Genomic DNA, 1,153,433 nt, shown 5'->3' with positions numbered 1-1,153,433 from the left:
GGCTTACCAGCTTACATACTTACCGACTGCGATACGATACGGCGGACATTCTTTGCCGCACGTTCTTCAAAAAACTCCTAGACACAAAACACAACCAGAAATAAGAAGCGAAAATTGATCCTCCTCCCTTGGCTGGTCGCATGGTTGCGAGCTGTCTCAATTGGAGGGTAGGGGAAAAGTTCATATAACGCCCCATGTGGCTAATACGCGCCACCCTTGTTTTGAAGAATCAGAAACATTTTAAACCTGCAAAATATTACCAATTTGTTTTAAATGCTGTGATTAGTCATGGCAAGTATGAATTTTTCCTTAAAATGCCCCTGTGTCGTAATAATTTCACAATTTAGGTTTTGCTTCATTTCTATCTAAATTTTAAAACACTTTCAATAAGGTGTCACCAAGCAGAGAAAAACGAATAAGACAATATTTTCTGACACATCGATAGAGGAGAATCTAAACTATGATTTAATGCTAAAAAATCACACTAAACTCGCTAAGGTATGCTTTTTATGCGTATGTTCTATCACGGCCCATGCGCTCGTTATAACGCGCCAATCATAGTAGGCTGAAAATAGCATTAATTTTTCAAAAAGGCCAATTTTCATTGAAAATTAACAAAAAGTTAAAAACCATATTTTGAGCGTTAATTTAGCCAAAAAAAATCTTCTTATAATTTTTTTTAAATTTTGATTAGTCCATTTTGATTTTCTTCTCAGTCAAAGTGTCTGTAAGTATTGGTGTGTTTTCGGTCTTCGGCTGCTTTCGGGTGTATTCGGCTGCTAGGCGCGTATTGAATACACAGCGGCGCGTATTTGCAACACAGTTTGTTCTGTGGCTTTGAATAAGGTTTCAAAAAATCAAGTTTTTGAAGCAACTATAGCAGTTTGAGTTACAAAAAAACATAGGCATTTGTAGGAAACAATTTTCTCCAACGATTGCCCCCATTTTGAACACAATTCGTACGTGAAATACATAGAAAATCAGCGATTCGCTTAGGTGGCGCATAATAGGGCATGTTCCCCTAATTCATTTTAATTTCCGCCTTACAAATTCTATGCGCAGGGTCCGGCGCAGCTTTTGTAAACCATCTGGCAACCATGCCATCTGACATATTCCGAGCTGATGGTGTCCAACCGATACTGCACACGGCCTCAATTTCTTCTGGAGCACACTATTTGCCCAAAGGTGTTCAATAAAAGAAAAATCAAAGAATTTTAGAATCGATCTATCCTCAGGGTTAAGAAACAGGGCCTACTTCATAGCTAGACAATAATACCAACAATAGCAAACTGAAAATTGATTCACGCATCTCAACAGGACGAGGTGAAGTAGGCCGGAGGTAAAAGAAGAATTCCTTGCCTACTACCTTCCTGCCTACAATTCTCGATGCTGCACGAGCACTGCGTAGTGTCTTGTTGTTGGTCTGCTGAATCTGCGATCTCAGAGTGATCAAATTAATTGAAATTGAGCTCCGGAATGAGGGGTCGATGGCTTCTGCGCGCGCGCGTTCTCTTGCGGTGTGGTTGAGCTGAAAGTGAATCAATGCGGATTATGCTATTCAATTAAAGTTACAAAGGATGAGAACAAAAAAAAAAAGAGAATGTGAAACATTATGAACACAAACAATATCGAATAGAGAAAATAAGAAAAACAGTCTCAAAGGCAGAACATTTATGTATGTACGTACAACTAAAATATAAGTTTGAAAAAAAAACCGCAGGATTACTTCTCCTGAAATGGACCTTCAAAGAAAACATAACATTTGAAATAGGTTCAATATTAATTAAAATCTGACATCATGTTTTTTTTTTAGGTTTCCATAATTTGGTCCATATGAAATAATTTCACGAATGTTTACACTCTGCAACAGCTGCGAGCAATGATTACCATTCCCTGGGTGGTAATTAGGGTTAATTTACGCGACTTAGTCTGCCACTGAGTGGTACAATTAGTTGAAATAATTTCTAGCAGCTGCACTTTTACTGCCACAGACGATTTGTGATCGCAAGAAGTGTTGTTTGCAGTGACTTTGAAAGATGTTTTTAACTCTGTTTAATCGTTGCACGGGTTCATTAAATGGAGTTTTCTTTCAGATTAGGGTGAATCACAGATAAGGGTGAAAACAACAACCGTTTATAAATGTTGTCTGTTTTTGTAGAATCTGGACAAAACTTACTCGTTGAACTTACTGATATAGAAATAAGGTTTACATTTGGTGCCGCAGTATATATAAAAAAATTAACAAAAGTTTCCGATTCAATTCATTCGATAAAAGTGAGATCATAGAGTTAAGCCGATATTATGGAACATTTATTTATTTTATTTACATAGTATTCCGTCTCACGACATAACTTGACGAACATAATTCCTTAAATTCACTCCAACCGTTCTCCAATTCCTCGGGCACCCCACGTTCGCCAGATCACGCTCCACTTGGTCTAACCACCTCGCTCGTTGCGCCCCCACTCGTCTTGTTCCTACCGGATTCGTAGCGAACACCTGTTTTGCAGGACAGTCGTCCGGCATTCTCGCAACATGTCCCGCCCAGCGTATCCGGCCAGCTTTCACCACCTTCTGGATACTGGGTTCGCCGTAGAGTCGCGCGAGCTCGTGGTTCATCCTTCGCCTCCACATTCCGTTCTCCTGTACGCCGCCAAAGATGGTTCTTAACACTCGTCGCTCGAATACTCCGAGTGTACGCAGGTCCTCCTCGAGCAATATCCATGTCTCGTGCCCGTAGAGAACAACCGGTCTAATAAGCGTCGTATACAGGTTACACTTTGTGCGAGGGCTAAGTCTTCTCGACAGCAGTTGCTTGTGGAGTCCATAGTAGGCACGACTTCCGCTGATAATTCGCCTCCGGATCTCACGGCTGGTGTCATTGTCTGCGGTCACCAGTGAGCCGAGATGAACAAAGTCTTCGACTATCTCCAGCTCGTCGCCGTCGATCGTGACCTTGTTATTACTGGACAAGCGGGTTCGGTCGGTCTCGGATCCGCAGGCCAGCATGTACTTCTTCTTGGACGTATTAATCATCAACCCAATCCTTCCTGCTTCGCGTTTCAGTTTGCGGTAGATGTTTTCCACCGCCGCAGATAATCTGCCGACTATATCAATGTCATCGGCAAAGCAGATAAGTTGACTGGATCTGTTGAAAATCGTGCCCCGCATTTCGCCCACCGCTCGTCGAATAACACCTTCTGGCGCCACGTTGAACATCATGCAGGATAAACCATCACCTTGTCGAAGCCCCCTGCGCGATTCGAATGAACTAGACAACTCACCCGAGATCCGCACACAGCACTGCGTTCCATCCATCGTCACCTTGATCAGTCTGATCAGCTTCCCGGAAAAGCCGTTCTCGTTCATGATTTTCCATAGCTCGTTACGGTCGATCGTGTCGTACGCGGCTTTAAAGTCGATGAAAAGATAGAGACTTGGTGTTCCCGGCATTTTTGGAGGATTTGCCGTAATGTGAATATCTGGTCCGTCGTTGACCGTCCCTCCATGAAGCCGGCCTGATGACTTCCCACGAATCTGTTTGCTTGTGGCGTTAGGCGGCGGAGTAGGATTCGGGACAACACTTTGTAGGCGGCATTGAGGACAGTGAACGCTTGGTAGTTCTCACAGTCTTATTTGTCGCCCTTCTTGTAGATGGGGCATATTACCCCCTCCTTCCACTCCTCCGGTAGCTGTTCTGTGTCCCAGATCCGGACTATCAACCGGTGTAGGCAATTGGCCAACTTGTCCGGGCCCATTTGATGAGGTCAGCTGCGATACCATCCTTCCCAGCCGACTTGTTTCTATTCAGCTGGCGAATGGCTTCCTTATCCTCACTCATCGTTGGGAGTGGCTCCTCTACGTCGTTGGCTACGCCGGCGATATACCTTCCCCCACCGTCTTGATCTCCTGCATGAGCGCCGTTCAGGTGTTCATCGAAGTGCTGCTTCCACCTTTTGATCACCTCACGATTGTCCGTCAGGATGCCCCCGTCCTTATCCCGGCACATTTCGGCTTGAGGCACGAAGCCTTTGCGGGATGCGTTGAGTTTCTGATAGAACTTTCGTGTTTCTTGGGAACCATGCAGCTGCTCCAGCTCCTCGAGCTCCTCCTCCTCCAGGCGGCGCTTTTTCTCCTGGAAAATTCGGACTCGCTGCCTCTTCCGCTGTCGGTGATTTTCCACATTTCGACGGGTGCCTCTTTGCACTACTGCCGCCCGCGCGGCATTCTCTCCGTCCATCACCCTCCTACACTCCTCGTCGAACCAGTCGTTCCGTCGAGTTCGACTTCGGTTCGGTTCGGTATTATGGAACATAGTATTTCTAATACCGGCTCAACTCGATTTTGGTTTATCTACTTTCACGTAGACGTAGAATTAACTCTTACGGCAACACTATAGGGTGCAAATTGAAATTTGCGAACCGATCTCGCGTCACGAAAATAGCTTCATTAACGGACATCACTTCTAAAAGACTTACCAAGCCTGCTCATCGATGATTGGCTGGTCGAAAATAGAAAAAAAACCCACGAATAGCCCACCCCTTATTGCAATAAGGGATGAATAACACGAGAGTGTTAAAATCCTAGCAAAACAAAAAACACCCCTTATTACAGTTTGCCCCCAGAAGGTATAAAACAAAGAACCGTCGGCCACCTCACATCATTAGTTTTTTGGCAACCGAATGGATGCAACCATTGAGGAGCAGCGAACGACAGACTTGACATGACAAGACATTAAGGCCTACAAAAAAAAACGAGACGGAAAAAACAGGAATAAGACTGTTTTTTTTTGTGGATATTTATTTCGAAGAAACTTTGACTTTGACATTGAACTGTATATTTTTATTCTAAACTAATTGAAAAAACGTTTATTTTTGTTTAACTTTCAATTTTATCGTGGTGTTTATACATTGACTTGGTGAATTTCGATTTCATTGCTTTTGACAGTTGTATAGACACTATAATTTCATATAGTCTGGCAAAGAGAATGACGGGAGCCAACCAAACTGTCATTCGCGGGAGCCAATCGAGCAAACTTTCTAAATATTGGAAAATCGTGGTTGAAGTATTGGGATTCACAAAGGTTTTCTGGCATTTTGTTAACATAAACTAAAGTTATTTTGCATAATTATCACTTATTTTTCACCTATAAATCATAATATATTTTTCAAAAGTGATTTCTAGTTGAAGTGATAGAAGTAGCTTGTTATTAACGATTTTGAGAAACTATTTTTTATGTTGCAACTGGAGAAAGTCATGAAGAGCTTGAACACTATCGTTGAATGCTCGATTGGCTCCGCGCAAATGACAGTTCGATTGGCTCCCGTCATCCTCTTTGCCAGACTATATGAAATTATAGTGTCTATAGACAGTTGCATTGAAGGGCGGAAGTAGGCCCTGGATTTTAACGAAAGATTTGGTTTTCAGAATTGCGTCCATAGTATCTGTGGCAAGGCGATTTCTTACCTTTGTTTTATTCGCATTATACTGTGAGAAAATTCCTTCAACCGACGCTGAAGAATGAGGAATGATGAGAAAATTGGATACTAATTTGCAAAGCAAACGGAAGGAAAATTTTCCATTTGCGCTAACAGTGTTCAATAGCTGATTCCATGATTTTTCAACTCCTAGGGTTTTGTCGACCTTTAACTCCTGGCATATTATTTTTAATCTTACTAACTTACTTAATGATCCCGCGCCGATCCTCCGGTGCATAGGGCCGTGGTAAAAGACCTCCACTGTTGACGATCCGGAGCCAGCGTCTTCACCTGGTCCCAGTCAAGATTCTCGTCGACAGTTCGGATTTCAGTGGCTAGGCTTCGCCGCCACGAGTTTCTGGGCCTGCCTCTTCTTCGATGACCTTCTGGATTCCAATCTAGCGCCTCTCTGCAAATCTCGTTTTCATCTTTTCGCAGCGTGTGCCCAATCCATCTCCACTTAGGGGAGAACTGTACAAGACGCACCAGCGAGGTAAAATGGCCCATGCCATTCTTTCTCAAAAATACACTAACCTTTGGCTCCGAATGGTGTTTTTCTTCATTTTTATTGTAGCAAACGAGCTTTTTCATCATTTTTTAGATGAAAATTTAACAAAAACGACTTTAATTCTTAGAAACAGAAGGATTAATGGATTCTGCCTAAAACTTGTTATTTTTTATGGTTAACATATAAGGTTTTATGGTAAACCAGTCTGCGCTATTTGATCCAACTGCAGCTTTTCGTTATAACACTCGCACGCACTTTCAGATGACTATTAATATTTTATTATATTTCACTAACTTTCCGCAAATTTTAACTAAAATTAATCCTATCAAAATTGGGGCAGAATGCCCGCAAAACCACGTGTTTTAGGCTCAAATTTTGAATGCTGTTAACTTTTGAGAAAAATGAAATGTCAAGACAAAATGTCTTTGTTTTTATTTGCTGACTCCCAAATTACGATAAGAATGCATAATTATAACAATTTTCGTCCTTGTTTGAGTAAAAAAGGTGCACCTATATTTGACTCGAAAAAATTATCTGCCGCCATGTTTGCCTCGATATCAGTGAAGAAATTGAATTTCGTTGCCTACCTGAAGGCGTTTTACCTATATGGATATAAAAAAGTGAATTTTGAACAGCAAAATTTGCGTTAAATTAAGCAATAAAAAAGGATTTTTTGCCAAAGTATGGTTAGTTTGCAAAAATACGATGAATATGTAATAAAAAAAAGATGTTTCAATTACTATATTCCGTATAATCATTGTTCCATTTCTCACCACCCATCCGGTATGGTGCGTTCTGTCCACTAGTTTTGGCGTTCTACCCCGCGGCTTGTTTTCTGGCTGTTTAAGATTTTCACAAAAATAAACCAAAATCGTGTTTTTAACATATTACTTCTTTTTGATAAGATGTAAATGTGATCCCTGAATCGTCGTGAACTTTCAATTTGGTTCATAGATGATGGGTATCGCCGTAAATAGCGATTATGCTTAACTGGTGCGTCTTGTACAGTTTTCCCCTACGTTCCCGAATCTCGATTTCTAGCGCACTTTGATGACACCGGCGATGTAGTACCTCATTCGAGATCCAGTTGCCAGGCCACCAAGCGCGGATGAAATTCCGCAGGCAGCGGTTTACAAATACTTGCATTTTTCGCGTCGTTATCGCATATGTGCACCAAGTTTCGCACTCGTACAGCAATACGGATTTGACATTTGAGTTGAAGACTTGGATTTTCGTTCGTAGAGAGATCTGGCGTGACCGCCAGATGTTTTGGAGACTCGCAAATGCAAAACGGGCCTTTCTGATCCGGCTTTCGATGTTTTTCCTGGTACCACCATCAGGCGTTATCTGGCTACCAAGATATTGGAAGCACTCCACTTTCTCAACTTGTTGCCCAGCTACCATGAAACTGGAGGGATTTCCTGTGTTGATCTCCATCGACTTGGTCTTTCCGACATTGACTTTGAGACCTGCTGCCTTGGAACTTCCGGTGAGGTCGTCAAGTTTGCTCTGCATATCTGGTTGTGTTTGGGCGAGCAAAACAATATCGTCAGCCAGGTCAAGGTCGTTCAGTTGCTCCATTGTTGAAGGATTCCACGGCAATCCTCGGTTCGGTGCACAGTCAATCGATCCAATCCGAATCTCATCCATTACGATTAGAAAAAGTAGCGGTGATAGAATACATCCTTGACTCACTCCAGCAGTTACCGGGATTGGTTCGGACAAGACACCGTCGTGCAAGACCTTGCACGGGAATGCCTCGTACTGTGCTTCGATGAGATGGACTAGTTTCTCTGGGACCCCTCGTCGCCTTAGAGCCGTCCAGATGTTTTCATGGTTAAGTCGGTCGAATGCTTTTTCGAAATCAACGAACACCAGCAGAAGAGAGTCCTGGAATTCGTTGATTTGTTCCAGTATGATTCGTAGCGTTGTGATGTGGTCCACACATGATCGTCGAGATCGGAATCCAGCTTGTTGCCGTCGGAGTGTAGCGTCTATTTTCTCCTGGATCCTGTTCAGAATCACTTTGCAGTGTACTTTAAGGGTTGTACAGATCAACGTTATGCCTCGCCAGTTACCGCACTCTGTCAGGTCTCCTTTCTTCGGGACCTTCACGAGGATACCCTGCAACCAGTCGGCTGGGAATGTTGCAGTATTCCAGATGTCAGCGAAAAGAAGTTGCAACATTTGTGCTGATAGGGCAGGGTCGGCTTTCAGCATTTCAGCAGGGATGCAATCGATCCCAGGTGCTTTGTTGGATTTCATGTTTTTGATTGCCGCTTCTATTTCAGCCAGCGAAGGCGCTTCCGAGTTGACGCCATTTATGCGACTTACTGTTGGCGCTTCGAGCTGCAGATTCTGTTGGCCATCGCTATTCGTGACTCGGAAGAGTTGTTCGAAGTGCTCAGTCCATCGTTTGAGCTGATCTGTTCGATCAGTCAATAACTGACCTACTCGGTCTTTCTGCGGCATTCTTGCATTAGTCCTTGCACCACTGAGGCGGCGAGAAATGTCATAAAGTAATCGGATATCTCCATTGGCGGCGGCTCTTTCTCCCTCTTCGGCTAGGGAGTTTGTCCAGGCTCTCTTGTCTCGTCTACAAGCTCGTTTAACTGCCTTTTCCAGCTCCGCATATCGTAAGCGGGCGGCTGCTTTGGCTGACCCGGTACATGCCTGCTCAATTCCGACTTTCGCCTTTCTCCGATCATCGACCATCCTCCAAGTTTCATCCGACATCCATTCACTCCTTCTTCCACAAACTTTACCGAGAGTACCATGGCTCGTCGTGATAAAGGCATTCTTGATTCCACACCACTGTTCTTCGACTGTTCCGTCTGTCGGCAGCTCCGAGGCTCGGGATTCTAGCTGTTCAACGTATGCCCCTTTCACCTCTGGATTCTCCAACCGGCGGACGTCGTATCGACACCCGACTTTCTCCTCGCGCCGTTGGACACGTGCAACTCTCAGTCGTATCTCGCCAAGGACGAGGTGATGGTCAGATGCAATGTCTGCGCTTCGTTTGTTGCGGACATCAAGAAGGCTCCTTCTCCATTTTCGGCTGATGCAGATGTGGTCAATTTGATTTTCTGTTCGGCCATCTCGGGATACCCAAGTGACCTTATGTGCTGGTCGATGGGGGAAGAGCGATCCACCGATCACCATGTTGTTGTTGCCACAAAATTCTACAAACAGCTCTCCGTTTTCGCTCATCTGTCCTAGGCCATGGCGCCCCATGATGCGCTCAAGGTCCTGATTGTCGGAGCCAATTTTTGCGTTGAAGTCGCCCAAATGGATTTGAATGTCACCCTTCGGAATTCTCTCAACCACGCTGTTCAGTTGACTGTAAAACTGCTCTTTCTCCTGCAAGTCGGCAACGTCAGTTGGCGCATAACACTGGACCATTGTAAGGTTTCTAACCCGTGTTCCAACTTTGTTCGAGTAGACAAATTTTACACGATACATATATTGACCAAAGACAGGCTTTCATAATTCTACGTTAACTTTCGGTCGTGTCAATATACAACCTCTACAACTTTTTATTCTGTAAAATGCGTTGAACGGGGCTTCAATAATTAGAAGAAATTCGGAGTTTTCATTGCAATATATGTACATATCTATAGAATGCGTTAAAACTTATAAACCTTCAAATTCCCTTTACCCAACCTCTATAAATCCCAAACTATAAAAAAATTGCAGCAAACGCCTTGAAATTCTGAGATAATTTTCTGAACCACCATAGCAAATTCTTTTGCACCTCCGAAGAAACCTAAGAAACTTTTCACCCAGATTTTGACGCATCCGTCGTTGGATGCTGGAGAGGTTAAATGTCCCATTTTTTATTTTGCTATTCCCCTATCTCTCTTCCTATCACCTTTTGTGTATGCAACACTCTCTGTTGACTGACTGTAGATTTCCAGGTGGCAAAAGCAACGCGTCCCCATTTCTTCCGCTTGTTTTCGTAATTGGAGAAAATTGTCGATGTTTATTGCGCGCGGGCCAAGTTATTTTCCAACCATTTCATGGTCGATTACAAAGTAGTTGAAGCCTCCGATTTTTTTTCGCCAACCACCGATGATGCTGTGATAATTGCGTTGACATGAATGGCTTACACTGATAGATAAATAAATCAGCAACAACATTCAGCCCAGATTGGAGCAGTTGAGGGGTTTGGAATTGGGATGAGCAAGAAGAAATTGTTTTGCTGGTAATAAGTGGCAGTGAATATTCGTAAAAATATTTGCTTGTGCCTGTGCCATCATTATCATCACCATCATTGTTGAGTTTTGTGGCTGAAGAATCGGGTTAATTGGATGGGCAATTTTCAGCTTTCATTTGGCTTTGGCGTAATTGTTTGTCCCATATACGGAAGCTCGATGGAGGACATTTTTTGTGGCAGCACAAATGCCGAATGAAAACTGCCTTTGGATTTTGCAGAGAAATATAAATTAGAGTTCACAGAAATGGAGATTCACATAAAGTTCAAGGAAATTTAAAATTGAGAAACTGACTCATAAATGAACGTATGAGGATATAAAAATCAAGTTTTGAAGAAAACGGAACAATAATATCAAACTTTTAAAGGGATGGAAACTATGTACAGTAAAAGCGTTTTACTTCAATTTAAATTGAAAAAAAAAGAGTCATTAAAAGGTTTTGTAATTAGAAATTGATAGTAGCATACGCAGGAGTAAAAGCACGTCCTCGCACGAAAGCAAGATACAAACTTAGAATAGACTGTGATCATTTCATCCAATAAAACTCGTTGTATACATTCAGGGGAAATTTTTGCTGTAGGTTTATTGAATCGGGTAATTTTGGTAGAATCATTTTCTAGATTAAGTTTGTTTACTTCCAAAAAGCAAGAAAAGATTCTCAACGATCCATCAATATTGTGCATTATTTTGAAGTAAATTTAAAAAACTTTAATGAAGGTTCAATTTTACGAGTACGTTTTGGATCTAACTGTTTGGGTTAATAAATTAGTAATTGAATCCATTTTAAATTGTTAGTTTTCCCCTCCTTTGCGTAATGCAATGAGACCAAGTCCTGACATTATTAGACACTATGCTGCTGCTGGTTCTGGGCATACTTCATCCTTTTACCTTTTCGGAGGCTAGCATTTCCCCAAGTAGCGCATAAATATAACTTAAGCCTTGAAACAAGAAACCCGGGAATCTCGTGAGATATTTATGTGTTCTTATCATGCGCTTAAGACCTCAGCTCAAGATAACGAAGAATGGCACGCACTTTCCGTTCGCTCGCCAAGAGTTGGCGCGTGTACTTCAGGTTTCAAGTCATCTCCAGTCGTCGTGGCCTTTCTTCGAGCGTCTAATTTAGCTGACGCTCGAATGTTTCTGTTTTGAAAGATTTTACCTACATTATCTCGAGGAAATGAAATTTCGTAGCTGCGTCCGTCGTCCGTGGTCTTGGCAAAACCAGGCAGATGAATAACTAACTGTTCATGCCTGTCTGATGGAGTTGCATGTCTTGATACCGACCGGGAATACGTAACGCCATCCATGACGACAACAGCCCAAGGCCAGCTGGAAGAGAAAACAGCAGTAGCTTGCCCTGGGCAATCTTTCTTCACAGCTGATGCAGGATGACGGAGGCTGGACCCAGAATGGAAAACCATAGGCGTGCAAGATGTATTTTAAAGGAGAAGATATTTATGGAATAAATGTTAAAAAAGCACTAGAAATTGAACACCATCCATGGGATTTAACGAATTTGTGACCAATATTAAAAAAATAAGGATAGATTTTAAGGATGAAAGTATGTAGTGTACCGTCAAACGAGGCATCATCAGCAGGGTTAGATGCCAAATTTTTATACCACAACCCTTATTCAATTTTTATTTTTATATAATGTATAATATTTACATAGTTATCATTAAATGACAATAAGAAACGATTATAACATAGTTTCTCACTTAAAAGTAGTTGATTCTCATAGATAATTTAAAAAATAGAGCAATAAATGTATAAGTTTTGGCTATTTTGGATGCAGTAAAAAACTTTACCTAGTATGACGGATTGGCGTTATGATATCACCTACAAGCTTTATATTGCTTTATACTATTTTGCCTATACCAACATTGTTGATGTAAAAATATTTTTCGGACAAACACCAAATTTTTTAAATAAATATTTTAATAATTCAGCTACAAATCTGTGCATCAAAATGCAAATCAAAGATTCACCCTTTAAACTTCGTTTCCATATGCTGGAATATGATTGTTTAGCATAACAAGTTTGTTAATTTCAAAATTTTATCCATCCAAACATTTATTTTTATGATTTTAGCTAGTAAATTTTTTTGAAGTATTTTTAACCCCTAAATGTATGCAGCACCTTTACGCTTTTTCTTTAAAAACATTTTTGACAGAAAAATGTAAAATACAGTACTGCAATTGATGCTTCATGCGTTATGACATCACAAATATATCAAAACCTTGAAATTTTCAAACGTTTTCATTTGATTTTTCAAATTGGTTGCAACTTACCCTTTTTTAGCAAGGTAGAAATGAACATGCTTTTGTAAATTTAAAAATAACTGATGGGACCAACAATTTTTCTGACTACTTCAATTTGATGTCCGATCAACCTTAAAACTTTGGATGTACAAGCGGTATAATAATCTGTGGACATTAAATTTTGAAAAGTATTGCATGATGCCCCAGTTAAGTTTAGATTTGTTCCACAGCTTTAAATCGATAAGTTTTTATTCACAGGAAAATGTTTTGAAACCATTGCTTTAGCTTTGGTTTGGGTCAAAATTATTGAACACGATGATTCTTTTATTGAGGAGGCGATGTATAGAACACGTAAACATCGGGATGTATAGTTTGAAGGGACAACTGGCAACCAACAAAGAGTTTGTTTCCATCTCCAAGCATAAAACCAACATGAATCTTCATACAATAAATTATCCCATTAAATTGAAAAAAATCATCCCTTTTTAAAGTGAGGGAAGTTTTTAAATACAGGGAAATTTGAACATGTTAATGTCTATTAATGTTTATGTTTATTTGGTAATATATCAACGTTGAAACGCGTTAAACGCAATTAAAATTTTTCTTTTCGAAATCAAAGTGTTTAGAATAACGGTTGAACGTCATGATAACGCCTGATCGGCACTATTAGCGCTGTTTAGTTGTTCTGACGAAGAGAAGCTGCAGGCTGCAGTAGATGTTTTTCAGGCAGTACAAGTCTCTGAAATCCTCCGTCACGCGGAATATGTGTGTTGAAGTCAAGTTTCTCATCAAGAACCACATACATCTAAATCCTTGATGTGGTCCACACGAGCGATGAAATGGTTCGAAAGGAAGTAATTGGCAAGAATGGGATGCCGTTTGCGCCAAAAATCTATGACAGAACATTTACTGCGGATCAACGTTAGGCAGTTGTCGTGGCATCAGGTTCTTTGCAGAGAAACAGTATCTTCCGGGCCTTTGATTGCGTTAAACAATTTCAAATCATCAGCGTAGGCTAGTTTTAGTCCGTGGAGCAAAAGGAGAGCTTAATTGAAATATATGAGAAAAATAATCGGTCCTAGGTGGCTCCCTTGCGGAACTCCGGATGTAGCAGGGAACAGTTTGGATAACTGCTGGATAACGAAGCCGCAGCTGTATCGGCTACCCTCTTCCGGTAAGGTAACTACGAAACCAATCTAATAAGAAACCACAGATACCTAGACGTCCGAGTTTTGCAATAGCAATTTCATGATTAACCTTGTCAAAAGCAGCGGACAGGTGTTACAAACGGCTCGCTAGCTAGGCAACTAGGCAGAAACCCCCCGAACAACACCTCAGGGTCGGCTAAAGCTAACGCGAACAATGCCCAAGAAAACACTTTAACTTCACCCGTCGTAATTTTCCACTTTATTGCACTACGAACACACTGGTAAGTTTTGTGTCCCACTACCCACAATTTGCGGTTCTCAACCTTATCGTAACTCCTACCTTAAAACGATGCCGAGGTACGGGGTGGTAAGGCTGCGGAATATCCACTCTCCCTCTCATCTTCGGAAAGATATCTCGGTGTTGACGAACTAGCTGCTGGCTACCACGATGTAACAGTCCTCAGGTGGCGGCTTGACGAGCAGAATTTCCAGCGTCGCCTCAGTGCCGTAGGTAGACCGCGTGGGATGGGTGCCTAGTGGATCCACTGGATCCGGCCTCGGAGCTGGGTCCACAGTTGACCTTGGGATTTATGCGTTCCAGATGTAGGCCTAACGGGTTGGCAAGCTTCATAAAGTTTGAAGCATAAACTTCGGGGTCCTGAGAACATGATGGGGAATTTTATGGTGTTAATTAGGGTGAATGTCTACGCTGGCTACGGGTTCGGTTTTTGTGGTTACCTGGATGTCTCGGTTTTGACAGACTCACGGACACGGACTCACGGAGTCTAAACTACGGTTCTGGACTTTGCTTCCAGACCATTTATTTTTAGCGTCTTCATCAAAAGTCGATGTGTTGACTTTAGCAATGGCGAACCAGAATGAGCTGTCTCAATGCGGATATTGACCTCTCAGCCGCGTATGGTAGCCCATGACGTCATCCCTATTTCGCCCCATCATGTTCCACAATACGCCATCTTGCAGGCCCTAATGGTAGCAGCCATCTGTTGGTGAAGTTCTGAACTTCTCTCGTCGTAAGGGTGTGGGTTGGCGTAGTGCTTGAGGTACACCATCTTTGAGGTCCTACTGGTAGCGGCCCTCTGTTGGTGAAGTTCCGAACTTCTCTGGTAGATGGTTGAGTTGGGTGTGGGTTGTCATAGTGGTTGAAGCAGGAGGATCACTAAAGGCAAACCAAAGCACTTTCTTGGAGCTCTAAATTACTACACGCACAAGATTTCGACAGAATTGACAGATTCCTTACCGTTGGTACACAGGTCTGTAGGGGAGAGTGGGGATACTTGATCCCCTTTTTTTATTTTCACCATATCTTTTTGGAAAAATTTAGCAACTCGCCGTCTTTGACATTTTCTGACAGCTTGTAACTTCACGTTTCTATGCTCCAAATATTAGAACGAAACTTGAACCCGTTGATAAACTAGAAGCATTTTCGTGAGAGTAAAAAAATTGCGATTTTTCTGAAGTTATGGAAGACTTGATCCCCTATTGAAGGAGACTTGATCTTTTATTCAGGAAGCCCTAATCCTTGTATAAAAATCAAACAAAACCCCAAGATAGAATGTTAATTGACTATTTTGGTCATGTTTGTTCTCATTTCACAATTTATAGCAGAGATAAGAAGAAAATTCTATAACCTTGTCTCAATGCTTAAAACATTGCATACTTAAAGGCGCTATTTTTTATAATTAAGAGAAAATTAATTATTTTTGCTCTTTTCTTCAGACAATTGTTTGATAAATATTAGTTTTTGGATAAATATTAGTAATTTCGTAATCAGCAATCATAACGATCTATTCAGAAGAAGAATATGCCGTTTGGAAGGGGGATCAATTGTACCCATAATCAACATTTTAGAAAACTTTTTCTGAAAAAAGTTGAGAGTTTTACATTACTTTGAAAATATGGCATTATGAAGTTCATTTTACGCTCGAACGATTGATACATTGGAACAAATATTTTTTTCATAATTTTCCAATGTATGGAACATTTTAAAGTGATGAAAAAAGATTTTCAAGTTACATTTTGTGAAATTTTTCAAACAAAGTTCAATTATTCAAACAATTATTTTGTTAAAAAATTTTAAACTTCAAGCATTGTTGTGTGGGCTGACTTCGAGCACACGAATCCAACGCGGTATGGGCCGAGCGATTACGCCACTTCAAGTACGACACTCATCGTTGAGTGCCGGCCTCCGACTCGGGCACACTTGCTCGTAGCTGACGAGGTAACGTCCCCTTTCAATTCCCAGCCTTTCAGCAGGTAGGTTGTGTTCGGATACTGCGGTTCCATTCCCCAGCGACAATCGAGTTCTCACATTTGGCGAACCTGCCAGTAGAGCATTTTTTTTTCGTTTGTTTGTTTTGTTCTGTTCATTGTGTGAACCTCGGATTAAGTCACAAGCATTTGTGCCGGAAAAGAGAGCAGCTAAAAAAAAAAAAAAAAGGGGAAAAGCATCGAACACACAAACTCAAAGAAGTGAATCGCACAGAGCGAGCCAACATGGCTGCGCATACTTGTCACTCAACGAACGCAAGATACCCAAACAGTTTACCAAAATGAGCAAAAGCGGATCGAGAAAATGGTCGCGCAACCGCGTGTGGAATGGTAGCGCAATGGCGGGTCTGGAATGGCCGCGCAATGGCGGGTCTGGGATGGCCGCGCAATGGCGGGTCTGGAATGGCCGCGCAATGGCGGGTCTGGAATAGCCGCGCAATGGCGGGTCCGAAATGGCCGCGCAAAAGCTAGCTCAGATTATAGCAAAAGCGGGTCACAAATGACCGCGCACTGGCGGGTCACAAATGACCGCGCAAAACGTGATTCAATTAGTAGAAACAGCGGGTCGCTAATGGCCGCGCAATGGCGGGTCGGAAATGGCCGCGCAACAGCTGGTTCAGAATAACCGCGCAAAAGCTAGCCAAAATGGCCGAGCAATTGCAAAGCAGGCATGACCTCTCAACAGCGAGTCAGAAATTGTCGTGTAAATCTGGTTTAGGAGGACGCGCAACAGCGGTCCATAAATAGCTGCGCAATAGCGGTGCGGAAATGGCCGCCCCATACCAAGCGCGCACAAAAAGCAGAATAAAAAGCCATAAAATTATTACATAGCAATGCGATCCAGCAGAAATCACTCACGCCAATTCGGTAGGAAACGTTCAAAGCAAATACTGAAAATCGTGACATTCAGTAGAATCCTTTAAATACATCCGAAAAGCAACTAATTTTTGCATGTGTAATTACTCTTATTTGAAATTTATTTCTAATCACGTTCGTTTTTATTTTGTGATTACAGTAACGAAGCAACTCGATCTTGAATTCGAAAGAAATACAAAATGCTACGCAAATCGAATTACGTACGCCGCATTGTCGATTCCGGATCAGACAATGAAGACGTACGCGACGACCAAACGAACAGTTTGGTTAGCATGGAACAATCCAGCGAGAAAAGTCAGGCGACTACTCACAGCAACATCGATGTGTTACCTCCCGCCGGAAGCTCAAACTCGCACCCCACGGGTCATGATGCAAACAGCTCTAGCTCGGATGAAACGCGCTCCCCATCATATTCATCAGGTTCTCCGTCTACGGTTCCGTCAACTCCCGACACGACACCCGAGACAACCCCGTGCAAGCGTAAGGGACAAGAATCGTTGAACCGCGCCAACGCCGAAAGAATCCAGCGTATGGAGGAGATGATTGCAAATATTAACACCGCTTTGATGCACATCCAAACCCCACCGGTTAAGAGGGTTGAGGCCGACCCTCGCACCGACGAAAGCTGGAAACTTTCGAATGAAGTAAGCATCCACGGTAGTAGAGTAAATGCAGGCATCCGATGAGACCATCTAAAACCGTTCCCCCCAGGGGTAGCAGCCAACAAGATGTGGGAGGAGTGGAATCGCTACGTAGAGAATTTTGAGATTGCGGCGTCCCTCAGCAACGTGCTAGATCCTGTCAAGAGGACCCAGCTCCTGTACCTATCTATGGGCACTGAACTCCAGGGGATCGTAAATGCCGCCAAATTACGCCCAAGTTTGTTAAGCGCTAGCTGCTATAGCACATTCGTGTCCAACATAGAGAAATACTTAAAATCTATGACAGATACTGCTGCAGAACATGAGGCTTTTTCGAGAATGGTCCAAGCAATCGACGAGTCTGCCGTGTCCTTTCACGCTAGACTGATGGGCAAGGTGAGATCCTGCAATTATAGCGTTGAAGACGAGGACAGATTTGTGCGAGCGCAACTCCTAGCAGGGCTCAGAAACCGGGAGCTAGTGAAGCAGGCTAGAACATTCGGCTACGAAACGAACTTCATTGTTCAATCGGCTACCCGCAATGAAGCATTCGAATCCGAAGGTAGACGACGAGAAGAGCCTAGCATCTTACAGATTCGGAGTGGTCAAGGTCGTCCTTACTATCAGCAAAATCACAAACGTAACAGGGTCGACAACAGGAACGAAGAACCGTATGCTAAACACCAACGAATTACCGACAGCGAGCGGCAGTGGCCACCGGGGTGCAGATGTCCAAAGTGTTTCCTTTACCGCCACAGAAATAGGAAATGTCCAGCACTTGATCGCGAGTGCAGAAAATGTGGGAAACGTGGTCACTACTCGGCGGTATGTCGGCAACAACAGCACATCAACTCCATGCATAGCCAGAGAATTCACGAAATCCCTTCAAAGGAGTTAGATTCCCCAGATGACGAAAAACAGGACCACAAACAGGTATTCGATGATTGAATATAGTGATTAAATTATAAATAAACTGATTTTAAAAGAAAAAACTTGTTAAAACAACTTACGATTTCGGAAAACAATTATTGATTCCAATATGACTGATCTCCAACATCACATTTTCTTTTTATTATAATCAGACGGTTCATGCCCTTTCACTCGAGGATGTGCAGTTTGACTGTTCGATTGGGTCATCAACCCCAATACGGTTTCTCGTGGACTCTGGAGCTGACGCCAATATAATTGGAGGGAACGATTGGACTCAACTGAAAAATGAGGCTCAATCAGGAAAAGCAAATATAGAGATCATTGATTCTCCGAACAAAAAACTTCACGCTTACGGATCTCGTGAACCGCTGGCCATTGAGTGCAGCATCAGAGCTGAAATCGCAATTATTGGGTCTAACAAGCCTAAGCTCACCACTACTTTTCATGTCATACCTAGAGGGGTGAGGTCACTTTTGGGTCGATCTACATCAAGTGATATTGGACTGCTCAGCGTAGGAAACATTTATCAATTCGAAAAGGTTCAAAATCAACCTTTCCCTAAAATGCCGAACGTTAAAGTTAAATTTAGTATCGACCGATCAGTCCCACCTACCAAAAGCGCCTACTATAATGTTCCTGCAGCGTACAGGTAAAAAAAAACAAAAAAAAGAAACCACAATTATCATTCAATTATTCCTATTTCCTTTCCTTCCAATACAAACATAATTAATAAAGCTAATATGATAATCATTGCAAGATTCACTACTAAACAGTGTATTAACTAGTCACAGAAAATTTTACGATAACTGCTCTAAATTTTTACGCTCAACACATGATAACAATTGACGATACTTACAGGGAAGGAGCTCGTCGGAGGTTACATGAAATGGAAGCGCAAAATATAATAGAAAAAGTAAACTCCGCCCCCACATGGATAAGCGGCATGTCCGCGGTAGCAAAGGGGAAAAGCGATTTTCGACTCGTGGTAAATATGCGCGCCCCTAATCGAGCGATCAACCGCCAATTTTTAGATTAGCATTGCTCGAGGAAATGAGAATCAAACTCCACGGAGCAAAATTCTTCACAAAGCTCGACCTGCGAAACGCCTTTTATCACCTAGAATTATGTGACGAGTCTAGGGAACTGACCACGTTCCTGACTGAAGATGGCATGTACAGATTCACTAGACTCATGTTTGGTGTAAACTGTGCACCAGAAATATTTCAGCAAGAAATGGTGAGAATTCTGAAACCAGTTTACAGCAACATGATTGTTTACATCGACGATTTCTTAATCTTCTCGAACACCCTAAAAGGACTTCATGAAACAGTTGAAAAAGTTTTACAAATTTTGCAACGCAACAACCTGACACTAAACACTGCTAAGTGCGAATTTGACAAGACTAGCTTAGAGTTCATCGGTCATAAGCTCGATGAACGGGGATTCCATATTAACGATGAAAAAATTAGAAGCATCCGCAATTTCAGGGAACCAACTTCACTGTCAGAACTTCGAAGCTTTTTAGGGTTAGCCTCTTTTCTTAGCCCGTATTTGAAAAACTTTGCTGATATTTCCAGTCCCTTGTGGACAGCGACTGCGTCGAAATCGTGGTCTTGGGGTCCGGAGCAAAGAAAAGCTTTCGTCACGGTTAAACAGCGAATAATCGACTGTACAATATCCTTGGGTTTCTTCTCGGAGCATGATAAGACAATCCTCTACACGGATGCTAGCCCTGTAGCTCTGGGTGCTGTGCTCGTACAAGAGGGAAGCACTGCAGCCCCGCGTGTGATCAGTTTTGCCTCGAAGTCCCTGACACCCACGGAACGCAAGTACGCACAGAACCAAAGAGAAGCACTAGCTGCGGTGTGGGCGGTAGAGCATTTCTCTTACTTCCTACTCGGCAGACATTTCACACTGCGTACAGATGCGCAAGGGGTCGCTTTTATCCTGAACAGGTCCAGAGATGACTCAAGGCGTGCCTTAACACGTGCTGATGGATGGGCCCTGAGGTTGAGTCCTTATCGATACGATGTCGAGTATGTGCGGGGTAAAGAGAACATTGCTGACCCACCATCAAGGTTGTATAACGCAGAAGACGTCCCGTTCGATGAAGAGAGCAGTCCGTGGGAGATAGCCACTCTCGAGGCAAATGCTGTTGAATTCCTGACTGAAACAGAGATAAGAAAGGCAACGGATGAGGATGAGATTCTGAAAAATGTCATGAAAGCATTAAATACTGGAACATGGACTCCAGAATTAAAAAGGTATCAAACGATAGAGAAAGATCTTTTTGTAAAGGAAGGTATAATAATCAAAACTGGATGTGCTATTATACCAAAGGCACTTCAGATGCGTGCTTTGGAAGTGGCACACGAGGGGCACCCGTCTACCGCGAAAATGAAAAGTATCATGCGACAACGCGTATGGTGGCCTGGCATGCCCAAAGACGTCACCAACTGGGTCGAATCATGTAGGACATGTTGTATTAATGGTAAGCCAGAAAGAACTACGCCTATGGAAAGAATACCCATTCCAAAAACAGCTTGGGAAGCCATTGCTCTAGACTTCAATGGGCCTTATATAAAATTCGGTGGTATTCTTATACTTGTTATTATCGATTACAAATCAAGATACATTTTGGCCAAACCTATAAAATCTACCAGTTTTGAATGTACAAGAAAGGTCCTTGATGAAATCTTTGAAAAAGAAGGATTCCCAAAGACAGTCAAGACCGATAACGGACCTCCATTTGGCGGGAAGGATTTTGCAGACTACTGCAAACAACGCGACATCACATTAGTTCTATCGACTCCACTATTTCCGCAGCAAAATGGATTGGCGGAAAGCGCTATGAAGCTCATAAATAAAGCTATGTCTGTGGCTATCGCAGATAAAACTAATTATAACGAGGAGTTGAACAAGGCAGTGATGGCTCACAATGCGGCTGCCCATAGTATAACTAAAGTGCCACCCGAAGAGCTGATGTACGGGCGCAAAATTAAGCGGGGGCTGCCCCTCCTTTTACGTAACAAGCCCGCAATTGACGACAATCTGGTGCAGCTAAGGGACCAAGCAGCTAAACAAGCCGGAAAACAGCGTGAGGATGCTCGCCGGGGAGCTCGAGATTGTCGAACCAAACCAGGGGATGAAGTGGTCATCCAAAGATTAACACGCATGAAGGGGGATTCGCGTTTCTCACCAACTAGGCACACCGTCATTGAGGAACGAAATGGAAGCCTCATCCTCAGCGACAAGGATGGAAAAATCTCTAAACGGCACGTATCACAGACCAAAAAAGTAAAACCGTGGCGGGATTCAACTGCACAATCTTCTACAAGCGAGTTCTCCAAAACTAATAACGATGTTGAATCACCACAACCAGGCACCTCAAGCCGTTCCAGTCGTGTTAAAAGAACCCCGGCGTTCCTCAATGACTATGTCCAAATCGTAAACAAGCAGTAATAAGTGCACTAAATCTGGAAAAATAAATCAACGATTAAATAAGCAGTAAAGGAAATAATTATTTTTTAACTTATGGTGATATCAGTCGCTGCGAAAATACTCTTGTCAATGATGTTTTCTTTCTTTTGTTTTGATTCAATTCCTTTAACACCCCACAAAGAAAATCAGCTTGATAGCCATAGTTTCGTGCCCTACTTAGTGGGGTACGATTTTAAACGATTCCATCTTTAGCTTAATTGGTTGGTCACCCATATAGTTAGCTCCAATTGCACCAAACAAAAAAGGAAAATAACATTTATCTAAATCTTTTTTTTTACTCAGAATAACTCGAATTAAATGGCCATAGCATTGTTTTAGTTCATTCAAGATGTTTACAGATTGGTTTATTTTTCTTCTGGGGAGCTCGAACATTCCTGATTTTGGGCAAGTCATCATACAACGACACGCTAAAGTGAGCGTACCAAGGTTGAGTAATACAAACAAGTGACCTACATTTCACGTGGTTGGGAAAGCACACTACGGAAAAATTATAACATTCCTTGTAGCAAAATTTCCTTAAAACAAACGTATAAAAATTCAATTAAAACTGAAAAAGTAAATGGATCGTATAGTATTTCAAAAGAGGTGTAAGCAATTAGCGCTAAGTTTATTCTACCTATTTTTTACTTCTTTTCTTTTTCTGAGAAGAGGGTGAATGTGTGGGCTGACTTCGAGCACACGAATCCAACGCGGTATGGGCCGAGCGATTACGCCACTTCAAGTACGACACTCATCGTTGAGTGCCGGCCTCCGACTCGGGCACACTTGCTCGTAGCTGACGAGGTAACGTCCCCTTTCAATTCCCAGCCTTTCAGCAGGTAGGTTGTGTTCGGATACTGCGGTTCCATTCCCCAGCGACAATCGAGTTCTCACAATTGTTATTTTGCTCATTTTGGCACATTTTTCTAGAACATTTTATCTTTGTAAGACATTCCAGTTTCGAGATATAGCTAAGGAATCAAGTATCCCCAGGGATCAAGTATCCTCATTCTCCCCTATAGATTGCAACAGTTTGGATACCTGCTGTAAAGCTGTCTTGCACGAAAGATGTGAATGTCAATAAGTTCGTACTTGTCGCGCACTTGGGCATAAAACCATGTTGATCATTGGAAAATTATTGCTTAGAAAAATAGATAATACGATCTAGGATTACCAGTTCGAACAATTTTGCGATGGCACATGAGGCGGAAATTCCTTTTGTTTACAAGATGGAAATTTGACTTCAAAGCATAAAAGCCGTGTGTTTGCTGCCTTGAGTGGGATCGTCCCACAAAAACCACCTTGGGCTTCGTGTGCCAGATGTGCCCCGTGGTTACACCCAGGGTGAGTCAGTAGGGTGGGTGCATATTGAGGAAAAGTAGGCAAGGGGTACCAAAAGTTTCTCTCTCCTCTTTTCATTTTTTGTATTGCTCCTTTATCTTTTATCTCCATTATCCTCTTTCTCCATTTTTTTCCTTCTCATTTTCCTCCTTCTGCTTTTCCTCTTTTTCCTGTTCCTCTTACGCTAACTTCAGACTGGTACGGAAGACTCCGAGAAGTGTAACGTTAAGGTAACGCTTTCAAAGTAACTCGCGCCCGTCACAGCATCCATACGCAGGATTTCTAACCACCAAGGCATGGCCGATTGAGAAACTACCAAGCTAGAATCCCGTCACGGCCACCCCGAATGTTATCTCCGCTTCCTTTTGCTGCATGAAAGATGGTACACGTGAGACCTTTTAAGTCCCACCCACCACACGTATGATTTTAGATTAAGGTTAAACCGCGTCCTAGGATCGCGTCGCTTTTGAATTGTGGTGTCTTACGAGGCCCAAGACCTTCCATTAGCTTGTCAAGTTTGGTTGACTATCTCGCTCTCTCCGTTCATCAACTTTCCTGATTCTTATTAGATCGCACATGATTTGCGAGATTTTGTCGACTGTAGCACGCCACGATTGTTCGTCGCGACACATTTCACTCACAACATTTTCAGCGTTCAAAATTAAGCAGATAGCATGTTCTGCCGATTCCTCCGTATCTACGCACTCCGGGCAAAAAGGCGAGCTGATAAGCTTAAACCCGAAAGGAACTGCGTCAGGTAGAAGTTGACCTCTCCATACTTCCGATTTACCCAGTCTGAAAGTCGCGGGATTAGCCTATGCGTCCATCTTGCGTTGTTTGATGCGTCCCATTGCTCCTGCCACTTGAGCATTGACGCTGCTCGTTGAATTTTACGCACTCCTATAACAGCTCTTGCATTGTAACACTCCATATCCTCCGCCAGAGTTATGTCGATGGGAATCATGGCCGCGATGACAAAAGCTGCATCTGCTGATATGGTCCTGTATGTACAGGAAAATCGCATGGCTATCAGCCGATATGTGCTTCGTAATTTGGATCTTTTGCGCTCTACCTCTATGGCGGAGCTCCAGGCCGCTCCTCCGTATCGTAGTTTCGACAGTGCTATGCTCGCAAGAAGACGTCTCTTGCTACTACTTGGACCATGGCAGTTCGGCATAATCCAGGCCAATGAATCTATGATTTCCGATGCACTTTCACAACAGTATTTGAAACGTACATGGCGAGCTAGGAAGGGACTTCCGGTTGGGTATTGCTTCCTGAATCGCAATTCGCCGGGAAAGCTGACTTGCACTCTCGCGTGTAGAGCTGCTGCTGCCTCGGTCCGGGCGTGTGAGTGGGTCGGCGAAGGAAGGCGGACTACCTCGTCGTCGCTGAACGAGGGGCTGTCTGATGGTGTTCTCTAGTGTAATTTTCGATGCTCACAGGCATTTCGAATGCAACGTCATATCACTGCCACACAGTACACATCCGGGGACCGAAACAACGTCAGCAGAGGATCGTTTTGCACCAAATTTGCAGGGTTCGCTTATCGGTGCATCTGGAGCACGAAGTCTTTTAAGCGCACAACGAAAGTCAGGACGGACAGGTGTCAGTGTTGGTATTTGGGTGGTTGTTAAGTACAGATTTGCTTGATTTCAAAACGAAGTTTAGAAATAGCTTCTGTCAGTTGAACTATCCCTTTTGCTGAGGAGGGGTCGCAAAGTGAGCGTTTTCGTAAAGTCCAGCGCAGTCGTCACACATCCAGAATACGTTTTTGAAGAGCAATTTTAAGGGCTGCGGGTTGCAGCATTGCTAATGATAACAATTCCGATGCAATTTCTTTCAAACCATGAATTTGATCCCGTTAATCGTACCGCAACAACTAGAGCATGCTTTTGCTATATTCGCCCGGAAGGTAGGCAATAAGCAACGAAAAACTGAATGATAGATTTTTGCTTCCACATTTTCACACTAGGTGTCGCTTTAGTTGCAGAGAAAAAGAAACCCTTATAAAGAAAACAAATGAGGTCTTCCTTGAACAAAACCGCCACTCGGCCATAGCACGAAATTAGCACACTTTAAAAGATCATAGGGACAAACTTAATCAATGTTTAGTCGAACACGCACATCTATGTTAGCATAAACACTTTTCACAAATTAAAATGAAGTATTTGCATGAAAAATATAATGAATATTAATTGATAAGTGTATCACTTAACAAAATTAATCCAGTGTCGCCGAACTTTTTTAACACAAAAAAAATTATCAAAAAGTGTGCCGGAGCTAGTATAAGCGGAGTTATACCTACTGAACTAGAAAACTGAAAACAATCATTCTAAGCTAGAGATGATCCTGTTTTTTTGGAATCAATGCTTGGAATTCCCTCTGACCATGATTGCTACGAATCCTTCATTTGATTCTTTACAAAACTGGACAGATTTTCCTACTTTTTATAAACATAGTTTATGGGACCCTTCCCGAAATTCTCCCTCACTGTATTCAGGTTAATGAAAAATGGCCTTCGTGAAAGAAGAAAAAAAAAGTGCACACTACAAGTACGCGCCGAACCTGATTCCTTTATCAGTGTAACCGTTCATGTTAAACGCTCATTGCGAGGAACTGAAAAAATAAGTGCCAAAGGGTTCGTCGCTTAAAGTTCCGTTAATTCCCAGCCGGCCAGCATGCATCCCAAGAACCGAGCCGAAGAAAGTGCGTTCCGAATCTTTTCTCCTTTCCTGGCCGGACAAACGTCCGCCTGTCTGCAGAGAAATCACGGTGTGCCAAAATACGTTATTAAAAATAAAAAATGACCATCAAAACGGCACTCGACTTTCGAAAGATATAGTATTCAGGCACCTATCCTGAAAATTTGGAAATGTTTCATCGGGCTTTTTTGAAATTAGAGCGATTTTAAATTTTATGTCAATTTGCATTAGATTTCTAATGGGGTTTTTCGACCTTATGTTCTATGACCATGGATTTTTCTGACTACAAATATTTTATGACAATCACCCAGTTCAATGACTTTATAGAAAATTTCATGCCCGACAACTTTGTGGAAGACTGGAAAAAGATTTGAGTTGATCCTGAAAAGTTATTGGCAATTTTCAAAAAAATTATTAGATTGATTGAAATTTTTCCATGTTTCTTAAGTTTTTTTTTCAATTCCGCTTCACTGAAAAGCGAATTTCTTTCCAGGCGTAGTTTGAATCGTTTTTGGGTCTTCGATAAAGTTGTTTGGATAGAATTTTCAGCACAAATGTGTATGTAATAGTAAATCTATCGGTAATAGTCATCATACGAGCTCACAGCTCTTTGAAACCAACTGCTCCTGTATCTGCCCAGAATGTGTTCGAAATGAAAGTTGACAACAACTTAAGCGTGAGGAAAACCCTTAGTATTTCACGAAACTTCTGTAAAATGGGTATAAATTTTGAGCCTTATCTTAAAGAAAAGTTAGGCTCATATAACCGAAGTTGGGTGATATGGGAGGAAACGAAAGCGTCAAAGAAGCACCTGTAGTATACTGCGTCGATGTAAAAGAAATAATTCAAAAGATTCGAGACTCACGAAATATGACTGATGAAGAACTAATTTTTAAATTTGGAATGGACGGTGGAGGTGGTTCTTTTAAAATTACTTTGTCGGTGATTTCACTGGGAAGGCATTCCAAAGCTGAACGTTTCAAGGATGGCGGTGTTCGAAGGTATTTTAGAAATAGTTATGAATGAACGCTTATAGTATAATTACGTCAAATTTATTTAATCAATTATTAGGCTTTTGATTCTTGCTCTTGTCTCAAAACTGGAAGAAAAATATGAGAATATTGCTAGAATTTGGAACGCGCTACAGTTGCAAGACATCGATGGATATGTTGCAGGAGATTTAAAAGTCATAAATATTATAACGGGCATATCGGCTCATTCGTCAGCACATCCGTGCCCATATTGCGATGTCTGTGAGCAATATTTGATGACACGTAACGGAAATTTGAGGACTTTGGGGACAATCAAGAAAAACGCACAGCAATGGAAAGAAGCCGACAGTAAATCTGCTCCACATTCTACGATTCCATGTAAAAGATTTTTGCGAGTACACCGGAAAATCACTGGGTGTATTCGGAGAGCAAGCCTCGGAGAGTGTTCATCATGATTTTTCAGAAACGTGGAAACGATATCAAAACCCCGATATATCGAAGTTGTACTATGATCATCTCTTAAATGCTGTAGTGGACTATAACAGTGGTCATCTGTGTTGATTTTTAATTTTAAATAAAAAATATCGTTTATATTTATTGTTGAATCCAAGAAGGTAATCAAAAATGACTATTTTAAAGCCAATATTATGCTATTTACCTTGTTCGACAAAGCACATTTTAAGCACGAAAAAAATGGTTGAAGACTCAAAAACGATTCAAACTACGCCTGGAAAGATATTCACTTTTCAGTGAAGCGGAATTGAAAAAAAAACTTAAGAAACATGGAAAAATTTCAATCAATCTAATAATTTTTTTTGAAAATTGCCAATAACTTTTCAGGATCAACTCAAACCTTTTCTCAGTCTTTAACAAAGTTGTCGGGCATGAAATTTTCTATAAAGTCATTGAACTGGGTGATTGTCATAAAATATTTGTAGTCAGAAAAATCCATGGTCATAGAACATAAGGTCGAAAACCCCCATTCGAAATCTAATGAAAATTGACATAAAATTTAAAATCGCTCTAATTTCAAAAAAGCCCGATGAAACATTTCCAAATTTTCAGGATAAGTGCCTGAATACTATATCTTTCGAATGTCGAGTGCCGTTTTGGTGGTCATTTTTTATTTTTAATAACGTATTTTGGCACACCGTGAAATGTGATGATGCATTAGCTCCGCAATTGCCCCCGAGGGATTGCCCCGAATCAAACGGAAAACGGTACCCAGGTGTATCGCGAGAGGCGTTCCATTGATAATAAATCCTCTTATCACCAAACGGGCCAAACTAGCATCTTGCCACCTATGTATGGGCTCAAGCGGAATCACAGAATGATGATCGATCGCCAAAAGGTTGAATCGCCGATTAGGGGGCACATTTCTTATCTGGCATCTGCTCGTAAGGATCGATTGCAGTTCGTTTGATGATAGATATCAAACAGCAATTCAGTATGAGAACATTTGCTTCGGCAGTGGGTCGATAATTTGCAACTTCCTTCGAGTAATTATTCTATGATTGTTGTATTGTGGATTGATTGCATTGAGGGATCGACCTGATGCTAAGAGGTGCTAAAAGCATTGATTGATTAAGGAAAAGTTACCTAGTCATGGTGTGTAAGAAGAAAAGGCATTCTGTTTGCCGACCATTGAACAGAGCAGCATTTTAATTCGTACATTTACATAGTATTCCGTCTCACGTAGCATTTTAATTCGTACAATATCCGATTTGCGCAACCGGAAGATCACTTATCATAAAATTTAATTGTTAATGACTTTTTCGAAAAAAAAACTGTTTCTGATGAATAGTTTTTCTAGTTTGAGAAGATTGTTTTGGTTGATAAAAAATCGGTGTTAAATAATTTTGTTTCTCTTTTTCTGCCGGAAAAGGATTTGTTGGAGCGTTTGTTGGAAAAATTGGACCCGGAAGCCGCAAACGGGTATTGGATAAGTATTTCTTCCGATGTACACATTTAAGAAAAATGAAAATTTCTTTGACTAGAGTCTTAAAACGTCATAAAGTTCCTAGATGTATTCCAAAAGAAAAAAAATCACTAAAGAAGTTTTATTGGAGCAGGCCAATCTGGAGATTAAATCAATCATAGCAAGCGAAAAAAAATCCAACATCATTGAGCTAAATCTTAAATCTGGACTTTCATATAGGGGTACATAACATTTTATATGATATACATAGGTCATTATTGTGAATTGGGGTTTTTTTTCTATAAGGCTGTGAAACTTTAGTAATAGTTTGTAATATTATGTTGAAAAAAGTCTGGTTTAAGTTTGTTCTTTTTTGTTTTTGAGGAATTTTAACACACTGTGATATTCATCCCGTAAACTGTTTGAAAACACTCACTTCTGTCTACGCATGAACCCGTATAAACTAGTAGGCCATGCGAAATTTTAAACATCTCTTTCCAACCGGCAGGCAGCAAGGGCACACATCACCAGATTTAACAGCTGTTAGCCTTCTCCAAGACTGGACCAGAAAATAAATGAACCAAAGATTCATAAAAAAATAGTGGGTGTGAGTGAGACAGATGTTAAAATCCCAAATCGCTTCATCTCTTCCAAACGATGTCATTTGGCACCCAACCCCTTTATCGGGCAAGTCAGCGTAGCCCAACAGATTTCGCATTAATTAATGTTTATGAAATCTACTAGTAAAAACATACGTTCAGCATGTATGGAAAATGTATGAAACTACTTTAAGAAGAATGCTGAATGAGCTAAAGTGAAAGACAGCAGCTAGGGAGGGACAGCAAGAAAAGTAATCACCAGCGTCGCTGAATGAACACCTAAATCGATGGAATTTTTAGAGTGAAGGATCTAGTACGAAATATTTCATTGAATCCCTCCTCGAAGTGCAATTCAAAACATCTGAAATTCCAAAAATATGGGGCAGGCTGGTCTGACGTTCGGAAGCAGCACTGACGAGTCAACATACTGTACCTAGCCGGAGAACCACCACGTTTTGTCTCACCGGGTTCTCTAACGCGCTAGCTGTCGCTGGCTACTATTAACACTTTTCCTCCGCTTATTAAGGCATCTTTCGAAGATTTCTTTTTATCACTCAAAATGCTTGAGTTCAAATAGAATATTCTTCATAAAAGTAAAAATAATAAACTTATCTTGAAGGTCGGTGCCTATTATTCTATTCGTTAAAGCTAAGTGCAAAGTGGAGTAAGCGAGATGGCACACCTTATACGACGAAACCAAATGAATTTTCTTCCATACATAGGGTAACGGACTTATTTTGGACCAGAGGACCAATTTTGGACCACCTTGTCTAGCTCTTTTATAAAGCAACTAATAATGAAAAAAATTAGTGCATAACACTTAGTTCTCGGGCTTTAACAATCTTTACTAAAAAATTTAATGATTATTTGTTTCATAAGAGAGCTAGACAAGGTGGTCCAAAATTGGTCCTCTGGTCCAAAATAAGTCCGTTACCCTATTAAGAGTAAGTTCACTGGTTGAGATGGAGTTGGAAATTTCGATGGTTTACATCATATCACAACACATTTGCCGTCCACCGGTATTGGGACAATCTGATATTCGAACAGTTTCGCGCTGCAAAATTTATATCGTTAAACACTTTTTGGCTGAGGGTGATATAAAAACATGGTATTTTGCTACACCGAACCGGAGTGATACAGCCGGCATAGCAATACAGTATTGCTACGCGAATATGACATTTACCATCAGTTTTGTCAAGTTTCCGTGCAGCATAGTCGGGTTAGAAAGTTTTTAGGAAGCCTCTGCCATTTTAACCGCAGAGATCCCGCGTGGTTTGCCGTCATTTTTTGCCGTTTGCCGTCCATTTTGTTGACAGTTTGCCGTCATCAATTTAGCAGGTGAGTTTTTTTTTAAACATTTTTGTAATGATTTCAAACTAGTATTGATGGATTTCTAGCCCATCCGATAGACCACATTAGAAAATCACAGGGTCAGCATATTTTTTCACACAAACATCCAGCACGACAAGCTACAATCCCGACCGGAGATCAAACTAAATTTATTAGGTTTTTCCTACATGAATTTGCCACCCTGGGTCGGATGTCTGTGGAAATGTTAAATTTAATTACGAATCCTCCGTTTGAATGATATCCGGATTAACCGAGACAGTTCTACATTAACCATCTGGAATACTACACCGGATTATTCGTATGCGAAAACCGCGATAACGAACCAAGACCACAAAACCGATCTTTTTTCCGAAACAAAATAAACGTAGCTGATGCAGTGCAGCACAGAATGCAAACAAAAATAAATCAACAGTACATTTATTGTTGTTAACTAATACTCGTATCGCTTAAAATTAAAGCTCGTAAAACTCAATAAAAACCTTGAAACCAGATTGCAATTTATCCTATTACGTTTACCGTTTACCATAAAATCGGTGGCACGGGCTTGTGATATAGCTCAGTTGGCAAGCCTGTTGTCTCCTGAGTCGATGTCCGCGAGTTCGAGCCCAAGAGTAAACATCGAACACATTTGTACGGGATAGTTTTTCAATAACGATCCGCCAACTGCAACGTTGATAAAGTCGTGAATGCCATAAAGATGGTAAAACGACTATAATCAAAACAAAAAAAAAATCTGGACGCATTAGAACGGGTCTATCTTGGAGCTATGTAAACGATAGAAAAACACTACGGCGCTCAAAATGTTGGTCTTCCATTGCACTTTAACACGTTCGTCGCCCAAAAAAAATCTCAGAGCATGACAGTAAAGCGAGAGAGCTTCAGATTTACAACGCGTGGCAGAACTGAGCGGCAACCTTGCTTAAGAGAGCTGTCACCCATATATGGGTGACGTGGCGACGAACGTGTTAAAGGAAAAATAACAGGAAAGTTATTCCGATGTGTTTTTGATGAAATCTCTCACTTTTCGCCGAATACCATTAATCATAGTTAGGACACTCTGTTCGCTGACCTCAGCGGCCATTTTGTCCCACCATCTCTTTTTTCGAGTCGTCCTAGTATTCTTCTTCATCTTCAGCTTGACAATTGCCTAATTTTTTTGGCGGATAGCGGAATTGTGGGCAGTTGGGTGGATTTTGCTATAGTAGCAACTCGCCAAATCTGCCCAAAACTTTACTGGTCCTTTGTGAGATCTAATGTATGGAAGGCTTCTGAGGCACTCATTCTTGTACATTTTGGAGTCCATGGTCTTGTTTGTCACAAAAACCGGGGTTTTTCGTCCGCTGCAAATACCTTGCCAGATCAAACACTAACTTGTAAACTTATCGGCAAAAACGAATTTGAGCTTGCCGGGGAAATCACCCAGACCAGTGCACTATGGAGCAGCCCCATACAATTAGGTGGCGAAAAGTATTTTATTGCTTTTTTGTAAATATCATAGAAAATAAACTCACAAAATTTTTCACATGGTGTTTTTAGGAATGTGCAATTGATTTTTGATAACGAATCTTAGCTTAACGGTCGGAAAAATGGGTCGTCCATATTAACTGTTGACAGTTTTATTGTTATTGACGTTATTTGGCTTTAAATTGAAACGTAAATTTGCACATGTGTGTTTTAGTGGACGAACTATTGATTTTTGGTATCAAATTTAGAAACGGGGACCGGCAAAAGGGGTCGTCCATATAAGCTTAGCTTAGCGTAGCTTGATTGACTACTCACATCCACCTTAAATCATTGAACTCGAAATGAATCATAAATAGTTGAAAAGCATTATTTACTTCACCGGCAAAAGGGGTCGTCCATATTAACTTTTTACTTTTTTTGCGATATTGACGTTATATTAAACTGGATTGAGATTGGCACATGGGTGTTTTGGAGGACATGCCATTGATTATTGGTACCAAATTGAGAATCCGCGACCGGCAAAGGGGGTCGTCTTTATTAACTCTTTACATTTTTGTGGTATTGACATTTCAATTTCATCTTAATCCCATGCATAATGCTTAGGATTCGATTAAATTTTTCACACCGAGTTTTAGGGGCTGGAATGAATCATTCATACACGCTATCTAAGTTTTTTGTAATATTTTCGTGATTATGAATCAAATTGAGGCAAAATTTCTCACTCGAAGGTTTTTCAAAATGGGATTTTAAGCTTTAATTGAAACTAGCTGACCCGGCAAACTTCGTTTTACCTGTTACTTAATAAATCGATAGAAAATGTTTAATTTATCTACACATCTCAACTTTAATTTCTTCGCACTCGTACTCGGGAGCCCCCCTTCCGTAAAAAGCGAGATTCTCGCAACTATTATACAAACCATCTCAGGATCGGAAAACTCTCCTACACCAAATTTCACTTCATTCCAACCGTCCGTTTATACGTGATGGTGTTACAAAGAAAACGCCTCCATTTTTATATATAAGAATATTGAAATGCAGAAAAATGTGTCGTGAACCGAAATTAATTAAATTTTTTTTCAATGTAGACTGCTAACGAAAACGAGTGCGTTTAGGATTAGCTAGAAGCTTATTCACCCTCTACCTGCTCATCTCTATTAAATGATTCGAGCTCCACAGCGTACATAATTTGTTCAAACGGAATTTCTTCAGTTGGATCTGAAGCACTTTCATCGTCATCGAATACCAAAAATGAACGCACTTTGTCTGGATACACCATACATTTCTTGGCTTTTATCCGATGGCTCAGATGTAGGTATTGAGCTTATAATCAGATCGTACGCATTCATAGAGCGCATGAAAACGTCGTGTAGATTATTGACTCAGGATTTTTTTTTCTTGCATGATGTGTGCGGTTGTTTTTAAATTTATTATGTTGACATTCAGCAGCTTCTTCTGCCAACACATCTAGAAGGAAAATGGTTTGTTGAATAAAAAATTCTGACCCATATAAAAAGAAAACGCAGAAGAAAAAGTTGAACAAACCTAAAGGGGCTGGTGAATGAATAATAATATCCCCAGCATGGGCAAGGACCTTATGAACCGTTGCAGGAATTTTGTACCAGCCGTATAAATTTAGATAAACCCTGTATGTTTTATTACACTATATGTCGTTTTTTATCCGGATAAATTGATTGTTATCAAAATGTTTTGAAATCTTATGATGAGGTCTTCGATAATGTCCAATACTTGGCTCAAAAGCTCAGGATTATCGAAAGCTTTTCCTGTTGTGCTAGTTCCTGCACCTCCTGCCCTGGGTTGGTCAATACGCACACCAAAGGATTGAAACATCCGATCCTTAACAAGCTTTTTTCTTTCCATATACCTAGTCTGACTTATATTGCTTTGTAATTTGCCACTTTTTATATTTTTTCGATATGAAATGTGCAAAATACATTCATGCATGTAAAGGAGATATGCCGTAAAGCAAAAGACCTGGATGTGGGTTGAAACCTTTTTCGAGTTCCTGTGGAGTTTATAAAAATTCATATTATTGACATAAAATATTTAAAAATGTTAAATAAAAATAATACCCGTAAATTTTTCATTATATTTGGCGTGGCTCCACAAATTAAGCAGTTCTGCATGGATGAGGTTCCGGAGATGTAGTTAAAAATTTTCCCGTCAATCATGCACATGACGAAAGCAAAGTTGACGTTGACAAATTTACCATTATACACTGCTATTTTTGCCGGGAACAGTTGCCTAATTTCGGTATCTATAAATTTTTTGGTGTTAATTACTAATTCCATTGATTCCTTAATAAACTCCAGCATAATTGGCCTGCAGAAACGAATACTTAGAGGTTATGCCACAAAACGGTTTTTTGTTACTGGTCCAATGCAACTGAATCAGAGTCGTGGTTATTGAAAACACTTCGGAATCATCCCCTACTAAAGGGTGATACGGTCAAAATTTGGTCAATACCAACTTGACGTATTTCTTTCAATTTTGCATTTAAAAAACCTGAACACCCCTCATTTTGAAGGTGTGTGTGTGTGTAGAATGTTGCTCCTATTTTGATTTTGGAATTCACTCTTCAGTTGTCAAAATGCCGTCCAAGGAAGGAGAGCAGCGTATCAAAATTTTGCTCACGCATCGCGAAAATCCGAGCTACTCGCACGCAAAGCTAGCAAAATCGCTAAAAGTTGCCAAATCAACCGTCACAAATGTAATTAAAGTGTTTGGGGAACGTTTGTCGACAGCCAGAAATGGATCGGGGGGAAATCGAAAACCGGAAGCCGCTGAGACGACAAAGAGAGTTGCCGGTAGTTTCAAGCGAAACCCTAACCTCTCTCTCCGAGATGCCGCAAATAAGCTGGGTGTATCGTCTACAACCGTGCATCGAGCCAAAAAACGAGCCGGACTATCGACTTACAAGAAGGTAGTGACTCCAAATCGTTATGATAAACAAAATACGACGGCCAAAGCGCGATCCCGGAGGCTGTACACGATGATGCTGAGTTTGACTGCGTGGACGACGAAACCTACGTTAAAGCCGACTACAAGCAGCTTCCAGAACAGGAGTTTCATACGGCAAAAGGAAAGGGAGAGGTAGCAGATATTTTTAAGCACATGAAACTGTCAAAGTTCGCGAAGAAATATCTGGTTTGGCAAGCCATCTGTACCAGTGGCTTGAAAAGCAGCATTTTCATAGCTTCCGGGACTGTCAACCAAGATATTTACGTGAAAGAGTGTTTGAATAAACGTCTGCTGCCTTTCCTGAAGAAACACGGTTGTTCCGTACTGTTTTGGCCGGATTTGGCATCTTGCCATTACGGTAAAAAGGCCATGGAGTGGTACGCCGCCAACAACGTGCAGGTGGTTCCCAAGGACAAGAACCTTCCCAACACGCCAGAGCTCCGCCCAATTGAGAAATATTGAGCTATTGTCAAGCGGAACCTAAAGAAGACCAAAAAAACTGCTAAGGACGAGCAGCAGTTCAAGGCAAACTGGCTTTCTGCGGCGAAGAAGATGGACAAGGTGACTGTACAAAATCTGATGGCAGGGGTTAAGCGTAAGGCCCAGCAATTCTTATTTGGAAAAGCGGAAGCTTAACTGAATATTTTCCTGAATTGTATACTAATTAAACTTGAAAAACGAAATTTAATTTGATTTTTTAAATAAACGATTTCACCGATTTACACGCGTTTTCCCTTGACCAAATTTTGACCGTATCACCCTTTACGAAGTAATAATGTCAATTCGTTAGTGTAATTGGTCAACCGTTTTATGATAACCGCCTCAACCATTTGGATGATCCTCGTTGAAGTGTGGAGCATGAGTGAAGAAATAATTTAGGTAAAAAGAAATAAACACCGCGGTAATTCTCAAACAAGACACTAATAAAAGTGTACTATTTGAACGTATAATGGTGTGTTACAAACATACCTTAATTTTAGATTCACATTCTTCAATAGATTCAACTGGATTTAACGATCTGCTCATAGGCATATTTGGTGAAATTATAATAAAAAAAAAAATTCAAATGCCTCCTCGAGTGACAGCATGCCCTTTGACTCACTAAATTTTACAAGTATTTTTGAAGAATTTTCATGTTTTTTTTTTTAAAGATTAACGATAACTTTCACCATGATCATATCACCCCTTCTGTAGGCCACTTTTCTTGACACCAGCAATGCTTTTTCGACGGTGTCTACAGTAGGAGTAATCAACTTGTTGCCGCAACTTTGGCCGTTCCCTTGCCGCAGCAGCAGAATCCAACGAACGTCATCTGTGATGACAGCGATCTGTCAGGAGATGATGTCATCGTGACTGGCGAATTTGAAGATTAATTCCACGCGATTTAGGAAGTGCATTGATTCGATCAGACAGTGAAATAATTAATATTGTTGAATTAGCTAATCGCCGCGATAAGTTGTATGTTTTTATTATCGACTTTTTTCGGCGAATAAATAACTACAAAATTACTTGCCAGTTGGTCCGGACGTTTCGAGCTACTTTTGACAGCGACCTTCAGCCACTGAATGGTATAACGACTTGCCATCCTATCGAGCTTCTTTTAAAGCTATTCTTTTTTTATTTATCCCGAATACTTAACTTAAAATGTTCATTGCATTTTCAGCATTTTGAATTGGCCTTACAACAACAAACTGAGTAAAACAACAACAAACCCAAAAATATGACAGATCACACTTTTGGTCACAGTTTTCTACCGTCACACTTTAAAAGTGTGAAGTCCAGTAGAGTGTGAACTGCACAATAATTATTTCACTAAACTTAACAACGATTGGGAAGAAATTCATAATATAATGGAATTACAGAATTAGCCAATTTACTCTCAACGCGAACTTTACAAAGCTTACCTGATGAAAATATATTGTGAACAGGAAACCTTCGATTTCACTTGAACAAATAGTTCGGACTTGTTTTTTTTTTAAATATTGCTTTTGTTTTCAGAACGAAATCACTGAGCACTGAACCGGATTAACTTCTCTTACAACGCACCAAACTGGAGTAACTTCTCTTACACCAGTCGATAGTATTTATATGCTGCGACACTCCGAAGAACATGATAATATCACGAAGTGAAAAGCGAGTTCCGTGGGAGAAAAAACTAAAAAAAAAATCAAAGCAATCGAAAGATTTGCTTTAGTTCAAACTATTAAACTCAAGGTAGGTAATCTTTCGATTGCTTTGATTCAGCAGAAAAAGCATTAAAAAGTTAAATTCTTATTGAAAATGGGTTAAAAGTACCCATACATCTACAGAGGAGGTTGCAAAAATCCAATGCCTATTTAGCAAATCTCTGAGCCAATAATGAGCTGGCGATATCTTCGAAAAAGCGCGAAGGCGGTATCTTCGAAAAAGCACTACTTGCACAAGGACTCGAGCTCCCAAACTTCCAGGCCAAAAATTTTATAAAGCCTCTGCACTATGGGGTTTGAGGCGGCAAAAAGTCTAAAAATAAAATTAATCGTATTGCTTATTCATGTCGATAACTTTTTATTTAACTAAGATATTCTAAAAATTTCAGCCAATTATCTGTGATAATTTTCGCTTCACAGACATCAGTCTTTAAAAAAATGCATTTTTTGCTTGTACGATAATTTTTTTTAAATTCCATTTTTTCAATGAAATTTAAAAAAAATGAGTATACCTTTTAAAGGCTTATTTTATAAACTTTCTTTTCTGTTCATGCAAATTTCTACACTACAAACTGAGATGTGCGAAAAATGGGTAAATTCGCAATGATTGCGCTGTCGCTGAAATGATTCTCATAGCTTTATTGAAACTAACTGCTGTTCTATTGAAGGATACGTTGTTTATGCTGCGGATTTAGGATATTTTTGCGAAACTCAGAATCATCTTTTGATAATTCGCTGTTGCAGTTTTCCATGATGGTTTCCATATCTTGAGAAACATTTTGATTTTCAGTCTGAATAGAAAGATTAATAAAAACCAAACCAACTTTAAACTTGGAAAAAAAATCTGCATCTAAAATGTCAAAAATCTCATCCAATTTGAACACCAGATTTTGATTTTCTTTAACAGCAATATCGCTTGTCCGGTTTATGTTCTTTTTTGCCTTTTGCCACATATTAGAAAGTTTTTTAATCTGCCTGCAGATCTCCTGCTTCGATTTTATGACAGCGTAATCTGCCCAAGATTCTGCAAGCAAATCCGCCACTTCCCAAAACGATTTTTTCCTTGCCAAAATTCTGGATTCTTTGCGAGCAAGTCCACTGTATTTGAATTCCAGAACTTGCAGGCCTGACGGAAGAAATCATCTTTGGAACCCTTTTTTGGCAGCGCCAACGAGCCAGATTTCTTTTGGGAACGACATCATCAATCTCCTGAATTCAACTGCGTTAAACGTCATTCGGGTGCTCTCAAATATCAATGTGTGCTTGATTGCATGCAAGTTGCTTATAGTAAAACTTGAATGGAATTTATTCTTGAAGCGCAAAATGGTTGCAAAAATTTGTTAATATCTTTGCATATATTGGACCAAATATCCTGAGTTATATATCAGATGATAGCTTTTGAATCTAGCAGCCTTTTAAATATAAATTCAAGCAAAAAATATTTATTGCTGATTTTATAGCGAAAACTTGTAGCGTTTTGTTTTCCTTACAAGTTGATACATTATGATTTTTTAAATAAAATTGGTTTACATTTTGCACAAACTTTAAGAGGGCCACAGACTACACAACATTTGTACAAATGCGATGAAATTCGATGAAATTTTGTCGCTGTGAGCACGATTTGTATAGTGTATGGCACTGCTTGAATGAGCGCCCAAATGGTTGGAGTAAAATCGGTCGGGATCGAAATATTTTGTACAAAACTTTCTCCCAGCCGGGGTGGAGATGGTTTTTTTTGTTGCTGTTGCTGTTTTCGCCAGCAATAATTTGTGTTCGCGTGAAATATGTTTGTTTAGTGTGTGGGCGAGCATAGATCAAACAATCGACGCGGAATCATCGAATTTGTACAGGCCAATTTGTGTAGTCTATGGCCCGCTTTAACCTCAAGTGTTAAGATACACTCTAAAGAAATTATTTAAGAAAATAAAAACTTCATCATTCATTAAGAGGACTTCAGTTGAACAAACTCGCTGCAAATTTTATTAAAACTTGACTTTTTTTTACGAAAACTCGTTGAGCAGAACCAAGCATGGAAAAAATCGCATCGAAGAACGATCAATTTGCCATCGGTGGTGAATTCGTTCAATTCTAACTGCCAATCAAAGCAATCGGGAATGGAAAAAGTTCATACATTAAACTGAACGCTTACGATTGCAATCCCGAACAAATGAACTTTGACAAGCTTCGGGTAAACGAACCGAAGCACAAAACATTCACCGCAGTATGGATCGCTTTTTATTTTCACCACGGACATTCGAACTGATTCGCAAACACAATCACCAAACGATTGCAATCGCGATTGTATTGGCGAATGTTTCGCAAAGGAATTTCCCGGTAAAGGATTAAGCCATCGGGTGTTTATTTTGCGGCTTAATTTGTGTGTTACGGCAACCGCGCTCTCCATTTGCTCTGGTATTGCATATCACCCAGGCGCATAGCTCGGATCTCACATGGATTTTATTTTTCTATTTAATCGACGTTTCTGGCAAGTTTAGATTTTAAATTTGCCAGAGATGTCCATTTAATAGCTTAACGATATATCGCAATGATAAAAAAACATTTTTACATGGATTTTGGACAAAAATGGTGGCTAGAATAAAGCGGAGGATCGGGTAACCGGAACTTTGATGAGCGGGATTCAACTGTATATTAACATTCAACTGTTAATGTCTTGAAGGTTATGCGACTTTCATGACAATTGTTAATAAAAAATATTCTTGTATAAAACCTGAATTTTGTTCATATTATTTTCTATTTGCATACTCAAAGTCGCTTATCGGGCTCACTGTTTACAAGGATTAAAATGCATGTTTTTTTAGACCAAAATTTTAAAGTAATTTGTTGTAAGCTGTATTCCTTTCATAGTTTTTGCTTAAGATGTGAAACAACTTCAAATGGAAGAAATGCCTTAGTTTTTCAGATCAAATGTCTTTCAACAAAAAAAGAGTACATTTGGTTAAATTTCACAAAAAGAAAAGTACGCTCATTTCTCGATCGAAAAAGAGTACATGTACACTAGACCGCTGCAAAAATTGACTTTTTGCTCCCATATGTTTTTTCGATGCCTTTTGGGTCACCAAGCATCAATGTAAAATTTTAGATGATTTGGTTGATTCCTGAGTTAGCGCAATGCGTTTCAATTTTGTATGGAAATTTGTATGGAAGAAGAAAATTTTGCACATTAAATCATGCAGAAAATTCAAATATACTTGAAATGAAGTCGGTCTTTAATTTTTGATTTTGACTATTCTTAAGCTTCATTTTTTGCTAACATGACAAGCAGCTAAGAATTTTATGAAAAAAGTTATAACCATTTCAAAATTAAAAATCTGAATCCATTGAAAAGTATTTAAAAATGGCAGACTTTGCTTGCTAGCGCTGTTAATAATTGCATGAAATGGTTTTGCAAAGGTTATTCAAAACAATAAATTCTCTGGCAATGCAAAGCAGTTTTTTGAGATTTTTTATTTTCATCCCACGGCTACACAGCTTTTAAATAAGCAGACAAAATAGTCAAAATTAAAAAAATTATTTCGAAAACAAAAATTTTGCAAAACATCTAATAACTTTTCTGGGGTACAAGTTAGGTTTGTGCTTTGTTCACATGAATTGTACTGCAAGAATCAAGCAATAATTTTCATCCAAAGTTGAATTTTTTGAAACTTTCAGTACATCTCGGGCGATTTTTGAATGAAAAATTTTGTTTTCCCATACAATTTTCCATACAAAATTAAAATCGCTTCAAAAAAATTTATTGCTATTTCTGGCAGCAAAAACAACCAAAAAAAGTTATGGGAGGTGTTAAAAGTTCAGAATTTGAAATTTCCATACAAAGCTTGCAGCGGTCTAATGTACACTTTTCGAGTTGCCGGATGTGGACTAGGCTTAACACAAGTTATAATAACATCATTACAAAACACAACGTTGACGAGCGCGGGAGCCGTAACGCACAAATTTAGCCCAAAAATAAACACCCGATGGCCTAATTCTTTACCGGAAAAATCCATTGCGAAACATTCGTCAATACAATCGCGATGGCAATCGTTTGGTGATTGTATTTGTCAATCATTTGCGAATCAATTCGCCCAACGAACGTCGTGGTGAAAATAAAAAGCGATCCAATTTACTGTGGTGAATGTGTCGTGTTCGGTTCGTTCACACGAAGCTTGTCAAAGTTCATTCGTTCGGGATTTCCAATCCGACCAATCAGCGTTCGACTGGTCACATTCGCATCGCCGATGCTACCATCGAAAAAGAAGCGGCGATTGAGAATTATAGCGTTCATGCTGGTGAATGATTTTTTCCATCCTTGCGCAGAACAGAGACTTGATCAAATAAGCTCAAATTTGGCCAGAGTACTAAGAAATGTGTAAGGAACAACCCATATAAGTCCGGCTTTGATTTGCGAAAAAAAGTGAAAAGTGAACTAGTCTAATTAAAGGTCTCTATGATAAAGGAAAAAAAACTAGTCAGCATTATATTCAACTCAAATCTCAACTAAAAGTGTAGAAAAAAAATCAGGAAGGTTTCAAAAATTACAAGAAGGCCCAAAGATTAGAAATCAGAACCAAAAATTATTTTGTATTCTTACAAAAACCATTCAATTGAGAGGAGCTGACAACGTAGAAAAAATCATGATCATTTTTGTTGCCAGTGACAAACAATCTATTCATATAGTCTTGAACTGTTCATTTTGATCTAGAATGTAGATTTGTAGAAACTGCTTCGACTTCAAATAAGGACAGAAGTAATTACAACACCAAACAACATAACTCACATTTCATTGCACATGGCTGCATCCCAAATAGGGTCGCAAATCGTCAGCAGCAGACGACGTCCGATCCAAATGGTGGTGGTCTGGCCACATTCGATGGTCCGGTTAGTTCTTGTATTTCACGGAAATCAATCCAATCGCCATCCATTGAGAGCAGATATCTGACTAATTTTGTGTCAGCAAGAAGCTTACGTAATTGTCGGCACCGTAATTTGTGTCCAACCTAGACTTGGGCACTTGGTACCGGTATGATCTATTTGAATGGCATTCTGTCGTTCTCAGATTTACTACTTGCGGATGCAAATGTCATTGCTCGGCCAATTGCAAGGGATTACTTAAGTCTTAAGTCGAGCTCAAGAAGGTCATCGTCAAGTGCATAAAAGCTCACATTTCTGTCGATAACTGGCCAAACATCGGTTTCCACAAGGCGTTTGTTATTGATCAATAATAGCTCGGATGAGATCAGAGCTTGGCGTTATATCATTTCTGCATCTAAATTTGCATTCGTTTCCTTCAATATGAAAATATTAATAAATAAAAAAAACTACGACTTTTCCTCAATGAATCAAGATTAAGAAAATTATCTAGGCTAAAATACCACATACAGAGCACACGACCAGAGGTAACTTAATTAGCACCAACACCTGCTGCTGATGTGATTAACTAAGTCAACTTTGGTAGTTGTAATTAGTTAATTTAATGGCTCTGAATCGATTGCCAGCATCAAAACATTTGTCGCATCTTGGAGCCGCATCGGATGTAATGTGAGTTGATGTTGTGGATTCCTTTCGGACAAGTTAGGCTTGCCTGCGGTTGTGTTTTAACGCACTCGGTTTACTGAAGTGACAAATGATTGTTACATACTAGTTCACTGGCGCCATGTTCACTAATGAGTTCTTTAAGGCAAGCAGTTAGACTCAGATTTCAGATTTTAGAGCATGGGTGACCAAGGTTTTCACCAAAATATTCTTATTTTGAAGCTAGCAGATAGCAGAAAATGAATTTCTATGTGAAAATTTGGTATCATAAATTCGCCTGTGGGTTCTTTATGTACATTGAAATGAAAAAAAGCTGAAGAGGTTGTATATGGACGAGATTCGTCCAGACCGAACTGAACGCCAAAATTGAAAAATATGAGTTATATAGTGGGGGGAATTTGAAACATATTGTTTCACCTTCCCTAGAAATATCGAGGATTTTTTCCAATTCCGAACCGGTTTATTCGAAAAAATCGTTGTAGCAGGCATGGGAAAAATTTTGTTGTGCCAAAGTGAACTGAAAGCCTGGAGATAAAATCAAAACAAAAAGTGTGTTTGGGCAAAGATACCGTCACTTCAAGATAAAGAGGTGGGCTTTGCCGCGAACATTAATTCTTCTATACGGACTTTCGATGTTCGCAACGTCACCTTAAGAGTTCGGGTAACAAGATTCATGCATCTAGCCATGGTAACCAATGTGTGTATTGGAAAAAATCTGCTTTGAAAGTATATCTGTTGGAAGTGAGTACTCCAGAGCCATCTACAATGCTTCAAATGGTAAAAATATATTTTGGTTGACCTTTTGGACGAATTATTAACCATATATTGCCATTCGGAAAAAATTGATTTGAATTTGAATTAAACCGAAACTCTGCTTTTCTAATTTTACTCTGTTCGAGAAGAAAATCATCTATTGAATGCTCAATTGGGAATCTTTTTGTTCATAAAAACAAGTATGTTGAAATTGATACCAACAGTGCAAATACGAACAACGGATGCTTTGATAATTTTGTATGTTATTTGACGTTGAAGTTGTTGAATACTCAAACCATTGACCCCCATGGAGGGTGTACAAGCTATTTTAGTCGCCTGTTATGATACCTCTTCTCAGAAGGGAGCAGAACTGAGCGTATAGAAAATATTTCCGATAAGTTACATGGGTCTGGTTTGAGTTCAAAACCGGATCCATCCCTTCTGTCCAAATCAGCTTCGGACTTTTCTATTTCGGACAGTTCCTGGATCTGAACAAAAATCAGGTAAGTTTGAAACAAAAGTGACCCTGTATGGATGGATAACAATGTTGTGAAATATATCAGAGTATTGCAAAATAGTATTTAGCCACACTGAACCGAGTCCATAAAAGTTAAGTTCGTATTTTTAATCAAACGCAACGAAACTGTGAAAGTTATGAAGCAAAAAGTTAAGTTTTCATGCAATTAGTATGTTAAGTCACCAAATGTTCGGGCACGGCCGATGGGGGGGGGGGGGGGGGGGGTTCGGATTTCGGGGAATTTCCTTCCGTCTCCAGTCGACGGCATCCACCAACACAGAAACTCCAGGTAAGTCGCACAATTGATGGCACAGCAGCTGATCGCCCGCTCGGGGGGAAGATTTCGTTTGCACTTGGGGGTGTACGTTGATGTGTTGAAAACACTTCGCAATTCGATTGCGGTTCTACTACTATCACTTGATTTCGGATGCACTTATTGAAAGTCGCTTTATTGGACTAATTACTAATTTATTAGCGAAGTGAAAAATCCGTGTGTAGTATTCAACGTTACAATCTATTCAATGCGTTCATTGTATGCGTGTTCAATACAATCAAATTCAATGCGAACACGAAATTATTCAACAGGGCATAACTTTTTTACCATGGGGTAAAATTCAACCAAATTTTGCACACTTTCTCATTGATGTGTATTGTTTACATGCTGTCAAACTCGAAGTCGTGTATTTCGATTCAACGAAAATGGAGGTGAACCAACGTAAGTCGAGAAAAAAAAAATTCTTTCAAATCACCTGAAATTTTCTAACCTGTCGCACCGGCAGTTGGGAAAAATATTGAACATTGAACTATTCAACCGTCTCCAGAGAGTGTTGAAGCGGTTTCAGGAGCAGTTGACGTTGTACCACGGCAAAGAAGCTGGAAGAAAACCGGAACCGGAGAACAAAAAGACGGAGGGAAAGGTGAAGCGGATGATTCCCTACGTATCAAGCTGTGATTTGGCTAAAAAGATCGGCATGTCGCAGAGCTACGTTCAGAATGCAAAAAAGATTTTTAGAAAGATTCACTGCACTGTAGACTGTCTCGCCCTGCAAGCCGACATCGTTTCATTACACCCACAATTCAGCCTCTGTGCCAATGGCGGCATCATTGGTACAAGAAGATAACGCGACCGGTGCTGATTCGATTTGCTCCCGCCGGCATTAACTTCCCAAGTTAACCGAATTGCGTATGTCTGAAAGAAACAAAATAAAAACGATTTCACGTCCCTCCCTATCGCATCACAATACGAAGAAGGATGGAAATAAATACCAGCCAACACCAGGCAGCCAGCGAACCGAGCACTGTGCATGTGTAGCAAACACAACAACAACAAAAATATTCCTTCAATTCAATCCGCCGGCAAACAACCACGGCCGAGCTGTGCGTGTGTATGTAGTAAAAGTAACAAAAAAAACATTGCTTCAATTCAATCCACCGGCAAACAACCACCGGCTAAGCTGCGCATGTGTAGCAAAAGCAACAACAAAAATATTTCTTTCACCGGCCAAGCTGCTCGGCTTTGGCAGCTGTGTATATGTAGCGTGTGTATGTAATAGCAGGCAGTAAGCAAAGCACAGTTCTCATTCAATGGGTTTCCCATTCCTTCACTCCCGTTCCCTTTCCCGTTTCCATCACAAGACAAAGGAATGCATTGAAAGAAGGCCAAACGCCGGGAAGCCGCCGTTGTGCGTTTTTTTTGTGATTGATCGGTGACAGAAAGCCTATGACAAATATCTCTCGTCCTGCATGAAGCTTGAATAGTACACTGGTTAAAATGCCGGACTGGCAAGACGCTATGATTGGTAATTTGAGTTCGATTCCTCACCACGGCGCTGTGGTTTTAATTTTTATTTTCTTGTTTCTGGGACGAATTATCCAATAGGAAGGAAATCCCACAAAATGTTTTTCTTGTTTCGCTTGAATGTAGTGGTCATCATTTTGGTTGGTTGGGAGTCGAGTCCTTATGCCAGTTACGGTTTTTCAAACATACCGTCTTCGGCACAGTGCACATTTCAGCGCATTATCGGCACAGAGATATGCTAAATAGGCATTGGATTTTTGCAACCTCTTCTATGGGTGTAGAGAGCTGGTGTCAGAAGAACGGAATGCAAGCAAATGCGAAAAAGTGCAAGATCATTAATTTTACCCGATCTAGAAATGTTATAAATTTTGATTATCAGCTATCCGGCCTCTGTTTGGAAAATACAAAATCTATTCTTGATCTAGGGGTTAAAATCGACAACAGGTTCACCTTCGCCGAGCACATCGCGCTAACCGTGGCAAAGGGATTCGCAGCACTTGGGTTTCATCGCCGAAACACGAGGGATTTTGACGACATTTATGCACTGCAAGCCATCTACTGCTCGTCCGTTCGTAGTATCATGGAGACTGCTGTTCAGGTGTGGGCTCCCTCTCAGAGCACTCAATGCTTCCGCCTCGAACGAGTTCAACGTAGCTTCGTAAGATACGCTCTCCACCGTCTTCCCTGGAATGACCCACTCCGACTCCCGCCTTATGAGCAAAGGTGTGCTCTGATAGGCCTAACTACACTAGAAAAGCGTCGTATTGAACTGCAGCAAGCCTTCATTTTTGATACCTTAACCCACCGTGTTGACTCCGCATACATACTGCAACGTGTCAATATATACGTTTCCACGAGGACACTTCGGCGACGCCAGTTCCTATGGATACCACATCACCGTACTGTATATGGCCGGAACCATCCAATTGATAAATGTTGTGAAATTTTTAACTCAGTGAGTCATTTGTTTGATTTTAATATGTGTAAACGTAGGTTTAAATTAGTTTTAAGCAGAATTTCTTAGGATTAAGCAACTAGTCTATACGGTTACATAACCAAAGATGTAAATAAATAAAAAAAAGAGAGCTGGACTACATACATACAAAATAGAGAAGAACTTCCCAAATCGCGATGAGCAGCAACAATCGACGGCTAAAACTCGTGCACGGAAGCTCTACGAGAAGATGCTGGCAATATATGACTGCTGTGTGATGGACGACGAAACGTATATTAAGCCGATTTTAAGCAAATTCCAAGGTTGGAGGAGTTTTTCACCGGCAAGAGGAAATTCGATGTGGACGACAAATTTAAGAAGAAGAAAATGTCGAAGTTCGCCTCCGAATATTTCGTTTGGCAGGCCATCTGCTCTTGCGGACTGAGGAGTGAGCCTTCCGTGACAAAGGGCACAGTAAATGGCGAGATCTACAAGAGTGCCTCGAGAAGCGCCTTTTTTTCTTGCAGCAGCACGACGAAGCTCCGCTATTTTTGCTAGATTTGGCATCATGCCACTATTCTAAAATTGTCCTGGAGTGGTATGAGGCCGATTCTGTCCATTTTGTTCCAAAGGACCTGTCAAACCGTCCGGAACTGTGCCCGGAGGAGCAGTACTGGGCTATAAATGTAGCGGGAACTTCGGAAAAGCAAGAAGTCATTCAAAGCCGAGAAGAACATGTTAAAAAATGGAAAAAAAACTGAAAAACTGGTACCGGATGACACTGTAAAAACTTTGATGGAGGACATCGAGCGAAAATGCGTTCAATTTTGCACTCAAGGCTCCATCGAATAATTTTTCTTTATATTTTTTAAGTAAATGTTCGTATAAAACTACCCAGAAATTTTGGTTTGATCCTAAACATTGTAAGAAAATTGGCATGACACTTTGGGTGACGCAATAAATTCGTGTTCGCCCTTTAAATACACTACTGGTGAACGCAAAATGTGGTTTTTCAAAATTGTGAAAATTTTAAAAAAATCAATGGATTTGATTCACTCTGGCTGGACAGAAATTTTCTTTTGGTCAGTTAGCATGATTTCAATTTCTACTTTTTTAAGATTCTGAATCTGATGTCATCGAAAAACCGTTATCAAAAACGAAAAATGAGAAACTGTGAAGTTAAAGAATGAAGCTATTTCTGGTAACTTTTCAATAAACCTCAATTGTAACTTTTTTTATAAAGCTCAGAACCGAATGATTACGAGCTAGAATCAAAGCTGGAGACATTTCATTCAAATGATGATTTTGATGCACATCAAGCACACAAGCCATTACCGGCGAAGTGATTCTCCTGATTGTCGTTATTTAACCCCTGGATTTAACATGACGAATATCTCTTTATTTAGACACATGTATCAATGAAATCAATGAAAAAATCAGTTTATCATACAAGAAAGTTTTTCATAGATATTACAACCTGAAATTTCAAACTCCTGAGAAGGATATATGTAGCACCTGTGACCACTCAAAAATTCAAATCAACGCAGAGGAAGGAATTGCATCAAAAAGGATATTCTGTCCGTATAGAAAGTTTGCGAATTCAAATCTTCGACCATCATCAGCTGGTGGATACAGCTAGCGAAACTAGAACGAATGATTATGACATGGCCAAGCAAGCAAAATATCATGTTATTTGTTTCGATTTGCAAAAAGTATTTCCTTTACCGAAACTAACTACTGGAGTAGCTTACTATAAGCGAAAATTAACGGTTTTTGATTTTGGAATTCAGGATTTAGCAACGAATCAGGGAAGACTAAGTAGGCTGCGGCCGTTGACGGCGGGTGTGATATTTTTCGCTGCCAATTTTGACGTCTGGAAAAATAATTTTCGAATTGTAATTTGTGCTGAAAAATTGATCAAAGGTTGGATTCTGTGATTTTGCTTAGTGTTGATTCTTGTTAAGTTGAAGTCTACAAGCCTAATTTATTGCCAAAATTGGTGAATGATGTTGAGCGGCCGCTTTAACAGCTGAAGCCGGTGCCATTGTTGAATGGAAATGTACTGCATCGTTCTTTGGATAAAAGTTAAGTACATCCTTTTAATTATCAAATAACAATTACTTTTTAATTACATACACGAACATGTGTAGTTTTTTTGTGTGTTTTAAAAGTATACTTTAGTCTGCATACCAGAATTATGTTCGCACGTAGTTGGGCCGGGTAGTTATGGGATTTTTTTTTTCGAAATACTTGGCAAAAACCGGGCGATTGATTAAAAATTTTCCATTCCAAAAACCTGGCATTTTCTGGAAAATCCGAACAACTTGCAGCCAAAAAAAATCTAGAAGAAAGGTGAAGAAAAATTGGGTTTATTTTGACGAAACAAAACAATAGAAAATCGTTTAATTTCTGATAAAAAAATTTAAAACTTGAATTGAGATTTTTGTTTAGTTCTAAAAATAATGTGAATATAACTGGGCCAGATCCGGGCAGTTTCTAACAATATCTCTTGTCTCAAAAATTTCATTGAAAAATTTGGAAAGTTTACTATAGAAGTTTTCACAAAACAAAACTAGGTTTTGGGAAAAGTTTCCGGTGATACTATCCAGTGTTATATATTATATTATAAAATCTGTAAATCAGCTTTCTAGGACGAAGAACCGTGTAATGAGAGCATCAAGCGTCTGCACATAACGTTCATAGAATGTGAAATCAATAAACTGATAGAGATCAGCGTCTCAGGCCTGTTGGAAGAATCGTCAAACTTTGGAAATTTCGGGTGAGATCAATCCTTTTTTTTGTTTTAACTGTAGGTACATATCAATCATTGCACTTTATAATCTAATCCTACATAATCATAATGAGCGTTTGGCAGGGAACTCCACGCTTCATCCCTCCCTTGTGCCTGTATCTTTTGCGTTTTCATCACATGGTTGGCCTGGCCGTAGTAGTATCTGCAATGCATGTTCTATGTATCAGATACTATGGTGAAAAGAAAAATGAGAAACGCAAACTTTTTATTTTCCAGGATGCATACAAGTTTTGGCCATGTTGGTGTTAGAAGAAGAAGAAGAAGAAGAAGAAGAAGAAGAAGGATTTAGCAACGAATCAGGAATTTAAAGGGCGGTACGGTCAAAATTTGGTCAAGGGAAAACGCGTCTAAATCGGTGAAATCGTTTATTTAAAAAATCAAATTAAATTTCTTTTTCAAGTTTAATTAGCAGGTATAAAATTCAGGAAAAATATTCAGTTAGGCTTCCGCTTTTCCAAATCCGAATTGCCGGGCATTACGCTTAACCCCTGCCATCAGATTTTGTACAGCCACCTTGTCCACCTTCTTCGCCGCAGGAAGCCAGTTTGCCTTGAACTGCTGCTCGTCCTTAGCAGTTTTTTTGGTCTTCTTTAGGTTCCGCTTGACAATAGCCCAGTATTTCTCAATTGGGCGGAGCTCTGGCGTGTTGGGAGGGTTCGTGTCCTTGAGAACCACCTGCACGTTGTTGGCTGCGTACCACTCCATGGCCTTTTAACCGTAATGGCAAGATGCCAAATCCGGCCAAAACAGTACGGAACAACCGTGTTTCTTCAGGAAAGGCAGCAGACGTTTATTCAAACACTCTTTCACGTAAATTTCTTGGTTGACAGTCCCGGAAGCTATGAAAATGCTGCTTTTCAAGCCACAGGTACAGATGGCTTGCCAAACCAGATATTTCTTCGCGAACTTTAACAGTTTCATGTGCTTGAAAATATCTGCTACCTTTCCCCTTCCTTTTGCCGTATAAAACTCCTGTCCCGGAAGTTGGTTGTAGTCGGTTTTGACGTAGGTTTCGTCGTCCATTACCACGCAGTCAAACTTCGTCAGCATCGTCGTGTAGGTACAGCCTCCGAGATCGCGCTTTGGTCGTCGTATTTTGTTTATCATCGCGATTTGGAGTCACTACCTTCTTGTAAGTCGATAGTCCGGCTCGTTTTTTGGCACGATGCACGGTTGTAGACGATACGCCCAGCATATTTGCGGCATCTCGGAGAGAGAGGTTAACGTTTCGCTTGAAACTACCGGCAACTGTCTTTGTCGTCTCAGCGGCTTCCGGTTTTCGATTTCCCCCCGATCCAGACTTCCTGGCTGTCGACAAACGTTCCCCAAACACTGTAATTACATTTGTAACGGTTGATTTGGCAACTTTTAGCGATTTTGCCAGCTTTGCGTGCGAGTAGCTCGGATTTTCGCGATGCGCGAGCAAAATTTTGATACGCTGCTCTTCTTCCTTGGACGGCATTTTGACAACTGAAGAGTGAATTCCAATATCAAAATCAGAGCAACATTCTACACACACACACACACCTTCAAAATGAGGGGTGTTCAGGTTTTTTAAATGCAAAATTGAAAGAAATACGTCAAGTTGATATTGACCAAATTTAGACCGTATCACCCCTTATGTAGGAATTGTTATAAAGTGGAAAGATTACGTTGAATAGGGATTTGTTCTCGATCATTAGTTGTTTTGATAGCATTTAAAGTTTTTAAAATTCAAATTTCAACAGTTGCATTTTCTAAGCGTACGAACTCGAAAACAAGAAATTGTTAAAAAAATATAAATACCGAATCACGAATCCAACAAATTTTTATTATATTCAAAAAAATTAAAAGAGTTCAATAAAAGCCATATGTTACCTGAGAATCTGATGGTATAAAAGATTGAAATCAGCTTCAGATTCTGTAATCAACCGAAATTTGATCTGGTTGAACTGTTTTACGGGAAGTATTTAAACACCAGTACAATGATAGCTCGATATTGCACCAGCGAGTAAAAAAGGAACGGACTCTTGAATAAGATTTGTTTGAGATTCCCGAGGTAAAATTTCTCGATTATTCTCCGGGAAATTGATGGTCATCTTTTTCTGATGTCACCTCTTTTGATGTTTTTGGGGCATTGAGTATGAAGCATTTTTCGAGAGGAAAAAATAGATTTCGGACAAGCAAAACTTCTCAGCATTTAAAAAATTTCCTGTCTCTTTCAAGCACAGCCTGCCAAGTTTTCCCGTTAAATAAAAACATCACAGTTTGTCGAGAAAACTTCCGAACCTTTATATCCCAACTCGAAGCAGTCCCGTTGAATATGTCGTTATTCATATGATACTATTCCCTGAAAATTTGTTTTTGTTTGTTTGTTTGACATTTATTTAATAACGTAGGAAGATACTCAAATATCTTCTTGCTATCGACACTAGATTTCTCACCAAACTATACCAATCGACATTAAGCTCTTTGTTGTTTTTTCAATAATTATTCACTATTTGTTGCAAAAGAACTTTTTAATCCATTTGCGCACTTATGGCTTTAGTTTTCACTGAAAAAAAATGTTTAACTTTTTCGTCTCAATCAAAGGGAATGTACTTCTTACCTGCATTAAAAGAAGCCACAGAAGTCGATCGTCGCAACATCTGGTTGCGGTTTTGTGATCCACTCCGATGGGTTCTTCCTGCTGGCACTTTATTGCCGGGTGCCCATCGAACATTTCTCACAGAAATATGGGGATGAAGCTTGCTTTCTTTTCTTCTTTCCTGCTCGATCCATTCATTTAGCACCGGGAACCCATCGACCGGATCAATTATGATTATGTAACCGCAATCTTCTATTTTCCACTTCTATGAGCCCGCTAGCGACAGTGAATGGTAATCCTACCATTCTATAGAATGCGATGCGATTTACTCCAGCAAGAGGAAAGAAAGATCGACGCCCTTGGGTTGTATTCCTTGGCTTATTTTTTCTGCTTTCTGCAATTAACTTGCACGAAACTTTAACCCATTCTTCGGGCTTAAGAGGTTGACGCGGTTTTTAATAACTCTCGACGTCGTCGTTGCTCTCGAACAAAAGGCCAGACAAGAAACTCATTCTTAAACGCTTGAATGGTGCTGATTGGACCATTCAGGTTATTCAGTTCCAATAATGGGAAATATATTGAAAATTATCACCGTTTTCCAGGTGATGAACTTCTAACAGGAATTTTCCGGATCGTTATCTTTGAAGGGATAGTTTGGTTACAATGTTCTTGGAAGCCATCAAATCTATACCTCTCAAACGAATTATATTTCGACTTGCAATTTTAGAATCTTTGTTCCGGATGAATACAAGCTTAGAAGGTGTGGCTAAGTCCTTTGAAACTTTTGTACCGTAACGGATTATCACATAATTAACTTCTCGTTTTTCCTTATTATTATAGGTCTTTGAAGTTACTGCTCCCGTCCCAAGATGTGAGTTTGATGAAAAAGAGCCGTACTCGTTGAAGACCACATGAAAGATACCGTCAAACGAGGCATCATGCAACAGCAGGGTTAGATGCAACATTTGTATACCACAACATATTATTCAATTTTTATTTTAATATTATGTAAGAAAGTCACGCGTTAGTTACTTTCAAAATTTCATTCATCCAAACATTAATTTTTATGATTCCAGCCAAAGGATTTTTTGTAATATTTTTATACCTAAAGGTATGCAGCACGCTTATGCTTTTTCTTTAGAAACATTACACCCAGGGGGGTGACATCCCTAACCTTTGTCATTGATTTTGACAACCATCAAAATTACGGGCCCACGATTTTTGGGCCCATAACAAACCTGACATTTTGCTGTCAAGGAACCGGACTAGATGTCAAAACCTAGAGAATTATGAATGATTGCACACTAACACAACAATCATTCTGGTTCCTCATTGGTTGAAATTTTGACTTTTTCAACTCTGTACTGCTTTGAGAGGAAAAGACCATAAACGTTTCTCCCAATGGATAGAAAAAAAGAAAAAGATTCTTGTTTGCAAGAAGAACCAGATTGTCACCCCCCTGATTACACCCAAAATAATTTCGCCCTGATTCTTGGAAGTGCGCAATTGTATCTATATGATCTCAAAAATTAATAAACTAACATCGTAGAAAAATTGACGCCTTCAATATATTCACAATAAGGTAAATTCATCTAGTTCATTTACCTTCATTCTTTTTACTAAAGAGACTAACTAACAACTTTGAACAAGCCAGACGAACCAGTTATTTTATCTAGTTGAGCTTAAAACAGACAATCCACCGAAGAAATACAGATTCTAGGCTTCTCTGAGCGGGCATTTTCACGCATCATATCTGTTTATATTAAGTGCTTCATGCTAGATTGGAGCAATTTTAAAAACAGCTTTAAGCGTAAAATTTTGATAACGCAAATCATGCATGTGTAACGAATCTTCAACATCAATTGGCTCGAAACTCGTCAAATAGTAATACGACCTTTTCACACTTGACTAATAGTTTGTTTTTTTTTGTTTTGTTCACATTTCATTTTCTTCTTGGCAGTTCTCTCTGGTGTCCTTGGAGACATCTGGTGGCTCAACCAAAAAAACATTATATATTAAAAACGGTCGTCGGGACTTTAAACACTTTTGAGTTTTTCGAAGAATTCATTCGAAGTGTTCTGCAGTGGACCCAATGGTGAGTGAAAATCGAAATTAACGAAAAGCAACTAAGTTGGTTCGTTTATTTTTATCATTTCTAGCAACAAAAAAAACATCACACACTGCGAGTGAGTGGATGCCGGGAGCGGCTACGGAGAGCCGGAGTGTGAGAGGCGGGTCCAGCGAATTAGTTGCAATCAATTAGTGTGAGTAAAGTGTTAAGTTTTTTTTTTTTAATAAATAAATTTGCATGGGATGAATAAACCCAAAAGACTTAAAATCCCAAATTAAACAACAAAACAAAAATAAATAAATTTGAACAAATCCATCCGTTTCAATAAAATAAAACTGAAAATGATGATAAAACCAAAAATAAACATTAAAACCCCGAGCAATTATTTTCATTGCTGCGGTTTAACAATGAAAATCATTGGATTTTCATGATTTTACTAAGAAAAATTGGAAGCTGTTACAAACATTGATTTTTTTTTAATGTATGCATAAAAATACCCCTTTTTCATGGTTATTATCGTCAAAGCGATGAAATGTATGGTCAAAAACTATGAATTCTAATGTGCATTCACGGTATCTTGGACGATAATAATCATTGTGTAAACCATACAATATATGGTCTGTGAACATGGAATTCATAGTTTGTTCATGATGCAATCCTATTCGGGATAGCATGGGGTGACTGCACCAGAGGTGCCAGGTGGTTTTGTCAACAATCAGGACAGCGCGATGAAAAAAATCAGGATTTTTTAGGACACCTCTATATTGATGAAAAAACCATGCAGCTCTGCTTGGATTGCATAACTAAAGGCGGAATACATGTGCTGAAGACGCCTCAAATTATGCAACTGAAGCGAGAAGAATCTTGGCTGGCCTGCAGTTCATATCGAAAAACACAATTTAAATATAATTGGAACCAAAGATCATCATCGGTTAAACTATTTTATTAAAGATTTGTTTGATGTTCTTATCGTTTAACAAAAAAATTAGTAATAACTAATTTAGATATTTTTTAAAAATCAGGTCATTTTAAGGGCCATTTTTCAAAAATCAGGACAATTCAAGCGATTTTAAAAAATCAGGATGGCCTCTGGAAAATCAGGACAAATCCTAAAAAATCAGGGCACCTGACACACCTGAACTGCACACATTTAGCATTAGCTGATACAAGAGGTACAACTGATAATCATAACCAACACAAGATGCCAAAACAAGATCCTAGATTCAGGTCTTATTTCAAATGTTACTTTTTAAAATCAGTGTGGTGCCATATTGTACACCGCGACAAGTCAACGTTATCATGGTAGGGAAGATCTGAAACAGAAAAAACAAACTCTTTTGGTGCAGAGAACTCATACGACCCAGAAAGCTGTTTCAGAAGGAATCTGGAAGGGTACAATATAGAAAATCGTACTTAGCGGATAGGATTAAAAGGTTTCAACATAGAACAATCTCACCAAAATCCATCGTCAGCCGACAGTGACTTCACGCACTTATCATCCCAGCAGCGTGTTGTTCAAAATTAACTCATCCTGTTTTCAATTTCTCTTCAACACATTTCACTACTATTAAGCACAAATTTAACTTTTGAATTTATGGTTCAAGATTCTTGGAAATTTTCCAGCCAAAAAAAAACACAACCGTCATCGACGGCCATAGCCTACCAAGTCTCATGTCAAACGTTCCATATACAGTATAGAAAGATCGTATTGTTCGTATCTTATTCAGAAAAAAGGGTGAGAAAGTTTTTCAAAAAGAAATGAGATTCAAAATTCAAAATAACATTCAAATTTATATAGTCAATGGGTAAGCGGAATCTCGGATAGCACGAAATACTTTAAACACTATACACTATTTCTTACGATTTTGCATATCATCCGGGCGTATAGCTCAGTAAATATGGTGATTTTGTATGAACCCGGTGCTAGTATAAGCGAAGTACAACTGTGTATTGAAACTTACATATACATAATTCCTCAAGGATGGGAAGAATTTTCATAGTTATGTATGTAAAACTGAAGCCTTACAAATTTAATGATACCTACCTATTTAATCAATTTCCATTTAAAAGACGAATAGCCAAGATATTTAAAATCAATTTCCTTGAGTGAAATTTCAACGAACTATCCTTTCTTTTTGGGTCTTCTGATCAGATGATACGTGTAAATTTTCAAATCAATTCTGAGAACAAATTACAGGCCATATCCACAAGTTCTGGTTCAAGGTTAGTGCCACGAGCTAGACGCAAACAATTATCACCATCCACTTGTCACAGATGCCATACACCCCCTTCTTCATCTATCTCACGGGAGTGTCGAATGGCGAGGGTAACCTTCTGCCGATGTCAAACTAGTCAAACTCAGGGTGAATCAATTCAAGCTAAGCGGTAGTCTTTTGGGGAGCGATTGCTTTCCGCTTATCCGAAGCGTTGTTGGTAAAAACCCTGCCTGTTGGCGACGAAGACTCTTCAACAAACAATAACAACAATGGCTCTGACGGAAGATGCCAATAAACCGGTCCAAGTGTAAACACCCCCGCATCGGCGAATCTCCGAGAGGCAGGCGCCCTGGGGGCAGAGACTTAACAAAACAACACAAAACCGAAAAAAAAACATCTCAAGATTCAACAATCGGGCGGCTGCATTTCTGGGCTCTTCCACACCTTTGGATAACTATCATGAAGATTCCTCCTTGACACAAACCTTCGCAAATCGAATCTCCTCAACCAGCCCGTTGAAGACAAGTTGAGACGTGAGGTGAGATGCTCCTCGATCGGCGTAAGGGGTGAGGGTGGCTAAACTCCCGCCAACTAGCCGCACAACACCATTCGCTGACTGCAACAGTATGGCTAAATCAAGTGGATGGATACCTACATAATTAAGAGCAGATGAAACATACTTAATAACACTCCATTGTTCTCGAGATTCAGAGAGCAGAGCACCAGCAGAAGAAACAAACTTCCCCTTTCCGTGAATGCTGCCGTAAGATGTTAGCCATAAATATTTTCCGACCCAAAAATGCAGCATGGCAGCGTCCGGCTCAACCACGATGGATATCATTTTCGATCGCGTTTTTTGCGTTAGTACAGGAATTGTAGTTCGTTCAACAGTAACAGTCATGATTACGAAAAAAAAAAAAATTCTACGAAAAATTATTGTTGATATTTATTTTTATTTTTATTTTTATTTATTGCATAACCGCAGGGGCCAAAGAACTCACCTTTCAGTACCTACTTTTCCGGTTGTAGTATTTACACACTCCAATGATTAGTTTTTCCTGAACTGTTGAACATATTAGTAATGACTCAAAGCTATATTTTCATATGATTATTGTTAACATTGTTCCAAAAATAATCGAGATATTTCAACTTGCACTGGTAGAAAACGTGGTACATATTTGAAACAAAAATAATATATTCCAAGATACCTAGCTCTTAAAATATTTCATATAAACGCCAACGGACAATCTTTTAACAAACCTTAGCACCATCTACTGACAGAAAAGGTCAACATTTCTCGATAATTGAATTTTTCACTTGTACCCCTCGTTCCGGGGGGTTCAAATGCACTCTAATATGCTTTTGTTCAAATTTGGAATACATTTGCAAAATGTACTCTGACATACTTTCGCCAATTTTTGGAGAAATGCTATGCCACGAACTCAATTTAATTGAGAACCTGACTCGTTTTTGCGCATTCAACAATTGAGTTTTCAAATTTTTAAACACATTACCAAACAAACTTATTTTTATACAAGGTTTTTTATCCGATATCGCCGTTTACATGTACGACTTGAAACATTTTCTTTCTAAAATAACGTGTAAATTCGCGACGACGACTAATATCACATGTAAGAAAAACTGAGCAAAATCAATCCGCGTTAAGAAAAACTTTGTGTACTCTCTATGAACAACTTTGGTTGGGGGTAAACGTTTTAAAAGTTTGGTTACACAATTAAGCTTTTTTAACACGTTCGTCGCCACGCTCATTTTGGTAGTTTTACTATCCGGGCCCAAAGAAATTTTCAGAGAGAGAAAGCAAAGAGGGAGAACTCCCATATTTGGATCGTGTGGCGAAGCTGAGCGGTACAATCAAGTAAGAGAGCGTCTCACGCTTTTCGATGTGACGGTCCCCCCCAGGAAATACACCCGTCACCCAAATATGGGAGCCGTGGCGACGAACGTTTTAAGAGTTTCTTTAATGCCCCGCTTTTTTCGGCTGTGTCCGGTTTTTTTTTCATGAAATGTCCAGCTTTTTTCAAAAAGTATCTGGCAAGCCTAGTTTAGGGTTTGCCAAACATCCACGCAAATGACGACTCTGATACCGAAAAACCGTGCTAATTTTGGAGAGCCAAGACCACGTAGAGAAAGATCTCAGTGTGTTTGTTGTGCAAATGAACCTTCAAAATGCTACACAGCAAAAAAGTAGTGTGATATTACATCAAATACCTGCACATAACTTGAGTCGCAAAAGGTACCTAATTTTACATTGTCTTGATATACCCGGCTGTTTGGAGACAAAGAATATGTTTTGTACCGCTGATCCATGTGGGCCAAATTTCCTAAAAAATGAAAAATCATGAAATTATTTTTCAAGCTGTGGGTTTGCTTATATTTTTGATTAATTTTGGTAGTACTTACAAGCCAAACAAATACAGCTGAGGTCCGTAATCCGTTTCTTAATTTTTGAAATGAAATCAAATTTGAATGTCAACAAAGGAAAACATTGACTACTTTATGCGATATCACATAGAAGGTTGTGATATTACACTTCACAACGTATTCGAGTTGTATACATCATTTAGATGTATTATTGCAACAGAAATCTGTAATCCCCAGAAATTACATCCTCCATCGTTACATTTTTTTTTGCTGTGTAGTTATTTCCGACAGTGTAATATAAATTGTTTTTTTTTTCTTAGCGTGTTTACTGAATAGTTGCATTTCTGCCGCAGCATTTGATGGTGGCGCTTTTGGATTTTGTCCGTCGATTTCTGCAAGAGTTCCGAATCTTGTAATGGATGATTTTTGTTTGAAATATAAACATCTCTTATCCCTAACTAAAGTTCGTTGTATTCATTTAAAATATCAATTCACAATGGTTGCAAACTTTAGGCCTTATTGCCAATATTTTTTTTAATTGAAAAACACTTGAGCACTGACGCTATCAATATGGCATTTTTTTCTAAAAAATAGGGTCTATGATTTTCTCATGTTTTCAAGATTCTCGTACATGTACACTAGGGTGTCCCAAAATTGCATAACTTCTGGGAGTCTGGGGGCTCACCCTTCAAATGGTAGATTATGATGTGCAGAACAAACTTTTGTATGGAGCCGACTAAAACAAATCATGTTTAGAGGTTCCGCAAGCGCGATCTTTAAAAAAAGTCCACTTTCAAAAGATTTGATTTTAAATAAATTCTGGGTCCAAAAATTTTCATAAAATTTATATATTTTATATTTTTTAAATTTTGTTTGAGTTAAAAACTACACGAAAAAAATACAAAATGAACCAAATTTGTATCAAAATGTAAAACTAGCAAGCTATTTTCAAAAAAAAAAAAATTTTTTGGTCCAAAAACTTTGAATTCAACTGACCAAAATGTGTACCAAGCGTAGAATATTTTTGATACCAATTCCAACAAAAGATGCGGATTTTTGTGCACTTAAACTTTGCTGAACAAAACATGTGGTTTGTATCAACGTGTGAACAGCATTCACGACTTAATGCTTAACAAAAATCACAATTTAGGATATTTTTTATTTAATTTATCAAATTTGTCTTAATAAATACCTACTTTAAAATCAAAATACTTGCAAAAAAAGACTTTGATGGTTTAAAGAAGTCATCAGAAGGCCATATGCCGAATTTGAGCAGAATCGGACAACAGGGAGAGGTTGCACTGAATCTCAAGTGTGAAAGGGATTCTGAGACATAGTGTTCTAAAGAAGCATAAAAAACTGGTTTTTCATCATACTTTTTTGTCTTTACCAATCGATTGCTTGATTATGAAGGTTTTATTAAAATTTCAATAACGACTAACATTTCACTTGAAGACTGCAACTCGATTGGAGTTAAAACAAAAAAGTTATGGCTGTTCCAAGATTGTATTTTTGTGGCAAATTGTCGTTTAAAACTCAATGAGTACTTTTTACTCATTGCGTTTTACAGGACAATTTGTAACCAAAATACAATCTTTGAACAGCTATAACTTTTTTGTTTTAACTCCAATCGAGTTGCAGTCTTCAAGTGAAATGTTAGTCGTTATTGAAATTTTAATAAAACCTTCATAATCAAGCAATCGATTGGTAAAGACAAAAAAGTATGATGAAAAACCAGTTTTTTATGCTTCTTTAGAACACTATGTCTCAGAATCCCTTTCACACTTGAGATTCAGTGCAACCTCTCCCTGTTGTCCGATTCTGCTCAAATTCGGCATATGGCCATCTGATGACTTCTTTAAACCATCAAAGTCTTTTTTTGCAAGTATTTTGATTTTAAAGTAGGTATTTATTAAGACAAATTTGATAAATTAAATAAAAAATATCCTAAATTGTGATTTTTGTTAAGCATTAAGTCGTGAATGCTGTTCACACGTTGATACAAACCACATGTTTTGTTCAGCAAAGTTCAAGTGCACAAAAATCCGCATCTTTTGTTGGAATTGGTATCAAAAATATTCTACGCTTGGTACACATTTTGGTCAGTTGAATTCAAAGTTTTTGGACCAAAAAATTTTTTTTTCTTGAAAATAGCTTGCTAGTTTTACATTTTGATACAAATTTGGTTCATTTTGTATTTTTTTCGTGTAGTTTTTAACTCAAACAAAATTAAAAAAATATAAAATATATAAATTTTATGAAAATTTTTGGACCCAGAATTTATTGAAAATCAAATCTTTTGAAAGTGGACTTTTTTTAAAGACCGCGTTTGCGGAACCTCTAAACATGATTTTTTTTAGTCGGCTCCATACAAAAGTTTGTTCTGCACATCCTAATCTACCATTTGAAGGGTGAGCTAGGATTGTTCGATCTCCAAGATCGATTCAGATGAACGGTTCTTGGATCGATCCATCTAAAAAATCGGAGCTTGAAGATCGATCTCCGATGAATCGATCTTTTCTATTTGTTACAAGAGAGACTGCATTTTATCAAAAATATGCAAAAAAGACACACCATTTCAAATTTGTATAGTCCTTCTACATATGGAAAGAAAAAAAAAATTAAGCGCTATTTTGTAAGGTGAACCGAAGTTGGTGCTTTAAAACAACACTAATCAAAATCTAAATATCTCGAAAACACTTTGATACTTTATGTAATGTACTGACAAGAAATATTTTAGAAATTAAACAAAAATATTTCATGGTATTTTTATTTAGATTTATGAATGAATGTGAGAGATTTCGAGAAAAATATGCGGAAAAATTAAAAAAATTATTTTTTTAACAAAGGAATTTTTGGAAAATTGCCTTTATTTCTTCAGATTAGCTAATTCTAGCATTTTTTTTTATTCTTAATCAATCACAAACATCTTCTTGCACCCAATTCACAAGATTTGGAAATAATTTTCGAAATTGAATTGAAATAAATAAAAAAAATTCTAAAATTATTTTTCAACTGATCATGAACGCTAAATGAAAAAAATCAGCTTGACCAGTAATCGAACTCGAGTTTTCTGATTCTTTCTCCGACACCTTACCTATAGGTAAACCGTCAGATGTAAACAAGTCTAGCTGTAGCTTTATAATTCAGTTGACTTCATCAAATTATATTCGCTGCTAGATTCTACGGCAGAAAACGCTCATCGTTCCCCGATTGATGATGCTTATACAGCCCATACAGTGACTGATTTTCAGATTTCGGCACAAAAATGTAAAGTGCATTTTTAAACGTTTATAACAATGATGTAACTCACATATTATTGCTGTTTCCTATAGTCAAATAAGCATCCTTCTTAAGGTGGCAATTATACCCTTATTTTCCCTTAATGAAAAAAAAGATCAAAAGATCGGATCGAAAATAAACCGATCTTATCGATTTTTTCCTGGCCAAAGAATCGATCCAAAAAATCGAAAATCGGATTTGAAAAGATCGATCTTCCAAGGATCGATCCAAGATCGACCAATCCTAGGGTGAGCCCCCAGATTCCCATAAGTTATGCAATTTTGGGACACCCTAATGTACACATACATTCCACCTTCAGGGGAATAAATTCTAAAGAGAAATTTATTTATGATCCACGGGCCTATCCACCAAATAGTAAATTTTTCTTTTTTTGTATGTATGTATGTATGTATGTATGTATGTATGTATGTATGTATATCTTCCACCCAGCTAGCAAGGCGCAGCCAGTAGCAGCGAGCAACTTTTTCCTTATAACTTGTTCAAGATTCACAGACTAAATGAACCAATATGCCTTTGAATGGACTGTTCCAAAGGATAAGAAGTGCAAGCAGAGGCACTTGAACTTCTAGTTAGGGATAGGATTTAATTTTCTCCATCGAAAGAACATATTGAAATCAAAAAATCTTTGATTCGAGCCGTCATAATGAAGAGTGCTCCACTGGGTGTGGAGACGAGCACAGTCTTCAATCCACGATTCCATAAATAGAGGTAGCCCAATGCTCTCCTCAAAGAACCGCTTCAATCAGATGCCCGGATGGATCCCCCAAACCCCAATTATATGAAAATATCAGATTAAGAATTGATTATGCATAGTTTTGATTAATTACCTAGTAATAGATCTGAAAAAAACTTTTTGATTAATTCGATTTATAAATTGTGAAAGTTAAAAGCAATCTTCCACTTTGCATGCGCTTCGATATTTATTGTTTTCTCATTATATTAATTTGCATTAATTTTTCTTTTCTTATTGCATTTAACCTGAAAATAATATCTCCCTCCTTTTTTCTCTCTCTTTGTCTCCCCATCCCCCCCCCCCCCCCACCCTTTATCACCTTTTCTCATATACTCTCGCGCTCACACGTAGGGTTTAATGTCAATCATCTGTAATGTACCTTCATATTTTTTTATTTTTCCAATGTATGTATGGGTTTGATTCTTCATCGGAGTAAATTCCATCTGAGATTTCGGAACTCGAATTTTTATAACTTCTTCAGCTTTTCTTTTCAGTTTCTCTTTATCTTAAATCAGCTCGTTCCATTGTTCTTCTAGATCATAACCTACTTTTTCAAAATCCGTTGCTAATGAGTTTTTCCAAGTAAGACTAGGTCTTCCTCTCTTCTTTTTTCTTGCATTGAATTTAAATGCAATATTGAGCGGATGATTGCTTTCCCTTCTTCTGATATGTCCGTAGTAGCAAATCCGACCTACACTAATTCTTCTATTTATCGTCTTGCCATCTAAAAGCTTTCTAGCATTGAATTTTAAGTCTTTTTGTTTAGTGCAATTTTTGAAAATATTAAGCAAAATAAATTTTTCATAGTCTGCCATAGAAACTCTACTTTTTTTTGTCAGAACTGCTACTTTGGTGTCATACAAAAGAGCTGGCGCTATGACTGTATTATATATTAATTTTCCTAAACTCCAAGATGGTTTGAATGTCTTGCAGAAATTAATAATAAATCTTGCTACCTGTAGTGCGCTACGACATCTGTCCCTGTTTGTCATTTTCCTGTCCAGTGTCGAAGTAATACAGACTCCCAAATATTTAATTTTCTCACAAACTTTAAACTCACTTCCATTCAAAATTATATGGTTACTATGTTGCGCTTTAAGCGTTGGATGTCTTATGAGAACCTGACTTTTATTTCTATTAATGACTAATCCTACTTGGACCAATTCAGCTTCCAGATAGCTCAAAATGACTTCTAGTTCACTTTGATTGGAAGAGATGATCAATAAATCATCTGCGAACGCTAATAAGAGTGGGAGTTGGAGGTGATCTAATCCAATTAGTGTTAACTCTTTTACCTGTTCCTGAACTTTAATTAACACGTCTTGCATAATATAATTGAACAGAAGTGGCGACAGTGGGCAACCTTGCTTGATGCCTATTCCCCGTTTTACACTGTTTGATAGTTGGTTCTCCCACAAGATTTGAGTCATTTCACTTTTGACACACGCAAGAACTCTATCTATGAAGCGTGATGGTACACTCAAATTTGACAGAACCCTTTCTAAGCATTTTAAACTAACTGTATCAAAAGCCTTCTTTATATCTAAAGCTAATACATATAAATTTTTCCCTCCATTACAATTCTCTTCCATAAATCTTCTTGCAATAAAAATATGATCATTAGTAGATCTGCTATTGGTAAAAGCTGCCTGATGCAGTCCCACCTCCCCCGCATAGATTCCACCTCGCATAAATTTTGTAAACTACATTGCATAAGGAGATTCTCCTAAAGTCATCAGCCTCTCTTGCCCCTGCTTTTTTCGGAATTGGAATCTGAATGGTTTGATTCCAATCTGACGGAAGAACATTATTAATATACGCTTCTCGAATAATTTCAATAAGAAGTTCAATAGTTCCCTCATCGGCATATTTCATAAGCTCCATGTATACTTTGTCTGAACCAGGTGATTTACCATTCGCTGATTTCTTAATGATTGATTTCACCTCTTCGGAGCTCGGAGGATTAGGCAGCGGTATGAAGTCGCTCTGTCTACAAAATTCAACTTCAGGTCCTTCAAATGATTTTAAAATATCCTCCCAGGTTTTAAGACTTATCTGAGCACTCTTTTTCTGTTTAGTTTTAATACATCCCTTCAGGTAGCTGTAAGTTTTTTTTATTCTCACGCCTGAGTCAAAATCATTCAGATTTTGAAAAAAAATGTTGTTATTTCCTTCTCTTTATGCTTTTTTATTGCCTCATGGTATTCTTGTCTCCTATTTTTAAGTTTATATTTGTAAACTTGCATATCAGGATGCTTTTTTGACCATTCCATAGCTTTTTTCAAACGACTCAATGCCTTTTTTCTAACTGGGGTACTAGGTTCTTTTGCAGCTTTGAGAGTGCTGTATGCAGCATTTTTTAATGCTTCAGATAGTGAGAGATACTTTTCGTTTATAGTTTGTGATCTCCTATCAGTTTCGGTTAAGATATCTTGAAGACGACTTTGGTATTTTTCTTGGATTTTGGGTATTTTCAACAATTCAAGGTTCGGTTTAAAGTTTTTAACCCCTTTGACCTCTTTTTTGAGACCTTTTTTGAACACTATTCCAGCCACCAACAGTTTATGATCAGTTTTTGCAGGAGTCCAAAAACCTCAGATAAATCTCACATAATAATCTGTGCATACCGGTTTCAAAATGTGATCAATTTGGCTTTGATTATCCGGACCCCTCCACGTGTATTCTGTATCCTTTCCTAAAACGGAAGAAATATTCTTTAAGATTGCCGTATGCAAGAACATTTTGAATAATTCCCCATTTGAGTTGCAATAGTCATGACCTAAAACGTCGCCTTCAACCCGATTATCCTCAAGAGACTTATCCTGTATACCAATTTGTGCATTGAAGTCACCTAGTATCAGTAACTTTCTCCTGTTCTTCTTAGCCCCTTCTAGCAGATTTGCAAGAAATTTATTTTGACTAGCATTGGGAGCATGCACGTTGATCACAAAAAACAGCTCTTCACCCACCTTCATTTTTGTCCAAACAATTCCTTGATAAAGTTCCTCTGATTGTTATATTTTTCTTTTTTTGTATTCGTTTAAATTCATGTACACCATTTGCAAGGTGAATGAAATGGTGCACTTAAAAAAAATCAAATTCGACTTATAAAGAACGCGATACAAAACATTTAATAAGTCCATTTACAAAAATGTACTTTTTGATGAATAACGTCAAAAGGGACATCATGCAACAGCAGGGTTAGATTCAACATTTTTATACCATTTTTATTTTCATATAATGTAATCAAATTACCATTTGATGATAACAAAATGGTAATAGCATATAGACATTAATTTTTTAGAACCCATTGGAGTTGAAAAGATGCCCCAGTTGTCGGTACTTACATTTTTTTCTCATTACACGGGTTATACTCAAAAAAATTGATTGAAGCTACATTTTTGTAGAATTGGAGGGTAGGAATAGGGTATTTTTAAATGGATGTTGATCATTGCTTAGCACGAAATTACTAATATTTGTTATATACCTAACTCACATTCATTCAATAATTTACTGATAGAAAGGACTCAAAACAGTGATTTAATTTGAAAATATAAATGTTGTACCTATAAGTATGCAATAAATTTAGGGTAGTCAACGAACCAGTAGAACTCTTTTTGTCTAACATTTAGAAACTGTGAAATAAAAACTAATATGGCTAAAAAGTCAATGGAACTTTTATCTTTAGATATTGCATATCATGAGATTTTGCCAAAGCTTAGGGCACCCTGATAAAAAGATCACTTTTAACTTTCAAAATATCAATTTTTTTTTAGTTCCACGAAAACGCTTCTAGTTCATCTACCGCTGCATGTATCGATCCAACTTTTGCAGCATATAAACTTGAAATAACACGCTGTCAGAAAACGCAAAAGACCATGTTCTGCATTTTTTCCAAAAAGATAAGATGAAAATAAGTAAAAGGATCGAGTATCCCCATTCTCCTCTAATGGTTTATTGTATGTAGGTATGTATGTATGTAGATAATCCACCATGGGTGCACGGATTCACCGCAGTTTCGTCAACACATGCGCTGAATTGCATTCTTTAGATAACTAGTTCGGCAGACCTTCAATGCAAATCACCACATGCCCAACCCCATGGCTTCGTGTGAACTGTCATGGAATGAATGAGATATGTGTGAATGTAAGTATCATTTGGATGAACAAGTCAATCACTTACGCAACCGTTATAAGATTAATGACATTTTTAATGTTAATAATCTAGGACAGGTATTACGCATACGTTTAGATACCTGCCCAGTTGTCAAGTGATTGGTTGTTCTAATATTTTTATACAATAAAACAACAATCATTGAATTATACAATCTTACCTTTTTATGCATCCCAAATCTAACGTTTTACCTTATCTTACCAATATACAGCTTAATTCTTACCGCAGCTTTAACCTCAATTCTGTTTACCGGCCAAATCCATCTTTTCTTAAAAGCAGAATATTTTGAGAAAAACGTGAGACCTTAAAAACTAACTGGGACAATCTAGATGAAGTATTTGAAAAAAAAAAAATGCCTTTAACCAAATGTTGGTTGGAGAAAAAATACGTTAGGGGCCGTTCACATACCACAATAACTAATTTGGAAAAATGCATTTAAATGGGATGGGTGCACCGTAACGTTATCAATAATAGAAGAAAAAAAAATGCCATTGATTGGCTGGAGAATCCGTGAGGCACAACATGCACCCACACGCCACTGAACACTCTTCTGCTCCTCGGAACATTAGATTGTTCTAACACTGAATCAATCGAAATTATCAATTAATCCACTGTACGAACCCTACAACGATTCAAAGAACAGAAAAATATTCGGCAACACACACGCACACGGCACCTGTACACGAAACCTCGAAAACCACGAAAACTCATAATGGGACTTGCCAAAACAAAATCCCTCCGACCGGTAGCAAATTTAAAAAGTCAGCGATTGCTGCGATTAACCACTAAAAGAAATGACCGAAAGGACCGAAAGGACCGAAATGACCTGGTCGTTGGGAAGCAGATGAATTTTGAATATATGTACCTACAACACAACTATAAAGATTGGGATTGCTACGATCTACCAGTATGAAATTATTTTGTTGGAGGATAGAGAAAAACTACTAAGAAGAAAACAAATGGAACGCTCTCACCGATATTCTGCCCTCTTACTGCTTTCGCCCCCTTCCCTCGTATGTTACGATGCATTTCAAAGTGGGCGTTAACACATATTCCGCCAGCACCAGTCCGGTTCGCTTTGCACTAATCAATCAGGGGTCACATTTTCTCAGGTTTCATTAGTTTCTCACGTATTTTCCCCCTTTTCTTCCAACATCAATAACAACAATTTTTAAAGCGACGATTTTTCAAACGAACGAAACATTTTTTTTTGCTTTTGTTTCGAATCGCGAACCGAGCAAAATGTGTAAATCTCAACTTATTAACTTAAACAAAATCTAGCTTTCCTCTTCTCCTCTAATGGTTTATTGTAGACATTTTTCTACTCCTGATGTATTCGTCTCTTTTGAAAAAACATTAATACTGCAGTGTTAAAAAAAAATACAACTACGACTCAATACAATTAATTTTAACCTATTCAAATAGGTTCGAATAGTTAAGACTCTTTAAGAGATTTTATGAGATTGTTTTCCTTGTCTGCATTGACCGAAACTTCAAAAATCATCCCTGTTATGTTCTACTGTAAAATATGAAATTTAATTGATGGTGTATATGTTTTCAAAGTAGTCGAAGATTCCTTTGAATTCAGCTACAGTAGGAAGGAAGGAAGGAATCTTCGACTACTTTGAAATCATAGTTTCATTCAGCTAAGAGGTTCTTCAAACCTTTGATTATTAGTTGTATATGTATTATGATGTATGATGTTTGTATACACAGCAAAAAAAAGTGTTTCTATATTACATCAAAAACGTGCACTTAACTTGAGTCGCTAAAGGTAACTAACTGTTTTGATGTACAAAGCTACTGCACGATTTTGATGTAAAAAAAAATACACTTAAAATATGTATCGCAGAAGACGAACTCGAGCACGGAGATAACGTTGCCGTTTCCGTTTTTTTTTCTCTAAATTTGGCTAAATTTCATACAGTTCGTTTTTTACAATATTATGTGACGTAAGAGTTCAACTAAGAATCAGTTTCAGGCTGTAATTTCTATGCGTATAATGGGATTGGAAAATTAAATCAGATTGAAAGACAGCAATAAAATTTAAAGAGATGATTTTATTTCTTTAATATAATGACAAATTTAAGAATCTCACAAAATTCATTGTTAGAGTTTGTGGTGTTTTTTTTTGTTTTTATCTTCAGAAAAACATTTTCTTTTGTCAACTTTGTTTTTGAAACAGTACTTTTCTTCTTGAACTGTTTGAAAACGGGAAGCTTTTTTAGTTAGGTCTTAGAAAGAGAAACCGTACAAAACAGAGCCTAGCATAATCCTTTTGAAATGTTTCACAGTTTGATAATGGGCTGCCTTACTCGAACTGAAATTGCCAAGGTATTTGGGCATTCTTCATTCAACCTTGTTTCGTTTTTCTGGGATTTGAACGATCTCACGTTATATTTCCAGCTTTACGCACGCATCCCTGTTTAAACAAGGGATACGACACGTACTCTTTTAAGAGAACATGTATTTTTTTCGATCGAGTATCGAGCGTACTCTTCTTATTGAGAAAATTTACCAAATGTACTCTTTTTTTTTTTAATTAAAAATCAATATAAAATGTGTTTACACGATTAAATAGAAAAATATAATCCAAGTAGGAAGATCTATGCGCCTGGATGATATGCAATACTAGAGCAAAAGGATAGGGGTTGTCGATATATTTCGTTTAATCCGACGCAACGGTTGAAAAGTTAGCAGTGTGTGGCAATTTCATCGAAGACACCTTTTGAAACCATATTGGGGGTTTCAGTTTATTTTATTTAAATTTGACTTTCGGATATCCAGGGTGGCCACTCAAAATCAATTTTTAATTTCCCGCATTTTTCCCGTTTTTTTTCCCGCATGATCTCACGAAATTCCCGCTTTTAAACAACAGAAAACCAAACAAAATTCCGAATATTCATTTTTGAAGCCATATAAACGAAAATCGATTAAGCTTTCTTTTAATGGTAAATGATCTTTAAATGATTTTTGTTTCAGTTATGTTTACCAATTAAACTGCAAATCATTAGATTGAAAGCCGGGTTTTTTTTCAATTTTCTAAAACTATGTCACTCGATTCGAAAATGTTGATTATCATTTTTAAATTTTATTTGTATGTCATATATTTTTAAACAATGGTCCGAAAATCAATCAAAACAAACACTCAGGATGCGTTTCCTGTTGGAAACATTCCGATTGTATAATGGGATAGCGCCTCTCGCTACTGCTTCGCCTGGCTGGTATGCAATCTCGATCAGCGCTCCTATCAGCTATGCAAACCGAGTCGCATCATTCAGAATCATCGGTTCAGCAAACATCGCATATCGGAGATGAGTGAGATACAAACTGATCCATTCTGAATGTAGCTCACTCAGTATCTGCCTGAATTATATGAAATTCAAAATTATTTTTTGCAGGACGAGAAAAATCAAACAGTTGTGCGGGACACCATAAATTCTCAGTAGTTTTAACGTGACGTACGACATGTACGACATTTTAATAAGAGAACTTGTAAAAATTGAAAAACACGGCGAAAGTGAACATCTTTCCCTCACAAACACAACTGCAATTTGATTTTGATCATACTGATGTTAAAAAACGTTATAACAACAAATAAATTTATTAATTTGCTTTATATCAAATCAAACAAAATACGCTAATGATCGGCTTCATGTATCATTCACTCACTGCCTGATCCATTCACTCCTGATCGAAGACCAACAAGATTCGCCATATGCATTGCGCATTGGTGATATTCCAATTTGATGATGGTGCTGCACTGTTTTGACAGCAAGCATCGTGCGAGGTGATCTGTATTTTAGCGATGAATTGAACGATCGATGATCGGGTAGGTCCAGTAGCAATCAATAACGAAACCCGACCGCTGTACGTTCAGGTGCGAAGTGCAATCAGAAACATTCATTGAAAATGAGTGATATTCAGAACACTGTTTTTAAATATTTCAATTTTTTCGTCAATCAAGCTTGCCTCTCTCTGAGCGTCGAAAAGCACCTTCAATTTTTTCGCTTCCAGTTCCTTACTCTCCTTTTCTGCCTGTCGCTATAGTTATTTTTCAGGTTTTCCTCCATTTTTTTGCTTTTAGGGACTCGACATATCCCGAATGAGAATTGAGATCATGCATCCTGGCTTAAAGATTTCGTTATCGTTATATCTGTAACTCCCCCTGACCCCATGATAAGCCTCTTTCCGTATCGTCGCGTTGCCATGAGACAAAATTAGAAATTTTCTGCAATAAGGTCGTTAAATTGGAGAACTCCTTTTTTGATTCGCCCATAAGTTCCATCCAAAAAATGTCCAATCGTTGTGTTTTTCTTCGATATCCCGAAATGATGTTTTTATTGAAGATATTGCACACAATTGTCCGAATTCGTCCTTAATTTTATCAGCACAAGCTCTACTTAAGTGTTGCTTGTCAACAAGTACTTCTAGGCACAGCTCTAAACGTTTTTTGGCAATATCTGGATAATGTGCAATCACATCGGGATTGGATAGGATAAGTCAAGGGAGATCGTATTACCATTTTATTCAAAAATCCACTGTAAAACGAACTACAGCTATTTCTGAATACAAGGATATCCTTGTCGGAAACATGACCAGACTCTTTTGCTTTCTTAATTGCCGATTAAGTTGAGAATCCAATTTCTACGCTTCTAGGAGGTAGGAGATTTATTTTTGTGTTCTATAAGTGTTTTTGATTTTACGTTTAGTCGTTCAGGTCTGGCTTTACAACTTTCTCTATTAATGCTGTTACAAGCCCGGTTTATCCATCGAAGAGAAACGGAACCATCGGTGCGTCTGTCTGATACTCGCGTAAAAAGGACTCAACAGTCGAAGCGGCCGTAAAAAAAACTCAATTTTGGTCCCAGCGAATTATCATCTACAGCTTTAGCAACAATGTCGAATACCTTCGACCGGAAAATCGCTTAAAATTTGAATGATTTTCCTTAATATTTTTCTCCTCTTGTTTTTTTTACCTCGTCGACAAACCGTTTGAGGTACGGTAGCATTTTGGCAGCACGTTCTGCAACGCGTTCATTTTCCACCCAGCGAACGTCACAAAATTTTAACGGAAATATTTGAACCCGTTACTGCAGTATAATCGGCCCTTCTAAGTGGAATGTTTTTTAACAGCCTATACAACGTCTTCAAAAATTCATCGAAATTTCATTCACTTTTCCTCAGTCCCTCCTTGAACGCTTTATTTACAGTGTGAAGTCCACAGCTTCCCAAGGTCATTCGAGCGCGTCGACGATAAGAATGTAGAACCAATATACCTTGCTTCAACTAGGTTTGTGTTCCAGAAGCGCATACTAATATCCATTTGTTGCTTCTGCACAATCTTATTTAACGTTTCGTCAAATCCTAATACCAACTCGCTACAATTCTGTTGTAAATTGAAAACTTCATTCAAAAAATAGAGAGCAATACCGTGTGGAATCAAATAGCCTATTTTTGTTCTTCCCATTTCTATTCGATTAGCAATCTGGCTGTTCGGGAACATCCTTTTGTTGTTCAATGAAGCAAGTTCAAACTAATCGAAACAGTTCCAGTTCGGCAGGAGGATTCGTTTCGACCTGGTAGAAATCGGTCGAAGTCAATTGGAAAGCGACTGGTGATCAACTGTCAATCCATTTCCACTTGTTTCGACCTATTTCGACTGAACTTCATTGAACAGATTTTCACTGAGCCAAAAATTCCCGACTTTTTGAAAAAATTCCCGGCTTTTTCCCGCTTTTTTCCCGTTGGATTTCAAATCCCGTCTTTTTCCCGCTTTTCCCGGATGGGTGGCCACCCTGGATATCAATCGAACAGGGGCGCAACGAGCGAGGTGGTTAGACCAAGTGGAGCGTGATCTGGCGAACGTGGGGTGCCCGAGAAATTGGAGAACGGTTGCTATGAACCGAGTGAATTTTAGGAATTATGTTCGTCAAGTTATGTCGTGAGACGGAATACTATGTAAATAAATAAATAAATTTCGGATATCAATGAGATATTTGAATATTTATTTTATTTCAATGATTTTAACATCCCTTAGGACCCCTTAGCGGCGCCGGCTCGGAACCTACAACTTGAACCAACACACTGTTGACTTAGATGTCCGTGTTTCATGGAAAGTTTGTACCGTCTCGATTTCCTTCGGAGTTCGAAATCGAAAATAAGACGACATAACTCTCAGAAATCAATAGCCGCTGATTTTAATCAGGACCACTTTGTGCTAAAGGAGAGTAAATATTTCTTAGCAAAACTGCGTGGTTCAACTTAACAGCACTTAAGCGCCAACAACTAAAAAGTTGATGTGCTGAAGTCGCTTTAAACCCGGACTTTCTTCTTTCTTCTTGGGGTTGGCGAAATGAGGGAAGTTTGTGTAGGTAGGTACACGAACTTAGTTGCAGTGATAATAGCCGTAGTTTTCCGTATTATAAAAAGACCAAACACGATGCTTAAAAAGAACTTCACAATGCATCTTACCGCTAAATTGTCCCTACACCTGCACACAAGCTACAGCCAGGGAACTTCCCGGACTGGGGTTGGCTGCCGGAACGATGAGCCAGGCCGTTAGCTATCCCCAAGTAACACAAATAGTTTTATTAGATTCCTCAAGCCTTTTATAAAACCAAAACTGTATCTAGTAGCGTGCTATAAAACTTTAAATGTTAGTTGGGTCGAGATAGTCGGAAATTCGAATCGCTAGTTGCGCGGCGCGTAATACTCGGTACGTTTAAACGGATAAAAATGTTTGAAGACAGTGAAAATACCGCCTTACAAAATTATTGAATTCGCAGCTTACTCAAAAAGACGTCTTCCAAACTCAGATACCAGATGGCTAATGGCGTATTTTTTTTTTGATTCCGGATTTGGCTCTAAAACCGTCAGAATAAAAAAGCAAGTTTCGGGTTTCGAGTTATTCCATACGTAGGTGTGCGTGAGAACGAGCGCGATGTTTACATGCAGCTGTCATTTTGTTCTCCCTTCTGGATTTCTTCATTCGGTTCTTCACATCCGGATTGCCGTTTTTTGTGTCCGGATTGCACTGGACTGCAGATAGTACGATTTTGCTTGGCTGAGAGGTTCAAAATCGCGGCAATAATCATTATTTCAACTGTTTTGTTTTGAGCCAAAAACAGCTGTTTAATATTTTGACAACAACGTTGAGAGTATTGGTGAACTTCTCGCAAAACTGACTTTTTTCTCAGGGCGACTCCGTCCCTTTTTCGAGCGAACCTAGGTTGCCTCTCGAGCAATAAATGAGCATGATGACAGCATTTAGAGCGAACCTAGGTTGCCTCTACCAGCTCGCTTACCAGATGGCTAAGAGAGCTAACACTTTTCGAAGCGTGGTGCAAGAGTGTCTACCGTCAGAAATAGATGAGAAGGATATAACTATTCCAATTCTGAAAGAAGAATTTAAAAATCAGGATGTTCTCTCGATAATCAGTACAAATCCTGATTTAACAGGACCATTGGCACCTCTGCTTAGCCATAACCTTAAAACTTCATTTTCTCTCGCCATCAATTTGACGTTCAGTTGATTGGCAAACAGAATGAGAAGAGGAAAACAACATTTGTTTACGTTTTGCTACGGTGAACAACATCAAGTGATCTGGAAATTAATTTCGTGGAATACATAAGTACGATTTAATATGGTGAGTATGTGAGAAGCTCGAAACGCCTAAAATTTCTTCTAGCGCTGATTCTTGATCGAACCGATACGTAACAGAAATATATTCTTTTAGGATTCGAAAGAAGCAGCTCTGCGTTACTCGCAGAAAATTCTAATTTGTGGTGGTTCCGATCCATATCACATTAAAACTGCCAACGGGGACATTCCGTTGACAATTTCGTTCAACGAAATTCATAAATTTTTGGTCCAAGATTCATGTCCTTTCACTGGAAAGTCCGAATGGTCAGATAAAGCAATGGAAGCAACGTTTTACTTCAAAAATGGTTAGATTAAAAATTTGAAATGAGCACTTTGCCAAAATGGAATATATGTTGTGCATGGATCGATACAACACTCATTTTTTTTGTTACTCACATGGATTCTACTGAAATCAAACGGAACCCTACTGGCAGCGCGTTCTCAATGCACCATTGGAATCCTGGAGTCACGTAGCCACATAGGTGCCACCCTTTTCGCCTTGGATGGAATGCGGACAGCAGTTCTTGAAATAAAGAGTATATGAAACATTCTATACAAAATGTGGTATGTTGAGAATAGCATAATTTTTTTTTATATATTTGTAGCTATCGGTTACTGATTTGACAGCTGACTGGAAAATCCCAAAAAGTATACAGAATCAGCTGAACAACAAGATCGGTGAAATCGATTTTGAAAGAAAAATTAACAGGAGCTATGTCCTGCCGAATTCTTCATGCCAGGAACAGTTAAACGAATGATGCACTTCTTTGCTGCAAGCAATCCAAGGAAACAATCAGAGCTCAGCTATAATGATCGAATTTTGCGGTGAAACTAATTTCATGTGCAACACATGCCAATACAAATACATACACGCCAATACATCTATTCCCTGGATGAACAATTAGGTGGTTACTTTTAAAGTAATCTTTTTTACGAAACATATTATCGTAAAACACTTGAGGAACTCCGAGAATTATCTGTTAGTACATATATATATGCATATGTATATATACATATGTATATATGCAAAAATATTGAAAATCCTGATTACTTGAAGCAAATCGAACTGTTAACTGGGGTCAGAACTATACCAACTGGTGGTGCAAATTTAGAACTGGGCGGATCACAGCTTCAGTCTTCAAAGATGCGTGCAGAGCCAGTGGATAGTATTCAAAAACCACATTAAAGTACATTTGTAGTCCTAGCCCTGTCCCACTAAAAACTGCAGCAACTAATTACAGTGTTAGAAATGAACGCACTGCTGTCAATCAACTCTTTAACAAAATTGCGGAACAACATTCGAATGCAACGATATAAAAAGCGGGCCTGTTCATTGATAACGGCGGCCTTTTTAAGGAACATCATCGGATGCAATAATCCAATGTGACTGCCACTCAACAATAACTGTTGAGGTAAATGTCCATGAAGTGGAGAAAATATAGATAAACTCTGTTTCGTTTATCCAGTCCCTTCATTAGACGAGACGAACAAAACAACATCATTTTGAACAAAAATCGTAAATACTATTACCAGGACTTATGTCAAATATATGTATGTAAAGCAGGTTTTGGTTATTTTTATATTTGGACCCCATTTTAGATTATATTTTTAAGTTTCCAAGAAATAATCAACTTTGGAGTTATTCATATTTCCCTTTCTAACATTATTTTTTTTAAATAAATATTTTTTTAATTCAGTTATCAGTCTGGGCTAAAATGCATTATGGGATGAAAAAACCCAAGAGGCTTAAAATCTCAAATAAAACAACAAAACAACAGGCTAAAATACATCAGAATGAAAATCATTGATTCACCTTTTAAATTTCGTTTCCATATGCTGGAATATGATTGTTTGACATCAAGTGTTTGTTAATTTCAAAATTTCAACACTCTAAACAGTGATTTTCATGAATTCAGTTAAGTAGATTTTTTACTCCTAAATGTATGCAGCAACCTTATGCTTTTTCTTTGAAAACATTTTTGACAGAAAAAACGTATAATTTAATTCGAATTTTTTAATTCGAAATTTTGATAGAGAATACGTGCTTCATTTTGTCCAGTACCGTATATTTGCACTCTAAAAATTTAATAATAATAACACTATCGTATTGCTTATTGGTCAGACAGAAATCACTGAATCCTAAAGATGTTGTTCAATTTCAAATGATTTAACCCTATCAAGTTGAATAAGACAGAGTTAATTCCGTTTGATTTTTTTTTCTTATAAAATCCAGATAGCTCAATACGAATTCCCTACCTTACGTAGGTTTTATTTTCTTATCAATTACGTCGTGCAATCATTGTAAATCATGCGAAACTAATCAGAGAAAGTGTCAATCCGTTAGGTTCAATTGCACTTTGATGAGTGCAATTCATGAGACTCCCTACTATTAGAAAGCATCCTATTCCGATGATTATAACCTATCGTTTCCTGCAACTGGAATCACATTTCTCCAGAGCTCATCTGTCCGAGAATTCCGTTCGGTAGTAATATAGTCATGAACTAATCCCGATAAATCAAAGAAATTCCAATTCCAATCATTTTCTTTCATTCACTGGTGCAAACCACTCGACGCGAAGTGGAAATAAATCGTTCTTGTGGATGAGCATGGACGCGCTATGCTCTTTACCACATGACGGATCACCCTGGGCCAAATCCTCAGCAGACCTACGTTGGGGTCACCTCGCTGTAATTGTGCATGAATAACCCCCCATCTCAGCGGGAGATTTGCAAAATTGTCTGAAAAGAAGGAATAACTTCGACAGACGATGTAATTAAAAAACAAATAAATAAAACCAACCTGCGGTGTCTGGCTGAACCGATCCTGTTCGTTTTGTTCAATTATAGCGGTGCTGCTTGAGTGTTTGGCCAAAGCTTTGCGAACTCGCGCGCGGGAACCCTTCTGATCGGATTAAGGCACCACGGGAAGTGCGCTTGGCTTGGCCTCCTCCTAGCTAGAGGTTCTTTTGAAGGGGCACCTATTTACGGTGCGTAGTGGATTCTTGGCCCCATCAGAGGATCTGCAAAAGTGTTTGCACATGAGTTCATTAAATATAGATCATCTGAGAGGAGTTAGGCTTGTTTTTTTTTCATTCACCGCACAGCACATAACACACAAACAACACGACTTCTTCATGGTGGTTAGCAGCTTCCTTAAGTGGTCTATTCGAGTTGGATTAACGTTGGGACTTTGGCGTAGAAAAATGATCCCATCGTTCTTTTGAAGTTATGCCAACAATGCACAGAATCTTCGGCCAACAAGCTGGAATACTTCTTTCGCTATGAGAAACTTTTGTATCGAGCCTACGTTTTATCAATGTCTCAACAAATGGATGGTTATAAAGTGGATGGAATTTTGTTAATGAAGACTAATTCCTGAAAGCACAAACATCTTTTATCCTTGGGCTTTTGTTTTCTCATTGATTCATACTTAAAAATTATTCGTATCTGTACTACTAACTAGAGATATTAGGGTGATTTGCCAATCGTTGTCCCCTAACCCATCGTTGCACAGACTGACTTAAATTGTCAATATTTCAGTTGTTTTCCAACTTTTCCTCAAAAATAATACTGAATCATGTAATTCGAAATGTTTTCTGCTGGAATGAGGCTTTTGAGATATTTTCTGCTGTTAAATGTGTATCTTACGCCTTTTTTATTATTCTTGTTTTTTTTCGCGCGGTTTTGGTGCTAATTGTTAACAAAAGCCTTAACATTCCTTCAATGGCAAATAAGGTTTTACGTCAGAACAATATATTTTTCATATCAGTTCTTTTTACGAAACGTTCGTTGGACAGTTTTAACATCATGATTTTGAAAAAAAATATGATCCATACTTAACCAGAAAAGCTGTCGGATCGTGCAACAATTGGTCCGCTCAATCTCCTCCTGCCCCATTGTTGTACATAAGTTCACTGCAAAATTTGTTAGGAAATTTCAAATTCAATAATTCGTATACTTCCAAATTGGAAGTTCCAATAGCATTTATCGATTGTTCTTACAGCCAAAAATAGCAATAAAAATTTTGGAAGCGATTGATTAAGTCCTTGATATTATAACAACGTGTTTTGAATTAGTAATGAGGCTTGTACGGAAAAATCCAAACTTGTATTAAAAAACCATCAGAGATGTAGGCTGAAATTACAAAAAACATTATTTTGGATTTTATTAATATTTCTTGATTCTTTCAATACACTTCATGTGAACAAAAACTAAACCTTACTTGTACCCCAGAAATTAAATTCGTTATGATACAAAAAATTCAAAATATATTTTTTTATAATAAGTGTGTTGATTTAAATATTTCACAAAAACATGTCATGAAATTATTGAAAGCTCCAGAAAGCAAACCCTGCAATTTTGCAATACTTTTCAATGGATTCCTTTTTTTATTTTGAAATGGTTTTAACTTTTTTCATGAAATTCTTTGCTTCTTCGCATGTTCGGAAAAAATTAAGCTAATAATAGGCAAAATCAATAATTAGAGACCAACTTAATTTCAAACTTATTTGAATTTCTTGGATATGCATAAATTTCTTCTTCCATAAAAATTGTCATACAAAATTGAACACGTTCATTGACTACATGCAACTTAAAAAACTTAGATTGTCTATTGATATGACATTTTTTTCTGAATAAGTGGATATTTACGTTTACCTAGTAATTTTAGTAATTTCTGTACCCTAATTAATGATTTTCCGCTCAGAATTTTCATATTTTTTGCACGCAATTGTGATTTTCAATAATTTATTCAAAAATTCAAAGACACATTTCCATAAGTTTATTTTTTCTACCGTCAAATCTTAAAATTGAAGTATTGAAATAATTAATCTCGTTGAAAAAACATATGTATGTATGAAAGTCGGGCAACTTGCAATGTCTGAAAAGCGTCAAAGTCACCTCAACTGGTTAGGTTTTGAAAGACTACTTTTTTTATCAGATTTATTTTGAATTCCTTCATCCCGGAGATTTACTCAACATTTTATGCAAATAATCTTAAACATTTTTTTGAAAAAATCTGTTTCTCAAATTTCGAGACAAAAAATCTTAAAGAATTTGTATTCAATGTCAACAGCAATCCCCTTGATTTTGTTAATAATATTGTCAAAAACAACGTAGCGGTACAATTAAGGCGGTACACGTAAAGGTCAGATTTAGTTAATAAATAAATTATATTAAAAAAAAATTGTCAAAATATTGTACAGTAGGAAAACTACGGACCCTTAATCCCAAAAAATCAAAGTCGAAGGTTGGAAGACCCGAAATATTACTTACCTGATATGCAATTTTCTTAAAAAATTTAAATCTGCCGTCGAGTTGCCGTCACTGGAGACATCTAAGTGAAGCTATTCTTGGCCCTTATCATCCAGAAAATAAACAGTCAAAGCTTTGTGAAACATAATTTGATCCAAAACAGTTTTTCAGCCGGAAAACTCTTGGGAAACATTTCTATGTGATGTGATGGTTTCCTGAAGATTGATGAAATGCTACAGAGGTTACATTCATTACAAATAAACCCACTTATGTACATGAAAAAGATATTTAAATCAATTAACTTTTTGAAAAGATAAATTTTTATACAAAATTGTATATCAGTAAAACGATCTGAAACTTTTGGGCGTGGTTGTGTCCATTTTCAAGCTTTAAATTGATATACATTATGTAAAAATCGATCGACTTCCAAGTGAGTCCTAAAGCAATTGTTTAATAAAATCACACCTTCTTCATAGGGGTAAAGTGGAGCAAAACATATCACGTTCTTTAATTTTTTCACCTGTAAAGGGGCACTTAAAAATTAAGCATTAAATACCCTTTAGTTCATTCTATGAGACTTCAAAGACATAAAATTTCATGTTGGTAGGACATATAAAGAAAAAAAAGCTCAACACCGAGCAACTAAGGTCAAATGACACTCCACTCAGATGACTTCGGTTAAATTCAGAGGTAGATTAGAGTTACTGAGAAAACTTCACGGGTAGTGCTATTCTAGACACCCAAACCGGCGGATTTGTGCTTTTTTTTTTTTAGATTTTCGGTCCGAACTTTCCAATTGTGCATTGGACGGTTTATATGGAAGACCCCTCCCCCCCTCAAAAGGGGCTGTCTCCAAATTAGATTGCATTTGAACTAGAAGCTCTCTTAATAAGCTTCCGTAACAAATATAAGCCTCCTCAACCACATGATGGCTGAGCCTTAAGAAGATTTTAAAAATGTGCAATCATTGGAAAAAATCGGACATCATTATGCACGACATGAAATTTTCCTGTGCAACTATTGGGCACAGACAAGCTGTTTTAAATGATTTTTCAAATTTTTTAGTCACTTTTTTCAAACACTTGAACTGTTGGATCATGTTGACCAATCCTGTATGTGTGCAATCGACAAAAAAAATCGAGTGAATTTGGTTGAAATGACTAAAACACAGCATAAAAACCAAAATCATGTGCTTAGCTGTGCAATGATTGGCAAATCACCCTATATGAACTTTTTTATTTCCGAAAACTTTGGCACTCTATGATTAGATATGTGCTCATATTCTCAAAAATCGGCAGGTTGATATTTGTAATAGGTTTTGCCTTCTGAATGTGGCAAGTGAACTTAACGAAATTTTCTAACCCTCAATGAGTCCTATTTTGATTTAAACTTATTGTACCGAATTCAAGAGTTGTACGCCTAAAAGTATACTGCATACGAGGCGAGTGACAGAAAAACCTACACTTCAGTGCTTGTAACAAGGTGGCAATAAATTTGTTAAAAAGATAACTTTTGGAATGAATAAATGTATACTGTCAAACGGGACATCATGCAGGGTTAGATACTAGATTTGAATACCAACACATTTATATAATTTTTATTTTTATATCAAGTAATAAAGTTATCAACAAAATATAAAAAAAAAAATGTCATGCTTTTCATCAAAGTTTTTTATTCTTATAGGCAATTTAAAAAATCGTGCAATAGATGAACAAATTTTAACATTTTTCAATGACATTAAAAACTTTGTTCAGTATGACGGATGGCTTTATGATATCATCTACAAACTTCATATTGCTTTTATCATCCAGTACCAACACTGTTGGTGTAAAAATATTTTCCGGACAATCATCAATTTTTTTAAAATTAATATCTTCATAAGTCAGTTACCAGTTTGGGCTGAATTGCATCAAACTGCGAATCAAAGATTCATCCTTTGAATCTCGTTTCCATATGCTAGAATTATATTGTTCTGCATCACGCGTTTGTCAATTTCAGAATTTCATCCATCCAAGCATTAATGTTTATAAATTTAGCTAGGTAGTAGTTTTTTTGTATTTTTTTGCCCCTAAATGTATGTAGCACCCTAATGTTTTTTCTTTGAAAAAATTTTTGACAGAACAAAATGAAAAAATTAATTCGAAAAAAAATTACTGCAGTTGGTGCTTTCTGCGTTATGATATCACGATAACGGGGATTTTTTTTATTATCTGACAATTTGCGCCAGGGGTCTTAAGTTCTTCCCAAAATTGAAAATTTGGTCCATTTTTACGACTTTAAAATTATTGTATTTTTTCAGACTTCTAACATTTTTATTTTTTGAGTTAGAACTCGGTTGGTTTTTTTTGTAAATAATAAATAACCATATTTCAAAGCTACATAACTCTGTTATTTTTCAATGGAAATCATAAAATAGCACTTAAAAATGCATTGAAATTTTATCAGCTTTCCAAATAAAATACTTAATGAATAATGAATGACCTTCAGCATGAAAAATTGTAAATAAGCTTTAAATTGCATCTAAAAGTACCGTTTGCATCGCCGAATATTTTGCGAAAAATACCATTGTATAGCTAAATTTATGATTCAACTTTCATCTGAAGACACCAAAGAAGGTCAACAATTTCTTGAAGAGTTAAGAAAGAAATAATGACAATAAATCTCTTTTTTTGGTTCTAAAACAAACAACTTCTAACAACTTGTGTTCCCGTCAGGGGCAACAAGATCGAAAAAACTTCCATGAATTTAAACAGGTTTCGTTTTAACACAACCGTTAAATTTCTCCTGCAATAGATTACAATTTTCTTTCAAAAATCCTTTCGTTTTTTACTTACTTTCTAAGTTTGCAATCAACTTACGTTTAGTGTTTCTTTTTGCTAAATCTTCGTGTACCCGGTATTCTGTCCAGTACGGTAGCAGCGATTAACTCAACGTAGCTCCTGACTTGAAAGTTATTTTGTTTTAGGGTCTACAATCTATGTAGCATATTATATGAACAGTTGTTACCTTTTGAGTTCTAGTCACACGTTATAGTTATCGTGAGTCGTTCCGTCCCTAGACAAAGTGGCTAACCAAGGAAATCCTAAGATTATCAGAAGGTCATTTCTAGCACTATTTGTGTTCAACTAATGGTTTTTACCTTTGAATAAAGCATGATTCCCTGTCTAGTTTCGGTTTCTGGTGCACTTTGGTAAGTTGAGAGCGAATTAAATGCCTAAAATTTAAGTTGATTCGAAGTTACAATATTGTTCAACACGTAAGGTATCAGATAAAATTCTGCATGATGATAATCTGAAATGATCATTGTTTACATTCTCCTGTCTACCTAGTCCTATTTCTTTTTCTATATTGGTTTAAAGCAGTGCGGATGCCTTCTGATGGAGGCTGATTGATGATGGAGGCGTGGTCGCACATTGCGTAACAATTTGGAAACAAAAGAACTTATCAAAAACAGTTAAAAAACACTTTTTTTCGTGCTTTTAAGAGTGTTTGCAGCAAAACAGACTTTAAATTTTAACCAATAACCTAAGAATCATATTGTTAGTGTGATATAACCAATAATGAGAATGTTGCTTTTACAGCCTGGTCATATACTACATAACTTATTAGCTTTAAGATCAAAGATCATTGTAAAGCATAGTCAATGCCAATAGTAGAAAGTTTCAGTCCCTGTGTTTGGAATCACAAAAAGTGGATTAAAAATTAAATATAAGCATACTTTATATAGTTTTTATATTTTCCAAAAAATTCGCAGAAATTTCAAGATTTTTATTATCAAAATTCAATAAATTGATGTTGTTAAGTTAGTGGAGTCATATTTTTTAAAGTTGAAAGTGAGGGATGTTATCATATAAGTATTGTTTCTCAAGACTAATTCATAAATTTGAACATCGGGTTCTAGAACGAGATGTAAAAGTGCGATATATGGGTCAATTGTCTGGATGCCACCTTAAATAGCACGAAATATGTACATTAGAACCCTGCTTCGCGGTATATTGTTAAAGTATTAAATCTTGAGGAAAAATGACCTTAATGGGTTAAATTCCGAAAAAAACGGCATTGAATAGTGGCAAGTTAGAAATCTAAACTGGCCATAAACGGCAGGTAAATAGAAAAATAAAATCCATGTATTTAAAACAGAGCTATGCGCCTGAATGATATGCAAAACCAGTGCAAAAGGATTGGGTTTGTCAATGTATTTCGTTTTATCCGAGGTTTCAGTTATCTGAGGTAGTCCCTCTCCCCATTACCACGGCTCGGGTAAGCGGAGTTCAACTGTACATTCTTTTGCATACCTTCCGGGCGCAACCTGATGACTGGGATAACGCGGGAGCTCAGAAAACTGGAGTTCGGCTGAACGGGGTTCTACTGTTCAACGTTTCTCCTGACTTTTGGATAAATCTAGAGTTAGTTTTGATTAGGTCGTATGAACCATTATGAACCAAATTCAGGGAAAACAGTCGAAAAACATGTATTCTATGTAAAGAAAAAATTTGGTTTCATTTGATTATTAAACATCTTTTACATAATGATTTGAATTTAGGACGTATAATGAGTTTTTGATTTTCGCGTGCAATTTGGTTTTTACGACATTTTGCACTACGCTGGATTATCGTGCAAAACAAAAGTCGCAAAATACTGGTTCGGCGTGGTGGTTTTTGCGACACTATGCATTTTTCAGAAAATGCTCCGGAAAAGGTTGAAATGTTTAATGAAGTTCGAGAAGTTCGTCATTAGTGGTGATTTTAGTAATCTCAGCAGGGTAGCCGGTTCCGATTTGATGCTGGGTAAGTTTGAAGCGATAGTTTTAAGGCTAAACAAATTCTCATTTTCATATTTTCTAACAACAGCGGCAGCCAACTGTGTACTAGCTTTCGTACATGAACGGGTATTGAAGCTAGAGAAAGGCAGTCCACCCAGTCATTTACATCCTAGAAAAAACCCGATGGATAGTTACCAGCAACACCAGTTTCTGGCTGCAGCAGCGATGGAGAGGAGATTGCCTTGCTCGAGCAGGGAAAAAGATTTGCACAGGTCCCGCTCCAGGATTGTCGAGCGATTTACAGAGAAATTCCGTTCAGCGCATATTACTCACAAAGATTAAGAAACTTATCCATGGCTCCAGGGATTCAAATGTAAGTAGTTTTTCTATTATGTTCTTCTAGAAGCGCCAGGCAAATCGCCACATAGTAAAAATTACTCCAAATCAGTGTTCTGAATATCACTCATTTTCAATGAACGTTTCTGATTGCACTTCGCACCTGAACGTACAGCGGTCGGGTTTCGTTATTGATTGCTACTGGACCTACCCGATCATCGATCGTTCAATTCATCGCTAAAATACAGATCACCTCGCACGATGCTTGCTGTCAAAACAGTGCAGCACCATCATCAAATTGGAATATCACCAATGCGCAATGCATATGGCGAATCTTGTTGGTCTTCGATCAGGAGTGAATGGATCAGGCAGTGAGTGAATGATACATGAAGCCGATCATTAGCGTATTTTGTTTGATCTGATATAAAGCAAATTAATAAATTTATTTGTTGTTATAACGTTTTTTAACATCAGTATGATCAAAATCAAATTGCAGTTGTGTTTGTGAGGGAAAGATGTTCACTTTCGCCGTGTTTTTCAATTTTTACAAGTTCTCTTATTAAAATGTCGTACGTCACGTTAAAACTACTGAGAATTTATGGTGTCCCGCACAACTGTTTGATTTTTCTCGTCCTGCAAAAAATAATTTTGAATTTCATATAATTCAGGCAGATACTGAGTGAGCTACATTCAGAATGGATCAGTTTGTATCTCACTCATCTCCGATATGCGATGTTTGCTGAACCGATGATTCTGAATTATGCGACTCGGTTTGCATAGCTGATAGGAGCGCTGATCGAGATTGCATACCAGCCAGGCGAAGCAGTAGCGAGAGGCGCTATCCCATTATACAATCGGAATGTTTCCAACAGGAAACGCATCCTGAGTGTTTGTTTTGATTGATTTTCGGACCATTGCTCCAAATCACATTCCAATAATTAACCCACTCTGCAGAAAGGCATATAATGTTAGATTTTTTATTATCCTTGAGGCAAGCACAAGCAAGTTAGCGAGAAAAAGTAAAATATAAGACAAAATAAATTGAGTTTCAATATGAAATTTATTAATTTACAAAACGACGTTTGCGCCAAACACGATATGCAAAAGGTTGTAGGTGCATAGTTACACGAACAACTATTTCTATGCCTGTTTAGCAGAAGATTTCTCGTATGTTCTTGCATCACATACCAGATTTTAGAGCAATTTTGAGCCATATATAAAAAACTAGAATTTAAAATGTGTTGTAAAACTTTAACAGCGATTTTCTCGAAACACATAAGGTTGTTCATACGACCTAATCAAAACAAACTCAAGAAATGATCTCAATGTACTCTTTTCGGTGACGCGGGATCTGGTAACCCTAACTTATACTGAATTCGTTTTCTCCATTGGCTCAGTTTGGAACTTGAAACATATAGTAACGCGCAATGGGCTTGGTCAGAGAGATATAAGAATTCATGTAGGCGGTTTACCTAACCTATTAGTAATAGTTACCAGCACTAGTAACTATGAAAAATTTACCATGCAATAGTAAAATTTAGCGAAAATGCCAAATGAAAGAGCTTTACGTGAGTAATGTTAAAATGAATGTTGGAATATTCTAGCAACTAGTTAAAGTTACCAGCACTAGTAACTATGATACATTTACCATGAACTAGTAAAATTTCACGACAAAGGCATACATTGTCATTCCTTGACACAAAAATAATTCTACACATTAAAAAAAAAATTGAGAATATGGACTACAAATCTTCAAAAAAACAAAGTGTAGTGACTCACCGACCAAAGAATTCAATTTTGCTTGAAAATGATTCAGAAAAGGTTATATTTTCCATTTCTGAAAAAGTAGAGTTACTGTTTTTTTTTCTTCTTTAAAACATCTTATACAAACACATCGTGAGGTAAGTTTATGCTAGAAATCTAAACCTCTACCAAGACTGTTCGAAGGATTAGTACAATTAAGATGGGGAGGGGTTTCTAGGTCACAACCTGGTAACTCGCGATCTGTTTCTGATCGTTTTAAAAAATCTCGACTTGATTTGCCCTTTGTTAACTTCAACCAGTTTGGCTTTTTGATTCTCAAACAACAAACTTACGGTGTAAGAGGGAGACGCATACCCCCATATACCCATATACCCCCCTTATCAACTGCGCCCCTGAAGAATATTCTCTTTCAATTGTTAAGATTTCGCGCAGTTTGTTTTGGTTTGGAATTTCTTAGTGTTTAGCAATGTTCATCGAAATTTCATCTTTTTCGGGCTTAAATCCTCCGATTTTCTGCGCCTGGATCAGTAAAAGGCCATTACTTAGAAGAAGTGTTATCGGGTGAACCTAACGAGCGCTGGTTTGTTGTTGTCATGAACCAATGCATCTCCAACTGCCGGTGTAATTTAGTAGCTGATGTTTCCAGGTGGATTAAATTTTGCATTTACGCATGTTACCAGAGGTGAACATTTATAATTGATTTCCAGCTTTGGATGCGTCTCGAAACGATGGGTGGCAGCCAAGAACATATTTTCGATTAACTCCTTTGTATCGGCTGCGATGTCATTCAGGTGAGTTGTTGTTAGAACATCATGGTGATTTCCCGTTCAATTTTCAGATGCTCTGTGATAGAATTTGAATGCGTCTTCCAAGTTCGGTCAATTAATCGTGAACTCCAGTGTAGCTGCACCTATGAATTTGTAACTCATCGGAAAAATGAGAATTAGTTGGGAACAGTGCTGCAAATTTTCAGTGTCAGTGAGAAATTATCAGCTGACTTTATTGCAGTGTATCGGTCAGTTCAATTCCAACTAGATTCATACGAGAATGAACTGAAAGCTCAGTCCTGAAAGCTCTCTGCACACTCATTCACCAATCGGCAACATCGGTGCTTAGTATACATTCAGGCTCTTTGCAGGTTCATGAGGTTATCCAATCTTCATTTTCAGTTTCAAGCGAACATTGCTGAAAGTGAAAAAAGCTTCCTTCTATTATCATTAAGTTTAATAGAATGGTGACAAAGATTGTTCGACTCGCTAGACATTCGCAAATTTCAGAATTACTGCTGAGATCGCTATTTTTGAAGGATTCTGATAAAAAATACGTCTGTTTCAAATGGTGTGAAGAGGTGGGAAGGTTTAGAAATGAGTGTTCGGGTTGGCGAGACGAACGCTGGCGAGGGAGCGTGTAGACGAATGTGGGGGACAAAATTATGACAAAAAGTTGGCAATAAAATGACAAAACATGACAAATGTGGTAAAAGTATGACAAAATTATGACAAAAAAAATCTGACAAATAGGAATGAAATTTACAATACAATGGAAAAATATTTACTAACACAACTCTGTCGAAAATATGACAAATCTGATCAAAATGTGACAATATTTTAACAAAAATATGACAAAAAAGACAAAATCATGGCAAAAAAAAGACAAATGTCGTAAACAATTGACAAAAATATGACAAATATAACAAAATTATGACAAGTGTGGTAAAAATATGTCAATAAATTGACAAAATCATGACATGAATTTGTGAAGTCAGACAAATTTATATATTTGAAAATTTGATATCAAAAGAAAAAAAATACGACTATGTCGTCAAACTATGTAAAAATTTGACAAAATGATTAAATATTACAAATCTTCCAGATTGTTGTCATTTTTTAACCACATAAATAATTTTATTGTCAATTTTTTGTGATAATTTTGTTTTAATAATAAGATTTATGTCATAATGTTGTCTTATTTTCATCACATAACACATGTTTTTGACAAAGTTTTCTCGAAGTTAAATCATTTTATTGTTAAATTTATGTCGTTTTTGTCAGACTTTGTCATAATTTTATAATTTTGTTGTCATGTTTTGTCATTGTATTGTAAATAATTTGCTTCATTTTTGTGTTATTTTTCATATTTTTATCAAATTTGTCACATTTTTGTCTCATTTGTCGGATTTTTGTCTTATTTTTGTTATGTTTTGTCATTTAATTGTCAATTTTTTATCATATTTATGACATAATTGTTTGACTGATGTCATTTTATTGTCAAATTTTAGTCATATTTGTCAGATTTTTCTCATACTTTTGTCAAAATTTTATCATGTTTTCAACATATTTATCACATTGTGTAATAATTTTGTCATTTTTTGACCTCATTTTATCATATTTTTGTCATTATTAATTACCATAAATTCAATTTTTTTTATATACATCCATCCTCTTGTCCCCCTTCAAGTAAACGTATAGTCTCAGCGATTTTCAATTCGCGTTTTCTTTTTGAACCCCAATTCATAATTTGCAAAAATGGCAAAAACAAATGCTTACTGAAATTATCAGCAACTTTCGCTGACACTGATTGAATGCTTAGGTTGCAGTCACTGATCAAAAACAGTAAGTGACAGAAATGCCCAAGCGAAAGACGCTTTCGTAGCTTTCGAGTGAAACAAGTTAGTTCGGGTTTACGAGTGAGCTTTCTACTGACTGATAGACACACTCACACAGCTTTCTGTAGGCACGAGGATGACCGAGCCGGTCAGAAGCTTTTATATTTGTTGACTTTTCTATTCCGTTCATTTCAGATGAAGCTTTTTACACTGATAGAAAATCACAGTCAGTATCATTCGTGCTTGAAGATAATTTGCAGCACTGGTTGGGAATGATTTATTAATTTTAATTAATACTATCAACATCACATCCCCAGTTGGGAATTGAAACTACAGATGCTCCGAGTTGTGGAGATTTTTGAAAATTTATTGGTTCATGGTAAATATTTCATAGTTACTAGTGCTGGTAACTGTTATAAGTTGCTAGAATATTCTCAAAAAAAATTGATTTGGCATTTTTCGCGAAATTTTAATTTTTCATGGTAAATTTTTCATAGTTACTAGTGCTGGTAACTATTACTAGTTTTTAGAATATTATAAAATTCATTTTACCAATCCTTGCGTAAAGTTCTTTAATTTGGTCATTTTCGCGAAATTTACTAGTCCATAGCAAATTTTCCGTTGTTACTAGTGCTGGTAACTATTACTTGTTCTTAGAATATTTTCAAATTTATTTTACCAATCCTTGCGTAAAGTTCTTTGATAAGGCCATTTTAGCGAAATTTTACTATTGCATGGTAAATTTTTCATAGTTACTTGTAGGGGAGATAAGGGCATAATGGCTACCTTAAGGAAAACGCTTATTTAACCATAGAGAACAGCTATAATATGTGAATTATATCATTGTTTCGTGTTCAGTCACCAAAATAGTCTATTGCCTCATTGGCTGAAACTTAAAAAAGTAGATAAAACCGTTTAAACGTTTGCCGAAAGCCGAAAACCAGTCACTGTAGGGGCATAATGAGAACCCCCCCTGGGGCAGTATAAGCACCATTCATCGGGACACGATGAGCGTTTTGCCGTATAATCTAGCAGCGAATTCAACTCGATGAAGTCAACTGAATAATTGAGGTACAGCTTGACTTGTTTCATCTGACGATTTGGCCTAATGGTAAGGTGTCGGAGAGGTAATCAGTCGACTCGAGTTCGATTCCTGGCCGAGGTGATTGCTTTGTATGATGGTGTGTCCAACTATTGGAATTGTTCGGGAAACTTTTTGACGAATTTATGTTTTTGAACCTAGTTTGATGAAATACATTAATATCGTTTAAAAAGGAGGAAGTTGGAATAAACAAATTTTGTTATTTTACGATAAATTCAATAAGTTTTCCAATTAATATTCCGTTGTCCCTATCCAGTTCGATCAAAGTCAAATTTTTGTCAATTCTTTGCTCCGTTGTTATTCACTTCTTAATGTACCGTTCAAGCCAAATTATGGGCTGACATAGCTGATTTTTTGGTGTTATTTTAAAGTACTGTCATTGTCATTGTATGACTTATTAGCAATCGTATTTTTTTCATCCATCTGAGTAGAGACAGTTGTGATAAATTAATTAAATCAAATCTCAATAAATTTTATCATTGCTCTTAAAACCCTTCAACTGAAATACTGTTTTGAAATTCTTTCGAAAGATAAGAGTTCATTCTTAACATTACTGAAACTTATGTCCTTGAATTTAAGCGTTAATTTAAAAATCGGAACACGATAAGTGAAGGTTTTCTTACTAAAAATACTACTGAAGCTAAGTTTAACATAGAGGTATATGATTTTCAGCGATTTAATACAAAAATGCCACTCTCCCCAATGAGGTACGATAACAATAGGTAATTGAACGTATTTTTTTCTAAAATTTTGAACAAATTTTCTTCAGAATGAATTCAAAAAATATTTCGTACTCAACCGATGTTTTCCATCACTTTCCGAAGATCAGAACTCACCTTGTTCAAAGCTTTTCCTTGAGATTGCTTCCAACAGCTCCCAGCTTTTATCAAGACAAATTGGTTCTTATTTTCTATTAAGCTCAATTATTATATTAACAAGTGTTTCCACCAATCGAAACATCACAGCTAATCGCCACCATTGAAGGGTCATTGATATTGGCATCTGAAGCTACACGCGCAACCCTGGTCCCTTCGATGTTGTATTAAGTACGATGGGAGCTGGAAAAATAAAATAAAAGAACTTACTCGATGCACTGAATTAGCATATAAATTGAAGCGTCATGTTCGACAAGGACACTCGATGAATCCAGATTAAGCCTCTTCCCTTGCTGAGGCTGTGATGCATTCTGGATCAAACACTGGAGCAGGGCACTTTGCTCTCGATCGATCCACTCCACAACATCCTATCGGCATTCATTGGCCGCGCACCGTCTCGAATTGATTGGATTGCGACACCCGGCAGCCAGCCAGCCGCCATGCCAGTCTGTTTCACTGAGTAGTTCTGAGGGCACTTAACAGCTCACTTCAATTCCGATAAGAATATGTCAGGAATCACTTTGGGTCTCTTCGGGTGGATCCTTTAGCCCCCCAAGGTCTGGAACACGCGCAGAAGGATTCTTTTGTCCAATCCACTTGCCAGCATATTATAGGAAAGGCATAATATAGAGATGTTAATGAGCGTGACATTCACAATCACTAAAGTCGCTCCACATTGTCAGGGCCGATGGACTCGGCACAATCCGATGGAATAGCTTAATTAAGGTGATATCAGTTCCGGTTTCGGGGATTCGCTTTGGCGGTGGTCGGAAATCAGTTGTCTTCTGCTGAATTAAAATAAACGAGCTGCTATTATGCTAATCTATTCAAAAGCACAAGCCAGTCCGACATACTGCTTGGTGGTCATAGGATCAACTTGTCCCTATGCTTTTGAATGCCTGTACTAAGGTGTTCTCAAATTTTAATTATATAAAAAATAAATTTCAAAAAAATATGGAAAATATAAAAATCGAGCAGCAGATGTATAAATTTTCACATTTCTCGATTCCGTAAAGAACATTACCTAGTATGACGGATTTTCTTGATAAAATCACTTGTAAATTCTATATTACATACTTTTATTATTCTATGCCAACACTGTTGGTATAAAAATATCTTTTGGACAAGCACCATTTTGTTTTGAATAAATATTTTTATAATTCAGTTATCAATCTGGACGAAAATCCACCAAAAAGCAAATCAAAGGTTAACCTTTTAAATTTCGTTTCCATATGCTGGAATATGATTGTTTTGCATCACGTGTTTGTATATTTTAAAATTTCATCCATGCGCACATTATTTTTTTTTAATTTCAGCTAATAGTTTTTTTGTAGTATTTTTTACCCCTAAATGTATGCAGCACCTTAAGCTTTTTTTTAAACACAATTTTGTCAGATTAAGTGTACAATTTGATTTGAGCAAAACCAAAAATTACTGCAATTGGTTCATTATGTGTTTTGGAATCGCAAATATATCAAAAACGGAAAATTTTCTAACGTTTTCATTTGATTTTTCGGTAAAAATGAAGTTTGTTGCCACCTACCCCTTTTTCTTAGTAGGGTAAAAATCGCATGTTTTTGTAAATTTCAAAATTGCTGGTGAAATCAATAACTTTTTTGACTACTACAATTTGATGTCCCATCAACCTAAAAACTTATGATTATCTGTGGACACTAATTTTTTTTTGGAGCCATTGAAATTGAAAAGTGTTGCATGATGCCTCAGTTGAGGGTATAGGGTATTTTGAGGCAATATGCACCTGCTAAGGGAAATAGTTGGAGAATCGAGAGGTGAAAAGGGCATACGTTGATGATGTGAAATCAAGAATGCTTTTATCACGACGAGCCATGGTACTCTCGGTAAAGTTTGTGGAAGAAGAAGTGAATGGATGTCGAATAAAACCTCAAAGTCAATGTTGGAGAGACCAAGTCTATGGGAATCAAAACAGAAAATCGTTCCAATTTCGTGGGAGCTGGGCCCCACAAAACAAATATCAAATTCTTTTTTTTTGTCTAATTTTTCAAAAAATCCCGAAGTAAGGAATAAATAAAGTTTAAGGTATTTGTTTCCAATGTATTGAAAATTTGAATAAATTTTTATTTGAATTTTAAGCATTTCAAGCCACTGCTTTAAATACTGTTCATGACACGATGTTATATTTTTTTCATAGAAGTAAACAAATACATTTAAGAGGAAAGCCAAATATGCAGAAATCCACAGACAAATGTTTGCAGTGTTCCATAGTATCAAATAAAAACCCATGTTTTTTTAATTTCATCTATGAAATTTGAAAAAAAAATCATCAATTTGAACAAATGCAAAATTTTCAGAAAACGAAATAAAAATTTGCAAAAAATCTGATGAAAACCTTCAGAAATCATCAAACAGGATGAAAGATTTTCAACAAAGATGTTTGATTTTGAAATCCAGGTGAATTATTTAAAATTTGGGCTTAAATGTAATAAGTATATATAATTTGTTTCCTAATCCCAAATGTTTGTTCATAAAGTAGTCAAACTAACTTAGCTAAAAATATAAATAACTACATTTTCCAGAGAGGCGGGAGACATTTTTTCCAGAATAAAACCCTTCAAATGCTTATAACTTCAGATAATCCTGATCAATTTCATGTAAAAGATTGATTTTTTATTGTAAATGAAATGTTTTGAACATTTATACACTCTACAATCAAAAACTAAGCTAGTAGAATAATTTTTCTGGTCATGGAAAAATCAGTGGTGAGAAGTTTTATTAGATTTTTCAAATGAAATAATAATCACTTTGTTTGTGACATTCCAACTCTTTTCTTCAAATTTGTATCACTTTGACGTCTTCTACAAAATTGTAGCCAGGAAAATTTCCTATTAGATCATGTTATCAACATTTGATGTTAGATTTACGCTAAAGGTAAGACGAGCATTTCCACAGTGATTCGTATGATTTTGTCTTTGAAAAAAACCGTTAAAAAGGTTAAAAAATCTTCAAAAAAATAAAATGTTCTAGACCCCCCGGTGGATTATTTCAAATTTGGGCTCAAATGAAAGGGGAAAGTCCCAGCTTTCGAATGGCGCAAAAATTAGCGATGCTAATTTTCGAAAAATAAAGTTTTCTCCCAGAGACACCGTGTGGGCAACAAATTGAGAAAGTGGAGTGCTTCCAGTATCTTGGTAGCCAGATAACGCCTGATGGTGTTACCAGGAAAGACATCGAAGCCCGGATCAGAAAGGCCCGAATAGCGTTTGCGAGTCTCTCGAACATCTGGCAGTCACGCCAGATCTCTCCATGAACTAAAATCCGAATCCTCTACTCAAACGAAAAATCCGTATTGTTGAACGGGTGTGAACGATGCGCCGAAATGAGAACGATATTTGCAGAGAGGCGCTTGATTGAAATCCTGAAGGACATCGAAGGGCAAACCCAGAAGTTCGTGGCGGCGAAGCCTATTTAGCCGCTGAAATCCGAAATATCGACGAGAATCTTGACTGGGACCAAGTGAAGATGCTGGCTCCAAATCCTCAACAGTAGAGGTCTTTTACTACGGCCCTATGTGCCGGAGAATCGACGCGGGACCATAAAACTAAAATTTAAATACAATTTTCCATAAAACACGGACATCTAAGTCAACAGTGTGGTGGTTCAAGTCGCAGATTCCGTGCCCAACTTCCATGGAAACAGTTGTTAGCCTAAAACTCACCAACATCGATTGCGAACCTGTGATGGAGGGAATGTGATCCAAAATTTAAGCAAAATTAGTGTTTTTAATATTTATTATATGTATTTCATCAGCTTAAACGTCCTCGACTTTTTCAGGCTGCGGCGAAATGGCTCAGTTCTCCCAGGGTGGCCACAGAACCGGGAAAACCGGGAAAAAACCGGGAATTGAAAATTGAACCGGGAAAACCGGGAATTCAGACCCGAAACCGGGAAAATTCACAAAATTAAACTAAAATTCAGTTTTGGTTCCAAAATCAGAGATTGAACCCAAAATTATAAATTCAATTTCCAAGTCAAAATTCAACGGTGTGTAAGAAGAATATCATAAGTTGATTAGTATAAGATAAGTATGATTTAATAATAAATAAGTTTGGAAATTTTCAAACTACTCTCTGATTTCTCTTCAACTACATACCTCTAAATTGGAAAAACTTACTAAACTTCCCGGCACCTAGAGTTCAAATTGCTTCGAAGAATTTCGAAAAATTCAAAAAGTCTCTTATAATTTGTTCAAGTTCACATTTTAGAACTATTCAAAGATACTAAACTCATAGGTTTCGAATCAATGACCAACTTTTACGAAGAGCGCTAATAGTTGAAACTTTTGAGAAAACTGAGGCGTCCTTTTAGTTTATTTTCCATAGTCTGATGAAATATGAGAATGTAAGGATATTTCGGAATATTTTTTCAAATCAAAATGTATCAAATATTTTTTTAAAAGCATTAATAAAAAAAAAATTAAAGTCTTAAACCAAGTTGTAAAAAGAATTTAAATCTTTGATATCGAAACTCATAAATGTTCTTCAATGCTGTTATAAATAGTTACATTTTTTCTATTGCTTTTTTAAGCTTGAGGATTTTTTTCAAGCATTGTTTCGTTGAATCTAGAATAGATAGGTAATATCTTAATCCTCTATCAAATGGAGGATGATAGATATATTCGAAATCTGTTTTTGTTTTTTATAGACGGTTGTCGGTTTGTAAGTTTTTTTTTTTTTTTTTTTTTTTTTTTTTTCCTTTATTAGTGACACTTTACACCTATGAGGCTATTCGTGTCATGAAAATTATTACAATTGTCAACATACATTTACAAATTAAGATATACAATTTTCCTCTAAATATCAATTAATAAATTAGTTTTTTGTAGGAAACCCAGCAGATTTTCTATTCTTTCCCTATCATCTCCTAGTACGAACTGCAATGAGCCGTTTAAATTAAATTCACACCTTTCATTATCATATTTACGGCATTCTAACAAAACATGTTTCACATCATTTGTAACATTACAAGTCGAGCAAAGATTTACTGTTGCACCTTCCATTAAATGACCATGAGTTAATCTTGTATGACCTATTCTTAATCTACAAATCACTACCTCCTCCCATCGCCTTCCTCTAAACGCAGTATCCCAAGCAATAGTGTTACATTTGACTGATCTCAATTTTTGATTTGTTCTCCACCATTCATTTTCCCATATTTTTCGATATTCACGAATTATTTCTTTTTTAATATCCTTCAATGATAATTTTGTCATTAAAATGGGATCGTGTAATGCCGCCTCTTTTGCATCCACGTCAGCTTTTTCGTTTCCATGAATCTGTTTGTGTGCTGGTATCCAGCACAATGTAATATTTTGATTTTCTCTACAGCGAGTTGCAATTCGTTTTACAATAGGATGATCTGGACGACTATTTTTGGTAGCTTTTAACACACTCATTGAGTCTGTGAAAATCACACAGGCGCTTCTTAGAGAAGCTGCTTCGTCAACCGCCCAAAGTATGGCATAAGCCTCCGCACTAAAAATGGAACAAGCATTCGGAAGTTTTACTCGTTTGTTGAAATCCGATGATACAACACTACATCCTACCCCAAACTGTGATTTTGATCCATCTGTATAAAATTCTACAAAGTTTCTAAATTTGCGAGACTTAAGATCTTGAAAAATATGTTTGTGCGCATAATCAGGAACTTTTTTACCTTTGGTCCACATATCAAAACAGATTTTCGGGCTTGGTAGTTTCCAGTTTGCATCATCTACAGAAGTTTCTAGCATCTCTGGAAGATTCAATGCTCTTTGCGAAAGAATATTATTAGATCTTTGATGTATAGGTAAGTTAGAACTTCTATGAATATGAGTAGCAGTTTTTGTTTTAATAGAAAATAAAATGATGTTCATTTCCATAAGCATGTTCAACGGTAATTCGCCAGATTCTGCTAAAATGCTTTCGATCGGACTAGATTTAAAGGCTCCTATAGCTAGTCGGATTCCTTGATTGTGAACCGGGAATAATTTTTTCAAATTTGTTTTGGAAGCTGAACTCCATGCAGCGAAACCATATAATAACTTCGACAGGACCATAGCTTTATAAATTCGTAAAAGCATTTTTCTGTCTCCACCATGTCGAACTCCAGCACACCATTGAACAATTTTCATTCTATTGAGACATTCACTTTTTAATTCGTGTATGTGTTTGCTGAACAACAGTTTCCTATCTAGATATATTCCAAGTATTTTTTGAGCATTTGTGAAACCAATTTGTTGGCCTCTATATATCAGATTTGATCCAAAAGATTCATGAGCGTAAGTATTACATATGTGCATTATTTTTGTTTTTTCTATGGATATTTCATAACCTGTTTCCTTAGACCATCTGTCCAATTTTACAAAAGCTATTTTCATTAATCTTCGAGCAATGATTGGATTACAGTGACTAACCACAATCGTGACATCATCAGCATAAACAAAAATATTAAATCTTGAATCAAATTTTTCAAATAGTGACTGAATGGAAATCAGAAATAGAGCAACGCTTAGTACAGAGCCTTGAACCACTCCATTTTTCAAAGTTCTAGAAGAAGATAAAATCCCCCCTACTCTTACTTGTACTTTTCTGTCTCCCAGAAAAGAATCTATAAAATCGAACATATTACCACCTATCTTCCATTTTTCTAACTGTTCCATTATCAGTCGCCTCCAGCATCGATCATAGGCTTTAAATAGATCAATGAATGCTACTTCTACATGTTCTTTTCTTTTTCTAGCATTTCTGATACAGCCTTCAAGTTCGACCAAGTGATCTGTTGTAGACCTTCCTCTTCGGAAGGCGAACTGGCGATAATCAAGAAGCGATCGCTCCTCGAGAAGGCTAAACAAACGTCTACTAACTAGGCGCTCAAGTAGTTTCCCCGGTGTACTGTTAAGAACGATAACTCTATGATTGTTCAATTCCCAAGAATTCTTTCCAGGTTTTGGAAAAGCAACGGCATGCCCATGTTTCCATATGTCCGGATAACATCCTTCCCTCCAACAATGGTTGAATATTTCTAACATTTTAATTTTGCCACACGCAGGGAGGTTCTTCAACATAAGATTGTGTATCCCATCCGGTCCGGGGGATGTACCTTTAAGGTGATCAAGGTGAAATAATAGTTCTTCCATTGTGAAATCATTATTCATACTTTCTATTTGATTTACAGGTTTAGTAACTGGTCTTCTTTCGATAATTGCTTTTCTTTTTCTAAAATTCAAATTATACAAATCATCGGATGTAGTTTCTTCAAAGTGATTAACAAGAGCCTCGGCTACTTCTTCTGGTCTGTCGATCATAATTCCATCAACTTCAATAACCTGAGTATGTGTTTTGGACTGTCCTCCTTTAAGACTTCGAATTTTAAACCATGTTTCTTTAGGGGATGTAGATGAATTTATACTATCAACGAAACTCTGCCAAGATTCTTTTTTAGATTTACGGATGATACGTTTGGATTCAGCGTTTGCCCTATGGTATTCGTTCAACTTTCGTTCCCTATCGTCATCGGTTATTTGACACCGTTTCAATTCTCGTAATGCTTTTCTTCGTTTTTTAACTGCTTTCTTAACCTCATCACTCCACCATGGTACCGGATGAGGATGAAGTATACCGCTAGTTCTAGGAATATTGTTTTCTGCTGCTACTCTTATTTGTTCTGTAAATTCTTCTGGACTATTTATCCTACCAAGGCGAATTGCATCTAGAATATCATTTCTAAAAGGTTCCCAATCTAAATTTTCAAATTTCCATCTAGGCCATGTCATCAAAGAATCGTTGTTTTCTGTAGGAGACAATAAAATTGGGTGGTGATCACTTCCATGTAGGTCTGGGACAATTTTCCAGTCAAAAAGCGGAGCTAATTCAACAGAACCAAAAGTCAAATCTATCGCTGATGTATTACCAGATGAAGGTGACACATACGTATGGGATCCATCATTAAATAAGTGTAAACACTTTTCGTTCAAAACTTCAACTATCCAATTTCCAGCCCTGTCGGATACTGGGTGTCCCCAGAGGCGGTGATGAGCGTTAGAGTCAGTGAGAATAAGAAAAGGAGGAGGTAGTTGATCTATGAGTAACTCTATTGATCTTTTAGACCAGCTTGGGTGGGGAAGGTATAAGGAGCAAATTGTAATTTTCTTAGGTATATATACGCGAATAGCAATGGCTTGTAAATTGGTGTTCAATTGAATATACTCATGTTTGATTTTATCTTTAACTAAAAGCGATACTCCACCACAGGGGGCGTTATTTAAACCTCGATGTATGTAATTGAAAGAATGATAGTTTTTAACTTGCAAATTACTGTCGTTAGACAAAAATGTTTCCTGAAGTGCTATTACTGCTGGGCTTACCTTACTAATAAGACTTCGTAACTCTGTTCTTCTAGATACAAAACCTCTACAATTCCACTGGATTAATGGAGCCATTACGTCGAATTTGTAGACCCCAGCGGTCCGTCGGATTCCAATGTTCGGTAGGCCTTTTGATGCACAGCTACTTCGTTGCCTTTGGGTGGTGATTCCTTAAATAAATCATTCTCGAACGGGTCATCTTCGCTCAGGAAATCTTCGGACATCTCTGCAGTATCGTCAGATACACTCTCCCCGGATGTAGCGGTTTCAGGGATGTAGACAAGTTCTTCTTGTGATGTAATTTTCTTGTTCTTTAACAAGTTCTGTTTTTCATCCGATGTTGTTGAGATAGCTTTCCGTTTCATGTTGATCGATGAAGCATCATCAGTTGGACTTCTGGTCGTTGTAGGTGTGTTCAATTTTTGGAGTTCTTCTTTCAAATTCTTTATAGTAGTTTTCTGATCTTCTATTATTCTGTCCTTTTCTTCCAGCAGTCGTGACTGTTCCGATACAATATGCTCTAATCTTTCCATTCGTTTGAGCAACATAAGATAGTTGGAGTTGTCATTATTTTTAGTAGCTGTAGCATATGTTTCAGGTTGCTTCTGCTGTTCTTTCGTAATTCGACGCGCTTCCAAGAACGATATGTTTCGATCAATTTTTACTTTAACGATTAGTTGTTCTTCTTTCATTTTTGAGCACTCGTTGCTTAGCGTTGGGTGATCTTCTTGACAGCAAGCACATTTCGCAGGTTGATTACATTTTTCGTGAAACGGTCCAGCACAGTTCTGGCAAATCTTGTCGGCTTTACATTCAGCAGAGATGTGACCGAATTGGAGACACGTAAAACATCTTGTAGGTCTGGGATAATATTTTCTCGTTCTACATTTCATCCATCCTAGCTTTATATACTCTGGGGGACATTTAGAGTCTACTGTTAGAACTAAAGCAGGAGTGTTCACAAGGTTTTCTTTCTCCTTCCTCTTTATCCGATAAACCGCAACCACATTTTGATCCTTCAATTCTTGAAGAATTTCCTCTTCATCTGAGTCGATCAGTTGTTGACATGAAATTACGATTTTGGACTGATTCAGGTTATCATACGATTTGACTTGAACTGGAATGCTGGATGATCCAGTATCCACCCGTGTCAGCTTCAAAAGTTTGTTCTCACATGTTCTATTTTGTACTTGAACACAAAATTCTCCAACACGGTTATTCATCCATGCTTGCAACATTTTTCCAGCACATGATTCAATCGTTCTAGTAAGAAGAAAAGGCGACACGTCTTTCAGCGAAGATCCATCGGTAGGTTTGATCCTTAGAAACCTAGGTTCTGAAGATAGAGGCCGGTCACGGGACAGCGTAGGAAATACTTGATCGGACATCCAGGATGGCACCTGCGAGGCGCCCGTAGCCATGATGGCTACACGTTTCCGGAAACTTCAGAAACAGAAGCTTTTGTTTTGTATGACCTTGGAATTTAAACAATAATAGGCTTGACAATAAACTTTAAGCGTTTTGTGGAGAACCGAATTATAATAGGCGAGCTTTTCGATAATGCGTCTGCACTCCTCGAATATATCCACTCAACTCAGGTTTGTAAGTTATCAATGATATATTTTACTCAAAACTAAGTTATTTTTAAATTTAAGATAAGATTTATTTTCCTGATACAGGGCTTGTTTTCAAGCAATCATTACAAAATTCGTTATACCTCTATTATTAACCGGAACTGTTATCTAATTCTCATATGTTTACCCCGAGAAATTGGCTCAACATAAAAATATGTGTTAAACAATTAACTGTTACTATTTTCACTGAAATGAAATCCACATTTTTCTGCATAACAAACTAATACTCTACTGAATGAAAAATGAAAACGTTAAGATTTTTTTTTGATGGAAATATAATAAATTATAATCAATCAATCAATTTAAACTGCAAAGTTTAATTTTATTACACTTTGAAAATCAAAAATTAATTTTTCTTATTTTTATTGATTGACGATACAATTAATTTTATGATAATAAATTTGGATATCATGATTTTCTTGATTGAATTTCTTTCGCATTTTTTTTATATTCATTAGTAGAGATGTACCGAATATTCGGCGCCGAATATCGCCAAAAAACCGTTAAGCCGAATATTCGGTTCCCCGAATAGTTGAGCTAAGTATTCGGCCGAATAGGCCGAATATTTATTATATAAATTTATACAATAACAGACTTGTCAAAATTTTCAAATGATTTTGGATAATTCATGAAATGTCCTAGAGTAATGTTAAAAAAGCTACACAATCATCAAAAACTAATGGTTCAGCAAAACATATTAGGGTTATCTGTACACCTTTCTCTGTAGATCTTACATGATAATTCTGACACATATCGCTTTATACTTTGATTATCGTTTATTCCAGGTTTTATTGATATATCCAGGCTTGCTCAAAAATCCAATAAAGAAATCGAGTTAAGTTAAATCTGGCCGGAATGCCCAGATATTGATTAAAAATTTTCATATTTTGCCCGGGTTTATTCGGATTAATCTAAAATTTCTCTTTGAAAATTTTAAGATTTTGTATTCAAAAAGGATTTTCAATAAATTTCAAAATGAACATAAATTTTTGTTTGATCCACGATACGATTTTTACACTGTTGCTGTAATTCAATGAAACTTTAAATTTTAGGTTTTTCAGTCTTTTTCCTCTTGTATATTTAAGAATAAAGTCTAGATTTCGTTCAGGTTTGCCTTTTTAAATTTTTTTCTTCAAAAATCTTCCTAAATTTTCCGATTATGTTAATACGTTGTTTAACAATTATTTTGAAAATATCTTACTCAAATTCGATCTTCATCTAATCTGTTATCAAATAAGCAATTTCAAACAGCTTGGCACCTGGTTCAACATGTTTTGTCCCAGAGTTCACAGGAACCCAATCTCCTTGTTTATAAACACCCTTGAAGCGACAAGTCATCTGATGTCCTTCGTGGTTGAAAATAAGTGACTCAAAACATGAGGGGCATTAAAATGGAAGAAATACAAGGAAATAGAAATAATCGCTTTTGTTTTTCATTAAAAACTTAATAAAATATTCGACCGAATATTCGGCCTAATATTGAACGTCCCCAAAACAATTTTAAATTCTAGAGTCGTTGATTTTGTGAGCTGTAGTAACACAGTTGATATCTGTAACACATAACAAAACAAAAAAGCATGGCAAACATGATTTAAAACCCCATAAAGATTTTTTGAAGGATGTTTTTTACATCATCCATATATTAATGTGATGAAATCCTTAAAATAGAATCGAACTCATTTGAGTGTTCAATTATTTGAGTGTTATGAATCAACCAAATGAATGAAATAAGATGAAAATTCTGCTATAGGCGGACGAAAATAGACAATCAAAGTTTGGAAAACCTTAAATTTTGGTCCTGGAAAACCGGGAAAAAACCGGGAATTTCAAAATGAAAAAGTTGTGGCCACCCTGTCTCCACATCTTAAGCAATGTTTAGTAGGGCGGTGTAGGACCTGTCCTTGCGTTTGTGGTGGTTGTCACACCTGGGGCGTGCCTCTGAGTACTCTGCCCGCACTCGGTCGAGTGGGTTCGACCCCAGCACTCGATTTGCATAAGCAAGGGCTTTTTCATGGAAATATTTTTATGCTCAAAATGACTTTCATCTTCAACGCTTTAGGATCGTCAGCCGGTGCAGCATCCACCGGCACGATTCCGTTCTGGGCCACGTTCGCCGGTGCGGCATTAGCCGACGAGTTGTAATTTTGTTTTAAGTAAATGAGTGAGTGATGTCCATTCTAAGTGAGAACATCTTAAGGTTATGAAATTTATAGACGGATAGAACGTTAGAAGAAATGAAAGATGGCGAAAATGAGCGGGAAGAATTTATAAGAAGCATTATCATCACATACCAAATTTTTTTTCGGCACGAGCCAACTAGATCACGATTCCTCAAAACTCGTGGTCGTACGTTGAGTCGAAGTTCCTCTAACAATGCGGGACAGTCTATTATCGATAAGAGCAAATCTGCAACGACTGAGGCTCGTGTGGTGGTCCGGCCGGCTTGCAGCGTGTCAATGTCGATTTGACGACAGCAACTCTCGTAGCTGGGAAGTTGGAACGGGTCGTGCCAGTTGAGTTGTCGGAGAGCGTATCGCAAAAAACGTCGTTGGATGGCCTCAATACGCTCTGAGCCGTTTTGATAATATGGGCACCAAACAGCCGAGGCATATTCAAGGGTTGATCGAACCAAGCTACAATAAAGGCTCTTCAAGCAGTAGACATCCTTGAAGTCTTTCGTCAGGCAGAAAAGAAGACCCGGACATCTGGAGGCTTTGTCGACGATGGAGTTAGTGTGAATCTTCAAATTCAGCCGTGCGTCAAGAATCACGCCAAGATCTTCCACTTGTTCGACTCGAGCGAATAGCCTCGTTTCCAAGATGATAAATGGCTGATAACGGGAGCCGCTTGTAACGGATATTTTTGTCTCACCATCAATGCCAGCAACTTGTTTAAGGGCGCCACTTCCACAATGAAAGATTGCTGACACGAGTTGAAATGTCGGCCAAGACTCTTTCACAAGGCGGGTGCGGAATAAGTGGCTCGAACAATCGTTTCTCAGGTTTAGGATAGGGTTTTAAACCAAGACGTCAACACACTTGATCTAGAATCCCGTAGATACTTAAGTTCATTACGCAGAAGGCCAAATTACATTACAATAGAAAACTTGTTCGTTATTGAAGCAGTCTAATCCAAAAACTTGCACGCTACGACAACAGCTTGAGTAGAAGTGATTGCCTGCTGTTCAGGATCGCCCCTGATGGCAGGATCGATAGCATAAGACCTTTCTTTACTGAATGAAAATACGCACTCATTCTCAAAACATTACAAATTAGTGGACTGTATTACCGAACTTAGAACTACAATACAATTATTCCGACACAAACTCTGGCCTCTCTGGGCCTCTGACTATAGCCATGCTGGCCTCTGACTCTGGCCTCACGGGCCTCTGATAGTGTTACCGTGATCCGTCTTCGCTGGTGGTTGGCTGGGAAAAGAGGCCGAACCTGGCGCTAAATTTGTCTCGACCCTTTGGAAAACCCGAGACCCGAGGAAAACCCGAATGTTTTTTGGCGCGCTTTACATCCGTTAATGCGCGCAGCATCGCCATGTTGCTACTGGGCCTTTTTGCATATTAGGGTGGTTCAGTGGCTCGTTCGTTCCAGAACATGCCGCCCGCCTTGAAAGGCGACGGGACGTACGCATTTCGAAACCTTTCTTGCTGTGTTGTGCTGTGTATTGCGCTGAACCACACCGATGACCTGCGCTCGTTGAATGGTGGCCGCCCGCCGTTGATCCACATCGACCTCGGAGTTTGGATACCGACCCTTGCCACTTTTGCAACCTGTCTGGTTGTCGGCCTTCGTCCAGTAGTAGCCTGATGTCGAATCCTGAATGCTTGGGAAAGGAAGTATCACTCTTCTAATCTACACTTTAATTTAGGAATACTTGACCTTGATTTGCAAGCGCTGATCTGCTTGCCAAGATCAGCGCGATGATGCCGACTCATGCTCTGACTTTCTCCGCAATGTTATTCTGGCATTAAAATTCTGAGCTCTCCAAGCTCTCTGACTTTCGTTAACTAACATGAGCCGAACATTCTAGTTCCCAAGCTCTTCCGACACATAGCAGACCAAAATACAAACACATAAAATACTGACTCAAACATACATTTCATTACTGACTCAATTCTGACAATTTTCCGACTTTGCTCTCATTGTTTGTCCGACAACAAATTCTGAATTATTTCCCAACAATATTTTCAGACTGTTTTTCTGACCAGTTTTCTGAATGATTTTCCGAATGTTTTTCTGAACGTGTTTCTGGATGGGTTTCCGACTTGGAATCCCAAGTGACTTCTCACCAATATAGTCAAACCGTTTCATCACTGACTCATACTCCGATAGCTTCATTTCGATTGATTGATTGTGTGTGTAAGTGTATGTGTGTTTGTGTGATGCAGAGTTGCGTTAGAAAGTCCTGGTACTTAATCCAGGATGATGTTTGATGAAAACCGCCAAATGCTAGTCCTGATCCCGTCGATCAGACTATCCGAAAACCGAAATCCAACGCAACTCTGAAGTGTACCGAATGATATAACCGAATGATACCGAATAATTGAATCTCTTGGATTCCCGATAACTCCTGATGGCGGAGTGACTGCACAAAAAACTTCCGGAAGTAATTTGTGTGTTTGGAGGCGCGCTGGAAAGCCCTGGTATTGCCATGCCCGATTGCAGCAGAAATGACACAGCAAAAAAAAAAAACCGTCACATAAATGTCCTGATCCCGCGATCAGGTTAACCGAAAAACGAATTCCAACGCCTACTCCGAACATGAACCGAATTGATGACCGAATGTTTACCGAATGGAATCCCGCTTGATTCCCTTTATGATTTTATCCCAATAATTGTACGTGTATTGTTAGAGTTTATTGAAGTGAATCTGAATGATGAGCTGACCGATGCTGACTGTGTCCACGAATGATTTTTATACCGATTTGAACCCAACTGGTTCCCAAAAAACTGAATGTTTTGCTGACATATTCGAGGCGAACCTGATTCGCTGTGCTCAGGCCCCTCTATACTGAATGGTGTTCTGACATAGTCTGAATGATTTGCTGACTTATTCGTGGCGTACCTGGTCCGAGATGACCAGGCCCCTCAGACCGTTTTCTGACAAACAAGCAGACTAAATACCGACTGACTGTGTTTCAATAAAATCCCAACATAAAAACCGACTTCAACGACACTGATTTCAGTGATAAAGTTTTCAACAAATTCTGAAAGTTATGACCAATTCTCAAACTGAACCAACATAGTTTTCAATACAACTCCAACAATTCAACATCTCCCGATGACAGTATCTTATGAACCAGAATAAAACGTGCGACTTTGAACCGTTTTAAAAAATAGCTTAAATGAATAAAACTTTCACGTTGAGAAACCTCGACATACATATCTGATCATAATTTCAACATATATTGCGCAACGGAAACCCGATAAATATCATGGATTTTTGAATACTTCGAACCAACCAACTTTACCTTGTTGGAAAGAATGGGGATATTTGTAGGATCTAAGGGGTTTTAGTTTTGTTCTTAAACGTTCGCATATAATCTTACTAAAAAACATCGTTCTGGAATTTCAAAGGATTGTTGAATAGCGAAATGGTAAGAATAAAATGGAATATTTATGAATAACATGATCTACCTGAAACTCATTGGCAATTATCTCATCGACGATTCCATCGCCTTTTTACGGGGGAGTTCCATTGACCACCGTAGAACCTTACGGCATCCTCAGACATTTCTGTGTGCAGATGTAAAAAACGAAACCGGCGCCAGCAATAATCCAGATAGTTAAGCACCACCATTTTGCCTTCAACAAATACAAAATTTAATTTTCTTTTGCGGCTCTTGAAACTCTTCTTTAAAAACAAGCACTCGAGGAGAAACATTTGCACTACCGATGAATCCTTTTGTTACGGTGTAATCCACTTGAACGAACCTCAAATACCCGGAATATTGGAAAACAACGACGGTTTTATAATGTTCGGCGAGTTTGCTGGACCAGCGCGAATGTTTTGCTATTGTTTTTTGACACCATATTCCATTTTCCGATCAGTTCCCACCTTGTCGCTATAGGAGGTGGATTCTGCAAGTGCAATGAATGTGGTGAATAACACACAGATTGTGGACGTTCAAGACTCGACCCCATCGGCGCTTATTCTTTTCGGTTGAAATTAGCTGACACTTTAATAGATTGTTCGTACGCTTACTTATTGATCCTCAACTCGAATAATGAAATGATTGTTAGCTCTTTTGAACATTTTCTGAGCCACTTTTATTGTGGATGATTACTTTATATTTAATTGATCTAATGTGATGTCGACTCGGTCTTATATCATTTAGTGGTGAATATGTTTCTTGTTCTCTTATAATCAATATTCGTAACACATGATGTAAAATAAATTTGTTGAAAAGTTTGAAAAGTGATTGAATCGCTTATTTGCGAATTGATTCAAGGAAATTCCTCGAAATTGATTAATCGAATACAAGTAAGTCTTTGTCTACATTATTACGACTACGCCACGCAGATACTACGTCTGCTGCTTTCATTGGATGGCAAAAGAAACGAAATTCGAATATTTTTCCAAATAACAAACTGAATTGCTCACGAATGTACCATTTTGTTGTCGATGACACAAACTCGATGGAGGAATTGTAGGATAGATCACACTATTGGAAGTGGATAGATGATGGGTGGATTCCTATTTACACAACAACTAGACGAAATTAGGATAGATTTTTCACGTACATTTGGATAGCTTAAGAAACACACACGCCATATGCAGCTAGGGTCCTATTTCATAGTCGATTTGATTTAAGGGATTTTTGATTACTGAACGCAACGGCTGAATGATTTTTAACGTTTCAAACACATTTCTATCACACTCGCATACATACCATACCGAACATACCGTCTAATGCTATCCGCTGATAATAATCTGGCTCGATAGCACCATGTTCAGGATCGCCCCTGATGGCAGGATCGATAGCATCAGACCTTTCTTTACTGAATGAAAATACGCACTCATTCTCAAAACATTACAAATTAGTGGACTGTATTACCGAACTTAGAACTACAATACAATTATTCCGACACAAACTCTGGCCTCTCTGGGCCTCTGACTATAGCCATGCTGGCCTCTGACTCTGGCCTCACGGGCCTCTGATAGTGTTACCGTGATCCGTTTTCGCTGGTGGTTGGCTGGGAAAAGAGGCCGAACCTGGCGCTAAATTTGTCTCGACCCTTTGGAAAACCCGAGACCCGAGGAAAACCCGAATGTTTTTTGGCGCGCTTTACATCCGTTAATGCGCGCAGCATCGCCATGTTGCTACTGGGCCTTTTTGCATATTAGGGTGGTTCAGTGGCTCGTTCGTTCCAGAACACCTGCCTTTCGGGCGCTATTGAACTGAAGTCAAAAGGCGGAATGTTTATAGTTACTTCTAGTTTGTATATTATTATCCGATTTGGTAAACTCCTTTCTGGTTCCCTGCTACTCATTTCCTAATTTACAATCGTTTTACTTTTGGTGTGTATGCGATTCTTTGTGAGGGATTTCAAGTACTCATCCACGACCTTTGTTGGTGGGATTTCAACGCTGACAGGTAGGTGTTACTTTTGACCAAGGAGGAATCGGGCTGCCAGGGCACGAGATTCCTAATCGCCAACCGAGTTTGGTCCGAGCTTCGCACCGTCGCTGATTCGTCTTCTTCTTATTGCCTTCGGGTTTAGGCTGTTGACTAACAACCGGAAGTGGACGAAAGTTGGCACGTGGTTCCGTACGAGCGCAGGTGCAAATTCACAACCCGGGGATTCTCAGTCCGCAACGAGGATGGTTCCGGCGATAGTCGCTTGCTTGACACTACAGTCTAGGATCTGCACGACACGTGGGAATGCACAAACCCGGCGGATGGGCACAAACCGAGGGTCCTCAGATCGCAACGAGGATTGTTTCGGCAATGGTCGGTTACTTGACACAGTAACCGAGGGACTGGACGACACATGGGAAGGGTCAAGCACCGTCCGGCGAGCTCAATCCGGGGGTTCTCAATCCGTAACCAAGTATGAGCCAGACGATTGAGGCCCACTTTCTTGCCGAGAAGCGATGCCACGTGGTAATTAGTGGAGGCCAGATAAGTTCACGACTCGGGGGTTCTCAATCCGCAACCGAGTATGAGCCAGCCGATTGCCTGTTGCTTTCCACTAGAGCCGATGGATGCAGTTGTGGCGTGGGTTTTCCAACCCCAGACTAACACCCACGTTGACGCGGGTTACCTGTCAACGGTTATCATGATAATCCCGACTAAATCGCAACAACAGGATTAGTTACCTTTTTATACGCTTTTTATTTCACGTAGCCTGTTCACTTAACTAGCTTTGAGCCTGCTATCCTGCTAGACTAATAAAACTTTATGTAAAGTACATGTAATTTTATCAATTTGTATTTTTAACGATTTTTACACTTACTCAATGCTAGTATCAATTAAATTTACTTTATGATAACGTTTTATTTTTCTCTAAATGAAATCGACTAATATCTTTTTAAGAATTTTTATGTTAATCTCCAGAATCTCAAATATCACATTCCTAACGGTTTTGATTCTATTAAGCAAGTGTCGAAGCAAGTATCAAGTGGATCAAGGCCGGTCAGGAATCGGCATCGAATTCTTAAAACAATAGGCCACATTTTTGGCGCAAGTTCCTTTCTCACTTGCACACATACGTATGGTGGTTTTACTGGGTCCAAGGGACAAACTTCTCCGACGTTATAACCCAAAAGCAATCTTGCTCAAACGGTTGGAGCGGCACCGTTTGAACTGTTTGTTGAATCTTGACTTACGACGCTATCGGCCACCAGATGGCACTACATGCTTGCAAACGGTTACGATTAGACTAGATCGATTCTACCGTCTTATCTTGAATAAGGTGGTTCATAATATTTTTCTCTTTATTAGATAAACAGTTCGTTACACGCTTGCGGGAAAACGAAATTACTGCGCATTTACTACGATTCAAGGGAAGGCAATTCACATCTCACCAAGAGGCGAAGAGATTGAACTGGCTCTGTAGGAGGCTTACATCCTCGGGATCGTTGATGCGGCGATACAGTTTCAGGTCGTCGGTATACGCTAGTTTTTGACCATCAAGAAGCAACAGCACGTCGTTGAAGTACATCAGAAATTTTATTGGTCCTAGATGACTTCCTTCAAGCACTCCGGAATTAGACAGAGAATTGACTGGAAAATAATTCACCTATTCTAACAATGATTTTTCGTACAACCAGGTAGCTGCAGAACCATTCCAGTAGAGGCCCACATATACCAATACGATCCAGTTTGGCGATGGCTATGTCATGGTTCACCTTGCCGAAAGCAGCTGACAGGTCAGTGTAGATGACGTCGGTTTGAGATCCCATGGCAAAACTGTCTTGCACAGTAGACGTGAATGTCAAAAGATTTGTAGTCTATAGACTGATAGTGGACTATCACCGATGCTATGATGCCGTGTTTTAGGTATTTTCAATCAAAGTTTTAATATAATGAAGAGAATTTGTACTGTTAACTTTATTTGTTTTTTTAATTTATCGGCCTTATCGGTGCAAAGTTATGCGATTTTAAGTAAGAAAAACTTAAGATTATGAAATTTTACCGCCGGGTAGAAAAGAAGAAGAAATGAATTTCATTTTCACACTTGTCGCAAACTCACTTTTGAAAGTTCGTAAAATCCATCCATCAAATGCATATAATTATCACTTTTCCATTCAAATTCTGTGTAAAACTCAATGTCAGAAGCTTATCCCATCCATTACTTTCAGTTATATTAAAGGAATTTATCGCACTGAAAACAATTACGAACGGAGCACACAATAAAACGAACCGAACTGCTCGATATTACGAACGCAACTGCTCGACCTTTATGGGTAAAATTGCTATTAAATATTTGCGAAGTGAACAACCACGCACTGATTTACGTCCAAGATGATATTTTTAAGGTCCACTTAACAAAATATGACGGAAATATATCGAAAATAGGTCCTAAAATTGTCTCGATTCACTCTATTTTACGGTATTAATCCAGTTTCATAAACATGGATAACTATTTACCTTCTTTCTGATTATCTATATGTAGATACATTATTTTTGCGAAATTCGAAGGCCCAACAAAGTTTTCCGGGTCAGCTTGTCTTTTTATGAAAAAAAAAAACGGATAAATCTATTCGTCACGGTTTCGAAGGAATTCTAGATTTTTTTTTTCCTGTAACACGGCTAATTAGACGACGCACATCTTCTTCGTCCATCGTTTCATTAATGTTATTCCACCAGGTCTTCATCTGATTGATGTCTTTTCTTCATGATTGCCCAATATTTTTCAATACGTCGAAAATGAGGCAGTTGGGGGGAGGGAGTTAAGGTTTTATGGAACAAATGGGACTCCTTTCTCTGCATACCATTCTTGAACGACTTTTCTGTAGCGACAGCTCGTAAAATCTAGACAAAACATTACGGGATGGTCGTGGGATCGAATGAATGGCGAAATTCGTTTTTGGAGACAATCTTTTTGGTATAGTTCCGAGGTCATTGTCTTACTTGAAACGAAAACTTTAGTTTTTTGCCGCAGCTGCAGTGCCGAATCTGACATTTACGTGCAAATTTGTCGGCAAAAACAGATTTAAACTTGACTGGAACATCCCTCCGAGCCGTTGCCAAGTAAAAGTTTTGACCTGGGATTGGTCCGAAGTCAGCCTTGACATAGGTTTCATTGTCCATCAGAAGACTCCAGACGAACTTGGTCTGCACCTGTTTTATGTTCTGATTTAGCTGTTTGCTAGCTCGATACGACTTTGTTCAATCTCGAACCTATTGGTCACCCTGTTATTCCGCAAAACGTCTGAAAGTAGTCAAGCAATTCGAACCGAAATCCCCGCTATAATGTTGCCAGCGATAATGTGTTCCTGTCTTGTGTCAAAATTGCGGGAAAAGTTGTATTTTTAAATCTAAATGAAATAAAATTCCTCTTTTCGGTTGACCGTTCTTAAAACAAGTTGTTTTTCTTCGACTCCGACATTATCCGTCAAAACAAACTTGATTCCTTCCCGGAGTCTAATTCTCCTTACAAGCAATGTTTATTATGAGCGGTGCAGGACCTGTCCTTTCGTTTGTCACACCTTGAACTGTGATGCCGTCGCCCTCGAGGTCCAATAGTTTTGGGCTGGCCTCTGAAAGCTGGGGCGTAAGCACTGTGGCCGCACTCGAGCAAGTGCTCTAGCGGGTTGGACACCAGCACTCGCTTAGCATAAGCAAAAGCGATTAGCCATTCCGGAACTGGTGTCGTCTGTGAAAGAAAAAAAACATAAAAACAATACATTTAATGCTCAAAATGAATTTCATCTCCATTAACGCCCTAGGAACGTCGGCCGGTGTGGCATCCAACGGTACGATTTCGGTCTGGGCGACGTTCGCCGGTGCGGCACTAACCTACGAGTTGTAATCTTGTATTAAGTAAATGAATGAGTGATGTTCTTTCAAGTGAAAACATTTTAAGGTTAATAAATTTTATAGACGAATGGAAAGACAGCAGAAATAAAAGATGGTGAAAATAAGCGGAAGAATTTATTAAAAACATTATCATCAGATACCGAATTTTTGTTCGGCGCGAGCCAACTACTATGAAGTGGTAGATACAGCATCAACCTCCTCACAGTAGCGAAAAACTTCCAGTGCGAACGAACAAAAAGATGGTATGTGATCGCCCAGATAAATTTCAGTCAACTCAGAAGAGGATCGTTCGATGTATAGTCTTCTCAGTTTGTTAACATCGCGTTACGGTCGATAGTCTGATAGTTGATTATCACCTATGCTATGAGGCCGTGTTTTTAATTTTATAGCTGAAGTTTATTATTATGAAGGGAATAAACTCCGTAATCTACACTCAGAGGAAATCTTATTATAAATTTCATAAGATACATCTTATGAACCACTTTTTGCGTCCAAACTAATTTTTCATAAGAGTCTTATGAAATTGTTTTAATTTTCATACGATGTTCTTATGAAAAATAGAAGAAACGGCATTGTGAAAAAATGATGAACACATTCATTCATAGCATCAGTTTTTTTCATCATTTAACAGTACGAAGCAATCGCCAGTTCATAGTTATTATAGTTTTCCTTCAATGTTAAATGTTATTGTTATCTCCGGAATGGTAAGTTCGATTTGATGTTTTTGGTGTGAACGTTGAATATATTAGCAAACTACAATACATTATTTGTTTACTTTTCAGCAAGCTGATCGGCAAAAAACGAAAGGTCGAAGATTAAGATGCGGCAAAAAAAAAACTTTGATGGAGCCGTCTGTTGATGCGCTGCTGATGGTGACCATGAAGAATTTAATTTTAAACAAATTTGGCAAACAATAAAGTGAATGTTTTCAGCATGAAATATCGAGAAATTTTCTTATTAGTGATTTACTGTTTCCATAAGAATCTCTTATGAAAAGCTACAACCTCTCATTGAAGTAGGCGTTCATCTTCAGAATTCATTCGCGTCATAAGACAATCTTATGAATTTCATTAATTTTTCTTATGGCGCCACTTCATAAGAGAATCTTATGGCATTCATAATAGTATTTTTCATAGTGTACGTTTTTTGCTGAGTTTATCGGCCGTATTGGTGAAAAGTGATGTCCTTTTTAGTAAGAATATCTGGATTATGTCATTTTATAGAGAGTAAGAATGTTAGAAGAATCCGTCTATGAAACGTCATAACTTTCAGATGTTAATCACTTCAATTTATCGGCCTTAGCGGTGAAAAGTGATGTCCTTTTTAGTAGGGACATCTAAGATAATGAAATTTTATAGACGGATAGAACGTTAGATGAAATGAAAGATGGTATGCGGGTAGAATTTATCGAGAAGCATTATCATCACATATCAAATTTTTGCTCCCCACGGGTCAACTTCTATGAAGTGGTAGATACAGATAGAGTTGCATCTATCACCACACATTAGTAGGCCAAGCGTGGTTCGCCCCACAATTGGGAAAACTTGCAGAGCGAACGAACAAAAAGATGGTATGTGATCGCTCAGATAAGCTCGCTTTAACTCATAAAGACAGAACAAATCAAGGAAAAAATGTGTTACAAACGTTTGTATTTTTCACACATTTTTTCCTTGATTCGCACAAAACACACTCCAGTTTGACAGTTCCATATATTCGATGATAATGTTTGAAACTACTTTGTGAAATGTGTGGAACGATTTATCAGTAAAGTATTTCTTGACGTTTTCGCTATGACTTAGCGCCGATTTGATAAATTTGTCGTGTGTACAAGTGGGATAGATAATATTTTGTTGACTGGTTAATGTTTTCTATGTTGGTACGAGTGAGAAGCACAACGTTGTCAACGCCAATTTTACACACTTTGTAGTTCTTCCAACAGAATGGACCCTCAAAAACAGAAACAACTGGAAAAGCATGTAAATTTAACCGAGTCTCCGAAACTCATCGCTACGTAAATAAAATTAAAGTACGTAGAATTTTCTTAGAGTCAATGTAATTGATGTTTGTATGCTTTAGGCAAAAACAACATTAATGAAGGCAATGAAGTTTGAAAAACTGTGGTGATCTAAGTTGACACGAAACATGAAATTCTGATTTCATGCATAAATTGTAGATCGAAATTGCCACCACCGGGAAAACAATACCCATCTTGTTGACTTAGGTTGAGGGTTAAATTTTCAGCGACTGATATAATGCAGCCGGTTAGTTCGAGATGGATAACCGTGCAAAAGATCTCCTGCCATCGATAGTATTGTGTTTCGTAAAACGTGTGGCGTTAGATAGACTTTATGACTTCATAGCTGCTATCGAACACCGCTATTCCTCTCCTCATTTGATGAATCCCTCTCGTCATGACGATGATGATGATCGGATCATCAACAATGCACAGTAAGTAGTAACCCTAACCTAGGCTAACCGGACGCTATTGTTTGTCAAACATCGGCTTCTTGTTACAGTCCTCGAATTAGAAAAAATCTGTACTAATTGTTCCCGCACGATTCGGTATTTGACGTTAATGTTTCAACGCTACATATTGAGTTTAAACTGATTCAGATGTTCTGCGGAGAGAGAAACCCTAACGCTGACAACAGAGCCTACATAGTTGAGGTGTGGAACCAATCATTGCGCGATAGAAAAACATAAACCCTGTCATTAGCGTGTCAAAATGATCGATCGGTTGAGGCGACCCATCGAAGCAAAGCGAAGCGTGGGGGAAACGAGAATTTTGAGCGGGAAAGGGGAGTGGCCCGTTTTGCAGAACCCTTTTTCAACACGTCGTCGTCGTCGTCGTCCATATTTGCATCCCGGACGCAAACGGTGGTTGGTAGTTTTTACAGCCACCATACGCAACGCGCATAATTCATTCGCAACTGTTTCCCGCTTGACAGTTCAATAACTTTTGGGCTCCCTGTAAGGTCAGGCTGTGGTCATTGCAACGTAACTTTCAATTAAACTCTATGGAACCGAGTGGCTGTACGAATACTCCCTTCAGGGCTGCCACTAGACAATTTACTTACTGATCCTGAATGTATGTAATCAAAAGTATTCTATTACCAAAATTTAAATATTTACCAAGGACATATTCCACGCGCTTGTACCGCTCAAAAGTGATTTTTATCCGTTCGCGTATCAAAAAATCTCAAAATTGTCTATAATTTTGATAATTAAAATCACACAAAACCAACGGAAAAAAGAGAAAAAAGTTTTTTTACACATGTTTTAGATGATTTTGAAAATCAGTTTTTTTTGTCGAAAAAAGTGGTGTTTTTGACAACTTTTACAAAATCAATAATTTCAATATATGGATGATTTTTTTTGGAATATTCTTAGTATGTTCAGAAGCCAAAAAACACGGCTTCATTTTGTAGAAAAATGAATTTGTTTATATCCAATGTAGTTGGTTTGAAAAGCGAACAAAAACAGTAGCAAATGAGTGAATTCACGTCACAATAAAGGGAAGTTTTTAATTTTACGAGAAAACTTACTTTTTTTGGTATTAAAAAATGAGATTTTCTTTGAAAATGATAAGACTATTCTAAAACTCTAAAATTTATAGAAATCGGTTGGAATCTAGCTGAGTTACAACAGCGCGAATGATTGAATTCACGTCACAAAATTTGATTTTTTGTTAAATTTTATATGAAAAATGTGCTCTGAAAGCTGTTTTGACACTCCAGATGGTCGGATTTTTACAAATCGAGAATAATTAAGTTGATTTTTTCAAAAAGTTCATTATTTTGAAATAAAAATACAAAAGGATTGAAAAAATAATAAAAAAGTTTTTTTGGTGAATCTTTAAAGGAAGAGAGTAGTAATTTTAACATATGATCCCTCAGTATGTTGCTATTCAAGTGCCAATCAAAATAAGGAAAAAGTTTGGTGCAGATACTGATAATTTATGGTTGTAAAAGTCGGAACAACAAAATATCGTTTTGTGAAAGTGTACATAAAATTTGAAGCCTCCAAAGAATGGTTCAGTATAACCACAGTATAACTTTATATTTCGTGACGTGACTCCAGTCAACTACCCTGTTCTGTTTGAACTGAGTGAATTCACGTCCCAACTTCAAATAAGCATAACTTCATTCGGTGTTGTTCAATCGAGAAGCTCCGTACTTCAAATTGTGGGTAATTGTTTTTTTACAACTTTTTCGAAGACACCGATATTCTATTTCTACAAAGAGAACAGGAAATCAAAGATGTATGTACTAAAGTCCGAAATGGTTAATTCTAGCGTGAATTCACGTCACAAAAGTAATTAATCACAACAAAAACAACTGAAATTTTAAAATGACCAAATTATATTCATTTTGAAAGAAATTCTATTTGCGACCGTTTGCTATAATTTTTTTTTCATTTGCAAGTTAATTGGTTGACTTCTAGAATGATAACAGTGCAGAAAAGGCCGGAAAAGCGATTTCACGTCACGGTGGAATGTGCCCAAGGCGTTTTCAAATATATGTTATGTTTATGAAACACATTTTTAAGAAAAATATATCTGACCCGTTCTACGCGTGACAAAGCCGTACCACAAAGTGATTTTTTTATATTTTATATTCACACTACACTTAATCTTTTCTGCTTTGATCGGGACGATTTCGTCCTGTATTTTCAACAGCTGTGTTCGCCACAACAGCCTCTTGATTGAACACAGCTATCCCAAACTACAGCGACCTGCTCCGACTGATCCGAGATGTAGGACTGACAGATTACCCTAGGGATGAAATGAGAAAGTGAGAATGATGACTGGCAAAATGATAAGGGAGAGTGAAGATAAGGATTAGTATGTAAACAAGGTGATTGATTATCGCAGGAAAGTTAGAATATTGAAATCATCAATTCGGTAAAAACTTTGCATTTTCCTTCATATTTAAACAAAAAACGTTTCACAAACTTACAGGCTAGACATACTGTACAACTATCAGTTATTCCGTAGTTGAGTTTCGTAGTGAATTTTCGACTCAGATAGGTAATTGTGGCCATCGAATTCGCTGTGAAAAAAGCGGTTATTAATAGATTAATTACAGGCTAGGAATCCAATTCTTTAGTGAAATCGGTTGTGGAACAGTTGGATAAGAAGTCGGAGACTGAATTGTAAGTCGAATTTATTTATTTTATAAGTCTTAAACCTATCCTAAATATAAAATTTGTCTACAGCTTTGAGCTGCTAACATTCGAAACGAGTTTGTTTGGTTTGCTACAAGAACTCCGTTAAAACTGTCCCAACAAGCTGAAAATTACAGGACGATCTCAGCACAGAAAAACACTAAAGGAAAACAAATCATCAAACCAAAATCACCTGTAGATTCGAATCGGTTTTCTCCTGTGGAGTGCATGAACGTTTCGTAATCCTCCTGTAGGTTCGAGACTGTTTCCTTTCGATATTTACATTGGGATTAGGGATTTATTTTGAAGAAAATAACACTTCTCTGTTATATCTTTCGACTTTCCCTTCCAAACCCCTTTCGCGGAGTTGCTTGAAGTGAGAGGGAAGTACTCTCTGTATTGTTTATAATATTAATGCGGGTAACTGAATCTGATCAAAGTGAATAAATATATCAGTCTTAGACTGGAGATGAAACATCCAAGTGGTGTTTTTTGACGATTGTTTAAATTGACCCACACATTTGCTTCTCCAAGAACCTCAAGTCGACCACAATTTTCCACTAATTATCTGTTATTTCTAAAAAAAATCTCATTATAAAAATTTCTAATCATGCTCTCTCCCATCACAGTCATAGCAGAAGCAGTATCAAATTATTTTCTCCTACAACAACATTTATCAAACATGAGCTGTCTTATCTGTTCTTACACGATACCATCATACATAAATAGTATCGTAAAATGGGGTAACATTGATCACCAGGGTGTTCAACATGAAAATTTGCCACATAATCATCAATAACTAAGTCTAAAGTTAAATTTCTTAAAACTTTTTTCTACGTTTAAAAACCTTCATGTTGAGTATCAAATTGGGTAAAACTTGGTTTGTTTTTGAAATTTCAAATGTAAGTAAGTACTTCAAAATCTTGAAACATCTATTTTTTTGAAGACTCGCAAACAAACAATGAAACTAAATTTTTGATATTCAAAAAATAGCGACGTTTTTAAAGTGTAAGCCAGTCTAGGACAAAAAACTAGAAACCCTATCGAATGGTAAAGTTTGAAGGAAAAAAAATTAAAGGAGAATAGTGCAAGGGCCTGAAGAATTGAATCAAGGCAAAATTTAATTTTTTTGTAATTAAAATTTTATAAGTTATGTTACAAAATTTAGCCCCTTAATTTATGCAGCATCATGGTCCATCTTTCGATTTTAATTGTTGTTCGGCTTTAACACACGAACGTCTTTAATTTATCAACTACTAGCATTTGTAGATATTATGAAGGTGTTGTGTATCCTTTATGATCAAGAAAACTCGTTAAAACGGCCAAGATAGAGACTGATCAATGTTACCCTAAAGCATCAAATTCTAAACAAAGACGAAATCGATTTTATTGCCGGAGCTCCTTAACTCTTATAAAAAATTCGACAAATAGACTGGATGACACCGATTATTGACCTAATTACGACACTCAAATTAGCTCGACCAAATCATAATGACAACAATTGAGATTTCTCATTCAATTATTGTAAGGATATAGATTGAACACTGTCGGTTCTCAAGAAATCCGTTCTGACTTTAGACATGCTTTGACCATTATTCAATAAACTTCAATGACTTCCATGGTATCGACTTATGTGCCGGCAAATCGACTTATTTATTGACATGATCCTATTGAAAAGACAAGACTTCTAATTAATGTTTCGGTGTAGCATAACGGTATAATATATTGCTTCAATTTCTTAAGCATGAACTGCAATCATCATCGTCAGTATCGAATAAGGTACAATAAGACCTCTCGATATGAAAACTGCTAAATTGTAAGTGTTTAAAGCCTAAAACTAATTTTACCTTAGCCTACTCCAGTACTGGTCCGATGCATGCGCAGCCAAGCAAATAACAGCTGATTCTCCGGATTCTCCACTCATTCATGCAACATGCACAACAGCTGATTCGCTTTGCCCGCCTCCGAGTCGATCCTTCTTAAATCCAGCAAAGAAGGAGTGATCACAACAAACCCGGCCAATGGGATTGCAACGATGTCTTGGTTTAAAGGGCTAACACATAACATTCACTGCACTAACACTAATCCGCTGTGCCGCACATTGAGAGAGAGGGACTAGTTGCTCAATTCTCCTTCAAGCAACATAGGCCATCGTGATGTCCGTGCATGCACAACACAGCACATATAAGATCACATGCAAGATCTCCTCCTCCTTTTCCCACGCTGGTGAATTCACTTTTCTTCTTTCCCACGATGTGCGCGATCTGAGCGGCGGCAGAGATAGCTGATTTTCGGACGCGACAGAACTTCGTTCACGACACAAAACGGACGAATCGTCGTTCACGCCCGACACGCCGGAGTGAATCTCGCAACTAAACACTGCTCCCTTACTCCTGGCCTCCGTTGAGCGACGGCTTGCTTCGTGCCAATCATGGAACGCACACTGCTTCAAATCAACATGCGAGCATACCAAAGTGGAGATTAGCTGTGTGGTGCTAGATGGATGTCTCACACACGCTGGTGGTTCCAAGTTCCGACCTACACAAAAGCCCTGAAGGCAACGAAATCAGTGTGATGTAAATAGCGGAAGATTTAAATGTTTACCTCTGCCGAGGGCTTGGCGTTTCCTTACTCCAGCTGGGTTGATTGCTTCAATTTTCTTATTGGAATCTTTAGGTGAGCTTCGGGCCTGTGAGAAGATCCAATGTTTAAGACTCCTTCACGTTCTGAATCAGTAAGGCTTACCTTTGATTGGCTTTATGTTGAGCGCAGTCTATTGTCCGATACTTCACGTGCAATTTGGCAACGTGGGAAAATGTGGAATATCCAACAAATCGTCCGTAGTCCTCTGCTGTCTGTAGGAGTTTCCAGTATTTAAAATCCATTTACTTTAGAGCCATTAAAGCTTACCTTCAATGATTTTGCTCCTGCCCTACGTTATCGTTATCGACATGCGGAATGTACCGTCACTCGGCGGGTAACCCTAAATGGCATGCGATTAATCTTAGGAATCCTGAGAGTAAACAGTGCGTGAGCTTTATGACATGATTCACATTACATTTTAATCATTCATATTACCTTTTGATCAAATTCGAATCGTTACGATCGATTGATTCTAGGCCTGGTGGGAGCTTTGATGGTTTTTAGCAGGTACACGACTTAAATCACTTTGCTGTCTGCTCACTACCACGAGATATTGGAAATGATTTAGCGGAAGTGAGATTTTGACAGTAGGTTGATCTGTCACTGTCTGTAAAGCGATCCAGATGACAGAAGTACAGGTATTGCTCGACTTTCGTAATCTTAAATTATGTAGGGAATTTAAATTAGACTGCTTCAAAAAGTTGCAAAATTGATTTTCTTACCATACGGTAATAATTTTTAAATCAAATTTAAAGAAGTCTTATAAATTTCTGCAACCATGTTTTACGTTCATAGGAGTCCAGTACAGGGTTTAAAAAATTAAACATGCCACAATTCCCTTGATAGAAAAAAATTATCGAGAAATATTGAAAAAAGTGATCAATCTTACCCCGTTTTAAGGTACACTTATCAACTCTGAGTCTGTTCAGGCCCTCGTATATATTTCCAGCAGTATTCTGTGAAGTAGCTTAGACAGCCACGCTTTGAACGCAATATGCTTTGCTAAGACCTGGTCGGTTGATGAAAAAGACACTGCATTACCTTTTAATGTGCCCTTTTTACCACAGCGATTGCAAATCAGATTCTTCTTTCGTTAAAAGAATTTCGGACTTCTTTCGTTAAAAGAAACTCTTCTGTCCCTCTGTTCTCGACATTTCCGACTACGGCTGCGGTAGTCAGCATCCCTTCTATGCGTTGATTGAAATCTATTTCCTCCTGCCCGTCTACCCAACCTCTCTCTTACTGAGCTAACATAGGAACTTTCATTGTTATTGTTACTCAAGATTGCTCGGATAGAGGTTAGATGCTAACTCCCACTGGGTTACTATGCGTTCGGCCGTTTGCAGAGTTAAGCGATCCCGTTTAGAAGTTATCGCTGAAGATCTTTGTCCCCAATTCCGATTCCCTAATTGTTTCTGATAGCTTTCTCTTAGTAATCTCCTAAGTCACGTTGCGAAGCGATAAGTTTCAAATCCGAAAGAAAACATTCTACCGTTTCATCTTCAGTTTGTACCCTGGATTCTAACCCGAAGCATTGCACGACATTTGTATCTTTCTTATCGAATCTTGCTTTAACACGTTCGTCGCCACGCTCATTTTGGTTGTTTTACTCGTCGGGCCCAATTAAAATCTCGGAGCAAGAAAGCAACCAGGGAGAACTCCACTATTTGTATGTAACCTGTGGCTAAACTGAGCGGCTAATTTGAGTAAGAGAGCGTCACATGCTTTTTGATGTGACGGGGCCTCCCACGAAATACACCCGTCATCCGAATATGGGTGCCATGGCGACGAAGGTGTTAAGTCGACCTTTCATACCTACGTATGAAACAGTGTTTAAATTTTGATCCGGAAACAATAATTTTAGCTCGCTAAAAATTACTGGAACAAAGACCTCAAAAAAGTGTTCAAATCGCTCTGCATATCGGCTGAACGCTGTACCGGGAACATAGGGTTACATCGAGCAAATTAAACTTTCTTGTACATTTGCCATTTTTTAAAAAAAGTTCGAATTGGAAGAGGTTGGGATTTCAGATTATCGGATGACCTCTTTTGAAGTGGGTCGAACAAATATTATTTTCGCGATATTGGATTGTTATGGAAATTTGCACATGGGTGTTTTAATGAATAAGCAAATATTTCCAGGGGTCAAATTTTGGGGTCGGGGTCGGTGAAAGGGGCCATCCACATCAACTGATCAATGTTTTTTGCGATGTTGAAGATATTATACATATGATTGAGATGGGAATTTGCACATGGAAGTTTTTCGTTACTAGCAACCGATAACATTAATCAAATTCTGAGTCAGGGACTGGCAAAAGGTCCTGTGGAATCCCAGACTCGCATCGTTCACTTTTAATTTCAAGAATTTTCGATGACGTCGTCGAGGCACGTCGATGCTGACAAAATGTACTTTACCGACGGGGCTCTCATCGAAGAATCAACGGGATTTGGAGTGTTCAACCAGATTATTAGTGCTTTCTACAGTCTTCTATCTCCATGCTTGGTATACATTGCGGAACTAGCAGCGATTTATTGTGCACTAGGCAATGTAGCCTTACGAGCAGTTGAACACTTAACTATGAGGTTTATCTATAGGTGGGGACAACCAAAAACATTAATATTAGTTCGTTGTATCCATACAGTTGTTTATTAACGATTGTCACGTAACACGACATCATCACGGTGTCAAGTATTAGGCGTCCAAATGTAGCCATAGAAACTTATTAGGAGGAATGTTTGGGACGCAAATAAAGCGTCGGCGTACTAGGCGTCCGGAAAAGCCTTAAACCCTGGTTTAATAGATTGGACCTGAGTCGGGATTTTATTCATATATTTTCCCGTCTCATATCCAATCATTATTCCTTGAATGCGGTACTCTATCGTGTAAACACTGCTGGAGGCAATTTATGCTGTTGCGACATTGAGCATATTGTTTGGTCGTGATAGGACCACTTGTCGCCAGAATGAACTTCATAGATTCCCTACGGGCCCGAGGAAAACCACCCAACGTTCCATTGTTAGCTGTGCTAGACTTAGACTACATGTTCGAAATATATCTTTACCTAAAATCTTCGTCTGTAATTCTTTTTATTTTCATATTTACCTTTCGATCCCAAATTGTAAAACTAAAAAACAAGTTCGGCTCCTAAAGGCATGAGCCGTTTCAAATATAGAATTTACAAAAAAGCCATTGAAGTTGAAAGTGTTGCTTGATGCCCTATTTGACGGTATTCTATATTATGTCATCAAAAATTTTAGAGAAAAAGGCAGAAAGCCTGAATTTCAATCGTTTTCATTTTTGAAGCACAAAAACGACTGAGTGTAGCTTGACGAATTCGAAAGGTTTAAATGTAGAATATTTATCAACACGTGCGTGAATGATTTGATAGTTTCTTTTAAGAGAATCCACGTTGATTGAAAAGCGCTTGGGGCTGAGTATGACATTTTTTCATTCTATTGCGACTGTCAAAAATTAAATAGACAAGTTGAACGAAGCCACACATATTTTTTAACGACTCAGCTGAATTCCCTTAAAATACTATCTATGTAAGTAAGAATGTAACGTGATTAAATTTCACGATTTCACAAATTTCCCAGACAGTTGACTAATATGATTGTTGTATTTTGAATCATATTTTGGGTCATCATTTTTAGTTCAATAACAGCATAATTAGTTCCACGTGTGATTACTCTGAACAACATCTGAAACCCTAATGTGGGGCAGTTGAATAATGCTTCCATGCATTATCCACCAAATTCTGGAAATTTAGTCTCATTCAAGTTTTTTAAGATTATCATTGGGGCCATTCTGTGGTTGTGGATTTCTCTCAAAACTTTTACTTATGATATGATCACATATGTTTAACATTTATAATCAAAGACCTATACCTTTCCCCATGAGAAAAATCTAATAAGCTTAACTAACCAATTTGCTTAAATTCGACGAAAACCTTCCATCAATCGAGCGAATGTTAAATCAGATGCCGCAAATTAAAACTAAAATGAGTGGTTAACCAAAAAAAGCTGCTCTCAAATATTTACCTCTATGATCAGCAACAACTCGCATCGGATTATCCACTTTCTCTTGGCTGCAGAAAAAAACCTACCTCGGATAATGATCTACAGGAGCCTGGTCGAAATTGTTGATCTTCACCAAACAACGTCATCGGGATTTCGTATGCGATAACCGAATTTCACTTTCGTTCGCTGTTATGCTATCGAAATTAAAGGCCCCCAAAAGTAAGCAGCAAAAAATAACGTTCGCCAAAGAGCAAATACATGACATGATTTGTGGTGGGCCTCACCGCTTGGCTGATCGACTCATAGACAGGCTTTTTTCTCTCCAGATGCAGTCAAACCGGCTTTCCAACGTGAGACGATCGAAGAAAAGGGGTCGCTGCTCGATTTTCGTGGAGGTTTACTTGAGGCGGGGGTGCCGAAAAAAATCGATCAACTAGTTTAACTAGCTGGACTGCAATAATAGTACCGTGCTGTGGGAGGTTTTTGTTAGCTTTTCAAATTTATTGATTTAAAAAATAAATATATTTCAAACAAATTTACCGCTCGAGAGTATTAATCACAAAAAACAACTTTCAATAAAAAGGAAACTAAACTGCATGAAGAATACTTAATTCTTTGAAATTAAAGTTTCCCAATTTGACGGTTGCACAAAAACTGGTCACGAAAAATAGATTGAACTCTCTTATGTTCGGTGTGTCCGGATTTCCGTCATGCGATATTGTTTGGCATCTACGCTCCCTCAAGGTGATCGTGAGAAGATACATATGGCTAGTTGTTGACGCGCTTCGTTGAAAATTTCCATATCTTAGAAATGCTAAGCCCTATGTAGTGTGTGTGCTGCTGAGTCAAGGATTGTCCAATTCGGGACTTTCGTATTACAGCATCTCGTGCTTTGGCTACAATAATGTGCATAATGTTTCGTCGGCGTAGGTGTCCATTGTTCGGATGAAGTAACCGAATACACAGAAAAAAGCTCAAGGCGTCGAAAGATATGCAAATGTGAGATTTCACTTTCATTCAATGGATGCTGAGTCAGTTTGGGGTTTTAAATTTGAATAAAATCAAGACAGTTACAAACATCTGAGACGAGTGAATTACAATGACACACCTTTTTTGCGATTCTCAGTTCAGTTAGCTTGAAGTTGTAACTATAGGTTGGGTTATTTAAAATTAGCGAAACTATGAACACGCAATATCGCATGGCTGCGATTTGCAAATTTCAAGAAAAATTCCCAAATTAAACTATAATGACCCTTTTTCATGAGACGTTCAAGTATGTTTGAAAAATAAAATATCTTCACAACATCTGAAAAAATCTAATAAATCGTTTGCACAGTTTTTGGATTTTTTTGGCAAAAACTCCTGAATGTATACTAATTGAAAGCTAATTTGTACACAACTTTTGCATAAAAAAACATCATTGATTGAAATATATTTCCCGAGGAAATATTTCGCGTTTTCTATGAAGTATATAAAAAATACCACTTTTCTTAAACACTCCGTCGGCCCCGAAGAAATATGATCCAGGGTTAGTTTGGAAGGCGCAGTATCAGTCCCTTTCAGCAAATTGCAAAATAAGATGGAAAAAGAGGAGTTTAAAATGTTTTACTGAATTTCTAACCAAACTATGAACTCCTCTTTCGATTTTGATTTGAATTTTCAGATTTCACGTTACATCTTTTGATATTGGTATCGAGTATTCTGATTGTGTTTCGCGTATACACTAGGTTCTTCAAGAAAAAAATCTTTGTTCTCAAATTTTAGAACGTTCTATGTATCGATTTTTTTTTTTCTAAAGTTATACTTCATATTTATTAAATATTAGCATATGAAAGCTTCTGTTAAATAGTATTATATAGTAATCGTGCATATATGTAAAGATTTGATGAATGAATAACAATTTTGATTGCTTCACCTTATTTCATTCTTGAATCTGAATCAATTAAATAGATAACTCAAAAACTGGAATTCCTGTGGTTGAAAATATAAGCCTTTCCACTTTTCGAGAAATGTTTGAATAATTAGAACAAATTTTGATTGGCTTGCATTTATTCGTATAATTTAACTTTTTTTTTAAAGTACCGTAAACCGGGTGTCACTGAACGAGCCTACAGTATGGACGACATTGAACACACTTCGGTTTTGACGACAGTTCTCGAATCGAGATATTGCTAGGCGTGAGAAGCAAGATTGCCGAAATCACAGAAAAATCTTTAATTTCACAGAATTTTGAGCAAATTTTCATCACAGAATCTGTGTTACAGAACACCGAATTTTGGGAATATTCTCAGATTTCACAGATTTTTTAAATTTTGTTCGTGTTTTCAAAACTTAAATTTTTGATGGCAATATAAATGTTTGACTTCTAGGTTTAGATTGGAAGAACATGATAAGATTAGTGAGGTTAATTGGTTTTGCTCAAGTAAATTGTAAAAAAGACCCGATTTTTCATGAACGTTCAATGAAGCTTAAGGAAAAGGCGTCACAGAAAACGATCACAGAATTTTGAGGTAAAATCACAGAAACTCAGAATTTTTTCTCGCCAAAAAACAGAATTTTTTTCGGCAACCTTGGTGAGAAGGCGTGAAGAGTGAGAATTATCGAATAGGCGGGAGAATAGTAGAACGTAGGGGAAAAGTTCATATAACGCCCCATGTGGCTAATACGCGCCACCCTTGTTTTGAAGAATCTGATATATTTTAAGCCTGCAAAATATTACCAGTTTGTTTTAAATGCTATTATTGGTCATGGCAAGTATGAATTTTTCCTCAAAATGCCCCTGTGTCGTGATAATTTCACAATTTAGGTTTTTCTTCATTTCGATCTAAATTTTAAAACACTTTTAGTAAGGTGTCATCAAGCAGAGAAAAACGAATAAGACAATATTTTCTGACACATCGATAGAGGAGAATCTAAACTATGATTTTATGCAAAAAAATCATACTGAACACGCTAAGGTATGCTTTTTATGGGTATGTTCTATCACGGTCCATGCACTCGTTATAACGCGCCAATCGTAGTAGGCTGAAAATAGCATTTATTTTTCAAAATGGCCAATTTTAATTGAAAATGAACAAAAAGTCTTAAACCATATTTTAAGTGTAAATTTAGCCCAAAAAATCTATTTTTCTTTTTTTTTTATTTTGATTAGTCCATTTTGATTTACTTTTCAGTCAAAGTGTCTGTAAGTATTGGTGTATTCGGTCTTCGGCTGCTCTCGGGTGTGTTCGGCTGCTAGGCGCGTATTGAATACACAGCGGCGCGTATTTGAAACACAGTTTTGTTCTGTGGCTTTGAATATGGTTTTTAAAAATCAAGTTTTTGAGGAAACTATAGCAATTTGAGTAATAAAAAACCAAAGGCATTTGTAGAAAACACTTTTCTTCAACGATTACACCCATTTTTAACACAATTTGTACGTGGAATACATAGAAAATCAGCGATTCGCTTAGGTGGCGCATAATAGGGCATGTTCCCCTAAATAAAATATCAATTGTTTCAAAGCGGATTGCAGCTTAGGAAGTTCTCTGTACAATAGCGGATTGTTTTTGAGTGATGCTAAGAGTTTGCTCTGAATTTAGTAAGGTAGGCCAGTGTAATTAAATGAAGTTTGTGCATATCTAACCGATGATATTAAATATAAGACAAATCGCGCAATCGGATAGTGGAGGTACAGTTTCCTTGGGAGTACACGAATGCTACATTGCTGTAGCTTATCAGAGGTGAGAAACTAATGAGAAAGTTAAGAATTGTTAATTTATTAGAAAATGATTGAAGGTGAAGTGACTAGCGGAGGCTACAACTAGAATCCAGGCAGGAGCTAGAAAGGAAAAGGCCACTAAACGTAAGCTAGAAAAGGTAATCCAGATAAGATTGGAATCTTATTAAATTTGTACCGTAGAAATTTAAAACTCGCCGAACTTCGAGCGAATAAAGGAGTGTTAAACATTCGGAAACAACTTTTCTTTGTTACCCGTGAAACGCAAGTAACAAATTTTACACCGGGGTAACCAAGGTTACTAGATCACAAGGTTCTCTGACTTTGTCAGTAAGTAGGCGAGGATAGAGCGGTGAGGTTCAGTGAGCTTGTTTGTAAACATCGGAAAATTTGTTCGAGCTGAGGGCTTTGTTAGTAAACAAACTCCACGAACTCCATAGTAGCCAAATCAAAATGGCTGAATCGGGAGTTTCTCATATCGTTACACCTCCTATATACAGTTGCGTTCAAAAAAGAGTGAAATGGCATGAAGCTGCGCACCCACTTCCAACTTTGACAAGCTGCCATTTCTCTCTCGGTTTATATTTTTTCATGAAAATTTCCCACAAATTAGATCAACTATTCAACTAACACTCCACAAAATTTGAAGTCTTTACAATGACCGGAAATTAAGACACAGCCATTTCCGTAAAAAAGGGAAATTTGGGGTTGCTTCACTAAATTTGCTGTATCTTTGACAATTTTCATTGAAAAATCTTGAAATTTGGTCCAAAGACATAAAAATGTTTGATCTAATACCAGGCCAAGTTTCGTCAAAATCGATGAACGTGATCAAAAATGGTACCGGATTGAAAATGAGGTTCATTATCGCCCAGCAGACGATTTCATTCTTTTTTAGACGGATGTTTGTATGGAAAACATCGTAATCTATGTATTCTTGGTTTCTCTTTCACAAAACCAACATTTATCACAAAGAATGTTGTGAATTGATAGGAACTTCATTCTAACTTTGTTAAGAAATAGAAATTATTCCAACAGAGTTGGTATTGAAACAAACGAGCGAATAGAATATTCGCTTTAATTGTGGATCAAATTTGTTTATCGGTGTAATTAGTAGGTCATTATTGAAACTCTGTTCTTTTATTTTGAACCCTGTTGAAACATTTTCTCTTCCGAAATAAAGTACGAATGGTGTTTTTAGCCATTTACAACATTCTTTGTGATAAATTTTTGTTTTGTGAAAGAAAAAACCAAGAATACATGGATTACTATGTTTTCCATACAAACATCCGTCCAAAACAGAATGAAATCGTCTGCTTGGCGATAATGAACCTCATTTTCAATCCGGCACCATTTTTGATCACGTTCATCGATTTTGACGAAACTTGGCCTGGTATTAGATCAAACATTTTTACATCTTTGGACCGAATTTCAAGATTTTTCAATGAAAATTGTCGAAGAAACTGTAAGTTTAGTGAAGCAACCCCTAATTTCCCTTTCTTACGGAAATAGTTGCATCTTAATTTCCCGTCATTGTAAAGACTTCAAAGTTTGTGGAGAGTTAGTTGAATAGTTGAACTAGATTGTGTGAAATTGTCATGAAAAAATATAAACCGAGAGAAAAATGGCAGCTTGTCAAAGTTGGAAGTGGGTGTGCGGCTTCACGCGATTTCATTCTTTTTTTAACGCAACTGTACCTACCTACCTTGGGGGTAACGTTGATCACCAGGGTAACTTTGATCAACATGAAATTTTTCCACATAATCATCATTGACTAAAGTTTAAAGTTAAAATATGGGGATTTTTTTTTATTATCTGACAATTTGCGCCGGGGGACTTCAGATTTTCCCCAAAATTGAAAATTTGGTTCATTTTTGCGACTTAAAAACACATGTATTTTTTCAGATTTCAAACATTTTTATTTTTTGAGTTAGCTTCGGTTAGATTTTTTAAAAATAAAATATTACCATTTTTCAAAGCTACATAACTCTGTTGTTTCTCAACGTAAATTATAAAATAGTACATCAAAATGCATTGAAATTTTATCAGCTTTCCAAATAGAATAATTGAAAAAAATTAAATAATGACCTTCAACATGAAAAGTTGTAAATAAACTTTAAATGGCGTCTAAAAATACCGTCTGCACCACCGAATATTTTGCAAAAAATACCATTGTATAGCTCGATTCATGATGCAACTTTCATCTGAAGACACCAAAGTGGGCCATTAACACCTTGAAGAGTTATGAAAGAAATAATGACAATAAATCTCTTTTTTGCATCGAAAACCAACAATGGTGGAACAACTGCACTCACATATGGAGATAGCAAGCACTTCTAACAACATGGAAACAAAAGAACTTACCAAAGCAGGTTAAAAACACTACTTTTTCGTGCTTTGTAGAGTGTTTGCAGCAAAACTGACTTTAAATTTTAACCAAAATTCTGAGTATCGTATTGTTTATGTGATATAACTAATATCACAGAAAACAGACGTACAAGCTCGAACAAAAAACCGTCAAAAAAGTGTGTAAAATTTCAAATGCTATCACCAAAAAAATACGTTAGAAACTGACAGCAAACAGTGTCATCTATTGCGCCATTCAAGAGTTACAAATCAACTTTTAAGTGCCCAGTTTTTGAAAAGGCGTAATCGTAGCCAAAAAACAAAAATTAGTTCAAAAAGGGTGTTGGGATTTTTACACAAGTTTCGTGGGCTAGCTTGTACGTCTGTTCTCTGTGCTAATAATGGGAATGTTGCTTTTACAACCTGGTCATATATTATATAACTTATTAATTTTTCGATCAAAGATCATTGTGAAGCATAATCAATGCCAATAGTAGAAGGTTCAGTCACTGTGTTTGGGATCACAAAAATGTGATTAAAAAAATGAAATATAGACGTGCTTTACATAGTTTTTATTTCGGGAGCTAAGCACTGGACACCAAAATCCTTTCCCATTGATCAAAAAAGTATGAGAAAGTGGCACAAATGTTGTAGAAATAATCAAAGAGCTCAGTATGGCCAGCCCAGGCTGTAAAATGATGAAAATATGATACTTTTACCGTATTCGTTTTCTACATTCGCCCAGTTTACTAGAACGAACATAATTCGTTGTCAGTGTTTTGCTACCTCGATCGCTCACACACGAATGATCAGTGTTCCACCGTCCATTTTAAATCAAATCTGGGGAATTACGGATGCAAAACTTAGCGCATAAACTTCTAAAAATGACAGTAAAATGTGCATAACTTGTTGTGACCTGGTGCAAAACTGGGTATAAACGAATATTAGACGTTATTAGATTTTTGGATATATCATGAAGTCAGTTAAGCTGCAACAATCTACCGCCCCTACTTTCATAACAGTCCCATATACAAAAATAAGCAAGCGAGACAATCAGCTTTTTCTGTTTTGGAATATATTTTAATTGTGACCACCACTTTCAGCATAAACGAAAATCGTTTCTAGGTTGTCATAATAAATCGTTAGGCCTGAAATTTTCGAAATTGGATTATTGGTTAGGTCGAGAGCACCATTTTTATTCATTATGAGACTGTTCATCGACCATATTTGAAACCTTTTTCGAATCTACTAGCATAACAGTCCCATACAAAATATATTTTTCTCACCAAGCTACTTTCTAAGACTTAAATTTGATCATTTTTGAACTTCTAAATGCAATTGTCAGAAAAAGAAACATACTTTTGCAAAAAATATCATGAATTCCACATTGTAAGTTGAATCTTTTTACGATTTTTGATTGCATCCGATAGTTTTTCGCTCAGGAAGTCATTCCTAAGAAAGTCAGACCTGCCTTCGAAAACTAGTGTGCATCATTCGAGATCAAGTGAGTTAAAAAAATGTTTAAATGATTCAAAGCAATAAACCAAAGACTATTGCCGAAAGAAACATTGAAAAGTAACCAAATCCGTGGTACCGTCAAACGGGGCATCATGCAACAGCGGGGTTCGATGCAACATTTATATAACACTACATTGAATCAATTTTTAATTTAATGTATTGTAATAAAGTTATCTTTTAATGATAACAAAATGATGATGACATAATTTCTCGCATTTTAAGCTAGTTGTCTTAAGTTTTTTATTTTTATGTAAAATTTGAAAAATCGAGCAATAAATGTACAAATTTTAACATTTTTTGATGCCGAAAAAAACTTTACCCAGTATGACGGATCGGCTTGATAAAATTACCTACAAACGTTTTACAGGTTTCCTCATGTTATACCAACATTGTTGGTGTAAAAATATTTTTTGAAAAATCACCCAATTTTTTTAAATGAATATTTTTAAAATTCAGTTAGGTGTCTGGGGTTAAATGCAACAAAATGCAAATCAAAGAAATACCTTGTAAATCTCGTTTCCATGTGCTGGAATATGAATGTTTTGCATCACGCGTTTGTAAACATTTAAATTTAATTCATCCAAACATTTATTTTTATGATTTCAGCTTGTAGATTTTTTCGTAGTATTATTTAACCCCTTAATGTATGCAGCATCCTTATTTTCAGAAAAAATCTGAAAATTTGTTTTTACAGACGCAAAAACTACTGCAATTGGTGTTGTCATGCGTAATGGTCTTCAAGGCATCGCAAATATATTAAAAACTATGAATTTTCGTACGTGTTCATAAGATTTTTCATTAAAAACAAAGTTTGTTGCAAGTTACCCCATTTCCTAAGGAGTGTGATAATCGCCTGTTTTTAGAAAATTAAAAATAACTGAAGAAACCAATAATTTTTTTGACTACGCCAATTTGATGCCCCAGCATCCTTAAAACTTTTGATGCATAAAGGATACGATTGACTGTGAACATAAGTTTTTTAGAAGCCATTGAAGTTGAAAATTGTTGCATGTTGCCCCAGTTGACGGTATTTCACATATGGGACTGTTATTCAGGTATATTTCATATAGGACAGCCACGAATTGATATTTTTTTTCGAAATTTCTAGAACAAAACCTCTTTTTTTAGTCTTCTATGTTGAAGCCTTATGTTGACCTAAGACGAAAATTCATATGGGACTGTTATGCGAGTAGGGGAAGTCTGAAAAGGACGAAAAAATAGTGTTTCTTACCAGCTTTGATAAGTTTTTTTGTTTCCATGTTGTTAGAAGTGCTTGCTATCTCCATATGTGAGTGCAGTTGTTCCACCATTGTTTGTTTTCGATGCAAAAAAAGAGATTTATTGTCATTATTTCTTTCATAACTCTTCAAGGTGTTATTGGCCCACTTTGGTGTCTTCAGATGAAAGTTGCATCATGAATCGAGCTACACAATGGTATTTTTTGCAAAATATTCGGTGGTGCAGACGGTACTTTTAGACGAGTTTATTTACAACTTTTCATGTTGAAGGTCATTATTTAATTTTTTTCAACTATTCTATTTGGAAAGCTGATAAAATTTCAATGCATTTTGATGTACTATTTTATAATTTACGTTGAGAAACAACAGAGTTATGTAGCTTTGAAAAATGGTAATTTTTTATTTTCAAAAAAATCTAACCGAAGCTAACTCAAAAAATAAAAATGTTAGAAATCTGAAAAAATACATGTGTTTTTAAGTCGCAAAAATGAACCAAATTTTCAATTTTGGGGAAAATCTGAAGACCCCCGGCGCAAACCCGTCAGATAATAAAAAAAAAATCCCCATATCTCAAAACTTTTTTCTACGTTTAAAAACCTATGGGTTGAGTTTTTAAAAATTTCAATTGTAAGTATAAATGTAATTTCAAAATCCTGAAATTTCTATTTTTTCGAAGGCTCGCAAACGGACACCCTTCCTGATGAAATCAAAGCGTTTAGAAGCAAACAGGTTGAATTATGTGAGAGTTCAACCTTTTTCCTTAGTGAATGTATAGTTTTGGTGTAGTTGACAGTGTAGGGACATTTTCTAAGAGTAAGCCAATTTAATTTATGCAGCATCATTGGCCATCTTTCAATTTTAATTGTCGTTCGGCCTTAACACATTAAGGATCGCGATGTTGTTATTTTTGGACCGCGAAGAAACATTGTAACCGAAATTCAGCATTGTATATCTCAGAATTCACTGGACCAAAAGTTATAGATTGAGTATCTTTGAGCCACCGAGAGTTTTGGCTCATGCAAACAGACAGGACACTTTATTTTCATTCTTCGCAAAACTACGAAAAAGCTCGGCAACACCGACACCAGATAGCACCACTTTACGACTTTGAAAATTTTGATTTCCTTTGGTAGCCTTTTTTTCCTTTTAATTTATGGTTACCTGACATCCAAAAAAGGCTTACAAACGAAATTCTCTTAGGAAGAGAACCATTTGAGAGCTTCAGCAAGGCTTGAAACTCATCTTAAATTCTCAGATTTATTATGAAAACAAAAAAAAAGGAAATGCCCTGAAAAGCCTGAACGAGGAAAAGGCTCAACAGCTTAAAGTGTGTGATACCTGAATGCTTTTGTTTGGAGTAAGTATTAGACAAAGAGAATTATAAAACTTTGCCTTCTACCCTAGAGTCATTGCATACTTTAAGACGCAATTTTCTAGTTTTTAGATAAATACAGTATTTTTAGCCCTTTTTAACAGTAATTTTATGATAACCAATGAACCATTCAGATGAAAAATACATCTTTCTGGACTCTGAGATCAATTATCAATCAATCAATTATCAATTATTCAACATTTTGGAAAACTTTTTCTTAAAAAAATTGAGAGTTTACTATTGCTTTAAAAATATGGCATTATGAAGTTATTAAACCCTATTGATTGACATATTGAAATAAAAAATTTTATAATAATTATTTCGATTGAGAAACATTTGAAGTGATAAAAAAAGATCTTCAAATCACGTTTTGTAAAATTTGTCAAACAAAGTTGAATAACTCGAAAACTAAAATTTTTAAAATTTGTAAAAATAATAGCATTGTTATTTTGTTCTATTTGGCACATTTTTCTAGAACATTTGATATTTGTAACACATTCCTCTTTCGAGATATAGCGAAAGAATCAAGTGTCCTCAGGGTGTTGCATAAATACATTTAGGGGTAAAAATTCCTACAACAAATTCTACTAGTTCAATAATAAAAATAAATGTTTTGATTTATGAAACTATAATGTTTTCAAACGCGTGATACAATACAATGATATTCCAATATATAGAAACGATATTTTTAAAGTATCACTGAGGTCTACATTTTGTTATATCTTATCCCAGGCAAGTAACAGAAATGCTCGATTTTTGAAAAAAAAAAATTCTATGATAATCATAATCTAAAAAAAATAAGCCTAAGATGTGGGAAACTTTGTCATCCTTATTTTTTAATCATTATTTGATAACTCGATTACATTACATAAAAATAAAAATGTATTGAGTGCTGTGATATACAAAAGTGTCTAACTCCACATGATGCCCCATTTGGCAGCAATGCTGTTTAAAAACCATTCGATTTGGAAACATGTACCTACAAAAATCGAACCGTGCTAAATCGAGCAGGGTGTGTCATATTTAGATTTCAAAATTTTAAATATTTGAGATTGACTTAATGATGTTGCCTACAGGCATGATGTTTATTTGAATACTCTATACAAATCTGTTGATGAAATAGATTTTTTCGGACAATTGCTGCATTTTTTTGAATAAATGTATCTGGGGTAAAATGCAAAAAAAATGTGACGCCTTGTGAATATCAATTTTATTCATTTCTTCGCGTTGGAAAATGATTGTTTTGTAACACACGCCTAAAACAGAAAAATTTTATCCTTCGAAACTTTTCTGGATTTGAAGAAAAACGTATGTTTTGAGTCATATATTTTTTGTCCAAGTCAATGTGATTTTTGATCGAATTCACTACATTTGATGCATTTGAAGATTATATAGGGATATTTTTTGAATAAACCATTAAAGTTAAAAAAAAATACCGTTAAAATTTACTCTGACGGCACTTCATAAGCTGAATTTTTATAAATTACATTAAGAATAGCCTAAAAACATGTTACCCAAACCACATGATTGTAATTTAATTTTTCTTTTAACGAACTGAGCAACAGAATATAAAAGCTTATCTTGAAACAATAAATGCATTTTAATCACGAAAAAAGCCGGTAAGCACTCGTGTGCTGCTTCCGATGTCTTGTCTCCCGGTTTGAGCTTTCCATTTGAATATACCGGTACCGGTACCTTCCTTCCTATCTAAGTCATTAAAACGGCCCAGGTGCATTTGAGGGAACTGAGTTGTGCTGTTGTTTTTCCACATTTCTGATTTCAGCACCTTGATTTGATTTTACGAGCTACCCCGATCATGCCTGGAGAATGCTTCGGAAGTAGATAAACGCAGATTGTTTTCGCGCCGGGGCGTTTTTAAAGTAGCCGTGTTGATGTCATCGAGTGGCTTGGGTGAGTTGCAGTGACATCAAGTTTTCAAGAATTTGTTGACCCTTATAAGATTGACACGTACCTGCGGTCAATTTAAAAAACAAACAATTTTATCCTTAGAGTTCTTAACACAAGAAAAAAATGTTATTTATTGTAAAGATTTTATGTTTAAAGCATTTAATGAAAAGATATTTATTTTTTGTGCAAAATTTAGATAAAATTTTCAAAAAAAACTTTGGCTTCATTAAAGTTTATCGAAAACTCGTTGACTTTTTGCTTCTTACCCGTTCTTTAAGCCTCACTCAATTGACAACCAACTACTGATGATCTAGCTGTGAAATTATTGTCAACTGCAGTTCTTAGCTAAAAGGTCTAGTCAATTTATCACAATCCACTAACCGGCAACGCAGCATCATCAACAACATTCAACCAGCAGAAGGCAGTGATGTAATAACTTGAATGAATAACAGTAGAGAGGTGCCTCCCCAACAGCTTGGCAGATAGGTAGCTAATTCAAATGAATGACTTAGAACAAGCTGCTGCAGTCTTCCCATCTCGTCCTACCTTGCGGATAGTAGAACAGTTCTTCCACACCACGATGATTTGCACTTGCAAGAATGGCTTAGAAGTAACAGCAGTAACAGCAACGAGAACTCACATTGCATATTTGCAGGCAGAAGAGGGTCATATAAATGTTGACGCGCGCGCACACACATCGCTAGGAGAATGGATGCAAATGCGACTAATAGCTCTTTTTATGGAGACGATGATTAACGGTAGTTAGAGCCGACTAATTACCAATTATGACCCAACGTCACGGGAATAATAGCGGTTTTTTACGGTGTAGTTAATCGGATTGCCTTGCCTTTGCCCAGCCTTGCCCATCATCGTCGTGATCATGCGCAATCATCGGCGATAGAAAGAAAGTGCCGTTTGATGATGGGGTTTGATAGATTTTTATGCAGCTAGAATGATTACATTTTCATCAGGGATAGAATAAACACACCCAAGTTTCTATTGGATGCTATCCCTTATCACTCGTCCGTATTAAAACAGTAGATTCCATATTGTTTACCTCGATATCATAAGCTGTAATTTTACGTTCAACCTTGGGGACCTTAGGCTAACAAACTACTGCTCCCGATTGATTAAATTGTTACGGTTACGGAATCCGAAAGAAATGACCGACCTGGAACTTTGGTGACGGCTTTTAGCATGAAAACATAGACACGAATTGCAGAACTAGGCAAGCTAGCTGAACTTGCTAAAGAACCTAACAGCCTCATGCTTGAAATTCTGGGACTGAACGAAGTCCGGACAAGTCCTGCTTTACTCTGGCATACGAGTAGAACACGGTACTATGGAACGCCCTCACCAGATGGGAACCGTTAAACAAAAGAATAATCTTAGCCAGAATTAGAACACGGGTTAGAAACCTTACGCTGGTTCGGTGTTACGCGCCAACTGACGTTGCCAATTTTCAGGAGAAAGAGCAGTTTTACAGTCAACTGAACAGTGTGGTTGAGAAAATTCGGAAGGATGACATACAAATCCACTTAGGCGACTTTAACGCAAATATTGGCTCCGATAATCAGGACTTTGAGCGCATCATGGGGCGCCATGACCTAGAACAGATGAGCGAAAATGGAGAGCTGTTTGTAGAATTTTGTGGCAACAATAACATGGTGATCGGTGGATCGCTCTTCCCCCATCGACCAGCACATAAGGTAACTTGGGTATCCCGAGATGGCCGAACAGAAAATCAAATTGACCACATCTTCATCAGCCGAAAATGGAGAAGGAGCCTTCTTGATGTCCGCAACAAACGAAGCGCAGACATTGCATCTGACCATCACCTCGTCCTTGGCGAGATACGACTGAGAGTTGCGCGTGTCCAACGGCGCGAGGAGAAAGTCGGGTGTCGATACGACGTCCGCCGGTTGGAGAATCCAGAGGTGAAAAGGGCATACGTTGAACAGCTAGAATCCCGAGCCTCGGAGCTGCCGACAGACGGAACAGTCGAAGAACAGTGGTGTGGAATCAAGAATGCCTTTATCACGACGAGCCATGGTACTCTCGGTAAAGTTTGTGGAAGAAGAAGTGAATGGATGTCGGATGAAACTTGGAGGATGGTCGATGATCGGAGAAAGGCGAAAGTCGGAATTGAGCAGGCATGTACCGGGTCAGCCAAAGCAGCCGCCCGCTTACGATATGCGGAGCTGGAAAAGGCAGTTAAACGAGCTTGTAGACGAGACAAGAGAGCCTGGACAAACTCCCTAGCCGAAGAGGGAGAAAGAGCCGCCGCCATTGGAGATATCCGATTATTATATGATATTTCTCGCCGCCTTAGTGGTGCAAGGACTAATGCAAGAATGCCGCTGAAAAACCGAGCAGGTCAGCTGCTGACAGATCGAACAGATCAGCTCAAGCGTTGGACTGAGCATTTTGATCAACTTTTCCGAGTTACAAATAGCAATGGCCAACAGAACCCGCAGCTCGAGGCGCCCACAGTAAGTCGCATTAATGGCGTCAACTCGGAAGCGCCCTCGCTGGCTGAAATAGAAGCGGCAATCAAAAACATGAAATCCAACAAAGCACCTGGGATCGATTGCATCCCTGCTGAAATGCTGAAAGCCGACCCTGCCCTGTCAGCACAAATGTTGCACCGTCTTTTCGCTGACATCTGGGATACTGCAACATTCCCGGCCGACTGGATGCAGGGTATCCTCGTAAAGGTCCCGAAGAAAGGAGACTTGACAGAGTTCGGTAACTGGCGAGGCATAACGTTGATCTGTACAACCCTCAAAGTACTCTGCAAAGTGATCCTGAACAGGATCCAGGAGAAAAATCGACGCTACACTCCGACGGCAATAAGCTGGATTCCGATCCGGACGATCATGTGTGGGCCACATCACAACGCTACGAATCATACTGGAACAAATCAACGAATTCCAGGACTCTCTTCTGCTGGTGTTCGTTGATTTCGAAAAAGCATTCGACCGACTTAACCATGAAAACATCTGGGCGGTTCTAAGGCGACGAGGGGTCCCAGAGAAACTAGTCCATCTCATCGAAGCACAATACGAGGCATTATCGTGCAAGGTCTTGCACGACGGTGTCTTGTCCGATCCAATCCCGGTAACTGCTGGAGTGAGACAAGGATGTATTATCACCGCTACTTTTTCTTATCGTAATGGATGAGATCTTGACTGGATCGATTGACTGTAGACCAAACCGAGGATTGCCGTGGAATCCTTCAACAATGGAGCATCTGAACGACCTTGACCTGGCTGACGATATTGTTTTGCTCGCCCAAACGCAACCGGATATGCAGAGCAAACTCGACGACCTCACCGAAAGTTCCAAGGCAGCAGGTCTCAAAATCAATGTCGGATAGACAAAGTCGATGGAAATCAACACAGGAAAACCCTCCAGTTTCATGGTAGCTGGGCAACAGGTTGTGAAAGTGGAGTGCTTCCAGTATCTTGGTAGCCAGATAACTCCTGATGGTGGTACCAAGAAAGACATCGAAACCCGGCCCAGAAAAGCCCGATTTGCATTTTCGAGTCTCCGAAACATCTGGCGCTCATGCCAGCTCTCTCTACGAATGAAAATCCGAATCTTCAACTCAAACGTCAAATCCGTACTGTTGTACGGGTGCGAATCATGGTGCACATATGCAGTAGCGATGTGAAAACTGCATGTATTTGTAAACCGCTGCCTGCGGAATATCATCCGCGCTTGGTGGCCTGGCAACTGGATCTCGAATGAGGAACTACATCGTCGGTGTCATCAAAGGGCGCTAGAAATCGAGATTCGGGAACGTAAGTGGAGATGAATTGGGCACACGTTGCGAAAAGATGAGAACGAGATTTGCAGAGAGGCGCTTAAATGGAATCCAAAAGGACATCGAAGAAGAAGCATGCCCAGAAGCTCGTGGCGGCCGCGGCGTAGACTAGCCATCGAAATCCGAACTATCGACGAGAACCTTCACTGGGATGAAGTGAAGATGCTGGCTCCGAATCGTCAACAGTGGAGGTATTTTACCACGGCCCCATGCGCCGGAGAATCGACGCGGGAACATCAAGTAAGTAAGTTTGTCTTAACCTTTTAGTTGTAACACAAGTGCATTTACACTATCTTTCAAAAATAAGTCGAAAAATCTAACAATCACATTCAACTCTGCACATTTCAAGGTTGGTTTCCCTGCGTCCAGTAGCTGACGAAATGCTTTTCGGGATAAGTTTCGAAAAAAAGGTTAAAATTCGTTCAAAATATTTGTGCTTTTAAAAATAGTTATTTTCTACAAAATTACTAAAATAAAAGTTTTAAATAAACGATCAACTTTTCCAAGGAACGAGAGTAGTTTTTTCTTCAGATAAAAAAGTTACAGGTAAAGAGATATTTCTTTTTCTTTATATTTCCCTGATCTGGTAAATAAGGGAACATTAAATTTCTTGAATATTTTAAGAAAATTAATATTATTTCTCAAAATGGTTTGCAGTTTTAAGCAAAGTTATGAAATAAATAATATTAAAAACTCGAAAACGTTGTTTAGTGATTCTAGATATAAAATAGCTCAATATCAATAGATCAAAAACTTTTTACATGGTCGGAAATCTTAGACCTCTTATCAGACTTCAACCGCTTCATCATGGTGCAAATAGTACCTATATGTCAGCCAATCAATATTGAAATGATTGTTATTATTTTTACATTAATGTTCCGTCAAATGCTGATGATGAAAGCCATATTGAATTAGGTTTCAGCTTCAATGCATATATTGTAAAGGTTTGTATTAGGTGTTAGAAACCGCCGTTAGGTAGATATGAACTGGTTTTCTAGTCATCAGTAATAATTTCGTGATAAGATTCAATCGATACCACTAAGTTTTAACTAGTGGGTACCTATCTTGCTGTTCGACGGTGCTTTATTCGAAACTCAAAACAAATCGCTTATACTCTATACCTTACTATATTTATAATTAAATAATATGCATGATCATGCTTGTACCGACTATGTTTTTCCATCCATCAACTTGTACTATGGAGCCCTCCGACAAACAACTTTAGATCGTTTGGAACAACCCCGTTTCGAGATAGGTGTGCTTCAATATAGGTACTACGGTTACCTTCCCTGGAGCGTATGCCTACAGTGAACCGCCATCCGCCAGACAACTTCTAATGGACCGACACGTAATGTTCAGTGATCTCCGGTAGGGCTTGTAAATGCCTCTTATGAGAATGCGCGCTGAATGCCTCATATGAATGCGCTAGAGTCAGCGGAAATAGAGGTCAAGTAAGATGCTCAATATTAAATGAAGCTTCTGATTTTATGTATGCTTCCATATCAGTTCATTTTTATAACAAAATAATTATTGAGAAATTAACAGATTTTTTCCGACATTTTAAATTTTTTTTAAATTCACATCAAATTCATGAAGAATTCAGGTCAGCGCAAAAAAACCTTCCGATTCAAACTAGTTTTCGCAATTTTTTTAGAACGTCGAAATGGCACAAGTTCACCATCCATCTCCTGGTGGTACGAAGGAACCACCCCGGTTAGGTAATGTTGTTTAAAGGGTTTTTTTGTCGGTTGTTTCTGGTTGAATTGAAAGTGAAACCTCAAGATAGCGTCCGGAATGAAAGTAAAAAGACCTTAAACGAAGGTCCTCCGAGTTTATTGCGAATGCAATTAGGGGCTGGCTGAAGGCTGGAGGTTGGAGTGTGCCTGTGGGGGTTGGGGTTGGTTTTAAACCTGATCTGAGCTTTTTGGGGTCCCAGACTATTACGAGTATGGGAAACTGCATTGGGCGAGACGGCGATCGTGGCCTGTGTACTGCCATCACAGAAAGATCAAAGGGTGTGGTTCAGTTTGGCTTTCTGGCTGGCTGAACCAGATCGTGACATGAGCCAAATGTTCGATTCCATTTTTTTTTTGCTCGGGTACCCATACTCGTACGAAGCATATCCAGCCAGCAACTTTCCAAAAATAAACTTTGCTTAAACTGTTACTGGCTTTACCGTTTGGTGATTTTTTAATTGTTGTGCTGGCCCGGAATCGGAGCTCGCTGAATGTGGCGTTATAATATCTATCGGAAAAGTTACCTCAACAGGCAGCAGCAAACCATTCAAAAGTTAAACAACAACTGTTTGTCGTGAGGCGGGATTTACGATTTGGGCAATGAATTACGGCACATTCGTGGTGTGCCAGGCAAGAGTCCATTCATTATGGATTCGCTTGTTCTTGGCGTTGCCGTTCGTTGTTGGTTGCTTGGGGTTAGAGGACTTACCATCACCGATTGTCGCCGGAATTGTTCAAGAGCTCGTCCAGGCCGGGGTCGAAACATTACGCAACGGAGAATTGAATCATATTTGCAATAGCTTGCAGCAGGAAATTACTGATTTGTCTTTTTATAACAGCCAATAAACATGATTTGGGTAAACCTTGTGTCCTGTTTGAATTTTAATAGATGACTGCGTCTAGAACCATTTGTATGTATTTATGGTTGAAAGTACGACTTATTAACATGAAACAAGAAGCAGGCATTGAAACCATTGCATTGGTTCTCCTAAACTGCTCAGTTGAGAAAGAATCCCCCCCCTTCCCCTCCAGCTCACACAAATGAGGCTCGGCAACACTCGAAATTCGGAGTCAAGGAAACACCTTAATTTGCTCATTCGAAGTCCCACTTTATTATTTTCCGAACACGATTCTGAATCCATATTGAAAAGTATTTAAAAATAGCGTTCTTAGTATGTTAGAGCTTTCCATAAATTCCTGATTCATAATTACAATTTCAATTTCAATAATTTCATGAAATGTTTTCAAAAATCTTACATATATTACTCAACAAATTTATTGGCTGGGCAAAGCTATTTTTGCGGTTTTTTTTTTATCCTAATGTTAAACAGGTTCAAACTTGTAGTCAATAACGTTAAAATAAATGTTTTTTTTTTGTATAACATCGAATATCTTTTCTGGGGTACACATTGTTTTTGGGTTTTTTTCCACAGAAAATGTACTGCAAGAACTTAGAAATATTTAAAACACGAAAAAATATTTTTTTGAACTCCAATTATTTTTTAATAAAAATTTTGTTTTCCATCCAAAACTAAAACTCGTTGTGCTAACGCAGGACTGAATGAATTGATTAGAAAAATTTTGTTACTATTTGCGGTCGTAAAAATAACCAAAAAAGCAATAGGAGATGAAAAAACAATAGTTGAAAATTTCCATACACACATTGCAATAGTCTTATGTAACAGATTTCATGGAAAAATCATTTAAGAGTCCTTACCGAAAGCTTTTTGATGAACACTTAAAATTATATGAATTGGGCAAAATATTTATTGGTTCGACTTGAATTTTATTTTCCACCTGAACACTGGAATTGACATAAATATTGATGTCACATAAACATGCGAATTGTATAGCGTCCAGTCGGGAGTTTTATTTTTAAAGTGTATCGAATTGTTATCTCCATTTAATGTCAAAACATTTAAAATTTAAAAACTTCAATAACTTCAAAAAATGTCTTAAGCTTATGCTTTCTCTACGAAAAAAAAATTATTGAAAATATCTGTTGCATCATCTTGTGAACTCCTGGACAAAATATTTTCAATTACCGTAATACGGGGTAAGATTTATCACTTTTCTTCAATATTTTCTGTTAAGGGAAATGTGGCATGTTTCATATTTTTAAAACCAGTACTGGACTCCTACGAACGTAAAACATGGTTGCAGAAATTTATTAGACTACTTTAAATTTGATTAAAAAATTGATTTAGTCTCTGTTTACAATTTGTAGCTTTGAGGTAAAATTGATCAGTCTCTATTTTGACGGTTTAACGAATTTTCTTGAGCATAAAGGATACAAAATATTAGTTTGTCAATTTATCAGGCCATTTAGGATATTTTAAACCAAATGAAACAAATAAAATAGATAATAGAAACAGCAGTTAGAGAAAAACTCATGGAGAACAAGATTGCCACTTCTTATAATCGAAAACGCTAATTGTTAACAAATTGCGGACCAAGTATAAGAAATCTTGTTCTATCATTCCTGCGTATGAGTTTCTCTTAGAGACATACATAACTCAAATGATATAAAATTAATCATGAAAATCTGCAAAATTGAACACAACACTTTCGGTGGCTCATAGATTGTAAATTTTAAACTTTTGCTCCATTGAATTCTTAGATATAGGATGCTGAAATTCGGTGTTTCTTGGTTTAGATTTCTTAGCGGTTCACATACTGGCGTACTCTTGGAAAATGTCCCTATTTTTTTAAATATTAAAATTTACCTCAAACTCCATCAAAAACTACACCAAAACTTTACATTTACTGAGGAAAAAAGTAGAACTCTCAAATAAATAAGTCTGTTTGCTTCTAAACACTTTGATTTCATCAGGAAGGGTGTTTGTTGACGAGCCTTCGAAAAAATATACATTCCAAGATTTTCAAATTACATTTTTACTTTCATTTGGAATTTTCAAAAACAAACCAGGTTTTTCCAATTTGAAACTAAATCAAAAAGTTTCAAAACGTAGAAAAAAGTTTTAAGATATTTTAGATTTAGATTTTATTATTGATGATTATGTGGAAAAATTTCATGTTGATCAAAGTTACCCCGGTGATCAATGTTGCCCTGGTTTACGGTACCTACATATGTATCATTTAAAATCAAAATACATGTCCCGAAATAATTTAATTTCCAGGGGGGGCGGCCCCGTGCTAATTTCAGATCTCTAATAATATGAACTTTTAGACCTGGTTTGTTAGTTTTGATTACTATTTCGCACATTTTTTCTGTAGCAAACGCCCCTAATTGCCCCCTAATTGTGGCTTTGTTGTACCCAGTAATCCATTTAGCCCTGTTATAAGCCGCATTAGGGACGTACAACAGCACTTCAGTGCTGTATTTTGAATAGTATTTTGAAATGCCTACAGGCACTGTGGGATGAGAAAGCGAAATAAGCCGTATATTGGTTCTCTAAGCAGTGCTTTAGGCCTTTCAAGCCCTGCAGAAGCAAGGTGACATAAAAGTCAATGCCTATTTGCGGCTTTGTACTACATGACATCTGGGACCTGAAGAAAAAATATGAAACGAAAAGAAGACAAACGTAAACAAACGGTCAATGAAGTTTTAGCGATCGAAATGGGAATTCTTATTTTGTTTAAGGATTCTTGGTGTCGTTCCTGATGAAAAATTCCATCGCAAATCAGGAATTTCAAGGGTATTGGATGAAGTTAATGACTATCCTAACGGAGCTCCCGGTTTGGCCAGGAATGTTGCTCGTAAAATACGGTCAACCCACAAACATCGAACCCAACAGGAAACTAGAAGAGCTAGAAGAACTTTTGTTGCAGATTCCGTTGGTTTTTTATCGGTCATTTTCACTCGGATTATTGTTTGTCAGGTGGAGTGAGAATGCCAGATTTTGGAATATTTTCCACTACTTCGGAGCCGGAGTGATTCAAAATGCAGTGTACATTAGGGTGGCCCAAAATTGTACTATGTCTGGGATGTTGGGGGCTCAAGCTTCAAATGATAGCTTAGGGTGTAAGCGCAGACACCAGATACCCAGACTGATCAGTGGCGCTTGAATCCATACAACTACAAGTCGCCCAGAATCATACGCCATCTGTCGGGGCATCGTGAAACTACTGTGCTACATCAAGAAAATAAATTACACTTGATAATTAACAAGCCAAATGAAAACCGTCTTGATTGAATCACCTATTAGTATTTGAAATTCTATCTCAAACATTTTCACTATCGTTTTTGTCTTCAATGTTAATTGTTTAGTTTAATTAACTGTATCATAATAAGAGATGAATGTTATACAAACAATGACTGTTGATCGATTGAAATGGAAAAAAATACAAACGCAACGTTATAGCGGTCCTTAGTTCAGAGCCAATTTATTTTGAGATTCACTTTTGATTTCAAAATTAATTTATCCGGCTGAGTAACAGTATAAAAATTATTATGTCTGTTATAAATAATTCATTGAGTTCGGAATTGTTTGTCTTAATCTGAAAGGTTGACTGCGACCAAAAAGACAAGCTATATATAAATTCTTGAAAAACTTGAATTCTAATTTATCTTAACTGTTTCTTGGCTCGTACCTAGATAGGTTTGAGGAGTGGAATAAGTTATTGACATATATTGAATAATATTTAAATGTGAGGAATGTATTGATAAGATCTTAAATCCTTTTTGTCGCTGGAAGTGTTCGTGATATAATGCTGGTAGTTTCACTAAAACTTATAATTTTTTGGAAAAATAACCTCAGAAAGGACCGTGTTTGTCGACCGGGTATTTTTCCCTGCTCAAATGTGCGTGAGAAATGTCAAAAAACAACTGTTTTTGGCATAATTCTGGACTGGATTGGAAATAAAAGCGACCATGTTTTTAGACTTTTTCCCCATCTTAATCCGTACACGAGAGCAAGTGCGCGTGAGAAATGTCTACTTAAAAATCTTTTATTCGAAAAAAAATTGTTGAAAAACTGCACTGAATTTGGAATATTTTAAAATGTAGGTTTCAAATCCATTTCTCTTTGCTTCCAAAATTTTTAAACCTTTGACATTCAACCAAATTCTTTGATTCAAAGTTTTGTTAAAACCATATTTCGAAAGTAATTAGTTTACTAAATTAATCCATTCTTCAAAAAATTATAATTTTGAATAAGGGTCATTTTAATGTTCCTTAACCGATGCCCAGTAAATAAGAAATAATTTTGCTGTAACTTAACTTATATATCGATTTCAATGCTATTCCACACCACCAAAACGAATTTTGAATGGTAAAAGAACAGTTCTATCTTGATGCAAACGAAAGTCATTTTTATTTTCTTGTCGTTTTATGGAATGTCAAATATCGTATGTCTGTGTGAGTGAATTCATTTAATGTTTTGATTTTGATGTGACGAGTTCACGTTTGTTTTATTTTACCCATGTATAAAATCAATTACACGTGCGATATTCAAAAAATGGTTCGAAATTTAACCAAAACAATAATAATGAAAAAATAACTTAACAACAGAACAGGAAAAGCTAAGCTAAAGCCTAGTCCACACTAGGCAACATGAACTGCGATTTTTGTTATGAGACGAACTTTGTTGTCTGTTGTTGTTGTTGGAAACCTGAGACGGTCTCAGTGTCTCCCGAAGAAAATGGGAGACGCTGAGACCGTCTCGAGACGAACCGTTTCCTAGTGTGGACTAGGCTTAAGAATAGCTGAGAATAAACAGACTCGGATAATTGAGATTGTTTGTCAAACTTGGAATGGTTCTTTCTGGTGATTTTAGGATCGATAAAAGGATGAAAAAAATTTATATCAGGAGTTTATTTGGTTCTTTGATTGCTCGAAACTCATCAACATCATAATATAGAGCAATTCTTAGCAAAAATTTGAAAACTGTGACTTTTTTCCACAGTGGAACCTGAATTACTTTGAATCGACAAGTCATAGCTGTACACTTTCTTCTGCAAAGTTGCACATTTTAACGTCGCGCATCTTTTAAATTCAATATTGATTAAAAATCTTAATCCAAAGTACACTTTTTTGTTAATTTTAATTATTTTTTTTACAAAAATTCACAGTATTGCGCAAGGCCGTGCGAACAAGGGGGGGGGGGGTTTTAGGGGTTAAACCCCCCCCCCATGAAGATTTTTTCCAAGTAAAATTTTCGGGGAGTTTCGGAATATGATTTGACCTTCAAAGGTGTTTAAAAATAAGTGTTAACAAGCAAGTCATAAATTTGGTTCGCCTCCGGCGGAATGTTTTCTTAAGTCACTCAAGTCTAGAGACATTTCATTTTACGACAATATATCACGTTCACGAATTGAAACTAATCAAATTAATTAAACATCGACAAGTTGGAAACCATGTAACAGGCGTTTACCTCTCACGATGCTCTACAGAATTAGCAAATAAAATCCAAAAATTAATATTCAATACCCCATTACTCAAAATTTTGATTAAAAAAAAATCATATATGTAATTACAAATGTTCTGCTTATATGCAATATTCCAAGAAACCAATTTCAGACTTAATTCTATTTTGTGATTCTTGTTTTTCTAAATGCTCAACATCATATTTGAAAAGGTTTTGATAAATTACACAAGGCCACAAAATTCAAATTTTCCGAGGTGCAATGAATTTAAACGTAGTTTTAACTTATTTATGTGCCCTGAATCTAAATATGCAATTTTTCTGTCAGCTTTAGTTATTGAAATATCTTTTCTAAATAGGTTAAAATAATTTAAGGAAGTTCTGCGCTTTTTTAACAAAACTTGAAAAAAAACATAACATTTTATCATAAAAGTTTTGAATCAATTATCAAACTTTTCTTAACACTTCAAATAATTTTGAGTTCTGCGAATAAAGTTGTAGTAGTTTTCTATTTGTTTCCTTTTCCTCATTTAACGAATTTTGAAACAATTTTTAAATCTTATCGTTTTGCAGGTTGCAAATATTTGATCAAATATCAGATTTCTTCTTAAATGTATGTTCAAAAGTCAACCAGTTATCACTTTTCACTTAAAACTGACACATTTTAAAACTCCATATGATCAAAACTAAATGTGATAGTCCAAATTTGAAAAAAAACTCGAGTTCAGATCGCTTAAATCTACCAAATCAACCATTAAAACATAAGCACCAAAATGCTGTTCCTTTGAGTTTTCAATTCAATTCTGTAAATAAGTTTTTATAATGGTAAGACGTGTTTATTGAAAAAGAAATCTTCTTAAAAGTTAAAAAGTTATCTTTTTCAACTTAATATTTTGTTTAAATTCTCAAATGAATATATTGAATATTGTAGTATTTTTTTTTAATTTTTTAAATAAACTTACCGAATTTTAAAGTCAAGCTATTTAAATTTTAAGAAGTGTTTTTGATAAGTTTGTCTATGTTTTAATCCTGAGTTTTTGTGTTCTATAAACATAAATCAATTTTATTTCTAATAAAAAATTCACTTTTCAAATGGCGATTTTTTTAAATGTTAAACAATACAGCGGAATTGTTCAATCTACCCTTCAGTTGAAAATGAAGAAAAGAAATATAAATTAAGATGAATAACAAATAACAATGAATATCATTTTACTAACAATTTATCATGATTATTTTTTACCTGATCTGACGTTTATTTAAGAATTCAGACAGTTTTGAAATCCCTGGTTTAGAAATATTCATTTGAAATTTGATAACTAGTCTGCTTAGAAATTTTTTTTGAAGCTAATTCCTAGTTCAGGATAAGGAACATGATTTTGACAAATTTATCATTGATTTACCAAAAATATTATTGGTTTGAAACTGTCATTTACATTTATGTTTTTGAAATTTTGATATAGTTTATTAGTAAAATTAATTTTTTTTGTTTGTGTAATAATCATGAGTAAAAAAATTATGTTAGAAATTCATTTCCTTGTTGTAGTTTTGGTATTCTTATTATTTTTAGCTAAATTTAAATTTCGAAAACCCCCCCCATGGACGGGTCCTTCGCACGGGCCTGGTATTGCGTTATTCAAAAAATCATACATACAAATTGAGAGTCCAAAATAGTCCCAATTAATTTTAAGTTTAAAACATACATTATAAAGAAAATTTAAAAAATATTAGAGACACATGTTGGATACTTTTACAAGATCTGAAAATGATATTAGGACAAAATGTCGAAAAAATGGCCTTTTTTTCAAAAATCGAACCAGTGCGACCTCTAAACATCATTTTTCTGAGTCACCGCCATATAAAATATTGTTTCTTACACCCTAAACTATCATTTGAAGCTTGAGCCCCCAACATCCCAGACATAGTACAATTTTGGGCCACCCTAGTGTACATTATTGTGTTCCTGAGATTTTTATGTTAACATAAATTGAATTTGAAATTCAAATTTTTGTTTTTCTCCGATGACTTCCTTCAAACTCATGAATCCAGGCCCGATTTCCATATATTGTTATTAGAGCGCAAATAGAGTATGTTGCAGGGACAACAATGACAAAACATATTTATTTTTTTCTTTTTTGCCGGGGTGGGATCAAGCCGTATATCGTTTTTGGGCTTTTGGACAGCCCTTAAGTCGAATATTGAGCTTGAAAGGCTTTGTCTATATTCGACTATAAGGCTGAGTTAGGGCTAATTTTTACGGCTTAATGGTTACTCGGGTAGAATAATGTAAAAAAATATCTTTAGACTAGCTGACCCAGCAAACTTTGTTGAGCCTGTATTTTTGAGATTTTTTTTTATATTTTAGCAATGTTCCTTAGTCAGCCTTCCTTTTAAGTGGATACCCTTGTGTCATAAAAAATCCAGAATTATAGTTCAATATACAAATAAGTTACGCTAACTTTTGGTTAGCGAACTTATTTTCTTCAGGTAACTTAAGAACGTTCTATCAAGTTTCAATTTAGTTTAGCCATCATTCCTATTCAAAAACTCCTATCTGATCAAGTATTTTAAAATAGCTGAAGATTGATTTGAACAGAAAATGGATCTTTTTGGCTGGAGTCGTCATAAACTTAGTTTTTTTTTCGATTTGTGTTTATCTCTGTATATAAATACATTGAAGTTTTCTTTAAGCATGGTCGTCAGAATTGAAAAATTAAAAAATGAATTGGACAAAACCAGAACATTTGAAGAATAACGAAAATAAACTTAATTTCTAATTTTTTTTCATCATTTCAAATGTCGTTTTTTTCGGACTCTGTACTAGCCAGACTAGCCAGATTTTTGGTTCTGAATACGATGTGTTCCGTTGCGATAGGGGCCCGCATAACAGCCGGAAGTTAACTGGAGGCGGTGTTTTACTAGCCATTAAATCTACGCTCTCAGCCGTGCTTATCAACGATCAATCCTTTGAGTGCTTGGAAATTGTGTGGACCTGCATAAACTAAGCAAAAATCCGGGCTGGACAAATTCTAGCAATTTTATATAAAAACCTGACAAAACCCTGTGGGAACCGGTACTCCAGGGTTCTTACCCCAGCTTCTATTAGCGATGGATCCTCAGTTCACCCTACCCCGCTTCGACACGACGACGACGACCCTATATCTGCTTTTCTTCGCACCGACAATGGTTCTTCACCGGGACGCAACGAATTGGGCATTTTGGAGACTTCGGAGCACTTCGACTCAGTCGCGCTGATTCCGGCCAGCGTCATCAGTCGTCCCGGCCCTGAGTTCGACTGTTGTGATGAGGTTCTCCAGCCTGCATTCTCAGGCAAGTACAAACGTTGTTTTAGAACCTTCCCATTGCGTGACGAAATTTTAGTTTCCAGCTGCTCAGACATGGCATGCTCTGACCTGAATCACCTGCTGCCTGCCTTCGAGTACGATCGTACTACAGCTTCTTCATGGGCTTCTTCACCGGGATGCAACGACCAAGGCACTTCGGAGACCCCTGAGCCCATCGACTCAGTCGCGCTGATTCCCGCCTGCGACATCAGTCGTCCCGGCCCTGAGTTCGATTTTGGCGAAGGGGTTCTCCTGCCTGCAACAACAGGCAAGTATCCATTTTATGTTGGCCCGGCTCCTCGTGATGGACTTTCCCTTTCCAGTGCACTGCGAGTCTATCACCGTGCTACGTCCACTAGTTCTTCGGCACGCTCTTTTCCGAACCTCGAAAATGTTGCAGCTTGTACAAGGCCGTCAGCACCGGGACGCAACGTATCAGGTCTAACGGAGACCCCTTTGCCCTTCGACTCAGTCGCGCTGTTTCCTGCCAGCGTCTACAGTCGTCCCGGCCCTGAGTTCGTTTGTGGCGCAGGGGTTCTCCAGCCTGTGGACTCAGGCAAGTATGGCACTCCCGACCGGTTTCCTCCGCCTGATGGTACTCTCTTTTCCAGTGTTCAAGGATCTAGCTACGCTTCGGAAACTTTTGACTCAATAACCCTGTACTACCAGAACGTCGGAGGTATGAACTCGTGTCTAGCGTACTATCTGCTCGCAAGCTCATGTGCTGTTATGACATTGTCGCCTTCACGGAAACATGGCTGAACGACCGTACTCTTTCGAGCCAGATATTTGGACCTGATTATTTAGTGTTTCGTTGCGATCGCAGTGCACGTAATAGCAAAAAGACCATCAGTGGAGGAGTGCTGATTGCCGTTAAGTCAGATTTCCCAGCGTTGCTCATCGAAGACAGTTCCTGGAGTGATCTGGAACTTGTATTGATCCGCATTGATCTTGGTGACCGTAAACTTTATGCCTGCGTACTGTATCTGCCTCCTGACCGCACGAGAGATGTTGCCCTAACTTTAGATAAGTAGCGCGAAAAAGACTCAGCGCTACTTATCTAAAGTGAGCTCTCTCTGTGCACCCGAAGATGAATTGGTGACTTCAATTTTCCCGGTTTGAAGTGGTGCTCCAACCATAGTAACTTTCTCTATCCGGATCCAGTACGCTCAACTTTTTCAACCCTATCGAACGTCATACTAGACTCCTTGAGTACAGCGACTTTGCGGCAGATTAACAGCGTGACAAACGAAAACGGTCGTATGTTGGATCTCTGCTTTGCCAGCGATGGGACTCGTGTACCGTCCGTTGTTTCGGCTCCCGCTCCGTACGTTAAATCGGTACACCATCATCCTGCTTTATTGGTTTCACTCGATGTCACTAGACTTGCTCCTGTCGCAAAATTAGCACCCTTCTATCTTGACTTCAAGAACGCCGACTTTGACGAGATTTCTCGTACCCTGGTTTCCATCGATTGGGAATCTGAGCTCGACTTATCTAATCCCAACGCTGCGGCCGAAACCTTCTCGCACATCTTGAGTTACGTTATCGATCGTCACGTGCCAAAACATACTACTGAAATGAATATACGGACTCCTTGGTTCACGACTGAACTACGACGACTAAAGACGGCAAAGAGATGTGCCCTTAAAAGTTTTAACAAATCAAGATCCTCCTATACTAAGGACATTTATCGTAGACTAAATTCTGTTTACAAAAAAGTCAGCAAACGTTGTCATCAAAACTATCTAGCTCGAGTTCAGCGTGATCTCAAGTCCAGACCTAAATCGTTCTGGAAACATGTTAAAAGTCAGCGGAACGAACCTGGTCTGCCAAACTAAATGTTTCTGGATGACAGTACGGCGAACTCTGATCGTGGAATCTGTTATCTCTTTGCCGAAAAATTCTCGTCTATCTATAATACAGCATCGACATCCCCTGAACATCTGGATAGTGCAGTCAGGAATATTGCGCCACTGGGCTTCTCTATAAACAACATTGTGGTTGAGGATGCAGTCATCTCAAAAGCAGCAGCTGAGCTCAAAAATTCTTTCTCTACGGGTCCGGACGGAATACCTGCTACTTTTGTCAAACGTTTCATGCCTGTTTTGCTGACTCCTGTTAGGCTTATTTTCCAAGCTTCGCTTGACAGAGCCATCTTCCCCTCACTATGGAAGGAGGCTTACATGTTTCCGGCGTATAAAAAGGTAACAGGAGGGATGTCAACAACTACCGGGGAATCTCGGCATTATGCGCAGTAGCCAAACTATTCGAATTGGTGGTCTTGGATCCGATTTTCTTGTCCTGAAAGAATATTTTTTCCGATGATCAACACAGATTCTTTCCCAAGCGCTCCACGACAACTAACCTTCTGACGTTTACTTCTTACGTGCATGAAAGTTTCGCTGCGAAGTCTCAAACCGACGCTATTTACACCGATTTGTCTGCGGCATTCGACAAAGTCAACCACGATATTGCCATTGGAAAGCTCGAACGCCTGGGTTTCTGTGGAACTCTTCTCGACTGGTTCCGAAGCTACCTATCAGGACGTAAATTAACAGTTCGCACGGAGGACTCTTTCTCCAGACAATTCTTTGCTTCTTCTGGTGTGCCTCAGGGAAGCCATTTAGGGCCGATTATCTTCTTAATCTACTTCAACGATGCGCTCTCACTCCTCGACGGCCCAAAGCTATGTTATGCTGATGACCTAAAACTATTTTACAACATCAACAGCCAGAACGAAATTGATTTCCTACAAAATCAATTTAACCTCTTCGCACACTGGTGTGATATAAACTGCCTCCATTTGAATCGCAGTAAATGTGCAGTCATCAGCTTTTCAAGAAAGCGGCAGCCTTTTTCTGCTGAGTACTTCCTCGGAGATGAGCCAATCGCACGCGTAGAACACATCAATGATCTGGGTGTAATTCTAGACCGGAAGCTGGAATACAGGACACACACAAACTACGTTGTCGACAAATCCTCGAGAAGTCTTGGATTCTTATTTCGAGTGTCCAAGGACTTCAAGGATGTGTATTGCCTGAAAAGTTGGTATTGCAGTATTGTTCGCTCTATCCTTGAATATGCATCAGCTGTTCGGTGTCCCTGCTACCAGAATGGGGCCGAACGGATCGAGGCTATTCAGCGGCGCTTCCTGCGATTCACCCTTAGACACCTGCCTTAGCAAGACCCGTTTCATTTGCCAAGCTATGAACATCGATGCCGTCTCATAGACATTGACACTCTTCAAGCCCGCCGAAACGCTACACGAGCTTCCTCGCTGATCTCTTGACATCGCGAATTGACTGCCCCACGCTCCTAGAAGCCATTCCTCTAAGTGTGCGACCCCGTGGACTTAGAAATCAAGATCTTCGATTGTATGTTCCCATTCTTTCGAACAATTATGGAGCTAATAGCGCTATCATCGGTGTAATGAAAACATTCAACCGTTTTTCTGAGCACTTCGACTTCGACGTTTCGAGAGATGTTTTCCGTAGTAAAGTTTTAAGTCGATTGAGAACCCTGTAATAGTACTTTTTTTATATTAATTTTAAGTCATCATTTGGACCAATATGTGTTCCGTTGATTTGCAATAAATAAATAAATAAATAAATAAATGCACTAATTGAATCTTATTGTGAATTGACAGAACTTAGTTTGACAAATATTTAACAATTCAGGAAAAGTCACTATTCATCTGATTTTATAGCAACACTTTTCTAATCAATATAATGTTTGAAAATGTTTTTGAAATTTGTGTCATCATTATCATTTTTCAATTTTAAGATATAAAAAAGAAATAAAAAAAAAAAAAGAATTTAAACTTACATGTTTTTGGATAACTTTTCTCTTAGCATTTGAAACCTTGAATGAAGGCAAATTTATTTTGAGTATTTGGAATAAAAATTCAAAACAATCACAAATTAAAATTTTAGTTTATGATCGTAAGATATGAAACTGTAATCCAAACAGTTAAATTTAATTTTGAATTCTATTGTTAATTTATATCAATATTCTGAGTTTGGTTTTATGAATCTGGACTTTCAGTTATATTTGAACGTAAATTTAAAAGCTGATTTTTTTGATCTTGATTCTATTTTTGTTGATCGAGTTCAAGTGTTTATATTCTTAAACTCACTTGTGCTTGATAGATTGTATTTTGACCTGATATCTGGTACGAAACTTTTTTTGTATTTTTGTGTATTGGTTCAGATTTTTCTCTATACTTAAATGTTTCTAAATTTTGGTGGCACGTTAAATTTTTATATTCTTTCAAGTTTGATGATATTTTTGATTACGATCCTTTTTTCTGGCTTTTGGAACTGAGAGTTGGATCTAATATCAAGTTAAAGTCCTATATAGCTAAACTTTGGAAAAGTTCCTTTTAACTACTGAGCATAAAAGGTAGTGTGCATTTTTCAATGTTTCCTGATCCTCCAATCCGTTCTTATGATAGTGATGCAATTTACTTGGAGTCACAAAATTGATAACATTCAATTCTCAAACTGACTGGATAAATTCCTAACATCTTCTAAAAATCAACCAAAACTAAATAAAGGTGATTTTTTATCAGTTATATGAATTCTATTGGTGTTATCAAAATTCATCAAAAATGATTTGGTAATGGTAATGTTTTGAGGCTATTGAAAATTTTACATCCATATTGCTTGTGTTGCTAAAAGAATATGACATTTCAAAAAAATTAACGGTGCACGAACAATCATCCAAGAAAATATTAGAATTTCCTTGATTCTGATGCAACAAAAAAACAAATTTCGTAAATATGCTTCTTACCGGCTAGTTGCAGCACCTCATAGGGACAATCATATCCAAGTATCCATTTTACTGGTGCCACGTGAAAAGTACACTGGCAATGAAAATGGGCTCCAAAACTTCCTATAGATAGATGGATGAACATTAGTAAGCCTTGATTGCTTTTGGCGCCTTCCTACTCTGAGTGATTCGAATGAAAAAAAAAAAGGGAAATTGGGTGCTATGACTATGATTATTTGATACCAATAAAAACTTAAAATTAATTTTCGAATTCCACAAAAACATTTTCGAAATTATCTCTCCGTTGTGTTTTTCTTCGCGTGAAGACGAACACAAAAAAAAAGCATGCAAATCGGATGATCCAGTGAAGAGTTTTGCGTGTTCGCATATTTCTCTCTCCCTGTTTTATATATATAGATTGAAAACAACCACTATTTTCAGCCCGTCATTTTTTTTTATCTTTAACCCTTCGTTTCATAAAGTTAGAAATTTGCAACAATTAATGTATGGAAAGAGTGAAAAATCGTATTTTATTTTAATTTTTTTTCTTGATGTAGGTACTCATTATTTCCAACTGTTAAAAATGATTTATAAGCAAAAATAAAAAATCATGAAATGAAGGGTTAACTTCTCATTCAATGCGATTTGTACCTTCATCGCGCCGGCGAATTTAAAATTTTGAGGTCTGAAGCGTTCGGGTTAACCGTTTAATTTTTTTTTAAATATATTTATTCTGGAATTCCCCAATCGATTCAATCGCTGCGCTACCTTTCATGCGACAAAACTGTCATCCGTTCGCTCGATACCGGCTTACGTAATGATCCTGAAAATAGCAGCTTTCGGTTTGCCGGGTGACTGTTTGGCGCTTGCAAGCGACGAACCTTTTTTCACCACTTGCACGGTTGTATCGCTTCGAGTGGAGTTTATTCGAGACTGAAAACAAAATCCGATCAACTTAGAGGTTTCTGTACTCGATCGCAAACCAAGGCACCTCGTCATTTCTTCGTCACACGATCGTCATCGCGTGGTGGCCGGCCAGCTTTGGAATTGCTCCAGCGCAAGCAATAATCGTGTGGCAACTTTTGCGCGATGGGATCGGTCGCATATGGTTCGAAAGAACGACGAAATAACGGGATTGACCGGGATAGCCACGAGGTTACGTCATAAAATTGAATATTCCGCCAGGAAATTGTCGTTTGGTGCGGAAGATGCCCGGTTCCGATGCCTCAAAGTAGGTGGGACAACGCCATCTGGGCAGTGATTGTGCGCCACGTTACTCATCATCGTCATCAAGAAACAACATCCGCGCCATCGTAGTAGACGTCTTCAATCTGCGGGTTACTTCGATTTATGTGATTTTCGTGACCACTTCTCTCCAGCGCATCAATGCGTGACCGATGGCATTGCGTTGAAGTGTTTTCCGTTTCTGAAAAATGCATGTGAGGTAATCAGGTGCAAAGTGCCTCGGATTGAGTAAATATTTGTTTATTTACACATTTTGTGGCATCACAGTGTTATAGGCATCCTGGATCATTTTATAAAATTATTTCTTATTGGCAGGCAACCTGTCTGTTTGTCTGTGCTTTACCATTCAAACCGAATGCCAGCTTTCATTGTTAATTTTTTTTTAAAACATTAATAATCTAACAAGTTTGTACAGTTTCTGGATAGTGTAGCAAAGCACACCGGGTCAGCTAGTAAAATAAAAAGAATGATCTAAGACACTCGAGCTTAATTTTTATACTTTTTTTCGTATCCTGAATTCCGGTTTAATATCAACAATCAACATTTGTGTAAATTCTTATTCCCAACCTTCATAGTTCAGTGAGATCCTATATGCTAAAGATGTGTGATTCTAAATAAGGATTTGATTCATGAAATCTGCAATTTGTCAATCCTCAAGGCAAATACTTAATTAAAAACTTGGCTTGAATCATACATTCAACTTTCCACTTAATCGACCATTTCGTTAGTTCAAGGCTCTGGTCATTTCGAGCCGTATTCAAGATTCCAAAATAGACTCCTACACATTGCCGCAGACAGTGTTGTCGGATCTTGCAACCGTGATTAGTTGGTTGGATCGAAAACAACAACAGCAAAAAAGACCGCAGCACCAAACCAACTCAGTGTCACTGACACGGAAATCCACTTCGACATCCTCCGCTCAACTTTTGGGCGCCTGACCAGCAGCAGCAACGAGAAGGTTTCAATTGTTCTCAACCAAGTCCGGTTTCAAGTTGGCAAGACAAAGATTTTTCAGTCCACCCATGCGTGGGTGTCACCCGGGTCAGTCGTTTTCGACTTGGACGGATCTCTTACACGAGGGAAGGATTGAGATTAAAACTTTACTTTTTCCAAAAGGAACGTTTGGCTCAGCAATTTATTTCGATATAGTCGTTAAGAAAAGTTTCGAAAGAGTTTAATTTTTATCCTTAGTCATTGCAATCACTTCACAGACCACAAAGTTTTCAATCCAATGCCTGATTTTTGCATTCTTTCACCAGTATTAACGAAAACGCTTTTTTACTCGTGAAAAATCTGTAATAATCCATTTGGATCCAATATAAAGGGTATCAGGAAAGTTTCATTTAGTTCTCTAGGATGAAAATATGTACCGTAAACTGGGGGAACTTTGATCAACATGAAATTTTTGCAGATAATAATCTTTAACTAAGTTTGACTTTAAAATATCTGAAAACTGTTTACTACGTTTGAAAGCCTATAAATAAGCTATATTTGGATTTTATTAGAAGATTTTTGTTATTACTTGAAATGTAATTTTAAAATCTTAAAATATCTGATTTTTTAAAGGCTTACAAACAAACATCTCTACTGATCAAATTTAAGCATTTAGAAGAAAATGGGTTATTTCATGTGAAAGTTCAACTTTTTTCTTTGTTTAGGTTTAGTTTAAGTGTTATTTTTATGGTCACTTCGTGATAATTACTAGATATTACAAAAAAACGTCGATTTTCCATGAGAAAGTCCGTATAGTAAAAATCGTTAAAACCCTATCAAATGGATCAATTTTAAGAAAAAGGGAACATACGAATAGTGCGAGGACCTAGGAAATTGCACGAAGGCAAAATTTCATTTGTTTTTGAGGCCTAAAAAATTGAGAAATGTTTATAATTTTTACCCCAGATGTATGCAGCAACATTGTCCATCTCTAGATTATGAATGTTTTTGAAAAAAAAAGTTTAAAAATTAGTTTAGTCCTTACAAAAATTACTATTATTAATGTTTACGCCTTCTGTGCTTAATTGCACCATAACAATAATTTTGAAGATGTTGAGGTACTTAAAAGCCATAGTGATCAAGGTTACCCCGAAACTCGAAATCCGATTCGGTAACAAACATTTAATTATAGCCGCTTATGTCGTTTGAATTTAAGGCATTCAATGATTATGTTTTATACTCCTCACCTCAGTAAGTGTTTTAAAACTTTTAGGTATTACGAAAAAGCAACCTCTTCCAAAATATCCAAAAATGAATGAAAAAAAGTGATCAAAGTTCCTCCAGTTTACGGTACCTACTACAACGCGAACGTAAAGATTTTCATTTGTTTTTAAGCTTTTCCAAATTTTAAATACCTGGGTTTTAAAAAGTTTTCTATTGTTGAAACCAAGCAATGATTTTTCAGAATTTTTAGAATGAGATTAAATAATGGGGTTTTTATATGATTTGGAGTTTTCCATGGGACAATAACAAATTGGCTTTGAGGAAGTCTATTTTTATTATTATTTTTTGGGGTCTTGGGCGTTTTGGGTCAACACTCATCCATGTTTTTTTTTACAGAATTTTGAAGTATCGTCTAGATTGATTACTTTTTTCAATATTTTTAGAATATTTTTTTCTGCTAAGTGTTGGAGATTTTTCTTCATATGAAAGGGCGTGGGAGTGCACACGGTAAAGCTCCTCATCACCAAATATGCCACAACTAATAAAATTTATGTTTTCATGATTGCATGTATTCAATAAAACGTCTTACTCACTCTGACTTTACTTCCGGCGCGGCATGCACATGCACTACTGGTAGCTGCTCGCCCATCGACTCGAGTGCCCACTGCCATCAAACTGCTGATCTTCCAAAAGTGCTGATCCAACAACACAGGATTCCGCTGGCGATGCAGCACGGATCGAGATGGATGCCTCCTCGCCTCTCTTGCCATGCGAGAATGGTGACGCGATCATTTGGTGGGTACTTCCCTTGTGATCGATGAACCAAAGCTGGCCGGATGCCGAAACCGGATCTAATTTTTTTGCTACGGTCGCTCGCAGGCCTCTGAGGAGCCCCAGCAAAGTCCGGTTCTGGGATGACTTCTTGCGATGGCTTGCGAAGCGTTGCTGTTGTTGTTGCTGATGCCCGATTGTCAAGTTTGTGGTCACTGGACCACGGAACCTTGCTTCTGCGATACCCGCTGGCGACCAGGATGCGGATCGCCTAATCGGACCAGGCCCAGATGGCTGTTGTTGTTACTGCTGCCCGGTTGGCAGACTTGTTATCACCAGACGACGGAACCTGGCTGCTGCGATGCCCGTTGGCGACCCGGATGCGGATCGCTTTATCGTACCCGGCCCAGGTGACTGGCGAACAGTGACGCGTACCGATGTGAGTTGACGTGGCGTGGCTACGGCTTGGCTGCTGGGGACTAAAGAGGGGAAACAAAAAAACAAAGCCCTGGTGGGAATGGCACCATTAGTTTTGGATCTTCATTCCCGTTTTGCTTTGCGGTCTTACCCGATATTGGGGCTGTTGTTTTATAGGTTTTCCCTAATGCCAATGTGAGTCCGACTGACTGGCTCTGCCTGGAACACGCAACAACTTTAGTGGAGGCACATTTTGCCAATTGAGGTTAACTTACCCGTTGGTCTTCGGCAATAAGCCCGCTCAAAGTTTTTTGCAGCTTTGAAAGGAGCGCTGTGTCTGAGCGTCCAAGGCATTCCCCGCAGCGTTTTCCGAACCGTTTTTGATGGGCGGGACAACCTGGCCAAAGTCACGTGTGGTGATTAGCAAATATTCTGCAGCAAATCATTATGAAAAAACTCACCAGCAGCCGCCAGAACCATTGAATTCTTGCTCGGTGCAATCCGGAATCGGCACCGGAGAATGTCGACTATCGTGGTGATGTCCGGATCCTGCTGATCGTTCTCCGCCTTCCGGTTACGGTCGAACCGACGCTTTTCACCAACGCGCTCAATAAAAAAAAGTGTCCGCGCGCTTTTTCCTTCAAACACCACGTCAGCAATTTTCCGTATTTTTTTTTTCTTTTCTTTTCGACACTCCGAAAAATGATTTCTCCGTTTTTAGTTTCCTTCTTTTTTGACATTTACACCGTACGAGGGGTGTTCCAGAGTGATGTGAAAAGTTCCACACTGAGAGAACTTCAGCATATGTTTTTTTTCTAATTCTGTGCTACTTGTGTGCGCAAAATACAATACTGAATACATGACTAATAAATACAACTGTTACATAAGGGGAATGTGGCATGTTTCATATTTTCAAAAACACTTCTTGACTCCTAGAAACGTAAAACATGGTTGTAGAAATTTATTAGACTACTTTAAAATTGATTTAGAAACCGATCTCGCCTGTGTTTTGAACTTGGTGCTTCATAATATTGCTTTTTAAAGTTCACTTTTACATAATTACATTTATAATTCAAAAAATAACAATTATGCTTGCATACATTTAGGAGCAAAAAATTTAATAATTGCTAAAGAGTTTTAGCTACAAAATACAAATGAAATTTGATCTTCAAACATTCCCCTAGAACTTCCCACTATTACCATTTTATTTTTTCTTCAAAGTTAACCATTTTTTCCTGTCCATTTGTCCAATACGGACTTACTCCTGCAACATGTCCTTATTTTATAAATATCACAAAATTTTTATTGTCATGCATAGTTTAAATACAAAAAAACAAAAGTTGTTCTTTCATATTAAACAACTTGTTTGTTTCTAAATGTTTCGTTTTCATCAGGAGAGCTGTTTGTTTGCGAGCCTTGGAAAAAGTAGATATTTTAAGATTTTGAAATTACGTATTTATGAACAGAAAAAAATTTCAAATACAAATCAAATTTTGACTATTTGATACTCAATTAGAAGGCTTTCGAACGTAGAAAATAGTTTTCAAAAATTCAAACTATAGACTGAGTTATTGATGATAATGTGGAAAAAATTAAAATTGGTCAAAGTAACCTCAGTGATTAAAGTTACCCCATTTTACGGTACCGTCAAACAGAGCATCATGCAACAGCGGGGTTTGATGCAAAATTTCTATAACACCACGCTGAATTAATTATTAATTTTATGTATTGTAGTAAAGTTATCTTTTAATGATTACAAATGATGCTGACATAATTTCTCGCATGTTGAACTAGTTTTTTTTAAAGTTTTTTATTTTTATATAAAATTCGAAAAATCGAGCAGTAAATGTACACACTTTAACATTTTTTGATGCCGTAAAAAACTTCACCCAGTATGACGGATTGGCTTGATAATATTACCTACAAACTTTTTACTGGTTTCCTCATGCTATACCCACACTGTTGGTTTAAAAATATTGTTCGAACAATCACTCATTTTTTTAAAATAAATATTTTTATAATTTATTTATTTATTTCGTCAAACATTGTAGGCTACATATATAATAACTTAAAGCTAGGGATTACAATTTTCAAATAAGCTTAATAATAATGATTTTTCTTTACATTTACAAAGTCAGGTTCAGTTAGGTGTCTGGGGTAAAATGCAACAAAATGCAAATCAAAGAGACACCTTGTAAATCTCGTTTCAATGTGCTGGAATATGAATGTTTTGCATCACGCGTTTGTAAACATTGATATTTCATTCATCCCATCATTTATTTCTATGATTTCAGCTTGTAGAATTTTTCGTAGTATTATTCAACCCCTAAATGTATACAGCATCCTTATTTCAAGAAAAAAAGTGAAAATTAGTTTTTTCATACCAAAAAATTACTGAAATAGGTGTTTTCATGCGTAATGGTCTTTAAGGCATCGCAAATATATTAAAAGCTATACATTTTTATAAGATTTTTCATTAAAAACAAAGTTGGTTGCAAGTTACCCCATTTTCTAAGGAGGGTGAAAATCTCATGTTTTTAGAAACTTAAAAATAAATTAAGAAACCAATAATTTTTCTAACTACGCAAATTTGATGTTCCATCATCCTTAAAACTTTTGATGCTTAAGGGGTAGGATTAGCTGTGAACATAAGATTTTTAAAACCATTGAATTTGAAAATTGTTGCATGTTGCCCCCGTTGACGGTACCTTTCCTAACTCATTTACTGAAGCACAATTTCTGCTGCAAATGTAAACTAAAACATAACATGTGATCACTTCGAAAGAATGCTTATTTGCAGTCTGTTTCTAGGATAAAAATGTTTTTCTATCCACAAAAATCTTTCATCGATCAGGTATAAAAAACAATTGTTTATTCCCTAGCGATGCCATTGATCCATTTTCACGATATCGATTCTACGAAGAAATAAGCAGCTGACCTTTCCATAAATTTGTTTCCCATTTCCGCGGATCGGTTTCCTGTCTCACAAATTCAGACTCGCCCAGAACTGGTTTGGTCCCGCTAGTTTTATTCTTCTAGGTAAATGTAGATGGGATGACCCATCTGCCATCAACAAAGCGGACAAATCTTGAAACACAACAAACCCAACAAACTGGGTCAGTGGTGCTACCGAAATCAGACAAAACAACAACGACGGCCACAGAAAAATGGCAAATCTCTCAGCGTCATGCAAATGCTGCACTGTTCGGTGCAGTTTCTCCTCCCCCGAGTGCAAACTTTCCAGAGGCTAGGTGATGATCCGGGAACAACCCAGAGGAGCGCCTGGAAGAGAACCAAACACCCAAAGGAACGATCTAATTGCGAACACGAAATCTCCATTTGTGTCCCATTTGTGGGTCTTTCGGGCACTGCTAGCTAACTAATGGTAATCGCGCACTGATGATCGTCGTGGTGCTGATGATGAGGCCAGGCTTCGTTGCTAGGGCTACGGACGGCACTGGAAGAAATAAGCAAAGAAGTCTCGAAGTCACCATCACCTCCCCCTTGCTGCGGACATCTTGGGAAACGAGAGCATATTACACCATTATTTGGCCCCGACATGACCCGGTCGTTTGTTTTTTCTATGCTGGGGCACGCGAAAGTCGCAAAGAAAATCACTCATGTCTGCTTGCTGTAGTTTAAACGAGGTTTGGCAGTGAACGAGATGATGAGTACCTACCTACTAGGAACTTTCTCTAGATAATGTTGACCATAAGCATATTCTGGAGGCCTTTCAGAAGAAAATAACAAAAAATTGATATTGAAGCACATGCTTAACTAAGCTTAAACTAGTCCATTTTGAGCAAAATTATTCAAAAGGGAAGAGTGGGGTATCGTGGGCCACCCTTAACACATTGCGAACCAAATACTAGATAACTCGTTTTTTCGCTCGTTGCAAGTGTCCTACACTTAGAAGCATAACTCAAATGTTGTTTATTTTATCACTAAACTTTCTTCGACAAAATTGAAATCAACACTTAATGCCGGTGGACGCAAATCGAATCAACACCGGTCGCGTTATCTTCTTGTACCAATTGATTACACGCGATTGGCACAGAGGCTGAATTTTTGGTGTGGTTCAGACATTCAATCCGAATTTCCCATTCCAATTTTAAATTTAATTTTCCCTTAACATGAACAACATTTAAATTGCTTTCAAAATTCAATATCTCGCAGAAGAATTCAGTACATAATGACTTTTCCAGATGCACGCAACCTCTCAATCAATTCATCTCTCAACCAAACCGTCACCCTGTGACCGACCTGTACGTGCTGTGTGGGTGAAGTAGCTCAAAGTCACGCACTTTTGCATATTAACGACCACGTTAATTTATACCCATTCAGCTGCAGTGCTTGGACGGAACAGCAGCACCTTTAGACTTAGGTCCGTGGCGGCGTTAAATCATTCATGGGATCCGAGCGCGTGGGGTATGCCTAGGTTGGGTGTCGTTTTTTTTTTCAATTCACAGATCGGCGGAACTTCACGGTGTGCTTGTCGTGTTGTTTGTGAAGCTTTTTGCAGAAATAAAGCGTCGTCGTCGTCGTCTCATTGGGAGATCTATCGGTTTAGAGACCTTTGAGTCATACGCCTAAGCTTGGGTCTAAGTAGGCTTGGCACGCTACGGTCAAACTGCTTAGCACATTCGTAAGCTAGCTAGCTATATGGCAAACTTGGATTGGTGGAGAATGTATGAGGTCGTGAAATACCATAGTGGCCCATGATTTCGTTCGCTAAGCTCGGCTGAGCGTTTTGGAATTCCGTTGGCTCATCCATAGTCGCGGTGGTGTTGTTTGCTGGTGACCGGTTCTGTTATTGTTGACATTTTAACCGGTGCTCAATCATTGACCTTGAGCCCATTGAAGGTTCGCTTTTCCGTGCATATGGATGAGCTGATTCTTCCGCCTGATTTGGAGCTCTGCTTCCTTTTCTTTCCTAATAATTAACCCAAACAACTGCGATGGTTTTGTTGGTTAAAAACATTAAAAAGCTTTAATAAAAAATAAAAATGCAATTTAACATTAAATATATCTGTCCGTTTCGGCGACCGAGCGATAAGCGGGGTGAGACGATAATCGCAAGGATCACCGAGGCATGGGTTCGGTTCCCATCTCAGTACTGGTTTTTTTTTCAATAAGTCTTTATAAGCCTTTTAATCATTACATTCAAGTTATATTATAACAGTTTATTAAGTGTTCAGATCAATTATGATCAGTTCAAATCTTTGATTAAGTAAATTTTAAACATTGTTTATTTGATTTAAATTTGCTAGAGCATTAAATTATTTGATTTGTAGGAGAATATCATGTAGAGAAAAAAAGTTATATAAATGTATAACTTAAACCTAAATTATATCCTAAAAACTAACTTAATTGTAAACAGAACGAATCTCTGCGATGGCAGCAGGCTTCGGACGACTCCTGAGGTGTCACTCATAAGTGCGAGAGCAAAGCTTCACAAAGAGGAGTGGAACCCACGCTCTTGTGAGCGCTAAACCGCACTCACTCTGCTCTTGCTTCCCGAAAAATAAATTTTCAACACACACTTACATGAGTGATGTGTGCTCCGTCAGTGTAGCTCTTAGAGCGCGCTCTTAGGGAAATGAAGTGTGTTTTTTAGGAAACCGTCCTTCCCATCATGTGCATAGCAAAACAAAAGACGTTATTAACGGAATTCTTCAGGCAGCGATTTGAAAGCAAAGCGCGCAAGCGCTTGGTGCCGAGGGTCAAATTCCAATGGTTTAATGAAATTTATGTAATGTAAAGTAATCGTTTACATCTACTTACGTTTATATCTACATTATTATGGCAATAAATGAATGGTGAAAATATCATTATCGAATTAAAAAAAAACTTGTACGTACATACATTTTGATGACTGTTTGATGCCACATGACTTAGAAATTGCATAAACCGACTGGCACTGCCATTTTTTCAGATCTCTGGGGGATTCATGTTTAAGACTTTCACAACTCGCATCATTCATAATGCATATTAAACTTATGTTTCCACTAAGGTTCTTTATCCATAAGGGTTTTCCCAAAATATTTAAAATATATAAATAAAATGGAACTTTAGTTCGAACGACAAATAACACGAGTTTCAAGCAAAATGGGAAATTGGCCAAAAAGATAAGAATAGCTATTTTCCGAATAACAAAATAAGCACCATTTTAAAAATAAAAAAGACTTACAAAAGTTAAGAAATGCCATAAGTTTGCATTTTTTATACTCGTCATTTCTGTAGTTTTTACTTTATAATCATTAATGAAGTTTTGCATTATTTTGCAATTTAGTTTTAAACTTTGTGTTTTCTATCCATCTTGTTTAATTTATGGTAAATTTAGGATAAAATTTATAAAACTTGGGAAATTTTTGAGAAAGTTTAAAAAAAAAATTAGCATGCATCTACATTAGACTGAGTCTATTTGAAGTCATTTTCAAATTACCAAAACCCTTTGATCTCAACAACTTCGTTGCAGATTTTTAAAGTAACGATTACATGAGTAAAGTTTTATTTTCTTGTTTGTATGAAAAAATTTTACATTAAGTTCGAAAAAAAAGAAAAAAAGATTTCTCTTCTATCTCTTGAACCGAGCCTTCTAATCTTTTTTTTTTTAATTTATAAATTCTCTAAAGGAAATTTTTCGCTGAATAACTATGTCGAAGCTCTTGAAGTGTACTCTGAAAAATTCAATAATGTATCTTATAATGGGTTCGAAAGTAGATTTTGTAATAAATTGTCTCCATATCAAACAGGTTTGAATAATTTAACACTTCACGCAATGTAAGATTTTGAAGTATGCTGCACACAAAACTAAACTTTTCAATCACGTTACACTATTTGGCTGGAATGAAAGTAAACCGAAAATGCGTCGTGAAAATAAGCGTCATTTTTATGAAAAAAATATTTTCAACTCAAGATGAAATCTATAATGTTAGTTGCTTTACAAATCTAGCATATATATGTACGTCAGGGTGGCAGCCAAATGGTTCATATAAAATTTCGAAAACCTAACATGAAAATTTTGTGGATTGGCCCAAAAAACTGACCTCTGCAAAATTTCAACTCATTTGGACTTTATTTAGGGGTGCCTCGAAGCACCCTCAAAAATCACCAAAGGGGGGAAAAATCACCAAAGGAAATCACCAAAGAAAATCATCAAAGAAAATCACCAAAGGAAATAAGAAAAACCTAAATTTTAATTTTGATGCCAAAAGACTGAAAAATGCATAATACGTCAAAATCCTGTCGAAATGCTGAAAAAAAATGTTGGTTAAAATTGACCTCAAAATTTCAAAAATCACTTAAAAAGAGGACAAAGGAAATAGAGAGAATCGAAACTTTCATTTTAATACCATATGATTTTGAAATGCATGAAATTTGGTGTTATCCCGAAAAAGAATCTTGGTCAAAAATCGGCTTTTAGGACTTAGCCTTTTTTTTCTGAAAACCAGCCGTTTTTCGGAAAACCGACAAAGTCCCAGAAAGTCAAAAAAATTTTGAACTACAGTCCCCCAGTCATTAGTCACTTTACGTTTCCTTTCACCACTAATTGTTCGTTAATTCAGGTGTTAGTAGACCAAATATCAAGCTTTGCATGAATTTAAGTCATTAAATACTTCCTCTTTGAGTTCAAGTATGTTATTATTCAAAATTTTGTTATAAAATGACATAATTTACCGAAACAATAAAGCGTTTTTTAAAAACGCATATATGGGTCAAAATTGTAGCTCGTAACAATTGTTAGTCACATAGAAATCCATGACAACACTCGAATGTCAACATGGGTATCAACTTGTTTCGGACAAACATTTATTTTATTTCACGAATTCAAAACAATCGAAATCCAAAACAACGATCTTGTTAATAACACCCTCGACACTAGCTAGCGGACTGTAAAATTAACTTTCAATGTTCAATCAGCATCACTATACTGCAGATACTTATGCTACCTTTACCACCGTGGGGGAGCAATTTAGTTTCACCCGGTAGAGAGCATTCGGATCGGTTCTAAGCGTGACTCGTTTGGTTTGTTGTTTGATAGAGACTTTTATTTAACAAAAGTGTATTAGATTTTATTCTTCTCATCCATTCCGGCTTGATGTTATCATCTTTTTTTATTCATCTTCGAAAAAAAAACAGCTAGATACGAACCGAAGCGAACAGCACCATCAATTAATTACTTGGACGCACATTGTGTACACCTTCGGAGCACTCTTTAGGAGACGCACTTATAGAGCACTCATTTCAATTTTGAGTGTTTTGTGAGTGACGAAAAACGCTCCCTGTGTGTATTGTCACTCTGCTCCTATCGACCACTCTTGCTCCGCTCACAAAAAAATTTAAAGAGTGGAGCTGATTGTTACACCGCTCTTGTTGGGCTCTGAAAAGAGTCCGAAGCCTGGATGGCAGACTGCTTCAATTTTCCTTTGAAGTTAGAGATGATTTTGTTGGCCATCTCTTCGATCGATTCAATGCCCGCAATCCGATGAAGGTCTTCGGTGCTGTGCCAAGGTAGAAGCCGCAAAATCGTTTTGAGTACCTTGTTCTGAATTCTCTGGATGGCCTTTTCCCTCGTCGCGCAGCAGCTAGACCAAATCGGAACTGCATACATTATCGCTGGTCGGAACACTTGCTTATAAACAAGCATCTTATTTCGCAGACACAACTTGGATTTCCTATTGATGAGAGAATAAAGAGATTTAGTGTATTTATTAGATTTAGATTGAATATCTTCAATGTGATTTTTAAAAGTAAAATTCCGATCAAGTGTGAGTCCCAAGTACTTCACGTGATCAGACCGTTCTAATGAAACCCCCTTAAAAGTTATGGAATGGAATGTTATTAGGTTTAAAAAAATTTGCTCTTGGATTATGGGGAAATAAAAAAAAGTTGAGTTTTGGAAGCGTTAGGAGAAATTTTCCACATTTTCAAGTAAAGGGTGATACGGTCAAAATTTGGTCAATATCAACTTGACGTATTTATTTCAATTTTGCATTTAAAAAACCTGAACACCCCTCATTTTGAAGGTGTGTGTGTAGAATGTTGCTCCTATTATGATTTTGGAATTCACGCTTCAGTTTATAAAAATGCCGTCCAAGGAAGAAGAGCAGCGTAGTTTAAAATACCAAAAAAAAAAAAAAAGAATAGCAGCGTATCAAAAAATTTTGCACGCGCATCGCGAAAATCCTAGCTACTCGAACGCAAAGCTGGCAAAATCGCTAAAAGTTGCCTAATCAACCGTTACAAAAGTGATTCAAGTGTTTGGGGAACGTTTGTCGACAGCCGGGAAGTCTGGATCGGGGGGAAATCGAAAACCGGAAGCCGCTGAGACGGCAAAGAGAGTTGCCGGTAGTTTGAAGCGAAACCGTAACCTCTCTCTCCGAGATGCCGCAAATAAACTGGGTGTATCGTCTACAACTGTGCACAGAGATGCCAATGTCCTTGATTTTTCAGGTATTGCCTGATTTTTCGAGGCTGATAAGCCATCGAATTTCCCTGATTTTTGAAAATATGCCTGATTTTTGCAAATGTGATGAAAAATTGATTCGTAAGGAACTGGATTAGGTACCATTGCTGAAGTGAAAAAGTGGAAATGAGGCCGAATCAAAGCAATTGAAAGATTTCCTTGAATTCATTTAAAAAAAAGGGAATTGAAGGGAATCTTTCGAGTGCTTTGATGCTTTGATTCAGTAGAATTATTAACCAAGTAGGCTCACAACACAAATGACGAGCGGTGACCAAAAAAAAGACCATTACTTTTAGCGAAATTTCCGTTACTTTATCGTAGCCTGATTTTTATTTCGCCAGTTCCCTGATTTTTGAAGAAAAATGTTGGCAACCCTGACCGTGCATGGAGCCAAAAAACGAGCTGGACTATCGACTTACAAGAAGGTAGTGACTCCAAATCGCGATGATAAACAAAATACGACGACGACGAAACCTACGTCAAAGCCGACTACAAGCAGCTTCCGGGACAGGAGTTTTATACAGCAAAAGGAAGGGGAAAGGTAGCAGATATTTTCAAGCACATAAAATTGTCAAAGTTTGCGAAAAAATATCTGGTTTGGCAAGCCATCTGCACCTGGGGCTTGAAAAGAATCTTTTTCATAGCTTCCGGGACTGTCAACCAAGAAATTTACGTGAAAGAGTGTTTGAATAAACGTCTGCTGCCTTTCCTGAAGAAACACGGTTGTTCCGTACTGTTTTGGCCGGATTTGGCATCTTGCCATTACGGTAAAAAGGCCATGGAGTGGTACGTCACCACCAACGTGCAGGTGGTTCCCAAGGACAAGAACCCTCCCAACACGCCAGAGCTCCGCCCAATTGAGAAATACTGGGCTATTGTCAAGCGGAACATAAAGAAGACCAAAAAACTGCTAAGGACGAGCAGCAGTTCAAGGCAAACTGGCTTCCTGCGGCGAAGAAGGTGGACAAGGTGCTGTACAAAATCTGATGGGAAGGGTTTAGCGTAAGGCCCGGCAATTCGGATTTGGAAAAGCGGAAGCCTAACTGAATATTTTTCCTGAATTTTAAACTAATTAAACTTGAAAAAAAAATTTATTTGATTTTTCAAATAAACGATTTCACCGGTTTACACGCGTTTTCCCTTGACCAAATTTTGACCGTATCAGTCGTATCACCCTTTAATTCAAAAAGGAATTTAATTTTGTTGCAATCTACTGCGTACCACCCGTAAATTTCGACCTTTGGCTGAAAGCAAAGTATCATCAGCAAATAATCTTCTACCTTTTCCTTCTGGTACATCAGGAAGATCAGAGGTAAAAATATTGTATAAAATTGGCCCAAGTATACTACCCTGAGGGACACCAGCTCTAAGGGGTGTCCTTTCAGAGCATGAATTTTGATAGCTTACTTGTAAGGTTCGGCTAGTCAAATAATTTTGAATAATTTTGGTGAGATATACAGGAAAATCAAGTCGAGCTAATTTAGCTACTAAACCTTTGTGCCAAATACTGTCAAAAGCTTTTTCAATATCAAGAAGAGCAACACCAGTTGAATAACCTTCAGATTTGCTAGCGTAAATCATATTAGTTACACTCAAAAGTTGATGTGTAGTAGAATGTCCATGACGAAAACCAAATTGTTCATCAGGGAAAATAGAATTCTGATTAATGTGAATCATCATTCAATTCAAAATAACGCTCTCAAATAGTTTACTTGAAGAAGGAAGCAAACTAATTGGTCGATAACTTGAAGGCTCCGAAGCACTTTTTCCAGGTTTCAAAATTGGAGTAACTTTGGCATTTTTCCATTTATTGGGAAAATAAGCCAAGTGAAAACATTTATAGAAGATTTTAACTAAAAAAAATTAAAGTGCTTTTAGGCAACTTTTTAATAAGAATATAGAGAATCCTATCTTCCCCCGGGGCTTTCATATTTTAATTTTTTTTTTTAAAACCAATTGAAGTTCATCAATATTTGTCTCACAAGAACTTTCAAACACATTTTGTTTAGAAAGAATATCATCAAATTCTAGGAAATTTTGAGCTACAGTTGGACTTACGACGTTTAAATTAAAATCATGAGCAGACTCAAATTGTTGGGTTAATTTTTGAGCTTTTTCTGCGTTAGTTAAAAAAAGTTTATCTCCATCATTCAAAGTAGGAATTGGCTTCTGGGGCTTTTTCAGAATTTTAGTTAATTTCCAAAATTGCTTTGAGTAGGGTTTTATGTCCTCTACTGCTTTTGCAAAATTTTCATTACGGATAAAATTTAAACGACGTTTGATCTCTTTTTGAAGGTCTAATTAAATAAATTTCAAATAAGGATCCCTAGTTCGTTGATATTGGCGTCGACGAATGTTTTTCAGTCGTATCAAAAACTGAAGATCATAATCGATCAAAGGTTGATTCAATTTATGTTTAACTTTAGGTGTTGAAGCGGCTTTAGCATTGACTATTGAAGTCATGGCCGTAGGAACGGGGGGGGTTTTGGGGGTTAAACCCCCCCCATGAGGGTCCAAAAAAGCAAGCAAGGTATTCTACTCTAGACTCAAAATTTTTAATTCATAATCAAATTACGATAATTGAGCAAAGATATTCAAGAGTAACTATCTGGACTAAAAACTAATTCAAAAACCTCAAAAAACCCATCCCTAGTTTAAAATTCTGCTACAGTTTTTTTAAATTTTTTTCATTTGTTTATAGAATAAGGTTGTCAGATTTTTTCAGCACGTATCCGGGCCGGACAAATCCGGGCTTGCTCATCAAAAATCTAGAAAAAAAACTTAAAAATCCCTTCTATGATTATTTTTTTAACTAGCTGCATAAATTTTGGACGCATGAATAAAATAAAAATCACAACACTATTAGTTTTTTAAGTTCGATTTATGAATGAGAATGATAACAAACTTGGGCAAAATCCGGGCGTTTCCAATTAAATTCCGGTAACCGAGTTGGACCAGACTTATCCCAAATTTTATATTAAATATACGGGCCAATCCGGTTAAAACCGGACAATCTGGCAACCTTATCATAGAAATTCAGGCCTGAATATTAAATTTCAAATTTAACCTATTTTGAAGGTTCTGGTTCCATATTTTTATAACCAAAATTGTATTTCGACATGTTTTCGTATTTCTGATTCTGTATCAAGTTTTGGATTCTTGACTTTCAGTTCGAATAATAATAAGAAATTATAAATTAAAAGCTGCTTTGAAATCCTGGTTCAAATTCGATTTTGCATTTCATAAAATTTGAATCAAGTTTCGCGAAACCACATGCATTTTCAATTTTTATAAAAGTTTTCGAATATGAAAAAAAGAAGAATTTTGTTTTATATTGAAATTCGAAGTTTTTAAACTCAATTCTAACACCAAATTTAAACATTTAAAGCTTCTAAGTGGCGATCCAAATTAGAAATCTCAGATTCAGGTTCATAATTTTAAATTTACATTTTAAATCAGATTCATAAAACAGATTCATAATAAATAATTGAAATAATGAACTTAGAATAAACCAGCACTACAGATTTAAAATTCAGAAAAAGATTCGGCTTGTGAATGAGTTATTCAATCAACATAAAATTGTTGAGAAATTCAAGAGAACATGAACTTAAAAATTTGCTTGTTAATTCTATTTTCAGATTTCAAATTTTTGAATAAGAATTAATTTGTACACACAATTTAGCTGAAAATCACAAATACAAAGTAGAATTTGTGTTTATTTTCTAAGTTTTGATTCATGCAAAATTTCCTAATTTATATTTAAAAAAAATCATCCACAGGATTTTCATTATAGAATTGATTCTTTATAAAAAAAATATTTCCTGTTAAAGAAATTCTTACCTGATCTTCACGTGAAAAATCTGCACAAAATTCTTTATTTTCTCGGTGTATTGCTTAACATTATTTATATTGCAGTTTTTTAAAGCCAAATTTCAAACTAAAATCATAAATTTAGTTAAAGTTTGCATCAAGCAAATTTGATCCGATAACTTTTTATCTCTCACTGATTTTTTGGAAAATTTTATTGTTTGATTTGAGTATAGAATAAGTTTTTTAGAAGAAATCCAAGGCTACCCTAAAAATAACTTGTTTTATGCTCAAATCAAATAGTTTTGGTTTACCAGACTTTTAAACAAATGATAAAAATTTAATCATCGATCAATGCAAGTTTCACATTTTATTTCTAGAGGTTTCATTAAACAAATTTAGCTCACCCTTTAGGCTAAGGACCACTGTTTGAAAGTTACTTTTTTAAGGTTTTATTAATGACACTTTACCATCTTTGTGGCATTCGTGTTTTATCTAAAGTTACGATTTCATACGAAAACTATAAATGAGAACTTAAAAATGAATAATCTAACTATATGATTTGTTGATGTTGATTGTGATCTCACATAATTTGTTTTAATTTTTTATATTCGTGAGTTGTTGGACAAACTAGATTGTGTGAAATTTTCATGAAAAAATATCAACCGAGAGAGAAATGGCAGCTTGTCAAATTTGGAAGTGGGTGTGCAGCTTCACGCGATTTCATTCTTTTTTGAACGCAACTGTACATCTAAATTACGTTCAATAAAATTCCTATATCGCTCCCAGTCAGCTTTTTTAAAGTTAAATGTTGATTTTAAAGGGTTTTCAATGGGACTTTGGGATAAAGAAAAAGTTACTGCAAGGTGGTCTGAATCGAGGTCCGCATGAGTAACTAATTGACTACAATGCTCGCCTAAATCCGTTAGAACCAAATCAATTGTGGAAGGATTTCTAATCGAAGAGAAACAAGTATGCTCATTAGGATATTCAACAGTATAATAACCTGCAGAGCAGTCATTAAATAAAATATTCCCATTTGAATTTTATGAAATATTATTCCAAGATCGGAGTTTTGCATTTAAGTCACCAATAATAAAAAAAAATAGATTTATTTCTGGTAAGTTTTTGTAAATCTCCCTTCAAAAAATTTTTCTGTTCACCGCTAAAAAGGCAAATATGCGGCAATAATTATAATTTTCCCCATAGACGTTTCTAATTTAATTCCAATTGTATCTAAGACTTTTGTATTGAAAGAAGGAAGAAGTCTAAATTTGAGACGACTATTGATGACAATAGCTACACCCCCACCTTGTCGATCAAGTCGATCATTTCGTAAAATTTTAAAGAAAGCATTGCTTTTCAAGTTATTGTCTGGCTTTAAAAAAGTTTCAGTGATGGCAGCAATATGTATGTTTTGGGTTTTCAAAAATAAAAAGAACTCATCTTGGTTAGCCAGCAAAGATCTAGCGTTCCAATTCATAATATTTAAACATATATTTGCATCCATGAGGCAATCGTAAAGTCATAATAATTTTGTTAGCATATTAAAAGAAGTTTGGAAAGCTTCGAACATTGAATTTGCTTTCAACATACATAAGTTGCATCATTTCCATTAAATTTTGATGCGAAAATTTTAATTTTTCTTCAGTAATCTCACCCAAATCAACAAAATTGTTAGGATCCGAAAATGAAGGAGAAGAACAGGTATTTGAATTTGAATTTCGGGGATTTTCCCAAGCCTTTGCATGAACGTTGAGACTTGGTTTTTTCCCATTTTTATTAGTTAAACCTGAAGAGGGCAACCCATTTTCAACCACCTCTGAGAACGTTAAACAACGAGTCTGTGGCGCAGAATCAGCACAGGTAACATCAAAATCACTTCGAGTATTACCAAGACGTGATTCTGAAGTAGACCGGGGCTGACCGCGAACAGGCAGATTGTTTGCCGGCCTGACGTTTAAAGAAGAAAAAGAGGAGGGAGGAGAAGAAACTTTTTTGACAACTTTGGACTTTTTACTATAGGCAATAATTTTTGCCCTAACGGAACCTGCGAAATTCGCACACTTAAAAAAATCTGTTTGTGGCTTATCACCACCAAAAAAGCATTTAGATTTTTCATAATCGAATGAGCCGCAAAGCGTGCATCTGGCATTCATTCTACAATTTTTAGTGCCATGACAAAAAGCTTGACAACGACGACATTGCGTAATATTTTGTAGAAAATTTGTAAAAGATTTTCGAAAAGGTTCAAATTTGACTCGACAATGAAACATAAGACGAGCCTTTTCAAGAATTTGCAAATTATTCACCTGATCCTTTTTAAAATGGATCAAATAAAGCTCAGGAGCAAAACCAACACTACTGATATTATTCGCGTTGGTTCTTTTCCTCATTTGAATTACTTGAATCGGAGAAAAACCTAACAAAGAATTTAATTCAGTTGTGATCTCATCCGGTGTCTGATCGCCGGTGAGACCACGAAGTACAACTTTAAATGGACGATCACTTCTAGTGTCGTAAGTAAAAAATTGATGTTTTTTAATATTCAAATAATTAAATTTTTTTTTGAAAATCATTGAAAGATTCCGCCAATATACGAGCAGTTCCCCTTCGACCGATCTGAAAAGAAATCTTCACATCCTTGACGGAAGTGACGATTTCTTTCCGAAAGGCATTGAAGTCAGGAATCGTGACCGTAATTGGTGAAACCTTTTCGTTTTTAAGAGTATAAGAAGAAGAAGGTTTCTCAGTACTCTTATCAGAATTAAATATGAATATTTCCTCATCACCGATGTTATGAAGGACATCGAATGAATTGGAAATTTCAATTTTTTGGGCGATGGACCTGAATTAGGCTCGTCAATCCGTTTTCTTCCGGCTCTTGAGCCGGACGATGACTTCCCCATGCTGGAAATAAAAGAGAAAAATATGAATAAAAGAAAAGGAAAATAATTTTAGCACTGAAAAGTGCTGATTCAAAAACAGGTAAGGATAAAATAAATAATGTAAAATGTTCCTGCAGGTACACAGCAACGATACGATGCTCCGGCGTACGTGTTGACGGCTCAACGGTACAGATGGAAGTGAACTCAGTACTGGGTGTTAAATGTTAACCTTAAGATGTGCACTTTTGTTCAGTTTGTATAGCCAAAATTAGCTTAAACGGTGTCAATCTTTTATTTCGAACACACGATCCATGCCCAAGGAAAAACACGGAAATTAAAACTGAAGTATGGCCTACAATTTTGGATATACCAACCGTAAAATTCTATTAAGACAATAACTGGTTTATGATACTACTCAGAAGTGTATTGCTATCAACTACCATTTTCGCTTCAATTGCAATATCTCAGTGAATGCTATTTAGATTGAGTAGGTATAACTATTAGGTGGACCATGACTTCATTGTTAAGTATACAAGTAGAAACACTATAACATTCTTCACTGTTGCTCGTGCTCTTTAATCGACTGTCACTGAACAACAGCTGCTGCTCGCGTCACGATGAAACGGAATAATGCCATTATCCGCCAAGAGACTATGTAACATACCTTCCGAAAAAAAATCCAGGCGTCAGCAAAAAACACCGATCGAATCTTAATATAGTCCCACTAGAAAGTGTTCCCACCTTCAGCGACCTGCAAGAAGACGATCTACTTATAATAATACCTCATCAGTCAGGCAGAAATCGCTCATGTTTTTATGCGTAACGGGATATTCATTGGCACATTTCGAAGCACTCCATTTTAATAGGTTGAGTCTGCCCAGCGAAAATTTATGTTGGGAGAAAGGGGTTGGTTGGTTGAATAAAAAAAAACCTAACAGTCAGTCGCCACATATCTCATCTGGGCAAACTGGTTCCAAGCGCCTGGCCATTTGGTTCCGAAGAAGAGCAGGAGGGTCCCCAAGTCTCTTAGTCTGGACTGGTCTGGATGGACGACTATCAGGTGTTAGATACCACAAAGTCGCGATGCGGTGGTGGGAGATTTGCGCAAAGATTAGCTAATGGTGTGATTAGGGTGTAGAAAAAAAAAATGGGTAGTATTGTTTTGAGCTGGCTCGGTTCTGCATTGGAGGAAACAGACTTTAATATGTACGGGGAGTGGACGCTATTTGGGTTAGCACAAGTTGCCCTCGTTCCATCACCTTTGAGGTCGAGTCGAGAAAAGTTTCCCTCCCTCCGCTGATAGGCCTGTAGCTATATTAGAAGAAACTGCTAGGGAAGGGTGGATCGATTTGATTTACCATGTCCAAGAAGGTTGCGGCGACTGCAATAATTATACACCTTTTCTACCGGTATTGTGGGGCAACATAAGCGTTTTAGCCCGATGGGAAGATAAGAGGAATACCTTACAATGCAACCCAGCTAGCCTGGGCCAGATCCGGAAACCTCTGGCTCGAGATTATCTTCGGGGTCCACTATCAGTGTTGGTTTAGCGGTGTGTTACACGGGAACTTTAACCTAAAAACCGAAATGGGGGGAGGAACCCTAGGTGGATCTCATTACAACTTTAATCGCTTCGCAATAAATCAATATCGGCTGGAGATGTTATTAGCTGGTTCACTTAAATTATGACTCCTCGACAATGGCGCTCTTGTAGCATAAGTATAAACCGGCTGGATCTTTAGTACCCTCTGAACCCTCTGAATCCGCAAGAAGGATGATGAACAACATGCATGCAATCCAAATTACAAGCATCCGAACAATGTCCAGATAATTGGTACATAACTTCAAAACACATCCGGATTGGTGCAAAAGATAAATTAATGTAGTCAAGTCTTCGGCGGTATAGTAAATCAGTACATCATTCTAGTTTGTGGTGTAAAGAAAAAAAAAGTTGAACACAGGATGGCTTAAAACTGCACTTTGGTTCTCGGGCCTCAACCTTAAAATGATAGATCAGGGTGCCAGAAACAAGCTTTTATATGGCGGCGACTCAGAAAAATGATGCTCAGAGGTCACACTGTACCTTTTTAAAAAAAAAAAATCGAAAAGGCCATTTTTTTAGACACCTTCTCCTTATTAAATCTTGTAAAACTATCAAACGTGTGTCTCTTATATATTTTTTTATTTTCTTTACGTAAGTTTTAAACTAAAGGTCTAAAAATGGAACATCAAAGAAGAGAGTCTTCTATTTTTGGACCCTTTACAAATTTTCCAGGTTTTTGTACTTAAAAAAAAAAGCAGGTTGTATAGTTCATATTCTTTACAGTGAAAGTATTCTTCCTTAAAACTTTAGCTTGGAGAGTAAACAACATGATTTCTTCTGCGAACTGCGAACTGAACTTATCCCATTTTCCTTCGGCGAAGGAGCAAAACTGAGATCGATCTAATGAACTAAAAATTGAACCCTCTTTGTGTATGTTGCGATTGTCCAGTCGAACTCAAAGTTTAGGGCTGCAACTAAAGTGCTGTTTTGAACCAAAACAACTTAATTTTGAGTTTTAAAAAAGGAGCGTGTTGGAAGCAAATTTATTGTGATCCTTGATGTTGGCTCTTGTGAATTCGTTCTTCTGTGAGGTTTTTCTGCACAGAAATCCAAAACAATACAGTATAAATTGAATCAATTGATAAATTCTAATTTTTGAATTACTGGACGTTTAATCAATTTTCATGAAGCGGATTATTGTGTCCTCGGGATGAATAAACCTAGGGGAGATGAGGGCATAACGAGCACCCGAGGCATAATGAGAACTACGCTTTTCTACGAAAGTGCGTATTTTCTTAAATAAATTTTCATGAGGATTTGTTTCGTACTTCCTATAGTATTAATTTTTCACAAAAAAAGGAATCTCCTTATCATCTTTACAGAGATATTTCAAAAAAACTAGCTTGGTTCTCAAGTTACGAAAATATTATAATTTTTGAGCACCACGAAATAAGCTCTTATGATCTTAAAATAACCTTGATCTATAATGTACGCACTGCAACATGATGTACACATTGTTTCTCAATTTTTTCCATCAAAAAATTTTTGATTTTTCACTTTTAACAATTTTAAAACACGTTTTTACTTAAATTTGTTGACTAGGGGCATATAGAGCACCATATTATCGAGGCATAATGAGCATTTTCTGCCGTAGAATCTAGCAGCGAATTAAAATTGATTTATAGCGCCACACCTTGACTAGTTTTCATCCGACAATTTAGCCTATTGGTAAGGTGTCGGAGAGGTAATCAAAAGACTAGAGTTAGATTTCTGTTCGAGGTGATTTTTTTCCATTCACAATTCATGATCGATTTTTTATTGTTACATTATACGGCTAGTAGCATCATCCTCCGAACAAAGCACTTAATGTATGAGCGTGCGTGAATTGTTTGTATTCTACAAACAGACCTAGATTATTTTGTTATTGCTTTGTTTGATGAATCTACGACTCACCTGACTTCATCGAATTGAATTCGCTGCTAGATTCCCCGGCAAAAACGCACATCTTGCTCTGATTAATGGTGCTCATACTGCCTCAGGGGGGGTTCTCATTATGCCTCCACAGTGGCTGGTTTTCAGCTTTTGGCAAAAATTTTTAAAATGCATTTTTTAACGTTTTCATCTAGTTTTTCACGTTTCAGCCCGTTAGGGAATAGGCTTTTCAAGTGTCTGAACACGAAACAATAATGTAACCTCCATATTATAGCTATTTTCTATGGTTAAATAACCGTTTTCCTTAAGGTGGCCATTATGCCCCCATCTCCCCTACTTGGTTTAAAATCCCTGAGAAAAAAAGGAAAGGATTATTGTGCACCAACATCTATTGGCCTTGGGTATATTGGCTTTATTCGCTCTTGAAAATAAATATTTTAACGACAGAAATATTAGTACCACCACAATATCTTTCGAAATTGACTCTTGCAAAAGATTTTTAAACCTGAAACATGATTTATAAAACGAGCACCTCATTGGAAAAATTCCCTTATTTGTACGACAATTTTGACGTAGTTCTTATGCACATCTCGCTTTGCTTCCAGCCGCTTATAGTAATAGTAATTCCAGTGTTCGGCACAAAAACGCTAATCCGCTAATCGTTAGTTAGTCCGATAACTTTTTGTTAGCGGTTTAATTTTGCCGCTAAATTTTGATCGAGCTAGCGAATTAAAAAGTTCCACTATTTTTTGGTTCCGCTAAATGAAGATCGCTAACTTCCATTTACTTGTTTCAAATTCACGAATTATTACTGATAGAAGAAAACTTTTTGTCGTTTGACAAGTTAAGGAGACATCGGGTATCATTCTTACACCAATATGCGCTTCAAGTGAAAGTGGTCACTTCGGATGGTCTCAGGGCAGGAATGCCTCATACAGATTTACTTTTATTTTCTCTTTTAGTACTTCTTTTCTCAACATTCTTAGATAAAGAATTCAAGAAATATAGTTAAACAGTATTGAACTATTTTAATCATCCTTTAAGTAATTCATAGCTAAAAGGTCAACTTTTCGATACTGTTTTTTTGCCTACAAAAGTACAGTCCACGTGACTTTAGCATGGTCGTCCACATGTGGTGATTTGTTGAAATGTGCTTTTTAGGTTAAACGATGGATTTTCAAAGGCTTTTCCAAATTTCCATGTTTTTTTATTTTAGATTTCAACGTTACTATGCCACCCGGCAAGTCTCGTTTAATACATGTACGAATCGTGCTGGAAAAATCCACTTCCTACAACTTGTTTGAAGTGGATGAGATATTTACTTTTCACAATACAGTTTTTCACTGGTATTTCAAATCAGGTAAAATAAAGATAAGATAAAATGCCATAGAATGAATTTGGATTTTCATTTCATTTAGTTTTATAGATCCACGTTTGGCAATGCTCCTATCATAAGAATTTTGCATTCCTATTTTGAAAGTTTGAAAAAAAGTGAAAACTGGCTAAAAAAAATTTCATCAGACTGGGCACAATAAATAATCCACCATATTCGTAAAGTTTTTGAGCAAACGAATTGAGATGCAACAATAATCCATCTTCTGGCCATGCTGTATACGTTATTGTTAGTCAACAGTTAGCGATTAGCGATTAGCGCTTTAAACTTGAAGCGATAACTTTTTCAGCTGATTTAGCGGTTTTAAATAGCGATCGCTAAATTTGAATGAGTTAGCGTTTTAATTAGCGCCGCCAATTTTTCAATTAGCGATGCCGAACACTGAGTAATTCCAACACAACACAACTGAATAAAACCCGAAAATGTTTCTAGCATTGTACTTCTTTAGTTGAAAAAGTAGGTTGATGTAGAAAAAAATCCTTCTCTTCTCTCTTTTCATAAATTTATAAACGATATTACATCAACTCAATTCAATTAAAATTATGTAGGCTCCTGAAAATTCTCAGGTAGGAACTCACGGATTGCAACACCAGTTTAGAATAAATGAATGAGGATGATAATGGAATAAACTCTCCAATTGTTGAAGTAGCAAGTGTGTATCCTCTTGTAGCAAATCCGGTCGGGCACAAACAATCCCAAGTAACGATTTACTTCATAAGCTAAAGCGCATTCTACGCTATTAGCACAACTACTTCAATGCTAACATATGGCCAAAAAGGCCCTGTTTTGTTAACGTTTTTAAAGCTAATTCTATACGCTATAATAAAACATCCATCAGAATAGTTTTATTCGACCTTATAGACATAGCCTTAAGAAACCTTTCAGATCTCTCTAAAGACTATCCACAGCTCTTTCAAAACTTCGTCAAGGAATCTGATGGGAATTTTACTGTAGGAGCTGTGGAATCTGATAGGAATTTTACTGAGGGAGCTGTGAAATTTGATAGATACTCTACTATGGGAGCTTTCTGTTCCGTTTTTTTCTCGTGTTATCACTTACTCTCCCAAGCCTTTGGTGATTGGTGAAGATTGCATTTAAATTATTTTTAAAATATTTTCATTATCATTTTTAATATGTCTTAGCATGAAACTTCCTGCAACCTCAGATTTCTGGTGAAATATATACGAAATAGCATCAAAACATATGCGCGCCTCAAAGAAAATCAAGGTTGACACAATTTAAAGAATTTTTTTAATTTAAAAATAATTAATTTAAGTAACATTTAAATTTGCTCAAATGATGCAATTTTTGTTTTGCATTGAAATTCATTACCTATATAACACTTAATACCGCAAACATTGTCAAATTTGTTGACAATGTCTAGTTTTTAGTATTATAATATTGTGCAACATGAATTCTCCACAGGAAATCACCCACCAATGGATCAGCACCACTGAACCCAAGATGCAGCTCAACCGTTGAGCGGTCGCCGACTGACTGAGCACCGAGAGGATTGAGCGCCGCTCTGGAGAGTTGAGTATTCGCTAGCCTATCGTTGTATTGGTGCTCCACACAAATATTATTTCCAGCAAGATGGCGTCAGTAAATTCGATTCAATTTCACAATTAACATGGCGTTCAGTATGTTAATGTTGAACATCTTAAGTCAGTTGTAAAACAGTTTTAAAATTGTTTTTTTGCCGGTTTAAAAAATTTGTAATAAAACAATTTCAAAAAAACAGTTTTAAAATGGTTTTAACAGACCTTGAATCACAGCTTCGTTTGACGTTTCTTCAAATGGAATACAAGCTCATGATGGATTTATTCATTTTTGAGTAAGATAAGTTTGTCGCAATAAATGAGAACATTTCGATTTGTTGCTTGGCAAAAGGCATTCATGAAACTTTTCGTTTTGTTTCCTTTTGACTATGATTAGAGAATGGTCAATAACAAGTAGGTATTTATTGAAATCAAATAATCTCAGACTGTTTAGGAATAGATCATTTTCCTTGATAAAAAGCCTGGCCTTGAAGCTTAATAATAACCCGTATGATTGAGGATTATAACCAAACGATTTCTTAAATCGTCAAACGACGACTTGATGAAGCGCAATAACACGTTTAGCAAACGATTATAGAAATTGTAAAATACATTGCCTGAATCGTGAATTCCGAAATGATTGTATTTTGAATATTTAGTTTGGGTATGTAACTGCCAAAAACTGTTGAAACAGTTGTACGGGAAAACTTTTCTGCAAACAGTATGCTAACGATTTAGGTAACGATATTATTAACAGTATGCAACGTATCAAACTATAATGGTTATTGTTGCAATTGGAAGCGATAAAAAGATTTTATAAAACGTGCTTCGGATGTTTTGCTTACGATAATCAGAACTACGTTACGCTTCAAATAAATCATAATTTTCAATGATCGGCCATTGCTAGTAGTCTTCATTCTGGCTATTTATATCATCTGAAACTTGTTGAGGCTGATTAAAGTATAGAATGAGCATTTTCACTTGTAATGAAGCTCAATTTATCCGTCTTTGCTGAGGAGAAGCCGGTGGCTGCAGTCTTCTAGGACTTTTCAAGAACGGTTGATCCGGAAAGAATTTTGTTAACTCTTCATTGGATGACGTGAATATAGATTAATTTAGCATTGAGAAACAGGGATGGATAAATAAAACAAGTACTTTATTCGGCGTACTTGTAAATTAATTGTCTTATACATTTACATTTACATTTATTCTTATCGATTCTCAAAAAAACGTGTATTCGCAGTGTGCTTTTATTCGAACCCTAAGAATTTAGCGAATAACGATTTGCGGTTGTTTTGAAATCTGAATGCGGATACAACAAAGTTGTTTTTATTTTTCAGATGAATTTAGCTGTGTTAATATATAACATTTTGATAGCACGTTTCTCTCAATTTTGAGTGATAATCCTTACAAAAAAGGTTATGCTACTTCAAAAAGAGGCAAAAATGTTTAAGCGTGTATACGTTCTTCTCGATTGTCAAATCATCTGTCACTTAGTTTTATCATGCCTACATCTAATGTTCCAATAAAACCAGAGTATTTGAATTATAGGGTACCGTTATCATGCGTGAACGTACCCCCACGCCGGGCATGATGACGTAGTTGTTATGAGATTCTTCATGCATTCCATAGGAAAAAAATTATATCTACGTTTTTCGTCATTTGCATTTAACAGTTCAGTAATTAGTGTTAAGGGGGGGAGGGTGGTGGGTAGGGTCTAACACTTTCAAAAAATCGATTTTTTTATTTTTTTATTTTCTTATTGTAAAACATTTCAAGAATGTCAAATTTTCAAGTCAATTGAAGCAAAACTGTAGAAATTATTGGCCTTTGTATCCTCCTATCTAATACTGCAAGAAAGCAAGAGCAGAAACTTCAAACGCGTTTTTCTCCGTGAACATCGTCATTTGAAAACTACTTATCCGATTCTTTTCAAATTTGGAACATATTTTCTACATATAAAATACCAGACGCCAACGTTTTTCTTTTTTGTTTTTATTTTACTTTGGGGAGATTTTACAGGTGAAAAATGGCGGATTTTTTCGTGAAAAATCGTAGTTTTTACTTCAAACAGCCACAAAAATTTCATAAAAAAATTTTTAAGTTAAATAAAAACGTTGGGGTCCAGAAAAACATCAATTATAAATATTTTGCTCTGATTTTTGGACTTCAGATGATTCTGTGCTGAGATACAGTGTCCACCGAAAATCCTGTTTTCTAAAAGGCATCCTCGAAAGTGCTCCGTCACCGGCTCATTTTTCAATATGTTTCAACGAAAAAATTACTAAATGTTCTTTTAAAAATGCTTTGTATAATGCAATAAATTTGAATACATTTGTTTGAACGATAGTTCTAGAAAAAAATCGTGAAAATGGTGTTTTTTTATACCCGTTAGACCCTACCCCCCCCCCCCCTCAAGGAACTAAAGTTAGTGTTGAATCAATTGATTTCAATATGAAATATATTAAATAAAGAGCTTGGAATCATTCCAAAACTCGAATAAGAAAATAGTTACGAGAAAAGATGATTTATCAATTAATTTTTTTACTGCTAATAAACTCAAAATTTGCGTGTTAAATGATTTATTAGGACTATTAGATGTGTTTTCTTGCAATATTTTCCATTTTAAGCTTACAATATACTTGAAAATAGTTTCCAATAATTACAGTTTCTACCAAAATTTAGATATTTCCGAGGTTAATTCGCATTTTATGCAGAACCACAAACCAAATCGTATTGTTTTAAGAAGCTCATAAATCTGGGAAGTCGAATTTATGCATTTGAGGGCAGTGGCGTACAAATTACTGTCATCAAAAATATTTTTCATGGAAAAACTGTAGAATTCAATACAATGCTCGTCATTTTTCATAACAACTACGTCATCATTCTGGAAATCTGCCAACCAATATGGCGGATGAGGTAACCTGTTATTTCGAAGAACTTTGCAATAAAACAGTTTTTCAACTTGGCTTGAACGCTAGTTTTAAAAGCACAATAAGCGCATTATTAAAACTGGTATTAAAGCTCTAATAAAAACAAGAAAGTATGTGTTTTAATGAATCTTTAACAATACTTTTGCAACTTTTTTACAACATACGCTCTTAAGATAGCGTTTTATTAAAGTTTTAGCAAAATTTTCAGGGCTCTTTTAAAACACACGATAAATGAAGCATTTCCTATGTTACAATAAAACCGTTTTAAAATTGGATGTCATCGAAAAGTCTTCATCAAACAATATTAAAACTCAAAAAAGCCAATTGGCTTGATCTGTGTTACTTGGGAATGAAACATGCAATCATTGATTTCTATGCATTATCCACTAATTCAAGAAAAAATCTCAATTTTACAATAAGAAACTACTTAAGCTTCAAAAATTTAATTTTCACCATGACGCAGCGAAAAAAACACCAAAAAACCATCGCCTACTTCTCCCAAAGTTATTAAGTTTTACTGTATCAAAAAGTCACAATTTTTAAATTTTTGCTAAGGAAAGCTTTGAATAGTAATGTGAATGGGCTTAGAGCAATATATGATATAAAAAAAATCCCAGGTAATTTTTATTTCATTTTAATCGATTCTTGAATCACTAGAAAGAACCACGTCAAGTTTCTAAAATTATTTTATTGTTTTCACAGCAAACATTTTTTTTACCATATTCTAAAGCTGTTTTGATATAGGTTCCTATGTATTATAAAATGATCGTTTGGAAGTTGAAAAAAAAACGCATCTTCCTACCAAAGTGAAGGCAATATACATACATAAATTTTATATGTTTCTTACGCGACGAAAACTACACCAATTGGGCGCTAAGTGACATCTTATTCGTACCTATCGGAAAAAAATGCAGGAGAGTGCAAGATTTTGCTCTCATAGCCTTTAAATCGTTGCCAGCGACAATATTTTCAAGTTTTCTCATTGGTTAATGTTTTTCAATTCCCATCTATTTTTAAGCCATCTGGATGCACTGCTGGTTGCAGAGAGAGCATGACGATGATTTTCCCACTTGAAACCCGCGCGGGAGCAATATCATTTCAACATTTACAAACATGGCGGACTTTTTATCATATCCGATTTTAACTGACTTCAAACGACATTTTACACGATCTTTTCACAATGCAGTTGGAATTGCGATTCGCCACATCATTGTAAACGACTTAAGTTATCATTTCTGAAACGATTTCATGTTTGCTGGGTTGTGGTTATACCCATAACCCGCTCTAAAACCGTCAGCCAAGTATGTATAATACGAGCTTCATTCAACAAAAACTTCTTGAAACTCGACATATCGTGAACGGTGTATATATCCATGAAATTATAAAAATCACGCATTCACGAATATATCATCATATCACAATATTCTACAACCTTGTTCCTCATTATATGAGCTATAAACTCCGCAATTTTGAGCTTTCTAGCATACTGGAAATATATTTTAGAACAAACAGAATGAGAGTATGTTGATTTATCCAACATTTCGCTGAAAATCTCCAAACAAGTTTGAATTTCTTTGCGCAAGCTCATGCTTGACCCAAATAAGCTAATTTTGCTGAAAATCATTTTTTCACTTAAAGGCACAAATCTTGGAGGTGCAGCGTTAAATATGAGGATTTTTCTTTTTCTGTGCCAGTCTTATGTACAGGCTTTAGATTTGTTTTCAATTACCTTGCTAAGGTATTTATAGAATTTATAGAACTCTGTATATAGGTAAAATTTTAAACCAAACGAACAAATTCAGTGGAAGTAGGAAAAAATCCTATTGAATCACATTGATACCCCTAGGAAAGTCTATCAAAGGTCGATAAGATACTTGATTGATGTTATCCGGAAACCTAATCATCAATAAGGGTAGATCACTCAATCAAATGGCATTTCGCCAAATTACCGCTCCTTTCTTTTGTTTCGAAATTCCCAGACGCCACCACCAGCAGTGTGTTTGTAGGTAAGAAATCGCCATTAAAATATCTAATGACACCGTTCTCGCTCGCTGCTGATCGAACCTGATTGACTGGCCTAGAGACAACTCCATCACGATTCGTGACGGTTTGGAGGAATGCCAGGAATGGTGCACCTAATAAAAACCGACAATCAGAAGCAGCAGCAGTAGTTGAGAGTTGAGGGAAAGGTCCATCAGACTTAGTCACGTTACGGGGCAGGGATCTTTGAGAAGCGCGCAATCTTAATGATGATCGGTTTATAAGCCTCATCAACTCACCGACAACAACAACAACAACGATGATGACGACGACGACGACCTGCGGATATCGATTGCGGATTTTGGCCAACGAGTCAGGTCAGTCTTGGAAGATGCCAGCTGAGAACACGTCTGAGTCTAATGCTGCTCGCTCAACGAACACAGTCTGCAAGGGTTATGAGAATATTGGCCAGATAACCTAGTCGGTGTCATAGGTCAAACAACGGTGCTTTTGGGGCCTAAGCCATCCTAAGACTTTTCCGATGATTGGCCGATGTGGCTAACTTGATAAAGATAGAAGCGGCTTTCGTTGATTTCCTCGAAACGAGGATGATTTTCATGATCACGATTCACGTTTGAGATGTTTTTCGTTGAGTGTTGTTTTGAAGATTGATCCCTTCAAAAGGGTTTTCCTAGAAATCAAATTTAGTCAACTGGCCGAGAAACAGGCGACTTATCACAAAATGTAAAACATTTTTCCATCTCTTCAGTTGGCTGAGATGTTTTGAATGCATCACCGTCCTCTCCGATTGTTGCCGTAATCGTTCAAATTCGCGCGGCTGCTGCCCTGATGCCAAAGAGCCCTACATATCTCAAGATGGTCATGTTTGAGTTAGCAGATTTAAAGGCATCGGCAAACAGCTCCGGATCTTCCAGGTTACGATTACGAACCTACCAGCGAGCAGCCCTCAGCTGACTTCAAGATTAGCAAACAGCGACGCGCGTAATCTAAATATTGCATGATTCCGAGACGCGACCTGTTTTAGATTTTCAACATCTTCTGGATGCTGTCCATTGGGTGTAGCGGGAGAAGACACGAATTCATCCCTTTTCCTCCCACACCCTCTCACGGTTGGATTTCTTTCGTACACGATGCAGATATGTGTACGCAATAACATGACTAAACATGCATGGCAACATTGCATTGAGATGGTACTCAAATGAACTTGTTTTATGGAAAGTAGTGCGGTGATCTGGTTTTGATTTTTTTTTTCTCTGCTCCACCTTTCTCCGTCCGGAGGGAAGATTGCGTGAAGTCATTTACTAGTTTAGTTCCTGTTGAAGGTTTGCATTCGCAAATGAACAGGAATTCCGCTATGGAGAGTCGCCGCTAGTCGTCGGTTATATTTACTGTTAGCCCTGAGCTTGTCATGCAACTATATCCCCAACTGTTGATGGGAACAACTGGATTGGACCTAGTAAGTAGCTACAAGATTGCTTTTGGGTGACTTGAAGCTGGAAAGGAAAAACGGGACCTCTGCAAGGAAGCTTCCTCTAATGACACTTTGCGGAATTCCCTTCGGGATGTTCATGCAAAATGTGCAGAACACATTTACATCTTCATGGCCAGGCCGCGACGGACTTCTATCTGGCTGGAGACGAAAGCAGTGGTCAATTTGATCTCATTAGCTTCGGAGAAAGGCTGTAAAAGATAATCGTGAGAAAATTGACCTCATTATAATGACATCATTTGTTGCACTGCTCGCAGCCAGCTCATTAATTAGTGAAGTTTATGAATGATGTCGAGAACTGTTCTCGATTTAAAGCATACATTATTAAATTTTTTATAGAATAAATCAACATCAACATAACATAACACAGTTCAAATTTTTTTATGATGATTATAAAGGATTTATAAAAATTAAATGGTTTGATACTTTAAGTTCTGTTGTAATTTTAACACACTTCAACCGTTTTTCCTAAATTGGGAATCATATTAATACTGCCTCACAACTATTTTTTTTTGTAGTTATTGTCAAAACGGATCCACAAATAACTGAGATATTTCAACTTATACAAAAAGTTAGAAATGTACACATTTTTGTATTTTGGTTATCTAAAAATAATCGCAAAATTATCATAAAAATAACACTAGAGCTATACCTTAACCAAGATAAAAAGTTAAGCTTTCAAATCCTGTTTATTTCTTGATACTTTCAATTGATCAAGAGAGGTGTTGTTTGTGATCCTTTAGAAAACTAGACAATTTAGGAATAATATATTACATTTTTTACAACAACAAACATTGCAGACCAAATTTAACCTATTTAAAACTCTATTTGTAGGCTTTCAAACGATTGAAAGTTATGAGATTTTTCGCTTTTTTCATTAGCGAAAATTTCACTTAGAGTAACATTCCTATTCGCTAACTATTTAAAAATTTAGCAACAAAATTCATTCGCTATCAAGAAGTTAGCCAATTTATTGGCGCTTAGCGAAATGGCATTTTATACCAGACACTATTAATTCTGCTCGTCTTTATTTTCAGTTTGTACCTATTGAATCTTAGACATTTTATCTAAATTACAAGCACTTCAAAATGAACTTTTCATAAAAGTGATCAAATCACCTAGTAGTGAGATTGAATTCTTTTATGTAATTTTCACTTGAGTGCTATTATGTTGTCATCAAGTTTTTAGATTGTAAAAAATATAGTAATTTTGTTGAAGAAGTCAACATTGTAGAAGCTAACCATAAACACTTAGTTGGGTTCAATTAATAAAAAATATATCCAAATTTTCAGTTTTCTAAAGATTGTTTTTCGGGCAGAGCTTATAAATGAAAAGAATGTTTGAAAGAGTTTCGAGCCATTTGAAATGGTACAGTTTCGTGGAACATCCTTAATGAAAATATTCAGACAGAAACGAGGTTTACAAAAAAAACTAAGGAAAATTGCTGTTTCCAAACAACTGTATCTTCCTAGCTCGGGTGAGCTGGGCTCATGTTTTGGTTGTATATTAATTAGGCAGATTTTTTGTTCATCAAAATCAATAATTTTCCACCTTCAACCGTTTTTTATAGCTTTATTATTGATTTAATCTAGTTATCATTTTTTATCTTGTTGAATCCAGTTTCATTCATACACATCCTGATCCTGCTAGTTTTTTACCAATCTAGTTTTAATTTGAATATTTTTTAACTGTTTAGTTTGACCTCGTATTGTTTTTTTTTAATATTATTATTCTTCGTTTTTCTAAATTTTATTTACTTTGATTTTTTTTTCTCAATTATTTCCTAGGAGTTTTTTTTACATATTTAACCTTTTTATCATTTTTTCGAGTTGTTTTATTTTGTTTTAAATTTCGAACATTTACAGCATTAGCTCATGTTGTGCGGGATTCATGCAATTTAAAGTAAATTATACTCAAGTAAATTGTTTCACTCTTTCAACTAATACTCGTATTGTGGGGTTTTCATTTTCAGTCATCTTGTATTTCTAGATTGCATCAGGTAGTGAAGTTCGACTTCTATTCGTTGAACCCTTTTCAAGCCGTATTTTGGGGTTTTCATTTGATTTTCAGTGATTTACAGCATTTTTAAGATAAGCGAAAGCCGCCTTCTTTAAATTCAAGATGGCGTCAGGCAACGAAATTCGCCTTCAACTTATGGTTTCATGCCACCGGTCAGTTATGATCAATCCGAGAATTATTTCATTGAAAAATACTGCTCTCATTAACTGGACTAAATAGTGGTTAGCTACTAAAAAATGAGGAACTCATCTCATGCGTGTAATTAGATGCCTTGCGAGAGAAACTTAAAAATTTCAGCTTTTTATATTGCTTTGATAAAACTGTAATAAACCTAAAGCTACCCGATACTTAATTGATAAACGCCATGTTGGTTGCAAAATCGAAAGGTGAAAAATGATGCCATATTGATGAATTCACAAAGTCCAGTGTTGGAAAATATTTTTCAGGCTTATTTTTTACCAATTCCATTGTGTTTACGATGTCATTATGTCATGTATGACAATTATATATTTAAAAAAATAATGTTTGCGCTTTTTAAATTCTTTGACGCCAGGAATATTTTGTCTGATATAGCACAAAATTACTCTAAAAAGTTAGATGTATATGCTACGGCTTTAAAAAGTCGTCAAAGCGCTTATTTCTTCATATTAAACATCATTTATAAATACTTATTATCCCTCCTTGACACTCAAAACTCTAAATGACAGTAGTTATAATACACAAAATCTCCACTTTTGATTTATTGTTTCATGTGTCTTTTTTTATTTTACGGTTTAGCTTCGTAGATCGTATTTTTTGTAGATCGTATTTTTTGTGTTCTGGACATTTTCCACAATTTTTTTTTTTGAAAATTTGTGTTTTTATTCGAACGATAAAGTATGGTATAGTAAGTAAAATTATAGAAATTAGAAAAATTCACCAAATATAGAATTAAATATGCAGAACCGTTTGGAACTATTAATTAAAAATCGGTAGCTTAGGCACTTATACCCCATTCGGCTCTGATGACCTCATATTTCTTTCATGATAAAATAGGGTGTCCCGCAATCAAACAATGCACATTTAATTGTCATCAAAACAGATAGTTTTTTCATTTTCTTTTTTCATAGAACCACACCCATAGGTATCCAAAGTACCTACACCCACAGAAGAGATTGCAAAAATCCAATGACTATTTAGCAAATCTCTGTGCCGAAAATGCGCTGAAATGTGCACTGTGCCGAAGACGGTACCGTAAACTGGGAGAACTTTGATCAGCGGGGTAACTTTGATCAACATGAAATTTTTGAAGATAAGCATCATTAACTAAGTATGAAGTTAAAATATCTGAAAACTGTTTACTACGTTTGAAAGCCTGTAAATTGAGTTACAAATGGGCTAAATTTAGTTTTTATTAGGAGATTTTTTATACAGTGAATCCTCGATTTTGTCACGCACCGATTATGTCTGCCCCCGATTTTGTCTAACCCCGATTTTGTCATCTTTTTTGTCACCATATTTGATTCAATGTCAAAAAACTCAGATTAAAACCTTATTCTGTTGGGTTAGTTATAAATTGATACCTATCGCGTTAATTGACATTATTCTTAAGGAACATAGCTATAGGGGAGAATAGGGATACTTGATCACCTTTTCTAGCAACTCGCCATCTTTTGCATTTTCTGACAGCGTGTAATTTCAAGTTTATATGCTCCAAAAGATAGAACGAAACATGAACTCGTAGATGGGCTAAATGCATTTTCATGAGACTAAAATTTTTTTGATTTTTTCAAAATATACAGGAGATTTGATCCTTTACTAAAGGAGACTCGATCCTTAATTCTGGGTGCCCTGACCCTAGGCAAAAATCTAGTAAAATCCGTAGCTAAAAGGTTCGTTGGCTAGTTTTTTGCAATATTAGTTCTCATTTTCCAAGTTTTAAGTATTAGACAAAGATAATTCTAAAAGTTTGTAAACTACTCTAGAGTTATTGCATACTTTAAGGCGCAATTTTCCGTTTGTTTTTGATAAATACAGTATATTTAGACAACACATAATTTTTTTTCATGTGAGAAACATTTTAAAACTAAAAAAAATTCTTGAAATCACTTTTTGTTACATTTTTCAAACAAAATTCAATTACTCGAAAAAAAAAATGTTTAAATTTTTATTGGGATTATAGCATTGTTATTTTATTGTATTTGGTATATTTTTCTAGAACATTTGATATTTATAAGACATTTCTGTTTCGATATACGGAAGGAATTAACCATCCCCAGAGATCAAGTATTCGCATTCTCCCCTACATAATAAAAATTGAAAGTGATAGTGAACATGACTTACGAATGTCACAAAGGAAAGATGTCCGATTGTTGACAAGCAATAATAGAGTTGGTAATAATAATCAAAATAATAAAAACAACGACACATTAAACATTGATATGATCAAGGTTGTTTTTTCAGTATTAACTATGTTTTCTGCGGAAGAATTATCCTAATACGCAGCAGGAGAATGACATGATCTATTGAGTAAAGTATCAGTAATCAACTATTTTGTCCAACATCCGTACACCTTCAAAATCATTTAAAATTTCTGGAGAATCACACGAATTATTTGGAGTCGATGCAGCTGATTCTGCATCTAATGTTACTTCCGGACCAGCTTTGGAAAATCACTCGTGTCATCCAAGCATTTTTAGAGGCATAATAAGTCGTGTGGTTTCCCGTTACATAAGGGAAATGATGTCACGCAAAATATGGAAAAAAATTTACCCTCCCTCCCCCTCTGTCACATTATGTCACATCTTCCGTAACCCCAATTTTTGTATTACGTCACGTTGTCCTAACTCCCCCCCCCCTAGAGTAAAATTTTCATCTCTTTAGAAATTTGATTAAAAATGTTGCTTTTTTTTAAATTCATCAGTTTTTTTTCCAAAAATTGAGAAAAAGGTTAACAACTTTTAACAAGCCTTCAATCATTGCTTAAAACACATTTCAATCATGAGTCTATAATCCATGTTGATGACTTTCCATATCAATTACCGGGAAAGTCGAGACAGTAGCTGCAGCATCAGCGACGATGTCGAAACCATTCAAATTTAGTTCCTCTTCTTCAATCAATGGATTGAAGAATCCAAATCTTCTCCACAGGTTAGAAAAGCCAAGCATTCCTGTTCACGTTTTGGCACAATTTCAGTGGGGTGGACTTTCCTGAGTGTTCTTGTGAACTTTCTTATGCTCATAAAATTAACCAAAACTGATTAATATTATTATTTATCAAATGAATGGTGCAAGTATAATTTTATTGAATTTAGGATAAAATTATTTGTTATTGTTTTGCTGTTTTCTTCTTTTTTTTGTAATGATAAGTGATGTCACGCTCAAGCTGACTCCCCTTCCCCCCATGTCACAAATTGTCACAAAAATCGAAACCCCCTCTCCCCCCCTAACGCGTGACATCATTAATGGACAGCCCCTAACTACAAGGCATGAAAGTTTTAAATGAGAGATATCATGTTATCTGATTAATTTCATCAGAATTATTTTAAAAAAATGCTTTGGAAAAGTTACCCAATTTTGTCACTGTCCCTAATATGTCACCCTAAAATGCATCATGAGGGTGACAAAATCGGGGATTCACTATATCACTTAAAATTTAATTTTAAAATCTTAAAATACCTGGTTTTTTGAAGGCTCACAAACAAACATCTCTCCTGATCAAAATTAAGCTTTTAGGAGCAGATGGGTTGTTTAATATGGAAGTTCAACTCACTTCTTGGTTTAGGTTATTTTTAAGTGTTATTTTTATGATCGTTCTATGATAATTTTTGGATAGTGAAAAAAAAAACGGTTATTTTCCATGAAAAAGCCCGTATAGAAAAATGGCTAAAACCCCTATCAAATGGTTTCGATTGAAGAAAAAAGAACATGGGAACAGTACGAAGACTTAAGGAATTGCATGAGGGCAAAATTTTATTTGTTTTTGAGGCCAAAAAAATATTGAGAAATGTTTAAAATTTTTGCCCCTAAATGTATGCAGCAACAATGTCCATCTTCCGAGTATATTTGTTTTTGAAAGAAAACGTAGAAAATTCAATTTAGTCCAAACAAAAAATTACTGTTATCGATGTTTTGAGCCTTCTGTGCTAAATGGCATCAAAACAATAAATTTGAAGATGTTGAGATACGTAAAAACCATTGTGATCAAAGTTACCCCGAAACTCGAAATCTGCTTTTGTAACAAACATTTAATTATAACCATTAATGTCGTTTGAATTTACTGCAATCAATGATCATGTTTAATACTCCCCACCTTAGTAAGGGTTTAAAAGCTTTTAGGTATTACGAAAAAGCAACCCCTCCCAAAATATTCAAAAATGAATGAAAAAAATGATCAAAGTTCACCCAGTTTACGGTACCTTTGAAAAAGCACTACTGGCACAAGGACTCGAGTTCCCAACCAAAATGATGCATGACCACTACATTCAAGCGAAACAAGGAACACATTTTATGGGATTTTCTTCCTACTGGATAATTTATCCCAGAACCAAGAGAATAAAAAAAAACCATCCTGCTGTAGGGAGAGTCGAACTCACATCATCATTTTATCGTCTTGGCAATCCGACATCTTAACCAGTGTACTAAAGGGTGTACGAAATCAAATTGTGACACACAAAATATTTGGCAAAATTCACCCGTTCAACCAATCACCTTCAAACTTTCAGGGAGTAAAATAAAACATGTTATAAATATTTTTCCATGTTGGTTTTATTCAATTTCAAATCCATATCCAAATGCACGAATCTTCTTCTTTGCACTACTCATAAGGTCCTGTACAACATTTGGACTAACTTTTTTTTGCGTGGCAATCCATTTTTTCTTCATATCTTCCTCCGATTTCACTTCCTTAGGATGCTTCCGAAGTGTCTGCTTCATTATGGCCCAGTACTTTTCAATTAGCCGCAGTTCCGGTGCGTTTGGAGGGTTGAGATGCTTCAGCATGAAATTAACCTCCTTAGCTTTGTACCACTCCAAAACCTTTTTCGAGTACGAGGCTAAGTTGTATTTTTAGGCAAACTTAAACATCTTCTGCTTTCTAACGTCCTCAGGGACATCGAACTTGTGAAGAGCGGTGAAAAACTGGAGCCCTGGAAGCTGCCGGTAGTCTGCTTTTACGTACATCTCATCATCCATAACAAGGCAATGTGGTTTCGTCAACATCAGGGTGTAGAGCTTCCGTTCACGTGTTTTACCTACCGTATTCTGCCGTTCATCGCGATTAGGCTACTTTTGGAATTTTTGTACGAGTGTAGTTCTTCACGTTGTTTCGCATCTTACACGAAAGTTTTGATTAGATTCAGTTTCCTCGCCACATCTCGAACTGAACTGTTGAGATTCCTCTTGAAAGCTTGAACTACCCGCTTGTGATCCTTAACATTATACGGAGGTCCATTTTTGCCACTTTTTTCTTTCCGATCGATGGTCAAATGTTCGTGGTACCGATTTAAAACACAAGACACCGTAGAATGTACCATTCCCAGCTTCTTGCTGATGGCACGATCAGAATGATTCGGATTTTCGAGGTACGTGCGCCAAATTTATTTTCGCCGCTGCTGTTCTTCAGACACCATCTTCGCAACGACTGCACATCTGCTAGTGAAACTTACACAGCGTAAACAAATACACATTGAACTAATTCCACCCAAAATTTCAATTGAAATTACTCAATGGGTACAAAGCTACAATCATTTAAAATTGGTGTAATTTGATTTCGTACACCCTTTACTTGAGCTTCATGCAGAACCTGATTACCGAGAAGCCGTCTTGATTTTTCAAAAACTATCCTGATTTAAAAAAAATAAATTATAATTTAATTTGTAATAAAACAGTTTAATCTCTTTAACCGACGGTAATCTTCGGTCATCTAACTTCTTAAATCTTACTATCTCTATTGTTGCATAAATTAAGGCGTATACAGCACCTTTATTTTGCCTTCATTTATGCAATCTAAGAAGAGTTGCATTTCATTTCCACCAATCTACAGGTGTCCTGAAAAATCCTGTTTTTTTTCTTTGCGATGTCCTGATTTTTTGACGAAACCACTTGGCAGCTCTTCTCCGAACGCTACCTTTTGGGCATGGTAGCGAGAGAGAACTTTTTGTTATTTTTTTCTGCGTTATGTGGTGGGAGTCTAAATATTTTTTTAATGATAAGTTTTAATCGCCGAAAAATTTATTGATTTAAGTATGTTTATTGACACGTGCGGCGAAATGAAATGCTAGGTAGAAGAATTTGTAAAGGAATGAAGAACAGGTGGACAGGCAAGCATCAGATGAGCTTCGTAGGGTAAAGATTTGGATAGGTGTTGAAAACTGTAAGTCTAAGACATTTTTGTATTGGAAAGCATGAAAGTGTGGTAGTACGCCTTTGCCGTACAACAGACTACTCTGTATTAGGATATATTGACAGTTCTACACGAACACCACCTTGGAAGAAGGAATCAGCCATAACCTCAAACCATGGGAGAACCGAATCGATTTTTGAGAAGGGCGCACGATAAACGCGATTTTCCGATAATAATATCGATAAATTGGTTGTTTTCGGAAAACCGACTAGATCCCAGAAGTGGAAATTTTTTGAAAGATATAACACCAGATCTTAATGTTTTATGCATTTCGAGTCATTTGGCATCAACATAAGAGGCATCATCGCAAGCCATGGGATGATTGAAATAGTGGTTTAAAAATGATTATCTAAATTTGCCCTAGTTTTTTCAGCTAAGAAGTTCAAGATTACTAGCATTAAATACAAATCTTGACCTGACATGCTTTGAATAAATCTGTCATAAAACTACTCCCCTTTATTGGCTTTCTCCTGAAAGTTTTTGATTTTTTTCTCTGCCACAACAGAGTTCTATTTCCATTTTCCCATGGAGCACTTCCCATTCAATACATTAAGCCACCTATGTGGATTAAATGGATAACCTTCTCCTGTCTGGTTAATCCACCCGGCTTTCAAATAGTTGCCCAGCATAAGATGAAAACATAGCGATATGCATGTATATTTTAACCGATGAGCGAAACACAATGAACGTGCATAGATAGGTCAGTTTTTTTTCATACTCCTGCTCAGTGAACCTTAAAACCACTAATCATCCCCGATTCGAAGTAGTGAGTTGGCCACATAGTCCAGAAGCGGCGCGCGGGTAGGATTCCTTCAATAATGGAGGGCAGAGAAAACAAATCTTGGGACCTCGACCGCACACGCCATATTGGTCCAGAGGCTGGCTGTTTGGCTGATGATGAACTGATCGGTGGGAATATTTTCTCAATAGCAAACGGAAAATATTTCTAGCATACAAATTCTGCATGCACATAATGGATTATGGTTGACGACGACGATGACGATGGTGAAGGTTCGAGTGCAGCGAACTTGGCCGGGAAAGTGTGTGTCTGACCTAAAACAACCTACCGCAGTTTAGCTTCCACTGGGGATGGTTTAACCTCATAAAACTAGGCCAAATAACTGGGCCAATATGACGAACGATACGGAAAACGAGAGGTTGGAACTTATTCATTTTTTTCTGTCCTCCTTGTGCAGTTCCGTATTAAAATTAATTGTAGGTTCGAGATCCTTTTCTAGTTTCCTGGAAGGTTTGAAATTTCAAGTGTGTTTGTCATTTATTGGCAATGTATAATGACTATGTTGAATACGTTATTTTTCAAACAATTGAAAACATTATAAACAGTGTTCAACCTTTCCCTGAATTTTAATAACGAATGAATTTCAACCACTTCTTTCTATTCATTTGAAAACATTTTCCTTAGATTTATTAAGCGAAATCCGTGAGAACCATTAATCATTTTGAGAAAAATACAGTTGTTTCCGCCTACACAACATTGAACAGAATTCTGCACCCGCGAGAACTCTTTCATTCCAAGAACGCTTCCCAAAGCTTCTGGCGTTAACCGCTTAGTCCATTTTCGTGTATACTTTGAGGAGGTGTAACGCATGACAAATTGAGAACAGTCGTTCAGCTTATTTATTTTCAAGCAGTTTCGGTACCGTTTGTTGGCTTGTTGTTTTTTTTCTTGCTGCTGGCAGCCTTCCGTGCATCGAAAGACTTTTCTCAAAACGTTTATGCTATCTTCATCTTCTGGCGCGCGATGAGAGAAAATAAACTGACTAAAGAATTATTCTTTCCGATCAACAACGACTGCACAACTCGCGCGCCGCAACCAGATCGTTATCGAATCATTGTGGGTTTTGTTTTTCTTTTTGCTTCGATGATCAACCACGGAAGCGTATATAATAAAGTTGCATAAGCTTTTAAATAATATAAAAAATGAAAATTTTACTTCCTTGTCAGAAAAAAAAATCTATGTAAATTTTTGGGTACAATATCATTGATTGACTTTAACAGAATAACGATAGAACCCTGTAAAAATGTTTTATTCTGCAGTATTAAGCAAATCTTAATAAACACAAATTTTAATTCATAGTCCTGAAAAAGTTTTATGCATGAAGTAAATTCTAAATTCAATGTTTTTATATCTGAGTTTGGAATCTTCTTCCTTATTTTTTAAAAAAGGTTGAAGTAGGGATTACATGTTTAGATTTGATTTTGAAATTTGTTTACATATTTGGAGTTGGTGTTTTGATAGCCGTAAAGAATGAACTAAGTGCGACTCCTCTTTTCATCGAAGGCTGTGAACATCTCGAACATTATTTATTTATTTGGTGTTCTGTCTCACGACATAACCTGATGTGCAATATTCCTAGAATTCACTCGGTTCATGGAAACCGCTCTCCAACTTCTCGGGCATCCCACATTCTAACCACCTCGTTGCGCCCCTGGTCGTCTCGTTCCTACCGGATTGGCAGCGAACACCTGTTTTGCAGGACAGTCGTCCGGCATTCTCACAACATGCCTTGCCCAACGTATCCGTCCAGCCTTCGCCACCTTTTTGATATTGAGTTCGCCGTAGAGTCGCGCAAGCTCGTGGTTCATATTTCGCTTCCACACTCCGTTCTCCTACACGCCGCAAAAGATGATTCTTAACACTTGTCGCTCGAATACTTCGAGTGATCGCAGGTCCTCTGGTCCGCAGGTCTAATGATCATCATATCCTAGGTTTCACTTCGTGCGAGAGCTAAGTCTTCTCGACCGCAGTTGCTTGTGGAGTCTCGCCGCCGGATCTCACGACAGGTGTCATTGTCTGCGGTCACCAATGAGCCGAAATAGACAAAGTCTTCGACTATCTTGTTATTACTGGAAAAACGGGCTCGGTCGGTCTCGGAACCGCAGGCCAACATATACTTTCTCTTAGACGTATTAATCATTGACCCAATCCTTCCCGCTTCGCGTTTCAGTTTGCGATAGATCTTCTCCACCGCCGCAGATGATCTGCCGACTATATCAATGTCATCGCCAAGCAGATAAGTTGACTGGATCTGTTGAAAATCGTGCCCCGCATTTCGCCCACCGCTCGTCGAATAACACCTTCTAGCGCCACGTTGAACATCATGCAGGATAGACCATCGGCTTGTTGAAGCCCACTTCACGATTCGAATGAACTCGACAATTTACCCGAAATCCGCACCCAGCACTGCGTTCCATCTACTGTCGCCTTGATCAGTCTGGTCAGCTTCCCGAAAAAAGCCGTTCTCGTCCATGATTTTCCATAGCTCGTCACGGTCGATCGTAACGTATGCGGTTTTGAAGTCGATGCCAATGGTGCGTAGAGACTTGGTGTTCACGGTATTTTTGTGGGATTTGCCGTACTGTGAAGATCAAAGCGCCGATGTGGTCCAGTGGGTAGGCTGGCGCGTGTCTAGTTTTGGTATGCCAGGCGTACTGGGTTCGAATCCCGGTATCGGAAAGAAAACTTTTGGGTTCAATTCCCAAAAGTGGCCGGCAGGTAAGATGTGTTTTCTCTTATAATTGACTATATCAGGGGTTTTAAAATCATTTGCTCGGCGGAGCACTTTTTAAAACCAAAAATTTTGGCGGAGCACCTACATTTTTGAAAGAATGAAAAACCCGAGTTTTGAAAACTTGATGGTATTTATCGTTTAAATAAGATGTGTCTTTTCATCGTATTTAATAAAATCAGTAATGAATGGCTACGCTTTGAACAGTCTTGTGTTTTTTAACAAAATATGTGTCATCAAAAATTAATGGTTTGGTTAGAACAAACACCCATTTTCGATTTTTCAAGCTGTAACAAGTTTGGTTAAATTTGTGTCAGTTTTAGCCTGACGTCTGGTTCCGCGTTTAGTCGGGATCGGTATTTTGTCTTCGTTGCGAGGTATGTGGAAAATCCAGACTCACTTCAAGGTTATTTCTAATTGAATGTTTCTTAAATTCGGAAATCTGTCCAGATTGCGCTTTTGAGCGATTCTGCCCAAAATTTGATTTTTCTAATGATGGTCATGATTTTGCCGTTTTAATCGAAGATTGTTATTCCTTTACCTTGCATTGAAAGGCTGAAGTCATTCATTTTATGAAAAATTTCAGCCGAATAAGCCAACCTGTCGAGCCACTGATCATCATTTAATCTTACCCCCAAGCCAAATTATTGTAGCTCAAAAAGTTCTGACTTCCGATCTTAATTCAAACAGGCGAGACGGCGTTTTTCTACAAGAAAACTTGCGATCTTCGGTATGAAGTAGTAGCGTAGAATGTTGGCTACCCATCTCTTGGCACAATCCCTTGAATAACCCTGAATTTTCCGGTCGAGCCTTAATAAAGTTGATTATTTTGATGCTTTCGTCCAAGACTTCTTGGCAACGACTCTAGCAGTATTTCCAACTGTAGCTTTCGCACCGTCCGTACATACATCAATGCAATTTCTCCATGTAATATTTTTGTCCGTTACATAATCATCAATTAGCTAGAAAATTTCAGCCGCCATCGTGGAAGTTGGCAACGGTTTGCAAAGGAACAAAACTTCTTCGAAACATTCAGAACCTTGATAGCGAACAAATATCATCAGAATTGCTAGTCCTGCTACATCTGTGGATTCGTCAAGCTGCATGTCGGATATTGAAGTTTTCAATCGCTTTCAACATCTTCAGTCATGTCACAAATTCGCCGAGAAACCGTATTGACAGACATGGGAATTGAATTTACCAATTCCACTGTTTTATTTTCAACCATGATACGGACGACTTCTTGAATACAAGGTTTGATCAAGTTTTCAGCAATAGTATGTGTTTCTCCAGCTTTTCCAATCGGTAGCTTACCAAGTTCGGCGCAAGAACTGCCTTTTCATTTAGTGTTTTGCACGCTTAGTCCTGCAACATAACGTTGTTCGATTAAAGCAGTGCATTTTGACAATCTACCATTCTTTGCCGTCGTAGACCGTTCCTCCATGAAGCCGGCCTGCTGACTTCCCATGAATCTGTTTGCTTATGGCGTTATGCGGCGGAGTAGGATTAGGGACAGCACTTTGTTTGCACTTTTAGGAGTTCAGGTGTTAGTCAAAATGCTGCTTCCACCGTTTTATCATTATTGTCACGATTGTCCGTCCGGATTCCTCCTTCCTGCATTCGGGATTACTGATAATCGCTTCGTTTACTTCGAAATTTCAAATCGTTACCGATGCAACCACAGTAACGACGCTGTTTAGCATTTACTTGCGAACGAATTAAAACATGCAACAGGAAAACGCCGTCTTAGTGAACTATGTACGATGATTTTTCGTCCTGTTTCTTTTGCCTAGGGTTCCTTGTTGATTTTTTCCTCCAGATTTTCAGTCATTGTTTACTCCATCAATCATTCACTTCGCATCAGAATCAATTCGTTAGCGAGTTGATTCGGCGCGAGTTGATGACGATGTTGTTGATTCATGCCGAGACTCAGACCCTTAAGGAAGAATGCTACTAGGAGGACAATTCCCGAGATAACGACTAAGTAAGACCCATACAATTGACACAACTAAAAAATAAGCCAATATTGGCCCAGATTTAGTTTTTGGGCACCTCGGCACCTTGGGTTCCTAGAATTGAATCATTTTGCTCCATGAAGCATTCGTGGCGAAGCATGATCGTCAGCGAGTCGAGAAGGCGCCGAATGATACGACGCCGTCTTATAATAATAACTGATCACTAGAGAGGGGAAGAAAAACAAACTAGGTATGCGTCGTTCAAAGCTGAAAAGCGTCGTTTGTAAAGAAAACATCGTTTCTATGTTGGGGAGTAAAATCATTGGTGACTAGGATGGGGAGAAAAAATCATTCTGAACGAACCTTGCCTGCATTTACACCTCTTGCTTCACGTACGCGAGAGGTGTAAATGGAAATACTTATATTTTTCAAAAACTCACCTATGCTACATTTCATGGCTGCGAAATAAGGTGGAATAAATGCGGAATGGTTGTAAGATTATTTTTGAACTGATTTCCTAGTTCAAAATACTTTAAAATTGGTTTTATTTCAATTTCTCCGATTTTCACTGCGGAATATTTTTTCTATCAACCTACTGCTCAAATGCTGTTTCTCGAATCAAGTTGACGACTGTTGGTGCGATGATGGGTTGATAGATATGTTGCTGAATGTACTCGATTCGAAGTTTGGTGGGCCTGGTCTTAGTAGTACATATAACAGTTATGGTTCAAAGAATGTTCCTTCCACTTTTAACTGCTAGAAGCTGAACTACCTGACTGAATTATAAGAAATAAAGATTTACAAACAATATTCGTTAATTTACATTAATCACCGTGAATTTCGTTTGAAATTAATTTTTACGGCTTTATCGGTGAGTTTTATGTTCTCATAGTGAGAACATTTCAAGAACTAAAAATGATAGAGGGGTAGAATAAAATTACAGGTATTGAAAATGAGCGGATAAAATTTTTTAAGAAGCTTTTTTATTACATAGGGTAGAGGCCCCTAAGACAACGGCTTAAGGAAGCTTTTTTCATTAGTTCAATAGATTTGCCTTCCATGTTGGTTTAAAACTGTCATTCTTTCATTGAACTATATTTTTACTATTGTGTTATGAAATTATGCAGGAAATAGATCAATTCATTACGTACTTTTGAGACAATTAATGATTTATTTTCCACATTCAAGTTCCCTCATTGTCGTACCAGGTCCTTACTTCCGTCGTACAAGGAGACCGAAGTTGTCTCAATTTATTCCACCCTCTTCAGGAATAAATTAAAAAAATTGCGGTTGCGGTTCATGCAATTGGCATTAGCTTACTTCAAATGGATCAACCGCGCAGCATTATAGGAAATTATCTCTCAAGTAACCAGTCGCAATAAGCCATGAAACTAGGATAGCTTTATTGTAAAAAGGTCTACCATTGCTTTGCTAAGGCAATTGCAGGCAGCACAATATTAGACCTTACAAATTGAATCCACCCTGCAAATGTATTTTGGGGCTGTTCACTAATTACGTAAGGCCATAGGGGGGGTAGGGGGTTTTCACATTTGATTACGATCTCTTACTAGGGGGGTAGGAGGGGTTTCCAAAAATCTTACGTAGGAAATATTACCTTAAAAATTCATCACAGCCACAGCCATACGAAACCGTATTACTCAGGATTGTTTACTCCCTACCTATTAGTTGGTTAATTTTGATGTTATGTTATTTATCTTTTAATGTCTTTGGATTTTTTAAAAAATTTGCAAGTTCCATAAAATTTATAGAGAACCAATCCAAACCATCATTTTTTGAAAATGACTTCATCCAGAAAAAATCTTACAAAATACATACAAGGCGCTTCAAACAATGAATTTGTATACAGTATTTACAGTGATAGACAATATCAACTCTAAATTTTACAAAAGATTTACCAAAAAATCCTAAAACTATATCGCTTACCGCTGGATGAGTCTGAGCTTTAAGGTTAGTTGACAAGCTGATTGTTGTTAAAAAATTTTGCCCCATCTCTAGTAGTACAGAATGATTTTTTTTATATGTTTATGATTTTCAGGTAAAAAATACCTTGTCCTAACCCAGGGCCGTAGGAAGAACCGACTCATGGGGGGGGTTTTGGTGACGGATTTTTAGCTATGATTTTTTGTCCAACAATGCTCGAATACAAAAAAAATAAAAACAAACTATGTTTGTTACTATATGATTATTCATTTTTAAGTACTTTGACATTACAACTTTTCGTATTAAATCGTTACTTTAGAAAATTGGTCCTAGAACTAAGAGATGAAGCTTTGAATTTGATTAAAAGTCTGGTAGATCAAATTTAGTTGATTTGGGCTTAAAATAAGCTTTTTTTAAGAAACTGTTGAAACTGTTTTTATAGGAAAGTCTTCCATTTCTTAAAAACAAACTGATTCTATACTCAAATCAAACAAGTTCAAACTATTCTTCAAAGAATTTAGGCTTTGATAAAAATAAATCAAATTTTCAAAAAAAAAAGAAAAAGATTAAAAATATCAGGTTTTCGGATCTAATTTTCTTGATACAAACTTGAACCAAATAAACGATTTTAGTTTAGAAACTGGCTTTAAAAAAAACTGCAATAGTATTACATTGCGAACCAAATACGAGATATTTCGTGTTTTCGCTAGCCGCTAGTATGATCTTTAAAAAAGCATAATTGAAATGAAATAAATCTAATAATGAAACCTCATTCTACAAAATGGAATACGACACTTACCGTTACTCAAATATCTATATTAAATAAGAAGAATTTTGTCTATTGGGTACTGGATCATAAAATGCCAAATTTTGGTGCCCATAATGTGTGGAAAATGTCAAACAATGCACAGGAAAAATATAGATATTCGTGCAGGATTTTTAGGTGATGATTTTTCTTTACCAGTAAATATTTCTTATAAAGAATCAATACCATAATGAAAATCCTGTGGATAATATTTTTTAAATAAAATATGTTTTTTGCGGATGAAATGAAAAACTCAAATTCAAACTTTATTATGTGATTTTCAGCTAAATTGTGTTTCCAAACTAATTTTGTTGATAAAATTGGAATCTAGAACTTGAATTGACAAGCAATTTAAACACATTAAGAACCACCAAGAAATCTACTACGAGGAACACCGGAATTTGGCATTCTATATCTCAGAAACCTTGGACTTTTTTATGTAACAGAAAACGTTGTGTTCAATTTTGTCGAATAAAGTTTAACACTTGAATTCAGTCCATTCGAGTTATATTTCGAAGTGTAACACAATAAAAAATTGCGCTTTGAATTTGTATCCGAATTTCTATACGATTTCTGAAGTGTTCAAAAAATACGATTTTCTAATTTTCATCCAGATCAGAATTTTATGCGCTAAGTTATAGAGCCCTCATTCATGAATCTATTTTTTGAATTCTGTATTTCAGGTTAAATTTAAATTCACTATTTAAATAATTTTTTTTTATCTGTATTGTGAATCAGATTAAAATATAAAATTTACACAGATCTGTATCTTTTTTTCCAATTTCGTATTGGCATTTCGAAGCATAAAATTTTTGAATTTTGTTTAAGAATTAAGTTCAAGAACTTCAAATTTGAATGTAAACAAAAATTATATTTTTTTTATTTTCATAAAACTTTAATCAAAATATTGAAAATAAATTTGATCTCGAAAAACATGGTCCAAATTTTTATGAAATGTATAACCAAATTTGAACCAGGGTTTCAAAGCAGCTTTTCATTTTTAATTTCTTATGATTATTTGAACTGAAAATCAAGAATCCTGAACAGGATACAGAATCCGAAATACAAAAATAGATATACAATTTTGGTTATGGGAATTATGGAACGGAAGAACCTCCGAAATGGGTTTAATTTAATTTGAAATTTAATATTCAGCCCTGAATTTCGATGACCAAGTGAGAAAATTTTGAAAAAATGTAGCAGAATTTTGGACTTGGGATGGGTTTTTGAGTTTTTGGCATTAATTTTTAGTCTGGATTGTTTTTCTTGATTAACCTTACTTCATTATCATAATTTGGTTTTGAATTCAAAATTTTGAGTGTAGAGTAGAATATCTCGCTTGCTGTTTTGGATCCTCATGGGGGGGGTTTAACCCCCAAAACCCCCCCCGTTCCTACGGCCATGGTCCTAACCTGATCTCTCTTTTTAAAATCGGAATTCTGATTTTATATTGTTTATTCGATTGTGGAAATTTATTGAAAATTATTGTTACCCCAAACTTGCCACCTCTTGAATGATGTTTTCTTTAATAGTTATGACACTTCGTTTGTTGTTTTGTATAGAATGTGCTTTTCAAATACAGTTTTTTTTTTAAATTTTACTTGAAAAGTGCTTTGCTTTGAAGTCACATTTTTAGGGGGGATTTTAAAAAATCTTACTTCGTCTTACCAGGGGGGGAGGGAGGGTTTTGAAAATTTCCAAAATCGTGCTTACGTAATTAGTGAACGACCCCTTTGTACTAACACACTCTCCAACGGACAGGGCTGCCATGATCCAGGATTTGTCTGTAAAATAAGATTTTATAACATTCATACAGATATTTTCCACAAATTACAATGCACAAATTTACACAGAAACTGCAGATATTTAAAGAACATTAACATTTTTAATAGTAATATATGTCTTTTCTACGTAATGATACTGAATAGTAAGACATTTGAGGAGAGTCAGAATCACTCTTGCGTTTTGTCAACATGTGTATTCTTATCCATGTGGGAACCCTGGCGAAGGATATCGAAACAAAGCAACGCCACATTGATGCGTGTAATGCGCATTAGACTGGTTCAGCTCATCTATTCGTGTTTATTTTACGAGCGATAAAAGTTTATTCAAAAATTTTTTTTTTCGGGAATTGACGCTTCGTTATTATAACATTTTGTTGTTGTCAAAGTTGCAAATAAGAAATCAGTTAAATGCAAGTTTTTGGAAAATAACGTAAAGGTATTCCACTAAAAATAAACTTTTCGACTTTTTTCATTCAAACTGTGATTTGTCAAAAACGACAAAACATCTTTTGTTGCAAGTTCACTGACAATATTTAAAAATGAAGCAAACATGAGTCAAGTTTCAAAACTTAGATGGTAGGAATCAGAATATAAGCAGGTTCAATTTTGTTGGATTTTGAACGACTTTATGTACAAAAAATCATATCTACCGATTTTTTATCTCAACTTGTGTTGAGATCCAAACCAGAGAATCATGAATTCTTATTTCAAAATTTTAATGATCCATTCATTCAAATTTTCTTGTCATTTAGACTTTCAAAGGAAATTAATTGCATTGTTTTTCCATGCATCGTTACAATTCAGTAAAAATCGATATTTTCTGTGCAGGAATTCAAATGTTTCCCTCGAGTAGTTATTGATTCCAATTTAAAGAATCTCTGAAAACTGGAGAAGTTTTAGTTTTAGTTTTCAAGGATCTCTCAGTGACCATTCTGTAGAGCAAAGCGTTTGGTTGTATGTGAGATATTGCAGTTTGAATGAAAGAAGTTCAAAAAGTCTTATTTTCATAGAATTGATGTGTCCTATGTTTCAAATACTTAAGAAAATGTTTAATGTCATCAGGTAATAAAACCAAAAAAAGTCTATCTTAAAATATTGAATTTAAAAGAAATTATGTCATTGGAGTTGAACGTTAGATATGTGTAAAGTATTCTATTAAATTATGCACAGTACAAGTAGTAAATAATTTGTAAAACACCAACCACTTAGCTAAAAAAGCCATCAAATTCTTTGTTCATTTAAAACCATGCATTATAAGCAATGCTGAATACATTCAAGTAATTTAATAATATAAATAGACTTTTTGCACTTATATCCTAGCGTATTAAATTCCCTGCTTGAATGAGGTCAAATAAACAAAATTATTTGGAAATCAATTATGTTCATTCTTTATGAGTCCGACTGTGGTCAGCAAAAAATAGTAAAAATGAACCGGTCTTATTCCAATTATTGCAAAACGGTTTCCAATGCTTGTCGCAAAATTACGACGAATTATGGGATCCGAGCGATTCGATTTCAATCGAAAATTGACAAATTTACATAAATCAGATAAGTTCGAGATCATTTTTCTAATTTTATTTCAACAATTTTCTGTTGGATTTTGTGATTTTGATCGTTACAGGCATTGAAAGGAAGCATTTAAGCATAGAAACACGTTGGAGGGATCACTAAGTTCGTCTTTCAATATGGCGGAGTGCGCCAATAATTCATTTCACCTCGCTATTTCAAAATAAAATATCTCAAAAAATAGTTTCAAAAGTGACAAATTTGTGATAGAAAATAAATTTACAGGCGTAAGTTTATCATGTGAAGTAGCTAATTAAAGTGGAAAGTGATTTTTCGGCTCTTAAACATGCATTCGTGAATTAAGACGAATCAGAGGGATACGACAGAGGTTGGTGCCCCTACCCTACTTAACTTTTGTTCGCACTGCAAGTTTTTGCGGTGCAAACCACGCATGTCCAACAATTGTGTTGTGTTCGACTCAACCCTATCCAATTCTAACACTTCAAAATATTTAGTTGATCCATGCTTGAACAAAACTTAAGTATGTGATGAAAATGTATTTTACAAATTTCTACCCACTCATTTTCAATACCTATAATTTACTTCCAATCTTCTTCCATCTATATATAATTTTCAAAACTTGAAATGTTCTCATCATGTGAACATAACATTCACTGATTATGCCGTAAAAAATATTTTTTAAATAACAATATTCCTCTAAACGATTAACAATTTTACATCGGCACACAATCCATCAAATAACACACTTGCCCTACTTCTGATTTTCCATTAGCAAAGACTTGCGGTTAATTTGATAACTTTTCGTGATTCAAATTCAGAATGACAGCAAGTGGCAAGTATGTGAAAGGTGCTTCACTCCGAACGGTAGAGACAGTAAAAATTGGAGCTAGAGTTTATGATTCTCTTATTGATAGTCCTTAACTAATATATAATATTATTTGTAATTTTATTCTAAAATGTCTCTAGTAGGTTGAGTTTTTTTAGTAGGTACACCACCGGGTAAGGAATTGAGTGTCAAATATCAATGGAGTAAGCATTTCTGCACGATCATAAACTTGGCTGACTTGCAAACAACATATGAACATTTTAATATCGATTATTCATAAATGCTTGAAATGTAGTTATTTCAAAAAACATTTTAAACCATTTTAAAACATCATTACGTTTCATGCATTTTTTAAAAGTCAAAACGGAATCTGAGATAATTCTTGTTAAACAAAAGAACGAACTCATAACACAGAGGAACAGCATTTTTAGTGCCTGTGTTTCAATAACTGGCTTTGGATGATTTTGGCCTCGTGATTTCAAAACATTTGTCAAATTATGTCCATCACCTCTAGTTTTGGCAATATAACGTGTGTAAATTGCGAAAATCCTTAAGAAAACGATTAAATGTTCATAACCGATAAACAAAACTAATCCTACATGAAAACTAAAAGCTGATTTTGAATCAATTCATTCAATCAAGGATTCATACCTGGCCAAGATATTCTTGTAACAGAGATACAACACTTAAAAAAATCCTCAATTTTCAGAAATAACAGTAGATTAGATTACGACTATTTTAAGAAGACTATTGAGTATTTGATATTCAAGTTTTAACCCATTTAACCACTTTGTTAAAAACTGCGGGACGATTTGACTAATGGTTTTAAAAATATCAATTATTCAATGAAGCTGAAATATTTTCTTTAAAATTTCGTCGAAATCAACTTCATTTACTTTTTCCTCAGAGATGAAAATTACTTGCGGCTTCCGAGAAATTTGACAATTGAATAAAAACCGTCAATTTAAAAATATTGATAATGATCTTTAACTTTGTTAAAAAAGTACAAATATATTCAATGGATTTTTACTTATTGTCAAAAGCTGTCTTGGAAACAAGAAAGAAGAATTTTAATCAACGCCCTTAATAGGTTAAAATTATTCTTTGTACCTAGAAAACATGAATTTTATTGCCTTGTGTTATTTGACAATAAGTAACTAATTTTTTATTGCAAGTTATTTATACACTAATATATTTTTATTGATTTTCGCCATACTAAAGCGTACCGTCCCATAATCTGCCCTTTTCGTGGCTGGCCTTCGAATTCGTTCAGTATGTCATAACGCTGCTGATCGTCTGCTTTCTTACCTCGTTAAGGGGAAGATTCCCCAGCCCTCGATTGTTCGTACTCCTCATCCGATGCCAAATCCCAGGAACAAAACAACCATAAGAAAAGGGCGGACGCGAAGAAATTAGTTCATTGTTGGCTCGACTAACCTGGACCAGCAACACAAATAACAACATCAACAACAACAACAAAAACAGTCAAAGACGCGACCCAGCCAAGAATTTGAAATATCGCGAGCACGTTCTTGCGCTGGATCGTTGGCTCTCTCCTGGTTGATTTTCCTTGTACCGTTACAGAGTTGTTCGTAGTCGATGACTTTGAAATGTTACACTAGGCGGGTTGTGATTTTTTTTTCTTCATACTACGCCTAAAGTTTTATATTTTGCTACGGGTAGGAGAAAAAAAATCGGTCGATTCCGTTTATGCCGCTTTATTGTTGTGTGCATTGAGTTTATCTGATGATTAACATAGTTTTTCTTTCTTGATTTGTTGAAGCAAACAGGCAGCAAGCAACGAAGGTTATTGGCTTATCACGTTTTGCGACATCAAACTCAGCTCGTTGGCATCATGCTATTATTGGATGTAATTTCATCGCTGCTACATGAGGAGGTGCTGTGGATATCGGAATTATTTTGGCTATCAAATTGCCCCTGAAGTTAACGGAGATCAGGAGGAGTTCGTCTCAGGAAAATACCGTTTTAGATTATGAGATTTGATCGCTCAGTCAGACTCATCTTTTGTTTGTTGTTTGTGAAAATATTCCCGTCATCCATCATTCCGAGTTTTGTTTGGTAGAATGTGAACGGGATGCTGTTTACACCAACAATAATTGGAATGAACATGTGTGCCCTTGCCTCACCAACTTAACTTATTCAACAAACCTAACTTATACTGCTTTTGATGAGCTAAATACACGAAAACGCGGTTTGTGTTCACTATTTATTTGGCTTTTCAAACTGAGGGATATTTGTACAAAGATTTTTCTTCGAAATATCTTTTTACACATGACTTAAGATACTTAAGAGCCGTATCATAACAAAAATGATTTTATTTAAGCTTAAAGGACAAATTTAGGTTTTTTCTCATCACCAGTACATTATGAACTTTTTCCACAACCACTCGTTTAGTCGATAAAAATACTAAGGTGGTGCATAAATCCAGGGGCAGAAATTTTATAACAGTTGCTACGATTCCATACCATTTGTTTCAGTTAGAAAATAGCAACTTTGAAAAGTCGTTATGAATTCCGTGTTCAGTATTTTATGAATGTAATTGGGAAAACGAGTTAAATAACTTCAATTTTCATAAATACTTTTCAAAATCTCTTAACTGTAGCTGAAATTAACGTTGACGCTTAACTGATCAAAACTACGGTTTTCACACCACGTTTTCACATTTTTGTTGCCAATTTTAAATAAAATAAATATAAATATTTTCATAAATGTATGCATATACAGTACCGTTCATTATTGTATAGAAATTGGAAGCAAGCGCACTGTCACTTCGACTTTGAACTTCCATAACTTTTTACTCTGATGATATTTTTAGATCAAACTTTTTGCGTTAGGTAGATCAACTATCACACTATTATATCACAAAATTTGAGCTTTCTGGAGTTTGTGTAGCCTGAGATACAGTAATTCTACGAAAATCGGGCTTTTTGGACTTTTCTCATTCAAACTGCAATATCTCTGGAACTACGCTACATTTTTTATTGAAATTTTGCACAGTGATTGTTGAAATATAAAACTAGCATGTCTGAAGTTTTCGAAAAGTTCTATCGATGAGATCAAAAGTTACGCAAGGTGCAATATTTCAGGCATGAACCTTGAAATGCGATTTCTATAGAATATTGGACGATTTATGAGAACAATATAATTCTCTCCACCAATCAGACAAAAAATGTCTGGCAAAAGCAATGAAGAAAAGAAAAATGGAATTAATGGTCCATTTGTGTTTTGAAATCAGAATCTCGCGATATTGTTGTGATTTTCCGGTTGAAATAGATTTACTGGTTGTTAAACAGAGAATATGATTTTCCTATGAAAACATTCGTCCAAAATTCTATAGAAATCGCAATTCAAGGTTCATGCCTGAAATATTGCACCTCGCGTAACTTTTGATCTCATCGATAGAACTTTTCGAAAACTTCAGACATGCTAGCTTTATATTTCAACAATCACTGTGCAAAATTTCAATAAAAAGTGTAGCGTAATTTCAGAGATATTGCAGTTTGAATGAGAAAAGTCCAAAAAGTCCGATTTTCGTAAAACTACTGTTTCTCAGGCTACACAAACTCGAGAAAGCTTAAATTTTGTGTGATAATAGTGTGATAGTTGATCTATCTAACGCAAAAAATTTGATCTAAAAATATCATCAGAGTAAAAAGTTATGGAAGTTCAAAGTCGAAGTGACAGTGCGCTTGCTTCCAATTTCTATACAATTATGACCGGTACTGTATATAGTCCGAAGATTTACTCGATTCAGCCTTTATTCCAAAGCATGTTTTTTCGAATATTTTTCTTTGACATTAAAGATTGATGATCGGATGAAAAGAAATTATCCATTATAACCGCGACGAGTGAGGCTTATATTCTTACCAATAAAACTGTTAGAGAAAGTTTAACACTTAATAGAAGTGACGTGTTGTTTCATAGTGAATTTGAAGAACTGTTTGATTTATAACAGCATTCCACCCAACAATTTAAAATATTTTCACCGACAATTCAGTAGAGCTCCGTTCCAGGGCGCAACGGAGAGGTTAAAACACATGATTGTAGCCTTTATTGATAACTATTTACGAGCGAACACAATCAATAGCAGCCTTGGTACCCACTTGTCAAAACCCGTGCTCGCTCTTTCCGCAGAATTAAACGGGGCTATCTATCGATCGATCCCTTGCTCGATCAATCGATCGCTGGGGTTGGTTGGTTGCTGCTTAGCTCCAAAGTTGCAACTTGGGACGAGCGATGGATTAATGATGAAAAATTACAGTTAGCTCTTGTAGGTGGGTCCGATCGATCGAGATTCCTCCATCCTGTCTGATAGTGCAGTTGCGTTTTTTGCTGCATGAGCATGATTTTTTTTTCTTGAAAAACCTAAACAGATCCTCACATACAAGCACATATCGACTATTTGTACTATGGCGTGCAACACCAATTGCTTTCGTCGTCGGAATTTGCTTCTCGATATAACGGATGGCCGGATTGGTCGGATTTCCCTGAGGTCGTCATTCGGGATTGTGTGTTCCTAATAAAAAAGATACTAAGAAGCCAATAAATCACGTCCAATTGCAACGGACGGTGATGATCAATGACCTCTGGCTTCCTTGTGCTCAGGAGATCCTTCTGATGGTGGTAGAGAAGGTTTGTTTATCTTACCCAATCGACGTATCGTCCAACGCCCGAGAATTTCGTGATCGGAGGATCCAATTTCATGCCTTACATGAGCCGATTCTCACCTTCCATCTTCATTCACCGTATACATGGGATACTCCTTTTGAAAGAAAAAAATTACAACGAGGAGCTGTCCTTTTTTCCACCGGGACCAGGAGCTTCTACGATACGGGAAGAAGAAAAGATTAACTCCATTGGAAGTCGATTTTATTGTACCCCGCTATGAGGATCGACATAATAGCTGGAAGCGAGAGTAAATAAATCACCATCTAGTTGAACGGAGCATTTAAGGACTCCTATCGAGCGTCGTTTCTCTTTGCATGATTGATGTAAATAGATCATTTTCAGGAAAATAGGCACATGATCATTTTTCAACCGAGAATGGAACGTGAAACCGTCAATCAAACATTTCATAGCCAACACATTCCACGGGTATGGAAAGGAATTTCCCTGGTTAGGCAATGGTTGAGAAATTTTGTGGGATAAAGATTCTTTATTTTTAGAAATTATGTTTTATGAAAGAAAATGTTTAAAGTTTAAACCGTGTGCATATGTTCAAGGGTTAAAAGGTAATAAACCCATTCCAGTGTTGCGTCACATCATTTGGAAAACTTTTTTTTAATGATTTTTTCATAAATTTCAGCTGTCAAATTTTTACCTTGCAAATTTAGAATCGTCGTACTTTATACAAGTTATCCTTCAATTTGCAACCAATTCTTTTTCTATGCAGTGGTTTTGAATACTTATCAAGCATATTATCAGGGGTCAAAAGAATGGTGTCTGGGATTGACAGCACATTCACAATGTCCACGATGATGCTCTCTCTTTGATCATCAATAACGTCGCTGGCCACGTCCTAGTAATCAATTGATAGAAGGAAATGAGAGAAAAGGGATTGAAAGGGGATAGCAAAACAATTTTGATTGAGAATGTGGGTAAAAAATTTGATCAGAAAACACTTTTGACTTGTGTGAACATATATTTTCAATCCTATTCTCCTGTGCTCCTTTTATTCCTTAGTAAAGGATTCATAAGGATATTTTATTTATTGGATTTTTTTTTAATATTTGATAGATACTGGAAAATATTTTTAACTTTTCGATTGCTGGTTATAAAGTAGGATTAATTTTTATCTGAGTTAACATTATCGAAGAAAATGACCTAATTATACCGAAACCATAAGCCAGTGGTTTTAGCATTTGTAAGATGCTAGCCATCATAACTTCGAAAGATGTACGCTTGGAGTTAAGGAAAGAAGAAAGAAGTTTTGAAAAAATGCTAGCAAAAAAAACTGAAATTCTGAAAACAATCAAATCAATACAGAAATAAAAATCAACATGAAAGGTGAGGTGACAAAAATAATAACAATAGAGTCCTCTGGATATTCTCAATAATATTCTTTACCAGAAATCTGACAATGTAAAAATGAATCAGTTTGATTCCATTTTTAGAAGATGATGTTTGCAATTGTGAAAATGTAAATTCCTAGTATGCAACACAACTGGAAATAGCCTTGAACAAGGATGATAACATTGAACTTTCACAAAAACAAATATCATAGTAAAACTTACAATTAAAATATCTATTTAAGAAAAAAAACTCAACAAATGTCTTAATTTTAAAACACGTAAAATTTTAAAAAATCACGTATCTACACCTAAAATAACTCCGGACCATTTAGGATTTATTATTGTTAGCTTGAGCTTGCTATCAACTACGGTCCACCTGCGGCCCCATGGCCAATTGCATAATGGTTGCACTCCGTGATTGGTTCGAGATAATCAATGTTGCACAATGAACCAAATGAAAGGTGCTGGGAACAATCTCACTGTAGGGGAGAGTGGGGATACTTGATCCCCTTTTCTTATTTTCATCATATCTTTTTGGAAAAATTTAGCAACTCGCACTCTTTTACATTTTCTGACAGCGTCTAACTTCAAGTTTCTATGCTCCTAAAATTATAACGATACTTGAACCCGTAGATGAACTAGAAGCATTTTCGTGGGAGTAAAAAAATTGCGATATTTTTGAAGTTAAGGGAGACTTGATCCTTTATTCAGGAAGGCCTAATCAATGGAAAAAATCAAACAAAACCCCAAGATAGAATGGTAATTGACTATTTTGGTCATGTTTGTTCTCATTTCACAATCTATAATTGTCAGATAAAAAAATTCTATAGCTTATTCTCAACCCTTATGATATTGCATACTTACGGGCGCAAATTTTTATAAACAAGAGAAAATCAATTATTTTAGCCCTTTTCTTCAGATAATTGATGGATGAATATAAGCTATTGGATAAATATTAGTAATCTCGCAATCAGCAATGACCACGTTCCATTGAGAAGAAGAATATACCGGGATCATTTGTACCCATATATTAGGGATCAATTGTATCCAAAATCAACATTTTAGAAAACTTTTTCTGAAAAATGTTGGGAGTTTTCCATCGCTTTGAAAAAATTGTATTTTGAAGTTCATTTTACACTCGAAAGATTGATGTATTGGATTAAATATTTTTGTTATAATATTTCCATGTTAGGAACATTTTAAAATGATGAAAAAAGATCTTCAAGTCACATTTTGTGAAATTTTTCAAACAAAGTTCAATAACCCAAAATCTTATTTTGTTAAAATTTTTTGAGCTTCAACCATTGCTGTTTTGTTCCATTAGGCACATTTTTCTAGAACATTTGATCTTTGTACGACATTCCAGTTTGGAGATATAGCTAAGGAATCAAGTATCCCCAGGGATCCTCATTCTCCCCTACACTTTTGAGGATCTCCTACTTTAAAATGAACCAATAACGTCGCCGGCCAAGTCCATGTAGTCGATAGGAGGAAGGAAAGTGCAGCCCATGTGGAGATATGTTTGACGGAGACCGGCTGTACGCCATCCCTCCACAAATCTCCACGCTGAATGTTTGGGGAAAAGGTAGTGTGGCATGGAAAACCACCTTGGTAGGCGATTAAGCCACTCAAGACCTAAGCTCCTGATATCTTAAAAAACCTTCGTTTCCTATTGAAACTCCTGTTTGAACCTAGAGGCCTTTTTTATTTTACAAATTGGCGTGCTACTTTGTTATTGTACAAGATATGCCTAGATACTAAATAGTTGAAACTTATCGAGAAAAATTAAATTATTTTTTAATGTGTCCCTAGCTACACTTGGCCTCATATAATTGAATGTCCAAATTTAGAATTGTAGACAATTATATAAATTTGAAATTCATATAAAATGGTGTTATCTTTATGACAACACGAGGGCACGAAATTTTTCAAAATATCTACAAAAATCAATTGAAAGTGCTTGGCAAATTAAAAGTTTAATTAAGCTTGGAACTAAATACTTTCCTAGTTTCACTGTTTTTTGGTCTAAATTTTTACCATTATATTATTTGGATTGATGAAACTTTGAAAACAAATTTATTCCATCTCCATACTAACCGGTTTTATTAGAATTTTTTTAAACAATCCCTAAAATGATCAGCATTTCTCAAACTACTCAAACTCAAACTATATAAACTCAAACTATTATATAAATGGGATACAAGTGGTAAAATCATCAAATCATGAATTAAATTTACCAATCAATTTTTCATATCTAAAACTAAATGACAAATTATGAAACTTAAAGCAAACTAATATCCACTCAAAAATGCTTAGGTACAAAACTTCAACAAAACTTACAAAGGTTTCATTTAAAAAACTTCTGATCTGTGTTAGGGACACAATAAATACGGAGAGATGTTTAATATTCCCTAGTTTTTCATTAACAAATTCTTACAAATAACACGATATCAGTATTGTTACTTAAGGGCTCACAGATAGTTTATTTTATTTTGATATATTATTCAATTGAAAAAATTAAAAAATAATAAAACACTAAATGTGTTGCTAAAAGGAACGTAGAAATACAAAATTGTAGGTTGATTCTATGACCTTCGTGGTACTAGCTTTTTGCTCTATGTCTGACAAAAAACGCCTTCATGTATACTACATTAACTTTCGTTGGAATGAAAAATTTCAAAAACGTCAAAGCTTTTCAGGAATTTTGCTTTAAACTTAAGTTGTATGCAAGCTTTGATGAATTTGAAATAATTCACGTCTCGTTGTCTTGTTGTCAAAATTTTTGCAGCCTGATTTTAACATTTTAGCTTTTATAATTGAAACATGTATGTAATTATAACAAAAAAGGAGTAATGAAAAAGGTGTACCCATCTTAGTATCATCTAGGAGCATTCTCTGCCAGTTCAACTCCAGCAATTGCAAAATAATCCAACGTTAGTCCGGAGGGCGTACTTCTAGCCCCTCCAATTCGGCTGCATCGAATAATTTTCTATTTGTTAAAATTTGGACACTTAATTCACTAAACACTTTAACTTTCACAGATTCAAGAATAAACAACAATAAACTTTCATAACATTTGGCAAAATAATATTCTTTTTCAAGTAAAATTTATAAATTTTGGAGCCGGTAAAAAATAACGTCAATCAATCGTACCCGATTGCTTCGATCCATTTAAGATTTATTATCGTTAGTCAAATTTACTGCAGCTTTCATTTTCTGTTAAAACAGATAAATTTTAAACAGAAACAGATGAATTTGAAGTTTCTTAGCTGATAATACACCTCTAAACTAAGGTTGCCAGAATTTTTTCCACTCCCATCCGGGCCTAGCAATTCCGGACATTTTTTCAAAAAACCTGGCAAAATCCGGGCATGGATCAAATCCAAAAACCGAGCAAAAACCGGGCAAAATTTAGGTGTTATTATATATAAAAGCAATGAAAAAATGCAAAAAAATGAAATTAATATTTTATTAATGCAATTGCAGACTTCCAAAAAGTTTTTGGAACACTTAAATATTTAAAGGTTTATAAAAGTAAATTAGCGAAATTATTTGAAACAACCGTTGAAAATTTCCATACCGTTAATCGATTTTGCTGAAACTTACTCAAAAACTTTGATTTTTTTTTGGTTTCTTTGTGAAAATTGTGAAAAAATCCGGGCAATATCCGGACTTTTTTCACGATATCCGGGCAACCGGGCCGGACCGGACTTTCTCGAAATTTTGCATCAAATATCCGGGCAAACCCGGATAAATCCGGGCAATCTGGCAAGCTTATTCCAAACTGAGCAACACGAGTTTTTGAAAGCGTTTGATGCATCTACAGTTGAATGAAAGCTACAGTGAAATTAAGTTATATCTTGAAATATCCCCTACAAACATTATCAAAACTAACTAAATTGGACAGAAGAGCATGTTATTAAGCTATTAAGAGCTGAATCTGAATCCCGAGGACATAGCGCCAGCCTTTCTGTTCCTACCAAATTAAAAAAAAAATAGTGCGTTTCTATCAAAATTTAAAAAAAAAATACTATCACCAGAAAACAAATGGAGTGTTTCCCAAGATACAGTAGAAAATATAGAATCATTGTTGCTAGATTGCGAAAACATAGAGATTTTTTTTAAATGGTGAGAAAGTGAATCATTTGATTTCGCTCATTAAAAACGATATTTTGTTACTGTTACTGCATAAAACAAACGCCTTAATATAGTCTGAATAAATTGCGTCGATACAAAAAGCCTTTCGACAGTTAATTCAGCAGCTGGTATTTAAGTATGGATCTAATAATAAAAAAAATACATTCAAGTAAACAAGAATGAAACGAAATAATTATCTTAATTGAATTCGGAGATCCCATTGCAAAATTAACACTGAAGTTGAGGAAATAAATCCTCGTTCTTTCTGGAGGGCGTCGAGTTAGCCCTTCCTCTTCCTTCACATCGACCGAAGAACAACAAATTTTTGAATATTTTAAAATTTTTAAATATCACTAGACAGTCAACTTCCACTTTTTCACTTGCTTTTTCAGTTAAAACATTTTTCCTTTTATTAAATTTTTACTATTTGAAGGCGTGATAATTTTTTACTTGAAAAAAATTCAACCGTCAGGTTTAGTCACAGCCTACCTATCCTTTTTTGAGTTATTGTATATTTGAAGAAAAACTTAAAAAAAATGTGACTCAGAGATCGTTTTCGTCATTTTCAAATTATTGTATCATGAAAAATAGGCGCAGCATAGCAAAGTATAACATTGTCTGATACACGAGGTACAACTGTTGATAATAAGTCACACAAAATTCCAAAATGAATATCTGGATTCAATATTCATTCCAACTGCTGCTCCTAAAGATCAGTGTGGTACCAAAATGCATGCCGTGACGAATCAATGTATGTATCTTATCGTAAAAGGCATTATCTGAAACAGCAAAAATAACCCTTTAAGTGCAGAGAATGCATACGACCCATGGAGCTGGTGTCAGATGGGTTTGGGTAGCTATGTTTGCATGAAAATTCCTACATGCAAATAGGATTGACAAAGAATGTATAAATAATAAAATAAATTCAAAAATATTTGTAGTCGATTAGCAATACAAAATCAAACAATCTCACCTAAGAAAGTTGTGGGTTGGGTTGGGTTGACTTGAATTAGTTGATTCTTTTGTTTTGATAGTGATAAGCCTCCAGTAACTGTTATTGGTGATCATTTTCTCCACAGAAAAAACTTCTTCAATAAAAACGTTCACAACAAACATTCCAATTTTTTTCACAGGTTTCAAGCTTCTAAACAACAAACTTTTTATTCTAGCAGTCAACCAATTTACTGTAGAATGAAAAATAGTGGCATTCGGTAGCAAATTAAATTTCCTTTGAAAAGAATAAATATGATTAGGCAACTAAAATTAATTTATGAGTTTATATTGTGCTCTATAACTTTTGTGACGTGAATTCACGCTAGAATTCCGCTGATTTTTGTCTTCAGTACATTTTATCTTAATTTCCTGTTCTCCCTGAGAAAATTGAATATTGTTGTTTCAAAAAAAAAGTTGTAAACAAATTAATTATCCTCAATTTGATAAACGAAGCTTTCTGATTGAACAACAACGAACAAAGTTATGCCTCTTTAAAGTTGTGACAAGAATTCACTTAGTTTATACACAAGAGGGTGTGATCCGACTTTACGTCACAAAATTTTAAGCTATTCCGAACCATTCATTACAATCTTCAATTTTTGTGTACACTTTTAAAAGTGATATAACCTTAAATTTTCAGTATCTCTATCTATTTTTTTTTCCTTATTTTGATGTTCACTCACGTAACAACACATTGAGAAATCATGCATTAAAATTACTACTGTTTCTCACAATCTACATTTAAATAAGTACTCAATTTTTTTTTTTTTAATTTTCATTTAATTTTTAAATTTGACTTGACCATCAATAGATTCAAAACAGCTTTCAGAGTATATTTATCTAAGAAATTTTTACAAAAAAACAATTTTTTTAACTCAGCTGGATTTCAACCGATTTCTATGAAATTAAGTGTTTTAAGATCCTCTCGTCATTTTCAAAGAAAATCTTTATTCTTTTCGATAAAAAATGTAAAAGTTTACTTGTCAAATTAAAAAGTTTAATTTTATTGTGACGTAAATTCACTCATTTGCGACAGTTTTGATCGATTTTTGAAACAACCCCGTTTAATATAACATTTTTTATAGCTACACAATGAAGCAGTTTTTGTTAGCTTCAAAACATGTACCTAATACAAATTGCGAAAAAAATAATTTATATATTTCTGATTAATCATTTTGTGAAAGATGTTAAATTTTACATTTATCCATCAAAAATATTGATAATCAAAAATGTAACATGTGAAAATTTTTTCACTATTTTCCGACGGTTTTATGTAATTTGAAATATCGAAATTATTGACGATTTTGGGAGTTTTTGAATTGAGAACGGATAAATCACTTGTGAGCGGTACAAGCGCGTGGAATGTGTCCCTTGAGTTCAAAAATAGCTGTTTTAATCTAAATGAATCTTGTTCATTGTTTAGCACGATAAAAGTTGTATTCATCCAACAACTAATATTCCCAAAATCGTTTAAATTGTTAAGTTTACATAAGCATGGGTTTATTAAAACTTTTAAGTTTGTATGAGAAAACTCTATACATATTTTGTTCTGAAACAACAAACTTTATCTTTCTTTTAACTCTGGAACCGAGAAAACAGTTCGATTAAACGCTATTACGACATCCATGCTGAAAGAAGGATTCAATACGGTGCATAAATTCAGGGATAATTATAGATCGAAAAGAGTTCTTAGCATTTTTTTATAATTCTAGTAAAAATGTGTGCTTTTTTAGGCACTAATTGTAAATATATATGAATGCTATAATTTTTCCAAGATATTTAAATTAAAATGAGATGACACAACTTAATAAAGTTATTGTACCTTAAACATCTTTTTCTATTATCAAGCAGCGTTTCAGCGCATTTTCACCACACTTTAGTGGGAACGGTTGTCAAGGTCTTCTCTCTAGAACCAGAAAAAATTTCACTACATTGTTGTATTCAAAAGGCATGCAAACAATTAGACACGTCTGATCTACGAGAGGGGTTAATAACTTTTCATCACCGCTTCTAATGGGCAGCGGCTTGGAATGACTGACATGGCGACGACGACGACGATGCGGCGTTTTGCTCGTCATTTAGCCGTATCATCGCACATGTGAAAATAAAAATAGGGAAAAAATTGTCTAGGTCTGGGTCATCACTTTTTTCCCTTCAACCTGCCCGGTGCTCCACCAAGGCAGAACTGGGAAGAACGATAGTTCCCCAAACCGCTCCACCCGACCACGAGTGAGGGAGGGAGATTCAATAAGACTTCGATTGATTGATTGCCTTGCCAAATCATGACTGGAATGAAAACTTTTCTGGTCGTCATCGCTTGGGTCAATCGAATCGCTTAATTTTTGTACTTAAGCTTCTCTGTTCGCAATCACTCGCGTGATAATGACGTAGAATGGAGGGTAACAATTAATCACGAGACTAAAGCGGGATGAGTCTTAATTTGCAGATTTGCGGCATCAATCCATGCATAAATCCTTTTTTTTTTTTCAATCGATGAGGATAAACAAGCATCAATGGTCAGAGTTCATTCGTATCCACAACATAGGGGTCCTTTAAAAAACACAAGCACTCTAAATAGGTACGTGTTGGTCTTAAAAGCCCGCGGGCTCAAATCCAATAATTGAAAGGCCATTTCCATTTGATTTCCCCGTTTCCAGAATAACTCTAGCCAACCCATTATTAACATGCTTAATAGTCGAGGGGTGCATAAATAAGCGCTGCAATCGACTAATTGCTTCCAAATGGTAGTCACACAGACAGGCCAGATGTTGCGTAGATGTTCTGAAGATGTTCCCCAATGCAATCTCGATCGATTCCACTCGATCGATCCCTTTTTTATTGGCGCGATCAGTCTCATATTTTATACTTTTTTTCAATCCCGGCCCAACTCAGTCGGTGGGTAGGCTTGATCGGGACAAAACACTCCCGAACTAATCTTGAAGGCTTAGTTGGCATAGAGCAACATGTCCTTGAAATGATGATGGTGACGAAGACAAGGACAAAAAACCAGCTCCATTCTTGGAGGGCTGTACATAAATCGATGTAAAAGCTAATTTACAATCAATGAGCGTTTGGTTGGAGGTTTTTTCTTGTTCCAATTTTGCCTATTTGTGTCAGGTCCCGATGTTGCAGTTTCCTTTTTTGTGACAAGTTGCGCCATTCTTGCCCGGTGCTTCTGCTGTTAATTAGGGACAAAATCGTTCTCAGTCAGGAACCTGAATGACGATGTAGCAATGGTTCACTCTCAGACTCATCAAAGCCATGGGGTACTTCTTATATAACTTCTTGTAGATGGATTTATGAGTTTTTTTACTTGAAAACCAGACAAAAGAACGTCCCGTGTAAAAGGCACATTAGAAATCAAACGGCACATAATTTTTCCTCACCGATTCCATGTCTCACTGCTGTCTATTACATTAAGACTCGTCTTTTTCGATGATCCTCCCCCCACCCATTTGTCCAATGTGCTCTGATAAAAGCTGCAACGTTCCGTGGGAATGTTCATGAAAACTGCTTCATTAACCCTTTTGAGTTACGGTGCTGCTGGACGTTAGCACCGATACTCAGGGTTTTTTTTAATTCAATTCGAACGGTTACCCTAATGGGCAGTCGTAATTTGTTCTTTTTTTATTTACTTTTGATTGTATGATTTTCTCGCTGCGTGCATACGCATTAATTCACTTGTACGTCCCGTTTGCAGTATTAAGTTGTAGAATTTTAAGCCTTTTTATGGATGAGTTGTTGGATAACACAATCACCCCTGTTGCTGGGTAGAAGACCAGCAGGAAAAGTACTTATCTATCTTTCTATAAAAAAAACGAGCATATTGAAAATAGTGATAGATGTTCACGGATTGTCATTCTGGAACTATTCCACGATGAAATTGCCACACTATGAAACTTTTTAACCGTTGGGTAGAATTTAATGAAATTTTGGGTGGATTTAGTTCGTAGTGCATTGTTTACATTCTGCAAGTTTAAGAGTCCTGTGATCAAAACTCGCGTAAATGGAATCGAAAGATCAGCTCGTGAGTGATAAAATCTTGCGCATTCATCACGAGAACAATTCCACGATGTAACGAGTGATTAAGCGATTCGAGGAACGATTGACCACCAATAGAAAGCCCAGAAGTGAAAGAAAAAGTATTTTGTACAACACCAAAAAATCACAACCGAAACCCAAACGCCTCCGTTCGGAATGTGTTTAAAGAAGCTACGCCTATGCCGAAGTTTTGTCCAGAAGGCCAAAACTAAGGCTAGGCTTCGAACGTTCAAGGTTCAAAAGGCTCCTAATTGCGACCAGAAGCAGAACAAGTCCGCCAAAACCCGTGCCAGGAAGTTGTACCTCAACATGTTGACAAAAGTTGAATGCTGCATCATTAACCGCGAAACATATGTGAAAGCCAACAACAAACAGATCCCCGGCAACCTGTTTTTCACGGCCAAGGATAAGTTCAGCATGTCATCAGAAAAAGTCCAAATTTGCGAATAAATTCCTGGTTTGGCAAGCCATCTGCACATGCGGGAAGCGGAGTGCACCTTGCGTGACCCAGGACACGATGAACGGACAGGTGTACATGAAAGAGTGCCTCCAGATGCAGCTGTTTCCTCTCCTGAAGGCCCACAAAGTCCCATCAATCTTCTGGCCGGATTTGGCCACTACTCCAAGGACGTGCTGAAGTGATATGCGTACAATAAGGTCAATTTCGTGCCGAAATTGTTCAACCCTCTCAACACTCCGAACAGCTCCGCCCCATCGAGAAGTACTGGGCGATTATGAAGATGCACCTTCTTAAACGATCTAAGGTAGTGAAGACAGTCGAGGAAATGAAGAAAGTATGGGTTTACATGCAAAAAACGATTGATTCACAGGTTGTGCAGAATCTTATGGCCAAAGGGGTTAAGGCCAAGATGCGGGCATTTGCATATGGACTGTAAATAAAATACGAGTAAAATTGTTAAATAAAGTTAAATAGTTATTTTCAATCCCAGAAAAGTTGATGGCAATCGGATGAAAACTCGAATTTTGCGAATCAATTTTGTGTGTGGCAATTTCATCGTGAACACCTTTTATGTAATGACTGCAGGGTAGTAGACATATTAGAACATGCTCAACCTCTAGGTAGATATTGTGCAGTCCATCAGGCTGAGCTGTATGTATGTTGGTTTATCCACCATGAGTGCACGGATTCACCGCAGTTTCTGCTTAAGTATGTGCGCTCACATGCATTCTTAGATAAAGGAGTGTATCGAAAATAAGTTATAAACACTTTTTTTTTCATTGTATTGATTTTATTGATGATTCATACAAAGAAACAGTTCGGAAGTGTTTTAAAAATCTTATTCTTACAGTTTATAAAGAAATACAAGTAAAAAAGTAATTATTGGTTAATATTCTCGGACTTTCGACTTGACGCGTTTCAACAGGTTTTGTACAGCTGACTGATTACACTTCTTGGCCGCAGCATTCCAATTTTTCTTGGAAACCGCCATGGTCCTGTTGGCCTTACCATCCTTCTTGAAAACTCTCTTGACGATAGCCCAATATCGTTTTATGGGGCGAAGCTGGGGGCAGTTTGATGGGTTAATATCTTTCTCAACGAAATCTACATCGTTATCCTCAAACCATATAAGAGTGGATTAAGCGTAGTGCGCTGACGCCAAATCCGACCAGAACAATGGTGGAGTCGCGTGTTTATTATATAGTGGCAGCAACCTTTTCTGCAAACACTTCTTTTGGTAGATATCGGCATTTATTGTTCCTTTTGTAAAGAAACTCGCCGACTTCAATCCGCAGGAGCAGATTGCCAACCACACAAGCACTTTCTGGCCAAATTTTTAAACCTCAAACGACTTCCCGTGATCACTCAAATCCTCCCCAACAGCTGCAGTGTAGAATTGTGATCCCGGAAGAGTACTGGAATCCTCTTTTACATAAGTTTCATCGTCCATGAGAATGCACGCATCTGGCTTCTGCAACATCCAATGATACAGCTTCCGGGCTCTGGTATTGGCTCGTGATTTTTGTTCAGCCGATTGTTTGGACACTTTCTGCTTCTTGTATGTCTTCAGGTTGTTCCGCTTCTTGATCCGCTGTACCATTCCGATCGATGTCCCAGCTTTTTTCGCCAAATCCCGTAAGGACATCGATCGATTCCGGTTGATGAGGTGGATTACCTTACGGTCCAGATTTGGGTCAGATGGTCCTGGTTTTCTGCCTCTTCCTGGCAAATCATCGAACGTATAGTGTTCCCCGAACTTGTGGATGATGGATTTAACGCTCGCCGGATGAATGCGGAAACGTTTCGCCACTTCATTCATCGAGATGCCCTTCTCTCGCATCCAAGTGTCCAACGAACGAATTTTAACTTTTTTTTTTTAATTCATGACATTTTGGGGGAAACGAATGTTTCAAACGTAAACAAAGCGCTGGTTCACTCTTGGCAGATCAAGATGCTACATACAGGTGAGTACAGTTGTGCGCGATCACGCGTTTGTAAGTAGAAGGCCCAAATATGTTTAGGGGAGAATTAGGATACTTGATTCCTTCGCTATATCTCGAAACAGGAATGTCTTATTAATGTCACATTTTCTAGAAAAATGTGCCAAATACACACTATTAATTTTTTGGTGTAAATTTATGTCAAATTGGATGCACAAAATTGAAGCATCACTTTTGACATAAAATTACACTGGAGAAAACAGAAACGCTTGAAGCCATAAATTCTAAGACATAAATTTTATGACATATTCGACACAATATTAAATCATCGATGATGTAAATTTATGTGAAATTGGACGCACACAAGTGAAGCATCTTTTTTGACATAAATTTATATCATTTCAAAAATTACATTGCGTTGTGTAACGTTCGATCTTTTCTCAAACCTAGTCCACACTCGGCAACTTGAAATGCGATTTCGGTTGCTAAGACTTGTTTATGTTTATATTTTGAACTAAATGAAGAGATGCATGTCTCAAGTCTCCCGACAAGTATGGGAGACTTTCAGCAACCAAAATGTAAACATAAACAAGTCTCATCAACCGAAATCGCACTTCAAGTTGCCGAGTGTGGACAAGGCTTTAAAAGCAATTGTTAGGAAATGCGATCTTTCATGTTCAAAAGCAATGAAGCTGTATCCGTCGTAAACAAGTTTTATTTCAACAACGTTACATTAGGTATTATTCTTAGTTTATTGCAAATTCATGGCTATTGTTTATAAACACAGCATTTATAATTTCTCTATAAGTTCCTATACATTAGGTTATTCTAATTTGTCTTCAACAACAAATCGATACATATCATTAGCATATTCGTTTCATGCATAATACAATCTGTAAGCTTAAATTTAGCTAACAAAGACGATGTGAGCAACTACAGCACTAAAATATTTTCGATTAAACGCCTGAGTTTATACACTTCATTTTACAAATGAGGCAAATAGTTCCACATTTTTCATTGATAACCTTATACGCCTGTATATAGACAATAGCTTTATGGGATGATAAAGGTTTCTAAGGCTAAACGTTTAAAAAATATTGATACAGTAGGTTACTGTAAAATTACACAAAAAGGTTTATAGCAACAGACGCTGAAGATATAAACGTATATCTATAGATAAAGTTCTAATGAAACATGTACTTTTATTTTTAATGAATCTGGACTTCATGTGAACATTCACAACAAAAATTATTTGCTGTAAAATTACGGCAAATATCCTGTAACAAAAAGGAGCAGGACATTTACTGTAAAATTTCAGGTCGAAAAAAAATAACGTGACATTTATTTTTAAAGGTCCAATTTTTTTAACAGGTTGAATCAGAATTACAGGACTGTAATTTCATATTGTATTTAATGAATATTAGGTTTTCTATTTATATCTGAAGTAATAAATTAAGAAACAAAATATGTTATCAATCATTTTTTATTCCTCACATCGTTGCATTCATGAAACAATACTGAAATTTTCCTTAAACACAACGATGACTGCTGCAGCAGTTCTTCCATAAATCCCTACCATGAACTTCTTAATTATCGTTTTAAGATTTATCATTCTTTTTGCCATCACCGTCTTATTCCGCATTCCGCATATAACAATCTTCAGCAACAATTTTCAAGACATTGAATTGATTCACGTTCTGCTATAGATGTATTACAATCGAATACGATTAGAGATTTCCGATAGCTTTCTTTCAAATTGTTATTGGATATTACATCACCACATTATTGTCACGATAGTGTTACGGAACAGTGTTTGCAACAGGCTCCAATGCCATCCAACGGAATCCATTAGAGCTAGAAAAAACAGAAGCTAGGTTTCTTTTACTTTTTCTAAACATCAAGGTTAACTTACTTCAACCAATCCTCGGTACGATGCTACATCCATTTCTCCGGAATCACGTTGGAAATCTTCTGGCTATTTTTTTCGCCCAGATCTAATACTGTGTTGCTGGAAAAAACGCCAGAAAGGTTGGTAGGTGGCAACTAGTGGATACTATTAATTTTTGGAGGTTAGATCCGACTCCCAGCCGGTGCTACGAATCGCAAACTTGCGGTTGCGCTGGAGTTTTTTAGCCTTCAGTAAAGCGCCACGACGGGTTTATGATTTCAGGAAAGTTGCGCGCTGCTGGAGTTCCGGTCCTACTTCGGAAACATCTTGAGTGCATAGAGGAGACCATCCCAGGCTATGCGATGAACGCTTGCAAATGCATTGACCTATACCAAAACAACGGAGCGGTAAAAACCAGTAATTCGGGCAAAATTTCACAAGCATATCAGTTCTGGATCGCGTCAGAGTTTCCGAATAGCGCGGTCTCCTCAGGAGGAGCTTCGAAGATAACCACCGATGATAACGCACACAATTTAATCGAACGGTAATTTTGCGACGTAATCATGCACAACACAAAAACGAAACTAGGTAACGGAATCAAAACAAAATTGAATAACTTTCGCTTATTTTGACATTTTCGTTTCGATACCCAGCTGGGATGCCAGTCACTTAGAAATTTTTTAATTTGAAATTAGACGGAAACTGCTCGACTTCGAAAAATATATGAAAAATCGAGCACCTTGACCACTTTTAAGCGCCTTTTCTCTAAACTATTATTTGAGCACTTGCGCCTAAACGCCTCAATTTGCACAATTCTGTTTCAATTTCTGTTTCTGACAATCCCCCCCGATTGAGGCACTTGGGATTAGAGGGGCGTAAACTCCAAATGATAGTGTCGAGAAAAAGCGCTTCTAAGTGGTAAAGGTGCTCGATTTTTCATGTATTTTTCGTATTGAAGCAGTGTTAAAAAAAATTCTGAAAAATCTGAGTTTTACACCAGATAAAGATATGAAGAATCTATTGGTGCACTTGTATCCCGCTGATCCTTAGGTTCTCAATTGCAATAGCAAAAGCAGAGGAATAGTAGGAGTCTTTTTAGCTTGTGGTATGCCTGGTGAAAGAACAAGTATTTTAAATTCCCGCAAATGCAAATGCGCAAATGTTTTTTTTTTAATTTGTTGAGCCTGGCAAAGTGTCAACTTAAACTTTAAAAAGCTAAATGGTTCTATTTAGCGCATGGCGACAAAAAGTAAAACCTAAGTGCTTACCGAACTATTACCACAATATACTTTTGTGATACTTCACTGCGGTTTACTTCTTTTGTCTGCTTATTAGATGAACAAGTCCACCCAACCATATTTAGGAAACCACTTCAGGAAACTGGATCAGCTCAGCAACTTTTTTCGGTGGACGCTCATTGGAGTATAAGGGCACCAGCGAGTTCCGGAGCGTGTCTACGCGACTCTTCAACACTTGCTATCCGCTAGCGGTGGTGAGGATTATGTTTTCCTAAAAATAAGTTTTATTTTGTATTTCAATCACAAACAAAATAGCAAGTCCTACCTTGCTGTCCTTGAAGGGCATCGTGTGCAGCGGGAACTCACATAAGAAAATATTGTTCCGTGTCCGTTGGCGAATGATTTTTTGTGGCAGCGCATAGATCCGCTCATTAAAATCCCAGAAAAAAAAAAACAAACAAACAAACGCACTGTCGAAATCCATCACAGTTTTAAGTCGATATTAATATTATCCCACAAAAATTTAACTTTTTCCATCCCCGAACCGAACCTGCTTAAGCTTTGCGAAAGACGTAAGCAATTCTGTACCAACACGTGAAAAGGATCTATCTCCAAAAGTAAACAAAAACCAATTTCAGTACCTCATGATAGGCCAACATTTTCACTACTTAACGGTAAAACCCTTTTCAGAAAATATTATTCCGTTACATTAAAAACTCAATTTGAGTAAAGGATCTATAAACATTCTAAAACCAGAACTGCCATCACATTGATATACACCCTTTACTCCGGGAATTTTTTTCGCTACTACTCCGCAAACAAACTCAAAATAATCAATTTGACTCTTTATTGAACATTAAAACATAGTTGCAAATGAATGCGAGCTTTTAACTAAAGCTAAAAATAAGAAAATAGCAAAGGGTGTATAAACAGGTTAAACAAAATATTACGTGAGCAAGGTTCTATCTACGATAGCGCCTTGTTTTTTCATGAAAATTGATATTCCTCTATTCTAACACATAGTTCTCTGCTACCTGCTTCTAAAAATTGTTTGTCTTGCATAAAAAGCAAAAATTTCAAGTGATTTTTAATTAGGGATTTAAAATAGATTTTATTTTATTCAAACGCATTTTTCTCGATACGCCATACATGGAGATTGGTCCTTTTTATGTGTTGGTAAAGATTAAACACTTAATTCAACATAAAAACATAGTTGCAAATGAACGCGAGCTTAAAACTGAAGCTAGAAATGAGAAAATAGCAAAGGGTGTATAAACAAGGGAGACAAAATATTAAGTGAGCTATGTTCTATCTACGATAGCGCGTTGTTTTTTCATGAAAATTTATATCCCTCTATTCTAACATGTAGGGGATGCTTCTAAAATTCGTTTGTCTTTCATAAAAAGTAAAAATTTCAAGTGATTTTTAATTAGCGATTTAAAATAGGTTGTATTTTTTTCAAACGCGTTTTTCTCGATTCGCCATATATGGAGATACATCCTTTTCACGTGTTGGTACAGAATTTTCCGAAACAAAACAAAACAAATCCTACAGCTTTACACACTCATTTTGTTTAGACTTTAATTGTGTTTGAAGGCACATAATTATACATCATTTAAAGCTTAATTTTGGGTCGTTTAGACATTTAGGTTCAATGTAATGTAAAATTAGATCAGATTTGAATTAGATGAGAAAAAAAATTTAGGTGTTGAAGCGTTTCTGGCTCGTTTAAATTTAGAAAATTTTTGGTGTGTAGAACAAAACAACAATGCTATTATCTCGACAAACTTTAAAAAAAAATGTTCCGAGTTATTGAACTTTGTTTGTAATATTTATTCTAATATGTCAATCGTTAGAGTATAAAATGAACTTCAAAAAGCCATATTTTCAAACCAATAGTAAACCCTCATTTTTTTTAAAATATATTTTTTTCAAAATGTCTGTTATGGGTATAATTGATCTCTAGAGTCCAAAAGATATATTTTTCTTCACAATGGATCGTAATCATCGGTTACCATGAAATTGTTTATATCCGTCTAATAAATAATGTTCATCCAGTAATTATCTGTTAAAAAGGACTAATAATACTGTATTTATCAAAAAACTAGAAAGCCTTAAAGTATGCAATAACTCTAGAGTAGTAGACAAACTTTAAGAATTCTCGTTGTCTGATACTTACAAACTGTGAATTGAGAACTAATATGGCAAAAAATAGTCAACGGACCTTTTATATATACACATAACACACGACGTATTACAGGACACGACACATAACGTTCTTACTTAACGGAAAAAGGATATAAAGTTACCTTTTTGTCGACCGGTTTCGGGCTCGATGTTGCCCATCTACAGGACGATGTCCGACTAGATGAAGGTCGGACATCGTCCTGTAGATGGGCAACATCGAGCCCGAAACCGGTCGACAAAAAGGTAACTTTATATCCTTTTTCCGTTAAGTAAGAACGTTATGTGTCGTGTCCTGTAATACGTCGTGTGTTATGTGTATAGTTAAAGTTCTTACGTAAGCACAAATCATATAAAAATGAGTGAAACGGACCTTTTATCTTCGGATTTTACTAGATTATTGCCAAGGGTCAGGGCACGATGAGTTAGGGATCAAGTCTCCTGGAGTAAAGGATCAAGTCTCCTGTAATTTGAAGAATATAACAATTTTTTAAGTCTTACGAAAATGCTTCTATTAAATCTACGAGTTCATGTATCGTTCTTATATTTGAAGCATATAAACTTTAAATTACACGCTGTCATAAAATGCAAAAGAAGGCGAGTTGCTAGAATTTCCCAAAAAGATATGATGAAAATTCTCCCCTATACTTATTATTCGATACACTCCTTATTAAGTTCGACAAATCTCCAATGCAACGCGTATACCATACCCGGACCTCATGGCTTCGTAAAAACTGTTATGTAGTGGAATGTATTGTGTGAATATAGGTACATGTATTTTGGAAGAACGAGTTTACTTACAGGTATTCCGGCATCCGTGTATATACCTGGCCAGCTGGTAGCCGATTGAACATGCTTATTATGTAGTCAGTTAAAATAGGAAACACATCTTACCTGTCGGCTACTTATGGGATTCGAACCCAAAAGTATTCTTGCCGATACCGGGAATCGAACCCAGTACGTCTGGCATACCAAAACCAGATTCGCGCCAGTCTATCCGCTAGACCACAACGGCGCTACGTCTTTCAGGCTGAGCTATATGGAGTTCAAATTGCACTCCAAAATAAAATTATGTTTAGAACAATTTATTTCTGTTCAGATAGCCAAGCAGCTATCAAGTCATATAGTTCCTTCAGTTCTAGATCAAAACTGGTAATCGCATGCCGGAAAGCAATCGAAGAACTTGCTGATGGCAATGGATTAAACCTTCTATGGGTTCCCTGACATAAAAGAATTTTTGGAAACGAGTGCACCGACGAGCTCGCCAGAGCTGGATCGAAAAAGAATTTTGCGGACCAGAGCCGGCTGTCCCAATAGCGCCATGTTGGTTCAGAAACCAAATTCAAACTTGGACCTCTAACCAGCATGAACGATTCTGGGAAGAGTTGGACACTTGGCGCCAAACAAAATTATTTTTAGAAAAACCATATCCAATCATTTCGAGCTACTTGGCAGGCAGCACTTGACTGCCTTAAGCCTACCCCCATTCTGATATCTGAAACTCTTATTTTTTTAAGATAAAGTTTTCCAAAATATATTTTATGGGTTTTATTTATCCCCGGAGTCCAAAAGATACATTTTTCTTCTGAATGAATCGTGATCATTGGTTATCTCTAAATTTCTAATATTTGTCCCTAACGTTTATATTGTAATTATCTGTTAAAAAGGACTTGATTACTGTATTTATCTAAAAACTAGAAAATTGTGCCTTAAAGTATGTAATGACTGCAGGGTAGTAGACAAAATTTTAAAATTCTCTTTGTCTTATATTTACATTTATATCTGGGCGCATTCGACTCTAAGCTTTCATCGGGTCAACACGTATTCTTGAGTCCATCCGAAAGTGTAGTGTTTATTCGCGGTTGAAAAAGCTCTTTGATTTCTCTCTTTTTCAAGGTTAAAATAAACCTTTTACAGTTGGTTTTTATCCGTTTTCAAAATGGCGACCCCGCCGAGGGGACCTAAAAAATCGGCAAAGAAAAAAGATTCCTTTACCAAAACGCTCGACGGCCACGTGGAAGGGTCAAAATTCTTGATCATTAAACGCGCAACCGAATCGTGTACTTTCGACAATGTCAGTCCATTCCTTATCAATAAATTCATTTTGGCCAACGTGGGAGAGGTAGAGTCCGTCAAGAAGATCAATGGTGGATCTCTACTAGTCCAGGCGAAAAATATACGACAGGCGAATAAGTTGCTGAATTTGACGGTTAGGGTATGTGAGCCTTAACTTGGCATGCTCCTTATCTTGGCATGCCAAAATGCATTTTGGTAATTTATATGTCAAACATATGCCTAAAAATATAAAATAAATCAAACATAAAAGAAAATCGTATTTGTCTACATTCTGCATAGCATTTGTCCGCAATTGAATATAAATAACTGCGTAGTAATTTTTTTTCACATGACGAACTGGAAGTAAAATTACGATTTTCGGAAGAAATCTGAAATGAACCTACCTTGCTAGTGCATCTGCCACTTTCGGATCGATTTTAAAAACACACTTCACTATGAAAAAATCACTAAAAAATACCGTTGGTTACAGCAAAACGTGGCAAAAAATATAAAATTTTAACCTACTCCAAACAACGTAAATATTTGATCTAAAATTGAAGAAAATATAAACATTTTTTTCGCCTAATCTTGGCATGAAATTCCACTAATTGAGGTTTGTATGTATGTGTGAGAACGAAATCAGAAGGCAGAGGTGGCCGGCAGCCGGCAGCCGAATCGCCGGCCGTTAGTGCACAGTGGTCTGGAAATTTAAAACCGGTCGAAAGTAAAATGAATGATTGAAATCACTTAAAAATACCGTTAATGTATTTTGGACTATAATCAATTTATTTATCTCTCAAGCGTATTTGGCATCTTAGTTGGAATTATAATACTAAAAGTTTAGCTGCCTTTTTTTGGTAAATTTCTAGAACTTTTCCTCTCAACTTCTGAGCACGAAATCAACAGGATTCGGATCCGAATCGATATCTTGGATCTCAACGTTGAAGTTACTTTATCCATACCCAAAAAAAATTTACAATTGGAAATAAGATTCAACGTATTTTTATTCCATTTTATTTGTGCTGGAGATGAACATTTGCTGTATATGTGTTGCTTTGAAAGAAATGGTTACAAAGTTCAAATTATGACATTCTAAATTTTATGTTTATTGAAAAAAGTAATGGCATTACAATGTTGAAAAATTATGTTATTTAGAGCTAAATTTTATTGTTTTCAATTTCATGTGAAATCAAAAATTATATTTTGACCAAGTTTGTTTTATATTATGGATCACTGTGCATCAGCAGAGGTGACGCATTTGTTTTCCGTAGGAAAGGAATTTGCGAAGGAAGCGCTGCTGAGTTTGGATGATGATTTTGCATGAGTGCGAGTGAGATGCAGCTTGAATTTCACCCAGCTTGTAAATTTGTTGTTCGCTTCCATTGGCTATAGTCCCCAAACGAACGAGTGAGATGCAATCTATTTCAATCAGGCTGGCTGGAGTGAGCGATAGTTTGTCTTGTTTTGCTATCTGGGTGTACGCAAACGATTGCTAGAAAATTCCTAAGGGCGATATGTTAAATATGTAGGTAGGTATGATTCAAAGAATCGTTCGCTTACTTGAGTTTTAGCTTTAGCTTGCTTCTTGCCTCGGTCATCATGGTTTTTAAAATGTCTTTCCTCCTTCTATGGGAGTGGAATAAAAAAAATATGAACATTAACTATCGTATGTTAACTTCAATGGAAACAGATCTATCATGATTATATTTAAAAAAATTGGACAAACGATTTGTTTGCTCGGTTAATAAACATATTTATGTTAACCAATGCAATATTTTGGAACCTTTTTGTTCTAGATTGTCATTCTGATAAAATAAATTTTAAACACACCAAAAACTGAAACGAACAAGTGAAATTTTTTTACGTAAGATTATAATTCTGATTATAATTCAATTCTAAAAATTGGTTGACATTTCGTACTTTCGACTTTTTGAAAACAACACAGAACATTGTTGTGCTTCCTTCCAGGATATTATCAACGAATTCGTGGGGGCTGTTGTTGTATTAGTGAGGCAAATTTCTTCTAGAGGCGGCCAATTTAAGGAACTCATAAAGGGCCACAATTCGGAACGGGGGCCACAATAAGGATCATTTCAATCAATAGTTTGATCAGGTTTATCTCAAATTATCCACCGCTTTAAAGCAAGGACATATTTTTACTACATTTCAGGCTAGTAAGCAATCATATTTGTCGAAGGACTTTTGAAGGTACATATTACAGGAAGACTACAATCATGGGAAATATAGTCAACCATGCCTTAGGGGCCAAGTTCGGGTACATTTACCCTATGCAAGACATGGAAATCATCGTTGAGGAGCATCGCAGCTTGAATAAAATTAAAGGTGTTATAACGTGCGGAGATCTAAGAAATGCCTCAGAAGAAGAAATTTTGGCTGAACTTAAATCTCAAGGAGTTTGTGAAGTGAAGATTATCAAGCGAAAAATCGACGGAAAGTTAACGGATACCAACAGTTTTATCCTAACCTTCAATTCAACCACGTTACCCGAAACCATACGTGCTTCGTTTTATCGGTTAAGTGTTCGACAGTACATAGCCAAGCCAATGCGTTGTACGAAGTGCCAGCTCTTCGGACATTACAAAAAAAATTGCAGAAATTCGGAAGTATGTAGCCAGTGTTGCCTTCCCGGGCACACTTCTGATAAATGTGAGGGACAGGTAGTTTGTAGAAATTGTCAATCGAACAGTCATCCATCATGGTCATCAACATGCGACATCTACAAACAGGAACAGGCAATCCAGAAAATGATGGTAATGATGAAATTATCATATAGAACAGCACGTCGTAAGTATGCAGAAGAACACCCATCGTCTATAACTTATCGAGATGTTGTAGCACAAGGTCAAATGAAAGCTCTCTCCCGGCCACCAACTATTGAACTTCCAATGATAATAGTCTCTACCCCAGACCCTAACTCTCCCATTATCCCACCTCCTTTTCCCAGTCCACCCCATTCTAATACTCCCGAAAACTTGCAATCAAGCTCATCCATATCATTGTTTAGTGACACTAATACATCACCAATTAAGCGAGCTTTAGAAACGAATAGTGATAGTGATAGTGATAACCCAAAAAAAATTGTAAAAGCTTTAGAAATTTCCACTACTCATCTTTCAGACTCTCCAACAAATCATTAATCCTCACCTACACTTACACACACAATTGTCAATCATCGGCTAATGATAATTTATTTGTATTTATTATTTAAGCGCAATGGCTTATCCACGTATGTTGCAGTGGAATTGCAATGGTTTTTACAGTCATCTTCCAGAAATCCAAAATTTATGCCGTTTGTTTGACCCTTTTTTAATGTGTTTCCAAGAGACGCATTTTAAACAGTTCCAAACTATTAATTTAAAAAACTATTCTTGCTATCGATCTGATGTCATCACTGATGGCCGTGCCAAAGGTGGTGTTGCTATTTTTGTCAAAAAACATATTCATTGTGAACCGATAATTTTAAATACAGAAATTCAAGCCGTAGCTGTAAAAATTTCATATCCAATCGAGTTTTGTGTATGTAGTGTATATTTTCCTCCAGGAGAACCAATCAATGAACATGAGTTTCAAAATTTGATCCAAACTTTGCCAAAACCTTTAGTCGTAATGGGTGATTTCAATGCTCACAATTCAATATGGGGATCAGTTAGAACAGACACGAGAGGTAAGATCGTAGAATCTCTAATAAATGATATGAATTTAAATATTCTCAATAATGGTAACCCTACACATTTTAGTATTGGCTTCGCATCTAGCTCGTCAATTGACTTGACTTTATGCACACCCTCTCTGAATTTGAAGTTGGAATGGAATACACACGATGATCTTTGTGGTAGTGATCATTATCCGATATTAGTACACTTCTTAAGCTCTATACCTCCAGCAAGTAGACGTCCAAAATGGATAATTGAAAGATCGGATTGGACTAAGTTTCAAAATGCGGCAAGCTTTAAGCTCTCTCTTGATAACTTTGATATAGACTCTCTAAACTCTCACATTGCATCTACAATTGAAAACGCTGCTTGTACGAGTATCCCAAAGACTAAAAGCACTCCTCCGAAAAAGTCTGTCCCTTGGTGGGAACCTTCAATAGGGTACCTTATTAAACAAAGAAAAAAAGCACTTAGAATTTTCAAACTAAACCCATCATCTGAAAATGAAAAAGAATATAAAATACTTAAAGCCAAAACTAGAAAGAAAATCCGAGAAACAAAACGAAAATCATGGGAAGATTTTGTTTCTAAATTAAACCAGAACACTCCGCTATCTCGAGTTTGGAAACAAATTCGTAGTATAAGCGGAGTCCATTCATCTACTATGATAGCAAGCCTCAAATCCGATAGTAATATAATTACTGATACTAGCGAAATACTTGAGAAATTAGGTGAACATTTTTCTAAAATATCATCATCGGAAAATTATACAAAAGATTTTTTAATCATCAAAGAAAGAATAGAAAAAACTCCATTGATTGTAGCCAACGATTGTGAAAACTATAACTCAATATTTTCTTTAGAAGAATTCGAATATTCTTTAACAAAATGTAGAGGATCCAGTCCATGATATGATGAAATACATTACAGCATGATAAAAAATTTAAATCTTGAAAACAAACTTTATTTATTAGCATTTTACAATAAAATTTGGCTATCTGGTAATTTCCCGGATGATTGGAGAAAATCTATCATTGTTCCTATAGCAAAACCCCAAAAAAATCCTCTATTTTGTGAAAATTATCGCCCAATTTCGTTAACTAGTGTTCTTTGTAAAATTTTTGAAAAAATGATTAATAGACGACTTATAAATTATTTAGAATGTACAAATAAATTATCAAAATTTCAATTTGGTTTCAGGCAGGATCATTCCACTTTAGACAATTTATCCATTTTAGAAAACGAGATAAGCGACGCTTTTTGCCAAAGAGAACATTTGGTATCAGTACTGATAGATTTGGAGAAAGCTTATGATACAACATGGAAACGTCATGTTATAAATTGTGCTTTGAAAATGGGAATCAATGGAAATATGATAAAGTTTATTATTAATTTTTTAACTAATAGACGCTTTCAAGTTATTCAAGGTAATCAGTTCTCAAAAGAATACTGTCAGGAAAACGGTTTACCTCAAGGTGCTATTCTTAGTGTAACATTGTTTTTGATAGCTATAAATGACATTATTCAATGTAAAGCCTCCGAAAAAATTAACATTTTACTTTATGCTGATGATATAATAGTATTTATCCGTTCAAAAAATCTCCGGCACATTAAATCTCAAATGCAAAAAACCATGAATAAAATTGAAAAATGGACAAAACAACACGGATTTAAAATATCCACTCAAAAAACTAAAGCAATTCATTTTTGTAGACGCTTAAAACCTCATGAAGATCCTGATATTTACCTTAACAATCAAAAAATAATTTATCAAAATTCTGTAAAGTTTTTAGGATTAATTTTTGATAAACGATTAAACTGGACTGAACATATCAAGCAAACCAAATCCAACTGTATGAGAAAAATGAATATTTTGAAATCTGTAAGTAGCTTAAAGTTCAGTGCTGATAGAGCCACACTTTTAAAAATGCATAATGCTTTAATTTTATCTCGCTTAGAATATGGCTGTACTGTATATGGATCTGCTTCTGAGAATACATTAAAAACTTTAGATAGCGTACATAACACCGGTATTCGTCTGGCTATAGGAGCATTCAGATCGAGTCCGACAGATAGCATAATGATAGAATCAGGATATAAGCCATTAAATTATCGGCGGGCTGAAAAAATATCCAAATTTGGATCCAAAGTACTTAGTAAAAATAATCATTACTTATATCCATTTTTAAGAACGTCGATTGAAAACGATAATTTGAACCAATCTAAAAGAAAACCTAAATTCTTCGTAAAAAGATTCCATGAAATTTTAAAAGATTGTGACATAAGTTTACCGGAAATTTTAACTATATCTGGTTCTGTTTTGAATTCATGGTCATATAAAAAAATAGACATAGATTTATCTTTTACAGAAAACAAAAAATCTTCTATGAATCCTTTGGTTATCAAAAGCAAATATTTGGAAATCATCGAAAAACATAAATCCTTCCAACTGTTATTTACTGATGGTTCGAAATTGAATAATGATTCAACAAGTTGTGCATTCTACGATCAAAGTAACAATTATATTTTCAAAACTAGGCTCGATTCCCAGACTTCAATTTTCAGTGCCGAACTCATGGCTATTAAGTTTTCGTTGGAATATATTATCAACAATGATCAAAGAAATTTTATCATTTTTTCTGATTCTCTTAGTTCTTTAATGAAGTTAAAAACAGTTGATTTAAAACATCCGTTATGTAACATAATTTATAACCTCCACAAGCAAATTATAGATTCTCAAAGAAAAGTAAAAATATTTTTTATTCCAAGTCATTTTAACATTAAAGGAAACGAAAAGGCAGATTCCCTTGCAAAAGAGGCACATGAAAGTAACATAATTTTACACGAAATCACTCATTATGACTTCAGTTCATTTATTAAACGAAAAATTAACACTAGTTGGCAATCTTACTGGAATAATATTACTGATAACAAATTGAAATTCATCAAATCGTGTGTTTCTAAATTTGATACTTCGTATATAGGAAATAGAAGGGATTCAGTTGTTCTATCAAGATTACGTATTGGGCACACAAACTTAACGCACGGATATCTGATGACTAAATCTTCCCCTCCTATTTGTTTGGAATGCGACTCGAGAAAAACAATTAATCACATCTTTAATGACTGTAAAAAATATGAAAACCTTAGATTGAAGTTTGATATTAGCGTTAAATCATTATCCGATGATATCGTCACACTTAACAGAGTATTGGAGTTCATCAAGGAATCAGATTTATATACACTAATTTAGATTTAATTTTTACTAATCTAGTTTATAAGAAAACATTTGTAAAAACCTTCGGCCTGAATAGCCTCTATGTGCTGATGGCCATGTAAATTATGAATAAATAAATAAATAAATATATCTGGGCGGCTCTAAGGCGACGAGGGGTGCCAGAGAAATTAGTTCATCTTGTGTTGGCTCAGTTGGCAAGTCTGTTGTCTCCTGAGCCGATGTCCGCGAGTTCGAGCCCAAGAGTAAACATCGAACACAGTTGTACCGCATAAGTTTTTCAATAACGATCCGCCAACTGTAACGTTGATAAAGTCGCGAATGCCATAAATATGGTAAAACGACCGGATATGCAGAGCAAACTCGACGACCTCACCGAAAGTTCCAAGGCAGCAGGTCTCAAAGTCAATGTCGGAAAGACCAAGTCGATGGAGATCAACACAGGAAATTCCTCCAGTTTCATGGTAGCTGGGCAACAAGTTGAGAAAGTGGAGTGCTTCCAGTATCTTGGTAGCCAGATAACGCCTGATGGTGGTACCAGGAAAGACATCGAAACCCGGATCAGAAAGGCCCGATTTGCGTTTGCGAGTCTCCGAAACATCTGGCGGTCACGCCAGATCTCTCTACGAACAAAAATCCGAATCTTCAACTAAAACGTCATATCCGTTATCCGCGCTTGGTGGCCTGGCAACTGGATCTCAAATGAGGAACTACATCGCCGGTGTCATCAAAGGGCGGTAGAAATCGAGATTCGGGAACGTAAGTGGAGATAGATTGGGCACACGCTGCGGAAAGATGAAAACGAGATTTGCAGAGAGGCGCTAGATTGGAATCCAGAAGGTCATCGAAGAAGAGGCAGACCCAGAAACTCGTGGCGGCGAAGCCTAGCCGCTGAAATCCGAACTGTCGACGAGAATCTTGACTGGGACCAGGTGAAGACGATGGCTCCGGATCGTCAACAGTGGAGGTCTTTTACCACGGCCCTATGCACCGGTGGATCGGCGCGGGATCATTAAGTAAGTAAGTAAGTTATATTTACAAATTATGAAATAAGAACTCATATGGCAAATAGTTGTCAATGGACCATTAATCTTTGGGTTTTGATATATTTTTGCCTAATGTCAAGGCACTCTCAATTAAGGATCAAGTCAACATTAGTAAGGATCGAGTCTCCTTCAACTTAAAAAAAAAATTATAATTTTTTTCATCCCACGAAAGTGCTTCTAGTTCATTTAAGTTTTCATGAAATGTTCTGAATTTTGAAGGATATAAACTTGAACGCTGTCAATGAAATTACAAAAGACGACGAGTTGCTAAATTTTCCCAAAAAGAAATGATGAAAATATGAAAAGAGAATCAAGTATCCCCATTCTCCCCTACAGATATAAGTCCAAAAAACAACTACAATTTTTTCCTCCTACTTATCAATATGACGTGATTTGAATTATTGTATTTCTTATTTTTATTCTATACTAAAAAGAAATAATAAAAAACTACGTTCTCAAAGCGTGTCAAATAAACCAACCTCTCAATACCCATCTTAACACCTATCTGATCCTCTGCCGGTAAGTTTCCGGATTTGTGATCGGGGATCATATTGCTCTGAACACTCTGAGGAGATGCATTTCCCGTATTGTTGCAAACGATAGTAAGTACGAAAGTCTCTCCACAAATCGTGGATAGGATGGCTCGTTGGCAGCATTAGTGCGTTAATTATGACTCAGACGAAATGGATGATGATGTCATGTCTTAAGCGTATGCGAATTTGTCTGGGCTCAGCTCTTCCAGCTCGATCGGTCGACAGGCCAAGAACTGTGGACGCGGGCGTTTCTTCTACTTACTTGGTATCGCGATTGCATGTTCTGGTATACTCCGGACGATCGACGGGTATTAAGGTGAAATTAGAACTGAATTCAAGTTTCTAAGTTCTCCGAAGGGTTTGTCGCCTACTTTTACCAATACACTCGTTGAAGTCTTTTGTTTGAAATTTACATAAAAAAAGAACATATTCTAATTGAGTTTCCCCTTAATCTGCTGCAAAAGGCGGTGAGTGCGGGTGCTGAATCAAGCGAAAAAAACCTGGCAACTGGTGAGTTGTGCGGCCACCTCGAATATTTCTACTTTGCCTGTGCGCGGGTGGTTGCTGGAAGTTGCTTGGAAGATGAAGGCCTCGACCGGAACCCACGCACTGCGCCACGCTTCTTGTTCCAGCCCCTCTCAGTTGGATTTCCCGGGTCGTTTTTCGATTCAGAGTCATTCGGTAATGCTGAATTGATCACTCGTTTGCTAGCTAGCTTGTTGCTGCTGCTGCTGCTGCCAGTAAGTTTAAGGAAGGTAGAATGATTGCGACGACGACGCCATCCGGTTTTCTTGATTTGATGTATTATTTGCGCATTGTTTGCCTGCAGTCTAATGTGACGTTGTGATGGAATTGTTCCTTTGTTTCAGTGTGAGCTTGAATTTTTCATTAACAGCGCAGGAAGTAAACGGAAAAGAGCAAACTTATTCAAATAAAAAATTCAAGCATGAGCTTATATGCATAATTAATTTGCACAATATGTTATCTGAAAGTAAATATTTGAAAAATGTCTTTTTTCATGTTTAATTTTTATTTTAGAAAAAAAAAATGGAAAAATATGGGTTGTTACTGAACACTACGCTATAAAAACAGCCTCACTTATCTGATTTCAACAAATTTATGGTAAATAAATCCAGATCATCGTGTATTTTTTTTCATTTATTGAAGGGTTAAATCATTTCATAAAGTAACAAATTTGCAACAATTAATGTATGGAAAAAGTGAAAATGCTAAAAGTATTTGAAATTTTTTTCCTTGATGTACTCATCATTTCCAACTGTTAAAAATGATTTTTAAGGAAAAATTAAAAAAATCATGAAATGAAGAGTTAACATTTCGATTAAGTTTGATTTAGATAAAGAGTAAACATTCAAATAGAGTTATTTAAATCAACCTTTTTTTCTACTGCTGAGTCTAAGGTGTTTACGTGTTCAAAGAACAAAGATATCTCTCCAAGTCAACTTGATCCATGAGCGTTTAAACTTACAAATTAATAAACCTCTGGATATTCATCGAGAGCCAACCATCTGAACAACTTATTTCAGCCGGCGTCAAATTCAACAGTTCTTAGAATCACCTTCCCGTTAGGTGTTGCTTTCATTCTAGAATTTAAATAAGAACTGATCTCATCGAGTGGGGAAAAAAGATCCAATCAAACTATCTTGTCAACCTCACCGCTTTTTGGAAGGGCAGCACCAAACTGTCAAAGAATTTTACACCTCACAAAACAGGGGAAATGAAAGAATTGGCTTCTGCTTGTTATCTTTCATCCTTAAATCAGAAGCTTCTTCATCAGCCATGTTCCAAGCGTGTTCTCGCACACTGACAAAGGTTTTAACATTTAATCAATGCACATCAATGACAGCGCAAGGAATTGATCTAGCGAGATGCTCATATTTCTATTCAACCGGATGTGGTGGTTGAAGTTCGAAAATTTTTTTTTCTGTATCGTCTTAAAAACAATTTATAACTTGTCAATTCCACAGTTCGCTCGATTATGATTACTCAAAACCGTCCCACATGTATAATTTTTCGATTCTGCCTTAGAAAAAAACAGAAATGCAGAGCAGGTTTCTCGAAACAAAAACCACTCGCTGCGGAGGAAGGAATAATAAAGAAATTGATCATAGCCCCTCGACGGACTTTTACCGCGGGCCTTTTCTTCCTCAGCTAAGATCGGGTTCCAGAACTTTTCTCCTGTTTCCTGAAACGTGAATTCTGGGTGGTCCCAATTTGTTGCTGTCATCGCCAATGGCTTAGCGGCTTCGCTAGAATGCAGAACAAAAAAAAAATGGCAACATGGAAAAAACACAGCTAAGACTAGTTTTGTGCAAGAAAGAGAATTCATAAATTACGGCACTCTGAAAAGAAACGAAATTCAATAAGATTCACATTCACTAGATTCAGTTCCATAGCGTTGTTTAAGAACACTCGTCTAGTCATAATTCATGTCAGGAAAATGTTGGAAATAGGAGAGGGCGTAAGATAAAGCAGCGCTGTGAAGAAATGTACAGAGTTCTAATGATATTTCTAACGCAGGTTTAGCACAAACACCAAGAATAAAGGTCGAATAAAGTCAAAATTTGTGGCACTGTCTCCACCTAACTCAGAGAATCATTAATATTGCTAATCAGGTTCGTGCGAAAAATGATTACAATGGGAGATGTTTTTGAAATTCGTGATTTGATGGAAATTATGTTATGTGAGTAATATTGACGGAAAACAAAACGCATCCAATAAAAAATAATACAGATTCCATCCTTCCTAGCTTCGGCTGGACATATATGTAATTAAATTTAAACACAATTCAATTTTCTCATCTCCTTTATAAACATCAGGTATTTAACCTCTAAGACCTAGATCTGAGTATAGTAATTGAGGAATTCTCAAATCAGATTCGGGATAGAAAACGAAAATCAAGAGTTTGAAAGAAAATGCAAAATAGAAAAAAGTAGGAATTTCAGAATTTCAAGAAAAAAAAAACACAAAAAAATAAAATATAACACAGATTAAAAAAAAAAAAATATAAAATATAAAATTTAAAATAAAATTTATATGGTTTCAAAAATTTGATTTGTAATAGTCCTACTTTCAAAAACCGTGAGTTGCCTTTTTTCAAATAAAATTCATTCTATAAACTGCATATTTTTTTGACAACACTTGAACACTAAGTTATTCATTAATTATTTAGTAATTAAAAGTTTTAAATCTGAAATTATCTTTTCCCAAGACTGTGAGTAATTTATATTATTTAAAAAAATGCAGAGTTATGCAAAGTTTTAGAAGTTCTTTGTTTCATGAAATGTGGGACTTGAAATGAATTTTAAAGCAGCAGTAGTGTTTTGGAACAACAAATTTGTTCAATACAATAAAAAAAAATTAGAAACCTAATTAAAAAGTTTAATGCATCCTCCAGTTGTTTCGATGTCATTATGACAATTGATTTTTTTTTTTTAAATTAAAGAATATAATGTCTTTGAAGCAGGCAATCTCTGAGACCTTATTCATGTAACTTAAATTTCTGAAACTGATTAACTTTTGGTTTTTGAAATGCATATAATAGGGGAGAGTGGGGTATCGTGGGCCATGGGGAAACGTGGGCCACTTTTAATATCTCAGACGTGCGTTGAGATAAAAATCTCAAACCAACTGTCATCGTCGTCGCTTTGCGTGAGCATATATTTCTATATGTTGTTGACTGAAATACGCATCATATGCTTCTTTTATTTATCAAGCTAAAAAAAGTTAGAAAAATTTACTTACATAATCAAAAAAACACCCGCTAATTTCATCGATGGGAAACCTGAAGTGCATAACAAAAATATGCTCATACGCTTATGATCTTAGTTTTGTCATGATCTTTCACGTGGAAAAGGAATTTTTGATGAAACATCAATAAGTCACACAAACGCAACCAATTTGCAAATCATAGCTTGTGGGGAATCGTGGGCCACACATCTTGCACCACCTATATTTTTATGTTTTTGTACACTTTCAGAACTTAAAATACGTTTTTCCTATCTGTAAAGTTTTCTTATTCCAAATGAAGAGTTATGAAAAATATTTTGTCCATCCTATATAAGAAATTTTGCCGAAACGTTCGCAAGCCAGGTTTTGGAATCTATGCGATCATACACAGCTCTCTTTTTTATTTCATCATCTGAAATTGCTTTAAAATAACGAAATGAATTGGGAAATCACAGTTTTGGGTCAACTCATGAACTTCGCATGTTATTTGGTCAATTTGGATTTGGTGGCCCACGATTTCCCACCATTTTCAAAATCCAAAAAATATTGCTTTTTTTAAAACAGTCAGAATATGGGGCAAATAACTTAGTAAAAATTATAAAAAAATACCTTATGATACCTAGAAAATGTAGAAAACCATACCATTTTTTATTTTTATTTTATCTTTTATTTTAAAGAAGTTATTGAACAACGAAAAAAAGTGGCCCAAAATTAATGACCAATGCAAACTTAATACATAGTTACACTAGCACATATTTGATGGTTTTCAACTATTTATGACTAGCTGATCCCACAAAAATTCCGTTTCTGTCGTCTGCTACTAAATATGCAATCGGGAATCAATTGACCGTGCCAAACAACCACTATGTCTGAATTTTCATCTTGATACGATGCGAACTGACATAATTATTACAGAAAAAATTAAAAGTTATTGCGAAAACACCTTTAACATTTAATATGGATGACCCCTTCTTTTCGTTTGATTCAAATATTGAATTCAGAAATCAATTGAACGTCCCAACCCCCGTGTATAAACTTCGACGATCAATAACAACAAACAACAATCAATAACAACAAAATTATTGTGAAAAAACTACACTCGTTTCGATAGCCTTTTTAACAAATTTTGATATCAGAAATTGATTGCTGTTACCTCGAAACACCCGTGTGCAAATTCTCAAACGAATCTATTGCATGATGAACTCAATATAGCAAAAACAGTGAATTGTTTACCTGAAATTGATTGCTTGTCCTTGAATACTCCCGAGTGCAAGTTTTCATCTCCATCCAATGTACAATAACGTGAATATCACTAAAAATCTATTTGTGGGGACGACACTTTTTGCCGGCTCCTTACAGAAAATTTGATACCTGAAATCGCTTGTCCGTCTCTCAAAACTTCTATGGGCCTATTTTCATCTCAATCTGATGTATAATATCGACAATATAGCAAAAACACTGAATTGTTTATGTGGACGACCCCTTTTGCCAACCCTTTGCATAAAATTTAAAACCGGGAATCCATTACTCCTCCCCCTAAACCCTTGCGTGCGAATTTTCATTCCAATCCAATTCATAATAACGTAAATATCGCAAAAACCGTAAAAAGTTTATATGGACGACCCCTTTGGCCGACCCTTGACCTAAAATTGGATAATTTGAATCAATTAATTGTCATTAACAACTCCTATGTGCAAATTTTCATCTCAATCCAACGTATAATGACTTTAATATCGTAAACATATTGAAAAGTTATTATGGACGAAAATCGATTGTCCGTCCCTCAAAACTCTTGTTTACCAATTTTCATCTAAATCCCATGTATAATATAGTCAATACCGCAAAAACAGCGAACAGTTAATAGGGAAGTCCCTTTTGGCCGACCCCTGTTCCTAAATTGGATACCGTTGTTGAATTTTATCGACGTTTTTCGGCAAGTTTTACAAATTACAAATTAATGTAAACAAAAAACAAAACAAACTGAGCCAGAACAAATTAGTATGGACGAAAGCCAGTAATTTGTAAGTTTGAAATCAAAAATTGTAATTGTAATATTAAATTGTAATTTAAAATATATTTTAGTGTCCACTGAAGAGGAGCGAACGCCAAAGTAGCTCGAAACGTCTGGACAACTGGTAAAAAACAGTTTTTAATTTGTAAAACTATAAAATTCAACAACAATACATCGCGGCGATTAACCAACATTCATAAATTTGATACCTGGAATCGGGGCTCGGAATCGTTGAAAGGAAAGAATGAAACTTAAATTTCCTTTTTTTCGTCTCACTTCAACTAATCTCATTTTCATACTCGAATGAAAGTAAATCCACACATACTCACTGCTCGGGTGAAAGAGAGAGATTCAAAAGTCAGCAGAAGAGAATTTCAATGCTGATTTGAACCGCCCGCAATCCGCGATGCCAGGTAAATGTTTGACGTTTTGTAGTTAGGAAAAAAGGCAAACAAAAGGGTGTTAATTTTCGATAAATTTAAAACTCATTTTACTATACGGCTTTTTACTTCAGAGATCTCTTAAAAAGTAAGTAGAATCAACTTTTAGGTCTTCTTCTAGTGTTTTAAATATTTTTTGAAAAAATATTGATAGCTACTAAGCGATTAATTGAGTTTCAAAAACTGGTGTTTTTCTTGCGATTGAAAACACACCTAAGTATTTTAAAAGTTTTTAAAAGAAAAAGTGATATTTCCACAAAAACATTTGTTTTTTCACGGATGTGGACTTTCGAGGTAGTTAATCGACACGATTCAGCTGGGCAAGATGTACATTTATTCAACGAACAAACGGGTTTCAAAAATACAGCGCGACGGTTCGGATTAGACATAGAAATTTTATTGCATAGCTAGGTACGGGACGACACAGGACAGAACACAAAAGACGCGTGTGATCTGCTGGCCGTTTATTGCAAGTCTGATCTTACTTTCTATTGTACTGGATGGGATGCTGTACGCTATGGGATGCTGTAATATGCGCCAGATTTGGCTAGCTTATTTTGAGAGGGAGAGATCTACTGGCAAATTGGTTTGATACGCGATGAATGAATTGCGTTTTCAATCAGGGTTTGCAATGACCGGGTTTTCGTGCGAACATACCGGCCGCCTTGAAATACTGCCCATTTCAAAAAATCTTTGTACAATGATTCCCTACTTTGTTGCATCCCATACGCAAAATTACTATGACTAACAATGCTTATCCTATCTTAACTAACGAGGAATTGGTAACGAAGACTACGATGACGAAGACTACGATGACCAAACTACGATGACGATACAGGTAACGGTGATTCACAGCCCAGGACCTCCAACGCAACGCCGACCCTGTGAGGGAGAACAAGTAAGTTCCTAAAAGGATGAAGGTAACGCAGAGTACTTAACGTTGGGTGGGGTTGGGGTGACAGGTCCGACCCGTCCGATCGCGACCGCGTCACCCCCCATGGCATTAGGGCTGGAATCCTGCTCAGACTGGCTGCGTCTGGTTGCGCTTCTGCAACTACTGGACTGGACTGGACGATCTTTACCAACGATGTACAAACGACAGGACACGGAAACACATATCGCTTGTAGTACGGATGGCGGTTGAACGGACGATGTGGTGACTGGACGACGTGACGACAGGAGAACGGAACAATTGGTTGACTAGATGGCTAGATGACTAGTTGAATGGATGACTGGATGTGGTCCACCGGACCGATTCGACCTAATAAGATGAGAGGGTGCTTTTTTATCTTTTTAATCACACATTACAAAAACTTCCCTGGAGCGGAGGCCTCCTGGCCTCCGCGAGCGCCCCAGGCGCTGATGACGATGACTGACTGCGATGCAAGACTACGACGATGGTGGAGGGTTGCTGTCAGCTCACGATGACCCCCAGGTAAAGTTGGCCAAACTCGCTGAAGATCTTGTTTGCTGACTACGTGCAGAGAACATGTACCATGGATTTGTCTCCGACGTACTTGAAATCCACCGGTGATGTAGCTCGAAACAATAGGTCGTCTCAATGGAAAAACAAGAACAGGGTCGAATGCGGTGGACAACTTAACTGATGATTTTTAAACTGCTTATTGTGATGGTGAAGCTAGGTGGATGATGGCTTGCTTATCGACTGGAAAGTTTGGCGTTCTAGGGGGGATGAATTCGGTTTCGTCGTCTACGGCGGAATGGACAACAAGTCTCTGGAACTGTTCGTTGCGAAAACGCTGATGAATTTCATCCAATCTTCTCAATCCCTCACGCATGGAATAAACAAGCAGCCGAGCTTCGGCACAGAATACCCAGTGGTTGTGGTGCTTGATTTTAATTTTAGCATTGGAATGTTCGCTAATCGGTGCGTGCACTAGCCGGCCGCCAACGCAAATTATGCCAACGACAAACACAGTGTATAAGATCAAGATCGGGAATGTCGGCTTCAGCAGTCGTCTTCTCTGGAGAACGTCGTATTCTATCGGGAAACTTCCTGGTTGACGATCGACTCGAAGGATGGCTGCAAACGGATTGTCTTTCCACACTAAGCTCAAGGTCTTCACAGCTGCAGTCGTAGAATCCACGGTCAAGGAAGCGCGCTCGTCTGTACGGTGATCCGGTAATGCAGACAGTACGTGGGCTGAATTTAAGTTGAATTTCTTCAACAAAAAACAATCTGCTGCTGCAAACTCAATCACCTCCGTTCCTAACTTCTCCGCACTGTCGACTGAATTCGCTGCAGTGAGTGAATCATCGACATACGTGTAGTTTTCAAAACTTTTTGCTGCCTCAGGATGCGATTCCTCTTCACTTTCTGCTAGCTTCTTTTCGCTGTTGGTTAACTGTTTTTCTACGCTGGAAGACCGTTTCACTGCTGCGTTACGCGACTCCCCCAGTTGCCGAATTACGTGGTCACATTTCGGCAAAAAGACACCTTCTCTATCGCAGTCACGGATGTGGGTTTCAACGGAAAACTCCTCGCTAGTCGACCTTACAACGGATTTTTTACTCGCTGCTACTGGACATGCCACGGTGGAAAACGAATAGCTTGCAGATTTCTCCGGAATGGTGCCTGCGATGATCCATCCAAGTACAGAGTTTTGCAGACTAGGGCCATCCTTCGTCACTCTAAATCTGCCTTCCAGAAGCAGATCGAAGAAGTATTCGGCGCCGATAATGATGTCGATCTCTCCTGGTTCCGAAAAGCTGGGATCGGCAAGTTGATCTTCTGTGGGTAAACTCCAACTCTCGAACTCTACTCGTTTTGCAGGGAGTGTGGCTGTCAGCTCAGGCAAAACAAAGAAATTCATAGCAGTGTTGAATGCTGAAATGTGCGGGGTGCGAGCACTAATGGAAGCTTCCACCAGTTTGCGTGACACAGCTCGTGATCCACCGATGCCTTGAACGGTAAGGTTTTCTGGAACGTGTCGCAGTTTAAGTTGTTGGCTGAAGCGAGTGGTCATGAAGCAAAACTGGGAGCACGAGTCGAGCAAGGCTCGAGCTAGTCGAGTATTTCCAAGAGAATCTTGGATGCGAACAATGGCTGTGGACAACAGGACTTGTTTCGTGAGGTTCGGTGTGTGGGAGGGAAGTGCTATGGTTTGCTGAGGGTCTGTGGTGAGAATGGGCTGTGTAACTGGATACGAGGTCGAGGGTTGAGTGTTGAGAGGGTGGCTTGGGGTTGGCTGGTTGGATATCGGTGGGGTGTGTGGTGATGACAAAGACTGACGACGAGGCTGAGACACTGAAGGTATAGGACGAGTTGATTGCTGCGAGACGGAGGATCCGGGGTGTAAAAGCGAGTGATGACGCATACCGCAATGGTGACAGGAACCTTTCACACAATCACGAGCTAGATGACCGAAGGACAAACAATTGTAGCACAATCTAGCTCGCTTCACTGAACCACTTCTTTCACCGACAGTTTGTTTCAGAAATTTGGTACACCGAAATGCAATATGAAAAACATCACCACAAAAAGGACACTTCACTTGGGATGGAACTGCAGGGTTGCTAACGCCAAATCTGGAACGATTCTCGCTGCTTTCTGGTCGTTCAGGTCTCCGATGAGCGATGGATTCCAACATCGAACAATGATTGCGCAGGAAATACATCAGGTCGTCGTACAGCGGAACCTCTTTGGAACTGTGGTGGGTTTCCCACTGGCGCAGGGTGGATTGATCCAGGCGAGAACACAGCATGTGAACCAGGAGCGTGCTCCACTGGCCTGGGTTCTCGCCTACTTTTTGCAGCATTTGGAGGTTCCGCTCAAATTCGCTGAGCAACTTGTTGAGTGAATCGTAACTCTCCTTCCTCATCAGCTCGATGGAAAACAGGGAGTCCAGGTAGGATTTCACCAGCAGCTTCCGGTTTTCGTATCGCTTTTCGAGGGTAGACCAAGCGATATCGTAGTTTGCGGCGGTGATGTCTACTGAAGCAATCGCTTGTAGAGCTTCACCCGTCACGGCCGAACGAAGGTAGCAAAACTTGTCGGTATTGCTAAGTTGATTGCTGGAGTGGATCAGGCTTTTAAACGAGTCTCGAAAAGTTACCCATTCTTTGGTCTTCCCACTAAAGAACGGCAGGTTAATTTCCGGCAACTTCACCCTTGCCAGAGTTGATGGAGGACCAGACAATTCGGCTGCACTTGGAGCTGGAGCTGCGTTGGTTGATGCTCGTATCGCTGACAACTGGCGCCGGAGTTCACTTTTCACCACACAGTAGTCCTCCTCGAACTCCACCAGTATGCCCACATTCTCGTCTTCCCTTGCTTGATCCAATGCCGCTTGATCACCAAATTCGTCCGCTGTGCTGCTCAGGTGGTCAGTTTGCAATTCAATTTCCGTTCTCACTTTTTTGAATTCTTTAAACGTGTTTTCAAGGAGTTCTAAACGTACACTGATAAGTTCTTGGTTGTCACTTCCACTGGACGCAAACTGACGCACCGAGTCCAAAGTTTTTCGCAGGTTTCGCTCCTGCTTAATAAGCTCACGTAATACACTAGGCATTGTCACAAGCAAGGGTTCACTGGTTCGCACAATATCTGGATCTGAACTGAACTGAACTGGATCACTGAATTCGCCTCAACACCCGACGGATCGACTCTACGTCTCGCGCGGTTAGTTGACAGCAACAATTGAAGTATGTTATGTGAGCTGATGCGCCACAAAATCAACTCAAAGTGTCTCAGCCTAGCTGTTATCACAAAATCAGCTAAATCCAACTGAACCGGATGCAAATCCAACCAGCGATAAACTTTAAGTTTTCTTCTCGACCAACACTCAAGCGAGAAGTCCAAAAAACTTTACACAAGCCTACTGTGTGGGATCCGAATTCTCGATCACCACAGCCCTTAATAAAGCAAAATAGTACTTCCCTGAAATTCCTGTTGGCCACGAAGATCCTCGTCCAGAATCGAACACCAGCAACGGGTTCCCAAAGCGCAAGACGGGTGATCAAATGACCGAACTCCGTTCAGTTGGCAGCCACGGAATTACCAGCAGCAAACAGCAACAGGAACAGAAAACTGCTATGCGGTTTTTTAGCCAATGTTGGCTCACTTTTTCAGCACTTTAATTGCACTATGTGCTACCACTTTTCCAAAATATGTGCCACAAAACGATCACCAAACAGTCAGTGTTCGATTCACTAATCAATCCACGTAGTGTTTACGGAACATTTATCCCCCACACAATGCAATTGCACAAGCACGGAATAATCATCCGCCAATTCACGACGGGAAATCGTTTACTTTTTAATTTCCCCCAAAGTGGCACTGATATTAATTCAGCGAGAATTACTCGCCAATCAGCCACGGGAAACGGATAGAATTTTATTTCCCCCCAAGCACGGGAAACAAATCACTTTTTTCTTCTCAAAGTGGCAAACTTGCCAATCAGCCACGACAAAGCGGTTAAAAATCTACTTCCCCCAAGAGGCGAACGGCACACGCTAGTTTTTAGCGGCAATGTAAAACCCGCCAACCAGTCACAGGACAAAGCAAAATTCTTCTTGCTCCTGTCGACCGACGCACTGAACCGAAAACGACTCCTTTGGTGCACACTTAGCACGTACAAAAGGTCAACGACCGAACGACACACGCTTGCCCAGCACCTTGTCTCAACACACGGTATTCACCAAGATCACTTGTTCCGCGGCGGCTTGTAAAAGTCCCGACATCCGGCTCTCGAAGGACCAATGTTTTTTCACGGATGTGGACTTTCGAGGTAGTTAATCGACACGATTCAGCTGGGCAAGATGTACATTTATTCAACGAACAAACGGGTTTCAAAAATACAGCGCGACGGTTCGGATTAGACATAGAAATTTTATTGCATAGCTAGGTACGGGACGACACAGGACAGAACACAAAAGACGCGTGTGATCTGCTGGCCGTTTATTGCAAGTCTGATCTTACTTTCTATTGTACTGGATGGGATGCTGTACGCTATGGGATGCTGTAATATGCGCCAGATTTGGCTAGCTTATTTTGAGAGGGAGAGATCTACTGGCAAATTGGTTTGATACGCGATGAATGAATTGCGTTTTCAATCAGGGTTTGCAATGACCGGGTTTTCGTGCGAACAACATTCATCCAAAAAAAATTGTTGGAGATATTTGTAAGCTAAATTTAAGAAAGTTCTGTTTTGGAAAGCATTCTAACAAGGAAAAAACCTGGTTGAAAAAACTGGAATTTTATCCTGTTTTCTGTTAACCAAAGTAACAAATTTGATAGTTTTTTTTCTGGAATCAATGGAGTGTTTGAGTTGTTTTTTTGTACTGGAAGGAGATTTAAAATGATTTAGATTTTTTATAGATTTATTTAAGAGTGGTATTTCATTTATGAAAAATTCACTTCTGTGTAGTAGAAGGATCCTAGAAGGGTACTTCTGTCCATAATGCCCTTGCGGGGTAAAACGCCAGCGACTATATTTTGATGAATTTTGAAGATTTGCGAAGTTTTTAGTGGATTTTTTTTACACAAATGTGTTCTTAATATCAATACCTTGTAATTTTAATAAAAATGATTACCAGATATTCATTCAAATACGAATAACAATCTAATTAAATTTTGTGGTGGTTATCCATCACTTAAGTTGTAAAAAGTGATCAAATGAAATAAGCTTTTACCCCTAGATGATCGCTTAAAACATCCTCATTATTGATTTTATTGGTTGTTCGAATTATATATTCGAATTATTAATTGATGGAAAACTGTGGTAAATTGTTGTTTTATGGTAAACTGAAGATTTATCAAATTTTAAATAACCGATTAAAATGCCCCCATCATTTTTTGGACAAATCGCCCTCCTCTCAAGGTGCTGTTCGGTAAGATGTAAACAAAACCACGTGTTTTATTCTAAATTTTGGAGTGCAGTTTTCCATGAATACAGACCGAATTTCGAAATGATATACCGATAATTTTCTTTGCTTAGTCCTAAATTATCATTAGGATGCATAATAATTACAACTTTCGATCGGGTTTGAGTAAAAAACGTGCACCGAAATTCGAACCGGTTCACTAAATTGGACGCCAAAAGCAGCAGAATAATTTGGTTGAAACTGACACAGTTCAAAATAAAGTCAAAAATTTCAAAGATTTTCATTTTTTTACTGGGAAATGTAAACAAAACACTTGTTTTTATGTGTAGATAATTTTGGGAAAAAATATTTTTTTCAGACTTTTCCTTATTAAATAACAGAATAAATTCATTTTCACTGTGAATATTGTTATGTTTTTGAGTCGTTTTGATCCAATGTTTTGGAGCATCAGCCTACACTGGGGCGTTTAACATCCAATGATTTCGAAGGTTGCTTTTAAAGGCGTTTGTAAAAATCGAGTTTTTTCATAGTTTTTACAATAAAAAGTTATATTACTGTCAGAATATGAGTAGAAGATAGAAATAAGAAGCACATGTTGCAATGTATTCGGGTGTTCAGGTTATGTATTCCGCATACTCGATCATTTCCCTTAGCAGGTGCATATTCCCCCGAAATACCCAATATGAATATGAAGGAAAACATGTGTGGAACTAACACTAACTTTCTTTCGTTGGTTTTGTGTGTTTTTTACAAAGCATACTTTGATTGCAAATTGGATCATTCTATTCTAGGCAACGGATATCATAATGAACTGTGGTAATGGAAAGGAATGAACGATATTTGTTGTAGGTAGTGGTGTGTTTGGAATATCATTGAAGGGTTCTAAACCAACACTTCTTCAATGAACCGTTGAATTCGATTCAGAAGGATTGCGCGTCAGTCTATATACGAACTTTGATAGCGTAGAACGCTTCCTGCGTTTCGATTCACAGAAATGTGAAATCGATAGAAATTGCTACGACATTCTGGAATGTCTGCTCTTATGTGAGAGCTGTTTGCACATCCTACTCCACAGATGGAAAAATGTATTGCTACGTGCAGTGCTGCCAGATATACTGAAATTCTTGCGAATAGTTAATTAAAACTTTATTAAATTTAGGAATTTTATATATATTCGTATATATTTAAGTTGTGTTATTCAATACAACATATAAATGATGAAAACTGCACATGAATTTCAACACATATGAAACATGCTTAAAGATTAACGGACAAGGCGCCTTTTGCCCTACCTAGGCATCAAGGCATGTTTATTAAAAATCTTTCAAAATAACATTTGGTTTCGAAATGAAATCGACGTTTGCCGTCTCCGAACGAAGGAAACCGAGGTGAGAGCGAACTGAAATAAGCATATGCCGAATGTGAAGAGAGGCTGATGTGAAGAGAAATTTAAAGTAAAGCTCGGATGAATGAAGCGTTTTGTGCTCATTTTTGAGTGACGATTGACGATTGAAAGTGAAATTGCCAGGGCCTGCCTGGAATGGATTGCTCGTCCCTCAAAACACGAATGTGCAAATTTTCATCCTGAACCGATGAAAAATAACGCCAATATTGCTAAAATAATATTTGCCTTGTATGAACGACCCCTTTAAAAGATAAAGATTTTATATGAGACAAGTTTAGGAATTCAATACTTGTTAATTCTCGACATCATCAATGATCATGAGAATTTGACCAAATGAGGCAGATTAGGTGACCTGTAAACTATTTATCTTTGTCAATAAATTGGATTTTTTGCCTGTATCAGTACTTGTGGTGTGAAAAGGCTGATAATAAACGAACACTCAATGAAAATTAATTCCTCGACACCAGGAATAGTTTATCTGATAATAGCACAAAATAACTCTAAAAAAAAGTTATATGTATATGCTACGGCTTTACCACACCATTCGGTTAAAAAGTGTATTCGAACTTATTCAAAACTCTGTAGAGTATGCTTTATGGAAATAAAAATTCATATGAAACAGTTTATTTCAAAGGTTGAAAAGAAAAGCAATCTATATAGTGTTCATGTAAATTTCCCCCTCCAACAAATATGGCTTATGAAGTTTACAAAAAGTGTTTATATGCTTAAGATGTTCGGTTTGACTGAAATATTTTTAAATTTCGGTAATTGAAAGGCTTCGTCTCTGTTGAAAAAACTACTGACTTTAAAATAAATGATGAAAAAGCGCTCCAGTTGGTTATGCTTTCCTACAGTGTGGTTTAGTTTCCAAAATAAACCAAACCTTACAAAATAACCGTCGACTTACAGAGCTCATGTTTCATACAAAATACCTTGCAGACTAACGTAATTGATCCAATTTTTACAGAACTAGATTTCAGAAAATATGACAAATAAATAAAATCTAACGATCTTCGAAAAAAATTAACTTCAAATTGATAAAAAAAAAAGGAAGAAACATTTCAACACTCTAAATATTCTATTTATATTTGTTTAAAGAGGATTTTAATATTCATGGTCATTAGACTGCCCCAAATGACCCGACTTTTGAAAAAGTTATACGCTGCAGGCTAAAATTGGTCCTGGGCCTAGTACAAGATCTCATGCCAAATTTGGGCCAGATCGGACCACGAGAAGGGGTCGCTCAACGAGCCTGAAGTTTGTATGGGATTTTGAGACATTTTGTTCGAGAGGAACATGAAAAACCAGTTTTTCGTCAATAACTTTTGTCTCCCACGGCCGATTTCTTTCAAAAACGGGTTTTCTTAAAGCCTAAATTATGACAAATATTTCATCTGAAGGTTGCATTTCAATTAAAGTTAAGATAAAAAAGTTATTAAGCTTCAAAAATTGGTTAACTTTTTTAAGGGTGATATTCATCACTTTTTTAATGAGGCGAATAAAGTCCGACCAGAACACTCAATGTGAAATGCATGCCGTTTCGTCAAAAAATGACCGATTTTAACCATTGTTGTTGCGCTCGATTGCACTTTTTAACGTTTTTCTGATATATGAATTTGGTTGATATTCACTTGATAGTTCGGAAAGAAGTAAGGGCGGAAAAATGCTTGACAATTTAAATAAATTGCATAACCACAGGGGCTTAGGACCATGACTGGACGATTTGTGATGCCAATTAAAAGATAAATTAAAATTAAAAGATGTTTAGAGTGTTTTTTATTACAAAAAAAATGTTGGCGGTTGGTTCTGAGAATAACAACAATTCTGAATAGATTTTTTGAGAAAAAAAGATTCTGAGTTAGGTAGAAAAGATGAAACATAAACCCCGCCCAAAGGCGGATATATGTACAATAGACTGCCCCAAATTTGTGTGGGAAATTTAAAACCTGTGCAATATTATGCGCTATAGGTTAAAATTGATTCTAGTCCTAGTATAAGATCTCATGCCAAATTTGGGACAGATCGAATTACGGCAAGGGGTCGAGACTGAAGTTTGTATGGCATTTTGAGACATTTTGCTCGGAAGAAACATGAAAAACCTGTTTTTCATCAATAACTTTGGTTTCCATTGGCCGATTTCTTTCAAAAACGGTTTTTCTTAAAGGATGGTATTTATCACTGTTGATGAAATGGGCCGGTCGAACATCTTGACGCCTCATTAACAGTAATGAATACCACCGTAGAAAGTTAGCCTATTTTTGAAGCCTCATAACTTTTTTTTTCTAAACTCTTATCGAAATGCAGTCTTCGGATGAAATATTTTTCTTAATTAAGGCTTTGAGAAACATTGTTTTTGAAAGAAATCGACCGACGGGAACCAAAGTTATTGATGGAAAACTGTTTTTTTATTGACATCACAAATCGTCCAGTCACAGTTCTACCGGATAAGTTTTTCAATGACTTGTCCGCCAACTTCATCGTTGATATAAGTCGCGAATGACATGAAGATGTTCAAACGACTATAATCAAAACAAAAAAAAAATCGTCCAGTCATGTTCCTAAGCTCCTGTGGTTATGCAATTTATTTAAATTGTCAAGCATTTTTCCGCCCTTACTTCTTTCCGAACTATCAAGTGAATATCATCCAAATTCAAATATCAGAAAAACATTAAAAAGTGCAATCGAGCGCAACAACAATGGTTAAAATCGGTCATTTTTTGACAAAACGGCATGCATTTCACATTGAGTGTTCTGGTCGGACTTTATTCGCCTCATTAAAAAAGTGATGAATATCACCCTTAAAAAAGTTAACCAATTTTTGAAGCTTAATAACTTTTTTATCTTAACTTTAATTGAAATGCAACCTTCAGATGAAATATTTGTCATAATTTAGGCTTTAAGAAAACCCGTTTTTGAAAGAAATCGGCCGTGGGAGACAAAAGTTATTGACGAAAAACTGGTTTTTCATGTTCCTCTCGAACAAAATGTCTCAAAATCCCATACAAACTTCAGGCTCGTTGAGCGACCCCTTCCCGTGGTCCGATCTGGCCCAAATTTGGCATGAGATCTTGTACTAGGCCCAGGACCAATTTTAGCCTGCAGCGTATAACATTTTACAGGTTTTAAATTTCCCATACAAATTTGGGGCAGTCTAATGGTCATTCACCCTCTGTACATTGTAAATAAAATGTTGTCTTATCTGTAGATTCTCAGTTTTATTCTATTTTTGTTTATTTTTATATTATGTATTGGACCACCCTCATGTAAACTTAGATCCAAAATGCCTGATAGACATCAGAATTGATTACTTGAGGTTTGGAGAGAGATGTGATGTGTTTTAAATATTTGCAGATGCATGTGTATAAAAAATATATAATTTCCAAACAAATACCCAGAAAAACGTTTTTGTCCAAACTTTTTTAAAAATCATCTTAAATAAATCTACCCTGATTGAGTTGAAATTTGTTTGAGAAAATATTTGTAAGTTAAACAATGATATGCATGTATATGGCGGGTTACAATGTACACTTGTACAGTTCATATTACAACTTAAACAATGTACAAGTTTGACTTATTTTTAAGAAATTTCAAAATATCTCTGGGTATTTGTTCTTACTATGAGGAAAAAATTCCAACAAGTTGAGATTACAAAAACGGGAAACACGAACTAATTGTTGCGCCTCGAGTAGCACGCACTTTAAGCGCTTCAGTTCTTACCTAATGAGGGATAAAATTTCACCTGCCTTGTCTTGCTTGCACTCTTCCCCTTCTCAGCGTCCTCACAGATACTTAAGATTCACTTTTCGGATTTCCCTGCAATAGATAGAAACGTAAGAATTTGCATCCAGTGATGCAGCAGCAATTTGATACAGTGGAATTTATTAGGATTTAATTGCAGAAGCCGGGACCTGTAGATCCTAGCTAGTCCACTACAAACCCAACGAGTGCAAGGCTTAGCCAGACATCCCTTCCATCTTAAAACGGCCCCGGCTGGATTGACTTGCGGATGGATGCAAACGATCAGAATTGAACTTGTTTTCCTCCTTCTGTGTGTTGTGGTTCAAACATCGTTTCGGAAAAGAAAAGGAATCTTGGCTCCCCTAGCTGCCGGAATGCAAGTTCATACTTCAGATACGGGCACTCATGAGCAGACGGACATGGATCGGTCGTGGTTTTCCCTTTTTGCCGATCACACAAACTCCCCAGGATCATGTTCCCATGTTCAGGCCGTCCACTTGTCTTGGGCAAACATGTTGGCAACATCTTCTTGGGGATCGGTCGAACTGGTGCTTGATCTGGTGTCCGCTTCATCTCCTGATCTCTGAAACCGACATGAGCTGCTCAGTCAACTGTGTGAAAATGTTAAGATAAAGCAGGTTCAAGTGAACTCATCGCACTTTGGACGTGTGCCATTCTGGATCATGTGCTAAACAGTGTAATAAAGTAATTAATTGCCGTTTTGATTTGCAGCCCCTTTGTTTGATTTGACGGGCGGAGGACTTTACAATTAGCTAAGCAGCAAATAAGCATTATTTGTGATAATAATATTGCTAGGAATTGAAGAAAGAAAACAGACAATCTGATCACTAAAGAAGCAACTAGAACGAAAATAGGATTTTAAAAAAAATCGTTTTATTTTTACGGAATCACTATCCCCAAATATGAAGGTTGGATGGACGAAATATATCAGAAAAATGACATGTTTCAAAAATGGTCGAGAGCTTTCCACACTGAAGCACAAACTGTACGAAAAATATTAAAAACTACGTACTAAGATGTTTTTTGCCTTTCTTTCAGAAAGGTATAGTTTGGGAGATTGGGAGATCATTAATTAAGGGTCTTAGATATACCTTTATAGGTGCCTATCGAATCAGCTTGACGAGTTCAAAAGATGTCTGTGTATTTGTGTGTATTAGTGTGAATTTTTGTAAACACACGTTTTTGCGAAACTGGGCAGTACAATCAAAATGATTTTTATCTTAAAAAACTGATTTTTTTTCCCTCTTCAATGTATAAAAGGAAGAAAAAAAAACAAAATAGTTTGAAAAAAAAATTATCATAAAATGATCACTCAAAAAAACGTGTCCACATCCTGCAATCACTAATTAAGGTTATCGTATATATGACGTCAAATTATATATGACGTCATAGAAACGATGGCCGCGCTCGCTGTTTGTAGTCTAAAAAATAACAGCCTTTACTCCCACTCATGATGTCATCATGGCGACAAAACGAGTAGGAGGAACCCAGCAAACATAAAATCGCATTAAAATGATAACTCAAGTCATTAAAAATGTTACTGTGAATCGTAATTCCAACTAACGCAAGTGAATGGTCGTAAAAATCGTTACTCGAAGTCGGATTAAATGGTTTAAGTCGGATATGATAAAAAGTCCGCCATGTTTGCAGATTTTGAAGACGATTTCGTTCCTTTGCTTTCTCTCGCGTGGATCAAGAAGAGAGCAGCTTTGTTGTTCTCTCTGCGACCAGCAGTGCAACCAGATTGCTAAAAATCAGATGGTGTATCTGCAACAATTGCCCAATGGCAGAGGCAGCAAATATTGTCGCTGGCAACGGTTGCGCTGGCCAACGGTATGAAGTATTCATTTGAAACGCGAGAAAAACACACTGATCATCGATGATGATGATCGAATTGTGCGCTGAAATTCACCAGATGTGCAGCAAAATTCATCAGATGTGCAGCAGAATTCATCAAGTGTGCACAAAATTCACCAAGTGTGCGGCAGAATTCATCAAGTTTGCAGAAAATTCACCAGATGTGCGTTTCCATCTTTTTGATTTTCATTTACATGGGATTCGATGATCATTTCATACGGGTGGCGCTGGCATGCGTTGAGAGAAAAAACTTGTGCCCTCTTGCATTCTCTCAGTATGTATGCATATGGTGTTGAATATCGTCCAAATAGTATTTTCTTATCGCTTTAGCCAGAGGTTGAAAAGATGTATGTGTATTGCCTCAACTTTGGTAGGTAAAGCTGTTTTTTTGAGTTTCATACAATCATTCTTTAATGTATATGAGACGTATAACTAAGTTGTTGAGAAATATACCTACAAAAATGTTTGCTGGGAAGGAGTAGGTGGAAGGCGAAGATATTTACAAACTAGCTTCAAAGTTTTCATATTTTGTACCAATTCAGTATTAACCAAACCGGTTTCAAAAATTCGGAGCCGAAGTTCCAAACCATATCTAATTGTTAATATGGATTTTCATAAAGGGGTACGACCCCGAACTTGACATACTCAATCGATGGGTCTTGAATCCCATATCGCAAACTTCTGCAGCGATTGCGGGCTTCGATACTTCGCCCAACGCTATAATCGCAAGCAAAGGTTGCTCTGAGAAGGAGAAACCATATCTAGCGTAACATTTCAAAAGGGCGAAACTGACAAATGTAAACAAATCGAGTTAACGGTCATTCCGGATACTCGCGGTTGCACTTTACCTAATAAACGTTTCATCTTAAAATCACATAAAACATTCAAAAATTTGATTAAATTCAATTGGGCGAAAGGTTTAATAAGAAAAATAATGCGAAAAACAAAAAAAATAAGAATAAATTGCACGAAAGTTTGTGTGCAACAAAATTGCATATAACATCATTGCACAAAATCTATAAATCAAGGAATTTTTCATCAAATATATCAATAAAATCAAGAGTACAAAAGGTGAAATAACTCCCATAATCCAGAATTTGATTTTTAATCTTGTAATCTTTCGGTGATTTTTTTTCAAATTTACATAAAATATTTCAAACTTTATTTATCCTTCTCTCCTTTCGGGTTTTTTGGAAATTTCGGGTGACAAAAGAAGAAATTGAGCTGAAATGTAGGTCTTCGAACGGTACTTTTTCAACCAACTGACAACTCGATTGGGTGATCAACTAATAAAAAAAAACATTTGGAATAATCGATACCGCTGCAGACCTCATGCTGGGTAGGGAAAAAGAATCTTGAAGAAAAAAACTGTCATACAGGGATCGATTCATCTAGTAGTAGCATGTATCCTGACAAGTTGTTGATGACAAATATCAAAAATACATATTTTAAATATTGTCGAGTATAAATTGTTATTTAGAAAATTGACAAAATTGACAATACATATTGTTAAAATAGATGAAATAGAAAAAAACTGTTAAAAATGACAAAGTTAAAAATTGACAAAATTTGCAAAATTGATAAAATTGACAAAATTGGCAAAATTGACAAATTTGACAATATTGACCAAGTTACCAAAACTGACAAAGTTACCAAAACTGACAAAGTTGACAAAAATTGGCAAAAATTGGCAAAAATTGACAAAACTGACAAAATTGACAAAATTGACAAAATTGACAAAATTGACAAAATTGACAAAATTGACAAAATTGACAAAATTGACAAAATTGACAAAATTGACAAAATTGACAAAATTGACAAAATTGACAAAATTGACAAAATTGACAAAATTGACAAAATTGACAAAATTGACAAAATTGACAAAATTGACAAAATTGACAAAATTGACAAAATTGACAAAATTGACAAAATTGACAAAATTGACAAAATTGACAAAATTGACAAAATTGACAAAATTGACAAAATTGACAAAATTGACAAAATTGAGAAAATTGAGAAAATTGACAAAATTGACAAAATTGACAAAATTGACAAAATTGACAAAATTGACAAAATTGACAAAATTGACAAAATTGACAAAATTGACAAAATTGACAAAATTGACAAAATTGACAAAATTGACAAAATTGACAAAATTGACAAAATTGACAAAATTGACAAAATTGACAAAATTGACAAAATTCACAAAATTGACAAAATTGACAAAATTGACAAAATTGACAAAATTGACAAAATTGACATAATTGACAAAATTGACAAAATTGACAAAATTGACAAAATTGACAAAATTGACAAAATTGACAAAATTGACAAAATTGACAAAATTGACAAAATTGACAAAATTGACAAAATTGACAAAATTGACAAAATTGACAAAATTGACAAAATTGACAAAATTGACAAAATTGACAAAATCGACAAAATTGCCAAAATTGACAAAATTGACAAAATTGACAAAATTGACAAAATTGACAAAATTGACAAAATTGACAAAATTGACAAAATTGACAAAATTGACAAAATTGACAAAATTGACAAAATTGACAAAATTGACAAAATTGACAAAATTGACAAAATTGAAGAAATTGACAAAATTGACATAATTGACAAAATTGACAAAATTGACAAAATTGACAAAATTGACAAAATTGACAAAATTGACAAAATTGACAAAATTGACAAAATTGACAAAATTGACAAAATTGACAAAATTGACAAAATTGACAAAATTGACAAAATTGACAAAATTGACAAAATTGACAAAATTGACAAAATTGACAAAATTGACAAAATTGACAAAATCGACGAAATTGACAAAATTGACAAAATTGACAAAATTGACAAAATTGACAAAATTGACAAAATTGACAAAATTGACAAAATTGACAAAATTGACAAAATTGACAAAATTGACAAAATTGACAAAATTGACAAAATTGACAAAATTGATAAAATTGACAAAATTGACAAAACTGACAAAATTGACAAAATTGACAAAATTGACAAAATTGACAAAGTTGACAAAATTGACAAAATTGACAAAATTGACAAAATTGACAAAATTGACAAAATTGACAAAATTGACAAAATTGACAAAATTGACAAAATTGACAAAATTGACAAAATTGATAAAATTGACAAAATTGACAAAACTGACAAAATTGACAAAATTGACAAAATTGACAAAATTGACAAAGTTGACAAAATTGAAAAAATTGACAAAATTGACAAAATTGACAAAATTGACAAAATTGACAAAATTGACAAAATTGACAAAATTGACAAAATTGACAAAATTGACAAAATTGACAAAATTGACAAAATTGACAAAATTGACAAAATTGACAAAATTGACAAAATTGACAAAATTGACAAAATTGACAAAATTGACAAAATTGACAAAATTGACAAAATTGACAAAATTGACAAAATTGACAAAATTGACTAAATTGACAAAATTGACAAAATTGACAAAATTGACAAAATTGACAAAATCGACAAAATTGACAAAATTGACAAAATTGACAAAATTGACAAAATTGACAAAATTGACAAAATTGAGAAAATTGACAAAATTGACAAAATTGACAAAATCGACAAAATCGACAAAATTGACAAAATTGAAAAAATTGACAAAAATTGACAAAATTGACAAAATTAACAAAACTGACAAAATATACAAAAAATGACAAAAAATGACATAAAATGACAAAAAATGACAAAAAATGACAAAAAATGACAAAAAATGACAAAAAATGACAAAAAATGACAAAAAATGACAAAAAAGGACAAAAAATGACAAAAAATTACAAAAAATGACAAAAAATGACAAAAAATGACAAAAAATGACAAAAAATGACAAAAAATGACAAAAAATGACAAAAAATGACAAAAAATGACAAAAAATGACAAAAAATGACAAAAAATGACAAAAAATGACAAAAAATGACAAAAAATGACAAAAAATGACAGAAATGACAAAAAATGACATGAAAGACAAACATTACACAAATATCAAAATGTTTCGACAAAATTTACATAAAATCTTGAAAAAATTTATGAAACATTTGAAAAATTAGATGAAACTGACCAAAATTGTCCAAATCGACCATTTGGGCCAGTTAGACAAAATTGACAAAATTGGAAAAGAAAATCACAAACTTGACCTAATTTATAATATGTCAAAACCTTGAGTTATTTGACAAAATTAGTATAATTTTCTTTATTAACAATACTGTCAAAATTGATAAAAGGCCAAATTAACAAAATTAATTAAATTGATAAATTGACGAAAATGGCAAAATGATAAAATTGAAATTATTGACATTTCAAAGTTATCAAAATGTTTTAATACTAAGTATAGTTAATTCGATCAATTATTGTAACCTACGTTGAAGCATCGTATTTTACTCTAGCAGTTGTAATTTTACACAATTTTTTTTCAATATTTTCGCTTCCTTCACTTGAGAGGTTGAATTATTTGAAACACATGGTTAGACATCTTTTTTTTAATTGTATTCTTTATTTTTAGACCTTTTTATATTTTATAGATGTAAGATCACAATGTCATAGAGCCGGGAACATACAAGATATTTCATAATTCAGTCATTCAAAAATTTCCAATAAGTTTTTAATTATGTTATTCATAAGAAAATTATAATTCAAAAATCTATCATTTGTTTATTATTTTGTGTCATGTGTATCGAAATATAATTTACAGGCTGTAAGAAAGGCTACAATCTACTGTCATGTGTATTAAATCGGGTTTTTTCTTTGCGGTGTTTGGTTTTGAAAGGTCTGGTTTTTCTAACGAAATAAACAGTGTCCAAAAGTAGTACTTTTTGAATCAGTTTTCAGAACAATGATTTAGAGTAAGATTGTCAGAATTTTTTCAGCAACCTGACTAAATCCGGGCAAATTTTGACAAAACCTAGAAATGACTCAACAAATATCAAGTAGAGGAGTTGAAAAAAAAAATTTCATAAAAACTTATCGACAGATTTAAAATCGTATTTTAGGCTTTCAAAAAACCTTTCAAGATTATTTTTATAAAACCTGCTCAAAAAAAAAAAAAAAAAATAATTATAGCACAGTTTGTTATTTGTTGGATTTGCCTCACAAAGTGAATAAATCCAGGTGAAATCCGGGCATTTTTCGAGTAAATCAGGGCAACCGAACTGGGACTGACTATTCCCAAATTTTGTTATAAATATCCGGGCAAACCCGGATAAAACCGGGCAATCTGGAAACCTTAATTAAGAAGGAAAACTACAACTGTTGTCTGCAGGTTCATCTGATTAACTTTTCATCCAATTGGAAGATTGGCCATATTGGTTAAAATTCTTTCTTAATAAGTAAAAAAGAATGAAATAGAATAGAATTTTTTCATCAGTAAAATGATTATGAATAAGTCTTCCCACATAGTCTCGGAACTGCCTTCGAGCCTGAACTTCTAGCCTCAACATCACCTTAAATGAACAGACTAAAGCAGAAAAAAGGGGATCCAATTCGATGTGGGTAGGTGTTTATTTTATATCACCACACAAGCCTACAGGCAACTAACCCAAACCCAAGCTGGACCGCTCTGGATTGAAACAAAATCCTCGCAGCTAGACACTTTGCTAATGTAGCTGATAAAAAGCTCATTTTTCACCGCTCCATTTACGAGAGGGTTTCAAACCTTGTTGCTAATTCGTTGTAGCAGGAGGAGCGTAAGGGGATACTGCCGGAGATATCCTTTTTCACCATCTTCGGCCAGCAACCATTCCCGGGAAATCCGAGAGGGTGTTAAATGTTATTAATTTTCTGCAATTTATGACGACACCGGGAGACTTGTGCGCTAGGTAGAGCAGCTTATTTGGCACGTCATTCGTTTTATTACATTCCGTGATGGAAAAATAAGACAAAATTTATGTGTGATTGGACAGAAATTCTTCTGAGTCATTAGTTATCACCGGGCGCTGAAATATCGGTGGCTCGAGGTTCAATTGCTAATTTACAGTTAAAATACACAGCAAAACATGGGGGGGCGGAACATGGGAAATTCGGTTCACAAAAAGTAAAGTTTTCCTTCATAGCGATATAATCCACGTTAGTCTGTCAATAACTTGACGACAGCGTTCGGTATTTTCTTCCAAGCAAAAGGGAATATGTAGTTGCCAGTGCTAATCCCTCATTCACATGACATGTCCAGGCGGTAGCATCCAATGCAAGGCAATGGCCATCGAACCTACTAAGTGCAGATATCGATGATGTATGTAAAATATATACACACTGTCCAGACGGAATCAATATTTATTATTGCAGAAACAATGCGCGTTCCCGCTCAGTGGATCTAGCGGCTTGTTAGTCCGGCACACGCTTTATCTTTGCAGGAGGATTTTTTTTCTGCGTAACTACCAGTGCATAAGCGTTCGACCCAACCAACCTAAGGATCACTGATTTATGGGACCCCCCTACACCCACCCTTCTACAAAGTTGGCGATCTAGTGGCAGGGCTCTTTCCTTCCTTACAGAATGAGATTGTTATCCATTCAAAAATTAAACTTTCTACCGTTTAACCCTTCAAAACTCAACCCGCCTTTAGGCGGCGTTTACTAGAATCCAATTGTTAGATAACTATCAACAGTGTTCAAAACTGTTGACATGCTAGTATGAATGTGAAATAATTTTTCAATCACAGTATACATTTTACTTTGAACCTGATTTTCTCTGATCATTCACAAAGCAATCTCTGACTGATAGTCGATAAAAAGTCACTTCATTTCCAATTCGTGACCGTAATCCTCCAAAAAATCTCAGTCATTAAAATGCTGAAATCAGTGAAGTCGGTTAGTTTGTTGTTTTTGTTGGAAGCATGCATTGGCTGAAATAAATTTGTTTTCTGTTTATATTTCTATTTGGAATAAAAGTTGTTCCAGGAAGAAAACAGAATTCGAGCTAAGAAATACTAGGAGTTGTTTATATTCTGCTTTTCTGTTGGGATTATTCAAAAAATGCCTAAGAGCATGTAGTAAGACAAGGACATTCCAGAACGTTTTATACCTTTTTAAATAGTTGAGAAGAAATTTCTTCATGTTGGTGATCTACTTAAAAATTTACATAAAAACTGAGCATTTGAAATCCATTCACACTTCTCATACTGTCACGACAGTCGTGAAATGACTGACTGCCGAGTGAATGATGGTATAAAACAAAAATATTCACAATCATCATAAAGTTAGTCTAGGCCAACCTGATATTTTTTCGCTGTCTGTCCAAATAGATGGGGAAGAAAGCATTTTTATCTCATTCAGTGTGTATTGTGATAGATGAATTTGACTTTTTTGAGCACTGACTATCAAATCAAAATGATCACTGCAAATTGTTTGCCGCAAAATCTTATTTTCTGATTCTTTGCGTTCCTTTTTGTTTCCGTGCCACCACCATCATTAAAACTACCTACGATCATCATTAGACAAGAATACAAAGCAATTAAGTAATTAACCCGTCTATTTGCCCCCAAAATCGGTGTTATTGCTTTCCCATTGACGATCACATAGTGAATCCCGTGTAATATAGTGGATATTTCCCGATTAAATACCCATCGCATACTTGGTGCTTCCAACTCTTGTTGGTTCACGATGAATGTGCGATCATCTGCCCGCCCCGCAATCCAAGTGATTAGCAGAGTGCCCCGAGTGCCCATCCCGACAACCCGCAAACCCCTCCCGAACATTGGTGCCGTGACCAGGATCACGACCGTCCCGCTGCGAACCCGCGTGTCATCAACATAACCTCACTGTTGAGGTTAGCCAAATACTTTTGCCGCCTATTTCGGATTATTTTATCAAAACCAAAGGCCTCATTTGAAGAGGTACCAGGTGACCAATACCATCCCCTTTTGCGGTACTTCTTGGTCTTTTTTCGACAATTTTTGTTGACCAGCTCCGATTCAACTATCCTGCAACCGGATAATCGTCGGCAGAATGGTTGACGACCAGAAGCTGAAGTCCAGGAAGCTAAAAAGGGCGAATATCATTGCCGGAATGAACCCTATGGAACAGTTCCAGCATCAATACGTCGAGCATCAACACCAAGAAGATGTTCGATACCGTTTCACAGTGGTCCGAAAAGGCTAAAGGTGGAACTTTTTTCGTAGCGCCTCTGTTTTTCATTTTATCTCTAAAGTGTCTTCAGAACATTTGCTTCTTCAAACATGCTTCATAACTTGAAATTATCAAAAGTTAGTCAAAGCCTACTATAAAAAAATTGAAAATTCTAACTTTTTTAGTTCAATACATAGAGCATTAATTTATACTACAAAGTTGTAGAATACAAGAAAATATGAAACTTTGTTGAATGCACCAATACTCTATCTCTTTTCAGATTAGAGTTATAAAGGTTTTATTTTAAAAGTTATTTAAAAGTTAGTTTTTTAAACTTAACTATAGTTAGATGAGGATTTACATGAATAAAATGTTCTAAACATTTGTTGAGACATTCAAATCCCACGTTTTGCACAAGATTGCAACATTCTACGACGTTTCCTAGCCAACTTATTGCATTTTTAAGTTTTATTTTTACTCAACTTCACGAGCGTTTATTGCAAAAACGTGCAAGTGGATTTTCAAAACTAATAAACCACATTGAAGCTTGAACTTAGTGCAACAAATTGGTGTCGGCACCATTTGTCTCCACGCGCTTATATTTGAACACAACAAGCATACGTTTGATGTGTTTTGCGTGTTTCCATACAAACATTATTTTTAACTACCTTCTGCCTTCGTTTTGCGTAGCATCTACGTAGCCTGGAAATAAATTTTTCCATTTTTTGTATGGAAACACCTAAAACATATCAAATATATCCTTGTTGTGTTCGAATATGAGCGCGTGAAGACAAATGACGTCAACACCAATTTGTTGCACTAAATTCAAGCTTCAATGTGGTTTATTAGTTTTGAAAATCCACTTGCACGTTTTTGCAATAAACGCTCGTGAAGTTGAGTAAAAATAAAACTTAAAAATGCAATAAGTTGGCCAGGAAACGTCGTAGAATGTTGCAATCTTGTGCAAAACGTGGGATTTGAATGTCTCAACAAATGTTTAGAACATTTTATTCATGTAAATCCTCATCTAACTATAGTTAAGTTTAAAAAACTAACTTTTAAATAACTTTTAAAATAAAACCTTTATAACTCTAATCTGAAAAGAGATAGAGTATTGATGCATTCAACAAAGTTTCATATTTTCTTGTATTCTACAACTTTGTAGTATAAATTAATGCTCTATGTATTGAACTAAAAAAGTTAGAGTTTTCAATTTTTTTATAGTAGGCTTTGACTAACTGTTGGTAATTTCAAATTATGAAGCATGTTTGAAGAAGCAAATGTTCTGAAGACACTTTAGAGATAAAATGAAAGACAGAGGCACTATGAAAAAAGTTCCACTTTTAGCCCTTTCGGACCACAGTGCGTTTGGAGCACCTCGAAAAGCTGTGGAGATCGTTCGACGAAGTCGGAAGATGGACTGCGAATAGCTTGACTAGGAGGAGGATGCGGAGACTAAAAACCTAGAGATTCGAAGCAAAACCGAGTCTGATTATTTCCGGGTCAAAGCTGGTCTAGCTTCCAAGATCCCGGAATCGTCGACGGCATATGCTGCAAACGAAACATCCACCCCCGTCCATCTTGCAAACATCAAACTCCCGACGATCACGCTACCCGAATTTGATGGCGATTTCAATCATTTATTTTATTTTTTTTTATTTACATAGTATTTCGTCTCACGACATAACTTGACGAACATAATTCCTAAAATTCACTCGGTCCATGGCAACCGTTTTCCAATTTCTCAGACACCCCACGTTCGCCAGATCACGCTCCACTTGGTCTAACCACCTCGTTCGTTGCGCCCCCGCTCGTCTTGTCCCTACTGGATTCGTAGCGAACACCTTTTTTGCAGGACAGCCGTCCGGCATTCTCGTAACATGTCCCGCCCAGCGTATCCGGCCAGCCTTCACCACCTTCTGGATACTGGGTTCGCCGTAGAGTCGCACGAGCTCATGGTTCATCCTTCGCCTCCACACTCCGTTCTCCTCTACGCCGCCAAAGATGATTCTTAACACTCGTCGCTCAAATACTCCGAGTGTACGCAGGTCCTCCTCGAGCAATATCCATGTCTCGTACTCGTAGAGAACAACCGGTCTAATGAGCGTCATATACAGGTTACACTTCGTGCGAGGGCTAAGTTTTCTCGACCGCAGTTGCTTGTGGAGTCCATAGTAGGCACGACTTCCGCTGATAATTCGCCTCCGAATCTCACGGCTGGTGTCATTGTCTGCGGTCACTAGTGAGCCGAGATAGACAAAGTCTTCGACTATGTCCAACTCGTCGCCGTCGATCGTGACCTTGTTATTACTGGACAAACGGGCTCGGTCGGTCTCGGATCCGCAGGCCAACATATACTTCCTCTTAGACGTATTAATCATTAACCCAATCCTTCCTGCTTCGCGTTTCAGTTTGCGATAGATCTCCTCCACCGCCGCAGATGATCTGCCGACTATATCAATGTCATCGGCAAAGCAGATAAGTTGACTGGATCTGTTGAAAATCGTGCCCCGCATTTCGTCCACCGCTCGTCGAATAACACCTTCTAGCGCCACGTTGAACATCATGCAGGATAGACCATCACCTTGTTCAATCCCCCTGCGCGATTCGAATGAACTCGACAATTTACCCGAAATTCGCACACAGCACTGCGTTCCATCCATCGTCGCCTCGATCAGTCTGGTAAGCTTCTCGGGAAAGTCGTTCTCGTCCATGATTTTCAATACCTCGGTCACGGTCGATCGTGTCGTATGCGGCTTTGAAGTCGATTAATAGATGGTGCTTAGGGACTTCTAGTCCGCCATTGGCCATCCGACCGTCGGAAAATATGCTCTGAAAGCTGTTCTGACCACCCAAATGGTCGGATTCTTACAAATCGAACATAATTTTGTTGGTTTTTTTAATAAGTTTGTTATTTTCAAATGAAAATACAAAAAGATTGAATAAAAAAAATAAAAAAACTTAAGTGCAATCTTTTAAGTTAATGGAGACTGTTAGAAACAGTAGTAATTTTAACGAATGATCAATCAGAATGTTGCTATTCAAGTGCCAATCAAACTAAGGAAAAACTTAGGAAAAGATACTGAAAATTTGTGACTGTTAAAGTCGGAATAACAAAATTTCGTTTTCAAAAGTCCACATAAAACTTTAAGGCTCTAAGAATGGTTCAGAATAACTTGATATTTCGTGATGTGAATTCAGTCAACTACCTTGCTCTGTTTAAGCTGAATGAATTCACGTCAAAACATTAAATAAGCATAACTTTGTTGCTTACTTGGATCTGGCGAACGTGGGGTGCCCGAGGAATTGGAGAACGGTTGCCATGGACCGAGTGAATTTTAGGAATTATGTTCGTCAAGTTATGTCGTGAGACGGAATACTATGTAAATAAAAAAAAATAAAATAATTGTTGCTTACTTACTTAATGTTCCCACGCCAATTCTCCGGTGCATAGGGCCGTGGTAGAAGACCTCCACTGTTGACGATCCGGAGCCAGCATCTTCACTCCGTCTCAGTCAAGATTTCGGCGGATACGCTTCGCCGCTCCGAGTTTCTGGGTCTGCCTCTTCTTCGATGTCCTTCTGGATTCCATTCTAGCGCCTCTCTGCAAATCTCGTTATCATCACTTCGCAGCGTGTGCCCAATCCATCTCCACTTACGTTCGCGAACGTCGATTTCTAGCGCCCTTTGATGACACCGGCGATGTAGTTCCTCATTTGAGATCCAGTTGCCAGGCCACCAAGCGCGTTTACAAATACTTGCAGTTTTCGCGTCGTTACCGCATATGTACACCAAGTTTCGCACCCGTACAGCAATACGGAATTGACGTTGAATCTGACGTGACCGCCAGATGTTTCGGAGCCATCTCAAAAGCAAACCGGGCCTTTCTGATCCGGGTTTCGATGTCTTTCTTTGTACCACCATCAGGCGTTATCTGGCTACCAAGATACTGGAAGCACTCCACTTTCTCAACCTGGGCTCAAGCTGGGCAACGCTATCATAAAACTGGAGTGATTTTCTGTGTTGATCTCCATCGACTTGGTCTTTCCGACATTGACTTTGAGACCAGCTGCCTTGGAGCTTTCGGTGAGGTCGTCGAGTTTGCTCTGCATATCCAGTTGTGTTTGGGCGAGCAAAACAATATCGTCTGCCAGGTCGAGGTAGTTCAGTTGCTCCATTGTCGAAGGATTCCACGGCAATCCTCGGTTCGGTGCACAGTGGATCGATCTAGTCAGAATCTCATCCATTACGATGAGAAAAAGTAGCGGTGATAAGATAGTTACATCCCTGTCTCACTCCAGCAGTTACCGGAATTGGTTCGGACAAGACACCATCATGCAAGACCTTGCACGAAAATTCCTCGTATTGTGCTTCGATGAGATGAACTAGTTTCTCTGGGACTCCTTGTTGCCTCAGAGCAAACATATTATAATCAACATTGGTAACTCTCAGCATGCTTCATATAGTCCAGCAAGGACATGCATTTCAGCATCACCTTCAGGGGAAAGTTCTTACTAAACGAGTCAAGTTGGCGTGTTTCGTCGAACAATTTCTTGATATGTTTTTTACCAGTCATTCTTTTTGTCAACAAAGTTTGCATCGTTTGATTTCATTAATGCCGGTTATTTTATTTTCCTCTAATAGAACATTAGATGTGCTAGTCAGTCTTAATAAAAAAAATGCGCTTGTTTTAGAAGGTAAGCATTTAATATCATGAATATTTCCTACATTACTTATGACAATTTGAAAACACCTAATGATTCCATCGGCAGTTGCTCCCGTTGCATCTAATTGCATATAGGTAATCCTGCTCAATTGGATCTCTCACTCATTCCGTGAGATTTGAACCGGAGAGTTTTCTTGGGAACTGTTTCTTTCCGGCCTGCATCAAGAGTCTAGTGGAAACATTTTTTGTGTTTCTCAAAAAAAATCGTTTAAGAGCCCTGTAGGAGGCCAAAATGGGGCAAATAATTAGTGCACAGCATAAAGGTGCGGGATCAGTATTCACGGCCCACACCAAAAAGCGAAAGGGACTTTCCAAACTGCGTCTTCTGGATTACGCCGAGCGACATGGTTACATGAAGGGAGTCGTGAAACAAATCATCCACGATCCAGGTCGTGGCGCCACGCTGGCCGTCGTCCACTTCCGGGACCCGTACAAGTTGAAGGTCCGTAAGCAGCTGTTTATCGCCGCCGAGGGTATGTACACCGGTCAGTTTGTGTACTGCGGAAAGCGCGCCCAGCTGCAGATCGGAAACGTGCTCCCGATCGGTCTGATGCCCGAAGGTACCATCGTGTGCAACCTGGAGGAGAAGACCGGTGATCGGAGCAAGCTGGCCCGTACCTCCGGCAACTATGCCTCGGTCATTGCCCACAATTCAGTTGCTCCATTGCCCCATTGTCATTGCCCACAGTTCAGTTGCTCCATTGTCGAAGGATTCCACGGCAATCCTCGGTTCGGTGCACAGTGGATCGATCTAGTCAGAATCTCATCCATTACGATGAGAAAAAGTAGCGGTGATAAGATAGTTACATCCCTGTCTCACTCCAGCAGTTACCGGAATTGGTTCGGACAAGACACCATCATGCAAGACCTTGCACGAAAATTCCTCGTATTGTGCTTCGATGAGATGAACTAGTTTCTCTGGGACTCCTTGTTGCCTCAGAGCAAACATATTATAATCAACATTGGTAACTCTCAGCATGCTTCATATAGTCCAGCAAGGACATGCATTTCAGCATCACCTTCAGGGGAAAGTTCTTACTAAACGAGTCAAGTTGGCGTGTTTCGTCGAACAATTTCTTGATATGTTTTTTACCAGTCATTCTTTTTGTCAACAAAGTTTGCATCGTTTGATTTCATTAATGCCGGTTATTTTATTTTCCTCTAATAGAACATTAGATGTGCTAGTCAGTCTTAATAAAAAAAATGCGCTTGTTTTAGAAGGTAAGCATTTAATATCATGAATATTTCCTACATTACTTATGACAATTTGAAAACACCTAATGATTCCATCGGCAGTTGCTCCCGTTGCATCTAATTGCATATAGGTAATCCTGCTCAATTGGATCTCTCACTCATTCCGTGAGATTTGAACCGGAGAGTTTTCTTGGGAACTGTTTCTTTCCGGCCTGCATCAAGAGTCTAGTGGAAACATTTTTTGTGTTTCTCAAAAAAAATCGTTTAAGAGCCCTGTAGGAGGCCAAAATGGGGCAAATAATTAGTGCACAGCATAAAGGTGCGGGATCAGTATTCACGGCCCACACCAAAAAGCGAAAGGGACTTTCCAAACTGCGTCTTCTGGATTACGCCGAGCGACATGGTTACATGAAGGGAGTCGTGAAACAAATCATCCACGATCCAGGTCGTGGCGCCACGCTGGCCGTCGTCCACTTCCGGGACCCGTACAAGTTGAAGGTCCGTAAGCAGCTGTTTATCGCCGCCGAGGGTATGTACACCGGTCAGTTTGTGTACTGCGGAAAGCGCGCCCAGCTGCAGATCGGAAACGTGCTCCCGATCGGTCTGATGCCCGAAGGTACCATCGTGTGCAACCTGGAGGAGAAGACCGGTGATCGGAGCAAGCTGGCCCGTACCTCCGGCAACTATGCCTCGGTCATTGCCCACAATCCGGATATCAAGCGTACCCGTGTGAAGCTGCCGTCCGGCGCCAAGAAGGTTCTTCCTTCGAACAACCGAGCAATGGTCGGTATCATTGCCGGTGGTGGTCTTATCGAATTATACATTAATCTCATCAAGGTCCGCAGATCCCTCGGTGTATACCTTTTATAAAAATATTCAGAACATCAAAGTTGGTTTGAGTGTTTTGAATGTGGCTATTTTTTAGTAACAAGGAATAATTACGAAGAAGCTAAAAAATGATTTTTAACCACTATTCAAAACGTAGGAAATCTGGTAAATAGTTGTTAAAAATGAATTGAAAATTTTAAAAATTTTCCAATTTTGATATTTTCGGAGTGAAAATAGAAAAAAAAAACTCGAAAAAACTTTAGTTTCAATTTTAATTTCTTTTATACAACGACCGGTTTAATGATTTTTAGGCGCTCCGTAGAGCTCCTTCTAAATATAAATATTGAATGGGAATTGATCTGCCTCTACCGGAATTCTATTCACAGCTATCATCCAGTTTTTTACACCCGAGACACAGGGGATCCCAGAGTATCGGGAATCCAGTATTGATTTATTTTCGTCAAACACCAGGGAGCATAGATCGGGCCCTCCGAGAAAAATGATTCGATTTTTTGGAAACCTAAAAGATCAATCTGACAATAAATTGCAGCCAAGGTAACAAAAACTTACCTTATACTTGTTCTAAAACAATATTGTTGAAAACAATTCCGAGGAATTCTTCAAAACAACGCACGTAAATGTCGAAGAACAATTTGCTTAACAACGACGGTATGGTTACTGTGAAATATTTTTACATATTTGTTTTGATAAACTGCCAATGGTAACTTCGGTTATTTTCGTGAGTGTTTCCATGTTTAGTAAGAACTTTCGTCACATGAAGGCGCGCATGGTGTGTCTTCAATTTTTTGGGGAGTGAGGTATATTGATTATTATAATATTTGCTCAGAGTCTTCAAGATATTCTCATGGTTAAGTCGGTTGAATGCTTTTTCGAAATCAACGAACACTATCTCTTCTGTTCTGGAATTCGTTGATTTGTTCCAGTAGCGTTGTGATGTGGTCTACACATGATCCTCCGGATCGGAATCCAGCTTGTTGCTGTCGGAATGTAGCGCCGATTTTCTCCTGGATCCTGTTCAGGATCACTTTGCAGAGTACTTTGAGGGATGTACAGATTAACATTATGCCTTGCATCTAGTAGGCCGGGAATGCTGCAGTATCCCAGATGTCAGCGAAAAGACGGTGCAACATTTGTGCTGACATGGCAGGGTCGGCTTTCAGCATTTCAGCAGGGATGCAATCGATCCCAGGTTCTTTGTTGGATTTCATGTTTTTGACTACCACTTCTATTTCTGCCAGTGAGGGCGCTTCCGAGTTGACGTCATTTATGCGACTTATTGTTGGTGCTTCGAGCTGCGGGTTCGGTTGGCCATCGCTATTCGTGACTCGTAAGAGTTATTTGAAGTGCTCAGACCATTGTTTGAGCTGATCTGTTCGGTCGGTCAATTATTGACCTGCTCGGTCTTTCAGCGGCATTCTTGCATTAGTCCTTGCACCACTGAGGCGGAGAGAAATGTCATAAAGTAATCGGATAACTCCATTGGCGGCGACTCTTTCTCCCTCTTCGGCTAGGGAGTTTGTCCTGGCTCTCTTGTCTCGTTTACAAGCTCGTTTAACTGACTTTTCCAGCTCCGCATATTGTAAGCGGGCGGCTACTTTCCCGGTAGGTACATGCCTGCTCAATTCCGACTTTCGCATTTCTCCGATCATCAACCATGCTCCAAGTTTCATCCGACATCCATTAACTTCTTCTTCCACAAACTTTACCGAGAGTACCATGGCTCGTTGTGATAAAGGCATTCTTGATTCCACACCACTGTTCTTCGACTGTTCCGTCTGTCGGCAGCTCCGAGGCTCGGGATTCTAGCTGTTCAACGTATGCCCTTTTCACTTCTGGATTCTCCAACCGGCGGACGTCGTATCGACACCCGACTTTCTCTTCGCGCCGTTGGACACGCGCAACTCTCAGTTGAATCTCGCCAAGGACGAGGTGATGGTCAGATGCAATGTCTGCGCTTCGTTTGTTGCGGACATCAAGAAGGCTCCTTCTCCATTTTCGGCTGATGCAGATGTGGTTAATTTGATTTTCTGTTCGGCCATCTCGGGATACCCAAGTGAACTTATGTGCTGGTCGATGGGGGAAGAGCCGATCACCATGTTGTTGTTGCCACAAAATTCTACAAACAGCTCCCCGTTTTCGCTCATCTGTCCTAGGCCATGGCGCTCCATGATGCGCTCAAAATCTTGATTGTCGAAGCCAATCTTTGCGTTGAAGTCGCCCAAATGGATTTGAATGTCACCCTTCGGAATTTTCTCTACTAAGCTGACGATAGAACAGCTGAAAATCACTGCTAGGTGGATAACTTATTTAAAATCATAGTCTTTATGGCTAGTTGGTAGTCTATTTTTATTCTAGCCATGTCCAAGCGACAAAACGTCACAGATTTCAAGGACTAAGGCAACTAAAGAACATGTCACATGCTTGTCTATGCCAAACAAAGCAAAAAGCTTTTCTCCTGCATGCCGACTTTGGCATCTTCCATTATTGATCCCAAGCTAGGGAGGAATCAAGGGAGGTACCTGACAAACCAAAGAACGTACCAAAACGTCCGCGTGTTCCAGCGCTAGATAGAGATCGTGTGATTGTATGCTAACAAGAATCCAAGCATCGTCACCATCACCCGAACCCCAATCATCAACCGACTTCCCGTTTCCGCGCGCGCTCGAATCAAAGAGATGATTTATGAGTCTCGCCTTAATTGCGATGATGTGTTCGTTGCGAAAAAAAAATCGTAACGAAATCGATCGTCAATTCCCAAAGGTCTTATCGGGACGCTTCTAGAAAGAATGAGACCAGAAGGGTTTCGATTTTGGTTTAGAACTCGGGCCCAAGAAAACGGCGCGTCGGAATCAATTATTATGGCTGACGTTAGGCATCCAGGCCATCCAGCATAAAGCCTAAAGGGCCCGATAGATCAGCAAAGCGTGATTTTGCTCTTCAAAAGGGAAACCTCTTATGGAATGTGGTTTACTGGAAAAAGAGCAAACCCATTGCGGGTGAGCACAATTCATAAATCAAGACATTCTACCGGCGTGGCAGGGACCCAAAACCATAGGAAGTTCTGATAAAGGATAGGGTTCTAGACAGTATCGATCCATGCGGTATGGGAATGAACCTTTTTGTGCAAGTTGTTGCGAGCTTGTTCCTTTCGATAATATGTGATCATCGGTCAGCTAAACGCAATAGGACATCGACATTGATAATAAATCTTCCTTCTCTACATGATCGCGGAATTTTCCGAGTGGCTAATGGTTAAGATTGTTACACTTTGTCATGTTAATAAAATCTTTTTTTGAGATGTGTGGATATCTAACTATTCCACGCAACCGAACCGCAATAAAACTTTGTAGAAATTCAACATCAAGTGTTCAAAGCTTCTTTATGAAGATTTATAAATGTTTAAAAGTACCTTTTCAGGAGGCTCTATAGAGTAAAATAAAAAAAACGTTTATTTTCTCAATTCACGACACAAATATTAAAAATGGTTCACAAAATGTATCATTTTCCTCTTCCTTTTTCAAAGCGCAGCGTATCCTCAACAGCAGAGTATTTGAAAAAAAGAATTGCAATATTAAGATTCAGTGCCAGTAAACATTTAAAAACAATTCTTGACTACCAGAGCATTTAGACCAGCATATGATATATGATGTTTGCAAAATTTCTACGCACTTAATCCGTATTGACCACAATATAATTCAAACTCATAATTCAATGGTAGGATGTTTATGATCTGTTTACCAGTTATAAATCCTAGCTTTAGGACTACGAGTTACACGGATTTACAGAAAATTAAAATGTTTTTTTTTAATTTAATATCGGATTTGCTCTACCTAATCCTTGAACCTCATTATTAAGTGTAACCGTTAGGGTATCTTGCCCCATTGGACCCATAGGGAGCGAGCCACTTGAAGCATTCCTTCTGAGTGCTCAAGAAGTTCGTCGATTAAATATCGACGATTTTCCCGCCTCATTTTGTATAAAAACAACACAAAATTGTTAAACAGGAAAAGAGTAGGAGATAGGTTCAATAAAATAAAAACGAATAATTTAAGCACTCCAAATTAAAAAGTAACGGACAACATTCAGCAGTTTAAAAATTCAAATACAGAACGCAAACAAAAACACATAACACCAACTGAACGGCGACGGACATACTAATGTCAACGGAAAATGGAACGGAAACTTGCAATGGTGGGAAAATCAGCTCCTTGACTAAGTTAAGTCTTTCCGCTTGCAACCACGATAGCGACTAGATCGAAGTCACTTATATTTAGTGCAAAGTTTTACTTAAATAACTAAAAGTAAAGCCAATTTTAAAGTGGAAAGTGCCTGTTTTTCCAGAGTAGAGTCTTAGTCAAGTGAGTTTCCCACAGCTGTTTCTAAAAACCCATCCTAATGCCTGTTCCGATTTAGGACCCCAAAGTTTCTGAACAAAAAGTTTCTGGTCTCGAGGATTCTGGTCACAGCAAATCTGACCGGATCGACTCGACCTAGTTTGGGTTCACCCAAGGCGAACGAACTAGTGAGCCAGATCCCGTTTCTATCCGGAGTTTTCTGGATTCTGCAAATTAGCGTCGACGAAGCATCAATTTGCACGAGGCAAACGAGCTAGTGAGCCTAATTCCCAGGTCCACAAGCGACAGTGCGGACATTGGTTAGCGGAATCCGCTAGTTGGATCCAAACAAGTTGCCGTGTGCCCGAGGCAAAGGATCCAACGAACCAGTAAGCTAATCAGAACCGCCAATGTTCTGAGAGACGTCCTGAAGCCAAGATTCCGAGCAAAAGAAGTTCCGCAGAAGGTCCCGGTATCTACCACCCACGACAACCATAACCGCCAAACTGACTCATCTCGATCTGGTTCCAGAGGGTGTTGTTTGATCCCTTCAAACGGGTTCGTAAGAATTCAATCAACTACCCTCCGGTTCCATTGCATCGAATGGTCAATAGTTGATGACCACGTTTTGAAACAGCATCGAAGCAATCCCGAGCGCATGGTGAGTGCGCCCCGCACCCGTTACGGCCGGCCGGTACCAGCAGCAGCAGATTACACACCACACACCCACACTACACGAACGTAAGTTTTATAATACAGAACATTTTTACCAGAGTCCGTAGTGTTTTTATTGGATATCCGACCAGTCTCATAAAGCGAGAGCCGACCTTGAGCCTTAGTGGTTCTCAAGCTCTAGCTGGCCCATCAAAAGAGGCGTATGTAGCCCACCCCAGACGGTTGCCGTGGCTTGACCAGCAACTAGGGGCTATTGGTGACCTCCGTCAGAGTGAGCAAGTAATAAATGGCGCCCAACTTAAAGTAAAACTGGTCTGATTTTCAATAATTGCACTTTTGGAGTGAGATAGGGAAAATTTTCGCAGGGAGATTGAGGAGGGAAAGCTTGCTCAAGGGTTTGGTGGAACACTTTACTTTAACAGTTGCATTTAACTGCTTTTTCTTCAATTTTGCAAAGGCGATAATTTGTAATGGTCGCGCGTCTACTAGTGCGCGTACCCGTAAAAAAGTGTTTATTTTTGCAAAAAGCAATTTTGTTCTAACCCTTAATAAAGTTCATGAAAAGTCAATTCGTAAACAAAGCTCAGAAAAATTGTTCTTATCATTTACCTGCACATACTTACTTTCGTATTTTTCATCAGTCTCATGATTATTTTCGTAAAAATCTGAAAAGAATTAAATTGGGGTCTTGACTGACAAAAGTAGAAGAGGGGGGAATTTTCTCATCGATAATTTCGCTGATAAAACATCAATAATCATTTTTATTTGGCAAAATACGTTTCGTTGATTCATTTTTATTCTCTGTTTGGCAAAAACATTATTTTATTAAAATGGATTTACAAGAGCAATACAAGAATATGATCGTTTCACATCTAGAAATCGATGAAGTGGAGCACGAGCTTCTTATTCGGAATATTCTTTTTCATTTTGACGATAGTGAATCTACAAAACGCCGGAAGTTAGCAGAACGATTAAAAGAAGAAAGGGAATCGGGATATAATCCAACAGCTTTCGCAAGAACGTGGCGATCTGCCTCCGAAGAAATAGAAGTCACCACTAACAGAATCGATAAAATTAGAAAGATCTTACGAAGCCATAGATTGGGAAATCGTCAAAAAGATAAGATTAAAACACGTTTAGTTCACTATTCGGTTAGAATGTTCCATTTGTCGATAGCACTAGATGCCAAAAAGTTTCGGAGCGATATCGAACAAGTGCAAATTCTCCTTGAATCTCTTCTGAATGAACATTTTGCTAACCAGCCAACGGTAGAAAACGTAACATCAAATCATCCGATTAATCACGACATTTCGCAAGCACTCGATGAAGTTCGCGGAGAAATAGTATCACTAAATGAAACGATCACAGCCTTAAATGAGGACTCTAACGTAGCAGGAACAGCCTCCGCTTCGGTAGTGCGGAAACAAAAAGAAATAGAATCTTCTAGGTCTCGTACAGATGCTATATTGAAAGTGTTAAACGATTACGATCAGGGTAATAATAGAGAAAATATCGATCAGTTGATAGGAGTGTTCAAAACCTTCGTTCTGAACACCTCCGAACAGGAGAGGAGAAGCAGGGAAAAAGAAATTGAGTGGGAAGTGAGAAGAAAGAAAGAACTTGAAGAAGAGATTGAAAAGAAGAAAAAGCTAGAGAAAATATTGGGTCGAGTAGATTCTAAAATCAAAAAAGAATTTACAACAAAAAGCAATCGTTTGATAACTGATAGTGTTCAAATGCAAACAACATCTGATGATATCAGCTTATCAGATAGCAAATATGAATCTAGCAAACATTCGCGTCAACCCAAAAGAGATTTCACAGCTATGAAACAATCACATTCACGCAATCACGAGCAGAAATTGAAAAGAAATAGAAATGATAAACACAGCAAAAGCAGATCCGAAAGATATAAAAAAGTTATAAGTAAAAATTTCACTTCAACATCTTCTGAGCTCGATCTCAGTTCTGCATCCGAAACGATACCTCGCAAGTCTAAACCTGAACTGAAGAAGTATTCTAAATTGCAAGGTTTCAGAAAATCTAAGAGAGATTCTTCTAGAAGTTCAACTTCAACCCACTCACGTTCGGATTTTAATTCCATCTCATCCGACACGAGCTCGGAAAGCTCGTCGGATTTCGTGAGATATAGAAATCGTCGCGAAAAAGAAAAGCGTAAAGAAAGAGCAGAAAAAGAAAAGCGTAGAAGGAAAGAAGAGAAGGAAAAGCGAGGAAGAGTAAAAAGAATACCCGTATCAGAGTGGAGACTTCGATACGAGGGGAAGGACGGAGGGAGAAAATTAGCAGAGTTTTTAAAGGAAATAAATATGCGCATGAGAGCTGAAGAAATTTCAGAAAAAGAAATGTTCCGATCAGCGATACACCTTTTTAGTGGTCGTGCTAAAGATTGGTTCATTGATGGAGTAGAAAACAGGGATTTTAAGAATTGGTCTGAGCTTCTCAAAGAACTGAGAAAAGAATTTTTGCCTCCAGATAATGACTTTCAACTGGAAGTTCAAGCCACCAATAGGCGACATGCTCGAAACGAAAAATTTATAGACTTTTACCATGACTTACAGAAATTTTTTCAATCTATGACAAAACAACTCTCGGAAAAGAAAAAGTTTAAGATAGTCTGGCGCAATTTGCGCCACGACTACAAAAACGCCTTGACAGGGAAAAATCTAAATTCGTTAACGAAACTTCGGAAATACGGTCGTATCATAGACGCGAATAATTGGAGTATGTATCAGAAAATTCCCGAAAACTATTCTCGAGCTAGAATCAACCAAGTAGGAGAGGTCCAATTAAGCAATCAGCAAGATTTTAGAAAAGATAATTATACAAAAGTTTTTAAAAACAGCAATAGAGAATCGGTTAAAGAAAATGGGAAAAGCGCGAGAAAAGGGGAAGAGGAAAAACAGGGAGTAAAGGTGAAGGAAAAGAAGGAGGAAAATCCTCTAGTGAACTTGCAAGGAACTGCTAAGAGTACACTTCAAGTTTTGGTTGATCAATACAAACGCCCTTCGATTGGAATTTGTTACAACTGTCGAACTGAAGGTCATCACTATATAGAGTGTCCCAAAAATCGTCGAAAATTCTGCAGATTGTGCGGATTTGCAGATGTTCTTACAAGTTCTTGTCCGTATTGTCAAAAAAACACGCAGGAGTCAGACTGAGAAGGCAGCCTGATCCAATCAGCAAATCAAATCCTTCGTCAAACTTCTTAAATGCACAACTAAACTCTTTCGGGTATGAACCGGTGAATGAAACCGATTACGATGATGATCCTTTAGTAGAAGAAATTTTTATCCAGCTGCATGGTGATGGGAGACCGTTCGCTAAAGTGAACGTTCTTGGCACAGAACTAATAGGCCTGCTTGATAGCGGTGCTCAACGTTCGTTGTTGGGGGGAGGCTGCGAGCAACTGATTAGAGATTTGAACCTTAAGCTGTTTCCAACAAAGGTCACAGTTAAGGCGGCAAATGGGAGCACGATTCCAGCTAAAGGTTTCGTTTATTTACCGATCACTTTTAACAATAAAACCAAGATTCTCCCAACCTTTGTTATACCCGAACTCAACCGAAAACTCATACTAGGATTTGAAGACTTTTGGCGCGCATTCGATATTAAACCCACTATGACGACAAATAATTCGAGCGTCGACGTCGGTAGCATGAGCTACGCCGAAGTTACGACGCCGCTCTCAGAGGGAAAGTGGGAGTTAAATGATGAGCAGGAGCAAAAGCTCGAACAAGTTAAACAACTTTTCAAAGTTGCTATAGATGGTGAGATACTAGGTGAGACCCATTTAACTTCGCATAAAATCGAAATAAAGGAGGAGTACCATGCGTCTCCACCAATTCGAATAAATCCATATCCTACATCGCCTGCGATGCAAGCAAAAATTAATAAAGAAATTGACAAACTTTTAGAGCAAGGAGTAATTGAGAAAAGTAAAAGTGAATGGTCTTTAAGCACGGTACCAGTAATCAAACCTACTGGGGAGGTACGTTTATGTTTGGATGCGAGGCGTCTAAACGAACGTACGCGCCTGGACGCCTACCCTCTACCGCACCAAGACCGTATACTCAGCAGGCTGGGAGCAAGTAAATTCATGTCAACTATTGATTTATCTAAAGCTTTTTTTCAAATCCCACTTGACCCAGCCTCGCGCAAGTATACGGCCTTTGCTGTGCTGGGGAGAGGGCAGTTTTGCTTTCGGCGTGTAACAATGGGCCTCAAGAATTCGAGCGCCGCTTTGGCAAGATTAATGGATGAGATACTTGGGTTCGGTGAGTTGGAACCAAATGTGTTTGTTTACCTCGACGACATCGTCGTGGTGAACAACACTTTTGAGGACCATCTCTCCACCCTGCGAGAAGTCGCAAATAGATTAACTGCTGCAAACCTATCGATAAATATTCAGAAATCTAAATTTTGTGTCAGAGAGCTTCCATATCTTGGATATATACTCTCCGCCGAAGGATTTAAACCAAATCCGGAGAGAATCGAACCAATTTTGAATTTCGAAAAGCCTACATCGATCAGAGCATTACGTCGCTTTATTGGGATGGCGAATTATTATAGGCGCTTCATCCCACAATTCAGTGAGATGAGCGCTCCGCTTACCAACTTACTTAGAAAGAAACCAAAAACTTTACCGTGGAACGAGGAAGCAACAAAAGCTTTTTTGCAGATCAAGGAAAGCTTGATCTCAGCACCGATATTGAGCAATCCGAATTTCGCATTGCCTTTTCAGATTCAATCCGATGCGAGCGATAGCGCAATCGCCGCAGTTTTAACGCAGCAATATGAAGATGGGGAAAGGGTAATTGCATATTACTCGCAGAAACTGAGCCCAGCTCAGAAATCATATGCTGCAACGGAAAAAGAAGGCCTTGCAGTTTTGTCGGCGATTGAACGTTTTAGACCCTACATTGAGGGGACGCATTTCGTGGTGATCACGGATGCGTCGGCGTTGACATACATAATGAAGGGTCGCTGGAGAACGTCTTCCCGTCTGAGCCGATGGAGCATTGAGCTCCAGGCGTATGATATGGAAATACGCCATCGGCGGGGTAAGGATAACATCATACCTGATGCGCTCTCTCGGGCAGTAGAAACTGTCGATGTTTCTGACATTCAAGATGAATGGTATAAAGGGCTATGGGAGAGGGTTGAAAAGTCACCAGAGGACTGGAAAGACTATAGAATAGAAGAGGGGAAACTGTATAGGTTTTTGCCTACGAAAACGGTCGTACTTGATTATCGCTATGATTGGAAGCTCTGCGTACCGAAAGCTTTACGCGAACAAGTTTTTCAAACTGAGCATGACGCGATGCTACACATAGGTTTCGAGAAGCTTATCGAACGGTTGAAGCAACGATACTTTTGGCCAAATATGTCCGTCGAGGCCAGGAAATATGTTCAGATGTGTCGCGCGTGTAAAGAAACAAAGCCAACAAACGTTTCGCAGCATCCGGGTGCATGCAAACCGCGTCTCGCGTCTAAGCCGTTCCAGATAATATGTCTGGATTTTATACAATCGTTGCCGCGCAGCAAATCCGGGAACATGCATCTACTCGTCGTGATGGACCATTTTTCCAAATGGACATTACTCTTTCCGGTCAAGAAAATCGCGTCATCTCTAATCGTCAAAACCCTTGAAGAGCATTGGTTTCGCCGGTATTCCGTGCCCGAAATTATCATAAGCGATAACGCGAGCTGTTTTTTGAGTCGAGATTTCAAAAGCTTTTTAGAACGATATCAGGTCAAGCACTGGACGAATGCGCGACATCATTCCCAGGCAAACCCGGTTGAACGACTGAATCGTAGTATTAATTGTTCAATTCGCACGTACGTTAAGAGTGACCAACGACTTTGGGACACTCGGATCTCAGAAGTCGAGTTCGTGATAAACAATACGCGGCATTCGTCAACAAGTTTTTCTCCGTATCGTATTATTTATGGTCACGAAATCGTGTCGCGGGGAGATGACCATAGACTTGATCCCGATCTTGAAGAGCTGTCGGAGGCTGAAAGAGTAGAGAGGAAGATGAGTATTGATCGTACGATTTGGGATATTGTTTCGAAAAACTTGAGCAAGGCGTTTGAGAAAAGTAGTCGCGTTTACAATCTCCGTTCGCGATCGTATGCCCCTGTCTATGCGGTAGGCCAGAAGGTCTATCGAAGAAATTTCGCGCAGTCGTCAGCAGGAGATGCTTATAACTCGAAGTTAGGCCCAACATATGTTCCATGCACCGTAATATCTCGTCGAGGAACCAGTGCGTACGAACTGGAAGATGAATCGGGAAAGAACATAGGAATATTTTCAGCCGCGGATCTTAAACCCGGTATTCCGGAAAAATAGGTCGAATATGAAATCTCCTGTAAAAGATATATTCCATTTTAGAAAAGAGAGACAGAAAAAAAAAATTCAATGATGCACATTAAGGTGTTCATTTGAAAACCTTCGATTAAATTCATTAAATAAGTGGTACCATAAACAAAATCAGTCAGAAATATATAATTGACCTGAATTATTGCAGAAAATACTTCGCAATTTTATATTTAAAGAGTAAGAGAGTATTTATCATATCGCGTGAGACAAAGCCAGATGGTTAGTCATTTCAAGACCACAGAAACGTTTTTTTTTTGCAATCTCCATTTAACCGTATTTTTGTATTGCTCAATTAAATCACATTAAATTTACAAGATGCCTAAGAGTTACATAATTAGCTTGAATTAGATCAAAACCGACAAATGAAATAAGTCTTCAAAATGCAACGGTCGTTCACAGCTCAGAGAAGTTTTAACTAGTTAATTCTCGTTATGGAATTCAAATGCATATTTAGTTACAGATCATATACAGTATCCATAGTTACCAACATCATTTAAATGCAAGAAACTCTCAAAAAAAAAACCATTATTAAAAGTTAAAAAAATTAAAAAATATATATGTTCCTACAAGCAAGCCAAACGTTCTGTCCCAATTGGGATGACAATGCCATTTGCTAAGAAATGCTTTGTTTAGTAAAACTCGATCAAAAGAGAGTAGTCAAGAGTTAAATGTTCCCAGCTCAAATAATTATTGAGTTGATGAAGGAGCATGAGAGTATCAATCTTGTGCAAGGTAAATGCACCAATCATTACAATTACTAACCAAAAAAAAAAAAAAATACAATTTTTCTTATTATTTTTTATTTACTTTAGCATTAATATTCTCTTTTTTACCATTCGATAAGCAAAAGGCAACTCAACCCTGGGCGGCAAGCATTACAGAGAAGCCTTAGAGTCCTGAATTAATAACCTTCAGTTATTAATTCATTGGGGGAGTGTAGGGTAATGTAACCGTTAGGGTATCTTGCCCCATTGGACCCATAGGGAGCGAGCCACTTGAAGCATTCCTTCTGAGTGCTCAAGAAGTTCGTCGATTAAATATCGACGATTTTCCCGCCTCATTTTGTATAAAAACAACACAAAATTGTTAAACAGGAAAAGAGTAGGAGATAGGTTCAATAAAATAAAAACGAATAATTTAAGCACTCCAAATTAAAAAGTAACGGACAACATTCAGCAGTTTAAAAATTCAAATACAGAACGCAAACAAAAACACATAACACCAACTGAACGGCGACGGACATACTAATGTCAACGGAAAATGGAACGGAAACTTGCAATGGTGGGAAAATCAGCTCCTTGACTAAGTTAAGTCTTTCCGCTTGCAACCACGATAGCGACTAGATCGAAGTCACTTATATTTAGTGCAAAGTTTTACTTAAATAACTAAAAGTAAAGCCAATTTTAAAGTGGAAAGTGCCTGTTTTTCCAGAGTAGAGTCTTAGTCAAGTGAGTTTCCCACAGCTGTTTCTAAAAACCCATCCTAATGCCTGTTCCGATTTAGGACCCCAAAGTTTCTGAACAAAAAGTTTCTGGTCTCGAGGATTCTGGTCACAGCAAATCTGACCGGATCGACTCGACCTAGTTTGGGTTCACCCAAGGCGAACGAACTAGTGAGCCAGATCCCGTTTCTATCCGGAGTTTTCTGGATTCTGCAAATTAGCGTCGACGAAGCATCAATTTGCACGAGGCAAACGAGCTAGTGAGCCTAATTCCCAGGTCCACAAGCGACAGTGCGGACATTGGTTAGCGGAATCCGCTAGTTGGATCCAAACAAGTTGCCGTGTGCCCGAGGCAAAGGATCCAACGAACCAGTAAGCTAATCAGAACCGCCAATGTTCTGAGAGACGTCCTGAAGCCAAGATTCCGAGCAAAAGAAGTTCCGCAGAAGGTCCCGGTATCTACCACCCACGACAACCATAACCGCCAAACTGACTCATCTCGATCTGGTTCCAGAGGGTGTTGTTTGATCCCTTCAAACGGGTTCGTAAGAATTCAATCAACTACCCTCCGGTTCCATTGCATCGAATGGTCAATAGTTGATGACCACGTTTTGAAACAGCATCGAAGCAATCCCGAGCGCATGGTGAGTGCGCCCCGCACCCGTTACGGCCGGCCGGTACCAGCAGCAGCAGATTACACACCACACACCCACACTACACGAACGTAAGTTTTATAATACAGAACATTTTTACCAGAGTCCGTAGTGTTTTTATTGGATATCCGACCAGTCTCATAAAGCGAGAGCCGACCTTGAGCCTTAGTGGTTCTCAAGCTCTAGCTGGCCCATCAAAAGAGGCGTATGTAGCCCACCCCAGACGGTTGCCGTGGCTTGACCAGCAACTAGGGGCTATTGGTGACCTCCGTCAGAGTGAGCAAGTAATATAAGTCAGCATAATTACCAGTCTTTGCCTAAAAACCATTAAAGTATGTGGGACAAACCAACTTGTTCATTATCGAAAATGTGGTTCTGGTATCTGATTAACAAGACTTCTATAGTGTTTCTAGTTTCAGTTCTCCGTAAACAATTATTACAATTATTATTTGCTCAATTTTTCATATCGATTAGAATTAGAAAATTAATTCATCGAACAGATAAGTGAACTGGTATTTAGAGAGTTCATTTTAACAGTTAAATAATGTCATTGAAATAGGGTCAAGTGGGGTAATTATGAACACGGGGTAGTTCCGAACAAGTGCCATACGCGCTTCTGTGGGGGATGAATAAACACAAAAAGTTCCAAAAGTGGTAGTTTAACATCCGATTAATAGCTGTAAACTGTTTCCGATCTGTTTCCAAATCATAATGATATCATTTCAGATGTTTCAAAAAACCATTACCTCGTGAAACGGAAATCGTTTTGGACAATGTTTAATGTTTTGAATATCTGATCATAGGAAATCCAGCTAAAATGTTGTTATAATCTGTTTTACATCCAGTTTATGATGCTCTGTCTAGATTTTGAAGAAATTTTGAAAAAAAAAATATTTGCACTGACTCACAGATGAGTGTTCATATTTACCAGACGCCTTCCCCCTCCTCCCCTTGTAAGAAATTTCTTAAAAAACTACTCCCCCCTTCTATAAGATCTTAACACATTAAGGATCGTGAAGAAATCTTATCCGGCAATCATCAACACTCGGCATTTATATCCCCGAATCCTTTGGACCAAATTCAATAAATTTCATAATTAAATTAGGTCTGCAATGTATTAAGTTTTGAATTTTTGAGAAATTGATTTTTTTTTCTCAAAAATGAGATTTGGATTTAGTAAAAAGTTATGCCAGTTCTTCTTAGCCGTTGAAAAAACTACTGAACCCCATTTTATTTAAATTGAAATAAAATTTCAAAAGTAAAAAAAGTGAAGAAAAAAGAATTTTTTTTTAAAAAAAGCTCAATCCGTAATTAAATTTAAAGTTAAACAAGTCTTAATTTTGTTTAGTGATAAGAACTTGTTTTTCGTTGGTAGAAAAAATGCAGTCAAAAGTTTTGCCGGTAATACCAAAACGTTCTTTACGTTGTTTTACGTGCTTCCAAAACCAGATTTTTTGGTAATTAATAAATAACAAGGTTTTAAATCAGACTTAAAGAACTTTAACTTAAAATTAAATTCACCATTTGTTTACAAAAGGCTTGCTGTTCTTGCTTTTATTAATAACTGTGTGAAATTTAACATTATTATGAATCTTAAATCTGTGGTCAACAGTAAAATGTATGAAAAACTTTGGTAAATTTAATTGGTGGAGAAGTCCACAAAGCAAAGATCAATTTTCCAGTATGTTTGGACAACGTGCTGCTATTCAGAACATTAGAATTACAGCAAATAATAATTGTTTATGTGTTAAATCCGGATATCAAAGATCCAAAATCTATTTTCTTGCAGTCTAATTTTTATACTAAGATACTTTTTTCAATGTTAATTTGTTCGAATAATTTTTTTTTGATTTGGTGCAAAATAAGTATCTTTTGGTTGAAGATTTTCTCTTCCAGTTCGTTGAGAAAAACTTCGGTAGTACTTCAATTTTTTTTAAAGAATAGAGCTACTTATGTGAAATTTTATACAGATGATAAAAAAAATTTATAAGTGTAACTATTTTTCAAAACTGTCGATCATATAGAACTGACAAGCATTGTAAACAATGACTGTTCACTGATCCAAGAAGATTTTAATGAGTGTTTTTGTGAAACAACCATTTTAAAATATTATTACTGCTAATAATTTTCATTATTTGGTGTTTAATTGAGATTTTCTGACACCATATAAATCATATTGGACAAGTCTCGGGGTAAATATGAACATAGTCCTGGGTAATTATGAACAGAGTTTGGGGTAATTATGAACATAATTTTTTAAGTAAAAAATCACCATATACTGCTTACTATGGGTAAATGTAACGTATAAATACTGTTACTTTTCAAAAATTTTATACCAAGTTCGTAATCCGTGTTCATAATTACCCCCTAGAGAGGGGGGTAAATATGAACAGACGAGGTAATTATGAACAGACGTCTCAAGGACATGGATTGCGGCCAAAAAAAAAAGTTGTTCTACAGAATGATGAAGAGCACGGAAACATTCATTGTTGGCAGCTTTTCAGAGTTTGTTATTAAAAATAAACTTATGGTGGCTGTTAGTGTGCCAAATGAAGAAATTTTGTTCATAATTACCCCACCTAGCCCTACATGGAACTCTCGCGCTGCAGTCGCAGGTTCGAGTTGCGCTATTTTTTTGTGATTTTTTTACAACTGGATAAATTAAACAAACTACAATATTGATGGCTGGCGCTGCACTGGTGATCGGGGTGATCGGGGTGATCACCCCCCCCCCCCCCAAGCGGCAAAAAACCGTTATAAGATACCCCCAAAAGCTCGAATTTCTATAAAAAGTTGTGGTGTTTATTAAACAAAAAAGTTAATTTATCACTAAAAGGCTCAATATTGAAAAAAGTCGGTCCACCAAAATCAAGCAGTTGTAACTTGCAATTCCTTGAACTGAATTATACCAAATAACTTTTGTTGATAAGTAACTCAACAAAAGTGTGTTGTTGAGTGTTGATTTTGAATTTGCTATTAATGAAATGTTTGGTCAACTTTTTTTTAAATTTTCACTAATTTCCCTATATGACTAAATTAACACGAGCAAATCGTAATAAATTTTATATTGGCTTCAAATTCAGAGCTTCTAAATACTTGATTTTGTTTTAAATTTTAATGAAATGACAAATTTGAAAAAGTCATATAGGGGGATGAATATGGTTATAGCACTGAAATACTTGAAATATTTGATTGCTGGCATCATACATTTATTGCCTTCAATATGCAGTTTCTTTTTTTATTTTATCACTTTATATTTATATCACTTTCTAATCTTCTTTTTGTCTACCAATTTGTCTAATCTTCTGTCTTAGTAACCAATATTTCACTAAAAAAAATTCAAACGTAATAAACAACAAGTGTTGACGCCGCCTTAAATTCATTTTTGATGAAGTTTTGAGCAGCGAAAAGCTTCCCATTAGGACTTTTTGTGCTTCAAAATATTTTTTAAATCGAAGGAAAATTATCAATGCAGAATCAGGCAAAATCATTCTAATAAAACATTAATTAAGAATTTAAAGCTAATACATATCTGAAAAATTGTTTGGTCGTGTGAGGTCCATCTTGTCGCTAGAACGAATTTCATAGACTCCCTTCGGGCCCGAGGAAAACCACCCTATGTTCCAGTGAGAGATGTTCTGGCCGTGATAGACTTGGACTACACAGAAAAAAAAATGTAATGTTACGTTACAAGGAATATTGCGATTTCGAAAGCGAAAACAAAAATCCCTTGAAAAGACATGTAAAGAACACCAACAAATATCTACAGCTCAGCTCATTCATGTAACCTTACATGTATCAACATGGGTAGAAAGGAATCGGGCGTTTTCATGTAATTAAAAAGCATGTCTCATGTAAATCTCCATTCACTAAACTTCACAGTTTGAAATGTAATGATACATTACACGTGAATTGACTCATTTGTTCACGTAATTGGCATTGGCATTTATTGACAATCAATTTTATGTGTCATATCATGTAAACCAATTTACTGGTCATTTAATGCTACATAACTTACAAGTCGTTTCCAGTAAACAAATGATGATACAAGTTTGATAACATTCAACAACAAGAAATTTTACATGTCATAAAATCTGTATAAAATAACAAGCCATTGCCAGAAGCTGCATGTAATCCCATGTGTCATGTTCCGTTCGTTGTTCTGTCAAGTTGCGAAAAGTTTGTTCCTTAGGAATTGGACCTGTAAACTCTGTGCTATGAAGTAAAATTTGCACCAAACTTCTTGTCAGTCAAATGCACCTTGTCCCGGCGCATACGGTACCAGTGTTTATTTTGTGGATCGTGTTATTAATTATTGCGCAATCACTACAGCGCCGAAGTGAGAATCGTAGTTATAAATATGTTGTCAAATAAGGTAAAAAACTTGGTAGAATAATTTCATTTCAAAGTAAATTCTCGTTTTCTTACAGAGAAAGCGTCGGAAACAAAATATCTTCGAATATCACCGAGGAAGAAGGATAGGGGTTCCGAGCGGCATCAAGCGTATGAGCATATTCTGATTTTTAGCAAAACAAGAAATCTCTTGTTATCGTCCAGCTTTTTTGATTTACTTGATAAACTTACTCCAAACCCAAACTGATGCAAAAGATAAGAAAAGTAGTGAAAAAGTGCTGTTGACCCTATAAGCTTTTCATACTGTCTAAAAGCAAAATGAGTTTGCCAATCCAAACTCTACAAAAGTGTTTTTAAGTGACCGTTACCAGAAAAAGTTAAATAAAGAAAGGTAATTACTATTACGTTTTCTAATGTGCTGGAATACGTTCCAATTTATATTTGCCATTCATAGTCAACTTTTGGAAGAACGACAGTCACTAAGGATGAACGGTAATGGTTATTAGCGACAACAAGAGATCATGAAGCTGGTGAACAACGGAATAAAGTTTTCTCCAAAATATTCAATTGGATAATCAGTAAGTTTTTAATAATTTTTTTAGATTCCTATATGCATTTAACAGAAAAAATAGCTTCCTTATGAGAAAGTATGTATTATATTCAATTTATCGAATATGATACCGCTTATTGAAGGAAGTAAAACTTTTCAGAGAAAAAGCAGAAGTAAAACTTTTCAGAGAAACCGAGAACTTGACATCATGATGTTTAAGATTTGAATGGGAAAAAATGCATTATGACAATTCGTTGTGAAGTTATGTCTTTGAAATAATTGTGTTCAAGCCCTTTAGAACATCTATCAAAAATTAGAAAAAAAAAATGCAATGTAAAATTATTAAATTAAATTAAAAACAAAAACTAATCATTAGGCTCCACCATAACTGATTTAACATCACCTTTGAACCATTGAGTAGAAGAAAATAAGAAAATCAATTACCTGTTCATTGCTATTTTTGATTGGGAGTATCTAGAATCAGGGAACTTGTCTCTCTAAAATCTTTGAATCGAGTACCGTTGAAACGCATCACTTTTGATCTGTCTTAGTTCTAATTTTTTTTTTCAGAAATCTAAATCTGGAAGGAAATAATTTCTATTATAGCAAAATGATGTTTTATAATGTGATTCATCAGGTCTCACCACCACGGTTTTCTAAAAGGTTCCGATAATGTGGCGAACACCCTACTGTTTGTTTTCACATCTAGCCGATCGTGCTCGGAGAAGGTACCACATCGACGATCGCGGAATAACCGCGAAGCCATCCTTGAATGAAATTTGGTGTTGTGGATTTTCCGAATTTCTACGAGACGAAGGTTATTTTAGGCTACATTATGCCTAGTTTGCTGCTGGTTGCGTAGGGTTGTAGTAATAAGCCTGGGGCTTGCATGTGTTCCTGTTTCGAAGTTTATGAACTTGATGAATACACAGAAAAAAAAATGTAATGTTACGTTGCACGGAATTTTAAATTTTTGGTCACGAAAATAAAACTTACTCGAAAATACATGTAAAACATAAACAAATAATCACAACTAATAAAATCCATGTAACCTTACATGTGAGAGCATGGGTAGAAAGGAATCGGGGGTTTTCATGTAATTATAAAGCTTGTTTCATGTAAACCTCCATTCACATTCTATATCATTTCGTACTGTAAATCTACAAGGTTAGAGAAATGTAGCATTGCATTACAAGTGAACTTATATTTACATTATCGTTTATGGCATTTCTTGAACCATCATGTAAAATTTTGTGACCCAGATAGGTCATTACATTTGCTTACAAGGAAAACTTTTCATGTCATGCCGTTGCAAGTAAACCTGTCTAACGTCTTCCATTTGTAATTGAATTAAGTCGCAAAAATTTAATCTCGATGGATGTAGATTGAAAATAGAGTTGCAAAGTCTGAATCACGTTCAAATATATTCAGTTCTGAACGTAAACATCCTATGTTCAAGAAAATGTGACCGGAATGGTGAAAATTAAAGATCAGTGCCAGCAGTATACGCAATATAAGAGTAAGTTAATCTGTGATCACAACCACTTCGCATTTATCTTAATTCTTTTTGAGTTTCAGGACTTTATAAGGAAGGATATGGAAAAAAATATCAGAGGAATCACTGTGGAGGAACGGCCATCTAATGTTGCTATTAACTTGGACAAGAAAACCATTCAGTTCGACGAGCAGTTTATCCGAGAGTGTGAGCGAGTGAAACAGCGCACTCCGGCTGTGTGTAACCCAGTGGCCTGCCGGAACTGCTTTCGATCGTCGGGCCAGTCTGCACAGTAAGTGTTTCTAAATGCTCGTTTTTTTATTCACTTAGCGAACTTTAGCATATATCCACTTTTCATGGTACCAATAGTTCATTTTCCAGCTCAACAGGGGAGCAAATGAACTGATGTAAAAACAAGTTTTTATTAGAAATAATGTCTTACCTTGGTACAATGAAGGTTTTCGAACTATGGACACATAAATATTGCACTCTTTTCTGAGGGAAACAAATTATAAAAATATTTACCATAAATAAAAAAAAACAGGAACAATTCTAAACTTATAATTTTCTGATGCTTTTCAATATTTTATGATGTGGATTAAGTTCATATAGCTAAGTAAATAAATATTGAAAAGTATTGATTAGTTATGGAACAACATTAAAAAAGGACATAAAAATCTGTTTCTAAAAATCTTTTAAATCCACAGAATTCTAAAAATCATTTTTGTTTCCTCATTTTGCAATCAGAACTACAATCCAACATTTAGCGGCAAAATTCTATTCCATGATTTTGAATACGAAATTCTTAATAACTAATTATTTAAACTCTCATTTGGAACGCGATTAGAAATGTTATATGCCCTGATTATTAAGATATCAAGTTACGGCATACCGTTACCAAAAGGCCTATTGAGAGATGACATTCTGTTTAGTTTGTCTTTCCGGTTTTCCTTTTGTAAATATTCGCTTTGCGTGCGCTCTGTATGCCCATTTCCTTGCTTATAGTATTCGCTCGTTAATCGGGATAGCTTAATTGTCGGAGCAAGTAACTCTTCATTAGTTGGACGTGATTTTATAAAAAAATAATAAATATTTTTAATTTTCTTCCTATCGGACACATTTATATTTTTTTTTTGTTTAGATTATAGTCGTTTTACCATATTTATGGCATTCGCGACTTTATCAACGTTACAGTTGGCGGATCGTTATTGAAAAACTATCCGGTAAAACTGTGTTCGATATTTATTCTTGGGCTCGAACTCGCGGACATCGGCTCAGGAGACAACAGACTTGCCAACTGAGCTATATCACAAGCCCACATTTATAAATCAGTACTTTTACTTTCCATAAGTTTTAAAGTCCATAAGTTTTGAAGCTATCAAATCGTACTGTCAGTAATTTTTTAGCTTTTAAATTATCCAGTTCACATTAAAAAACGATACGATATATGCTTGGTCAAATAAAAGTTTTTCTATCACGCGCCTTTGAACCATTGGATCTACTTTCTGGTACCAAAAATGTCAAGTTAGCGAGCAAATTCTGTGAATAAATATCTGGATGGTTTCAAGTCAAGTAGCAAGTCAAAATTATGTATTGAAAAAACTATTGTTGTATGTGATTTCTTCCGATACTTTCAGGCGACCACCATACCGATAGAGCTAAACTTTATGCTTCGGAAAAATTTAAGTAAATTTGGGATGAGATCAACATTTCTGAAAAAGCTAAATTAGTAAAATGAAAGATGTTTGGTCTGCAGTTAAGTTCAGCCAATCTCTTAACCAAATCTCATTGATTGTGATTAAAATTTCTACCATTCACAAACTAACACAGATTCCAAGGAGTTTCGGTCACAAAACCAAAAACATTTTCATCATATAACCACTCATCATCAGAGTGGCCAATAAACTAACATTTTTATGATAGGTCCTTCAGTTTCTCAACAGCAGCTTAAGTTTTCCGGTGCATTTTCTATCCTTGTAAACGTTTCTGATGTTGGCAACTTAAATACGGTTTCCGTAGTCATTTTCATTCATAATTAAAAGAATGTAGGCAGCACACTAAAACTAGGCAAAATTTATACCAATCAATGAATAAACACGGTGTAAATGATGTCCTATAATCGGTTTATAGCTTGTTTTCCTTAAAAACTAAGAAAATTACCGAGAAAAAAAAATTAATAACACGATTGGAAATGATTTTAAAAACAAATAGCCTCAAAGGAAATAACGATAAACATTGCACCAAGAGGAATGTTAAAAAACTAAAAGGCCTTTTAGGATACAGTACAGTGCTTATTAAATGCGCTGTTCATATGGCGTTTTTTAACAATATTTTTTTTAAATGTATAAGAAAAAATTTTGAATTTTCTAGAATTAGATAGAGTAAGATTATTTTAAAATAAGCACGTTTTTTCTTTAAATAATTTTCCCAAGTTGTTTAGTATTGTGTAACTTCTATTGAAAAACCGAAGTCGTTTGTGATTTTCTACATGAGGTACGTTAATTCACCCTTTTGAAAGAGTATACATCTTTCTGTCAAAGATTGATAATAATAATAATAAAGTTTCTTGTAATTAGTGTAATAAGTAGTTATTTTTGGTATTTCGGTTGTCGAGGAAGAATTAGTGGATTGAGTTCCTATGACAAGCAAATAAATTTGTCTAATTTGTCTATTTGTCTAACATAAAATATCTTGGATTGAGTTGGTTGGAATTTGAAATGTTTTGTCTTAGGAATATCTAATATAAGGTTTATTGGTAGATGCTCGACTATTATTTCATGTGATCTTATTATGGTAACCTTCTGTGTCTTTGGAAATAAATGAAAAACCTGATAATCTTTTTTTTATTTCCAGGTCAGTACCAGATTAAACATATAATTAATATTGTCATTGAACCTGGTTATGGGATCATTAAGCGAGAGTAAGTTCATAACATTTAGAGACATGAAATGTAGAGAATGTGAAAGAAAATATCAGAAGGCGAAGTTTTCGGTTTGCTAATACAAATGAAACTCATGTTTTATCAACTGGAACATGTAACTGTTAGACGTTTTGATTGAGGAAATTTCTAAAAATTGAAATGTTTACTATTGAAACATAGGCAAAAATATGTGGTTTCTTAAAATTTATATTTATCTGTAAATTTTAAACTCGGATTTCTTTAAGTCATGCACTAGTTAAAGAGTTCTTTAAAACACTCAAATTAACATTCATTAGCAACTTTGAACAGAAACACTGATCACGGATAACCAGAAAAATTGAAGCTGATTTTTATTTTTTTAGCGCTATTTCTCTAATGAAAACAATAACGAATAATGTGTGACAAAAGTATTTTTGTTACAGCGATAACTGAAGCAATAAATAAAATTTAATAATGGATCCAAGCGTAACAGTTTTTTTCGAATACATTCCATCCCGAACATAAAGAAATTTCAGTGAATCGTTCAACCTTTATGTATGATTCCTTCAAGCCTAAATAATTGCCCCATTTAGATTCGCAAGTTTGTACATATCACTATCTCATTCAAAGCTTTAATGTTTATGATTTTAAGTCAAGCGGATGAACTCAAAAAATCTCTTTATTTACTTCAAAAATTGGTATGAGGCTTAAACCTCGTCTACACTCGGCAAACTGAACTGCAATTCGCGTTGCTGAGACTTGTTTATGTTTACATCTTGGTTGCAGTAGGTCTCCCATACTTGTCGGGAGACTTGAGACATGCATCTCATCGTCTAGTTCTGAATGTAAACGTTAACAAGTCCCAGCAACCGAAATCGCAGTCCAAGTTGCCTAGTGTGGACTAGGCTTTAAAATGTTAACATACTGTATACAAAACAGAAACATCTAATTTTACTTTTACGTGAGCTTTATTTTTACATTTCGAGTAGCATTACATGTAATCAACTGTGTTATCACATGTAAATATCCAATCCCTGCTACCCATGTTACATCATGTAAATATACAATGCATGAAGAAAGCATGAGATGTACTTTATCTTTCAAGTACAATTACATGTAATGAATAGTATAATCGCTGTCAAATACTCGATTCCCTTCTACCCATGCAGTTTCATGTAACAATACATGGATTTTTCTAAGTGTGTACATGTTCGAAATATACCTTTTCCTAAAAGCTATTGATCTTCGTCTATAATCCTTTTTATTTTTATTACCCTTTCTATCATCCTTTTTCTTTAAAATTATGGGAAAAGTGTTAAGTCAAGAAAAACTTTGTAAAGACAAAAAAGATTTTGGCTCCTTAAAGCCTAAAGGTATGAGCCGTTTCAAATAAAGATATGATAAAAAAATACATATCTGAAATTTAAATATTTCAATATAAAATTCTGTTATTTTCTTTTGTTTAGAGCTGATTTATGGGGAAATTTTAAACAGATGTCTGATGTCTAATACTAACTTGATTTTAAAATCTAAAGTAGTGCTATTTTAACTTGCGTTGAAAAGAATTCATAACTTATTGCAAAATAAGAATTCAGGTTCTGAATCACAGGAAAGATTCTCTTTCGCAAGTTTTTTTCAACCCTCAAATTTCCATTCAAATATGAATTATAAACCTAAATTTAATAGCCTATATTATAAAATCAAAAATCAAAAATTTAAATTTCAGATCTGATTTTATTTAATTCTGTTTTAAATGTATCACATCAAATATTCATATTATGGATGACCATAAAAAAATTACAAGTACTCCCAAACAGAAATCGAATATAAAATTTTCATAGTAAGAGTTTAAATTTAAAAAAATCTTCTCAAGAGATTTCAGCAACAATGAATCGAAAAAAAAACGATTACGTGTTAGGACTTTTGCGTTCCCTATGAGTATTTAAAGCCAAAAAGGAACAAAAAAGTATTTATAAAAGCTGTTTCAATATGAAGGAATTGGTGTTGGCATTCAAAACTACAACACAAGGAAAAAAAATCACATTTTCCGAGGTGCAAAGAATTTGAAAACTGATTTCGACTTATTTAGGAGCACTGAATGCAAATTTGTATTTTTTTTTATCGTCTCTTGTTTCCGGTATTAACTTTGGAAATACAAGCTTCATTGAAAAAATGTGTTCACTTTTTAGCAATAGTGTAAAATATCAAAAAGATTTAGAAAAAAAAGGTTTTAACTTAATTATAAATTTCATGAAGACTGTGAGTAATTTACCATGAGAAAAAAAATTATAGAAGTAAGTATGTTCCCCCATTTTGTAAAATACGAAGATAATCTTCGTATTTTATAAAATGGGGAATTTTCTAGACGAAATCTGTATTGTTTTTTTTCCGGAAATTTATCATTTTTTGGCATTCTTCACTTTAATCTTTATCTTTGAGTTAATAAAGGATAATGAAAAGATTTGACATATTTTTTTTTGTTCATGTAGGTTAGTTACTACATCAACTATTTATTATTGATCGATTTCACTCTAAAATCGAGTTTGGGACGCAAAAATACTCCAAAATCAGTTTGGCTCGGTTTTAATTTTTCCCTTGTGAATTAAAACTAAGTATCCCCTTTTTCGGCAACAATGCAATCTAAAGTCTGCTTCATTTAATATTGGAACAAATTCTTTTGCTCATTGTGGCGCTCCTAGTGGACGGATTTGGAAACTTTTTTCACCCACGTGTCGGGAAATTTATTACCTTTCACCATGTATTTATGTCATAACACCAAACGATAGCATTTTGTAAACAACCGCCATGGAAGCCGAACGGAGAGATCAAATTGTGCACAGTTTTTTTACGAGTACGAGTACGAGAATTTCTTCGAAACAGCAATGAATAATTTTTTTATTTTTTTTTATGAAAGAGTAAAGAAAATGCTATATTTGTATGAAAAACAAATTATGAATTCGTTAATAAATGATTGAACTCGCAATTGTTTGTGTTCCAATATTAAATGAAGCAGACTTTACATCCGTCGAACTTGGTCAGCACTTGGTCGTACAGCTTTCGAGCACGGATTCTGGCCACATTGTTCTGCTTCAGCGTCCGATTTGGCTGTTTGCTGGCTCGGAATGACCTTATTCCTTTCCGGAGACGAATTCGTCGCACCGTACTGTGAGCGGCCTGGAACTTATTGGCCAAATCGCGGTCTGAAAGATTGGGATTCCTCTTGACGGCCTTGATGACTTTCCCACGCAGTTTCCGGTCGACAGTTCCACTCCGACGCTTCGAATGCGGCTTCCGAGCCGTCGTCAATGTTTCCTTGTACTGCTTGATAAAACGCCATACAGTATTTCTGGGCATTTTAAGCTGTTTAGCTAGCTTCGATGCCGACAACAATGGATTTTCAAGAAAACTGTGCACAATTTGATCTCTCCGTTCGGCTTCCATGGCGGTTGTTTACAAAATGCTATCGTTTGGTGTTATGACATAAATACATGGTGAAAGGTAATGAATTTCCCGACACGTGGGTGAAAAAAGTTTCCAAATCCGTCCACTAGGAGCGCCACAATGAGCAAAAGAATTTGTTCCAATATTAAATGAAGCAGACTTTATCATGTTAAACAGTCAGAAGATCTTTTAGTGATTTTTAACCAACACTCCTGGATTTAAAGATCTACAGCAATTATGTCACCGATACTGCTTTCAGCTCATCTACACAATAATATTTAAAATTTAACTTAAGGATTGATATTCTGAATCTGAAAGATTGGCTATTTCAATTGCAAATGATTGAGACTCTTCACTAAAGAAAAGTATAAACTTTCAGAATTAATCTTTCATTTCACATTTTTTTTTATTATAATTCAAAATTCAAAATTATTTAAAAAAAATAGGAATTACGTGTAGATACCAACATGAACAATAATAAAGATGAATCCATTTTTTATAATTTATTTGTTGTAGTACAATTAAAATTGAAAATTTTGAATGATAACTTGAAATTCAAGAGCAAATCATATAAAATTAGGTTCCATAAACTTCATATTCAGAAACTGATTTTGATAGTCTTATTTTCTTCTTAATTTATATTTAAAGTGTTGATTTTAAATATTGTGTTTCCAGCTTTTAAAATAATAATACTAAATTTCCAAATCACGATCCAGTAAAATACCCCAATGAGCGTTAGTTATGTTTGTTAATTAGTTCATCGGACTTATCGGGGAAAAGTAAAATACTTCCTAAAAAGTATAAAATATCAAAGCGCTGATATTTAGAAGCTCAGGAAAAAAAATTAAGATAGCTTGAAAAATATTTTCCTACATTTTCATCTCACAACAACGTGGGTATTATTTTCATTGAAAAATTTACATTTATTACGCGAAATTTTTTAAAGAGCTCTTAAAGTGGCAATTTTAAAATACCAAATATACCTACATTTACAAATAAAAAAAATCAATATTTTTTCGCAGTTGATGTTATAGATTCGCTGGTTTTTTAGTAAAAGGATGTGTAAGTTGGGTAGAAGGATAAATAAGTATATGGAGAAACTTTCATAAAGTTTTCATTATTCATCACTTGTTTCATACTTTTTTAAATACATGTTGTTCAGTGAAATTAATGGGAGAAGGAGGAGCAGTGTGCAGCTTATATTGTAGACTCATTTAAAACTGACCATCCCCCCCCCCTCCTGCAACCCCTCCCTTTCTTTCGCTCATTCAAATGATTGTTTTTTCACCATATATTAACGTTCCTTTATATTGACTGATTTTTGAAAATTGGAAAATCGGAACCATTTCCATTTGAAATTAGTGGAGAAATCGGTGGAACTAGTAGAGATTTGAATGATTGAAAACACACTTTTTATATAAATATTACCTATTTTAGTTATAGAAAAAACGTTTAAATATTTAATTTAATGTTGCTATTTTCTTTTACCCATATATTATGTTTTATAAAAAGGTATTTAAATTCGATTAAAACTCACGACTCAAAATTTTGATACTAGAATATGTTCCATGTAAAACTGAACAATGTTGCTGAAGACATCAAATGTCTATCGCTTTATCCCTGGGCGCTATTAATTTTGTACAGCTAGATTTATGTTCTGCACCACTGTGCAGTAGACCGCTGCAAAGAATGACTTTTTGCTCCCATATGTTTTTTCGATGCCTTTTGGGTCATCAAGCATCAGTGTAAAATTTAGATGATTTGGCTGATTCCTGAGTTAGCGTAACGCGTTTCAATTTTGTATGGAAATTTGTCTGGAAAAAGAAATTTTTGCACATTAAATCATCCAGAAAATTCAAATAAGCTTGAAATGAAAACGGTCTTTAATTTTTGGTTTTGACTATTCTTAAACTTTATTTTTTGCTTGCATGACAAACAGCTAAGAATTTCATGAAAAAAATTATAACCATTTCAAAATAAAAAATCTGAATCCATTGAAAAGTATCCAAAAATGGCAGACTCTACTTGGTAGAGCTGTTAATAATTGCATGAAATGTTTTTGCAGAGGCTTTATAAATCAATAAATTCTCTGGCAATGCAAAACAGTTTTTTGGGATTTTTTATTTCCATCTTACTGTTACACAGCTTTCAAACAAGCAGTCAAAAACGATAGAATTATATAAATGAATTATGAAAACAAAAATTTTATATAACATTGAATATGGGGTACAATTAAGGTTAGTGCTTTGTTCACATAAAATGTAATGCAAGAATCAAGGAACATTTTTCATCCAAAGTTGTATTTTTTGGTACTTTCAGAACATCTCTGGCGATTTTCGAATGAAAAATTTTGTTCCCCATAAAAATTTCCATACAAATTTCCATACAAATTCCATACAAAATCCATACTCGTTGCGCTAATTCAGGACTGGATGGATCGCTTCCAAAATTTTTATTGCTATTTCTGGCAGCAAAACCAACCAAAAAAAGTTATGGGAGGTATAAAACTTTAAGAATTTGAAATTTTCATACAAAGCTTGCAGCGGTCTACTGTCCAGTTGTCGTTTTGCCAAGCGTCGCACCCACAGTCCACCTATGGTTTTTCATGGTCACAACACTGGACTATTATCAGAGAGAGTTGTAACGATTTTTTATTAAAGAATGTCAGATTGACACTCTAGATCTCAATAGGGAGATTTTTTTTCTGGATCTTCAAGAAGCGTCTATATTAAAGTAATGATGCAATTTTAAAGATTTCCTCTACATTCATTTAGGTCCTGGAGGATTGTTTTTCATTTTCAATTTTTTTTTCCTAGACTTTGAAAAACGTAAAAATGATTAATTGTTTCTGAATTTTATCTGATAGCACTGGTTTACAGCATTTTTGAACTAAGTAAACTAAAGATCATTTTCAATGTGAAATCGGGTGCTGAATCCGAAAATGATATTCAAAAAAATCACAGTAGAACAGTTTTTGAGTTAGGCTCCAAATATAAAAATTCGGAAAAACAAAAACAAAGTACTTGTTCTTAGATTAAAATATCTCGGACTGCGTTACAGTAATTTGAACGCGTATTGAATATACTGCGGCGCGTTTTTGCACACAGTTTTGTTCTGTGAATATGGTTTTTAAAAATTAGGTTTTTAAAGCATCTAGATGAATTTGAGTTATCAAAAGTGATAAAAACTTGTAGAAAACACTTTTCTTCATCGGTTAAACTCGTTTTTTACACAAAATGTACGAAGAATAAATAGCAAATCAGCGACTCGCTCAGGTGGGGCATAATTGAGCACGTTCATCCAAACAAAGTGGAAACATTTTTTCAAAGGACTCTTTCAAGTTGTTTGGAATCCAAAAAAAAATATTGAAATGAGATAATATTTAGTTTTTTTTTACTAAAGGGATTTTCAATAATTTTTGGCCTTCATAACCTCTGAGAGATTTCAGCTGAAGATATAAAAAATAAATTTGTACATGATCAAACAGCTTTGCAGTTTTAGCACGTGAACATTTTAGTTGAGTTCTTCAGGTAAATATGTTCATTTGTCAGATGAAATCGAACCAGCTAAGATAACATTATTTCATGGATGGAAAGGAATGGATATCCTGAGTTTTTTTTTCTCATTTTTAAACTTTTTCCTTAAATTTATCTCATAGAATTTTCAAGCAATTTTTCTCTCTTACAAGAACTCATCAAACCACTGCTTTACATTTTCCTCCGTCCGTGTAGTACAAGTAATTCAATACCCTCATTACACCACAATTGCTGTCACAAATCAAACCGGCCAACCACTCTGTAATCAAAAGACGCGATGTAGAGTTAATGATTCAGTTTATCTTCCCCACGATTTAGACCAGTCGTCGCCTCTTTTGAACTCGCAACGCTCCCAATTAGCATATTACGGCTGCCAAATTTGGGTTGGTACACAAGAAAAAAACAGTATCACAACTCCCAAAATTCCTGTACCGTGGTCAATAAATCATCCCGCCTCGTTCGGCTGGTTAAATATGTGAAGAAAGCCCAGATAAGATTCTTTACAACCTGCGGTTTGCTTCAAGATTCTCACGAATACCTTGAATGACACCAAACTGGCAAATAATTTCAAACAAGGGTTTAATGAACCTCATGGAGAAAAAATCTTTTCTTCGGGATTGCCTCCGGATCAATGAAGTCCACCATACATCGCCGACGGCGGACGATAAAGGATAAACGAAGCAACGAAGACATTCCTCTTCATCACGATTCTACAAACATCGAACCTTGGTCGGGCTCGTGAATGCTTGATTTTCTTCCTCATAAGTTATCTGTATGTCTGTATGAATAAGTAATCCTGCGCTTCGGAGAATTGAGATCGCACATAAGTGCTAGCAAATAAAACAAACCAAGTCATCTCGCTGGACACGATCTTGATTTCGCAGATCTGGGAAAAGTTTCCCTACCTTGATTGAAAATTGCTTTCTTCCTGAAGAAATTTGAACAATTATTTTCTAATAATATATCTTCTTAGTAGTTATTAACAAAAAAGAAAAATGATGCTTGAGAAAATGTGGTTAAAGACTACACTTTTCTACATAAAGACGGCAGTCTTTGTGCGCATAAAAATCATACCTAGTAAAGCAACTTGGCATACTTTGTTTTATAAAAAATTATCAAGACTAAAAGAAAAGGGTCAAACAAGGGCCAGGTAAAAATTTATAAACATGTTCAGCTCGAAAAAACAATTCCTATACAAATGTAGGAATAAGAGAGGTAAGTTTTTAAAATGCATTTTCTCAGTGTAGGATTTTGAAATATAATTGTCAAGATTTTTTTTTCAAAAAATTCAATCATTTTTCAAAACTCTCTGGTATACCACATTTATGCAGGAATTGTAGTTTTAGAGCTAAAAGTTTTCATAAAAAAAATTGGCCTGAAAAGTTTCGCCCTTTTCAAATGATAGATTTGATCATTTTTGGGAAAACTTAGTATGCCAACCAGGAGTGCCAGGTGGTTTCGTAAAAAAATGACGCGTAGGCAAATATCAGGATTTTTCAGGATATCTCTTGATTCACGGATATAATAAGCAGCTCTACTTAGATTGCATAAATAAAGGCGAAATACAGGAGCTGTGAACGCCTTAATTTATGCAACAACAGTACGCAGCTTCTTGGCTAGCCTGCAGTTCATATCGAAAAATACCATTTAAATATCATCTGAACCGAAGATTTTCATCTGTTGAATGGTTTTAACTATTTTATAACAGATTTGTTCGATTTTTAACTACAAAATCGATTATATTTGACAGCAGTGTTCCGAAAATCACTCGGAAGAAACGCTCATGATAGATTTCTAGTTGGAAAAATTCAAAGCCGAATGCTGCTGCCTGTGATTCCCTAGAGAGTAGGCAGAGCGACAATGCCAGGTTCAGTGTAAACAAGATTCAAAAGCGAGAACGGATTCGCATCAAAGTCGATCTCTCAAGCTCACTACCTGGTGTATCAGAAGTGATTGAGACACTTACTGATACAAGATCCAATTCGAAAATCCACTCACTCACTCACTCAAACTCAATCAATGCGGCCTTGTATCGGTTCATACTGCCTGCGTACTTTCTGCCAAAGCGGCAGATACATTTGTACATACATACTGCCTGTGTGTTTGAATGGCTATTTTGGTCCTCCCCAATAACAGCAATAACAAAGCAAGATGTATCAGGCAGAAAGCATTCGATCATCGATCAGTAAATGAATGAGTAAGTGAGTGAGTGAGTGAGCAAGAAAAGTAATTGAGTGAAAAAAGAAACTGAAAATCAGGTAGCTCCTCAATCAGTTGAGAATTCCAACTGGAGAAGGAACGTCTCTCTTCTAAATTTTATTTCTTTGATTCTCGGAGCAGCGCTGTCGAACACAATCTTTGCCCCGCTGGGAGATAAACCAACCGACAATTTAGGTTTTGCTTTCGCTGTTGAAAACGTTTCAGTGTCTATCATGAAAATTGAGTGATTTTATGAACACTGTTTGAGAGGTTTTTATGAAAATCAGGGCATTTTAGGTGGTGTTGTGGATATTGTGGTTCATAATCTTCAGAGTTAAAGTAACTCCGCTTTAAACTTGGTTTGGACAGAGAAAAAGCGTGATTTTTTTCTAATTCACTCTTATTTCGCAAAGTGCGCCCCACTAATTGAGCTGTCTGATTTATCACTGATGAGAAGGTACACTTTCAAAAATATTAAAAATACTTTTTATGGCAAAAAGTGGTATGGTAGAACTCAGGAAGAATAAGAGTTCATCAACATTTTTGCGTCTATCAGATTCATGTGAGAAGCATGCTTTAACCACTGACCACACTGACATGACACTTACAACAAAAATTCAACCATTTTCTGTCTAATTTGTTGTTGTCAGATTTTGCAGGTTCGCAATACAGACGGCAGGTGGCGAACCTGAAAAATTTGACAAAAAAATGCCCTGTAGGAAAAATGATCCTGTTTAGCCCGATTTTATTGTAGAAATTGCGTGTTTTATTTTTAAAGTTGGGTGGCATTTCTTAACTGGGATAGCATTTCTTCAATTTGATCGATGCGCACTCTGGAATCGACATTGCGTACTGTTGGAAAAATTATCCAGAAAACGGAATCGAGTGTCCAGTCAGTATGGTCAGTGCTTTAACTTCGATACGGTTTGGAACACTTTGGCTATCGATATAGTTCGGAAACACACTGAAAAAAGTGTTTCTAATTATGGACATAGCATTTTTACTTAAAATATGCATGGTATGCACTCTAATTACAAAAGTGATGATGATATATAATCCGACAAATATTTTCAAAAAATTCGGATGGCAAATTTAGTTTATATCTTCCATTAATAAAAGGTGATTTGGAGTATAATGCTAAGAATTTCGTAAAATTTAGATATAAACAATCCGGTATACATATACTAGAAATCCTGATAGTTAGATAAGAAAATCGTATGTATAATTAGAATTCAGATGATCCGTTAGATAGTCAATTTTTTTGTAGTTGTGTTAAGTGAAAAATAACGTCACAAACAGTCAAAATCAAACGGCATGCCAAATAAGAACACCCTCCCTACCTTGGTTTATGTGAGTGGTCCAAAATAAGTCCCGAAGGAATTACGACCTATTTTCGACATTGGTTAAATTGCTATTAAAACATGTTTGTTTGTTTCTTCCAGCTTGCAAACTAATTTTTAAGTGTTTTATCATAGCAGTGGACATGTTTGTAGATGATGAATTCATCACAGCTATGCAGAAAACCTTTTGAAAGTTGATTCCTATAATGGCACGTTCTCCAGAAATTGGCTACATTTAGTTCAACTTTGAAAAATCTAAACTTAATTTTCGATTTTCTATCTCTTATCAGCTTATTTAATTGGAATGTTAGATATGATTAGAATGATAAGGAGATTTGACTATATTTGTTAATTTTTTTCATGATTAGTTTGATTTATGAGTAAATTATAGGAAAATAGTTGCAAGGTGGTCCAAAATTTGCATCCGGAATAAAATAAGTCCGTTGCCCTATATTAAGCAAGGCCAAAATTTTGTTGTCCTAATTCTTTTGCATCGATGAATACAAATATTTTCCGTAGAAAAAAAAAATTGTAATATGGAATATCAGTTTTCAATGTTTTGAATTGCCTATTTTACACAAAGTAGGGGAGAGGCGAGCTATATGCGCATATTAAGGAAAGGACTCATTTTCTCCCATATTCCAATAGATATGAGTCTGAAACAGATGTCCGCTCATGTGTATAGAGTACATGAGCGGACATCTGTTTTACATACGTTAGAGCAGTTTTTCTGTTAAAATCTCTTACAGTTTTTGTGAGAATAATTTTTTAATAAAAGAAGTCAAAATAGCCGATTTCCGAAACTGGCGGGCTAAATGCGCATATTTATGTTTTTAGCTATATTTCAGTTACACTTGTAATATTTTGATATTATTTGATTGAAAATGGTAGAAACGGACGTTAAGCATACGTCAAAGCTGAAATTTTGGTGAAATTTCTTACATCACTAATTCTTTTGCATGAAACATAATTAGGTATGCCATATGGCCATATTTCATGGTAATATTTTGTTCAAATCGTATTTTTATCGGATCATTATGAAGTTCTTCTTTTTTCGCTGTAAGATCGTGATTTGAGCGTAGATTTGATGTTTCTATGATAAAAAGTAAAAAATTTATAAGACTAATAAATTTTTCTTGATATAGGCATTTAACCTTCCTTGATATGGGCATTCAGAACCTCAAGGATGGTCTAAATCCACTCGCTCACTCAATCGCGACACACTCTTCAACGATTCACTCAAGCGCTCTTTCGGATCTCGCGAATCTTTGTCTGAACCGAACGCGGGGGGAAAAAGAGTAACGTTGATCGAATCTGTTTGTGAGTGCTGCTGGTTTTGAACGTTGGCCGCTTGCGTACGGGCAGGTTTGAATCATGCAATGATGCAATCATCGACTTCCCTGGCTCCAGATATTCGTTCGCTGATCCGATTCAACTGGTTCAACTGAAAGAAGGAATCGAATCGGCAAATGATTGGCCCGCCGTTCGTTCAGATATCTTTGAATCGCCGCACACAGTATTTAAGAAAAAAAAAATCATTGCGGCCAAACGGTACACGGTAGTCATTTGATTTCTTCGCAACATGTTCATATTTTTTTATGATCTTTAATATTTTCAAAGAAAAAACTGATTTTATTACCAAGGGATATGAAAAATAAGTTTAAACTTTGATGTAATCACAAAAATATAAGTCCAGTCTAGTTTGGCTATTATTTCGATGCTATTTTGAGTCAAGTAATTCATAACACAAGGCTACAAAATTCACATTCCTAGGTGCGAAAAATATAAGAGCTAATTTTGACTTATTTTGGAGGGCTGATTCAAAATAGTAACTTAATTTATCAGCTCTTAATTTCGATAACATTAATCAAATCAATCACTATCAAAACATTTTTTGAAAATTAAGGTTTTAAGTCAATAATCAACTTTCCCAAAGACCGCTAGTATTTTTGAAAAATTTGTCAAAATTTTCAAAAACGGGTAGTGAAAGTTGTAGAATGAGCTCAAATATATATCGTCAAATATTTAATGACTTCCTTGAGTGATGTGAGGAATAGTTGTAATCAAATCTTTTGGATCTTTTGAATAATTCAATTTTTTTTAAGTGTTTTGTCTCTGAAACAAGAACATTCAATGAGATACGATTAATTGATTCAAAAAAATCTTTCCATGTGTTTCCATGTACGCTTGTTTGTTTATCAGTTATCAAAAATCAATTTTACCCAAAACTGACCAATTTTAAAATTTACACACGCCATTTCACCAAAACTAGAGGTGAGAGACAAAATTTGACAAATGTTTTGAATTTTAAGACGCAAAATTTTTCCAAAATCCGTTTTTGAAACAAAGGTACCAAAAATGCTGGTTCCCTGTGTTATTTATTAATATAATAATGAAGATTAGTTCGGATTAAAATTTGTTCAAATTTGAAATTAATCATGAGTTTTTTTTTTCGCAAAAGGCTAAATTATAAATAACAACACTATGAAAAAAAAAATTTGCAAATATGGCAAATATATGAATAAATGATGAAAATATTATAAACTTATGATTAAACCATCGCAAAGTTTAGACAAAAAATTTACAAAAAGAAAAACAAAAATATTGAAAATTCTATTAAAACTGTGAGTAGTTTCCAAGTTGTTGATGCTTCACTTGATTTTTTCAATGAATTTCATAGAAATAGCGGCAAAGAAAACCATCCCAGAAGTTTTTGTTCAAATACAGACCCCGTTTGTTTTTGGCAACACTCGATTTTGGCAACATTCGATTTTGGCAACATCCGATTTTGGCACATGTGCCAAAATCGAACGGTTTTCAGAAACGACGTTATCTTTTGGTTTTCTCTATAACAGGATCAATATAATTTAGGCAAACACCAAAAATACGTTTTTACGTTCAGAAATGGAGATAGAATACTACAACAAAAACAAAAGTTTTTTGAAAAAAATTATAAAGTAGTCAAAAATTACAAAAAGATTAAAAATTAAAAAAAAACAAAAACAAATACAACAAAAGACTAAAAATGACAAAATCAACTTAAAAATGATAAAAACAGCAAAAATGACAAAAAAAAAACAAAGATTATAAACAAAACAAAGATTATAAACAAAACTAAAATAGTGCGAAATGCATAAAAAACATGAGAAGAAAAACTATAAAAATTCTTAAATGATCGGAAATTGACTTAAAATAACGTTAATGATAATAGAAATAGTTATTTTGTAAAAATATGAGAAAAAAATTAAGGAAAAAAACCGTTAGATTTTGGCAACATTCGATTTTGGCAACATAAAATTTTCGGACATTTTGCCAAAAACAAACGGGGTCTGTAACAGAATTTGAGAATTTTTTTTTTATCAAAAACACAGTTATTTTTTTGGAAACCTTGGGCTTGAATAATCAATTGTTTCTTGTCTTAACAGGCATGTCAAATTCGTTTAGGTGTGCGGGCCGCATTAAAAATTTTCTATGACGTAGAGGGCCGCAGCCAAAACCAGTTAGAAAACATTACATATTAGTTTAACGGAGATGCAATACAATATAGTTATGAGTAAACTTGGAATAAAATTTTGCGTTATATTTTTATTAAAGCTTTTAATGTTTAACATTCTTTTATTATAATGCATTATATATATTGCCCTAATGCTTGACAACTTTTCTGACATACTAGTCTATTATCAGGTTGAAGTTTATTTGTCACTGACACTTTCATCATTTTTATCAGATAATCTCGAACGATGAGATATTTTTGTAGCTTTCATTATGGAAAAAACTGCTCACATAGATAGGTATTTGCAAACATAGCAATAATTCTGGCAACAAATTTCTGTAACTCAACGTAGCGTTCAGACAAATAGCTGTAAAATTTTGGTACAGCCACTTCAATGTATTTCGCTTTTAATAAAGAATCGCACTGCAGCTCTATCAACTCTAAATGCAAACTATCAGCAGCATTTTTAGGAGCTAACAAAAATGGAGATACAGACAACGAAAATTCTTGCGCATATAAATTAAAGCCACGAAAACGGCTTTTAAATGCATCTAGTAACGATTCTACACAGCAAAAATTATTTCCTGGCCAGTGAGATCAACGGCAAATGCCAAATCCTGAAACCAGTCGTCTGCTTGAAAATGTTCAACAGGTTTATCTTTCATTTTGAAAAATAATAATATTTCCTTTCGTAGCAAAAAAAATCTTTTAAACATTTTGTGGCAGGAAAGCCAGCGTACTTCTATGTAGTAGGAAACACAATCGAATTCATGTCAAATGTCTTCCAAAAATGTCGGAAAATTGGCGATGATTCAAGCCACGGGAACGGATAAAATTTATTTTTTACAATGAATAGAAGATATTTTTGTTGTTCACGCTATGAATGTTTACACACAATACTTTACGGAAGCAGGAATCACCTCAAACTGTGGTTCAAAGCAACAATGTTACGCGTGTTTTTCTGAGAGGAAATTTGAACAACGAAAAATATTTGCATTAAGTTGAAATCGTGACATTCAACTTGAGTTTTTGCAGTAATATTTTACATAAAAATCAGTGATTTTTTTTTGTGACATTTACGATGGGGCTACGCGGGCCGCATTGACCAAGGCCGCGGGCCGCATTCTTGATGGAGTTTTGAACTTGCTTAAAGAATTGAAACATTTTTTTTATAATTTTTCAAGGATTTTTCAATACATGTTAACAAAAACAGTCGAAAAACGGAAGAATAAACAAAAAAAGTTATAAAGTACACATTTAAAGTTAATAATTGGAGATATTATTTTAATAATAAGATGAACAAGTTTTATAATCTCTTTTCACCGATAACGAAAATGGATACATTTCTTTTTTCATTACATTTATACCCATCATCTCTTAAGCTGATGTATACACATTTCTTAAAATCGAAAATGGGTAATATTTTGCTTTAAAACGGTTTTTGATAAAAATAGTTTCTGAATTATCAATTTCATAATTCAAACACCAAATCAAATCTATTAATGATACTACTCATCATAAAAAAGGATCCACCTAATTCAGACGCTCGAGCTACTTGCAGAAGCGTCCGAACGCAGGCAACCAAACTGTAGCAAAACCAACTTTGCGAGCAGAACGAATGATCGGATGCGGTCAAAAGAATTGCAATCATCAATCGCTCGCTGATGATATTCGTCTGCGATTCTTCTGTGCAGAATCATCTTCCAAAGCAATCGCTTGATGATTGGATCATAGGATGGCAGACAGGCAACCCAATCGCCTCCTGAATGAACTAAAGAGGTTGGCAGGAAAGTCCGATTGGTTCGCTCACTGAGTGCCATCGTGTGTAATTTTTTCGAATGCGTTCGGGGAATGGGTTACCTCAGAGAGTGAGAGCATCATTTTATGTTCGTCGATTTATTCGCCAATCACCATCCTTGCAGAACCTGTCTCTTATTCCAATAATTTATCATTTACAACCTTGCCAAAAGCTTCAATTTGTTGAATTTTCGATTTCCAGATGAATAAGAAAGAAAAACCATTAAAATTTTTGTTCACAGAATCTGTACGCACGATAATTAAAGTTCAATATATTATAACAAAACTGACAAAAATCTTGTTTGAATTTTTAAATTTTTTTGGCTTTATATAACAATCAAATTTCTTCATGCCATGTTTCAATAGCGTATTACCCTCAAACTGCACTGATTAGATATGTTGAATCTCCAGCCATATCGCCAATCGGCTGTATGCGCATATTACCCAACATGCGCATTTAGGAACACTTCCCCCTAACTGCTGTAGCTGCACAGAATCAAACAATTCACGTCGCATTCAATTGCAATTTTCCAACGTTGCGAAATTCAGCTGACCGAATTAAAGCCTCCAGAATAATCCGTTCCAAAACCATTCAAAGAAACTCCGAAAAAGTCAGAACAACTTTTACAATCTCGCCATTTTGCCAAAATAGGCAGTCACACTATCCTTCAGACAACAGCCGACAGTTGGGGGATCCGAAGGAATGAAAAATCTACCGATCCCGATAGCTAGCTAGCTGGAGACACCTCCGCAAAAACAAATCGCAACACCGCCGGCACGTGGGGAGCAGTGGGTAAATTGGACAGAGACTCACAGCTCAACCAACCACCCACCGAAGATTTTCATTTGCTCCCGCTCTTGGTGTTATTCTCTCAAACTAACTAGTCGGTGAACTGTTTTGAGGTGAGATGAGCAAGCACCGGTCACCGTTTCACTTTTTCTCATCAAATTATGTGAGGTGAGCTGGGATGTTGATGTTGACGATTGTTGCTTCTCTCGGGCGGGACTCTCTGTCCGTTTTCATTTTCGCTTTTCGCCGCCGAGTTGAATTTTAGCTGATCAATCTCCTGGGAGCCAGCCAAGTGATCTCAACGCAAGAGATAGATTTTATAGCACGAACCCGTTTCAGCTGCTTTTCTCGATCGCCACGCAAGTTACTCCTACACGGCTTTTGGCGAGTTTGTGATGGCCCAGGTCGCGCGAGGTTCCAGCGACTGCAGTTTGCTCTCGACTCTTCAGTTCTTTCGCGGCGACCCAACGGGATAGAAGTGTTTTCTCCGACCTCCTCCAGCGTGCGTGATCGGTTTAGTGAAGTGTGAACCCTTTGGTGTTTTTTTACCATCTGTGGGGAGGAGTTGTAGTAGAAGTGTTCAAGTTCCCCCCAGAGACCCCCTCGAGTTTCGCCTGTTTGCCCGCCCCCACAAACCAGAGCTGAGGAAACCAGGCGGACACCACGATCGAGTTGCTGCTGCCAAGAGCTTTTCTGTGTGGTGTGTGGCGATTGTAACTTAGACGAGGCGCGGGCCGTGCAAGATTTTAGTTTTTTTTTGCCATACCTTCCTCCGCTAGTAGGTTCTCTGCTGGCTGTTGGGTGTTGTGTGTTCTTTCGTTAAAATTTTATATTTTGCGCTCTACAGCTACGCGAGGTAGCTGATTATCTGTTAGCTGTTTCCATCTCGAGCGAGATACCCAGCTGCTAGAAGTCTGGCGGTGGTGCGCCTATAATTTGGTGCCGTGTGGCGTAAAGTTGAGTGCTGGGGTATATTTGCGCAGGAAAAAGTCAGCCAGTGTGTTCTAAGAAAAGAGGGGAAGAGCGAAAAGTTTCGCCCCCGTACAAAGTGCTCTAGATATTGTGTATTTTCCCCCCAGCAGTGTTGTGGCCGCCGCTCGAGGTCGCCACAGCCTTTTTACGACAACTTTGGCGAGACGACTGGGCTTCCACCACAAGTGAATTTAAAGTTGGGGACTCTAGATAGGCGAACAGCCGGAGTGGATTGCGGTTTTGCACCGTTGTTGGAATTGAAAATACAGAATAAAAAAACCACCACGGAAGGAAAAGCTGCAGAAATTCCCGCAAGCTGCCTGAGAAAATGCGGTGCTGAAGAAGGTGCCCGAAAGTGTTTGGTCAAGTGTCCAGCGGGTTTTCCCGCAGTGGCTTAAGCTCTCGAGTAGCTATGATGATGATGATTTTGAGGCACCAAGCTGATGAATGTGATGTGCAAAAAGTGACCTACGGCGATTGTGATCGATAAAGAGTACTCGCGCGCGCTCAAATCAAGCAAAAAAGAATAGAAATAAAGGGGATTGTGTTAAGATTCTAACAGTCATTGCTGAAAAAATCTACCCTTGGTCGGAATTAATCCTTGAATGGTGAAAAGTTGGGCGAGGAGCGGCTTTTGGATGCCCCGAATGGAATGAAACGCAATGGGACGTGAAAGAGGAAATTTTGGTAATTTTCAAGTCACCCAATTTTCAAAAACAAAACCCCTTCTCTAGAGAATTGGCAGATTGTGGCAAATAAGTAGTGTCTGGTGAAAGTTGTGCGGCAAGAATCGAAACCTCAAGAAAAAACCGATTATCTGACAGGCAGCAGCAAAATATTTCGCTGCAAATGGAATTTTTCGCATCCGTTCACTTCATTTTCAGCAGAAAAAAAAACAACTGAAAACCCTTAACTGCTTTTATTAGCCTAAGATCAACAGCAGTTTGTTCCAACTGGCATCAACCAGCATCAGCCCCGGGTAGGGGTAATAACCTCCTGTGTCTCCTGGCAAAAAAAAACAGTGAAACACCTGAAATAAACAAAACTCTGTGCGCGCATGAATGAGTTTTCGCAATCAATTGCTATGCTGAAGTGTGTGGTTTGTTGTTGCGATTGTTGGATGTTCCTGTGACTGTGAATGAAATCTCTCACCCCAAGCCGGAGATGATCGTGACAAATTGGCTTCGGAGGCAGTTAAACAACAAACGGCCGGTGACTTATATAATATGAATTTTTTACGCTGTTTCAACCCTTCAGTGTTTCAACTTGGAAGATCGTCACAGGACGTGTGTTGAATAAATTTATCAAACAAGGGTGGTTATTTCCATCAACTTTGTGCGAGCTGTGAATTTCGTAAGTGACAATTCGTTGGAAGGTTCAATGATGTGCTGTTGGAAACAAACAAGTGACTCAAATTTGAGCTGTTGGTTTTTGGATAAGTTCAATGAGTGAAAAGTAACGAAACCGCAGTTGATATTGAAAACAAGAGATTGTGAAAATATTTGTGCGAAAAATCATCGAAAAAATCTGTTTTTCAATATGGATTTGTGGTTTAGGCTAATCCTATATTTTGCATGATACTACAAGTTAATACTGAGAGTTGGAGAATTTAGTTTTGGATTCGTTTTTCAATTTCTATTTCTGAAAAAAAAATATGATTGCAAAAATTTTTTTTAACTTATTCGTTATGGTAGTTTCCACAATTTAATATTTTTACGAATACAATGTCTTCAAGCAAATCATGACAGTTAGAATTAAAAATACAATTTTGAAAAATCGTCAGATTCTTGTAAAAATTAATTCTATCTGATAAAGTTATAATTTTTTTTTAGAATGAGCTAACCTAGCTAAGCATCCGTAAGTGTACCTTTTTGTTGAACAGAAATGATTGATAATTCAAAGTTTTCATCATTCATTTTGATAAGTGCTTATTTTTTACGAAGATAGTCGTTTTACCATCTTTATGGCATTCGCGACTTTACCAACGTTGCAGTTGACAAATCGTTATTGAAAAACTCATCTGGTACAACTGTTATCGATATTTACTCTTGGGCTCGAACTCGTGGAAATCGGATCAGAAGACAACAGACTTGCCAACTGAGCTATATCACAAGCTCGATAAGTGCTTATGTAGTTTGAAATATAATTGGAATTATTGAAGAGAATCAATTTCTCAATGTTTTTTTTTGGAAAAGTAAAGTTTTAAGAGAGAAATGACAAGCCAGCAGTACATTTTACATCCCACTGTTTGTGAATTATTTTACAAAAAAAAAATCATTTTGAAATGAAAAGTTCAGTGATAGCCAAAAAACTGATGATTTTTTTAAATTTTAAATTAAATTTATTTAATACGTATCAAAGTTTTAATTGAGTTTTTGTTTTCGTTTCATTGTAGTACGTTATTAGATGATTCCAATTCAAAATGATGATTAAAATTTTTACCCTATTTGAGTTTTAGTTTTATTTAGCTTTTAATTTTTTAAGGGAAAAAAAACATGCTATTTTGTTTTTTTTTTCTACACTTTTGCCAAGTGAAGTTCATAAACCTTTCGCAAATAGATAATTTTTTTATTCAACAATCAAATTTATACATTTGGATTTAAATACGATTTAAAAGCTATCGATGAATGTATGTAAAAAAAATACCTTTTTTCTTGATTTTCAATCAAATGCTTGGATTCTGCCAGGTTATTATGAATTATTTCCCGGATTTGTCCGACCCGGATAGTTGCTGAAAAAAATCTGGCAACCTTATCCCAAAAGCAATCGAAAAAATTTTATATCATGGTGTCTGAAAACAACACAAATATCTACAGTTCATCCAAATTTTGAACAAACTTCCGTTTCAAAATCTGTGCCACAAATTACAGAATTATTAAATTTTCTCAGATTCCACAGATTATAATTCAAAATTATAATTTTCAAATTGAGTTGACCAGCATAAATGTTTGAAAAACCATTGAAGTTAATTCCATATCATTTGATTAAAATTCATAAAACAAGCAACACGGAATACTGTAACTGATTTTTGTTTTGTTGTTGCCCGAATTGCTTAGCTTTTTGCCTTTTGAATTAAAGAAATCACTCGTTATTTCTTCAGCCAAGAGATTAGACCAAATGCTTTATCGGAAATGTTTTCCGCAAGCTAGTTTTCCAGAAAAAAAACAAAATAAGGCCTTGATTTTTTGTAGTTTCACCTGTTTTGTATCTGTTAAATTTATTTGGATGCTGAATTCTGCTAAGTATTTTATGTTATGTTTGTGTCGGAATTTTGAAGGATTCGTCTTTTTATTTTTGGTTGTAATATTCAATAACTCAAGGCAACAAAATTTGTTTTTTCCGAGTTGCTATGCAATAATTTTTTTTTAGCAACTCCCGTATTTTCGAAAACAACTTCGGGAAATGAGTAAAAATTTATTAAATCAATTTGTGCACTATTTTGACAAAACTGTAGAAGATTACAAAGACTTTGAAATTAAAGGTTTTTATTCAATGATCAACTTTCCCGAAGATCGCGAGTAATTTTGACATCTGACAAAAAAGTTAGAGAAGTTTTTTATTGTTTATTCCTAATTTTGCAAAAAAAAAAAAGCAATTTTAGCGAAAGCTTTAAGAAATATTAACCGAAATTGAATTTTAGGTATTTTTTCAACCATAAATTTAATTGTTCAATTGTTGAAAATGCATTTAAATCTTAAATTTCAAACAATTTAAGACTTGCTTAAGCGGTGTCAGAAATAGTTGTACTGTTATCTGTTTAAATTGCTCAAAATTGTAGAATTTTTTCATAAAGAATTTTATCAAGATTGACCAATATTTTTCATCATGTATCCGGGCTTGACAATTCTGGACTGTTTCATCTAAACACCTGCCATTTGATTTGAAAATTTTCGATAAAAATTCGGGCAATATCCGGAAAAATTTGGTCGAAATCTAGCAAAACCTTCTCATCAAAAATCAAGAAAAAAAAACTTGAAAAAAAAATTTTGTTTCTTGAAAATTTATCAGCGATTTTTAAATTGTATTTAAAGTTTTCAAAAAACCTTTCACGCCTATTTTCATGAAACTCGTTGAGAATTTGGTTTTATACGTATAAATAAAAAAATTATTCAACACAATTTGTTTTTTTTTGTATGATTTGAGAATGAGAATGAGAATAAACTCGTGCAAAATCCTAACTTTTCCAATGAAATCTGGGCAACTGAGCCAGACAAAACTCTTCCCAAATTTAATATCAAATATTCGGGCAAACCCGGATAAAACCGGGCAATCTGGCAACCTTAATATATCTCTAAATCTGTAATATCTAGGCAAACAATGAATCCTTGATTTAATGGCTGATAAAAAATAGATTCCGAATCAGTTTTTGTTTTTCATGTAGGTTTATTAGTTCAGCAGTTATCAATGATCGATTTTACTTTAAATCGTTTAATTTCGAAATTTCCACATGAGATAATACTAAAACAAAAGCTTCTAGGCAAAATCCGTCAAATGATTCGAGTTCAGGATGCTAAAATCTTCCAAATACAGTTTTTAAAACATAGGCACCAAAAATGCTGTTCCCTAGTGTAATCTTTATATTTTTTCAACTCTCTAGTGTCCAACCCCGCGTTTAGACGGGGTATAGTAAAAAAGTTATTAAACCGCATCGAATTGTTTGTATTACAATTTTTTTTTCGTTAAATGATCAAAAATATGTTAATCTATCAATCCTTGTTACTGTTGTCAAAAGTAACAGCTAAGAGAAGTTTATAAACGAGAGAAAGCTGTAAATGGAACTTTTTTTCGAAAAATGATCAATTGGTATCCTTGGAAATCCTTGGTCAATGTGTTTCTCAATCTAATTAGGTTAAAGAGTTACCACCATTCTGGTTTAATTTTTTGAGAAAAAAAAATCCTTAGTTAGGAAGAAGAGATGACACATAGACCCGCCTACAGACGAGGTTGGAAAAGAACGACAACAATTAAAAAAATATGCACAATATTTACTTTTCATATATGTTGAAATATATCAGTTATTTGTGGTCCAATTTTAACAAAAAGTACATAAAAATATAGCTATGGATAAGTGTTATTTATGTTTCAAAATAAGGGATAAATTGGTTGAACTGTGTAAAAATAACAGTCGAAAAAGTACTGAAAGTTAAGTTAGCCCCTGTGCTTATGCAATTTTCGAAAAAAAATGTCAAAAAATGTTTCTCATCTATAGTTTCTCGTAGAATAATAGTTGCTTGAAATCATAAAACTTACTTAACTGAAATCAGAAACTTTTATGAATTTTTTGGCGAATCAAAAATTGGGTTCTAGAGGATAACTTGAACTTTTTTATTTCATTCCTTCAATAATGTTAGAAATTCCACTTTTCTTGTACATATCTGATGTCCTTTTTCCGCGAGGTTTCAACCTTTAAAAAAATTAAGTAGAAAGTGTTTACATCAGCAAGATTGTGAATATTTCAATTTGTTGTATAATTTTTAAAATATTTGAATTTTTCGTGTTCGCCTGTTTACCAAAAAGTATTGGAAAATATCTGACAATATTTAAATTTAAAGTCGAGTCATAAAACTCAGGATTTGATTGAGCGATGATTGATTACATGAAATCTTATTTAAAATTTTGTATTTGATTTGTTTTCTTTCCAAATAAAGATTCTGAAGTATGATTTTTTCACAATCTATTCGAATCCACAATTGAGGCCCTCAGGATCAGAGAGGTGCAAGTCCCAAAATCATCAATTTTGTGTTAAGTATAAATACCTAACGATTCTTCATGTTTCAATGCACATCTGGTACCAAGCTCGATTTTTTTATAATCTTTTTGAACACTTTTTCGATTGAATTAAAACTGCTCGAATTCGAAAAATATATGAAAAATCGAGCACCTTCACAACTTTGGAGCGAGTTTCCTCGAAAATATCATTTAGGCACTTGCACTCCTTTGATACCAAGTACCTCAATTGTATTCTTCAGATGAATACTGATTTGGTCCCCATATTCAAGTTCGGTATCTAAAATCTAAAGTTAGGATACATAATAGAGATGTATCAACCTTTGAAATAAGATTAAGGAGGCTAATCAAAATGATTAGCTACAATTTCAATCTGAATAAAAAAAAAGTTCATGGACTTGAAGCATATTTTTTTGGCTTTCGAAGATAATTTGTTATGTGAATGTTTTATTTGAAAAAATATAAAAATACCTTTTTTTTTCGGGATGTCCGCTTCAAAGCCTTTAAGTTCAATATTAAAAGTCCTTGTCCAGTTTTTTTTAACGATTCTACTTTCAGAATTTAGTTTTTTCTCATTTGAATACATCTTATTGTTATTTTTAAAATCTGTTATTTTGAAAACTGAACTTATTTCGGCTCATGATTATAATCAAGCATAAATCAATTTTTTTAGAATAATGTAGCAGGAACATTGAAGATTTCAATTTTTTATTTTTTTTTTCATTTATGTACTTGGTTTGATTCTGGTCATTCAAATTGAACCTCGAATATAAGTTTATTTTTTTCATTATGATTTTTGATTTTTTTTTATTTATTTGGACTGCCTCAACTGAATTACAGAACTGAATAGCCTTCAAAAATTTAGATTTTTTGGCTTAACCGAATAAAAACTTTTCATTGTAACGTCAATCCTTTGTTGTTCAATGATAGATGCAACTATCTTTCGATTTTTTTTTGTTGTAAAAATGGTTTATAATGATAATATGAGTTATTACGAGTGGTAATTGTTCTAATGACTTTATGGAGACTCTGTAGTGTTCGGTTTCACAAACAGCATTTCAGTTTACCATTTGCATCCAACAATCCTAACTTCTGACCCAGAACAATTACATAACTCTTGTTTTTCTTTAATCAGTAAAGCAAATCTTAGTATTGAAGATTTCGAAAGCTTGCAGCTAATACAAACAGAGGGTTGAAAAATCAAATAACTCACCGGAGACCGGAGACCAATCTTATGCAAAATGGCGAGGGGCAGAAAATTGAACGCGCTTCGTGAAGCACAAATAGCACCACGAATTGCTAGCAGAAGAAAAAAAATAACAAACTAAACCTCACCAAAGTGTAGCACTGCAGCAGAGTTGCAGTTTCTCATCATCGCCACGCCATCATCTTCATGATCTACGTTTGCCGTCATAATGTTCATCGTTGAAGAGTCGACAAACAAATGAACTCAAAACATACAAGGGGAGGAAACCCTTGTAAATACAAAAAAAAAACCGACAAAGTCTAGGAGCGTGACCGAGAAGATTTACCTAAATACCTTGGTACCTGTCCGTTCTGTTGCCAGTTTGAGAGTTCTTTTGGACTTTAGTTGGTGGACTTCGTTGATGTCTTGTTGCGAGCAACAATGGCATACAAACATTTACACTGAGTTTTTAAACCTCTCACAGATAATTTTATAAAAATTTGGTAACCTTACATGTGCTTACATCGTAGATTGTTCATCAAAATAAGTTGAGATTGAATTATCTATTTTATCTTAAGGGATCAAATTTCAACACGATTCGACAGTTGAAAACAGTTTTTTGCTTTTTTAATTTCAACATTTATTTAAAAAAAACAAATATAAATAAATCAAAGAATTCTGTTAATGGTTAATTTTTTAAAACATTGTATCCAATACTTGAATACTAATCACTTTGATTGTAAAAAAATAGTTTATGTCATTTCAAATTTTTCGGTTGATATGAATTGTTCTTCAAGAAATCAATTTCAGCCTAAATTTCTTTTTGTGTTTCTTGTTCTTCTAAATGCTCATATCCACATTCAAATGAGTTTTGGTGAATTCCACAAGGCCACACAATTCACATTTTTCCGATATGCAAAGAACTTAAGAGCCAATTTTCATTATTTTGGTTACCCTGTATTCAAATATGGAATTAACTTTTTTCTATCAGCTTTTATTTTTCCAATAACTTTTGAAAAAAGGTAATGAGATGGTTTAAGAAGATTGTTTCTCTAAAAATAGAAAATATGGGCAAAGTATTGTTGCTTGATTGAATTAAAGATTTGAAAAATTTCAGAATATTTTTTTTCCTTCGTAAAGGTTTGTTAGTTCATTAGTTATTAACGATTAATTTTACTCAAATCTTATTCATTTTTAAACTAATAAACTTCATCTCACGAGAACTAGAAGTTGTAGCCAAAATCTGAAAAAAATCGAGTTCAGGGTGCTAAAATATTCCAAATCCATAATTAAAACATAGGCACCAAAATGCCGTTCTTTTGAATTATCAATTAAATTCTGTAATTACAAGACAACGATAAGACGTTTTCTGCTCTGAAAACATAACTTTCTTGTAAGTTTAAAAATTATAATTTTAATAAGAAGAACATTGTTCGTACCTTTTGTCCTTTCTAGGATCCAATGTTTCAAGTGACGGAGGCAAAATATTTTTCATTATTTCATATTATTATTTTTAGTTAATCGAAAATATTATCAAAATGCATTAAACATACTATTTGTGCGTAATTTAGTACTGTAATTTAGAGAAATTTATTTTTTTCAGAATATGCAGAAATTTGAACGTTCGTTCTAGAATTCCAAATATAGTGAGTTTTATTGGTAAAATTACTAAAAAAAACAGCGCTTGCTCATAACAATAAAGGAAAAATAAATCTTCTTTTTAATTTGAGAGGGATATTTTCATGGAGGCATAGTTCAGAGTTAAATTGATACTTTATAAATAGCTAAGATTAGCTTTTATGACTACTTTCATACACTTTAAATCGTTGAACCTGAAATGCTTGAATATTGTTCTTAATGACGAATTTGAAATTGATATTATTGTTTTATTAATTTTCTATGAAAAACGACATCTCGAACTCCACGATCGTTGGTATGGTTCAGTAGAACAAGTTCCACATCATCAATGGTTGCTACTTTGTGATTGACCGAGGCCATCAATTTCGTTCAGAGGTCAAATCAATGGTGCGTGGGTAAGGTTGCCAGATTTTCCGGTTTTATCCGGGTTTGGCCGGATATATGTTACACAATTTGGGGATAGTCCGGCCCGGCCCGGTTGCCCGGATTTATTCACTTTATTGTGCAAATCGAACCAAAATAAATCTAGTTGTTTTGTAAAAATTTGTTATTTATGCCTCCTGAAATAATTTTTAAAGCAAGTTTTATGAAGATAATCATGAAAGGCTTTTTGGTAGCCTTAAAAACAATTTAAAATCGGTCGATGAGTTTTGATGAAAAAAAATTTTTGTTGAGTAATTTTATATTATGACCAAATTTGCCCGGATTTTGCCCGAATTTTTGGTCGTCAATTTTGAAATCGAATGCCTGATTTTGAAAGGTTTTTATATAAAATTGTCCGGATTTGTCCATAACAGATACGTGCTGAAAAAATTCTGCCAACCTTGTGCTTGGGATTAGCAGCTCATTCACACTTCACAAAACTGATGCTCTCTCTTTGAAGATCAATAACGACGCTGGCAACGTCCTAGTAGTCAATGGATAGATTGAAAAAAGAGAAAGAGATAAAAAATCTATTTTAAGAACAGAGGTTTCCTCTGCATCCTAGCATGATATTTTTGGGTGGGAGTGGGGTAAAAGGCATCGATTGGGATACACTTTTGACAAGTGTTTTGATTGTTCATTAAAAATATTGTTCTTATTTTTATGTTTACTCCAAACCTCAGATTGAAACAAAATGTAAATTTTTAAAACTGTCGTTCTGTAATAGAAAATGCTTCTATGATAAAAATTTACTATCGTTTAGTAAATGAATTGTTACACAAATTTTTCTTTCAAGTATTTGAAAAAATAATGCGAGAACTGGCCTTCTACTGGACTCTTAAGGTCTTTAAACGAAATTTACAAAAATATACTTTTGTAAACATTCATTCCTCTTCTGTTTCAAAGAAACGCAGTAGTATGATGGAAAAAAACTATATTAGGAAATAGACAGTTTTCAACAGATTTTCAATATTAATAGATAGTCTTGGCCAACTTAATGTTATTTCTCTAAACTATTACAGAACTGTTTCTTTCAGGGGCATTTTAATTCTTTTTACGCTCTGTAGACCACACTGCCTCAACCAAGGCAAACTGCATCTTAAAGTGCATAAATTGTATATATCATTCGAAACTCTTTAAAATGTCTCTTCATGCCATTTAATTATTAAAATAACAGAATCTTAAAACCTTAGTTAGTTAGTTTCTAAAGCTTTGTGTGACATCCTTTATCTTCATCCTGCAAATTTCCATCCGAAATGTTTCTTCTATGATTGTTACCGAGAAATCTGGGGAAGCATCCTTCCTCTCGGAAATGAACCAAATGAAATGACATTTCCTCACACTTCATTTTTTTTTGCTTTAAAAAAACTTCTTCAAATTTTTCATCGCCAAAAAGACGTTTGTCGCGTACAAGCACAACTTACCGAGTTCTTTAAGATTTTTTTAATATTTTGAAAAGAAAAAAAAAACATAAATATCTAACTAAAATATTTATGTTTTGTACCCTAAATTTAGCGAGACAACTAAGGTTACAAATCAAAAATATTTTATTTATTTTTTTTTTCATAAATTACCAAATTTAGGCTTAACTATATTTCAAGAAAATTTAACCAAATGTTTCAGAAATTAGTTGTTATGAAAATTAACTACTTTTAAACACTTTTATAAATTCATCAATTTTCAAATTGTTAAAGCGCTATTCATGTTTTACATTATCGTATTCATGTTTATTTGCTTATTTAAGATCAAATGCTAAATTTGTACGGGCTTCGTTGCTTTACGATTCAAAGCAGTAAAGGATTTATCATTTCTTTTTAAAGTTTGCTCTTAAGAACAAGTCTACAGATAAAATTGAACATTAAAACATCTCTTCAAAAATTTCAGGTGGCTCATTTACGGGCATCAGTTATAGATTTGGTTTAGGTGCATGTTCCTGAGAAATTTATTAGTAACATTTATTGTATTGTGTCGGTATCTAATAAGGAGTGTATCCCAAAAAAATGCTACACTTTTTTGTGAATAACTTTGAACGCATGGATGGAAATTGTAAAAATTTTCAGAGAAACTACGTAGCAATGTAATGTTTACATGTGCAAAATTGGGTGACAATCTGAGTTTTGTTTGAGATAACGTCCGAGGAATATGTTCATAGACCAACATTTTTCGGCAGGATCTTGAAAAACCCAGGAAAGTTTTTTGAGAGATGATCCCAAAACAACTGGAAATCAACTATTCGACCAAAGTTCCTGATATAAATTGTTTAAAAAGTCTTAGGGACTGTAATGGTGAGCTAAATTTTGAATAAAAATGAGGCTGAGTTATTCCATGAAAGTAAAGAATATGATTTCACATTTGAAGGTTTAATCAAGCTAACATTTCGATTGTATAAGTGGTAAAATAGGTCAATTCTTCTTTCTGGCTAGTCCAAAGACTGAGAACAGGCCAACATTTATGTTGACTGGATAAAAAAGTTGTCTATCGGATAAATACACAAAAAAGGGGGGCAATTTATGCCCTAAACAGTTGGACAGCTAGCGAGATAAAATTTTGAAAATAAAAATCGAAATGGACTGCAAAACCATTTTTAGCGAGCACCTTGCTGTTCCGGAGAAAATGAAGTTGGAAAAGTTTTAAGAAAAATGATAACTACTTTTAATAAGGCTGGCAATTCGTGAGAGCGGTAAATCCGTAAGTGGTCAATAATGATCGCCGCAATTAAAAGCATCATATTCAAGAAAAATGCCTCTAATTTCGATCGTTTTCCTTCCATAGTACCTCTTAAGATCTAACAAAGATGATATCTATATTTTGATTGGATTTGGATTCGTATCATTATGAGAAAACTTTGTAGGACAATGTGCTATACTTGTCATAACTTCGGTAAAATACACAATTTCGAGTGAATTTGAAGGGAAAGCTCCAAGCAATAGAGAACATCGTCCAAAATATCCTTGATTTGGAAAAAGAAAGGTTATAGTGAGAAGAAGGGGAGAGTGAGGATACTTGATCCCTGGGGATACTTGATTCCTTTGCTATATCTCGAAACTGGAATGTCCTACAAAGATCAAATATTCTAGTAAAATGTGCCAAATGGAGCAAAACAACAATGCCTAAGGCTCAAAAAATTTTAACAAAATAATTGTTTGAGTAATTGAACTTTGTTTGAAAATTTTCAAGAAATGTGACTTCAAGATGATCACTTTAAAATGTTCCTTACATGGAAAAATTATAATCAAAATATTTGTTCCAATATATCAATCGTTCGAGCGTAATATGAACTTCATAGGACCATATTTTCAAAGCAATGGAAAACTCTCAACTTATTTCAGAAAAAGTTTTCTAAAATGTTGATTATTACAGTTAAATGATTAGAGTTAAAAACGGTATATACTTCTTCTGAACTGATCGTGATCATTTCTGACTAAGAGATTACTAATATTTATCAAATACTAATATTTATCCAACAGTTGTCTGAAGAAAAGGGCTAATATAATTAACTTTCTCTTAATTATAGAAAATAGCGCCTTTAAGTATGCAATGTAATTAGCGTTGAGACAAAGTAATGGAATATTCTTCTTCTGTCAGTTATAAATTGTGAAATGAGAACAAACATGGCCATAATAGTCAATTGACATTCTATCTTGGGGTTTTGTTTGATTTTTTTCTCCAAGGGTCAAGGCTTCCTGAATAAAGAAGTCTCCTCCAATAGAGGATCAAGTCTACCCTTAAAAAATATCGCAATTTTTTTACTCCCGCGAAAATGCTTGTAGTTCATCTACGGGTTCAAGTATCGTTCTAGTTTTTGGAGCATAGAGATTTGAAGTTATACGCTGTCAGAAAACGTAAAATGGTGCGAGTTGCTATTTTTTTCAAAAAGATATGGTGAAAATAAGAAAAGGGGATCAAGTATCCCCACTCACCCCTATAGATGGTGCACGTGCCACCCAGAAAACAAAGTCGATGCACTTCTTCATTTCACTCTATCTAAAAAATCACTTAACAGATCGTCACCAAATTTTGCACATGTGAACAATACATTGCTAAGTAGTATCACTAGAAATTTCATCAATTTCAAAGTTATCCTTTGATTTTGAATCAATGAACTGCGAAGCCGAGCGCTACCACATGCAACGCAACATTATAATTTAGGGGCGTCCAGCATAACTATGAAGACCACTCTTTCCGGTCGAATGATGTTGTTATCCCTATGGGCCATAAAATTAGTTAAACTTCTACCCAGAATCGACTGGAACTGGTTATTCTTATGTAGTTATAGTTTCAGGCTATCTAGCTATCCATCTGCAAGTCTACAAAGTAGCTCACAAAGAAAAGAACCACAACTAATCGAATTACTCAGTCACGCATCTCCTGCAGTCCTTCGAAGACGTTAATCTGTGCGAACTGCTGCTGTATGTAGGACTTTCCCAGCAAATCTCATCATTCAGCAAACTTCATCATCTTCCTCTTTCTCATAGAGAGACCATGCCTATCAGTCCAGTCAGTGGGCCCACTAGAGAAAATCAGCCTAATGATATTCGTGGAACCTCTCACGTGTTTCATGGTCAATTTTCGCTTAGCTACGTTTTTATGCGCGCACGAACGTTCGCCTCTCAAGTTCAAGAGATATGACTGTGGGTATGTTGCTATTTGGAAGTATGTTGTTGAGTGAAGTGGCGGATGTTCAGTTCAGACCTTTCTCCACATATGTATGTATGGATAAGTGTGCGGCTTTAAGATTTAAGTGAAACATCTTTTGTTTGTTCGACCTCAGCATAAGCGCAAAGTTGGGCCTTTTACGCGCGATAACATCAATCGAGGTCGTGTGCTACAAGCACACGTATTATTTTATAACAGTAAAACTGGTGGAGAATTCCGTGGCACGTGAGATTTCTGCACTCACAAATAAGAAACAACCCCGAAAATTGCTGACAGAGTACATACCGGTACGGCTGAATCTAGAGGCGGGGAGAGGAGGAGGTTCGAACAACTTTTAGATTCCCAGCATCGACACTGGCTGCGAAAATCCATTGGAGGCGCTGCTTGTTGTTTACCATATCATAATAAGAAGATAATCGTGAGGTTTTTGCCGGTCTTCAATAATGTTTCGGTGTCAAGAGGGTTGCTACTCAAAATATTGAACCAAGCCATCGGTTTGAGATCTCAAAACCTAGCCTTAAGAGAAGGTGAACGAGGTTTTAAGTTTGCCGCTTTTCTGCCAATTCTCGACGAATGCCAATTGACGATCCCCTTTGGGTTTGGTCCTAAGGTCAACATATTCTACTGGCGATTCAGCTTGGACTAATAAATATTTTTTATCTCTTTACAGCAAAAATGAAAATATTTTTGCCACTAGTGGTGTGGATAGTGCTGCTATTTCGAACGGTAAGTAAATATCGATATTTTCCATGTGCTACATTTATTGGGGAAAGCAGACATCGAAGACAAGATTTATCATTCATCGTTATTTTTATATTTAAACGGCAACCCAGGTGTCAATGTCCTTAAATGTCTAAGGAAAAACGGTGTCTGCATTGTGTCTGAAGAGATGTAAAGATTATGAGATGGAAAATTTGTGATTTGTTGTGGAAAGTTTAGCTTCTATAAGATAGTAAAACCAAAAAAAAACTCGCGTCTTCGTTTCCGTTCTTTTACAAAAGGAAATATTTTTATTTTCAACGTTCTTACCCCTCAGAAAACGGTCGACGCTTATTGAGGTATTTATTTGTGTAATTTTGTTAACTGGTTGACTGAATCTGACTCTTATCTGATATCATCTTGAAGCAGAAATGAAGCTGATTTCGAAATACGTATCTCTTAAAATGATCTTAAACTGGACGTGCTATCGTGTAGCTAGTGATGCATACTTTCAGTGCCTTCGTCGAAATAGGACAAATAAGAAATTATCTCAGATAGGGGTGGGCTAAATGCAGCACGTTATCCAAAAAAAAGGGAAATTTGAGCCTAGGTAAAATCATTCTGACTTTAAAATGTAATGATCAAGAAGTTTTGGGACACATCTAGCAAAGTTTTACAACGCACGAACGAAAAGTGTAGAAAAATTAATATTAAAAGACTTCACTTTGAGCCTTCAAATATCTGGATGAGAGTCTCTTGAATACCCGGAGTATTTTTTTAGTGAACTACACTCAAAAATCATTTGAAACCATCGTAAATCTGAAAATACGTCTTTAAATTGGGGCAGACCAAGTTAAGAATTCGGCCTCTAAATAAAGATTTTTTTATTTTACCTTTGTTCCACTTAGAATCGGGCTGTTTTTTATGTACTAAAGTGTCCCAAGTTGTCGTACGAGAAACTAATGAAAGGTTTATTATTCCTTTAGAGAACATTTCTTCAGGATTGATTAACTCGTTGAAAAGTTTTTCAAGATGGTACGTAAGAAAAGGAAAAAAATGTGCACAGCGATGTTGAAAACCTAACATGGTCTTGAGAAATCATCGCCAAGGCTTTCAAACTACCGAGATCGACAAACCCCGGGCCAGAAACTATACCTTACTAATAAGTGAGTCGATTTAAGGTCATTTTTAAAATTCTTAAACCCTGTGGTCTAAATAGCTTTGTTATGATTCAAAACTCATCCATGAGTTTTTGCAAAATTGTTGAGTTTCGTTTCGTTTATAATTATTATAGTTAAACATTTTTTGTTTAATGTTACAATTTGTGCGATAAATAACTTGTTATTTGAACAAAAATAATAACTATTTTTGTAAAGTGCTCAATTAATCGCATCTTAGAAACTGCCAACGACGAGATTTTCACCGTTAAAGAGTTAGGAAAGACATTCTAACCGCTGACACCTCTAACAAAAAAACGAATTACCATATCTGTGTGTCTGATCAGTGTCGATGAATGACAAATTTTAAAGCACTAGAGTTTTTTAACTGAGATAATTTAATATAGATCTATGCGGTTTTTTTTACTATAAATTAGAGTTTAAATAAAAAGGCAGCATCTTACTTAAGGAAAACATTCAAAGGAAAATTTAATCAAACGAGTTTCAAACTGCGATACGTGATCCATACGCAAATCTTACACGAAAATGAAAAGCGATTATAAGTTTGCTAGGAACTGCTTGGGAAACTTGAGATAATCAGAGCTCTGAAGTACTCCAGGTATAATTGATATCGTATTTATTGTTGCTGTAGACGGTTTAAGAACGATCTTCAAGGTACGTTTTTATCCATATCGTCGTTGAAATGCCAAATACAAAATTTTGAGAAAGATTATTGCCAAGAACAGCATGATGAATCGTGTCAAATGCTTAAGAAAAGTCAAACACAACCATAATAACAGATTGTTACACAAACTTATATCAAAGAGATATTATTAACTTCAGATATAGCTTTGATGTCAAGATTTTCGCGGAATGTTAGTTGAATTGATCGATTTTCAATGCCAAAAGACGTACCCCTATTCAACAGCTAATTTTGTTTTTGCCCGATAAGATACGAAGTTACGGTCTTCAACAAAGTTATTCAGCGTCAAATTTCCTTCCAAGAATTTATAAATTGGCACAAAACCCAATACTCAAATCAACAATCCTAATCTTCCAAACTCTTTTGCAAATCCCAAAATTTTGCAATAACCAACACAAGATGCCAAAATAAGTACCTGGTTTCAGTTTTATTTCAAGAGTTACTTGTGAAAATCAGCGTGGTATGGGAATGGTAGGGAAGATTTTAAACAGCGAAACAAACCCTTTAAGAGCAGAGAACTCATACGATCCAGAAAGCTGCTTCAGAAGGGATCTGGAAGGGTACAATTAAGAAAATCCCACTTGACAGATAGAATTGAAAAGTTTCTACATAAAACAATCTCACCAAAATCCATTGTCAGCCGACAGTTCTTAGCGTGTTGTTCGTGATGAACTCATCGGGTTTTCAAATCTTCTTCATCTTCACATTTCAAACTATTAGGCACAAATTGAACTTTTTTATTTATGGTTCAAGATTCTTGAAAATTTGCCAGCCGAAAAAAACACAGCCCTTATCGACGGCCACAGCCTACCAAGACCACTAACCTTTGATGAAAATGAATTGCATTTATAAAATAAAATAAGAGATTCGAAATTTTCGGTTCGAATTTGCTTGATGTAAATATGATCCAAATGTGTGATTTAAGTTTGAAATTTGGCCTTAAATAAATTGCTTGATTAATAATGTTAAACATTACACCGAGACAAATAGAATTTGATGCATATATTTTACAATTCAATTCAATTCCATTATGAAAATCCAGTAGATCATTTAAAAATGAAATTGGGGTTTTTTGCATAAAATGAAACATAGAAAATTAAGAAAAATTCAACTTTATATTTGTGAATTTTAGCTAAATTGTGTGTACAAACTATTTTTAATTAAAAATTTTAAGTCTTGAAATTGAATTGACAAGCATTTTTTTTTGTTTATGTTCTCTTGAATTCCCCAACAATTTTATGTTGATGTTTTTATTGAAACATTCATTTACAAGCTAAATCTTTTCCTGAATTTTGAATCAGAATTCTGAACCTGAATTCAAAATTGAACTGTTGATCTGTTTCAGAATTTCTATACGATTTCTGAAATGTGCAAAAAATTCGATTTCCGAACCCTTATTCCAGATCAGATTATGCGCTAAATTTTAGCGCTCTCATTGATCAATCCATTATCTTAATGCCGTAGTTCTGGTTTATTCTAAATCCATAATTTAAATTATTTATTTTTATTATGTATTATGAATCTGAGTTTAAATGTGAATTTCAAATGATGCACCTGAACATGAGTTTTCAATTTTTTATCACCATTGAGAAGCTATTTAAAGCTAAGTTTTTTTGAGTAAGAATTAAGTTTAAGAACTTCGAGTTTGAATATAAAATAAAATTCATTTTTTTTTCATATTCGCAAAACTATTATAAAAATATTGAGTATGCAGATATTTTACAAAAAACATGATTAAAATTTGAAATGAAATGCAAAACCAAATAAGATACTGGATTTCAAAGCAGCTATTTATTTGTAATTTCTAATGATTATTCGAACTAAAAATAAAAAATCCTAAATTGGATACTGAATCGGAAATGCGAAAACAAAAATACAATTTCGGTTATGGGAATAAGGAATAATTTAAAATTTAATATTCAGACTTGAATTTCTTATAAAAACTGTAGCAGAATTTTGAACTTGGGATGGGTTTATGAGGTTTTGAGGTTTTTAGTCTATTTTTTTTACTTTTGAATAACTTTACTCTATTATTATAATTTTATTATAAATTAAAAAATTTTAGTGCAGAGTAGAATACCTCGCTTGATTTTTGGACCCTCATGGGAGGAAGGGGGGTTGCCCGAATTTTGCCCGGATTAATTCACTTCATATGGCAAATCAACCAAAAAAACGTGTTGTAATTTTTTTTATTTATGCCTTCAAAATGAGATTTTTCCAGCTAGTTTTGTTTAAAATAGTTATGGAAGGTTTTTGAAAGCATTAAAAACAATTCAAAACTGTCGATGAATTTTGATGAAAAAAAATTTTTTTTTTTCAATATTTTTTTCTTCGTTTTTGTTGAGTAATATCTGAGTTTTTGACAAAATTTTTTCGGTATTGCCCCTAACTTTTGGTCGTAAATTTTGGAATCAAATGTCCGAATTTTGCCAGGTTTTTATACAAAATTGCCCGGATTTGTCCGGCCTGGATAGAAACTGAAAAAAATCAATTGAATCGTTTAATTTGAGATGGACAACTATAGACGACAAGAACTATACATTGAAGAAAGTGACTAATGTTGGACAAATAAAAGGGCACATTCACTCAGTTCTTGCAAGAGTAAACCTGTCTAGGGAACATGACCAGGAAACTTTTTAATCGCTGAGGTTTGAAGAAAAATAAAAGCAATAGCTGAAGCTTTTTACGTTTAGCACAACCAGTAAAATGAGTGAAATAGCTGAAGGGTCTAGGAAGTTTTACAAAACTCAAATTTTATATGTGACCTCGTAAGTAGTTATAAATTTCCCGAAAATGATAATATTCTTTCCCCTGAATACATGCAGCATCATTATGATTAATCGATTATAAACGTTAGTGACAGGAATGGTAAAATTTTTGGATTGTAAAAAAAACTTCACCTTATAAGTACTTCTATTTGCCTGAATTTATTCACTTTATTTGGAAAATTTAACAACAAACTCAATCTAGGTTGTTTTAATTTTTCATTTAACGTCCAAAAAGGTTGTTTATAGCAAGCTTTATCCAAATAATCATGACCGGTGTTTTGGGAGCATAAAATAAGTTTTAAAATATGCGGATGTGTTTTGATGAAGAAAAAACTATTTCAAGTGATTTCATCTTGATTTTTTTTAAATAATTCCGTGGTTTTTACCAAATTTTTCCAGATTTGTCAGGATTGCGGGTTAAATAAATAAGGGACGATAAAGGGACTTCCTTGTGAAATAAGGAGTGTATTCGAAAACATGCAACTCAACAAATCATCAGCATCAACAAATCATCAGCCTCCTGGATCCAGAAGTACTAGACATATAATTTTCCAATTTTTCCTTTTTTTTTTATCTCTGGAAAATCCAGGCGAGACTTGTCAACGATCAGTTTTTGGCTAGAAACCTGACAGGTACCCACTAAAGAGTTCGTTTTGCTGTCCATTACAAAATTTTTAAAAATTTCTCCCAGCTTGCGGTGCAAATATTTTGAGCACGATTTGACAACCGTAATTTGATTATTTTACTTGTGAGCAGCTTTTTTACCTTTTAAAAGTTAAGTCAGGCCTATTTATTAGTCAGCTAGACGAACGAATCAGAAATAAATGATCTTTTTTTATCACTTCCCACATTGAAATTTTTGAATTGCGCTGGATAAAACCTCTCAAATTCCGCAATTTTATGGAACCAATTATATTCACTTTTATTCGCATTTTTACTTTTAGATATTCTAGGACCCCTTAAACGGGTTACCATGTGAAATTTGTCGAATAGTTGATTTCCAGCTGTTTTTAGGTCTCCCAGTGAGATTTTCCTGAACGTTTCTCTATCCTGCCCAAAATAAACTGTCAATGAGCTTTTCTTTATTGGACGGTATCTCAAAAACCTCTTGACAGATTATCAATTTCCATCCATGCAGAAGTAACAATTTTCGAAAACACTCCTCATTTTAAGTTAAATGAGAACAGTTGAACTAACATTTCTTGCTAGCAACGTCTGAAATCAGAACAACCAGGTAAAATTTGACTAGTCATTTTTGTGAGCGAAATAACTTTCCAGACCGTAGTTTTCACCAATAACGATAATGTTTACAAGTTGTTGGCCGGTAACGATGTCCTTCAATCGATCAGCTGGGTTCATCTTTTGACAAAAGAGGGTTAAAAAAGTCAATATCCTCCCCAGATAATAACTTCATTTTTCTTGGAACAGGAAGTGTGTTAAGCGTCTGAAGTCTGGTGAGACATTTTGGACACCAAGTGAAGCTTATATTGTTTTTAAGACTTTCTTTGTACTGTCCGTTAGAAACATTTAAGTTTAAAGCAAATAACTATGAGGTCGTTGAGTAGTTAAAAGCTCCACCATCTATAACACAACCAACTAGTACTTTGAAAGGATTTTTAATGAGCCAATTTCTCAAATGATTGAATGACATTATTTTGCTGTCCACGGACCAAATGCAGAAAAGATTCCAATTTTAAATCGATTAAGGTACTTTCCGTTGATCGTTGAACCCATTTCAACTATGGAAAGGAAAAGTAAAGTCCAACATGACATTGCAATTTTGCTGCCGTTTCAGATACACAATACACAATCATGGGAGGTTTTTAATTTTGACGTCTGCTCCAGTTGACCCAAAAAAGAAGGTAAACTCCACTTCCCAGCCTTCGATCTCGAGCAAGATGTATGTCACTGGTTCATCGAATTAAATCACTCATCATGGCATGTATGTGTTGTGGTTTGTGTTATGAGAAAGAGGGAAAAAAACAACAACACAAATCACCTTCCTTTCGTTAGTCCACCACAATCTAAACGTAAACATAGTTCGGTTCAATTGAAGGGTACCTGAAATACTTTTAGTTTTTAAGCTCCCATCGATCTTGGATCCCACTTTAAACCCCCGGTCTAGCTTATAAGCCAACATCCAAGTCTCGGCCAAATGTCAGTTCGACTCGGTAGTAAAATAGAAATAAATGCATCCATACGCTTATTAGCGCAATTTCGTTCCACATCGACCGTCTGCGAAGTTCAGCTGCTCCGGCCAGAAGACTCACGATGAGTAGACACACAGGCCTTATTTTAAAGCTAGAAATAGAGACTTGTGCCTTTTGGCCGGCCTTTGCTAAATCTTCAAGCGAGTGAAGGCAGCCAACTAATCGTCTAACTGTATTTGTACTTGAGGGAACCGCTAAAGCCCTCTAGCCAGGCAGAAGCAGCTCCAGCAGCAGATGTCATTGCCAGGGGACCGACCTCGAGGAGAAGGTTCAGTAGCTACCGTTTTTTCTCCGGTGAATAATCGTGGTGTTCACAAGTTGTCCCGCGCAATGCTTTCATCTTCTTTTCCCTGACTCTTTCACCAACAAACGGCTAAAAGAAAAGCGAAAAGAACATGAACCAGCCGAACATGAAAAAATGGCACGAAATTTCTCCATTTCGCTAGTTTAATTTCCTGGATCCAGTCAGTGGCATCCAAACGCTACCTTGTACTAGGCAGAGAAAAAATGGAAATAAATCTGGATTTTAAATTAAAGTCAAATGTCACATTGACTGTTCGTATTTGTGTTTGTTGATTGCGAGTGTGTGAAAATGTCCGATCGGGACTCGCACAGGCAAATCGCAAACTGTGGTTTGGGCAGATTAAAACTAAGGGGAAAAAAACTGGTCGACCCCTTTCCAACTTCAACCGATCGCGAAGCCGATCGAATGCGGGAAACGAGTTTTTTTCTGTACTCTGCGCCACTCGCAAATCGGACCGGTAAAAGTCGCCCGTCCATGGCCTTTACCTGTATCTGGTGAATGGAAACAAACCGGCAGCATTTAAAGGCAGGTATATAGTGAATAAAAACACAAAATCTACAGCTAATCAACCCGATCGATGCGACCAATCGGACCGGCAAAAACACAGGAGGGCGGACATTGCTGAATGCCAACAGTAGTGGACGGACAGCTACTGGCCGTTGTTGTTTCTTTTCCCAGCAGCTAAGCCGGAACCCGAAAACCTCCTTTGTCACCTTGATTGAACAGTTTTGCAGGTGTGGAAATTTTTTCGTTTAAACTTCCAGTTTTTTGTCGTGTGGAAGCAAAAATTAATGCAGAGAAGATACCGAAACAATAAAATTCGATACGCCAATGAAACTTAAGCTCAAGCGGAACGAATTAACAAACTTGAAATGTTCAATGAGCTTCAGACGTGTTTTTGATTCTTCCATTGCGGTTTCCTCAGACCTCTTCTTGGTTTAAAAATCTAGCTTTTAGTCGAGATAAAATGTTAATAAATAATAATATTTGCTTCTAATTTAGTGATTCTTTTGTGAATTGAAGTTTTGCATTTCTCCTGAGTTTTGCAAGGTTTGACATGATTATACATTTCAATGTATTTTCTGACTTTTTCGAATTGCCGAGCACCAAACATCAGTTTCGCGAATTCGAAAAATATTCAACATTCAAACATAATGATCTCATTGGCATTAGATATGATTATCCCATAAAAAATAGATACACTTTACTACTGCGAACGCTTTGATCACATGAACTAACTACTTTAAACTTATGAAAAATTATCCGTAAAAAACCAAATGTTTCAAGTTATATATCTCGAAGTTGTTTATAATTTTTGGAAGATTATTTTATTTTGCTTCAAATAGGCAACGTTTTGATTGTATTAATCAACTTACATTATGTTAAATTTGGAAAAAAAAATTGAGAAACTGTTTTTCATTCTGTTCTATTTACTTTTTTTTCACCCCTGAATGTAGGCAGCATCATCTATCATTTTCGTAAGTGACAGAAAAAGTGCAGAACTTAAAAGTTATGGCTGATTTTATCCGCGATTCTCCTATATTTTCTAGTCTATATCTATATCTATATCTATATATATAAAAAGCAATTATCTGTATGTTTGTTTGTTTGTTTGTTTGTTTGTTTGTCCTCTATAGAGTCAGCCGTCTTAAGAGCTAGAGATCTGAAATTTGGCATGGATACTCATTAGGACCAGGAATGATGAAAAATGTTTTTAGATTTTTGGACGACCCCTTCTGAAGGGGGTCGTCCATACAAGACAAATATTGTTTTCACGTTATTGACGTTATTTTCCGTCGGATTGTGATGAAAATTCGCACATGAGTGTTTTGAAAGACGAACAATCGATTACAGTTATCGAATTTAAGGTCAGGGTTTGGCCAAAGGGGTCATCCATATTCACTGATTAATGTTTTTGCAATATTGGCGTTATTATACACCGGATTGTGATGAAAATTTACACATGAGTGTTTTGAAAGACGAGCAATCGATTTCAAGTTTCGAATTGCGGATCAGAAGTCGGCTGAAGGAGTCGTCCATACCCAACTTTAATGTTTTTTGCGATTTTGACGTTATTCTACATTGGATTGAGATGAAAATTTCCGCATAGGAGTTTTGAGGGACGCTCTTTTGCTTTCAGGTTTCAAATCTTGACTCAGGGGTCGGCAAAAGGGGTTATTATCTGTTCACTGTTTTTACGATACACTCTTGATTGAGCATAGAATTGTAATGAAAAGAAAAGATAATTGATTTCAGGTGTCAAGTTTTGAATCGTGGTCAAAAAATGGCCGTTCATGTTAATTGCTCACTGTTTTCGCGATATTGTCGTGATCATGCATCGGATTGAGATAAAAATGTTCAGATGAGGGTTATAAACTATGAGCAATTGACTCCAGGTAGCATGTTCCGTGTCAAGGGTCGGCGAAAGGGGCGCCTATATTCACTGATCACTGTTTTCAAGTTCCTGACGTTATTTTACATATAATTTCAAAAGAAAAAATGGCACAAGGGAGTTTTGAGGAACGTAAAATTGGTTTCAACTATCGAATTTCGGGCCATGGGACAGAAAAAGAGGGTTTCATTGAAAGTTCAGTGTTTTGTGCAATAATTTTGTTGGAGGCAGTTAATTGATACCAATTTAAGTGTGAAGGTCAATCAAAAGAGTCGTGCACATAAACAAATAGTACATGTTTCTGCCATAATGTCTAGATTTTGCAACCGATCGAGAAGAAAACACTCTCACATAAATTTTAATAAAAAGCCAATCAACTGTTTAATTTGAATTTCAAGTAATAGTAACAGTAACGACTTTAAACATTGTTGAATTTTTTCCCCAAAATTGTCGAAAGAATGTTTCGAATTCATTTTTTAAACTCATTTTGACGTACCAATGATTTAAAGCGAAACGAAGTTCGTGCGGGGTCAGCTAGTTAATTATAGAAATTAGTGTTTGGACTTGAATATTTTTAACCAAATGAGACTTATCTCGCGTGATTTCTTTTTCGAGGAATCAAATAAAGGTGGTTTTCTAGTTAATGATGAAAAATGAATGTTTGGACTTGAATATTTTCAACCAAATGAGACTTAGGGTAAAACTATACAAGACGCACCAGCAAAGCATAATTGCTATTTACAGCGATACCAATCATTTAAGAACCAAATTGAAAGTTGACGACAATTCAAGGATGAAATTTACGTACTATCGAAAAGAAAAAATTATGATAAAAACACGATTTTGACTATATTTTTTGTGAAAAACTTAATCCGTCAAAACTAATAGACAGAACGCACCAACCAGGAAGGGTGGTAAGAAATAGAACAATGATTATACGGAAGGTAATTATTGAAACACCAAATGTTTAATTACATGTTCATCGTAGTTTTGTAAACTACCATTCTTTGGCTAAAAATCATTTAATATTGCTAAACTCACCGAAAATTTCGCTTTTCAAATTACACTTTTTTAAATCCTTACCTATAGATAAAACGCTTTCAAATAGGCAACGAAATTCAATTTTTTTTGACTGATATAGTGATATCGCGGCAAACATGGCGGCAGATGATTTTTTCGAGTCGAATATTGGTTCACCTTTTTAACGCGAATAAGGACGAAATTTGTCATAATTATGCATTGTTATCGTAATTTGGGAGTCAGCAAATAAAAAGAATGGCATTTTGTTTTGATATTTGGGTTTTCTCAAAAGTGAACAGCATTCAAAATTTGAGCGTAAAACACGTGATCTTGCGAGCATTCTACCCCAATTTTGATATGATTGATTTTAGTTAGAATTTGTGGGAAGGTGGTAAACAACAAAATATGTATTGTCATCCTAAAGTGCATACGAGTGAAAAAACGATAAGCTGTATTTTCATCAGATTGTGCAGGCTGGTTTGTCATAAAATCATATAGAACTTACATATAGAACCCATCGAAAATAACAAGTTTCAAGCTGATTCCATAAGTCCTCCTGTTTCTAAGAACTGAAGTCGTTTTTGTGTACTATTTTTTATCTAATAAGTGATGCAAATTCTTGTTATCTACAATAAAAATGAAGAAAAACATCATTTTAAGCCATAGTGCAGCGCTTATACCCCACCAAAAAATTAAAAAAAAAAATTCATTTTTCTTTTGAATAGCTCATGATGATTACAAATTTAACCATCACCTGTTATTTATCTGATTGCATTTAGTGATAATTTTAGTGGACAAAATATTATTAAATTTATTTTTTTTTTCTTTTGAAGCCACGAATGAGTGGATTACAAATTTCTGATTTCTGGTCACTTTTATATTACACTGAGTAAATTTGGGGTCTTTTTGAGTTTCTAAAACCCTGGGCTTACTTAATGGATCATGGATGAGTTATGAACTAAACGAAGCTTTTCAGACCATATGTTTTGAGAAATTCTAAAAAATGACCCCAAATCAACTCGGTCTACTATTATATGGACTGTGTCACATATTTGAGACTTATACAAAAGCTTGGAAAGTATTTAGAGCGACTTTCGATAATTCACTGTTAAAAATCAACTCATAGTGACTAGAAGTCCCTTTCCAATGCCAATTGATCAGGCAAAGGCGCACAAGACATGCAGTAAATGCCATTTATTGTTAAAATACCAAAATCTTAAAAATTTCAAAATATCTTACGTAAGAAATATTATATTGATAGTTCGTCATAGCCATACGAAACCATATTACTCAGGTTTTTTTCTCACTACATATTTGTTGGTTATTTTTAATGTTGTATTATTTATCTTTTAATGATTTTGAATTAATTAAAAAAAAAAATCTGGTTCTATAAGATTTATAGAGAGCCAATTCAAACCAACATGCCTTCAAATACACTAGATTATTCAAAAAAATCGTATCTTTTCGCTTTTCATCATAACAATCTTTTCAATAGGGAAATAGAAACAAAAAAGAAAGTACCACGATTTGACTCCATCTTATTTCGAATATGGCTTCATGGAGAAAAAATCTTTAAAAATCATTATGAGGTGCTTTAGAGACCGAATTCCTAGACAGTTTTTTCAGTGGTAGACACTACCAACTCTAAATTTACATGCGATTTACCGAGTTTAAGCTTTGAGGTTAGTTAACAACATGTTATCGTTTAACATTTTTGCGCCAATTCAAGTAGTATAGAATGATTTTTTCAAGATTTTCATGATTTTTAGGTAAAAAAAACATTACATATTCTATGGTACCTTGTGCTAAATTGATCTTTCTTTTATTTTTATAATCGAAATTTTTATTTTATTATATTTATTAGATTGTGGAAATTCATTTAAGATTATAGTAACCCCAAACCGAACATGCTATGTCTTAAACTAGGTCAGGCAAATAGAAATTTGCTGCAGCATTTTAAAGCATTTTTGTTTTACTTTTAAACAGAAAACTGAGCACTTTTAGAAACTAGTTGTAATCGTTTATGATAAAAACTCGAGCCGGAATCAAACAAAATCAACAAAACTATTGTTTTATAGATTAGGCATGCTCAGTTTAGTGAAACTTGTAAACCTGTCCAATGCTAAACTCTGTCAAAGACTTAAATAAGTTTTAATAATGATCATTCTAATGAAACAAAATTTGATACCTGGTCACTGGTTGGAGATTTAAACAGACCAATTTGCTATTTGAGCACATTTTTCATTTTTTTTCTGTTTTCCAGCCCTGGGTCTTGCCCAATAGAAAATTTGACAGATGAAAAATTTCGCCATTCACATATTTAGTAGAGTGCCGATTAAGTCTGGCTACGAATCACCCTACCAAATAAATGACCCTATTTAGTTTGCTGATCAATCAACTAATTATTATATCGGCTGATTAGTTGGCTCACACAATGACGTATGATTAGGTAGCACTATAATCTGATCGGATTAATCGCGAGAAATCGTTAAATTTTGTAGGTTGTCGTAGGACTCTATTAGTTGGCAAACTTTATACTTCTTCAATAAGAAATGGTTCACAACCCGGTTTCGTTTTTCCGGTAGGACAGGCTCGGATTAACGGCTACCTTGTATGGCTCAAAAGGAACAATTCGTGGTTCTCTACTATTCAACTTACTTGAACCTCCACTGGACACATTTTCATTAGAAAAATAAAATAAATCCTCCTCTGGACTAGCTCCAAGATGCGAAAATGAACCACGTAAATAAATTAATTACCCTATTCAGTACAATTTACTTATCAAATACGAATACCAATGCTCCTATTGAGTTGAGTTCCAAAGGGTCCTAAATGTTTTATAAACTTGGTACACTAATTAAAATTGCTTTTAATAATGGCTCCGCGGGTTTATTTTACTAGATCATGTAACTAATAAACCTATTTTGTCGGATGGTAATACTAAATAGCTCGTTTGAATTCCCTATTTAATAGCCGAAAGTCGAATGTTTTTTCTACCTTATACCCCTACTCATCAGGCGATTAAGTAGGTTCTTACACAATCATGCTTTTCATCACCCTATTTGATAGGCCTACGAAATCGGTTTATTAATCAGTTGATGCCCAGCAAAAACTCCCATAAGTGGCGATGCACCAATAGGCCGATTAGTATGAACAAAAATCGGCCGACGCACCCTACGCAAGCCGACTAAGTATGGTGAATAGTAGGGTGTATTTCCTATCGGGTGCTTTGTGCTTTGCTTTGAAGCATGGATGTCATCGATTTTTTTTTATATTTTCAAGCAATACGTGTCAATTTCTCAAAGAATAAAAAACTTAAGATCTAACATCGGAGGAGGGCGGTTTTGAAAAATCTTACTCAACCAAGGAGGAAGGCTTAAAAAATTTCAAAATTGTGCTTACGTAAGTAGTGAACGGTCCCGGTAACAAATATATTTAAAAAAAAAACAGACACTGCTTTCCATGTAGATATAATGGTTGTACGAAGAGATACAGGATACGAAATCTCTCGTTTCTCTTGTTACTTGCACTTGGCAGAAATAAAAAAGGAAATTAATCAATGACTTATCTTACAAATCAAACAACACAATTGCAAAAAGTATATCAATATTACCTAATTTTAAGTTACTCTCAATAACAGTATCGCATTTTAGAAAATTTTCATTGATTATTAGAACTCCTAAAAGAGCTTATGAAAAAATCAGTTTTAATGAGACTCCAGGGGACTTTATCCAACTCTGCTTTAGAAATTTCAAAAAAAAAATCACATTTATTCAAGAAAATGTTCCTCCTGCAATAAAATTTTAAATTGCATTAAATAGTTATATACCTACTTATAACTTAAGGTTGCCAGATTGTCCGGTTTCATGCAGGTTTGCCCGAATATTTAATGTCAAAAGTCCGGTCCAGCCCGGTTGTCCGGATTTCATAAAAAAGGCCCGGATTGTACCCGGATTTATTTACTTTATTTGCCAAAACAAACAAAAAAAACAAATTGTGAAATAGAATATTTTTACATGCTTCCCAACAAAAAATTTTTTTTGAACAAGGTTTTATGAAAAAAATCATAAACAGTTTTTTGAAAGTCTAAAAATCGATTTAGAAGCTGCTGATGAAAAGAAAAAATTTCAAGCTTTTTTTTTACTTGATTTGTGTGGAGTAATTTTTCGGTTTTGACCAAATTCACCCGGATATTGCTCGAATTTTTGGTCGAAATTTTGGTATCAAATGCCTGGATTTTCCAATTTTTTTTTTAAATAATATATCCAGGATTTTTTCCGGCCCAAGTACGTGCTGAAAAATTTATGTCAACCTTAGTTTAATTGAAGGAATTGATAAAATAGATTTAAAGTGCAATAAAATTTCATAAAATTTTATGAATTTTTGCAAAACGCCTCTTTAAAATTAGTTCCAAATATTCTTGATGCACATATGTATGTCCTATGTGTGTTTATCGATTTTATTTTAGTAGCCTTTTATTTGCACTTTTAACATTAAGGGTTAATTCAACCAATCCAATCAGCCAACAATTCAATCAACACACTCACTTCTTCTAATAAAGAAATCGGATCCCCGTTTTCACCATCGTTGAAGTCTTTAATTCACTCGTCGTTGCACCAGCTAGCGCATCACATCACAGAGGGGCGCTTCAACTCAAACGAGATGCGCGCGACAAAAATCCTGCTGCGTGACGCTAACGATAGGTGCGTGTAGGAGATTTTCTTTTCTTTCTCTGTTGGAGAAATCGAAACTTGAGGGCCTCCGATCGTTAACCGGGCTTAGCTGGCTCAGCTGAACTGTTGTTAAAAGTGGTTAATCCATCCACACCGGTCTGAGGGAGCGCGCCATTGACCATCAGACACATTTGCACACATTTTCTTCTCGCTGTCCTTACCATGCCATGGACCGAGACCGAGAAGCGTCATCAAGAGGGGGTGGGCCTTTTTCACTCGAGCTGGTAGTGAAAGGCAATTTTCCCCCGCTAGGTATAGGTATTTTTCTATTTATTTTTTTATTTTATTTCATTTATTTTCACGGCTTGAAGCCGGCTTGTTGTTGCATGCCGATGTTCGTTCATATGGGAACTTTTTTTTTTGCCGTCCAACGACGGGTTGCGAAAAGTGCAAATAACCTCCAACCGGTTTCGATTTAGGCGGGAAGTGTTGGACTTTCTTCTGAATGTACCAAATGTAGATACCTATTTATGAAGGAAATAGAGAAGAAGCAACGAAAAAAATGTGTGACTGACTAAGCGCATTCATTTGAATCGCTTCGAAGCTTAACAGCAACAGCAGCAGCGGACGCTAAGCGCGGTTTTTGTATTTATATTATATTCAAACATCTCACATACTTATTTATCTTGCGCTGCGCCGCTCATCTCGTGGCTAGCCAACCGTTTGTAAATGAAACAGTTCTTTTTTTTGGTTGTGTGTTAAAAGAAATACAGTTTCGTGGAATAATTTCCCATAATCTAAACATGATCAATGGCAAGCGATTTTTTGTGCTAAACGGCGTTTCATTTGGGTTTTTTGCTCTCCAAATTTTGACAGCTATTCACTGAATTACATGTTGGGCAATTTACTAGAGTTGGCTGAATTTTAATGCAATATTCAAAGAGTTGAAGCGCGGACCGATAGGCATTTACATAGATGAGCGCAAAGAAAGTTGTTGATCAAACAAACTTGTTCAAGTATTCGAAATTAACCTAACGGAATCGGTCTCTGTGATGATTTCAGCTAGAAACGGCATTTGAAGTTAGGAGCGAACATTGTTGAAAACACTTTGCAAGTTGATTTTGACATTATGCCACATTATTAAAGAATAATCTTCGGAATTACACACAATTGTTTTCAACATTTATCAAATTAGTTGCGTAAATGAACGTGTCTTGAATACTTCAACATATATTGTATAACTTGAGTTTTTTTTTAAAGTACCTTAGATGAATAATTGACAAATATCACAAAGGTGATTAGGAGGAAGTTTCAAGGTTGATGGGACATCAAATACGACGTGCACATGCACTCTACTAAGAAAAAGGGAAAAGTTGCAACAAACTTTGTTTTTAATGAAAAATCAAATAAAAACGTATACAAATTTATAGTCTATGATATATCTGTGATGTCATAATGCATAAAGCATCAACACTAACACTAATTTTTGGTTCTGTTCGAATTGAATTTTATATTAAAAATGTATAAAAAATGTTCTACAAAATAAAAATTTTAAAGAAAAAGCATATATATGCTGCATACATTTAGGAGTAAAAAAATGTTTTTTTAAAAATTCTTAGCTGAAATCATAAAAATGAATGTGAAATTTTGATAACAACAAACGCGTAATGCAAAACAATCATAATTCAGCACATGGAATCAAGATTTAAAACGCGAATCTTTGATTTGCATTTTGATGCATTTTAGTTCAGACTGAATTATAAAAATATTTATTTGATATAATTTAGCGACTGTCCAAAAACTATTTTTACACCATCAGTGTTGATATTGAATAAAAAAGCAATATAAAGTTTTTAGGTGATATCATTAAGCCAATCCGTCATACTGGGTAAAGTTTGGGGGGTAAAGTAATATCTATTGCTCGGATTTTAAAATTTTCTATGAGATTTAAAAACTTTTAAAATCTATTTCACGATGTGAGAAACTATGTCATCATTATTTTTTATCAAACTATTCAAAATTCGTTAAAGGGCTTCATTTGCTTATATTCATTTATACAATTATATTTACATGACCTGTCTCTGATTTTTTTTTATGAATCTTTGATTTTTCGTTCATATGACGGATTTTGAACGAAATATTTATTTTATTGAATAATCCTTGAATTCTTGAATGCAACGAATAGCTTCTACTTTCAACTTTCTTGGACACCAAATTTTTTTTAGCATGAGGAGTGTCAAATTGAGACTCAAGAAGTTTTTTTTCTTGGCCTTTCAGGGTGCGTCCATCACAAAAGTAATGATGCAAAATTCCACGAATTGCAAGAACCAAGAACCTGCAATCCAAAAATTTATTTATTGCCAGCCTCAGAATTTTTTTTTTTATTTGTGTAACTGATAGCGTGCGAGATATGAATTTAGCTGAATGTTTTTCTCAGAGCCTTGTAAAAATACTGTCTTTAACCTGCCCTGAAGACGACCTCTTGGTCATCGGCGATTTTAATTTTCCGGGCATAAAGTGGTGCCCATCGCAGGGAGGCTTTCTGTATCCTGACCCTACATGCTCTTCATTCTCAACTTCCTCAAACATTATTATCGACGCTTTAAGCACCGCAACTCTTCGCCAGATCAATAGCGTTGTGAATGAAAACGGTCGAATGCTTGATTTATGTTTCGCTAACGATGGGCTCCAGACAATAACGGTTGAATCAGCGCCTGCACCTCTAGTCAAGTGTGTTCGTCACCACCCTGCGCTGCTGATCTCAATGCAGATTTCCGTTTTTAATTCCCGCTCAGAGAAATCGACATCTTTCTTTCATGATTTTAAAAACGCTGATTTCCAGGCTATTTCTCACGAGCTTGACTCTGTTGACTGGGAAGCTGAGCTTGATCGATCCGATCCCAATGCTGCAGCAGAAAAATTTACACACATCATAAATCACATAATCGATCTACATGTGCCGAAACGTCTTGCTGCCGAAAATGCTCGAGCGCCTTGGATTACCAAAGATTTGAAACGCATGAAAACTGTGAAGCGCAAAGCTCTTCGAACCTACAACAGGCTCAAATCACCCTCCTCAAAGGATGAATTTCGTAAGCTGAATTCAGCGTTTAAAAAAGCCAGCGCCAAATGCTACCAGAATTACTTATCTCGATTGCAACGGAATTTTAAACAAAACCCTAAGTCTTTTTGGAAACACGTCAAAGACCAGCGGAAAGAGTCGGGATTACCAACTAACCTGTTTCTTGATGACGAGACGGCATCGTCGGACCACGATATGTGCAATCTTTTTGCTAAAAAGTTTTCTAGCGTCTTCACTTCCGGATCTATTTCCCCAGAACAAATAGCTAGTGCAACTAGAAACGTTCCATCTTTGAATACTCTTTTAAACAACATCTCTTTTGGTGAAGACACTATTCTGAAGGCGACTGTTAAACTGAAAAATTCTGTTTCCCCGGGCCCCGATGGCATACCAGCTACTTTTTTGAAATGCTTCATGCCTCATCTAGTAATTCCTATCAAACGCTTATTTGACGCATCGCTTGACAAAGCTATATTTCCGTCGTTGTGGAAGAATGCTTTTATGTTCCCGGTTTACAAAAAAGGCGAAAGAAGGGATATTCATAACTACAGAGGAATATCGGCTTTGTGTGCTGTAGCTAAATTGTTCGAACTCGTTATCTTCGACCCAATTTTCTCGTTTTGCAAGCAATATATTTGTAATGATCAACATGGATTTATGCCCAAGCGCTCTACGACTACGAACTTATTGACATTCACATCATTCGTGCAAAACAGTTTTGCTGCCGGTTCTCAAGTCGATGCAATTTATACTGATTTGTCGGCCGCTTTTGACAAAGTGAACCACGAAATAGCTATTGCGAAGCTGGAGAGGCTGGGAATTTGCGGGTCCTTATTAGATTGGTTTCGCAGTTACCTCATTGGACGCAAATTCTCTGTAAGATCTGGTAACTCATGTTCCAAACAATTCTCTGCCACATCAGGCGTGCCTCAAGGCAGCCATCTAGGCCCAGTAGTGTTCCTGATTTACTTCAATGACGTGCTTTTACTACTTGACGGTCCAAAACTCGCCTATGCAGATGATCTGAAGCTTTTCTACACTATAAAATGTTCTGGAGATACTGTACTTTTACAGCGACAGTTTGACAATTTTGCCAAATGGTGCGATGACAACTGCCTGCCATTAAACCGCAAAAAATGCTCGGTCATCACCTTTTCCCGTAAACGGCTTCCTGTAACTGCTGATTATTTCCTTGGAAACCAGATAATTGCTCGAGCAAAACAAGTAAATGATTTAGGTGTAATTCTTGACCAACAGTTGGACTTTAAGTCGCACACTAATTATGTAATCGACAAAGCATCGAGAAGTTTGGGATTTATCTTTCGCGTGACTAAAGACTTCAAAGACATTTACTGCCTGAAAAGTCTCTATTGTAGCCTTGTCCGCTCAACTTTGGAGTATGCATCTGCTGTATGGAGTCCCTATTATCAGAATGGTGCTGATCGAATCGAGGCCATCCAAAGACGCTTTATACGTTACGCTTTGAGACGCTTGAATTGGCAAGATCCGTTCCGCCTTCCACGATACGAGAATCGTTGCTACCTCATATCTTTGGACACGCTCCAAGCCCGGCGAGCTACCATTCGAGCGTTATTTGTCTCCGATCTTCTGGCTTCGAATATAGACTGCCCCATGCTGCTGGAAACTATCAACTTGTGCGTACGACCTCCAGGACTAAGAAATCGGAACCTTCAGCTTCACATTCCTCTTCGCCAGAACAACTATGGAGCCAATAGTGCCCTGATCGGTATTACAAGGATATTCAACCGTTTTTCAGAGCTCTTCGACTTTGATACCTCCAGGAATACGTTTAAAAGAAGAATTCTAGCGATGTTAAGAACTGTGTAGTCTGTAGTTTATACTTTTTTGTTAATTTATATTAATGTTACTTTTAAGTCTAATCATTAGGATCAAAACGTGATCCGTTGATATAAACCCAATAAATAAATAAATAAATAGATAGAAAAGCCAAGGTGCTCTCAGAGTTCGGAACCTCAGGGCCGCACAGTGCACAGTGGTTTAAAACTCGAAAACGTGATCATGGGCTTTTTGATGCCTTAGATGTCAAAATAACTTAATGACATGTTCTACAATGTTTCATTATTTTTGATTGCGCATATTTTGCCATCATTTTTTTTTGATGGATCCACTTAAAAGTGAGATAATTTTTATATTTTTTTAGTTTATCATCCAATCAAAATAATGTCTTCGTAAAACTTGTAGACAATACAATTTTAAAAAACTTTGTAAAACACTTTAAAGCTCTATCTTTTGAAACAACAGATTTATAGACATTTTTCCAAAAACTAACCTCAAAAAATGAAATTTTCGTTTAACTTTTTTCAAAGCGACTTTCGAGTCTTACTTTTTATGAGAGAGTTGTAACAATTGTAAAAATACACAACTTCATTGAAGGTGTAAAGTTTCTATCTTGACGTTAAATGGTACTTTTTGTGTAATTACGTTTTCAAAAAGCATATGTTCCATATCTCTAAAAGTTGCAGACTTATGAAAACAAAATTATATGCATTTGAAAGGCACATTCTTCAGCTTTAATGACAGTATAATTTCATTTGTATGTATTAGGTTTTACTACTAAAATCATTTATTTGAAAGATGGTAGTTTTGAAGTTTTTGTTAAGCCAGCCTGGCAATCTCTTGCTATTTAGCAAAAGGAAGGATGAAATCTTCTTTTTTTTCTATTCCTACCGTTGACAAGTGAAGACGACAGTTTTTAATTTGTAAAGATTAAAGATTTGGCCCTGTCTAGAGGCGTTAGTTCCATTATATTTAGTAAATCATTTATCTGAAAGAAGGTAGTTTTGAAGTAATGGGCATTTTGCGTATTTTTTCAACACACACATTTACAAATGTTGTCGCTTTAACACGAAATTGACATAGATGGATGATTTTGAAAACTTTAATTTTTATGGCCTTTTTAACAGTTTTTTTTTTATTTGTGAAGTTTTAATCTTCTTAAATAGTTGTGTAAGAGAATAAATTAGAGTGATAATTTTCATGATTTTCTTCTTCTGATTACTCTAAATCGAGCATGTAGTTTGCATCCGCAACAATGAGAAAATGTGGTCTTGGTTTAGATTGGCTAAGGCTTGTTATAAGAGGGTCCGAAGATTCGAGCATCCGATGCATAAGGTCGATGTTTGTTGCTTGCTTTGAAAATTTTCGAGTGTGATGTTCTCTAAAATTTCGAATATCCTTATTCCTAGACTCTTGAGCATCTTCGGGTATGTTGTTTTGTAGACATTAATTCCTTAATCAAGACACTTTAGCTAATTGTTCTCATAACCAATTTCTATTTATTTACATTTGAATGCTTCTTACCTTGAAGAAAGGAAACTTAAACTGATAAAAGGATACTCAATCTTAAAGGAGAATGGAACACTTAACTTTAACTTGACGCATCGAACGATGGAACTAACGCTTCTAGACAGGGCCAACTCTTCAATCTGAACAAATTAAAAACTGTCGTCTTCACTTCTCAACGGTAGGAATAGAAGAAAAGGAAGATTTCATCCTTCCTTTTGCTAAATAGCAAGAGATTGCCAGGCTGGCTTAACAAAAACTTCAAAACTACCATCTTTCAGATAAATGATTTTAGTAGTAAAACCTAATACATACAAATGAAATTGTATGGTCATTGAAGCTGAAGAATGTGTCTTTCAAATGCATATAATTTTGTTTTCATAAGTCTGCAACTTTTAGAGATATGGAACATTGAAAATATGCTTTTTGAAAACGTAATTACACAAAAAGTACCATTTAACGTCAAGATAGAAACTTTACACCTTCAATGAAGTTGTGTATTTTTACAATTGTTACAACTCTCTCATAAAAAGTAAGACTCGAAAGTCGCTTTGAAAAAAGTTAAACGAAAATTTCATTTTTTGAGGTTAGTTTTTGGAAAAATGTCTATAAATCTGTTGTTTCAAAAGATAGAGCTTTAAAGTGTTTTACAAAGTTTTTTAAAATTGTATTGTCTACAAGTTTTACGAAGACATCATTTTGATTGGATGACAAACTAAAAAAATATAAAAATTATCTCACTTTTAAGTGGATCCATAAAAAAAAAATGATGGCAAAATATGCGCAATCAAAAATAATGAAACATTGTAGAACATGTCATTAAGTTATTTTGACATCTAAGGCATCAAAAAGCCCATGATCACGTTTTTCGAGTTTTAAACCACTGTGCAGTGGTCCAAAACCCAGAAAAGCTGGCAGAAAGTCGATTTTTGAAGCGCTCATAAATATCTATCCAAATATTTCATCATGTTCCGGCATTTTCAAGCTATATGAAACCATGAAAATGATAGTCTTAAGTTTACCCGTTTCGGAGTTCTCAAAGAAATGCAAAGAAAAGATTGAATATTTTTTGAAAAATTCGCAAAAATTTGCTTACATTGAAAAACGAATAGATATTCAAATCGCGAATATATATTGCTTTGCAATTATTTTTATATTTTTGTTAGGCATGTTTTACACTTTATCTAATAAAAATTTTTGATTTGGAATAAAGTTGAATTTTTTTATAAGAAATTTAGTTGCAAAAAACGATAAATATTTTGAATTTACAACTTCAACTAGAGATTTAAAAAAAACTCCACATAACTCCACTCTAACTCTAGTGAAAGTGAAATTCAAATCGTTTCGCCCATTTGGCAGAGAGCTGACGTCGTCGGTCGTCGTCATCATCATCGGCGTTGTTGCTTGTTTCTGTTACCATTTTTTATTATTTTTTCAATTTGACGTTGATGTTGTTGAAGTCAAGCATCTCGCAAACAAAACCAACGAGCGTTACAGACGAAAAAAAGCAGCATTTGAAGACCCGCATCTGATGATGACGGTGATGGCGAAAGAAAGTGAACTCACGTGTGCGGCAGCAATTTTTCTCGCCATGCGCTCCACCAACACCATTCGAGCGAGACCCCCAAAAGGGGATATCCCGCTCGCTGCTCGGGTGTGTTTGTGACTTGGTTCCGGCTGAAATATGACGCCATCTTTGGAACCGAGACAGGGTAGTTACTAGTTATAGACTTATAGTCGACGGGTTTATAATGGAGCCACTACTAACGTCGGACTAACGAAACGATCCCAGTCAGCCCCAGTTACGATTATTACTATTATAACAGCCTCCTCGTTCAACTTCAGTCAAGTCAAGAGCACTAAGGGGGTGCAGATTAGTCGGTTTGGTGTGAGTTGTAGGTATGAAGGCAAAATGAAACCAAACCAAACGAAACGGATCGAAATAGGTGCAGCTCTCACAGAGACGCCGCTGTCTGCCAGCTTGCTCACGTAATAGGTTCTCTAACCCTTCAACAAAGTGAGTGCATTTCACAGCATCATTCGTTTAGTTATCACTATTATTTTTATTGAATTACTATCATCAAATGTAAGTTGCGGTTGGTAAGATTTCGCCAAAAATCACGCAAAGGTTATTTGCATTGAAAGTAAGTTCATGGTAAATATTAATAGACTAGAGACACACGAGCTTATCATATTTTATTCAAACAACGTATTCAAATTCAATTAAAGAGGAGGTTGTTTTGAATTTTATACAGCTTATTTATTTTTCACCTCAAACTCATATTTCAAGATGGGGGTTTTGAGAAACTTTCAACGAATAAACCTACTTGGTTTAAAATCCCTGAGAAAAAAGGGAAAAAAAACCAGGGTGGGTCAGTAGGGTGGGTGCATATTGAGGAAAAGTAGGCAAGGGGTATCAAAAGTTTCTCATTGGTGGGGGGTGGAGACGGAGCGTTTTTTGACAGCGAATTGTTCGTCTACCATGCCTACGATTACGATTGCCTGTCACAAGATGGACGATTCCGTGCATTGGTATAAGAACACACCAGAAGCTTTACCCGCCTTGAAAAAAACGATAGATTAAGGTTGCCAGAATTTTTTTAGCACATGTCCGGGCCGGACAAATCCGGACAGTTTTATACAGGCTTGGCAAATATCAACGTCATGAGGCGTGAAGCTGTGACTGTGAAGCCTCTTGGTCCGTCAAACTCAATTGACTGTTCCTTAACGACCAGTCACTTCGTTTGCCAGTCATTCATTCCCCATTCATTTGAAGCTAAAATAATAACCTAGTCAAGCAATCGCATTCAAGCGACCGATGACGAAAAAGAAACGCATTTATTATTATTGTTGCTCCTGCCAGCAAGCCGAAGACGACCGAAGAGGAATAAGAAAAGCATTTATTATTATTGTTGCTCCTGCCAGCAAGCTCGTTTTCAGTTTTTTATTGCTATTGTTGCTCTCTGCCAGCAAGTCGTTCAATTAGTTGTACCTGCCGTCAGCAGCCGATCGAAGTGTGAAGAGATTTGCCAGTCACTCTCAGGAGAAATTTTGACCATGTGTAGGAGCTTCGCCAGTCGATGATGGAGAAATGTTGATTGATGTCGTGCTTTGTCCGTCATGCGAGTAGTGAGGCTCCGTCAATTGAGAACAGTGCCAGTCGTTTGATGAAACAAAACTAATCGGGTCAAGCGTGACGGGCGAAATTTACCATCACTGGTTTTATATAAAAACCTAGCAATATCCGGGCATTTGAATTAAAATTGCAGAAGTTACTCAACGAAAATCAATATGAAAAATTGAAAAAAAAATTCTTCAAAACTCATCGACAGATTTTAAATTGTAATTTAGGCTTTCAAAAATTCTTTCATGATTATTTTTATAAAACTTGCTCAAAAAACTACAACACAATTGGTTTTGGTTTTTTCGATCTGCCAAAGAAAGTTAATAAATCCGAGCAAAATTAGGGCATTTTTGAACGAAATCCGGCCAACTGGGCCGGGCCTGACTTTTCCCAAATTTTGTATTTAATATTCGGGCAAACCCGGATAAAACCAGTTAATCTGGCAACCTTAATTTAAGATAAACAATTTATGGTTTAGATTAATTTCGACTAGGTTTATGTTTCCGACCGGGAAAATGTTTTTCAATTTTAATTTTTGGCTTTTTACGGTCTTGGATCTTAATCAAACAACTTATTTTTCGAAATACCCGACGTTTCGACCATTTTTTGTGGTCTTTCTCAAGGGAACTGGAAGTTTATTTGAATATTTAGTTTTGAGCATTGTTAGTGGACTATACTAAAGTATGTAAACTCACTTATCTGTCTGCTGTCATTGTCAATATCGTTTTTTTTCCAACGGCTAGGTGTCCAGTACTTGCAGCTCTGTGGGGGGTATTGTTGTTTTTTACATTTGAATCATATTTAGAAATTTATCATCTTACAATTTTAACCGGAAAGAAAAGATTATTTTTCATCCGATTTCCTATGGTCGCACTTTAACGAACTTTTTGAACTATGGATGTTGTGTTATGTGGATTGTGTGGGTATTGTTTGGGGTTGAGCTTTCTGAGTTGGTAAGTGGGATTTGAATTGGTGTAATGTGTGAGTTTAGAGTATTCTTTATGCTATTGCTATTGCTGGTTGGTTGTTTTGGTTATACGGATTGTAATATGCCTGTGTATGTTGCACTTAATCTAGCTGTATCTGTCCTGTAGTTTAAGGTATTTTCTGTGTTGGTGTTCAGTCTACACAATCCGGAACATCCACCGATTTCAGCTACCGCACTTTAACATACATACCTTCGCTTACCACCAAAATCATTAGAGACCCGAAAAAAAGAATTTGTAAACATTAAATTCGCCCAAAAAAACGATCAACAACGTCGGAAAACTTTTTCCGATCGTCAAAGATCCCATTCTGCCGGGCCAACAGTCAAATATCATCTACAACATCCCATGCCGAGACTGCGAGAAGGTGTACATCGGAATGAGCACCAATACACTCACAAAGAGGATGTATGGTCACAAGTCCGATATCAACCGGTATAAAAAAGTATTGGACACCGGAGTCACCAACACCGCCGAAATAAAGAAGAAACTAGAAGATACCACAGCTATGACGGATCATGTTTTAAACACGGAACATCGATTCGACCACAACAGAGCCAAAATCGTAGATAGAGCTCAATACACATCAACATTGCGTGTATTGGAGATGTGTCATATCACCAACACAGAAAATACCGTAAACTACAGGACAGATACAGCTAGATTAAGTGCAACATACACAGGCATATTACAATCCGTATAACCAAAACAACCAACCAGCAATAGCAATAGCATAAAGAAAACTCTAAACTCACACATTACACCAATTCAAATCCCACTTACCAACTCAGAAAGCTCAACCCCAAACAATACCCACACAATCCACATAACACAACATCCATAGTTCAAAAAGTTCGTTAAAGTGCGACCATAGGAAATCGGATGAAAAATAATCTTTTCTTTCCGGTTAAAATGGTAAGATGATAAATTTCTAAATATGATTCAAATGTAAAAAACAACAATACCCCCCACAGAGATACAAGTACTGGACACCTAACCGTTGGAAAAAAAACGATATCGACAATAACAGCAGAAAGATAAGTGAGTTTACACACTTTAGTAGTCCACTAACAATGCTCAAAACTAAATATTCAAATAAACTTCCAGTTCCTCGAGAAAGACCACAAAAAATGGTCGAAACGTCGGGTATTTCGAAAAATAAGTTGTTTGATTGAGATCCAAGACCGTAATAAACCAAAAATTAAAATTAAAAATTAATTTCGACTTTTGAAAAAGTTATGCGCTGTAGACTAAAATTAATCTTAGGACTAGTACAAGATCTCATGCTAAATTTGGGCCGCATCGGATCACGGGAAGGGGTCGCTCAACAAGCCTTAAGTTTGTATGGGATATTGAGACATTTTGTCCGGGAGATACATAAAAAACCTGTTTTTCATCATTAGCTTTGATTTCCTTCGGCCTTATTATTTAAATACAGTTTTTCTTAAAGCCTAAGCTATGATAAATATTACATCCGAAGACTCTCAGTCGATGTGGCGTGAATATGTTCGACTCATCAACCGTTATGAATACCACTCTTTAAAAAGTTTGCCCATTTTTGAAGCCGTATAACTTTCTTATCTTAGCTCTTATCGAAATGCAGTGTCCGGTTGAAATATTAGTCATGGTTTAGGTTGAGCGACCCCTTCCCGTGAACCGATGTGGCCCTAATGTAGAATGAGATCTTGTACTAGTCCTAAGATTAATTTTAGCCTACAGCGCATAACTTTTTCAAAGGTCTGAATTAATCTTAACCATAGGCTGGAACAAATATCAATTTCTTCTTTTGTCACCCTCCCCTTCGAAATTTCTGGCCCAAATTTGGCATGAGATCTTGTACTAGGCCTAGGATTAATTTTAGCCTGCAGCGCATAACATTTCACAAGTTTCAAATTTCCCATACAAATTTGGGGCAGTCTAATAAGCAGTTTTTCAATTAGTACCAAAAAAGCTTTGCTGCCACCGTTTTGAAACCTTCTAATGCAAGAAATGTATGTACGGAAAGGATTTAAAAAAAACTTTGATTTTTCTTGAGGTCACAAAGATCAGTTCACTCGGAATGTTTTTGCGATACGGAAATTATCATAACGTGATAAGGAAGTGATATAAACAAAGACATTTGTCTAGACGTGTTTTCCTTCGTCGTTGATTTTTAATTGTTTTTAATAGTTTTATTTGTCGCTTAGGCTTTTATTGTTGTTTCTTACCTTTACTGAGTGTGTCCGGGAAGTTATCAGTGTTTTCGCGTTCCTTTAAAGTGCTTGTGATCCGTTTTTTGCTTGCAAAATCAACGATTGATTTTCGCTTTTGAGGCTATTGTCCGCCATCGCAACCGCTGTTTGTTTTGGTTATTCGATCGGCACAGATATTCGGCGAACAGACTGCAGCTCAAACACTGACACAAATCGGTATCCGGTAATCTCGTGATTTGTCGAATCGGAATTTTTTCTTCGAAAAGATCTTACGACATGGCGTGTGATAAATGCTCGAAGCCGGTAAGCGAAAACGACAGCGTCAGGTGCCAAGGCTTTTGTAGCTTCGTTTCTCACTTTAAGTGTGCTGGCCTTACTCCATCGCTTTTCAAGGCCAAAAGTGAAGTGAGAGGTTTTATTTGGCTGTGCGAGGAATGTACTAAGCTTATGACGAACGTGACTTTCAAACGTGCTTTAGCTAGTTACGAAACTGTGTTTCGTGATATGAGAGAAAAGCATGATTCAGTCATTTCCGATGTCCAAGCTGAGCTAGTGAAGATTAATGCCAGCTTGGAAAAGATTTCTAGCTCTCGTCCGAACGTCCCGTCAAATCGAGCAAGCCCCTGGCCAACCCTCGATAGTCAGCCGAATAAACGTCGTCGCACCGATAACCTTCCAAGGGCCTATCACGAGTCAATGGCAACCCCTGTAGTGGGCACTAAAACAACAACAGCAAAAAGTGTTGCCACCGTCGCCCCCCCGGAAAAGAAATTTTGGATTTATTTGGCCAGACTTCAAAATACCGTCACGACCGATGACATCGTAGACCTCGTAAAGGAATGCCTATCCTGCGATTCCGCCGAGGCTCATCTCCTGGTAAAGAAAGACACCGACTTGTCTCTACTCAAGTCAGTGTCATTCAAGGTCGGCGTGGACCTTAGCCTGAAATCTGTGGCATTAGACGCGAGCACATGGCCAGCCGGTGTACTGTTTCGTGAATTCGAGGACTCCGGCTCAAAAAACCTGTACAGGCAAACCACTCGAAACCGCATACCTCAAATAGCACCCACAAGCCAAATCACTCCGATTGGTACATCCGGTCGACTTGTTCATGTGTTTGGCCAGCGGCATCAGTCGTCCCGGCCCTGAGTTCGATTGCGGCGACGAGGTTCTCCAGCCTGCATCGACAGGCAAGTATAAGTTGTCCTTTGGAACTTTCACACCGCGTGACGCTTTTTCGGTTTCCAGTCGTACCAACAGCGCTGACTCCAGCCAGTATTACTTCGGCAACCACTCACCTAACGAGAACATCTCCAACTATTCTGGGGTTTCTACACTGGGACGCAACGAGCTAGGCACTTCGGAGACCCCTGAGCCCTTCGACTCAGTCGCGCTGATTCCTGCCAGCGTCATCAGTCGTCCCGGCCCTGAGTTCGTCTGCGGCGAAGGGGTTCTCCAGCCTGTGAATTCAGGCAAGTATGGTACCCCTGATTGTATTCCTGTGCCTGATGATGTTCCACCTTCTAGTGCACGTCTCACCAGATCCGCTCCGGGTCCTTTAGATACCATTACCATTTACTACCAGAATGTGGGGGGTATCAATTCCTGCCTGACCGACTACCTGCTCGCAACTTCGTGTTCCTGCTATGACGTCATCGCCTTCACGGAAACATGGCTGAATGACCGCACACTATCAAGTCAGATCTTCGGCCCTGATTACGCAGTGTTCCGCTGTGACCGTAGCGCCCGAAACAGCAAAAAGTCCAGTGGAGGCGGGGTACTACTTGCCGTGAAGTCGAATCTTCCAGCGCAGTTCATCGACAACAATTCCTGGTGCGATCTGGAACTTGTATGGATTCGCATTGATCTTGTAGACCGGAAATTGTACGTATGTGTAGTGTATCTGCCACCCGATCGCTCAAGAGATGTTGCCCTCGCCGAGTCGTTTTCTCGCTGCATCTTCGAAGTTAGCTCCTTCTGCGCTCCTGAAGATGACTTACTAGTCATTGGCGACTTCAATATGCCCGGTTTGAAGTGGTGCTCCATCCATGGCAGCTTTCTGTACCCAGACCCAGCACGCTCTACTTTTTCGGCGCCTTCAAACATCATATTGGACTCCCTGAGTGCAGCGACCTTGCGCCAGATCAACGATGTGGTGAACGAATACGGTCGTACGCTGGACCTCTGCTTTGCCAATGATGGACCTCGTTTACCGACCATCGAAGTCGCTCCTGCACCGCTTGTTAAAGTAGTCCCACATCACCCTGCTCTCATGGCATCACTCGAAGTAACTAGGCTGAACGCTGCAGCAGAAAAACCAGTGACCTTCTACCTCGACTTTAAGAACGCCAACTTCGATGACATCTCTCACGTTCTAGGCACTATCGACTGGGTATCTGAGCTCGATCTTTCTAATCCCAACGCTGCCGCTGATACCTTTTCACACATTCTGAATTACGTCATCGATCGCCACGTCCCAAAACGCTCTAACAGCAGAAATATGCGAATCCCTTGGATCACGACTGAGCTGCGACAACTGAAGACGGCAAAAAGATGTGCTCTTCGAAACTACAAGAAGCATAAATCATCGCATACTAAGGATATATATCGTAAACTTAACTCCGTTTATAAAAACGCCAGTGAACGTTGTTACCATAACTATCTACGTCGCGTACAACGTAACCTCAAGACTTGCCCAAAATCGTTTTGGAAACACGTAAAAAGTCAGCGGAAAGAACCTGGTATACCTTCAAACATGTTTTTAGACGGCATAACGGCGAACTCTGACCGTGGAATCTGCGATCTCTTCGCCCAAAAATTTTCCAGTATCTTCACTTCAGCTTCAACATCCTCAGAACATATAGATAGCGCTGTCAGGAACGTTTTGCCATTGGGCTTCTCAATAAATGGTATTGAAATCGAGGAGGCAGCCATCTCTAGAGCAGCAGCGAAGCTTAAGAATTCCTTTTCTACGGGCCCGGACGGGATACCAGCTGCTTTTTTAAAAAGTTTCATGCCTGTCTTGCTGACCCCTATTCGGCTCATTTTTCAAGCTTCGCTAGATAGAGCCACCTTCCCTCTACTATGGAAGGAAGCTTACATGTTCCCGGTACATAAAAAAGGAGATAGAAGAGATGTTAACAATTACCGTGGAATCTCTGCCTTATGTTCGATTGCCAAACTATTCGAATTGGTGGTTTTGGATCCTTTCTTCACGTACTGCAAAAATAACATCTCCAATGATCAACACGGATTCATGCCCAAACGCTCTACGACAAGTAACTTGCTAACGTTCACTTCTTTTGTGCATGAAAGTTTTGTTGCCAAATCTCAAACCGATGCAATCTATACCGATCTGTCTGCTGCTTTCGACAAGGTGAACCATGAAATTGCCATCGGTAAACTCGAACGCTTAGGATTCTGTGGTACTCTACTCGGCTGGTTCCGCAGTTATTTAACTGGTCGTAAATTGATTGTTCGAACGGGTGACACCTTTTCCAGGCAATTTCCTGCTACCTCCGGTGTGCCTCAAGGTAGCCATCTCGGACCGATTATTTTCCTAATTTACTTCAACGACGTGTTGTCACTCCTCGACGTCCCCAAACTTGGCTATGCTGATGACCTAAAACTATTTTACACCATAAACGACAACGACGACATCAATTTCCTGCAACGTCAATTCAACCTCTTCGCTGAGTGGTGTGACATTAACTGCCTGCCATTAAACCGCAGCAAATGTGCAATCATCAGCTTTTCTCGTAAGCGGCAGCCTTTAATTGCGGAGTACTTCCTCGGAGACGAACCCATCGCACGTGTGAACCACGTTAACGATCTTGGCGTAATCCTAGATCAGCGCCTGGAATTCAAGGCACACACCAACTATGTGATTGACAAAGCATCCAGAAGCCTCGGTTTCATTTTTAGAGTGGCGAAGGACTTCAAGGACGTGTATTGCTTGAAAAGCTTATACTGCAGCATTGTTCGTTCCATCCTTGAATACGCTTCAGCTGTCTGGTGTCCCTACTACCAGAACGGTGTCGATCGGCTCGAGACCATTCAGCGGCGATTCTTGCGATATGCCCTTAGACACCTGAACTGGCAAGACCCTTTTCGCTTGCCTAGCTACGAAAATCGATGCCGCCTCATAGATATCGACACCCTTCAAGCCCGCAGACAAGCAACACGTGCCTCATTTGTCGCCGACCTCCTGACATCGCGAATCGACTGTCCCACGCTATTGGAGGCTATTCCGCTTAGTGTACGACCCCGTGGATTCAGGAATCAGGATCTTCAATTGTACATTCCCTTTCGAATGAACAATTACGGAGCTAACAGCGCCCTCATCGGTGCAATGAAATCTTTCAACCGTTTTTCGGTGCATTTTGACTTCGACATTTCGAGGGATGTTTTCCGAAGAAAAGTGATTAGGGCCTTGAGATCCCCATAGTTAGATTTAAATGTTTTGTTTTTAACCTTAATTTTAAGTAATCATTGGGATCAACATGTGATCCGTTGATCAGAAATAAATAAATAAATAACCGTCTCACCGTCAATAATGGCTTTCCGAGTAGTTAAGAAGCAAGTGGTTCCCTAGACTAGTTCACCATTCTTCGGGGTCAGATCTGGTGCTGCCACTTGATGTCGCGACGATCATAACAATTGAAAGTCAATTTCAGCATTTATTATTTCCATCTTCCTGTTACTAGAGGAACATAAGAAGGCACACCCTGAATGATCTGATTTCTTGAGACGGCATCGTAAAACCCGACCATTCCGTCAGGTTTCCTTCCAAGGGCTCCATCCTTATTATGTCTTGACTGGTGTATGGAGCTTATTTTTCTCCCTCTCCCCACAAAGTTGATCAACCAACAGTCAACAGCTCAACATATTGTTCAAAGTTTTTCGTAGATCACGTAGTCACGACACAATGACAACGTCCCATGGCTTAAAGACGTCCTCAACAAAAGCGACATCGAAAGCTCTATTGTTGTTGTCCTCCAATCAGCCGGAGATTCCTTCGCCAAATGTGGGTTTTCTCCGTTTTCTGTTCGTCTCTTTCCCCACCAAGAACCGTAAAACGAGTGTTCACCATCCTCTGGTATGTTTACCGTCTTCGGAATCTTTGACTCCATTCGAGACAACTCGAGCCAAGCCCAACTAGGGAATAATAGCTGTTACCCCCACCAATCAAATGTGTATAATTGCACCTTACTTATGTTGAACTTCAACCTGTTTCGAACATGGCGACCGTCAGATTCACCGAAAAAGAAACTCTAGAGTTATTTCTAATTCTAAGCGAGTACTGTCGAAAGCTGGTTAGACTTTTTATTTATCGCAGCAACTGAAAAATGGAATCTTGTTTTTTTTTCAACAGATTGTTCAACATGGTCTACGGTTAAGCTGAGCCAATGAACTTATAAATGAATTATATATTTATAATCACAATCTCACGCCAAATGCACTGACAAAAAAAAATGCAGACAGAAATAGAAAAAAAGGAACAGAACAATTCCTCCTGTCAACTGTCAACCGGAGGTCTTGCGTCAATGAAACGAAAAGGCAAGAGAGAAAAAAAAACACTACGCCACGTACACAATGTTACAATTGAGAAAACTTGTGGTTTCTTCACACTCATCCCGCATGCCGTTGTTGGTGTTTAAGAAAAGGGCAGAATAGGAGGCAAAAAAAAACAGAACCACACCGGCAGCAGTCAGTTGTAGGAAGATGCGCTTGATCGGAGACCCGCGATAGGCCGCTTTGACTTTGGCTTTTGTAACCGATGGCTAGCAAAGTCCTATCCTCTTGGAGTTACCGGTACATACGCCTTGCTTGCTTGCAGGTGGTTTCTATAGCACGTAAAGAATTGAACTCTATACGGGATCAGGTCCTATATTAGCTCCGTTGTTGTTCCGAAGCTGGGAAGATGTTGTCATTCTGGGAAGAACCTGTGATTGGAATCTCCCGCGGTCTGGTCCGGTCGGTCGATGATTGATTCCTTGGAAGATTCATGGGGGTTGTTCCTTTTTAAGGAACTCTTGGAACGAACAATCGCGATTGCATAAATTTACCGTTACAGGGTTTTCTTTTGAATCATAAATCTAAATATGCCTATATAGCTTCAATCAAATTGGAGTCCAGAATCAAAACTTGATTCTTGTTTTCAGAATCAGTACTCTGATTCGGTGGAAATACTGTTACAGACAAAAGACACTATTGGCAAATGATTCTGCATTTCAAAATTCACCATGATTTGATTTTTCTTTGGTCATGTCACCCCACATGACAAGACAAACACGAAATGACTCTATCATAAATGCAAATTAATTCATGCAGCCAGTGACTGTTTGATCTCACGTGACAGACACTCTGTTGTCAATAAGCCCCAGTTCGTTTAATATCTCAAACAAACGATGACTTATATCGATCGCTACGAACAAACCCAGTGGAATTCCAAACAATTGATCAAGCCGCGAACTATTCGCGTTTGACATTCTGTAACCCTCAGTCGAAGTCAGTCTCTGGGCTCTAAAAAACTGATCAGCCCCCCTCCTTCAGTAACCTTTAATCATCAACGCGAGCGCCATTTTTTACGTTGCTGCCACAGCTAGACTTGGTCGACCTTAACGAGCACCTTTCCCTGACTAAGGTATCTACTTATAGTTAGGAGGTTTGGTACCATAAAGTTCCTTCTCGGGTGATCGCAGCTTAGCTGCTCTAGTCTAGGCATTTGAAGTGCGAGCTCACGAAGCCCATTAATCATAAAGCAGGCTTTTCCTTTCTGCCAAGGGACACCCCCCTAAGTATGTCTGTATGTGAAGATCAGCTCAGCCCCCATTAGATCCGAGAAGCCTTAGACTGTGATGTGGAACTTTTAAAGCTCCTAATCGTCGTATCGAAGTGGTATGAATTTGTCTCGCTGCCATATGGCGCATATTTAAGCAACTTTTACTTGAGTAAATTTGAACTTTTAGGTTTGTATGGGAACATTGAATATTTGGTACTGAAAAATCAACATTATTTTGTTTATTCTGTGGAACCAAGCCTGCTAATGGCTTTTCTGCCTATTTATAAATTTTTTGAAGGAAATTTTGGCTGAACAACTTTGTCGAAGACCAACTTCATACCTGATGAGGTAAAAAAGTTATTAAGGGGGGGGGTAGGGTCTAACACTTTCAAAATATCGATTTTTTTATTTTTTTTATTTTCTTATTGTAAAACATTTCAAGAATGTTGTGTCAAATTTTTAAGTCAATTGAAGCAAAACTGAAGAAATTATAGGCCTTTATCTCCTCATATCTAATACTGCAATAAAGCAAGAGCAGAAACTTCAAACGCGTTTTTCTCGAAAGCACATTTTTAAAGTCCGTGGACATCGTCATTTGAAAACTACTTATCCGATTCTTTTCAAATTTGGAGCATATTTTCTACATATAAAATACCAGACCCCAACGTTTTTCTTTTTTGTTTTTTTTACTTTGGGGAGATTTTACAGGTGAAAAATGGCTGATTTTTTCGTGAAAAATCGTAGTTTTTACTTCAAACAGCCATAAAAATTTCATAAAAAAATTTTTAAGTTAAATAAAAACGTTGGGGTCCAGAAAAACATCTATTAAAAATATTTTGCTCTGGTTTTTTGACTTCAGATGATTCTGTGCTGAGATACAGTGTCCACCGCAAATCCTGTTTTCTAAAAGGCATCCTCGAAAGTGCTCCGTCACCGGCTCAGTTTTCAATATTTTTCTACGAAAAAATTACTAAATGTTCTTTTAACAATGCTTTGTATAATGCAAAAAATTTGAATACATTTGTTTGAACGATAGCTCTAGAAAAAAATCGTGAAAATGGTGTTTTTTATACCCGTTAGACCCTACCCCCCCCTTAAGTGTTTAACATAGGTATGTCTTTTGGCATTGCAAAACAATAAATTCAATTGACATCACTGCTGGGTTCCGAGCTCGGTATTACATGACTACTTTTCAAAGAATACTTCGCGAGGCACTCTATCACGTCTTTTGAATGGTTTTTTTTTTTTTTTTTTGAGAAATGTAACGAAAAGAATTCAGAATTTGAAACTAATCATTCTAACTTCTAAACTCCACATTTAAATGGATTTTGATAAATTACAGAAGGTCACAAAATTCACCTTTTTCCGAGGTGCAGACAATTTAAGAGCTAGTTTTGGTTAGTTTGAGTGTCCTGAGTTATTTCAGGTTATTTCGTAAATTGGTCGAAATCATATTAGTAATTTCAGCACTTTTTTTACTAAACTGCAAAACCTTACCAAAAATTTTAATATAAAGGTTTTCAATCAATCTTAACTTCCTCAAATACAGCAAGTTTTCTTTTAGTTTTTTTGTCAATTCCATTCCATAAAATATGGAATAAAATAAAACCCTTTTTTACTTTCTTTAGTGATGACAAAAGTTGTTCTTTCAGTATAACATCATTATCTATCGTAGGGTTGCCAGATTTCCCGGTTTTATCCGGGTTTGCCCGGATATTTAATACTAAATCTGAGAACAATCCAGCCCGGCCCGGTTGCCCGGATTTCATTCAAAAATGCCCTTATTTTGCTCGGATTTATTCACTTTATTTGGCAAATTAAACAAAAAAAAACAACAAACACCTCCAAAACAAATTTTTTTGAGCAAGTTTTATAAAAACAATCATGGAAGGTTTTGTGGAGAAAGTTTTTTAGTTCAAAATCTATCGGTTTTGATGAAACATGTTTTTTTCTTGATTTGATTAAATTAAAACAATTTCAATTTCTATGGACTTTTAATTGCAATTAAAAACAAAAATTTCTAGTGGTTATTAATCAAAATCGGTTAAAAATTGAAGAATTTATGGTTACTTTACCATAAGCGAAATTTTTCACAGTTTTTACAGTTAATTTAACGAACCGCAGTGTACTAATTCTTATACAAGAAGAATTAAACATGATAATACTCACTCAATCCAAGCTAAAATTGATTATTAGCTTGATAGAGCTTCTTCACCGGCTGATTGCTTTTTATCGATATTTTTCGTAAAGCCTAAGTTGAGACAAATATTTCACCGGATCACTGCAAAACGATTGGACTTGAAACAAAAAAGTTATTGCGGTTCAGAGATTTGGGAGCAAATTATCGCAATGAGTACATACCTACCTTTTTTCGCATAACGTTTTATACGACAATTTTCGGCCAAAATACAAACGCTTGAGACTCAAGCAACCCTTCCCCATGATCAGATCTTTCTGGAATTTTGCATTGAAATTGTTACCTTCTGGTAAGCTCATGATCGATTTTTGCTTGGAGCGAGTGAGATCTACCATGTTTAATTCTTCTTATACAGCGATCTATAGTTTGTCTGGTAAAATTTAGCGCCTTAAAGTTCTTCAAATGATGCGATGCAACGCTAGAATGGGGCATATACTCTACATGGCGTTCCAGGGTATAGTAACACTATTTTACGGTAGCCTTTTTCGATGTTTTGTTTTTTTAATATTCAACCAAAACACCATTCAATAGATAGATCATTGACTTTCTCTGTCTATAACCTGTATTACCTCAATCGAAAAGCTACCGGCAAATATTTCAGTAACAGAAGGCACCACAAAAACAACAACATAAATGAAACACAGTGGAATGCAATTTTGCATGTTAAAATTGGCTATTTTTTTCTCGTCTCAGTCCATTAAAAGCGAAAAATCGCTACTGGCCAGACTGGCAACAGCAAAAGTAACAACATCAACAAACAAACAAATGGCCCCACAACAGCATCCCACAAAACAAATGCTCATCATTCCAGCACCCTCCAGCGAGGCTTCGGAGATGAAAAAAAAAAACGAAATAATCCCAAAAGCGGAGGAGCGTCTTCTATTCGCAAATGTTCAGACCTAGGGGAGAGGAAGGCTATATGCGCATATTAAGGAAAGCACTTATTTTCTCCTATACTAGAAAAGATAGGAGTCTGAAAACTATATGCACATGAGCGGACATCTGTTTTATATACGTTAGTGAAATTTTTCTGTTAAAATCTCTTACAGTTTTTGTGAAAATAATTTTATAATAAAAGAAGTCAAAATAGCCTATTTCCGAAATTGGCGGGCTAAATGCGCATATTTATGTTTTTAGCTATATTTCATTACCACTTGCAATATTTTGATATTATTTAATTGAAAATGGTAGAAACGGATGTTAAGCATACGTCAAGGCCGAAATTTTGGTGAAATTTTTTACATCACTAGTTCTTTTGCATGAAACATAGTTAAGTATGCCATATGGCCATATTTCAGGGTAATATTTTGTTCATATTGTATTTTTATCGGATCAGTAGGAAGTTCTTCTTTTTTCACTGTAAGATCGTGATTTGAGCGTAGATTTCATGTTTAAATGGTAGAGAGTAAAAAATTTATAAGACTAATCTATTTTTCTTGATATAGGCATTTAACCTACCTTGATATGGGCATTCAGAACCTGTCTCTTATTCCAATATCTTATCATTTACAACTTTGCCAAAAGCTTCGATTTGTTGAATTTCCGATTTCCAGATGAATAAGAAAGAAAAACCACTAAAATTTTTATTCACAGAATCTGTAGGCACAATAATTAAAGTTCAATATATTATATAAAAACTAACAAAAATCTTGTTTGAATTTTTAAATTTTTTCGACTTTATATAATAATTTAATTTTATTATGCCATGTGTTAAAAGCGTATTACCCTCAAACTGCACTAATTAGATATGATGAATCTCCAGCCATATCGCCAATCGGCTGTATGCGCATATTACCTAACATGCGCATATAGGAACACTTCCCCCTACCTACCAACTCACGCAAAGCTTTTGCTGGGTCTAGACTTCCATTTTTTTTCTTTCTCAGTTTTGCATCCCTTCACATCGATTGTCTGCTGGTACGCTCTGAAGTATGCAAAATGTGTGTGCGCGCGCGAGCAAATTCCAATCTTTTGTGGTTGATTGCGTTCGATTTCCTAAAGCTAGGAATCCAACACTGCTTTCAACAAAATCTACCTTTTTGAGGAGACCCCGAAGGTAGACTGTTGTTGTTTTGCGGTGGAACTACGTCTCACAGTTATGCAGTTCAACAAAATCCAATCGATTGGTTGTACAATTCACACTGTTGTGAGAACCTTTTGCACAGCTTGGACTGTTTTTGCATTTCATTTCTTCAATATTATTATTTTTCAACTCAGGTTTCATTATCAAAATTCCAAAACTGAATTTAGCATAAGAGATCGGAAATGATTTCAAATGATTTTTGTAAAAACTTTGAACTAGGGCTTAATAATTATTATCAAATTGGCCATCGTTTCCAAATTATACATTGAAAACACTTGCATCCATATCTTTATAATGTTCTCTATAGACTCAGAAACTACTGAGGCTATTTGCGTGAAACTTGGCACACGCTCCATTTTTTAACTCAAAATTAAGTATGACTGAGGTTCAAAATATAGTTCGATTCTATGAACTTAAAATTAAGTACCTTTCTGCTCCTTGCGATGGTTCAAAACGGAGCTCGAACTGCAAACTCAAAATTAATCCTTTCTTTCCGAGGGAGCAAAGCTGAGTTCGACCTTATGAACTAAAAATTGAACTCTATTTGTTGGATTGAAAACACTTAGCGAGTTCACTTCGAACTGGAACAGCGCTCTGTAGCGGAACAGCAACATCTTGGTACACAAAATTCTAACCATCGTTCAATTTCCTGAAATTAAACAACCCTCGAATAAAAAGAATAAATTTGAGTTCGGTTGCCGAACTTAGTATTGCGATTGCCCAGTCGAACTCAAAGTTGAGGGCTGCCTGCCACTGAAGTGCTGTTTTTGAACCAAAGCTACTTAATTTTGAGTTTAAAAAAAGAGCGTGCAGGTGGGTGTATCTGAGGCCGAGAACGGTTTCTTTAATGATTCTAAACCCCACCCCCTCACTAGAAAATGGGAACGGGCCTCCTAATAAAAATAAAGTTTGAATAGCTCGAGCACTGGTCAGAAAATGAGACCGATTTTCAAAAAGGAGTGAATTTGGGTGTACAAGAAATGTTTCTATGGTGGTTTGCACCACCTCTCTTTTTCCAGTGGGGAAATAAAATGGGGGAGGAATACTTCCATGCAATTTTTCGCATAACTTAAAGACTAATCGAGCAAATGAACCAATCTTGGAATGTGAAAATATGTACACGAAAATGCTCAAACTTCTTTAAAAAAAAATTAGAACTTTTTCTATGCGGTATATTTCTGAATTTTCAAAATTTTCCACTCCGTCGGAATGTTTATAAAACAAGAAAGGTTATTTAAATTGTCGTTATAGTAAGAAACTTTAAATGCGGACCGAATAAACAGACAGAATAAACGAAACCAAAGAAAGAATCAAATTCACTAGGAAGAATCACTTGGATTATGAACAAGATTCTCGTTGTTAAACTTAACAAATTTCGTCAATAGTTGATATAATTTTTTCATTAAATTCAAGTTTCTCAAAAATAGCATTTGGGTCGGTCTGGTCGAATCCCAAAATTTTAATGTTTACCCTTAAAATCCCTAGTTTTTTGTTCGGTGAAAAATAAAGAGAGGTTTTGTTTCTTAATTTTAGTACTTTTTGATTGTAGCAAAACCATGTCTTCAGGCGGCGTTGGATTTCAAACGTTTAATCACAAACAAAATTTAATCAAGTTAAAAGTTAACAAAATTTTAAGAAGTTTGAAACTAGATTGAATCATAGATATTTTTTATGAATCAAATCTTTTTCCAGTCTTCAACAAAGTTGTTTAATGAATAAAAATCAAATACCCAATTTCATTCTTTAGTGATTTTAGGAATAATTGTAATATTATGTAACATAATTTCTTCAAATTAGTGAATTTAATAATTTTAAGAGGGTGTATCTCTGAAACTCAAATATCTAAGTGAAATTTGAATCCTAGATTGAATTGAAAATAATGAATAGATTCAAAATCAGTTTTGTTTGTCATGTAGATTTGTTGACATATGGCTGGGTTTGAAGATTTGTACCAATCATGTCATCAATATTGTTCCTAGATCATTCACACAATGACATCTAATCAAAATTATGTTATTATGTATCCCTTTTCAGATTTGAAAAACAAAGTTGATTAGGTATTTTATTAGCAATTGATTAAGACTCTAATCTTTATTTTACTAACTGTTTTTGAAAAATTTTTACATCATAAATTTGGTCAGAATTTGTCTATCTCCTCTAGTTTTAGTTTTGATTAACGAATAAACCTGTATACAAACTTAAAACTGATTTTAAATCTTTTTCTACTATCTTTTTTTTTATTATCCTTTATTTATTTAAAACAGTACATACTTAAAAAAATAAAATTTTACAATTTTTAGAAAAATAATTGATAAAATTTTAACTATTGCTGACATCACTTAACGGCGTTTTGATGTTTTTAATATTAAAGATTTTCATTTTTTCATCAAATTCGATGAAGACTGCAAATCGTTTGGCTTTCGAATATATCTAACATTCAGTTTGATTAAATAATTCTTTGAAATTTCGTCAAATTCCTGAATTTAGTAGAACTGAAAAAATATAAACTTACGTTACTTTTTCAGAGAACAAAATTACTCACAGTCATCGAAAAAAAGTTTACCTTTGATTTAAAACCTTTATTGGAATTGCAAAAATGTGATTTTTGTTACTTTGTGCTTTCATAAATCGATCCCATATTTTATGATTTTTTAAATATATCTTCAAAATCATCTTTTGAAATAGGAATGATGTATCCATTATATTATTAGACAAAATTTCCACATTTTTGTTGCAAATTTGGAATCTATTCGAAATTAAGGGTTTCAATCCACTCAATCTAGATTTTATAAAGTTAAAACGTAGTATTAGAGCCTGAGATTCAAGAGCAAATTAATGAAAATAGAGTTCCAAATGCTACAGACGTCAGAATTATATTGGATAATTTTATTACAGAATTAAATTTAGATTAGACTCTTCAACTACAATTCACAATGAGAAATAAATTTCAGGATTGATAAAAACAACATGATATTTCCCAATATATATTGAGAAAAGTTTTCACAATCAGTACAAACGTCAACAAAATTTACATTTTTTCTAAGGTTCAAAGAACTTAAGAGCTTGACTTATTTGGGGCGCTGATTCTAAATATGCAATTAGTTTTATATTTCTAAGAGCTCTTGTGTTCGAGATAACTTTGGAAAATATGTTACAAAATCATTTAATCAATTTTTACACTTTTTCAAGAAAACGAAACATTAGGTACAAAGGTTTGGAAATTAATAGATTTTATTTAATGATCAAATTTTCCGAAGACTGGTAGTATTTTTGACTTTCGAGAAAAAAATAATAGAAGTTTTCTGATTGTTTATTTGACCCAATTCTGCATAATACTGGAATTTCGATGAAATTTCTAAGAATTTTTAAATCAAATTTAATCTTAGATATTTCTTAAAGCAACTTTATCAAGCCAAATCGTTTTGCAGCCTACAACAAAGTTCTTAAAAAGATTCAAATTTAATAGACTCTACTTTCTTGAGTGATGTCAGAAACATTTATAATGTTATCTATTCAAATTTATAAAAATCGAAGAATTAATTTTTCTTTTCAAAGTGTGTTTCTCTGAAACTAATTTATCTATTTAAAACCTGAAACCTTGATAGAATAGATGAAAAAAAAAATTGATTCGAAATAAGTTTATGTTCTTCAAGTAGGTTTGTATGTTTATCAAATATCAATGATGAATTTTACATAAAATAAATTAATTTGATAAATTTATTTATTTAACTAAAAATTAAATTTGAAAATTTCCACAAGCCAATCACCAAAACAAAAGCTTATAGACAAAATCTAATAAATGACAAATCCAGAAACAGTTACTAAAACATAGCCACCATAAATGCTGTTGCCTAATGTTATTAAAAACTAATCTTAAACATTTGCTTTTCCAAACGTAAAGTTGCAAATGAGAATAATACAAATTTCATTATTTAATACTGCGCTGAAATGAAAAAGCCTTAAAATGGTCTCTCCATCAACAACAAGTGTATTTTAATGAATAAATGACATTTATATCAATCTTACTTACTTACTTAATGATCCCGCGCCAATCCACCGGTGCATAGGGCCGTGGTAAAAGACATCCACTGTTGACGATCCGGAGCCAGCGTCTTCACCTGGTCCCAGTCAAGATTCTCGTCGACAGTTCGGATTTCAGCGGCTAGGCTTCGCCACCACGAGTTTCTGGGTCTGCCTCCGGCGCTTCCGAGTTGACGCCATTTATGGCGTTGGCGCTTCGAGCTGCGGATTCTGTTGGCCATTGCTATTCGTGACTCGGAAGAGTTGTTCGAAGTGCTCAGTCCATCGTTTGAGCTGATCTGTTCGATCGGTCAATAACTGACCTGCTCGGTCTTTCAGCGGCATTCTTGCATTAGTCCTTGCACCACTGAGGCGGCGAGAAATGTCATAAAGTAATCGGATATCTCCATTGGCGGCGGCTCTTTCTCCCTCTTCGGCTAGGGAGTTTGTCCAGGCTCTCTTGTCTCGTCTACAAGCTCGTTTAACTGCCTTTTCCAGCTCCGCATATCGTAAGCGGGCGGCTGCTTTGGCTGACCCGGTACATGCCTGCTCAATTCCGACTTTCGCTTTTCTCCGATCATCGACCATCCTCCAAGTTTCATCCGACATCCATTTACTCCTTCTTCCACAAACTTTACCGAGAGTACCATGGCTCGTCGTGATAAAGGCATTCTTGATTCCACACCACTGTTCTTCGACTGTTCCGTCTGTCGGCAATTCCGAGGCTCGGGATTCTAGTTGTTCAACGTATGCCCTTTTCACCTCTGGATTCTCCAACCGGCGGACGTCGTATCGACACCCGACTTTCTCCTCGCGCCGTTGGACACGCGCAACTCTCAGTCGTATCTCGCCAAGGACAAGGTGATGGTCAGATGCAATGTCTGCTCTTCGTTTGTTGCGGACATCAAGAAGGCTTCTTCTCCATTTTCGGCTGATGCAAATGTGGTCAATTTGATTTTCTGTTTGGCCATCTCGAGATACCCAAGTGACCTTATGTGCTGGTCGGTGGGGGAAGAGCGATCCACCGATCACCATGTTGTTGTTGCCACAAAATTCTACAAACAACTCTTCGTTTTCGCTCATCTGTCCTAGGCCATGATGCGCTCAAGGTCGGAGCCAATCTTTGCATTGAAGTCGCCTTAATGGATTTGAATGTCACCCTTCGGAATTCTCTCTACCACGCTGTTCAGTTGACTTTAAAACTGCTCTTTCTCGTACAAATCGGCAACTTCATTTGGCGCATAACACTGGACCATTGTAAGGTTTCTAACCCGTGTTCTGAATCTGGCTACGATTATTCTTCCGATTATTGGTTCCCATCTAATGAGAGCCGCGTAGGCCTGCGAGCTTAACAGGCCTCGTTCCCGAGTAGCATGTTCTCCTCGTATGCCAGAGTAAAGCAGGACTTGCCCGGATTGAGTCTTGTGTTCTCCAGTATTAGGCCAACGGACTTCGCTCAGCCCCAGAATTTCAAGCTTGAGGCGGCTAGCCTCTCTAGCAAGTTGTTCCAGTTTGCCTTGTTGGGCAAGGGTTAAAACGTTCCAAGTTCCAATTCGTGCCCGTGTTTTCATGCTAAAAGTCGTCGCCAAAGTTCCAGGTCAATCATTTCTTTCGGATTCCGTAACAATTTCAAGTCGGGAACAGTAGGTTGTTAGCCTAAAGTCCCTATCCCGCGATGGGGCTGCCATCTTGGACTTAGGTGGCGGGAGCCGCATTTCATAAATTCGGCCGCTCGCTGCGAGACAGACGCTGTTTGAGCCGCCCCTGACCTGGAGAACAGACGCGTGCGGCCACCTTCTCAGTCTGCATGCGACCAAAGCATCCATTTATATCAATCGATTAGTTTTTTTTTTACTCCTATAGGTAAACAAATAAGAAAATCATCTTTGACTCAAAATTTTTAAGTTGTATAAATGGATATCGAAAAAAGTTTAGAAAGAAAATGAGTTAAAAAAGTTTTAATGTAGTTCAATGAGGTAAAATTTGAGGAGAAAAGGCAGTGTAAAGCACCTCCCCCTCTTCCCTCAATCTTTAAAAATTGTTTAATTCACCGATTTTTGAAAATGTGTAAAATTACCCACCTGCACCCCCAAAGAGCAAGCTCTAGGACCTTGTCTGCACCCAGGTCTCTAAAAATACCCTTTTTCCACCCTCTTTAAAAACAAAACTATAAAAAAATCTTCAAACGACTTGACATCTCGAAACAGTTGATATTCGCCATATTTTTGGGCACATACTTACCTACAATTTTTATTTTTAGATAACCCGGGTAGTGAGAAAAATTGGAAGAATTCATCAAAAAGTACATTTGTGTTATTCAAAATGAACTTATTGAATTTTATGTATCTCGTTTTTATAAGTCAAATTAAAAAAAAAAAAAGCTGTAAAATTCACCTTTCAAATGGTGTATATGAATTTAAACAAATATGGGAAATATAAAAGACTTTGTGGTAGACAGGCGAGTGCAATGAGTGGAATAGAAATTCAATTTATATTATGTTGCTTAAATACTTTGTGTGAAACGATAGAAAATTTATTAAAAAAATTTGTTACTTTTAATAAACTCGATTAACTTATTGCTCATAAGCAACGGTTGTGGTTTGCAACAACGAACTTTTAATTTTGGATTTCGGTCTATAACAAAAATACTGAATTTCCATGAATAGGTATTTTTGCCCATGTAGCTAGGCACTACAAATAACATTTCTTAGAATTGTTTCAGGGATTCCCCAAAAGGTGAATGGAAACAACTGTTCAAAATTGAAGTAAAAATATTTTGTTTTTTTTTCATTTCTTTGATTTAGCATGGTTTAGGTACACACCACAAAAAAAAAACATTTAAAGCAAAACGTAGATTTTATATCTGACAGAAATTTTACAAAAATAGCCAACCCATTTCACAAAACTTTAGTTATGATTTCAATATTAAGAAATTACTCTCAAAATTGAAATTTGTTATGATAATCGGATATGTAAATTAAAAATAATTTCTTTGCATATGTAGAGGCGCTATATGACATTATTTTTGATTTATATCATTTGTCACTCAGTCTAATGTCATACAGCTTGCCATCTCTTCTTCCTTCTTCAGTAAGTTTGAAATAAAAATTTTACCCATTCAAATTCAATCCAACCATCATAACTATGCTGCGGAAAGACTTCCAAGCAAATGTGTTTCCCATAAGAATTACCAAGTATCAACAGTTTTATTAATTAAGCGTGCCAATCTCGATCAACGCTTACGATCGTCACCCTCGCACTGCACTGCTTGCTATTTAGTGGCACACGCAACGCACCCAAGAGGCGACACCTTTGGCTAGATATCGTCCAGTTTGGTTCATTCCAATAAGGCAGGCGATGGACGCTGACATCCGAACAAGACACGGAACATGGCTCGAGAGATATCAACGAACGTCGCAGAATGTGTCATCGCATCAGTGTTTGACTACGACAATTGAGTCACGCAACCAATCCGCCTATAACTGGGCAACCCAATGAGAATTCCTTCTTGTTGGTATCTCTACATACAAGAAGGGACGTTCTATAAAGTCCTAATTAACATTTCACGATCAGCCGGGCTGCGATTAAGCCACCAGCATAACATTCGAAGAAGGGAGATTCCCTCCATTGAAGATACGCAACAAAAACAACAGCAACAGGCGTCTCGTTATGCTGCCGCGCCGTGCGATTGACAGAAAACATCGACATGTCCTCGGCAGCCATTGTACCTCCGTCTTACATCCAGCAAGAACATGTCCGGTTGTTGCGGCTGAACGATATCAGACCCATCATGGGTAGTTAAATTAATCGTTAATTATCAAATTATCCGGCCGAGGTTGTAATCTTGATGAACCCGAGCTGTGTGATACAAATTGCTTCCAAAGTGATCTTGTCCTGTTTGTGTTCTGTTGAGTTTTTGATGCTAGCCGATTGAAGATTTGAGCTTTTTTTTCGTTTTGGTTGAACCAAAGCATTGTTGTAAGACACAGTACTGAAACGTCATGTCGTGGTAATTATTAGAGGAGAAAAACAGGGTTTCCGTTCATCAAGTGAATGATCGATCTCGCGTCAAACAGAACGATCATTAAATCTATCGCGCAAACCTTACATAATTTTTGAAGCTTATTTCACATTATCGTTTCATAGGAAAATTATTACCGCTCCGTCCTAATTTGCACCTAAACGCCACAATCCGCCGCGAAACATGTGCTCGAAATTCAAACGACGACAACGCGAAATCGAACGCAATGAGCACCAAACACCCTTGAGTGCGAGTATGAGAGAGCGGGCGCATAAAAAATTACCAACAAATTTGCATGATTTTCCAATTACCAGCTCACAAAGAGGCCTCCCGCCTCTTAACGTTTACCAGGGCGAGCTGTTGAGGTTCTTTCTGTACAAGTTGTCTAGCCACAGACAAACATCCAAATTGAAATGGATCGCTACTCTTGTCGAGAGCAAGTTCTTTCGGGCGGGTCCCAAGGTAAATTGAATGAGTTTATGTCAGGGAAATTGATTGCGAAATTAGCTTGGCAAACGATGAAGAGGTAGTGAACGTTCCTTGAATCAGCTTAAGAACAAACATATACTTTCAAAGACATGGTTCATAAAAAATTTAAGTTTAAAATTGAGATATTTAGTTCTTAAAGGTACAAACATTTAGAAGGAGATTTAGAACTAGATGTCAGTAAATTCTAAAAATACTTAAATCGTACAAAGTACTCAAAACAGTCAAATTTTAAATATGTGATAGACATCTTTTCGTCTATGTCACACGCACGAGTACGGCACCTTCAATGAGTTGACGTAGTTTACTTCACCCCCCAAACCCCCAAAAACTTATGGACGAACTCACTTGCACCTAACACCTACCTGATGTTAATTTGGTTATAGGTACACGATTGGGGTGGTTGGGTTGGGCAATCTCGTCTGAGTCTCGTTTCTTTTCTTGAATAGTATCATGCGCCGCAGCTCGAGATGACATGAACTCGTTACATAAAGTTTGCATAGTCTGAATGTTTGCTTTGCTCTTCTGAGAGCAGTCGAGTCGAAAAGTTTAGCTGAATGCGAGATGACCCCACACTATGCAGTGTGTCATTGTTGGGATGGAACAAATCTGATCTGTTGTTTGGTTCCAGGTTGCAACTTTTAACTTCTAAAAAAATCTAGAAAACTGATTGTGTGTCGAATTTTAATGTTTCATTTTTCTTTCTTTTTCAGGTAAGCATTTGATGACGAGACCTAAAAACTTATGATTGTGTAAGTAACTTCGAAAAATATGCTGAATGACTAACACTCGCAAGTAAAGTTAAGTGACTTAAGTTAAAATATGTATTAATACTCACTTACTTACTTAATGATCCCACACCGCGCCGTTCCTCCGGTGCATCCACTGTTGACGATTCGTAGCCAGCGTCTCCACTTGGTCTCAGCCGAGACTCTCGTCGACAGTTCGGATTTCGGCGGCTTTGCACCCGTAAAGCAATACGGATTTGACGTTTGAGTTAAAGATTCGAATTTTCGTTCGTAAAGATACCTGACGTGAGCGCCAGTTGTTCCGGATACTCGCATTAATAGATTTAGAAATTATGTTTTCCTTTGAATAACTATTTGTATTTCAAATCATAGTTTTCATAGCAGCTATGCAGGTACTCTTAGAGCAAATCTTTAAACCTCATCTACTCTTGGAGTGTCAATATGACACTATTGGAAGTATGGCGGCTTGTAACTTAATTTGAGTGCATCCAGATAAAATTCTTCTGGGACCCCCCATTAAATCAAAATTGTTTTAGTCACTGTAGAATAGTATTGAAAAGTGAATTGAAAAGTTGACGGAATATGACACATTTGCGTAACTTTAAATTATCAAAACACGATGAACATAATTTTTGAAGGAAGCTGGTGTTTGAACAATGTGTTAATTTGCAATTATTCATATTCTCTAACCCCTAAATTTTTAAATCAAGATTATCGCTTTGTGCAAAAATGCTTATTTTTTAATAATATTTGTTTTCTCGACTGACCAGTTTTTTGCTCCTCCCGAGCAAAATACCTCTAAATTCCGTTCACGCTTGCACGGAGAAAAAAGTACAGTTTTCTCAACAATATTTAGTGTATATTCAACTATATTTCCGATTGATTCTCAACCAACTATAAATCAGAAGATTTCAACGAAAGACATAATAGATTTTCTGGTTAATAATTTGCGTTCAACAATACATATGATAGATTCAACTATAGTTGTACGATTGTTTTTATGCATTCAAGTATAAATATAATAGATTCAACTATATTCGTGTGATTGATGATGTGCATTCAACAAAATAAATGGTAAATAAAGTATACTCACATGATTAGTTCATCTATAGAAATTGTAGGTTCAACTATGCTAATATGATTGATTCAACTATAAATATTCTCTATTGTTCTGTACATATTATTAAATTTACTATTAGGGTAGAAGCACTAGTTATTGAACAGATACCAGATATTGAACACTAGTAAAACATTTACCAATTAAAACAATAATATACAGTAGAAAAATGAATCAAAATTCGTTGTGCCACTGTTAAAGCGTTTTTTACCTCTGTTCAAATTTTTATCAAGAATCTCGGACTCTTAAAGCCACAATCCCCGAAACTTGAATATGTGTTCATATTTTGGCTTGGTTTTTCGACTGGATGAAGAAAACAGCCTATTTTTGATTGGGTGAAAAATTGGATAAAAGACAAATAAACGTCTAAGTTAATGATATGAGTGTTTTCAACTTAGTCTTTTTGAATGATTTCTGGAAGAGTGGCAGCCTTTATTATCCTTATTTTCATAAAATTTAACAAATTAAAGTGTTCAATCATTGGATCACAGAAAACGGCAATGTTTCAATTATTGAACGTTCAAACTTGCAGTACTCGTTTCGTAAAAAAATGCATGTACCAGTTATTGAACAAACATCGGTTGGTGTTTGGGAATATAAACAAACTGTTACTTGGTTGCTAGCTCAACCAAAATCGCCCCTGCAAGGCATACTATCGAGCGAAATACCCCTAAATATATGCAATGATATTCAATGTTTACGTGTTCAATAATTAGAACATTGCCTGTTCAATATTTGAATCATTGTGTTTAATCATTGGGACAAAAGTAATTTTGAATAAAAAGGCTTAAATAATAATTTCAAAACATATTTCCGCGAAAAAAATATATCGAGTCCAAGCAGAGAAATAAGCTTAAGCTACGCTATCAAAATTTTATCAGAAAACCCTTTCGTTTTTATTTATTGGCCACAAATGTGTTGAATCCTAAAGATGGTGTTCAACATATAGTGTTCTTACCCTACTGTATTTCGGAATGGGAAGAAAACTGTATTTCAGTAGCAATATGTTTTCACCCCGTTCACTCAGGTCGAACCAAAATGTTTAAAAAATTGCCATGCGCTACCATTTGATTGAGCGATTTGTCCTAAACGTAGAAGCCTACTAATAGGCACTTTATGAGCAGCACCCAACAAGTTTGGTTGATGCTTGAAAAGTGTTTTTTTTTTTTTCGTTGAGCCAGAGTGGACGGAGCCATTCAAATTTTGCACTTTTGAAATGCGGAATATCTTTGATTGTTACTTACATGTTTTAATCGGCAGTAAGCAATAAAATAAAGCATTTTCATCGTTAAATGTTAAACATCCTTATATTTCCTTAAGTAAATAGGGAAACAAAATTCGAGAGATTCGGTTCAGTCTGGCTGAACGAGATTTTAACAAATGCTAACTGTGACGGATGGTTAAATCATGATCGACATGAAATTGAATTATTTCTCAAAACATTAATATATTTCCCCCCGTCCGTTTCTTATAGGGTTATTGAACAAACACTACTTTCTGTTTACTGTGTAAATTGTAGTGGTGCAATAGTTTGATATCTTCGACATTCCGTCAGCGAGACACTCACACATGCAATTTGGCAACAGACAAGTCGATCGGCTTCAGTTTTGAGTCGTAGCTTCCGGTGTAAGCGTCGTGTGATTTGATAGATTAACGTGTAAGCTCATTACGAGCCGGAGAACTGTTTAGAATAGAATAAAGCATCACACATAAGATTATTGCAAACAAAATCAGTTTTCATGACCAAAACATGCTTTTCATTTTTAACTCTAAGGGAGCTCTCAGTTCCCTTTAGCGCAACGTATTTTTGCCATTTCCACTGTCCGCAACATTAAAATTTTCTAAAAAAAATCATAGAAAAAAGAAAAATCATGTTCCTCATCCGCTGCAATAGATAACTATTTTTTTAAAATTGGTGTTCAGTTCGGTCTGGTCGAATCTCGACCATTTTATTTACATTTGCATCATATTACAGGTTCATAATTTTGATTCGTTTTGTCTCGCCACATTCAAACAATCCCTACTCACTGATTTGGCGCAACCCCTTATAGTGTAATTTTGATCCGTTATCGGATAAGACTGGGTTGATTCGTTCATGTAAAGCCCTGGTATTCTTTATTGGGTACAAAGGCTTTTCTTTTGACGTCGGGTCAAGCTACAGTTTTTCAAAGTTTCCTCACATGTTGATTGAAATAATTGTATTTCTCTTTTTATATTACGGATTCTGTATCCAGTTTAGTATTCTTGATTTTCAAATCGAATAATCAATAGAAATACGAAATAAAAACCTTTTTGAAAACTTACTTCAAACTAGACTTCGCATTTCTTACAAATTTCGATTTTTTTTTATTTTCGAAACGTAGAAACCATCCTGAGTTTTTGTTCCATAATCAGATTCAATGATCTTGAACTAAGTTCTTATGCAGAAATCCAACATAAAAAATCTTTGGAATAGCGATCCGAAATTCAAAACTGAGAACTCAGAAAACTCAGATTCAGCCTTCAAAATTTATATTTGAATTCCAGACTTCAAAATTTTAATCATAGATTCAGGCCCGTGTGAAGGACCCGTCCATGAGGAGTGTTTTCGAAATTCAAATTTAGCTAAAAATAATAGGAATCAGAAAATGGGTAGGCATAATAGCGGCACATTATCCAAATACACGGAAAAATTGTGCCTTAATCATTTATTAACTCATCACACAAGCTCAATAATATATTTTATTGATAAAGAAAAGCTAAACATCTAAAACAAACCACAATCGAAGTCTCAAATCAATGAAATTTTCGGTAAGTCGTTGATGAATTTTTCAAAATGATGTTTCTTATTTTGAACTAGAACTTCGCTTCAAAATGATTTCGAGGCAGTTTAATTTAAAAATTTGAAATAATAACAAAGATTAAGAAAAAAATATAATTCTAAAATAAATTTCAGATCAGATAAAAAGCTAACCATGATTAATTGTTAGGAAAATGATTACAATTGTTATTTATTATTCATCTTAAATAACATTTCCTTTCTTCATTTTCGAGAGAAGGGCTTATTGAAAAATTCTCCTGTAGTGTTTTAAATTAGAAAAAAATCAATCGCGATTTGAAATGTGAATTTTTGATAAGGAAATAAATAAAAGGTTTATGTTTTAAGAAGACCAAAAATTCAGAATTGAAAAACACAGGCAAGTTTATCAAAAATATATCTTCACTGTTTAATAGTTTGAATTTCAAATTCGATAAATTTATTTAAAAATTGAAAAAAATCTGTAGTATAAAAATCGTTAAATTCATTTACAAATCAAAACGAAATATGAAGATTTAAAAGATAAGCTTTTCACCATTTAAGAAGGATTGTTTTTCAATAAACATGTCTTATCATTATAAAAACTTATGTATAGAATTTAATTAATAACTCAAGGGCGAAGCATTTTTTGTGCATATGTTTTAATTATTGAATTGGTAAATTTGAGCGTCCTGAACTCGAATATTTTTTCAAATTTGGACTGTCACATTTAGTCACATTCTGAAATATGTCAACTTTAAGTTAAATCAATCAATGATCACTGTTTAACTATCAAATCTACATTTAAGAAAAATCTAATTCAATGAAGGAATAATATTTTGAAGATGATGTATGATTTTAAAAAGTTAAATTTGGAAATTTGGAAACATGCAAGTAAATTTGACTTTAATACAAAAAGCTACGAAACACTTGATTTCATTTAACAAATTTGTTGAAAACTGCAAAACGATTAGATTTATACCTAAAAAAATATCTTAAATTCAATTCGGTTTAAAACCTCTTGCAAAATTAGTTAAGTGAGGGAAAATAAACAAATAGATAACTTCTATGACTTTTTTCGTAGAACTCAAAGTAACTTGAAATCTTGAGAAAAGTTGATAATTGATTTAAAACTTTTATTTTAAAATGTTATGTTTTTGTTTAAAAATGTTGTCAAAAAAAGTGCAGAACTTACAAATAATTTCAACCTTTATTCAAATGCTACTTCAACAACAAGAGCTGACAAAAAAATGCATATTCAGATTCAGGGCACCAGAATTAGTCAAAATTACTTTTTAAATGTATTACACCTCGGAAAGCTGTAAATTGTGATGCCTTATGTAATTCATCAAAACTTTTTTAAATGTGATGCTGAGCATTCAAAAGAACAAGGAAAAAATATTAATTGAGGCTGAAACTGGTTTCTTGAAGAATATTTCATATCAGCACAACATTTTTAATGGCATAAACAATTTTTATGAAATCAAAATTTTAAGTAATAAAGTAGAGGATATTAGATTTAAGATTTGTTCTGCCAATTCTGTGGACCATCTTGAGAGCTAAACACCTGTTACATGGTGTCCAACTTGCCGATGCAATTTACAATTGGAAATAAGATTCAATTCGTGAACGTCACATAAAGTCGTAAAATAATTTGTCTCAAGTCAAGGATGATTTAAGACTTAATTCCGCCGGAGGCAAGCCAAATTTCTGACTTGCTTGTTGTTGTTTTAAACACGTTTTGAGATCAAGAAATTTCCTGGTGCTACGGTGAAAATTTAACTTGGAAAAAAAACTTCATTTCATAAATGTAATATTTCATAATGAGTAAGGAAATATTACTTTTTTTAAGTTTATTTTGATTCATGAATCGATTGAGCAATAATATCATAGAAAAAAATCAGTGACCAAACTCCCCGTGAAGCGGATCTTCCTACGGCCCTGGTTGGAACTGGATTTGAAAATATCTTACGTGTTTAAAAGAGAAGCGTCTAACCTAGAGTACGTATTACTGTTTTAAGAGTACATGTAGGGGAGAGTGGGGTATCGTGAGCCATGGGGAAACGTGGGCCACTTTTAATATCTCGGATGTGTGTAGAGATAAAAATCTCAAACCAACTGTCATCATCGTCGCTTTGCGTGAGCATATATTCCTATATGTTGTTGACTGAAATACGCATCATATGCTTCTTTTATTTATCAAGTTAAAAAAAGTTAGAAAAATTTACTTACATAATTAAGAAAACACCCGCTAATTTCATCGATGGGAAACCTAGAGTGCATAACAAAAATATGCTCATATGTTTATGATCTTAGTTTTGTCATGATCTTTCACGTGGAAAAGGAATTTTTGATGAAACATCAATAAGTAACACAAACGCAACCAATTTGCAAATTATAGCTTGTGGGGAATCGTGGGCCACACATCTTGAATCACCTATATTTTTATGTTTTTATACGTTTTACCTATCTGTAAAGTTTTCTTATGCCAAATGAAAGTTATGAAAAATATTTTGTCCATCCTATATAAGAAATTTTTCCAAAACGTCCGCGAGCCAGGTTTTGGAATCTATGCGATCATACACAGCTCTCTTTTTTATTTCATCATCTGAAATTGCTTTAAAATAACGAAATGAATTAGGAAATCACAGTTTTGGGTCAACTCATAAACTTTGCATGTTATTTGATCAATTTGGATTTGGTGGCCCACGATTCCCCACCATTTTTCAAAATCCAAAAAATATTGCTTTTTTTCAAACAGTCAGAATTTGAAGAAAATAACTTAATAAAAATTTTAAAAAAATCCTCATTATACCTTGAAAATATAGAAAACCAGAGCATTTTTTATTTTCATTTTATCTTTTATAATAAAAAAGTTATGGAACAACGAAAAAAGTGGCCCATGATTCCCCAGTCTCCCATACTCTTTTTCGATCGAGAAGAGCTCACCTTCTTGTGAAATTTTACGGAATGCACTCTTTTTTTGTTGAAACACATTTGTTCATTTAAACGAATAATGTATTTCAATCAATGAAGGATTTGTAGATATTTTCAAAGAAAACCAACCCTTTGTGGTACAACTGACAATTGACAATGACAAACAAACATTCACAATTAAAATCGGCTGGATAAAAAAAATTAAAAGATTCCCTTTAATTCAACCACGGTGTTTCGATAGCGACAAAGGAAATCTTTCGATTTTGATTATTCAGTAGAATTATACAACCAAGTAGGTTCGCAACACATGTTAGAATAAAAATCAACTTTGTTGAATGGAAAAAGTGTGCTCTTTGATTGTTGGTAAAAAAAAAAAATAAAGCACCTAGCTCTCGATAGAAGCTACAGTTAGCTGTTATTGCAAATGCGACGTAAACTTTTCATTTATCCATTCCTAGCACTGTTTTTTGTATACGAATTCAGATTATACGAGATCGGCTACAACGCATTCAATATCGTTAAACAAAAGTGCAATAAAATGCACCTCATACTCGTGTTTTCGTTTGTTGTTCTTCGGTCAATGCCAAGGTTGATTTCCAAAACATAACTGATTCTTACCCGCATCAGAATGTGCAGAGCCCAGAAAATCACTGTGTCACATGTGTCGTCAGAAACTTGCGGCGAACTAGACCGATCCCTGCGGACAGCAGCAGCAGTCAATGAACGCACTTTGCGGTTATGATCTATAATTCAACAACAACATCAACAATGACCAGCTATCAGGCTAGCCAGCCAGCCAGTCAGCTCGAACAAATACCGGTCCTCAAGCCGCAAAACCTATCATTTTCCGGCTAGTAATGATCGGAACTGTGACCAACAACCCGATACGCCAATCTCTATGGATGGATGGATTGTTGGTTGGTTGGTTGAATATCGAATAGCCGCTCACACCACACTCCACATGATATCTTTCTTTCATTCGATCGATCCTACCCATGCAGTAGTCGAGATTGGTTTCCCTGCGATCCCGTGGATCAACCAAGAGGAACCTTCTTTTGGATCACGAGACAGTCAACTCACCCGGTAATTATGACGTTATTTTTTCCGCTTCGACTTATGTCGAACACATGTTGGCCGAGAATAGTTACGCGGCAGGATGATCGCGCGATCTGCCTTCTCTCTGCCTTCTGTCAACCCGGGAATGTCACCGATCAGGTTCTTCTCGTTCTCGGCTTGGCTTCAAAGTAGGAAACACCATCATCATCAACAGCATCATCACCATCATTCATTGAACAGTTTTACGGACCGGCGATGCTCCCTATGTTGGTTGTTGGGTTGAAAGCAATTTGCTTCGAGTGTGGCTTTAAATCCAATTAAATTTAACTGTAACGACTTAAACGCTGCACCTTTCTTTGGCACTTTTGCGCCCGGATTCTGTTCGAAAAAATGTTAGAAGAAGATCGCCTGAAAGGGTGTAAGCAACTGCCAGCTACATCTATCCGGAATGTCTCGATCAACCGATGAGAAGGAAGAGTCCCTGCAGCTACCGTGCAGCTTCTGCCACGACTAGGAAGGCCATCGTGGCTGAGTAATGAGCGTCCTCTTTCCTAATGGGTCCAGCACTTTGGCAAAGATCCAGCTTTTCCCGATCCGGATCTGCTACTCAGTGTCCGTCCAGGGAAGAAACCCAAAGCCCCAGACATTCTAGTTTATCGGTGAGTTGGCGAAATGGGAATAACGGGAATGGCGCGACGATGAGATTACGGTTATTTTTTCTCCTTTCTTGTGCAAACCTTTCGAGCGGCCACTTCCCGTTTTCTCTCATCACACTGGGTCACACAATTTAGCAACGATCTTTTGCTTTAGATAAGCTTAATTCGATAATGTTCACGCCTGCTTACGAATGATGACCGAATCGAAAGAACCGGATTTTGAGGCATGAACTTTGACAGATTATTTTAAATTAGGCTCTCTCGTTAAGCTGATCGAGTGAACGATAAAACCGTTGATCAGTGTACTAGGTCATCATCAAGTCCCGGATCGAATGACGGAATGGCGATGAAAGAGGACACCCGGACTCTTCAAAACAAAACAAAAATAGCCCCGGGATCAATTCCCAATTTCCATATTCAGCTATCATCGGTCCGCTATTTTTTTTTTCGTTTTTTTTCCTTCAAGAGCAAATCAGAACTTGTCGTAAAAACATGGAAAATAACACCGCAATCGATCGAACGATCGATCATTCGTGATTAAATTTATACCTACTTTTTCCATACCCTTGGAAGAGATGATGAAATTTGATGTGATAACCCCTCCGGGGTCCCATCTCTTGAAATGTTTTGCAGAAAACGAACGGTACCGGAAAATTGATCGTAAAGATCTTGGCGCTTGTTCGACGGCGAGATTTGTGGAACGACTGACCTTAATTCGGCTTTATGACTAAAACCGAGCTCCAGAGTGATGTTTCAAAAATGCTCTTAGAAATGGCTTTTCGAGAGCAGGAAAAACAAATTCCACCGATCGATTAAGTTCCGGATAAGAGGATAAGTTCAGTTTTATGAACGCTTCTCCGATATATTTTCGGAGCAAAATAACGTTAGTTTTATGAATGATCGTCAACTGATTTAGGAAAATTGTCAAAATAGACAAACAATTTTTATGGTATGAAGTAGAAAGAAGTGTTTCTAAAAGACATACTTCTAATCTTTATCTATTTTGTTTCGTTTACCATCAAGAGATTGTTTAAAGATCTTATCAAATCTAAAAGTATCGGTTGATAAAATAAGCGAGAATCACGTTGTTATGTATATTTTAATGTTGAATATTTGAATGAAAGTGAAGAACTAAATGAAAGGAAGAATTCTCCCAATATTTTAAGGGTTCGAAAAGAGTGAATAAATACCTTATTAAATCTTCTTGGTATAGGAAGAGTAGAAACAAAATATTAAAACCGGTAGACAAATGCTGTAATGTTCGATGAAATGGAAATTTTCATTTGTATATCTTTGAGATAACTGAATCATTACATTCTGAGACATGTTTTATGCTGCTGATAAACTCAGATTGAAATACAAGGGAATGCGGAAAACACTCTAACCACACCCCCCTTCCCCTATGACGGTTCAAAAATGTAAAAAAAATGTTCTAAACAAACTCAAAATTTTGAATTCTTAATCAAATTTTGGTGAACGACTACAGTGAATCAGAGTAACAATCTCGACTCGCTAAAACCGTACAAGGTGTTCAAAAAACCTTTCATGATCATTTGTTTTATAAAACTTGCCTTAAAAAATTTCATTTTGGAAGTATAAATAAAAACTTTTACCTTACAATTTGGTTTTTTATTTGCCAAATGAAGTAAATAATTCCGGGCAAAATCGGGGCATTTTTCAATGAAATCCGGGAAACCCGGCCGAGCCGGAACATTTTAAAATTTCAAATTGAATATCCGGGCAATCTGGCAACCTTTTGCTAAATACAATGGCCCTGAAATGGAATTCTGCGTGAAACAAATATTTGCGTCTTTTTCTCAAGTTTGGTGCATTTAATGTCCGGAGAAACTTTTACATGAACTAGAGGCGTTAGTTTTGAATAAGATAAATTAAGGGTAGTTCATAAAGTTTCAGAGACATGAACATTATTTTCTAACTGTGATAAGATAGAGGCCCACATTGTTCTACAGTATTGTAGAAGATAATAATCCATACACTTTTCTGAACACATCAAACACCTATCTCTTTAACTAAAAGTTGAATGGCAATTTTTTTTTCATGATGATAGGGTGGTCCTACAAAAACAAGTTTTTTCGTTACATCTTTGTGGGGTGATATTTTATCAAACACATTTATTCGGCAACATTTTAGATAATCAGCATGCACGTGTTTTGTGGGAAACAGAATAAGTTATCTTAAAATGCAAATGTGCACATTTTCACAAAACTTTATGAGAACCACTTGTCGATTGATTGAATTAATATGAATTTTATCGTATTTTCCGATTATTTTATTAGGGATCCCTTCCTCCCTTAAGTGGGAGGGACTTCCTTACAGGAATAATATTTACTCGAAAAACTACTTCATGCCTATTTTTACAGCAACTGGTCTCTTATTTTCTGAGTTTTTTGAGATCATAGATACAAATTATTTTTATTTTTCTAGAGATTATAGCTATTTTTACTGAACTTCAAACAACGATTTAACGGTTTCAACAAAAAAACATATGCCTCCAGCTTTTTGATATTGTAATAACTGTAATATGAACTTCCAAATGCAATAAAAGATAAAATTTTCGACTCGCCTTTTTAGAGTTATCGTAGCTCTAAAAGTGTCATTTTTCAACACAAATTGCCTTGTAATTTCAAAACAAAAACCAAATTTTGGTAATCCGTTTTCCACGAAAGATGCGCATGATGATGTTTTATAAAATATCACCCTAAAAATATATAATGAAACAAAATTGTTAAAGGGATTAGAATTTTAAAAATAAAATGAGAATGGTCGGGAGAATGGTCTTGAATGGTGACTGTCACAACCGTCCGGAGTGAAGCACCTTGCCACTTGTCGTCAATCAGAATTTGAATCACGAAATGTGATCAAAGTAACCGCAGGTCTTTAGAAACGAAAAATCAGAAGAAGAGCAAGTGTGCTAGTGAACTGTGTGCCGAGGTAAAATTGTGAATCGTTTAAACGAATATTACTAGTAAATCCTAATTTTTCCTAATTTAGTAAGTTAGTAGCTACAAGCAGTTGTGAGTGGTAGAAACATTCGTTAAACCATAATTATTATATGTACTACCAATCAGGTAAATTTATATAGTAGCATAGATAAATTGTAACCTAACCTAAACGCATACAAGCATACAAAAAATGTGCTACCAAAGTTGCGAGCACAGATTAGGCAGAAGGAAACTAAACGTATGTCATTTATTTCACTTAACTATAAAAACGTTTCGAGAAATCATGAACAATGTGGCAATTAATGTAGGAAATTTCTTTGTAATTTTCTCTGAAGGAATTTATTAACGCCACCGAATAAACGTACATATTGTCAAATAAAGGTCGTTTTAACAAACGGAAAATTCTATTCCTCTGTCTGTCGCTCACGCAACAGTGACCAACTCCCGGGGGCTTTTCCCTGCTCTATTTAAAAAAAAAATGCTCATGATCGTCATCCGGAAATACTTATCCGGAAATAATCATTGTTGTCCAATTGTCCCCGAGCGGCTTGAAGAATGTAACGCAGTGAACTTTTCGTTCAGAAACACTTGCCCAGCTCTGTAGAAATGCCTGGCGTTCCTACACCCAATCAAAGAGCAGAGAAGACTTTGCCAGGGTGAGAGCTAGAGAAAAATTTGCACATAAAGTGTAGGCGAACAGCTCTAAAGCAACTCAGTTGGTTTGGTTCTTTGCCAACAAAAAAAAAGAATTAGCAAAATCGTTTCGTGCTGTTTGTTTACCTTCTGTGGTAGGAAGAAAAGAAAAATGCACATCTAATGCAAGGTTACCAACATTTTTTTTTAATCAGGGAAATAAAAATCAGGATAGGTACATGGTTCAACGGAAATTTCGATCGAATTGAAGAACTTTTTTTGGCCATCAATCCACATTTTGACCTCCACTAATATCTTCAATGCCCAGCAAGCATGGAACCGTATCAGAAATGAAAATTTAAGTCGTTTACAATAGTATTGCGAATCACACTTCCAACTGCATAGTGAAAAGTTCGTAAAAAATGTCGGCTGAAGTCAGTTTAAATCGGATATGATAGAAAGTCCGCCATGTTTGTAAATTTTAAAATGATATTGCTCCCGCGCGGGCTTCAAGTGAGAAAATCATCAAGTTCTCTCTGCAACCAACAGTACCTACATACATCCAGATGGCTAAAAATCAGATGGGAATTGAGTAATATTGACCAATGAGAGAACTGTAAAATATTGTTGCTGGCAACGATTCAAAGGCTTTGAGAGCAAAACCTCCTGCCCTCCTGCATTCCACCAATGGATACGAATAAGATGTCGGATATAGCCCAATTGGTGTAGTTTTCGTCGTTTAAGAATGAAATAAAATTTATGTATGTATATTGCCTCTACTTTTGTAGGTAAATGCTGTTTTTTTTTTCAACTTTCATACGGTCATTCTATAATATATACAGAAAGTTTATCAAAACGTTTTATCAAAATATAGCTACAAAAATATTTGCTGTATGCAGTTCATTACTTCTCATTTTCGATCATATTCACAAAAATCAGGAAAAATAAAGCTTATTTCCAAATAAGGCAAATCCTGAAAAATCAGGCACATTGGCAACCCTGATCAAAGGTGTAGTTCGGGATCTCTTCTTCTCTCACAGTAGTGCTCTATTGGGGTGCAGTCGTTTTCGTTCAACACTTGTTTCGGATACATTCGGAAACGAGTGTGGAGTAAGCTTGTCAGATCGCCCGGTTTTAACAGGTCTTGCCCGGATATTTGATATAAAGTTTTGGGAAGATCCGGTCCGGCCCGGTTGCCCGGATTTTGTTGAACAAACTCCCGGATTTCGCCCGGTTTTATTCACTTTATTTAAAAAATGAATCGAATAGAAGTTATGATTGAGTTATTACATTTTTGGAGTTTTGCGAACGAAAATAAAATTGTTGTAGCAAGTTTCATCAAAATAACCAAATTTGATTTTTAGAAGCCTAAAAAAAGATTTTTTAAAGCTGACGATGTGTTTTGATGAAAAAAATGTTTCAAATGTTTTAAGTTTTCATTTTCATAGAAAATCTCCTGTGTTTTGATCAAATTTGCCTTGATATTGCCCCGATTTTGGGTTGGCAATTTGAAAAACAAATGCCCGAATTTTGTCAGGTTTTAAGATAAAATAGCAGGGATATGTCCGGCTCGGACACGTTCGAGTGAAATTCTGGCAGCCTTGGCGCTCTACAAATCGTAACAGATAAAAGTGAGATTTTGGCATATCGCGTTGTTGGATTTGAGAGGTGCTGACCATCCATGCTTAAAATTATTATTATTTTTAAAATTAATTTAACCATACCTTAGCAGCCTTGTTTCCACAGAAAAAAACAAAAAAGATGTAGATTTTCTAGTACAAAATATTAAATTATCCCATACAAACCTTAAAGTTTAAATTTACTCATGTAAACTTTACTTGAAAATTCTGCAAAAAATCATGGATGAGTTTTGAACCAAGGCAAAGATTTGTAGACCCCAAGGTTCCAAAAATTTTACAATGACCCCAAAACGACTGAGTCAAATAACTTATTTCCATTATCGAGGTAACAGAAATTTAAACCTCTAGTCTGATCGTGCGTTGTGATTTATTAATTTACTAGAGAAAATATCAAATAACATTATTTATTAATGAGATGATTCTCCAGTCTTCTGGGAAACGCTCTTGTTGATTTACACTGCCTGTTGGACAGCATAGACAATTCATCTTGAGGAAAAACCTTGATCCCATACATTGTCTAAATATTTGCCGAGGCACAATGTTGCGAGAAATTCATCACCAAGATGCCTTGGTTTCGCTTTTGTTCTCGGCCAATAGTTGCCTTAAGAAAGAAAAAAAACCTTCCAGTTCAATCCTCCCAAGAATGAACCGTCAAGAAAACTTTCCACTTAATTACCTTTTCTCGAGTTTTTATTTAATGTTTCCAGTCGGGGAAACAAAAACCAAACAAACTCCCGGGGCCCGGATAGATTCTCCGGTAATTTTTCCGCCTTCGCGCGGGGTCTCAAAACAATTACAGAGAAGTCCATCATCATCATCATCATCCGAGAGCAGTCCGAACAATTTCCGGGGACACGACGTCGAGAGCGTTTTACTTTTGTTTAGCTGTTTGCCTCCCGGTTGTTCTTGGTCTATCTCCATTTGCGGCATTTTGTGGACCGATCCGCGGGCCTTGTGCCATCCGGAGATTGAACTTCGGCTTGGTTCCTTCTCTAAAACAAAGATCCCACCAAAGAAAGGGAGAAAAACAAACCATTTAGAATCAATTACAGCATCAGCCCCGGTCAGAGACTATGTACACATTTCCAAACAGCTTCTTCCCGGTCTCGGATAGGATCGATTTTCTTCCTCTTGCACGCGGGCTGCCTTCTTGATCATCCGTTCTGTTGACTTTGTTTCGCCTGTCTTAAAAAGTTGCGCATTTATTTGCATAGGAATCGGAAACGGTTTCGGATTTATTTTCATGGGAAGCAAACACGGATCGATTTCGACAGACCTCCCCGTAGCAGATGCGTTTGAACTCGCCGGAATCGAATTTTCTGGCGGAAATATCATGCACAGAGTAAGCGTGACCAGTGCGACAAAAAGTAGGAAACATTCAATATTTACTTTGGTACCTGTTATGCATACCTATAGAACATTGAACGATTCGACATTCCTAAGGCAGCAACCTCAGTAAGGAATTCTCCGTTTCCTGGACATTGAGCTTAGAGGACCACGACCAAAGACAAAGGGTGATTGAGAAGACAGACGGCAAAAGACAATTAGAAAGCACAACAATCACCGGGGAGAGTACCTATCATTTGTTTTCTTGTGAAATGCTCCAGTCGAGTCGAGCCGGTAAGTTGCTCGCGTTCAATTGAAAGTACCGGTGTCGGCCGATGATGATGGCTAGAAGAAAGTCAATTCCTTCTTGAGCCGCGCGCCGCCTTCAGCAGGTATTTAGACCTTCGCGGCATTTTGACCGCCTCGACGATGAAGCGAATGGGTCTAGTCTAGGACATTGACCTCCGCGGTGGCGGCCATTCGATTCGAAGATTGCAGTTGGTGGAACACCACCCGGAGACATAATCGAGGTTTTCGTTTTCCTGCCGGAGGAAATGAAAAACGATCTTTGGAACCTCCCGAAGGGTCGATTTTTTCGTATGGCCCAAAATAAGATTGATGATCGGAATGATGGAAGTCGTTGAACCGATCTGACTGAAGGTGCAGTTCGGGTTCAGGTGTTTTTTTTAAGTGGAAATTAAAACTACGAACAGTAAAGATCAGATGTACAGAATTCTTCTTTTTTAACGAATACACACATATAGGATCTCAGTGAAACTTCATGTTTCTTTGAAGAGATCAATTCTACTTGAGACTAAAGCGTACATCTTTCAAGGATATGATCTCTAGTATCTTCCTAGTTCTAACACCAACAACCCACAGAAATAGTACTATGTATGCCGTGGCCAAGACTCCATCTCATGACCTCTGGCTTAGAAGACTTGAACGCTATCGCTCAGCATGTTATCATTTAGTCAAATTATCAACCCTATTTATATCATTTTTTTGATGAAAAATTCGGAGCTACAGTTTCATGATTAAAAACAACTTTTGCTCTACTAAAAAATTATCAACGTGGATTTTTTTTCAAATATTTGATACGACAGGTATATCACCCTTTATTGCAATAAAAATATTTAATGAAAACATTTTTAGAAGCTGTCTCCAGAACGTGTAGATGTGTATTCTTAAAGTTGAATTTTGACGAATATTCCATATGAAGACCACATTTCGATTAAAGTTTAGATAAAAAAAAAAGTTCTTTCTTCCCTGTTTATGACCATCACACAAACTCGAATTCAAAATAAATTTTGATTCGATTCAAAACTAATCAGAATCAAATTTTCAAAACAAAATTATTCAAAGTTATGTTACTTATTCTGAATTAGATATCTGCTTGAAATTAAAGCAGTCTAGTTAACAAATTTGAAACCCATATTTTCAAAACACCAGAATACGAAAACAAATTAAAATTTCAAATAATACTAAAATTTAATGCCTCGAACAAAAGAATCAATGCACAGAAATAGAAAACTTAAACACTACACCAGGTTTAAAAAAAATCACAATTCTAAAATTAATTTCATATCAGGTGAGAGATATAATTCATCTAAATAATCTTAATTTACATTTAGTTTGTGATAATAAAACAACATGTTCAATTCATCATTGAAAGCTTATACTAACGAAGTATAGGTTGGGAAATTTAATTTCTTGAATTTAGCGATTTACAGTTAAACTTTTTGAAATACAGCGCCAACTAATTTTCAGTTACGGAACTACCAAAAGGGTGATGATGGCTTTTTTTAACAGGACAGTGAATATGAATTGTTTTAAAAATTAAGTTTTCTGCAGAAACTGTATCATTGCGGAAAATAACAAGGGATGGGAGGGTTTTTGCATACGCAAATACAATTTTGCCATGCGTTTTTGACAAAAACTTATTTTGACATTTTAAGATTTAATCTGGAAAAAAAATTCTTGGTGGCTTAGTGTATTTGCGAATCTTCGCTGGTTCATCAGATTGAGCTTGAACTTGTAAATACCATATCCTCTTGAATTTGGCAAATATTGAAAACGGAACCATATAAGTAAAAAAAAAGCTATATAATAAGTGAAATTGTAAATGATAAATACCAAATATATAAATTAATTGACTTTAGTTTTTTATCTCAAATGAGATTGATTCTACGCATCAGACTTTTTTCTTTAATCTCTACCTTTTTTATTGATCAAAAGTCTCAAAACAAAGTTTTTATTATCTTTTGACTAAAACCTCTTGATGGTCTAGATTTCGACATTCAATTTTCTTAGGTTTTTAGTTTAAGTTTCCGACAAGATCATTTTCACCTCCTATGTTTGCAAAGGAATAAGAATATTTCGGTAGTGAATTTTGATTAGGGCGAATGCGCCAAATGTAAACAAAATGGAGTTATCAGCTTGGTGATAAAGTACGTTCGGAGCTCTACATTTTGAATGTACAACGTTAACTGAAGGATATTTGGTTTTAGAGAAATAAAGAAAACAATTTTTTTTTGCTGGGAGCTTACGGAGCTGTCGAACTTTGAACGTGTTTTTCTCGAAACAGTGATGTTGGCGCATTCGCCGTATTCAAAATTCGATACCGATTTGCATATTGAATTTACTTGTCTATTTTACGGCGTTTTTTTTCACCATGGAAACAGTATAAACATACACAGGAATTTTCACCGCTAGTTTGCGACAACTTAAAAAACAGTTGAAATTTCATAAAATGTAAGCAAAAATATGAATTGGATTGCCGAAAACACTTGTTCAGAACCTTATCCATCCATTAATTCCTTTTATAGTGCTTTTATTCCAACAAAAGGTGATTTTTATCATAATTCAAAGTCATTCTTATTTGGTCGATGGCATTGAATTTAACAAGTGATTTAGAATGCTACTTTTAAAATAATGATTTACCACTATTAAATAACTTATTAAGAATCATTTATATACTCAACATATGCCTCACTGGGAGAGTAAAAGTATAAAAATATTAACATCCAAAGCTTGAGAAGCCACATGGAAAGATAAGCCTTTTATTGAAAATCTGTCTAAAATAAGCTCCTGTCGAAATCTAGAGTACCTAGTGAAAAAATTTCGTAAATTTTAGGATAATTCATCGATTTTTTCTTCTATTCAATTGTTACTTTTATCTACAGTTAAAAAAAACTCTACAGTGTCCGGCAATTGAACTGCTACATTACTTCAACAGTAATTATTTCGTTGCACACGAAACAGTATTGAACGACCCCTCGTCGCTTTGTTTACATTAAGTCTTAGCTATCATTGGATGTAAGTGTTACTTTGGTAATCAGGTGTTATCCGGGAAAATAGATGTCGAACAGAAACGTAGCGCTGTTGTTGCCTTGTTCCTAGCTGGTAAACGGCAGAAGAACATAGTTCGAGAGCTGTCCGATATAAGTGTGTGCAGAATTTTTGTATACCGTACAGTTAACACGTTCGTCGCCACGTCACCCATATTCGGGTGACGGGTGTATTTCTTGGGAGGCCCCGTCACATCAAAAAGCATGTGACGCTCTCTCACTCAAGTTAGCCGCTCAGTTTAGCCACACGTTACAAACAGTGGAGTTCTCCCTGGTTGCTTTGTTGCTCCGAGATTTTCTTTGGGTCCGGCAAGTTAAACAACCAAAATGAGCGTGGCGACGAACGTGTTAAAAGATACTTGGAGACCGGAAGTGCCAAAAACGGTATTGTGTGGTGACACCTTCCATGGCGAAGATCGTCAAGAAGCGCCTTAAGAGAAATCCTCGTCGTAGTGCCAATAAATTGGCAGAGGATCTAAACATATCGGATCGAAGTCTCCGTCGGATCCTGAAAGATAAATTTCAGACCAAGCCCTACAAGATCCAAAAGGTTCAAGACCTTACGGTGAATCAGAAACAAGAACGGGTAAAAAGAGCGAAGGCGCTGCTGAAGAGGGCCGCGGAAGGAAGGTTGCAGAATATCATGTTTACCGACGAAAAACTCTTCACAGTACAGCAGTTCGTACCATGCCGACGGCCACCCGGCGACAGAAACCAGCATTCCAGCATCGGTGATGGTTTGGGCCGGAATCACCCGTGATGGCCGGACTCCGCTCGTTTTTGTCACTGAAGGAGTGAAGATCAACCAAAATACATATCGGGAACTAGATCTACAGAATGCCGTCGAACCGTGGGCACTTCGACATGTTTTGTTCCAGGGATTGGGTTTCCCAACAGGACTCGGCGCCGGCTCACAAAGCGAAGAAAACCCATTTTGGATTGCGCAACATTTTCCAGGGTTCATTTCGAGCTCCGAGTGGCCAACGAGTTCGCCAGACCTGAACCCTATGGACTTTGCTGTTTGGAGTATGTTGAAGGCCGCAGTCTTCTCTATGTTTCCTATGCGGTTTAATTGTGATCTTGCGAGCTTTATTTACGGTTACATTCAATTATTTCCACTGTTGTTGAAGGACGCAGGAAGTTTTTCCGGAGAACTGAAATCAACGAAAATTCAATATTAATCTGTTTAAAACTTTAACTTTTTCTTACCATTTTCTCGAGTCCGCTTATGTTAATTTCACATATAACATACAAAAAATTAAATTTCCTTTTGCGGCTTCCAAAAATAATACGCGGTTTGACATTTGAAACCTTAACATCATCATTTTCATCAAGGTCATTAAAATACCAGGTTCTCTAACTTTAACAGTAAGTAGGCGTGGTGAAGTGAGGTGAGGCTCGTTCAAGGGATTGCAGTTGAGAGAGATTTCTTTGCATTTGAAATGGTAATGATCAAAATTCCACTACTGCTTAACAAATTGCAACAATTTGCAACAATTAACATATTTTCACTCTCTCTGAGCACCGGTTTGTCTCATTTTAACTTAAACCTTCTAATTCTCTTTAGCAAATTGCAACAAATTATCACAAATTCAATCATTGGCTGCAATATTTGATTGATCATTGACGATGATTCTCATTTTTTCGCAGTCCCCTTGGCTCGTTACCGTTGTTTACAAACTAGCAGTGTGCTAAACTGAAAAGGCAAGCTTAGGTCTCAACCAAGGTGTGTATATATAGGAGGTGTTACCGTATAGCAAATTCCCGATTCAGCCATTTTGGCTGTTTGGGCTATGCAACTGCGGAACTCATTGAGATTGTTTTCCAACAAACCACAGAAAAGCTGAGAAAAAAATCTTATGTTTTTAAACAAACTCATTGGGTGTCCCGCTACTTACTGTGAAAGTCGGAGAACCTCATGTCTAAAAAAACTTTGGTCTCAACTGTTCTATAGACTAAACAAACGCAACAAAGCAATCAACGTGGCTGATACTAAAATTTGAAAAATCACCTTCTATTCACCCCACTTGATTTGGATCGAAGTACCCTCTGTCATTTTGAGCTGCAAATTGCCAGTGATCAATAAGAAACTAATAAAAATAAAGAAGTTTTATTGTAAATTTTGAAAGCACCAAGCAAATACTAATTTAGTTAACATTGCACATTAAAATTCATTTTCAAAGATTCTACTTTGCGCCATCAGATCCCTTTCAAAATAATACAATCAGCAACCATGCTGCAGTGTCCCCAAAATTTCCATGAACATAATTTCTCGGGATTGGTATTTTAGATGAATGGACAAAGTTTAAATTTCTTTAATAACTTTAAACTATGTTCAAAAGTTATTTATAAATTACATAAGCTAATAGAAAAAAAAAACTTATTGCAGATTTGGACTCAGAGAACCCAAATTAATCAAAATTTGCTCTTAAATTTTTGCATCTTGAAAATGTGAATTTTGTGGCCTTGTGTAATTTATCGAAACATATTTTGTTTGGAATTGTAAAAAAAATTGTTAACATCAGCCGTAAAATCTAAAAAAAGTCTCTTTAGTCAATACCAATTTAAAACATGTTATTTTCAAAATTGAATTACTTCATTAAATTCTGAAAATTGGCTTGTTCTGTAAGCACTCAAATACCAGAAAAATAAAACCATATACAAGTGAAAATTTTTGGAATAATGACTAGGAGAACGAGTTCAGATTTCTTATCAACATGACTTAGCATTAAAGAATCCGACAAAAATTCTGCAGTCTCGACAAAAACAATATTTGTAATTCTGTGGTTCGACCCAAAACTTTATCATGATCTATTCAAAAAACAAAATTTAAAATGCCAAAAAAAACCATTTTAGCACTATCAAATTCGGTTGAATGTTATGAAGAATAATTCAAAATATGACGATGAAAAAGATTAGTATTTAAACATTTTACAAGAATTTTTTCTTAGCTATCATCTTATAATTTTGAAAACTTTAATTTTAAATTTTATTGATAACTCAATAGAACAGTATTTTTGGTGTGATTGGTTTAATGATATTTTTAGAAGATTTTGGTGCACTGAACTCGAATATTTTCTCAGATTTTGTGTATCACCTATAGTTTTGGTTATATGACGTATCTATTAGTTTAAAATGAATCAGGAATGAGAGCACTTAACCGTGAAAGAAAACAAACGCATCCTGAATTTATTTTTTTCCACTCAACCAATCAAAAATAATTCGTCGATATATTCTGATTTCAGAGTCACAATGCCTCGAAAAAATAAATTTAACCAATTTATAGATATTCGAAAGATAACTACAAGTATTTCTGACATTTCTAAAGAAAGTTTAAAAAAATTATTTTATTCATGAACCATTTTTTGAAGATTGCAAGACAATTTCCCTTTGGAGAAAAAAATATCAAAAATATAATTTGCTTAAAGCAACTTCTTTTTAAAATCGTTAAAATTCACCGTTTTAAAAAAAAATTACAGGCGTTTCTTTACTTTATTTTCAAAAAATTTCTAAAGTTCGACAGTTTTGTAAAGAAAGTGCATAAATTTCTTTAATAACTTTAAACTATGTTCAAAAGTTATTTATAAATTACATAAGCTGATAGAAAAAAAACTCATTGCAGATTTGGACTCAGAGCACCCAAATTAATCAAAATTTGCTCTTAAATTTTTTGCATCTCGAAAATGTGAATTTTGTGGCCTTGTGTAATTTATCAAAACACCTTTGAATGTGGAGTTGGGAAGAACAAGAAACAAAAAATAAAATTGGAGCACAAACGATTTTTTAGAATCAAAAGTTCTAAGTTATAAGATAAGTTTTAATTTAAATCTTTTGTTCTGATAACAATCATGAGTAGTAGTAGTATAAACACCTGTCACATAGCTACCAGCTTGTTGATAAGTATGTTGAATAATATTTGATGAATGGATTTTGAAGTTAAAACGGTTGGTTCTAAATTCTGAACTTGTTTTTTCCTGTTGGGGAGAGAACCTGTGGAAAATATTCAATTTTCGCATACAAACCTACAATTTCAAATTTACTCATGTGAATGTTTCTTAAAAATTCTGCAAAAAATCATGGATGAGTTTTGAACCAAAACAAAGCTTTTAAGACACCTGAGTTTGAGAAACTGATAAATAATCCCAAATCAACTCAGTCAATTGACCATATCGAGTATTATTATTATTATTATGGTTTATTTTAGACATTTCACCGCTCCTGGGGTATTCGTGTCTTTAAAAAAAAACAAAATTACATTAATATTATAATATTAAAATATACAACTACTAAATTACTACTAAATAATTAAAATTAATTTTAACCCATTTAAATAAGTTCAAACAGTTTACCCTCTTTTAAAAATTTTATGAGATTGTTTTCCTTTTCTGCATTATTAACCAAAACTTCATAAATCGTCCCTGTTATGTCGTACTTTTTTCGGGGTTCTTCGTAGCCTTTACAGTCGATGAGGATGTGTTCAACTGTTCTTGTGACGCCGCAAAAAGAACGTGTTGGTGGGTTGTTGCGTTCGAATAAACATGAATGTGTGAATCTAGTGTGCCCAATGCGCAACCTGGTTAGAACACGTTGTTCAGAAGCGCATTTACGATCAACATATTTGGTTGGATAAGGTTTGTTGATGCGTAGAGAACATCTCGATTGCCACCAGGTTGTTGTCCATTTATTCCAAATTTGTCGTCTTATTTCGAAGACTGCATCCTGAGATGGTAATGGGATATTTTGAGAAGGAATTTTACGAGCCTCATTTGCATGTAAGTCTGCTTTATCATTCCCAAATATTCCTGAGTGTCCTGGTATCCACGCGAATACCATATTTCGTCTGGTATTTGATATTCGTTAACACAATCATATTCAGTTTTCGTAACTCATTCGTACTAAGGAGGGAGAGCACGTTGATATATCAATTGTATGAAAAAAAAAGAATATTGGACCAAAATAATGTTATCGAGCTATAACTGAAAGTACAATTAAAAAATATTAGGACGCCGAAACTAAGGACGCAAAAAGTTTATGAAGTGACTCTTAAGACTGACACATGATCTGATTTTTTTCGACCATTACTACTATCGTAACACTCTTTAATCTTTCATATGGAAACTGATAATAACGGACTAAAATTAGAACCATTTTAAAGGTTTTATTAATGACAATTGACCATCCTTGTGTCATTCGTGACTTGAAAAAATAATTAGGACCGATAGCCCTGATTCCAACTGATAACACCCTTTAGAGTAGATTCTACTAGTTAAATTCTTCAACTGAACCCAAAAACGAAATTGTAAGTTACATTTGTTCTTTCGAAGACGGCTTCTCAATTCACTCGTTGATATTGAAACGAGTTTCCATATTTGATATATCAGCCAATTTTTCCTAGTCAGTTTTCCTCTAGTTCGCAGAATGGCTGTTTTGTACCAAGAAAAAAGATTGAAGGTAATCCATTTTCCGATTGATGGAATCCAATTATGATGCCGCTCTGGATGGGTGTATTGTTTTGCTATTTTTAGAGTTTTTTTTTTTCAAAGCAGTTTGGAAGATGTTTAAAGATACTGATAAAAATGATTAGTATTGTTCTGCTTTGATGAATAGGAAGCACGTGTTCCAGTTCAGTTGATGAAATGAGAAGGGTTTATGTTTATGATAGACCGGTGCAATGACTTATGCTGGTAGGTATTGAAATGTGGCGCGTAGAGTCTGAAAAAATGTGAAACCAAGAACCAAACAGCTGTAAGAAAGTTCACACATTTGAAAAATAAATATTCTAATATTCTATTCCAACTATTTCGAAAAAAAAATCGTTTGCGAAATGTGAGTTTTTTTTTTCTGTGGTTGAAAAAAGCTTTAAGACATTATCGGAAATCCTTTTTACCCCTTTTACTTCTTTATGGAAATAGATAAACATTTTTCAACACTCGTCAGGTTTCGTAAAATTGAGATGATGTCTAAAGCTGCTGATTAACATTTTTAATGGAGTCACTTAAGGCTTTAAACATACATATAAGCGACGAGTTGCCGAAGCTGCTAATCGAGATAATAAAGCCATTTTAAGAAAATACCACTTTAATGAACATTTTCCATTTTGCAAACCCCGAACTGGAGATTCAAGTGTCGAAACAGATTAGCAGATGGCAACTTGGAGCATCTTCCGCTATCTCTAGCACTTCATCAAATCTAGCCCGCGCTGCCAAAAGAAAAGGCTAAAAGTTCCACTCAGCCGTACTCCACCTGTTTGGGATTTTGTTCTTTTTTTGTTCGTGAAGCAGTTCCAGATAATCTAGAACCACGTTCTCAAAATGTTTGTGTTTCTCTGCACCATTTCTGGACAGATGGTTCCGCACGTTTTCCAGAAGCAGAAGGGATTGAGTGCGTTGAACTCGTGCGTGCCCTCTCATAGACTTTCCTTCTGGACTAGATAGCTTGACCAAATCATCATCGTCATCGTGGTGGAATTATGGGCCCGCTTAAATGGCGCTGGCCAAGTTTGGTCAGTTCATTAGAACAAACCCAAACCGTTTTTCAGAACGTCTGACGCTCGAGTGAAACCCACTCACTTGATGCCTCAGATAATGTTAGGTGTTAATGAATGGATCGATTCCATTTGGAGGCAAACGAGCCTAGCCCAAACCCTCGAGGTTTCCCGATCTTAAAGGGGATTTCCTCCTTTTTTGGAGTGACTTGCCCAATTTGAATTGGATTCATCGAACCTCATAATCACGATTAATTAGATTAAGGTCTTCTCCACGCTTAAGGTAAACTTAAGGCGGATTGAGATTCGCATCGATTTATGCAAAACTAAGCATTCGATCCGTTAGATGACTTTGAAAAATTTTGACGATCAACAAGGGGAATGGTTCTTGAGGGAACTGCCAATTATGTTGTTTGTCGGGGGAATTATTTCGTTCAAAAGAAACCATCACAATCGATAGCTTTGTTTGTCTCATTTTGAATCTTTTATCAAACTATTTGCTATGCCGTTCAACTTATTATTGGCTTTCATTGATCTTTGCGAAACTTGATAAAATGAAAATAAATGATAGATATTTAAAATGCTTGAATAGCGATAATCTTTTAACACAATCGAGTGCGTTCAACGCACTCAAAGAATGATAAGCGGTTTTCAAGTAATATCTGACAGTAAAAAAGAAGTAAAATCTTAAAACAACTAGGGTAGATACTCTAGATTTCGAAAGGAGCTTGTTTTCGATAGATTTTTCATTGAAGACCTTTATTTCTATTTGTTTGTTATATACGTTAATATTTTTCTATTTTTGCTCTCCCAATTTAGCATGTGTTGGACAAAACAATTTTTCGTTAATTTAATTCATATTTTGGCTAACATTTTACGAAATTTGAACTGTTTTTTCAGCTGTCGAAAACTAGCGCTGAAAGTTCTCCTAAAAATCTATTTATCGAAACCCAAAATCCTGCGTACGTTTATATTGTTACCATGGTGTAAAAACGCCGTGAAGTAGACAAGCAAATGAATTATGCAAAAATTCATATTCCATTACAACCAAAGGAAGTGGAAATGTTCTTGCCGAAAGCTAAAACTTTTGTTGTCGAATACTAAAATTGAGTATCGAAAACTAGACCATTGAGAAGTTTTTGTAAAAAGTTGATAAAAACTTTATTTTGAGACTTTTGGTCATTAAAAAAGGTAGAGAATGAAAAATAAAGTCTGATTCATAGAACGAGTCATATTTGAAATGAATTACTTTAGTCAATTAATTTATTTAAACGGTTTTTCTGAAAAAAAAACAAGCGAAAACTGTCGAAAACTAGGTATTTTACCCTACATGATGAAGTATTGTGACGTATCAATTTAAAATGTATTAAATAGACATTGGAAGAAAGGCTTAACATATTTAGAAAGTCTCAATGAAAAGAACGACCGACAGAAAAAAAAAACAAATTAACAAAAAGTTCTCCGAAAAAAATAAAAATTTCAGTATGAAAGCATAGAAGTGATCTTAAAAGCAGAATCTTCCTCAATTGTTGTAGAAAACCACTGCTTTTTTAAAGCTTAGCACAGTGGCGAAACCGTTACCAATGAAGTTCTACCGAGATTTTGCTAGTTGAAAAAAAAACTACTGCTTTCGACATACAAAGGTTAATCAATAAGTTAAAATAGTCATAAAGTGTGAGCAGGCACGGCCCTAAAGCTGGCTCTTTGGGAGTGGGGTGATTTTCAAAATTTTTAAAAATCAATAAATAAAAGTAATGTAAATATCTGGTAAAAAAAATCATTATAGAATGAGAAAATTTGAGGCTTTTGCAAAAAGTGCTCAATTTTTTTCATTGAATTTCTCTCTTGTTTTCAAAAGTTATACCGAAAACTAAAACTAATAGAGAAAAAATAGGATTCAGCGCCCCCAAAAAAGTTAAAACCAATTAACAAATTCCTTGCACTTTGGAAAAAAGTGTGAATAAAGTTGCATTGATTTATTTGTGAATGTGTATTATGAATTCTGAAGATAAATTAAATTTATAAGTGCTTATTTCTTCATATTGAAACTCTAAATGAACACAAAATCCCTTTTATTGATTTACTATTTCACGTGTCTTTTTTAATTTTCGCTCTAGCTTGAGTTTAGAAATCTGGGGAAGCAATTTCGAAATTAAAAAATTAGGTAATCAATAAGTTTAAATATTCATAATGTGAGAGTAATGATGAATAAAAATAGGAAATTAGCTGTTTTTAGGTTTGCAGTTTTTGATTCCAAGAGTATTATTAATAATATGATACACTCACACAGGGGTGTGCAAGAATCCATCATTGAGACAAATAAATTCTTAATATCCTAAATACTCCAAAAACGCAATATAAATTCAAAATTGAAAACAAATTCAAATTGCATTGCAAAATTTTAGCGTTATTCAATATTTTATTTTCTTTTTTAATGGTGGTAAATATATGTTTAAAAACAATCTTCAGCCACACTTTAAATATAACAAATCGGTATATCACTATGTCTAGGATTTATGATAACTTTAATTTACAGTTAAATCAATTTACGCAGCATCAGTTTGCCCCTGAATCTATGCAACACCTTTAACATTATTCTGAATAACTATTATAACTTTGGTGAAAAGTTCTGAAAAAGATTATCAAATGAATCTAGTATGTTCAAATTTAATATATCATAACAAAATGTAAAAAATGCTCATTATTTTTGCTGAATTTGGAATTTTGTTCATTATTCATTAAAATAATAATACAGATTGTCTGGTTTAAATTGCAGGATAAACACAGATTTGAGTTTCAGCAACTTTGAAAGTATATAGGAACGACTTTTTTTATTTTTTTGCGTGAACAACTAAATCTAGCTTCAATACCAATCCATGAGAGTTGAGCTTGATAGAAATACTAAAAAAAAAGACCCAACATTGAAGTTTTTTTTGAAAATTGTTGTTTTTACCACAGGAATAAATTCTTGGGCAATCATCATATTTTTTTATTCAAAATAACTAGTGAATACATTAGGATTGCCATATTTTTTTCAGAACGTATCCGGCCGGACAAATTGGGGCAATTCTATTTAAAAATCTGATGAAATATCCAGGCAGTTACGCAATAAAAAATCATGAAAAAAAAAATTCAATACAACTCATGAACAGATTTTTAATCGTGTCCAAGACTTAAAAAACCTTTCATGATTATTTTTACAATACTTGCTCAATAAATTCCGTGTTCAACGCATAAATAAAAAAAAATTACAACACAATTAGTTTTTTATTGTTTGATTTGCAAAATAAAGTGAATAGATCCGGGAAAAATACGAGCATTTTTTAATGAAATCTGGGAAAAGGGCTGTTCCCAAATTGTGTTTTGAATATCCGGGAAATCTGGCAAAATTTGAATACATACTTTAATATGGTAGCGACCATGCCACGAGCAGAAATGTTATAGGATTCAATCGCTGGAATTTGTTCGAAATAGGGTTTTTCGCAAATTTTTTCGAGCATTTCTAAATGAACTTAGATTTAAATCCAGTTAATCAAACTCCAATTTGAAAACCGCAAACTGAATTAACGTTGTTCAAAACAAAAGGCTTTGGAAATACTATCAGTGTCTTATTTCAAAATATTCGAATTTGGAAACTTTTGCTCCAGTTCGAATAAACCGAAGCTTCATTAACAGAACATTTTATTTATTACTCTTATATTTTTTTTATTTATGTAGTGTTGAAAACTTAAAAATTATTATGAAATGCGAGAAAATGTAATTATGGCGACATTTGTCTTCAAGTTGAACATGACTGGAGAATTTTCCTTTTGTTTTTTTTTTCAAATTCTATGAAGTACCTATCTGTTTATTGAAAATTTCACAAAAAATTTCTATGATTTAAAACATACACGTAAAACAGAACTGTGAAATTTATTTATAATTTTGTCTAACAAAAATAACCAGTAAATGATGTAGAGAGTTTCTTGTAGAAATAATTGAAAAAAAATATCCGGTTCAACTGTGTTCAATGCTCGGGTTGATTCAAGACGTTCTCAAATCAACAACCTTTTTTTGTAACATTTTATTTGAAATGGCTCATACCGACCTAAATCAACAACCTTGTTTTACAATCTTTTCTACGATAAGTGTTTCATGCGTTACAATTAAAAAAAACCATCCAAAATATTCAAAAAGTAATACAAAACAGTTCTTTAAGTATCCTAAGATTCCAAACAAACACTTTTGAATCGCTGTTCCATTCTATAGGGGAGAATGAGGATACTTGATCCCTGGGGATACTTGATTCCTTAGCTATATCTCGAAACTGGAATGTTTTACAAAGAGCAAATGTTCTAGAAAAATGTGCCAAAATGAGCAAAACAACAATGCTTGTAGTTTAAAAATTTTTAACAAAATAATTGTTTGAGTAATTGAACGTTGTTTGAAAAATTTCACAAAATGTAACTTGAAGATCTTTTTTTATCACTTTAAAATGTTCCTTGCATGAGAAAATTATGAAAAAAAAAATTTGTTCCAATGTATTAATCGTTCGAGCGTAAAATGAACTTCATATTGCCATATTTTCAAAGCAATGGAAAACTCTCAACTTTTTTTTAGAAAAAGTTTTCTAAAATGTTGATTATGGGTATAATTGCTCCCCTAGAGTTGGGCACAATTGATCCCCCTTAAAAACGGCATATTCGTCTTCTGAATTTATCGTTATGATTGCTGATTACGAAATAACTAATATTTATCCAAAAACTAGTATTTATTAAACAATTGTCTGATGCAAAGAGCAAAATTAATTAATTTTCTTTTAATTGAAAAAAAAGCGCCTTTAAGTATGCAATGTTATTAGCGTTGAGAAAAAGTTCTAGAATTTTCTTCTCATGTCTGCTATAAATTGTGAAATGAGAACAAACATGACCAAAATAGTCAATTGACATTCTATCTTGGGGTTTTGTTTGATTTTTATACAAGGATTAGGGCTTCCTGAATAAAAGATCAAGTCTCCTTCAATAGGGGATCAAGTCTCCCCTAACTTCAGAAAAATCGCAATTTTTTTACTCCTACGAAAATGCTTCTAGTTCATCAACGGGTTCAAGTATCGTTCTAATTTTTGGAGCATAGAAACTTGAAGTTACAAGCTGTCAGAAAATGTCAAAGACGGCGAGTTGCTAAATTTTTCAAAAAAGATATGGTGAAAATAAGAAAAGGGGATCAAGTATCCCCACTCTCCCCTAATATTTACAATCTCGTGAGACGAAAAAAAAGTGATATTTTTAAAGATAAAGGATACTTGATCCTTTACTCAAGGAAACTTGATTCTTAATTCAGAGCGCTTTGAACCTCAGTAAAATTCAAAGATAAAAGGTCTGTTGTCTATTTTTTGCCATATAAGTTTTCATTTCACAGTTTGTAAGTATCAGACAAAAAAATATCTAAAAGTTTGTCTACTACCCTATATTCATTGCATACTTTTAGGCGTAATTTTCTAGTTTTAAGATTAATACAGCATTTTGAGACCGATTCAGCAGATAATTACTGTATAAACGTTAGTTATTGGACAAATATTAGTAATTTCCTGATAACCCATGATCGTGATTCATTCAGAAGAGAAATATATCTTTTTGGACTCTAGGGATCAATTAGACCAATAACAAACATTTTGTTTTTCTAAAAAAAAATGAAGAATTACTATTGCTTTGAAAATATGGCAATATGGCTCTAACGATTGACATATCTTCAAATAACATTTTGTTTAATTTTTCAAACAAATTCAATAACTCGAAAAATATTGTTTTTTAAGTTTGTTGAGATAACGAAGGAAGCAAGCATCCTCAGGGATCAAGTATCCTCATTCACTCTCCTACTCCCAATGGAATCTAAATATATCCGGCTCATCGAGAAGAAAATTGCCAAGATCGAATCAATCGATCGTTTCAATAATCGATCCTAAATATCGACAATCAACATAGTTTTTTCGACCTCAACTGTCACAATCACACCACTTTAAAGAAATCGTTCACACAATTTTATTTTTATTCTAAATCTAACTCTCACACAAAACTGATTATCTTTTTTCCTTCTTTTCCATTACAGGTAAGAGTCCCGCAAACGGTGACAAAATTCATCGGAAGGTGTTGGAATAGCGCTAGTTGGTTGAACCATTACCAGGCACTTTCAAAATCCAAATTCATCATCCAGTATCATAGATTGAACAAATTCCAAACACCAATTTTGACGAGGGGTTTTTTCAACTTTCGGAAAATACCTTCCATCGAAAGAAACAAGTCTATTACTGTTAAACTTCGATAGGAAGCCAAAGTAGGTAAGAAAGGGAACGGACTAACAAGCCATCTGATCTAATCCGGGTCCCATCGCCAATATGTCATTGTGAATTATTTGATTAATTGTGAGAAGTGGTGGAAAATCCCACCACTTACATTTTTTTTCCATTTCGCCTTTTAGTTGAATTGATTCATTCCAAGCAAAAGGTGAGAGGCTGCACCTTCCTACTGTTGGTGCTAAGCTGCTAACAAGCTAGCAAGACCGACTGACATTCAACAGCGGCGCAGTGCTCTGAATGAAATCGGGAACAAAAACAGTCAGCAGAAGCCACCAAAATATCGGAATGACAAACGATGTGACACAAAGCACCTTCCAAAGATCCAAATAAAAGTGAAGACAGAAACTGTGAGGGACTCCCTGCTGCTGGATTGGTGTTATAATTTCGTCTTACGGCGAGTTCAGTTTTTGGTGAAAGATTCGGTATGGAGTAGGTGGTACCCGAAATAAAAATAACTGCTGACGGTTTTATGAATTCTGGGAAGCTCGATCATTCAACGCGTTACGTCAGGTGCTTGTTTGCGTGTGGATTTTTTTTTGATTGACCGCAATAGATATCAAGTGCCAAAACTTACTCAGTTCTCTAGACTTGCCCCGAATATAGAAAATCAAATGTTTGATACAAAAACTACTAAGGATCAACTTAAGCCGAAAAAATTCTATCAACTAATCGAACATGACTGGTATGACCTTTCGAAAAGAACGCAAAAGCGCATGCAACCAAATAGTTAAATCCCCAATCAACAGATGCTGCTGCTGCCGAGATACAGGAGAAGCTCATTTGTTTTGGCTGGTCAAGCGCCCGAGCCTTATTCGAAATCGTTTTTAATGGATCAAGACTCCATTATCAACAAATATGCATCTTAGCGGCGAGCAAGGATATGTATACGGTGAACGGGTTTATAGACCAAGTCAAGCCGTTGTTTTCAGTTATTAAAGGATTTCGATCGGAACGTTTAGTTACGTGTCTTTGCTTCGACAAGGAGGGCGCTTCCTCGCACTTGCAGGGTGTTGTTGGAACATTTAAATATCGCGTACGCGGCATCTCTCTCAACAAACTACTTACTACGCACTTCGACGGCTAAGAAGGTCTATAAATTATGGCAAGTTTTATCGTCTGTTATTGCAAAAAAAAGAATGCCACTTCTTCAGTTCTTCCCCTATGCGTTAAACGGGGGTAGTTTCAAGGCGGCACAGTGGGATTGTGAACTTTTGGTTGTTGTTTACATGGTGTTTTTCATATTTTTTTTTATATAAATTGCAACATGGCTTTATATTCGGTTTTATCTTGATGCATTGCATATACACGGGCTCAAAATTTCAGCTGTTAGTTAAAAAATATTAAGACTGAAAATGAGTGCCTTTACATAAATTTAGGCGCATTTAAGTTCACGAAACAGATCACATTCACTAAGTGCCAGATTTGGCAATAAAACAAGCGTCGATACTTTAATTATAATTCTCAAAGGCCTAACAATTCGGTTTTCCAAAAAAAAGCTATTCATAATAACTTCATGGAAAAAGTGTTTTCTAGAATTTGTTTTATTTAAGTGAGTTCAATTGAATTTTCTTAGGCTGAGGTTGCCAGATTGTCGGATATTTTAAAGTAAATTTGGGAAAAGTCCGGTCCGGCCCGGTTGCCCAGATTCCATTGAAAAGGCCAGGATTTTGCCCGGGTTTATTTTCATTTTTCTTCTCAAAACAAATAAATTTTTTTATTGATGCGTCCAAAACGATTTTATTTAGCAAGTTTCATGTAAATAACCAAAAAAAAAGGCTGAAATACGATTTAATATCTTTGGCTGAGTTTTGATGCAAATATTTTCTTTAAATTTTATTTCTTGATTTAACTTGAGAAATTCCTGGGTCTCGACCAAATTTGCCGATAATTTTAAAATCAAATGCTCGGATTTTGCCAGGTTTTTAGATAAAATATTCCGGATTTGTCCGGCCCGTATATATGCTGAAAAAAATCTGGCAAGTTAATTCTAGGTATACGATCAGCATTCTTCAAGATAAAGTTGCAAAATCACTTAGGCATGCTCTGAATCCGAATGATTCGTCTTGAAGGCAGTTTCAATTCTGAAACTGAGTACTCTTTTTAGGTTTTTTAGTTTACTTTTAGTGAAGTGATTCTCGGCTTTCAGTCTCAAGTTTTTAAGTAAAAACGAATTTATTTTTACATATTCAACGTTTCGATTCTTATAGGATATTCATCACAGACTTAAATTTATTACAAAATTTAGTTTACGTCTACTGAATCTAAGTGTCTCTAAACAGAACAAAAAACTATCGCATCCCTATTCCCTATGGTACAGGATAAAACCCCACATGAAGAAAATAACGAACATAAATGCAACGCCTGCTACATAGGATGCACAATCGTCACCAACGCAAACCAACGAGCTGAAACGATTATGAGAAAAAAAGATACACAAACGAGGACTACGCAATTATCCAGCTATACCAACAAACAGCATTAAAAGAACACGAAGCAGCTATGCATCATCTGTTCAATATAGACAAAGTAAAAATTATCGACAGAGGTGACAATCAAGACGAACTATTTATGTTTGAAAGTTGTCACATAAAAACCACAAATTCGTCTATAAATATAAAAAAGACATCATACACATTTCGTACAACAACATTTTTCAGTGTCTTGTGAAAATACGAAAAAAGAAACCAAAACAAAAAAAAACACAAACCAACAACCAGACTTTATGAGTACACCACAAACGCCATCATACATAAAAAAACAACACAAAATAGTGCACACAGTGCAAGTATTTTGTTCAAAAAAAGTGTTACAAAAATCAACAATAGCCCAAAAAAAGAATTTTAACTGTAAGTCATACATAGAATTTTAACATAAACAAAAATCCAACACATTTTCCAATAGCTTGAATCAGAAACCGGCAGCAGTAAACGATACGCCGTATCAACCCGGAAAAAACGACAACTTTTTCGTTAAGAATCACTTAGATTCAGTAGAAGTAAACTTAATTTTGTAATACATTTTAGTCCCTGATGAAGATCCTTTAAGGATCGAAACGTTGAATATGTAAAAATAAAGTCGTTTTTACTTAAAAAAAACTTGAGACTGAAAGCCGAGAATCAACCCACTAAAAGAAACTGAGAACAATGTTTACATTTCGTGTCAGATTTCTGATTTCTCAATTCTGGTTCAAAAATATTACTGAAACCGTTCAATCTAATCTTATCTGATTTTAAGCTTCGAATCTAAGTTTCTGAGTTTTGATATTCTTTAGAATTAGAGCATAAACGTATGTAGTAGTTGAGCAAGTTGGATTTGAGAAATTTAGAAATTTTGATCATGAAAATATGGTTTTTGGAACACGAGAAAAAAGAAAAAAATCAATTAGTTTGTTTTTTTTTTAAATAACGCTCTTTCATGCCAAGTATCAAGTATTGAGATATGATTTTTCAAATTTTCAGTGCATCTCTAAGAATTACATTTTATCCAAAATGAGCCAAACACCAAAATCTATATAGAGTATGTTAAAATTTTCTTCTGTTTCCAAGAAAACGATTTTATTATAGTTGTTGTCTAAAATGCCGAACCTCAAACCGTGCGGGCTAAATGCGAATATTTATGTTTTGAACAAAATTTCTGTTTTTTTGGCAATATTTCCGTATAATGTTTTGAAACGGCTAGAAAGTAATAATTTCCATAAGACAAAGCTGAAGTTTTATAAAAATCATTGTATATTATAATTTTATGGAATTAAACAAAAGTTATGGTTGCCATACTATGGAGGCAGCTCATCCATGAGAAATACTTTATCAAATCTATTTTTAGATCTTCAATTCTCTCTTAAGATGTTATTCAGAGCTTAGATTTGAAGGTTCAATGATAAAAATCAAATATTTTATCTATTTAACCTGTTATTTTAGGATGGAGACATTTTACAAACATGATGGGGGCATACAAAAACACTCTATTATTCCACTATATAATCATTATTGAACCTCCACAAAAGCTGAAATATGTTTAATTTCTAAAGTTCATTTGAGTAAGAAACAAAAACCATCTTAGTTTTTGTTTAAGCTTCTTTACGTATAATTTTTGAAAGTCGAAATATTACATCAACATGTATCAAAACCTTACATATTTTTTTAAATTTTTTTGAGTTTGTAAATTCATAAAACTCTATCATGCCTTATGTTCTAAGTGTATCACCCTCAAAATGCATTGGTCAGATAAGCTGTCTAGTCAGCCATTTCATCAAACAACCGTAGGGTCAGTTAACCCGATAGGCCCATTTAGGAAACCTTTCCCCTATGTATATAAAAATGGATTTCTGTCTGTCTGTCAGTCTGTCTGTCTGTTCCCTATAGACTCGAAAACTACTGAACCTATTTGCATGGTAAGTGGGCGCTTTTGAGATCGGAAAGGTTCCTATCAAGGTTAAAAATCCCTCCCTTTAACTGGAAGGGAGGAGGGGGTCTTCCAAATAAAAGTCAAATGTTTGCACAGCTCGAGAACTGATCAAGCTAATTGTACCAAATTGGGCATGAGAGGGTGTTTGGGTACGCGTGATATTTCTAAGAATATTTCCAGTGGGGAAATAGGAAGGAGGGGGGGGGGAGCTCTCTTACAATATTTTATATAATTCGAAAACTAATCAAGCTATAAGAACCAAATTTGGCGACATTTTTATTGCATGATTCGCGAATTATTCGAGCTAATGGAACCAAATTTAGCATGGGAGGATATTTGGGTACGAGAAATGCGTCTATAAATGTAGTGTTCCACTGCATCTTCTCAGTGGGGAGATGAAAATGGGGGGGGGGGCTTTACAGTTTTGAGCAAAACTTGAGATTTTACCAAGCAAACGGAATCAAATTTGACATGAGAAATTTTTTGAATACGAGAAATGTCTCTATGATATTTTGAAATTACTCCGTTCTTCCAGTGGGGAAATTGTTACGGAGAGCAGGTTCCAATACAATTGTTTTGTAATAATTCGAAATGGGAGGGTATTTAATCGACATGGAAAATTATTTGGGTACGAAAAATGTTTCTATAATTATTTGAGAATCTAGGAAGTAGATAGGAAGTAGGGGAAGGGCCCCAATACAATTTCATTGGTATAAGTAAAGCCGTATAACTGAAGATGTTATCAAGCCAATAAAATAAAATTTGTCATTTGGGTACGAGATATGTTTCTATGATTGTCACAGACCCTTTTGCCTTACAGCGAGGGGAGCGAAGGTGTGGAGGAGGTTCAGTCTCATTTAGGAAAGTTTAGTTTTGTTTAGTTTAGTTTCTACTCCTAAATAAATTTTAATAGGTATATGTAATTCTTCAATGAGTAATAGGAGTATTTCGCTTGAGAATAACTGTTTCATCGCAGTTTTATCAAGAGTTTAGAAAAGTATTATCAGAAAATACTTCTGCATTTTTTCTGATATAAATCTAGTTTTAATAACATTTTTCAGTTTTTTGTTAAATGAAGCTAATTATGCGCTTGATGCTGTGATCTATTCTATCGTCTCCTGTAAATATTATCTCAACATCTCTAAACAAATAGTAAGAGTAAATTTCAAATGCTTCTGAGAATTTATAAGTAATCCAAAGCAGAGTAAATTTTCGGCAAACCATATAAGACTGAGGCAATTTGGGTTATTTTTTATTTTTTTGCAGAATTTTTAAGTAATCTTTATATGAGTAAATTTGAACTTTTATGTTTGTATGGTTAGGTTGCCAAATTTTTTTATAAAAACCTAGCAAAATGCGGGTATTTGATTTTAAATTGACGGCTATGTACATCCGGGCAATATCCGGATAAATGTTCAAAAAACCCGGAAATTACTCAACAATAAATCACGAACAAAAATGGAAAAAAAAAATTTTTAATCAAAACTCATCGACAGACTTTTGAATCGTATTTTAGACTTTAGACAAAAACCTTTCATAGTAATTTTCATAAAACAAACACAAAAAATTTCGTTTTGGAGGCATGTGTTGTTTTCTTCGTATGGTATGCCAAATAAAATGAATCAATCCGTTCCAAATCCGGTAATTTTTTCATAAAATCCGGGCAACCGGGCCGGACCGGATTGTTCCTAAATTTTGTTAAAAGTATCCGGGCAAACCCGGATGAAGCCGGGCAATCTGGCAATCTTATTGTATAGGGAAATAGAATATTTTGTACTAAAAACCAATATTATTTTAGTTTCTTCTGTGGAACCGAGCCTGTTAATGGTTTATGTGCCAATTTATAAATTTTCTAACGGAAATTCTCTTTTGTGCAAGACCGTAAATTCGTATCTTATCAGGCAAAAAAGTTATTAGTTGTTTAATATATAATATTGCATGATATTGCATGACTACTTTGCATGAAACTTTCTCGAGGCACCAGCAGTGACGTCAATTGAATTTATTGATATTCCTTTGCAAAAGACATAGGGGAGAGGCGGGCTATATGCGCATATTAGGGAAATCACTCATTTTCTCCCATATTCCAATACATAGAAGTCTGAAAACTATATACACATGAACGGACATCTGTTTAATATACGTTACAGCAATTTTTCTGTTAAAATCTCTTACAGTTTTTGTGAAAATAATTTTATAATAAAAGAAGTCAAAATAGCCGATTTTCGAAACTAGCGGGCTAAATGCGCATATTTATGTTTTTAGCTATATTTCATTAACACTTGCAATATTTCAATATAATTTAATCGAAAATGGAAGAAAAGGTTGTTAGGCATACGTCAAGGCTGAAATTTTGGTGAAATTTTTTACATCACTAGTTCTTTTGCATGAAACATAGTTGAATATGCCATATGGCCATATTTCATAGTAGTATTTTGTTCATATCGTATTTTTATCGGATCAGTATGAAGTTCTTCTTTTTTCGCTGTAAGATCGTGATTTGAGCGTAGATTTAATGTTTCAATGATAAAAAGTAAAAAATTTATAGGACTACTCTATTTTTCTTGATATAGGCATTTAACCTGCCTTGATATGGGCATCCAGAACCCGTCTTTTATTCCAATATCTGATCATTTACAACTTTGCCAAAAGCTTCAATTTGTTGAATTTCCGATTTCCAGATGAATAAGAAAGAAAACCCATCGAAATTTTTGTTCACAGAATCTGTACGCACAATAATTAAAGTTCAATATATTATAACAAAACTGACAAAAATCTTGTTTGAATTTTTAATTTTTTTCGACTTTATATAACAATTTAATTTTTTCATGCCACGTTTTAAAAGCATATTACCCTCAAACTGCACTAAATAGATATGATGAATCTCCAGACATATCGTCAATCGGCTGTATGCGCATATCACCCAATATGCGCATTTAGGAACACTTCCCCCTACCCCTGTTAAACAGCTAATAACTATTTTGCCTAATAACATACGAAGTTACGGTCTTCGACAAAGTTGTAAAAAAATAAATTTTGGAGTAAGAATCCAAAAAACCTTCAATACTCCAGCGAATACTAAAAATCAAATGCTTTTGGAATCAAATTTAATGTCCTTTTTGTTTGACACTATTTATAGCGGTTCTTTGAGATTCTGGATTCTGTTATGATTGTGAACTCCTAATCATCCCATAATAAATCAGTTAATTTTGTTGAAAAAAATACACCATTTGAAGCAGTTTGATTCAATTTGAGTTCTTTTTTGCAAAAAAATTGTTATTAGTAAATATCCTTCACAGAACACTAAAGTTTAAGACATGAAATATCATTAGTTTTGATGCGATTCTTTAAATTTTTTCAAACACTTATTTTCTAAGAATTTTAATCAAAGTGAAGGTCATTTACGAAATAAAATTAATAACTTTGGCCCACATGAATCATAAAAAAAAATTTAACCTGATTTAAATTTCAGAAACAGTCATTTTTCCATTTTTGTTCCGATTCATACTATTTTAAGGTACCCATATCATAAGTGAGTAATCGAGCGGGTAGTTATTCCTTATTCAATAACAGGATCAATAAGCTTTTAACAATCTCTTACGGATTGATTTAACTCAGTGACATGACAAAGGTATAAATTTGCTAATAGTCACGTCAGGATGTAGATAGGAAAAATTAAATTATAATCACGATCTGTATCTACATAATGCATTTTTTCGAATGGATATCCTTTTAATTTTGATGATTTTAAAAAAAGTATTTCATTATTTTTGCTTAAGTGCTAAGGAACAAGTTTTCGAAAGTAGGTAGCTAGTTTTCCTCAAACTTCTGGTAATTAATCATGTCTATGCTTTACTGTATTATGTATTATGAAACGAATAAAGTCTTAAAATAAAAGGTTTTTCTACCGATATTTGGAGATTGGGATGACAAAAAACAATGGAATGAGTGATTTTCTTGAAGTGTAGAGCTTTTGATAAATTAAAATCAGTATTCTTCATATTTACTCACGAAAATATGAGTTTCTAATTGTCAGCGTTTTGACCATTTTTCGACTTTTCGTGAACTGTCTTCGACATCAAACATATAAAAATTGTTATGTTTCCCTTAAAATATAATGCGTTAAAATAGACAAACATTTGGCAAATCCTTAATGTGAATATTCAATATTAATGTATCTATGTAAAAATACGAAATGGATATATTCGTTTTTTGAACTTAGTTATTAAATTGAAAATCTATCCCAAAAAAAATCTTATTGTATTCCAAAACCGTTGAACATGTGACTTTTGACCCATATTTTGACTAGCCAACCCACTGTGCGTTAGCACGAGCGTGAAATTCGATAATTTTGTATTTCCTTCCAGTATCAGTAGTGACTAGAATGTAGAGTTCCCCGTCTATGTTGCCATTGAAGTCACCCCACAGTGACAGTGATACATTGTTTGTGCCGCACAAATTAGATTACGATTGCGCTCTGGTGCGGAATGCGATTTGACTAGGTAGAAGAAGTTTGCGCAGTCGGAGAACAAATTGCTTATCATCTGAAGCCGGCATCCAGCTGTATCAGTAGTTGCAGTTTTGCCCTTTTCCCAGAGTCCAGAACCTGGGTCTCCCTGTATCCCTCTGCCCCGGGGAGGTTCATTTTTATTACATACTTTTTCAAGAAGATTATGTTGCAGGAATTGTGCAAATTCATTGCAAACTTCTTGTGAATCCAGGCGGTGCGGAAAGCCGATCAGCACAACCAATTGCAATCATTAATCATTTAATCTCGAGAACCAAGTCGTGTTTGTGGACAATTTTATTAGCTTTCATTCGGGCGATGAATCTTTTTCAGGATTTTTTTTCTCATTACGACTGTCGAGAGTTGTTGCTGTTTTGTATAGTGGCCGTTCCTGTTGTTGATGATGGAACGAGCATATTTTCATTTGTGAGAACCAAAAGTGTCCCGCTGTGCGGGAGGTCTTTGTGTAGTGTCCCCTTGAGGGGCATTCCAAGCCACGCCATCTTGGGTGGGTCTCTTCGGTGGGTCGCTCAGCTAGCTCCGATTGCAAAACTTTTTGTCGGCAAGTGTATCAAAATGTTGCACTTTTGTTAGGGGTGAATAAAGAGCGTGGCTAATTAAAATTACCTGCTGGAGGAAGAACTAATGAAGCTGAAAGTCAAGATTGATTAGACTCCACGTGTGTGTGCTATGGGGGATCCAATCAAAGATGGGATGAGAATGATCCTCAGCTGAGATATTCAGATTAAAATTTGCGTACAATGAGAGATAGAGGGACTTTGAACTGTAATGTTTTGTTAAGAATAAATTGCTTTCCTTATTGGTGATCAAACCACATTGAAATATTTTAAAGATAAATCAAACTTTGTAATGCGAAGAATTTAAATTTGTAGGCCTGTAAATATTTGCTGCAAACAAACTACCATTGCCAAAAAAATACGCCTTTCGTTATGCAACCAATTGTTTTGACTTTGATAGGCAGAATATTAAACGACATCGCGAAATTATTGCAAATGAAAGTGCAAAAATAATTTAAGAAAATGGAAATATAAATCTGAACGCAATACTTAAATCAGATTTCAGAAAATGATGCCATTGGCTTTTGAGTGTCTAATCAGAAATTTTACAAAATGTAGGTAAATGTCTTTTTAATGTTGGATGCACTCATAACAGATGTAAGCATCTTAACATCGAAACCAATTTCCATAAACTTGAAATGACCACGAAACGGCATGAAGTTCATCATCCAAAGCCAAGAACCAACACCGGAGATACTACAACAAATGTCTACAATGACTTACAGGCAGTTTTTTCAGTGTTTTTCATTTCCATCCCGCCATCCGAATGACGATTTGCATATTGAACATCTTGAACTGTTCAACAGCAGCTCGATGCACTTTCCACATCTTGAGCTCGTCCTCCCCTTCCTTCCTCAAAACTTCACCAGAAGAACCGTTTTTGCAGCTTTGGCTTGCATTTATCTGCATCGATAGAGCGAGATATGCCAATTGTACTGTATCGTTTCTTTGCTTGCCGTTTGTTGGTTTTGTTTTATGGTTATGCATCAGTTGGTTCGCTTAAAATGTAAATCCAAAAGATGAACAACACCCAGCAGATTTCTTCTGGTATCGATTCTCTTTTTTTTCGCTTGGAAGAGGGCGTCGTGCCAGGGCCAGTTGTTCTCCCCCATCTTCCACCCACTCACTTGCCAACAAACCCCGCCTAGGAGGACGATTGAGTTGCACCTTCAGCCGCGAATCAGCTTCTTACTCTTGTTAGTGCCAACGACGACGGGAAGATGTTTATGAAATGAGCATCGACGATTGTTATGCTAATTGTAATTGTAATGCAATGGTAATTGTCTGGTCGATCGGAGAATGGATCAAATACGATTTTTTGCACTGGTTTCTACAGTTGAAGATGGTTGCGAGGGGTTTTTTTCTGAGTTTTGATGCATAACAACGAATGATTGTGAATGTTAGAAAAATTATTTAAATTTTACATACATACAAGTTGTAGTTTAAAGACATTATTTATCCATCCTTATAAGCTAATATAAAATTTGTGTGAAGTTGAAACGAATATTAAGCACGGAAATGGTCCTGCAGTGCTTTCGAAATTTTAATAGAAAACTGAACACATAAATTGTTGTCATAAAAAAAATATGGTTCTAAATTTGATGCTTGTTGTTTCATCGCTAGAGAGAATGAGGATCCCTGGAGAAACTTGATCCCTTCGCTATTTCGCTATAAAATAGAACAAAACAACAATACTGTTCTCTCAATAAATTTTAATTTTCGGGTTATGGAACTTTGTTTGACAAATTTAACAAAATCGTTGAAGTGTGATAGGAGCTTCATAATGCCATATTTTCAAATCAAGTAACCTCTCATTTTCTTTAAGAAAAAGTTTTCCAAAATGTATGTTATGGGTTTAATCCCTGGAGTCCAAAGATATATATATATATTTTCTTCTGAATGGATCGTGATCATTGGTTATCACGAAATTACTAATATTTGTTCAATAAATAAGGCCAATCTAGTAGTTATATCACTGACCATGTTATATGTTGAAAAGGACTCAAAATACTGTATTTATCTTAAGACTAGAAAATGTCGCCTTTGAGTATGCAATGAATTTAGGGTAGTAGGCAAACTTTTAGAATTTTCTTTATCTGATACTTACAAACTGTGAAACGAGAACTAATCTGGCAAAAAATAGTCAACAGACCTTTTATCGTCAGTATTTGCTAGATTTTTGCCTAGGGCCTAGGGTCATGGCACCCTAAACTAAGGATCAAGTCTCCTCTAGTGAACGATCAAGTCTCCTTTAACTTGAAAAGAAGTCTCACGAAAATGCTACTACGGGTTCATGTATCGTTTTAAATTTTGGTGCATTTAAACTTCCACGCTGTCAGAAAATGCAATAGACGGCGAGTAGCTAAATTTTCCCCAAAAGATATGATGAAAAAAGGGGGATCAAGTATCCCCATTCTCCTTTGAATATACATTCAGATTTCAAGTGATATGACTAAAATTTAAAAAAAAATAAAAACATTATTTTCAAATGTAAATGTTGATTATTTTACCGATTGTATCCCATTTACCCAAAAACCATTGCCCAGAATGAATTTTTCCCAGAATGACAAATACCCTAAATCAAACCCCAGAATGAACCATTTCCCAGAAAAAAATTCCCCAGAATGCACCATTTACCAGAAATTTTTTCCCAGAATGGACCATTTCCCAGAATTTTTTCCCCAGAATGGAACATTTACCAGAATGGCACAAATCCCAGATTTTTTCCCCTAGTATTTTTATTTATTTTTTTTTTCTAATGAATTCTTGAATATTTCATTTGATTCGAAATTGATTTTTTCAAAATGATTTTTTAAATGAAACTACGACTTTGAAATTTTCCAACTAAATTTATTTTACCCAATATTGTGCTTTGTTTATGGTTTGGGTACTTTAATTGGTTCCATGCTTACCATGGTCCTTTAAAAAACCGTTTTGGTATCCGACTCCTCACGCTGCGCGTTCGAACTTGAAAGACGTTTTGTCCTTCACGCTGTCGCGTGGCGGACGGGGCTAAGGGATCACCCCTAGCTTTCACGCAGACCTAAGAAGCCCCGGCAGACCTAGACCAATGTCTTAGGGCCGCCGCTTCCGACGGCGGGTCGGCGGCCTCCTCAGATTCCCTTCATCATCGTTGGTTGCGGCCTTGCCGCAAAAGAATGAAGTTATGAAACCCCATTTTTTTTGTAACAATTCCTTTTTTTTTTAAATAATTTCTAGTAAGGATAAATTTTTTCAATTTTCTGGGAAATGGACCTTCTGGCGAAAAAATTTCTGGTACATGGATCATTCTGGTGAAAAAATTTCTGGGAAATGGTACATTCTGGCGAAAATTTGTCTGGGGAATGGTTCGTCTGGGGAAAAAAAATCTGGGGAATGGTTCTTTCTGGCGATTGGAATTCTGGGGATTTTTCATTCTGGGCAATGGTTTTCAGGTAAATGGAGTACAACCATTTTACCATATGCTTTGTTAATTTATTTCAATCCTACGTTTGGGTGTCCTATAACATCTTCATCAGGAATCAAAATCATCAATCTTACTGTGCTTTAGTTAAGGCGTATTGTCTGGTCTATTTTATGTTTGATTCCGCTGTAAATATAGTTCATATAGGGGAGAATGAGGATACTTGATCCCTGGGGATACTTGATTCCTTAGCTATATCTCGAAACTGGAATGTCTTACAAAGATCAAATGTTCTAGAAAAATGTGCCAAAATGAGCAAAATAACAATGCTTGTAGTTTAAAATTTTTTAACAAAATAATTGTTTGAGTAATTGAACTTTGTTTGAAAAATTTCACAAAATGTAACTTGAAGATTTTTTTCATCACTTTAAAATGTCCCTTACGTGGGAAAATTATGAAAAAAATATTTGTTCCAATATATCAATCTTTCGAGCGTAAAATGAACTTCATAATGCCATATTTTCAAAGCAATGGAAAACTCTCAACTTTTTTCAGAAAAAGTTTTCTTAAATGTTGATTATGGGTACAATTGATCCCCTAGATTTGGGTACAATTGATCCCCCTTCCAAACGGCATATTCTTCTTCTGAATTGAGCGTTATGATTGCTGATTACGAAATTACTAATATTTATCCAAAAACTGATATTTATCAAACAATTGTCTGAAGAAAAGAGCAAAAATTATTAATTTTCTCTTAATTATAAAAAAAAATAGCGCATTTAAGTATGCAATGTTATTAGCCTTGAGAAAAAGTTATAGAATTTTCTTCTTATGTCTGCTATAAATTGTGGAATGAGAACAAACATGACCAAAATAGTCAATTGACATTCTATCTTGGGGTTTTGTTTGATTTTTATACAAGGATTAGGGCTTCCTGAATAGAAGATCAAGTCTCCTTCAATAGGGGATCAAGTCTCGCCTAACTTCAGAAAAATCGCAATTTTTTTACTCCCACGAAAATGCTTCTAGTTCATCAACGTGTTCAAGTATCGTTCTAATTTTTGGAGCATAGAAACTTGAAGTTACAAGCTGTCAGAAAATGTCAAAGACGGCGAGATGCTAAATTTTTCTAAAAAGATATGGTGAAAATAAGAAAAGGGGATCAAGTATCCCCACTCTCCCCTAATGATTTTGTTTAACAAGTGTTATAAAATCGTTCTTACATTATTAAATTAAAATTTTTAATTTTTTACACATTAAACACTGATACTTTTAGGCGGTATGATTTTATAACATAGGTTCTTCTGCGTTGTTTTCGTTGTTTTCGGTGGCTATCAGTATTTTTGACATTTGTTTTTTTTAATTGTGTTTGTTTTTATAATCTGAAAACAACACCTATTTATGAACTAAACCGAAAAAGTTATATGTAGTCCTTTTTTCGACAAAGACAAATCTACTTCATAGCTTAAAATCGTGACCATAGAAAATAATGGAATATTCAAAAGTGATTCCTTGGATTAAATTTAGTAAGAATTTTTAACTAATTTTTGTGTGTTCAGACTTGGTTTAGCTTTACTGTAGCACAACTTCCGGGATCGGAAAATCGGTTGGAATTCGGTTCGTTCAACCCGTTTATCGGTTCGAAAAAAAAACAGAAATCAAACCAAATTTGGACCAATTCCGTGTCCTGGTGACACAACTTTCTAGACGACGATACATTTTGACCAGCGAGCTGTCAAAACAATCGATTCGTTTTCAGACTAAAATTTATCCGTTTACCGACCAAAATTGGTCAGTTTTCACACAAAGCATAGGTCAGTTTTTGGACAAAATTTGGTCTGTTTCTAGAAAATAAATTTTTCTCCAGGCCAATCGCTGTAGATTTTCGGTAGGGTTTTTCATGCAAAAATGTATTTTCAAATTTAAAGTTAATTTATTTACTTCGAAGCAAAACACTTGTCCACTCCACTGCTTCCAAATATACTCCATCTAGCGGAGCAAATGATCGGTGGCGGGACACTTTTTTGTCCTGTCTGATGTGTTGCTGTTGCCTGAAAAAAATTCGGGGAAAAATCATAAAATGATTACCGTAATCCGGGGTAGTAGTGATCACTTTTTTCAATATTTATCGAGAGTTTCCTTGATCATAACGGATACAAAACACTTTCATAATATTTACAAATGCTAGTTTATAAATTTTACCTTGCATTTTAAGGTTTTTTTTAACATTTATAATCGAAAAAATTAATATTATGGTGCATACATTTAGGGGCAAAAATTAATAGTTTTAGCTACATAGTTTGAGCTACAAAATGCAATTGAAATTTTACCTTCACACATTCCTCTAGGCCGTCCCACTATTTCCATTTTCATTTTTTCTTCAAAGTTAACCATTTGATAGGGTTTCTTTTCATTTGTCCAATATGGGCTTACTCTTGAAGAATTGACTTATTTTTTAAATATAAATTATTTATCACTAGATGAATATAAAAATAGCACTTTAACTACATCCAAAGAAAAAAAAATCTGTTCTTTTACTTTCAACAACCCATTTGCTTCTAAATGCTTTTTGGTATAACCAGGAAAGCTGCTTTTTTGTGAGCCTTGAAAAAAAAGATATTTTAGGATTTTGAAATTCCATTCTTACTAACAGAAAATAATTTCAAATTCAAAACAAATTTTGCCTATTTGATACTCAATAAATAGGCTTTCAAATGTAGAAAACAGTTTTCAAAAATTCAAACTATAGGGGAGAGTGGGGATACTTGATCCCCTTTTCTTATTTTCACCATATCTTTTTGGAAAAATTTAGCAACTCGCCGTGTTTGACATTTTCTGACAGCTTGTAACTTCAAGTTTCTATGCTTCAAAAATTAGAACGATACTTGAACCCGTTGATGAACTAGAAGCATTTTCGTGGGAGCAAAAAAAAATGTGATTTTTCTGAAGTTAGGGGAGACTTGATCCCCTATTGAAGGAGACTTGATCTTTTATTCAGGAAGCCCTAATCCTTGTATAAAAATCGAACAAAACCTCAAGATAGAATGTGAATTGACTAATTTGGTCATGTTTGTTCTCATTTCACAATTTATAGCAGACATAAGAAGAAAATTCTATAACTTTGTCTCAAAGCTAATAAAATTGCATACTTAAAGGCGCTATTTTTTTAAATTAAAAGAAAATTAATAATTTTTGCTCTTTTCTTCAGACAATTGTTTGATAAATATTAGTTTTTGGATAAATATTAGTAATTTCGTAATCAGCAATCATAACGATCAATTCAGAAGAAAAATATGCCGTTTGGAAGGGGGATCAATTGTACCCATAATCAACATTTTAGAAAACTTTTTCGGAAAAATGTTGAGAGTTTTCCATTGCTTTGAAAATATGGCATTTTGAAGTTCATTTTACGCTCAAACGGTTGATACATTGGAACAAATATTTTTTTCATAATTTTCCCATGTAAGGAACATTTTAAAGTGATGGAAAAAGATCTTAAAGTTACATTTTGTGAAATTTTTCAAACAAAGTTCAATTACTCAAACAATTATTTTTTTTAAAAATTTTAAACTACAAGGATTGTTATTTTGCTCATTTTGGCACATTTTTCTAGAACATTGATCTTGTAAGACATTCCAGTTTCGAGATATAGCTAAGGAATCAAGTATCGCCAGGGATCAAGTATCCTCATTCTCCCCTAGGCTAAGATATCGATTATTATATTATTATGTGGCAAAATTTCAATGTTACCCCGTTTTACGGTACAAAAATATTAACAATTGTCTTATCCTTGTAGGTTTTTGGTAGCGCAACGTCATTTCTCGTCGTTTCATCTATTAAAGAAATTAAAATTGCTTTTCCATTTTTTGATCAGATTTTTGTTCTAACTAATAACCCACGAAATCAATTGCAAAATTTTAGATTGGTTCCGAATCTAGTCAATTGAATGATATTTTTGTAAAAATTCTCAAAATTGACAAAAATACAAAATGGTCGAATCTTGAAATTTTCGAAAATTTGAAAAAATGGACTAAATTAACATTATATACTAAACGAACAAAATTGATAAGATAAATAAAATTAGAAAAATTACAAAATTGACTAAATAAACCAAAATGCCAAAATTTACAAAATTGATTTAATTGACAAAAGTACAACTTTGACAAAACGAACGAAATTGGCCAAAATTATAAAATTGACAATCATAACAAAATGTGCAAAATTCACAAAATTTAAAACATTAATGAAATAAAAAAAAAGAAAGATTGACAACATTGTAAAATTATCAAAAATTAACATAGACGACAAAAAAGACAATGTGACAAAAATTGACCTAATTAACAAAATAGGTATACAAAATTGACAAAAATAACAAATTTCAAAAAATTGTCAGAAATGACAAAATTCACAAAATTATCTTCAATCACAAAACTGAAAATTTTAAAAATTTTGATAAAAAAAAATGTTAAAAATAAAAAATTGCCACATATAACCAAATTGGCCAAATTTGCAGAATTGAAAAGTTGGACGTATTTTTACAAAGTTGACTAAATTATTAAATTTGACAAAATTGAAATACTTGACAGATTTGCCAAAATTGATGAAAGTGACAAAGTAGATAAAACTGACCAATTTTCAAACATAAAATATATGACAACATTGACACCTAAATGATAAAATTGACCAAATTGATAAAATTGACAAAATTGACAAAATTGACCAAATTAACAATCCGACAATATGAAAAAATTGTCAAAAATCACAAAATTGACAAAATTTGCAAATTTGACACAATGAACAAAATCAACATTGTTGACTTAGAGGACAAAATTGATGAAATGGTCCAAATTTGAAATATTGACAAAATTGGCAAGATGGACGAATTTGACCAAATTGACTTGACACAATGGACAAAATTTAGAAAAAAAAGACATCAATGACTAAATTAGCATATGTAAATGACAATTTAAAAAATCTAAATTGACAACAGTGACAAAATTGACATTAATGACAAAACTGATAAAAGTGAAAATGTTTACAAAATTCATAAATTAGTCAAATTACAACTAAATTTACAAAATGTAAGGTAGGGACAAAATTGACAAGATTGACAAAATTTTAAATCTCTATTTTGGATTTTTTTTTTTCAATTTTATCCAATTTGTAAAGTTTTTTAATTTTGTGAATTGTGTCAATTATGTAAGTTTTGCCCATTTTGTCAGGTATGTAAATCTTAAGAATGTAATTAATTTAGTCAATTTGGCCAATTTAACTTTCTTTATTTCAATTTGGTCAATTCAGTTGATTTGACAATTTAGTCATTTTATCAATTTCGATAATTTTGTTAGATTTTTAACCAATTTGTGTTTCGTTTTTTTGACAATTTGTTCAATTTTATCTGTTTTGCCATTTTTGTCAGTACAGCCAGATTCATGGTTTTAGTTATTTGTTGAAAATTACATCAATTTGGTCAACTCTGTCATTATTGACACTAGTATGTTGTATGTTGTTGCCTACACACAGGCGTTAATTTAGCCTTTTTTAAATTTCATGTAGTCTTTAGCAGTTTTCAGCAGAGTCAGCTGATTTCTAATTTCCCCATTCATCTGTTTTTTATGCAACTATCTACTGCTGGAAAGATGTCCAACGGCTAGTGAAATCGGAAATTAGTTTTCCACGAGCCAACAAAACATCTCATCAAACATCTGTGCAAATCTTGATTAGTAACGGATCGCCAATCAAGGTGATATGTGTGCCATATGGAAAAACAAAATCGAAAGGTGTCTTCGTCCCCGTAAAGCGGCAGCATCTCGTCGAATTGAGTTCAACGTTTGATTTGTGTACCGAGAAAAGGGGCAAACGCTCGAAAAGAAATCTCATTTCAACGACTAAATGCTGGTGAATGCATGCAATCAGCAGCGGTGAATTTTCCCCATTCCATTTTCCCTCTACACGTAAAATGGTGAGATGAAAAAAAACCATAAGTTTAGTCGCCCCCGGGAAATGGTTGGTGGTGAAACGCCTTTTGATAACTTAATTGCCCTCTCACGTCAACAGGTGCCGTTGAAGGTTATGTTTCCTCGACTTAATCGTCTTCGTCGTCGTCGCCATGTTTGCCGGATGAATGAAGAGGAAGTGGGCCACAGCGCAGTGAAGACGCAGCGTCTTTTAGCTAAGCTCAGGCACAAGTGGGCCGAGTAGCGCACCGCATTTTGCGCACATTTTCTAATTGCGGACCTCTTGGGAGTTGCGATTAACCTACCCATTGCCATTGCTGGATGATAGTAATCTGCAGATTGGGTCACCATGTAACGGGTTCCGTTCATTCGTTGGTTGGACGCCTAGATTTTTTCATTCCGGCCCCCAGTACATTCTTTTTTCTTTACTTTGTCGTTTTCGTCTTACTTCAGCAGCAGCAGCGTGGGAATGATAACAGTTTTACAATCGTTCCGGAAAATGGGTCTCCTCTCTACGAAAAAAGGTCTCCCCCGCACTTGCATTGTGTGATTCAGTGATTTTTCAGTGTCACTGATAATCAAATCGGTTGTAGGTGGTGGGGCTGGAGGTGAGGGTTGTGAATGTTGGGAAACTGCTGACCTCTTTATTTCATTGAGTCATTATGCCATCGGTTACGCCACGTTGCGTGTGTCTGCAACAATGTGACATTGAATAGGGTCTAGTTACGGCCTTGCTGACGACGTGATAAATAGACCGCTGAGGGTTCTAGTGATAATTGACTATTGTGTTGACCCAATTCAGGGCTAAAAAAGGAATGGTACAAAATTCAGTTTCTTTTGGTTAAAAAATTCGTCGACGAACCACGCTAGGCCTACTATTGTGTGGTGGTTGCTACAATTCTATCTGTCTCAACCACTGCAAGGTAGTAGGCCCGTGAGGAACAAATCGATGAAATGTGATGAAAAGTTTTCAAATTAAAATTACCCTTCCGCTCAATTTTCAACATCTTTCATCTTATTCTAATCTTCTATCCGTCTATAATCTTTCAATTCTTGAATATTCTTTCTCAAAGAATATAAATTTCACCGATATAGCCGATAAATAATTTCACATAATTTCCTTCCATTTTACATTATCTTCTTCTTTTTTAAATGGATTTTAGACACTGACATGTTTATTTTCTATTAACCCCAAAATAAGTGACCAAAGCATGTTTTGTTGGAATGTGTCGTCATTTTATGCAGTTTCAATCAATTTTCTTTTTTTTCGCCAAAATCATACTTTAAGTGTTCTTCATCATATACCAAGTTTGCTGTCATGACACAACACTATTTGCAGTGTTTCCAAACAACACTTCTCATGGTGTGAAATTTCGCGAATTTTTATGCTGCAAATATTAAAATAATTATTTTTTTTAAGCAAACTTTTTTAAATTAAATTTTGGTTTTCATTATCTATTATGCATTTGAAGTGTACTCTGCATAGATTTTCTTTAATTTATAATGATCATCTTCTTATAACAATTTTATTTTTATCATATCTATCAAGATATGAATGCTTAAGCACTGAACAAAGAAAAATAGAACATTAAATAAATTCTTCGAATGTTTACTCACAGCAACTTCAAATCAAATTGATATGGAATTTTTTACATTATGATAGTGAATTCAAAACAAGAAATGAAGTTCAAAAAATTTTGTTGCCAATCTCAATCATTTTTCATTTTCTCTGTTTGGAATCTTGGATCAAATTTTTCCCAAGTCTAAAATATTTGTTTTCCAAGCTTCTTGTGTTCGAAGATATTATTGAGTCAAATATCTGTTCCTGACTTCTGGTACTGAAATATGGATCAAATTATGAGTTTTAGTTCTACAAAGTTAGCCTTATTTTTATTCTAAATTTCGTTTAGTTTTAAAATATCTAAACAAGAGGGGAAGAAGAGGAGATTATCTAACGTTTCCTTATTTTCTAATTGGCAGTGTCCGGCATTAAAGCGCTAATCGCTAATTTGTCTGCTCCGTCATTGTTAAATAATTATCTTTTTCATTTATTTTTTTCACCAAACTTTTGTACTAGCAGATAGACAAACTCCACCACAAGTAATCAGTCGAGGAAGAAAGCTGATACATGCTTTTTTGAAGTGTCTGGCGTAAAATCGCTAATAGCTAATTAGTCCGCTACTTTTTTATGACTTCACAAAGTTGGTATCATTCTTTTCTCAAACTAACTCAATAAATTCTTAACATTAAAAAAAAAATGTGATTGTCTAATTCGTTAAAATATGACATTTTCTGGGTATTACCATAAGTATGAAAAGAAGATTTTATAATGGAATACTTCATTGTTTTCTGTTTTGTTGTTTTTGATATGTAAAACTTTTACAGTCATATCGTTGGATATTATTTTCCTTGATTAATATGACATTCTATTATATGACCGGAAAATTAACAAATACGGGCTATTTTATCTAAAAACTTAACCACATCCGGGAATATGAATTCAAAATTTTCAATCTCAAATCCGGGCAATACCGAGCAAACTTGGGCTAGTTTCAGGAACAGCTCAACAAAAATGAAAAAGAAAATCATTTGAATAATTTTTTTCATCGAAACGCATTAGCAGATTTTGAATGGAACTTTAAGCATCCAGAAATCGTTCATGATTAAAACTTGCTCGAAAAATAGAGATTTTTGTTTGATTTTGCACATAAAGTGAATAAATCCGGACATTTATTTATCGAAATCTGATCAACCGCTCCAGACGGCCGGAGAAAAACTTAAAAAAAAAATTATCAAATATCCAAGCAAAACCGGATAAACCGGGCGATCTGGCAAGCTTTGGGTAAATCAGCTTGAAAATGTTTAAGTTGCCTTTATTCTGATGCAAAAATGACTATTTCATATCCATTCCACTGGTGTCACGTGAAAAGTGCATTGAATTTAAAAATGGGCGCTAAAACTTCCACCTTTAAGATTGATGAGCATCAGTAAGCCTTGATTGCTTTTGGCGCCTTCCTACTCTGAGTAACTTGACCGAAAAAAATTTGGAAAATGGGGTGCCATGACTTTTATTTGATACGATTAAAAACTTGAAATCAATCATCCAATTCAACAAAAAAACATTTTTGAAATTATCTCAATCTCGTGTTCTGATCAGCGTAAAACGAACAAAACAAAATATCATAGATTCACCTTTTAAATCTCGTTTCCATATGATGTAATATGCTTGTTTTGAATAACGCGTTTGTTAATTTAAAAATCTCATCTATTCAATTAATATTTTTTATGATTTCAGTTAGTTGATTTTTTTTTGTAGTATTTTTAACCCCTGAATGTATGCAACACCCTTAGGTTTTCCCTTTAAACACATTTTTTTACAGAAAAAATGTAAAATTTAATTCGAACAAACCCAAAAATTACAGCAATTGGTGCCTTATGCGTTATGACATCACAAATAAATAAAAAAAAACAAAGTTTTTTGCAACTTACCTCTTTTCCTTAGTAGAATGAAAATTGCATGCTTTTGAAAATTAAATAATTACTGGTGCAACCAATAATTTTTCAGACAACATCAATTTGATGTCCCATCAATGGTATTTTCAAAAACTTTAATTCGCCTTCAATTATGCTATCACCCCAGAGCGTCATGCAACATATTTTCATTACCTATCCATTTCAGTGAACTGGTTTTTGTCGGAACCACTTGTTCGATATTTTCTATCTGTTTCAACAAATTTAAGTATTTATTTTATTTACATAGTATTCCGTCTCACGACATAACTTGACGAACATAATTCCTAAAATTCACTCGGTTCATAGCAACCGTTCTCCAATTTCTCGGGCACCCCACGTTCGCCAGATCACGCTCCACTTGGTCTAACCACCTCGCTCGTTGCGCCCCCGCTCGTCTTGTTCCTACCGGATTCGTAGCGAACACCTGTTTTGCAGGACAGTATAGCAGGCGCGGGGGTGGGATTCTCTAAATCAGTTTCGCGTTCATAAACGAGCGATTTAAGCGCCACCTCTTTCGAGGACCGCTCGTCGAGTTTTATTGCCCGGCGAGAAACCCAACCTCAGGGCGGGTTTTCCTAAGGATCCAAAAGCGGATGCAGAAACGATCGGGGAGACCAAAGTTAATGAGGAGTACTAGGGAAATTACACCTTCGATTCGAAGAGGTAGCTGGGGCGCGAACCACGGTCTATCCGTTTGAAAAAAAAAAAACACACGCTTGCGTGATCGTCACAGGAGGAACTCACTTTCCGGTTTTCCCCTGGGTGACCGAAGCATAAGCGAGGGAACTGTTTTCTCGAGCAGTTCTTCCCGAAGCAAAAAAATAAACTATAAAAAACTAGAACCTAAAAACGAACGGACAAACACGTGAAATTCCCTTTTTCAATAAGACTTAATGTTCTGGGAAAGCATAATTTCTCTTATTTTTCAACAAAATACATAATTGGCGGTTGAAAAAGTTTGTATTAATACGAAATGAAACGAGAAGTACATATTTTACATTTTGTACAATCTTAAGCTAAGTTTTTATTTTTGAATTTTACCTAGGATTACATCATTAGCTTTTTGGGGTTCCTTTTCCTGCTTTCCCTACGTGTGCTTAGTGGGTGAGAATGGGCTGTTATTGGCGCAGCCTTCTCAACTGGGAAACCTAGTGGCTTAAATGGTTTCCAAAAAACTGTGTGTGGCTAATTTTAGAATGGCCAAAATATCTCCTTCACATGCGCATGGGTTATTTTTACATTTGTACTTACAGTACCATTTCTGTTTACGTCGGCAAAGTAGAGCTGATTGTTGCGGGGTTGCCGAAAATAGATTCGACTGCTGGGCGGAGTATCACCGGCTCATCAGTGACCGGGAACGACGTTTATTACGGCGTGTCGATGTTGGCGAAAACTCAGCGGGGATGATGCAGATCAGCAGCGAATCAGTCTTCGTGGCCTGGAAGGGGTTGTAACGGGCAGACCACTGAACCACGTGTTGACGGGTGGTTCACTTCCGACAATTCCTGGTCGGGAAAACCTCGATCCTGTTCCGTGCACCTTCAGCGGGTTCGAGCGGCAGGTCAGCTAGCTATCGCTAGAAGCGTTGTGTTTGCTCCTAAATAAAAAGCCGTTGAACGGCTGTTCAACGAAAAAAAATTAGCACACACAGTCATTCACACACAGAAACCATAGATTTTTTTACCTTTTTTTTGTTTTTAAAGGCGAGCACACGATTTGAGCACACGACAACTAGCTAGCTAAACTAAATCGTCCTGTTAATGAAGGAACATAATATGGAAACATTAAATCTAATCTAGAAGGACACTTCACGTGTTCACATTACATCTACGAAACGCGGCCAAGTACAAAAACACTCGCTTGGGCTTAAATCACGGTCAGGATCAAAGTGGAAGAGGTGAATTCCTGGGATCCTCAGTAAGGTCGCAAGTTTGGAAAATCTGGTTTTTTTCAAAGGAATTCCGATGATCCCCGAAGGCGGTCATCGACCTTTCAAGCGTCGGTGTTTGTCATAGATGCGCTCTCGGCACGGTTTGGTAGCATCCCTTTCCTTCCCACATAAAATCAATCTACCCTCTCATTTCGATCCGCCCTTGGATCCCAACATTTACGAGGTCAAACTCTGAAGGCGACGCTAAATCAAGAACGCCTGAAATAGTCCCGATTAAGTTCGACTTCCTATGAAGAAGAACTGGTATGCAAGATTGGATGCAGTGTTATGAAGTGAAGCGCGTGGTCTGAATGCATACCTTTCTATGTAATAGCATTTTGAAAAGGCTTATTTTGTCTTGTTGCTCTTGGTTAATGTTATCAATAATAATTGTACTAATCACGAATAAATAAATAAATAACGAAATGTATACAAATATATCTAGGTAAATATTTACAACATGTAACAGTGTTACATAATTCCCTACTGAAAATACGAAAATTTGTTTGAATTAAAAATTCAAACAAATTTTCGTAGCTATTCGTTGGTCTCCTATACAAACGTCTCTGTTCTGATCGTAACAACCTTGGTTGGCATACATCCACATTCATACGCAACGAAAAACAAAACATGAATCAATTATCAATTGGAGTAATTTCCTACTCCAAAGATTATTACAAAAAAAATTATAGATATTTTAATTCATCAACCTTTACACAGAACTACACAATATATAAACTGAATCCTAATTCCCCTCCAGAAGTTTCGTTATCCGAAGATCTGGAATGCTTATTCTTCGAACTCAACCGGTTTGCCTCACTAAAACTACACCAGACCTTCCTGTCCGGAAAACGTTTTAAGTGGAAAACAAACACGAAAAACAACTGGTTTGCCTCACTGTAACTACACCAGACCTTATTGTCCGGAAAACGTTACATGTGGAAAACAAACACGAAACATAACCGGTTCGCCTCACTGTAATTACACCAGACCTTCCTGTCCGGAAAACATTACATGTGGAAAACGAACACGAAAAATAACCGGTTTGCCTCACTGTAGCTATACCAAACCTTTTTGTTCGGAAAACGCTACATGTGGAAAACAAACACGAACATAAACAACCGGTTTGCCTCACTGCAACTACACCAGACCTTCTTGTCCGGAAAACGTCACATGTGCAAAACAAACACGGAGCAACATGCACGACTCTCTGAAACTAAACCAGTATTGTTTAACTGGAAAACATAACATGAGAAAACGAACACGAATTATTAACTCTTCATCAAAATTATTTCTTGCGAAATAATTTGAGAAGGAAAAAAAATTATTTGGTTTCAATCACATTCAACCCATTCATGAACACACCTATCATTCATCGTAATGAACATATCTATCCGCTCTTTCGAAGCTGCGCTGCTGCCATCTGGGGTAGTACGATGTAGCGTGAGCAACATTCTGGGTGAACGATAAATTATAGAAAACTTTACATTGTTCGAGTTAAGTTTTCATAAATCCAAATGATTTTGAAAAAAAAAACACTCCTTTGAAAAATTGGAGTTTGTTTTAAAGTAAATTTAAATAAATTAGCCTGTTAGGAGAGTCAATTCTATCTGATAATTCCATTTTAAAAAAGTCAATCGGTCAGAGAAAACTAACATGGGGCCGTTCAGATACCACCTGGACAACTTAGGGGGGAGGAGGGGGTATGAAAATGTCCACGGAGAGGAGGGTAGGGGTTTGGGTAGTGCCCACGTGGACATACTTACTTTCAAAACATTTTCTTAAGGTGAATAAATATTAAGATGTTTTAATCAAAATCTTAAAATTGCAAAGCTTTCCAGTTTAAGTTTAAGCAACTAGTAGCCACTTGAAAGCAAGTTATAAATATGATAATTTTGAAATTAATAATAATTATAATTATAACAAATTAGATTAAAAAAAACAATTTCAAATCTGTCCACGTGGACATACGGGGAGGGAGGCAGGGGTTTGCCAAATGTCCACGGAGGGGGAGGAGGGGGTCAAAAATCTCATTTTTCAGTCCATGTGGTATCTGAACGGCCCCTATGTGAATCAATCTTTTCTTCCATTTTCTTAACTTTTAATTTTTGCCAATAATCAATATTTTTTATCATATCTTCATATTAAATTTTATGCGATTCTCGTTGGTCTATATAAAAGAACGATTTTCTCGTTGTTACTTTAAACTATAACTATTGGATTTGGTTTAGTTGTTTCATTTTATAAATACGTTATATAAAAATTTAAATTGTTTCAGCCTAAGACAGTATAAAATGTTAAGTTTTAATTTAAAATTTTCTATGGCTAGTGGTTGTATGAATATAATTTTCAATAAAATTTTCCAAAAAAAATGAGATCATGAGGTCCGATAAAAATACAAAACATTTTATAACCCTTGAACGATGGCAATTGAAAAGCATTTAAGTAAACTTGAATTGTGTAGTAATCCAAGGATATAATTTTTTTCATGTCAACCACCATCAAATATAAAAATCCGCTTTCCAGCTTTAAAATTATTACGCCTGATTGTATGCAGCTGCAGAAGGAAACCTAATAGAAATTAGCAAAAATTTATGTTTTTTCGAATAAAAAATTCTACCTTACCAATTGTTGGGTCTTTCCCAAATTTTAAAGGAACGTTAATTGAATACTCTTTTAACAAACTGCAATTGAAAATGTGCATTTGGCTCGAGTTTTCACTCAAAAATATGTGAAATACTGAGAATAGTTTTTGGAGTAGTAAAAAATTGACCTTTTTTGATGTCGATTTGCGATGCTTCACGGTACATACACATTTTCTCCTATAGCTCACAATAATCTCTGAACCTTCTACTCCAAATCTGTATCCGTCATTTTCTGAAAATCCTAACCAAATCAAAGAAAATAATGATTTATTAGAAGCTAGTATTTCCACCCGTTTGTTTACATTTTCTTGCACACACACGAGCTGTCAAAAATTAGCTTCGAAATCGCGAATTCTCTAGCATGTTGGCCGATGAGGCACGCCACTCACCGCCAACTCTCACGCACACCGACGCAGCCAACGCAAGACGATCATAAACAGAAAGAGAAATGTCAAAAGTGGAAAATTTTCTGAACGGTTCGGAATACTGAGTAGAGTGGAATGCTGATTCAACGTGTGGATTTGTTTCTTTGGCCGCAAAAGGTTACTGGATTGCCGATATTTCAAAAATTGCGAGGACCAGGCGGCCCATGGACCGGAACAACCAGCTGCAGGAGCTGCCGAATCTGCTGTATTTTAACCAGGAAAGTAAACATTATCGTGAGTTAGATGTTTTTTTAATCGAGCATTTTTTTTGGGGCTTTGGGAGGGGTTATCTGTTTCGTTTCAGGTCTAGTGATGGATAACTGAAGGCAATTACAAACTGCTGATGTTAATGGTTGGCAAGAGGAAACAATTTTGATTTATCTACGAGAATAAACAGAAACCAAAATGATATGATTATGCTTGATGCGCAGCTTGCTCTTCCTTGAGAACCTCGGAACGGACTTAATTGACTGGTATTTGAAGAAGGCTATTTTGGAAGTAACCGTATAAACGAAAATTGAATATCCTACCTAAGAACAACGGAAAGACGAACAAGAAAACATGCAAAAGAAAAACAACAAAAATCGTAAGTGTTGTTAAATTTTCCTACTAATTTAATTTGAATTACTAAAACTAGATTTAATGCAGGCAATAGGCGCGACTAATACTAAATTATAACTACTATTTACAAAATATGTACAAAAGGGGGGAAGCAATTTCCACTCCCAAATTTTTTTATATTGCCTTTTCGGATTTCGATGGTCGTTTGTCTGTTGTTTACCTTTTCCAATGAGGTGTAAACAGAATGTTTTCGAATGATTCGAGCTCAACATGAATGCTTTAAGTATTTTCAATGAATTTGAAAAGACGATTCAATTTTTTTTTGGAATTGTTGCTTTGAGGATAGGCTCATTCTTTGCTTATAACGACCACTACTAAAATGTCGTCGAAGTCATCGCTTAGGCTCGCTTTGGAATTCGTGTTACACGTACTATTGGCAGGTCATCACCTTAGCTCCTTCTTATGCTTCGTGGGCACTACGACTCTTCTGAAATCAACACCTAAACCTTCAAAGCTTCCGCCAAAATTAGTATCGCTTACCCTAGTCTATGAAAATACCCGCGTCAATCAAGTGGCTTTAAAAACCAATCAAAAATTCAAATTTTTCTGACGATTTCAGTTTCCAAATTTGAAATTAAGTTGTCACTTTTACTGAAGATTTTCATAGCTAACAAAATGACTTTTAAAGTGGTTTCGTTGTCCACTGTGGATTATTTTAAGAATTTTGTTTTCTTGTAAGGATTAATTGTCACTTGTTTCCAAGGTTTACATAGCTTTAAAAAAATAGTGAGCAATTCAATTTTGAATGGGTTCGATGCCCATTTGAAATGGTCTGCGATTCGTTTCGATTTTCTTCGAGAAAATTGTTTGTCACTTGTTTCCAAGTTGTACATAGCTTTAAAAAAAATAGTGAGCAATTCAATTTTGAATGGGTTCGATGCCCATTTGAAATGGTTTTCGATTCGTTTCGATTTTCTTCGTGAAAATTGTTTGTCACTTGCTTGCAAGTTGTACATAGCTTTAAAAAAAAGTGGTTAATGAAGGTTTTAGCTTGTTCTGGGCAGATTAGCTTTTTTAAGGTGATTAGCATAGAATACTCCTAATCTTTTTCCGGTCGTCGACTCGAGCTCGTAACAATGTTTACCAAGTACTTTTCTTACGACGGCGAGTTCAAACTTAGGGGCCAGTTTTGAACAAAATCCTTTAGCCTTATCCGACAGGTCAAATGTTCTTTTAAGAACCGTTTCTCCTTCAGAATAAATAGGGCAATTAGAGTTTGAGCGAAGATTATAAGTTTTCTTGTGACGTTCGTAAGCCTTCGTTAGATTTTTTCGAATTTCTTCGAACAGCTTCTTACGCGATTCGTCTTCTTTCTGAGTAGTTCCTGATAGTTGTTCGTTTCTCATTTGTTGATATTCTTTACCATCTGAAATTCTTTCGCGACCGAATACCACGAAGTATGGTGAATGTTTCGTTGAGTCATGGATTGCACTACGAATAGCACAGGCAATAGTCTGAAGGTCGTCAGCCCAGTTTTTATGCTGATTGATCGTTGCTCTGATAGCCGTCGTTATTACACGATTCACACGTTCCGTGTTGTTCACCTGCGGGTGGTATGCAGGTGTCAACCAATGGTTTACTCCGTATTCCTCCAGAAGACTTTTGAACAATTTTGAAGTAAATTGAGTACCGTTATCGGTTAAAATTACTTCCGGAACTCCGAATAGCAGAAAAATCATATTTTTCACGAATTCTGTGAGTGAACTCGCTTTCGCTTCCCTAAATGGTTGAACTAAAATGAATTTGCTAAACACATCTGTTGCTACAAGCAGACAGGTGTGTCTGGCTTTTCCTGAAGCCGGTAAAGGTCCCACAAAATCCAAAGTAACGAATTGCCAAGGGAATTGGACGAATTCTTTTTGACTTCCCATTGGCGGAGTAGAGTTTATGTTTCCCGCTTTGGATGTTTGGCATTTTAGGCACTCCTGACAAAATTGCTTCACCTGTTTAGCCATTCCTGGCCAGAAAAAACGTACTCGAAGCGCTTGTAGTGTCTTTTCTTGGCCGAGGTGGGCGATATCGTGTTCGGCTTTGATTATTTCTTCGCGTTCGTTCTCCCTTGGAAACAACTTCCATTTGAAACGAGGATCATCGGTTTTGATACGATTTGGTTCAAGTTGATAAATTAGTCCATCCGTCACTCGGTGCTTAGGAAATTTATCTGGGTTTTCCAATATTCGTTTGGTAAGTTGATCGTATTCAGTATCCATATTGGCATCAATCAAATCAATCGATCTCGACAAACAATCTGCGGTGATATTCTTAGAGCCCTTACGATACTCGAGTTGAATATCATAAGATTGGATTTTAAGGGCCCATCGGAGTAGTTTTGAATTACCCGACTCTATTCCGATGGTGAACAACCACAAAAGACTACGAGCATCCGTTATTACCTTGAACTTTGAACCCTCCACATAGTGTCTAAAGTTTTCAATAGCTAGTAAGACACCGAGACATTCTTTCTCCACGCTCGCGTATGCTCTTTGAGTCCTACTCAGCTTCTTACTAAAATAAGCTATTATTCTGGTTTCACCTTCCTGTTCCTGGGTTAAAGCGGCTCCAACGGCGGTATCGGAAGCATCCGATTCGATAGCAAAAGGCTTTGAGAAATCCGGGTTTGCAAGAATAGGAGCTGAACACAAAACCGATTTTAATTCAGCAAAAGCTTCTTCAGCTTTCTCATTCCAAGCAAATTTCTTATTCGTCTTCTTGAGCAGATCAGTAATAGGGACAGTTACCTTGCTGTAGTTTTTAATGTACCTCTGGTAAAATCCAGCTAAACCCAACAATCTCCTGACGTCTTTTACATTTTTCGGCCGTGCATAATTAAGAATTGCTGAAATCCGTGAACTATCAATGGCTACTCCTTTTTCTGTAAGCAAATATCCCAAATACCGTATTTGTTTCCGGCAAAACCTGGACTTTTCCAATGATATTGTAAGGTTTGCCTTCTTCAATCGCTCTGCTACTATTTTTACCAATCTGAGATGTTCCGTTAAGGTCTTTGTCGCTATCACGATATCATCCAGGTATACAAATACTGCTGGCATGAGATCGAATCCTATCGTCCTGTCCATGAGTCTGTTCATTGCAGCAGGTGCTCCGGTCACTCCGAACGGGCAAACTTTGAACTGGAACAATCCAAGCTTCGTACGAAATGCTGTATATTTCCTGCATTCTTCTCGAAGAGGAATTTGGAAATATGCATCTTTAAGGTCGATTATGGAAAAGAACTTTGCATGCTCTAACCGTTGGAATATTTCCAGCATATTCCGGATAGGGTATGTGTCCTTCATTGTCAAGCTGTTCAGGCGCCGCGAATCCAAGCAAACTCGGATCTTCCCGTTGGACTTCCTTACAGGAACCAACGGATTCGTCCACTCGCTCACGCACTCTTCAATCACGTCCATGTTATTGAACCTTTCGATCTCAGCGTCGATTTCGGCCTGTATACTCGGAGAGCATCTGTAGATCGGTTGGTTACGAGGTTTTGCCCCCTCTTTTAAAACAATATTATGCTCAATAACATTAGTTCGCCCCAATTTCCCGCTACTTGTGAATTCGAATTCCTTGATGGCTTCTAGAAGCTGACTTTTTTCCTCAGAACTGAGCTCATGTTCAGTCTCAATCATTTCTAGGGTAGGTTCTGGTGGTTTGTCAGGAACATCGAAAGTAGGAATGTCTAATGTTCCATCCGTTTCTTCGATTTTGATTTTAGGTAATTGGTCTATGGGTTCAAGATTAAACGCGATGGATTCCTCCTGACCTTCGAACTCACCAATTAACTCTGGACCATTCCCAAGGTCGACCATCGGCTTGATACCAAAACTCCGCCAGAAATTACAACCCAGTATTGGTTTGGATATTTCTGGTACTACAACGGTTGGTACTACTCTAGTAATATTTTTGTATGTGTATGGAATATTTAAATATCCAACACATTTGTATTCCGTACTATCTGCAGTACAAACTCTCAACTTCGTTGGTTGAATTTTCAACCCATATTTTTCTGCGAGGTGTAAGGAATTTATTACGCTAATTCCGGCACCAGAATCCAAAAGAGCGATGAGTTCAGAGTCAAAAACTTGAACTTTTAGATAAGGACATTTTCGAGAATGAATTTTAATGGTATGAAGTTGATTAACAGGGTCGAAATTTAAATCTAACTTTTCAGAAGGAACTTTTTCTGTTCTTGGGACGCTTCGGTTCCTATCAAGGCATCCCCTTACTGGTTTCCCGGTCTAGAAAAATTCGGATTGTTCCCATTAAACCCGCAACGAGGACAATTTCGAATTGTTCTCCCCAGTTCCCCACAACCGTAGCAAAACACAACCTTAGTTTCTGAACACTCGCGCCAGCCATGGCCTAGCTTCTTGCAGTTCCAACACAAAATCTGCTTGACTTGATCGGACTGCGGTTGACGATCTGGCCTTGATGAATTCTGATTCGTTCCGGGTTGATTGTTGTAGGGCCGCGTTCTGACCTGGTCGGGCTGCTGTTGTCGATCCAACCTCGATGTATTTTGGTTTATTCCGGAATGGTTGTTGAATGGACGCGTTCTGATGACATCTATCTCTTCCGTACCGCTGTCATTGTTGTCCGAATAACCGTGCTCCACATTATGGATCTGCCGTTGATTTCGAGATTCTAGATGACTGTGTAGGTTCATATCCGCTGCGTCAATTCTATGGTTCACCTCAATTAAGTGTTCCAAATTTACTACCTCGATGACTGAGAGTTTCGACTGGTAATGGTGTCGCATATTTTCCCAAATCACCTGAAATTTATCGCGTCTAGACATGGGTCTCGAGAGCATTTTATTAAGTCGTTCAATCTCCGTCACGAAGGCTATGAACGACTCCCCCCTAAACTGCTTCCGTTCGTGTATCTTCTGCCGTATGCCTTGATCTTGGTTCGGATTCCCAAATCGATAACGGATTTTGGCCTCAAATTGATCCCACGTCGAAATTTCCTCGATGTACGTGAAGAACCAATCCGATGCTCGGCCTTCCAGTACCAGATGTACATCTCGAAGTAACGCGTGATCAGAAACCCCTTCCCTATCTGCGATAATTTTCAATTTGAAGAGGAAATCCTCAACGGATGATTTTCCATCACCGGAGAAAGATATCTTCCAATTTTCGATTCGGCGATATTGACGATACTCCCTTTCGCGACCTTGAGTAGAAAATCTTGACTGCAGACTAGTATCGCTGCCTCTAGGGAACCTCCTACTACGATCCCTGAACCCCTGCGGAAAAGACTGGCGTAAATTTGATTGCTGACCAGCATCGCTGCTATCGCTGTCGCCTTCGTGCTGTGGAAAATTCCCTCTACCATGATTAGAAAATCTCGGAATTTCAAACGCCAAACTATTTGGTTGTGGCCCTTCGCGATTAGGTTGCCTGTTTTGCCTTGAACAGTTCAACTCCTGTGTTGGTTGATCCTCAACTCTAGCGCGTGTTAACAGTGACTCTAGCTCCTGAATCCGCCGAACTAAATCGTCGTAAGAAGGCCTAGTATCCTGTTCTACGAAAGATTTCGGTATGGCTCCCTTCGACTGGTCAACTTCTTTTGGAAGTTCCTTGGAGTTCGAACGCTCAAACGCAACCGCTGAATGAAATTGCTCCTCATCCCCTGTCGTTAAAGTCTCACTACTCTTTGAAGGCTTTTTAAGTACCCTACAGATTTCTTTTTTCATTTGTAATCTTCGCGACTCTTCGTTACTATCTGCTCCCTGATGTCTGTTCAGTCTGAAGTAATAATGTCGTAGCCTTGACTCGGTCCTTAGGTCTAGCTTATCACCTGCTAATCCCAGAAGTTGTTGCAACCGGTTTTCGATAAAGTCTGCTTCCTGAGCAAAAGTATAAGGCGGTGGATATTGTCTTCCCTCTGCCTGGTCGTCTTTAAATAACTTTCGTAATAATCTCTGTTTTCCTTGAAAATCTAACGTTTCAGCTTCTTTAGAACGCCCACGCAATTGAATCTCATAATCAACTTCCTCGTTGGTCAAATTATCCGCCGAAGGATACAAAATCGACATTTTTACTAAATACTTTTCTAACTTTTTCAGATGCAATGATATTAACGAGAACAACAACTAATCGGAGGATTAATCAACGGACTCACAAATCTACGAATTCTGCGGACTTACAACCCATACAAGGATACAGCTCACAATATTTGATGAGGATTTTTTTTAAGCACCCAGTAGTTTTAACAGATAACGTTTGATAACAGACCAGTAATAGTTTTTCAGAAAAATTTCGATTATAATTGCTGCAATGTTAATGTAGTATTGGAATTTATTTTTGAAGAATTGCAGTTTAGAAGCAAATGAGCCTAATAATATCGAAAACGATGGAATTGTATATGAAACTAGCCTAAATAGTACGTCTTCTTATAATCAACGAATATTATTTATAAATAGGACGGCTTACAAAATGAAAAGGTCTAGGACAACTACCCTAGATAATTAAGAAATTTGCGTACAAAAATAGTACGGCTTGCAATAAATAGGACAATATGAATAAATTAACGAAGAAGGTAATAAATATGACGTACTGAATAAATAACGAAAATATCTAATAAATAGGACGATATGAAATAAATAACAAAAAAAAAATGTATCGATTAGGACACTATGAGCAAAAAAAAATGTAATAATAATTATGTTCAACCTAGATTAGAGCAATATATAACAATTTTTATAAGACAACGACTGTTTTTTTATTTATATACAATCAGAAGGAAAATTTTTGCTATTTCCCAAAACTAAAGCCTTAATTGAAAAAAACAGCCTCTTTTAATACGTTGGGCGCCAGTTATAGCAGGCGCGGGGGTGGGATTCTCTAAATCAGTTTCGCGTTCATAAACGAGCGATTTAAGCGCCACCTCTTTCGAGGACCGCTCGTCGAGTTTTATTGCCCGGCGAGAAACCCAACCTCAGGGCGGGTTTTCCTAAGGATCCAAAAGCGGATGCAGAAACGATCGGGGAGACCAAAGTTAATGAGGAGTACTAGGGAAATTACACCTTCGATTCGAAGAGGTAGCTGGGGCGCGAACCACGGTCTATCCGTTTGAAAAAAAAAAACACACGCTTGCGTGATCGTCACAGGAGGAACTCACTTTCCGGTTTTCCCCTGGGTGACCGAAGCATAAGCGAGGGAACTGTTTTCTCGAGCAGTTCTTCCCGAAGCAAAAAAATAAACTATAAAAAACTAGAACCTAAAAACGAACGGACAAACACGTGAAATTCCCTTTTTCAATAAGACTTAATGTTCTGGGAAAGCATAATTTCTCTTATTTTTCAACAAAATACATAATTGGCGGTTGAAAAAGTTTGTATTAATACGAAATGAAACGAGAAGTACATATTTTACATTTTGTACAATCTTAAGCTAAGTTTTTATTTTTGAATTTTACCTAGGATTACATCATTAGCTTTTTGGGGTTCCTTTTCCTGCTTTCCCTACGTGTGCTTAGTGGGTGAGAATGGGCTGTTATTGGCGCAGCCTTCTCAACTGGGAAACCTAGTGGCTTAAATGGTTTCCAAAAAACTGTGTGTGGCTAATTTTAGAATGGCCAAAATATCTCCTTCACATGCGCATGGGTTATTTTTACATTTGTACTTACAGTACCATTTCTGTTTACGTCGGCAAAGTAGAGCTGATTGTTGCGGGGTTGCCGAAAATAGATTCGACTGCTGGGCGGAGTATCACCGGCTCATCAGTGACCGGGAACGACGTTTATTACGGCGTGTCGATGTTGGCGAAAACTCAGCGGGGATGATGCAGATCAGCAGCGAATCAGTCTTCGTGGCCTGGAAGGGGTTGTAACGGGCAGACCACTGAACCACGTGTTGACGGGTGGTTCACTTCCGACAATTCCTGGTCGGGAAAACCTCGATCCTGTTCCGTGCACCTTCAGCGGGTTCGAGCGGCAGGTCAGCTAGCTATCGCTAGAAGCGTTGTGTTTGCTCCTAAATAAAAAGCCGTTGAACGGCTGTTCAACGAAAAAAAATTAGCACACACAGTCATTCACACACAGAAACCATAGATTTTTTTACCTTTTTTTTGTTTTTAAAGGCGAGCACACGATTTGAGCACACGACAACTAGCTAGCTAAACTAAATCGTCCTGTTAATGAAGGAACATAATATGGAAACATTAAATCTAATCTAGAAGGACACTTCACGTGTTCACATTACATCTACGAAACGCGGCCAAGTACAAAAACACTCGCTTGGGCTTAAATCACGGTCAGGATCAAAGTGGAAGAGGTGAATTCCTGGGATCCTCAGTAAGGTCGCAAGTTTGGAAAATCTGGTTTTTTTCAAAGGAATTCCGATGATCCCCGAAGGCGGTCATCGACCTTTCAAGCGTCGGTGTTTGTCATAGATGCGCTCTCGGCACGGTTTGGTAGCATCCCTTTCCTTCCCACATAAAATCAATCTACCCTCTCATTTCGATCCGCCCTTGGATCCCAACATTTACGAGGTCAAACTCTGAAGGCGACGCTAAATCAAGAACGCCTGAAATAGTCCCGATTAAGTTCGACTTCCTATGAAGAAGAACTGGTATGCAAGATTGGATGCAGTGTTATGAAGTGAAGCGCGTGGTCTGAATGCATACCTTTCTATGTAATAGCATTTTGAAAAGGCTTATTTTGTCTTGTTGCTCTTGGTTAATGTTATCAATAATAATTGTACTAATCACGAATAAATAAATAAATAACGAAATGTATACAAATATATCTAGGTAAATATTTACAACATGTAACAGTGTTACAACAGTCGTCCGGCATTCTCGCAACATGTCCAGCCCAGCGTATCCGGCCAGCTTTCACCACCTTCTGGATACTGGGTTCGCCGTAGAGTCGCGCGAGCTCGTGGTTCATCCTTCGCCTCCACACTCCGTTCTCCTGTACGCCGCCAAAGATGGTTCTTAACACTCGTCGCTCGAATACTCCGAGTGTACGCAGGTCCTCCTCGAGCAATATCCATGTCTCGTGCCCGTAGAGAATAACCGGTCTAATATGCGTCATATACAGGTTACACTTCGTACGAGGGCAAAGTCTTCTCGACCGCAGTTGCTTGTGGAGTCCATAGTAGGCACGACTTCCGCTGATAATTCGCCTCCGGATCTCACGGCTGGTGTCATTGTCTGCGGTCACCAGTGAGCCGAGATAGACAAAGTCTTCGACTATCTCCAGCTCGTCGCCGTCGATCATGACCTTGTTATTACTGGACAAGCGGGTTCGGTCGGTCTCGGATCCGCAGGCCAGCATGTATTTCGTCTTGGACGTATTAATCATCAACCCAATACTTCCTGCTTCGCGTTTCAGTTCGCGGTAGATCTCCTCCACCGCCGCAGATGATCTGCCGACTATATCAATGTCATCGGCAAAGCAGATAAGTTGACTGGATCTGTTGAAAATCGTGCCCCGCATTTCGCCTACGCTCGTCGAATAACACCTTCTAGCACCACGTTGAACATCATGCAGGATAGACCATCACCTTGTCGAAGCCCCCTGCGCGATTCGAATGAACTCGACAATTCACCCGATATCCGCACACAGCACTGCGTTCCATCCATCGTCGCCTTGATCAGTCTGATTAGCTTCCCGGAAAAGCCGTTCTCGTCCATAATTTTCCATAGCTCGTTACGGTCGATCGTGTCGTATGCGGCTTTGAAGTCGATGAATAGATGATGCGTAGGGACTTGGTGTTCACGGCATTTTTGGAGGATTTGCCGTAATGTGAATATCTGGTCCGTCGTAGACCGTCCCTCCATGAAGCCGGCCTGATGACTTCCCACGAATCTGTTTGCTTGTGGCGTGAGGCGGTGGAGTAGGATTCGGGACAACACTTTGTAGGCGGCATTGAGGACAGTGATCGCTCGGTAGTTCTCACAGTCCAATTTGTCGCCCTTCTTGTAGATGGGGCATATTACCCCCTCCTTCCACTCCTCCGGTAGCTGTTCTATGTCCCAGATCCGGACTATCAACCGGTGTAGGCAATCGGCCAACCTGTCCGGGCCCATTTTGATGAGTTCAGCTGCGATGCCATCCTTCCCAGCCGACTTGTTTCTATTCAGCTGGCGAATGGCTTCCTTAACTGCACTCATCGTTGGGAGTGGCTCGTCTTCGTCGTTGGCTATGCCGGCGATGTACCTTCCCCCACCGTCTTGATCTCCTGCATGTGCGCCGTTCAGGTGTTCATCGAAGTGCTGCTTCCACCTTTTGATCACCTCACGATTGTCCGTCAGGATACCCCCGTCCTTATCCCGGCACATTTCGGCTTGCGGCACGAAGCCTTTGCGGGATGCGTTGAGTTTCTGATAGAACTTTCGTGTTTCTTGGGAACGATGCAGCTGCTCCAGCTCCTCGAGCTCCTCCTCCTCCAGGCGGCGCTTTTTCTCCTGGAAAAGTCGGACTCGCTGCCTCTTCCGCTGTCGGTGATTTTCCACATTTCGACGGGTGCCTCTTTGCACTACTGCCGCCCGCGCGGCATTCTCTTCGTCCATCACCCTCCTACACTCCTCGTCGAACCAGTCGTTCCGTCGAGATCGCTCCACATAACCGATGACGTTCTCCGCAGCACTGTTGATGGCTGTTTTGATGGTATCCCAACAGTCCTCGAGAGGGGCTTCGTCAAGCTCGCCCTCTGCCGGCAGCGCTGCTTCGACCGATTGCGCGTAGTCTGCCGCGACCTCAGGTTGCTTCAGTCGCGCGATATTTAACCGAGGCGGGCGCCGGTTTCGCGTGTTGTTCACTACGGAGAGTTTTGGGCGCATCTTCACCATCACCAGATAATGGTCCGACTCGATGTTGGCGCCCCGACAGGATCTGACGTCGATGATGTCCGAGAAGTGCCGGCTGTCGATCAAAACGTGGTCGATCTGTGATTGAGTTTGGTACGGTGATCTCCAGGTGTACTTGTGTGGGAGGCGGTGCTGAAAAAAGGTACTACGTACGGCCATTCGTTTGGAGGCGGCGAAATCAATGAGTCTGAGGCCGTTTTCGTTGGTCAGCTGGTGCGCGCTGAACCTTCCAATTGTCGGTTTAAATTCCTCCTCCTGGCCGACCTGAGCATTGAAATCCCCGATGACGATCTTGATATCATGTTTTGGGCAACGGTCGTATTCACGCTCCAGCTGCGCGTAGAATTCGTCTTTGTCGTCACCGGTACTTCCGAGGTGAGGGCTGTGCACGTTGATGATGCTGATGTTGAAGAACCGGCCCTTGATTCTCAACAGGCACATTCGTGAGTTGATCGGCCACCACCCGATCACGTGCTTTTGCATCTTCCCCATCACTATAAAAGCTGTTCCAAGCTCGTGTGTGTTGCCGCAGCTCTGGTAGATGGCACGACCATCTGGATACGTTCGTACCGTGGAGCCCTTCCAGCATACCTCCTGCAGCGCTACGATGTCGAATTTGCGGCTCTTCAATTCGTTGGAGAGCACGTGGGTACTGCCCACAAAATTTAGAGATCGGCAGTTCCATGTTCCAAGTTTCCAATCGCTAGTCCCGGAACAAATTTAAGTATATCTGTAAATTCAAAGAAACATTAGAAATTATAATTGCTATAATTTTTGCTTGATGATCTGATGAGATTGGTATACAAATCCAAATTTACTTAAAATCTTGTTTATCCACCCTTCAAATTTGCCAGAGAAATTCAACAACTTTTATAGTTTAATGTATAACCTCAGTCTCAAACCCCAAAAACAGTCATGGGACAATATTCTAGTTATTTTACTTTATACAAACTAATAAAACTACGCACAAATGGGATTTTTTCCAGTTCACTTGAAATGAAAAGAATGATATTTGAAGATTATTTTTGCTGGGTGATTATAAGTTCACTTTATTTAGAAATGTTTTTTTTAATTCATGTAATAACCTTTTGAAAATTCATAAACAAACGGCTTGCATGTTTATTTGGTGTAAAAAGAAAATCTTTTTTAAAGAAAAGTCTTTTAAAAACCATTTTTATTCAAGTTTTTTTATCATTTTATTTTAACAAACGCAAATGGCTCTAAAAGCACTATCCAACCAAATGATTTTTCGCCCGATTTCCTTTTAAGATTATTGCGAAAAATTCACACGTCACCAAAGAATCGTTCTAGCCATACTTAAATAGTTAAAATAGTTATATCGTTTAGCAACCGCCTCCCTCTGCTAGCGGCTTCTTCGGCAATCGCAATCTCAGATGGAGCCGATTTTTAATCAGATTAATGTGCTCCGACCGACTAAAAGAAGAAGATGCCGCCACTCGCGCCAATTTTGATGCCACCGACGCGCCACCACGTCCAATTACGAACGCCGTTAGCGCAGGAGCCGCCGTCTTCAGTTTGTTTAAAACGATTTTCCGCGCGAACAGTGGTTATTATTGTTTAATTTTATCTAAAAAAATAAATTTGTAAAACTTTTGAAAAAAAGAAACGAAGTTTATTGAATGATTTTTCAACTCTTGAGAAAAATGAAAATTTATTTCTCAAATACCAATTTTTCAAATTTTTGTACTTTATTCTACAACTATGCCAATGTTCAACTGCAACATTCACAAAATAGCTTAAAAAGCTCACCATGCTTAGATCAGTTCCAAACATCTTCGCGAGTTGCCTGCATGGCAAAAATTAAGTGCCCCGAAGAGTGAGCTCATTCTGTCTGTCGAGTGGCAAACGCATTTTAATTTACCATTCACCGCATTACCCGCAGTAGAACCCTCGCCATTTCATCCCCCCATTCTCCGCACAGAGTTTGTTATTTCTGCTCTTAAACGACTACTGAAGACGACGACGATGCGACTGCTAATGGGCTCATTTGGAATGGCGAATTGACGACGACGACGACGGTTAACTTAATTTGCCAAAGCCAGATCGCAAACTCTGCGCGCCTCTTTTTCTATTTATGTAATTATGTGGGAGACCAATTTTTGCGCCAAAGAAGATCTTTTGAGTTTATGCAGAGATAGATTGATGCTGAATAGGAGAAAAAGGAATCTTTTGTGAAAAAAATCATTTATTGCCATCATCACCTTTTCCAATAATTATAAGAACATAAATATTCAGATTTGACAGTATCTGTTTTAGAAAAATGAATTTTCTATGAAATATCTGAAGGATTTTTTTACATTTTGATGTCTGAAATCAAGAATCCAGAATCCTTTTGATTATAAATGAAAAAAAAGACAAAAATGACAAAAATAAAAAAATTACAAAAATTACAAAAATTACAAAAATGACTAAAATGACAAAAATGAAAAAAATGAAAAAAATGACAAAAATTACAAAAATTACAAAACTTACAAAAATTACAAAAATTACAAAAATTACAAAAATTACAAAAATTACAAAAATTACAAAAATAACAAAAATTACAAAAATTACAAAAATTACAAAAATTACAAAAATTACAAAAATTACAAAAATTACAAAAATTACAAAAATTACAAAAATTACAAAAATTACAAAAATTACAAAAATTACAAAAATTACAAAAATTACAAAAATTACAAAAATTACAAAAATTACAAAAATCAATTTTGTCAATTTTGTCAATTTTGTCAATTTTGTCAATTTTGTCAATTTTGTCAATTTTGTCAATTTTGTCAATTTTGTCAATTTTGTCAATTTTGTCAATTTTGTCAATTTTGTCAATTTTGTCAATTTTGTCAATTTTGTCAATTTTGTTAATTTTGTCGATTTTGTCAATTTTGTCAATTTTGTCAATTTTGTCAATTTCGTCAATTTTGTTTATTTTGTCGAATTGGTAAAACTGAATCTTTATAGTTGAAGTAGTTCTATAGAATAAAATGTCCAAAACTAGATCGTCGAAAGGTTAAAAAAAAACTATAAATCGTTTTTGATGACTTCTGATCAATCGAGAGTACAGTAAAAAGTTCGATTTATAAAGCCAATCCTGATTGCGATGCAAAAAATTAGTCGATTATTTTTTCAAATGTTATTCTTTTTGCACAAACAAAAACTGCCGAAAACTAAATATTTTAGCATATAATTTGGTTTCATATTCAAATTAGCTTTTTCACATTATATTTTCTAATCTTGTGCAAAATATTTGTAAGATTTTATATGGTTATGCTGAAGACTAGCAGATCAAAAATGAAAATAAAACTAGAGCCATGTGTTAAGCATAAAAGTTGCCAAATACACTCAATCAAACGTGAACTGGCTAGCGTCGAAAACAAGGATTCTTTCATGAGATTTTCTACGTTCCACAATTTATTATCATGTGATACTTAACCTTTTGCTTCCAATTAATCTTGTGACTTTATTTAAAAGCATTTGTAATTCACAGTCATTGTTATCGTTAGGTAATTGAATTATTTTAACGTCTATCGATTCAGTCATAGGTGTAGATTTGACATATGCAAGTATACATGGGTCTTGCGACTGCAAATATGCAATCGACTAGCTCTGCCTGTCAACCGGCTTCAACTCTAGCCGGAATTGGATCGTAAAATTGGTGATGCCACTACCAGGCATCACTAGCAATCATAAAATCTAGTGTTAAGTGCCATTGCTAGTAGTTATGTACCTACCTCCACACTTTTAAAACTACCCGAACGGCTTAGAAGCGTCAGACAACTGATTACAAATTGATTGCACCTTGAATTTAACTCACGTGCTTAACGTCAACCCGTCGTCGGATAGTTCAGGGTAAAGTGCATCATTGACAAAACATTGCAACTAAACCTGTACTACTGGTAAGGTTTAAGTTAACGCTGAATTTCCTTCAATTTTGAAGTATAAATCTCTAAAAATTACCGCTGTTGAGATGACAGGGTGAATAACAACTTCATACCCCGAACAGGCTGTCATCAACTGATCAAATCATAAAACTTAACAAAGATGTCAAAAGGCCACCGATCTGACTCTCGTTAGGCGACCACTAATCAGCGATCCTAACAAACGAGCATGAATTAATGATAATGGCTTCTAGACGCCATCATCGGTATCACTCGTCGTCGTCGATAGATAAATAGCTGGGTGATTGGTGTTTCGTTTTGTCGTGTTATTGATTTCCCATGACCGAAGGCTGAACTTTTCCGGGAGAATAAATATTTATGTTTATCATACCTAAACAAGCTTGAGCATTCGGACGGAATAGCTGAAAAGAAGCCGCCCAGCCCCTCATTAAGATGCACTCAGAAGGTTTGTTTAAGTTCAAACGAGGAAAAATCAATCGACGCCGGTTTGGTCATTAAGTTGATTAACTTTCCAAATGAGCTTTATTTTTTGCTGCGCCAGATTGAAGGAATTTTACTTTTAACGCGCTCTCATCATTTGATGGGCTGCAAAAATGTAACCGTAGTAGAAGCGGAATTTTATGCGCCAGTTTTAAATTAAATTCAGTGCATTTGGTGATTCTCTGTTTTCCTGAAGCGCTTCTTCTGTAGGTTCGCGGCAACCGAGAGAGTTCAGAGCGCCGGCCACTAAAAAAAACTAAAGAGGGCGTAATTGCACCCCGCTCACTCCCGATTGATCCTATTCTGGGCAATGCAATGAGCGGCGCAATCCCCGGGATAATGGTGCTAAAAGTGCGCTAGGATGGGAGATCGTTTTAATTTTCCCGCCATTATACACACTCTTATCGTCATTATGAATGCGCTGGCATTTTACCTGCCTCTTAGCCTTTTGTGGGGAGTCCTTTGGGAGGGCCTTTCTTGGTAGGTATACCAACATATAATATTACACGTTAACGCTTACTCACCATCGGAGTCAGAAATCATCATCATCATCATCACTAGCTGGGCCAGCATCCAGGCATCGGTCCTCGTAGATGGACGTAGAGGGCATCGTTACTGGGCTCACCTTAGCGAGGGCCGCGTGAATAGTACACATGGGATAGAGTCACCAGAATAGGTTGTTTAACATTTTGAAATAATTCGGGACTTCTTTCTCGGTGAAAAATTAAGAACACCAAAAGGATAGCAAATTAATATTAAAAAAATTAAATGTCCACCGACTTCTTAAAAGATTAAGAAAATGTTGAACACAAACATTGGAATGGAACGGGAACTTTCCACGAATACTCAATATAGGTATCGTAAAATGGGGTAAGATTGATAACTTTTTTCAATATTTCTCGATTATTTTTTCTGTTAAGGGCAATGCGGCATGTTTCATATTTTCAGAACCAGTACTGCACTCCTATGAACGTAAAACGTGGTTGCAGAAATTTAATAGACTACTTTGAATTTGATTTAAAAATCGATTTCGTTTTTGTTTAGAATTTGATGCTTTGGATTAACTTTGATCAGTCTCTTTTTTGACGGCTTTAACGAGTTTTCTTGATCTTAAAGAATACAAAACAGCTTCATAATATTTACAAATGCTAGTAATTGATAAACTAAGGTATTGAACAGTTCGTGTGTTAAGGCTGAACAACAATTATGATCGAGATATTTATGGACAATGATGCTGCATAAATTAAGGGACAAAATTTTTTAACATAACTTATAAAATTTTTAACTACAAAAAAATTAAATTTTGCTTTCTTTCAATTCTCTAGGTCTTCGTCCTATTCCCCTTTAAATTTTTCCTTCAAACTTTACCATTTGATTGAGTTTCTAGCATTTTGTCCTAGACTGGCTTCTTCTTGGAAAACGTCCCTATTTTATAAATATCAAAAACTGACCTAAAAATACAAAAACTATACCAAAATTATAAAATTACTAAGAAAAAAGTTGAACTGTCACATAAATCAACCTGTTTGCTTCTAAACGGTTTGATTTCACCACGAAGGGTGTTTGTTTACGAGCCTTTGAAAAAATTGATATTTCAAGATTTTGAAATTACTTTTCTACTTACATTTGAAATTTTCAAAAACAAACCAAGTTTTACCCAATTTAAAAATCAACAAGACATTCACAAATCGGCAACATCGGTTGTCAGTATACATTCAGGCACTTTGCAGGATCATAAGATAACAGGCAAACAATGCTGAAAATGAAAAACGCTTCATTCCAATATCATTCAGTTCAGTTGAATGGTGACAAAGCTCGGACGAATTTAATCGCAAGGCATGAGGAAATAGAATAATTGTTGTTGCTTGGCGAGAAGAAAAATTACGACAAATTTGACAAAATTATGACACAAATATAAAAAAAAAATGGCAATATAATTAAAAAACATGACAAAATTATAACAAATGAAGTGGAATTATGACAAAAAAATATACGAAAATCTGACAAATATGACAAAAATTTAAAAACAAATCGTCACAACTGTTTAAAAAATATGAGAAATATGATAAAAATATGAAAATTTAAAAAAAATGACTAATGTGGTAAAAAAATGACAAAAGTATGACAAATATAAAACAAATATCACATAACTATGCTAAAATATTGGCAAAGAAATGACAAAAACATAAAAAATCAATGACAAAACATGGCAAAATTGTCAATAAAATATCAAAACACGACAAAAATAAGACAATTGGAAAAATATGATAATATTATCACAAAAATCTGACAAATATGAAAAAATATGTTCAAAATTTGGAAATAAAATGACAAAAATCCACTATGATAATCTTGTCATAATTTTGTCATGTTATTGTCAATTTTTTGTAATGATTCTGTCGTAATTGTCAGATTTATGTTATTATTTTGTCATATAGGGTAAGAACACTATATATTGAATACCATCTTTGGGATTCAACGCCTTTGTGGTCAATAAATAATAACGAAAGGGTTTTCGGACAAAATTTTGATAGTGTAGCTTAAGCATATTTCTCAGCTTCGAATCGATACATTTTTTTTCGCGGAAATATGTTTTAAAATTATCCTATAAGCCTTTTTGTTTAAAATAACTTTTGTCCTTATGATTGAACACAGTGATTCAGACATTGAACAGGCAATGTACTAATTATTGAACACGTAAACATTAAAATCATTGCATATATTTAGGGGTATTTCGCTTGATAGTATGCTTTGCTGGGGCAATTTTGGTTAAGCTTGCAACCAAGAAACAGTTTGTTTTATATTTCCAAACATCAACCGATGTTTGTTCAATAACTGGTACATGAATTTCTTTACGAAACAAATACTGCAAGATCAATAATTGAAACATTGGCGTTTTCTGTGATCCAATGATTGAACACTCTAATTTGTTAAATTTTAAGAAAATGGGGATTTTCCAGAAATCATCTGTAGAGACTCAGTTGAAAACACTCATATTATTATCTTAGACGTTTATTTGTCTCTAATCCAACTTTTCTACCAATCAAAAAAAGGCTGTTTTCTCCATCCAGTCGAAAAAGCAAGCCAAAATTTGATGACATATTCCAGTTTCGGGGATTGTGGCTTTATAGTCCGAAATTCTTGATAAAAATTTGAACAGAGGTAGAAAATGCTTCAAAAGTGGCACAACGATTTTTCTACTGTAGGTATATATTGTTTTAATTGGTTTATGATTTATTAGTGTTCAATATCTGGTACCTGTTCAACAACTAGTGTTTCTACCCTATTTATCACATTTGTCATGTTTTTGACAATGGGTTGCCGTATTTTTGTCATTTGTTTTTGTTAAATTCATGTCATATTTTTGTCATAATTATCACACGTTTATAGCTTATTTGTCAGATTTTGAACATAATTTTGTAATTTTTTTGACATGTTTTGTCATTGCATTGTTTATTTTTTGCTATAGTTATGCCATAATTTTGCCGTATTTTTGTGATATTTGTCATATCTTATCAAATTTGTTATATTTATCTGATTGTTATCTTGTTTTGTTATTTCTTAATAATTTTGTTTTCCATATTCATGACATAATTGTGTCAAATATCAAATTTGTCAGATTGTTGTCATTTTTTGTCAAATTTGTCAGATTTTTGACATACTACTGTCACATTTATCATATATTTGTCATTTTTTGTAATTTTAACACATTTGTCATATTTATGACACAGTTTTGTAAGAAATTTGTCTTTTTAATTTTCGTCATATTTTTACCACATTTGTCATATTTTTGTCATGAATTTGTCTTATTGGTCAGAGTGTGGTCATATTTTTACCGCATTTATCATATTTTTGCTATTATCAATTTCCATGAATTCAACCCCCAAGACTATAGTCTTAGCGGTTTCAAGTCATGTTTTTTGTTCAAATTCCTATTCTCAATTTGCAAACATAGCAAAAACAAAAAAAAACTGAAAATGTCAGCAACTTTCACTGACACTGATTTAAAGCTAAAGCTGCATCATTCAGAAAATTTGCAGCACTTTGTAGCATAGTCGGTTATGTGTAAGCCTAGAAAGTTGTAGATTGTGGGTTAAAATCCAAATCCCATGCCAGTTATTTTTTCCACATTTATCAAACCAATTTTTTTTTTCATTTTCTTTAACTTCTCTACGAATCTTATCTTTTCTGATGATCTCATTTCCATTTAATAAAAAATCAAATTTCGCACCCATTCATTAAATTTAATTTTTGGATAATTGTGATTTCTGCTGACTAATTACGAGTAGTCATGTGTTTTCAAGTAAATTGAAGTGAATAAAATTATAAGAATGATGAAAATGCACTTTCAATCCAATGTTCAGTGCCCTCCGGAATGATGCAGGATCAACTTTTCCGGGGAAGGCGTCTATCTTCAGGAGGACCCTCACGCGATAAGATAGGTGTTTTTCTTTATTATTATTATGCATTTTTCTTGAATTTGAAAAGAATTCAGGGTTGGTAGATGATGTGATAGAGTGACATTATTGATAAATAATTTTATGCCCCGAAAAATACTGAAAAACATTAAACCCTATCAATGAGATATTATTCCAGACTGATAAACAAACAAATAAGGAGATTTAAGGAGATTCTAGACGATTTGTTTATTAATTTAGTAAATTTTTTTAATACTGTTTTGAGTTTATCAACTATGATTACCAGAGTTTTTTGAGTAAAGTTAAAAAGAATTTTTTTTATTGAAATTTCGGTACAAAGTAAACTGTTTTTGTGATACACTAAAAAAGATATAAATATACCATTTTTAAATGCAAGCAAATCGAGGAACTTTATCTTATTTTTGAAGCTTTTTTCATAAGTTTTTATTGTCCAGTTATACAACTAAATCATTCTGGTGAGAAATAACAAAAGTGTTATCATCGTTTTAAAAATCTTGACTTTTTTTTAATATTTCCATGAAAATATAATTTCAGTTTGAAATTTCAATTAATGTTATTGACAAAAAATGAATACCAATAACAATTATTATTATGAATTTCATCATGATAAATTCAAGAATATTATGGTAAAATGACTACATATAATCAAAGCCAATAAAAGCCATATGATTATCTGTGACATGAATTTTGTAGGAGCCATCAAAAAACGTTGCATGTGAGTGTTATTTTTTGTAACCCGAATATACCATTTATAAACGATCATTTTAGTCTTTTACATGGAATAAATGGGATACAAACGATAAAAGCAGAGCAGAGTTATGTAAACCTAAATGCAAAAATTGTCACTGTAGATTATTTCGCCTACAGCTATGCAACCTACCTGCAATATAATTCTGCTCTTTTTTTTAATTCCTATAAAAAAAAGAAAAAAAAAAGAGCAGTGTTATATTGCTGGTTGGTTGCATTACTGTAGGCGGAATAATCTACAGTGACAATTTTCGTATTTACGTTGACTTTTGTAGGCATTGGAAGTAGGTATGGGAGAGTAGGGATACTTGATCCCCTTTTCTTATTATCCTCATATCTTTCGAGAAAAAATTAGCAACTTGCACTCTTCCACATTTTCTGACAGCGTGTAACTTCAAGTTTCTATGCTCCAAGAATTAGAACGATACTTGAACCTGTAGATGAAGAAGAAGCATTTTCGTTATTAAAATTGCGTTATTTTTTAAGTTGAGGAAGATTTGATCCTCTATTGAAGGAGACTTGATCCTTTATTCAGGAACTTCTAATTCTTGGAAAAAAAAAATCAAACAAAACCCCAAGATAGAATGTCAATTGAATATTTTGGTCATGTTTATTCTCATTTCTCAATTTATAACTGTCAGAAGAAGAAAACTCTATTACTTTATCTCAACCCTAAAGAAATTGCATACTTAAAGGCGCTATTTCTATAATTAAGAGAAAATTTATTGTTTTAGTCCTTTTCTTCAGACAGTTGTTGGATAAATATTAGTTTTTTGTAATCTCTATAAAACCAATGATCACGATCCATTCAGAAGAAGAATATACCGTTTTTAACTCCATGGATCATTTGTACCCATAATCAACATTTTAGAAAAAAATTTCTGTAAAAAGTTTAGAGTTTTCCATTGCTTTGAAAATATGGTATTATGAAGTATGAAGTTCATATTACGCTCAAACGATTGATATAATATTGGAACAAATATATTGGTTATAATTTTTCTATGTAAGGAACATTTTAAAGCGATGGAAAAAGATCTTCAAGTCACTTTTCGTGAAATTTTTCAAACAAAGTTCAATTACTCAAACAATTATTTTGTTCAAGTTTTTTGAGCTTTTAGCATAGCTCAAGCATGGAGCAAAAGCTCCATTTGACAAATTTTTCTAGAACATTTGATCTTTGTAAGACATTGCAGTTTCCAGATATAGCCAAGGAATCAAGTATCCTCACTTTCCCCTATAAATATTTTTATTTGTTTATTTTTTTTTTTTGCTTTTCAATGATGTTGATGTTAGGAAACATGTGAGGTGATAGCAGGGAACGATTAGATGAATAAATATTTACCATAAAAATGAAAAAAATAGAGTAGAAAAACGCATCATGACTCTATCCATGACCGAATTTTACAACCAAAGCTGAAACTTTTTCGATTCGGTTTTTTAATCTTGTTTAAGGATCCTTTTCAAACTCATCCATTAAAAAAGGATCCATTAACTAATATACCAAGTATGGAAATTTTCGAAGAAATCTGTAAGCACAAAGTTTCACAAACCAAAATTATAATTCCATTCCCGAATAAAAGATGTTATGCTTAAAATTTAATTAAGTTTATGTTTCCGACCGAGATTGATGTTTAATAGTAATTTTGGCTATTTTGCGGTCTAGGAATTCAATCAAGCAACTTAACTTTCGAAATGCCCGCATTTCAAAAGCTAAGTTGTTTGATTGAATCCCTACACCGGAAAATAACTAAAGTTAAAAGAAAATCCGTTTGAAATGAAAAGCTTGTTTTGTAACGCTGGTCACTCTAGCAGACCCCGATTAAATGATTGCCCCCACACACTGGAATTGGCGCAACAATCGAGCCACCAGAAGTGAAGCACTTTTAAATTAAATTAAACTTCAAAACCATCGACATACCAACTTGGACAACCGCTCAACTACCAGTAGATAGATCGGTAGCTGAGAAAGGGCAAACCGAAGGTGGTGGGTCGAAGGAAATCGTGGGTCGGCGACAAGGTATCAACAAAAGGGCAAAAGGCGGCGGCTAGCCACTTGCGGCAATCTCCGAGGGATCCGAGATTTCTGGACCGCCTTGTTTTTAGCGATTTTTTTCCTGCTGGCTCCTCATTGCTCTCTTTTTGTATGGACAGCAGCGAGCGCGAGAATGCGAGCTGCCGCCGCTAAGGATTCGCGCCGCTTAACGATTGCCGCGGCCGCGTTCATCAGAAGAGGGGGTGGAATGAAATTCGCGTTATCGTGATTATTTAGCGTAAATATTTATAATAATGATATCACTGCAGATGCCGCCGAAGCTGATCGGACCAAGCGAGAATATTTTATGCGGGCGCAACGGGTAGGTAAATAGGAACTCCCTCCTTCTGTGCCGGTGGGGTTTTTTCAGAGGTCTGGAAAGGTCCTTGGACTTTTGTGTTTGGATTACAAAGTGGGGTAGATAATTTTAGAATAATTTTAAAACAGTGCGATCACAAGCTTTGGAGATTGTACTCGATCATTGCTGTTGTATTTTTTAAACTTATAAAATTAATAAATTATCTTATGGTGCAATTATTGATTTGTATTTTTTTCTTTTTTTACAGGTAAGCCACACAAAGGATTTAACACATACTGAAGAGGATAAGTAAACAATAATTGAATTGACATAAAATGTCTGAAGATTTCGAACAAATCATTAAATGCAAGGGCTTTGGTTGCCTACATTTTCTTTTAAATTTACAAACACTTATAATTTTCGGGTTTAAGTTCACTTATAATGCTTTTATTTCAGTAATGAAACCTCAAAATTCGTAAAATTGGGATGATTAACTTTTGATTTGAGTTTGTTTATGCGCTTTAAATAGCCCCTGAAATGTATACACCAAATGAAATACCCCTAAATGTATACAATCTATGTAGGATTAATATAACACTGCCATATGGCAATTTTGAAATAGGTAAAGTTTTAGGTTTGATTTTAATACAAATTTTTACGAAAGCATCATGTCTCTTTGAATCTTACAGAGTAAATCTACTATTAAGCTTTTAATAAAGCCGTTCATACATGACAAAATCAAACAGGGAACACCTATACTGATTGTGCATAGAATAAACATTTTCTTCGGTATCAGAAAATTCAACCCCTGCTTTGTTCTCTATTTCGATTTTAAATGCATTTCCAATTTTCTTCCTGGACGGTGAACCATGAAAAAGAAATTATGAGCAGCCTAAACATGAATATCGACAGAGTCATTAAGATTAATAGAGTGTGTCATTTGGGGTTCCTCCTTCAAGCTTTCATTATTGGTTTCGGTGGTCCGAACAAAACAAAACAAGGCTCTGAAAAAAAGTCAACACCAAAAACAGGTGTTATGGGATTCAAATTATATTATTCAAGAAAAAATACTGTCCCAGCTCAGGGCCTTGTCTTTACGTCAACGGACACCAGATCAAACCCAAACTTAATGAAACGCATCAGAATGATTCCTTGCGTTTGTTCGATCGAAGAAAGGGCAATAATAAAAGACAGCTACAAAAAAGTGGGTGTCAATAAATGTATGGTAAACCAAACAGCAGCCGAAGCATCTCGCCCAGTAATAAATTTGTAAATCGTGTTCGGTGTCCCTCAAATGCACATTTATGGAAGCCGGTGTGAAATGTATGGTGAGGGTCTCCACGAGCTTTTATTCTTTCTTCTGCTGTGGCCTTTCTGCCCAGATTGAAGCCATGTGTCGTGTGTTCTGTGTTCGTCCACCCTTCATCAAGAAAGAGATCGAGAAAGGTGGGGGCTCTGACTAATTTACACGCCCATTTTAATTACGATTATAGGCTTCGGGAGGAGGATTTATTCAAATGATGATTATAGGCTTTTAAGGAATGGACTTTGAGCCGACTTTAAATGGTGTGATAAATAACTCGTTATCCGCATACGTTCGAGCAGCATGGCTTTCGTTTTCAATTTCATATTAACTACCATCATACATTCTGATGATAGCGGAACACATTAAACTGTTTTGAAAAATGTTACAGTTTTCATTTTATTATGATTAGACTTCTATCAAATGGCCGCTGAACAATTTTAGCACGTGACTATAAATTCTAGGTGTCCTGGTTGGAATTGCAAGTTAAGGCTTACATACAGTTCTCGTGAAAATGAACCTGATTTTTTTTATTTTGACAATAACTCAAAAACGCGTTACGACTAATGTGTGCAGTATGATGGAATCGATGGGAAATAGTTAAAAAAAATAATATGCCACCCAACCGGACCCGTACTTTAAAAACTTATAAAAATGTTTTCATTTCAATTCCCCCGGTTTTCACCACGGAAATATCATCATGGCGGAGGAATAAAAAACGGTTCTAGGAAGTCCAGTTGGATTTTTCATCTTTCAACAATCTCCATCGATTCCACCATGCTGCAAAACCTGATTTCGTCGCATTATTGAGTTATTGTCTATATAAGATTATTCAAGTTCATTTTTGCGAGAACTATAAATTGGCCTTCAGTCAATAAATTTGTTTTTGTAGGGGAGAGTAGGGATACTTGATCCCCTTTTCTTATTTTCACCATATCTTTTTGGAAAGATATGGCAACTCGCACCCTTAAGCATTTTCTGACAGCGTGTAACTTCAGGTTTCTATGCTCTAAAAATTAGAACGACATTCGAATCTGTAGATGAACTAAAAGCATTTTTGTGGAAGTGAAAAAATTGAGATATTTTTGAAGTCAAGAGAGACTTGAACCTCTAATGAAACAGACTTGATCTTTTATTCATGAAGCCCTAATCCTTGGAAAAAATCAAACAAAACCCCAAGATAGAATGTTAATTGACTATTTTGGTCATGTTTGTTCTCATTTCACAATTTATAACTGTCAGAAGAAGTCTATTACTTTGTCTCTACCAAATGACATTGCATACTTAAAGGCGCTATTTTCTATAACTAAGAGAAAATTAATTATTTTAGCCTTTTTCTTCAGACAATTGTTAAATAAATAATAGTTATTAGATAAATCTCGTAATCAGCAATGATCACGATCCACTCAGAAGAAGAATATACTGTTATGAACTCTAGGGATCAATTGTACCCATTATCAACATTTTAGAAAAACTTATCTGAAAATAAAGTTTAGAGTTTTCCATTGCTTTGAAAATATGGTATTATGAAGTTCATAATACAGTCGAACTGTTGATGTATTGGAAAATATATTTTGTTATAACTTTTTCATGTCAGGAACATTTTAAAGTGATGAAAAAAGATCTTGAATTCACATTTTGTGAAATATTTCAAACAAAGTTCAATAACTCAAACAATTAATTTGTTAAATTTTTTTGAGTTATAAGCATTGTTGTTCTGCTCTATTTGGCACATTTTTCTAGAACATTTGAACTTTGTAAGACATTCTAGTTTCGAGATATAGCAAAGGAATCAAGTATCCCTAGGGATCAAGTATCCTCATTCTCCCCTAATTATTATAAAATTATTTGGTACCGCCAACTGAGGCATCATGCAACACTTTTCAACTTCAATGGCATCTGTTAAGTTTTTCCACAGAAAGTCGTACCGCTTGTACATCAAAAGCTTTAAGGTTTATGGGACATCAAATTGACGTAGTCAAAAAAAAAAATTGGTAATATGTACCTGTTATTTTTAATTTTACAAAAAATATGCGATTTTCACCGTACTAAGAAAAAGTGGTAAGCTGCAACCAAGTTCGCTTTAAATGAAAAAACAAATGAAAACGTTCTATTTTTAAGATACAGCATCAAGGGGAGGAATGAGGCATGGAGTTCCCTGCCAAACGCTTCATAGGATTTTTTAACAATTTTTTTTATACAGAAGGTTGTTAGAAAGGTAAAATCAAAGAAAGAACCAAAACAGTGGATTGATCTCACCAAAAACCGATGCTTGATGCAGATACAAATTTGTTGTTTAATTGATGTCATCCATGGCCTTTTTTCAACTACTATGTTATTTCCTATGAACTTCAGCAAATTACAGAATTTCGTTGACTACAGACTACAGCTTCTCCGTGGTGATATTAATTTAATTTGTCCAACGAATCTAACTCCAAAAACTCCTCTTCTAGGTTTTCTCAATTCCAGCCCATTTTTTTCTAAACTATGACTGTACTTTCAACTTTTCAAAAGTTCCTTGCGCACTTCCGACTCTTAACTTTCACATAAACGGTTTTTTGGAGAACTCTTAACCCTAAATTGAATTTGGTTGTTGAAAAATTGTTGTTTTCAATGAAATTTGTATAAAATTTGCGGAGCTGAAAAACGCGTGATGACACTTTGGCATACGCCTACTTCTTCTCCTAATGACCAAACAATTAATTGAAATTAATTTTAACAAAACATAGCATCAATCATGGCCATGAATATTTACAACAAAACCTCATCCAACAATCAAATTTGAATACTTCTAAGAGCAAGTTAACCCTTCATTTCATGATGTTTTGTTTTTCCTTAAAAATCATTTTATACAGTTGGAAATTATGAGTACATCAAGAAAAAAAATTAAAATAAAATACGATTTTTCACATTTTCCATACATTATTTGTTGCAAATTTGTTACTTTATGAAACGAAGGGTTAACTGGTGTTGGGGGAAAGTGGTAGAAATGTTGACACTTGTAGCACATTCTGAAAATTTTACCAAGCAAAAATGTTTTCAAGATTTTTGGGCGTTGTATTTTTTACAGCACTGTTTCTATTCTAGCCGTATGTGATAGAAATACAGACCCCGTTCGATTTTGGCAACATGCTAGAACATTTTGTGTTGCCAAAATAGAATGTTGCCAAAATCGAACGGTTTTTTTCTTAATTTTTTTTTCTTTTATTTTCACAAAATAAATATTTTTATTATGATTAACGTTATTTTTGGTCAATTTCCGGAATTTTTGAGTCATTGTTTTTACTTTTTCTTATGTTTTTGATGCATTTTGCACTTTTCTTTTATTTTTTATCATCTTGGTTGTTTATATCATATTTTCTGTTTTTTTCATTCTTCATCATCTTTTAGTTGTTTTTTTGTCATTTTTAGTCTTTTGTTTGTATTTGTTTTTAAATTTTTTATATTTTTCATCTTTTAGTCAGTTTTGAGTACTTTGTATTTTTTAAAATTTTGTTTTGTTTTTTGTTGTATTTTGTCATCATTTCTAAACATAAACACGTATTTATTGTGTTTGTTTTAATTATATTGGACCTGTTATAGAGCAAATTAAAAGATAATGTCGCTTCTAAAAACCGTTCGATTTTGGCACATGTGCCAAAATCGAATGTTGCCAAAAACGAACGGGGTCTGTATTGCTATTTTTCAAAACGTGCTAAAAGTGTCAAAATTTCTTCCACTTTCTCCCAACACCTGAACTTACTCTAATGATCAAAAACGACAATTAAATCAAATTCAGTTTGAAAATTAATTCATTGCTGTATCCGTATTGTTATATGCAAGGCAAATTTATGACTGTGACGTGGTTACATTTGTGTACAAATAAAAAACTATTCGTTAAATAGGAAAATAAAACATTTCTGTAATATTTGTTTAGATACATTCGTTCTCAATTTTAAAGTGTTGATTTCCGTGTTGCTTACTAATCGTACAATTCAATGAAAAATCAACTTAACACAACTTCAAATACCTTATGTAATAGCCTAGATTAAGAACTTATTTTAAGTTTTTTAAATATTCATAGATGAGAATCACAAGAGTATCTTTCAAACTAAAGATTTTCTTGCTAAAACAAAAAACTGGAATTCATAATTCTTCTAAAGGTCAAAATATTCAATCAATTAAGCCAGGACATCGTATCACAGTATTAAAAAATTACATGTTATAACCTGCAAATAAATGGAACACGTTATTTCTACTAAATTTACATGACTGATGACGTAATGTGAATTCCCGAAACGAAAGAAATGACATTGTGAATTCACATGACCATAACAATGAAGCCGTTCCAGCTCATTATTCCCTTTTAGTTTTTGAATCGTTGTTTTATCAACTTCTAGCCATCAGCCTTGTTACAAAGCATAACAATGATTAGAAAGATTTTCATAATGGTTTACATAACTGAAATCTCCGAGTTCCAGATTTAAAACGGCATTTTCTTGGCGCATCAAATCGAACTTGCTCCTTACCGGTCGGCCGTTCGGTGTTTGTTTGTGAAACGATTCTGCTACAGGGTGTATCTGAATTTTCTTTTAGTTTCTTTAATACTTTTTGGATGGATGATTTTGAAAACAATTTTTCATTACTTTTCAAAATAGGCAGCACTAAGTTTATCTAGAATGTTTTTAGATTATCAATACTTGTTATTTGTTCGTTGTACATTGTAATGTCCTTTGCAAAATGATGGAATGTGAGGAAGGGTTAATGAAGCTTGTAATTTGTTTGTATAAATATTAAACAATTCAAAACGATTCACGCATGTATATAAATCCAAGAACCTGTTTTCTTTTAGAATTCACAAGTTTATACTTAAATCGAATAATAGAGAGATAAAAAGCTTCATTGTGCTGAAACTTTTGTAAAAATAAATTGAGAATATTGTTGACCTTTTTGTGCAATATTTATTTAAACTAAAAGTCTGACTACGTTTTGTGCTATTCATTTTTAATTATTCGATTTCGTATCAATGTTATCGGTTAGAGAAATTCCTATATTTTTTAAAATATTAAAAATCAAAGACAAGAAATGAACTGTTGCTTAGAACAAAATATCACTTTTCCAATAAAGTCTACGAAATTCAATCTTGTAATATACTATTTTTAAGAGGTTTTTTTACAATTAGCAATAAAATATAGTTTGTTTTTGGTGAAAATTGTTAAAAGGATTTTACTTTTTTATATTTATTAAAATTGTCAAACAATAAGACACACCCTGTGCGCGCCAGCAACGTTTCAGATTCCAAACATCGTTTCAAGCAAAAGTCATGTAAAATTACAACAAATTAACCCGAATGAGGAAACGCATGGTTTTTTTCAGGGCTGCGTTATAATATACAACACATCTGACCGAATTTTACATGAAATCAAATTTTACATCAAATGTAAAACTCAGATTTTTTTTGTGTATATATACATGTGTATGTATACATTGGATCAGTACAAATTAAAAAAAAAAAACAATACGGCTAAAGTTTGTCAACACCTGATTTTATGCAATGACACAGCCAATAAGCTAAGCTCATTCTCGAAACATTCCATGAGTGTTCAAATGTATAAACGGAACGGCGACTTTTAAATTTTAGTTTCTCTTTATAAACAATGTTTTTTTTAAAGGTTTTAAACTGGGAAATCAATAAATTAAGAATATACAGTGCCTTGCCTAAATTTTTCTCCCTGTTTTCTTGGTAGGAAGTAAAGGCATGTTTCTGAGCCATTAAAAATACCGGTGTTATTTATTTATGATTTTTCTTAATACGCCAATGTGATGTCCCATCATCTTAAAAAATTTTGATGCATAAGTCGCCAGATTATATGTGGACAATTTTTTTTAAAGTTGTCGAAATTTAAATGTGTTGCATGTTACTCCATTTGATTGGTGAGAAAATACCAAAACTAATATTATTGTCAAGTTTATAGGTGCCTATAACAAAGATTTTCTGAAAAGTTGCAAAGTTATGCATCATGAACACTGACAAACTATTAAAAATGCTGTCGAATTCTTGAATTTATTTTTTATTTTTCTTAGTTCAACTTTAGATAAAATCAGCAGCAACAAAATATGAAACATGATCTAAAAAATTCGACTTATATTGATAAGGTTGCTTTTAAAAAGTGATAAACTAACAAATCGAATAGATTTCAACAACTCGAAATGGCCTGAAAAAACTTTAATCTTAAGCAAATTGCATAATTGGCATCAACTTTTTTTTAAATAATTTACACTTCATGGTTTAAAGTCAAAAATGAATGCACTTTCTTGTTTTAAAAGAGTTATCCAGTATATTTAGAAATCGCGAAATTATCAAAACAAAATCTTCTAGAATTTTGTACCAGGAGGATGACCAGGCTTCAGTAAGAACCTTTAGCTTTTTTTGTTCACTCCCTATAGAAACGGCCGTATCCATTACAGAATCTTCATTTTTCAAAGAAGTCCATGGAGCACAATGACTATTATCGTTTTCGTTTATAGCACTGGCACAGTGGCAACTTTTTCTTAATAAAAAAAACAACATCGTCACCAGAGACGACGCAAATATATGGTTGCAAAAACTCACCCCCAAAACTGACCACTTTTACAGGTTGAAACTATTTTGTCAATAAACATTTTCTTGATGTTGTCAACGCTGGAGGAAAGCTTCACTGTAATGCATAAATCTAGGAGTAGAATAAGTCTGACAAAACGACAATGCTTTTCATTGTTATTCGGTAAAAATTGAGAGCTGGACCCTTAGAATATTTTTTGTTTACCTGGTAGAAAATAAGCTGTTAAACTGGAAAAATTAAGTAGATATCAATTGATTTTTTCATGTATGACCTTAGAAATGCTAAGCGGTTTTTAGTTAGCGAACCCCAAAGACAGCGGAACTTTCTTATTCCCTAGTTCTTTAAAAATCTAGCGAAAAAGAAATATTTCACGATTTAAAGTTAAGCGGACTTATTTGCGATCAGGGATTTTTTGTGGTAAGTGGAAACTAACTCATAAGTCAAATTAAAACAGTATGTCAAAATAAGGATCACACTATGTATAAGGAACACTTATCTACATAGATATGCCGCCGACCGTGGCCTAGAGGATAGCGTTCAAGTCTTTTAAGCCAGAGGTCATCAGTTCAAGTCTTGGTCACGGCAAACACTCTTTCTGTGCGTTGGTGGAGTTAGCATTAGTAAAATGCTAGCCATTATATCCTTGAAAGATGTACGCTTAGTCTTAAGTAGAATTTAGATCTCTTCAAAGAAACATGAAGTTTCACTGAGATCCTATTGTGTGTGTTCGTTTTTTTTTTTAAAGTCGTAGTCAAGTTTTTGAAATTTGTTTAGTTCACAGTTGCATAATCAAGAACAGACCATACAAAGCAGACGGAATAGTTTACATCATCTTGGAGCTCAACTTAGCAAGGCTTAACCGAATTATTCGTGTTCACAGTTCTGTAACAGTGACTTTTCTTGCGCCCCAAAGTCCGCAACATCCGCAAAGATGACATCATCCGAATCGCAAACAAAACAATAATAAAACAAATGTTCAGTTAAGCAGCAGACTTTGGCAGAGAAACTTTTGTTTGACCACCTGAATTGTGTTCAAGCTTTCCAAGCAAACAATGAGTGATTTTCGGAGGCGCACCCTCCTCTTTCAAATGGGCGAATCTCGAGGAATCTTCTCCGGTTCTCTAGAGATAATCTTTTCGCTAACTCTTTGGTCGGACGAGAGTCCAGCCAGTTGTTAAAAGGTATCATTTATTGCAAATCAACTGGCCAACAATTGTGGGGCGGGCATTGTGTGTTTTCGAATGTAAACAATCTTACAAAACCAAGCTCATTACTCATGGCCACCGGAACGGAACCGATTCCACGGAATGATGCCCGGGAAGATCGAGGTTGCGTAATTGAAGCGCGGCTACACAGAGGAAAATAAAACTTTTCTAAGAGGGGATTGTAAATAAGCTAAAAGTCTTTGCGAGTTCTTAGTTTTATGGCCTTTCAATCATTGGAGTTGATTTGGGTTGAAAAAAAATATTGCCACTTCAATTAACTGAAGGAGGAAACATAAAAATGACGGAAACATTTTCTCAGTGCAGCAAAATTGCGCAAATCTGAGCGATCGCAATACCCCTGCTTCTACTTTTGAAATTTGGTAAAATTCTTCACGACTGACCACACCGGAATCTTTTTCCCAACAAACTAGAAAAACCTGCAGCTGAGAAATAATCGCTGTGAAAGCAACTGTCCCAACAGGTCGTAAATCATCGCCGCCGGAAGATATGATAATGGGGGCTCCCGGTCGTCAGACTATTTTCATTCTTCTCCCATCATTTGATTTGTTATGGAGGAGCCACCAAGCGGTAGTTCGGGAACGACCGAATTAAAATGCCGAGCTACGGGAGATTTTGTGTGTCATAATCTGATTGAGAAATTGGAAGGCGCAGATGAATTAGAAAAGAATCTTACCTTTGATACCTTTTAATTGCTTCATTTTAGTTCGGGTCCAAATAATGGTGAGATTAATTTTTCGACGGTCCGTTGCACCGTTATTTGGAACGATAACAGTTCTGTTTGGTAGAGGGACAATTTCTAGAGGGATTATGAATGGTTGTGCTGACAGGTTGAAGCAGAGCTTTTCCATTTTTTTGTTGATTCTAATAAAATGGAAAAGCAGTTACGAGCAGAGGTGCCAGGTGTCCTGATTTATCAGGATTTGTCCTGATTTTCGAGACACTGTTCTGATTTTTCAAAAACTCTCGAGTTGTCCTGATTTTTGAAAACTTGTTCTCAAAATGTCCTGATTTGTCCTGATTTTCATAAAAACTTCTTAAAAATGAAAAAATATGTAGTTAAACTATGAGAAAATCGAATAAAAAGGTTATAAGTTAGTTCAACCCACTTAACAGATGGTAATTTTCGGTTCAGATGATCTTTAAATGGTGTTTTTCGATATGAACTACCGGCCAGCCAACAAGCAGCGTACTGTTGATGCGTAAATCAAGGCGTTTACAGCACTTGTATTGCGCCTTTAATTATGCAATTTAAGCAGAAATCCTCATTATTTTCATGAATTAAGAGGTGTCCTGAAAAATCCTGATTTTTCACTTCGCGTTGTCCTGATTTTTGACGAAACCACCTGGCACTCCTGATTACGAGCTCTCTGATCTTGGTTCGAAATAAATGCAGTAGAACCCCGTTTATCCGGGGTAGTCGGATCAGTGAGACCTCTGATTTCACGAAAATAATTTGAGCTAGAGTACATACGTACTCTTTTAAGAGTAGGGAAGAGTGGGGTATCGTGGGCCATGGGGAAACGTGGGCCACTTTTAATATCTCAGATGTGTGTTGAGATAAAAATCTCAAACCAACTGTCATCGTCGTCGCTTTGCGTGAGCATGTATTCCTATATGTTGTTGAATGAAATACGCATCATATGCTTCATTTATTTATCAAGCTAAAAAAAGTTAGAAAAATTTACTTACATAATTAAAAAAACACCCGCTAATTTCATCGATGAAAAACCTAAAGTGCATAACAAAAATATGCTCATACGCTATGATCTTAGTTTTGTCATGATCTTTCACGTGGAAAAGGAATTTTTGATGAAACATCAACAAGTCATACGAACGCAACCAATTTGCAAATCATAGCTTGTGGGGAACCGTGGGCCACATATCTTGAACCACTTATATTTTTATGTTTTTATACACATTCAGAACTTAAAATACGTTTTACCTATCTGCAAAGATTTCTTATGCCAAATGAAGAGTTTTGAAAAATATTTTGTCTATCCTATATGAGAAATTTTGCCAAAAGGTAAGCGAGCCAGGGTTTAGAATCTATGCGATCATACACAGCTCTCTTTTTTATTTCATCATCTGAAATTTCTTTTAAATAACGAAATGAAATAGGAAATCACAGTTTAGGGTCAACTCATAAGCTTTGCATGTTATTTGGTCAATTTGGATTTGGTGGCCCACGATTCCCCACCATTTTTCAAAATCCAAAAAATATTGCTTTTTTTTTAACAATCAGAATTTGGGTAAAATAACACATTAAAAATAAAAAAAAAAACCTTATGATACCTTGAAAATGTAGAAAACCATACCCATTTTTAATTTTTATTTTATCTTCTATAATAAAGAAGTTATGGAACAACGAAAAAAAGTGGCCCATGATTCCCCACTCTCCCATACATGTACTCTTTTCGATAGAAAAATGGGCGTACTCTTTTTTTGTGAAATTTAGAGAAATGTACTCTTTTTAGATGAGAGCCATTTTTCAGAAAAATTAACTTCTACGTTTCAGTATCTATATGAAATATGTTAACGACATCTTATACAAAAAGACGAAAGAAATACAACTTACAAAAACTTTCATTACCTTACCTAAATATCCCGTATTTATGAAGGAATATTTAAATCGTAATTTACAGTGAGGGCATTAAGCGCCTTTGAGTATCCAATAAACCCCCGAACAGTTATCAAAGAGCACAAAAGGAGAGAAAAATGAACACATGCAAAATTATTTTTTATTGAGTCATATCAGCGGTGTTTAAACCAAATTTTACAAAAAATATTAGCACGTGTGTTTCGATGAAACAAGCTCAAGAATCATAGATTTTGTAAAAAAAAAAGTAGGTTCGGTTTGGATTTGCTTAGATTTTGGATAAATCCGAGCATTTTTCCTCGATATCTAGGCAACCGGGCCGGGCTGGACTATTTCATTTTTTTTTTCTTTGAAAAAGCATGCAATCTGAAATGCAGAGGGTCTTATATATCACTCTAAAAAATTGGCAGTATTTGAATGACTTTTAATGTTTCTGTTTTTTATGTTTTCCTTACTCTTTTGGATTTTTTTTTTCCATTGTACTAATTTGAGCCCCAATTCTTCTGCTCTGGATTTGCATATCATCCTAGCGTATAGCTTGATTAATTTATGAGGGCTAGGATAACGTGGAACCTCGTTTCTATATGAGGGGTTTTACTGTTATAAAAAAACAACTCTGAAATTCACGCCAAAAAAGTCAATTTACCTCATAGGTTAACACTCTCAAACTCATTTTTCCACTGAAATATTAACAAAAGCCTTAGCAAACTTATTTTACGATTTTTAACAACTTTTGTCCTACACAAAAAAGAAAGAAATATTTTAACTTTTTTTTTTAAATTTGCACAACCACAGGGGTTTATTTTTCAGTAGTAGAGAGCGGAGTAGGTATATGGTCTCCCTGCTCCGTAAAACTAAATGGGTCGAGCCGTTTCAAATAAACGGATTGTAAAAAAAGAGAGGGGAGTATTGAGATAAAAATCTCAATACACTTAAACTGTGTGCGCATCATATGCTCCTTTTATCAAATATGCTTTAACCCTTCGTTTCATAAAGTTACACATTTGCAACAATTAATGTATGGAAAAAGTGAAAAGTCGTATTTTATTTTAATTTTTTTTTCTTGATGTACTCATCATTTCCAACTATTTAAAATGATTTTTGAGGAAAAATAAAAAATCATGAAATGAAGGGTTAAATAATTTGAATATAATTAGACAAGCACCCGCAAATTTTACGCACATTCATTACTTTTTCCCTATCCGTAAAGTTTTGAAATGTATTTTAAAAGTTCTAAGTTATTATTCCAAATTTTCCAGATGATTTTAAAGCTTTCAATCTATGTCCTAGACCTCTATCACAAAGACAATAAAAACCGAGGATCTTTTTGAATTTCAGCCAAAAGCCCTAAAAAAGAAATCTAAACTTGAATAACAGATTTTGCATACTTATTAAGAATCTAAAAAACTGTGACACAAACATGTACCCACCAATTTTTCATTCCATAAGATGAGCCATGTATATTTCGTCAAATTCTATGAGATTCACAAGCGAAATTAAAACAAGGCTGCGCGTTGATTATTATGTCGAGGAAGTTGTTCGATCCCATTGAGGGATTCGGAACACGACATCACACGAAACGAATGACACAGAGGGATTAACTTGAAACAAGAAAAAACTACTTATGCCTCAAAAGGCAAAATAACAAGTCAAACATACCTTCAGCTAAATGATGAGCCCCGCGGCAGAATGCGTGACTGATGATGATCTGATTCGCGGGACAGAGAACGAAAATAGCGGAGGGCAAAAGCGGGGGAATTGCCTCCCGGGTCCTTGTTTAAATCGAAGCCGACGTCGTAATTTATCCTCATGAAGTCACTCATTAGGTATCCGCGATCTGGACCGGAGAAGTCCGTCAGCTATTTAGAAGGACTTCACGAGACTTCTCTAGTGAGTGAGAACCAATTTGTTGTGGGGCCTCATACCTACTTTTTTCGTGACTTTACGAGCATCTAAGAGATTGCAATTACAACATCCAGCAACTTCCCATTGGATTCCCCAGAGGCGCGGGACGAGTCGTTGATAGCTCTCACATAAGAGTCAGTACAAAAACTGCATCTGCAACTGTCCAGAACACTACTCTAGGTCTTCCATTTGAGAATAAGATATCATCATTACCCCACCATTCGCCCGGGAAGATGCAATTCGATATGGCATGTACTTATGGGAGATTTGCCAGTTGGATGATGATAGGTTTCATGTTCTACCTGCTGCCACGCAAATGACACGCGGTTGAGTTTTTTTTTTTTCTTTTAATAAGACAATCTGTGCTACTTTTGACGGAGGTATCCGATAGGAAGTTGCTCTTCAATGAATTGTTTTTAATAAGATTCAGTTCTGAGTAAGTGTTGAAATGATTGACAGGAACAATTTGGAAACAAAAGTTGGTTGATTGCCTCGAAGAATCGCTAAAGTTTTTTTTTGCTAAGCAAAAACGAGACAATCGAAAATATAACAGAGAAAAAAAAACTGTTATTGTCGATCGAGTCGATGCGTTTCGAGCAACCGAGGGGGTGCACAATTGTTAATGGAACTAATTCGCAACACAAGGAGTGTTAAAACAACCTTGACATTTACAAATAAACACGTTCAGTCAGTTGCGGATTTGCAACTTCGCATGACTCAAAAGGCAGTAAGCTACGGATCAGGCGCATGTTATCAAAACAAACATGAAAAAGATTAAAAAAACCGGTGGTCTTAGAAAATTGTTGTTTTTAAACACACTGCCTATAATTCAATAATGCTCAGTAATGCATGTACGTACCTACAGCCAAATATAGAGTGTTTTGTTCATTATATATTTTTTCCTTTTAGAATGTTCATCTATTTTTTCACTCAACTTTTATTATGAGAAATGAAAAAAAACGCTGCATAAATTTAGGGGCGACACTTATAACATGGATCCTGCAAAAGGATTTAATTGACAAAAGCCCAGATTTTGCTCGGATTTATTCACTTAATTTGCCAAATCAAACACAAAAAAAATTGTGTTGGAATTTTTTTTATAGTTTATGTGTCCAAAATGAAATTTTTAAGCAAGTTTAAAAAAAAATCATGAATGGTTTTTGAAAGCCTAAAATTCGATTTAAATTACTTGACGAGTTTTGACGAAAAAAAAACATGTTTCCTGTTTTTTTTCTTGATTTTTGTTGAGTAATTACTGGGTTTTTACCAAATTTGCCAGGGTATGGCCCGGATTTTCGGTCGACAATTTTCAAATTAAATGCCCGGATTTCGTCAGGTTTCTAGATAAAATAGCCCCGATTTATCCAGTCCGGCTCCGTGCTGAAAATTTTCTGGCAACCTTATGCATGGTACTATAAGAAAGGCATAGTTTAATAATTATAATGGGTAACATATGTTGCAAAACATTCGAACCTAACTAAATGGAAACTTATACTTATTTCATAAAAAAAATACTTTTCCAACTTTTCGTCATCCGAATGTTAAATTTAAACCAATTGAGGCGCTTAGGATCAGAGGGATGCAAGTGCCGAAATGATGATTTCGAGAAAACGGGCCTCAAAGTTTTTTTTCTAAATCAAATTTATGGAATCAATTTTTCTACAAAATTTTCGATGGAGTGTGTCTCAAGAGGTCTAAAATGAACGATTCTGAAAGAAAAACCAAAGTTTTTGCGATATTTATGTTAAACGGCGAACTACTTTTATTGATATTTTTCACTTGCACCCTTCTGATCCCAAGAATGACACTTACACCCTTCTGACTCCAAACAATATGATAGCATCCTTTTGGAACCTGTATGCAACAAGTATTTTCAATATGATACTAGATGTTTTGTTTTTGTTCACACATTTAATTTTCTGCGTTTTCGGGCTTCAAATTTTTATGCAACTCGTAATGAACGAGGTTTGCAAGTTCCACTATCCTAATCCCCAGAATTTGTTGAAAACTTTCAATCTCTCTTTTTCCTTAATGGATACACAAGAATACCTGCATATGTGTTCATTCATTGGAATCAACTGTTTAGCTGGTCGCTTTTTCCGGTAAAACCAACGTACGCTTCCCCTTGGTTTCATAGCTTTTTTCAAGATGAGTTTCCAGACTGCCTGATTTCGTTGGCGTTTTTGGGGTCTTGATGAATGGCCAGTTGACTCTCCAGGAATGGACTCATTCTCGCTAGCAACTGCAGCAGCCGCAACTTCTGATTCTCCAGAAGAACCGTGGATGTTTAATTTTACTTTTTTTGGTCTAATTATATCAGGCCTCTTTCCTAAATAGTTATGTAGGGGAGAATGAGGATACTTGATCCCTGGGGATACTTGATTCCTTAGCTATATCTCGAAACTGGAATGTCGTACAAAGATCAAATGTTCTAGAAAAATGTGCCAAATTGAGCAAAATAACAATGTTTGTAGTTTAAAAAATTTTAACAAAATAATTGTTTGAGTAATTGAACTTTGTTTGAAAAATTTCACAAAATGTAACTTGAAGATCTTTTTTCATCACTTTAAAATGTTCCTTACATGGGAAAATTATGAAAAAAATATTTGTTCCAATGTATCAATCGTTCGAGCGTAAAATGAACTTCATAATGCCATATTTTCAAAGCAATGGAAAACTCTCAACTTTTTTCAGAAACAGTCTTCTAAAATGTTGATTATGGGTACAATTGATCCCCTAGAGTTGGGTACAATTGATCCCCCTTCCAAACGGCATATACTTCTTCTGAATTGATCGTTATGATTACTGATTACGAAGTTACTAATAGTTATCCAAAAACAAATATTTATCAAACAATTGTCTGAAGAAAAAAGCAAAAATAATTAATTTTCTCTTAATTATAAAAAATAGCGCCTTTAAGTATGCAATGTTTTAAGCGTTGAGACAAAGTTATAGAATTTTCTTCTTATGTCTGCTATAAATTGTTAAATGAGAACAAATATGACCAAAATAGTCAATTAACATTCTAACTTGGGGTTTTTTTTTTATTTTTATACAAATATTAGGACTTCCTGAATAAAAGATCAAGTCTCCTTCAATAAGGGATCAAGTCTCCCCTAACTTCAGAAAAATCGCAATTTTTTTACTCCCACGAAAATGCTTCTAGTTCATCAACGGGTTCAAGTATCATTCTAATTTTTGGAACATAGAAACTTGAAGTTACAAGCTATCAGAAAATGTCAAAGACGGCGAGTTGCTAATTTTTTCCAAAAAGATATGGTGAAAATAAGAAAAGGGGATCAAGTATCCCCACTCTCCCCTAAATATTCCTTAAAAGACTTAATGTAATTTTTTATAAACTACCTGTCGCAACGGCTCATCTGAACTTTTCGAAGTTTCATTTTGTTCCGTGGGATAGTATGTGACATCATGATCAGAGCCTGTCGAAAATCTGAATCCTCTGAGCTTTTATCCGAGAGATTTTTCTTAGATATATTTGCCAAAAAATTATTGTTAAGTGCGTTTCGTGTTTGCCTTTTATCATTATAAGCATTAGCTAAATTTGCCTAAATTATTTTAGAATTTTTTGTATACATAACAATGAGATTTTCATGCCGACTCGGTAGGCTGTGATCGATCAAACCTGACACGTTTTTTTTTCTGTCGTGAAAAATTTCAGTTTTCAATCTTTCAATAATGTAAATTGTTCTTCAAATTTCAAGAAGTGCTGAAGATCATTTTATAAGGAGCGAAACAGATATTCATTTTTGGATTAAACCAACACATTGGGAAACTTCCTCATAAATTGGAGAGCGCTTCCAGGTGGCCTACCACAAATCAGCAATGCAGTTACAGATCCCTTTTACTTCAGAAGCCGACGTTTTATAATGCTTTGGTGAGCCCGTTCTTTTTTTTTCTTAATTTTCGAGAGTTTTGTTATTTCTGTAAATTCATTTTTTCTGTATTGTATCAAAAGTTGTTTACTAATCAAAATAAGAGACCCATAAACTTAAGCTAGAGATCAAATGATGTTCTTTTCATGTGAAACAACATACTATTAAACAAATGATCAGTTTAGACAACATTATTCCCATTTGATGAGCATTTTAACAAGAACAACGAACTTTTAGGTTATATAAATCAACATAACTGAGCTTATTTACATACTTTACTTGTCTTATCAATTTTTATTTGAACTAGATTTTGAATTTCATCTCCTAGTTGTATGGCAATATTTCAGTGAACCTATTACACCTTTTCCTCAGAATAATAAATGTTTTTGAACGGTTTATTTAATGCCTCCCATCTTAAAATAAATATATATTTTCATTTCTTTGTCGTTTTATGAAAACTAGGCCATTTTTAGTTAGGGAAGCGAAAAGCAAATCAATTCCAAATAGAAGTCATAAAATTTGAATAATTGAAGAAAGAATAAATAGTTAATAGTCAGATTAGTTAACCTTTCATATTTTTTTTTTTACAAAAAATACAATTCAAATCGAGAGTATGGCAACATTGAACTACTGATTTCATAAACAAACGGCAATCGCGAAAACTTGTTTTTGGTCTAGTTCAATTAGTTTTTAGGTATCACAACAAACACACTGTCCTTAGAACAACGCCTCTAAATTCAAAACTTAGGAACACAAATTTAAATGACTCATTGACAAAGTAACGATCGGAGAATTGATAATGTACATTATTATAACATATGAAAGGGTTTTCTTGAATTTATATTCTAAAAAGCTTAGCAAGAAGTTGATTTTTTGATAGTAAAATGACAGTGTTCAGAATGCGAATAACTTAGCACACGGACAATCAAGGAACAAAACATGTTTTATGATGTATGGTTGATTAAAAGTAAATTACAATCGCATTAGTAATAATTTTTAAAGTTCAATCATCATACATTAGAGGTTTTCACGATTAAATTTCTTAAAAAAAATTTCGGAAATCCTCGGAATACCGAACAAATTTTAGGGTTTTTGCAGTTAAAAAATGTTCATCAAATAATAATGTCAATAACAGTATTAAGAAAACTAGATCACACTGGTCAAAAGTGTTTCCTGATTTTATCCTCCCACCCACTCTCCCAACCAAAATTGTTTGCTAGGATGCAGAGGTGACCTCGGTCCTAAAGCACAAATTTCTTTCTTTCATCCCTTTCTCATTCTTCCAACCTATCCATTGACTATTAGGACGTGGCCGGCGCCGTTATTGACGTACAAAGAGAGAGCATCAGTTTTGTGCAGTGTGAATGCGTTGCTAGTCCCAAGCACCATTCATTTGACCTCTGAACAAAATAGATTGCCTCGGTCAATCACGGAGTAGCAACCATTGGTGATGTAGAATTCGTTCTACTAAGCCACGCCTGCGATCATGGTTTTCGAAATGCATTTCTTAAAAAATGAGAGACAAACAGTAATATCATAAATTGAATATTAAAAGAATAACAAATTTGTTCAGTGAAAATCATTTTGTAATAATTGATAATGTAGCATTTCGGCTTCAATGATTCAGGTGGATGTGAATAGTCAATCAAGCTAAGCTAAGCTAAGCTAACAATGAGATTTTCATGCCGACGAAGTTACACCTGAATCTATTTTTATCACTTCTCTATCTGGGGACTTTGGATTATCCTGGTCTGAACCAGTAGAAAATCAACTGACACAAATGTATACGTTCTAATGAAATCAGCCTAAAAGTATAATCCCTTGGTGTCAGAAGGGTGTAAGTGCACTTGCACCCTTCTGACACCAAACGAAACAGGATTTTCATTAACATTTTTTTATAAATAGCTTAAAAATATCGAAATAATTTTTCTTTTGACCTGTGTCTTCTACAGAATGTTAATCTATACTTTAACTATCCAAAAAACAGTTTATCTCAGTTTTGATAAAAATTCACTCTCACCCCTCTGATCCTAAGTGCCTCAATTGTAATGAATGTTGAAAAGAAGTTTCTGTAAGAAGCCGTCCCCAATTACCCCAAGTAGGATGTTGAGTATTCAAATATTTGAGTAGTTTGAGTATATTCAACAAAAAAATCTCCTTTTTCTTCATTTTTTGCCGCTTTTTCTTTTCATAATTTTTTATTTTAAAAGTGAGGATTATTTAAATGTAGAATTTGAAAAAAAAATCGCTGAAAACATCCGTTATTACCGAAAGTTTGTCTTTGTCACAGAAATATTGTGCTAAAAAAAATCTCAATGTCACTAATATAATGGGTAGTTAATAAGGGAAAACCAAATGTGAATAAAAGACAACAAATTATTGGGATGAATCATCCCAGAGGATGAAAATCCCAAACAAAATAAACAAAAATAAAAAAGACAACTCTACTCCACCACTGAAACCTGCCTTGATTTCAACAGAACGTAAAAATGATATTGACAAAACTTTAATAGCAGTTTGTTGAAAATATGGTGAAGAATTAAATCATTTTAATTTATTCCCGATATTTATTGAAACTTAAAGATTTAGCGCCATAAGAAGATATTTTTAAATGTTAAGAACATTTTTTCATCATTCGAAAAGATTATGGCGCATCAGATACAATTTTATTTTAATGACTTAATACATATTTGGAAGTGTACTATTGGAGCTTCACATTCAACCATTTTCTCCAAAAAATATGTTGTTTTGGCTCATATTTAGAAGTCACGTTTAGTACACGAAGAACGGAGAATATCAGTCGAAATCGCTTAACAAACGGGCAAATTTACAAAGTTCCGCGGTATTTTATAGCATGAGGAATAATAATCCGACTATTGTTTTCACATGTGTTTTTTAAGCTATTCAACATCTTGTACAATTACTTAAAATGTACAATTATTTATAAGATTTCAAATTTCAAAGTTCAGATTTTAGATTTCAAATTTTGGATTACAGATTTCAGATTTTATGTTCCATATTTTAGATTTCGGACTTTTAAGAGCTGATGTTTGATTTCGGATCAAATTTATCAAATATTCATTTCATTAGTGTTCATTTATTATTGTTTGAGATTCACATGTTCTTACAATTAAGAAAAGTTTAAGCCTATGTTTTTGGATTTTTGCAAAAAAAATTGTGATGATTTTAGACATCATTAAACGCCTGTATGTATGCAACACTTTGTAGGGGTCAACGAAGTAAACAATTACAACACTTTATCAGGTAGCAAAAAAAATGATCATTAATGAGGCTGACAATTGTAAAGTCCGTCACTTTATACTTTATACTGCTAAGTCATGATGCTTTTTAAAATTTGCAGTGTAACGAACAAAATAACATGAGGAATTTGAATTTTCTATTAGTTTTGTTCTGACCTGACACAGCTTCTGCTTAAAACCACTCATATGAGCAAATTATCGAGTTACATATTGAAAGTTTTTATTTATTTCAGTGTAAGTGTCAAAACATGTCTTGTGTGCTAACTACCTTGAATTAAATCCGAACAGACCCATTCCAAAACACAATAAATACAAAGTCCTTCGAACGGACAGACGCATTATTCCACGAATGACCACAATCACATCCATTAAGTTTCGATATGCCCCAAAGGTCACAAAAGTACACAGAATTACTTTCATCTCGGTTTATCGCCTCCCCAGTCGGTCTTAGCTTACTTACCGATACACTCAACGAGCAATACCGGTTATTGGCGATGGCTTATGGACCAAATTGTAAAAAAATATACCTTAAAACGAGCGCAATCCATCAACGCAAACACATTTCGATAATGTCTACTCATTGGTCGGTCGAATACAAGCACCCTGCTAAGTAAGACAGACATTTAACGCAGTCGATCACCTACCAAATGGCCAAGCTGCCAACCTACACGCGAGTTTACGTAAGACCCGACGGACTTTCATAAACAACCTTTACCGATTTTGGTCGATTTCCATATTCGGAAGCTGGTCAGACCCTGCAGAGTATACGGCGTCCAGTGTAGGGGGGCTCGTATTCATCCGAAACTGTTACTCCACAGCAATTCGATATGGTAATACACCCTCCTGCCCTTCTCATCCGCCAATCTCCCAGCAAACCCCATGTGCTGATTGACAACAGCCAACAAGAATACCGCACATTGAGTGAAGAACGGCTGACTGAAACGCGCACCAAAAAATCAAGAACGCAGGCAGAGGACGGAAATCACTTTTTGGAAGAAAAACAATCTTCCTCGAAATAATGAGCGTTTTAAACATCCGTTTCAATTTGTTGAAATATGTGCCACTTGATAAATGCTGACCATCTACAATCTTTCGAAAAGCAATATTTGCTCTTGGTGACCCAATATCAGAAGGCTTCAGAAGACCAGTTTACGGCGATGTTTCGAATCCGGTTTTGTGAAAGCTTTCTGCACGCAGTTATCTTATTGAGTTGGATAATGTGTCGAGTGCGATCACCCGGGGAATGTCGCTTGAGTTTGGAGAAGGAAAATCCACTTTTCCAGATGGTCGTTTGAAGAATTTCGCTGGGGTAGCGAAAATAAAATTGTTGATATTTTTATAATAAACGAAAAATTGAAAAAAACGAAAATTCTTTCTTGTTGAAAAATGTTTAACACATTGAAGTTAAACATAGGTACTAGTTTTGAACAGTACTAAAAAACGAAACAATTCGAACCATATTTTGAGCAGACAAATTCAACGAAATGATTTGCGGAACCCATTAATGTTTATAATTTGACTTTATTTCTCGATAAGTTGACGAAAACATAATTGTTACAGCGAAAGTGAAAATGGGAATGCAAATTCAATAAAAACTCAATAATTAATTCATAACTGTTGTCATAGAATACTTTTTTTATTATTAAAAAGGTGGAAAGAGGTTTTCGTCATATTTTGATATTTAAGAAAATGTAATGTGTCAACCTGAACTCAAGTCGTTTCACATGGATGAAGAGATAGTTGCGATTAGAACCGCGAAATCAACTCATTAACTATTGGTGTAAAGTTCATCAATTGCGGTGTGATATTTATTTTTGGTGTGATATTTATTAACGTGACTTTGAAGGTTTAAAAAAAAATGATAATGCATGGCGCCGTTGTGTAGGCAATGAATTTTCTAAAAAAAGTTGCCGTCAACTGGGCCATCATGAAAAACTTTTCAACTTCAATGGCTTCTAAAAACTTAATGTTCACAGATAATCATATAGCTTGTACTTAAAAAGTTTTAAGGTTGATGGAACATCAAATTGAAGTAGTCAGAAATTTACAAAAACATGCGATTTTCACCCTCCTACGAAAAAGGGGTAGGTTGCAACGAACTTTGTTTTTGATGAAAAATCAAATAAAAACGTTTGAAAATTAATAGTTTTTGATACGTTTATGATGTCATAACGCATGTAGCACCAATTGCAGTAATTTTCGGTTTTGATCGAATTAAATTTAACATTTTTTGGGTCGAAAATTATTTTAAAGAAAAAGCATAAGGGTGCTGCATACATTTAAGGGCATAAAATGCTATAAAAAGTTCTACTAGCTGAAATCATAAAAAATGCTCATTTCCCAATTAGTACTTTGATACTTTTACCCAGGATATCTGGCAACACTGTTATATTACTACGAACCCAATTTGAGTAGTCTCGCTTAATCGTGCGATGATGTAAACATTCGCACCGCGTTTATCATCATCACCTGTCATCAGCAATCACTAATCCACTAATCCACATAATTTAAACTTCAACTGACCCGAACATTAGTGTCGGTTTATCTTTTTTATTACAGATTTTTTCGATAACCTGATAATTTAAATAGACACTCAATTACAGTTCAGATATTTCTTTGAAAATCAGGACTTTTTTTCTTAGTGACACTTTACACCTATGAGGCTATTCGTGTGAAAATCAGGATAATTCAGTACATATGAAGACCATTTTCAAAAAAAAATTAGGACAAATGAGGACAATTTACAAAATCAGGAACCGTCTTTCGAAAATCAGGACCAATTCTGATTTATTAGGACACCTGGCTCCTCTGGATTCACGCACTGCCTGATAGGGATGCCAGGTGGTTTTGCAAAAAATCAGGACACCATGTAGAAAAAAATCATGGATTTTTAAAGACATCCCTAATTCTGCTTAAATTGCATAAATGAAGGCCGTAGACGCCTTAGTTTATGCAACAGAGGTAAGAAGTATATTGCCTGGCCTGCAGTTTATATGAGAAAAAACCATTTGAATACCATCTGAATTGTAGATAATAATTGGTTGAACTATTTTATTACAGATTTGTTCGATATCCTGATGATTTAATTATAAATTCAATAAAAATTTAGATATATTTTTGATAATCAAGACAATTCAATACATTTTAATAACCATTTTTCAAAAATCAGAATAATTCAGGGCAATTTAAAAAATCAGGACGGTCTCTCAAAAATGTTTGACGGTCTCTCAAAAATCAGGACAAATCCTGATTTATCAGGACACCTGGCACCTCTGCCAGAGATGCCAGGTAGTTTTGTCGAACATCAGTACAATATGAAAAAAAAATGAGGATTTTTCAGGACACCACAAAATCTGCTTAAATTGCATAAATAAAGGCGAAATACTGGTACTGTAAACTCCTTAATTTACGCCCTGAGGCGAGCAGGATCTTGGAAGGCCGGCGTTTTTTATAAAAAAAACACCATTTAAAAATCATCTGAACCGAACATTATTATCGATTTAATTATTTTATAACCAATTTGTCTAATATCCTGATAATTTAACTATAAATTCAATTCCAGTTTTGACATTTTTTTTTTTTAAATCAGGACAATTCAGTACATTTAAAAACCAGTTTTAAAAATCAGGACAAATTCTGATTTATCAGGACACCTGGCACCTCCCCTGCGAACTGTCTCCACAAATAGAAATTACGTCATCGTGAATCGATTCTTTTTTTAGAAGTTAAAATCCATCCAAATAAATATAAAAAAGTAAATCGACCCATTACAATTGTTCTCGATTGCAAATTGGACACAAAGCATGTGGAGAACCAAAACAAATCGTGTTTTGATTCCGCGCGATACAGCAGAAATCTTCGGCTGATGAATCGTTCTGATCCGCGTAGGTAACGCTTTTCTGGAGGATCCGAACGGTGTGTTTCAACACTTTCGATTTTATAAACTATTTCACAAACCTCTATAAATTCACCGTTATATGTCGGTTATTTTCGCCAGTGCATGCTCTTTTTGCTCGGTGCTAAAAGAGTTAAAAACGTCTTATGATACGTCAGCAGCAAGCTATTAAATTTTAACAGAAAGATTGTTTGGGACGTGTTTCCCAACTCCTTTTTGAAACCTTTCAAAAAATCTTTTCATTAAATTAGGCATTTTATTCCTCAAACATAAAAATGCAGTTTCTACGAATTCGTAACAAGCACCGTCAAAAAGCGCATGATTATAGCATACAATCATGCGCTTTTTGGCGATGCTTGTTACGAATTCGTAGAAACTGCGAGAGTTTTTCTTAGAAAACAGCACAAATCGAGAAAACTTGCAACAAACTTTGAATTTATTTGAAAATCTTATATTTTCTGCTTTTTTAATCTGGTAATAATATAAAGGGTTTGCATACATGCAGGGGTTAAAAATACTACAGAATAAAATTCAAGCTGAAATCATAAAAAAACGTTTTAGGTGATGAAATTTTAACGCTTGATGCAAAACAATCATATTCCAACATATGGAAATGAGATTTACAAGGCTTCACTTTAATTTACATTTTTTTTTGCATCTAACCTCAGTCAGGTAATAAATTAATAATTTTCTTATAGAATTTTTAGAGAATTAATGAATATCATTAAGCCAGTTCGTCATACTGGCTTCAGTTTTTACGGCATTGTTGGCAAAATTGTTTACATTTAAGAAATTAAAAAAAAACAGAATTTGCATCTCAATTTATTAATTATATTCTTATTTTCCTCACTTCAATTTTCCTTTGAGCAGATATCTGTTTTTAGCATTCTGAATTTTGTAAAAATATTTTCGGATTACCTCACTAACATATTTTTTTCTTTATACATCAGAACATTGTAACAGATTAGAACTGCAGGTTCTAAAACCCTGACGTGTCATTCTGGCTGCATGCTATCTTCTTATTGAAATGCCACACACGAGTCGACAATTTATAGCGCAGTTTAATGGCTCCTTAAGACGAAGGGGTGAACCGACAATTCTTGGCCAGGAAATTGCTTAGAGGTACCAAACATGCAATGCACGCACGAATAATCCTTCCTCCCCGGATAGTTCCGACAAGTGTTTGTTGCGGTGGCCTTTTTCGGAAAACGTTTGTTTCTTTTCTTCTATTTCCCCCAAACAAAACTATCAAGAGCTTAATGCAGCGCATAAGAAAGACGACATTGTCGTTTCCACGACTTTTGAATTAAAGTGTTTTTTTTTTGTGAGGGAGACTGCATCCATTTATGTTTCCGAAGGTTGGAAGAGGTAAACTCATGTAATTATTATTAGCAACGAATTATATTCGTTTTTTTTTCTGGTGTTCTGAGAATGTGTTTGGACGTTGTTGCAAGCCTACGCGATTCTATTGAAATTAGACTTCAACGATCAGAAACAAAACCAACGACGAACACGATTCTAGAGAATGCTTGGTTTTCCAGAAATGCTGCCGTGTCGAAATTCAATTCAGGATCGCACGATTCAAAAACATAGGACTGGTTAAAAGAACAAATCGAAATCGACATTTCAGCTCGATTTGAATCTTTCGTATCGAAACCTTGGGGAGTTGAACTTCCATTCTGGATAATTTTGTTTCTATTAGGGGTGAGGCCAGACGAGATCAACTTCAATAACATTAGCAATCTTTTGTTCAAGTCCATTGGCTACGGTCATTTGCTTTCAAGCTACTCAATTTACTCAATCATTTATTCATTAATCTTCTGGTAACGGGCGATTTAAGTCGAGAGGGATCAAAATTCGCTGCGTGATAATAAATCAAAAAAGACTTTGTGATTATTTCTTGCCTTGTGAAATTTGATTACCTCAAAGAACACCGATGATAAGCTCAACGGTCAATGTTTTAATGTTAGAAAGCGCCTGAATTTATGTTGTTAGTTTTTTTTCTGCTAGACAAAATTGTTAACTAAAAATTCAAAGTGTATAAGTTAAGTATAAAAATTCAAATTGAATGATGAGATGAAAGTCCTACAAAGGTCATAGAAGAATTCACTTCCGATTTGTTACAATTATTACGAAATTAGTAAAATCAAAACACAATTCCAATTGTTGCCTGAAATTCCTAACCTCCTTGTCCTTACGTTTTGCCTGAGGGCTTCCAAGTTAATCAATTTGAAATCATTTGAAATAGACACACCCAAACTGATTTATTCATCCCTGCATTCGTCAGCCAATTGGCTAATCATGGCCAAAACAATCCCCCCCAAAAAAGATAGAACCCCAAATGGCAACCTGCTGGGACCACGACCGGTGCTAATCTCGCAAATGAGATTTCCCACTGCGGATCCAGACAGCCAATTTCGGTCCAAAGTTCCATTCTCGAAGAAGGGAACAACAGTAGAACGGAACAGATTTAAACAGCCCAAGTTCGTTGTTTCAAGGTTGTTTGGCGCTGTTTCCTCCTCTTGGCGGTCAAGTTTGTTTTTCTGCTCCGACTTCGATCCGTCCGAGGCAGCTGTGATACCTATATTTCATGGTCTAGGGAATTTGCACTGGCAACTTTGTAGGGGAAGGTAATCCGCCATTCGTGTTGTGCCGATTTGTTCGTTTGTTTCCCGTTCTATTTTTGCCTTTTTGATTTGTAGTTATTACGGCTAATAGGTGTAAATTATTGCTTGCGAAGCTGGCGGCCGCTTGTGTCATTTCTCGGAATTCTGAGGCCACTTGCCGGGCTGGGTTCGGGATTGAGCTCTAGCATAATTGTTGTTTGCTGTTGATTTGAATCAGATTGCAGCCCTGCTATGCTTCATGAAACGCATGATTTTTTTCTTGGATTCAGATTTAAAAAATCGACGTCATATTTATTAAATTTTTCAAACAAAGTTCAATAACTCATTTTTTTTAATTTGTTGAAATAACAGCATTAATTTTTTTTTCTATTTAGCACTTTTTCTAGAACTTTTGATAATTGTAAGAAAATCTGGTTTCGAGATCTAGCGAAAGAATCAAGTATCCAGTGAAAATAGTCAAATTTGTCAAATATGTCAAAATAGTCAAAATAGTCAAAATTGTAAAAATTGTCAAAATTGTCAAAATTGTCATAATTGTCAAAATTGTCAAAATTGTCAAAATTGTCAAAATTGTAAAAATTGTCAAAATTGTCAAAATTGTCAAAATTGTCAAAAATGACAAAAATTACAAAACGACAAAAATTACAAAATGACAAAAATGACAAAAAAGACAAAAATGACAAAAATGACAAAAATGACAAAAATGACAAAAATGACAAAAATGACAAAAATGACAAAAATGACAAAAATGACAAAAATGACAAAAATGACAAAAATGACAAAAATGACAAAAATGACAAAAATGACAAAAATGACAAAAATGACAAAAATGACAAAAATGACAAAAATGACAAAAATGACAAAAATGACAAAAATGACAAAAATGACAAAAATGACAAAAATGACAAAAATGACAAAAATGACAAAAATGACAAAAATGACAAAAATGACAAAAATGACAAAAATGACAAAAATGACAAAAATGACAAAAATGACAAAAATGACAAAAATGACAAAAATGACAAAAATTACAAAAAATATAAAAATGACAAAAATAACAAAAATGACAAAAATGACAAAAATTATAAAAATTATAAAAATTACAAAAATTACAAAAATTACAAAAATTACAAAAATTACAAAAATTACAAAAATTACATAAAAGACTAAAATAACAAAAATTAAGAAAATGACAAAAATTACAAAAATTACAAAAATTAAGAAAATGACAAAAATTACAAAAATAACAAAAATTACAAAAATTACAAAAATTACAAAAATTACAAAAATTACAAAAATTACAAAAATTACAAAAATTACAAAAATTACAAAAATTACAAAAATTACAAAAATTACAAAAATTACAAAAATTACAAAAATTACAAAAATTACAAAAATTACAAAAATTACAAAAATTACAAAAATTACAAAAATTATAAAAATTACAAAAATTACAAAAATTATAAAAATTACAAAAATTACAAAAATTACAAAAATTACAAAAATTACAAAAATTACAAAAATTACAAAAATTACAAAAAATTACAAAAATTACAAAAATTACAAAAATTACAAAAATTTCAAAAATTACAAAAATTACAAAAATTACAAAAATTACAAAAATTGCAAAAATGGCAAAAATAACTAAAATTACAAAAATTACGAAAATTACAAAAAATACAAAAAAACAAAAATTACAAAAATACAAAAATGACAGAAATTACAAAAATTTCAAATTAACAAAAATTACAAAAATTACAAAAATTACAAAAATTACAAAAATTACAAAAATTACAAAAATTACAAAAATTACAAAAATTACAAAAATAACAAAAATTACAAAAATTACAAAAATTACGAAAATTAAAAAAATTACAAAAATTACTAAAATTACAAAAATTACAAAAATTACAAAAATTACAAAAATTACAAAAATTACAAAAATTACAAAAATTACAAAAATGACAAAAATTTCAAAAATGACAAAAATAACTAAAATTAAAAAAATTACAAAAATTACAAAAATGACAAAACTGTCAAAAATTACAAAAATTACAAAAATTACAAAAATTACAAAAATTACAAAAATTACAAAAATTACAAAAATTACAAAAATTACAAAAATTACAAAAATTACAAAAATTACAAAAATTACAAAAATTACAAAAATTACAAAAATAACAAAAATAACAAAAAATTCAAAAATTACAAAATCTATAAAAATTACAAAAATTACAAAAATTACAAAAATTACAAAAATTAAAAAAAATTACAAAAATTACAAAAATGACAAAAATCACAATAAATACAAAAATAACAAAAGTGATGAAAATTATAAAAATTACAAAAATTACAAAAATTATAAAAATTACAAAAATTACAAAAATTACAAAAATGACAAAAATTACTAAAATTAAAAAAATTACAAAAATTACAAAAATGACAAAAATGACAAAAATGACAAAAATGACAAAAATGACAAAAATGACAAAAATGACAAAAATGACAAAAATGACAAAAATGACAAAAATGACAAAAATGACAAAAATGACAAAAATGACAAAAATGACAAAAATGACAAAAATGACAAAAATGACAAAAATGACAAAAATGACAAAAATGACAAAAATGACAAAAATGACAAAAATGACAAAAATGACAAAAAAGTCAAAAATGACAAAAATGACAAAAATGACAAAAATGACAAAAATGACAAAAATGACAAAAATGACAAAAATGACAAAAATGACAAAAATGACAAAAATGACAAAAATGACAAAAATGACAAAAATGACAAAAATGACAAAAATGACAAAAATTACAAAAAATATAAAATTAACAAAAATAACAAAAATGACAAAAATGACAAAAATTATAAAAATTATAAAAATTACAAAAATTACAAAAATTACAAAAATTACAAAAATTACAAAAATTACATAAAAGACTAAAATAACAAAAATTAAGAAAATGACAAAAATTACAGAAATTACAAAAATTTCAAAAATTACAAAAATTACAAAAATAACAAAAATTACAAAAATTACAAAAATTACAAAAATTACAAAAATTACAAAAATTACAAAAATTACAAAAATTACAAAAATTACAAAAATTACAAAAATTACAAAAATTACAAAAATTACAAAAATTACAAAAATTACAAAAATTACAAAAATTACAAAAATTACAAAAATTACAAAAATTACAAAAATTACAAAAATTACAAAAATTACAAAAATTATAAAAATTACAAAAATGACAAAAATTATAAAAATTACAAAAATTACAAAAATTACAAAAATTACAAAAATTACAAAAATTACAAAAATTACAAAAATTACAAAAATTACAAAAATTACAAAAATTACAAAAATTACAAAAAATTACAAAAATTACAAAAATTACAAAAATTACAAAAATTTCAAAAATTACAAAAATTACAAAAATTACAAAAATTACAAAAATTGCAAAAATGGCAAAAATAACTAAAATTACAAAAATTACGAAAATTACAAAAAATACAAAAATAACAAAAATTACAAAAATACAAAAATGACAGAAATTACAAAAATTTCAAATTTACAAAAATTACAAAAATTACAAAAATTACAAAAATTACAAAAATTACAAAAATTACAAAAATTACAAAAATTACAAAAATTACAAAAATTACAAAAATTACAAAAATTACAAAAATTACAAAAATTACAAAAATTACAAAAATTACAAAAATTACAAAAATTACAAAAATTACAAAAATTACAAAAATTACAAAAATTACAAAAATTACAAAAATTACAAAAATGACAAAAATTACAAAAATTACGAAAATTAAAAAAATTACAAAAATTACTAAAATTACAAAAATTACAAAAATTACAAAAATTACAAAAATTACAAAAATGACAAAAATTACAAAAATGACAAAAATTACTAAAATTAAAAAAATTACAAAAATTACAAAAATGACAAAAATGTCAAAAATTACAAAAATTACAAAAATTACAAAAATTACAAAAATTACAAAAATTACAAAAATTACAAAAATTACAAAAATTACAAAAATTACAAAAATTAAAAAATTACAAAAATTACAAAAATTACAAAAATTACAAAAATTACAAAAATTACAAAAATTACAAAAATTACAAAAATTACAAAAATTACAAAAATGACAAAAATTACAAAAATTACAAAAATTACAAAAATTACAAAAATTACAAAAATTACAAAAATTACAAAAATTACAAAAATAACAAAAATAACAAAAAAAACAAAAATTACAAAATCTATAAAAATTACAAAAATTACAAAAATTACAAAAATTAAAAAAAATTACAAAAATTACAAAAATGACAAAAATCACAATAAATACAAAAATAACAAAAGTGATGAAAATTATAAAAATTACAAAAATTACAAAAATTTTAAAAATTACAAAAATTACAAAAATTACAAAAATGACAAAAATTACTAAAATTAAAAAAATTACAAAAATTACAAAAATGACAAAAATGACAAAAATTACAAAAATTACAAAAATGACAAAAATTACAAAAATGACAAAAATTACTAAAATTAAAAAAATTACAAAAATTACAAAAATTACAAAAATTACAAAAATTACAAAAATTACAAAAATTACAAAAATTACAAAAATTACAAAAATTACAAAAATGACAAAAATTACAAAAATTACAAAAATTACAAAAATTACAAAAATTACAAAAATTACAAAAATTACAAAAATTACAAAAATTACAAAAATTACAAAAATTACAAAAATTACAAAAATTACAAAAATTACAAAAATTACAAAAATTACAAAAATTACAAAAATTACAAAAATTACAAAAATTACAAAAACTACAAAAATTACAAAAATTACAAAAATTACAAAAATTACAAAAATTACAAAAATTACAAAAATTACAAAAATTACAAAAATTACAAAAATTACAAAAATTACAAAAATTACAAAAATTACAAAAATTACAAAAATTACAAAAATTACAAAAATTACAAAAATTACAAAAATTACAAAAATTACAAAAATTACAAAAATTACAAAAATTACAAAAATTACAAAAATTACAAAAATTACAAAAATTACAAAAATTACAAAAATTACAAAAATTACAAAAATTACAAAAATTACAAAAATTACAAAAATTACAAAAATGACAAAAAATACAAAAATTACAAGAATCACAAAAATTACAAAAAAAAAACAAAAATAACATAAATTACAAAAATTCCAAAAATTACAAAAATTACAAATATTACAAAAAATTAAAAAATTACAAAAATTACAAAAATGACAACAATGACAAAAATAAAAAAAAATTACAAAAATTACAAAAATTACAAAAATTACAAAAATTACAAAAATTACAAAAATTACAAAAATGACAAAAATTACAAAAATTACAAAAATTACAAAAATTACAAAAATTACAAAAATTACAAAAATTACAAAAATTACAAAAATTACAAAAATTACAAAAATTACAAAAATTACAAAAATTACAAAAATTACAAAAATTACAAAAATTACAAAAATTACAAAAATTACAAAAATTACAAAAATTACAAAAATTACAAAAATTACAAAAATTACAAAAATTACAAAAATTACAAAAATTACAAAAATTACAAAAATTACAAAAATTACAAAAATTACAAAAATGACAAAAATTACAAAAATTACAAAAATCAAACAAATTACAAAATTTACAAAAATTACAAAAATTACATAAATTACAAAAATTACAAAAATTACAAAAATTACAAAAATTAAAAAAAAAATTACAAAAATTACAAAAATGTCAAAAATTACTTAAATTACAAAACTTTCAAAAACTACAAAAATTACAAAAATTGCAAAAATTACAAATATTACAAAAAATGTAAAAATTACAAAAATTACAAAAATGACAACAATGACAAAAATAAAAAAAATTACAAAAATTACAAAACTTACAAAAATTACAAAAATTACAAAAATTACAAAAATTACAAAAATTACAAAAATTACAAAAATTACAAAAATTACAAAAATTACAAAAATTACAAAAATTACAAAAATTACAAAAATTACAAAAATTACAAAAATTACAAAAATTACAAAAATTACAAAAATTACAAAAATTACAAAAATTACAAAAATTACAAAAATTACAAAAATTACAAAAATTACAAAAATTACAAAAATTACAAAAATTACAAAAATTACAAAAATTACAAAAATTACAAAAATTACAAAAATTACAAAAATGACAAAAATTACAAAAATTACAAAAATTACAAAAATTACAAAAATGACAAAAATTACAAAAATTACAAAAATTACAAAAATCAAACAAATTACAAAATTTACAAAAATTCCAAAAATTACATAAATTACAAAAATTACAAAAATTACAAAAATTACAAAAATTTAAAAAAAAATTACAAAAATTACAAAAATGTCAAAAATTACTTAAATTACAAAACATTCAAAAACTACAAAAATTACAAAAATCACAAAAATTGCAAAAATTACAATCACAAAAATCAGAAAAATCAAAATTTACAAAAATTACAGAAATTATAAAAAAAAACAAAAATTACAAAAATTACCAAAATTACAAGAATCACAAAAATTACAAAAATTACAAAAATTGCAAAAATTATAAAAAAAACTAAAAATCACAAAAATTTCAAAAATTACTAAAATTACAAAAATTTAAAATTTCAAAAATTACAAAAAGTATAAAAAATATCAAAAAATTATCTACAATTTTCATAAAATTAAAGAAAGAGTTTTTGAACAAAATGACACAAAAATGAGATGAAAATGAAAATAAAATGAGACACGAAAACACGAAAATTAAAAATTGAAACAAAAACGACATCTTGACGGCATTACAAAAGGATAGTAAACAGGCATGAAAAAATAAACAACTTTGCAAAAATATGAGGAAACCTTATTTTGAACTGTGGAGATTAGATTTGTTCAATGATTTTTCGAAATAGTTTTGTATTCTGTTCAAATTAAATATTTGTATTCAGTAAAAATTACACGTTTTTACCATTTCCAAATGCGATGAATCTTTAGAAACTCATATCTTCCTGAAAAAAAAACATTATTGTGGCACATATCGTTTAATTCGCATATGACTGTGGCGTTAAACATCTTAAGAAACTGCGCGGTCATTGAACATGCTTATAGCGTTGTTATTCAGAGGACCAGAGGTTGCCAAAAAACTTGTAAACAATGAGAAATCAGCTGTTCGTTTTACAAGCTGGTTGATTATGGCTGAAATGGCTGATTACACTTACACCAAAAAATAAAAATTAAAAAAAATGAGCAAATAAATAAAACTAGTATTTTCAGTTACAAATTTCTACCAATTTCACTTTAAAAAACTGATAAATTTGTTTCAAATGTTTCATATGAGGCTCGTTGAGCCAAAAAGGAGATTAGTGCATGAATGTTTATTTTGAAAAAAAAAAAACGGGCTTTTAAGTTGTTGTGATCGACCATTTTCCTTAAGTTTTTCGAAAATTTATGTTTTTCTTCCGAAAGTAAAAGTATGTGAACAAAATTCTAAAAATCTGAAATTTCTCCAAATATCATTTGAAATGTACAAAATTGATTGGCATTATCAACTCGAAATCGATCATTTTTGCACTTATACCCCTTTGGCTCTGAAGGCCTCATATTTTAAAAATACTTACCTTAAAAATTTGTTATATTGATTGGGCATAGCAAAAGCCAAAAGTCTTTGAAAGAGAGAAATTCGTCAGTTGTTTTCATTCATTTGTTAAACTTCTGATAATCCAATGTTTGGAAAAGAAAACTTTCCGAATACTGAAAAATCAGATATTTTATAGAAGTCGGGAATTAATGGAACCAAACATTTCACTCCCTGTATTCTTAAAATCCTGGGAGAGAAACCCATAGTTCAAATCAACTGAAAATTACTTAAAATCGTTTCATGCCGTTGACACCATCCAAATGAAAATTCTGGGATTTTAACGCTCTTGCGTTATTCATCCCTTAATGAAAATCAGATCTAGACTCATATTGCATTCACTTGTCGAGATGTCACGCTGAGTTTTTCGGAGAAAAGACTTCAACGAACATAATATTTTCCAAGCGAGAAACCTGCATCGCAGCTAGTGTAGTTTATTATCATAGCTTGCAAGTGACTTTGGGTTGAACGAAATGAAAGCCGCCCAAAAGTTCCATTAAACGTGCAGTGCACTGTGAAGGGCCAACAAACCTGCTGGGCAAATGTATAAATGAAACATAAAACCAGTAACAATCCACCGAGACACCTCAGCTCTGAAGCGAACCAGCCAAATGGCCAAAAAAAGAGTTTCTCCCATGAGGTGAACTCATGTGGCCATGCCATCACCCAGGAATTTTGTCCAGCTTTGTGGTTTTCCAGACGCTTCACTTTTTGTAAGGTTTGTTACCTACGTTCAATTTTAGTCAGGCGTGAATTAAGACGACAGAGCACCGAAATGGTTGTTGTTTGGCTTGCTTTCAGCCCGGGACACTCCCAGTTGTTAATTTTATTATTTTCGTAAACTTAACCTGACTCTCTTTTCAACGAACAACAACCGTCCACCGATTCGCTAAAAGGGGTTGAGACAGCGGGGAAGCCTTAACCTGCAAACTTTTGAGGTTAATTTCGGTGCACAAACACACACACCTTACCCAAAAACGTCCGCCGCACGACGATCGACGGTTTCAGTGTGTAAAATTTCTTGGAATCTTTTTTACCAAAAGCATGTGCCAGAATTGATTCACCTCATATGTATGAAAAATCATATGCACATTAATGCGATAAAAGAAAATCGCCAAAGGGAGAGAAGAATTTTTTAAATTATAATGCCCTGGCCTTTGTGGATTTTCTCTGCTTTATTCCGGACCGTGACTTAAGAAGAGACAGAAAAAAAAGCTCAATGAACGAAATTCCTGGAACCCTCCCAAATGTTGGCGAACAAATTTATTCGTCTTCCCGCTTAATTTTTCTCCTGCTCAGGCCAAATTTATGGGAAATCGCTGCCGGCATCCGGGCGACAATCGCGCAAATCCGCAAAAGAGCCTCAAACGGCGCAATAGTCAGCAGGATATTTCGGAGGATGGTTTAGGACATGATTTATCGCAGCTCCATGCAAGACTTCAAGCGTCCCATGAGTCGATTAGCAGCAACCCGAGTGCGCAGAAATAAAGGCTTAATCTGCTGCCTCCCATGGGTTTGTTTGAAAGATAAATCGTTCAGCAAGAATTAGGAATTTTGGTCCAACGAGCTAATTAAAAATGGTTTACAATGATCACTCGTCCCAAATCTGGAGGGATCCTTCGCATATTAACCGAAATTATGCTAATTTATTGGCCCTCGAAAGTGTGAACCCAATATGGTTCCGGTGCATTTGTAAGTTAGTGAATTCTTAAGTCGGTTGAGTGTCGAAGTTAAGTCTCAAACAATATGGATTCAATGCAAATGTCTTTTGCTGTTCGAGCGATAATGAACCTCTTTGGAACTTAATAGTGGGATTTAGCTTTATTTATTTGAAAAAGCAGATATTTCAAATTATGGTTTATATTTCAAATCTGTCTTGCAGAATTTCTGTGCTGTGGTAAGTGAAAAAAGGCGCAAATTTTCTGGAAATTTTGGGCATTGTGAAATTCGAACGATCTCAAATTTCCAATCAATACATTTATAGGTATTAGTGGTGTAGTGATTTTTCAATGCTATAAATTTTATTTATGAGTGGGTGTTTCAGTTCCTCTGTGCGTCTTTTTTTTAGCTGTAGATTGTTTGAATAAACCAAAATGGCATTGATTTACTCAAACCAAAAATAACAGAATCTCTATAAGGATGGTACAAATCAGACAACTATCAAAAATAACACCAAATCGAACTAGTCCCAATCTTTAACACCTTTTGTTACCCAAGAATAAGGTTGCCAGATTGCCCGGTTTTATCCGGGTTTGCCAGGATATTTAATATAAAATATGGAAAAAGTCCGGTCCGGCCCGGTTGCCCGGGTTTCATTGGAAATATCCGGATATTTCCCGGGTTTATTCTCATTTTTATTCTCAAATCACACTTTAAAAAAAATTGTAATATAATTTTATTATATTTATGTGTCTAAAACGAATATTATCTGAGCATGTTTCATGAAAGATTTTTTGAAAGCCTGAAATATGATTTAAAATCTGTAGATAAATTGGGTGGAAAAAAATGTTTTTTCCCTATTTTTTTCTTGATTGTTGATGAGTAATTTCTAGATTTTGACCAAATTTGCCCGGATATTGCCAGGGTTTTGGTCGACCATTTTGAAATCAAAGCCGGATTTTGCCAGATTTGACTTAAAAATAGCCCGGTTTTTCCGACCCGGATATGTGCTGAAAAAATTCTGGCAACCTTACTCAAGAAATAGACTTAAATGAGCTATTACAGCGTTGCGTCACATCATTTGAAAATTGTTTTTCAATGATTTTTAGGCGGTTAAATTTTATCAAACAAACTATATATCACCGTGCTGGCACGATGTGTTTCGGCTTGTCCGAATGGTCGCTGAAGTTCCACGTTGGGTTTGTTATCGAAATGAAGGAAGTAAAATAAGCAAAGAATTTGAAATTTTCGAAGTTTCGGATGAAGAAAACCAATTATCGTCAGGAGCCATCTGGATAAAATTGGGATTTATATTCTAGAATTCACAGATAAACGATATTTTCTCCGAATGCTGCTGAATTTGTTGAGCTCGTTCCATATTTCCAAACATACATAAAGGGTTTCCCACATCAAATTGCATCACAGTAAAAAACCTGTAAAAAATAACCTAGTTTACCAATTCTTCCCAAATCTTTAGATAATTAACTTTAAACCATTCGAGATCGTTTGGTTTTTTTTTCTTGATTTAAGTTCCAAACCATATTCGTATAATCGTACATTACGCTCATATATACCAAAGAACAAATTCTCAACTTCTGAAAGCAGCTTCATTTATACAGAAACCTACTTTTTCGTCATTTCTTCCTCAAAATTAACCTCTTTAGGACACCCACTGAGTGCCTTCTTCAAAATAGCACAGAATTTTGCACTAGGTCTTAGTTCCGGTACTAAGGAAGAATTTATGTTTTTGGATACAAAAGTGACTTTTTTGGCTTCATTTCATTTCAGGGTATCCTTTGAATAGTAGAACGAATAAAAATAACTCGAAATGGTGCAGAAGACCACCTAACAGCTTAGTTTGAACTTTCAACGGACCAAAGAATGCAAATCCAGCTGCAAAAAGCTTTAAAAGTAATTTCTAAAGAAAATTGAGTTTTTGTTAAAAATAAACATCATTATCGGACCATTTAGAACAAATCTTAAATTTACTATGCTTTTCAACATTATAACAGAAAAATTGCTATTAAGACGATTCCAAAATGGTCTTTGTGTTGAAAATCGGTCCAGTAATTTTGCAGGTGGAGCCAAAACTGCAAACCGTATTTTGCGAATTGTGTTTTGATCCAGAAGTTTGCTACAATCACTTTCAAATGCTAGTTATACGTATTGAATACTGTAAAAATTTTATTAATCTAAAATTTATCAATATGAAATATCTTATGAAATATCATCAAAACTGCAAAAAACATTGGAAAAAAGTTTTGGTCTGAACTTCGTATGGAGTTGCTCCATAGTTTCCTGAGCGACAAATGAAAATTTTACCTTAATCTGTAATCTTTGGACGAATAATCTTCATCTGTTGATTATCAGAACAATGTAATAAAGTTTATCAGAAAACTGACAGTTGCAGCACGACTACAAGTAGTTTTAGAACGTCATGTTTAAAGAATTGAGTTTTTTTTTAACATTTGTACAAAATAAACCTCATTGCTTCTTAATTGGCTCTATTTTTCTCAATTTTCAAAAAGAAAAAAAAACCTTCTTAACTAAACACTTCAAGCTTTCTTTGTGCAAATTTACCAGCAAAAATACCCAATGAGTGATTTTCTACAGCGTTGCAAAGTGATGCAATTTGATGTGATATATTTTTATGTGATATGTACATTTCTATATTGCTGTGCCTATAGTTAACCTAAAGGGGGGAGTAGGGTCTAACAGGTAAAAAAAACACCATTTTCACGAATTTTTTTTTAGAGCTATCGTTCAAACAAATGTATTCAAATTTTTTGCATTATACAAAGCATGATTAAAAGAACATTTAGTAATTTTGTCGTAGAAAAATATTGAAAAATGAGCCGGTAACGGAGCACTTTCGAGGATGCCTTTTAGAAAACAGGATTTGCGGTGGACACTGTGTCTCAGCGCAGAATCATCTGAAGTTAGAAAATCAGAGCAAAATATTTTAAATAGATGTTTTTCTGGACCCCAACGATATTATTTAACTTTAAAAAAAATTATGAAATTTTTGTGGCTGTTTGAAGTAAAAACTACGATTTTTCACGAAAAAATCCGCCATTTTTTATCTGTAAAATCTCCCCAAAGTAAAAAAGAAAATCGTTGGGGTTTGGTATTTTGTATGTAGAAAATATAAGTTTCTGCTCTCTCTCTATTGCAGTATTAGATAAGAGGAGATAAAGGCCTATAATTTCTACAGTTAAGCTTCGATTGACTTGAAAATTTGACACAACATTCTTGAAATGTTTTACAATAAGAAAATAAAAAAAAAATAAAAAAAATCGATTTTTTGAAAGTGTTAGACCCTACCCCCCCCCTTAAGTTTGTAACTGATAAAAAAAAATTGTACAGTGGTTTACAGGATAAAGCATTTTGCTCTGTTTCGTTAGATCAGATTTAGAAGATATCTGCTCTGTTTAACGACGGAATTCAACGAATTTTGTGAAAACATTTATTATAAATTGTCAAAAAAAAACTTGAAGTTTTTGGTTTTCAATTTAAGTGCGTTTTGTAATTTTACGCGCGATCCACTTTCTTTGCGTCACATCACACGTTTATTTTTTTCGTAACAGGGTTTTGCTCCTGATGTGACGCAACGAAAAAGCCAGCATTGGTATCTCATCAATAACTTTTTCCAATAGTTATCGATTTGTTTTGAATGTATTTTTTAAAGCTTATATTAAAATAAACATTTTACTCGCAACTACATCTCGATTATTGTTAAAATAAAAAACAAAAAAAATCAAAAGTATGCAATGTGCTTAACACGAAAATTTGCGCCTGAAAGATGCAACACGATTACGAATACATAAAACGAACGAGCAATTTGTTCCACAGCACAGTTTTCGATGCGTCGCATCATTGCTCAACCGATTTTAATTCTTTAAAACCCATTGGCCGTGGTTTCAAAAGTTTGAAGGAATCCGAATATTTTTTACAATAGAGCTCCAGAGTGCGTTGGAAGCCTGAAAAAAAACGTTTGATTTTCCGTTGCGACACATCTTTAAAAAAGACCCTTTCCACCCTCTATAAATAAAAAAAAAATAAAAACAAAAACTTGTTCCAAACGCCTTGACATTCTGAAAGCAGTTGACGTTCGACATGGTTAGGGGTACAGAACTTAAAAATGTTTTTGAGTTGAATCCGTGCAGTGAGAAAAATTATAAGCAATAATTTATGGTATTAAAGAATGATCTTAGTGAATTGTATGAATCTCGTTTTTATAAGTCAAATATGATTATTTTTAAAGCAGAAGAATTCACCTTTCAAATGGTATATTTGAATTTTAGTAACTATGAACGATAAAAAATGACTTGGAAAGGCGAACAGGCACCTGGATTAAATAGAAATATAAAATGATAAGGGTGATGCATACATTTAAGGGTAAAGCAAAAACCGAAGGCGTAGGTAAAGAAATATTTGAGTCTCAAGCCCTAAAAACTTTCGAATCGTTTTTAAATTCATTCTTATCTCAAGCTGTCCTTCAAACTTGCTCAGGTTTCAATGAGATGAAATACTTAAACTGTCTTCTCAACAATTCCAAGCTGTCCTCTCAACATGCTTGAAATTTTTTCTACCAAAACGTTCAAGCTATCATCTCAATTCGGCTTTTAATTCCTAGCTATCCTTGAAGCTGGGATACTGCAACATTCCCGGCCGACTGGATGCAGGGTATCCTTGTAAAGGTCTCGAAGAAAAAAGACCTGACAGAGTGCGGTAACTGGCGAGGCATAACGTTGATCTGTACAACCCTCAAAGTACTCTGCAAAGTGATCTTGAACAGGATCTAGGAGAAAATCGAAGCTACACTTCGACAGCTACAAGCTGGACTCCGTTCCGGACGTTCTGTCCTCTCAACTCACCTTCCAATTTCTAGATGTGCGCTCAACTCGCTTGAAATTTTGATTGATTTTATTGATTTTTATTGATTTGTTCAGGCTGTCCTCTTAACTCGGCTTTCAATTTCAAGATGTCCTCTCAATTCTCTTAAGGTTTTTATCGATTTGTTCAGGCTGTCCTCTCAACTCGCCTTCCAATTTCTAGCTCCTTTAAACTCGCTTGTAATTTGTATCGATTTGCCCAGGCTAATCTCTCAACTCACCTTGCAATTTCAAGCTGTCCTCTCAACTCGCTTGAAGATTTTATCGATTTGTTCAGACTGTCCTCTCAACTCGCCCTTCAATTTCTAGATGTCCTCTCAACTCGCTTGAAATTTTTATTAATTTGTTAAGGCTGTCCTCTCTACTTGCCTTTCAAATTTAGCTGCCCTCTCAATTCGCTTGAAGTTATTATCGATTTGTTCAGGCTGTTTTCTCAACTCGCCTCTCAATTTCAAGCTTTCCTCTCAATTCTCTTAAGGTTTTTATCGCATTGTTCAGGCTGCCCTCAGAACTCACCTTCCAATTTCTAGCTCCTTTAAACTCGCTTGAAATTATTATCGTTTAGCTCAGGCTGTCCTCTCAACTCGGCTTCCCATTTCAAGCCGTCCTCTCAACTCGCTTGAAATTATTATGAATTTGTTCAGGTAATCCTCTCAACTCGCCTTTCAATTTCAAACTGTCCTCCCAACTCGCTTGAAATTATTTGTGATTTGTTCAGGCTGTCCTCTCAACTCGCCTTTCAAATTCAAGCTGTCCTTTCAATTCTCTAGAAATGTTTATCAATTTGTTCAGGCTGTCCTCTCAACTTGACTTCCAATTTCAAGCTCCTCTAAAGTTAAACTCACTTGAAGATTTTATCGATTTGCTCAGGCTGTTCTCTCAACTCGCCTGTCAATTTCAAACTGTCCTCTCAACTCGCTTGAAATTATTATCGATTTTTTCAGGCTGTCCTCTCAACTCGCCTCTCAAATTCTAGCTGTCCTCTCGACTTGCTTTAATTTTTTATCGATTTGTTCAGGCTGTCCTCTCAACTCGCTTGAAGATTTTATCGATTTATTCAGGCTGTCCTATCAACTCGCCCTTCAATTTCTAGGTGTCCTCTCAACTCGCTTGAAGTTTTTATTGATTTGTTAAGGCTGACCTCTCAACTCGCTATTCAAATTTAAGCTTAACTCGCTAAAGTTTTTTTAACGATTTGTTCAGGCTGTCCTCTCAACTTGCCTTCAAATTTCGTTCTGTCCTCTCAATTCTCCTGAAATTTTTATCGATTTGTTCAGGCTGTCCTCTCAACTCGCCTATCAATTTCAAGCTCATCTAAACTCGCTTGAAATTTTTGTCGAATTGCTCGGGCTATCCTTTCAACTCGCCTTCCCATTCAAAGCTGTCCTCTCAACTCGAAAAATTTGGTTTACAGAATTTATAAATTGATACAAAAACCATGAGCTAGGTTCCACAGAAGAAACAAAAATGATGTTGACTTTTTAGTGCAAAATAATAAATTTTCTCATACAAACTTAAAAGTTCAAATTTACTCATGTAAACGTTATTTAAATACTCTGCAAAAAATCATGGATCACTTTTGAACCACAGACCACAGGGTTTGAGAAATTCAAAAATGACCTCAAATCGACTCAGTCTAACGTCACATGCCACATTTGACTCCATTCGTTTAAAAAAAATTTTCGAATTACAACAAATGAAATATTTTCGTAGTTTAGTTTTAATCACCGCACGTACTTATAATCTTTTTTGATTGATATTTTTCGGTGCGCAAAAAATATCAATCAAAAAAGATTATAACAAATAAAATAGGAATCAAACCTGCTTCCTGATTCCACCCTGAAAAGGGATGGTCTCAAATAACTCGTACTCCAACAACTTGTCTTATAAAATATGGTAGCTTTTGCTTGATATGTTCTCGATTTATTAAAAATAAAAACTGGTAAGGTTACCTCCTGTCCTTCACATTTCCACTGCTGAAATAATCAAACCCTTTTTTTCTTACTAAAAACCCACTCATATAAAATTATGTTCCTTTGGTTTATAATTCGAAAGCATTAAAACTTTTTTCGGTTTGCAATTTTGTTTTTAGCAAAAATGACGTATTGATTTACGTTTCCAACGTTTCGATCCTTATTGGATCTTCTTCAAAGACGAAAATATGCCGTTTTCTTGTGAGTGTCGACTGGTCGTGTATAGCTGTCTTTTGATATCGTACAGATGTTTGCGGATAAAAACCCATTTGTCCACAGCATCGAACTTTTAGCACAGTCTTCACTTTTCACTTATTTTGTTTTAGAAAAGTGCCTATCTCGTACTCAAATATCTTTCCATGCCATACTTGATTCCATTTGTTTGATTTATTAGCTTAAATTGAGAACTATTGCTAACAAAATTGTATTATTAAAACATTGTATGTACCTACTCACTGAAAAAAGAGGTTTGTGTCCATTTTTTAAAACATCTGATAAAGAAAAAAATATTAATTTCAAATAATCATAGAGATATTTTTCGTATTGAAATACACCGAATTGGGTTTCATTTGCTTGATTAGTTCTCGAGTTACGCGAAAACTTGTAAAGGAGCCTCATCCCTCCTTCCTGTCTCCCATTTGATAGAGTAAGGTTGCCAGAATTTTTGCAGCAGGTACCCTGGGCGGACAAATCCGGGCTATTTTATCTAAAAACCTGGCAAAATCCGGGAATTTGATTAAAAAATATCGAACAAAAATCCGGGCAATATCCGGGAAAATTTTATCAAAATTCAAGAACTACTCAACACAAATCAAGAAAAAACCATGAAAAAAAATATCAGCAGTTTTTAAATCGTATTTTAGGCTTTCAAAAAACTTGCTCAAAAAATTTCGTTTTGGGATGCATAAAAATAATTTCTTTTCAAATTTTGTATTAAATATACGGGCAAACACAGATAAAATCAGGCAATCTGGCAACCTTATGATAGAAGGAGGAGTACCTTATACTCATAATAATATATCTCGATCTCAAATACTCTTCCATGAAAAAATTGTTCGATTAATTCTCGAGTTTATTTTTTATTTTATTTTATATTTAATTTTACATCCTCTTTTATATAACCAGATTTGGGAAGGGGTCTAAAACTATAACAGGAACCTTAAGCAATCTTAAACAACCCCACCTGCCAAGTTTAACGCAAATCAGTTTTCTGGTTTACGTGTCTTTAGGGAACAAACAGGCAAACAAATAGACAGGACATTGTTCAATATTAAACTCCTTTAATAGTCATATTTATAAAAAGAAATTTGTTTGTCAAGTTTTATTGAGCAACATTTTTTATAAATTTTTCATAACAAAATTAACTATATTTATAATATCTACCAGTGGGTTGGCCGCTTTTCGCCAAGTATTGGACATCCATCTGAAATGAAAATAAAATGTATTACTTCATCTCTTCGAAAAAACATAACTTTGGTTTAAATGCTTTATCGCGGGAATATGGAGACAAACAAATTTCATGCTCAGCGAAAAATATTTAGCAAAACCAAGAACAAATTCGAGTAAATGTAAATGTAAATGTAAAAAAAAATTTGGATTGCTGGAATTGCTGGAAATCGACATAAAAAATTTTTTTTGTAAGCACAATTTGAGAAATTTAAAGAACTTATAAAAATTTTACAACCTAATTGATCCAAAACGAGTATTTAGATTAAAAATTATAAAATAATTCAAGATTTGAAATAAGTGTGAGATTGGAAAAAGACCTTTAAAAGCAGATAGTTTTTTTTTTATTTTATTTCGAATGGTTTCTTTGCTCCAAAAATGTTTTTAAGAGACGTCAAAACTTATTTTTGTTTTTATCAGAACAAACTCTCTAGAATTTAAAACCATATTCACAAAAACAATCAAACTCAAATATATCTTTGAATTATCAAACATGTTTAAATTTATAAATTTATACTACATCATCAATCAACACCAAACAATTTAAACTAATGTATTTCTTTCTTCTTTTTTTTCAGGTGAGTTTCTTACGGCTAACAAAACAACTTTCAATTACCGACCACCAGGAACGCCTGTAAAATTTGGTAAATTAAGGAATCATTGCTCGAAGAAAGATTTCAGCCGAGCCGAGCTTCTCGTAAATTGAAAAACAAAACCTCAGGGCGGGATCAGAAAATGAATGAAAAATATATCGCTGCTATCAACCGGCAAAACACGAACTGCCAGTCAAAAAATTTCCCCCGTCTCGCAGTCCATCTGATAGCACACTAGCTTGTGGAACGAGTAGTTGTAGCCCAGCATGAGATTATCAATTCAGCACAAAACTTATTCACTCCCCAAAAAATACAAATAAAACCGTGCAAAAGAATTGAATTTGATAATAAGAGAGGTAAACAACAACGAAGTGCAAAAGAAAGAAACGTGCCACAGAACAAATCAAACTGTGTCTAGTCTTATCCAAAACATTAAGAGACAAGGTATTATGAGGCGCAAAAATCGTGATTTATATTATAAGCTTCTCGCTAGGAGAGTAACTTTTCCACTAAACAGTCTGAAGATATAAAATAGATCGTTTGTGGCAGGTTTGATACAATTGTTGGTCCTATTCTGAAGCCGGAGGATTTTTTTCACGAGGGCAAGATCGTGACAAACGACCGAGGCAATTGTTTGCCGTTTCTAATAAGTGTAACTAATTTTAATAAGAACTGAATTTCATATTTAATTTTCCAAACATAATAGAATTTGGTTGTGTTACTGTAGATGAGAATAAGAACTGTGACTTCAATGTATGATTCAAGCAATAAGTTTTAAAAAACCAAATTTGTTCGAAAAATCAAGAGAATTGATTCATTTCAACTAGGGATCATTAGGGATCAGTTACCGAAGGGCACAATCCGTATTTTGCCGTCATGGATCATTTCACTATCATGCCTTCTGGGGCTATGATTAGATGGGAGATGGAAGCAATTTCATCTAAAAGCGTACTTTCTTCCCGGAATGAACGAGCCTCGGGACTTCAACGAAAAGGGAAGAATTTTATATCCAACCCAATCCGGTGAATGATCGTAATGCTTGAACCTAATGAGCATGAGCATTATGCATGCTTACATATCGGTCGGACAGAAATCTTCCTGGCATAAAATGTGTGCTGTATACGCGCAATTTTATCGCTCAGACACAGCCGCTATGTTGGTGTGGTCCAACTTTGAGGTTTTATTTCGGTTTGTAACAATCATGCTCTCCCTCCAAACGGTCAGCAGAAAAGATGGAAAGAATTTTAATTAGTCGTCGTACCGCATCGTACCAGACGCAGTCCAGAGGCCGCACCTTGGCTGATTTTGAGCTGACTTTGACTTTGGGGAAAGGGGGGATTAAGTAAGCCAGCACCACACCTCTAATGAGATCTCATTCCTGCGAACCATTAGAGGCGATTGAAGAAGATTCGCCAATCGATGATGAGATGGGTTAAGTTCGCTCTGACTGGCCACGACATAGAAATGCTTTCCCGGGGCAATTTTGCGAAAGATTGATGGGTTCGATAAAATTTAACCGCCTTGCCTGGCTCTAATGGTCGGTGTACTTTAGTATGTTGAACAAAATGCAATTAGTCGATTTGCGATTTGCCCCTCTGCATAGGTTGTATCGTCATGTCCAAGATTGTGAAATACAAATGTAACCGTAGGCAACAAAATGATCTAGAAAGTGTACCATAAATTAAAATGAAAGAATTTGCGATTCATAAATGCGCAAAAAAGTTGCACAAACGCGTATCAGCATAAGAATAAGAATAAACGTAAAGGAAAGAATTTTCAATGGAGAGATCTCAAGTCTGGACAATTGCCGACAATGAGGTGAAGGTATTAGATTTTGAAAACCATTTCTTGGCATCTGCTAAACATAAAATCAATTCAGATTTATTTAAGAAAACTTTGGTGATATTGCTTAAAGCAATAGTACAACTTTTTTTTTATCTGCCGAAATTTTATTTGTAACTCATCACCATCTTTAAAATCTGTAGCATAAAATAAAAATTTTATCATTAAAAGCTATCATTCAAATCAAAAACCAATTCAGATAGGTATTTGGTCTGAATTGGTATTTGATTTGAAAAATTTTGGACCAGTAAAAAAACTAAACTTTTAACAAATGAAATCGATTTGAAAGACACTGACGTACAAAAAAGTATTGGTATTTGTGTTTCACCATTCCAGGATTTTCTTAACCCATAGTACATTAAATGTACGAATGTACCTCACCTAGTTTTAATGGTATTAAAACGCCTGAAAGTAGGCAAGCCAATTAATGTAAATATTCATATTCTTTGCAAACAAAGACTTGAAAATGTTTTTGTAGAATATCAACATTGGATGTCAAAAACGAAATAGTTAAGAGGGAAGTTAACTTAACCCATCATTTCATGATTTTTTATTTTTCCTTCAAAATCATTTTTAACAGTTTGAATTGATGAGTACATCAAGAAAAAAATTATAGACGACTTTTTACTTTTTCCATACATTAATTGTTGCAAATTTGTTACTTTATGAAACGAAGGGTTAAATTTTACAAATTTTCGATCAATAAATTAAATTCAGGAATAAAAAATAAACCCATATGCATATGCATTTTCCGTGCTAATTCTTACCTCGGTAAGAAAATGTGTTTGTGCTTCTTAAATTTTTAGTAACAAACTGTTAAATTAGGTTGGCCGTCCTATAACTTCAATCATACCAAGTATGTACTTGAAATCTAGGGAAGGAGATAGAAAGTGGAAAATCGGAGTTAAAACGAAAAAAAAATAACAGCTGAGGAGGCCCCCTTGAAATGCCAACCAGTGATGTCAACCTTCCAGATTTTGTCTGGATCTTCCAGGCTATTTGGACTTTTCCAGACATTTTTTATAGGTTTCTAGACTTCCAGACTTTTGTCATTTCTTCCAGACATTCCCAGACTTTTGTGTTTCGACCTGAATTTATTCGACAAATCAGTCAAAATTCAAAATTTTCTTGCTAAAATGGCAAGAAATGATTCGAATTAATAATTGAAGAGTGAGAAATGCCGCGAAGATGGTTGTAAAACAGGCATTAATAGTGCATAGAATGTACGATTATTATCAAGTATTGAGTGTTATTCCCTAGACTGCTGTATTGCGACCTGGCAACCAAAAAAAGGTCGTCACCTATAAAGTGAGCCATCCAGACTTTTCCAAAAGTTTTTTCTGAAAAAAAAAGTTGGCATCTCGAATAGTTTCACTTGAATATAAGCTAAAGAGGCCGCCTGATGTGAGGAAATCCTGAGCATATGATTAAACAAAATTCAGAAAAATTTAGGCAGAATTCAGTGGTTATTCGAAGAAAAATCAATAATGAAGTGAGGAATGATACTAGAAATTTCTTTATTTTTATCGAAACACGTCAGCAACCTTAAAGTTGTTTTCCAAACTTTTAAATAAAAACAAATTTAGATAAAGCTAGCTCTAAAAATGTAACCCAACTTGAGCATTATCTCGACATACGGATTTTTTCGTAAATTGTTTTACATTTTAACTAAACCATTATTATGAGGAATTTGTTGTTGAATTTTATCGACGTTTTTCGGCGAGTTTTACAAATTAAAAATTGTTTTTTACCAGTTGTCCAGACGTTTCGAGCTACTTGCGAGCTATGAGGAATTTGTAATTCATGTTCACCTAAATTGTTTTAAAGACTTTACAAAAAAAATAATCCTGAATTTTATCCGGACAATAGCGCCAAACGGGGCATCATGCAACAGCATTGCTAGATGCAACATTTGTATACCCCAACACTCATTCCATTTTTATTTCAATATACTGGAATTACATAGCTTTAAACATCGTGAAAAAGTTTTCAAAAGCTTTTGTTTCTCATACGAAAATTTAAAAATCAAACAACAGATGTTCAAATTTTTACATTTTTCGAGGCCGTAAAAACTTTACCCAGTATGACGGACTGGCTCAATAATATCACCTACAAACTTAATATTGCTTTCATTATCCCATACCAACACTGTCAGTGTAAAAATATTGTTCGGACAGTTGCCAATTTTATTTTAAATTAATATTTTTATAATTCAGTTACCTGTCTGGAACAAAATGCAAATCAGTATTAAACCTCATAAATCTTGTTTCCATATGCTGGGATATAATTGTTTTTCATCACGCGATTGCTAACATTAAAATTTCATCCATCCTAAGCTTTATTTTCATGATTTCAGCTAATAGAATATTTCGTAGTATTTTTACCCCTAAATGTATGCAGCAATTTTACGCTTTTTCCTCAAAAACATTTTTACAGAAAAAATGTAAAATTTAGTTCGAACAAAACCAAAATTCACTGCAATTGGTGCTTTATGCGTTATGACATCACAAATATATCAAAAACCATAAATTTTCAAACGTTTTCATTTGATTTTTCATTAATAACAGAGTTTGTTATTGCTTTCTGACTACGTAAATTTGGTTTCCCATCAACCTAAAAACTTTTGATGTAAAAGAGGGACATTAAGTTTTAGAAGCCATTGAAGTCGACAAGTATTGCATTTTGCCCAATTGACGGTATCAGAGCAAATGTTATTGTAGAAATTTAAAAAATAAAAAACAAATTGAAGAGAAACATTGAAGATCAATGGGAATTAATTTTATCAATTTGGGGCATCTTGAATGCTTACTTTATAGTCATAAGTATGAGTATGAACGATGCAAAATTATTGTTAGCATTTTGATCATTTATAAATTTGCTAAAATCAATTTAAAATATAATATCTTTAGTACCTTAAATTGGTCCAATCGGCCATACTGCGATTTTTTATTGTATTTTCATTCAAATTTCTATCTTACTTTAGAAAATCAAATTGAATTTACTCCAACTGAAGTTTCCTTCTATTGATTCTTATGTAGTCACTTTTATTTAAAAATTGTTTCGTACTTTAGTAAATATCCTGAATTCATCATATTATTTTCCAAATGATAATTCTCAAATTGTTTTCAATGCAAATAGAGATTCAATTTATTGACACTTTTAAGTCTTGTGTTGTTTTTTTTTTAATTTAATGATTTTCTAAATTTTGGGAACACGAGAACTTTGTCGAAACTTCTAAACTAATCTGATTTTTTAAAAGATTACTGATTTTGTGTTTTGAATATTTTATTTACATTTTGATTTTATGTTAACAAATTTATTTTTTGTCACATTTAGAATATCTATTCGACAAATTTTTCTAATCCCAATATTTGAAGGGAAATTGAAAATCCGCATTACATTTTTTAATTTTTACAAATTACAAGAAAGAGATTTTTTGTGTGTTTATGAATATGAAATTGAAATAAAATTTATATTTGGAGTTAAAAATTAAGTAATTCCTTCGTTTGCGCTGCATGTAGCTTTGATTCTTATGTTTGAATGTGAATTACACTTATAATTCGTTCCTCAATTATTGATTTGAAGATATTATTTTAATTTGAGACACTCAATTGTGGTTCTGAACAAAATCTGAGTTCAGGATTTGAATTATACTCCGTATCTCCATAGAATTCAAATTTACTTTTTCTGGTTTATTTTATAAATTTTGGATTCTAAGACGAAAATATTAGTGTAACTTTTCAATTGTTATTATTGATATATTTTTCCTGCTTTTGATGAAGCACATACCAAGCTTTAGAAAATGAAATAAAAAGATTTTAATACCTATCTTTATTTTAATCTTGGATAGAAAATTTCAGTTGCTGTTAAATAAGCAGTTGATTTAAAAAAATAAATTACAAATTGAATTTCGAAATTTACAGCTCTCATAAGAGTTTTCATTTTCGATTAGCTGGCATATTTTAGAAAAAAAAGGATTCGTATGGGTCCCTCGAGAAAAATTGCCTCAGGCCCTCCGATGACCCAATCCGACCCTGATATGTCTATGATACAATATGAGTTATTTGAGATAATTTTAAGTGCTCAAATGTCACAATTACGAAAAACTTAGTAGATAACCATGACTGTGAAAAATGAAAAGTTTAGATTAAAACTGTGTTTAACTGAAGAATTTTTACAGTAAATACAAAGATTTTTTGAAATAAAAATGGAAAAACATGAAAGTGTTAAAAAAAACAATTTTTCACCATCTATTCGTTTCTTCTACCCAAAGCGCTCTAGCTTTGACCTTTCCACCTATCAATTTTCATTTCTGTCTTGATTGCTCTCTAACTAGAATTTCAATTTGCCGAAATGCCATAAACTTAGATAAGAAACAAAAAAACAATTCAGAATTTATTGTAAATATAATTCGTGTCTGTCGTCCTGAACAATCAGAAAAAAGTTTATTGAATAATAATTGGGGTTTTCAATTGAAAATTAGATACTTCTCAAAGTTATTCACGCATGAAAATGGTTTTTTATAAGCAAATAGTTTTCGAATGAAATTCATGAAAGTTTTATGGTAAAATATTTGAGAGCTATTTGTGCACAATTTCAAATAATCAATGCACACAATGTTCAGGAACATAAAATTTTGAAAAGAATTCAAAACAAAAATCTCAACATTTTTAAATGTTCCATAAAACTAATTTAATTTCTATTGCCTATAAGAGAACCGTAACACGGAATGCAAGCTTTTACCACTCTTATGGTTTAAAAAAAGATTACAAGTAACAAGTTAGGGTCATTTAACCACGGATTTCTTTTAAAGACAAAATGGCAATAAAATGTTATCATTGAACAAACATTGTGATAAAACTTTTCAAATATCTTATAAAATTTTGATAAAAACACTAGTTGAATTCTAGTGTTTGTATTAAAATTTCTGATTAAACTGTCTAATTTTAGCTACAAAATTTTGAATCTGAGGAAAACGATGATTTTAACTAAAATATTTCTACACAATTTTTTAAGCAATTGAAAATTGAAGCATTACACTAAACGATTCCTTATTATGGTCACCGATCGATTTTTTTATTTCCAACCATTTCTGACTTTCAATCTCAATTGGATATAATTTGATAGAAAGCTATTTCATTTATCAATATGCCATTGATTTCAATTCAATACTATTATTTATTGAGAGAGATTTTTTTCAGAATTGATTGTTTTTGTAACACTATAATTAATGCAAATCGGTTGAGGAGTCTTGATTCTATAGCACAAAAAAGGAAGTTCAAGTCCATTTTATATATCGCAACGAAAAAATACATTTTGAGTGATAAAGACATTAACCCAGGAGGAAGGTAAAGTTTCATTCCTCTTTCTTGGAGGCAAATATGTGCCAGCGTTTGTTGCCAGCAAAATTCAGCCAGTCCAGTAAAAATTCGCATTTGTTTTATGTTGTTTGATTAAATAAAAAAAAAGGGAAGAAATTTTTAGCAATATGTAAATAATCGTTTGGTGCACTGCGAAGAATATAATTTACAATATTTTGGTAGAAATATAACATCAAATAATTCAAACTGTCAAGAACTATGACATTAGACTTAGTCTATTTGGGATCATTTTTAAATTTCTCAATCCTGGAGTCTTGAAAGCTTCGTCTTGGTCCAAAATTCATCCATGATTGATTTCTTGCAGAATTTTCAAGTAACGTTTCCATGAGTAAATTTGAACTTTTAGGTTTGTATGGCAAAATTGAATAATTTGTACTGAAAAATCCACATCATTTTTGTTTCTCCTGTGGAACTGAGCTGCTCGTGGTTTTTGTGACAATTCATAATTTTTAAAGACAATTTCGCTAAACAACTTAGTCGAAGACCGTGACTTCGTATCTTATTAGACGAAAAAAGTTATTAGAAGTTTAATGAGAGCCTGTCTTTTGGCACGCGTTTGATGATTCCAAAATTTTATCCATCCAAACACTAATTTTTATGATTTCTGAAAGTAGAATTTTGTGTAGTATTTTTTACCCCTAGATGTATGCAATATCCTAATGCTTTCTCTTTAAAAACATTTTTGACTGAAAAAATGTAGGTAAAATTTAATTCGAACAAAACCAAAAATTGCTACAATCGGTGCTTTATACGTAATTACATCACAGCTGTATCAAAAACTACAAATTTTAAAACGTTTTCATTTGTTTTTTTAATTAAAAACAAAGTTTGTTCCGAATTGGGGAATTTTCTTAACAGGGTGTAAATCGCATATTTTAGTAAATTTAAAAATAACTGGTGAAACCAATAATTTTTCTGACGACATTAATTTGATCTTAAATTATTGTTGTTTATTGTTTATTGGACATAAAGTTTTTAGAAGCCATTGAATTTGAAAAGTGTTGCATGATGCCACAGTTGACGGTACGAAGAATTCTGTGAAGGTTCCCAGATTTCTCGGTTTTATCCCGGTTTGCTCGAATATTTAATACAAAATTTGGGAAAAGTCCGGTCCGACCTGGTTGCCCGAATTTTATTGAAAAAAGCCCGAATTTATTCACTTTATTTTCAAAATCAAACAAAATGTGATTTTAATTTTTTTTTTATGCGTCCAAAACCAAAATTTTTGAGCAATTTTTATAAAAATAATTAAAGATTTTTTGGAAGCCTGATTTAAAATATGCTGTTGAGCTGTGAGGAAAAAAAATTTTTTTGAAGTCTTTTTTCTTGTTTTCTTGATTATTTATTCTAGGGTTTTGGACATATTTGCCGCGATATTGCTCGGATTTCTGTTGTCAAATACGAAATCAAATGCCCGGATTTTGCCAAGATTTTAGATACAAAAAAGCCATGATTGTTCCGGCCTGGTTACGTGCTGAAAAACTCTGGAAACCTTATGTATAACCCAAACCCTTGTCTTTATTTGAATAGCCTTAGAGTCACCAGATAAGTAATTTCACCGTAATCTATTCCGTTCGAATCATTTGGTTGGTTGCTTTAGAATTCTCTCTTCATAGCATTGAACCTCAAGCCGCATAAATTTCATTAAAAAGATTTTCTGTCGCCTGCCAGTCGTTCACCTGAAAAAAAAAGTCCACTTCTTTAGCTTCGCAAGCTTCCTTCCTTTTTTCCTTGTTGTAGAGAATCGATGTCAATTGTTCTTTTCATTGGACATTGTGTAGTTTCAATTACAAGGAATTTGCATGTTCTCCTGTAACATATCTAGGAGGGAGTAGATTTCAATGGGTGCTTGGAGGCAGCAAAAAAAAGATATAATTTCAATTCACGTCGACAGCCTCATAAAAAAGGGACCTGTGCACACTGTTTGTTTCCAGCAGCTCCAGCAAGCCAGCCAGACGAGCAACTTCCTTTGCGAATAAGCGATTTTTTTTAATGTCTCATTTTTGCAATAACGTCGTCCTCCACGGGATATGATATGAGCCTTTTGTTCGTAGCTGAGGTACGCAAATTTATGGCCACATTTGCGAGCGGGGTTCGTCGCTTGTTAATGAGCCATCGAAGTCTTTCTTCCCTTCAATCTAAGCAGGGAAACCAAACGACGACAGCTATGAAACTTCTTCGGGTGCCTATCTAAAGTCTACAAGTAAAAGAACGAAAAACACTTGACCCCAACACTCAAAATAACTACTTGGCGGGATGCCACCCGACTCACTCACTCACTCACTCACTCGCTGCATAATGACTCAACATTTTATCGGTCCACTTCAAATGGGGATCGTTTTAAGTCGGGGAGAACGGTGTGAGTAAATACTTGGAAGGTTTAACTTGGGGAGGAAAGAACATATTCTGGCATGTTTGGAACATTGACTAGCCGGTCGTTAGATTTGAGTATCTTTATCCGGTGTCAAGAAATTACTGGAACGTTTCATCCACTTGGTTGATTATCGAGTAAATGAGCTGAGCTTAGTATGAATCTACTTGTTCAAATACTATACTGAGTTTCATATTTAGAGATTAAATTTTTAAACCAGTAGTGACTTTATGATATTTTTTTTTTGTGATGGCCACTTAGGCCCATTTGGGTCCTTCCTCCACCCCATACGCTTCTTTAGAAGTGGGAGGGACATTTATCCTTTGGATATTTAAATTTTACATTTATTTTCTTATTCTGTACGACTTTTTCGTCTCACACGTATCACCATCAATCTTTATATTGTTTTAATTATTCTATTTCATATTTGTGTAAAAATATGTTTCGGAAAATAACAATTTTTTTTAAATATAAATACTTTTATAATTCAGTTACTAGTCTGGGCTAAAAAGCAACAAATTGCAAATCAAAGATTCACCTTTTAAATCTCGTTGCCATATTTCGGAATTTCATCCATCCAAACATTAATTTTTAAGATTTCAGCTAGTAGAATTTTGTGTAGTATTTTTACCCCTAAATGTATGCAGCACTCTATGCTATTTCTTAAAAAACATTTTTGACAGAAAAAATGTAAAATTTAATTAAACAAACAAAACCAAAAAATTACTGCAATTGATACTTATGCGTTATGACATTAAAAAATATATCAAAAACTGATGCCTCAGTTGACGGTACCTCGAAATATATTTATGTTTTATTAATTTGTTTGACAAATTCCTACTTCGAGATTTCAGATTTCAATAGAAATCATTCAAAGGATGGATAGACATTTATCAATATTTGACAATATTGAATGAGTCATCAAGACCTATGTAAATTTTATCGCTCATGCGCATTTAAAAACCAATTGGGGACAAAACCGAACGATGCTGTTAAAACAACCGTGACAAGAACGTTATTGCCAGAGATAACAGCTTATCATCCCAGAAAAGGAGCCATAACCCCCCTAACCGTAAAAAGCCAACGGCTTCACATTTAAACGCCATGATTGTTGCTATTTGCCTGATTCCAGCAGATGACGTATTTTGCGCATGCTACCGGTCACACAAAAGTGACACAGCATCGACATGACTTTCAACCATCACTTCCTGGATGGACAGACATCATCGTCTCGCGCGCCATATTTGAACTGTGTCGCTTAGCTTAGCCACATAGGTACATAGATTTACATCGACTGATGACCAACTAACCAACAAAATAATGACAAGTCGGGATTTCTGATGAAAATTCCTCCCGAAGCATTTCGCCATAAAAAGCGGGAGCGGGATAATCGGGAGAAAAACCAACACTAATGATGATGATGATGCTGCTGCTGCTATTGACGGGACTCATGAGAAAAACGTTCGGATAGATTAGATTTTTTTCACATTCATATGCCTACACATGGAAGAAGTCCCCGCAACGGAACGGATCCACCAGTCGAGGCGGCAGGTTGCCAGGAGCAATCACGAAAAACGTGTAAGAACGGGAGGAATTCTGATCGAAGTCTGTTTTTGCAATCTTGTTTTATCATTTAGGTGATGATTTTCCGCACGCGAACAAGAAGCGGTAGCAAACATTTATTGGCGAACTTTTGACCGAGAAATGCAATCGCTATCCTAGGGAACTAGGCATGTGAGCAACGGTGTTTTGATAATTGGGACATGTTTTCCGAAGGATTATTTTCTCCAATGAAAAAAATATAAATTTTATTATGATGTCCCTAACAAAGCTCCAACTCCACAACTAAAGGCAATTCTCGAGGTCGACTAAAAAAAAAATTGTCGCCTACTTAAACGTTTCCAGAAAAATATGAGAGAATCCAAACTGCTGAATCATTAGGCTCCGATTCGTCTCTTAACTCTAAATTACTCGGATTGATACTTCAAGCAATTTGGAGTAGTTTTTGTTCAGAAAAAAAAACTACTAGCAATGGTCAACGTCTTGAAGTAAGGTAACACAACCTAAAATATCAAGCCCTTTCGATCAATAATATTGATTTACTCACAAATACAAATTTTGTACAACTGAATGTTACTAGACTGATTTTTTCAACTCATCTATATTATTCAGGAGGGAAGATTTTAAAAAATTGACAATTTTGTCAAATGAAGATTGCTAAAAGTTGGCGAAATTAGTCATTTTTACAACTTTCTCAAAAGATTAAAAAAAATCAATGGTTTCCTTGAGTTGCTTTCAAACAGTCTTGTTTTATTCTCTGGTGAAACTATATTCATCCAAAGTTACGCAATGATAAGTTTTGCAGATAGATGCAGCGATTACATAATTGTTTGTTTTAGACCTACCGCAAATGTTGCTTGTTTGCCGTCTATTTACAACAGCCTCCAATGCCTTGGTCAGGGTGTCAATATTTCACAAAGCCAAGCTTCAAGCTACTCTTGTTTGTGATCGTTTGTTGAAATGATGTATAGTTACTTATGTGGCGACAAGATTGGTGACAGTTTTATTAACATAAGAATTCTGTTTTTATCTTATTCATTTTAAAAACTAAAATAAAATTATACAGCTTCAATTATTTGAACCGCACTGCTGAAATGCTCGGTTAGCAACAAAAATAAATATCACGGTGTCTTATTTATGGACCTGTAAAAAAAGATCGGCATCTCTAAAAATATGCCACATTAAAGAGGAGACGCTCCCCTATCCAAGGGACTATTCAGGAAAAAAAATCGATCGGAGAGTCTAGAACAACATTATTTTTTTGAAGATTTGCGAAAAAAATACACGAGCGAAGTTTTCAGGTTTTTGTTTAAAAAAATCCCTAACAACTTCAAATTTTACATTTTTGAGCTTAAATGTGTTATGATTCCTTAAAAAAAATTTCGAATTTTTGATAAAAGTTATTTTTAATCAAACAGCCTAACTTTAGACAATTTTTATTGTTAATTTTCTAATTTTCTTCGAAATTTAACATATTTATCAAAATATTTGACTAAAAATAATTTTTATCAAAATTATTCAAATTATTATTAGGTAACACATCTAAGCTCAAAAAAGTTAAATTTGAAGTTCGTAGGAAAAATTCTTAGCGAAAACTAGAAAACTTTGGTCGTATATTTAGTTCGCATTTTTTTTTCTTTAAATTGTTCTAAAAAAGACACCGTGCCAGAATTTTTAAGCTCGTATCCTGGCTAGACAAATCCGGGCATTTTTTTTACAAAAACCTGGCAAAATCCGGGCATTTGATTTTAAAATTGACGACCATAAATCTGGGCAATACACGGGCAAATTTTGTCAAAACCCAGAAGTTACTTACCAAAAGTAAAGAAAAAAAAATTGAAAAAAATTTTTATCGAATCTCACCGACAGATTTTAAATCGTGTTTTAGGCTTCCAAAAAACCCTTCATGATTCTTTTCATGAAACTAGTGAGCGAAATCCGGGCAACCGTACCGTGCGGGATTGTTCCAAACCGGGCAATCTGGTAATTTAGTATTGTGGCCAATCGCTAAATACTGAATATTGACCTTCAATTTATCGGTGAAACGAATATTATGTCGAATTTTTTGTGTAAAGAAATTCAAGAAAATAAAATAATAATTTAACTAAAACGATTATTTTAATTTATTTAGATTTCTTCCATCTAAATGCCCCCATGTTTTAAGTCTATTATTTTCAACCAGTATGCAAAAACTCCGCATGGAACTGAAGTGAACTTCATAAGTTCAACAAAGGATTTTTAAAGTTTCTTTGAAAAAAACTACTCATCTCCTCTGCGCTTAGGACTAAGTACATTTTGTAATTTATTCCAGTGTTCCAGTTTCCATTGAAATTTGGGATACATAATGTCAAACAGGTGCAAACCAGTTTGAATTCGCGTATCTGACCAATTTGAGCAAGATATCTTCCAAAAAGATTGATAAAAAGAATGATAATCCTCATATCTAAAGCCATACCGTCAACTGGGGCAACATGCAACATTTTTCAACTTCAATGGCTTCTAAAAAACTTATGTTCACAGTTAATCGTATCCTTTATGCATCAAAAGTTTTAAGGATGCTGGGGCATCAAATTGGCGTAGTTAAAAAAATTATTGGTTTCCTCAGTTATTTTTAATTTTCTAAAAACATACGATTTTCTAACTTCTTAGAAAATGGGGTAACTTGCAACAAACTTTGTTTTTAATGAAAAATCTTATGAACACGTACGAAAATTCATAGTTTTTAATATATTTGCGATGCCTGAAAGACCATTACGCATGACAACACCAATTGCAGTAGTTTTTGGGTCTGTAAAAACAAATTTTCACATTTTTTCTGAAAATAGGGTTACTGCATACATTTAGGGGTTAAATAATACTACGAAAAATTCTACAAGCTGAAATCATAAAAATAAATGTTTGGATGGATGAAATTTAAATGTTTACAAACGCGTGATGCAAAACATTCATATTCCAGCACATGGAAACGAGATTTACAAGGTATTTCTTTGATTTGCATTTTGTTGCATTTAACCCCAGACACCGAACTGAATTTTCAAAATATTCATTTAAAAAAATTGGGTGATTGTTCGAAAAATATTTTTACACCAACAATGTTGGTATAAAATGAGGAAACCTGTAAAAAGTTTGTAGGTTATTTTATCAAGCTGATCCGTCATACTGGGTAAAGTTTTTTTCGGCATCAAAAAATGTTAAAATTTGTACATTTATTGCTCGATTTTTCAAATTTTACATAAAAATAAAAAACTTCAGACAACTAGCTTAAGATGCGAGAAATTATGTCATCATCATTTTGTTATCATTAAAAGATAACTTTATTACAATACAATAAATTAAAAATTGATTCAATGTAGTGTTATATAAATGTTTCATCGAACCCCGCTGTTGCATGATGCCCCGTTTGACGGTACTTTTTACTACACGTATCCACACGACTGGATAATACTCGATGATTTTTTGAAAAATTTGGCAAAAACCGAGAATATTTGAAAAAAAATCTTGGCAATATTTTAAAACACACTGGAGTGAAGTGAAAGAAAAAGACTTGAAATTTATGAAATAACATCAGAAGCGAATCGTATCTATTGATTAAAACAATTATTAATTTATCATAAATTGATTAAAAATTTGTCATAGAAGAATTCGCTTTTTTCTATTTGATTAACCAAAGGAATGTAAATTACCCCGAGAAACATCCGGAAAGTTTTTAATAACACCTCAAATATTTGGGCATCCTGGCCAGATTTCAATTTATGCACAAGCCCAGATGTATCCAGAAAGTCAGTTTTTTATGTTTACATCAAAAGATACACCCAAGGTGTTTGACCAAAATCTTAAGTGTTTGGTGATTGTGAAGTTTCCCATGATTACTTCTGGATATTTCATAAATTACCCATCATCATTTGGAAAATCTGATAAATCTGCTATCATACAAAATTAAAAAACAAATATTCAGCCGAATAGCTCAACAATTCGATGAGCCGAATTTTTTGGCTTAGCGGTCTTTGGGTGTAAGTCGGCTCAAAATATTTAGTACATTTCTTATATATACCCACCTTAGCCCAAAAGATTATAACACTATTTTTACAATTCCTTACGACGCTTCTTATGAGGAAAATTTATAAAATTCACTTAGTCCTAAATGGTCTAGAGGTGCCTCAAAATGGGAAAAACGTTGATTAAACCTTTTTGGTTAATTATTGTTGGAAGCTGTTGGAACAAATTTTAATGAAAAATATGAAGAATTGAGGTTTCGGGACACCAACATGCTTTGAGGTTTTCACCAGTTGTTTGATTTTTTTATCAAGAACAGACAGCAATTATAAAAACTATTTTTTGTTCTTTTTTTGTAATACTAAACATCTTGAAGAGCTCAACCTATACGTATAATTCCAACGATAGTCCACTTTTGAACATAGTGGAATTTGAATTACACTCTGTGGAAACGAAGAGTCTAGTTTTTCTTCACCTTGATACGTAGTACAACTGGTGCAACTGCTTAATAAACGCCTGATACCAGCCAAAAAAACAAACGGGAACTCCAAATCATTTGAAAACGCAAAATTAGATTCTAGATTCAATCGTAAAAATGTACCTATGATTTTCATATTTACGATTCTTTTGCTGAAAGCCATGAAAAAATATCTTTGTATGTTTTTTCATAAATTATAAGCAATTACATGGAACCTTTGTTTGTGAATTTTAGATACACGCTGATTTTTCGTTAAGATGCTAGCGCAATACATTTTTCTATTATCCAAAATATGCATAAAATGCGATGTTTTATTTCACATTTTTTTAGTTAGGGAAAATCTCGTTATCTATTGTTTGTTTGCAAAAATAAAATCGGTAAAAATCTAATGTAAAATTTATACATAAGGAAAGCTAGTTATAGGGCCAATAAAACTCAGGACCAATAGGACAAACTTGACAAACTTGATGTTTGACAAAATTGTGAATTTTAACAATTTGAGCAACTTTTTTATGTAAAAGATATTATAAAAATCTTGAAATTACTTATAGGTATTATTTTTAAAACGATCATAACTTTCCCTTAAATTATAAGATCTACGATTTATGTGAAAACATCAAGCATCAAAACTTATTATTTCCAGAAATAAATTTTTATTTGCCTCCAAGGTAAAATAAACACATTTGCTTTCAAAAATCATAAAAAATATGAAAAATAAATGTTGTGAAGACTAACGATAGACATCGTTAACCGTTTGCCGTAATTAATTTTGATCCCTTTTTAGGTACTAAAGCTTAGTTCTTTTAGAAATGGGACACTTACGAATGCGTGTATCTCAAAAATCATTCGTTTGATCGAAATACTTTCTATGAAGAAAATGAAGGTAATGTTATGATATTTCATGAAAAAATTTCAAAAAAATTATTTATCGATTTTTGTTAGAGAAATTTCTATTTTATTGTTGGTATCTCCCATTGGCCGGCGCACACTTTTTTCAGTCATGGTTTTGATCAGTTTTTCCAACTTATACTTCGTCAAATCTATATTTTAGGTGGCTTCACCCTCCTTCTTCAATTTCTGATACTTTTCGGTCCAATACTTCTCTTTTAAAAGAGACTGGAAGCATTTTAGTGGATAAAGTTGTTTCGAAATGAATAAATTTGATTATTTTTGACCACATTTTTGAACGTTTTTAATGGAATTTCTTCTGGCAAAATCTGACAATAACGAAGTAAAACCATAATAAGATTGAATTTGAAGTAAAATCGGTTAGTATAAATCGTAGGTTGTGGATGGTACATACAAGATTACTCTTTTTAGGCTTTTAAAAACAGCGAAAATCAAAGTTTCGTTTTGAAAATTTTTGTTTTTTTTTTCGCAGGACCAGAATTTGGCAAATCATTATAATTTTATACAAAATAACCAGCAAATACATACTTTAATATACTCGGGATCTTGCAACGAGCAGACATGATATAGGATTCAAACGCTGGAATTTGTTTAAAATAGGGTATTTCGTAAGTTTAGTCGTTCATCAGAAATCATCTGTCCCATAGCCTCGGTACCGGCTTTACAGCTTACGAGCTCTGGAACTAGCAAAAAATGGTTGTTTGAGGTTGGGTTTCAATGAGTCATCACTAGGCAACACTTTCAGCTTATCGGAGAAAATTATTTTGGACATTTCAGCGATCTACCCTTAGTTTTTCGCTCATTGATAATTAAAAATGCTGGTATGAGACTTGGTTTCCCTGATGACCCTCAACCGTAGTTGCCGATCATGCGCTTCACTTCAATGCTTGATTTGAACTTTGTGGACATTAATGACAGTGTTTGCATACTTAACCACCACAAAAACTCAGTAATTCTTTGAATAATCAACGGTTTTGTCAGCTAACAATTTGATAATGACGAATTTTTGAGGAAACAGTGCAAAATAATTTTTTTCTTTTTCTCTTGCATCGTACATATCTCAAAAACGCGTAAATTTTAAATTTTGAAAAAAATAGGTCGAATAGTACTTTTTACAGGCAACAAAATGCTGTCAAAATTTTGAATATCCGATAACTAGGAAACGAGCTATTAGCAAATGAAAGTGTCCCATTTCTAAAAGAACTAAGCTTTACTTACTCCAGTGTTTCATAACATTCTCATCGTATTTTGTTAGAAAATCTTTTTTTTAATATAGCAAAAAATCTTTAGTTCTTGTTAAACTTGTTGGAAATTTGACATTTTGATATGTATAAACTTTCGAAATTATGAGAGGTAAAACGCCTGAAGATAGGCAATGAAATTATATTTCTTGTCTGATATCACGGCAAATATTGCAGAAGATTTTTTTCGGAATTCGTGGAATTTAATGAATAATGTATAGCCTTTGGAAACTGCATACTTGCAATAAAACGAGATGCTGCACTTTAGCCAGATTGGGAATACTGGTTTATTATCAACCTTATGTTTCATCCATGAAAAGTTACACTTACTCATATATTCGATTAATTCTGTATATGTTCTGATCGGTTTCTAAGAATCACAGTAATTTTGAAAAATTTCTAACCTGAAAAAATGGCACAATATGCCACAAGAAAAGTGAAGAAAAACATCATTCGAAGTCGTAGGTCAGCTTTATTTTGGAAAACAATGGCATGAGTCATCTAACCTCGCTGGCGCGTCTCGTACAGTTCTGGAATACGTGGAACATAGAAAATGGCACTCTCGTAGCTCAAAAATAAATAATAGTAATTGTAAGCATCTGTTAAAATCTTATTGAGCTGGCAAGAATCAAGTGCATTTCAATTCTTTGTCTTGGGGCACACTTGTAACATATATGCTTTACGAAAACGAACCATATTGACTTTAACGATTCGTTTGCGGCATGTTGGATGTCAATCCTGTCAAAAGTTTCACTGAAGTCCATGTGTGAAACCTGAATAGAATTTCCAAGATCAATGGAATTGATATTATAGGTAACAAATACGAGTAAACTTGTAGTTGTAGAACGCTTTAGCAAATTTAAGTTGTCTTTCAGTAATGAGTGCTTCAATATGATTATATATTTTTCATTCACAATAGCTTGGAAAAGTTAGGGTATGCACGATAAAATGGCTATGCCTCGATAATTTTGTAAGTCATATTTTTCCCGAATTAAATATGGGTACAATAAATAATTCTTACCTTACTTCAGGAAAAACACCCGATTTCAAAGATGAGTTAAACGAAAGACATAATGGCTCCTTATTAGGCTATACTATCTATAGATGTGAACATCTATGTGAACATAGAACAAACTCACTAACAAATGATATTTTACGGAAAAGTTTAGATTTGAATCGGAATCAATCAAATATCTCATATCGAAGAGATGGAAATTCATATTAAAGCTTATTTTCGACAACGATAATACATTTTATTTCAATGTTTTTATCATAGCCTGAAGATAGAATAACAATTTTCCAGTATAAGAAAGTCGATCATAAAAATCAATCAGGTATGATTCTTATCTATCTTGAAAAAATTGTTAAGTTATTAAGAAAATTAAAAAAGGATTTTATGAAAATTATGAAGACATTTCAAGAGATTTAAAGAAGAATCGAAATGAAGATTGTGCTAACAAAACTTCTTCCACATTTTCACGAGTTCCACCGATTGAGTCAACGGAATGAATCACGCTTGGATTCCCGAGAACCGAAGGCTGATTAGTATGCGAAGTGGATAATCGAAAAAAAAATGTTTTCAACCATGCAGAAGTCCAGGAAATTCAAACGGGCTCTCAAGTGCACTTGACGTTTTTATAAAACGTTGACCCAAGAAGACAGCCGGTGGCCATACCACTTCAATGTTGAATCCAAAATGTTGGAGCTCAAATCGTTTAGCGCGACGATAATCGACAGCTTGGAGAAAAAAAAGAACGGGAGAAGCACCTGAAGAGTCGTCCATCATTAGGATGCACCCAGCTTTTCCGGAGACGCAAGCGGAATAGTTTATTATTGCGTTATTGTACTCTTTCCAATTCCCCGGTGCTCTTTTCCCACTTCGTTTAAGTATGCATATGGGAACACTGCTGTCTAACACACGACGAAAAGTCATATTAGAGAAGGTGTTAAGTCGAATGGACGTTGGTGACCAGCTGGCAAAAAAGCAAATAACCCATAACTACAACATTAGGACAGTCGTCATCGTCTTTCCAGCAGTTTTCTGTTCGTCCAACTTCCAGGAAACGCGAAGGCCCGACCATCATCGTTTATTGCTGTAAGAACACCACAAACACACTCGAAAGCTAATGGTGGATGGATCACCTATGAGCGGATTATATGATTTGGGAACGCACCGTGTTGGGGGATGTGGATAATTCTAACGACAAAACACTCTCTAACACAGTCTAGGAGTTCCAAGAGGAGGTTGAGGGGGCAAGGCACATGATTTATGGAAGCCCATCTCCGGCCAAGTTTGAACCTATGTGCTAATTGTGGCCATCATCAAGCAACGGTCTTTGAGATTGAGTCAAGTACTTATCCTGTCAGCGTTCTCCTTACGCAGAGAAGGAAGATGATTGTTAGCTCATCTCATCGCTTGGGAATTCATTTGATCTTATTATGGAGAAGCTTTCGATGTATTATTAATAAGTAATGGATCTTTGAGAGTTACTTACTCTCCATGAATCGTTAGGAAATCTCCTGCAGAGCTGTTGAAAACATGGATTGATTTCTCAAGGTGATCAGAATTAATGATCCCGAGGGGTCGAAGATCGGCACAAATGATGGGATCAACATCAATTGAGATTTTTTTTCTTCCGTAGGTCAATCAGATTTTTGTAGTTTATCTGCAAAATAAATGTAGGTATGAGCACAATTCAAGAGTCGAACAAAAATTATCGTGTATTCATAGCTCGATTTGTTCCAGTTATTGAATAAAACGAATTGAAATCCAAACGAACCTGAGTTTGAAAATAAAACTTCTTGAACTATTTGAAAAAAAATTTTTTTTTCTTATTAGCATGTAACGACTTTAAGAATAAAAAAACCTAACTAATACGAAAACATGAATGTAAACAAAAAGATGGAACTGAGAAAAATAGGCTTAATTTACATTTAAGAACTTTCAATAATTAATTTGAAAACTGAACATGACCAAAAATAAATGTATGTCGTTTAGAGTACAACAACATAAAATCAAATATTGGTGACAGTCTATGAAGTCTTCATGTAAACTATCTGTAAAATTGTGTAGGAATCATTTACGGAAGTTAAGTTCAGAATTTCAAGTTCTCCAGATTCTTTAAATCATTATTTTAAGATAGTAGGAACCTAAACAGAGTTCAATAAGTTCGAATACAGTTTTCAACTTTTTTTGTTGTTAACCCTTAGCGCGTCCATAAAATATTTTTGAAAGTTATTTTGGACTATCATCAAATAAATTGTTATTCGAGGTGTTGAAGAGTCAATTTGCATAAAGTTCTGGCACAAGAAAAATTTTACAGTTTTTGGACCTACATAAGTGGCCTACAGTTCACCAAATATGACTCCTAAACTTAATTCCCATCATCATTGAAGTTTTCGAGAATAGACGAATTCAGAATACTGAAACTATTCGATTACAAAACCTTACTTTTTCGTATTTGGTACGAAATCCCCAGAAATTACGTGCCAGCTGAATTTCAACACAAAGTTGATTAAAAATTGTTGAGAATGTAATTATTCTACGTCAGAAACAGAAAAAAAACATCAAACATTTACTTGTGAATCTTTATATAAAATTTTCATTCAGGGTCTTTTCTATAAAGTTTCCATTTTCATCAACCATCTCACTCAATAAGATTTTTGGAAATTAAGGCTTGAAATAAAGATTTCTCAATTTAAATGTGGAACTTTTGTGTTATATTTTGAGACTTTATCAAGAATATTTGTGTTTTTTGAATAAAAAATTTGACCATATTCTATGCTATGTTGGGCTAGTCCAGATCTTCCAACTTTTTTTGACTCATTTCGCCAATATAAGATTTTTTGAATTCTCCACATTTTATGTCATAAACAACATTCGCTGTTTTTTCTTTTGGAATTTTATCTTTAGTTTTTGAAAAAATTGTGTTTTTTAACTTTGTTCTAAGGACTTATGATGTCATATAGCTTAGTTTTGGATCGGTGAGCCTCTTTTCACACAAAGTAAACAAAATAGTTGCATTTATAATTCCATCTTTGATTTTTAATTCAATTCAAATACTCGCATTTTCAAATCATAAAAATGTCTTAAATTTGAATCACATTATTTTTATCGAATCAAAAATACATTAAATTTTTTAACTCAAACCAAGAAAAATGACTCTGTCTTATATGAAGTCTGATTTTATTTTTCTCAATGTACCTAGGGGTTTCCCTACTTTTCTGCTTTTAGAATTTGAAATATGATTCATTGCCTGAATATCTTGTTAAGGAAAGTGCGTATGAGCCTCATATAAGAATGAGTTTAGGCAGCGCACAAATTTTCAACTTTGACAGAATGCCATTTTTTTCACAATTGATATTTTTTCATGAAACTATCACAAAAATTTATGAATTCTGAACATTTTGCGAGCACTTGAAAAAGAGTTGAAGCTATTTCAGTAAAAGTAGGGCAAATAGATATTGCCTTGCAAAATTAGCTGTAACTTTGTCAAACATGAAGTTTTTATCTCAAAATTTGGTGAGATTATGTAAAATGTTACATTTTAATAAATTTTATCAATTTTGCATTTTAAAAATGCAAAAATAATCTAACTGCAAAGGAAAGAACTCAAAAACATTGATTCCATACAAACATCCAGAAAAAAATAAGGAAATCGCCTGTCCGAAATCCGAAACCGAAAGATAATATTTAACTCATCATAGTTCCAAAGGTCAAATTGTTTCAATCTGGATTTTTTCTTATTACTCAAAAAATTCCAAGCATTATGAGATGATTTGATTCCAGCTTGGGTATGGTACAAACCAACAATGTGTTCTAGAAAAATTCGCCAAATAGAACAAAAGAGCAAACCTGTTTTCTCTAAAAAATTTAAAATTTTTATTTTTTGAGTTATTGCACTTTGTTTGAAAATCAAACAAGTTTTTTATCATTTTAAAATACCACATTAGGATAACCACAGCAATAGTAAAGTCTCAATTTATTTAAGAAAAAGTTTTACAAAATGTATGCTCTGGGTTCATTTGATCCCTCGAGTCTAAAAAGGTATATTTTTCTTCTGAATGGATGTTGATTATTGCTAAGCACGAAATTATTAAAAATGACCAGTATTCACCCAATAATATCCTGATAAAAAGAACTAAAAAAGTGCGTTTGTCTAATAATAGTAAAATTGCGCCTTAAAGTATGCAATGAAATCAGGGTTGTAGGCAATCTTTTAGATTTTTTTTTGTCTGACTGATAAACTGTGAACTGCAAACTAATATGGCCAAAAAAAGTCAATGGAAATATTACCTTTAGATTTGGCATGACTTTTGCTAAAGCTTATGGCGCACTGATTAAAGAATCAAGTCTTTTTTAATAAGAGATCAAGTCTCCATTAACTTTCAAAATATCACAATTATTTTAGTCCCACGAAAATGCTTCTAGTTCATCTGCGGTTCATATATCGATCTAGCTTTTACAGCATAGCATATAAACTTGAAATAAAATGCTGTCAGAAAATGAAAAATGCGGCAATCTGCAATTTTTTTCCAAATAGATATGATAAAAATAAGAAAAAGGTATCAAGTTCCCCAATCTCCCCTAAAGAAAATTTACATTAGGAAAAACTTGGCAATATTCTCAAAGGGGATGAATGATTCAGCTGGATGGTATACCTTAAGGCGTTTAAGTAAAAGATGACGAATCGGGGAGAATAGGGAGATTTGATCCCATTTTTTTTGTTATCGCCATGTCTTTTTGCAAAAATATAGCAACTGGCCGTCTTTTTCATTTACTGACAGCGTGTAATTTGAAATTCATATGCTCCTAAAATTAGAATGATTCATGAACGATACGATACATATATATAATTTTTTTTATATGTAATTTTTTCACGTGAGAAATATTTCTAAGTGATGGACGAACATCAAGACACGTTTTGTGAAATTTTTCATGTGAACATTTTCCTATCAATTTCCCATCAATTTTCAATATCCTATTTGAAGAATTAAGTTTAAGAAACATTCACTAATATCCATATAGCATTTTCTACATTGTAAAAAATGAAAAAAAAACCGAAATAGAAACTTTACATTTCAATTTTAGTTTTTCTTTTTATTTGCATATTAAGTCAGCATGTTGAATCAAGGATAACCCTTTAGACACATTCCACGCGCTTGAACCGCTCACAAGTGATTTTTATTCGTTAGCGTATCAAAAATCTCAAATTTGTCAGTAATTTTAATAGTTCAAATCACACAAAACCAACGATTAAAGGAAAAAAAAATTTACATGTTTCATATAATTTTGAAAATCAATTTTGTTGGAAAATGTGTAAATGTTGACAACTTTTATAAAATTGATAGATTTTTTTTTATTTTTTTATACGTTTTGAAGTTTTTTTAAACCGATGGGGTTGTTTTAAAAAGCGAAAAAAACAGTCGCAAATGAGTGAATTCACGTCACATTAAAGAAAACTTATTAATTTAACGATAAAACTTTAACATTGTTAAAATAAAACAAAAAATAAGATCTTCTTTGAAAATGACGAGAGGATTTTAAAACACTAAATTTTATAGAAATCGGTTGGAATCTAGCTGAGTTAAAACCGCGCGAATGAGTGAATTTATTTTTTGTAAAATTTTCTAAGACAAATATGCTCTGAAAGCTTTTTTGTTTAAAGTCATCTTGGACCTAGGGAAGGGGAGAAGTTCATGATCGTAATTACAAAACATAGATTCTGAATGCAGAAATATAAACGTTTAACTTTGTTCAAAAACTATTCTGAATAAAACTGAAGATTCTGAAATCATATTTCATAGTTTGTAAAAAAAAATAATCTGAAGATAAGTTAACGCGTTAAGGTACATAAATCTATTAAAAAAATAAATTGTCAATCGACACGAGTAAACACAAAGGTCAGCGTGAGATTGGTAAAAATAACATTCCACTGAACAGCTGTCCTATGTCAATCAAATGATAGACAAACTTGGAACCTAAGATGGACCTCGAGCTAGGTCATCGACTTGTCCAGTCGCAAAAAAGTACAGAACGAACTCATCTCCCGCAGCTGGGAGGACGCGGTGGAACCCCAAGGCGTTTCTGAGCAAGGCCTCGCCGAGACATGACTTCTAGAAGCTACAAAGAACGAGAACGAAAACAAGGCGAGGTGGGGGGCGAAGGGATCCATAAAATTAGTCTAACATGTCCGAGGCTAGCCAGAAAAAAAACAAAACACATTATGGTCAGCCATTGAACGATATCGGAAATAGGATCTCCCGCCAGTGTTTATGGGAAAAGGAATCGCTGAATCGCTTGTCTGAAGGAAGACCGCCGTCGAGATCGACCCCCGGCAGGCTTCTTATTTAGCTTAGCTAGGCGTAGATGCTAAATAGCTGATTGTTATTACACCACCATCATCGAACTACAGCTCCGGACTTAACGAGTTGGGCCAGTTGGGGTAATCGAGTGTGAAGAAAGCAATTTATAGCTCGTAATTTGGCGAAATGACGGTCGTAAAAATGGAACGCGCCAAGTCCTGCGGCTCGCTCGACGGCCAAATGAATCCAATTAGGACAAATTGTATTTGGTTGTTTTGCGTTTTTTTCTTCTGCGTTCTACTACCTGGAAAATTGGATTGGGGAAGATGGTTTTATGATTTTGGATTAATGCGTCGGATAAGACCTGTATCCAGGTGCGGATAAATTTCAACCGATGAAGGGCCCTTAGCAGCATAGCAGTTGTTAAATCGGCGCTAATGGAAATTTTATTGAAAACGGTTTAAGTAATGTTCACAAATTTATTTGAGAGAAAACAAACACAATATATAGATTCTGTGGTTACCTTGTATTCAGTTGTATAAATTTACATGTTATTTCTTCTTCGACAAAAAATCCAAAAATGTGCTTTGTCAAATATTTAAATATAATTTTTACATAAAAATTGTAACTCACAATGCTAAATTTATGTCAGGTAAGTTGTAACACCTTACTGATATTACAACCGCCTCAAAGTTTAAACCTCCTCACGTAAGCGATGTCTTTGACCTTCCAATCCCACCTTATCACGATTCCGTAAAGTGGGGACGAATCGTTCAGAGGCCAATGACCCGAGACAAGAAAAATAATTCCATAAATTAAGCGCAACGGATTTCTCCTACTAAATAACCATACAGAAGAGATGGGTAGGCTTTAACAAAAACAAACCAAAAAAAAAGTCAGCAAGAACAAGGACCAAGTGGCGACTTCAACGCCCATGTCGTGTTATAACTTATCGATCCCCTAGAGGCCATAGCAGCATCGGCAAGCAGCAGTTGTATAACTCATATCATCCCATCGTCGGTCTTTGATGGCCAAACGAAATTCACTTTCATGATTCGCTCCTTCGAACGCGAACGGGTTTGCGATTTCTGATATTCAAATTCGGGTCCTGCCGAAACAAGTCGTGGCCAGTGGCGAGAGACCAGCTGCTGGGTTGCAGCAGCTAAATTCCTTCGCTCTTGTGGATTTTTTTTTTCGGGGAGAAGATTCCTCACACAGTGAGGATCGTGCAAAATTACCTAAAGAGTCTTTATGGCCCCCATGAATTGAAACGCGCGCACGGGGAAACAACGAAGGCAAAATTGAATAATGAACTTGTTGAAGATTTTTTGATAACCGGTCGGTCGATCGGTGTTTGGACGCCTCCTCCTGGTCGATAGAGAGAAACCCCTACTCAATACCTTATAGCAGGACGACACGTCGGAACACACCTTCGGTTCCCGTTTAGCGTCCGAAAAGTATCCGCTGAAAGGATGCTGGGAGGGTTTCTTCAATTTGAATTATCGTCTTTTGTAAAGTAGATGTTATATTCCGCGCTCCAATGGCTCTGAGAATCTGCAAATTGAATTTTAATAGGCTTGTTTGGAGTTTTAATGGTTTTAAGAGAGATCTTCTTAATTTCAAAACATTTAAAATTAGTTATCTTGATTTTAGTAGAAATCAGGAATTAAGTTAAAAATAGTGCGGCTGGGTTGAAATCACCGAGTCGCACTATATCAACTATTTTACACTGCGCAAACTGCGTTACATTTTGAGGCATTAATCATCAATCTAGAAGCGGTGTAGCACTCAGAAAACCTTTATAGCGCGTTTTGCAGGCTCAAGCTGGAACATCTTCAGATCATCTGCGTATATCAAAACAAACACGTCAAGCAGCACTCCGGGAAACTTGTTCATAACAGTGATGAAAACAAGGGGTCTCAAGTGTCTCTTTTGTGGTACACCACTGTTAACCGAGAATATGTTGGATCTCGCATTCCCTAGCTTCACGAACTTGACTTGACCGGTAATTCCATTTTTGTACAGAACTGACAGGAGAGCATTAATGTTAAACAAGTGCATCATCCATTTAGTAGTTCAATAAACGAATTTCACTTAATTCGTCACTGTTGAATGCGTTTTCAAAAAGCCGAGTTGAAAGTCTGACATCTTTCTTTCTAACCATGGGTACATTTGATCGCAAATTATGCTCTCAGGCAGTTTGGGTATAGCAGAGAGAATTGCTACCCCATGATAGTTTGCAGCAGGCAGTTTTGAACCATTCTTATCAATCGGCAAAATGTGTGAGATCTACCAGAGTTTTGGAAACCGACCTTCACGAATTGAAGCTGAGAATAGCAATTGCAAAGGCACTTCGATGCCGGTTACGCACTTTTTAAGGAATGAATTTGTCATTCCATCAGGTCCTCTTCTTTGGATTCATCGATCATTTTTTCGTTGAATGTCTGTGATCGATACTCTCACTTTAGGAATAATTTCGGTTTCGGCTTGGAATCGTAGTTCTGTATTCAAATCGTTAACGCTGTAAATACAGCGAAAATATTCGGCAAATTATTCTTAAGCCTCATCCAAAGAATTTGCGTTTTTATTGTTGAATGAAACATTTTTCGGTAGATACTAAATTCGACTTACGTTTGGAGTTGACGTACTTCCAAAAATGTTTCGGTTCTGTTTGAATATCTCTTTGAAGTTCGTTTAAATACGTGATAAGTTGGGCGTTGGGCAAGGTCGCGAATGACTCAAAAATAATGGAAGGATAATAATCGAAACAGGAAAAAACTGTGTTAAAACATACTTGTATAAGAAAATAATATTTTCTAAAATTTGGTCTTTATCTCATTAATTTTCAATGCAAACAACAATTTTACTTTTTGTTGCCCTTAATATCATGAACTTATTTTTCTAAGACGAAATCTATTTCCGTTCAAAACTGTAATATTCAAAATTAGTGTAACCACTGATATCATTTTTCAAAGTAAAGTTTGCAGAATTATTTGAATATATTTCCGGAGGCACATAAAAAAAATTCGTGCCATAAATGAGTTCGTATGATGTAGAGCATGGCTGCATAAATCGTGGGCCGCGGCCCACATTTGGCCCGCAAACGGTAATTTGTAGCCCACGAAGCTTTAATAAGCTCCAATGTTATCAGAAGAGAATCATACTTACAATACAGAGCAAAGTCATAAAACATTTAAACATCTTATTAAACGGTGCATTTTTTTTTAAATTGCTCTTTGAAATTTGAATCAAATAAGGGAGGATTGGAATTTTTCTTATCTTTATCATATCTTTTTGGAAAAATTTTGCAGATGGCAGTCTTTTGCATTTTCTGACAGCGTGTGATTTCAAGTTTATATGCTGCGAAAGTTGGATCGATACATGAACCCGTAGATGGGCTATAAGCATTTTCGTGGGATTAAAAATCATAAAAAATCTAAACATAAAAGTTCCATTGATTTTAAGGATATATTGGTTTTCATTTCACACTTGAAACGAAGCAAGCTTTGGACGAGTGCGGGCGGAAAATTTTCTGCTGTCGAAAATTAATAATTTTTTACAAGTTGAATACAAATAACTGATTTGTTGAAATTTCATTGAAAATAGAGTGCATTTTGAACTAATACTTTCCGTGATGTGATGAATAGTTATAGAAATGTGAATAGGTTTGGTTATTCAAAGTTCGTGTTTCGAAAGGACCAGTGCTACGCCACCCGGATCTTTCTTGACCTCCCAAGCAACCAAAAGTCCCATAAAACAGGTACAAAAGCGCTAACTCAGCCCCATCATTGATACTTTCATGTTTCAAAACAAGTCTTAATGATCTTATATTCAGCTTACAGCGGCCTCTTAACTCAGCTTCCAAAAAATCGCAAAATGAGCTAAAAAAAACTCTCTTTATCTCAACTGAACCCTTGGCTTAGGTTCATATCACCTTCTCTTGATTATTTATTGTGTTCTCTACCGGTGCCGCCATGATACCACGCGCCGGATTCCAAACTCAACAAATTACTCAATTGCTTCTTTCCTACATTTCCTACATATATCCCATCAGAATGGTCACTCAATTACTAAATTACTTATTGAAAAAAAACCTGCCCGGCTCGGGGATCGAATCGCGACCTCCGTGGTGAGAATCGAACAAGCTACCACAAGACCACGCCTAGATGTTGTTCTAACTGAAACTAAAACTCGAAGTGGTGATTTGATTTTGAAAACATATCAATGCACTTTTTGTGACCTACCAAATCTCGTTTTGAGCACTTTTGTGCCCTTTATGTGACTTATCAAATCCCGTATTGAGCACTTTTGTACCCTTTATGTGACCTAAGTCCCGTATAACGTACGTATAGATCAGTTTTGCAACTTTCAAGTTCGTTAATGAGTACATATAGTTCACTCATGGGAATTGGGCAAAACAAGTCACATACAACGTACATATTAATCACTTTTGCAACTTTCAAGTTCATTAATGAGTACACAAAGTTCACTAAAGGGAATTAGGCAGTTGATTCTCTTTGTCAGCCAATATGTAACTTTCAATGCCTTCATTCAAGTAATTATGTGACTTTTGGTTGCTTGGGCTATTTTACAGCTAAGCGGGCATTCAATTTTGAAGAAGCACCTCATGTCAAGCAGAAGGTCATCGAGTGTGTGTGAATTTCTTTTTTTTGTTTTATTGAAACTCCCACTTAAAGATTTTTTTTAAATATGGAAGCATAAAAAGCTTCTAGAAAAGACAGTCATAAGATAGTAATTGAAGAATCCATCAAGTTATTAAAATGTTATGAACTTAAGCCTGAAATGAACTAAAACTTCTTTTTTGATTCTATTATAATCTGAATTTTGTTAGCGTGTGTTCAATTATTAAAAAATAGGAAGATTGGCCTAATGACTGTTATAGTTTTTTTGTAGAAATTTTACGTGATCCAGATGTTTGACAGACAAAAATACTAAAAATCAGTTTATGAAAAATTAAAACTAGTCATAAAACAAAATTCGTGCAAACAGATAGAAAACTCATTTCAACTTCTTTTGTGAAAATTGAACTGAGTTTATAATAACATGTTTATTTATTTATTTATTTTTATTAAAAAAATAATCATCTATATGTTATTATAAACTGAGTTTACTTTTCACCGATTTATTGGTCTTGAGGGTAGCCAAATTGTTTAAATTGTGGTTTAATTTTCTACTCTATTTCATTTCAATTAATTTAAAACGTTTTAGATTTATAAAAATAATTCTCATGATTTTTTAAATATTATTTCTCCTTACTGCATTTTTAGTATATAATTAACAGGAGAAAGGCAGTGTTTATCTTCATTATTTTCTTTAAGGTTCATCAGTACATTTGATTGAAGAAATGATCAAAATTCAAATGGATTTTATTGGTAGAATAGGCGATCCAGTTGAAAAGTTGAAGAATTCACGACGCCATTTCAGGAGGAAGATAAGTAACCTTCCATCGAAAAAGTTTTAGTATCCTTTTAAAATGGTATGAGGTAAGATGTTAAAAATCTGCAAGTTTTTTTTTTATTATATTTCAACAATCAAAATAGCTTAACTCTATTAGAGGGGAATTGGTGGGGGTTGGACAGGGCATCGAACGATCCGAAAACTAATATACAATGGATTGTGGGTTCAAGCCAGCCGGAGTATCTCGGCAAATTTTGAATCATGAGTAGGTTACTTAAGTACCCTTTCAGAATTCTTTATTTGTTTCGAACAGTTGGAAGTAAGTAAGATGAGTCAAACCTGTCCCAAGCCAGTGGTAACGGACCCCTTGGTTGTGCTGCAATTATTGTTTGTGAGTTAAGCATGGGCAATATTTGAATGTGTGATCGAGACTTCCCGTACCGCCTCGGGTCGAAAGACCTATCAGCCACTGGTGGGTTCAACTACATACATACATACATATATTGGTTTTCATTTCACACTTTATAAGTGTCAGACAAAAAGAATTCTGTAAGCTTGTCTACTAAACTGATTTTATTGCATACTTAAAGGCGCAATTTTCTAATTTATAGATAAAAACACATTTTTTGAGTCCTTTTCATCAGGATATTATTGGATAAATATTGGCCAATTGGATAATCAATTCCGTGCTTACCAATGATCAACACCCGTTCAGAAGAAAAATATATTTTTTTGGACTCGAGGCATCAAATGAACCCATAACCTACCTACATTTTGAAAACTTGTGCTTTAAAGAATTGAGAGTTTACTAACTCTTTTTGAATAAGCCATTTAGGAGTTCATAATTTACTCTAACGATTGACATAATGGAGTAAATATTTTTTATTTCGTTTTTTCGAGTGCGAAACATTTTAAAATGATAAAAACAGATCTCCAAGACACATTTTGTTAAATTTTTCAAACAAAGTACAATACGTTAAAAAATCGAGTTTCGAGATATAGCTGAGGAATCAAGTATCCTCCGGGATTAAGTATCCTCATTCTCCCTAAGTTATTCATAATTTTGTATGCAGTTAAAATCTCTTGATAGATCTTGAAAATCCGCGGGAACGATCCAAGGTTTAAATTTATTCTTCTTTTTGATGTATTTAAAACACCATTATCCGTTAAGTTAAGCTTTTTGCCAGGATCAATTATAAATTGAACATTGTGCAATGTGCTGTGTTGTGATACCCAGTTAACTTTTCAATACCCTGTTTTTTAGCTTAGTTTGGTTGAAAACTTTTACATCCATTTTTTTATTCTGGAAAACTCACATAAGCTAAGTTTTACGATTCCAAACAACTTTTGTTTTTCGAAAAAACTCATAGATGAGGAAATTTGTTGTAGTAGTTTATATGCACTTAAAACATGTTTTCCTAAATTTTTGATTTTGTTTAAGACTGACTCAAAGCTATATTTTAATTAAAAATTTTATTTGAATTGACTTTAACGATAAGAAAATATTGCACATATTTTTAGATTTGTTGTATTTCCATCCCAAACCTGGTTTTAGACAGTGTTTCTGTTTCATTTCTCTAGTTATAACTCTTCAACCTAACTGTCAATTTTTTTAAATCGAAAAAAAAACACATAGACCGAGGATTTCTAAGGCTACAAAAATAATAATTATTCAAAAAATATGTCATTATTCATTTTTTTTCTTGTTTTTAAAGTTAAGCTGTACTTTTTGACAACTGCTTGACAAACATTTTTCTTTGATATGAACTGTTAGATATACATGTTTTGTAACATTTTGCACAAAAAGTAATTTGAAAAAGAGATTGGCTTTAGCTTAATGTTGATTTTAGTAAAACCCGTCTAAAGGCGGGGTTGAGTTTAACAGGGTTGAAGGAGAAATGTCATCAGATGGGCCTAGAAGAGTTTTATAATACATACTTCGTTCAAGTGAAATATCCTGCATTTTATGAACATGATTTTTGGATGATTTCGCTCTTTGGAAACAAGTACAGATGTGAAGAGTTTTTCAATCGAATGAAGCAAACTAAATACCAATTCAACGAGTACACAAATCACTGGTGAACACTTGGGAAAATATTGTGCAGCACAGCAGCAACATTTCTCGAGATACCAGATTTTTTTAATGCATGACTTTTTTTGAATGAGTAAAGCAGTCCTACTGATTTAGTAAAATACCATAAATTTAATTGATTAACACAATTAGGTACTTAAACAAGTTGTGGCTCATCAAAGTTGAAAAATAATTATAGAAATTGCTAATACGAGCTAACAAATTTCTACCAAAGATTGTTCATTCAGTGCTGGAAAATGCTTGTGATGCTAAACAACAATTGTTAGATTTACAAATCTGTTAAAATAAAAGCGTTTTCTAAAAAAATACTTACAAAAAAGTAGATATTTTTCTTTTTTTTCAATTTTTTGCATATCTTCTCTGATATCCCATTCATAAAAATGAGATTGAAATAAACTAATAGAAATACCATCAGACAAACCCTTTTAAAATCGATTAGTTTACATAATGTTCGCAGGCTAAAAATGTTGGCCACTCATGCTATAAAGGGTTCAAGAGACTTTGTTATGGCGAAAATACATTTTTACAACAATAGTCTTTTAAAAATTACGTAAAAACCTTTGGCTATGCTGTACTCAGTATGCATGTGTTTTTTATCTAGAAGAATGTCAACAAATTGACGATCGGTAGTTCAACATACATGTAGTGATTTTACCTTACTTGAAATTTTGATCTTATTGCTGACGGTGGATTTTTATCTGTTATCAAATGTAGGGAACTACACTAAACTATAGGTATATATTCAAATGTTCCATAATCATGACTCCTACTCCCAAATTTTCGGAATGATGTTCAAATAAAGCTTAGTTCTTTTAGAAATGGGACAGTTACGAATGCGTGTATCTCAAAAACCTTTCGTTTGATCTAAAAACTTTCTATGAAGGAAATGAAGGTAATTTTATGATAATTAATGAAAAAATTTGAAAAAAAATATTTATCGTTTTTTATAAGGATAAATTCTACTTTATTCTTGGCACCTCCCATCGGCTAGCGCACACTTTTGTCAGTCATGATATTGATCAGTTTTTCAAACTAATACTTCGTCTAATCTGTATTTAAGGTGGCTACACCCTCTTCCTTCAATTTCCGCTACTTTTTGGACCAATACTTCTATTTTGAAAGAAACTGAGGGCAATTTAGTGGAAACAGATGTTTCGAAATTAACAAATTTGATTATTTTTGAGCCACTTTTTGAGCGTTTTTAATGCAATTTCTGCTGGCAAAATCTTGCAATAACGAAGTAAAACCATCATGAGATTAAATTAAAAGTATAATCGGTTAGAATAGATCTTAGTTTGCGAAGGTTACATAAAAGATTACTCTTTTTAGGCTTTTAAAAACAGCGAAAACCATAGTTTTCGTTTTGAATATTGTTATTTCTTTCCACAGGAGCAGAATTTTGGCAAATCATAATATTTCATAAAACATAACCAGCAAATACATACTTTAATATATTCAGGACCTTGCCACGAGCAGACATGGTATAGGACTCAACCGCTGAAATTCGTTTAAAATAGGGTATTTCATAAATTTTGTCGTTCATCAGAAATCATCTGTCCCATAGCTTCGGAACCGGCTATACAGCTTACGAGCTCTGGAACTAGCAAAAATTTAGTGTTTGAGGTATGGTTTGAATGACTCATTGCCAGGCAACTCTTTCAGCTTATCGGAGAAAAAAAAAATTGGAAATTTCAGCGATCTACCCTTAGTTTTTCGCTTTTTGAAAATTAAAAATGCTGGTATGAGACTTGATTCTCTGATGCCCCTTAGTCGAAGTTGCCGATCATGTGCTTCACTCCAATGCTTGATTTGAACTTTGTGGACATTTTTGACTGTATTTGCATACTTTTCCACCACTGACATAAGTAATTCTTCGAATAATCAACGGTTTTGTCAGCTATCAATTTGATTATGATGGGTTTTGAATGAAACTGTGCAAAATTATTTTTTCCTTTTTCTCTTGCATTGTCAATATCTCAAAAACGCGTAATTTTTAAATTTTGAAAAAAAATAGGTCGGAGAGTACTTTTTACAGGCAACAAATTGCTGCCAAAATTTTGAGTGTCCGATTACTAGTAAATGAGCTAATATCAAAAGAAAGTGTCCCATTTCTAAAAGAACTAAGCTTTATGCTTCTGATATCCCACGACAGTAAGCTGCAATCATATCGACTAGAACGATCAGAACCTAGGATTAGACGTTTCGGCCTAAGAGATTTCTTCCGCCTTCTCAGGAATTGAAAGTCATCTAGGTGTACCTCCTAAAGTGGGGGACCTAACGTTAGCTAGGCTCAGAGATAATAGCTACTCGGATAAACACGACCCATCGAGATGACAATTGAATGGAAGGAAATCACCAATTAATCACTTGGAGCTTATACAGACTTACTTCCAGGTCCACCGAATCTCATACATCGCCTAAATAATGTGTGGTGGAAGCTGATGGCCTCTGTCTGTCTAAATGTACCAATGCTTAACTGCCTGTTGTCGAAGCATACATGTGCTCCTCATCAACTTGATGACTTTTGGGTTAGCTTTAAAACGCTTCTGACTTAAGTAATGAAAACGAGCGAAACAAAGTGATAACTATCGTTCAGTCGTCAACTGGATATGATTTATTTTAAGTGATTTTGTACCACCTTCCTATAAACTTCCAAGCTTAAAGTCCTTCGAAACTGAGATGTTACTGTTTAGAGGTGGTTTCAGTGATTAGCTATTTTGATTTATTGAGGATGTGCTTGTTGAAAGGTTGGAAGTAGACAGGAATTTCACGAGACGTTGCTAGTAAATAATATGCTCAATTTTAGGTTTCATTCCATTTGTGTTTTTCCAAAAAATGACTACGAGTACACTAATCCTTAAAAATACACATTTGAAGAATCGGTTCTTAAAGTATGTTTATCACAAAAATAATAACAGAAACGAGGTTCTGATGAACACTTTTAATCAAAAACTTTTTCTAGAAAGCTTTATTAAAAAAACTTGAAGAAAACTATCTAAAAAAAATATTCTGAAGAGAAGACAGACAAGCAGTACAAACTTGAACAAATTAAATAGAAATGTGCGAACCAGTTAAACGAAAGAGTTCACCTCTTAACGATTCTCTCAGTTTGATTGTCAAGCTAGTTAACCTTTGAGCACTTTTTTCGCCCCTTCTAACTAACCTGTTTCGTTCCGAGATTGAGAATCTGACTTCGCCTCAACCTAGACGAGACAGATAGGGAAGCTGAACATGACTGATGGGATCAAGCCGAGTTCAACGGAACAACACAGACAATCCGGCAAATTGATTCGCGGAAACAAAACTGCCAGCAAATAAATAATGGTTGTGGAGAAAATGTATCAACTTCACACCTAGCTAGTTAGCTGGCAGACCATAAACGAAATACTGAAGAAGATGGACAGTTATAATTATTTTCTGCTGAACAGCTTTCAGTAAGTGGGCACACATTTGGGGAAAAGGAATGTCGTCATGCGAAGAAGAGATTCATCTAGAAGGGAAATTATATTTTCAACCTCCTTTGCTCGATGGCACACATGAATTATGAGAAATTGGCGACTTCCTGTCCTGTGGACCATCAATTTGCATTATGTTTTTCAAACAGTTTTTGACATTGCTTTTAAGTTTGTTCTCTCATGTACGATGGAACATCAAATTATTATCAGCTGAGCTACAGCTGAGAGGAGAATAAAAATACACTTTTCATTATGCTGTTTAAAAGAAGAACTTTATTTTAAACGTTATAGCCGTGTTATAAATTACGAGATTACTTTTAAGTTGATGTATTATTTCAACCTTTATTATCACCGTAACTAAATTCATTTTTTTCTTTCTCTTTACAGGTAATTATCTCCAAACTTGATTAAAACATTTCATACATCGAAAGTCAACTAAAGGTTTGAAATAAAGCGCCTTTCAGTGGAATCCACAATTGTCAAACAACTCTAACGTCCTGTCATCGCCTGCCTCTTTCAAGAAATAAATCTAAGCTGAAAATAATCAAGAGAGGTTTAACCCTCTAGAACGCAAAGAAGTTGGATTTATATAATTAATACACAATCAATTTTTGATCTACAAAAAAATATGTTGATGAAAATATTTCATTAATTAAACAAAATATACTTAATACCAACACTGTTGGTTCAAAAATATTTTTCGGACAATCACCCAATTTTTTTTAATTTTTTTTGTATTTCAGTTATCAGTCTGGGCTAAAGTGCATCAAAATGCAAATCAAAGATTCACCTTTTAAATCTTGTTTCCATATACTGGCACATGATTGGATGCAAATCAGCCATTTTTAATATTTTAGCTACTAGAGTTTTTTGTAGTTTTTTACTCCTAAATGTATGCAGCACCCTTATGCTTTTTCTTCAAAAACATTTTTGACAGGAAAAATGAAAAATTTGATTCGAAGAAAACCAAATATTCCTGCAATTGATGCTTTATGCGTTATGACATTACAAATATATCACAAACTATAAATTTTCAAACGTTTACATTCGATTTTCCATTAAAAGCACAGTTTTTTGCAACTTACCCCTTTTTTCAAAGTAAGTGCAAAATCGCAAGTTTTTTTATAAATTTAAGAATAACGGGTAAAACCAATAATTCTGACAATTTCTGACTATGTCAATTTAATCTCCAATCAACTTTTAAACCTTTGATGTAGACATAAAGCATTTAGAGGCCATTGAAGTTGAAAAGTGTTGCATGATTCCCCAGTTGACGGCACCATTTGATATGTAAATTTCTTCAGCATTGTTTTGCATTTTTTTTAAATCGACTCATAAAAACCAAGATACATACAATTCATACAGTCACACACATACAGTCATTTATATTAACAAAATCGTAGTTTTTGAAGAATGCTTAAAACGTTTCTCACTATACGGATTATACTCAATAAGGGTTTTGCGTTCTGTACCCGAAAACATGACAAATGCCAAATTCATTCAAGATTTCGAGGCGTTTGGAGCTAATTTTTATAGTTTTGGATTAATGGAGGGTGGAAAATGGGGAATTTTTAACACTTTACTGCATACGAGTCCATGTACGTGTGTCCTCGAAAATTTAGCATTATTCAGTGCTTTAAAGGAACATCTATTATATAAAATTCTCTTGTAACGGTGTTTGTAGTACTACTCCTCCGAAACGACCCAAACGATTCGAATGAAATTATTTTTAGAATATTCTGTAGCCATGCGAATCGGTTTATATCGAATAAAAACAACACAAAGTTGCATCAGTTGTCCGTAATAACTAAATTTGTAGTTTTTTGAATGAAATAAAAGTCATGGCTTCCATTTTTTTGAGATTTTTTTTCCTTTGGGCGGTTTGTTTTTCGTCTCCAAGGTCGAGGCGTCGTGAGCAGACGTCGTTAGAAGATAGTAACCATAGCATAGCATACTGATCAGTGAGAATATTTTGGCGCGTATTTCTCAACCAAGCATATTTTCAATGCAAGTGGTGGCTATATGAAGCCTTGATGTGATTTTTTTGTTCTTGATTCCTAGCTCATTTCTACAGCACATGGTTATGAATGACGCCAAGATGTGACTCAGGTTGACATTTTGCTGATCGAATAAAACATATAATATTTGTTTTGCCAAAATCTGAAATTGAAAAGTCGGGCATCCATTTTTAGAGATTTTCTTTTCTTCGAGGGGTTTGTTTTTCGTCTGCATGGGTGAGGCGTCGCCAGCAAACGTCGTTACAAGATAATAGTAACCAAAGCATACTGTTCATTAATCGCTGGAAAAATTTAAAAATTAGGCGCCTATTTCTCAACCAAGTACCTATATTTCTTATGCACGTGGGGGCGATATGCAACCTAGATGTGTTTTTTTTCTTGCTTATTTTATTTGTACACAGCACATGGTAATAAATGACGCCTAGGTGTGACACGGATTGATATTTTATCGATCGAATCAAAACCATATAAACGATTTCAAATATCAAAATCATTTTTAATTCGTGTTAATTTAAGTAGTAAAATGTTAAAATATGAAGTAATGTTATGACACTTTGAGGACTTTGAAAATAAGAAATTGGGAAGCCTTACATTCAATTTCGTATAATCCAATACGCCTAGAATGCTAGACACATTAACTGAACAAGAGTCTATTCTCTTCTAATTTGTTTAATTATAGAGGATTTTAACCAACTTGGCCATTCGTCCTCTCAACAAGAGTCTGTTCTTTGAAAAAGATTAGATTGAATTGAAGTTTTAAAAGGCCGAATGAACTATTTGATTTTTTGCAAACGTAAATTGAAGTTATCAATAAAATAATCTACTTTTTAAGAACAAAAAGTGAGGATATGCATTTTCCGGAAGAATTTCTAACTATCAAACTAATTAAGCAAACTATCAACTTTTACAAAAAAAGTATACATTATTTCTTCATCCAAAAATTGTTGGGCCCAAAAAAAATTTTGATTAAATTAACTTAACTTTTTTTAAAATCATTTACCAAAACTGTGTACACGTTTATTGTTTGTTTACACACAATTCAAGTACAAACTTAACATGAAAAGTGTGATTTTGTTTTACATATTTTGGCTATATAGAAGAGACTTTTGATTCACTTTTTTTGAAAAGTTTTTTTGTGATTGATATTCCATGGGCAGCCGATTTTTATGATGAACTTTTAATATGACCTGATAGTATTAAAAATAATATTAATTCCTGTAATTTCTTAGGTGGAATAAGTGAAAACGCTCAATTTAGCTATGAAACATCAACAATTTAAGAATTTTATCTTCAAAATGGCCAGAAAGGATATCCCGAGTGTTGATTCTGAAGCTGATATTCAAAAATATTATAAAGGTCTTTGTAAATCAAGGTCTTTTGGTTGAACAGCATTCAGTGAAATTGAAGTACCAAGCATTAATCTTTTCCGGAGAAAAACTTAGGATATATCAATGAAAGTTGATAAAACAGACAAACAAGAACAAGTATTAAATTCATTTTAAAATCTTTTCACTGATGCATCTGAAAAAGACCTATGTGTTTTCACTTGCCCCAATAAATGGGACAAATATATACTTCGATATTTCTTTTTGTCAACATAACTAATATTTTTTTTGAAAATATTACTTTTCCAGAGCATATGAAAGTTGAACTGTGGTGATATTCGTTAGGATTTGACCGGTGTTTCATTTTTAAAAATTAAGATTTAAAGTAAAAAAGACACATAATTTTTATTAAGGTTTTGTTTATATGATAATTTCCAGGAAATAAAATGAACTCATGAAACCATCGTAGCCTGAACAGATTATTTATTTTCAATCTATTAAATTAAAAAAAAATCTGCTTATCAATTAAATGTTATTAAATCTTAAAAATATAACGTTATCCTAAATGAAATCGCAGATCATCACCAACAATGTTCAGGAAATTTAGAAATCAGAACTGCTTGAATTAAAATCTTTAAAATAATGGGTGAATATATCTAAACATATGTCTTCCTCTTTTCAAAACCAATCGTTTCTTTTAATCATTTCAAGTTCAAAGGAATTAATTTGCATTTTTTGCTTGAATAAAAAAAAGGAATTAGCAATACACAAAATCACCAGATTTAATGCCATGACAAGTGCTGTTTGGGAACACTTTAAGTTGAAATGTGTAAAGTCTATAACTTAAGTATCAGGCGAAACTTTTTGGAAATGATTTGTTGAAAATATGGATTTTAATTCAAACTGCTTCGAAGCATGAGGATGGTGAATAATAAGCTGTTTGAAAATGGTTAGTAAAAAATCTTTTCTTATGTGTTTCATTTCTACAGCTCTAAAAAATACACCATCCAAAGCTTATTGGGAGCTAAAAGCGCTGCGTTAGGCAAAATATTCGGCAAATACTCCAAAAATTGTCCAGAAATAAAAAAACAATATAACAAAACGAAATAAATCTACTGAATGGAATACAGCAAATGAAACATACATATTATCAACATACAGTTATTTATTTAACAAGTTACAAAAATTGGATTTTAAAAGACCCGTTGAGTTTAAATTCTTTGGTTTAATTTTGATAGAATTGAGCGGGACGATTCAAGTAAAGGGAAAGAAGGGAAATGTAAAGAAAACTAGGAAAAATAGAAAAAGGACGCCAAATTGAACATGGTAAGACGAAGTTTACCGGGTCTGCTAGTCTATTATATAAAATTCTCTTGTAAAGGTGTTTGTAGTACTACTCCTCCGAAACGACCCAAACGATTCAAATGAAATTATTTTTAGAATATTCTGTAGCCATGCGAATCGGTTTATAACGAATAAAAACAACACAGAGTCGCATCAATTGTCCATAATAATTAAATTTGTAGTTTTTTGAATGAAGTAAAAGTCATGGCTTCCATTTTTTCGAGACTTTTTTTTTTCCTTTGGGCGGTTTGTTTTTCACCTCCAAGGTCGAGGCGTCGCGAGCAGACGTCGTTAGATGATAGTAACCATGGCATAGCATACTGATCAGTGAGAATATTTTGGCGCGTATTTCCCAACCAAGCATATTTTCAATGCAAGTGGTGGCGATATAAAGCCTTGATGTGTTTTTTTTTTGTTCTTGATTCCTAGCTCATTTGTACAGCACATGGTTATGAATGACGCCAAGATGTGGCTCAGGTTGACATTTTGCTGATCGAAGAAAAGTAATAAAACATATAATATTTGTTTTGCCAAAATCTGAAATTGAAAAGTCAGGCATCCATTTTTATAGATTTTCTTTTCTTCGATGTTTTTCGTCGCTAGCAAACGTCGTTGCAAGATAATAGTAACCAAAGCATACTGTTCAAACTGCTTCGAAGGATGAGGATGGTGAATAAAAAGCTGTTTGAAAATGGTTAGTAAAAAATCTTGTTTATGTTTTTTTAATTCTTCAGCTCTAAAAAATACACCATCCAAAGCTAATTGGGAGCTGAAAGCGCTGCGTTAGGCACAATATTCGGCAAATACTCCAAAAATTGTCCAGAAATAAAAAAACAATATAACAAAACGGAATAAATCTACTGAATGTAATACAGCAAATGAAACATACATATTATCAACATACAGTTATTTATTGAACAAGTTACAAAAATTGGATTTTAAAAGACCCGTTGAGTCTTTAATTCTTTAATTCTTTCGTTTAATTTTGATAGAATTGAGCGGGACGATTCGAGTAAAGGGAAAGAAGGGAAATGTAAAGAAAACTAGGAAAAATAGAAAATGGACGCCAAGTTGAACATGGTAAGACGAAGTTTATCGGGTCTGCTAGTTTTTTTTATAAATTATTTTATCTCTTTATTTTATCCTACTCACACCACCCAATAAAAGCTATTGAAAAAGTGTATGTTTTTTGTTTATTAGCATAAATTGCTTAGTTAAAGGTCAATGGACTAATTTTTATGAACAAATTTTGTTTTCTGATTCGGGTCCATAGTTCACGCAGTAGAGGATTGAAGAAGTAATATTTTAAATATATTGTACTGAAAATCTGGACAATCTTCAATCTTTTGAAGCCACGCTAAGTGCTGTTACAGAATTAAAATCCGTAAAGAAATAAAGAAATTACACCGAGGTAAATGAAATGATGTGACGCAACGAAAACTGTGTTGTGGTTCAAATAGTATGTTCATTCTAAGTATTCGTATTAATATTGCGTCTTTCAGGCGTGCATTTTCGTTTTATACACATTGCATACCTACCTTTGTAAAGTTTACACTTATTTTAGGTAATTTTCGAACCATTATATTTTTTTTATTATAATTCTAACCGTGGTGCAGTTTCGGGTTAAATATTTGCCATGATATAAGCTTTAACAAAACTCACATTCAAAATAAATCGAACATTATTGAAAGAAGTTATTTAAAAAAATCCAGTACTACCTTTTTCATTGCGTCACATCAGGAGCAAACCCCTGATGCAAAAACAAATCGTGTGACGTGACGCAACGAAAGTAGATCGCTCGTAAAATTACAAATCGCACCAAAATTATAAATCCAAAAACTATAAATTTTTGTCAATTCATAATAAACGTTTTCACAAAATTAATTGAATCCCGTCGGTAAGAAAAGCAAAATTTTTAGATATTGTAATGAATTTGGAAAGCGCTGAAAAGTCGCCTCATGTGACGTAACAGAGAAGAAACGCTTTATCTGGTAAACCACTGCATAGAAAAAAAATTATTACCTAGTTGCAAATTAAAGGTTAATTTGAGCAAAACACGGCGATATATAGTTTATCTGGTAAAATTATAACACCAAAAAATTACTAAAAAATCATCAAAAAAGTTATTCCACATGATGTGACGCAACGCTGGAATGGGTCATATGGGGCCGTTCAGATACCACGTGGATAGAAAAATGAGATTTTTGACCCCTCCTCCCCCTCCGTGAACAAGCGTGGACATTTGGCAAACCCCTACCCCCTTCCCCGGAGGGGTGCCCACGTGGGCACATTTGAAAAAAAAAATGTTTTAAATACCTATAATTTGACAGTTAGAAAACACCACTTTTTGCCTTTTTGTTATAGAAATGGCTGATTTTGTAAAACCGATTAAGAATGTCCTGATATAAAAAAAATTTCAAAATTTTTAATTTCATAATTATCATATTTATCATTTGCTTTCAAGTAGCTACTTATTGTTTAAACTTAAACTGGAAAAGTATGCCATTTTAAGATTTTTATTTAAACATCTTAATATTTATTCACCTTTAGAAAATATTTTGAAAGTAAGTTTGTCCACGTGGACATGACCCAAACCCCTACCCCCCTCTCCGTGGACAAGCGTGGACATTTCCATACCCCCCTCCCCCCCCCCCCCCCCCCTAAGTTGTCCACGTGGTATGTGAACTTCCCCTATAGAGCTGGAAATGTCAAGCATGAATGCCAATCTTCTGTAAAGAAGACAACAAACTTTCAAATGAAAAGTTCGAAAGAAATCAGAATACCAGAACTTAAAATTAAAATTGCTTTCAGTTTATTCATAGAGTCATAGAATGAAAAATAAAATACAGATGGAAAACATAAATGAATAGATTTAACTAATGGTTGACTGGAAAAATCAACTGATTTTAATATAAATCAGAGAGTTCAAATGTTTCACTCGAAATCCTTAAATCAAATAATATACTAGAAAAATCAGGATCCAAATCTTAGACCGAACCTAAGGTTAAAAAATGAACTACCATATTTCATAGATCAGGAAAAATTTTATAAAAAAGATACTTCTCTAACTTTTTTCTCAGCAGTCAAAATTACTAGCAGTGTTCAAGAAAGTTGATCATTGAGTCAAAACCTGCAATTTCAATAGATTTTTAATTTTCTAGAATTTTGTCTAAAATGTGCACATATTTTCAAAATGATTTTCTACCTACATATTCAACGAAAGTGAGGAAACGCGAAAATATTGGAAAATTCATAATTTCAAGCTTTAGTGTGTTGCTATCTTTTCAAAACAAGAAAATAAAGGACACATTTCCAAAAGCTTTGTTACGATAGTCTTTTCTCTAAAATGCATTCATGCTAACGAAAGTTCAAAGAAACAGCATATTACTAAATCTTTCATTAATTGCAAATTTCTGTTATGATTGATATGAAAAGTTTGTGGAGTCAAAAAGTAACGAATTTGTCATTCTGTTTCCACGAAATAGCATTTTTGCATAGTTCTGGTTGACTGATTGATAGATTTTGTTATGTTGTTAAATCGACATTTCTCGGTGAGTTAAGGCTTTAAATTTTCCGAATAATCGAGAAGCTCAGTTAATCGGAGCTCGAATAACCGGCAAGCTCGGATAAGCGTACTGTAAAAAAAAATCGTTGGTGAAATTTTGTGAATAATACTTGGCGCTTTATTGAAGAAACTGTGAGGGTGATTTCCAAAAGCTGGATTTTTTAAAGCACGTAGTAATTCGGAGTTTTGAAATAAATATTTCAAAATAAGCATAGGAGAATAGAAACAAAAGATAATTAATTTTACAATCACAAATCGGATTCCAATACTGAAGCTTTTGACTTGAATATTTAAAGTTCGCGGGAATGCAAAGTATGTGTGGATCAGAAAAGGGTTTAGCTTCAGTAGTGACACAGTATAAAAACAAACACACGAAAATTGTGTTAAATTCGTGGTAATAAAAAGAGATGCAGATATTTAATATAAGATTTTTTCTAGAAACTTTCAGTGTCGGTTGAAATCTGTTTTAAATTAAAATTTGGATCAATCAAACATTCACGTGGTGATTTAATTGTCAATGACCCCGATAAGAATTGAGAATAATAAGCTTAACCAACGATTTGTTTTTATCTCTCACTAGCTTAACTAAACCCTGTATACGTTGCAACACATTTATTTGACCAATATTTAAAAAAAAAAAAGCTCATAGAAAATAAATAAATATAATATAATGAGAAATTCTCTTGTCTCCTTTCCTGAAATTGTAAAAACTTATTTTTTTCTGATTTTACCCTGATGATGGCTTTTATAAGTTTTTTTTTTATCGGAGATCCGTGCCCCAAAACAGAAACCGCTCTATAAACCTTCGTGCCAAATTTTAAAATACGAGTCATTCGTTTTTAATGCCTACTTTTTTGTTTCAAACCTCTCATTTTATTCAAAAACAGGCAGTGAGATAGAATTTTCGGATCGAATTTTTTCCCCATTTAGAATTGCATTGAAACCTTTGTTAGTTTTACTTCATCAGTGGTTTTACTAAGATTTGTTAAACATTGGATAAGGTCTCACGATAGCTTTCATTTTATTGTTACTAGATTTTTGATTTGTGGATTTCAACAAACAAATCCTCAATGAATCAGAATTTTACACGTGTCCTACCCGGTTGGTGCGAATGTTCCATAAATGAGGAGAGATGTTTGGGAAAAAAAACAAAATCACAAATTTGTCTTCGAAAATGGACGTGGATAGAACGTGTATCACTTAGGTATAACTCGTATGCAAGACCTTCAAGGCAAATGTTATTGATCGTTCGTACTTGTTTTATAGATTTTTAATAACTTATTTCTGTTTATTTGCATCATATACTTTATCTAGTGAGATCTTTTTCTACACTGAAAATAAGCTGTTGGTTAGTTAATAGCAGTTCTATCTAGTTTTACTTCGACTAAATAGTTTTAGGACAGTTACTCAATATAAGATTTTTTTTAAAGGGACTTTCAGTATCGAATAAAATCTATTAATCTGTTTTGAATAAAATTTGGAACAATCAAACATTCACGTGGTAATTAAATTTCCAATGAAGAACACAATGAGTATTGAGAATAATAAGCTTATCCAACGATATGTTTTTATCTTTCACTAGCTTAACTAGTTCTCACTTCAAATCCAAGTCATTCATTTTTAATACCTTTTTTTTCTATTTCAAAACCTCTAATTTCATTCAAAAACAGGCAGTGAGATAGAATTTTCTGATAGATTTTTTCTCTATTTAGAATTGCATTGAAACCTTTGTTAGTTTTACTAAGATTTGTTAAACATTGGATAAGGTCTCACGACAGCTTCCATTTTATTAATATTAGATTTCTGTGGATTTTAACAAACAAATCCTCGATGATTCAGAATTTACACGTGTCCTACCCGGTAGATAAATGGGGAAAAGGGCGTTGACTGAAAAATGAAATTGAAACTCGATCTGTTATACAAATTAGGCCCTCCCTTTGGGAAAATAACTAGAATCACATTTTTGCCTTCGAAAATGGACGGGCGCCCTGAGAGAATTTTTAAACATCATTACGTGTATCACTTATAACTCGAAGCAAGACCTTCAAGCAAATGTTATTGATCGTTCGTACTTGTTTTCTGGATGTTTAATTTCTTATTCCTTGTTATTTGGATCATGACTTTTACTAGTGGAAACTTTTTCTACATTTAACATAAGCTGCTGGTTAGTTAATAGCAGTTCTATTTAGTTTAACTTCGACTAAATAGTATTAAGCCACTTCAAAAAGTTCAGTTAAGTCTCAAGCTATCTAGCATTGCGAGAAACGAATGTTAATTATTGCAATCTTACTTTGGAAGGTGACAATTCATTTAACATATTCCTGAAACACTCATCATACTTCGGACATATGCAAAACAGTGTTTAAATGTTAGATCGGGTTGACTCGGGAAAATGAAAACTGACAGTGTATTTTAGATTCCTAGTACAACATCGTTCGTTTTTTTGCCCCTGAAATTATGCAGCTGGAGAAAAGTTTCCGTATAATTTTTCCCACAACAGCACATTTTGGTCCGTTGATTATTCTTTATTAGAATTATTTTGACAGTTTTTAATCGATTATGCTTCTGAAGTGAATTGAACCACATAACCTACTAAGCAAAAATGATTCGACTATTCACCAAGAACATGTACATATTATATTTGTAAAAATTTTCCTACGAGTTTTCTTTTTTTATTCGATTTTTATTTCTAATTCTACCCAAAATACATGCAAACGATGAAATGCAAACCGTCACTCGTTTGAATTCAACTAATTCGAAAGGTTTCCAGGCAATTTAAGTTTGCCTTACGAATCCCACCCTGAAGGATTTTTTTTTAAATTTCCGCATACGGCCGATCAACAACACACAATACTTTTGGGTTGGGATGCAACCAGCCTGTATATTTTCATCATCGCTCAACTGTGGCCAATCAACAACTCTTGGGAGCTGCACGGAAACATCAGAAGGAACACAACTTCAAATACGCTTGGTACGCGAACGAAATGGTTTCGCTACGCAAAACTGATACTTCTAAAACTTTTCGTGTAAAAGATGCGCGCGATTTTACTTGCTGAAATGATTTTTACACACCGCCTTTTTTCCCCCGAAATATGTTTATTAAGTCAACTGAAATTGTATACTCTAGAATACACCCTATCAAATTATTGAATATGATTAGAATATATCAATGCTTAAAAACTTTATAATTTCGCTCTTAAAGTAGTTGGTAACAGTTTGAAAGACTTCTTCAGCTGCAAATAAATGAATAAAGTAAAAAAAAGTGATGAGAAGGAGGGGCTTCTTAGAAACCATTTCCGGTCTCAAAAACTTCTCCACGTCGATTTTCACGTCGATCTGTTCAGTAGTTTTCGCGTCCATTTAGGACATGCAGACATAACAAGCCTTTTAGCAAAGATATTATATTCTATCAAGATACCCGGCTGAATAGTTTTTCGAACAAGTAGTCAGGGACATCGACACGTTTGTTTACGGTGCTGCCACTCAGCGAAAAAGTCTTCAAACTTTCGACTTGCATTAAAGCTTGTAAACACATACATGTTTTGCATCTGGCCGACGAAATCACATAGTCATTAAAAATGAAAAACAATGTTTTCTAACTTTTCTGGGTTAAGTGTTTTTTTATTTCTCCCACAGAAGTAATTTTTCGACTTCTCTTGAGAAGTGGAGATGTGGTTGATTTTTAACCGCAAAGCATAGTTGCGGAGAAGTTGTAAAATGGTTATTCTTGAACTAAAATTTAAAGCTATGTTTCTCATTTTCTCTGAAAGATTCAAAATCAGTTCATTGCCTAGACAGCAGGCGTTTAATGCTATAGCCTTTTTCATCGGAAAGTGTTGACATAATATCAACGAGCACTTTTATGAGCATCAATTCAGGCGCATTTTTACTGGATGCACAGAACCAATTTTTCACAGCGAACAATTACAATTGGGAAGATGTGGAAGGTTTTCTGTTCGAATTCCATAAAATGCGTACAAAATCTGGAAGTAAAAATTAAAGAAACACAATTTAAACTTCAGATTTTAGAATATCGCTCAACAACAAGCTCAAATCGATGAAACGGATTTAAAACGTTGGATAGACCTAATAAACATTAGAATTTCATGCTTACTAATTAGGAACTAGAATTTTTAAAACAAGAAATAGTATTTGTTTACAATTTTATTGAAAAATAAATTCAATATCTATCCCAGATTGTAAACTGATCGCTCAAATTTCTAAAGCGATACCATCTGTTGAATTCAGAGTGATGAATAATGAATATTTGAAGGATTATAAGTTTTTCTTAAGCATTGTTGCTTATTTTTGTTCTTTTTAAAACCTCTTAAAGCCTCTTGAAAATGGATTCTTAAATTGCAAAACCTGAAATTCGAGATTCACTCATGAAGACTAATATTTTGAAACTTTTAATCTCTTGTAATTGGGGCTTAAACAAAAAACTTCCATACGACTTATAAGGTTTTGAATTTGATAGTTGAAACTCTGTGGTTTTGATCAAATAAAATACTAAACAGAAAAATATAGACCCTTGAAAATGACCAACGAATCAAAAAGCTCGAGTTTCATAAGAAAGACAGATGCATGCTAGATTTCCTTCTTGGATGTTTGCATCTTGTGGCCTACATCGATAATCATGATAGCTCGTGGGAAAACGAAATTGATTTGAATAACAATCTGTTGACCATAATCACACCGGAAAGCTCGAACAATATCTTCTCCTGCACCATTTCAATTATACTGATCACTAGATTCGATTAGAATCTCGTTTATACAGTTCCAGGACAACAGCACGTGTAGAGGGTGTTCAAAAGGTGCCAAGTGGATCATTATCGGGGCAAAGTTTCCAGACTGCGCTGTGCTGTGCCCCAGAGCAGTGCGGCACTAAATTGGTCGTCTTGGGGCACCACGATCTTGATCCCTTGGTAATCGTTATGATCCAAAAGTAATTTTAAACTAGATCATGATCAGGCCCAGTTTCCGATTGATGGTCAACTGGCTGCCTAGGGTCTACTTGTGAATCTTCGGAGACGTATGGAAATCCTCGGTGGAGGATAATTGAAAACAGAATTACCGGGTCCATATTTTAGGTGATTTTATCTTTATGGGACAGGTTTTATTTATATTTCATTCTGAAGGAAGACTCTTTTGGTCTTGAATAGAATAAGGCAACGCCTTCGTGAAGAATATTAATGTCTATTTTTATGAATGACCCAATTATAGATTGCTGTACGTGATATTTTTAAAATATGAACCAACAAATTTGAGCACAACTTTTTCTCAACTCCACAATTGGATTTCATTATCAAGGTCGTTGAGTGTGCATTATTGCTTTCTTGATCCTCCCTCTTACCAGCTCTACAGAATTTCTTCAACCGTAAATCGCAGACAGTCATTGAAACTGGAATGTGTCTAGAAATCGATTAAGAAAACATAACTTCACCAGACGTAACCGAACCGAGTCTGAGTCTGAGATTTCTGTCGATCGCCCCGTGGAATGTCGTTGCACTTGGAATTGACTCACGCCCGGGTGGAATTTTTAAAACCGCCCTATTAATGCGTGATTGGGGAGCAATTTTTCATATTTCTTACTGCCAACCGGCAACAACAGTACCTACACACTTGCCAGTCTCTAGATATCTCAACAATTCTGCGTCTGTCCCATCTGGGAGGATGAGTGCATCGCATGGGAATAAAATGGTGAAAATTACGAGCTCTGCGTTTTTTCCCCGTTTAATGACTCGAGTCGGAATAGTTGGGTGGTATCTGGTTCGGATAATTGTGTCTCAGGCAGGCTTTCGAAAGGACTGTAGTTGATCGACTCGAAAGTGCATCCCTTGGTTAATAAAGCCATGGTTGCATCCTTTTGAGAAAAAAAAACCCGCTTCAATGTCGTAGGTAATAAGTTGCACCTCACTTGGGGCGGTTTGAGGACGCTGCCATAGGTATTTTCTCAGCAATGTGAGATTCTTCTCAATGTTCAACGAGTAGTTACATTAATAGAAGTTATTGCTCTCGTGAGACATTTATCACAAAACCCGGATTGTGTGGAGGATAACTTTAATTGAGAATGGATTGACAGCTTTCGATCAATCAAATGAGATTATATAGGCAGGAGGAATGCGTTTCAGAATTTAATTTAACGTTAATAACTAATTCTTAATAATCGTTAAGAAATTCTCCAGCACTCTCATACACACGTCAAAGAATGGCATACAAACAAACAAATGACGAATAAAAACCTCTTAGAAATAACGCAAATAAATAAGCTTAATAAGCCAAGAAGAATTTGAAAAACAAAGTTCGAAACCTTGGACCGCCTACTTTTAAGCAAAGAAAAAGGTGAACATCCTTAAGAGTGCCCTATAGAGTGTCCAACCCCGGCCATAAGATTCTGTACTTGTGAATCAACCGTTTTTTGCATGTGAACCCATATTTTCTTCAGTTCTTCGACTGTCTTCACTACCTTAGGTGGTTTAAGAAGGTGCTGCTTCATTATCGCCGAGTTCCAGAAGGCCAAAACTAAGGCTAGGCTTCGAACGTTCAAGGTACAAAATGTCCCTAATCGCGACGAGAAGCAGCTGTATCATGAACGACGAAACATATGTGAAGGCCGACTTCAAACAGATCACCGGCAACCTGTTTTGCACGGCCAAGGATAAGTTCAGCGTTCCGGAGCATGTCCGCACTCAGAAGATGTCCAAATTTGCAAAGAATTTGCTGGTTTGGTGGACGTTTTCTGCTTCTCGTCGCGATTAGGGACCTTTTGAACCTTGAACCACAGTCTGTGCTTGAACGTTCGAAGCCCAGCCTTAGTTTTGGCCTTCTGGAACTCGGCGATAATGAAGCAGCACCTTTTTAAACGATTTAAGGTAGTGAAGACAAACGAGGAACTGAAGAAAGTATGGGTTTACATGCAAAAAACGGCTGATTCACAGGTTGTGCAGAATCTTATGGCCGTGGTTAAGGAGAAGGTGCGGGCATTTGCGTATGGACTGTAAATAAAATACGAGTAAAATAGTTGAACGAAGTTTAATAGTTATTTTTCAATCCCTGAAAATTTGATGGCAATCGGATGAAAACTCGAATTTTGCGAATCAATTTTGTGTGTAGCAATTTCATCGTGAACACTTTGCTTAAACCCGAATTTTGAAATATATATAAGTGTTTTTGAGCTTTAGACTTTTGCCAAATAATTGAGGTTTCTACTTTGCTGTTGTCAGTAGGATTTCATTCTAACAGTAGGGTTACCATATTCCATACCGCCAAGAAGAGTACAGTAAGATAACTTTTCCAAAACAGTAAGGAGAAACGTTATACTATTTAAAAAAACGAGGTACCTATTCAAAATGATTCAAATACCACCAATTTGTTGGACAACCTGCCAATAACCATGGCTTTACTTGTTTTTACAAAATCGCTACTCATGATGATGATGATTGCCGAGCTAGTGGGTATGTTCCGGCACTGAATATCGAGACAATTATGACATAATTTGGAGGGATGACATTCGGTTCGATTCACTCACGGTTGCGTGCGATTTTTCTTTCGTTTTCCAATTTCCTTTTTATTGTTTGGTTTTGATCACCGCACTTTTCTGTGGTTTTCTTTGATTGATAATTTTTCGGTGATTTATTTAGAACAAAATTAAAACTGCTGGCTTTTACGTTTCGGCCTACTGAGCTTCAGCCATCTTCAGAAAAAAAAACTTGTTTTGCCGCGTGTTTCCCTAACGGCCGTCTCTTGATAATATCAGCTCAGTAGGCCGAAACGTAACAAAACAGCAGTTTTGATTTCGTCCTAAATAAATCACCGAAAAATTATCAATCCAAGAAAACCATAATTTCCTTTTTACGAGCGGCACGGAATTGTTATCGGCCCAAGGCTTCATTTCGGCTGGTGATGGTTCTATTTGCCACTGGGTTAGAATAGCGAGGCTGGGTCATTCGGCCGAAAGTCATGAGGCCGAAAGCCATTCGGCTGAAGGCCATTTAGCCGATGAGGCCGAATTGGTTATCCGGCCGACGGTTATCCAGCCAAAGGCTGTTAGGCCGAAAGGACGCAAGACCGAAAGGATATATATGTACCATAGTATTTCGTCTCCCGACATAACTTGACGAACATAATTCCTAAAATTCATTCGGTCCATAGCAACCGTTCTCCATTTTCTCGGGCACCCCACGTTCGCCAGATCACGCTCCACTTGGTCTAACCACCTCGCTCGTTGCGCCCCGCTCGTCTTGTTCCTACCGGATTCGTAGCGAACACCTGTTTTGCAGGACAGTCGTCCGGCTTTCTCGCAACATGTCCCGCCCAGCGTATCCGGCCAGCCTTCACCACCTTCTTGGTTGCTAGGTCAATAAGAAATCTTTTACATTTGTCTACATGCTAAGCCGAGTGCTCATGAGGCCTAATGGTCGTTAGGCCGAATGGATGTTAGGCCACATGGACATTAAGCCGAATGTTAAAAAGGCCGAGTGGCCATCAGGCCGAATGATCACAATGCCGAATGGTCGCAAGGCCGAATGGTCGAATCCGGCCTTGCATCCATTCGGCCTGATGACTTTTCGGCCTAATGACCATTCGGCCTAACAACTGATCGGCCTAACATGTAAAAGCGCGATAATATGTGTTATAGTCATAGCATAAATTCGGCCCAACGACCACCCAGCCTAACAACCATTCGGCCTAGTGGTCATTCGGCTTAACGACCTTCTAGCACCCATTTGACCATTCGGCCTATCGTCCATTTGGCCTTACGATCATTCGAACTAACGACCTTTCGGCCTAACGTCTTTTCGACCTAGCATTCATTCGCCCTTACGACCATTTGGTCCGACGAGCATTCGGCCTAACGATCTTTCGGCCTAGCATCCATTCGGCCTAACGATCCATTCGACCTAATGACCATTCGGCCTAATGACCATTCGACAATTCGTCCAATCATATATTCGGCCTAATGACCGTTCGGCCTATCATCCATTCGGCCAAATAATATTCGGCTAAATAACCTCCGGCCTAATGTCCCATTCGGCCGAACACCCGTCAGCCTTTCAACCCATTCGGCCTAGCGACCTTCGGCCTAACATCTTTCGACCTATCGACCTTCGGGCGAATGTTCAGCCCCTTAGAATAACATCGTCTGCTATCTTCCGTTGCCTAATAGCGGGAGAGGAAGCAGTTTTTCTTTGATTCAGTTAGAGGCTCTCCTATTGTCTCACCTCTTTTCCAATCCAGCTCGAATTTTGCTTCCAGTTTTTGGCTTCGACTACGGGATGTAAGCGATGCACGGTAACTCCACAACTTTCTACAAATCACAATTCTTTTGCTTTGTCGATTCTTGTTTATGTTATTCGCCACATGTTTGCGTTTGACGTTTACACTCTAAATCAAAAACACTGAATTTTGGCTCAAATTAAAACAATAACTACACGCACAAAATTAAATAAACACAAATACTTATTTATAACGCTTCAAATGTCTGAAAATTATAAGCAGTGGTTATCAAACTCACTGCAAGGTTCCCGAAATCACAGAAAAATCTAGAATTTTACAAAATTTTGAGCAAATTTTCGTCACAGAATACAGAATTCTATAAATATTCACGGATTTCTTAGATTATTTTGAAACTTAGTACATATTTTGAAAATTTACTTTTTATGTCAACATAATTTTTGGATTTCATTACTTGTGTTGGAAAAATATGATAAGATTTATAATGTTAATTGACTTTCTTAAGTAAAAGGTAAAAAGACTCATTTCTTCATGATTTTTCGTAGTAATTTATGCTTTTTTCATCACAGAAAACCATCACTGAATCTGGGTAAAATCACAGAAAATCTGAATTGTAATTCGCAAAAATACAGAATTTCTTCCGCAACCTTCATTTACTGGCCGTTTTATGTTTTTTTGATGTGTTTAAATAAATTGAATGCACGTAAAAGTCAGCAATTGAGAAATTTTTGGATGCAAGGTTTCTGAAGAAGGATTGTTCCGGTACAAATATTGTTGTGATCTTCATCCTGTGTCTCAATAAAAAAAATCCAACAGGCAGACACAGGTCAATTAAATTGAGGCTAACTCGTGTTTTCAATGCTATCCATGTAAACAAATTATTTTACTTTCCGAAACGGCTCACACTTTGCCTCAGCCAAAAAAAAAAAGTTCCCTAGAATTTTGGAGTGGTAGACTGATTTGATTTGGGGTCATTTTTGAATTTTACAAACCCTGGGGTGTAAAAAGCTTCATGAATGTATGTAAAATTGAATTTTTAGGTCGAGTGCAAAAAGTGGCATACAAAATTTTGAGCAATTTAGCAAAAAATTCCTAAAAATCCTTTAACCAACCTACAAGAAACATATCTCAGCAAATAACCGCATGAGGACAACCATGCCAATTACTAATCATTTCAGATCACGTATTTGACTCATTTTTTTTCCAAGCCAAAAAAGGTGTCAAAAAATAGCATTTTTCTATACTGATTTCAGTGTTGAAAAGTTGTCTTTTCAGCTCTGAATTGCCTTAAGTCAGTTTTTGCAGATGTCTAATGCTAACCTTTCTTTCGGGAAGCAACTCTCATTATAACCTGCCTTGTTGTTCATTGAAACTGGTTCAACAATTGATTGATTTTCGAATCACCTGAAAACAAAGTCGTTGCCGAACGATCAGCTGATCAATTTCCTCTCCCATCCGCATCGGGTCTGAGTCTGTGTCAGCCCATCACACAAAATTGAATTAATTCCCGATACCCACGAGGCCTATATCGGATTACGAACGCAACAACTCTCTTCCGCAGCCATAAAGTTGCTCCGATTCATCCAATCTGTCTGACCAAGTGGATCGAGACTATTGGTATGTATCTTATCGATTTAACCGCCTCGGCTGGAGGTCAGACCCGAGCCAACAAACGGATTACGACCCAGCGGCGTGGACTCAAAACAAGATGAGGCTTAATCCGAATCTAACTGTAAACCACTTTAATTAGTTGACCGACCGGATAGGTTTCGTTAGGTGGACCACGCACGCGCTTTTAATGAATCATTTCGATCTGATTGAGCAGCGCTGATCTCGATTGCAGCCTGCAGCAGCTCAGCGATGAAAGATGTTCGTACTTATCATTCATTTCATTTCCGTCCGCCTACAAACGAGGCACTGCCACTAGAGAGACCTACTTAATCAAACAGCAGATTATGATGGCCTCGGAGATTTTACGATGATCCATTAGGAATGTTTCAAGTTAGTTCGAACAATAATTGTTTATGAAATGAAAGACCAATTTCATCAACAACTCAATTTAGCACACAGCTGCCTTTTATTATTGATAGAGGCATTTCTAGTAGGCGGTGGAATTTTATACTCGATAATGACAGCACAATGATGTGTTGATTGCGGCACATATAGTTTTACGACACGTGCATTAAGCTCAGTAGTGATTGTAAATTCCTGAAGACTTAATCCAACCTTTCTCTCTATTTCCCACACTTTTTTCCAGACAAACGCCCAGTTTTCTGCATCCCGGAGGAACGTCGGCATCTTCGGTCTGCGGCACGAAGTGTTTTTTCTGAACCTAGAAGATGGCTACTTCGGCTGCCAGGTCAACGAGTCGACCGACTATCTACAGCTGTACGAGCTGTCCAAGCTCTGCGACGGCACATCGGACTGCTACATGGGCTCCGATGAACTTAATCATAAGTTAAAATGTACAAGTAAGTATCGATCACACAAATTTATCTACTCGTAATCCTTTTTCCAGTTCGGAGTGTCAATTTGCACTGTTGGAAGTTTGACGGCTAAGACAAATTTCAGGCTTATCCAGAAAAAAATCCGCCAAGGACCCCTAATAAATTCATGAAATTTTAATTTTTGATTAATTTTTTATGGATCCTCTCTGAAATCCCAGACAAACAAAAACTGATCAGTTCTAGAGTGTCGTTTTAACAGTCCTGGATGAAAATCTTTTTATTTCTATTGTTTCTTAAGAGCAAGTTCACTGGTGTTGGGGAAAAGTGGTAGAAATTTTGACATTTTGAAAATTTTACCATGCAATAATGTTTTCAAGATCTTTGGGCGTTGTATTTTCTACAGCACTGTTTCTATTTCAGCCGTATGTGATAGAAATATTGCTATTTTTGCATCACAGCATACGAAACTACAACACGTGTTGTTAAAAAACTTGAAGGCCACAGATCTTGAAATTGTTTTTGCATGGCTAAATTTTCAAAATGCGCAAAAAAAGACAAAATTTCTACCACTTTTTCCCAACACCAATGAACTTGCTCTAACAGATATGTACAAAATTCATAGTTTAAATAATAAGCCGTCTTCTATTCAAACCACTGTAGACAAAGACCCGGGCAAGGTTACCGAAATCACAGAAAAGTCTATAATTTTACAGAATTTTGAACAAATTTTCATCACAGAATCTGTTTCACAGAACACAGAATTTTGAAAATATTCACAGATTTTTAGATTTTTGTACGTATTTAAAAAATTCCGTTTTTTTATGTCAACATTAATTTTGTTTCTAACATTGTATTGGAAAGTCATGAAAAGATTGTTATTTTTTTTTTAACTTTTCTCAAGTAAAATGAAACACATTTTCTCATGAGTTTTTGATGAAATCAATGGTTTTTTCATCACAGAAAACCGTCACAGAATTTCCAGGTGAAATCACAGAAAAAAAAGTCAAAAAAATTTTCACAAAAACACCGATTTTTTTCGGCATTCTTTGACACGTGACAACTTTGCTGGGGGCTCAGTTCACTTTTAAGTAATTATTGTTTGGTGATCTGAGAGAATATTCTATGCTGCTTTAAGCACTGGTTATTAAGAAATAGTCATGAGCTGAACTTTTTCAAACTTACAATTTTTTATAACCGATAAATATGTGTATATAATTTCAAATTTCATTCAAATGGTAACCGGGCATTGCCAGTTGGCAATGTGGTTGTCCTTCTGTACACGGATGTACCATATAGAGCGTCCGTAAACTTCCGAAAAAAAATTGTAAAGGGTCAAAATAACCTACCGTGCGAGAAAAGTTGTATGGCTCATATTTTGTACAAGGATCTATTCGCGAACAAATATTCCAAAAACCATTAAATAAGGTGTAACAAAATTTTAAGTCCTGAAGAATTTAAATTAGGTTTCAGTTGACCTCTAGTTTTTTTTATGATATTTTACATTTTAAAATATTGCCATTTCAGCAGTTTGATGAGAATAAGTCAGTGATTATATTTAAACAGAAACAATACTTCAAAATCAAAACTAATTTGTAATTAATTCACAACATCCTTAATTCAAATCAAATTTCAGTTTTAGTCTAAATATTATTATAAAAATCTTTTAAAAAAAAAATCAAACTGTAGGTCTTGCTTGGATCATTCTATTATTTTATTTCTTTGAAACGTTATATCTCAGAAACTATCGTTTTAGACATAAATTTAATCACGATTTGAATTGAGAAAATCCATTTTTTTTATTTTGCAGTATTCTCTCTGTTTAACTATTATAACTGACTAATTTGCATCAAACCTCCGAAATTTACAAAATTTGAAATAGTTTAAAAAAAACTAAATGATATATACAATATCTAGAATCTAACTTGAATACACTTAAAATTCTGTCAAACTTTTTTTAAATTGCGACCCAGAGATGGGTCTTGACTCAAACATTCAGTCAGCGAAACTTTTTTTTTTTTTTCATTTCTCTACAAAAAAAAATCTGTCAAACCTTATCCAATATTATAATAAGCTTGTGCATCAACCGAGTTTATGAACAATCTTTAAAATCGTAAATGTACCGAAATATTGAAATGAACAAAATATAAAAATGAATATTCAGTGAAGTTATATATTAAATTTAAATGACAAATTTTCCTTCTTTTTCTTCTATTTTAATACCACTCGTGTTTTTTGGTGGACTATTTTCAACCAGATGATGTATTACAAAGTCTTGTTCAAGTAGGGGTACTTCTGATTTCAAAATGTCACCAATAACTGAAAGAACTTCAGACGACTTTTTGCTTCTAGGCCGCTTATCAGCAAAGAGATTAGGCTCCTGAGAAATATGGGACAAAACACCTCAAAACAGGTGCCAAGCAATTTGAAATTGCTTATTTGATATCGAATTAGATGAATGTCAAATTTAAGCAAGAAATCTTTGAAAAAGTTTAAAAAAACAACGATAATCTTTAACAAGCAAACCATACCTTCTATCTCACGTATACCAAAAACCCAAAACCCAAAAACCCTCAAGCCAAATATTCGGCTCACTTATAGTTGTGCTAAGTATTCAGCCGAATAGGTCGATTATTTATGCTTAAAGTTCATACAATTACAGACTTTGTCAATTCAGGACGATTTTAGAAAACACTGTAAAAAAAGGGCAAATCTGAATAACATCTAGGCATTAATCTAGAACATACAAGAGAAAAAAAAGCAAGAAACTAACTTGAAATTAAAATTTTCATTAAACCACAGGAGCAGTGTTAAAATCTTATCTAGAGATTAAACAAAAATTTATGGTCAGTTTGATTTTTTTTGGAAATAGTGTTTGAACAAGATACATATTTAAAAATTTGCAAAGAGAATTAAATTTTTTCTATTTGATTCGGCAAATAATCGGTTGAAATCCGGGAATTTTTAAACAAGATCTGGGTATCCCGGACAGATTTAACTTATCTCGAATTCTTTATTGGATTTATGGGCAAGCAACAGACAATCTGAAATAAACAATAACCAAAGTAAAACGCGATACTTGCCAGCATTCTCCTGAAAGATACACGGATACAACTAATAATATTTTATAAATTATCCCCAATCATTTGAAAAATTTGACAAGTCTTTTATTGTAAAAACAATTTAAAAATAAATAGTCGGCCTTTTTGGCCGAATACTTAGCTCAACTATTCGGTGAGCCGAGTATTCAACTTAAAGGTTTTTGGGCGGTATTCGGCGCCAAATATTCGGTTCATCTATAGTTAACACATTCAAAATCAATTGACCATGTTGAATTTCAAAAACCGATGATACACAATTTGAAGATTGGCCCAAAACTAACCTGTCCGAAATTTCAGCTCAATCTGACACAAGGGGCTCAAAGTTTCATCTTTTTTCCCCCTAAAAATCGTCAAAGAGGCTTCAAACTTCATGTAACCCATATGAATGTACAAAGGCATCTAAAACATGTCAATTTATTCTTGACTAAAGTGGTCCTAAAATAATTCAAAAATCTAAATAATAGGAAAAAACCAATGACAAAATAAACAAACCGAAATGAAGAAAAAACACGAAAACAACTTCAAAACTTCAAAAAGTAATAATCAAAAGAAGGTTTCAACAACCTCTTGGCTGTTAGACACTATGATTTCATCGACTATCTTTTGAAATTATAGACAAAAATGGCAAAAATGACAAAAATGACAAAAATGACAAAAATAGAAAAAATGACAAATTTGACAAAAATGACAAAAATGACAAAAATGGAAAAAATGACAAATTTGACAAATTTGACAAAAAAGTCAAAAATAACAAAAACACAAATATGACAAAAATGGCAAAAATGAAAAAAAAAAAAACAACAAAATTTCAAAAAATTAAAAAAAAGCAAAAATAAAAAAAATTAATTTTTGTTATTCCAGTGATTTTCATGATTTTTATCGTTTTTGTCATATTTGTCGATTTTGTCATTTTACCCATTTTTTCATTTAAGGGATATTGTTATTTTTGTCATGTTTGTCATTGTTGTCTTTTTTTTTTGTCGTAGCTGTTCAAAACTTAGTGTTATTTGGTACTGAAATTTGTTTTTTTTTTTAATTTTTAAGTTCGTGAACTATTTTAGCACCACGTCAGCGAAAAAGCCTCGATTGGCTGTGACCGTCGATGACGGAAGTGTTCTTTTTTTTTTCAAAAGTTTATTTGTGCATATCAATTATAAAATCCTTCAACTATCAAGAAGTTTAGGTCGTTCGCGACATGTTCCAAAAGGGCTTATCAAATCTAAAAACTTGATCCATTTCCTGTCTTCTTGGAATGCTGTCGGCTACTCATACTAATCGGGGATGAAACCTCCGGAGTTATCTATTCATATTTGGTCTCCGAAAAACGTTGATGCTAAATATTCTCATTTTTTTTTATAATAACCCGTTAATCAAAACTTGTAAATTGAACATAAAGACTACGATAATTTTCAGGCTAGGATATTTTGATAAATAAAAAAATATTTCAGGAGAAAAGGATATCACATAACACTAGTCAAAAGTGTTTCCTTATTATTTCCTTTAGTCAACATTCCAAACCAATTTTTTGCAAGGATGCAGAGGTGACCTCGGTCCTTAGGCACAAAGTTGTTTTTTTTATCCCTTTCTAATTTTTTCTAACCTGTCTATTGACTTCTAGGGCGTAGCTGGCGCCATTATTGATGTTTAAATTTTTGGAAAAAGTTGATTTTAGCCAAAAAATAGTTATCGAAATAACATCAGATCTCGACGTTTTAGACATTTCGAATTCATTTGGCATCAAAATTAAAATTTCGATTTTCCCGATTTCCTTTGGCCCTCCTTTGGTGATATTTGAGGTCGTCAAACTTCGATTTTGGCTTCCTTCGCCTTTTTTCTTATAGCTGAATGTTGTCTGAAACCATATTTAAGTTTTGTATAAATTGCTTGAAACGCAAGAGATGCAGCGGTTTTCGTCAGGAAAACTAAATTGAGACCCCTAGAACGTAACCGGGTAAAAAGTAACAAAGAGTTGTAGTCAGATGAGCGAACAATTTTAGAGACCTCTAATTCTTGTTTAATTTTAATTGTTGTTCTCAACACTTAAGTATTGCATTCTCCACAGATTCTATCTAAATTTCTTAACTATTATGTAAGATTCGTCTATCGCACAGTAATTATTTTCTTCCTTCCTTCCATTCCAGATGATTGTGATAAAGACGGCACCGCCTGTACCAATGGAGTGTGCCTCGAAGGTCTCTGCCATTGTAATGATGGCTTTGGAGGTTGCAATTGTCAAGTTCCAGGTAAGCATCAGCACGTTGCGTTGTGTACTTTTTCTCGTTTCTTGCCCTCACAACATGCTCCAAATACATTGTATAAGCTAAACTTATCGCTTTAACTAAGATTGGGTTGAGGTGAGCTCAACGCTCAAGAAAAGCAGCGGGGAACCTGAAAGAGGTGCTGGATGTTTTAAGATAATAGCCATGGCCAGAATTGGCATGGAAATTTCTATTACTGATAGAACCAGGCAGCCATCCAGCTAGCCAAAGGTTCCAGAGGGCTAAGTCAATCGCATGTGAACGATCACCTCGACGGCGGCGGCGGCGGCAGAGGTCCGACATCATCATCTTGTTAGGGGCCAGTTGAGAAATGTGCCCATGTTGCTAGTTAGTTAAAAAACTTTAAGAAGAACATCGGTCGCCGAAGATTTTTCTCATGTATCGGCATTTATTCTGGCTAGTTAGCGATGGATGGGGTTGTTTGAAAATTTTAAAGAGAACCTTCTTCGTTCTATGCCAAAGTGAAATGAATGATCGTTTAACATTTTATGTTATGAACATTCTATTCAAATATCGCTTCCTGGATAATGGTGCGATTATTTTTGGTCATAACAGTTCGTTGGAAACGTTATGATCCATTGAGCTTTCTGTGACTCATTGTTAGTCATCCTTCAAATGGTTCGGATTATTTTCAACGGTTGCTGGAGGCCGAAAAAATCAAGCGATATTTGTAAGATTAATAAAAGGTAGAATTCAATCTTATTGAAAAAAAATATTTCAGAACTGCCGGTAATTTCCGTTCTAGACTAAAGTTGTTCTATGTTTGAAAACATTGTTGTAGAGTTCCGCGTCACTTAGTGAAAAATAAACGGTTCTAATTAAATCGCTAGCACAGTCAAATTTAACAATTTATTTCCTCGTGTTCGGTGGCTCAAACAGCCTTCCCTTGATTCCTCGGAAAAATATCAGACAAGATAAGTCTCATTTGATTCAAATTTTTCAAGTATAAGCTTGCCAGATCGCCCGGTTTTATCCGGGTTTGCCCGGATATTTGATGCAAAATTTCGAGAAAGTCCGGTCCGGCCCGGTTGCCCGGATATCGTGAAAAAAGTCCGGATATTGCCCGGATTTTTCACAATTTTCACAAAGTAACCAAAAAAAAAATCAAAGTTTTTTAATAAATTTGAGCTAAATCGATTAACAGTATGGAAATTTTCAACGGTTGTTTCAAATAATTTCGCTAATTTACTTTTATAAACCTTTAAATATTTAAGTGTTCGAAAAAGTTTTTGGAAGTCTGCAATTACATTAATAAAATATTAATTTCATTTTTTTTTGCATTTTTTCTATGCATTTATATATAATTTTATGAAGAGATTAATCACCGTAATTTTTGTTTGTTACTTTGATTTATCGGCCTAGCGGTGAAAAGCCTAAATTTTGCCCGGTTTTTGCCCGGCAACCTGGCAATTCTGGCAATTCTGGCAACCTTAAGTTAGAACATGCTATTTCTGAACTATTAAAAAATGTTGGGGGATCGAGGTGAAAACACCATTTTCTGATGCGGATTTCTAGGAAAAAAAACACACAAGATAATTCTCTTTTGGTTCAAATTTTTCAAGTCCGAATATGCGTTATACTGAAATTATTGAAAAATGTAGGGGAATTGAGGGCAAAAACAGCCATAACTTTATTTCGATGCGTGCGGTGACTCAAATAGCTTTTATTCGATTCCTCAGGAAAAATCAAATAAGATAGGTCACATTTGACTCAAAATTCTAAAGTCCGAACATTCTTTTTCTTACTAAACTGTATTAAAAATGTAGGGGAATTAAGGGTAAAACAACCATAACTCCATGTTTTGATTCGTGCGGTGGCTCAATCCGAATTCTCTAGTTTGGTTCCAAATTTGCAATGCCGAATTTACTTTTTCCATAATAAGTGAAAAATATTGAGGAATCGAGGGTAAACCCATTTTCCAAAACGTTTGGTGGCTCTAACAATCATCATTCGATTCCTCGGGAAAATTACACAAGATTGGATAGTTTTTGTTAGAAAAAATTCTCCAAACCAGTGTTTTTTTCTGGAATGTTTACAAAACATAGGTGAATAAGGGGTTAAAGGGCACTATATCTCCGTTCGTAAGCTCGTGCGGCTTTCGAAACTATGTCTAATCAATTCTCTGGAAATTTTCACTAAAGATAAGTTCATAAATTTCGTCCATTCAGGAGGGAAGATATTGAATTTATTCGCGGTTTATACACTTTTTTCCTCATTGGAGTGGTAGCCAAATGAGTCGAGTCGAATTTCGCAAACCGACCATAGACATTTTGTAGATTGGCCTAAAAACTTATCTGTGAAAAATTTCAGCTCAATCGGATATGATTTAGAGGTGCCTCAACGAGTTATAAGTTTCTGTTTTTTTACCCTAAAAATCACTAAAGGGGAGACCAAAGGATATCGAAAAAACGCATAAAACGTCGGAATCTGGTGTTTTCTCAAAAAAAATTGTCAAAAATCGACTTCAAAATTTCCAAATCACGTCAGGGGGGACCAAAGTAAATTCGTCAAAATCGTAATTTGAATTTTGATACCAAACAATTTAAAAATGCATCGAACGTTGAGATCTGGTGATACCTCGAGAAATTTTTTTTTGCAAAAAACTAATTTTCTGGGACTTATTCGGTTTTCCGAAAAACCACTGGTATTTCGAGAAAGTAGATTTTTGGCGAAAAACTATTTTTTGAGATAACAGCAGATCTCGACGTTCCAGGTTGGCTTAGGGATGAATGACTTCTAGAAGTTAAAATTCAAATAAAAAAAGAAGTTCCAAGTATTTCTTATTCATTTGGGATCAAACTTAGAATTAATTTGCTTCGGTCCCTCCTTACGTATTTTTTTGAATTTAAAAGTCAATTTTTGAACATTTTTTTAGAAGATATCACCAGATTCCGACGATTAAAGTTTCGATTTTTCCGATTTTTTTTTGGACCTCCCTTTGGTGATTTTTGATGGTAAAAAAAACCGAAACTTTAAGCGCGTTTAAGCAACCCTAAATCAAATCCGATTGAACTGAAATTTTGCACAAGTCAGTTTTTGGGCCAATCTACGAAATGTTTATCGTCGGTTTTCAAAAACCGATCATTAAATTTTTCCCATAAATCCTTATTAAATAAATAAATAAAATAACTTCGGCCATTCTAATCCTCATTCATCTTTCCTGAAATCCTCAAATTGAAAAGAACCAACCAACAATTAAATAAACTTAAAAAAAAAATTATAAAAAATCCAATTTTGCTCCCTAATATACACTGTGACCACTTTCTAAAACAACACCCCAATTTATAGCATTTCTATAAAATAGCTAAAGGGTGATACGGTCAAAATTTGGTCAAAGGAAAACGCGTGTAAATCGGTGAAATCGTTTATTTAAAAAATAAGTCGCGAATGCCACAAAGATGGTAAAACGACTATAATCGAAACAAAAAAAAAAAGTTTAATTAAAAAATAAAATAAATTTCTTTTTCAAGTTTAATTACTATAAAATTCAGAAAAAATATTCAGTTAGGCTTCCGCTTTTCCAAATCCGAATTGCCGGGCCTTACGCTTAATCCCTGCCATCAGATTTTGTACAGCCACCTTGTCCACCTTCTTCGCCGCAGAAAGCCAGTTTGCCTTGAACTGATGCTTGTCCTTAGCAGTTTTTTTGGTCTTCTTTAGGTTCCGCTTGACAATAGCCCAGTATTTCTCAATTGGGCGGAGCTCTGGCGTGTTGGGAGGGTTCTTGTCCTTGGGAACCACCTGCACGTTGTAGGCGACGTACCACTCCATGGCCTTTTGACCGTAATGGCAAGATGCCAAATCCGGCCAAAACAGTAGGGGAGAATGAGGATACTTGATCCCTGGGGATACTTGATTCCTTAGCTATATCTTGAAACTGGAATGTCTTACAAAGATCAAATGTTCTAGAAAAATGTGCCAAAATGAGCAAAATAACAATGCTTGTAGTTTAAAAAGTTTTAACAAAATAATTGTTCGAGTAATTGAACTTTGTTTGAAAAATTTCACAAAATGTAACGTGAAGATCTTTGTTCATCACTTTAAAATGTTCGTTACATGGGAAAATTATGAAAAAAATATTTGTTCCAATGTATCAATCGTTCGAGCGTAAAATGAACTTCATAATGCCATATTTTCAAAGCAATGGAAAACTCTCAACTTTTTTCAGAAAAAGTTTTCTAAAATGTTGATTATGGGTATAATTGATCCCCTAGAGTTGGGTACAAATGATCCCCCTTAAAAACGGCATATTATTTTTCTGAATTGATCGTTATGATTGCTGATCACGAAATTACTAATATTTATCCAAATACTAATATTTATCAAACAATCGTCTGAAGAAAAGAGCAAAAATAATTAATTTTCTCTTAATTATAAAAAATAGCGCCTTTAAGTATGCAATGGTATTAGCGTTGAGACAAAATATAGAATTTTCTTCTTATGTCTGCTATAAGTTGTGAAATGAGAACAAACATGACCAAAATAGTCAATTGACATTCTATCTTGGGGTTTTGTTTGATTTTTATACAAGCATTAGGGCTTCCTGAATAAAATATCAAGTCTCCTTCAATAGGGGATCAAGTCTCCCCTAACTTCAGAAAAATCGCAATTTTTTTACTCCCACGAAAATGCTTCTAGTTCATCAACGGGTTCAAGTATCGTTCTAATTTTTGGAGCATAGGAACTTGAAGTTACAAGCTGTCGGAAAATTTCAAAGACGGCGAGTTGCTAAATTTTTGCAAAAAGATATGGTGAAAATAAGAAAAGGGGATCAAGTATCCCCACTCTCCCCTACGGAAAAACCGTGTTTTTTTTCAGGAAAGGCAGCAGACGTTTATTCAAACACTCTGTCATGTAAATTTCTTGGTTGACAGTCCCGGAAGTTATGAAAATGCTGCTTTTCAAGCCACAGGTACAGATGGCTTGCCAAACCAGATATTTCTTCGCGAACTTTGACAGTTTCATGTGCTTGAAAATATCTGCTCCCTTTCCCTTTCCTTTTGCCTTATAAAATCCTGTCCCGGAAGCTGCTTGTAGGTTTCGTCGTCCATTACCACTCAGTCAAACTTCTTCAACATCGTCGCGTACAGCTTCCGGGATCTCGTTTTGGCCGTCGTATTTTGTTTATCATCGCGATTTGGAGTCACTACCTTCTTGTAAGTCGATAGTCCGGCTCGTTTTTTGGCTCGATGCACGGTTGTAGACGATACACCCAGCTTATTTGCGGTATCTCGGAGAGACAGGTTAGGGTTTCGCTTGAAACTACCGGCAACTCTCCAGACTTCCTGGCTGTCGACAAACGTTCCCCAAACACTTTAATTACATTTGTAACGGTTGATTTGGGAACTTTTAGCGATTTTGCCAGCTTTGCGTGCTAGTAGCTCGGATTTTCGCGAAGCGTGAGCAAAATTTTGATACGCTGCTCTTCTTCCTTAGACGGCATTTCGAAAACTGAAGAGTGACTTCCAAAATCAAAATACGAGCAACATTCTACACACACACACACCTTCAAAATGAGGGGTGTTCAGGTTTTATAAATGCAAAATTGAAAGAAATACGTCATGTTGATATTGACCAAATTTTGACCGTATCACCATCTTTCCGATGTTAAGTAACAATGTGCATATGTTTTTATGTGTCAAACATAAACAATGTTTAATTGCATTGTTTATTTTGATTTTGTGTTTCAAGAGGGCGTCAATAGCACACATTTTTCACAATATTGGGTGTCCACTTTCTATAACCGCACTCATATTTTTGTATAGAGATTTTAGGCTTATTTTATGGACGGCCCAAAACCAACGACAGAGACAGATTGCTGAGAGAATTTCACACTAGCAAATATTCTGTTGAAATGTTTTCCTAGGTCAGACATCCTACAGGTTCGAATTAATGTAGATTTTTTGTTCTGGAAATAAATTTGGTAGTTGATTCAGGAATTTTAACTCAACATAACAAACATTTGAATCTGTAGCATGGCTGATCTAAACAAAACTAATCAACAGAAATTTTGCTTGTGTGAAATTCTGAATCTTTTGTTGGTTTTTGCCGAAACTTAGCGTTCTTCACCTTAACTGCGGTTATAGAAAGAGGTCACAGTGTAATTTGTTTAAGAAAAAATATATTTAAAAAAAAATCAAACAAAAATTTTGCCTAATTTCAATTTTGGTTTACTTTAGCGGCTTTTATGAATATTTGAGGATAAAGATAAAAATAAAAATAAAAATAAAAAATTCAAAATAAAACCTCTATTAATCTGCTCTGAACAGAGATGAAGTTTTGGTGTTTTGAACAAAGTTTCATATTTTTGCGTATTCTACAATTTTGTTGAACAAAATAAAACTCTTCCTCTTGAAACGAGAAAGTTTAAATTTTAAATTTTTCTATAGTAAACTTTGACTAATACTTGACGCTTTCAAGTTATGAAGCATGTTTGAAGAAGAAAATGTTTTCAAGACATTTCAGAGCTAATATCTTAAAGACAAAGGCGCTAGGAAAAAAGTGCACAGTAAATCAAGATAAAAAAAAAAGTTGGCAAAAAATAACAAATAGCTGTTTTATTGAAGATTGTATGCGGAAAATTGAAAAACATTATAAAATTGATTTTTTTCAATGTTTGTTGTTTTTTTTTCTAAAATACCCATAACAGGTTTTAAGCCTAAATTGAATATTTTTCAATTATATGAAAATATTTTTGCTAAAATTAAGTATGGACTCTGAAATTCCTAAGGATTAGTTGCATGAATATTAAAATTAAAAACTGATGTTTAATGATAAATTTACTTATATATCGAAGCAAACAATGCTCGATTGACAATGTAATTATACAATTTTAAAACATTTATTGGTATTTTGTATAGGAGCCCCCCTTTCTTGGCCATTCTTGGTCTTGAAAATGTTTACACACCAAACTTCTCGTTTAACGGCTTATTAGTCTCTAAAAATTTATGTTAATTTGATTCGGAGGGGTTTGGAAGTGTTATAAAAACCATTCCCAGTCTTGAAAACGGCTACACACCAAATTTTACGTGGATTGGTTCAGTAGTTTCCGGGAATTGTTCAAATTGTGTCATATTTTTATGAATTTTGTATGAGAGCGGTTTGAAAGTATTTTGGAAACCATCTCCAACCTCAAAAATTCCCTTTACGTAAATCATATAGTTCTTTCAAAATATTATCCAAAAATAAAACCTTGACTGGCTTTGAACAGCAAAGAATGAGTTTCACCTACTTTCGGAGGAAAAGGTCCACGAGATAAGTATCAAAACGTCGTAGGTAATTCACCGAAGAACCGTTTTTCGTAAGACAATCGAAAAACTGTTCTGTTCTTCCCCAAGCATCGATGATTGTCTAATCACGATCGAATGTTCCCTTCATGCGGTATCTTCATGATTCATGAGTCCCCGGAACCGAACCGAACTGTCTTCGATCATTCCGCGGTCATTTATTATGCTGTCCATCTCGATTCCCGCGGGATCCCGTTATAGAGCCCCAGTGACCGAAACGAAAAACTATTACCATACTCCTTCATCATCGGTAATAAGTGCTCTCGACGACTCTTCGATGGCACCGTTCATTCGTTCGACGGGGGCTTAGAAAACACTTCGGTAGCACATTAGCAGCAGCAGCAATGGGTAAATACACAATCAAATCCCATCGTCACGTGATCTCGGGATTTTCTTCTGTCTTTCTTGCTTTGCTTTTAGGTTTTTTTTTATAAAGTCACCCACATCTTTCGATAATTTCTCATTTCCCGCTGCAAGAATCTAGGAAGGTAAACAAAACCGACCAACAAACCCATAATCATTTGCATAGCTAGGCAGAGCCAAAGAAGTCGTCGTCGGTCTTAATCTGGGTAGCGCTTGCATTCTCCCGGAACCCCCCAACTGAAACCCTAAGAACCCCCGTTCGGTACCCGGTAGTTGGAATGAATCGGTTAAGGTGCCGCGTGTCGAAAATTACACCTCGGCTGTCGGTCGTGATCTGACCTAAACGGGAAAGTTTTGAATCCACCTAAAACACCCACCAACTTCCTACCCCCTGTGTCTAGCTTCAAAGCATCCAGCTGTGCGGGGGAGGAGGACTCAGCTGTGCCGTGAAGTCTAGAAAATAGGTAAATTAGTACCTCAGCTTGTTTATGGGTGCTGATTTTGAGCATTCACGACGATCTCCGCGATGGCCACAAAAGATGGTGTTACCGTTTTGGCGGCTTTTACAATTTTCTCGATCGTGTTCAGGTCGACTGAAATAGTAAATAAACCCTTCGGTGATTTTCGGCACCTTTATTTGGAATAAACCGAGTCGGTAATTCTAACCTTGATTGCGGCATCGTGTCATTGCCGTATTTGGGGATAAGCTCACCCTTGAGTTGTTTGACAAGCAGAAGCATTCATTACCACCAACCACTAGCATCAATGGCTGTGGGTTTGGAGCTAACAACACTAACTGGTTGAACTTCAAAAGGTGCATTTTCGAAGGGCGTTTACTGGGCTCGAGCATTTTCTTCCTCTAAATTATGGTCCCTTGAATTTTCCCCCAATAGAAAGGCGTTGATTGAAGTCGTGATTTTGAATAACTGTTTCTTGGTTCCTTTAGCTTCCTCTTGTTTTGTATTGTTGGGGAATGATTCATTTATCGATCAGATGAACAAGATTCTGGCAACGCAGTAAAAGTTTTGTTTATCGAACTAACAGTTGGGATCCCTTTCTTTAGAGATTTTTATGTTATTAGGTCAGAATTGTACTCTGCATCGAGCTCTTGGAACCTTTGGGTTTAATTTTTCCTTCATATTTTTTGTAAAAAACTGTTTGAAGTAATTTCAAATTAGTCCTTTGAAGACCGTAGGATGATATGAACTAATACAAAATAATTGTTAAGTGTTAAAGGTGTTTCTCGACTTTACCTGAATATGTAAACAAAAAGAAACAATCAGCTTACACAAGCTTTACAATACAAACATTCGTTTTTAGTATCATCAACAAAAGCATTTAAATAGACTTCAACCAGTTTAAATGAAATTAAATTGCTCGGTAGGCTGTGACCGTCGATGACGGAAGTGTTTTTCTGGTTGTGGTGAACATTTTCAAGAGCTCTGAAATGCAAGTTCAAACTGTAAATTTTTATTCAAAAATCTGACACACTCTGGGTCATTGGAAAGAAAAAGGATGATAATCCGTCTGAAAGAAGAATAATCCTGGTTGCTTACGAGAAGGTGTTGCTGAAGGACCTATATATGCTGGGTGAGATCATTCCTTTTTATTGAACTTTATGCAAAAACCCGAATTTAGAGAATGTGCCAGTTTTTCTTATTATTAAGATTTTGAACGTGCTACATTTTTATCTGTTGCCAGTAAGTTGATTTTAATTGTTTTTTGGGATTTTCTCGTTCGAGATACGCATACATTATTTGATTAAAGGGCGAACACGAAATTGTTGCGACACATTCAACAGGGCATATCTTTTTTACCGTTGGATAAAAATCAACCAAATTTTGCACACATTCGCATGGATGTGTATTGTTTACATGGTGTCAAACTCGGAGTCGTGTTTTCCGATTCAACGAAAATGGAGGTGAACCAAAGCGAGTTGAGAGAACAAATTCTTTCCAAACACCTGGAATTTCCTGACCTGTCGCACCGGCAGTTGGGAAAAGTGTTGAATATTCACCATTCAACCAACTTCAAAGTGTTTAAGTTTCCAGGAGCGATTGACGTTGGCCCATGGCAAAGGAGCTCAAAGAAAACCGGGACCGGAGAACAAAATGACGGAGGGAAAGGTGAAGCGGATGATTAAAGCAAATCCCAACGTCTCAAGCTGTGGTTTGGCTAAAAAGATCGGCATGTCGCAGAGCTACGTCCAGAATGCAAAGACGACAAGAATGTACTACATACAAAAAAAGTACAAAACTTCTCAAACCACGATGAGCGACAACAATCGACGGCTTAACTCGGGCACGAACGCTCTACGAGAAGATGCTGACAAAATATGGCTGCTGTGTGATGGACGACGAAACGTATATGAAAGCCGATTTTGGGCAAATTCCGGGGTTGGGGGTTTTCACCGGCAATGTTCGATGTGGACGACAAACTTAAAAAGAAGAAAATGTCGGAATTCGCTTCCAAATATCTTGTTTGCGGACTGAGGAAATACAACTATATTGTTTCTATTCTGAAATTGGATAAACAAGATATGATAAAAAAAATTCAAACTGAACTATTCGGCCTTGATAAGAATCAAATATATGATGCATTCGTTTTTGCACATATGAGGATTAAAAAAATCAATACTGTTATTTTTTATAAAAACTAATGTAATTTGCAAAATTTAAAAAACAGATTTTCAAATTAATTTTTACATTTCAAATCCATTTGTGTTTCGTTTAATGTGAATAAAGAATATAATAAAAGTACCACCATTGATTTCTAGGAATTTTACAAGGCAGCATTGTAAGAAACTATATGGATAGGTCAAACAGTCATATCAATACACTTGTCAAAAGTGTTTCCAGATGCTTGAACCCAAACTCCTCAACATTTTTTTCGCTAAGATGCAAAGATGACTTCGGTTCCAAAGCATAAATTTATTTCTTTCATGCTTTCTTCTATTTTTTCTATCTATCTATTTACTACTGGAACGTGGCCGGCGCCGTTATTGATGTGTAAAGAGAGATAATCAGTTCTGTGCATTGAGATTGTTGCTAGTAAGCCTCATTCTTTTTTCCTCTGCATGGTCTCGGTCAATCACGGAGTAGCAATCATTGGCGATGTTGAATTTATTCTACTGAGCGATCGTGGAATTCAAAATGCAATAATTTATTGCTCTTGGAACGGTTCCGCTAATCCCTCATTGAAATATGTACTCAAATCAGCTAGAAGTACCAATTTTTATCAATCAAGTTTCAAATCAAACATCTTCATCTCAGAAAAGCATTTCGGATTTAACGATTTAAGATGGATGTGAGTAGTCAATCAAGCTAAGCTAAGCTAATCAACAAAAGCAATTATAAAGTTTTGAATATTAGTGATTTATTTCAAAGGAATCATTTATTGATGATCAATGTTTATAAAAGCAACATGTTTCCTGTTTATCTGTCTTTCTCTTACTAAGAAAAAAAATACTGCAAAACTAAGATTTTGTACCAAATTTGAAAATACCGTTTCTTTATAAATTCATTGATCAACGAATTTTCAGATATTCAGTTCGTAGAATATTTCCTTGTAATTGGATTCTTTCAATCGCTTTGAATATATAGGATAAATCTTTGAAGCTTTTATCCAGCTCTAAATTTAAATCAAACTAGCTGACCCGGTAAACTTCGTTTTACCTTCTTAAGTATAAATCGTAATAAATGATTAATTTTATCTACACGTCCTTAACTGCATCGTTCTCGCGAATAGAATCTTATGAAAATCGTAACAAATAAAGTTGAATTTGTATTGGGAAAACCTTTCATAAAAAGTGAGATCCTTGAAACTATTATACAAACCATATCTGACCCAAAAACCCCTCGGATACCAAATTTCACTTCATTCCGACCGACCATTCATACGTGATGTTGTTACAAAGAAAATGCCTCCATTTTTATATATAAGATGTAAAGAAGAGATAACTTTGTATGGGGACCCCCCTTTCATCAAAAGTGAGATTCTTGAAACTATTATACAAACCATCTATGACCCAAAAAACCCTCGGATACCAAATTTCACTTCATTCCGACCGACCATTCATACGTGATGTTGTTACAAAGAAAATGCCTCCATTTTTATATATAAGATGTGAAGGGATAATTTTGTATGGGGACCCCCCTTTCATCAAAAGTGAGATTCTCGAAACTATTATACAAACCATCTCTGACCCAAAAAACCCTCGGATACCAAATTTCACTTCATTCCGACCGACCATTCATACGTGATGTTGTTACAAAGAAAATGCCTCCATTTTTATATATAAGATTACAAATGTGATTGGTTCTATTCTTGTTATCTCGTCTTCAAGCTATAGGACACAAGCGTTCAGAATGAGTTTTTTACGTAAACAAGCTTTCAAATTTCAATTTCTTCAATTTTCAAATTAATAATTGTACAACTGATTCAAATAATTTCATTCCTAACGGTTATTTTGGTTATTGAACTCATACTCGATTTGTTTCGGTTACAAATTTGGACAAAACTCGTAAATCAAATATGCGTTCCGAAAGCTAAAGTATCAATCGAAAGCTAACGTCTCAATCGATCATCGATGGTACCAGACTGCTTCAGGCGAAGAAAAAGCTGAACAAAATAAAAAACCGCCACCCCTAAATGGTGATTAGCAAAATTCCTAGCCAATCAGCATACGGTCCCCATTCACCTCCGTCTTCTTAACTATTCGAGCCTCTCCAAGCTGAAGGTACAATTACCTCGGAAAATTAAAGAGGTGCCTTATGCTCATTTTCTGGAACCGTATTTAGAGAGCAGAGCTACTCCGAGAACAGAACATCCACCTCAGAACCGGTACCGGTATACACCCCACCACAATCGATCGTAAATCGCGATAATCAGCACCTTTTCTCCCAGCCTGGCGCTTTCAAGGTAGAAGTTAGCTAGCCAGCCAGCCGAAGAACCGTTCCGTGTTGATCTTTTCTTTCCTAGCCACGGGTCTCTTTATGCTAACAGGAAGGAATACACACCCATTGCCATTGGCGAAGAATACGAAACTGCGAGGGTTTTTTAAACTCCGTTCAGGCACATTCTTCATTCTTTCGACGAGTGCCGATCTTATACGAATAGGAAAGTACGTTCATCTAGCGGTTTTGCGTTCTTAGAACTTGAGCACATATGTTTTGAAGATGTGAATTAACGCAAGGCTCGGACGTGAGCCAACTTCTAACTAATATCTTAATTAGTATTGATGATACTTGGAGGGAGAAAGAGGTTGAAACTTCAATAGACCGGATGGGTATCCGAATAGTTCCCACCTTTGTTAGGCATGACTGTCCCAAACAAGGAGGGTCATTCAAAATTTTAAGATACATTTCGGCTTCCTAATGATTTTTACAGTTCAACTCAGTTTTATGATTATAAATTCTTATGTGATTTCGTCTTTAGTGGCTTGACCTAGACTTGAAACATCCAATTTTAAAAACAAACAGCTCAAAAGAACGTGCTTCTGTTTGACCGCTCGCCGCTCCCAGAATGATCAAGCATATTCCGTTCATTCTGATCCCACCCTATAAAGCCGTCCCAAGTTCTCTTTCAAAAATATGAAAAGGCTTAACCAATGAGAACCTATAATTACATTGTTCGATAGGCCACCAAATAGCCTTATTTATTGGGCCAAGCTTCATGTGTGTACCTTCGTAGGTACCTATACGTAACGATAATGGTGCGATGATGAAGCCGATTTTCCATTCCGTCCGTCGATTATCATCCGGGATCACATCTCCATTGACTCGGTTTATCGATTGGTGTCTAGCTAAAAAAAACCAAACCCTTACTTTTGGTCGTTCGCTAGTTAGACGGACTCGATTACGGTTTAGTTTTTCGGCTTTTGTCTATCGCTCTGTTCTAGTCTCAATTGTGTTGAGTAACATAATTCCACTCGATTGCCATTTATCAATTTTCGACTACAGTTATATGACCGTTATTACTTTGTTCTTTAACCGTTTGTTTCTTCTTCTATTTTCAGACGAAAACGAGTGTAAATACCGACCCTGTGACGTTTTCGCGCACTGTACAAATACTTTAGGTAGCTTTACGTGCACCTGTTTCCCTGGCTATCGGGGCGACGGATTCCATTGCGAGGGTAAGTAATCAAACCTTTTTTTCTAGTAATTATTTTTGCTTAAATCGAACCATGCGGATTATAAAAAAAACAGTTTTTGACAACGATACACCTCAAAGAGAATCGATATTTGAGTGAGAGGATTCACAGGCATCCGATTGAACACATTCATTAGTAGAGGGGGTTCAAATCCGGACTGCTCGGAGACCAAAGATCCTTCGTCCAAAATTTCATAATTTCTTCCAGCCAGGTTTGGGTCCATTTCTAGGTTTGGCATGGGGACATTGTTGGAAAACAACATTCTCGGGTTCACCGAAGTTTTCCTGAATCTATGGAAGCTGCTGGTCCTCAAATTGTCCATGTAGGTAGACTTCAGTTTTTATGAAAGCAACCGCTCCAAATATCATTGAATCTGGTGAGATGTTTGGTAGTTCTAAACTTGAATTTCACATTCTCTGGAAGATCCTAAGCCTTCATGGGTAAATATACCGATCTGTACGTGAATTAAACATCATCGACTGATCACATCTAGGCGTCATGCAAGTCGGAATTTCTCGAGTAAAAACACAATTGCAATTCGGAACTCCAGCTGCAGCTCTCATTTCAAAGTTGTTGGATCTGAACTATGATTGTTTGTCTTAAAAAAATGCTTACAAAAATCTAAATTTGAATGAATTTTTTCAAGTTACATTTATTTTTGGAATGTGTAGCAAAGCACACCGGGTCAGCTAGTCCTCTATAAAAATTGATTAGTTGACATTTTCAAAAATATTTACAACTATGACGCGTAACACCATAAAATATAGGATAAACCATCTCAATCCTGTCCTCACTTTGAATTTAAAACGACCTTTTTAATGTACCTGAATATAATATAGATACCTTATTAGCATTTCAGATTGTCTGTCCCGGCTGCCCGGATATCGAGGAAAAAGGCCTGGTTTATCTCGGTTATTAACAATTTTTACGCAGTTCCTAATTTCATATTGTTTTAGCGAAATAAATTTGCATGCATTTTTTGGAATTGTGAGATAAGATTTGAACGCCGCAGAAATGCTTTTGAAAAAATCATTTTTTGAGTGTTTATTTTTCAGCTTTTCACTTGCCCTTTCATTGAAAATACCTAGTTTGGCCGGATTAAAATAAATATAGAAACCCAATGCCCAGATTTGCCCGGCTTGAATAAGTAGGGGAGAATGAGGATACTTGATCCCTGGGGATACTTGATTCCTTGGCTATATATCGAAACTGGAATGTTTTACAAAGATCAAATGTTCTAGAAAAATGTGCCAAAATAAGCAAAATTACAATGCTTGTAGTTTAAATTTTTTTAACAAAATAATTGTTTGAGTAATTGAACTTTGTTTGAAAAATTTCACAAAATGTAACTTGAAGATCTTTTTTCATCACTTTAAAATGTTCCTTACATGGGAAAATTATGAAAAAAATATTTGTTCCAATGTATCAATCGTTCGAGCGTAAAATGAACTTCATAATGCCATATTTTCAAAGCAATGGAAAACTCTCAACATTTTTCAGAAAATGTTTTCTAAAATGTTGATTATGGGTACAATTGATCCCCTAGATTTGGGTACAATTGATCCCCCTTCCAAACGGCATATTCTTCTTCTGAATTGATCGTTATGATTGCTGATTACGAAATTACTAATATTTATTCAAAAACTAATATTTATCAAACAATTGTCTGTAGAAAAGAGCAAAAATAATTAATTTTCTCTTAATTATAAAAAATAGCGCCTTTAAGTATGCAATGTAATTAGCGTTGAGACAAAGTTATAGAATTTTCTTCTTATGTCTGCTATAAATTGTGAAATGAGAACAAACATGACCAAAATAGTCAATTAACATTCTATCTTGGGGTTTTGTTTGATTTTTATACAAGGATTAAGGCTTCCTGAATAAAATATCAAGTCTCCTTCAATAGGGGATCAAGTCTCCCCTAACTTCAGAAAAATCGCAATTTTTTTACTCTCACGAAAATGCTTCTAGCTCATCAACGGGTTCAAGTATCGTTCTTATTTTTGGAGCATAGGATCAAGTATCCCCACTCTCCCCTACAGAAAAATTTCAAGCGTAATGACTGCAGCCAATATTTACCAAAAATATACAAATTTAGCAAGCATCGATGAATAATCTAAAATGTTAAGAAATTTATTTTTCATTAAATTGGATGCTTAATACTGATGAATCACTGTGATGTAAAATGAAATTTTTGGAATTTTCCAGATGCATAAAATTCTGAGGACACGTTTGCTTGATGCCATGAGTATTTAAAATTCTACCAAAGGATTAACTAAATGATGATTTTAAGAAAAATTATTTTCCTTTACTTTGTTATTTTATTAGCTTTGCTTTGCCGGAAAAAATATAAATACTCTGCCTATGTACCTAAGCTTGGCTGTGTTGTGAATAGGGTGGTGTTTTTTATTTGTGTTTTTTTGGTTTTTCGTTAATCAATTGTATGGTTAATCGTTAATCAACATGTATTGGCATATGTAGGATGAATGTTTTCTAAATGTTATTTAATGTTTATGGTGTAAGGCAGTGATCGGCAACCTTTTGAGTCAGAAAAGCCAAAAACTTAAAATTTTCAAAATTTCAGAGTTTGGAAGAGCCACGTTGAAGATTTATTGGTTCTGTTTTAAATTTAAAATAATAATGTAAATGATCAATGAACCTTGGTTTTACGAAAATAACTTTAAAACCACAAGAGTTTATTTCTCTCTTGGATATTTCTTTTTAATCTGTTTTTGATTACCGTGAGTAATTTGAGTATTTTTTTATCAATTTTAATGCGATGGCAAATATCCATTAAAGAAAATTTAAAATCCATTTTAAGCTTAAATGAATACTTTGATTGATGATAAATTGAAAGACTTAAACATATAAATTTTGAAAAATTTTAAGTTTTTGACTCTTCTGACTCGAAAGGTTGCCGATCACTGCTTTACAACCATAAACATTGAAAAACTTACAGAAAACATTCATCCAACATATGCCAATATTTTCAAAACCATACAGTAGATTAACGAAAATCCAAAACACACAAATTAAAAACGCCCCCCTGTTCACAACACAGACATGCTGACATTAAGAAACAATAAAAACAAAAGGTGAAAAGTGAAAATTGTGCCAAATTTTCGATGCTAAGGAAAATTTATAACAAAGTAAGTTTTAGAAATCTTACAGAAATAAGTAAAACAGTCATTTTGCAATAATTCTTTCAATATCTTCAAACATTTGAAAGAAGTGGTCGGAATAAATCAATCAACAGGCAATATGCAAATAGGCAAAACCAATAATTAAAAAGAAACCTCATTTAAAGCTTATTGAATTTTCTGGATGATTGATTAGGGGGGGGTAGGGTCTAACGGGTATAAAAAAACACCATTTTCACGATTTTTTTCTAGAGCTATCGTTCAAACAAATGTGTTCAAATTTTTTGCATTATACAAAGCATTGTTAAAAGAACATTTAGTATTTTTTTCGTAAAAAAATATTGAAAAATGAGCCGGTGACGGAGCACTTTCGAGGATGCCTTTTAGAAAACAGGATTTGCGGTGGACACTGTATCTCAGCACAGAATCATCTGAAGTCAAAAAATTAGAGCAAAATATTTTTAATAGATGTTTTTCTGGACCCCAACGTTTTTATTTAACTAAAAATTTTTTTTATGAAATTTTTGTGGCTGTTGGAAGTAAAAACTACGATTTTTCCCGAAAAAATCCGCCATTTTTCACCAGTAAAATCTCCCCAAAGTAAAAAAAACAAAAAAGAAAAACGTTGGGGTCTGGTATTTGATATGTAGAAAATATGTTCCAAATTTGAAAAGAATCGGATAAGTAGTTTTCAAATGACGATGTCCACGGACTTAAAAAATGTGCTTTCGAGAAAAACGCGTTTGAAGTTTCTGCTCTTGCTTTCTTGCAGTATTAAATAGGAGGATATAAAGGCCTATAATTTCTACAGTTTTGCTTCAATTGACTTGAAAATTTGACACAACATTCTTGAAATGTTTTAGAATAAGAAAAAAAAAATTAAAAAAATCGATTTTTTGAAAGTGTTAGACCCTACCCCCCCCCCTTAAACAGAAAATACTTACCCCATACACATTTCCATACAAAGTTGAATCGCGTTGTGCTAATTCAGAAATCAACCAAATCATCTCAAATTTTATACTGATGCGTGGTGACCCAAAATACGTCGAAAAAATATATGGAAGCAAAAGTCATTTTTGCAACCATCTGATGCTACATATTTAAAAAATTTGGAGATCTCATACAAAATACAATTTTCAACTGATTTCCAACTGCGTTCCATAAAATTTGCAGAAAAAAGGAATGATTTATTTAACTGAATTACCCCTTACACTTTAACATTTAGGGGTCCCATATAACATCCATATGAGCTAATGCATAATTCGAACAATTTTCATGTGATTGTTAGCCAATTTGGAACACAAGTAAACTTTGAGATACAAGAAGATTTATGTGATGATGGTCTCATGGAAAGTCAATGTTAAATAAGACATAACTCTTAACATTTTAAATTGATTTTCAAACATTTCACAAATCAAGATGATACACTGCTTTTAAAAATCTCCCCCATTTTTTAAGGAAGGCGTCCAACACAAAATCTTTGTAAAATACGCTGTATTCTGAACCATTTTTAAGAAAAATACTATCAAATTTGAAAAGCAATCAAGTTTTAACACAACAAGACGTGAAATAACTTGAAAATTCATTCAAGTATTTATTCCATTCTAAAAGCATAAAACGAGTGACGGCGCTGGGTAAAGTGTTCTTAATATTTATGTACCTACATATATGAAGAACTAAATTCAAAAAACTTCTTTACACTTAAAAGCGCGAGGTCTGTAGCTTTCCATTCCTTGAACCGAATTTCACCAAATAACTTCTGTTGAACTCAGCTTGGGGTGTTGAGTTTGAAAATATGGTGAAACGGGACAATTTTTGGGCTATATCCTTAATATTTCTGTCAAATGCTGCTCTTTTAACACCCGATTTGTTTGAAAATGTGTAGATTGCTTGGTACATATTTGGATCACAATATTTTTTCCCATTTATGTCCCTATTCACCCCATCACACGGTACGTAACTAAATGTAGAGGCAATTTGTCTTTAAAAAATTGTCATTACTTTGCCCTCAAATGCTTAAAATCTTTTTTTTTTTCAGCGATTTTCATCCTGTCGGATGATTCATCCATAAAGGCTTAAAACCGTCACTAGCAAATGGTTAAGAATTTTGTATCTGTGGCTTAATTGTTTTATGTTTAACAATATTGATTGCTTCTGTGATTGTCTTCATAAAACGGTATTCATATATCTATTCCCTAAAGAATGTTTGTTGAAAAAACTTCCAAACGTTTTCATGAATGTTAGTTATCTTGATCAATATTTTTATTTCAGTTATTTTCTTGGTTTCTAAGTTCATTGTCCATCAAAACATGATCCACTTCAAAGTTATGTCCACAAAATATGCGGTTAGTTGCAAAACAAATATGACAGCTGAATTACTACTCTCAGTGGCCGGCAGACGCACATTTGGAAAGCACGAAGTTCGTGCATCTGATTTTGCCTCGCTGAGTGCCACACAAAGCACTGGGAGATGCCCGATATCATCAGCTCAACAGATATGCGAACATCCAATTGTATGAAAATTACAATTTCAAACAAGACAATCTTCGGAGGAGACGAATAACAACCGCCCATCATCTCCGCTTTTATTTCGTTTACAACTCAACACAAACCGTCAACAAGCGAGCAAGCCGACTCCCCAGTTGAATATCAGCAGCAACGAACCTAGTTGTTAAGGTACCCCACCTACCCCACTGCGCTAACCATAATGGGACAATTCTATTCCTGTCATATTCGGGCAATAGAATTTTCCCTCCCTTCAGTTTGTCGGTGACTTGACCAACATGTCATCATAATCGGGCAGTTCCGCTTCGGCAAGAGAGGCCACCCTTTCTTCCTTCCTCGTCTGTTGTCGTCGAATTGGTGCCGGATCTCACGGATTACCGAGCGAAGCCCAAGATGACACTTCTGCTGATGACATCTCGCTCGACCGGGCCTTCTTCTCTTTGACTTTTGACTCGAGTCGTCATAATGAGTGCCGTTCACGTGCTGCACGATCCCTTCGAATGGGACTGACGATGCCTGGGCTTCAGTGTTAGGGTGTGTCGATGTTTTTCCTCCTAGGTCAAAGGAGAGTTTTATCAAATCAATTTTAATTATTAATATTGTAAAAAAAACCAGGAAAGATCTTCGGTTGACAGAAAATTAGGCGAAAAAAAATCAAACATTTACAATGCGTGAATCGTACCATTGATTGGAAGCATTATTCTGAATCAAATTTTCCGTTCAGTGACCTTTTTATTCTGACGTTTATGGCCCTCTTTTTATCAACGAGAGAACCCAACACACCCCAGATGCAAGAAAAACCAACTGCGGGAGTACGTTGACAGGTACTGGCTATGAAATCCCACCTTTTTCTAGTTTTCCAATGATTTGAACTCTTGTCCCATCTCAAAGACAACAGACCCAGCACGGAAAAATAGTCACTGTCCCATCTGAGGTTTGCTCCAATCGACGATGGACTCGAAGAAGACAATAATTGGACAATTGTCAGTGTGCTATTTCAATTACGAGCTTTCGATTATGAATCTGCCGCCGCTTCTCAGTTCGGCCTACGAGAAGTCCAGAAGTCTCTCAACTCCTGTCTACATATAAGCTGGTTGGAAGCTTTCAGCCGCCCAAGATTCCCAGGAGGTTTGCCTCGTCAGGGTCATAACTTTTATAATTGCTATCGGCACTGGGGTAGAATTATTGGCGTCGGAGACCGGGTGGCATTTTGAGCGTTCTGACAGCCATTTTCTTGTTTGGGGTATTATTTTAAGAGAAATCACTTCTAGATCTGGGTGGTGGCAATCTTTCCGAAGAAGTCTGTTTTATGACGATAGAGCAGAGCTAAGGAAAAGATGATGCTCATGGACAAAAGTGCTATCTTGTTAAATCGAGGATCTCCAAGCTTGTTCAAATCTGTGTGCGAAAATCTCATGCCTTGTTAAGGAAATTGAGAAATAATGCGTTTATGGTCCGAGTCATACTCTTGCTAACCTACTCTCTTTTTGTATTTTTCTGTAAATAATCTGAAGTTTGAAAACAAAAATCTTGTAAATATTACCAAAATACTTAGTCTTCCTTCTCTGGTTTTGGAAAAAAAAACTAAATTCCGAGTGCTGCCTACGGTTATATCAAGTACGAAAGTTCATCAACACCGCCCGAATCAATTACTGCGCTATTTTGTCGGTTTTCAAACATCGCTTCCACCAGAGCGGCAGCGGAAGTCCGCTATGCCAGGTTAATGTACTTTGTGTGGCTGCCAAAGGTAGGAAGGAACTTCCTTTGCTCTCGAACCGGCAAGACGAGGCGGCGACGCGACAAGAAACGATTAACCGCGTGTCAGAAAGCTTAATGATCAAAAGCTAGCGCCGAGCTATGTTCGTATGTGACTATCAAAAACAGCCATCATCCCCGAGAAACTTGTACAGTCATATTCATCATCTTTTTAGTGCCACCTCTCTATAGGCTGGTGGCTTCTTTAAGCCTAGCACCGTATCGCTCGTTACACATTTCTGAACTCTTTGCTCTTCAGTGGCAATTCACATACGCACAGCACAGAAAAACGTATAAAGGTTTCGCCCCAAGTGTCAAAGTGTGTAATGAAACATAATACAGCGTTATAAAGTTCACTAAATTAGCCTCCGAGATGTGTCGCTTTCAACTTGTATGTCACCAGCGAGATTACCTAGGCATAGGATACTTTGTACTGCAAATGGGAGGTTTAACATTGGAAGTTATGAAATCGATGCTCGCCTTAAGCCTTAATCGATTAAGGGATCTTTAAGTTCCACAGCTCGGATATAAAACTGCTTCTGCTCAATTTGTTCGGAGCCCAGCAAATGGGATTGTCGTGTTCTGGATTGGTTACATACATAGGTAAGAACATGAAAGAGTCAACAACACTGCGGTGTGCAGTTACAAGCTTCGATAAACTCTGTGTTTACAAAGATAAAATCGTTCCCATGCAACAATTTGAACTTCGGAATGATTTTGTCACAAATGGAAGTACTCTAGTTTAAACGTTTTACGATTTTTGTAAATAAATGCATCTTCAGTAAAATAGCCGCGATTTAAACCATAAAAAATTCAGAATGGTTTTGAGAATACGTTTTAACATTCTACATACATATGTACATTAGACTGAGTCGATTTGGGGTCATTTTCGAATTTCTCAAACCATGGGGTCTGAAAAGCTTCCTTTTGGTTCAAAACTCGTCCATGATTATTTGCAGAATTTTCAAGTAACGTTTACATGAGTAAATTTGAACTTTAAGGTTTGAATGGGAATTGAATATTTTGTACTGAATAATCAACATCAATTTTATTTCTTCTGTGGAACCGAGCCAGCTGATGGTTTTTGTGCCAATTTATTAATTCTCCAAAGGAAATTTTCCGCTAGACAACTTTATCGAAGATATTCAATTTGTATCTTATAAGGCAAAAAAGTTATTAGCTGTTTAATACGAGTATGTCTTTTGGAATCGATAATTAATAAATCCAATTGACATCACTGCTGGGTTCCTAGCGAGGTATTGCTTTATAACTTTTCATGCAGGGCTTTGCGAGGAACAAGCAGTGATGTCAATTGAATTTATTGTTTATCAATGCTCAAAGACTTACCCTTGTTAAACAGCTAATAACTTTTTTACCTAATGAGAAACAAAGTTACTGTCTTCGACAAAGTTATTCAGCGGAAAATTTCCTTTGGAGAAACAATGAATTGGCACAAAAACCATAAGCAGGCTTCGTTCCACAGAAGAAAACAAAATTGATGTTGATTTTGCACTACAAAATATTCAATTTTCCCATACAAACCTAAAAGTTAAAATTTACTCCTGTAAACGTTACTTAAAAATTCTGCAAAACACCATGGATGAGTTTTGAGCCAAAACGAAGTTTTGAGAAATTCGAAAATGACCCCAAATCGACTCAGTCTAATATACAGATATGACGAAATGAAGCTACTATGAGTTCATCCAATGGTGGCTTAAAAAACTTACTCCACACTAGAAGAAGTATGCGAAATTTTAATCGCATGGCTTTGAGTCGCAAGTCTCTTTTTTTGTTCTAGAGCCTCGCAACTTGTTTTTCGAAAAATATGGACGATTCGATGAAGCCACCAAAACAGTGCAATTCGGTTTTTATTTATTCTAAAACAAAATTAAAATTTATCAAATAAACTTCATTTGAATTTTACATTTCATCCTTAGCAAAAACTGTTGTTTGGTATCCCAAATAGGGCATATAGTAAGGTTGACAGATTGTCCGGATTTCATTGAAAAAGTCTGGATTTTGTCCGGATTTATTCATTATATTTGCCTAAACAAACAAAAAATACGAATTGTGTTGAAAAAGTTTTATAAAAAAAATAATAATGAAAAGTTTTTCGAAAGCCTAAAATACAATTTAAAAGCTGGGGATGAAAAAAAATAAGTTTTTTGTCTTGATTTCTGTCCTGAGTTCAGACAAAATCTGTCCGGATATTGCCCAGATTTTTTGTCGAAATTTTGAAATCGAAATGAAATATAATAGTTACATCCCCCTCCGACTTAAGGGCTCCCATACAAAATTTACATAAAATATGACACAATTCATACAATTTTTAAGTAATTTTCATCAAATTTGCCACACAAACTCATTTTGAGATAAATCAATGCTTAGTGATGAAAAGGTTTTGATATATTTAGATCAATAATGGTACTAACAAATATTTTTGTAGGAAAGAGGGGGGGGGGTTCGTACATGTTTATTATAAAATATTTCAGAACTCGAACAATTTCCAAACGATTTGGACCAAATTTTGCATATAATAACATTTTTGATGTCATGAGTTTACAAAATTTCTTTACTTCTACCGGGGGCTTCTATACAAAATTTTCAAAAATATGATTATATTCGAACAAGTTTGGAACACATTTTGTCCAAAATTCATAAATCGTGAAATTTGGTTTGTTAGCGTTTTGGTGTCGGTTTCTAAAATATTTCCAAACTGCTCTGACTTTAAAAAAGGGGTAGGGGAAGGGCGCCCATACAAAATTATTGAAAATATGACACAATTCTAACAATTTTTGGAAGAACGTGAAATTTGGTTTGTAGCCGTTTTCAAGACCGGGAATAATTTCTATAATTACTCCAAACCCCTCCGAATCCAAAAAGGTGGAGCTCCTATACTAAATTATCAAAAAAAACTTACACAATTCGATCAGTTTTCGCAAACCATTGAACCGATCGACGTGAAATTTGGAGTGAAGCCGTTTAAAAAACCGGGAATGGTTTCAATAACACTTTTTCATCCCTCCCCTTGAATCCGAAAAAGGGAGGGGGGGGCTCTAATTCTTCTTCTTCTTCTTCTTCTTCTTCTTCTTCTTCTTCTTCTTCTTCTTCTTCTTACATCAACATGGCCAAAACATGTAGGCATCCTGGAAAATGGGAGACTTGCGTCTCTCATTTTTCTTTTCAGCGTATTATCTGTTACATATTACCATGCATTGCAGATTCTACTACGGCCAGGCCAACCATGTGATGAAAACCGCGAAAGATACAGGAACAAGGGAGGAATGAAGCGTGGAGCTCCCTGCCAAACGCTTCGTATGATATTTTGCTAAAACTCAACACTATTGATTGATTGGCAACTGGGAAAAATCTAGGATTTAGGGTTAAAGGAGTTAAAAAGTAACGATCTCACCAAACTCCAAAGGCTTCCGGTGGTGCTATCTCCTTATTTTTCCTGGTGCCGGTCATCTTCAAATTGGTTACATTCACATGTTCTAAACCTCACTATTCCCTACATTTCAACCGCCAATTGGTTGTTCTCGTTTACCTAAGAACGTAATTAGTAGGCTCTGTCAAGAACTAAAAAAAAGCAAATACGAGCCGAAAGAAAATGTTGCTCAGACCTCCAGTTTGTTTTTCCGTTCTTCTACTCGGAGAAATCTACATGAGCATTTTACGGGAACAAAAATTTTTACGGAAATACACTGAATTCCTTTTTCTTTAACCAACGATTGATTTTCTTCTCGCACGATTCGCCAAGCACAACAGAACACCAAATTTAGAATTGCAAATTTATGAACGTAAGCGTTTTGACATAATGAGATGAATTATTACATTAACACATAAGTTTTTACAAAATAGGGTTTTACATTTTATTGATTGACGCGTCCCATTTTATTGAATAAAGACGCTAATATTCAATAATTGTTACATACATATTATTAGTGAAACCAATGTCTTAGTGTTTTTATAAAGTCTGACACACTTATTATTTTTTTTTTAAATTTGCCTGTATCTAAATACTCCTCCTGTTTCAAAAAGGGTCGATTTTTTATTTAGAGGGTCTGATTCAACCTTAAAACCTTCAAGTTACCTTGAGACCCAAGACAATATAGATGCTCTGATGACATGACAAATAATTAGCTTTTGAATAATGTTGAAATTTTATTTAAAATAAGTTTATTTTAAAAAACAGTCGATTTTTTCATGAAAGCACCATTCCAAAGCACACCGGGTCAACTAGTTTAAGATAAAATAATATATTTAAGATCAAAACTTAACGTCTTTATTTGTTCAAGAATATTTAATTAAAAAGCAATTTCTAAATTTTTTATATGCGGAGCAGAAAATAGAATCTCTATCAATAACGATTATGCATTCAATTCATTTTTTTGACATTTTCTTCTGAACATCAATCAAAATTTAAAATGATGTTTTGCCCCAAGGAGAGTGACAGATGAAATCTGAAAACACAAACGATCTAAGCAAGCATCGTTTGTTTGAAGACTTTTTTGACAACCGCTTCTAAAAATTTTCGAGAAAACTCTCTTTTGTGATGTTGTGTTTGCCTATTTTCCATATATTTTTCGAAAATTTATATATTTTTTTCGAACGTAAAAACATGTAAATAAAATTCTGAGCAGCTTAAAAAAACAAATATAGATTGAAATGAGAAGAATCGTTTGGCATTGTTAACTCAGGAACGATTATTTTTGCACCTTTACCCCTTTGGCTCTGAGGGCTTCACATCTTATTCTTATTTCTATATAGGTTTTACAAAACTTTGATTGATATATACTCAAAAACCCGATAATCATCAGCTCTGATAGTTGCGTTTTCATTCCTATCTGTAATTTTTTTTCTTTTTCAGTACATTTACTGATCCAATAATTGAAAAAACACCTATTTTTGTATTTTTATTAGATTTCCTGGAGATAAAATGAAACCAGTTTTACAAAGTCGTTTACGATTTGGAAACGAAACTTTAAATTTTTAATCGATTTTCTGTGTCAGCACAAGTAATTCGAGAAGCTTAACTTTCCGGATTCTCCAAACCTGTCATAACGTGATCAGAAAAAAATTTCAATGAATGAACCCGGTTGGTTTAGAGTCCAAACGTTCGCTAAGGTGGTAGCGATTATACGGCCATAAATCCGATTCCCGGACCATCTGAATGGGCACCCGGAATAAAAGGTTTAAGAGGAAAAAAATATGAAAACGGGACCCGGAGTGATACATAAGATTTGAAAGTTATTACTATCCGCGCACCGCACGTACACATAAAGGTGCTTTAGGAGAAGGTTCGTTGCCTCTCTTCCCGGGTTTGTTTTTTTTTTTTTTTGGCTCCTTCCCGAGGTAGTTCCCAGTCCAGAGCAGAGATTGCGTAGAGGTGATTTGTTGCGTCATGATCGACACCAACAACGCTGCGCCTGGCTACCGGGATCTAAACTCCCCTCGTCTTCTTGGCTTTGTGACTTTTGGGAGGGTGTGGTCGTAGCCAGAATTTGGGGAAGAGAGCGGATACGGTCTTTTTTATTCTTTTATTATGTAGGTTATGTTTATCTGTGCCGACTTTTGATGGGCATCGATCGATTGGTTTTTTTTTGCTGGTGCCTCCCTTGAGTTACGTACTCGATCGTGGAAGAGCCTTTGATTTACGATGCTGCACACAGATGGAATTTTAATACCGTTGTTTGTTGTGGAGCAACGCGAAGTACGTTCAGGCGAAAGGTCGATGAGGAACCTCTCAGACGAAAGGCAAATCATAGGTTGTCATTGCCCTTTGGAGATCAGCGATCACCGATGAACGTTGAACCGAACATCCTTCTGGGCGTTTTTCTCTCTCCCTTGAGTTGCTACCGGGATAACGGTTGATCCCAATTAAAATACCTCAGCCATGTCATTTGTGCGATCATGATACTTCGGGTAAGGCTGAATGTGGGTTCCTCCTCCTTTGGTTCAACCTGCACAATATCTGGTGAACTCGTACGGTTCGATCGAATGACGTGCAGTATTGGTTTTTGAACCGCGATCTTCGGTCGGTTGCACATGCAAAAACACGGAAGTGTTCTAAAGTGCACGAACGCCCACCAATCTTATTCTGCCTCAGGTGGTGGTGTGCACATAAAACAGTAGTCGGAACCTACCTGACTCAAGGCCTTTGAATAACGCCAACCATCCGGTGTAATGCAGTCATAAAGTTGTATCACCCATGCGCGGAATACACATAAGTAAGAACCTGGCGATGCTCTTCCATGGACCAATGACTCTTCTTTCTTCCAACTAATCTGGCAAGAACCGTTGCTTGGTTTGAAAATCATTAGGCCTACCCGGAGAAGACGCTACCGCACGCTACAGCTAAGTAGTTTTGTGACATATTTGTTGAATTTATGGAGCTACAGGTGTGCTGTTTTCCCCCCTTTATGGGGGAGATAATTTTTCCCATTACATCGAAATGCTTCCTTTGGACAATTTCCGAAGCACGAAATAGATAACTTGCTTTACGGTTGGAATGTTTTTATGGAGTGTAATTTTCTAGGAGAATTGTGTGCTGTAAATCTAAATAGCGGAAGGATGAACGGAAACCTATTGGCACAGGGCGATGATTCTTATAGAAAATTGAAAAAAATCAATTAATCGCCAGTATGACGGATTGGATTGGCTACAAGCTTTATATTGCATTAATTATCCTATAGTGTTGGATTCAAAATATTTTTCGGACAGCCACCAATTTTTTTAAAATAAATATTTTTATTATTCTGCTACCAGTCTGGGCTAAAATGAATCAAAATGCAAATCAAGATTTACCTTTAAAATCTCGTTTCCATATGATTTTTTGTCTTTTTTCGCAGTCGTTTTTGAGGTTAGATATATTTTTTCCGAGAATTTCAACCGATCAGCGCAGAACAGAAACCCACCACACCCGGCGCCAAATCTCCATTAACATCAATCAAATTCGCCCGTGAGCAGTATGCGATTGCAATTTGTAACACCTCGATTGCGCAACAACCATTTGTTAGCTCGCGCATCCATCCGTACCTATGAATGTAGTTCTGTGTTCTGCGGCTTCAAGATGAAGTTGTGTGTGATCATCGCTCTTTTCCCCGGAAAGAAGCCTCGGACAAAGATATGGGTATCTATCTACTCGGATGCCAGAAGCCGGCAGCAAATCGCGCACTCTGTCAATTATTCCTCCTAGTGGGACCTCCCTTCTCGAGAGAGATATTGCAACAGCAGCAGTAAAAAGGCAAGGTTCGGTATCGCGGACGATGCGTGGAGGAATGATAAATGTGGTTTGGCGATCTGTTTTGCTCATGTCGCTGACTGAAAACTCAAAACTTCCCCGTTGAGCCCATCCATTATTCTCGGCGGCAGCATCTGCCCTGTATGTGCTTCAGAGCTGGCAGGCGGCCACGCACTTGAACTAGAAATGCAAAACACGAACTCCTACTTACCTTAATACCTAGGCCAGGCCAGAAGGCAGCGAAACGGTAGAACTCTTTAGCTCTCTACTCCAGCTATATTCGAATGCATTCTCACCCATTCTCTTCCCCTCTCGCCTTGGGGTTTCGACATGGAAGACGTGGCTCAACGTCAGGTGATTTATCATTTGCAATTTGTGCCAATTCTTGGAGCAGATTCCGCGGTGCGTTGGATTTTACGCCTAGCTATTTCTGATATGCAGTGTTGCTAGCATTCTGGGACAGTCCACTCCCGAAATTGATTTTTTTTGTTGAAGGTCGTATTTGCATCACAAAATTTGCTAATTCTAAAGATGTCTTACGGTATCACCCAACCGAGGGATCGAGCTCTTTGCATTCGTCTTCTTGCTTTGAAATTGAGGGACCTTTGTATTCGAGCTACCAAGTCAGGCCCCGGAATCCAAATTCGGGATCCAAAATAAGGATCGGTATAGGGACTGAGATCAATTTTAAGATCAGAAATCAGAATCCAATTCCAAGATTCGGGATCAGCATTAGAATACGGTATCAGGATCGAAGATCCACTAGCTGGATAAGGAATCATGTTCAAGATCGGGAATCAGAGACAGGGAATGGGATCACAAAACCGGGCCCAGAATCAGCATCAAAATTCGGAATAAAGGTCCATGATCATCTACTGGATCAGGATTCGATTTAGGGTTTCAAGATCAGACACCAAAATCAAAATGCGGTATAAAAATTTCGGATCCAGGATTCAGGGTTATGGTGATTCAGGGTTATGGTCCAGAACCCGGGAGCAGCATCAGGATCCAAGATCAGGGTTAAGAATTAAAAGCCTGGGAGCCTCGATCAGAAGCAGCATCAGAATCCAGAATAAGCATAACGACCTGGAGCAGGATCCAGGAGCAAGGACCAGATTAAGTATCTTAGATCGGTATCCGGGATCGGAATCCGGTATCAGAACCCAGAGTCAGTATTGAAATCTAGGATTCAGGATCAAAATAAATTATGAGTATCCGGAGCAAGGTTTAGGATCAGAATCAAAAACTGGGATTAGAATCCTGATCTAGACCTTGGATCATGATTCTGATAGACCAGAACTAAGGAACAGTAATTCAGAATCCGGGATCAAGATCAGAATCGTAATCTAGACTCATGATATAAGCTCTGGATCCTGGATCCAGGGCCAGGATCAGGATCCAGGATCGGGAATCAGAATTGGGGACGTGAATCATAGTACAGAAGCCAGATCCGAGAACAAGGTAAAGTATACAGGATCAGATTCGAGATCATGATCCAAGATAGAGACCTAAACTCAGGAAAAATCAAAACAGCGTAATAACATAGCTACAAAAATCGTTGCAGGGCCAAAATCAAGCTCAGAGTTCAGGATCAGGATCCCGAAACATTACTTTTGAATCAAGATCAGAATCGGGATCAAAATCCAAGAATGGGATCTGCATCGGAATCAGAAAAGCAAATCATGAAAAATTATCAGGATTTTGTTCTTTATTGGAAAAGATATCACGATCTTGATAGTTTTTGTACGGATCAGAGTTTGGATTAGGTTTAGATTACGGATTGAAATAAAAGTCGAGATCATCAGATTCTGAAACAGGTTCTGTATTGGTTCATTAGATATTCTGAGATAACCGACAAAATCTAGAGTGTCTTAGAATTCAATATCAACGAATAACCATAATCTGGGCTCAGGATTCAGCATAAGTATAAGAATGGATCAAGATAAAGAATCAGGATCTGGATCAAGGACCAGCATCCAAGGTCAGGATCAGAAACTGTGATCAGAATCAGAAACCGGAATCATGGTTAAAGTAATCAGTATTCAGGATAAGAATCAAGAAGAGTATTTGTAAAGATTTACGTCTACGAGCCATCAGGAACCGAAGTGAAACAGAATCCACGATCTCAAATCAAAACCATAGTCCAGAAGCAGGATCAGAGTCCAAGGTCAGAACCCAGAGTCAAAACCTGAGATCAAGATCGATAATCAAGAATCCAGGATCAGGATCAATTATGTTATGGATCGGGATAAGAATGAACAATAATTAGGATCATTCTCATTTTAAGATATCTAAACCGTTGAAATTCCTCATTCAATCCTGTTTACTTGAGTGGAGCTCATCTTCGAGGACAACCATAAAGAACAAACATATGGCAACACTGCAACCCTAGCCAGTACAGTTCGCCAGTTTTGATGCTGGCAGCAATCGTAAATATTTATAGACTAAGCAGCACCTAGGTACACACATAGGAGTTGGGATCCGTTTCTATAAATGTGCGAGGGCAGCGTTTATCTTTCGTTCGTAGAACTCATTAGAAATTGAAGGAACAGCTACGCCGCGGCTGATATGTTTTACCAACCCATCAGTTGTGGCGGTGGTGATCAGACGCAGGCGTGTTGATTAGCTGATTAATATGCGCAGCGAATCAGTTATGTGCGATGAACCCCCTCCTTCCTTCTTGAAGTCATGATACCCAGGGCTGTTTGGGATTGACTATGTGCCTAGGCATAAAAAGGTTAACGAAAGAATGCGTCGTCGTTGGCTGATTTGTGAACCTTCTCCCGAGACTCGGTAAGGTCAACACGATCTGCATGTCTCCCCATAGGGAGCATGTGAACATGTTACAGTCGTTGGGGGAGTGAAATTATTTGCCTCGTTGTTCCTTCATGAACTTTTTCAGAACCGACCGACCGATCAAGCGAAGAAAAGGGGCGATGACGACGTTGTGATCACTATGGAACATGGAACAGATCATCGCCATGTCTACATCTCGTCCGGGGCCCCGGTTATCCCACCTGGAAGATGGATCAACCGACAAGTCAAGAAGCCATGCAGGGAGCTAATTTTTATTACAACAAGCGACGCCGTGATTTACCATCTGCATCCAATTGGGTCGAGGGGCGCAAGTGATCCAATTCGATAAGGCTACACCTCGTCACGATCGCGGAAATGAACATTATGTTGAGCCGCACTCGTTTTTGTGCCTTTCCATTCGAGGGAAGGTAGCCTACAAGGCATCACTACACCAGCGCTGCACTTCAAGAACGACGCGGACGTCCAACTGAAGAGCGACGTTGACATGAGTGCGACATAATGTTGTTCTCGGCCCTTTTTCAAACCCGCACATGATGATGGCAAGGTAATCTGGGACTCCGGGAGGAACATGGGACATCGAAGAAAAAGAACAAGATGATGATCACTGGTGTAGTTGCTGCGGTGTGTTCAGGACACGCCGAGCGCACTACAACGACACGTTCCGATGGGGATCGCATGGTGGTGATCTTGATGCACGCCTCAAGAATCGGAAGAGAGAGGATGTGTTACACATTTGCGTTCACCATCTTTGTGTAGCGAATGGAACGAAACGGAACGGCCCAGCGGACTGCTGAGCGTGCCTTACCTTACCTTAGAGGGCATGGGCAAACTAGCTGAAGAGAATCCGTCTTCCACGGGCGTGGTTCGGATAATTGCCGGCAGCTGACGACGAGCAACGGCCACGACTAATGCTGATGACACCACCCATATTGTGGCTGTGCAGTGCTGCAATTTGCTGTCAGAGTAACTCAATTAAGAAAATTGCTAGATTTGCATTAATTTCAGGATTATTTTTTTTTAAATAAACTCTGATAGAAGGCTGAAAGCTTAGAAAACAAAAAAAGTTGAATCAAACTACTGAATCGACCAAAGGTTAACTACAATCTTCTAATCACCTTACCCTATCCGATCATGAACCGTTATTCACCTGCAAAGAAAGCCCCGGTGATTCCTGGAATTGATCGAAAGGCGGAACTCATGACATTCGGAAGGTCATTTGCTTTCGTTTACTGCAAGCTTCACTGACAGCTTTGCTGACAGCTGCGGGCTTCTGTGCTTTATTCGAAGCCGGATTTTTTTTTTCTCACCCTAAAGTCGTGATTTACAACAGCGGATGACGGCGGTAAAAAAACTCCGGTTGCAGCTTCCCGATTTTATCAAATCAACCAAGAACTTAATGCGCGATCCATCATTAAGATGGTAGTTCCAGCTTGGTTCGATCTTGTGAAGCCAAAAGGAGGGGATAAAAAGGCTTAATCTTTAGACCTTTCAGGCGGATTTTCTCCGGGACTCCGGGATCGTAAAAACCTTTGAAAAAAATGCATTTATTGCACCTTACGGGAGCCCTTCTTGAATTCATCTGGAATTGGAAGAAGGAAACTCGATATTTTTTAGTCCTTTCGGGCTTTTTGATTCTTCCACAAAATATCGGGAAACTAATTGTGGTAGCTGAATGACAATAACATGGTATAAAATTCGAAGAAATCTTCAGAAGAATTTCCGAATGTTTTCCTACCATTATCTACCAGTAAATAATGACTTACAAGATATTTGAGCGATTCTATGTTGCAATTTGAATTATATGTTTTTCAAGGTTCAAAAGCACGGTAGAAATTTTTTCCAAGGGTTATTTTTAAATAATTTATGTCTTATGCCTAAAAACTCTTTACCCTTGCCTTCTCATAAGAAAGCCAACGATCAATGTTAGAAAAATAAGAATGTTTAAATTGGTTGATAGATTCGCCGAGCAAACCGAACATGGACATGCGATAAATCTTCCTATAAAGTTGTCAAAAGAAGTCGGAGCAAATCAGACGGGGTAACGAGAGATCGTGAAACGGTTTTAGCTTGGAAAGGTGCAGTAAAATCCAAAAAGGGCGGACCAGTCCAACATCATAATCATTAAATCTATACATGTCGTCCTATGGCCGTGATGCATCGATCGACACAGGTGCACCCCCAGGTTGATCTTTCCAGACCTTTGCCGGACGAAAGCACTTCTGGCTGATGTGTAGTTCTTCTGTTGGTCTGCTGTTACAAATCCAAATCAGATCTTGGCCTATCAAACAGTTCAATCGGATGCAGTTGGGTGGTAAAAATCTCAAAATGGTTAATTTGACGATCGTTTAGTGTGCGGTGCAGTCGTCGTCGAACAGATGTAGGGGCTTGCTCAAAGCAGGTGATCCGAAGAGATCATCCAGTTCAGCAGTACCTAATGATTCTTCGAAGTAGCCGGTGATCGTTAATCCATCTCTCTTCACGACACGGCACATTTTGAATGGCAACCCCCTTAAATTAAGCTTCGAATGTCGATCTGATCGCCAAGACGAGAACGCGTAGAAACTCGCGATTATCGCACTCATTACAGAAAGAACGATCGATTGAAATATACATACGTATGTACTCATTCTAAAACTCAGTGACTGATTTGTCTATCTAACTGGCGAAGGTTTAGGCTGGAAAATTCGATTGATCTGATCGTTCGGGCTTGCGCAGATCCCTCGGCAAATGATGGAATGATTCGGAAGAGAAGGTACCTACCTATAACTTTTTCCCGCTCGAATTTATGCCATCGTTCCCTGGCAGGAGGCAGGAGGACAACTCAACTTGTTACTGCTTCACTTGACTCGGTTGGAGATCGCTCTGTGGGGAACTGATCATGTCAAACCGTTTAATGACCACAATTGGTGAACTAAATTGGCCCGGATTAATCGCTCTAATTGATTGAGTTATGCGCCTTGAGGCGCCACACTGTTCATCAGCAGCAGCCTAGTTTATGTTAATTGATCGCGATTGTGCTTTGCAGATTGAATTGGCATTGCCGTTTTCAGGAGGGAAGGAAAGAGAATAAATTAAGATAAACATTTATGGAGAAAAAAAAAACAGATTACAATAACGGTGTTTCAAAAATATGTAAAGTTAAAAACTAAAACAATACTTTTTAAGGTAATTTTTTTGAAAAGTACTCAATGAATAAGTTCTAAAATACAAACATAATGGAATTTTAAATGTAATCTTTTTTTACGTGGTTAGCTTTGCTCAGTTTTTCTTACACGGCTTCTTTTTAGACGGTTCTTTGGCATGGACACGGTTCTTCTCCACGTCGCTCGTGAATCAACACGTTTTTTGAGCTAAAATATTCCAAGTCCTAAACGTTATCGGCGGATTTCATACCGCGTAAATCAAAACCTTAGTGTACTCCAAAATTTAGAAATATTTCTATAATCAATTTTCTGCGTAAAAATTCACGAATTAAACACAAAATTTAGTTTTTTATTTATTCGTTTTAAACAAGTAATTTAAAAGTAAAAAAAAATCAATTGTGCATTGCCAAACTCGTGGAAATAAAATACTTAAATATTTGTAAAAGATAAAAAAAATACATAGTTTTTTCTAAACTTTCGAGGACTGTAAAGTCAGTAAATTAACAATGTATTTCAACATTGTTGGATTTTAGCAAGTGTTGCTTAGTTATCTAAATGAAAAACACTACTCTCTTCGGGACGTTATATTTTCCATTTCCTCTTTGTTCGCTAGGCGGTTTTTATAAAAATTATTGTTAGAGATTTTTCTAATATACGTATATATTTATTAAAAATTTTTATGCAAAACATGAGAACCAAATATTCAAGTAGACTCGAAAAAGCGGGAATCTTCCAAAGGATTTTTTGGTTGTACCATTAAAAAACTAAAAATAAGCGTACCTTAACCCTTGGTTCTCCCTGAAATTTTTCAGGGACAGAAAAGAGTCTAAGTCCAGGTTTCAGTTCCTGGAGTGTCAATTTGACCCTCCCGACTCTCTTATTTCTCAACCGTTTATTTTCAGTTTTGCAAACCTTGTAATATAAATGGAATATGTTTCTCGCAGTGACCGGCACAAAAACGCTAATCCGCTAATCGTTAATTAGTCCGCTATCAGGTATTTAAATTTTCGTTAAAGATTGATTTCAGAAGCTATTCGATCTCGATTTTGACTAGAATCATAGGAATAAGCGTCTTTTTGAATTGTTTTCATTTCAATTTATGTCTGAAGCATAAGCCTTCTTTGAAAGAAAATGATGAAAAAGTTGTGAAAAATTGAAATTTCCAGAACAAAATAAGTCAATTAATCAATAAATCTTTTGAGTATAAATGTCAAAAAAAAAATGAAAAACTTCTTCGGACAAAAAAAAACATCTGCCTTAAAAGAATCTTTGCAATAACGGATGTAAAAAAAATGATAAACGGGTGAATATATTAAAAAATTAGATTCAAAAGTTTTTCCTTTTACTTTCCACCAAATACGTTAATTAAAACTAAAAGTGGGCTGACGCAACTGATATGGACAGAAATATTACAAAATAAGATCGAAAACTGCCACTATTGATAACCTTCACCAAGTTTTCTAATCAATATTATAATTAAAGATGGCTGCAAAATTTGTGTTTTGCTTATCTTTTACAAAACTTTCTACTATCGATTAGCGCTTTATTATAGATCGATAACTTTTACGCAACATTTAGCGATTTTAATTAGCAATCGCTAACTTTGACCGATTCAGCGATCTAATTAACACCAGCGATGCCAAAAACTGGTTTCTCGGATATTATTCACCTACAACACTTTAGTTTTCCGTTATTCAATGTCTAAGAAAAAAATCCGAAATACATGCTTCGGAAAAAACTGTAGATCAGCTACGGAATGCTAAAAAAAAATTAATTTAGTGTCCAAGAAAGCTGAAGTTAGAAGCTGTACGTTGCCCATAAGGATATATTTTTTTGAAATTATTTAAGATCATGATCACAAAAAATATAAAAAAAAGTGTTGTAAAAACCGTACTTTTCAACCAATGAACTGTCAAAATTGTTTAAGTCATATCAGATAAATTTTGAAATGAGGATTGGAAAGCTGACGTAGTTTGGCACATTTTCGCACTTCAGGTTGTCAAAATACGAAGCACAGAATTTTCAAACTTTTTGTAAATTTGCAATATTTCAGATTTTCTTGCACTTAAAGCATGGATCACCATGAATCTGGACGCACTGTTTATTATACCATTGCGCTCCTAGTTGTTGGATCTGGAATGTTTTGACAGTACTTTGTTCGAAAATGTTTCCTCTATCAGTGCTGAAAATTTCATTACGATTCGTTTTGTTCCAAAAAAGTTACACGTGATGGAAGCCGCGGGACGAAAATTAATTTTGGACACCCACGTTAAAAACCGACGTGGTCGGGTTAAAAACATCGCGAAAATCGTTAAAAATGCTCAAATCAACCGTGTGCAGCGTTCTCAAACGTTTTCGTGAGATGCGTACTATAGATCGGCAGGTTCATACCAAGCGTCATAGTGGAATTAAGGATCGCATAGGTAATAACAATTTCAAACAAATTAATAACATCAAATGCACAATTTATTGTGTTTTTATTTATATGTGTCGGTATCAGCATCACGAATGTTTTTGTCGCCGCAAACCGATTTATTGTAGTTGATTTGTTGTTTTCTTCTCTAAAAGACTCGCAACCAACAGTCTTTTGGGGTTTGCTGGGTTTTGGCTTCGATATGACGAAAGCTGCAAAAAATAAATTGACCGATTGAGTTAAAAAAAAAAACAAGATGTGGACAGCTGAGAGACAAGAGTATCAGGGAAAAAGATGATTACTAAAGAAAAAAATGATGTTTCGAAATTAACAAAGCGTCCTTTTTTGATAAAAAAAAAATTACAGAAAATATAACTCTTCGAGATGGAATGGCGTATTGGGATCACACGTGAAATTCTCGGATAAAATACTTTAAAACGACTACAAAAAAAGACTACAAATTGTATATTCAAATTTTCTGAAAATGTTTAGGATCTTGTGAATGAAGAATTCTGTATCTAAATTCTGATTATGACATTTTCTGAATACTGAGTCTATGTTCAGATTTTTAATCCTTAATTTGAGAGATTGAAATTTCAATTCTATACCAGAATTTATTATTCTGTTTTAAGAATTGGCGTCATAAATCTAAATTTCTGTGTTCGATACCGTCAACTGGGGCATCATGCAACACTGTTCAACTTCAATGGCTCATAAAAACTTAATGTCCACAGATAATCATACCGCTTGTACATCAAACGTTTTAAAGTTGATGGGACACCAATTTGACGTAGTCAGACAAATTATTGGTTCCACCAGTTATTTTTAAATTTACAAAAACATGCGATTTTTACCCTACTAAGAAAAAGGGGTAAATTGCAATAAATCAAATGAAAAAGTTTGAAAATTTAACTTACATTTTTCCTGTCAAAAATGTTTTTAAAGAAAAAGCATAAGGGTGCTGCATACATTTAGGGGTAAAAAATACTACCAAAAAATTCTACTAGTTAAATTTAAAAAAATAATTGTTTTGGTTGCATAAAATTTTGAACTTAAAAAAACATACAAGATGTGGACAGCCGAGAGACGCTCAAGAGTATCAGGGAAAAAGATGATTACTAAAGAAATAAATGATGGTTCGAATTTAACACAGCGTCCTATTTTTGATAGAAAAAAAATACAGCAAATATGACCCTTCGAGATGGAATGGCCAATTGGGTCCACACGTGACTGAATTTCTCTCGGTCATTCTTCGACTTGGCCTCGCACCACAGCAACACAATAACACAATGTATCTCCAGGGATTCTGTGAGCCAGCTAGAGTCACGTCCAGAGGTCGTGAAAATGCAGCCAATCTCGGCTACGCGTCGTAATTGAGCTCCCATCACATTATGTTGGCCGCACGGCCGTCAACATAATACCAACATAAATGCAGCAGGTTCCCCATGAAAAATCTTGGAATCAGGGGAGGGGATTGTCCGTTAATTTCCTGCAACCTCACCCGTGTGTGTCGTTCGGTTAACCTAAAACAAACCTGACTTGCAAAACTTCATCAACAACATCGGGCAGCATCAATTTATGTGATGTTGGGACTTTCTGATAATAATGATGATGACTACGAAGACGCTGACAACGCTGATGATGACGATGGGCTACATCTTCCAGGTCACGAGGTGGGTAACTTCGAATGTTTCCCTCGAGATAGTACAATGGGCTACAACACGTGGAAAATCTCGTTTGACACGGTCAAGAATTGTCTTTTATCGATGCGCAGTTGTAGGTCATGCGCATGGTTGATTAAGATTCGCAGAACCGAGAGACGAATTAGCATACAAATAAATCTAACATCTGACCCATTCCTGAAGTGGAGTACGTACTCGTAGTTGCGCAAAATAACGAGAAAATAGGTCACGGGTTTGCCAGCAATAACGTTGGCAAACTGTCTGTAGTTTAAATGTTCCCTCACACAAAAAAATGGGACGGTCAGACTGGCAGGAATTTGGATCACGTCCCAGACGTTCTTCGTGCCACAGAAGAAGACGTGCGGAGCATATGTGAACACTCCTACAACTATAACTATAGGTATCGCCACCAGGTTTTGTGGTTAAACACTCGAAACAAAGTAAAAAGCGATGACTATCAAATACCGTAAATGGCTCGTTAGTGCTTCACAGAGCGTTTAAGCTCTTGAACTTTACGTAACCACTAGCCGGACGCGGTTCTGTGCTGCGCTAATGGATTCGCGTGGCGTGGAGTTTTCTAGGGCTGGGGAAACGTCCCAGGAAGAAAGCCAAATCCGTCCTCTTTAAGGAAAAACCTGTTCTGCCAGCAGACGAACCAATTTGCTTGTTTTGCTCGAGATTTTTCCTCCTCGTTGCTGTTCTCGCACTTCAGCCGAGCAGAAGCGGTTGAAATAAAATTGAAACTATGCGGGAGTAAAATTCACTTTTATAGGTTGAGGTCTTATTATACGACGCAGATCTGGGTCACACACGACTGGCAGACTACCCGAAAGTGGGTTGTCTGAGCTCGTTATGATTCGGGAAATGGACTATGGAAACACTCGTTCGTTCCTGCTCTAAACTAGATCGGTTTCCCAATAATCTTTTGTTATGAAAACAAAAATATTAACCGAAAAATAACAAAATCAAGTTAATTGCTGCACCATGGACTCATTCCCACAACATCCGCGCACGTCAGCTCAGCTGAGGAAGGTCTTCGATGGAACAGCTGGCGTCAAACGTAAAAAAAATGTCTGGTGTGGCTTGCCTGGAACAAAAAAAACAGGGTTCGTTGTTTGTTTTCGGGCAAGTCTTCCGTATAGAGCTGAGAGACTCATCATCTAATTCCTACAGATGGTTGCTGCGTATTTTCGCACCCAATTTAAAAATTATGTTAAGTGAGAGTGAATTTTTCAGTGGAAACTAACTGTGCTCAGCGTATACACATTTTGAACTGCTAACACTCCGGAATACTTGAGCCGGTGCAAGGTGCGTGTTTGAGAGCCACGAAAAAAGGGGCAGGTTGTTAAAATCAACGGATCTTGAACGCTGATTAGAGATTTTTCAACAACATAATGTGCTTTAATTCAGAAGCTTAATTGTATATTTTATAAAAACCCTTCGATACTTGAAACGATGATTATTTTAAATATTTTTGTAAACCTACCAAAAAAATTTTAAATCATGAGCTGGAAACAACTTCTCTCTTTGGCACTTTTAAATGTTTATGTTTATTCAGGTGGTAAATCCTTTCAAGAATATTCTTTAATCTCACCTCAGTCTTTTTTATTGCCGCTTCATTTAAACTCAAATATGGTATTGGAAGAAAACGCGGTTTTTTGTAGGTTAATACATGGTAGATTGTAAATTTATGCATTATACTTAAAAAGGAAGAATTAAAAATTCAAACCAGGCATTAACCCTCATCCGCTCTTGAGTGTCAATATGAAACTATTGGAAATTTGGTGGCTAGCAACTTTCTTCGGGTGCATCCAAATAAAAAAAAATTCTTCTGGGACCCTGAATGAATTTTTGATATCTTCAATTTTGCATCATTTCCTTTTTTATGAAGGCACCCTGAAAGTCCAGGAAAAAAACTCCCTAATCAGACCTTGAGAGTCAATTTGACACTCTTTGCTCAAGGCCGCTATATTTCTCTTGTATCTCAACCGATTTTTATAAAATTCATAGATTTTTTCACCTACAAAACTTCAGTTTTACGTTATTCTAAGTCTAAGAAAAAATCCGAAAAACATGCTTCAGAAAAAATACCGCAGATTAGCTACGGAATGCTCCAAAAAAATTCACTTAGTTTCCAAGAAAGCTGAAGTTAGTAGCTATACGTTGCACATAAGGATGCATTTTTGTAATTTTTTAAATTCATAACCACAAAAAATGTAAAAAGGTGGTGTAAAAAGCATACCTATTTCTCAATCAATGAACTGTCAAACAATTTTAAGTCATACCAGATAAATTTTGAAAAAAAGGATTGAAACGTTGACATTATTTGGCACATTTACCTATCTTTAGATTTTAAAAATACGAAACACAGAATTTTTGAGGATTTTTTTTTTCAATTTCTCTTTCCAATTCCTCAGATTTTTTTGTTCTTAAATTATACTTTGCACTGGATTTCGAGTATATTCACGAAAAACTTTCGTTACAATTTAATATCCACCAGAAAGGAATTTCATAACGATTCTAGCGATGTAATTGCATTAACGCTGTAATACTTTACACAAATATGATAGCAACTGTTGAAGGTGAATATTGTCTGATATGTTAGATAAACATATTTGAGTTACATTACAAGGTTTTCTAAAATTTAAATTTTGTAAAAATCGGTTTGGAAACTAGAAAGTTTAAGTTTAAGTTTTAAGTTTAAGTCAGGAGTGTCAAATTGACAATCCAGGGACTGTAACAGGTAAAATTTTCAGGGACGGATAAGGGTTAAAAGATGACACAACTCACAAAATTACATGGAATAATTTTAAAGACAAAATATTTAAAATGTTGCTTTTCAAAATTAGGAACTTTTAAGTAGAAACTCATTTGAATAAGAATCAGATTTTCATTTCGAATAATAGGCAAATGATATGTCTCAATGAAATAATGCAATTATAAGTAGTACTTTGAGGAATACATTCAAGCTTTTATATCAATTCTCTAGTTGTTAAAATAAAGGCTTTTTAAATAAAAACAAGTACCTTCTTATAGTTGGTAAAATGTTAAATATCTTAATATTTTTCATAAACAATATCTACAGTAGTGGAATTAAAATTAAATACATAAAAAATGAACACTTTTTCAAAATATTCATTTTGCACTCTCACGTTTCAATCTTAGATGAAGTTGCAGCATGATAGTTTTTACTTAAAGATCAACAACAACAGTAAAATAGATTGTTAAACAATCTTGATTTTTTTAGGTTTAATATTCTAAATTTAGAGGTTCCATTTCTTAATAAAAACTTTATTCATTGTTTCGAATTGAAAATCAGATTTAAAGTACCAAGTTTTTGTTTTCAAAATAAAATTCATTTTTATTTGAATTTATGTCGTTATTCTATAAGCTTAAAGTCTTAATAAATTTAAATTTTTAATGTTTCCTTTGGGTCTTAAAGAGTATAAACAAAATTGACTTAAATGAGATTTTTTATATATCTATATTTATTTGTGAATTTTGAAAGTAGTTTTCACAGGTTCACAGGTTTTCAGTTCTTATATGTTTCTTAAGTATCTATAAGTTTTGAAGCGAAATCAATTTGGTTCAAGTTATAAACTTTCCCATTTAGGTTTTTTTTTTCGAAATATTTTGCAACACCATGGGATGGATTTTTTTATCATCAATTTTGATTTTTTTTTTAATTCCAATAATTCATCAAGACCGCATTTTTTTTTCTAAATCATTTATTTGAAACGACTCAATCCTGCAGGTTTAAGGAGCCAAAATTGAATTTGTTTCTGCACTTTTTACATTTAATTGCTTTAACTAGAAATTGGTAACAGATAGAGAAAAATTTAAATCTATCGCGGCCAACGCATACCTTACATGCGCAAAATTTCTCTTTGATAAACAAATTCTTCTCCATTCCCTTCTTAATTTGCTAGTTTTCTTATGATTCTTTACTTTTATTTAGTTTTATTTCTACCTACACATCCAATTTTTATTTTTTTTTTATTTATCACTCTTGTAATATTTTTTTTTCAAAATTTATTTATTTTTGCTAGAAAATTTTAATTTTTGGAATTTTATCACCCTTTTAATGACCTCTAATCTAAAACATGATATTCGAAATCAATTTCCGTCCTTATAACTCTCATGCACAATTACCATCCCAATCCAATGTATGATAACGTAAATATCACTAAAACATTTAATATGGACGACCCCGTTGATCGACGCCTGGCCAAGGTTACCGAAATCACCGAAAAATCTATAATTTCCCAGAATTTTGAGTAAATTTTCATCTCAGAATCAGTGGCACAGAACACAGAATTTTCGAAATAATCACAGATTTTGAAGATTTTTAGAATTTTGCACGTATTTCCAATCTAATAATATTTATGTTAATATGATTTTTTTTATTTTTAACTTTGGTTCGGAAAACATGATAAGGTTGATAATGTTTATGATTTTTATCAATTCAAATGCTAAGAAGACTCAATTTTTCTTGACTATTTGAACAAATTTTTGCTATTTTAATAACAGAAAACCATCACAGAATCACAGAAAGTCGGACTATTTTTTTTTCGCAAAAATACAGATTTTTTATTTGGCAACCTTGCTCCTGACCCGGAATTGAATTCCTTAAATCTAAAATTTATTCAAAGTTCCTCAAATTCGTCCCTAAATATCTCCCTTGATACAAATTTCCATCTCTATCCGATACCTAATCACGACAATATCACAAAAACAATGAACAGGTAATGTGGACGACCCCTTTTGCCGGGCCCTTACGCAAAATGTGATACTTGAATCGATTTCTCGTCATAAAAAATTTCCGTATAATAACGTCAATATCCCTAAAACAGTATTTGAGGAAAATCTTAAACCTTTTTTTCATCATTCCCTCTCCTAATAAGCATCCATCCCAAATTTCAACTCTCTAAGTCTTAAGACGACTCAGCTTGTCGTGAAAAAAAATCAAACCCACAAACAAACGTTAATTGCTTTTTACATATCTCGCGTGAGCTTTCATTACGTCGTATGAAACAAAATGTAAAAACAGTTTTATCACTAATCACTAATCACTAATCGTACTTCCACAGCCAGAACTTATGTCTGAGTCCCAAAGAATAATAAGCGTGTATTATTATTCTTCTTGTCTTTGTTCATGTTTTGGATCATTTTAACATCAACACATCAAAATGATCAAAAACATAAAATGGTTGGGCCTACCATGGAGCAGAGAACGCAGAGAAATCTGGAACACAGGAACAGGAAGAAACGTGGACCACCAGTACCATACGTTTCAAAGGGGATCGTTGGAAGCATGCTAAGAAAAATGCTCCGTGATGAAAATACCATGCTAAATGTAATGTAACTTCACCAATCACTAGAGCCATTCTTCATGGGCTGGAAATGATTTATTTGGTACACAGAAATCACAAAACTTGAAACTAAAATTCTTTTTGAAAATTTGATTTATTTGATGAAAGATTATTAAAAGTTTACTTGTATTTTTCTGCGTTGAACTGTTTTGGATTTCAGTGTACAATCATTTCTGGTCTTAGACCAAGGATAAAGCGCCTTTACTCGCTCTTGAAAATAAAAAAGAAACGGAAACATTAATACAACATTAAACCTTTCGAGGTCTGTTAAGAGCTCGAAAGGTTCTTCAAATATTTTACCCTTTTAAAAGCACTTGATAGTGAGATTACTTCGAAACCTCTCTGCAAACGATGAACTTTCATTTTTAAAACTAAAAAATATTAAAAATCATATATGATTAAAAAAAACATGAAAATGCAAACATTCAAAACCGTGAACTAGTACATAAGTGAGAAAAACAGAAAGGCGAAAGATTGGAATAAAGCTCCATCCTTTTGTTCTACCTTAAACTAAAGCACAATCAAAAAATAAATCCATTTATCCCTACTGTTTCAATCGACATGAACAGTCGAGACTATTTAGACAATCCCAACGCAGAAGCGTACGCAACGTCAAACGCGCCAGTATACCTTCATTCTGTGTGAATCGAATAAGTTCTCAGAAAAAATCACAACCAAAACTGGTCACATTACTAAGAGCGAAGAAATGATGATAAAATTAAAGCTGAGATTATTCTACCCCTGGATTTTTGAATATAGGTACTACGGTTCTCTGGTTCTCAGCCCATCAATCGCGAATACGTCTCGATGTCTAGTTCGCACACCTTTCCTGCTCCCACAAACACAGGTGTTACATTACGAATAGATTATTTTTATTTTAGATACCGACAATCAAAGTTTGCTTCTCCTACCCTCCTACGCTCTTTCCCAAGTACTATTTTCCTCCTGCTTTATCTAGTAACACATGTTGGTAGGAAATTTTAGCGTTGTGAAGGAAAATCACACAGTCTACATCTCATCCTCTACATCATTGAAACCTATTGATTGGTGGTCCTAATGTAGCAGAATAAGACAAACAGACATACTTTTTTATGCAACGCTAAATAAAGAAAGTTACCTTCGTCATGGGGGAGAAAGAAATAGATAGAGAAAAGCACATGTGATTTGAAACGTTCTCACCGGGTTTCTGCTGTTGGTGTCCCTAGCTTGCTTCGATTGGTTTGGCTCGTGTTGGCTTGTACAGACGCGTTCATTGATTCGATTTTTCACCAAAATTAAATTCATTAAGTTTGATTGGAATCTTTTCACTATAACGAGGGCTTCTCACAATGTTTCTTCCAATTTCACTTGCAATTCTTCGAAATGCAGTAACTATTCTTAACTTTCACTTCCACTCTTCATGAGGCGGCTTCATATTCAGGCAATCGAGAATCGAGAAGTTAACGCAGACGGATCGAACCAAAAACTTGGCCGTTCAACACGACACACAGAATGAGACTCCCCAGCTTAAATTTTGTTCTATCATAACAAACACCAAATAAACTATAGGCTTTATATTATAATTTTCCTTTCAAACTTTTCAACCATTTGTCATAAGCTTTGTACAGCTGGCAATGGGTTCCAAATGCTCTTCCATCACCATGCAGTTCACAAGGAATTTTTATTTGTCATCGATCGATTTTCAGGTACTGCTTCTTATAAAAACTATTGAAATCTGGTATTCCACCCTTCCCGGCGATAATTTGTGAGCATATCAACACTAGATTCACTGAACACCTATTTAGGTTTATAAATTTAGATGTTCCAAAAGTTTTTTTCCAACATCCACATGATAATTAATAGTTTTGAAAATTTTTCACGAATACGACGGCAAAAAACGCGTGCGCTACGAACCAGACGAAGCCTACTTCCTCGAAACAAAATGTAAAAACAGTTTTATTACAAAAAGCACAGAAATTAACATAAACTTGCTGCAAATGCTTTTCATTAAGAATTTTTGTCGTCTGGACAACATATTCTAGACCTGAATTACAAATTATAAAGATGTTTTCCTTACTTTTGCAGCCATTTTCTCTGAACTTTTAAGATGTTTAAAAATTAATTTACTTTTTAACATTTCGTTTTATTTTCTTATTTTATGAAAAATCTCGTATATTTTATATTAGTCATTGTTGTCAACTCCATTTTGTTATGCTTGCTGTTCCTAACTTTTCATAATTCTCTTTTGTTTCCTTCACTTTTTTTCATTTTATCAAGTGTTTTTATTCCAATCCCTTTGTTGGATTTCATTCTTTCTTTTTGTACTTTTTATCTTTTTTGATTTTCGTTCTTCGATTGATTCTAGTAAATATTGGGATTCATAACACACTATGTAATGTTATCGATCACACAAAGCAACAGAATTGACAATTTCCGAGGTGTGAATAATTGACATGCCCATTTTGACTAATTGCGGGGCTATGAATCCAAATACCTATACAATTTTTTTCTCTATAACCATTTTTTTATATTCTTGTCTTCTTATCGGGATATATCTTTGATATAAAAAAAACTCAACAACGTTCTTAGATGATGTCAGAAATTGTTAGATATAGTTTTTCTGGAGAATTTCCTCAAATTTACGAAATTTCACTTTTTTTCAAACAATTGTGTCTCTGTAACTAAAACAAGATTTCAAACATTGGAACCAAAAAAATTTTTGGCTGTTACTTGTTAAACTTTATTGAGTTGTGATTAAGACATTTAAAAAAAAACTTAACATTTTACTCGTTCAATCCCATTTTTGTGAATCATTTCATATTTGAATAACAATACATTCAACGAAAATACCTATTCTTAAAATAAAAAAAATTGCAATTACAACCGCAAACTGATAATTCTATCGGAAAATAATAATCTATCGGTAATAATGCAATTTGTTCTTCGATTTCTCAAAAACATACGGAGTATTCGTTACTTATCTTATAAATAAAAATGGACGCGTTTTATTTGTAACACCATCACGTATAAACGGTTGGTCGGAATGAAGTTAAATTTGGTATCCGAGAGTTTTTGGAGTCAGAGATGATTTGTATAATAGGTTCAAGTCTCACTATTTATCGAAGGAAGGTTCCCATACAATATAAACTTTAAATGGGACACAAGCCGTACAATGTAGTTTTGTTACGATCTTCATTTAAAAAGATTCGCGAGCACGATGAAGTAAAGGACATGTAGATGAAATTAAAAATTTATTACGATTTATTTATTAAAAGGTAAAACGAAGTTTACCGGGTCAACTAGTCTTATCCCAAAAATTGGAAAATCAATCAGAGTCAAGACTGCATAAAGTTGCCTAACTCTACTGAAACTTGAGCAACCAACAGCTGATTGACGAAATGTATCACACTCATAAAATTCTCTGCAATAAATCATAATTTGAAGAAACATAAATTTCAAACAGGGAGCTCGAACCTGTCTCAAACTTATACCAGAGAAGAATTCAAGTGAAGAACAATGGAAAAATCGTTTCAGCTGAATCAGCAGTTTTTATTTCACTCCCGCTTTAATCTTTTTTAAGCTAACTAGTAGACACTAATCGAAAGTGTGATCTAGAGCACTTCTGTTCGATTAAATCGTATAATAACCACAGCAAATGCCGACTTAAATTGAACGATTATCCATTAGGCGCTAGTGCCTTGCTTATGGCTTAAATAGTTACTCTAGCTTAGTGATCGGTTATTATGATTCATTCGTTGGCAGCCAAACAAACTAAGCTAAGCCGGCAACCCCTATTCATGCTCATTCCTACTGGTGAGGTAGAGTGCTCAGACGTCAGGCAACTGAACCGCGAGCTCATTTGTAGCGCTGAACGACAATAATAAATTGTGCCTACTCATCAAATTCAATTACCCACCCGATCGAATGAATGAAATCGAGAGAAGCATCGCGCTTATCGCTGGGATATTGACTTTTTAATAGCATTTGAATTCGATCCGCATCGTTTGAAATTGATAGCTTTCCGATAGATTGTTCATTGTTTATTTTTCGAGATCGTTTTTTATTTAATGTCATTTCTCCTTTCTTGTTTGTATTGCAGATATTGACGAATGTCAGGATCCCGCGATCGCCGCTCGATGCGTCGAAAATGCCGAATGCTGCAATCTACCGGCACATTTCGTGTGCAAGTGCAAGCCAGGGTTCGAGGGTGACGGCGAGGAACGGTGTACAGGTAAGAAGAACTTAAGACACGTAAATGTACAGAATATTTTGAAAAGTGGGTCCAAAATTACTTATTGAGAAAGAATATTTAAGACGTGTTCCAGCAAAATATTTCCGGGTCGAAAATCGTAATTGGCAGTTGGTTGTTGTAGGTCCAAAAAAACTCCTCACTAAACTCTGGTTGACCTCGAATCCAGCCCATTGTCGACCCATTTGAGGGCAATTCCCGCTCAATCGGTGGTCAACTACCAATCAGATCAAACCCAGACAATGGTCAATTCCCGAACGATGATAGCCGGAGGTCGTAGGTAGATGATTCGCTATCGATAGTGAATCCTTCAGTACATTCGTCGTAATTTAAAACAATGGACCCTGGATGATGGTCTATTTTCATCCGGGGACCATTCTGTATCGAGCAGTTCATATCTTCTGAGCTGTACTAGGTTACTCAGTGATAAAAATCAGCAAGGTCCAGAAGACAAACCATGTGTTGCTAGCGTTAGTTCGACTTCAGTCAATAATGCACACTGAAAATCGACTTCTTCTTCCCAACTACCATGTGCTAATTGATAGCATGCCACATGGCATTAGAAAAGCCTTTCAGTCGGAAGATGAATGACCAGGAAGTCAATGACAGCTGGAGAAAATTTATAAGTCGTTCGTGTGATGGGGAGTATCATTTATTCGATCGATTAGACCATGTGTCTACTTGTTTTCGGAGTGTCTGATCTATTCCAGAGGTAGACTACGATGACGGGGAAACAGAGAAATTTATGACCTCTGTCGGGTACAGCATGTGCTGAAATTTACAAAATGAATGGGTTTATTGTTGTTGTGGGTTCATATGAAATGAACCGAAAATTTATGACGGTGCAATTTGTTCGTTGTTGAACTTTGGCAACCGGAGGTCAGTTCCACAGATGAATGGAGCGATTAGTATCTAGTAGGTGAACCTGAAACTCTTCATTACCTGTCAGAAAAACTCATAAATGTTTGGGAGTCTAAGGTTCTACTTTCAAACTTATTCCCAAAATGAATAAGATAAAAGTTTAAAATCTTTATCATATCACATCACATTGAAAGCCAAAAAATTAACATAAATTTTGGAAACGAATAAAAACAACGAGATTTAATTCTAATAAAAATAATTTTAAAATTATCCTAAATCTACTGGAAGTCCATAAATATAAATAATTACCAATTTTCCACTTCTCTGGGACTTTTTATGAAATATAACCTGTATACAGTATCACATTTCATGAAAAGTTCAGGAGAAGTGTTACAGAAAAATCCAGGATAAGTGGGAAACCATTATGTATTAAGTATCAAGTAGCGCTGAATATCCAGTATAAAGCATAGTGGTTATTATCTGCTTTAATAAGCACTTTTGTTCCAATTCAAATCTGCAGTTGGATTTGGCCGGAGCCGTCTCAATAAGATGTTTTTGACCTGAATTACTCGAAAATAAGCTATGTTCGTTAAATGTCCTACCATGACAGTGTTCTTCTCTAAACTGAGCGTTTCAAATTCCTTACCAAATTTTGATGAACGGCCAAAATTATTCCAGAGTAACAATCTCGACTCAGAACAAAAGCCAAAACCTCGAAATCTTATCCCAGGTCCACAAATCTACTAAAGTTTTTTGTTAAAAATTCGGTCCCGAATACCAAATTTCAATAACATTAGTATTAGCTTGTCAGATTTTGTCCGATTTTTCCACTTTTTTGCGAAATCAATCGAATTTTTTGCAAAATATGCAATCTTTTTTTTTAATTTTCAGATATTTTAGATAGGCCTTAAGAAAAGCCAAGACCATAGGCAGAAATATTGGGATAATTGTAAATTTTGTATTTGCTTTCTTTTGATCGAAATACCAATTAAAATTAAAAAAAAGAAAGAGCTTTTACAATCACGTATTCTTGGCCAGAACTTGTGAAAATTTTATCAAAATAAAATGAAGGTTTTTTGGGAGTTATAAATATGATGTGTTTCGATAAGAAAAAACAACATTTAAATTGTTTTCTTGAAAATTTTAATCGAATAGTTTGGATATTGGCAGATATTGAGGAAAATAACCCGGATACGCACAGAGGTGGAAGTAAATTTTTGTACCAGTAACTCATTTTTTTTTTCTAAAAATGTATCTAAAAGTTTTTTTTTTATTTGTCACATATTTTGTATTTTTGCATTTTAATCTTGTTTTGTGAGATTATATTGGGTTATATTAGAAAAGATTACAGATACTGATACATGGCAATGCTTGATAATCTTTGAAATGTACTGTCTCAAAAAGTCTGCTACTTGGTGAGACAAATAGAAATTCGCTGTAGCACTTTTGCAGCATGTTTTTTAATTTTTCGAAAAAAATAGCAGTTTTTGAAAATAGTTGTAATCGTTTATAATAAAAATTCATGCCACAACCAAACAAAATCATGTATAAGGCATGCTCAGTTTGATGACATTTGCAAACCTGTTCCATCAAAAACTTTCTAAAAGACTTAAAAAATGTTTTTGTAATAGTAATGATCATTTTCAAGAAACAAAATTTGTTACCCACTTACTGGGTTGGTGATTAAATCAGATCAATATGACATTTGAGTGTTTTTTTTCTGTTTTCCACAGGGTCTGCTAAACAGAAGAAACCTTCGAAAAAATTTGTTTAACACATTCGAGACCGATTGCACACCGTGTGTGCAATGGAATTTTTGTGCCTTTGTCAGAACAATCTATAATTGTGAGTTAACTATTGCTCGGAAAAATAATATTTATATACCAATGGAATCCGCAAATGTACCAGTAAAGTACTTTGAGTACGAATGTCGTGAAAAGGCCTCCGTCTCGAATGGGTTAAAAGGCGTCATCCGTGATTTAGTGATAGAATTTTTAGAAGGAAAATAAAAAACATTTTTGTAGATAAGAGAATTTTTACTTTAGGTTATTTTCTCGTCTTTATTTCAATCGATTCGAAAAACTAATTGTGCCATTTGCATGGATAAACTTTTAGACTATTCGCATTCGGTTATCACAAAAATATCCGAAACTCAGTTATTAGAACCTAATTTAAACTTGAGGACCTGTTAATGCTGCATAACTTTGAACAGAACTCAAATTCAAATATCATAAAATAATTGACAACAATTAATTTGTATTCAGTAATGCAAATGAATGTAGAATTTTGTTTACCAAAATTTAAGATACATGATTTGATATCAAAACATTCTAATCAATCAGTTTAAGTAATTGCCCAGGAAACTTTACATAGAATTTAGTGAAGCAGTATTAGGCCCTTGGAGCCAAAAGGGTATAAGTAAAAGGTTGTCAGAATGCCTTGTTTTATCCGGGTTTTGCTCGGGTATTAAAAACAAAATTTTGGAATTGTCCGGCCCGGCCCGGTAGCCCGAATTTCATTTGAAAAAAAAGCCCGTATTTTGCCCGGATTTATTAACTTCATTTGGCAAATTAAAAAAAAAATTGTTGTCAAAATTTTTTATATATGCCTCCAAAAAGTATTTTTTCGAGCAAGTTTTATGAAAATTGTCATGGAAGGTTTTTTGGAAGCCTTTAATACGATTTGAAATCTATCGATGAAGTTTGATGACATTTTTTTTTCAATTATTTATATTTTCTTGATTTTTGATGAGCAATTTCTGGGTTTTGACAAAATTTGCCCGAATATTGCCCGGTCGTCAGTTTTGAAATCAAATGCCCGAATTTGGCCGGTTTTTATGTAAAATTGCAGGATTTGTCCGGACAGGATACGTACTGAAAAAAATCTGGCAACCTCAGTAAAAGTGCATAGAAGCTAATTTCCAGAAAACACGCTTTTAAGTTGTTATGTTTGGTCATTTTCCATATATTTTTTGAAAATTTGCGTTTTTTCTTTCAAACGAAATAGAATGTTAATAGAATTCTAAAAATATGAAGAATCGTTTGACATTATTAAATTAAAAACGACCATTTTTATGCTTATAAATCCCCTACCCCTTTGGCTCTTAGGGCCTCATATAATGTTGAATGAGTTTTGAATTAAGTCTTACAACAGTATAAAGCCAAAAGCTAATGGTTTTTCATCGATCCTGATTATCATTTTTTTTAAGATTTCCTTAAAAATTTTACCAGGGGTTTTGGTTTCAGATCCAGCTCGAAGTTAAGTTTTTTAATCAAGGTTTAAATATCAATGTAAGAATTTCATGAAGGAGGTCTTAGTATCAAAATTTTGATTCGGGATTCAAAATTAATATTTAAAATAAATATTCAATCAGAGTCAACTTGGAAACACAAACCAGAAGAAATCACAAATATATATAAACATACTACATGGTTCTTCAAACCTTCTCTTTGAATATAAATGTATAAACAAAATTTGGATTTATTTTAAAGATTTCATTTTTAGAAAAATATAGATCTCAATTTTTAAATTGAATTATTAGTACTAATTTTTTGTTGATCAAAGAAGTTGTACTTTATCTTCAAGTGAAAATTGAACAGTAAATATATTTTATTTGTTTGTTGTTTGTATACTGCAAATTCCCTAAACACAAAGTTTCAAACTCAAGTCTTTAGTTTTAATCGAGTTTACAAGAGTACAAAATAAATTTTATTTGTAAATATTTGACAAATTTTCACCTATGCTTAAAATGGTTATAATTGTGATTAAATAGAATAGCTTAAAAGGTGATACGGTCAAAATTTGGTCAAGCAAAAACGCGTGTAAAGCGGTGAAATTGTTTGTTTGAAAAATCTAATTAAATTTCTTTTTCAAGTTTAACTAGTATGTATAAAATTCAGGGAAAATATTCAGTTAGGCTTCCACTTTTCCAAATCCGAATTGCCGGGCCTTACGTTTAACCCCTGCTATCAGATTTTGTACAGCCACCTTGTCCACCTTCTTTACCGCAGAAAGCCAGTTTGCCTTGAACTGCTGCTCGTCCTTAGTAGTTTTTTTTGGTCTTCTTTAGGTTCCGCTTGACAATAGCCCTGTATTTCTCAATTGGGCGGAGCTCTGGCGTGTTGGGAGGGTTCTTGTCCTTGGGAACCACCTGCACGTTGTTGGCGGTGTACCACTCCATGGCCTTTTTACCGTAATGGCTAGATGCCACATCCGGCCAAAACAGTACGGAACAACCATGTTTCTTCAGGAAAGGCAGCAGACGTTTATTCAAACACTCTTTCACGTAAATTTCTTGGTTGACACTCCCGGAAGCTATGAAAATGCTGCTTTTCAAGCCACAGGTACAGATGGCTTGCCAAACCAGATATTTCTTCGCGAACGTTGACAGTTTCATGGGCTTGAAAATATCTGCTACCCTTTCCCTTCCTTTTGCCGTATAAAACTCTTGTCCCGGAAGCTGCTTGTAGTCGGCTTTGACGTAGGTTTCGTCGTCCATTACCACGCAGTCAAACTTCGTCAGCATAGTCGTGTACAGCCTCCGGGATCGCGCTTTGGCCGTCGTATTTTGTTTATCATCGCGATTTGGAGTCACTTCCTTCTCCTAAGTCGATAGTCTGGCTCGTTTTTTGGCTCGATGGACGGTTGAAGACGATACACCCAGCTTATTTGCGGCATCTCGGAGAGAGAGGTTAGGATTTCGCTTGAAACTACCGGCAACTCTCTACCGGCAGCGGCTTCCGGTTTTCGGTTTCCCCCCGATCCAGACTTCCTGGCTGTCGACAAACGTTCCCCAAACATTTTAATTACATTTGTAACGGTTGATTTGGAAACTTTTAGCGATTTTGCCAGCTTTGCCAGCGTGCGAGTAGCTCGGATTTTCGCGAAGCGCGAGCAAAATTTTGATACGCTGCTCTTCTTCCTTGGACGGCATTTTGACAACTGAAGAGTGAATTCCAAAATCAAAATAGAAGCAACATTCTACACACACACACACACACCTTCAAAATGAGGGGTGTTCAGGCTTTTCAAATGCAAAATTGAAAGAAATACGTCAAGCTGATATTGACCAAATTTTGACCGTATCACCCTTTAGCCTTCAATCTCCTTCGAAGCAAGCAGAAGAAGAAGAAGAAAATAATTTCCTCATTTTCTTTTTAATTCATTGTCATTAACTCAAAAACTTCTCCCACAGACATCGACGAATGCCGCGACCCGCAGGCATGCGGTATCAACGCCGAATGCGTCAACCTGCCGGGCAACTACACCTGTCTCTGTCGGGATGGGTTCGTCGGTGATCCCTACAATGGGTGCGTCGACGTGGACGAGTGCTCTCAGCCGGGAGTTTGCGGACCAGGTGCCATATGTACGAATGTGGAGGGCGGTTATCGCTGCGACTGCCCTTCCGGATTCGATGGTGACGCACGCTCGGCCCAAGGTTGCGCGGATTTCGACGAGTGCACGCGATCGCCGTGCGGTAGGAATGCACTGTGCCGGAACGAGGTGGGGAGCTTTCGCTGCGAATGTCCCGAAGGGTTTCATGGCGATGCTATGACGGATTGTCAAGGTAAATGTGTGTCATAAAAAGGAAGATTTCCAAGGAGCCAGAGTAAATTTGTGTTACTATTTATGTCTGGAGTATGCATCGTAGCTCTTCAACTCTTCCACCGCCTGCACTGCGCTGGTATTGTGAGCAAGAGAGAGCAGCAATATGTAATCCGCTTCAATGCACTTCACCAACAACCAAAACATGCAAATCTTCATATCTCTAACAACCATTTTCTCATTTTCATTATTTTATCGCAATCGCCTACATCGAATTCGGCTGAATCCGGCAACAACCATTAAATGCTCACTACGCTTATCAATCGACATCGGTCGTTTTTTTGGGCAATACGCTATGGGAATGCAATCAAATCAACCAAACAAACTAACATTCCATCGTTACACCGAACCAAAAATACAACAAAAAAAATATTGCACCAAACACCAACACCCAACTTAACACCGCAGACATTGACGAATGCTCGAATAATCCATGTGCGGAGGGGGCTCGGTGTACGAATACGCCGGGTGGCTTCCGGTGCAGTTGTCCATTGGGTATGACCGATTCGGCCGGCGATGGCAACTGCGTCGATATTAACGAGTGTGCAAAAGATAATGCTTGCGGAGAGAACGCCAAATGTCTCAACTTTCCCGGTTCATACAAGTGCTTGTGCCCACAGGGTTTCCAAGGACGGGGTGAATTGTTCTGCAAAAGTTAGTAATTTCATTTAATATTTAGTTCCATGGTGTACACACGCGGTGCAAACCAATGACGGTATGGAGTTCAATTTGATATCTAAGAAAAGCACAACATACCCTCGTTGGTTTCCCCTTTTGCTTTGTTTGCTAATTCACAAACACTTCCACATCCATACACACAAAACACATTCTCTTGTTATAGATGTAAACGAATGCTTAGATAATCCGTGCGGCGAGAATGCAATCTGCACGGATACGGTCGGTAGCTTTGTATGTTCCTGCAAACCTGACTACACGGGAGATCCATTTCGTGGATGTGTTGACATCGACGAGTGTACGGCGTACGACAAACCATGTGGCAATCATGCCATTTGCGAGAATGCTAATCCAGGGTTCAACTGCCTATGCCCGCAAGGGTACGTGGGCAAACCGAATGCGAAGATTGCCTGCGAACAGGCCGATGTCAATGTGCTCTGTCGAAGCAACTTCGATTGTACCAACAATGCGGAATGTATCGAGGGTCAATGTTTCTGTCAAGATGGCTTCGAGCCTCAGGGATCGAGCTGTATTGATGTTGACGAATGCCGAATGAATAGTAACATCTGTGGACCGTCAGCAGTGTGTGTTAACACACCTGGTTCATTTCGATGTGATTGCGAAGCAGGATTTATTGGAATGCCACCTCGGATACAGTGCAAGACTCCTTGTGCCGATGTCAAGTGTGGTAAGAACGCGTACTGCAAAGCTGAAGGACAAGAAGCGTTTTGTATTTGCGATGAAGGGTGGACTTTCAATCCAGCTGACATTGGTGCCGGCTGTGTTGACGTTAACGAATGCGATTCTGCGCAAGGACCAAACGGACGATGTGGCGTGAATGCAATTTGTACAAATCAACCAGGTAGTTACTCGTGTCAGTGTCCGCCAGGGTTCACTGGAGACGCCAATCGTCAGTGTCATGATATTGATGAATGCTCAAGACCAAATGCTTGCGGAGAAAATGCAATTTGCAAAAATCTGGAAGGTACCCACGAATGTTCCTGTCCACCGGGTTCTATTGCCGATCCTGATCCTACTGTTAGATGTATTGCCATTGTAACTTGTACCAAAGATCATGACTGCCCAGGAAATGCTATTTGTGATGCTCAAAAACGCTGTCTATGTCCGGAACCTAACATAGGAAACGATTGTCGACACCCTTGTGAAAACACTGCTTGTGGACCTCATTCACACTGCATGCTGGTCAATGGGGAAGCTCAATGTTTGTGTAGTGAAGGATTCACTGGCCATCCAAGTCAATGCGTGGATATCAATGAATGCGCGGCAAATCCTTGTCCAGCAGGAGCTATCTGTACAAATTTGCCTGGTGGATACACTTGCCAGTGTCCGGGTGGAAGCTCAGGAGATCCTTATTCAGGTGGTTGTTCGAAGTCAGCGTTACAGACATGCAATGATAAAAACCCTTGCCCTAATGGAGAAAAATGTATTAATGATGTGTACAGTGGCAACAGCGTATGTATTTGCGGCCAAGGTTACAAAAGAAACGCACAGGGTGTTTGCAAAGATATCAACGAATGCAAAGATCCAAACAAACCGGCTTGTGGAATTAATGCAATTTGCAAAAATCTGCCTGGCAGTTACGAGTGTCAATGTCCACCAGGTTTTAATGGAAATCCTTTCCAATCCTGTGAAGAATGCAACAGCTTGGAGTGCAAATGCCCGGCTCCTTACAAATTTGTCGACGGAAACTGTGTATTGGATAGTTGTTCACCAGATGGTAAGTGTCCAGGTGGTGCCGAGTGCATCACCATTACTGGAGGTGTAAGCTACTGTGCCTGCCCTAAAGGGTTCCGTACGGAGGCCGACGGCAAATGTCAGGACATTGATGAGTGCGCCGAAGGTCAACAAGTGTGTGGTTATGACGCAATTTGTATGAACACAATCGGAGGTTATGAATGCAAATGTCCTCTGGGTTATTCAGGAGATGCTTACAATGGCCTGTGCGCCCTGGCTCAGAAACGATGCTCTGCGGATCGCGAATGTGGATCAAATGAGAAGTGTGTTCAACCCGGAGAATGCGTATGTCCACCACCATTCTATATGGATGCGTACGATGGAAATAAATGTAAAAGCCCTTGTGAACGGTTTCCTTGCGGAATTAATGCAAAATGTACACCAACCGATCCGCCACAATGTATGTGCGAAGTGGGCTTCAAAGGTGATCCACTCACAGGCTGCGTAGATGATGATGAATGTGCAAACACTCCTTGTTCCTACGGAGCGCAGTGCGTCAATCAAAAGGGAGGCTACAAATGCATTTGTCCAAAGGGTATGGTCGGTGACGCTTATAAGGGCGGCTGTATTCTGGAAGAAGGATCCGTTAAAAGCCAGTGTAGACGAAACGATGATTGCGCAGATACGCTAGCATGTGAAAGAGGAACATGTGTAAGTCCATGCAGCAGTTTGCTCTGTGGAAAGAATGCCTATTGCGAACCAGAAAAACATGCAGCTTGGTGTCGTTGTCGAGTTGGATTCGTTGAAGGACCAAATGGAGACTGTGTTTCGCGTAAGTGAAAACTAGTAAACAGTATACCTACATATAGATCAATCAATTTCATATTGTTTATTTACAGAATGTAACGGTTATATGTGTGGCCACGGTGCCATGTGTATTGTGACTAACAATGGACCAACCTGCAAGTGTCCACCTGGAGAGCTTGGTAATCCCTTCCCGGGCGGTTCATGCGTTACAGATCAGTGCTCTTCAAATCGACCATGTTCCGAGCCACAGGTGTGTATTAATGGTCGGTGCAAGCAGAAATGCGAAGGCATTGTTTGCGGTATCGGAGCAACGTGTGACAGCGCCACTGGTAAATGCGTTTGTGAACCATTCTTTGTCGGTAATCCGGAAATGCTGTGTATGCCACGTAAGTTAATTTGTTTGTTCGATATAATCGTTCCCAATAATTGTGAATGAAAAAATACGAATTTAACATACTATGTAAAATAGTCGTAAAATGTGGGTATCAATCCCGACATAAGCCAAACAACTCAATTACTTTTTTCTTGAAATTTTAAATAATTATGATAGATTCGATGTTTTATACTTAAATTACTGTTTCCTAATGACATTCATCCCTTTTCAGCGGTAACAACTCCAGCTTGTGAGCCAGGTTGCGGAAAGAATGCACACTGCGAGTATGGTGTAGTGCAGAATAGTTGTGTTTGCAATCAAGGAACGAGCGGCAACCCGTACGTCGGTTGCGATGTGAAACAGCTCAAGACATGCAGTCGAACGTCGTGTGGTAAAAATGCTGAATGCCGTGAGACGCTCAATTCCGTTGAGTGTGTTTGTCCGAATGGCTACTTGGGTAATCCTTACGTCCTGTGTAACGATATTGATGAATGTTCGACAAGTAACGTTTGCGGAGAAGGAGCGATATGTATCAACACAGCAGGAAGCTTCGACTGTCGCTGTCAGCCAGGTTTTGCAGGCAATCCGTTTGTTATGTGCTCACAGGTTGAAAAGAATCTCTGTGATAACCCGAGACGGTGTCAGTGTGGGAAGAAAATCCAATGTCCTCCTGGCTACACGTGTGAACGAGGATTGTGTAAAGATCTATGTGCCAAAACAAACTGCGGTCCAAGAGCTGCATGCGATTCGGGTAAATGCGTTTGTCCACCAGGCTACACAGGGAATCCGAAGGATCTGCAGAAAGGTTGCATTCAAGAGGGACAATGCGAAAACGATGGAGACTGTCAAAACAAAGAAATTTGTTTCCAATTCGGTAAAGGAGTGCGAAAGTGTGTCGATGCCTGCAGTAAACTACAGTGTGGTCCAAATGCCCTCTGTGTATCAAATGACCATCGATCGACCTGCATATGTGCTAGTGGTTACACTGGAACTCCAGGAGATTTGATGTTAGGTTGCCAGAAGGAAGCCAAAATCGTCGAAGGATGCAAAGAAGATGCCGACTGTTCAGGAGGGAAGATCTGTGCAATGACCGAAACCGGTCTACGATCTTGTATTAATCCGTGCAGCGTAGTTGAATGCGGCAATAACGAAGTTTGTAAGCCTGATGAAAGCAATAATCCCATATGTCATTGCAAGGAAGGATTCCTCTGGAACCCCGTATCTTCATCATGTGAAAAACCATCGATTCCAGATTGCACCAGCGATAACGATTGCCATCAAGTTGCTGCATGTCGTCAAGACGAGCTGGGAATTCTTAAATGCAAGCCTGTTTGTGCAGAATTTACTTGTCCAGCGAATTCGGTTTGCGTAAGTTCAAATCACAAGGGCAGTTGCCAATGCTTACCCGGATACACTGGAAATCCAAACGATAGAAATGGATGCCGTCCCGAACTTCAGAACAAGTGTCTGACCAGTGCTGAATGTTCAGAATCAGATACTTGCGTTACCTACAATGGAGCTCTATCTTGCAGGCCCGCGTGTGATGGGGTTCAGTGCGGCCCTCATGCTATTTGTGTAAGCAACAATCACAATGCCCAATGTCAGTGTCCACCAGGATCGTACGCAGGGGATCCGTATGATTTAAAGAAGGGTTGTCAATCGGTGCCATGTGTTTACAATAACGACTGTCCGCCAACGCAAATGTGCAACCGGATGACACACACTTGCTACGATATTTGTCAAGAGGATACTTGCGGTGACAACGCTGTGTGTATTGCAGAAAACCATCGCTCGATATGTCAATGCCCGCCAGGATTTAAGCCAAATCCGATAGCTGATGTAGAATGTACTCCGCTTAGATCGTGTGACCCGAATCCGTGTCACCCGTCAGCGATTTGTGAAGCTGGACCAGATGGACACATATGCAAATGTCACGTTGGCGAAGTTGGCGATCCTTTGACTGGTTGTAGACCCGAAGGAGATTGTCCGAATGGCGATTTACAGTGTCCGGAAAATTCGGCTTGTATCAATGGAAAATGTGTAGATCCTTGTGCCAATGCTTGCGGAGTCAATGCGAAATGTACAGTCGTTAACAGGGCTCCAGTTTGCAGTTGTAGATCAAAATATGTACCCGGAGTGACGGGATCTGCCAAGGATGGTTGTGTGCGATTAGCTAGCGAATGTTTGAATGATCTGGATTGTGGCGGAGATGTTTGCCAGAATGGGCAATGTATGATTGCTTGTCGAAATTCTAAGGATTGTTCAGGAGGAGAACGATGTGTGAATAGTGTCTGTACTCAACCATGTTCAAGCCACAGCCAATGTTCGGAAGGGCAGGCTTGTATTGGTGGAAGCTGTTTGATTGGATGCAGAAGCAATAGAGATTGCGGAGATTCGAAGGCGTGTATCAACAGTAAGTGTAGAGATCCGTGTGAAACGGAAGGTGCATGTGGACCTAATGCGCTGTGCAGTGTAGTGAATCACGCACCCAGCTGCCAATGTCCACCAGGATTTGAAGGTAACCCTATCCCTGAACAAGGCTGTGTTCGGATGCCTTCATCTTGTACGGTATCGAGTGAATGTGCCGCGGGACACATGTGTATAGCCAATCAGTGTAACCTTCCGTGCTCGGAAAACACAGCTTGTGCTGTAGGAGAAAGATGTCACAACAGTATGTGTGCCAAGGTTTGCTACACAAACAATAACTGCTTACCAGGTGAAGTTTGTAGTGAAGCTGGAACCTGCCAACCAGGATGCAATACAGATGCCGACTGCCCATCACAAAAAGTATGCTTAGCGTCGAAATGCAAATGCATGAAAGGATTTATTGGAACTCCATTTGGATGCTCAGACATTGATGAATGTTCTGAAAATCCCTGCCATCCTTCAGCTAAATGTGAGAATATACCGGGATCTTATCGATGTGCTTGTCCGGAGGGAATGGTTGGCGATGCCTACTCGAACCCGGGATGTCGATCACCAAATCAGTGCTTCAAAAACAGTGACTGCGCTAGTAATTTGGCTTGTGTTGAAGGAAAATGTAAAGATTCATGTCAAGTCACTCAGTGTGGAACAAATGCAGAATGCCACATCGTTGACCATATCGCCACTTGCGAATGTCCACCAGGTCATCTGGGAGATGCTCGGGATGTTACAGTGGGATGCTTCCGAGTCGAATGTTTGAACAGCGAGGACTGCGGACAGGACAGACAATGCCAAAGTGAAACTAACAAATGCATCAATCCATGTGAATATGTAGACTGTGGAAAGGGAGCTTGTCACATTGTCGATCACCAGGCAGTGTGCGAATGCTTCCAAGGATACGAGAATGTTGGAGGACGATGCGAGGATGTTGATGAATGCCGCGTTAATCCTTGCCATACGAGCGCTGTTTGTCAAAATACTGCCGGCAGCTACAGTTGTCTGTGCCCAGATGGACTTGTAGGGGATCCAATAAATAGTGGTTGTCGAAATCCTGATGAATGTATTACTAACTCAGACTGTCCAACTAATGCCATGTGTGAAAAATCACGTTGCACAAATCCATGCTCAATCAAAAATGCCTGCGGTGAAAATGCTATGTGCACTGCTGTGTCCCATGCAGCTGTATGCGACTGCCCTCTGAATTCAAGAGGTAACCCTAAGGTTAGCTGTTTGAAGGTACAATGTTCAGAAAGCAACGACTGTGCAGCGAGCGAAACTTGTATCAACTTTAAATGTGTTGATCCCTGTTCATTGAAGAACGCTTGCGGCCAAAACTCGAACTGCGTATCAGAAAATCATCTCGCAATATGTTCTTGTCAACCGGGAACTACGGGTAATCCTCTGTTAGGCTGTGTACCTCTTCAATACTGTAACAACGATCAACAGTGCCCGGCGGGAACGAAATGTAACGCGGGAGTCTGCTGCACGCTTTGTTCGAGCAATCGAGATTGTATTTCTGATCAAATGTGTATCCAAGGTGTGTGTCAGCCAACGTGTCGATCAAATTCAACCTGTCCAGATTTTCAGTTTTGTCAGAACAACATTTGTACTCAAGAATTCAAATGCCGTGCGGATACCGATTGCGATATCGATGAAACATGTTTGACGGATGCCGATGGTCGTTCGAAATGCATCAATGCTTGTGCTGGACGTGTTCTTTGCGGAAGAAATGCTGAGTGCTCAGCTAGAGAACATTCGGCCGTTTGTGACTGCAAGCCTGGATTTTTCCAAGATAACGCCGGAATATGTCGCAAGATTGAATGTGAGCAAGATGATGATTGTTCGAATGATAAAACATGTGAAAACCATTCCTGCAAAATTGCTTGTTTGATAGGCGAACCTTGTGGCGCTAATGCTTATTGCTCGTCGGAGAATCATAAACAAACTTGTTACTGTCAACCAGGCTTTACTGGTGACCCAAAACAGGGTTGTAGCTTGATTGATTTTTGTAAGCAGGCTCCATGCGGTCCCAACGCTAAATGTAGAAACAGTCGAGGATCCTACCGATGTTCCTGTTCAGCAGGAATGGTTGGAGATCCATACAGCAGCGGATGTAAAAAAGCAGCCGAATGCGAAACTAATGCCGACTGCCCTGATGCTGCTGAATGTAACAAATCGAATGGAGAACCCAAGTGTCGGGATGCATGCGAGAACAAATCTTGCAATCCAAATGCCGAATGCCACACAAAAAATCATCAGCCCACATGTGTTTGTCGAAGTGGATTTGAGCCAGATCCTGATGATCCAATCAACGGATGTCGAGCCATTTTGGCATCGTGCAAAACAAAGAACGATTGTCCCGAAAACTCCTACTGCTATGGTGAAATATGCAAACGTAAGTATTCTAATCAGCCTGTATTTTTTCTACAACTATATGTCCTTTATACTCTGATTCTGTTGATTTTCCCTTCAAGTTCAAATAGGAATCAAAACAGCTACCGACAACTTCAAGTGAGTTCGTCTCTGAATCAAAAAAAAACTATCGTTTAGATCAATCGAGCACTTCATACATATCAATCTCGCAAAAACACTGCTCAGAAAATCACTTCAAACAATGAACCACTCAACTTAAAACTGATTAATACTTCACCAGATCATTTCTGCACCTACAGTGGTGTAACCAAAATCAACTCTTAAAACCCAAACGATTCTAACCAATCAATCACAAGAATCGATTTCACACCAAAAACCAAATCGCACATTGTTCTAATGTGTCTAATCCAAACCAAACACAACAGCGTACTTTCCGAGTTATTCTTTTCTTTATTTCAGAAAAAAATCTTAAATGCTTGTTTCAAATCTGTACTGATCTCAACCTATTTTCACAGCGGCTTGTACGGTTACCGAAGAATGCAACCAGGACGAAGTTTGCTCCAAAGGACAATGTATCAATCCGTGCCACGAACCGAACGCCTGCGGCATGAATGCCAAATGTCTGATGTATGGTCATTTCAAACAGTGTTCTTGCCCTTCCGGATTCACTGGCGACCCAGCGCTGGAATGTGTGAGAAGTAAGCATTCTTTTTTCTTCGATCTTTTACAAGTTTGATAACAGAACTAAATGGACTTTTTTTAACTACAGTTCCAGTCTTGTGCGTTTCCAACGCTGATTGCGTTGAAGGAACAAGCTGCCACGACTCGATGTGTTTGCCGCGTTGCGGAACCGATTTAGAGTGTGCTCAGAACGAAAAGTGCATTGGAAACAATTGCATGTGTAAGTATTTTGATCGAACAAGTATTTTTCGATATGTCAATGAATGCATTGTTTTCAAATTACAGTAACGTGTCGATTGGATAACGACTGTTTCTTGGGTCACATTTGCTTGAACGGAAGATGTGTCTATGGATGCCATACGGATGATGATTGCAGTGCTAGTGAAACTTGTCGAAACAACCATTGTACCAATCCCTGTCAGGAGAATCCGTGTGGACCAAATGCGGCATGTTCGGTTGTCAATCACCGTGCAAGCTGTTCTTGTATCAACGGAATGGTGCCGAGCCCAACCGCTAAGATTGGATGCGTTAGAGCGCCTGCATTGCAATGTACGGAAAATCGAGATTGCGCACCAGGTACTTCCTGTATCGAAAATTTGTGCCGACCAGTTTGTGCGAACGATCAAGGGTGCTTGAATAACGAACGATGTGATCGGGGAACTTGTAAGCCTATTTGTCGCCGCGATGATGACTGTCGAACGGGAGAAGTTTGTCAAGGTCAAACGTGTATGATCGGATGCCGCTCGAACAATGGCTGCCCAGCTCAACTTGCCTGTATCAATCAACAGTGCACAGATCCTTGCCAGGAACCGACGGCTTGTGGAACGAATGCTGTTTGTTCGGTGGTGAATCATAGGAAGCAATGCAGCTGTCCACCACCACTGAATGGAGACCCATTGGTTGGATGTCGGTCAGAGCAAAGATCTTGCCAAGCTAGAACTGATTGTCCGAAAGGTCAAGCATGCTACGGCAATACGTGTATGCAAACTTGTCGAAACGACCAAAACTGCCTAACTGATGAACGCTGTATAAGAGGAACTTGTAGAACCGTTTGTAATAGCGATGCTTCATGTTCGGAAGGATTGATTTGTGAAAATCGTGTCTGCCAAGCTGGATGTCGAACAGACAACAACTGTCCAACAAACCAGGCTTGTATCAACAAGCAGTGTACCGATCCTTGTACAGTTCTTGGACAGTGCGGAACCTGCTCAGAGTGTTCTGTTGTCAATCATGGAGTTCAGTGTAGCTGCCCTAATGGATATCTCGGTAATCCACTGGTTTCATGTTCTCCACCGCCACAAAAATGTAACTCTTATTGCTATTGTGATGAAGAAGGTGTATTCTGTGCAGACAAATGTAGACAAGCCAAGGACTGTGCATGTGGTCAAACATGTTCGCGAGGCAGATGTCGAACGAAATGTAATCCGGGTTCATGCCCTACAGGCCAATTGTGTCAGAACGGAGCATGTATAGCCGGATGCAGGTCAAATGCAGATTGCTCAGGCGAACGATCATGTGTGAATAAGAAGTGTATCGACCCATGCGAAGGTGGAAGGGCTTGTGGTAAAAATGCTCTATGCCAAGTGGCAGACCACCAGGCACTTTGCCTGTGCCCTGACGGTTTCCATGGAGATCCTCGAACAGGCTGTGAACAATACGAATGTCAAACGAACGATAACTGCGATCTTGATAAGAAATGTGTATCTGGGAAATGTACGAACCCCTGTCTGGAGAACGACGCGTGCGGCTTAAATGCGCAGTGCCGTGTCGTTAACCGACAGGCACAATGTTCGTGTACTCCGGGCTTCTTCGGAAATGCTCGGCAGGAATGTCAACCGGTGCAGAAAAATAGCTGCTCGCAGAATCCTTGCGGAGAGAATACTATATGCCGAGAAGATTCTGCCGGATATGAATGTACCTGTCAGCCGGGATGTATGGGCGATCCTGCCAAAGGTTGTCTGTGTCAGGCAAAGCAGACGAACAAGTGTCACGATTTCCATTGCGGAAAAAATGCCATCTGTCGAGTCACTGCCTACGAACAACCGGAGTGCTACTGTCCACCATTGTATCCGGGAGGAGATCCATATCATGAATGTAAGTTATCGAACCTACCACTGAATCATGGTTTGTCTCATCGTTCCTAATGAACTCAGCTAACGTCGCTGTTGTTGTTTATTTCTATAGGTACGAACGAACGAACTGTCACCGATTGCCGAACAACTGGATGCGTCGAAGGTGAATGTGTTCGTGACGGTACCCAATTTATCTGCCGCAATGGTAAGTGTAATAACCCCATGCCTATGTTCATCGAAAGTAGTGCAAACCGTTTCAGTTTTTACCGTTTGTTAATCCAGTTTTGATTTCTAAGCAAGAACTAAATATTATCAATCAACTGATCCACAGTTACGGCCTCGAAATCCTTCTTATCCCATCCTTCGTTAGAACCGACTAAAATAGTTTCAAGTCATCCATTATTTAGTTACAACAAAAAAAACTTAAAAATCAGCAGAGCACGATTTTCACCAATCATGTTTTGCCTAACGAATCGTCTCTCAATAGTAATAATTCGACATTAATTCTCAAATCACAAAACTAGTCACGCGAAACCACATGTCGATTTCAAATAACAGTTGAAATTAATGATTCATTCCATAGAAAGCTCACTCTGATTATCTTTGGATTAAACATTTGTAACGTTCCGCGAAGTTCACTGCAGCATGCACTAAACTGCACACCGGATATTGAAGGAACGGAAATTTAAAGATAATCAAACTCAATCACAGTTTTTTTTTCATTTAATATTTCGACAACAATTGGCCAGTAATGAAATGTGACGTTAGTACGAGCACCATACAGAAATGTTTCACTATACAAATGTACAACACTGCACCAAAATAAGTATAGCAAACGACCAACTACGATTCCTTGTACAAAAACAATTTGTTTAATCAGCACCGGTTGAATTTGTTATTAGTCTTAAACACACACCTTTTTTTGGTTCGTCGAGATGTCGCTGTCGCAATCGCGGTTACCCAATCTGCGCCCTCTTTTTCGCCCACAATGCTGTGTACAGTTGAACAGTCACGTTTCTGAGTTGAAAACGAAAATCACAAATCGTTAAACGTTAAGAAACACAACACGAACACTCACTGCTCTAAATAAGAAATTATTCGAAATTTTTTCATGTTGGACAAGTGAATCCCGCAATACCTATTTCAATATTGTTTTTTTTTTCATTTTTAGTTTTAGTGGTTTTTGAAGCGTTTTGTTTGGATATTTTGATTTACTTTTGTTAGTTTTTTAGTTTTTTTAAGTAACGCCCACGAGAAATTATTTCAAAAGACCACATCTACTGCTGATGAATTTGTTTAGGAATTTGTTTTGTTTTGCTCTTTGTTTGGAAAAGACCAGGCAGATTGGGAACTGTGGACGGGACACTTCTCACATGGTTCATTGCTTGCATGTGTTAGGCTCGGGTTTTTATTTTTGTTTTTGTGAACCACAACGGTTTGTTGTTGTGATATGGGATTTTATTTTTGTCTGCCACTGTATTTAATTTCTTGTATCAACTGTTGTATTTGTATTGAGATTTGTTATATTTTACTACCTAGTGCCCGGCATCATTAAATAGAGCACATATAAGACTACAAATTGGCTAAAAAAAGAGTTTGTTCCATTTTGTATATACAATGATTTTTTTCTAATTTCCCTCCATCTGTCTTCTTATTTTCCAAATTATTCTATTATCTTCTAGAATGCGTGTTCTAAAACTATCTTTATTTCTTCTTCCTGTACAATCAAACTTGATTTTTTTAAATAAATTTATAATAGAAATGTTTTATTTTTCCCGGGCAGAACGCATGTGTTGGATGCACTTTTTGTGAGAATCTTTTTGCTTTGAGCATTCAGATTTCTGAAGTCGGTTCCACAGTTCCTATGAGCATAATATTATGAGAAAGGCTAAGTTATTCACTTGAGCTACAGCGATATGATCTTTGAAATAATTTCTATGCGTTTGTGTTCCGTTTGGATAGCAATCGATCAGTTTTATGGGGGTAAATGGACCAATTTACGGTTTTCTTTAGTATGATAGATTCTGTGCACCATTTGTATTTTTTTCCATACACATTTAACGCTATTGTTTTTCTACATGCAAGTACTCTGAAAGCTGTACTCCACATAGTCAAAGATTTCTTCCAAATTATATAGTAACAGACACGGTTCTTATCGACAACTTCTAGACGGCGCGACGTACCTTTCCGACAGAAATTGGTACATTTGCCCCTAGGTCACTTGGCGCATCCAAGTATAGGTTCAAATACACCTTCACACACACGATCTCATACAAAATACATTGCCACACTCATACACACACATACAAACACATGAACACCTAGATACAGTTCCTAAAACCCTGTTATATTATCATCACAACTACAAATCTAGACGAATCCTGCGCAAACGATATGCAATGTCCCAAAGAAAAGGCTTGTATTGGAGGGAAATGTTCCGATCCTTGTTCCCTAAGGGGTGCCTGTGGGGACAACGCACTTTGTCAAACTGTCCTCCATAGGCCGCGTTGTTCGTGTCCAAGCTGTTACGTGGGTCGGCCGAATGTGGAATGTAAACCGGATCCCAAATGCCAAGAAGTTAGTACGCCGAAACCGAGCGATCCGAAGATAGTGTCGATCGCCTGCGAATCTGACGTCGACTGTGATGAATCGCTTCGATGCGATGCAAGCGGACAGTGCAGCGATCCTTGCACTGTACCAACTACATTCACGTGTGAGCCGAACAAGAAATGTATTTCCCGGAAACATCGCCCGGTTTGTGTTTGCAAGCATGGCTTTATTGTCAATGACTACGGAGAACTGATCTGTGCTCCAGAGAAACGTGAATGTCACGGAGATGACGGATGTGCCTCTAACATGGCCTGTATTGAAGGCAAATGTCTTAATCCATGTATGCCCTCGGCTACTCGAGGTCCAGCCTGTCCAGAGGATAAAGCGTGCCTGGTTATGGATCATAAGCCGTCTTGTATTTGTATGAAAGACTGTAGTCCGACGCTCTCCATATGTCTACGCGACAGTGGATGTCCAGCAGACCTGGCATGTCGCAACTATCAATGCGTTAATCCATGCGAGTCTACTAAATGTGCCGACGGTACGCCCTGTTTTGTCGAAGACCACAAAGCAATATGTAAATTCTGCCCAGCCGGATTTGTCAGAGATGCCCTGCAAGGATGTTTGAAAGGTAACATAACATACAGAGACACCTAGCGGCGAATAGCGCAAACTGATAGAAAAGTTCTACCTTCAAAAGTTTTCTTTTTCGATCCAATTAGGACCAGACTCCCCAAATTCAGCCTTTATTCCGCCTATCTATTGTCTTCTTCTATGTTCTTTACCCTATCTCGTCTGTATGTGAATCGACACAACTTCTGTCTTTCGAGATTTCTCATCTATCTTTCAAAACATGAGAACAGGAAATTTCAACCTGTTGTACGATTCCTTCTCAATGACGCTGTTTATATTACAAGCCTCATTGTGAGAGGCTCAACAATCGAATCGATAAACCCAAAACCACAAAACACAATACGATTGGACCTTTTCAATTTTTCAAACATGACCACAACAAAACAAACACAATGCGAAAAAAAAAACAAACCAACAAAAACTGCCAATTGGAACATAAAAAGCATATAACGACGCCTATTCACATTCACACATGCCAATGCTCTACCATTTTCAAACAAAATATTTTAAACATATCATCCTGCCACTACTTACACATTCAAGTAAAAGTACCTACTTAAAAAGCTGAAATTTACGAGAAATATTTCAGAATGTGTTGGACTTGCACGCATTCTTGCTCTTTCTTCAAACAAAAAAAAACTACTCCCATCTACACTTACACTTCATCTTACTACACTACAACTATCTTCAAACACCTTCACGAAACTGTTCTATCTGCTATCTTTCCATGAACTGTCCAGCCTCGATCTACTGCCAAATATCGATGTAAATAATAGTAAAATTGTGTAACTTGCTAATACCGAGTTTGTGTGTGTACATACGAAATGCTATTTTTGGTGAAGAATTTGTACCGATTCATCGGCGTGATTTTGCCTTAGCTGAACATGATTCACCGTAGAGTTTGTTTTCAATGTTGTAATGAAAAGATTATGAAACAAAAAATTGTATGTCATCGGCTAAGTTGCTTGTCCAAATGAAAATTACTAAATAACGATGATTGGAACTTCCTAAATTTTGAACAAACTCAGGTTCCACAACCAGACTCTTATCCATTTATATTTAAGTTCAGCTTGGTTGAATTTCTGAGCAGTTTAGAAATATTTTCATTCAGTTAGATTTAGATTTTTAGATTTAGGTTTTATCATTGTCAATTTAATACAAGCCATGAATTATTTTGTCGTTTTGTTTGAATAATTATCTTGTCAGTACAAATTCTTCGCCACATTACCGTTAATTTTTCTCTCAATGTATTTGTGTGTAAAGCATAATTTATCACTGTTCTTTAGCGTCTATGTTTTAAAACTTACACCACCGAATTACCGCTTACCCTCCACAGCAGTTACAGAAGTGAAACAGGAAGGTCTAGATGAAGAAGAAGTACAGAAGAACAGCACCTCGGCGCCGGAAGACGGCCCCTGTTCGAAACACTCCGACTGTGGCGATCTGTTGCAGTGTATGGCTGGCCGTTGTTTAGATCCTTGTAGGGTTGGGTGCGGTCAATCGGCTTGTTGCACCGTCCAGGCACACGTTCCCATTTGCACTTGTTTCCCAGGTCACACCGGTAATCCCAACCAAAAGTGCCTTCCGATCGAAGAAGCAGGCAAAAGTTCGACGTTAGGTTACACGACTGGTGCGGCTAGCGATACAGGTGCAACTACAGCAGATTTTGAAGAACAACAGAACACGCAACGTAACGAAATTGATCGTTCGGATGTATTTACCATAACCGAATCAGCTTTTGCCACGACTAAAGTAACGCCAAACGAATTTATCGATGAGGCAGAATTAGAAGCAACCACAAACAGAAGAGATGGTGAAATGATTTCGAGTTCAGAAAGAGGGAAGAAAACAGAGCAAGATACGGTTACAACGCAACAATCTACTGACAGAGAAGAAGTGGGTTCTCAATCGACAGAATCTTCAGAAACGACAATCAATGTTTCAGGTGGTTTGACTACAACAAATGCAACAGAAATTTATACTGTAAATCCAACAGAACTCTCTCCTAAGGAATTGAGTTCTTCCACAGAATCTGTACCAACGGAGTCAAATGTACCGCAAAAAATAGACGATAGTTCTTTAGACAAAATTGCAGAACAAGGCAATGAAATCTCTACGATAGAAATCGAAAATATTGTCTCGGAAGTTCCGGATACAACTGTAACTAGTATTATTAAAAGTTCTCCTTCAATCGAAACAACCGAAAGGATTTCTATGGAGGCATCTTCGGTATCTACAAATACCAAAGATGTCGATTATGTAGCTACGGACACATTACTAGATGTAAGTGAAACAACTTCGAAGATAACAACAGAATCAGAACTTACGCAACAACCTAAAGATCTTGAAACATCGAATGATACCGTACCTCAAACTACCGATGTAATAAACAGCAATAAGCCTACAGAACGACCGTGGAAAGAACAAAATACGATGCCAGACGTTACCACTTCTAATGATTTTGCCAAGACGACTTTGAAGTATCCTTTAGAACTCGAAGATAGTGTCGATGTTGTGAATACAGAAGCTACCACTTTGGGAGGTCAAACTATTTCTGCTGAGATATTAGTCTACGAAACTGAATTAACTTCAACAGAAGCACAACCAAAACACGAATCATCTACCAAATTCTCCACCAGAAAGCCCGCAACTTCAATAGATATTCCAGTAAAACAAGACCGCAAAACAACTGAGCTCGAAACGGATCTTCCACCGATCATGTTAACCAATCCACCAACGATGGCAGATGTTCTGCTAAACCGTAGTACAACGCAGCACTACGACGAATATATCCATGGTGGAGAAGCCACCGTCAAACCGCCTCTCCGTAATACCACTTTTACTGTGTTGCAAACGACTACACCAACAACAACTGACAATCAAGATGAAGAGACTGAGGCCGATCGTAGCTTTCCACTTACAACCAGCAAAGTTGAAAATGATGATTATGATTACAGTGATCACGACGAGCAAGTTTCTACGACCACTGCAACTACAACAACTACGACGCTCTCAACCACGGAACGAAGAGAAGGTCGTGTGACGGAAAGCTATGAATTTTCAACACTTAGAAGACAAGAAGTTACTCGTAGAAAAGGAACTACTACACAATCCATCGAAACGACCACTCTGGAAACGACTGAACCATCAACTCCAGATGTAACGGTGAAAAATGCCATAACACAAACCCACGACATCGTCACTACCATGGAACCACTATTGTTCGAGCAAACGTGTTTCACCGATGCCAACTGCAGTTCCAATGAAACCTGTATCGAAAGCCGTTGCCTGGACCCATGCCTAATTTCCAATCCATGTCCAAATCACATTCCTTGTTTAACCATTTCCCACCAACCTAAATGCCTGTGCAACCGAGTGGATCCGATTGATCCGTCAAAATGTGTAGATCAAGAAGCAGGTAATATATGTTCGAGAACAAAATTCTCCCACTCGATTACCCGATCGGTACTATAGGATTGCTTGCTCGGCCCGATATCAAACAAGTTACCGTGAGCTTCCTACGAGCTTTAGTTGGTGCTAATTCAGCCAGAATCTGAACGCACCACAACCTTACCCTCATTAAACCATCAATCAACACCTGTCCGGAATGCAACAACAACTCGTATTGAACTAGTAAACCAGTTTTAGTAGTCGTGTATTATTGGGGTAAACGGATCATCAATCACTTCTCTCGGTAGAATCTGAACCAAAATGCTCATGGTAACCTGTTTGTCGGCGCAAAAAGAGTAATTCGTCGCATTTTCCCGGTATGGGTAATCTTCTAGAGAATGTCGCACATCTGCAAGTTGCTCTCTATACCTTCGCGCGTAGTTGAAGATACCCGCTCTGTACGAATCTTCTTCCTTCGCAATGTGGCACAAGATTTATCGGTGTGTTGTGACCCTAGAATGCACCACCGTATACAACCTAAACCGAATTGCCTCATTGTACTGCAGCTTCATACCGCTGCAGCACTTCTTGCATGCCTTTTCGCGAAACATCGGTACGGTTCATCGCCGCCTCGAGTTTCATTACCTAGCAGAATTCTTTGAATGATCAATCTCTGGTTTGATACTATAGGGGAAAACATTCAGCTGTTCAAATCCAATAGAAATCTCTATTCCATTCTCTTAATTTACAGTATTGTCTATCTTCTTCTTTCCAGTAGATCTTCTGTAAACAGGAGTTAGATGAAAAGAGGGATACGATCCGTACAAATGATGCATGCCGTGTAGCGGAATTGTATTTTGCAGTAGCTGAACTACAAATAAAACGAAACTTCTGTTGTTGAACTTTGGTGATTGGAATGATTACATACACTTTACACTAACACTTGCAACACTTTGCTTGCTTTGTATATATGCTGTATGCTGTAAACGCCACTTAGTCATTACTGAACTGCTTCGCTTCAAATCGCAAATCGATAAAATAAGTGCTTGCGTAGTTTTTGTAGTCATGGTCATTAAACAAAAAAACAATTGTTTCAACGAACCCATCAAATCTTCCAGTAGTTATCATTTTAGTACCGTAAAGATCATAGGAAAAAAAAGTAATCAACCGAAATGTCAACTGCAAAAAAAGGGATCTTCATACGTAAACCGTACTAACCTTACCTCTGTGCTATACCATTTGCAGAACTGGGATGTAGACACAACGAAGAGTGTCCACCGGAACGATCGTGTATCAACGGAGCCTGCATCGATCCGTGCCGTACCGGTAATCCGTGTGAGGCCGGACAGGAGTGCGAGGTGCAAAACCACGAGGCAGTTTGTATCAAACGTAAGTAGCAATCTGTAGATCATCATCATTTTTAAGTAGTTCGTGCAGTACTGTTGTTAGGATTGATCTATTCGACATTCTTCTGTACCAGTTGACGGCAAAGAATTTTTTGACACTTCTAACAAACACTATTCAATACCAACCAGAGCTGGTAAATTTCAGTCAATATCGTTCCATCCTGACCAACGTCTAGTAGTCAATGTTATCGAAAGAATATCAAAGTCGTCTACCAGTTGAATGACCAAGCTACAATGTCAGTCAGGCAGCAATGTCAATATTGAATGACATTTTTGCACTCCACTCGCATCACACATAAGATCGTCTTTCTATTTCATTTTCTGGCTGCGTTGGGAGGGATTTTACGTAATAAGTTGCGCAACAGTTGAAAAAATGTAGTTGTTGGCCTTAAGAAGAAAAAAATCATAGCAAGCATGATGTCGTTCATTAAACTTGGTCATGACATTGTTGTAAGCTTGTGTCGCTGACCAAAAATCAATATCGCATGACAAAGTAGGCTGATATTGGCTGTATGACACTGATAATAAGCTCTGATACCAACGTTCAAAAATAAATTAATTTACGCTCGACAAAAATGGTTCTCGTCAATGTTACTCAGTAATCGTGATGTCACATTTGAAAAGCCAATATCTTCTTGAACTCCATTTTCACAATATTCTTTTTTCCTTCCCTCAGTTTGCCAATGCCAAAAGACCTCAGATTGTGCGGCAGGACTACATTGCGATGGGTGTAACTGCGTTCAGGAAGATACGCCACCACGTACTGCGGGCTGTGAACACTGTCCACCGGGAATACCGTGTGACCCGATTACCGGAGCGTGCGTCAAAGGTAAGTCCAACCCTTGCGAAAGACGACTGTATCCATATGCTTCTCGTGTCGCCTCATAAGACTAATTGTTTATACATGAGAGCATCCCTCATTACCTCGCTACTAACCATAACGAATATAAACCATATGCGCAAACAACCTCTTCTGCTAAGGATGGTCTACGCTTCTCGGGTCTAGTTTCATGTTTCCAGCTTATGAACATTTTCCATCTCCCATTCAGCTTTAGCTCATAACCATCCCAACAAGAACCTTTCCTATCAAGTTTGGCTTAGCTCTCACTCATAAATCGAACGATTCGCTAATGCTTTAAACTCAGGACATGCATCGGAAGACGGTACAAAAAATCGAACGTAAGTTTTGATTCATCTGACTGACAAGACTGAATGCTTTGCAAATCACCACTATGTTCAAAATTCACCTCACCCACGACTTCATAACGCTCAGACGAAATCATTTCGCTGCGAATGAACAGTGTAAAAACCACTAAACATACACACACGTACACACCAAAGACATCACATGTTCGTTCATAAACGATCGTTATCAATCCCATATCAGCGCAACATTTCAAATACACATACACACATCAATGCGTCACCCGTTTGTGCGTTCAACTACCACATGATAACCAAGTTTTTGTTCTATTTTTCTTAACCAAGAAACAACAACAACAACATTTAACCTAGAATTAAACAACACTACCACGGAATTGATTCCCGATGTACAAAGCACACAATACACAGATTTTGTCACACCCATACACACAAACGAATCAGTAATAACATCGACTAATTACGTAACAAATACACCTCTAACAACTACTGATCGGCTCGAAGAAACTTTGTCCATTGCCAACGTCGAAAGAGAAAGCTCGAGTCCCTTCGATGAACCAGGAACGACAACAATCCACGTTGAGGGTAGCACAGAAAGCTCTACTGAACCTTATTTTAGTACTATCGAAGAAGCAGCTTTTTCGAATGGTACTACCGTTGTCTTGATTTCCGACAAAGAATCTACGGAAACAGCAAAAACAGTGAGCGGTGGAATCGAGGATACAACTGTACAGATGTCAAATTTTTCAACTGAAGGAGCTGTCACCGAAACCACTCTTTACGAACAACAAACAAGCGAACCCACTACACAAACAAATGAAGATACAGTTTCACTAATACCGACAGAAAAAAGCCCCTTTCAAACATCGGACGATTATCCAACGACTGGAATTGAAGGACAGGGTGAAGATATAACGGAAACTCTTCATTCTACAGAAGGCACTCACCCTACTGAAGAAACAACAGACGAAAGCTCACTGCCAACTGTCACCACAATTGATGATGATAATGTGACTATAGACACAAACAAGAGTGCTTTTGAAACAACAAATGGCTTCACCACAATCTCTACTACATATAGAAACAAAGTAGAGCAAACTACAATCACAACTGAAGAAGTCGAGGATAAAGTGATTACTCAAAAGGTTTCTTCAACAGAAGAATCGGTACCTGAAAGCACCCTTAGCATACAAAAAACATCCGAGGCTGTTACTCAAACAACTGAGGAATTAGGGAATGAAGCAACTACGTTAAAACTGTCTTCAAATACTGAATCGATAACCGAAAGCACTTTAAACGAGCAGCAAACAACCGATACTGACAATCAAACGACCGATGATTCAGTATCTCTGCCCAAGAGTCCCGAATTTTCACCAACGGAAGAGAACACGGAAAACACTGATGCTGAGACAACATCCAGCGAATTCCTAACGACAAAAGCAGTAGAACATGAACCAATAAATACAACTGATTTTATGCAGTTTACCACAGACAATAGACAAACTGAAGTTACTACGTCGGTCAAATCGGATGAATCTGATGAAACAACAATATCAGGGACAGATGAACCAGAAGTAACAACAACAACAGCGACAAAGCCATCAACCTTTGTGTCTGATGAACTTATTACTGCAAATCCGTTTGAGAGGGAACAAACTTCCAAGCCATTTGACACATATGAGCCGACAGAAAATTCCACGGCTGATATCACGCCCTCAACTATGACAGAATCCAAAACGAACGCTGCCGATGATGATTCTGATAAAACCACTCAAACCCTGATGGACACTACTGACCAAAACTTCAGCCATGATTATACTACCGAACTATTCACACGACTGACAACCATGACAGTTGACCCATACGGACTTGACACCGACTCGACAAAACAAATTACGACTGAGAAAGCTTCTTTTGACGAATTTACTGACAATGTTAAACAAGTTTCACAACAAACAACATGGCCTTACACCGAAAGTTCACCTGTCACCATCAACAATGATGAAACATTGAGTAGTACTGTCAAAGAGGAACCTGGTAGCTTTTCAACGTTAGGTGATCAGATCCACGTTGAGCAAACCACAATCACAGCTGGAAAGTTTAAGGACGACGCGACAACGCCAAAATCCATTTTTAATGAGGAATCTATAACCGAAACTTCTTCCATAAGTCAACAAACAAGTGAATATCCAACGGAATCCATTACTTCAGTTTTTTCAACAAAGAGTACCGCTTTTACATCGACAGAGAAAAATATACTGCAGACTGATGGTGAATTCACAACTAAGGATTTTTCAACAACAAAAACCAATGAACAGAGTACTCAAGATAATACTGAATCTGTTCAGTTTACAACAGAAACTCAGCCAAATAAAGTTCACACATCAAAAGAAATCTATGAAACACTTCCAACAACATTAGTAACCTTGCCTAACGAAGCGGATGTATCAGAATCAACGACAATGCAGTTATCATTATCTACTGGTGAAGATAGTAGTTCAAATGCTTCAACCCTTGATGAAGAACAAATGGTCAGTACTTTTCCACCCACGGATATTGTAACGACGAAACAGACTATGAATTACACAACAAGCGCCGTTGAAGCTGTTTCTGATGAATTCACTAAAACCCTGCTGGAGACTACCACTGCCAACTTGAAAGAGATTGATTCATCTGCCGAATCATTAACTCAAACAGCACCAATTACTGCGTCAACAGAAAGGCCGTATTCAGATTCCACAAATGAAATTACGACTACTGAATCTTCAATTGTTCAGACGACTGATAGCATTAAGATAACTTCACATCAAACAACACCAATTCCTGATGCAGTCACCGAAAACTCAATGCCTACAACCACCAGTTTCGGAGACTATGAGTTGAGCAGTACGCAGAGTCCCAAGGAGGATTTCTCAACTCCTACAACTGATTTCGATAATATCAACGTAGAACAAACCACAATCGAAAGTAAAAAATATTCAACACAACCGTCAACGAGCACAGAACAGAAAATGTCGGGTATAGAAACAACGCAAACAAGCGAAACTGCTACGGAACAAAAAAATCAGCAAGACGACTTTCTCACAACAAAGTCAAGTGATGATGAGACAAGTGTCAAAATAGAGCAAACTACTTGGACAAGTTCTAACGAAGAATTATCTACTTCTTCACTCACTGATCCAACCAAAACCGACGACCCTACAGAATCTACGATTAAATCAACTCCATCTACAAGCGATAGTGAATACACGACGAAAACAGTTTATTCATATGTCAGTACATCGTCTCCGGATGAACGTGAACATAGCTCAACGGAAATCAGTACAGTTGATCACACAGTACAAGACGAAGATACTTCTACTCATACTGGTACAAGTGTTGAGAAAAACACAACAGATCATTTCACTTCTGCGCATACAGATATTTATGAAACTTCTACTCAACCAGAAATAAGTACCACAGTTAAAACATCTTTTAATGCACAAACAGAGAGCTCTGAAGAGCTCACCACAACTAGTAAAATAATTGACGAGCAGTCTCTAGTCACCGAAGAAGGTTTTGAACAGCCAACCAAATCGACTACCGATACTAATAAAACCGTCAAAACTACTGTATTGGAACAAGAACCTACTAAAATAACTATAACAGAAATATCGTCAATCGATGAGCAAGAACAAAGTTCAATAAAAAATGACGATCAACAAGTCACCCAACCCAATACATCCACTCTGGATATTGAAGAAGTTCCAAAATCTACACAAATATTTACAAGAGGACGCGACACTACCACAGAAGTAATTGGAACTTTTCCAACTTCATATACTGACTATCTATCAACAAAATTGGCAAACAAGGACGATTATGATATTTGGTCTACAAAAAGCTCAATCAGCAGCAGCACTTTACTTCCAGAAGTTGGCACTAATGAAGAAGACTCTCATTCAACATCTACCAATTTTGACGACCAAGCAACAACCATTCCAAACGAGTTATCTAGTGATCGAACAACTTCATCAAGGGCCGGAGAAACCGAGTTGAACACTTGGCGTACTACAATGGCTATTAACATACAGAAAGAATTTGATGAAACAAGCTCTGCCATTGAACAATCGACAAATGAAATTGTATCAATTCCATCAGAAGAAACTGTAACAGAAACAACCAACAGAGACGCATTTGTGACTAAACCAACTTCGTTTGACGATTCAAAGGCATGGTCCACAATACTTCCAACACGAGATACTACGGAAAAATCAGGAACAACGCAACAAGATAACCAAGTTTGGATTACCACCTCCCAAGAAATTGATACAGCCGATGGTGATGCTAAAACCACGGCATATGTCACTACAACGAAACCATCAGGTCAAACCATTGTAATTGAAGACAACACAATTGATACGGCATCAGATGTAACAATTTTCGAAACAACAACCAAACAAAACAGGGTTGAAGATATAGACATTTTAAAACACTCAACGAAAGATATAAGGGAATCAACAACCTCATATACGACAACAAACGATTGGCTCGAACAAGAAACAACAATATTGTCATCAGACCGAGAAGGGAAAATAACTGAACCGACTACAGATTCAAAGAAATACGACAGAACTGATTTCACTACTGAAGTCACTATACAAACAACTATAGAGCCTGAACTACAGAAGACAAGTAACGATGATGATGTAGAACTACCGCAAACGACATCAAGACAGCAAACATCGTTTGAACAGTCCTCATCATTCGATGTAGATGAAACGACAAAGCCTACTGCGGTGGATTCTTCTTCTCAAAAATACAGCACTGATAGAACAGAATTTGATCAGTATTCAACTGACAACACTGGAGGAACAGAAAATCAATGGACTACTTTACCTTCAATCGGATTTGGAACATCTACTTATAATTATGATAAAACAACAATAATCGATTCTGACCAAACAGAACAAACAACCGCTACATTATTTACTGAAAAAGATGCCACAACAAAAAGCAGTGACAACTCCGGGAACACAGACACAAAAACAGTTGAAACCTCTACTTTCATGGACAGGAAAACTTCCAACTCAATAACAACCGAAACCAATTTGGTAGACGAAACAACGAAGAGAATTTTAATGGAAGAATCATTTACCACCGAAGTTGTTGAAAAAACGGAAACATTGACAACTGATAAAAGCGACCCCATAACAACCATGCCTTCAGACGAAACTGAAATGTCTTCCACAACACCATATTTTACCACAATTGAATCGATGAAAACACAAGAAGAAGAAAGTGTGACAGAATTCAAACCAACAACGACTGCGGAGTCAAAGTTCGTAGAAGATTCTACAACAATACGAACGCCAATAGATTCGTCAGATTCTGAAACTCAAAGTCCCCCTGCGGATACAATGGAAACAACCATATATTCCACTGATACTTTGATCAGCGAGAATACTACGACGGATGAAAACTCAATCTGGACTATGTTTTCGTCGACTGACACTACTGCTTCAACTAAAGAGTTGAACGAGTCTGTTGTAAACGATTATTCTACTATTACAGAGCAAACAACCTTACCTGCTGAGTATTTGACCACAACCACAAACAACAACAATGAAATCACAGCGGAAAGTGACTTTACATTGACATCGGAAAACTCGACATTGTCTAACGAGGAATCTTCTCATTCCACACTTGTAGCAGCAGATTTTGAAGAAGTTACTAAGAAACATGAAGTTCTAGTTGGGACAACCTCCATGCAGGAAGGTGAAAACCTTGTTACTGGCACCACTTCTCGCAGCCCAATGACAGCAGAGCAAGGCACAGAAAAAATGACACAGTCTGACGTTACGACTCTTGCAACCTTGCCTAACTCGATCACAAATTACGAGGAGAATACTACAAAACAAACAATCACTACCGAAGGTGTTTCATCTGAAGAAAAAACTTCAATAAGTACGCAACGTGTGAGCGAAATTACTGTGAATGAGAGGACAACAACTGATGCTCCAGGGGATTTCACATCCAAAAAGTTGACAACCATCACCGACACAAACGAAGCGGATTCAACTGTGTCAATTACAGATGGTAAACTTGAAACAACTTCAATGTATTTTTCAAGCGTATCTACAGATCAAGATACTTCCACATTCGACGATTTTCAAACAACATCTGGTTATCAGCAAATATTTTCACCGGAATCCACAGAAGCTGCAGGAACTTCAACAATTTCAGACGATAATCTTACGACTGAAACAGATAATTCTCAAACGTTCGACATAGTTGACCTCAATATGACAACAACAGAAAACCTTTTTACTACTACTACAGACGACACGGAAATCACTGCCCACACAAGCGACGTCAATGATGAAGAACAACCCACTACGGTGGGGTACTGCAAAACTTCTTCGGATTGTGCCGAGTCCGAAATATGTAAACAGAACCACTGTTTCCCAATCTGTACAGATAAGATATCTCCCAGCACACCCTGCGTAAAAGGTATATCGAGCTACCTGTCGAAACCAAACAAACGTCCTTCTTTCTATACTCTGCACTACACAACACCACCAATACACTGTTTTACACCTCCGTCCACGCTGTTTTGAAAAGCCCCACCTCAACGAAAGTTCACTCAGTTGTTCCTTCTACCTTTCGCTGTATAGTTTTATTCTCAGCTCACTGATGCTGCCAATAAGCCTTATTTCTAACTATCACTACTGCTGACCTTGCTGTTAATCTATGTTTCTAATCTTTAACTCTTTACCTCGAATAAATGACGTCCTACTCTTGCTTTTTCATGTAAATAATTGCCCAAAGAAGAAGAAGAGGACGTCATTCGAGGAGCAACAACCAGACCACCAATTGAATCCTAATCGAGTTGTTATTGCTCCTCCTAAACTGCATTATATTATGATAAAATATTCTAATATATTCTAATCCAAACCATCCACGCGCCTGCATTAACTCCCGAAAACAAACCTAAAACAAACAGCACCACCTGGTACTCCAAAGAGACCGGAACCTTGTAAATCCGATAACGACTGTATCGAAACCGAAGTCTGCTACATGGATTTGTGTGAAAATCCGTGCCTTTTCGATGGCGTTTGTGCACCGACGGCAACTTGCAATGCCAAAATGCATCGGCCCATTTGTTCGTGTCCGTCTGGGCACGAGGGCAATCCTACGATCAAATGTTCACCGATGGAACCAAGTAAGAAAACTAACAATGCCTTATCCATAAACTACACTGCACCAACTAAGCAAGTCATAACCTCTAAAACCAAATTACGCACCAAATGCACAAACTTTTGCCCATTTCAAGGTTATGTTTTGTACAAAATGTAAAATAGATCCAATCTGAATTGTTACATTGCCACTACTGAACACTTTGTTTCTGCACTCTGTTATATTGAAGCAACACCTGTTTTCGTTTCTGTTTCTTCCATTGCACCACCATCACCCACAATAGTTCAATGCACCTCCAACGACGAATGCCCGTTGATGGAAGCCTGTGTCGGAAACGCCTGTCAACGACCTTGTGATGTGAAAAACCCATGTGCGCCTAACGCAGTGTGTATCAACCGAAACCATGGTTCGGAGTGCAGCTGTATTGAAGGATTCCACGGAAATGGTTTCGTGGGCTGTCAGCCAGGTGAGCGTACTTACCATATCATGTTGTAAGAGTAAAAAAAATCCAGGTATTCATTGAGATCGAAACCTTATTTACAGTTACCGTACCGGGATCTGTCTGTCAGTACAACGAAGACTGCCCTCCAGATAAGCTCTGCGATCGGTTGAACCGTGTTTGTATCAACCCATGTCAGGAAGATTCTTGCGGTGACAACGCCGATTGTTTCCCACAGAATCACGGTATTGAATGTCGGTGTCGCGATGGTTTCTCAGGTAATGCTTATCTGGAGTGTGTTCAGTTCCATGGATGCCGTTCGGATGGAGAATGTAGCTCAAACGAAGCGTGTATCAACGGCAAATGTGTTTCGCCATGTGAATGTGGTCCGTATGCGTTGTGTGAAGTTCGTAATCATAAACCACAATGTAAGTGTCCACCAGGATACAAAGGCAATGGTCGAACTGGATGCAATCCACCCTCCGATCCTTGCAATCCGAATCCTTGTGGCTTGAATGCTATGTGTGAGATAGATGCAGGAAGCCCTGTATGCTATTGCCCCAAGGGATTAACAGGAAATCCATTCAAGAATTGCAGTAAGTATTTTAAGTTAACCATTTCAGTTTTTCATGCATATTGACCGATCATACTCTCACAGTCCCTGAAGGTGATGAATGTTCACCGAATCCTTGCGGACCGAACAGCGGATGTCGGAAAATTCAGGGTCAGGCAGCGTGTTTCTGTTTGCCAGAGTTTGAAGGACATCCTCCAGAAGTGCCATGTAAACTACCTCAACACCCTTGTGATCCATCACCTTGTGGTCCCAATACACAGTGTACCATTCTCAGTTCAGGGTTTGCTAAATGTACATGCTTGAGTGGATACATCGAAAGTCCGAACACGATTCGTGGATGCGTTGAGCCAAGAAATCCATGTGATCCTAATCCTTGCGGTTTTGGAGCTGTATGTGACTCGTCTCGCAATCCCGTTTGCTATTGCCCCGAGGGTTCGATTGGAAATCCATTCCGAAGTTGCAATGAGCTAGTTGTGACTCCAGAGCTTTGTCGCCCTGGACCGTGCGGAAAGAATGCCGATTGTTACACGTCTGAAGGTCGTGAACAGTGTTACTGTTCTCCAGGATTCATTGGCGATCCTTACCTTGGATGCATTGAACAGCCAAGGTCTGTGTGTGAACCGAATCCGTGCGGACCAGGTGCTGAATGTCTGGTTTTGACTGATGGAACTCCTGCGTGTAGATGTGCTCCAGGTTTAAGTGGTGATCCAACCAGCACTGAAGGATGCCATGGATTTGAGTGTCGTGCGGATGAAGAATGTTCAAGTGAAAAGGCATGTATTGGATTCCAGTGCATTGATCCTTGTCCTGGTTCATGTGGAACAGGAGCTTATTGTAAAGTTGAAAAACATCATCCAGTATGCTATTGTAATGCTGGACTCACAGGAAATCCAGCCATACGATGCTTCTCTCTAGATGAACGAGTTCCGGATAACCAATGCAATCCAAGTCCCTGTGGAATCAACACTCAATGTACAGTACGCAACAGAAGGCCAGTGTGTAAATGTCTGCCAAATTACAAGGGAGATCCTAAAAAGGGATGTAAGGCTGAATGTGAGCTCAATTCAGATTGTTCATCTGACAAGGCTTGTGTAAATCGGCGCTGTATTGCACCCTGCAACGGAGCTATATGTGGTGTGAACGCCGAATGCCACGTCGAATACCACACGCCAATGTGTAAATGCCCGAATGGTTTCACAGGAGATGCATTCGTTTACTGCGTACCGATACCAGATGATAGAAATATGACACGACAACCTTGTCGATCTTCGCCTTGTGGTCCCCAGGGAGTTTGTTCTGTGTATGGTGACGATGTAGCTATATGTGATCCATGTTCCGCACCCGACGCTGTCTACAATCCCCGTTGTAGGCCACAATGTATTCTGAACACAGATTGTCCCTTCAATCAAGCCTGTATTCAGAGTAGATGCCAAGATCCATGTCCAGGGTCATGCGGACACTATGCAGTATGCAATGTCGAACATCATCGTCCGATTTGTGCCTGTCCAGCCGGATTATACGGTAATCCATATGATCGATGCATTCAACAAGACACTCCACTGGAAACTTGTGACACAATTCGATGCGGGGCAAATACAGAATGCAAGCGAATGGGTGGAGTGCTAGCATGTGTTTGCAAGAAAAATTATTTCGGAGATCCACTGGTAGGCTGTCGTCCGGAGTGTGTTATCAATACTGATTGCCCTGTGAATAAAGCATGTGTCAATAATCAATGCCAAGATCCATGTGTTGGAGTTTGCGGAGTAAATGCACTGTGTAAGGTCGTCAATCATTTACCAGTCTGTTATTGTGCACCCACACATACAGGTGATGCACTTATTGCCTGTACGGAGAAAGCGTATTTACCACCAGTTCCCAGACATCCATGCGACCCCAATCCTTGCGGTCCGAACAGTAAATGTTTAACAACGTCAGATAATTACGCCGTTTGTTCATGTTTGCCAGGATTCCGAGGAATGCCACCGGCATGTCAGGCCGAATGTATGATCAATGCAGAGTGTCCACTCAACAGGGCCTGTATTAATTTGAAATGTATTGATCCTTGTCCTGGAACGTGTGGCGTTGGAGCCAGATGTGAAGTGATCAACCATAACCCGATCTGCAGTTGTGGAGCGAATCAACAGGGAGATCCATTCGTTATCTGCGAATCTCGAGAAAACAATCCACCACAGGAGCCAAAGAATCCATGTGATCCTTCACCATGTGGACTCAACTCTATTTGTCAAGTTAAACGTAATCGACCAGTGTGTTCTTGTCAGCCAAATTTCATTGGAAGTCCACCATACTGCCGTCCAGAATGTGTTCTAAGCACAGAATGTCCACAAGACAAGGCTTGTATAAATGAAAAGTGCCAAAACCCTTGCCAGAATGCTTGCGGTGTTAACGCTGAATGTCATGTTGTTGCACACTCAGCTTTCTGCAACTGCCGTCCAGGATTTGAGGGTGATGCATTTATAGGTTGTTCAGAAACACCAAAAGAAATACCACATCGTGATGTATGCTACCCGAACCCTTGCGCTGAAAATGCAGTTTGTACCGATGTTAATGGAGCTGCTAAATGTACATGTATTGCTCCATATTTTGGCGATCCATATAATACAGGATGCAGGCCAGAATGTGTACTGAACTCGGACTGTCCTAGTCATCTAGCATGTGTGAATCAACACTGTCGTGATCCATGCCCAGGTGTTTGCGGTTCGAATGCTGAATGTACTGTTGCCAATCATATACCTGTCTGTGAATGTAGTAGAGGATTTATTGGTGATCCATTCAGAGGCTGTCGTCGAGATGTACCACAGCCAATGACACCGAAAGACCCATGTGCTCAGTGTCCATCGAACAGCGTTTGTCGTATAATTCAAGGTAGACCAACGTGTTCCTGCCCAGAAGGGTATCGTGGAGCTCCTCCCGCGTGTAGACCCGAATGTTCCAGTAACGAAGAATGTCGTCATGACCAAAGCTGCATTAATCTTAAGTGTAAAGATCCCTGTCCCGGACTGTGTGGAGTTAACGCTCAGTGCCAAGTGATAAACCACAAACCATTCTGTAGCTGTTTGCGTGATTATTACGGTAATCCATTCGAACAGTGTATGCCGAAACCTGTTGCACCAGCTCATCCTTGCCAACCGAGTCCTTGTGGCCCGTATTCCGAATGTCGAGAGGTTAACGATCGAGCTTTGTGTACTTGTGTGCCCGGAATGCTCGGTGCACCACCAAATTGTCGACCTGAATGTGAAATTCACCAAGATTGTCCTTCGAACCGAGCCTGCTTTGCACAGAAGTGCAAAGATCCCTGTATTGGATCATGTGGCTTCAATGCACAGTGTGTGGCACGTGATCACCGACCGGACTGTTCCTGCATGGAAGGTTTCGAAGGTGATCCATATACTGGATGTAATCCAATCGGTAAGTCTTGCAATCTTTATAACATTCATGATCATACCATCCGAAATCGATATCAAAGTCAAACTCGTGATCAAACTTCCGTACTTGTAGTCATCTATCGAGATGAGATTATCGAACCCTGCAACCCGTCGCCATGTGGATCAAATGCTATCTGTAAAGAACGTAATGGTGCTGGCTCTTGTACTTGCATGCGAGATTATTTCGGGGATCCCTATGTTAGCTGTAGACCAGAATGCGTTCAGAACTCAGACTGCCCGTACAATAAAGCATGCGTTAATACAAAATGTGTTAACCCTTGTGTTGGTACATGCGGTCTGAATGCCGAATGCCGTGTACATAATCACGCTCCTATATGCACGTGTTTAACCGGATTTATTGGAAACCCTTCACGGGCTTGTCAGCCCATAGTACTAGAACGTAAGATTTTTCGTGAGATGTGTGTATTATTTTCGTGTGTTTCTAACTATTCCTATTATTTTTGTATATCAGAATCTAAAGAGGAACCTATCAATCCTTGTCTACCATCACCCTGTGGCCCGTATAGTATATGTAGGGTAGTACAAAATCATGCCGTTTGCTCATGTCAAGAGCCTTGTATCGGCGCACCTCCAAACTGCCGACCAGAGTGCGTAATTAATTCCGAATGTCCTCGGGATAAATCTTGCGTTAATCAGAGGTGCGTCGATCCTTGTCCTGGTACATGTGGTTCGAATGCTAGATGTCGTACGGTCAATCATAATCCCATTTGTAGCTGTAATCCTGGATTTGTCGGGGATCCATTCGTGCGTTGTACTCCCGAACCAAGTAAGACTTTCTTCAACGCCGTTGCTTTCGTTGCTAAAAATGCTATCGCTTCTTGTAATGGAAAGTGCCTTCTGCACTTTTCGGCATCCGCTTAGGCTTTTGCATGCTTCTATGTTGAATGTTGTGTATGTTACTATGAATAACTGCATCCTTTTAGAACAACCGGTACTGCAAGAAGAATATAGAAACCCCTGCCAACCATCTCCTTGTGGTCCTAATTCAATATGCCGCGATCAAGGAAACCGTGCAGTTTGTTCTTGTATTCCTAACTATATAGGGCGACCGCCAAATTGTAGGCCAAAATGTGTGGTCAATTCCGAATGTTCCATGAATAAGGCTTGCGTAAATGAAAAATGTGTTGATCCTTGCATAGGAACATGTGGACCAAATGCCGACTGTAGGGTTGTATCGCATAGTCCAATGTGTACCTGCCGCCCAGAGTACACAGGCGATCCATTTTCTGGGTGCAATAGAGTTCAAAGTAAGACTACAAACTCCAATCCATTATCATCTCTTCTCACAGTCACCTTTCACATTCCTTCCTTCAACCACCTGCTATCCTATCTCTAATCACAAACACCCTTTTAGTTATTCATGATCCACCGCCAATGCCATGCACGCCGAATCCTTGCGGAGTCAATGCCATATGCAGAGAACAGAACGGAGCCGGATCGTGTTCTTGTTTGCCGGAGTTCTTCGGAGATCCATACGTCGGTTGTCGTCCGGAATGCGTCATGAACAGCGAATGTGCGCGAACACGAGCTTGCATCAATAGTAAATGTGTAGATCCTTGTCCAGGCACCTGTGGGGGCAATGCTGAATGTCATGTAGTCAATCATTCTCCAACGTGCACTTGCATAGCTGGTTACATAGGCAATCCGTTCACTTCATGCACACCGCAACCTGAGAGTAGGTTTCAACAACGTCCTCTCATACAAAGCTTAGCACAAAATTTTAATTTCCCCTTTTTTGTTACAAACATCCTTAGTTCGAGAGGAACCAATCAATCCATGCCAACCATCTCCTTGTGGACCAAACAGTATATGTCGCGTAGTCAACAACCATGCGGTTTGCTCTTGTAGTTCCAATTTCATCGGTACACCTCCTCGTTGTCGGCCAGAGTGCGTTGTTAGCTCCGAATGTCCATTGGACAAGGCTTGCATAGGTCAGAAGTGTAAAGATCCTTGTCCTGGTACATGCGGATTGAACGCACGCTGCCAGGTCGTCAATCATAATCCGATCTGCAGTTGTAAAGGTGGTTTTACCGGTGATCCATTCGTGCGATGTGTTCCGGAAGAAAGTAAGATTTTTTTTGTTTGATTTTCCGAATACTTTTCATTGACAAAGCTATTTGTTTAGAACGTCCCGTCTTAGACGATAGTCCTAGAAATCCATGTGAACCTTCGCCTTGTGGACCAAACTCTCAATGCAAACCTGTTGGCAATACTGCTGCTTGTTCATGCTTACCCAATTATATTGGAAGAGCTCCAAACTGTCGTCCAGAATGTACTTCCAACTCGGAATGTACCGCTATGTTGGCTTGTATCAACGAGAAGTGCAAAGATCCTTGTCCAGGGTCTTGTGGAAATTTTGCAACTTGTCATGTTCAAAACCATCAACCGAGCTGTAAATGCATCGAAGGATATACGGGTGATCCATACTCGACATGCACTGCTATTCCAAGTAATTTCTTTTTGAACATCTTTTGATTTTTTTTTTAATGACTCACTCAATTCTAGTTTATCGTGAGCCGGAAAATATTGATCCTTGCAATCCCTCTCCATGCGGAGTAAATGCTCAATGTAATGTCCGCAACAATGCAGGATCTTGCACTTGTTTGCCAGACTACTTTGGAGATCCTTATCACGAATGTCGACCAGAGTGTGTACTTAACACAGACTGTCCAAAAACACGCGCCTGTTTGAATAACAAGTGCAAGGATCCCTGTCCTGGAGTTTGTGGAACGAATGCCGAGTGCTACGTTACCAATCATTCACCCTCGTGCGCTTGTATTGCTGGATACACCGGAAATCCTTCGGTTGCTTGTCACGAAATTCCCAAAAGTAGGTTACCATTGACTTGAGACTTGAGAGACCTTCAGTTTACCGTTTAAATTTTCTTAAACTTTCAGTAGCAGATCCTATTCCTGTGCACCCTTGTAGACCCTCACCTTGTGGGCCTTATAGTGAATGTAGGGAAATAAACAACCATGCCGTTTGCTCTTGTCAGAAAAATTATATTGGAACACCTCCTTCTTGCCGCCCAGAATGTACCGTTAGCTCGGAATGTTCTCAAGATAAGGCATGTTTGAATCAGAGATGCATTGATCCCTGTCCTGGAACGTGTGGGCTGAACGCCAGATGTAACGTTATCAATCATAATCCGATATGCAGCTGCTCACCTGGTTTCACTGGCGATCCTTTTATTCGTTGTCTTCCTGAAGAAAGTAAGCTTCCCAATACCTTAACCATTCCCAAACCCCAAATTTCCTCTTCACTGTTTCTAAACTTTTCTATCTATACCAACCTTGTAGAGCGTCCGGAACCGAAAGAACCCGAAAACCCATGTATTCCCAACCCATGTGGTCCAAATTCTCAGTGCCGGGCAGCTGGTTCTGTGCCAGCTTGCTCTTGCTTGCCAAACTACATCGGGCGGGCTCCAAACTGCCGGCCAGAATGTACGATCAACTCTGAATGTGCTGGAAATTTAGCGTGTATTAACGAAAAATGCCGAGACCCCTGCCCGGGCTCGTGTGGCTCGTACGCTATCTGTAACGTAATTAAACACTCCCCAGTATGTTCCTGTTCGACGGGCTACACCGGTGATCCCTTCTCTGGGTGCATGGAAATTCCTTGTAAGAACGCTATCCTTATTTTTCTTTAGCTATACTTAGATGTAGTTTTTGAGGCAACGGTGTTCGAAAAACGCTGCCTCTGTATCTAATTCGGTATCTACACTTAAAAACTCGATTAATGTTGTTCATCAGCTGTTTTTCGAACATTAATGCTTTTAGAACGAAATTTGTTGAATGCTTGAAAGTTCATACATGACAGAAACTCCTGCCTTCAACATGTTTCGTGTTTAAATCACGTATTCTAGATAAGCTGCATGTATTAGTAAATGTATATGTATAAAGCATGTATGTGTGTGTGCCTTGGCGTGTGTTTCTATCCTTTCAATCTATTATAGCTCCTCCAATACGGGACGAAATCCAGGAACCCTGCAACCCATCGCCCTGTGGGGCAAACGCAGTTTGTAAAGAACGTAATGGTGCAGGCTCTTGTACATGTTTACCGGAATACTTTGGCGATCCGTACAGTGGATGTCGACCGGAGTGCGTTACCAACAGCGATTGTCCTCGTAACAAAGCTTGTGTTAGCAATAAATGCAAAGATCCTTGTCCAGGGGTCTGTGGCATCAATGCTGAATGTTACGTCGTCAACCATTCGCCTAGTTGTACATGCATTTCTGGTTATACGGGAGATCCACTGTCTGCTTGCCACGAACCGACTCCACCGAGTAAGCTCTCTACTATATTCATCTATCTATCTATCTGTCACTCTAACCATGTAAATACACTATTGTAGAACAAAACGAACAAATCAATCCATGTTCGCCATCCCCATGCGGGCCCAACAGTTTATGTCGTGAAATTAACGGTCACGCCGTTTGTTCTTGCCAGACCGGTTACATTGGAACGCCACCAAGTTGCCGACCTGAGTGTGTCGTCAGTTCGGAATGTGCTCTGGACAAGGCTTGCATCAGTCAAAAATGCCAAGACCCTTGTCCGGGTACCTGTGGACAGAACGCACGTTGTCAGATCGTTAATCACAGCCCAATCTGTAGCTGTTCTCCTGGTTTCACCGGAGATCCCTTTATCCGGTGTGTCCCTGAAGAAAGTAAGCTTGCCTATGTGAATGATCCGCCTAATGCATGTTACTACATTTACTCCTCTTTCTCTTTCCGTCTATCTCTATGTATTGTATGTACATATTTTCTAGAACGGCCTGTGGTATCCGATCCAATTGATCCATGTGTGCCATCGCCATGCGGACCGAATTCTCAGTGTCGTGCAGTTGGCAATACACCCGCCTGTTCGTGCCTTCCTAACTATATAGGACGAGCTCCCAACTGTCGACCTGAGTGTATGATAAATGCGGAATGTGCAGCCAATTTGGCTTGTATAAATGAAAAATGTAAAGATCCATGCGTTGGTTCGTGTGGCCTGAACGCAATTTGCACTGTAATTAAGCACAATCCGGTTTGTGAGTGCCAGTCCGGTTTTACTGGTGATCCGTTCTCCGTTTGTACAGAATACATTCCGCGTAAGATTGATTTCACAATTTTTAAATTTCAGTTCAAAAACAACTCATTGAAACAAATAAAAAATTCAACCTTTTTCCCCTCAATATAGCTCGTGACCCAGAACCGGTAAATCCATGCAATCCTTCACCTTGCGGAGCGAACGCCGAATGTAAGGAACGTAACGGAGCCGGATCTTGCTCATGTTTGCCAGATTACTTCGGAGATCCTTACACTGGATGTCGACCTGAATGTGTGCAAAATTCGGATTGTGATAAATTCCGTGCTTGTGTCAACAACAAATGCAAAGACCCATGCCCAGGAGTCTGTGGCTTGAATGCAGAATGTCGTGTTCAGAACCATAGTCCTATTTGCTTCTGTTTGGAAGGGTTTACTGGAGATCCATCGCGAGGATGCAGTATCGAAGAACGGGTCACCGAAAGGCCTAAAACCGAAGGTTGTTATCCATCACCATGTGGTCCAAACAGCCAATGCCGTGAAGTTAACGGTCATCCAGTATGTTCTTGTCAATCCGGATACATTGGAACACCGCCTTCTTGTAGACCAGAATGTGTCGTCAGCTCCGAGTGCAGTCAAGATCGAGCTTGTGTCAGTCAGAAATGCTCAGATCCCTGCCCAGGTACTTGTGGAACGGATGCCAGATGCCAGGTGGTGAATCACAATCCCATTTGTAGTTGCTCACCTGGATTCACGGGAGATCCTTTCATACGATGTATCAAGAAAGAAATTGAAAAAGATCCGCCAGCACCTACAAATCCTTGTCTACCATCGCCCTGTGGACCAAACTCGCAATGCCGCGTTGTAGGAAGTCAAGCAGCGTGTACATGCCAAGCAAACTATATTGGGCGACCACCCAATTGTCGGCCAGAGTGCACGATTGATGCCGAATGTGCCAGTAATCTTGCGTGTCAAAACGAGCGCTGCGTGGATCCATGTCCGGGCTCTTGTGGACACAACGCCGTGTGTCAGGTGGTCAACCATCGTGCGGTATGCTCTTGTAACGACGGCTATGAAGGCAATCCACTGGTGCAATGCGACAGATCGCTACCACGTAAGTTATTTAAATTTTATGAAGATATGAGCTAACGAAATTCTTAACATACACATTTTCTTCAACAGCAACGACGGAGCGACTAACACCATGTACTCCATCACCATGTGGACCGAATGCTGAGTGTCGTGAGCGTAACAATGCCGGTGCATGTTATTGCTTGCAGGGTTACGAAGGTAATCCGTACGATGTATTCTCGGGTTGCCGAAGAGAATGTGACGTAAATAGTGATTGTGCCGAAAAGTTAGCTTGCGTCAACTTCAAATGTGTCGATCCTTGTCCAGGAGTCTGCGGACGCCAAGCTTTGTGCGAAATAGTGAACCATGTACCAACTTGTATTTGCCCGGAAGGAATGATCGGTGATCCATTTACACGTTGTGAGCTCAAATTAGAGGAACCAAACACGAGAGCACCACCGACCTGCGATCAAAGTACTTGCGGTCCAAATAGTATTTGTCGTATCCAAAATGGTGTGGCGGTCTGCAAGTGCCAGCCAGAAATGGTTGGAAGTCCACCGAACTGTAGGCCCGAGTGTTCAGTTAATAGTGAATGTGATTCGCGGAGGGCATGCGTGAACTACAAGTGCATTGATCCTTGCCCTGGGTCCTGTGGACAAAACGCGAAATGTCAAGTGATCAACCACAACCCGATTTGTAGCTGTAGTCCGGACTACACTGGTGATCCATTCTCGCGATGTTATAAAGAAGTGCGAACAACGACTCAGGCACCACCAACGCCATGTGTGCCATCACCATGTGGACCCAACGCAGAGTGTAAGGTAGTGGGCAATAAAGAAGCGTGCTCTTGTCTACCGGATTATATAGGATCACCACCAAACTGTAGACCGGAGTGTGTGCTAAGCACTGAGTGTCCTCAAAATCAGGCGTGCATTCGGCAAAAGTGTACAGATCCGTGTCCGGGATCATGTGGACTCAATGCTCGGTGTTCGGTGATCAATCACACGCCGAGCTGCTCATGTGAGGAAGGCTATACGGGTGATCCATTCACCGGCTGTCAAGTGATACAGGGTAAGTCGATTTTTACAGTTATATTACTATCAGATAGGCTTTTCAAAAAAAAATCCGGCGGCAGGCATTATTTTTTACACAAGCTTTTTTTCATTTTTACACAATTCTATGCATAACAAGAAAGGAATTAAAACTGTCCGTGGCATCAAGATGAGTTCAAAATTACCTAACATTTCGATTCGTTATGTAACAAATTAAAAACAAAAAAAACATTGAGCATTTCGCAAAACTTATCTATGATAAAACAAGATCAGTAATAGAAAAGAAACCAGCTTTTAATATGCAAAAACAACACTGTGGGATGCTTTGCCACATTAGGCAAACAATAATGCTTTTATCGGATATTCTAAGGGTAATATGATGTACTCCGAAAGGTAATGAAATGACTGAAGTTATTGATAAGTAAAATTTATTTTAATTCGTGAACTAATATTTGAATGAAACTTTAAAATTTCTGTTCCATTTAAGATGATTTGACTGTTAAAGTTGAAACATCTTTCAGTTTTAAAATTAAAAATATCATGTTTACACTATTTCTGCAAAACTTCGATCTATACAGAAGATAACATACGAACCCAATCCTTTCATTGATGAAGGACCTAAAGGAAACAAGTTGACTGAAATCCTTTTAAATCAGCCATTAGGAATATTATTCGGGCTTAAAATTGAGGCCCATTATTTTTCTCAAACATTAAACTAAGTTTTGACCACCTTCTTCTTTACATTCTTACAATGGTACAATACATCTTACATATCTCTTTGCAGGGAATTACATACAGATGCTCCAGTACAAATTATACGAATAATTTCTCCTGAAGGACCTAACTAATGTAGTTCTGAAGTAAACCACAATTTAAGATATTTATTTCGTATTTGAAAGAAATCAAAACTTTGTAATCGGTTAAACAAAAAATTCTATGAATCAAATTGAAAATTATTTGAATAACTTAACGATCAAATATCACTTTTAATTCGAAATGAATATTCAAAACCAAACATAAATTAAAAAAATGGGCAACAACATACGAGAACCACGATGAAATCCATAGGGAACAATTCTTAGATTTGACCCAGTAAACATTTTTGTAGCTATATTCTTCTGCTTTTTTTATATACGTTCCATATAAATTATAGAATGATCGTATGCAAGTTGCAAAAACAGCTTTTACGTACCAAAGTGGAGGCAATATTCATACATAAATTTCATTTTTTTTTCTAAAGCGAGTGAATCTACACCAATTGGGCGTTATCAGACACCTTATTCGTAACTATCAGAAAAATCCAAGAGAGCGCAAGATTTTGCTCTCAAAGTCTTCAAATCGTTGCCAACGACAATAAAAAAAAAACAAAGAACATCATTTCAAAATTCACAAGCATGGTGGACTTCTTATTAAATCCGATTTGAACCGACATCAGTCGACTGTTTATACGATCGTTTCACTATTCAGTTAGAATTGCGATTCGCAATAGCATTGTTAACAACTTAAGCTATCATTTCTGAAACGATTTCATGTTTTCTGGGAATGTGCTATATCTCGGCAACTACTATACCAAAACTCTATAAAATTCGTATTGTTAAGATAGTTTGAACATATTTTTATTGTTAAATTTTAACTTAAGTTGATCTTCAATGTATAGATACCGATTTTAAAAAAAAATTAAACATTCAAATCGCTCTAGAACCATCATTTGACCTTCAAATTCAGAGTTAACTTCCAGAATTCTGGTTCAGTTCTCAGATGCTGAATCCAGATTTATGCTATGAAATCAGAATTATGGATTGGAATTATGATTCCATTATGAATTATGTTAAAGAAAATCCAAATCTGGATTTTGATGATAGAGAATATTTGTTGATACAAATGCTACTTCTATTCATGTAGATTTTAACTTATAAAATATTCTCAAATATTTTATTTATAAAGTTGATTAAATTTCAATGTGGATATCTTCAGTATCTCAAAATCTTTTCAAATTTCAAAATAAGTTCGTTGAAAAGCTGATAATTTCAACATCATTTACCATTAAAACTAGATTTTATTAATTTTTTTAACTCAGTAGCAATTAGTTCACTGAATTGCAATCTTTACAAGTATGATATAAAAATACATATTATTGTTGATTTGGTGAAAATTATTGTATAGTAAAATGATCTTGAAATTACCAGCTTTCCTACGAACTCATTGAAATTTGAAAAGATTTTGAAAAACTAAAAATATGGACATTTCAAGATTAAAACGAATGGCGGATTTCTATATCTGCATTAGACTGAGTCGATTTGGGGTCATTTTGGAATTTCCCAAACCCTGGGGTCTAAAAAGCTTCGTCTTGGTCCAAAACTCATCCATGATTTTTTGCAAAATTTTTAAGTAACGTTTACATGAGTAAATTTGAACTTTTAGGTTTGTATGGGAAAATTGAATATTTTGTACTGAAAAATCGACATCATTTTTGTTTCGTCTGTGGAACCGAGCCAGCTGATGGTTTTTGTGCCAATTTATTAAATTCCTTAAGGAAATTTTCCGCTGAACAACTTTGTCGAAGACTGTAACTTTGTATTCTATTAGGATAAAAAGTTATTAACTGTTTAACAGGGGTATGTCTTTTCGCATTGATCGATAGTAAATTCTATTGCAATAGATTGACATCACTGCTTGAGCCTCGCGAAATGTTGCATGGAAAGAAGTCACGCAATACCTCGCTAGGCACCCTGCAGGGATGCCAATTGAATTTTTTTTTTTATCAGTGCGAAAAGATATACCCCTGTTAGACAACTAATAACTTTTTTTCCTAATAAGATACGAAGTTACGGTCTTCGACAAAGTTGTTCAGCGGAAAATTTCCTTTAGGAATTTTATAAATTGGCACAAAAACCATCAGCTGGCTCGGTTCCACAGACGAAACAAAAATTATATTGATTTTTCAGTACAAAATATTCAATTTTCCCATACAAACCTAAAAGTTCAAATTTACTCATGTTAACGTTACTTAAAAATTTTGCAAAAAATCATGGATGAGTTTTGGACCAAGACGAAGCTTTTTAGACCCCAGGGTTTGAGAAATTCCAAAATGACCCCAAATCGACTCAGTCTAATGTGCATGTCACTGTAAGAGATGTACGTAAATCTATAAACAATAACAATACATTTTACAATCAGTCGTTTTAAAAAAGATAATTAAAAAACAGTACCGTATACAAGTCCAATATTCAAAGATTAGGATTGATGGATTTTTATTCATGACTTCAAGTTCATTTCCTTAGAGGAGTACATCAGTGTAGATTTTGTTAGAAAACATTTAGAAACACCCAAATCATTCAAAAGCAATCCAGAACTAAATCATTCATCACAAAATGCCCTGCATGCCAGCAAATATATCACAATAGTTGAGCATTTTATAGCACTCCCTGTTTTGGAGTCGATGATTTAAAAAAAAACAAGCGGGTTTTGGGTACACAATATATCACCAATATCACAACCACAGAGTACAGACTTGCAAGCAACACATAAATTTGTTTGAAAAAAATTAGACCGTAAATTCAAAAACGAATTATTGAATGATAAATCGGTAGGTTTTATTTTGTTATTCAAACACCTCTTATCCTGAAAATTTGATCAATCTTCCAAGTCTGTACTCTGCTTTGATACTGAAGTTAAATGCAAAAAACTCGTGTAGCTCGTACTTGGCTGTCAGTCATTAATATTTTTACATTTTAATAAATGTTCATTAAACTGGCCCATAACCAAAAAAATCCTTATATTCCACGCGGCACCTCTTAGATTGGTGCTTTTAGGTGAAAAAATGACTTTCTGAAAGTTTCAGGTCATTTGGCAAAAGCACGAGCTGGCGCAAAGGACTTGAAATTTGTATGAAGATTTTCGGCAAAATGTATGAAAAATCGACATACTTTCACTCTTTGTATTCTAAAATGTGTTTCCAGTATGCTAGAAAGCTCAAAATTTCTGGAATTGTAGTTCAAACAATGACAAACAAGTTTGTAGAAGATTGTGACGCAATACGAGTCGACTGAGATGAGTTATCCGCAATTGAATGTGTGATTTTTTTTCGCATTTCTTTGATATATCGTGAACAGTGTATGGGCTAATATAATCGTACTCACTTGATCGCATCGTCACACAGAGCATCAGTTCATAGTTTTTCAAATCTTTCTTTCAACTTTTTGCAAAGATATTTGTTATCAAATAAGCTACAACTTTGCCGAGGACACAAACTGTCTATCTGTTATTCTCATTGTGTGACAATGCGATCAAGTTAGTACTAATAATCCACCGTTCACGATATAGTTATCGATGAAATGCGAAAAAGATCACACATTCAATTGCGGTTAACTCATCACAGTCAACTCGTATTGCGTCACAATCTTCTACAAACTTGTTTGTCATTGTTTGAACTACAATTCCTGAAGTTCTGAGCTTTCTAGCATACTGGAAACACATTTTAGAATACAAAGAGTGAAAGTATGTCGATTTTTCATACATTTTGCCGAAAATCTTCATACAAATTTCAAGTCCTTTGCGCCAGCTCGTGCTTCGGTCAAACGACCTAAAACTTTCAGAAAGTCATTTTTTCACCTAAAAGCACCACTCTAGGGGGTGCCTCGTTGAAAAAAATGTTGTAAAACTCATCCCATACTAATTTGGGCCAGTCTAATATTCATACTATGATGAAAATATTGAAACGATTTTTTTGCATTTATCCTTCAGTTCACACAAAGAAAAGATATATCTGAATATTTTCGGCCCCAACCTCCAAAAAACAAAATCAGATTGATATATCCTTCTTATAGCTTCAGCTTGTAGCAAATGAGAATCCATCAAGGTAAGTCGCCGGATTCTCCACCGTTAATATCGCCTGCCGCAACGCCCACCTATTTTTATATCACACTAAAATAGAACTTCCAACGCAACGCAACGTAATGCAATGCCAGTCACGCAAATCTAACACCAAAACGCAAACGCAATTTCGCAACTCAACGCAAACAACAAATCTGCTTAGGGCTTATTCACAAAGCTTCCCCTCTAAGGGTTAGTAGGGGGATGTTTGGGTAGTTTTCGCTTTCGCTCCACTGACCGTTGCCTTGGTTTCGCCGCTTGATTTCGCCTGTAGTCGTGGAAGTTTTTCGCTCGTGAAATTCCCAAAATATTTAGTCCAATATAATCGATCCCTTTTGGTGTGTCCGTTCCGTCCCTCCTTTGCAGCTGACTATCCGCGAGAACCTCAGTCGCCCTGTATTCCGAGCCCTTGTGGGGCCAACGCAATCTGTCGGGAGCAGAACGGTGCCGGGTCCTGTACCTGCATCGAGGATCACTTTGGAAATCCGTATGAGGGCTGCCGACCAGAGTGCGTTCTGAATTCTGACTGTCCGTCGAACCGGGCCTGCATCCGAAATAAGTGTCAGGATCCATGTCCGGGTACCTGCGGTCAGAATGCCGAATGTCAAGTGGTCAACCATCTGCCCTCATGTACCTGCATCGATGGCTATGAAGGAGATCCATTCCGATTTTGCAATGTTAAACAGAGAGAACGTAAGGAAACAGAAACTATTTATCACTATAAGGCTTGCTTATGCTCCGACGACGCACTTAGACAGACCTTACACAGACACTTAAACAAAAAAAAATGACCTAGCGCTTATTTATTTTGTTTCTTGAAGGAGGGAAAGCTTGAAGATCATCCTATGGATCGCTGAAGAATTATTTGACCCTGCTCGAACTTCTTCTGCTTGAAAACTTTATGCTTAGCAAACTGCAAACACTGATAAATTGATATTGTACCTTCTGTAAATTCGATATTCTAAAAGCTGTAAACCTAGAATCCTAGATAGAAATATCGACAAAATTAAACAAAAAATCGTCAAAATATCAATTTATCAATGATTTTGTAATCGAAATGAATTAAGTCAAGCTTACTTTTACTTGAAGCCATTTTTATTCCAAATTAAAACACGCACTGTTTTCTGGGTAGTTAATGCTTGTAGTAGAAGGCTTCATACGACTTAGCTTGACTATTCTATGCAAACAGTGCGTTTTTACCGTTCTATCTGTCAACAATTTTTAAGCTTACAACCAATTGAGAAAAACAAGCATAACGCTTCGAAACAATGCGTAAGAAACGCTTAATGAATAACAAGAACTGTCACTGTCGCCACTCTTTCAAATATCAATTGATAACCATTATTTTTGGGGAGCTACTTGCATATGAACCAACAACGTTAGAACGTTCTAGACAGATCCTTTGAAGATCGCAAAAAAAATGACAACGCTTTTTTGCCACTAATGTGCACAAATCGAAAAATAGAGTTACACTTTGTCAACGAAACCGAACATATTTTAAAACATTCTACTACAGCTATCGTAATCGAGAATCCCTGTCAACCAAGTCCTTGCGGTCCGAACAGTCAGTGTCGTGAGATCAACGGGCAGGCAGTTTGCTCTTGTCTGCCCGTATACACCGGATCACCACCCAACTGTCGACCAGAATGTGTTAGTAGTTCCGAATGTTCACAAGACAAAGCCTGTATCAGCCAGAAATGTGTTGATCCATGTCCAGGGACATGCGGTACCAATGCCAGATGTAATGTGAACAATCACAGTCCAATTTGTTCGTGCCAATCTGGTTATACAGGAGACCCCTTTACCAGATGTTATCCTAATCCACGTAAGATCCTTTTTTGAAAATACATTAGCTCTTATTCTAATACTAACATTCATTAAAATAGCTCCTCCACAAGACACTCAAATCGTTGTACGAGATCCTTGCGCCCCATCGCCATGTGGTCCAAATTCACTTTGTAGGAATATCAACGGAGTTCCTTCGTGTTCTTGTCAAATAAACTACATAGGATCACCGCCAAACTGTAGACCTGAGTGTTCAATCAACGCCGAGTGCCCAAGTATGCAGGCATGTATGAACGAAAAGTGTAGAGATCCTTGTCCAGGGTCATGCGGTATTGGGGCTAGGTGCAATGTTATCAATCATACGCCAGTGTGCACTTGTCCCGAAGGATACACCGGAGATCCATTTACAAACTGCGCGCCTGCTCCTCCGCCACCCAGAGAACCCGTACGTGATGATCCGTGTAATCCATCTCCATGTGGCCCAAATGCTCAATGCAATAATGGAATTTGTACATGTCTACCCGAATATCAAGGCGATCCATACCAAGGATGTAGGCCAGAATGTGTACTCAACTCAGATTGCTCACGAGACCGGGCTTGCATTCGAAACAAATGTATAGATCCATGTCCAGGGACCTGTGGAATTGATGCCATTTGTGAAGTAATAAATCACATTCCAATGTGCAGCTGTCCAAGTGGTAGAGCTGGAAATGCTTTCGTACAATGTAGACCCCAGCAGGCGCCTGTAGTGACAAATCCATGCAATCCAACGCCTTGTGGCCCGAACAGCCAATGTCGGGAGATCAATGGACAGGCTGTGTGTTCATGTGTGCTAGGATACGTAGGAAGTCCACCTACCTGCCGACCCGAATGTGTTGTCAACTCAGAATGCTCGCAAAATCAAGCCTGCAGCAATCAGAAGTGTAAAGACCCATGTCCCGGAACATGTGGTGTTGGCGCAAGATGTACAGTCGTCAATCATAATCCCATTTGTAGCTGTCCAGAAAGATACACAGGAGATCCTTTCGTTCGATGTCAACCGATAAGTAAGAATGTCTGACATCAAAAACCCCACAACCAGTAAAATTAAATGTTTTGAATTTTTTTTAGTCGAACGGCCTATTCAAATGACCCCGGTTAATCCCTGTCAACCATCACCTTGTGGTCCAAATGCCGAATGTCGACCTGTAGGAGATTCTCCGTCTTGTACATGTCATGATAATATGATCGGTGCTCCACCAAATTGTCGCCCTGAATGCATAAGTAACTCCGAATGCGCTAGTAACCTAGCTTGCATCCGGCAAAAGTGTCAAGATCCTTGTACGGGAGCTTGTGGTGCTAACGCCGAGTGCCGGGTTGTAAATCATATACCTATGTGCATTTGCTCAGTAGGTTTCACAGGTGATCCGTTCACTCAGTGTTTACCTGTACAGCAAGATGTATCAAGAGATCCAACGTCTCCCTGCACGCCTAGCCCGTGTGGCGCTAACGCCAATTGTAGGGAACAGAATGGTGCGGGATCATGTACATGCATTGAGGATCACTATGGAAACCCTTACGAGGGATGTCGACCCGAATGCGTACTCAATTCGGACTGTCAGCCAAACAGGGCTTGTATTAGGAACAAGTGTCAAGATCCATGCCCAGGAACATGTGGGCAAAATGCTGAATGCCAAGTAGTTAGCCATTTGCCTTCATGCTCTTGTTTGCTGGGCTACGAAGGTGACCCATTCCGGTATTGCAATCTCGTACAAAATCAACGTAAGTAATGACAATGGCTTGAAGATTAGCTAAAATTAAATCAAATTTCGTCATTTTGTACTTAAGCTTGAAAATATGAAGCCGGAAGTACTTAAAATGTTATCTTAAATGCTTACTAACCTTTTCAAAGAGTAAATTGATTCGAAAACTCCAATTTTAAAACTCTACTTGCTCGTTAACATACCAAAAAGAGGTTTGAACTTGCTCCGTCAAATCTGTACTGATGTTTCATTGATTTTCTTTGAACCCATTTAGCTAAAGAACCGGTTTATGTAAATCCTTGTCAACCCAGCCCTTGTGGACCAAACAGTCAATGTCGTGAAATTAATGGTCAGGCAGTTTGCTCTTGTCTGCCTACGTATATTGGATCTCCTCCAGGATGTCGACCAGAATGTGTTAGTAGCTCTGAATGTGCACTGGATAAGGCTTGCATCAACCAGAAATGTGTTGATCCGTGTCCAGGAACATGTGGAACGAATGCCAGATGCAATGTGAACAACCATAGTCCTATTTGCTCGTGCCTGTCAGGTTACACGGGAGATCCATTCATCAGATGTTATCCTAATCCTCGTAAGATATCTAAAACTTCTACACATATCCAATCACCCATTCATGTATCACTCACTTACAGCTCCCCCACAAGACACACAAATAGTCGTTAGGGATCCATGCGTACCGTCGCCATGTGGTATGAACTCACAATGCCGCAATGTCAACGGTTCTCCTTCGTGCTCTTGTTTGGCAACTTATATAGGATCACCACCAAACTGTAGACCTGAATGTTCGATCAATGCCGAGTGTCCTAGCAATCAAGCTTGCATGAATGAAAAATGCAGAGATCCTTGCCCCGGTTCTTGTGGTATTGGTGCTAGATGCACAGTTATAAATCACACTCCTGTCTGTACATGTCCAGAGGGGTACACCGGAGATCCATTCACCAATTGTCAACCTACTCCTCCACCACCCAGAGAACCTGTACGCGATGATCCCTGTAATCCGTCACCGTGTGGTCCTAATGCTCAATGCAACAATGGCATTTGTACATGCCTAGCAGAATATCAAGGTGACCCATACCAAGGATGTAGACCGGAATGTGTGCTCAACTCAGATTGCCCACGTGACAGGGCGTGTATTCGAAACAAATGCATAGATCCATGTCCAGGAACATGCGGCAGAGACGCTACATGCGAAGTCAACAACCATATACCAATGTGTAGCTGTCCAAAGGGCAGATCCGGAAATGCTTTTGTAGAATGCAGACCACAACAAGATCCCATTATAAAAAATCCTTGCAGCCCTTCACCCTGTGGACCGAACAGCCAGTGTCGAGAAATCAATGGTCAAGCGGTATGTTCCTGCGTTCCCGGTTACATTGGAAGTCCTCCAACATGTCGACCTGAGTGTGTAGTCAATTCAGAGTGCCCTCAAAATCAAGCTTGTAATAATCAAAAATGTCGCGATCCGTGTCCTGGAACCTGTGGAATAGGAGCTAGGTGTACTGTTGTAAATCATAATCCCATTTGTAGCTGTCCAGAAAGATATACTGGAGATCCATTTATCCGTTGCCAGATTATAAGTAAGATATTAAACCTCAGCTAGTAACAATCTCAATTTCCTAATTATGTTAATTTTTAGTTCAACGACCAGTTCAAATGACCCCTGCCAATCCTTGTCAACCATCGCCATGCGGTTCCAACGCTGAATGTCGACCTGTTGGAGACTCTCCGTCATGTACATGTTTAGATGACATGATAGGAGCGCCTCCAAATTGTCGACCGGAATGTATCAGTAATCCGGAGTGTGCCAGTAACTTGGCCTGTATACGCCAAAAATGTCAAGATCCTTGTTTTGGGGCTTGTGGAGCCAATGCCGACTGTAGAGTAGTTAGCCATACACCGATGTGTATTTGTACTGTTGGTTACACTGGAGATCCTTTCACCCAGTGTGTCCCCATGCACCAAGATGTTTCTAGGGATCCTATATCGCCATGCTCTCCTAGTCCGTGCGGTGCTAATGCAGAATGCAGAGAACAAAACGGTGCCGGTGCCTGTACATGCATTCAAGATCACTTTGGCAACCCGTACGAAGGATGCCGTCCAGAGTGCGTTCTAAATTCAGATTGCCCTTCCAATCGGGCCTGCATCCGGAACAAATGTCAGGATCCTTGTCCGGGTACCTGCGGCCAGAATGCTGAATGCCAGGTCGTTAATCATTTACCATCGTGCACATGTTTCGTGGGCTATGAGGGAGATCCATTCCGTTATTGTACCGTTCAACAAAGAGAGCGTAAGACAGCTTATAAATACATACTTTAGTTATTGCATCACAGAACGTTTAGTTTATTGCTTGAAATAAAAAAAAACTAGTTCAGTATTTTTAAGCCAATTTAAGCAGAAAAAATGCTAATAGTGTAATGACGAATTTCATATTTTGCTTAAACAAATGTTTTATCCATTTCATTGTTATTTTGAGAAAAAAAAACTTTCGAATGTAACTATTGACTGAACTGACCAATATATGCTTGCTTCTACAAAATGTTATAAAATATTTTCAAATGGTTATGGAAACTAATATCTTTACTTTGATAAAACAGCTATCCAAGAATACGTCAATCCATGTCAGCCAAGCCCTTGCGGTCCCAACAGTCAGTGTCGTGAGATAAATGGTCAGGCAGTTTGCTCTTGCTTGCCTACATATATCGGATCTCCTCCAGGATGTCGACCTGAGTGTGTAACTAGCTCCGAATGTTCATTGGATAAGGCTTGCGTCAATCAGAAATGTGTTGATCCTTGTCCAGGAACATGTGGAACGAATGCACGCTGTAATGTGAACAACCATAGTCCCATTTGCTCATGCCAATCCGGTTACACGGGAGATCCATTCTCAAGATGCTACCCCAACCCACGTAAGGTCACGAAATAAATAATCTTGACCCTAATAATAACTTGATCACTTTCCTATAGCGCCTCCACAACACACTCAAATCGTTGTACGAGATCCTTGCGTTCCTTCACCTTGTGGTCCGAATTCTCAGTGCAGAAACATTAACGGTGTGCCATCGTGCTCTTGTTTAGCCAATTACATCGGATCACCTCCAAATTGTAGACCAGAATGCACGATCAACGCAGAGTGTCCTAGTAATCAGGCATGCATGAACGAAAAGTGTAGAGATCCTTGTCCAGGGTCATGTGGAATTGGAGCAACGTGCAACGTCATCAATCATACACCTGTCTGCACATGTCCTACTGGTTATACCGGAGATCCCTTTACCAGTTGTCAACCTGCTCCTCCGCCTCCTAGAGAACCCGTTCGAGATGATCCATGTAATCCGTCTCCATGTGGACCCAATGCTCAATGTAACAATGGCATTTGTACATGTTTACCTGAATACCAGGGTGATCCATATCAAGGGTGTAGACCGGAATGTGTCCTCAACTCTGATTGTCCACGGGACAGGGCTTGCATACGTAGTAAGTGTGTTGATCCGTGCCCTGGAACTTGTGGTCAGGATGCCATTTGCGAGGTTATCAACCATATTCCAATGTGTAGCTGTCCTAATGGTAGAGCAGGAAACGCTTTTGTTCAATGCAGACCACAACAAGCACCTGTGGTGACCAACCCATGCAATCCGACACCATGTGGACCAAACAGTCAGTGTCGGGAAATCAATGGACAGGCTGTGTGCTCTTGCGTACCAGGTTTTATCGGAAGCCCTCCTACCTGCCGACCTGAATGCGTTGTTAGCTCCGAGTGCCCGCAGAATCAAGCCTGTAATAACCAGAAATGTCGTGATCCTTGCCCAGGAACATGTGGAGTCGGAGCTCGTTGTTCGGTTGTTAATCATAATCCCATTTGTAGTTGTCCAGAACGTTATACCGGGGATCCATTCGTTCGTTGTCAACCCATAAGTAAGATCCGAATAAAATCACTAGATTTTATCATTTAATGACATAATTCAATCCACTTCCAGTTGAACAACCAGTCCAAATGACTCCTATCAATCCTTGTCAACCATCCCCATGTGGTCCAAATGCTGAATGTAGACCTGTAGGAGATTCGCCGTCTTGTACATGTCTTGATAATATGATCGGTGCCCCTCCAAATTGTCGCCCTGAATGTATCAGCAATTCAGAATGTCCCAGTAATCTAGCCTGTATTCGACAAAAGTGCCAAGATCCTTGCACTGGAGCATGTGGCGCCAATGCGGAATGTAGAGTCGTAAGTCATACGCCTATGTGTATTTGCTCGGTAGGATACACGGGTGATCCTTTCACTCAATGTCTGCCGGTGCAACAGGACGTACAAAGGGATCCAATTAGCCCATGTGTTCCGAGTCCATGTGGAGCCAACGCAATTTGTAGAGAACAGAATGGTGCCGGATCTTGTACATGCATGGATGATCATTTCGGAAATCCCTATGAAGGATGCCGACCAGAGTGCGTTCTGAATTCAGATTGTCCATCAAATAGGGCCTGCATTAGAAACAAATGCCAGGATCCATGTCCGGGAACATGTGGACAGAATGCCAACTGTCAGGTTGTTAATCATCTACCTTCATGTACATGTTTCCAAGGGTACGAAGGAGATCCATTCCGGTATTGCAACATCCAACAAAGAGAACGTAAGCATTTTTTCATGTATTAAATTTATTTTTGCCAAAAAATCAGAAGAATTTTACAAATTTTTACGGATCGAAATTTTAAGCGTCAAAGCTTAAGGATTAGTATAGCCTTTTTTCTGGTTTTGTAGAACCCGTGGGATAAAAGTTTGTTATTAAATATTAATAGACGAAATGAGCATTAGTTAGAGTAGAGACAGAAGAAACTGATATTTGTTATGTTCAACGATTGTATCCCATTTACCCGAAAACTTTTGTCCAAAATGAATTTTCGCCAGAATGACAAATACCCGAAATGAACCATTTCCCAGAAAAAAAAAATTCCCCAGAATTCACCATTTACCAGAATTTTTTTTCCCAGAATGGACCATTTTCCAGAATGGCACAAATCCCAGATTTATCCTCTAGTATTTTTTTTTATTTTTCTAATGAATTCTTGTAAATTTTATATAATTCGCAATTTAATTTTTCAAAATGATTTTTAAATGAAACCACAGGTTTGGAAGTTTCCAACTAAATTTATTTTAAAATTAATATTGTGTGTTGTTTAAGGTTTGAATCTTTAATTGATTTAATGCTAACCATAGATCTTCAAAATACCGTTTTGGTATCCGACTCCTCACGCTGCGCGTTCGAACTTGAAAGATATGTTGTCCTTCACGCTGTCGCGTGGCGGACGGGGCTAAGTGATCACCCCTAGCTTTCACACAGACCTAGGAAGCCCCAGCAGACCTAGACGAATGTATCAGGGCTGCCGCTTTCCAACGGCGGGTCGGCAGCCACCTCGGATTTGGGAGCTTCGGTGGCTTTGTGCCGCTTCGGCCCCTTCATCCTCGTTTGTTGCGGCTTTGACGCGAAAGAATAGTATTATGTAAACCCAATTTTTGTGGAAAAATCTTTTTTTTTAATTCCAGTTTGGATTATTATGTTGAATTTTCTGGGAAATGGCAATTCTGACGAAAAATTTTCAGAGAAATGGTTTATCCAGGTGATTTTTTTCTGGGAGATGTTTCATTCTGGTAAAAAAAATCCTGGGAAATGGTTCATTCTGGGGAAAAAATTTCTAGTAAATGGTGCATTCTGGGAAAAAAAATCTGGGAAAGTGGATTTCTGGTGGTTGAAATTCTGGTGATTTTTCATTCTGGGCAATAATTTTCGGGAAAATGGAGTACAACCATGTACAACAACGAAATTGATTTTTGACGACACGCAAATCATAGCTTCAAATAATGAATTTGTTTCATTAACGCTAAACCTTTTGCAGCCATCAAAGAATACGTCAATCCTTGCCAACCAAGCCCATGTGGACCGAACAGTCAGTGTCGTGAGATTAATGGACAGGCAGTTTGCTCTTGCTTGCCTACATACATAGGGTCTCCTCCAGGATGTCGACCTGAGTGTGTAACTAGCTCCGAATGTTCATTGGATAAGGCTTGCGTCAATCAGAAATGCGTTGATCCTTGTCCGGGGACCTGTGGAACGAATGCACGCTGTAATGTGAATAACCATAGTCCCATTTGCTCATGTCAATCCGGTTACACGGGAGATCCATTCTCAAGATGCTACCCCAACCCACGTAAGATTTTCAATTAACAACATATACCTTTCAAATCATTCACAAACACTTTTGTCACAGCTCCTCCTCAAGACACTCAAATCGTTGTAAGAGATCCTTGCGTTCCTTCACCATGTGGACCCAACTCACAATGCAGAAACATCAACGGTGTACCATCGTGCTCTTGCTTAGCCAATTACATTGGATCACCTCCAAACTGTAGACCAGAATGCACGATCAATGCAGAATGTCCTAGTAATCAGGCATGCATGAACGAAAAATGTAGAGACCCTTGCCCAGGGTCATGTGGAATTGGAGCAACGTGCAACGTCATCAACCACACACCTGTCTGCACATGTCCTACTGGTTATACCGGAGATCCCTTTACCAGTTGTCAACCTACTCCTCCACCTCCTAGAGTACCCGTTCGAGATGATCCCTGTAATCCCTCTCCATGTGGACCCAATGCTCAATGTAACAATGGCATTTGTACATGTTTGCCTGAATATCAGGGCGATCCATATCAAGGATGCAGACCAGAATGTGTCCTTAACTCTGATTGTCCACGAGACAGAGCTTGCATTCGTAATAAGTGTGTTGATCCTTGTCCTGGAACCTGTGGTCAGGATGCCATTTGCGAGGTTATCAACCATATTCCTATGTGTAGCTGTCCCAATGGTAGAGCAGGAAACGCTTTCGTTCAATGCAGACCACAACAAGCACCTGTGGTGACAAATCCATGCAATCCAACACCATGTGGACCAAACAGTCAATGTCGGGAAATCAATGGACAGGCTGTGTGCTCTTGCGTACCAGGATTTATCGGGAGCCCACCTACCTGCCGACCTGAATGCGTTGTTAGTTCCGAATGTCCACAAAACCAAGCATGCAGTAATCAGAAATGTCGTGATCCCTGCCCAGGAACATGTGGAGTCGGAGCTCGTTGTTCGGTTGTCAATCATAATCCCATTTGTAGTTGTCCAGAACGTTATACCGGGGATCCATTCGTTCGTTGTCAACCTATAAGTAAAATCCGAACAAAGTCACAAGATTTCATAATTTAATAACATAATTCAATTCACTTCCAGTTGAACAACCAGTCCAAATGACTCCTGTCAATCCTTGTCAACCATCCCCATGTGGTCCAAATGCTGAATGTCGACCTGTAGGAGATTCACCGTCTTGTACATGTCTTGATAATATGATCGGTGCCCCTCCAAATTGTCGCCCCGAATGCATAAGCAATTCAGAATGTCCCAGTAATCTAGCCTGTATTCGACAAAAGTGCCAAGATCCTTGCACTGGAGCATGTGGCGCCAATGCGGAATGTAGAGTCGTAAGTCATACGCCTATGTGTATTTGCTCAGTAGGATACACGGGTGATCCTTTCACTCAATGTCTGCCGGTGCAACAGGACGTACAAAGAGATCCAATTAGCCCATGTGTTCCGAGTCCATGTGGAGCCAACGCTATTTGTAGAGAACAGAATGGTGCCGGATCTTGTACATGTATGGATGATCATTTTGGAAATCCCTATGAAGGATGCCGCCCAGAATGTGTTCTGAATTCAGATTGTCCATCAAATAGGGCCTGTATTAGAAACAAATGCCAGGATCCATGCCCAGGAACATGTGGACAGAATGCCAACTGTCAAGTTGTCAATCATCTACCTTCATGTACATGTTTCGAAGGTTATGAAGGCGATCCGTTCCGATATTGTAACATTCAACAACGAGAACGTAAGATATTTTTTTCATTTCAAGCATTTCAATAGCAAATGATTAACGATTTTCATAAAGCTTTAAATTGTTGATATTTATTTGTGTTGCAGTAAATCAATGCTTTCTTAGGAAGGTTTTGTTTTCGAATGGATAAATTTTTAAACAAAAATTGTTAGTTCTAATTAAGCTTTAAAATTTTATGCTGTGTTTTATTGTTCAAAAACCATTTTATCCGAAAAATCGAAATTCATCAAAACGATTTTTGTTTATGAATGACTTAACCCACATCAACATCATCTTTAACAGCCAGCCATAATGCATCTGCATAATAGGAACTCATTTCCCATTCCCTATTTACTCTACAGCCATCAAGGAATATGTCAATCCCTGTCAACCAAGTCCATGTGGACCTAACAGTCAGTGTCGTGAGATTAATGGACAGGCAGTTTGCTCGTGTTTGCCCACATATATTGGATCTCCACCAGGTTGCCGACCTGAGTGTGTAACGAGTAGCGAATGTTCTCTAGACAAGGCATGTGTCAATCAGAAATGTGTTGATCCATGCCCAGGAACATGTGGTACCAATGCCAGATGTAACGTCAATAACCACAGTCCCATTTGCTCATGTCAATCAGGTTACACGGGAGATCCATTTACAAGATGCTACCTCAATCCACGTAAGAGTCCTTCACATTTCCAAAAAACGTTACAAATTTTAAATAAGATTTTTTTTATCAGCTCCACCTCAAGACACTCAAATTGTTGTCCGAGATCCGTGCGTTCCATCACCATGCGGTTCCAACTCACAGTGCAGAAACATTAACGGTGTACCATCATGCTCTTGCCTGGACAATTACTTCGGATCACCTCCAAACTGTAGACCAGAATGTACGATCAATCCGGAATGTCGCAGTAATCAAGCTTGCATGAACGAAAGGTGTAGAGATCCTTGCCCTGGATCATGTGGAATAGGAGCCATTTGTAATGTTATCAATCACACTCCTATTTGCACGTGTCCAGATGGTTATACTGGAGATCCGTTCACTAGTTGTCAACCTGCTCCTCCTCCGCCTAGAGAACCTGTCCGTGATGATCCTTGCAATCCATCTCCATGTGGGCCCAATGCTCAATGTAATAATGGCATTTGTACATGTTTGCCTGAATATCAGGGTGATCCATACCAAGGATGTAGGCCGGAATGTGTTCTTAATTCTGATTGTCCACGTGATAAAGCTTGTATACGCAACAAATGTGTCGACCCATGTCCAGGAACATGTGGTACTGACGCTATATGTGAGGTTATCAACCACATTCCAATGTGCAGCTGTCCTAATGGTCGAGCAGGGAATGCTTTTATTCAATGCAGACCGCAGCAAGCACCTGTAGTGACAAACCCATGCAATCCGACACCATGTGGACCGAACAGTCAATGTCGAGAGATCAACGGACAAGCTGTGTGCTCTTGCGTACCAGGATTTATTGGAAGCCCACCAACCTGTAGGCCTGAATGCGTTGTTAATTCCGAATGTCCTCAAAACCAGGCTTGCAGCAATCAGAAATGTAGAGACCCTTGCCCAGGAACATGCGGAATAGGAGCTCGTTGCTCAGTGGTTAACCATAACCCAATCTGTAGCTGTCCGCAACGATACACCGGTGATCCTTTTGTCCGATGTCAACCAATAAGTACGAACAAATATCACTTCCTTCCATAACCCCTTCTTATTTACAAACAATTCATTTTCAGTTGAACAACCAGTTCAAATGGAACCCATAAACCCTTGCCAACCATCACCATGCGGTCCCAATTCAGAATGTCGACCTGTGGGAAATTCTCCGTCTTGCACCTGTTTAGACGATATGATAGGTGCGCCGCCGAATTGTAGACCGGAATGCATTAGTAATTCTGAATGTGCCAGTAATCTGGCCTGTATAAGACAAAAATGTCAGAACCCATGTACGGGTGCTTGTGGTGCAAATGCCGAGTGTCGAGTCGTAAGTCATACGCCTATGTGTATCTGCTTTATAGGGTATACCGGTGATCCGTTCTCACAATGTGTCCCGGTTCAAAACGATTATCCGAGAGAGCCAATTTCACCATGCACTCCAAGTCCTTGCGGTGCCAATGCCGTCTGCAGAGAACAGAACGGCGCCGGTTCTTGTACTTGCATGGACGACCACATCGGCAATCCGTACGAAGGTTGTCGACCGGAATGCGTTCTGAACTCAGATTGTCCATCAAATCGAGCCTGCCTCCGGAACAAATGTCAGGACCCATGCCCGGGAACTTGCGGACAAAATGCGGACTGTCAAGTCGTTAATCATTTGCCGTCGTGTACATGTTTCGCAGGATACGAGGGTGATCCGTTTAGGTTCTGCAACATTCAGCAGCGAGAGCGTAAGATTTCGATTTTTTTAGCACGCTTGCAATAAGGATGATACATACTGACGCAATTTTCCACAAATATCATTATTTTACATTGATTTATGTAAGCAATACTTCGTATAAGTCCGATGACGTAGTGAATGCGGAGCGATATGAACAATTACAAAAATCGATCTTGAGCAACGGAAAATGTTGACCTCTGCTTTGCCGCGTTCAAAATGTCAGCTCAAAGGGATTGCAATGCTTTGAATTGGGAAAACGTTCAAATAGGTTTGGCGCATACCACCGCAATCGTCTTCTCGTTCGCGTTCGCATTCACTATTTAAATTTTTTTTATTTACTTCAAGCTCAGTCCGATTCTTAGAAAAAAAATAGAATTTTATTGCAACTTTTCCTACTATTTCTTAGAGAAGAGGGCTCTAAGAAATAACTTGAATTGTGCAACAGATAAAGTTCTATATGCAAAGAAAGATAAAACAGCTCCAAAAATAATGGTTAATCGATATATGGGATGAACGAGGCTCAAAATCCCAAATAAAACAACAAACGGTTAATCGATATTAATCAATTGATACAATCGACAGTTAGAAACCACTCTAACTTCGAACACATAAAAGTGATCGTGACAGTTCTACGAAAAGTGCTATACACGCAGAGAAATAGTTTTTTAGGACAGCGGACAGAGCAATTTTCCTTTGTTTAGTCGCCAAACAAAGGAAAATTACTGCTATAGCCAGAACAGCCTAAAGTCTCGTCCACACTCGGCAACTTGAACTGCGATTTCGGTTTGTTTATTTTTAAATTTTGATTGCTGATAGTCTCCCAAACTTGTCGGGAGACTTGAGACATGCATCTGTTCATCTAGTTCAAAATGTAAACATAAACAAGCCTCAGCAACCGAAATTGCAGTTCAAGTTGCCGAATGTGGGCGAGACTTAAGGAAACTCTTTAACACCAGTTAATCCTTGTTTTACGCAGGGGCATGCAACTTTATACGATTACTCTATAAAACGTGTGACCAACATCTATTGGGTAAATGTTAGTAAATCTGTTTTTAAGCTTTTTTATCTGATTCAAGCTTTGTTTTGCCTTGATAGCATTGGAAATGAAAGCTTAAAAACATCTGAAAAGCTTAAATCTGATAAAAATAAGTTTAAATATCACCAAAAAAGCTTAAAACTGAAAGATATTCGCCACACGGTATGTATAACGTTGCAGGCCCCTGGTCTACGCCAAGTTTGGCTATCTAATCTCTACAAAAAACGTCAATTAGATGCATCAAGAAATTTCTGAAGTTTATTTAAAAGCACAACTGGTTGGCCACCAGGTGAAAACAAATTGAGCATAAGACTCATGGGTTGGGTTAAATTTGAAAACTTTAAAAGAATTATATACAAATTTTGTGATTTTTTTGGTAAAACTTTAAATTTAACTTGATACTTTAAATTAAAAATTTTTAATAAAAAAATCAACTTTCTCGAAGAATACGAGAAATTTCAGCGTTTTGCGAAAAGAAGTTACAGATGTTTAGTTTTGATTCTTTCCTCAAGTTCGCTAGGGTATTCATATTTTTAAACCATCAGTCTAAAAACGCATTGCGATTTTGAACATAAATAGTAGCTTAATGGGTCTAAACCGGTAATAAAAAAAATTAAAAACGTTCACCAAAGATGCAAGAATACGTTTGTAATGTAGATGATTAATGATGATGTTGATGTTCAACACTAGCTAGTTTTGGGGGTTAACCATCATCCCCCCTCCCCATAAGGTTCGAAAAATGCCTAGCGAAATGCTTTTTTCTAAACTGAAAATTTCAAATTTGTAATAAAATTTAGATGCACGACCAAAATGATTCAAGAATAACAATTTCGACTCAGGAGTGAAGCAAAAACCTTGAAATCTTATCCCATGTCAACAATTCTACTACAGTTTTTCGAAAATTTCCTCACTTGTTGATAGAAATTTAGTTTCAATTACTGAACTTCAATAAGACTTGTCAGATTGCTCAGATTTTGCTCGAATTGTTTCACTTTATTTGCAAAAGCAAACAAAAATTTAAATAGAGTCATTCGAATTATGTATTTTGCTTACAAGTTTTTTGAGCAAAATCAACATTGACGATTTTTGGAAGCTTAAAATGCACGGAAAATAAAAAAAAAAGGTAAAATTTACCTTTTTGCGAGGTGATTTTTTCCACCCCTCTTTCGAGGTAAATTTTACATTTTTTTCATTCACCTAGCAAAAAAGGTAAATTTTACCTTTTTTCAATTCACCTAGCAAAATGGTTAATTTTACCTTTTTCGCATTCACCTAGCAAAATAATAAATAATATCGTTTTCCCATTCACTGATTTGAAAGGTAAATACTAGTTGGTTTGGTTGGTTTCTTCAATAAAAATGAAAACAAAATTCATTCAAAAAATTACATTTATTTTAAAAAGGGACAATTCATTATATTATTTTTTAAACCTTGTTTAAAAAAAATTATTGAGGTAGGCCCTTTTTTCGCCAGGCTCGTGGCAATTCGGCTTCGCGTTCTTCCGCGCCATAATGGCGACTTCTAGTCAGGTCCGGCTTTTCCGGAATGATATCTGGAGGATGACGTGGAATACACCTCGAAGCCGGGCTGATCTGAAACAAAAGCAAATTATTATGATGAGAATTAGCACAACTAAATAATAGCTAAGAAAACACTTACCATTCTGTTCCGATTTTTCCATATTGACACGAAACAAAACTTCCCTTCTGAACGACAAAACAGCTTAAGCTCAATAAACGAATTCGGCAAATAGTTCTTTTGTTCGAGATGATTGTACCGTTTTGTTTAGCTCAATCCAGGTCAATTCCACCTCGCTACGAGGTAAGTTTTATCTTATTTGGATTTATCTTTTTTTCTAGGTGAATTATACTTTTTGAATAAGCTAGATTCAGGTGAACTTCACCTGGCTACGAGGTAAGATTTACCTTTTTTGGATTCACCTTTTTTCTCGGTGAATTGTACCTTTTTTCCAACCTCGATTCAGGTAAATTTTACCTCGCTGTGAGGTGAGTTTCACCTCGAAGAGGTAGAAGTTACCTTTTTGACTTTCACGAGCGTTCACCTTGCTATCTCGGTAAATTTTACCTTTTTTTTATTTTCCGTGTGTGATTTAAAATTTACTTAGGTGTTTCTATTAAAAAAAATCAAGTATTTTCTTCATAATTTCAATTGAATAATTTTGATATTGGCGAATAATTTGGAAAATAGCCCGAATTTGCACGGCCTGAACACTGACGGAAAAATATCTGGGAAGTTTAGGTTAGAATTATTCCAATTTGTTTTGTTTAAGAGCTGCTTGTTAATATTAAAATTCAATGTCTTCAATCAGATTTCGGATTCTGTATTCAGTTTATTATTCTTCCTACGGGCTTGGTTCAGGCTATCCACTTTTATGGATTTCTAGGGATTTTTCTGAATTTATGAAATTCTTGAACTTGTGCCAATATTATACATCTTCATTTTTGACATTTCAACGTTAGTGATGCGGAAACCTTAATGGTTGAAAACAACCTTGATGGTTGTTAAAAATAATTTATACCAACCAATATAAACTATTGGTTGTTTTTTTATCGATCGGACCATCTATAATATAAAAAAGAGATAGCAATTCTTACCTGCTTCTTCAAAATCGGGGCTACTTGACAAAATCCAATGGAAGGCTCCAGGACAGCAAATTTATGTTACAAAACGCCAACACCAAACAGCATTTAACCTGGAAATATGGTAGAAGAAATATAGGAACAAAATTTTTAGATATCTTGCTGACATCCATATGAGTTACAATTCACAACGAAAATTTTGTAATCATAGAGCTTTTAAGTACATATACATTAGATAATGCCCCGAATGATCCGCCTTTTGACAAAGTCATGCGCTGCAGGCTAAAATAAATCCTAGGCCTAGTTCAAGATCTCATCCCAAATTTGGATCACGGGAAGGGGTCGCTCAACGAGGCTGAAGTTTGTATGGGATTTTGAGACTTTTTATTCGGGAGAAACATGAAAAATCAGTTTTTATAAATAACATTGATCTCTTTGAGCCGATTTCTAACGGTTACGGTTTTTCTTAAAGCCTAAACTATGACAAATATTTCATCCGAAGACTGCATTTCGATGAGATTTAAAATAAAAATGTTATAAGGCTCAAAAATGGGCTTACTTTTTAAAGGGTGGTATTCGTCTTTGTTAATGAGTCGGGGCGGTTGAACATATTGACACCTCATTAAAAGAGATGAATATGACCCTTAAAAAAGTTAGCACATTTTTTTAAGCCTAATAACTTTTTTATCTTAACTCTAATCGAAATGCAGTCCTCGGATGACATATTTGTCATAATTTGGGCTTTATGAAAAATCGTTTTCAAAAGACATCGGCCAAAAGGAACCAAAGTTATTGGTGAAAGACTGGTTTTTCGTGTTTCTCCCGAAAAAAAATGTTTCAAACCCCCATACAAACTTCAGGCTCGTTGAGCGACCCCTTCCCGTGATCCGATCTGGCCCAAATTTGGCATGGGATCTTGTACTAGGCCTAGGATTAATTTCAGCCTGCAGTGCATAACTGTTCCGAATGTCGGGTCATTTGGGGCACTCTAATGTCTATGCAATATGCAACAATTTTGTTGCTATGTACCTACAAGTTTCGGCAACAAAATTTTATATTTTTATTTTTAATGGAAAAGTAATAAGCCATATACCTCATTACGTGGTACAACTGCAAACTGGTTACGTACCTACATATTTCATTTTAGATATTCTGAACAATACAAATGATGAAATCTTAACATCATTCTATCGTCGATTGAATTCCTTAATTATCCTTCTAATTATGCAATTTTTGCTTGACCGGACTCTGAAGCAGGATAAACTAGACAAAAACTCAAACTTAATGTACACAAAGACCCACAGACTTTACCACGATACAATGCTTCGCTTAGGTTAAGTGCACAAGAAACAAAATTTATCTGCATATCAATATTTAATCTAACAGCGATTAAAGAATACGTCAACCCGTGTCAACCGAGCCCTTGTGGACCGAACAGCCAGTGCCGTGAAGTCAATGGTCAGGCAGTTTGCTCTTGCTTGCCCACCTACATTGGGTCTCCACCAGGTTGTCGGCCGGAGTGTGTAACGAGTAGTGAATGTTCACTGGATAGGGCCTGCGTCAACCAGAAGTGCGTTGATCCTTGTCCGGGAACCTGTGGAACGAATGCCAGATGCAACGTAAACAATCACAGTCCAATTTGCTCGTGTCAATCTGGATACACGGGAGATCCATTCACTCGTTGCTATCCAAATCCACGTAAGATATTTTCAGATTGCTCGATCAAGACAACGAATAACTCATATAACTTCCCTCTAGCGCCGCCACAAGATACTCAAATTGTAGTACGGGATCCATGCGTTCCGTCACCTTGCGGTCCTAATTCCCAGTGCAGAAATATTAACGGTGTACCATCGTGCTCTTGTCTAGTCAACTATATTGGATCGCCACCAAACTGCAGACCGGAATGCACGATCAGTTCAGAATGCCCAAGTAATCAAGCATGTATGAATGAAAAGTGCAGAGATCCTTGTCCCGGATCGTGTGGAATCGGAGCTACCTGTAACGTCATCAACCATACACCAGTTTGTACGTGTCCAGTAGGATACACTGGAGATCCGTTCACAAGTTGTCAACCTGCTCCTCCGCCACCTAGAGAACCTGTCCGTGATGATCCTTGCAATCCATCTCCATGTGGACCCAATGCTCAATGTAACAATGGCATTTGTACATGTTTGCCTGAGTATCAGGGTGATCCATATCAAGGATGCAGACCGGAATGTGTTCTTAACTCGGATTGTCCACGTGACAAGGCATGCATACGCAACAAATGTGTCGACCCATGTCCGGGTACTTGTGGCCAGGATGCCATTTGTGAAGTCATTAACCATATTCCTATGTGTAGCTGTCCAAATGGTAGGGCAGGAAACGCTTTCGTGCAATGCAGACCACAACAAGCCCCTGTGGTGACGAATCCATGCAATCCGTCACCATGTGGTCCCAACAGCCAGTGTCGAGAAATAAACGGCCAGGCCGTATGTTCTTGCGTCCCAGGATTTATCGGAAGCCCACCCACTTGTCGACCTGAATGCGTTGTCAGTTCTGAATGCCCACAAAATCAAGCCTGCAGCAATCAGAAATGTCGAGATCCCTGTCCAGGAACATGTGGTGTTGGAGCACGATGTTCAGTAGTCAACCATAATCCAATCTGCAGCTGTCCGGAACGATATACCGGTGATCCATTCGTCCGATGCCAACCGATAAGTAAGCCTTACTAAAAGTGTGTCTATAAACATACATAACTACAGTGAATGATTCATTTTCAGTTGAACGCCCAGTTCAAATGGAGCCGATAAACCCTTGTCAACCGTCGCCATGTGGTCCGAATGCGGAATGTCGCCCGGTAGGCGATTCTCCTTCTTGTACCTGCCACGATAATATGATAGGTTCACCACCAAACTGCCGACCAGAATGCGTGAGCAATTCGGAATGTGCTAGCAATCTGGCTTGTATAAGACAGAAATGCCAAAATCCCTGTATTGGGGCCTGTGGAGCAAATGCCGAGTGCCGGGTTGTTAGTCATACACCGATGTGTATCTGCTCGGTTGGTTTCACCGGGGATCCATTCTCCCAGTGTATTCCAGCCCAGCAGGACACTCCAAGGGAACCGGTATCTCCTTGCATCCCTAGCCCGTGTGGCGCTAACGCAATATGCAAGGAACAAAATGGAGCCGGTTCATGTACCTGTATAGAAGATCATTTTGGCAACCCATACGAAGGCTGTCGTCCGGAGTGTGTTTTGAATTCCGATTGTGCCTCCAACAGAGCTTGTATACGCAACAAATGCCAGGATCCTTGTCCCGGAACATGTGGACAAAATGCTGAATGCCAGGTTGTCAACCATTTGCCGTCATGTACCTGTTTCAGCGGATACGAAGGAGATCCCTTCCGCTATTGTTCACCTCGTCAAAGAGACCGTAAGCATTTCCGGCAATTAAATTTTGGTGGTCTTATTAAAACTAACGAAATAATGCTTTGTATTTATTTATAACACTAATAAGCTTTTTAATTTTTCGAAGGTCGCTCAAGAGACTTCTATATGACTCACACTTTTCCAAAACTCGAAATGCTGCGCAAGTAACCTCAAACGAGTGTTATGCTTTGCAATGTCAACACTTAGTATATACTTATTCATCTTAAAATGTTACCAAATTTTTATTTTACCTGTTTAAAATCTATTTTTGAATTTCTGCTTACATAAGACTGCTTTTTGAGAAAATCATACTCTAGTTACTGACGATAAAGATAAACACACGTCAAAAAAAACTTGACATTGACATGCTTGAATTAACGTTCAAAAAACTATTTCGTCAACATACTCCAAAGAGTGCATTTGTTTGGGGAAATGCCAATGCTTCAGCAAATTTATTATTAGCTTTGCTTACAATTTAGCTTAACATTGTTAAGCAATGAATATTTACGAGTGGATTAGTTGCTGTTTTTTCTATGAAGCTTTCAAATACGCTTTTATTTGCTTTGCCTTAAAAATTGAGCTATATTGATGTTAATATAAAAAAAATTTGCTACCATTTGTACTGATTTTCAATAAACCAAATACAATATCTCGTCACTACAGCTGAGCCGGTTTATACAAACCCATGTCAGCCGAATCCATGTGGTCCTAACAGTCAATGTCGTGAGATCAATGGGCAGGCAGTTTGCTCTTGCTTGCCAACATACATAGGATCTCCGCCAGGATGTCGACCGGAATGTTTAACAAGTAGCGAATGTTCTTTAGACAAGGCATGCGTCAATCAAAAATGCATTGATCCATGCCCAGGCACATGTGGCAGCAATGCCAGATGTAATGTGAACAATCATAGCCCCATTTGTTCATGTCAATCGGGTTACACGGGAGATCCATTTACCAGATGTTATCCCAATCCACGTAAGATCATTGTCAAATCAAAAATCATATTCCCTTCAATCACAAAACCTTTACCCACAGCTCCTCCGCAAGATACTCAAATTATTGTACGAGATCCATGCGCTCCATCTCCATGTGGTCCAAATTCTCAGTGTAGAAATATTAACGGTGTGCCATCGTGCTCTTGCCTGATCAATTACATTGGATCACCCCCTAATTGTAGACCAGAGTGCTCAATTAATGCGGAGTGCCCTAGCAACCAGGCATGTATGAACGAGAAATGTAGAGATCCTTGTCCAGGATCGTGTGGTATTGGAGCTCGTTGTAACGTCATTAACCATACGCCTGTTTGCACATGTCCTGAAGGATACACTGGTGATCCGTTCACAAGTTGTCAACCTGCTCCTCCACCGCCTAGAGAACCCGTTAGAGATGACCCTTGCAATCCGTCACCGTGTGGGCCAAATGCACAATGTAACAATGGAATTTGCACATGCTTACCGGAATACCAGGGTGATCCATACCAAGGATGTAGGCCGGAATGTGTACTTAATTCGGACTGCTCACGAGATAAAGCATGTATACGAAGCAAATGTCAAGATCCATGCCCCGGAACATGCGGCCAGGATGCCATTTGCGAGGTTATCAATCATATTCCGATGTGCAGTTGTCCAAATGGAAGAGTTGGAAATGCTTTTGTGCAATGCAGGCCGCAACAAGCACCTGTAGTGACAAATCCGTGTAATCCATCACCATGTGGTCCGAACAGTCAATGTCGAGAAATAAATGGTCAAGCTGTTTGTTCATGTGTTCCTGGATTCATCGGAAGCCCACCCACCTGCCGACCGGAATGTATAGTGAGCTCCGAGTGTCCTCAAAACCAAGCCTGTAACAATCAAAAATGCCGTGATCCTTGTCCAGGCACATGTGGAGTAGGAGCTCGTTGTTCCGTTGTTAACCACAATCCAATTTGTAGCTGTCCCGAAAGATACACTGGAGATCCGTTCGTCCGTTGTCAACCAATAAGTAAGAATCTCATGTCATTTTCTTTAACCCAAAAAACAACATCTAACCATCCATTTTTAGTCGAACCACCAGTTCAAATGGAACCTATCAATCCTTGTCAACCATCTCCTTGTGGCCCGAATGCTGAGTGCCGACCTGTAGGAAACTCGCCTTCATGTACCTGTCTCGACAACATGATTGGAGCTCCGCCCAACTGTCGACCGGAATGTGTCAGCAATTCGGAATGTTCCAGTAACTTGGCTTGCATGAGACAAAAGTGTCAGGATCCATGCCCAGGAGCATGTGGATCAAATGCTGAGTGTCGAGTCGTTAGCCACACGCCCATGTGTATCTGCTCAGTTGGCTTCACGGGTGATCCATTTTCACAATGCATTCCAGTACAACAAGATGTTCCCAGGGAACCGGTGTCTCCTTGCATCCCTAGCCCGTGTGGGGCCAATGCCATCTGCAAGGAACAGAACGGAGCAGGATCGTGTATCTGCGTTGAAGATCACTTTGGCAACCCGTACGAAGGTTGTCGGCCAGAGTGCGTTCTCAATTCCGACTGTCCATCGAACAGAGCTTGTGTCAGAAGCAAATGCCAGGATCCTTGCCCCGGAACTTGTGGCCAAAATGCAGACTGTCAAGTGGTTAATCACTTGCCTTCATGCACATGCTTTGTGGGATACGAGGGCGATCCATTCCGTTATTGCAACTTGCAACAGAGAGAACGTAAGAAATTCACGATCGATTTTATATAGCTTAAAAAACGCACTACAATAATGAAAATTTTGCTTGATAGATGCTTATTCTAAGATTTTTAATTATTTATAATTTGATAATCGTGCTTTATTTGAATTAGAAAATAAGGTTATTTATTTTTTCTTAATTAATGAAAATTTTAATTGAATTTGAATTCTAAATTCTTGAATCATGATTTAACAAAATACGTAAGCAAAGCTACCTTAGCTTACACGCTTCTATTTTTGTTACGCTTTGGTTGGAGGCAAAGATTTAACTAATCATAAGTTGACAAATGAAGAGCTTTTATTAAGTTAAGAATATTTTCGACAGCTATCAAAGAGTACGTTAATCCGTGTCAACCGAGTCCATGTGGTCCTAACAGTCAGTGTCGTGAGATTAATGGACAGGCAGTTTGCTCTTGCTTGCCCACATATATTGGTTCTCCTCCTGGATGTCGACCTGAGTGTGTTACTAGTTCCGAGTGTTCACTGGATAAAGTATGCGTCAATCAAAAGTGCGTTGATCCATGCCCAGGCACATGTGGTTCCAATGCTAAATGTAACGTCAACAATCACAGCCCAATATGCTCATGCCAATCTGGATACACGGGAGATCCTTTCACCAGATGCTATCCCAATCCACGTAAGAATAGCTTATATCATTAATTTACCCCAACTCACAACTTGTTTGTTGCTACAGCGCCACCACAAGATCCTCCGGTAGTTCGAGATCCCTGTGTCCCGTCTCCATGTGGACCAAACGCTCAGTGCAGAAACATCAATGGAGTTCCATCGTGCTCTTGTCTAGCAACCTACATTGGATCGCCTCCTAATTGTAGACCGGAGTGTAGCATAAACGCTGAATGTCCAAGTAATCAGGCCTGTATGAACGAGAAGTGCAGAGACCCATGCCCTGGATCATGCGGCATTGGAGCTCGTTGTAACGTAATAAACCATACGCCTGTTTGCACATGTCCTGATGGATACACTGGAGATCCGTTCACAAGTTGTCAACCTGCGCCTCCGCCACCGCCACCAGTTCGTGATGATCCGTGCAACCCGTCACCGTGTGGACCAAATGCACAATGTAACAATGGAATTTGCACATGTTTGCCGGAGTTCCAGGGTGATCCATACCAAGGATGTAGGCCGGAATGTGTTCTTAATTCAGACTGCCCTCGTGACAGAGCCTGTATAAGAAGCAAATGTGTAGATCCATGTCCTGGAACCTGTGGTACTGACGCATTATGTGAAGTTATAAATCACATACCAATGTGTACTTGTCCAAATGGTATGTCAGGCAATGCATTCGTTCAATGCCGGCCTCAACAGGCCCCTGTTGTGACTAACCCTTGTAATCCGTCGCCATGTGGACCAAATAGTCAATGTCGAGAGATCAACGGTCAAGCAGTTTGTTCCTGTGTGTTAGGTTACATAGGAAGTCCACCAACATGCCGACCGGAATGCGTCGTTAGTTCAGAATGTCCACAGAACCAAGCCTGTAACAATCAGAAATGCCGAGATCCATGTCCAGGCACATGTGGAGTAGGGGCTCGATGTACAGTAGTCAATCATAACCCCATATGCAGCTGTCCTGAACGATACACCGGAGATCCATTCGTTCGATGTCAACCAATTAGTAAGAATGTTAAACGAGTTCGGATAGATAGGGTATTAAATAATTCTAACATTTTCAGTTGAGCCACCAGTTCAAATGGATCCTATCAATCCTTGTCAACCATCGCCATGTGGTCCGAATGCAGAGTGTCGACCAGTTGGGAATTCACCGTCATGTACTTGTCTAGACAATATGATCGGGGCGCCTCCAAACTGTCGACCGGAATGTGTCAGCAATTCGGAATGCGCTAGTAACCTAGCTTGTATTAGACAAAAGTGCCAAGATCCGTGCCCTGGTGCTTGTGGGGCAAATGCTGAGTGTAGAGTGGTTAGCCACACGCCCATGTGTATCTGTTCTGTTGGCTACACCGGTGATCCGTTCACCCAGTGTACACCCGCTCAACAAGATGTACCTAAGGAACCTATCTCACCATGCATTCCAAGCCCATGCGGAGCCAACGCTATTTGCAGAGAGCAAAATGGCGCCGGATCTTGTACTTGTATTGAAGATCACTTCGGTAATCCTTACGAAGGTTGCCGACCGGAATGCATCGTTAATTCGGACTGTCCATCCAATCGTGCTTGTTTGAGAAACAAATGTCAAGACCCGTGTCCTGGAACGTGCGGTCAGAATGCCGTTTGTCAAGTAGTCAATCATCTTCCGTCGTGTACCTGCTTGGAGGGCTACGAAGGAGATCCATTCAGAAATTGCAACTACCGGCAACAAGATCGTAAGAGAAAAAAATATTTTTACGCTTTCTGCAACGAGTAACTGCTTTTAAAAAACGCTTCTGTAGCTCTTGAATAAAAATAGTTCTATAACTTTTATGACTTAAATTTATAGATTAAAATAAATTCTATAGCTTTATCTGCTTACTGTGTTGAAGAAAAATATGTTTATAAATTTTCACCTATGTTGGTAACGGAAACGACTCTTATGAGCCACACTTATTATATAGCGTATTAGCTTAAAAATGAACACAGAACTTGCGCTTTCTAAAACAACTATTATGCAGCTATTAAAGACCCATTATCACTAGAACATTTTGCTAAGCAAAAATTATTTCTGCAAGCTTGCCAGATTGCCCAATTTTACCCGGACCACCCCGGATATTCAATTAAAAATTTATGAAAGTTACAAGTTCTAATGAAATAAACATAAACGATTTTTTGGAATCCTGAAATTCAATTCAAGATTCTACTGATTTGTTTTGTTGAAAAAATAATCTTTCTAGCCTTTTTTCTCTTGGTTTTTGCTAAATGTATGTCATTTTTTAAATCGAATGGCCGGATTTTTTTATGATAAAATAGCCCAGATAGCATGGAATTATTTTTTCAAACATCATTTTAACAAGCTTTTAGATTTAGAGTCAACTCAAAAGGGGCCTAGAATTTATAAAAGCATTTTGAGTAAATTGGGATTTGAAATATGAATCCCTCATAACTCTACATTTCGAGATCCCTTGAATGTATAGAGTTAGTGAATATATGATTTAAATACATTTTGTGAGTATGTTTGGCAACGTTATTTAATAACATTAATTTTTTTTTGAAAAAGTTAAAGCATGTCAAAACAAACAGTTTGTAACTGAAACTTCTAAATCAGTGTCTTTATTGAATGATCTAAAATTTGTAGATTTACCCCTCCTTAAAAAAAATTTCAAGTTTTGATCTTGGATTTAACTGACCCTCTTAAAAGAAAAAATAATGAGCGCTTCACTAACAAAATACAAAACTGACTACATTACCAATCTACGAAGAAAAATACTATGCACCATATTGAATCAAATATTTACTCGTTAATTTAGCACCGGTTTACGTTAATCCCTGCCAACCGAATCCATGTGGACCCAACAGCCAATGTCGGGAGGTTAATGGGCAGGGAGTTTGCTCTTGCTTGCCCACATATATTGGCTCTCCTCCTGGATGTCGACCGGAATGTGTTTCCAGTTCCGAGTGTTCGCTGGATAAGGCATGCGTCAATCAAAAGTGCGTTGATCCATGCCCGGGAACCTGCGGAACCAATGCTAAATGCAACGTCAATAACCACAGTCCAATTTGCTCGTGCCAGTCCGGATACACCGGTGATCCGTTCAGTAGATGTTATCCCAACCCACGTAAGCTCTTCTTACAAAATATACTAGTTCAGTTAATGATAGGAAAATATTTTATCAATACAGCGCCTCCACAAGATCCACCGGTAGTTCGAAATCCATGTGTGCCATCCCCATGTGGACCGAATTCGCAATGCCGTAACATCAACGGTGTCCCATCGTGCTCTTGTCTAGTTAGTTATATTGGATCACCACCAAACTGTCGACCGGAATGTACGATCAATGCAGAGTGTCCTAGCTCTCAGGCTTGCATGAACGAAAAGTGTAGGGATCCTTGTCCAGGTTCTTGTGGTGTCGGCGCAAGATGTAATGTGATCAACCATACTCCGATTTGTACGTGTCCAGATGGATATACTGGGGATCCGTTTACTAGCTGTCAACCCGCTCCTCCACCACCCCCACCAGTCCGTGATGATCCATGCAATCCATCCCCTTGTGGACCTAATGCACAGTGTAATAACGGAGTCTGCACATGTTTACCTGAGTATCAAGGAGATCCATACCAAGGTTGCCGACCAGAATGTGTCCTTAATTCAGAATGCTCTCGAGATAAGGCATGTATAAGGAACAAATGTATAGATCCCTGTCCAGGAACATGCGGACAGAACGCTGTTTGTGAAGTAATAAACCACGTACCTGTATGCAGCTGTCCAAATGGAATGGCTGGAAATGCATTCGTACAGTGTAGACCTCAGCAGGCACCAGTAGTAACTAATCCATGCAGTCCATCGCCATGTGGTCCTAACAGCCAATGCCGCGAAATCAATGGCCAAGCGGTATGCTCTTGCGTACCAGGTTTCATCGGAAGCCCTCCTGCATGTAGACCGGAATGTGTCGTCAGTTCTGAATGTCCGCAAAATCAAGCATGTAGTAATCAAAAATGTCGAGATCCATGCCCGGGAACATGTGGTATAGGAGCGCGTTGTTCAGTAGTAAACCATAACCCCATCTGCAGTTGTCCGGAGCGATACACCGGAGATCCGTTCGTTCGTTGTCAACCGATAAGTAAGTTATAAAATGTTCTATAACAGATAAATTTGTCAAATTTTAACCTGTGGGTACCTTCCACCAGTTGAACCACCAGTACAAATGGATCCGATCAACCCGTGTCAGCCATCACCGTGTGGTCCAAATGCCGAGTGTCGCGCCGTCGGTTCTTCACCGTCATGCACTTGTCTAGATAACATGATCGGTGCGCCTCCAAACTGTAGGCCGGAGTGTGTTAGTAACGCAGAGTGTCCCAGCAACAAGGCTTGTATTCAGCAGAAATGCCGAGATCCTTGCCCAGGAGCTTGTGGATCGAATGCTGAGTGTAGAGTTGTCAGCCATACACCGGTTTGCATTTGTACCGCTGGATTTACCGGAGATCCGTTCACGCAATGTGTTCCAATTCAACAAGACATTCCGAGGGAACAAACGTCACCCTGTTTCCCAAGTCCTTGCGGTGCAAATGCAAACTGTAGGGAGCAAAATGGCGCCGGAGCATGTACCTGTCTGGAGGATTACTATGGAAACCCTTACGAGGGATGCAGACCAGAGTGTGTACTGAACTCCGATTGTCCATCGAACAGGGCCTGTATTAACAGCAAATGTAAGGATCCTTGCCCTGGAACATGCGGCCAAAATGCTGAATGCCAGGTTGTCAACCATCTTCCATCATGTACGTGCTTCGTAGGCTACGAGGGTGATCCGTTCAGATATTGCAACATTCGTCAAAAAGAACGTAAGAACCGTTGGTACAATCGAGATATTTACCATTCAGCATATTCTTGAAAATTCGGATTTTTTTCTGAATTGTATCGGAGTTAAATTAACCGTTACAATCGATGCGCTGATTGGAAACAAACTGACGATTACGCAAGACCAGAATATTAATTCAGGGGCACTATAAACTTTGTTTGTGAGATAAATTTTCACGAGAACATTCTAGAGATTTTATGGATTTATATTCATCTGATCGATATGTAGGAAGTTGTCAGTCATTACGATTTCTGCAATCTTACAAAAAATACTCACAATATAAATATTTGTTAATAACATCATGTTATTTTTTGAAACCCTTTTTGGTGATAAAGTACTTTTTCAAGATACAACTCTTACTTTTTACCTTTTCCCAAGATTGATATTCTGGTCTTTCTTATCATAGACTGAGCTATTCAATTAACGAAATTATAAATTCCAACAGCTGTGAAGGAATACGTCAATCCGTGCCAACCGAGTCCATGTGGACCTAACAGTCAATGTCGGGAGATAAACGGGCAGGCAGTTTGCTCTTGCTTGCCCACATACATCGGTTCACCGCCTGGTTGTCGACCGGAATGCGTTACCAGTTCGGAATGTTCGCTGGACAAGGCCTGTATCAATCAGAAATGCGTTGATCCATGCCCGGGAACATGTGGAACAAACGCTAACTGTAACGTAAACAACCACAGTCCCATTTGTTCGTGTCAATCCGGTTACACCGGGGATCCATTTAGTAGATGCTATCCCAATCCACGTAAGCCAATTGACTATCTTTATACTCAACCGGTAGTCTTAAAACAATTATTTTCATTCCACATAGCGCCACCCCAAGATCCACCGGTAGTTCGAGATCCTTGCGTTCCATCTCCCTGTGGACCTCACGCACAATGCCGTAACATCAACGGGGTACCGTCGTGTTCATGTCTAATGAACTACATTGGATCGCCACCGAATTGTCGACCAGAATGTACAATCAACGCAGAGTGTCCAAGTAATCAAGCTTGCATGAACGAAAAGTGTAGAGATCCTTGTCCCGGATCTTGTGGAGTTGGGGCAAGATGTAATGTCATTAACCATACCCCGATTTGTACATGCCCAGATGGATACACGGGAGATCCCTTCAGGAGTTGTCAACCGAATCCACCTCCACCCAGAGAACCTGTTAGAGATGATCCTTGCTATCCATCACCATGTGGTGCCAATGCACAATGTAACGATGGAGTATGCACATGTCTACCGGAGTACCAAGGCGATCCTTACCGTGGTTGTCGGCCGGAATGTGTGCTCAATACCGAGTGTCCACGGGATAAAGCCTGTATTCGAAACAAGTGTGCAGATCCCTGTCCAGGAACTTGCGGTCAGGATGCATTATGTGATGTTATTAATCACATACCGATTTGTAGTTGTCCTAGAGGAATGGCCGGAAACGCGTTTATCCAATGTAACCCCCAGAGAGCTCCAATCGAAACAGACCCATGCAACCCATCACCTTGCGGTCCCAATAGTCAATGTCGAGCGATCAACGGCCAAGCAGTGTGTAGCTGCGTGATTGGTTATATTGGTAGCCCGCCATCTTGTCGACCGGAGTGCTCCGTCAATTCTGATTGTCCGCAAAACATGGCTTGTAACAATTTCAAGTGCAGAGACCCATGTCCCGGTACTTGTGGGTTGGGAGCAAAATGTTCCGTGGTTAATCACAACCCAATTTGTAGCTGTGGTTACAGGCAGACTGGGGATCCATTTGTTAGATGTTATGATATAGGTAATAATGATTTCGTTGCGTAAGATTGAGTTCAAAATACTAATAATTTACTTTTCAGTCGAGAAACCCATCGTTCAAGATCCTCCTCGTGACCCTTGCCATCCATCCCCTTGTGGTTTGAATGCGGTTTGTGTGAACCGTAATGGTAGTCCTTCGTGCTCCTGTCAACCCAATATGATCGGGGCTCCTCCAAACTGTCGCCCCGAATGTATCAGCAATTCTGATTGCTCCAATACCCTTGCGTGTATCAATCAGAAATGTCAAGACCCTTGTCCCAATGCTTGCGGCTCCAATGCAGATTGTCGGGTTTCTTTGCATATTGCTAACTGTATTTGTCCTTCTGGATATACCGGAAATCCCTTCGTCAGCTGTTTTGTCGAAAGTGAGTTGCATTTGCGTTTGATTTGCGTTGCGTTGCGTTACGATGACAAATTTAAGGTACACTGTACTTACAACTATCTTAACATTTATTTTCACAGCTACACCACCACCACCTCGTGATCCAGAACCAAGAGATCCCTGCTACCCATCGCCATGTGGAACGAATTCGCGTTGTCGTCCAGTCGATGGTGGATCGGTGTGCGAGTGTTTTGAAAACTACTTCGGTAATCCATACGTAGCATGCCGTCCTGAGTGTGTTACCAATTCCGAGTGCTCGAGAAACACCGCCTGCATCCTAAACCATTGCAAGGATCCATGTCCTGGAGTTTGTGGATACAACGCTGAATGTAGTGTTATCAACCATACACCAACGTGTACTTGTCCAGATGGCATGATTGGAAATGCTTTCGAGCGATGTTTGCGAGAGCCTACACCACCCAAACCAAGAGATCCATGTTATCCTTCGCCGTGCGGTTTGAATACGGTTTGTCGAGCCGCTGGAGATAACGCCGTGTGTGAATGCCTACCCGATTTCCGAGGATCACCATTCGGAAGGGGCTGCTATCCCGAATGTACAATTAATTCCGATTGTCCACGTGACAAAACGTGCGTCAACAAAAAATGTGTCGACCCATGTCCAGGAGTTTGCGGTTATCGTGCCGTATGCCATGCGATCAACAACAGCCCGGTGTGCTCGTGTCCAAACAATATGATCGGTGATCCGTTTGTAGAGTGCAAGGAAGCACCACCAACAGACCCTTGCAATCCATCGCCTTGTAGAACAAATGGTGTTTGTCGAGCTGTTGGCGGAAGAGCCGAATGTCAGTATCCGGAGTGTGTGATCAATTCGGACTGTTCATCGAACCGAGCATGCTTCAACCAGAAATGTAGAGATCCATGTATTGGAGCTTGTGGTGTTAACGCAATTTGTAACGTGATCAATCACGCACCGGTCTGTTCGTGCCCAGAACGTCACGTTGGATCACCATTTGTGCAATGCTCTCGACAAATGGACCCTGTGCCACAGCCGGAATGTACGAGCGACGATCATTGTACAAATGACAAGGCGTGTATAAATCAACAGTGCGTGAATCCATGTACAAGCAACAATGGACTGTGCAACTTGAATGCCGAATGTCGAGTGCAGTTCCATCGCGCTATTTGCACATGTCGAGAAGGTTACACCGGAAATGCTCAAATTGCTTGCTATGAAATCGGATGTCGAACAAATTCAGACTGTCCTGCAACAGAGGCTTGCGTGAACAAAAACTGCGTTGATCCTTGTAGATATACTCAGTGCGGCAGAAGCGCCATTTGTAGAACTGATTACAATCACAACGCAAGATGTCATTGTTTGGATGGATATCGAGGAAATCCTCTTATTGGATGCACACGGCCTGAATGTACCAGTGACGATGAGTGTCCATATCATATGTCCTGCCAGAATGAACAATGTCGGGATCCTTGTAACTGCGCCCCGGGAGCTCAGTGCAGGGTGGATAACCATCGTGCGTCCTGCAGATGTCCTCCAGGATATACGGGCGATGCAAGCTTCGCTTGTGAAAGAAGTAAAACATTTCCTTAACTAATTTACTTTGATACACAGTCATAATCATTGTTTTTTTTTCTTTTTCAGTACCTATCCGGGATCCTGCTCAGTGTAAGATGGACGCAGATTGTCCTAGCAGAATGGCATGCTTTAGTGGAGTGTGTAAAAATCCATGCTTCGAAACAAAACCATGTGCCGAGCATGCCATTTGTACGGTCCAGGATACGCTGCCTTTGCGAACAATGTTCTGCGTTTGCGAGGAAGGATACGTCGGAGATGCCGAAAAACGTTGCTCACCAGGTTCGTTGCTGTTTGTAAAGATAACTTTAAACTACCAACATGATTCTCTCCATCCGAATAATCAAACAAAACTCCTATTTGCAGATCTTAATATATTTTGTTCTAGGACCATCCTTAGCCTATGTACTTTTCTAAGCGCAAACTAACCCTATTGAGCACTTTCGAGCGTTTAAAGCAAACACACTAATTTCAATTTTCGCTTTTAGTGCCACACGTTGAACCGGGTTGTAGCTCAGATGTAGAATGTTCAGCCACCGAGACGTGCAGAAACCGAGAATGCGTCAACCCATGTGTAGCCTTCAATCCGTGTGCCCGAACGGCCGAATGTTTGGCTCAAAGTCACAAGGCAATCTGTTCCTGCCCGGTCGGTATGGTTGGAGATCCGTTCCGAAATTGCTACCGAGAGCCGGTGGTTACGGCAGAATGTACTATTGATTCGGAATGTGCCAGCAACCGTGCCTGTATCAACCAAAAATGCCAGGATCCTTGCGCTGAAGGCAATCCGTGCGCCGGAAATGCCGAATGTCGAACCGTCTATCATCGTCCGATTTGCACGTGTCCACAGGGCTGGGGTGGAGATCCGAAGGTGCAATGCTACAAACGTAAGTACATCAACATAACATATAGATAGCTATGTACGTCTCGGTGGTCGAGTGATTAGCGTGGCAAGACGGTAATCGCTGGTCCACTGATGGCATGGGTTCGATTCCAATCTACTGGGTACTGGGTATTAAATGATATTCCTGAGTTGTCCACGTCATTTATTCAGCCTGTAAAGCCTAAATCGGTTTAGACGGTGTATGTCTTTTAAACAATTAGAGATGTAACAAATATTTGGAGCCGGATACATATGGATATTTATATGTGCAAATATTTGTGAAGTTCTGTCAAGTAGTTTTGAGATATAATCCAATGCTGAAGGTCAATGATTTTTTTTGGACAGGATTACGAGAAATTCAGGAAAGTCCCAGTAGGAGACTCGAAAACAGCTGGAAATCAACTATTGGACTGAAGTTTATACGGTAAATTGTTGAAGAAGTCCTAGAGGATCTAAAAGTGTGCTGATTCATTCTAATTTTCACTATTCATGAAGTGAAGACGATTGATTCCACGAAGGAAGGGAATATTATAGGTTTTATCAAGTGCAAATCAAAAACTTCGATAGAGGGAGGGAAAAAATATTTTTTTATTATTTGTTCATCTATCTGACTAATAAAAACGCCTGATTTCATTTCTGCAAGAAAAACCAGCTGCTCACCGTAAAAATAAAAAAAAAATACGGTGATCAAATTGTGCGCAAAATATTGGGACCGCTAGTGCGGGGAGATATTTTGAAAAGTTACGTGAAGGACAGCAAAGCGAAATCTTTCGCGGAAACCTGGAAGTTTTCCAGCCAAAAATTTTTCGTTGCCTAGACACGCCTGGTTGTTCCGGAGATGAACAAAGAGAAAAAAAGTGAAAAATTTGATATCTAGCTCTGGATAACTATTAACACAATAATGTACAAAGAAGGTTACCTCCTTTTCCCTGAATAACACTTCCATAGAATCGACCAGAATGACCTAAGTTGTTAAACGGTCGTTAAATAAAATAAACAAACAAACAAACTTCCATAGATCCTACAAAGTTGATGTGTACACACAAAACTTTCGAGGCCGAAATTTACCAAAATTTTGCTCAAATTTGACCAGCTAGAAATTTAGCAATCAATTTAGCAATTTTTTTCTGCTCAAATTTTAGCAAATTAGAGAAAAATAAGCCGCCGGCATGTTTTACTAAAATTTTAGCAAAAACCAGTGAAAAAAATCCTGCAGAATCTGAAATTTCAATTTTTTATGTTTTTATCTGCAAATTTCGAAGGAATATTCGATTATTTAAAAGATTGCTCGGATAACATCACTTTGAATTTATTTATATTTTTCAAAACACCTTTCACTAACACTTTTCATAAAATGTTTGGATCCTGGAAACGCACCTTCCGGCTAATGAAACCCCAAGCGACCGATCGTCATTCATGCATCGATGATTGTGCCTGATGTAGTGCGTTGAAACTCCAGTTGTCCACTTCCGAACTGTTGTAAAAAACCCGTCAATCTTGTCGGAAATTGAAACCTGGTTGAAAAAAAAACAAACAATTTTACAATTCGAATATCGGAAAATCTGTACACTACTTGATCGGCCCTTACCTGTACGCATCCGGAATTGATCTGGCTATCATTTTGCCACCGCTAGGACCACTAGCATCGCGCTTTCAGAACCGCACCTTATCGCGTCAGTTTATTATTTTTCCCCCAACTGGCGGCGGCTGCTGTCTATAAACAAAGCGGCTAGAAAACCTTCGTTTTACTAATATCAAGTAAAATTGCCTTTTTAATTACTATAAAGAAGCAAAATTTGCTTTTTGCTATCACATTAGTAAAATAATCCTTTTTGCTAATCGAAAGTAACAACAAATTTTGCTAAGTGGAGCCTCGAAAGTTTTGTGTGTACTATGTTTTGGTTGGAATCAGCGGTTGAGTGATTAAAACACAGAGAACAGACGTACAAGCTAGCCCCCGAAAGTTTTGTAAAATTTGCAACAATCGTTTTAAACCATTTTTTGTTTTTTCGGTCGGCCCAGCAGATGTGTCCAAACACACCAAAGAGAACTGTCGAGACCAAACTGAGCAAAAAAAAACAAAATTTTGGTCAGATTTGAACAGGTCGCATGAACTGTTTGGCATGTTTGAAGAAAATTGCTAGTAAAGTTTCGTAACACTTTCGTCCTGTTGAATATAAACATATTCTAAAATTTAATCGCTATTTCCTTAACGTTATGTAAATTTTTAAAAAAAAGTTGTTTCACTCACCGAAAAAGTCAATAAGTAAAAACCGTATAAAACAAAGGAAGTGAAATTTTTTCCAGTCAAAAGTAACTCTGCATTTATCTAGCAATAAATGGAGCCCCCTATTTTGCTGAAAGCTCAAAATTTCAAGAATTATAATTCAAACAATGACAAACAAATTTGTAGAAGGTTGTGACGCGATACGAGCTGACTGTGATGAGTTATTTGCAATTGAATGTGTGATTTTTTTTTCGCATTTCATCGATATATCGTGAATGGTGTATTGGTGGATTATTAGTACTAACTTGATCGCATTGTCACACAATGAGAAGTAAGTTTGTGTCCTCGGCAAAGTTGTAGACTATTCTATAACAAATATATTTGCAAAAAGTTGAAAGAAAGATTTTAAAAACTATGAACTGCTGCATTGTTTTGTGATTGGAAAAAAGAGTTTTTTTTTTTAATTTGCCCATACACCTTTCACGATATAACAAAGAAATGCGAAAAAAATCAATAAGGAATTTAAGACTTTTTTTTTGTTATGGACCAGTCTAATGCAATATAGATGGCGCTCTTGGCGCCCAAAAATTAAAGCCGATGAACTTCTTCATTGGAAGCTATCTCAAAACCACTTTACAGAACGTCACAAAAACTGGCACATGTAAACATTACATTACTAGGTGAGGATTTTTTTTAAGGGGTTTGCGCCGGGGGTCTTCAGATTTTCCCCAAAATTGAAAATTTGGTTCATTTTTGCGACTTAAAAACACATGTTTTTTTTTTGGTTTCTAACATTTTTATTTTTTGAGTTAGCTTCGGTTTGATTTTTTTGCAAATAAAAAATAACGATTTTTCAAAGCTACATAACTCTGTTATTTTTCAACGGAAATTATAAAATAGCACATCAAAATGCATTGAAATTTTATCAGCTTTCCAACTAAAATAGTTGAAAAAAATTAAATAATGACCTTCAACATGAAAAGTTATAAACAAACTTTAAATGGCGTCTAAAAGTACCGTCTGCACCACCGAATATTTTGCAAAAAATACCATTCTATAGCTCAATTTATGATGCAACTTTCATCTGAAGACGCCAAAGTGGGCCATCAATTCCTTGAAGAGTTATGAAAGAAATAATGACAATAAATCTCTTTTTTTGCGACGAAAACAAACAATGGTCGAACAACTGCACTTACATATGAAGGTAACGCGCACTTCTAACAACATGGAAAAAAAAGAACTTATCAAAGCAGGTAAAAAACACTATTTTTTTCGTGCTTTGTAGACTGCCTCTACTCTCATAACAGTCCCATATGAATTTTCGTCATTTTAGTTCAACAAAGAGCTTCAAAATGAAACACTAAAAAAAGAGGTTTTGTTCTAGAACTTTGTAAAAAAAAATATCAATTTGTGGCTGTCCTATATGAAATATACCCAAATAACAGTCTCATATGTGAAATACCACGTATTTGGTTACTTTTTAATGCTTCTTTCGGCGAAATAGTCTTTGATTTATTGCTTTGAATCATTAAAAAAAAATAACTCACTTGATGTCGAATGGTGCACACTAGTTTTCGAAGGCAGGTCTGACTTCCTAAGGAATGACTTCCTGAGCGAAAACTATCGGATGCAATCAAAAATCGTAAAAAGATTCAACTTACAATGTGGAATTTACGAAATTTTTCCAAAAATATGTTTCTTTTTCTGAAAATTGCATTTAGAAGTTCAAAAATGAGCAAATTTAAGTCTTAGAAAGTAGCTTGGTGAGAAAAAAATATTTTGTATGGGACTGTTATGCGAGTAGATTTAAAAAGGTTTCAAATATGGTCGATTAACAGTCCCATAATGAATAAAAATTGTGCTCTCGACCTTACCAATAACCCAGTTTTGAAAATTTCAGGTCTTGCAATTTATTATGACAACCTAGAAACGATTTACGTTTATGCTGAAAGTGGTGGTCATAATTTTAGAATATATCCCAAAACAGAAAAAGCTGATTTTCTCGCTTGCTTGTTTTTATGAAAGTAGGGGCGGTAGAGTGTTGCAGCTAAACTGACTTCATGTTATATTCAAAAATCTAATAACGCATTCGTTTACACCCAGTTTTGCACCAGGTCACAATAAGTTTTGCGAATTTCGCTGTCATTTTTAGAAGTTTATGCGCTCATCCGTGCGTTGCGTTGCATCCGTAATTCCCCAGATTTGATTTAAAATGAACGGTGGAACACTGAAGATTCGTTTGTGAGCGATCGAGGTAGCAAAACACTGACGACGAATTATGTTTGTTCTAGTATGGTAAACCTCAAAACTGGGCGAATGGAGAAAACGAATACGGTAAAAGTATCATATTTTCAATGTCATATTACCTACAATAGGAATGATGCTTTTTACAGCCTGGGCTGGCCATACTGAGCTCTTCGGTTATTTCTACATTTGTGCCACACTCTTTGTTTATGATCTAAGGCATAGGTCGGCAACCTGCGGCTCGCGAGCCGCATGCGGCTCTTTTGATGTAAAGTTGCGGCTCTTTAGTTCACTGTGCTAATATATATTTTAAATAAAATATTTTTAAAATGGTGCTCAAGCGATATTTGATTCTTGTGACCTGGCACACGGATTTTTGTAGGTAAAAACCGAATTTATAAATTGCATACGCTGCAGGAACAAGCGGAAAGAACCAAATGGCAAAATATCTTTTTTTCTAAGCATCAGCTATGAGATCAAGATTTCATTTATAATTGAACGTAAATTCAAAAAATAACTGTTTTTCTAAAACAACAGAACTTAAATCAAATTATTCATTCCCAAATTTTTGAACTAATCCAACAAAAATTCAGGAAAATCAAAGTTTATCATTTACAAAAAGTTGTTCTTAGACAGTCTCGTTTTTCTTATCAAACAACCTCATCAAATTTTATATTTTAAGCACTGCAATAACGTTTCTCTCCTCTATGAAAATTAATCAGTTGAAATTTCAAAAATCCTCATTCGAAAAATATTTACAACTTTGACGCGTAAAAACTTAAAAATATTGGATAAACCACCTCAATCCTATCATATTTATTTGCATTGAAAACGACAACTTTAATGTATCTGAATATTGATACTTCATTAGCATTCCAGATTGTCCGGTTTACTCGGGGCCTGCCCAGATTTTCAAAGAAAGAATTGGAAGATGCCAGGTCTAGTCCGGTAGTCCAGATATCGAGGAGAAAGGCTCGATTTTTTCCAGGATTATTGACAATTTTTACGAAATTTCAAACTCTCAACTTGTTTTAGCGAAATAAATTAGCTTGCATTTTTTTGAATTGTGAAATAAGATTTGAAAGCTGCTGAGGTGCTTTGGTAAAAATAATTTTTCCTGTGTTATCCTGTTATTATCAGCTTTTCTTTTGACTTTTTTTGTAAAAAACTTAGATTTTCGGTGGATTTGCCGGGACATCACCCGGTTTTGAGTTTAAAATTTAGAAACCCAATGCCCGGATTTGCCCGGCCTGGGTACGTTCAGAAATATTCTGGAAAGCTTATTAAATAAATAACAGTTTTGAAAAAAAAAAAAATGAACAGATGAACATGAAATTTAAATGCAAAATTCCAAAACAAAGAATTCAGAATTACAAATTTAAGTTAAACAGTTTTTCAAACCGAATCAGCATTCAGAGTGAATTAAAATTTCAATTCTGAAAATCTATATGAAATCTTGATCACAGGCTAAATAATTGTTATCAATAACTTACTTGACCTCAAATCAGTTTTTTTTTATAATTATATTGCATGTATTGAAAATAAAAACGGAACCTTTGAATCTTGAACACTTTTAAAATTTCAAGTGTGAGGCGTGCATCCAATATTTACCAAAAGTACGCAAATTTTGATCAAAGTTTCGGTAACGAATATAATTTTGCTTATCATTTTCGATTAAGAGTATATCACCGTTAGTTTATTTTTATAATTTTTTATTTGAAACTTAAAAAGTGTCCTTGAACTGATTTTGTCAGTTAAAGTGTGCTTTTCCTTTATTATTGGTCACGAATTTTTTATGAAGGCTAAAAAATAAATTATTTTACAGAATTATACTGGTCACGCAGCAGCACCTGCATTTTCCATTCAATTGAACGCACAATACTGAAGAAACACACTTGACATAAAATGAGATTTAAGAATTTTCCAGATACATAAAATTCTAATGACACGTTCGCTTGATGACATGAATAGAGCAAATCCTACCAGTTTGAAGTTTCATAGTTTTTGAAGATTGAAATTTTCGACTACAAAAATTTTAGTTGAATTTTACTCCATACTTCTGGATTTTGAAAAGGATAAGCTAAATCTAGGGAATGTCTTTAAAAAGCTTAATAATTTTAGGAAAAATTATTTCTCTATAATTTGTTAGTTTAAAATCTTTTCTTTGTCGAAGCAGTCATAATTATTTTGCTTTTGTAAAAATATTCAAATCTTCATTTTTCTTCGTCATGCAAAGTATACAATTAAACTTTAATTGGATTCAAAGGTTTAAAGAAAAATTCAAGAGTTAGAACGGTAATGGGTTTAAAGTTATTATTCATATATATATATATATATATATATATATATATATATATATATATATATATATATATATATATATATATATATATATATATATATATATATATATATATATATATATATATATATATATATATATATATATATATATATATATATATATATATATATATATATATATATATATATATATATATATATATATATTTTTTTTTTTTTATTTTTTTTTAATTTAAAACAAATACAATTAACCTTGTGGCTCTTTAAAACTCTGAAATTTTGAAAATTTGTATTTTTTGGCTCTTCCGACTCAAAAGGTTGCCGACCACTGATCTAAGGGAAAGGATTTTGGTGTCCAGTGCTTAGCTCCCGATATAAAAACTATGTGAAGCACGTCTATATTTCATTTTTTAATCACATTTTTGTGATCCCAAACACAGGGACTAAACCTTCTACTATTGGCATTGATTATGTTTCACAATGATCTTTGATCTAAAAGTTAATAAGTTATCTATATATATAAAAAGCAATTTCTGTATGTTTGTTTGTTTGTTTGTTTGTTTGTTTGTTTGTTTGTCCTCTATAGACTCAGCCGTCTTAAGAGCTAGAGTGCTGAAATTTGGCATGGATACTCATTAGGACAAGGAAGGATGAAAAATGTTTACAGATTTTCGGATGACCCCTTCTGAAGGGGGTCGTCCATACAAGACAAATATTGTTTTCACGATATTGGCGTTATTTATCGTCGGATTGTGTTGAAAATTTGCACATCAGTGTTTTGAAAGACGATCAATCGATTTCAGGTGTCAAATTTTGTGTAAGGGGATAGCCAAAGAGGTCGTCCATATTAGCTGTTCGCTGTTTTTGCGATATTGACGTTATTATGCATCGTATTCAGCTGAAAATTGGTACACGATAGTTTTGAGTGACGTGAAATCGATTTGAGGTATCCAATTTAGTGTAAGGGGCCGGCAAAAGGGGTCGTTCATATTAAATTTTCAGTATCTTAGTGATATTATCGTTTCTATACATCGGATAGGGATGAAAATTTGCACATAGGAGTTATTAGGGACAAATAACTGATTTCACTTATCCGAACTAAAATCAGGGGTCGGCCAAAAGGGTCGTCCATGTCAACTATTCACTGTTGATGCAATATTGTCGTTATTATTCATCGGATTCAGACGAAAATTGGTACACGAGGGTTTTGAGAGATGAGCAATGGATTTCAGGTATTCAATTCAGTTTAAGGGGCCGGCAAAGGGGGTCGTCCATATAAACCTTTCAATATTTTTGCAATATCGACGTTATTATACATCGGATTGGGATGACAATTTGCACACGATAGTTTTCAGGGACGGACAATAGATCTCAGATGTCAAATATTTTGCCAGAGTCGACGAAAGGGGTCGTCCAAATAAATTAATTTTTCACTATTTTTAGCAATATTTACGTTATTATACAATGGATTGCTTTGAAAATTTACACACGGGAGTTTTGAGGGAAGGGCAATCGATTTCAAATATCAAAGTTTTTATAAGAGCCCCCGAAAGGGGTTTAGCTTTTTGGCAATAATTGCGTTGTTATGCAATGATTTAGTCGAAATTTATACACGTGGTTTTTGATTCCTGATTTCAAATTTAGTAGCAGACGACAGGCGAAGTGATCATCCAATATTTAGGCAATTATTACTTAACAATGAATCTGGAAAATGCTTGGCAATTGACTTCCATACAAACTGTTTATGACATCTTCCAAGTTGAAAGCGAAACGGAGTTCGTATGGGATCAGCTAGTATAGCATATGACCAGTTTGTAAAAGCAACATTCCCATTATTTGTTATATCACACTAGCTGATCCCATACGAACTCCGTTTCGCTTTCAACTTGGAATATGTCATGAACAGTTTGTATGAAAGCCAATTGCCAAGCATTTTCCAGAAGCACTTCTGAATTCATTGTTAAGTAAGAATTGCAAAAATATCGGTCGATCACTTTGTCTGTCGTCTGCTACTAAATTTGAAATCAGAAATCCTTTGACCGTGCTAAAAAACACGTGTATAAATTTCGACTCGATCATTGCATAACAACGCAATTATTGCTTAAAAGCTATACCCCTTTCGGGGGCTCTTAAACAATTTTTGATGACTGAAATCGATTGCCCTTCCCTCAAAACACCCGTGTGCAAATTTTCAAAGCAATCCATTGTATAATAACGTCAATATTGCCAAAAACAGTGAAAAATTAATTTATATGGACGACCCCTTTCGTCGACCCCTGGCAAAGCATTTGACATCAGAAATTGGTTGCTCGTCGCCGAAAACTACCGTGTGCAAATTTTCATCCCAATCCGATGTAAAATAACGACAATATTGCAAAAATAGTGGAAGGGGTTATATGGACGACCCCCTTTGCCGGCCCCTTACACTGAATTTAATACCTGAAATCCATTGCTCATCTCTAAAAACTCTTGTGTACCAATTTTCGTCTGAATCCGATGTATAATAACATCAACAGTGAATAGTTAACATGGACAACCCCTTTGGCCTACCCCTGATTTTAGTTTGGATAAGTGAAATCAGTTATTTGTCGCTAATAACTCCTATGTGCAAATTTTCATCCCAATCCGATGTATAAAAACGACAATATCACTAAGATACTGAAAATTTAATATGGACGACCCCTTACACTAAATTGGATACCTCAAATCGATTGCACGTCACTCAAAACTATCGTGTACCAATTTTCATCTGAATACGAATTATAATAACGTCAATATAGCAAAAACAGCGAACAGTTAATATGGACGACCTCTTTGGCTGTCCCCTTACACAAAATTTGACACCTGAAATCGATTGCTCGTCTTTAAACACACTCATGTGCAAATTTTCAACACTATCCGACGAAAAGTAACGTCAATATCGTGAAAACAATATTTGTCTTGTATGGACGACCCCCTTCAGAAGGGGTCATCCAAAAATCTGAAAACATTTTTCATCCTTCCTGGTCCTAATGAGTATCCATGCCAAATTTCAGCTTTCTAGCTCTTAAGACGGCTGAGTCTATAGAGGACAAACAAACAAACAAACAAACAAACAAACAAACATACAGAAATTGCTTTTTATATATATAGATAGACTAGCTGATCCCGTACGAACTTCGTTTCGCTTTAAATCATTGGTACGTCAAAATGAGTTTAGAAAATGAATTCGAAACATTCTTTCGACAATTTTGGGGAAAAAATTCAACAGTGTTTAAAGTCGCTACTGTTACTATTACTTGAAATTCAAATTAAACGGTTGATTGGCTTTTTATTAAAATTTATAACACTCTCTTCTTCTCGATCGGTTGCAAAATCTAGACATTATGGCAGAAACATGTACTATTTGTTTATGTGCACGACTCTTTGCTTGACCTTCACACTTAAATTGGTATCAATTAACTGCCTCCAACAAAATTATTGCACAAAACACTGAACTTTCAATGAAACTCCCTTTTTCTGTCCCATGGCCCGAAATTCGATAATTGAAACCAATTTTACGTTCCTCAAAACTCCCTTTTGCCGTATTTTCTTTACAATTTATATGTAACGTCAGGAACTCGAAAACAGTGAACAGTGAATAAAGACGCCCTTTTTGTTGACCCTTGACACAGAACATGCTACCTGGAGTCAATTGCTCATAGTTTATAATCCTCATCTGAACATTTTCATCTCAATCCGATGCATGATCACGACAATATCACGAAAACAGTGAGCAACTAACATGGACGGCCTTTTTTTGACCACGATTCAAAACTTGACACGTGAAATCAATTATCTTTTCTGTTAACCTCCCATGTGTCAATTTTCATTACAATTCTATGCTCAATCAAGAGAATATCGTTAAATCAGTGAACAGATAATAACCCCTTTTGCCGACCCCTGAGTCAAGATTTGAAACCTGAAAGCAAAAGAACGTCCCTCAAAACTCCTATGCGGAAATTTTCATCTCAATCCAATGTAGAATAACGTCAAAATCGCAAAAACATTAAAGTTGGGTATGGACGACTCCCTCAGCCAACTTCTGATCCGCAATTCGAAACTTGAAATCGATTGCTGGTCCCTCAAAACACTCATGTACAAATTTTCATCACAATCCGGAGTATAATAACGCCAATATCGCCAAAACATTATCAGTAAATATGGACGACCCCTTTGACCGACCCCTAACCCTTAATTTGATAACTGTAATAGATTGCTCGTCTCTTAAAACACTCATGTGCAAATTTTCATAACAATCCGATGTTTAATAACGCCAATATCGCAAAAACATTAATCAGTGGATATGGACGACCCCTTTGACCGACCCCTGACCCTAAATTTGATAACTGTAATCGATTGCTCGTCTCTCAAAACACTCATGTGCAAATGTTCATCACAATCCAATGTAAAATAAAGCCAATATCGCAAAAACATTAATCAGTGGATATGGACGACCCCTTTTGCTAACCCTTAACCCTAAATTTGATAACTGTAATCGATTGCTTGTCTCTCAAAACACTCATGTGCAAATGTTCATCACAATCCAATGTAAAATAAAGCCAATATCGCAAAAACATTAATCAGTGGATATGGACGACCCCTTTTGCTGACCCTTAACCCTTAATTTGATAACTGTAATCGATTGCTCGTCTCTCAAAACACTCATGTGCAAATTTTCATCACAATCCGATGTATAATAACGCCAATATCGCAAAAACTTTAATCAGTGGATATGGACGACCCCTTTGGCCGACCTCTGACTCTAAATTTGATAACTGTAATCGATTGCTCGTCTCTCAAAACACTCATGTGCAAATTTTTATCAAAATCCGATGTATAATAACGCCAATATCGCAAAAACATTAATCAGTGGATATGGACGACCCCTTTGGCCGACCCCTAACCCTAAATTTGATAACTGTAATCGATTGCTTGTCTCTCAAAACACTCATGTGCAAATTTTCATCACAATCCGACGGAAAATAACGTCAATAACGTGAAAACAATATTTGTCTTGTATGGACGGCCCCCTTCAGAAGGGGTCGTCCAAAAATCTAAAATCATTTTTCATCATTCCTGGTCCTAATGAGCATCCATGCCAATTTTCAGATCTCTAGCTCTTAAGACGGCTGAGTCTATAGAGGACAAACAAACAAACAAACAAACAAACAAACAAACAAACAAACAAATATACAGATAATTGCTTTTTATATATATAGATTAACAATACGATACTAAGAATTTTGTTTAAAATTTAAAGTCAGTTATGCTGCAAACACTCTACAAAGCACGAAAAAGTAGTGTTTTTTACCTGCTTTGGTAAGTTCTTTTGTTGCCATGTTGTTAGAAGTGCGCGCTACCTCCATATGTGAGTGCAGTTGTTCGACCATTGTTTGTTTTCGTCGCAAAAAAAGAGATTTATTGTCATTATTTCTTTCATAACTCTTCAAGGAGTTGATGGCCCACTTTGGTGTCTTCAGATGAAAGTTGCATCATAAATTGAGCTATAGAATGGTATTTTTTGCAAAATATTCGGTGGTGCAGACGGTACTTTTAGACGCCATTTAAAGTTTATTTATAACTTTTCATGTTGAAGGTCATTATTTAATTTTTTTCAACTATTTTAGTTGGAAAGCTGATAAAATTTCAATGCATTTCGATGTGCTATTTTATAATTTCCGTTGAAAAATAACAGAGTTATGTAGCTTTGAAAAATCGTTATTTTTTATTTGCAAAAAAATCAAACCGAAGCTAACTCAAAAAATAAAAATGTTAGAAACCAAAAAAAAATACATGTGTTTTTAAGTCGCAAAAATGAACCAAATTTTCAATTTTGGGGAAAATCTGAAGACCCCCGGCGCAAATTGTCAGATAATAAAAAAAAATCCCCAGGTAGCTTCACTGAAAATTTCATCAATTTCCATTCATGCATTCAAAAAGGTTATTCACAAAACAAAGTGTTGCCTTTTTTTCGAATACACTCCTTATTCGGCTCACCCAGAAATTTAAGCTGAATATTCGGCCGAATAGACCGTATATTCACTTTCTTTATTTATACAATAACAGACTTGACAAATAATGTTGGATAATTTATTAAGTTGTTTGTATTCTCATTTATTTCAGAAAAAAGTTTGTTTTGGTTCAATTTATTCCATGAGAATTGAAAGACACAAGTAATTTTCTTTGTGACAGTAACATGAAAAGCGATGCCGTTAAAAAAAAGGCAATATGTATACCTTTTATTTAAAGTTTCTCATTGATTTTTGACACGGTCCCTCAAATGAAGGATTGAGTTATGCTTCGAATTCATCTTATGGTATTAGGAAGCTGATTTTTAGAGCATAGGTTGTAAATTGGGATAACATGCTACTTTAAACTGTAAACGACAATATACCTAATATGAAGAAAATAAGTTCACGGGATAAAGTTCCGTCTTCATGGAAAAATGGAAACGTTGCGCAGTGCGATGACCAGTGGACAAAAGTCCAAAATATTGTTTTATCAAACCTTAAATCCAACTTTACCAACCGATATGAAAATTCTTCGAAAAAGGACCATTTTGGTAAAACGAAATCAAGATAATTTTTCTTCTCGAACTAATCGATATTATGTTTTAAAAAAGATTAGTTTGATATGGTTGAAAATATGCAAAACTTATTAAAAAGATTGTATGATTTTTTTAGATTTTGACATATTTTTAGCTAAGATAAAGCAAACATTGACCAAATTCCAGTGAATTCCATGTACCCTTGAAAAGGAAACTGTTGTATTCAGCTATTTTATATGTGTTTCATTATCAATAGCAAACATATTCGTTCATGATAGCAAACATTTGACAAATAAAACGGATCTTTCATAAAAAAAAGGTTGAAAATCTTCAAAATTTGGAATTTATGAGATATGGTTTTAAGCGTTAAAAATGTAAATTGAGTCATAAACTACAAAACACATTTTTGTGGCGTACTTTCAATAATTGAACATTGTCCATCTGCTGTATGGGATTACAAGCACTGCGCGTTGGACGAAATTTTACTTGGAACGTTACAACTGAGGGCTACACAAACCTTTTCTTTTGTGGGATACATTTCCATTAGTTATGAAAACCAATCACAAACAACAACATTTTCGACTTTTACAGCTGAATGTCAACATGATAACGACTGTCCGTACGACAAGGCCTGTTACAACGAAAAGTGTCTAAATCCATGCACATACGGATCGGTACAGTGTGGACGTGGAGCGGAATGTATTCCTCAGGGACATCGTTCGAACTGTGTGTGTCCGCCAGGTACCCAGGGCAATCCACTGATATCTTGCGTCACTGGTCTTTGCCAGTACAATGAAGATTGTGCCGATCACGAGGCTTGTGACCGACTGAACAGGATTTGTCGACCCGTCTGCGATGATGAAAGCTGTGCGGATCAAGCTACCTGTATTGGACGCAACCATCAAGCTACCTGTGAGTGCTTACCAGGAACCAGAGGAAATCCGTACATTACTTGTGCTAGAGATGAACCGGAGCCTCAGTGTCGAACTGATGGTGATTGCGCATCACAACAAGCTTGTCTGAATGCCCGTTGTGCCAATCCATGTATCGAGATAAGCCCTTGTTCAAGGCAACAAACTTGCAGCGTTGTAGATACTCTGCCATTACGTACAATGATTTGCGCTTGCCCAACTGATATGCTTGTCGACAGAAATGAACAATGTAAGGCTATCGTTGTGGAAGGATGCAGAACCGATACCGAATGTCCAGATACGGATCGCTGCGTAAGAGGTCACTGTATGTTGGCTTGTCGGGCTGATCCGTGCGGTATCAATGCACAGTGCGTATCGAGCGGTCATCGTGCACACTGTTCTTGTGCTCCGGAATATGTGGGTAACGCTCACATCGAGTGCATTCCAGAAGCCCGAGTTCCAAATCCTAAGGAATGTACCGTTGACGATGATTGTCCGCTGGATCGAGCCTGTTCTAATGAACGTTGCTTCAACCCATGTTCACGAGACATTTGTGGACGTGGAGCAATTTGCCACATACAACGGCACAACGCCATCTGCAACTGTCCACATGGATACAACAAAGACAGCAACGGCAATTGTATTCCACGTGAGTGTTTTGAAATTGTACTTTTGGTTGGTCAGAAATTTATTTTTTTCTTTCTTTTGCAGCATCACTTGATCTACCGAAATGCCGATCAAATTCGGATTGTACAAGAAGCGAATCTTGCGTTAACGGAATGTGTGCTAATCCATGCAACTGCGGGCAGAATGCCGATTGTTACGTCAAAGATCACTATCCAGTTTGCAGTTGCAAGCCTGGCTATTCTGGAAATGCTCAGTTCGGTTGCTTCAAGCTGGGTTGCCAATCGGACAGTGAATGTGCCAACGATAAGCAGTGCTACAACGGAGAATGCCTCAACCCTTGTGCGTTGGACAATCCTTGCGCTCTGAATGCCGAGTGCTATGGAGACAAACATCGAGCTGCTTGTCATTGTCTACCGGGATTGGAAGGAAATCCGTTCGTACAGTGCAGACGCGTAGAGTGTCACTTTGACGGTGAGTGTCCAGATAATCGGGCCTGTTATCAGGAGCAATGCATTGATCCATGCCGAGAGATAGCACCGTGTGCACAGAACGCAGTTTGCTTCACCAGAGGACATGTCGCACATTGCAAGTGCCCGGACCATCTACCGGAGGGTAATCCATTCTCGTACTGCGAACGACGAATTATTCACGACAAACCAGAATGTACTGAAGATGTGGAGTGTCCAAGTCGATTGGCTTGCATATCCAACAAGTGTGTTGATCCATGTCGAGAGCTTAAGCCATGCGCTAGGTCTGCAAAATGTACTGTCCAAGATTCGCTACCTGTACGTACAATGGTATGTGAATGTCCCGAGCTGCACGTGCCAGATGTTAATGGTGAATGTAAACGCATAGTACTACAGACGCCACCGCAATGTACAAGTGACTCTCAGTGCCCGGATAACGAAGCATGTATCAACAAACAATGCAGAAATCCTTGCAACTGTGGCTTATACGCAACATGTACTGTGAAAAATCATCGTGGAATCTGTTCATGTCAAAGCGGATACGAGGGTAATCCGAACATTGCATGTAGAACGATTGGTTGCCGAGTGGATTCAGAGTGCGAGTCCGGAAAAGCTTGCATCAACGGCAATTGTATTAATCCATGCTTAGACAGAGACCCTTGCGGAATCAACGCGGAATGCTACGCTGTATCAAGCCGAGCGGAATGTAGATGTTTGAGTGGATATCGCGGAAATCCATTGATACAATGTATGGTCGTTGAATGCCGCAGTAACAACGATTGTCCCAACGATAAACAATGCCGAAATTCTCAATGCGTTGATCCGTGCATATACGATAGCTCATGTTCACCAAGAGCGGAATGTAAGGCTCATAACCACATGGCCGTATGTAGATGTCCGCCGGGATTGGTTGGAAATCCGTACGTGGATTGTAGACCAGAAATAGTTCCCGAGTGTGTTTACGATACTGATTGTCCTTCGCATCTGGCCTGTATAGATAACAAATGCATGGAACCTTGCAGCGTATTGCAACCATGTAACTTACCTGCCAGATGTCAAGCTATACCATCTTCACCGGTTAGGACGATGATTTGCGTTTGCCCAGATGGCTACGTAAGCAGTGGAAGTGGAACTTGTAAACCTATCATTAAATCGGGATGTATTTCCGACTCCGATTGTAGCAGCGACACAGCCTGTGTAAACAGTATTTGTAGAAATCCATGTAACTGTGGACCAAATGCTGAATGTAGAATCAAGGATCACAAACCAGTCTGCTCGTGCAAACAAGGATACGATGGAAATCCCGAAATAGAATGTATCAAGATCGAATGCCGTGTCGATGATGATTGTTCGGGTCAACATTCTTGCATTAATAGGCAGTGCGTACCGGTTTGCTCCCTCGATTCTTGTGGAAAACATGCCGAATGTTATGCGCAACATCATAGAGCGATTTGCGAATGCTTACCAGGCTATGAAGGTGATCCAAGGGTTAGCTGCAAGTTGTTAGGCTGTAGATCGGACTCGGAATGCCCACAGGATAAGGCTTGTATAAACAGGAAATGTGAAAACCCTTGCGAAAAACAGGCCATTTGTGCTCAAAACGAACTTTGTCAAGTGTACCATCATAGGCCGGAGTGTGCATGTCCACCACCTTTCGAACCGCACCCGATACATGGTTGCGTGGCCAGAGACGAACGTTGCCGAACGGATGGTGAATGCCCATCGCAGACAGCCTGTATTCAAGGTGAATGTGTCAATCCATGTAACGTTACTGAACCGTGTGGTGTCAATTCGATGTGTAAGGTCTTGGATACGCTGCCCGTTCGCACAATGATTTGTGAGTGCTTGCCGGGATACCAAGGCAACGCAGCTGTTCAGTGTGATAAGAGTAAGTAACAATGGTTTGAATTGGATACGTGGAGTCGAAATACATGTTTTTATTTTTATATTTTACAGTGGCTCTTTGTCCAACGGATAGAGGATTCATCCGTGATGCAAGCGGGGAATGTGTATGTCCACCTGGTCACGGGCTGTCTAACTACGAATACTGCGAGATTTGTCGAGAAGAAGACGGACTAAAGATCGATGAAGCAGGTCGATGTGTTTGTGCTCTCGAACGAGGTATGGTTATCGACGAACGTGGTCGCTGTATTTGTCCAATCGACTACGGCTATAAGCTGACCCACCGAGGCGAATGTATTCGTACAGCCGTTCCGGAGTGCAACCAAGACAGTGACTGTCCAGATTGGAGATACTGTAACGAACAGACACGAACTTGTGAGGACCCATGCCAAACGAAGATCTGTGGCAAAAACGCGCTATGTAATGCAACAAATCACCAAGCAATTTGTCAGTGTATCGCAGGATACACCGGTAATCCGGAAGAATATTGCAGTAAGTATTATAAATAAAAGATATTCATTATTTTTGTTTGGAGCAGCATCTTAACGTGAATCTTTTATAGACCAAACGACAAATTTCCGAACCGACTTCCCCCAACCGGAGATGCAAGTAACCTGCCAAGCCGATGGAGTACAGGTAGTGATCGATTTGATGGAATCAAACTTCAATGGTGTACTGTACGTCAAGGGACACAGCAAGGACGAAGAGTGTCGCCGAGTGGTCAATTTGGCCGGAGACACCTCACAGCGCACACAGATATTCAAGGTGCACTTCGGAAGCTGTGGTCTGATCCACGTAAATGGAATTGCCAGCTTCATACTGGTAATACAAAAACATCCAAAACTGGTGACGTACAAGGCACAGGCGTATCACATCAAGTGTGTCTACCAGACGGGAGAACAGAACGTGACCCTTGGATTCAACGTACAAATGTTGACAACGGCTGGTACGATAGCTAACACTGGACCGCCACCAACCTGTGCAATGCGGATAGTTGCCTTCAACGGTGAAGAAATCAACTCTGCCGAGATAGGCGATAATCTGCAACTGCAGGTCGAAGTACAACCAGCAAGTAAGTTCATACAAAAAAATGTGTACAGAAAATGTATTCTAAACTGTAAATGATTTTTTTTCCGCAGCAATCTACGGTGGATTCGCACGAAGCTGCGTTGCTAAGACTATGGAAGAAAGTGTTGAAAACGAATACATCGTGACGGATGAGAACGGTTGCGCAACTGAGCCCAGCATTTTCGGAGACTGGGAGTACAACCAGGAAACGAATAGTCTGCTGGCCAGCTTTAACGCATTCAAGTTCCCTTCGAGTGACAACATTCGCTTCCAATGTAACATACGCGTATGCTTTGGTCGATGCCAACCGGTCAATTGTCACGGCGCCAATGCTTATGGAAAACGTAGACGCCGTGCTATCACCGATATGAACGAAATAGAGCTAATGCTCAATAGGACTCGAAGGGCTGCAACGACTAGTACAGCTCTGGCGTCAGATGATGGGCTCGGTATAGAAGGATCGCTTCGAGAAGAGATAACCATTTCATCGAACGCAATTCTAACGCTGGAACGAAGGGAAGATCGGTCTTATGACTCAGATAACAGTAAGTTATACTATTTTCTAGAACATTTGAACTTGAATCTTATTAATTCTTACATTTCAGTCACTCCCGCGGCTCAGCGTGTTGAAGACATTTGCGTTTCGATGATCGGCTTGATCATCGCGCTAATCATCACAGCCCTTCTGGCACTTGTGGCCGTTGCTGTGGCGGTATCTTGCTGGTTGATGGCCTACAGAAGACGACCCACAGTAACGGGACCTCTACCACATCCACCAGAGTTTCCAAATCCACTATTTGCTCATCACGAACCGTCCGAACCTTCACATGATTACATGACATAAGCAGATTAGGAGTAGATAAGAGAATTTGTGATGTCAAAAGAAGCGTTCAAAAAACACACAAAACAATGACAAAACTGTGAATAGAAATCTTTGAAGCAACGAAAACTAACGATCGAAAGTAAAAATTTTAAGCTAGATTAATCACACAAGAGACAATGTAAATATGAATTTGTATGCCTCAACAATACTTTGGACAGGGTCACCAATTTTTTTACAAACCATCGGTGCTCTAAATTCAATGCAGCGTGCGTTCTGTACTGTCCACCGGTTCTGCCGGATTTGAAACAACCGCACAATATCGATATTAGGATAACACGTTTTTATAGATAGTTGAAGAATACTGCCGATTTCAGCGAAGATTGAGACTCCAGCTTACTCCTAAGTCAGAGCGATCGAAATCGATCTTTGTTGATCACACCATGTAAAAAGCATATCCTTACGAGTCGAGAAACTTGACGAACCGGAGCAAACTTCAACCTCGTTAGAATATAGTAGATTCAGCACAACTAGCCTGTGACGTCTTTGTCTCGTTTCTCGGCAATTTCAAATCGATCTGACTCGGACCAAGCCATCGAAATGGATATCCTAGTGTGAAATCGTTTGGCAGCAGTATTCTTTTTGCAAGATCATCTCCTCCGTGGGTCGTTACTAGTCTTTTATTTATATTAATGTTATTATTGTATTTAGTAAGAGATGGATCAGCTTATCCCAAAATAATTCCCTGTTCCTTTTTCTAATCATTTCTAGATACAAAATTTTCTATTAAGCTATCAAATGTTCTCCAATTGAAACAATTTCTCTCCCTAGTTTCCTTATATTTCGAACTACAAATGAAATCCTTCTGTGTGAACTTCAAAGAGTCACATCATTTGAATCTATGCGTACCCTATCGGAAGCTGAACACTGATCAATCATTGTTGACAGTGTTAAATGCAACGTAAATATAATTGTTTTAGTTGTAATTTATTAAAAATTTTATAATTAACAAATACAAAGCATATGAACTCGACCTGCGGAGGATTTGTAATAGAAGAAAAAAAAACCCTGAGAATTCCAAGTTCACCAGCAGTCCCCCTAATGTTAGGTAAAAACACAAGAATGCAGGAAATGCACAACGAAAAAAACGCGAAAAACAGAAACGAATTACAATACGAAAGAAAAGCCTCTTAGTCATTTTATAGCTAATCTATCCTGTTAAAGAAGCCTATCGAAACCGTACGAGATTCATACGACCTACCATCTATCTACCAATACTGCCATCGATGTTTGCCATCATCAGGCGGATTATCGCGGAAATATAGAAACCAAACATTCGTAATCAGCCTGAATCCCACAAAGGCGAGCAAAGATGTGGAAGAAGCAGCGAGCTTCCACAATATTTGCTCCCTTCCATGGAGCAGCCGAGGTTACGGGTGTATCGAAATGAAAAAATATGAATTTTATAAAATTTTAAACAACAAAAACTGCTACCAATACTATTGAATACTGCCTTTCGATAATACTGCACGCGTCCACAATTACAGGTGGAAAACTGTTCATTTTAAATCTTTTTCGCTTCGTTGTTTCGTACACTTTAACTAACAATTTAAATGTCACGCCGTCTCCTAGAGACAAACGAGTGACGAATGAAAGGTCATCAACATCTTTCATTTGAAATAACAAATCTTAAAAATAAAAAATAAAATAAACACTATCGGCTTGATTCCTTGTACGGCTTCTAGTGCCGCGGTATTTAAATTAATTCTACACTACTTTAAAACTAATAATAAATGTCAACTTTTAAGACTGGATTAACATTAATTGAAACAAAAAAAAAAGTTTTGAGGCGACGATAGTTCTTCCAACTCTCTTAAAAAGAATTCAAAACGGTAAAAACCAAGCAGATTTGTTTGAGCAAAGCAAAAACTATGTACATCAAAATTCTATCGATTTATTTAGAACACACTGTTCAACAGCGTAAATGCAATCTATTTTCCTTTCAGTGTAATATTATTTTTTATCGACGACATAAAATGTAAAATTCTTGTGAACAAAATGCATGCAAATGTCACCTCAGAGGAAACGTTAATAAATATAAAAATTACAAAATACTAATGAAAAAACTTGTTTCATTCATCTGTGAAAAGCTATCGAACCGAAACTTTTGCATCACCTTCCCATCATAATTTTAAAGTTTAGAGAAAAACGAGCGACTATGCAAATTTTCTGATAAATCAAATAATCAACTTAAATTAATAAAACTCAGAATGGAGCTTCAGAGGTCGCATTTCCGATTAAGAATATATAGCTTTAGGATTCGTATTGGGAGTTCAAGTATATAACTCACTGGCAAGTTAAACCTACTTTAATCTTAGGGGCCCAACCCCTGTTTAAAACTCTAAGTCCTGACCACTTTAAGTTACACCACAGGTTACACTTAGGCTTAAGCTCAGGGAAACGTGGGAAAAAACTTTACACAATTGAATTTACTTCAAGTCTCAAGATTTATTTAATTACATAAAACTTTTACATTAAATCTCAGTGTAATTTGAGCTAAATATCAAAATATACAGGCCGTTGTTCAACCAATTATATGCAGGAGAGATAAGGGCATAATGGCCACCTTAAGGGGGAGTAGGGTCTAACGGGTAAAAAAAACACTATTTTCACGATTTTTTTCTAGAGCTTCAAACAAATGTATTCAAATTTTTTGCATTATACAAAGCATTGTTGAAAGAACATTTAGTAAATTTTTCGTAGAAAAATGTTGAAAAATGAGCCGGTGATGGAGCACTTTCGAGGATGCCTTTTAGAAAACAGGATTTGCGGTGGACACTGTATCTCAGCACAGAATCATCTGAAGTCAAAAAATCAGAGCAAAATATTTTTAATAGATGTTTTTCTCGACCCCAACGTTTTTATTTAACTTAAAAAAATTTTTATGAAATTTTTGTGGCTGTTTGAAGTAAAAACTACGATTTTTCACGAAAAAATCCGCCATTTTTTATCTGTAGAAAACAGCTATAATATGTGAACTACATAATTTTTTCGTGTTCAAACACTAAAATAGTCTATTTCCTAACTGGCTGGAACTTGAAAAAGAAGATAAAAACGTTTCGGAATGCATTTTAAAAAATTTTGCCGAAAACCAATGTTCCACGGATTTTGTGTACAGCTCTAAAGGGTGATACGGTCAAAATTTGGTCAAGGGAAAACGCGTGTAAATCGTTGAAATCGTTTATTTAAAAAATCAAATTAAATTTCTTTTTCAAGTTTAATTAGTATAAAATTCAGGAAAAATATTCAGTTAGGCTTCAGCTTTTCTAAATCCGAATTGCCGGGCCTTACGCTTAACCCCTGCCATCAGGTTTTGTACAGCCACCTTGTCCACCTTCTTCGCCGCAGAAAGCCAGTTTGCCTTGAACTACTGCTCGTCCTTGGCAGTTTTTTTGGTCTTCTTTAGGTTCCGCTTGACAATATCCCAGTATTTCTCAATTGGGCGGAGCTCTGGCGTGTTGGGAGGGTTCTTGTCCTTAGGAACCACCTACACGTTGTTGGCGGCGTACCACTCCATGGCCTTTTCACCGTAATGGCAAGATGCCAAATCCGAAACAATCGTGTTTCTTCAGGAAAGGCAGCAGACGTTTATTCAAACACTCTTTCACGTAAATTTCTTGGTTGACAGTCCCGGAAGCTATGAAAATGCTGCTTTTCAAGCCACAGGTACAGATGGCTTGCCAAACCAGATATTTCTTCGCGAACCTTGACAGTTTCATGTGCTTGAAAATATCTGCTACCTTTCCCCTTCCTTTTGCCGTATAAAATTCCTGTCCCGGAAGCTGCTTGTATTCGGCTTTGACGTAGGTTTCGTCGTCCATTACCACGCAGTCAAACTTCGTCAGCATCGTCGTGTACAGCCTCCGGGATCGCGCTTTGACTGTCGTATTTTGTTTATCATCGCGATTTGGAGTCACTACCTTCTTGTAAGTCGATAGCCCGGCTCGTTTTTTGGCTCGATGCACGGTTGTAGACGATACACCCAGCTTATTTACGGCATTTCGGAGAGAGAGGTTAGGGTTTCGCTTGAACTACCGGCAACTCTCTGTAAGTTGCTGGGTTTTCTCAAGATTATCTTAAAACACTTGCTTTAACTTTAAGATCCAAATCGAAAGAGGCCGGATCATTTATTTCGATCGCTAAGGAAACCTTCGATCTCTTCTTTTTATGATTTCTATTTACAAATCTTTAATGTTGGTATACATCCATAACAGCTGATTGCTTGCACGCTCATTTTTCAGTTTTCATTTATGCCTTACGCACTTACAATTCTCCCTTCTTTAGAATAAAGCTTAATAATTTAATTCAATTCAAATCAAAATTATATAATATAACAAAATAATCACACGAAATCGAAATTTGCGTGAATTTCATCTGGCCATTATCATCGGTGCGAGTGTTGCCGCCATCGGGAAGTGTTAATTATTCCCCCGACAAACCCGAGTGTGGATAACGTGGTAGCTGTTGCCGTTGGTTCCGGTGCTGTTTGCCGTGGGTAGCAGGATACAGGACGTCTCGGTGGTTCGATCGTTTACGTCAAGAGCGTTATCAGCAAATCAACTAGGTCGCCATCTTCTTCCAAAGAGGACCACGTGGTTGCTGAACAATACAATACATGCAATTGAAAAGTGCAAGAACCTTTGTAAGTCTCTTTTTCATTTTTTCTCTATTCTATTATCTATTATTTTCCCTGTACATATTTTGAACATTGATTGCTTCGGTTATATTTTAAACACGGGCGACATTCGTGTTCCCGTGCAAAAATATGAACGAAGGCGGGGGGTTAAACTCGTCATCGGTGGACGAAGAGGAAGCCATGTACGAGAATGAAGAGCATTTGGAGGATTCAGATGATGCTGGTCCCTCAAGTGCTAATCATTCTCGTACGTCTAATAATTCTTCATCACCCACAGTTGACAGTGTAGCTCCTCGACTCCGAACCTACACAGATGGTATGTCTTTTTCTGGGCCATGGGTGGTTTTCATCCGGCCCAAAGCTAACGGCAAACAGCTCAATGTAGTGCAGATCACTAAAGATCTGGCGAGGTGGCCCTCCGTAACCTGCGTAACGAAGGTGCGACCAAATAAGTTGCGCGTTGTCGTGGACAATCATAAATCCGCTAATGAAATTGTTGCCAGCAAATTCATTAACTTAGAGTACCACGTCTACGTTCCGTCTCGAAACGTAGAGATAGAGGGCGTGATCTCAGAAATGAGTTTGGAGGCCGGGTACGTTAAATCCCACGGCGTTGGTAAATTTAAGAGCCTTGATTCGACTTCGGTCGAAATCTTGGATTGCCGCCAACTCAACACTACCACCGTCGTGGAAGGAGTTAAAAAGTACTCGCCTTCATCCTCATTTCGAGTGACCTTTGCGGGTACCGCCCTCCCTCACTACGTCTTGATTGACGGAGTTTTGAGGCTTCCTGTACGGCTCTTCGTGCCTCGCCCAATGGAATGCAAAAATTGCATTAAATTGGGGCATACAGCTTCTCATTGTTGCAGCAAGAAGCGTTGCCCCAAATGCGGGGAGGTTCATGGGGAAGGAGCGTGCTCAGCAATAGAACAGAAATGTGTCTATTGCGGGGGCTCACCCCATGACATCTCCTTGTGCGAGGCATTTAAGAGCCGCTGGGATAGTCAAAAGCGCTCTTTGAAGGAACGTTCAAAACGTTCCTATGCCGCTATACTAAAGGGCGCGGCGCCTCCGACTCAACCGCAGTCCAGTAACATTTTCACGGTGCTGCCAGTTGATAACGAGGATACAACAGATGAGGAGAATCCATTTATTTTTGTAGCGAACTCACGAAAGCGTGCTAAAACAAACACCAAGACCCCCAAGATTCCGAATAAAATCCCAACAATCAACCCTCTAACCAACATCACCAAGAAAGCGTTTTCTGCAGAAAAGAAGAAACAAATTCCTCCTGGATTCCGAGCGACCTTTTTACCACATAATAAATCAACAGCAGCGGTGACTCCAAACGCACCCATTATTGATGCGGTTTTACCAGAATCAACTCCTCAACCGGGACTTTTCAAGTTTTCTGACATCCTTAATGGAATTTTTTCGTTTTTCAACGTACCTGAATCCATGAAAAGCATTGTTAGTGCAATGCTTCCTTTTGTAAAGACACTTTTGAAGCAATTGATGCAAACTTGGCCCCTTCTTTCAATGTTTATCTCTCTCGATGGCTAATTTACGCCGAGAGGTCGGAGATATCACTGTTCTACAGTGGAATTGTCGTAGTTTAATCCCCAAACTGGATCCGTTCGAATTTCTTCTTCATGAAACTAGTTGCGATATTTTTGCCCTTTCCGAAACATGGCTTTCTTCTCAATCAAACATCTCCTTCCACGATTTTAATATTATCCGTTTGGATCGCAACGATTCTTATGGAGGGGTGCTTTTGGGGATCAATAAGCACCACTCCTTCTATAGAATCCACCTCCCTTTATCAGGAGGAATTGAAGCTGTTGCTTGTCATACAACTATAAGAGGTAAGGACTTATGCGTTGTCAGTTTGTACTGGCCTCATAGAGTTGCAGTGGATCGAAGTCACCTAGAGGACCTGTGTTCAGTTTTGCCTGAACCAAGGTTGATCCTGGGTGATTTCAATTCACATGGAACTGTCTGGGGAGAACAAATTGACGATAGTCGTTCTACTCTTATCTATGACATTTGTGACAGTTTCAATTTAACAATTTTGAACACGGGTGAAAAAACACGGGTACCTAAACCTCCTGCAAGACAAAGTGCAATTGACCTCTCACTCTGCTCAAACTCAATATCATTGGATTGCCAGTGGAAGGTAATCTCTGATCCCAATGGTAGTGATCACTTGCCAATCAAAATTACAATCACCAATGGGGCCAGTACTTCAAATTCAACAAATATGGCATATGACCTTACAAGACACATCGACTGGAAAAAGTACTCGGACGAAATAACAAATGCCATTGATTCTATGAATGTTTTACCTCCTTTGGAGGAGTACCACTTTCTTTCACGTTTGATCCATGAAAGTGCACTTTCCGCTCAAACAAAACCCATCCCAGATGCATCTGTTCTTCGAAGGCCTCCAAATCCATGGTGGGACCAGCAGTGTTCCAAGCTTTATAAGGACAAATCAAAACCTTTCAAAGATTTTCGAAAACATGGAACCCTCGTCCTTTTTGAGTCATATGTTTCCCTTGAAAATCAGTTCAAAAAATTAATCAAAGGGAAAAAAAAGGCGTATTGGCGAAATTTTGTGGGTGGTTTATCACGGGAAACATCCTTGAGTACCTTATGGAAAGTTGCACGAAGCATGCGTAATCGATCATCTACAAATGAAAGTGAAGAATATACACATAGATGGATATTCAACTTCGCACGGAAAGTCTGTCCAGATTCTACACCTGTGCAAAAAATAATCCGGAACGTGCCTTCGGATAGGTGTGGTCTAGATTCCAGCTTTTCGATGGTCGAATTTTCACTTGCCCTCCTCTCTTGCAACAATTCAGCTCCGGGAATTGATAAAATAAAATTCAACTTGTTGAAAAACCTTCCGGACGCCGCTAAATTTCGCTTGTTGAATTTATTTAATCAATTCTTGGAGAACAACATTGTTCCCCAAGAGTGGAGACAAGTAAGAGTTATCGCTATCCAAAAGCCCGGAAAACCAGCGTCCGATGCGAATTCGTACCGTCCAATAGCGATGTTGTCTTGTATACGCAAATTGATGGAGAAAATGATTTTGTTTCGTTTGGATAAATGGGTAGAAGCAAATGGCCTCCTTTCAGATACTCAATTTGGGTTTCGAAGGGGCAAAGGGACAAACGATTGTCTTGCTCTGCTGTCTTCAGAGATACAAATGGCGTACGCAAAACGTGAGCAAATGGCTTCAGTGTTTCTAGACATAAAGGGTGCTTTTGATGCTGTCTCAATAGAGGTGTTGTCAGACAAATTGCACTCCCGGGGTCTGCCTCCTCTTTTGAACAACATCTTATACAGCTTGCTTTGTGAGAAACATCTGAACTTTGCTCACGGAGATATTGCAGTTAGAAGAACCTCTTACATGGGCCTCCCGCAGGGTTCATGCTTGAGTCCACTTTTGTACAACTTTTACGTAAGTGACATCGACAGTTGTCTCTCTGAAGGCTGCACTTTAAGACAACTTGCAGATGATGGCGTAGTATCTGTAACAGGTGATACTGAGTTACATCTGCACAGACCTTTACAAGATACTTTAGACAGATTGTCTTCCTGGGCTTTGGGGCTTGGGATCGAGTTCTCTCCAGAGAAAACGGAGTTAGTAGTTTTCTCTAAAAAACATAGACCAGCTCAACCACAGCTCCAATTTCTTGGCAGAACGATCACTCAATCGAGGTGTTTTAAGTATCTTGGGGTTTGGTTTGATTCCAAATGTACCTGGAGAGCACACATTGAGTATCTGAAAGGAAAATGCCAACAGAGAATCAATTTTCTCCGATCAATCACTGGCACCTGGTGGGGAGCCCATCCAGAAGATCTTTTAAAATTGTATCGAACAACTATTCTTTCAGTGATGGAATATGGTAGCTTCTGTTTCCAGTCGGCTGCCAAAACTCACCTCATCAAACTCGAGCGTATCCAATACCGTTGTCTTCGCATCGCTTTGGGCTGTATGCCCTCAACGCACAACATGAGTCTTGAAGTTTTGGCAGGAATACTCCCTTTGAAAGATCGATACAATCTACTATCACTTCGGTTCCTCATCAGGTGTGAGGTCATGAACCCATTGGTGATCGTTAATTTTGAAAGGTTACTAGAGCAAAATCTTCATACCAGATTTATGTCTATATACCATGTCCTCATGTCAATGCAGGTAAACCCTTCTTCGTACTCTCCAACTCGTGTTTTCAGCCCAGACTACGATAATTCTTCTGTCCAGTTTGATTTGTCTATGCAGCAGGATATTCGTGGAATCCCGGATTCGCATCGCCCACTTCTGATTCCAAAAATTTTCGAAGCTAAATATAGACACGTCGATGCTGACAAAATTTACTTTACCGATGGGTCTCTAATTGAGGAATCAACGGGATTTGGAGTTTTCAACGAAACAACTAGCGCATCTTACAGTCTCCAGTCACCATGCTCTGTATATGTTGCAGAGTTAGCAGCTATTCACTGGGCCTTGGAGAGCATCGCCTCACGGCCTGTTGGGCACTACTACATTGTAACGGATAGTCTAAGCTCAGTTGACGCAATACACTCAATACGACCGGGAAAGCACTCGCCGTTCTTCCTAGAGAAGATACGGGATATTTTGAGTGCTTTAACAAGACGTCGCTTTTCAATCACCTTTGTTTGGGTTCCCTCTCATTGCTCGATAGTGGGCAATGAGAAGGCAGACTCTCTGGCAAAGGTGGGGGCGACGGAAGGCGACACGTATCCACGTGAAATCGTCTTCAACGAATTCTACTTCTTGGTACGAGGGAACTCTCTTGTCAACTGGCAGCGCAAATGGGACGAGGATGAGGATGGTCGGTGGCTCCACTCGATTATCCCAAAGGTAAGCCTTAAACCCTGGTTTAATAGATTGGACCTGAGTCGGGATTTTATTCGTATATTTTCCCGTCTCATGTCCAATCATTGTTCCTTAGACGCGGTACTCTATCGTTTTGACATTGCTGGCAGCAATTTGTGTAGTTGCGGCCAAGGTTACCATGACATCGAGCATATTGTTTGGTCGTGTGAGGTCCATCTTGTCGCCAGAACGAATTTAATAGACTCCCTTAGGGCCCGAGGAAAACCACCTAATGTTCCAGTGAGAGATGTACTAGCTGTGCTAGATTTGGACTATATGTTAGAAATCTACCTTTTTCTAAAAGCTATCGATCTTCGTCTATAATTTCTTTTTTATTTTCATATTTCCCTTTCTATCTTCCTTTCTCCTCTCACAAAGTGTTAAGTTAAGAAATCAATTGTAAACAACCAAAATCGATTTTGGCTCCTTAAAGCCTGAAGGTATGAGCCGTTTCAAATAAAGAATTGTTAAAAAAAAAAAAAAAAAAAAAAAAAAACAAAATAATCTAAAAGTATACAAAATCATTTGCTTTTAAAATTTTCCTTCTTCTTTCAGATCTTCTTACGGCCACTGAATGCGATGATGACTCTTTAGGACCCAGGATAAGTTCGCTGCTCTGCAAATGTGGTGCCCCTCTTGACGTCGACGGTTGAATTTCAGAAGGCGAAAATCCATGAAACGCCTCATCTTCGGACTCTTCTCGATGCCTTTTGGATATCCTTGTGCTAAAATTTGTTGCTGAATTATCCTGAGCCTGGAGCTGAAGCGCCGCATTGCGCCTTGGTTCAGTTTGCGCTCTTTTGATCTGCCCCCTGTGGGCCGAGATCACGTGCGCTCCCAGAGCAATCTGGAAAACATTTTGAGACAATCGCTCAATTAAAATTGCATTTAACCATCGCTCTATATTTCGTTCGTTTGGATTTCTATAGAAAACCTTGTCTCCTCTTTTGATACTAGAAAAAGGATCCGATTTCTCTTTTTCGTAAAATTATGTATAGCCAAAACCTTCACTCACTCCTTCTGTTCGATTTCCAATCTGGTTATCGTCTTTATTTGACATCGATGTCAGTTGCATTTTAAAACTATTCTTCGGGTTTGTCAAATCTAGTAAGGTTTTCGGTTTATATTTGAAAATTCTTGCCGATGGAAAATCTTCCCCTTCCGACAAGTAACTATTCCTGTAATTAAAAAGGAAATAATCGAGTCTATCATGTATATCCATATTTTTCATTTCTGAATCCAACCAGAATTTTTTTAAAATATCCTTCACTACTCTCACCAGTCTTTCAGCCTGGCCGTTACTTTGTGGATGATAAGGAGGACTTTTGTATACTTTGATTCCTTGCCTCTCCGTTCAATTCTCAGCAATTTATTTCTTCCATGGAGAGGCAAGGAATCAAAGTATACAAAAGTCCTCCTTATCATCCACAAAGTAACGGCCAGGCTGAAAGACTGGTGAGAGTAGTGAAGGATATTTTTAAAAAATTCTGGTTGGATTCAGAAATGAAAAATATGGATATACATGATAGACTCGATTATTTCCTTTTTAATTACAGGAATAGTTACTTGTCGGAAGGGGAAGATTTTCCATCGGCAAGAATTTTCAAATATAAACCGAAAACCTTACTAGATTTGACAAACCCGAAGAATAGTTTTAAAATGCAACTGACATCGATGTCAAATAAAGACGATAACCAGATTGGAAATCGAACAGAAGGAGTGAGTGAAGGTTTTGGCTATACATTTTACGAAAAAGAGAAATCGGATCCTTTCAAAACACGATTTCCATACATGACCCATCTCGCCACAATAGTTGCATTTGAAATTTGCATAGCGGCCTTTCGACTTGAAACGGCTTCCTGATGGTGATCTGTTGAACGGATTATATCTTTCGGACCTACCAAAGTCCCGACTTCGTGACCTGCCTCTAAAAGTTGATCTTCTTTCTAGGCCTCTTGAATCCCGTCGTTCCTGTCTATCACCTAACCTAAATTTTACCGAATTAATATTCTCTGCATCCATAAATCGGTCGTTATCTAAATTCCTTTCGGAGCTTTTCAGCATCCTCTCAGTCGTCTTCAAAGTTAAATTCTCTTTATTGAACAACCTTCTTCTGAGATCTTTATCCAGGACCCCCATTACCAGCTTATTCCTGATGGCTCTGTCTCGGTAGCCATCAAATTCACACGCTTCAGTCAATAGCTTAACCGCCAAAATAAAATTTTCATTTGATTCGTTGGGTCCCTGCTTTCTGTTAATAAATCTGCAATACGCATGCAACTCCGAATCTTTCTTATCGTATCTTTCCTTCAATTTCTTAGAAATGTCCTCATAGCTTAAAGTTTTTAAATCAACGGCCGGAAAAAGTAGCTTTATCTCATCGAAAACTACCATGCCACAAAAACTCAGAAAAAGATCCTTCTTCTTATCTTCCGCAATATTATTGCATGAGAAGAAATATTCCAATCTTTCTATATAATTAGAGAAAGACGTTCCCGGAACATACGGGTCAATTGTTCCAAACATGGCCATTGCTTTTTCAAATAAAACAAAGCCAATAACAATAAAAATACAAAAGAATGCAATCCACAGAATTGGTTGAAAAAAAAAACAATGAAAATTGTCAAATAATAAAAATAAAAACTGTAAAATAATCACTCACCAACTAATAAAATTTCCAAAATTTTTTTCACAGCTCAACACCAAATCCAATGCAGTTAAAACAGCACCGAAAATACCAGACCTTCCAAAAAAACAATCAACAACGCCGGCGTCCTGGCTGTGATGGACGGCGTCTCCAATGGCGATGGGTGGCGTCGACAATGGCACCTTAAAAAAACAAAGGCTGCTGGTAGCGTCTAAATTCGACCGACTACTCTGCCAAAGAAACAACCAAATAAAATAAGCTTTTTAGTCACTAGTCAAAACCTCTTAATCAAATTTTAATTAGTTAACTAGTTAACTGTGCACCCAAAAATATTGCAAAAAAATAGTTTTCACTCGAACTTACTATCAAACCATCAACACTTCTTAAAATTTTAGTTCGCACTTCAGCTATTCAATCCAACTCGGATCACTTAAGAACTTACCAACTTTTCCTCGTTCGCCACTGTAAGTTGCTGGGTTTTCTCAAGATTATCTTAAAACACTTGCTTTAACTTTAAGATCCAAATCGAAAGAGGCCGGATCATTTATTTCGATCGCTAAGGAAACCTTCGATCTCTTCTTTTTATGATTTCTATTTACAAATCTTTAATGTCCATAACAGCTGATTGCTTGCACGCTCATTTTTCAGTTTTCATTTATGCCTTACGCACTTACACTCTCTTTGTCGTCTCAGCGGCTTCCGGTTTTCGATTTCCCCCCGATCTAGACTTCCTGGCTGTCGACAAACGTTCCCCAAACACTTTAATTACATTTGTAACGGTTGATTTGGCAACTTTTAGCGATTTTGCCAGCTTCGCGTGTGAGTAGCTAATTTTGATACGCTGCTCTTCTTTCTTGGATGGCATTTTGACAACTGAAGAGTGAATTCCAAAATCAAAATAGGAGCAACATTCTACATACACACACCTTTAAAATGAGGGATGTTCAGGTTTTTTAAATGCAAAATTGAAAGAAATACGTCAAGTTGACATTGGCCAAATTTTGACCGTATCATCCTTTATGTTCCATAATGTTCCAGTTTTAAAATTTTCAGCTTAATTATTCAAGTTTTCAAAATTCCAAACTATTCCATAGTTCACAAAAATTAAAAGTTTCATCTTTTAAATTCTTCACGATCAACATTTTTTTAAATTCAATTTTCAAAATATTCAAGTATCAAACAATTTCAAATTTTCATGCTTTCCCAAACCTGAAAAGATCAAATTTTCCAGTTCCCAATTTTTCTTTTTTTTTTATATTTCGTGTCAAAATCAGAATAAGAAAAATTTTATTCTAGTAAATATTTGAAATGAAGATTTCAATAAATTACCAAACTTATTACACGTGACATACAAACCATTTTTTTTTTTTTTTGTTAACCGCACAATGTTCGTATTCAATTAAGTTAGCTTGAAAATTGCAAATGAAAACATTTAGTGGTATGAATAAGGTTTAGCAATTGCTTCGGTAGCTTTTACTTTGCTCGAAATCAAGCAAAGCAAAAGCCCAAAGCATTTGCTTAGTTTGGTATGAATAAACATTTGCTTAGCAGATGTGTACTAAAGTCTTAGAACATAGCTTTTGCTTCGAAAAAAAGAGCTATCCAACTAGCAGAATCTGAAATTTTCTAAAGTAAAATGAAAGAAGACGATCAAAAAATTGAAAAGTACGACTAAAATAGCCATGAAATCGACGGTGCGGGTGGTGGGTGTAAGAACGAACGGAAAAATTTAAGTCAATACATGCTCGTATGTTGATGTTTAAAGAAAATTGAATATTGACAAACAAAAAATGGCCTAGCTTTTTAACATTTATCATAAGCTCTCCCACACGTTTTCGGATTGGGATAATCCAATATATAAAAAAAGGCAATAGGCGCGCATCTTAAGTTAGATGTTTTTTTTTTAATCTTTGAATTATAAAAAAATCATATAAATTTGGGAGATCGGAATTATGTTTTAAATTATTACAACTTTCTTCCAACTTCAAGCCAATTGGGACTTCTTCCACTGTAGCCGGATTTTTTTAATTTGAAATATTTACTTATTGATTTGTGTTGTTTCATCTTAGACGAATCATTTCATACAACGACAGGAATATGAAAAAAGTTGGGTTATCACTTCGACTGTTCTTTATCTATGTTGAAAATGCCTTTTTAAATTGTATTGAAGTGTAATATTGCTCATTTTATAAATTCAAGACGTTGTTGAAGAATTTGTTTATTGGAAAAGTCTGCTACCAAGCATGCTTAGAAAATAAAGTAATTGCTAGGAGATTTCTCGAGCGATTGCTTCAGATTTGGGCTTTATTCATACCAAACTAGCTTGTACTAAAAGTAAAAGCTCCTGACTGAGAAAACAGCTGTCAGAAAAAACTTTATTCATATCAACCGAAGCAATTGCTTTCTGCGACTGCTCGAATGCTCGATTTAGTTTAGCGAAAGCAATTGCTAGGGTTTTTTCATACCACCTATTGATAGAAATGTATTAAGCCTAGTCCACACTAGGCAACTTGGACTGCGATTTCGGTTGCTGAGACTTGTTTATGTTTACATTTGAATTCGTCTCGTCTCATGTCTCCCGACTAGTATGGGAGACCTTCAGCAACCAAGATGTAAACATAAATAAGTCTCAGCAACCGAAATCGCAGTCCAAGTTGCCTAGTGTGGACTAGGCTTTAGCATGTATGTATTAGCATTAGTCAACCGCTGGTTGCTTATTTGTTTGCTCCGTGGCGTAGAGGATAGATAACCTTCGAGTCTTCTAAGCCAACGGTCATGAGATCAAATCACGGTCACGGCATACATAGTACACTTTCTGTGGGTTGGTGATTCTTGCATTTGTAAGATGCTAGCCATCATATCCTCGGAAGATGTGCGCTTTGAATGTAAGATGAATCTCTACGAGGAAACATCAAGTTTCATTGAGATCCCTACGTGTTTGTATTTGTTTTTAAAATCTTTCAATTTCACTGTTTTTCCGAATAAAATCGGTATTTTAATGAATGCGATGTAAATTATTGATAATGTGTTGAACAAATTGAGAATATACAGGCCATTTGTTATATAAAATGAACAAAATAAATACAAGCTAATTTATAAACATTTAGGAATACTTCCGATTAAGTTATAGTAAGTAATGAATTAAAGGACATTTCTCTTAAATAATGCTGCTATACGGTGAAAATTAACAAAATAGTTTATACATATATTATTTTGCGTTACCTGGTTTTTGAGTAAACTTCCATCCGGTAAATATTGTTGTCACGACATCCGACGAAAAAGGAATCGGTTGCCAACAACGCCACCGGAGTTGAAAAAACTTCTCCCTCCAGTTTCGCACATCCGACAACTTTTCCTTCGTATGTGAGAGAAACCAGATTGACATATCCGGCCGTGGTGCACACCAGAGCAAGGTTGTTTGTTACTAGCACTCCCGAATAAATGGGAGATTGAAGTTTACTTTTCCACTTCAAGGATGGTTCATTATCCGTAGTTTTCCACTGATAACAGTAAACGTGCTGATCATGACACCCAAAAATTAAATCAATCGAGTTAGGGTGCTGCAATATTGTCGGTGTAGAAAACAAATTTGCTTCAATGGGAATGTTCCATATCTAAAAATAAAGTTTTTATCACTTAAAAGAATGACCCTTTTTCATAACACATTACTTCTTTCCCACTGGAAGCGCTTAAACAATGTACCAATCCTCGAACTTCCGCTACGGCTAATATATCGAGAGGCTGATGATAGGCAATGTTGGCAAAAACTGGAGAATCTAATTTAAAAATCCATCTACTACACCCATCATTTACTGACAGACATGTACAGGTACCATCAAGAGTAGCGACGAATATTGTTCCATTGCCAAGATACGTCGACCTAGATAAAATGCCCTTGGAACCGATTTTTTGTTTCCAGATTGGAGAACCTTCCTATAATGTAAAAAAAATAGTAAGAATAGGTTAATTTAAATTTGGATTACACCTACCTTATCAAGGGAGAACAAATTGAAATCAGCACCATAGCTTCCATAAAAGATGCTGCCGTCAACTACCACTGCCTGACTTTTAATCATTCCTCCTGAGTCGAAACTCCAACGAATTTTCCCGGTCCATAGCTCAAAGCAATACATGAACCCATTGTAGCATCCCACCAATCCAAGTTCTTCATCTAGAGTGGTAACCGGGCTTTCTACTCTATCCGGAAGAACGAGCTCGGACACAAGAGTTTCAGACTCAGCATCAACTTTTAAAACAGCAACTTTGTGCGAATGACTCCCTACGGCCAACAGTATGTATTTTTTTGAAACAATTATCGTAGGTGTGGCATCGATACATTTCCCAAGATCATAAACTGGCTTTGCCACAATCTTCTGCGAATTCACAGAAAACTCTGTACAAATTTCTCTTGAACTAACTGCCCTAATGGTTCTGAGATAGCCTAACACTGCTTCTATACTAATCGATTGGTCCAGCAACATACCCATAAGATCCCGTGCCTTGAGGTGAAAGTTTTCTTGAATATCGGTTACTATTCGAAGAGCCTGGATTGACGTTCCACCGAAATCAATGAACGATTTGTCTAGAACAGATGTATCGAATCTCACTCGTTTGGTGTCAACAGAGTTGCTCGAGAAAACCCCGAAAAGATTGGAAATCTGTCGTTTAAACCAATATTCGATACATAATTCTTCCCCTCGTTCGTTCATCATTTGCAGAAGCGCTCGTCTGTCGATTTTTCCATGAGTTGAAAGTGGAAATTCATTGACCCATTGTAAATCATCAGGGACTTCTGCCTGGTCCAAGTTTGAGCTGAGAAATTTGCGGAACTCGGTAGTTGGTTTATCACAGCCCGTGTAAAAAAGTACTATTTTATTACTATCAGGCTTGAATACGCAACAGGTTCGAGAAATTCCTCTGTATCGTTCGGCTGTTGATTCTATTCGGGATAAACCTACTCGAACACCGAATCGCTTGATCATGTGATCGCATCTACCTACATAATAGTATCCACCATCACCACGACGCTCGACGAGATCTCCTGTTCGTCTGTATAGCTGAAATAGGCAAAAAAAATTAAAACTGAGCTTTTTGGAAAAACTATACAGAAGGTACCATTTTTGATACTTCAGTCAGCTCCCAATTTTCATCACCAACCAGGCATTTCCGTGAGCTGCTTCCAATGTAAAGTTCCCCTCGAACGTTCAATTTTCCGTTTACGATAATCGGCAAACCGGTGTCAACATCGTGGAGTATCAGTTCTATGGAAGGATCGAGCGGAACCCCAATTGGAACATCTACCACATCAAGTTCTGGCGCAAGTTTTTGGATCGTTGCCCAGCATGAGATTTCTGTTATTCCGTAAACATTAAACACCTGAACTGGGCATCCAACTGGGAGTTTCATTAGTGACCTTGGAAACGGTTCTCCACCTACGATAAGGGTTCTGTAAAAAGCATAAACATGCTTCAATTCGAGGTAAAATTTGTATTAAATTAAAAATTACACACTTTGAGCATTCTTTGAACCGTAATAATTTAAAGAGTAATTTTCTAATATAAATGTTTGCCATAATTTAAGCTTTGAGAAAAACCTTCTGGCTCGTTGCACGACATACGTGCTTGCCGACTTCATAAGCCATCTGTGAGAAAATAAAAGGATTGAAATTTAATCCTACCTCAACGAGCTTCCCGGTTCAAGGAGGGCCTTTCCTTTCGAGTCATCCATCCAGTGGCAGAAAAGCGATGGAGTTATCTGAACAAAACTTATTTTCTCTGGCAGGATCACCGATTCGAGTAATCGTGCCGGCCATAATCGAGTCCTCCGATCGGCCATTACCAAGCAGGCTCCGTTCCGCAATGCCAAAAACACGTCCAAAATAAACGGATCGAAAGTCGGTGGAGATGAAATGAAAACTCGATCCCGTTCTGTGACTTGCCCGATTCTCTCGAGGGCTTCCAAATTTGGTAGGATGCATTTTAAAGGAACTCGTACAAGCTTTGGCTGACCGGTGCTGCCAGAAGTGGCAACTGCATAAACAATCCCTGACACAGGTCGAATTGTTTTCTGTTTCAAATTGATTCTTATAACGTGAATTTTTTCGTTGAGAATTTCTATTTTTTTTAGAATTTTAAATACGTGATTTGATTCCTCGAGACTTCTGATAAAATTTTCTCTACAGACACAAATGTTGGTGCCAATCGTAGCTAAGGTGGACAGTATACTTTCTAAGTTTCTTGTTTCTGAGTAAAGGCAACAGAATTCCAATCCAGAGAGATTTATGCTGAAAAAAAAAACAAAATGCCTTTAAGAAATCTTAATGTGATTAAAACTCAAAACATAAACTAAATTATAATAAATTTATAATAGTCCTTATGTGAAAGGTTTATTTTCTGACTGACTGTGTATTAAAGAAGAAGGCGTTAATGGAATAAACTTGAAACACATTGAATTTTTTTTTAAATAATTGAGGCGCTTAGGATCAGAGGGGTGCAAGTGCCGAAATGATGATTTCGAGAAAACGGGCCTCAAAGTTTTTTTTCTAAATCAAAATTATTGAATCAATTTTTCTACTAAATTTTCGATGGAGTGTGTCTCATGAGGTCTAAAATGAACGATTCTGAAAGAAAAACCAAAGTTTTTGCGATATTTATGTTAGAACGGCGAACTACTTTTATTGATATATTTTACTTGCCCCCTTCTGATCCCAAGAATGACACTTGCACCCCTCTGACTCCAAACAATATGATAGCATCCTTTTGGAACCTGTATGTAACGAGTATTTTCATTATGATACTAGATGTTTTGTTTTTGTTCACACATTTAATTTTCTGCGTTTTCGGGCTTCAAATTTCTATGCAACTCATAAATGAACGAGGTTTGCAAGTTCCACTATCCTAATTCCCAGAATTTGTTGAAAACTTTCAATCTCTCTTTTTCCTTAATGGATACACAAGAATACCTGCATATGTGTTCATTCATTGGAATTAACTGTTTAGCTGGTCGCGTTTTCCGGTAGAACCAACGTACGCTTCCCCTTGGTTTCGTAGCTTTTTTCGCAAGATGAGTTTCCAGACTGCCTGATTTCGTTTGCGTTTTTGGGGTCTTGATGAATGGCCAGTTGACTCTCCAGGAATGGACTCATTCTCGCTAGCAACTGCAGCAGCAGACACTTAATTTTTTTTTGTTTGGTCTAATTATACCAGACCTCTTTCCTAAACAGTTATGTAAATATTCCTTAAAAGACTTTATGTATTTTTTTATAAACTACCTGTCGCAACTACTCATCTGAACTTTTCGAAGTTTCATTTTGTTCCGTGGGATAGTATGTGACATCATGATCAGAGCCTGTCGAAAACCCTGAATCCTCTGAGCTTTCATCCGAGAGATTTTTCTTAGATATATTTGCCAAAAAAATATTGTTAAGTGCGTTTTGTGTTTTGCTAAATTTGCCATAAAAAATATTTTAGAATTTTTTGTATACATAACAATGAGATTTTAATGCCGACGAAGTTACACCTGAATTTATTTTCATCACTTATCTATCTGAGGACTTTTGATTTTCCTGGTCAGAACCAGTAGAAAATCCTAGTCGGGGCTAGATGATGTTGTTTTCAACTGACAAAAATGTATACGTTCTAATGAAATCAGCCTAAAAGTATAATCCTTTGGTGTCAGAAGGGTGCAAGTGTACTTGCACCCTTCTGACACCAAACGAAACAGGATTTTCATTGACACGTTTTTTTATAAATAGCTTAAAAATATCGAAATAATTTTTCTTTTGACCTGTGTCTTCTACAGAATGTTAATCTATACTTTAACTATCCAAAAAACAGTTTATCTCAGTTTTGATAAAAAAATCACTTGCACCCCTCTGATCCTAAGTGCCTCAATTGTTGAATTTGTTAACAAATGATGCTTACCTCGTAGCAAGGTGAAGTTTACTTGAATTTAGCAGAATAAAAAGGTACAATTAACCGAGAAAATGGGGTAAATCCAAAAAAGGACTTTCTACCTCTTCGAGGTAAACTTACCTTTTTAGCGAGGTAAAATTTACCTGGATTGAGCAAAAAAAAATCTGTACAATTGACGTAAGACAACAATATTCATCGATGGAATACCACATGGATCAAGTCTGAGTGCCTTGTTATTCAACCTTTACATTTACAGTATTGCCAAAGATCGCAAATGTCTGTCAAACATCTGGTTCCATCAAAAAGGTGAATGAAATGGCTCAAGGAAATGCTCAATGTCACTGGAGCAGGCACAATTCTCTTCATCCCTATCCGAAAAAGACTCAAGCTATCATCTTCTCCAAAGCTGCTATTGTTATTGTTATTGCTATTGCTATTGTTTCCTGTGGGGAAATTATTCCGACTGGTATGTCAACTCAGCAAAAGTATCAACAACTTCGCATCTGACAACGTAGCCTGCACCACTCCAGAAATATGCAACTTGTTTCGTAACCACTTCAAAAATGTCTTCACCGATGAAACCCTAAATGAAGCTGAAATTTCTGCGGCTGTATCTAATGTGCCACTTCGTGATACGATCGCACCTCATCCGCTAATCACTCCTGCTGCTGTTGAATTCGCTTGTTCCAACCTTAAATGTTCGACTAACCCAGGCCCGGACGGCATTCCATCAATAATACTAAAAAAATGCTCAACAACGATGTCGCCTGCCTTAGCCCACATTTTTCTGCTTTCACTCCGTAGTGGCGTGTTCCCCGACGTTTGGAAGGAATCCTATGTATTCCCCGTCTACAAGAAAGGGAACAAGTCTGACGTATCAAACTACCGCGGAATCGCTGCCCTTTGCGCAGCGTCTAAATTGTTTGAACTTGTTGTTCTCGAATACTTCACGCACAACTGCTCGTCATATATATGCGACACTCAACATGGCTTCATGCCAAAGAGATCCACTAGCTCCAATTTAGTAGTTTATTCTACGTATATTTTAAATGCGCTCCAAGCACGCCACCAAGTCGATGCTATCTATACGGATTTATCTGCTGCCTTCGACAAAATCAATCACAGAATAGCAATTGCCAAATTTTCTCGCCTGGGCATCTGTGGGACAATGCTCCGGTGGCTCGAAACCTACCTCTCAGGTCGAAGCATGTCAGTTAAAATAGGAGACCATACCTCTAAACCTTTCCGCGTAACATCCGGTGTCCCTCAAGGATCTCACTTAGGGCCCTTCATATTTTTATTGTACTTGAATGACGTAAACCTCGCACTGAGATGTATGCATATTTCGTACGCTGACGATTTTAAACTCTACTTTACCATTCGTGCCCCCAAAGATACAGAGTTTTTACAACTTCAACTGGACGCCTTTTCGAATTGGTGCCGCGAGAACCGTATGGTCCTAAATGCTACAAAATGTTCAATCATATCATTTACAAGGAAGCACTCAACATTTTTCTATGACTACCACATTCAAGAAACACCTCTCAAACGTGTCAGCGTTGTGAAAGATCTAGGTGTTATGTTCGACCAACAACTTTCATTCAAAGACCATATCTCATACATTGTTACTAAAGCTTCAAGATGTCTCGGTTTCCTTTTTAGAATAACCAAGCATTTCAGAGACATCCAATGCCTTAAAGTTCTATTCTGTGCACTAGTCCGATCTAACTTAGAGTACTGCTCGGTAGTGTGGAATCCTCGTTACAACAACTCTATCGATCGTATCGAAAAGATTCAACGAAAATTCATACGCTTCGCTCTCCGCAATCTACCATGGAACGATCCTGTCAATCTTCCTGCATACGAAAACAGATGCAATCTTATTGGTCTACAAACACTGTCTTCCCGTCGAGCTGTGTCTGATGCATATTTTATATCTGACATAATTCTGGGTCATATCGACTGTCCCCAAATTTTAGAACTTGTAAATTTTAACAATAGACCCAGAAACCTTCGCTCTCAACCTTTCCTAGTTGTTCCGCATGCTTCTACTAATTATGGTCAAAATGCACCTCTCATAAGAACAATCCAAACGTTCAACCGCGTTTCATCAGAATTCGATTTTCATATCTCCCGAAACACACTCAAATGTAAATCCCGTAGAGCACTTTCATAATTATAGTTTTAAGAGAAAATTGTATTAATTGTATTGTGTGATAAATTTAAGTACTCGATGTATCATTTAGATTTAAATTGTAATCTGTTGATGCAAAAGATGAGGGTTTTTACGCGCATATGAGACGGATTCAATCTGTTTCATAAGGGCTTTTTCCCCTCCAATAAAGAATAAAGAATAAAGAATAAAGAGACAGTACTACACATCCAAGAAACAACATCCTGGGCTATGATCTACCGGAGAACTATCGCCAACGCATAGGTTGTTTTATACGCAACTTGTATTACGAAGGCGCCCCTGATTACCAAAGTGTAATGCGAAGAACGCGGATTGAGAGATCTAAATCTTCCCTTGTACCTTAAGAAACTACAACATCTAGGAAAATAATCCTGATTTATGGCACGTCTCACTGGAACCATCTCCATCTACAAACCAGATTGGCGGAATCCATGACGTTCTTCAAGCGGAAGTTCAGACAGTGATTTTTAAACGATGAAATATCAAAATTTTTTACTATGGGAACATCCATAAATGACGTAGCATTTGGGGGGGAGGGGGGTGGGTTTGACTTTGTGTGACGATGTGTGACGAGTGGGGGGGGGGGTAGGGGTTCAAGTAAAGCTACACTCAGAAATGAAAAAAATATAAATATATTATTTTTCATGCTTTACCGTGCCACTCACTGAGTTATTTCTCTGCGTTGTAATTACTGGAGATTTCTCGCCGAGAAATATCCCGGTATAATTAAATTTTATGCATTGGGATTCTTACGGAAGCGACATCTGGTGGTTGGGAAAAAAAGTTGCGACCGTGGCTTTAAAGCAAACGCTTGAATCAGAATGAATCGTTTGATTTTCGTACAAATTCTATGGTTAACATGATTGACCATAGCATACAAAACAGGTACACTTGCCCCTGTTAAGAATAACTTGCCGCTACGGATTCCATTCTTTTTAAATACATTTTCAAAGAGGATGGAATTATAATGCAGTCAAGTTAAGGGGCATTTTGCAACTGAAGTATCAAGCACGTGCTCTACCTGTTTAGCTGGGACTCAAACGTATTCAAGACAAAGCGTTTGTTTGAGAAAAAAATATCGCCGTTATTTAATTTTATGCATTGCTTCATTTCTCGCCAAGAAATGATTGTGAGTTATTATTTTTAATGGTTCCAGTTTATTTTTGTCAGAGAAATAACCGAATGCCTGAAAACTAATTATTTTAATATTTTATTCATTTCTGAGTGTACGTAGCTTTAATTAAATATCGAAAAAAAAGTCAAAATTGTTTTGAGTAATTTTCAATTTCACGCGCCCCTTGGTTGTGCGTTTTCCATACATACGCATACAGTCGCAGATTTTCTGTTCTCTCCCTCTCTTTTGAAATAAAACGTCTGTCGCCACGATCGACGCCCAACACGAGAGAGGCAAAAGAGAAGAAGTGAATGACGGTTTCGGCCTGAGCGAATTAATTAAAAACCGATTTTTAAAAATGGGGGGGGGGGGGGGGGGTATTAAAGCTACGTTATTATCTAGGGGGGGGGTCTATGACTTTGTGACGAAATGCTACGGGGGGGAGGGGAGTATAAAAAACTCAAAAAAAAGCTACGTCATTTATGGATGTTCCCTATTTAGTAATCTCTCCTAACTAATTGTACATCCTTAACCTTGTGCAACATTTATATGTTATTTTAAGGCTACTGTCATTTCAATGAATAAATTAATTTCAAATAAAGGAATTTGTGTTTTTGTTTTTAAGGGGCCGTTCACTAATTACGTAAGCACATAGGGGGGATGGGGGTGTTTCACATTTTCTTACGATTTCTTACTAGGGGGGTAGGGGGGCTTCCTAAAATCTTACGTAAGAAATGTTATATTGATAATTCATCAAAGCCATTCCACAGCCATAACCATTTTATTTTTTTTCTCTCACTACTACCTAATTTGTTGGTTATTCTTAATGGTTTGTTATTTTTTTTAATGTCTTTAAATTAATAGAAAAATCTGGTTCTATAAAATTTATAGAGAATGAATTAAAAAAACATGCCAACAAAAACCATTTAGTCACATCGCTTTTTGCTGTTCTTCATAACAATCATTTGAATTGAGAAGTTTATAGAAACTAAAGGGAAAGTGGCGCATTGTGAGACCACGATTTGAATCCAGCATATTTCGAAAATGACTTCATCAAGAAAAATCTTTAAAAATCAATATAAGGTGCTTTGGATAATGAACTTCTTGACAGGTTTTTCATAGATAGGCTATCATCATGAAATGAATCTGAACTATCATGAAATGAATCTGAACTTTTAGGCTAGTTGACAACGTACATAATTGACGTTTAACTTTTTCACACCAATTCTAGTAGTATTATTTTTTTATTTGATTTTTATGATTTTCAGTTCAAAAGCATAACAATTTTTATGGTACCTTGTGCTAACCTGATAACTTTTTTTTAATCGGAATTAAGATTCGATATTGTCAATTCGATTGTGGAAATTTTTTGAAGATTATTTTTACCTCGAGCATATAATGTTCTCTATAATCGTTTAAGACATTTAATCTGTTGTGTTGTATAAATTGTGCTTTTCAAATGCAGTTATTAAGTTTTACTTAAAAAGTGCTTTGCTATTTTTGAAAAAAACGTGTCAATTTCTCACAGAATAAATAAACGTAAGATCTTAGTAGGGGGGGAGGGGGGGTTTTGAAAAATCTTACTTTGTCTTACCAGGGGGGGAGGGAGGGTTCAAAATTTCCAAAATCGTGCTTACGTAATTAGTGAACGGCCCCTAATTATTTGATGACAAGACAGAACATAATCTTTAGTCAGTAAAGAGAAACCGGTAGAATATACATTTCTAGTCGGCGAAACCAAAAAAAGGTAAAATTTATCTAGAAATTTGCGTGAAAAACAATTACCTCTGCTTCTCGGTAAATTTTACCTTTTTTTTATTTTTCGTGTCTTTAAACAAGTTAAGCGCGAACAACCTGCCAGGAGGTTGTACCTGATACTCACCCACAGATGGCAGCAATGAGAACTGCGGAATGGTTTAAAATTAGTCCGATTGAAGAAATATTTCCCTCTGTTTGGAAGCCAGTGTCACCTATAAACTTCCGAATATTTTCGATCTCTTCCCACAGCCGTCCATAAGAAAACTGCCATCGGTTGCCTATTTTTGTATGATAAACTATGGCTTCCTTGGCAGCATTTTCCTGGAAAACTTCCAACTTAAGCATCACGCGATTTCCCAAACTATTTTCACGACACGATTTTCACTTCATCACTGATGGTTGGTTGATTGTTTACGTTCTTGAAATATTTCACAGAAACCGTACAGTGATTCCAAGGAATGAGATTTGCATGCAAAATAGTTCAAATTCTGATAAAAATGGTTCAAAATTACTCATTAATGGCTTAACCCTTCATTTCATGATTTTTTATTACTATAAAAATCATTTTAAACAGTTGGAAATAATGAGTACATCAAGAGGAAAAAATAATATCAAAGACAAGTTATCAGTTCGAATGATTCAAACCTTGGTCCAGTGGATTAATTTTAAAAAATATGTCTGCGGACAAGCAAATAAAAAAAATGCCTGAATCGAATATCAGTTTTTTAAGTTTAGATTTTCTTTAATCAATTTATTATTTTATTTACATAGTAGGGGAGATGGAGGCATAATGGCCACCTTAAGGAAAACGCTTATTTAACCATAGAGAACAGCTGTAATATGTGAATTACATCATTGTTTCGTGTTCAGACACTCAAATAGTCTATTGCCTAACTGGATGAAACTTGAAAAAGAAGATAAAAACGTTTAAAAATGCATTTTTAAAATTTTTGCCAAAAGCTGAAAACCAGTCACTGTAGAGGCATAATGAGAAACCCCCCGAGGCAGTATGAGCACCATTATTGAAGGCATAATGAGCATTTTCAGCCGGGGAATCTAGCAGCGAATTCGACTCGATGAAGTCAACTGAGTAATAGAGCTACAGCTTAACTTGCATCGTCTGACGATTTGGCCTATTGGTTAGATGTCGGAGAGGTAATCAGTAGGCTCGACTTCGATTCCTGGTCGAGGTGATTTTTTTTTCATTTATCATTCATGATCATGATTGCACTAAACGGTGAGGCGTATATAGATTCATCAAACAAAGCAATAACAAAATAATCTAGGTCTGTTTGTAGAATTCAAAGAATGAACACATGCTCATACATTATGTTTCTGGTGTTTTGTTTGACGGATGATGCTTTGATGCTATTAGCCGTATAATGTAACAATAAAAAAAAAATCAATCATGAATGGTATGTGCAAAAAAAATCTCCTCGATCAGGAATCGAACTCGAGTCTACTGATTACCTCTCCGACACCTTACCAATAGGCCAAATCGACAGACGAAACAAGCCAAGCTGTAGCTCTATTATTCAGTTGACTTCATCGAATTGAATTCGCTGCTAGATTCCTCGGCAGAAAATGCTCATTATGCCTTTATTGAAAGTGCTCTATTCGCCTCTAGTGAACAAATTAAAGTAAAAAAGCGTTTTAAAATTTATTTAAGTGAAAAATCAAAAATTTTATGATGTTGAAAATTGAGAAACAATGTGTAGATCATGTTGCAGTGCGTACATTTCAGATCAAAATGATTTAAAGGTCATAAAAGCTTATTTGGTGGTGCTCAAAAATTATAATATTTTCGTCACTTTAGAACCTTGCTGGTTATTATTTAATATTTCTGTAAAGATGAGAAGGATATTTCTTTTTTGGTGAAAAATTAATACTATGGATAGTACGCAACAAATCCTTATGAAAATTTGTTTAAGAAAATACGTACTTATGTAGAAAAAAGGAGTGCTCATTATGCCCTGGGTGCTCGTTATGCCCTCATCTCCCCTATTCTGTCTTACGACATAACTTGACGAACATAATTCCTAAAATTCACTCGGTCCATGGCAACCGTTCTCCAATTTCTCGGGCACCCCACGTTCGCCAGATCACGCTCCACTTGGTCTAACCACCTCGCTCGTTGCGCCCCTGCTCGTCTTGTTCCTACCGGATTCGTGGCGAACACCTGTTTTGCAGGACAGTCATCCGGCATTCTCGCAACATGTCCCGCCCAGCGTATCCGGCCAGCCTTCACCACCTTCTGGATACTGGGTTCGCCGTAGAGTCGCGCGAGCTCGTGGTTCATCCTTCGCCTCCACATTCCGTTCTCCTGTACGCCGCCAAAGATGGTTCTTAACACTCGTCGCTCGAATACTCCGAGTGTACGCAGGTCCTCCTCGAGCAATATCCATGTCTCGTGCCCGTAGAGAACAACCGGTCTAATAAGCGTCGTATACAGGTTGCACTTCGTGCGAGGGCTAAGCCTTCTCGACCGCAGTTGCTTGTGGAGTCCATAGTAGGCATTTCTTTAATCAAAGGTTTGTTTATTAAAGCAAACCTCTAGATATTTATTTGTGTAAGTTGTTCTGAATGTTGGGGAAATAAGCTGATAATGTTTTAATAATAAATTTATTTTAAACTTAAATTATTTTGTATACGATAAGCTCAACAGCACAATTTAACCTCAACAGCACAGCATAAGGTGCTGTTGAAGTTAAATTGTTCTAAAGTCATAAGAAAAACAATTGAGATCAAGATCGAAGTATCGTTCATAATGATCAAAAGGCTGTCATCATATAAAATGCCCAAAATAACACATCGAATATTGTTTTCTTCCTCTTTGTGAGAACCAATTTCGTACTAGGATGAAAATTTCTTTATTTGTTGGGTTTAGATTTCCGTTCACTCTTTTTTTCTATTCTTGCATAGATGCAGGGGCTTCTTTGCTTCCTTTTTTATGACTTGTTTCTAGCAGTACCGAGTGGGTGATGAAAAGTATTTAGAGAATTTCTATAGGGCAATGCTGTGTGTGTTTCGGTGATTCTACTTTCTTGGAGTTTATTTGTGATCCTGGATTGAAATGAGTTCAACGAAAATCAGTTGGAAATAGTTATACAATGCTGTTATGTTAGAAAGATTGACATATTGAATTACACAAGGAAAACAACACCGTTTTTTACGTTTAATGTCTCTTAAATTTATCCAAAACTTCATACCGGTTGATGGAGTTTCCTTTTTTCTTTCAACTGTAAGCTTTCGCTGTTATGTATAATTTATAACTTGTTTGTTGGTTGGCAAAGCAATTTCGAGATTTACAAATGCTGTATTATACTGTTTCGCGTTGTTCTCGAATTTTATCAATTTAAATTCGTAGTAAACAGGAATGGTTCCGTCCAGTATGGTTTGATCTGAATTTGCTTTTGTTTTAATGCTATCACGTGAACAGGCTTATAGTATATTTTTTTATTCACTTTCACATATGGATTTCAATTTTTTTTCCTTTAGCTTACTTGCAAAGATAACATTTGACTACCATCATTTCCTCGCGCAGAGTACGATAAGGTTCACATACGAATTGTTAGGAATTTCGATTCATGTTATTACTTGAGATAATTATAGTTGAGAAATTATTCTTATTTTGTCATGTCTTGACAGATTATAAACCTTTAAGGGAAAACATCACAAATTAAAAAACAAATGGGGAGTCCATTTTTAAAAGCCAAAATTATATGGTTTTATTTACTGATTGGTTGAATTTCATGCACAGGTTTTCTCGTTCATTAATAATAATTAGAATGGGATACTCTTGATTTTGGTGAATACAATATGTTGATAAATTTGGTTATTCTAACTTTTTCATCCTTCTGATGTTTGCACATTATAATTAAGCGGTTTTACCCTCACCGTTGCACTTTTTTTTCGTTAATTAGTAATAGATGTTTTTGTTTCCTGTGGCATAGCGTTTAGCTGATATAATTATCTGATTTCTACTAACACCCGTCAAAGCAAAACACTAGTTGTATAAGATTTTAAATGGTGTATGGGATTTTTTCATACCCATAGAAATTCTACCAGTGATCGTAACAATGTTTTGCGACGAAAACATGAACCTGACATGAAACAATACTCGTTTTTGTTCGGTTGAATAACATTCGGTAGCGGCGTTTAGTTACTAAAATTCAACCGTAACCAAGAAAGACCAACTAAACCAAGCGATTGTGTATAGCGCTGCATCACAAATTCATTTATTTATATTTGTCCGTACTTTCTTCTTCGGTCGTACAAATTTCTTGGAAAGTTCGATGTATTCATTTCCACTGGATTTTTGTAATCAACAGTAATGCCTCGATGGGGTTTGCCTTAGCCACAAACTCTATCAAAAAAGAACCAACAAGTGTGAGCTCTTCTTATAAATTTGTATGCATTCCCTTTCTATTGTATTCGCAAATTGATTTCAAAATACCTTACAATAGCATGTCTGTTACACAATATAATATTTTTAAAGTAATTTTTTGATACTAATAAAAATAGCAGTAAATATTCATAATGTATCAGATGCGGATTTTCTTCATATTATAATCATAATCAATAATATTTTCTTCTTATCTGAGAGAAGATGATTTGCTCTTTCCATTCCTCTGGATGATGTTTGTCCCTTTTTCCGAAAGAGGGTCACTTCTGAGAAGTTTGAGTGATCTTGTCTTTTTTTCAATTGTTCTCAACCCACAAATTACAGCTCCTCATCCCCGAGTTCCTGTTTGATCTTGGAGAAGTCGAAGTCTTCCCCGGTTCCACGCTTGAAGATATCCAACACATCCAGACAGGTAGTCTCGAAGTGTGTAGTGGCGTCGTACGATTCAGAGATGAACACCTGCGACTGCAGTCCATTGTCGGTGGGCTCGTAGTAATCCGACACCGAAATGAACTTTTGTGCAATCGGAGACAACAAATCAAGTCCAGGTCGGATTTCCTCCTCCGGATTTGCGGTTTCTACTGTTGTAGATACCATGCCAATGAACCAACCCTTGGCCGAAACCTGGTGAGTCGAGCTGATGAGCGAAACGTAGATGTCGGAGCGACGTCCGACCTGCTTCTGCGGAATGATGATCTGTGTGGACAAGGCGTCCTTGGTGTTGGCCACTGGATGATCCAGCAGGCAAATGCATCGGATCACCTTTCCCTTGATGCGCACCTTAGGAATTGAAAAAGAAAAAAAAATTAGCTACTCTGAGCAGAAGAAATGCGTCCTATCGAGCTTACCTTATCAGGTACATAGGTGGGATCACAGTATACCTGCTTGCATTTGGCCACTTCGGTGCCAGAGCGTACACCCACTACCTTACCGCTGTCGTCGTAGACAATCTCATCGATTGGTTTGTCCAGCATGTAGGTGCCACCATAGATGGCCGACAGCCGAGCGAATCCCTGTGGCAGTTCTCCCAAACCGTACATCGGATACAGGTACGGTGATTTGCCATAACGAGCAAGGGAGTCTGAGTACAACTTGATGCGGTTGACGGTCTTGACGGCCGGTTCCGCCAGATATTCGTCGTCACGGTACAGAGCCAGAGCGTGACCTACGAAATCTTGCGTGTTCTTGTCCAGTCCGAATTTATCGTACAGTTCCTGCATGCTCTTGGCGGATGGGTCAAAGTCGCCCCACGTTTTGGGATCATCCTGCACGAAGTCCTGAACGTAGATCAAGAAGTTCCGGAAGCGGCGTTTCTCGAACAGGCCTGAAATGTAGAACGAGTATCTATTGGTCAGTTTCGCTCGCTTTAAGCTCCTCGGAATAAGTACTTTTTTCGATTTTTGTAATTTCTTTATGATGAAAAAAAATCGAAGTTCTAATATGCATAAATAAATGAATACCTAATACCAGGAACGAAATCAAAAGATTTAAATATCAAACATCAGTAATATCGATTTCTTAAAAGTTTAAATTAGCTACACTTATGGTTCAAACTAAGTAGAATTTTGTAATAACCTTGTATTTAATCATTTTTAACATCTTTTAGTCCAACAGTTCTCTAACATAGGAAAGCTATCTCAAGTTCAACCTCGGTCAATTCAATCAAATCCGTTATGTTAGTTGAAATAATCGATGAAAAGCCCGTTCAACAGCCAATTGAAATCGGTTTCAATCGATTTCGATTGGTAAATTGTTGTTCACTCAGCCAATGTTGTGATCGAAACTAATCCAATTGACGTTCAATGAAGCCAATCGGAATCGATCGAAACCAATCGAAATCGATCAAGCTCGAGAGCAGGATTCGTTTCTATCGGTTTCTATCGCACTAACACAAATGCAGTTGTTTACTGTCAAAAAACAGCTGATTCGGTTTTGTTTTTTAATATTCAAGTTTGAAAGTGATGTCATTCGGTGCGGTGTCCTCTGTCGTGTACTGAGTCGGTGGTGCTGTGCCGTGCTAAGTCGGTGTCGGTAGTGCTGTGTTGGTCGATGCTGGTCGGTGCTGCTGTGTCAGCCATGCTGTGTCGGTGGTGCTGTGCCAATCATGCTGGGTCGGTGTTGCTGTGAAAGTCGTAGTCTGCCAGGTATTCTGAGTCGATGGTGCTGTGCCAGTGAAATTGATGTCGGTCGATGTGGTGTCGGCGGTGCTGTGTCAGAGATGCAGTATTTTGTGATAGCCAGCCGGAAAATAGACACAAAATTTTCCAGAAATAAATAATCTTTATTAAAAAATACTTTATCCGTTATTTTTTTCATTTTCCTTTTTTGTGGGGTCGAATCATAAACTCAGTTTTTTTTTTCAATTCTAGCGGAGACGCATCGGGAATCGAAAAATTAATTAAAAGTAAAATTTAAGACCATTACGATTTTGCTTCTTTTATATAAGAAAATTAATCCTGAAACCTCATAGAGTATAGCTGAATAAGAAAATGACAATAAAAACAGCGCGTTAGTATTAGTGTCTGGCCGTTCATTCAGCAGCCTGATAGAAATCGATTGAAGTCAATTGGAAAAACAGCTGATCAACTGTCAATCCATTTCAATTGATTTCGATTCAGTTCTGTTGAACACACCTGAAATCAAGCGCTCTCTTCTTGCGATTCGCATACAGCGAAGCCAGTATGATTTACTACACACGTCAATCAATTTCCCTTTCTAGATAATGGCACCATCCAAGAATAGCGTCGCGACGGAAGATAGCAATACAGAATAATACAACAATCGACTAAGTATGTGTTTCTCGGTAGTAAATAAGAATGATGTGATTACCACGGTCAGCTGTAGCTGATTTGCTGTGAACCGTAATGTAAACGCGTATGATTTTCATTCAATATCCGGTCTTTGAAATATAATGTCCATTTTTTCAGCATGTTACAGCTTTTTAAATGCCTTGATAAATAAACCTATTATTTAAAAAAAAATGTTACAGCTTTGAAAAAATCATTTAAAAAAATTATTTCAATAACTCTTTGAAACGTCAAACACCCAAGGAAGTAACCAAGGTTATTAAATTTACTATATACCCGCCTTGGAAGTAACGACTCTAAGCTTTGATGACAGCATCACAACTTAAAATTGCTTTTTAGCACTAGCTTTAGGTATTTGTATTTTATTTTATTTCTTAGCGAACCAATTCCCAATTCTTCTTCTTCTTCTTCTTGTTTGGTTGTGGTAGCGGGTGCGACCACATTTGGATCGGTGACTGTGACCATATATCCAGCGGTATTCTTGTATGTGTTTATTTTTTGTTACGTGATCGTAAGGATTATTTTACTAGAGTTTCTTTTTGGTAATCTAAGTTACAGTTTAGATGTTCATTTTAGCATTTTTTAAAAATTCTACTACTTCTTTTAGAAGTAATGTATCTTTTGTCTTCAATAGTTCAGCAATATTGGTAAATTTACCATCGAAGCTGAATTTCGTTCGGAGATCTTTGTACATGTGACAATTTAAGATAAGGTGTTCTGCCGTTTCTGGTTGGTTGCAATTTTAGCAATTAGGGTTATCTACTATCCGCATCTTATTTAGCCAGTATTTGCTGTAGTCGTGCCCAGCCATAAGGCGATTGAGGGTTCTGGTTTCGGTGTTTGTTAGATCCATTTTGTGATACCATGGTTTTGCAGAGAATTGTGGTTGAATATTGAAAAATTTAAGACCTTTCGAGAGTTCTTGTGAGTACATTGTATACCAATTGTTTGCTTGATTTTGTTTATGTTTTTCAAAATAGAGGTAAGCGTCCTTGAGCAAAATTGGGTTTCGTATCGATTCGATATCGTTAGTTCCGGTTCCTTTTTTGGCCAACTCATCTGCAATATCGTTCCCTGAAAGATCGATATGACTAGGGATCCACTGAATTTGTATGTTCAATTCTTCACAGGACTTTAGAATTGCGTCAACGATTTTACATCGATTAATTTGGTCAAGATAGTTTCCAAGTAATGTGCAAGATGACAGCGAGTCCGTCAAAATTACTGAGTTTTCGAACCTTTCCTTTCTAATTTCTTCTGTTGCGGTGTTAATTGCTAGAAGTTCAGCTGTCATAATACTTGTTTCTCGGTCGAGCGCCAATATAATTTTTCTTTTTCTAGATTCTATGTAGACTCCAATACCGCATCTATCACCTAATTTCGATGCATCCGTGTAGATTCGATGGCAGTGGTTGTATCGACTGTTAAGGATACCCAGCACTTTTTGTTTCAACACTCTTGGATTGACATTGTTCTTGGAACAGTTAATGCCAATATTTGTAGAGATGTTCACTTCGATTTTCTTGGATTGTACCATAGGACTTATGCGCATAAACGTTTCTTGATATTCCACGAATATTTTTTCCATAAAACTTAGCTTCTTCGTATCTCCTCTAAAGTCTGACACTTTTTGTAGTTGGTTGTAAACTGGAGTTCTATAGTATACAGTTCTAGCAGTTTCCTTACATGTAACAAATTTATTTCTTACTTCCCAAGGTTCTTGACCAGCTATAGCTAGAAGCGTATTTCGAGGGGTAGTTCTGCTGCAACCCGTGGCTTTACGCATAGCATCGTTTAGGATGACCTGTATTTTTTCTTTATTAGTTTTGCATGTGTTCCCGATTATTGAGGATCCATACTCAGCTTTACTACGTAATAGTGCGTTGAAAACTAATGACATAGTTTGAGGATGGCTTCCTTCACGTGTTCCACAAATAACTTTCATCATTCTCAGCCGTTCCTGAATTTGTTTTGCAGTTTGTTTAGCGTGAATCCCAAATCCGAAGGATCGGTCTATATGGATACCCAGATATTTGTGGCTCGCGACCGTTTCCACAGGTACGTTATGTATTCGGATATTGTGTTTGCGTTTTCCCCTGAGGAGAAGTAACGCTTTAGTCTTTGCAGGGTTAATTTGAAAGTTCAACCTTCTAGCTCTGGAAACAAAATTGTTCAGTAATTCTTGAGTCCTCTGTTCTACTGTTTCAAGAGATTTTCCTCTAACAACCAGGGCAAAGTCATCAGCAAATTGCAGAATATCTGCGTCTTCATTCTGAGTAAGGTGTAAGTCAGAAGTGTATAAATTAAATAATGTGGGTGAAAGTACGTCTCCCTGAGGTAATCCATTACTGATTGTTCGTGTCACACAGCTTTGCCCGACTTGCATGGATAGCTTCCTGTTTCTCAGGAAGTATCCAACCCACACTACAATTTCTGGAGGAAATCGTTGGTTTGTCATAATATCTTCCAAAAGTTCTGTTTTGACAGCATTGAATGCATTCATTAAATCAATGAAAATAATAGATGTAATGAGTTTTTTCCTTTTGCTATCCTTGACGATATTTGTGAGGAAATTAATGCATGTTGTCGTTGAAACGTTTTTCCTGAATCCGAAAGATTTTTCAGGAAGGATGTTGTTGATGTTTATGTGGGTTTGGATCTTTTCCAGAACCGCACTGTTTAAAATTTTTGTTAGTGTTGGAACCAGTGAAATTGGTCGTTTACCTTCGATACTTGACTGATCCTTTCCATGTTTCGGTATAGCGATAACCTTTATTTCTTTCAGTTGATACGACAGGTTGCCTGCTATAAACATCTTGTTAAGATCGTTTATTATGATGTCTCGTACAGAGGGATGTAAATGTTTCAACATACCATATGTTATTTGGTCATTAGATGGGGCTGACCTGTTTTTCTTTCGGCATAGAATACTATTCCACAGCTCTGCATTAAGGATATTATATTCACACGTTCTTCCATACGACAATGGGATATCAAAATCAATATCGTTGTTGCCGAAATGTAAGTCCATGAACTTTTCTGCCATGTCAACATCTTCCTGTATAGGGTTGTTGGTCTTTTGCTTTTTGTTGTTTCCTGCTATCCTATTTATTTTATCCCAAAGTGCCTTAGAACTTATTTGAGGATCTATACTGGCAGCGAACTCTTTAATACTCCTTTTCATTGATTCTTTTTTGGTACGAATAAAGATTGCTCTGTTTTTTCTGACCTCAATGGCATTTTCTATGGTGCTTTGAGAATTAAACTTTTTAAGAGATGTTGCTTTGTTTTGCCATGCCTCCTCTACTTGCTGATCCCACCAAATTTTTGGGATGTGTTTACTTTTTTTCCTGTTATTCCTAACGCTCCAAAGAAGGATTTCAGAACGTCTAACCCTGAAATTTCCTCACCAGTTAAGGCTGAAATGTCTTTAAAAATTTGTTGATAGTTCGTGTAAGTTCGAGTGTCATTTGTCTTTTCACTTGTTATGTCCATCTCTATCAACAAATGTTGACTACAGCCGATGGATTGAGGTAGAACTTTCCAATTGACTACTTGGAACAAGTTGGAAGAGCATAAGGAAATGTCTATGGCAGTCGACCTTCTTCCTAACTCTAAGGGAACATACGTTTTTTCACCCGTGTTGATTAGTATGAGGTTTGAGCAGTTTATAGCAGTTACGAGGATCGAACCTTTTGGGTCAGTCGTATCGTCACCCCAAGCTGGGTGATGACAGTTTACATCACCACCTATAATTATTCGTGTATATCTATTGAGTTGTAGGAAAATGGCATGCATGCTGGTCTCGAATTCGTTCTTGTCAATGTGAGGAGCTACATATATAACGGCTATCACTATATCAAATTTTGTCATTTTAACTGCGGCGAATTGAATGAGATCGGAGTTGCTATTTATATTAAGTTTTAAGTAGTTGAGGGAATTTTTAAGAAATATTCCAACTCCACCATAACCATCAGGTCTTGATACAAGGATTCGATGATAACCAGAAATGTTGTACTCCCTGTTACCCTCTTCTCCTTCTTTACTCCATGTTTCAGACAATAGGGCTACATCATAGTTTTTATCCGAGAGTACACGATGTACTTCTTGCTTATTTTTGCTCAAACTTTGGATATTAGATTGGATAATTTTCATATTGCTTTTTTTTTTTTTTTTTTTTTTTATTCGTTTTGATTATGCTTAATGAACTCTAAACTGTTTGGGTTTATCTTACCTTTATCGATCATACTTGTAACAAAGGTGGAAAATTTTTCTCGGTGGTTCTCATCAAGTCTTTGTTGCTTACTTGATGAAGGGCTGGCTGTAGTTTCTTCTATGGTTGCGGTCGTATGTGTCTTACCTTGCTGTTGTTTTCTCAAATTTTCCTTGAAACGTTCTACTTCGGTGCTCTTGAACTTATTGAAGAGTGCAGTTCCATTAAATTGCTCGCTGTCTGTTTGCTTCCTGGCATTGAACACATTAATCGAGTCACTGATGATAGGCGAATTTATTTTTTCCGCTACCCTCTTGCGTCGAACCGTACTTGATGTGTCCTTGTTTCGTTGCTGGTATCTTCCGGCAGTCATACTGGCGTAAGACTCCTCCGGGGTTGGATCTTGTGAAGATTCAACTAGCGCCTCATAAAAGTTTTGGGTTTTTATTGGATACCGTTCGTGTACTTCGATTACTGTTAGGTTAGTGCGAGCTAAAATGGCTTGTAAGTTATTTTGTCTCGTTCTCTCAGAACATTTTGGGTCCGTCGTAGCATGGTTCTCTCGGCAATGAAAACATTTGGTTTCTTTATTGCAGTTGTCGAACTCGTCTGCATTCGGATGCATTTTTGTGCATTTTGTACATCTTCTTCGACTTTTACAATTTTCTGTACGATGATTGTAACGCAGACAATTCATACAGATCATGGTTTTTCGATAGAACGGACGGACGTTAACAGAGCAATGGAATAACTTGATGGATTCCGGAAGTTTGTTAGCTCTAAACAGTACACTAACCCGTTGTGTGGGAATTTTACCTTTTTCTTCTTCCCAGCGGGTCAAACGCTGAATTTTCATTATAGGGCACTCACATAGAATTTCTTCCATCATTTCGTCTTCGTTTATATCAAGAGGTACTCCTGCGATTACCCCGGAGACCGCTACTAAATGTTGGGGAATGTACGCACGGTAGTTGAGTTCATTCAAATTTTTATCACTGGTGAGGCGATTTGCTATAGCGTAACTATTAAGATAAACCATTACCTTGTGACGTCCAACATTTTTTAAATCCAGGATGTGCGCTTTGTAAATGATCATTTTGCGCAGTGTATTAGCAAGTGCCAATTTGTTTATTTGATTGTCCCCTGTTTTCTTTAACAATTCTATAAAAACTCGGAACGGTCCTTGATCGCTGCCTATGTATTGATAATTTATCTTGGGTTTTCGTGTTGTGCTTGTCTCATCCTTTTCGAACGCCTTTTTTCTGGTTCCGGTGTTTGGTTCCGGATTGTCCATATCCTGGTCGTCTTCCTTGCTGCTAGCCATTTTTAAGCTGGCACACTTTCATTTCCTGTTATAACCTCACTTTCTTTTTAAGTTTTCACTGGCGTCTTTTTCGCCGTAAATTGGCGTTTTCCACTTAAAACACACTATCTGATCTGAATTCACTCCAAGCAGTTTCCGTAGAACAGTTTACTCCTTCAGCTACTCGAAAAAAAACACCTTTTTCCGGCCGATTTCGATTTGAAAATTCAAATTTTTTATACGCATCCAAAATTGCTTCCGTTCCGTTTACACGCTTAACTCCGAATGAATTCCCAATTCAATTTCGACAAATTGTGAGCATGGCTAGAAACGAAACTTGTGTGGTACAAACAACAAAAGCAGCACCAATAGTAGCTAGCAGGGTGGTCGTAAATGTTTATATGCATCTGCCCAGCCGCCACCCCTATAGGACACTAGGTAGCTGCTGGCTGGTGGATAGATAACTATGTAAGTTTGGTGCCGAAACGAAAGTCGCATCGTCAAACTGGGCAGCAGCAAGCATCAGTACAGTTAATTATTACACTACCATTCATACTGATCTACGACTTTCCTTCATTGCATGATCATTGCTGGGCAAGTCACGAGCTAACCGGTCAGATTTATTCGTAATTTGTGCTCTTCTCTATCTAGCTTGCAGTTGCGACTGTCGTCGGTTCTGTTTGATTTCCAAACTGGTCGTGGTTTCAGAATTTCGCTTTATTGCTTTATTTATCTTTATTCCTTTATATTCTATCAACAAGATAGAAAGTTTTTTGCATCAGAATTAAATCAAAGGTATAAGGTAATAAGGTATGAACTGGTAGACTAATAACAACACGAAATGCATTTTTGATAGCAAGACACCTGGTGGTCGGATTGGGAACCTTTTGAAGGCAGTTTATGTAAAAATACGTTTTGTTACGCATGATCTTCCAACTCCGTTTGGCATAATGGTCGTTTGGCATAATGGTAGTTATGCATAAAAGTTGTTTGGCATAATGGACGTTTGGCATTATGCCAAACGGCCATTATGCTTAATGACCATTATGCCAAATGATTTTATGCCAAATGATTTTATGCCAAACGACTTTCCTGCCAAACGGCTTTATGCCAAATGACTTTAGGCAAAACGGTGTAGGACCTACAAGGCATCATAAAGGCACTCCACTATGGTGCTCCAAAAATAGTTTAAAAAACGAAACTGTAGAGTCAAACATTACCTAATTTTAAATTACAAATTTAACAAAATAAACTAAAATTCAGAAAATGAAAATTTTAAAAATTCAATTAAAAATTCTTCTCAATATATTAAGTGATTTTTAGAGTTTTTTTTTGTAATTTTTGCATTATTTGTAACCCCGTTCAATTTTGGCAACAGGCTCACTAGGTCATCGGCCCCCGGATCGGAAGGAATATTGCAACCGGACCGATAACTGTCAAACCATTAGTTGTCAGTTTGAATCTATCCGGTTTCCCTTCGAAATCTGTTGGATTTCCTGACAATTTCTCCGCTGCCATACAATGACAGATATCGAAATCGATCAGTTTAGTTTCGATTCGAATTCTGTCAGCTTTTCTTGCGACGGGCCATCATTTGAAAACGATCGGTTATTTTTCGTGTTTGTCGCACGCCGCGTTTTCGTTGCCGGTCAAAATTTCACGCCTGCTTCATGCCTAGCGCATTCAATTTGCTGAAACAAGGTGGTGGAGAAAAAGCTGGGGGAGCTTCGGCCATAATTTCATGGGACCATTTCATCAATTCACTGTTCCGCTACTATCAGAATATGAGACAGGAGCAAAACCCCGGCAGTGAAACAGTTTACCGCTACAGAGAGCCCTCAGCAGAAACATCAACCCTCAGGAAATGGCCATCATCGACGCAGCTTACTCCCTTTTCGACACCTTCACACCATTCCCCGGACGTTAGAGATGAATCATCCAACAGGATGAAAATCCAGAAAAAAACTCCCCGGACGCAAAAATCTCGAGAAGGCATGAAGACCAAAGTGGACCACATGCTCAACGCCATCCGCTACGTTACCTACAATTGTTCCTTCCGGAGAACGCTCTAGTTTCCATGAAAATTCTCGCTTCCGAAATGCGTCAACCGAACGTAAATCCTAGGGCTGCTGACCCAAAATGAGCGCACCAAAATTGAAATCCGTCAGGGTTTGTGTTTGGAAAGCGAAGCATCAGTAACATTCTCGGAGGATGACGTTGAATGTGGTCAGGAACTACAGGAGCAGCAGCACGAAACAGGCTCCGTTTGTTTGGAGCTGCAGTACAAGAAAGCTATCGTCGACCGGCTGCGGGGTGTTTGCGGCAGCAGAGCACCCCCCAATCTGGCACACCATCTGCTTGGCTTTGACCTGAGCAAAGAACTGCTACTCACCAATTTGCAGCAACCGGGGGTGCTTCCCGACCAACTGCAGCTTATTTTGCCGCTGGAGGAAGGTAGGTATTTATAATTTGTTTTTGTGATTTGTTGTTTTTTTAGCATTTTTTTTTGCAGGCCAACTCAATTCCCCAGCCCAAGAGCTAGTGATCGAGCACGGCTGACCCAAAATGAGCGCACCAAAAATTAAATCCGAAAGGGTTTTATCGAGTTTTTGGAAAGCGAAGCAGAACCATTCTCGGAGGAACTACAGAAGCAGCACCACAAAACAGGCTCAGTTTGTTCGGAGCTGCAGTGCAAGAAAGCCATCATCGACCGGCTGCAGGAGTGTTTGCCGCAAAGCACCCCCAATTTGGCACACCATCTGTTTGGGTTTGACCTGAGCAAAGAACTTTGACTGCTTATTTTGCTGCTGGATCAAACCTTGGAGGAAGGTAGGTGTTTCTGATTTATTTTTGTGATTTGTTGTTTTTTAAATTTCTTTTGTAGGCCAACTCAATTCCCCAGCCTAAGCGCTACTAATAGAGCACAGCTGACCCAAAATGAGCGCACCAAAAATGAAATCCGAAAGAGTTTGGTCGAGTGTTTTAAAAGCGAAGCAGTAACCTCGAAGTCAATGTGGTCAGGAACTACAGAAGCAGCAGCGCGAAACAGGCTCCGTTTGTTTGGAGCTGCAGTACAAGAAAGCTATCGTCGACCGGCTGCAGGAGTGTTTGCCGAAGCAGAGCACCCCTTAATCTGGCACAAAATCTGCTTGGCTTTGACCTGAGCAAAGAACTGCGACTCAACAATTTGCAGCGGGGTGCTTCCTGAGCAACTGTAGCTTATTTTGCTGCTAGATCAAACCTTGGAGGAAGGTAGGTATTTATGATTTATTTTTGTGATTTGTTGATTTTTAGCATTTTTTTTTTGTAGGCCAACTCAATTCCCCAGCACCAAAAATGAAATCCTAAAGGGTTTTGTCGAGTTTTATGTGATCCGCGTGGATACCGGCGAATGGAGCGAAAAATTCTCCTTGGACGTGGCCGGCTCGAGTGGAGTCATCGCGTGCCAAGCAAACAACATGGCCTATCAGGTGAGACGCTACCTAATTTAACCTTTATTTTCACTTGTTAATCAATTGACTTTTTCAGATTGGAGTTAACAATACCCTCACGCATAACTCTCTCACGAAGCAGATTGTGTTTATGCCATACTTCGTGCTCATAAACCGAGCAGAGTTTGATGTTGAAGTACAGGAACATCTGCGGACAGCGGACAGCGGACAGCTGAACCAAAGTGAAAGTTAACGATTGTGTTCCGCTGCGGCCTAAAACCGAAGATAATCGAATGCTGCGAGTTAAAGCTTCTGGGCGTCCGGAAATTACTGCCTCCTTCAAGTACACCGAAGTTCAATGTACGCTTCTACAGCTCAAAAATCGCTACGGTGGCATTAATGTTGATGTCCACGTAACGGAGGGCGCCATCTACATCACGATTTCTGGTTATCATGTTGGGGATGCTCCAGCTCTGCTGATGAACCACACCTGTGAGCCGTTTGCATTCAAGGAAAAGGGTGATGTTAATGGTAAAATTCGATGCCTTATCAGATGGTTCTGCACACCTGGGTCAATCCAGTTGGTGAGCGATAGTTTTTGATAGCGGATCGAAACTGGCCCCAGTGGAAAATGACCTACGCAAGGACGACATCAGTGAGTTCGCATCGCCAAGTGATAAAGCCGTCTGTTGGGTATCTTTCCTCAACGGAACTCAACGAATTTCGCTCATAACCGATAACGCTAACATTGCTTACGAGCTGCATTCTGCAAGTCGTCTAGACCAAGTAACACAGGAAATGAAACTAGAAATCCATGGCGTTGGCCTGTCGCTTGTCAACAATGCCAAAAAGACTGACCTTATGTACATCGGAATTGCCAGCTCCGGGGTTATCTGGGAAGAATGCAAACGTTCGGGTCGCTTCAAACAGATGAAAATACAGGAAACAATTTACGTTGAAAATGCCTAGCAAAACTACCTCCGTGATGTCGAAATTGGCGCTTCTTCCAACAGAAAATACTTCCTCGAGGGAGAGAAACGTCTGGAGGTAAACTTCCAAAACAACATCATCAAGAAATCCACCGATCGAGCCATCAAGCGCATATTTTACCCCGGCATATGGCTAGAGATGAAATCCTCCTCCCACCAGTTGCAGTTCCACGCCAAAATCAATCGAATACAAATCGACAACCAGTTGAGCGACTGTATCTTCCCGGTCGTTTTGGCACCGATTCTTCCGCCCAAAAGCGTTGCTGCAACAACCGAGTTTAAGCCTTTTGTCGAGATGAGTATGGTTCAACGAATAATTCCACATTCTAATGTAAAGCAATTCAAATACTTACGGGTACTAATGCAAGAGTTCCACGTCAAGGTAGATCTGATCTTCATCAATGAAATATTCGAGATGATCAGCTCAGAAATAACGGAAACTGAAGCGGTAAGTACTTCGATTAAGTGAATAGTAACGAGATTCAAAAATTGTAACTTTTTTAATTTTTGTTAGAAAAAACTGTTCGCTGAGGATCTCAAGGTGCAACCGCAGCCGCTCAATGCGCACGTGGCCATGCAGTCGCAGGTAGAGGTGAAAAATTTCTACGACAATCTTCACCTGGGACCGTTGAAAATTCACGTCAGCTTTTCAATGGCCGGTTCCGAATCGAAAGCTCTCCCGGGAATATTGTCCACTATTTTGCAAGGTGTTGGCGTTACGCTCACCGATATTAATGATGTCGTTTTTCGATTGGCGTTCTTCGAACGGGAGTTGCTGTTCTTAACGCAGCGCCAGCTGGTTTCGGAATGCGTCACTCACTACAGTGGCCAAGCCGTAAAGCAACTGTACGTTCTGGTACTTGGTTTGGACGTTATTGGCAATCCGTACGGATTAGTCGTTGGTTTTACCAAGGGTGTGGAGGATCTCTTCTATGAACCGTTCCAGGGGGCGATTCAGGGACCTAGCGAGTTTGCCGAAGGTCTTGTGCTGGGAGTGAAGTCATTGTTTGGACACACGGTTGGAGGAGCAGCTGACGCTGTTTCGAAGTAAGATTGAAAAACTTATAACATAGTAGCTATTGATGTTAATATTTTGATCTGTCTGTTCACAGAATAACGGGTGCCATGGGTAAGAGACTGGCAGCGCTCACGTTCGACGATGACTATCAGAAAAAGCGCCGTGATGCCTTGAACAAAAAACCTTCAACCCTGCAGGAAGGAATTGCTCGCAGTGGCAAGGGTCTGGTCATGGGAGTGTTTGACGGTGTCACGGGGGTGTTCACCAAACCGATAAGTGGAGCCAAAGAGGAAGGTGTTGAAGATTTCTTCAAAGGTTTGGGCAAAAAAGGAGTTGGGCTGGTGGCACGTCCTATTGCTGGTGTAACGGACTTTGCCAGTGGAAGCTTCGATGCGGTCAAACGTGCAACAGAACTGTCGGATGAAGCCATGCGACTGCGACCGCCACGCTTTCTCCACACCGACGGTATAGTGAGGCCTTTCAATAAGAAGCCGAGGGCAACAAGTTGCTTAAGTAAGGACAAACTTCTTCAAATTATAAATGTGCGTCCATTAAATTTAATTTTCAATAATTTTGCAGGAATGTTGATAAAGGAAAATTTGCTGCTACTGACGTGTTTGCATATTACGAATCTATCCTAGACAATAAGGATGTGGTGTGTTAACCGACTCTAGGATCATTTATGCAACGAGGAACGATCTTTTCGGTGGATGGCAGGTAATGTTTGAAAGATTTGTATTGTATATCGTTATCGTTTGACAAAATTTATTCTTCTAGTGCGAATGGTCACATCGCTGGTCTGAAATTTTGAGCGTCTCGACCGTTAACGATGGTGTGGAATTGGTGCTCAAAACCCGCGGTGGAAAGTCAGCACTGAAGAAAATGTTCAGCTCTTCTAGCAGCCAGAAGAAAATTTTGTTGCTACCCATGGAATACAAGCGTAACCGGTTGGCGGAATTTATGGAAAGGTTACGGGGCAAAGCCGAATAAGTCGAAAGCATGCCCCAGAATCGATATTTTGATGTATGATCGCGAAGAGCTTTTTGCTGCAACGTGTATCGCCACAATAGTTATGAACTATTTTATCGCATAGCGAAAGTACAAGACAAATAAGTTTTATCATTACCGGGCACTGATATGCTTAATCGGTAGCCGTTCTGCACAAGCGAAGCTAAGCGTCCATTCGATTGTATTTAAGGCAAAGGCAGCTTGAAACGAGAAATAGCAGAAGTTTTTGGCGTTCGAAGCAGCCGATCATCTGCCCCATTGGGCAAATCTTATAAAATTCATAAACAAAATTCCAGCGCATTATAAATATTTTTTTTTAAATATTGTATATATTGCCAAACAAATTATTAAAATTATCCATAGAAATAATGTTATTGTTTTATTTCCAAAAAATTGGAATCCGAACAAAAATTGACATCAGGGCAGAAAAACAACAAAAACAACAGGGCAAAGCGTTCGGATTTTTTGTCCGATTTCGATCGGAAAACCGTCAAATTTTGATGGGAAAACCATCTGATTTTGGTAGGAAATCTAATCGATTTCCGTCTTGAAACGACCCGGTTGTTTTGACAGCTCACTCGCAAAAACTTATCGTCGTCAGGAAAGTTGTTTCACCAGGGCACTGAATTCGTCGGAAATCGGTTGGATTTCTCGTCAGAATTCTAACCGATTCACGGGCTGAACGGTCCGAAATCCTACCGATTTTGGGCCGATTTTTCGATCCGGGCCTTAGTGCAAGTGGGATGCAACTCAAATTTCACCCAAATTTTGACAGATCACACGGGCATTTCTTATGGATATTCTTTTTGCCCCGGGAATTGAACAGCAAGCTGTCATTCATCCCTAACCCTCTAATCGGATATTATATCCAGTGTGTTTAAATTTCAGAATCAAACAAGTTGAAAGATTTATCCGCAATTGCTCAAACCAAATTGGCAACCCTGTTTCCTGTCTTTGTCCGTTTATCATCTTTGGTGTTTTGTCTCTCCCTCCAGCAGCGAAAATCATCAATGATGATACCACACACAGTAAAAAAAATCAATGACTGCCAACAGAAGCTGGGGAGGAATAATAATGACAATAATGACACACGTACTCGACAAAAATGATTACAACAATGAAGAAAATTTTTCTCGCCGTCCCACAGAATGATCGAAAATTAATTTATCGAATGTTCCAGACACATGCTGGCTATCGCAGGAACTTACCCATCAAATCCGAGGCCAAGGCTTCCTTCTGGTCGACCGGAACCTTGGAAATTTTGCCTCCCTTGTAGACGTAACTTCCCTCGACGGACTTGAATTCCAGATAACGGGTCACGCCCGTGTGGATTAGCAGCTTCACAAGCAACCCATTGGCCATCAAGAACTTGGGAATCAAGTCCACATTCCAGTCACGGCCACGACCGTACTTATTCTCCGGAAGCTTCACCCCGAATCGGGCGAACAGGTCTTCCAATGGCGTAATCGATGCAGATTCACCACCGTAGTACTTGTTTCGGTCAATGTGCAGCACTTTTTTGCCGGACACGGACAACATTCCACTCAGGATGCACTCCTTCAGTCCGGTACCGAGGACAATGGCGTCGTATTCCTCATCCATGGTAGTGAGCTTTTTCGATCTGGTTTTGTTCCTAGCTCCTCAAGTCAACACCTCAGCACAGAATCACCGGAAGCGCTCTTTGCGATAGCTTTTTCTTCGCTTTTCCTGTGGCGAGAAAGGTCACTCAACCGAAACTGCACACGCACCGACTTCGATCGATTCCAATCGGTCTAAGGAATGAACGGTTCCGAGTTATTCCGAGTTTTGCGAATAATTTACCGTCGTTGTTCCACGAATGCAGTAAATTTTGGGGCCACTGGTTTTTCACAACCTCCTCAGGATGACGAGAAAAATTTTTGACACAGAAGCAATCAGCCACTTGGTCAAAGAGAGAAGCTTCCACTGAGCTGAGCGAGCAGTGGAGTTTCTCATATATGCTTAATTACAATCACTCAGTCGTGCATTAAAAACTTAACATTCTAGTTCGAGGAAACATTTTTTTTTGGTCAATCATTCCATTACTTATTGCCAATAAAATAATTTATTTTGCACAAGATTTTTGTCTTCGCATATAAGTAATTTACCAACAATAAATTCACAAATTGAGGCATAAATCTCTTTAAAAAATAGCAATTCCGCTGACTCTACAAATTAAGCCAATTTTAGTTTCTTCTTCCGAAGAGTGTAGGACTGGATTTAATGATGATGACTGGGCTTCTCGCGTGATGGAGAAAAGGAGAAAATGGGCGATTATAGCAAGCGTTTTCCAATTGGACAGCAAGCGTTCGCGTATAAGAAAAATGTCACATAAATGTCAAATATGAAATATTTCACATAGACGAGGGGCACTTGAAAATGAACAAAAAAAAACCAAACGATATGTTAGACCGATGCAATAACGTTGTTCGATTTTTTTTTCTAATTAATAATAATTATAATTATTAATTTATCAAGTTAATGAATTATTCAAGTTTCGAGTAGTGTTTCGAAATTACTGGATCGATTCAATGAACAATAATCATACTCAAGAGAAAGTCTTAAACCGAGTCGGTGAGTCATTCGTATAGCACTTAGAGCAAACGCACCAATAAGTGAGTATACGCGGCCCGGTTTTGCTCATTTCAGCGGACCGGTTTTGGGATACACACTCTTTCGCGCACCGGGTGGTAGCATAATTATTTTTAAATTTAGCATTGCACTGAGAAAACTTTTGAAGAAAATCTTAATCTTAAATTAATACGGACCGAGTAAATTTTCGGAGTCGTCCACCAAACGGCTCTTCTTAGTTACATGATCTTTTTTGGTCATAAAATACGATGCTTCGAGTTTGTTTATCTGAAATTGAGTGAGAAAGGAAAAAATGTTATCAAAATTCATAGGTAGAAAAAAGTCCTAAACAATATAAAATACAAAATAAATATAACTCACCATCAGAACCAGCAATTGCACTTTCTCGTTCAATTCCTGGATAAACCCGAAAAAATATAACGAAATTGCGAATTCAACTGGTTATCCAAAAAAAAATCCATCCACAATTTTAATCTCATACACATTTTTTCCTAAAATTATTATTATTATAATTTATTAGAGACCTTTATAACCACCCGGGTCATTCGGGTCTTTTCTTAAAATGGATATCAACAAACATCCACACGCTGCGACGTCGTTTGTTTATAGTTCAGCTTAAAACTTCAACTTCTTTTTCTATCCAACGTGCAGACTGAAATAGTTGCTTCTCCGAAAAACTGGGTCCCATTAGTTGCAAACTTATTGAGAGACCTCGTTTCGAAAGCCGAATAGGTAGGGACAGTAATGGAATGCCACCCATACGGTTGGATACAAAAATCCTGCACAGCGCATTGGTCTCGATTATTATTATTCCGAGAAAAATCCTCGAAGCTTCACTCAAGGTTGTGGGAGTCAGTAAAATGTTTACTACACGGAATGCACAATCAAAATTTTCAGAAAGCAATCGTCGGACTTGAAGGGCTTTTCGAAAATATTTCATGGAATTAGTTTTTGCGCAATAAAAAAAGTTTCCGCTTTCCGTTCGTTTGTTTAATTCTGCTTAAAACGATAGAATTTTTTCAGTGCATGTTTGATCTCGCCCCTTTCTAGTGAGCAAATTTGGTGATTTTGTCGGTCCCGACGGCAACGGCCCTATTTTGCTCACCTTCATACTAACCCCCGGTGCGGTATGGAAGTGATTAAACTCGTGAGCATTTTCACTTTGCTCGCGATTGCTGCGGATGCCCTTATAGCAGCCAAGCTAGCTCTGTTCTATTCTTCTTTTTTTGTTTCAACATCTTACGGCGTGTTCGTAAATTGATTTTTTTTATCGAAGTGATTCTTTTTATCAATGCTGGCGTTCGTAAATTAAACATTCTGTATGCAAAACCATTTGAAGGTGATTTGACATTTACCAAACAAATCGATGCATCACCCAAAAAATCAGTTTACGAACGCGCCGTTAATGTCATTATCGTTAACTTTCATTAATAATGCAATTGACGGACAGGTATTGAAAACTCTATTTAACTATGTTTATTCTTGTGATCGAACTAACGAACATCAGCTCAGGAGACAATATAGGTACTTTACCACCGAGCCTACCTCAAATGTTTTTAAATATACATTTTCTTCTTGTTGTCCAATTTCACAACATGAATATTTTGCATCCAAATTTTAAAAATTTCCAATTCTCATATTTTGTTGCGAATTTGTTTGAATCTTTACTAATATGATTTAAAAATATAATATGATTTTTCTTCGTCTGATTTGTGTCTCAATGTTTTTGAACAGTAATTTTATCACTGGAGTTCGGAAAAAGTGATGCGAAAAGCACGTCGCGACAGACTTTTTATCTAATCGATAGATAAAGCATAGCTTCGTTTAAAGTAGGTATGGAAATTGGTTTCTACTGATTTCTGTCAACTGGTAGTTGTTCAAAGATCGAAGTCTATTTGAAAAAGACAGGTGATCAACTGCCAATCAATTTCGACCAAACTTCATTGAACAGACTCCGGGAACAGTCTACGAAATTCTAAGAAACGAAGAATCACAAGAACATTCACTTTTAGAATGCCTTAAAGAATGTAATATCTACTTAACTCTGTAAAAATCAAATAATCAAGACACGAATGCCGCAGAGACGGTAAAGTGTCTCAAATAAACAAAAATAAAAAGACTCCATACTTATCTCTTAAATTGTACTCCCAAATTCCAGAATCATTTTAAGTTAACCGAATTCAAGTTTCGTTACCAATCGTGGTTCAACCAGAACTACTCTTTGCGTTAAACCAATGTTCATTTTTGTATCATGCAGTGATGTTTTTGTAAATGTGACAATCTTTAATTTAATTCCCTGCGAAACGCCACAAACTCTTCTAGGTGAATAGATTTTATGCTCTCTACCAATGCAGCATATTTATTTATGTTGAATTCACACTCTCTGCTCTCGCGCTCTCTCTACGGTTCTTATTAGATTTCTCAGCTGCTGAGCAGTCAGTTGTGTTTGTGCTTCGGTTGGAATCGGTCGCGGCGTGTGGGTTTTTCCGGCCCGGTAGAATTTTTTGTTCTGAAAATTTTCGGCAGGTTTTTTCTTTGTCGAATGTTCCCGGATTTGGCCGCATGGTGTACCGGAAGTTAGGTCATTGCATCTCGTTTCCCGTATAAAGTTAGTTTTCTGTAAAAGTTTGATTGAATTTCAGCGTGCCTCGTGCTTTCGTTCGAAATTATTTTGGACAAATCAACAACAATAACAAAAGTGACAGTTTGGGGATTCTCGAGAAACCAATTCACCTAACAGTGATTGTTCTATGGTAAGCCAGTGTCAGAAAGGCGAGAAAGATCAAATTTGTCTTCGTTTTGTTTAGTGAAAAGTTTTGAATAAAAAGATAGAATCATTTGAAAAAGTTTACACCAACTTTTTGTTCAGAAGCTCAAAGCTATCCAACTTTATCTTGAGACACATTATCGAGCTTATAAACCTTAATTCAAAATGTGGATCACAAAGCGAAACAGTGAAAGAAGAGTGTAGAAATCCGCTGTTCCAGCTCTTCTGAGATTTTGCAAAGTTGAGCCGAGCATAATCTTCTCTGCTCACTGCTCACCATCATCAGTTGTTGATTCCAGCAAGCAACAGAAGAAACGCTGGCTAACATATGTCCAGGAATGTCCACAACAACGACGAAACCGGACGAAGGCTATAGCACCATCATCGTCATCATCGCCAACACCATCATTGCCAACGTTTGTGGTACCGGTTTGTGGCCTACAGAAAGAAGCATCCGACGACCGGAGTAAAACATCTGAAGGGATTTCTCTTTTCGGAACACATGCACAGTGGATTGACCGATCGGCAAAAGAATCAACGTCGTAAGCCCAATACAAGGAGCTTTTTACTATTACTGTTTATGTTCTCGTAAAGTGGATCGCGGTTTATTCTCAATACGTTAATTTGCCGGTAAATGTAATAAGTGAACGAACTTTTGAATGTGTCTTGGCCATTTAGGTACCTATCTACGTTGTTTGATAAGAAACTAGTTCGGGCTTCGTAATCAGCTTTGTCTTGTCTGATGTCTGTTCTCAGTTTGATTGTCAGTATCCTAATTTGAAAGCAGTCATAATTGTACGTGATTGTACCATCACACATTTGGCGGGCAGGGTGCCAAGTGAAGAAAATCATTCTTGTGTAAACCAAAAAAAACGATGATTGTGTTAAGTTCTATTTATCTTCGGGGTTAAGTGTGTATCTTACATTGCGGGCTTGATTCTAAGCAGAAAAAAAAATCAAAGTGAGAAGTTTAAACAGAAATAAATTCGCAGGTGGATTGATTCGATTACCAAAAAAATATATCTACTGTGGATTTGCAGTGTGATTCTTTAAGGAAAAAATTATAAACCATAACTGCTGAAGAAAACGGATTACACGGATCTACGGAGTAACTCAAGTTTGAGCTGAACCTGGATAACCAAATTTAACTTGAAAGGTAAGGACACACGAGTTCTACTGTATGAAATGAAACCTTATCAAACCTTATGATTCTCAAAACCTCTAGAAAGCTTTTAACAAATACCTCATTGGATTGCTCATAAAAGTTTTCGATATGCTATAAATAAAGCAATTTAATTTTATCCTCCGAAAACCGCTACTTCAAAGATGATTGTTATCTAAAAAGAAGCTTTTATGCACTTGTATCCCGTAGGCTTTTTTGTAGGGCCTCTTATAAAATACAGACCCCTTTCAATTTTGGCAACACACCTGAACACGACTTAAATCAAACGGGAATTTCCAACTTTTTTTTTATTTGTTGCTTGAAAATTATAGTACAACATGTACAAATTTTTTTGTCAAGCTTATTTAACAATTTAAAATATTTTTTTATAATGTTTCATCATGTTGATTATTTTATTTTTATTTACATAGTATTCCGTCTCACGACATAACTTGACGAACATAATTCCTAAAATTCACTCGGTTCATAGCAACCGTTCTCCAATTTCTCGGGCACCACACGTTCGCCAGATCACGCTCCACTTGGTCTAACCACCTCGCTCGTTGTGCCCCCGCTCGTCTTGTTCCTACCGGATTCGTAGCGAACACCTGTTTTGCAGGACAGTCATCCGGCATTCTCGCAACATGTCCTGCCCAGCGTATCCGGCCAGCCTTCACCACCTTCTGGATACTGGGTTCGCCGAAGAGTCGCGCGAGCTCGTGGTTCATCCTTCGCCTCCACACTCCGTTCTCCTGTACGCCGCCAAAGATGATTCTTAACACTCGTCGCTCGAATACTCCGAGTGTACGCAGGTCCTCCTCGAACAATATCCATGTCTCGTGCCCGTAGAGAACAACCGGTCTAATGAGCGTCATATACAGGTTACACTTCGTGCGAGGGCTAAGTCTTCTCGACCGCAGTTGCTTGTGGAGTCCATAGTAGGCACGACTTCCGCTGATAATTCGCCTCCGGATCTCACGGCTGGTGTCATTGTCTGCCGTCTCCAGCTCGTCGCCGTCGATCGTGACCTTGTTATTACTGGACAAGCGGGTTCGGTCGGTCTCGGATCCGCAGGCCAGCATGTTCTTCGTCTTGGACGTATTAATCATCAACCCAATCCTTCCTGCTTCGCGTTTCAGTTTGCGGTAGATCTCCTCCACCGCCGCAGATGATCTGCCGACTATATCAATGTCATCGGCAAAGCAGATAAGTTGACTGGATCTGTTGAAAATCGTGCCCCGCATTTCGCCCACCGCTCGTCGAATAACACCTTCTAGCGCCACGTTGAACATCATGCAGGATAGACCATCACCTTGTCGAAGCCCCCTGCGCGATTCGAATGAACTCGACAATTCACCCGAAATCCGCACACAGCACTGCGTTCCATCCATCGTCGCCTTGATCAGTCTGATCAGCTTCCCGGAAAAGCCGTTCTCGTCCATGATTTTCCATAGCTCGTTACGGTCGATCGTGTCGTATGCGGCTTTGAAGTCGATGAATAGATGGTGCGTAGGGACTTGGTGTTCCCGGCATTTTTGGAGGATTTGCCGTAATGTGAATATCTGGTCCGTCGTTGACCTCCCTCCATAAAGCCGGCCTGATGACTTCCCACGAATCTGTTGATGTCTTATTTAACACTTTTTTGCTTGATTTTTCATGTTTGTTCTTTTTGTTAAATATGTAATTTTCACAGCTTAACACTCAATGACCTGAATGACTTATGTTTTAGTTACGCTGGGGCCAAGCCTCAGAAAAATGGGCACACAATATTGTACCTCGCGTAGCTTCTACTCCAAAGGATAAAACTTGCATACAGACCCCGTTCGATTTTGGCAACATTCGATTTTGGCAACATCCGAGAGAAAACCGTTCGATTTTGGCAACATCCAAAAAATACGGTTTTTTTTTTGTCATTTTTTTTTATTTCATTCTCATTTCAAATTTTTTTTTTTTTTTTTTTTATGATTCTTTATTTGAAACGGCTCATACAATTAAGTTTCAAGGAGCCAAACTCGCTTTTTTGTACATTTCAAATTTATCAAAATTAATGTAAAACGTAATATTAGCATGAAATTTTTCAATTCGGCTTATTTAAAATAGTTTTAAACTGTAAAATTTTTTCCATGTTTTACTGATTGAAACTAATATAATTGAGCCAATTTGAAAAAAAATTATGATAATATAAGGTTTTACATTAGTTTTAACTTATTTGAAATGAAAATAAAAATAAAAAAGTGACAAAAAAAAACCGTTCGATTTTGGCAACATAAAATTTATAGGGGGTGTTGCCAAAAACGAACGGGGTCTGTATTTCAGAAAATCATCCTGGGAAATTTCGAAAATATGCGTTGCATTATTTCTTGTGAAAAAAAACTGCGAGCGACAAAACAATGCAACAACAAAATGCACGGTAGTTCAGCGAGGTAACAGTCACTTTCACCACACGCTCTCTCTCGAATGACAAATTTTCTCAACTTTTTTGTGTTACATATTTAAAAACATGGTACAAAATATGACAATATGATTTTGCCAAAAAAAACAGTTAATTATATACCATTAGATTATTGTATGTATCTTTTACCTTTGTATGAGGACAAATTAAAGAGATAATATGCCAAAGACTATGCACTTAAGGCTGGTGTCGATAAAAATCGATAAGATTTTTTGGCGTCGAAACTATTTCGTTTGCACATTTTTTTTTTATTTATGGAGTGTTGCAAATTCAAAAGTAATAACACGGTCCAAAAGTTGAAAGCTCGAAGGTAATCCAGCATTTCAAACCATTTTTTACAATAAACGTTGAAATACGAGGATAAAGTAGTGGTAAAAAATGCCTCGATATTTTTATATGTATCTCAATACTTACTGAAACTAGACACTTCAAGTAATTCAACAAGGCCAAGTTTGTAATATTCGGATCAGTGATGAAAATTTTTCATTTTCAGTTTTTTTATTTGTATGTCTTTAGAGTTACGTTTCCCAAAATTTCAAAGGAGAATGGGCAGTTTCGTTTTCTGGTGTACACGGATGTGCAATATACGCTTCGAAAATTCTTGATGAGACAAGAAAAAATCACTATATGACAGCTTTGTACTTATTTTGTACGGAAAAAACGATAATCTCGAGCTCAAGTACACAATTCAAACTGTTTTTGTTCTTTCATAAAATGTTCTTTCATAAATGTATTTTTTAAGGAGTAATTTAGAAGAAGAAAAAATCATCAATTTAAACGTGAATTCTCGATTAGAATAAAAAAATTCAATGAATTTTTAGCAGAAAATTTAACCAAAACACATATTATAAACTATGTGTCGAAATGAATTTAATAAAATTTCTTCAAAAAGATATTTTATTTCCAAAGTGTTCAGTGGTTCAAATCGGAGGTTTACTTATTGATTTAATTTCAAGTTCTTCCAGTAATCAAAATCAAAAACTAATAAAATCTATTATATAAAATTCTCTTGTAACGGTGTTTGTAGTACTACTCCTCCGAAATGACCTTAAAGATTCAAATGAAATTATTTTTAGAATATTCTGTAGGCATGCGAATCGGTTTATATTGAATAAAAATAGCTAAAAGTCGCATCAATCATCTACAATAATTGAATTTGTAGTAATTTGAATGAAATTAAAGTCATGACATCCATTTTTGAGAAATTTTCTTTCCTTTAGGCGCCGGGCGGTTTGTTTTTCATCTCCATGGTCGAGGCGTCGCCAGCAAACTTTGTGGAAGAGGCATAGCATACTGATTAGTGAAAACATTTGGGCGCGTATTTCTCAACCAGGCATACTGTTAATGCACGTGGTGGCAATATGAAGCCTAGATGTGTTTTTTTCATCTTGATTTCTAGCTCATTTGTACAGCACATAAATGAATGACGACTAGATGTGACCCAGATTTAAATTTTGCCGATCGAATCAAAACCATATAATGATTTTAAAAATTAAAAAATAATGATTTCGTATTAGTAATAGCAGCAATTTTAGTAAAGATGCATATGGAATAATGGTATGACTCTTTGCGGACGTTTGAAAAATGGAAAGTGGGAAGATTTACATACAATTATGTAATCCAATACGCTTAAAAGGTTAGTTTTGATTCATATAAAAAAGAAAAAAAAAAGATATTTTTGATAGTAATAGATCGAAAGCATTTTTTGAACATGCACAAATGTACTAAACTGATGATGTATCAAGCGCCATTCAAATTTTTAAAACAACATAAAAATCTATGAAAATTAAAAAATTCATGAAGAGCCTCCCCTTTAAAATAGATTATATAGAATTGATGTATTTAATGGCCGAACGAGATATCTTTTTGATTTTTTGCAAGCATAAGTGAAAGTTTTAAATAAATAAACCATTTTTTCATAACAAAAAGTGAGGTTATGAAAACGGTTAACAAAAAATTTCCTCTAATGTTTTTAATTTCTTCAGCTCTAAAAAATATACAATCCAAAACTAACTGGGAGCTGAAAGCGCTGCTTTAGGCAAAATATTAGCCAAATACTCCAAAAATTGTCCCGATTGTCAAAATTCTATTTCCATAAAAAAATGAAAAACTTTTCATTTCTATTAAAACCTTAATGTGAACTTGAACAAAGCAATTGTTATACAATAAATGAAACACACATATTATCAACATGCAGTTATTCATGGAACAAGTTACAAAAAGTGGAATTTCTAAGCACGAGGCATGCCAAGTTGGACGATTACGTCGAGTGCTGAAAAAAATTGAATTTGCAACGAGAACCTGATACCTGATCATTTGGCAAAGTATATAAAAAGTATTCATGTAAGATGCATGTAAATTTATTGAATGTTATTTTTTGATGATTTAAATAAAGAACCGTAGAATTGAGTTAAAATTATAAGGTTTTATTTCGATAGAATTAAGCGGGACATTTCGAGTAAACGGAAAGGAAGGAAATGTAAAAAAAAAACTAGCACATGTTTCGAAAGGATTAACAATTCAATATTTTATGCTTTTTTTTAAATTAATCAGCGAGAAAAAAAATGGAAAATGAACGCCAAGTTTAACACGGTAAGACGAAGTTTACCGGGTCTGCTAGTTTATTTATGAAATTAAAAAAAAAGAAATGTTTGGAATGTAACATGTTGAAACAGGTTGAGCACCACCGACTTTCAGTGTGTGCTGCACGGCTAACTTTTACCCAAAATACAAACACTCAAAACCCGGAACTTCTTAGATACAATCACAATTTACTCTTACGACATATTAACAACCTAAGCTTGCTTAACATTATTACTCACGGCACGGGCCCGTTTCGTACCTTAATTTACAAAGACAACATCCAAAACGCACATACATTCGTATCACAGCTCGGTTTCCTGAGGTATCACATAATCTGGCAGCCCTTCCTGGCTGCACTGCTCCACGGGTGCATGGCAATGACCCGGAGCACCTCCGACGTCTGCTTCCGGCTGGCTCTGTTTTGGCCCGGCCGGGCTGATCGGCTCGCAAAAAAAAAACGATTCCAGATCCCAAACAGCCTATAATAATTTGCCTTATAAGATATGAAGCTATGGTTTTCGACAAAGTTGTTCAGCGGAAAATTTTCTTTAAAAATGTATAAATTGGCACGAAAACCATAAGCAAGCTCGGTTCCACAGAAGAAGGAAAAATGATGTTACTTTTTCAGTACAAAATATTGAATTTATTTAAAAATTGAGATCAATCGAAAACGCTCACTGAAGAACGTAGTAAGTTGCTATCGAATTACCGGTATATGAACAATAGTCACAAAAAGTTCAAAAAAGTGGTCTGAAAAACCTACTTTTCATTCGATTGCTAGTCAATACTGTTTGAGCGATGGTAGAGTTTGTTAAAAAATATGACTACAAAATCTATTAAAATTCTAAAATTTTGCTGTCTTTAGATTTTCGATGCAACAAAGAATGAATTTACTAGAATTTTTCAAAGTTCACTACTTTGCGCAATTTTTTTACAAATTGAAATTTCATCTGTTTTTGTGGTCCATCGTCAGGTTGTGCCCGGATTTTCAGTGCTTTTACTTTGTTTGTACAAATAAAAAGTATATTCATTGGAAAGCGAATTTAATCTACATTCTAGTGAGGTGCAACAATTCACGCTGTGAGATTTCTCAAAAATATGAAAATTATATACGTAAAATCATTCCTGAATTTCTAGAACCTCAAGCAGCGCGTCCAGCAAAACGTGTTTGTTTGCTCTCCGAGTAGGTACGGTGGGAGGTGATTTGGACAGAGAGCCAAGCAGAGAGAAGAAATAATGATGCGTGTCGTGCGTTTCTTGGTTGAAAGGTTTCTATTGATAGTAGTCAGCACCTTCCATGCATCCTAATCTAATCTATCCGTCTATAAATTTCATTTGATATTCTTCCTATTAGAATGCATAGTTCACCGAAATGCCATTAATCATTCAATTAAATATTAACGAGAATTGTAAACTCTACTGATAATAAAAGAATGCAAAATATCTCTACGGAGTATAAAAGGATACGCTGGTCATATAGTCTCAGTACTGTTTCAGTTTCAGTTCCGAGTCGTGCTAAAAAAAGCATCGGCTAGAAAATATAAGAAGAAGAAAAAGAAAATGCGTGGCTTTACCCCCGAGCAAAGAAAACGGATTGTGCACGAATGGTGCACCGTGAGTGGTTTTTTAACCAGAAAATTAGCTAAGGAAAAAGGTGTGAGTGTTGAAGCAGTTCAAACCACGTTGAGAAAGTTTGGAGAACAGAGTACCTGGCCCTGCCGACCCTACAATAGACAAGAAAATTTAAAAAAAGAAAAAAAAATCGGGAGGTCACAAAGCTTCTACTGGAGCAAACCGTAGGCGAAAGGAAGTGTGATGTGGCACTTTTATCAGAACCATACAGAATTCCGTATGGATGGTAATTGGACAGCGGATAGGTCTTAGCTGCTATGCACGCCACGGGACGTTTTCCTATCCAGGAGATAGTGGTAGATTCTAGAGACGGATTCGTGATTGCTAAAATTAACGGCATCTTTTTCTGTAGCTGCTACGCTTCACCAAGATGGACGAACGGGGAGTTCAACACAATGTTGGATGAACTCACTCACGAACTGACAATCACCCCTGTAGTAATCAGTGATGGTAAATTTCGCCCGTCACGCTTGACGCGACTAGTTTTGTTTCATCAAACGACTGGCACTGTTCTCAATTGACGGAGCCTCACTACTCGCATGACGGATAAAGCACGATCAACAATTCTCCATCATCGACTGGCGAAGCTACTACACATGGTCAAAATTTCTCCTGAGAGTGACTGGCAAATCTCTTCACACTTCGATCGGCAGCTGACGGCAGGTACAACTAACGGCGCGTTCGTAAATTGATTTTTTTGGGTGATGCATCAGTCGATTGATTTGTTTGGTAGATGTCAAATCACTTTCCATATGCTTTTGCATACGTTTGTTTGGAATTTACGAACGCCAGCATCGATAAAAAAAAATCACTTCGATAGAAAAAAAATCAATTTACGAACACGCCGTAATTGAACGACTTGCTGGCAGAGAGCAACAATAATAATAAATGCTTTTCTTGTTCGTCTTCGGTCGTCTTCGGCTTGCTGGCAGGAGCAACAATAATAATAAATGCGTTTCTTTTTCGTCATCGGTCGTTTGAATGCGATTGCTTGACTAGGTTATTATTTTAGCTTCAAATGACTGGGGAATGAATAACTGGCAAACGAAGTGACTGGTCGTTAAGGAACAGTCAATTGAGTTTGACGGACCAAGAGGCTTCACAGTCACAGCTTCACGCCTCATGACGATGCCTTTTGCCAAGCCTGGTAGTGATAGAAGGAGACTTCAACGCTTGGGCGATTAACTGAGGTAGTAGGTGCAACAACCCACAGTTTGCTAGAGTCCTTCGCGAGACTGGAGGTTGAGCTGTGCAATATTGGATCTATCAGCACCTATCGCAAGCATGGAATTCCAGACAGAACTCAGTGATAGATATCACCTTTGCGAGTCCATCATTAAAAACTGATATGAATTGGATAGTGTGTGACGATTATACGCACAGCAATCACTAGGCGATACGCTACAGCGCAGGAGACCGAAATCCGGTGGCAGTAAGGCAACTGCCAGCCCATGAGCGAAGATGGAAGACCAAAGTTTTTGATAAGGAAGTGTGGATCGAAGCTATTAACATGCAGGAAGCATCGCGGGTTCATGATGCTGAGCAGCTGACAGAAATGATGGTAGCGGTGTGCGACATGACCATGTCCAGAAGGAATACACCGAAGTGGTGGCGACGACCAGCTTACTGGTAGACCTCAAAAATAGCTGAGCCAGACGACGAGCTCAACGGGCCAGAAACGAAGCCGATGGAGAAACGAGAAATGCCGTTTATCGAGCAGCCAGGGTGGCGTTTAAGCGAGCTATTAAAGCAAGCAAAGAGAACTGCTACAGAGCGTTATGCAAGAGCGTAGATGATAACCCATGGGGCCAAGCCTATAGAGTTGCACTGGCGAGATTCGGGGGTCCAAGGTCGCCGATCGAAAAGTGTCCGAAAAAACTGAGAGAGATCGTTGCACATCTTTTCGCGCAGTATGGCCCGACGCAGTGGCCACTTACCCCGTACGACGCGGGTGCCCACGACATCGGGCCAGTAACGAACGAGGAACTTGTAGCTATCGCTAAGAAACTTGCGGTGAATAAGGTCCCTGGTCTGGACGGAATCCTAATTGCAGTGCTGAAGGTGGCGGTACAAACCATTCCGGATACTTTCAGAGTGGTGCTACAAAAGTGTCTCGACGAGGGATCTTTTCCCAATTCGTGGAAAACGGCAAAGTTGGTGCTACTACCGAAACTTGGAACCTCCAGGGCATCCATCATCATACAGACCCATTTGTCTGGTGGACACCCTTGGTAAGCTACTGGAGAGGATAATATTTAACAGACTAATTATCAACACAGAAGGTTAAAGTGGACTGTTGGACAGACAGATTTGGTTTTCGGAAAGGGAGATCTACGGTCGACGCCATCCGAATGGTGACAGAGTACGTGATGCGCGCATATAAAAAGAAGCGGACAGGTGCTCGTCACTGCGCCATTGTGACAATCGACGTTAAGAATGCCTTCAACAATGCCAGCTGGGAAGCGATTGCCAAGGCGCTTCACAGGATGCGTGTTCCCAATACCCTCTGCAGGATAATAGGAAGCAGCAGGTGTCCGTAGAAAGGGTTGGCATCTGGATGGAGGGAGTTAAGCTTCAGATAGCTCACCATAAAACCGGAGTTCTGCTCGTGATCAACAAAAGAGTTGTGCCGCACATGGAGATTACTGTTGGAGGGCACACGACATCTTCGAAACAGCAGCTGAAATACCTTGGAGTAATGGTCGACAATCGCTTAAGTTTTGGTGCGCATGTCAAATACTGTTGTAAAAATGCATCGAAAGTCATAGATTCATTGGCCTGGATTATGCCAAACTGTCATGGTACAAAGAGTTGCAAGAGACGTCTCCTTGCAAGCGTAGCACAGTCGAAACTACGATACGGAGGAGCGGCCTGGAGCTCCGCGATAGAGGTAGAGCGCAACAGATCCAAATTACGGAGCACACATCGGCTGATAGCCATGCGTGTTTCCTGTGCATACAGGACCATATCAGCAGATGCAGCTTTTGTCATCGCGGGCATGATTCCCATCGACATAACTCTGGCGGAGGATATGGAGTGTTACAAAGCAAGAGCTATTAGAGAAGTGCGTGAGATTCAACGAGCAGCGTCAATGCTGAAGTGGCAGGAGCAATGGAACGCATCGAACAACGCAAGATGGACGCATAGGTTAATCCCGCGACTTTCAGACTGGGTAAATCGAAAGTATGGAAAGGCCAACTTTTACCTGACGCAGTTCCTTTCGGGTCATGGGTGCTTTAAGCAATACCTTCATCGGTTTAAGCTTATCAGCTCGCCTTATTGCCCGGAATGCGTAGATACGGAGGAACCGGCAGAACATGCTATCTTAGTCTGCCCCAGGTTCACGTTGTTGACGTTCTTAGTCTGCCCCAGGTTTAAGTTGTTGACGTTTCAAGACGTCAACAACTTAAAAATTTGAACGCTGAAAATATTGTGAGTGAAATGTGTCGCGGTCTCACGTAAAGGTCTTAAAAGGTCTCACGTACTCAGCTACGATCTTTCCTGCAGCAAACGGAAGCGGAGATACCATTCGGGGTGGTCGGGACGGGATTCTAGCTTGGTATTTCTAACCACCAAGGCCATGCCTTGGTGGTTAGAAATCCTGCGAGAGTGGATGCTGTGACGGGCGCGAGTTACTTTGAAAGCGTTATCTAACCGGCACACTTTTCGAAGTCCCCGGGGTAGTGGATGCTGTGACGGGCGTGAGTTACTATGAGAGCGTTACCTAACCGGCACACGTCTCGGGGTCTTCCGTACCAGTCTGAAGTTGGCGATAGAGGAAAAGGAAAAGGAGAAAGAGGATAAAGGAGAAAGACCAAAATTGAGAAAGAGGAAAAGGGTGAGATGTATAAGTGCATGAGCACAGCCTACACAGTAAGCAAAAATTACCGAGTTCGGTAATTTTTTTACCGAAATCCTAACATGAGTAAATCGTTAAACTGTTCGGTAATTTTTTCGGTAAAAAATAAACGAACATCGGTAAATCGATTCTTCATTTACCAATGTTCGTTTATTTTTTACCGAAAAAATTACCGAACAGTTTAACGATTTACACATGTTAGGATTTCGGTAAAAAAAATTACCGAATTCGGTAATTTTCGTTTACTGTGTACCCCTTGATGTAGTATAATAGGGTGAAACCAAGGGGCACATCTGGCACACGAAGCCCAAGGTGGTTTTAATGGGACGAACCCACTCACGGCAGCAAACACCCGGTTGTTCTGGTTTGAATTCAAATTTCCATCTTGTCGTACGGCGTCCTTCGGCATCAGTACGGGATGTGGCTAAGTAACTAGGTACCTCATCGAGTGACGTTATGCGTGCCAAAGAGAGAATTGGACTTCAGTAGACCCATCGGAAGCAGAAGCAGCAAAAACCGAGTATCAAATAGGCTGAATCCGTGAAACCGAGGGCTCGGAAACTCTACGACGAACTTCTGACCGAGAAATCGGGTTATATTATCATGAAACCCATGAAATATATTATGATGAAACCTACATTAAACTCGACTATAAAACTCTACCTGGACCACAATTGTATACCTTACCGAAGGAACAGGATGTTATTGAATCAGTGAAAGTCATTTATACTGATTAATTTGAAAGAAGGTTATGGTGTGGCAAGCCATATGTGAATGCGGTAAAATCTCTCGTCCATTCATAACCACAAAATACGATGAAAGGCAAAATTTACGTGCATGAATGTTAAAAAAAAAGGTTGCTACCCTAAATCAAACACGATAACAAGCCTACAATCTTTTCGCTTGAACTCGCTACGTGCCACTACTCTAAGGATGCATTAAAGTGGAATGAAGTCAAAATGGTCACATGTTTACCGAAAAACATGAACCCACCAGAGATTCGTCCAATTGAATTTTTTTGGGCTTTAACGAAGGCAAATCTGAGGAAGACATGAAACCAGAGGACAGTGTTGAAAAATTCAAGAAAGCGGTAAAAATTGTCGCAGAAAGCACTGTGCAGAAATAAGGGAACTCGCCTACCCTAAAAAACTAATGCTAAGTTATTATAAATTGAAAGAAAACACAATTTTGCAGTATGTTTGAAAATAAAATGTTAAAAAGAAATCATTGTTTCTTTTATTCAAGAAAGAAAGGGTAATTATAATTTTAAGACGAGTCTATAGATTTCTTCTTAATGTATTAAGACTTTTAGTGACCTTGAGTTCAGCCATCAAAGTTACTAGCAAATAATATGAGCTCATTGTACTGAGTACTGAGCCTCGAAGAAAGGGCACATTTTACTCGGTACATTGCACAAGTTGAACAGCGAAGCATCTTCGCCAGAACTTGTTTACTTCAATGCTCTAACAATATGCTGCTGCTGCTGTCGTCATTCAATTTTTTCCAAGAACGAAAAACATTTACCCTAAGACTGGGTCAATACATCTTGCAACAACTAGATACATGTAGATGTACGTGCACCTAACTTTTGCTAGCGAATGGCACATTTATTCCACCACCAATAGAATCTTACAGGTGTTTCTGCATAGTTTTCAAAACAGAAAAAGAGAACCCCTAGCGACTATTATTGTACGGTTTCCTGCCTGCCTGCGAAGATGCACCGCAATCAAGCAACATCTGTTGGACGCTTCTGCTATAGGTAGATGAATCGTAGCTTGATTTTTCTTGCTAGACCCCTCTGAGCAGAGATTGTGGAAAACGAAGTTTCCAATGCAATGAGTAGAGCAGTGTTTTTCTTGAGACTCGTGTTGCATTGAGAAAAGGTGATCTCTTGAAAATTGTCTGACTTTACCTTCCACCATCTTCGTCTCGCTATACAGCCGAGGTCGAAAGAATAATTTTACCTCGAGATGACTTTTGTTATTATGGTGGATTTTATTAGGCAAGTTTTTTCTGACGAGTGCATAGAAAAAATAGTGAACCAATACGAAGAAGTGCTGAAGCACCACAAGCAAAACAGAAACTGAAACCGTCATCATCATCATCGTCGTCGTCGTCAGATCTCTCTTTACCAAGTTGGATCGAATCGAAACCGGTTTCTGGATCCTTCACGTGTCTGGTCCGTCCGGGTAAAGGTGGCAGATTCATTCGGGAGGCGGATCAGATCAGTTCAAGTAATACGGGGAAAAAACACTAAGCTAATTCTGGGATATTCAAAGGGCAACCGGTTCGCTCGCTGATTCGTTGCGAGGAATTTTTCGCAAAGAAAGACCTCCTGGATTCGTTTTCGTGGCGGGGCACAATAAGCCACTATATGTATGTTTTTAACAGTAAAAAGTTCCATGCACTGTTCGGGGTTGGACTGAAAAATTAAGAAGAAAAAACGGTCTCCCAGTTCATTCAACAGTGCCTCGTGCTCGTATATCGGTATATCTTTAAGGTGGCAGTCTCTCTCTCACTCTATTGTGTTTTGTTCTCCTGCAGATGATATTGGCCTTTTGCCTGCAGTTTTCAAATATCCTCCAATTCTCACAATCACTATACCTAGTAGCATGGTAGAGCATTTTTGCATTGTTCTTTTGAAACGACTCGTGCGGTGGTATCGAGCAAAGTTTTAAGCTTTTCTTTGGTATTTCTTGAAACCTCCAACTCTTTTTTGTCCATCGTAAAGTTTTGAACGCGTTTGGAAGCTGTTGGTACGTTCTGCTGTCTGCATGCACTGAGTATGAAATTATGTTTGTCTTCCCCTTGATGGAAGGTTATTTTTCATTTTTATCTCATTGTCTCAAGCAAGTTTTTTTTGTAAATGATTGGGAAATCGAAACTGTATGACGATATATTGTATATGCATGCACGTAATTTCGGTTAAACACTTGAGTGACATATAAAATCTAAACTTGCCAAAACAGATTACTGTATACACAAACCCAGCTGTTAACGAATGGAACCACACAAGAGCTTGCATTTCGTTATCTAGAAAATTTTAACTTAATTGTTAGCAGTCGTTTATCACTGGATAAGATGCGCTGTTTGGTGCTGATAGGTAATGGCCAATACCTATATAGACAGCTCCCTCTGTACTACGTATAGATAGTATAGAGGCAGCGCTTGAGTCGTTGATAGCTGAATTATAGTCCCGGTTCGTGGAAGGCAGGAAAAAGTACCTAAGTAGCTACCTACAATCGACAACTATAATATGACTAATTGATATTGCGTGTAGGCAGGGAAGACCAGTTGAATATGGAAACTAACTGCATTCACAATCGCCCAGAATGATCACTTAACTTAGAACACTCGAGAGTTCAACGAAATGTTTATTATTACAAGCTTTGCGTCTAGGGAATGTACCAAGCTTGAATTGAGTTTTTTTTTTCAAAGCGATGGGTGGAAATATTGATGTGTGGTAAGAAATTTCGTAGCTTTTCAACTGATCGGCAAAAGTTCTTTTTTTCAACCGTTACCAGAGATGCGAGAATTCACCGGCACGCTTGATTGGACCAGCGATTTTTCCTCAACGAAATGACTCCGTACTCGATTGACGGAACCTCACTACTTACAAGACGGAAAAAGCACGACTATAGTCAACATTTCTCCGTCCTGTGACTGTCGAAGCTCTTCACACATCGTATTGAGAATGGAGGAAGGACTCTGAAAGGAACAAAACGAAAAGCTTTCCATTTCAGCTGCTGACAGGAGCAAAAATAACAATAAATGCGTTTTTGCGGACCAAAAGTCTTCACAGTCCACAGTGGCCAAGCCAGAACTTAATCCTGACGTTGACAAAGGATCTAATCGAACGATTATGTTTTTTGAATTCGTAGAATTTGAATCTCATCACTTTTGCTAATGTCAAGAAATCATTTGACTACATTCTGCACCAATCCAAGTTGACCGAATTCAAATTTTGAAATGATTGACAAATTTGACGCTTTCTGAGGTAGAAGTACGCAACCAGATGGACGGAATTCATTTGTATTAATTTTTTCAACAACGCTGGGATCATAATCGAACGACTAGGGTTTTCGAACCTGCTCAATTTGAATCTCATAACTTTTGCTAATGCTGAACCCGCTTGTCCAGTAATAACAAGGTCACGATCGACGGCGACGAGCTGGAGATAGTCGAAGACTTTGTCTATCTCGGCTCACTGGTGACCGCAGACAATGACACCTGCCGTGAGATCCGGAGGCGAATTATCAGCGGAAGTCGTGCCTACTATGGACTCCACAAGCAACTACGGTCCAGAAGACTTAGCCCTCGCACGAAGTGTAACCTGTATATGACGCTTATTAGACCGGTTGTTCTCTACGGGCACGAGACATGGATATTGCTCGAGGAGGACCTGCGTACACTCGGAGTATTCGAGCGACGAGTGTTAAGAACCATCTTTGGCGGCGTACAGGAGAACGGAGTGTGGAGGCGAAGGATGAACCACGAGCTCGCGCGACTCTACGGCGAACCCAGTATCCAGAAGGTGGTGAAGGCTGGCCGGATACGCTGGGCAGGACATGTTACGAGAATGCCGGACGACTGTCCTGCAAAACAGGTGTTCGCTACGAATCCGGTAGGAACAAGACGAGCGGGGGCGCAACGAGCGAGGTGGTTAGATCAAGTGGAGCGTGATCTGGCGAACGTGGGGTGCCCGAGAAATTGGAGAACGGTTGCCACGGACCGAGTGAATTATAGGAATTATGTTCGTCAAGTTATGTCGTGAGACGGTATACTATGTAAATACTATGTAAATAACTTTTGCTAATGTCAAGCAACCTTTTGATAACATTCTGCGCCGATCCAAGTTGACTGAACACATTTCAGATGGTAAATTTCATCTACAGGACGCAACCACAATTCAAATATAGAGTATTTCCTGAGACAGATTATGGTAGGGTAACTTTTTGTTTTTGTTTTGAATGATGTAAACACCGATTGGTCGCAAGTTTGATCTTTGATGATAAGCACTGTTCAATGCTTTCTTTTAAAAACTTCTTTAATAAAAATCATTAACATACCTTCATGTCTTAACTTGTTATGAATTAACAAGTGATTAAATAAAGAATTTATATTCTCCTCAGCAAGGTGCGCTTGTAAAACCACTACAATTACATTGCCAATTTTGTTTCGTTACTATCTGGTCATTGAACATGCGTAATGTTGTTGTATGTCCCTGTGGTAGGGACAGGGATGCCAGGTGTTGAGGATAAAAAATCTGGGCAATTTTGAAAAAAAGTCTGTGTGTGTCTGTGCACAAGGAAGATCACAAACTTTGTACTGAACCAGAATTTTGACAATATATGTGAGCGGGGGGGTTGTTGTATTCGGGTTATTTGAGTTAAGAACTATATAACTAACACTGTTTCCTACCACGTACCATGACGATCTAATTTAAAAAAAGTTTAATGAATGATTGGTCAAATATACATGAATACAAGCGAGATTTAAAGTCTAATATGGCACTTACGGGTAAAATCCGATACATGTATATTGATTTCATCACTCAATTAAAAAAGTCTGTGAAATCAGGGCACTCTGAGCAAAAATCTGGGCAAAATCTGTGTCTGGCCAATATCTGGACGAAGAGTCAAAAGTCTTGGTTTTACAGACAAATCTGGGCACCTGGCAACCCAGCCCTACCACGATATGCCGAGAAAATGTAAACATGAGAAATCAGCTGTTCGTTATTCAAAAAGTAAAAAGGTAAACAAAGCCTACGTCACTTGCCATGATGTTTATGTATCCTAGTCGAGAATCGTAAACTGGAGTTGGCAATAATTTTTTTCTCTAGTTTTTGCTGGTGGTTGTTTGTTTGGAAATGCAACTGACGTCACGAATTGTCATGGTTACAATGATTACAAAAATAAAATTTTACTAACACTTTGCACGGGATTTTCATCGCCACCTGAGATATGTATACAGGTTGGACAAAGTTGACGTTTTCGGAAGCAGTGGATCATGATGAATCTAGATATGGTGGTCTCACTTTGGCAAAAAGTAGACGAGGGTTGGATGCGGAGGAAGGGGCGAAACGCAGCCGAAATTTGACAGCTGGCTGGGATGCCAGGTGCTCTGATTTTATCTAAGACACGGAGTTTTGCCAATCATCAAGATATTGCTAAGACAAAGATTTCGCCTTGATTTTTGAGCTCCGGGCTGGTAAGCAAAGCTGGAAGACGTTGGACCAATAAACGACGGTTCCAGCTTTGTCGGTAGCGGTGAGTAACATTAATTATGCATAACTTATGACAGATTTATGCTTATCCAAAACTTTTTTCTTCCAAGAGCTGTCTAGAAGCAGCAGAAAGTCATCGAATCGGATGATAACATGGTACCCGACGTTTCGACCATTTTTTGTGGTCTTTCTCAAGGGAACTGGAAGTTTATTTTAATATAATTAATTTTGAGCATTGTTAGTGAACTATTCTAAAATGTGTAAACTCACTTATCTGACTGCTGTCATTGTTTATATCGTTTTTTTTCCAACGGCTAGGTGTCCAGTATTTGCAGCTTTGTGGGTGGTATTGTTGTTATTACATTTGCAGTTCTATTTTTGAATTTAAAATCTTACAATTTGAACCGGATAGAAAAGATTATTTTCATCCGATTTCTTATGGTTGCACTTTAACGTACTCTTTGAATTATGGATATTGTGTTATGTGGAATGTGTGGGTATTGTCGGAGGTTGAGCTTTCTGAGTTGGTAAGTGGGATTTGAATCGATATGATGTGTGAGCTTTGGTTATTATTTATACTATTCCCAAGCAACCAAAACTCTCATATCTACTTAAACCCGTGCCTCCAAAGTTCGAATTTCGCTGAACAAAGGTTTCAAAGGGATTTGGTACCGAATTTCCTCGAATGTGAGCATGAAAGTTACAAAAGGTTCCTCAAATAGCCTTCTATGGACTTCAAGTTCCAAGAAGTTCCTCAAATAGCCTTTTTTGTGACATGTCAATTGCACCCACACAGTAATAAAGTTACAAATTAGGTCTCAAATAGCCTTCTGTGGACTTCAAGTTCCAAGAAGTTTCTCAAAAAGCATTTTTGTGACATGTCAATCGCACCCACACAGTATAAAAGTTACAAATTAGGCCTCAAATAGCCTTCTGTGAACTTCAAGTTCCAAGAAATTCCTCAAATAGCCTTCTGTGAACTTCAAGTCCAATCGCATCATTCAGAATAAAAGTTACAAATTGGGTCTCAAATAGCCTTCTATAGACTCGAAGTTCCAAAAAGTTCCCCTAATAGCCTTTTTTGATACATGTCCGCCATTTCATGAATATGAAATGTGAACGAACATCACAAAAGGGCATATCATAAATAAATCATTTTTGGAGCTTGGAAATTGTTGAAATGTACAATTTATATTGAAACTTCAACTCAGAACAACTAAAAGCTAACTCGTAAATGATTGTTTTTGAAAAAAAGTAAATATTAAATTCCTACATTAATTGCCACATTGTATATTATTTCTTTTAGTTCACTGCTTGCTTGAAAATATCTGCTACCTTTCCCCTTCCTTTTGCTGTATAAAACTCCTGTCCCGGAAGCTGCTTATAGTCGGCTTTGACGTAGGTCTCGTCGTCCATTACCAAGCAGTCAAACTTCGTCAGCATCGTCGTGTACAGCCTCCGGGATCGCGCTTTGGCCGTCGTATTTTGTTTATCATCGTGATTTGGAGTCACTACCTTCTTGTAAGTCGATAGTCCGGCTCGTTTTTTGGCTCGATGCACGGTTGTAGACGATACACCCAGCTTTTAATATTTGCGGCATCTCGGAGAGAGAGGTTAGGGTTTCGCTTGAATCTACCGGCAACTCTCTTTGTCTTCTCTGCGGCTTCCGGTTTTCGATTTCCCCCCGATCCAGACTTCCTGGCTATCGACAAACGTTCCCCAAACACTTTAATTACATTTGTAACGGTTGGTTTGGCAACTTTTAGCGATTTTGCCAGCTTTGCGTGCGAGTAACTCCCCGCATAAATCAGTATTATACAATGACTATTCCCGTTATCTTCTCCCCGAGACACCCAAATGATTACTTCTATAGTTTTAGATTATTAATGTAAGATAAGGCTTATCATTTTTTCATGAAATGGAATCGTTTGGGCGCACTTTACGATACAGGGAACAGGTCGTTAAGTAGAGTAACCATTCAATTTTTTTGCTTTTTTCTACTCACTCCGAGCGAGCTGTATCATACGTGGAATCTTCACTTAATGGACACATAAGACACATAAGCAAGGACCCAAAAAAAATCGTGACTATTAATGTAATCAGAACCGAATAATTCGAAAGATTCATAGTATGGGTTTTAGCTATGCGGGTCGGATTTTCGCGATGCGCGAAAAAAAATTTTGATACGCTGCTCTTCTTCCTTGGACGGCATTTTGACAAATGAGAGTGAATTCCAAAATCAAAATAGGAGCAACATTCTACACACACACACCTTCAAAGTGAGGGGTGTTCAGGTTTTTTAAATGCAAAATTGAAAGAAATACGTCAAGTTGATATTGACCAAATTTTAGCCGTATCACTCTTTACGCTAAACTAACAGCCTAAATTAGAGGAAATTAGGATTTACAAACAATATTTGTGTAAACGATTTACAAATTTTACCTCGGCACACAATTCACTCGCACACTTGCTCTGCTTCTTATTTTTCGTTCGCAAAGACCTGCCTGCGGTTATTATGATCACATTTCGTGATTCAAATTCTGAATGACGGCAAGTGGCAAGGTGGCTGTAAGTGAAAGGTGATTCACTCCGAATGGTTGTGACAAACCTATCTCCCATAATTTCACAATAATACATTTCAGTTTTGAGTTGAGTGAATAAAGTTACAATTCAATTATTCTCTTTTTCTTGTTTTGTTCACCTACCGAAAGTTTTTTTCTATGATATTGAGTGAGACAAAATATTAATACTTACACTCAACTCGTTGACCTCAAATATACAGCGTAGCAGTCTTCTATCCGATTACATTGTGATCCACTGTGATAGCTTATTTTGGTTGAAACAAAACTAGACTGTTTATTTTAAACGTTGTTTTTTCTCTTTTTTTTAGGTAAACATTGGACCATGCGTATGCGAAAAAACCTTGGCCGTAGGGCTCTTCACTTCTAGTTGAACTTTGAATCGCCGGAATTGCACGGTATGTTTTTTTTTTTTTGGAACGAGACGGCCGATGTTGTTGCTGTTATACAGTTTATCCATTTTTTTTTAAAAATGATGCACACAAGTTTGATAAAAAATTATTTTTGAAAGAAAAAAAGTCAGATATCCAGTAATCACACAACTTCAATTATTAAAACTTTTGATTTTTTATTTGAATATTAAAATAAACTTATAAATAGGTTCAACTCCCCTAACAAGGAGAGCAAAACACTCATTACTTGTTTCTGAATATTTTCTGCATTATTGAGCCTGCTGTAAGTATTGGTGTTCAGATGCAAGGCACCATTCCACTTGGAAAAGTTCTTCGGTTGCGTTCCACCGAGATCTTGAAGTCACGATTACCTACTTACTGGTGTCTTGCTTGCTTGCGGTTGCTCTCGACGTTTTCCGTGGAACAAGTCTAATTACCATTTGCATACGATTTGACCCCAATTGAGAGGGATGATCTCTGTTGTTAGTTGCGGCATTTGTGTGGTAGAATTATCATATTTTAGACTTCGCTTATGGCCATCGAGATAAATTTTCATGTTTTTTTTGTTTGGATTTTAACCTTTGGGTGTTTTAGATTATGAAAGAGTGGAAAAAATAGTGTATTTCTCAGATGAATAAGTCAGTAAACATTAGCCCTTATTTTCAACCGCAATTATGTGTTCATATTTTCATGCTTTCCAGTTTCTAACGAAGGCAAGGTTAGACGATATTTGACTCAACCGAGATTGAACCGTATTATGGTTTTTATTTTCTCAAAAACTTAAGCTGATTAATGAACCCCACTCCCGCAAGAAAAAATAGGTTAGTCGGTAAAAGTTTCCGATGCTCCCAGATGGCGCTTTTGATCGTCACGCCACGCCACACCGCATCGATTAGCATTCAATGCAAATGCAAAAGTGAGAATTTCACGCGTAGGTCACACGATTTGCTGTTGTACCGGACTGGGTGGTAAAAATCAACAACAAAACCCCAACAACGACGCGTCGAATTCGAAAAAGTTGCGCGGTGACCGCTAAAAAGCTGCCACTGTTTGGCGATTTAGTCGAAGGGGCGCGAAAAGGCGCGGTAGCAGAGAAAATTGTCAAGAGAAACTTTGTGGTGAAATTTATGACCCAGACACGCCGAACGGGGAGAAGGTCTTAATGTTGTTTTTTTGTGAACCTTTTCGAGCTTTTATTTGCGCTTTCTGGTTTTCGAGTGAGAAGAGATTGAATCTGGATCTTAAACAGCGATACCACCGAAGGGCTTGTCAAATTAAGTCAAACCTTTCGGATCAGCTTGAAAGAAGAAAAGTCGTCGTGACTAGAAAAGACCCAATTTCGCTCTCCATACTAACGAACGAAATCATGCCAACAAATGTTTGTTCCTTTGTGGTTCTTTTATAGTGTCACTATTCGTGACAGGGCGCTTCATTCGGCGGCAGACAGCAGTTTTGAAAATAAAAAAAGTTAATCTCTAACACTCTTTATGATCCCATTGCGTGCCGGTTTCCTTTATTTTTTTGCCGTGCCCATTCAGCGTGATTTCATCGAGTATAATGTCTCTATTGCTATAATCGAAATCAAGAATTATTTACGAATATCTAATTTATGATGTTTTTAAATGTACCTATATTTCGTAGTTTTTATTCTTTAACGTCCATTGTGTCACAAAAATACTTTGACAGTAAAATTTTTGAACTAACTTGTGAACCTTTTTTTATACTTTATCCAAAACCTTTCTCTAATGCTTCCTGTTGACAACTGTCTTTTGAATATTTATTCCTGGGGTTTGACTTGAAGATTACCTAATTTCCTTTTTCAAATCTTTGATGTCCTGGCTCGTTGAGATGACTAGTGCCTTAAGATTCCATCTAGAGCAGTGGTTTTTAAACTTTTTTCACTACCGTCCCTTTTTCTGAATATCCGAACTCAACGGCCCTCAAGCAAATTTTGTGAAAAAATAGCCACTAATTGTTCAAATTTTCGAACAGCAGAAATGCGTCTGCAGAATACAGAGGAACTCAAAATTCTCTCAAATTATGCAAAAGTCATTTCATTACGCATTTTTTTTTTGGTTTTGTTTTGATTATACTGTCGTTCCAAGCTAGATTGTCCCATGTGAAAAATATTTGAAAAAATTATTCTATACTAGCAGACCCAATGTGCTTTGCTACACCTTCCAAAACTAATGAAGAAAAAAACGGAAATAAAGATTGTTGAGGAGGTTTTGTGCCCACTTGAAATAAAGTACATTCCAGCGGGCTTTTCCCTGCTTAAAAAATATGATATTTTTGGAAATTATTTTTTGTGTGTATCGAATTTGGTTTTGATTTGCTCGATAAGTTCTCAAGTTATGCGAAAATTAGCCTCCCCTATCTTATTCCTCCATCGGAAGAAGCTAGGGGTCTCAAATGTCAATAGAATCAGTTTTCGTACTCAAATATTCTCCCTTTTAAATTTTGGGTCCTTTTATTTAAAAACCTCTCGAGTTATGCGAAAAAAAAATGTTGGGCATTTTGTACTCAAATACTCTCCACTGCAAAATTTAGTTCAATTTGCATGATTAGTTTTAAAGTTATCCATTGGAAAGAAGGGGTTCTTTTGAAAAAATATTTCTCCTACTCAAAAATACTCCCATGCTAAATTAGGCTCCTCCTTTTGTATGTTTGTGTTCGTTTAAAAAAATGAAATAAATTTTATTAAAGCTTGCCACAGCCACAAAATTGCATTCTATCAATATACCAAATATTCGAAAAGCCGTGTTATTTGGTATCCAAAATTTAAAAAAAATCGAGTGAAAAAATTCCAATATTCCACAATTTGTTTTTTGCTCTTTTAACTGTTTTTTTTATGGTTGATCGAATTCAAAACAAAATACATACATCTTTATTTTCCCCCCTTCAAGTTTGTCAGTAAAATCTAAGGGGGTGAGGGAGCATGTAGCTTCTCGAAACAATAGAAGAATTTGATATTTATCTCCCCAGTGGAAGGAAACAGCGGTCACAAAGCATCATAGAAATATTATTCCTGCCTAAACTCCTGTCTATGCCAAATTCGGTTACATGAGCTTGATATGTTCTTAATAAGCTAAGCTGTACCAAATTTGATCAAAATAACTTGAAAATTATTCGTTCTGTTACTTTTTATATGGATTTTATTTGTGACCCCCCGTATAAATTCTGTATAAATTTGGTTTTGTACAACATTTGAAGGAAATTCTTTGAAATTGTAGGCGATTGTGTCATCTTTTATGAAATTTTTTATGGGAGCCCCACCCCTTTTGAGTCGGGGTGTTTTGAAAGCATGTTCGTAGGAACGGGGGTGGGGTCTTGAGGTTTAAACCCACCCCTCCCCCCAATGAAGGTACAAAGATGCCAAGTAAAATTTTGTACTAAACAAAATATTTGAATTTTCTAATCAAATTTTGATGAACTACGTAAATGATTCAAGAGTAACAATAGTGTAACAATCTTGACTCCAAAGCCTCGAAATCTCATTACAGGACCACAATTCTACAACAGTTTTTCAAAAAATTTCTCAGTCCTAAATGAGTGAGTCCTAAATATTGAATCCCAATAAAGTTAGACTAAGCTTACCAGATTATACGGATTTGGACCAGATTTCCTCACTCTATTTGCAAAATCAAATGAAAATTTCAATTGAGTCCTTAGAATCATGTATTTTGTCTACAAATCATTTTATCAAAAAACATAAACAATTTTTTGGAAGATTTTTCTAATGATTCTGAATCGCCTGATGTGTTTCGAAAAAATTAAAAACAGTTTTCCGTGTGTTTTTCTTCTTTATTTTAGAGGAATAATTCTGAAATTGCATATTAAACGGATTTTTAAGAAAAACTTAAAACAATATGCCCTTATTCCACAACGTTTCATGATATTCAAAACTCTCAATTTCGGAATATGAATAAAAATTTTTGAAGAGTTGAATCATAAGAAAGTTTCATGAGTCCAGAAATTAAAAATATGTAAAAATTTCGTCATTCCCAATTTTATTAGAAATTTTCCATTTCAATTACGTATAAATAATTGAAGAACAAATCATATTAAAACCATTCAAATAAAAGATTCCCCCCCCCCCATGAGCCGGCTCTTCCTACAGCCCTGTTTGAAAGTATTTTAGATACCAACTCCGACCCCAAAAACGCTCGCATACCAAATTCCACATTGATCTGTTCAGTAGTTTCCGAATCTATAGGGAACAGACAGACAGACAAACATTCATCTATATATATAAAAAGCAATTTCTGTATGTTTGTTTGTTTGTTTGTTTGTTTGTTTGTTTGTTTGTTTGTCCTCTATAGACTCAGCCGTCTTAAGAGCTAGAGGTCTGAAATTTGGCATGGATGCTCATTAGGACCAGGAAGGATGAAAAATGTTTTTAGATTTTCGGATGACCCCTTCTGAAGGGGGTCGTCCATAGAAGACAAATATTGTTTTCGCGATATTGACGTTAAATTTCGTCGGATCGTGTTGAAAATTTGCACATGAGTGTTTTGTAAGACGAGAAATCGATTTCTGGTGTCAAATTTTGTGTAAGGGGTCAGCCAAAGGGGTCGTCCATATAAACTGTTCACTGTTTTTGCGATATTGGCGTTATTATACATCGTATTGAGATGAAAATTGGTACACGATAGTTTTGAGTGACGTGCAATCGATTTGAGGTATCAAATTCATTGTAAAGGGCCGGCAAAAGGGGTCGTCCATATTAAATTTTCATTAACTTAGTGATATTGACGTTTTTATACATCGGATTGGGATGAAAATTTGCACATACGAGTTATTAGGGACAAACAACTGATTTCACTTATCAAAACTAAAATCAGGGGTCGACGAAAGGGGTCGTCCATATTAACTATTCACTGTTCATGCGATATTGTCGTTATTATACATCGGATTCAGACAAAAATTGGTACACGAGAGTTTTGAGAGACGAGCAATGGATTCCAGGTATTAAATTCAGTGTAAGGGGCCGGCAAAGGGGGTCGTCCATATTAACCTTTAAATATTTTTGCAATATCGTCGTTATTATACACCGGATTGTGATGGAAATTTGCACTCGGTAGTTTTCAGGGACGAGCAATCGATTTCAGATGTCAAATGTTTTGCCAGGATTCAACGGAAGGGGTCGTCCATATAAAATAGTTTTTCACTGTTTTTAAGCAATATTGACGTTATTATAAATGGATCACTTTGAAAATTTGCATACGGGAGTTATGAGGGAAGGGCAATCTATTTCAGATATCAAAGATAGTATAAGAGGCCACCGAAAGGGGTTTAGCCTTTTTGCAATAATTGCGTTGTTATGCAACGATTGAGTCGAAATTTATACACGGTTTTTTTTTGTCACGGTCAATTGATTCCTGATTTCAAATTTAGTAGCCGACGACAGACAAAGTGATAGTCCAATATTTTTGCAATTATTACTTAATAATGACTTCAGAAGCGCATCTGGAAAATGCTTGCAATTGACTTTCATACAAACTGTTCATGACATGTGCCAAGTTGAATGCGAAACGGAGTTCGTATGAGATCAGCTAGTTTATATATATTTATAAGAAGATGGATTTTCAGTTGTTGGCATAAACTGAATGTATGCCAAAAACTGAAAATCCATCTTCTTCTAAATATATATAAATGAACCGACAGTTTAATCGTAGGAAATAGTTGGAATTAGTGGATAAACAACGTAAGTTGCCAAAAAAGATACATTATCTACATCAACCTGGAAGTTTAGCCAAAAATACATCGTGTGATATTTTTGCGTGAAATCTAAACGCATGCGGACACGAGTTTTTAAGCAAAACTTTCACATGGTTATGCTTTTTCTTCCTTTAAAATGTCTGTTTGAAAGATTTTAATGAAGTATCACCACACTTGCGTAATACAACCAAATTTGAACGTTATCAAACCTACTTTTTCTGAGTCATCAACATTAAATAACGTTATATTTAACTGCTTTAGTTAAAAATTAGCTGATTTTCAGAAGCAGATTTTAACAAAATTGGCCTATTTAATAAATTTTTGTCCACTGTGATATTCTTGCGTAGACACATAAAAAATTTGCATAGGTTCGGAACAAATTATACTTGTTTGTGTTCTTATTCGAAAATTTACACTGAAAAATGTCTTCTCCAGCAAAAAAAAGGTGAAAATGACCAAAAGACACTTGTATAGAACGGAAGTATAGTCGTGTTATCATTTTTATGCCATTCGTTATCGATTTCAATCGAAAATTAAAACCATCAGAGCATCCTGAGAAGATAATTTTTAAATTTGTTCAATAACTTATTTTAAAAATTATTAAAAAATTAATAAGTCACACAATATTCACTAAAAAATTAAAAAAGAAATCTCACAGCTTAAAATATGCCCGGTTTTATCCGAACTTACCCGGATGTTTGACACAAATTTTGAAAAAAGTCTAGTCCGATCTAGGTTGAAATTCATTGAAAAAAAAAAACAGATTTTACCCGAATTTATTCACTTTATATGCGAAATCAGATAAAATTTCAGATTGAATTTTTAGACTTTTTTTATTTTTGCATCCAAAATAGAAATTTTTTGATCAAGTTTTATCAAAATAATCACGAACGGTTTTCTGAATTAAAAAAAAAAAAGATTTATAATCTGCCGATGTGATTCGATGGAAAAAAATTTTCAAGCGTTTTTCTTCTTAATTGTTGTTCTTCTTAATTTCTTCTTCTTAATTTTGAACAGAACTAAACATCAAGTGACAAAAATATCTAAAATTCCACAAAGGTGCAAAGAAAGTTTTTGTATGTGTACCTCAATAACTAACAGATTTTTTTAAAATTGTTACCGATTTTGTCTACGTTTCATATCTGTGTAGATCTGGTTTTGTTAGTTTTTTTAAGAGCTATTCTAAAATCGATTTTGGATAGTTAGGTTTGAAAATCTGTCAAATTTATTGTCTCAAAATATTGCTGATCAAAAAACTTTTTTTAAAGAATTTGAGTAAAAAGGCGTCATCTGTGATTCAGTCATAGATTTTTTGGAAAGAAAAAATGTTAGAATTCTGACTTTTTAGCCTATTGAACTTTTATTTGAAGTTATGAAATGAAAAAATTGAATGAGCTTTTGGTCATCGATAAACTTACAAATTATTCGATTATCACTAAAATTTCGGAATTCAAAAATTAGAATCTTTTTGAAGTTTCAATCCCGTGAGTGCAGTCAACTTTGAAGAGGTTTCAAATTCAGATTTAAGGTTTTAGTAAGGTTTCAGTAGAAAATAATACAATCGAACCTGAATCTGGATCTAAATTTTACTCTCGCTGAAAGAGGTTTCTCACTTACCCGGAAAATTTGATCTATAAATACAAAACAAATTTTAGAACCTATTCAACATTTTTTGTGTATCGGAAATAAATGAATTGAAACAAAGATTAGATGCCCCAGTTGAAGTTAGTTTCTTTCTATTCGTACCACAATATTAATTTGTAACAAAATCTCTTTTTAGCCTTGCTAGGAAAAAAACTCTCACCTATAGAGGTTCAATATTCTCACTCATAAAGGTTGTATGCCATAAAAATATAGGACCTAACGATTTCCCTCACTTATAGAGGTTTCTCGCTTATCAGGACTCGGATGTATATTTTTTAAGTTATTTAACCAACTTAACAGTAATAAATTTTTATCTATTCTATAAGGATAATTAATGGTTAATAAAAAATATTGTTTAACAAAATTTCAGATTTGTTTTTTTTTTACATAACAAACTGATTGTTTTCGTGTTTAAGTATTTTTCTAATGTTATTTATTTGATGTTCACTGAAGGTTTGAAGCAATATAACATTTGAGTTTTTCCTTACAGCTACAAAATGGTTTTCCAACGATTCCAATCATCATTTTGTCTTTTATCATTTTTTTTTAATTCTCTCAGGAGGGCGTTGAACTCGAAAAGTTAACAAAAGGGGGCGGTTGAAAAAGTTTGAGAAATTTGTCGCTTGAAAGACAAAAATAATTGAAAGGAAGAAAGAGACAGAAATAGAATTATAGTTCTAGCTAGAAAGTCTTTGATTCTAGAGTATTGAAATGTTCGAATAAACTGATCTGCATGAAATTTTATATCATTTGCAACAATATTTTAGGGTTACCAGAAGTTTCAAGTCCCCAGTTGTCATGGTTTGGCAAAAATCCATTCAAATTAGCTTGAGTTGTCTTTTTTGCCTCAAAATTTTCGCTTGAACACAACACACCACAACCACAAATATCAGATTTTTGTGAATCTTTACATACGTTTATATGAAAATTGCTCCATCATAACAAAAGCATAGTTGTATCTACACCCACTTTTATCGAACTGCAAAACTTTTTGAACAATCTATATACGAGCTTCATATACGACCATATAGTGCCCCAATAACTCATTCTAAATCAGTCCCGTGAACAGAATTACATTACGGTGTAATTAGTGACGGAACTGATGATCCAGCTATAGCACTTACCGAGAGGCTGAATTATAACTTCCCCACTTCATGAATTCCGTGATACTTAGGTTGAACCCCATTCGCTTCGAGCAGACCGGATTGCACTTTCAAGGTCTCCATTTTCACGATCGCGTCAACCAACTGGCTTGTGGATGATGCATACACATAGGTTAGGTTCCTTACCTATTGAAGTGCTGATGGAGCTGCCAATAAGACCGAGAGCCAATGTTGGAAGGGGCTTTTCGTAGTTTTAAGCGTACCGTGCGATAAAAGTCATCCAGTTTAAGTCGGTTTACTTAGGAGTGAGCGCCGGTTTTCGTCGGTCCATCAGCCAAGTATTTATCAGACAAGAAACAAGCAATATAGGTAGGCACCAGCACACAGTTGACCACATCAGCCATTACAACCGGTTTGCCAAAGCCCCCTTTTTATTCCCAAAGATGCTTACGAGGAACTGAACTTTGCAGCTAGGCTGCTTCTTTGACTAAGATTATTGAGAAATCGCTGCTAGCTCAAAGTAAATGATACTTTTTTCCCAACGCTAGAGAGCGTTTATCGTTTGAAGAATTTAAATACTGGAGCCATTTTGAGATATCTATCTGGTCGTTTTTTCTTTTGTTTTAAAACAGAATAACTTTGAGAAAATTTTCAACCAATTCAATCATCCATCCGAGATTTCGCTGCAAAATGTGCCACGATCTTGCTCAACTTACGTTTGAGTATCGCGAAGTCGATCAGATCATCGTAGAGCTGGAAACTGGATTTTTTTCTGCCAGTTACCCCATTCCATATTAGGCCGGCGCGGTTTGTTGAATGGGTGCTGATGAAACGCGATTGGCAAGCACTCTGGCTGGGACAGCTGACATCAGCATTCGGATGTCGAGTGATCGTTTCAAAACTCATGTGTTATCTGACTAATTTGGTGGTGGTTTCAGGCTTTCGCTCATCATTTTAAAGTTTATAAAATTGAGGTTCAGAATACAGAAATAAGATTCTGAATTAAGATCCAAAATTTAAAGTCAGGATAGAGATACATGACTCAGATTAAAAATTTAGATTCAGAATTTAGAATAACGGCGAACTAACAAACCTACATAAAAACAAAATTTGATATTCAATCTATTTATTATTCAGGATAGAGATACATATCTCATAATACAGGATATATTGAAAATAATACAGGATTGAAATTTAGAATTCAAATTCAGATTTCAGATTTAGAATTCAAATTCAAAATTTAAATTGAGAATTTAGATTCAGAATTTAGAATAACGACGAATTAACCAAACTACTTAAAAACAAAATCTGATTTTCAATCTATTTATTTTTCAACCAAGAATTTTGATTTTTCCCGTACATCTCTTCTAATTAAAGAGATGCAATGCTTTACCACTAGAAAGACCGCACCAGTCAAAATGATTGGTTGGACACTTTGTTTGTTGAATATCTTTTAAATACTTCGCTTTAAAAATTTGCAAAAAATACGACTTTTCATGAATTTTGAGTCTCTACAAAACTGTGTATTTTTTATTTCCCTAGCTCTTTTGATAGGCGAGAAAAATTTCGCAATGGACACTCGAACCGTGACCAGTCAAAATGACTGGTAAAATTCACAAGCCTATAACTCAAACAAGAAAAATAATTTTCGCTTGCTTTTGGTTTCATTTGAAATCTACATTCAAAACAATAAGTCCTAGTTGATTCATGGTGGGCAGAAGTGTGTCATTCGTTATGAAATTATTGATTTTCGATGCGAAGTCATGAAGATTTGTAGAAAAAGTTCTCGGATTGGTTGCTGTGTGGTGCTTCAAGGACTTGACTCCCAATTTTTTGGTCTGTTTTGTTGCTCAACTATAATCGATCTTTCTGTCGAAATTTCATCAAGATTTGTAAAAGTTATGTAAGATTTAATACATGTCCCTTCGAGTAATCGAGTAGTTTTAGGTGATAAATATGTTTTATACTAAACTAGAATGAGTTAAATAATTATGAATTGTGTACTCATGTATTTAAATTTGAAGACATCAGCTATGAAACTGAATAATTCAAATGATATTTCAACATGGATGCACTGAATATTTTTTATATGTTGGGTATCCACTATGGGTGCACGGATTCACTGCAGTTTCTGCCCAAGTATGTATTCACATGCATTCTTAGATTATTAGGTTCGACAAATTTCCAATGCAAGTTCACACAGGTATTCCGGCACCCGTGTATATACCTGGCCATCTGGCAACTGATTGAATATTCTTATTGAACATTCTTATTATAAGAGTTAACACATCTTACCTGTCGGCAACTTATGGGGTTTGAACCCAAGAGTTTTCATGCCAATACCGGGAATCGAACCCAGTACGCCTGGCATACATACCTAGAGCAGACTCGCGCCAGCCTATCTGCTAGACCACATCGGCGCTAAGATATTTCAACATGGGTGCACGGAATGGCTGCAAATTCGCCGTTGTAAATTATATAGAAAGAAATAGTTTTCAATTTGCTTCAGAACACAAAATATTTTTGAGTCAGATATGATAGATATTTGAAATGCAATATTGGTCAATCGAAAAACTTTTTAGGAAAAACAAATCAACGTGTACATTTAACAATGTTGATTCATTATTTTTATTTTCACTGTTTTCCGTTGCACGACATAACTTGATGCACATAATTCCTAAAATTCACTCGGTCCATGGTAACTTTTTCCTATTTCTTGGATGTTGATCAGATCTTATCAGATAAATATACGATTGCAAAAACCTGTTTTTAATAATAAATAAATAAATTTATTATAAGACATAATTGAAATATTTCTTTTTCAGGAATGAAAAAAAAACGGGACTTAAAATAAAAATCGTTATTCAAATCGTTATGTCTCATCATGAAAGACATGGTTTCGACTTTGGTTTAGTTAAGATTTGTCAAAATGCTTTTTAAAAATTTGCAAAATAGTCCAATATTTGATTAAAAAGCGGTTAATCCGTGCACCCATAGTGAAAAACCATGTATATAGATAACACAAATTTTCTTTTAAATCAATAAAAGTCTTTGTTCTTTACCTGTAGCATGCAAAAAAATATGATTTTGGATGAATGGCGGTGAATCCGTGCACCCATGGTAAATTGCTCTACTTATAGAAAAATCAGGCAAGCATGGAAAAAATCGGATCGAAGTACAATCAATCTGCAATCCGTGGTGAACTCATTCAATTCCAACTGCCAATCGAAGCAATCGGGAAAGGAAAAAGTTCACACACCAGAATGAACACTAACGATTGCAATCCCGAATGAATGAACTTTTAATACGTTCGGGTTAACCAAACGAAGCCCGAAATATTCGCTGCGTTCAATTGGATCGTTTTTTTATTTTCACCACGACGTTCGTTGGATGAATTGATTCGCAAATGATTGTCGAAACACAATCGCCAAACGATTGTAAGATTGCATTCGCGAATGTTTCCGTAACCGGTAAAGGATTGCGCCATCAGGTGCTTGTTTTTCGGCTAATTTTGTGCGTGTTTTAGCCCCCGCGCTCGCTGATGGTTTGTTTTCTCATGATGTTATTTTAATTTATGTTCGAATAGGAACATTCAACATATAATTAGTAAAAGTGTGGAATTTTGCACATTGCATAGAAAACTAAACTGACAAAGGGGGGTTTGAAAATAGGAGGCAAGGACGTCGGCCTGGTGTCGATCAAAGCCGTCGATATTGTTTCACTCGAATAAACGTCGTCTTAGCTGCTGATTTTCCGGTGCGGAATTCGCTTTTATGTCCCAATGGGATACGAACGCGAAACATACGTATTAGGCTTAGCATTTTTATAGTTATTTTTACTAACAATAAAATTAAAAAAAAAAAATTGAGCCAATACCCCACAATTTTTTATTTCCTTTCGAAAACCAATTCGAACAAAACAAAACGCCTTCAAGTAGGCAAGCACGTAAACGCCTAGATGTAGGCAGATATTTGAGTGCTATGTCGGCTTACAATATTTATGTGTGGGATTTTATAACTTTTATTTGACGCATATAAAAGTAATAATTTTTTATTCTGTATTCTTGCAATTTCAACATAATTAAATGATTATTTGGCAATTTTGGTAAAAAAAAATGTCCCAGTAGCCAAAAGCTAAATTCCTACGCTTCGTAAACAAGAGTGGACATTTTCAAACCCCCCTTTGTCAGTTTAGTTATCTGCGCAATGTGCAAAAGTCCACTTTTTTACTAACCATATGCTGAATGTTCTTATTCGAACATAAATTAAAATAAAATCATGAGAAAACAAAGCGTCAGCGAGCGCGAGGGCTATAACACGCACAAAATTAGCCGAAAAACAAGCACCTGGTAGCGCAATCCTTTACCGGTTACAGAAACATTCGCGAATGCAATCTTACAATCGTTTGGCGATTGTGTTTCGACAATCATTTGCGAATCAATTCATCCAACGAACGTCGTGGTGAAAATAAAAAACGATCCAGTTAACCGCGCCGAATGTTTCGGCCATCGGTTCGTTCACCCGAACGTATTAAAAGTTCATTCATTCGGATTGCCAATCCGACAAATCAGCGGTCGTCTATTCACGCTCGCATCGCCTATGCTACCATCGTGAACGGAGCGGTGATTGAGAATCATTAGCGTTCATGCTGGTGAACGAATTTTTCCATCCTTGATATCAGGTACAATTTATAGGCAACGTGTTGAAAAATGTCAGAACGATGGATGCTAGAAAATATCTACTGAAACAAAATTTAAGTGAAACCGTGCACCCATGGTCAATTAGATTGATAATGTGTTTTAATTTTTTGATAATTATTTGAAATATTCATTTTATGACATACACGCATTCGTCAACTATGTCAAAATGAGGTGATTCCGTGCACCCATGGTGAAAAAATATTTTCATTTTATAACAAAAATATTATAGAACAAATTACAGAACAAACAAAATAATATCAAAAGAAAAAAGTTCAAAATAATAAGTAATAAAAAATTTCCCCTGTACCAGTCATTTTGACTGGTCACGGTCCAAATAGTATATTCAATTTGCCGGTCCTTCTAGTATTAAACGGTTTACCATATGAACTTTGGTCAAATAATTGATTTCCAGCTATTTTGGGTCTCCCACTGGGACTTTCCTAATTTTTTCTTGATTCTACCCAAAAATAAAAATTGTCAATAAGTTTCTGTATTGAAAGCTTGTCAACCGGCTGAGAAACTCAGCTGCATGATCAAAATTTTTAATATAATTAAGTACGACCGGTGGAGATAAGCAACCTTATCCCAGACAGCCGCTAAGGTTCGCGGCTCAGAGCAAAAGACAATACGCAAATTTAAACCCGTTATAACCCCAGATCTGAAAGAAATGCCTCAATATCACAGAAAAATATTAAGTAATTTTTAGTAGCTTGGTTTATTGATTTTCCCCCCTTGTTGTTAGAACTTAATATTAATATTTTTAGTACTTATCTAGTGTGGCGTGTGTAAGTCTGTTATGGTGTATCCCTTCGGCGCTCAGCATCGGTGGTACCACCATAAAATTGAACATCTCAGTCTTCGACTGAACCGGTCCGCAAGGCATACTCCATCATGGCTTCTGACTCACCACATGTTAAGGTTGCATTATGGGTGAAATATATAGGCCTGTTTTACGGGAATCAGAAAGCCAGCATTAGGACAAAGCTATTTGGTCAAACTTTTGATTTCAGCTAAGGATCGTAAGATAAAATATTTATCCACTCTTACCGATCTTCTTTCATCCACTTTTGGCACCTACTCCATTATTCGCATGCTGAATACCGCCAAAATTGGAATCTATTGTGCACAAATGATATTGAGATGATAGCGTGGTTTGACTTTGTTAACGTTAATCAGTTTTTACCTCAAAAATATCAGTGTCGTGCACAAAAGATAACACTGATTCTTCATGCAATGCAGTTTATCTTCTGCTCAAAAACGTTCTCATGCATCCAGTGCGTTTATCACTGCGAAATAAATAATTTTAGCAAATATCGCACATATCCAAATAATCTATTCTCACGTTGCAAAGTGAAGCGGTTAGCACTTAAAAAAATCGATAATTGTCGTTTTCACAATTTCACAACGCTTCCTTTACGCTGAACTTGCAACTGTTGAGGCGGTTGGAGTGTGCAAATGGTTTTGTTAAGTGGATTATAGCAACCATATCCACCACCCATTGTTCGAATAATTTTAAGAGAAAGAATTTGCGTCGTATCTGATAGGAGTAGATGATGCGATGTTTTACTTCTGATAAAATGCAAGGAACTCTAAAGTGCACTCATGTATCACTCAGAGACTATCTTATTGTCCAAGTTGTATAGCTGCTTTTGACTATTATAGTTTAGATAGGGAGTGATTGGAGTCTGCTCTCTACGCTGGACCAAAATTGTGTACTCGGACCTACATGCAGTACACTATCAGTTGTCGATTGGATTACAACTGATATCATTCGACGATGGGTTCTGTTGTTGCATGTTGTATAGTGTGCTGCTACAGTGATTATCTATTGTGGCTATCCGTTCGATCTGGGGGGATAATACCCTTTCCAAGGTCACGATCCAAAACCTGTAGCATGCTATCTTAGGAGCAGGTTACAAGCTTTCTCAAAAACCCTTTGACAGATTGTCACTAAATTGTACACATTACATTACTTAGTAGCTTCACTGAAAATTTCATCAATTTGCATTCAAAATTTATTTACAAAACGAAATGTTGCATTTTTTCGAATACACTCCTTGAAGTTTTAACATCACCTAGCCGATTCCGATGGTTTGGCACTTATGTCATTTTGACGGCTCCTTCGGACTGCTCTGAAGCGTTTGTTATTGTTTCCCTCTCAAAGCCTATCTCTTTACTCTTACCATAGCTAAATCCTGTACCAAAAATAAAATAATACCGGTCGTTATCATTGTGTTCATGCTTCAATCACCTTTTAAATTGCCATTTTCAGCTGTTGCTGTAACACTTCGAGCTGTTCATATTCATTGAAACTTAACAACAGCGCTAAATGGTATAATTATTTTCCGCGTGTAGTATGTACTTCAAAGTTTTGCCTCCTCAAGTCTCAAGTCCAATGGCAAACAGTATTTGTGACCAATTGTTTTCTACAAGTTTGTTGTGGGTATCTTGATCAAATTCATTCGTTTTTTTTTCGTGTTTTCAAGTGTTTGGTCAGCGTTGCCAACCGCAGCAGAGCAGTGGATTGTTCTGCTGGTTTTGCTGTTTTTTTTTGTTCTCTTCGGTTGATTAAGGTTACTAGCAAGAGCCAATCGTCCTTGGAGTGGTTTGGAGCAGCCAGACGTGGACTGTATTTTTCTTCTTGGGGCTTTTTTCCTGCCGGGCATGACACAGTGGTTCTTTTTCCTTTGATGGATCGAATTGAGCCACTTCCAGCTGCGGTATAGCTGCATGGACTAGCGAGCCGGCTTGAGGCAGCAATCCCCCCATACCCGTTCTAGGCGTTAGATTGGCATGAAATTGGAAGAGTACACGAAAACTGCGAACGCTTCAAGCGATCACATCGTGGGGACTCCCCCGAGCCACCACCCCCATCATCTGACTTGTGTTATAGGTAAATATATTTCAAAACGTGGAGCATGGTTGATGTTCAATTGTTCCAACTGTCATCCATTCGCCACATCAACCGTCACACTAGTTTGGCTGACGAAGCGAACGAACGGAAGACGGTTGCGGCCAAAATTGGTTGACGTCGCGACGTTCTATCCGCGCTGCTTGCCGGGGGATTCCATGGAATAATACAGGTCATTCATTTGGTTGACAAATTGCTCTTCGCTTTGGATGGTTGGGAAATATTGTTTGGGTTTCCCAGCCTTGGCTGCCCGGTTGAAAGTACCTACCGCGATTCCAGAGCTGTAGTTTGCGAAAAATGTCTTTCTTCTTGGTTCCTCGAAAGGCAGGAGGTGGGTCTACCGTCTGAAATTGTACTCATTTATTTCTCGGGCTTTCTTTAATTGATGTCGCAATTGTTTGTAATATTGGGTGCTTCGTTGGCGATGTTTTCAACTGTCGTTGGCAACTTTTCTCGTACTCACAGCTTCACGAGAAACTATTTGGCGTCAAACTTCTGCTCCGGTTAGCTTATCCATGAATTTAACGGATTAGTTTGACAATTAGGCAAATTGTCGTAAAACGAAAGGCAAAAAGTGAGAGTGAGCCCCATCGGAATCTTTTGTCTTTGTGATTTAAGCAGCTAGAGGCTGGAATGTTGGATTATAAAAATGCAAAAAAAAAAATAAATAAAAAAAATCTAAGAAAATGATTATCCAACTTGGATTATCATTGTGAAGAAAGCATAAGCACTTGAAGCGGCATAAGTATGCTTTTAGGAAAAAAAAAATATCAAAAAATCTGGCAATATCCGGACATTTGATTACGAAATAGTCAACCCAAAATTCGGGCAAATTTGCCAAACATAAATTTTAACGAAAGACAGTAGTTAATTTAAAAAAATCAGCTAACTGTTTTTCGATATTTTGATAAAACTTGCTCCAAAAAATTCGTTTTGGGCGCAAAAATTGTAAAAAAGCATAATCTCCATATCGGTTTCTTGTCTGCTTTTGCAGACTTTTCCCAAATTTTGTGTCAAATATCCGGGCAAGTCCGGGTAAAACCGAGCAATCTGGAAAGTTTATTAGATATAGGTATAAGAAGTGTATTCGAAAAAAATCAACACTTTGTTTTGTGAATAACTTTTGAATGCATGGATTGAAATTTATTAAATTCTCAGCGAAGCTGCTTAGTAAAGTAATGTTTACATATGAAAATTTTTGTTACGATCTGTTCAGTTGTTTTGGAGATAGCATCCGAAAAAGCGGCTTCTCGAATTTTATTTTTGGGTTCCTCTCGCGCCATCTATAATGTAGATGTATGTATAATGAACCACCATTATTCCAAATCAAGGTTATTTTTGATTACGTTTCTATTTTCTGAAGCTTGACCTTCAAACTCACTCAAAATTTTTAATTTGGACGAAGTAATAACAAATTTAGCCGATTGTCCTCCTTCGGCACAAAAACAGCATATTAGACTTTTGATCACTCCACCACAGTTTTCGCCTGATGGCAGATCCAACCAAAACAGAGTATAACTTTGCAGGACCTATTGAAGGGCTATGCAGGGAAAACCGTCGCATTCGGAGTCCGTCTTCTTTGTATATTTAGCCATACGTCGTGTCAATCGTCATTCAACACTGACCGATTTGCAGCTTCCACAGATCGTCAGCCTTCTCAATAACCAGAAATCGATTTTTTCAATTTTTTCTCCTTGGTTATCTCCGGAAAACATAGGCGAGACTTGTCAACTGAACCCTACCCTGCCCTGCCCTGCAAACTGAAAACCTGCCAGGTGTTCGCTAAAGAGTTCGTTTTGCTGTCCATTATAATTGTTTTTTAAATATCTCCCCACTAGCAGTCCAAATATTTTGCGAACGTTTTGACCACCGTATTTTGTTCATTTTACCGGTGGGCAGCAAAACACAGTGTAAAGTACAGCCAGGTCAAGGTCGTTCAGTTGTTCCATTGTTGGAGGATTCCACTGCAATCCTCGGTTCGGTGCACAGTCGATCGATCCAGTCAGAATCTCATCCATTACGATGAGAAAAAGTAGTGGTGATAAGATACATCCTTGTCTCACTCCAGCAGTTAGCAGATCATAAACATATGTACCTACTTAAAAAATAGTGAGATTCGAACTCACTGCATCATTCTCATCTCGGTGGTTCTTTGCCGTCAGTTGGAAACAAGGGATGTTTTGATTTCTAATGCCGGTTTACATGCACACACAGCGTTCAGTTCATCATTAGACAATATCCTTTTTTTATATGGTCCGCCACACTCCCCCACACCAAAAAGTTCGAAAGAGCCCCCTGCTAATGGACACTTCAGTTCTCAGCATGTCTGGCAGCAATCAGGTTAAATTTAATTTAAAAATAATGCGAGCAGAAATACAAAATTTACGCATGCTGAGAACACAATATATACTAACTATTAAGCGCGGAAGAATGTAATAAAAACTAAACAAATACAGTGAATCTCAGTGGAAAAAAGTTTTCCTTTTAAGAGATCCACTTCTCGATTGAAGGAATTCAAGAGTATTAACAAGTTAAAAAAATTTAAAATAAATTAAACTAAAATAAACTAAGTTAAAATTAGGTGAAATTAAACTAAACTACAGACAAACAAGTTAAAATCAACTATTCTATACAAATTTTTAAAAAAAGCTAGTTTGGTGATTCATTGTTTATTGGTTTAATAAGTTCTTAAAGTGTTGCATCAGTTTGGTCTTGAAAATATTCCTGTTATTAATTATCTTTAACTCTTCGGGTAGATTATTGTACTTCGTTGGTCCGACAAAAGAAATCCTATGTTGACCTAGGCTTGTTGACGAATCACTTCTCAAAAGGTGATGAGACTGCCTTGTGTTATGAATACGAATTCCTGAAGTAAACCTGAGATTTCGAGATATATGAGAGGAATGCTAATTATCAAAGACACTTGTGCAAGTTTGGAAATTACAAAGTTCAGCCAATGGTAAAACATTGTGAGAGCGGTTGGAGATTGGATGGATGACAAAATTGAAGGTTAAATATAGTTTTAAGACAATGATTTTGTAAAGTTTGTAGACGAAATAGGAGAGATAAGGAAGCTCTACCCCACGCCGTATTCAAATAATTCAAGTGTGAATGAACAAACGCAAAATAATAACGCAACATTACATGGCGTGGTACAAAATGTTTCACTCTCCATAAAACGCCACTAAATGACGATATCTTTTTGTGTAAGTTATTAATATGCGATTTCCACGACAGAGTGTCTTCTAGTGTTATTCCCAAATACTTGAAATTATATACTTTTTCCAAAACATTATTTACTATTTTTGGACTGTTGTGGGATTGGATCGTTTTTCTAGATGACCGGAATAGCATGTATTTTGTTTTTGCAAAGTTCAAAGTGAGAAGATTATAGTTAAAATATTTATGCAGAATGTTGAGATCATCTTGCATGTTTTTAATAATTACATTAGGACATTTTCCTGGGTAAAAAAGTGCCGTGTCGTCCGCAAACAGTCTTGGTATTCAATGCAATGGCAGGTTACTAATATCATTGATGTACAAAAGAAATAGGATTGGTCCAATGTTGCTACCTTGCGGAACGCCGTCTTCAATTCTCCTTAAGGAACTTGATACCTCATCAATGCGGACAAATTGTTTTCTTTCTGATAGATAACTGCGAATCAAGTTGTTTGTGATACCGCTGAGGCCATAACATTCGAGTTTTTTTTAAGTATTTCATGGTCTAAAGTATCAAAGCTTTTTTAAGATCTAAAAAAAGGCCACCAATTATATTTTTCTTGACAATGTTATCAATTATTGAATCTAAAGTTCACAAATAGCTCTAAGAGTACTTGAACCCATACTGATGATTATTGGAACATTATTGGCACTTAAAAAAGAGTTTATTCTTTCGATTAACAGTTTTTCAAACACTTTACTAAAAATACTGAAAGTTGAAACGGGACGATAATAATTAACATTTGTAGGAACACCAGATTTAAAAATTGGTAGTACTATTGCCGTTTTCAGGCCATCAGGATAAATTCCCGTTTCTAAAATTTCATTGAAACATTGAGAAAGAATTGGTCCAAAAAATTCAACATGTTTTTAAATAAACCTGTGGAAATATTATCTGGTCCCCAATTTATTTATTTCAAGGGTGATCTCGGATTTGTTTTTCGCTCTACCCAAAATTGAGTTGATCCTCGCTGGTTGATTGTTTCCATCCTGCTTTGTCTTGAGATAAGATATGGGGTTTTGTTTGGTTTCTTTCATACATATGCAATGCTGTTGCGCTGGGAGAACATTGCCAGTTATTAAAAGCTTGTTAACACCGGTCCGGCATAGAATCTTATTCCGATAATTCCACCTTCAAGGAAGTTCATTATTGGAGGAGAGTCTTGATTTGTGGGTGTACATAGTAAAGTTGGTTCAACTATGACATTGAAGTTGGTTGCCCTGAACGTATCAATGTGAAAAAATTGTGATGTTTTCAATAAACAATTTTCGTGAAATATAGGTGATTTGGATCGGTCAGATGAAGATGAACGGTAAAAGATCGATCGAATACAAAAGAACGCCTTCAGAAATTTTTCGAAATATATTTACGAACGTGCAAATATTTTCTACTACAAGCGATTTTTTTTTGGAATTGAGTCACGAAAAAGCATTGATCATAGCAAAATATTCACCCTTATTCTTGTTTACGGCGTATTTGACTTTCGTTCAAACGGATACTTCCGAATTCGACAAAGCTTTTCTTGTTTTCGTTCGAATGCGATACTTTCGAGATTAGTGTTACCATATAAATTAAGAAATTTAAAGGCAGCCCTGCGTATCAAAATGACATTTCTCGCCAGCCAATTCAATGTAAACAATAAGGTTGTTGTGGTAATTTTGTGAAATTGTTCCTGCCGGATCAGGGAGCAATGAGGCCTACCGAACGACCCAGAGCCATAGGAATCAAGGAAATTTTCAACAACAAAATCATCAACATCAAACCAGTCGGCATCGGGGCTGTCTTGGAGTTCGAAAACCCGTTCCGTTTGTACGAAGTTTATACTACGAACTATTATTTGAATATTAGAATTTTTCCAAACACATTTTGTTTTCATTTGAGCCACTAAGGAATTTTGCAACCGATGTAAACTTTATAAATTTTTTTCCAAAGGCACACAGTTTGCAGAATTTTACTTGCGTTTGTCAGCCGATGGAAAAAATAAGTTCGATCGAAAACGAGAATGCAACATTTCGTTCGAACGAGCTATGTTCGAAAGATCGAACTGATCTGATTCGTTCGAACGAAAACAAGAATACGAAATTGCCAAACTTTCAAACGAATGTTGTTCGATCGAAAACAAGAATAAGGGTGATTGCTTCAGAATAATATTTGAATTTTTTATACATTACAAATTTTCTAAAAATCGGGAAAGCCGGGACTTTTGAATGGACCTTTTTTTTATCTGGGCTTCCAGTCTAAACTTTTGGGTCTCAGAAGAAAAAAATCTTTCTTATAAGAATATATATATGTAAAGTGTTACATCAAACTTCAAATAGTGTCAAATTAATCACGTTTTAATAGCCAGTGATGTTCAAGTAGATAGTAGACAATCAATTTACTAAACAAAAATTTTAACATGAGAATATTTCACAAATGAAATTTGATTCATCTAAACCGTACTATACCGTTTGCAGAAGCAAATGTAATTTTCCCTAACCGTTTAGCTAATTCATCCCTTTTAAAAATTCTACCCACTGTCCCAACAATAGCTGGAATAATTCTCCAAAATTAATTTAGTTGCCATTAGTTTTAGATGCGCTTACCTAATTCAAGATACCAAAAAGCACTCGTGAGCAGAATATCAAACCTACATAATAAACAACTATTCAAGTCAATCTCACTGCCCTCTTACTTCAAAGTTGCTGCTATGCGCAATATGAAATTGCTTTCAGAAGCTATAACTGTTAAACACACCCTCGCTCGCCTATCTTTCGTCGCTTTGCTTCTTCGGCACTTTCACGCCTTCGTCATCGTCGTCACTGTGTTGATTTAGTACACTAAGCCGCAGCAAGAGCATCAACATGAACGAGCTTGAATCACCCAACGTGGCGGAATCGAATGAGCAAAAACAAAAAAAGAAAACCAGTGAAAAGTGCTTCAGAAGAAAGTCGCTTAGCAATCGCCGTCAGTAGTGTGTCGAAAGACAGATGCCTCAAAGTGAAAGAAAACCGCGAATCAACTTCTCCATTCGCGATATAAACAATGATCCCGCGGTCGATCACTGGTTGTGTGGTGGCAGTTAATCGGTAACATCATCGTCGTCGTCGTCATCATCATCATCAACATCGGCCGGCCGTTATCACTCGAGCGAGAGTAAATAAAAGAAGCTACCCAGTTCTCGAGTGTTTGTTGAGGTGCCACGCCAAGAAAGTGCCTCTGTTGCTGTTGCTGCTGCTTCTTTCAAGTGACGAGACGATTATTGCCACCACCAATTGATGCATGGGCAGACGCTGCTGTTTGAAAGATGACTCAGCTGACTCCGCACCACACAAATTATGTATTCAGCCTTCTTTTTTTGCAAATTTCTTCTTCATCAATAGATGAGTGCTCGTTAGATATGCAATTCGAAAGTATGTTAGCTTAAAACATGTAGATATAACGTAGGTAACACTTTTTAAATTTTGTTGTCATCTAGCTACAACAGAAAATGTAAGGTTTTCATTCAGCACTTGAGTAACTTTTTCAAATACACTCAGGTGAATTCCTAGTTTTCATAAGATACGTTTTAGGAATCGCTTTTTAGTCCGAAATAAATTTTCATGACAGTCTATTTTACAGTAAAATATTCAACGACCAAATAAAAAATTTACTTTATATTAGTCTTTGGATTTATGAAAGTATTTAAGTATGATTTTTTATTTGTGGTGGTCCCACACAGGCCCATTTGGGTCCTTCCTCCACCCCATACGCATCTTTAGAAGTGGGAGGGACAGTTTATCCTTAGGATAATTCATATTGTTTACTTTATTTTATAAATTTCTGTACGACTTATTCGTCTTACTCCCGCGTATGTCCATCACCGTACAATTTCTATCTGATGCTTCGTAAGATCTTCATCACTATTGTATTATCCTTTTTAGGATTAGTCCTTTTCTCAAATTATCTGTTTCACGTAATTTATTGCCAGGTTCTTAAAAGTGTTTAAGTTTGGGCTGTCTTTGATGCTTCTTGGTAGGTTGTTATACATTTTCAGTCCGTTATAGAACACAGAACGTTTTGTCATCTCTTTTTTCGAGTTTGGTAATCTAAAATCATGTGCTCTTCTTGTATTGTATCCGTGTACATCAATTCCGTACTGCAGACCGTCTGATAGATAAGCTGGAAGCAATCCTCTAATCATTTTGTAGATAAAAATCAAACTGTTATACGCAATCCTCTGCTTAACTGACAACCATTGCAGCATATCAAGCATTAAAGCACTAGGAGTGTATCTGTTGCATCGTATAACTACTCGCATTATTTTGTTTTGTATTCTTTGCAGCCGCTTTGTTTGTGTTTCTGATGCATGAAGCAATATCGTAGCACAATAATCAAAGTGTGGCATAATAACAGATTTCACGTAAGTTATTTTTGACCAAAAAGTCATATATCTATTTATTCGACAAAGTACACCATATTTAATGGCAATTTTCTTTATGATGTAGTCGATGTGAGCTATGAAATTTAGTTTTTCGTCGACTTGTACTCCTAAGTATTTAACCTGACGTACTTTTTCGACGACACAACCATCAATTAACAATTCTGGACAAACTCCAATCTGTCGATTTCCAATAATCATCCAGCTGGTTTTATTTAATTTAAGGCACAGTTTTCTATGCTTTAAAAACTCTGCAATGTTTCTCAAATCTGAATCTGCCTTTGACACCACGAGCTCTAAGTCTTTACCACTCCAGTAGGAGACGGAATCATCTGCGAACAGTTTAAGGCTACCATGACGTAAGCAATTTTTCATGTCATTGATGTAGAGTATAAATAACAAGGAACCCAATACACTTCCTTGGGGAACCCCTAGACTGTTTTCTCTGAATTGAGAGTAAGATGAACCATATTTTGTTCGTTGCATTCTGCTATTCAAGTAATTCTTAAACCAGTTTAAAACCGTACCATTTATGCCATATTTCATCAGCACTTTTACAAGTTCTAATCGATCAATTGTCTCGAATGCTCTTTTGAAGTCTAGAAACACAGCCACTGTGTATTTACCGTCCTCAATATTAATTTTCCAATTACGAAGTAATAGGTTTACAGCAGATTCAGTAGAATGCTGCTTCCTAAATCCTGACTGCTCAGCAATCAAAATGTCTTCACGCTCAATAAAGCGTAAGAATTGCTTTTTGACTGCTAATTCTAGGACCTTTTCTTGGATTTCCAATATGTTTATAGGTCGATATGATGAAGCCTCTCGTGCATTCTTCTGTTTTTCAATAGGAATCACTGTTGAACATTTCCAGGTGTCGGGTACTATCCCTATTTGAAGACTTCTGTTTATGACATCTCTCAATGGAATTGCTAGTACAGGTAATGAATCTTTAAAAACTTTGAGAGAAACATTGTCGATACCCGCCGTGGGTTTCATATTGTTCACTATTTCATCAAACTCTTGACTGCTTATCGTTTTGAATGTGTGAAAGTTTCCACCATTGTGACTAATTTGATTCAAGCAGCAATTATAGCTTGCCGGAATACTGTCATGAATTTCCATAACGCTATCGATGAAGAAGTCATTGAACTTCTGGGCAATATCAGATTCATCAGTGATTTCAGCTCCGTCAAACAAGATCGAATCAGCTTTGGCACTATTTGAACTTATTAGTCGTTTTATCGTTTTCCAGATAAGTTTTCCATTGGATTTGTTTCTCTGTAATTCTTCTTGAAAAGATTGATTTTTTGCTTCCTTAATTTTACGAGAGTATTCATTTCTCACTACCGTGTATTTACGCCAACTTCTTTCACTTCGTTCTTAAAAAGAGTTTATACAGTTTGTCTCTTTGCCTTTTCATTTCACTAAGACTTCTGGAGTACCATTTAGTACCCGTACCAGTACCATTTAGTACCAGTTTTTTACGAACACTTCTCGGCTCCACAAGTGCATTAACACTGTTTTTTAATAATAGATCTAAACGTCTTACCGACTCATTAAAGTCTGCGCATCTCAAGGTTGGCATACCTGATTCAAGCAGTTGACGCAATGCATTAGCATTATACCGACTCCAGTCGTTCACAATCTTCGAGAATATTCGCTTCTGCATTGTCCACATTTGTAAAAACTAAATCTATTCTGGAACTGCTGGCAACTGTTATCCTTGTGTCTCCAGTTACGATTTGACGAAAGCAATTTGCCTTCATGACACGTTTCAAAGCTCTGCACTCTCCCTCCTTATTGAAATTTATGTTAAAATCTCCACAGAAGATATTGTCAATTTCATCTGCAACAATTTCACTCAGCCAATGATTTTCCAGGATGTCTAAAAAACGGGGAATGCACTCGGGGAATGATAAATTCCTCCAACGACGATTTGTCTTTTACCATCGCTTAGTTTCCCTGCCAGGATCCAGTTCATTTCAGCAGACGCATTTAACAGAATGTCAAAATTGAAAATATTCTGTATATACATCGTAACACCTCCAGTATGTCTTGAGTGCGAAAAGCAGTGAATCATGGTGTAACCAACTATATCCAATGTGTTTGAGTTCAACTCTTCCGTTAAATGCGTTTCAACTAGAACAATAATTTTCGGCTTTAGTTCTTTAACAACTACACAAATTTCATCAAACTTGATAATCAGTCCGCATACATTAAGATACAAAATATCAGAATGTGACTGCTATTTACCATAGTCGATAAATTGTCTAGCTTTTGAGACTTTTCGTTTATATAATTCACAATCATAACTCCACGCAGGATGATAAATATCAACTTGTTTTTCCAAATCTGAATTAATAGAGTCGTTGAAGTTTACACAGTTTACACACTTTTCACTTTGAGCAGTGCACTCATTTACATCGTGTCCTTCGCCGCACTTAGCACAACACATAGACTCCTTGCAATTATCTGCTTTATGGCCAAATTTCCAGCATTTATAACATCTCAATACGCTAATGGCCTCATAAATTTTGCATCGTTCCCATCCAATAATTACTTTTCCACGTTTAATTAATGTAGTGATCGTTTCTGGATCTACTTCAGTGGTAGCAATCATCGGATTATACTTCCATTTTTTATTTTTCTCAACTTTGACTACTGTAATAACTGAATTGATCAAGTTGTTTTGCTTTTTCAATGACTCAACAAAATTCTGTTCATTAAAATCATCTGATTCTTCAAAGCCAACAACTTTAAGTTTGGGTTTAGCTGGTTGTTTGATTTCTACTGTATACTTTTTGCCGAAAACTTTTAACGAATGAGTCATAAAATTTTGTGCATTTTCTTTTGAAGAACATCTAATCAACACTTCACCTGTAGATTCAATGTACCGCACAGAAATTACACCCAATGACACCGGATCTAATTTAGATTTTAAATCTTTACGCGTAATATTTATTTCCTGTTCATTAGTTGGTCTTAATCGAACTGTTTCTTCTAGCTTCGCTAAAGAGTTATTTTTACTATTTATGTTTATCTGACCTTTGTCGAGTTTAACCGGCGTATTGACATTTTCCGTTCGTGTATTTACATCTATCGCTTTTTGTGTAACAGCTGTCTTAACTACTTTAGAGTAAGACATTGTTGGTGTTTTATCGCTATCATTCAATTTGCGCTTTTTTGAAGTTGAACGCAAATGATATCTGACCACTTCGTTTTTATCGTTTGTTTCGGATCTCGAAGTTGAATTTAATTCATGTCTAACGATACTCTGAACTTGTTGTTTCAAGCCTGAGAAAATTAAGTTTTGGCTATTCATTTTTTCGACTTTATCGTTAATATTCCTTATCATTTCTTTTAAATTATTCAAATTCGTATCCAAACTTGGATTAACTAAACAGTCATCGCAAACGAAAACAGCATTTTTTATTTGTCGCAAAACATCGTAATTTTTACACACCGCGTGCGGTAAGCAGCTGATGTGGAAAGCTTTTCTACAACTACCAAAGCAGATTGCTTGGTCATCGGGATCTGTTATTCTCCCGCATCGAGAACATAACACGGAACTCATTCTCTCGCTCTCGTCCATCTCCACGCATGCAATTTCTTGTATAGCTATGGAGACGGCTTTGCTGCTTCAAACACACACTCTCACTACGATCACACATGATCGTTTCTATCATACGCATGAAATACAACACTAACAAACAATGATAAACAAAATGATACTTATCAACGGTAATGAATGCTGGCTATCCTAGGAGGACAATATTCTGAATATTGTTGTTGCCTTGGGACCAGAGGTGCAAAGAGATCCCTACATGTAGCATGCAGCGCACGACTTTTAGCCGATTCTAACAGACCGACGTCAGCCACGAAAGAATCGTCTTGCAAAGTTGCAGACTGATTCTTTCTCCCTTATGTGCAGAACGTCGAACGTGTCTGCAAGTAAAAGCCAACCGCGCGGTAAAATCCTTTGACTGCACGTTCCGAAAATTACAAACGATTCTCCGAAGTTAGGAACAGTTGCAAACTTGCAAGCCCGAAGATAAAATCCCTTGAGCCGAACAGAAAGAATCATTTCCGAAGATAGCTACAGTCTGCAAGTTGCTTGCATGCAGCGCGATGATGCGATGTACGTTTGCAAACTTGCAAGTTACAGGCAGAACCGTAGACCCGTTCTTGTGCGGTTCGATTTGATCCATCCCAACTCCAAGTTGGGACCCAACCTAAAACCGAACCGAATCCATGGCATGGTGTAAGAAAATGATAGGCCGAGGTGCCGTCGACTATCCATTCAGTTGCCGTTCAGCCAGCGAAGCGGCATGCCGTACGACAAGAGCAAGGATATGTTGAAGTTGTTGTTGTTGGTGCCTTCGTGTTCGTTTCGTTTTCTTCTAAGACGGATTCGAAAGGAAGTGGTGCCCAAATTTTATTTGAATTTTCAATTATCATACCAGGGTGATTGATATAAATCATCAAAGCAAATACAAGCAAATTTGTTTTGATTATAACTTTGTCATTTTACAAGTTATTTATAAACACAAAGTTGTTAATTAAAACTGATCCAAACACTGTTGGAAAATCATCTATATTGTTTTATAACAGAGCTGCCTTAAAATTCTTTAAAGTTTCGTTCCGAAAAATTCAATCGATTCTCCAAAGGCAGGATCACTTGATTAGTAGGATCACAGATTAAATTGTGTGAATTTCAATTTTAGAATTCAGTTTCATTTGCTTAGACATGTATAAGAATCACGTCATCTTTACCAAGTTATCTACAGTTTTTACAGAAAGTTTTTACAGATCGGTACAAAACTCAATAGAAATTCAGTGCTTGCTCGTCGTCATTCCAACCTTGAACTCAAAAACTTCACACACTGTTTGATTCGAATCTTCTGTCAAAGTTTTATAACTTGGTTTTAATTAATTTCGCGTCCTGCACTCGAATTTTTGGTCAGATTTTGTCTATCGCATCCAGTATTACTGATAAGGCTTTTAAAAATCAGTGCTATGATAAATCAATAACTGTCTATATATTATTTTTTACTTCTTTGCTGAAGACTGTAAAGCGTTTTAAGTTAAACTTTGAAAAATATCTATAATTCATTTTGGTATAAAATTTCATCAGAATTTCGTCTCAACAGAAGGAAGAAAAAATTTCTTTTACTTCAAAGCCAAAATTACTTGCAGTCTTCGTAGAAACTTAAATTTTAAAAATCTTACTCAACGGTTGCTATTTATCTCAGATATTACGAAACTGCTTATAAAAAGCTGGACGTTTCACGGTTAAACATATCACGCTTTCGCCCATCAATCAGTCAATTGCATAATCTTCAAAATAAGAAGTATGGAAACTGAATAAATTATTGATTTATGTTTCAAAGTCAGCAACTTATGTACTTTTTATCAAAATAAATTGACTAAAGGATTAACATGAATGAACATTTTCATACAAATCGGAATTTTTTATTCAAGTTTTTTAAACTGTTTGCGTATCTTTCGTAACGAACTTTTGAAATCTGCCACTTTTAAGTTTAACTTCGCGAGAACTACTATGAAGAATTTTTGCAAAAGGCTTTGATAAGTATCTCAAATATCAAAATTTAAATAAAACAAGTCCAAAAAAGTAGATTTTCAAACAACTGCTGAATCACATATTTGAAAAACGCTGAATCACATTAAAAAAACGCTTTGATACGAAATATGAATTAATGGCATGAAATCAAATAACATCGCGTTTAAAGGTTGAAGTGACAGTGAGCACTTAGCTTATTTAATAGAACTATGAACGGTAATGTGTATCAACTCCATTTCATTTTACAACGGTGACCAAAAAAGGCACTCAGCTCGATCATTTTATGTTAACCTGATTTTCTTTGATTTTTCTTTTCAAGCTCCTTGAATTTGTGAATGTTGGCAACCCTGCTCTCAATACTGAATCTTTAATATGTGATTCTATTTTATCAAGTGATCCTATCCATGGAGAATGGATTGAATTTTTCGGGCCGCAGCTGTGTTATAAAACAATAAAGATGATTTTCCAACATTTTTAACATAAGCTTTTATTAACACTTTTGTATTCATAAATAACTTGTAAGATGACAAAGTTATAATCAAAACAAATTAGTTTTTATTTGCTTTGATGATTTATCTTAAACACCCTAGAATGATCATTGAAAACTCAAATAAAATTTGGGCACCACTTCCTTTCGAATCCGTCTTAGAAGGAAACGAAACGAGCACGAAGGCACCAACAACAACAACAACTCCAACATGTCCTTACTTCTGTAGTACGGCGGCGCGCCGAGTGTTTTGCAGACAGCCATGTACATACGCTACACACGCACGCTTCGATGGCTGAACGGCAACTGAATTGATGGTCGGTGGCTGTGGCTCTTCGGCCTATCACTTTCTTTCTCCATGAACTCGGTTCGGTCGGTCCTAGGTTAGTGGAACGAATCCAACCGCACAAGAACGAGTCCACCGTCCTGTAACTTGTAAGTTGCAACTTGCAAATTTGCAAACGTACATCGCATCATCGCGCTGCATGCAAGCAACTTGCAGACTGTAGCTATCTTCGGAAATGATTCTTTCTGTTCGGCTCAAGGGATTTTATCTTCGGGCTTGCAAGTTTGAAATTTTCGTAACGTGCAGTCATCGCGACTTTTACTTGCAGACACGTTCGACGCTCTGCACGTAAGGGAAATAGAATCAGTCTGCAACTTTGCAAGATGATTTTTTCGGAGCTGACGTCGGGCTGTTAGAATCGGCACTGCATGTTTCATGATGGGATCTCTTTGCACCTCTGCTTGGGACAGATTCTTTCCGTTGAACATCGATGTCATCCAATGGTACAAGGTAGCAATAAGGTTGATCACTATATCGAACACTTTAAAGGTCCCGAAATATTTGTTTTTCACATCTAAAATCAATTTTTCACTAGACACAAGAAATGCACTTCACACAACTTGTTTACTAACGAGAGATTTCCGTCCTGCAACAAACACCGAGCACCCTTTCGTTGTCGATTATTTCGACAAACGATATAAAAACACAAATTAAATAAATGAAATTGAATGTTTTCAAATCCACTATGTATTAAATGCAATATTGAACAGAGTGATTCTATGGAATCTTGGCTATCAGGTTGTCTGACGCCATCTTGAAATCCAAGATAGCGGCTTCCGCCTAACTTTAAAATATTTCAAATGACTTAAAATCGCATGAAATCCTCACCAGATTGGTATTGGGTGAAACGGCTAAACAAGAAGCAACCGATTTTCGCTTTCTGACGCCCCCTTGAAATCTAAGACGGCGGCTTTGTTTAACTTTAAAATGATGTTAATCACTGAAAATTCGCATGAAAGTTGATACACTTAATTAATTAATACACTTATCTGGTTAAAAATGATAATTTTGTACAAAAATTCGAAAATAAAAACGAAAAGAACGAAAACAAAAAAGGAGAGCGTACTTACAGGTTGATCGACTTGATAATATGAAGTAATTCATTTTCGCTGTAATAAATTTGGATTATTGTTTTTTTTTTTATTAAACCCAAGAAAATTTAGTCTGGATGAGTATTAATCGGACAGATCCCGTTTTGAGCTAGAAAGACAGACATCGTTTGTTCACAAGAAATCCTTGATAAATATAGTCTTATAAAATAATTAAGGCAAAAATTTCTTGTCACGCAATTGTTACTGAGAAATATTAATTATTCGGCATTGAGTTTCTTTACTTATATTATTTACATTAAGTATGAGTAATTCACATGAATGCATACTATTGCCATCGATCAATGTTTGGATTTGTGCTTAAGAAGTTAGTTTTTTACATAATATTGTCGCTTAGGCATGAATCGGGGCAATTGCAGGAACCGGCTATCCTTCGATCGTGGAGTTATTCTTCATCAAGCACCTTGAAATTACTACCTGTAGGCTTTAATTGAGCCTGATTCTACCGAAAACATCCATCGAACACCTCACCTCGTACGGCACACAATCACCTGAATCACCTTTTTGGTTTGCTGCTCGAGTTTCGAGCACACGCGGAAGATGCGCGAGTTATCCATCCACAAGCCGATGACGAGCGAGCGAGCGTACCGGTAATAATTTAATAATGCGATGATTTCGATCCAAATGTGTGAGAGGGTAACAACGTCACTGTTCTTCGTTGGAAGAAGCCATGCAGCACATATTGCGGTCCGATGATGAGGTTTTCGGTGGGCTCTGTTGGTACCGATCTATACGTAATATCAAGCAGATCATCTCACAACATTTCACCTCTCCGTGTATGGGCGAGACGCGAGGAAAAGTGAAAGAAAGATAAAAATGAAGGAAACGACGATCGTGGTGTAAAAAAATGTAGGTTTTTGGAGTAGACGAGTTTTGTTGTTGTTAGGCTTTTTTTTCTTTCATACTTGTCGAACGAGATTCGAGAAAGGCACGTACCTATGTACTTACTGCGATGCGAACATGTCCGCACTTCGTTGCGCATGAATTACGCCTCATTAGTGGGGGCGAGTGTTTTCTTTTTTTGGTTGTTTGTTTTTTTTGCACCTTGCCTATAAATTAACGATGGTTGGAGTTTGAATGATCAATGAAACATTTTGCGAGTGAGAAAATGGGGAATTCCTACAACTTGAATTGGATCGTTTAGAAAAAATTGTTTGAAAAAGTCCATAGAGTGTGCTACTTTTACATACATAGTAAGTTTGTATAATTCGATTCCTTAAAAATACCTTTTGTACCTTGAATTTTGCTTCTGATGGTTTAACGAGAATATTTTCTATGAATTTGTGTTTTTTACAGTTTGTATTACTGATTTTCTTTTGAGTTTTCCACCAAAACACTACATTTTTTCAAATAAAACTTAATCACAATACATATAACAAATCCTAAAAAATTTAAAATAATTTATTTTGTTTTGTTTCGATAATAGTCATTTTACCAACTATATGACACTCGCGACCTATATCAAAGTTGCAATTTGTTTATTTATTTAAAATAAAATCATCTGACGTGGGTGTGTTTACGATCTTTTTATTGTTAGTTGACAAAGCATGAAAAATAGTTTTACTTAATTTCGTAGTTGAACACTTAGGTCAGATTCAATACGGCGTCGAAAGGTTGAAGTGGATACATTGAAGTGAAAGATGGTATAATAACTTAAAAAGCATATTTTTGCTGAACGGAAATGTCGTTGCTGGCATAACGCGTACTTCTTGGTTCCAGAGATAACCAGTCTCTATTTCGCAGGGTTCTTCTGGCGCATAAATATTACAGCGAGAAAGTAGACAGGAGCAGTCAATTTCGTTCCGAAGAATCTTTGCCACGATTGACCGATGGAACGACGATCCGACAGCGTATGAAGTCCAGGCACAACGTTGTGCGTATGTCGGTTAATTTGAAGGATTCTCCCAAGGTAGCTCACGAAGAACATAACGCACGAACCGACGTTGAATTGCTTCAAAACACGCTGTCCATGCAGCTTCAAAAGGCCATCATATCAGATTCGCGGATTCCAATATTGACCGCACCCGACAGCAATAGGGAGCTCGCAAGCAGACAGGATCTGTGAATTCTTTGTTCAAACATATGATAATTCCCAGCATTCGGATAGCCTTCTAGAGTACCACAGAGTAATGACGCTCAAAAGTCATTTGACTGTCTGACAAAACGCCAAGATCTTTCATCTCTTCAACATGATGCAACTGCTCGCCCATAATATTGTGATTATACACGAAGGGATTTTTCCTGCGCCAAAATATGATAATACAGCACTTCGCAACACTCAAAATAAGTATATTGTCAGCGCACACGCAGTTCACACATATGTATAAGAAGCAGTCAGCTTGACTATTTGTGACTAAAAATAATTTAAAGTCATCCGCAGACAGGAGAACTTGACATCCAGTGAGCAACAAATTTATGTCATTACAGAAACAATACAGTGAATACTAAAGGACCCAAATTGCTGCCTTGGGGTACCCGGACTTTGGAATAAAGTCAGGTTATTCAGCAGAGCCAATTTTAACAGCCAATCGACGATCCGTTTGGTAGTTTCTGACCAATTCACACATTCGTTTGGAAAACTATAATCAAAGCAGGGTTTTCAGGAGAATATCGTGGTTTACAAAACCAAATGCCGTTAAAATATCGGTAGATATCGCATCGATTGTTTGTTTGTTTGTAGATGGATGTAAAAACCATCAGATTTGAAGTTACCGAGAGGAACAAATCCATGATGGTTCTCAGAGATCCAGTTTCGGCAAGCCGAAAACATGACATCGTTGACGATCCTCTTAAATACCTTCGAGCAGGCAGCTAGCGATACAACACCTCGGTAATTAAGACCTTTTTGTTTGTCTTTTTTTATGCACTGGGCTCATAAATGATTTTTTCCAGATGGTCGAGAATTTTTGCTGTCTAGAGACTGATTAAAAATACGCGTAATAGGTTTTACCAGACGGTAACAATTTTTTAGAATGCACGCCGGTTTTCCACCCTGTCCGACTGAAGTGAAGTTCTTCAAATTAAGGGTAGTCTCTAAAACCATTTCCTCGCTAACAGCGAAAACATCCAGATCTAGCACATCGATGGGTAATCCAGGGTGGCCACCCATTCGGGAAAAACGGGAAAAGCGGGAAAAAGACGGGATTTGAAATCCAACGGGAAAAAAGCGGGAAAAAGCCGGGAATTTTTTCGAGAAGTCGGGAATTTTTGGCCCAGTGAAAGTCTGTTCAATGAATGAAATGAAACAAGTGGAAATGGATTGACAGTTGATCACCAGTCTCTTTCCAATTGACTTCGACCGATTTCTACCAGGTCAAAATGAATTCTAATGGAATAGAAATGGGAAGAACAAAAATAAGCTATTTGATTCCACACGGTATTGCTCTCTATTTTTTGAATGAGGTTTTCAATTCACTACAGAATTGCAGCGAGGTCGTAGTACGATTTTAAAAAACGTTAAATAAGATTTTGCAGAAGCAACAAATGGATATTGGTGTGCGCTTCTGGAATCAAAACACAAACCTAGTTGAAGCAAGGTATATTAGTTCTACATTCTTATAGTCGACGCTCTCGAATGGCCTCCTGAATGGTGTGAAAGTATGTTTTTGGAAAAATCCTGATCTACTGAAACGAGTGATCCAGTATTTTATGGATGGTCCAGCAGTAAATTGGAAAATGCTAAAGGATCTAACTAGCGAGGTTCAAGAACTTGTTTCGAATCCAGCGTACGAGATTCTCACAATTGGGACTTCACACTGTACACGAAGCGTCCAAGGAGGGACTGAGGAAAAGTGAATGGAATCCGTATGAATTTTTGAGGACGTTGTAAAGCCTGTTCAAAAACATTCCACTTAGAAGGGCTGATTACACTGCAGTAACAGGTTCATCTATATATCCGTTAAAATTTTGTGACGTTCGGTGGGTGGAAAATGAACGCGTTGCAGAACGTGCTGCTAAAATGCAACCGTACCTCAAACGGTTTGTCGACGAGGTAGAAAAACAAGAGGAAAAAAGATTAAGAAAACCATCCAAATTTTAAACGGAGTTTTCCATCGATTTCCCGGTCGAAGCTATTCGACATTGTTGTTAAAGCTGTAGATGATCAATTTGCTGGGACCAAAAATGATTTTTTTTTGTTACGGCCGCTTCGACTGTTGAGTTCTTTTTACGCGAGTATCAGACAGAAGCACCGATGGTTCCGTTTCTCTTCGATGATTTAACCGGGCTTGTAAGAGCATTGATGGAGAAAGTTGTAAAGCCTGAAAGACTAAACTCAAAAACACTTATTGGGATTAAACTCTCAGAAATAATGTCTTCTACCTCCTGGAAGCGTAGAAATTGGATTCTCAACTAAATCGGCAATTAAGAAAGCAAAAGAGTCTGGTCATGTTTACGACAAGGATATCCTTGTATTCAGAAATAGCTTGTTTTACTGTGGATTTTTGAATAAAATGGCTATACCATCACCATTGTCTTATCCCATCACTCGGTTTTAATCGTGCGTTAATGTGATGCACACTATGTGTGCATCACATTAACGCATGTGATGCACACTAACCAGATATTGGCAAAAAACGTTTAGACCTGCGAACTATAGCGAAACGGAAGCGAGAGGTAGAAAAGGAGGCTAAGGAACTGGAAGCGAAAAAATTGAAGGTGCTTTCCGACGCTCATAGAGAGGCAAGCCTAATGGACGAAAAAATAAAATATTTAAAAATATATGAGATACAAATAAAATTGAAACCTATTGTAATTAATAAACCCTTTTTCCTTTGTTTAAAATTTTCGAATCGAGTGACATAGTTTTAAAAATTAAAAAAAATCCTGCTTATCAATCTAGTGATTTTTTGGTTAATTGGTAAACATAACTGAAACAATAACCATTTAAAGATCATTTACCACTAAAAGAAAGCTTAATCGATTTTCGTTTTTATGTTTTCAAAAATGAATATTCGTTATTTTGTTTGGTTTTCGGTTGAATAAAACCGGGAATTTCATGAGACCGTGCGGGAAAAAGACGGGAAAAATGCGGGAAATCAAAAATTGATTTTGAGTGGCCACCCTGGTAATCGTGTTATTGCGGCGCATCGCAGAAAGATAGAATTTTTAGGCAGGTAGCTTGGCAATACGGTTGTTTAATTGGAGTGTAGCTGAAAGCCCGGACTCCTTCCATTCGGAGTTCTCAAATTTCCAGATTTTTTTTTGGATTGCGACGAAGTTCACTCTACGGCGATAGCAAAGTCGATTCTATATTCGGTATTGTTTAGTCGCAGAGTTCAATTTGCTTTGACGGATGGATATCTGGAGTTACTAAACTTCCGCAGCAGCGTTAAAACTTAAAAGTATCTTTTTCAGCCGCTTCAAGTGAGCATTAGTCCAAGGGGGTCGAAGAGGAGGTCGCGCCAGGGGTACGATTTTTTCAAAAATGTCATCAAGAATTGTGCTAAATGTATTAACAGCCACATCTACGCCACAATTTTGGATGTCAGACCAGTCAACTCCAGACAGAACACGGTTCATGGTATGAAAATCCGTTCGATTAAAGTCAAGAGCTGATACATAAAAATTTAAAACAAAAGCGATAGGACTCGGGAATGAAATTTCAAAGTACAAAGGAAGGTGGTACACGTCTATTGGGACAACGACATCGATGGCTTCGATTATGGGACTGATCAAAATAGATTCATTCGAATCCAGCGTTCAATTTTGAGAGTTTCGTATCCCGTTTCGTGTACTTTTCCCATTCAATGTCGTTACACCCAAGAGTGAAGCACTGGCTGTATTTATCTCTGAAACAGAATTCAACATCATGCTGTTGCTCTGGCCAGGAATCCAGAACAGTTGCAATTGGTTTAAGTCACTAAGTAGAATAACTTCACATGCAGAGTGTCGTAGTCTAGCAGCTGATATTACGTCAACATGCAAATCGATAATTGAATCGTGACTTTCTTCCGGTGCGGTATGCGGTACCACTGTTTTCAATGTTTATTCTTGGTCGCGAACTCGCAGACAACGGCTCAGGAGGTAACCGACTTGCCAACTGACAAAAATAATAAGATTGGGGATGTTTACTGATTTTTGTTCCCCGATTTCAATCTCATTACAATTCATCATCTGAATCTAATTGAGAGCCCCATGTCAATTTTGAGCTTAATCGATCAACTCTTAGGAATTAGAATTTGCATTAATCTATTCTGCGAATCTGAAAAAATCACTTTTCCGGCTCTATTTTGAACAATTTTAGACCGCTTGTTCTACAAATTTGGTTAATATGATTTTCCACAAACGTTTTGAAGACCAGGAGTTGCTCTTTGTTACAAAAAAAAGTTTCAACCCGATATATTTTAATGTTTTAAACCGATTTCGCCTCCAGCTTAAGCTAAAGGAATCTTGTTTTATCACCAAATAACATTTTTTTTGGGCAACTAATAGCAAGTGAGGTGGTCTTCGGAGCATTGGCGTAGAATAATTGAAAGAACGTCTCAACCTAATTTGTAGATCAATTCGTGCAAGGTACAGCCCAAATAGTGATATTTGCAGATTCCCTAGAACAAATCATGTCAAATTTCCATAAGAACTTAAGCGTCGTTAAGCGACCCCTTCACACTGTCCAATTGAGATCAAAAATGGCATGGGGCCTTTTTTTAGGGCCGAGGAACAATGCCCTCTTTTAGGATCTCTCTAATTCACATGAATTGGTTGATCAAATATGCGAGTGTCTTCATAGTCGATGATTATTAGGCTTAGAAATACCGCAAGATGTCTATTAAAGTGAAACAGTAATTACTTAAATAGTGAAAAAGTAGGATTTTGTATACCATCCTTTGGAGAATCAAAATCACATTGTTTAATGAATTTTAGGGATTTTTGATTAACCTACCTTAATCGAAGGTATCATTTGTTATAGAAGAAATCTTTCAAATGCCAAAACATACTCTCTTTTACAAGCAGCCAAAAAATAAACATTGTAGAAAAATTGGAGTCGCTCCATCTATCCTTGATTGATTCAAGCTCAAATCAATTCTCGAGCATAACTGCGTATGTACGGTTGTTAAAAATGCCGACCGATCCGGTTCCATCGCAACATGATTTGTGTACATTTCTGTTCACACAGATGTTTGTATCTGCTTCCCTTCCCCAGTCCAGGGCAACAACGCTGATTCATCATCGAAAGGGCACCCCGGCGGTTTTTTTTCTTGCTCTTTTTAGAAAAAAAAAAAAACGGTTCCAATCGGCATGCTCCAACAAAATCTAAATCAAAGACCGCAGTTTGTAGCACACGTACATATGAACATATCAGAACGGAACATCTGGACAGCCCGGCCCAATCCAGCCTAACCGAGCTAACTTATTGCACATATGCGGGAAAATTTATTGCCATCTCTGCCGTTATGCTACTGCCTATGTAGGATGCTTCGAAATTAAATAGGTTGCTCGACGCTCCGGCATCGTTTTACGCGTAGAAATGGGTCACACACGGACGGATGGCCAGCCAACCAACTGGTTGTCTACCTAAATCATATTGTCTGGATCAGGTTTAGCGGTGTGACGCTTCTTCTATGAAGCTGTTGCAAAACCCAACAGAAACAACGTAACGCTTCGACGCTACCCAAGAGTAACGGATTTTGTCGGTGGGCGCGGACAGGCAGCGGATGGGAAGAAAGCTGTAACGTATTTCTCAATCTGTGATCACGAATCCTGATCCGAGATCGTCATCCATCGGCATGGCTTTATAAGCGAATTAAAATTACACAATCCATCAAATCCATAGTCTCTTTAAAGACAGGCTGACAAATCTTGATGCGCAGCCATTCGAACGGTCTGTCTTGGACGCGTTTTGATTCTACTGGCGGTGGCGCTACTAACTTCTGCATGTCTCATGCAGCGCAGCGTTAATAAAACTCGAAGGCTATTTATGTAGTTTGTCTATGCATTGTACAACATTTTTTTCTCTCTTCTGCTCAGACTGTACTCTAGTAGCTCATGATATGCGCAGGCTAAGTTAGTTGTGCAAACGCAGACTGATCGTGTCTATCCATTATCGTTGCTATTGTTGTTGCTGGTCCGTCTATCAGCCGGGATACTTGGAATGTGGTAATAGTTTAGGTACCACTTTGTTGGAAGCAATTGTTTTTGGTTTTTGCGTTTGGCTTAGACAAATGCCTCGTTTTCGATCTTCACGAATCCAAACCGTCCGTCGCGTCGTCGGCTCCTCGATTCTAAACACCCCCGCCCAATTTAGTAAAGCGTGCCGCTGACAAAACGTTGCTGATTGCTGAATTTTTCAATTTCATTCATACTTCAATTACTATCAACTCACTGCTGTTTAAACTCGCCGGAGCTCCACCGTTAAAGCCGGTTCGTTTTGTCTGCAGACACCGGTCATTTTTTATTGTTTTTTTTTGCATCGATTCTATGTTCACTATTTGTGATAACATGTGCTGCACTTGTCGAATGATTAATTTATGATCTAACACGGTGTTTTGTTTTTTCTTTACAGGTAATTTCAATGATACTTGACGTCCTTGATCTAAAGTATGGCATGTAAGTTTGAAATCTTTTAAAATCAAAGACATTGTTTGTTATTTATGCATTTTAACCCTCATCTGTCCCAAATTTTTTTTACCCGTTACCGTCCCTGGAGTGTCAATATGATCCTCCTGACTAATAGCAATATCTCTCTCTTAATTCCCAACCGATTTTTTGTTGAAATTATTGTTTTGAAAATCTCGTAATTTTACTAAAATATGTTTTTCAGACATTTGTTGAATTTGAATTTGAATTAAAAGCTTTGAAATACTTTAAATCACCGAAACCTATATAAATATCTCTACAATATGAGTATTGAGTGAAAGGGCCCAACTAGTAGCAGAAAAAATTGTTGCATGACGCCATTATTAATCCAAGATGTAAAATTTCGCTATCTGACTTCATCTTGAAATCCAATATGGCGGCTTCCACTGCACTTCCAAATGCTTAAATCACTAAATGCTGAAAATTGTATGAAACTTCTGACGCCATCTTGAAATCTAATATGGAGGTTTCCGCTTAACTTTCCTGAAATTTTAATGAGATTTTCGACCACTTAGGGCATTTTAAAGATCAGAAGAAGTCACCATCTTGGGTTGCGTCAGTTAGCGAAATTTGGCTTCTACTCTTTAAGCTCTTCCACCCAATTACCCATATTCTGGGGGATTCATGTGATTTTTAGTCGTTTACAAAATTTTAGAGTTAATCGGGAGACGCCGTCTTAGATTTCATGATGGCGACAGATAGCAGAATGCGACTTCTTTCAGTTTAGCTCTTTCACTCAATACCAATATTGTGGAGATTTCAAGCGATTTTCATTGGTTAACGGCATTTTAAAGTTAAGCGAAAGCGGCCATCTTAGATTCCAAGATGGCGTCAAAAAGCGAAATTTGTTTTTTTTGTTTAGCCGTTTCACCCAATACCAATATTGTGGGGCTTTCATGCGATTTCAAGTCATATAAAGCATTTTAGAGTTAAGCGGGAAGTCGCCATATTTGATTTCAAGATGGTGTCAGGTAACGAAATTCGCTGTCTTCTAATTTCGCCCTTTAACCCAATACCCATGTGAGAGTATAATACGATTTTCACTGATTGACAGCGTTTCAAACATAAGCGGAAGCTGTTATCTTGGATTTCAAGATGGCGTCAGATAGCAAAATTTGACTTCTTCTAGTTTAGCCCTTTCACCCAATATCCATATTGTGCGGCTTTCATGCTGATTTCAGTGATTAACAGCATTTTACAGTTCAGTGGAAGCCGTTATCTTGAATTTCAAGATGGTGGCAGATAGCGATTTTCAACTTCTTCTAGTTTAACTCTCTCACCCAATGCCCATATTTTGAGGGATTCATGTGATTTTTAGTTCATTTACATTTACATGGTTTCATTTTACTGGACATTCACAACCAATCTCTTATTAATTTAATTTAAAAAGTCTATCCTTATTTACTGTATATACCAAGAAGGATTGGCCACTCCGAAATGTGTAACTCATCCTAGGCATGTAATTGGTTGGCTTACGAGAGAAACGTCATATTTTAGGCATTTGTATGGCTCTCATAAAACCGTTATAAAACGAATTAGCCATTTAACTCACCACAATAAAGCTAATAAGCATTGGCTAACGCCATGTTGGTTGCAAAATCGAAGGCACAACATGACGCCATGTTGATGGATTCACTATGTCAAGTATTTGGAAATATTTTTTCCAGGCCTATTTTCAATCAATTTCATTGTGTTTGCGATGTCATTACTTTGTTTTTTATTCACAAATGGTTTTATTAGGGCATTTCACTTATGATGTCATTACATTTATTTAAAAATGTTTTTCGCGGAATATTTTCAATTTTTGTTTTATAAAAGCTTTGGTTATCAAAATTTTACAATATAATGATTTTATAGGAAACTAAAAAATAGTCATGATGACAGATTTCAGCTTTATTAAAGTTCTGGTGATGTATAGAATGCGCTTCAGCTTTTTATGAAGATTAATGCTATAGCTCCAACGTTATTAGAGTAGAGAGAAGCATTCGGCAATGTAGTGGTCATATTCTGTAGTCGTCCTATTCTGGATGCTGACTGTAATCTAATGTGATGAAGTTAATAACAATTTCGTCGTACATCCAATTCCACTTCCACTGGAGTGTCAATGAATGCATTGAATTTAAGAGCTTCCTGAAGACACACACAAGGAAAGACAGTTTTTTTTTCCTGTACTGCTCCATGTGGAGGCAGTAGAAAACACTCCAGATATTGCCATCAGACTTAAAAAGTTTCACGAATTCACTTGTGTTAAAACATTTGTCTTTACCAGTTGTTAGAGGAGAAAATCACGAGATGTAGTTCTTTTGGAGATTCCGAGATTCCAGTGGTACAAACAATAACATCAATCTAGCTATACAAAATTAATAGCAAGGTTGACGTGCTAGACACTTGGTGATTTCAAATATTATTATTATTATTATTATTATTATTTTTTATTCAATTATGTAACGTAAGATACAATCTTATTATTTGTTACAAAGTGTTATTTATGTGATTTACTTGCCTAATACTTATTTTATTTCTAAACTTCGTAATGATAATGTCGTTCTTAACCCGTAAGCCCCGCCAATAAACCCTTTTTGAACTCTGACTTAGTTTTGATTAACTTGATATGGAAAGGGATAACGTTCCAATTTACGATACCTCTCACGAAGAACGAATTACCATAATAAGCCCAGTTGTGCCGTGGAATAACAAGACAACCGGTTCGAGAGCTTCGTAATGGTACTAGAAGTGATCTTAAATATTCAGGTTTGCCTGTGTTCAGGATTCTGTGGATTACAGTCGCTGATCTGTAAGCATAAAAACTTTCGAATCGACAACCTATCAAAAATTTTTGAAGGTGTGAGACGTGATCAAATCTTGATAAGTTAAAAACATATCGAATACACGAATTTAGTGCTACACGGAGCCTGTTCATTGATCTTTCCGAAGCATTATGGTAAAGAAAATCTCCATAGATAAATAGAGGATAAACAAACGATTTAAATAGGCGCAGTTTTGTTGACGAGTCTAGATGCCTTGTTGTCAAGTTGAGCTTTTTAAGCGAACCGTATATTTTACCACACTGCGTAGCTATCTGACGATCCCAGGAGAAATTCTGATCAAAAATTATTCCCAAATTTTCAGCATATTCAACGTATGAAATTTCTTTTCCATCGAAGGTGAGAATGGGGGGCGTAATGGTGGTGGTCAATCTACTGATGAAGATAGCTTTGGTTTTTTCAGGATTGATAGGCAGCAGGTTACCAGTTGCCCATTCATGAATTTTGGCTAGATCATGATTCATTTTAGAGCCCAATTCCTGTAAGGAATTTAACCCATCGGAGCATAAATATATCTGAACATCATCGGCAAATAAATGAACTGAACAGAAATCCAGAACTGAAGGAAGATCGTTAATAAACAAGGAAAACAAAATTGGACCTAAGATAGACCCTTGAGGAACACCAGAATCAATTGGGGAGAAATCGGAAAACAATCCGTTGTAGAAAACGGATTGTGAACACCCTTGAAGGTATGAATTAATCATATCTGCGGCTGATTTGGAAAAGTTATACTTTAGTAACAGTTTTTGAACAAGTTTAGTATGTGCCACTCTATCGAAAGCTTTTGAAAAATCTAGCAGAAGAAGTAGTGCACTTCCTTTTTTATCTAAAGCGAGTGCTATATCATTGTGCACTTTCATCAAAGCAGTTTCAGTACTATGGCTAGGCCTGAAACCAGATTGGAACTTATTTAGGAACTTATGATGGTTGATATGGTCACAGATTTGTTGTTTTATAAGCTTTTCAAACACTTTAGATAGCGAACTCAGAATACTAATTGGTCTTAGATTTGTTATGCCCGATGCATTAGATTTTTTCGGAATAGGTATTACTTTAACCTTTTTCCACGAAAGAGGGAATTTCGAGCTAAGAATAATAGAGTGCACTGCAACTGGAAATTAAAACAGATTTATGTGTGCTGGTTAATCCAATTTTTTTTCAAATTGTCCCAGAACTTTTTTGCAGGAATCGTCAAATTAAGAAAACGTTTTTCTTGGTTTACCTTAGCTTTTGAAATCAAGGACTGTACAATATTTGGAGGCACATATTATTGTGAATTTTTTTACAAAGAATGGCACCAATCGAGGAATAAAAATACTAACTTTCGACACAAGCATTTTCGAGTAAAGTTGCCAGATTACCCGGTTTTATCCGGGTTTGCCCGGATATTTAGTGTACAATATGACAAAAGTCCGGTCCGACCTGGTTGCCCCTATTTTTTCACTTTATTTGCCAAAACAAACGAACAAAAAATCTTATATATAAAAATGGAGGCATTTTCTTTGTAACAACATCACGTATGAATGGTCGGTCGGAATGAAGTGAAATTTGGTATCCGAGGGTTTTTTGGGTCAGAGATGGTACAATTTTCCCGTTTGTTTGGATAACGTGCCGCTATTAAGCCTACCCCTATTCTGATACGATTTCCATAAGAATCTATTCGCGAGCACGATGCAATTAAGGACGTGTAAATGAAATTAAACGTTTATTACGATTTATACTTAAAAAGGTAAAACGAAGTTTATCGGGTCAGCTAGTTATGTTATAAATATTTTTCGAAGTTTTATAGAAGTACCTTTACACTAAAGAATCTGTTTTGAAAACACATTAGTGTATTAGGGAACAAGAATTAGAAAAACATGCTAATTAAAGAAAATTTTAATAAATTTTTTACTTTACTATTCAACTTTTTATCACTGCCTCAAAGATAGAAATAGTAGTTTGCTTAAGAAAAATCTAGGAGCATAGGCGGTGTAGGAAAACTCGATCGCACCAAAATCATAACCTTTCCCCTACTAACATAACCCTTTCTTTGGATTTTTAAATATAGATTCACAGACGTATAGACGGTTCCTATAGTTGGTGATATTGACTTGGCTTTGTTTCATTGTGTGCATTGGGAATGAACTGCTAGTCCCAAACACCATTCTTTTGGTCATTGGACTCGATCAATCATGGAGTAGCAACCATTGGCGAGGTTGAACTAGTTCTGCTTAGCCACGCCAGAGATCATAGAATTTTAAGTGCGTAAGTTAAAAAAAGTCTATTTTATTATAGGTTATCTTAAGTTTTAAATGAATGATAATTTCTGAGCACTTCAAGTTCTATGGTTTAAGGTGGATATGAGTAGTCAACTGAACTAACCTAAGCTAAGCAAAACAAACAAAAATATATGTAGTACAAAGTTTTATTTACGCGTTTAGAACGAAATATTTTGAAGAAGTTTTATAAAAATATTCATAAAAAGTTTTTTTAAAGCCTAAAATGCGATTTTAAAACTGCTGATGAAAAAATCATCGGGACATCACGGATTCAAATGATAGATTTTGCCAGGTTTTTAAATAAAATAGCCTGGATTTGTCCGGCCCGGGTACGTGCTGAAAAAATTGTGGCAAACTTATTTTAAACTAGAGCATTCGCATATTTGATAAAGTTATTTATTTTAACAAAATTCTTCAAATTGTGTCACAGCTTTACAACATCATGCTGGAGAGATGTAGTAAAACTTCAAACAACTCATTGAAAAAATCATTTTTTATCTGAAACGTTATAGAATGTCGAAACAGTTTGTAGGGGGAAGTCGTCTACTACCGGACACTTAAGGTTTTTAAGCAATAACTTCAAAAATAGATTTTTGTAAATTTTGGTTCCTCTACTCATTTGAAGAGTAATAATATTATGATCACTTAACTATATTAGAAAAAATTTAATTTACAACATATTCATGTGGTAAGAGAAATCATTTCATGTCAGATTTCACTCATTTCCAGAAGTGTTGTCTATGGCCGGACACTACGAATTACTTCACCAAAGTTGTCACCCATGGCACAAAAACGTAGCAAAATGACTGAAATCACATGCACAGGTCTTGTGAGTATGTGTTTTCCAATACTGAACGTTCTATGAAGCCAATCATAAAAGTTTTTTTGACAAACCACAATGAAACATTTGTTTCGAAAAAACAAGAGAATAATTGTCTGTGACCGGACAGCAAAATTTAAATTTTTCTCAGAGGACCAAAATAGTTTCGTTATTGAATCCTTATCTTCTGCTAACCATTTGACGGTGCTAGAGATGAAAAAATGAAAGTTTCAAGTTGAAATCATCTATAATTTTTAATATTATCTTGTCCGGTCATAGACAACAATTTGGTGTCCGGTCATAGAGAAAGCGCACTTTTTTTAATTTTCCTAATATTTCGATTGAACTTCCGTTTTGTTATCTTATATCTACTGTGATCGAAAGATAACCAATCAACGATGTCGCTCATGTGCAGTTCAAATTTTACAAGCCAAAAAAACTGACCACAATACAAATGCAAAGTTTAGGCGATCCTCTCCGTACTACTAGGCAAAAGCTTTAGATGCCTATCATTGGTTTACCTTTTCAGATTGGATTACCATATTTCTAACACCATATCAGGCTACTATTTACTTTATTTTCATGGCGTTAAAACATTATTAGGATATTGTGTTTTCGAAAAATCTATGTTGTCCGGCCATAGGCGATGTCCGGCCATAGACGACTTCCCCCTACTTTGTTTGTACAATCAAAGAACCAAACATTATTTCGTGTATTGTCGTTTGTCAAGTTATGGAGAACGAATTTATTAATCTTTCAATACTATTTATGAATGAATTTATCAAAATTTTGGCAGTAAAATAGTCAATTTATTGGAATCCCGTTTCCAACTTTTTACACTGAAAAGGTTGAAATAGATCCAGAACCAGGCGCTTTGTCTCTAAAGTAGATCAAAGTGCTAATCTATGCTCGGAAAACCGGTATCGGCATTTATGGACAACGATCAACCACGAATTTATCGGCCGGCAGGTTTTTGTGGGCCAAACGCTTCCCAAAAGCTTTCATTAACTTTTAGGGATGGGTGAAGTTTTTATTTAACGGCAAAAGGAAACGTTCGTTTTCCGTTTCTTGCATATCTGTTGGTTGGTGATCTGTGGGTTTGCTCCGGCTCGAGAACAGATAGACCAATTTGGAAACTTTTCTTTTGTGTTTTAATTACTGTTCAAGATGATTCGATTCAACACTATAAGATTTGATTGGGGTGAATGGGGATAATTTGAACATTTCCAAGGTTTTTAAATGATTGAATTTTAACAAAATTCTCAAGTTTTGAGCACAATATCGAAAGTTTGCGATTTCTTTAGATTCGTAAAAAACTCAATTCACACCAACATTGAGGAATTTTGTACTTCCTATCTGTTCCTCGTACCAAAAATGGAAAATGATTGCGTATTTTTTTCTCTTTTTTCTACATCGAATATTTCAGCATAACCACTCGCTCGGCTCGTTATTATGTTAGCTACGCTTCTCTTCCGTTGGTTTTTTTTCTACTCTTCATTTCGGGGGCCGAAATTGGCCTATGATCAAAAATTCCCCCACGGATTGAATTCGTTTCGCTAAAGATCAATTTTCCGAAACTATTTCGTCATAATTGACCGGTGCAGTTGATTACGACGTGTTGGCGTGTCTGGATACTTTCACAATTGTTTGGCTTCAACTTTAGATGTTGTGCTTTCGTTCTTTGTTTTGCGTAATTGTGCTGCCAAGATGTTGCAGTTATCTTTGAACAAAAAATCTTGGAAACAGTAGTTTTCCCGCTTCGTAACATATTCTTTATACCAACGGATTAGATCATCCGTTAAGTATTCGAACACCAATCGTCACGATGCGTACATTCCATTGGATTTGGTCGAACGACATCGTACGAGTAAGTTTTCTAATAATCGCTTTTCCTAGCCGAAGTCAGAAATATTTCTTCCGAGCCAAAAATAATACTGCCATGTGTCCCGGCGTCAGAGTGATAGGTCTTTTTCCGGATCTAACGGGTGATGATCATACAATCGCGCTAGAGCAGAGAAAAACCAACCAACTCGCGAGAGGCTGATGTGAAATGTACTCTGTGCCTATTATTCGCACAGCATCCAACCAGAGACGACGACAGAAGAAAAGAAAAAGATTAATGAGAAAGAAATTGATACTTGCCGTAGTTCCATCGGATGAAAGTAGAAGTAAAAGTTACTCAAAGATGCACAAAAACAAACGCATAGGGTACCTAATCCAAAAAAGCTAGCGTGCGCTTTCGATCGAAATCCACCAGTGGGAATAATTTCAGTTCCCGTAATTGTTTTTTTTATTCATTGCCATCGTTGTGAGAAAATTGCATCCGATGGGTGGTAGTTGTATACATAATTTTGTAGTAGCGCCTTGACTTCCAACAAAAGGCACTTGCACCCTACGTATAGTAGAAAACCTGAAGATCTATGGCTGACTTTACGAGGGAGAAAAACAGAAGATACTGCACAAATCTGTGCCAAAGACAGCCAGCCAGCGGAAAACCAGTCAGTCAAAGTTGAAGACGTCTTGTGGTGAGGCCGAGACACTCAGGCGGTTTAAGGTTTTCTTTTTTTTTATCCTGTCTTTTCATTCACAAATTTTACCGGGAGTATTTGTTGCTTTCAGAAACCAGCAAGCATTCCGGATGTTTAAAACTTTTGCTGTGACATTTCCATTCGTTTATTTTTGTTCATGTTTAACGATGTGCAACAGTGTATGTGTGAAGTTAGATTTTCTATGGTATATTTCAAACGGGTAGCAAGTAGCACTAATCATAAAATTTTGATTTCAACCTTAGAAGCATGACAAATTTTCCAATAAAAACAAATATGATATTTATCAGAATAGACCATTATCCAAGGGGCCAAAACAAAAAGTTGTGTTCTATGTTTTCAGCAAAGAAACTCGCAGAAAGAAGAAAAATGAAACGAGTGAAATACATATAGAGACAACATGGCGTCTGCTTTGAAAAAAACATACCAGAGACAATTTTTTGATATTCGTTTATATAATGTTTACGGCTCGGAAATGTCAATCAGGAGGATCTTTAGTAAGATAGAACATTTATTTTATGGGAAAAAATATATAATTTTCAGGATTAGGGGAAATAAGGGCATAACGAGCACCCAGGGCATAATAAGCACTCCTTTTTCTACAAAAGTACGTATTTTCTTAAACAAATTTTCATGAGGATTTGTTTCGTACTACACCTATAGTATTAATTTTTCACCAAAAAAGTGACATCCTTTTCATCTTTACAGAAATATTAAATAATAACCAGCTAGGTTCTCAAGTCATGAAAATATTATAATTTTTGAGCACCACCAAATAAACTTTTATGACCTTTAAATCATCTTGATCTGAAATGTACGCACTGCAACATGACTTACACATTGTTTCTCAATTTTCACCATCATAAAATTTTTGGTTTTTCAATTTTAAAACGCGTTTTTACATAAATTTTTTGACCTGGGGCGAACATTGCACTTTTAATCAGGGCAAGATGAGCTTTTTCTGCCGTATAATCTAGCAGCGAATTCAACTCGATGAAGTCAACTGAATACTACAGCTTAACTTGTTTCATCTGTCGATTTGGCCTTTTGGTAAGGTTTCGGAGAGGTAATCAGTAGACTCGAGTTCGATTCCTGTTCGAGGGGATTTTTTTCACATACCATTGTTTGAATTCTACAAACAGTCCTAGATTATTAAATATTCAATATTTTTTTTGTTATTGCTTTGTTTGATGAATCTACGCCTCACCGTTTTGTGCAAAATGCATCGATCATGAATGATAAATGAAAAAAAAAATCACCTTGACCAGGGAATCGAACTCGAACTTACTGATTACCTCACCGACACCTTACCAAAAGGCCAAATCGACAGATGAAACAAGTTAAGCTGTAGCTCTAGTATTCAGTTGACTTCATCGAGTTGAATTCGCTGCTAGACTCCCCGGCAGAAAACGCTCATTTTGCCTCGATTAATGTTGCTTATACTGCCCCAGGAAAGGTTCTCATTATGCCCCTACAGTGACTGGTTTTCAGCTTTTGGCAAAAAAATTTTCAAATGCAGTTTTAAACGTTTTCATTTAGTTTTTCAAGTTTCAGCCAATTAGGAAATAGACAATTTGAGTGTCTGAACACGAAACAATGATGTAATTAACATATTATAGCTGTTCTTTATGGTTAAATAAGAATTTTCCTTAAAGTGGCCATTATGCTCTTATCTCCCCTATTCAATGCAATTTTTAAACTTTCTTACGTTTATCCTAGCTTAGAATTGTACAAATTATCAGAACACAATATCTTGCCAATCAGTTTCTTAAGAGATTTACATACATTATTGATAATTCATCGAATAGTATAAATCAAGAATATCCACCACAATTTTAATATGCAACACGTAACACACAATTATAACACTAGGTTTCGCTCATCTTCTTTTTTCATTTTGTCAAAGGTCACAGCAAAAATGATTTTCTTATATAAAGATTCCCCACTCTTACGGAAACCGGGAGTAAAAAAAAAATAAGCGCCACCATCAAATTTGACGGCAGAAATGCAACTCAAACACAGTTAACACTGTTAGCAAGTAAAACTCATGTATTGAAATTTTTATTTCACGATGAGAAACTTGTACTCAATTGGTAGTTTTTTAGCACAGCAATCAAATGCCCGATAACAGTAACTCGTGTTTGCACTCAAAATTAAGTTGTGCAAGAAATGAGGGGGCGCATAATTTCATGCGCAGCGCTCAAAATGGGATACGCTGACCGCTATTTGCAAAACATCGCAAAAATCCAACTTTCTGTGCAATGCTCTTGATTTTAAACTTTCGTATTCCGCTTGATTGTTACTTTTTAAGAAACACAGAAATTTAAGTTCTACCGTATGTATGAATTTAACAGAGTAAATTACGAAATGCTTTGCCGCGAAAGCGTTTACTTGTGAATTTCTCAAATAAATTTTTACTACGCGAATAATGAAAAGTCTCTAATATAAAAAATTCTTTATCAACTAACGTCCACATACATAATTTTTATTTTTGTTACATTTGAAAATTATCAACTTAAAAACAATGTTTCTATTAGTAAGTTTACTGATTTGGATCAAGTTATTTCACAACCGAGGAATCTGATGGCGAGCAACTCAATTTTATTGAGTAGTTGCACATGTTTTTTTTTTCAAAATTGCATCAAATTACTTCAGGGTGCATTGTTCATAGTTTTAAATTTAACTTTACTAAAAACATATCAGAGTGCATCTTGAGTTGAGCGTCATTTTTGATACAAGCTGCGATCATCAAACACAGTTTGTGAGAAATTTTGATATTTCCCGTCAGTAGATGGTGCTGATATCTGTAAAAAGAATGTCTTTTAGAATTTATATGAAAAATCTTAAGAGATGAGTACCGTAAAACGGGGTAAGATTAATCCCTTTATTCAATATTTATTGAATATTTTTATCTGTTAAGAGGGATATGGCATGTTTCATATTTTAAAAACCAGTACTGGACTCCCATGAACGTAAAACATGGTTTCAGAAATTTATTAGACTATGTACTTTAAATTTGATTTAAAATCGATTTTGTCTCTGTCTAAAATTTGATGCTTTGGGGTGACATAGATCAGGCTCTATTTGGACGGTTTTAACGAGTTTTCTTGATCATTTATATATATAAAAAGCAATTTCTGTATGTTTGTTTGTTTGTTTGTTTGTTTGTCCTCTATAGACACAGCCGTCTTAAGGGCTAGAGAGTTGAAATTTGGCATGGATGCTCATTAGGACCAGGAAGGATGAAAAATGTTTTTAGATTTTCGGATAACCCCTTCTGAAGGGGGTCGTCCATAGAACACAAATATTGTTTTCGCGATATTGACGTTACTTTTCGTCGGATTGTGTTAAAAATTTGCTCATGAGTGTTTTGAAAGACGAGCAATCAATTTCAGGTGTCAAATTTTGTGTAAGGGGTCATCCAAAGGGGTCGTCCAGATTAACTGTTCGCTGTTTTTGCGATATTGATGTTATTATACATCGTATTCAGATGAAAATTGGTACACGATAGTTTTGAGTGACGTGCAATCGATTTGAGGTATCAAATTCAGTGTAAGGGGCCGGCAAAAGGGGTCGTCCATATTAAATTTTCAGTATCTTAGTGATATTGACGTTTTTATACATCGGATTGGGGTGAAAATTTGCACATAGGAGTTTTTAGGGACAAACAACTGATTCCACTTATCAAAACTAAAATCAGGGGTCGTCCAAAGGGGTCGTCCATATTAACTATTCACTGTTGATGCGATATTGTCGTTATCATACATCGGATTCAGACGAAAATTGGTACACGAGAGTTTTGAGAGATGAGCAATGGATTTCAGGTATTAAATTCAGTGTAAGGGGCCGGAAAAGGGGGTCGTCCATATAATCACAGTCGTCCATTTCAATATTTCTGCAATATCGTCGTTATTTTACATCGGATTGGGATGAAAATTTGCACACGGTAATTTTCAAGGACGAGCAATCGATTTCAGATGTCAAATGCTTTGCCAGGGGTCGACGAAACGTGTCGTCCATATAAATCAATTCTTCACTGTTTTTAGCAATATTGACGTTATTATACAATGGATTGCTTTGAAAATTTGCACACGGGAGTTTTGAGGGAAGGGCAATCGATTTCAGTCATCCAAGATTGTATAAGAGACCCCGAAAGGGGTTTAGCTTTTTGGCAATAATTGCGTTGTTATGCAATGATCGAATCGAAATTTATACACGTGGTTTTTTGGCACGGTCAAAGGATTTCTGATTTCAAATTTAGTAGCAGACGACAGACAAAGTGATCGACCAATATTTTTGCAATTATTACTTAACAATGAATTCAGAAGTGCATCTGGAAAATGCTTGGCAATTGGCTTTCATACAAACTGTTTATGACATATTCCAAGTTATAATGCTGGTAAAGTGTCAAAAATAAAACCTAAAAAAAAAATATTCCAAGTTGAAAGCGAAACGGAGTTCGTATGGGATCAGCTAGTAAAGGATACAAAACACCTTCATAAGATTTTTTCGCGGTTTAAAAAACAACATCGTGATCCTTAACGTGTTAAGACCGAACAATAATTAAAATCGAAAGATGGAAAATGATGCTGCATACATTAAGGGGCTAATTTTTTCAACATTACTTATAAAGGTTTAACCAAAGAAAAAAAATTAAATTTTGTCTTCTTTCAATTCCCTAGGCCCTTGCACTATTGCTCTTTAATTTTTTCCTTCAAATTTTACCATTTGATAGGGTTTCTAGCCTTTTGTCCTAGACTGGCTTACTCTTGGAAAATGACCCTATTTTTTAAATAGATGATAAGTTTTAATCGCCGATAAATTTATTAATTTAATATGTTCATTGACACGTGCGGCGAGATGAAACGCTAGGTAGAAGAATTTGTAAAGGCATGAAGAATAGGCGGATAGGCAAGCATCAGATGAGCTTCGTAGGATAAAGTTTTGGATAGGTGTTGAAACTGTAAGTCTAGGGCATTTTTTTTGGAAAGCATGAAAGTGTGGTGGTACGCCTTTGCCGTACAACAGACTACTCTGTATAGGAAGCGTGATCGACTTTTGATCAACACATTCCTAAACACAGCAGGCCAGTTGGACTGTGTACTGTCAATACACAGTCAGCTGGTTGTGAGTTGCACCCGGGTAAAGAATGCGTTGTGACGTCACGAAAATTTATTTACTTTTTTTCGAAAACGTTCAAGACTTTTTACTTCAACACTATGATAGTATTTCTTCAATACAAGTTCAACACAACAATGTGCTTCAATAAACGAATTCTATTATCAAGTTTTTAAAGAAACTATTTTTTTTTGCATTAACTTAGTTGTTTTTAAACATTTCTAATAAAACATATAAATCAGCGCTAAAAACGCTTGATTCAAGAATAAACAAACTATCAAACAAATGAAATCCTCATCGATTTTGTAAAAGAATATTTGTGAATCATAAAGCAGATTGTTATCTGTGATTTGAATAAAAAATCTTGTTAAAGATCAAGTTCTTCATATATCTATGTTAGAATGAAAAACACCGCTAGTAGCTTCTATTTCTTTCTGGCATTATGTTCAAACAAAATAAGTTCCATGAAATAAATGTAATGAGATTCAAAAAATCTGGTTAACTGGTAAACTTAAAAGATTAACTTTGTTATTAAAAAATTCATAAGATTTTCATAGTAAATTAATTAATAAAATTAATTAAATTATTTTAATAGAAAACTGCTTTTATTGAAATTTCCACCTCAAAGAATGTCACTAGAAGATCTAAATCGAACCCCGTGTTCACATAAAATCTCACAAAAGAGACTTTGAACTGAATTACAAAATTTAATAAATTCAAATATGTTCTAGCACAAGGTCTCATGCAAAATTTAGGTATAATTATTCTAAGGGAAGGGGTTGCGCAACGCACCTGAAGTTTGTATGGAATTATGTAGATTTTGTTCGGCATGATAAAAAAAAACCGTTTTTCGTCAATAATTTAGATCTTTATCAACCAATTTTTCTTTTAATTTGAGTATTTTAAAGCTTTGAATATGACAATATTTCATCTGAGGAACGCGTTTCGATTAGAGTTATCATAAAACAGCTATAACGTTCAAAATTAGCGTCGAATCACGATCATTCATGTATTTTTTGAATTTGACCCATCAGAAGCTAATTTTTGAAACTCAAAAACCTTTTTAACTAAACCATTGTCGAAATGGGATCTTGAGATAAACTTTTTGTCATAATGAAAGTTTTGCGAATGACTATAATTAAAACAAACCAGCCGAAAGGGACTTCAGAAATTGGTGCATAACTTGGTTTTAATGTCCTTCCAAACCCAATTTCTCATAATTCCATACAAATTTTAGGCTCATTGTGCCCTCTATTTCCGTGGGCCAATCCCCAAATTTAGCACTGGACTTTGTGTTAGGCCTAGGATCTATTTCAGCTTGCAACTTATAAGATTTTCATTAGATGGCTGATTTAGGCACTCTTGTGTCGATTAACTATCTTTGGAAAGATCGAAGGCTTTGAAATTATCATTTATTTTTCCTTTCCTTTGCAATTAAAGATTAAAAAGATTCAGAAACACATTTTAACGCTTTTACGAATAAATATTTCCAAGTTTTAGTTTTGTCCTAAATAATATTTACATGATCGCATAAAAAAACTTTGAATAAAATTGATGTGAGCAGTGTTGCAAACCTTATCAGCTTATATGGTCCTTTGAGATTAAATTCCTTGTAATTTTTGGGAATAAATGGATCGATTTCATCACCAAATCACATTATTTATTAAGTTTTTATGCATTTCAAGTAAATCAAGCTTTAACTCTAAGATTAAACTTCGATTTATTTCATGTAGCTAACCATAAAATTTCGTGACGTCACAACGCTTTGCAAAACCCTGCTTGAAAAAAAGGGTGCGTTGTGACGTCACGAAACTGAATCGCTCTAAAATAAATTGAAATCAAAATTTGAAAAAATCAAAAACAGCGATTTGTTAGTTGTAATGAAACGATACTCTCCTGAAATTTTCATAAAATTTTATCAAATAAAAGAGCAGAAAATTGCGGCGTTGTAAAAAAACTGAAAAGTGGGAAAAGAGGCGCGTTGTGACGTCACGATTCCTTTTGCTTATATTTTGTTAACTATTTTTTCTATACAAAAACTTTTGGTTTCAAATTGTAGAGTATTAAATTTTGACCTTGTAATGTACAATTTTTAACAATGTGCGATATGACCTGTAAAACTTACATACAATATACCAAAAAATTGTTTTGCAAACGTTGTGACGTCACGCTGGAATGGGTCATATCTACAATATCTGGTCACAGTCCCTTCGAGCCCATGACTGTAAGCTTTGATGTAATCTCAGTCATTCTGATTCTGAGTGAATGGAATTCGTTTGGGGTAAGTTGAATGTTTTGTTTTAAATTTCCCTGCGCACATAGGGTTAAATGAACCCAAAAAGCCTTTTAATTTAACCCTCTAGAACTATGAATCCGTTGAAAAAAGAAATGTTCGTCCACGAAAATAACTTTATTGACCACAAACTAAGCAATTCATGCCAGAAAAACAAAATACTTTTTGCAATAGTTTTGATTGTTTAAATAGTGTAAGAAATCATGAATACGTGAATGATAGAAACTCAGTGTCTGTGAGACAATTTATTTATATACGCAACAAGGTCATATTCATATTCCTCGAGTCTTTAAGTAATATCACTCATTAGGTGATATGAATGAAGTTCTTGCAATTGCTTTTGCTATTTTCGAGCAGTTTCGTAATAAATACTTTGATTGCCATTAATATTTTTGAAAAGTAAATGTTTCTTTGAGCTTTTTCATACCTTGCTATGCAAATGCTTTTAAATTATGCCATTAGTTCATTCGAGCTAAGGAAAAGCTAGCAAAGTAAATGCTAGTTTCTTATTAACATCACCTATTGTCGAAGATCAATTCATTGTTAAGCTATGCTTAGCTTGATGTAGGTACAGATACAGCTTTTACTTTCATTGCAAACTAGAGCAAGTCCGAAAATAAATATTCTATACAGGCATGCAACTTTGTGTCCCATTTTATCCCAACGGTCTTTAAAATCAACCGAGACGTGGTTGAAGATTTATTTATTCTATTTTTGGTTAAGTTTTCAGTTGCTGTCTTCGTTGTGTTGCTCATAATAAAAAAAAAAAACAGAGCAATATGAGACATTTTACGGATAAAAAATGTTCCATTTTTCAACCTTTACGAAGAAAATCTAATGCTCCACAAAATAATGTGCTGAATCAAACAGAGATCAATTTGCTTCTTGGTGACTGTTTTTTTGTACACTTTTCATTGATATCATTCATTGTTGTTCTCTCTGATTTTTTTATTTCGTAAAATTCAATGTTATACCCCCTCTCTATCATCATTAAAATGTCGGAACACGGTCTCGGCTCATCATCAAGTCATGTCATGCCACTTTATGGTTGCCGCATTGTTGTAAGCTAGTCTAGCGTAGCTAGAACTCTTCTTCAGTCTACATATACCTAGTAATGCATATAACCCGCCTTCACTGATAACATTACCTAGCTCAACGTTAATTGGACAATGTTTACTTTTACTCTCTAGGAATTTTACCGTCTATATTTGGAGTGCATTCTCGGAACAGATCTTTGATCGCTAGCCATCAATTGTGGTTCACATGTTCTATTTCCATTTTATCTCGCTTTTTTCTCTAATGGCATGCTATCAAAACCAGACAGACGCGATGAGTTCCCTCCTCGAAATCGTCGTCTATTCGAGGGTTGGTGTGTGTATACTATAATGTACTTTCCAAGTCTTGTATGGAGATACTTGATACCGGAATCATAGCACGCTTTCCTACAAAACGTACTCTATCGCACCTCAGCCGCCGGAACAAATAAAACACAACGGAACGAACAGATGATTTTTGTTTACAGAGCGCCCGCTCATCATTCAAGAGAAGAGGAAGGAAAAAAAAACTCGAAACAAATCGCGCTAGTACACCTATCTCGCGAAGGTGAGTGTACTAAGTTTGATACATCGCTTTCGAAACACGCGGCAGCGTCTGACATTTTATCTCGTGAAATTTCGCAAGAATACGAAAAGTGACTGCCAAGCGGTGAAACAGCGGTGAATGTCAGATTTTTCAAAGCCGGGGGAAGACCTTTCATTTTTGTTCGATGTGCAAAATTAAAACGAATGAATATTATAGAACGATGCCGTTCTCGCGATTTGTTCTTCTATTTCTTGCCGCTCACATTCACCAAGTTTGTTGGGATGTTTGCATATTTGCGAAAAAACAACATGCGAACGAATCCATGCCTTATACTTCTGCTGCTGCAACTGGAGGCTGATATTGTAATCGCTTATCGGGAACCACCATATGTACTGTTGATTGAATAACTGAAAGATAATCGCATCGTTACTGTCCTATCGTTAGAAAGGCTATTAAATAACTATGTTTTATTAGTAGCTAAGCTGTTTTTTTTGCTGGGAGAGACCACTGCGACCAGTTCTTAGATCTTTTGTAGCATTACCCCACGTTATTTTTTTTCACTATAATGTTTCCAGATACACTGCCTCTATTGATAAGTGCCAGGTGAATACTGGTTGATCATTTAATGAGCACACATGTGTTAGTTAGATCCCAAGTGCAACCTTACGTTAACTAATTTACACATAAATAGTAGATCCTAAGTGCAACGTTATGTTCTCTTGAAAGATTCATTCATATCTAAGTATCCAGGCGTACAAACTTCTAGAAGTGGCCGCTAGAATGCTTTTTAAATGCTTAAACCGCTAACCTCCAAAAGAAGTACTATTTATACCATTACCGAGATTCGATCTCATGACCTCTGGTTTAGAAGACTTACGCTCAAACCTCTAAGCCAAGACCGCTGGCACAGCTTTTCACATATGACTAGTTCAGTTTATAGACTTCTAAAGGTGTCAAACCTGTTCAATTGCAAAATAACGAATAACAATTTTATAATTTTTCAAATACTCTGAAGTTAATTTCCAAAATTTGGTTTTATATGAACCTCAACTATGAAATTTAAAAAAAAACAATTTTGATAACTAACAACTACTAGACATAAATAGAATGTTTGAAATTCGTTCAATCGTTTGTTTCTGTACATTGTGAAGATCGTATTTGCTCAACAGTACTCAAAAAATTGATGAACTTAAGTAAATTTAATCACCTCCCGATCTTGGGATGGATTTATTATGAAAAATGCTTGTGAATGACCATTTCACGAGTTTGAACTAAACTCTTCGAGAGAATTTTTTTTTTGCAAAACTTTCACATCCGCTGAAAAGGAATTAACAACCATCGGAAAACGTCAGCGCCCGTCGTCAGCAGCAGATTTCATTTGTATTTATTACAATTTTGAATTTTTAATTCCGCTCTTTCTCGGCACCAACCAACACGAGTCAGTCGTTACCATTCTTTGCGAGCCATTTCGTGGGCAATTTTGCCGCAGCCTTCAATCGACAGAAAACTTTTCCCCGGTGAGATGGAACCAGTTTACAGCACCGCAACCGCACCGCACCAAACAATAATGGCGGGCGGCCTTTTGGGATTTTTGTTTTTGTTTTCTTTCGCTGCCAAAGCCAAATTCAAGGTGATTTGCTGCGAAAAAGTCGAGCAGCACCACGAGAGTGTCGCGTTAATTAAATGCGAAAATTGGGTCAATGTGAACCCAAAGCGACCACCAGATTAGAGTTAAGTGGATGCAATCATCCGTGTAGGGACCAAGGAAGATGTTGACACATAATTCACGATGACAACTGTTGGTCCCTTAGTTTTTCTTTCTTCCTAAGAAAAAGAGACCGAGGTAGGAGGGCGTTTTTGCATCAACAGCTGTTTGGCCGCGGTTTCACGTTGTGTAAAATTCGTCATCACACTGCACAGATGCGATAACAGTGACAATTTTTTTTTCTCTAGTTTTGTTTATGTGGCATGCAGGTAACGAACCATTTGCTTCTACTGCTTGTTCATTATTTTGAGGTTTGCTTCATAGCGATAGCGAAGATGCGACATTTATATAAGATTAATATGGCTTGTTGCATGAGACTACTGTCATAAGTTTAGTTTTTCATTGACCGTGCGCTCATAAAAGTGCCCCGTTGAGTGCATGTAATTTGTGGTAACCGCGTGGAATGTGGGTAGAGTATAAACACCCGAAAAATGAGCAGCAGACTCTTTCAGATTAAGTTGGTTAATTTCCATACAAGTCAAAATTGGTTAAAGGAGGATTAAACAAGTGATTTATCTTTTGTTTATTCATAAATTCATAGTATTGTACGTCATACATCTTATTTTTTCTATTTTCGTTAAAGGTAGTCTTAAAAACTTTAAAAATACAGTTTAAATTTTGTATACACATATGGTACCGTTCATAATTTCAAAGAAATGAGATGCAGCAATTCCAAAAATATCGAACTTTTTCGACTTTTACCATCCAAACTAAAATCACGCAACCCATATCACTGAAATTTCGCAGAATGATTTTTGAATTATAAAACTAAGTTTTTGAAAAGTTGAATTGCAGTTGGTTGAATCAGAAATTACGCGGGGCACGATATTAAAGAAATGACCTGTAGTATGCTATTTCTATAGATTTTTCGACAGTTTTAATTTAAGGAGCAATACATTTTGTACATAGAGATATATTTTTTACTACACAAGGCCACAAAATCCACATTTTTGCGAGGGGCAAAGAATTGAAGAGATAATTTTGAATAATTTGGTGGTGCAGATTCCAAATATGTATGCAATTTTTATATCAGCTCTTATTTTAGGGATAACTTAAAAAATGGTAACAATACATTTAAAAAAATAGTGCATGGTAAAACTATAGACCATTGAAAAGATTTTAAAAATAAAGGTTTTAGTTCGATACATCTTTATTCTTTTTGTTTATTTTTCCAATTTTGCAAAATTCCGGAGGAAATTCTAGAAAGGTGTATACCAAATTGAATCTTTGATATTTTTGAAGTATAAGTCTAATCGTTTTGCAGTCTACAACAAAGTTGTTCAATGAGTTAAAATCGTCAATATAAAATAAATATTAAGACTTCATTAAATGATGTCATAAATAGTTCATTGATTTTCTTAACGTTATGTCTCTGAAACTAAATATCTTATCATAAACAATGTTACTCTAATTTGATCAATTTTAAAATTTTTTCTTTGACTCTGATTGTATCTTTGAATCTCTTTTTTTATTTAATTCATACCGTCAAACGGGGCATCATGCAAAAGCAGGGTTAGATGCAACATTTGTATACCTCAACGCTCATTCAATTTTTATTTCAATATATTGTAATAAAGTTATCATTGAATGATAACAAATGACATTGTTTTTAACATCGTGAAAGAGTTTTTTAAAGTTTTTGATTCTCATAAAAAATTTAAAAAATCGAGCAATAGATGTACAAATTTTTACATTTTTCGTTGCCGTAAAAAACTTCACCTCGTATGACGGATTGGCTTAATGAAATCACCTACAAACTTTATATTGCTTTCATTATATAATACCAACATTGTCCGTGTATAAATATTTTTCGGTCAATCACCATTTTTTTAAAATAAATATTTCTATAATTCAGTTAGCTGACTGGGGCAAAAAGCAACAAAATGCAAATCAGAACAAAATCTCATAAATCGCGTTTCCCTATGCTGGAATATGATTGTTTTACATTATGCGTTTGTAACCATTAAAATTTTATCCATCCTTAGATTTATTTACATGATTCAAGGTAATAAAATATTTTATAGTACTTTTTTACCCCCAAATGTATGCAGCAGATTAACACTTTTTTCTTAAAAACATTTTTGACAGAAAAATGTAAAATTTAATTCTTTTTTTTTTTTTTTTGTTTCGATTATAGTCGTTTTACCATCATTATGGCATTCGCGACTTTATCAACGTTACAGTTGGCGGATCGTTATTGAAAAACTTATCCGGTACAACTGTGTTCGATGTTTAATCTTGGGCTCGAACTCGCGGACATCTGCTCAGGAGGCAACAGACTTGCCAACTGAGCTATATCACAAGCCCAAAAATTTAATTCTAACAAAACCAAAAACTACTGTGATTGGTACTTTATGCGTTATGACATCACAAATGTATTAAAAACTTTAAATTTTCAAACGTTTTCATTAATTACAGAGTTTGTTGCAACTTACCCCTTTTTCTTAGTAGGGTGAAAATTGCATGTTTTTGAAAATTTAAAAATAACTGGTAAAACCAATAATTTTTCTGACTACGTCAATTTGGTGTCCCATCAACCTTAAAACTTTTGATGTACAAGAGGAATGATTATCTGTAGGCATTAAGATTTTAGAAGCCATTGAAGTTGAAAAATGTTGCATGTTGCTCCAGTTGACGGTATTTTGTTTCTTGAAACTTGATTTGAAATTATGATTTAGATTTGAGACACTGAATTGTGGTTCTGAATATAACCTGATTTTAAGTTTTTAATTCTTAAACTTTTATTTCTGTATCTCTATGGAATTTGAATTTTATTATTTTGTTTATTTTTTTTCAATTTTGTATTCTATGTTTCAAAACTTCAAGATAATTCCCAAATGTAATTAGGTAAATATTTCTCGATGTAGCACAAACCAGACGATCAATCATGAAATAATCATTTGAAATATATACACGCTCCTTTATTTTAACTCAAAATCAAGTACGACCGAGGTTCAAAACATAGTTCGTTAAAGTTAAGTAACCTTTTTCCTCCTTGCGATGGTTCAAAACGGAGTTCGATCTGCGAACTCAATATTGATCCCTTTTTTTTCCTTTGGCGAGGAATCAAAGCTGAGGTAGACCTTATGAACTTAAAATTGAACTCTTTTTGTTGGACTGAAAACACTTAGCGAGTTCACTTCGAACCGGAACAGCAACCAACAAACACGACGCAAAATTTCGTCGTTCCGGAACAATTACCGGAAGACTATGACGGAACTTCATAATGGAATGTCCACCGTGTCAGCGTAAAATTCTGTCCGTCATTGTCATCATATGGTGAGCGGCTTGGAATGTCCGGAGACTTCCGGATGTTATTTACTTCCCGTGGGAAGTAACATCCGGAAGTTTTCTTTGGCCGGGAGTGTCAAAACTTTCCACCGCTCTGTAATTGCAATGCAACACCCGGGTACAAAAAATTTTAACCATCCTTCAATTCCCTGAGAATAAACAACCCTCGAATAAAAATGATAAATTTTAGTTCGGCTGCCAAACTTAGTATTGATTGAGTATGCCTATCAGAACTTAGTTTTGTGATTGCCCAGTCAAACTCAAATTTGAGGGCTGCCTCTGAAGTGCTGTTTTAAACCAAAACTACCTAATTTCGTGTTTAAAAAAAGGAGCGTGTATCCGGTCATTTTTCTAAATCAGAGCATTCTAGCTGGTGACAAGGGTGTTGAATTTTTTTTGCATTTTGCAGCTCAAATCAGGGTGGATTTGTTTAAATCAAACTGATTTAAATCTTTATTTAAATCACTTGATTTCGTAGAGTGATTTAAATCAAAGTTTCTCAGTGGATAAAGTGCCTAAAATTTAGTGAATATGTATCGAAGGCTTATTCTTTCCTTAAAAAATTTAGAATGGCATTTTTTTTCTTGTTCCGAAAGTTGTAATAGACGAGAACGCCGAATGCTTGTCGACGTAGAAGGGGGTAGTGGTTTGGCTAGTGTCCACATTGAAGTACTCCATAAATATTATGAGAGAGTGGGAAATCATGGGTCACGTTTTTTCGTTGTTCCATAACTTCTTTATATAAAAGATAAAATGAAAATAAAAAATGGTATGATTTTCTACATTTTCAAGCTATCATAAGGTATTTTTTTAAATTTTTAATAAGTTATTTTCCCCAAATTCTGACTGTTTGAAAAAAAGCAATATTTTTTGGATTTTGAAAAATGGTGGGGAATCGTGGGCCACCAAATCCAAATTGACCAAATAACATGCAAAGTTTATGAGTTGACCCAAAACTGTGAATTCCTAATTCATTTCGTTATTTTAAAGCAATTTCAGATGATGAAATAAAAAAGAGAGCTGTGTATGATCGCATAGATTCCAAAACCTGGCTCGCGAACGTTTTGGAAAAATTTCTTATATATGATGGACAAAATATGTTTCATAACTCTTCATTTGGCATAAGAAAACTTTACAGATAGGTAAAAATTATTTTAAGTTCTGAATGTGTATAAAACATAAAAATATAGGTGATTCAAGATGTGTGGCCCACGATTCCCCACAAGCTATGATTTGCAAATTGGTTGCGTTTGTGTGACTTATTGATGTTTCATCAAAAATTCCTTTTCCATGTGAAAGATCATGAAAAAACTAAGATCATAAGTGTATGAGCATATTTTTGTTATGCACTCCCCATCGATGAAATTAGCGGGTGTTTTTTTTTAATTATGTAAGTAAATTTATCTAACTCTTTTTAGCTTGATAAATAAAAGAAGCATATAATGCGTTTTTCAGTCAACAACATATAGGAATATATGCTTACGCAAAGCGACGACGATGACAGTTGGATTGAGATTTTTATCTCAACACACATCTGAGATATTAAAAGTGGCCCACGTTTCCCCATGGCCCACGATACCCCATTCTCCCCTACTAAAATTTAATTCAATGAACAATTTTTGTCCGTTTCTTTCAAGCAAACTGAAGTCGATTTATTTCTTTTTTTTATTAAATCATCTGATTTTTCATGTTTTAGCTTAAATTTTGACGCTCCCTATTTTTAAAGTTATGAATTAAAATTTTTCTATTTGTTTGATCTTTTGATTTCTCTGAACCAAGAAAAGAAGAAGGCTGATTGAGTGCTAAATGCCAATTCGTAGTCCGTCTATTAAAAGTGTTTGGTGAATTTAGATAATATTTTCATTCAGTAAAGGAATTGCTCATTTGTTACTGAAATTAACAATTTTAATTTTTAAAAAGCTTTGAAATTGTATTCAAACTACAAAATTAGACGGGGACGGTGGAAAACATGCGTTCAAAGGAGTAAGCTTACGAAGGAATTTGAAAAAAAATCCAAAACAATCGTTTCGAGTCGTTAGATACAAAATCGAATCGATGTGAATTTAGTTTGAAAAGCTTTGGTCTTTCATGAATGTTAAAAATCATGAATCATGAATGTTACACTTATAAAGCCTTTATAAAGCTGAGTTAAACAACTCAGCTTCTACCACAGATGGATGAACCTACGGACGCTAAAATATTTCACTCAAGTGCAATTTATAGAACAAATCATATTTGAATAAAAAAAATCCCGATTTAAATTTAAAGAAATCCGATTTATTTCAAAAAAGTCCGATGTTTTTGATTTTTTGAAAAAAATTATTGATTTTTATCCACCCTGGCTCAAATCAGAGCTTTCATTTTTGAGAAATTTCTAAACTCTTCCGCAATGTGTGCACGTGATTATTTTGCAATTTTTATTTGAAGATACCAGAAACCACCTTCTACGCAGACAACATGGCTATTTGAAGACAGTATTGAACAGTACTGAACTCATCTCCAGTTCATTACCACGGTTAAATTGTTTTGTATTCTCTGGGAAGCATTTGAAAAAAAAAACGAATCTTAGGGGCTCCCGAGACAAATTGCCCCGAGCCTTCGATGGCTTAACCCGGCGCTGCACCATAGTGTACTCTTTCATTACCTTAGAAAACCCGAAATATTTTATGTTATACCGGAATATGATTGGTTAAAAATATTTTACTTTATTATGTAAAACAAAAAGCCAAAAGGTCACCCCAGCATTTCTGACTATTTTTGTGTGTGTGTGTGAATATTTTATATCAAGAAATGAATTTTTTCAACAATACAAATTTAGTGTTTTATAATGAAAAAAGTAACTGAGATTTCTTTTTGATTAATTTCCCTTTTTTTTCCTTGTAGGGGAGAGCCCACTGCGACCAGTAGTTGATCTATTGTGGTAATTACCCCGCGTTACTGTATGCTATCAGGCTCACCTGCACTATGGGTTGAAGTGACAGTTGATTGCTGACTAAGCATTTTATCCCAATCGGGTATGATATCAAAGATGTATGATATAACCTTCTTAGGGCTGATATGCAACCATATGTCTTGTGCGCTTATTAACTTTGCCCCAAGTACACGCTCTCTCCTATTTAGGAGGGCGCAGCAGTTGCATAGAAGATGCTCTGCAGTTTCTTTTTCGAACCCGCAGAACCGACAGTCATCTTTTTGAATTATGTTTATCCTTCTGAGATGCTGTTTTGTTGGACAATGTCCGGTCAAGAGACCTGTGTAAGTACTTAATTCGTGCTTACTTAAGTTCAACATGTTTTTTGAGAGTCGTGCGCTTGGTTCAATGAATCTTTTTGCCTGAGTTGCTCCCTCCGCTGTTTTCCTGTTGGAGACAATAGTGGTGCTTTCCCAGTTCTTGAGTTCCATATTCAAGGCACTCCTAGATACTCCGCAGAAAGGTTCAGGTCCAATTAACAGGCCCTGAGATCCTTCCCTAGGTCTGCTTCTTCGTTCCCTAGGATACCGCAGTGGCCTGGAACCCAGAATAAAAATACTCTGTCCGTATGGCCAGGTTTCTTAGTGCAACAATACACTCCCATACTAGCTTGGAGTAACATGTGAAGGTACTTAGTGCCCGAAGAGCGGCCTGACTATCAGAGAATATATATGTAGATACTTGTGTACCTGTATCCTCTTTTCAAACAGGCTAAAGTGCACTCTAAAATTGCTTGAACTTCTGCTTGGAATACTGTTGGCCAGCTTCCCATAGGAATTGAGATCCTGAGTCTAGGTCCGAAGACCCCTGCCCCAGTTCTATTACCCATTTTAGACCCATCAGTAAAGAATTTTATTGATCCGGAAGGAACCGCAGGTCCACCTGACTCCCACACGTCCCTATTATTGATAGTTACATTGTATGGTATGTCTAGGTTGAAAACGGGTTCCATCCAGTCATCGTTCTTCACAATAAGTGAGTTTATTTTAAATATCTTTAGGATTTTTAGGTATCCTGTAAGATCCCCCTCATAGAGAGTTTTGTTTTTGGAGAGTCTCAAGGCACTACGTTCTGCCTCTAACTCAATAAATTGATGTAGTGGCAGGATGTTTAGTATTTAGTGCATTCAGAGCCTCGTTTGATGTGCTTCGCATAGCGCCAGTTATAGCTAGGGTTGCTATTCTTTGGAGCTTCGCTAGTTTCTTCCGGGCCGTAGCTTGCACAGTTTTGGTCCACCACACTAAAGAAGCATACGAGATTTTGGGTCTTATTATAGCTGTAAATATCCAATGGATAATTTTCGGCCTTAGTCCCCATTTTTTCCCTACTCCTTTGAGGCAAACCCATAGAGCTATTGTAGCCTTGGCTATTACATGCTCTATCTGCGTATTCCATGATAGCTTTGAATCTAGTATGATGCCTAAATATTTCACCTGTGATTCGAAGTTTAGCACTTCCCCGTCTAATGTTAGTGGTTTTAGTGCAGTTTTTCCCTTCATTAAGTTGATTTGTAATATAAATATTCATATGAACTCGGATATTTTTTATTATAATTTGTGTTTCTTATTCATATTCAATGAGGCTTGGATCTTTTTCGTTAAGATAAAAAGCGTTGCGATAAAAAGCATTAAAGAATTGAAATGATTAAAATGATGTTGATGGTATTGAAAAAAGCTTTGATGTGAAAGTTTATAAAGACTCGAAAGCTACTTTAGAATTTTATATGCAAGGCTTACATTACCACAATCGAATCAATACTTTCGTTCTCTTTTTTCCTACCTACAATTTTCTAACTATTTTTTTTCTTTTCTTTTCTTACAGGTATGCTTCATATCCAATTTCCGATGACTACTTGACATTCACAAATGATTAATAGTTTATAGTAAAACGTATCCTGGTGTAAGTATGTAAATGTCGTTACTGTGTTTTTATTTTTTGTTCACTCTCTCAAAATACTTTTCCATTTACAAATGAATTTCTCTATCTTTAGGAAACTGAGTAATTTATTAAATTGCAGCTTTGAAACTTTTTTAATTCTGTTTCTCTCGGGCTCATTGAGCCAAATTTATGTCTCGATACAATGCCCTTTTTTCGTGATTAATTGCACTGTAGATCGGCAATTTTGCAAAGTTCAACACTGTGTGAATTGTTATGTTTGCGGCACATCAATGTGTGCGTAGGGGAAACATTATTTTTCATCTTTACTGCTAATAAAATAAACAAATTATACTACTTACTATTAAACGCACCTTGTTGGCAATGATTTCACTTGCAAATGCGTAGGGGAAGCAAATATCCGAAAGTTGCGAAATCTCATGACGCACAATGTACTTCTTTATAAAGTACTTGATCAATCTTGGTAACAGCACACTTTATTGACACTGTGACCCCTCAAACTTAACCCCGGCCACTATATGCCTTCTTCCGTGACGCGAAACTCCAAAACTCCGCCGAATCTCCCGAATACTAATAAATTATATAATCAAACTGACGACTTCTACCGTTCACTTACCCGGTTAAAGTTTGACTAATCCTCCTCTTGATCTTCTCCTTTCTTCCTTTCTTTCATTTTCTTCTTAAACTTCTTTAAAGACTTAGGGTGGTTCGTTACAACACCCCCTTCCAGCGAAAACTTGCGAATGCCACATTTGACGGTTTCGTGATTTTTTTTCAGGTTTACCACTCGCAGAGTTACGTAGATTTAGTTTTCTGAGCGATCGTAGTACGGTTTCAAAAGACTGATATGAAACCGCCCACGCTCTTTCTTGTTTTGATGATGCACCAAGCAATATACGTCCTCATGTAACACCTTGGTTATTTGAAACGGCCCCTCATACACCATGAAAAACTTTTTTATTTCACCCTCATGTTCCGACGAGACAGGATTGGCTTTCACTAGAACCATGTTGCCTTCTTGGAACCTTGGGGATGGGTTTGGTGATCGACGATTTCTTCTTTTTGACTTCAGGAGTAAAGTCGCGCGAACCACGTCCAAATCGATTATCTCTTCGCCACCCGGTGGAAATTTTATCAGTTGACGCAGGGTATCCAAAGGTTTCTTTCCAAACTGTAGTTCAAACGGAGTGCACTCAGTTGACTCGTGGCACGCGGCGTTTAACAACTCGGCAAACTTATCGATTTTGTTGGCCCAAGATTTATGTTTGTTTTGGCAATATGTTCTGCATAGTCGTGATAACTCTCTCATTACTCTTTCCACAGGGTTAGCTTGAGGATGTCTTACACAGGTATGAATCAATCTTATTCCAGCATCCTTGCAACTATTTACCCATAGATTTGCCGTGAATTGGGTCCCTTGATCACAAAGTATTGCATCAGGTTTACCATGGGTTTCCATATACTTTTCGATTCTCCGCCACAAAACTGCGGACGTGGGTCTTCGCACCCCGTAGAAAGTCACAAACTTGGTGAAAACGTCTAGTACCACCAAAATATGCTTCACTCCACCCCGACTTGGAGGCAGAGGCCCATAAAGATCTATCGAAATTATCTGGTTTTTGCGTTGAGGCAGAATACTCCTACATGTTCCAGCAAGTTTGAAATTTTGATTTTTCGCTAATTGGCAAGTCAAACATTGCTTCACGAACGTTTTCAGATCCTTCCGCATTCCCCGCCAATACGATGTTTGTTTCATCGCCCGGTAGGTCTTGAATACTCCAAAATGACCCTTTTCTTCATGGTAATGCTTGAGAACCTCGGGAATGGCTCCAGAGGGTATCCATATTCGCCAAACCTTGTCCCGTTTCTGACGTACAAACAAAATTCCTCTTTCCAGTCTATAATTTGAATTTCCCTCAGTGGAATCAATCAGTGAAACTTTGATTTTGTTGATCTTCGAATCTTGATCTTGCAGCACACCAATATGTTTTATCATGTTCCTAAAATTCTTCTCTATTTGCGACGTCGACTGAATTTCAGCAATATTGACGGTGGCGTGTGTTCCTGGCGTAGCAGTTAGGTGCAGCCCCTCCGGGTAGCGAGATAGCGTGTCTGCTACGGTGTTTTCGATGCCCTTGCAGTGTTCGATTTCATAATCGTATTGCTGCAGGAATAGTATCCACCTCGTAAGTCGGCCATTGAGTAGTTTACACTGCTTTAAAAATATGAGAGCTTTGTGGTCCGTTATTATTGTTATGTGCCGTCCAAGTAAGTATTGACGCCACTTGTCCAAAGCCCACACTATGGCCAACGCTTCTAGTTCTGTAACCGTGTAGTTGACTTCTGCTGGCTTCAGAGTCCGACTAGCATAAGCTATTACCATTCTGTTTCCAGAGTCGTTTTTTTGAAAGAGGACTCCAGCTATACCTTTCGTCGAACTATCTGTTTGCACCACGAACTCCTTAGACAAATCTGGGAGCCGTAACATGGTGTGTACCATGAACAACTCCTTCAATTTTAGGAAAGCCGTTTCTTGTCCAACTTCCCATCTCCACGCTTGTCCGGCCTTAAGGAGATCATAGAGGGGTCTTGCGATTATCGAAAATTGTGGTACGAAGCGCGCTACATAGGTGGCCAACCCCAGAAATGAACGCAGATCTTGAACAGAACGTGGCAAAGGAAAATTTTTGATTGCCGATGTTTTGCTGGGATCGATTGAGATACCCTCAGCTCCGATAATATGACCCAGAAAGGACACTTGCGGTCGAAAAAATCGTGATTTAGAGGCACTGATCTTCAATCCTGCCTCACTGATTCTGCTAAAAAGTATTCGAAGATGCTCCAAATGTTGGGGAAAGGAAGTGGAGTGAACTAGCAGATCGTCCACGTACTTTTCAACAAATTCTAGGATTTCTGCTCCTAAAATCTGATCCATTGCTCTGGAGAAACTAGCCACTGCCGTACAGATATCGAATGGTAAGACGTTAAAAACATATGTTTTCGAATTGTACATAAACCCAGTGAACTTTCTGTGTTCCGGAACGATGGGAATTTGCCAATAAGACGAAGTCAAATCGACAGATGAAAAATATTTTGCACCATCAAACTTTTGAAGAATCTCCTGAATATTTGGCGGCTTTTCATGATCTTTTACCAGAACCTTGTTCAGTTTTCGTGCATCCAGACAAACGCGCACATCTCCGGTTTTCTTAATCGTTGTGACCAAAGGACTAACATACGATGTAGGGCTCCGTGTGATGATGCCCCATTTCTCCATTTGTTCCAATTTTGATTCCACAATTCGCGCTCGAGATAATGGAATAGGATACTGTTTCATGTTGAAAGGTTTTTCATCCGAAACGTGAATTTCATGGTGATATTCACGCGTTAACCCTGGTTTCTCTTCAGAAAAAATATCCGAAAACTCCTTTTGAAGTTCTGCCCAAAGCTGTTGCTCCTCGCAATTAAGCATCTTACAGTTTTCGATGCATGCCACCACCTCTTCTTCATCATCTACGTTACCTTCGATGAAGTTCACCATTCGTTCGCAAAGGGAAATCTTTTCTGAACAGCCTCCCTCATCGATGCATCGACTAAATGGTACCCAGAATTCCTCGTGATTATGAACCATTCGTATTCTTTTTTCGTCATGATGGACCCAAACGGAGAAATTTTCTAGAAAATCTTCTCCGAGGATAATGGAATTCACTAACTCTCGCACAATAATGAACGAGACATCTATCATCTGGTTAGCAATTTGAAGAGTGATTAAGACTTGGGACGTGACTTTTTTACTCTTCTTCCCAAAAGGACCCCTAAGAGTAATCGCTTGCACGGGAAGCTCAGCCATGGAAATTTCAGCAGCCTTCAATCGATCACACAGATCACCCGAAATGCATGAGAGCTCACATCCACTGTCAACTAAAGCATCGACGTAAATTTCCGAAATCTGAATCGCTAAGTAAGGAGATTGGCGAACTCTAGCGGTACCTTGTTGCTTTTCGGACTTGTCATCTTCCTCTAACAACTCCTCTCTTCCCACGAATACCGTAAGCACAGCTGGTTCCGGTCGTTCATTTGATTCTTGTTCCTCCACCGTTGCCAGACGAATATTGCCCGCGTTCGACGCACCACCTTGGCCTGAGCTATTGTTGCCTGACCTTGGAAACCGATGACCTGGCGCGGATTCTCTCCACTGTTGTTGATTACCGGAGTTAGAGTATTGCCTCGTATTTGCATTGATGAACCGATCCTCTGATTGCAGTATTTGGTACGCAGCCCCGATTTCCAAACAGGAACCCAACAGATGCTGGACGTTCCGGGGAAAGTGGCGGGATATGTTTTGTATAATTTCCCGTTCAGTAAGAGGAGGAGTTAAATATCTTGCTTTTGCAACAATATTCAGAAAATATTCTGCCATGTTCGAACGATTCCGCTGAATATAAGACCCCCGCATGATTTCCTCTGATACTTGGCGTTGACTCATCTGCCCCCAATAGTTCTCTCTGAAGTAGTAAACGAAACACTCATAGGTCTGGAAAAGATGCTCAAAACCCCTGGCCCAAGTCTTTGCTTCGTCTACCATGCATGACAATGCTACCAGAAGTTTTTCGTAGGGGCTGATCGAGTTATGCAGAAAATATCTTTCGAGGCCTCTTAAAAATTCCACTGGATGCTGCTCATCATTTGTTCCACTGAAGGAAGGCTTCTCGACACAAAACCCTTTAGGCGTTAAAACTTCTGTAACTTCTGGTCGTGGTAAATGGTTTGTTGATACCCCAGGATAATAATGGAAGCCGGATTGATTTCCAGGACCGATTCCCACGACGTTTACTCCCGGCCAAGTCCCGTAACTAGTTCCAAAAGGTTGACCCATGGGAAAACCTGAATTGGGTTGAAAAACGTTGGTGTGGGGCCATACTGGGAAATTAGCTCCACCGACGGTTGTTTGGGGAGGGGCTCTTGTTGAATTTGGCACTTGTCTGGTATCTCCCCCACAGTACGCATTTCTGCTGGTTGATGGCACGGTATTTGGTGGTTCTGCACATCCGTAGTTATCCCTCGGTGGATTTTTCTGAGCCTTTGTAGCCCCCAAGTTATGCTCTAACTCTTCAATTCGAGCGTTCAGAGCTTGAACCATGTTCAACAGGATATTTTGCCCTCGAAGATTTTGTTCGAGAAGGCTATGTGTTCTTTGATCTTCCGATATTTCTCCAATAGGTTCCGGATTCCGTTCAGCGGTCTTTCCCGCCAAATCATCTCCACTCGATGCTCCGTTTTGCTGTTGCGACCTAGGTAACTCACCCCCAACTGGGTCTACCTGTTGCGCAATTACTCCCTCTGCTTGGTTTGAAGGCATCATAACATTACCCGGACATCTTGGAGTCGAAGCAAACCTTATCCGCGGAAGTGGATTTTGTTCCGCAGTTGGTGGTATGCTTAGCCAAGAAAAATCGTTTTCCATTTCAGCTCATGCGTTTGTTTTTCTTCCCGTTTGTTTTGATCTAAATATTCGTGAGTATCACACTAACTTATTTCCAATTTCTATCCCACTAACACCGCATTACACAATAGCCCCGGGTTTCTCTCTGAGCTATGTGCTCTCTTCAATCTTGCACCTTCTCAACCCCAAACACTTCCTTCACCAATACGCTCTTGGCTGAGATACTACCACTGAAACTCAGATTGACCACTCAGTCATCCGTTTCCAAATACGTGTGTCACCCAAATAGCACTCCCTCGCTCTTCAACACTAAATTCTCACACGCGATTAGTTGCCCAAAATATCTCTCTTCGTCGACACTCGTGCAGATCTCTTCCTACAGACTAGACGTCTGACCGCGCCAATTTCTGGTTAGATCTGTTTGGCTATTTCACTTCTATTTCCACCATGATATCTCCACTAATTTTGCTCCAATATAAAAATGGGAATAATCCCGGTTGAGCCCCCAGTTGTGACCCCTCAAACTTAACCCCGGCCACTATATGCCTTCTTCCGTGACGCGAAACTCCAAAACTCCGCCGAATCTCCCGAATACTAATAAATTATATAATCAAACTGACGACTTCTACCGTTCACTTACCCGGTTAAAGTTTGACTAATCCTCCTCTTGATCTTCTCCTTTCTTCCTTTCTTTCATTTTCTTCTTAAACTTCTTTAAAGACTTAGGGTGGTTCGTTACAACACTAAACTGCACCTATTGCAAAATCCATAAAGAGTTGAAAGATACAATCGCTAAAAGTCGTTGCCTCCAAGACACATTATTGCCAATATTTTATCTCCTTCTGCAATGTCGATGTGGGGGACTCCATTTTTGATTCATGAAATCAAATAATAAATAGGTGGCCGGCCCCGTTCTAATGGATCGAGAACAGCTCTTCGAGGTGTAGATTGTTCAATGGTGAAGGGATTGGCTTTGATTTAAGATCAATCTTCGATTGAGCTGCCTGCGGTAGGTAGGTTGGTCTTGCTCGACATTTCAATTTATCTTCATCGAATGACCACTGCCTTGTGTTGCGGTAGAGATTGGATATAGATACATGTTTATGAAAAATAGCCAGACGCCGCATTACTTGTTATTTTGAAAGTCTCACTCCGCGCTGATGTTTCTTTGCTTCTTATTTCAAGTCTCAACTCGATTGGATTTCCGGTTGACTGAACCTTGGTCAACGATGTATTTATAAAGAGCACAACCTTTTGAGGAATGAATATCTTTTAATAGGTGCATTAATGCATCAAATAAGAAATCCTTGTTTGTTCCTGCTTAACGAGCACTAGAATTGTAAAGTAAAATTCGTTCGCAAGCCAGCGTACTTTTATTTGAGACACTTATCTGAAAATGTTTCAAGCACCATATCTTCAAAAATAAAAGAACATTTTCCCGTGAAAGTTATAACCAAACAAACTTAAACTACTTACTTCCAATGACAGTAGTGATTAAATGAGAGATAAAAAAAAGGGGATAGAGATTAAATGATATAAGAATCTAGAAGAAAGTCACACTGTAATAAGATTATAGTTGACGGTCATTAACCCTTGACATGCATCCAAGCGATTGGAGCTTGCATGTGCCGGTGTAGAAAAAAGAATCGTGCCAAGATCTGTTGCTCACGGCTCCTGAACATTGTAGATACCCTATAGTAGAAGATACTGTGTTGCTGTCAAAACAACCTCTAGCAAGATGAAGATAATCACAATGCAAATTATGCAGGGATACAGAGGGCTTTTCCGCTTTATACTCACATTTGCAATCGACGTAGAGAGCAAATTATGTCTTTGACCTCCTCATCTCCAAGGCATCGTTTAGTAATGATTTAGCTGCTACTAGTTGACTGTTGTTCATAAGTATGATCTGTCCTTTCACCGACAAGTGATTTGCAGTTTAGCGACGGAATGATCTTTTCATGAAGCGTAATTGACATTCCGCGCTACCGTTGACAATTAAGTATGGCATAGAATATAATTAGCTGCTTGAAACCTTAAAATAATCATAAAGTTCAATGCTGTTAATGAATAATTTTTACAGAGATGGATCGATACATATTTAAACTGTGTAAAATGTGTAAAAAAAAATCAATTTTTCTAGTGTTTAACAGTGAAGTTAAGTTAATTCTCTCTAAGAGTCCTACTTCAAATATCTCAGTTAGATTTACGATGTATTGTTACAAAAAGGCATAGATTATGACACAGAATAAACTGGCAAGGACAAACCGATTTGAATTTGGATTTGAATGAATGCTAAGCCTGCGCTTTACAACGATAAATTTTCTTCGCACTTCGTGAAATGAATTTTGTTGATAAATACTTTTTATGACACGTCAATCGTTTCGTTTCGACAACAAACGGGAAATAACGTGGAATTATCAAGCTTACACATCGGTCCCCAGAATCAAACATCTGGCCGCACTGATAAGCGTAATTACTCCTATATTTCCGCTAATTCCACATTGTTCGATGGTTAGATTTTTTTCCAAGCCGTGTTGGTCGCTGTGCTATTGATATATTAAAATCCGACAAAATAAAAGAAGGCCTCTCGTTTTGGACGCCATTAATCTTATCTTGATTCTTTCGTGCTTGATGAATTTCACAATTTTTAAATTTGTTTACATCTTGAAAAATGTCTTTACAAAAAGCTGTCTTGAAGAACTTCTGATGAAATACTCTTGAAACTTGAGATACAACATAGTCTTTCGTTTACGAGTATGCATAATATTTATTAAGATTTGTTTGTTTGTCCCAATGTTACTTAGCCGAATAACATTTGACCTATATTTAATTGAATATTTCAGTCGAAATGGTTTAAATATTTAAATCTCAAATTGTTCATATTCACTAGTATAAAATTACAAATCAATAAAATGCCTCGTTGAAACGCATTCCAATTGATGTGTTGACCAGCATTTTGTCTCCCCTTCACAATCAATATCGCGCCAATCGTTCGCATTTCCTATAGGTACTTTCTACGCTGGACATGATAGGTATCAAGAACTTTGTGCTTGCACCAGAAACAAGGTATCTAATGCGATAATGGTCACTTGCACGGGAAAATAACAACTTACATAGGTGTTTGACATTGACACAACACAAAACATACATATGACGGAGGAATCTTATCACTCAGTTTACAGTGTCGTTGAGAGGTGCAATAAAATTGATTTTGTGGCATTCAAATCTATTTTTCCTGAACTTGAAACAGATACCTTCGAAGGTTGGACCAATTGATTTTTTCAAAACTTTGAAATTTGTGTCTTTTACTACACAAGGCAACAAAATTCTCTTTTTCGAAGCGCAAAGAATTCAAGAGCTTGTTTTGACTACATAATTTAGCGACTCTATATCCAAATATGCTATCAGCTCTCGTTTTTTAAATAATTTAAATTAGGTATAATATAAACATTTCTTACATAAATGTGTGCACTTTAGAATATCTGGCAACACTGTTGTGTTACCACGAGCCATATTTGAGTAGTCTTGCAGCTTGCTTAACCATGTGATGATGTGAATACGGGAAACTGAGATGTAGAGAGAATTCTTTGCATTTTGAATGAAAAGAACAAAATTCCACAATTACTGCACAATTTGCAACAATTCGCACAACTGCGTTCTCTGTGAGCACTGATTTCTCTGATTTTACACAAATTTTAAGCACGATTAGCCACAATTTCAATCGTTGGCTGCACATCATTGACGTATCTTCTCACTCAATCTTAGTCCCCCTTGTAAATATTTGTACGCTCAAGCCTCTCCAGATATCATTTTCAACTTTTCACTAACATATCAATCTTAGATACTTACTTCCAAGAACAATATTTTTTTATATTTTTTTCTCATCTTTGCCTTCTCCGCCGAAACAGAACGCTAACGCTGAATTTTCGCTTAATACTTCACTTGCGTGGCCTTGCCACATCAACCTTTTTTTAACATTTGTCAAACTACTTAACCATACGTATCGACAACAGTCACATCGGACATATTATCGTGCTCACACCATACGACCCCATCAACGGGTTTTAAGTCTGGATACATAATAGCTGTTCACAATTTGTAAATTGATGAACCAGCTGAAACCTGAAAATCTCTATAATACGACATTAAAAAAAAATTGTAGATTGAGCTAAAAACAACCAACTGGAAAAAATACCTATCACGCTATTTTTGGTCAACGACTTGAGCGTGATCTTGCTCCTATTTCGGCTACTCTTAATTCCGCCACACATCTTAGCAAATCGCCTTGCAACCACTTTTTCCACGAAAATTACACTTCTACCAACACTACCACACAGTAGGCTGTGGAATTCCGTAGCTTAAAACTACTCGAATCTTGGCACTCCCTCGGCTCTTTTCACCATTCACTCGTATTTTCTCCCTCACACGACTTCCCCTTTGCCCCTATAGTTCAGTATATAAAGCCTTTTGAGATTATGTTGTTACTTATTCGATAATATTTTTGTTACAAAATGGAAATATTTTTTCACCATGGGTGCACGGAATCACCTCATTTTGGCATAGTTGACAATTGCGTGTATGTCATAAATTTATAATTTAAAATAATTATCAAAAAATTAAAACACATTATCTATTTTATTATAAAATCATATGGTTATGGGTATTGACCATGGGTGCACGATTTTACTTCATTTTTGTCGTAGTAGATATTTTGTAGCACCTATCGCTCGGAGGTTTTTTAACATATTGCTTGTAAATTATACCTGATATTGTACATTTAAGACACAATTTTTCTAGAAGTAGAGCAATTAACCATGAGTGCACGGATTCATCGCTATTCATCCAAAATCAACTTTTTTTTGCATGCTAAAGACAAAGAATAACGACTTTTATAGATTCAAAAGAAAATTTGTGTTATAAACATGGTTTTTCACTATGAGTACACGGATTAATCGCATTTTCATAAAAAATAGGTTTTTTTCATATTTTTGAAAAAGCACTTTGTTTAATCTTAACCCTTCGTTTCATAAAGTAACAATTTTTTTTTCTTCTTGATAGGAGTTTAACTAAAAGTAACAAATTTGCAACCATTAATGTATGGAAAAAGTGAAAAATCCTATTTCATTTTAATTTTTTTTCTTGATGTACACATCATTTGCAATTGTTTTAAATGATTTTTAACGAAAAATAAAAAATCATGAAATGAAGGGTTAAGTATACTAAACTCTAAACCATGTCTCAACATAAATTTTAATTAAACGATTTTTATTTATAGTTCCGTTTTTTATGTTTCAATCATATCATATCATAAAGGATCTATCTCCAAAAGTAAACAAAACCATTTTCAGTAACTCATGATAGGCCAACATTTGCACTACTTAACGGTAAAACCCTTTTGAGAAATTAATATTCCGTTACATTAAAAACTCAATTTGAACTCAAACATTCTAAAACCAGAACTTCCATCACATTTATATACACCACTTACTCCGGAACAATTTTTCGCTACTACTCCGCAAACAAACTCAAAATAATCAATTTGACGCTTTATTCAACATGAAAAAACATAGTTGCAAATGAATGCGTGCTTATGACTAAAGCTAAAAATAGGAAAATAGCGAAGGGTGTAAACAGGTTCTATCTACGATAGCGCGTTGGTTTTCCATGAAAATTTATATAACTCTATTCTAACACATAGGGGATGCTTCTAAAAATCGTTTGTCTTTCATGAAAAGCAAAAATTTCAAGTGATTTTTACATAATTAGCGATTTCAAATAGGTTGTATTTTTTTCAAAAGCGTTTTCCTCGATTCGCCATATATGGAGATTTTTTTTTTATTTAAGGTTTTATTAATGACACTTTACCATCCTTGTGGCATTCGTGTCTTGATATATGGACATAGATCCTTTTCATGTGTTGGTACAAATATCTTGAAATAATATATTTACTTATTCATTATAAAAAAGCATTTTGACAAATCTTAACAATATTAAACTCGAAACAATGTTTTAACATGAATTTTAAATAAACGAATATTATTCATAGTTCCGTTTTTTCATTTCTGAAAAAAAAAGTTTCATCCATATCTTGAAATAACAAATTCACTTATTTATTAATGAAAAACAGGTATTTGCAATCGTATAATTATTTGATAAGATGGTAATTCAATCAACATCAAAGAAATTTTAGAACGGTTACCATGGAACGAGTGAATTTTAGGAATTATGTGCATCAAGTTATGTCGTGCGACGGAAAACTGTGAAAATATAAATAATGAATCAACATTGTTAAATTTACATGTTGATTTGTATTCCTAAAATGTTTTTCAATTTGCCAATATTGCATTTCGAATACCTACCATATCTATCTGATTTGTAAGCAAATATATTTAAGACGGAACGAGAAGCCCTAATTGACTACAATGAAATTTAAGTTGATTTAAATATTCTCGTTTCTCAACGTATGACTCAAAAATATTTTGTATTCTGAAGCAAGTTCACTCTATATAATTTACTATGGCGAATTTGCAGCCCATCCGTGCACCCATGATGAAATATTATTTAATTTATTCAATTTCTTAAATTATGTCTTCAAATATGAATAAATAAGTACAAAAATCATAACTATTTTACTCATACCAGTTTAGTAGTATAAAAGATATTTATCGCCTAAAATTACTTAATTACTCGAATGGACATGTATTAATAGACTGAGTCGATTTGGAGTAATTTTTGAATTTGTCAAACCCTGGGGTCTGAAAAGCTTCGTCTTGGCCCAAAAATCATCCATGATTTTTTGCAGAATTTTTAAGTAACGTTTACATGAGTAAATTTGGACTTTTAAGTTTGTATGGGAAAATTGAATATTTTGTACTGAAAAACCAACATCATTTTTGTTTCTTCTGTGGAACCGAGCCAGCTGATGGGTTTTGTGCCGATTTATCAAATTCCTAAAGTAAATTTTCCGTTAAACAACTTTGTCGAAGACCGTAACTTCGTATCTTATTAGTCAAAAAAGTTATTTTATTAGCTGTTTAACAGGGGTATGTCTTTTCGCATTGATAAACAATAAATTCAATTGACATCACTGCTTGTGCCCCGCGAAGTATTGCATGAAAAGAAGTCATGCAATACCTCGCTAGGCACCCAACAGTGATGTCAATTGAATTAATTGTTGATCAATGCGAAATGAAATACCCCTGTTAAACAGCTAATAACTTTCTTGACTAATAAGATACGGAGTTACGGTCTTCGCCAAAGTTGTTTAACGGAAAATTTACTTTAGGAATTTGATAAATCGGCACAAAACCCATCAGCTGGCTCGGTTCCACAGAAGAAACAAAAATGATGTTGGTTTTTCAGTACAAAATATTCAATTTTTTCATACAAACTTAAAAGTCCAAATTTACTCATGTAAACGTTACTTAAAAATTCTGCAAAAAATCATGGATGATTTTTGGGCCAAAACGAAGCTTTTAAGACCCCAGGGTTTGAGAAATTCAAAAATGACCACAAATCGACTCAATCTAATGTATTAAACCTAGCCTAACTTTCACAAGTCTTGATGAAATTTTGCCAAATTTTTACAGAAGATTTGATTATAGTTGAGGAGAGGAACAAAAAAGACTAATAAAATTGGGAGTCAAGTGATTGAAGCGCCACACAGCGGTCAATATGAGAACTTGTTCCACAAATATTCATGACTTCGCTTCGAAAATTAATAATTTTATAGCAAATGACACACTCCTGTCCACCGTAAATCAACTAGAGCTCATTGCTTTGAAATTGCAAATAAAACCAAAAGTAAGCGAATTTTTTTTAACTTGTTTTAGTTTCAGAGTTGTGAATTTCACCAGTCATTTTGACTGGGCACGGTACGAGTGTCCATGGTGAAAATTAATTCGCTTAAAAAGAGCTTGTGAAATGAAAAATACTCAGATTTGTAGAGATTCAAAATTCATGAAAATACGTATTTTTCGCGAATTTCTTAAACAAAGTATTCAACAACCAAAGTATCAAACCAGTAATTTTGACTGGTGCGGTCTTTCTAGTGTTAAATCCAATTTCTATCGGGATCCTTGAGCCAAATTTATGACTCGATCCGATGCCATTCGTCGTGATTAATTGCACCGTAGTTCGGCAATGTTGCAAAGGTCAGCGCCGTCAACACCTTCAAATGTGGGGATTTGACTATGTGAATTGTTCTGTTTGCGGAACATGAGTCTCCTTACTGCAGTGTAAAAAATAGATGTGTAGGGAAAACATTATTTTTCATCTCAACTGATAGTCAAATAAATAAATTTAACTACCTACTATGAAACGCACCTTGTCTATAATGTTTTTCACACGCAAATACGTGGGGGAAACACATCTCCGAAAGCTGTGAAACCTCATGACGCACAATGTGTACTTCTTTTTAAAGTACTCCTACCAATCTTGGCAACAGAACACTTTATTAACACTAAACTGCACCTAGCAAAATCCATTGAACGATACAATCGCTAAAAGTCGTTGCGTTCAAGACACAGTATGGCCAATATTTCGTATCTTTTCTTTGGGAAACTTTTATAAATATTTTATTAGTTTAACGAAGCCGCAACGGTCATTCTCCTCTAAATGTTTAATAACTTTTATATTATTTAGTCTTTAGAGCATTAATTAAATGATTACTTTTAAAAAATCGATCAACAATTTGAGTGAAATGTAAAACAATTTTAGATAAAAAGACATATTTTATTTTTGATGGTATCAGGGGGAGGCAAAAATCTCTTTTTAAAATGTTTTCTTCAGTAAAAAAATGATACAGTTGAAAGTTTTTTTACGTCCTTTGTTTTTATTTGCATTAATTTAAATGTTTTTTTTTTCAAAATATAATTAATTTAAATGCCTTTTTGTGGGTAATTGTTTTTTTTTGTAGTATTCCGTCTCATGACATAACTTGAAGAACATAATTCCTAAAATTCTCTCGGTCCATGGCAACCGTTCTCCAATTTCTCGGACATCCCACATTCGCCAGATCACGCTCCACTTGGTCTAACCAACTCGCTCGTTGCGCCCCTGCTCTTCTTGTTCCTACCGGATTCGTAGCGAACATCTGTTTTGCAGGACAGTCGTCCGGCATTCTCGCAACATGTCCTGTCTAGTGTATCCGGCCAGCCTTAACCACCTTCTGGATACTGGGTTCGCCGTAGAGTCGCGCGAGTTCGTGGTTCATCCTTTGCTGCCAAAAATGGTTCTTAACACTCGTGTTATTTGGGCTAAGGCTAAGTAACCCCTCACAAAATTTGTCCGGTCAAAATAGATGGAAGATTGGAATTCTTATGAAAATTTCACATAAGGTAAGATTCATTTCAGGTCTGTCGACCTGCGGCTTCGTTTTTTGGGATTTTAAATCAAATTTGTCCACTGTGCAACGTGTTGAAAAGTTTCAAATTGGTGCTATATGCACCGAACAATTCGTTTAGGGTTAATTGAAAAGAAAGTCAACTTTTAATGTCACAAACATACTAATGTGGCTGAACTGCTTTTTTTTCTTTTAAAAAATTGTCAACAAAAAAAAATTTAGACGATAGATCTTCCAGGTGTCCACTAAAAATTTTGTTTCACAATCCATTCCGAAATTTTTCAAAAGATTTTGCGCACGATTCGACTACCGTATTTTGATTATATTAACTGATGAATAGGGTTTTTACCTTATAAACATGAGGTCAGCCCGTTTTTTCATCAGCTGAACGAACCAGACAGAAAAATTGACCTATAAACAAAAAATTTAACACATATAAACAATTTTTTTACACTTTTTCAATCGAATGTTTGAAAACTTTGTTCACACATATAAACAATTCGTTACTAGATTGTTTCACTGAAAATTTCCTCAATTTCCTTCCATACATTCAAATTTTTCACACTGCTTATGTTTTGTTACCAAGATAGAGAGTCAGAAAGTTTATCACGATTTATTCGAATCACTCCCAAAAGACACTTTCCGCATCTAGTTAAAAACCTAGATGCCTTCCATGCCATCGGGGTATGATTTGCGTTTCGTTCGACCAATGCCAAGAAAAATGACCCGACTTTCCTATGGGGTTAATTTATTAATTGACGACAATGACGGTGCTCGCTCACGAATCCACAAACGAGCGAACGCCCACAATGATGGTGGAGATTATTACCGTTCAAATGGTTTTCTGATGGACGACAAAATTCTTCACTAGCTGGATTGGATGCTCTCTTTAGTTGCGATGAGCAGAAGAATGATGATATGTCCATTATGGTTATGATTATTGGAAAGGGTTTTTTTTGCTGTTCAAACATTTTATTCTGTTTTCCCCTTGTTATCACTGTTTTGTGGATGTCGCCGTCGGTTGATGTTTGTCGAGGAATCTGACATAGCTAATAGTTTCGACTAGTTTTTGTTTAATTTCGGAATCATAACTGTTAGCGCTTATCGTAAGCTTGCCAGATTGCCCGGTTTTATCCGGGTTTGCCCGGATATTTGATGCAAAATTTCGAGAAAGTCCGGTCCGGCCCGGTTGCCCGGATATCGTGAAAAAAGTCCGGATATTGCCCGGATTTTTTCACAATTTTTCCAAAAAACCCAAAAAAAAATCAAAGTTTTTGAGTAAGTTTCAGCAAAATCGATTAACGGTATGGACATTTTCAACGGTTGTTTCAAATAATTTCGCTGATTTACTTTTATAAACCTTTAAATATTTAAGTGTTCCAAAAAGTTTTTGGAAGTCTGGAATTACATTAATAAAATATTAATTTAATTTTTTTTGCATTTGTCCTTTGCTGTTATATATAATAACACCTAAATTTTGCCCGGTTATTGCCCGGTTTTTGGATTTGAAAAATTGAAATTCATGCCCGGATTTTGCCAGGTTTTTTTGAAAAAATGCCCGGAATTGCTAGGCCCGGATGGGAGTGGAAAAAATTCTGGCAACCTTAGCTTATCGCGACTCACCATTTATATTTATAATGGATGTCTAAATTGGATAGTCACCTTTTTTCTTGAGAGGGCCCGGCACTATCGTTATCAAAATAAAATCATGAAATCATGAATGTCTAGAGTACAGAAAACAGTGAATTTCGTGAGTTGGTAACGATAACATTCAAATTTCAGTTCAAGTAGGTAGTAACCAAATATTCATTGGTAAAAAAAAATCAATACATAATCAAATATGGAAGCAGCAAACAGCTGACTAGAACATTCTTAATTTGTTCGCGACGTTCATTTTTTTTATTCTATTGATATTATCAACACCGGAGCTGTGCAAAATAATTCATTCATGACGTCGCTGCTCCAGGACAAGACAAAACTGATGTCAGCACTTTTTGACGAACTTGCGTATCTTCGCTTTGTCAACTTGGACGCTCAAACATTGATAGAATTTTGTTAAAAATTTGCATCCAAGTGGAAAAATTCCATTAGTCGTTCCACGTGTCGCTTTTCATTCATGAGATTTATCAAATGTTATGAGCTTTGTTTTAAATAACACATATGATATCTACAGCACGTCGCCAGATCGAATTTCATAGATTCCCTTCGGATGGTCTAGAGCTACATGTTCGAAATATACCTTTTCCCAATAGCTATTGATATTGCCTATAATTCTTTTTATTTATTTTCATATTTTCCTATCTATTTAATGTTTTCTCCAAAAATGATGATGTAGAGACTTAAATAAACAATTGTAAACATACAAAACGAGTTTGGCTCTTTAAAGCGTCACGGTATGAGCCGTTTCAAATAAAGAAATCACAAAAAAATATATATCGACAGCATCGAGAGATTGTCAAAAGATATCTCTAGTTGATTAAATTTAAATAAGGCAATATTTTCTGACTATCAAAACCTCCTTACCTCGCTACAGCTTTACTAGTTCGATCAACCGTTCTTTCATTGACAACAAAAGCAAAAAACGGTGTGCGTTTGTCTTTTTTTTTTAATTCCTATCCTACATTGCTGAATCGGCCGGACATAGAAATGAGCGAAAAAAAATCCGGTCAGTAAACTTCCCCGAGGTGAGTTTGATATGGCACTGAACTCGGCACAGGTTTTCACAATTGGAAGGAAGGTTTACGTTCGAAATCTGCGCTGGGTTTTAACTTTTTTTATGTATAGGTACCTAGAGAGGGCTGTGATGTTGAGTTTTTCCAGGTTTCGTTGACTTATTTTTATCTTAATTTAATTTCTTCTCTATTCAATTTCTATAGACTTGAACTGTAAAGAATATTTGTGCATTTATTTGGACTAAAAGTATAGCACAATGTAGCTATAAAATATCCCAAAGATGTATCAACTGTTTAGTAAATTTGGTAAAGTTTATCGAAGCTATTACCAAAATAGTGCTGATATTATTGCTCCGAAAGTGTTCTGTTTGTGCCTTTTTCTCTATTAAAGGGTGGGTTCCCCGTATTTTTTCTAATCATTCATATATTTAAAAAAAAAAACCTGAACACCCCTCATTTTGTAGGTGTGTGTAGAATGATGCTTCTATTCGGATTTTGTCATTAGATCTTTAGTTATGAAAATGGCGTCCAAGCAAGAGGAGCTACGAATCAAAATTTTATAAATGCGTCGTGGAAATCCAAACTACACGTACACTGACCAAAGTAGTAAAAGTGTTCGAGGAGCGTTTGTCGAAAATTAGGAAGCCTGGATCAAAGATAAACCGATAGTCGGCGCCGCAGTGTAGAACAGAAGAGTGGCTAGGGCTTTCAAGCCCAACCTCAACCTCTCCGTTCGAGATGTCGTAAATAGAGTTGGGAATATTGTCTACAACCGTGCATGAAGTTAAAAATCGATACGGACTATCGATTTATAAGAAGGTAGTGACTCCAAATCGCTACGATTAGCAAAACCTCACTGCAAAAACAAGATCTCGGAAGCTAATTACGACTTTGTTGGCAATATTTGATTGCGAGGTAGTGGACGACGAAACCCACGCCAAGGCAGACTTCAGACAGCTTCCGGGACAAGAGAGTGTTATACAGCAACCGGAAGGGGAAAAGTGGCAGACATTTTCAAGCATAAATCTTACTATTTCTAAAAATTTAAAACTTAATATTTTAAAGATTAAATACATGTACATATGTGTTAAGATTCCTTCAACAATAAGAAATAATCAAAAAAAAAATGATGAAAAAGAATTCTAAACAAACAGGGAAGATAAGAGCATAATGGCCACCTTAAGGAGGACACTTGCTTAACCATAGAAAACATCTATAATATGTGAGCTGCATCATTGTGTTGTGTTCAGACACCAACAAGTCTATTTCCTTATTGGCTGGAACTTGAAAAGAAGATAAAAACGTTTGAAAATGCATTTTAAAATTGTTTGCAAAAGCTGAAAATCAGTCACTGTAAGGGCATAATAAGAACCCCCCCTGGGGTAGTATAAGCACCATTAATCGGAGTACGATGAGCGTTTTCTGCCGTAGAATCTAGCAACGAATTCAACTCGATGAAGTCAACCGAATTATAGAGCTACACCTTGACTTGTTTCATCTGACGATTTGGCATATTGGTAAGGTGTCGGCGAGAAAATCAGCAGACTCGAGTTCGATTCCTGGTCGAGACTTTTTTTTTTCATTTACCATTCATTATTATCGATGCATTTTGCACTAGACTAAACGGTGAGTCGTAGATCCATCAAACAAAGCAATAACAAACTAATTGATGTCTGTTTGTGTTTGTATAATACAAACAATCCACACAAAAACACAATCATATATTATGTTTCTGGTGCTTTGTTCGACGGATGATACTATTAGCCGTATAATGTAAAGTTAAAAAATAATTGAGCATGAACGGTAAATGAAAAAAAACAATTGCTTCGACCAGGAATCTAACTCGAGTCCTCAAGTTACCTCTTCGACACCTTACCAACATGCTAAATCGTCAGAAGTAAACTAGTCAAGCTGTAGCTCTATAATCAGTTGACTTCATCGAGATGAATTCGCTGTTACATTCTAGAAAAACAAAAATTAAATGATGATGAAAATTGAGGAACAATGTGTACATCATGTTGCAGTCAAAGTTGCCGAAAAAAAATTCTGTGTTTTTGAAAAAAAAAAAAAACAATTTGAACTTCCTGTCATTTTATCCAAACATTCTGTGATGCTATTTCTTTTAATTTAATTGAAAACTCATGACAAGTTGGATTTTTTAACATTTTAGTTAGGAATAATCAATTAACAATACCAATCTTATCATACTTTTCTAATTCAAGGAATGAAATCCAAATTTTAAATTGGCAAAAAAATCATTATTTTGGAAATCCATTCGAAACTCGAAAATTATGTGAAATCTGTGAATGTTTTAAAATTCTGTGTTCTGTGACACAGATTCTGTGATGAAAATTTGCTGAAAATTCTGTGCATTTACAGATTTTTCTGTGATTTCGGCAACCTTGGTGCAGTGCGTACATTATAGATCGAGATGATTTAACAATCATAAGAGTTTAATTTTGCGGTGCTCAAAAATTATAATATTTTCGTCACTTGAGAACCTAGTCGTATTTTTTTGAATATTTCTGTAATAATGGTAAGGAGATTTGCCCTTATCTCCCCTACATTGGCAAAAATGTACAAATTTTGAGAAATTTTTTAAAAATAAACTGTAAAAATTAGACAGGAATGTAATAGCAACTGGTGACACTGTAGCAAATTTTCAAAAGTACTACATGCAAGGTGTAATCTCTATGTTAGTTTATATGGAATATAGAGCAGAGATTAGAATTGAATGTAGAAGGTTAGACCTTTTCATTCCACAATACGCTCTGGGCCTTATTCTGCGCCGCGCGTGTGGTGACGATAGTCGAGTCACCTCGGAGTCATCGTAAGGATTCTCACCTTATGACAGATGTTCATTCCTGGCGAGTGACTGAATGAACTCAAGTGTCAAATTAGCTCGGATAAAATTAAATTACAAATCAATATGTACGAATTTCGGTACGCAAACAGTCACTATCGGGTTACAAAGTTTAAGCAAGCAGCTAGAATAACTTTTGGAGCTGCGAATAGAGCGAAATCGGAAAGAATGTGGTCATATATATTTGGTTACTGGAGCGGTTTGAAAAAAAAAACATCAAACAAAATAGCGGAAACCGATGGCTGCTGCCCCAATCAACTGGTCCTTTGCATTCGGAGCAACACACTTGAGGTCGATGAAGAATGGTTCTTAAAAGTTGAAACATTTGTTCGAAAACACCACAACCGGGTGCAAGTGAAATTTTCCCCCAGCGTCAAAGGTAGTATTTTCACGTATGTTTGGATAACGTATCGCTATTAAGCTCCATTCTGAAGTGCTAAAATGTGTTTTTTTTTTTTAAATTTTGTGGCATATAAATGAAATAAAATAATAACCTCTTTCAATTTTATATGTTTGAATTTATTTTTAACGTCTTGTATTTTTCTTGCTGCACAAATGATCGAAAACAAATAAAAAATGGAAGTAATTTTTTTTTTATTGATTCCAAAACTATCATACTTAATCTTAATGTAATTAAACATTAAATGCTCTAAACATTAGGCTCTTAATTCAAGAGCCTAATTATTCCGTTCTGCATCAATTTTCCCTTAAATTTATATCCCGGTACCGACAATTCTCATCTAAAATCGTCACCCGAATGCGACTTTTCTAACCCACACTATGACTACGAGAATAGGGCCAGAACTCAAAAAGTTCATCCAATGTGACGTTCCTCGCCTAAAGCGACTCCTGTACTCGGGTGACTCGACTATCGTCACCTCACGCGCGGCGAAGAATTAGAGCCTTTTTCTTCGAAAACTTTAAAAATTATTTCCCTTGCTCGCTGCCTTTGAATTTAAAAAATGTGACGTGGCTCCACTTGGAATCAATACCGAGTGATTGATACTACTACAGTAGTTTTTCGATTTTATCACTGTTCGATTTTCCATAACAAGCTAAGCTCACGCCCCATTTTATCACGGTTATTTTTTCGATTTTATCACGTTGTGTTTGGAAATCATTCAGAAATCATTTGCCGTTTTTCTATTTTAGTTTCAAGTTTCGCCAAATTCACGGTTTTACTATTATCACGGTGAAGTAAGCGTGATAAAATCGAAAAACTACTGTACTACTACTTACTACTTTTTTGGCAGTCTGTAGTAAGCGTACTATCAAATTTCTTGAAAAAGTGTGGGTCCTGAAAAGATAGGGGAGAATGGGGAATGAGGATGTAATTTCAAGTTTATATGCTCCAAAAGTTGGAACGATACAGGAACCCGTAGATGAACTAGAAGCATTTGCGTGGAAGTAAAAATATTGCGATATTTTTGAAGTTAAGAGAGACTTGATCTTTTATTAAAGGAGACTTGATCCTTCATTCCGGGGGCCCTAGTTCTTGGAAATAATCAAATAAAATTTCAAAAAAGAATGTCAATTGACTATTTTGGTCATATTTTTCTCATTTCACAATTTATAAATGTCAGAAGAAGATAATTCCCAAACTTTGTCTCAACCCTAGTTTTATTGCACACTTCAAGTCTCTATTTTCTGAATTTAAGAGGAAATCAACTTTCTTCGCCCTTTTTTGCCAGACAATTATTGTATAAATATCAGTTATTGTATAAATAATCGTTATCTTGTAATCAGCAATGATCACGCTCTATTGAGAAGAAAAAAAACTACCTTTTTGAACTCTAGGGATCACTTGAATCCATAATGAACATTTTAGAAAACTTTATCTGAAAAATGTTGAGAGTTTACCATTATTTTTAAAATATGGCATTATGAAGTTCATATTACACTCTAACGATTTATGTATTGGAATAGTTATTTTTGTTTTAATTTTTTCATGTCAGAAACATTTTAAAGTGACAAAAAAGGATCTTCAAGTGGAATTTTGTGAAATTTTTCAAACAAAGTTCAATAACTCAAACAATTATTTTTTTAAAGTTTTTTGAGCTTATAGCATAGTTGTTTTTCTCCATTATCACATTTATCTCGAACATTTGATCCTTGTAAATCATTCCAGTTTCGAGATAAAGCTAAGGAATCAAGTATCCCCAGGGATCAAGTATCCTCATTCTCCCCTATAGTGCGTTTTAAATTTGAAAATCGTTTAAAAATAAGGATAAAATAAACGTTGCGAGATTGTGACAGCCTACAAAGACCTAAATAAATTTGAAACCTTCTTAAAAATGGAAAACTTGATGTTTAAGAAAACAATTTTTATGCAAAAATCAGGACAAACTTCTCATTTAGATAATAAAAATGTTTTTTTAGTTAACAATGCACAAAGCTTCATACATTCAATTACATATCACCAACACAGTTTTTAGTTCAATCAAATCTGTACATTTTTTGCCTAATTATTTGGTCTGTTCGAAATATTTATAAGGCAACAGTTTTTTAGTTGTGCTTCTTGGCGAAGCAAAGGTTTCAACTAAATATGTATACGAGACGAGTACAAGTAGGGGTTAGTGTTTCTGTACGATTCCTATTTGAGAGAAAGAACAAAATAATCCGCAAAAATTTACACCGTGGTAAACTTTGCTTATCATATCTCTACCCATAACAGGAAAACTAAGGCCACGCAAATATCTTTTGAGAAATGGTTTACCTTTTTTTCAAAATTTTCTGTTACGTTCTCGGAACTATTGTTCCCACGACTTCCTATGACCTTGGTACGGTCGACTGCCAGAATAATTAGCTTATATCTGGCAAAGCTCCACCGCACAGTGTGGTTCAGATCCCCAAAGAACTGAAAAAGTCCAATTTTTAAACGACAACCGAATTTTTTTATGGGATTCTGATCTCTCATATTCAAGGAACGTTTTGATATAATAAGATATTTTGCGGACTTTTTATACTTCTTCAATGCAATAAACTTAAACGTAAACTTAAACTAAATAATAAAAAATAACATTATTCTTTACTTCAAACAATGAAAAAAAGCACCTATATTTTTTAAAAAATAATTTAAGTATCTAAAGCTTAGTTCTTTTAGAAATGGGACAGTTACGAATGCCTGTATCTCAAAAACCATTCGTTTGAACCAAATACTTTCTATGAAGAAAAAGAAGGTAATGTTATGATCTTTCATGAAAAAATTTGAAAAAAAATATTTACCGTTTTTTGTTAAAGAAATTTCTACTTTATTCTTGGTATCTCCCATTGACCGGCGCACACTTTTTTTAGTCATGGTATTGATCAGTTTCTCCAACTTATACTTCGTAAAATCTATATTTTAGGTGGCTTCACCCTCTTTCTTCAATTTCTGATACTTTTTGGTTCAATACTTCTCTGGAAACTGGAAACTGGAACCATTTTAGTGGATACAGTTGTTTCGAAATGAACAAATTTGATTATTTTTGACCACATTTTTGAACGTTTTTTTTCGATACCGGTTTCACAGCTTAAGAGCTTTGGAACCATCAAAAAATGGTTGTTTGAGGTTGGATTTCAATGAGTCATCACTACGCAACACTTTCAGTTAATCGCAGAAAATTGTTTTGGACATTTCAGCGATCTACCCTTAGTTTTTCGTTTATTGAAAATTAAAAATGCTGGTATGAGACTTGACTTCTTTGATGATCCTTAACCGTTGTTGCCGATCATTTGCTTCACTTCAATGCTTGATTTGAACTTTGTGGACATTATTGACAGTGTTTGCATGCTTATCCACCACAAAAGCTCAGTAATTCTTTGAATAATCGACGGTTTTGTCAGCTATCAATTTGATAATGACGAATTTTATAGGAAACTGTGCAAAATTATTTTTTTCTTTTTCTCTTGCATCGTACATATCTAAAAAACGCGTAAATTTTAAATTTTGAAAAAAATAGGTCAAATAGTACTTTTTACAGGCAACAAAATGCTGTCAAAATTTTTAATATCCAATAACTAGTTAACGAGCTATTGGCAAATGAAAGTGTCCCATTTCTAAAAGGACTAAGCTTTATACTGAAGAGGAAGATTATTATCTATTTCTCAGTGTTGAGATGAAAAACATCCCTCATATCAAGAGTAAGTATAGTTTCATTTAGTTAAGAACCTTAAATTTGATGATGAAAAATCAATTTTCTCTGTTCATTTTTTTAAAGTAAAAATTAAGCTTACGCTGTCGGACGCCGTGGTAAATTGTCTAGCGTTGGATAGGTAAAAGCCTCAACAATGACATATCTTAAAATCTTCTGCTAGTTTCTGCCATATTTTGGTTAAGATGGTTTTGAGTGAAACGCTGTCAAATAAAAAATGAGAATATTATAGTGTTTAAATATACAGAATCAATCAAGCACAGTAAGCTTCGATATATATGTATGCAAATTCACTATAAAACATTACTTTTAATATTCTTCATGCAACTAACCTAAAGGAGTTTTAAAGCCCTTACTTAATTTTAACAAAAATACTCATACATGATTGAAAAAAATCAATAATTTTTAATAGTATTAGGTTCAAAGCACGTTTTGGAAATTATAGCAAAAATTGTAAAAAATCAGTTTCTTCTTTTCATCAACTTTTAACGTATAACCTTTGTTAAAACAACATTTTTAATAATTTTTGCCAATTTTTTTTATTTTAAACCACTGTGCACCGATAGTATAGATAGGCCAAACACTTAAACGAACCGAATAGACCACCGTCTAGTCAAGCACGTTGCTAAAACTTCGACCTCTCATTCACTTTTTTCCCGCTTCATTCGCCATTCCATGTTGTTCTTTTTTCGACGATAAGCTGTTCAAATATTGTTTTTCTCAACCTCAAGTCAGGGTTGTTTGCTGAACTGTGCGTTTTCGGGTAGTTGGTCAACAGACATACGTGTCTCCCAACTTGTGTCGCCGTTTGTTTACAGGTTCCCAGCTATACATAGGTGCTCAAAATTTACAGCTTTTCACTCCCCGACTTTGGCCATCATATGGAATCTAGCTAGTAGTAGCTAGTCATATCAGCAACGACGACAGCCAGCCACCTTTTTCTCTAATATTGGGACAAAGAACGGCTCTTGCGTTTAAGTAGTGGGTGCGGTTGTTGCAAAAGTTGTTCAAAATGTTGCTCAACTTGATGTGACGTGGACCGGACCTGGATTGGCGGCAAATAAGGCAAGCATATTCCAGTTAGGTTAGGTAGTTGTCGCTCGTTGCTGTTGCTGCCAATCAGAACCTTCGAATGATGAATTATGATAATATTTCGTTCACTGCAGGCTTGAGTTTTTCAGTTTTTATCGAGCAGCAGCGGCAGCGCCTCGGGTTGATTTTATTGAGCCGATTGCGGAAGTTCGAATCAGTTCAGTAATTAAACGGGGGCGTTGGCATGTTTGTGAGCTGCAACGATAAGATCGCAACTTGTTCTACTATTGTTTGAGCGACTTGAACCCGATTGACCAGTTGGTAAAAGCAGGAAGTGTGCTTGTAATTAGGATCAAGCGCATTCTTGGGTCGCAGTCCTTAGAATGGAAGCCTATGGGCACTTCTTATAAATTATACTGAGTTCCTGGATCGACAATCCGATTTGAATATGAAAATTGACCATACAACAAACAACTTCAGAATCAACCATACACTTAACATTGAGGACCTCAGAATCAGAGTCCAGCCGCTTAGTACAATTATGATACGATTAAAAATCTGGCTCATTTTTGACGTCTAGTTTTCCTCGAAACTACCGTTTTTTTATACGATCAGTTCAAGGCCGTGCGAACGGAGGGGGGGGGATGTTTTAAACTCCCCCCCCCCTCATGGAGATTTTTTTCAAGTAAAATTTTTAGTTCAAGAAATTTCTTTACCGTAGTAACGTATAATTACTTGACATCAAAAGGTGTCTAAAATGAGTGTTTAAAAACTGCACAGCAAATCGGCTCTCTTCCGGCGGTATTTATCATTCTAGAAGACCTAAGACATTTCATTCTACGACACTATATGACGTTTAGGGGAGAAGCGGGCTGTATGCGCCTATTCAGCAAAATACTGTTTTTCTCAAATATTACATCGATGGAATATGTGTACAAAAACTATATAAACATGAGCAGACATCTGTTTTCTATACATTGGAGTAATTTCCATGTTGAAATCTCCTTACGTTTTCGAGAAAAGTTTTTATTACAAGTGTTGTCAAAAATGCCGAACCTAAACCTATTTATTTTTAGGCAAAATTTCTGTTTTTCTGGCAACATTTCCGTAAAATTTCATTGAAAATGCTTGAAACTAATAACTTTCATTCAACAAAACTGAAGTTTTATAAAAATCTACATCTTTTGTGATATTATTGAATAAAACAAAAGGGTTTCTTTATTATGGAGGCAGTTCATCCATAAGAAAAACTTTATCAAATCTGTTTTGAGATCTTCAATTATCTCTTAAGTTGTTAATTAGAGCCTAGATTCGAAATTATGTTAATAAAAATCATATAGGTATTTATTCTATTTACCCTTTGATAGAGACATTTTACAAACATGATGGGGGCATACAAAACCACTCTCTTATTTAAGTTTCTAATAAATATGAAATCTTCATAAAAGCTTTTTTTTAATTTTAGGTTCGTTAGAACAAGAAACAAAAACCAGTCAAGTGTTTTTGTGCTTCTTCACGTATAGTTTTAAAAAGTCAATTTATTACATCAAAAGGTATCAAAATCTTGTATAAATTTTTAAAAAAAATTGAGTTGATGGATTCATAAAATTCTTTCTTGTCTTATGTTCAATGTGCATCACCCTCGAAACACATTTATTAGATATGTTGTCTTGTCAGCCATTGCGTCAAACGGTTGTAGGCCGTAGTGTATTCAGCTTAGATTCCGAACAAGTTTATCCTTCATTTTATTACTAATCACTTTGATAATTTCTAAAAAATCGTTCATATCATTATAAATTTTATGCTGATTATTGAATGTTAAAAAACGAATGTCAACCTCAATTTTATTTTGTGTTTCTTGCTCTTCTCAATGTTGAATTCCACATACAAAAGGGTTTGATAAATTTCACAAGGCCACAAAATTCGCTTATTTCTGGGGTGCGTAGAATTTAAGGGCTTATTTTGATAGGTTTTGGTGCCCTAAAACTTTTGAAAATAGATAAAAATAATTCAATAATATTTGGAACTATCTTTAAACTGCGACCAAGAGATGGGTCTTGACTCAAACATTTAGTCAGCGAAACTTTTTTTTGTAGAGAAATGAGTCCAACTGTGTTAGTTGAAATTTCAGGGACTAGACAAGATAAAAATTAATGTTGAAAAACATGCGAAAAAATTCACCTTGTCTCCCGGTAGGACTTGAACCCACATCTTGCGCCTCTCCGGGGCCCATGTATTAACTACATCAGGACATCCTGTATTCTACTACAGGAGACAACCTGGCGTATGAAAGTTATACTGGTCGAGTGTCGATGTCTATCGGAATGAAGGGAATTGTTTTCCCATGTGACCATCATCATGGAAATAGAAATAGACTACGAAAATGATGATGATCACATGGGAAAATATTTGGAACTTTTCTGATAATAAACATTATAAAAAAAATTAAAACAAAGCTTTTTATCAACTTTTCCCAAGACCACAAGTAATTCTGACTTCTATAAAAAAAATTATAGAAGTTTTCTATTTGTTTACTTTTCCCAATTCTGGATAATATTATATTTTCAACAAATTTTTAAATATTTATTAACTAAATTAAACTTAACATATTATTGAAGCAAAAATCAAACCGTTTAACTCTAACAAATTTTTCAAACGAAATAAAACTTTTTTTTAAACTTTCGTCGGTAATGTCAAATATATTTGTCGTTCGAAATTTTGAAAAACTCTAGAATTAAACTTTTTTTAAATCATTCATCATCATTATTAAATATTAATCTGTAATTGAATAAATCAGTATTTTATCTCTTATGTAGATTTGTTAGTTTATAAGTTATCATTGATTGATTTCACTCAAAAACTGATACATTTTAAAACTTATAAGCTCCGTACCACCGAAACGAGATGTGATAGACAAAATCTGACAAAAGATTCGAGTTCAGGACCCCAACAGCTACGAAATCATTCAATTAAACACTGGCACCAAAATGTTGTCTCTTGAATTATCAATTAAATAATATCAAAAAGTGTTTTAAATGGTAAAACATTTTTATTGAAAAAATATCCCTGAGAAAAAAGAATTTAAAAAAAAAATTATTGAAAAAAAAATTCTTTCAAAAATGTTAAAAACATTTATTTTTATCATCATAGTATATTTTAATTTATAGTGAGTTTAATCACCGTTAGTAATGTTTCTTCATTTAGTTTATCGACCTTATCGGTGAAAGTTATGTTCTTTTAGTAAGAGCGTTTCAAAATTATGAAAATAATACGCAGGTAGAAAGTCATAAGAAGTGAAAAGATTTTTAAAATCAACGAGTCGAATCAGAAGCATTTTCTTCAATTTCTTCCTCATGCTGCAAATTTTCCATTTTCATAATCTTGAAATGCTCTTACTAAAAGAGCTTAACTTTGACCGATAAGACCGAAAAATTGAATTAACATTTAATATTCTAAATGGAAAGAAGTTGCGGGGTTTGAGGGTTAGGCCCCCCCATGAGGATCCAAAACAGTAAGCAAGGTTTTCTACTCTACACTCATAATTTTAAATTAAGAACCAAATTATGATAGAGTAAGGTTAATCAAGAGTAACAATCTAGACTTAACACTTATGCCAAAACCTCAAAAATCCATCCCAAGCCCAAAATTCTGCTACACTTTTTCAAAATTTTCTCACTTGTTCATCGAAATTCAGGTCTGAATAATAAATTTTGTAAAATCCATTTCAGAGGTTATGATTCCATAGTTCTTATAACCAAAATTGTATTCCTATTTTCGTATTTCGGATTCTGTATCCAGTTTAGGGTTCTTGATTTTCAGTTCAAAGAATCTTAAAAAAATAGAAATTAAGCTGCTTTGAAACTCTGGTTCAAATTTGTTTTTGCATTCCATATCAAATTTAAATCATGTTTTTCGAGATCATAAGCATTTTCGATATTTTCATTATAGTTTCCAAATATGAAAAAAAGAGAAATTTAGTTTTATATTCAAATTCAAAGTTCTTAAACTTAATTCTTACACAAAATTAAAATAACAAAGCTTCGAAATGGCAATACAAAATTGAAAAGTATGATGTAGATCTTTGTAAATTCGTATTATTATACTGATTCACAATACAGATTAAAAATAAATTATTTAAATTGTGAATTTAGATTGAACCTGAACTAAAGAATTTAAATAATAGATTAATGAATGAGGGCTCTAAAACTCGGTTCATAAATTTCTTATCTGGAATAAAATTTGGAAATTGTATTTTTTGTTAAGAAATTTTATGGAAATTCGGATACAGCTTCAAAGCGCCATTTTTGAATTCAGCTTTAAAATTTGGATTCAGAATACAGATTCAAAGTTCAGAAAAAGTTTTAACTTTTAAATAAATTTTACAATCAACATAAATTGTTGAGGAATTTAAGAGATCATGAACTGAACACACCGCGGACCAAATACAAGATATCTCGTTTTTTCGCTTGCCTACAGAGTGCTACACTTTGAAGTATAACTCAAAGGACCGAGTTTGAGTGTTAAATTTTATACGACAAAATTTAAAACAACATTTCCGTAGCTAAAAAATACTAAATTTGTAAAATTCAATCCAAGGGTTTCTGAGATATAGAATGCCGAATTTAGGTGTTTCTAATCATAGATTTTTTCCCGGTCCCTAATGTTGCTTGTTTATTCAAATTCCAGAATCCAATTTTTGAACCGAATTAATTTGTGAACACAATTCCATTGAAAATAACATATAAAAGGTAGAATTTTAGTTCTTTGTTTTATCCGAAAAATCCACATTTTTATTATCGAATTAATTCTTTATGAAAAATATTTGCTGTTAAAGAAACATCTTCACCCACAAAATCTGAACAAAAATTCTAATTTTTCCCAGTGTACTGTTAAACGTTACTTATACAAAATTCGCCATTTTATGTTTCAAGAATCAATAATTAAATTCAAATGGCTAGTTTAATATAGATATTTGAGTAACGGGAAGTGTTGTGTTAAATTTTGTAGAATGAGGTTTTTATTATTCGATTCATAACGTTTGAATTACGCTTTTTAATTGAGCATACTAGCGGCAAGCGATTAATCGCAAAGTATTAATATTGCAGCTTTTTTTTAAAACCAAATGTCAAAAATAAATCATTAATTTGGTTCAAGTTTGCATCAAGGGAATTTGATCCGAAAATATGATAATTTTTACCTCTTACTTTTTTTTTGACAATTTGATCTATTTTCATCAAAGCTTAAAATTTTTAAATTTGCAAAATACTCTGAAAGATTGGGCTGGTTTAAAGAGACTATAGTAAACATGTTTACTTTAGGCTCGTTAGGTTGGTTATATATGAGTACTAGCTGACCCGGTGTGCTTTGCTACACCTTCCAGAAGTTATTGAAATTTTTGGTTTGCACAAAATTTTAAAATTCAATTTAAAAATTGTTGAAATGTTTTTTCTAAAAGAAAATGCTTGTTTTTTTTTTTATTTTGAAATCTTTATTAATTTTTTTTAATCCGTGTTTTAATCCTTTTCATGACTCTGGATTTCTTTGCTTCATAAGTTTATAGCTTATGCCAAAATATTTTTTTGTATATGAAATCTTTGTTGTCCCTTTATAATGTGCACAGGGTTTCAAACTATCATAGAAACATTTTTTGTAACAAAATAACGTCATGGGACACTTATTTTACCTATTCGTTCTCGAATTGTTATACAAATTGTTAGAGTGACCATTTTCCCCATTCCTTTATCCCTAATGAAAGGAAGGGAAGTCTTATATCATCCGAAAAACACTTCTTGTATACAAATGCAATCCCATGTCATATACAGCTCCATTTTCGATAAGTTCTCGAGTTATTCAAAAATGGGTGACCCTCTCCCCACTTTATATCTCCCCTTTGGCAAGAGAAGGGTGTCTCAACCCATCGAAGAAACATTTCCCGTACACAAATATGCTCTATACATACAAATTTGATTCCATTTTTTCGATTAGTTATCGAAATATTAAAAAAAAGTGTATGAGAGACCCTCTTCCCACTTTTTATCGTTCCACTGAATGGAGGGAAAGGTTGCTAAACCACAGGAAAAAACATTTCTTGTGCTCGGATACTTTCTCATTCGAAAATTGGTTTCTTTGCTTTATTAGTTGTCGAGTTATGCTATAAAATTTGTATCAAAGCCCTTTTCCCTACCTATTCCCTACCTGGAAGGAGTGGATCGTTCCATTTGTAAGAAAAATTCTTGGTTTATGCAAAACAATCGTATGTGAGCTCCCGTCTTTCCTAACTATATCCCCAATTGAAGGAGAAAGAAGTCTGAAATAAGCAAATAACTATTTTACGTATCCAAATGCTTACCTATGCCAAAATTATTTCCATTAGCTCTATTGTTTCTCGAATTATGCAAAAAACTGTAAAGGAGCCACCCTCTCTCCTTCCTATCACCCCACTGGAAGGAGGCAGTAGTACCAAATATTCACAAAAACATTCCTTGTGTTCAAATACCTCCCAAGCCAAATTTCGTTCTATTTGCTGGATAAGTTCCCGAGTGGCATAAAAAAATGTATGGAAGCACCCTCCTCCCTTAAGATTTTCCCACTGGAAGAGCGGAGGGCTCTCAAAATATCATAGAAACTTTCATTGTAATCAAATACCTTCCAATGCCAAATTTGGTTTAATTTGCTTGATTAGTTTTCCAGTAATTCTGAAAATTGTAACGAAGCCTCCTCCCCACTTTCTATCTCCTCACTGGATGGGGGGAGGGGTACCAAATATTCATAGAACTATTTATCGTTCCCAAATACCCTTCCAAGTCAAATTTGGATTCATTTGCTCGAATAGTTTTCAAGTTATGCAATAAAAAAGGGTTTAGCCCCCCCCCTTCTTCATGTATCTCCACTGGAAGGAGGGAGGGGTCTGAAATAATCATAGAACCATTTCTCGTATTCCATTCCCCTTCCATGCCAAATTTAGTTCCATTAGCTTGATTATTTCTCCCGTTATTTAAAAAATTGTAAAGTAGGCCCCCTCCCCCCTTTATATCACCCCACTGAGAGGAGGGAGGGGTACCTTACATTCATGGAAATATTCCTCGTTCCCAAATACTACCCCATGCCATATTTGATAACATTTGCTTGATTGGCTTTCGAGTTATGCAAAAAATTGTCTTTTATTCGGGAGGCCCCTCCCCCCCTTCATGAGAGAGGGAGGGGTCTCAGACCATAATAGGAACCTTCCCCAGCCTCCAATACCTCACCCTGGCAAGTTTCACTCAAATCGGTTCAGTAGTTTCCGAGTCTATAGGGAACAGACAGACAGACAGACAGGCAGACAGACAGACAGACAGACAGACAGACAGACAGACAGACAGACAGACAGACAGACAGACAGAAATTCATTTTTATATATATAGATAGAATAAGATTTTTTTAAAGAAAAGGGAGACTCTCCTAGAAAAGCTTATTTTATGCACAAATCAACTAAGTTTGATCTACCAGACTCTGGTAGATTTCTGAATTGTTGGGCGAAAAATCATAGGTAAAAATCAGCCACCAAACCCCCCACCCCCCATTAATCGGGTCTTCTTACGGCCTCGGTTAGATATGTTCATATTTTAGATATATTTATATTTTTTCATAAATACTTTTTGAAAAACAAACTTAAACTAAAAGAAAGTGTTACATTTTTAACATACGTTACGAAGATTTGCATACATTTTTAATAAATTTTTTTAATCATATTTTTTGCCTATACTGTATTACTATAATATTTTTCAACAAGTCAATTCCGCCATCAATCGTATAGAAAATTTTATGATTTCAATCAGTGCCAAGTTCTTCGAGCAAATATTTCTCTTTTGTTAAAACCAAATTTTACATTTTTCGGGTATCCACGCTAGAAAAGAGCCTCCATGTGGCACCTAAATCTAGGGGTAAAGCAATCTTAAAACAACGACGTTTTTGGAATAATTTCAGTAAACATTTTAATTAACTGATGAAAAATAAAACATTCAACAGTGATAATGACAAATAACTAGGATTCCTTGATATAACGCTCTTATATTTGTACGAAATTCAACTCAACTATTCAAAGAATGCAATTTAGAAGTTGTTCAAGAAATAAAAAAAACCCAACATTAATAAAATGCAATTGAATTTTGTATAGCACGAAAATCTATCTGTCGCGTCTCTACTAAAGCACTTTAGCTCGGGGAACTCAATGACAGTCGACATTCTGAGAAGGCGCAATTATTGGTGTAGAATAATGAGATCATCATAGCATTGCTCAAGAAAAATTGATAGTAGCCATTGCAAATTATCAACACGTTGTGTTAAGTACAAGAAGTTTGTAAATCTTATTATATTTAGGCCTGAATCGGTAATTTAATAGCTTCACTGAATGAAATATTTAATTATTTATCATTAATTTGCATAGATTGTAGTCCGCCGGTGAAACACACAGTGTGTAAATGAAATAGTGCCAATACCACAAGATCGCTAAGCGTTTAAAACCAGTTGGTATGATAGTGTTATTTGGTTAGTAGAAAAATACTTATTTGCTAAATTTCATTAGTAGATGAAAGCACAAATTGATTACCACAAACATACTTACCCGTGAAATCTGAAATCATATTGCCGTGGGGGAGAATACTTACCGTAAATACTTACCTGGAACACACCACCTGTAAGAACAACCTAGAAAGAAGAAGTAATTATACTATCACTAAATCAACTTCATTACCTTCAGATACTGCTGCTTGCAAACTAATAAGCAGCTAGAAAGAGTTGAGAAGTTGAATGAGATAAGAAGAGCAGGAAAATCAATAAACGTAAGTTATTATTAAGATTATGTAAACACAATTAGTAACACACAAATGAATTGTAATTCTAGGATTTTTTTAATACATCTACTATTAATCAAACGGAATCGTCTGCTGCCTCACTCAACGTCACAAACTCACATTAAAAAAATCGTTTACAGTTCTAAAAACGATGAAGAAATCATCCTCCGCCCAGAATGAGAAGGCAACAATGGGAGCTGTTCCAAAACGAGGCCGAAGTCCTATGAAAACTCCAACGATGACCTGTATTGGTACGGCGTGTCGTTTTCCGGGTTCGACAACAAGTATGCTGCAGTGTAACAGATGCGGTATATGGTTTCACTTCCAATGTGTGGGTGCTTCGGACGATGCACTTTCCCGTGTGTGGATCTGCAACACTTGCTCCCTTGAACCCACAGATGTTCTACCAAAAAAAGGAACTAAGTCAAAGGGAAAAGAACTTCCGTCATCTAACTCTGGTAAGAACGCAAACAAACACTGTCCAACTTGTGGTGGTTTAGACACTGATGCAATGGTGCAATGTGACGACTGCGACCGATGGCATCATTTTAAGTGCGCGGGTGTCACAGAAGCTGTAGCTGACATCAGCTGGAGGTGCACCAGTTGTGAAAACAGTAAAATAACCCAAAAGCATGTTAGTTTTATAAGAGATATTCCTGTATTGTCAACTAAGCCTTCAATAGAAATTGATTCATTATCAAATACGGTTGTTTCCTCGGACAATTCGCGATTTTTGACCGTACCAATAACAAACATTCCCCCAAACGTTCTTACGTACACATCTATGCCCGCGAGCACGTTCGATCTTATGAATACATACCCCCCTTCTCAGTTAGTGCCAACCATGTGCAGTGCTGAATTCAACAGTGCCAATCCGTCCTACGAGTATCACACATCCAATAAATCAACTGCCATCGCCACAACCACTAACGTGTTAGTAGGCTCACGCACGACATCTGGAATCATTCCCCGAGTTTCGACAGCTACGGAAACAATCGCCTCCATGCAAGCTAACGATCATCGTAACAATCAGTTTATGGGTTCTACGGATCAACAGAATCAGAAGGCGCCGAGCTCGACTAAGTCATCAGTGAGACAACGACGGGTGTTGCTGGACCTTCAGAAGCTACAAGAAGAAGAACGGCTCATCGAGGAGGAATATAAGAAGAAGAAGGAAATATTGAATCGTCGCTTTGATCTCATGCAGGAAATAGCTAGCAACTCGTCATCTACAACATCGATAGCCGAAACTGAACCGAAGAAGAAAGTGGAGGATTGGTTGGACCGTTCAATCCCCGAATTCACCCGCGAAGCTAGAATGGAATATCGCCCACTACAGCAACAGAACCCGTGTATTCAGCAGCAGTGCAGCGAAGATGCGCAAGCAAATGAGAATACTCACAGGCACAGTGCCCCGTTGAATCAAATGATTGCTCGAATGCAGCCAAAGCCGTACGTGGTAAATACATATGCTCGTCCAAACATGGGAAAGGAAAGTTTCATTCCAGTGCAGCAATCTACCCCACAACGGACTACGGGTTTTCCACATGCAAATATCGTTAATTTGAATAGTTTTTCAAATAGTCATGCATTAGCCCGCCAAGCTGCGTCCCGAGAGCTGCCAACCTTCACCGGTGTTCCCGAAGAATGGCCACTTTTTATATCTACATTCTACACTACTACATCTATGTGCGGGTACACTCAAGAAGAAAATCTATTGCGACTCCAGAAAAGCTTGCGCGGAAAAGCATTTGATGCTGTAAAATGCATGTTAATGCATCCTTCCAATGTCGAGTGCATAATGTCAACCCTCAAAATGCTTTTCGGAAGTCCCGAAGTGATAATTCACAATCTGATATCCAGAATACAGTCCACGCCACCACCCCGTGCCGATCGTCTCGAAACGGTGATTGAATTTGCGTTAGTAGTGAAAAATCTCTGCGCTACCATTGTAGCTTGTCAGATGGACGAGTATATTTACAACGTCGAACTTGTGCGGGAATTAGTGGACAAACTACCGACACAGTTTAAAGTGGATTGGGCGAGGCACAGGAGATTAATCGCTGATACCAGACTGACTTCCTTTTGCGATTGGTTGTACGAATTGGCTGAAACAATTTCGCCAATTGCTATGCTCTCTTGCCAGGACTCCAGCGCAAACAAAGTTGGAAGAAAAGTAACCGGTTTTTTAAATGCCCACTCGGAACCAGATGAAATTGATCAACCAGCCTATGCTTGGGGTAAACCTGATCGTGGACAGCCCAATACTCCTCCTAAATCCTGTAACGTTTGCAAAGGTGAATGTAATTCTCTGGAAAAGTGTAAAAGGTTTATTGAGATGAGTTATAAAGCCCGCTGGGCTGCAGTTAATGAATTTTATTTCTGTAAAAAATGTCTTGGTAAGCACCCTAGAATGCCTTGCAAATCTCAGAGAATATGTGGCACAAACGGTTGTCTTTATAAGCACCATCCACTTCTACATAATCCCGCAAAGGATACGCAGGGTTCAACTCAACAAAACCCAGAATCTTCTGTCGTTCATCGAGATTGTAACATCCATCACTACACTTCAAACCAGGCACTTTTTCGTGTGGTACCAGTCGTGTTATATGGCCCAAACAGGAAGATAAACACATTCGCGTTTCTAGATGACGGATCTTCGCTAACTTTGATGGAATCATCGCTTGCTTCGGAGCTAGGAGTGTCTGGGAAAGTCGAACCACTCTGCTTACGATGGACTGGCAATAAAACTCGACAGGAGAATTCTGAAAATATTACCATTGAAATCTCAGGTGTGAACGAGATGCATAAACGCTATCGCCTACCAGAGGTGCTCACTGTTTCAAATTTAGATCTCTTCCATCAGACTTTAGATATGGACGAAATGAGGAAACGATACAGTCACCTCAGAGGAATTCAGGTTGAATCTTATGAAGGAGTTCAACCTCGTATACTTATCGGCAGTAACAACGCAAACCTTGGTTACGTTCTGAAAGGCAGAGAAGGAAAAATGCATGAACCAGTGGCGACAAAGACACGACTTGGCTGGATCGTATATGGTGGTGCAGAATTAGGTCAACAACAGTTTTTGGGCTACCATGGAGCACATAGATGTTCATGTCAGGGTGAGCAATGTGAAGTTTTACACCAGGCCATGCAAAAATATTTCTCGATCGATGGGTTAGGTATCACAAAACCAACAACTCTTGTGGAATCTAAGGAAGATACTCGAGCACGGAGACTTCTAGAAAGCATGAAGCGTAGAAAGGATGGACGATTTGAAACTCGACTTCTTTGGAAGTATGACCATTTCCAGCTCCCAGAAAGTAAATCGCTCGCTCTTCGCCGTTATGCGTGCCTCGAAACACGCATGAATAAAGATCCAGATCTTAAGGCATCTCTCTACGATAAGGTTAAAGACTACGTTCTAAAAGGCTATATTCGCAAGCTCACCGAAGCTGAAATTGAAGACAAGAATCCAAGGGTATGGTATCTGCCAGTTTTTCCAGTGTTCAATCCCAATAAACCCAAGAAGATACGCATCGTGTGGGACGCCGCAGCTAAGAGTCACGGAACAGCACTGAATTCACTACTCTTAACAGGACCGGATCAGAATTCCTCTCTTACTGACGTTCTGTTTAGGTTCCGTGAAAATCGGATAGCGGTTTGTGGTGACATATGCGAAATGTACCATCAAGTACTTGTAGCGGAGGAAGACCAACACTGTCAACGGTTTTTGTGGAGAGAAAATCCACACGATTCTAAGATCAGCGAATATGTCATGCAAGTGATGACATTTGGGGCATGTTGTTCGCCCAGTTGTGCACAATTCGCCAAAAATATGAACGCGAGGGAATATGCAGGACAATATCCTCGAGCAGCATCAGCAATTATAGAAAACCACTATGTAGACGATATGCTCATAGCCACAGAAACAGTGGAAGAAGCTATTTGCTTGGCAAAGGAAGTTCGGTACATACACGCTCAAGCTGGGTTCGAAATGAGGAATTGGGTATCTAATTCACCGGAAGTTTTGGAGACACTAAATGGTACGAGCGGTAACGAAAAGAATCTCAACTATGATGCAGAGTTATCCACTGAAAAAGTTCTTGGTATGTGGTGGTGCACGATATCAGATAGCTTCACCTTTAAATTGTCCCCAAAACATGAAAAAGAGCTCCTATCTGGCGAATGCGTTCCGACGAAGCGACAGGTATTACGCACGTTGATGGCCGTATTTGATCCTCTCGGGCTTCTCTCAAATCTTATGATTTACCTAAAAATTCTTCTTCAAGAAGTATGGCGCACTTCAATCGATTGGGATGAGAAAATTCCTAGCAATATTTTCAAAAATTGGCTGCAGTGGTTGGCAGTACTCCCTAAAGTGCAATCAGTAAGTGTTCCTCGTTGCTATCGCTCGAATATAAACTTGGAGGCAGACACTATCGTACAGCTACACACATTCGTCGACGCTAGCGAACTAGGCTACGCTGCGGTAGTCTACCTACGCTTCGAATACCACGGAAAGATTGAGACCTCCATTGTTGCCGCTAAAGCTCGAGTCGCACCTTTGAAGTTTCTGTCCATTCCAAGGATGGAGTTAGAAGCTGCGGTCATTGGAGCCCGACTGACAGCCTCCATTTGCAAGGCATTATCGTTAAACATCAATCAGCGTTTCTTCTGGAGCGATTCTCGTGATGTACTCTGTTGGATCAGATCTGACCATCGACGATACTCGCAGTACGTAGGGCATCGCGTGAGTGAAATCTTGGAAACTACTCGAATTGTGGAATGGAGATGGATTCCGTCTGAAGAAAACGTCGCGGATGAAGGCACCAAGTGGCAAAAACCTCCCGAGCTAACCAACGACTGCCGTTGGTTTAATGGACCGGAATTCTTACACCAAAATGAAGCAATGTGGCCAGTAGAACGAAACTTTCAGCAACCAACAACGGAGGAACTCAGAAAAAGCGTATACTGTCACGAACATATCTCTTTACCAAAAATACTGTTTGATTCCTCACGCTTTGGGAGTTGGAACCACCTTCGGAGAACTTCAGCAATGTTTAACAGATATATACAGAACATAAAAAATGGGATTAACGCGACAGCACCGTTATTCGGACCGCTATCAGGGTCTGAGATACAGCAAGGCGAAATACGTATGTTTCGACAAGCACAGCAAGAACACTTTGCGATGGAGATAAAAATTCTCTCCTGCAAAGATCTTACCCAAAAAGGCCTTCCAACTACAAGTAATCTTTTCGAATTCTGGCCTTTTCTAGACAGCGAAGGTGTTCTAAGAGCAAAGACGCGCATTGGAGCTTGTGATGTTGCTAGTATGGATACCAAGAACCCGATAATCCTACCAAAGGATAGTCACATATCATGGCTTATAGTTCAGCACTATCACGTACGCTTCTATCACCGTAACCATCGTACAGTGCTAAACGAACTTAAACAACGCTTCAGGATCATCCCGAAACTAGCAAGCCTTTACAAGAAAGTACAATCAGCTTGCCAGGTATGCAAGAACATGCGAGCAGCGCCTCATCCTCCTCCGATGAGTGATCTTCCCGTGTCGAGAGTTTCAGCATTTACCAGACCATTTTCGTATGTAGGCGTCGATTATTTTGGACCACTGAACGTCACCGTGAAGCGCAGCACCGAAAAACGTTGGGGGGTACTAATAACGTGTCTCACAGTTAGGGCTATTCATATTGAAATCGCACACTCATTATCGGCACAATCGTGTATAATGGCACTGAGAAATTTCATGGGGAGAAGAGGCATTCCAATACAAATTGTAAGCGACCGTGGTACGAATATGATCGGCGCAAGCAAAGAACTTTTATTGGCTTTAAAAGAATTGAATCAAGACATGATAATACAGGAAATCTCTAGTCCAGATACAACTTGGACATTCATTCCACCGGCATCTCCACATATGGGCGGTTCTTGGGAACGCATGATTCAAACTGTTAAACGAAATTTGAATCAAATAAGTCCACGACACCAACCAACTGATGAAGTATTGCGTAATCTATTGAACGAAGTAGAAAACGTGGTAAATTCCAGGCCTTTGACTCATCTTGAAATGGAAGATCCCGAGTCACCAGTCCTGACACCAAACCATTTCCTACTAGGTTCATCGAACGGTTTAAAACCAGCAACGTTGTTTGATGATAGCAGCAAAGCTCTTAACAATACGTGGCGAACATGCCAAGTGGAAGCAAACATCTTCTGGAAGCGTTGGGTGAGAGATTACCTGCCGGAGATTACAAGACGATCCAAATGGCTAACGCCGGTGAAGTCTATCGAAATCGATGACATAGTAGTTGTTGTCGATCCGAATCTACCAAGAAACTGCTGGCCTTTAGGAAGAGTGATATCTGTAATTCAGGGTAAAGATAAACAAGTGAGAGCTGCAATCATTCAAACAGCGACTGGAATATACGAACGACCAGCTGTTAAACTCGCCGTGCTAGATGTTAGACGCGGAATTAAGTAAACCACTAGTTGCTGTATTGCGGGGGAGTAAGCCACTAGTTGGCGTACTGCGGGGGAGTGTCGCGTCTCTACTAAAGCACTTTAGCTCGGGGAACTCAATGACAGTCGACATTCTGAGAAGGCGCAATTATTGGTGTAGAATAATGAGATCATCATAGCATTGCTCAAGAAAAATTGATAGTAGCCATTGCAAATTATCAACACGTTGTGTTAAGTACAAGAAGTTTGTAAATCTTATTATATTTAGGCCTGAATCGGTAATTTAATAGCTTCACTGAATGAAATATTTAATTATTTATCATTAATTTGCATAGATTGTAGTCCGCCGGTGAAACACACAGTGTGTAAATGAAATAGTGCCAATACCACAAGATCGCTAAGCGTTTAAAACCAGTTGGTATGATAGTGTTATTTGGTTAGTAGAAAAATACTTATTTGCTAAATTTCATTAGTAGATGAAAGCACAAATTGATTACCACAAACATACTTACCCGTGAAATCTGAAATCATATTGCCGTGGGGGAGAATACTTACCGTAAATACTTACCTGGAACACACCACCTGTAAGAACAACCTAGAAAGAAGAAGTAATTATACTATCACTAAATCAACTTCATTACCTTCAGATACTGCTGCTTGCAAACTAATAAGCAGCTAGAAAGAGTTGAGAAGTTGAATGAGATAAGAAGAGCAGGAAAATCAATAAACGTAAGTTATTATTAAGATTATGTAAACACAATTAGTAACACACAAATGAATTGTAATTCTAGGATTTTTTTAATACATCTACTATTAATCAAACGGAATCGTCTGCTGCCTCACTCAACGTCACAAACTCACACTATCGTTTTAGCTAGTATGTTGTAAATATTTTGGGATTTTAGAAATATTGAATATACCAATGAATGGGTCTTATGGAGCCCAAATGTACATAAGATTTTGTATCAACAAACAATTATTTATATTCACTATTAATAACTAATAACTGCTGTACAAGCTGAAAAAATCACGAGAGCCTTTGTCAACGGACAATACGATCAGGTACCTCTACCTTCAACTCCGTAACTATCGCGATGGTAACTAATTTGTCTCCACTTTCGTGCGTATCTAAATTTGGCCAATTTCCGATACCACGCACAGGAAACCGCCTGATGCTGTCGGCTTAAGTAACCCAATCTTGTATCTGGATCAGCCGATCGGAATTAAACTTTCGTTTTCATTTCCATTCACCGAGCTGGCCTTCGCTCCCACATTTTCCATCAAACCGAAATTGAGAGTGAAATTTATTCCATAACACTTACTTATTTTTTCGAGCAGCAACGGCCGGAAAATAAAAATTCATCATCAAACAAATGGAAACGACCCAATCAATGTTTTAATCTTTTTTCTTCATTTTCTCTTTTTCCTTCCAGATTTCCAGATCTTCAGTGTCTCATTTCTTCACGCATGATCGGCCGACCAAACGAGCAACCAAAAATTGGTTCGACTGGAATTTGCTTTTATTTAATTTGATTTGAGAAAATATGAAATGAAATGTGCGACCGAGCAGTGTGTGACCGAATGCAGTGGGTCTAGTTTGGTGGAAATATTGTGCTTCACTAAGTCGAGGTTATAAAAAGAATCGGATAGAGTTAAGTGCTTTTGGAAAAGTTTTTAGCCTTACCATCCGCAAAATGGTGCTCAGTGAGGGGTAAGAAATTGCTTGTTTTGTAAATCCGGATTGAGCCAGTTCTAACAATCGGGTCCTAATGGTGTTTTTCGACGATGCCACAACCGGAGGATTCGAGAAAGGATGGCCCATCGTCGGGTGGATTCCAACCCGCGCCACCTTTGGCACCTCAACAGTCACAACAACATCTGCAAGTGCCAGCGATACAAATCCCTTCTTCGGAGGCGGGTCGCACCTACGTATTCCCGGGGACAAGCGTAGCAGGAGGTAGTGTTCCTTCGGCCGGAAGTCATCCTCGAAGTGGCGGTGGACATTCGCGTTCCATTAGTCATGGAGAAGGTTCGTTTGGGATGTACGGTGCTGCCGGCAGACCGTCAGCTCTCAAATCGGCCGTTAAAGGTGGTCACCAGAGGGCGCTGTCCCAGGGTCAGATTACGGACAGTGCGGTTCCTCGATCCGGGCACAGCAGAGTGGGATCCAAAACTGATTTCATTCTCCCACCCGGCCACAAAGAGGTTCAAGAACCAAGGGAAACACTCACTGCTTCCACCATCGGCAAAGGACATTCCCGGCAGGCCTCTCGATCGGAATCGATATACACGCTCCGGAGACAGGATCGTCCTCCCTGGTGGAAGCGTATAATGTTCTGCCGGAGCAGCAAATTTGAAGAACGGGACTATCGAATAGTGGTCCCAAATCACACAGTGCCTCCGAAAACGCCCAAACATGACCATCCCAATGGACGGCTCGTTGGGAACAAAATTCGGACTACAAAATATACTCTACTGTCGTTTGTGCCGAAAAATCTTCTGGAGCAGTTCCACCGGGTCGCGAACCTCTACTTCATTTTCATAGTGCTCTTAAACTGGTTCCCCCAGATCAATGCCTTCGGGAAAGAGATTGCCATGATTCCGGTGCTGTTCGTCTTGGGGGTGACCGCGATCAAGGATCTGTTCGAGGACCGACGGCGGCGTGCTTCGGACAAGCGAATCAACAACTCGACCTGTCGCGTCTACAATGGGTAAGTGACCTGACCTGTCAATCATTCATACTTTAAAGTTCAGTGCTCGTTGATTTTGGGGCCTTGGTGGGCATGATGTTGTAGTTTTTTTACTCCCTGCAGTCGAATGCTTTTCTGAAGTTCATGAGCGAGTCTCCACAAGCGGGCTAATAAGTCACACAACGAATTGTAATTAGATTTTTTTTACTATTTAGGGTGAATTGGAAATATATTTTATGGATAAAATCTGAGTCATTTACTTTTCTAATTCTTCAACTAATTGCTCCGGCGTTATGTACAGAAATACCAGGCTAGTCAATATTTAGTTTTAGCTATTGTTGCTTCGCAAATCACTGTTTTGAGTAAGCCAATATGCTGAAAAAGCTTCAAGCAAATCTCCTAGGTAGTTATTTTTATTTTTTTTATTGTTTTTTGTATTACGACATAACGTATGCATATAATTCCTGAAATTCGCTCTGTCCATGGCAACCATTCTCCAATTTTTCTGACATAACACATTCGCCAGATCTCGCTACCTTTGGTCTAACCACCTCGCTAGTTGGGCCCATGCTTGTCTCGTTCCTACCGAATTCCTAGGTAGTTTTATTATACAAAAAAAACACAAATAGAATGGTAAACTCTACTGAGTATAAAAGAATGCTAAATATATCTACGGATTATAAAAAATTGTACACTCTACGGAGTATAAGCGGAAACGTTGGTCTGTTACTGGACTATTATAGGAGGAGCCACTCATAAGGCAGTTCCGAGTCGTGCTAAAAATAGCATCGGCGAATAGAATCAGAAGTAGAAGAATATGTTTTTCAAATTTGCTGAGTAAGATTGATCAACTATCACATTATCATTTCACAAAATTTTAGCTTTCTAAAGTTTATGTAGCCTAAGATATAGTTATTCTATAAAAATTTTGGACTTTTGCCATTCGAACTGCAATACCTAAAAAAAATACACAACGACTATTATTGAAATTTTGCAGAGTGTTTGTTGAAAAAAAACTAACATTTCAGAGGTTTTTGAAAAGTTCTATCGATGGGATCAAAATCCACATTCTCATCAATAGTCAGTACAAGACCCAATAGCCGGTACTTGAACAAACGAAAAGCGTCTATCCACACCTCCCAGTGAAAGTATTAGTTAAAACAGGGTCGAATTACGGATGAAAATTAACTTCAAGCGAGTTTTTAAAGGAACCGTCTGCTTGGAAAGAAAAATTTTAGTGTTTTTTTTAAACAACACTCACAATTTGTTCCAAATCACATATATGAAACTTATTTTATTTTTCATAAATTTCCTATGTCATTGTATTTCTTATCGATTAATTTATTTTCCCTAGGGTAGTCAAATATCAATAAAAAAGTGAATTTATTCCAAACACTTGCGCGAGCTCGACTTTTTAAATAACAAATTTTAACTGAATTTCATACAAAAATGACATCAATCATACAAAATTACCTTCTTGAAAAAATATAAATAACAAAAATAATTTGAAAAAAACCAAAAAAAATATTAAAAGTCGAAATAAAGAATTGCACTAACGGATGAATTTCCCATCGTTTTTATTTCCAAAAATGATAAAAATTTCGAAATGAAATGATAAATGAAGAAATAAAAAGCACAAAATGGTAATTGACAATTTTTTTGCCATTACAAAAAGATTATTGTAATTAATTTGTCCATTTTTGTGTGAATACAGGGTGGCCAGCGAACCGGAAAAACTGGGAATGAAAATATCACCGGGAAACCCTGAAATAACTGGGTATTTGACATCAAAACCGGGAAAAAAAGGTATGCAGTGGAAATCACTTATTCTATTTAAATCCTACGTAAAGAAAAGGTTTGATGTTAATAAATAGTTATTATTTATTAAAAATTTGACATAGACGTTAATTGTATTTCTTTCATAAATGTTTGTTCATTTTTCATTGTTCTCTTTTCCACCCAATGTTAGAAATTGAAGCCAGAATTGTTCGATATTCTAATTTCAGAATCAGAATGTTAAGACTTTAATCATACATTCAGAAGTTGAACTGAAAATGCAGATGAATTTTCTGACATAAGTTTGAGATTTCAAGTTTTAAATCGGACTTAAGACTAAATTTGAAAATGTAAAAATATAACTAAGCTTAAGATTCTTAATTCAGACTCATTATCTGGATTTAACATACTCATACTAGAACAGAAATAAAACCAAAACTAAGAAACTAATAACATAAATCCATAATTTTGTAACCAGTATACAGCACTATAATTTCAGACATAATTATTCAAGTAACATTAAAAAAAACCCATTCAGAATCAAACAAAAAAAAACAACACAATAGTAATGCTATTTGTGCAATTAACATTAATTCATTAATTAATTAATTATTATTAATTAAATTTCTAAGTTTAGATAAGGATTAGAATTCCATTCATCAGAATTTAGATTCAGGAGAAATGCATGATTAAAATACAAAATTTAATAATTTATACTCAAATATCGAATTGGCAATTAAATTTTAAAACTAATATCGACATTTATGTATCATAATTTCAATACCAAGTTGGTATTTCAGAATTTGAGTTCAAATTTTCAAGTTGTTTAAAGTTCAGTTTATAAGTGAAATACATTAACAGCACAAATTATGCTTGTTCATTTATCTGAATATACTGATTTATCAGAATTATTTAAGAAATTTAAATTTGGTTCATTCTGGTGATTTTTATTAATTTAATTTTTCGAGATTTTTGAGATTGATGAACCCCTTTTCAAATGCACATTTATGAATGTATAACTTCCCAAATGGAATCAAATAATAGCATTGAAGGTTTGTAGTTAAAATATAGCAAAATCCTGCAAGTAAAATCCAATAAAAAACTATAAAAATATAAAAAATATATCATTTTCTAGCCCTTTTGATGTTGCAGCTTTCATTTTAAGACATCATTATGGATTTTCGTTCCTTTTAGAGTTATGGAAGAAATAATGACAAGAAATCGCTATTTTGCGTCCAATTCCAACAAATCTAACATGATTTTTCGAAGAATTCATAAATTTTTCCAATAAAATACCTTAAACTTTATTAATTCTCCCGCAGTTAAAAATGTCAAGATGTTTGCATTTTAAATATTGTTTAATTATTTTCGCGAAAAAATCTAACCTTAAATATCTGCGCACAATAATTTTAAAGATTTTAGAAACCTTTGAACCCCAAAATTGTTTTATTGACAAATGGAAGTTTTGATTCTGATTTGTTGATCGAAACTTGAAATCTCCTAAATAATTTGAGAGCTGGAACGTCAACTTAGATGTACCACATGATATCATAATGTGGTTTTAAAACGATGCAATGCAAGGCTTCAAGATTCGCAGATGACGTCCAAAAAATTCAAACTATAAAAATAAAGAGGTTTCCGTAAGAAAAACAATGATCAAAGTTGGAAAAAGTTGTTGGCAAAGTCTAAGACGAAGGTGACATTTTTTGTTGAGCAAATGGAATAACTGGAATTATTATATTCTTAATTTCAACATTTGAATTCTTTATTATCGATACGAAATCCAAAAAGTCTCACCACAATTTTTGCAGTTGTGAATAACTTATAACTATAATTTGTTCGGTCAATAAATCTTGTAAAAGGTATTAAGCAGTGTATTTTAAACCCGTGAAAAACATAAAAAACACAAGGAAAAACGGAGAAAAAACCGGGAATTTGAAAATGTAAACCCGTTGGTCACCTTGGTAAATAGTAACACGAATATCGAACTCTTCCTTTTGTACGATAGAACCACCCTAGGGCAGTCAACCCTGGTGTAAAACCAAGTAAATAGTTTATTCAAAAATCATAAAAATGATCAAATTGTGAAATTTTATTTTTATTGTTGTCATTTTCATCAGCTTTTGTCATTTTGGTCATTTATGGCATTTTTGTCACTGCATATTTCCTTTTTGTTTTGTTAAGTTAAGATCCTTACCTTGACTTGTCATAAAATGTGATCTGTAGAATTTATGCAAAGACTGATGACAAATGCAGCCTTTTGAAACAAAATTCTTCACTTTGCGTAAAATAAGTACAATTGATTCAAATGGATATGCGTCAGTTCGGCGTATAAACGTTTGTTTTGTTTTGACGATTCTCCGTCGGAGTGACGTTTATCCATAGTCTTGTCGTGTAACCGGAACCAATTTCGTTCTTCAGTTCTTGGCCAGTGCGTTAGATCTTCTTAAATTGTATTCGAGTGAGGAAGAAATATAGGGTGTTAAAAATAGGGTGTCCAGCGACCAACACTGGCCGAAATCAAAGAGGTGAAATTCGTCAAAGGATCGTTTTCGTTCATTATAAATCTTGTTTTTAAGGGGAGATTGGAAGCGATTTTAATTATTCACAGTGAAACAACTCAAGGAAGAATCGCTCCCTTACTTTGACCTTAAATCTTCGCTTCACTTTAGAAATGAAAACAGAGAAATAGAGGTTGAAAGAATAAAAAAAAGAGTTTAAAGAAACTTTGTCCACTAATGCCAGATAATAAGAATGATAAGAAAAGCTTGATGAAAAATAGTTCTTGGAGAAGTTTTAATTTACGATTATTGTTTTTTTTTTCTTTTTGATAATTTTCTTACCAAATAAATATTTGAATTTTTGAAAATCTTCTTCTCATTTTTGAAAGTGAAATTCTTCTCGTTAATAAAACTCAAGTGCACAGCTTTAAAAATAAATAATACTATGGATTTCACCACACAATCAAATTTATTTGTAATACAATTAAAAATTTATGAAAAAAAAAAGTTTTATTCTACAAATGTTAAATAATTTCTTTAGTTTTTAAATTTATGTAGATGTTGCAGGGCCGTAGGAAGGAGCGGCTCAGGGGGGTGTTTTGGTGACAATGTTTTTTTCTATATCAATATATTTTTATTTAGGTTTGAGTTATTTTACATTAAAAGTTGTTGATTTATTTTAAACCCTTACTTTTTAAAAAATAACCTCTTGAACCTTAGTTCAAATCTGAATACCGAATTTGAAAACGATTTTTGAATCTAAGTACCAGATAACAATTCCTAAATATTTGGAACTAACCAAAATACGTAATCTGTCTCAGAACCCTTAAACGGAAATCTCTTATTTGGATTATGAATTTCTAGATTTCAATATGATTCATTCTTCAGTTATTTATTCGAAATTCAACTTGTGAGTTTAAATGAAAATTGCGAATAATGACACCGCTTCAATTCTTGATCACCATTATGAAACTTTCTGAAGTTCCGATTCTGCATAAGAGTTAGATAAAAATTTTAAATTTAAATCTCTTTTATATTTCAAATTAATGAGTTTTATTTGAATAAGAAAAATAAAACTAATTTAAGTTTGAAATGCAAAACCAAGATTCGAATCATGATTTTGTGTCAATGATGAAAAACTGAAATTCAAGAATAATAAACTGGATACGGAATCCGAAATCTGATTACAGACATCGAAGTTTAATGTTTATAAGCAGCTTTTGAAAAAAAAATCGCATCGAGCTATTTTTCTAATTATCCCCCAATATCAAAATTATTCAATTAAAATAATAAAGAAAAATAATTATTTTTTTTCATAGAAACAACTCAGGAAATTTTGAATCACATTTTAAGCTTCCAAAAATCGTTAATACAAATTTTGCTTAAAAAACTTGTAAGAAAACTGCATTATTCGAATGACTCAGTTGAAACTTTCTTTTGCTTTTGCAAATAATGTAGTACAATTCAGGCAAAATCTGGACAATCTCACGAGCCTAATCTTATTGAAATTCAGTATTTGGGACTAAATTTCTATCAACAAGTGAGGAAATTTTCGAAAAACTGTAGTAGAATTGTAGACCTAGGATAAGATTTCAAGGTTATTGTTTAAATTCTGAGTCGAGATTGTTACTCATTACTCATTTTAGTCGTTCATCTAAATTTGATAAAAAATTCGAAATTCGAAAAGAGCATTTTTGGACTCTCCTGAGGAAGTTTAACAGCCAAACACCCCCCCCCCCCCCCCCCATGTTCATACGGCCACGAAATGTTGACAATTGAATTCAAATTTTATTTACCAAACAGGCTCGACAACTTCGTTGTTGGAGACCTCTTTTTTTGAGGAAAGGGGGGACGGATGTCTCTATTTCGTTTCAACAGCTCGTCACGTTCAAAAATGATTTTTTCCAAATCTGAGGAATGTCGCTTGAAAATTATACGGATTATTGAAATTGTTCTGTATCACTTTCGAAAGCACATGGATATGTGCACTTCGGCGTATAAATCGCACTTTTGGCGATTCGTTTTCTTCGATTTTCTAAAAAACTGTTTGATATTTTTTGGATTAGTTGAAAGCGTTTGAAAGCTCAGAGGAAAACGCACAAAATGGCGTCAAAAAGTCAAAATCGAAAAAAATGGATATGCGTCACTTCGTCATATCACGGCAGCATTGAACTGCTTATTTTTAGTTATTTGCTAAGCGTCTACTAGACAGGCAACACTTTTTGCCTACCGGAAACGGATTTACTGCATTGTTAAGGGGTCTGCATTAAGTTATCCCCAATAATCGTAGACCTTTTAACATAGTTGAGATCAAGGGTTCCACTACTATGCATGGTTGGAACTTCTTGAGCATCCTAGAGTGGCTTCTTATGCTTAAACCATTTGGGTCAAAAAAAAAAATCAGAAAAAATCAACATATTATGAGTTTTCAAATCTACAATGAAAAATTTCCAAGGCGATTTTACAAAATTATTTTTATCATGTCTTTTTGCATCATAAATATCACAAACTAAAAAATCTGAAAAAATAGGCAAGATAGTCCTTTTCATAACCAACACAACGCTGCTAAATTTTTGCATATTCAAGCTCTAGTAGCGTAGCTATCATCGACATAAAGTGCCCGGATACTAAATGATCATAGCTTTAATATATATTTAGTTATAATAGAAAACACATCTTTCCTCCTGTCGGCCACTTCTGGGATTCAAACCCAAAAGTTTTCTTGCTGATACCGGTAATTGAACCTATTACGCCAGGCAACCCAAAATCAGACTTGCTCCAGTCTATCCGCTAGACGCCCCAGGCTTCAAAATTTTTGAATTTCTTGGATCAAAAAACAAAATGTATGGTATATTTTGAAATTCGACTCGGTCATTCCTGTATGTCATGTTAAAAAAAAATTCTCTCTTATTAAGTTAAATACAATTCAATAAGCTTAACACTAGAAATACCGCACCAGTCAAAATGACTAGTTTGACACTTTGTTTGTCTAGTGTTAATAATCCTCACAGGTTTGGAATCTTTAAAAAAACATCAAATAAACAACGCTTACGCGAAGCTGATGTCGAAATTATTGAGCATGGAACATCAAATTTGCGGGTTGAAATTTAAGAACTATATCTGTTGTTCAAGTGTTATTTGGTACATTAGCTAGTAAATACATCTTTCAATCCGGTTTAATTATTTTTTAAGCTGTTATAGTGATAACCTGCCCGATAAAAGTTCCGTGCAATCCAACTATATAGTGGAGTTCTCGAGTTATGTGAACTTTAATAAAGCTATGTTATTGAGAGTTCGTATAACTTTACTTAACGTTTATGGGTTTATTCAAAAACATATTGTTGCTGGATGTCAAGATATATTCTCAAATCAACTAAAGCAGATCATAATTTAAAGTGTCATACCCCCATGGGTCAGTAATACGAGCTCTAGTCATACAGGTGCTAAATTCTGCTGATCGTATAATTATAATGACTTCCGTCTTGTTAATGGTAACAACAACGAGTCATATTCAAATATAGCGAAGCATTTTTTTTGTCGTCAAAGCCAACAAGGTCGAGTGTTTTTCAAAGTAGATTCACATCTCAAACGCTCATGTTACTAATAACGCAGAGAACCCCTCTGATATTGCCAAACTGTTTTTTTTTTTAAGTATGGAATAATTCTCTTCTAAAAAAGTGTTTTCGTCTGATTAACTTGTCGAACGTTACTGCACTGTAGAACACAACTTATGCCTACATTTAAATTAGACCGAACTGCTGATGATTTATGGTGCCATTCATTTGAAAACTGTAAGCTTGTATTGTTTTCGAATTTAAAAGTGAAAATAAACATGAAGAACCATTCGACAAAAGATCTACGGGTAAACTTAAACCCTGGCAAGCAACTATTGAGCATAGTAAATAATAATATGAATCACATTGTTGACATTGAACGTGGCACATTCGGTGGAGCATTCCTTCCCTGCGGCCAAGCGGGGTATGGGAGCTCAATCGGCGGCACATTTGCACATGTGGCCTCAATGAAACGTGGTTTCAACTTTATTGAAATATCGGGCAGAATGATTATTAAATAAAACTGTTTCGCACGCTGCTGTTTAATGTGATTCAGATTCTGCGTTTGTTTATTTGACGATTACGAAACATTTATGAATCAAAGTAAGGCGACTTCATCTGGTAGATTAGGCCTGTCCTTTAAGAAATATTTTCCTATGTTAAACGAGAAAGGCAACGAATAAAGAATATCCAGCTGTTGGTCACTAGTATCGCAAACGTGCCATTTCGGCAAGAGTAGCGAGTCACATTCCTTCCATAACGCTTCTGTTTGGCTGAGCATGACGCGGTGCCGCCGAGTGGCGTGCGCCTATTCCTATCGATTTCCGTTTTGAAGCCGAAAGCTTCTCCTCCTTCAGCTCCAGCGCTTCAGGGGGAAATGGATGTGATAAAATGCACTCACCCTGGCTAAGAGCAAAAACTGGAAAAACAATACTTGGTGGCGTTTTTCCAGCGAACGGAGGAAGCCAGCCAGCAGAAGCATTCCAACCAGTGTGGACAAAGAGTTTGAGGTTGCCCTTTGAAGTCCGTTTGTGTTTTGTTTGTCCCAAGAGCACGTGTTGTTGCAGATCGGAAACACACGTTCGCTGTTCGAGCTCTAATAACGGATATATTTGTCAACAGAAACGGAGCACAAGTGTACCAACAGCCAAGAAGTGTGTTTACTAAACTCTTCAAGCCGGAAAAAGCATTGTTGAAAAACAAGCTACTCCGTATGACGAATTTGATTCAAACGAGGGGATTTTTTTTTATTAATCTCTCTTGGTTGGGTCTCAGATTTAAAATTGTAGGCACAATTTGGGCACAAGGTGCCTCCATTAAGCCTACCCTTTTTCTCATACATGATACCTGGATTTTTCTATTTTAGATTTCAAATTATTATTGTTTAACTTACCCGGCCTTGCTCGAGCTCTAATAAAGGTTTGAATCAATATCAAAAGTTTTCAATTTTTTGTTTTTAATGCATATTGTCCTTATATAAAACCGAATTTTAAACACATAGAATTTTGCCCACAAAAACTGAATCAAAATCGAAGGATATATGAGTTAACCAACAACGACGACATTTATTATTCACTTATGTTTGAGAAAATAAGGCAACCTTCTTCAATCGGCTATACATCAGAATACCATGTAAATAAATGAATAATACATCAGTCTTATCTAATCTGACATGTAAAAGACAAAAGGATTTATATGGATAAATAATTTTTTTTCAACAAGTTTGCTTGAACTGCTGAAGATTATGGTTTCAAATTATTTTTACAATAAAGTCCATTAACATTTCATTTCACAACCGAAAATTTTCAGAATTTATATGGGAGGCTCTCGCTCAGTATCAAAACTTTTTTTTTCGGTCTATTTGAAACACCACAACTAAATACGCAAAATAACTTACAATTTTTTTACGAGATTTTTCACGTTTTTTATTCTTATTTCTTTCATCAATATGAATCGCAATTTACCTTCTAGATGTAATGGATTGTAAAATTGTATGTCAACCTTTCCATTTTTTTTAATTTTTGCAAAAGTGTCATGCCAAGGATTATTATTTAACTCTAATCCGGTCTTGATTGTCAATATGACACTATTGGAAGTTTGGCGGCTTGTAACTTGATTCGAGTGCATCCAAATAAAACAGGGTTGATGGCAAACTGGGTAAACCGGGGATATCGGGAAAAACTTTGGAATTTCATCACGCCAATAACGGGATTTTTTTTTTTTGGCACCTCACCGGAAAAGTTTTCATATTTGAAATTTTTCAAACGAAATTTTTTTAAATTAATTTCCAAATGTAAGAGTAGTTTGTGACCGTCTTGATATAGATTTACCTCATAAATGCTTATTTTTGTTCATTAATAAACAAACGAAGTTTATATCGCTTTTTAACTTTTAAAATCACTACGAGACGAAAAACTGCACTAAAACCACTAACATTAGACGGGGAAGTGCTAAACTTCGAATCACAGGTGAAATATTTAGGCATCATACTAGATTCAAAGCTATCATGGAATCCGCAGATAGAGCATGTAATAGCCAAGGCTACAATAGCTCTATGGGTTTGCCTCAAAGGAGTAGGGAAAAAATGGGGACTAAGGCCGAAAATTATCCATTGGATATTTACAGCTATAATAAGACCCAAAATCTCGTATGCTTCTTTAGTGTGGTGGACCAAAACTGTGCAAGCTACGGCCCGGAAGAAACTAGCGAAGCTTCAAAGAATAGCAACCCTAGCTATAACTGGCGCTATGCGAAGCACATCAAACGAGGCTCTGAATGCACTACTAAATATACTGCCACTACATCAATTTATTGAGTTAGAGGCAGAACGTAGTGCCTTGAGACTCTCCAAAAACAAAACTCTCTATGAGGGGGATCTTACAGGACACCTTAAAATCCTAAAGATATTTAAAATAAACTCACTTATTGTGAAGAACGATGACTGGATGGAACCCGTTTTCAACCTAGACATACCATACAATGTAACTATCAATAATAGGGACGTGTGGGAGTCAGGTGGACCTGCGGTTCCTTCCGGATCAATAAAATTCTTTACTGATGGGTCTAAAATGGATAATAGAACTGGGGCAGGGGTGTTCGAACCTAGACTCAGGATCTCAATTCCTATGGGAAACTGGCCAACAGTATTCCAAGCAGAAGTTCAAGCAATTTTAGAGTGCACTTTAGCCTGTTTGAAAAGAGGGTACAGGTACACAAGTATCTATATATTCTCTGACAGTCAGGCCGCTCTCCGAGCACTAAGTACGTTTACATGTTACTCCAAGCTAGTATGGGAGTGTATTGTTGCACTAAGAAACCTGGCCATACGAAACAGAGTATTTTTATTCTGGGTTCCAGGCCACTGCGGTATCCTAGGGAACGAAGAAGCAGACCAGCTAGCTAGGGAAGGGTCTCAGGGCCTGTTTATTGGACCTGAACCTTTCTGCGGAGTATCGAGGAGTGCCTTGAATATGGAACTCAAGAACTGGGAAAGCACCACTATTGTCTCCAACTGGAGAACAGCAGAGGGAGCAACTCAGGCGAAAAGATTCATTGAACCAAGCGCACGACTCTCCAAAAACATGTTGAAACTAAGTAAGCACGAGTTAAGTACTTACACAGGTCTCTTGACCGGACATTGTCCATCAAAACAACATCTAAAACGGATAAACATTATTCAATACGATGACTGTCGGTTCTGCGGGTTCGAAAAAGAAACTGCAGAGCATCTTCTATGCAACTGCTGCGCCCTCCTAAATAGGAGAGAGCGTGTACTTGGGGCAAAGTTAATAAGCGCACAAGACATATGGTTGCATATCAGCCCTAAGAAGGTTATATCATACATCTTTGATATCATACCCGATTGGGATAAAATACTTAGTCAGCAATCAACTGTCACTTCAACCCATAGTGCAGGTGAGCCTGATAGCATACAGTAACGCGGGGTAATTACCACAATAGATCCACTACTGGTCGCAGTGGGCTCTCCCCTACAAGAAAAAAAAAACTATTAAAATGGGAAGTAAATATGAGATACTTCTTTCTTTCGCTCTCCGCCTAAATGTTTCACTTACAAGCAACAAAAAAAAAGTTATTTCCAGAATATTTTTTTATGTTGTATAAAGCTTAGTTCTTTTAGAAATGGGACACTTTCCTTTGCTCATAGCTTATTCATTAGTAATCGGACATTCAAAATTTTGATAGCATTTTGCTGCTTGTGAAAAAAACTATCAGACCTATTTTATCAAAATTTTAAATTTACGTCTTTCTGAAATATTTACGATGCAAAAGAAAAAGAAAAAAATATTTTGCACAGTTTCCTTCAAAATCCACCCGGCCCGTGCGAAGGACCCATCCATCGGGGGTGGGGGAGGGTGGGGTTTCAAAATAATTCAAATTTAGCTAAAAATAATAACAATACCAAAAACAATAAATAAAGAAATTCATTTCAAACATCATTTTCTTACTCATAAATATCTCCCAGACTAAAAAGATAATAAAATTTTCTGATAAAATAAATCAAAATTTTAAAAACAAATCAAGATGAAAGTATCAAATCAAAGCCATTTCCGGTAAATCATTGATAAATTTTTCAAAATGGTGTTCCTCATTCTGAACTAGAAATTTGCTTCAAAATAAATTTTCAAAAGTCTTAATAGTTCTCAAATTTGAAATATTTTTCCAAAACACAGATTTAAAAAATATATGAATACTTTAATAAACATCAGATGAGGTTAAAAATTAATCATGATGAAATATTGTTAGAGAAATAATTATAACTGTTATTAATTATCTTTGTTTACATTCCTTTTCTTCATTTTCCATTGAAGGGTTAATTGAAAAATTCCTCTGTAGTATTTTGAATTTGATTTTGATTTGAAATTCGTTTATTTGGAAGGGTGCCGTGCGCTATACCGATTAAGCACCCTTGATTTTGAATTTGAAAAAAAACTTTCACGACTTGAAATGTGTTTTTTTTTTATTAAAAAAAATCCATTTTGTACTTGAAAGATTTATTCAAAAGATGATGATTGAATTTAATTTGATAAAAAAAGAAGGAATATTATTATTAGGAAGGCCAGTGGTCAAGGAGTGCCAGGAGTGCCAGTGGTCAAAGTCAGAGATAAAACCTTTTTCTAAAATAAAATTCTTCCAGTTATCAAAATAACAGGTCAAAAAAGTCATTTTTGAAGTTATAAAGATTAAATTTATAAATCATGTTCAATTGAACTGACAAAGTACATGTTGAGAAATGGATAATTTCGTGAATTATCTGCAAGAAAAAAAAAAAAAATCAGGAACTCCAAGTTTTGTTGCAAATATTTGAAGCACAAAGCAAATACAAATTTAGTTAGCATTGCGCATTCAAACTTAGCATTAAAGTTGCTACTTCGAATCATTTTTCGAAATTTTTAAAGATTTATTAAAAAATCATGATCATTTAAAAAAACATGGTTTTATATTACAAAAATAAATGAAAAGTTTATAAATTTTCAATCGAAGGTTTTAAAGTTTTAAACTTTCAAGTATTGAAGATTTTGTCACTTTCAATTGAAACATTGGGTCCTGGAAAGGACACAAGTTATAAACTATGTTTTTTCTTGTTAAATAACGACAAACTTATTAAAAATATTGTCTAAAAATTTAAAATTAAATTTATGTATTAGGAAATAAAAAACAACTGAACTATAAAATTTGGTTAATTTATTTGAAAATTAATATAAAATATAAAGATGAAAAGTAGAAGTCGTTGAATGAAGTTAAGTGAACAAATGAAAAACTTTATAACCTTTTTCGAAGAATTCAAAATTACTTGAAGTTTAGAGGAAAGTTTATAATTGCTTTAAAACTTTGATTTTAAAACGTTATGTTTTGATATGTTATGTTTTATAGTATTTTTTGAAAAAGTGAGTGAATTTCTTAAATAACTATTTTTATAAGTTATTTAAATAACAAAAGCTGATAGAAAAATTGCATATTTAGATTCAGGGCACCCCCATTAGTCAAAATGCCTTTTAAATTCATTGCACGTCGGAAGAATGAAATTTTTTTGACCTTTCGAAATTTATAAAAAAAATAAATGTGAAGTTGAGCATTTAAAAGAATGAGAAACAAGTTTTTTTGGAGAATACCTCATATCAGCGTAACAGAGGACATAAGTTTAAGTTTTTTTTGTTGATTCTGTTGACCATCGTGAGTTACATGGCTACCGATTTTTTTATGTATAAAATTAGTATTTGGTAAATTGATTTTAAATTTAAAATGGTTGGTTTTAAAATCTGAACTTGTTGAGTTACAATTCTTAACAAAAAACCCATTCTAAAGATTAGTTAGGGTTTTTGTATGCAAATTTAGAGTTTCAATACAAAAGGTTGAGCGACTCTTGACTTGAATCAAATCAAAATTTATAATTTAAGTTAATTTCAATTCGTGTACGTCGAATAGTGTCGTAAAATGAAATGTCTCAAGCCTAGAGCAATTGAAGACTAAATACCGCCAGAGGCAAGCCAAATTTCAGACTAGCTTGTTAACACTTAATTTCAAACAACTTTTAAAATTAAGTAATTTCCCGTTACTACGGTAAAAAATTTACTTGGAAAAAATCTCCATGGGGGGGGGATATACTTGTTTATTAAAATTATTTAAAGCAAAAAGCAAATATTTTGGCCGCGTGAGACGTTTTTAAACAGAATTAAATTGTCTGTCAAAAAGAATCTCTTTTTCGCCAGAAAATGTTTTTCAATGTTGTTGTGTATTTCGTTTGAATTTGTCTGAGGAACGAAGCCTATATCGTAAGTGTTTTTCATTCTTCCTAAGTTAAACTTTTGCTTAAAGTTTCCTACGCTGGAATATATGTCTTGTGTAAAAAATGTGTCAAAAATAAGCTCCTGTCGAAATCTAAGGTCCTTACCCTAATACAAAAGAATATCTTACATTCAAATAATTAAAGTTCAGTCCTGTCTTATTCACGATTTTCTATATTTTCACGAATCCTTAGTTTAAATCAGTCTTCCGAAAATCACTCGGAAGAAACGCTCATGATAGGTTTCTAGTTGGAAACATTCAAAGCCGATTGCTGCTGCCTGTTGTTCCCTAGAGAGTCGGCAGAGCGACAATGCGAAGTCAATGTAAACAAGATTCAAAAGCGAGAGCGGACTCGCATCTAAGTCGATCTCTCAAGCTCACTACCTGGTGTATCAGAAGTGATTGAGACACTGACTGATACAAGATCCAATTCGAAAATCCACTCACTCACTCACTCAAACTCAATCAATGCGGCCTTGCATCGGTTCATACTGCCTGCGTACTTTCTGGCAAAACGGCAGAAATATATGTTCATACGTACTGCCTGCGTGTTTGAATGACTATTTTAATCCTCCCCAACAACAGCAACAACAAAGCAAGATGTATCAGGCAGACAGCATTCGATCATCGATCAGTAAACGAGTGAGTGAGTGAGTGAGTGATTGAGCAAGAAAAGTTATTGACTGAAAAAAGAAACTGAAAATCAGGCAGCTCCTCACTCAGTTGAGAATTCCAACAGGAGAAGAAACGTCTCTCTTTCAAATTTTATTTCTTTGATTCTCGGAGCAGCGCTGTCGAACACAATCTTTGCCCCACTGGGAGATAAACCAACCGACAATTTAGGTTTTGCTTTCGCTGTTGAAAACGTTTCAGTGTCTCTCATGAGAATTGAGTGATATTCGGAACACTGGTTTAAATGACTAGGGCACTACTAAAGTTGTTCATTGTTTTTATTAAAAAAATACAATTTTTTATAAACATGTCTTTGGTTTTATACAAAAAAAAATATAACTGCACTAATAAAATAACTAAATGTTTTCGTGCAATCTGATGATTTTAAGTTTTGTAATACAAATCCCTATTGTTGTATTTTCTACATATTTTTTAACGAACTATAAAAAAATTTCTACAACTCTATACTAATTCTAGAAAAACTTTAATTTCCACAGTGTCTCTAAACAATCACATTATAATTTCAAGATGAAGTTAACTGGACATGTTTTTACAAAATTGTTGAAATTATGAATAGATGCCAATTTCGTTCGTTCCAAAAATTGATGAAAACCTGTCAATTTGATTCGAAAAGACTACGTGTTAAAATACGTCGAAATATTTGACATGATTTATTACCGGTTAACAAGTTTTGGAAAACAATTGTTAGAAATTTGAGGTCTTTACATTGCATTTTTCATGATGATTTTATATTAAAAATAAAACGAGTGTTAAAATACCGGGAAAATCATCATTTTCAACCGGGAAAAAACCGGAAAAAACTTTGGAATTTCAAAACGAAAAATTGCTAGCAACTATGATAAAACCATTTCTTCTGGCACCCTCAATGAATTTTTGAATTCTTTAACTTTGCATCATTACCCAGCTAACATGAAATCGTAACAGAAATGATAACTTAAGTCGTTTACAATGGTGTTTCGAATCGCAATTCCAACTGTTTAGAGAAAAGATCGTAAAATATGTCGTCTTGAGTCAGTTTAAATCGAATATGATAAAAAGTCCGCCATGTTTGAAAGTTTTGAATTGATTTAGCTAGCGTCATGTTCTCTCTGCAACCAGCAGTGCATCTAGGTGGCTTAAAACCAGATGGGAATTGAGTAATATTGACCAATGAGAGAACTGGAAAATATTATCGCTGGAAACTATTTTAAGGCTATGAGAGCAAAATGTTGTTCTCTCTTGCATTCTTTCGATAGGTACGAATAAGGATCCGGATAACTACCAATCGGTGTAGTTTTCGTCGCTTTAGAAAGAAGTGAAATTTATGTATGTATATAATTACCTCACCTTCGGTAGGTAAATGCTATTTTTTCAACTTTCATACGAATATTCTATAATATATATGGAACATATTTTATATACAGCATAAGTTACGAAAATATTTGCTGGGATACTTTTTTTATGAACACACCCTGAAAACACACACACACAGACAAAAAAAACTCCTTCATAAGACCTTGAGTGTCAATTTTTACACCCAACCCGTAATATCTTTCTTATTTTCGACAAATTTTTACAGAATTCATAGTTTCTGAAACCACCCAATGAATCGGTATCAGTATGAAATTGCCTTCCTGGGGAATATAAATTTATTGCGGAAATCTTGCCTTAATATACTCAAAAAACCGCTTTCTTTGAAAATTCATAAAAAAAAAACAATATATGTATCATATTTTGAAAATCTAAAGATAAAAAAATGTGCCAAATAACGTAAACTTTCTAATCCTCTTTTCAAAATTTATATGGTGTAACTCAAACGATTTTGACGGTGCATTGATTGAAAAGTACGGTTTGAGCATCACTTTTCTACATTTTTGGTGGTGAAATCAAAAAGAATATCCTTATGCGCAACCTACTGCTTCTAACTTCAGCTTTCTTGGACACAAAGTGGAACTTTTTTTTAGCATACCGTAGCTGATCTACACTGTAGATTTGAATTTCATTTCGAGATTTTCAAAACTTAGCTTAGCTCACACCCACCTGGAGTCATTGATCCCGAAATGCATCACAAAAAAATCATAATCAAATTAAATCTAATAATGTTTTTATTATTGGTTCCAATATTAAGATAACATACACTTCGAATTCCTTGATTGCAGGCATGGCTCAGTGGAACGAGTTGCTACTCCGTGATTGACCGAGACTATCAATTTCATTCATAGGTCAGACGAATGGTGTCTGTTATTGACAGCACATTCACAATGTCCAAAACTGATGATCTCTCTTTGAACATCAGTAACGGCGCCGGCCACGTCCTAGTAGTCAAATGATTGATTTAAAAAGAGAGAAGAGGATTAAAAAATAATTTCGTGCCTTAGGACCGAGGTAACCTCTGCATCCTAGCAAATAAATTGGTTGGTGGAATAGGGGAAAAGGATTCGATCAGAATGCACTTTTGACTAGTGTAATGATGTTAAAATGAAAATCAAATTTTGTTATTACGTCTTCCTGTTTATTCCTAATGACACCTAAAAATTGGATGCAAAAATGAAATTTATCAAATATCGTATTTGTATCTATTGTTGAGTACCTTTATCCCTACATTTTTTTATTCTGCAGATTTAACGATTTATAATCTTGAAAAGATTGAAGTTTAAATTGACCGTATTTAAGTTAAAAAGTTCCTGGTCTTGGACATCCAACTACAGGGAATTTACCGGATTTTGTATACTCACTTCCAGCAATTTGGTAAAATAAAGTACATTTCTCGCGTGAGCTTTCATTACGTCGTATGAAGCAAAATGTAAACAAACAGTTTTATTAAGATAAAATACAAAAACTGACATAAACTAGTCGCAACTTCTTTCCATTTAGAATATTTTTATCCTGGACAACATATTATATATGTAAAATACAAATTTGAAAGTTGTTTTGCACTTTCGCAGCAGTTTTCTGTGAATTCGTAAGATGTTTCATACGACGTAATGAAAGCTCACGCGAGATTTCATGATTTTGACTACCTGTTTCAATATTAGCAAACCCGTTTACCTTGGATTCCGTTATATTACAAAAAAGGAAATAAATCGCTCAAAACAAACATCCAAGCACATAAAATGTAGGTCTGGCCCATAAAAATTACCCACGTAGCTTCCGCCATATGTCAATAATGTCGACAACTACGACGACCGATACATATTTGTTTAGGGCATTTTTTTCCCTGCTGTGGTACATATTTCTTTTCCGGAATTTTTCTACTTCTGCCAATCTGTTAACTGGAGGAATCCCTTCGCTACAGTTGGCTGATACTATGGTTTTATATTTATTTTGATGAGTTAGCACCACACTGCATGCAGCTGAAATGTGTGGGCGGTGGAAATATTTGTGTTATCAGGCTTTTGCTTGCCGCGCTGTTTGACGTGTTGGCTGAATAATGCGAAAATGCGATTATATGTGCCATATCTTCCCGTCAAGAAGGTCCAAGTTTAAGTTGGCTTTCCAAAGTAAAATTGTAAATCGTAAATTTAAGAGTGCAATAACAATATTTCACTATTGCGATATGTTTACCGTCGTAAATAACCTTGACGTAATAATGTTACGGATTGAATTATAAAAAAGGCGTCATAGATTTCTAAGAAATTTTATTGAACGGTATTTAAAGAAACTTTGTAGGTCGTAGAAGCCGGAATAAAATGAGCAAAACAAACTGTAGCAAACGAAAATACTATATTCAGATTTTGAGACAGTTGTCGTTAACCTCATTTTTAGAATATTGTGGGCAAGTAGCTCGCAGCTACCCCATTTTTGTGTTGTCTGCTTTCTGCAGAAGTAAATCATCCAAAAATACCGAATTAGTCTGCTTAATTTAACTGCTCTTTGTCGTGGCACATTTATTTTTATGTGGAAGAACACGCCACACCATAGTTATGTATGTAGGATCATTGGTTTCTGAGATTTTTTCAAATTTTTTTTTACTGGAGAATAACTTTTACTCGCAGTTAAAACATTAAAAGATTTTTGGTGTGACATATAAAACGATCGCAAAGGTGTTGAAGTCGAGCAGATTTAGGTGATGACCGATAATCTTCAAAATTACTTTATTTAACCAAGAACAAATTGCACAATCGGTTCCTTTCGGCAAAGTTTGGATTGAAGACGAAATACCACAGAAAAACTAAAAATTCGTTTAATAGAACGATAACTCTTATCTGTTTATAAACGGGGATAAGCACATAAAAAAGGAAAGCGATTATTTTCAGCTTGGAGCCCACAGTCATATCAACAGAACCTGATTAGCTTGCATGGAGTCCAGGGCATTTTTATCCTCTACTTTATTCCACATCTAACTAACCAACAGTGCAATCATGAAATTCAATGTCAATGTCGCTTATTTATCGACAAGTGTTCCCGGTTTTGTTGACATAGGCTTCCCTTTCATGCACCCATTATTATTAGTAGGTACACACATGTATGTATGTACGTATATATCTATAGGTTCTAGAAACATGTGTCATGCGAACACAAACATGTCTCCCGTTGACGTAGGAGCTTAAACTATTTCCATCACGTGAGTGAGCTTAGCGCTTCGAGCGCAAAGTAACGGTTTATAATAATCAGCCACAAACTTCTCCTCGTCGACTCGACATCGACACCGTTTGCAGGCATCGCCATATCTACTTAATAAGACAGGAATCGAACAATATGACAGCGGGCGACAAAAATCACGTGACTCTTCGTTCACATTTTGCGGAAGTTTTCCGCAATTCGCAAAACCAGTTTGGTCGAAGGATTCACGGTCACCCGGCAGCGGAGGCACTTTCCTCCATGAGAGCCCCCGTTACTCGTTACTATTTGTGGGCACGATGTTCCGAGCAGAGCGACTTAATGCGTCGTGTGCGTGTTATTTTTTCGTGTTGTTGCCCTCTTCGAATGTGGATTTTCCACATTCATTCCTAGTATGGTATTGCTTGGGGAACATTTGTGCGTATTTGGAATAGGTGACACTTCCTACGCTGAATAAATAAACATATGCTCGATTTTTGGGAAGTACCAGTCGCAATAACAACTGAATTTAACGTTGTGGGAAAATCCCAAAATATCTCAAATTGATTGAATGTATGATTTTAAATATAAATAAACGCAAATTAACTTGCAAAACGGCGTCATTCCAAAGATGCTTAACTTATCAATATACAATGTTAATCATTTCATGGCTTATATCTTGCTGATCAGGGTGGATAAAAATCAATGATTTAAAAAAAAAAATTAAAAAAAATCAGAATTTTTTTTTTAATTGCGACCCAGAGATGGGTCTTGACTCAAACATTCAGTCAGCGAAACTTTTTTTGTAGAGAAATGAATCCAACTTAGATGAAATTTCAGGAACTAGATAAGAGAAAATCGATGTTGAAAAACATGTGAAAAAAATTCGCCTTGTCTCCCGGTAGGACTTGAACCCACATCCTGCGCCTCTCCGGGGCCCATGTATTAACATTCTATTACAGGAGACCAACCTGGCGTATGAATATTATACTCGTTGAGTGTCGATGTCTATCGGAATGAAGGGAATAGTTCTCCCATGTGATCATAATCATTTTCTTGGTCTATTTCTATTCCCATCATTTCATCTTACGGTAGTTGGAATCAAGTTTGGACATTTTTAAGCACGGCAAGATTTGCATTGCCTTCTCATATCCTGCACGGGTTGTCAGTTATGATGAGAAATGATGCGTTTTGCCGTATTTGAATATCCAGCCAATTTTGGTGTTTGGCACCGCCTTATTTCTATTTTTAAATTGCGACCCAGAGATGGGTCTTGACTCATTTCTCTACAAAAAAAAGTTTCGCTGACTGAATGATTTGAGTTAAAATAAAAAAGTTATCAGGCTTCAAAAATTGGCTAATTTTTTTAAGAGTGATATTCATCACTGAGAAGTTCTGAGAAGTTGTGTCGTGACATAAAAGCTCCACTTTTAATCATAAAATGTTCACAGCAGTGCCAGAGTTTAATTTTTCGATTTTTTATCAATTTCTTCTATTTTTAGCACAATTTTTTTGTGATTTTTCTAATTTCTTATTCTTCACACTCTTCTTTAGAGGATATTAAAAAAAACGTTTAGTTTATAGTTTATGAAGGTGAAAAAGCTACAGTCTTCGCAAATGTTCATGAATATTACATAAACAATTATCAATAACCTATAAGTTATTATTAGTTATTAAACGTCAGTGCTTGCAAGTAGCCGTGATTTAAAACACGTGGAAATGTTGAGTAACATTTTCCCACAATTATTCATTCCTCAAACCTTTTGTAAAATGCAAATCTAATTCACAACCTTAACAAGTTCTTTTTATTCTAAGAATCGTTTATTTGTATCGAATTAAAAAAATCGTTTCAATCAAATCTTTACGACCAAGAACATAAAAATATCAACACCCAACTTTCGATTGCATATTACCATATAACACAAAAATCATCCTTCCAATAAAAAGTCTATTATTGAATGTTCTTCGAATCCGTCGTCGTCTGTCTTTCTAAGCAGCAATTGTGTATGTGTTTATGAGTGCCTTGGTATGCTTACGTTTCTGATGACATACTATTATGTGCCATTCCCGCCAACAATGGAAATGTAAACAAACGTCGTCGGTCGCGTGATTGATACCATTAGAAAGAATGGACAGGAAAGGACAAAGACCAACAGAGGGCGGTCGGACCACATATGGACAACTCTCCTAGCCAGGCCACTTATCGAGCGAGACACAACCTGTGAGGATTTGATTTACCTTCCGGTGAGGTTCAGCGCTCCATTACATTGATTTTTGCTGGAATGATTCAACATTAGTATTTGAAACTTGGAAATCAAACTGATTAAAAAAGAGTTCGTCTTTTTAATCAGATTTTATCGAACAGTCTTAAAAACATGAATTATTGGAAAGGAATTGAAGTTATACTTCAACGATTGTTAACACAATTAACACCTAATCAAGAACAGGTTAGAATAGGCACAAATTTCTCGTCTATGTACCATTCTAATGCCTCCCTCCTAATGGAAGTTCAATTTTTTTGTTATTATAAAAACTGCTCCATGTGTTCTTCTTTAGTCGAATCAATAGTTATAATGTGCGCTCTATGAAAAAAATGAAGGTCAGGGGTGGTTCGATCGATGGCATTCTGTTCTTGAAAACAATTTTCTTCGCCCGTAAACAAAGACTGGTATGAACTTTTCCAATATGAAAATTGTTGTTACTATTGATGAAGTTACCTTTCTTTTTTTCTGGCTTTTCTGATGGCAAAAATTCCATTGCAAATCTCTGTAGAATGTATGACTCGAATGAATTTGATGTTGGAGGTCAAAAGTATAATATATCACGTTCGTAGCAATGCTTATGTGATGTGTTTGATTAAGGTTTATTGAACTTTTTGCTCTAAAGCTCTAAAAGTTTTTATCATATTCAACGTAGTACTTGTTTTATTAGTATAGTGTTATACATAATTTTTTTTTAATTTTTTTGTTTTCGGACAAAATTATGAAAACATTTTGTCAATTCCTGCAGACACGAATGCCACAAGGATGGTAAAGTGTCAAAAAAGTCATTTTTTTTCAATGTCAATACCATTGTTGTCACGAAAATTTTATTCATTTCAGAGTTCATTACAAATTTCCGAACGATAGGTGTGGAGATTTTTTTTTTATTATCTGACGGGTTTGCGCCGGGGGTCTTCATATTTTCCCCAAAATTGAAAATTTGGTTCATTTTTACGACTTTGAAAGACATATATTTTTTCAGTTTTCTCACATTTTTAGTTTTCGAATTAGCTTTGATTAGATTTTTTTGTAAATAAAATAGCACAACAAAATGCATTGAAATTTTATCAGCTTTCCAAATTAAATTCCTAAATTAATGACCTTCAACATGAAAAAGTGTAAATAAACTTTAAATGGCGTCTAAAAGTATCGTCTGCATCACCGAATATTTTGCAAAAAATACCATTGTATAGCTCAATTTACGATGCAACTTTCATCTAAAGACACCAAAGTGGGTCAACAATTTCTTGAAGAGTTATGAAAGAAATAATGACAATAAATCCCTTTTTTGATTCGAAAACAAACAATGGTCGAACAACTGCACTCACATATGGAGGTAGCGCGCACTTCTAACAACATGGAAACAAAAGAACTTATCAAAGCAGGTAAAACACTATTTTTTGTGCTTTGTAGAGTGTTTGCAGCAAAACTGACTTCATGTTCATCCAATAATCTAATAACGTATTCGTTTATACCCAGTTTTGCACATTTTGCTGTATTTTTTAGTAGCTTATGCGTTCAGTTTTGCATTCGTGATGCCCCAGATTTGATCTGACAGTCGAACACTGAAGATTCGCGTGTGAGCGAGTGAGGTCAATACACTGACGACGAATTATGTTCGTTCTTGTATCGTAAACCTCAAAACTGAGCGAATGGAGAATACGTATACGGTGTTAGTATCACATTTTCAATGTCATATGACCTATAATGGGAATGATGCTTTTACAGCCATACTGAGCTGTTCGATTATTTCTACAACATCTCTGCCACTTTCTCATACGTTTTTGATCAATGTGTAAGAATTTTGGTGTCCAGTCCAGTCCAGTCCAGTCCACTTTTTGTGATCCCAAACACAAGGACTGTAACCTTCTACTATGCTTTACAATGACTATGCTTTACAATGATTTTTAATCGAAAAGTTATTATGTAGTATATGACCAGGCTGTAAAAGCAAAACTTCCATTATTGGTTCTATCACATTAACAATATGATACTTAAATTATTGGATATAACATGAAGTCAGTTTTGCTGCAAACACTCTACAAAGCACAAAAAATAGTGTTCTTACCTGCTTTGATAAGTAATTTTGTTTCCATGTTGTTAGAAGTGCGCGCTACCTCCATATGTGAGTGCAGTTGTTCGACCATTATTGTTTTCCAATAAAAAAAGGGATTTTTTGTCATTATTTCTTTCATAATCCTTCAAGGAATTGTTGGCCCACTTTGATGTCTTGAGATGAAAGTTGCATCATAAATTGAGCTATACAATGGTATTTTTGCAAAATATTCGTTGATGCAGACGATACTTTTAGACGCCTTTTAAAGGTTATTTACACTTTTTCATGTTGAAGGTCATTAATTTAGGTATTTTATTTGGAAAGCTGATAAAATTTCAATGCATTTTGATGTGCTATTTTATAATTTCCGTTGAACAATAACAGAGTTATGTAGGTTTGAAATATGGTTATTTTTTATTCACAAAAAAATCTAATCGAAGCTAACTCGAAAAATAAAAATGTTAGAAATCTGAAAAAATACATGAATTTTTAAGTCATAAAAATGAACCAAATTTTGAATTTTGGAGAAGATCTGAAGACCCCCGGCACAGAGAACAGACGTACAAGCTAGCCTACGAAACTTGTGTAAAATTTCCAACGATCGTTTTGAACCACTTTTTGTTTTTTGCTGGGCCACCAGATGTTTATTGTTTATTGAAAATAATATCATCTGACATAGGTGTCTTAATGATCTACTTAATACTATTTGTTTGTCTCCAAACACATAAAAAAGAACTGTCAAAACCAAACTGAGTAAAAAAAACAAAATTTTGGTCAGTTTTGAACAGGTCGTATGAACTGTATGGCATGTTTCAAGAAAATTGCTGTTAAAGTTTCGATACACTTTCGTTATTTCCTTCAAGCTAGAAGTGCTAAATTTTAGACAATGGGATGCCAAAGTGATACTTGAAAGTAACCCGCTTTGAGATGTCTAGAATCTGTTCTGATAGGTAAAACTGATCGTTAAGAATGTTCCTTATTGATTGGATATAACCGATTCGTCCTCTGATGATAACCGTCGAAAAAATGCAGAAATTTATTTTAAAACTGTTAGTTATTTCGATTACCTCCAGTACTGCAAAAATAAAGGAATTAATAAAAGTTTATCACCGGTACTTTTCATACGGTTTTTACTTTTTGACTTCTGGGGATTTTTTTTTATTATCTGACAATTTGCGCCGGGGGTCTTCAGATTTTCCCCAAAATTGAAAATTTGGTTCATTTTTGCGACTTAAAACACATGTATTTTTTTAGATTTCTAACATTTTTATTTTTTGAGTTAGCTTCGGTTAGATTTTTTCGGAAATAAAAAATAACCATTTTTCAAAGCTACATAACTCTGTTGTTTCTCAACGGAAATTATAAAATAGCACATCAAAATGCATTGAAATTTTATCAGCTTTCCAAATAGAATAGCTGAAAAAAATAAAATAATGACCTTCAACATGAAAAGTTGTAAATAAACTTTAAATGGATTCTAAAAGTACCGTCTGCATCACCGAATATTTTGCAAAAAATACCATTGTATAGCTCGATTTATGATGCAACTTTCATCTGAAGACACCAAAGTGGGCCATTAACACCTTGAAGAGTTATGAAAGAAATAATGACTATAAATCTCTTTTTTTGCATCGAAAACTAACAATGGTCGAACAACTGCACTCACATATGGAGATAGCAAGCACTTCTAACAACATGGAAACAAAAGAACTTATCAAAGCAGGTAAAAAACACTACTTTTTCGTGCTTTGTAGAGTGTTTGCAGCAAAACTGACTTTAAATTTTAACCAAAATTCTGAATATCGTATTGTTTATGTGATATAACTAATAATGGGAATGTTGCTTTTACAACCTGGTCATATATTATATAACTTATTAATTTTTCGATCAATGCCAATAGTAGAAGGTTCAGTTCTTGTGTTTGGGATCACAAAAATGTGATTAAAAAAAGCACTGGACACCAAAATCCTTTCCCATTGTTAAAAAAAGTATGAGAAAGTGGCACAAATGTTGTAGAAATAATCAAAGAGCTCAGTATGGCCAGCCCAGGCTGTAAAATGATGAAAATATGATACTTTTACCGTATTCGTTTTCTACATTCGCCCAGTTTTGAGGTTTACCGTACTAGAACGAACATAATTCGTCGTCAGTGTTTTGCTACCTCGATCGCTCACAAACGAATCTTCAGTGTTCCACCGTCCATTTTTAATCAAATCTGGGGAACTACGGATGCAAAATTTAGCGCATAAACTTCTAAAAATGACAGTAAAATGTGCATAACTTGTTGTGACCTGGTGCAAAACTGGGTATAAAAGAATACGTTATTAGATTTTTGGATATAACATGAAGTCAGTTAAGCTGCAACAATCTACCGCCCCTTCTTTCATAACAGTCCCATATACAAAAATAAGCAAGCGAGACAATCAGCTTTTTCTGTTTTGGAATATATTTTTAAATTGTGACCACCACTTTCAGCATAAATGAAAATCGTTTCTAGGTTGTCATAATAAATCGTTAGACCTGAAATTTTTGAAATTCGGTTATTGATAAGGTCGAGAGCACCATTTTTATTCATTATGGGACTGTTAATCGACCATATTTGAAACCTTTTTCGAATTTACTAGCATAACAGTCCCATACAAAATATATTTTTCTCGCCAAGCTACTTTCTAAGACTTAAATTTGATCATTTTTGAACTTCTAAATGCAATTGTCAGAAAAGAAACATACTTTTGCAAAAAAAAAATATCATGAATTCCACATTGTAAGTTGAATCTTTTTACGATTTTTGATTGCATCCGATAGTTTTTCGCTCAGGAAGTCATTCCTAAGAAAGTCAGACCTGCCTTCGAAAACTAGTGTGCATCATTCGACATCAAGCGAGTTAAAAAATGTTTAAATGATTCAAAGCAATAAACCAAAGACTATTTCGCCGAAAGAAACATTGAAAAGTAACCAAATCCGTGGTATTTCACATATGGGACTGTTATTCAGGTATATTTCATATAGGACAGCCACGAATTGATATTTTTTTTCGAAATTTCTAGAACAAAACCTCTTTTTTTAGTCTTTTATGTTGAAGCCTTATGTTGACCTAAAATGACGAAAATTCATATGGGACTCTTATGCGGGTAGGGGCAGTCTGATAAGGACGAAAAAATAGTGTTTTTTACCTGCTTTGATAAGTTCTTTTGTTTCCATGTTGTTAGAAGTGCTTGCTATCTCCATATGTGAGTGTAGTTGTTCGACCATTGTTTATTTTCGATGCAAAAAAAGAGATTTATTGTCATTATTTCTTTCATAACTCTTCAAGGTGTTAATGGCCCACTTTGGTGTCTTCAGATGAAAGTTGCATCATAAATCGAGCTATACAATGGTATTTTTTGCAAAATATTCGGTGATGCAGACGGTACTTTTAGAATCCATTTAAAGTTTATTTACAACTTTTCATGTTGAAGGTCATTATTTTATTTTTTTCAACTATTCTATTTGGAAAGCTGATAAAATTTCAATGCATTTTGATGTGCTATTTTATAATTTCCGTTGAGAAACAACAGAGTTATGTAGCTTTAAAAAATGGTTATTTTTTATTTCCGAAAAAATCTAACCGAAGCTAACTCAAAAAATAAAAAGGTTAGAAATCTGAAAAAATACATGTGTTTTTAAGTCGCAAAAATGAACCAAATTTTCAATTTTGGGGAAGATCTGAAGACCCCCGGCGCAAACCCGTCAGATAATAAAAAAAAATCCCCTTCTATCGGTGAGTAAATCAACTCTTTTTTTATTTTTGAATTTACGTAACTTTTCGGGTTACTCTGGGGGACATCTGATTATGGATGAAGAAAAGTAACCCGGAACGTTACGTAAATTTGAAAAAAAAAATCTCGATCACCGAGAAAAGTCAATAAGTAAAAATTGTATAAATAAAGGAAGTGAAATTCTGTCCAGTCAAAAGTAACTCTTATTGCATTTGTTTAGCAATAAATAAATCCCGTCTATTTCAAAGTGGCATTAGTTTAATTTAATGAGTTCATATATGATAACGCCTTTTCGAAAACTGGGCACTTGTAAAGGGTGATACGGTCAAAATTTGATCAATATCAACTTGACATATTTCTTTCAATTTTGCATTTAAAAAACCTGAACACCCCTCATTTTGAAGGTGTGTGTGTGTAGAATGTTGCTCCTATTTTGATTTTGGAATTCACTCTTCAGTTGTCAAAATGCCGTCCAAGGAAGAAGAGCAGCGTATCAAAATTTTGCTCGCGCATCGCGAAAATCCGAGCTACTCGCACGCAAAGCTGGCAAAATCGCTAAAAGTTGCCAAATCAACCGTTACAAATGTAATTAAAATGTTTGGGGAACGTTTGTCGACAGCCAGGAAGTCTGGATCGGGGGGAAATCGAAAACCGGAAGCCGCTGAGACGACAAAGAGAGTTGCCGGTAGTTTCAAGCGAAACCCTAACCTCTCTCTCCGAGATGCCGCAAATAAGCTGGGTGTATCGTCTACAACCGTGCATCGAGCCAAAAAACGAGCCGGACTATTGACTTACAAGAAGGTAGTGACTCCAAATCACGATGATAAACAAAATACGACGGCCAAAGCGCGATCCGGGAGGCTGTACACGACGATGCTAATGAAGTTTGACTGCGTGGTAATGGACGACGAAACCTACGTCCAAGCCGACTACAAGCAGCTTCCGGGACAGGAGTTTTATACGGCAAAAAGAAGGGGAAAGGTAGCAGATATTTTCAAGCACAAGAAACTGTCAAAGTTTGCGAAGAAATATCAGATTTGGCAAGCCATCTGTACCTGTGGCTTGAAAAGCAGCATTTTCATAGCTTCCGGGACTGGCAACCAAGAAATTTACGTGAAAGAGTGTTTGAATAAACGTCTGCTGCCTTTCCTGAAGAAACACGGTTGTTCCGTACTGTTTTGGCCGGATTTGGCATCTTGAAATTACGGTAAAAAGGCCATGGAGTGGTACGCCGCCAACAACGTGCAGGTGGTTCCCAAGGACAAGAACCCACGCCAGAACTCCGCCCAATTGAGAAATACTGGGCTATTGTCAAGCGGAACCTAAAGAAGACCAAAAAAACTGATAAGGACGAGCAGCAGTTCAAGGCAAACTGGCTTTCTGCGGCGTAAAAGGTGGACAAGGTGGCTGTACAAAATCTGATGGCAGGGGTTAAGCGTAAGGCCCGGCAATTCGGATTTGGAAAAGAGGAAGCCTAACTTAATATATTTCCTGAATTTAATACTAATTAAACTTGAAAAAGAAATTTAATTTGATTTTTTAAATAAACGATTTCACCGATTTACACGCGTTTTCCCTTGACCAAATTTTGACCGTATCACCCTTTAAATTTCATTTGTAACTTTTGAACGGCACTGTTTTAATGGCACTGTTTCAAGTCAACTTCAACGTATTTTTTGGATGTCAGCATTTGAAATTTTACACACTTTTTTGAAGATATTTTGTTCGAGCTTGTACGTCTGTTCTCTGTGCCCCCGGCGCAAATTGTCAGATAATAAAAAAAATCCCCGTGTATCAAGGAGAGGTGGTTTTGACAAAAATCAGAACACCACGATGAAAACAATCCGGGTTTTTCAAAACATCACTAAAATAATAAAAATAACATGCAAATCTGTTTAGATTGCATAAATTTAGACGAAATACAGGTAATGAAAGACGACTCAAATTATACAACTGAAGCGGATCTGAGCTGGCCTGCACTTTATATAGAAAACATCACTTAAACATCATCTGAACCAAAGATTATCATCGGTTCAATTATTTAATTACAGATTTTTTTTGATGTTCTTATCATCTAACTATAAATTCAGTTATAATTTAGATAATTTTTGAGTACCAGGACAAATCCTGACATTTTCCAGACCATTTAAAAAAAATAGGACAATTCACGCGTTTTTTTGAAAGGACGGTCTCTCTAAAATCAGAATAAATCCTGGAAAATCAGGACAACTGGCACCTCTGATCTGTAGAAAAGTTTAGAATCACCAGATGCTATGGTTTGCAATAAAGGATCTACAGGGGACTGTATCCTGAGAGTGTACTCCATCTACAGTGTACAGAATCCTAACTTAATCCTTTTATGCTTAATTTTTTTTTTAAATGGGTTGAGTTTGTGGAAATTATTAAATTTAGTCGAAGCTACAGTTTACATTCTGGGTTCTAATATTATTTTGCAGATTTCATAATTTTCCCTTATTGAAATGGGATACATACCTACCACTGTATGAGATTTGTAATGTGAATTGCTAATTTTTAGAATTACTCATTTCTTCGATAACTGTTATCACATTTTGAATATATACCTTTATAAAAATAGAAATCACAGGTAATCGTTTTTGATTTTATAGATCAAACAAATCACAAAATTACTGATATATTTTTTTCGTCAAGAGCCTAGAATTTTTGCCCGCAATTTTGATGCTGAGCCTAAATCTCTCATCTAGGCTTTAATATTAAATGAGAAAAGTAATATTCGTCAGGATTCGTTAACAATTTTTTTCATTTTTTATGATTTAATTTTTTTGCCTATTTTTTCCGTGCTAACGAAAGTAGCCTTTTTACAAATTTTATAAAATAATGATATTTCCAAAATAAATATATGCTCTGCAGATTGATTATACAACTTAATGTTTGCTTGAAGCGAAAAAAATGACTTCTCCAATGTATTTAGAAATTTTTATTTACTTCTCCGAACTGCATTTATAGGTTCGGCATCTCAAAGCGATTTTTCAAATGTTGGTAATCTGAATAAATAAATTCCAATATTATGTTTTTGACAATAGTATTGCACGTATGCCTTTGAATGAATCCAATAAATGCTAAAAGTGATATAAAAAAGGTCAACAATGTGAATGATTGATTGAGGGACAAATGCAAATACAAAGAAGTATGGTGCATATCTGATCAAATCACCGAAATATTTTTTTTTTACTACTCGAGGGCCGTTGCTCATTCCTGAGATAAATTCCTATGAGAAGGGGAAAATAGCAGGTCATCAATTACGATAGGTTCAAAAAAAGATCTTACGGGCTCTTAACTAATATCGCTATTGCCCATTCTTCAATTTTTACATGACACTTTCATTCAAGTTCAAAACACTTTGTATAATTACAGTTTAAATTTGTAGTTTTGTAATAGCCTTTTGAATGACTTAATAACGAAAAACATGTCAATTCGATGTTTAATACTGTATGTCGATTCTCAATTCGAGGTCTTGTAACCTCATCCTGAACAGTAATTTATCATTTCCACTTATATTTGGTGTAAGTAATTAATTCCCTAGCACCATAATCAACGTTCCCGTTTAGAAATATTTCTCAAAGGTAATAATTAAATATTAAATATTTTCTACAACAATATAACAAAATCAAAACCGCATAAGAACCCACAACGGCTCGTTTAATTGCATCGCGATGGAACCGTCAAACGATGTAAACTATGAAAAATGGGTGTTTTCTACATTACTTTTCCAGCTGGCGGCGCGCGTTACTGGAAACGTTGTCATGAGAAACCAATGAAACCACAGCCCCCCATCGTGACACGCACATAGGTAGGTACTCTTGCTTTGCTTACATACATATATTTTCAGTCACCATCGTTGCATGAAACAATTTTCCACCCGTTATGATGAATGGGTAAAGAAGTTTATCGTCGAGGATGACACCTCACGCTAGCTAGCTGGTGGCAAAGTTAGAAAACAAACGTTATTTATTAAGTGGTAAAGGGAAACCTTCGAGTGTCAATTATACCCTTCCTCTAATACTTACTCAGTTGCGGTAGAAGAGCATGAGAATGTTCAATTGGTTCATCAGCTTGATTGGCTCGTAATTGCTGGCCCGCGCCACAACACTTATTGAATCAGATTGATCTTTTGATTAATCAATGTTTTTGGTCGAGTTTTTTTTTTGCCCTGGCTCTTTTGGTGCTTTGGACTGTCAGTGTGCAATGAAATCGTGACTTTGATGCATAAACAAGGATGAAATGTTCATCAATGTTGGTCTAAATTTATAAAACATCATAAAATAACTCGTTACAGGACACGTTTCATGAAAATTTTATTAAAAACCAACAGTTTTGACAAGCTTTTAAAAAAAAACCTTGACAAAATCTCGTCTAAAATTGTACAAGTGAAGACTCTATAAGTTTTAAGAATTATTTCCATACATAATACTCTCCGAAAAAATGAAAATAGGACCCAAAACCTAATAACCTTAAATAGTTTTCTCCTCTCGGCGAAAGCCTAAAAATAGTTTAACATTTCACAGTTCGAAAACACGCCAGGTTGGATCTATTTTCTATGTTTATGCTGCCTTAACAACAGAAATTTGCCACATGGTTTAATAGCACAAATCGAAGGAGAAAATGTGATCAAATATTTCACCTCATCCGGGCTCTCTATATTTGCCATTTTTCTCGATGCTAATTTTATCCCATTTTCCACTTTAATTCATTCGTGACTAATGAAGCTTCTTTCTCATTTCTCTTCTTTCAGGTGAGTTTCGCTGATTTCCATAATGCTGTGCAGCAAGTTACTGGCCGAGGAACCTTTTTGCTCCAATCTATCTGGCTCTCTCACTCGTTCACACTGCCTGGCAAGGCGGCCTGGCCAACAACAAAGTAGATATTATTCCACGCGCTCCGGCAAGTCCTACCGTTTTGCTATTTTTCCTTCGCTGTTGTTCATATGAGAATCTCTTTTTTTTTTGCAAATGGGTCACCCTTCACGCGGTTTGTTACGCGAGTGCCATAAAACAAACTCATGTCCGTATACTTAGTTAGGTTATAGAATGGGGACGGCACCATATTCATGGGTGCTCGCCCAGAACCAGTAGCCATCAGCCGGCATAACATGTGTTTCTAATGTCACTAATAACCATATTTATATCGCGGGTGACAGGTAGCCGAACCGAATTTAAATATAGCCGTTAGACTAGCCTAGCTTAGCTGGAACGAGAGAAGTGCTTTTCAATTTTCACAATTTACAATTATTCAGTTCCGGAATGGAAACTTCAAAACAGTAGATATACGACAGTTGCAACAATGTAAGAATACATTACATTACTGATGTTGGGAAGGCTATTTCCCTAAAAACAATGTAAATTAACTATTTGGAGTTGTTTGCAAACTATTGTGAGTTGAATTAAATTATACGAGTAACGTCAAAATTTTAACCCCGCTTTGTGAGCAGTTTTTTTTAATAAAAAACTATTTCAGAGTTGAGATTGGAACTTAGTTAATTAAAAACAGATTCTGATTAGTAAATAAGCGAAATCAGAGAATAGAATTCGAATGAAACTGATTTTTGCAACAACAAAATAGCAAATAAGGAAGGAATTCGATAAACTTAATAAAATAACCATTAAAGTTATTGACAACACTATACATAATTTATAAAAGCTTTGTTATAAAAATGTGTACTTTTAGTTTATTTATACTAAGGTTACCAGATTGCCCGGTTTTAACTGTTTATTTGTTTATTGTTTAAAACATCAGCGGATCACATGTAGATCCTAATGATTACACTATAACTAACAAATTAAAATTAATATCAACATAAAACTACACAATACTTGATACACTTAAAAATTTTCTTCGGAACACGTTCCTTGAGACGTCGAAGTCGAAATGTTCGGAACTTTTAATCGCTTAAGTTTTTAAAATGCCGATGAAAGCGCTGTTAGCCCCATAATTATTCAAGCGAATGGGAACGTAAAGCTGCAGGTTCTGGTTTCGTAACCCTCGAGGTATGGCCTACAACAGTTCGGGCAGTCGATTCTAGATGTGAGAATGTCCGCTTCAACTAGAGCACGAGTAGCATTCCAGCGAACTTGAAGCGTATCTAAACCTATGAAGCGGCAGCGGTTTTAATAGCTTGGTAAACGAAACGGATCTTGCCAGTTTAGGTGTTGTAGAGCGTACCGCAAGAAACGCCGCTGGATAGCCTCGATTCTTTCAGCTCCGTTCTGGTAGAAAGGGCACCAAACAGCTGAAGCGTACTCGAGAATAGAACGAATTATGCAACTATAAAGACTTTTCAGGCAATATAAGTCTTTGAAGTCTTTGGCGATACGAATCAAGAATCCAAGGCTTCGAGAAGCTTTGTCGACAACATAGTTCGTATGAGTCTTGAACTCCAGTCGCCGGTCGAGGATAACGCCCAGATCGTTGATGTGGTCCACCCGGATGATGGTTTTGTCTACGAAGATGTACTCTGAATGAAGAGGGTACCGCTTACGGGAAAACGATATTACCGAGCATTTACTGCGGTTCAAGGGCAAGCAATCGATATCGCACCATTGAGCAAAAGCGGTGAATTGCTGTTTCAGGAAGTTGATGTCGTCTTGGCCGTTTGTGGTGTGAAAAAGTTTCAGGTCATCGGCATATGCAAGCTTTGTGCTGCCGAGGAGTGAGAATACATCATTAAAATAGATCACAAAAATGATCGGTCCCAAATGGCTTCCTTGGGGCACTCCTGAAGAGGCAACGAACTGTCTAGAAAAGGATTCACCAGTACGAACGGATAACTTTCGTCCCATTAAGTAGCTCCGGAACCAATCACGTAGGGAACCACAGAAGCCTAAACGATCGAACTTCATTCCGCGGCCCTCTTCAGCAGCGCCTTCGCTCTTTTTATTCGTTCTTGTTTCTGTTTCACCGTAAGGTCTTGAACCGGTTAGATCTTGTAGGGCTTGGTCTGAAGTTTATCTTTCAGGATCTGACGGAGACTTCGATCCGATACGTTGAGATCCTCTGCCAATTTAGTTGCGCTACGACGAGAATTTCTCTTAAGGCGCTTCTAGACGATCTTCGCCATGGCAGGTGTCACCACAGCAGGTCGGCGTCCCCCACCATACCGTTTTTCGGCACAGTCTCCAGGTATCTTTTAACTGTACGGTATACATATCGGACAGCTCACGAACTATGTCCTTCTGCCGTTTGCCAGCTAGGAACAAGGCAACCACAGCGCTACGTTTCTGTTCGAGATCCATTTTTCCGGATAACACCTGATTTCAAAAGTAACACTTATATCCAGGGGTGTCATTCGCTCACACAATGAGCTCAATGTGCATTTTTTCCATAGCACATTGAGAGAGCAAAACCGAGCACTGACTGAGCTAGCTGTCCATCAATGTGCCACATCGAAGCAAATCACTGTGCTACGCAACGATAGCCCTCAGCACATTGAGCTGCACAATGTGTACCAGTATACCACCACAACGCTGAATTCAACAAACGAAAGCGAATTCTTTCCCAATAATCAAGCAACAGCAACAACAAAGCCAAAATTTGGGCGGGCTCGGCCTGCCGGCTGCCGAACACCGTTGCCACAAAAAAAATCTGTATCATAAATGAGTCTTATCTTCGTCCATACGTGTACAATTTAACAGTATTATAAACAGATTTTCGTGACATCGCTGCTCGGCAGCCGGCAGGCCGAGCCCAACCGAATTTCTTTTGTGTTGTTGCTGTTGCTAGTTTATGAGTTATTTTCTTCCTTGCAAGCAGGCGGTGTGTCTTCGTGCCGGACTGGACGAACGATGATCGTTTTTGTTTTCTACTGATGAGAAGAAAAAATAAAACGAAGAAGCGTGCTTGGCAAATTTCTAAAGCCAGAGTTCACATTGAGCAGCACATTGAGCAGAGTGGATCAGCTCATTGTGTTTTTCAGCATTGTGAGAAACCTCTCAGAAAATCCGGTTATCGGCGCGCAGTAAGAGAGCGAGCAGTAGATATTCTATCGCCGTGCGCGCAGTTCTAGAAAGCTTGCGATCACATTGTGCTTTTAGTACACATTGTGCTGTTTTGAGGAGTATAACACCCCTGCTTATATCCAATGATAGCTAAGACTTAATGTAAACATTCGACTGACTCAAGGACGAGAGAGATAGTTTCAAAATCCACGTTCTTGTAATCTTGATAGAAGGATGCCGTTCTCTTCCTATGTGGTTTATCTATAGGTGGGGACAAGAGTACCCTTGCACGGATGTGAGAATCAGTTTTTTCAATGTTTTGATTGCTACGTCACGAACGTTCATGAGCGTCTCGACATTGCAGTCGCCATTCACCGACGGCATACAATGTTTCATGTAATTCCATGAATCACAATCAAAGCACCCTTTCATTTACGCTTTTTCGTCCTGGCGCGCAGCACGGCAACGTTGTTTGTTCTAAATAATAAACAACTTTATTTGCGTCCCAAACCATAGTACATGGAAAATAACAGGTAGGCTATTGCGCTTAACCTCACTTCAAATATCCGTGTATGTACACAGCATGCTTGCATACCAACAAAAATAGTTATGAAAATTTGGCAGTTTTATATAGAATGTGTTAGAGTCGTAGAGACCCTACTTCCCTGCGCTAGCTCAAGGGGGAAGTAATAGTATTCGAATTGATCTCAAGGAGGACTTTTATAAACAACATTACAAAACAAACTGGACATCAGGTTTATGGGCGGACTTTTACTACGAGAATTTGTGAACTTGGGGAATGCACTTTGACAAAACAAATATCACGACAATTCGGATGTAGATAGACCTTACAATTATAAATTAATATTAAATGAGTGGTGTATTTTGAATTCAAGGAAAGGTTTTTTTTTTTTTAATTTGCACTCTGTTCGAACTGGGGGTAGGTTTTGTATATAATATTAAGTACTTGCGCTTATTTCTTCTTTCTGGATCTCGTTGCGGCCGTTCTGCGTTGGTCGACTCGTTGGGGGACACCTTGGCTACGACGTAACGGGATTCCGGAATAGAGAGTCAGGATCAGAGCAGCTCACCCCCTTGGGGCAAGCCGAGCGACAACTTGGCCTAAGTGTCGGGTAAAGGCCTAATGTTTCGATGCGGTCCGGGGAGGGTCACTTTTGTCACGTGAGTGTCTGACACTACCGAGTGGGCACTAGCGGAAGCGGTCGGCGGTCGGATACCCAGATGGGGTTCCTCCAGGCCACACTATTGCCGACAGTGCCGTTGGGGTTGTAACGTGGGGGCACTTAGCACGACCTTACTGCACTCACGGAACACCGGTGTCTTTTATAAAGCGGCAATAGTGATACCGGCACTGGGGAACAAATAACTTTCTGGTATCTCCTACACTAAACCTCACTCGGCCGACCAACTAGGAAAACGAATCGTGTAGTCCTCTAGCTGATCGTTGATTTCGGTACAAGAAACGGATGGGGGTCTGGCCTCCCGATTGCGGTAGAAACGTGGTCACTTTGGGCACGTGACGTCGCTGTCGCTTATAAAAACCACTCGACCCGAACCCAAACTTTTTCAAATTAGCCACGAGCCATAGGCGCAGCCCGTATTTATCAATTTGTTGTTATCTTCCTCTCCTTTTCTACTTCCCGCTTGTGGTGTTGCTGTCCCCTTCGTTGAATACGTTGAACACGAACGCTTACAAACTATTTACAAAGATGGCTGGTGTCGGACTTACAAACGGTTAACCTTTACGCCTACTCTGTGCATCCCATATAAAAATATAACTCTAAGAACAATATTAACATAACATTATGAAAAGTATAATAATTTGATAAATAAAAAAAACAAACAAAATGAAAACTAATAAATAACAAAAACCAATTCAAATAAATAATCAAATAAATAAGTAAACAAAATCAATAGAAACGCGAATGACACCAGCCGAATAATTTTACAAACAATTTCAATAACAAACAAAATTACATCCAAATTGGCCCATAAACCAAAACATCATTGTAACCCATCAAATGGATGGTTACAAATGGCAATTAAAATTATTAATTTCTCCGTCGATAGCCATTCGATTCTTTTAAAAAGGGCTTCAGATTAAAGATTGTTTCTTCAGGCTTATCGAGAACTATTTTTGGCATTGGATTTTCGGACCTGAACCATAAATAATGGGCATTCAAAAAACAAAAATTATCGCCGTACCTCTTTTTTGAGAGCAAGCAATGTAATATTTTCTTCTGTCCATGTTAAAAATTTGATAAATTATCTGAAATACTTCATATTTCTCTGATAAAAAGTCAATTTGTTAGAATTTTCATTCAAATCGCACAAGAAAAAAGCTACAAAAGGCGAAAATATCACCATATCTTAATTTTAAATCGACAAAAATCCCATTGCATACTACTTTTTGCGGTATTGAAAAGCCAAATATTGTTCGTTGCATTAATACGCATCATTGCATATTTTTCTCATAATTTTAATCCTTGTCAATTTTGAGAAAAATGTGAATTTCTGATAAATTTCATACATTTGCCAGTTTTTTCCATAACTATTTTTCGGGACCTCTTACCAATACGTTGAAAGAGAGCGGAATAGCCTACCTTGTATATTTCAAAGTACTCTGGTCCCAAACATTCCTCCTAATAAGTATCCATAGCTACATTTGGGCGCTTAACACTTAACTCCGTGATGGCGTCGCGTTACGTCGCAATCGTTCATAAACAACTGTATAGATACTAATACTAATACTAAAGTTTTTGGTTGTCCCCAGCATATATCCTTGCGGCATCGAGAGAGACCACAAAGGCTGGGTGATGTGGAACATCTTTGACAAGGAGAGCGAGAGCTAAGTCAATCGTCGAAATCCTGAAACCTTCGTTAACGAAACAGAGGTCGAGCATAAGTCTGTTTTTATTTTCGATATTATTTATCTGACGTAAAGTTGCTGTACTCAGGGCGTCTAAGTACACGCTAGAAGATGCCGAGAACAACATGACATGTTGAAGTCGCCAATGACGAGTAGGTCATCCTCAGGAGAACAAAGAGAGTTGATTTCAGACAGGCAACGCGAAAAGGACTCAAGGTCGCCAGAACGATCAGGAGACACGTACACTACGCATAGAAGATAGAGTTTCCGATTACCGAGATCAATGCGGGTCCAAAGAAGCTCCAGATCGTCCCAGGAAACGTCTGCGATAAGCAAAGCCGGGAGTTTAGATCTAACGGCAAGTAACAGTCCACCACCAGTAGATTTTTTGCTGTTAAGGAGGCTACGGTCGCAACGAAACACTGCATAATCCGGGTTTGTTTAATACGAAATTTGGGAACAGTCCGTCCCAGCCCGATTGTCCGGATTTCATTTAAAAAAGCCCGGATTTATTCACTTAGGCAAATCAAACAAACAAAAATTGTGTTGTAAATTTGTAAAGATGAATTTCTGTCTGTCTGTCTGTTCCCTATAGACTCTAAAACTACTGACCCGAACTTGGCAAGAGGAGTGTTTGGGGGAAAGTTTCTATACTAGTTTGAGACCCCTTCTCCTCTCTGGAAGGGGGGAAGAGGGCCTCCCAAATGAAAGAAACATGTTTGAATACCTCGAGAACTGATCATGCAAATGGGACTAAATTTGAGATGCGAATGTATTTGGTCACGAAGAATGTTTCTAAAATGGTTTGATACCCCTCCTTCCTTCCAGTAGGGAGATAGAAAGTGAAGAAGGGGCTCCCATAAAATTTTATGCATAACTCGAGAACTAATCGAGCTAATGAACCCAAATTTTGCATGTTAGAGGATTTGGATCCGAGAAATATTTTCATGATAGTTTGAGACACCTCCATCCCTCCGTTTGTTTGTTTTATAAACCAAAGTAGGAATTTTGAAAAACGTATCGAAATTACGAAAATCGAAATGTTAAAAATAGAAAGGGAGGGCGTTTTCTTCACCGTAATTTTACTAAAAGGTGTGCGTCGCGGCCTTACAATTTATGACATATGAGGGATGAGGGGGTCGCAAAGGGCATCCTTTTGGGCTACGTAATTTATGGATGTCGCCCTAGCGAAATGAATAGGTACCACTTTTTTCTACACTGAACCCAAATTCACTCTTAAAATACACATGATTTTTAAACTGTGACCCAAAGATGGGTCTTGACTCAAACATTCAGTCATCGAAACTTTTTTTGTAGAGAAATGAATCCAACTTAGATGAAATTTCAGGGACTAGATAAGGGAAAATTGATGTTGAAAAACATGCGAAAAAAAAAATTTCGCCTTGTCTCCCGGTGAGACTTGAACCCACATCTTGCGCCTCTCCGGGGCCCATGTATTAACATTCTACTACAGGAGACCAACCTGGCGTATGAATGAGACATCGACACTCAACCAGTATAATATTCATACGCCAGGTTGGTCTCCTGTAGTAGAATGTTAATACATGGGCCCCGGAGAGGCGCAAGATGTGGGTTCAAGTCTCACCGGGAGACAAGGCGAAATTTTTTTTTTTCGCATGTTTTTCAACATCAATTTTCCCTTATCATACACATGATTTTTCACTTAAAAACAAGGATCCAGTGATTTTCTTCCATTCAAGTGCGACATATAGGGGAGAATGAGGATACTTGATCCCTGGGGATACTTGATTCCTTAGCTATATCTCGAAACTGGAATGTTTTACAAAGATCAAATGTTCTAGAAAAATGTGCCAAAATGAGCAAAATAAAAATGCTTGTAGTTTAAAAGTTTTTAACAAAATAATTGTTTGAGTAATTGAACATTGTTTGAAAAATTTCACAAAATGTAACTTGAAGATCTTTTTTCATCACTTTAAAATGTTCCTTACATGGGAAAATTACGAAAAAAATATTTGGTCCAATGTATCAATCGTTCGAGCGTAAAATGAACTTCATAATGCCATATTTTCAAAGCAATGGAAAACTCTCAACTTTTTTCAGAAAAAGTTTTCTAAAATGTTGATTATGGGTACAATTGATCCCCTAGATTTGGGTACAATTGATCCCTCTTCCAAACGGCATATTCTTCTTCTAAATTGATCGTTATGATTGCTGATTACGAAATTACTAATATTTATCCAAAAATTAATATTTATCAAACAATTGTCTGAAGAAAAGAGCAAAAATAATCAATTTTCTCCTAATTATAAAAAATAGCGCCTTTAAGTATGCAATGTTATTAGCGTTGAGACAAAGTTATAGAATTTTCTTCTTATGTCTGCTATAAACTGTGAAATGAGAACAAACATGACCAAAATAGTCAATTAACATTCTAACTTGGGGTTTTGTTTGATTTTTATACAAGGATTAGGGCTTCCTGAATAAAAGATCAAGTCTCCTTCAATAGGGGATCAAGTCTCCCCTAACTTCAGAAAAATCGCAATTTTTTTACTCCCACGAAAATGCTTCTAGTTCATCAACGGGTTCAAGTATCGTTCTAATTTTTGGAGCATAGAAACTTGAAGTTACAAGCTGTCAGAAAATGTCAAAGACGGCGAGTTGCTAAGTTTTTCCAAAAAGATATGGTGAAAATAAGAAAAAGGGATCAAGTATCCCCACTCTCCCCTACATTTCACTTGGCACTCACTTAAGTTGTGTGGATTCATCCACATTCACTTCAGTCGTCACTTGAATTTGAAGTGAGAAAAAATATTCACTTCCCCATCACTTGAATTTCAAGTGAATGTCAGGTTGTAATTGTGTTTATTTTCAGAGTTCAAAATGGCAAATTCTAAAGAGCAGCGTTTAAAGCTTATGCTGGATTTGGATTTTCCCAATGCTTTACTAGGCGATTTTGGCGGTAGTTTGTGTTAAACGTGATGTTAGAAAAAGTTATTTCATGGTGTTATCATGTTTCAGCTTGTGGGTTGAACTGGACAGATTTTCTGGTTTGCAGCAGGGAAGCTTGAGAAGTCGCGCTATCCGCAGTAACCGCAGTGCCTTGGGATTACGATGGAATTTTCCAATCAATAAATTTATGGCGAAAGCATAATGTAAGTATTTGAAATCGAAGTGGTGTTCTATAAATGTTCTTTTATTTAAAAACACGAGAGATAAGTAACTTGAAACTTACTTAGAAATTCAGATAAATTTCACTCGAACGTCACAGTGTAATTCACTTGACCGGTCACTTAAAATTTAAATGAAATTACGTATGGCGAGAATTTACTACAGATGTCACTTACTTTTTAAATGAAATTATTTTGCTTGTACGAATGTAGGCAGTTTATAAAAAGCGGTTACTTCACTACTTCAGTATCTTTTTCCTAACATAATGTTCATCCCTTTACCAAATACAACTAAATATAATTGAAAAATACTTGGTGCTCGAGTGATAGAAAAATATTCAAATAGCTGTTAATACTATTTGTGGGTAATATAGTATTCCAACGAATGAAATACACTCCTTTTTATAGGTATAGTTTCGTACACAAACATCCATTAAATTTAGCAAAAAGTTCATTATTTGTAAATTTTCGAATAGTACCTAGCACAGACATTTTCAACCATCTTCTATGATCCTTCCACCGGAATATCTATACACCCTTCAATAAGAAGACTTCGACTGCTGTCTCTTTGCGAATCCAATCGAGACCATGCGCTAAAACCCATGTGCTTTGACTTCCAACTTATTCATTGATGCCTTCTGCTAACGATCAGCAGCGCACGAATGAATGGCGCTGTTTGTCTTTGGCATCGGGAAGCCATGGTTTGTTTTTGTTTGCATTCAACAAGCGGCTCGTAAATTGTTACGATTTGTGTACCTATCTACATATTTACGAATATGCTTTTCGCTATCGTATTCATCTGATAACTACATACATACATATAGACACAATCTACATCCAAACAGGGAACGAAGTAGAATTATGATACCCTGCTGTTGTTCGTCGGAGATTGGCAGCATTCGAATGAACCGGCTCCAACTTCAACAACAGCATTTGATTATTTTATTCGCCAATCGCGATTGATCAGAAAAGATTTGTGCACCAAACAGTGGCTTCCATTGTGGAAAGGCGGAAAGAAATTCCGAGAGGACAGATTGCGAATAGTAAGTTATCCAAGCGACGATATATTACTAGTCAGTGTTTAGCAAGGCAATCAAATTCAATGGACCATCGAATCGTTTTATCTAGAGAGAGAAAAAGAAAGTCCTCTTTACATTACCTACAGAGTTCGATTGACCGGAGTGAGGTTATGACAGAACATATGTATTTACTTGTTCGTTATGATTTGTATGGCCATTGTCGTCGGTGGTCTGCATCGCCTAATATTGAACCAAGTTCTGTTGAAAATCCGCTACCTACCTATCACCGTCACTCACTTGGTAAGAGTGCATAAGATGCCGGTCAGTATGTAACCGGGTAATCTGGCTAATGGGTGAAGGTTTAGCTGCAGTTGGAATCAAATGAAGAGAGTGCACGCGAACACTTTTAGGAAGTCGCTCGAGCCTAGGCCACTGAGTTCTGGGAACAGGTGTTACCAAATGTTCGTTAGTTACTGTTTTTTTTTCGAATTTGGGCTGCATGGTCGTGAATCATTTTAACTTTTAATTCAGGGTACCAAAAGTTATCGTTGATTAACATTCAAACGTAAAACTTTGTAGTTTCAATTTCCATTAAAATCCTAATCATTTTTAATATGAGTGATGAATTATAATTTTTCTGTGTTCATCATTTATTCAGTTTATAGACTGTTCCGATAATTATATACACTTTAAAGTAACCGTCATTTCAAAAATCGTGTGGTGTTCAACCAAATTGTAGCTGCGTACTGTTGTTTACATCCAAGTAAAGTAAGCGTTGACGCTGACGTTGAAAAAGTATGGAGAGCAGTGTATTTTAACAGATTCTCCGAGACGCGGTAGGAAACCTGGCCTTGCTGACCCTACAATGGACAAGAAAATTAAGGATTACTACTAACGGTATCCTTTGGCATTGAGGCAGGAAAAAACAACGGTTTGTATCAAAGGAGATACAATCATTATTTTTCCGAAACGGCAAACACGAAGATTCTAATATCAAAGCTTTTTCTGAATAAGTTTGTGATATCTCGTTGAGAAGGTTGTGGGTAGTAGTTTTGATATGCTCTCCTGATCGGGCGACTCTCAAGTTGAGAGGCGCGCACGCTTCCACAGAACCATGCATGTCATGCATTGGAAAGAAAGCTTCAAAATTCAAATAAAAATATTCGAAGCAGGCAAATTGAGGCAAGAAAAGTAACTGTTATACCAAAGGAGTTATCTTTATTTTTTTTCCAAAATAACAGTAACGATAATTTGTATATCAAATTAATATCAGAATAAGATAATAATATCTCGTTGAAAAGGGGTTTGAGTAATAATTTTGATACACTCTTCTGATCGGACTATAAATTCCAAAAGTTTAAAAGTCGACCTACTCTTGTAGGCTACTATCACACACATTACAAGCTTTGAATGAATCACACAGTTGTTTTATTATCCAGAAGTCAAGAATGTTGTCGCACTTGACTTTTAAAATTGACCAAAAAATAAGTATCGTCTATGCTATCATGCTTGTAAAACGTGCCTTATGTTCGCTTCACGTTTATTACTGCGAGCGCGAGTAAAACTCTGAGATATCGAAGCGCGACTAATTAAGCTGGCGACTTCCGTCATCAATGCTCATTGACAAGATTTGCTCAAATTTGAAATGGTGCCCGTCTATCGGGTTCCAATCCCGACCAGAAGAGAATAACAAAATAACTAAATTATATCACCCCTTGATAGCATTACAAAAAGATAATAACTTAATCAGATAGCATATTGACCACCAAAAAATGCAAAAATATGATCCATGAAATGTTTGATTTTTACTCTTTTTAGTATGCAATGTTGCCTTGTACTCAAACATTTATGCATTCTTGAAAAGTTTGGATACAGCCAGGAGATTCGAAACCTTGACCTTCAGTTTAAGAGGCGCGCATGCTACCAGCCTGATGCATTGAAATGAGAGTTTCAAAATTACATATAAGCTTTCCACACAAGAAAATTGAGGCAGGACAAATCAAATATTTGTATCAAAGGAGATCCATATAATTTTTTTTTTCGAAACGACTAAAACGATTATTTTGATATCAAAGTTTTATCTGAATATCTCGTTCAGATGGGTTTTAGTATAAATTTTGATATACTCTCCTGATCGGGATATTCACAGCTACCATTATTTTTAATCAAAGAATCATTGTCTAAATGGCGACCGTTGAATTTCTAGCTACAGTCAACAGTTTGGAACATTTCTCTTCCGTGAAAGTGGTGTCTTGCCCTTCAGGATTCCTCTCTAAGCCTAAATTTGAATCGCGTTCATTGTTTTCAAATTGGTTCTTATTTAGTATGAACTTTATTTTTGAGATGAAAACGAATTGTATATGAAACAACAAAAATGACCACAAAACATTACGTCATAAGCTGCATCAAATCACATTTCTTGTTTCAGACTAGAAAATTCAACTCAATTCATCCTAATAAATTTGCTCTCCAAAAACAATTAACAATGCTTCAGAATGTACGGGCGAACACGAAATTATTGCGACACCGAAAATGTCATGCACATTTTCTTATCATGTTTAGAATCGAACCAAAATTTTAGGGTAATTATATTCATATACTAGCTGATCCCGTACGAACTTCGTTTCGCTTTAAATCATTGGTACGTCTAAATGAGTTTAGAAAATGAATTCGAAACATTCTTTCAACAATTTTGGGGAAAAAATTCAACAGTGTTTAAAGTCGCTATTATTACTATTACTTGAAATTCAAATTAAACGGATGATTGGATTTTTATTAAAATTTATGTGAGAGTGTTTTCTTCTCGATAGGTTGCAAAATCATGACATTATGGCAGAAACATGTCCTATTTGTTTATGTGCACCACTGTTTTGCTTGACCTTCACACTTAAATTGGTATCAATTAACTGCCTCGAACAAAATTATTGCACAAAACACTGAACTTTCAATGAAACCCTCTTTTTCTGTCCCGTGGCCCGAAATTCGATAATTAAAACCAATTTTACGTTCCTCACAACTCCCTTGTGCCATTTTTTTTTTCAAATTATATGTAAAATAACGTCAGGAACTTGAAAACAGTGAACAGTGAATATAGACGCCCCTTTCGCCGACCCTTGACACGATACATGCTACCTGGAGTCAATTGCTCATTGTTTATAACTCTCATCTGAACATTTTCATCTCAATCCGATGCATGATCACGACAATATCGCGAAAACAGTGAGCAACTAACATGGACGGCCTTTTACCACGATTCAAAACTTGACTCCTGAAATCAGTTATCTTTTCTGTTAAACTCCCATGTGTCAATTTTCATTACAATTCTATGCTCAATCAAGAGAATATCATAAAGACAGTGATTAGATAATAACCCCTTTTGCCGACCCCTGAGTCAAGATTTGAAACCTGAAAGCAAAAGAGCGTCCCTCAAAACTCCTATGCGGAAATTTTCATCTCAATCCAATGAAGAATAACGCCAAAATCGCAAAAACATTAAAGTTGGGTATGGACGACTCCTTCAGCCGACTTCTGATCCGCAATTCGAAACTTGAAATCGATTGCTCGTCCCTCAAAACACTCATGTGCTAATTTTCATCACAATACGATCTATAAAAACGCCAATATCGCAAAAACATTAATCAGTGGATATGGACGACCCCTTTTGCCGACCCCTGACCCTAAATTTGATAACTGTAATGGATTGCTCGTCTCTCAAAACACTCATGTGCAAATTTTCATCACAATCCGATGTATAATAACGTCAATATCGCAAAAACATTAATCAGTGAATATGGACGACCCCTTTGGCCGACCCCTGACCCTGAATTTGATAACTGTAATGGATTGCTCGTCTCTCAAAACACTCATGTGCAAATTTTCATCACAATCCGATGTATAATAACGCCAATATCGCAAAAATATTAAACAGTTTATATGGACGACCCCTTTTGCCGACCCCTGACCCTAAATTTGATAACTGTAATCGGTTGCTCGTCTCTCATAACACTCATGTGCAAATTTTCATCACAATCCGACGGAAAATAACGTCAATAACGTGAAAACAATATTTGGCTTGTATGGACGACCCCCTTCAGAAGGGGTCGTCCAAAAATCTAAAAACATTTTTCATCCTTCCTGGTCCTAATGAGCATCCATGCCAAATTTCAGATCTCTAGCTCTTAAGGCGGCTGAGTCTATAGAGGACAAACAAACAAACAAACAAACAAACATACAGATAATTGCTTTTTATATATATAGATTTACTTCAAAAACTAAAGAAAAATTAATTGATAGAGCCTTGAGTGTAAAATTGAATTCATTTTCGCTTGATGCCCTTTATTAAAGTCTTTAAAGTGTCTTCCGGTACCAGTTTCTCAGTTTTTTTTTTTTTTTTCATTTTCTTAACATGTCCTTCTCGTTTTTGACTGTCTTCTTCCGAAGTTCCAGCTTCATTATTGCCGGGCGCAGCTCTGGACAGTTTGGCGGGTTCATGTCCTTTGCAATAGTAGCATGATGCCAAATCTGACCAAAATAGCGGACCTTCGGCCTGCTGCTTCAGAAACGGCAAAAGGCGCTTCTCGAGGCACTCAGATTTGTAGATCTCGCCATTTACTGTGCCCTTTGTCACGAAAGGCTCACTCCTCAGTCCTTAAGAAACTATAGTAAACAAAGAGGCGCAATCTGATCCCTTTTGAAATAATGAGCTTGCAACCCTGCTGTGGGGCTGCCTTTAAGACTGCTTGGTTTTGATCGATTGGAATGACACTGACAGACAATCAAAAATTCCAATCGTGACATTTCGTCTCTTTGTTTACTATAGGCTCGTTACTCAGTCCGCAAGAGCAGATCTCCTGACAAACGAGATATTCGGAGGCGAACTTCGACATTTTCTTCTTCTTATATTTGTCGTCCACATTGAACTTGCTCTTGCTGAAGTTTTTCACAGGAATTTGCTTAAAATCGGCTTTTATATACGTTTCGACGTCCATCACACAGTAGCCATATTTTGTCAGCATCTTCTCGTAGAGCTTCCATGCCCGAGTTTTAGACGTCGGTTGTTGTCGCTCATCGCGGTTTGGGAAGTTCTCTACCTTGAATGTATATTGTCCAGCTCTCTTCTTTGCACGTAGCTCTGCGACCAGTGCTGCAAATTTTCAGTGTCAGTGAGAAATTATCAGCTGACTTTATTGCAGTGTATCGGTCAGTTCAATTCCAACTAGATTCATACGAGAATGAACTGAAAGCTCAGTCCTGAAAGCTCTCTGCACACTCATTCACCAATCGGCAACATCGGTGCTTAGTATACATTCAGGCTCTTTGCAGGTTCATGAGGTTATCCAATCTTCATTTTCAGTTTCAAGCGAACATTGCTGAAAGTGAAAAAAGCTTCCTTCTATTATCATTAAGTTTAGTTGAATGGTGACAAAGATTGTTCGACTCGCTAGACATGCGCAAATTTCAGAATTACTGCTGAGATCGCTATTTTTGAAGGATTCTGATAAAAAATACGTCTGTTTCAAATGGTGTGAAGAGGTGGGAAGGTTTAGAAATGAGTGTTCGGGTTGGCGAGACGAACGCTGGCGAGGGAGCGTGAAGACGAATGTGGGGGACGAAATTATGACAAAAAGTTGGCAATAAAATGACAAAACATGACAAATGTGGTAAAAGTATGACAAAATTATGACAAAAAAAATCTGGCAAATAGGAATGAAATTTACAATACAATGGAAAAATATTTACTAACACAACTTTGTCGAAAATATGACAAATCTGATTAAAATGTGACAATATTTTAACAAAAATATGACAAAAAAGACAAAATCATGGCAAAAAAAAAATGACAAATGTCGTTAACAATTGACAAAAATATGACAAATATAACAAAATTATGACAAGCGTGGTAAAAATATGTCAATAAATTGACAAAATCATGACATGAAATTGTGAAGTCAGACAAATTTATATATTTGAAAATTTGATATCAAAAGAACAAAAATACGACTATGTCGTCAAACTATGTAAAAATTTGACAAAATGATTAAATATTACAAATCTTCCAGATTGTTGTCATTTTTTAACCACATAAATAATTTTATTGTCAATTTTTTGTGATAATTTTGTTTTAATAATAAGATTTATGTCATAATGTTGTCTTATTTTCATCACATAACACATGTTTTTGACAAAGTTTTCTCGAAGTTAAATCATTTTATTGTTAAATTTATGTCGTTTTTGTCAGACTTTGTCATAATTTTATAATTTTGTTGTCATGTTTTGTCATTGTATTGTAAATAATTTGCTTCATTTTTGTGTTATTTTTCATATTTTTATCACATTTGTCACCTTTTTGTCTCATTTGTCGGATTTTTGTCTTATTTTTGTTATGTTTTGTCATTTTATTGTCAATTTTTTATCATATTTATGACATAATTGTTTGACTGATGTCATTTTATCGTCAAATTTTATTCATATTTGTCAGATTTTTCTCATACTTTTGTCAAAATTTTATCATGTTTTCAACATATTTATCACATTGTGTAATAATTTTGTCATTTTTTGACCTCATTTTATCATATTTTTGTCATTATTAATTACCATAAATTCAATTTTTTTTATATATACATCCATCCTCTTGTCCCCCTTCAAGTAAACGTATAGTCTCAGCGATTTTCAATTCGCGTTTTCTTTTTGAATCCCAATTCATAATTTGCAAAAATGGCAAAAACAAATGCTTACTGAAATTATCAGCAACTTTCGCTGACACTGATTGAATGCTTAGGTTGCAGTCACAGATCAAAAACAGTAAGTGACAGAAATGCCCAAGCGAAAGACGCTTTCGTAGCTTTCGAGTGAAACAAGTTAGTTCGGGTTTACGAGTGAGCTTTCTACTGACTGATAGACACACTCACACAGCTTTCTGTAGGCACGAGGATGACCGAGCCGATCAGAAGCTTTTATATTTGTTGACTTTTCTATTCCGTTCATTTCAGATGAAGCTTTTTACACTGATAGAAAATCACAGTCAGTATCATTCGTGCTTGAAGATAATTTGCAGCACTGTCTGCGACATGCCGATCGGTTTAGCCAAATCCTGGAACCGCTCCAACACTCTGGGGATGGTTGAATGGTGAATGTTCAACATTTTTCCCAACTGGCAGTGGGCCAGGTCAGGAAATTCCAGGTGAGTCGAAAAACACGACTTGGAGTTTGACAGCATGTAAACAATTCACATCAATGAGAAAATGTGCAAAATTTGGTTGATTTGTACCCAATGGTAAATAATGTGGCCCTGTTGAATGTGTCGCAATAATTTCGTGTTCGCCCTTTACAATGAGACCAATGTAACAAACCATAAGTACCAAACGATAATGACCGTTGGATAACATAATGATAGTCATGAAAAACAGTCTTAACTAGCTATACTAATGAGCTGTTGATATTTCAACTAATCTGAACAAGAATCTTCATAACAAACATTGGTTCAATAATTCATCAACAATCAAGTCAAAGAAAATAACAATACATAAAGGTAGTCAGCCACAATTGGAATCCACGGCATTTTTTTTCGAACGACCCACCAAATGTTCTGATGTTCGATTGTCAGTAGAATGTTATCGTTATCAACGTGAATCGATCTAGAAGCATAACTAATCAATTATGAATAATGCAATCAAAAGAATGTAATGATAGCGTTGCGTGTAACATTTCAGAGGGAAATTAGTTTTCCCAGCCCCAACGCTCTAGGTTTGTTATTCGAATGGAAAGAACTACATGTTTCAAGCGTACTTATACAAATGTCGCAGTTGGGCACTATTTTACAAACCTTGTTGTTCAAGTCATCCTAGAAAATTATGATTAAAGAGTAATCAATTTGTCATTTTCGTAGGAAACCTCCACATAACCTGGGACAACTTTCACAAATCAAACAATTGCAGGTATTCGATTCATTCTATCCACTCTTTCAACTTTTTCGATTGCACTTTATGATGTTATCGGGAGCATTGAATCACTGACCTTACTCACTGTGAATAGTTCATATTTTTTTCATCAATCAAGGCTCACACAGTTCTGTGCTGTGCAAGGGGACTCGAAGAAGGCCGCATGTCCGTCCATGTCCAGTCCATTGGCCGCAGGAGTGACCCAGATTTGTTTGTGTCACGATCCGATATCGATCACGGTCATCGGGGCAGTGAAATGTAGGATGTATGTGGCGACGAGTGGCCTTGGACTGAGGCCAATCACGAGGACGTGGTGTAAACAAACTTTGCTGGCGCGTAACTGCTTTTGCCTACCCAGTAGCGTGTTCGTCGAGGATAAACGCAGGAAAGCCCTGTTTCGAGTAACATTTGATGACTAGCGCTTCAGCTGGATTTAATCAGATTTTTTGACGATCAAAAATATTTGAAAATAAAATTTCTGGTGCTTCCAATTTTGATAAATAATAAATCGTGTTGCGGTCTGTGTAAAATGTGAGTAAGATTTCTTATGTTTAATTCTTGCTAGATAAGTAACTTCATTATTAGAGTGCCCCAAATGACCCGACTTTTGAAAAAGTTATGTGCTGCAGGCTAAAACTGATCCTTGGCCTACTACAAGATCTCATGCCAAATTTGGGCCAGGTCGGATCACGGGAAGGGGTCGCTCAACGAGCCTGAAGTTTGTATGGGATTTCGAGACAATTTGTTCAGAAGAAACATGAAAAACCAGTTTATCATCAATAACTTTGGTTTCCGTCTGCCGATTTCTTTCAAAAACGGGTTTTCTTACAGCCTGAATAATGAAAAATATTTCATCCGAAGACTGTTAGATAAGAGTTAAGATAAAAAAGTTATTAAGCTTCAAAAATTGCCTAACTTTTTTAACGGTGGTATTCAGCACTGTTAATGAGGTGTCAATATCTTCGACCGCCTCGACTCATTAATAGTGATGAATACCATCCTTAAAAAAGTTAGCCAATTTTTGAAGCCTAATAACTTTCTTATCTTAACTCTAATTGAAATGCAGTCTTCGGATGAAATATTTTTCATAATATAGGCTGTAAGAAAACCCGTTTTTGAAAGAAATCGGCAGACGGAAACCAAATGGTTTTTTCGTCGCTGCGTTTTTTGTCGTTTGAACTGGAAAATTTCTTTTTGAAAATTTAAATATATTAAAAATTTTTACTCGTAAATTAGTGCGACTGATTGTGTATATGTTTGAGATTCGCAGCGAGTCCAGAGTTTTTATTTAAAGCACATCACAATCCGCGATCGGAGGCTGAGCCCTTAGATTACAGACGTATTTTCAGTGAAGAAAAAAGGTCCAATTATTCCGGAAAGTTGTGTGAAGTGAAAAAAATAATGAAATTGAAGAGCATGTCATTTTTTCCGAACTGCCTTTGAAGTCAAATTCTAAAAAGGCCCTGAGAGTTGCAGCTCCAATGATTCGAAGCTAAGTATTTATTTTTATTTTCAACATTATTATTATTGAGATTTGATGGATTAGGTTTGAGTTTAATGGGGGGCGCCTTGTTTTAAATCGTTTTAAATCGGGAATTGGAGTGTGGATCATGTTGTCGGATAGGGCCGGTTGTTCTAATAGAGAGCTAGAGTATTTTTCTTATTTTATTTTCTTTCTATTTCTATTCTAATTTTTCCAACCATTAATTTATTTTTCAATTTGTCGGGATTTGGTCAGGTCTAAATGAATGATATCAGCATTTTTTCGAATTACTATATACGAATATTTTCAACTGTTGGGAAATTTACAAAGGTTATCGATCATCATTGCAATACATATCATGTAATTATCTTCGTATTATCGTTCTCATTTAAGAACTAAGTACATGTATGAATTTCAAAGTGCAGACCCAGTCGGTGGTCAAATCATGAAATAGGTCAGGCCGTTGCGTAGGTAATTCATACATGTACATAGTTCTTAAATGAGAACGATAATATAACCTATAACCTATAGGTTATATCCTAAGAACTGTAAGGGAAATAATATGTATTGTGGTAAAAGAAATAGAATATCTATTTTGCTTGCTATGCTTTGATCTGTTTTTGTTGATATTTATTTTTTGGTTGTATACAGTTACAGAAAAACAGTTAGGAGTCTTTAAGGTTAAAATGTCATTATTTAAACCTCATATAGATCAATCGTTCATTTGTCATGTTCATGCGAACTCATTTGAAGGCCTCATTAGGAGCAAATAGAAGTTTCAATAGGAGTTTCAATAGGAAACGTAGGAAGTAGGGGAAATTGCGATTGACGATATGGCTAGAAATTCAACATATCTAATCAGTGTAGTTTGAGGGTTGAGGCTTTTGAAACAAGGCATGAAAAAACTTTATCTATATATATAAAAAGCAATTTCTGTATGTTTGTTTATTTGTTTGTTTGTTTGTTTGTTTGTCCTCTATAGACTCAGCCGTCTTAAGAGCTAGAGAGCTGAAATTTGGCATGGATACTAATTAGGACCAGGAAGGATGAAAAATGTTTTCAGATTTTTGGATGACCCCTTCTGAAGGGGGTAGTCCATACAAGACAAATATTGTTTTCACGATATTGACGTTACTTTTCGTCGGATTGTGTTGAAAATTTGCACATGAGTGTGTTGAAAGACGTGCAATCGATTTCAGGTGTCAAATTTTGTGTAAGGGGACAGCCAAACGGGTCGTCCATATTAACTGTTCGCTGTTTTTGCAATATTGACGTTATTATACATCGTATTCAGATGAAAATTGGTACACGATAGTTTTGAGTGACGGGCAATCGATTTGAGGTATCCAATTTAGTGTAAGGGGCCGGCAAAAGGGGTCGTCCATATTAAATTTTCAGTATCTTAGTGATATTGTCGTTTTTATACATCGGATTGGGATGAAAATTTGCACATAGGAGTTATTAGGGACAAATAACTGATTTTACTTATCCAAACTAAAATCAGGGGTCGGCCAAAGGGGTCGTCCATGTTAACTATTCACTGTTGATGCAATATTGTCGTTATTATACATCGGATTCAGACGAAGATTGGTACACGAGGGTTTTGAGAGATGAGCAATGGATTTCAGGTATTCAATTCAGTTTAAGAGGCCGGCAAAGGGGGTCGTCCATATAAACCTTTCAATATTTTTGCGATATCGACGTTATTATTCATCGGATTGGGATGAAAATTTCCACACGGTAGTTTTCAGGGACGGACAATCGATCTCAGATGTCAAATATTTTGCCAGGGGTCGACGAACGGGGTCGTCCATATAAATTAATTTTTCACTATTTTTAGCAATATTGACGTTATTATACAATGGATTGCTTTGAAAATTTGCACACGGGAGTTTTGAGGGAAGGGCAATCGATTTCAGATATAAAAGTTTATATAAGAGTCCCCGAAAGGGGTTTAGCTTTTTGGCAATAATTGCGTTGTTATGCAATGATTTAGTCGAAATTTATACACGTGGTTTTTGATTCCTGATTTCATATTTAGTAGCAGACGACAGACGAAGTGATCGTCCAATATTTTTGCAATTATTACTTAACAATGAAAGTTGAAAGCGAAACGGAGTTCGTATGGGATCAGCTAGTTGTTATATAAAGTAAAAAAAATTAAAAATTCAAACAAGATTTTTGTCAGTTTTGTTCTAATATATTGAACTTAAATTATCGTGCGTACAGATTCTGTGAACAAAAATTTGATTGGTTTTTCTTTCTTATTCATCTGGAAATCTGAAATTCAACAAATTGAAGCTTTTGGCAAAGTTGTAAATGATAAGATATTTGAATAAGAGACAGGTTCTGGATGCCCATATCAAGGCAGGTTAAATGGCTAGATCAAGAATAATAGATAATTCTTATAAATTTTTCACTTTTTATAATTTAAACATAAAATCTACGCTCAAATAACAATCTTAGAGTGAAAAAAGAAGAGCTTTCTACTGATCTGATAAAAATACGATATGAACAAAATATTACCATGAAATATGGCCATATGGCATACCTAACTATGTTTCATGCAAAAGAACTAGTGATGTAAAAAATTTCACCAAAATTTCGGCCTTGACGTATGCTTAACATCCGTTTCTACCATTTTCAATTAAATAATATCGAAATATTGCAAATATAGCTAAAAACATAAATATGCGCATTTAGCCCGCCAGTTTCGGAAATCGGCTATTTTGACTTCTTTTATTATAAAATTATTTTCACAAAAACTGTAGGAAATTTTAACAGGAAAATTGCTCTAACGGATACAAAACAGGTGTCCGCTCATGTGTATATAGTTTTCAGACTTTCATCTATTGGAATATGGGAGAAAATGAGTGCTTTCCTTAATATGCGCATATAGCCCGCCTCTCCCCTATAGGAGACTAAGAGCATAGGTTCAAAGTGGTTACTTTACCTATCAAGGTAATTTCCCATACCACAATACCTTTTCCCAAACATCCAGCGTGGAGGTTTGTGGAGGGATGGCGTACAGCCGGCCTCCGCTAAACATATCTTCACATGTGCTGCACTTCCCTTCCTCCTATCGACTACATTGACTTGGCCGGCGTCGTTATTAGTTCAAATAAAAGTGGGAGATTCTCAAAACTGCACAGTGAGATTGTGATGCTTGTTCCCAGCACCTTTCATTTGGTTCATTGTGCACTGGTGATTATCTCGAAAAAATCACGGAGTGCAACCATTATGCCATTGGCCAGGAGGGGCCGTAGGTGGACCGTAGTTGATAGCAAGCTCAAGCTCAAGCTCAAGAAATCGGCAGACGGAAACCAAAGTTATTGATGAAAAACTGGTTTTTCATGTTTCTCCTGAACAAAATGTCTCGAAATCCCATACAAACTTCAGGCTCGTTGAGCGACCCCTTCCCGTGATCCGATCTGGCCCAAATTTGACATGAGATCTTGTACTAGGACTAGGATCAATTTCAGCCTGCAGCGCATAACATTTCACAGGTTTTGAATCTCCCATACAAATTTGGGGCAGTCTATTCATTATACACTGTGGTTCGTAAAATTATTTAAAAATGCAGATATTACTGTTAGGTATAGTAAAGTAACCAATTTTTTTCAATATTCAAGCGATTCTGATGAATACCATATGAAATATTTATTTTGAATTTACATTTAAGGCCCATACAAATTTTTTTTAAAGGTTAGCATCGATTTTGAAAAACGTCGTTGAAAAAATTTTTTCTCTAAAACAGCGTTTTTATCGTTTTTTTTTCGCTCATTAATTTACTTATATCAACAATACTGTTGAACATACGCAAAAGTGAAAATCAAATGATCGATAGCAAATTTATTCACCTTTAATAGCTATGTTCTTTTTCAGATTTAGTGCCCGATTTCAATCAGAAAAATGTATCGGTCAATAAAGTTCTCGATTCTTTTTAAATTTTGTAAACTAGTGTAATCTACTTTTGCCTAGTGTTTTGTAACCCAAAGAAAAGGTTGCAAAATTTCAATGCCGATCGGAGCTAATTATTTGACGAAAATGCGCTGAAATCTGCATCGCGCCAAAGATGGTATGACTGGAGAAGCACTACTGGTATAAATAATCGAGCTCTCGGGCAAAATGATGCATGACAGCTAAAACATTCAAGGGAAACAAGAAAAACATTTTTTGGAATTCTCATCCTATCATGATTATTCATCCTAGAAACGAAGAATTTAAAAAATGAGGTTCGAACTCACAACAATTTTCTATCTTCATCTTGCCCATCCAATAGCTTCACCAGTGTACTATCAGAGCCAGGTGGAGAATTAGGGTTATTGTCATAGCCCAGGGAATCGGAAACGAGAACTGTGTTTTGCTTTCCTGCTGCCTGCACTACATACGCAAAGCTACTTTCAATCGGGCAGCTTGGCCGTGGTTGTTTGCCGGTGATTTGAAACAAGGTTTTTTTTTCTCTCTGTTTTTTTTCTCTATAGTTTTCCTAAGGCTGCGTTATCTTATGCCAATGACGTTGAAATATTGAAAATTTATGATTGGAGTAAAGGTTGAATTTTGGGTGCCAATTATTTTTACCAATCTAAGTACCTGCTTAACCCTCATCCGTCCCTGAAATTTTTACCCGTTAGAGTTCCTGGAGTGTCAATTTGACACTCCTGTCTAAAACCAACATATCTTGGTTTCCCAATCAATGTTTACATTTTTCTAGTTTTGGAAACCTCGTAATGTAACTCAAATATGTTTTTCAGACAATATTCAGGTGATACACTTCAGTTTTCTGTTATTCAAAGTCTAAGAAAAAAAAACCAAATAAACATGCATCAGAAAAGAGGTTGTAGATAAGCTCCGGAATACTTTAAAAAATCACTCGGTGTCCAAGAAAGCTGAAGTTAGAAGCTATACGTTACACATTAGGATATATTTTTTAATATCATGACCACAAAACATGTCAAAAAGTGGTGTGAAAACCGTACTTTTCAATCAATGAATCGTCAAAATTGTTTAAGTCACACCAGATAAATTTTGAAAAAATGATTGAAAAGTTGACGTAATTTGCAAAATTTCGCATTTTTAGATTTTCAAAATACGAAACACAGAATACTTATAATCCAGTGCAAAGTTGAATTTAAGTGCAAAAAAATCAGAAAAATTGCAAATTGACAAAAAGTTCGAAAAACATCTACTTTTGAATTTCGTCGAAAATTCTTTGAAAATCTAAAGATGCGAAACTGTGCCAAATTACGTCAAAGCTCCAATGTTTTTTTTTTTTTTCAAATTTATCTGGTGTGACTTAATATAAACAATTTTGACGATTCCTTGATTGAAAAGTGCGGTTTTTATACCACTTGTCTTCATGATCTTGAAATATAAAAAAAAATTATACCCTTCTGTGCAACGTATAGCTTCTAATTTCAGCTTCTTAGCCGCGAAGTGTTTTTTTTGCATTCCGTAGCTGATCTACAGTGTTTTTTCGAAGCATGTTTTTTCGGATTTTTTTTTCTTCTACTTTATTTATAACGAAAAATTGAGGTAACGAAAAATAGGTGAAATATGTCTGAAAAACATATTTGAGTTACATTACGAGGTTTCCAAAACCATAAATTTGTAAAAAATTGGTTGAGAAACAAGAGAGATATGGCGGTTTTAAGCGAGGAGTGTCAAATTTACTCTCGAGGTATGATTAGGGAGAATTTCTCCTACCAGCGCCAGGGGGAGGAGGGGCATACCAAATTTACAATTCATCTGAACAATCTGAAAGTAATTTTCATCAAATTTGCTTTACAAACAAATTATGACATAATTACACAATTTGTTTTATTTTGATGATTAATTAACCCCTCCACTAACTGAGTTCTTGAAATATTCAAGTGATTTTTTATACGACACTAAATGACGATCACGAATTGGAAAATAATTTGTAATTGTAAATGTCGTGCAATTCAAATAATCTTTTGTATTAAAACTCTTAACTTGACATACAAAAACCCTACCTCGTCTTCAGAATGGGTTTTGTTTAAGAAGTGTAACTAAACAAAAACAGAGTTGAAAAAGAACGATATTAACTTCAAAATTAATTCATCGAATACGAATTTTAAAAATCGGTTCTCTCACAATGATGACCCACACAACTAGCTAAACACATCTATAATCCGATATGCACTACTTTATTAATGAAAATTTGGATTTGAAGAAAAAATCGTCTATGTCATCTCATGACAAATATTATGCTGATATGAAATATTCTTCAATGAAACAATTTTATTTTCAATATATAGTTTGATTTTCTTAATGTTTTTTTCTTGTTCTTCTCAATGCTTAACATCACATTTAATAAGGTTTTGATAAATTACCCAAGGCCACAACATTTACATTTTTCCAATGCAATGAATTTAAAAAGTAATTTTGACTAATTTGGGTGCCCTGAATCTGATTATGCAATAGCTTTTGGAAATAGGTTAAAATTATTTATGAAAGTTCTGCATTTTTTGACAAAACTTTAAAATATAAATATTTCATTTTTAAATAAAGATTTGAATCAATTATCACTTTTCGTCGAGACTTCAAGTAATTTTGAGTCCTGCGGTAAAAGTTATAGAAGTTTTCTATTTGACTACTTTTCCTCATTTAATAAATTTTTAAAGAAGTTTTAAACCAAATCAAATTATAGAGATTTTTAAAACATAAATGTTATGTGAAATAAAGTTTTTTTTAAACTTACTGCAGCAATAACAAAAATAATTTTACTTACTTACTTACTTACTTATTTTACTTACTTAAACTGTTGATTTTTATTTTTTTTTTAATCATGCATCATCATCAAAATATTATTCCTCAATCCCATAAAGTATAATAAACAAAATCTGAAGCGGATATTTTATTAAATGTATGTTTGACAGTTGTTCAGTTATCAATGATTGATTTCACTTAAAACTGACACAATTTAAAACTCTATATCACCAAAACTAAATGTTATAGTCCAAATTCGACAAAAGATTCGAGCTCAAGACGCTAAAATCTACCAAATCAATCAGCAAAACATAAGCACCAAAATGCTGTTCCCTTGAGTTATCAATTAAATTCTATAAATAAGACGTGTTTATTGAGAAAAAAATCCTTCTTGAATGGTAAAAACTTATCTTTTTAATCTTCATATTTTATTTTAATTTTCAAATGAATTTATCGAATTTTATAGTGCAGTTGGTTTAAATTTTTGAATAAATTGTCGAATTTTAAAGTCAAACTATTTAAATTTTTAAAAATATGTTCGACAAGTTTGTCTATGTCGTTCAATTCTGAATTTTTGGTGCCCTACAAACATAAACCACTAATTTTATTCCAAATGAAAAATTCATAGGTATTTCAAACAGCGATAATTTTTTTTCGTATTCGAAAAACGACAGCGGAATTTTTCAATCAACTTCTGTTGAAAATGAATAGAAGAAATGTAAATTAAGATGAATAAAGATAAATAACAATATAATAAATATTTTCCTAACTATTAATCATAGTTATTTTTCTACCTGATCTGACTTTCATTTTAGAATTCATTTTTTTTCTTAATTTTAATTTCAAAACCTTACATACGCCTGTCACCGAAATCATACGCTAATCAACTAAGAACATTGGGAAAAAATACTCAAAATGAATATCTCTCTAGTTTCCCATCCGATCTGTACCAAATTTAAAGGGAACCTTGTATGTTAGCTTAAATATGATCATCAGACAATATTATGCGACATTTTTGTTTTTTGATAATTTAGAATCGAAGAAATGAATAGAAAAACATGCATAAGAAAAAGCTGTACATTAACTAGCAAATGCTCAAAAAAATCAAACTACTAGTACCTACTTATTTAAATAAAGCCAGTTTATCTTCAAATTTCTCAACAGGAACAAAAAAAAATCCAATAAATTGTACGATTTAGTTTTGCTGCAAAACTATGTCATTTGGTGACTCTTAACTTCTGGTACTCCTACACAAATGTTTCAAAATTATAGAAAAATTTAATTAAGATCCATTCATCTGGACTTTTTAAGATTCTTTGATCAATAGTAACTGATTTTGGGGTCTTCTCGTTAGAATAAGGCTGCCAAAATTTTGTCAGCACGTATCCGGGCCTGACAAAACCGGGCTATTTTATCTAAAAACCTGGCAAAACTCGGGTAAATAATTTTAGAATCGTCGACTAAAAATTCGGGCAATACCTGAGGAAGTTTGGTCGAAACCCACGATTAACTCAACACAACTCAAGAAAAAAAAACTTGACAAAAAAATTTTTCATCAAAGTTTGTCAGCAGATTTTATGTCGTGTTTAAGGCTTCCAAAAAACCTTCCAAACTTGCTCAAAGTTTTCGTTTTTGGAGCATAAAAAAAAAGTGCAACCCAGCCGGACCCAAATTTTGTATTAAATATCCGGGCAAACCCGGATGAATCCGAGCAATCTGGCAACCTCACGCTAGAACAATATTTCTGAACAATGGACGAATCCGAGCAATCTGGCAACCTCACGCTAGAACAATATTTCTGAACAATGGACGAATTGCTTCTAGCAATTGGACAGTGTTGCTAGTTTATTTTCCGCTTTGGAGTCTTGAACTGAGGTGTAGCCAGAGGACTTTTCTGCCGTGTTACGCCGAAGTGACGCATAAACCATTTTTGTTTTTAGCGAATAAAAGCGATTTTCTCTTTTTCCTCTTTATTCGTTAATCTAGGACTTTTCTTAAAATGTGTTCTGTAGAATTTATGCAAAGATAGATGACAAATGCAGCCTTTTGAAACACAATTCTTCATTTTGCATAAAATTCGAACAATTGCTTCAAATGGATATGCGTCAGTTCGGCGTATAAACGTTTGTTTTGACTTGACGTTTCTCCATTGGAGTAACGTTTTCCATAGTCTTGTCGTGCAAGTGGAACAAATTTAGTTCTGCAGTTCAAATGGCTAGTGCGTTGGATCGTTTTATTCAAGTGAGGAAGAAATATAGGATGCTAAAAATAGAGTGTCCAGCGACCAAAACTGGCCGAAATAAAAATGATAAAATTCGTCAGAGGATCGTTTTCGTTTAATTATAAATCTTGTTTTAAAGGAGATTGGAAGCGGTTTTCATTATTCACAGTGAAACAACTCAAGGAAGTCACGCTCCCGGACTTTGACCTTTAATCTTCGCTTCACTTAAGAAATGCAAACAGAGGAATAAAGGTTGAATGAAAAAAAAAAACGATTTAAGAGAAACTTTGTCTATTTATGCCAGATGAAAGATTTTTGGGAAAAGCTCGATAAAAAAAGTTTTTGGAGGGTAATTGTTTTTTTTTATGATTTTCTTACTAAATAAATATTTGATTTAAAAAAAAACTTCTCATTTTTTAAACTGGAATTCTTCTCGTTTATAAAATTCGAGTGCATAGCTTTAAAAATAAATACAACTTTCAATTACACCATACAAAAAAATTTAATAAAAACTTAGGTAAAATTTATGGAAAATCAGTTTGATTCTGCAGATGGTAAATAATTTCTCAGGTTTTTAAATTTATTTAGATGTTGACCTTTGCATTCAAATATTATCTACCAAACAAACTCGACAACTTTTTTGTTTGAGACCCCTTTTTCTGAAGAAGATGGGGGGAGGGGGAGGCTTCCCTATTTTATTCTGAGCAGATCATGTTTTCATGACATGTTAAATCTAAGAAATATGGCTCAAAAATTGTACGGGTTATTGAGATTGTTCTGTATCACTTTCAAAAACACATGGATATGCGTCACTTCGGCGTATAAAACGCACTTTTAGCGAATCGTTTTTCTCGATTTTCTCAAAAACTGTTTGATATTTTTTAGATTTGTAGAAAGCATTTAAAAGCTCAAAGGAAAACGCACAAAATAGCGTCAAAAAGTCATAATCCGAAAAAATGGATATGCGTCACTTCGTCATATCACGGCAGGTTTTCTAGTAAGTTCCATGTTCTGAAATTTGTTTTGCATCGCATAAGAAGAAAATATTTAAAAAAAAAACTCAAAAAAACATATTCTCTGAAAAAAATATGCAGGGTTTTCTGTGATTTTATTCATCATCAGATTATAACTTTTCCTTTCTTCAGATCGGGCCACTTTTCCAATGAATCGTTGCTATCCAACTTGCTACCCGTTTCAAACGAAGTTTACAAGTTTACAGTAATGGAACAATTTCGTTGATCCACATTAAAGGAAGAAGTACACTTTTTTCCTGTTGAGGAGAGAGACAACTGCGACCATTAAGTTGATCTATTGTGGTATTACCCCGCGTTATTATTTTTACTTGCTTCTTGACACCCCTGCACTATTGGTTGAAGTTGCAGTTGTTTACCGATAACACTACGAGCACACACATAACTAGGTAGGATATCCAAGTGCAATCTAAGTTCCATTGAAAAGATCCATCCACATGCATGTGCTGCATCGTTGAGGCATACAACTTCAAGGTTTACCCGGCTAGCATTTCACTAATGCCAAACCCGCCGACTTTCATCATACTATGTGTGCCAGGTTATGTCGGGATTCGATCTCATGAACGTTGTCTTAGAAGACAAGGGTGCTATCCTCTAGGCCACGATCTGCTGGCAATATGTTCACTTGGTTTCTCTTTTAAGTAAATTCTCAAGTGTATTTTAAGTATGAAATTAGGTTTAGAGTGGATATCTCATTTGAAAAATCTGCCAAAAAAATTGTCGTTCATTTCAAACAAAAATAAAAATTGTGAGACTAAAGACGTTTTGAAATTCGAAAAAAGTTTAAATTCGACACACATTTCTCGTTAGATAAAAACATGAAACTTTTTTGAATGTTACCCCTATCTTTCAAACTGGAAAAGGTTTCACAGTAGCTCCACATTATGGTAGGAAATTTTCAACAGTAATGCAGTAACATTAGTGAGCTTTTTTTATTTGTTAGCCCATACCATATCTAACTACCTACAACGAATCGCTTTCAGAGAAATTCACTGCATTAAATATTAATCCTTTTCCCCAGCCTATAAATCAGCTACACACTCAATTTTGGCCTCAATCTCGGCACCCGAGCAAGGGCAGCCTTGCGGGTCGCCTGTAAGGTTCAAGTTCAATTTCCCTCATCTGTTTTATACGAATCGGACACGAATCTGCATTGCATGTCAGTCAACATCGTTGATGCTTATTGAGCACTACACTAACTCTCTCCGACGGAATGGCACTTTAGGTGTTCCGGAATGTCACCCGCAATGACGATTCGGCTTCTCTCTGGGGTCCCCAGCAATGGCCACTAGTCTGTGTGGTACCTCCTACCTCCTCATTCATCAAACTTTACCTTGTCGTGAATAATTGATGTTTATTTTCACAAATTACCCCTCATCAGTTCATGTTCAGCGTGAAGGGTTTGGAATTGTCATCGGTTTGGCAATGGAAAACCGCCGATGGTCACACCCGCCACCAACGGGGAAAAATGTGACCGATTATATCGTTTATCCATGAAGAGTTAGGATTAGGGTTGATAGCGGACAAATAAGATGATTTTTAAGATTTTGACTCCATGCCAACTGTTCGGAAGTGTGTCAAATATGGCTTAGATAAATTAAATTTTGCGTTCCAGGAAGTTGTTACGGTGGCTTTGTCTGGTCACTTCAATTCTAGCGATTTGGATGCATGATTAGTGAGTACCCAGCTAATTCACCATTTCAAACATTACGGACATATTATCCGAGATGTTTCGAACAATGGCAATAATCGGTGTGTATAATCATCGTAGACACGCGGAATCTGACATTATTATGACTAATAACGGCTTTTACGGTTCTATGACGATGCGATGATGGGGCTCCGCATTGATTCTTTTTTCTTTGGCAAAAGTTTATAACCAAGTAAGTTCGTTATGGTATAAACAAAAATTTGAATATTTATAAGGAACCTTATTCCGATTATCGAATTATATAATCTAGGTATTGGTGGTTTTACTGCTCTTCTTGTATCAGTGCTGTGCTTGGTTTGTCGAAATTCGACTATTCCCATGTTAATCTATGTTTAGATATGTACTGTTAAATTTAGGTAAAAAGCAGTAGGGTCAAATGGGGAATCTATTCTTCATTTTAGGATGTTTTATTTAATTACAGACACAGAATCATTAGATCCTTATAAAGGAATTTTTATATTTTCAAAATTTGAATAATTATCGTAAGTTTAACTGTAAAGAAAATTTGAATTATTAACCAACTTTTGGAAAGATACTTTTCATTACTATCCAGTATCTAGAAAATATGGGGTAAATATAAACACTAGACCGCTGCAAAATTGAATAGGTTGGCCATGAGCAGAATCAGTGATCGGTAATTTTTGTGACAGCTCCGCGAAAATTTCCTTGCTAATTTTTATTTTTTAGTTGAGAAGTGTTATTTTCAATTTAAAAAAACGCAAAATCGGATCATGAGAACGTGGTCAGAAAGATTCGAAAACAAGTTTTCAAGAAAATTATCGTTTTAAATTCACCATGGCCTGGCTAAATTTCATTTACGATAAACGAAGTGCCACCAAATCGGCCAACAAAAGAGCCTCGAGAATTGGACGGGACTGGACTCGATGAATTTGAGCTTGAAATGAATCCGTTTATCCTGCCTTGGTGAGCCCGTTCTGATCTATATAATAATTTGTATATTAGTCAAAAACCCTGTAGCCTAAAAAGTTTCCGTTTTGATCAGAACGAACGACAGAATATTTGCAGATTTTCAAAACGAGATTTAGGTACCCGATTTTTATTTGAAATTTTGTATGGAAAAACGCGAAAATTAGTTCGGAGAAGGTCTCTTTTTTTTTGTTTGTCTTGAATATTTTGTTCTCACGCAATGCAAATGAAGTTCCAATATATGGAGCTCACTGGAAAATTCTCTGGCTACAACTTTGCCGAAGACGGTATAGCGGTAGGTGTAGCGAGAAAAATTTATAACGCCCCAAACAACTTTTTTTTCATGATATTCTAGCAACACAGACAGATTTTCCGTCCAATTTTCAGAAATATTATTTTTACAATATTATTATTCTTACACTCAATTTTTTTAGGCATTTTTTTATTTTCCATAATATCAATTTACATTAATCTGTTTAAGAGTTAGGCAGGGTTTACAATTTGCATACACGCTATGATTTAACTTTGCAAAATATCCATTAAAATAATTAAGTAAAGATGTTAATGGCCCCCTTGTTGTTGACTCGCCAGATTTTATCTCACGTTCCAAACATCATTAGAAGATACATTGGCTGATATGAATAAAGCTCTAGTAATTGCTTTTGCTATTTTTGAGCAGTTTTGTGAGTCAAATACAGTAAGGTTTTTTTTACACTGATATACGTACAGCGTAAAAAAAAACCGTGCCAATTAAAACCGTGTTAATTCCCGAAAATCGTGTAAAAAACCGTGCTAATTCCCGAAAACCGTGTAAAAAAGACCATTCCAATTTAGCAGCTCTGAAATTTGAAACAATAAGACATGTAACTTGACATTTAAGACATGAGACCTGAGATCTGAGACCTGAGACTTGAGACTTTAGACATGACACCTAAGACCTGAGTCCAGGGACATAAGATCTGAGACATGAGACCTGAGATCTGAAGAATGGGTCCAAAGACATGGGACATTAGACCTGAGACCTGAGACCTGAGACTAGAACTCTAAGACATAAAACACGAGACCTGAGACCTGAGACATGAGACCTGAGACATGAGACCTGAGACCTGAGATTTGAGACTTAAGACATGAGACCTGAGACATGAGACATGAGACCTAAGACAAGAGACATGAAACATTAGAAATTAGACATGAGACATGACACCTAAGACCTGATACCTGAGAAATGAGACCTGATACCTGAGACCTAAGACCTAAGACCTGAGACAAGAGCCATGAAACATGAGACCTGAGACAAGCTACTGGGGTTAGTACCGCGAGAAATTAGTTTAGCTTCGATTTCAACTTGCGACCGGTCAAGTGAAAGGGTTTGACGTAAGGGTGACGAAAAATAGTGTTGCGAGTTCGCTAGTACAAGCTACTTTTCGTCACCTACAAGTCAAACCCTTTCACTTGACCGGTTGAAAGTTGCAATCGAAGTTAAACTAATTTCTCACGGTACTAACACTAGTAGCTTGTACTAGCGAACTCGCGACGCAATTTCTCGTCACCTACAAGTCAAACCTTTTCACTAGAGGGGTCGCAAGATGAAATCAGAGCTAAACTAATTTCTCGCGGTACTAACACTAGTTGCTTGTACTAGCGAAGCCGCGACACTATTTCTCGTACCTACAAGTCAAAACCTTTCGCTAGAGGGATCGCAAGTTGAAATTGGAGCTAAACTGATTTCTCGTGGTACTCACTCTAGTAGCTTGTACTAGCGAACTCGCGATACTATTTCTCGTCACCTACAAGTTAAACCCTTTCGCAAGTTGAAATCAGAGCTAAACTAATTTCTCGTGGTACTACCAATAGTAGCTTGTCTCAGGTCTAAAGTCTCATGACTCAGGTCTCAGGTCTCATGTTTCATGGCTCATGTTATATCTCATGTCTCATGCTGAGGTCTCAAGACTAATATCGCTTGTCTCAGGTCCCAGGTCTCAGGTCTTAGGTCTCAGGTCTCAGGTCTCATGTATCATGTTCTTAGTCTCAGAGCAACTTCGAAAAGATTCTAAGTGTTTTCCTTTGAAAAGGACTTATTTTAAAGGAATATTTTCTCTCAAAAACCGTGTGAATTCGGGAAATCCGTGTAAAAAAACCGTGTTAATTCCCGAAAACCGTGTAAAAAAACCTTAGTGTACTTCGAAAGGCATGCATATTTTTAATCCGGAGCTGACTGAAAGTAAATGTTCTACTCTGTTTTTTCCATATCAAGTTGAGCAAATGCTTTCAAATTTTGCCATTATAAAGTTCGAGCTAAGTAAAAGCTATCGAAGCAATTGCTATTTTCTGATTCATACCACCTATTAGCTTTTTCTTTGATACCCTTGTAAAAATTTGAATTCTGTTTCTGCAAAAAATCATTTTTTTGGATTAATTTTGATTTAAAAAAAAAAAAAACTAGAGAATCTAAACCCAGACTCACAATTTTGATTCAAAATAGGGAAAATTCAGTAGCTACTCGAAAAAAACAAGACCGTAATTTGTGAATAACTTTTACTAAACATATGTAAATATCCACTATAGTTCATTTAATATCTTAGCAGTGGATGACAGATTATGCAATCCACTACTAAAACAGAATGTAGGCAAGTGCAACATCAAGCTGATGATGGATATCGATTGGAAATTCACACTAGCTTAGCTATACAGCTCATTTTGCACTTACGATTTGAACTCGAACTCCGTGGATTGAATATTAAAACTGCTTCAATAACGACACAATGACCGCGCGCTGAACTTTTACTCACGTTGTCGTGATTCATTTGTTCCGTTGATAGTTTTTTTCTGATTTCTATCGATTGAATTATGGGGATATTTGGGAAATTTCTCCTACTAATCTATGTATGTTTTTCAAAAAATTTAAATGCTCGAGGAAGAATGACTTAAATGGGTTAAATTACTATCAAAAACAAAAACAAAATTAAATATTTTCTAACGAAAGCCATTGTTTTTCTTCCATTACAGCGAATCAGAGCGGTACAAGAAGGTCCTCTGGCAGGACGTCCGGGTTGGCGATCTGGTGCATCTGTCCAACAACGAGACGGTTCCGGCCGATATCCTGCTGCTGAAATCGAGCGATCCTCACGGGGTGTGCTACATCGACACGTGCGATCTCGATGGGGAGACTAATCTTAAAAGGCGACAGGTAAGATCGAAGTCATGTATGAATTATTTATGTATATTTAATATGAGTTGTTGGGAATCGTTATATATATAATTTTTTTATAATAGGGGAAAGTTGGGCAAAACGGGCTCTTTCAGTATTTCGGATATTACAATGTTTGGAAAAAAAATCTAATGATGGGATTATGTTTTCCTAGAAGTATTAACACTTTCGAGACCCTTTGTTGATTTACAGCAAGCGTGGTCTCATAAAAGTAAACAAAACAAACAAAAACTTTCAGGGTGCTCCACTGGATGTTATTTTCTCTACCCAGAAAATATTCCATAGCTCGCAACATGTTCGAAGCTTTTAATCGTTTTTAATGGCGGAATCTTCATTAGGCTTCTCATTGACCATCTGGAGGAAAACCATCCAATTTTGGACGACGGGCTTAAGCTAGGGTTGCCATCCGTCCCGCTTTTTTAGAAAATGTCCCGCCGTCCCACTTTTTTCTCAAAATGTTACGCTTTTTTATGAGAACACTTTTGTGGTAGACTCAACCCTTCCGATTCTACCACTTCAAAACAGTTGTTCCGTGCTTGTGAAAACGCTTCTTATAAAATTTCTCCTCGATAATTTTCAATTCCTGTCATTTTTTTCTAATTTTCTTTTATTCATCTATGATTTTCAAAACTAGAAATGTTTTTACTTGAGGAAAATGACGTTCACCGATAAGGCTGTAAAATTAAATAACACTTTTATGATGTTTTAAAAAAGACATACACCGTCTTAGCCGATTTAGGCTTTACAGACTGAATAAATGACATGGACAACTTAAGATAAACATTTAACACCCAGTATCGCGATGGAAATCGAACCCATGCTATTAGTGGACCAGCGATTACCGTATTACCACGCTAACCACTCGACCACCGAGACGTACTGTGTTTTACTGACTTACACTGGAAGAACCTAAATATAGCCTCAATTTAAACTCATTGGTTCAGCACAGAAAATCATTCAAATATAATTTTTTTTTGTGTTTTCATTTCTCAAAATAAGCAGCATTTTTTTTTAATTTATAAAAAGAAAGATTAAATAACTCGTTAAGTTCTTAGCATTAAGGTTGCCAGAATATTTTCCAGACATATCCAAAACGAGCGAATCCGGGAATTTTTATCAAAAAAGCTTGTAAAATCCGAGCAATGGTTTTCAAAATTTTCAACCTAAAATCTGGGCATATTTGATCAATATCTCGAGATTATTCAATAATAAACATAAAGAACACACTTGAAATTTCAACACATCAGCAAATTTTAAGTCGTATTTTAGGCTTCCCAAAAACTATTCATAATTATTCATACAAAGCTTGCTCAAAAAGATCGCAGAATTAAAAATTTGTAACAACTCAATCTAAGTTTTTTTTGTTCAGTTTCCGAAATAAAGTGAATAAATCTAGGCAAAATCCAGGCTTTTTATGCGAAATCCGGGGAACTGGGCCGGACCGAACTTTTCCTATATTTTTTTGTGTTAAATATCCGGGCAAGTCCTGATGAAACCAGGAAATCTGGTAAACTTTTCTTAGCATCTCCTTAACAATCTGATTTAGTCAAGCGTTCATTGCGCACGTTCTAGCGAGGTTAATATTTTTATTTTGAAGAAAATTTCCAAATAATCGTGACTCTAGATGTTTCTCCGGAATCCTAAAAAAATCGTTTGAGTGTAAAGTTAAGGAAAAAACAAATTCCGGATAAAAAAAGAACAGGACTACCGAATAAAAATAAACTATTTTCAATCAAACAATGAATGAATGGACGAATAAAATTAAATGAACTTCACTTGGAAGATGATCAAAAACGGCTGTTAAAAAATTTAGAAACTTTCTTCAAATTTTGGATTTTAAATTACTTTTAACTACAACACTTTCAACTTGTGCGTACGCAGTTTAAAAAGATGGAAGTTTTCTTGTAAATTCAATTTTCAAAACAAATTTCATTTATCGACAGGTTTTATTTCATTTATCGATTAGGTTTTGAAGAATTTCTAAAATGTCCCGCTTTTTTGGACGATGTCCCGCTTTTTTCTAAAAGTATCTGGTAAGCCTAGCTTAAGCAACAAACGTCTTGAAAAAAGATGCTAGGTCGGGTAAGACGGACACTTCAAGGTTAGGCAAAGCGAACACATAAGTTTCTCCAGATATTTCAAATTTTTCAGCGGTTTTATCCTCCATATGCTTTCAGAACACCTTGGCAAGGCCAATCGTCTGTCAAAAAGTTAAGAATTACAAACACCACAATGTTCCGCTACTGGATTCAGACCAGTTGGTTCCATTATGGTTTAAAAACATTCTTAAATACTTAATTCACAAAAATTAAGCGCGATTACTGCATTTTTTTTTTGCAATATCTACCTTTTCTACGCAGTCAATGGTTAATATGATAGCAAATAACCTAAACTGCCCATCTGTCGGCAACCTGCGGTTCGCGAGCCGCATGCCGTTCTTTGGGTGTGAAGTTACGGCTCTTTAGGTCATTTTGGAAATATTTTGAAAATCTTTATAATTTTTCAGAATAAACAGATAGTATTTATTGATTGGAGTTGAATGTTGATTGAGCATTGTGTCCCATTTGGGTATGATATCGAAGATGTACGATATAACCTTATTAAAGTTTAGTTCTTTTAGAAATGGGACACTTTCTTTTGCTAATAGCTCGTTCACTAGTTATCGGAAATTCAATAATTTAACAGCATTTCACTGCCTCTAAAAAGTACTATCAGACCTATTTTTATCAATAAAATTTACGCGTTTTTTAAATATTTACGATGTAAGAGAAAAAGAAAAAAATATTTTGCACATAATTCGATTTTTTTTTTCAAATTTTATCCCAGAAAATACATACAAAACCTTTTAAACTTGTAAAAAAACTGGAGATGAGTTCAGTAAATATAGTGTCTTGAAATAACCTTGTTGTTAAATGCCTTAATAAACTACTTGTAAATAAAAAAATAACCATGTTGTCTGCGTAGAAAATAGTATCTGGTAACTTCAAATAAAAATTGTTAATCAATCACGTGCAAACATTGCGGAAGAGTTTAGAAATTACTTAGAATTGAAAACTCTGATTTAAGCTGCAAAATCAGAATTGTATTCTCTTTTTTTTAAACCTTTATCACCAACTAAAATTCTCTAATTTAAAAAAAATGCTTATTCGAGAAATATTTATCTAGTGACAATTAGGAAGTATCATGAAGATTTGAAACATAGAAAACAAAATTTAAAAAAAATTATATCCACATTCCATATAGATACAGATATAAGTTTGAGAATTCAAAATTTTTAAATCGCGTTATATTCAGAACCAAAATTCAGTGTCTAAAATCTGAATCATAATTTCAAATCAAGTTTTGAGAAACAAAATACACTGAGGTTTTTTTTTACGCGGTTTTTTTTTACACGGTTTTTTTTTACGCGGCTTTTTTTACGCGGATTTTCGAATTAACGCGGTTTTTTTTTACGCGGATTTTCGAATTAACGCGGTTTTTCAGAGAAAATATTCTAAGACTTTTTCAAAGGAAAACACTTAGAATCTTTTTGTAGTTGGGAAAATCTTAGCTCTGAGACTAAGAACGTGATACATGAGACCTGAGACCTGAAACCTGAGACATGAGACATGAGACCTGAGACCTGAGACATGAGACATGAGACTTGAGACATGAGACCTGAGACATGAGACCTGAGACCTGAAACCTGAGACATGAAACATGTGACCTGAGACATGAGACCTGAGACATGAGACATGAGACATGAGACATGAGACCTGAGACATGAGACCTGAGACCTGAAACCTGAGACATGAGACATGTGACCTGAGACATGAGACATGAGACCTGAGACATGAGACATGAGACCTGAGACCTGAGACATGAGACATGAGACATGAGACATGAGACATGAGACCTGAGACCTGAAACCTGAGACATGAAACATGTGACCTGAGACATGAGACCTGAGACCTGAGACATGAGACATGAGACATGAGACCTAAGACCTGAGACATGGAACATGAGACCTGAGACATGAGACATGAGACGATCTGAATTCCACACTGTCAAATAAGCCTCACTATATTCTACTATTCTATTAATCTAATTGATTTTGTTTTTTATCTTAAAAATAAACTATCATTGTACGCAAATTTTTAAATAATCATGGTTCTTACGCGTTTTTTTAGTAACGTGCTGTTTTGTTTGAATTTTTTAATTAAAATGGATTTTTTACGTGGATTTTCGAATTAACGAGGTTTTTTTTTACGCGGATTTTCGAATTAACGCGGTTTTTTTTACGCGGATTTTCGAATTAAAGCGGTTTTTTTTACGCGGATTTTCGAATTAACGCGGTTTTTTTTTACGCGGGTTTTTTTTTACGCGGGTTTTTTTTTACGCGGGACCAAATACCGCGTAAAAAAAAACCTCAGTGTATGAATTAAATTAAAAAAAAAAAAGAGATAAAAAGAGCAAATGAAGAAATTGCACCAAATGTGAATTTCAATTCTATGTCTTTGAAACACAAAAAAAACCTTTCGCGAGATGTTTTTGAATATGATACTCATCAGATAATTTTTTTTGATCAAATTGCTATTCTAAATGTGACGAAAGTTTCATTCGATGCCCTCAAAGCCAAAGGGGTATAAGTGCAAAAATGGTCGGTTGATAAAAAGGATTCAAAAATAAATGTGTAAAACACAGAATCACTTATCATTGAAAAAAATTAGATAAGGAATCCAAATAAGTTTAGTACCTTAAACAAAGATCCTGAATTTTCAAAATTCAGAAAATTATGAAACTGAACTTTAGTAACTGAAGAAACAACACAAGACTTGGAAATCCCAACGAATTGAATCTGGAAAAAAGATAAGATTAAGATCTTAGAAATATTCATAATAAGAAAATCACTCAATGATACTAGCCACTCAACTATCAGTTCGTTTTTATGATAATTTGAGAATGATTATTTGGAAAATGATATGCTGTTTTCAGGAGATTCACTTCAGTAGATGATGAAATTTTGGTTAAATCAGTTGAAAATGTTCCAATACAAATTTCAAGTCGAAGACAGAAATTGGGATGGAAATTCAATTAAGAAACCCTGTACTGTCGATTGGTCCAATTTAAGCAACTACAGTTTTTTTTTAATGATTTTACTTTCAAAAACAGGGAGGAAAAGGGTTTAGAATTTAAAAACCAATGAAAATTTCAATAAAAATGATTGAAAGGTGAATAGTTATTATAATACGCGGCAGTCTTCCGAAAATCACTCATTTTCAATGAATGTTTCTGATTGCACTTCGCACCTGAAAGTACAGCGGTCCGGTTTCGTTATTGATTGCTACTGGACCTACCCGATCATCGATCGTTCAATTCATCGCTAAAATACAGATCACCTCGCACGATGCTTGCTGTCAAAACAGTGCAGCACCATCATCAAATTAGAATCTCACCAATGCGCAATGCATATGGCGAATCTTGTTGGTCTTCGATCAGGAGTGAATGGATCAGGCAGTGAGTGAGTGATACATGAAGCCGATCATTAGCGTATTTTGTTTGATTTGATATATAGCAAATTAATAAATTTATTTGTAATTATAACGTTTTTTAACATCAGTATGATCAAAATCAAATTGTAGTTGTGTTTGTGAGGGAAAGATGTTCACTTTCGCCGTGTTTTTCAATTTTTACAAGTTCTCTTATTAAACTGTCGTCCGTCACGTTAAAACTACTGAGAATTTATGGTGTCCCGCACAACTGTTTGATTTTTTTCGTCCTGCAAAAAATAATTTTGAATTTCATATAATTTAGTCAGATACTGAGTGAGCGACATTCAGAATGGATCAGTTTGTATCTCACTCATCTCCGATATGCGATGTTTGCTAAACCGATGATTCTGAATGATGCGACTCGGTTTGCATAGCTGATAGGAGCGCTGATCGAGATTGCATACCAGCCAGGCGAAGCAGTTGCGAGAGGCGCTATCCCATGAAAGTTATGGTTTTGGGCCGTAACTGCCAGCTAGCTCAACCGGTACTTACGTGCTCTCAGGGTCGCTCCTAACGATCTCGGGAAGAATTGGGACGACCAATCGCTATTATAACAAAGTGGAACATTCACCGACCAAAACAAGATACTAGGGACTCACTTAAAAGTTATTTAGACGTTTACAAAATTAGAATTCATTTTACTTTTATTTGACTTGCCAGTGTGTTGAAATTCCATCCGTCCAAGCCTTTGGAAATAGCCGGCCAAGCTTACGGTCGTGACGTCTAGAGCAGCGAGGTTCTTTTTCCTGGATTTTGGAGCTGACCAGGAAGATCTTCGGGATCAAAACACGGGTTCTTCAAAGGGTAGCCGATTCGATGTTTACAGTTGAATCGGTTCCACAGGGGTGGGACCCGTCTCAACTTTCAGGAACGTTCAATGTTGGTTGTTACTGTCCGATAGCTCTACCACGTGGGTTGGTTTCCAGTGGTGTAAGGTGGGAGCTATACAACGGAAGCCGTATTGGCGGGCTTCTATCGAGTGTGGCCGGGTTCCAAAATCCGACAAAGCGCCTGGAAGCAGCGGAGCGCTTTTCGGAGCAGTTGGGGATGCTTCAAAATCCCTTCACTTCGACACCATGTGCCAATCACTTCACACCCGATTGTATATTTTTGGTTAGGACACAGTCCAACTTTTTGCGTGGTGTTTCACTTCCAAGACCCGACAACAGTGACCGTCTTCATTATCCCAGACTCCTAAGAACCCTTTCATGGTAGCTCGTAGATTCCTCTCTCAGAGTTTCTCTCTCGCCGTTGAGCAGTTCCGGTATGATATAGTCGAAACCAAGGTTTTTTGATATATCTACACACCTTGGTCGACGCAGCTGCTTAGGAATAACTGGCATAGTCGACGACTGGTATAAATTTCGGTATTTCAAACTCGAGCGAAGTCAAATAAATAATAAGCTACTTGAAGGAATGTAAGTGAGCCAAAACTATTGATAAAGATAAAACTAAACAGAAAAACATGCAATGAACGATGAAATGTTGCCGATTTTGCCAATATAGGAGTGAATCGGTAACACCCATAATACAATCAGAGTGTTTCCAACAGGAAACGCATCCTGAGTGTTTGTTTTGATTGATTTTCGGAAGACTGATACGCGGTATTAACCCTGATACTGCCCGGATAAAATGCTGAAATGTTTATCATAAAGCGAATTTAGCTGCTATTTTAGCGCAGTAAACCATAACTTGGAAACTTAACGTAACAACAAACATCATTGTTGTGCAAGACGTTTGAATGTAATCAAAATGAGGAGATTTTTTTTCTTTTTTTTACCTGTTCTGTACACAATATCGTAACTGATGTGTTTTGATAAAAATGAAAATTTGAGCTGTTTTGCCTCATATTCTTCTGAATTTTTTATTCGAATTCGGTTTTGTCCAGAAGATTTGGATATTCTCAGCTCGCAAAATGTTGGGGAGCTCCTTCACTGCTTACTCTAGGGGGTCCCCTTAACTTTTTTTTAGACAAAAACTAATCTAGATATTATTTCACGGGGACCTTTTAGTTTTTATATTTCAAGTTTTCATTCGGATTTCCTAGTTTTGATTTCTTTTCATGGATTTGTAGTGGTATGATTAAAGTAATATTAAAACTTTTTTTCCCTCGGGGGGCCCCCCTGAGTCGGAGGCCCGGGGCAATTGCCCCTTTTGCCCCCCCCTTTAATCCGGCCTTGCCCATCAGTGAACAATTAAATCGATCCAGGTTGTTTATTTTCTCCCTCAGGCATTTGTTAAATACATCTTTAATTGTTGGAAATCATAGCAGTCAGCGATTTACAGCTATTTGTATATAAGGAGCATAGCAACTCAAGTTGCTATGCACGTAGTAAATAAGTATCCTAGCAGTTCTGGTTGCTATGGTAATAATAAATAACAACGGCTAGGGTATAAAAGCAACCAGCCTAGTACCATAAGTTGTCCTGTAATAAACCATCATCGAAAACGTAAAGACGTGTTTCTCAATAGGTTATGGGCCCAGTCACGCCATACCTAAGAGTGCAGTAGAGTTTAGAAGTGCTTGAAGTCTGTGAAAAGTTTCCGGTTCAAGATGAGTAGTCCGAAGAAAGTTGGCATCGTGCAGTTCGCTGGCGAGAACTACGACACGTGGAGGTTTCGAGTGGAGACTCAACTTTCGGCGCATGGAGTGAAGGACACCATCACGGCGGATCCCCCCAGAGAAGCGGCAGCGAATGCAGCGTTTTTCGAGAGGGACGAAAAGGCGAAAGCACTCCTGGTGGCGTTTATTGCGGATAGCCATTTAGAGTACGTGCGCGACAAGGAGACGGCCAAAGAGATGTGGACGTCGTTGGCAAGTACCTTCGCTAAAAAAGGTTTTGCCTCCCAGACGTACATTCGGCGGTCCTTGGCTATGCTGCAGATGGAAGAAGGGACATTGCTGGCAGATCATTTTCGTCGGTTCGATGAGCTGGTGAGACAGCTGAAGGATGCTGGTGCCACGGTGACTGAGCTTGACATGGTCAGTCAGCTGTTCATATCGTTGCCACCCAGCTACGACGTCGTAACCACGGCGATGGAAAATTTGGACGATCAACAAATAAGGCTTGATACCGTAAAAGCACGCCTTTTAGCAGAGGAGAGGAAGCGTTCTGGAAGAGAATTCGGACCCGGTGCGTTCAACGGTTCGGACGAGGTGGCGTTTGCGGCCAAATCTGGAAAAGGACATAGGAGGTCAGCGAATTTTCCCGGAAAATGCTACAATTGTGGAAAGGTCGGGCATAAGAAGCATGCTTGTCCCGAGGCGAGTCGAACGAACGAGGTGCAGGTTGCGAAAACTTCATTCAACAAGGAGTATGCACTTGTTTCTGGTGCGAAGGTGTTCAGCCATCAAGACGAAGTCGAGTGGGTTCTCGATTCGGGTGCAAGCTGCCACATGGCCCGAGACGAATGCTTGTTTAACGAAATTCGCAACGTGCGTGAGCCACTCCACATCGACAGCGCAAAGGTTGGTGAGGTGCTGATAGCAACGAAGAAAGGTACCGTGAAAGGCGTGTCGGCCGTTGGGATGAATCAGTACAAGTTGTCGTTCGGCAATGTACTGTGCGTCAAGCAGTTCAAGTACAATGTGCTGTCGTTGGCGAGACTACTGAAAGCGGGTGTGCACGTGGAGTTTAAGCCTGACCGTGCAATTCTGAGGAAGGACGGCGGCACAATCGGTGTTGCTAAGGCGAAGGGCAACCTCTTCTATTGGCGGATGAGTCGTGTATGCAAGGCCCCAAGTGCGGACGAAAGAATGGTTATTCCGGAGATAATACCACCATTTCCCGAGCGAGAGGGGGAACATGAGAGCGTAAAAGAAGAGACTGAAAAAGATGGTCGAGAATCCGGAGGTAGTAGCACTGCTGAAGAAGACGACAGCAACGAGGAAGGCGCAACCGCACTCCCACCACAAAAAGGTAGGAACGAACCTAACGTGGTAGTTCCCAGGTCTAGTGGTCGGGAGTGCAAAAACCAGGTTGGTTTTCTGATGTTCTTCCACATAGAGCTCTTTCTGCTGTTGTTAATCCCGAACAGGTTCCTGAACGTTGTACCGATGTCGATGGTCATCCGACCGAGGTTGAAAGGCGGCAAGCGATCCAGGGCGAGCAAATGGCGTTGCAGGATCATCAGACTTGGACAGTTGTTGAACGGTCAAAGAAACGTCGTTTCAAAATTGGATGCCCAGCCAGAAGGAGCACATGAGGTGCTCAGAGGGGGAGCGACTGTAATCCGACAGTCATTGAGATGCAGGCGTTTTATCCAGTGAAGTTAAAAATTGTAGGCTGTAGCTCCAAGGTGAATAGATTCAAATATCTGAGAGGGGGTGTTGGAAATCATAGCAGTCAGCGATTTACAGCTATTTGTATATAAGGAGCATAGCAACTCAAGTTGCTATGCACGTAGTAAATAAGTATCCTAGCAGTTCTGGTTGCTATGGTAATAATAAATAACAACGGCTAGGGTATAAAAGCAACCAGCCTAGTACCATAAGTTGTCCTGTAATAAACCATCATCGAAAACGTAAAGACGTGTTTCTCAATATTAATGATCACTTTTTCTCCTTAAAATTGGTTAGAACTGATGGAATTTTGAGCGGTATAAAATCTGACTTGTAAAATCCTACAGCAACAGTAACCTTATGGAACCAACAATTTTCCTCATCCGTTGCAATAATTTACTAAACATGTGATCAAAATCTTTTCGTCAAACGAAGCATTGATCTGATGGTTAAAGTTAATACTTTAGTTGTTTAAAGTATGTTTATCCCACAAGAATGCATTAATAGCAATAACGATAAATTTACTCGAAATACCTTCCTCCCCAGGTGATTCGTGGATTTTCCGAGAAGCAGCACGCTTTTACGGCCAGCAAGTTCACCAGCAGGGTTGAGGTGGACGCCCCATCCACCAAGATCTATCGATTCCATGGAGCTGTGATACATCCGTCGGGTGAACGGGTACCGGTGGCAACCGAGAGTTTGCTACTTCGAGAAAGTCGGTTGAAGGTATGTTCTTGACTCTTTAATTTTTGTTAAAGCTCAGATCGTCAAATGAGAGTATTTGCACGTTGCCTTCCAACAGAATACGGATTATGCGGAGGGAATCGTGGTCTACGCAGGTCACGAAACCAAGGCTATGCTAAACAATAGTGGTCCACGGTATAAGCGATCGCAAATCGAGCAGCAGATGAACATCGATGTGATATGGTGAGCGTTTATTGTTAACCATCAGAACACAAACGAGGCTAACGAATAGTCTATTCTAATAATAATACTAATTCCAGGTGTGTGATCATCCTGATCATACTCTGCGTGATAGGTGCTATCGGCTGCAAGATGTGGTTGTCTTCGTTCGTTGCCGATGAAAGAGATAATAACGAAAGCTTTCGTATTCCGTATCTTCCGTTCGAGATCAGCCCGGATTACGAGGGTTTACTGGCGTTCTGGACGTTTGTGATCATTCTTCAGATTATGATTCCTCTTTCGTTATACGTAACTATAGAACTCTGCAAAATCATGCAGGTTTATCATATTCATAACAGCATAGATCTCTACGATCCGCAAACTAACAAGCGTTCCGAATGCAGGGCAATGAACATAACAGAAGAGCTAGGTCAGGTGCAGTATATATTTTCGGACAAAACTGGAACGCTCACCGAAAATCGGATGATCTTCCGAAGGTGTACGATAGTAGGGGTCGATTATAACCATCCAGAAACGGAGGAGGAAAAAGAACTGAATAAAGTCGGAGGTCCGGTTCCGAACCTTCAGCCAAATATTAGCTTAATAGAAAATTTAAATCAAACATCAGTTGACAGTGAGCGGTTAACAAGTAGTGCACAGCAGATTCAGGAATTCTTCCTAGTGCTAGCGATATGCAATACAGTCGTGGTCAGTGCAACTCCTCACAAAGACCACATGAACGCTAGTGGTGTGATAGAGTTGAACGACTCGGACACTAGTGTAACACTGGTGAGGCCAGTAGTCGTTGGTGAACCAATCGCTAATGGAACGGATCCAGCCAGCGATCGCTATGCTAGGTTAACAGAATCACGTTCAATCACTCCGTCACCGCCTCCCAATGCTCCTACGTCGTTGCCGTTGAAGCAAACTCATGTGCCATCGCTGTCCCCGATCAGTAGCTCAGCAGAAACATCCCCAATGTCGGAAAGCCCTCCGATGAAGCGCCAAGCAAATACGCCAACTGCGCGTGTCAAGTCACTGGTAGCCAAGCTACCCAAAGGTCCGTTCAAGTCTAGTAATAAGAACAAGTTCAATATGAATAGTGTTAAGTTTCAAAAGTCCCTCTCCCAAGGCTCAACGCCCAGCGATCGGCGGCCAATCTTTGAAGCCGAAAGTCCCGATGAGCTTGCCTTAGTCAATGCAGCCTATAGCTACGATTGTTGTCTCATCAACCGCAGTCCCAATCACGTTTTAGTGAACGTTCCAGGTGATGGTGTTGTGGAGTATGAAATTCTCAAAGTCCTTCCATTTGACTCCAACCGCAAGTGCATGTCAGTGGTAATTCGTAAGACTGGTACCCAAGAGGTAGTTCTGTACACAAAAGGTGCTGACAGCACAATCATGGCAGCGCTAGGTCCCTGCTCGCCTGGATCCGAAGAATACCGATTGCGGGAGCAAACTCAACATCAGCTTAACCTCTACGCGCGCCAAGGCCTACGAGTCCTGGTCATGGCAAAGCGACATCTAGATGCAACCGACTTTAGCGAGTGGTACAGCAAACACCAGGAGTGTGAACTCAGCATGGAAAACAGGGAGAAAAAGATACGAGAATCCTTCTGCATTTTAGAAAGAAATCTCACCTTACTGGGCACGACGGGAATTGAAGATCGACTGCAGGAAGGAGTCCCCGAAACTATATCGTCTCTATTGCAAGCTGGCATTGTGATATGGGTGTTAACGGGCGATAAAACTGAAACGGCAATAAATGTCGCGTACTCCGCTAGACTTTTCAATTCTCAGATGGATATTCTACGGTTAACAGCACGATCACGCGATTCCGCTGAGGCTAGCATCAATTTTTACCTGAATGAAATTGAGAAACAACAAAGTGACGTGGACCTATCGATACGGAGCGATCGCGACAAAGGCCGGGCCTTGGTTGTGGATGGCAAAACTCTAACCTTCATTCTGGACTTGCGATCTAACTTGACGAAGCCGTTCTTGCGCCTAACGAAACACTGCTCCTCAGTACTGTGCTGCAGGGCTACACCACTCCAGAAAGCCTACCTGGTGAAAGTGGTGAAGGAAGAGCTCCGCATGAGCACGCTGGCAATCGGGGATGGGGCTAACGATGTTTCGATGATACAGGTAACGTATTTCTTCATACTATTTTAAGAGTATTTTGTCATCTTTTTTTAAATTCAAACAGATGGCCGATGTCGGTGTCGGCATTTGCGGTCAGGAGGGTATGCAAGCTGTGATGGCGTCCGATTTTACAATAGCCAAGTTTCGGTTGTTGGAAAAGATGCTGCTGGTACATGGCCATTGGAACTACGACAGGTTGGCCCGGATGATTATTTATTTCTTCTACAAAAATGCAGTAAGTTTACTTTTTGCTTATTACACTTAAGAAACAATTCATTTCATGATTATCACCTTTACAGGCATTCGTGTTCCTACTGTTTTGGTATCAACTGTACTGTGGCTTCTCTGGTGCCGTCATGATCGACGAGATGTACCTCATGATCTACAACCTCATCTTCACTGCCCTGCCTCCACTTGCCATCGGAGTGTACGATAAAAAAGTGCTCGACGACCTCCTGCTCAACTATCCTCGTTTGTATCGACATGTAAGTATTTTCTTTGGTTGTTTAACTTCCGAAGTTAGTGCTATAATAATTCGTAATACAATCTTTTTTTAGGGTCGCCTTGGGAAAGGTTACAAACCGCACACCTTCTGGGTGGTCATGCTCGATGCGCTGTATCAAAGTCTGGTGATATTTTTCGTAGCAAAAGCAGCTTTCTGGGATTCGGACGTGGACATTTGGGTGTTTGGTACGATCATCACCTCGGCGTGCCTATTTACGATGCTGCTGCACTGTGCCATAGAAGTTAGATCATGGGTAAGACAGTTGAAGATTATTTGATCTTTCAACGTTTATAACGACCTCCTTTTTCAGACAATCCTCCACGTGTTATCCATTGCAATAAGCATAGGTTCGTTTTACGTTTTTGCCTTTGCATACAGTACAGTTTGTGTAACCTGCTTCGGTCTGCCTTCGAACTACTGGGTGATTCACATGAGCATGAGTACAATTCAGTATTACCTTATAACTGTTCTGACCGCGGTGCTGGCCCTTCTACCACGGTAATTGATAGTAACTTCAGTTTCTAGATTATTTCTAACTCTCAAACAATACCACAGCTTCATGTACCGGGTGTTGGAGAATACGATCTGGCCTGGGGAGGCAATCCGCGTCACACTCCAGTACAAGGAAGAAAAACGTAGAGGTGAGAATCTATTGGTGACTTGGTCCCGATCCACATCGGCCTCGTCTATATTCAGGTATCTAACCACGACTACGAATACAACCACGCTAACAAACGCCACCAATACCACGACGCTAAATGACGCAAGCATGACGACAATGTGCTCGTCGTCCACCACGGGTAAGAATCTGGCCATCACTGCCAATGCCAGCGAAACGGGCGGAAGTTCCAAGAGGAGCACGCTAAAGGCCCGCAAAAAGCTCAATGCCGCTGTCGGAATCCTGGAACGGAACAATCCTCAGGAACGGTTCGGCTACTAGGTGGGCGAACCCCGAGAAACACTGGGCCAAGCAGTTCGATAACCAGACGCCGGAGGGTTTGTCTTTGAATTCTCGTTTCTCCTTAGAGTGCATTTTAGTGATTTTGGGAATGGATATTTTCGTATTTATACTCAGTATTTTGTGATTGCACTGTTTCTATTGTAAAGCAAGCAACCTAATTATTCTAGTCTTATCAACTTTTTACAAATCCTTTTGCATATTTTGAATTTTGATATCCCTTTTGTAGGTATTATTGAATGCCATCGATCAGTTGCCGTAAATTTATAATAGTTTAGAAAGCCAAATCGCATGAAAGACCTTTACCATGTTACTCGATGACTGATTCATGCATATTATTAGATGTTCATTTACTCCGTTCTTCTAGCAGAGCAGGTCTAGTTTCGCAGGTACCAACCTAATTTGAAGAAAATGAATCGTCAATTCTATGCAACCTAAGCAATAAAGGTGTGGTTTGCCCAAAGGAAGACTTTTGGGACCAACAGTTTTCCATATAGGTATTTATAAAGTGTGAGAATATAAAGTGAATGAAGTTGGATGATGAATACTCAATACGCTCGCAAACGGTTCAAACCGCAATATCCTCCCGATCCTGACGAATATTGTCGATTTGGGAGATTGCTGGTCTCCAATCCTACTATAGCACATCCATCCAACCATTGATCTTGACGTTCTCGAAAAAGACCAAGAGCTTCTACCAGTGGCACAGATCCGCCGGAAAAAACTGCGTCCGATGTTATATGCTGCCAAAGTCTTCTGCGGACTTCATGTTGAAGCGATATTGAAAATTTCATCGTCATGAGTGTAGGAAATAAAGGATGATGATTTGAATTTCTCAGAAAATGGCATCACTTGGAGTGCGCGTACGAATACCATGGAAAGCAACTTGAGAAAGTGAGAGAGGGTATTTCTCTGAAACCTCATTCAGTTAAGTAAATTTGGAAGTGATAGACGCGCGAAATTTCGAGATAAAAAAAATCGATAGGTTTTGTAAGTTTGTGAAAAATAACCATCGGCAGTGATTAAAATATGTAAGAACACTACACCTAGCTGTAAATATTGGGCTGGGTTTGAACGAAGCCTTCCTGAAATTGGTGTGGACTAGGGTGTTGGAAAATGACATTTTTGCTGTTAGCCTCCGCTACCATGGCGAAGGCTTCGTTCAAACCCAGCCCAATATTTACAGCTAGGTGTAGTGTTCTTACATATTTTAATCACTGCCGATGGTTATTTTTCACAAACTTACAAAACCTATCGATTTTTTTTATCTCGAAATTTCGCGCGTCTATCACTTCCAAATTTACTTAACTGAATGAGGTTTCAGAGAAATTCCCTCTCTCTCTTTCTCAAGTTGCTTTCCATGGTATTCGTACGCGCACTCCAAGTGATGCCATTTTCTGAGAAATTCAAATCATCATCCTTTATTTCCTACAATGAGAACAGTAACCATTAAAATGTTTGACTCAAGTTCGACGAATTCCCTATGGCTACGGCTGGAAACCTCCGACGAATTTTCATCCTCCTAATGACTCCGGTTCAAAGACCTTCCATGGCCTCTTGAGTCCATTCAGTGGCTCCAGCTCGAAGACCTTCTCATGGATTCGTTGACCTTTCACACCTTTCCGACAACCTCCAAATAGTGCTGGTTCTGCCAACATCTCTCCTTCTTTCCACTAGTGCTGTGCACATAATCAGTTGATAGCGCCAACAGTTAGTGTAAAAGAGAGATGAGTGTTGTTATTGTGACAGGCGCACGTCCAGAATAATGTGGTCTCGACTGCAACCACGACGGGCAAAAGGTGACAAACCTCGAGTCGCCAAGAGGAGAGGTGTACCGTCTCGCTTTCCTTCGGTATTCGAAGCCGAAACAAGACGATAAACTTCCAGAAAAATCAACACCCACTGATTTTAACCAGGATTGAATCCCACTTTGTGCTAAAGGAAATGAAATTTTTCTTAGCAAAATTGCGTAGCTCAACTACAGCACTTAAGCGCCAACAACTATAAAAGTTGATGTGCTGAAGTCGCTTAAAACCCGGACTTTCTTCCCAGGGGTGGGCTTCCAAAGGAAACTACACAAAGTGGTGTTGGCGAAATGAGGGTGTTTAGCGTTGGTACTCGAACTTAGTTGCCGTGGTAATATCCGTAGAATTCCGCAACATAAAGTGAACATACACAATGCTTAATGAGAATATCCCTAAGGTAACTAAGATGGAAACTTACCGATAAAATAGTCCTTGCACCTGCACACGAGCTACCGCCAGTAAACTACCTCGGAATTGGGGTTCAATTTGGATCCGATTAGCTAGGCCAGTATCTTCCAGGTTCACCAGGCACTCGATAGATGACACGCGCGTAATTTTTCCGTGGACAATTCAATGGGTATAATTTTGATGAAGACAGTATATTAACCGCCTTGCATAAATTTTATTATTCGCAACTTGCTCAAAAAAAACGACTCAACAACTTCCGTATCAAAATGGCTAAGACCCCCCGGTTTTCTTTTTAGTCACCAAGAAAACTCCATTATCCCTTTTCCTCGAAAAGTCACCTTAGGTAACTCATGATGACTGTCAAAATAACGATAAGTTATTCCGTAGTCCTTATGGGTGGAATTTCCATTTTACCGAAATTTTCCATCCCAGTACACAAAGATCCACACTCATTAAGGCTGAAATGATACACGTTAAAATTATGAATTGGAGATTCTACGGACATTACCACTTTGCCTACTACGGACCGTTACAGAGGTTTGTGTGTTAACCCCGAGTGTCCATGGGGAGAGGTCAGATCTCTAGTCGCTTTTTTCCGTGATTTCCATTCCTTAGGATGAATCATCCCTGAAATCTCGAGTCGCTAGAGGAGACATCAGGTCTTGAGTATACAAGAGAAGGGGTATGCCTCGAAAAGTTGGGGGAGAGGTCAGATCTCGAATCGTTTAGAGGAGAACTATATGTGAAATAACCTCGAGTCATTACGAAGAGAGATCAGTCCTCGAGTCGTAAAGAGGAAAGGTATTGCTGAATGGTTATTTTGGTTTTTGGTAAATAAGAATCAGACTTTCTTTGACATACTCACCTATTATTACTTACGGCGTGTTCGTAAACTGATTTGTTTGGGTGATGCATCGATTTGTTTGGTAGATGTCAAATCACCTTCCAATGCTTTTGCATACAGTTTGTTGAATTTACGAACGCCAGCATCGATAGAAAAAATCACTTCGATAGAAAAAATCAATTTACGAACACGCCGTTAGTATTGTAGTTTTTATGCCAGTCAGGTAAGATTTAAAGACCGGTATTTTTTCAATCGCCCGCAATTTTGAAGCACGTTTTAAATCATGTTTTTCCTACTTTTCCCACACAAAGTATTTCAGACTCTGGTAAAGGCTCGTTTGGATTTCCCTATTTCAAGCGTGAGTTTTCAAAAGGACGTATGTAACATCAGACAAAATCTGAGAAAAAGGAGGGACAAAATTATGTTAATATAAATAAATGCTATTTAAAGCTGTTTGATCTAGAATCAAGTTTTATCATGGCAGCTGTAGGAAAAACAATAATGTTTTAATTATAGGTTTGAGCATACTGGATTTTTTGCTGTTTCCTAGTGAATTTGTTAAAAAAAATATTTTACACCGTATTGTTGAGTTTTTTTTTCACATACGCCATAATGATTCGTCGTTGTGACAGTTTAATATTTACATACACCCTTTATGATTCGTCGCTTGGACAAATTGTTTTCATTATGCGTCAAATCAGATACGTCGGTTTTTTCACATCATTGCAGATGCGTCAGTTTTAAAATAATAATTATTTTAAAACTGACGCATCTGCAATGATGTGAAAAAACCGACGTATCTGATTTGACGCATACGACGGTTTGCTGCGATCCTATCTGCTGTGTGTGCGATATTATTTGTTTTGACAGATGCGTCGTTTTACCAAAAAGAGGTGTAAAGAAGAATTTCGAAAACACTGAGAAAAGATGACATAGGTCGTTTGTATATTTTTTTAGCTAACGGCATATTATTTTTTTTTGTACAAACAGTTAATTCATACAGAAGAAAATAAAATTTACTATACCGTGCAAACAGTAACTCAATTTGTTTACTTTTGCGACATACGTCCTTTTGAAAACTCACGCTTGATTTGTATATTTATCTTTTGATGAAACGTAATCTTTCTCAGAAACATTTTTTTTTGCTAATTTTTCCTTTATCCCATTACAGAACCTCCAATAACTGGACTGCGCATAAGACTGTGACCAATGCCGTCGGAGATCAGTTCCTCTGTATGATGCAACAACGGTGACGACAAGACGAGAGCTTAATCATAAATCCATTATTTTCTACCATCCTGCCTTTAACGTATGTTTCTTTAGTGCGTATTCCATTTTTAATGTATGACCAATCGGAGTAGAACAGTTATTTATTTGAATTCAAATTATCCTTTTTTTGTGTTTTTAATTGTACAAAAATCTTGAAACTCCTTTTGAACTACAAAATCTTCTCAAATTATACGTCTGTTAAAAAAAAATGCACATTCAGGACCAAAATTTAATTTGCGGCTTAAAAACATCCGTTAAGATACAGTTTGCAACGTTTATTTTACACAGATTTTGGATCGCTTATTTCCTATCAACGATCATCAACAATACAAAAATAACCTATCGGCAAAGGTTTAGTAATCATAGAATGTAGTAGAACGTCTTTCTTTCATTCTTCTCGAAAGGCTGAACGACAATGTTAAACGACAAGTGCATTTTCCATTACCATGATACGCTTTTTTCGTACGGAAAAAATAAACTGATGAAAGATAACAGAGCAAATCAAGTTGATATAATCGATAGTAGGTAATAATTGTATAGGACAAAAAAAATCGTGGCTGTGACAAAGCGATTATCGAAGGACGCGCGCAGCAGCAGAGCAGCGTCACTATAGAATGGAACAAAAAGGAATGGAAAGAATTAAAATGAATCCGATTCCCAATTCCCGATAGCATGGTCAAAATATTTAGCCCTTGAAAAAGGAAAAATGACAATAATAGCATTTCTACAACACGTAAATGTACAGCTTTACTCTAAAAATCAACGGGCGCAACTAAAAATTCTCTGCCTCACCCGTTGGTATCATCTTTTTCCTTTGCGTATTCAGACTTAGGGACCCCTCAAAAATTGTATTAAACAAAAGTAGGTTTCCGATGCGCTAAAAAGACAATTATTGCTATGCTGAAAAAATAAACGCTAACGTAGACAACCACTGAATACTGTAATCAATTTTACGTGTAAACGCTGGATATGTAGCTGGGTTGTACGAAATAGCCTTACTATAATAAATTAACTTATTTAATAGAAGATTGATACCCGGGGTCGTTATAATTGAGTTTTTAAGAACGACAACCCAACAAAGAATTTAAACTTCGTAGCGAAATTAGTGCAACCTTGGTAGTTTTGCTGTGAACAATCGGATCACCACTGCGTATAAATATAGATATCAAAATCCTATAAATATTTGTTGTAGGGACCCCCGAAGTTGCTTAGAGGAAATTATCGAACATACATTTAAATTTAAATAATCAAAAGTTGTTACATAAGTATTACCTTTTACGAGCCTAACTACCCTGTAAAATTGAAACCCATGAAATAATAAGTTTTATAAAGTAACCATAAACATATCGTTGAATTGATGTAGTTTTCTTCTGATGACAATCCAGATCTACCGTTTCTTTGTTTCAGTCCACTCGAACCTTCCACGCGATCATACTTACTTGCGCTCCACATACCTTGGTTCAAGGTTTCAATAGTACACGTGCCTTTGAACAGGGGAAAAGTAAAGCATTCTTTCTTAGAATTGACTTTCACTCAAATAACTTTATGAAAACTTAGCAAAGATCTTTATGTACAGGTTTAACAAAGCGGTAAGACACAATATCTTAAGATTAAAGCAACAAAAATCAAAAGTCCATGTTTTGTCGCTGCGGACATTTTGCCTTTGTATGGCCCTCTTGTCTACAAAAACCACACTTTCTAGTGGCCTTCTGTCGTTCTCCTCCGTCCGTATTTCCCCGAGCACCGCTTCTACCCCAATCAGACGTAGTGGTATTAGTTCGCTTCTTATTCCCACCAGCAAAACTACCGCCTCCACCATTATAACCAGAAGCTGATTCGTTCGAATTCATCGGAGGACGACTTTGTCCCCAGGTTGATGATCCGGCTGCCGGAGTAGTATTTTCATCAGCCCATTGGAAAAATCCACACTGTTCGTTTTGTGGTTTACAGCAACTGAAAAACTGTCGACCTTTATTGGGACCATCCTTCTTAACCGTTAGTTCCTTGGCGGGTTGATTGCAACGGCACATGACTACATCGGCATCATCCACTCCGAAGGATGTTCTCGATCGAGGTTGTTGTGGCGGCCTCGAGTTTTGATTCCATGACGTACTACCAGTGTTAACGGCGCTGAAATTCGTCGGTCTTGTTGGCGGAACACTCCTGTTTTGTGTAGAATTTGAAGAAGAGTTCCAGCTGGTGGTGCCCCATCCGCTACTGGTTGTACTATTTGTGCGACCGGAAGAAACGACTCCTCCTCCTCCACCTCCCCGTCTATCATCATCGTCATCTTCGTTGGAGTTCCACCTGGTGGTGTTTGTGTGTCCTGTCCCTCGACCGCTTGAACCATTTGAAGGATTCTGTGATGGTAGATGAACTGACGCAGAAGGGAGATTTGTTGATCTGGGTACGGTACCCCGTTGAGGAATACTAACATCAGCTCGGATCCCATTGTTACGGAATTGTTTAACAAGGCTAGCATCAATTCCCAGTAAATCTCGGAATTGGTCGTCACATACGATGCAAGTTCTGTAGGAATTATTGTTGGTGTGGTTCAACATACCGTAGAATCTTGATTGTTTAAATTTCACTTCTATTTTTTTATTTGCTCCACCACACCTAGTGCAAATTTCATCCGTTCCAGTTGCTTCCTTAATGTTTTCATCAAACCATACGCAATTCTTGCAATCTGGAAACCCAAGACAACCGAGATAAAAACTGGTTCCATCTTTCTTGGTCTTCAGAGTCATCATCTGCGAACATTTTGGACATTTACAGATCAAATGAACTGTGGTGGTGCCAGCCACCGGTTGATTAACCGGCGCATCTCGTGGAGCTTCATTGAGACGCTGTCCCATAGCTTGGTCTAAAGCTCTAGCCTTTGCAGTTATTATCCTGTAGGCCTCCTTATATTTTTGAATCTGTTCTGCCAACACTATTTTAGGATCTTTTTGTCCTTCGCAAATCAATTTCAAATCTGCTTCGAGACCTGCTCTAAGCTCAGGTTGTGCCAAAGGCAAATCCATCGACTCGTAGCCCTCTACCAATCCCATACCCAACGTGCCAGGTACCAAAAACCCCCGATCTACCTCCCCGATGTATCCACGTTCCTTGATTGTGTTAATGTGTTCAGCATGTGTCGCATCAGTCCCTATTCCGTGTTTCTCCATCAGGGCTATCAGATCCGCTTCCGTTAACATGTTGGGAGCCGTGGTTGAACCCTCGTGTAAATCCAACTCCGTCGGTTCAAAAGTGTTTCCAATCTGATAGCGATGGATCTCTTTCGAGTTCCACCTTTCGTACGGGTAAACTTCAAGATAATTTTTTTCCAGTACACACAAGCCCGATGCGGTGAATTCTTCTTCAGCCAAAATGGCATTCACAATCGTTTCCGCACCCACAGCATCTCGACTCACGCAAGCCAAGAAATGGCGAACAATCAATTCGTACACCTTTCGCTCATCGCCATTTAGGTTATTAACGAATTTGGTCGGATGAATCGGTGGATGGGCTTGATCAGATTTCTTCCCATTTCTCGGATTCGGCCCCCATTCAAGAACTTTCTGTGCAAACGAACCCCAGTCCGGATGATTAGCTTGCATTTCCACCAAAGGGCCAAGTTTCATGTCCTGCGTGAACATGTTGGTCTCCGTACGAGGATAACTTATGATACCTGAAAATGTCGTCAAAGTGTTTCACTCACAAAAATGCACCTACTAATCTGAATCTTGAAGTTCCTTACCCTGAGTATAAAGCTTTTCGGCAATGGTCATTGTTTGTTTCGCACTAATTTTAAGTTTCCTAGATCCTAATTTTTCCAGCTCTATCGTATCCATTGGCGTCGGACGCCACTTGTTTTTCGGTTTATTTGTCACGTTTACTATCTTTACCGTTGGATCGGCCTGACACATCATCAGATATGCCTCGCAACATTGCTTATCGAATAGACGATTCCGAGCCCAATGGAATTCCACAGTCAACTCATCAATCGTGTGGGTTACTTAAAAGGAACAAATTAAAAAAATGTAAGTTTATGTAAGTGAGCGTAGTAAAGTAAGTTCAAATAATACTCACGTTTGATCTTCCAAAAGTTTTGTGGAATAAAGCGTTCGATCTCTTTATACCTCTGAGCCACGAAACCCAACGTCGGAATTTGGCAGCTACCGTACGATACCAAATTATTTACTATTTTCTCCGGAAAAACGTTTTGCAACCTCAACGTTTGGAATCTCGTAAATGCGGCCCCGATGCGAAGATCTAGCTCGCTGCGAACATTTACGGCGTCATTTTGTCTTTCATCGGGATCGGTCAAATTTTCTACAGCCCTCTTTACAGAAGGGCCAGTGATTTCGGAAAACTTTGCCCGAAGAACTCGAATTTGAGGTTTAATAGCTCGGCACACCTCCATTATTTCAAACCCAATGTTTTCCCCTTCTCGATCGCAATCGGTCCAAATGACCAGCGCATGACAGCCTCGAACTTCCCGTTCCAAAGTTTTCTTGATTTTTTCACCATTCTCGGTGCAGCTTTTCCGGACCGGGGCATCAAACAACTGTTCCGGGCTGCAGCTGTGCCAACCGCGGAATGACGGTAAGAATTCGTGGTTCAACAAATGACCTGAAACTGATGTCATCACCATCTGAATTTGCTGTCCCCGGATATTATACTGGAATTCATAAATTTTGTTGTATGGGGATAGGCCTTCACGCTGTAATTTGGAACAATTAAACAAACATGTGCTATGAGAGAACTAACCAGAAGTATACTTACCCGATTAGCCGATCCTCGAGACAGCAAACCAGCAATATTTTTCGCCGCATCATTTTTCTCCGCAACGTTCAGGTATTTCATGACCACCGGAGGGATCAAATCATTACCGGTTTTGCTCGAACAAGAACTTAACTTTCTTCCCAGGAAGCCGGAAAAGTAGAACGCCCGGAGCATGAACGGCATAAGCCAACACTTCTCTGAATAATTTAATACTTTATGCTTCTCTAACAGCACAATAAAGGACGAAACATCAGTGGAATTTCCCGATAAACCCAAAAAGACACTCGCGTTTTCGTGATTTATTTACCAACATTTTCCAAGTTCTGCAGACGTTTTCGCGCCGTCGATTTAACACGCTAAAATAGAGAATATGAATGAACGATTAATTTTTACCTCAAGAGTAGTTTTTGAAAAGGATGTACGATACGAACATTATATTGTCCAATGTATTTAGAAACCCAAGGTTCTCCGACTTTCACAGTAAGTACGCAAGAAGTAACAACTCTATATAAACACACCTTGATAAATAAAGGCAGTCAGCCTATAGAAGTTTTATTCCAAAAATTCTCGGCTTACCACTACCATTTTTCTTCTCAAATCTATTCGTTTTAACACTTTTTTCTTTTATTTAATAATCTGCCTTTAAAAATCTAACTCGTCTCCGAATTTCCATTATTCATATCAAATAAGTACCGCGCCAGCACTAAATTTTACGTCGTTTTTTTCGAGTTTTTTTTTTACTCCGGAAGTCTTGACACTCTTGACTACCTAGATTTACTAGATTTTCGGAAGTCTGTGTTTTATTGCCAGTTCACCATAGCGACGTTTCTAAGAATTTTATTTAAATCGACATAGCGCATTCATCCCCGAGTGGATTAAGGGATTTAATTCGCTGTTTCGAAGCTGCGCTGCTGCCATCTGGAGTAGTACGATGATGCGTGAGCAACATTCTGGGTAAACGATAAACTATAGAAGACTTTATAATCTTTTGAGTAAAATTTTCATAAATCCAAATGATTATGAAAAAAAAACATTCCTTTGAAGATTTAAGTTTATTTTTCCACTTAAATCGTAATAAATTTGCCTGGTTGAAGTGTCAATTTTATGTGATTGATCCATTTTAAACTAGTCAGTCGGTGAGAAAAAACCAACTTGTAAAATAATTGTTTGCGCCTATATTCAAGACTTTCTTTGTTTTCAAATTTGTTAGCTATATTTTTATATTATCTCTTTATATTGAACTTCATGTCATTTTGGCTGGTATGTATGCAGGATCGATTTGTTCGTTGTTACTATCAACTAACTGTTGGATTAAGTTTAGATATAACATTTCATAAATAAGTTAGATATAAAAATGTATGAAGTTTCAGCTTAAGACAGTATAAAATGTTAAATTCTTAATTGAAAATCTTTACGGCTTGTGGTTGCATTAATTAAATTTTCAATAAGTTTCGCCAAAAAAAATATCAGACCATAAGGTCCGATAAAACGACAGAACATGACTACTGAACGATGTCAATTGAATGGCATAAAAGTAATCTAAAATTGTGTAGTAATTCGAGAATCTTGTTTTTACTCACTTAAACCACTATCAAATATCAAAATCCACCCTCCAGCTTTCAAATAATTACGCCTGATTGTATGCAGCTGCAGAAGAAAACTTAGTAGAAAATAGCAAAAATCTATGGATTTTTAAATAGAAATTTCTAGCTTATCAATTGTTGGGGCTTTTCCAAATTTTGAAGAAATGTTAATTGACTTCTCTTTAAACAAATCGCAATTGAAAATGTGCACTTGGCTTAATTTTTCATTCAAAAATATGTGAAATACTCCGAGAGGTTTTTAGAATAGTAAAAAAACCACATTTTTTGTCGTCGATTTACGATGCATCACGGCACATACAGATTTTCTCTTATAGCTCACAATAATCTCTGAACCTTTTACCACAGACAAACAGACAGGACACTCTGAAGAAAATCGGACTATTTTTTCGCAAAGCGATAAGACTCTGCCATCTGTTGCCGACATTGCCTACCTGCATCGCGATTTTAAAGTAAACCATAGTAGGAAGCCATGATATCTTGTCATTTATATCTCAAGTGTAAACAAGCAATCCATCGTTCGTGCTGGTGTAATAATTTTCTAGGGAAATTTTTGTTTTCAATGAACCGTGATTGCAATAAAGATTATCGTTATAAAAACAGCTTAACCGTCCCGGAGAACACAGGTAACGGTAGTGAAATACGTAGTTTTGATTGTTCTTCTGTTTTGCGTCAGGAAACATGTTATGTATATCAAATTGATTCGACTAGAGGAAAAGATGCCCAATTAGAGACAGCTGCAACAAACCAAAGGACAACCCAGCATCAAGTAACGGATGTCTATGTATGGAACCGATTAGAACTTCTTGAATCGATCTGTTGTGAATTTCTTTGTGCATGAAATGAATGTTGTGTTGAAAATACAAAATGGTGTTTCTTGATTTCCGTGAATTCCCTTTGGTTTAAAAAGCCCGATAAAAATTGCCAACGGTTATTCAGGATCTGTTTTGCCATTTCATGCAGGAACAACAAACGCGTTCTTAACGAAGACGGTTTTGGGTCATTTCACAGGCCAACAAGACATTTGGCTGAGTCTCAGGTTTGAGTCATAGTTTTTATAGTTTTGAAAATTAGGGGAAAACTTTATTTCAAAGATCTTTCTACACTTTATATAAACGAATTCTGCTGTCTAACCGCCCTTCTCAAGAGTCAGCATATTTATACACATAATTCTTTTAGAACTGTGAACATATTCTCATCATTTCCGCTCCTTTTTCTTAATTTTACATTTGGGTGATTCCCGTATCGCTCGAATGAAATCAATTCGCTCTCTGGTAGCTAGAACTGCTATAAAACACATTCTCGATAAGGCTTTTTCACGAAAATTATATCTCCTAAATCCATTGACTATAAATACTTTCTGCTGAATTGCGACGGTTGACTGTTTAAAGGAGAAGTGTCCTGTTATTATTCGCAGAGCTTTGACACGACTGGTATCGCCTAAAATGAAAATTTTTAGGTTGTTAGATTATTGGTTTGTCACGACTTTCGGGAATTACGATGATTGTACACATACCTTAACAAATTCTTTGAATTGATTCACTGTTTCGATCGGTTTTCAATGCAGGGTTTGGTTCATTTTATATCATTGAATCTAAAAGACAAATTCTTCAGACTAAAATTACCACAGAATCAACGACAATAAAACTTTGGCAGATAACAACAAACGAAAATCAATAACATACAAGCACCATGGAGATGTACATATAATTGCACTGCTACCATGATTAAAAGATCGGATTTTCTTTTAAGTGATTTTAGTGCACTCTAGTGTCGACATTGCCTAGCTTCGACAGAGTTTGCGAAAAACTAAAACCGAGTGTCCTGTCTGTTTGTCTGTGCTTTTACTTTAAGCATGTATTCACAATTTTTTGAAAATCCTTACCAAATCAGAGAAAATCATAATTTATTACAGGCTAGTATTTCCACCCATTTGTTTACATTTTCTTGCACACACACGATCTGTCAAAAATTAGCTTCGAAATCGCGGATTAAAACTAAAAGATGAAAAATTATATTTTATAAATAAACCAAAAATAGTTCTTTTTTTGTTTCCGCGTTTCCGTTTGTTCACGCGTGTACTTTGTGACAGTTGACCTAAAATCGAGAAAAGGTCAACTGTTGACCCAGCTTTGACACCGCGCGCCCGTTGCTTTTTCGTCGTTGTCCGTTCTGCGGAGTTGTAGCCGATTTCCGTGCGTTCATTTTCTTGGCTAACTTAAAACGGTATTTTTGCGTATTCTGGTCTTAAATATTACCTGTTCCAAGCTGCATTTGATGTGTTTGAGGCCGACATAATCCATCACAAGTGAATTCGACGGAATCTGCCATCATTGTGCATCGGAACTAGTGGAAAGAAGAAAATCGGGATGAGCCTCTCGGAGTCTACGGCGCTGATGGATTCCCTAGAATTTGCCGGTTCCATGCTCGAACGGCATGACTTGGCCGATTGTTCGTCTCCCGGATTACTGGAGGTAAAATTTAGGATGTATAAATATAAAAAAAAATCTGGTTATTCTATTTAAAATTTCTACTTTGAAATAACATCTCAACATAACCCCATATTCTTTCAAGGTAACCGGCATCAAGCAATCTGGAATGGCCACTGCAAGTGGTTTGAACGATTATGACTACCAAAATTTATCCAGCTTATCGTTAGGGCTGAAAAATTTGAATCAGCTAAACACCGTCAACAGGATTCCGATTCCTCCGGAAATTATGGAGCATTTCAAGCGTAGGTTGATGAAGCAAATTGCTTAAATTTTTTCAAATTTTTAATCATTTCTGAAACTTACCACTGGCGAAACGTTTTTTTGGTTTATCATCTTGTTTCTATTTTCAGACATCAAGTGCCACTGTATGATGGGGTTATTTCCGGAAATAGGAAGAGCTTGGTTAACCATCGATTCTGATATTTATGTAAGTATCTAGGAAGAGCTTTACAAAATTATTTACGAAAAAAAATGTCATTTTACATTTTAGAGAATTTTTTTTCATTAAAATATGAATTTTAAGATATTTGGCTAGTGAATATTAAGATCCAACACAAAACAACGATTTGGACAAAAAATAACTAAATAAACTGTGATGATGAATTATGTCATTCCTTGTTTCCATTTAGGTTGTGGAGTTGTGGATCAGGATTTACCTCATCCTACCATACCATTATCATATTCTTACGTTTAGTCTAGGATTTGAATTTCTGAACCATGTTTCTTAAGTGTCGAATTCACTAAAATTTTGAAGAATTCATTTTGGAATGAAGAAAATAATGAAACTGAATCCTTTCATTCCAGATCTGGACCTACGAGCAAAGTCGAGATGTAGCATATTTCGATGGTCTGTCACATTTGATTGTGAGCGTAGGTCTGGTGGTTCCGAAGCCAGGCGTTTTTATTGCCGACGTAAAGTATTTGTTAGTGCTGACGACACCGATCGAAATTGTCATTTTGGGAGTTACGTTTGGCGATTCGAATGGCTCCCCAAATCGATCGATATCAACCAGCACGGAGGAAATGCAACTGCTAAATAAACCCATCTTCGTGCTCAACACCGACAACATTGCAATCACTTGCATCGAGGGGACTGATGATGGAAGAATTTTCTTGGGCGGCCGAGATGGCTGCTTGTATGAAATTTCCTACCAAGCAGAATCGAACTGGTTTGGTAAACGTTGTAAAAAGGTGAATCATTCGCAGGGATTGATGTCCCATCTAGTTCCCGGAATATTCAAAGTTTTCTCGGAGAATGATTCAATATCCAAATTAACGATAGATAACTCAAGAAAGTTGTTGTATGCGCTGACCGAAAAAGGTGCCATCGAAGCGTGGGACATAGGAGGGGATTCGAATAGTGTAAAAAGAATAGCTAGGGTTACACAGAACGAAATCGCTTCCAGCGCCGGTAATGTTCTGCGCACGATCGAACCTTCGGTGTTTAAACCAGTAGCTGCTTTATGCCCACTTAGTCTGGAAGATTCTCCGCAGTTCCATTTGATAGCAATTACTCAATCGGGCGTGCGATTCTACTTTTCTACAGTTCCTGTGTTGTTCGGTATTCAGCAACAACAGCTGCAACAACAACAATCACAACAACAAGCTGGATTTCCTCACTATGAGCAACGACCTCAAGGCCTATATCTCCTCCATGTGCGCCTTCCGCCAGGCTATACCCCAAACACTAACGTAGGCAAACCGAAGCAAATTCATTCAGCTTATTATAGTCATGGCTCTTTGCTGATGGTTTCCACTCCGCAGCCGGATCAAGATTTACTCTGGTCACTCAGCTCAGAACCATTCCCTTCACGCCAAAATTTGGTGGAATCTTCTACAGTTATGACAATGGATGGTCAAGTTTGGGCGATTGCTGAAGTGAAACCGAAGGATAAAATAACGGTGGATACTCCACTCCGTGCTGCTCAGGTTCCCAAAAAGGTCGCTTTGCTCACAAACCAAGGGGTTCATATTGTATCGCTCATGAAGTCGGTCGATATCTTGCAACAATTGCTATTGGCGTGCCATGGACCGCATAACGAAGCTGTGAAAGCATATTTTCAAGTGCAATCTGAACCACAAGCTTGTGCTACCAGTTTGTTAATCGCCTGCATTGAAACACTCAAGGGTACCGAGCTGGGTGAATGGGCAGCGCAGGCCTTCATTCTGTATGGTGGAGAACCGTACTTTGAAATTGCACCCTACATGGGTGGGCATTCAGCAGCTGCAAGACCACTGAGTTTCAATTCGCCAGTCCCTAGCGGCTACGGTGGTAAGTTCATAGCCGCCTTAAGTATTTTTGTCATACTAATAAAGGTATTTTATCACACAGAATCGCAAGCTTCCGGTCCTCGTATGTTCATGTCAACTCCGTTTTCGGCATCGCGACCGGCTTCCTCGGTACAACAGAGTTTGATGCAGCAAACACAATTTGGTAACAGTCCAGGTACCCACAGTTTAAATTTCCTAATTCCCCCTCAATCTTAACCTTTCTCATTATATTTTCCAGTACCGAACGTGTTAAACCATAGCTATAACAACAACCTGCCCCAAACAATGTCCAGTGATTCGTCCAATTTCCACTATTCGGCAAAACATGCTGGCCTGTACCTTCACATGTCCCGTCTTCTACGCTCAGTCTGGCGTAAACGTTGTATCGACGAAAAATTACACACCACCATCAGCCAACATGATTGTGCGCAAATATTGGAAGATTTATACGCGATCAAACGTTTTCTGGAATCGATCACCCTCAACAATCTGGTTGGATTGGTAGGAAAAAATATGTCCAATGCGACAACCTTGGGCACCAGCAGCGGAGGATACTTGCAGCAGCAACACCAACAACAGCAACAGCAACAACAAATGTATCAGGGATTGTCTGGAATGGGATCGTTCGGTGGCCCACAGCATCAACCGTACGGTGGGTCGACTACATTTGGTGCGGGTTTGCCCGTCAATCAGCAGAAGAATACGATGGAAGATGCGTTGACCGAGGAGAAGAAATCACTCGATGCTTTGATTCGACTAATCAGTGAGTATATTTGTAACATTCTTTACGATTCATTCAATGTCTTCGTTCTTCTTGTTTTTAGAACATTCCTGCGAGGTTCTGGCCTTGTGGAAAATACTATGCGAACACCAATGCCATCTGCTGGTGGCGAAGTTGACCAAGGAGCAACAAGCCATTCTTCACTCGTGTACCTTCCGTGATCTGATACTTTCGCGATCGGACATTTGCGGACTGCTCATAGTGACGCTGATCAATTCGTACTTGAACGATAATGCAAGCGTGGGTTCGATTTCCTCAAAACTACGCGAAGTTTGTCCCAACTTGTACCGTCACGAGGACGCCGTTTCGCATAAGGCTTCGGAGATTCTTCTTCTCTCCAAGAGCTGCAACGATCAGGACGAGAAGGACGAGCGACTCCGGACTGCGCTGCAGTTATGTAAAAGTGCTGCGCCAAATCTTCCGTTAACCTCAATTTGCCAGCAGTTTACTTCTGCTGGATTCTATAGCGGAGTAATTGAACTGTGTTCGATTTGTGCGGCAAAAAGTGACCCTAGTGAAGCCGCTCTACATTACTATCGCAATAACGAGCCAGTGGAGGATCAGGAAGGCTACATGGCGTTCCAAAGTCGGATGAGCTGTTTCAAAGAAATTAAACTGATGCTTGAGTATGTTTATACCAATGTCTGCGGTAGTAAAGGTGGCAGCATTTATCCATCCCTCGAAAGTGTAGATCGAGACAAACTAGCTAATAATCAGCTTATTTCTATCATCGGCTTGGCATTGCAGTGTCAAGATCAGCTGCTTCATATAGCGGTTTATGAGTGGTTGCTTTCTCATAATCTTCTTGGAGAACTGCTGGAAATAAGTGAACCTTCTCTAGGAGCCTTCCTTGGACGGGCAGTAAATAGAACACCTGAAAATTTGATACTAGCCGATTTACTGTGGAAATATCATGAACGAAATGGGCAGCATGCAGCAGCCTCTAAAATACTGGACAAGTTGGCCAACATCCACAGCGAGGCCATGTCCCTACAGCAGCGCATAGAATATTTAGCACGTGCTGTAATGTGCATGCGAAGTGATACTGTGGGATATTCTGCCCATAACGGTGTGCTGTTGAAAGATCTAGAAGACAAACTAGAAGTTGCACAAATCCAGAAGCAGGTCCTAGATGCCATGTCAATTTTGCCAGAAAACAGTATGTCGATGGCCACAGCCATTAAGCAACTTAATTCGACTTTATACAATCTCACTCAACTGTATTCTGATTTCGCCGAACGATTTGAACTGTGGGAATGCAAACTGACTATTCTAAATTGTTCGCATCATAACGATCCGCTTCTCATAGAATCCGTCTGGACACATATTCTTGATCGAGAGCTGGAACGACCAGACAGCAATACAGAACGTTGTCGGCGACTGTTAACCAAAGTCAAAAGTTTAGCTTTAGAATATGAAAGCTCGGGTCATTGCTTTCCGCTTCCTTTCATCGTTCGGGAGCTAGAGCTTCGGTGTTTCCGTTTAAAAATGTTTGATTCGCCCGTACCGGAAGCTCTCATTGAAATGAATCTGGACGTTGACAGTCTATTGAACATTTATTCAAGGTAAATATATGATTTAAATATTTTTTTAAAATATCTATCACTAATTTTCTGTTTGTAACGTAGGCTCGTATCGATGAATGAACGTGTTTGGGTGACAGAGGAAGATGAACTGTATCTAGTGAGATCGACTGCACAATTGTTATCTATTGTGGCCTCTCAGCCCAATCTGGTACAATTGAAAGATCGCCGAAAAGTTATTGCTAAATCGCAAGATTTGATTTCTGCTTGCTTGAGTATTCTTTACACGAAACCCGACGGTCAGAGTCATGTAGACAACCTACGCGAAACGCAATCTAAGTTGAATCGGATCCATTGCTAGGTTCGATTAAAGGTAAGAAAGACAGCTCGTATCTACCGTTAAACTGCCTTTATTATTTTTACTATTATTTTCTACCAACGTCATACTTCTGTAGATTTCTTTTGAGTAATGTGTTTTTATTGGTGGTTGTTGTGTCAATTGCAAACAGTCCTAAGATTTTGACATCGAACAACATTTGTAACAAACACCACACAAATTGTTTATACAGCACACGTAAAATATGTTACGAGACTTTGAACAATTATCTTTTTATTGTGACTATAGTGAACATTGCAAACAATCATTAAATTATACAGCTTCTAAGTTCAAACTTTTCATGCCGTTTATTTCTTCGTTTTTGTGCGTGAGTGATAATTTCACATCCAAGTAGTGAACACTAAGGTGAGAAAGGGATAATATCCGAATCATACTTTTCAAAATATGCATGTAATCCATACAGGAGGTGGGTTTCTATTATACTAAAATGAAAAAAATTGGTAGAAGAAAAGAAGGAAGATGAAAATTAGGTGTTTTTTTAACGCTGCGAAGAAAAGTGGATGCGCATTGTCTGAAAGCCGCTGCGAGGACACCTGAAGATAAGACTTGTCCATTTATGTGTCCTCAGTGATTATCAGGACAAAAACTGAACGCCGAAAGAAATCCCACCTACACGAGGATGAGTGCGCCGGAATCCCAGTGACCAATCGAACTCCCCTTTGAACCAGCAACGAAATTCAAAACGAACGTAGGAGCGCCTGAGAACGAAGTTAACTTGGTAAGTTTTTTTTCTTTTTTGATAACTGTTTATATTTCTATAAGTATATACGTATGCAAACTACATAACATACAACAGCAGTATTATTAACCGTGAATTTAAATGTGTATGTGTCCTTTTTGTGTGATCGGTTATCATTTAAACAGTATCATTCCTACGATTTCTGACCAACGTCTCGAATAGCTTTAAAATTTTTCTGCAAATATAGGTATGGTACCTATACAATTATTTGGTAATATTTTAAATGTTCAAATTTTTGGTGGTTTTAAAGGGTGGTCATCAATTGTATATATTCACATAATTGTTGAAGCGTATAACAGTTTTATATTCATCTGTCTCATTCTGCACCATTTACCTTCACATAACTTAGAAACATAATTTAAGTATTGAAACACCATTTCCAATGACATATTCAACTTTGTTCTATTAAAAAAAAAACATAACGGTATTAAGTACGACCGCATTTTATGCTCAATAATAATCTTATATCCTTACATAACAGAAAATAATGTCGCCGAGACCTATGCTTATAAATTTGACGATTTTCCGTGATTTGAGATCTCCCACACAGTCCATAACCGTATAAATGTTGAAATGAATTTCTGCGAATTAACTATGTGGTTTATGAATACGGAGCAAATAAATAAATGAAGTTGCACAGAACGATGAACACTGAAATAGATCTATTGGCTTTCCACATTTGAGTTTTTCTTTAAGATGTCTTGCTTTGATATTTGAAAGAGAAGGAACTGCCTAAAATATAACCATACCTTTGAATTACGCATGGAAAATGTTAAATGAACAATTTATATTTATACTTATCGACCAAATCTAACTCATTTGTTATCACATCTGTAGTTTCTTAGCCAAAGATCTTCAAAAACTTATAACTTTATTTCGCATGTTGGGTTTTTAGATCTTTGTGTTTTTTTGTTGTTGATAAATCTGAGAAAAACGATATTTTTCAAATTGGTAATACCTAATTACCTAGTTTCAGTTTTTTGGTTATGGATAGTAACAGCATACAAAAGCTAAAAAAACAGACTAAACCTTACCACAAACACAACTGGAACTATAATCTATACCGCAGAAAGTAAACTAAGGTATTTTTCTAATTTAATGATTCAAACTCCTCTGTCGTTTGCGTCATTGGAGACGCGGGCAAAGATGATGGTAGATTACATCCTACCTGGCGTATAACCTTGCCGGCCACTTTGCTAGCATATCGAATGCAATCGGTTAGCGTGGGTGCTTCTCCGTTCATGTATTTGTACAGGAATCCTGCAACGAACGAATCGCCAGCACCAGTTGTGTCGATCACGGCTTTCGATGGAATAACCGGTACCTGGAACGTTTCGGCGTGGAATGAACTTCCGTTTCCATGATAGTAACGCACGCATCGGCTCGCATCTGTCGCCACGATAATCTTTTCTCGGTTTATTTTCAAATATTTTCGAATCAAACATTTTGCCAACTGGTCGACGTCGTCGCATTCGTAGATTTCGGCTAGCGCGATGAACTCTGTTAGGTTTCCAAAAACTAGGTCCGATTGTTCAATCAAATATTGCATTTCTTTTGTATAGGTTTGCAAAATATAGGTGGCATTCAAATTGGTCACAAATAGGTTGGCCGTACCTTTGCAATATTTTTCATAGATGTGTTTACAGATGGCGAATTTTTCTGGCACAAAATAGCCTTCTACGTAAAAAACACGAACTTCCTCGTCGACATCGGCATGAGCGGCCGAATTGCAGCTTCCAATTTTACTCTGACACCACCGTGAACTTACAAACTCCTTCTTGAAGTGCAGCGATGCCCCAATATTGGCATTCAAGCTTCTTTTGTCACCACTGATCAGGCAAATACAAGTCCCCGTTGGATGTTCGGGTAGCGTTTGAATACTGAAAGCGGAAATACATGTATTCGGTTATTTTTCTATTAATCAACAAATTGGATTTGAATTTTCAATAACTTAGAGTGAATTTTAAAATTATTTAATATTACAATTTCAATAAAACCCGAATCGGAAATTCGGAAAACATAAAATAACTTGTAAATATTGGTTAGATACACAACAATAGGGGAACTGCGATAATAGAAATTCAATTCACCGATCAGTTATATACCGGAATTTCACAGTTGTTCGGTAAAAATGGCCAATTTATTCGGTTAAATAATCAGTTAATCGTATAAAATAAGTAATAACTAAACATTCTGTGAAATTGTCTTGAAAGTTCGGTAATAAAAGCACCGATTTCGTAATCTTTTTACAGTTTTTTCGTTAAATAATGCGATATTCTACCGAGCTCCATTTGCTTCTGCAGATAGTTCAGTGAAACTCTTTAAATATTCCTTGAGTGATCCTTGTTTGTCTAATGAAAGTGACTCAGCTATTTGAAAATTGATTAACGTACTCCGAATGTTGAAAATTCGTTAAAAAAAAACTACTAGTTTCGACTTACTGTGTAGGAACAAATTTAGTGTTTGAGAAGTTTCGCTTGAATCTTCTTTTCGGAAACATTCAAATCATTACTGGAAAGATAAATCGACTCAACTTGATCGATCATCTCATTTAAAATAAGTAAGTCAGAGTCGAACCTCTTAAAAAAAGAAAAAAAAAGTGGAAAAATCATAAAAATTTAAAATTTGTGAAAATGCTGAAATGTTAATAAATTTTTTTATGGTGATTCTCCTATTGATTTTTTTATTGAATTCGGTTTTGGAGAAATGCCCTTCTCAATAGAAAGACAAACTTACCAAGTATTAAGCGAACTGTCGCTAAGCATCTGTTCCAGCTTGATGCCATATTCGTCCACGCCAACCGCACCGCAGAAAATGATATTTTTTTCGCCAAGGGCGCGCAAAATTCGGCATGTGTTCAACGCCGATCCACCTGGGTTGTACTTTGGCGTACCGCACCTGCAATGGCGTAGAAGTTGTATCGTTAGTTGAGTAGAGGAGATAAATAACAGATAGTTCTTTAGGGTCAACAAAGGTGTAGGTACACCCGACCAAATTTAGCCACAATGATATGGGTTGCAGGAAAGTTTCTGGGCGGGTGTCCTTCACACATTGTGAAACGGGTGGAGCTGGTTTGAAGATATTTAGCCCGTTCTTCTTCTGCAAATTGGAGATATTAAAGGATTTGTACAAGTCTGAGTTACAAAAAAGTTTGTCATTTAAGGAAGCCACCCTAAGGCCCAGATAACAATTCATGGTGAACGTTTTATGTCTGTATGCCTAATGGCATGCACTAAAGCAGCAGTTATTGCTCAATTGCCAAATCGCATGTCAGTGATCCCGAAAAGTAATTTTGTGAAATAAGAAACCCCGCTTTTTTATGAGTGAATCATGTGTTGAAATTTCGTTGTGTTCCCAGCTATTTAACGTCTTATATAATTTAGCAAGAGGCACCGCAAAGTGCAAAAATCGGCAGTCCTTGGAGAGCTGTGCTTTTTTAGTGCATAACTAAAAGCTGCTTCGCTTTTGAAGGCGAGCTTGAATTCAAAAATTTATGTTGAGAATCTTTTTCCTCAAAGCATCACAGAATGATTGTCGAATAAATAACGTAAATTTTTCCTACTCAAATTGTCAATTATTAAAATTCTATTGATAAACAGAACAAGCGTTTTGCAATTAGTACCATTCTAAGTGGTTTTTAGTGGAGTGAAGTTAATTAAACGCAATATTTGATTCGAACCACTCTAACCCACACATATGTTCGCGATGGAATATAAACATTTTTCGAGTGGTTGAATCAAAAGAATCTGCAAGTTTTCCTCACAAACTCGAAGCACTGGAAGCTAGAGCCTAGAGCTCTGTGTGCACGTTATTCTGTTCCATTCGTGTGTCATTATTGACCTATCGTACTTACGTTTCCACGGCGACGGACACCAGGCGAGCTAACTTTTCCGCAGGAATTTCCCGCTGGTCATCTTCTTTCAGGTCGAAATCCTTCAGGATGCTACTATCGCCCCGAAGTTCAACGCTGATGTCCAACAGCACGTTTCCGAACGCCACCAGCCGAGGACATCGGTCACTAAAACGATTGCACATTAGACGAGTAGGTGACCAAAAACGACGAGGCCACCCAGTTTGAGACCAGTTGATGATTGCCGTTCACAAGGCGTAATAGATGAAGGAAGACATTATTGCAAGCGATTACATGATAAAACGTGATTAGTAGTATATCGTCATTATCTATTCAACGGAAGCAAACTTACCAGCTACTAATAGGAGAGTCGTTAGTCATGTTACTGGCTATTCAGAAGCGATGATATACTGCTGCAACAATCTTAATTCCAGAGATCTGTGCACATTCTAATACAACGCAGTGATCGAAAATTACTCAAGGACTGTGATGTAGAATCTGTAGAATAGTACACTCACGCGACTACGACAAATAATGAATGAAAGTGCCGCTATGTTGTTAATGCTACACAACCTACTTGCACGGATCCTCAATATATGGATAAGATTCAGCAAACTCCAATATTATGGTTCATCTCAAGGACGTAGCTGTCAATGTTCACCACCACCATGTTATTTGCTTCAACGAGTCGAGTCTGACTGAGAAGGAGGTGGAAAAGGCGCGCGCTACATATTTCGGAAAGAGCGATAATGCAGCAGCACAAGAGAGAGAGAGTGTGCAGTGGCAGTGATTGGAAAATATTCGGTTTCGGTAAAAGTTTGCTATACGAAGGTCGACTTGAGTTCATTTTACGCTGTAGGTCAACTGTATTGTTTCTGTATGCAGAAAATTTCAAAACGATAGAGATTTTACCGAGTATTCAATTAATTTTCTTTTGTACAGAGAGCTTTTTTAACACGACTTTTTACACGTTTGAGGCTTGGAAAGTGGGACCTGAGACCCTAATCATGAGACTAGAGACTTGAGAACTGAGATTTATGGTATGAGACCTACGACATGAAGTACGGGACTTGAGAACAAAGGCATGCACATGAGACCTGAAACTATAGAGATATGAAATCTGAGACCTGAGTCGACATAAGCCATGAAAGCTACGTACGTCTCGGTGGTCGAGTGGTTAGCGTGGTAAGACCAGAGGACTGAACCAGCTGTCAAATCGCATACAAACGCACCGTACCAAATTTTTGGTACCAGAACGTCAGTGTGGTTCCCGAAATTAAACACTTCACCCCACAACAGACACGTAATAGGGTAACATTTTGGTTGCCAAACGCATCTGTTGTTGTCATACTGCAAATTTAGAATCAATTTTAACAAGGATTATACTGAAAACTCTGCATTTTGTGCCCAACCATAATTTATTAATGTTACCAAAGATCCCTTTGATTGACATTCCCGAGCCGCAGATATCATTTTAAAGATTATTAAAAAATTGGCTCTGGTTGAAATTGTTGCAATGAAGACGGCCATGTTGCCCATATACGTGTTTCAATCGTTTCAATTTTCTTCTTCCTGCGGGTTTCTTGACTGAAAACTTGGTACGTAAATGTTTGCTTCCTTCATCCCCTTGGGTAAGACGGTAATCGCTGGTCCACTGATGGCATGGGTTCGATTCCCATTTCGGTACTGGGTGTTCAATGTTAATCTTAAGTTGTCCACGTCATTTATTCAGTCTGTAAAGCCTAAACTGGCTAAGACGGTGTGTGTCTTTTTTTAAAGCTGAGATTTGAGATCTTAGACTTGAAACGTGAGACATGAGCAAAACACATACATTAGATATGAGACTTGAGACATTGGACATGAGACTTAAACTTATATTAAAAACCTGTGTCGAGAACAACCGAATCACTCGGATATTAATTGCGTCTTTGAAGGCTTACTTCTTCAAACCCATATCGATCCGTCGCTCTGGAAAGGGGCCGTTCAGATACCACGTGGACAGAAAAATGAGATTTTTGACACCCCCCTCCCCCTCCGTGGACAAGCGTGGACATTTGGCAAACCCCTACCCCCCGAATGTCCACGTGGACAGATTTGAAATTGTTGTATTTTTTCAAAATCTCATTTGACAGATAGAAAACACTACTGTTTGCCTATTTGTTATTGGAATGGCTGATTTAAAAATAAAAAAAAGAAATAGCATTACCAGATATTAAAAAAATATTAAATTTTTTAAATTTCTTAATCATCTTATTTATCACTTGCTTTCAAGTGGTTGAAACTTTTGACCAGCAACTCCCGGATATTTCTAGCTCAGTCGCAGAAGACCCTTTGACTAATCTCAGGGTCGGCCTACGGCTGGGTAATCGGAGGGGAACGCGAACAAAATTTACGGAAACAAACTGTGGGTTTTCTACAATCAAAACAATGAACAAATTAAAACTATGGACGAGAAAATTACTTTTATTAAAAATAACGAGAAAAACTACTTCTAACTTTGGTTTCGAATTTTACGCTTTATTAAGCACGCTACTGTGTGGTGTGTTTGTGTAGGGTGTGGGTTGGACGGTGGTCGATGACCGTTGCGGTACGTAACGGATGCTCGATGACTTCGTTGGTGAGCGCTCACAGGTTACCTTTACCGGGACGTTGGGTTCAACAATGGCGGATTGTTAATGGCGTATCAGGAACGGGAACTTGTCCTGATGTGATTGCCAAAATGATGGCAGTTCGGCTGGCGTTGACGAACGGGTTGGATACGGCGTCTTCCTTCGTTGACGGGGATCAACGGACCACGGCAAGGCCGTATTGGCCGCGCTGAGAAGGGCTCTCCTTGGGAATTAGAGACTTCGAGAATTTCTCGAAGTCCCGAGAGATAGGCCTCCTTTACGATTATGGTTCTTACCTGAACCAGAGGCTAAAGTCTTTTACGGTAAGACGTAGACTACCGTCAGGTAATCTAGGCCGAATCGTAAGACGGGATTCCTCAACACAAAACGGGATGGCACAAGAACAAAACACACTGGTTTTCCAAATTTCTTGGCCAGAGTCAAAGACTCTTTTTTGGCGCGATACTTCACTCCTTTCCTTCACCTTCTCCTTTCCAAAATATATTAGGCGAGTTATTGCACCTTGCATGCAACCTACATGCATTCGACCTTGCAACCAGTCTTGGTTGCAGACTTGTTGACGAAGATGCCACACGCCCAACTTAAAACTAACAATTATTGTATTTGTTAAAACCTATCTTCTAAACATTTATTTAAAATTTGCCTAATCCTAACTAAATTAACAAATAGAAAAACAACAGTTCGAAACAACAATTAAAACAAAAATGGAAAAATTACCTAAGGCCTTTGTAACGACGGTTACATGGTTATTAATTGTTTAAACTTAAACTGGAAAGCTTTGTAATTTTAAGATTCAAACATTTTAATATTCACCCTTAGAAAAAAATTTGGGAAGTAAATGTGTTCACGTGGACATGGCCTAAACCCCTACCCCCCTCTCCGTGGACAAGCGTGGACATTTACATACACCCCCCCCTCCCCCTAAGTTGTCCACGTGGTATGTGAACGGCTCCAAATTCGTTTTTTAACTGATTCTGCTCATCTACTAAACGCGCATCGTCAGGATTTTTTTTTATTTGCAAATGGTTTTATTAAGGCATTTTACTTATAAAGTTTTTATGTGCCGGGAGTGTTTTTTCTAACATTGGGTTAGTAAGAGGGGTCTTATTATAGGAAAGGAAAGAGGATTATCTAGGGGTCACTTCCAAGAACAGTTTCCGTCAGCTGTGGTTTCGATAGCTACCTCAGGGTTTTCGTCTTCCTGGTCAGCCTTCTTTCTGGCTTTGTTGTATCCGTCGGATGACAGATTTTTTATAAAATTTATTATAGACATTTTATCACGGTTTCCAATAAGGATGTGTTGTACGGTAAGAGGTATCCCACAGCTGTTACATTCAGGTCTAGATGTTTTTTCGAAGATGTAGGAATCTGTCAACCGAGTATGACCGATGCGCAATCTGGAAAGATTTCGTTGTTCACTCGCAGATTTCCTATCCGTGGACTTAGATACAGTAGGTAGGTTTCGTTTGTCGCAAAAGATGAAAAATTGTTCTAATAAATAGACAAAACGAGCATTAGATAGAGTACAGACAGAGGGGAAGAGGACTAACCGATCAAGTCAGACAGTTTGAGATATTTGTAAATGGGGTACGAATATTCTAAATCTAAGTGTAGCGTTATAATTAAGTATTTGTGATTATTAAGTAATGAGCGTGCAGTAATTGTATTAATTCGAGCCAAAATTAACTGTTTAGAATTAAGAGTGTAACCTGTCAAACGAAAACACATGTGAAAACGTAAACAAAGAAAAAGCAAAACAACATAGCACAGCGAAACAGTTCACCGTTTCTGTTGGTGGAGTAATCCGTTGCACCCCGAAGCCATAATGACATATAAAGAACCGGGTCGCCCCGCATCGGCAGGAGGTGAGCGAAAACAATTCGGATAAAAACGGATCGGATAAACATCCATTCTCTTTAACTTCCAGGCAACGGTTAGCTCTATACATAAATCTACAACATCCAGCCCCGACGATGAACACGGCAAACCAGGTTGGTGCTTCTCGTAACCGGTTTATCAATGACGGCCCCAACAGGGTGAGTTATAAAATAGTGAAGGAAAACTTTGAGAAAAAGAGAAAATTTTTTTTGTTTTCTTCAGGGCCGTTGTTCGGGAGCTCAACGCACTATTGAGCCCAGCTCATTCTTTTGGCCAAGCCGGAAGCAGACAGCGGAGGTGCTCCGGGCAGTGGTGCGTGCCCGTGTAGCAGTGCAACCAGGCAGGGTTGCCAGAAATTCTGTGATATTCCTGTGCCGAATCAACTGTGATATGGATGTTGTTCGTCTTGTTTGTCAATTTGTACACTAATGTAGGAAATACGGGCCCGTAAGTAGGATAAAATAATGTAAGCTAGCCTAGGTTTTGAATATGTCCTATTAGTGAAATTTTTGTGTAAGTAAATTGTGATAATGCTACAAGTTTTGGGTTTTGAGTGTTTGTGTTTTGGGATTTAGTCAGCCGTGCAGCACACACTGAGAGTCAGTGGTGCTCAACCTGTTTCATAAGTTTGCCAAGATGTCTCGAATTGGAACACCAGGTAGTTAACTTCAGGCCCTAAGGGTATCCAATAGCCAAGCCCGATCGATCGATCAAACCGTTCACACGTCCACACAACATGATCAATGTAATGGTAGCCATCCCCACAAAAACAAACATTGGTTGTAACTAGTTGTATACGAAACAAATGCGCGTCAAGCCAAGCCGGTAGTGATTTGACATAAGCCGAGAAACCACGCGAATGAAATCGCGGCTCATGTTGAAATGCATAAACCATGCCTTCTTCGGAACCTTAGGAATAATTGTATGAAGCCTGTAGCGAGTGAGACCCTCGAATTATAAGTGGCGCAATTTGTGGCCCAGAAGAAGAAAAGGCTTAAACTTCCGGCCTAATGCCAAGCACCCTAGAGGATAAATGCGCGTGTGACTCACCTTCCAACTCCGGCAGCAGCGCTGGCAGCGCGGTGATAGGGGCACTGCGAAATACCTCTTCCTTCCCGCTGCAGGTTTTCGCGGAGGATGCGGCTCTTTTTCCTGCGATTTCGTCCCTCTGCTTCTTGGCGAGACTACCTGGGATGGGAACCAATTTCCCAGGAGCAGACGATAATCATCTCCAAGTCGTCCATTCAGGCGAACAAAATCTGCACTTCTGCTGACGACGAACGATGATGGTTCTTCTTCGATTCTGCCGTCCTCGCTCGGGAGGAGCTCTAGATTTTTCTTCACCACAATCTCAACACGAATTACGAGTCCATCCTTTTCCGCGAGCTGTACCGGACCCTGGCTCCAAAAACCACACTGCCCCGTTTTTTCCCGAAGGTAATTTCCCGGATTTTAATCCACCGTAGCAGGGAACACAATCGAGTCTTGAAGAATCGACACTCGAAAACGATATTTTTCACTGAGCGCACACACACCCGACGACCCTCGCGGTTAAGTTGGTTGGACGTGAAAAATTTTTTTTTGCTTGAGCTGCTAATTTTGCCTCGATAGGAACGGAACTGGTTCCTTTTTTTTTCTGCCGCGTGGCCTCCTTTTTTCTTTCTTTTTTCTCTTTCTTGACGTTTTCTCCTCGGTTGTCATTTATACACGCTCAAAAGCATTTCATTAATTTAGGGTGCTTAAGCCATATCATACTCAATTTTGATGAAGACGTTACACAACACTACCACAAGAGAGGAGTTTCTTGTGAGCTGAAGCGAAGCAAGCTCACAAGAAACTCAAAATTCTGTTCAAACCAGGAACGACATAGAGACTATTCAGATCGAGATGTTTATCCTCAAGTATATCTTGAGCGGTACGACGAAGCTAAACTTCAACAAAACTAATATACATGAGCCCACAGCTCACCAGATCGGTTGATCCTTAACGTCCACAAAGCCACAAATACATAACGACAATCCATGTTGCCAGAAGTGATCAGTAAACCAGCCAAGCTGGCGAAGTCGTCTCTATGCCGCCCTAACCACTCTACTACCAAACAGTCTTGTGGTAAACATTCATCCGAAATCTTATTTGGTTCAATTGACTAACCAAGAGATCTCACAAAAGGAACTGCCAGATCCAAAAAGAACAGATTATTAGCTCAATGATATGGAGGCATGTCTATGTCGGTATTCCTCGGGAAAGGGTGGATTTAGCACCCAAATTGTCATGAGTCCAGATGGAAGTTTTACCGCGCTTCCAATTCGCGTTGCTTTTGAAGGGAAGTGTCATGACAACCCCCTACAACCGAAGACTATCCTCAAAACCCCATGCCTCAAATTTTAATTCACTACCATAGAAATACTAATCAATACTATGCTCCTTAACATTATGCTCTAATTCTAGACTAAGATAGATCAACATAAGATTATGCTGAGGTTGTTTAATTGTCGATAGCTGTATGGTTTCTTGACATTTTAATCGTTCTCGTTTATGGCGCTTGTGCTAAGTTGTAGACGAGGTTTTTTGACTGTTCTGTGTCCTCTAGTCTTACGTGCTGCACAGTTTGTTGTTGCTGCAACCTTGTGGATTGCTGCGATGGTTCTACATAGCTCGGTAAACGACTGTATGAGTGCGTCCTGTACGAAGTTTCACAGCCTACACTGAAGTCGATATGGCGGTAGCGGCCGTCATAAAGTCTACCCCTCACAACTTGCAATGCAGTGCTGACTTCGTTGGAGTGTCATTTTCGGGAAGTATTTGCGTCGTTTTCTCCTTGACTGATGGCTTTGCTTTGCTGGTTCCTTTTCTGGAAGGGCAAAGTGAAGCGTTCTTGACTAAACGTATTCGGGTGTTGTCGAGTTCGGTGTGTCGTTGCATCAGGCATTTGTCACCTTCTGAACATCGTCACCTCCGGGAGTTATCGTATTCGGGATTGTATGTAGCGAGAGAGACCCTCTAATTGTAAAGTGGCGCAATCCGTGGCCAAGAAGGAAATAAAGGCTTATAGTTCCGGCCTAATGCCGAGCACCCTAGAGGACAAATATGCGTGTTACTTACTCTTGTACTCGGCAGCAGCGCGGTGATACGGGCACTACAAAATTTCTCAGGAAGCAGCAGGTGGATGTTCTCTCATCTCCGTGACAAGAGTTGTAATCGGACCACCACACCGCGACCAAGCTGGTCGCCTGTCCGCTGCTATGCCGCGCGGTATTGATGATGCTGTTGGCGCTGTCGTCGCTACCAACGCCGTCCGGAAGCTAGTACGTGTCCCGAGTTGATGCGGGCAGCTTGCCCCCCTTGGAGAACCACTACCGCTACAAGACCGTTTTTTCTTTTCGCCGAATCCTTCTCCGGAAGCAACGGCGCAGACAATTTCAGAGCTTATCGGCGGATCACTTTCTTCCTTTTTGCCCTTTTTTGGTTAGCAGCCACATGCATACAGCGCAAAGTACCGATATCCCATAACCTCGGCACGTGCTTGTTTTTTGACTGGCCCGAGCGTTTGCATGGAAGCTCGTTCGCCAGCAAGCCCTGCAACACCTGCACCCAGGAGAACACTATCGGAGGTCACCCGAGCCGGACGGATCTTCATACCACGATCAAGCACTACTTTTTTCGGAAACGTCCGCGCAAGAAAACATCCGAAACCAGAAAAAAACAATTCCGCACGCGGCGCTGGTTTTCTGCGAACTCCTGATGTTTATTCCCGATGCTCTAGCTGTAGCTGAATCGTGCAAGCTTCGGCTGGCTTGGCCCGGAAATGCTGCTGTAGAACGATGCGAAGCGTTGAAGGAAGAGCTGTTGCACGGTTCGTTCCCGTTGTCGTCGAAACCTCGAAAAGCATCTGACGAATTAGCTTGTGAAGTCGTCCTCGGTATCGCTCCGGTGCTCCTGGCTGACCTTGCTCCTTCGTTCGCCGTTGCTTCATCTGCTACTGCTTCAGCTTCCTCCCTGACATCTGGTGGATCACTCACATTAATTGCACTATTCGTGTTGACAGATCTAGCAGCACGTTTGTTTTTTCTCCCGAGCGCGTCGTCAATATCTTCGAGCGTGAATTGTACGAGAAGAGACAGCGTTGAAAAAGTATCTGACAATTTATTAGGAGCTTCAATTATGTCTAATCTGTTTCGGTAGTGAATCAAGCGAGAACGAGTTTGGCGAATAAAGTCCAAATCGCTTCTCTTAAATGCGTTTTCAATTTCAGGTAAAAGTTCGCGCATTGCGCCTTGGCAAATGCTAATATTTTGCTCAACGTCCATGACGTGAGACGAATCTTCATAAAATCTTCCTCTAATTTCATCTTCTTGCATTAATGCACGTAATCGAACTGCTCTTGCACGGCGATTGATAGAAGTGAGCCGTGGAATGTGTCTCAGAACCAATTCATAATTGATCTCTTCCTCCGTTAGACAAGAAGGATCCATAGTGTTCTTTAAATGAGCTAATAACTTATGGTAGTGGTAACGAACAAAAGTGGGACTGATTCAAAAGTCGCACAAAATTACAAAATGCCACAAAAACTTCAAAAATTCTCAAATATAACTTCAAAATAACTGAGCAATAATAGTGATTGCTTCAGTGATTGGATTCATTTACGTTGGGCGCCAAAACTTTGACAACCAAAGCCTTCGGTGGTGCTGGCAGCGTATTTATATCTGGTATAATTTCATTATAAATGAAATCATTATCCTTTTTAGCTTCAGTCAAATTTTTTTCAGCTTTCGCTAAATACTCCTCTAAATACAAGACTTTTTCTGTTTTCGATCCTGACACTTTAAACAATTCAACGGCCTTTTGCAGCTTAGCGATTTCTTCGCCGATAGCTTTGTTAGACTTTGATACTAAGCTATGGTAATACATAGTAAGTCCGTTTAGACCGGCTTGTTTGGCTGCAATGATTGGAATCCAATCTTTATCCCAAAGGTTGCGTACTGATTCCTTTTGAATTAATCTCAAAACGTCTGCGTACAAACTTTCGCATTGACAGCATAGCTTAGCAATCACCAAATCTTTCATATTATCTTTGATAGCCTTTAGTACAAATACTTCCTGGGATTGCGCCAACATGATGCTTCCGAGGGCTGCTAGAGTATCAGGATTCATATCGCTCGTCGGAGTTTGAGCGATAGCTGCTGGTACCATATTTTTCAGGAACTCGAAAGCCCCAGCGCTTTGTTGAAAAAGCTTAGCTGCAAGTTTTAAGCCTTCATCGCTCTGAAAGTTTTGTGTTGAAGCAATAGCGCTTTGCAGTGCTGCGATGTTGAACATCACGCATACTTTTTCGTACGCCATCGAAGAGATTGTCATACTGGTACGACCGCCGAAAATTGATCCTTTATCGAAAGCATCTTTCCACTTGAATGGTATTTGAAGATCCTGAACTACAATTTTTGTTTCCAATGCGCTCAACTGGTCATAATATCTTCTGATTTCGACAGCAGCAGCGGGCATCGTGGTGATATTCGCGTTACCAGAATTCACGTGAGCGCGGCACCTCCTCCGAGCGTCGCTATTTCTTCGCACACTGCCCTGGCTCTCTCTTCCTCCGCGTTGCTTGCACAATCGAATCTCGATTCCACCGCTACCGACGGTTCCTCTGACCTCACGCACGATCGGAACAGTTCCCTTGCGAGGTCAAGCTCTCTCTCTTCTGTTGATCATTGCCGACCCCTTTCCGGAAAACACGCTCAGGAAGAACATTCGACGTGATTTTGGCCGAGTGCTTCGCTTTCCGGGAGCTAAAATTCCCTCTGCTCTCGAGGAATCGGTGCTCTGCAATGGGGCTTATTCGGGAAATAAAAATGGCGCACACGAGGTGAGGATTCTTCCCTATTCCCACAAAACGTGTTTCACTGTTTCGTCCCCGAAACGGATCGCAGGCTCACTTTCGATGCTCAATTGAGCGGGTCACACCGGGCTTAGCACGAGTGAACTGCCGTTTTTCCGATTTTCCCGGCCAAAAGACGTAAAAATCGACGGAAAATCTACAACGCCGGCACTTTTCTTCCCGCACCAGTAAAAGCTGGATTCAGCCGCGTCGCGTCGGCACACCTTCCACCGTCGAGATCAGAAACAGCACCGCAAGCCGTTTTTCTGCCGCGTGGCCTCCTTTCCTTTTTTTGACGTTTTCCCTCGGTTGTCATTCATACACGCTCGAACGCATTTCATTAATTTAGGGTGCTTAAGCCATATCATACTCAATTTTGATAAACACGTTACACAACACTACCACAAGAGAGAAGTTTCTTGTGAGCTGAGCGAAGCAAGCTCACAAGAAACTCAAACATCTGTTCAAACCAGGAACGACATAGAGACTATTCAGATCAAGATGTTTATCCTCAAGTATATCTTGAGCGGTACGATGAAGCTAAACTTCAACAAAACTAATACACATGAGCCCACAGCTCACCAGATCGGTTGATCCTTAACGTCCACGAAGCCACAAATACATAACGACAATCCATGTTGCCAGAAGTGATCAGTAAACCAGCCAAGCTGGCGAAGTCGTCTCTATGTCGCCCTAACCACTCTACTACCAAACAGTCTTGTGGTAAACATTCATACGAAATCTAATTTTGGTTCAATTGACTAACCAAGAGATCTCACAAAAGGAACTGCAAGATACAAAAAGAACAGATTATTAGCTCAATAATATGGAGGCATGTCTATGTCGGTATTCCTCGGGAAAGGGTGGATTTAGCACCCAAATTGTCATGAGTCCAGATGGAAGTTTTACCGCGCTTCCAATTCGCGTTGCTTTTGAAGGGAAGTGTCATGACAACCCCCTACAACCGAAGACTATCCTCAAAACCCCATGCCTCAAATTTTAATTCACTACCATAGAAATACTAATCAATACTATGCTCCTTGACATTATGCGCTAATTCTAGACTAAGATAGATCAACATAAGATTATGCTGAAGTTGTTTAATTGTCGATAGCTGTATTGTTTCTTAACATTTTAATCGTTCTCGTTTATGGTGCTTGTGCTAAGTCGTGGACGAGGTTTTTTGACTGCTCTGTGTCCTCTAGTCTTACGTGCTGCACAGTTTGTTGTTGCTGCAAGCTTGTTGGTTGCTGCGATGGTCCTGCATAGCTCGGTAAACGAATGGATGAGTGCGTCATGTTCGAAGTTTCACAGCCTACACTGAAGTCGATATGGCGGTAGCGGCCGTCATGAAGTCTACCCCTCACAACTTGCAGTGCAGTGCTGACTTCGTTGGAGTGTCATTTTCGGGAAGTATTTGCGTCGTTTTCTCCTTGACTGATGGCTTTTCTTTGTCGGTCTTTTTCCTGGAAGAGCAAAGTGAAGCGTTCTTGAACGTATTCGGGTGTTGTCGAGTTTGGTGTGTCGTTGCATCAGGTATCAGTCGCCTTCGGGAGTTGTCGCATTCAGGTGTTGTCGTATTCGGGATTTGTCGCATTCGGATACTGCTGTCATAATCGAACGTGACTGGGGCGTTCCGTCCTATTCGGGGTTTGATACCTGCGTTTGCTGGCTGCCTGTATACTTCAGTGAGGAGTATTCTCCGTAGTTTCTATTCGACGTCTTGCTGCCTCGTGCCGTTGGTGGTGTCAAGGGTTTTCACTTTTTACTAGGACTGCGGAGCTTCTTCACGATTGTGCTTGGCATTCCAGCAATGATTGTTTCTCCGATGAGTGTGAGAGGCGAGGTTTCTAGAGTGAGATGTTGGTCCGTCAGCCATCATCATTTCGTGTTTGGGTGGCGTTTACTGCTCGTGGTCTACAACATGAAGTCTGCTTACATAGCTTGAATGTGTTCCTATCGGTCGTTTTTGTGGTTTTTGGTGTCCTGACAATCGTTTCAATTGCAGCGACATGGTATGCAGCGCCTGGCTACGGTGACTCACCAGTGCTACTATCCCCAGCGCGATTACGCTGCTTGTGAATGACAGGATTGCTTTCAGGACACTGAGTGGCGGCAATCCCACGCAAGGTTGCCGGCCCTCCCCAAATTCTGACGAACTGCATGGCGGAGTTCTCAGAGTCTGTACAGCTGACGCTGGTCCCACGCAAGGCCGTTGTCTCCTTCATGAACGCCTACTTCTTCGTATTCGTCGGTGTACTAGCGACGAGTTCCGTTGAGTTATTCGGATGGAAGAATTTCTGCCTAATTTCTCCGATTTGTTGGGGCGAGGTTTCAAAATGATGTTGGTCCTTCAGCCTTCTCCATTTCGTGTTTTCTGCTCAAGTTGAGTTTGTGGTTAGCGTTGCTGCTTACATAGCTTTCAAAATGGAAGCTTAGTCGGCCTTGATGTCTTTGGCGTGATAGCGACCTTGCTTTCCGCTGATGACATCTTCCAAAAGATACAGATTGGCGCCGATAATCTGCTTGATCAACGCCGGAACAAACTTCGGATTCAGCTTTTGATTTATGTGATCGACCTTCGATGATAACGTGAACGATCTTCGCCAAACTACATCTCCGACCTGGAAATTCACCGATCGCTTTCTCAGATCGTAACGCTGCTTCGACTTGTCGTAATTGCTCCGAATCTTCTTCACCACGAACTGCTGGATACGGTTGATAGTAGAAATGCGTAGATCCTGGGCCACCTTCGGATCGTCGGAGGTGTTGAGGTGTTGCTGATCATACAAGTCCGTGTAGAGAATGAGTTCACGACCGAAGTTTGCCATGTGCGGGCTCACACCGGTAACGTCATGTCTTGCGCTGTTGATCGCGGCTAGGATCGCTGGTAGATTCTCGTCCCAAGCACGATGATCCTCCTCCAGAAGCGAACGGATACAGGTTATCAATACTCTATTGACCCTTTCTGCATTGTTGACCATCGGGCAATAGAAAGCGGTCTGCATGTGGGATATTTTGTGCTTGGCTAATAGTGCTTTGAACGATGCCGACAAGAACTGCTTCCCATTGTCTGATAAAACGATCCGAGGTCTGGAAAACTTCAGGAAGATCTGCTGCTCCAAAAACTCGACCATTTTCGCTGCATCTGCCGATCGCATCGGATGCGCAATCACATACTTCGTCACCCAATCAACGACTACCAGCATCACCGTGTTGCCAGCTTTGGAACGAGTGAACGGGCCTACAAAGTCCACTGAAATGAGTTCCCAAGGAAGTTTCGCTGGTTTCATGGCTCCCATACTCGGCATCAACGTTGTGGTTGGTGATTTGCACGCCTTGCAAGTGTCGCAACCCTTTACGTATTTCGCTACATCTTGAATCATCTTCGGCCAGTAGAAGTGAGCTTGAACCTTCGACCAAGTCTTCCGGAACCCTAGGTGTGCTGCAGAAGCCGAATCGTGGAATTTCTGGATGACCTCAGCTCTCTTTTCTGTTGGCACCACCTTCTTCCAACGGTGTGTCGTTGCTCCAACCTCATCCTTGACTAGGCAATTCTTGAAGAGTTCGCCATTAACTAGCCGGAAATCTGGGAACTTTCCTCCTTCCTTCTCGACGCGTTCAACCAATTTTGTGTACCAGGTGTCCTGAACTGTAGAAACTGTGAACACCGTGGCAGTGGCGATCCTTGAAAGGGCATCTGGAACAACGTTGATGGATCCTTTCCGGTACTTGATTTCAAAGTCGAAGGCATTCAGGCGTAACAACCAGCGGCTCATCAACGCCGTCGGGTTCTTCATCTGCTTCAGGTAGCTTAGAGCGGCGTGATCGCAGAAGACGACGAAGCGAACGCCCTCCACGTATCCTCTAAACTTCTCAATCGCCCGAATTACCGCAAGGCACTCTCTCTCGGTGACTGAGTACTTTCTTTCAGACGACGATAGTTTCTGCGAGAAATAGCAGACTGGATGTTCTTGACCTTCCCACTCCTGCGTCAGCACTGCGCCTATCGCTACGTCGCTGGCGTCACACGCGATGGAGAATGGTTTAGCGTAGTCTGGCATGGCAAGTACAGGTGCCGAAACTAGTGCTGACTTCAACTTAAGGAATGCGTCCTCCGCCTTCTCCGACCACTGAAACTTAGTTTTCGCCTTCGTCAGCTCGGTTAGTGGAGTAGCGATCTTGGAGAAATCTCCGATGAATCTGCGGTACCAGTTGCACAGTCCCAGGAACCTCTGGACTTCCTTGCGTGACGTTGGTATCGGGAACTGCACAATGCACTTGATTTTGTCGTCGTCAACGTTCCAACCCTTTTCGTTGAGTACGTACCCAAGATACTTCATCTCCGCTCTACAAAAAAACTTTGATTTTTCCTTCGATATCGTCAGCTTAGCACGTCGCAGTCTGGCAGCGACTTCTTCCAGCGTCGTAATGTGCTCGTCAAATGAGCGCGAACAAATGATGATGTCATCCAGATAGTGGAACACCTGTGGCTCTAGATCCGCAAACAAGTATGTCATCAACCTAGCTAACGCTTGGCTAGCTGTACAAAGTCCGAAGGGAACTACCTTGAACTGGAAGTGTCCACGTTGCGGCACGGTGAACGCTGTAAACGGCCTAGAGTTCTCTTCCAGCGGCAGCTGCCAAAACGCGTCCTTGAGGTCTATCGAAGAAATGTATGTACATCCACTCAAGTTGTTTACGATCGCTGAGATTTGTGGAATTGGGTAGCCTTCATTCGTCATGATGCTGTTCAAATGCCTTGCGTCTAGGCAAACACGATAACTACCGTTCTTCTTTTTTACAGCTACTAACGGGTTATTCCAGGGTGAGAAACGAGCCTCCTCGATGACATCCAGCTGTATCATTCGATCCACCTCTTTATTCACCTCTTCAAGTACATACTTCGACATTTGATAAAACCGCTGTTTCCTAGGCTTGGCTTCACCGATGTCAATCCGATGGCTGTACATGTCGGTTCTTCCCAGCTTTCCGTCTTCGGCTACAGGAAACAGTTGAATCGTCTTCGCTAGGATCTCCTGCTGCTGCTGGCTAAGTGGCTTCATTCTCTCCGACTCGTCGACCTGTTCGGCGATGTCAGCTTTAATGGTGCTACAAATGGCTTGCACCCCGAAGGTATTCCAGAAATTCATCCCGAGGATGAGACAATCTGGTAACGAAGGAAGAAGAATCACTGGAACCGTCTCGTTCTTTCCGTTGTATGCTATCGGAAGCCTAACGAAGGATTCACAACGATGCTGTGTACCATCAGCTGTCTGGATACCTCCCACCAAAGCTGTTTTGCGAAGTCCCAACCGGTTGACTACTTCCACCAAACGACCACCGAGAAGCGAACAATTTGCGCCGCTGTCCAATAACCCAGTCATCTGCTCGCCTAAAACGTCTACAACGGCGTGCGGTCTGTTGTCGTTTTCTAAATTGATGATAAGCGTGTTGATTTGACGAAATTCTGGAATGCTTGAGGGATTGTCTACATAGTGCGAGGATTCTGCTCCCTCTGTGGTTGAGTCCCCGCCTGCGCGTTTCCCGATCGGTGTTGACAAGACGGACAACTTCGGAGTGAATAGCCCTTCTGCCCACAGCGATAACAAAATAGAATGGCTTGAGGCTTTCTGCAATCCGTAAAGCGGTGACCAGCTTCGTCGCAGTTCCAGCATACGTTGTCTGCCTGACGTTGCCTGTTTGCGTCCCTGACTTCTCTTGGTTGCTGCGGCTGAACGTTGCTCTGGATCTGGTTCTGCGATCTCGCTGCTCCTTCGTTGCGATCAAACCTCATGCGTAAGGCGTCGACCTGTTGTATCAGCATCTCGATTTTGCTATCCGCGCTGTCGCCTCGCTCCTCCGATACGGTTGCTTCACCTTCCATTTGCACTGTTTCCAGCTTCGCCCGTTGCACTGCATTCGCCTCCATCACGTTGACACGACTGAAGCGTTGGTTCTGAATCGCCGTCCTGTGTTGACGCGTTGGTGCCGGAGTTGCTAACGTTGGTTCTATCAGCGCGCTGTGAGGCACTGTCATGCGCCGCATGTTCTGCTGAAGTCTGTTGAAGTCGTCGAATTCTTTGCACGCCTCCACTAGCTGATAGACTGTTCGAGTGTGCTGCGCGGCGGCAATAGCTGCGTATGTAGAGTTGACGTTCTTTTTTATTATGAACAGTTTCTCTTCCTCCGCCATCGGCGGCTGAACGTGGCTGAAAAGCATGTCGATGTCTTGGTAGAAGTTGCTGAACGGCTCATCTTCTCCTTGAAGACGGTGATAAGCTTCTACCCGAACGACGTACGAATAGTTGCTCGGCAGGAAGTGCTTCCGGATCTCTGCTTTGAATGCTGACCAAGTCCGAATACTCCCACGACGGAAGGCGCTGACGTACCATCGCAGAGCATCGCCCTTTAGGAAATGCTTGATGTTCTTTAAGATCAGCTCTCCTGGAATGTCTTCCGAATTCGCGAAGGTTTCGACTTGAAGCAGGAATGTGTTGAGAGAAACTCCATCCGTTTCACCTTCGTACTGTAGCCGCCAGTTGTGAATTGCTTCCGTTCTTCGATCCTCGCCAAAAGCAAAATTGTTTTCTGGAGTTGTGTGTTGTCTGCCGTAGCCTTGTCGCCACAAATCAGCCAAAATTTCTTCCCGCAAACGGTCGTATTCAGCTCGAGCGTTGTCTTCACCCGCATCGAATCTTGGAACCCGGTAAGGTGGTGGTGGAGTATCACCGACACCAAAACCTAATGTGGCTTTAGTGTGCGGCTGCCTCGATCGTTGTGAGTCCCGCGGTTCCCAAGGATTCCAGTCAGCAATGTCGATGTGTTGCTGCCAAGGATTTGAACTAGCTGCTGCTGTACTGCGTCCCCTGATGTTCATTCCCGATGCTCTAGCTGTAGCTGAATCGTGCAAGTTTCGGCTGGCTTGGCCCGGAAATGCTGCTGCAGAACGATGCGAAGCGTTGAAGGACGAGCTGTTGCACGGTTCGTTCCCGTTTTCGTCGAAACCTCGAAAAGCATCTGACGAATTAGCTTGTGAAGTCGTCCTCGGTATCGCTCCGGTGCTCCTGGCTGACCTTCCTCCTTCGTTCGCTGTTGCTTGAGCTGCTGCTACTTTCTCAGCTTCTTCCCTGACATCTGGTGGACCACTCATATTAGATGCACTATTCGCGTTGACAGATTTAGTAGCACGTTTGTTTTTTCTCCCGAGCGCGTCGTCAACATCTTCGAGCGTGAATTGTACGAGAAGAGACAGCGTTGAAAAAGTATCCGACAATTTACTAGGAGCTTCAATTATGTCTAGTCTATTTCGGTAGTGAATCAAGCGAGAACGAGTTTGGCGAATAAAGTCCAAATCGCTTCTCTTAAATGCGTTTTCAATTTCAGGTAAAAGTTCGCGCATTGCGCCTTGGCATATACTAATATTTTGCTCAACGTCCATGACGTGAGACGAATCTTCATAAAATCTACCTCTAATTTCATCTTCTTGCATCAATGCACGTAATCGAACTGCTCTTGCACGGCGATTGATAGAAGTGAGCCGTGGAATGTGCCTCAGAGCCAATTCATAGTTGATCTCTTCCTCCGTTAAACAAGAAGGATCCATAGTGTTGTTTAAATGAGCTGATAACTTATGGTAGTGGTAACTAATTATAGCGTGCGACAAAATCTCAAAAGTCACACAAATTAAGCAAAACGCCACGAAACTGTATCAACAAAAAAAAAACTTCAAAAATTCCCGAACTAATCTTCAAAGTAACTGAAACATTTAATATGAATGGTTCAGTGATAGGTTACATTTACGTTGGGCGCCAATGTAGCGAGTGAGACCCTCGAATTATAAGTGGCGCAATTTGTGGCCCAGAAGAAGAAAAGGCTTAAACTTCCGGCCTAATGCCAAGCACCCTAGAGGATAAATGCGCGTGTGACTCACCTTCCAACTCCGGCAGCAGCGCTGGCAGCGCGGTGATAGGGGCACTGCGAAATACCTCTTCCTTCCCACTGCAGGTTTTCGCGGAGGATGCGGCTCTTTTTCCTGCGATTTCGTCCCTCTGCTTCTTGGCGAGACTACCTGGGATGGGAACCAATTTCCCAGGAGCAGACGATAATCATCTCCAAGTCGTCCATTCAGGCGAACAAAATCTGCACTTCTGCTGACGACGAACGATGATGGTTCTTCTTCGATTCTGCCGTCCTCGCTCGGGAGGAGCTCTAGATTTTTCTTCACCACAATCTCAACACGAATTACGAGTCCATCCTTTTCCGCGAGCTGTACCGGACCCTGGCTCCAAAAACCACACTGCCCCGTTTTTTCCCGAAGGTAATTTCCCGGATTTTAATCCACCGTAGCAGGGAACACAATCGAGTCTTGAAGAATCGACACTCGAAAACGATATTTTTCACTGAGCGCACACACACCCGACGACCCTCGCGGTTAAGTTGGTTGGACGTGAAAAATTTTTTTTTGCTTGAGCTGCTAATTTTGCCTCAATAGGAACGGAACTGGTTCCTTTTTTTTTCTGCCGCGTGGCCTCCTTTTTTCTTTCTTTTTTCTCTTTCTTGACGTTTTCTCCTCGGTTGTCATTTATACACGCTCAAAAGCATTTCATTAATTTAGGGTGCTTAAGCCATATCATACTCAATTTTGATGAAGACGTTACAAGCCAACGTCCCGGTGTGCCATTACCTCAGCTAGACTGCCAAGCGATAATCGCTAAAATGCGAGGTATTGAAAAATATTCATTGTAAGTTATTATCCTCTCAAAGATTTCACCTTGTAACGCGCCCACCTTAGCTAATGAGTCCGCCTTCTTATTGCCTTGAATAAAACAATCAGACGGGATCCAAGCTAAGGTAATCCTATACGAATTTTCGATCAGAGCGCCCAATATCCCTGAAATTTCCAGCAAGAAATGGGAAGAGCGCTTCATCAGTTTCATCGATCGAATCGCCTCAACGGAGCTGAGACTATCCGAATAAATGAAATAGTGGTCTACGGGCAGTGTGCGAATGTGCTCCAAGGTACAATAAAGATAGCAGATGACCTATAAAATGCTTTGAACAGAAAACCTCTGAAAAAGACATCATTTTTCAATTCCCATATTTGCAGTGTATTTTGGCGTATTAAAATTATTTTAAAAGTTTTGAAATTATGAAACTATGAATTATGAAAACTATTAATTACGTAAAAATATTCTTACGTATCTGCACAAACCACCCTACGTAGCAGTGCGGGCGATTCCTTCAGTCTGCTACAGGACGGCAGATTTCGAGAGCACGACTGGGAGAGCCATGAATTTTGTTCGATTTGAGCTCTCCCGGGGGGTTGTGCTTGCTTGTTACAAACCGTTTGAAAATTTTGTCGAATTTCGACATGTTTTAGTAAATTCGGAAAACGTTGCTACAAATTTTTGAAAAACCACATAAAAATCATATCAATCGATTGTAAAAATTAAAATCTATCATTGGGTATATAAAAAGAGGGCAGGTTTGATGAAAAGTTATAAGAAATCACGATAACAAAATGAGTAATGTGCGCATCAAACAGCCGGGTTCGAAAACTAAGATTTTTTTCTTGTTTTCAATCTCGTATTACGAATAACAGTAATATTTGAGATACTATGAGTATTCAGTGAAAATGATGATCATGTTATAAAAATTAAACTAAAATTTGAATTTTGGAAATCGGTTCAATAAGGAATGAGATACAACGCTGCAAAGCAAAAGCTTAAAAATTTAAGCTCGGAGCAGAATCCAGACGTTCGGATAACTTACATCAACTGAAATTTTATAGATTCAGAAACTAGAAGAAAATTTCCTAACTAATATATGTAAAATCGTGAAAATCTGTTAACCCGTGTTTGCGTGTAACTTTTTTTTCGGCATGCCAGTTGGGGCACTTCCGGTGGTCACCGGAAGTTGCTTTTTCTACAGAACATGTATCTCGTGGTTTTAGCATAGAGAACAGACGTAAAAGCTCGAACGAAAAGTCTTCGAAAAAGTGTGTAAAATTTAAAATTCTGACATCAAAAAAATACGTTGAAAATTGACTTGAAACAGTGCTCGGCTATATCCAGTTAATTTGGAACATTCTTGACGATCAGTCTAACCCATCAGAACTGGTTCAAGACATCTCAAAGTGGGTTACTTTCAATAAAGTTTTTTTCATCCCATTGTTCAAAATTTAGTACTTCTAGCTTGAACAAAATAGCGAATAACTTTTAAGATATTTTTCCATTATGCATCGTGACGAAAGTGTTACGAAACTTTAACTGCGATTTTCTTAAACATGCAAAACAGTTCATATGACCTGTTCAAAATTGACCAAAATTTCGTTTTTTTTCTAAGTATGGTTATGACAGTTCTGGTGGCCCAGCCAAAAAACAAAAAACGGTCGAAAACAGTCGTTGGAAATTTTACACAAGTTTCGTGGGCTAGCTTGTACGTCTGTTCTCTGTGGTTTTAGTAATATGTTCCAAATTTCATATTTTTCCGATTTTTTTTTTGAGTTATGACGAATCAAAAATTCGCTTTGTGTCATATTAACCCGAACGGCGTGGAAAGGTTAATTAATTTGATAAAAAAAATTATGATAAAATTCAAATTATAATAATGTTGAATAAGCAATAGAATAAACCAAGGAAAAAAGAAAGGAGAGGTGAAAAAATAAAATGAAGAAGCAAAACAATTTATTGGAAAAAATACTTATTTGGCACACCGTGCCTTCAGCCAAACCAAAACGTGTTTCTTTATTCGGCTTTGTTTGCGGGCGGCTATACCAAGCAGCAAAACCTACTGGCTTGATCCGGTTCGGAAGATGGCGACTAGGACACACGATATCGAAAAAACAACTCTCGATTATCCCATCCAATATCCGTTAACGGGACTCAAAACCGAATTTATCGGATGACTGATGGTTACACATCAACACATCCGAAAGCACCATAGGCAAATAAAAAACTCCTCACCTTTTCTATAAGAATTTAGGAGTTCACTCGTCTCTCTTCATGGGGACGGTCGTGTGAATCGTTGCTCTTCAACCGCGGGAACAATAAAACCGATTTTTAGCTTTGATTTTCAAGCACCCGTTGCGCCATGACTGGCGAAAGCCGATCCTCAACGTCAAGTGATCCACGAATGCAATCGGATGACGGGAATCAACATCCGGAAGAAGACCAACAGGAAGAAGTACCCGAAGAAATTGTAAACCGTATCCGAAGCTACCCAACCTCAGCTAAGGGGCCATTCTCAGTGTTTGTCAGCCAAATTTTTTTTAAATGATTTATTGTCTAGGTTCACATAGTAGATAAGTGAAATTTGTAACTATCTACATCCCGGTCGGTTTTTGGTGTTTCTGTAATATAACAAATCATAGCAGCGAACTGTTGAAGAAAAAGTTTTCTAGTATTTCTTCGGCAACTTCGTAAGTTAGGCAATATTCAGTCCCTTTTTGAAGACTCAAGGTCCTTCTATCGACGCTAGAGAATAGGTTCCTCTGGTAATTTCATATTAACCTGGTGTCGCAACAGCCGAATATGAAGTGCTCCAAGTCATCAGTATTTCCAGGACATAGGTCGCAATAAGGATCTGCTCTCATATTTCTCCTGAATAAAAGATCGTTGTTTCCTATTTTGTTATGAACAACCAAGAACCACGCAGACCGTTGAAGATATGATAAATATTTTAAGTGGATGTTCTTGAAGATCGTTTTCCATTCTCGTTGTGGATCAAATTGATAAGCTCAGAAACGTGCTCCTTGTAGCCAGGGAGCTTCATGAAACCTACGAAACCCTTCTTGAAACAAAACAAGTGAACTTTAGCAAACTGTTATAAAGCAGGCTGGCCTTGATCTCGCAACAATGGTACTTCAAGGCAAAAGAGTTTTTAAAGATCCCAGAATTGCCAATGTAAATGTTCTCGGATGCCACCAGCTAATCGAGTCACGGTACAGCGATGGGCGAAAAGTTTACGTGCCGTCGTTCTCAACGCGAGTTACCTTCGCTGGTACTATCTTGCCAGACTTCCTAGAGGTAGGAATAAGCACCCAGTGCACATGTACACTCCTAAGCCCCTGGTTTGCAAAAAATGCCAAAAATATGGACACACAATTGGCAATTCAATTCACAACTTTTGTGGTAATAAAGCTAAGTGTAAAAAATGCGGTTTACCACACGAGGCTTCTAGCTGCCCTTCCCAAATAGATGCTTGCCTACATTGTAAAGGTACGCACTCATCTATTCGAGAATGTCCGGAATATAAAAAACGGGCACAAGCATCGAAAGCAAATCGCATCCGACGATCGAACATCAGCTACGCAGAAGTTATTCGCCCATCTTTGTCAGATCTCCAGGGACCTAATCGATTTGCTGTTCTGATCGATGCCAATGACGACGAAGAAACACCTAATAGGAATAACGCCCCACAGTCGAACACGCATCGAATGCGACCAAAATCATCTTCTCTTCCTGTAAGTATTGCTACGAAGCGGACTAGGAAGAGCAATAATTGGCTGACGATCGTCGAATCTACAGCCAATCAGAAAAACTTTGTTCAACCACAAAACTCAAGCAGCACATTACCTACCAGAGTACCAGTTCCAAAGCCTACGCCCAAACCAAAGCCGTCGATGTCGCCGCTCAATAACCACGAAAAGATGGTTACGGACCTCATAGTTCTACAGAACTTTGAGTACTTTCCCTACACTCAGAGGAAATCTTATTATAAATTTCATAAGATACATCTTATGAACCACTTTTTTGCGTCCAAACTAATTTTTCATAAGAGTCTTATGAAATTCTTTCAATTTTCATACGATGTTCTTATGAAAAATAGAAGAAACGGCATTGTGAAAAAATGATGAACACATTCATTCATAGCATCAGTTTTTTTTTCATCATCTAACAGTACGAAGCAATCGACAGTTCATAGTTATTATAGTTTTCCTTCAATGTTAAATGTTATAGTTATCTCCGGAATGGTAAGTTCGATTTGCTGTTTTTGGTGTGAACGTTGAATATATTAGTAAACTAAAATACATTATTTGTTTACTTTTCAGCAAGCTGATCGGCAAAAAACGAAAGGTCGAAGATTAAGATGCGGCAAAAAAAACCTTGATGGAGCCGTCTGTTGATGCGCTGCTGATGGTGACAATGAAGGATTTAATTTTAAACGAATTTGGAAAACAATAAAGTGAATGTTTTCAGCGTGAAATATCGAGAATTTTTCTTATTAGAAAGTGATTTACTGTTTCCATAAGAATCTCTTATGAAAAGCAACAACCTCTCATTGAAGTATGCGTTCATCTTCAGAATTCATTCGCGTCATAAGACAATCTTATGAATTTCATTAATTTTTCTTATGGCGCCAATTCATAAGAGAATCTTATGGCATACATAATAGTATTTTTCTGAGTGTAGTATTCAGTTTAGACGAACAATGGACAGAAATGCTGCTGCAATTGAAACCCGTTTGGTGTGCAATCCTTCCTAAGCTTATCGAAACCCGGCCACTCTTGGTAAACTTGTTGCCAAAAGTATGAAATGTATTTTTTTGTTTTAGTTCTAAGTGATACGCGGCGCTTTATGGTTTATGGCCGAGTGTGCCTTTTATAAAATAAGTTGGTGTTAATTAAAAAAAAACTATAAGAATTTCACAACTTTTCGCGATGCACTTACGTTAGCAAAATGACACATGACCGTCTGTTGCGAGAGATGCGAAACGAATGATGAATTTAGGCATAGAAAAATTCTGCATATTGATAGTTTTGGAGGAAACACCATAAAATGGTTATTCTATAACGTGTTTGGAAAACAGCAAGGTTCTTATACTGTATTTGTTTTCTCCACTCGTGGAGTGTTCCACCGTACCCGATAAAAACAAACACAAATCGTCGCCAGTGTATTGCTATCTCACTCACTCACACGCTCTCTCGCAACACTGGCAAAATTATCGGTGGGCCACCGTCCGTAAGCAGAACTCCGACAGGTCAAAACCAGTGCAACACCGTCCGAATAAACAAACAGTTTGACAGCACCTAGTGGTGCACCAGTGCAACACTAGTGCAACACTAGTGCAACACTCGGCATAAACAAATACGGTATTAGATACACTAGGTTCTCCGACTATCACAGTAAGTAGGCGAGGAGTGAGCGGGGCTCTCAATGAGTTTGTTTATTTTTTGCTCAGCTTTTCTGTGGTTTGTTGGTAAACAAACTTCATGAGTTCCGCATAGTTGCATAGCCTACATAGCCAAAATGGCTGAATCGGGAATTCGTTATTCGGGAACACCTCCTGAATATATACCCACAGATCCTAATCGGGTAGTGACTCGATTCACACGGCGATTTCTTTGTCTCGAGTGATCGATTAATATCTGGTGGTTTTTCTAGAAGAAGGTTAACAGTTTTTGTGGAAACCGATACATCAACGATCGCGTTTCGACAATTAACATAAACATTATTTAAATACTGCTGAATTGCCCGATAATCAACGGTTCTAGTTTCGAGTTTATATTTTGTTGGACGACATATTGTCGCTATTGTTCTTTATCCACGCCGTGAGTGACCACAACTCAATTGTTCTGAAGAGCACAATTCCTACCCGCAATGGCGGGATCAAACGAGATACGAGCTAAAGAGCCTCCGGACATAGGTCAAAGTACTCTTCCTGTCTTCATGAGGAATAAGAACTACGATGGTATTATGCGTATTTTTCAACTCAGGATGAAGCCAAAAACCGACAACGATAACACAACACGCCCTCCGCTCCCTCAGAACCCTTTTCTGATTGGGCACTCCGTTGGAAAGGCTATTGGGCAAGAGAATGTCAAATACGTCGAAGCAGTCAAGGAAGCGAGTGGCGCTAGATATGTGCTACGTACCTACTCACCTATAATAGCAGAGTCCCTTCTTCAAATGACACAATTAAGTGATCAAACATGCATCGAAGTTGTTCCACATCCCACGTTGAACATTGTGCAAGGTATTATATACGACCCCGATACCATGTCAATGAACGAAAAAGATATTGAAGAGGAACTGAAATCGCAGGGAGTAAGCGCTGTCCGTAGAATTAAAAAGAAAGATAAGAACGGAAAACTTCAAAACACCCCACTTCTTGTTATCTCTTTTTGCGCTACTACTTTACCCCAGTACGTGAGATTCGGCCTTTTACGCATCAGCGTGCGACCGTATTACCCTTCGCCACTCGTTTGCCGCAGCTGCGCAACTTACGGGCATACGAGTAAGAACTGCACCAGCAAAGGCATCTGTTCTACTTGTTTTAGAGAGCACCAAGAAAACGAAAATGAAACATGTGAAGCCGTTATTTTTTGCAAGCATTGCAAACAGGAGGGTCACTCACCGATCAGCCGCGACTGTCCCTTCTTTCAAAAGGAAGAAGCGGTGATCCGCCTGAAAGTAAATAAGGGAGTTACGTATCATGAAGCAAGGATGGAAATAAACCAAACGTGGAAACGAGATACCTTCGCTAGTGTAGTCCAAGAGCGACTGAAACAATCTGAGAGTGATAAGGACAAGACTATCGTTGAGCTTCGCACAGAGCTTATGAAACTGCGGAACGAAATAGAAGCCTTGAGAAAAACCACTCATATCAAAGATCACCCACAACCTTCCCCTACACAGAAGGAACGACTGTCCAGGAAAGATACACCTAGACAAAAACTACTAACATCCAACAACCAACAACCTCACTTTCAACACACTCAGTTGCCCAGTCAATTACCGCAAAGTAGCCAAACAACCATGACCTCCCCTTACGGAACAAGGAGTGTCAGCAGAAAACGTGTTATTGGCAATTCTTCAAAAGCGACGGAAGCGAAATCCAAGAAACTCCAATCGACTCATCCTGAACCACCAGAGACCTACGGCGAGGATACCTCCAACATGTACTGCGATGTCTCATCCGACGACGGAAACTGAAATGGAGAACAACCAGATTTCAACACCGACAAACCATGATGACCTCAGCGCCCGACCCGGATATTCTATGGAACCATCTCTAAACTTAAACAACGCGATGTCATCAAACTCCGGACCCAGTAGACCACTGGGTTCGCCAGGTGACGTACATTATTTTTACAATACGAACAAATCCTCTCGTTTCTTCTTGTTACAGTGGAACATACGGGGGTATTGGCCCAACTACAACGAGCTAGAGAAAATTATTTCCGATAATCCCCCTTCGGTAATCTGCCTACAAGAGATGATGACAGATAAGGTATCAAGATTTCTGAAAAGCTACTACGACTGGTATTTCCTTCACCGCCCTCACCCCAATGGTAAAGGAACGTCTGCCATCGCTGTTTTAAAATCTATTTCACACAGCCCACTGACCATTCCTCAGAGCCGTATCCACGCAGTTGGTGTACGGTTAAAATCGCCCATTAATGCTGATGTTGTATCTATTTATGTTGAGCAAATGAAGTACCATGAGCTACAAGAAGAAATTCGACCATTGTTACACAATCTAGCTTCAAACGTTATTCTGGCCGGTGATTTTAATTCGAGACACTTTTCATGGGATAATCAGCAATCTAATAAAAAAGGTGACATTCTTGCCGAATGGGCGGCAAATAATGCATTAATAGCCTTAAATGACGGATCACCTACTCGTATTGACGAACATCGCGGGAGTTCCTCTGCTATTGATGTCACTTTTGTGTCAATCGCACTTGTTCACCGCTTCCAATGGGCTGTAGAAAATGATCCTGTGGGAAGCGATCATATGCCAATAAAAGTTGGTCTTGATTCCCCTATTCCGAAACATCTCACGTTCAAACGATGGCTGCATCAAAATGCTAATTGGGAAACCTTCGAGAAGATTCTGAACAGAAGTATACCTGCTAGAATGACCCTCAACGTTGACGAAATCACTGAAAAAATACTCCAAGCTGCCAAAACTGCCATACCTACAACCAGTCAGAAATGTGGAACCAAAAGTGTTCATTGGTGGAACGACCATGTTAAAATGGCAATAAACGAACGACGAAAAGCTCTTAGGAAAGCCAAAAAGCTACCCGACAATGACCCTCGAAAAATAGAAGCGATGTCCCTTTTCCGACAGAAACGACAACAGGCCAGAAAAGAAATTGATCTTGCAAAACAACAAGCATGGCAAGATTTTGCCAGCAGCTTCAATCCTCAAACTCCAATATCACTGATGTGGAAGAGATTCAACTCGCTATGTGGTAAAAGGTCCAATAAGCCAATTGCGCTTACTGTTGAGGATGATTTTATTGATGACCCAACACAGATTGCAAATAAATTCGCTGACCATTTCGCGAACGCCTCGTCGTCAACTAACTACACTACAATCAATAACCCTGCAGAAGTGTACCGAAACCAAACAGGTAACCAAGCCAACAATCCATCCTCACTTGATCAAGAATTCTCACTGAGTGAACTATTTCGAGCTCTAGATAAATGTCACGGCACATCGGTAGGACCTGACATGATAAATTACTCTATGCTTAATCATTTGCCTCTGCATTGTAAACAATGTTTACTCGACTCATTCAACGATCTTTGGAAGAAGGGAGATTTTCCAGAACAGTGGCGTATTTCAACGATTATCCCGATCCCTAAACCATCAGAAGGACAAAGAAACTTAAATTCATTTCGCCCAATTGCTTTAACGAGTTGTATAGGCAAGCTGTACGAACGAATGATTAATCATCGATTAACTACCCACCTAGAATCTAATAACCTCCTTTCCAGTCGACAGCATGGGTTCCGTTCTGGACGAGGAACTTCAACTTATTTTAGCAATTTGAGGGAGATACTATCGAAGATTGAAGAGGGACATGACCATGGCGAAATTGCAATTCTTGATTTAACGAAAGCGTATGATAGGGTGAAACGATCAACAATCCTAAATGAAGTCATCAAACTGCAACTTGGGAGAAATATGAATGAGTTCATTAATAGCTTTTTATCTGATCGCAAATTTCGAGTGTGTGTTGGTGGTAGTATGTCTGATATGAGATATCAGGAAAACGGAGTTCCTCATGGATCGGTGATAGCTGTCACACTTTTTCTATTGGCCGTTGATCCTATAAAAAATCTGAACCTAAAAGATACATCATTCCTAATCTACGCAGATGATATTGTACTTGTTTGTATGGGTAAAAAAGACTGCAATCATCAGGCGCAAGCTACAAAAAAGCTTAGACGAAGTTTCGAGTTGGGCTAGAAAATCTGGGTTTGAAATTAATGCTCGGAAAACTAAAACGCTTCATTACTGCAAATTGCGAAAACATAAAGGATGGAGAAATTTACCTGAGTTATCCATAAACACAGAAATCATTGACAGAGTTAAATCCGCACGAGTGTTAGGAGTATACATAGATAGCAAAGGAACATTCCGACGACATGTTGAAGAAACAAGAAGGGAAGTTAAAAACCGGCTTAATTTTCTCGCTTCATTATCAAGGTATGGGTGCAGAAAGACATTATCGCAAATAGGCACTGCTGTTGTACTATCAAAATTGTTCTACGGCTTGGAACTCTACAGTATGGGTAACTTTCAACGCTTAGAACCGTGTTATAACGCAATATGGCGCATCGCTTCAGGGGCATTTAAAACATCTCCTGTTATCTCTTTGGTTGTTGAAAACGGTAAACCTGATTTTTTAAGAGCTAGTACAATATATTTAATTTCAAGGGCTATTAAAATTTCCGAAAAAAGAAACCAACGAAATTCAAAAATTCTAGAATGTGCCAATAACATTTTCAACAACTTGACTGCAAAAAATCTTCCCCAAATCCTCCCCGCAGTTCGTGTTGGTCCGAGACCTTGGAACTCCACAACTCCACAAGTCGATTGGAGTATGAAAAAATCTTTCAAAGTCGGACAACCAGCTTTCCAAGCAAGGCAATTGTTCAACACCATTGTAGAAACGAAATATCATCAACATGAAACTCTCTATACTGACGGATCGAAATGCGAGGATAGTGCAGGATATGCAGTGGTTGGAATCGATTGGCATTCGTCAAAACGGGTCCCTCAACAGTTCTCGATATTCTCAGCAGAAGCTGCAGCTCTTTTAGAAGCAACTAAAAGTGCACATTCATCTTCAGAGACGGTGGTCTTTACAGATTCAGCCAGTTGTTTACAAGCTCTAGAAAGTGGTCAATCTCAAAATCCGTACATTCAAAAAATAGAGTTGATCTCAGTACAGAAACCAATTACATACTGTTGGATACCTGGTCATTGTGGGATTAAAGGAAACGAAATGGCGGACATCAGAGCTAACGAGGGTAGGGCAGGTGAATTTCGTTCAATACCAATCCCTGCATCGGATGTAATAAAATGGGCCAAGCACGAACTACTACGAATTTTCCGAACAATGTGGTTTGGATTGAGGAACAACAGTCTAAGGAACGTTAAACAAGACACCGAAGTATGGAAAGATCGAAGTAACCGCCGAGAACAAGTGGTGCTAACCAGATGCCGCATAGGTCATACTAGGATCTCCAAAGAACATCTCTTCGACAAATCAGACAACACATGCCAGACCTGTGATGTCGAGAATTCCATCGAACACATCATCACAAATTGTTCAAAATATGATGAAATTAGGGAACAGTTAGGGCTTTCGAACAACATTAACTTTGTACTGAATAACAATGCTCAAAATGAGGATAAGATTATTAAGTTTTTGAAAAAAATCCAAGTTTATGATCGAATATAAAATGTTAAATAGATTTAAGTTTGCAGGGGAAGAACGACCTTAGACGTTAAATTCTCCTCTAAATAAATAAATTAATAATAATAATATATACCCACCTTGGAAAACAGCTGATCAATTCTAGAGTTTGTTTTGATTAGGTCGTATGAACCAATATAACCAAAATCGAGTTATTCACTGCAGACGGTTGATAAACATGTATTTTATCTTTGGTAAAAAATTGGTTTCATTTTATCATTAAATAATTTTTACACAATAATTTGAATTTAGGACGTATGTTGACTTTTCATTTTTGAGTGCAATTTGGTTTTTGCGTCATTTTGCATTGCAGTGTATTTGCCGCGATGCAAAAGGTCGCTAAAAACAATTCAGCAGGTTGGTTTTTACGACGTATTGCTTCGTCGCAAAAAGTTCTTTGCAAAGTGATGAAAATTCGTGTGAATAAAAAAAGAAACTGTCTCCAGGAGTGATCATAGCTGTGCTAATATAATAAATGGCTCAAAATTGGTGTTGGGTGAGTACTATAAGCTTCACTATTTCTACTGTGTGAATGGTCAGTGTTATTTTCTTCATTACAGAGGCAAACAAAATAATCAAGAGATGGATGCTTTTTCACACTCCTCGAACGATCAGTAGCACCTATGGTAATGGTTGGAAATGTCCGGGTGGACTCCCAATGACCAGCATCACAATGCAGTAATTACAAATTACCATCGATCAAGGATTTACGTGTACTAACTGGATAGGATTATCATTTAAAGCCTTTCTTCAATCAACTTTGAATCAATAAGTGAAGATTTTGGCCAATCATCTCAGTTTATGCACACAAAATTATCTATTGATCAAAAGGACGTTTGCGCCAAAAGAAAAATGCAATATGTCGTAAGTACATCTTCATTGAAAAGAAATGAATTAATGCAAGTTTCAAGGGCATCATCATATTCTGCGTATAGTTTTACATTAAATTTCGCATTTGCAGACGAATTTGATCAGCAGTCATAAAATAAGAATTGAAAAGGTGTTTCGAAAATTTAACATCGATTTTCTCAAAACATACCAAGTGGTTCATACGACCTAATCAAAACAAACTCTAGAATTGTCAATCGATTTCGATTCGTTTCGACCAAATTTCATTGAACACACAGTAGGTCAATCGATTATTTTTCCAATTACTGGAAATGTTAAGTTTCAGTGTAGTTGCTCAATATTCGACAGCTACCTGCTCGCTCGTGGCGTGAGAGAAAATTGAGCAAGAGAGGACTCTTCTCATGCATGCATGCTGACTGCTGGCCGCTGGGCGATGATGCCGCCGCGCGTATCCATTCGCTCTCAGAATTGTCATAAGATTAGTGGATGAAATCACAACGGACGTCGTTCGATGTAGATACGTTTGTAAGTTTTTTATTAAAATCGGAAATGGAAGTGTTGGCCAAGCCTAAGCTTTTAATGAGAACAGAGTGTCCTTCCGGCTGTGTTCCGGTCTATCATTTTTCAGTTCATGGGCCTTTCCATCGGTCATATGGTGTTATGGTTTCTGGTGAGTTTCATTTTTTTCTATTCATATACATATTTAACGACAGAGCTCGTGCTCTGGCATTATAAAATGAGGAGAGCCTATACGTTTTATGGCCTTGTGTCAAACTCCCATCGCATATTAGTAGGCGTTGAGTGCGAAGGAATGTGAACTTTCCGCAGAGTCCTTGTTGGAGTGTGAGAGGAAAAATTACATAAAACATAAAAAATTTGGTACTGCCCCAATAAATGTTGTTCGAACAGATTTGTAGTACGGAATTCCTGTCTTGTAGCCGATTTCTTGAAAGTTCTTGACTTCTGGTTGAATGCAGAATGAAAAGTGTACAAGTTTAATAACCAGTTCAACTGAATTGTTTGGATTTCTGTCGGGTTTAAGAAAAGGCAAAATTACAACATTGTCGTGGTGCTCTCGATCGATAGCTGGCAAAGCAAGCGTTTTTCAGCAACGACTTGATTGGATTGGAGGAAAGTAAAATATTTTTCTGGTTCAACGAAGCCGTGCTTGAAGTAATTTTGCAAGGATTACTAGAGTACTGGGGCACATCTATTTTGGTTAATCTAATTGACCTGAAATATAAAGTGCATCTTGGAAGAAGTGAAGGACATAGTGCTTTAATAGTATTTCCAACTCAGAAGCGATGGTCAATACTCTTTTAAGCTCGAAAATTGAAAAACATTGTAGAAGGTCGCTCCAGATTCATTGACACAAGTCACTAGTGTAAAAAAGCCCATCTACTCCTCGATAATATACATGTTTTACTGAAAGCGTTGAATAAAAAACCTAAACTAGAAAATAACGACGCTTTGATTGTAATAAATGCATACATGCGGCTTTTCTTCTTTCATCTGTTTTACCTAAAATAGTTCCGTCTTAAACCATCCGAGAGGTTTATCTCGGCTAATTGCAAAAGTCACGGACGAGCTTTGATGTGTAGAGAGCGTGTTGATATATAAGCGAAAGAAACATATAACAACGCCACGAAAGCTCGTACCTATTTGGCCGCAGAAAAGAATAAAAAGACTGGTCAATACAACGGAGGTACAGGCCCAATCCTATCTTGAATCCCAAACCCATCCAGAAAGTCTTCACCGATTACAAAATTGGCCCAACCAGCTCCACGTTCAAACACCAATGGATTCTATTTTCCATCCTATCTAAATGTTGTGATGCGATGGTACGGTCTGCTGAATAGGAACATGTTCTATACATCACATACTGCTACTAAATAGCAGACTCTGCTGAGTGCTTGTAATGAAAAGAAGAGTGTAGACATTTTAAGCCAACCCGCTGCTGCCGAAAATCAGTCGAGTGCGGTTAATCCGACTTTGAAGCAATCCGCAAATCGTTGCGATCGAATGGGCTAACACTTTATTTCGTGTGAGTATACATGTATGTTGATAAACACTGACAATATCAAAGCAATAAATCATTGAAATTGTAGCGAAATTTAAAACTTGATCGCAGGTTTAACAAACTAGAGTTTTATTTGTGTAGATTGAATTACTAGATAATGCCTACAACGAACCACACAAAACTAAATTTTATATTTATGCAAATTTCCAAACTATAGATATGTATAGTGGGAACTTGTCTACAACCTTAAGATTTTTAGCATTACCTTCTTTATTATTTTTATTTTATTTTTTTTAATTGATCATAAGGTTTTTAAAACCAGGATGTCATTCATCCCTCTGCATTAACTTCAAAAATATATTTTGGTAAATAGGTATTGGTTAAAGGATATCAATATTCTGATCACAGAACTGTATTAGAACAAAATTAATTAACAACATATTCATGTCTTCAGAGAAATCATTTTATGTTAGTTTTCACTCATTTCCAGAAGTTTTGTCTATGGCCCAACTCTACGAATTACCTCACCAAAACTGTCACCAATGGCACAAAAACGTAGCAAAAATGACTCAAATCACTTACACAGGTCTTGTGAGTTCGGGGTATTGAATATTGAACACTCTATGAACCTTTCTTAAAAGTATTTTTTGACAAACCAGAATGAAACATTTGTTTCGAAATAAAACTAGAAAAAAAATTACCGGACAGCAAAATTTAAAGTTTCTCAGAGGACCAAACTAACTCCAGCGGGTTTTCCCTGTCCGAGGAAAAAAAATAAAAAAAAATGTTTGCGTTTTTGAATCTTTATCTACTACTAACCATTTGAATGTGCTATTAGAGATGAAAAATGAAAGTTTAATTTTGAATATTTTCTAAACCGGGCATAGAAAAAAATGGTACGCGGTCATAGACAAATTTAATATTTCGTTTGAACTTCCGTTTTGTTATTTTATATCTATAATCGAAAGATAAACAACCAATGATGTTGGTTATGTGCAATTCACATTTTACAAGCTGAAAAAACTGACCACAATACAAATGCAAAGTTTGGGCGATCCTTTCAGTACTACTAGGCAAAAGCTTCCGATGTTTATCATTGGTTTACTTTTATAAATTGGATTACCATCTTTCAAACACCAAATCAGGCTGCTGGTTACTTTGTTTCCATGGTGTTAAAACCAGGGGACTGAGATAAACGGAGAATCATCGTTAATGATCACACAAATTTTGCAGTCAATGATTGAATTTGTGGTAATTTGTGGCAATTTGTTAGAGAGAGTAAGAAGGTTTTAGTAAAAATGGGAGAAACTGGTGGTCAGAGAGAAAGAAAATGAGCTTATTGTTGCAAATTGTTGCAATTTGTGAAGCAGTTGTGGAATTTTCATCATTACCATTCCAAATGCAAAGAATTCTCTCTCCACTGCAATCCCTCGGTTAAAACATTATTAGGATCAGGGTGACAAATATCCGTCTCAATCATCGAAAGCCGAACGCAACACAAGCTCAAAGTCGCGCAACCAGGCGGCGGCAACGCTATTCAAACCGTATGGAGCACATCTCTCAGATTTCCCCTTTTTTCCCCTCGTTTTGACAGATTTAAGCTTTTTTCCTCAGATTTAAGCTTTAGGGTGCTTAATCGCTAAGCGCACGGCACCCTCCCAAATAAACGCAATTCAATCAATCAATCAGATTTAAGCTTTCGTCTCCTATGCTATCAAGGCAAAAAAAAGCTTAAATCTGAGGAAAAAAGCTTATAAACGAGATTCACGACCACTTATTTAAAAGATGTTGGTCACACGATACATAGACAAATCGTGTATCGTTGCCGCCATCTGCGCGCAACACTCATTCCTGTCAAAATAAAGCTATGCGGCTTTCAAGCAGATGGCGGCAACGTTACACGATTCGTCTATGTATCGTGTGACCAACATCTTTTAAATAAGTAGTCGTGAATCTCGTTTATAAGCTTTTTTCCTCAGATTTAAGCTTTTTTTTGCCTTGAGAGCATAGGAGACGAAAGCTTAAATCTTAGGAAAAAAGCTTAAATCTGTCAAAACGAGGGGAAAAAAGGGGAAATCTGAGAGATGTGCTCCATACGGTTTGAATAGCGTTGCCGCCGCCTGCTTTCAAGCTCACGTGAAGCTATCTTTGCTGTCAGTCTTTTCTAATCGAACGAATACTAACCCGTTTTTCAGTCCAATGGGAGTATTGAGCAAACACTAGCGACACCATGTCTTCCATAGAAAAGTTTAGATTAGTTAGGGAGCTTTTGGAAAGCTTTTGAAAACGGCCATACATTTGTCCTAACTACAAAACGTCAAAAATTTACCTGGCATCGCGGATAGGAATGAAAGCTGGAAACCGCTTTTCAATTTTCGATGACTGTGTGAGCTGTTCATATTCATATTCATTTGAAAGGCATAAATTTTCCAAATTTTCAGTCATGAAGAAGTGAAAGAGCACCAAAAACCGTTTCAATACAGCAGATCCCGGCAACGATATACTATCCGTGTGGAGCACATCTCTCAGATTTAAGCTTTTTTCCTCAGGTTTAAGCTTTTTTCTTCAGATTTAAGCTTTTTTCTTCAGATTTGAATTTTCATCTCCTATGCTCTCAAGGCAAAAAAATGCTTAAAACTGAGGGAAAAAAGCTTAAAAACGAGATTCACCAACACTTATTTAAAAGATGTTGGTCACACGCAGGCGGCGGCAACGCTATTCAAACCGTATGGAGCCCATCTCTCAGATTTCCCCTTTTTTCCCCTCGTTTTGACAGATTTAAGCTTTTTTCCTCAGATTTAAGCTTTCGTCTCCTATGCTATCAAGGCAAAAAAAGCTTAAATCTGAGGAAAAAAAGCTTATGAACGAGATTCACGACCACTTATTTAAAAGATGTTGGTCACACGATACATAGACAAATCGTGTAACGTTGCCGCCATCTGGTCACACGATACCAGATGGCGGCAACGTTACACGATTTGTCTATGTATCGTGTGACCAACATCTTTTAAATAAGTGGCCGTGAATCTCGTTCATAAGCTTTTTTTCCTCAGATTTAAGCTTTTTTTGCCTTGATAGCATAGGAGACGAAAGCTTAAATCTGAGGAAAAAAGCTTAAATCTGTCAAAACGAGGGGAAAAAAGGGGAAATCTGAGAGATGGGCTCCATACGGTTTGAATAGCGTTGCCGCCGCCTGCACGATACACAGATCTCTGCAACGATACAGGATTTGTCTATGTATCGTGTGACCAACATCTATTAAATAAGTGTTGGTAAATCTCGTTTTTAAATTTTTTTTTTGCTCAGATTTAAGCTCAAATCTGAATAAAAAAGCTTAAATCTGAGGAAAAAAACTAAAATCTGAGAGATGTGCTCCACACGGATCGTATATCGTTGCTGGGATCTGTGAAGGACACACCCGGCTGCAATGCTACGGGATTTCTATGTATCGTTTGACCAGATCCCGGCAACGATACAGGATTTGTCTATGTATCGTATGACCAACATCCTTTAACTAAGTTTTGGTGAATCTCGTTTTTAACCTTTTTTTTCCTGAGATTTAAGCTTTTTTTTGCCTTGAGAGCATAGGAGATGAAAGCTTAAATCTGAAGAAAAAAGATTAAATCTGAGGAAAAAAAAACTAAAATCTGAGATATGTGCTCCACCAGATCCCGGCAATGTTATTCAAACCGTGTGGAGCACATCTCTCAGATTTAAGCTTTTTTGACAGATTTAAGCTTTTTTCTCAGATTTAGGCTTTCATCTCCTATGCTCTCAAGGCAAAAAAGCTTAAATCTGAGAGAATAAAAGCTTAAAAATGAGAGTCACTAAAATTTAAAAAAAAGTTGTTGGTCGCACGATACATAGAGAAATCCCGTAGCATTGCAGCCGGGTGGGTGTTTGCAAATCCGATTGCACACAAGATTGTTTAGATGTATTTCGCGCAGATCCCTGCAACGATATACAATCCGTGTGGAGCACATCTCTCAGATTTAAGCTTTTTTCCTCAGATTTAAGATTTTTTCTTCAGATTTGAGCTTTAATCTCCTATGCTCTCAGGGATCTGATCCCTGCAACGATACAGGATTTGTCTATGTATCGTATGACCAACATCTTTTAACTAAGTGTTGGTGAATCTCGTTTTTAAGCTTTTTCCCCTCAAATTTAAGCTTTTTTTTGCCTTGAGAGCATAGGAGATGAAAGCTTAAATCTGAAGAAAAAAATTTAAATCTGAGAGATTGCTCCACACGGATCGTATATCGTTGCCGGGATCTGGTTTTTAAGCTTTTTTGCCTTTAGAGTATAGGAGATGAAAGCTTAAATCTGAAAAAGAGCAGTGTTAGGCACATCCCTCACATCCGGCACATCCCGGCACAACAACATTAATCATTATCAATTGAATTTTTTTTCCTATAAATTTTCCGTCTTAAGTATGGGTAGCCGAGATTTTTAAAAAACAAGACTGGATTGATAATTGATACGACCTAAGACAAACAGATGATTGAGGGTTGAAAAGCAGTAATAGGTTTGAATTTCCAAACACATCGGTTTTGTATTAGTTGGTAGTATTTTAACTTTCGCCTGAAAATTAAAGAAATTGATACTCAAATTAGGCAACTTTTAATATTTCATTCTTATTTTTTTGACATTTCTAGTATTATGTAAAAATCAGTTTTTTTCTAATTATATTTATTTTCAATTGCAGGATTGCGTTTTTTGCGAATGTGCCTCCATTCGGTCGTGTGAAGGAATTTTCCAATCCATTTTGAGTGAAATAGCAGCGGTAAGCAGGAAGCAATAAAGTGGAAAACTAAACCGAAATGCAACTGAATAGCGTGTGTGTATGAGTGCGGAAAAGCGTAATTCTGCTTGGGTTTTGGTTATGTAGCAACACAGTCTAGCTCCAATATCGATCACCGGACTTAGCAAACACTAAAAGGAAATATTGCGCTCATTGTTCCGACAGAAGTACGATAATCTATATAGTGTTGTGTAGTGCAGAGGAAGAAGTGGTTTCTGGGACCGTCCGTCGTGTGTCATGTCAGATTGCGTTATCCCCTTGCGGAAGGATTCACTCCACATATACAGGGGAATATACTACGGGAGATAGACAGCATAACCAAAAATTGAAAACAGGACGAGGACAACCTAAAACGGAGTGGTAGATTGGATAGGATACTGGTTTCTCGCGTATTGCTGGTTTTTCCGAATCCCATTCAAAAGAGCAAATTGAGAGAGAAAGTGGAGAATTTTGAGCGCGTCGCGTGTTGAGGTTCCAATTTTCCATCGTGTATCCTCTTCGCTACATAGTGGTAGGTACCTACTGCTGATATTAGATCGGTTCGTTTGGTTGACACACTATCCAGCAGATACCTTTGGGTGTACGACGGTACATTGGAGGATAGTAGAATTTTCTTCTGCCTCCACACTGCTGCTGATGATTCGACAGAAGAGCATGATGAGCGAGAGTCGCTGCTGAGTCGAGAAGAAAATCCGAAAGAAAAACTCACCAGAAGGAAAGAGGGAAAGTTGGCAAAAACTGCTGCTGATGTGCTGTGAAGCTATGTGTGTGCTGCATTGGAAAGAAAATTTGTGAAAATTTTCCTCGATTTATAATACCCTCGGAAGGTGGCAGCATTTGAAATACAGAAAGGAATAAAATCGTTTAGAATTATTCATTAGCAGTGAGATCGGTTAAACAAACCTGTGATTCCATTTTTGTTCTGTTGAATCTTTCCGTGTGTTACGTCTGATAAAACGATATCCTGAATTATTCCATACAGTCAGTTTTGGGTATTACGTTAGAGTTCTGTGTGTGATTTTGGATCTGGCAACGAAATTGTTACTATACTATACTAAAGCAATATAGGCATTTAGTTCATAGAGTGCAAAAATCGAAACCTCCTTTTTTCGTCGGTGCATTCAGATCCACGTCGTCTGAGTGCAGAGGAAAAGTTTGGAAAGGCTAGTTTCTGTAGGGAAAAAAAAGTCAGTTGCAAGCTTTAGTTTCACACGGTCGATCTAGAAACTAGCATAGATCGCAATCACAGATAAATCCTCCAGTGCTGCGTTTGCTGAAAAAAGAAGAAGAAAAACAGTGGATTAAATAATCAGCACCTTCGTGTGAGTGAGTAAAAAACAACCCGTCACGACGTCGACCAACAGAAATCAGCAGCCACCAAAACCATCCTCTGGAGGGACAGTAGCTACCGGGGCCGGACCATCTATAACTTCAGCGGCGGTTGCAGGGCCGGCAGGGGGAGGGGGAGGACGTCGTCGTTCTCGAAGTCAAGTACCGCAAAACAGTAGCGGCGGAGTAGGGGGGATCGGAGGCGGTGGCAGTGGAAGTGCCAGTGCCAGTCGTCGAAGCAGTAAAACGGATTACGCTCGGCGGAGGAGTCCTCCCTCATCAGCTACTGACGACTCTTCCTCCTCACTTCTGCTGTCTGTATCCGCCGCCGGGGGAGGTGGCACTGGTGGTGGTGGTGCTAGTGGTCGCTCGATAGGAGCCATTGAACGGGAACGCGACAGCGAGCGAGGCGGTGGTGGTTCGGCTACCAGTCATCAGCACCATCCACATCCGCCTGATTCGGCCTATGAGAAGAGTCACAACATGGCTTCGTCCAATCACCGTGGCATTCAGATTGGCTCCGCATGGTTCCAGCGGAAGATCAATCTTCGACCACAGCACCGGGGTGTCCATCTGGTGACCGAGGAGATTCTGCGACAGATGCCCGAGTTGGGTCAGTTTTCAGTTGGATTGTGTCACGTTCAAAGTAAGTAGCTGATTTTTATTTCATTTCTTATAATGGATCATGTAGTTAAATTTATTTTCTCACTAAAGTTGAAGAACCATTACGACTAAGTTGAACCATTATAAATAATACTGTGACCGAAACCAGAATAGTATCACTATGTGTTTTGCATGTTGAAATATGAACTATTGAAAATCACAAAAAAAATCGACTATTTATTATAAATTGTTTAACGGATGGATCAGGCATAGGTTTACTTTTTTTTTAACGAAACAATTGGCGTACAGGACCAAAACTATGAAAAATGGTGCTACACGGAAAATAAAAAAAAGGTAAAATTTACCTTTTTGCGAGGTGAATTTTTTCCACCCCTCTTTCGAGGTAAATTTTACCTTTTTTCAATTTACCTAGCAAAAAGGTAAATTTTACCTTTTTCGCATTCACCTAGCAAAATAGTAAATAATACCGTTTTCCCATTTACTGATTTAAAAGGTAAATGCTGGTTGGTTTGATTGTTTTCTTCAATAAGAATTAAAAAAATACAAAATTCTTTCAAAAATGATATTTATTGGAGATAAATAGAGACTGGTAATTCAGCTTCGCGTTCTTCTGAGCCGCTATGGGGCCGCTGAATCCACCTGCTTTGCGTACATTCATGGCCTCCTCCGTTCGAATAATCCGGTCAGGTTCGGCTTTTCCGGCTGGAGGATGACGTAGAATACACCTCAAAGCTCTATTGGCCGATCTGAAACAAAATCAATAGTATTATGACGAGAACCAGCACAACTAAATGATATTTAAGAACACTTACCATTCTATTCCGATTTTCACATAGCAGGCACAAAGCAAAACTTGTTCCTAGAATGACAAAACAGCTTAACCTCAATGAACGGGTTCGGCGAATAGTTACTTTTTTTTTAGAAGAATTGTACCATTTTGTTTAGCTCAATCCAGGTCAATTACACCTCGCTACGAGGTAAGTTTTACCTTATTTGGATTTACCTTTTTTTCTAGGTGAATTATACTTTTTTATCGAGCTCAATTCACCTCGCTACGAGGTAAGATTTACCTTTTTTGGATTCACCTTTTTTCTCGGTGAATTGTACCTTTTTTCCAACCTCGATTCAGGTAAATTTTACCTCACTGTGAGGTGAGTTTCACCTCGAAGAGGTAGAAGTTACCTATTTGGCTTTCACGAGCGTTCACCTTTGCTAACTCGGTAAATTTTACCTTTTTATTATTTTCCGTGTAAATATTCTTTATACATTAAGGTTGCCAGATTGTCCGGTTTTATCCGGATTGGCCTGGATTTTTGATAAAAAATTTTAGAACTTGCCAAATAAAAAAAAAAAAGAAATTATTTTGTAATTTTTTTATTTATGCGTCCAAAACGAAATTGTTTTTTTTGGAAGTCTAAAATACGGTTTAAAATTTGCTAAAAAGTTTTTCTGATAAAAAAATTCGAGTTTTTTTTTATGTTTGTTGACTTTTATATTCAAAGGTTTGAAGAACCTCTTAGCTGAATGGAACTATGATTTCAAAGTAGTCGATGGTTCCTTTGAATTCAGCCACAGTATTTGGAAGACCCAAATACTAGTATTTCATTAGCTACTTGCTAGCATCAAGCCGATAACCCACTGAGGAAGCTAGCAAGTAGCTAGGGAAATACTAGTATTTGGGTCTTTCAAATATTGTGGCTGAATTCAAAGGAATCATCGACTACTTTGAAATCATGTTTGTTGAGTTTTTCTGGGTTTTGACCAAATTTTCCCGGATTTTGGTCGACGGTTTTGAAACCAGTGAGTAAGTGGGCTTTTTGTTAAAACTGAGATACAGATTTTTCGAAACTTAATGCATAGGTATATTTAAATACTGTAAAAGTCGCAGGTCTAAATTAAAATTATTTTTCTGCTCATTGAAAAATAACCACAAAGAGCACCTGTATCCGTGGTCCAAACAGCCGGTTTAGACCCGAATTCCGACCATAGCACCAGCACTGGTGGTCCATTATACCAGTTTCATCTCAACATTTTTTAGAACTGGTATAAGGATTGCTCCAAAATTGATGAGATTTGAATCCAATTTGACACAGTTCTAAACTGTTTGACAGTTAATAGAACACGAGTGGGGTTGCCAGTTTTTTCACTGGATTGGATTTTATTTCGTTGGTTCAATTCTTGTATAAATTAAACCCAAGAATAGACCACGGATACAGGTGCTCTAAGATGATGTCAAAGAGAGTGAATTTCTTTGAATTCAGCCACAGTGTTTGAAAAACCCAAATATCTAGCGTAACATTTAAAAAGGGCGAAATTGCCAAATGTAAACAAATCGAGTTAACGGTCATTCCGGATGTACGCAGTTCCACTTTACCTAATTAACGCGGTTTCATCTTAAAATCACTTAAAACTTTCAAAAAATTGATAATATTCAATTGGGCGAAACTTCCTGTTGATGCATTTTTGTTGGAACGTGAAGTTACGCCTATTCAAAATGGGGTGAATTTTTCTATTCGTGTAGGGCCAATAGGCCTAACTGAGTTGACCGTGTGTGACAAAACGGCCTAATTAGTTTTTGCGTGTAGGACCAATGGGCGAAACTTCAAAACCAAAACAAAAACGGCCGATCAATTCGGCGAAACTTGCAGGCGTAACTGAAATTGAAAACAAAAAAAGACGAAACTTTAAAATCTCTGAAATTTAGTGAAAAAAGTTAATGATTTTGATAACCAACGAACAATAAGTGAATATAATCCCCTTTTTTTTTAATTTGTTTAACAAAAAATGGTCGATTTTTTAAATAGGATTTGATTAGATGTTCCGAAATTTCAACGCGTTTTTCTCGTTTCGAGCTAACTGATAGTTTCGCCCTTATGGAATGTTACGCTAGATATGTACTATAGTAAGTATACTATACTAAGTATACTATACTATACTATACTATACTAAGTATACTATACTATACTATACTAAGTATACTATACTATACTATACTAAGTATTTCACTAGCTACTTGCTGGCATTCTCAGTGGGTTTTCGGCTGAAGAAAGTGTATTATTTCCCTCCGTTTAATTATCCAAACTGAATTCCACCTTCGAATAATAACCAATTGTGCCGTTGTCGGTTTCTTGGACCTATCTGCCATTTTCTGGGTGTCATCAGGTAGACTATATTGTTACCCGCTCTATTCTTTACTTCGGTCCAGTAATTCGCTGGAATTAAATGTAGCAGAAAGTAATGAAATTTTTCAACAAAAATTCTGCTAATCTATTGAACGTGGACAATGGACCAGGTCATAGTCGGTTGTTCAAGTTCTTGTACAAGAAGGTCCCATGCCGCTCTGAAGTTTGTATAGGATCATGATAGATTTTGTTTGAGAGGAACATGAAAAACCAGTTTTTCATCAATAACTTTGGTACCCTTTGGCCACCGCATGTGAAGACCGCATTAAAGTTAAGATAAAAAAGTTATTAGGCTTAAAAAAATGGGCTTTCATTTTTAGGATAACTTTCTTCACTGTTAAAGAGGCGGGGCAAAGTACAACCGCAACACTTTTTCGAAACTAATTCAGAGATGTGTCAGTAGAGCGCTGATGTGGTCTAGTGGATAGGCTGGCGCGAGTCTGGTAACCCAGGCGTACTGGGTTCGATTCCCGGTATCGGCAAGAAAAACTTTTGGGTTCGAATCCCATAAGTTGCCGATAAGTAAGATGTGTTTCATTGTATAAATAATTATATATTTCAGAGGGAATGCATCTGGGGTAAATCTTAAGAGACTATACAAGCGGAGTGGATTGCCAACCATTGTAGGTCTCTGAAGGTTGGATGCCTTCTCTCGACGAACCGTCGGCCGTGGAAGCCTGAGAAGCAATTCGAAGGCCAAGCCACACAGACATAGGCTAGACCTTGCTACCGATGGGGGAACCATACATTGTAGTCGGTGCTGCTCTGACTATGATACTGTGCGGCTTACATACGTAACAACATACATACATACATACATACTAATTCAGAGATGTGTCAGTATATAAGTCTTTAAATGAAGTTAATACATATTCTGGTTTGTTGTTTAAGCTTTTATTGATATATTTGCTGTTTTCGGGCAGTATAAATTACATTTTAGGACTTCATTGAGTTTATAGTTCCAAGCAAAAGTCCTTAATTTACAAAGCCTAATGCCAACTAATTTGGAACATTCTACAAAGCACGAAAAATATGCATTGATAAGTACTTTTGTTCCCACGTTGTTAGAAACGCGCGCTACCTGCATATGTGAGTGCAGTTGTTCGACCATTGTGTGTTTTCGATGCAAAAAAGAGATTTGTTCCATTTTTTCCATTAATTTCATTCGAAAGTTGCGTCAAATTGCGTCTTTTTACATTTTACTTGAGAAAAATCAATTAACATTACCAATTTTATCATAATTTTTCAATTCAAGAAGGGTTATTTAAAAATTTATCCAAAATTTATATAAACATAAAAAATTAATTTTGAAAAAAAACGAACAAAACTTTAAAATTCTGTCAATATATGCTAAATTCTGTGTTTTGAGACACAGATTCTGTAATAACTGTGATAACTTATAGAATTTTCTGTGATTTCGGCAAACTTGCTGTACACTGGTATTTTTTGCAAAATATTTAGTGATGCAGACGGTACTTTAAGACACAATTTTAAAGCTTATTTGCAATTTTTCATGTCAAAGATCATTACTTTTTTTTTTTAAATATTTTAATCGTTAAGCTGATAAAATTCCAATGCGTTTTGATGTGCTATTATATGATTTCCATTAAAAAATTACAAAGTTATGTAGCTTTGAATATATGTTTTTATTTTATTTACAAAAAAAATCCAACCGAATCTAACTCGAAAAATAAAAATTTTAGAAATCTGAAAAAATACATATCTTTTGAGGTCGTAAAGACCCGCGGCGCAAATTGTCAAATAATAAAAAAAATCTTCATATGCTAAATTTATTATATTAAGCATTTATAAAGATTGCATTAAAACTTAATGAATTTACGGTGATTAACTCTTCATTTCAATAATAATTTCTATTTTAAAAGGCTTGACGTTCAAAAGAATGAGCTGTCAAGGGAAAGATACATGAGCTTTCACTCATTTCACCCACTCTGTATTTGATATATTTCTAGATGATTAATATGGTGACGTTTTTATAAAGGCGTTTAAAAAGTTAATCTAGATATTGCTGTGGGGAAAAATGAATATGTGATTGACCCCTCATTCAGTTCCGCGATATTGACATATTTATTGCGCCGATATAATTTCGTTAAAAGGGAAAATACCCAATACAAGCTCTGAAACAGCACGTGTAGAACCCACCAGGCAAGCATTAGATGCAACTTGACTAATGGAATAATCATCGTACAGAAACGTGTCGAACAGGTAATAGTAGGACCATAAACATGATTCTCGAGTAAAAAGTAGCTTGTTATTGCAAAACATTTACCACTGCATTTGACGCTAGAACGCGAATGTCCTTTTTTCCTTCCTCATCCGTGTGGGTACCTAGCACACAAGTCAGATGGTTCGTAAACTCGGATTGTGGTAAAACGGCAAAAAGCGGCATCAACTGTGTAAGTGTTTCCACTTTTCACAGAAAGAAAATGAAAAATGGGCCATGTCAAAGGTAAGTTGGCTTTCCTGGTGTGTAACCATTAACTTTTCTTTCCGCATAGCCGTTTTTCCCTTTAACCCTTCATTTCATGATTTTTTATTTTTTCTCGAAAAAATTCTCAATAGTGCGCAATGATGAATACATTAAGGGAAAAATAAGGAAAAAATATTATTTTCACATATTTCGGTTATTAAGCAAAAATATTAATTGTTGCAAATTTGCAACAACATGAAACGGTTACACCTTTTTTTCTTCACACTCGACAACTGGAAATAAATGCTTATTCCTAATTTCTTTTGCAAATCTAGATTTCTGGACACCGGAAAGTTAAGAATTTATCTGAGAGTAGTTATGAATGTTGGTTTTCCACCATGGGTGCACGGATTCACCGCAGTTTCTGCCTAAGTATGTGCTCACATGCATTCTTGGACCGACCCCATGGCTTCGTATGTAGGTATATTTTGGAAGAACGAGTCAATCAGGTTACTTAGAGGTATTCCGGCATCCGTGCATATACCTGGCCAGCTGGCAGCTGGTTAAACATTCATATTATCAGTTATAAGAGGAAACACATCTTACCTGTCGGCTTCTTATGGGATTCGAACCCAAAAGATGTCTCGCCGATACCGGGAATCGAACCCACCCTGGCACATCGGAACCAGACTCGCACCAGCTTATCCACTAGACTACAAAGACTCTCGAGAAATTAGCTAGGAGTAGTTATGCGATAATATACCACCTACTGAGGAAATTATTCCTTACGTTTGCTTGAAGGTGCTAAAAAAAACGAACCCACACATATAGGATCTCAGTGAAACTTCATGTTTCTTTGAAGAGATCTAATTTACTTAACTCTAAGGCGTACATCTTTCAAGGATTTTATGGCTAGCATCTTACCACCAGACCACGGAAAGAGCACTATATGTGCCGTGATCGGGATTCGATCTCATGGACTCTGGCTTAGATGGCTGGAACACTATCCTCTAGGCCACGACCGGCGGCAAAATGGAAAGCTTCTTACCTATACAACTTTTCTGAACATAACCTTGAACAAATCAACACAAATCAATTCCGAAAACGTATTTAAATTGGTTCTGATAAAGATTCTTAATCTTAAATCATACCATAACTATATGCCAGTTTTAATAAACAAACTTGATATTGAAGAGCAAAGTCTCAATTTAGTTTTGAAGGAATGATCCAATTACAAATTACATTGAACTATTAAATATCATTTGTTGGTAAAATTAAAAAAACAATAAAGATTTCTTCGGAATGAACATTAGAATTTGGAACATGATTCTAAAATTAGAATTCAAACTTGAAATCAGTTTAAGAATAAAAAAGAAATAAAAATAAAACTAAATTCGAGAACAAAAAGTTTCAATTTAAAATCAACTTCCAGAGCTTCCAGGAAAAGGTTGAATAGTATAAATAAAGAGCATTTTTCGTCGATTGATAATAAGAAACGGCTCATACTTTAGTAAAAAATAATGAGCATTGTAATTTTCAATCAAATCATTCATTCATCTCTAAGAAAAAAAAGGCAAAACAATACTTCAAATCTCGGTTATCGAATGTTGGCAGATAGTACTGAATTTTCAAGGGGAAAAATAAAAAAGCGTATTCGTTGTTTGTTTTAAGATTTTTAAACTCTCTGGATAAAGCCCCGTACTTGAGTTTGAATCACGTTGAATAACATAGAACTTTTGAAAATTGGTGTATGCTTATTTTGCAAGTTATGAAGGCATCCGACATTTTTTTTTATTCAAAATATGTATTTGTCATACCAATGGGCCGCGGAAAAAAAATCAAAATAATGTGTTTTACATACGCTGAATTACAAATCCTAAATAAGTTAATTATTCGGACCCGTCCTAGTTTAAAGTTTGATAAATTTTGAACTTTTTATAATATTTTTCTAGTTTTGATAACGGTTTAGAGCAAAACTTTTATTTTTTTCACCTCGGGGGCCCTCTTTATTCAGGGGGGGGGGGCAATTTTTCTCATCCCCCCCCCCCCTCTTAATACGGCCTGAACATGATAATAAATCATTAATAACGAAAACATTGTCATCGGGAAACAAATACACTGTTTAACGATGCAAGTTTCGAAAACACACTATGGAACCCATATAACTACCTAGGGTACTACCGTTGCATGGTGTTGCATATTTGCAACAGTTATTGAAAACACATTATATCAGAGAAAAAACAAAAAAAAAAATCTCAAATTTTGTTTATTATGTAAATTACTTTAGTGGGAATACGAAAATATTTTTTTTGAGTCGAAAAAAAATTCTCAATATGAATTACACTAGGCCAAAAATTTGAAAAATTAGGCTTTTTCCACATTCCATATTTTTCAGATTCAAGTGGGTTTTTTTGGTTCCTATAAACACTAAAAATATTTTTTTTTAATTGAACGTGATCTTGAAATTATAAATATTATTCCCATCGAAAAAAAAATTTACTTTTTAGCTAAATGTGAAGTTTAGAACAGTTTTAATTAATTGTTGCATATTTGTAACTTTATGAAACGAAGGGTTAAGGCAGTTTTACTGACCCGGTCAGCTAGCAGCACAACTTTATTCGGAGCTACAGGAATAGCTTCCGAGGTTTGAACGTGTATTTTTTTTCAAATCTTGTTTATGCTGGTTGTTCCTGTGCTTTAAGGCTATTTGAAGTGTGGGTTTCACACGTTTGTCTGTGCTTATCTTAAATAAATACAAAGGCAAATTTTATCCATTGATTAAATGCTTGCTTATGTATGTTATTTCAATGTAATGTAGGTATTACTTTGAATACTGCGAATATTTGATTAAATTCATACATATTCAGTTTTATGTCATTTTGGTTGAAAGTTCCGCAATTACCTCAAATTTGAGATTTGAAAAACGTGTTACTTTTTTCGACTAAATCACAATCCTGGATCTAAAAGTATTTGCAATAAATATCAAACATTTGATAATCGTCGATAATCGTTGTACAATCATTTGTAAAACAAAATTTTTATTTTTATTTAACTTCATATCTCGAACAGGTGAATTTGTTTTTTAACACTAAACATACCGGCACTTTGTATATACCTATTTATACCGCCGGGGGTCAAATGACCCCTAACACCTTTTCCGCTAAAACTCTCTTGTTTCTCAACCGATTTTTACAAATTTGATAGTTTTGGAAAGCTTGTAACGTGACTCAAATATAGTTCTCAGACAATATTCAGCTACAATCATGGATTTTAAAGTTATTCGTGGTCTAAGAAAAAAAATCCAAAAAAACATGCTTCGGGAAAATGGCTGTAAGTCAGTTTATAGGAGCGCGAAAAAAAATTCATTTAGTGCCTGGAAAAGCTGAAGTTAGAAACTATACGTTGCACACATGAAAAAAAAATTAAAATTTTTTTTAAGATCATGACCACAAAAAATGTAAAAAAGTGGTCTAAAAATCGTACTTTTTAATGAACCAATCGCCAAAGCTGTCCCAGTCACAGTAGAAATTTTTTGAAAAGTGAATTGGAAAATTGAAGTAATTTGTGACATTTTGGAATCTTTAGATTTATAAAACACGAAACACAGAATTTTTGACAGTTGTTCAAATGTAGCTGTTTTTAGACTTTTGTATCAATTTACTTTTTCTGAGACTATTCTTACACTTACGATCGGCTTTGCACTGGATTTTGAGTATGTTAACAAAAGATTTAAGGAATAAGTTTATATGCACAAGAAAGGAAATTTCATACCGATTCTAGTGATGTGATTATATTGGCGGTGCAATGCGTGACAAAAAAATGATGAATATTTTTCTGAAAGTAAAACCAGAAAATTTCAACGAATGCTCGTTTGTTTTTTCGTTTTCTTTCACCCGTCTTGGTGTGCAAAATAGCTTTGAAATATTACCACCCACTGCGCCCGTCTGCCAAGCAAGAATTGGTGCTGACTTTTCAAAATTCTGAAACAACTTCACTATTTCTTTTATCATATTTTTGTCACGCATTGCACCGCCAATATAATTACATCACTAGAATCGGTATGAAATTTCCTTTCTTGTGCATATAAACTTATTCCTTAAATCTTTTGTTAACATACTCAAAATCCAGTGCAAAGCCGATCGTAAGTGTAAGAATTGTCTCAGAAAAAGTAAATTGATAAAAAAGTCTAAAAACAGCTACATTTGAATAACTGTCAAAAATTCTGTGTTTCGTGTTTTATAAATCTAAAGAAGTCAAAATGTCACAAATTACGTCAATTTTCCAATTCACTTTTCAAAAAATTTCTACTGTGACTGGGACAGCTTTGGCGATTGGTTCATTAAAAAGTACGATTTTTACACCACTTTTTTACATTTTTTGTGATCATGATCTTAAAAAATTTTTTAATTTTTTTTCCATATGTGCAACGTATAGCTTCTAACTTCAGCTTTTCCAGGCACTAAATGAATTTTTTTTCGCGCTTCTATAAACTGACTTACAGCCATTTTCCCGAAGCATGTTTTTTTGGATTTTTTTCTTAGACCACGAATAACTTTAAAATCCATGATTGTAGCTGAATATTGTCTGAGAACTATATTTGAGTCACGTTACAAGCTTTCCAAAACTATAAAATTTGTAAAAATCGGTTGAGAAACAAGAGAGTTTTAGCGGAAAAGGTGTTAGGGGTCATTTGACCCCCTGCGGTATAAATAGGTATACCACATACGTATTTCGAAATCTACAAACTTAAAAAATTATATTTTGATGCAAAAGTACGTGCATTTTGAAAATAAAAATAGTCATGAAGCAAAATTTGCGAAAAAATGAATACAATAGGAGTTATAGTCATTTGAAGTTCAAAAAATGTCATTTGACCCCCTCCGGTATAAATAGTGTTAAATACAAATTACATTATTTTTCTTTATTTTCAACTTTGAACAATTATAAAAAATCAGCAGTGGATCAATTTTGATAAAAAAAACTACGTTCAATGTGATCCAGAACATGTTGTTTACGCTGAAGAGATGAGCTTAATGGGGTGAGTGTGGACGGTAAATTTTTCCTTTGATTTCTTGGGAAAATTTCAACTAATTTGTGTTTTCTTGATCGAATACGTTACTTTATTGCTTGAATCGTCCAAAGTTTTGAAAAAAGTTCATGGCACTATTAGTAAAGCATCTTTCAATTGTGTGCAGGGCCGGATTAAGCCATCGGGGGGCCCGGGGCAATTTTTCTCGGGGAACCCCTATGATTCAATTTTTTTCAAATGCTATCTTGAACATTTTAAATGTGTTAAAGAACTGGAAATGAGTTCTATATACTTTTTTTCACATTGCCGTGTTGTCTGTGTAGAAGATGGTTTCTGGTATTTTCAAATAAAAATTATTAATCAATCAAATGCAAACATTGCGGAAGAGTTAAGAAATTTCTCACAAATGAAAGCTTTGATTTCAGTTTCCAAATGCAAAATTTAATTCTCAATTTTTTTTAATACCCTTATCACCAACTAAAATTCTCTGATTTAGAATAATGACCGGATAGATATTTTAAATGTTTTTCATGTCATCATTGATCGTCTGGCTTGTGCTTCATCGAGAAATTTTCACCTTATGACAATTGGAAAGTATCATGAAGATTTGAAACATAAAATACAAAATTCAAAAAAATAAACAAAATAATTAAATTCAAATCCCATAGAGAAACAAATATAAGAGTTTAAAAATAATTCAAAGCTTTAAATACGGTTATTTTCTGAACCACAGTTCAGTGTCTTAAATCTCTTATCATAATTTCAAATCAAGTTTTGAGGAACGAAATATTAATAAAATAAAATAAATTGAGTTACAATCAGAGTCAAAGCAGAAATTGCATCAAATGTGTATTTCAATTTTATACATTTGAAACACGAACAAAACGTTTTCGTGAGATGTTTATGAATATGATCAGATAAAAAAAAGTTATCAAATTGTTGTTCTGAATTTGACAAAAGTTTCATTCGATGCTCCCGAAGCCAAAGGGGTATAAATGATCGTTTGAAAAATACAATTCAGAATAGAGATTAAATGTTTAAAATACAGAATCAGTTATCATTGAAAAAAGTCAGATGAGGAATCCAAATGAGATAAGAAAATGAAACAAAGATCACGAGTTCTCAAAATTCAGAAAAACCATGGAACTGAACTTCAGTAACTGAAGTAACAACACAAGGCTTGAATATCTCAATGAATTGAATCTGAAAAAATAAAAGATGAAAAAACATAAGAATATTCCTGTTCAAAGAATCACTCAATGATATTAACAACTCAACTATGAGATAATTTGAGAATGATCATTTGGAAAATGATATGCTGAATTCAGGATATTTACTTCAGTATATGGTAGAACTTTGGTTAAATCTGTTGAAAATGTTTAAAAACGAATTTTAAACCTAAGACAAAAATGTTGTTGGAAATTCAATAAAGAAACTCAGTACTGTCGATTGGTCCAATTTAAGCAATTACAGTTTTTTTTATAGATTTTATTTTCAAAAAATTCAAAAGGGTTTATAATTTATCAACCAACGAAATTATAATGATTAAAAAGTGAAAAGTTAAAATAATACCCGGTATTAATCCGGATACTGGTAAAATTTTGAAATGTTTATCATGAAGCTTTTCTGTTCTCTTTTAGCACTGTGAGCCTGTTTTGACGAAATTAGCTGATATTTTAGAGCAGTAACCATTACTTGGAAAATGAACGTAACGTTAGCATGTAATAAAAATGAGGAGGTGTTTTTCTTTATTTTACCTGACTGAGATGTTTCGATAAAAAAAAAGAAAATTTGAGGTGTTTTTCCTCATTTTCTCTTGATTTTTTTCGAATTCGGTTAACATTATTTTTGTCTAGATTTTGGGTTGAAATTCAATACCAAGATTTTGATGTTCTCAGCAAGGAAAATGCGGAAGAACTTGTTCACTGCTTCCTCTAGGGCCCCCCCCCTTAATTAATGTAAGAGAAAAATTATTCTGGCTATTATTTGACGGGGGCTTAAGTTTTTATATTTCAAGTTCCCTGAGCCGTGGGGCCGGGGGCAATTGCCCCTTTTGCCCCCCTCCCCCTTTAATCCGGCCTTGATTGTGTGTAATTTATAATGCAACACACGAGATCCGATTTTATCGAAAATGTATACTTAGGCCGGAACAAATTTCAAATCCTTCTTTTGTCACTAGGAGTTGGAACATCGCGAGGGGGGGGGGGGGGGACAATAAAAAATAATGCGAAAAACAAATAAATTGGAATAAATTGCACGAAAGCTTGTATGCAACCAAATTGCATACTATATTATTGCATAAAACTTATAAATCATGTATTTTTTTTATCGAAAAATTCAATAAAATCAAGAATACAAAATGTGAATTCATTTCCATCTTCCAAAATTTGGTTGTTAGTCTTGTAATCTTTCGGATATTTGAATTTTCATTTGAAATTCACCTGAAATATTTCAAACTTTATTTATTCCCCCCTTCGGGATTTTGAAAATTTCGAAGGGGGGGGGGGGGGGGAGGTGACATAAGAAGAAATTGATATTTGTTCCAGCCTTATTGCAGAACAAACATGTACTTTACCCAACTTTTCATGATCCGGATGCTAAATTGTATTGATATTCATTCATATAGCTAAATTGTATTGAATGAAGCACCAGAAAATTTAAAAAATTTGTAAACATCAAGTCTGTATAAAGCCGTCCACAATTACCCCAGGTAGGGTGTGGAGACAAAATTTTAGTTTTTTGTAAATAAACTCTTTTTTCTTCATTTTTACGGCCTGTTCGTGAATTGATTTTTTCAGTCGAAGTGATTTTTTTATAGATGCTGGCGTTCGTAAATTACAAACAAACGTATGCAAAAGCATTGGGAAGTGATTTGACATCTACCAAACAAATCGATCGACTGATGCATCACCCAACAAAATCATTTAACGAACGCACCGTTAACTGCTGTTTCTTTTCCTAACTGGTTGTTTCGAATGTAAGGATTGTTTCAATGTAGAGTTTTTCGTCAAGAGCCAGCTAGTTTACGAGAAATTTGCAATTGAAAAAGACTCACATCCACGGCATCGTAGTCAAAAAAAAAATAACAAAAAGTCGCTATAAACATCCGCTTTTATCGGAATCGTATCTTTTTTACAGTTTGGATAGATTACAAGTAAATTTAACATTCTGCTTTAATAGTTTGAAAATAAAAACATTGTACACTGAGGTTTTTTTTTACGCGGTTTTTTTTTACACGGTTTTTTTTTACGCGGCTTTTTTTACGCGGATTTTCCAATTAACGCGGTTTTTTTTACGCGGATTTTCGAATTAACGCGGTTTTTGAGAGAAAATATTCTAAGACTTTTTCAAAGGAAAACACTTAGAATCTTTTTGTAGTTGGGAAAATCTTAGCTCTGAGACTAAGAACGTGATACATGATATCTGAGTCCTGAGACATGAGACCTGAGACATGAGACCTGAGACATGAGACCTGAGACATGAGACCTGAGACATGAGACCTGAGACTTGAGACATGAGACATGAGACCTGAGATATGAGACATGAGACATGAGACCTGAGACATGAGACATGAGACCTGAGACATGAGACATGAGACCTGGGATATGAGACCTAAGACATGAGACATGAGACCTGGGATATGAGACCTAAGACATGAGACATGAGACATGAGACCTGAGACATGGAACATGAGACCTGAGACATGAGACATCAGACGATCTAATTGATTTTGTTTTTTATCTTAAAAATAAACTATCATTGTACGCAAATTTTTAAATAATCATGGTTCTTTCGCATTTTTTTAGTAACGTGCTTTTTTGCTCGAATTTTAATTAAAATGGTTTTTTTTCGTGGATTTTCGAAATTCGGGGTTTTTTTTACGCGGATTTTCGAATTAACGAGGTTTTTTTTACGCGGATTTTCGAATTAACGCGGTTTTTTTTTTACGCGGATTTTCGAATTAACGCGGTTTTTTTTTTACGCGGATTTTCGAATTAACGCGGTTTTTTTTTACGCGGGTTTTTTTTTTACGCGGGACCAAATACCGCGTAAAAAAAAACCTGAGTGTATTGTTTAAATAGTCATCGTCCCCACATACCCCGCGACCACACTTACCCATACTTACTCACTTAATGATTCCGCTGAAGTGTCCAGATAAATGCATAACGCACTGTAATGATTTATAATGATCACTCGTTTAGACGAGATCTTCTACACATCTGATCGATGTGCGATCGGAGTCGAAAAGAAATAAATGGTCATTCTGATCTTTGCCGTGACGATAAACGAAGCCATCCTAAAAGTGTATTTTATATTACTATTGAAAATCCCCTAGTTTAAAGATAATTACAAAGTTCAAGAATAGTTGTTCCTGATTTAAAAGCGTACATAACATTCGCGTCGATTCTCCGGCGCGTGGTAAAAGATCTCCACTGTCGACGATCCGGAGCCAGCGTCTTCACTTGGTCCCCCCAGTCAAGACTCTCGTCGACAGTTCGTATTTCGGCGGCTAGGCTTCGCTGCTACGAGTTTCTAGGTCTGCCTCTTCTTCAATGTCCTTCTGGATTCCATTCAAGCGCCTCTCTGCAAATCTCGTTCTCATATCTTCGCAGCGTGTGCCCAATCCATCTCTCCACTTACGTTCCCGAATGTCGATTTCTAGCGCCTTTTGAGGACACCGGTGATGTAGTTCTACGTTTCTTCTTCAGATTCCATTCGCCGATGCTATTTTTAGCACGACTCGGAACTGCCTTATCGACTAGCTCTTATTATGGTCCGGTTACTGAGACTATATGACCAACGTTTTCTATTTATACTCCGTAGAGTTAACAATCTTTTACACTCCGTAGAGATATTTGCATTCTTTTATACTCAGCAGAGTTTACAATTCTATTTTTGTTTCTTTGTGTATTACATTTTTCGTTGTGTGTATGTTCATTTTAACGTCCGTGGACTTACAAAATTTCCTTAACCTAGTTGGAGGCGGCGGGATTCGATCCTCGATCATCTGCGTGCAAACCAGACACGTTAGCCATTAGGCTAAACGACCTTCCCTTAGTTCTATTTACGTTTGAAATCCAATTTCCAGGCCACCAAGCGCCAGTTTTCGCGTCGTTACAGCTTATGTGCACCAATAAAGAAATAAGGATTTGACGTTTGAGTTAAATATTCTAATTTTCGTTCGTAAAGATATCTGACGTGAGCGCCAGACGTTGCGGAGACTCGCAAATGCAAATCGGACCTTTCTGATCCGGGTTTCGATGTCTTTCTTGATACCATTATCAGGCGTTATCTGGCTACCGAGATACTGGAGACACTCAACTTGTTGCCCAGCTGCCGTGAAACTGGAGGGATTTCCTGTGTTGATCTCCATCGATTTGGTCTTTCCGACATTGACTTTGAGACCTGCTGCATTGGAGCTTTCGGTGAGGTCGTCGAGCATATCCGGTTGTGTTTGGGCGAGCAAAACAATATCGTCTGCCAGGTCAAGGTCGTTCAGTTGCTCCATTGTTGAAGGATTCCACTGCAATCCTCGATCCAGTCAGAATCTCATCCATTACGATTAGAAAAATTATTTTATTTACATAGTATTCCGTCTCACGACATAACTTGACGAACATAATTCCTAAAATTCACTCGGTCCATGGCAACCGTTCTCCAATTCCTCGGGCACCACACGTTCGCCAGATCACGCTCCACTTGGTCTAGCCACCTCGCTCGTTGCGCTCCCGCTCGTCTTGTTCCTACCGGATTCGTAGCGAACACCTGTTTTGCAGGACAGTCGTCCGGCATTCTCGCAACATGTCCCGCCCAGCGTATCCGGCCAGCTTTCACCACCTTCTGGATACTGGGTTCGCCGCGCGAGCTTGTGGTTCATCCTTCGCCTCCACACTCCGTTCTCCTGTACGCCGCCAAAGATGGTTCTTAATACTCGTCGCTCGAATACCCCGAGTGTACGCAGGTCCTCCTCGAGCAATATCCATGTCTCGTGCCCGTAGAGAACATCCGGTCTAATGAGCGTCATATACAGGTAACACTTCGTGCGAGGGCTAAGTCTTCTCGACCACAGTTGCTTGTGGAGTCCATAGTAGGCACGACTTCCGCTGATAATTCGCCTCCGGATCTCACGGCTGGTGTCATTGTCTGCGGTCACCAGTGAGCCGAGATAGATAAAGTCTTCGACTATCTCCAGCTCGTCGCCGTCGATCGTGACTTTGTTATTACTGGACAAGCGGGTTCGGTCGGTCTCGGGTCCGCAGGCCAGCATGTACTTCGTCTTGGACGTATTAATCATCAACCCAATCCATCCTGCTTCGCATTTTAGTTTGCGGTAGATCTCCTCCACCGCCGCAGATGATCTGCCGACTATATGAATGTCATCGGCAAAGCAGATAAGTTGACTGGATCTGTTGAAAATCGTGCCCGCATTTCGCCCACCGCTCGTTGAATAACACCTTCTAGCGCCACGTTGAACATCATGCAGGATAAACCATCACCTTGTCGAAGCCCCCTGCGCGATTCGAATGAACTCGACAACTCACCCGAGATCCGCACACAGCACTGCGATCCATCCATCGTCGCCATGATCAGTCTGATCAGCTTCCCGGAAAAGCCGTTCTCGTCCATGATTTTCCATAGCTCGTTACGGTCGATCGTGTCGTATGCGACTTTAAAGTCGATGAATAGATGGTGCGTAGGGACTTGGTGTTCCCGACATTTTTGGAGGATTTGCCGTAATGTGAATATCTGGTCCGTCGTTGACCGTCCCTCCATGAAGCCGGCCTAATGACTTCCCACGAATCTGTTTGGCGGCGTTAGGCGGCGGAGTAGGATTCGGGACAACACTTTGTAGGCGGCATTGAGGACAGTGATCTCTCTGTAGTTCTCACAGTCCAATTTCTCGCCTTCTTGTAGATGGGGCATATTACCCCCTCCTTCCACTCCTCCGGTAGCTGTTCTATGTCCCAGATCCGGACTATCAACCGGTGTAGGCAATCGGCCAACTTGTCCGGGCCCATTTTGATGAATTCAGCTGCGATGCCATCCTTCCCAGCAGACTTCTTTCTATTCAGCTGGCGAATGGCTTCCTTAACTTCACTCATCGTTGGAAGTGGCTCCTCTACGTCGTTGGCTACGCCGGCGATGTACCTTCCCCCACCGTTTCAAGGGGCTGAAAGAGAAGGAAATTTCCGAACTGACATTTCAGTACCGCACTGACGTTTTGGTACCGAAATGCCATTGAAATGAAAGGGGAACTGACGTTGTGGTTCCAAAAAGTCGGTACGGTCCGTTTGTATGTGATTTGACAGTTGCTTCAGTCCTTTGCACCGTTTTGATCTCCTGCATGTGCGCCGTTCAGGTGTTCATCGAAGTGCTGCTTCCACCTTTTGATCACCTCACGATTGTCCGTCAGGATGCCTCCGTCCTCCGATTAGAAAAAGTAGCGGTGATAAGATATATCCCTGTCTCAATCGAGCAGTTACCGGGATTGGATCGGACAAGACACCGTCGTACAGGACCTTGCACGAAAATGCCTCGTACTGTGCTCGGATGAGATGGAGTAGCTTCTCTGGGACTCCTCGTCGGCTAAGAGCAGCCCAGATGATTTCGTGGTTCAATCGGTCGAATGCTTTTTCGAAATCAACGAACACCAGCAGAAAAGGATTCTGGAATTCGTTGATTTGTTCCGGCATTGTTCGTAACATTGTGATGTGTCGATCATCGACCAACCTCCATGGTTCATCCGACATCGTTTAATCGTAGTGATAAAGGCACTCTTGATTCTACACCAATGTTCTTCGACTGTTCCGCCTGTCGGCAGTTCTGAGACTAGGGATACCCAAGTGACCTTGTGGTCGATGGGGAAAGCGCCATCCACGAATCACCATGTTGTTGTTAATATAAAACTCCACAAACAGCTCTCCGTTTTTGCTCATCTGTCCTAGTCCATAGCGCCCCATAATGCGCTCGAGATCCTGATCATCGGAGCCTTTTTTCTATGGGAATTTTCTCAACCCAGCTGATAAGCTGTCTGTAAAACTGCTCTTTCTCCTGCAAATCGGCAACGTCAGTTGTCACATAACACTGGACCATTCTGAGGTTTCTAACTCGTGTTCTAAAACTGGCTACGATTACTCTTTCGTTTATCGGTTCGCATCTTAAGGGGGCCTCTCGCTTAGTGGTAGAATAAGCTCAATAAGATGATCGATAATAGAATTGGATATATCGGCGTTCTGCGAATTTCCTCATAAATTGCACCCAAACACTGATTCAAATGACAACCTGTCCGTTTGAGTTGCCAAAAATAGTAAACTACATCCATCACCACACAACAAAATAAGATACAAATGTACATCAAATGGAAAAAATAATACGACTGAGATTTACCTGATTTTGTTTATGCATAAAACAAAGGCCCATTCATACTGTACCGGAAAGTTTTAATTTTTTTTTTTTTTCATTTAATCTGGTAAACAAAACTTTCCTTCAATGGCGACCGTCAAAATTAATTCAATAGTTTCAATGAGTCCAGATAGTCCCGGAATATTGAAGTCTTCAGTATTTGACATTACATTAGCGTTAAATACCCTTTTTATTTATCGACAGACCCGCTATACACACTACACGTCCCTCTGGTGCCACTGCATGATTTTAGAGATGAATTTTATTATCATCTTTCTTGAGTGAGTCAAAAAAAAATCTTGCTGCCATCCCGTATCCCGTGCTGTCGTTCGTTCGTTTGCTCGTACTTGTATGTATGTACTTTCGTTCATAATTAAGATTTATGCCTGCAGATTTTTCCTCTCGCTGGTACCTCAGCACTGGATTGTCTGCTTCAAATGACGTTGAAAATGAATATCAACTTTTGATTTTTTTTTATTTCTTTTATATTGGAAAAACAGATATGTAGCTCATTTTCCAATACTAAGCAAAGCATTGTTGAATCTTGGTTTTTATTTAAAATATTTTTTGTATTGTTTCGAATTATAACAACCATAGTCACTATTTATTCATTTATAATCATTTAGCTGTATTTTGATAAAATATTTGTTTCACGAATGCCTTCTAAAATTGGCTATACAAAATAAAAAAAATGGAAAAGTTGTAGGTTCTAGTCATTCGTTTCTGTCAGAAAATCCCCGAACTGTTATAAAAACAAACACTTTGGAATGTAGATTTGAAATTCAAATTCGTTCGATGGGACCAAAAGTCAAATCGTGGATATGAAGTGTTGAACTCGCTGTGTAAGACGGTTGAATTTATTACAATGATATTGAGTAGCGCTCGCGCTTGGTTCAGCTAGTTAGTATACGTAAGTTCATGATACTTTTGTTGAAGCCATGACTTCTGGGCGACGCACGCGTTTTTGATTTCTTCCATCAACATTTTGAATTAAATTAAAGTTAAAATAAAATTTTAAAACTTAAAAGTGGAAAATGATTGAACAAGTGGCCGGCGGAAGTTTCCGGAGCGGTTTGTACTTTGTTTCCGAATGCCAAAACATGGTTGGGGAGTGCAGAAGGAATCAAAACAGGCTTCTTATTCAAAAATATAAATTTTCGTAATCGTAATCAAATAAATAGAATTGCATCAAACTAGCTAAAAAAATAATTTATTGGACTGAAAATTAGAAAAAAAAAATCCGATGAAGATTGATGGGCAAGATGGCTAGCAGCTTTGTTGTAGCAGCAATTGGATCAAATGTGGAATTGGGCAGAAACTTAGGCGGTGGTAAAATCTTGAGCTAGTGAGTTTTCGCGAATCCAGGAAAGCTTTCTTCGACGTGAACTACAAAAATACTGTGTTGGAAGTCTACCTTGAAATGATGAATCTACCCAGAAAATCAATATTGAGTCATAATTTGCTGCCATCTACGACTTGAAACTGTAAAAAGTCTGGTATAATGAAAATGAAATCAAAGTTTTTGAAATTCCAACTTATTATCCTCTGATTTATTGTATATAGAATACAGATAAGTCAAATTGAAACACCAGAAATCTCCGTTTCGCATTTAAACTAAACATTTTCGGATCAATTTGCTGTTTATTGTGCCCTGCCAATATTGCAAATTGGCGTACAATGATGAGCCCATTATCAGATGTGTTATATTTTAAACTATTATCTGTTCAGCGTTCGGTTGATCGATTACTGCTACATGTATAATCAACAACTAGACCTGGTTGAAGCGTGATGGGGAAACTAAAATTATTCCCCGGGTGGTATTGACACAAAATGGTCAACGGCGTTTGGGCTAAATTTCTTATTCATGCTCGTAATAAATAGATTATCGTTCGGAAATAAATCTTTGTTGACCTTTGGTTTCACTGAACATAATGTATTGCGTTTTGTTAACGTTTTTTTCCATTTTTAGTTGAAATAGCCCCGTAGCAAAAAAAAAGGATATTCCAAAAACAATTAAAATACACCGTTTTGGGGAGGGGTTTTCGTATAAAACATTTTTGAAAAATCATTAAAAAAAACCAGCAGTGGATCAATTTGAAAAAAAGCTACGTTCAATGTGATGCCAAACACGCTGTTAACATTCTGAATACAAAGCGAGTAAATGAATATTAACCTTCGGTGTCTTTACTTATCCCGGTTTAAGTGGTAAGTGTGGACGATAATTTTTCCTGAAAATTTTCAAAGAGCATATCTTTTCTCGGTTAAATACGTTACTTTTGCTCCAACTTTTCTCTTAATTTTGAAACACGCCGTGCCTTTTCCTCACTTGTTATTTGCGAAAGTTAGTGTACGGAAAAATTGCAATTGAAAATTATGCACTTCAACTCGACATTGTAGTTGAACATCAAAGGCAAACAAAAAGTCGTTGTAAATAATCATTATTATTCTATCTTTCCAATTATCCAATGGTTGATTTGAGTCATTTTAGAATTGTTCAAACCCTGAGGTCTAAAAAGCTTCGTTTTGATTCAAAACTCATTCATGTTCTTTGTAGAGTAACGTTTACATGAGTAAATTCTAACTTTAAGGTTAAATTACAATCTTTTTTCATACATAATACAAAATTTCAACCACCCGGTCGGGCAATTCAGAACGATTTATTGAAATTTTGAAGAAGGATAAATCTGAACAAAATTTAGGCCAAAAACATACAAAAGGGAAGTGAAAGAAAATAACTTAAAAGTTAATGTTTTCATTGACTTATAGCAGCAGTGTTATAATCGTATCTTAGAATTAATCCAAAAATCCTTATCGTTTCGAAATTTGATATCAAGTAATAATAAAAAATATTCCAATAAATAATAAATCATTATTAAAATTACTCACTAAGGAAAAAAGGAGCTTAGGAGGATTAAAAATATATGATCACAATAGTCAAAAGTGTCTGCTGATCAAATCCTTTTATCCGCATTCCCAATCAAAATTGTTTTGCCTAGGATGCAGAGGTGACCTCGGTCCTAGAGCATGAATTATGAATCTTTCAATCCCTTTTCACTCATTTCCTTCTATCAATTGACAACTAGGACGTGGCCGGCGCCGTTATTAATGTTCAAAGAGAGGGCATCATTTTTGGACATTGTCAATGTGTATTCGGCGCCGAGTAAAGCATGGATCATTCTGGATAAACCTGGACGCATTAAAACGGGTCTATCTCGGAGCTATGTAAACGAAATAATGATGTTTTGTACTCAAAATGTAGGTTTTTTTATTGCACTTTAAAGGAAAAATAATTTTAAAAAATATTCTGATGTCGTTTTGATAAAATTTCGAACTTTTCAACTCATCATAGTTTGGACACTCTGTTCGCTGACCTCAGCGGCCATTTTGTTCGACCATCTCTTCATCTCTGTTGCATCCCGAGTCGTCCTACTATTTTTCTTCATTTTCTGCTTGACAATTGCTCAATATTTTTCGATAGGGCGGAATTGAGGGCAGTTTGGTGGGTTGATGTGCTTTTCGACTAAATCCACCCCGTTGTCCCGATACCACTGTAGTACCTCCTTGCTGTAGTGGCAACTTACCAAATCTGGCCCAAACTTTACTGATCCTTTGTGAGATCTGGCAGAATAATAAGACGTATTTTTAGATTTCATTTTTTCTTATAAAGATTTATTGATTTGGGTTTTAGAAAAACTTTAATTCCTTAATTAAATAGTATAATATGAAACAGGGCATGCTCAAGAAATGTAATTTTGCACGATGAGATTTAACCCTTTAATGCATGATTTTTTTTTAATGAAAATTACAGCTATTAATTCAGAGAAATAATAACATTTTAATTCGCAAAACAAAACTCAACAGGTTTGAAGTCGTTACTTTGAGTATTATAAAAGTTATGGCCCATAAAAGTTGAAAAATAATTTTTGAAATTCTCAGTTCATTTCAAAACGGTTTTGCTTATTCCTTCAAAACCTTGTTAATTGAGTGCAGGAAAGTGTTTGTGATTGATTGGGATTGAAAAATTTATTAGAATTTGCAAATCTGAAGAAATAACAGCGATTTTCCAAAAACTACTTTTTTCAAAAAAAAAAAAATTTACTTTCGCATTATTTTCGCATACTTTGTTCGATATCTCACACATACATTGAAATATCGCAATAAAAATTCCATAAGCTAACTTCTTCTAATCTCTAAAATATTTTTTGTAAATACATGACTCAAAAATATCCACACATTTTCGGGATATTTGGATTTTGATTAGTGTTGTTTTAAAACAAGACTATGCATTAAAGCGTTAACACTAGTCAAAAGAGTCTCCTGATTTTATCCTTCACACCACTCCCATCCCCCCTCTCTCCCTCTCCCCTCTCTAGGACGTGGCCGGCGCCGTTATTGATGTGTAAAGAGAGCATCAGTTTTGGTTATTGTGGATTGGTTGCCAATCGAAGGCTCCATTCATTTGACCTGTGTTAAAAATGTATGGCCTCGGTCAATCACGAAGTTGCAACGATTATTGATGATGGGCAATTTTTTCTACTGAGCAGTTTTCAAAAGTTACAGCTAAGAAAAGCCTTAAAACATGAAAAAACTGGAAATTAAGTTTTTTTTTAAAGAGAAATTCTTAAATTATCTTGACATTAATTCCAGTTCATAAATGCGGCTTAAATTTATTTTTGGAAATTCGAGTCCAAATTTTCCTTTGAACAGTGTCTAATTTTGATTCCTTTTGTGTTTTTTTATTATCAGTTTTTGAAATTAGTAATATTATTCTAATTGTAATAAAGCTTCTTAAGACGGGGGAGGAGGGGTGGTGTGGGGTAAAAAAAAACACCATTTTCACGATTCTTTTCTAGAGCTATCGTTCAAACAAATGTATTCAAATTTTTTGCATTATACAAAGCATTGTTAAAAGAACATTTAATAATTTTTTCGTAGAAAAATATTGAAAAATGAGCCGGTGACGGAGCACTTTCGAGAATGCCTTTTAGAAAACAGGATTTGCGGTGGACACTGTATCTCAGCACAGAATCATCTGAAGTTAAAAAATCAGAGCAAAATATGTTTAATAGATGCTTTTCTGGACCCCAAAGTAAAAAAAAATAGAAAAACGTTGGGGTCTGGTATTTTAGATGTAGAAAATATGTTCCAAATTTGAAAAGAATCGGATAAGTAGTTTTCAAATGACGATGTCCACGGACTTTAAAAATGTGCTTTCGAGAAAATCGCGTTTGAAGTTTCTGCTTTTGCTCCAATTGACTTGAAAATTTGACACAATATTCTTGAAATGTTTTACAATAAGAAAAGAAAAAAATAAAAAAAAACAATTTTTTGAAAGTGTTAGACCCTACCCCCCCACCCCCCCCCCTTAAGTAAATCATTTTATTGTTTAAATTTTGACTAGCCTTTCCAGTTTTTACAAAAATACTGATATTGGTTGCACAAATGTAGGCAAGACACCCAGCACTTCAGTACCACCACAAACTGGGTGGGTAGTTATGATAATTGAATTCTTTGTCAACAAGAAACACCAAGGCCTTTCATTGATATCGAACCAAGTTAAAACAATAGAAGCGTTTCTTGGAGTTTTCCGTCTGAGGACAGAATTGAAGAACAACATAGCGGGACACAAGAACATGAACGCCGGTTTCCTCACAACACTCTGTGACAACTGACAGCAGCAGCGTCGCCGCATTGTACACCCGGTGGGTGGCGAGGAGTGTTTTTCCTTTTTCAATGAAACTCATACACACAGGTTGTGTGATTACGCGACGATGGGTTCTGTCCGACCTCCTCCGACAAGACCGACCGTTTCCCATCAACCCTCCCGCCCCATTCTCTATCGGAAAATTAAGTCACGCGAAGAGAATGAGAGGCAGGCTTCCGTATATCGGAAAATTGTGATACACATCACATGGAAAAAAGGAAATCCTCATCCTTTGAACGAACATCCTGCGTTCCATCACCGTGTTGTGCCGCCCACAATGCAATCATTTGTAGGCCGCAACGATTTTCTCTTGACTCGTTTACCAAGGGGATAATGCTACTGGCTTTATCCCGACCGACGACTGGATATGGTAAACACCAACAGAGAGGCTCCGAACGAATGTTGCGGAATGTATAAAAACGCAGTTGGAAGAATACTCTTCAGCAATCTGATCCTGATGGACTCGATGGTTCGTCCAGCGTGTCTCTGAAGGATATGAAGGATATCCCTCCAGAAACTGAGAGTATCGCTTAAACACACCCTCAGTGTTCGGAGTTTCATTAGTTCGCTCTAGTCTCATGGTCAAAATGAGGAGAGTATCCCTATTATATGTCTTTTTGGTCTATTTGTGCTTGGAGAAATGTGTTTGTCGTGGGATTCGTTTCTCAGCTTGGAAATCCCTGTGGCAAAGTATTGAATCGGTAAACTTAAAACTCGGCACGATAAAAGTTTATGCCTCAGGTTTGAGTATGTATCTAGACATGTTTGTTTTTGCTTGTCCGCTATCAATCAATGAATAAGAATAGTCTTAGAGAACGATGCAAGGTATCGTCATATCCGGCAGCATGCAACAGCAGTTTTGTATGCAACGCTCACACGATAGATAGCATTCTAATTCATACCGAAGACGCTCTTTAAAACTTAAAGCTCTTCAGTCCACGCTTATTGTTATTTAATTTATGGTCAGCACTCTCCAACATCTATTTTTCTTGATCAATTTTACTTCTTTCTCACTAGTTATACACTAATGACGTTTGTTGTGCACAGATTGCTCGAAACACGAATTAAGAAAAAAATAAGCCTCATCTACTGTTTAGACAGTAAGACGTTTAGTTACATTTAATTTCTCTCAAATCGATTTCGTCTTTAGATTGACTCCTACTTGAAGATTGAAAAACTTAAAATAAACTATTAAATATTGTCAAATTAGCTTAGCTTAGCTTAGCTTTGTTGACTAACCATTAGGGTGTCCCAAATTTGCATAATTTCTGGGAATCTGGGGACTCACCATACAAATGGTAGATTAGGATGTGGAGAACAATTTTTTTTATGGGGCCGACTAAAAAAAATCATGTTTAGAGGTTCCGCAAGGGCGATCTTTGAAAAAAGCCCACTTTCAAAATATTTGATTTTAAATAAATTCTGGGTCCAAAAAATTTTACAAAATTAATATATTTTATATTTTTTTAAATTTGTTTGGGTTAAATACTACACGTAGAAAATGAAAAATGATCCAAATTTACATCAAAATTGAAAATAAGCAAACTTATTTAAGAAAAAAAATTTTTTGGGCAAAAATTTTATATTCGACTGACAAAAATATGTACCTAGCGTACAATATTTTTGATACCAATGCCATCAAAAGATGAGGATTTTTGTGCACTTAAACTTTACTGAACAAAGCATGATAATTATATCATAGTGTGAAGCGCTATTCACGGTTTAAACCCTAATAAAAATCACAATTTACGATATTTTTTATTTAATTTATCCGATTCGTCTTATTAAATACCAACTTAAAAATCAAAACACTTGCAAAAAAAGACTTGGATGGTTTACAGGAATCATCAGGAGGCTTTATGCCAAATTTTAGCTGAATCTGACAACGGAAAAGGGTTGCACTGAATCTCAAGTGTGAAAGGGATTTTGAGACATTGTGTTCTGTAGAAGCATAAAAACTGGTTTTTCATCAATTTTTTTTCCTTCACCAATCGATTGCTTAGTTATGTTGATTTTATTAAAATTTCAACTATGACTAACATTTCACCTCAAGACTGCAACTCAATTGGACTTGAAACAAAAAAGTTATGGCTGTTCAAAGATTGTCCGTGATTGATCGAGGTCATCAATTTTGTGCAAAGTACAATAGGATACTGCTTGGGACTAGCAGTACATCCTTAGATGCTCTTTCTTTTTTATGATAATCGATAGCGGCGCCGGCCACGTCCTAGTAGTCAATGGGTAAAAATGGAAAGAATGTTAGTAAGATACTCTTTTGGTTCATCTAGCAACCCCTCGTTCCTGCATAAATTAAAAAATAATTTTGAAAAAGTGAGAAACAGGGATAAATTAATATCACCAGCAATGGAAACCGTCTATAGGTCTGCGAATTCCATTTTCAAGTATCTCAGAGATGGTTGTATTAGTCAAGAAAGCTACATATTAGGATCCATTTTCTACACCTCCTATGCTCCTTGATATTTCCTAAGGAAACTTCTGACCCAGATGGCTTTAATTTGCAATTTAAAAAGAAATACCATTCGAAATTGCATTTCATAATTAGTTTATTTATTTTCGTAGAATTCCGGGGAAGAAGTGAAGAAGTGTAACTAAACAAGAACAGAGTTTGAACCAACCATTTAAACTTCAAAATTATTTAATCGAACAGTAATTTTATACATTGACAAGTTGGAAACCATTTTATTGGCGATTAACTCTCACAGAATTAGTAAAAAATCTCAAATCAATTACTCTTTACCATATTGTTAGAAAATTGTTTTTAAATAAAACAATTCATGTCATTAAAAATGTTATGCTGATATGAAATTTTCTTCAAGAAACCAATTTCAGTGTCAATTTTATACCCATTGTTTTTGTTTTTCTCAGCACCAAATTTGAAAAGGTGAAACTTTTGAAAACAAAAACATAACATTTTGAAATTAAAGATTTGAATCAATTATCAACTTTCATCAAGACTTCAAGTCACTTAGAATTGTGCGATAAAAATTATAGAAGTTTTCTATTTGTTTACTTTTTCTAATTTAACAAATTTTTTAACACGTTTTCAACTAAATGGAATTTGAAATACTTTTTAAAGCATAAATCTAATAACCGTTTTGCAGGTTTCAACAAATTTGTGAATGAAATCCGGTTTTTCAAACTTTTTGCCAGTAATGTCAAAAATACTTGTGATGATATCTTTCCAAAGTTTCAAAAACAGTTGAATATTACAAAATCAGATTTCTTCTCAAACGAAGGTTTGATAGTTAATCAGTTATCAATGATTGATTTCAATTAAAACTGACACATTTTAAAATTCCATATAATCGAAAATGTGATAGTTCAAATCTGACAAAAAATTCAAGTTCAGGACGCTCAAATCTACCAAATCGATCATTAAAACATAAGCACTAAAATGCTGTTCCCATGAGTTATCAATTAAATTCTATATATAAATTTTAATAATGGCAAGGCGTGTTTGATTAAAAAAAATCCTTCTTTAATGTTGAAAAACCTATCATTTGCATCTACATATTTTGTTTTAATTTTTAAATTAAATCACCAAATTTTTTAGTACAGTTTTTTTTAAATTTTAGAATAAATTCATCGAATTTCAAAGACAAGCTATTGAAATTTGAAGTAATATTTTCGATAAGCGGTTTTTCAATTTTGAATTTTTTTTAATTCTAAAAACATAAATCTTTTATTTTTTTCCTAATAAAAAATTCACATTTCAAATCGCGATTTTTTTTTCGAACTCAAAACACTACATCGGAAATTTTCAATCAACCCTTCAGTTGAAAGAAAGAAAGAAGAAAAGAAATGTCAATTAAGATTAATAGTAAATAACAATTATTGTCATTTTCCTAACAATTTATCATGGTTAATGTTTTACCTGATCTGACATTTATTTAAGCATTTAGATTTTTTTTTAAATCTTTTTATGGAAGTATTTATTTCAAATTTGAGAACTAGACTGCCAAGAAATTATTGTGAAGCAAATTTTGTGTGCAGCCTCAGGAACATCATTTCGAAAGATTTATCAATGAATTCCCGAAAATATAATTGATGTTTAACTTTCTTTGCGATTTGTTTTGGGAATTTTAATTTATTTTATCAGTAAAATTTATTATTTTTTGAGTTTGTGTGATAATCATGAGTAAGAAAACGATGTTAGAAATTCATTTTCTTGTTAATTATGTGGTATTGTTATTATTTTTAGCTAAATTTGAATTTCGAACCCCCCACCCCCCACCCCCCGCCATTGACGAGTCCTTCGCACGGGCCTGGTCAATGCGATGTGATGATGAAAGCTACTTGAAATGTGTTTAGTATAGAAATGATATTTCAATCTTTTCTATAATTTTTTTATTTTCGTTTTTACTTTCGGTAATCAAAAAATGAAAATAAAGTCAATTTAATTGTAAAAAAAAATATTTTTTTATCGTTACTGTTCACATTGTCACAGCACTTTTACTAACATTATTCGTTTTAATGAAAACTCAATTCCGGGACGTCTTACCAGCGAGTTGGGTGTTGAGTCCTGCAAAATTTGAGGATAATTAATAATAAGTATGAGATTATCAAAATGATAAATAGTTTGCCTAGTTAGGATCAGTGGATCGTTTCCTTTTGCCATCAATGGACACTAGAGTGCCTCAAATGACCCGACATTTGAAAAAGTTATGCGCTGCAGGCTTAAATTGATCCTAGGCCTAGTACAAGGTGTCATGCCAAATTTGGGCAAGATCGGATCACGGGAGAGGGTCGCTCAACGAGCCTAAGGCTGATGTCATGCTGAAGCAACTAGCAACGCGACCTACAACGCAACGTTCACACGACTAACCAGCTCTCATTTGATCTCCATGGAAATCGCGCAGACCTGTCATACTGGTCGCTTTGTATAGCGCGACCAATCTGATGCCAATGTGTTTTGTAGCGCGACTAGTAGGAAATCCAATAGGAATATCGTTTTTTCTCGATTTGAAGCAGTGATTCCGGGTTTTAAGCACAATAGTACGAAGATCTGTCCGAACTTGTGATAATAAACTAAAAAATATCTTAATCGGCGAGAAAATTTTCATGAATTCTTAGTTCCCGCAAAAAAAACAAGGAATTTTGTCGGTTCAAATTTTGGCATTCATTTGATGAGTTTTTGATGGCTCCCGAAAGAAAGGAGACGATTCAAAGCATTATCAGATGTAGAGAAGTGATGATTTGTAGGGGATTTCAAAGTCACAGGTCGCGCCAGCATGACATACCAATGTGTTGCAACGCAATCTTATTGGAACGTTGCGTTGCGTTGCGTTGCTAGTTGCTTCAGCATGACATCAGCCTAAGGCTGATGTCATGCTGAAGCAACTAGCAACTCGACCTGCAACGCAACGTTCACACGACAAACCAGCTCTCATTTGATCTACATGGAAAAAGCGCAGACCTGTCATACTGGTCGCTTTGTAAAGCGCGACCAATCTGATGCCAGTGTGTTTTGTAGCGCGACTAGTAGGAAATCCAATGGGAATATTGTTTTTTCTCGATTTGAAGCAGTGATTCCGGGTTTTAAGCACAATAGTACGAAGATCTGTCCGAACTTGTGATAATAAACTAAAAAATATCTTAATCGGCGAGAAAATTTTCATGAATTCTTAGTTCCGGCAAAAAAAAACAAGGAATTTTGTCGGTTCAAATTTCGGCATTCTTGCAATCCGGGTCGTGATTTGATGAGTTTTTGATGGCTCCCGAAAGAAAGGAGACGATTCGATGTAGAGAAGTGATGATTTGTAGGGAATTTCAAAGCGAAAGGTCGCGCCAGCATGACATACCAATGCGTTGCAACGCTTTCTTATTGGAACGTTACGTTGTGTTGCGTTGCTAGTTGCCTCAGCATGACATCAGCCTAAGATTCGTATGGGATTTTGAGACATTTTGTTCGGGAGGAATATGAAAATCCAATTTTACATGAATAACTTTGGTCCCCTTCGGTCGATTTCTTTTGAAAACAGTTTTTGATAAAGCCTAAACTATGACAAATAATTCATCCGAAGACTGCATTTCGATTCGAGTTAAGATAAAAAAAGTTATTAAGCTTAAAAAAATAGCTATCTTTTTTAAAGGTGATATTCATCACTATTAATGAGAGACACTGCTTCGAAGATTTTGACGCAGCATTAACAGTGATGAATATCACCCTGAAATAAGTTAGCCCATTTTTGAAGTCTAATAACTTTTTAATCATAAGTCGGATTGAAATGCAGTCTTGGGATGAAATATTTGTCATAGTTTAGGCCTTAAGAAAAACCATTTTCAAAAGAAATCGGCCGAGGGGACCAAAGTTATTCATGTTCCTCCAGAATAAAATGGCTATATATGCCATGCAAACTTTAGGCTCGTTGAGCGACCCCTTCCCGTGATCCGATCTGGCCCAAATTTGGCATGAGATCTGGTACTAGGCCTAGGATCAATTTAAAGCCTACAGCGCATAACATTTCACAAGCTTGAAATTTCCCATACAAATTTGGGGCAGTCTAATGGACATGGCCTATATATGTTCCGGTAATTTCTTAGGAATCGGGCAGCTTAAATTTCCAACGCTGGAAGCGATTCTGCTTCAGCGGCCGTGAATAACAAACAATAATCCGGGGCCGTTTGACTGCATTCAATTTTCCAACAAGAATTTACTACTATACGCTTGAGAAAAATGCAAAAAAGTTATTTCAATCCATCTACTTAGACTTTGCGTGAAATTCATGTGTCAGTTACATGAAAGACCCATCCCGAAGAATATGTAGCAAAACAAACGGAAAAAAATTTGCTACTCCAGAGGACCTACCGGCGAGCGGAGAAAGACTATTTCTAAATCTTTAAGGAGTATCAAAGCTAAGTATTTGTATAGAAAATCTTCTCATGAGAACAAAACAAAAGATTGATACTAAAATCTTAAATATCAGTGTTATAATTTCCATGCTTAAGCTACATATAGGATTTCCAACTAGAACATCTAGTGGTTGAAGAAAAGATGTCTGCTGTGTATGAAAAAGCTATGTGTTGTAATGAATCATTATTAGTTTTCAATGGTGCAATTATTTATGTTCAAAAACTAGTGAAGGATGCATCAATTTAATTTTGCTTTGTGCAGCTCTGATATGTTTTAGTAGTAAATTTGAAAACGCGATAGCCCTTGGCTTTTGTGTGTGTGTGTGTGTGTGTGTGTGTGTGTGTGTGTGTGTGTGTGTGTGTGTGTGTGTGTGTGTGTGTGTGTGTGTGTGTGTGTGTGTGTGTGTGTGTGTGTGTGTGTGTGTGTGTGTGTGTGTGTGTGTGTGTGTGTGTGTGTGTGTGTGTGTGTGTGTTTGCGTGCGTGCGTGCGTTTGCGTGTGTGTTTGTTTGTATGTTGGAGGAGGGGTGTTTATTATTATTAAGTTTTACTAGTGAAGGTGTGTTGTTGATTCGATTCAGTGTGAAAAGTTCAGTAAGCTTACCTTTTTTCTGCATACTCAGAGATACAATCAAAATTGATGAGTTAGGTAATTATAATCGTTCCGTGGCCGGCTATGACGGTTTATAATTTTTTTTTTTTTTAATTCGTTCTTGAATCGTGTTGTGTGCTTAAAGTTAATCTAGCAGTTCATAATATGAGTTTTTATCAATGGAAGTTTTAGTTTTTGTTGTTACGTTCAGAGCAGAGACAGAAAAATATTACGGTGACTCAAAAATAAGGGAAAGCTTCTGCTACACTACGATAATTTCCTAAAAGAGATTCTTACGGTCACAACTACAAAAATACCTTTTCATTCTTTCAAATACTAATTCTAATAATCGTAATAAATAAATATTTATAGTTGGTAGTCTGATGTTGGGCTTTGTGATCTTCGATTCCCAATAGATGTCTCGGCATCAAAACTAGGGTCCAGTTCTCAATATTTCTGCAGTTAGGAAACTAATTTATTAAATACCTTATTATCGCTAGATTGTGTTTATCGTTAATATATCGTTCAAAGTGTCATTATTTTTTTTCCTTAAAAGACTTGGTTGCCATGTTTCTATCTAGCCCGGTTAAAAGACTCAAGAAGAAAAATAAACAAGAATAAATGTATTGTTTGTATTTAGAGTGGTCAGATATTTGATTGCTACCCACATGAGCGAAATTATCATAGGATAAAATGAATTCAAGAATTTTTTTCACTACTGTTCCAAAGAATATTAGTCATTGGACATTCAAAGCATCACATTTTTCATTGTGAATCCTTGAAATTCAACATGATAGTTATTGATACGACATGCATACGCGTTCAGGTTTTTTTTCTTAAATACACTTTTATTATACTTAAATTGTAACGTTTAGTTAATTATTTTTTCTTTAGGAAAATAGGAGAACAGGATGCTTAAAATCAGATCACACTGGTCAAAAGTGTCTCCAGATCACATCCTTTTACCCACTCCCCACAGTAAAATTATTTGCTAGGATGCAGAGGTGACCTCGGTCCTAAAGCACGAATTATTTCTTTCATCCCTTTCTCTCTTTTCCAATCTATCTATTGACTACTAGGACGTGGCCGGCGCCGTTATTGATGATTAAAGAGAGAGCATCAGTTTTGGGCATTGTGAATGTGCTGTCAGTCCCAGACACCATTCATTTGACCTTTGAACAAAATTGGTGGCCTCGGTCAATCACGGAGTAGCAACCATTGGCGATGTGGAATTCGTTCTACTGAGCCACGCCTGCGATCATGGGATTCGAAATGCATTTTGTTCAATTTCATTGTTATACCAATAAAGAGTTTCTATAAAGTATACTGAAAAAGTTCAACGGCATTGGTCAATATTATATTAATACTCAAAAATTAAATAAAGCATTTCGGGTTCAATGTTTAAAGGTGGATGTGAGTAGTCAATCAAGCTAAGCTAAGCTAATTCATGTGTCAGTTACATGAAAGTACAGTATCTACTACAAAGCACACGTAGAATCGATGTGCTGCATCAGTTTAGGTGAAAAAAAACCCGTATATTTGATTTTTATTATTTTGCGTGTATTTTATTTTAGCGAAAACTCGAACTATGATCTGCAGAAAAAAAAGAACACAAAAACCCCACTCCTATAAACGAGAAATTTCAATTTGGATACAATAGAGGTATACTTAGCTCTGATTTGTAGAATGATTCGAAGAAAGTTTCAAGTGTAGCTGTAAGTTTTCTTCCAGCTCTAGCACCGGCCCCAGCTATTTCAACAGCCAATGTACATCGTCCACTAATTTCGATGATAAACTGTATTTTCAGACTTAAAAACACTAACAAAACTAGATTAAACGCGATGCAAACTCAAATTATTTTTGCATTAATTTTTGTCACAAATAGGTAACAATCCACAAGTAAAAAAAAAAAGATTCAGGAGTATTAGCAGCAAAAATAACCACCCCAGGGTCGTCGCCTACTCCCCTCTACCACTATGTATTAAATATCGTCAAATTATAATCTTTTTCAAATTCTTACGCCTTGCTCACCTTTTTCGGGTAAGTGTAAATTTCATGGAAAATCATACAGAGAAAAAAAAATGTGTAAAATATCTAATACCTACTTAGTACATTTTCTGTGGGCTGATGATTTTGCAAAAGCATTTGCAAGAAGTGAGCCCTCACATTCTGCAAATATGATCGCTTCGTGTTCAGAATTTACAACTGTTCAAAGAAAATAGTGCCTTTTCACACTCATCACCAGGCATTTTACGGCAGTTATGGTTTTCGTTCAAAAACACCATGTTTATCGGCAGCTTCTTTTAATCTTCAATTTTCGACGCCAACAAAATCATGTAAACTGTTACAGAACAGCTAGATTCCCAAATGATTTTATTGATAAAAATCGGTTCAGTATTTTGTAGCTATAACCAAAACAACTGTAATCCAGCTGTTTTCAATTTTTTTTATCCACACAACAAATTTGAATCATTTAAAATGCTAAGTAACGGGTTTTGTTGTCACCGAAAATCGTATTTTATTCATGTGTTTTTTAAATATTCCAGTAAGAGTTATTTCTTGTGACTTTTATGTGTTATTTAATTTATTAAAAAAAAATCAAAAAAATTGAATTACCTGAGCAATTTTAGTTAAAACTTTTGTTTTCTTTTACATAGAACGGAACATGAACTTTTTCCAACTTAAGCGATGAGTTCTGAATGCAAAATAAAATACACGTGATTCTTGTTTTATTGGGGCCGCATAAAATACATCCTGCCAGCCATCCTTCGATTCGTGCCTCCGTGACCGCAGTAGGTTCCCCGGCCCCTCTTCTTCGTTTCTGACCCCAGTTGGGAAAAAGAAAACCCTTCTTCTAGGCCAGACAGCAGCATCAGCAGAAACAGATGGGTTCACACTTGCATGCATCACCAAACACTGCAGAAGTCTTTTGGATTGCTGAAGCTGTGCTGAGGCCTTGTGGTCCCGTCGTTTTCGGTTAGCTGTGAAACACTTCATTCAGTTCATTCTAGGGTAGCATGCCAAATGTTGGTCAGTGACAAAAAAAAACAGTTTGGAAGGAGCTAAATATATTTTGAATCTGCATAAACGGCTATACAAAACTTATGGCCAGTTTGAATGAAAATCTGGTTCCTCTCCCGTTAAAAAGAAGAGTGAGTGTTGACCATTTTCAACATCTAAAACGACACAATATCGTTTGTGCTGACATATACGAAAAAGCGCCCGAGGAGACAAAAGTGTTGTGCCGTATACATATTGTGGTGTATCTGCGTCCCGGTAGTCAACGTAGAAATATCCTTAGTCTTCCGCCTCATCCACTACTGACTACACCGATGCTGGGGCTATGTGTTAAAAGACTGCAGTCAAAGCCGCTTGTTTGTGCCACGAAGGGCGTTAAATGAACTGATTTGGTTCGGGAGTTTTTTTTTTGTTATACATATTTTCACTAGACTATTGGAAATGTTTTACAGGCACCCATTCATTGCAAAATTGCTAGCGAAAATTACACACAAATCAATATTCGTTCGTTTTATTCTGGAATGGTAGAGATGTTCAAGAACCAGAGTTTAAATTAAAAAGTTTAGTTGGAAATGTATAACGAATCTCGATTTTCTACCAGTATTATTAATATCCACCGGAAAACAGGTTTCCAATCGTAGAAATGTAGGTTCACGTTATATCGTGCTACTGACCGGTATTTGAATTTCTAACATTCTGAAAAATTAAATCTTCACCCTCAAAAAAAGCAGAGCAAATAATTTGTCGATAAACTTCTTCGCCTAGAATTGTTGAATGAGGTCAAGGTAACAAATAATGTATAGGTTACTTTTAGTTTTGCATTCACCGAACCGCTGGAAATTTTGCAAATCTGTTTGTTCCTTCTCGAAAGTCCTTAATGGCTTGAATTGAATATTGAGATTCTTTATGTTCTAGGGCATTGCCTAGAGGTTGTTTATAACATTTCTTTTTACGTGATGATAAGGTGCAACTTCCTTTTCAATGAAAACCAAAAAAATTACATCAACAAGCAAATACACTTTTTTTTTATTTTGTTGGCTTCACCAAATAGGGGCCGTTCAAATATTACGTAACGCAATTTTCGGTCATTTTCAACCCCCCCACCCCTCTACGTAACTCATTTTAATCATATTTTCTATCAAAAATTCACAAACCGTTACAAACTGCTATACCAATTTTATCCCAATTTTTGTCCGAGACTTGAAATTCGTTTTGAAATATGTTCAACAGAATTAACCAAAATTTTATCATCTACTGAAGTAAATATCCATAATTCAGCATATCATTTTCCGAATGATCATTCTCAAATTATCATTAAAACGATCTCATTGTTTAGTTGCTAATATCATTGAATGATTCTCTTTACATGAATATTTCTATGTTCGTAATCTTATCATTTTCCAAATTCAATTCATTGAAATTTTCAAGTCTTGTGTTGTTTTCTCAGTTACTGAAGTTCAGTCTCATGGTTTTTCTGAATTTCCATTCTTTTACATAGAATTTCGATAACTCAGGATCTTTGTTTTAGGTACTAAACTCAATTGGTTTCCTTATCTAATTTTTTCATTGATAACTGAATCTGTGTTTTAAACATTTAACCACTTTTTTTTCAATCGATCATTTCTGCACTAAAGCCCCTTTGGCTTTGAGGGCATTGAGTGAAACCTTTGTCACATTTAGAATAACAATTTGATAACATTTTTTTTATCTGATTAGAATCATATTTATAAACATCTCATGAAAACGTCTTTTTTTGTGTTTCAAAGATATAAAATTGAAATGGTGCAGTTTCTGCTTTGGCTCTGATTGTAACTTTTAATATTTATTATTATTATTTTAATTCATTGTTACTAAAAACTTTATTTGAAATTATGATTTAGATTTGATACACTGAATTGTGGTTCTGAATATAACCTGACTTAAATTTGAATATTTTGTTCATTTTTTTGAATTTTTTTATTCTATGCTTCAAATCTTCATGCATGATACTTCCTAATTGTCATTAGGTAAATATTTTTCGATGCACCGCAAACCAGACGATCTATCATGAAATGAAAACATTTAAAATATCTATCCGTTCATTTTTCTAAATCAGAGAATTTTAGTTGGTGATAAGGGTATTAAAAAATGAGAATATAATTTTGATTATTGCAGCTCAAATCAGAGCTTCCATTTTTCAGAAATTTCAAACTCTTCCGCAATGTTTGCACGTGGTTAATTAACAATTTTTATTTGAAGACACTAGAACGTATTTTTCTAAGCAGCTATTTGAAGACTAAGAAGAACTAATCTCCAGTTCTTTTATACGTTTAAATTTTTCTTGTATTCTCTGGGATAGCATTTGAAAAAAAAATCGAATCATAGGGGCCCCCGAGAAAAATTGCCCCGGTGCCCCTCCCGGTGGCTTAATCCGGCCCTGATCTAAAAAAATAATGTTTATGCTTAGGCTGATGTCATGCTGAAGCTACAAGCAACGCGACGAGTTCACACGACAAACCAGCTCTCATTTGATCTCCATGGAAAAAGCGCAGACCTGTCATACTGAGCGCTTTGTAAAGCGCGACAAAACCATGAGAGATCAAATGATAGCTGGTTTGTCGTGTGAACGCGTTGCGTTGCTTGTAGCTTCAGCATGACATCAGCCTTATTCATGTTGATGAGAATAAAGGAGTACAGAATACCTAAACTAAGGCTATGATAATTTAGAATCCGTACAGTTACAAACGTGTGTATTTTAAAAACTATTCATTTGATTGAAAAACCTTCTATGGAGTAAATGAAGGTGTTAATATAATATTTAATGTAAAAATTTTAAAAAAATATTGTTGATTACAAGAAATGCTCTTACTTTATTATAAAATCAGTTTTTTTTGTACACTTTATTCAGTCATGTATTGATCTATTATTTTTACCACAGAAGCAAAACCTTTACAAAGTCATTATTTTTACACAAATTCACCTGGAAAAACCAATTGGAATCTGGTTCGAACCTTTTCATGAGTAGGCAGAATTTGATCTTTTAAATTCGGTTTCAACAGAAATTGCACAAATTGCGATCTATGAAACTGCTCACTATCAGTTATTTACTTGATGTCTTCTAGTCAGGCAACACTTTTTGCCTACCGGAAACGGATTTACTGCATAGTGAAGGGGTCTATTTTCAATTATTCTCAATAACCTTAGTCTTTTCACCCATATTTGAGATCAGGGGTCTCACTCCGATGCTTGGTTTGAACTTCGTGAGCATCCTAGAGTGGCTCCTTATACTTCTTAACCATTTGGGCCAAAAACAAATCAGAAAAAAAACAACAGTTTATAAGAATTTCCGAGGCGATTGTGCAAAATTATTTTTACCATGTCTTTTTGCATCGTAAATATCTCAAACACACGTTATTTAAAAAAAATAGGTAAGATAGTCATTTTCATAACCAACACAACGCTGCTAAAATTTTGCATATCCGAGCTCTATAACGTAGCTATCACCGAAATGAAGTGTCCGGATACTAAATGATCATAACTTTAGTTTCATACAAAACTTTCAAGCAGTGTTCCGAATATCACTCATTTTCAATGAATATTTCTGATTGCACTTCGCACCTGAACGTACAATGGTCGGGGTTCGTTATTGATTGCTACTGGACCTACCCGATCATCGATCGTTCAATTCATCGCTAAAATACAGATCACCTCGTACGATGCTTGCTGTCAAAACAGTGCAGCACCATCATCAAATTGGAATCTCACCAATGCGCAATGCATATGGCGAATCTTGTTGGTCTTCGATCAGGAGTAAATGGATCAGGCAGTGAGTGAGTGATACATGAAGCCGATCATTAGCGTATTTTGTTTGATTTGATATATAGCTAATTAATAAATTTATTTGTTGTTATAACGTTTTTTAACATCAGTATGATCAAAATCAAATTGAAGTTGTGTTTGTGAGGGAAAGATGTTCGCTTTCGCCATGTTTTTCAAATTTTACAAGTTCTCTTATTAAACTGTCGTCCGTCACGTTAAAACTACTGAGAATTTATGGAGTCCCGCACAACTGTTTGATTTTTCTCGTCCTGCAAAAAATAATTTTAAATTTCATATAATTCAGGCAGATACTGAGTGAGCTACATTCAGAATGGATCAGTTTGTATCTCACTCATCTCCGATATGCGATGTTTGCTAAACCGATGATTCTGAATGATGCGACTCGGTTTGCATAGCTGATAGGAGCGCTGATCGAGATTGCATACCAGCCAGGCGAAGCAGTTGCGAGAGGCGCTATCACATTATACAATCTGAATGTTTCCAACAGGAAACGCATCCTGAGTGTTTGTTTTGATTGATTTTCGGAAGACTGCTTTCAAGGGCATTTCAATGTATTTTTAACATTTTCTTTTGGGATTAAGGGCATGTTATTTAGTTATTATAAGCATCCAGATCCTAAAGCATGGAGTTTCTCAACTCAAAGATGTTCCAGAGGATTGTTTACTTACTTACTTAATGGTTCCGCGTTGATTCTCCGGCGCATAGAGCCGTGATAGAAGACCTCCACTGTCAACGATCCAGCGAGGACGATTTCGTCGACAGTTCGGATTTCGGTGGCTAGGCTTCGCCGCCACCAGCTTCTGGGCCTTCGATGTACTTCTGGATTCCATTCAAGCGCTCTCTGCAAATCTCTTTACTTTGTTTAAAACTTTCAATTCTGTCAAATATATTGCTTTTTTTTGGTAAATGTTGAAATAAAGTAGATATTTAACAAATGTGTTCAACATTGGAATAGTTTTTACAAATTTAAACATTATTGGAAGGTGTAGCAAAGTACACCGGGGCAGCTAGTTTATTATATACACTGCCGGCCAAAAGTTTGGAATCACCCACTAAAAAACATGCAAATTTTGATCGTTCAATCTCAGCCGCCTTAGGACATATTGCAAATCTTCTGATCTCATTTGAAAGATAATGAGCAATAACTATTTCGGAGGTATTTTGCCCAGAAATAATGTTTTTTTTGCACCTAAAACTTAACATAAAGTTAGAACATTTTCAAAAAATCACACTCAATATTCAAAGCCGATCATCCCGGGATAGGGTGGACCAAATTTCAAAATTTGAGTTGAATTAGAATCTTTATTCTATACTTCTCAAAACACAATCAAAAAACTTTGTGCAAAAATTTAAGAATGTACTTTTTATTAATAAAATAGACACTTAAGTCATCGTCCAAAAGTTTGGGATCACCCCTAGTATGGTGTACCGGCCAAAAGTTTGGGATAATTCTTTTAAAAACATGCAAATTTATCTCATTCATATCTTTCTTATCAAACATCGTATTGCAGATCTGAAGGGTTCATTTGGAAGCTAAGGAATTGTTGTTTTTTTTTGTAAATTCATCCAAAAATTATATTTTAAATCGATAACTATAAAAAATTCAGAATCAAAAGTGTGAATTTTCAAAAAACAATTAATTTCAGGTAAATTTTTAATGGTTATCACTTTAAAATGATTTTTGTATAAATTTACGAAAAATCAACTATTCCTTAGCTTCCAAATGAACCCTTCAGATCTGCAATACGATGTTTGATAAGAAAGATATGAATGAGATAAATTTGCATGTTTTTAAAAGAATTATCCCAAACTTTTGGCCGGTACACCATACTAGGGGTGATCCCAAACTTTTGGACGATGACTTGAGTGTCTATTTTATTAATAAAAAGTACATTCTTAAATTTTTGCACAAAATTTTTTGATTGTGTTTTGAGAAGTATAGAATAAGGATTCTAATTCAACTCAAATTTTGAAATTTGGTCCACCCTTTCCCGAGATGATTGGCTTTGAATATTGAGTGCCATTTTTAGAAAATGTTCTAACTTTATGTTAAGTTTTAGGTGCAAAACTAAAATATTATTTCTAGGCAAAATACCTCCGAAAAAGCTATTGCTCATTATCTTTCAAATGAGATCAGAAGATTTGTAGGAAAAAAGATAGTGAATTTATTCGCGGTTTATACACTTTTTACCCGTTTTGCAATGGCTGAACTTTTAAATTATTTTAAAACCTTTTTTTGTAATTTTAAACAACTTTGTAGAATAGTTTTCTAATACTGAAGGTTATCAATCTAGAATCAACTTCTCAAGAATCGCTATTAATTTTAAATTTTATCGACAGGGTTTTCGACTATTTTTAAAAGGTGCGGTATGCAAATAAGAATCTTGATCGTTATAATTTGGAACATGTACCCCCAAGAGAAGACTTAAAATTGTGACACTGTTACATTTTCTCGTTAAAATGTGTACTAATCCAAAATTACATTGCTTTTTTTATATTTATATTCTTTTTTTTTTATTTACAAAAGGTTTTATTAAGGCATTTTACTTATAAAGTTTTTATGTGCCGGGAGTATTTTTCCTAACTTTGGGCCGTCCTAGGAGGGAGGCCGTAATCGTCGTGGCTACTCAACTGTTAATTCAACTTATTATAGGAAAGGAAAGGGAACTAACTGGGGTCACTTCCAAGAACAGTTTCCGTTAGGGTCCGGTGGTGGCTTCCTGCAGCTGTGGTTTCGATAGCTACCTCAGGGTTTTCGACTTCCTGGCCAGCCTTCTTTGTGGTGTTGTAGGACCCGTCGGATGAAAGTTTGTTCTAATAAATAGACGAAACGAGCATTAGATAGAGTACAGACAGAGTGGAAGAGGACTAAACGACCAAGTCAGACATTTTAAGATATTTGTATATAGGGTACAAATATTCAAGATCTAAGTTTGCCAAGATGTCTCGAATTGGAACACCAGGTAGTTTACATCGGGCCCTAAGGGTATCCAGTAGCCAAGCCCTCGATCGATCAAACCGTTCACACGTCCACACAACATGATCAATGTCGTGGTAGCCATCCCCACAAACACAAACATTGCTTGTAACTAGTTGTATACGAAACAAATGCGCGTCAAGCCGGCAGTGATTTGACATGAGCCGAGAAACCAAATGAAATCACGACTCATGTTAAAATGCTTAAACCATGCCTTCGTCGGAACCTTAGGGATAATCGTATGGAGCCAACGTCCCTTTGTGCCATTATCCCAGCTAGACTGCCAAGCGTTAATCGCTAAAGTGCGAGGTATTGAAAAATATTCATTGTAAGTTATTATCCTCTCAAAGATTTCACCTTGTAACGCGCCCACCTTAGCCAATGAGTCCGCATTCTCATTGCCTTGAATAAGACAATGAGACGGGATCCAAGCTAAGGTAATCCTGTACGAATTTTCGATCAAAGCGCCCAATATCCCTGAAATTTTCAGCAAAAAATGGGAAGAGCGCTTCATCAGTTTCATCGATCGAATCATTTATATTCTATTTCTGCTGTTTTACAAACGAACCACAATAAGAAATCTTCTGTTGGTTCTTTTCCCAAAAGTGTTTGATACATCTGTTCCGATAATAGCAAGATTACTGCAAGATCGGATTTGAATTATAATTTACCGCTTAGGAGCAACACTTGACCTAATTGATTGCATGAAAACTTCAAATTAAGTCTTCACATTCGTTGCAAAATTGATATTAATTATCGTGTTAAAATTTACCGGTACAAACTGGCAGCGAATTCCCAGGCCCCTATTAGGCAGAAGAAATACAGGCGCACGACATTTCTGGCCGGCAGCCTTCATTGCTCTCTTATTTTTCCGATTCCGAAAATCACGGGTGAACTTCGTCTCCCCAGCAAATCTGGATTGAGGTTTAGCGAAGTAAGTAGATGGGAGCCGAGGTAGGAAAAAACAATCCAGGAAAAGCGGCACCCTGTCTGGAATGTTCATAAAATTCCGGGTACCATCGCGTTTACGTTGTATAGTGGAACACATTTTCATAAACAATTTTGATTATCTTGCCGTCGTTTTCGTGTACAAGTCACATGGTTTAAAGCACGGAAACTTCTTTTTCCTTCTCGTGCAGTGTAGAAAAGTAGAAGTTTTTTGTAGGTAGTTGTTTCTGCACACTACTTTCATGATTTTTGTGTTTTGTTGGAAATTTCAGGTTTTGAAAATACAAGTTTTTGGTTGATATAAGGAGGAATATTTATTTAATGCGAACATAGGATATTTTTCCTCGCTTTTTTTTCAACGTTAAGAATTAGGAAGGTCTGCTCGAATGCCTACATACATTTCACATATTCTATACAACAAATTCAAATTCGTTTATTAAACAGAAAAATGGAAACGGCTATTATTGTGATGAGAATACACTGATGAGCGTATGTAAGTAAAATTTCCAAAATTCAGTTACACTTCTTTTGATTGTTGTGAAATCTCAACCTCACATAGATATGTAGCTACAATGTATATGCTTCCTGTACCTATGTATGTATATCCGAGCCTCGGCTCATTATGTTTTATGCACGAGATTGTCAAAATGAAAAAAGTTCTTCCTTTTGCCATAAACAGACGGAGGTCGTGTGTCGTCAAATTTTGTGGCCGCATCGGAGGCTTCTACGATATATGTACCGTCGTTGGCTGGCAATGATGAACGAACTCGCTCGTTGTGCTTATACCTACCTACTAGCTTAACTGAGGTGAGATCCCAAAAGGCACGGAAAAATTCGTTCCACCGGCTTTAACCTTCCCCTGTTGACACGAAACGGAAAAGCCCCTTTCCATACATGCATAGCTGTGGATTGCACGGAACAACAACAGAATGTTCGGCATTTCCACCACTAGCAGGATAAATGTGAATGGACGTTATCTTCAAAGCATAATCGGACTGGGTTAGAGTTTAAAATAACAATTCTTGTGGTGTAAGTCTTTTTCCTTTTTAATTCAAATAGACATTTTGATTGTTCCTATTTCCTATATTTAAGTATGAACGCGTATTTAATTTCATTCTTTAAACCTTTAATGGACAATCTAAACCGACTAAACTAAACTAAGCTTTTTTTCGATAAACCAATTTTTCGTTGAGGCCCAAAAACAAGGAATAAGAGTTTAAAAAACAGCAACCCAACACATTATTTGTTAAAATTAACTAAAGCTTGCTTCAGATAGAATTGGAAAAAAAATTGCCAGTATATCAGTTATTTATTATTGAATTCAAGATCTTTTTTATATATAAATGTAGCGTTTTCTTCATACTTGTATGAAAAAAAAACATAACGGTTTCTGCGGAATGAAGAAAATGTCAAAACTGTTGCTGACGTCTTTTAAAAAAATTTATTTGGAATTATTTCACAAGAAACACCAAGACAGTGTTCCTGATTGCACTTCGCAACTGAACGTACAACGGTCGGGTTTCGTTATTGATTGCTACTGGACCTACCCGATCATCGATCGTTCAATTCATCGCTAAAATACAGATCACCTCGTACGATGCTTGCTGTCAAAACAGTGCAGCACCATCATCAAATTGGAATCTCACCAATGCGCAATGCATATGGCGAATCTTGTTGGTCTTCGATCAGGAGTGAATGGATCAGGCAGTGAGTGAGTGATACATGAAGCCGATCATTAGCGTATTTTGTTTGATTTGGTATATAGCAAATTAATAAATTTATTTGTTGTTATAATGTTTTTTAACATCAGTATGATCAAAATCAAATTGAAGTTGTGTTTGTGAGGGAAAGATGTGCACTTTCGCCATGTTTTACAAATTTTACAAGTTCTCTTATTAAACTGTCGTCCGTCACGTTAAAACTACTGAGAATTTATGGTGTCCCGCACAACTGTTTGATTTTTCTCGTCCTGCAAAAAATAATTTTAAATTTCATATAATTCAGGCAGATACTGAGTGAGCTACATTCAGAATGGATCAGTTTGTATCTCACTCATCTCCGATATGCGATGTTTGCTAAACCGATGATTCTGAATGATGCGACTCGGTTTGCATAGCTGATAGGAGCGCTGATCGAGATTGCATACCAGCCAGGCGAAGCAGTTGCGAGAGGCGCTATCCCATTATACAATCTGAATGTTTCCAACAGGAAACGCATCCTGAGTGTTTGTTTTGATTGATTTTCGGAAGACTGCACCAAGAAAAGAAGACGTCACCGAAACTCTAAGTACCCGGTCTGGTTCAACAGACAAATCATGAACTTAAAGAATCAGAAACAAAAAGCACATAAATTTTAGAGAAAGCACAATACTAATGAAAATTTAGCATCGTATTTGAACTTATGCGGTCAACTGAACTTGGCCATTAGCAATGCACCTGAAGAATACAATTCAAAAACTGAACTTGAAATAAAGAAATTTTCCAACTACGTGAAAACAATGTTGAAAACTGAGAATTTTCCGTCAAAAACGCACATTGACGAACATGTCGGGGATAACTCGGAGCAAATTAGCAATCTTTTTCCAAATTTGTTTCCAGAAATTTATACGACATTTAATGAAGAAGATCGTGATCGCGATTATTTTTAATTTTTTCCTGAATAGCAGGATATTCTGCAAGGACTTAAAAAATCTAGACGCTTCGAAAGGTCCAGGACCAGACGGAATTCCTCCTGTATTCATGAAAAGTTTGGCAATGGAACTGACAGCTCCATTGTTTTGGCTTTTCAATATGTCATTGGAATAAGAAAATTTTCCTAAAATCTGGAAAAGCTTATTTTTAGTACCTATATTTAAATCTGGTTGAAAGTCTGACATTCGAAATGATCGCGAAATAGCAAATATCTCTTGCATTCCCAAGCTTTTTCAAGCAATTATAAACGAAAAATTATTTTCCCAAATTAAGAACCGAACAACTGACAGGCAACATGGCTTTTTCAAAGGCCGTTCAACCTCAACTAGTTTAATTGAATTTATAGACTTTTCATTGAATGCAATGGATAATAACAACCATGTGGAAGCTCTTTATACAAACTTTAGTAAGGCATTTGATCGCAAAGACAAACCAATGCTTCTTTTCAAACTACAAAAAATTAAAACTAAAAATCATTAGGAGATCAGAATGTAGAAAAATGTGAACGAGTCAGGGATTTAGGAATCATCTTAGACTCCAAACTTACTTTCACAGACCATTACAATACTATCATCCATAAACATTGCCTATGTAAGGTCTTTACTGGAATATTGCAGCGTTGTTTGGACATCATTTCCACTTCCATCATATAAAACGCGCTGCATGCTCATTGACATACAAACTCTAAAAGAACGCCACGAATATGCAATGGTTTCATTTGTAAACGATATCGTTTCGCAGCGTATAGACTCATAAGAAATTGTATCAAAATTAAACTTTTATGCACCTTCTCGGCAACTCCGAAATCGAAATTTATTTTTCACTAATCACTTCGCACAAACTACGCGAAAAACGAGCCAATAAATAGCATGATGGCCTCTTACAATCAACACTGCGAAACTTGACTTTACAATGTCTCAGCAAAAACTCAAACAATATTTTAATCGAAGATATCTAAGCTCTTAAGAAAAATTGTAAAGCAGACATTGCTTAAACCTATTCTTAAGGAAATGCACTTGATACATACTAGTCTACGTTACGGTTGACGAAATAAATATCTTTACCTTTATCATGATTGCCCAGTATTTCTCAAAAGTGCGGAACTGGGGCAGTTGGGTGAGTTTTTTGGAACAAACTGGACCCCTTTTTCTGCATACGACTTGAACAACTTTGCTCAAATGACAGCTTGCCAAATCTGGCCAAAACATTACGGGATGGTCATGAGATCGAATGAACGGCCAAATTCTGTTTTGGAGACACTCTTTTTGGTATAGTCCCGACGTCATTGTCTTTTTTGTAATTAAAAATTTTATTTTTTGCCACAGTTGCAAATGCCCTGCCAAATTATAAATTTTCGTGCAAATTTGTCGGCAAAAACAAATTTAAATATGGCTGGAAGGACCGTTGCCAAGTAAAATTTCTGACCTGGGGTTAGTCCGAAGTCAGTCAGGTTTCATCGTCTATCCGAAGACACTAGGATTGTTCGATCTTCGGGAAAAGATCGATCTCCAAGATCGATTCAGATGAACGGTTCTGGGATCGATCCTAAAGAAGAACACGAGTGTTGATTTGAGGTTTATTACAGACTAACTTACAATAGTTTACGTGATCGTATTTATACTCTGAGTTTGTTATTTATTAACTACATAGCAACTAAGGTTGCTATGCTACCTATGTAAAATAACTGGAATAGCTAGATTGCTTCGATTTCAACACCCCCTCTCAGTTATTTAAACCTAGCAAGTTTCTCAAAATTACAAATGTTGGAACTGGTAATGATTTTGTTAAAATATCGGCTTGTTGTTTCTGGGTTGGAGTGTAAACTAATTTTATCTTGCCATCAGCAACTGTGTTCCGAATGAAGTGGTACTTAACGTCAATGTGTTTGACGCGCCTTGTCTCCTCTCGTTCAGCCATCGCAATTGCTCCTTGGTTGTCCTCAAAAATTGGTACCGGATACAGTTGGTCATGTTGTCGCATATCACGGATCAAACCAGTCAACCAGATAGTCTCGCTTACGCAGGAACTTATGGCGATGTACTCTGCTTCAGTAGATGATGTCGCTACGGAGGATTGCTTCTTCGATGACCAAGCGACGACATTTCCGCGAACCTTCAGCAAAAACCCAGATACACTCTTGCGTTCCAATTCATCGCTGGCATAGTCTGCGTCCACGTAAGCGGTGACCATGGGCTCCTCCGGATTCCTTCGGTAAACCAATTCCATCTCCTTTGTTGCTTTCAGGTACCGGAGAACCCGTTTGGCGTGCTTCCAATGAACGCCACCCGCAGCATCCTGGAATCTGGCCAAGTATCCAACGATGTAACACAAGTCTGGCCGAGATTCCATCATTATGTACATGAGACTGCCGATGAGTTCGCGATAGGGAAATTCACACTTTCCTTCTCCTGGTTTTAACTGTAATCGAGTTTCGGCCGGTGTGTTGGCAGGATTGCAGTTTTCCGTACCAAATCGAGTAAGCACCTTCTCAATTTGTCGTGTCTGGGATAGTTTAGTATAACCAAGAGCCAAATCTCTGTCTACCTTGATTCCCAGGAAATGATGCAGCTGCTTCATGTCCGTCATCTCGAACTCTCGCATCAGTTTCATTTTTACGGCTTCGATGTCGGACTCATTTTGGGCGGCAATCAGGAGGTCATCGACGTATACCACAATGTACACAACGCATTTTGCAAACTCCCGGACATACAGGCAGTAGTCGTGTTTGGATCGACGGAAGCCTAGATTGGTCAGGTACTGGTTGAGACGACTATTCCAACACCGGGGAGACTGCTTCAGACCGTAAAGGGACCGCCGCAATAAGCAAACTTCACCGGGTTTTAGCATCACCCCCTCTGGACATTGCATGTACACCGTCTCGCTAAGCGTCCCATTCAGAAACGCGGTCTTGACATCTAGCTGGTGGATTGCCAAATCGTTCGTGGTCGCTAAAGCCAACAGCGTCCGGATGGTCGTGAGCCGCGCTACAGGTGCAAAAGTTTCCTCGTAGTCCACGTGCCGCTTCTGTGCATAACCCTTTGCTACCAACCTGGCCTTGTAGCGAATAGGTCGTCCATCAGCATCCGTATTCACGTTGAACACCCATTTGCATGGAACCGGATGTACCTTCTCTGGCAGATTGACAACTGTCCACGTTTGGTTCTTCTGCAGCGCCATCAGTTCGTCTTGGATTGCTTTTCGCCATTCGACCTCGGCTGGATGACCATCAACATCGGTGTATCGTGCCGGAACCTGTATAGAATTGACACCAGCAGAAAGGACTCTATATGGAATAAAATCCGACAACCAACCTGGTCTCCTGCACTCCCGACCACTAGACCTGGGAACAACCACGTTAGGTTCGTTCCTACCTGATTGTGGTGGGAGTGCGGTTGCGCCTTCCTCGTCGCTGTTGTTTTCCTCCTCGTCGTCTCCAACAATGGTGCTATCGCCGGCTTCACGATCACTTTCTTCCACTTCCTCTTCTTTCGGGTGCTCAGTTTCCCCCTCTTGCTCGGGAACCGGTGGTACTATATCCGGAATACACAATCCATTGTTCTCACTTGGGGCTTTAAACGGGAACGCTTCTTCGTTGCATCGAACGTCTCGGGCCACATATATTTTCCGAGACTCCTGATCCCAGAGGCGATATCCTGTCGGTGCGTACCCAACCATGACGCCCTTCCTTCCTGCAGGATCCAGTTTTCCTCTTTTCTGCTTCGGTACCCAAGAGAATGATTCGCATCCAAACACTCTGAACTTGGTGACATCAGGTTTTTCTCCGTGCCAGCGTTCCGCAGGAGTTTGGTTTCCGTTTATAGCTTCTGTTGGGCTCCTGTTGGTAACGTAAACAGCATTCAGGACGGCTTCTCCCCAAAGGTACTTTGGCGCATTTGACTCTGTCAGCATCGCTCTCATTTTTTCCACTACGGTGCGGTTGAAACGTTCTGCTACACCGTTGTGCTGCGGAGTGTAGCCCACCGTTGATTCAACCTGGATACCTTTTTCCTCGTAGTATGCCAGTTGAGCCTTCAAAAAATACTCACGCCCAAGGTCACAGCGCAGGTTTGCAATTTTCGTCCCAAATTTAGCCGTCACCATCGCTTCGTAGACCGTCGCTGGGGTGATTTTTCCGCAAACGTCAGTATGCACCCGTTCCAGTGGCCTGCGTGTTGGTGGTCTCGTGCCGTTGAATGGTTGCCTCGTCATATTTGCCTCAGCACACGTGTTGCAAAACTTTGCGTCGCCATGGATACCGTCCAGTCCAATCACCATCTTGACATTTTTCAATTTGAGCAAATTTTTGAAGCCGAGATGCCCATATCGCTTGTGCCAAAGCTGCAACTCTTCCTTACTATCAGCCGCCAAAGCTGATCCAGTGGGTAGCCGATTCATCCGCCAGTAGAAAAGATTACCACTTGCCTTCGCCACTCCGATGATGTTTCCGTCCTTTGTCAAAATGGCACGATCTGGTTTAAATTCTACGTGCACTCCAATCTTCAAGAGCCTCGCCAACGACAGTAGATTGTATTTCAACTGCTCCACAAACAGCACATTGCCAAATGACAACGTGAACTGGTTTTTCCCAACAAACGACTTTCCTTTCATGGTGCCTTCCTTTGTCGCTACCAGCACCTCACCGTCTTTTGCGCTGTCGATTATAAGTGGCTCCTTCATGTCGTGAATTTTGTGGAAATTACTTTCGTCACTCGCCATGTGGCAACTTGCACCGGAATCAAGGACCCACGCGATTTCATTTTGATTTCCGTACACCTTCGCACCAGAAATAAGGGCCACCGCTCTGTCGATTGGAACACTTGCCACCTGAGCCTTGTTCGAACGCTTCGCCTTGGGGCAGGCGAACCTCTTATGCCCGAACTCCCCACACTGGTAGCACTTGCCAGGAAATTTCGACGATTTTCCGCGCCCTTTTCCAGACTTGGTCACCAAGGCCACTCCATCCGTCCCGTTCGAAACATTTGGTCCAACGTCTCTCCCAGATCGCTTCCTCTCTTCTGCGAGGAGACGAGCTTTAACGGTCTCAAGCCTGATTTGGTCGTCGTCTAAATTCTCCATCGCTGTAGTAACGACATCGTAGCTAGGGGGAAGCGAGATGAAGAGCTGACTCACAGTATCGAGCTCTGTCAATGTGGCCCCAGCATCCTTCAGCTGCCTCACCAGCTCATCGAATCGACGGAAATGATCTGTTAACAAACTTCCTTCCTCCATCCGCAACAGAGCCAAAGAACGGCGAATATAGGTCTGAGAGGCAAAACCTTTCTTCGCAAAGGTGCTTGCCAATGATGACCACATTTCTTTCGCCGTTTCTTTATCGCGCACATACTCCAAATGGCTATCTGCTATGTACGCGACCAGGAGTGCCTTCGCTTTTTCGTCTCTTTCACAGAACGCCGCATACGCCGCTGCATCCACCGGGGGATCCGCCGTGATTGTATCTTTCACCCCGTGAGCCGAAAGTTGCGTTTCCACACGAAACTTCCAGACATCGTAGTTTTCGCCTGCGAACTGCACTATGCCGACTTTCTTCGCGCTGGACATTTCGTTCCCGTAACTTTTACCGAACTACTTTTTCGAAAAAATACAACCGACGAAAAACTTTTACTCTGCTCTTAGGTATGGCGTGGCTGGGCCCATAACCTAAAGAAGAACACGAGTGTTGATTTGAGGTTTATTACAGACTAACTTACAATAGTTTACGTGATCGTATTTATACTCTGAGTTTGTTATTTATTAACTACATAGCAACTAAGGTTGCTATGCTACCTATGTAAAATAACTGGAATAGCTAGATTGCTTCGATTTCAACAGATCCATCTAAAAAATCGGAGCTTAAAGATCGATCTCCGATTAATCGATCTTTTCTATTTGTTACAAGAAGGATAACTGCATTTTTTCAAAAATTTGCAAAAAGAAACAAAATTTCAAATTTGTATAGTCCTTCTACATATGGAAAGAAAAAAAAATTAAGCGCTATTTTGTAAGGTGAACCAAAGTTGGTGCTTTAAAACATCACTAAATAATCAAAATCTAAATATCTTGGAAACGCTCTGATACATTATGTCATATACTGACAAGAAATATTTTAGAAATTAAAAGAAATTATTTCAAGGTATTTTTATTTAGATTTTTGAATGAATGTGAGAGATTTCGAAAAAAAATATGCGGAAAAAAATAAAAAAAAACAATTTTTTTAACAAAGGAGTTTCTGGAAAATAGCTATTATTTCTTAAGACTGGCAAATTCTAGCAATTTTTTTTATTCTTAATCAATCACAAACACCTTGAAAACACACAGGTTTGAGAATGATTTTCGAAATTCAATTGAAATAAATAAAAAAAATTAAAATTATTTTTCAACTGATCATGAATGAAAAAAAAAATCGGCTTGACTCTAGTTTTCTGATTTCCTCTCCGACACCTTACCCCGGTAAATCGTCAGATGTAAACTAGTCAAGCTGTAGCTCTATAATTCAGTTGACTTCATCAAATTATATTCGCTGCTAGATTCTACGACAGAAAACGCTCATCCTGTCCCAATTGATGGTGCTTATACTGCCCCTACAGTGACTGGTTTTCAGATTTCGGCACAAAAATTTAAAATGCATTTTTAAACGTTTATAACAATGATGTAACTCATATATTATTGCTGTTTCCTATGGTTAAATAAGCGTCCTCCTTAAGGTGACCATTATAACCTTATTTTCCCTTGTTGAAAACGCAGGTTTCAGTGGTGGAATAGAGTTATCTTTATTCATGTTTCGTCTGTGAGGCCAGTAGAATACAACTATATTAATTAGCGATAGCTAATTGTCACTTTCCACTTCTTATATTCCCTAACCGGGAAAGTACTCATTTCTCAATGAGTACTTTGATATTCTTACCCAGAATATCTGGCAACACTGTTGTTTTACCACGAACAAAATTTGAGTATTTTCGCCTAACCGTGTGATGATGACAGTGGTCGGAAAATCGCTCAAGAAAAGCAATCAGGAATGGTTTCTAGCTAGAATGATGCTACCTCCGAGTGCTGTGATACGCACGTGGTAAAAGTACCCATTGAATATATGTCGAAAATCAACACTAACTTGATACAAGAAGATATACCATGCCCACCGGAGGCTACCGTTGCTATTCGTCACGTGGCTAATTGACGGTGATCGACATACTTGGTGATACATTTTGAACGTCGCTCCCTCAATCATTCCCGAACGTCTATCCTCGCATCATTGTTGATAATTCTTGTTATTGATAGACGATCATTAATGTTTCAAAAGGAAAAATCTGAATAAATATCAGGACCACATGTTCAAAAAAGCTGTAGCACATGCTGGACAGTTCATTGCGGTTACCTATTCATGATTTTGTCCTTCTAGGCAAAACGAAAAATAAAAAAATCATCTGATAGCCTACATAGATCGATCAGAACTGATACATATCAGTCATGATCCTAAAGGTTGAAGGTCGTTAGGGGAAGGAAATCAGCATCGAGACTTTCGTTGCTGATAGTCTGCGTTCTTTTTTACCTCATCATGTATCGCAAAAGTGTTTCAAATACAGAAGCGTCGTTGTCATGCACGATTGTTTGTATGATTTGGTTGAAGAAGGAAAATTTGACTGCTTTGATTTTTTGGCTCTGAATGTAGTCAAGCATGGCTCAGTGAAAATGATTGATTTTCGGAAGCATGGATGATGAAAACATTTATACCGCGTTTATCATCATCACCTGTTATCAGCAATCATTGATCTATTGTTCTCGATTGCGAATTGAACACAAGAAAGAGGAACCAAAACAAACAATGTTTTGGTTCTGCTGCAATCGGCAGCAATGTGGTTTAGTTTCGTCGCGGTGAAATGGATCGGCCCGATCCGGAAAATCGGTTCTTCTGGCATCCGGAACCGTAAGTATCAACATCCCTAAATGAGAAAAAAAAAAGATCGAAAGATCGGATCGAAAATAAACCGATCTAATCGATTTTTTCCTGGCTTAAGAATCGATCCAAAAAATCTAAAATCGGAGTTGAAAAGATCGATCTTCCAAGGATCGATCCAAGATCGACCAATCCTAGAAGACACCCGTCGAACTTGGTCAGCACCTGGTCGTATAGCTTTTGAGCACAGAACTTGGTCACATTATTCTGTTTTATGGTCCCATTTGGCTGTTTGCTAGCTCGATACGACTTGATACGAATTTTCCTCACTGTACTATGAGCAGCACCGAGTTTTCTGGCCAAATCGTGGTCTGACAGATTGGAATTCCTCTTAATCGTTTTCAAAACCTTACCACGCAGTTTCCGGTCGGTAGTCCCACTTCGACGATTGGCTTGAGGGTTCCGAATCGTTGCCACCTTATACCGTTTGATAACGTGCCATACGTTATTTCTGGGCAATTTCAGCTGTTTAGCTAGCCTAGATGCAGCCCACAATAGCACAAATAACTATGCACAATTTGTTCCCTTATTCCTCGTCTTCTATGTTGATAGTTTTTTGTTTACAAAGTACACTGCCGCTCATAGCAAGTCCGTCCCATTTGCATTTTCATCATTTTTGAGTTTATCCGTGGAATCACCTTAAAATTATCGGTAGTTTTAAGAGAAAAAAAAATTTTGAGTACTTTGTTCTGATGAACATTGAAAAAAACCTCAAGTAAATTTGTCCCATCGTGAAAATGATCGCAAGTCAGTCCCATCGAAAAAATCATCACAAGTCGGTCCCAACGTCAATAGTTATAGTGATAGACGACTATGTAGTGTGCTTTAAAATATAGCGTTGCTACTGTAACAGTTGTGCAGTCTGCAGTTATATTGGATATGATACAGAACAACCCGGTACAGCAATTTCTCGCATGTTATAAAAAAAGTGAAATATTTTTGCTATTTTTCCGAACATTCTACATAAAATTTTAATTGTATAAAATAATAACGCAAAAAAGGTCTTTACTTACAGTTCTCTTCATACCCTACATGAAGCTTTCTAAGCTTATTTCTGAATGTATCCGGCCGGAAAAATTCGATCATTTTCACCAAAAAATAAGGCAATCTCCTGGGCAATGGATTTCTTAATTTTATACTCAAAAATCGGGCCATAGCCGGTCAAATGTGGTCAAAATCTAGGTATTTTCCTATAAAAAGGAAAGAGAAAAGGTAAAAAATGAACACATGAAAACAGATTTTTTTTACCAAGACACGTCAACGGCAGGCATTCAAATCTTATTTTACTATTCCAAAAATCTATACGAAGCTATTTTATTTTACACTGCCGGCCAAAAGTTTGGGATCACCCACTAAAAAACATGCAAATTTTGATCGTTCATATCTCAGCCGTCTTAGGACATATTGAAAATCTTCTGATCTCATTTGAAAGATAATGAGCAATAGCTATCTCGGAGGTATTTTGCCCAAATATAATGTTTTAGTTTTGAACTTAACACTTAACCTAAAGTTATAACATTTTCAAAAAGTCGCACTCAATATTCAAAGCCGATCATCTCGGGATAGGGTGGACCAAATCTCAAAATTTGAGTGGCATTAGAATTCCTGTTCTTTACTTCTCAAAACACAATCAAAAAAATTTGAGAAAAAATTCAAGAATGTATTTTTAATTAATAAAATAGACACTCGAGTTATCGTCCAAAAGTTTGGGATCACCTCTTTGTATGGTGAGTTTGGGATCATTCTTATAAAAAACATGCAAATTTGTTTTATTCATATCTTTCTCATCTAACATCGTATTGCAGAGCTGAAGGGTTCATTTGGAAGCTTAGGAATTGTTGTTTTTTAATAAATTCATTCAAAAATTATATTTTAAGGTGAGAACTATAAAAAAAATCTGAGAACTTTCAAAAAAACAATTAATTTCAGGTGATTTTTTTATGGTTATCACTTCAAAATATAATTTTTGAATGAATTTATTAAAAAACAACAATTCCTAAGCTTCCAAATGAACCCTTCAGCTCTGCAATACAATGTTAGATGAGATAGATATGAATAAAACAAATTTGCATGTTTTTATAAGAATGATCCCAAACTCACCATACAAAGAGGTGATCCCAAACTTTTGGACGATAACTCAAGTGTCTATTTTATTAATTAAAAATACATTCTTGAATTTTTTCTCAAATTTTTTTGATTGTGTTTTGAGAAGTAAAGAACAGGAATTCTAATGCCACTCAAATTTTGAGATTTGGTCCACCCTATCCCGAGATGATCGGCTTTGAATATTGAGTGCGATTGTTTGAAAATGTTATAACTTTAGGTTAAGTGTTAAGTTCAAAACTAAAACATTATATTTGGGCAAAATACCTCCGAGATAGCTATTGCTCATTATCTTTCAAATGAGATCAGAAGATTTTCAATATGTCCTAAGACGGCTGAGATATGAACGATCAAAATTTGCATGTTTTTTAGTGGGTGATCCCAAACTTTTGGCCGGCAGTGTATATTCGAAGTAATTTGTCCCAAAAATGATACATTTCATGAATTCAACAGAGTTTTTGGTTTCTATTTTGCAAAAATTGTGAAAAAAAAACTCAGAAAAAACGGATTTTGTTCCTCGATATCCGGGCAACCGGACCAGACCGGGTATTTCCCATTTATTCTTTAAAGATCCGGTAGCCTGGTTAAAATTGGGCAATCTGGAATGCTTACCATAGGTTGTTCAAGAAATAGGTTCAGATAGATTGGGACAAGCTTTCTTCTAGCCTTGTTTTTTTTATCAGCGTTAGCAGTTGGCTATGAAATGGGACTGACTTGCTATCATTTTTGCTAGATACCTACCATGAAAATAATCGCATATACGTCCCAGAGCATAATTTTCATCACAAACAAACCAAATTTTGGTATTTTTGAACGAGCAATGATGCAAAAGTATTTGTTTGTCACGTAAGTAACAAATGCTGTTGATTGCCGCCATCAAAACCGCGGGAAAATTCGAAAATTCTCAAAACAAGTAACAAAATTCAATTGCTGTTTTCTCAACTCAACAAAAACGCAAATGGGACGGACTTGCTATGAGCGGCAGTACAGTCGATTTGCGGAATGTCAAAAATACAAAAAATAGGCGCCAAGAACTTCCAAATCTGTCAACCAGGAACGCCACAATATGAGCAAAAGTTTGTTTTAATTCGAAATGAAGTAAATTTTATGTATGTATTATGTATAATTGAATAATAATGTCTCTACGAGCCATTTGAATACATAGAAATAAATCTTAAATTCATGCTAAAGAAATTTTAGCCGAAAAATTGCATTTCTCTCACTACTTCATTTTTGGAACTGCAGCGGATTTTAGAAACTTTGTTTGTTTGGAATGTTTAGGAACTGGTTGGTAAAATAAATCGCTCTAAATCCCATTCTAACCCTTCGTTCCATAAAGTATCTGACCGAAATAGCACGGAACCTTGCAGGAATGCTTGGAATTTTTAAACGCCCGCTACTATTGCGAGGAGGACTTTTTGCCAATTGGAGAGCGTGACCCATTGATTTTCAAATAATCGATTATGGGATGTATGTGACATTAAAGTTGAGCACTTTTTGGTCGTTCCACCCTTTAATATAAACATAAAGCTTATTGATGTCGCCCACCAGAATCCAATAATGGTAGAGAAAACATAACGCACCGCTAAAAAGCTGATTTCCGAAACTACACAGTAAACGAAAATTACCGATTTCGGTAATTTTTTTACCGAAATCCTAACATGTGGAACTCGTTAAACCGTTCGGTAATTTATTTCATGGCAGATTAGTGACAGCTGTCAAATGTTACGGTCCTATTTCGGTAAAAATAATCGAAACTCGGTAAATCATATCTTAGATATCTGTCAAAAATTTGACAGTTGTCAACGTGGCAGTTCGCTACATTACCGAACAACCGGTATTGTTGAACCGAAATGCCTGTAATTATTACCGAAAGGTTGGTAATGATAACCGAAAAACTATAAAATATTTGTAATATGTACCGAACAACGGATAAATTTTACCGAAGTACGTTAAATTATTACCGAAATACCTGTAATTGTTATTGATATATTTGTATATATTACCGAAATACCGCGAAATTTTTACCGAAAATCTGTAAAAGTTCATCAATATTCGCCGAAAAAGCGGTATATTTCACCGAAATATTGGTAATTATTACCGAAATACCAGTAAGTTTCGCCGAAAAATTTGAAAATAATCGGTAATATTTACCGAACTATCGGTAAAATTTACCAATGGTTCGGTAAATTTTACCGAAATACCTGCAATAATTATCGAAAAACCGGTATTCATTACCAAGTAAATAATAAAAGTTCCGGTAATTTTAACCGAAAATTCAGTATTATTTACAGAATGTCTGTAATTATTACCGAAATGCCGGTAAAATTTACCGAAAACAATAAAATTTTCGGTAATGTTAATCAATTTATCGGCTTTATCGCTGAAAGTAATGTTCTTTAAGTAAGCGCATTTCAAGATTATGAAAATTAAAGACGGATAAAAAGTAAGAATGAATTAAAAGACGTTGAAAATGAAAGAGTAGAGTTTTATATAGAAGCCTCTTCACCAAGTCATCGATTTGTTTAGCACCGATTAACTATTTTGAAGTGCTTCTATCAGATATAGTTTACCTCACCACTCCAAAGTTATTCACAAAGTGTGTCTCTCTCAGCAAGTGTAGCTGGCAGTGAGAACGAGAGTTCGTTCATTACATGAGATGAAAATACTTCTGAATAAAATTCTACTCGCTCATTTTCAAAGTCTTTGATTTCTTCTAATTTCGTATCCGTCTAGAATTTTTATAATCTTGAAATGTTCTTAATACAAGAACATAACTTTAATCGATTAAGCCAATAAATTGATTAACATAACCAAAAATTTTACAGTTTTCGGAAAATACTACCGGTATCATCAGTGATCATTATAAAAAGAATCGGTTTAAGCTACGCGTTAATGTGAAATAAAACTTATGGTTATGTTTATGAATAAACACTTATTGCCTTTATTTACTATGTCTGTTGAATTCTTATTATCACATTTTAACTATATTATCACATTATAAGACCTAATCAAAGATTTAATCTAAATTCTATTCTTATGAGAAGATGAGCATTAAATGTTCAGTCAAACTTTTTAACAAGTAGTCTGAATACGTGTATTTGTATTTGAAGTTCAAATTCAAATATATTATTTGATTGAATATTTTGTAAATAAATAGACCATGCCATAATTCTATCAACTACTGATTTTGATTGACAAAGTGAATACAAAATTGGATTTTGTTTAAATTTCTTATCATATAAAAATTAAAGTTTGAACGGCTAATTCATGCCTAGTTACTATCGATTAAGCATACAGTACGCAATACAGATCTTATACCTTTTAAATTTCAATGTTGCATTCGGTTGACGAACGAAGAAAAACACTTTGGCATCGAGTCTCCAGCCTGGCTAAAGTCGTTGGTGGTCGATTGTCCCCTTAGATGCTTGGTACGAACCGATTTCAGCACGTTCTGGACAGCCATGAAAATCACCTGGTCCTCGACAAAGACAGACGTGTACACTGTAAGATGAAAGATAAACAATATAACGACATGGTGTAACATTTCTTAAAAATTATTAAAATAAACTAAATTTGTTCCGAGGGTGAAGTGAAAAAATCAAATACAGTAAACAAGGGCAAGTGCCAACGGAAAGTTCAACTTTCATATGCCCTCGAAAATCTTTGAACGTTACCAGCTATCATTCGACACGTCACAAAAGTAGTTTTTATAAATTACTTTTAAACAAAAACTCAAAATTTATGGCAAAAATAAACCCAACTTTGTGAAAAAAAAACATCTAAGTTAGCACGTTCCCCGTTGGTGGGTGCTAATTTTTTTTTTCAGAAACTCGTGTAAAATTATTTTCCAGGCAGATGTGTACCAGTATGAGCGATTATTAAAATAAAAAATTCCAATCGTGACTGGAATGAAGTTAAGAGCGACGGATGTTGTGTCCACGGAACTGAGTCTCGGATTTGAATCAGAGAGCTGAAAAAGTTATATCAAGAAGTACCTGCATCTGATATTGAATTATACTAATACCTATACTGATTCTGTGAGACGAATTTTAGTCAAATTTTCCGTTCCTTGTATTTCTTTTCACGTTCGTTTCCTGCTGTCTTGTTGATATGTTCCGGTAACGACATAAATGTAACTATTTTTCTGGTCTTCTCCACTCCACTCGGCTGAGCTTAAGCAACTAAACCGGAAGCGATATTGTCGATAAAGTTTCCGTAAAAATTCGTGGAATCATCACGTCGAACTGATTCGGGTTGCTAACCGGCTGCATTGTGGAGTTGTCCAAAAATCATCTTCTCGAAGTTGATACGCCGGTACAATTAACTGCTCTGAAACGTTCAGAGAATTGAAAAGTACACTCAGCGAAAAAATATTTAGGTTTAAGAAAAGTGCCGAGAAAATAAAGGATTATTTGTTGATTGATTCGCACACAGTTGATTCAAAATATAAATTAATTTGAATTCAGGACTCGTATTCTGCTCATTCTAATCCGAGTTTCAGTTTTAAGCCTATTCCTAACGAGGCGGCTTCCCCTAAGAATTTGTAAGTCAGTTGTTTGAAGAAATACTTTTTTGAGGTTCATCGAAAAAACATTAATTTTACAATAAAAACGGTTTTGATGAGGAACGTCGAAGTTTCAATTTCTACGACCAACTAATCAACAAATTCGAAACAAAGCCTGCTTTGAGATTGTCAGTTTTTTATCCATAAATAAATATGAAATTATTATGATAAATAAATATGAAATTATTATGATGACGTACAGTTAAAGGAAAAAGAAATCCGATGAACTTTGAAACTCAAATTGGTTTTTTTTAGTATTTATAGGGTTTTATATTCAGAAAAGGTTTTAAATCATTATACATATATAACTGAAGGCGATTCTCTAATACATGAAAAGTTATCTAATTTTTAAGCAGAACACCAAAGATTGCATAAGTGCATGCGATTTAAGCAAATATTTAAAACTGATGTTACGCCAGGGTAGTATTAATGGTTTAAAATCCCATTATAAATTGAATACTGCACTGCAAAATTTGATTCAATCAATTTTAGCGATGCCAATTGTTGGACTATCGCTTAAGACACAAATTTATGTTTTTTTTTCGAAATTACACTAAGGATACTGAAATTGTCAAATTAGCGCATAAAGGCTAGTCCACACTTGTCGATAGTTGGTCTCGAAACGGTTTCAATGGCTTTTATTTAATTCGGAAAAACTGATACTGTCTCAGACAAAGTTTGTCTCATATAAAAAATCGACAGACAAAGTTTGTCTCATATAAAAAATCGCAGTTCAAGTTGCATAGTTGGACTTGGCTCAAGGAAGGTTTCTATCTCTAGATTAAATTGTTTTTGGACATCAAACGTGTGAAATAAATAGAAAGGTTGTCAATCAAAATGCTATAGCAGGATAGAATTTTAACAATAAATAATAAACAATTGAGGTACTTACTTACTTTTAAACATGCCATCGTTGATTTGCATTTTATGACAAAATTCCTTTCAGAAGCAGATCCGTTTCTAGTCACATCCATACAGCATGTCATCATTTCAATGGTCGGTCTGGTGTCCACCGTATCATCGAACTGATACCAATCTTTGGATATGTAGTTGATCTGAAACAATCGTCGGATAACATTAACATTGCACTTAAGATTAACGGCGTGTTCGTAAATTGATTTTTTGGGTGATGCATCGATTTGTTTGGTAGATTACCTTCCAATGCTTTTGCATACAGTTTGCGAACGCTAGCATCGATAGAAAAAATCATTTCGATAGAAAAAATCAATTTAGAATACGCCGTAAGTTTACTTGAAAAAAAAAAAAAAGAAACTCACCCCAAATCCTTCATTTTTGGTCTTCAAACAGCGTCGTTTTATGTGTAAAACCGGATTGCAGATAGGATGACTTCACAGTAAACAATTGGGGGAAGGTGAAATCGAACTTTCTACCCCCTTTCTACGTTCCGACTGGATTTAAGTTGCTAGCAGTTTTCTCAAGAAAGGCTAGAGGAACCTGGAGGTTTTTTTTCCAGATTGGAATCCGACATCACCAACTGCGCCTTCGCCTCGACTACCAGCCGGATTGACTCCCAGTGGCATTTGCATTTGATGTGATTAGAGCCTTTGCATTTCCTGCTCGGTTTGCATTAGATTCTGGATCGGCATTCCCATGCCTGGTCTGAGTTCATTCCCCTCGCGCCCTTCTCGGAATGTGTTGGCGCCATTCGACTACTGATACCTGCGTGCGATAGCTTGGGTAATCTTTGTTGTGGGTTGAAAAGACGTTATGGAGACCAGACCGTCGACGGTGTCTTCCGCCAAGCTAGGAGCTCAAATGGGCACTGGGGCTGGTCATGTTTAAGCTGCAACAACTAAGCATCAATAAGTCAGGAAAAAAAACACAAGTTATAAACATTGAAACTTACCCTATTATCGGAGAAACCGGGATGTAGACGCCTTAACAGGATGGGATAGAATGTCCGGTGACCTGCCGAAGATGCTGTACAAGTCCCTGTAGCTGCTGGAACCGCAATGTTTACCGATACCGAGATTTATTATTTTTATTTGTGCTTGTTCGCAATGGGGCGGTTAAGACCAATACGGTCCAACATGCCTTAAGACTCGATCGGCTAGGGCTTTAAAATAATTTATTATTTCTGTTTTTTGGTTGATATATATACGATATCGCATCACCACATTTTGCTGCTTTTGGCGGACACGACCTGCTGGGCCCCTGGACGATAATCCAGTCTAGTTTCGCTGGCACTGATTGGTAATTTTGTGACAACCAAAATGGAACTGGCAGATTCATTTTTATAAATTTAAATTTGCATCCCGCATCTGGAGTGTTGGTAATGACGGAACGAGAATAGCTACAGTGAAAAGCTATAATAATAAAGAATATGACGCTGAACATACGAAAAATTTCACCTGGATCATTATAATCATAATCATGAATTACCGGTATTTTTGGCAGATAGCGCTCCGTTCCGACTTTCCGAAAGATAGCCAATCTCACCTGAAAATATAAGCGATTTTGAATCTCAATAATTAAAAATACAAATGGTGGCATCGACTTACCCATATCAAATGTTCTATTAAGCCTTACGGGTTATTAATTCCCTGTAGAATCTTGTTGACACTACCTGAGGGACTTTCCTCGCTTAGCAAACGATAACAGAATGAAAACTGTTAACTAACACTATTTTTCTCTTATTTTCGGTAAAATAAAAGATTTCACTCTGAGACGACACGAAAAAAATGGCAGTGAAACGTTGCCTATTTCACTTTGCCTTTTTTAAAGAGCAGGATGCATGCATCGTGGTTATCAGAGAAAGATAGCTGCACTCAAAGCTGCCAGAAAAGGACGCACGAAATTCGACATCTGTTGACAGCGACATTGATTTACAGATTTCGGTGTATTTTTACCGAAAATTTACTGCAAAGCGATTTGTTTACATAAAAATAAACGAATTTCGGCAAATCAAGAACTGGTTTACCGAACTCGGTAAAAATCAGACGTCAAATTGATCAATTACCGAAAAATTTCGAATTACAGACCTGATTCTGTAAAATAAATTACCGAACTCGGTAATTTTCGTTTACTGTGTAACTACACTAATACTTACTCAGGGAACGTTCTGAATTCCGATCCTGGGTCATGATATCCGGTTTCGGTAATATGGTGTTTCAATCTTTTCAAATCAACAAATTTCCTTCTTGTTCTTTAAAAAGTAGAGCCAGGCTCGCTTTCTTAAAAAGTAATTCATACAAATAAACGAGTGTACTCGAAAAAAATGCAACACTTTGTTTCGTGAATAACTTTTGAATGCATGGATCATGGATCTAGTAATATAATGTGTACGTGCACAAAACTTGGTGACAATCTGTGGTTTTTGAGATAGCGTTAAATACTGAAGTTCATTGACTAAATTTTTTGAGCAGGATCACGAAAAAATCCAGAAAAGCCCCAGTGAAAGACCCAAAAACAGCTGAAAATTAACTATTCGACCAAATTTACATGGTTAATCGTTTTAGAAGTCCTAGAGGACCCAACAGTGAGCTAAGATTTAAATAAAAGTGAAGATTATTGATTCCATGAAGTGAGGGGAATTTGAGAGAGTTTTTCTGACTCAATCCGAAAATATGAATGACGAAGTGATAAAAAAAGTCAAATTTTTCTGACTGGTTCATCTAGCTGACTTATAAATAGGCTTAAATTTATTGCTACAAGGTACAAAAGCAGCCTACCAGTAAAACAAACAAAATACGGTGATCAAATCGTGCGCAAAATATTTGGACTGCTTGTGGAGAGATATTTTGAAAAATTTCGTAATGGATAGCAAAACGAACACTTTAGCAGTCACCTGGCAGGTTTCCAACCAGAAACTTTTCGTTAACAAGTCTCGCCAGCATTTCTCCAAGATAAACAAGGATAAAAAGTTAAAAGTTTTATGTCTAGTACTTGAGGAGGCTAACGATCTGTAGAAACTGCAAATTACTCAGTCTTTCATGACGATTGGCAGGATGAATTTCTGAAATACAAAGAAGACTGGCTCCAAATGCGACCATTTTCTCTGCAAAGCTCTTCGATAGGTCCCACAAAGTTTATACTCTGTTTGAGTTGGATCTGGAATCGTGCCATTACGCTAAAACAATGGTGAAGTGATAAAAAGGCTGATATGTTGCTTTTGTGCCGAAGGAGGACAATCGGCTAAATTTGTTATAACTTTGTCCAAATTTAAAATTTTGAGTTGTTTTGAAGGCCAAGCTTCAAAAACCAGCAAACTTAAACACAAAAAGCCTTGATTTGAAAAAGGTGGTTCATAGTGTGCATTACAGATGGCACACATGTTGCCCAAAAATTGACGTCGAGAAATTTCTTCATCGGACACCATCTCAAAAACGACTTGACATAACATCACAAAAATTTGCATATATAAACATTACATTACCAGGAAACTTAGCTGAAAAAATATTCAAAGTGTTCAATTTTTTTCGAATACACTCCTTATACCATGTAAAATCTGTAATTGTGTTATTATTTTTTGTCTGTTATTGGTTAGTTTGGTCAACTTTGCGGTGGAACTCAACAAAGAATATATCTATGATGTTTCCCTCTAAACGACATAAATAACCATGAAGATAATAAATAAACAATGCAATGGACAACTGTAGGTACCTACATATATGTATACAAACCTACTAAGCACTGTGAAATGAAACAATTTTCACGGGAAAACTAAACGCTAAAAAGCTCCCAGCCTAGCAGCAGTTGCATTCAGTTTCGTTTCATTAAACTCGTGCTCAGTTATTCAACAAGGTGGCAAACGGCGTACCTCGTAGACATTGCAAGTGACATATCCTTCGGAGAAAAACCTATATTATGCTGACAAGTTGTTTCCGGTTTGTGTCGTACGGCCACCAACCAGGGAACCTTTTTGAGGTTGCTTTTCGCGGATGATTTAAATCAGACTTTCCGCCGTATTTATTTAATGGATTGTGGGGTGCAGTTTTTCTATCCTGTTTATGCCATTTTGTACCATTCAACGTCTCACCGACTATATTTGTTATATTTGTTAAAACAACCTGCATAATTTATAAGAAGTTCTTAGATCACGTTCTTTCAACGCTATTGTTTCGGTATCAGTGGAACTGGTCCTTAGCTTTACATCGTAAAAACTAGTCATGCTTGTATGTTATACTTATGCGAATTCACAGTGGTCTATCCGAAAAAATGTTTGGTCATCAGTGTAAAACTTAAATAAACTTTCACTTATTGTTAAACATATGTTATAAATATGATTCTGATTTCCATCGGAATATCTAGGGCTACGCTGCTGAAAATCTGTGTGCAGCTTGACAGTGGCCCTTATTCTGCGCCGCGAGTGACGTGACGATAGTCGACTCACCCAAGTCGCACTATTCCAGTAGTCGGTTTAGGTGAGGAACTTCACTTCGGATGAACTTTGTGAGTTCTTACCCTATTCTGGTAGTCACCGTGGGTGAGAAACGTCGCATTCGGGTGACGATTTTAGGTGACAATTGTCGGTACCTTTTCAGGTGGCGACGAGAGAGAAATTGAATGAAAAATTGATACAAAATGGAATATTTTGGTTCTAAGTATTTATTTACGTTAAAGTTTGATAATTTTGAACACAATCAGATTAATTTACTTAAATTAAAAAAAACTATCTTTTCTCAGTGAAAAAAAAGTTTATTAGATAACTGGTATCATAAGATTTTTTCATTAGATTTTGGGAAAAAAAAATTTCCCTTTTTAAAAGTACATTTTTATTGATTGAATGAAAAGTTTTTTTCCATGATCCATCAATCGAAAATCAATTCCATTGAGATTCGTTGCTTTTCCAGTTGGTGGATACATGTGTGATTTCATCGGTTAAAACTAAAATTTAAAACAATTAATATAAATTGCATTTTATACTTACCTATAGCTTTTCTAGGGCCGTCGGAATGAGGGCATCATTCTCTGCATATATTAAAACGTCGATGACCAGTCCCCAAAGTTCCTCGCAAAGCAGCTGATCCTTTTTTTTCTCTATAGATGCCCGTTTTTCGATCCGATTAATATCTACACTTCAGTCCTATGGTGGCCATCCATCAATTTTCACGCAAACAGAATTTCCAGCAACTTGCAGCACAAGACGAAAATAACTTTACTTACTTGAGAAAGTTTTGAAATTTGGCATTTTATCAGCTCCTTTATATACCGATTGGTTCGGGCGACAGTCGTCGACTTCCACATCCGATGCAACTCGATGCAGGTTCCGGACTCAACCTTGGATAATGAAATATCCATTTGGACCACACAATTTTACCGTTTTTTTTTTCGAGCAGCTTGCTGTTTCCGTACAATCCGAATGCGGCCTTTTTAAACCCGGAATTTTTACTTATTTTGTAGAAATTTGATTCGCAAAATCCGAATTGCGATCAAAATCAAAACAAACCAGAACAAATTCCACCATTTTGACAGACGTGTTCATTCAGTCACTCACGTTGAATGAACGTCTGTCACTTTACCCACATCGACTCCGGGAATAAGTTGACAAAAGTCACGGTGACTCCGAGGTGAGGTGACAATCATCACGTCACGCGCGGCGCAGAATAAGGGCCAGTGTTTTGTTTTGTTTTTCATAATGATGTCAAAATGTATTAAATAATGTCGACTTTGCGTTTCTCAACTGTTGCTGAAATAACTTTGATGCACGATTAACCCTAATCCGCTCTTGGAAATTCGTAATTTTCTTTTGTGAATAACTTTTGAATCCGTGGATGAAAATAGATGAAAATTTCAGCCATAATATGTAGTAAAGTAATTTTTACATAAGCAAAATTTTGTGCGATCTCGTAAGTGGTTCATTAGATAATGTCTATGAGTAAGTTCAATGACCAAAATTTGGTTCGCGTAAAAATCAGTGAAAGTTTTTGGAGAAAAATATTTTTAGCTTATTAAAATATGTGTTTTCAAACATATTTACAAAGCTTCAGGAAAATTGTACGTCTGAAAGTACCTATTTTCCACTATTAAAAGGTTAATGTGTTGAGATTATCTATATGTTTATTTATAAAGGTAGCAGCCTCCAAATCAAACAATTAAGTGCAGCTTCAACAGACGCGCAAATCGCACCATGTTTAAATATAAATAATGAACCAGTCAGCTGGGACCGTCCATGCATCATCGTCGTCGTCGTTCGGTAGCTACTTACCCCTTCACAATCAGCAGCTTCTTTTATTTCGCTAATGTGTTAATTAGAAATGCAACGTACGTTTAGTATGCTAACAGAAACTGTACATAACTCGCATCACTGTAAACGATGCATATCCGTCAATATTAGTCTGGCGCGGTGTGCTGTTGTCAGATAACCATATCGTAAAAAGATAATTAAGAAAAAATGATATATTCATAGGTATTGTTTCCCCCCTTCTTCGTTCACCGTTGAACAAAAATACTGTTGATTAGACCAGAAAACACGCTGTTGAACATGTACGTACGTGGAACAGCTTACAGGGATGTAAACAAATATTCTACTTAGTTTTCGTTTTTTTTATAAATGTTTTTAACTCATAAATCATGTACGTTCTCAACTTGCTCAGTTCAATCGGAAGACACAGTTTATGCTGTTGCTAGCTAGATACAGTGAAAAAAATCATTATCTGCATCAAAATCCAAATTGCTTAGAGGCATAGTTCAATCTTGAGTTCAATTTAAAATGAATGTTTTTAAACTTCGGTGATTTTGTTTTTGAGATTAGAAGGTTACTGTTTCGTTTAAAAACTGTCTACACGCTACACGCTTCCCGAGTCATTAACTCTGTACTGTGTAGATAATAAGCGTAGGTATCACTTTCCAGTAAAGCTCTTTTTTTTAGCTCGAATTGCATTTCCTACCGAGTGCAATTAATACATTAGGTACATACCTTCCCGTCATTCCAATCACAAAAGAATATTGTTCGATTGTATACATCGCCACTTGTTCGGTTACAGTTCGCTAATTCCATTTATATTATTTTCTATTTCTTTGCAGTTCTACACACATCTGCCAGCTTAGCGTTGAATGAGAGTTGGGACCCAGACGTGCGGTAAGTTACATGACATTTATTGGGTTAATTTAAATCTTGAACAACTGTAAAAGGAGAATAGTTGCGTGTAGAAATTAGATGCATCCGAATTTATTCATCAATAGGGTTGCAGGTAGAATGCACAACTCTCAAAACGATGAAGGATAGATTTGTTCCATAAGGGGCCGTTCAGATATCACGTGGACAGAAAAATGAGATTTTTGACCCCCTCCTCCCCCTTCGTGGACAAGCGTGGACATTTGGCAAACCCCTACCCCCCTCCCCGGAGAAAACACCACTTTTAGCCTTTTTGTTATTGAAATGGCTGATTTTGAAAAAAAACGAATAAAAATTTCTTAACATAAAATAATTTTAAAAATTTTAAATTTCTAAATTATCACATTTAGCACTTGCTTTCGAGTAGCTACTAATTGTTTAAACTTTAACTGGAAAGTTTTGCAATTTTTAGATTTTGATTTAAACATCTTAATATTTATGCACCTTTAGAAAATATTTTGAAAGTATGTATGTCCACGTGGACATGACCCAAACCCCTACCTCCTCTACGTGGACAAGCGTGGACATTTCCATACCCCCTCCCCCCCCCCCCCCTCATGTTGTCCACGTGGTATGTGAACGGCCACTAACATATGTACATATATAAAGGATATTTATTTATTTATTATTATTTATTTATTATTTATTATTATTAATTCATCGAACAAATGTGTTTAAATGAATAAGTACACGATCACAAAGAATTAAACAATCTTGATGGGTGTAAACGACGAACAAAACGGCTTGATGGTTCTCCGAACTGATGTAAGTGCTCAGCATCCTGGAATATGCGCATCATTGCGCTGATTGGTTCATTGTAGCCGTAAGATGTCCTATGAGTTCGATTCGACAACAACGAATAAGATCGTGACGTTCTCGACGGAGCTCTAAAGCTGATCATCCTTAGCAGGTTCGGCGATTGCACTTCTCCGTTCAACATTTTTGCGACGAACGTGGCCTGTTGAGTTTTTCGGCGACGTTCAAGAGTATCTAGGCCCAAGAGCTGGCATCGATGAGAATAAGGGGGCAGATCTTCGGGATGACTCCAAGGCAAATGGCGTAAAGCGAATCTAATAAACCGTTTTTGTACACGTTCGATTTGTAAAATCCAGCTGAGCTGATACGGAGCCCAAACGATTGCAGCGTGCTCAATAATTGATCGGACGAGTGCACAGTAAAGTGACTTCAAGCAATACGGGTCTTTAAATTCTCGCGATATTTTAGAGATGAAGCCGAGTTGTCGATTGGCCTTATTAATTACCGAAGAACGTTGATTGTTGAAGGTAAGCTGATCATCAAGGATAACACCAAGATCATTAACTTCGAAGACTCTTTTTATATGCTCATTGCCGATGTAGTAGTCAAATATAATAGGCGATTTTTTCCGGTGAAAGGTTATCACAGAACACTTTGAGACACTAACAGATAATTTGTTACGTCTACACCATCCATCAAAGTGGTCTAACAACGATTGAAGGTATTCACAGTCCGCAGCGCATTCTATTGAAACGAATATTTTCAGATCATCAGCATATCCAATTTTCGTTCCATCGTCTAAACTGGTTATCAAATCGTTGAAAAATAATGCAAATAATAAAGGCCCCAAGTTACTACCCTGAGGGACGCCAGATCGGTTTATAAAAGGCAAGGAGATGCTATCGTCAATTTTAATTCTTATGCACCTTTCAGTTAAAAATGACTTGAGCCAATCAATCATATTATTATGAATGCCAAGCTTAGCAAGCTTAGCAAGAAGAATTTGATGATCAATGGCATCGAATGCAGCCTTGATGTCGGTGTATATGGCATCAACTTGCTTCTTATTTTCAAGCTGATTCAAACATAACGAAGTGTATTCTACAAGATTCGTACATACCGATCTTCCAGGCATAAACCCATGTTGTTCCAAAGCAATATATGGCAATGAAGCCTGTAGTAAGGCTTGACTAACTATTATCTCGAACAGCTTGGAACCTGCGGACAAGCTAGTGATTCCTCGGTATTGTTTAACGTTCCGACGTTCGCCAGTTTTGAAAATCGGGAACATAAACGAAGTTTTCCACATCTCTGGAAATTTCCGTTGCTGGAAAGACCGGTTAAAAATTCGAGCCAGAGGTGATGATACTGCTTAGATGCATCGACAATAAATAGCTGATGGAATTCCGTCAGGTCCTGGCGCAAACGAGCTTTTCAGTTTTTTTGCAGCAGCTTCGACAATTTCTTGATTGACTTCAAAGGTGTTAAAGTCTATTGCATCGATAGGAACACTGCTAATGGCTTCGATACACTCACGTGCAGTAGAAGCATTGTCCGAAAAAACTGACCGGAAATGCTCAGCAAAAATGTGCCAAATATGTGCCAGGGTGATGCAGCTTTTCATCGCAGCCAACAAAGCTGTGGTGGAACGTCTTGCGGAGCCCGAGGCCAGACCAAAAGAGCGAGGGCCGGCAGAGACAGAGGGCAGCCTTGCGTTTGCTGGCAACAGCAAACGTAAGAGAGGGTCTCCCGGGGAACTCAGACCCGGTGACCCTAAGAAAAGAGCGGAGGATCCGTCTGTCCGGCAGGATCCTGCGGCCAGCGCTTCCAAGCGGGCGGAAGGCCCTGCCGAAAAGGCAGATGAGCCGACGAGCGCGAATACCGGATGGCAAACGGTATCGCGCAAAAGGGGAAGGCCCAAAGGTACGGAGACGGGAAAAGCCAAACCCCGACCCCAACGACGCAAACGTCGCATCAGGGAGAGGGGCGAGGCGATTGTCGTCAAAGCACCTGAGGGCACGTACGCAGATGTCTTGCGACATATGCGTACGAACGAAGATCTCGCCGATCTAGGCGAGAAAGTTCGGAGGATCCGTCGGACACGCACCGGCGAGATGATCCTCGAACTGAAGCGTGGTGCTGGAAACTCCAGCGGGACCCTTACGGCTAAGGCCAGCCGAAGCTCTTGGCGACAAGGCTGAGGTGCGTGCCCTCTGTAAGGAGGTGACCATCCGGGTTAAAAACCTGGATGAAGTCACAACGGAAGACGAACTGCGGGTGGCACTGGTCGAGCAGTGCAAAATCTGCTCTGACCAGATGACGGTTCGTCTGCGGAATGGCCCTCCCAAATCTGGTATGCAGATTGGGCTGGTCAAACTTCCGGTTGCAGCAGCAAACGCCGCACTTAAGTGTGGGCGGCTAAAGGTGGGATGGTCTATCTGTCAGATATCCATCCCCCAGCAACCGGACCGGTGCTTCAAGTGCCTGTTGAACGGTCACAAGTCGTTCGACTGCACTGGGCCAGACAGAAGTGGCATATGCTGGCGCTGCAGCGAAACCGGCCACAAGTCGGCTAACTGCAAAAAGCCTGCTAATTGCCCTGTCTGCGCTGGAGACCACGCTGTTGGCAACCCTAGGTGCCCCGCCTACACAAAGGCGCAGGCGGTACCACCCCGGGCGCCAAGAGCATAGAGGTCGTCCAACTTAACCTCAACCACTGCTACACAGCACACCAGCTGTTGCGGCAGATGACAGTTGAGGAAAAGTTGGACATCGCGCTAGTGGCAGACCCATATCGCAGAGCTGCGAATGGCATTAATTGGGCGACTGATGATGCCAAACTGGCCGCGATATGGGTTACAGGTAGTTTCCCCATACAAGAAGTTGTGGCGACGGAAAACGAAGGCATGGTGGTGGCCAAAGTTAACGGGATCTACTTCTGTAGCTGCTATGCTCCCCCAAGATGGTCCTTGGAGAGGTTTGGCACTATGGTTGACAAGATGGTGGATGTGCTAATGGGGAAAAGCCCCATCGTTATTGCTGGCGACTTTAACGCGTGGGCCGATGAATGGGGTAGCCGCCTCACAAACCCCAGAGGTCAAATTCTTTTAGAAGCCCTGGCGAGGCTTAATGTGGATCTGGCCAACGTAGGGAATACCAGTACCTACCAAGGTTGGAACGGGAGCGAGTCAACCATAGATGTCACCTTCGGTAGCCCGGGGTTGGTAAGCGATTGGATGGTGAGCGAGGCCTACACGAATAGCGATCACTTCGCGATTCGCTATCGGCTAGGCTCAAGTACGCGGACAGGTAGACGCGAGTCTCGTACAGGAGAACGCCTCTGGAAGACAACGCAGTTCGACCAGAACGTCTTTGTCGAAGCGTTGCACTGGGAGAGGAACCTGGACAACCTGTCCGCGGAAGAACTGACGAGGGTTCTAGCTCGCGCTTGCGATGCTGCGATGCCGAGTAGGGCCAAGCATAAAAGCACTAGGCCACCCGTCTATTGGTGGACGGAGGAAATTGCGGGTCTGCGTGCCGACTGCCATAGGGCAAGGCGCAGGATGCAGAACGCAAGGACCCAAGAAGAGCGAACGGAGCGTAGGCCACTCTTCACAAGCGCGAGATCGGCCCTCCGCAGGGCCATCAACGCAAGCAAGAGGGCACGTTTCAAACAGTTATGCCGTGACGCCAACGACTGTCCATGGGGTGATGCCTATCGGATAGTCATGGGCAGAACTAAAAGTGGGGGTGCACCACCTGAAACTTGCCCCGATAAACTGAGAGTCATCATCAATGAGCTGTTCCCACAGCACGATGTTACCCGCTGGCCAACAGTCCCGTATGACTGGGACACCAGCGCTGAAGAGAGGATAACGGTGGAAGAACTTCGCGAGATCGCCAAGTCTCTCCAACCGAGGAAGGCCCCCGGACCGGACGGCATTCCGAACGTCGCGGTGAAGGCCGCGATCAGGGAATTCCCCGATATGTTCCGAACATCGTTGCAACGATACGTGACGGAACGGGTGTTTCCTGACACGTGGAAACGGCAGAAACTTGTTCTTCTGCCAAAGCCGGGTAAGCGTCCAGGAGACCCATCGGCATATCGGTCGATCTGTCTACTGGATACAGCGGGTAAGGTCCTGGAGAAGGTGATTCAGAACCGACTTCAGAGATACACGGAAAGTGAGGGTGGACTCTCGGGGAAACAGTTTGGTTTCCGTCGAGGTCGCAGCACCGTAGATGCCATCCGCTCGGTCATCGAGGTAGCGGACAGAGCCAGGCTGACCAAGAGGAGAGGGCTCCGCTTTTGCGCGGTTGTCACTCTGGATGTGAAGAACGCCTTCAACAGTGTCAGTTGGACAGCGATTGCGTCGTCGCTCATCCAAATGAGGATCCCGGCATATCTGTATAGGCTTGTGGAAAGTTACTTCCACAATCGCCAACTGCAGTATATGACCGGCGAGGGTTTGCGAACACAAGAGGTTTCGGCGGGTGTTCCACAGGGGTCAATACTCGGCCCGGTTCTGTGGAACATCACTTACGACGAACTCCTACGAACGAGCCTCCCATCGAGAGCCGAACTCGTAGGATTTGCAGATGATGTAGTCCTCTTGGCGAGGGGCTCCTCAACAGCGGAGGTTGAGCTACTGGCCACGGTAGCTATCCAGGCAGTGGAACGCTGGATGCACTCCAAGTGCCTGCGTCTAGCCCACCACAAAACCGAGATGGTGCTTATCACCAACCTGAAATCACCTCAAACAGGTACCATTGCCGTTGGACCGTGCAATATCGTGTCCAAACGCGCAATCAAGTACCTAGGGGTGATGATTGACGACAGGCTCAGCTTCACGAGCCATGTCGAATACGTGTGCAAGAGAGCGGCAATGGCCACGGCCGCACTCACACGAATGATGCCGAACTCCTCGGCCATCCCAAGGCAGCAAAAGGCGGATCCTGGCAAGTGTGACCACTTCGATCTTGCGGTACGGAGCAGCGGCCTGGAGGCAGGCCTTGGGAGGAAGCTGTAACCTGCAGCGACTTAGCAGCGTTCAGCGGCTGATGAACCTGCGGGTTATCAGCGGATACCGGACCATGTCGTCCGAAGCCGCCTGTGTAGTAGCGGGTGTTATGCCCATCTCGGTTTTGCTTGAGGAGGATGTCTATTGCTACGACAACAAAGACACGCCCAACGTCCGAGATCTCGCCAATGAGGACTCGATGTCCAACTGGCAGCAGCTGTGGGACAGCTCAACGAGAGGAAGGTGGACCCATCGTCTGATCCCGCACATCGGGAGCTGGATCGGAAGAAGGCACGGTAAAGTGGACTTCTATATGACGCAATTCCTGTTTGGTCATGGATGCTTCATGAAGTACCACTACCGGTTTGGACATGTGGCTTCGCCATATTGCCCAGATTGTGGTGATGTAGAGGAGACACCCGAACATGTGGTGTTTGTCTGTCCGAGGTTTGCGGCGGTACGTACTTTCATATTTGCCGCCTGTGGGCCTGACACGACAGCAGATAACGTTGTACAGAGGATGTGTGCGGATTCCAACACTTGGCATGCGGTCAGCGATGGGTTCACCCGGATCATGACTGCCCTGCAGAGGAGCTGGAACCAACGGCAGTCCGCGAACGGTGTAGGATGACTCCATCGGCGGGGAGCATCTGAGTAGTGTGCGTCCGATCCCCTGATCGAAGCTACAAAGATAAGGCATCATCTTCTGCGTAGCGGAGGTCAGGGGTGCGCCGCGAACGTGTGTAGGATACCCCAATGTCGGGGGGTATCCGCAGGGTTGGCATAATTCAACGGTCAACGGTAAAATGGTCCTTCAAACTCATTTGACTGTTCCTTAACGACCAGTCAATTCGTTTGCCAGTCATTCATTCCCCAGTCATTTGAAGCTAAAATGATAACCTAGTCAAGCAATCGCATTTCAACGACCGATGACGAAAAAGAAACGCATTTATTATTATTGTTGCTCCTGCCAGCAAGCCGAAGACGACCGAAGAGGAACAAGAAAAGCATTTATTATTATTGTTGCTCCTGCCAGCAAGCTCGTTTTCAGTTTTTTATTGCTATTGTTGCTCTCTGCCAGCAAGTCGTTCAATTAGTTGTACCTGCCGGCAGCAGCCGATCGAGGATGTGTAGGAGCTTCGCCAGTCGCATGACGGAGAAATGTTGATTGTTGTCGTGCTTTATCCGTCTTGCGAGTAGTGAGGCTCCGTCAATTGAGTAAGGTGCCGGTCGTTTGATGAAAAAAAACTAGTCGGGTCAAGCGTGACGGGCGAAATTTACCAACCCTGGGTATCCGAGTTGTGCCGCTTCTAAGAGGGAAACTGCGGGGATAAGACTTTACCTTCCTCGTAGCGGATCTCGAGGGAAGAGGGTTAACCACTGTCGGGGGATACCCACGGGTAGAGAGGCTCTCGTTGCCGGGCGAGCCTCTCGAGTCGGTGTAGGATGTCGTCACCGTCGGGAAACATCCGAGTCGTAGCGTTCCAAGTCCCGAATGTGTGCCGTGACAGGCGCGAGTCTAGGATAAGCTGCTCTCGATTTGGCACACAACGGGCAGGAAAATCCGCGGGCCAAAAATCCTAGGGTTGCCAACCAAGGGGGATAAAGAAGACCGGACAACGGTCGGAGTAGACTGACCCCATCGACGGGGGGCTGTGACATCGGGGGCAATTGTGACATCGGGGGGAGGGGGGTTCAGCTTGAGCGTGAAATCACTTATCATTACAAAAAAAGAAAACAGCAAAACAATAACAAATAATTTAATCCTAAATTCAACAAAATTATACTTGCACCATTCATTTAGAGAATAATAATACTCACGTAATCACTTTTGGTAAATTTTATGATCATTAGAAAGTTCACAACAACACTACCACTGCAACACTCAGGAAAGTCCGTTCCACTAAAATCGTGGCAAAACGTAAAATTTTCCAAATTTTGCGTGACATCATTTATGAACGGCCCCATTTTTGTCTTATTCATTATCAAATCTCAAATATGTTAAATTATATTGCAGGGCAAGTTGTGTAGGCAAGTGAGCAGATTATGTTCGAAATTATACCACGAAATCGTGACTGTACTAAAAAGAAAACGAGTTCACATAGAATCAAATCTTTCAGATAAGTTGTTCTGTTAACGTAAATATTAGTTTTTTTCATTTGATACTGATAACATATTTTTACTATTCAATTATCTAACATGAATTGCATTGAGAGCTCAAACATCATTAAATCAATTTAGGTTAGGATAGGGTTGCCATCCGTCCCGCAAAAGCGGGACATGTCTCGCTTTTTTGTTGAATGTCCCGCCGTCCCGCTTTTTCCTCAAAATGTCCCGCTTTTTTTTCTTGAAAAACTTTCAAACTTCAGCATCAATTTCAATTGATTGGTACAACAAGGAAAATCTATGAAATACGTCTTTTTTCTCAAAATAAGCAGATTTTTTTCATAGTTTATATAAGACAATACTGAATAACTCTAAAATTACAGTGATATTATGATTCCGTTAAGGGTTCTTAGACCACCTTCAACCAATGTAATGTAAATTTTAACTTTAATGCTTGCTTCCAAATGATTACAGTAGAGAACAGCATTTTTGGTGTTTATGTTTCCATGATTGTTTTGGGATGATTTTGACATCCTGAATTCGAATTATTTTGTCTTTAAGCTCTTGTTTTAGTTATATGGCTAAATTGACCAATTTTGGGTAAAATCGATCATTGATAACTAACGAACCAACAAACCTACTTGAAAAACAAAAACTGATTAAGAATTCTTTGAATATCCTCCATCTTATCAAGGATTTAAATTTTGTCTAGATATTCTATATTCAAAGATACATCGCTTTAAAAACATTAAGTTCTACAATTTTTAGAAAATTTAAAACGATAACATTTCTGACACTGCTGAACAAAGTGAATATTTGATATTAAAGATTTTAAGTTATTTGAGAACTTTGTTGAAGACTGCAAAATTATTGGACTTATTGTTTAACAAATATCTAAGATTTAATTTGGGTAAATATTTCCTGAAACTGTTGTCAAAATTACATTTTTTGAAGAATTGGGAAAAAATAAACAATAAGAAAACTTCTATTACTTTTTTCTGTGAAGTAAAAATGACTCGCGGTCTTCGAGTAAGCTGATCAATAAACTAAAACCTTCAATTTCAAAACCTTTTTAATGTTCTACAGTTTTGTCAAAAAAGTGCACAAATTGATTAAACGAGTTTTTATCTATTTTCCAAAGTTATCTCGAAAACAATAGCTGCTAAAAAATAAACTAATTGCATATCTTAGTTAAATTGCCTTTTATCATACCACTACGAATTTTTAAAACAAATTTGAAATGAATTTGTTATTACTCAAGTATTTTTACGTGGTATCAAATTCGTCGTTCACATACAGGACTTGAAATTTTCTCTCTCTAATAACGTATTAATTTGCGTGTTTTACAAAAAAAACACGAGCCGTGTTAGAAAAACACATCAAAATTAATGCGCGTAAAAAAACCTTAGTGTAACTTTGGCTGATGGTATACGTATAAGTTTGGCTAATGAATTATAAAATTGTACATACAGTTGACTTCATCGAGTTGAATCCGCTGCTAGATGCTACGGCAGAAAAAGCTCATCGTGTCCCGATTAATGATGCTTATGCTGCCCCAGTGGTGGTTCCCATTATGTCCCTGTAGTGACTCATTTTCAGCTTTTGGCAAAAAAATTAAAATTCATTTTTAAACGTTTTTATCAACTTTTTCATGTTTCAGCCAGTTAGGAAATAGACTTTTTCAGTGTCTGTTCACGAAACAATGAAATAACTCACAAATTATAGCTGTTTTATAGCGCACTTCATGTTATGAAATTACAATTTGACCACAAATTTTTTTGAAGTTTAAATTGTTTTGCCTTTCGAATTAGTACACTGAATTTTTGCTATTTATTTCAGGGACGATATGGAGATGATGTTGAACAAAATCGTTCCCGAAGGACTTCCCTACCGACATTCCTGTGAAGGTCCAGACGATATGGTGAGTACAGTCCTTCTAGCATGGTCGTGTTGATTTCCCTCGATTCTTACTCCCCGGTTCCCTTTTTGTTCTTTACTTCTGTTTTTAGCCTGCGCACGTGAAAGCTTGCTTTCTCGGCAGCTCACTGACAATCCCGATCACCGATGGTAAACTCTCGCTCGGCACGTGGCAAGGCGTGTGGCTGTGCGAACATCGCGATCACGCTGGCTCCCGGAAGCTGGTGATAACGCTATCCGGCTGCCCTCGGGATTCCGCCCGGAGTCCTCTTTCGCCGGTGTCCCCGATCGCATCGACCTCCAGTTAGGGACGGCCACGCTCTGCTCGCGATAGTCGGTAATCGTGGGTTAGAGCGGTGCTCTACTGTAAGTTTCATACTATTAAGAGTTATACTGTTGTGGCATTGCTGGGCTACGGAAGCGGGTTCTCCGGAGGAAACCTACCACTGTCCATACACCATTGCGTTAATTATACTATAAGGCACGGCATCCGCGATCGTTTGCCGAGGAGTAAATGTCGAAGAAGCAAGATTTTAATAGACAAACATAAAAACAACTTAGCAACAAAATCGATAGCAAGTTTAAGCGAGCAGCATCGTAATAATATCTAACGACTACCTTAGATACCGATGGGCAAAGGCGAAAGGAAAACATCAAAAAGAATATTTCATTTACAATTTATAAGAAAAAAAAAAGATTAGTATAACTAGATATAACAATAATAGAAATCGCTGAAACAAATTTCGTATGAAAGTACGCAATGGAAAGAATAGCATTTAAGATGTCTATTGAATGGTTACGAGAGTTGAAACTCGTCAAACTAATTTTTACAACTTTATTAAGAAAATAGTTATGTTTTATTTTTTATCGATTTTACTATCAGGCAACGTGAAATAACTAGTGCAACTAATGAATAGCTAATGAAATAAACAAAAAAAAACCAAACCAGAAAGAGAAATTAGATGTGTAGCCTCAATGATGCTTTTTAATTTTCAATCAGTTGTTATTCCCTTTTAATATACAGTTTTCGTTCGTTACCATGAAATAGTCTAGCAGAATTAGGGCAAATAGGCTGAACCAATGCGAACAACACGAATGCACAAAGATGTAAGAGGAAATTTGAGGGAGAAAAATAAGTAGGTAATACATTAGAATTTGAAAACCAATTTGCGAGAGGTGTACCTTTTTATTGAGTACATAGACATGGGGGGTATAACAAGATACCAGACGCCGAAAGACATCAGGCAGTTAGAGCCAGAGCCAGAGCTGGCTGCAGCAGCATTTCAGTTGCAGTAAATAAATGCTCGGTAAACACGAAATGTGCGGCAAAACTAGCTGGTTTTGTTTGTGGGAGGTTGTGCTTCACCGATTTGTGAGTGGGGGTAGAATAGCGCATCGTCTACCCAACCTCCCTTCCTCATTTCATTCGAATCAATCAAAACAAAACAATTCACTATCCCCGGGAGTGGTGGCCATCATAAATTTGACTATTTTGTACTTTTGAACGTTCTTGATTCTTTACGTTATAATAAGTCGGAGTTCTTAAAATTTCGGGAAGAACACAGTTTACCATTGTTCCATCTTTAACCCTTGCCGTTTAACTGGTAATGAAACTTGAAAGATGTTTGGAACATGTCTGGTCAACCTGATATGTCCCTAATGATAGTCGCCCGTGCTGATGTTGAAGAAAATCCTGATTTAGGAACTCAACGACAATATACAGGGTCCTGCAATTGAAGTGCTACATTGAAACTAAAAGATATATTGATGAAAGGAAAAACTTTTTCGTTTAAATTCATCCAATTTCTTCATCCAACTTCAAAACAAATAACAGTTACTGTTTGAAAACTTTTTGGTACAGTTCGACCTTTTCACCCTTGTTTAGGATTAACCACTCACCGCAGAAGATCGAGGAACATAGGAACGGGGACCGCAATTTCAGGCTACACTAGATGTCGCTTCAGGACTTTCATATCCAACCCCTCCGAGGTTGAACTGAGTTTTCTTCGGTTTGTGAGCCGGCGCCGAGTCCGTACATGCTCGAATTTGATTAACCATTTTTGGATCAAGAACAACCATTTTCGACCCTTTTCCGCGCTATGTCATTTCATGACTTCTGCATGACAACAGCGTAAGGAAATCGTCTAATTGGAGGAAGTAAGATCGAAAACCGTATGTGGCTGTTTTTGGTGTTGAAGCATTTTTAACCGGGCCAGATCCGTTCGTCCTTGATCATCCCATCCGGTTTAGTCCTTCAGGAGTTTGTTTGTTTCCGTTTCATTCCGAATGGCTAACTGCAGATGACGAAGGATGATTCTGAATTTTGTAATGCCAAGGGCGGCGTTTCCGGCTAACTCCAGCATCAGTCGCCAGAAACTCCAAGCAGCGATTGGTATAACGAGGTTAGGTATAATTGACTTTTCTCATTAGCTGCTGAATTTGACGGAATGTTTACTAAAATAAACCGCTGTTGTCATGGTGAGAGTGTTGATTTTGACAATGTTAACACTTCGAAGGGGGTAAATATTTTAATGACCTCGTTTCTAACTTGATCTTAGGGCATATAGTCGTTGCCACTGGCCCTTCTCCCCCTTGAACTGCGGCCCAAACAGCAGGCTGTCCAGCAGTAGAAAGAAGATGAAGAACTTGATTTGGAAACACCAAAAACGAAAGTATCGCGTTCGAACGAAAACAAGAATACCTTTTCCGAATTCGTTCAAAAGTATCCGTTCGAACGAACAACAGATTCGTCGTAAACCAGCAGAAGGGTGTTAATTTCGATAACCTAACACAAAATTAGACACCTAGGACCATAAGACTTACCTTCAGCAGATGATGGAGTGGCGTTGATGCTCGAGAACTATCAAAATGGTTGAAATAATATGAACAAAACTTGCTGAAAAATAACCCTTTTTGGTAGTTCTCTACTGGGTTGCCAGGAGCCCCGATTTGTCTGTAAAACACAGACTTTTGATCCTTCCTCCAGGTATTGCTCAGACACAGATTTTGCCCTGATTTTTTATCAGATTTTACAGACTTTAAAGGACGTTGAAGGTTAAATTCAATATTCATTTATCGGATATGATCCATAAGTACCGGATTCTACTAGAAATCTTGCTCGTATGCATTGGTGTACCACCAATATTCCTTAAACTTAAACTTGAACTTAAACTGTGTTTTGTTATATTTATTGACTCAAGAACAACCCGAATACAACACCCATTTTTCTCGATCTCATTCGAAGTTTCAATTTTTTTTTCAAACAAATTCAGCTTTAATCACTGTTCAAGTAATGTAAATAGCAGTTCAGTTGCCGGACCTTGTACATACATTTTTTATAACGGAAAGGGGGATTGGTTTATCAGGAATATCCTTTCTATCGAGTGCATATTTTCAAAAATAATTTATAAATGTAAACTGCTAACGATCATAAAGTCCATCGGAAGCAAAACTAAAGCAAATAAAATATCTACCAGCTTGTAACCGTCCCTCGAATGAGCGGCTTTGTCACAAATAAATTTTCCACCTTCATCTCGCAAATTGGGTGAGCGCGTTCTAAGAGGATCATTACAATTATTCCGCCAACAGGAAATCACTCAATCATTAGCGTCGAAGAACGAAGAAAAACAACAGTAACAACAACAAAAAGTATCCATTTAAGGCAACCCTAAAAAATAATGCAAGGAAACCACATACGGCAAACATTTCTCGTCCATCTTTTTCTACGGTGTATCAAAAAAAAAAAAAATGTAAAGATGTTTGTATTTTTTACGAAATAAAAATGTAAAAAGTAAACAAAAAATTAGCAAAAATACTGTAAATTAGGTACATATAAACATATATTTTGTTACTATCGGCCATTTTTTGTACTGCGAGTCGACATGTGGAACCAACGCAATAGTTACTAAACTAAACAAAAAAAATGCTTGTTAATTTTTTCGACCAGCAACGGTGAAAGAATATTAGGTGAAACTTAAACAAAACAGCTAACAAAGACTTGTTCAATGGGTTATCGGGTCTTAAGCAGTTGTAAAAAGCAAAAAAAAAACAAGAAGAGCAATTAATTAGTCAGTAAGACGGGCGAGTAAATTAGAGGAAATAAAAAAAATAACCATTTAAGAATGTTGTTGAATTCTGTTAGCGTATTTTTTATTCCATATTCAACGGTTTAGGTTTTCAAATTTTTAGCTGCAACGGGCGCATGTGCGCACGTGCATTTGGAACAGCAGGATTTTAAGAGCAACAGTTCACCGGTAAAGTGCCATGTGAACTCATTGCTATCCAAGTCTTCCATAACGAGAGTCTCTTCCCCCTCGTTTTGAAGACTCCAAGTGCAATTATTTTGTATGTAATTGGTTCTGATATTTAGGACAGTTTCTACTGCGTTTTGAAGCCTTTGTTTAAACCCGTTTTTCCGGACCGAACAATTGTTGTTGTTAAAATCTTCTATCGTTGAAGCAAACCGAACAGGAACGGACTGTCTGCAACCGATCAATTTTCATTACCGAAAATCCTGCTGAATCTAAATAAAATATATATTCATATAGAAAACAAGTTTCATTTCCAAAAATTTAATTGCACAAAGTTATTTCTTTCTGCGTTTGTTTGAAAAGAGTCAGTAAACTTGCACAATAGGAAAATCTTGCCAGACATAAACCCAAACGGATCACGAAGCCAAATAAGTACAGAACTTACAAAAGTTAGATTACAAGAAAAATATTGAAAACAAGAAAACCCAACAGCAGTAAAATTCCCCTAGCGAAGAACAAATAACGTTACATCCATTCGCCCAGAAAACGCACTGTTAAGGAAACTTCACCAAAGGCTACAATTACATCCAGATTTATAATCGAACTGTTAGTATTTAATGAATCAATTTAGTTGACCTATGAGAATTTACAACCTACTAAATGCAATATACGCTCTCACACAACGGCATAACACAATCGCCCAAATTTTCAAAAAAAACGATAAAGAAAACAGATAAGAAAACTAAAACTCAATCAACTAATTAGAAATGCTGGTAAAGACAAATTATTACATTCCGTCTTTTTTGTATACTTAACTGAAAAAAAACACTCATTAACAAAATCTCCGCCCTTTTTTCGTAAAGCACTGAGAAATTCAGCAATGTAAAATTTGATTGAGACCCTCCATATATCTGAACCTTTTGTATAAACTTTTCCATTGTTTCTAGCAGTTTGAAATGTTTGGCTCAACAGTTCTTGTTTCAACTGATTACATACTTTCGACACAGAAGTAAACCCGATCCATACGAAGATTTTTGGAACTGCTCGAGCACGTGCTCACTGCTTGTCGCTTCAGTTGTCCGAAATCGAGTTCGCGCACTAGGAATCTAGCCTTACCCGTCCCTTGACGCCATTTTCCAATTTTTTCTTGTATCTAACCAAGAAAACGTTTTTTTTCTGTTTAATCCCCATGAATCGTCAAAGAAAAAGATTCGACAATTTTTGTAGTTAGGGATTGTACACTTTTTTCGCAGCAAGTTCCGCAAGTAGAGCGCATATTTAGAAATTGGAAAACGTTTTTTCGTGATAAAAAGAAAACCAACAGCAAACCAAGCAGTGGATTAGGGTACGTAAATTATGCCGTCTAAGGTGCCTAGCACCCGTAGACTTTCCGAACGTTTACGACAAAGATTACTCTTTTTTTTCTTTCTTAACAATCCTAATTAAGTTCAGAATCACTGAAATGAACTCGATTGCTGTTTTTGTATGTTTCAAACGGTTCTATCTTTGGCCGAAATTACTCAAGTCCGCTCAGTAACAAGATGTCTTGCAGTTCGAATAAGATTTTTTCTCACATGGTTAAAGCAGAGACAAACTTTAAAACGAGCAAATGAATCTATACCAATATAAAAGGACATGAATCTGTGATCCTTAAGCTCCACAGCTCATAAGAAATCTTTTTATGATTTCTATTGCTTTTGTCTGCGATTTTCATCGCGAAGGATGATTCATCCCTGGCATTTCTGCTGCTGCCGGGTAAGGCGAGGTAACAAAATATAGCCAAAATTATAATGTTTTCTGCAAAGTGAATGGAATATCCAACCAACCACCTTTAAAATTCATTAATTTATAAATGTCTTGGAAAATGATGTTTCTGATTATGAAAATAGAAGATTCAATTTTGTTCACACAATTGCACAAATCTTGAAAACGCTTTATGTTTCCGAAAATTCGAGAAATATTAAGACTGCCAAATATTGAAGATTTCATTACGTTTTCCGTGGACGCGGTTTTGGGATGGTAAAGTGCATGCTTTTACGGGAAGAAATCGAAAAGAGATCAAATAATAAATTAAAAATTCATAACAATTCTGATCCAAATATACTTGAATAATACTAAAATATTTCAATATATATATATGAAGGGACAAACATACAGTACACGACAAAATAAAGTACGCACTTGCTATCAAAATTTTCAAATCGCTGTAACTTTTTTCCCATAAGGAATTCAATATATTCTGATGAATTGGAAATAGTATTTTCAATACACTAACGAGTGGTGAAAATATTTTGTCGAAAAATTTAATACGTACTTCACACAGTGTAGTTGTCAAAGTCAGTCTTCGCAATGGACAAGATAAAGTACGCACTCTTAAAAACCTTATCAGATGGCTATTTCTCTGCATAGAAAATTGTTCCGGCTTCAAAAAAGGTTAAATTTCCTGCCAATCCCGTCGGAACAAAGGGTTTTCTTATATGTTTATTCTTTTAATGGACCTCAAGCAGGCGGTTGCAACCCAAGGGGATGGCATCCTTATTCTTTGTCATTGAATTCGACAACCGTCAAAATTACGGGCCCACAATTTTGTGGGCCCATAACATACCCGGCAGTTGGCTGTCAAGGAACCGGACTAAATGTCAAATCCTAGAGAATTATGAATGATTGCACACTAACACAACAATCACACAACAATCATTTCTGGTTCGTAGAAATTTTAACTTTGGCCAGTGGAGAAAACAAAAACGGCATATGTATATTTCTACCATCGTTATTATTTTTTTATTTACATAGTACACCGTCTCACGACATAACTTGACGAACATAATTCCTATAATTCACTCGGTCCATGGCAACCGTTCTCTAATTTCTCGGACAACCCACGTTCGCCAGATAACGCTCCACTTGGTCTAACCACCTCGCTCGTTGCGCCCCCGCTCGTCTTGTTCCTACCGGATTCGTAGCGAACACCTGTTTTGCAGGACAGTCGTCCGGCATTCTCGCAACATGTCCCGCCCAGCGTATCCGGCCAGCTTTCACCACCTTCTGGATACTGGGTTCGCCGTAGAGTCGCGCGAGCTCGTGGTTCATCCTTCGCCTCCACACTCCGTCCTCCTGTACGCCGCCAAAGATGGTTCTTAACACTCGTCGCTCGAATACTCCGAGTGTACGCAGGTCCTCCTCGAGCAATATCCATGTCTCGTGCCCGTAGAGAACAACCGGTCTAATGAGCGTCATATGCAGGTTACACTTCGTGCGAGGGCTAAGTCTTCTCGACCACAGTTGCTTGTGGAGTCCATAGTAGGCACGACTTCCGCTGATAATTCGCCTCCGGATCTCACGACTGGTGTCATTGTCTGCGGTCACCAGTGAGCCGAGATAGACAAAGTCTTCGACTATCTCCAGCTCGTCGCCGTCGATCGTGACCTTGTTACTACTGGACAATCGGGTTCGGTCGGTCTCGGATCCGAAGGCCAGCATGTACTTTGTCTTGGACGTATTAATCATCAACCCAATCCTTCCTGCTTCGCGTTTCAGTTTGCGGTAGATATCTTCCACCGCCGCAGATGATCTGCCGACTATATCAATGTCATCGGCAAAGCAGATAAGTTGACTGGATCTTTTGAAAATCGTGCCCCTCATTTCGCCCACCGCTCGGCGAATAACACCTTCTAGCGCCTTGTTGAACATCACGCAGGATAGACCATCACCTTGTCGAAGCTCCCTGCGCGATTCGAATGAACTCGACAATTCACCCGAAATCCGCACACAGCACTGCGTTCCATCCATCGTCGCCTTGATCAGTCTGCGTGTTGATTCGGCGCGAGTTGATGACGATCATGTTGATTAATGCCCAGACTCAGACCCTTTAAAGGAAGAATGCTACTAGGAGGTAAATTCCCGGGATAACGACTAAGACCCATACAATTTACACCACTTGAAAGGATAATACTGGCCTAGATCAAGTTTTTGGGCACCTCTTGCGTTCCTAGAATAAAATCGTTTTGCTTCACGAAGCATTCTCGGCGAAGCATGATCGTCAGCGAGTCGAGAAGGCGGCGAATGATTCGACGCCGTCTACGCGCAATATTTTTATCGAGAGCAAATGATGACTGTTTGATGGCTACCGTTACCTCAGGAAATAACTGATCACTAGAAAGGGGAGGAAAAACAAACTAGGTATGCGCCCTCGACGCTGAAAAGCGTCGTTTGTCAAGAAAACAGACTTTCTATTTCAGAAGCAACTACACACCTGAAATTAACTCAAAATACAATAACAAGCTCATAGAACTCCAGAAACAGGTTATCCGGAGCCACCAAAGTAAATTTGAGCTTTTAGGTTTTAAAAAACACTTTTTGGACGTTCCACCCTTTAATACCTCGTTGACCTGAACGTTGGCGTCAATATTTTAATTGACTTTTCACTGGTTCATTCTCCAATGATTACTACGATCGCTGAATACCACGAGACAACTACGTTTTTCCGATAATCATTTGTATGCACGTTTTGTAATGAGTACACAGCAAATTTTTTCTGCTGGAAACCAGCAAAATTTTGCAGGTTTTTGTCCCGCTGGCTTTCCAGCAAAATTTCCAGCAATTTGAATAGCTGAAAACGATCAGCAAACTCAATTGCTGGAAATCCAGCAATTTCAATTGCTGGAAATCCAACAATTTCAATTGCTGGAAATCAGTTAGCTCAATTGCTGGAAATCAGCATTTTTTTTTTTCAAAAAACAACCGGAAATTTTGGGATTCTAAATTAGACTTAAAATTTATATATCAAACTTAAATCCTCATGGCAGTCATATCTAAAATTATAAATTGGTTTGATTATTTTTCTTGAACCTCATTTATTCAAATTTTTTAAACCCAAATAAAATAATATCTGCCTATCGGTTGGCCACTTTCGGCTAAGTTCTTGACATCATGCTCCATCTGAAATAAAAATAAAATTAAAAGTTTCTTATGAAACTGTTTCTTCAAAAATTTACCCTTGGTTTCACTGGAATATAAAAAGAAATAAAATTCGATGTCTCCACCGTTGCATACACGAGAAACATACCAAGACTTTTCGCGCGCAACGAAAAATAAATAGCAAAACAAAAACCACTTCTACACACAAAATTTCTGAGGCCGGAATTTAGCAAAATTTTGCTCAAATTTGACCAGCTAGAAACTTAGCAATCAATTTAGCAATTTTTTTTTACTAAAATTTCAGCAAACGAGAGGAAAAGTTAGCCGCCGCAATTTTTACTCAAATTTTTAGCAAAAACCGGAGAAAAAGATTGCTGGGACCCGTTATTTCATGTTTTGTTATTTTTTCTCTGGAAAATCAGGGGAATATTTGATTATTGAATAGAATACACAAATTACATTCACTTATAATTTATTTATAATTTATTTTTCACATTTTTTAAATTTTTTTCACACTTTTCGCTAAACGGAAGGTTCGATCCTGGGAACGCACCTACTGGCGAGCAAAATGCCATGCCATCTTCATCAAACAAAGCACCGGGGTGTTTTCCGGATGCAGCTCGTTGAAATTCCAGTTGTGGTCCTTCTTCATTGCCGGACTGTTGCGGGTTTCGTGTTGCACTTTCAACCTGGAAGGAAAAAAACAAACACACAAATTTCAAATTAAAATATTGGAGAATCAAAACACTTTAAGATTGGACCTTACCTGTAAGCATCTGGAGTCGATTTAGCTACCGTTTCTTCGTGAAGTTGCCCACCAACAAGAACCACCAGCAACGAACATCCGGAACCGCACTTAATCGCGACAGCTTTTTAATTTTCTCCCAACTGGCGCGGCGGCTGGAGCCTGTGAACATAGCGGCTGAAAAACCTTCGTTTTACTAAAATCAAGTAAAATGACCTTTTTCATTACTAAAATCAAGTAAATTTAGCTTTTTGCTAACTCGTCAGTAAAAAAATATTTTTGCTAACGGAAAGTAACAGCGAAATTTTGCTAAGTGGAGCCCCGAAAGTTTTGTGTGTAATTTGACAGATCGATTGCTGGTTTTTCAGCAATGAAGATCAAGTGCTGGAAAAATCTGCAAGAAGGAGAATGTTTGCTGGTTTCCAGCAAAAATTTGGATTGCTGGACATTTCCAGCAATATTTTTTGCTGGAAATCGAGGCAAAAATTTACTGTGTACACACAAAACTTTCGGGGCTCCACTTAGCAAAAATTTGCTGTTACTTTCCGTTAGCAAAAATAATTTTTTACTGTTGAGTTAGCAAAAAGCTAAATTTACTTGATTCTAGCAAAAAGAAAGTTCATTTTGCTTGATTTTAGTAAAATTAAAGTTTTCTAGCCGCTTTGTGTACAGACAGCAGCCGCCGCCAGTTGGGGGAAAACAACAAACCAAAGTGATCCAGTGCGGTTCCGGTAATTCGATGCTTGCGGTTCATTTGGTGGCTGATTCAACGACGAAACGGTGGCCAAATCGACACCGGATGCTGCAGGTAAGGGCCGAACTTGGAGTGAACAGATTTTCCGATTTTTAAATTCAAAATTGTTTGTTTTTTCTACCAGTTTGCAACTGCCGGCAAACACGACGGTTTTTTTGCAACAGTTCGAAATAAAGAGGGACCACTACTGGCATGTCAACGCGCTGCATCCGGCACAACTCAGATGCATTCATTGATGAGAGTCGACCTTTGGCAATTTAACGAAAAGTGGTAAATGAAGTTCCGAAAAACGTGAAAAATAAATTAAAAGTTAAGTTATTCATTAATTGTATTTATTAATCGAACATTCCCTCGGAATTTGCAAAGAATAAACAATAAATTTTGAAATTTCAGATCCGGGGCTTTTTTCCACCGGTTTTTGCTAAATAGCGAGCAAAAGTTGCGGCGGCTAAATTTTTCTCTCGTTTGCTAAAATTTTAGTTCGAAAAATTTGCTAAATTGATTGCTAAGTTTATAGCTGGTCAAATTTGAGCAAATTTTTGCTAATTTCCGGCCTCGAAAGTTTTGTGTGCACACACAAAATTTTCGAGGCCGGAAATTAGCAAAATTTTGCTCAAATTTGACCAGCTAGAAACTTAGCAATCAATTTAGCAAAATTTTCGAGCTAAAATTTTAGCAAACGAGAGAAAATTTAGCCGCCGCAATTTTTGCTCACTTTTTAGCAAAAACCGGTAGAAAAGAGCCCCAGATCTGAAATTTCCAAAATTATTGTTTTTTCTCTGCAAATTCGAAGGGAATGTTTGATCATTGAATAGAATACACGAATAACTTCACTTTTAATTTATTTTTCACATTTTTTCGGAGCTTCATTTTCCACTTTTCGTTAAATTGAATGTAATTAGTTCCGATCCTGGGAACGCACCTTCAGGCGAGCGAAATACCAAGGGCCGATACCCTCATCAACGAATGCACCTGGGTTGTTGCGGATGACATGTCAGTTGTGGTTCCTCTTTATTTCCGGACTGATGCAAAAATAACCGTTGTTTGCTGGCAGTTGCAACCTGGTAGGAAAAAAAACAATTTGAAATTAAAAAGTCAGAAAATCTGTTCACTTCAAGATCGGCCTGTACGCATCCGGTGTCTTTTTGGCAACCTTTTCGTCGTTGAACTAGCCACTAAACGAACCGAAAGCATCAAATTATCGGAACCGCGATGGATCACTTCGGTTTGTTGTTTTTCTCCCAACTGGCTGCGGCTGCTGTCTGTAAACAAAGCGGCTAGAAAACCTTACTTTTACTAAAATCAAGCAAGATTAACTTTGTTATTACTAAAATTGAGAAAATTTTGCATTTTGCTAATTCAGCAGTAAAAAAAATTTTTTGCTAACGGAAAGTAACAGTGAATTTTTGCTAAGTGGAGCCCCGAAAGTTTTGTGTGCACACAAAATTTTCGAGGCCTGAAATTAGCAAAATTTTGCTCAAATTTGACCAGCTAAAAAGTTAGCAATGAAATTAGCAATTTTTTTAAACTAAAATTCTAGCAAAATAGTCGAAAGGTGTCCGGACTAAATTTTTACTAAATTTTCAGCATATAAAATTATTTTTGCTAAAATTAAAGCAAAAATTTATTAACCCCCAAAAATTACTAAAATTTTAGTTAATTTAGAATTTTAAAGTTTTCGTTGGTTTTTTCAGATATTTATTTTAAAATAGAAAGATCGTAATTATTTGATTGCTGTTAATTTATTCAATAAAAACAGCTGCATACGAAAGCTGTAGTATAAGGTAGATTTTTTTCACTAACACTTTACGCCGTAAATTTTGTTACCGGTAGTGTTGCGGTCGAATGGAATATGCCATACGGAGCCCGGAATCGCGCGTGCCAACATTATGGATCCGGAGTTTCCAAGCCAAAATTATACATGAGGGCATTTGACAAAAGCCATAAGACCACTTTCATCTGGGGCCACCAATCAGCTTGGCTGAAATTTTATAAGAGAAAAATAGTTAAAAATTAAAAATACGATTTGAAGCAGAAATATATTTCTGTTGAACTATTAAACAAAGCTTGAATAAAATGAAAAACATACTTGTAGAATGCCCATCTTCAACCCAACATGTTTCTAAATTCTCGCCTTCAACAAACAGATCTAGAAGTGAATGAAGCAACGAGCCCTAATTTTTCCAGCAGCGTAATGATATCACTCGGAAACAGCATCGCAGTGGCGTATCTGTTAATTGAAACACAAATAAAAAATAAGTATCTTAGTCAGAATAAAAATATCATTTGTTATGTATATGTATGTTTTCGGATAAATAGTTTAGATTAGGTAAATTTAAATTCGATTCAGATGTGCTGTTAATGTTTGTCAAACATCTGGTACCGAAAAATCAGATTTTGGAGCTCAAATTTGGATGTGTATCAGATTTCACCTGTCAGATGGCATTGAAAAACTTTTCTTAAAACATGTTTGTTTTTAAACAATATTTGTAGTAACAGAACTTAATAAATTACTGGGTTATTTCTTATGATCTAATCACTTTTCGTAAAAAAAAAGAACTTAATAAACGAAGCACGAATTTGATTAAACACAGAAAATTAAATTATTGCATAAACATTCTAAGCAGAATGCGGGAAACGGGTTCCGGTTTTATACTCCCTGAAAAAAACATAAAATGAGAAAAACCTACCTAATACATAACACATATGACATGATTCCCGGAAAATGGCGTTCGACACGAATTCGCTGAGAGTCGATGATGAGGGCGAAACCGTCAATGGATTGCACAATTGTCAGCGGAAAGTTGGAATTAGAGTCCGGATCCGTCCCAGTCGGATTTCTCTGTTTTCTTATTATCTATGTACAAAGCACTGTTTCCATCTTTAAGATGAGATGAATCATCCAATAGGATGAAAATTCCTGAAAAAAATCCATCTTTAACGTTGTCGCAACTTCTTTCATAATCCACACCGCCGCCACTTTCACCAACTCCGGTGCCTTCTATCAGCTTACCGCTTTTGGAGAACACCTGCCACTGCTGCATCCAGTTAAGCTTTTTGCTATGCTCCGTACTGTACCACTGTTACCTAAAATATAAAATGTTTTGTTTCAAACTCAATCTTGAGCTTGAGCTTGAGCTTAGATAAACCGTACATTTCAGTAGTTGCTACTCCGTGATTGACAAGAACCATCAAAATTGTACATAGATCCAAATAAATGGGGCTTGGGATTAGCTTACCATTTTCTGTGTACACGTTTCGAAAGTTCCTTGTGTTATATGGTCAATAACGGCGCCGGCCACGTCCTTACGGTTCATCGGGGAAAGGGAAGGATTGTTAGTTCGACTTCCGTTGCTACTAGAGACCGAATACACCTCTAAATCTGCACGGTCGTCACAGGAAGGGTGGTTTGTTAGTGGGGAAGGTAAATATGTAAGATCTGGATTCCCTTTGGGAAGGGATGTGATCAAAGCAAAGTTAAATATTTGATGATCGTCGCGTTTTTATTTAGAGCAAATACGTCCTAACGTGACATTGTCATACACGTACAATGCACTTGGCACCGGTGCAACTCACCGAATTTTATCACGCGTTTAAAACGAGAAGAGCAAGAACGAGAGAAAGGGAGAGGGAAAGAGAGAAAAAACCGAATTTTAACCTCATTAGAAATATTTAATATTGGAATTATCATACACGTACAAAACACTTTTATCGCGCGCTGTAGACCAAGAGAAAACACGTCCAAACGCGACATTGCAATACACGTACGAAATAAACGCGGGAAAATTATCCATCACCGAACACTTGTACCTTCGATTTCACGGCGGGTAGTCAAAAAACTCACTACTAACAACAAACGAACTTTATTTCTTTCGAATTTTTGGCAAGCTAATTAAAACTTTATCTGTCAGGTTCACATACATTAAGCAAATTTGAATTGAAATGAAAAATATACTTATCTTAGTATCCTGTTGAAAGGCATTTTTTCTGTGGGCAACGGTATCGGGTGAAAATTCGCCACTCGACGTCATCAAAAAACCATACATCGAATTTTAATGAACTGGCAGCACAAAAATATAGAGCTATAGTTGCGCCATCTCCATTTGAAATGAATAATGAGCTTTTGAAAACTCATAACAGCGCTATCTCGTGATGAAAATCACTTGAGAAAAAAGGCATAACAGCACCATCTTCTTTCAAAAAATGACTTGCTAATTTTCTAAAGGCTTTTCGAGTTGCTGCCATTTTCTCGACTCACAAAGGAAACAAAAAATACAAATATTTAAACATAAATTGCACTTCATAGTTAACACTTTTCACTAAAACTTCACAACTCTTCTAAGCACAATCACCTTAAAATTCGCTTTAACAATTAAAACTCAACAAAAAACAATTATTTCACCAAAAAATCAACATTTTTTCTTCTACTTGTAATAAGTAACACCCCTAAAATTGATCCTAGGCCTAGTACCTGTTTTGTTTCAAACTCAATCTTATTCACAAACTTACTTATCCTCTTACTTCCGGATAATTCGACAGCAAGAACAGTAACCCTCCTTGGTCGTCGCCTCCCCACGCTTCTCGTCTGAAGTGGGGTTGTCTTTTGTTGACCGCTTTAACACAGGCAGGTATCATCATTCTTACCGGAAGATAGTCAGTGCCGGAAGTATCCGGGAAGGTATTTTAAAACAGCCTCAGATGAACGCCCCGGGAACAGATAACTAAATCACACTGGCTCACGAAACAGCCACGACCGATTGATTGTTTGGAATAACAATTCATGGGGTTTTATCTCACCGAATGTAGAAAAACAGAAATGAAATTATTTACAATTTCTTAGCCTGAAACCGCGCGGCCGAACGAATAACACCCGAAAAAAGAACTGTCAAACAAACGCGGTTCAAGCACAGACTATTAGTTCGACTCCATGCTAATATAATTGCTCAATTTAGTAGCAAAGGGTTTTTTTTACTCAAATTGAGCAAAAGTCATGACAATTTGGGAAAGTGCTAACTGAACAGTAAAAAAATTTTTTTGCTAACGGAAAGTAACAGCTCATTTTTGCTAAGTGGAGCCTCGAAAGTTTTGTGTGATATGTATTCACTAAACCACAACAACTATTTTATGACAGAGCTGACTACAAATATGAATAGCTGACTACAGTTCTATCTACTATGTCATAGCCGCTGACATTTTAAATCTAATTTGAAGCAACACTTTTGGTTTGAACTGATGTTAACATGGTTTAAATGTATTACCAAGGAAAATGACCTTTTTTTTGTAATTTAGTTCAACCATATTTGTATGAATTTGACCAAAATTGTAAAAATGGGGCTAAATCGCTTATTTAATCATTTTATTGCATTTAGCTATTGGATATACGATGAAAATGCGACTTTTCCACGAAAAATTAGAGGGCTCCCCTTTGAAGGGTTAGTCTAATGTGTTATTTTGTATTGAAAATTACCAAATTTTGGATTTTTTTCTCGAGTTAAAAAATTAACGCATCTAGGATAATTCCAGAAATTAAAGATTGATATTCAAACCACAAAACGCTGTGTTTGTTAATGTTTTTTGTTTGTCCCAAACTGAAATATGATAGTTTGAAAAATACATCTTTTTGATAGAAAAAGCCTTATAACTAACAAATGCTTCAAGATAGACATTTGCTGTCCGAGACAAAAAAGGTGCGAATTTTGATATGATAAAAGTGTACAGAAGACACTTCTTACGCATAAATTCATTTAAAAGAGTTAGAGCTAAAGAACTGTTTTAAGGCAGGCTCTAACATTTCAAGATTGGAAAAATTACAGCATGTTTCCCGATCCTCATATGAATTTAACACTAAACATACCGACACTTTGTATATACCTATTCATACCGCGAGCGGTCAAATGACGGTTTACACTGTTTTCGCTAAAACTTTCTTGTTTCTCAACCGATTTCTTTAAAATTTATAGTTTTAAAAAGCCTATAACGTGACTCAAATATGTTTCTCAGACAATTTTCAGCTACAATCAATTATTTTAAAGTTATGTTAAGTCTAAGAAATTTTTTATGAAAAAACATGCTTCAGGAAAATTGCTATAAATCTGTTCATCAGTGCTCGAAAAAAATTTCACTTAGTGCATGAGAAAGCTGAAGTTAGAAGCTATATGTTGCAAATATGGAAATTTTTATCAAATTTTTTTAAGATCATGGCCACAAAAAATGTAAAAAAGTTGTGTAAAACCCGTACTTTTCAATCAATCAACCGCCAAAGCTGTTCCTGTTACAGTAGAAAAATTTCAAAAAATGAATTAGAAAGTTGACGTAATTTGTCACATTTTGGCATCTTTAGATTTTTTGAAACACGAAATACATAATTTATGACGAATTTTCAAAGGTAGCTGTTTTTCAAACATTTCATCAATTCGGATTTTTGATACAATTCCTACACCTAAATTCGGCTTTGCACTGGATTTTGAGTATGTTATCGTAAGGTTTAGGCAAAAAAATTATATGCAAATGAAAGAAAATTTCATACCGGTTCTAGTGACGTAACTGCATTGGCGGTGCGATGCTTGACAAAAATATAATAAACATATTTCTGAAAGTAAAACCAGAAAATTTGAGCGAATGCTCGTTTATTTTTTCGTTTCCTTTCACCCGTCTTCGTGAGAAAAATAGCTTTGAGATATTACCACCCACTGCGCCCGTCTGCCAAGCGAGAATTTATGCTGACTTTTCAAAATTCAGAAACTACCTCACTGTTTTATTTATCATATTTTTGTCAAGCATTGCACTGCCAATGCAATTACATCACTAGAACCGGTATGAAATTTTCTTTCTTTTGCATATATTTTTTTACCTAAACCTTACGATAACATACTCAAAATCCAGTGCAAAGCTGAATTTAGGTGTAGGAATTGTATCAAAAATCCGAATTGATGAAATGTTTGAAAAACAGCTACCTTTGAAAATTCGTCATAAATTATGTATTTCGTATTTTAAAAAATCTAAAGATGCCAAAATGTGACAAATTACGTCAACTTTCCAATTCAGTTTTTGAAATTTTTCTACTGTAACAGGAACAGCTTTGGCGGTTGATTGATTGAAAAGTACGGGTTTTACACAACTTTTTTACATTTTTTGTGGCCATGATCTTAAAAAAAAATTGAAAAAAATTCCCATATGTGCAACATATAGCTTCTAACTTCAGCTTTCTCATGCACAAAGTGAAATTTTTTTCGAGCACTGATGAACAGATTTATAGCAATTTTCCTGAAGCATGTTTTTTCATACAAAATTTCTTAGACTTAACATAACTTTAAAATAATTGATTGTAGCTGAAAATTGTCTGAGAAACATATTTGAGTCACGTTATAGGCTTTTTAAAACTATAAATTTTAAAGAAATCGGTTGAGAAACAAGAAAGTTTTAGCGAAAACAGTGTAAACCGTCATTTGACCGCTCGCGGTATGAATAGGTATACCACATGCGTTATTCGAAAACCGCAACACTTAAAAAAATTTTAAAAACACAAAAATACTTGCATTTCAAAAACAAAAATAGTCCTGTCGTTAAATTTGCGAAAAAACAATTATATAAGGCGTAATCATCGTTTAAAGTTCAAAAACCGTCATTTGACCGCCTCCGGTACGTTTAGTGTTAATGTCTTTTACAATGTTGCTTTAAAAGTTATTGGCTACAACTTTCTAGAATACAATTTCACTCTATATTTGCAATTAGAAAAGTTTGTATACCAGAATTAAGAAAAATGACACGTCCTAATATCTTATACTGTATTATTGAGACACATTATTTGATGAACATCTTTGCTGAAGACACCGTTTGTCTAAATCTGATAGTTATTAATTTTGTCTCGCTAAATTCCCGGACCACTGTGCATTGTCATTGCAATCAGTCAAGTTGGTAAATTTCTTTTCGATACCTCTAGATTCTAGAAAAAAAGTTGTTCAAAATTAAAAAAAAAGCGCGTGACTTGAGCAATTTCTTTAACTAAAGTTTGTTCGAACTGTTTTAATGGTCATAAAAACAGCAATCTACAGAAATTGAAAAATACTATTATAACTGCATTAAAGTTCCTTTTTCCAACCCTTTCGGTTGTCATCGGTTGTTCCTAAAAAATTGATATGCATGATTTTAAATTAGTTTTTGTGAATTTCCGCCAATTTTCGCTAGCTCAATGTAGACAAAAAAGCTGTGCTGTTACTTTGCGCCAATACGCAGATAGAACTAAAATTCGTCTTTGAAGATTCGGACGACACGAACTTACAACTTAATAATAAAATTAAAAACACACAATTGCGCACTGCCATCTTAAACAAAAAATAAAACATTTATATTTGTTTCGTTTGATAGTTTATACTCTATATCCCGTTTTAAATTGATGGTTCATTTGATTCTGATTTTGGCTAACGTAAAAATAAGTTTTCTTTTCAGGTAATTAATGGGTTAAAAACTCTGATTGCTGTAAAACAGTTTCTCATTGTAATTGTCTGTTTCGATAACAGAAAAATTTAAAAATAAAACGGAAAATCTAGAATACGGATAAGCGATTTCAATTCTTCTCTATTTCTAGAAATCAAAAAAGTTAATTTTCAAAAAAAAAAACGGAACAAACGATATTAACCAATAATTTACATAATTACACTTAAAAATAATTAAACAATGATCTACACGTAAGAGAGCGTAACAGTTGTTACAAGCTGAGCGAAAACAGAATACACTATTGAGACCGAATTTTAGAGGCAAGAAAGAAAAAATCGACAATATGTACATAAGAAAAAAAAACATAAAGATAAAATTTAATTATTATTTGCAGCAACAAACAATGGAAAGTATATTAATGTTATCACAAAAAGAATAAAATCGCAAAAAAACATTTTGAATTAATCATAAGGCAGAGATACTATCGATAACAGAAGTAATTAAAAAAGAAGATGCAAGACGCGAAATTTACTAGGATTTTCTTGTACATAATTAGACATAACGAACAAAAAAGAAGGAAGCAACACATTTATTACAGCAAAATCATAATATTAAAAAAAAAACAAATAGCAACTAGACACTATATTCATTGATAGCAACAACAACAAAACAAACAAAAAAAACGATACAAAAACACGTGCAAAAAGCGACCGCAGAAGGTAACGCTAATAAATTTAAATCGCAAAACGAAGCACACAAAACACACGTACACAATTGGAAAATAACACAACAACAACAAAAAAACACAGAAAAATAAGCATGCTGGTCGACAAAAGAAGAAACCAGAAAAAAAATGCTGCAAATAATCGAGTAACAATAGATAACAAAAACAACAACTTCAAAACTTAAGACATTTAGCGCAGACACACTTTGCCGATTAAAAGCGAGAGCGGAGAGAAAGAAAAACAAAGAAATCGATTAAGACGATGACAACAAAGAATCAAGAAAACAATGAAAAAATAAATTAACTGAAAAATAACAATTTGTCTGGTGTGTTTTGATTGTAGATATCCGATGTACCTGTAAATTTAGACCGGAACAAATATGGAATAGGGTAAAGGCCCCTAAGACAACGGCTTAAGGAAGCTTTTTTCATTATTTCAATAGAATTGCCTTCCATGTTGGTTTAAAACTAATGTTTAGTAGTTAAACTATATTTCCAATTCTGTTTTTTGAAACTATGTAGGAAATAGATCAATCCATTACGTACTTTTGAGTCAATTTATGATTTATTTTCCTCATTCAAGTTCCTTCATTGTCGTACCAGGTTCCTAATTCCGTCGTACAAGGAGACCGAAATTGTCTCAATTTATTCCACCCTCTTTAGAAACACATTTAAAATGTTGCGGTTGCGGTTCATGCAATTTGCATTAGCTTACATCGAACGGATCAATCGCGCAGGATAACAGCAGAAGTTCTTTCAAGTAACCAGTCGCAATAAGCCAAGAAACTAGGATAGCTTTATTGTAAACAGGTCTACCATTGCTTGGGTAATGCATCTGCAGGCAGCAAAATATTTTACCTTCTATTCAATTCTACCGAAATTGTCTCAAACTATTCCTCCCTGATGAGGGATAGATTTTAAATTTTGCGGTTGCGGTTCATGCAAATGCTATTATTTACTTCGCTCGGATCCACCGCGCAGGATAACTGCAAAGTTCGAATAGAAACTAAGTCGCAATAAAATGGTCTTGCCAAGAAATCTCAAGGTAGCGTTATTGTATCTAGGTACCATTGCTTGGCTAAGGCAATTGCAGGCAGCAAAATATTAGACCTTACAAATTGAATCCACCCTGCAAATGTATTTTCTACCAACACACTCTCCAACGGACAGGGCTGCCATGATCCAGGATTTGTCTGTAAAATAAGATTTTATAACATTCATACAGACACTTAACACAAATTTCAATGCACAAATTTACATAGAAACTACCCATATTTAAAGAACATCAACATTTTTAAAAGAACTATATGTTTGTCTACGTAATGAGACTGAATAGTAAGACATTTGAGGAGAGGCAGAATCACATTTGCGTTTTGTCAACACTTGTATTCTTATACATGTGGGAACCCTGGCGAAAGATATCGAAACAAAGCAACACCACGTTGATGCGTGTAATGCGCATTAGAATGGTTCAGCTCATCTATTCGAGTTTTTTTTTACGAACGATAAAAGTTTTTGCAAAAATGTTTGTGATTCAACTAAAATTAAACTTTTCTTCTTTTTCATTCAAACTGTAATATGACAAAAATTAAAAAAACATCTTTTGTTGAAAATCACTGAGAATTTATAAAAAATGAAGCAAACATCAGTCAAGTTTTAAAACTTATATGGTAGGAATCGTCATATAAAAGGGGTTCAATTTTGTTGAATTTTGACGACTTTATGTGCAAAAAAATCATATCTACCGATTTTTTTAATTCAAACTTGTATTGAGATCCAAACCAGAGACTCGTGAACTCTTATTTCAAAGTATAAATTATTCATTCATCTAAACTTTCTTGTCTTTTTGACCTTCAACGGAAGTTTTTGGCATTGTTTGTTCATGCATCGCAAAAATTAAACAGTAATCGAGGTTTTCAGTCCAGGGATTGAATTTTTTTCCTCGAGTAGTTATTGATTCCCATTTAGAGAATTTCTGAAAACTGGAGAAGTTTTAGTTTTCAAGAATCTTTCAGTGACCATTCTGTAGAGCAAAGCGTTTGGTCGTATGTGATATATTGCAATTTGAATGAAAGAAGTTCAAAAAGTCTAATTTACATTTAGTTGATGTATCTCGTGTTTCAAATACTTGAGAAAGGTTTAGTGTCATCAGAGAATAAATCCAAAAATAATCAAATCTCAAAAAACAAAATTTTAAAGAAACAATGTCATTGAAGTTAAACGTTAGAAATGTGTAAAGTTGGAGATATTCTTGCGTGCACTCAAACGTCTATTTAATATTGCACGGAACTGTTAGTAAATGATTTGTAAAACACCAACCACTTAGCTAAAAAAGCCATCAATTCTTTGTTCATTCAAACCATGCATTATAAGCAATGCTGAATACAATTAAGTAATTTATTAACATAAAAAGACTTTTTTCATTTATCTCCCAGCGCATCAATTTCTAGCTTCAAAATAAACAAAATTACTTTATTGTGTTGTGATTACTTAGAAATCAATTATGTTCATTCTCTATGAGTACGACTGTGATCAGCAAAAAATAGTAAAAATGAACCGGCCTAATTCCAATTCTTGCAAAACGGTTTCCTATTCTTGTCGCAAAATTACGACGAATTATGGGGGCCGAGCGATTCGATTTCAATCGAATATTGACAAATTTATATAGTTCAGATTAGTTTGAAATCATTTTTCTAATTTTATTTAAACACTTTTCTGTTGAATTTGATGATTTTGATTGTTATATGCATTGACAGGAAGCGTTAAAACAAAGAAACACGTTGGGAGGATCACTAAGTTCGTCTTTCAATATGGCGGTGTGCGCCAATAATTAATTTCACTTCGCGATTTCAAAATCAAATATCTCAAAAAATAGTTTCAAAAGTGACAAATTTGTGATAGAAAATAAATTCACAGGCGTAAGTTTATCATGTGAAGTAGCCAATTAAAGTGGAAATTGATTTTTCGGCTCTAAAACATGCATTCATGAATTAAGACGAATCAGAGGGATACGACGGAGGAGGGTACACCTACCCTACTTCTTTTGTTACCAGGGGTGACTCAAATTTTCAAGGGCAAAAAGCAAACCGTGGAAGCTGGGATTATTTTTTATCTTTCGTAATCGTGTTATTTCAAGTTTTTTATATGTAAAATAACCAGATTTTTCGATTGTGTTCAAGTTAGATTGTATGCAATTTGTTGAACACAAGATTTTGATATAATTGAGAGACAAAATGATCTTGTTTCGTTTCGGTACTATGGGCAAATGGGTAGAAACAAATGGTCTCCTTTCAGATATTTAATTGTCTTGCTTTGCTGTCTTCAGAGATACAATTGACGTACGTGAAACGTGAGCTAATGGCTTCAGTGTTTCTAGACATAAAGGGAGCTTTTATGAAGTCTCAATAGAGGTTTTGTCAGACAAGTTGCACTCCCGAGGTCTGCCTCCTCTATTTAACAACATCTTATACAACTTGCTTTGTGAGAAACATTTGAACTTTGCTCACGGAGATATTACAGATAGAATAACCTCTTACAGTGGCCTCCCGCAGGGTTCATGTTTAAGTCCACTTTTGTACAACTTTTACGTAAGCGACATCGACAGTTGTCTCTCTGAAGGCTGCACTCTAAGACAACTTGCAGATGATGGGGTGGTGTCTGTCACAGGATCTACTGAGTTTCATCTGTACAAACCTTTAAAAGATGGGCTTTGGGGCTTGAGATTAAGTTTGCTCAACAGAAAACGGAGATGGTTATTTTCTTTAAGAAATATAGACCTGCTAAACCTCAACTTCAAATCCTTGGCAAAATGATCACTCAATCGAGATGTTTTAAGTATCTTGCGGTTTGGTTTGATTCCAAGTGTACCTGGAGAGCCCATATTGAGTACCCAAGTAACCATAAGCACTAAACTAGCAGTTAATTTCGCAAAATTTGGCTTATAGATCATTTTGACAAGTCATTAGAGCTTATGGTTACTTAGGTATAGTGAACCTACATATCAGAGAAGCGACATCTGATCCCTTTTAAAATAAAATATTTGGCCACATCGCCAAAAGTTTGGACAAAAAAAATCCACAACACTGTTTTCTGGTTCAATGTTCAAGCTCTAAAGCGGGCCACAAATGCGATTCAATTCGATGAAATTTTGTCGCTGTGAAAACGATTTGCATCGTGTATGGCACTGCTTGAATAAGCTCAGATCCCTGGTCGTTCCTCTGGAGATCAGTGAGGGTGGGTATACATCACCATCTTTTGCAATGACTTACTCTATCTTGATCTCACGAAGGCTTGTGCCTACTTTTGGCTCCCAAATCTCGAATGTGATTCGTGCTTTATGCAAAAGATACAATTTGTTTCAATTTATATTTGTAGTTTATTTGGTGTCAGGTGTCATAATAACTGTGTTTTTTTTTTATTAGTGATAACTGTGTGAAGTGTTAGATGTGTAAGCGTAGATGTGTATGCGTATGGTATGTATGTCGCGATATGCTCACTGTTTTGTGCAAGCCTGCGGCGTCGGGACGGGCTCTTAGGGTGGCGGGACTGGCGATGTTCTGCTGGCTTCTTGGCGACTGGTTTGAGGTTGATCGTGGCTAGCTAACTTACAATCAGGCCCATGCAATCCTACTCAACCCGCGTGGAGGACATCTCTTAGATTTAAGCTTTTTTCTCAGATTTAAGCTTTTTTTTCTCTCAGATTTAATCAATACTGATGTTATGAAATTTGGTACATCTTTGTACCTGAAAATAATTTTTACCCGAAAAAAATTTTCGTAGATGATGGAAAGAATTAACACTAGAAAGACCGCACCAGTCAAAATGACTGGTTGGACACTTTGTTTGTTGAATATCTTTCAAATACTTCGCCTTAAAAATTCGCAAAAAATACGACTTTTCATGAATTTTGAATCTTTACAAAACTGTGTATTTTTGATTCCACTAGCTTTTTTAATAAGCGAGAAAAATTTCGCCATGGACACTCGGACTGTGACCAGTCAAAATGACTGGTAAAATTCACAACCCTATAATCAAACAAAATAAATTTTTTTCGCTTGCTTTCATTTGCAATCTACATTCAAGACAATGAGTCCTAGTTGATTTATGGTGGGCAAAAGTGTGTCATTCGTTATGAAATTATTGATTTTCGATGCGAAGTCATGAAGATTTGTATAAAAAGTTCTCGGATAGGTCGGTGTGTGGCGCTTCAAGCACTTGACTCCCAATTTGTTGGTTATCCACCATGGGTGCACGGATTCACCGCAGTTTCTGCCCAAGTATGTATTCACATGCGTTCTTAGATTATTAGGTTCGACAAATTTCCAATGCAAGTTCACTTACAGGTATTCCGGCACCCGTGTACAAACCTGGCCAGCTGGCAACTGATTGAACATTCTTGTTATAAGAGGAAACACATCTTACCTGTCGGTAACTTATGGGGTTTAAACCCTAGAGTTTTCTTGCCGACACTGGGAATCGATCCCAGTACACCTGGCATACCTAGACCACCTGACTATCTGATAGACCACATCGGCGCTAAGATGTTGAAATATGGGTGCACGGAATGGCTGTATATTCGCCGCTGTTAATTATATAGAAATAAATAGTTTTCAACTCGAATCAGAACACAAAATATTTTTGAGTTAGATATGATAGGCATTTGGAATTCAATATTAGTCAATCGAAATACTTTTAAGGAAAAACAAATCAATGTGTACATTTGACAATGTTGATTCATTATTTTTACTTCCACTGTTTTCCATCGCACGACATAACTTGATGCATATAATTCCTTAAAATTCACTCGATTCATGGTAACCTTTTTCCAATTTCTCGGATGTTGATCAGATCTTATCAGATAAATATACGATTGCAAAAACCTGTTTTTTAATAATATATAAGTAAATTTATTATTTCAAGATATAATTGAAATATTTCTTTTCCAGGAATGAAAAAAACAGAACTTAAAATAAAAATCGTCATTTAAATCAATATGTCTCAACATGAAAGACATGGTTTCGACTTTGGTTTAGTTAAGATTTGTAATAATGCTTTTTAAAAAATTGCAGAAAGTCCTATATAAATAAATTTTCATTTGAATCTTTAAAAGTCTTTATTCTTTACCTTTAGCATGCAAAAAAATTGATTTTGGATGAATAGCGGTGAATCCGTGCACCCATGGTAAATTGCTCTACTTATATAAAAAATATGCTTCAAAACCTACAATATCAGGTATAATTTATAGACATCGAGT

The 1,153,433-nt window shown here is 36.9% G+C and overlaps 14 protein-coding genes and 2 long non-coding RNA genes across 44 annotated transcripts; 9 read left to right on the top strand and 7 right to left on the bottom strand.

The window, feature by feature from the left end:
• Window positions 1-96,240: 96,240 nt before the first annotated feature.
• Window positions 96,241-98,834, top strand: LOC129747890 (uncharacterized). Of its 2 annotated transcripts, none has more exons than XR_008737595.1 (3): window positions 96,241-97,313; window positions 97,690-97,785; window positions 98,247-98,834. It is a non-coding gene; the product is annotated as an uncharacterized LOC129747890 (long non-coding RNA). The 2 variants fall into 2 exon arrangements; XR_008737594.1 differs by having other exon boundaries at window positions 96,241-97,785; window positions 98,247-98,622; window positions 98,682-98,834.
• Window positions 98,835-99,944: 1,110 nt separating this feature from the next.
• LOC129742441 (uncharacterized) lies at window positions 99,945-101,291 on the bottom strand. Its single transcript, XM_055734339.1, has one exon. It carries the CDS (start codon window positions 101,289-101,291, stop codon window positions 99,945-99,947), a length of 1,347 nt encoding a protein of 448 aa, XP_055590314.1.
• A 176,589-nt stretch (window positions 101,292-277,880) lies between these two features.
• On the top strand, window positions 277,881-278,843 carry LOC129742440 (60S ribosomal protein L8-like). Its single transcript, XM_055734338.1, has 2 exons — window positions 277,881-278,303; window positions 278,817-278,843. Exons 1-2 carry the CDS (start codon window positions 277,881-277,883, stop codon window positions 278,841-278,843), a joined length of 450 nt encoding a protein of 149 aa, XP_055590313.1.
• A 287-nt stretch (window positions 278,844-279,130) lies between these two features.
• LOC129742439 (60S ribosomal protein L8-like) lies at window positions 279,131-279,712 on the top strand. The gene has a single exon (XM_055734337.1). It carries the CDS (start codon window positions 279,131-279,133, stop codon window positions 279,710-279,712), a length of 582 nt encoding a protein of 193 aa, XP_055590312.1.
• Window positions 279,713-319,553: 39,841 nt separating this feature from the next.
• LOC129743777 (uncharacterized) lies at window positions 319,554-724,983 on the top strand. 18 transcript variants are annotated; one of them, XM_055735940.1, is made up of 77 exons: window positions 319,554-320,749; window positions 334,363-334,418; window positions 566,034-566,247; window positions 571,463-571,564; window positions 585,266-585,382; window positions 619,549-619,680; window positions 625,754-626,125; window positions 626,572-626,817; window positions 627,005-629,365; window positions 629,433-629,726; window positions 629,946-634,532; window positions 635,026-635,208; window positions 635,280-635,411; window positions 635,477-637,285; window positions 637,376-637,468; window positions 639,638-640,444; window positions 641,783-643,864; window positions 645,082-645,225; window positions 645,919-646,071; window positions 653,389-653,607; window positions 653,866-654,048; window positions 654,126-654,617; window positions 654,680-658,021; window positions 658,112-658,438; window positions 658,511-658,825; window positions 658,983-659,306; window positions 659,414-659,734; window positions 659,814-660,125; window positions 660,185-660,508; window positions 660,565-660,888; window positions 660,957-661,271; window positions 661,359-661,679; window positions 662,015-662,344; window positions 662,413-662,724; window positions 662,827-663,150; window positions 663,240-664,199; window positions 664,268-665,227; window positions 670,447-670,773; window positions 671,597-671,905; window positions 671,967-672,911; window positions 672,976-673,626; window positions 673,882-674,196; window positions 674,258-675,202; window positions 675,262-675,912; window positions 676,220-676,531; window positions 676,590-677,534; window positions 677,597-678,247; window positions 679,509-679,820; window positions 679,881-680,825; window positions 680,888-681,538; window positions 681,886-682,197; window positions 682,259-683,203; window positions 683,265-683,915; window positions 688,928-689,239; window positions 689,300-690,244; window positions 690,307-690,957; window positions 691,617-691,928; window positions 691,989-692,933; window positions 692,994-693,644; window positions 693,987-694,298; window positions 694,356-695,294; window positions 695,353-696,003; window positions 697,081-697,389; window positions 697,453-698,391; window positions 698,459-699,109; window positions 699,572-699,883; window positions 699,950-700,891; window positions 700,950-701,273; window positions 701,371-702,840; window positions 702,909-703,121; window positions 703,328-703,723; window positions 717,654-718,622; window positions 718,685-720,955; window positions 721,024-721,461; window positions 721,532-722,041; window positions 722,109-722,582; window positions 722,643-724,983. In XM_055735940.1, exons 1-77 carry the CDS (start codon window positions 320,725-320,727, stop codon window positions 722,879-722,881), a joined length of 49,956 nt encoding a protein of 16,651 aa, XP_055591915.1. In that variant the 5' UTR covers window positions 319,554-320,724; the 3' UTR covers window positions 722,882-724,983. The 18 variants fall into 18 exon arrangements, with proteins under 18 accessions (XP_055591915.1, XP_055591929.1, XP_055591930.1 ...); XM_055735954.1 differs by lacking the exon at window positions 641,783-643,864; XM_055735955.1 differs by lacking the exon at window positions 653,389-653,607.
• On the bottom strand, window positions 687,555-748,497 carry LOC129743778 (beta-alanine-activating enzyme). 3 transcript variants are annotated; one of them, XM_055735957.1, is made up of 8 exons: window positions 748,219-748,497; window positions 740,793-741,398; window positions 740,231-740,561; window positions 739,105-740,172; window positions 738,785-739,048; window positions 738,338-738,729; window positions 735,131-735,340; window positions 687,603-687,654 (listed from the first exon to the last, which is right to left on the bottom strand). In XM_055735957.1, exons 1-8 carry the CDS (start codon window positions 748,437-748,439, stop codon window positions 687,618-687,620), a joined length of 3,129 nt encoding a protein of 1,042 aa, XP_055591932.1. In that variant the 5' UTR covers window positions 748,440-748,497; the 3' UTR covers window positions 687,603-687,617. The 3 variants fall into 3 exon arrangements, with proteins under 3 accessions (XP_055591935.1, XP_055591932.1, XP_055591934.1); XM_055735959.1 differs by lacking the exon at window positions 687,603-687,654 and adding an exon at window positions 733,297-733,315; XM_055735960.1 differs by lacking the exon at window positions 735,131-735,340 and having other exon boundaries at window positions 687,555-687,654.
• A 2,413-nt stretch (window positions 748,498-750,910) lies between these two features.
• Window positions 750,911-769,217, bottom strand: LOC129744639 (rab GDP dissociation inhibitor alpha). Its single transcript, XM_055737261.1, has 3 exons — window positions 768,477-769,217; window positions 753,348-753,823; window positions 750,911-753,279 (listed from the first exon to the last, which is right to left on the bottom strand). The coding sequence occupies exons 1-3, from the start codon at window positions 768,868-768,870 to the stop codon at window positions 752,818-752,820; spliced, it is 1,332 nt and encodes a 443-aa protein (XP_055593236.1). The 5' UTR covers window positions 768,871-769,217; the 3' UTR covers window positions 750,911-752,817.
• LOC129744638 (uncharacterized) lies at window positions 753,830-759,263 on the bottom strand. The gene is made up of 2 exons (XM_055737260.1): window positions 758,181-759,263; window positions 753,830-758,108 (listed from the first exon to the last, which is right to left on the bottom strand). The coding sequence occupies exons 1-2, from the start codon at window positions 758,488-758,490 to the stop codon at window positions 756,049-756,051; spliced, it is 2,370 nt and encodes a 789-aa protein (XP_055593235.1). The 5' UTR covers window positions 758,491-759,263; the 3' UTR covers window positions 753,830-756,048.
• LOC129744640 (intermembrane lipid transfer protein Vps13-like) lies at window positions 761,409-767,607 on the top strand. Of its 4 annotated transcripts, none has more exons than XM_055737263.1 (9): window positions 761,409-761,632; window positions 762,201-763,651; window positions 763,707-764,074; window positions 764,133-764,292; window positions 764,351-765,690; window positions 765,757-766,289; window positions 766,355-766,773; window positions 766,840-766,977; window positions 767,038-767,607. In XM_055737263.1, the coding sequence occupies exons 5-8, from the start codon at window positions 765,382-765,384 to the stop codon at window positions 766,899-766,901; spliced, it is 1,323 nt and encodes a 440-aa protein (XP_055593238.1). In that variant the 5' UTR covers window positions 761,409-761,632; window positions 762,201-763,651; window positions 763,707-764,074; window positions 764,133-764,292; window positions 764,351-765,381; the 3' UTR covers window positions 766,902-766,977; window positions 767,038-767,607. The 4 variants fall into 4 exon arrangements, with proteins under 4 accessions (XP_055593238.1, XP_055593237.1, XP_055593240.1 ...); XM_055737262.1 differs by lacking the exon at window positions 761,409-761,632 and having other exon boundaries at window positions 761,936-763,276; window positions 763,335-763,651; XM_055737265.1 differs by lacking the exon at window positions 761,409-761,632 and having other exon boundaries at window positions 761,936-763,651; window positions 763,707-764,292.
• A 3,115-nt stretch (window positions 769,218-772,332) lies between the features above and the next one.
• LOC129750102 (phospholipid-transporting ATPase VD) lies at window positions 772,333-992,399 on the top strand. 3 transcript variants are annotated; one of them, XM_055745324.1, is made up of 13 exons: window positions 772,333-772,631; window positions 773,638-773,801; window positions 902,940-904,217; window positions 972,194-972,374; window positions 982,755-982,934; window positions 983,011-983,135; window positions 983,213-985,259; window positions 985,321-985,491; window positions 985,556-985,741; window positions 985,814-986,014; window positions 986,072-986,259; window positions 986,317-986,757; window positions 990,948-992,399. In XM_055745324.1, the coding sequence occupies exons 3-12, from the start codon at window positions 903,292-903,294 to the stop codon at window positions 986,699-986,701; spliced, it is 4,590 nt and encodes a 1,529-aa protein (XP_055601299.1). In that variant the 5' UTR covers window positions 772,333-772,631; window positions 773,638-773,801; window positions 902,940-903,291; the 3' UTR covers window positions 986,702-986,757; window positions 990,948-992,399. The 3 variants fall into 3 exon arrangements, with proteins under 3 accessions (XP_055601299.1, XP_055601300.1, XP_055601298.1); XM_055745323.1 differs by having other exon boundaries at window positions 772,444-772,459; window positions 772,521-773,801; XM_055745325.1 differs by having other exon boundaries at window positions 772,333-773,801; window positions 986,317-986,402.
• Window positions 895,862-901,528, top strand: LOC129742437 (uncharacterized). The gene has a single exon (XM_055734336.1). The coding sequence runs from the start codon at window positions 895,862-895,864 to the stop codon at window positions 901,526-901,528; it is 5,667 nt and encodes a 1,888-aa protein (XP_055590311.1).
• Window positions 992,400-992,609: 210 nt separating the features above from the next.
• Window positions 992,610-996,162, bottom strand: LOC129745130 (DNA topoisomerase 3-alpha). The gene is made up of 4 exons (XM_055738029.1): window positions 995,816-996,162; window positions 995,120-995,753; window positions 994,788-995,045; window positions 992,610-994,718 (listed from the first exon to the last, which is right to left on the bottom strand). Exons 1-4 carry the CDS (start codon window positions 995,996-995,998, stop codon window positions 992,671-992,673), a joined length of 3,123 nt encoding a protein of 1,040 aa, XP_055594004.1. The 5' UTR covers window positions 995,999-996,162; the 3' UTR covers window positions 992,610-992,670.
• A 3,415-nt stretch (window positions 996,163-999,577) lies between these two features.
• On the top strand, window positions 999,578-1,005,154 carry LOC129747537 (nuclear pore complex protein Nup154). Of its 2 annotated transcripts, XM_055741808.1 has the most exons (9): window positions 999,578-999,890; window positions 999,991-1,000,150; window positions 1,000,259-1,000,335; window positions 1,000,713-1,002,180; window positions 1,002,241-1,002,354; window positions 1,002,418-1,002,942; window positions 1,003,004-1,004,525; window positions 1,004,589-1,004,856; window positions 1,004,939-1,005,154. In XM_055741808.1, exons 1-8 carry the CDS (start codon window positions 999,786-999,788, stop codon window positions 1,004,842-1,004,844), a joined length of 4,227 nt encoding a protein of 1,408 aa, XP_055597783.1. In that variant the 5' UTR covers window positions 999,578-999,785; the 3' UTR covers window positions 1,004,845-1,004,856; window positions 1,004,939-1,005,154. The 2 variants fall into 2 exon arrangements, with proteins under 2 accessions (XP_055597783.1, XP_055597782.1); XM_055741807.1 differs by having other exon boundaries at window positions 1,004,589-1,005,154.
• Window positions 1,005,155-1,005,832: 678 nt separating this feature from the next.
• LOC129745105 (adenosine kinase) lies at window positions 1,005,833-1,010,636 on the bottom strand. Of its 3 annotated transcripts, none has more exons than XM_055737946.1 (5): window positions 1,010,047-1,010,065; window positions 1,009,822-1,009,918; window positions 1,009,473-1,009,637; window positions 1,008,356-1,008,517; window positions 1,005,833-1,007,499 (listed from the first exon to the last, which is right to left on the bottom strand). In XM_055737946.1, exons 2-5 carry the CDS (start codon window positions 1,009,848-1,009,850, stop codon window positions 1,006,710-1,006,712), a joined length of 1,146 nt encoding a protein of 381 aa, XP_055593921.1. In that variant the 5' UTR covers window positions 1,009,851-1,009,918; window positions 1,010,047-1,010,065; the 3' UTR covers window positions 1,005,833-1,006,709. The 3 variants fall into 3 exon arrangements, with proteins under 3 accessions (XP_055593921.1, XP_055593919.1, XP_055593918.1); XM_055737944.1 differs by lacking the exon at window positions 1,010,047-1,010,065 and adding an exon at window positions 1,009,988-1,010,006; XM_055737943.1 differs by having other exon boundaries at window positions 1,005,834-1,007,499; window positions 1,009,822-1,009,991; window positions 1,010,047-1,010,636.
• A 37,952-nt stretch (window positions 1,010,637-1,048,588) lies between these two features.
• LOC129748559 (UPF0047 protein YjbQ) lies at window positions 1,048,589-1,138,341 on the top strand. Its single transcript, XM_055743214.1, has 4 exons — window positions 1,048,589-1,049,223; window positions 1,117,467-1,117,521; window positions 1,127,280-1,127,361; window positions 1,127,450-1,138,341. The coding sequence occupies exons 1-4, from the start codon at window positions 1,049,061-1,049,063 to the stop codon at window positions 1,127,663-1,127,665; spliced, it is 516 nt and encodes a 171-aa protein (XP_055599189.1). The 5' UTR covers window positions 1,048,589-1,049,060; the 3' UTR covers window positions 1,127,666-1,138,341.
• A 1,362-nt stretch (window positions 1,138,342-1,139,703) lies between these two features.
• Window positions 1,139,704-1,152,087, bottom strand: LOC129748562 (uncharacterized). Its single transcript, XR_008737771.1, has 3 exons — window positions 1,151,677-1,152,087; window positions 1,140,113-1,140,253; window positions 1,139,704-1,140,004 (listed from the first exon to the last, which is right to left on the bottom strand). It is a non-coding gene; the product is annotated as an uncharacterized LOC129748562 (long non-coding RNA).
• Window positions 1,152,088-1,153,433: the final 1,346 nt, after the last annotated feature.

The sequence above is a fragment of the Uranotaenia lowii genome, chromosome 2 (assembly GCF_029784155.1).
Source record: "Uranotaenia lowii strain MFRU-FL chromosome 2, ASM2978415v1, whole genome shotgun sequence".
Lineage (NCBI taxonomy): Eukaryota > Metazoa > Arthropoda > Insecta > Diptera > Culicidae > Uranotaenia > Uranotaenia lowii.
This window is presented reverse-complemented; position numbering and strand designations above follow the sequence as displayed.

Excerpts from the sequence above, each read along its gene's own strand:
- LOC129742441 (XM_055734339.1), bottom strand. The coding sequence starts at position 101,291 with ATGGCTACGGGCGCCTCGCAGGTGCCATCCTGGATGTCCGATCAAGTA.
- LOC129742440 (XM_055734338.1), top strand. The coding sequence starts at position 277,881 with ATGGGGCAAATAATTAGTGCACAGCATAAAGGTGCGGGATCAGTATTC. Across the intron at positions 278,304-278,816 it reads CGGTCATTGCCCACAATTCA|AACATTAGATGTGCTAGTCA; the intron begins GTTGCTCCATTG and ends TTCCTCTAATAG.
- LOC129742439 (XM_055734337.1), top strand. The coding sequence starts at position 279,131 with ATGGGGCAAATAATTAGTGCACAGCATAAAGGTGCGGGATCAGTATTC.
- LOC129743777 (XM_055735938.1), top strand. The coding sequence starts at position 320,725 with ATGGGACGTGAAAGAGGAAATTTTG. Across the intron at positions 672,912-672,975 it reads CGTTCGATGTCAACCGATAA|TCGAACGGCCTATTCAAATG; the intron begins GTAAGAATGTCT and ends AATTTTTTTTAG. Across the intron at positions 690,245-690,306 it reads CGTCCGATGCCAACCGATAA|TTGAACGCCCAGTTCAAATG; the intron begins GTAAGCCTTACT and ends ATTCATTTTCAG.
- LOC129743778 (XM_055735957.1), bottom strand. The coding sequence starts at position 748,439 with ATGCTTAAGTTGGAAGTTTTCCAGGAAAATGCTGCCAAGGAAGCCATA. Across the intron at positions 739,049-739,104 it reads ATTTGTTCTCCCTTGATAAG|GAAGGTTCTCCAATCTGGAA; the intron begins GTAGGTGTAATC and ends TTTACATTATAG. Across the intron at positions 687,655-735,130 it reads TTTGGAAATTTTATTAGTTG|GTTAAATGCTGTTTGGTGTT; the intron begins GTGAGTGATTAT and ends CCATATTTCCAG.
- LOC129744638 (XM_055737260.1), bottom strand. The coding sequence starts at position 758,490 with ATGAAAAGGAGTATTAAAGAGTTCGCTGCCAGTATAGATCCTCAAATA. Across the intron at positions 758,109-758,180 it reads TAATGACCAAATAACATATG|GCAACCTGTCGTATCAACTG; the intron begins GTATGTTGAAAC and ends TGTTTATAGCAG.
- LOC129744640 (XM_055737263.1), top strand. The coding sequence starts at position 765,382 with ATGAAATCCTCCTCCCACCAGTTGCAGTTCCACGCCAAAATCAATCGA. Across the intron at positions 765,691-765,756 it reads AAATAACGGAAACTGAAGCG|AAAAAACTGTTCGCTGAGGA; the intron begins GTAAGTACTTCG and ends AATTTTTGTTAG. Across the intron at positions 766,774-766,839 it reads GAGGGCAACAAGTTGCTTAA|GAATGTTGATAAAGGAAAAT; the intron begins GTAAGGACAAAC and ends ATAATTTTGCAG.
- LOC129744639 (XM_055737261.1), bottom strand. The coding sequence starts at position 768,870 with ATGGATGAGGAATACGACGCCATTGTCCTCGGTACCGGACTGAAGGAG. Across the intron at positions 753,824-768,476 it reads CTTGGCCTCGGATTTGATGG|GCCTGTTCGAGAAACGCCGC; the intron begins GTAAGTTCCTGC and ends TCTACATTTCAG. Across the intron at positions 753,280-753,347 it reads CCACCTATGTACCTGATAAG|GTGCGCATCAAGGGAAAGGT; the intron begins GTAAGCTCGATA and ends TCAATTCCTAAG.
- LOC129742437 (XM_055734336.1), top strand. The coding sequence starts at position 895,862 with ATGTGCAGTGCTGAATTCAACAGTGCCAATCCGTCCTACGAGTATCAC.
- LOC129750102 (XM_055745324.1), top strand. The coding sequence starts at position 903,292 with ATGCCACAACCGGAGGATTCGAGAAAGGATGGCCCATCGTCGGGTGGA. Across the intron at positions 972,375-982,754 it reads CTAATCTTAAAAGGCGACAG|GTGATTCGTGGATTTTCCGA; the intron begins GTAAGATCGAAG and ends CTTCCTCCCCAG. Across the intron at positions 985,260-985,320 it reads ACGATGTTTCGATGATACAG|ATGGCCGATGTCGGTGTCGG; the intron begins GTAACGTATTTC and ends AAATTCAAACAG.
- LOC129745130 (XM_055738029.1), bottom strand. The coding sequence starts at position 995,998 with ATGCCGTTCATGCTCCGGGCGTTCTACTTTTCCGGCTTCCTGGGAAGA. Across the intron at positions 995,046-995,119 it reads AAACTTTTGGAAGATCAAAC|TAACCCACACGATTGATGAG; the intron begins GTGAGTATTATT and ends GTTCCTTTTAAG. Across the intron at positions 994,719-994,787 it reads CGAAAAGCTTTATACTCAGG|GTATCATAAGTTATCCTCGT; the intron begins GTAAGGAACTTC and ends CGACATTTTCAG.
- LOC129747537 (XM_055741808.1), top strand. The coding sequence starts at position 999,786 with ATGAGCCTCTCGGAGTCTACGGCGCTGATGGATTCCCTAGAATTTGCC. Across the intron at positions 999,891-999,990 it reads CGTCTCCCGGATTACTGGAG|GTAACCGGCATCAAGCAATC; the intron begins GTAAAATTTAGG and ends TATTCTTTCAAG. Across the intron at positions 1,004,526-1,004,588 it reads CTATTGAACATTTATTCAAG|GCTCGTATCGATGAATGAAC; the intron begins GTAAATATATGA and ends TTTGTAACGTAG.
- LOC129745105 (XM_055737943.1), bottom strand. The coding sequence starts at position 1,009,850 with ATGACTAACGACTCTCCTATTAGTAGCTG. Across the intron at positions 1,009,638-1,009,821 it reads GACTCTCCTATTAGTAGCTG|TGACCGATGTCCTCGGCTGG; the intron begins GTAAGTTTGCTT and ends CAATCGTTTTAG. Across the intron at positions 1,007,500-1,008,355 it reads GACAGTTCGCTTAATACTTG|TATTCAAACGCTACCCGAAC; the intron begins GTAAGTTTGTCT and ends TTCCGCTTTCAG.
- LOC129748559 (XM_055743214.1), top strand. The coding sequence starts at position 1,049,061 with ATGGCTTCGTCCAATCACCGTGGCATTCAGATTGGCTCCGCATGGTTC. Across the intron at positions 1,049,224-1,117,466 it reads TGGATTGTGTCACGTTCAAA|TTCTACACACATCTGCCAGC; the intron begins GTAAGTAGCTGA and ends ATTTCTTTGCAG. Across the intron at positions 1,117,522-1,127,279 it reads AGTTGGGACCCAGACGTGCG|GGACGATATGGAGATGATGT; the intron begins GTAAGTTACATG and ends TATTTATTTCAG.